This window comes from Strix uralensis, chromosome 2 (genome assembly GCF_047716275.1).
Source record: "Strix uralensis isolate ZFMK-TIS-50842 chromosome 2, bStrUra1, whole genome shotgun sequence".
Lineage (NCBI taxonomy): Eukaryota > Metazoa > Chordata > Aves > Strigiformes > Strigidae > Strix > Strix uralensis.
The window spans coordinates 133747689-134800514 of NC_133973.1; the positions used below are offsets into that span (position 1 = coordinate 133747689).

The 1052826-nt window shown below is 45.4% G+C and overlaps 30 protein-coding genes, 1 long non-coding RNA gene and 1 pseudogene across 39 annotated transcripts; 14 read left to right on the plus strand and 18 right to left on the minus strand.

The window, feature by feature from the left end:
- Positions 1-31349: 31349 nt before the first annotated feature.
- TENM4 (teneurin transmembrane protein 4) lies at positions 31350-540011 on the plus strand. Its single transcript, XM_074860410.1, has 31 exons — positions 31350-31413; positions 134686-134783; positions 187216-187504; positions 191846-192115; positions 274294-274503; positions 323176-323428; positions 330837-331072; positions 352392-352562; positions 357508-357722; positions 363894-364104; positions 381771-381872; positions 386378-386572; positions 390796-390996; positions 409718-409903; positions 423832-423978; positions 439355-439571; positions 453223-453342; positions 460532-460793; positions 466480-466747; positions 468906-469049; positions 470069-470318; positions 472968-472988; positions 480130-480362; positions 490309-490463; positions 494146-495023; positions 505904-506076; positions 510132-510367; positions 516954-517250; positions 518455-520069; positions 526352-526494; positions 538546-540011. Exons 3-31 carry the CDS (start codon positions 187282-187284, stop codon positions 539302-539304), a joined length of 8391 nt encoding a protein of 2796 aa, XP_074716511.1. The 5' UTR covers positions 31350-31413; positions 134686-134783; positions 187216-187281; the 3' UTR covers positions 539305-540011.
- A 62035-nt stretch (positions 540012-602046) lies between these two features.
- On the minus strand, positions 602047-605079 carry LOC141940029 (HLA class II histocompatibility antigen, DQ beta 1 chain-like; annotated as a pseudogene).
- A 5578-nt stretch (positions 605080-610657) lies between these two features.
- Positions 610658-664687, plus strand: NARS2 (asparaginyl-tRNA synthetase 2, mitochondrial). 2 transcript variants are annotated; one of them, XM_074860413.1, is made up of 14 exons: positions 610658-610840; positions 613904-614013; positions 614883-615003; positions 615697-615837; positions 619387-619467; positions 628924-629024; positions 642653-642785; positions 650243-650341; positions 650783-650820; positions 652536-652602; positions 654102-654239; positions 655387-655484; positions 657724-657750; positions 663878-664687. In XM_074860413.1, the coding sequence occupies exons 1-14, from the start codon at positions 610709-610711 to the stop codon at positions 664020-664022; spliced, it is 1431 nt and encodes a 476-aa protein (XP_074716514.1). In that variant the 5' UTR covers positions 610658-610708; the 3' UTR covers positions 664023-664687. The 2 variants fall into 2 exon arrangements, with proteins under 2 accessions (XP_074716514.1, XP_074716513.1); XM_074860412.1 differs by having other exon boundaries at positions 650243-650340; positions 650776-650820.
- A 2016-nt stretch (positions 664688-666703) lies between these two features.
- On the plus strand, positions 666704-667832 carry LOC141940278 (uncharacterized). The gene is made up of 2 exons (XR_012627939.1): positions 666704-667423; positions 667536-667832. It is a non-coding gene; the product is annotated as an uncharacterized LOC141940278 (long non-coding RNA).
- Positions 667833-676917: 9085 nt separating this feature from the next.
- On the plus strand, positions 676918-773485 carry GAB2 (GRB2 associated binding protein 2). Of its 2 annotated transcripts, XM_074860414.1 has the most exons (10): positions 676918-677075; positions 731274-731574; positions 755029-755269; positions 758820-759406; positions 760426-760520; positions 761277-761559; positions 762531-762621; positions 764458-764560; positions 765426-765551; positions 767329-773485. In XM_074860414.1, the coding sequence occupies exons 1-10, from the start codon at positions 677004-677006 to the stop codon at positions 767470-767472; spliced, it is 2043 nt and encodes a 680-aa protein (XP_074716515.1). In that variant the 5' UTR covers positions 676918-677003; the 3' UTR covers positions 767473-773485. The 2 variants fall into 2 exon arrangements, with proteins under 2 accessions (XP_074716515.1, XP_074716516.1); XM_074860415.1 differs by lacking the exons at positions 676918-677075; positions 731274-731574 and adding an exon at positions 747819-747892.
- Positions 773486-776418: 2933 nt separating this feature from the next.
- USP35 (ubiquitin specific peptidase 35) lies at positions 776419-805773 on the minus strand. The gene is made up of 11 exons (XM_074860416.1): positions 805679-805773; positions 793306-794002; positions 792089-792224; positions 787536-787665; positions 786023-786124; positions 782969-783127; positions 782344-782537; positions 782129-782222; positions 780480-780586; positions 778683-779898; positions 776419-778006 (listed from the first exon to the last, which is right to left on the minus strand). The coding sequence occupies exons 2-11, from the start codon at positions 793985-793987 to the stop codon at positions 777836-777838; spliced, it is 2991 nt and encodes a 996-aa protein (XP_074716517.1). The 5' UTR covers positions 793988-794002; positions 805679-805773; the 3' UTR covers positions 776419-777835.
- On the plus strand, positions 805107-820208 carry KCTD21 (potassium channel tetramerization domain containing 21). Of its 2 annotated transcripts, none has more exons than XM_074860417.1 (3): positions 805107-805196; positions 807700-807962; positions 814139-820208. In XM_074860417.1, exon 3 carries the CDS (start codon positions 814169-814171, stop codon positions 814949-814951), a length of 783 nt encoding a protein of 260 aa, XP_074716518.1. In that variant the 5' UTR covers positions 805107-805196; positions 807700-807962; positions 814139-814168; the 3' UTR covers positions 814952-820208. The 2 variants fall into 2 exon arrangements, with proteins under 2 accessions (XP_074716518.1, XP_074716519.1); XM_074860418.1 differs by lacking the exon at positions 805107-805196 and adding an exon at positions 806647-806912.
- Positions 820209-822990: 2782 nt separating this feature from the next.
- On the plus strand, positions 822991-835685 carry ALG8 (ALG8 alpha-1,3-glucosyltransferase). Of its 2 annotated transcripts, none has more exons than XM_074860419.1 (13): positions 822991-823109; positions 823752-823830; positions 825196-825389; positions 826698-826807; positions 827734-827801; positions 828357-828483; positions 829082-829185; positions 829304-829424; positions 829715-829854; positions 830674-830813; positions 832444-832541; positions 833633-833705; positions 835043-835685. In XM_074860419.1, exons 1-13 carry the CDS (start codon positions 823009-823011, stop codon positions 835272-835274), a joined length of 1587 nt encoding a protein of 528 aa, XP_074716520.1. In that variant the 5' UTR covers positions 822991-823008; the 3' UTR covers positions 835275-835685. The 2 variants fall into 2 exon arrangements, with proteins under 2 accessions (XP_074716520.1, XP_074716521.1); XM_074860420.1 differs by having other exon boundaries at positions 829756-829854; positions 830708-830813.
- Positions 835686-837260: 1575 nt separating this feature from the next.
- Positions 837261-839532, plus strand: NDUFC2 (NADH:ubiquinone oxidoreductase subunit C2). Its single transcript, XM_074860421.1, has 3 exons — positions 837261-837512; positions 838316-838459; positions 839341-839532. The coding sequence occupies exons 1-3, from the start codon at positions 837374-837376 to the stop codon at positions 839388-839390; spliced, it is 333 nt and encodes a 110-aa protein (XP_074716522.1). The 5' UTR covers positions 837261-837373; the 3' UTR covers positions 839391-839532.
- Positions 839533-844831: 5299 nt separating this feature from the next.
- Positions 844832-846056, minus strand: LOC141940279 (thyroid hormone-inducible hepatic protein-like). The gene is made up of 2 exons (XM_074861064.1): positions 845499-846056; positions 844832-845214 (listed from the first exon to the last, which is right to left on the minus strand). The coding sequence occupies exon 1, from the start codon at positions 845910-845912 to the stop codon at positions 845517-845519; it is 396 nt and encodes a 131-aa protein (XP_074717165.1). The 5' UTR covers positions 845913-846056; the 3' UTR covers positions 844832-845214; positions 845499-845516.
- Positions 846057-855726: 9670 nt separating this feature from the next.
- On the minus strand, positions 855727-857002 carry LOC141940281 (erythroblast NAD(P)(+)--arginine ADP-ribosyltransferase-like). The gene is made up of 3 exons (XM_074861066.1): positions 856321-857002; positions 855853-855891; positions 855727-855755 (listed from the first exon to the last, which is right to left on the minus strand). The coding sequence occupies exons 1-3, from the start codon at positions 857000-857002 to the stop codon at positions 855727-855729; spliced, it is 750 nt and encodes a 249-aa protein (XP_074717167.1).
- A 706-nt stretch (positions 857003-857708) lies between these two features.
- On the minus strand, positions 857709-860654 carry LOC141940280 (uncharacterized). The gene is made up of 3 exons (XM_074861065.1): positions 860322-860654; positions 858517-858713; positions 857709-858400 (listed from the first exon to the last, which is right to left on the minus strand). Exons 1-3 carry the CDS (start codon positions 860364-860366, stop codon positions 857737-857739), a joined length of 906 nt encoding a protein of 301 aa, XP_074717166.1. The 5' UTR covers positions 860367-860654; the 3' UTR covers positions 857709-857736.
- Positions 860655-865419: 4765 nt separating this feature from the next.
- LOC141939847 (neuronal acetylcholine receptor subunit alpha-10-like) lies at positions 865420-880074 on the minus strand. Its single transcript, XM_074860422.1, has 4 exons — positions 878997-880074; positions 867114-867268; positions 866287-866819; positions 865420-866141 (listed from the first exon to the last, which is right to left on the minus strand). The coding sequence occupies exons 3-4, from the start codon at positions 866792-866794 to the stop codon at positions 865657-865659; spliced, it is 993 nt and encodes a 330-aa protein (XP_074716523.1). The 5' UTR covers positions 866795-866819; positions 867114-867268; positions 878997-880074; the 3' UTR covers positions 865420-865656.
- Positions 880075-881165: 1091 nt separating this feature from the next.
- On the minus strand, positions 881166-882421 carry LOC141940282 (erythroblast NAD(P)(+)--arginine ADP-ribosyltransferase-like). The gene is made up of 3 exons (XM_074861067.1): positions 881740-882421; positions 881292-881330; positions 881166-881194 (listed from the first exon to the last, which is right to left on the minus strand). The coding sequence occupies exons 1-3, from the start codon at positions 882419-882421 to the stop codon at positions 881166-881168; spliced, it is 750 nt and encodes a 249-aa protein (XP_074717168.1).
- Positions 882422-894748: 12327 nt separating this feature from the next.
- On the minus strand, positions 894749-909428 carry LOC141939848 (neuronal acetylcholine receptor subunit alpha-10-like). Its single transcript, XM_074860423.1, has 4 exons — positions 908330-909428; positions 896446-896600; positions 895616-896148; positions 894749-895470 (listed from the first exon to the last, which is right to left on the minus strand). The coding sequence occupies exons 3-4, from the start codon at positions 896121-896123 to the stop codon at positions 894986-894988; spliced, it is 993 nt and encodes a 330-aa protein (XP_074716524.1). The 5' UTR covers positions 896124-896148; positions 896446-896600; positions 908330-909428; the 3' UTR covers positions 894749-894985.
- Positions 899450-904368, minus strand: LOC141939849 (nuclear pore complex protein Nup98-Nup96-like). The gene is made up of 5 exons (XM_074860425.1): positions 903864-904368; positions 903224-903465; positions 902297-902451; positions 901702-901813; positions 899450-900760 (listed from the first exon to the last, which is right to left on the minus strand). Exons 2-5 carry the CDS (start codon positions 903315-903317, stop codon positions 900561-900563), a joined length of 561 nt encoding a protein of 186 aa, XP_074716526.1. The 5' UTR covers positions 903318-903465; positions 903864-904368; the 3' UTR covers positions 899450-900560.
- Positions 909429-910498: 1070 nt separating the features above from the next.
- Positions 910499-911774, minus strand: LOC141940284 (erythroblast NAD(P)(+)--arginine ADP-ribosyltransferase-like). Its single transcript, XM_074861070.1, has 3 exons — positions 911093-911774; positions 910625-910663; positions 910499-910527 (listed from the first exon to the last, which is right to left on the minus strand). The coding sequence occupies exons 1-3, from the start codon at positions 911772-911774 to the stop codon at positions 910499-910501; spliced, it is 750 nt and encodes a 249-aa protein (XP_074717171.1).
- Positions 911775-912454: 680 nt separating this feature from the next.
- LOC141940283 (uncharacterized) lies at positions 912455-915399 on the minus strand. Its single transcript, XM_074861068.1, has 3 exons — positions 915067-915399; positions 913263-913459; positions 912455-913146 (listed from the first exon to the last, which is right to left on the minus strand). The coding sequence occupies exons 1-3, from the start codon at positions 915109-915111 to the stop codon at positions 912483-912485; spliced, it is 906 nt and encodes a 301-aa protein (XP_074717169.1). The 5' UTR covers positions 915112-915399; the 3' UTR covers positions 912455-912482.
- A 5043-nt stretch (positions 915400-920442) lies between these two features.
- LOC141939864 (neuronal acetylcholine receptor subunit alpha-10-like) lies at positions 920443-933750 on the minus strand. Its single transcript, XM_074860452.1, has 4 exons — positions 932915-933750; positions 921866-922020; positions 921038-921570; positions 920443-920897 (listed from the first exon to the last, which is right to left on the minus strand). Exons 1-4 carry the CDS (start codon positions 933176-933178, stop codon positions 920443-920445), a joined length of 1407 nt encoding a protein of 468 aa, XP_074716553.1. The 5' UTR covers positions 933179-933750.
- Positions 924867-933885, minus strand: LOC141939868 (nuclear pore complex protein Nup98-Nup96-like). Of its 2 annotated transcripts, XM_074860458.1 has the most exons (7): positions 933746-933885; positions 930556-930698; positions 929792-930013; positions 928640-928881; positions 927713-927867; positions 927118-927229; positions 924867-926176 (listed from the first exon to the last, which is right to left on the minus strand). In XM_074860458.1, exons 4-7 carry the CDS (start codon positions 928731-928733, stop codon positions 925977-925979), a joined length of 561 nt encoding a protein of 186 aa, XP_074716559.1. In that variant the 5' UTR covers positions 928734-928881; positions 929792-930013; positions 930556-930698; positions 933746-933885; the 3' UTR covers positions 924867-925976. The 2 variants fall into 2 exon arrangements, with proteins under 2 accessions (XP_074716559.1, XP_074716560.1); XM_074860459.1 differs by lacking the exons at positions 929792-930013; positions 930556-930698; positions 933746-933885 and adding an exon at positions 929280-929784.
- LOC141939867 (nuclear pore complex protein Nup98-Nup96-like) lies at positions 924867-960021 on the minus strand. 3 transcript variants are annotated; one of them, XR_012627774.1, is made up of 8 exons: positions 959882-960021; positions 956692-956834; positions 955928-956149; positions 954776-955017; positions 953849-954003; positions 953254-953365; positions 952002-952312; positions 924867-925938 (listed from the first exon to the last, which is right to left on the minus strand). XR_012627774.1 is itself a non-coding variant. In XM_074860456.1 (7 exons), the coding sequence occupies exons 4-7, from the start codon at positions 954867-954869 to the stop codon at positions 952113-952115; spliced, it is 561 nt and encodes a 186-aa protein (XP_074716557.1). In that variant the 5' UTR covers positions 954870-955017; positions 955928-956149; positions 956692-956834; positions 959882-960021; the 3' UTR covers positions 951003-952112. The 3 variants fall into 3 exon arrangements, 2 of the variants coding, with proteins under 2 accessions (XP_074716557.1, XP_074716558.1); XM_074860456.1 differs by lacking the exon at positions 924867-925938 and having other exon boundaries at positions 951003-952312; XM_074860457.1 differs by lacking the exons at positions 924867-925938; positions 955928-956149; positions 956692-956834; positions 959882-960021 and adding an exon at positions 955416-955920 and having other exon boundaries at positions 951003-952312.
- Positions 936646-937921, minus strand: LOC141939866 (erythroblast NAD(P)(+)--arginine ADP-ribosyltransferase-like). The gene is made up of 3 exons (XM_074860455.1): positions 937240-937921; positions 936772-936810; positions 936646-936674 (listed from the first exon to the last, which is right to left on the minus strand). The coding sequence occupies exons 1-3, from the start codon at positions 937919-937921 to the stop codon at positions 936646-936648; spliced, it is 750 nt and encodes a 249-aa protein (XP_074716556.1).
- On the minus strand, positions 938616-941405 carry LOC141939865 (uncharacterized). Its single transcript, XM_074860454.1, has 3 exons — positions 941229-941405; positions 939424-939620; positions 938616-939307 (listed from the first exon to the last, which is right to left on the minus strand). Exons 1-3 carry the CDS (start codon positions 941271-941273, stop codon positions 938644-938646), a joined length of 906 nt encoding a protein of 301 aa, XP_074716555.1. The 5' UTR covers positions 941274-941405; the 3' UTR covers positions 938616-938643.
- LOC141939863 (neuronal acetylcholine receptor subunit alpha-10-like) lies at positions 946305-959886 on the minus strand. The gene is made up of 4 exons (XM_074860451.1): positions 959051-959886; positions 948000-948154; positions 947172-947704; positions 946305-947026 (listed from the first exon to the last, which is right to left on the minus strand). Exons 1-4 carry the CDS (start codon positions 959312-959314, stop codon positions 946542-946544), a joined length of 1437 nt encoding a protein of 478 aa, XP_074716552.1. The 5' UTR covers positions 959315-959886; the 3' UTR covers positions 946305-946541.
- Positions 960022-962053: 2032 nt separating the features above from the next.
- On the minus strand, positions 962054-963329 carry LOC141939851 (erythroblast NAD(P)(+)--arginine ADP-ribosyltransferase-like). The gene is made up of 3 exons (XM_074860427.1): positions 962648-963329; positions 962180-962218; positions 962054-962082 (listed from the first exon to the last, which is right to left on the minus strand). Exons 1-3 carry the CDS (start codon positions 963327-963329, stop codon positions 962054-962056), a joined length of 750 nt encoding a protein of 249 aa, XP_074716528.1.
- A 4778-nt stretch (positions 963330-968107) lies between these two features.
- LOC141939850 (uncharacterized) lies at positions 968108-971047 on the plus strand. Its single transcript, XM_074860426.1, has 3 exons — positions 968108-968431; positions 970043-970239; positions 970356-971047. Exons 1-3 carry the CDS (start codon positions 968387-968389, stop codon positions 971017-971019), a joined length of 906 nt encoding a protein of 301 aa, XP_074716527.1. The 5' UTR covers positions 968108-968386; the 3' UTR covers positions 971020-971047.
- Positions 971048-971731: 684 nt separating this feature from the next.
- On the plus strand, positions 971732-972987 carry LOC141939852 (erythroblast NAD(P)(+)--arginine ADP-ribosyltransferase-like). The gene is made up of 3 exons (XM_074860428.1): positions 971732-972413; positions 972823-972861; positions 972959-972987. Exons 1-3 carry the CDS (start codon positions 971732-971734, stop codon positions 972985-972987), a joined length of 750 nt encoding a protein of 249 aa, XP_074716529.1.
- A 10433-nt stretch (positions 972988-983420) lies between these two features.
- LOC141940285 (mid1-interacting protein 1-B-like) lies at positions 983421-984610 on the plus strand. Its single transcript, XM_074861071.1, has 2 exons — positions 983421-983938; positions 984223-984610. Exon 1 carries the CDS (start codon positions 983528-983530, stop codon positions 983918-983920), a length of 393 nt encoding a protein of 130 aa, XP_074717172.1. The 5' UTR covers positions 983421-983527; the 3' UTR covers positions 983921-983938; positions 984223-984610.
- A 4416-nt stretch (positions 984611-989026) lies between these two features.
- Positions 989027-990110, plus strand: LOC141940286 (mid1-interacting protein 1-B-like). Its single transcript, XM_074861072.1, has 2 exons — positions 989027-989437; positions 989722-990110. Exon 1 carries the CDS (start codon positions 989027-989029, stop codon positions 989417-989419), a length of 393 nt encoding a protein of 130 aa, XP_074717173.1. The 3' UTR covers positions 989420-989437; positions 989722-990110.
- A 4375-nt stretch (positions 990111-994485) lies between these two features.
- Positions 994486-995788, plus strand: LOC141940287 (mid1-interacting protein 1A-like). The gene is made up of 2 exons (XM_074861073.1): positions 994486-994937; positions 995691-995788. The coding sequence occupies exon 1, from the start codon at positions 994526-994528 to the stop codon at positions 994913-994915; it is 390 nt and encodes a 129-aa protein (XP_074717174.1). The 5' UTR covers positions 994486-994525; the 3' UTR covers positions 994916-994937; positions 995691-995788.
- An 8401-nt stretch (positions 995789-1004189) lies between these two features.
- On the plus strand, positions 1004190-1008855 carry KCTD14 (potassium channel tetramerization domain containing 14). Its single transcript, XM_074861074.1, has 2 exons — positions 1004190-1004432; positions 1007093-1008855. The coding sequence occupies exons 1-2, from the start codon at positions 1004364-1004366 to the stop codon at positions 1007762-1007764; spliced, it is 741 nt and encodes a 246-aa protein (XP_074717175.1). The 5' UTR covers positions 1004190-1004363; the 3' UTR covers positions 1007765-1008855.
- Positions 1008856-1010282: 1427 nt separating this feature from the next.
- Positions 1010283-1047849, plus strand: INTS4 (integrator complex subunit 4). Of its 2 annotated transcripts, none has more exons than XM_074860429.1 (23): positions 1010283-1010412; positions 1011097-1011291; positions 1014542-1014659; positions 1017014-1017120; positions 1017331-1017516; positions 1019163-1019213; positions 1019843-1019931; positions 1020195-1020315; positions 1020828-1020899; positions 1021937-1022111; positions 1024824-1025029; positions 1027611-1027753; positions 1028787-1028902; positions 1030864-1030997; positions 1031776-1031933; positions 1034851-1034944; positions 1037074-1037154; positions 1039456-1039586; positions 1040557-1040616; positions 1042842-1043001; positions 1043310-1043453; positions 1044159-1044279; positions 1047461-1047849. In XM_074860429.1, exons 1-23 carry the CDS (start codon positions 1010359-1010361, stop codon positions 1047652-1047654), a joined length of 2910 nt encoding a protein of 969 aa, XP_074716530.1. In that variant the 5' UTR covers positions 1010283-1010358; the 3' UTR covers positions 1047655-1047849. The 2 variants fall into 2 exon arrangements, with proteins under 2 accessions (XP_074716530.1, XP_074716531.1); XM_074860430.1 differs by having other exon boundaries at positions 1011100-1011291.
- The last annotated feature ends 4977 nt before the right edge of the window (positions 1047850-1052826 follow it).

A 1052826-nucleotide genomic window follows, 5' to 3' on the forward strand; every position in this document is an offset into this window, starting at 1 on the left:
TACATGGTTGATCTGAAAGTCATGGTGTCCCTGCTTAGGCAGGCAGCACTCATCATTTGATGATCAAAAGCAGGAGAGCTGCTCAATCACCAAGTGAAGCTGCAGAGAGCTACAGAATTATTACGGAGAGAAGTCTCGCTGCAATCCAGCATCTTTCTTTACTGATGCAACATCATGATGAAAGCATTGCAGCACATACCAGGATACCAGTTATGATCATTTTGTGGTTCCAGCATCCTTTATGTTATAGGCCATATCTCTTCTTCCATCTGCAAGCATGCAGGGAAGGATCATGCCCATCACCACTAGCTGATGAACACAAATAAGACAGCTGCTGATCAGTTCGCCTTAGCTGCTATTCTTCCTTGCCTATGCTGAAACTTATGGGGTTGCAAGGCTTCATCTACCCTAAAGCCAGTCACTTTCTTTTTATTGTCACTAAATGTTTAAACACATGTTGATTGAATTTACAAAGGTTGTGTTTGACAACCGTGGAACAACAGTATTCTTCTAAATCAGGCAGAATTTGCTTATATGAAATCAGTTACAACTGTTATATTCCTGGGATATGCCTTTTGGCACACAAATAATTCTCTAAAAGCAGAGAGGCATATTTTCTCCTGGATCCAGTTGCAAGTACAGGTTAGACAGTCTGTGATCTTCTTTAACATATGTCTACTCATCGTGACTTTCAGATCTGCCAGGTGAAGACAGCATTTTCCAGCCACCCCCCACTCTGAATTTATGAGCTGGCTTAACCAGGCTGCTGATGAATACCTGAGAGGGTGCGCTCACATCTTCGTGTAGTATTTTAATGTGCCCCAAGTGCAGCAGAGAATATCTGAACCTGAATCCAAACCGTTGGATACTGAGAAAGTGTGAGGGTCTCTCTCTATTGATCTCCAACATGAGGTGTGGTCTAGCTCTCAAATGGCTTTTGGAAGCGTTTTGAGTATCGTTGATGTGATGTTAATGGCAGAACTCCCTAAAAGGGTATCTATTATAGCCACTTCAGAGCACCCTTAAAATTTCTGGTACAGTTATATTAGACTGATAAAAAAACAACTCTATGTAAAAAGCACATTTTTGCCAGTCCCTGGGGAAAATTTTCAAGATAAATTTTGCTTCTTACTGAATGTTGCAGCAGTCCAGATGTTTTTTCTCAGACAGATGTTGCTTTGCCCAACACCAGGCATCGTCGCTCCTGAGCTGCTATTTTGTGTGTACACAGCGTCTGTTCCTGGAGCTGCAAAACCTGCAAGTCAAGGATTTTTTTCTTTCACTTTTTGTCATTTATACTTCCTGAACAATTCAAATAACCAAATGGTTTCCTATTTAGGAAGCTCAGTAGTTAAATGTTGAGATTTGTTTAAAAACTTCTGGAGGACTGAAGTCTTAGATAATAAATGCTCTTTATTTCATTTTAATAGACTCCTGGGTTTCATGGCAAAGCTACAGGCTGTGCAGCATAGCTATGTGCACACAAATACCCTCCCTTTGGGTTTCAACCTGCCACCTGGCTTCATTTGCTGTTTGCTAACTCTAGTATTGAAAGGGACCGTGAAAGCATACAGAAAGTGTCTCAAATCATAGTCTCTCTCAGTTGTCTCTGGCAAGCTGACAAACCTCAGTATAATTAGTTTTTCCTAGTGTGCAACCTTACCTATGCCTTTCATCACCAGCATTTCCCTTATAATTTCTGGTTCTCACATCTTTTTGGCATAGAAAGTTCTGCTGTTTGTCAATCTGCATTTTATATGTAAGTATTGGACACAGGGTGACCTTATCCAATGACATAATAATACTTTCCTTTTTGTCCTGTATTTATTTTTAAATTTCTCTGTTGTTCTTTTGTTTTTGCCATGTGAGTAGGCACAGGGTCATAGAAGTAGTCGTTAAAACTCCCAGGCATTTTTTACAAGGTTAAGGCCATCTTTGTGTATACGAAGAGGCGTTCTTCACAGGACAGCTCATATCCTGGCCCGATTTGCCCTCTTGAGGGGTTATTTCTTTCCATAGACTCTAGTCCACAAAGGATCAAAGGTGGACATTTCATCGAGTGCCTTGTGTTAGATAGGACGAATCCAGATCTACACAGTTTAGCCAAACTGAATTTTTGAAATTAATATGTTGTAATGCTTAAATTCTTAAATTAAATGGTGTAATGCTTGTGACATACACGCAGTCAGACAAAATCATCTAGCAATCTCTTCTGGCTTTAATTTATGTTTATATGTGATTACCACAGTAATATTTAGACTGTGTTTTCAGACCCTGCTTTTTAAAGGGTAGGCAGATATCTAAACCAGCTAGCGTCAGTGAAAAGACGACCAGTGCCAGTCAAAACATATACTGAACAGCCACTCTTGGATGACAAATACTGTTTCTCAGAAGATGAAACTAAAGGGACTGAAAATACTATCAAGAAGCTGACAGCCTCCCCTGCCAGGTCAATACATGACTTCTGGGTGTCCTTGAAGGGATATAAAATCTTCATTCAAGAAAGTTACAGAAATGGTTTACAAATCTACTGCTCCAGCTGCTAGGAGGAAATAAATTAAAAATAGAGGTAGCTTATCAACATAAAAGTCCATGCCAAGAAATAGTCTCCACACCTGTCTCATACTTCCTAGATTAAAGATGCAGAGCTATGTTGAGTTGTTGTCATGAAGGGGATCAAACCTCAAGAGCAGAAAACTTCCCCTCTGAGAAGTAGTAGAAGGAACGTTATTTTCCTGCTAAATTAACATTGATACTCAGTAGAAACAGCAGTACTGTTTGGAAAATATGAGAAATGCAAATACTTCCTTTTTTCGTATCAGATGTATGCATGTGTACAGCTTTAATGATCACATCTAGTTAACAAAGAACATTTTTCTGTAGCTTTTCAGTAAAAAAAAAAATTCTTGAGGAGCATTTATATACCGGTGTCATGTGTTTCTTCAGTCTCTACTTCAGTTAGTCACCAATTTTCCAAGCTTTAAAGCGACAAGTTCTTTATTATTAGGGGGCCTTTAGTCCTCTTTTTAAAAGTGGATTAGAAACATTCCCTCCAATATTGATGTACATAAATAATTGTGAAAATTATATTCTGTAGAAAAATTATCTGTTGATACACAGAAGCCATAAGAACAGAATGGTAAGAGTCTTTTCTATTCCATTCCAAACTTTCTGAGTACTCTTTCATAATATTCTTGTTTTTATCTGACTTTATATACTTGAGTTCATGAATGGTTGCTTTCCTCAGACCATGTATGATGTGCAGGTATGTTTCCAAGCAGCAGAAATCTAAGTGAAGGGTTAGCTGTCATACAAAAAGAAAAAAAGATTGTTTCCTCTTTCATAGAGTATATCCAGCACTGTTTTGAAATTAAAGATTATCAGCTTGATAAAAAATTTAAATATATTAGGAGAATGCAAATGGTTGTTACATAGTGATACTTTAGACAAGCACTTGAAATAACTGGTTCTGTATATAACTGATCAAAACAGAAAATGAAAACTAAACCTCAAACATATATATAATGCATTAAAAAGTGAAAGATTAAAAAAAAAATCAATTGCATAGTTTTTTCAAAGAACCTTAAACTTCCAGAAATTACAGAAGAATAAAAGTACATCATGAAGCAATAATATCCGCTTAAGCTCCAGGAAATCTTCTAATAACAAATTTCCAGGACTAGGCAGCTTGAGCATTGACTTGTATAAATCTTCCTAGTAGCCTCTGGTGCCTCAAATATTTCAAATCTTCCAACACTCCATTGAGCAGGGAAGACTGCCCGATTCCCTCTTGGAAGCCAATAGATTATGATTCTCTTAACCATTATCATTAATTAATCCAGGCAATAAAACACTGCAAACATCTTAGCAGACCAGCTATCTCTTGGCATGCAACTACTAATTTACACTGAACCAGTATGGCTTTATTCCAAGTTTGAACCACAAATTCTTGTCTTTTGCAATCATTAATTATCATTTATCATATTAAGTGAAGCAGCCTTTTCATACTATCTATTGATATCTATACATATAAGTGTACATATATGTGTATGTGTACATAAACACATACATAAGCAGATAAATTCAAAGTGGTTTTTGGAATTCTGGTTTGACGATACACAATTTGGACTGAGATCTCCAACAAACTGTTTAAGAGTTTTTTAAGTATATTTCTTTGAGCAGCTCCTGATCAAATATTTTCTCATTACGGATTGATACAAAACGTGTTTTGTCACCTCTCTCACTTTTTTTCAGTCCTGTTACAGATCCACAGCACCTCATACCTTTTCTAGAACTTGAGCTCTGAGATCACGGTTCACAGACAAAAATATAATCTTGCATCAGCTGTAGGCATAATGCAGAAATGGTATTCATTTAAGAAAGACATGGACCTGTTGGAGCGGGTCCAGGGGAATGCCACAGAAATGATCAGAGGCATCTAACACATCCCCCGTGAAGACAGGCTGAGAGGTTGGGTGTGTTCAGCCTGGAGAAGAGAAGGCTCCAGGGAGACCTTAGGGCAGCCTCCCAGTACGTAAAGGGGGTACAGGAAAGATGGGCAGGGACTCTTTATCAGGGAGTGTAGGGATAGGAGGAGGGGTAACGGTTTTAAACTGAAAGAGGGCAGATTTAGATTAGATATAAGAAAGAAATTCTTTTCTGTGAGGGTGGTGAGGCCATGGCAGAGGTTGCCCAGAGAAGCTGTGGCTGCCCCCTCCCTGGAAGGGTTCAAGGCCAGGTTGGACGGGGCTTTGGGCAACCTGGGCTAGTGGAAGGTGTCCCTGCCCATGGCAGGGGGGTTGGAACTAGATGATCTTTAATGTCCCTTCCAACCCAAACTGTTCTATGATTCTATGATTATGGGAGCTTTGTCACAATTGTGCACAGTTTTTACAGTAGCCCTTGCTATGGCACAGGAATGAATTGCTTTCATGTGAGGGCAGAAGCAAAGTGTCTTTCCCTTCTTGCTACCAGGCTTCTAATAAGCAATGTGATGCTGCTAACATGCACATGTTGTCCTACCAGGGTGGGCTGAATAGCCTTAGATGACCTTTTTGCAGTTTGCTAGGAAGATCTTTTACTCTGAAGTCCTACAGACCTCAGTCTCTGGGACTTTTTGTTTATTTGTCCATATGAACTGCTTGCTGAAAGTGAAGAGGCAGTAAAGGCTGATGTCAAACATTGGCTCCATTCTTCATACAAGTAAAAGTTCAGATAGGTTTCCTTTCCTCTAATGTTTGGCATTTAAAAGTTTAGCTTTGCAAGTTATTGTTGATTATGTCATCTTCTACTCTTGTTCTGTTCTTGTCCTACAATTTACGAAGTTGGCCACATTCCAGTGAATGTCCCTTTCTTCATCTTTCAGGCATTAATAATGACCAAGGCACTGCACTTCCTCTTGGAGTCTGATTTGTTTTTTTATTTTTCTCTCATGTTGATTAAATCAGAAGATCTACTCAAAAGTATTACTTCAGATAGTTTGTAGTATTTAGGAATTTATTTCTAAACTCTTTTCTCCTTCAGAGTTGAACATTTGCACACACCCTCTTAGGAATGCTCTCTTGCCCATATAACCCTGAAATATTTCCCAAAATGAGTTGTAAGTGTGGATCAAAACTGCCAGGGGCCATATCAATAATTTTACAGTGGGGACAATCACAGGTTAATGCTCATACTTTAATTTATCCAGAGTAGCTGTAGCTTCTGATGACCAAATCTGTGAAGCTACTATCTCAGTAGAGTTTTGCTGACTTAGATAAAATCTTCTGGCTTCAGTGAGTACCCTCTGTGCTAGAATTGTGTTCAGTGACTGCATGCCAATATGTATGCCACCTTTGGCCTTTTGAGTCAGATACAGATCTTCATCTTGCAACGGCTCCGAGCAATAAACTGATGGGTCTTCTAGCTCAGTTACATCACCCAACAGTCAGGTTTTCAGCCTTGTTTGAAAATCCTTTGCCAAAAAGCATTTCTGATTCTTGTAGGAATATTGCATCACTTTCCAAATGGTCACTTATAAAAATGTTCAACATTAAAGGTCAGAGCCTAGACCTTACTCTGCCTTACTCTGTTGCTTTTGTGCTCATTTATTTGTTTCTTCAATGGTAGATATTCCCAGAAATATACATAGGAAGTATGGAATTGACCAGGGAAGAATATACCACCATCCCTTTAATAGTGGCTCTCTTAGACTAATAAAAGGATGTGGCCAGCACATGCACTTTCAGGGTAGAAAATTTCCTAAGGAACAATTGTAAGCTCATTTTTTTAAAGAAAAGTATGATCACGTCTGTTTTTACAGAGAATAAGACATTAAAAACTAGGTTAACGGATACCAAAGGTATCCTGAACCCTGGACTATCTTTGCTGTGTGGCTTCATCCTTAGTAGTTCATTAGTATGGGGAAGAGCTCCTCACTCACAGCCACAGCTCGTGCTGATCTGCGATGGCTGAAACTCTTGCTCTCATGTTTATGTGTTGGTCACACAGCGAGAAAGCACTACAGATGGTTTGTGTTTTGGTAACCTGTGTAGTGGGGATAGTCCTGTTTAACAGCCATTTGTGATGACATAAGAAAAATGAAATTGAATGATACAATTCTCTCCGCTAATCTTAATTTTTTATTTGCCATTCTGTTCCTGGTATTTCACTATTTCAGCATTTCAAAGTCCATTGTGCAGACTGCTTTTTCTTTTTTTCTCCCCCGGTTTGAGCAGTAAAGCACTGTGAGGGAAACCTGCTTTGTAGACACCAGATTCTGTAGGTGATTAAACAACTTTAATGTGCTCAGCGCCTTTCCCACTCCTCTTTTTACTTGTCACAAGTTGTGAATTTACCACTATTACCTGCGACTAAGGAGAGTCATCAAAGGCAAACAAATTACAAGTTGTTTTCTGCACCAGACCGGTTTCAAGTTTCCTGAGGGCTCTGAGTGTTTGTTTATTTCCCAGAAAGAATTAGATAGTTAATTCCCCAGCATTTCTTGCTGGTCTTTTACACCGGCTTCTTTGATAAATCATTTGGGACATCACATAATCAAGTGCTGCCATAAAACCTTTATACAGATCTATAAACTAGATTACATTGTGCGGGAAATCATTAACCTCCTCTACTTGAATTGTGCTGTTTATACTAAAAAGGTGCAGATAAGCATGGGTGCAGGACAGTAGCTTTCACATTTATCCTCTGGCTCAAGAGTTAAATCTACTCGACAGCATCGTCAGAGACAACATCTGGAAAGAAACACGTGGTGATTCTAAATTCTCTGTTGGTTTTGTTGATGGTGGTGGTGTGGTGGGTTTTTAATCTCAGTTTTCTCTGCCAAGCCCTTGTCTTTTATCTGTGACAATGGCAGAGTTGTTCTGAATAATTAAAAAATGGTGCATTACTGGTTGGCAACTACTTTAATTTAATATTCCCAGGCCATCCTGCACTGGCATAGTCAGGGCATGTATTGAATAATATTTTGCTCTACAGTGGATGTTAAAGCCATCTCACTGATGGGAACATTAAGACTATCTCCAGCAAGTAAATTAAACAGTGTCTGGGAACAGTCCCGGGCACTAGAATACAATCATCTCTTCTGCTGCACTGTTAGAAGCATCTGTGGCATGGCGTTTGCCTGCGTCAAATAGTGCTCTCCCAAATTATTCCCAAGTCTGGAACTAGAAAAAAACAGAGATCATTCCCACCAGGCTCTTTTTATACATCTGTGTTGTTTTGAAGGCTAGGAGAGATTGCTGGCTTAGACATTTACTGCTCCATGCCAGTTGGCCTCAGTGCTCGTGAACAGCTTATGTGCATTTAAATTACCTCTGTAGGTGTAGCCTAATTTATCACAGCCCCTGTGAGAACAGCATCCTTGAGGCCAGTCCTCACAACTGACAACAACAAAGCAGAGTTCAGATGTCACCCTTCTCCATCAGCATAGACAGGACAAAACCTTGGGCATGTCTTCCCAACCTCATTGCATAGATTAGTACTGAGCAAGTGAACAAAGAGAGGTTGGATTCAGCACTATTTTGCACCTGGTTTACAGCATTGTTTCTGATTGAATTCTTTGTAATCTGTTCCATCTAATTTATTTGATAAATTATATCTCCATCTTTGGGGCTTGCACTGCTAATGATAACTGTAAGAATTTCCCCATCATTCCAATGCAAAGTCTTGACTGATGGAAAACTACAGTTACATGGGTGTTATAAATGTCGAGCGCTCACTCCGGGAAAAAAGTCCTTCTAACATAACATGAAGTTTGTTCAGAAAATGGACATGCCCTCTACCCCTCACAACTGTGACTTCAGTAAATCAAATAACAGTGAAATAAAATCAGTTACACAGTAAAATCAATCAACCATCAAAACCACAAATCAAAGAAAGAGCAAAATTGGAAAATTCTTCCTTCTAAAACCTAAGAATTATTGCTAAAGAGAGAAGCCATAGCAACACCTGGAAGTCACAGAACTTTTCTATCAGTCTTGGTTGCTCATGAAATATTATGTGGGACTTTTTTTTTTCAGATGCCGTGATGATGGAGAATAGTATAATGTCTTAAAGAAAGACAGATTATTGCTATGTAGAATCAAGCCGTTAATATTTATGTTCTTCATGAATAATTTCATTTACTCTTTTGAAAACTTTACAAACATTCACCACCCTGTGGAAAGAACAGTTGTTTTCCTCATTTAATAGCAGGGAAAGGGGGAGAAAGAATATATACCTTGCTCTTTGTCTCAAGATTAGAGTGGAAGGGGCTGTCTCCCAGTTCTGCATGCTGAAAGACACTGGTTCAGCTTCTTGATAGACGATATAATAACAGTGTAGCACAGTACCCCTTTTGATGTCAGATCTACATAGAAATACTGGCCCATATAACGTGAAACATTGTTTTGTTTATATAATAAAATATTTCACAGGTATGACATATTGGTAAGTGCAGAGCAAGGCTGGCAATTTATATCCACATGTGGAATATAAAGATAGGATTGTACATTCATAACTGCAAACAACTGCTGCTGGAATTGTGTTTCCAAGCAGATTGGTTGTTTATCCCCATTCCTGTTCAACTTGTATTGGGAAAGCATCATTCTTTTTTCCTGTAGGTTCTCCTGTAGACCATCCTTATGCAGCACCTACCACAAAAAACTCTTAAATTGCTAAATCTCATTTTTCATATTTATTTTACTAGAGATGTGAAATTTAAATAAAAAACTGTCAACTCTTCATTTGATTTATCATTTCTTAATAAAAAAGGAAGAGAGAAAAGTCAGTAGTCCCCTTTCCAAATAATTCTTGGGCCCCTGTTGAGAAAATTTCATTGGCACTGTTATCTGCTTCCCTAGATCATATGGCTTTTGCTGAACTGGGAAATGATTAATCTGAACACTCAGTTCATTTTTACTCCTAAGAACTTTCATTTTTTAAAAAGGAGGATATTTTGTGTCTGTTTTTCTGATTTCATGATTATGACAGGAGGTTGACCAAGTGAGGGTACTAAACATTTATAGGAGAAGGTTTCAGAAGTACAGTGGTTGATATCTTAGACGAAAGCCTGTCTCTCAAGGGGAAGAGTTGGGATTCATTCTGTCTAATTTTTGGCTTCTAACTGTGGCAATTATGTTAAAAGTTCAGTTGTTCTAGACTGCCTTTTTAGTCAGTGGACAGAAGCACCCTCATTTGGCAGTGGGTCATTTTCATTCTCTGAAAGGATTATGCTTTTAATTTAGCAGCTCAGTTAAGTGTTTAAGGTCAGGGTGAGAGAAATCTGTCCCCCAAAATCCTCAAATGCCAAGCTTTAGCTGGATGCTGAACTATTCATTTTGGTAAATCATGTGGAACCACCTGGAAAGGTCTCCCAATGTGCAGAAGGCCTCTGGAGAATGTTAACCTTATCCCTTGGCTGAAAGAGCTCCACAGCTTTTGAGTTTATTATGATTTTCCTGCTTAGCTGGTGTAGACTGTGCAGGCTGGAGCATTTTCAGGGAATGGAAGAGGATGTTTGTGTACCAACATATATGTGAATCTTCCTTTCTCTAGTGGATTATAACACACTATGGGGACTATTTCCACCTGGAAGCTACTCTGTTGTTTCCACCAGGATGCTGTCACCTCTCTGTTCCTGGGATTTTTCAATTCAAATTTGTCCCCTCATACTTGAGTAGAATAGACTCTTCCTCATTCTGCCAAAAGTGCCAGTTTTCCCAGTAATGGTGCTTCCACTGTTACATCCCTTTTACACACAGGCATTTGCTATTTGGGGAGTATGGGAAGGAGTGGATGAAAACTCATAATGCTGCCATCCATCCAGTCTTTCAAAGGTGATTTTATTCTCCACAAGGCATAATGCTCTTGCCTTTTTCAGTTTTTCTCTAGTGCGCTGAATTGTCAGCAGGGTAAATATTCACCTTTCTTCGTAAATAAGTAGTGGCTTTGTATCAGACCTAAGTCCAGCCACAGACGGGTAAAGCTTTGAATAGCACTGGAACAAACCAGCTGCACAAATGTGAGAAGCTCATGCAATTTCTTCTGGTTAGGATTCACTTTGAGGTTGTTTACCCACCCTTAAACACAAACAGGGAAGGTCTATTATTTGATCAGACCTGACTCTCAAACAGAGATCTCATTTTAGTGGCTTTCAACAACACAGTTGTGTTTTCAAGCTTCAAGAGGGGCAGCAGCTCTTCATTATTACCAAAATGGAAAAAAAAAAAAAAAAAAAGGGATGCTCATTTCTTTAATGGCTGTTGAGAGACAAATCTCCCTTTCTTTGTCATGCCTGGTCAAAGACTGATCCAGAAAGATTCCTCATATCCCACCATGCTCTGGGAGATCAGTGGGTGGTTTCAGATATTCTGTCTGAACTGCACTTTTCATGAAACTAAGTACCAGAATTCTAATCGGAATTAATGAAGAGGAAGGGCACCTGGCACTTTAGCTAGCACAGAGAAGGCTACAGTCACAAACACCAATGCTTCCCTGGTACTACCTTAATTTTGTAATTAATTGTATATAAATCCTATCCCACCCCAGATCTTTCTTTACACCCTTTCCTTTTCCTCCATTACTAATTCACCTTTGCAGATGAGATCGGGGTCTTTGGGAATAAAATCTCATTTGAATTCAGAAACCAACTTTTAACAGTAACTCGGTACAACTAGTGAGACAACATCTGATCTGTCCAATCTCTAATCGATTTAATAGGGGCAAGGGCATAGGCAGGCAGGATTTAGGATTTTTCTTCTTATTTCCACAGAGTCCTTCTGGGTATTTCACAAAGCTGCTAAAGTTCACGTTCTAGGACAAGGTAAAATGTCTTTGAGGCATCGAGTAGCACACATTTAATGAAGATAGAAAGCCAATCACTTAACATCAGATGAGGAACAGCAATTTCCTTCAGTCTGGCACTTTGTGTATTGAACAAAATTGCATGAGAGCTTGGAGCACTAGGAGAGCTGTCAAGCGGCCGTTTGTCTGGGAGCTGGAGCAGTCCCCTTGGAAACAGCTTAAACCTTTTAAATGAAAGCATTACAAAATGTACATCTGTGTGTAATATATTGTCCATAGCCTCAACTGTCAAGGGCCAGCCAACACAGTGTTTATATATATTTTTTCCTGATAGTCATTTTCATGCTTTCACATGTAAACAGAACCTCCTTTAAGACTGCAGAGTACTTGGCTACTCAATAAGCGAACGTCATACAAAACATTTGCCCTTAAAACTGGTTCAGCTGGGTTATCTGACCTTATAACATTTACCTCAAAATTTGTGATACTCCCTGGGCCTCTCTACTGCAAATAGAGATTTCTTGTTAGATAAGGCAAAATGAGAAATTTGACAGAGACCCTCTGTACATTATGATGAGAATTAGTGTTTGAGGGGGGGAACCTGTTAATAGACACACTTGTTGCTGTATGTCATCACCTCTATATAATGCTGGTCCAGATTTAGAAGCCTGTATTACACCATCATAAGTGATCTGTGAATGCAAACTCTGGGGAAATGTGGGGGGTTTTAAAATCTTTTTTATAAAGCAATGTATTTACTTTACTCATTGTATTTTTTCTGTCAACTATGAAAATGGCAACAGAAAAGCCAGAAAAAAGTATGCAAGGATGGTACATATTATAAAATATATTCCCCTGGAACACACCTGGTCTCATGGTCCTATGCTACTGTAAACGAGGAGCAGCTCTTCTGAAATCAGCTGAGTTTTAACAAGTAAAACTGCTTTAAGTGAGAAGAAAATCAAGGCTGTTTTTTTCTAGTCCCCTCTCTCTCTTTCTGAGATTTCCTTGATCCTCTCCCTGCTCATCTTCTCCTCCAAAGCCTGCTTGTAACTTGTACTCCCAGCAGCCACTTTCTTTAATGAAAAGTAATGCTGAGCACTGAGCAGATTCCACTTCAGCTCTGACGCTAGGAAGTGGATTTAAAGTATCTGACAGAGCTGCAAACTACAGCTGATTGGGCATTTTGGCAGTTTAAAACTACTGCTTTTCTTTGTTTTTCTTGCCTTTGGCATCTCACTTTTTTACCCTCACTATTCCCATCTATTGTTTTTAGTCCCCACAGTATGCCTTATCCTTGACCCTGTCACCAGCTTCCCCCAGAAGTACTCGGTAAGAGATATTCTTGGTCTTCAGCACTAAGACCCTTGCCATACCCTGCTCAGAATTCCTCCCATCAAGCAGGTATTTTGGCCAAAGGGATCATAAATCCGTGCAACAAGATCACAAGACCAACATCAACTGGTGTTTCATCACAAGGTCTTCTAGAGGGCTTTTGTGCAAGGGCTGCAGGGGTTGGTCCACCCGAGAGCATGACGTTGACTATCGCCTTGTACATATTTATAAATGAGAAAACTGATAGCTGATCAAGCATCTTGGTGAAGAGTCTACGGTGGAGATCTCATCTCCTGTTACAAGCACAAGGACATATTTTCTACTGATCTATATTGAATTTGATGTGAAATAGTAAAGGGAAAAAAACGTTTCTTAAAGAAAAACCCATTCCATCTCTCTCCCCCAGAATAACTGTAGGAAGTGCATGGGGCAGCTACAAAGTTGTGATCTTCATAATGAAATTTTGATTGCTTTAATTGGCACTAAAAATCCAACCTTCTCTCATTCTCCAGCAGGGCTTTCCTATTGTTTTTCTATGATCACAGGGAAGATGATGCTGGATTTTGGAGAAAATACAATGAGAATTGGTCCAGTAGTTCACAGAAGAACAGGAGAACTGTACTGCTGTTTTCCAAGAGTTTTTGTGATGATAGATGGGATTGTGGTTGCTGTTTTGAAGATATTATTCATGCCATGACAGTGATCCATTGGGATCAAAATAAATCCACAGCAGCAAAATAAACAAGCATAAAACAGGCCTATTGTAAGCAGGTGTGGGAGAAAATAGTAGTTATATGACAACTGGGTAGATTTTAGAAGGTGAAAACATTCTTTGAAAGGTACTAATCACAGCATCTCTCCCCTTGACTGAAGAGGTCTGTGAGTCACAATTTATTGGGGTCTGGGAGAATATTCATCAGAGTTAACTCTCTATATGCTTGACTGTTCTTGTACTGCTTTTCTAGAAGTCCATGATGGTCACTTGACTTGATGAGTCACTGGTCCAACCCAGTACTGTCGTTCATAGGGGAATCACTTGGGCCTCCTGTATCATTAATAGAGAGAAAGAATGTAATTTTCTGGAGGTGGTTCTCGATTATAGAAGATTATAGAAGAAGCCCAGTGATGAACAGAGCAGGAACACCTATCTCTGAGAAAGTTATGTCTATTACTGGCCATGTGTCTTGAAAAAGAGCTGTTAAGTGGTGGAGCTCTTCAGATGTTGGATGTTGGTAGCTGTGGAGGGCTAGGGCAAAAGAGATGAGGGATGAGCTTCTGACAGTTGTGATTCTTTCACTTGTAGATTGTAGATTTCCATGAGTATAAAACTTGGGTAAGTGATTGTGTTGTTTTAGATCCTGCCACAATTCAATGGGGAAAAAAAAAAAAAGAAAAAAATTAAAAGAAGGTGGTACAAGATGACGAGTGTGATCATTGCTAGAAAATACACCATGTATTTGTTATTTGCATTGCAGCAGCAATGGCAAGCCCTAGCTAGAATTAAACCTCACTTCGAGAGACTTAATACTCTGCAAGACACTCAAGAGGAAGGGAAATTGCTGACGTGAGCCAACCAAGGTTACAAAGGAAGTCAGTGGCAGAGCCAGCAAAATGTCTTCTGACTCCCAGGCCACTGCTCATGGCAGAAGACCATTGTGCTACCAAATCAGCAAAGACTGTGATTAATTCTTTCTGTGCAGGAATATTTATAATTGAACAGCTGTTGTCAGTCTGCCCAGTCTATTTGAAAATATCTGAAGGAAGGAAAGATCTAGTTCTTCCCTGGGCAATGGTTTACAGTTTTCTGGTTATGACTGGATTAACTGTCTATACTTCTTCCTTTTCTAATTTCACCCCATCACATTTAATTCTCCACCCTTGAGCAACCCTAAATAATTCCTACATGAACTACTGTTCAGTAATCTGGTAAGACAGTAAAGTGTGCCTTGACATCCTAACCATGATAATAAATATTTAATATAATGCACTCTATGAGGAGCAAAGTAAAATTAAATGAAAAGTCAGATAAAATGAGCTTAAATGCAATAAATACCGGTTGCTTTTCAGTGCCGAGAAGTTGCGTGTGTATTTGTTTCCTCTCAGTTAGCAGTATTGGCAGACTACTTTTTTGTGGTTTTGAAATGGCAACAGACACCCACTTGCAAGTCTGCTTCATCATGTCTGTTAAAATAATTACTGACATTATTGGCTTTATTGTTTGGCATCACAATTTATTTAATTTTTTTTTCAGTTAGCTGCAGGAGGTCCAAAAATCTGTGTTGCTGGGTTAGTTATTTCTTTTTTTTTCTTTCTTTCCTTTCTGGTTTGCCTGAAAAAAAAGGCATAGAAAAATTGCAATAGATATTGAAAAATTACTCAGTTTTACAAAATATATTTGGAAAACAGAAAGGAGGTTTAATCCAATTCTATTTTTAACCTGCAAGGTGGAAACATTGAAATACAAGCAAAAACTATCCTTATGCTTTCATGCTCTCTTTCAACTGGGTATAGTATTCTTTATTTATTGTCCCATACTATTATGTACTCCTCACCAGATGCAGTGCTCCACTCAGAACCACCCATGATTTGCCACTTTGCCATTTTCTTTGGGGAAAATAAATAACTTTTGTCAACTCATCATGTAAAAGGTGAGAAACCATTTCTTGGAAGAGGAAGTTTCTTGTTAGTACATGATGAAACAATGCTAGTTAAAATCCAAATTAATCCAAATTAAGGACTGTACAGTCATGGCTTCAGAGCTTCCTAGAACAATTAATGTAGATTACTGAAGGTTTCTAGTATTCAGTATTCAAGCATTTTCTCTAATCTTGAATATTCAAGATCAACTGTATTTAGATTTTGTACCTGAGAGAAAAATATTGTCTACAGATATATGCTTTTTTACCAGAATCTATAAATAATGAGCACATCCTGCTGTCCTATAAAAAAATGAAAGTACATTAGTTGGTTTAAATATTCTAATTTTAAAAGCACTGAAAGAACCCTGGTTTTTATGCTTTCTTCTGAAACACTTGCTTGGAAACTGTTGGCTTCTTGTATCAGAAATTTAAACCAAATTGCCTTTTTCTATGGGATGATATCTCACATTTCAGACTGATGTTGGGTGTCCCAGTCGCACAAGGCTAGGATATAAATGTGCTCCCCCATATGTATCCTTTCTATGGGTCCCACCTCTGTCTTAGTCCTGGGGGACATCACAGCCTTTCTTCTGGTCTCCAGTGATGTTCACTCCTTGAGAAAAAGTCTGGAAAAACTTGTCCTTTTAATAAAATTCTCACAAGGCTAACTGACTGCCCACACCACCCAAAATACACTATTAATGGAGAGGTTCTGGAATTTGCTCTCACACAGAAAATTTTGAACTATTAGTTTCCTACAGAGTGGTCACTTCCAGTAATAAAATCATTGTTTCTAAGATACGATCAGTAATTCTACTGTTAATTAATTCAAGGAGATGGTCTGACCTGCCTTTGGATGCCTTGCACTGTCCTTAATATTGCTTTACAGTTACAGTTAAATACACAAAATGAACATCACTGCTTTTGCTTGGTTCTATACCTTTCATTTTGAAGGTCAGTCTAGTACAGACTCATATACTGGTCTATATCAGGAATTTTTTTCAAACATGACAGGGTGTCTCACAGTCAAACAGGATTCTTCCAGGCTTTCTGAATGAGAGATGCTTCAAAAGGATAATTTTCCCCTGATTATCCCAGGGTAAATACTTCCTCTTGAAATGGTGTACTCATTGATAGATATTCAACCCCATGCACTGCAGACTGGTTTATATCAGTACGATTATTTGGAGCATAATTAACAGTTACTTTGAAGAGACATGCACAGGAATGGAGTCTCGCTTGCATCCATGTTGGAGCGGCAAAGACAGTACAGATTATCAATGAAATCAATAGGAACACAGCGGAAGAGGAGGGAACAAACCTGCTGAATAAGGCATTGCTTCTCCATAGTCATTGTTCATTTTAGCACCACATATTAATAAGTTATTTTTTGCCATCACTGCAACTTCTACAAAAACATTTCAGAGGTTAAAAAAATATGCAGCTTCCCTTGTAAACATAAATTTTTGAGACTAGTGAGGAAACAGAATCCCACTGGCTTGTAGAGCTACTTAATACATTGGATTTGAGTCCTTCTAAAAAGTATGGTTGGAAAATGGCAATGGATAACAGAAGAGCCATATCTAGAAACAGAAAAAAAAAGGGTTTAAAATGCCATTCCAATGAATTCCATGGAGGATTAGGTAGAGAAGTGTAATTAAGGTTTCTGATCTTTATGGAATGTTCCATGTTGTTAAACAAACAATAAAATTCATAGTTATTCCTATAATAAAACTTAAAGAGATTTCTCTTGTTGAAATAAACTTAATGTACAGTATCATATGGTGGGCAAGTATCATCATATTTGGCAGGTTTAATGGGATTCAAAGATTATGCCATGGCAGCGTTCAAGCCAGGTTGTAATCAGAATTTCACCTTCAACTCTTAAGTTTGTAATCGATTAATGAAGTTGAAAATTTGTGGAACTGTTGACTGCTGCAGTTATAGTTGTGGTAACCTGTTTGAACTTTTAGTAAAGTAATGCATGGAAGACTTGGACACCATTGTGTATACCACTGAGAGAAATATGTCCTACATAACAAGAGTTTTTAAGGCAGTAAATATACGAGAGGGATGGTTTATTTATTTGTGTTGCTTCTATTTTTTTTCATTACCACTATTCACTGAAATCGTGAATAGTTTTATGTGTTTGCAATGCCACAGAGATACAATTTGATAATGAATAGCAGAATAGTGAACTACTTTGGATTAAATTGCAAAGGATAAAAGACATCAGTAGGCATCTGTTGCAGGCCTTGAAATGAAAGAAAATATAAATTCCTTAGACCAGTTATTCAAAAGGTGGATGCAGGATATAGTATTCATATAGTACTTTAACTGCCTAGACATCTGCTGGGTAAAACCCACTGTTAAACATGGATCATCAAAAATGCTCCTAAGTTACACAGAGGAAAAACTTTATAATGTGAAAAAAAGAGAACTGAATCTAAAGAAGCTGTTATGGTTTTACATTTTAGTAGTTAGAAAAAAATTGAAAGTGTAAATCATGAAGCTAGTCAAAGAAGATTTTTACAATGGTCTATAGCTATCTACAGCTGTTTATATAACTACAGCTAGGTCTACTGGGCTCTCTCCATCGGCCATTGAAAAGAAACACTTCCAGGGTGTAGTTTGTTGAACTGGTTTTGATGCTCATTTCAGGGTGGTACTAATTGTAACCTGAACATGACAATTTTTTAATTCCATTGACTATAGGATTGCTTAGACTGGTTCAGGTCTGGATTGTCTACACTATAGATACCAAAAGTTACGTAGGATGATTGCATTTTTCTTTCTGGCCACCATGCAAGGGTAATAAGAGAGTTCCAGGACTGCCTTTTGGCACCTGTACAGTCAGTCACACTGATGATAAAAAGATGAGTTTCTTACCAGTGAACAAGAGTGTAGCACTCAGTAGGATCAGAACAAGGCATAAAGGGATAAAAGGACTGAACTACTCCGATCAATCCCTATCCAAATCTTAATAAGGGCTTTCCAACTTCTGCCTCAAAATAATAAGCTATGTTTAATTACCAGGAAATAGCGCAAGGAGAATGGGAGTTGTCAGAAATATGTGCTTCAAGTAACAAAATGAAATTTGACCTAGAAAAATGTAGGCTAATAAATCTGAGAGGGAAATAATCTAAAGCACAGTTATTAAGTCAGACAAAGATACCTGGAAAGCAGAAATGTCAACGGAGACCTTGGGGTTTCAGCAGACAGCAAATAATGTATATGCATGCTGGAATGCTGGAGGATGACAAAAAGGGGTGGTGTGATTTGCGTCTGTACGTGCAGAGTCTTCATTCCTTTGTCCACAGGGAGGTGATTTTCTTGCTCTATGGCAGTGATGAGATTGCACCTTGAATCTGGTGATGGATGTTGACAAATTGAAGGGAATTCCGAGAACAGCAGCAAAAATCATTAAGGGGCTGAACAACCTGACATGGTAGGAAAAAGAAAGTCATGCACTCAGAGGATAAAGTGAAAAGATTGTTTCTGCTATCCCAAGGTGACAAAGACAGGCATGATGGGATTATGTTAAACAAAGGAAAATTTGAGTTATAAAGCAGGAAGAAATTCCTGCTGCAGTGTGACTTAAAGAATTTTCTGAAGTATATGGTGGAAGACATTTACGTAATTAAAAGGGGATGTAAGCATGAAAAATTTAATCAGAACTTAATTTGTTCTGGCATTTGTTACAAGTAACTTTTTTATTAATAGTAAATTAAGTGAAATTTGGTAACCTATGTTTTCAGATGGTGCATTTTGTCCATTTGATGACATGGGGTATCCTGCAAGTGTCACTGGCTTCTTGCTAGTTGTGTTACACGTCTCATGATGACCTTGCATGAACTTATTTTTCTGAACTACTCTGGGGAATAAAAATTAACTCCTTGTGATCTTCTGCCACCTTCTAGTAGTGGGTCAACACAGAGGTTTATGAATTGGCTGCAGCCTTTTAGCTGATGCACTACACGTATACGCTTTTCTATTCAGCAGAATAGGTTAATATTTTTCCTGCCACTGCATAGACTTTTTCGCTGGTGCCCACACTGTTGGAAGCCCAGCATTCTTGTTATTTTGTTGATGATGTAGTGTTGATACAGTCTTCCAAAAAAAAGCTTTGGATATGCAAAACACTTTGTGAATACCGGAACTCGTCATGTATTTCTTGTGACATCAAGATCAGGGTAGAAATGACTGATTTAGACTACTTTCCCATATGGGTCTATCAGATCCCAAAATGCCATAAATAGTCAATGAGAAAAGTATTCAAGATGCCTAAGTCAGATGTCTAAAGAAGGTAGTTTGAACAAGCTCCTCAGTATTTACTCATCAAAACAGCATCATTATAAAAAATGGGAAGGAAACAGTGAGCTGTTTGCATTGAAATGAAAGGATAAGCTCTGTCACCTGCAATTAGCTCAAATGCTTTTCTAATACATAATATATTTCTAATTGTGTATGGCTGTATAGCATAAAGACTACTTGCTGAGAGGTTTCACTAAAAAAAATAATTTAGTCAATTAACAGCTAAAAATCCTAAATCACTGAGTCACTTCTAAACCTTGTTTGAGTGGGTACTTCATCGGATGCTCCATAGTAGAGAAGAATTTGCAGTGGCAAGGGTATGGATTAGTAAGCCTTTTCCAGCTATAATTTCAATTGTCTTGTGATGAGACTTTTTCATCACATTCTGTTCACATTGGACTCCCTTCACAGCTAGAGTGTATGACCAATAATACAGGAATCTCATTTCTTCCGCTATTTAGCTATGAAAAATTAATGGCAATTAATTTATAACAAGTTGACAGGAAATAGAACCTTAATGATGTTAGAACCTTAAACTATGGAAGCTCCATTTGCTTTTTTATCTCATAATCTGTTAATCTACTTTAATATTTATGGGTAATGATATTTATATTAATTTCTCATTATTTTCACTGCCTCCCTCTTTCCCCCGCCTTCCCCTTGTTAACTGAATCTGTTTCTTAAAGAATAAACAAACTCATTTCTGTTGGCATTTCCCAAACGCATGTTTAGCAGAATTGTCAGGGGAATGTCTGCCACACCATAAATTTTATGTGTGAGCATCTCAGGAATTTCTTTACCCCACTGTCATATGCAGGGCTGGGATCAGATGTGATCTGGGTGGGAAGGAGGCAAAGGATGAGGATCTGCTTCATGATTGATTTGCAGTCACACAAGCAATAACTTGAGCTGCACTGGGCAACGCTCTAAAATGCTTGCCAACTTCCTACACCTCATAGCAAATCCACTCCTTTACAAAGAGATCTCACAGTGAAAGGACTTTGAGTCAAGCTCATCAAGTTATATCAGTTTTCATGTAAATCTGGTCTACAGTTTCCAGTGTATTGTCCTTATTACCAGGAGGATTTGCTGTAAAAGAGTGTCTCTCACATTCAATAGCTTATATTTTAACTACAAATTTTTTACTTATCCTAAGAGAGGGAACAAGAGGCTGTGCACAGAATGTGCAAAGTGGCTCTGCAGCCAAGCTGACTAGGACAAATGTAGTGGACCTCTTTCATTAGTTGCGAGGGTCATATGCCATTGACTTCTGTGGCACTGCACCAACATAATTCAAAGCACAATTTGTTCCAGTAAAGTTGGGCTTGATCTCCTGTTGCAGTTGTTCTGGTTTTTAAACCATTTTCGTAGTGTGAAGTGGGTGTAAAAGTTTTGCTGGGGTGATTGGTTGTGATTTAAGATTCTTTGTGCATTTACTTTCTGGTTCATAAATTACTATTCAAGGAAGGCAACAGAGGAAAGTCTCTTTAATTTCATTCATTTGATCATCACTTGATTCCACGCTATGTTAATTTCTAAAGGAATGTTCTCACATGTTCTACATGTCTGAAAATATTTAACTTTAAAAAATTTCTCACATTTTACAATTTGAAAGGTATTTGAATCTACATCTTGGATTGCTAGGTGCCCTCTGGGTACTAGTTCAGTTTAGCTCAGAAGTTGCATTTCGCATGTAAGACAAACGCATTCAGGTGGAATACAAGAGCAACACGGCTTTTCATAGGTTTGGCCCAGTTTATCTAATTTTAGATAACTATATCTAAACTAATCTCCCATGGTTTGTTCTACAATAAGTGGAAGGATAGTTCTTTAACCTCCAAAAGGCCAGTTTATGCTGATGAGATTAATTCATCTAACAAGAAGAAGGGCAGTTCAGTGCTCTGGACTCCTGTCTCCCAGGACATATCTCTGCCCCATGTCCCTTTACTGTAGAACTATAGGAATGCCAGCGCTTTGTCTACTTATATTCAAATGCCATATGGGGTTTCTTAACATTAATTGAAGAGCTAATTAATAGATCTTTTTATGAGACACTAATTCATCCGAATTGTCTTTGCTAGTCACTGCTGAAGAACTATGAGGCTTTGAAGCACACTAAGTAGTCTAAAAAAATCTAGTAACAGTGAGCTCAAAACACTTTGTTGATATCCAGTGCCAGAAAAGCAGTGCTGCCTGTTACATTCAGATACAGACAGATTGGATTCTTGTAGCTGAACAAGTACCATGTGGTTCAGCCCTCATGTTTAAGAGGTAGACCAGCTCCTTTTTTTTGTTGTTGTTGCTACATTAACCTCTAGGAGGTTTTGTTTGTTCCCAGCCTATTCCCCAGATGACTGTTTTCAAGTGGAAGGGGAGGTAAATCTGACGAGAAAGCAGTAATTCATAGAGGAAATGACAGCTATAAGGAAGTGCTGCAGTGGTGGAAAGATTTCTCCGTCAGAAACGTGCAGCCCAGCTCACCTGCTGGAAGTTCATTGACTTCAATGTGTCTCCTCTAGACCTGACTTTGGCCTAATGCATTTTCTTAAGCATAAGGCCAGTTGCTATTTCAGAGCTCTCACTCACCAGTAAAGTTGACCCAAATCTTAGCAATTGTTACATGAATGAAATCATAATAACTTATTACCCAAGTGCTGTTGTGTGAATGTGCTGCCTGATGAATTGCATTGTGTATGGCGAGAGGCAGTGGACTTCAAATAAAAACAATGCACATGAATTGCTTGTTTGCATGAGCTGATCTTTTGGCAAAATTACAGAGAAATGAGAAGAGCACCTCCTTAACAAGGACCACGGACTTAAAAAAACTCGCCTTTCCCTGTCAGGCCATTCGTTCTAAGGAAAGAAGTAGAGGGCCATAATTCTTCCATGAAACCAAGTAACAGCCTTTTAATAAGCATCATTAAGTCTTTAGATTGAAATAAGAGGCTATCTACCCTTTTATCCCATATTATATTGCCCAAATTCCTCTTTGCCATCCTCACTGTGGTTAGGTGAAAGCCCCCTGTTTTCATATTGATCACTAAAAGCACTTTCGCCTTGTACCAGTTCACTGCCTCACTTCTAAATGCAGTTCATCTGATCTCTCTGGCTGCTGTTCATTCAGGGCTACAAAAACTGTAGTTTCAGGCAGGTCTTGGAACCAAATGATCATGTTTCTTACCTCATTCCAGGGGATAACATTAGGATCTTTGTTTAGGTGGGATTCAGAGTAAAAATAAAGCTCACTTTGCTTTCCCATGCATGCCCACACACGTGCACACCGATATATATACACCCCTCTGTCTTCACAAGAGTTATTTGAAGCCAGAACAGTAGACATCTGTGTGTGTTTGTGCCTCTTTCTTTTCAGTAACACACTTTCCAAATGCTAGATGCTGGGGAAGTGTAACTGCACTGAAATGTTACCCTAGGTACAACCTAAACTCTTCAGAGCTGTGGACTGAGTGGTTCTCAGAGTTATTCTTTTTCACTGGCAAAGAGAAAGTTGCTCTTTGACAAGGAAATTAAGTGTTACAGGTTATTGGTTTAGGGGTTATCAAGAATTATTTGAAAACGGGTCTTAGCTTGAGTTGCACTGTTTCCTTATAGTTGCTTGCATGTGGCTGTAGATCTTATTTCCACTTGCAATTTTGGTGTGCATGGAATTTGACCAGTGTGAGGCCTAATGGAGTGCCTCGACATCTGTTTTCCCTTCTCTTTTATCCCTGCCAGACCAGCACAAAAAATCCATATTCTAGCTTGAAGGAAAACCATCCACAATGATAAGAACCAACATCACATGCCAGATAGATTGGAAACTCAGACCAGCATTTTAGGGTACTGTTCCTGGACTAAAGGGAAGTGACAAGCATAGACCCACACAGAAGTCTGGATTCTATGAACACAGGTCAGCAGAGTATCTGCTGTGTTCAAAGCAGTCTGCAACTAAACAAACAACAAAAAAAACCCCCAACCACACACAGAAAACTTGGTTTTTAAATAATTCAACCTTTCCTTAGTCCAGTTCTTACCAGTCTTCAGCAGTGCATGTCCCCATCTTTTTTACATTAATGTTCCCCACTTTAATGTTCCCCAGCTTAATTTTATGACAACACAGGCAGCACTTTCTCTCCCGTGTTCCTTGTGGGCAAGCAAATTTCTGTATGTGTTTGATACCTTGGATTAGGTTGTCAGTAAATGAGAACGCTAACTCCTGACCAGGTTTCACCCTCCCTTCTCTTCCCACAGGATTTAATTGATCGGTTTCATCATATGCAGCTTAACCTTATGCAAGAACATGAAATGGCATATGGTTTCCATCCCAGAAAGATAATTGACTCCCAGGTGATTTCAGTCAAATGGAAAGAAAAAAAATATAGCGGGGTTGTTTTTGGAAGGGACAAGAGAAGGAGGAAGGAGGGAAATGGTTTTGCCTCTGGTAGCTTTTTGAACTTTGAGCCCTGAAATCTCAGGTTTGATGAATGCACTCAATCCACTTATTATGGGAAAGCTGAAGCAGGTCTCGGGGTCTCCTGATCATGAAATCGATGCCCTAGGTCATCAGTGTGCACAATGCTTCCTACACCAGCAAGCCCAGTCTCTTACTCAGGAAAGAGCTCTCTTGTTCTTGCTGGCCTGATCACAGAAGCACCGTCTCTCTCAAACAATGTTTGCATTTAGAGAGATAATATTGTACCTGGCTTCTCTTGCCTCCTCTAGGGAGACTAACTCCACAGTACTCCATTGGCCCTTCAGTATAAATTGTTTTACTTGGGCTGCTCTTCTCCATTGTCAAGTTATAAGCTAGTTTTTATGTTTGTTCCCTCTACTTTATGCTTTTCTTTCTGTGACATTGCATCTGTGCTGTATTGGATGATGTATGATAGGAGAAGAGCTGTTACATTTGTACATCAAATCCCATATCCGTAGTTTGCCCTACACAGTCAAAAGATATTTGTAAGCTTTACATCTGATAAAGGTCATCTTCTGAAATGCAGAGGTGCAGAAGAATCTTCCTGAGTCTGAAGACAGATTAGCTGCAATGATATTTGCTACAGTTCATTTCTTTTTTAGAAGGAGGAGGCTCAACATATTCTGGATGGGTTCACCATTGCTTAACAAAAACTGTGAATCATGTCAATACGTTGCAGTTGCGGCATGGGAAATTTTGAGCAGGAGCAGGGGCAGGTACTGGAAAAGTTCACAGGGAATAGGATTTAAGGAAATAAATTAACAGTGTGGTGCAAAAACCTGTATCTTTCCTCCTTTGTCTTCCACCAACTCGAAGAAGGAAGGATGCAGAAAACATTTTTCTTTATCAAGTTTAGATGGGAGACAGAACTCCAAGTATGTCACTTGCCTACTAGAGGAGGATGACATGAAATATGAAGCTGTCAAGCAGGGAGCAGGACTGATCCAGATCTGACAAGTCTAACATACTGAGCTCAACAATCTTCACTGCCTCCTCCTGAACCCCATCAGCAAGGGTTACATCTCATGTGTTTATGCAGCACTGAACCATAAATAGCCTCATTTCTCCTATAAAATGGTCCCTGACACCAAATGCTGTTGGGTGGTGGATGCTGTGGTCCTGGAGACCCATGCTCAAAGGAGACCTGCTGGATAGCACATCTCCTTCTCTTTGAGCTACACTTCATTTGATTTTTTGCATTCTTATTGCTCTCCCTTGTTCTCACAGGCTGTCCTGCTTTGGCTCCTGGAAAGGACAATTTTGGAGAGGTCTGTCCTCTTGCTATCAAAATGTCACAGGGCCAAGGATGTAGATGCTGTCCTACACCAGGCAGTTGCCCTTAGATCTCTTTGTAAGAGGATCCCTCACCCATTTGCTGGATTTATTTTTGGCTTGGAGACTAAACCCTTTTGAGTCAGGGAATCCTGGCAAATGTTTCAAGCACCTGCCTTGCTTCTGGCTGAATGCTGAGCAGTGCTATGGTTGGGCTTTTGCACAGTGTCTTTCAGGCTCTGAAATCTTGGATCTGTTGAGACGGTTCTCCTGCAGCTCCATGGGATGCTCCTTTTGTCACCAACCATCTGCCAGTTCCTTTGGCTGTGCAGGTATAAAGCATACGTGCCAGCCTGACATCGTGTCAGCATGGAAAATTCCCCAGTAGTGTGTGTTGTGTGCAAACAAAATGCTTCATTCCAAGTATGGAGGAAATTTTCTAACATACTGAGAAAAAAGTATCCAAGCCCCCTGGAAAGAGAGAAAAAAACAATCATTCTCTTTTTTCCCAATATCAAAAGATCAGGTGATTAAAGGGAGGGGGAAAATGTCATTTGTGATAGGATCCACACATAATTAGTCAACAAGCTGTAGAAAGGTGGGTTGATAACATCAAAATCTATGTGTATCAAGCTCAGCCACAGTAGAAACGTGTGGCCAGCAAGTAGAAATTGTGTGCCACTGCAAAACTTCATTGGCATTGGCAAAATGGACCTGACCCAGCTGGTCCTTTCAGAGTCCCAGGAAATATTAGAGTATTACTTTCAAGCTCTTCCTCCAGTGAAATGGGTCACAATCATTTCTCGCCAACTGAAGTAAAAGTAGGTGAAAGCCACACTTGAAAGAAACATTTTGTTTCCCCTACTTGCAATGTGTGGTCAACACTCCAGTAAAATTATCAGTGTTTTACTTTCTCCATCCTGATGCAGAGCTATTGGATTGTATCGCTGCATCTAGACTAGCCAAGGTGACAAAGACGACACACAAAGCCATTACTCTGGTGTGCCTGTAATAATACATGATGTTGGCATAGCAGCTGTGCCCTATAGGGTCAAGTACGTCCCGTTTTGCAGACAAGATCACTTAACTGCAGGGAATTCTGCAGGGACAATATTAAGCAATGGCCACTGGTTCGTTTTTCACATGCCCAGTTGGTGAGTATGCAAGAAAATTGGTATCAAAGTCTCTCAAGATGAGATTCTTCTTGCCTTTGTGAGGCAGCTGGCAACCATGGCCAATTATGAGTATTTTGGCTTTTGTGTGAGTACGTAGAAGAGCTGGGGACAGAAACCTGGAAATCCACTTGCATGACTTCATCTTAGGAACGTAGAACCACTGAATATCACAGAGGCTGCAAGGGACCTTGGAGATCATCTAGTCCAACCCACACTGCTCAAAGCAGGGTCAGCTACAACAGCTCGGGTTGTGTCCAGTCAGGTTTTGAATATTGCCAAAGATGGAGACTCCACAGCCTCTCTGGGCAGCCTGTTCCAATGTTCAACCACCCTCCCCCAGTCCAGAAGCTTTACAGGCCTCAAATGTTCTTATTTCTCTGCTGTTGATTCCCTGATACAGGAGATACATATGTGTAGAATAATGACCAAAAAGCTCTCTTTACAAGGCTTAGTAACCTGTTGGTGCCTTAGTGAGTGAAGTATCCATAAATAATTGAGCTTTCTCTGCTGAAGCAGGGTGACCCTTGGCCTCAGTATTATTCATCTTATTTAATAAAGGATGTTCTGGTGGTACATTCAGGGTCAAGAAGAGTTTCGTTAATGCTGGAGGACGGTACTGGTATCATAGCCAATTATTGTGCCCGTTCCTACTAATGATAAATGGGAATGTCATCTACTCATCTGGCATTGTGCCTCGAGCCTTACATAATCATTTGTGGATATACCCAAGGGTTTCAATAGTTAACATTTCAGCTTTTACAGTTCATCAGATTTCTTCAAGAACAATGGATTTGGTAAATAGTAGTCTGCAGCAGAAAACTGGAGGTGAGAAGAAAACAGTATTTAGGTGATGATAAGCGCTGTAGAATGGGCCAAAACCTGTCTGAACCTTTTTGGTTCTATTTCAGACAAAGTTCAGGGATAGGAGAAAAGGAAAATGCATCTAAGGAACACTGGTGGATCCAGGCTAGTTTAGCCTTCATGGATTAATAGCTCATATGAAACTGATGTTTTCAGTGAAATTGCAGGAAGTGGTCTGAGGCCGAAAGGGAATAATGACTCAAGGAGACATAATTTCTAGGGAGGAACTGAGGTCCTGCAGTTCTGCTTTGGAGGGAACACAAGCCACAGAATGAAATTCCCTGCAGTTTCAAGGTTAGCAGAGAAGCTGGTGGCTGCAGGAGAGAAATCTGAGGAGGGAAGCAGAAAATATGAAACGATCTCTGTGTGTATGTGTGTGTGCAGTGTTGTGCCACATAGACAACACATTTTGTCCTTTAGACAGGAATCTGAGCTGAAAACCCCTTTCGCAAGGTCCTTGCAAGAAAACAGAGCAGCTTTCCCATTCAGAGTAGTTCATTTTAACTAACAATCTCACATTAATTCAAAGTGAAAACATTGGGATCTGGGCTTTGAAATGTTTTAATGGTTGCTGTCCTCAGTTAGATAATGGACAGGCAGAAGAGGGAGGTAGGGAGGGGTTCTGCTCATCTTGACATTCTACCAGATGAGAAGACAGTGATGGCCATGCACAGCTTGCAGCACTCTCATAGCTTGCAGCACTCTCATTGCTACTTCTGATGGTTTTCTATCAATGCACTCACATGTGAGAATTATGAACCAGCTGTTCACAAAGACCAAAGCACACCATTACAGATCAAGCCCACCAAATCGGCAGAGGCACAAAAGTTAGCTCTAGCCTAAGTTTAATCAGCAAATCTCTTTGGAGTCAGTGGAGAGAAGCACCTCCGGAGGGCAATTCAGAGCAGGAATCTGACTGCAAGAGCAGCATTAACCTTTATGACAATTCTCCCTTTGCCAGGAGTCAATGGGATCAATTCGTAGCTGAGTGGAGAAGACTTATGCTGGCTAAGAAGCAGTCCCAGTATCAATAAAACTACTACAGTGTGTTCTCTGTATCACAGAACTACCATATGTCTCCACTTACAGGGATTGAGCATGGGGGCTGTGGAGGGAATTGCTTTCCTGGGCAGGTTAATGTAACAAAAAGTGAGCAGCTCTGCAGCCCTTAATCTCCCAAAAGCTCATAGTCTCAGCCCTTCTATGCTTTACTCTGTGCTATGCTTCATTATGGAGTCTTTAAACACCTAAGTTAAAGATAGAGAAAGTAATTTAAAAAGAAAACACAACTTTGGCTCCTTAGTTGGAATTTCAGAGAAGTAAGGTTCCTCTTGGGTTAAACTTATTAGATTTTTGTAAGGTTGTTTATATAGTATTACAAAGTCCAAGCGCTGTGGAGTAGACACCCAAAATTAATACCCAGCTCTAGAATATTTAATAACTCAAGATAAATTAAGGTATTTAAAATTGTGAGTTTTAAACATTAGGGCATTTTTTCCTTTTTATTTTTCTTCCAAATACGGAACTCCTATTTCCAATTTAGTAACAAAATCTGACAGTTCTGTTCTTATTTTTATAATAATCTTACTCACAGTACTCCAGGAACTGCAGCTTCAAGAAGAAAACATAAATGAATGCTTGGAGTATATAAAATTACTTTCATTTAATACCCTGGGTTTTGGGGTTGTTTTGTTTTGTTTTTATCATCCAGAGGTATCCAATACCAATTTTCTAAGGTATCCGATGCCAATTTTCTTTATTTTAATTATGTCTGGAATATACTGTTCATTGTAAACAAAACACAGTTATTTAACATGCAGATTTTAGCTCAGGGATTTGAAACAGTCTAGTGGGCTAAGACACACACTCTATATTTCCATTCATTTACTCGTAGAAGTTTGTCAGGACTTGCCAGATACCTTTGAATAATCTCAACTTTTCTTTGAGTTATAATTTTTCTTTTCCTTGTTGAATTAATATTATAAATACATTAATGGAGCTGTTGGTGAAGAGAAAATAAGCTGTTTCTGACAGATCCTTCGCTGCTGTAAATCAGCATAGTGCCACTTACATCAGCGAAGCTACTATTTACCCCAGCTGAACATCTCCTCCTTCAGTTCTAATATTAACTCAGTTAAAAATAGGAGATTTATATTTAAACCTCTGCTTCCTGAAGTGACAGTAGGTGGGCCAACTTGTAACATGATCAACATTTATAACATTATCTCTACTGGAATCCATTTATGTCAGCTCCTAACAATCAAAACATAATGGCTTTTTGGAATTACCATTATTTAATTTTTACAAAAAAGCAAGAATATTAATTAAAAAAATTAAAAAAAGAGCCCTGATATAACAGGCATGCATGTGCATAAGCAGCATACAACGTGAAAATGTTGGCATCCAGGTATGCAACCCATTCCCTGAAGCAGTACTTTTGGGTGGCGTGCTGGCATTATATATGGGAAGTAGCAGTGGTGAGAGGGGGATCTCAGAGCCCTGTTGTCAATGCATAATTTGTGATTTAGCTTTATAATAAACTCAGAGACATTTGAGATGCCCAGAGGCATTTGAGATGCCTAGACTTATCTAAGATACTGGCAGAGAAGATGCGGGATATGTAGAAAACCCATATCTGACTGGATTGCAGCTGAAGGACAGTCAGGATAACTAGGGCATCTGTAGTGGCACTGGACAGTTTTATGTGGACGGCTGAGCTGGGCTGTGTCTTACATCTGCAGTCACAGATTTTCAACTTAGTTTTTGATAACACTGATGGGCATGCTAATTGTGACCTATCAGAAGCTGTAGGCCTTTAGCAAGATCATATACTGGCTCCTTTTCACTGCTGTGCCACATATTACACCTATGAGTGTGGTCAGTGAGTGACATTCCCCAAACATGCCTCACAGTAAACTTAAGTGTCTACAAAATTGAGAGTTGTGTTCAAGTCCCCATTAAATAATGAGCTGCTAAAACAATGTTCAAGATATTACCAAACTACACTGAAAATTGTCTGAACAATATGGATCATGGACTGAGGCAGTCATTTTTTGATGTATGTTGAAGTAATTGGACTTATCCAGGTGTCAGACACAGGGGTCTCTCTCCTCTAATTTCTTAAAAAAAACTGTAAAGCTACAGTATTTTAGTGATCTCTTAAAATAAAAAAATATGTTTTATTACCAGCATTAAGCATGAAATCTAGAAAAAAAGAAAACCAGTCATTGTTAGAAGGTCTGTCCCATGGAAAGTGTATTTTCTTTTTCTCCAGATTTAAGTATGCATGCATACTAACTTAGCTCCAATCTCATTCCATGCAGCATGAAGCACCTCACATTTGGTGTGTAGTTGCCTGTTATCCAGCTTTTGAGACCACATCTAAACTGTGAAGCCAATCATGGATGGTGGCATGCCCTATATATCTTGGGCAGGAACAAACCTGGAACATGACATAACTCTGTGCTGGTTGCCCAGGTTCCTCAGGAAATCAAAGCATGGGAGGGCAGCTTGGGCATGGTTGTCCTGTAGATATGAAGGAAGAGATCCCTTTCTCCATATCAGTACAGACATAAAGACATATATCAGCTGCTGTCTAATGAGATTGTAGCCTGGGGAGAACATGCTTCTGATGTAGGTACTTTCAAGGTCAGGTTGGACAGGGCTCTGAGCAACCTGATCTAGTTGAAGATATTCCTGCCTATGGCAGGGAAGTTGGACTAGATGTCCTTTAAAGGTCCCTTCCAACCCAAAGTATTTTATGTTTCTACTTTAGTTAAGTGCTCACAGTTAGGGGGAATCTGGGTCTTTGCACTTATGAAGGATCCTACATTGTCAATCCTGACAGCTGCCATGCAAACAACCTTTACAAATCCATGCCAGTCTTTTCTGACACCCAACACCTGGCTCCTTTTCTGTAGTGAGAATGGCTGGACCATTGCAGTGGCGCACTGATTTTTGTGGATGGTGAACACAAAAAGGGGATTGAGAAGAGACCACCCGAGTTATTCTGACACATGACTTGAGTGCTTTCTATTCTTAGACAGATGAGGATCTGAAATATGTAAGTACATTATCATTGTTTTTTAGATTTATTTGTAAAAATGAGAGGAAGAAATAAAACTCTTAATCTATCATGGTGTGGGATTTATAGATTTATCATTTTCTTTTGATGTGTGTTTATACTTAAGTGGAGTTGATAAATCAAGCTATTCCTCATGATATTTTAAAGCATCATTATTTGTCTCTTGATTCCATCCTTGTTTTTCTTTAAAGAAATGAAAAGAGCAAAAAACATTAAATTATATTTGCAGTGTCATTTTAAATTTATTGTCTAATAAATAGTGATCACTTGGAAAATCCATTTTTTTCTGTACTGTTAACAAGAGATTTAACCAAAGTGATTGAATCAAGAGGAGAAATCATCCTATGCTCCTGAAGTTTGAATAAATGACATTGTCAATGTTAATGTGCTGTTCTGGAAGTTCATTTGAAGTATAAGAAATAACCTATATATAATTTCATGGCAGCTCATATACTACTTAGCATAATTTATTCTTTACTACAGAGCCTCCATTCTCAGAGTTTCACCAGCATTTCCAACTCACCAAATGCCTACCAACACTCACCATTTTACTCTTCCACACTCCCAGTACAAGCAAAGATAACACTTTTTTTCCCCAACAAATGCAAACTGTATGTTGACTTCCAAATTGACATCTTTATCTTGACTTCCACCAACACTTTTGATGAATGAGCGTAACCACCACTGATTTTACAATATCATGTGCGTCTACTACTTCTGACTCATCTAATGATGCTGCATAAGATGCCTTTTTGAACTGTATTATCCCCCATAAAACATTATTTGTCCTTAACAAAAAATAAATAGAACTTGACAGCCACAGAATACTGTACCTCAGTTTTACAAATGAGTGCACATACCAAAGTATTTCAGAGAGAACAAAAGAAAATCAATAGAAATTTGAAATGTTTGTAAAGTGTTACATATACCAAGGCTTTAACTAGCCATAGATAAAGGTTTAGAAACACAGTTAAGTTTATTTCTACAACTTCAGGTCAGGAACTCTGTACTTCAAAGTACAGAAGCAGATCAGCTAGAGCTGTAATGGCCTGACTTGTAATGACAAGGCTAAGAGTCCTATGACATTTCTAGTATTGAAATCCAGCACAGGAGAATGTCTTTACTCAGATAGCACTCAAAGTATAGTTTTATGTTTCAAGGATGTACTGATTCTCATTTTGTTTTAAACAATAAGCATATGCTTGTATTCTTCCCTCGGTCCAGGTTATAATTACGTATTTCAGATTGTTGTGATGAGACTAGCCTAAATTTTCTGACTGTAGTTGACTGATTTGGTAGAGATTGGTATAGCAATAATGTCATTGTATCAAGCCTCTTTTATTTTTCTTTTGGGGATTCCTAGAGACATTTCAATAAAAGAAACTATAGCCTAGGCATCTCCACTATGTTAGAGGGAGAAAACAAGGTTTTTCAGGACAAATTAAAAGTGTGGTGAGGTAATAGTAGAGTACTCAGAATTCCTTTCAGAAAAGAAAAGAAATTAAAAGCCTCTGAGTGGTAAAGTGGAAGAGTTGGATGTTTTCTCAGACATGCAGATATGCAAAGGATGTTGATGATGCCATGAAATATCTGCATATCTCCAGACAGGAGCTTTTGTATCGTAATTCATTCAACCGCTATTAAAATATCACATTCCTGGAAGAAAAAGCCTGCATATCTATCAGAACTTTCTTAAAAAGAGGAATAAAAACTTGATTGCCACAAACTGTGCTTTTTAAGAGACCTATCAACCTAACCTAGACTTTTTGATAGCTATGGAAACAAGCCAGAATTATATTAAAAATTGGTGTTGTGCTGGGGGTAACCCCTGCCAGGTGTATTGCATATACCCTGCTGTGCACATGGATATTTATAGATATGTCTATAAAACATATCCAGTCAAGGAAAAAAGAATAATTATGGGAAGGTGTGTCTAATATCTTGTTGTCCATGGCTGGAACATACAGCATTAATACATTGTCCTAACAAATGAAAGTGAAGGACATAAATGAAGGGTTATTCCCATAGTGATTTAGTAGTTCAAAGACATTAATCAGTACTACATATCTGTGGGAAAAGAGTGAATGGGGGATCCATTCATCTTGGTTCCCCCTGGTTACTGTCTGATAGTAAATCGCATCCACTGCTAGCTGTGTGGGGAACCCTGACAACCGGGGGGAATTTGAATTATCTGAACCATGAGTGGCCCCCCCATGTCACCAGGATGGGGATTTATATTTGAAATAGGAATTGGTTTATAACCGTGCAGAAATGCAGAAGAGTAATAAATGGATCTTATCAGCATGTCTGGCCAGTTTTGAGTTCCTGCAGAAACATTGCCATGTAAGGATCTCCTCTGAGGTACTCAGATATCAGTGTGCTTAGCCTGGTAGACAGACCTCTGTATTGGGAAAGCAAGGTCAGTGCTCCTGGGACAATAGGAGACATAAAGATTCAATAATAATATCATATTATTCTATCAAATGATGTCTGCAGAACACTTTAAAATCATTATGTGAAGGACAAAGGATGCTATATATATAGAGGGTAAAGGCTGACATTTCTACAGTGCATTTAATTAACAGAATTCCACGCAAGCCTGGTCTTTGGAAGAAAAATAATCTTTGGTTGCACACTGGGCGCATTGAGCTTCCATAATAAACATACAGGGAACACCTGTAAAGCATCTGCTGAATCAAGACTATTGTTTTCCTGGTGCCATGTGCTCAAAGACCCCAAGGTTGAAAGACCTTGTATGAAAGTGAAATCTGTTTTGCTTACTATGAGTAGGGGGTTGATGGAGACAAGAAACAGAGGCAGTAATTGATCATTTTTATTAACAGTGCTTCTCAAGCTTTTGGAGCTCTTGACATAGCTGAATTTCAATGAGACAATACGTCTAGGTGGGAATATTTTCCCTGAGCCAGTACAAGCACTGTTCATGGGAAGTATTGTGGTTCCTCCTGTTAAGGAGTGGTCAAATGAGCACTAATTAGCACATTTTTTATTGGTTCCTACTAAAAAATTTACATTTTCTTCTTCTGCTGGCAGTGCTTCAAGGTATGCAGACTGCAAAATTAACACAGCACAGAATAAAGCCACTTATTGCTCTGTGTCAGGGTTCATCCCTATTGTTACTTTGTGATTCTAGGAAGGGAGACCATCAAAGAAGAAAGTTCAAAGAAAAGTCTGGAAAGAGCATCGTTGTCATTATCCAAAGGTATCTCTATAGCTGCAGATGTCTTATTGGGACACGGAGTTTTTCTGTTTATATACATCTCAGAGGGAAGAGCAAGTCCACCTTCTCTGACAGCTCTTGGAAACAGTGTGAGGAGGTCGCCTGAATTTGCTAACACCCACATTAACTTCAGCTAAACGTTAGCTGAAGTTTCCTTTCTCCACGTCATCACTTTTATAGTGGGGATTTAGCACTGCCTATTCTGCACTAGATACTCTCACGTAAAGAAGTGGGATGAGATTCCTGGCTGGAGGCTTTTCTATCCTTGTAAATTCCCTTCGCATGTAATGCCATTGCAGTCGCTGTACGTGAGCAATGGAGTGAACTGTTATCAGCCACTTCAGAATATCCCTGCTAAGGAGAAGGTTAATCCTTCTGGGTCCTCGACTCAGGTTTCTCATAACAGCAGTGTGACAGACACCATAGCCAAATCCAAACTGCTTGAGGGGTCAAGGTATGGGCCACGTGGCTTCTCCCATTCTTGAATTTTCCTACTCAAAGTGCACTGTGATTTGCTTCAACCCGAAGCCAGAGGCCATACGGACAACACTGACACACTCATTGGGATTCTCCTACCATCTGCTCCCACCTTTCTCATTTCTACTGTCCCATTCCTTTATCCTTGCTTGATTTTCCTACCTGTGGCATGAGTGGGGAAAGCAAATTTTTCTGCTTTTCTCCTTGTTTCTGTACTACAAGAAGGCAGGATTGTAAGTAGGAAATCAACAGTGTGTGTATCACAGCTAAGGTTTGAGAATAAGGCTCCATAATATCCATTATATCTACCCTCTCCTCACAAGTAACTCTGCATTGAGCCAAAATAGCAATTTCAGGCTCTTTAACCCTCACAACAGTATGTTTCCTATGTTGAATTTTCTCCTCAGGTTTTACTGAAGTTGGATCTAGGTAGACAGACTGGTCTTCTCTTGGGCACTGCTCTGAAGAGAACTTCACACTGTGTTGTCCTCTCTGTATTAGGTCTGTGCCATTTTTAGTGGCTCCAACTACTATGGCTCCGTGAAAAATGTTCATCTGCCCCTCCAGATCCATGCCTGCTGAAGGAGTCCCAGGTCACCATATTTTAGTAAAATGTTCACAAACTTGGGGTGAAGGGTGTTTGTGTCAAAGGACTGTCCGAGCCACAATCTTCTACTGTGTCAACTTCCATTGCATTTTGGTGGCCTTCAGCTGATAGGAGTGATTTGAAGTTCCATGCCATTAGAAATAGTTAGGGAAGTTTCTACAGTAAGAAGGCTCACTGTGGAGCTTGCAAAATAGATTTTTTAAGCAGTTTTCTGAGCACTCTTTTTCCTCACCTGTGTGGCCTAGATAGCACAATCCTCAGTGTATCAGCAGATAAAGCAATTATGTATCTTAAGCTGGTCCTTAAAAATGCACCCAACCTTGTACAAATACCTTTTACCCTTTGCATATAATAAAGATGCAAGACCTTTCCACCTGCCTCTTATCTTCCTGTTGCAGATAGGGCAAGAGGGAAAGAGGCCTGCTGCCATGAGAAGATGAACTCTGAATTTGGTTTGTGATCTGCAGGACAGAAACAGTTAATGCCTCTGAATGCATTCTTTTCAATAGAGATGGCTTTTGAAAACAGAATTTAATGAAATCCAGCATCCTTTTCATAAAATATTTGAAGGAAGTCTTGTTCGATAGCACTTGTCAATCAATCCTTTGCCATTGTTACTTTTTCTTCCTTTTTTTCCGTTTTTTTTTCCCCTTTTTTTTAATTGGCATCTGTCTGGAAGGACGCAAACAAATCCCAAGCCGGTATTTTAACTAGGATGTTGTGGAACTGTTCTCTTTCAATCCGTGAATATCTCTGCTGATAAAGATAAATAAATTGCAAAGTCTATATTAATTGGTGCAAGGGGCAAAAGCAGGAGAAAAGCTTCAAAAAGCATATGCAAAAAAAATCCTTGAGTATATTGAGAGGATGCTTTTTGAAATCATATTTACCCTATTACTAATAAGTTGTCACAATGTATGCAAGATTCTGCAAACTCTAAATTCGTCAGACAATTTGTTTTCTCTGGAATGAATCAAACTCCAAATAAGCAGATATTTAACCTTTGGACATTTGATGTTCCCTTTCTGTTAAATTGCTATGGTATTACTAGCAGTTTCCAATGATTTAGTAGAAATGTTCTAGTTATATGCTTATTACTTTTCAGAAATCAGACTTAGAATAGGTACAAATGTCTGTAGCAGTATTTTCTACCGACTTTGCCATTCATTTCCATTTCACTGTACTGTGAAATACTATGCTATTTTACATTTGCTGGTGTTCCTCTAAACCAGTATACTGCATTTATGGTTTAATTATCTGGGACTTCTTATACTTCATCATACTCGGTTAACCTCCTGCTACTACATACCTGGCTTTAGCTGTTACTTAAAACAATCAGTACACAACTTAAATAGGACTTCATAAAGATTCAGCTTAAGAACATCAAGCAGGCTGTTGTAACAATAGGTGAAAGTATGTGTATGTCCAAAGGATTGCTGAGCATCTTCTCTAGCAGCATAATTATTATGCACAAGAAAGCAATTTTCTTACCAGCCTGTGCAACAGTATCTTTTATGATGGCATTTGCTATCAATAGTCAGGTGAGATAGAAGGATTAATTGTAAATTCAAGCATTACAGCCTGCTAGATTAATAAACCATATTTATGAAATAATAATAACTCCCTGAATGTGTTTTTTAACTCAGGAGATTGAACACTGATATTGAACAGGTGTCTTTCTTCAGGACCTGAGTAGTGATATATGGCATGCTGCTTGCTGTGCTATTGATGTACAAGAAGACGTACTGAAGGATGGGGTCGGCGCACATAAAGCCTGCGTGTTTCTCCTGCAATGTTAAGTTGGCTTTCAGAGCACAGACAGATATTTTGCTGGTAGGTTCTTAAGTTCTGAGATCCATGTTTTCTCATCTCCTTTTTCGTGAGTGGAGTTGTGAATGAATGTGAAGTCTTCAGAAGGTCTTTAAAAACACACTCACAAATACACATAAACGGACAGAAATCAAGAACACAGAAAAGCTTAAAATTTCACCAGGTTTAAGCATGAGCAGGGATGGTTAACTAGGCATCATCAGTCTCTGTTGTGCTTAAGAGGGTCAAGAAGGTAGAAAATTCCGTGGGGAAAAATCTGGCTTGAGTCAAAGTTTGTGACAAAATATTTTAAAAAAATAAATATTTGGCTTCAGAGTGAAAACTAGAACACCTTTTTTTCTAGCAGTTGCTCACATGTTCAACTATTCGATGCCAAGATGGAATTGAGACTAGTGTGTTCACAGTGGCCCTAACAAATTTCTGCTGATTTTTAGGTTTTGTTGTAAAATAAATGGACTATTCCTTAGTGGTTTGAGCAGGAAAACATCTAGGTGAGACCAAGGTTAGTGCATCTTGACTGAGGGTTTCTCTGCATTTCAAAGGTGTGGTGCTTCCATTGTACCACTGTAGGTGAAGACATTCATCTCTTCCTAGGGGAAATAATTGGCTACCAGCATAAATATGGCTTATGCTGCTGCTGCTGTTATTCCCCTGTTGTAAAAGGAATAAGGTGCAGAGAGTTGTAACACTTTGAAATGGGTTTAATTGAAAACTGAGTTCTGTGTAATTATAGCCATACAGGTAACTATCTGCTCTCAAAATTGACCAAAGTATGTAGGTAAAGAAGTGTGGTCTTGGATTGTAAAAGCCTGAAACAATGGTTCTGCACAATGCAGGAAAGCAATGATGGAATACACAACCCTGTCATCTCACCAGGGAGCTTCAGCTCCACATCCATTTTATAATAATTCTAAACCACAGCTGTTTAATTGTTTTAGCAAAAAAAAAAAAAAAAAAAAAAAAAGTGATAAGTCTTTCAGGATTCAGGATGAATATTTGGGCTGCAGTGGAACACCAGTGTCTCTGGAGGTCTCCTAGCAGACCCCTCGAGAGACTAAGATTCTTTTAGCAAGACAACATATCTTTCATCATGGAAATACATACAGCTACGTGCCTTTTCTGCTGTTTTTAAGCAGAGTACTACACAACTATGTCTAAAGGACAAAGTGACTTTGGGATTTGATTGGTTGCAAACCATCACAAATCTGAATCTGAATTAACATTTAATTGCATCAAACCTCTGGCTGGCCAGGACTATCAGCAGGTTTGGTTTTATTTCATCAAGCTTCATACATTAGTACTGCTGACAGGCAGGGAACAAAGTGAAAGGCACCAGATCCCCAGCACTGCTGGCCACCAGAAAATGAAGAAGTAAGACCTGAGAGAGTCGAATTTATAAAATAAAAGATAAAAAAATACATTTGATCAGCAGGAACAGCATAGAAAAGAAGGGTAAGAGAGAAGGCAGTGAGGAAAAAAAGAGAAGGAAACAGCAAGGAGAGCAAGACCACCGCTGAAGTGAGAGAGGTTGTAAGGAGATGGTAGTGCTGTGAGAACCTGGTTGTGGGGGCCAAAGGAAAACAGCAGCTAAATTTCTTCCCACATTCTGCAGCTGCTTTTTAATTAATAAATACGCAGATTATGCCAAAATAAAGCAATGGAACACCTACTTTCACCTTCTGTGTAACAGGATCTCATTGGTTAAACCTGTGTTAAGCCTGGCAGTTCACATTCTTGAACTTTTCTCCTAGCCACTGTCTAATCACTGCTCTTTGGAGCCAACGTCTTGCTCCTTCAGTTGCCCACAACCCGTCCTTCAGAAAGGTGTGGAACCAGTACAGAAGCACTGGTGATAGAAACTGATCCCTGAGGAAATATTATTAATGCTGTGGGAGGGATGTTCAGGCAGAGGCATATGCATGCAGCCTGGGTGCTCTTAGTTTATATTACTGCCTCTTCATTCTCAAGTAAGAGCAATTTTCTTGGTCTTTTCTAACTTTCTGTTTTACATATGTACTAAAATGAAGAAAAGGCCAGTAAAAGAAGAGAATATTGACAAATCAGATGCTGCTCCATCACAGACCAGAAGCAAGTGGACTATTTTGGATCTCATTATTCCAATCACACCTTCCTTTCGCACTGACAAATCAATTCTCAAAGGTGAACGTGCCTGGGCAATCATGAAAATGAGAGTGATTTGATTGACTTAAAGAGTTGTTTGATGGGACAGACTAAAACCCTGTAACTGAGCAACCTTGAACTCAAGATCTAAGTCTTCATTTCATAGATTGGTCTTATTTTTATTTCAGTAGAAAAGCTTATGTACAACCAGATTTGCCCTAAAGGTTCAGTAGATCATCTATGAATATAATCTCATGTGGAGTCTGTCCAAGATTCCTTAAAAAGTTGCTTTGGTTTAGTTTTTCTTTTGTTGTTATGAAGCATCTGTCCTAGAACCTGAATGTTAAAGAATTTTGAATCATTGCATTCACTTGACTAGGCTACAAGGCATATCTCTGCAAGAGTGCTCCACTTTTCCTGCATCTGCAAAACCCTTGGTGGCAAAACAAGCATCAAGAATTGTGCTGGATGGATTGCAGAGAATGAATTTAGCTCTAAAAAAGCAAGTAAAATTAAACTTACAACTCTGGGAAGAATGCCAATCTTTAGTATTAATAATAATTCCATTGTTTTTAATTCACTTATAATTACATAGGTTGATTTTTCTTTATTGCTGATAATTAACAAATATTTAATTGATTTAGCAATTCATTAATATTCTTGATGACAAAATATTTAAAAGAAGATGCAGTGCAGAGAATGGCTTTAAGGGATTTTGAAGGGGTTTTGTTTACATTGTAGTTGCTGAATGCCAACCAGAACTTACCATCTACAAAACCCCCTTGTTTTTAGAGAAGTTATGCCTTGAAAAATAAGTAAAGGTTAATTACTGTGTCTATCCCAACTATAGTAAGTCATAAGCAATATATTAAATTAAAAAGCCTCTATAAAAAAACCCACAACTCCAAGTGACCCAGACAATTAGATCAGCAACCTAATCTAATGGTTTCATAATTTCAAAGATTTTTGAGGTCAGAGAAACCATTAGCTCTTCCACCTTGACCTCCCATTTAATGGGGGTGATGGAATTTCATTCATTCCCGGTTGGAGCCTAGCAACTTCTGCGCGGACAACTCTTATCTTCCAGAGACGCACTGAGCACATTCGGAGATAGAGATCCCACCATGCCTATCGCAACTGTGCTTAAGTGGTTAAGTGCCTTCACTGTTAAGCATCTATACCTTTTGTGAATTTGTTTAGCTTTACCTTTCAATCCTTGGTTTGTGCCTTTCAATACTAAATAGAGCGTGATCTGGTGTCTGTCTCCTCCTCTTGGATTTATTTGTGCACCCAAATAAATTTTTGTCTTCATTGTCTTTCCCAGCTGTTTTACTTTTCTTTGCATTTCATTTACCTGGGACAGGGGAAGTTAATTGATCAATTCCTCTATTGATTTCAGTCTGCTTCTTATTTTCTATCACAAGAATGTCTGGCAAATTCTGAGGACTTCATTTTTTAAGCATTTTTCTTTTTTCTAACATGAGAAAATCTTTTCACTTTCTCCCAGCACCACTTTCTTCTTTACCAACAGCTGCTATTTAATTTTGAACTCCTGGACAATATCTCTATAAAGTTAAAATGAGACCTATCATCGTGACACAGTCACAAACAAAAGCCTGTCATTTAAAAAAAATTATATCTCTGGGTCACCTGCTTTGCTCCTACAACTGCTGATAACAAGCAGATGGGAAGGAGCTTACTTTGGCCAACTTTTACCTTCAGCCCAAGTGTTTTTCATTATTGTCTAGCTACTGATCCTATGTGAAAAGAATTCTTTTCTGGTATTTCTGTGTTAGAACCACAAAAACCATGATTTAATAGACATGCTTATAGCACATTATACGTTACAGGCATCTTCTCAAAGATTTCAAAGCCACATCTTGACAGTTTCATTTTTTTTAAAAAGATGCCTTTAATAACTGTTTCTTGCTGACTTAAGAAATAAGGGAGGAAAGTGTAACTTCAAAGTGTTGGCAAAATAATATGAATTATCCAAATGTACTTGTAAAGTTGTTTCCAGTTACAGTAGTAGTAACTCGAGACTATTAGCTGATTTCCCCTTTCCCAACTGTTTCTAATTTAAACCGGTATCTTTTGGAGTTGTTCCACACTGTGTTGTTACTCTAGAACAAACCAGTTAATTCAACTGTATTTTCTAAAAAAATTGGAAGCAAAACAAGAAACGATACACAAAACCCACTTATTACTATAGTAAGTAGGTATGATTCTTCCAGCTCTTTTAGCTAAAGAGCTGAAAGATATAATTAACACAAGTGGAATTAAACAGATTTATAAAAATTTGAATCAGAACATCAAGACCTATGTATCTTCCAATACAGAGTTGAAAATCTACCAGTAACATTTATATATAAGCTATTCTAGGCAGAGATGATCCTTTTTCCTTCTATGCAATATGGCAAAATAAGAGAAAGTAATAAAAGATATTAATATTTAAATAGATAATAATACATTATTAATAGCATTATAAGTGGCGTTAATTAAAACCCTTACATACCTCTTCCCATCCTCTCTCTGTGTTGCTGTCCAGACTAATCATGTAACCTTACTATACCATTCACCTTTGACCAGATGCGTAATTATTATTAATTATTATTCTTACTGCTGACACTGGGAGCATTAAACTTTCCCTTTCAGCACTGCTTTCAGAGTTGCAAAATTTTGAAATATTGCAGATCAACCTATGGACCATTGTAAGTTTTTTCTTTTATTCCCCTTTTTCTCCCTTGAGTATTAAATTTTTGCCCCCTTCCATATTTTCCTGATGTTGATCTTTCCTGATTCTTGTCTTACAACAGCAAGGGTGGATTTATAACCCTGGGAAGGAAAGGTTTCTAGTGACGAGGACACTAAAGACCAGGCACAGATTATCTGCAATGGTTGTGGAGTTTCCATCATTGTGAGAGCAAGTTAAACAAACATCTGTCAGGCATGACCTCCCTGTAGTTAAGCCTGTCTCGGGGCAAGGGGATGGACTAGATGACCTCTGAGTTTTATGGCCCTAAGGTTCTGTGAGGGAAGTAAAGCGGGCTGGGCGCACCCCCATGCATGGTTATGACCTGGTCTGTCCTGTGCACATGCTCATGTGCCTTGCACTGCTGTAGAAGTCCAGGGAGCATCCTGATCCTGCCTAAAATACAGCATATATCTGACTGGGTCATGGAAGTATATTTGTCTTGACAAAAAGAGGACCAGACAATGATTTTAAGTGATCTTCTGAGACGTTTTGACAGGTTTATTTTTCCTCTTGGTCATCTTCGGTTGAATTTATAAAGAGAAATGGTTTGCTGGCATTCAAACTGGTGGGCTACAAATAGAAACACACCAATCTCCTCCCAAAGTTGTAAATACTCTAAAAGATGCATTCCTTTTCATGGCGAAAGGTGTTCGCAATCCTATGCACAGAAAAGGGTGCTATAATGAGGCCCATTTGTTAGTGCCTTTGGGCTAGCAAATATTTTGTGTATTCAAACCATTCCCCTTCTTTTCTCCAAAAGCAACACCTGATCCTGTTATATGACATGAGAATTTGTGTGTTCCTCATCTTTACACATTCTGTGAGAAGTCATAGCCCTGATAACTAATGAAAATAAAATCACTATTCTCTATTGCAAGGTGACTTGTCCCTTATTCTCCCCCTTTGCTGCTTCCATTGTCTGCCCTACAAGAAAGCTTAATGAAGAGACCAAAGAAGAGGTAAAGCTCAACTCCCCATCCCTGGGCTCTCTTGACAGAGGCAGGTGTTGCATTATGCAGGGACAGTGTGTTCCTCAGTAATACTATCCTGGGAATTATCTTAGGGAGATTGACCTGTGAATAATAGCCAAGCCTCAGGGTTAGCCTAGCAGTAATTAGCTGCTAGACGTTTTCACTAGCCATATCCTTTCAGGTCAAGAGGCAAACATGAGGACTTACATCCATGCTTCATGGCTAATTATCATTCAATTACAGTGACTTTTGAGCCCCACCAAATGTAAATTGAATTGTCCTTTCTTTATGATTTTTATTTATATGAAAAATTCCAGGGAATTTAAAATGCAATATACATAAGCAGTCCAGTCTGGATATAGAGTTTGGGACTGTAAAGGAATACTTCAGAAGTTTTCCATCCAAGCAGTTTTGGAGGAATCTGTGATTCACAGATATAGACTGTGTCTTTATGGCAACTTGAGTTATTCAGCGTTAGCTGTTCTTCAGCAAGCCAACGCATGAGAAAGCTGTCACCCCATCTTCTTGCACAGAGAGGATATATTAGGAGCACAAGACACTCATGTTGCAGCAACTCAAGCCATATTAGCTTGGCTCTATCCTAAGATGCACTCCTAGGCTGGGGTTCATCCCAGTTGGAGGGATCTAGTAGTAGTAGTTTCCTTCAATCAACAATAAAAGAAGCTGAGGGTGGCTAGCTCATGTGAAGATGTCCTCAACATTCAAAGTTTAATGAACTATGAATCCTGCCCCACGTGTTGGGTAGTTCATAGTGTCTCCTTGTATATCCCTGGCCTGCCCTCAGTTTTTGTCAAAACTTGCTAGGTTAAACCCTAATTGTGAGTTAACTCTTGGAGTCAGAGCCCTGATGTGATGGGCACCACAGCTCAGTAAACTGGAAATGTGTCTAAGAAGCTCAGGGAAAAGAGGTTAGGTGTCAGAGTAAGAATGACGTAGCTCTTTTTGTGAGAGAGAAAACATTTTACCATTATGATCCACAGGCAGTAGAGAACTGTACCTGGTTAACAGCTTTTGGGTAATATAACTTCTTTTATTCTGTCGAGGTCATCAGCGTGAAAACATATTGAGATGAATCCTTAAATGGACATAATCAACTTCAAATCATAACTTGCAAGTATCTTTCTTAATCTGACTTATTGCAGGAATGCCTTAGACCATGGAGAGGGAATTCATTTGAAAATGCACTTGACTTGTTGTTAGTTATTGATATTCTGTGTTTGATTTTGATTTTGCATGTGGCTTAGCCTGCATGGGGAAAGATCAATAAAATCTGTTTCAGTTTTGTTTATAGTCTGTTTCTCCCTCTGGCTGCCCAAATAGCAGTGGTTAGATTTCAGGGTCTATTCTGGGACATGAATGTCTAAAACCAGGAGGTTTTAATTTGATTTTTTTTTTTTCATCCTGGATTTTATAGAAGGTTTTTTCCTGAGATGGTATGAAGGGGGTTTATTAATGAGATGCAAGTTTTGTTTGGAAAAGAAGACGGTAAAGAATACAGAAAAACAGCCTGGATTAGGTGCATCTGATCAAATGTAAATATTCACAGCTGAGACAATCACCACAGACTGGTTTTTTAGTCAGTGGAGAGAAACAAGCACATCCAGGGTGCAATCTTTTAATTTTAAAAGACACACCTAAAATAAAAACACATAATACATGCCCTAAAAATGTCTGCTTCACTCTGGGGTTTAAAAAGGAGCCCAGGGTGACAAGTTTGGATGGATACCGGAGATGATTAAAGTTACATGAGTTTCCTTCCTATCTGCATGGGATGTCTCTCTGACACTCTTGCTGGGATTGCTCCACTGTGCACAAAAGACACCATTCCTTGGGTGAGAAATTAGGGCTACAGATTAGTCTTCTAACTACTAGGCTACAAAGTGATGATCCCATTCTCGTAGGTATCTTGGCTGCCTTGCATTATTGCCTGCAAAGGTAAAAAGCTTCAACAAGGAGGAAAAAGAGCATCCCCTTCTACACAACCTGTAAACTGGTTCTGAGATCACTCAATAGGGAAGAGGTTAGGTCCTGTGTTAGCAGAAACCCCTTCTTGCCTCTGCTTGCAGAAGCAAGTTTTAAACCTAGGTCTTCTATTTCTTTTGTGAAAGTTCAAGTCAATCTGTTACTGCATAAAAGAGTAGGGAACAGGGCAATGCACCATTGTCCATGTCTTGGAAGAAGAGAGAGAGGGTTACTGAAAGGTTATAGATACTCAGGATGAGGAGGGCTGGCCAACCTATGAACCTCAAGTTGAGATGAACCAAATAATTTCAGTTCTTAAGCCAGGACTGTGGGCAGAGCCCAAGTGACATACTCTCTTTAGTGACATCCTCCACTCTCTGGGGACAACTGTGACTGTAAATTCTGTGCATGAACTCGAGGTAACAAAGAAGAAATATAAATATATTATTAGTGGACTTTTAGACATGACACAGAGGTCCTTGCTGCAGTGGAAAATCAGGAGGTTGCAGAAGAGCAGAGGTTGAAAATGGCTGTTGCAGAGGAGGTGTAAGGAGATGACTGTCTTACTGTAAATTCATCCTTTCTCTGCCAAAACATAGGATGAATTTGTACTGAGTCTGTGTGAGTCTTAATTTCTTGTTGCTGCTGATGCTATGTCCTGATCTTATGGTTAAATGGCCATATAAATAGAATTGAGTATAATTGAGTAGTTTGTTTGCTGTATAGTGTGGTGTGACATCCACATATTTTAGCAGCTCTCTCCCCCATAGAGGAAAAAATGAAAACAGGAAAAACATTGACATGAAAGATCTCAGTGGCTTGGTAGAAACTGTTGGTTTAAGCCTGTTGGCCTAAGGAAATAAAAATGTAAAAGAAAGAAGGAAAACTCCAACCTCCACAAAGGAAAACATGATATTTCAGTCCAAGTAAAATGTTTCAGTTGATTCCACCCCCCCCCCCCTTTTTTTTTTTTTTTTTTCTGTTCCATTTTGCAGCTGCTTTGTTAGTGGAAAGAAAAACAGTAAGAAAGCTCATTCAAGTCAGCCCGAGATATAGTTGCTCCTTTTTGATTTTTTGGGATTCAGCTTGTGAATCAAAAGGGGAAACAAAGCCAGAGTCTTGCAAAACGCCTTTAGTAGCATAAACCAATGGCTATAACATGCATTACTGAGGTAAGATCAAACACTACTGATAGTGTTTGGTATTTGTTTCAATTTTGCAGTGAAATACGTTACTACTTTATTTTAAACTTGAGCCGAAGTGTATCCTCATGCACGAACTTACGCTGGTTGAAGTGACTGAATAAATGAGGTTCTCTGTATGGGACTGCTGCCCTGAAAATATTTAGGGAAAACTGGGAAATCAAAAGACAGTGAAGAATGCAATGACAAAAAGCCAGCAGAACAGAAGTCAATAAGGTGTCCGCTGTGGAATAAAGTTTGATTATTAAATTCAGCTAAGTGGTGTAAGACTATATCTTATTACACATGGATATGGAGAATGCTTGCTGCAGGAGAGCTGTAGTAATAATAGTAATTCCCATCAGGAATTTTGTATTCTTGTATGGCATAAGTATTTCCTCCTAATAATAATAATAATTTAAAATGCAGCCATCAGACACATATCCCGGCTAGATTTTTGTGAAATTAGGTGATTTAATCAAATTCCCATTGGAGCGTTGTGTAGTTGAGCTTTTGAATCAACATTTACAATTATGATTTAAAAGACAATTAAAAAATGTTTTGGCTTTCAAGGGAAAGGAAAGTAGAACTATTTATAATATTTAGCCTTCAGGTAACTTGATTGTTTCTTTCAGTTTCTGTGTCTTAATTAGTAAAAAAAAAAAATCAATTTTGACCATTTCAATGAGGAAGAAGGTAAATGAAAGGTTAAACCTTGCGAAGAGTTGTGTGAAAGCTAAGAAGGGAGGAAGAAGACATGATAGCTTGGAGGTTAAAAAAAGCCTCATTGTAAGCTTCAGTGGTTAAAAAAATTGAATTTTTGTAATTCTTCGGCTATGTTATCAGACAAGGATTATAGTAATCCTCCCAGAAGGTAGATGATCTATAGGTATTTAATGTATTCATGAAAGTTGTGCAGGGTATTGGCAGAATTCAGAGCCTGGAGTGGGGAGTTCCCAAGTGAGCATGGTTGAGACAGAGCGCCTGTTGACTTACAAATCCAGTGTGCAGAAATATGTTCCAAGCAGCATCTGTGCTAGGCAACTGCGCTGTGTATACCAACACATGTCAGAAACAGGCCTCTCATTAGTTCCCACCTCAGGCTGTGTTGGATACATGTGGAAATCCATGTCCAAAAGTTGGACACAACTGTCAAGGAAACAGGTGAACAACCCTCATACTATCACTGCCAAGCCTGGCAGGAACTTTATTCTGTATGACATTTCTTGTGGCTGGACTCAAAACTCCTTTTGCCCTCTGCAGCAGAGCACAGGCAGCTCTTCCACCCTGCCACGCCATTACAGCCAACCTTGCACCAGTGTAGGAAAAGGTTGCCTACATTTGTCAGCTAATGGAATGGCATCCGTTTCTGTTTCTCTGCCATCAAGCTTTTTGCCTTTTGGCCCTTTCTGTGCAATGGGTGGGACTCTGCATCCAGCGGGTAGGAGCCTGGGTTGAGCATTAGGAGATGGAGGAACTGCTTTTCTTGGTCATAATACAGGTCTTTCCAATCCTGTGACCTGTTTGACACCCAGCAGTCCCTGATTACTCAAAGGCTCTGAGAACTTAAATATTTAATCTTACCCTGATTTCTAAATTACTATTTAATTGCTTTATTTGTAAGCCAAGAAGCTGAATACCTCTTCCATATTCTCAATGAGTAACTAATTAAAGAAGCTGCGAGGTTTTCCAGCCAGAAGTTTATCGAGATGACTACACTGAGATTCGTAACTGGGATACAAGTAAACGGTCCTTCTACCATTGATATCAAGAGTGGTGAAGCTGATTCAAACCAGCTGGACCTGGTCTTACAGTTTATTTAACAGTAAACTATCTAAAAATATTGATTTGCACTGTCTGTGCTTCTGCTCTCTGCGTCTGACCCATGGCCTTGTCTTGTGTAAACACACATTCTTTGGTTGGCGAGAGACATAATGATGGTCTGGTTCCATAAGCTGAAATCAGTTTTGTTTAAAAAGCCTCTCCAAGGACAGTTCACCCTCTGATGGTCCTTATAAATCTGACGCTAACAACAACATTGTGACCTGCCCGGCAATGTGGTAATGATGACCAAGAAAGCACAGGCTCAAACAACACGAAGATAGTTTTAACACATTACCATTTACACACCAAGGGATTTTAAAGTTGAGATTGCAATATAGACTAACTTCTTCCATGCCATGGACCTGCAGTGGAAGGGGCTGGCTCAGTATGGAAGAACAGCACTTAGCTTGTGTTGTGTCTTCTGCAGTGGCACTGGTGTGCCAAAGATCAAAGGATGTTTGTTGAACTTTGAGAGACCTGTTCCTCTTCAGTTAAAAAAATCCATCTCCGTGAGCCTTGTGGAAGACAACTCTTTTCTCTAAAGAGCATAGAAGGAAAAGAGTCTGATATTTCTAATCATCCCTAAGAATAGAAGTTGCTGTTTTCCAAGGCTGGAAAAAAATGATAGGAGATTGCAAATGATCACCAGCAGCTCTCTCAGGAATGGGGAGAGAAAGGAGCACAGCACCGTGACTTTTTCAAATGAGTTCAGTTCCCTTTTCCTTCTATAAAAAGTTGGCACTTGCTTTTATTGGACAAGGCCAGAAGGGAATTACAGGATGGGTGAGGACTAGACCATGACCCGATCGTCTTTTGCCCTTCATCCTGGTATCTCTGTAGAAGGGGTGTAAATTGTTCCAGGCCACCTCGTTTGCATTTCAGGCCAGGCTGTGCACACCTTTCAGTGCTTGCAGAAATAATCAGTCCCTCCAGATTCTATTAACGAAGGATGGTATATCAACTTCTTGCTGGACCGGGTTAACAGACTGCATGTCCCTTTCTACCTGTGAGCCTGAATCTGCAGCAGGTTGTCAGAGTCACTCAACAGTTTCTTGATCGAGGGTACCCTGTGATTTGTTGGGTAGGAGTCACTGAGCAAACCCAGGCACTTCAAAGAGATACACCTTAAAACAGATCAGATCAGTTGCCTTTTGGAGGTGCCTATTTCCACTGGTTGCGAAGAAAAGCCAAGGGAGACCAGTTTATACTCAGATGTCTAATGTGGAATGATCAGCAGCCTATTCAAAAACCGAACATGAATATAGGTTGTATTCATAGTTTTTTTTAAAGGCATGGGTTCAGGGTGGGTTCAGGGTTTAATGCCTCAAGCCATTGCACCTTTCTAAAAAGATCAGCTGGATTAAAAGATAAATGAAAATAATATGTAAAATTCCTGGACGTGAAGCAAATTTAAGGGAAATGGCCACTGAGACGAATTCTTGGGTATTAGGAAAGCAGTGAAATTCTGCAACTCTGAATGGAAATACAGGTGGTTTCATATATTAATTTTAAGCCGTCCAGTGAAAAGCAGAGCTAACATTCTTGTAGCCTGGTACAGAGACACTGAGATCCTTGTCACTTATTAAAGTTTTATTTTGTTCCCCCACGAACAAGGCAATTAATTATTTAGAATACCAATCAATCAGGGGTTAGATGTACTAATCAAACACATTCCAGCTGCTAAGTATTGCTCACTTAAGACATTGATCAGCTGTAGGATGCTCTGTAGACCATTTAGATGAGTATTTTCTGGCAATGTGCTTTAAAACCCCTTGAGGTCAAATCTTTGACACCGTCTGCTGGACCATGTGGAAGGTTGAATGCCAGACTGTCTGACAGACTGTAATTATTTTCTGTCCTGATGCCCTTTCTGCAGTCATTAGGGGATCAAATTTCTGAGAAAGCCAGAAAAGTTCCTTGTACTGCAAGCAGCTAATGGCCTGAAAATGAGTCTCTTTTGTTATGTTGATAATTTGCCACTGGATGTTGTTTGAAGCCCTGGATCGATTATTTAGGGCTAGCTCCACTGGTATCTATTCTTGGTCTTGTGTGGCTCTATGCTTTCTTGCCATTTCCCCCATGTGGAATGATGTATGGTTGGTGCTGAAATGCATTTGGTCTGCTGGTGGTATCTTCAGTTGCTCTGGTAAGGATAGATGTCAATGGGGAGCCCCACCTGAGTGCTGATCCAGGATTCTCGAGATAGATGCTGAATGAGCATGAGGAAGTCTAGGTTTTCTGTCTTTCAGGACGATGCCCTGACTGTTCACAAAAATAGGTAAAAGAAATTAAGACGACATTTCCCAATAAATAATTAAAGAATGAGACACATTGTTTGCAGTCCTAACATGACTGCAAATTTGGGCTATTGCCTAGCAAGTTACTATACGAATTCCCCTTACGTTGACCCCTGTGGTAATTGGAATTTCAATTATTCATTTTCAATTACAAGCATGGCATGATGATCACAAATGTCATTAAGTATTAAATTACATCTAATGATGGATGGATGGAAGGATAGATAGATGCCTCTCCAGATCTTTTCTTTATTTAATGCCAGTAAATCAAGCCCATGTTTTTTATGGAAGAACTTTTTAAAATATGAAAAAGATGGTAAAAAGCCATTTATTTGCAGCAGATAAAACCTCTTTAATGCACATTACCTGAGTGCAGTGTAAGTTTTCATCATCTGTGTCATTAAGACAAGTGGTGCCCAGTGTGTGTGTACACAAAGGCGGGTACTTTGCAGTGAGTGGCAAGCTAAAGGGGGCCATTTGGTTCCCGCCTTAGAAGAGAAGATATATCCTGGTGCTCATAATTGGGACCTTTGTTTAACAGCCTGCTCAGTGTTTTCCCGTTGTGCATTTGTGTGTAGAGTGAGCTCAGTCACACACCATATTTTAGGAGTTTCGAAGTCTGGGTCAGGAAATTACCAGGGAGAGGATGATGCCATAAACATGCTTGACCTGTGTTAGACGACCTGCAATCACCTGTGTTAGTCCTCGTGGGCACTTTTTTTCTCTCATGAGCAAGAAAGAGGTTGAGGACAGGGGTTTTAGGCCATGTTTGGCCCTGAACCAGCTCTAGAGCTGCAGGGGGTGGTGGGAGGCAGAAAACCACAGGAGTGTTCTTGCTTTGAAGCACATGCAAAGGGGTCACTTACCTCCTGCCTTAGCTACATTTTGCTATTCTGCCTGTGGTATTCAGTCCACCCCAGCAGGAAAGATCTGCAAAAAGACTCCAAGCAGATGAAAGAGCCCAGAAGTGCTCATAGGAGGGCCAGGATGCTGGTTGCAGCTGGGTTCATGCTGTCTGACTGGGAAATGTGGACATGAAGTGCTGGCTTTTGGGGTCACTGAGGCCAGTGAGCTTTGGGAGTACTGGAGAGAGGCTTGCAGCTGAAATCCAAGCTGGTTTAGCTTCTGCAGGAGGCGGTGGGTATTGACAGTGCTAAGAAAGATGCAGTGTCAGACTAGGATCACTTGCTTTAGAACTACAGAAATTCCTATTTTACATTCTTGGCATTTTTTAAAGTAGAGCAGGAATCCCACTTTAGGGAAATCCTGTTTCCACGCTATTGCAATGAACTGCTGAGCAATCAAGCACCCAGTCTAAATAAGGAGCCTTGAACTATTGATTTTAGCATGTGCATGGATGCCAAATTTCTGATCTTATATTTCTTGTACCTTACTTTCCCCATTTCTAAAACCAACAATACAATTTATTCACAATGCTGTGGTGATGCTTAATTATCCCATAACTGTAAGGTACTTTCAAAATGATACTATGTGGACATAAGTAAATAAGAAACTGCTTTGTGTGCCTGACACAGTTATCTTTTATGCAAACCAGAAATGAGATTCATGATATTAAAATAGCTTGCCCACAGCTTACATATTGGCAGAGGCATTGTCAGAATAAAGAGGGAACTTAGATCTTTTTCTGAAGTATCCCTTCCCTACCACCCCTTAGTTTCTCATTGTCTGATGGGAATGAGACTATTCTTGCCAAATATAGGTATCCAGAATTTGCATTTACCACTTCTACTCTTTACCCATGACCTTTGTGCAGTGGTATCTTTTTTTCACAAACACCACTCTTTCTGCTGTCCCGGTATTTATTTCTTCTTATTTTTTTTTTTCCATTTCCACTTCCATCTTAATCTTTTCCCTCTTCCGTCCCGCCCCCCTTCCTCTTTTGCACATAGGTGTCTATTCATGTCATGACGTGGAAGCATTCTTTTGCCAGTTACAACCTGTAACCGCACTTGGTTATTGGTCCCTCAGCCTGTCTTCCTCAGGTTTTGTTTATATATTTATCCACTGTCTCCTTTTACATCTCTCCCCTCCCCAGAACCTGTTTCCTGCCTTTCCAAAACCCTTCTTGCAGTACCTGTAGCAGAAGTTGAGGAATCATCCATCACTGTGATCGCGGCTTTGCTCCGACAAGGCACGGCTTTTGCAGCGCTGCCCACAGCATCATGAAGCTGATTAGAGTTGCAGGGCCCCAGTCAGATTCGTGTTGCTGCCAGCGCTTCCTGGGAATTGCTACTGTGCAGATTTTGCAGATACAATCTCACCTGAGCTGATGAATAATTCTTTAGGAATTTTTTTTTGCTTTTGCTTTTTTTTCTTCCCCGTTGCTCAGGTGAGTGACAATAATACTAGAACGGGCACCCCTTCTTATGCAAAAACCTGGATTCTTCCCACCTTATAGAATCACAGAATCATAGAATAGTTTGGGTTGGAAGGGACCTTTCAGGGTCATCTAGTCCAACCCCCCTGCCATGGGCAGGGACATCTTCAACCAGATCAGGTTGCTCAGAGCCCCGTCCAACCTGACCTTGAATATTTCCAGGGATGGGGCATCTACCACCTCTCAAGGGCAGTGTGTTCCAGTGTTTTACCACCCTCATTGTAAAACATTTTTTCCTCATATCTAGTCTAATCTACTCTCTTTCAGTTTAAAACCATTACCCCTTGTCCTATCACAACAGGCCCTACTACTCCAGGTGGGTCTGACCAGAGCAGAGGGGCAGGACGTATCAATATTCATGCTGGGATGTATAATTTCTGCAGCTCTGCTGCCACTGGGTTTTATAATTTTAGTTGCAACCAAAGGTAAAATCAAAACCTCTTAAACAATGTGAATTTGAGAAAGCTGATTGTAGTTTTTTCCTGAATTTTCCTGATATATTACCTTATTGCTGAGTGTCTGCAAACCTACACCCCAGTAAAAAAAAAAAAAAAAGTGGATTCTGGTTGCACAAAGTTGAGTGATAATTTCTGTACATAATAGATTAATGGCAGTCAAAAAGGCAAGCAAAATATTACATTGTATATTTCCCAGCTATAAAAATACTATTTAAAATATTGTGAAATAATGGTATAATTTTGCATGTGTTCTGTATTAACTTCAGACAGATGCAACAGAAGTAACAGAGAAATTATTAAATTGGCTGTAGCTGAAGAGAGACTTTCTACATAAGAGGAAGAAGGTTGAAACAGTAATTCAGAAAGAAAAGGTGTATGATTAGTTAAAATTCTATAGAAGAAGTTTTGTACTGAGAAAATGAATGAGGTTTTTCCATTTAACCTGTCAGGAACCATATTAACAAAGCAAGACAAATAAGTTAGTTATCCAATGAAAGTGTGTGGCAGTAAATTTAAGCCTGATAAATAGATTTTTTTTAAACCATACAATATAACAATTAACCTCTGGATCTCGGGGTGGTGAAACTAAGTACCGTTAAAGTCTGAGAAAGAGGCAGTGAAAAATCAGAGATTTACATGGAGAGCATATTGTTTACCCTGGAATAGGCAGAATTGTGTGATTCTACTAGAGAAGGGCAGGCCCTGATGAGGCTTGGATGGAGACAGAGGAGAGTTGTTAATACAGCAAGTGAAACCCAATGGCCAAGTTTAGTTCCCATTCTGTGTGTTGAAGATCAAATGCTACCAGATGCAGATGATCCCCCACATGTATCCCAAGCCCAGAGTGCTCTGCAGTCATCCTGTCCTGTCTCTCCTCCATCAAGTTGGAGAGCAATGGAGGAGAGCTTCAGAGAACTGAGAGGAAGCTCAAAAATAAGATCCAGGGAGACAGCCTATGCGATGAGGAGGTTAAGGAGTTCACCATCTGCTGTTTATCAAAGTGCAGATTGACAGGGACTTGACTTCAGTATGCAGGCACCAATGCCTAGATAAACTTTTAGACAGGGAGGTCTTCTTAGTCTTGCAAACAAAGGCACAACAAGATTCATTGGCTGGAAGATGAAGTTAAACAAATTCAACCTTGAAGGAATGTGCAATTTTCTAGCAGTGAGGGTAATTAAGCATTGCAACACCTTACCAGGAGAGGTGGCATACTCATCATTCTGGTTCCTTAAAACAAGATTAGCTATCTTTCAAAAAGACTTAATCCACCTCCTGGGAATAGCTGTTTTGTCTGTGTGTTAAGGGCTGGTGAGAGATCCCTCTGGCCTTAGAGCCTGTGCATCTTGGAATCATTTTGCAGATGATGAGCTGAGGCACTGAGGGTGAAATTCACCCTACTGCAGAGTGATACAGCTATATTCATGTACTGCTTAAATCCCTTTCTGTCCTCAAACTAGAAATGATATTGCACTCCCAGGATGTAGGCACCCTGCTCGGTTCTTATCCCAGGAGATGTTGTTCCAGTCCCAACTGTCTGCCCTGTCCCTGGAGACTCCTTGAAAGGCAGGTCCCAAATGGTTATAGGCTATGCCTTAGTATGTAAAATTGGTAGAAGGTTGTTCAATAAGCTGAGCAATAAACAGAAGCAATTCAAGCAGTGTTTTATGTGGTTTTTTGTCATCCCTGCACATGAAGCTGTGACCACTGAGGAAGAGGTCATAGTCTGGGACAGTTTGGATATCAAACTTATCCACCTGGTGAATAGGTAGTGCATCCTTCCACCCACCCTTCTGGGTGGACCACATCTTACGTGGCCTTCATTCTCAAAGGCTGGGATTCATCTTGCTTAGGGATAGATGTCTCCACCTAAGCTGGGCACCTTGGGCTCTATTTATTCTTGGTGCTAAGGAAGAGGCACTATAAAAGGAGTGATTGGTCACAGCTATTGCAGATGTTGCCTTTAAGATGTGATGAATCATGCCCTAGCAGCACCTCTGTTTCACCAAAGATTAAAGAGGGAATCTAAGGTAGAAGCTTGGTGGTCTTAATTTGGCCATGTGAACCTTTCAATAATATCTCAACACCTCTGGAAATATAACCTTTACTTTATGTTTGGTTAGCTAGTTATTATAGATTAACGATAATAATCAACTGTGACCCACATTATTTATTCATTCTTCTGCTATGCTGCCTGCAACTAATTCCTGCCTGGAGAATGAAGCATTTGGATGCTTAAGATTCTCTGCAAATACTTTGTTTTGGCTTTTGAGAAGGGTCTTAGTGAGGTACAGCTGTGCCAAAACTAGGTCTTCATCTTGGCTGTCTCTACATTTTGCATCATTGTGTGGCACATCCAGTTATTTCCTGAACTTTAAAGGGAATCTGTCATTCATTGTTACCAATTAGATGTCTTTACAATATGACCTGGAAACTGTTTTCCTGACAACTTGGTGTTATTAATAACATGCACTACAGCTGGGGCGTGCCAGTAGTTCAGGAGTCACAGAGCAGCATGACAGTTTAATTTGGTACCTTGATGAGATTTCTGCCTGCAAAGTTGCACAGAATATAAAAGACTCTGCCAGTACGACATTGGTGGGAGAACTTTAAGAGGTTTCCAGACCTCTTCACTTACTTGAAAGCATTCACATGCAGTTATTTAAAAAAGCATGCATTGCAGATTAGAAAACTGGAAGGGATGATTCTCATTACCCAAATAATTAATAATATTATTTAAGTTTTTTGATTACTTCACAGACATTTGTTGACTAGTCAGAACAGTTCCATCAAGGCAAGTAAGAAGCATTATTTCTTGTGGTTAAATGCCATACATCCCAGCAGTAATGGAGTCCTCTTCATGAAGCTGCAGACTTATAGGCATGTCTTCAGCTTACCAAGTCTAGCATGCAGGGCTGAAGAGCTGTCAGTATACCAAAGCACTGGCTAAAGTGCATGACTGGGGGAAAAGATGTTTCAAATACTACTGTAAGTCACTGTATACAACATATCCCATATTCAGCAGATAAATCACAGGTTTGTTCTTGCCACTCCAGACTGTCTGTTGCTGTGGTGCCAATCCACATTAATCTCAGTGGCTTTGGTGTGGGGAGCCCTGTGGCTGGGATCTTTAGTGTGGTTGTATTCTGGGACTGCAGACCCACTGTGACGAACACCGGGCAAAGCAGAAAGCTGATCTCTGCTTCATCTAAGTCATTGGGAACTTTGTAAAATCTACACAAAAAAAAACCCCTTATACAAAACTCCCAACACTGCCGTTTGCATAATGAAATATAATTTCAATCCAGTTAACGACAAAATGAAAGAATGTCTGGCCTGAACCATTTATGAAGAAGCTGGGAAAAGCTGGACCATTGCCAGATTCTTCTTTAACTGTTCACTGTAGAATATGTTTTAACAGTGAGTCTGTCAGTGTCTGCCCAAGTCTGCAAGAAACTCTGTCAGACTATGCACTGCTCTCCCTTTATTGCCATATATGCCAAATTTGAAAACTAATTCAGCACAGGACTTTTTTCAGAAGCTCGAGGAAACACAGGTGCCCAACTCCATACATCAGTGTTATTAACTGTATCACTACTAGGTGGAGTAGCAGAAATACAGTCATGCAATGACTATCATCTCTGAATATTATCTAGACATTTCCTATAGCATCGCAAGATAACCGAGCACCCTAAGAGCTTACAAAAGTGTCAAGGAAAGTACTGATGGTAGAGGAAAGTGTCATCATGTATCAGCTTAGAAAGTTTTCTGAAAGTTTGCAGCTTGCAGTATGTCAAAGTAAACACAGGAAATGAGTGAACAAATGAATCAATGGGCAGATGAGTTCTTCTTTTTCCTGTCTTTTCTGAATGAAAGCAACTACTGTACTTATTTTCCAGCTGAGAAGTGAAATTAAATTGTCTGGGTACTTGATGGCCCACTGTTTTTAGAAAGCTATTAGGATGCTGCTATCAAGTAGAGGACAGCTTTCTTGACCCTCTTTAGCTGGCTTATCTAGTGGCCCCCTGATGACTTCATCACTGTGCAGAAGGCGGATCACCAGAGGTGACCATGTTTAACAGTGTCTTCCTCTTAAGTGGCAATTTAGTGAGTAGGGGAACACACTGGAATGGCTCCTCAATCCGGTGGGGGAGACCTGGGGGAGGAAGGGAATGTTTTGTGCCAGTTATCTTGTCTCTAAGGAGTGCAGTGATACAATATCTTTTCAGTTACTCCATCTCATGCTTTGGCTGGGACTGTGAATTAAAAATGCTAATGCTAAGAAGTCTATCTGGGATCGGAATATCAAGCAGAAAGGTCCAACTCTTACAGAGGTTCTGTAGTAAAAATATGTTTTACGTAATACTGGCTCTTCATGAAACGTATAGCTCCTAGATCATCATTCTTAGCTGATACCTGCTATGTTGATAGTGGACAAAACTTGATTTTACTAGTGAAGTCAGTCTGTTGGACACGTTAAGGCCAAGTCCTGCCCACTTTTCTTGTCTCCTTATTAGCCTTCAGTCAAGGGAAACCTAATTGATTTTTTTTTTGACTGAGAGAGGACCTTAGGTATAGATAGCAAAGGAGGTTTAATGCTCAAAGCTCATGTCTTTGGCAACAACACTTTGACCTCACCTCATTTCAAGATCCCCATGGTCTGAGCCCCACCAAAACAAACACGCTACCTTCTGCCAGGGGTAGGGTTTCTGATCAAGGTGCTTGAGCAAGGGAGAGTAGCCAGGTGGGCACAGGGTTACATATAGCATCTGACTTTTTGGGTCAGCAACCAGGATACTTGGATGTGGTGTGAGGTGTCTTCACACAAAGACCTGGTGTCTGGAGATAGCTGCTTCTCAGGTCACGAAAGCATGCCTGCCAAGGCAGCAACTACTCTGGCACCTTCCTCTGCGTGTGAGTCAGGCAGAGGTTAACTGTGATGCTTCAGGGCTGTTTAAGGGCATGGTCTTGTGTTTTCAATAGCTGAGTAATGAATGAGACTCAGGTTTGCTCTCCTGGACATCCAACACTTCCTGCCAGAGGTGTTTTCACTCTACTTTCCTTTATTTTACTCTCTGGTCTTTAGTCAATGCTGTTTAAAGGGCATAAAGGTTCACCTTAAGGGGAATGGTGGCAGATAGCAATCATTCATCAGAAAAAATCCCTTTCAGAGACAGAGGGAAGCAGAAACGACAAATGGCAACAAGACCCTCTAGGCAAATTTTTTGTTAAATACTTCTGGGGGCCCAAGTTCAGATACTTGTTCTGGTAGCAAGCAGCCCTTCTCACATCCTGGCTTTCAGTGTAGTTTGCTCACAAGCCACACAGGAGCCTGAATTTTGTGATCGCGGAATGGATGAATGATTGTCTTCTACGTCCAGCTCTGAACCTTTCACTCAGGATTTCTGAACCGTTATTTGCAAAGAGCAAAGCTGCCCATCAGACAATGTCAGCAAATGAACCAAAAGGAGAACTGGTTTCACTCTGAAGTGAACCTATTGTGTGGGCACTTTAGAGCGTGGTGACAGCAGCTTAAGATGCTCCTTTATTTTTCCTTCTGTAGATTGTTCTTTTTAGAAAGCTAACCCTGCATCCGATTATTTTTTATGATCTGAGAAAAGGCTATGGGAACTGTTTATCTTTTTGTGTTTATATAAGTTCTCTAATCTAAATCTAACCACTCATCCATTCAAAAGCAAAGGAGACTTTTATGGTACTCTGAGAAAGATCCTCTGCTTGTAAATCAGCATATCGCCATTGAATTTCAATTAATTTCACCCTTGGCTAAGTAGACTGCAAGGGATCTAGGTAGCTGAGTGATCTGGCCTTTTGGTTTAGTGGATTGTAATATACAAACTTGTACGAAATAAAGGAATGGATATAATTACAGGGCATTACTCTGAGATAACATAGCTGTATATTTTATTTGAGCTCTCCAAGTATATTGCTCCACAGTACAAATTCTTCTTTCTTCCTCTCTTTTTTTTTTTTTTTTTTTTTTGGTAAAAGTCATTACAGATCCAATTTAAGGAAGGTAATAAAAACGAAGAAGAAAATTCTTTCCTTATAATTTTATAGGAATGCAGCCTCTGGAGCAGCAGTTTTCTTCAAACTCAGATGACTAGCTTGCATTGACACGAGTTGCTTTCACAGTGGAAATATTCTTCAAATGCTTGGCTGCAAAAGAAAATATTCATCAACTTGTTGAAACTATGCCTCCTTGTTGCTGCACAAAATCTAACCATGACTAGCTTTAATTACCCAGAAGGGAGGAGCCTTCTTAATACAGGCAGTCAAATGCAATTTCCAGTTCTGCTTGAATTGGTTATAGGATCAGGCTTGAGAAGAAGTCTGTAAGCTGTACAGCTGAGTACAAACAGAAATAATAATAAGAGGGGGAAAAAAACCTAAGACGATAAAAAAGATTCTTGGTCTTATTTGCCACTGGCACACAGCTCTCAGATGTGTGCAAGGGAACAGTGTGTGCAGGATGATGACTTTAGATGATTGACATTAAATTTGGAGGCACTTTTTTTCTGCAGGCCAGTGCCCTTTGGCCTCTGTCATGGTTGTTATACCTGCTGCTCTAGTTACCCAGTCCAAGAATATGTGTGAGAGATCATGGTTGTTCACTGAGGTTTCCATTGAGGGGAAGGGCCCTGGGGACTCTGATGTGATGTGGCACTTAACCCTGCCCAAAGCCCATCTCAGAATCCTCTCCTGGCTGGAAATGACAACTTTTCTCTCCTTTTCCCTTTGCAGAAATTAAATTGAGGGGGAAAAGGTTACATTATAACTGAAGTCAAAGGAAAAATTGGTCTTTGCATTCTGTATAACACACACGCATAGGTGCATTAGTCAGAGTCTACTTCTAAAAAGAATAACAACAACAATAATAATGTGCAGGTGAGTTGATCACATTCGGTTGAAATCTAGGTATTTCCATGGCAGTTAATGGTGTGTAATGGGGCTCATCATGAAAAGAGTCTCAAATTTAACATAGGAAGAGGAAGAACCAGAAAAATAAGGAAGGCTTTAAGACAGTGCATACTGAGAGGACCTCAGAAGTGGTCCTTCTGCATCAACCCTGACCACAAAAGCAGAAGTCCGGATGTAGTTGTCAATACCAGCATCATTTTCCAGTAAATTCAGAATAAGCGTCAGTAGTTTGAAGTATCTCCTGCCACACAGACCCATCTCACTGAGGACAATCTACAGCCCAACATCCCAACCCCACTGAACTCAAGCAGAGTTTTTTTCTGTGACTTAAGAGAAACTAAGATTTTTCTCTGATCTTCTGACTCCAGCCCTGGGTATATCCAGGAGGCTGAGCTCTGCTGGCCACCAATGTGCCACGTTCAGGATGAGCTTGCTGAGGTCAGGATGACTATGAGCAGTTCCCAGCTATAATTTTCCAGCAGTCAGGAGTCTGCTGTTACCGTATTAGGGAAGCTGGCTTTCCTGTGTACATCCACCTTGCTATCTTCTTGAAAAGAGAGAGAGAATGGCAAGCCCTTTAATCAGATTTAAAACTTTTTTTTTTAACTCTACGTCCACTCTCCTTTTCCCACTAAGTTTCCTAAACTTTTCATTGCTAACTCTTCTCCATTAGTTTACTTACAGCCAGGCCCAGAGTTTCTAACTTTCCCCTTTTCACTATTGTTTTTTGATCAGATGTCCAAGAACCTCCTCACTGGTTTTGCTGCCTGGCAAGAGCTGCCAGAGCCAAGAGAAAGTAAGTCACAAGCAGGAAGATTAAAGCAGGAACTTGGGATCTGGGAACTTTAGTTCAATTCCCCTCTCCGTACTTTTCCACTGCAACTTTAAACACATCCTTTTCTTTCTCAGCACCTTTTTTTTCCTGATTCGAAGCAAGGAGTACCAGTGATTTCTCTAGACACTGGAGCTGAGTGGCAGATAGCTTGTCTAGTAGCAGGGAAGGGAGAAAATGAGAGATGTTTACAAGCTATCACATTTGATAAGGTAAATCATACTTTTCTGCTGCTACTGGAGGATGAAAAGAAATGCATTCCTGTATTGTAATGAATAATCAAAGACAGTTCACTTGGTGTTTCTTTCCAGCTAACTCTTCAAGCAATGGCACCGTGGATTTTTAATGACCCAGAGAGGAGGACAATGACCACAAAAATGCGAGTTGGGAGCACAGCCTTATTGTCTTTATTTTTTTTTTTTTTATTATTTCAGCCTCCTTAAACTCCCCCTTTTTTTTCAGCCGTTGTTCTCTGCCTTTCAACAGATAGTTCTGTTGTACGGTTATAAATAACTTTACAGGCTGTTTTTACTTACACACACACACTACATTCTGCAAAGTGAATGGCAACACTGAAATCAAGAACCATGCTTCTCCAACTCCAAACAAAGGCACTGCTACTTCTTGGCAGCACCAGAATTTGACCTGGGGGTCCTCTGGAGCAGAGACTACAAAAGATTAACATTTCAGTCTGCTGAGCCCACCAGTGCGGTCTTGCCTTATCTCATAAGCTCTGCCGAAGGAATGAATTACCCTAGTTCATTAAGACTTGTTTTGAATTGTGGCGAGAGGTCACCACATAAGTCACCTCCAGTCTATTTTGCGAATAATATGGATTATGATAAAAGCTGGCTGGGAGGTTGAAGCCCAAGGATTTTGTTTTCTTTATTCTTCAAGGTGGGTAGAATACAGGGTGGGGAAACCCTGATCTGGACATTTCCTAACACTGCATAGTAGACTATAGAAAAGTCCTTTTTGTTCTTTTTTTTAACCCATGAATGGGTGACCTCTTGATCTCTCTGACCCCTTTATTTTTGCCATGAAAGAACTAAAACTAGCCGTGCCCATACAAAATCTTCTTTCGCTTCAGTTTTCTCATGATTAAATTCCCCGCTGTGTTTTTGTTTAAGTGCTCTGATGCTGCCCTTTGGAATTGGGCAGATGTTTGACTCTTTGAAATGGCTTTCTTTTTTTTTTCTTTTTTTTTTCTTTTTTTTTTCTTTTTTTTTATTTTGTTTTCTTTTTTTTTCTTTTTTTTTCTTTTTTTTTTTTTTTAATTTAGCAGTGGTCTACAGTTAAGGCATGTTCATCCACATCAGGAATAAATGAGAACTGTTTCTGTAGTGGCATTCATGTCTCACCATCTAAAAGTACTCTGCAAGTGATACACTGGGATACAGTAATTGATAATTTGCATCAAAACATGCTTTGATGCACAGGATGCTGTACATAATAAAACAAAGGCTGTCTCCATGTTGGGTAGATTACTGGAAATACATTAATTACAGTTGTAGACCTCTTCAAACCTAACCACGTCAAATGTAGGGTAAGGTTGAAGGCAGATGGCATATGATCTACTATAATAACTTACGTAAAAATTAGTGGAAGCTGTTCATTGGGGAAAATACGTGGAAATAATATTGAAAAGAATGGATGTGCTTCAAATATTATCAGTTAGTTCTGTACATGCATAATCCCACTGGCTTTGTGGGAGCTGTGTTAATTCATTACTGTTGAAAGCATGGTCTTTAGGAGAGGAAAAGTAAACTCAGATAATGTTTAGACCTGGTATTGGAAACACGGTTTTATCAGGATTGAACTAAATCCAGATTCCCTTTTACCTGACCCTTTGTCAGGCCTCTGTAGATTATGGTTATTAAAGATGAGCATTCATATAACATTAGGAACTAATTGAGATCAGGACATCATTTTGCTACTTGCTATACAAATAAACTGAATTTTGTCCCAAAGGAAAGATAGGCTTAAGATTTACCAGAAGTCAGTAATATACCAGCTGAGCTAAGTGATCAATGCTCAAGTTTTGCAATGCTGGACTTAGATTTGCTCTGAAATGATGTATGAATCCCACTAGATCTGGGCATAACTTCCTACCTTCTTCACAGAGGAGAACCAAGCCCTGTGGCTGCATTTCAGAATTGCTCTGCATCACACTACTGAACCTAATGTCCAGGTGCAGCCCCTGGCTGGATTTTGGGTCCAGGACTGTATACTCCTCTGCCCCATCATTCTCACCCACGTGAGCAATCCAAGTCCATATAACTTTAGGTAATGCCTATTACCCAATTTGCTTTCAATTCCATGCACTCAAATACAAGCCAAATCAACCTGAAAGAAATAACATACAATCTATTAAACAGACATGTAATGGCAACTAACTTGCACTAAAGGCCACCCCCCTTGGGGACAGTCTGGTTTAATTATCTGCTTGAAAACGTGTCTAAGGTTTCTAGCACAATTTTTTCAACCTTTACTTGAAAAACAAATTCCACCGAAGGACTGATCTTGTTCTGATCCCTCAGGAGGGTGCTTAGGATAGGTTTCAAAATGTAAATATAGTCCAAATATTTTAACCAAGAAAAAGGAGATTTCATATAAAAAAACCTTTCATACTCCTGTCTTGGAATGACTTGCATTCAGGCTGGTTTTCCCATGGGATACCATTACTGACGATATTGAGTGTAGGCAAAGTGAAGCACAAGGAGTTCAGATCTCAGCGAACAAGGCATGGACAGCTCCTGTTCACCTTATATCTAGGAAATGATGCCAGCAAGATGTGGCTGTGGGTGAGTGAAACAGAGCTGTAATCTCCTTATTCCTCCCCATACTTTTCAAGAAGAAAGATCATTGTCTTTTCCACAGCCCTGGTTTACAGAAGGATGGATATGAGGGAGAGAGAGGGAGAGAGAGAGAGAGAGGCTTAAAAAGTGTCAGCTTTATCCTGGGAATGGCTGCATTGAAGTAAATTATTGCCTAGCAGTGAATTATCATTTTTGTGAGATCTTAAAAACCAACAGCTGTGAAATTGACTTCTAACTGATTTTAATTGAGATGGGCTAAAACTTAAAATATCAGAAATAAAAAGTCTGGATGCTGTATTGGGTCTGGCTGAGGTGGAGTTAATTTTCCCCATAGCAGCCCTCATCGTGCTGTGCTGTGTATTGGTACCTGGGAGGGTGTTGGTAACACACCAGTGTTTTGGCTACTGCTGAGCAGTGCTCGCACAGCATCAAGGCTGTCTCTCCAACATCCCCCCTCACCAGTGGGCTGGGGGTGGGCAAGATCTTGGGAGGGGACACAGGCAGGACAGCTGACCCAGACTGACCAAAGAGATATTCCATCCCATATGATGTCTGCTCAGCAATAACAGCCAAGAGAAAGAAGAAGGAGGGAGGGTATTTGTTATTATGATGTTTGTATCTGGAGCAACTGCTACGTGCACTGAAGCCCCACTGCCCGGGAAGTGGCTGGACATCTCCTGCTGATGGTAGTAGAGAATAAATCTTTTGTTTTCCTTTGCAGCCTTTGCTTTTGCTTTATTAAACTTTATCTTGACTCACAAGTTTTCTTCCATCTTACTTTCTCCACGCCCTGTCCTGCTGAGGGAGTGATAGAGTGGCTTGGTGGGCACCTGGCATCCAACCAGGGTCAGCCCACCACTGATGCTTATTCTCCTAGTTGATGTATGAATTTCTTTGTAGCATTTACTGTATGCCTGTTTCTTCCAGATATACAGACGACATGCAGTTTGTTATGAAGTAGTACTTCAGACATCCTCAGACTGTGCTGAAGTTCTGAAACATTCTGGCCACATTATATATATAGCATTATATCAAGATGTCTTTTTCTTCTTGTCTGAATTCTGCACTGTTTCCTTATCTATTTTTATCTGCTTGTTTGGAAGTGTCACATCCCAAAAAGGAGATCTTGAAATACCTGACTACCCAAAAATTTTAAGGTCACATAACATGCATAGTTTACATTGTCTTTTCCTCCCTCACCAACCAGATATTCAAGCTACAAAATAAATCAGTCCCTCAATTATATAGAATCATAGAATCATAGAAAGGTTTGGGTTGGAAGGGACCTTCAAAGATCATCTAGTCCAACACCCCTTACATGGGCAGGGTCACCTTCCATTAGATCAGGTTGCTTGAAGCCCCATCCAACCCAAGCTTGAACACATCCAGGAATGGGGTATCCACAACTTTTCTGGGTAACCTGTGCCAGTGTCTCACCACCCTCATTGTCAAAAATTTCTTCCAATCTAAACCTACCCTCTTTCAGTTTAAAATGGTTGCCTCTTGTACTGTCACTACAGACCCTGGTAAAAAGTCTCCCCCTGTCTTTATTATAATCCCCCTTTAAGTGTCTCCCTAAAACCTTCTCTTCTCCAGGCTGAACACCCCAACTCTCTCAGACTTTCTTCATAAGAGAGTTGTTGAATCTCTCTGATGATTTCTGTGGCCCTCCTCTTACAGGTCCATGTCTTGTACTGGGGGTCCCAGAGCTTAGAGGACAAACAGTCAAAAAGTAGCCAACTTCCCCAAAACAAACCCTTGTCTTGTTAGAAAAAAATTACAGAGATTCTATGAAGAACATCATTGATCATGAACTATGACAGATAAATGTGATCTTGCAGAGCCTTGGAGGTGACCACTGGCCGTGCTGGATGTTGTTGGGGCTACAACAGCTGATGTGATCCTAACAGGAGTGCTACCTGACAGTAACTGTCCATCTAGCTTGAGCTATCACTAGTCTGAGCTGAAGCTAAAGCTATAGCTAAAGGTTGGATGTTAAATGTTCTCTTCAGGCAATTTATGACTCCTTGTACTTTCTGTACTGACATGTGAAGAGCTGGATCCATTTCATTTTGGCAAGCTTCCAGGTGTTTGGCTGTTTACCACTTCCATGCTCACAGTTGTTCAGTCCCCTTTCAAGTGACAGGAATTGTTAGGTCAGGCTCAACCCACCTTGTTGCACGTCTTGGGATACACACCATTACCAAATGCTTCTTTGGAAATTTCAACATTATTATTGTAGATGATTATAGATTAGCCTCCATATAGGGGGAGTTATTTTCAAACCTGAGGCTGTTAAAGGATGGATTATCTTCACTAACAACCCAAGCAAAGCTTTTTCTGGTGACATGATTGTGAATATTAAATAATTTTTTTTTTCTGAAACTTGTAGAATTTGAGAACAGATACTTAATCTTAACATAGTTGTCAGGACATCTGCATGGTGGTTTTCAAGTGCAAATATGAAATAAGAATGATAAAAGCAGGGTAGCAAGTATCACAGGTTAATGACACAATATGCTTTCCTTAAGAAAATACCTTCCAATTAATTCGTTTGCTATTGTCTCTCCAGAAGATTTAGCTTTGAAAATCAGTTTTTCCTAAAATTCTAAGGTGGTTTTTTTTTTCTTTCCAGTCTCTTTCTTTTTAACACCACACAAAGTTGATAGTGCAGAAAGATACCTGGATTGCATTGTTCAAGAGTTAGTAAACTGAACCGAAATTTGGATGGCATCCTCCACGGAGCTGTAGGTTTCCATGCAAGCACCTAGTTTTGTCATTGCATTCAAACTGAGTTGGCCATTCTTCCTACCAAAACAGCTCCCCTAGGGATCCAGACGGCTACTGCCACTCTCCATGAAACACTTTCTGGTTTGGTTTCATAACCAGAACAAATGACGAGAGTGTAATAGAACACAGATGGCAATTCAGAAATTACAAGCAATCTATTAATCTTTGGGGGCTAATATCACAAAGTAAGGAGTGTAACACTACTCCCATTTTAATTGAAAACTCTCTGCATAAAGGACAATTAATGAGAATGAACAATTTGGTGTTTCAGGAGAGATGAAATGATGGAACCTCAGGGTATATCAAAGATACAAGCATTGGATTTGACTCTCTCCTGTGACAGGTGGGAAATTACTTAGTCATACAGATGTGTGCAGTATCTTATACTCTGTGGTGCTGTTCTGCAAAACAGGCCTAACTTCACCCACTTGTGCTTTTTTTCCTCCCCCAGCATACAGTGATGTCAGTAGAAAAACAACAAGGTTGTTAAAACCATTGGAACTGATGCCATGAGGAAAGTTGAGTTTTTGCAAGTTGATTGCTAGAGCTAACAATGTCATTGCCATTGTTTTACAACTCACCAGGTTTAATGGGCTCCGTCTCATACCAAAAGGGGTATAAGTTGACCTCCTTTATGAAAGTACCTTGGAAGAAATAGGACACAAAAATGATCAGCTCAGGAGCACTTTTTTTTAAAGTGATTTGAGTGAAGGTTTGGATGCAGGGGCTCCTGAGATTTCATCTCGCTCTCTCAGTTGCTATATTTGTTACCAGTCTACGTAACAATAGGATGGGGCTCATAAGAGCTACTTCTACCAGAACAGTGTGGTGATTCATTATTTAGTTTTGATAGATGGAAGAGTTTGGCACACTTCATGTTTTTAAATGTCAATACAATGAACAGTTTTGCCCCAAGTTTTGGCCCTTTTTGTTTTCAGTAAAATACTGCCTTTGATTCCATGTAATCAGTACAAAATGCATTGGCCTGGAGACTTTACAGAAATAAACAGTTTTATTGAGCATAATGATTCCTTGCTAGCACTTTGTTCAAGGAGAGCATAAGCTTTTATGAAAACTAAAGACAATTTCCATTAATTTCCTCCTGGTCTACTGTTCTAGAGGAGGTCAAGCAATCTGTTTGGACATCATATGCTCTCACTTGAGATTTTTCTTTTTCAAGGTGAGGAAAGATGAAAAGCTGTGAGTGCAGGTTATTTTGAATAACGTTTGTTTGGCAGTAGTTGCTGGTTTTTGTTCTTTACAAAGAGATTTCTCTGGAAAAAAAAAAAAAAGGCAACCGAATAAAATAACCCTTAATGTACAATAAAAAGTGTTTAGATTGTTGTAAGGTGGGTTTTATTGATTGTGTTAGATGTTTGCTACAAGTTTTGGAGAGGTACTTGTATTTCAGTACTGCACTTTCATTGCACTGGCCTTGGTTTGCTATCTCAGATCTATATATTTGTAAGTATGCATGGGAGGAATCTCATTAAAGTGTGATAAGCTGGAAGATGAGTTTGAAGGAGAGCGCAAGCATTATCAAAATGAAGGGAATGTAGAAATGGGGGAAATGTTTTTCAGTTTGGGAAAAATGCATTGCTTATTGTCTTCCTGAAAACCTGCAGTTGCACAGCAATCAAGGCAGTGTGCAGTTTTTGACCATCTTGTAATATCGACGGAGGCACCTGTCATATAACAGTGAGAACGCTGCTTTAGGTAAATGTCTCAGGCATGCTGTGCCTGGGCTGTTTCATTGCTTCACCTTAATACACAGATGCACGCAGACGACCTGGGAATTGCCACATCAAAATAAATAAAGATATAAAAAAATAAGCATTCGGCAGGATTCATCTGCATGTTCAACCACATGAATTTTAGCATCTTGTGAATCAAATTGTGAGCTAGATGGCAAAGCTCCCTTTAAGCTTGATCTATTCAATATAGGCAATGGAGTTTAGAGAGCTATTTATTTGACCCTGAGGTAGACACCTGAATTTGACCAGCCAAATGGCTTTCTAGACTCCACTGACTGTGCTGATTAGGTCTCTTCTGACTGTAATTGAAGTGTAGACAGACACCTGCCTCTTGTGTACAGGTCTCATTTCAGGTGTCTGAATCTGGACCTTAACCCGCCTTTGCTCTACCAGAGCTGAAACAACAAAAGCTACACACTTCAGAAGAAATTATTTATACTTCATGGTGGCCCCACTAGTTTTTCCTGACTCCACCTGGTGGTCGGTGTACTACCCAAATCATGAAGATCAGTAATTTTTAGCACTATTCTACTTGCTGGTTTATCTGAAAATTAGCCTTTGATGCTGTTAACATTTCCTTAGTGCCTTTGCTCACATCCAGATTACCTGAGATGTACCAGGCTTCCCCACAGCATTGGCAGATTTGGCAATAGGGTTAGCTGGGACCAGCTGGGACTGGTCTGGCAATTAGCAGCTAAAATATATGAGCACACTTTGATTGTTGATGGTGATTGCCACTGTTAGCTCTTCCAGTGGCAGTTTTACAATAGACTCAACTATTTTGCTTCATCTTTTTAATGTTTGTGTGTGTTCATTTGTGCACATACATATGTCTTCATCATTATCCAGGTTTTTACATGGTGAGGAGAATAGATTGTGAATCATACTTAGAATCGTTAGCCTGTTTCTTAAAACCTTATCTCTTTCTCCTATACTTTTTACTTGAGGTCTCAAACCCTACCTACAACTTATGTTAAGCAAAAAATGTTACTGTCTGTTGCTTCTGCAGTGCATCTATTCATTACATCATTAATCCTAGATTTGCACAGGAAGACAATTGACATTTTTGTTATGGTAGGATAGAGTTACTAAAAGACAAGAAACATGGAAACTGTACAGACAACAGAATTTTAGAAAACTGTTACTTTTAAACTAGTGTAGAGTTGTTATTTGCATTTCTTACTTGACAGCTGCAGTCAGGAACTTTCTAAAATGTGGCTGCTAATACAGACTGCATATTGTTTTACAAAGAAAAAAATCTTATTTGTTCTGTACCCTTCTGCAAGTCTCTGCATGGATCAGATGATTTCTTATGTTATGGTGGGAAGGATATGCCAGCCAACAAAAAAATATCTACTGGCCTGACCTAGGCTCATTCCAATAACATCCAGATCAAGGCCCACATTCACCTCACTTGTCTTGAACCACCTTAAAACATGATGAAGCTTTTCAAATGGGTATTTTGACTAGTTGATAAAAAGTTTATTGCCATATATTCATGATTTAGGTATCCACAGGTCCCTGTGCCACAACATGGTTAAAAATTAGGTCATCTAATTAAATAAAACTTGGAAGTTTTGACTAGTGCCTCTCTGTCACCCCAATACAATGCAACAAATGTAGGGGAATGACACAGAAGACTTTTAATAACAGATATTGAGCTCCCTTTACTCTGGCAAGCAAGCAGATGGATGTTCATGTAGCCAGCCTCCGAATACTTACAAATGCAAAATGGGAGCCTGCATCCCAGAAGCCAGAAAAAGGCTTTATCTTCTTAACATGATTGCTTGTTTTCAGCTAACTGAACAGTTAGATGGAGACAGGAACTTTGTAAGAGATAGCTTGGAAAGAGAAGTGAAGAGTCTATTTTAAGAGCTATTCCATAGAGTAGGCCCCCTTCCCCAAGTAAATACAGCTTTTCCTGAGTGTTATGTATATTAGATAGTCATCTATTGGATATTAATATCAACACATGTGACTTATCTCCTTAAAAAGGGGATGGAAATGCTCATATGAGCTGCATGATGCTGTGGGTTGAAGTTTGCTGTAGTCTGTGGATGTCTGTATTGGGTGCTGTTGAGTTGTCAGCATAGCTTGCAGCAGGATCCAGGTTATTTACATGCACTACTTAACGAAGTTGAGCCTGTTAGCTCCAAGTGAGGTCTCATTACCTCAAATGGATTCTTAGTCATCAAGAACCTTTCTCTTCTAGGAATCAAAACATATAAAAGTTAACCAAATGCTCATGGCTGATGCACTCTTGGCTGTGAATACTGGTGTATAAAGCTTTTAGCTGTAACCTGATTCACATCTGCTCTTAGCACTTAAGCTGATGAAAAGTGACAAGCCTGAACCACTGCCACTGACCCAGACTCTTTTTGTTAAGTAAATGGCAAAAAATCATACTAATTTTTGATAACAATCTGTAATTTTCCAACTCTTTGCAGCAATATGCAGACCATTTTCTGTGTGTTTCTAAGCACAAAGGACTGGCTCCAAGGGTCACAGTCCAGTTAGTCAAGAAAAAGCACCATGACTTGTTATGGGGATGTACATCAGTTCAGAGAAAGTCATATTTGTTCTCTCCTGGCAGCCCAAAAAAGCCAAAAATGACCCCTAACCTTTTCCTCAGGCTTGAAATGGTTATCTGTATTATTTACTATCTGATGTTTGAAAAAGTTTGGGTTACTTGAAATATGAACATGAACAGCCTTCCAACTGCAAGGATAAAAATCTTGCAATAAAATCTGTGCATTCTGCAGCCAACATATGTGCACAGTGTTCAGAGACGTTCCAGTTGGACATGCTGCAGTGTAGCAGGTCATTTAAACCCCACAGCGAGGGGATAAACACAAACTTATTCACCTGGTCTGTGAATCTACAAGATCCTCTTTTCTTTTGCTCTTCTCTTAATGGTTTTTCTTGGGTATCTCTTGATTTTGAAAACAATTCTTATTTTCTTTTCCAAAGGGATGAGTACCCGTCATTGTGTGTTATTGTGTGCCTCCTGATGTTCTCTGTTTGTAGTAGAGATGACTCTCCTTTATTGCCATTTGGGAAGCATAAAGCTTCTATATACTCTGGTGCCCATTCCACTAACAGGTGGAGAAGGCTGTAATTCCCTCTGCATTATGGTATGTTGTGGGTCTGCATTTCCAAGCCAAGCAGAAGCAGTGTCACCATGTAGCATGCAGCCAAACCCATACTAATAGGCTCGGTATTAATGGGCTATCTTAGCTCAGAGTTGTAACCTTGCCAACACAGTCACAGTTTTTGACCTGGAGCTGAGCTGAGTCCTATAGACACAGCAGTATCATATCTGCTCACAAGATACTGCCCAGACTGATAAACACTATAGAAGTTAGTGACTGAAAGGTGAAAAAGGATCCCCTTTTACCTGCATCCTCTCTTTTCCCAATATATACATATGTGCAAAAATTGAAAAAAAAAAAACATGCTACAGGAGAATATCAAGGAGGAATTTCCAAAGTTAATCCTTTTAACTATCTATCCTGACTTTAAAATTGAAAAGGCCAGGATGCTTCAAGGGAAGAACAGCTACAAATTCATTGTCACTATCAGTTCTAATAGAGACAGATTATGCTACGGGGCCATGAAAACATGGCCTGAGTTCAGATGAAATGATTAAAAATCTAGATTGACAACAAAGATTTTTAAGCCACTCATGATATTTGAGGACCTAGTTCATGCTTTTTAGATGCTTGGATTTAGGAAGATGGTAGTGTTTTTGTTGACAATCATTTGCATGTAGAGTCTACAAAAGTTGCCAAGTTTCAAAATACTCTGCTTCAAATCCTCTGGATTCCTGCAGCAGTGAGTTCCACCAGGGATTCAAGGATCTGGGTTCAAATGACATTTGAGATGAGTACTGGAAATTAGTCTGATGCTCTTTGCTTGGCTGCTAGGTCATATCTCTCTAAAATCCCTACTGACCATTAAAGCTAACAGGATGGGAAGAGTACAAATGTTGTTTATGGAGTCTGTGACATATATTTAGCACTAGCAAGGGAGTTTTTAACTACTGCCATGTGGGTGTGCATCCAACTCTCTGCACTGCTGCTGCAAGCACAGACAGCAAATAGAAACAAAGGCGGGGGGGGAAGAAAAGGACATATTTGTAAAGTCACTTGGATGCCATAGCTAAATGACATTCTCTGTGATTTAAAGACAGAAAGGCAGGCTTCTCTAACGAAGACAGCAACTTTCTATTCTCTGTCAATGTACCCTGAGCAGTTGAACCTACTGACAAGGCACCTATTTGGATAAAACATTTTATTATCAGTATTTTGATGACTTCCTCCCCTAACAACCCTAATATTTCCATTTCTTAAATACATCCCCATTCTCCAACTGCTTTGTACCATTTTAAATAGCTCCCTCATCTCGAAGATGCTGACATCTCCCAAAGTCTGTGTGCTCTTTAGAAGCCTTCTTTGTCATCATATAACCATATTCTGTGTATTTACCTTCGGAAGTCATTCCTCATTAGTGAATCCTTATACATTCCGGTGAGTAAAGTGCTATGACAGTGACCACATTTAATGAACCCCTGCTGTTTTGACATATCTTAGGCTTCATGAGACTTGTGGTTATGAATGCAGCAATAGTCCCAGAAAGCTGTGCTCCTCATGATCTTCTGTGGATCATCAGAGCAGGACTGAAAACAGACAATGAAACTTTGACAAATATAGTCTTGGGAGAAGAGACTCCCTTCTTGCAGGAAATCTTCGGAGTTTTTCATCTTTTACGCATTCAGATGTCAAGGATGAATGGATTCCTGCCATAGCTTGAACCAATTATTCACTGATCCAGAAGATAAAGATGCGCAATCAGTAAACTATCATACTCATAGCATGTAAAATGATTGCACTTTAATCTTAGACAACGACCATTTTCAGGGTAATCCCAACATGTTTATCATTCCAATTAAAAAATAATGGCAATTTTCATCATGATTAGGTTTTTCCAAATAATCCTTTTTTATTATTGTTGTTTTTTCTAAAGCTTTTTTGTTAGCGCCTAATAGGCAAAGTTTTCCATTGTGATCTGCCCTGCATCCTGCAGTTCTCAGATCTCAGTGTCACACAGTCGTCTGCTTGCATGGCCAGCACCAGAAAAGCTGTGAGTGAAACAGAGTATTTGCCACAGAAAGGCATGCTGCAGAAAAGGGCGGGGAGAGGTGTGCAATGAAAACACATTTCACGTGAAATAATATTACATCAAACCTAAAAATAATATAAAGAGCTTTATTTACCTACTGCTGTGATTCAATTGTTAATGCTGCTACATACATCTCTTACACGGGGACTGTATCTAAGTAAGGGGTCTCAAAGTGCTTTATATAGAAATAAGGAATAGCAGTCCATTTCATATGAGGGGAAGGAAGTGATGGTAAAGTAAAAATAACTAGAAAAGTAGGTGAGTGGCAGAGAATGCACAACTGAGCTCAGCATGCAACCTTGTCCTCCAATACTTGAAATGTATTTTTGGACCATGTAAAAGTGGTTTGGGAGGAGAAATAAAGCTCTGTCCCTTTTCATAAAAAATCTAGGGTGGGGTGCATTTATGGTACGCAAAAGGTTGACTTTGTAATGGTGAATACTCTCATGAGTTTGCGTGATATTTGAGATAGTATTATTTTCTCTTAGTGACTACACCAGCCAGGAAAGAGAAGTCTTCATTTTCCTCATAAAGGGAGGACAGAATCTATATGACTCTTTACTCTCTTTAAAATAAAAGCCCTAAAAAATGTGAGTTTCATTATGGGTTGTCCATAGGGCCTTAAAGACAGAGATAAAGAAAACATTGCTAAATGTGTAAGGCAAGAAAGGATGTGTTCTCGTTGTTTTTATCTGCCTTTTGATAAGTCTGTGGATCAGTCATTCTGGATTGTTAGACATTTCTTTCTCTGAACAACCATGCTGATTACTTCCAAGCACTGCCTGTTAATTGCTTCCTTTTGCTTATTATCTCTGTAAATTCTTGACACCCTCTGGCTGAATGAGGCCCATGACTATATGGCAAATGTCATTCTCCTGTAAGTGCAGAATAACTTCAGAATTATTTGGCTTTACCGCCTTAGTTCCAGACTTACACCACTGTAGCAAAGAAGAACTGAGTCCATAGTAAGCCCCGTGACAAGATATTGATAAGAGCAGCAACGTCTTTGCAATGCAATCCAGCTCTTAGTTCTAAGTCAGTAATAGCTATCTTTCTCTTCAGGCACAATTGCATGGGACTGCATCCTCATATGCATTTATAATTTAAGCATCCTTATATTGATCTTGATTCATTCCAATGGTAAAAGGAAATAAAGCCCCATGAGGGAGAAAATCAAGGTGCTTGGGGTGTATAGCACAACGCTGGATATCTCAAAGGAGACATCTCCATATGTAATTCCAGGTAGCACTAGAAAACAGCGTTCCAGATAACCCATCTTTGGATAAAAATTAGGACCAAATCTCTCTAATGTTATTGTTTTTTCCGTAGGCATTTACATAGTAAGTGTAATATAAGACAAAGACTAATTAAGAAGTAGGAGCATTTGAGGGTGGAAATGTGACATCATGCCATCATGCTCTTTTCAGAGGAATGGTTTAATTGTTGAAAATGCTAGCAATCTTATTGCAAGTCTAAACATATTTGGGATTCTTCAAGTCTTGGAGTCAGATAATTAAACAAAGATCTCACCCTTTGTTTAAAAAGGCAGAGGCTCTCAAATTTTGTAGTTACAGAGAACTAGCTTGAAAACATGCCCTAATTCTGGAACAAATTGTCAAGTCCAGGGGAAAAAACTTTAACGCTTTTTATTCGGGGATTTTTTTTTTTTTTTCCTTTTTAATGAAACTCCTAATGACACATGAAGATGTATGGACTTCAGAAAACTGTGTTGTGTAAGAAAAGATGGCATTTGTTTGGCCCATAATTGCAATTATAGAATGTGTCAACCCTATTGGATGGCAACACCACCACAAATGGTCTCTTCACCTCCTCCTTAGGTTTTCCCACCCTGTCTTCTCTGCTCTCCAGTCAATTTGTCTGAGAAGAAAATTACAGCAAGTTATCCTTAATGAATAACAACGAAGAAGTTTTGCTTGCTGAATTTCAAACTGACATGGCAGCCTAGCTTCTTTGCTGGCTATTTAGCAAGTTACTTCCCTCTCTCTGATTCAGTTTCTTCATCTGTAAAATGGACTCCTTTCTAAAATGCTTTTGAGTTCCACTGATTGCTGAAAAAGCTGAATATGAAGAGTGGAGCTGACATGTTAGAGAGGGAGGACAGCCACTTTGCCAAATAAAAAAGGGAGGGAGCTCTTAAATGTAACATTAGAAAAATTGAGTGAGCGACAAGCTAGGGAAGGAAAGAAGTTGAAAGCAAAGAAAATGGATGAATGTGAGAGAATTAAATGTGGGGACATTTAGAGGGTGGTAGCTAAGTAACAGAGGAATCTGTATTGATCAGCTCTGAGGCTACAGAGGGTACATCCACACTGGCAGTTAATAATAAAGGAATCATAGGATCATAACTCTGGAAGGGCCTCAAAAGACCCCCAAGGCAGGATCAGCTGTATCTCTGTCATTTCTGGCACATGTTTCCATAATTTGTTTTGAAGACTTTGTTTGATGGAACCTCCACAGTCGCCCTAGACTATCTATCTCAGTGTTTTTCTTACCCTCAGAAAGTTCCTGTTAATGTCACATCTGAATCTTCCTTGCTTTATTTTAAAGTAGTTACTTATTCTTCTGGCCTCAGTGGATGTGAAGGAGAAATTATTCTTTTCCCCTCTGTGGCAGCTCGGTATGCATTTCACCACAGTTACAGTGCATTCACTTCTTCTGGCAGTTTTCTGGGTCTTTCCTCAAAATGCTGTCTTCTGGAATCTTTCCAAGTGATCCACACCTTCTTTGAAGTAGAGGGATCAAAGCAGAGCAAGGTTTTTTCCAAGCCTGCTCCCATGTTGAGATTTGTCAGCCATCTGGTTTACTTATATAACAGAAGATGCTCAAATGGTATTTTAGGGTCAGGTCTTTAGGCAGACATCTTGAATATGTTAACATCTTCATTAGCTGGATGCAGGTTCCCATACCTACTGTTGTTTGGATAGAGACAAGATCTACAGAGGTCAATCTACCATCAAGGTCCCAGGATGATCTTCTCCAATGCAAGCACTGGTTACTCACAGTGCAATGTATAATGTATATCTAGGCTACTGGAACTAGCCATGTAGGCAGAAAATGAATGTCACTTAGGGCTGAAGGAATTTAAACCTCCTGGTGCCCTGAATACTGACATATGATAGGTCAGGGAACAGAGTCAACATATATCATCCTTAAAGATGGACTTTGAGTTAAAAAAACCTTCCTTCCTTCCTTCCTTCCTTCCTTCCTTCCTTTCTTTCTTTCTTTCTTTCTTTCTTTCTTTCTTTCTTTCTTTCTTTCTTTCTTTCTTTCTTTCTTTCTTTCTTTCTTTCTTTCTTTCTTTCTTTCTTTCTTTCTTTCTTTCTTTCTCTTTCTCTCTCTCTTTCTCTCTTTCTCTCTTTCTCTCTTTCTCTCTTTCTCTCTCTCTCTCTCTCTTTCTCTCTTTCTGGACTTTGTGAGCACTTTACAAAAGAAACAGTGCAGGAAGCTGTTGTGGTACTTTCTGCTTTTATGATGCTTATGGAGGATTGCACAGAGCCCTCAAGAACAGTCATGTCCAGAGGAGACCGATTCATCCATCCTTCTCATCCATCCCTTTGTTTTTTGAGCCACTGAACTGTGATGTTTAGAGTCATCAATACAAACCAAGTGCCACCCACACCAACATCTACTACAGAGCAATCTCACCTGCACTCACTGTGGCTTTAAAGTACTGCATGCTTCATGCTAGCAGGCTGTAACCACAAAGGACCAGTAAAAAAGCTCTTTCTGTCCGACATGAATTAGGACGCTCAGTTAAAAATTCATAGGAAGATTACATAAAACCATATGCTGCCTTTATTTTTCCCCTTTTGCATTAAAAATGTACAGCTGCTCTGCATTAGACATTCCATTAGCCTGCAAGTCTCACAATCTGGACTTTGTAGTTAATGATGGGGGGAGGACTAACTGAGAGGGGAGAAGGGGGAGCATTAAAGTGTTTTAGGCACAGTATTCAAGGCTTCTTAAAAAAAAGAAGCATATAAGGTGGATGGACATTTTAAGTGTGAGAGTAGAAGGTCTTGTGAAGAGGAACTGTATATTAGAAGAGACCTGTTTTTGAAGTTATTGGCTTGCCCTCAGAACCTCTGAGCAGCATCAGCAATAATTAAAATGATATAACCTGTTTCCTGTGGTCATTTGGGAAGAAAATAAAAAATCTATATTCCAAATGGACTCAGGAAATGTTTAGACTCCTCTAACAGTGTTAAGTCGCAGAGAGTTTTATGGCCACTCCGTTTCTTCTGCAGGAGACCCTTTAATTTAGTTGGAAGTCTTGAAGGGTCCGGTTTTATTATTAGATAATTGACTGTGTTGGGCAGTTAATTGCCTGGGATTGAATATGTGGCCACTTAATGTACTGACAAAGTGAATCGTTTCACAATAATCTTTCTATACATTATAATGAGATGCATTCCAAAGAGTCTTCTTGATGATATTGTGTCAATAAGTGTCCTAGAAGGCTGTATAGGAAAGCTTGTGAAGATACTGCTAGTGTAGCTGTGCACAGTGTGATGACAAGCTCAACCCCAAGTAAGCTAGCTGTAGAGTAGCTAATAGTCCACTTACTTATTCACACACAGCAGGCCTGAGTCTGTCTTTGTTCATGGGGAAAAAGAGGAAAATTGGGAGCCTCTGGATCTGTCAGAAGTGATGGGTCTTATTTACATTGTGAACTCAGCTACATGTATTCAATCATTCTAGGTGTCATGTGCCATCCCCATATGAAAAAAAACCTCACCAAACACAGCAGATAATCCAAACAGTATTTAAAATATCCTCGGTAGACAAAGAAAATAAGTATTATGTTCATTTATGAATTATGACGGTGATGTTTCATTTCTAACCTGGGCATACTTCAACTTTTTTTTTCTTTTTTAATATTACATTAAATACAAACATGAGATACAGCACCAGAGTCTGTTCTCTCCCTACATGGTTGATCCCCAAAGAGCTGTCTTGTATTTTCTGCATATGCTTATTTCTTCTTGGTCTTAGCCAGTATTAAAAATCACACACATTACACCTTCTTGGATTGATTATAGTTCTTCACACTTACACGAGATAAGAAAACTGAACAAATAATTTTTTTTGCTTTGAGTCACAAATAAAATTTTAATACAAGGCATTGTGAAATGTGTGAGGCAGTCACCATTGCTAAGCTGCATGTTTAATTAACCACTGCCTAAGTGCAGGTACTAGGCAACAAGAACACGGGAGCACATTAAAGTGTCTTAATTAAATTATATGCAGTGTGGCCATATTTAATTATACACAGGACATGCTTTCTCCTTGTTTTTATTCGTACATGTCTTTGTTTTCTACATCATCAAGTAGATGTAGTACTTTTGAGGTACATTTTATTCACAAGAAAATAGTTTTTTCCCACATTTTTGGGGGATGGATAAAATTTAATATGGTGCTTTGTTTTTTTCTCTAAGCCTGCTGCAGAATGAGCATACTGATATAAGGTATGCTGCTCATCACAGTGAGCAGCATGTATGAATCCTCCCTTCAGACCATACTCTCTTGAAATTTAAACTGCATATCATGCACCAAATACAGCTCTCTGCATTGTCATCTTGGTCTAGGAAATAATTTTATACATGGAGGTATGGAATGCCTATGAATTTGTGGCTGATGACCAGTTCTTTTGTAGCTTTATACGGTCAGATAGGTTTCTAATAGTTTAAGCACACATTTTTTTCAATTATAGGTGCTGGAATAGACCACTGAAATAAACACTGTGGATAAAACATATATTAATAAAGCAGATATTTCCCAGTTTGTCCTAATAATAGAGCAGAATAAAAAGAACTGATATTGAAGGCTGAGACCTTGGTTACAGCCCAGAGCAGATGTCATGGCCAGACATAATCTCTGCTCTCCTAGGGAGCACAGCTGATGTGCTGCAAAACCTCCAACTACAAGAACTGTGAAAAAGGACCTGTTTCTGCAGGTTTTAAGGAAGCATCTTGACCTTTGTGTCTTGGGAACACAGCTTTATGTGACTGTGAATCACTCTGAGTGAGCTGCTGTGTGCCAGAGAGACACAGTGCAGCCACCCTCCTTCAGGTCAGTGCACTGAACGGGAGAAATGCTGATGGGAACTGTGGGTAAACTCTTTGGGTGTTGCAGTAGTGCCTGTTTCTGTCAAGCTTGAACTTGGCCACAGTCTTAGAATTGAGCCTGATACAGCTGGATTTGATAACACTGGTTTTGGCCAGGTTTTCTCTTCATACTACAGGGAAACCTTTCCTTTGCTGCCAAGGTTGGTTCCTCCCAGTGGGGATATAGTAGTAGTCTACACCTCAGCCTTGTGTTTGTAGCAGCGTCTTAGACCCTTTGGAGTGACAGAAAAGATAAACAAAAAAACTCCATTCTCCACTGCAAATATAACTTTTAATGCTTCTCAGAGGGCTTCTTAGAAGCCCTTCCAGCAGAGTGGTTTGGGAAATATGATGAATTAACCCTTCTCTGTGCTATCTCATCCCTGGCTTCTCTCCAAGTAACCTCTCCCATGCTGGAGCTTGGCTTGACCAGTTATGGCTTGACTGGCCTTCTTCAGAGGCAAGACATCCCCAGCAGTGCAGGGTTGGAAGCGTCTTTACTGGTGACTTCACATGCAACTAGCTCATGGCTCATGGCCCAGCCAGAAACGTGTGGGGCCAGGGAGTGTGACAGAGGACCGCACCGTAATCCATGGATGCCTGTAGTAAAAGTGTTGGGACATACAGTGATGGAAGGATGTGAGATGGCATCAGATCACCATCATTCTCAGTGCATGAGATTTCACATGCTCCTGTGCTTCTCCTCATACAGACTTTCTTAGGCTGGGGTTCTGGAGAGTAATGCTGACCTTTTAATCTTTGTAAGCACGGAACATCTGAAGTAATAATTATTGTAATGGGACCTTCACCCATAGAGTCATCAGTTTCTGTCACGGCCTCGAGATGTCAAAATGGGCAGGGATGATGTGAAAACTCCCCTGAAACCCTCCATCCTTAACAAAGCTTAAAGAAAACTAACATTGTAGCAATGTTTTAAAAGGGTAAACGGAACAACCCAGGTAATTATAGTCTTGTCAGATTGACATTGATCCCAGGCAAAATAATGGAATGGCTGATGCGGCTCTCAAATAGTAAAGACATACAGGAGGGTAATGTAATTAATGCCAATCAATGTAGTTTTCTGAAAAAACTATATATCTTGTCAAATCATCCTGATGTCTTTTTTATGAGATTACAAGTTTGGTAGAGAAAGGTAATAGTTTTGATGTAATAGACTTAGACTTCTATAAGGCTTGACTTTGTGCTGCATGACATGTTGATTAAGAAACCAGAATGATACAAGTTCAAACCAGAACTTATTAAAAGGATAAAACCTGCCTGAATGTTAGGTCTTAAAATGTGTTTGTGAATGGGATCATCAAGTAGGGGTGTTTCTAGTGGGCCAAGCACATATGATTTGCTGACCCTCTGCTGTTTGATATTTCTAGGAACAACATGGAAGAAGACGTGCTCATTACTGATAAAGTTTTCAGATTTCACAGTTCGAGGGAGTGATAAATTATGAATAGGACTGATCACTGATACAGAACAATCTGGACTGCTTGATAGCAGGGTATGAGACAAAAGTAAAGTCAAATGTGTAGGAACAAAGGCCACAGATTGATTCTATTTTCAGAGGCAGTGATTCAGAGATATGTTTGAGGGGTCCTGGTTTATCACTCACTGAACATTAGTGCCAAAAATAAGTAATGTAGCTTTTTGAGGATCTTGAGTAAATATAACTGTATCACCTTTGTGTTTTGTGCTGATGAGACTGCTATCAGAATATTGCGTGTGATATCGACAGGGATGTTAAAAAACTGGGGATAGTTCAGGCAAAATTCCCAAGAATGATTAAGCAATTAAGAAACATGCACATAATGGAAGATTTCAGAATACCATAAATACGGCTTGAGTTAAAGAAGAAAAAAGACTTGATTAGGTCCTTAGATAATTTTGCAGAAAATAAACATTGCAAATGGCTCTTCAATCTGTTGAAAAGTGCTTCGAAAGTCTTGATGCAGCCTCAACCTAGACAGCCTTATCCTTGAAATTAGGCACCGATTTTTCAAGGGTTGCATTGAATCCTGCAAATAACTGGGGATTTAAAAATCAAGATAGGATATCTTCTTAAAAGATAATATCTAGTTCAGAGTTGTTATGCAGGAATGTAGAGTGGTGATTGTGAAGGTCCTTTAAAATCCATGAATCTCTGAGTATCAGTGTATAGCAATTCTGTGTATTCTTGTCAGAGTCTGTGGCAAAATTCAGATTACCTTCACTGATGAAAGATCCACTCCCTCCCATATATGTCATTATTTTAGCTCATCCCACCTCTTACAATGAGATCTCTACCATGGCCACCTAATGCAGTAACACATCACTATCTCCTTTTCTACTGGGGGAAAAAATTGACCTGTTCTAGAAGGTAGACCCTTGAAATAGTTTATTTTCCAGAAAGACTGGGAAATATAAAGCACTAAATAAAAGCACTGTTGGATGCTTTTTGCTCTGGGCCTTGCATTTGAATGCTGAAGCTTCATTTTAGCCTCTGGTAGCTCTCCCTTTGGACCTGCCCTTATTCCCTCCTTTATGGCCCAGCTTCCATTGGGCTGGATGCTGAACTCCCAGTCTTTGGACTGTACCGTGTAGAAAAGCAAGAGAATAAGAATTGATCAGAGCTGATGTCTATTGCCTATATTTAACAGTGTTTCTTCAGCTGTCTACCAAAGACTGCTCTTCAGAGGATACAGAGAAAACCCTAACTCAGCGTAGGGATGCCTACACCTAATGGATCAGTTAACTATACATACGCTCCTACTAATAATGAGAGCTGTTTTGCAGAAGTTTGTGGCTCATATCGTATCCCTAAACCCTGATACATTCCTGGGCTTTAGCAGAAAGGCTTTTAACCTTGTACCTAGAGGAAAATAATCACATGGCTGTTGGGAAGGAGCTTCAGAACGAGTTACATCAAGTATTTTTCTATAAGAGCATTCTTTGCTTCCCACCCTTGATGATTCTCTTTCGGGGAACCTCTGCCCTTATGTATGCATCTGAGTTCAGTAGTAATATTTAGCTCTCATGACATCAAGAGTTGCACACTTAATCTCCAAAGCACTTTCTGAGCATTAATTAATTAAGTCTCTCCTTCCTGACATGTGGTAAGGATTTGCGATAGTCATCTTCTCACTTAGCAGACACAGAAAGGTTGTGATTTGCCAAGGGTCTCCTTTTTGTCAGAACCAGTGTCAGAGCTATAATTAATATTGTGGGTTCCAGTTCACTGTTCTTTGCTCTGATCCTTTAATGTCTCAATAGTGTTATTTATAAAATGAGGTTTGCAAGGAACAAGTATCAAGGTGTTTAGCTGATGATGAGAAAGTGAAGTCAAGCTCTCCATAGGTCTGATACACATTTTGTCATCTCCTCACATTATCGCTGGCTTTATTTGCCTGGTTCACGTATTCCCCAACATATGTCTGGGCTTTGTCTAGGAGATTGCTTGTTATTATGGACACAACCCAAACCAGAGAGAGTGCTGAAATTAAACAAAGTAGGCAAGTTGTAGCTTTTGTGTCTGACTTCACCATTTATTAACCTGAGGAATATTTTGGGCCCCATGTGATTTGATAGCATAAGAAAACAAGGATCATGATAACTAAATAAGCTCAGTGGTAGATATAAGAAAGGGTGTGCTTTTCTTTCTTTTTTTTGTCTGCGTGTGCTCTTAAGAACCACGTTGTCCCTCCTTGGTGCCACACTGCTTGCCCCTGTTATGACTTTGAGGCTGGATAGCAGCAGTGTGCATGATAGTATCAAAACCCAGGGACAGGTCTGGTAATTTGAGACTCATTTTCCTTCGTCTGTGAACAGGAGCAGGCTATTATCAGCTCGATCCAGGGCTGCTGTGTGCGCCATGCTGCCCATCGGCGACAGGAAGGGATTCCATGTGGGTATTTCTCTTCATTTCTGTTTTGACTATCGCAAGCACTCGTTTTGGGTGCTAGTCACCCTTGAAAAGAGCAAAGCTGCCTCTATCAGCTGATCCCAGGGGTCTTTCACTAAGCAAGAAGGTCATGACTCAAATTTCCTTTTAGCCTATCTTTCTGTAGAGGGGGAAGTCTGAGGAAGGGAGAGGAACATTTGTCATTCTGGTCCTTGTGTCTCTTTCCTGTTGCTAGAGATGATACAGCAGATTCAATGACCTTTTTCATGAAAGAGAAGCTGAGGCTGATAGCAAGCGATGTGGGCTGATGGAGCCTGCTTGCTTGTTTCCTGCAATGGTGGATGTAAAGAGCTGTCCTACTGCCTCTGCCACATCTCTTTATCTTTACCAACACTGCACAAAATGAGGCACTTCAATACCTTAGTGCTGAGCTCTTGCCTGCTGTCATCACTGCTTTTATCCCGAGGGTTCAAGCTCCTGTCCCTCCCACATTGCTCTTAAATTTCCTTGGAAGCAGAGCCTGGTGTGTAGGGGCAAGGGAGAAGAGCCAGTGAAAAAAAGCTCATTGTGTGTCCATGCAGTTTCACAGGCTCTTTTTGGCCTTTGAGTTGAGTTGTTGTTCTTAAATCTGCTTGTATCCAGGAGCTTGGAGATAGGGTAAGAGTGAAAGAAGCAGTCGATAAAGGTCTCTTCCATTGTCTGGGAGGCCAAAAGGCTTATTATCTAGACTGAAGGCTTGACTTTTGAGCTCAAAGATACAGGATGTTGGTTTTTTTCTGGACAAGCAAGTGATCTTTATGCTTTCTTTACCTACTGCCTATGTGAGGGACATATGATGGACGTATCTAACCACTTGGACTTGGACTGAGACCATCAATCCATATTGTAGACAACAAAGAGTGGGAAGTAACTAATAAAAACTTATGGTTACCATGATCCTGGGATGGATTTGACCTCTGCATCACCTTATAAACCCCAGACTATCATGGTTCCATCCTGCAGTTATTCTAATGAGCTGAAAAAATGGTTTTGGACATACTTTCAGAGTGCTGTTGAGTCATAAATACACTCTAAGTGAGGACTACATAATGTTTTCCTGTTTGTGCATAAAAAATAATGGAGCAGTAAGCCAGTGACCCAGAGGTGAAAGCCTGTGCATTCCATATTGGCAATTTATTACACATGCAAAATTTAAGTATATAACTTAATTCCAGTGCAGTTATAGAGCTTCGGTGTGATTCCTCTAATCTCTTTATCAGTAATTTAGATTCTAAGCACTCCCCTTTCAGCTCAGTGGTCTGCGATAGAACAGCCATCCATGTTTCTTACTACTGCTGGGAGATTCTTGCCCCTTAATCACCAACGAATGGTCATTCCCACCTGTGTGTTCTAGCAGAGATGGTGCAGTCAGTCTGCCCTGGTGGTTGGACACTCCAGAGATGTTCCTGCAGATCTGGATCACACATACCCTGACTGAGGCCAGACTCCCAGAATTTGCAGTGCTTGAGTCCCTGAGCTGTTCCTACAGACATCAGTCATCAGCTTTAAGGGCCAGGTGGAAAACAATCAATGGCTTAGTTTTATTTGGATCAGGGGGTAAAGGAAAGCAGAAATTAAGCTGCAGTGTTTCTTCCTGTCGCTGTCTGAGCATAAATGTCTGTGCATAGCTGTAAAGCACACATGTAATAAGCCTAACGCTTACAGAACATGTTAGATTTGCAATGCTCATGGCTGGACTCCTTCCCCGGTGAGTCCTGCATGTGTCTGGTATTTTCTGCAAGAATTGCGTGTACTGTTTTTGTGGCCTGAGACTATGGAGCATGTGTAAGTCTGGTATTTCCAGGGGGAAATGTTTGTTTTCCATGCCAGCGCCACAGAGCTGATTTGTTCAAGCAACGTGGAAACGCCTGCAATTTCCAGACCTGAGGCAGGTGAGCAGGGCTGACACACATCAGAAATCTGGGAGAAATGTAAAAATCCTTAACTTTTTTTTTTCCAGAAGAAAAAACAAATTACTCCAGCCGTAGCAGAGACAATAGCTAGGAAGCTCTAGCCATTACTTCTGTCCCAATCAGCAACATGTTTTTGCTGTGACCCTGGGAATAGGAGGGCATACAGCTTTCTCTAAGCCACTGGTGCTTGCTATTCTCCTCTGTTCCCTGACAAATTTGTCACACTGCAGACTGGGAAGCATATCCTTGGTGGTACAGTAAGTAAAATTAAGCCGCAGGCTTTGGATTGAGGCAACTTTGCCTTCAAGGTTTAGGAAGGAGCATCACAGATGGACTTGGGAGTGGGTTCACTGGACTAACTGAGAACTGGGTCACCTTGCAGTGGAGGCAAGATATCAGATTTAACACACCAGTGGTCTGTTTCTGCATGACAAATAGCCTCTGTTCTTGAACTACAGTAGTAGAACCAAATTAATAACTCTGCAAAAGAGAACCACCTCAAAAGAAAATAAAAATATCCCCAACAACCTATGGTTTGATAAATAGTTCAAACCATGCCACGTCTCCAAGATAAATATTGCATTTATTTATCCAAATTCCATTTCATTTCCAACCTTTTGGAACCCTTTCTTCCTTGAAAGATGGAAGGATAACAAATGAGGAAAGAAACCAGATCTCTCATGAATTAAATAGTTACTAGTTTCTTCTGTGTGGGTTGCAGGTGGTAGATTCTGTAATCATAGACTCCGTTGGGTAACTTCTCGTTGTGGTTGATACAGCATAAGCGTGTGTACCTCAGTGAAAATGATGGCTCCTAGATATTCAAATTTCAGTTTTATATGGTCCAAACACCATTGCTGTAAACAATATTACTTTAGTTGTTGTTAATAAAACACTCTAATGTAATCATTATTTACCTGTCCCATGTCCTCCCAGCAGCAGCTCTGGGTAGACATGTCTATGCAATTAGAATTAACGCAAACCACTTAAAACTTGAATGCCTAGTTTATTTTCAAATGGGAAGGTCAGCATCATTATCCTTGGTGGATTCAATTACCAAATCCTGCATAATCACAGACTGTGCTTCCTGTCTGCTAATCATGACTTGCTCTGCATACATTATGTGCAAATATAACCAAAACAAGAGATGGCATTTCCATATGTTTTGTGCCTGTAATTACTTCTTACAGGTTGTGTTTAACTTTCTTAGTATAATGTAAATTCCTTTTATTGGCTTTGTTTTTTTTAAAAAAACACAAAAGAAAAATAAAAAGTGGTGGCAAGCAAAAATAGGAAAGCATCTGTATGCAATTAATCCTCCTGCTTCATTTATACCCCACAGAATCTGTGAACATAAGTCACAACAGTAGAACAAAGTTGTTAGAGACATTGCATTTGGAAACACCTCTCACAAAGAACAGCGTGAGTAATTAATGGGTTTGGAATTACTTTGCTGGTTTTGGTTTAGTTTTGCTTAAGGAAGAGGATTCTAATAAACTTGTATTCAACATTTTTTTTATTATTGAAGTGTTCACCCCTACTGTAAACAAAAACCCTAATGATAAGAACAGGGAGAATTAACACAGAATAAAAAATACAGTCACCTAATTAAATGTAAACATCCTCTAATGACAGAAACTGCATTCTTGTGTGGAGAGCTTGATCTATAACCAGTGTGAAATCAACAGGTGTCTTTCCCAGAGCTCTGTCAGTTTTGAGTCAGAGTTGTTTAATATGTGGCTTCTCTGTGCTATATTTAGTGCTCTGGAGAGTTAGAAGCTGGTAATGTTTAATATTCTTGAAAATATCATTTCCCCCACCCACCCTCTTTGGGTATTTGTGTGTATGTACACGCACACACATGCACAGGCACACTTTGTTGAGCTTGGGACTCTGAAATGTAGAAGTTTGCTTCATTTTCTGCCTTAGATTCTTGTTCCCCTGACATCCTCAGGGCATGTGAACATCCCCCCTTTTGTAACACTGTGGTAATATGCCATCTGGATGGAAAGGATCATATATTAATATTAGGGCACAGCAGAACTCAAGATTTTACCTTGCTGTGACAGCTATTGTGAAGCTGCTATCACACCTGGGTTTAGTCTTCATTGATGTGTGGAAGACTTATCATCCCACAAAGAGCAGGTAAACCAGCTCCCATGTTGGACCATCATGGAGAGGTGCTACATCACCACACTCCAGTGGCCGTCTCTCCCCAAAAGGTCCCTGTTCTTTGCGGATTGCTCCAAAGCCACCCAAGAGGTCAGGCTCTCTGCCTGTGGGAGATGCAGCACCGCAGGCATGGCCCCAGCCCTGCCGCTGGGTTCCCACTGCAGCAGTTGAGATGCCGTGTCCCCACATACCACCCAACATGTGAGGGCAGCTGGTCTTTGAGCTTCCCACCAGACGACCACTCACTGTCATGATGCAGCCCCACACCGGTAATGGGGGTGGCCTGAGAAACAGGCTGTGCTCAGGGTTGCTCTGCTGATTGCCCATCGTAGACAAAGAAACCCTGATGTAAGGACTGAAATGCAGAACCAAAAAGCTTGGAAATGCTCTTACTGACTTGCATCATGGAGGATCAAGGAAATGGTGATGACACTGTTGTGGATTACAAACTGCAGGCAATGCAGCTGTTAGGTGTAAAAAACAACTAGTAATACTATTCTGAGAAATTACTGTTAAGAATTCTTATAAACAGGTTTAGATTTTTTACCTTTTGAAATGCTTAATAGACTTATTCTTAGGCCAAAAAGTTCAACTCCACTAAAAGGACAAAAACCCCTCAAACAAGCAAAACAAAGAATTTTTATTAAAAGTATTTTAATTTTTAAAACATTTGTATTCACTTTAGGTTTTACTAAATTCTCTCTCTGCATTTATCTCAACAATTTTATTTATCTTTTCCTGAGATGAGGTTGTGAGCCCAAACTAACAACAATGATTGAATCTCCTCTAGCAAGAGAATTTCACTAGAGGGGAACTGAATATGTTTTAAATGTACAAATGAGAGGCAGAGGGTACCAAGTCACAATTAGCAGAATTAAATGAACATCAAAGATGACATTTTATAGGACTTTGCTCCTGCATGTCATCAATATTTGAGCCCTTTGAGAGCTGAACAGAGGAAAAACTTAGAAATCAATGTGGAATAAAATAGTCCTGATTCTGGGTTAGCTTTCGCTCAGGTTTAGACGAGTATAATTGTATAGATTTTGGTGGTACCACTTCTCATTGCATTAGGGTAATTTAGATGAGGATCAGCCTCATTAGCTATGGGATTTTGCATATTGGAGAGTGAGACCGTGTTTAGCAACAAGCAACAGATCATGTTCCTTTTCCTTTTAAACTGGAATCATGTGAAACTCCCACCAGGTAGTATCACTACAGCGTGCAAAGACTTTAATCGAAACTGAGTTTCCAATATGTCAATAACTTTTCAAGCCCGCAGTAAGAGACCCCCTAAAGCTTTGCAGTCTAAATAATTCCTTGCCTCAAAGAGTTTCAGTGAAGAGCTTTGGCAGCGCTTGAGAGAGATTAATTCTAGGGTGGGATTTGCCGCCTCCACTTTCAGATGTTTCAGTGTAGTTTTCTGCATGTGAGCTCCTCAACTAAACTCCTGCAGTCAGTGGAGGGGCAAAATAGACAACTTTCAGGTATGATTTCTCTGACCTGTTTTAGATGTCTACCTTGGGATGTGATGAATCATGCCCCAGAAGCACCTTCCTTTGCTCTAAAGTGAATATCAAAGGACCAGCTCAGACGTGGAGATGTACTTTGTAGATGTCTAAAGATAGGAGAGATGAATCTTGTCAAAACCCACAAAACTTGTAGTCTTCTGAACATTACAACTGAACTGAGATGGATAATGTCCTTTAAAACCTACGCTTTAAAATGGTCAGAAACCCTCTCTAAGGGTTCCTGTAGCAAATGAAAGCAAAACAGAGCTTTGCTGCTGGATGACACTCACCTGGGCTGTGATTTTACAAGCTGGAGTGACATGTTAGCAGGTAGCATGTTCGTCATTGTGCTTTTTTCCCCCCTAAACTTCTGAACTTGCCAGGAGGGCTCTTTTCAGGGTCTCTGATTCCATTTTTGTGACCCTTGTCTGAAGACAGCTCCCACTTTGTTCAAGATCATTTGTCTTGTCAATGGTTGGGGACATTTCTTACCTCCCTGTCCTCCTCCTCATCACCTTGAAGTGCCAGCTTTTGGCTGCTTTCACACTGACTCCTGATGGGACTATCTAATTCAGTCATGACCACAAAGCAGCTGTATTAATATCAGTGAAAAACAGATGTTGGTGCAGTGCCTTGAGAAGGTGAAAAGAATCCCTACAGTTACTTCATAGTGAGATCAGCAAAGCTCTCTTTCTTCTGGTGTCATCCTGCTCCCTCCAGCCCTTGGTGCTCAATGTGGTGTTGAGTATCCATCTGGCCTCACTCATCTCTCTTTCACAGTGGGGTCAGCCCATTCCTTCTCAGCAGGGGGTTACTCTTGATCCTATACTGTTGTGAAAGCAGGATGGGGCTAGCTTACAGCACATGTTTTTCTACCAGTAAGCAAGCATCTAAAGAGAATGAGATCGTTGTGGGAAGGTTGGATCACACAATTTCTTTGATGGGGTAAAAAAAGAGAAATTCAGCTGCTTTTCAGAGCAGCTTATGAATTAATAACAATTCACACCGTGGATTGTAACTAATGCTGCATATAGAGTTTTATTATGTATAAATCCAAGAGTCAGGTCCCCTCTGCAGTTTCTAGGTACCTACCTGCTACCCTTGCCTGTTCAAGGGCATTTCTAGTTAGTCACTCAGTTTCACCTCCAGTGTTTTCTGATTGTGAACAGATTAATGACACATGTCCCTTCGCCACAGAAATCTCTTGAGCTGCTAACCCTCAGTTTCCATATATATCTTTACAAGCTGCCTTACATCTGTGCCTCTTTTAATAAAGGCTTTGCACATGATTTTCTTTTAATACACACAATTTGGTGAAATGCTGAATGTTGATAGGCAGCAACAACAAAAGCTGTTGACCAGATCATGCTGAAATTTCAAAGTTAATTCCTCACCCTATGCCTACTTTGCATCCCAGCAATGTCATGTATTTATATATATTCAACCAGTCTAATGTACTACAGGACTATGTTGATTCATCCTTGCTACCCAACTTAGGGAGGTTGTTACTGCATATATTTATTGATCTGCAGGCTTTACCTGTTTCTCTGACTTCAAGTTCTGGGGCACTTATGATGCGTTTTAAGCTGCACAGATCACGGAGGAGTCATTGTACCAAAATGCACTGGCAACGTAGGATCTGCTCCATCCACTCATAACCTCTTTGATCACAGGCAGGAGATGATGACCTTACTGCTGGTCCCATACATGATCAGAAATATTTAAGAGATTGGTTTCTGAAGTCTTCTGAGAGATGTGTCTTCATCAGCACAGTGGCAACAACACAATGCTTGGACATTTGCTTCTGCTTCACTAGGGAGGAAAGATGCTACTGTTTAGATAAATCTGCTAGCAAAAACCTGGAGACAGACTTTTTAGTAGGGTCTGTAACAACAGGACAAGGGCTAATGGTTTCAAACTAAAAGAGGGGAGATTCAGACTAAATATAAGGAAGAAATTTTTTACGATGAACGTGGTTAAGCAGAGGTTGCCCAGAGAAGCTACAGATGCCCCATCCCTGGAAACATTCAAGGCCAGGTTACACGGCGCTCTGAGCAACCTGATCTAGTTGAAGATGTCCCTGCTCATTGCAGGAGGGTTGGACTAGATGACTTTTAAAGGTTCCTTCCAACCCAAACCATTCTGTGATTCTATGAGTCTATGAAATGCAGCAGGTTTCCTCAAGGCTTTGCTTTTGCCATTTATTGGGCTACTTTGAGTGGTTTTATGCCTCTTTTCCCTGGTGATAGATTCCAGATTTTGAGCTCTTTTCTTGACATACATTCCTGGGGTGGGTGGATGAGCAGAACAGAAGCATGGGCTAGTCTTGCTTCATTTGGTTTTCGGCTTGTATACAACTTTCTTATTTTTGTAATTGAGCTATCTTTACCGGTTCTGCTGCTTTCACGACACTACAGGGAAGCTGTTGAATTCCCTTAACATTAATTTGCTTGTGCAAGGAAAAAAAAGCTAAAAGATTTCCTGTTTTTTTATGCAAACTGTGCTGTCTTTCTGGTCTGCACCAATTGGAAAGCATTTGCAAATGCTCCTGTCTCAGTTGCTGAAAACTGCCTCCCCATATGTTTTCCTGATTAAGAAATTCAGTCCACCAAATGGCAGAGTTTGCTCAGCTGGAGTTGACTGTTTGGTTGGGATTAATAAGCAGTGTTCCTCTTCCCATACATCTTCCTGTTTAGCATAAAAGAAAACAAATTACTTTGGGGCTTTTTCTGCTTATTTGTTCTTACACAAAAAAGTATATTCTGGGAGCTTTTACAGTGCGTCTGCCTCCTAGAAATGCAACATGAAAGCAACTTGCAGGCTGTCTCCGTTGGCCGTCAGTGCCTAACAAGGTCCGTGCCTGGGCAGCACGAGAGCCAGCTGGTTAAGCTGTGAATGCTGAGGGAGAGAGAAATAACTGACTGATCTGGGTTACACAAACTCTTATGGGGATATATTGGTAGATTTTCTTTAACAAAGAGAAGAAGCGGCAAATTTAGTGCTTGGATTGATTGCTCAGGAAGCTGAAAATCCTTTGAGGAGAGGACAAGCACTGCCCAGGCCAAGCAAAGCCATCATTTCTCATGCTGTCTTACATGTGCGCCTATTTCTTTTTTGACTTCTCCCATATGACAGCTGCTTTATGGACTCCAAAAGTCTGTTGTTCTGACTGTTCAACTTCAAAAATGTCACTGAGTTTGAGAAAAGGGTAACACAAGTTTCTAAGAGAGCAATAAATGTCTAGAGCATTTAGGCATTGACACCTGCAGTTGGACATTAAAGGAGTTTATAGCTCTTGAGTGTCCCAAATCCAGCCTAAACTCAACAGGGTTGGGGTGCCTAACATTAATAGGCCTCCTGCCAGGTTATTAACTTCCCAAAACTCTGTATTTTGGGACAGCTGACTGGACCGGGTCCACCAACTGTGATTAGTACATGATGAAAGTTTAAAAAGATGATGGTTAGATGATGGATTGATAAATATTTCTGTTTTTTTTCCCCCACTACTTTATCCTAAAGTTCATCCTTTTCAACTTTTTGTGTTGATCTTTTTATTTTCTGAATAACTTTGGCACATTATTACATGCATGTGTGTATGTGCATGTGTAAATATATAAGCCACATTTTTGTGTCAGGGTCCACTGTTACATTTCAGATTACAGATGATTCTTCTTTATAATTCTCTAATTTTTCCTGTTGATAAGGTTTCTGAAAAGATCATTGTATCAAATGAAACTTTCCGAGGTTGGCTTCTGCTCAAAGGCAGATTTTTTCACTCCCAGGTTGAAGAGCAAATTCTTTTCAGGCTTTTTCTCACATGGAAGAACAAGGAAAGAAAATAGTATTCTGTTGTCTAAATAAGCTACATCTGCTTTATTTTCTTTTGTTTTCTGAACAGACTACAGGTACTTGGCTAAATGCTTGGTTAAGTGTGAAGCTTGCAATGAGAACTGAGCCCTGAATCCTTACAGGAAGAAAGATGGGTAACTTGTAAGTAGAGGCTGACCTGAAAGAGCTTTCTCTTCCTGACATCCAGATACCTTTGCACTTTAAAAGACTTTATTTTAGGATCTGTATTTTTCAGTGGAATCCAGCCTCTGGCTGTATAACCATGTTTGATGGGGATTTAGTATGGTACAGGAGACAACAGCCTGTAAGCCCTTGCAAAGGGTAGATTTCACCGAATGTGGAGGTGTCTTTTTCTGAAAGCCACTTTAACTGGCACAAATCATTCATGAAAGCATCTTTGTGAAGCATCTGTTTCAAAATGTGCCTAGTGAATGCATTATTACAAAGTGCTCATTTAACACCAGAGCATACAAAGAGCTGTACGGGGTAAGGGCAGGAGCTGCCGGCGCGGTACCTGATCTCAGTCATAGGGAGATGCGGGTGCAGGACGGACACGTGGTGCAGTTCCCCTGGACCACCTCCCAGCAATCTGCTATTCTGGGGCTGCTTGAGCCAGAGGTGGTATCTTTGTGTTTAATAGCCCTTGATGGATTTTTCTGCAGCTGTCTGCTCCTATTTCTGGCATGGATTTATGCAAAAGAACAGCAACAGAGAGCAGCCGTAGTGTCTCATTATACACTGGCCAGGAGAAACAGAAAATATCTGTCAACCTCCAAAGTTAGAAGGTTTCCAGACTTTTCCATTTCCAGTTCCCATTATAATTCTAGCGTTTAACCAGCCACTTTAGAGCACTCATATTCCTTGCCAAGCAGCCGTGCAAAGCTGCCAGGTTTCATTCTTTTGACTTGAGAAACTTGTGTTTTGTTGTGCCTCTTTATTGAAGGTAGTGTTACATGGGTGTTTCCTGATATCAGCTGTGTTCAGGAATCTCTGTTGTACAATCAAAGGATAATTTCCCCTTAAGAGTTACACTGGTCTTTTGAAGGGCTATAATATTTCCCATTTCATCTGTCTGTAGCCTGTGGCATTCTACAGGGGGAGAAAAAGCAGCAGCAGCAGAGCCAGGTAAATTCTGATATATGGGCTGTTTGGCAGACAGTGTGGGTTTCGTGCTGTTACCCATATGTAGAAGTGCACAGCGGAGCCCTGCTGAGGCACTGGTGAATGACCTGGAACTATCTTGTGAAGGATATTTCAATTCAGGACACAGGTGAACAGTATGAATGTTTTCAATGAAGTGCAATACAATCCTCAAACTAGTGCCTTGTTTAACTAAATGAATTCCTGTTTCTCTTCTATCGAGGCAAATCATCTTTCTTTTGGCCAGCAGCTCCCTCTGCTCCAAAGGCACTAACAGTCTTTTTTCTCTTGAATTTTCTACTTGAGTAACACAGATTAATTAAACTTAAGTGTGTAATAACCCAGTATGTTGCCTTTGGCACTAAAGCCACTTAAGAAATTCTTATTCTCATCTTCTTGCTTGTTCTGCAGAGCCTGCTGCCCCGTTTTGTTCTATTGTTTATAGGCCATGTTGTGTATACAGTCACTCAAATAATTCAAATGAAAAGAAAAGGAAACAACACTTTTAAATCAACATCATTTAATACACTTCTTTAAATCACAGTCATGCAGATGGTGGTGTTGGCCCAACTCAGCAGAGAGTAGTGGGAATCCAGCAGGACTGAGTGCCTGGGAGTACAAAGCCTTACACCAACTTTTCTGCCAAAGACAAAGCATTGTAGAACGACAACTTTGGAGCAATTATTCTCCGTTTTGATTTAGCTTGAATTTTCCTGCTTCTGCTTCAAGCCTGAGCATGTGCCTAAAAGCTCATTCGTTTTCTCCAAATTTATCTGTTGGACTAATAAAAGATAAAATCTCTCCCCACAAATGTTGCCTCTTTCAAAGCATATTTTCACTTTACTAGAGTGTTTGTTGTTTTTCTCATAATAACTAGAAAAACCTGAAGGCAACATGACTGTGAACTATTCATGTGTGGAATTTTCAGAGCCAGTACTGAGCACCATTAGCACTAGATGAAGATTAATTGGAAGTCTAAACTGAGGATAGTTTGGAAGTGTAAGAAAGATCTTTGGTTCCTGGTGTTATAAGTGACTAACTTGAGGCAGGCTCGAATCCTGTTTTATGGCAATGAATGCTTCACATTATCAACCCCCTTTGGAAGCATCTCAGCTGGAGCAGCTAAACCCTGAGGCCCTATAAACAACTAAACACTTTTGCAAATCTTGGCTTTCCTTTAGATCCTTCTTCATGACAGCTTTTCCTTTCTGCTGTATTCTATACCACAGATGCATCTTCTCCCTGCTTCTATTTGCCTTCAGGGAAAAGACTGTCTTTTATCTAGGTTTGTATGGTAGGCACCAATAATGCTGTTTAGAGTCTTTAAACACCACCAGAATGTGCATAAATAAAATCAGGAGGAATCGGAACTACGGCTTTACAAAACAAAATCATTTCAGGAATAAGACAAGTTGTAGAAGGAAGACAGCTACCTAATCCAGCTGGAGTTTTTTTAAAATCATCTGTTATAGCATAAATAAGTGCATTTCCAACGTCTTCTTCAACACCATTTACTTTTGTAGTTAGACACTTCATTGTTGTTTCTTTACAGGACTATTTCTTCTCCCAACAGAGTTATAGAAATAGAAGTTAAAAGACCTGCATAAAAAACCCCTCAAACATTGGCAATGCGTTCTGCCTAATTTGTGAATGTCTTCACAGCAGTGCAGGCACCTCCATGCTTTCTTCCACTGCTGACAGTTGTGCTTAGGGGAGACTTGACCCCTTAATAGAAGTACAGATGCATCACAGTCCTACCTGAGATATCTTTTGAAGCTGTTCTTCAGTGGATGCTAGAGAAGTCCCAACTATCAACCAGCTGTGGGCCAGCTGTGATAGCAGCACTGTGCTAGAGTTTCATCGTTTTCTTGTGCCTGCCTGTGTTCATCTCTTAGCTCTTGACTAATAATTTTGTCAGTGGTAGGGTTCTTCACTGGAAGGGACTTCTTCTTTCTGCAGATGTACTAGGTGGGATTCAGGTGCATAAACATGGGTATCCCCTACCTTTGTAGAAGTCCAGCAGTATCTGAGCTTTCCACCTGGAATGATAGCTATGATATAGGATTTGTAAGACATCCACTACCCTCTGGGGTGGCAGATGGAAACCAAGCAGGTGATTAGAATCCACCTGGATGGTCTTAACTGGGGACCCCAAGAACATTAGTGATATAAGTAATAGTTAATAATCATATAATGGAAATATTGGTAAGGACCTATTTATAATTAGCATTTGTTGTATTTCTACACAGCTTTTTGGCAGTTCCACCATATGTATAATAGCACTTGCTTCCTTTCCCACAGAAAGTTGTACAATCTGGAGCAGTCTTTTTTGTTTATGGTAGTGATTATAGTCTGATAGGCTATTCCAGACATTTAGACTTGCCCACAGGGCATGAGATCTCAAAGGAAGTGTCCTTGTCTTCTTTGTTTGAATAAACGCCTATGATTTTTTACCAAATGGCTTGCTCTGTGTGGGGTCTGACAAGAGAATGGAGCACTGTTTGATGCTCTGTAAGGAGAGATGACCCGAGTGAAAATCCCAGAGGCAAATCTCTCTGATCCTTGGGAGGAATTCCAGGTGGGATCTGTATTTTGTATGGGGTCATGGTATTTTCCCCAGCAATTCGTACTTGGACAAAGGACCACCAGTATTAAGGCCTTCAGGCTGACAAATGGAGGGTTTGTGGAGGAAAAAAAAACCCAAGATCAATTTTTTTGTTTTATGTGTCAGTTTTCTAAAAGAGGCTTGAGAATGGACAGGGAAGATGAAGGCACCACAGAGGAATGCAAAGTGGATCCTACCATCAGAGCAGCTACATAGCAGAAGATACAGTTTTCAGCTCTGCTCGTAGCTCAGCAGCCGCTGGGTGCATTGATTCAATTTGCAGTGGAAAATGATGCAATTGTTTTACTAGTTCCACAAAGATAGATGTCTGTATTTCATCAGAACAAACATATAAATGAACAGCAGCTCTATAATCTAACCTTCTTGATGGCACTGGAACTGAACACATTTGGCTCTGAAGTTATCAGCTTAGCTAAACTGGCACGTCTCATTTGAACAGAAACAACGTTAAAAAGGAGGGTTTAATAAGCCAATGGAAAGTTTCACATTCTTCTTCCTACTCTCCCATATTAGTAAATCAAATACATATTTTGACTCCATTTTGCTTTCTGGAGCACATTGCATTTCTTTAGGTTCAGGATGAGCATTGTAAGCCTCCTTGGAGCCAAACACATCTGCATGAGTTGGCCTGAAGATGGTCCTTTGTCGTAACACAGTTCCAGATGTTGCCATTCCCCCTGCTCACAGTGTGGTGTGCACGCTCCATGTAAGATGTGGCTTTGCAGGCTCTTTTTTCTTAACACTTCTTGTTAACCATAGGCCAGCAGGCTGAGAGCCAGCCATCCAGAGAGTTTTAGGAAGCTGAGGTTGGTTTATAAAGCTGATGTATCTAAGTACATGACATAAAGGGAGGTGGACATTACTTCAATATTTTTCATGCATCAATGCTCAGCAAGAGTTTGTTCTCAAATAAGAACAATCAGTGTCTTATCTTTGCACAATGAGAAAGCTTTCAACCAGATGAGTACCAAACTTACTTGTATGGCCCAACAATCCCCACCAAGGTGAGGTTGTGACAGACAAACAGCCCAAAGGGGATCAGAGTTCTCATGGAAAATTTTGAGTAAGCATTTCCCTCCAGAAATGGGTATCTTGAAGACAGTTTATCAAATCAGAGTTACATGATTAGAGAGCATCAGAGGAAAGAGAGGGGCAGGACACATCTTCCCTTATAAAAAGAGAACCAGGCAATGCTATTGGAGGTCTGCAGCCTGTCGCTCCCCAGATAAGTCTACCAACTCTGCATGCTTAGCATGTCTTCTTTGTAACTTGTATGCTTACTGAATGACAACAGATTTTATCAAACAAGGTTTGCATGAGAAACGGGGGCTGTATTTTACTTCTCTCTTATTGCTGCCACTTTTATTAAAGTCTTCAGACAATCACACTGTCTCTGGCTGCATAGGCAGCTGTCTTACTTCTCTGACATGCTGTGTCTTTTGCAGAAGAGGACTAGTATTAAAATAGGAGCAAACCTCTCCATTAGGTATGTGCACATAGCAATTAGGGGACCATAAATGGGTTCACTGTGCTTTGAGACAGAGGTCATCCAACAATGCTGCATGAGTTACTGATACTATGTGAAATGGTTGGTAAACTGCTTATTTACAACTGCTGTAGTATATTTAAAGACAGGTAATAATCCACTGCAGTAGAATTTTTCCATTAAACAACATGATTTGCCCAGGAATAAGTTTGGTTGTGACAGCTGAGGCAGGGAGAGCAAGGAGGGATTACTCATAAAGCAAACTTCCTTATGAAGGTGCGCAAGGGCAAGCTCTGAGAAGACAACATCTCCGGGCACTGCCATCAGGTCTGCACAAACACAAGTTCACGTAACAGAGGAACCCATGCACATGCCAGATGTCTGCTTTGTCACTAGTCTTAGCAGAAAAGCCAAGGACTTTGTGAAAAATGACTCTTCCCTGGAGCTATATTTTGAAGTGTTCAGCTCCCCTTGGTTTCCGAATCAATCCCACATCAGTGCCTAAATAGAAACACACTGACCATAATGTTCAAAGTCACTGATTTCCAATGTGAAGATCATAGCAAGATTTTCAAAGGAGTTAAAGAGCGGTGGGAATTTCTGGCCTGCATTTGTTGGTATATAGTAGCATGTAGTTTCAAGCTTCATGGAAATCAAGTTTGTTTTAAAATCCAGTCCCAAGTGGATGTACTGCTTTAGGATGAAATTTTCGATTATAAAAGAAAATTTTAAAAAGGGAAAAAAAAAAGTAAGAACTGATCTTCTGAATTGTGTAAGCACCTTCAGAAATGTCTCCAGTGCTGGAGATTTAAATGCAGGAAATGCTGGGAAAGCTCCAGCCGGCAGCGCCTCCATCCTCATCAGCAGGACCTGCAGACAATGTGGCAGCGTGGGTGCCAAGCACTCAAACCACTCTGGGATAAAAGATCAAGTGAAATGGGGAGAGTAGGGAGGACGGTGTGAAGGGTAAATCTCCGTACAACAGTTAAGGTTAATTATTGGGGTCATCCCGGCAGATCTCTGCGCCCTGGGAGTTACTTATTAAATAAATACAGAATATTTTCTTCTTTTAAAAGATGGGACAGAGCCCTTTTCACTCGGGAGATCTCGAAGAAGCACGTCTTGACCTTAACTGACAGCATCTGCTTCTGTTTTGACTGTATTGATGAATAAGGCAACAGCAACGTGGTGGTGTGTAGAGCCCTGGGGAATATTTATAAGGCACATTAGTATGGCAATGCAAACTAAAACAGCTATTGACAAGCATGAAGTTCAGAAGCTGTGATTTTGCCCGTAGCCATGACTGCTCCCCCCGCCTTGAAAACCCTTGTCAAGACCGATCATTACAACATGAGGAGGCAAGAACAAGGAGCCATTTCCATGAAACAAACCCAGCGGTGTGGGGAAGGACAGAAAAGGGCTTTGGTAACTTAATGTTAATTCACTGGGAACATATGTAATGGGGAAGAGATGCTTCATGTCCAGATCCCTTCTCATGGGAGAGTTAAGGAAAGAGGTTTTCTGGATTTTTGGCAATCCAGCCCATGTAGGAAATTTCAGATGTATTTAATAGGATGTTACTTGCTTTCTGTGCTTTTACTTTTGTAGTTTTTAATAAATGATTTTATGGAGTATATAGAGAATTATAACTCTTGTATGGAATCTTATAGGATGCTTTAAAAAGTCCTATAGTAAGGATTTCTTCATTAAAATAGTGGTTAGCATAATTTCTATAGAAACCAAATTACACTTCAGTAGATTTTAATATGGGAACATTAGACTTTTAATCAAGACAAAAGTACTATCACTGGTCCTTTTATTTAGGAGTCTTTTGTCAGACATACTACATACAGTCACACATCCTACTTAAAAATGGTCTGGGGCACAAAACTGAAGGAAAAGAGTTAAGTAAGCTTCATTTCTAAATTTGAATATCGCCATTTTTTTCTTAAATAGGGGTTAACATGTAATTTTTCTATTCCTCAGTTTCCCCATCTGTAAAATGAAGATAACACTTAATCACACCACAAGGATGTATTCTCAGTCACGTTTAATTACTTCTGCAGTGATTCATATGAAATTTTGTTTTGCTGAAGCAAAAACCTGTGAGAAATACCACAGCACATTAGAGTGAACCTTTGTGTCTTACAAATTCTGCAAGTTAGCAAGTGAGCAGATATGCCTAAAAGAGTCCCTCTGCTATGCAAAATGTAGAGTGTCAATTGTTTTGGCAAGCATGACTGACTTTTAATTGTTTAGGGTAATTTCCCACTGGCTGTTTGTATATTTTCTCTGGTATTTTTTAATTTTTTAAAGAAAGAGGATGTCATAATATAAAGAACAAGCTTGAGGGTAAGGCACTTGTATTCTACTTTCGCCACCAGGTTTCTTGTATGATCCTGACTAAACCACTTAATCTTTGCATTTTCTTCCTATATTAAAAGAAAAAAAAAAAAAAAAGATTGTAGTCTTTAGGCACACTGATACAATTTACATGTTACAAAAATATTAACTCTAAAGCAAAAGAAACCAGGGCTGTCCTTTACCTTACACTTAGATTTTCACTCAGACTTCTGGCTTTTCAGATTTAAGGTACCAGCTGCACTCTTGAATGAAGCAGTGTGATAACTATCAGAGCACAGAGATTTTTGTGATTGTTAATAACATCTTTTCACATTAATGCACAGAAAAGTAAATTGAAGTTCATTGTGCCAGATAATTTTCTCATTTTGTGATCTCACTCCCTCATTTTCACCCATCTTCTTCCTGTGTTTATTTAATCTCTTCTCTGATCCAGACAGTACATACTGTTTGCAGAATATTTTTTTGAAATATTTGTCTGTCCAGCATATAGAGTAGGAAAATCTTGATTCCTCATTGTTCTTCCTGGTAGCTCCTAGAAGATGAAGAATAAAAAATAACAATAAATAAATCTTAGAATTTGAAAAAATGTGAGAGGATGACTTTTAAAATTTCATATCAGAAAATATTTGCTAACAGCCCAGGGAGAAAGACAGGTTGGAAAAGGAAATTAAACTTACTAAATTATGAGTTGTCATAGAACTCCTATTGCTCTCTAACAAAAGAAATGGTGTATTCAAGGGCCAGCTTTATCATTCTTATAACAAAGAGTATGAATCTTCTACTATACTGGCACATCTCATGTACCAGCTATACCAACTTGATAGTACAAGACAAATTTTTAAAGAAAGTATCCACCTACTCCAGAAGAGCACTGTTCCATACAACAGTTTATTTTGAAGCACACACCCACTATGCACAATTGTTTCATTAATCCTCTAGAAGATAACAAGCCACCCGGTCTGTCCGTTTCTCTGAAATTCTGTTTGGCAGGAATCAGATCTATTTTTACTCCATATTCAGACAATGACTGTGCATCATGGCCATAAATTCATGCCCTTTTTTGAGTCAAATTCCCATTGGCTTCAGTAGGAACTGATCAGGACACGAGTGAGGAAGGATTAACAAAGGATTTGTCAGAGATTAGTAATAGATCAGTCCATGTTGGCTAGTGGTTTTGAAAGGTTTAAGTTAGCAAGACTGAGGGAGGATGGTGGAGAGTGACATTGATAACATGGGCAGCATGCTGTCTGAGCATATCAACTGTAGCAGATAGTATAATCTTATTTGCTGCATTAACTAACATAGGGAAAGTTGCTGAGAGATACCACTAAGAAGAGGAACAGAAAAAAAAAAAGAAGCGTTACAAATGAATTGCACTGAAATTACAGCAATGCTTAGATATACCACCCCACACAGGAGCACATCTGTGAGGTGTAGACATATATACAGACACAGTGTCTCCAGAAGAGTCCTCAGCCTAAGACAGGTTACGAGATGGAAGGTAGCAGACACATAAAGGTTGTCTCAAGGCCTAGCAAATAGTGAGTGTGAACTGGAGCCCTCTGTCTTGTAGACTTGCTCAAGCTGAAGAACTCAGAGTCAAGAAAGCCAGGAGAGCACACCATTGACATCTATTTTGTCGCAAGGACTACAGCATTTTCCTGAGCAGCTTCCTTTCTGAACTACAACATTTTACGTATTTGTGTGGGGAGGAATTTCTCATCCAATGCCAAAAACTGGCATTATCAGTTACTCCACTGGAATTTTTGTCAAGTTCTTAACTGTTCTTACCATTCTATGAGTTTAAATAATTTTAGTCTGAATTTATCTAGCTTCTGCTTTCAGACAGTAAGTTTTGTTGTTTCTTCAACAGAGATGTGTTTCATTCCACACCATGGATATTTCTTTGTGATACAAGTTACCCTGTAATGAAGGAACAGACCTTTGAAGTTGACATGGAAATAGGAACTGCTTATCAAGAACTCTTCCAGTGTTCAGCTCTTTTCTTTGATACTGGAAAGAATTTGTTGATTTATGTGTGTCTGAGAAATATGAGAAAGAAGAAGGTCTTCTTTAGCCTGTTGTGTGCTGTTTCTTCAGTAAATCGGATTGCCATACCTGCTGCTTCCCGAGAGAGTCAACAATTTTGTAGGTCTAGATTCTTGCAAACTAACTTGTAATTAAATTTCCGTGTCTGGTGTTCATTTTGGCTAAGCCTTCCAGAGCATGTAGCTAATAAGTGTACATTATGTTTGATGCCAGTTTGGGTCCAAGTGTTCACATGTTAAGTCAAAGACGTAATTCTCTAAATGTGATTATGGAGTTATGTGAAGATGGAGTTTCTTCAGCAGTCGTCAAAACCTTAATCCTATTTTTTCCTTCCCTGCTCAAGTTCTTTCAGCTGAGTTGATTTTTATTAAAGTACCTTCAGTTTAGTAAACTGCCTTGGGAACTTTCAATACAGATATGCCAAACACAGTACTGTCCCTCATCTCGTGGTTCTGTAGATGATGAAAACTTGTGGACTCTGCTAAAATGAAAATAGATTGATTTAGTGCATTTGGACACTTAGAAGGAGTCGCCTTTCCTGGAGGTGATTTACATTTGCATTTCTTTTTCTTCTCAGAGCTATGGAACATGTTTGACGGACTTTATATGAACCCCCTAAGAAACTCTTTGCTTTGGCTATTATGATGCTTAATCCTTCCCACATTGGGAGTCTATGAATTCTTTACTAGAGGGTACGTGTTGAAGTTTTTTGTATTCTGTCAGGATAATGCAAGCTGACAAGTACGCAGGGAGATGATAAATCTAGACTTGAGGTCTTTTTCATGGTAGGTGAAGAATGAGCTAGAACTGTTTTCGTGGAGAGAAGTAAATCTCAGTGGTAATTTTTTCAAGCATCAGGCAGTGTTGCAGTCATGTGGTTGCCATGAAAAACAGTATAAGAGAGTCACGTGTCTAATAACTCCTACACTATAGCTCTTCAAAAATGTACCTGTGGTTCAGTGGTTTAAAGATACGGGTTTATATTACCTGAGAAGTGTTAGGGCCTGCATTTCCTATACGTGTGCCTAATTCCAGGGCTTAAGAGGAATTCAGAGCATCCAGAAGCATGCAGGTGAGGTCTTAGGGTAAAATCCTGACAAAAGGGTATTATCAAAGTTTCATTCAACCATATGCTTACAATTAGATTCTTGTGGGGTTGATACTTTTAAGAAAGTTGTCATAACACTTAAGTATTTCCTCTCTTGATGACAGTAACCTCTTCCCTGCCATGTCATATACCTGTGTTTTCTGCCCGCTCTAGAAATTTCTCTTTACTGTTGTTTGGCTGTAAAACATCTCTCTCCCATTCTCCTTCATCCACCTTTTATCTCTTTTGACAGCTCCCTTTGACACCACCTGATGTTCAAACCTCTTGTGGTGTTCAAAGCCTCCGCCTGCCTCCCCCAATACCTTAAATATCTGTCCTTCTCCAACCTCTCCCTGAAGATCCACTTCTATCACTGTACCCATAAGAAATGGATTGAGATCAGCCACAGAGATGGCAAATAGGACCTGCTGATATTTCTGAAGTTGAAGTGACTGACATGCAGAGATTTAGCTTAGATAAACCCCTGCTTTTATGGCTGTGACCTTCTCCACAAAGCTCCCTTGTATTATCTGCTTGAAAAAGTTATGCTTCTGTTTTTCCTATGCAAAAAGTCTCTCAAACTGAGCCACAGGTTTCTTTATCTTTTTCTACCCTGGGAGAAAAACCTTTTTTCACCCCATCAGAATGTGTCCCTGTGAATATCCAAAGCTGAAGCGTTTCAGCTTTGAGCCTTAGCTTCTCCTTGTGGTTGTGACACCAAATGAACAACTTTGCTATATATGAAAAACATATATATTGTAGCAGCCTCAAAAGCCATTGATTTTTCCTTTCACATTTCCTCTCTGTGTCCCATATCCCTAAGACCACATTGTGCTTGCGGAGCCACGCTCCGGAGACTCCACCAGCTATTGTGCTTTCACATCCCGAGTGGAGCTCCCATTGATCTTGATGGGAGTTTGGTGTGGGATTCCAGCACAGGATGCACAGGAGGAGAGATAAGAGGGCGCCTGATAAGAGTTCACACGTCTGATAAGAGTTCTGCAGCTTAGACAGGAGAGCAGCATTTTCACCTTAATTATCAGTCACCTTCTTTTGTGGTTCAATGAAGGATGCTCCATTTTAATAGAACATCAACCCAGGCACATAGGAACTGCCTGAAGTCCCACAGAAAATGGCACTGATACCATCTTTAAAATATGCATCTCCCTTCCACTGTGAATTTTAAATAAAACACTGTGCATCCTGAGCAGCACTCAGCAAGCAAGGGAATATTGAAAAACCCAATGATCAAACACTGTCCTTGGTGATATCTCAGGCAAACTAGTTCAGTGCTGAGCAACAAACCAAGGAGAGTCTTTGGAAAGGATTTACTTTTTTAGTATGTGCCTTAAAAATAAATTCCAATATTTCAGTTTGTATGACAGAAACGTGGAGGTTTTTTCAAAAGGCAGTGGTGATAACAATAGGCTTATTAATACTAAAAACCGAGCTATATAATTATAATAAAACCATTGAGTCTCATTTCTTTTATATAGATGGCAGTATGCAAATAGGGAGCCATCCGCCTTGATAACTGCAGAAGCTATGAAATCCTTATTTGAAGAATTTCAATCTGGTTTTCCTATAGCATTCAGTACTCAAAGTTAGAAAAGAAGCTTCCCCTTCCCCCCCTTTTCTTTCTCAATATAACAATGCATTTTAAACTGCTCCAAAATTGCAAAGCTATTTCACAGTTTCATAGAGAGGAAATGGCTTGAGGGAACCATTTGCTTTTTTATGCCTGGAACATCAAAATAAAATACCAAATGGGAAAATGAATTCTGTTGTATAAAGGATGGGAGGAAGACAGAAAGGGCTTTGTGGTAGAGGGTGAGTTGGCTGGGGAGCCCGAGTGGGATTGAAGAGCCTAGCGAGGGACCTCAGAGGTTGGCTTAGAAATGTTGAGGCTGCCTAAGCATGGCAGGAGGCCTTTTGGGAACCCAGAGCTCCTTGTTCCCTGTTCATCTGGGGACCTGTCCTGCATGGTCCTCATCACAAGAGGAAGCAGGGTATGTGGGTTATTAGAGATCTCAGTGATGTAAAAATCAGTATATTTATGTGGTCTCTCTGTCTCTACTGTTGTAAAATAGGAGATCATAGACAAATCCATTACTTCCTTATTGTTTTGTTACCCCTTTGTGTTTTTTGTGAGTGATGAGCTCTGCTTAAAGCAACAAACCATCAGGAAATGCTAAACTTTGTTGAGAACTTTAAGAGGTTCATTGCTCCAAATTAAAAACTAGTTAATAAGCTTTTCTCTTAGTGGCTTCATTGGAAATAAGGATATGTTTAGATGTCTCAAGAATGGGGATGTTCTCAGGAAAGAGAAGATGAAATCAAAGTGGAAATTAATCTCAGGTTTAATGAAAAGTTTGATGAAGCATTCACTAGTAACCTGTTAATCATGTATTAATCAGTGGGGAAGGCTCAGAGCTTGGCTGCATCTTTGAACTCAACTGCTGCACTTTGGCCAAGTTGAGATTTTAACTGGGAAACAGGCCGTTCTTGTGTTCTCTTGCTTAGTCAGAGGCTTCAGTGGAATTAGAATGCTGTTCTTCTCCAGGGTACAGGACATGTAGTTTAACACTCTAATTTTGAGTCTCAACCTGCAGAGTGACCTTGGGCAAAGTAGCTTGTCTCTCTACTCTTGCTTGCTCTTCTGTGCAGATTGCAGAAACCTCCTGCCTCTGAGTACCAAGAATTGTAGTCAAGGGCAATACATGACGTTGAGAACCATGAAGAACATGATAAGTGCCCTCTCCTGGGCTAGCTGGAGAGAGTTGCTCAAAAGCTTACAGAATTCTTCTCATGATCATCGCCTCTTGATAGACAAAGCCATCCTGGTCAAGAGAAAGAAGTGCTCCCCCTAAGGTCTAGTACTTCTTACCTGCAGATTGTTTTGTTATGTTTCCAAAGTCTTGAAATGCCTCTCCTTGGGTTTATCATTTATCCTAAGGGATAAGACTGATTTACTTTATCACAAACCCATGGTGCTTTGGGAATGCAGGATAGAATTCTAGAGCTGAAATCTGAATGGCCACTAAAGTGAGAGGGAATTCGGTACCTAAAACCTCTTAAGTAGCTCTGAAAAGCCGTGACTGAGTTTTTTCCATGTGGCTCCTCATCCAGTAGGGAAAGAAAATACACTTGTACATAACACAAATCTAGAGACATCCATGGGACTTATTTTTGCTTTGAGGGTATAAGCATGGTCTACATAAGGACAGATTTGCTAGTGAAGCTGTACCTACAAACCTGTTTTATGAAGACATATGTGTATACTGGCAAGTGATTTTGACCATTCAGTTTAGAACTAGATCTCTGAATGCTTCTTTTAATGCTAGTGACAAAAGTGATTTGAGCTGTTGTAACTACATCATGGCAAGAAGTCTTGGTGGTATAGATTAATAACATCAAATCGTGCCCTATTTATATATATATATGGATACATATTTCTATTTGTGCATATTTATGTACATAGACAACTGCTGCACATATAAAAGCTTATTTTTTTATATATATATATCATTCTATATGTGTGAATACATATTTATATAAATCTATGTCAACATGAATTAGAGAATGACATACCCTGTGTTCAGTGCCTTCCCTTGCCATTGGAACTCCCTGCTCAATATCCATGTTTTATAAAAAAGTCCGGTTAGAAAGAAAGTGACTTTTTCACTCATGCACCCAGAAATGTCCTTCAGACATGCTTGAATTTAGGCCACCAGATCTTCAAAAGCACCAGGCAGTAGCACTATGTCCCAGAACAAAATGATTGTCACAGTTTGGTTCCCCTAAACAAAAAAAACCTTTTCACACCATGTAGCTCTAGAAGACAAAGGAAAACAGACAAGTTGTAACTGTTTCCCTGCAACAAATGACATCCTGTCTAAAGAAATATTTTTTCCTAAGTAAATGAAAAAATCATTACAGAAAAACAAGTAATACATTTAAATTAAATAGATATTGTTTTAAAGAATTGCATAGATGTAATATGTTACTTAAGCTTCCTGCAAAATTTTTTTTGAAGTACAAGTGAACAGGACAAAAAAAAATCTGGAAGTCCATGAAACTTCTCATAAGGCAGCCCAAATTAGGTATTGTGACTCCTCTTCTTAATGAGCTCTTGAGGAACCTCTCTTCAGAAACCCTGACTTAGTTTACCATTTGTCAATACTAAAGCACATCAATGGCTGAGAAGATCAAGATAGGTAAATACAGTAGCTAATACAAATACGGCTCTGCTCTGGATTCTTCAGGTAAAAGTGTATTTTCCTAATTTTGGACTGCAGCAGTGAGAAATAATCTTTCCCACCAGTGGATTGAACCTGAATTCCAAAACCATGAATAGTTGTGGCAGAAATGTTACTAAGGGCCATGTTTTGAGTGAGGAAATTTCTGAGTTTAAAAGAGAAAGAACTGGGAAAAGAAACAGATAAAAGAAGACAGGACATTTTCAAGGAGGAAGAGATCATAGGAGAAAGTGGTTGAGTTTCAGGACTGTGATATCTGAGTTGATTGGAAAAAAGGGAATTGCCAACATGCAGCTCATACATATTTTGCTCCAGAAAAATGAGGAAAAATGGAAATAAAAGACTTGCATTGCAGCATGTATCCTGGCTCCACATTGCCAGTGGGAGACTGACCTTGAAATCTGCTCCCACACGGTAAAGAGGATCAATATTTGTTGTTGCATTCAAGGTCAAATGCTGTTTTTCGGTTTGGTATCATGATTTCAAATAGCTGCAGTTCTTCACAAACATTTAGGGGTACCTAATTCCAAGAAGACAGATGTGATGGAGTTAAATAAAGGATCATAACCTACTTCTAGATACTTTTCAGTTTTTTGTCTCCTTCACATGCAGTCCTTCTAAACTACATTCAGATGCTCAAGTTTAGATGTGTCCCAGAAGTGAGCTATTTTACAGACATATTTTCACTGGCTTATGGAAGACATGACGATTATTTATAATTTCATGGTCTAGTTCAGAAGTGAAACTGGCTGGAGACATTTTTCTACATCCACCAGCTTGCTTTGGTGAAACTCGTTTATCAATAGCAAATTAGAATAACAAAACTTATTGCTCTGGGATTCATCACATATTCAACTTCCCAAATGAGTTACCAGATAAAATCAGTGTTAGTACATTATTCAGTTAAAAAATAAAAAAACAAAGAAGAATGTGAAAAAAATGGGTCCATATATCCAGTGGATATTAGCATTTTTTTAATGTAGATTTTGCTAATCTTCCCATCCCTTTTCTCTGCTCCTTCCCTCTCTGCCCTCCAAAAGAAAACACATCTAGTTGCCTTAGGAAGAGATGATGTATCAAATTTACAAAATAAACCAGAGCCAAATTACCTGCTAGGTATGGCTGGGGAAACTCTATTGAAAACCAGATACCATCACAACTTTCAAGTCTGTATCCAAAATATACACACTAAGGCAGGTGAGGATTACAGTGCAAACTAGGAATCACAGGTGAGAGACACCCTTCATCAAGGCAGCGAAGGAGAATAAAGCCAAGTCTTTATCTAATCTTGCATTTCTGAAACTGAGTAATGCCACTGGCTCATGTTCCTACACCAGTTATACCTTCTTCCAGGCTAGCAGGGAGCAGTACAGAAATACCCAGCTGTGTTTTATCTTCTCAGCCCACTCTGGTGGTTCTCCTTCCCCGCTTAAATCTGGATCTGTAGAGAAGCAGTCTGTGCCGATTTCAGCAGCACTGCTTTAAAGGTTGTCTCGTCACACCGAGGTGAGTATCAAACTCCTCAAGTGGGACGTAAGTGGAATACATATGTGAATGTATCACTGCTTGCTCTGAGCAGGTACACGCAGATCAGTTCATTATCCGTGTTAACCAGGCTGGCTCTTGCAGCTAGTCCTGCCACTCTGCAGTGTCAAATGTGTAGAAGCAGCAATGCAAGCAGCTCAGGAAATGTCTGTGTCAGTGCTCCTGCCGCAGTCTGGAAATCCCTTCTTAAAGAAAGCAGAGACAAGTCTTATTAAGCTGACTGCAGAACCCAGGGAGGAGGAGGAGAAGGAGGAGAAGACCTGTCTCGATGCACTGCAGCAGTTCCCAGGCTGGGCTCCAGGTTGCAGCCCCTGGGTCCTCTGCCCTCTTTGGCTGTTGACCTGGCTCTGGTCAAACCACTTGAGCCCTTCCTAGTGCATGGTTTTTGTCTGGCTGCTCTTAATGCTCAGGCCAAGCAAAGCAAAGGTCCATCTAGCTTTGTATCTACCTCTGGCAGTAGCCACTAGTCAGCCCTTAGGGAGGCGTTTGAAAACAGGGCACAAATGTCATGGTATTTCCCAAATACTCTCCAGCCCTTTGCCTGGTCAGATTAAGAATTTTTCAGGGCAGAGACACTATCCTACACTGTGCTTCTACAACAGGATCCCAGCCAGTTTTGAGGCCAGGTAGTGCTCATGTCATATAAAAGATTTATAATTAGTGGCCTGTGACTGGCATCTGGAACTGGGCTCACAGCTACGTGTTTGTTCCTGCTGCCTTCAGACAGGATGGGACAGTCATTTCCATGCTGTGGACTGCTTGGTTCTCTGTCCCTATCACAGGAATTAACGCACACACTGCCAGCAAGGACCCACTGAGGGTCTAAAAGTGTTACAGATGATAAGTGTATAACAGGAAAGTCAATTATCAGCTAGTAGATCCCGGTGTTACCTTCCAAGGCACAGAATTATAGCCTGCCACTTGCCTTTTGCAGGTCATCTTTCACAGTGTTACAGACCCACATTAAAATGACTTGTGACTAACGACAGAGCAGGGCTTAGTGCCTCTTTATCACTCTGCAGTGAAGGGAAGATCTTCTCTTTAATATTGCAGAAAACGCTTTGCGATTGAGACTTCAGACTGGCTACAGAAGATTTGCATGGCTAAAAAGAATTGCTTGGTTTATGTTTTGACACAATTCAGCTCACTGTTTGCATTATTCATGGGCCTGACAAAATCTATGTTTTATTTTTATTTTTTTCATTTTACACACACTATAGTAAATGTTTGCTTTGGTCCGTTACCTGCTTGGGCTAACCTTTGCAGCATAAATTCTGTATTAAAACATTCAAAGAACCAGGGGTTTCTATGATGCATTTTAAAAAATAGGTCAGTGGTGCTGCTTCTGTAGGATATGCATTTAAAAAAGCTAAAGAAAAAAATAAATATGATCACAAAAAAGGAAGACACTGAGAAATGCATGCTCGGGGAAACCTCCCCTGGAAGATAGCTTGTTTGTGATGTCTACAACAGTTGCTATGCTGTTTAAAAAAAAAAAAAAAAAAAAAAAAAAAGTACTAGGGACTTATCAGTAGCCTAAAGGACAAGTGGCAAGAAGCTCACATCCTCATTGCTACCCCCTCTGGAGCTGATTTGTTTTGCTGAGATCCAGCAGGAATGGTCCAAAACACAGCTATGGAGTACCAGCAGCCAAACAGTGCCAGGATTGGGGAGCCTGTGCTGGAGCTCAGTCCCTGACCCCTCTCAGTGTAAGAGTGTAGATGTGCCCTGTGATACCTGGGACAAGACTTGCATTCATCTGGAAGATCAGGGTTAGATCGTGGGCCACGTCTGTCTTGGTGCAAGTCAGCATCACCCTATTGACTCACTGACTCCATGGTTTTGTACTGACATCCACCAAGTGTGAAAGCATCATCCAATTTAGTGTACAGCCCTCAGCAAGGGCTGCACATCATGAGTCAGTTACAGCAGCCCTGAAGAAGCCAAGTACTACAAAGTGTTCATCTCTGAGTCACACTTTCTCTGAGTCACAACTTCCTTCACGCCTGGTTTTTTTCTACAGCTAAAGAAATAAATAATCAACATTTCGTGTGCCACCTGTACGTACCAAGAAGTGTTGAAGTCTCTGTTCAGGCATGCTCTCCCCAGCCTGAAGCAAGAAGGAATAAAGCAGTGCAGCTGTGTAATAAGTTTGGGATTCATCTAATGTTCCAAAAATAGAGGGCAGAAATACTGTGTCAAGCGGACTTAAAGCAGACATATAAAAGACTGCTTAGGGAAAAAAACAAATGCATATATTTGAGGTTGATTAAAATGCCTCCATTCTTTTAGAGATATTAAACATTTTGAAAATTATTACTATGAGTAACCTAGAGCAAATTTATAACCTAAGTCTTTATTTGCAAGGAAAGCTTGAAATCTTTTTGTTTAGGAATAAGAATAACCAACTCATAGACCAGGTGACCATATAGCACCAGCTTTGGTTGCTGTTTTTTAATTTGATTGTCAGTTATAAGATTATGGATCACAGCTGAAGCTGGACTTCTGAAGAAAAATGACCAAATCTTCAAGATTTGGCAAATCTACAAAAATTTATGAAGCGCAATCATTTTTGATCTGATGAAGAACTGAAAATTGCTTGATTGGACAAACTGAATATTTCATCCATCATGTGCATGAAAAATATTGAATTAATTTTGAGATAGTGGATACATTTCATTCACCTTACAGTGCACATTAGCAAGGCCTTTTTCACAGAATTCACTATCTTGTTGCTAAGTGTTCGTACAGAGTTGCCAAAGTTAGTCAGATTGCTGTATGACACTTCTCCACAAATTTCAATTTGTAAAGATCTTCAGGATCTTCTGAAATGAAAGGCACTCCAGCTATGTAAACTGTTACTAACATTGCTTTCACAAAACTAAAATTGTGTTCTTAAACTGCTTAACAGTGTTCTTTTAATCGCTCGGAGGTATTACTCTTGTTCCTCGATTGAGTACCAAAATAAGAATGATCTTGTCTTGTTTGGTTTTTTTTCTGAAATGCAGTTATTGTTTTATATCATCTGGGAAGAATTGAGAGAAAAGAAAAAAAAAAACAAAACAAAACAACAAACTGTGCAAAGCCAAATCAATTGCATGGTACAGCATTTACAGGTTGGTCTTAATTCAGATCAGTATTGGCAATATGTTATTTAGGAAGTACTTTCTGGACTCACTGGCCTGGGGGATTAAATTTTAAAATCCTATCAATGGGCCATGTAACAGGAATCACGAAGAAAGTGTAGCCATAACAGAATTGAATGCGTGCATGTAATCTGTCTACAATCTGGAGGTATTTTATTTATGTGCCTGCTCTTAAATGTCCAATTAGTGAGTCCCTAGTGATCGAGATTACTGTAATACATGCCCAGCACGTAGTTTATAGTGCAATCCCATCCTGCTTGTTAGAGTTCCCAGCCATGAAGGTATCTTCCCCTTCCCCCAGCTTGGTATTCAAAATATGTGTGCATCTACTTTGATCTGGGAAATGTTGCTCTCCTCATTATAACGCTCTGTTGGCATGAACTGCCTTTTGATGCGGAAAAAAAGTCGTCATTATCAATTAAACATATTAACAATGAATTGATAATGGATTTAACCAAGCTGATGGCCTTCCCTTCCCTTCTTTCCATTTTGCCTAACTAAATGCCAGCATGCAATAGACCATCTGGTTACAAGTAAGAGGTGGATGGAGACCATCCCTTCCTTAGCCCTGGAAGACACATCCAGCTCTGAACCAACCCTGCAGTGAATAATCAGAATATTTTATGACCGAATGAGGAAGCCTCTTTAAAATGAGCCCAAAGCCAGTTGCCTTTCATCCCAGTTTTTCACTTCATCTCATATCAGAAAAGTATCTCTCTAGACTTGAAGGGGAAGCAGAAGGGTCTATCCAACTGCATCTTTATTTTCTCAAAGCAGCATATTTGCAACCATTTACTTCCAAGCCCAGTGAGATTTGATGACAAGTGTATCTTAGGCTGATGCTTCCCTCCTAGTAGGACAAGAGAAGGAAACTTCCTACCTGAGCAGTGTCAGAGAAAAGTGGAGAGGGAGTCAAGGCTACACGCAGCCATGAGCAGCCACCGAGATCTGCATGTGCTCACAAGGGTTCAAAAGCAAACAGTTATTTCTGTTTCTGTATCCCTCATACACAAAAGAGAAAGATCATCTGCCACATCCTGATGAAGGAAGGTGAGTGAGGCTTCAACTCGGGATGATAGAAAGGTGCAGAGGGCTTTCAGTCACTTCAGGAATAGGAGTGAATCCAGTCACCTAGTGCAGTGACTTAAAACATCTAAGGAAGCAAAGAGGGCAGAGAACTCTATTCTGGTGTGAGGGAAGTCTGCCACAGGCTGCACCCTGTTGCGACATGGAGATGGCATCCGAAAATAGGAACTGAAGTTGTACTATAATCTGCTTGTGTGCGAGCAGTTGGGCCACATCTAGGAAAATCCTGTGGAAAGACCTGATCAGGGTTAGACTTAATCCTCATTTCATACTTCTGCAGCACAGCCCAAGAGCTACATCCATCACACCTCTCCTTCTGCACCAAGAGTTGGCCAAAGGCAGGAAAACAGTGTTGAGTAACCCTCCAATGTTAATCCAGACCTTTTATAGTCATTCTTTTGTGTATTGTGCAAAATAATCAGTCTAAATTACTATTTACCATCTTTATCTTGGTCATATGTCAGCTTCCTTCTCCCTAGAAAGCATTCTTTGGTAAGTGGTAAGCTCTCATAATGATTAAAAAAAAAAAAAAAAAAAGTACATTTTTTCATATGCATTGAGACTTGTATTGTGAAAGGACAGGAAAGTCAATTTGCCTTCAGTCATTTAATAGCATAACTCATTGCAGCACTGAAGTGGGTCAGATAATGCTATTGCTGAACATTGTGATGCGGAGGAAAGTTAGTGCTGTCTTTGTGTCCCACAGGTTTTTAGGAGACAAAAGCAAATCCACTGAAGAAATAAAATAATATGCTGATGAAAATGTTTTGGTTTTTTTTTTTAGCTGAGGGTCACTACATCTGGCAGATATTGTGAGGGCTTTTCTTTCTTGAGCAGTGCAGTCAATTTTGCTTGGAGGAAGCCAACTGAATCCAGGTCAATCTGATTAGAACAAATAAAATAGGCTTTGGGTATGCTGGAAAAGAAATTTGCCCCAGCCCTTAGTTGCAAAGGGCACAAAAAAAAAATGTCTCAAGCTTCTGCAGGTTAAAGCCTGAAGAGCAAGGCTGCAGCCACTTCCAAGTTACTTAAATACCCCAATGTATTTAAAGTTATTTTGATCTCTGTTTCTGTGGTAGAAGTCTGAAGCCTTCACTGGAGTCACTCAATATTCACAGCAGCGTAACAGGGATCTATAACCTGTCGTGTCTGCAGCATGACGGGATGTAAAACACTATTGCCTGTCCAGCTAAAACAAGGTCAGATTATTAAAATACAAATCAATCTGTTATTGTTTAATGTGCTGCTCACTGTGACTAGCATACATGAGTTACCAAGGGAAGCACATCGTATAAAAGCAAGTGTTGTGTATAAGTCATTTTAGGTAAAGACAGACCATCAGGGATGAGATGGTTAAGAGGTCTGCACTTTTAGGGGGGGGATGGCAGAAAAATAGAATTTGATTAACCTTTCTAGGAGGAACTGAAGTCAAAAATATAATGAAGTAATGAGCTATTTATTAAAAGTACTCCTTCACACTTTCACAGCTTGGTTTATACGACAAATAATAGCCAACTGATCCTCCTATGCACTTTGCAAAGTGATTATGTAAGTACTGTCCCTGTTTTGTAGGTGGGGAAACAAAGGCAGGAAAAAAACCCCCACATTTTCATGGCAACAGAGGTAATGGGTGCAAGAACTGGAGTCTGACTGCAGGAATTTCACGTCTCCCTTTGTGTTAGCCTTACATGTACGGGATGTTCTCTTAGTGGTGATTTCTGAGCTCTGGTTTTGTTGCATTCTTTCTTCTCCCTGTCTGAAGTGACCTGATTTTATCTTTCTTAACGTGAAGAGAGAGGCGCAGCAGCCTCTCTTGTTTGTGTGCATATGGAGGCTTAGAGAAGCACTGCAAATGTGGGGCATCTGTGGTTGTAACCCTTCCCTGCCCATGATGCCTCCTTCCAGAAAATACCCAGCTCCATCTGCCTGGCAAATCCATCTAAGGGGTCTGTCAGAAGGGGAAAAAAACAAAGAAGGGCAAAGTGATGGTGTGTCAACTCATCCTATACCAGGGATTTCCCTAGAGGCTTGGACTTTTGTAAATGCTCAGAAATTAACTCCGTAAGTTCAAGAAAAATCATAGTATCTTTTTCTATCGCATTTACAGTCAACCTGTTTTCTCTCTCTCCCTTCATGTGATTATTTCACCCTGAAGAAGGGTTTTCATGATCAAAACCCTGGTGCTTGCTGCTCTTTGTAGCAAGGTGTAAACACCGTGCTGGCAGCTTTAAAGGGTTTGGGAGTCTTTATTCTACAAGTGTGAGGAGTGAGGAAAAGCAAAGGAGGCTGTTATACACTCTTGTCCTGGTGCAAATGAGGAATTTTCACCCAGCCCACATGCATTTAATTCTTCATAACACCTTTCAGAGAGGGGTTGCGCTTCGTGCAGGGATTCACTTACCTATTTGCATGTGCTTTACCACCTTTTTTGATTACCCTTTACATAGGGAATCATCTAGCCTGATGAAGTGTAAGCTCAAAGGAGTTTTCTGGGTATAATGTGCATTATCAACCAGGCTACTTTTGCCAGATACATTCCCAAATCCACTTTTGTTCTACCAAGTGTCCTATCAAAAACTGCGGTTTAGTTTAGGAGTCTGCTTGGAGAGGCAGCACGGAAGGGAAAGGTGTCAGATACACGTTCCCTGCCAAAGTGCTTTTGAACTTATCTGTCCTGCGGAGCTAATGGGACAGAGCTCTGGGTTGCTTCAGTTTTAAAGATAGTGCTGGATCTCTTTTCTTAGAACAAGAGTATGAGTGCTTGGGAAGTTGCCATGAGTCCGACCAAGTCTGAAAGTCAAGTGACTCCCAGGTGGCTGTGCTTGGAGCTCGATGTGAAGAAAGCCCTAAACAAAACCTGCCAGCCCAGCCCTCATGCAAAGCACAGAAGCCTCATTTTTTCCCCTGTGTTAGTTTGCTGTTGAAAGAGGAAACATTAAACGGGTAGCTTGGGGTTTCCCTGTCTTAATCAAGGATTTGGATGGATCTTCAAAAGTCCCATGTCTTGAAACTGCCTCCCTGCCAGCTAGAGCTAATGCTTGCAATTAAATTAATGTAGAGTCGGTGCCCCAGTGGTGCAAATGTGGAAGATAACACTGTCATGCAGGTGTAGAACTGGTATTAGAGCAGAACTCAGTGTGCTTTGTATGAGGCATTAGGCAAATCCTTATTTAAGAGGTTACAGTTTTGAATCTTCAGCCTGCAAATAACAAAAATCTTAAAGACTTGATGTCCAGACCTAAGTTTTTTCCTTCTAATGCTTGCTGTGGGTTGAAATGCATGATCTGCTCCCCATGCTGCAAACCAGAGAAGGTAACTTCGCTGGTCACGCACTTTCATCCTGCCTGTGCAGTGTTTTGTTCTCCAAGGACTGTTCTGGTGATCCAAACAAGAAAGGGAGGTTTTCTGCAAACTCTGCTATCTCATCACAAACTAGCCTTAGGGTGAAATTGTAGCCAGGTATAGACTGAAGAGTAGTTCAGGTACCTAGACATAGTCATTCACCACTATATGAGATGCCACAAGGTATTCCAAATGATGTGTGTGAGATGGGCAAGAAGCTGTGGGATACCCCAGGAGACCTCAACTGGATTAGATACCCCTGCTTAGGCAAGTGAGTGACTCTTTTGGACTTTCACTGTTGAACTCATCAAAGCTAAGATTTCTTTTTCTCTGCATGTTAATCCCATAGTAGACATATGGCATAAAACCTGACTTTCAGATAGAAGCAGAATTATTTTAGACTTTTTATAGTTTTGGAATAATTTCCTCATTATCCTCAGCCACTGTGGGAAAGATAGAGTGGAGTGCGTGCAGTGATGGTTTTGTGAAGCTGCTGGAGGGTGTTGAGTTAACACCCCCCAGCCTTCCCAGACCGCTGTCTGGCACCTCATTCATATGAAGACCTCTGAGCCTGTAAGGTCTGTGATAAACAAAGGGGGTCTGTATTGTGCCTCTGGGTTTCCAGTGGCTTATTAAAGATTGGATTGTTTAATGTTTTCCTTTAAGGGAGAGATATTTCTGTGGATAGGGAGACTCCTGTGTCACTGGACAAGAAAGAACAAGGCTTTCATGTTATTTGTTTAAACCATTAAGCGCGGATGTTTTGCTGTTTGACATGCCATTGTTTCCTGCTCTTTCTAACCAGTCCTGTTTCTCCATTCCTTGTGGTTAATTATTGCTCTCATTCTCTTTCCGGCATGTCTTCTCCTGCTCTGTTACTGGATCCGTAGGGGGAAAGTGACTGAGGGAACTAAGCGCAGGACCAAGGAGCAGAGGATTAACTGTCCCCGTGGGAAGCTTGAGTTACTAGCTGCCACATATGCACATTTTCATTGCTAACAGTGAAGAAAAAGTTAACAAAGAGCTTGTCACCTAGAGGAGAATACAGGGAAGTAGGAAGAATTTCTGCAAGTAGTTCATATTGCCTACCCATGACAGCACAGTGCATGCAGTTCATGTCTAATTATTACTTTTTATTATTCATTATTTGCATTATGGTAACATCCACAGGTACCAGTCAGGATTGCAGCAGCATTGTGAGAGATTCTACTCCAGCACAGACTGGGTCAGCCCTGGAAGTTTTTAACAGTGTAACTATGGCAGCTAAGAATATAAATGTCCTACTAAAATAACTACTATATTGTTACAAGCCATAGTATTGCTTCACAGCAGACCTGCCTTCTACTTTTGCAGCTTATTCCCCTTCCCACACAGGAAAGATATGATGCAGGTGTAAACATTTTTCTGTCGTTTTGAGTATTTATATTTGAATGCAGCTGCAGCAGTTTAATGCTTCTGTAGTTTCAGGCAACATCAGTCCACTAGTAAACGCATGTAAGACAGACCCTGCCCCAGAAGGCATCACATCTCAGTAGGCAACAAGTGGGAAAGGAATCAGAGGCATAAATGGGTCATAAATCTGTTGAATGGTAGCAGTGGACAAGGTGCATGTCTCATCCCTGGATCTAGGCCAGCATTTACCTGCTCCAGGAGGAGACAAACTAGTCTTCACTCTAATTCCACATCAGTATCAATGCAGCTCTACTGAAGTTAATGAAAAGCCAGGGTAATTCTAATTAGGCCCCACCTGTCTAAAGGTCTGGTTTGTTATCTTCAGTTCTCATGAGTTAATGTGTCAGGAGTTTCTCAAAAAGTAGCTGGCTGGCACCTTAATTTTGCAACCTGAAAAAGCACTTACAGCCTGATCTTCCTTGAAGAGTGTCTTGGGCATCTTCTTCCCAATCACTAACTAAAACAGAAATAAGAAGGAATTCAGCTCCTGTTAGTTTGATAGAGTTTCTGCCACATTCTGCCAAAGGCAAGTTGGCTTCAACTTGTGATAAGAGGTGCTTGAGAAGGTGTGAGAATAAACACTCCTGCAGAATTTGCTGCAACTGGGCTGGCAACTTTTTTGTAGAACAGATTACTTACTCAACACTGGTAGCCTGATCTGTGCAGCATGTGGGCTTTCTTACTGCTTCATATATCCACAATGCTTTGTGCTTGAGATAAATTCTGCTACTGTCAACCCTGTTCTCAGGATACTCTCTTCTAGGTTGGCACCGATGGCATAGCACTTGTTTGCAATAGGTGTAGAAGCATAGGGAAAGACTGAATAAAGCAAATAATCCTGTCAATTCCCAGCAAAAATGCTAGGTTGGAACAGTGACCTCTAAGTTTTGCTGAATTTCTGGAATGTTGTTTTCAAATACAGCTATGAAAGCAGCAAATGTTGACTTAAAAAATTTTGGTGGCTATGTGAAATATTTAGATGTATCGAAGCGTATGGATTAGCTTATTTTATCACTTCCTGATTGATTATGATCTCTCTAGTCCTAATCAATAAACTTTGTAGATTTAGGAAGCTATCTGATCCAGATTGTAGTCTAAAGCAGAGATACACATGTCAGAGCTAAAGTGATATGTTGACTTGGTAGCTGGCAGTGGGTGACAATATAAGTGAGGAAATCTCTGCTGTGGATTTAAAACTGGGAAAGCAATGGGTTGAACTATCAATGCATGGTATGGCATGGCATTGTGCTAAACTGCTCATGTGGAGAGATGCTTGCATGTGGTGTTTCAAAATATGTCAGGTATGCAAGATAAATACATGCTGCTGAAGTATAAGCAGTTGCAGGACCAAAGAAAGGCAAATCATCAGTGGGAGAACGATTGTCCCAATGTCATAAAAATAAACAAATGTCTGCAAAAGGAACCGGGATCATAATCTTCAGGCTGAACTGCTGGAGTACTAGAAACCACCGGAGATGCCAATATGCCGGTGCTGCTCAGTATTGTAGTTCAGGAAAGTAAAACTTACTTAGAAACATCTGAGCGTAGGGTTCATCATAAAAGTGTCCCTGGTCATGGGAAAAAGAGAGAAGTGCTGGAACAACTGCTTCTGGAACAACTAGTAGATGGGCAACAGCATCCTTTATTAGTGGAACTGGAGCGCTGGCAAAGTAGGACTGGAAAACTGTGGCCTAAAGTCCCTGGAAAGATTAACATATGGAGGCCATTCAATGTAGATAGGGAAACAAATCCATGTATCCTGCTTCCCAGTTAGTGCTCTGTCGCTAGGCAAGACTGACTCTTATTTCCTCCTTGTTCATTTTGTTAGCAAAGTGGACAATTACTGGTGCGTTCACACCATCTGATTTTAAATGTTAGTTAATGTTAGTTTTAACTGTGAGTTTATCTTTAAATGTCTGCATTAACTAGGCAGAGGATTTAGGTTCCCCTCTTCAGGTGTTTTGTGTTGCATGTAATTAGGTGTCTAAAATATTATGCAGTGTATTATATGAATTCTTGCTTATTCTGTCTGTCATGGTCACCTTCTGCATATGGCCATTTAGCCAGAAAAGGTTGGGTGAAATCTCCAGTTACTACACATTAAATTGCCCCTTTATGGTGCGAGTAACTTCTAGTCTGCTTGTAAAGGTCCTTGATTGGTGTTTTCTCACTAATGTTCTGATAAGCATTTCTGGGGACACTGACACTTTCAGGTCTATGACTACAGAAAGCAGCACAGCTGACAAGAAAGGAAATACTGTGTGAATACCATTATTTGGGTCTGGAAAACACCCAAATAGCTAGACCTTTGCAGAGACCCACCTGCTGTTGTGAAGATTACTTTAAAAAAAAAATATCTTGGCTTTCTTCTGGCTTCACATTTACTGCCCTAACCATGGGCTGTAGTGGGACTACAAGCAGTTGCTGATCTTTCTTTTCCAGAATACATGATATGACAGTGTCAGCAGAACAGCACAAAACTTGTTACACAGATCCAGATCCTTTCAGTGGTGACCTCCTATAAAAAGGGAAGGGGAAGAGAAGGACTGGAGATGGGCCATTTCTGTGTTAAAGAGAAGACAGTAACTGATAACTTTACAAAATTTCACCTGTGTTTGATGTCATCTATTGAGTCTGCACTTTGCACAACTGAGTTTTCAACTGATGTCTACTGACTGGTCTATCTAGAATCACTGGAGTGTGTAAGAGCCCAAATTAAGTACCAGGGTGTTAGATCAAAGAACTTCCTACTTCAAATTTATTTCTAATATTAGCAGTAATTATGCTTTCTTTCTCTTCCTTGGATAGTCCGTGTACCACAGGTCAGAGCTGATTTTCATCTCATGCTGATTTAACTCAGAAGTTTTTCTGTTGGATTAGATGAAGTACAGTACATGTGGGGGGACAGGTCCAGTATCTCGGAATGCTACTGTTAAGAAATATTTCTGGATTCCACACTCATTTGGGGGCCACTTTATTTTCAAAGTAAGCTTCTGAGATTGGCCGTACATAATCTGCATACTCTACAGTCAGACAGGGATCAGCTATTCGCTACAGAGCCTGAAATGCCTGAGGCTCTTGTCTCTGCTTATATCCATTAGAGGTAAACCAGGGCTGATTATAGCGAACACTGTACTTCTGATCATGCCGATGAGCATAACTAGCAAGTGTTCTGGGGGCAGATTCTCATCTCATTTGCATTGGTGCAAATCAAGAGTAATTGAGTTATTCCAGATTGAGAGCAGACAAACTGCCCTAATAGGATTTTCTGTCTCAATAAAGATAAAATTGAATTCAGCCAGTGATTCTGTTTTTTCACTGTTTTCCTTTGATTTTATGCTGATATACAGTGTTTAGTTTTGGTTCAGAGTGAAGCCCACGGTGTGTGCAAAGAGAAGGTCACTTGGGAAGGAAATACAGTTCAGTCCCAGTTCTGGGACCACTTGTTTGTGAATAGGGTTTGCAGCAGTTGCTCCTAAAACAGATTGTTTCCAGCAAGTCACGTACCTGTCTGCTGGCCCTAATCAAACCTGAGCTCAGGGGAAGCCAGTAGCCCTCTTGCGCCATGATCACTCATCACAGAAATGGGTGGAGAGAAAAGCAACCCATGCAGCAGAATGACATTAAGCTGAGAGATAAAAGGCGCTCTTTTAAAAAAAAGGACCAGCTTGAAAGATGATCTAAAACCAGAAAATTCTTCACATGACCCTTTAAGACAACATAAACCCCTTTTTGTTTCCTGCCTATTTCAGCCTGTTCCTGGTCAAGAACGCCACAGCTAATAATTGTGTCAGAAAACCTTCCTGTCTGAAAATGATCTCTTCCTAATGGATAGATGATTCCATATGGTTTCATATGTCATAGATGGAGAGAGAACATATTGGACGACTGGCCACAGCTGGCAGTTCGTGTTAGTGCCATATGGATAAATGTGTGAGCTCTACTGCATTGTGTATTTCAAGTAAACCATTTATCTAAACAGGTGCTGACCCACTGGGAATGCATTTTTATGGTCAAGCTTGCAGCATGCAGTGACACAACCACTCTGTTTTCTCCTCCTTTTTCTGCAGTGCAAACACAAGACACTTATCATTTGACTCCCTTCTGCATTGCACTGTGTAGCTCCATTGACGTGCATAAAAGCACACCTGGGCAGACCCTTTGTAAATGAGACCAGAATCTGGCTCTCTGAACTGTATGGATTTTAGAAGACCAGTCTCCAAAAGCCTCTTTGGGAACCATTCCGTGATATTCGCTTCCAATAGATTACTATATCATATTCAGGGGATTAAAATCACCCCATTTATGAGTCTATATAAACACAGAATCAGACTTTCCACCTCCTTGAGCTACTGTGCTCCGTCCCTGGTTCCAGCTGAAATTTTTGCACTCCCTTTCTCTCCATGCCATAATTGCCTCTTTGTCTAAACATGCTTCATTTTGGAATTCCTCTCGCTTGCATTCCTAATATGTGCGGTTCAAGGTACTTGCTGACTGATTTACGCCGGACTTGTGTGGCTCCCTTGGAAATGGAGCAGAGCACATTCCATCCACCTGCGTAATAAAACCAGACGGTGCAGGGTGGGAGCACTCAAACCGCAGCAGAAATAATCTTCACTTAAGTTTTAACTCAGTTATCTGTCTCTCCATCAACTCTTCTGATTGTCTGCAGTATTAAAATCATGCCTAGGGAGCAAATCTTTGGGAAAAAAAGTCTCTAATTATGCTGTTTATGCCAGAGCTCTGTGTCACTGCCAGCACCAAATACTGGTGAGAGGGAAAGTGCCTCCTCTGCATTTCTGAACAAGTATTTTGATAAGAGCACAGCCCTGTTAATTTGGTTCTACGTTGTAATATCAATTAAACTCCCTGGGCTCCTTATAGAATCACAGAATCATAGACTGGTTTGGGTTGGAAGGGACCTTTAAAGGTCATCTAGTCCAATCCCCCTGCAGTGAGCAGGGACATCTTCAACCAGATCAGGTTGCTCAGAGCCCCGTCCAACCTGACTTTGAAGATTTCCAGGGATGGGGCATCTACCACCTCTCTGGATGTCAGTGTTTCACCACCCTCATTGTGAAAAATTTCTTCCTTATATCTAGTCTGAATCTACCCTCTTTTAGTTTAAAATCATTGCCCCTTGTCCTATCACTACAGGCCCTACTAAAAAGTCTATCCCCATCTTTCTTATAAGCCCCCTTTAGGTACTGAAAGGCCTCAGTCAGGTTTCTCCTTCATCTCCTCCCATCTGCTTTATGAGCAGTGGAACTCTCTTGCCTTTATCACAGGAGGTAGCATTTTACACGAGTGAGTAAATTAGGTCAGTTTGGGTTTAAACCAATCTACAGCCCAAAGCTCAGATGAGTAATTTCATTAATAAGATACGAGTTGGATTCCCCATTCACAGCCGTACCAACGCCATGGTGTGCAAAGGGGCAAAGAGTTAGTTTGGGTAGGAAAATCAGGAATTCTGCAGTGGTCAGAAGAATAAGCTGACAGTCACCCCGTGCTTCTTCCTGCTCAGCAGTTTCACATCACTAATAGTTCACTTGTGGCTCCTTGAGAAGTGAGAAAACGGAGTAAGCCTCAACCCTTCAGAAAGAGGATGGTGACACTAATTCTTATCTCCTATCATCTACCTAACTGTACCCACATCCGAGGTGCGTGTTCCCTCGCTTCAGTTTACTTGTGCTCATATATTCAAAACATTAGTTAAGCTTTCATAGCGTAACAGTAATAAAGCAGTTTAAATAGCAAGTTCTCAGCTGTGTTTGGTGCACACTGTGCTGTGAGAGATTAAAAAGAAAATCAGAAAGTGCGTGACGGAGATTAAGATGATTCTGAATTGCTGTGTATAAGACTGAGTCCCCTTTGTGCCTCTTATCTGCTGTTTGAAGTACCGTTACTTAAGCTCAGTGTTAGGGGGTGGGGGGGAAAGAAGTCTTTCTGAGAGGATGTGAGAAACCATTTCAAAAGATGACGCCTCTCCAGTAAATAAAGCATAAAAGTTTCAGGTCAGCACTGAAATGGTGGATGAGATGGAGTTGCACCCGAAAGAAAACTTGTTCATCCAGGAGGCTTTCAAATCTTGTCGCTGAGATAAAGAAGATCAAAGTGTTTAAACACGTTGATCCACTACTGAGGAAAATTTAGTGCTGGCAACAGAGAGCAGCTGCAGTATAGCTGGCCTGTCTAAACTCACAGCAGGGGACTAATTGCTCCTATGGATATAGGTTTGCTTTATAAAAACAGGTCCGAAGGAACGTCATTCTCGTTCACAGAATGATGGAGATCTATTGATAAGCAGAATGTCGATCTACAGTATGTATGCAGCATTGTCAGGAGGAACGGAGCCACTGGGAGCAGAGCTGCAGCATGGGCAAGGGGGACACATGATGATCCTTGGCTTTTATTCAACTTCTATTGTGCAGAGAAAGATCCCATCAATTTGCTCAAGATGATAGCATCAGCTTCAAGCCCTCCTTGAGATGTATTAAATAATGAAATGAGGAGGAGTAGCTCAAAGTCAAAACTTACTGCTATTTGTACATCATATTGTCCTGGGGGGTAGTGTGGAGAGGGGAGCTAGTGCCATCAAAGAATTCCAAATTTTCTATAAAAAACAAATGTTATTTTTATATAAATTATTAACTGGGCAGGGGGTGGAGAATAATGAGGCTGGTTATAAAAAATAATCCAGTGAACTATTCCTGGTACAATCACAGCTGTAAAGATACTTAATGACATGTCTGGTGGGGAGGCTGTTATGGCATCTCATTAAACAGGTTCCTTCTTGCACTCCCAGCACTCAACAGAGGGTGAAGGTCTGAAGCAAGGGTTAGTGGTGGGGCTTTTCCCATGACACAGAAGTTGTTTCTGGAAGAGGTGGGAATGGGATTTTTACATTTGGATCTGAATATTGGGAGTTTTGAGTTATTCTGTGTAGCTAATACATGAATGCCCATTTTTTTCTTATTCTGAGGGAAAACAAGAAAACTTCTGGAATTCTGATCCCCAGCATCTTCCCCATAAAAGTATAGCCCTTAGTATCATTGTATGTACTCAGTAAAAAGCAAAGGCGGCAGCTCAGCCACCCCAGTCTTTCCAGTTGAGAAGGAGAGACATTTTGCCTCTGGGTGGAAATTAAACACTCCTGTGCTGAGTCATTACAGTACAGTACAGTATGCCAATCTAACTCCAGCTGTTCAGCCCTCATTTGGTATTTATAGTTCTTTTGATAACAGCAAATTTCTCTAAGTGTGTATATATGTATGTATGTATATATATGTAGTTACATTTGTGTGTGCATGTCCAGCTACATAAGTAAAGTGTATGCTTTGACCTTTTTTTAGTACCACCTCATTCTTGAGACTTTCCAGAAGTATCTAAATTATTCACCCTGGGCTTCCAGAATAGGCAATGGAGGGAGAGAAGGGCATTCAGAGGCCACAGACCTCTCCTGTCACCACAAATAAAAACCTTTTCATAGCTCTATCCTTGATTGCTCCCTTGCAGTGGGGACCCTCGTTAAAGCCATTCAAATGTCAATACGCCACCTAAATGCAGGAGGTAAATTCTTCCATGGTTTCCAGAGAGGGCATCACAGCATGCCTACATTTGCCTCAGCATGATGGTCAGCAGGACAGGCTACTAAGCATGAAGCAATGGGGTAGATGTAGAGAAAGAATACAGTTATTAATGTATTCTCTGATGCATTAAAGGTTTGATTCATTAGGAATGTCCTAGGACATCCGACCTGGCCTCTTTTTGCTGGTTTGGAAATGTGCAGGTCTTTCTTAAGTATTGTGTCAGACCTGCCAGCCCAGAAGATGCCTCAGATAGGTGGTGGCATCTCTCAAGGTCAGAAGCACCCTTGATTAGTCCCAGGAGAATCACTGCCCATTCCTCTTTGGACCTGTCACGTGTTGGGGTGTGATCACATTGAGCTGGACGCGAAAGCTGTGGCAGAGGCACAGGGGCTGGTATGTGAAGAAGTCCCTATGTGGTCCACCTTCAGTGCACCCCTTTCTTGACACCCTTCCCAGCAGTGTTATACCCCCCAGGAAGCAAGGAGACAATGGTGAGGAGCACATCCAAGGACACAACGGTGTCCTTGCCCTCTGTTCACATGGTACTGGACTCACTAAGGTAACAACCAGTTGATTTACACCAGTAAATCAATTACAAATTAAGGAATGGGTTCAGCAGCACATTTCAGGCACAATGTGCCCCCAAGCAGTACAGAACTAACACAATCTACCTGTTGGTCCACTCCAGCAGCTACATAATGTTTTAATTTCTGAGAAAACAGCTTTTAAAAATATGTTAAAAGATTATTCAATATCCATTTCATGTACCATTAATTTGTTACAACGGTTATATTGGGAGCTTTTGCTTTGTACATCTTGTTAATCATTGGTGTCTGGCATTTTTTTATGCTTATTCTACTCTTAAGAAATTTGCAAACACAACTGTTTCAGTGGCGTTTTTGTGGAGAATGTGTTATCTGTGGCAAATGGGATAAAAACATTGCAAGGAAGTTGCAATTTTTCTCAACATTTTCAAGGCAGAGTGTGTCAAAGTTCAGATGTACAAATGCCCCACAAAATGACCAGATAGCATGTATAAGGTGATATCACAGATATGCAGGAGTGTTTATAGTCTACCGAGAAACATGAGCTCCACATACCTTAGTCCACAATTGCCAGCCTTTATTAGGGTCAAGTTTTCCATCCTTGAGCTCAGTATCTGTGCTCCTGTAAACTTCTCAATGTCAGCTTACCTACCCACTGGCAAAAAAAATAGAGGCAGCAATTACCCTTAGTTGCAAAATGTTTGAAGGGTTTTGGATTATAGATCAGCACTGGATAAAGGGAAAGATTATTGCTTCCATTTAACAGATTTAATGAAAAGTGTATTGATGGTGAGATTATGTTTTATTGTTGGTCAAGTCTGTGCTGAAAGACGTGAAGCCCTTACAGGACAACAATTGAGCAACAATTATAGAAACATCTGTTATGAACCGGGAAACATACTGTGATACTTTTCTAGGCGATACAGAAATTCTTTCCTCTACAAGGACATTTTTACTATACAGTTCAAATAGGCCAGCAGAAATGTTTTTACTTATGAAATGAACTCAACAGAAAAAATATTTTTTCCCACATAAAAAGGAGTAGCTGAAAAAATTATCCAGAAGCCAAAGATGACTTTTTTTTTTTTTTTCACAGTAGACCAAGAAAATATTTATTTTGGAGATGCTATTGCACAAAAGACGTATTTTATTGCTTTGAATTTAGTGATATGGATTATGAGCATTTCAAAGCAAATTTTGTGGTGGGATCCAAAGAAGGGCTTTACATGTGCAGGAGAGCTGGCTTTCTAAAGTGCTTTGCAAGCCTTGATCAGATGGGTATGTTAATTTTAAACTCTGCAAGTATAGGACCAACTTCACTATGAGGGAGAAACTGTTGCATTTTGGTGCAATTGCTTAGCCCACCTGAAATCTAAGCTCAATTAATCGAATTCCCACAGCAGAAGCACCTCAGTTAAGGTCACTACACTTCAGGCTGATGAAAATGCCCAGTTTCTTTGTTCCAGTTGGCCCAAACTGGATATTCTGTCCTTGGGTTTTCCTGCCTTAATAAAAGAAGTTATTTACTGGGTTTATTATGATGGTCAGCTGTTATGTTTTGAACAGTGTCACTACCAAAATGCTGTTTAGCCTTTGTCAAGGCAACATTACAATTATTGGCTGGAGGGGTAGGTACTCATTTGCACTGAGATAACATAGCTTGGTGTGAGACCTATTGACTGTTAATATATGCAATTAAAAACCAGACATCTAAGTGAGTCTAGGTTGATAACTCTTTAACAACTGCTATGTAGGTGTCTAAAGTTAGCCGAGATAAATCTGTGATGACCAAAGCATATACAAGCAAATAACACTTAGATACGGCACGATGGAAAGTAGAACATGAAAGCAAATTTTTTGCACAAAGCATATCTGGTGATCTTGCAACAAATGAGGAAGAAGAGCTTGGTACACAAAGGGGACAGGACAGTAATTCTTTGATGAACATTAAAATGCAATTCTGCTGAAGCTCAACAGGACACGTTCCACATCCTTTACTTGTCCTACCACTTCCCAGAAATCCAATTTTTCATCTGAAATTATTACACACTGAGAAAATTATCTTAATTCTGAAAAGCCTCCACTGTGTAGCCTTTTCCAACCTGCTCTATAAACTGCTTAAAAACCAGCCTCATCCTTCTGCAAAAAACCCCCCAAAACAGCAGAGATAAAATACTGTGAAATGACCCCTACGACACAATTAGAACAGATTGGGATGTGCAAAACACTCACTCTACTGGGAGCCATCCTGGCTGATGAGGTTCAAAATTGGCTTGATGTGTGGGCTAAAAAGAAGAGATGCTTAGGGAAAGAGCAGCTCTCCAGGCTTAACTGCTTCTGTAGATCCTCCCCCAGAGTGGCTCAGCCTGTGCTCTCCATCCTGCCTCTTAATGGTCCTCCCTTGTTTCCTTTTTATCCAAAAGAGGGATGGATATCAAGCTTTAACTCTTTCCCAGCTGAATCAGTGTCAGGATGATGGTCCCTCCAGGCAAATCTTGTCGCCAGTTATGGGTTGGTTATGAAGGACATCCTCCTAAATTTCCAAGCTCTGCCTTCCCCATGTATTTCCTGCCAAGGGCTGATTGGGTGGATGATGATTATGATAATGATAATGATTTTTTTTTTTTTGATGACAAGCTGTCAGCAGGTATGACAATGAAACATTAGGCCGAAGCCAATAAATATTTCTACACGGGGTGTCGATTTGGTGTGAAAAGAGAGGATGTGCAGGTCTGATAAACGTCTGCTAAAAGCATTATTTGGGGATGGAGTGGAATACTGAACATGTCTAACTGCTTTGCAAAATCATTAGATCAGGCCCAGAGGTGGGGAGTAAAGTACTCCTGGCCCAAAATGCACAGTTGGTCTGAACATCCTTGGTGAGGGAACGTCCATGATCTACCTCCTTCCTTCAGCCTCCCAGCGGCAACCAGGCTATCTTCGTGTGCTGTTGAGGATGGCACTAATTACTGCCATCTCAGGGGGGTGTTTTCTTTCAAAGTGGACACTGTCATTAGGAATTCAGTTGGTGCCACAGTAATTCAGGGGCATCTCACCTACTGTGAGTTAATCGAGGCTGGACCAAAGCAGCACGCTCGCCAGGAAAAGCTCTGCTATATCAGGGCTGAACACTGCTTAGACCCCTCAGTTGCTTTTTGCACATATGATACATTTGGAAATAAGATATCCGAAAAGCCCCTAAGCAAGCAAACCCCAAAACAATCCAACCATCAAAAGTCTGGATTGAAGAGCACAGGTGGCAAGATATTGTTCTCTCCTTGTGTGTGGTCCCTGATACAGATGCCTTGTTTTCACAACACTGATAATGAAAGCATTTTTATTTTTGGATGCTCTTTAGGGTACAGTGTAATACATCAGAATAAATCATCACATCGTATGCCTGTTACAAATGAAAGCTGATGCACCAAATGTCAAGGTTGCTCGCTTTGATTAATCAATGAATATTGCCAATTTTGCTAACAGTTTTGAGGAAAGAAATGGTAGTGAAGGGGGAAACGTTGACTTGATTACAAAGATATAAATATGTAGATAAAGATTCAATAAATTCATATAAATTTAGAGATTATATTGTTTCAAATAAGGCAAAATCTCCCTTGGATCTGTGCTTTAGTAGAGAAACTGTATACCGTTTCCCCCCGTTTTCACTTACTAAATTAATTCAATAATCATCATATTTGAAAAGGATTAATTTCAACTGTTGTGGAGAAAACTTCTGATCAAATCAAGAGCGTTAGCTTCAAGGCCACCCTTCTTCCTATGAGACAGGAAGTATCTGTGTGATAAATTAACTATGGGTGAATGCTAAGTCTTTAATGAGAAAAACCATGCTCTGTTGAATTCAGCCTTTCATGTGAAAGCTGTTTGGGACCTTACTGAAAAGAATGTGTTAATCAAGAGAAAAGCATAATTACTGTCTTGTCAACAGACACAAATGGGAAAGCCTGGTGAAAATGAGGTTGAAATTAACTCCAAAAAACACACAAAAAAATAGTTTTTCTGTAAGGTTTTTGGAGAGCTTGCTTTACACTACACAGTGATTTATGACAATTGGAATCTCACTATTTCTGCAATTAATATTACTGGATGCTTCCTATTCAGAGGAATGTTAATCATAATAATGCAAATGGAAGTATTATTGCAGCTATGCCTCAGAGTTCATATTTCATATTGAGCAAAAGGTTCAATATTCAGCATCCTTCTCAATGGAGCATTCACACTGTATGGATAGATGAATGTGCACTAAAGGTAAAATAACTGAATTAATATAAACCAGAATAATGTCTGGCACATAGCTTCCCATTTTCCCATTTTGCTATAAGGTCCTGATTGTTCAGGCTTTTTAAACCAATAATAAATTATTGCAATGCACTGCTAATTACACCGCCCTGACGTTGTGTATAGTATAAATTGCACTGGCGATGGACTTAGATTAAGTTTCTTACGCTTATTTTTAGCAAGTCAAAGGCAATTCATTTCCAACTAGGTCGTGTTTAAAAGTTTAGAGTGAAAAGACTGTGTAATTACTTCCTACTATAAGGAGAATATTGGTGACAAACATTACGTCCTACATGTATTTTTGCGCTAAATATATTAATGAGAAAGGCAGAAGCAAGAACACATTAATTTTGATATGTGTTTAAAAAAATGAGTATTTATAAATTTTTCTCCTGCAAATATTTTCTAAATTGTCTTCTTCATGTTTTTACCTCCCTCTTCGCTCCCTTAGATCATTTCTTAGCTCATGATGAGTTTCTTTATGACTGTTGATGCTCTTGGAAATATTTGGTCCTTTTCTTTCTCCCTTCTTTTTCTTTACTTCTTTTTTGTTTGTTTGTTTGGTTTTTTTCCATGAGTTTTGATTGGTGAGAGTGGTGGGAGGGAAGAGTGGTAATTGTAATTTTTAAAAAATCCTACTGGCTTTTATTAAAAAACATATCAACTTGAAGATTCTGATATTTCAGAGCTGATTCAGAAATATGATTAATATTTCAGAAAATAACCCACGTAAAGTAAGTCTATATTACAAATGCCTCTCCTAATCCTTTGTAGCAGAAAGGTGTTTTTTATTTTCATCCAAAAGGAATGTAACTACCACATGAAAACTGTTTATCAGGAGGTGGCAGTGGAGGAAGTTGTGCACATGGTCAGGGTGAGACCCTACTTTTTGGAGAACAAAAGAGTGCAGTCATAGAGTAGTGAATGAAGCTTAAATGTCCATCACATGACGTTATTATCCTCTTGATAGGAAAGAAGGCCTTAGGCAGGGAACACATTTTAAACTTTGCAGATCTGGGTTCAAATCCAGTACAAACTTCCTGTATAACAGCAAGGAAAGCAATTTGGTCCATATCTTCAGAAATATTTCAACACCCAGCTAAGTGAGAAGGAGTTGCCCAAATAACTTTCAGGACCAGATGCAGCAGATAACACTGTATGTCTTATTCTATATCCTGTGGTCTGGATTAAGCAGTTACATGCTCTGGGTACCTGTTCCTCACTTTTTCTGGCATCACTTTACATCTAGTTGGGCTTGGTCTTTCAAAATGGTATTCAGGTCATGATATGGATATGTACATACAGACATATAAACATAGATTTGTTTTTTTTTAAAAAAAAAAAAAAAGAGATGAAATCACTTTCATGGGTCATCCCAGAGATACACAGGCAGGCATGGCACTATAACTTCCAGAAGAGAGGTGTAAATGCAAAAGCAACCGTAACCTCTCAATTTGTAACCATGACTGCTAAAGGAGCAGAGCTGACAACCTCCCCATTGTGCTGAAACTTATTCACAAAAGTGGGAATAATAGCACTTCCCTACCTTGACAGGTAGTTTAAAAATACATATATTAAAAATTAGGAGAAGTATAGATATTATGGTAGTGGGGGACCATAAATGTACCAGAGTGCTGAGAGAGGAGAATGAACAATTCATTCTCACCTCCTCCTCATTTCCAGATCTCCCAGAAAAGCAATCTGGTGAGTGATGGCCTCTTCTGCTTTTGTTTTCCCTCTCGTTGAAGTGAACACCAGCAAGAGATGAGACTCACAAAATTAATTCAGATTGGCTTATATAAGGACCCTGTGATGCTGATTAAAAACCATCCACAGGGCCATTAGCAAAGTGAGATAATAAATGAAAATGCGTTGAATAGCATGAGTTTTCTAGTGGGGGAACATCAGGGAGCAGTCTTGAGTCCAGTCTTCTTTAAACATCTTCATTCATTAGCCAAAAGACAGGAAAAGAGTACATGTTAATTAAAATCACAGATGATCCAAATTGGGAGGCACTGCATAAATCAGCGAAGATAAAGAGGTTAGAAACCTTAGGCAGGAAATGACAAAATGAGATGCAGCTTCGAAAAATGCATGTTGGGGAGAAATAATCTGTACGAGGACACAATCAGCAGAAAGGAGGGTTGTTCAGGAAGCAGAATTAATGGGAGGAAGCCAAAGGATGTGGACCATGGAGTAAAGGGCAATGTAGCAAAGCAGCTATTTAAAAGTGACCTTTGTACCTTTTCAGTGGACAGCTTGGATTCAAAATTAATTTACAATTGGCAAGATTAAAAGGTCAGTATAGTTTTGGACCATATAGGCAGAAACAGGTTGCCAGGTGGAAGCCCACCTCTATAATAGCATACTACTGCATCATTCAGACGTCTTAATTCTAGTTTTTTTCCAATTCTGCAAGACCTTGTGCACCACAGTGCCTGTAACATAGATGCATATCAGGCAAAATAGCCTGGGAGAACTGCTGGCCCTGGTAAATGTGTTTTTCAATGAAACTAAAGACACCCAGTTGCTGCAGTCTCTTCTCCACTCGCCCAGTCCCTATGGACTTTGTCCCCCTGAGACAAGGAAAGGAGCTGAAAGAAGCGGCTTGAGGCTAATCAGCTAATGAGAAGCATAAGAGAAGAGGAGCCCCAGTGCTGTGATACACTGTCTTTGAACCTCCTACTTGTGGCGTAACAGGCTTGTCACACATGCATAATAGTTTTAAACTGGGACTCTTCGATACCACAAGCAACTCAGATAAGACAAAATTTATTTATGTGAGCGGAAACAACAGGAAGCATCCGCGTAAGATCTTAGTCGTTTCACTCTAACAAAGGTAAAAGATCTAAGGAAGGAAATATTTGGGATAACCACATAAATAAAAAAATTCTTTCACCTTCTGAGGCCTGTAAAATCACACAATAGGAAAGGAAGAACTGAATGGAAACCCCTTGAAACGACAGTAGAGGAATTGGCAAATTACTCTCTTGGCAAAGGGATGGATGTTTGCACAGTTAGCCAAGGACAGGCATTTAATTCTAAGTGCTGTAGAGAAAGCCTTAGTTTGTATTTAACAAATACATTTATTTCCATGGGATGACTAAGCATACGCTAGTACGGTGCTGATGTGGTATTACACTAGAAACCACTTATGTATAGATGACTGTTTTATGTGCCCTGTCTAACTGTTAGCAGTTGTTTTTAATTCATTTAGGGTAACAAATAAGTTAAAAATCACTAAACAAAACACTAATTTTTTTTTGTCTGTGTCTTTTTACAGGTAGACTGAGAATAACACATGTCCAGGTTAAAACTGTATCCTATAAGAAGTATTTGATGGATTATTCCTAGATATTTCTAAGAAGGTGAATACAAAAAGTGAGTATGAATTCCAGTACCTGGGATGTTTATGTTTTGTTTCTTAAAATCAAATTATGATAGTTGTAATGTTTCTTGTGCAGTAGAGTCATGAGTAATTTCACTAATTCGTTTAGAACATGTCTATTATTGATCTGTGTTTATTTTTATTATCTGACAATAATAATTTACATTACAGTCCTAGTCGAGGACTCATTTTTACTGTGCCAGGCACTCTAGAAACATAGACATTCTCTGCATGAAATGACTTACATCTAAGTACAAATCAAGAAGCCATGGATAGCGACAGACAGATGGAGACCCATGGATGTAATAAGAAAGTGCTGGTCAGTACGACAGGCAATGCTCACAGAGCATCTGCAGCCTAACCCTTGCCAGTGATTTCTAGATGTTACTGCAGAGAAAAGAAGAGAATAACAAGGTTATTCTATAGATATTTATGGGGAGCAGCATGAAAGAAAATACAAAAGCATTCATTTGAAAATCCAGCACATGGACTGTGGAAAATGGTTGTGTGCATTGATTGGATGCTGACAGCCTAGGTTTTGATATAAATGAGGAAGGGAAATCAGTGCTATGTCTGGAAAAATGGCCTTTGCATCCAGGGAATATCATCAGGGCAAATTTACATCTGTGAAAAATGAGAGAAAGGGATTCTGCAGTAATTAAGATGTTCAATGGTAAAGACTGAGATAAGAGATTTACCTAGATGGATAGATAGAGAGGAAAGGCATTATCTTAAGTGTGTTACATAGAACAAATCTGCAAGACTTCAATGTTGCTAGGAAGTGGCATCTGGGAGAGGAGTATGAGTCAAAGCTGATATCAAGGTTATGGGCATGTGACAGGATGGTGGCATTGTCCACAGTGATAGAGAAGGAAGGTTGCTTGGAGATCATGGCTGGGACTCCTCAAATGCTAAGAAAGCAAAGTTGAGTCTGTTGAATACACAGCAAAAGACAAGGAAAGGGTGGAGAAGTAGAACCATAAATCAAAGAATCACAGTATATTTGAGGTTGGCAGTGACAACTGAAGATCATCTAGTCCAACCATCTCCTCAAAAGAGGCTTTGCTAGAGAAGGTTGCTCAGGGCTGTGTTTTTATTAACTAAATGAGTGAGGACTCCACAGCCTCTCTGGGGAACTTGTTCCAGTGTTTGACCACCTGCCATGCAAATAAGGTTTTACTAATGTTCAGGTGGAATTTCCCATATCTTGGTTTGTGTCCGTTGCCTCTTGTCCTGTCACTATGCACCACTGAGAAACATCTGGCTCCATCTTCTTTACCCTACCCATCAGGTTTTATGCACATTAATAAAACTCCCAGCTCTCTCATCCTCTTCTCATAGAGATGCACCAGTCTCTTAAGCATCATCAAAGCCCTTCATGCAACTTGCTCCAGTATGTCCACATCTCTCTTGTACTGGGGACCCCAGAAGGGGACCCAGCACCTGGATACGTCCCACCAGGGCTGAGCAGAAGGTAAGAAGCCTGTCCCTCAAGCTGCTGGAAATGCTTTTCCTAATGTAGCCCATGAGGCTGTTGACCTTCTTTGCCTCAAGAGCACATTTCTGTCTCATGGTCAACTAGGTGTCTACCAGGACCCCTACCAGGTCCTTTTCTGCCAAGCTGCTTTCCAGACAGTTGTCCCCAGCCTGTGGTGCATCCTGGGGTTATTCCTTCACAGGGGCAGGATTTGGCATTTTCTTTTGTTGAACTTCAGGAGGTTTCTGTGGGCTTGTTTCTCCAGTCTGTCTAGGTCTTACTGAATACAGTGCAACCCTCTGGTGTATCAGCCACTCCTTCCAGTTTTGTATAATCTAAAACTTGCTGAAGGTGCACTCTGCCTCATTGGACCCAGTATCAACCCCTGGGATACATCACTAGTGACTAGCCTCTGGCTGGACCTTGTGCTGCTGATACTTCGAGCCTGGCAGTTCAGGCAGTTTTCAGTCCACCTCAGTGTGCATTTATTTAGGCCATGCTACATCAGTTTATCAATAAGGATGTTATGGGAGACTGTCAACGCATTACTAAAGTCAAGATAGGCAACATCCACTGCTCTCCCCTCATCCACTGAGCTACTCATCTCCCTGCAGATGCTGATCAGGATGGTTAAGCATGATTTCTCCTTCCTAAATCCATACTGACTACTCCCAATCACTTTCTTGTCCTTCATATGCTTAGAAATTATTTCCAGGATTATTTGCTCTATCACCTTCCCAGGGTCTATAGTTCCCTTGAATCCTCCTTTTTGCACTGCTTGATGATAGGAGTGACATTTGCGTTCTTCCAGTCCTCAGGAACCTTCCTCAATTGCTACAAGCTTTCAAAGATAATTGAGAGTGGCCTCACAAGAACATTAATCAAGTCTCTCAGCACTTGTGGGTATGTCCTATCAGGTCCCATGGACTCATGCATATCCAGTTTGTTCCCTAAACTGGACCCCCTCCACCAAGGATATATCTTCCTTGCTCCAGCCTTTTCCACCAGTCTCAGACACCTGGGATTTCTAAGGACAAGTCTTACTAGTAAAGATCAAGGTGAACAAGACACTGAGTACCTTTTCCATGTCCTTTGTCACCAGATCCCCTTCCCCATTCAGCAGAGGGACAGCATTATGCCTAGTATCATCATCTGCTTAATGTTAATATTGAAATTATGTTTGCAGGTTAGATTAGAGATTGAGAGTAGTGAGAGAAGAGAAAGTAACCAAAGCATTCAGAGTTGGAAGGAAGAATAATGCAGATTTATCAAAGGAGAAGAAGACAAACAAAGGAGGGCAGAACTTCAAAAATGAGAGACTGAATAGTTGGCTGTTTCAGGCAGCTGATAAAATAGGGGGGAAATGTATGAAAAGCAAGTTCTTAAAATCTGGCAAAGGAGACTGACTTATGAGAGACGTTGACACAGGTGGCTTCAGTGAGATGCAAGAGAAAGTAGAGAAGTCTTTCTCTTGGTCTCTCTTTCCTTGTAGACTAGGGCAACTAGACGCCTGAATTATGCATGGCCGTTGTCCAAAGCTAGATGTATGACTGCAGTAATTAATGTCCTTAAGCCCTTATTTCTCATCTGTGACATGGGATCAAAGTTCCCCTTTGATATTTATCTCCTCTATTCAGCTTTTAAGAGCTTTTCACCTGGAAGGTGTGCATACAGCAACTAGCACTGCAGATGAGGGCTGGGGCACCTACAGGCTCCTGCTGTATAAAGAAGCAGGAAATGTTCACCTCAACCTGGAAAGTCTTGACATGAACAATGAATGGACAGAATTAAATGCCTGTTAATGATAAAACTACAAGTATGGTAGGGGGAGTTCTAAAATTTATAGCACTGAATATAACGTGATATTTAAATGAAATGGATGTAGAATTATGTTGACTTGGAAGATAGAATGGAGGTGGTTGTTGAAGACCAATGCTTTAATCACCAGAGCTGTACAGACGGACATAAATAATAAGAGGCAGTTCCCAAAGCATGATAACTCTGCCTGCAGGTTATGTCCAAGAGTTTGTTCTTTAGTCTTTGGGGAGAAACCACTTGCTGCTATAAGGAATTAATTTGCTTCTTTCCATGATAGCAATGATCACTATGAATTTGTTGGAAACGCAGAGCCTGTCTCATATATATATATGCATATATATATGCATATCTAGCCTTGTAAAATGAAATATTGTGTTGGGGTTCGGGTTGCTTGGAAGTATTAGGGCTGGTGTGAGCTGAAATGGTTTGTCTGTAGCCAGGATTCAAAAAGTTGAGCCCTGAGAAAGATCTAACTGCAAGATAAAGACTGTGCATCAAAGAAAAAAGAAAAAAAAAAAAAAAGAAAGGTGAAAAATTGCCAGAAAAATAAGTATTTTCAAAGTCAGGGTTTCATAGTAAGTGGTAACAGCATAATGAGGTGACAGCCTACAGCAAACTGAGTGGAGTGAGGAAAAGGAGAGAAAATCTCTGAAATAAAACTCCCCAAATTGCTGGGAGTCACTGGACATGACAAGCGCTCTTTACTAAGAGATGGGTAAGTTCACAGGACTTATCTAGATGCCTTTTTACTGAAGGTGAATTCTTACTTGTCAACATAATCTGAAGGTTTTTTTTTTTTTTTAAAAATTGCTACTCAGTTTTTCTTAACGTTGATGCATTTAATAACCTGCTGCCAGCTGATCTGATTATCAGTGACAAAAGGTCAGAGGGTCAATAATAGACCCCAAATCAATTATTTTCTGTGGAATCACAGAATTTTTCCCCAGTTATGTCCAGCTGGGCAGTGGAGTCAGCCATGCCAGCTGTGCGGCAATCACGTCTCCATCTCGAGGCGCTGGTCCATAGCTGCCTCCCAGGTATGCCATGCTGGCTGGTCCAGTGCTATCTGCTGCTGAGTATGAACAGTACAAATAATAGCGGCTGTTATTTTACTGTCTTGTTAAAAGGAATAAGATGCCTCGGGGTAGGTTGCGTATTTCTCAGGGTGCTTTTCAGCCAACATCTTTGCTTTGGAGCAGCCAACACTGATCTGGAAACAGGCTGATTTTCAGAGTTGCTGCTCACTTGCATCTCTCGATGGAAACTGTGGTTCATTGCTGATCAGACTATTTCTACTCAGGTGAGGAAAGAGAGTGTTAGCTGGCTGGCATGAGGTTCCCCAGCTTGAAACTGCTGGCTGTTGTTGGTTTTCATGCCATTCTGCTGCAACCTGTGCACTCTTTTCCCATCTATTTTCCTGTTAAACCCCATAAGGCAACTCTTATGTATTTTGGGATGTTTACAAACACTTTATATGAATAAGTTTTTGGGAACAAGTTTTTGCAAAAAATCCCATTTATCCAGCTAATTAAAAACTGCTAGATAAAGTGTATATCTTTTCGAAGGACTTAAGCCCCCTGTTTTCTTAGCCTTGATCTACCTGTCACAGGATCTACACGGCATATCTCCTTGTTTACACTACAAATCCAAGATAAGCATCTTTACCAACTATATATTTATACAGCATCTAACACGTTGGGCTAGTGATGCACTTAAAGCCTCCAGGTGCTACAGCTGTAGACATGGTATATAATAATAGGGAACTGCTCATTCTCCCACAAGGCATCTTGTTTCAACCCACAATATAGAGAGACATTAATTTAAAAGGTTCTATTTATTCAAATCAATCTGTCATGCAATGTTAATTAAGCATTAATTGATACTTATTTCTCTGAGGCACCAGACCATCATTTTTCTTGAATAACCCTTGAAGTTTGGCTCAAGATACTGGAGGAAGGATGAAACAGGCTTGTGACTACTAGAGGCATTATTTATTTATTTATTTATTCATTTGCTTATTTATTTTTGCTGTCAAGTGCATCAGTCTCCATAATCCTCTCCCTTCCCATCATTTGCCAGAGGAGGAACTGGCAAAACAATAGGAAGGATGTAATTAGCAATTTGGCTGTGGGGTGTGTGGAAGAGTGGGTGTAGAAGCCAGTATGAAATCAGAAGTTTAATATGAGAACTGTTTGTATGTTGTCAGTCAATCGTTTTCTCCCTGTTTAGATTTGTGAGTGAATTGCAGGCGTATTTCTTGGACACATCAGATTTTGGTTTTCTTTTGCTTTGCTGCAGAAAGCTATTTTCAGCCTAGGTTTTGCTCCTCCTGTTGTGACATGCAGGAGATGTGATCTCACACCCTCCAAAGAACTGATACACAACAGCAACACCATAACAAAGATGACAGTGTTTGGAAAAAGAGGTAACTTCATAGTAGTGGAACCGCCTTTAGCTGTGGATATGGAGTATCTGGAGAAATCCTTCCCTGCAGATGCTTATTGCTCGTCTCCTTGTAGTTTAATAATACACCAAAATACCATAGCACCTTCCTTCTGAAAACCATGTGCTATTTGGAGACCATTAATGACATTATTTGGAGAGCATTAATGGCCATCCCTGGAGGTGTTTAAGAGTAGGGTCGACTTAGTGCTGAGGGATATGGTGTAGTTGGGACCTGTTAATGTTGGGTTGATGGTTGGACTGGATGATCTTCAAGGTCTTTTCCAACCCAGACAACTCTGTGATTCTGTGATTCTGTGACACAGGCTTTTCCCACAGCCTGCACAATGCAACACCATTTACACATACCACCCACCTCCATGAACAGGCTGTTTTGTCCAGATTCTCTAGCATGGTTTTGCTGCTTTCAGGATTTTATGAAACATCTTTCAGGGTTTCCTTATGTATCTCTGCATGATCTCACAATGTACATTATAGACAGATCTAACAGTGCCACGCATGAGGCCGGTACATCAAAACTGCTGCAGTCACAGCCTGTGACACTGGTAACTTTTCCCCCCTTGCAGCAGATGTGTAGCTCCAATTAGCACTGTAGCGTTGTCCCAGAGCAAGCCTGAACCCCACTGTAACACAGCCAGAGCTCCTCGGCACCCCTTACTTTGCAGCTCCGATGGAGCAGGATGGCCCGTGGTGCCATGTGCCACCCTTGGAGACTCTGCAAGTCCTGGTTTGTCACCCACAGCCACGGTACCGAGAGCTGACTTCACTGTGAGCTCCAGTGGAAACTATGCATCCAGAGATTTTCATCCAACCTTGCTTTTGCTCGTTCGTGTTGGCCGAGGTAAATGCATTTTATTCATGGTAAAGCTTTCAAACACTCTGGCTGTCCCAGGCTAGGCTTGATTTAATTTACAGATTCTAATTAGACATTGACTGATAGGGTGGGGAGGACAGTGGGAAGAGGGAGCAAAATTTGCTTTGGGGCGCATAAGCATCAGTTTCCATTCTTCAGGAGAGCACAAAATGTTACTGTATGAAAAAGCAGAGCTTCTTCATCTAATTTTAATGCTAATTTTTCCACTGTGTATGACTCTATCCTCAACTCTGCTGCTGGGGAAGCTTGATTTTTTGCGTGCTTTCTCATTGTGGATAAGAAGCAACTGCGCATCATAAGGCAAAACAAACAGGAAGGCAAGTAGGGGCATTCATCTCTCATGCAACAGGATATCCCAAAACACAGAAGTATGGAAAAATAAATGAAAGTGAGTTATAGGATCTGTCTTCACCTGGTACGAGAAAGCACCCTTGGGTACTGCTGCTGCAAAACTGTTCAGCATGTGTTTAGCTCCTGTGAGGAGTCCTATTAAGTCCTAACATGAAGGACAGGCTTAAATAAGGAAGATAATTTAAAATATACTTCAACAGGTGAGATCCTTCCCCTGACTCCATTTTGTAATAACAGCATAGTATTACCAGTGATAATAATGGACAATCATAAATTTGGTAAGGTTTATATGCCTCTGAAGTGGAGCAGTCACCTTTTTCACTGTATTGCTAAATTAAGTCTAGTTTATTTTTTTGCGCTGGATGCCAAGCGGACATGACCCTTATCTGGTCTAGGCAAAGAAGCAAGTTCTTTATTTTATCACATTTAACCTGTTAGCAGGAATGGACAGTCTGACTCAGCTGAAAATACTGTCCTGAACACTTACTATTAGCAGTATATTAACCTAATGTGGCCTTGTTGAGAAAGATAAGTACATTAGATTTTAATACGGAGATCAGCACCTCTGAATTACAGCTCAGCTCAGAAAAGACAAGTAAGAGTATGTGGTAGCCTTCGCAAGGATCTTCCAAATCTAGCTGAAACTAGAAATACAAGTGCCTGTGAGAACAGCAGCCCAAGTATAGAGAATCCAAAGTCTGGAGAAATGTTCTTCTGAGCTGGACATTTGACTCAGGGAGGTTTGCTCATTCCTGCATGATGGAAACAATTTGTTTTCTCTGAGGATTGCTAAATATAAGGTGCTTGTGGGGAGGAGAAAGCGGGTGCCTGCCTAAGGCATGCACTCAGATCTACAGAGCATTCAGTTCTTTTGGGAAAATAAAAATTAGCATGGCCAGCCTCATGCAGAGTTGCTGTCCTGTTGAGGGCAAACACACAATTCACATGCTAGCCTCAATTTTCGCTATTTGTGCTAGGGAACTGGCACTTTTAAGTGTAATTAGTGGGCACTAAGGAGTCATTCTTCCAGAAGCCCCATCAAGGACAGAACAGGAGAGCCTCCCTAAGAAGCTTCTTCAACAGGCAAATGAAGAATATTATGCTTGTTTTACAGGATCTTAATTCACCATGTGTAAAAAGCTGCAGCTGTGCTGGGGTAGTGCTCAGCTGCAGAATTTGCTCCAAGTGATGTTCCCAGTTAGTCAGCCACACTGAGAAGGATGCTGGTGAAATGTCCTTACTCTCCGTAAAACGTGTGCTCTGCAGTCATAGGTGGTGGCCTTGATGAGGTGAAGGGACTTTTTAGCACTTCTCCTACACACTTGCTTACAAAGGAGGCCATCCATGACCCTGAGAGTCTGAGGACTGAGTTTCAAGCTGTCATTTGTCTGGATGATGTTTCTGAGTTTGCTTTATTTTCTATTGAGGGTTTTTTTGCATTTTAATGGTGTGACATTTGCCAGGGAAAACATTTGCAGCGATAAATCTCATCAAAAACTCAACCAAAATCTCATCTATTGCTTGACATTAATTTTGATGCTTTCCACTGCAGCTGTCTCCCTGCAGGTTTCATCTTTGTGCTGGGAGACAGGGATTTGCTCATCCTACTCCATTGCTCTCAGAGCAGCCTCTGGGTGTTACGTGATGGGAGGGCACAGAGGAAATTCTGTATTTTTGTAGTTAAATGCAGTGGCATAATTTTCGCATTGTTCCCCCTTTTTTGAACCTCTTCTGATCTCTTTAACCAATTCCTTCCCATTTCCTTGGTGATCTGTTAGTACACTTGCCCTGCTACCAGAAGCTCAAAAAAATCTTGGAATAAATTCAAAAGTGGGACTGTTTTCCCTGTTGGCAATTTCCATGCTTATTTAGAGAGTCTGCAGCAGCCACCCCTGTTCCAGGTGGCTCTTGGAGAGAGGACGTTGTCTTTCTCCTTCCCATTACACTGGCCAACCATGGTAAAAGCAAAAAGCATGTGTGCAATGACAAAACCAAAAAGCACATGTGCAGTGGCATTGTTTTCTGTTTGGGCAGGAGAATTGTGTAGCTGCAGCACTGAGCTCTCCAGGGAAGAATGCAGGCAGGGGATCTGCTGTGGGAGGTCAAAGAGATGATGGCATCTGAAAAACCATCCTATCAGGCATTATTCTGTTAACCTGTTTTGGAAATGAACTCAGTTAGCAAGCCCATGCAATGAGTGTAAAACTGAACATCTTAAAAATGTTAACATTGAGATTTGTTGACAATACCTTGGGGCAGCAGACAGGCACCTCTGGGGCACCTTTAAGAGGAGTATTCTGCTTTCCACATTGGCACACTGGATTCTTCTTCACCAAAATACATTAGCTGGACCTGCCACATGTTGAAAATGAAGTAGTGGAATATCCCCAAGGGAAAAAAAAAAAAAAAAAAAGGCAGCTTGTTTGTTTCCTTGCTCAGTTTTTTAAAGCCTGTAGTTACATCCAGGGGGAAAACTGAGGGATACAACTGGGACACATACTGCTTCATGATGGCATGACTTGCTGAAGTGATAAAATGCATGACGTTTCCTGACACATGCGTATTCTTAGTAGCTGCTGATGAGACAGGATGAGTGGTAGTGCAAATGTTTGCTAACTTGGGGATGGCTTCTGATATGGAAGGTATGCAGAGCTATCTTTGAAGTCTGTAATAGCCAGGCACATATGTAACAGGGATCAGCAGTGGGTGTTCATTCTCCTAGGACACCTCAAAGATTGCATCTAAAAAAACCAGGAATACGACCCTAAGGGGGATGTTGTTGGAACCCTCTCCAAGTCATGGCTGTCTTGGAATGCTGAAGGTCTATGCGGATGGGTTGCAGGAACTCATGTGTTGGCTGTAGCTTTGCAATATTCAGCAGCAGGATATGGATTTGGGAGTTGACTCTGGGCCCCAATTTGAAAAAGGGTCTTTTTGTTTCCCCTGAGATGTTTTTCCATAGTCATGCCAGAGGAACCCTAGTGGAATTGTCAAGTTCTTGGCTTTCTGAGACAGCTTGGGCTTTCTGGGAAAACACCTGTGGCTTCTTTTCCTCTTCTTTGTCCATCTCCTTTATTTTTCCAGGCTTGCATCCAAACTCCACGAGTGCATTTTGAATCTTATGTCAGTTACTCCCTGGTGAAAAGAAGTGTATTTAGAAAATCATCCAGAGACTCAGATCAAATACTTTTAAAAATCACTGCACTTCAGCTCACCAAAGCCTGGACCACTTGTGCCTCCTTTATTTTCTTTATGATCTTTACAAGAATTTTCATAAGAAAAGGTAGCTGCTCTTGGACTAATTACGTTTCTCATCTCTGTGTCTATCTGTTAGATGAGGATGCTAATAGCGAAAGAGAGATAATTGTGCTTTAATTGGGTTCTGCTTCTTCAATGAACGAGTGGGCAAGGGATGCCTTTTGGTTCCCATGGCCTTCTAGATAAGTTTCCACATAATGCCAATTAAGAGCAAAATAAAGAGTATGCAAAACAGATGACAAGTGCTGCTCACCAGGAATCATTCTTTTGTGACTAAAACAATGGGGCCTTCAACCAAGGGTGCGCTTTTTGCTGCTGTAGTTTCCCTTGATTATATATTGCATTTTGCATAAGATTTGCTGCCGAATGGATTGATCCTAGAAAAGTTTAAAATGAATGTGACAGTGGGAACCTTCCAATTGTATATATATGTGTGTGTGCGCGTGTACACTTTCCAAAAGCAGAAAGAAAAGTCAAATTAAGTTATTTTTTAACCCTACAAGTTATTTTTATTTTGTTTTTATTTCAAAGAGAGCTATTGTGTACGGGGAGGGTCAAGGGGTTTTTTTTCTTCTCTTTTTCTGCGTTTTTTTTTTCTTTCTCCTTGTTTGTTAGTTTTAAGGGTAATTATTCACCAGAGCCTTTTCAACTGTCAAATGCAACAAAAGGTAATCCGGCCTCTTCTCTTCCCTGCCCCCACACCCGCTTTTTCCTCCAACAAAAGCAGCCTTTGTTGGGGAGGGTCATCATTTCACAAGAATCCTTCTTCGTCCCACAAGTTAGAAACGTTCTACTTTATATCAAGGCGACCTCTCATGAATGCTGGGAGACTCGGGATGTTGCAGCTGATGCTCTGCCCTGGGTAATGTTACCCATGGACAATTGCCAGCTTGACAAATTAGGCTCTGATAGATACTCTGAATGCTCTCTTTTCCTTTGAGCAGGATTTCTAAATTACTACATGAGCTGGTTATCAATTTATCTACAATACATACCCTGGCATTAATTGCTCTCCATCTAAAGGGTGGTCCTTAACCACTGGCTTGGGTTCACAGCTCCATTTGGTTGGGATGAGGCCTCTGACTTCTCAAATTGTGTTTTCTTTTTTTCTTCATGACTTGCAGCTCCTTGCTGTTGAGGAAGTGCATAGTGGAAAGAGCACTGTTCAATGCTACTGCATTTTGCAGACAGAATTATGTTCCTTATAAATGGATCAATATATGCCAATCTCTAGCTTCATATAAATATTTGCTTAGATACTAAATTGATCTTGTCCTAGATTTGCCATAATTTAAGTCTATGAAGCTATAATCAAGACTCCTTGATAATAAAAAGAACCCATCAGCAATTATACTCATTCACTTCCCCATATTCAGGGCTATTTCAACATTTCACTGATAAACTCCTGTTTTCAATCAAATTTGCAGTGTGAAAATCAACATTGCACACCAGTTAATGATGTTGGAGTACTTCGTGTGTGGCATTTTGAAGTTATATCAGCATGGAAACATGAGTGATTTCCGAGAGGCTTGTATCTGACATGGAGACTAGACTTTACTAAAAATATACCTAAAACCTCTCAAAACTCAAACTGAATATGGTCCTTGTGGGTTTGAATGTACTTTTACGTTTCTGAAGGTTTCCAGTAGCCAAATTTCTTGGAAACATCTTGTCATCTATTTCTTATCACCATGATCATTTAGCATTTTTAGTATGGAATTATCTGGTAGTGTGAGTTATATCAGAGATGATTTGCACTAAACGCTGGACTTCCCATCTCCAAATACTTTTGTTGTATATAGAGGAAATGGACAGAAAAGTGTGTCTGTTAAGAAAACATTATTTTTATATTGCAAGTTATGAATGTGGCCTGAGGGTGATTTGTACCCTCACAGTGTCATAGAGGAAACCTTCTAAGGAAACAAACTGAAGCATCCCAAGGTTCGTTCTGGTCCATGTTGCAACAGGGAAATTTTGTTTAGAGATTAGGAAAATGATTTTCACAATGAGTTTAGTGAAACACAGGAGGAAACTCCATCCTTGGAGATACTAAAAACTGGTTTGGGTGAGGCCCTGAGCCACTTATCTAATTCCACAATTAGATTCAACTTCAAATTTGGCCCTGCTGTGAGCAGCAGGTGACTAGATGGCCTCCACAGGTTCCCTCCAACCTAAATTACTCTATGATACCCTGAACTTTGGAAGTTCACCTTCCTCTCAGCAGATATGTATGTTCATATACATATAGTAAGAACCCAAAGGAAGGCATATCTTAGTAAGTAATAATGAGGACAGGTTTGCAGGTAGATGCTGGTAAGGACATCACATGACAAGTATCGTGGGTTATGCTAAATGGGGGAAAGGACTAAAATCCCTTCACTTTCCCAGTGACTATATGCCTGACCATAAGACAAAGTTTTGTGTCCTTATGGTTTTTCAAGATTTAAATCATTGTTATTTTGCAGCATGGTATTTTTGAGGTTAACCCACTGTTGTGGTTTAGCCCTGGTAGGCAACAAACATTTACACAACCGCTCACTTACTCCCCCCAGGTGGGATGGAGGAGAGAACTGGAAGGATAAAGATGCAAAAGTTCGTGTCTTGAGATAAAGACAGTTTAACAGGCAAAGCAAAAGCCGCATGCACAAGCAAAGCAAAATGAGAAATTACTTCACTACTTCCTGTCAGCATGCAGATGTTTAGCTGTCCCCACATAACAGTTACTTTCAAAGACAAGCATAGCACAATACCAACTACTATGAAGAAATTTAACCCTATCCCAGCCAAAACCAGTACACCCATCACTGGTTATTTTTTTTTCCGAGCTAGACTTGGCTTCACTGAGCATACCCTAGTATCTGAAACAACTACCCTCATTCATAACCATTTAACCCACCTGAGAGTGCTTTACAAATAGACATGTCAGGTGATCCTCTGAGTCCATCCCAATACTTCAACTTTTATGGTTGCACCCATTATTAAAATAAACCTGTGCTGGAAGTGCTGTACAACACACGCTGAAGAAAATCACCCTTTTAAGTGAAGAACCACATGCACAAATGCAAGTTTTAGGTAGGTCAGAATATTACAAAAATAATGAACAAATTTATAATTAAGTCAAGAGAAAGCCTCTACACTTTAATTTCCATTAAAGATTCCTTGGGGTTTTTATAACCAAACCAAATAAAGTTTGGTTTGATGCCTCATTTGAAATTCTTTCAAACTCCACTATACCCTTATAGTCTTTTGTAATTCAGAAAAATATCTGCTCAGGATTTGCTTTTCCTCTCTAAACTGGCATTAGCATCCTATATGGATCGGATGCATATTGGATACTGCAGGGTTCACCTGTCCTCCCAGCCCTTCCATCACTGCTTGAGTATTTCATATTTCCTAAGGAGCCTGAAGCACCCAAACCCATTAGTAAACCAAATGCATCATGCTTCCCTGGAGGAGGGCAAATAGAATTAGACCTATTTCACAGATAAGAAAACTGAGGTCATTTTCCAGCTGATGTCTGAAGTTAAGCACCTATCTCACCGCTTTCAACTGTAAAATGATCTAACCACTGATGGACCCACAGTGCTTGGCTCTTTACCTTCACTTTTGATACTCAAACGTTCAGCTCCCGCCATCCCTTGCTCAGTCCCCAGTTGTGGCTGTCACAATATTTCAGGCTTAATTGTCAGGAGAGCAGAGGCCCCTGGTACATCAAAACACGGTGGATGTGCAGCACCTTCTGAGTCCATTTAATACCTGGCTTTGCACGTAAGCTGAAGGTGACTTTTCTCAGGCTTGTCACCCAGATGCGCTGCAGATAAATGAGCTCTGGCCAACAAAAAAATAACTGTAGAGTGGTCTGGAAGCATTTGCTTGCTTGGTCTCCAAAAGGCCTTGCAAACTGTTTTGCTGATAAAGTGAACAAATTGGTATTTAGGGTCTGGACTCTAAATCAGAGAAAACACATGGAAAAGCACCTAATAAGCAGCACTCATTATCAGATTATCACGGGCTCCAGAGACTGTGGGCAGAGTCATATTCTGTTTCCTTTATCAGTCCCACCAATAGCTGGAGCCAACACTGACATGTGGAGTTATCCCTCGGGATTAGTTGCCACCTTTTTATGGCTGATCATTAAAAATAAAAACAAGAAATCCCTGATCATGTATTTCCATAGAAAAATCAGGTGGAATAACTGATTCCAGTTAACTGGACTCCAGTTTCTATACCAGCATGCTAAACGCAGTCCAGAGATGTTGCCCATGGGTGAAGTAGTGAATTTTGTACAGCAATTAACAGCTGGGGGTATCTCTACTGGTGCTGCAGAAGCATGAGTGGGTGTCACATCACATCAGCATAGCCCTCCTGCCCCGTGCATGCCTGACCCTGCTTTCTCTTGCTTGAGGGTCGGCTCCCAGCAGTCGCGCTGGCACCAGAGATTAGAAACTCAGCTGCACAATAGCAGGTGGAGGGCTTTATTCTTTACTGATGTTAAAAAAAAAAAAAAAAAAAAAAAAATAACGTCAGTTCCTTTCTGAGTGTTGCTCCCTTCATGGTCAGCAGTTGTCAGGGGGGAAAGGTGGAAGTGATAAGGGATTGTGATCCCTTGCACGGAGGGTGGTGTCTTCTTTCTCAGAGCAGCTGCATAGCCCTTGGGAACTGAGCAAGAGGGGAGGGATGTGTTCAGGAGTAGGGATGTAATGCATAGGTGAGCAATGCCAGAGCAGTCCCTTCCAGCAAAACTAGAATTTTTAAAACCATTTTTTTCATAAGATTTTAATAACCCTTTTCTGATTAGAAGAAGCAATGAATTTCCATTTTCAAAATACAATAAAATAATGAATAGAAGAATTACTGCCTGGAATCACTGCGCTTAATCCTATTGGAGGCAGTATTCATCTCACCTAAAAAACCTAAAGTGTATCTTATAAACTTCAGAAAGAAAAAGGCATTTTGAATGGCCAGGTCCTCTCACCATCAGTGAACATATAAAACAGGGTGGCAAAATTGAGCACAAAAGTGTAACTTTCTGTCTATTTTCTATACATAAGGGAGTCTAGAAAACTAGCAAGGGGCAGCTGTCTCATGAGATATGGTTGATATGGTGTAGTTGGGAACTGTCAATGTTAGGTTAATGGTTGGACTGGATGATCTTCAAGGTCTTTTCCAACCTAGACAATTCTGTGATTCTGAGATTAATCCCATTTCCTATGTCCCCTGGGCTTCCTCCAGATATAGACACCTCCAGAGGAGATTCATGGGTCTTAAATGAGGAAGCCACCCTCAGGAGCTTCCATTCTGTCTGCACCAATTAATGGAAAATCCAGGTCAAACTATCTTCTTACCTAGACACATCAGCCAGGTTGGGTGGGATGAAGCTGAACCCTGTGTTGCCCAGAGATAATGCAGGTGTGAACACTGCCTTGGCATCTTCATAGAATCATTTAGGTTGGAAAAGATCTTTAAGATCATCGAGTCCAACCATTCTTTGCCTTCCCCAAGACAAAGTCCAACACCTTACACTGTGCAGTCACACAGCCAGCCCTGTAGTAATGTTGTCTCTTGGTTATCATATGGAAAAATAATATAAAATTAACCTCATGGCTTCTTGATGAGTGTTGCACATTGATTGATTGAAAAAACTGTAAGTAAGCGATTGCTAATGGGTGTATTAATCATAGCAGGACACACAACTTGAGAACATTAAGATAAAGGCCCTATTTCAAATACAGAGAAGGTGAGATCAAAGCTGACTTGTTGTCCTTTCATGCTAAATGGCTTTAAGGGGATGTCATCCAAAGAATGGAGAATCGGTGCAACTCAGCATAGATTATCTTAAAAAGGAGACTAAAAGCAAACAAAAAGCAGTAAAAAATACCAGAATGTGAGAATATGAAAACCTGTCTTTTTCTCAGTGTGTTCTTTAAAAGCACAGAGGAATTAAACTTGGTTTTGAAGTCTTGTAGTTCATACATTTCTGTGTTCATTCCAGGGAAACACATGATCTGGAGGTGTTAAACTGAATATGCTTTTTCAGTTTAATCAAATAATAAAACACTGGCGTGTTGGTCTTTCCAGACTTTGAGTAACTCCCATGGGCTTGTTGACTGCTTACAAGACCCACCAAAGTTTTGGGACCTGAGAAATTCAGCAGATTTCTAAAAGCACTAGGCGATTCATAGAGATAGAATTTGCCTTGCCTTAGGTTTTAGCTCTTTGCAAAGTGCAGACATCCGTATTTTGGCTGGTCACCTTGGACTTCATCTACAGTCAGTGACAGGAAAGAGACTTTCGTGGAGCTCTTTAGCTGATGTATTTTATATGTGTACATTAAGATAAGATGAATTGCACCTGTAAAACCCATGTAGATAGCTATACTGCAGACATTTTAATGCATGTGGAAAATTTGCACCCCTTTCATTATCTGACCTGAGGTCTGATGTTATCATTGTGTCACACAGATTTGTGGGCTCTGTAGTCTACCTTTCTTATGTTGATTACGTATCTTCTAACCAAAATAAATAACAGTGTCCATATTTGATGTCCAATTACATTGAAGAGTAAAGCTTGTGCCTTTGTTCTTTATCTCAGCATTGCTCTTTAACCTCACAGGAGGCTCAATACTAATAACCAGCCCAGTTCCCAATAACTTTAAGCCACATTGACTCGTATTTAAGTTTGTGGGAGTTCAGGTCATTCTTTGTTTCCTGTGGATGGGCTATGGGAAAGGAGAAAGCTTGAGATGCTGAGGAGTTTGAGGGACTCACATTTTGCTGGTTTGAATAAGAAGAGCTGAGAATATTACGGCAAACAATCTATTTCCTGAGGAGGTGGGAGAAAATTTTCCTGAAGAGCTGCCACTTACAAACTATTTTCCTCTCCACAAGATTTAAAAAGAGGCATTTTTAAATAACATAGTACACCTCCTCTTCAGTTGGGAAGCTGAGACGCAGTGTGGGTAAGTGGTTTTGAGAAAGCATTTTCCTGAATCGCTGTTGAAGCTGCAGATAGTACTGAAAGGAAGTCTTAACTCCCAGTAATAAAATCGCTCTTTTTCTGTTGATCCCTGTGACCAATCACAAAACCAATGCACATTAAGATTTCCAAAACTGCATGTTAAAAAAAAAAATATGCAGCTAGCTGAGCTTTTGTAATTCCTTGTAGGTAGTGAAGGTTGGATATGAATTTAAATACTCATTTTGGGGAGTTAGAAGGATAGATGACAGAGTGGATGTGATGATCTGAACTGTGTAATGTTGAGGGTTCATGTTTAAAGAGTGGGCTGAGCATTCCATGCTGGGGGCTGAATCCCAGCTTGAGGATGCTTCTCCCCAACAAGTTTAGTATGAATATGATGGCTACTCCTCCACACCTTGCTAGGAAGTGGTTTAGGAAGAAGATTCCTCCATGGGCTTTACTACTGGACACTGTATGTCTCCTCTGTGGCCACAGGAGAAAATGTGACAGACGAGGCATAATCCCATGGGCCACATTCAAATGCTGGGCTAGCTTGATGTAATATCCTACATCAATGTCAAGTCATAGCTTTGTTAAACATTTACATATACATATATCTATATGGAGTAGAGTCTTAAAAATACACACACACACCAAAAAACACAAACCTTTTTGGCATTTATACAGATAAGGACATTTTTATTGGCAAATATTTTGCTTGGCACTGATTCAGTGTGTACTAATAGTTTAATAATTTTGGCAGACACGCGAATGAAAAATGTTACTGAACCAGACCCAATTATGCATATAAAATGTAAACAGTTGTGTCTGCTGGGGATAGCTGCAGTATGTTGTCAAGCCACGGCTGTAAATTACATATGGTAGATTGCTCTAAATTTGTTTTTGACAAACGACCGTCTGATGAGGTTGTTTCAGGGCCACACAACTGATGGAAGGACATTATCAGCAGAGCGTAATACCAGCATGGCTTTTGTTTCAGCTCTCCGTCCAGCTTTCCAAAGTTTGGCAGCTCTGACATAAGTTTGGAGCTAGTTTTCTGCTGTTCACTTTCAGTAGACACTCCACAATATCCTCATGCTGAAGTTATAATGAGTTAATTCCTGATTATAATTATTTCTTGTTCTTTGTATTAGCCATCAGTGGAATAGCTATTTAGCCTATTTCTTGCTCTGGAAGAATTCCTGTGGCACTGGCAGAAGCTGAAGTTTTATAGCAAAATTTTGAAAGCACAACAAAGCCCTTTCTTACCTCCTTTATGCACCCGTTTTCCTACGCTGGGTATACATATGCAGTTGAAGCTATTATTCAGCTCTCGTAACTGAAAAAGCAACTCTGGAACTGGCTAAAAATGCTTTCAGGAAGAATTTGAGTTAAGCCTGGGCTGTGATTAAAGAATCACCATACCAAAGGCAGGTGGGGTGGGCATTGGAAAAAGGGGAAAAAATAATGAAGCTTTTCAGAACATGGCAATGAGGAGACCCCTCCAGCCCAGCACCTGGTGAAACCGTCGAGTTTGCCCTCCCACCAGCTTAAATTAGAGTAACACTGCCACGCAGCAGGGTCCTGTTAAAAGCAGGCAGGGAGGGAAAAGTCTTAAAAAGAGCCTTTTCTGATGCATTCAGGTAGAAGAGTATAAAGTAAATAATGAAGCCGAAGGGCAGCGCACAAGAGCGTGACTGTGCATTCCTTTCGCGCCCGCTGCCACGTCGCTGAAGGATAGCACAGAAAATGAACTGCTGAAGGATGCAGAGCGCTCTGCTCCAGCTTTGCTGAAAGCCGGCATCAATGGGGAAAGGAAGTTTGAGCAGCAGCCGTCTGGATCGTAACCCACCACCAATCACTGCCCTTATCAGACTTTTCCAGAGAGCCTATAAACAATGCACACTTCAGTAAATGGCATGTTATAAATATGGGTGAGTAACGGCATTGCGGTGGAAAAGAAAACAGGCTGTTATTTATCACCACCTTTCTATGATCATTGTACGCTTGTAGAAATAGGTAGTTATTAGGAAAGGTTATTGACAGGGCTTTGTCAAGCTTCGTATATATGAGTAAGCTTAATTTTTAAATAACAATGGCTTGTTTATTCAATAGTTCCTAAAATCACATTTTCACCAAAAATTCCCCAGCTTTGGAAGTGAGTTTACTTCTTTAGTTTCACAGCAACATTTTATTGATTGGTTTTTTTCAGGTATCTACTGATATATGTAGAGAAAGCAAAGGAGAATTATTGGTATGGTTAACTGGAAAATACATTTTTGGTATTGATCCAATTGGATTTGTATTTGTATATAATGATACACATTGTAAAATACATCTGTAATAAGACATGAAAATTGAATGTGGAATAATAATTATATGGCACAGAAAATATGAAATTGGCTCACTTGTGTTGAGTTCAATTTTTTTTGAGCCAGATGAGATAAGAAAAAATAAATAAAGTTATAGGTTTGAACAAACATGGTCTAACTCTGTGAGTGTTATTGATACAGAATGAGTAATCGTGATAGGGCATGATTAAACTTCAGGCAGAGATTCATTAGAGAAGATAGGACCAAGAGGAAAATTCTTCAAACATAGGAAGTTGTTTGGTTAGTGAGGTTGACTTTGGTGCAATCTTCCTCCTCCTCTGTGAAATGACATATAATGACTTCCAGTGTGCTTTAAATGCACATCTTTCTTGCCTTATGCTCTTTCACTTCTGAACTAGGCTAATGAAAAATGAAAAGTAATCATACTGCGGGACTTTTCTGAGGTCACACTCTCTGTTTGCTCTTGTGTTCTGAATCTTTACTACATTGGCCAAGAGATCAACCTCAAATGGTAATCATATAGGTCAGGGCTCCTGAATATGATTTCCTCTGTTTGTCAGTTTGGGAACCGATGGGAGCTCTCTCTTCATCCTCAGTGCTCAGCCAGGGCATGGAGCGGGAAACTGGCAGTTATTGCAGCTGAAGAATAGGTCTCACAGGACTTCATCCAAAGAGGGATACAGAACTGCCTTGAATATTGCACAGTCCGCATGAAGAGTTGGCATCACAAGCAGGTGTCTTGGGGAATCCCTCTCTCAGTGGAATTTCAATAAGGAAGAAAGACCAAGTCCGTATGCAGTTGCCTACTTGTAATTTAAAGAACTCTGAAATTTGCATTGTGGTAGTTTATTTGTGACTCGGTTTTTTTGGATAAGAGAAAGAATTTCTTAAAGCTGAGTAGTAACTTCTGATGTAGCTTCCTTGCATGCTCATCAACCATGGTTAGCACCATCCTGGGACCTGCATTGTTTAATCTGTTCTACCCCAGAGGTGCAAAGATGCTATTCCCACTCACAACAGAGTACTTCTCAAATGAGCAGGAGCTAGAAAATTCCACACAGCGCCGAATCTCATTGATTATAGTATGAATTGCACTGGCTGGACTAGATCTATGTATGACTGTCAGCAGGGTGGGAGACAGGAAAGGGAAGAAACCAGTATCACCATAATCACTTTCAACTGCCACTTCATCATTCAGTAATAAATAGATTTTACTTAGATAATCCTTGGACTCTTGACTAGGTTCAGTCCTGGATTTCTTTGTCACTCCTGTGACAAAGAGTTATCTCAACTCTTCTGCCTTTGCAGAATGGGTTTCACATAAATACTGTTTGGGTTTTTCTAATTGCTTCTCATCAGTAGATAGAGAAGTCCTTCTTGTGATTTAAATTCAGCCCTGTTGTCTCACCTTCAAAGCTCTGCATAACTTTGCAGCTTCCTTGTCCTTCAAAATTAATTCCTTTCATTTCTCTTTCCCTGCACAGTTCCCGTCTTTCTTCCTATTGCCTAACCTTCATTTCCAGTACTGACTTACTCTAAATTTAGATCTCCATTTCCATTGGGCAGACACCTTTTCTTCCCTGGTACTTACATGTGTTTATATGGAGTTATAGGTTCATGAGGGGACATTAATAATAGATCTCTAAAAGCAAGAAAACCCTCAATATTCTTAAACTGGAGAACAAGATTATCATACATTTTCCCAGGTAACAACAATGCTGGAGCTTAGAAATCCTTCGAGAGCTGCTTTAACACCAGAATATAAATCAGATATATTTCAATTTAACAGATGCAAGGAGTTTATATTCTGTTTTAAATTGTTGAGTAGGACTAGCTGGAGGCTACTGGCTAGTTGTTTTAATATAAAAAATAATGTTTATCTATCTATAGGTAGGTACAAAATTTACAGATTAAAAGGAGGGAAATCCAGTAGAGAAACATATTGAAAGTAATAAACATTACTCGTTACTTGACAGACAACCTAATTCATTTCTCTGGGCCTCATACATGATGCAGAGATCATTACAGTACTTGTTATCTTCTGGCCTATGGTGGGAGAAAACATACGATGCTAGCTTATAAATTGCACTGCTTTCCATCTCTGCCATCACAGCAAATTTTGGTGGTTATAACCTGCTAGACTGAGCCATTTAAATGGGGAACAGTGGCAAAGTCCATCAGGGATTTGCAAATACATGAGGAGCGTCTGATTGCACAGTGACCTGATAGCACAATGCAAACATCAATAGACTGATCATCAGCAAGAATGATTTACAATAAGGCTGAATCCTGTCCCTTTGAAGAAGCTGATATTGTTGGCTAGACCGACAGTCATAAGGACAGTTATCCTGTATTTATTATACTGACTTTTATTTAAAAAGGTCCTTAGAGATTTTTCATATGAGCTGCTCAGATGTTGTTGACATGCCATCGTTTGAGGGTGAGCAGGTTTACAAGTAAAAAAGAAATGGTAGAGACAGGAATTTTTACCAAACATAGGAACAAATATTTTTTACAGAAGAATGCTTATGATTCTTTAAAGTTTACAAAAACCGGACAAATTTAATAGCACTTTAATCCTCATCTGGAAAAGAACAAAAACACACGTCCAAGGAGCTGCATAAAACTGAGTTTGTATCAGAAAGATGAAGAGCTGACTCAGGAAACAGAGATCTGCAGGTATCTTCACCCATTATACCCCAAAGTTCAGCTCCTCTAATTATAAACATTTAAAATCTCTCTAAGTCTGACTTTAGTTGCCTATTTAATGATAAAGTTATTCATCTGCTGAAAGTTCCTATTCTGCTCTAAATAGAGTCTCAAGTCTGAGCACACCTCAATTATAAACACACAACTTCTTGATGTGTAAATTGGAGGATCTGAGTCCCACACAACTATCCTGGAGATGAGGTACACTCAGAAACTTTAAGTAATTTTCTGACTTATCCATGATGGGAATTACACTTTAGAAATACTCTTATGTCAGTATCTGGTGACCTGCTGTAGGATCTGAGGTATTCCCCGACCTCCTTTCTTCCCTCAGATTTTAGTGGGAGCTAGGCAGTCTTAAGAAGCAATTGTGCTGCAGACTTACATGCTGAAGTCAGTGGGAATTTTTACTGAAAACCTAGCAGGTATGCTTTACAGTTGCACCAAAGCCTGGTCATGCTCACCACTGTACAAACCTTCAGTAAGATACATATCTGGCCTTGAAAAATATGTAAGATAAATAGGAAAAGGTTTGGATTCAGACACGAAGGCTGTGCAAGACTGTAGACAATAGCACCCCAAGGAGAAAAGCAAGTCCTCTGGGCTCTCTGGTAACATCCTAACCTTAAGTTTGTTCATTAACTTGATTAACTGACTGACTGGAGATTGCATCTTTGGCAGAGCAGGCTGATGTGACAGGGACACAGAGAGTCTCCCAGATTCAGGGTTGGAAAAGAATTTTCCCTGGGTGATATTAGCAGGGATGACAAAGCTTTCCTTAAAAAGATGGTGGGTGGTCTGCTGAGACATTTTCACAAGCTACTTCCTGCCCTTACAGGGGATTTACAGCACTGGCCATGCCCTTAGTCTGCCCTGTTTTTTATCTGTGGCCCAGTGTAGATTTTACCTCTTGTGGTTATAGGTACTGAAGGTCTTAGCATTGTTGTCCTGTCTAGAGGAGTGATTTACGACTTGTGCTTGGTGTGTGCAAGTGGATGTTGTGTGGGCAAGGGCTTGGCTTTGTTGCTGAATAAGTCAGTGTTTGCATTAGGAGCCTTCCTGCCAAATCAGGCGTCTTTGGGGTGGGGTTGCTGCGTCTGATGTGGGCTACGCTGCTCCCCGGGGGAAAGACGGATACATCAACTGAGTGCCTTAATTTAGGTGGGTTTTAGCATTTGATATAATTGCCCGTGACTGCAGGGGCCTAGACATGAAGGCAGTCCTTTCTGGTACTCAGGGTGATAATGGTGACCTATGAACGGTGGTGTAACGCGCTTTTTTTAACCATTTTTTTCCTGCATTTGCTAAAGAATAAAACAATAGAGTGTGGAGTATCAGCTCTCTTGTGAGTTTAACCAATTACTGTTTTCCTTCAAGCTATATAAATTGTGTGCATTTAATATTTAGTTATGTCCAGACTGTTTACACTAATTTTCATTTATAAAATGCATCTAGTAACAGAGGTAGAGTGCATTTCTTCTTCTATTTCTCTTTTGAATGAAAGCCTTGAGGGAAGCCCACAGTTTTTGATCATACTCTGCTTTGATGTAAGCAAATGTTTAAGTTATGCTCTGGCAGAAGAATCTCTGAGACTCGTGTTCATGAATGATGCAGGATTTGTCCTCCTTCCTTGGTGGCTCTATTTATAGCCACGACTGTTTTTATTTTCCATGCAGTCTTGAAAGAGAAGGTGAGAAGGAAGCAACCTCAAGTCCTTTGTCTAAGCACAGCTAAGTTTGTTCTTGTGCTTTTCTGCATTTTATATTCTTCCATGCTGTGTTTCATCCATCTATCTATAGACCAGATAAAGGCCCTTTGCCAGACCTGGGCTCCAGGGACCCAAATCTCTACTGCTCTGTATGCCACAGGATCACGTACTCTACGGTGATGTGGCTGCAAAGTGCTGCCAGAGGAAAACAATGAATATAGCTCTGTGTTCCCTTACAGCACGTTCACTTCCCTGACCTATGTGTTGCTCCTGGTTTTGCCAGTGTGTAAATCCAAATCAGCCTACAACTATACACAGAAGAAACCAAATCATAAATTCTGTTTTTTTCCAGCATTTTTTTTTTAATGTTTGTTTTGGTTTTTTGTTCCCCCTTTCAGAGCTGCTCTTTGTCCTGTTAAACAGCAACCCAAGGCTGTGTTTGGACCAGAATGGTCAGCAGTGTTAAGGGCTGGGATGTTCTGATAAGATTGCACAGGGTGCTGGCAATGGACAGTCATACTTCAGGGGAGGATGTGCAGCTCTGAGCTGCTGCAGGATAATAGGAAAGGAGGCAGGATTGCTCCAAAGTGCACATCTTTGGAAGGCTCAGTACATTGTTTTTCCAGCATTTGATGGTAACGCTTCCACTTAGCTCCCAAGGGGAATGAAAACTGCCTATCCCTGGCAGAAACCATGAAATATAGTAGTGTACTAGTAGGGAATTATCTCCAGTGCACCTGGCTCTTTTGTCAAATAAAACCTCTGCTTTTCCATATCTTTCTGTGATTCAAGATTGCTACAAATGTCTGCACTGATGGTATATAGGACCCTAGGAGGCTGGGATCTGGCCAAGAGATACCTTTAGAAAGGGTGATATATAATGACAAAAGGAGACAAAATGGGTTGTGCTCAGTTCACGCTCAACAGTCAGATCCCCTAATCAAGGCAGAAAGAGGTGGAGTTGGATACATCCACAACACAGCTTTTTCTTCAGGATAAGAACAGTAGGAAGTAAACTCTGAACATAGATGGTGCTTTCAGGGACACAATAGCGAGATCCAAGAAAATGTGGCAATTAGAGGCTTAATTAAAAACAAGTGACTCAGAAATGCAAGTTAGAGAAGAACACAACAATTAAGTTGTATGTAACAGAACAAAAGCTTTGCAAACCCTGCAGTTTGTTTTGCCAGGATGCCATCCTTTTTCTCCAAAGGAGCCCTACCTGCTTCTGTGAGTGATCAGATCTGTGCCTGGGGTTTGTAAGTGAATTTGGTTTTCAAATCCTTTGTATTTCACCAGTTCCTCTGCTTTTTGCTTTGGGAATCTGGGTTCCAGTGAGGCCAGTACTCAGATCACATTCTGTGGCCAGGGAAACATATCTCAGGCGGATGAGAACTGGAGAGAGTCTCAGTGTCTCACAAAGCTTGATGCCTGATAGCCAATTTTTAGAGAACGCTCAGTGGAGATCCAGCCGCTAAGAAGGTATTTTGCAGTCTCACAGCCTGGGAGTTTGCTACACTAAAAAAAAGGCACATGTTTCCTGAGCACAGCGCGTTCTAGCTCTTCACTTTGTTGGCTGTGTTTTAGTACTCTGCATGGTAGTTTGACGTTTGAAGTCTCTCAGATATCATATTTCCAAATAAAAACTTATGGCCTGACTTACCATTTCCCAAACTTTTGGAGGTTGCCCTTCCTGAAAAATGGAACCATTTAACCTCTGTTGCAACTTTTTGAGACTAATTCCTGACCCCAACCTCTCTGGAGTGTTTCCTTACCTTTTTTTTTTTTTTTTCCCCTCTCTTTCTTTGCTGTTCTTCAAACTTGGGAAAGTTCTTGTCATTATTGCTGCGTGGCTATAGTTTAAGGAGACTATTCCCATGTCAGTGAGCAGCAGTTATAGTGACATTTATACAACATACACTATTAAATATTGGCAAATACAGCTTTTTAACAGAACCCATTTGCTATTGATTTGCCCAAGGTCAAACATTAGGGCAGTGGTAGAGTGCGATAGGTCACTTACCTGGGTGCCCCTGTCTTTGGAACCCTTTCTCAAAGCTCTGGCTGACAAGCTAAGTCAGGTAACAAAAGAATATATAAAAGCATATAGTGAGCATGGGGTCAGGGAAAGGATTTAAATAGGACCTTCTTTATGATGAACTGATGACAGATACCTGGTGCAGGGAAAGAATAGAGACAGGCCTTAAGAAGGACCAAGAAGCCAATCTTGAGTTTCAGAAGAAGGTTGTTACTTTATAAAAGACTGGTGTTGATAGTGAATTGCTTCTTTACTTAAAGAAATAGCACAAAGAACTTATTGCATTTCCACTACTATGGGACTTGCTATTTAAGATGCCGTACTGTGAGCCAGCCCCATGGACAACAAGAAGATCGAACCCTTGTTTCTCCTTCCTTCTTCTTTTCTTTTCCCAAAGGCAATACTGATGAGTGTTCATCAAGAAATAATAGAGAGCAGAAACCAAAACACAGGCTTCGCAGCAAGCCTTTGAGCCTTGGCCACCTCTGAGATTTGTCTTGCCACGTTGCAACTCTGTGAGAGTCAACTGCTGTGCTTCCCCTCCCCTCTCCCTTGTAATCAAACAAAATACAGTAAGAAAAATGAGTGAAGAGAAGAAACCATGTGGGGAGAGAAAGAGGGAGAACATTACATGGGCACTAGAGACATCAAGGCTGTGTATGTCTGTGAAACACAGTGCTCTAAGCCTCACAATTGTAGCTGCTGCACCATGAGTGTACTCAACAGGGTTCTACTTGAGTTTCAGTTAATATAATTTTAGAAGCACTTTAAAGTGATGAAACACATTGGAAATGAATCTGAAGTAACCCAGTGGACTGATTTTTCTTCCACCAGCTTCCATTTAAAAAATAATATACACAAACATCGTATAACAAGGGGCTAGATTCTGTTTCCATTTACATTGGTGGAATGAATGCCATATGATTCTATCAGTAAATAGCATTAGAATTTTCAAAAGTGCCACTCGTAGAACTAGATAGCAAAGAAGTTTATTGGTTTTATTTTTTCTTGTACATGTTTGGATTTTTTAACTTACTGTTTCTTTGCAGTTAAATGCAATGATGAAAGCAACATGAATACCAAATGAAATTATTTATGTTCACAACCTTCCTAAAGCTGCAAAATTTAATTGTGTAAATATAAGACTAATACAAAGGTGAATGAGAGTGCTTGATGTACTTTGTTTTTCGAACATATTCCTGTGGAGATCACCAATCCTCTAATCCTTCTCTTCATTTCCATGTCTGGGCAGTAATACCTGGTGGTAGTTCAATACGGAAGTGTGATGATACATTGTTAATGTTTTGAAGAAGGCACGCAGAGTTAGGGATTATTATATCAAATTTTGCAAGACTCATGTAACATGTCTGCTTATCTTTCATTTACTTCACATTAGCTGAACAAATTACCACTCTCTACAGTTTAATCAACTGCTATGGATCACACTATCAAGCTAAAAATAAATGAAGCTGGATTAATGAAATAGTCAAGGAATATGTCCAAACACTCAGCTGGTGATTTCTTTTTTCAGTGTTTTTCTTTCTATATTGTTGAAAAAGCAGTGCTGTACTATTGAACTTCTACTGTAAAATACTATCGACCCTTTTTTTACCAATTCCCTCTCCTGTGCTCATTTACTCTTGTAAAATGATATAAAAATCTATCAGATGGGAATGGTAGGCAACGGCTTTCCATTTGCATTTTCTCTCACCAGCTGCATGACTTTGCTCTCCCCCCTGCTCTCTGTGTTTCCAACAGCTCCTTCCCAGCCCTTCCTGATGACTGGAGACATCTCAAATACGTAATGAAACTAGTTTGATCATCAGACTGACCTTTGTTGCCCTCTCTTTTTACCACTTTAGAGGGCAATCTCTCTTATATCCTTCTTTTCTTCAAATGCTCTCCAGGTCTTCTCAGTAGCACACTAGCAAGCTTGTTGAGGGTGTCTTTAATTGCTCCCACAAATCTGCTCATGCAAAATTTCCACACCACATTTAGATTTTGTTTATGCAACATGCTTCCCACATGCAAACTCCATCCATAGCCAAGTGTGGAGGATCCGGTTGCCATCACTACCTAACTGGAAATGATTGTGAATCTCTTCAGTGCCTGGCTTGCCTCTGAGGAATTGTGTCTTCAGTTCACGTGGCAGAGGCTGATACATCTGATACTGAACTGGGCTTGTCTATGACCATCTCCAGTCTGCTGTGAGAGCTTTCATGCAGTTGCAGAACCACTTTGAATATTGGATTTTGCATTGCTCTCCATGAGACACAACATATAGTCATGATAATTTGAAGTGATATCTCATCATACAGCAAATAGTTACCAGACATGAACAATTGATTGGATCCCATTTTGGCATGGCATATGTAAAAAAAGCACAAATCAGAATATGAGAACATGCGATTTTTAACTCTGTCTCCATCTCACAGCAATCAGTGGAAAGATTTTTAGTGCAGATGCAGTCCAATGATACCTAGAGATGAAACACTTCAAAAGATAGAGGGTGAACAAGATAAATTTTCATTTTGTTGCAAATATTTCAGCAGATTACATGTTGTGGTCATCTGGATAACTTGTCTCAGAGATGGGTTTATTTAAAAGAAAGTATTTATAGCTGTGCAACACTGAAATCCATGGGAAGATGGAGTCCACAGAGTACCAGCTGAAGGATAAAACTGCCTCCTCTTTTCCTGGTCAAAGATTATTTTAAAAAATTAACAGCCAAGAGTAAATGTCTTCTATTGCTAGGCTGGGAATAGAGTTACAACACATTTACGCTCCCATAAATGAGATCAAATTTGGCCCTTCTTAATTAATCCTGGGTCATACTGAGACTTCACAGTTCTTTACTCTGGAAATCGTGAAATAACTTCAAAGAATATATTTTAATTGACAAGTGTATTCATTGCCAGAGAGGGGTATAACATGAAAAGGGGATTAACACCCAGCTGTGCTCTAGAGGAAATTTAAGACACAGACATACTGTGGATCAGATAAAGTCTGCATTAATGTTCACAAATGTGAAATTTCATTGTCTTCACTGATGCTAAGCAGTGCACAGCTGCCAATTAGAAGTCTCTCCATTCTGGTGTCCTCTCCGTAGTGGTAGGTCTGTTCACCCAGACTCACTGTTACTATTGAATTACTGCAGTTATAGCTGCACATCTTCATAGTCAGCAGAGTATTTGCTTCCTCCCTGAGGGTACTACAAAGCTGGAACAAGCTGACGGTTTCCAGATCTCCAATGAATATGTCTCACAAAAGCAAGAACGCTGGGATATTCTGAAGCTTAGTGATGTTACTTGGTGTCTCTGATTCTGCTCTCCGTCAAAGCTGCTATGAGAAGCATCTCCTGCCTTCAATCAAGCTATCATCCCAACCGCCCTCCTGGGCCGCCTTCCAACAGCTGTTGCGATAAGTTAAGGATTATTTAGGACCCATTACAAACTTCTGGGGATTGCCATTGAGTAAGGAATCTAGCCCACGCTCCATACAAATAACAAGCAGATGTTTGAGGAGGGAGGAGGCTTGTATAGCAGCTCTGCATCTCCAGAAGTTTTCCTTACAGAGAATCGATCTTCTAATGCCAAGACTACGAATTCAGACTTTCGTTGTGTCCGTGAATTGCATTCTGGTTGTATGGAGGGTACCACAGCATTGTGATATGGGTATGGATCTCCATTAAATGGAAACAGCTTGCTTTTTTGTTTTTTCCCTTACAATACTGGGAGGTGGCAAAGTGGACAGGAGCTTGGTCCACATCTGCCTGGTTTGGGGTACTGAGAAACAGAGACAGACTTTTGCAATCATTGGTACAGATATATCTACCTCCACTGTGAATTATCTAGTATAGTAAACCTAAGAAGTGAAAGACAATCTACCAGGCTATTCCATTCCCAATCCAACAGAAGGCTTCTCATTCATATACAACACTGTGTTTCTATAGTGCTTTGGGAAGTCCAGTTTCAGATATTTCACTTTTTTAAAAATATTATTTATTTTATTCTACTTCCCTAAGGGATCTGATCATTAGGAAAATATTTCATTATATTAATCAGAAATTTCCTTCTTAAACAAATCTTCTTCTGAATTAAATAGTAACACTGATATCCATTCCTTTTTTGTCTTGATGCCTGAATCCTTCAGATTTCTGTGGATTTTTATAACCCCATTGTCTCTACTGCTTGCCAATCTGCATGCATTCATTGCAGGTGATGTTTAATAGATCAGTTCTTCTTACCTATTCCTTTTAAGCTTTCTTCCACACACACTCTCTTCAGCATATTGATATACTTTTGGTAATGACCTAGGGATATATGACACACTCTAAGCCTGCTTCTATCAGAGTCATATAGAGAGAGACACACACTTCCCTACTGTAGGAGGTACTAGTGAAACTGTAAAGAATTAGTGATGTAGCTTGACTGTGATGTAGGACTGTAATGAAGGGAATAAACTCCATCAGAGTTTATTTTTAAAATGCTGGGAAGTAGCAGAGCAGCTGGAACATCTGCTGAGAACCAAGAGACCTTGGTATACTTTACTTTCCCCTTCAGCCTGAAGGGACTAAAACGCACATTTCTCATAACAGAAATCATACCCATCAACAAGCAATAGTGCAGGAGGTGTGATTGTCTTTGGGAGACAGAAAGAGGGGGAACAATTCATGGAGAAAAAGAATAACCATGGCCTGTGCTCTGCACTATGGAGCACATATACAGGCATGAGCAGTCCTTGGTTCTGGTCTGCTTTTAAGATTACCTCCTGTTTTACAGGTATGGAAGGTGAAAGCAGAATTTCAGGCAGCCCTTTGCAGGTATTGAGCTATGGAGACATAATGAAACCATTTTAATTGTATTAGTAACAGGGTCTGGATTTACATACCCTGCACTGGGATCACTGGGACACAATTGAGCTGGACTAGGTCAATGTTTACTGATCTGGGACAGGGCAGCAGACCTTCCTGGATGGATATGGCCAACTTCCCCTTACCTCAGAGCTTCTAATATGCCATGATAAGCTCAGACAGTCTCCTTCACCTGTTTCTGTATTCCCAAAACAAATTCTAGAATATGTGCACCCTACTCCCCACCTTAAGCTAACAGATAGAAACTAGATTTTGTTGCTGCTGTTGTTGTTTTAAGGCAATAAGAAAGCATCTGTAATATTTCTGCTATAATTAAGAAGATATGATCATTAAAGTAGTACCCTGCTATCACTCTTTGACATACATTTCAGTGGCTCAGGTCATAACGTAAGGGAATTTTGAAGAACATCACATTGCAGCAGGCATAGATGGATTATCTCCACTGCACAGCCTTTTCCAGGCTCTTCTTCAAGGTCCTATTTCTTATCTCCAGCTATGACTCACAAAGCAGTGACACAAACAGCATGGGCTACATGGACCTTCTACTCCACACAAATCCCCCTCTCTGTTTCATGGCCAGCATCCCCAGCCAAGCGTGACAGAACGCATCTGACCCATTTATCAGCCAGCTTGCAAGTGGTTATCACGGCTTGCCAGCCTCAAGCTGCTTGAGTCTTAAAGAAACAAATGCTCCTGATACACATCTCACAATTCTGCTATGTATTTCTTCCACCATGCCAGTCTCTTCCTTCATTTCAGCCACCTTTGCTCCCTCTTAGAGCTCCAACAACAATTTTTCCTCCTGTTTACATTTCAGATTCTGGAGCACACCCAATTTTTTTAAGCTCCTATGTACTTCAAGTCCTGTTTGCTTCTTTCATTGTTCTGGAGGCTGATTTTCTTGATTTGGGAAGGTAAACTCTATAGTCGCTATAAAAAGTCCACACCCATTGAAGGTTTCTCCTTAGCTTCCCTTGGTTGTCATGCGTCTTACTATCTCTCTGTGCCTGCCAAATGAGAAGGCTCCTTCAGCTTCTGTGTATACTTCTCTCCTTAGATGATGTGAAAATAATATTTCCAGCGGGTTTTGGACCCTGCAGGCAGGACCTTCAGACATTGTCCTGGGATCACAATGTTTGATCTTCTCCCCAGGAGAACTGTAGCACATGACCACACCTGGAGGACCACCACAACCAAGTCACCATGTGCAGGTGCCTCCCACAGAAGAGGTTTGTCTTTGGTTGGTCTTTAGAGCTAATCTGATCTGAAATAGCAGCAGTTATTTCACTCTGTGGATCAGGCTGCTTCCGACTTAGAATGTTGCCCCGTCCTCTGCTGTCAAACTGGTGTCTTTCTAGAGAGGTAAAACATGTGTCTGACAATTGTTGTCTAGAGTCTACATATTAAATGAGGCCTTAAAAGCAACACAGATAAAAAGAAATGTCCAAGAATCCAGCTCTGTTTTATCTAAAAGACAGTTAAAGAAATAAAATGACTTAATAGTCAAAATTAGAAGGACCATGTGAAGTCACCACTGAAATATCCCCTCTTGAGTTCATTGAATCATCTGCATATTTGAATACACTTAACTAGAAATAAAAAAGCCAACAGGCAAAGGGAGGGAGAAAGGGATTTTAGCTGTTAAGTCTACAAGCTTGGGATGAATATGTGCTCTCCAGTAGATAATGCTTCCCCTGCAGTGACAGAAAAGCATTAACATCTCAAAGTTGAGACTAGCATAACTGCAAGACTTAGACTAGATCTGGATCAGGAAACAGAGAATCCCAGTACAGTTCCTGGTTCTGCTGCCAGCTGAGGCATTGAGTGATGCACCACATGGGTTTGTCACTCAATTTTCTTCCTCTTTGCCTCTGCTTCCCCAGCTGTAACTGGAGCTCTGCTTTCCAACACACCATCTGTGGTCATTTCATGGACTTCTTTACTGAGAAGACGTTTTTATTTATAATACAGACAGCTTGACAAGGCAACTTCTATTACTAACGAGTGCACAGTCCTTTAATTATTCTACCTTTCTGTTTACCTTGGTGTGATATCCATATCCAAGAACCACAAAATTGATAAAAACAAACAGAACCTCCTAAGCAGAAAGGGCTTAACCAGAAAACAAGCTAGTCCTTTTTATGTTGATGGATAAGCAGGAGCATGGGTCATTGCTAGGAAGAGCACTGCTTAGCTGCCCGCTCTTTGGCCAGGGTGGCAGCACTTGACCTGTCTTGCCCACATGTTCTATTACCTTGTGATTCATGATTAATTCACTTGATGGATGGCACTTCACAGATGTCAAGCAAAGTCACAGCCCTGGCCTTCAGGAAGAGCCCACCTCTATGTCAAGCATCCTGAAGATAAACAGCAGCATAAATACTGCTGAGGTAGATAGCCTTGATCCTGTTAGGTCTCTGCTAAATGGTTTTTCATAGAAAAATGCACAAAGAACCCAGGCTTTCATTCATTCATTTGTATGCCCCTCTAATATTTGCTTATTCAGCTTTCATACAAAAAAAAAGAGTTATGGGTAACGTATAGATAATTTAAGATAACTTTGGGAATTTGGCTTGGAGACAGGCATTTCGAATCAGGCTACAGAGCTGCTCTGAATAATCATGGCTCTGCATTTCCATTCTATGGCTCGCAGGGAAAGTTTTTGTTCGTTTTTTTTTTTTGGCTTTCCTCTGAGAAGTTTCTTATACTCATGGCTGGCCAGTGTTGGCAAAAAGTCCAATTCTGCAAAGATGGAAGGATTAAAGTGCTCTGTCTCCTGGTGGATTCCACATGCTCGTGGGCTTCAAAATCAATTGTTCATAATGCACCTTATTAAAGTGAAAATTTGAAGTTGAAGGTAGAGAGGGGAAAAGGGGGGAGAGAGAGAGAAAACATCTGTTTCAGTGCGTAATGAAATCATAGCTGCAGGCAGGCATGGGTGAGATCAAGGGATGCTTTTAAAATATTAACAAAATTGCAAAACAATCCCTAGAGGTGCTTTAAGAATATTTGATTTGACAACAGCATGATTCCAATTCGCTCTTTGCGAAGAGCTGGGAGAGATAGCATTCACATCCAGTAATCCCCCCAAAATGGCACCTTTCTTTCTTAAACACACCTTCATTATTCTGTGCATTGTTTGTTTATTTGCAGGACTTCATGTAATAGCTTGAAATCAGAGATTAGGGTCCAGAGGGCAACCCGGCAACATTTCCTCTGTGGCTGGTGTTGCCTTCACTCCTGGACAACCTGCTCTAGATGATATCTGCTCCATCGATGGACTTCTGATGAAAGATCAGTTCCATTTCATTTGCTCTTTTTGCTCTTAAAAAAAAAAAAAAAAAAAAAAAAAGGAAGAAAGAAAATTAAATTGAATGCAGAGAAAAACTGCACTGCTCAACAGTCTTGAGAGGAAAGGGAAGGAGCAGGGATTTCCTTAAAAAACAAATCCAAGGTCCCAATTATTGTTACATTCAATCCTGCCAGCTGTGAGACTACCAGCACCTAGCTCCTCCAAGGTCTCTGCAATGCACATAAGGCAATGCTAGCGTGGGTTAAAGAGCAGGATATCACACTGATTTCATGGCTTGTATAATTAACTTGCAATCAAAACAAGAAGCACGTTTTCTTTACAAAAGAATCTGAAAACTACTGTAAATGTGGTGGAGGTACGTATTTCCTTACAGTTTGGCCAGCTGCAGTTTTGGCTCTGTTTATGCTAGTAAATGAAATAATACCAGCAAGTTATTGTTTATATTTTTGAATAACAGCTAAACAACAATTAATAGAGGTTCCCAGCAATGTTTTGACCTGGGCCAAACAATTTCTGGACACAGCTCAGGCATCAGCATAGGCTAGGGACCAGTCCCAAAATGCAGAACACTACAGCCACCCTGTTTTGGATACTAGGAGAGTTTATTATATAGATGAAGCCTTCTCCATGCCAGTTGGCCTCAGTACCAGGGAACAGTCCCAGACTGTTATTTACTGTAATAAAATATTTAATTTACTAGTGTAGATATCTCCTTTGTGTCTCCGATTTCAGTTGAGCTGTTCCCAGACTAGATTGGTGAAAATTCGGGTTGAGGACTAATGCATTATTAGTATTCCTGTTCAGCAATAAATGTAACCATCAAAGCCATTTACAGCTGTTGTTGCTGTTTGCTTTAAAAAAAAAAAAAAAAAAAAGTTTAAATACATTTGTTTCCAAACTTACAAATTACTGATTATTCTTATATCTTAGTGAAATGCTTTAATTTCAGCCTTAGCCTATATAAAACCCTGGGCCAGTTGGAAAGCTTCTATAGTTCTCATACCAGTTTATAAAATGCAAACACAGGCCAGAAAAGGGGTGGGCGGTGTCAGCGAAAGAAGACAAGAGGGGCCAGCTACTAATACTGACGTAATTAATATACTGCTTTAAGCACTCTCCTGAAGTGTTTCTCCCTCTGCAGTCCTATAGGAGAAAGCATTGCCCTGACCCGGAGCCCAACACTGGGATCCCAACAGTTGCCTCTTGCCCTTCCTCACCTCACTTACCTTGTTTCCAAAATCCTGGAGTCAGTTATGTGGTCTACCTTCTTTCCTCCATCCCCCATGAAACAGCTTCCCACTCTGATACAGATCAGCTAATTTGAGCTGAAAAGCATGAAGCAAGAGAGCCACAGGCATGTTCGCCTTAGGCCAGGATCTCGATGGTGTCTGCCTGTGATCCTAACGCCCCTTCCCGTACATTTATGCAGACCCCTCCCATTGAGAGCAGCTTTGCACAGTAGCATAAAATCAGGGGCTTAAAGTAGTACCAAGCCCAGCTCTCTGCCTGCTTTCCTGCCATTGCTGCAGCAGAGATGGTGGAAGAGAAAGTGTGGAAGAAGGCTCATGCTTGTCATCCTTGTGCCAACCCAGTTTATGCAGGGTTAATAAATTGAATTATAATGCTGGGATTTACACTAATGAGGCTCCAGGGCAGGCACATTTATTTATTGCTGCTGACCTTATAGGACCATTAACTTCTAGAAGAAAGGGTGATGTGAAAAACCAGACTGGAAGGGGAATACTCAGTGTCACCACAAGTCCAGCCAGGTCACCTCTGTCACACCCCTGGTCTCTGCTTTTGACATCGATGCCACTGTGTGCTTTCAGAGCTGCAGCTGGCAGGCCCTCAGCAGGGCAAGATGACCACTTGGTGCAACATCTTGCTCTTTATTTACCAGCCAGGGATGTGCCAAAGCAGCCACTGACTGCTGTTAGAGGGGGCTGGGGAGCAGAGCAGAGCCCCTAGACCATGTTCTCCCACCACGACTGGTGCCTTTCCAACATCACTTCATCCCCTTGGCTTCTGCATATTCCTCCCCCCTCTTCCTCAGAGGCAACTACTTAAGAAACAATCCTCTCCAAATCTAGGCCATGGAGACCTCTGCTTGTTTCCATTAAGCATATAATTACACAGAGAATGTTGTTTGACTCATTGGCTTCGGTCCAAGCCAATGGACTAAACAATGCCAGGGTAGGAGTTAAAACACATGTGAATAAGCTTTCCATTTACAGCTCCTTGCTTTGCTGCTTTACTCGTCCCCCCTTACACACATCCTTCCCTGAATTACAATTTGTAGCCTAACACAAGATCAGCTCAGCTGAGAAAGCTCAGCTATGGGCTTCTCCTCCACATTCCTGGATGAGCTGAGGTGTGAGGGAGGCAAAAAGACGCTTGAGATCCTCCAGTCTGGCTAAAATCTTCACACCCCCTCCATCCAGATGTTGCAACATCTGGGGATGCAGAGCAGACGGGAGTTTTGGTGCAATCCTGACCAGGACAGCAGGGTGACAGGGACATGGGACCTGCCTTTACCCTAAACATAGCATTATTTTCTCTCATAAATCCTCCCTCAGCCCATAGCTTTGGCCAACAGCAGATCCTGGCTGCCCTATCCCATCCCACCATGGAGCAGTGAACCAGACTGGACGCCTGGTCAGCAAAAATGCATTCAATTTATTTTCATTTCTGCAATCATTTTGTACCGGATGAGAGTCACACAGATGTTTGTATTATCTCGAGGAAGGAGATATGCATAGGTAAAAATGACCAGCCAGGGTGAGATAGGGAAGGGTCTTTGCTTTAATCTTTCGTCTATGCAAATGTTTCTCTGCCTCAAAAGACTACGAGGTGCACAAACGCTGTGATGTCCAGTACCACTCAAAAGTGGTCACAGGAAAAGCCAGTAAAATTCAGTTTCCCATCCCAGGGAAGAGCGGAGAAACAGATTTGAGAGAGGAAGATCACAGAATTGGGGGAAAAAAAAAAATCTTTTACTTAATCAGATTCATCCCCAGACTAGAGCCCAATCGACTGACCTGCAGATTTGGCTTGTTATAAGATTACCGCCACCAGGATATCTAAGTGTCTCGATATTATCCCTTCACAGAGCGAATAATTGAATGCTCTTCAGTTTATGTCACAGCACCACATCCCCAGTATATCTGGGACTGAGCAGCTGAAGATACTGAACCCACTCTCAGATGAGGGAAGAAGCCAAGGAGCATGGATCAGCCCCTGCGTTTCCCTAAGAGCAAACCAGATTTTTAAAAGAATTACATATTCCACCTCCTTTCACTTTTAATTACTGTTCATGGAGTGCATCTGCCAGCAGCAGGACTTTGTGTGCAAGCCCGCATAGAGGGTCAAGGGTCATATTTACACATCTGCATGTTTCAAGAAAGCTGCAAAGACATGCCAGCCCTTGGCGTCGGCAGGACTGAAATATTTTCATCTGCTTTGGGGATGCAGTAATTGCCATTGCACGAGCTGTGAAGCGTCTGGTGTGTGTTCCCCACCTTTAGCACCATTGTGGGTGTTTGCCTCCAGCCTGCTGTGCCTATCAAGGATGGGGAGAGTCGTCTTCTCTTTCATTTCCATTCCCATTAACACAGTTGTATTTTGTGAGGTGTTTGTTTACATGAGTCTTCTCCGTTCCCTCCTCTCAGGGGAGCCATTAATTTATCTGCTTTGCTTTCTGTCAACGGGAGTTGACAGAGGGAGTTATGGGTTAACTGCTCTGTTTAGAGCGAGTGGCAGGTGCTGGTATCACTCAAGCTAAATGAAAATATAAATATCTCTTTACCTACCCACGAAATCAGCTTAAATGCACAGGCCCCTGTGTTTAGGTTCAACCTGTTTATAAGCCTAATGACCCAACGTGGCACTGAATGTGCTTAGTGACAGCTTGAATGGTAGCCTGCCCCAGACCCCAGCTTCATATAATTATGGATGAAAATTTCAAAAAAGCCTTAATTATAGTAGGCACTATGCTTATAATGCCAGAAAGGAGCCTAATTTTGGAGAAATACCTGCTCCATCAAACCCAGGCCCCCTTGAAGGTCCTTGGGGGGATCCTTGCAAATCAGAGGCTCCCAAGGTCACAGGCTACATCTGAAAAAATTGCCAATGTGTTTTCTTATATATTTCTTCATTGGTTCATTTTGGCTCACTCTGGGAAGGAGATTTCCAAAAGACTCCAATTTCTTAATTTTATTCCTTTTCATCCTCACTGACACTTTTGAAGGCTGAAATATGATGCAGTGCAGCCCATACCATAAATGTGAACGTTAAAAGGTTTTGTACAGGGAGCTGAGCTTATAAAGCCCCATTTTACTCCCCAAGTGAAATGAATGGAAAATACTTCCATGTAATTTAATGGGCTTTGGATCACATGCACAGTTCACAGAAGCCATTGCTGGTATAAAACCCAATGCCAGTCAGGAGATGACACAACAAATTCATTTCTCACCGGTCAGGAATACAGGGAGAAAAAAGAAAAAAGTGTTTTGGGGAATATCTTAAAATAGAGCTTACACACAGCATGATTTACAAAACAAAAAGCTCCAAGGCAATAGGGAAGATCTAATTATTTTTTTTTTACATTCATTTCTCCTATATGGGATACCAATAATTGCTACTGAAATAAAAGGGAAGAAAAAGAGGAAGAAAATGCTGACTGTATTTGACTAGTTTGCTTTCAACAGTTTTCAACTTTTTTTGAAAACAGTGTGGTAAAGACATTGCAGAGAGAATAAAGTATTAACAGAAATTCCAATTAAAGACAGAGAAACTTCAGTCTGTAAGCAAGGAGAAATGGATGAGCTGTGGACATGAAGCAGAGGGGTTTCAGCAACGCAGCTTCCATGAAGCAGCAGCAGCTCTCTTGGCAGAAATGAAGTGATATTATCTCTCAGTGCTACAAAATGTACGTCTGATCATGGGTGGTAGGGGATAGAGCTGGAAAAGATGTATTAGAAGGGTTATGGGAAACCCCCTGTTCTACTACTTGAAAAGTAGTTAGAAACACAGATTTTTAGATCAGGCCAGATATTGCATGCCATGACCTAAAATGGATATGGTTCCATCTTCCAGTTTAGATGGTAGAAAAGAGTTTCCCAATCTGTTTTCCTTCCCACCCCAGTGTATTTCCCTCTTGCCTGAGCCAGTGCAATGACTTGTGAAACCCCGCTGTAAAACCAGATTGGTTTTAATCTAGCCCAGTTAAAGCTGGGGTAGGTTAAAAAATTAAAAAGCTAAGGATTTGGCAGATAAGGGATCTTTTTCTTTTTACTTCCAGACCATTTCCCTGATTTGCTTATGGTGTGGTTTTACAAACAGCTGCATCAGTATCCCCAGGGAGGCAGCACGCAGCAGGGTGGCTGAGCCCTAGCAGGAGGGAACATCTGAAGCCGGGTTTGTCATCAGACACGTTGCAACCTGGAACCATTCCTCCACCGAAGTCGACATTTTCAAACCCAGGAGCCAGAACTTTGGTAAAAACAAACTTATGTTTAAAGGCTTCTTGGCAGTTGGATTTCCTGCAGATTTCTGCATCCAACAGATGTAAGCATTGATCCAGCTTCACTTGGGCAATGATATGTACAATGAGACATTTGGCTTCAGGAGCTTATGACCAAGGATGTTGCTGTCTCCTCTGTCTCCATCTGTACCACTTCCTTCTTTACAGATATAATAGTTAGCTAATAAATTAACATTTGTATACTGCTTTAAAAATCATGAGCACTAAATATAGGTTTTTATTAGCTCATATCCTGGCAAAGTATTTATTTCATATAAATTACTGTTTTAATTGCAATTTTTAAAACATACAAAATGGTTGGACCTCTGTTATTTATCATTCTTCTCTGCAAAAGTTTGCCAAGGTAGGAAGGAAATTGGGTCAAGAATTTATTGCAAAAAAGCAGATAAGCATTTTACTTTAGGCTTCTTTTATGTCCATGATTCCGAGCCTAATAATCTTTGCAAATCATTAGCATGTCATGGACCAGAATCCATACTGAAACTGTATGATCTCACCTAATAAGTTTTGTGTGAAACTCCTAGACTCTCTTGGTCATCTTCTTAATAGTGATGTATGTCTCATAGATTATTTATTGAAATGACATGCTTAAAAGCATCAAACAAGACCCTTTACTTGGCTGTGAAACAGCTAAGAATGGTTATATCTGTTTTTCATAAACTGAGCCTAAAAGGTTAAATGCCTTGTCCAGGATCACACAATAAATTAGCGGTACAGCTAGGCATAAGAGAAACTAGCACTGTTTCCCAGACTCTTGCTTCTCAGCAGTAGACAGAACTATCTCTTCATCTCAGGAAGGATTGCATGGTCCAAAATGAAGATGGTTTACTCGCTGCTTAAACCCATGGCCTCGATCTCTTAAATTCTCTTGTCTTTTGACCTTGTGCAAGGTCAGAAATGCACACAGTACACTGCAGAGATAGTGGCCTCGTGATAAGCATCTAGCCTTGGTTGTTTGGGTGGGGTTATTTTTTCATTTTCCAGAAGACAGACTTTCCAGAGATAGAAAGTCACCTTACGACTTCAAATGAAACGTTCATGATTCAGAGGTAGCCACTGAATAAGACACTGTGTGTTTTCTTGAATGTGCTCTGCTATGTCTCAGCTAAATGGTGGAGCCTGTTACTGAATTTTGCCTTTTTGCCTTTTACCGTTAAATAGTGGAGCCTGTTACTGAGTTTTGGTTTTTGTCTTTTACATCGTAAGACTTATAAAAGATTTGTTTGTTGCATCTATTTGAAACAAATAGCAATAATTAACATTTATATAGCACTTTCTGCTTTCTAAGCACTGTGCAAACACTAACTAATTACTCTTGGTTTAGTGTAAATTAATGTAATCCTAGTCTGCTTTACAATCTATTTGCATCTTTTGTTGACTGAGAGCTGGTTCAATTACTTCTGATCTTTGGTCTAACTAGTCATTAAAGGTATGGCTAAGAAGAGCCATTTATATCTTCGATTGCCTTCTCCCCTCCCCAACTCCTTCATTTGCTTTTCCCTTTTCTTCCCACAATGTCTTTTTGCTGAATATTCCTCAGGCTGAATTCCTGAGCATGGTAGCAAAGCTTTCCTTCAGCAGACCAGTGAGCGTTTCCACTCATTTTGTTAAATGATACACAACCTTTCTCTTCATTATAAGAATGACTGAATAAGTCATTGTGTTTTGCCACAGAAAATCATATACAAGATGTTTTTCTATGGCAAACCAAACAATTTATGACTTAGCCACTAAATTAGTGATCTTAGTACCAATAATCCAGAATTTAGTTTCTAGTTTGGGTTTGGATAAACCACCTAATCTCTTAACTAGCATTTTATCTACTGAAAAATGTGAAAAATATTTGGCTTTCATGAATCTAAGAACTTCAGCAAACAGGCTTCTGAAGTGCAAGGAGGAGCTGGGGTTTGTGCAGTCTCTGCCACTGACTTCTTGCATGACCTTGTTCAGGTCACCTCCCTTCTGCCTGTCTGTTCCGCCTGTTACATGGGAAAGATGCAAATGTACCTCCTTGAACAGCTATATCATTCAGAAATCACAATCATGCAACAACATGAATGAAGATCTTTACAGCTTGGTTAATCCAACTGAATTTAGACTCCTACTCTTCAATGAGTCAATCTAAGGTCCCACTGGAGTCAATAAAGACAGTAATTTCTAGGTGATAATGTGTCTGTAATAGAGGTCTAAAATATTTTTTTTAATGAATCTTGTCCTAGAAATGACTTTTTTTCTACACTGATAGCAGAAGGAATCAAGGGTGACTAGTTTGGCTGCAGGTGTTTGCAGGATTGATATTAAAACTTAGGTGAGACAAATTCTACTTATGTGGGCAGCCTGTTCACTCCACCATGTAGATTTACAATTGAAGCATAAAATCAGAATCTAAATTTCACCTTCTGAGATTTTACCATGGTGGTAAAAAAAACCCAAAGTAAATAAAAATAAACCCTGCTGTTATTTTGTTATCTCTGGGCAAGTAGAGAAGCAGAATTTTGCAAGGATAATATAAATGCAATGTTTTCTCTTTTCACCTGAGCTACAGCATCACTTATCATTATCTTATTAAGCGCCCTCCTTAACACATCTTGCAGTCCTGCAGCATTTGTACATCTGGAGGAGTGCCTCCACATCTGTTTTGGAGGTTCATCCCCTGTACGTCAGCGCTGAGCTGCAACCCAGCAATCAGGTGTAAGTTCTCTTCCCAGAGTGCAGTCTGTGTCACGCAGACAGTGATTTGTGGGTATGTCGAATGGAGTTCTCTTTGTAAGAGGGATAGCATCTGCTTAAAATCTCTTTATTGTTATTCCAATGAGGTAACCCTTTGTTTAAGAAAAAAAACAAAACCCGATTATTTTCTATTTCTAATTTACTATTTTTATCTCTCTATTTTTCCCTCATAGGCATTTTACCTAAGAAAAATATACTGCCTACTGCATAAGCTTGATGTGTAATTGAAAGTTAAGCTTTGGACACAGTAGGGGTTATACTGATTAATCAATCCCTAGCATCTTTCAGTGCACTCTGATTATCTCACAGAGAAGTCCTAAAATAAGTCCATAGAAAAGCAGAAATCAATTCATGGGCCTTTGCAGTCTTTTTACAGATAATTCATATTTTAATAAATTTAGTTTGAAGTCAGACTCTTTGGGGGATTTTATCAACACAAGAAAACAGACTTGTTTCTTTCACCACTGAAGGAAAGCAAGGACCCAGTACCTCAGCATCTGAGACAAGAGCAGGGACAATTTTACACATGACACCGTAGTAAGACAAGGACAGGTTGGGTGTTAATTACTGGAATTAACCTGGACAAGATACTTGCCTTTGCCTGCAGAAGAGGGAAGGTAATACTTTTCCCTGGGCTGTTTGTCCTGCCTGATTAGGTGAGAGCTTCCCTCTGCTGCAGGAAGTTTTCCATCATACTGTTCTGCAGAGTGTCTACATAAATAGTGTTAATAAATAGGCAGATACAAAAAGCATCAGTTCCTAGCAATGCTTTTTGAGCACATCTTTGAATACTCCAAATTCAGTTGAAACTATGGTATCCCCTGGCCTCCCAATTGCAGTAGCAAATGCCAGTGCAGGCATAAACTATTATTCTATCATTTTCACAGCCAAGCCAAAAAAACCCCAAAAAAACAAAAAAACAAAACCAACCCTCAGATATTGCAAGTTTTACATTACCCCTCTCCTTCAGTTCAAGCTGCCACCCTGTGAGCAGCTCAGATACTGGGCTGCATCCAAAGGGTGTAAAACAGATGTGCTCTGAACTGTGTTTCACATATGAGGTGTACACCAACACGGTACTTTTACTGAGTGATACAGATACATGACAAGCTTTATGCTTTAAACTTTACCTACCAACAGTTTTCTCTTTCTTAGTTTTCCTGCAGCAAACACAGCCACTCCTGATAGTGTCAATGTTTTTAGAGGCAGGATTAGAGCCTGCAGTGATGACAGCAGGGAGGAAAGGCAGACATGCCTTCTTTCATAAATGAGTCCCAGCCTTCATTCACTTCTCTTCTGTGGGAGCAGAAATAATGCATACAAGTGATAAACAAGGTACATCTGCGAGTAGGTATGAGTTCAAAGCCTTGTTCTTATGGGAAGGGCTGTGAGCTCATCAATATCCGCATGGAAGAGACAAGACCTGTACACACCAGGCAGTGAGTTTAAAAAAGAGAAGTGCTTTATCACACAACACATAATCACATTGTGGGTCTACCCACAAGATGTTGCAAAGGGCAAAAGTATTTAAATGTTAAATGGGATTAAACAAACTTTCAAAGGACAGGTCCATGAAGGACTGTCAAACCCAGTGGTCCAGCTAAAAAATTTGCTGAACCCCAGTCTTCTGAAAATGTATCAAGGGTAAGGACCAACCTTACTCCTTAAATCACTGTTCCCAACCACTTTCCCCTTCTGCTCTTCCAAAACTCCCACTTCTGGGAGACAGGATACAGGGCTTGATGGTCCTTTAGTCTGACCCAGTACAATCATTCTCCTGTGCATGATTTCAGGAGCTCTTCACAGGATGGTCAGCTCTTAAGACACAACTGCATGACACACAACAGGCATGAAGTTGTTGACTATAGTCAGCTATTTGAGCAGTTAATGTACAGTCTTGTAAAAAGTTCTCCTGTGTAAAAGAGAGTTCATCTGGCCTCTGATGCCTCACCAAGTTATGCTTTGTATATTTATATGCAGATATGAGCCTTTCTTTCTTCCTGTTTTTCCTAGAAGCTCACAGAAATGCAAATATTGCCTATGACTGCATCGAGTCCACAGAGGGGTAATAAGGATGTATAGTTTCCTTGTTCAGTTTACTTGGCAGAGAAGTGGCGATACAGAGGGAGTGCATCTGTGTGGGTATTCCCTTACCAAATGGTGGGATAAAGACACAAGGTGTGCATGGGATCTTTCTTGAGATTCTTGCTACATTTTCATATGGGCCACCATTTTATACTAAAAGTTGCCTGTAGGCCACAGCAGACCACTAAGAATTAGATACAGAGCTTAATCAAGAGTGGGTACAAACCTTACCACTCTGAGTGAGTGTATTGGGTCTGGCTGAGGTGGAGTAAATTTTCCCCATAGCAGCCCTCATCGTGCTGTGCTGTGTATTAGTACCTGGAAGGGTGTTGGTAACACACCAGTGTTTTGGCTACTGCTGAGCAGTGCTCGCACAGCATCAAGGCTGTCTCTCCAACATCCCCCCTCACCAGTGGGCTGGGGGTGGGCAAGATCTTGGGAGGGGACACAGCCAGGACAGCTGACCCAGACTGACCAAAGAGATATTCCAGACCATATGATGTCTGCTCAGCAATAACAGCTAAGAGAAAGAAGGAGGAGGGAGGGTATTTGTTATTATGATGTTTGTCTTCTGGAGCAACTGCTACGTGCACTTCCCGGGAAGTGGCTGGACAACTCCTGCTGATGGGAAGCAGAGAAGAAATCTTTTGTTTTCCTTTGCTTCCACGTGCGGCCTTTGCTTTTGCTTTATTAAACTGCCTTCATCTTGACCCATGAGTTTTTCCCATCTTATTTTCTACCCCTGTCCTGCTGAGGAGAGGAGTGATAGAGCAGCTCAGTGGGCACCTGGTGTCCAGCCAAGGTCAGCCCACCACAGTGAGCCTTGTACCAGTGTTTTCTTATTGTCTAGAAGACTAGAGATTTATCAAATATGTTTTGTTGTTTTTCAGAAGACAGAACAGATTCTGATTTTCTTTTCTGGAGGAAAAAGACTCCTCCAAGCACATTGAGGAAGCCTGTGCCTAGGACTTTCACCTGGGATGTCTGAGACACATTCAAGACTTTGTCTGATGCAGATTAACGTCTTAAATCTTGGTCTTCTGTATCCCAGGTAAAAGCCCAAATTGGCAGATGGTGGGTGATGGAGGAAGAATCAGATGGTGGATGATGGAGGAAGAGTGGGAATTCTTTGGTGGAATTCATTCAGTGACTACATGGAATGGAGTTGACACTTCTGCATTTGATGCCACCACTGGGACTCACTCTCACACTCTGGGATTCACTGATACACAGGCTGGTTTCACTGGCACATCACACACTCAAACCTTGAGTCTTACATAGTGAGCCAGGGAAAATTTGCAGGCTGAACCTAAATTAGTCTACGTTGTCAGGCTGGCTCTCTGGCATTTATTATTTAAATACCTTTATGCATTATCTATTAAACTGAGGTTCTGAAGAAAGCCTACTTTTTCCAAGAATGGCTAAATAGACTAATAAAGAGTATTTGAATAGAAAAATAAGAATGTTTCCAAAGTAATTTCCATTTTAGGGGAAGCCAGAGTAGGGTTCTGATGACTGCAGCTGCAAACTGCTTATATTAGTCAAAAACTATTTGAAAGCTTTTTTAACTTTTGGCCCTAAAATCTTCCCCTAGCACAGGCTAAGGGCTGCAGCCCATGAGGAAAAACTTAAGGGTTTGCAAACCAGAAATAATTGAGATAATTGCATTCCAGCCCCCTTCATGCTTTCCCACCATACTTCAAATCTCAACTACTGTTTCAAGCTTTTCTGGGCCTCCAGCTCACTGCAGTTTTATTTGTGACGAGAAGGTCACAAACCACATCTTTTAGACAGGACATTACCAATTGCCTAGCAAGTCTCTTACCAGTAGAAGAAAAGCTTAGTGGTTGAGACCACAAAAGGGAGTTTTTGTTACTTTCTTCGGGTACTGGGTTGAAGCCAAGTAGTGTTAACTTGACTCTTCATTCTTCTCTCTTGTGCCTGCTTCTTTCCAAAGCCTTTGCCAAAAATGTGAGAGGATGTTATACCTACAGCTTAATTTATTTCCTACAAATACCTCCTGGGATTCGAACCTCTGTTATAAATCTGAAGCTTAAAGTTTAATAAAAAACACAGGAGTCTTTTATGTTATAGAAGAATCTCCCAGAGATCTGGTAAATAGCATCACACTGTTTAAGCCATGGTTGTGTATTTGCTAAGATCAGATCATTGCAGCCTCTGATCACCTGGCAATATAAATTTGATTTGAACCACTTCTAAGTACATGCCTAAATATCTGCTGAATACATCAGAACATTCAACACTACATTTCTGCTGGCTTTGTGCTTTAGACCAGGTGTGGAATGGCAGGCAATATCACAGATTTTCCTGGACAAACAGAAATGACCAAATAAGATTTTCCAGGTTCAACATTTTGTGTTGGGAGACCAGAATACAGAGCCCCAAAGCAGGCATTTGCATCCTCATGGAAGTGTGGTGAGACCGTCACAGTGGATTGAGTTGTATCAGATAAGATGTTAAATGTCAGGTGATGACTTAACTTGGTGTAGGATATTAATAACCACAGCCACAAAGTAATTCAAGCATCTGAACTCACAACGTCTTTGGTTGCAGCTTAGGATCCTAAGTTGGAGCTAACTTCCCAAATAACATTGCTGGTCTGACCCCAATATCTGTTGTTTTGGAGGAGATTAATGTGTTACGTGGTGAAAAACTCTCTCTTCTGACTCTGAGTAGGGTTTTCATCATCCACCATGGGATTTCACTAGGACACAACTGCAATTGTACATGCTCCACAGTCTTTCTGACTGAAAGGCACTATCCAAACATGAAACGGCATCTTGTTAATAATACCTGAGGTTCATACCACTCTTCTCACACAAAGATTTCAGACGTGCATTGGCCAAGATATTTTAAATTAAATATTCCACTGTGCTTATGTGACTTGATTCTCAAAAAATCCATGGCTCAGTGTAAGACTCCGCCTGGGAGATCATGAGTCTGCTCTCAGTCCTGTTGCTTTCTTCTTGTACCACCTTAAGCAAGTCACTCTGACTTCCCATGCCTCATCTCTTCCTCTATAAAGGAAGAAAAGGATACTTGCTCACTACTTACCAGCATTAGGTCTTAGTTAATGATTCGATTTGTGGAGCCCAAAGGACTGAAAATAAAATCCAGCTTGCTGTTCAGTATTCTGTGGCTGTGCTCATTCTACAAAGGGCAGCAGCAATAAAAAAATAGGGAAAAAAATTGCCCTAAGCAGTGGAATGAGATCTACTTTAAGAAGATATAAAGCAGGCCCTGTCGAGTAAGAAGATGCCATTTTTGCGCAGGCAGTTTTGCAGAGGAAACCAAATGACTATGGGAAGTTGCTTTGCTTCCCCCAGCACAAAGGTGGGCCGAATCAGCCTACCGGGACTCATGCTCACATTTTCATGGAGACGAGATATTTCACTCTTCCAGCTTTCTCATCACCTGGTTGCCATAACTATATAGGAAACACATAAAGCTATCTCTACCATTTAAACCCTCACATTTTGACAGAAAATTGGATGATATGACATGCTGCCTTCCAGAACAGGCGCTGTCTATCACCTTGCTGCTAATCTCTGTGATTAGTGACCTGCAATGTAAGTCAGCTATCAAAGACCACCTGTCCCTTTTGCTGTAAGCGCCTCCTAGCATATCGCTTTGTGGTGTCACACTCTCTTGTCTGGTTTTTGATTGATGGAAGTTTGTCTTTTGAGCGGTGACTCAGAAAATAAATCATTCCCCTTGCCATTCATTGAGTGCGATTCTGCAGCACAAAGCCGGTGTGGTTAATCAAAGCTCCAAAGAGCAACAAAAAGTAACAGAACTGAGAATGAGGAGGATAGATATAAAGGATAAAACATAATAAAAAGGATTATTTGGAAGCCAACCAAAGCAAAAGCAAAATAAAAAGAGCTGCAAATAAGCACTGTGTTTACTGCACTACTGCACCAGAACTAGAAAGCTAATTTTTTTGTTCCGCTTCTTGACATATATGCAAGGATGCAAGAAGAGTCCCACACCTCTGAAATATGTAACTATGTCAGGGAATCTGATTTTATAGGCTTTAGCATGTGAGTAACCCTTTTTGGGGTCAGGGGGATTTTTCTGAGTTATTTGAATAAGTAAAGCCTGAAGGACGCTTCTGTTGTGAATTGTACTCCAGACCAGCTTGTGGTCCAGCTGGGATTGTACACTCAGAGAGCTGACAAAAATAAGAATGGCTATTTCCATTAATTGGCCTGGAGACAAAAAAAAAAAAAAAAAAAAAAAAAGGTGAAATTTGATATGTTATGCAGACAGCAGTAAGATGAAAGAATCAAACTGAGCGAGAAACACCACATTATAGGACAAGAAAGTCCTTTCCAAATAGAGACGGTTCAGAGCAGAAGGCTTTTATGGAGGGATAAGGAGTGAAGGGATGGAAATGACAATATGAGAAGCCTTGGTTTTTTATATCAGGTCCAGCACGCTTATGGAAGCTTTTAAAATTATGAGGAGCAATCATGAGCTAAAGGTGGAAAGAAACTGGTGGTTGAGTATGTAACTGAGACGAGTGTGATTCTTTGTATTCACCATGTGCCAGAGAAGTCAGGAAAAAGGTGAGGTGTTGATGGCACGGGTGAAATTGTAGAAGTGAAATCAAGACACAAGGAGTAGCAGATAAAAAATAATAATCTATCACTAGAAACACTATGAGGCAAATTCCCTGACAACACAACTCCATTGAAGGGGAGGTATCTAAGCCATCTGGTTATTGGGCCATAAAAATGAGATGACAAGAACTGCATGTCCACGGAGAGGTGCTGGAAACTTACTTAAGTCAGTTAAATGCAACAGTTCCTTCTTTTAAAAAAAGTAAAAATAAAAAAAATCTTCATTATGTGTTTTGGGGGTGACCTTTCTAGTTAAAAAGTGTCTCCTTACAAGCAGCGAGAGAGAGAGAAAGAAAGGGCTGAGGGGAGTTAAATTTATAGACATGAATGAATTGGGAATTGAAGCACTGTTCTAGAGGAATGTGTATGTGAATGGTGCAAATTTACAGGGCTATTTTTGATGAACTGTAGGAGGAATTTCAGTTTTTCAGCACCTTTCTTTAAGAAAAGAAAAACCTTCATCTGGTGGGAATTCAGTCAATTTCCTGATGTTTTTTTGACCATTTCCAAAGTTGCAAGGTTACTAATGGTAATTACAGACCCTGTTTGTACCTTGTGGCTCTAACTGTGCAGAAAGGTTTTCTTGGCACGTGTGTCTCTCCCTCTAGAGGGTTTTTTTAATGACTGGCCCTTGGTAGGAATTGCTGCAATACTCATGAGCAGAGAGAAGCCACCTTTCCTTATTTCTTTCTTTAGAGTATAGTAACCGCTTCTTGCTCACATTTTTCTGTCTCTGTCCCCCATGACAATAAACCACAGTTTAAGTGTTCATTATTAACAGGTCTTACTACAGCACCGTTGTGAAAGAGCCTGTTTTAAGGTGGTTTTTTTAAAAGGCATAACAAACCTGCACCTTTTGAGGATTTCACATGGAGATGGCATAAAGGAGAAAAACCAATTCAATAACAATTGAAAAAAAGTCACAATTTTTCAAGCCAAGAAAAGCTTTGGGTTTTTTTTAAGGGAGGAAGACAGTACACTGAAAAGCAATCAGATGCTCTGTTCCCTTTACTTCTCTCGAGTGTGAAAGTGCCAATTTATTTGATTCAATACAGCAAAGTATCTACCAATATGCTGTAGATCTCTTACATGCTATTACTATGTTAAACTGGCCCTTAGCACAACACCATTTCCTTCACTATTGCTTCTATATTCAGGCCTTAGTTTTTGCACCTCTCTGGCCCTTACTCTGCAAAACATTTAACGTGTGTAAATTTTGGCTGGTGTGTAATCCCATTTGCATTCACTATATTGAATTTACACAGTTCATGAATGAATTTAAGTCAGTGAGTTTGGTGGATTTAAACACATGTTTAAAATCAAAGTGGTGCTCAAATCTCTGCGGATGCCTTAAGTAAAGCCCAATTATAAGACACTCTCTCCTTCCCCCTCATCCTCCCATTTGTGTTCAATAGTTTCTATGTGTTTTGCTGACAAATAGAAAGTGTGAACTTGGTCTGCTGCCATCACTGGAATAGATTGAGAGAGAATTAAGTGGATTTTTTTTTTTTTTTTTTTTTTAAAGTAGTGTCTTAATTTCCGGGAAGAGTGCCACAGAAACCGTACAAGCCATCAGAATTGGGTTCTGTCATTGCAAAGCTCATTTTGGAGGTTATAGGGACAAAACCCGGTGAGCAGTCTTAGCAAAGACAGAATTGCAGAAATAGGAGTGGGACCCTCTTTTTCTTTGCCCAGCTGCAGGTGTATCTCAGCCGTCCTACAGCTCTTGCTCCCTCCGGCAGTCTCTCTTCAACTCGAGAATTTCCTTAGTTATGCTTGTGCCAGACCGATTGGCAAGTGAGGAATTCATAATAAAATGTTGTCTTTAAGCTTCTCCATTACTATTATGATTTGTAGGTTATCAGAACCTGTGCTGAGTCTTCCATCCTGCTCAGGCTCATAGCTTTGAGAGCCACAAAGGCTACATTACACCACATCCCTTTAAACCGGGCATCCATCCTCGACTATTGCACCATAGCTGTGTTGTGCTGCAACAGAAATCCAGGGCACAGCATTTGAAGTAAGGATGGAGTCTAAGACTTATGGAGGAGTAAGATTTATTAGTATGTTCCGGATTTAGCCTTTCAAGAGAGAAATACCAGTAGAATGTGATTCAGTCCTTGCCAATGCATTTCCATACCTATTTGCTATGAAAAAGACTGAAAACTGATAAATGTTCTTTGATCCTCTTCCTTTCTGTCTTTAAGTACTGCTAGTAAACAACAATATCCTGGTGCGGCATTTAGAGACTCAGCTTCTGTTCTTTAGTGGTCAGGAGGAGTCAGTTCCTGAGAAACTCAGCCTATAATTACAGATTTCAATGTTTGGTTTGTGGGTTTTATCAGTATTTTTCCTCATAAACCAGTTTAGGTATGCAAAAACATATTTTAACATCTTGCTACAAGTCATTGACTTTTTTTTCCTGTGGCTTATGTTGCATTTAATAAACTTAAAGTGAAAAGACAATTTATGAATTATTTTGACAAAATACTTTCATTACATGTTTTATTTCTGATACCAATTTCCTCTGTGTGCAGATATATATGCTTGCATACTCATGCATATATACATTGGTTTTCTCACAGGCATAAATCCCAGGCCATGCTGGTTACATGAAGCAGAGCACTATCATTTATTTACACTTTCTCAATTCTGCTTAAGTTCTAATATATTTCTTTGAATAGGAAGACACTTTCATCTGATTTCCATCTGTATCTCACCCCTTCATTCTTCTTTTCTCCCTCTCCCTTCCCACTTGCATTCTTACACCGTCTCATTCTTTTGTACTTTCCTTCTAACCTCACAATCTATCAAAACACTTTTAAAACTATAGGACAGCATTTTTCCAAAGTCCTCTGGCTACCCAAATAGAGACATTTCAGCATGGCCTGATTTCCCAGAGATTAAGTGACAGATGTACTGAATACGTGCCTCCTGGAGGTGTCTGAATCACTTCCCCTGGAAAGAAGACACAGAAAATCACAATCAGTTTCAAATCCCCAAGTGTGTGCCCAGTTCAGACAGATGCAGGTTGCTGCGTGTATGTATCCTGCTAGCTGTGGCAATTATTAAATGAGTCACACATAATTGACACTTTCTTTCCATTGGTAATTGTTCTAAGAGGGTTTTCCTGCAGTCCATTAAATAACCTCTCTTTTGTTCAGTGCAAGAATGTACAAAGAAGGCAAATTAGCCTTCAGGTGCCCAAAGGCATGAACCTAGATCCTATTTCTTTTATTCTCTCTTTCAGGTTATTCCAATCTGACCACCAGACGAACGTCATTATTTTAATGTTGAATACTCAGACAAAGGTGCCATGGATGTAAAAGAAAGGAAACCGTATCGATCTCTGACTCGGCGCCGCGACACTGAGCGCCGCTACACCAGCTCTTCCGCCGAGAGTGAGGACAGCAAGGTACCCCAGAAGTCCTACAGCTCCAGCGAGACGCTGAAGGCTTATGATCAAGACTCCAGATTGACCTACAGCAATCGGGTCAAAGACATGGTGCACCAGGAGGCCGATGAATTCTGCCGAGCAGGTGAGTACATTTCAGCAGATGCTGCCACAAGCAGCGTGAGTTAATCAGCTGAGAGCTGGGACTGGGTGGAAGGATGCCTTTGAAGGACTCTGAGTCCAAAAGCAAGATCCAAGGGAAGAGAGCACCAAGGAACATCTTCATTGTATTGCACGGATGTGGGATGCATGCAAACCGATGTCCTTAAGTGGGATATGACTAGCCTGTGTTCATTACCGTCTCCTAAGACACATTTTCTGTGTCTTAGTCTTTCTGCCTCCAACAGCCCTTTGCCACTTCCCACCATGAGACCAGAGCCCCTGTGCACACACTGCACAGTACTGACATGGTGTGGAAAGTCCCTGTCTGCTCAAGAGAACCTTTCACTGTGTCATGTACCTGCTCTGTCATGGACAAAGTCAACAAGGATGCTGAAGCAGAAGACAATGAGGGGAGAGCGACACTGTCCACACTGTCCATCTGGGCTACAGCGGAACCCAAGAAGCCTGGAAGAAGGCAGGAAACTGAGCCACCCTTGGCATTGTACGTGGCCTGCAGGCTATAGATTTGAGATGGGGACATGCTCCAATATTAGAGCAGTGGTAAAGAACCACTTTTAAGACTTACAGGAGTCCATTTAGTGAATGTGGGTGACAGTAGCTGTGAAGATGTAGAGGTTCAAGGGTCAGCATGGGCTCCACAGTTCTAGTAGAGATTCCAGACATCCTCCTTTTTATAGCTAGCCTGAAGTCAGTGCAGTTACATTTTCACTGTTGCTGTTGCCTACATGAGGTAGATTTCTGGCCCCTGCTATAGTCTCATCTTCATTTTTCCATAGAGACAAGAGTGGTTCAGAAACCAAGCAGGGTTTCACATAAATTATTTTTAGAAGTCCATCAAGAAAAGCATAAAATGACAAAGTGAGTCAAATAGAGTAGGCAGCATTCCAGACAATGAACAGAAAATAGCTGACCCAGGCTGCTCCGAGCGCACCCTCTGCAGTTTGGAGAAGCTGATTCCCCAAAGGGAATGCATATAATTGCACATGTTTAGCTTGGGGGCTGCTTAATTTCACTCTTCAAAAACCACACACTTGTGATTTTGGTGCAAGACTCATCTTTAAGGCATGCACAAGGAAAATGACTTGCAGAAGTATCTTTGTGCACATGGCTTTGGTGTTTGTATTTGAGGATAAATGCAACAGCCAATAATTAACAAAAGGGCCAATGGGTGTTGTAAGCAATACTTTGCAATCATAAAAGGAGTTTCCCTCTTAGCAACTCTGAAGTACTTCATCCTCTCTAAGGAATCTATGAAGTTATAAAGAAAAGGAAACCTTTTAGGTCATTGAGTTTGCTCACTTCATACAATATATTCACCATGCAGGATAGATGTGAATTAGTACAGGTCAGTGGTTTGCAGCCTCAGGGTCTATAAGGCCATGAAGGTCCACGGACTTCTCCTAAGAAGCCCACAAAAGATAAATAAGAAAAGCCAGTCTATTGACAAGGAGTGTAAATTTGCTGTATACAAGTTCATACTTCCCTAGGAAAATTTTGTAGAGTACTGAGAAATAGTAAAAACCACTGATCTAAATGGCTGAAATTAATTGAGAAGCTACGATTAACCATGTCAGGACACTAGTTCTACTTCTGATACATCACCTACAGATTTTTCAATTTATAATTCTCTCCCAGTTTATCCTGAGAGTCCCGAAACTGGCCTGAAGAGTGTTAACAATAACCCCAGACTTCTGTGCCACATTTTTCACTGGCAGAAAGCCATGAATGGACCTCACTTTGTGGTGCTGCTTGGCCTGATACCAGCTGAAACCAAGCCTTATTAGCCTGCATGACATCAACAAGGCAAAGTGAATTTCTCTCCTGCATTGGTTTGGAAGGCAGAGGAGGGAAACATTTCAAATTGACCAAATAAATTCAGTAAATAAACAAGTCAGCATTTAAATGGCTTTAGCTAGAGTGAGAGTGCCAGCAAACATGCAAGTCAGCACAGGAAAAAATAGACCAGATCTGAATTAAAAAGTCTGAGATATTTATTATCTTCCTTTTATTGACTTGAGTTCTTCCAGCTTAAAAGGCAACAGTGAGCATAGAATATGAAAATCGATGCATCTCCTGCTGTTTATTGCAAATAAATTTGATTTTCAGTTAATTGTAGCAGTCATTTTTCATAATTTATGAGCTGCTGTTACTGGAGAGCATCAGTCATGCTGCACATTGATGTGTCTGATGATGTTGAGTGTGACTTGTTTTAGGGGAACGTGGTACTCACCATCAGTGACTCAAAAGCACAAGGAAAACCAAAAGATGACGTTTTCCAGTACTCCACGGAGGATGGTTTAAAAACTACCCTGGCTTTGCATGAAAGTCAAGACTGGAAGAGAAGAGCAAGGTCTCTGGGAAAATAGTGCTTCTTTGTGTTTATAACTTAGGTCAAGTTCATTTGCTGCCTCATGCCGTGGAGTGGTAGAGGATGCTCTCTCAGACTGCTTTGCAATCAAATTAAATGGATTAATTTGCCACAAGCTTGCATTGTGCTTCCTAAGCAAGGCCCAAGGGTTTGACGGAGGTGTGAGCCCCAACTAACCTTATCTGTCCACTCTGCCTGAAAGGTTTACTCTTGTTCGGTCAATTAAAAAGGTGTGAAGTTCATGAATGCTTTATATAGTTTGAGTGCTATCAGCTGTAGAAGTGTAACAAGCTGAACCATAATTATTTCCTCCTGACGTCAAACAGCTCCTTCTCCAAACTTTACATGGAAGTGTTGTCCAGTCCCATTATTCATCTTGCATTCAAACATCTTCTCACTGTTCACTATGAGCTGCAAAGTCAACTGAATGAAGAAGTGTAGTAAAATAGCATCTCCTTGGGGCCAGCTGATCATTCAATGCATGTGTGCTATGATACAAGACCTTCCCCATGCAGCAGGGCTCAGGGGCAAGCCAGGGTGTTTCCACAAGTGTGAAATCAGACTCTGGAAAAGCAGAAAACTGTCTTTTTCTGCCGGATACAAATTTTCCACAATGTGATATTTAACGTCAATAAATGGAAATGTGAGAAGAGCCATGTGCTTCTGTGGTTTTGAGCAGAGAGAGAATCATAACTCAGTTTTGGATACAACTTTGAGGTCCAGATCTGATGAACACATTTCAATAATGAGTAGATATGAACTTCACTGTTCAAAGGTAGGTTTGGGCCTGAACTTTCCTGGAGATCATGCATTCAGATTTATCTTCTTGAAACACGTCTGAGCTGCAGACACTGCTCTAAAACTGAGTCTCTGGACTGTGCATAGATTTGGCAGGTTCTACCTCTCTTTATTGCAGGGGATTTATGTATTGAAATAATGGGAAGAAGCCAGCTAGACTGAGTCTGATCACTGGTGTTGGTATTTGGCCATGATCCAGGGTCTGATGCCTCCTACCAGTTATAGATAAAGTTCCTTAATCCATCCGATCAAGGCATAGTGTAACAGGAGTGAGGGTATGTTGTGCTGTATAAATGCAGTGCAGCTAACGGCATTCACAGGTGGCCAAAATCTTTTCAAGACATTCAGGGTTGAAAAATAAAAGCATGCATTAATAAATGAAGGTGGATTAAAATGGAGCCACTAATTGCCCTCCCCAGCCTCCTAGTGCAACTTTCCAAACAAAGTGTGCTAATATTTGAAGCCTCATTCCCATTGATTCAGTCTGATTTTGAAGCTCTGCGGGTAACTAGGCATGAACTCAAGAGTCATTTTTCAGGTTGCATTTTTAGTCAGCTAAACAACTGCATCTGTTTGCAGCCAAATAACCTCTGCTGTGACTGTATCAGAACGAACAGCTAAACTGAGTCGAGGTGTGACTGGTCAGCAAGGGTAAAGTGAGATCAGCAAAGGAAATCTAAGCCCCCAGTATGTAATTTCAGGGATTTCAGTGAGCAGAACTCACTCAAATTTCCTATTGAAGTAGAGTTGCTGGGTGTATAGTACGACTTTTGATCATTGCATGCCTCATTTTGCTTCTCTCCCAAGAAGGTTTGCCTCTCTTTTTGCCTCTCCAAGACTCCCACCATTTCTCTATCCATCGTTGCTTTCAAATTTGATGATTTCATTGAACACACCCTGAGATTTTGTCAGGTTCCAGAAGCAGGAATCCAGCTGCTTTTTGGTCTTGACATGGTCATTTCATCTGACACTAAGCAAGACCACAAAACAGGGGAATCTTTGGTATGATGTTAGGACTCGGGAGCTGCTGTATCCCACTTGAAGACAGAGGATGAACAGTTCTTCCATTGACTTGTTCTAGATGAAACCATCCCCTATTAAAGAGTAACCAGTAAGAGTTGCTGTGTTTTGTTCCAGGAGCCAACTTCTCTTTGCGAGAGCTGGGTCTTGAAGACGTGACACCCACACACGGGACTTTGTACCGGACTGATATCGGGCTGCCTCACTGCGGCTACTCCATCAGCGCTGGCTCAGATGCTGACACAGAGGCAGACGTGGTCATGTCACCTGAGCACCCCGTGAGGCTCTGGGGACGCAACACCAAGTCCGGACGCAGCTCCTGCTTGTCAAGCCGGGCCAACTCTAACCTCACCCTCACCGACACAGAGCATGAGAATACTGAAACCGGTAAGTGATGACAGCACATGCGGTGTCAGCCTTGAGCTATACCTCTTCTTACCACTCCACCTTAATCTTCCTTAGGTTGTGTGTTGTTTTTTTTTTTTATCAGACTCAGTGAAAACACTCTTCTAATAGCCCCATGTCGTGGCCTTTTGTACTGTCCTACAGAGTGTTTGTTAATAAACTGCTGGAGAAGGTCCTACTTATTTATCACAGCGACAGAGATCATTAAGTGGCTGTAATACTCTCTCTGCTTTTTGTAGCGACCTTTCAGACAAAAAGCATTTAAATCTCCCCTCCCCTGGCCGATGCCGCTCTTATCTTTGCTACAGATTTTCGGGGCAGATAATTTCCTTCTTTTCCTCACTGGTTCCTTGACAGGAGCCGTTTCATTTATGTAAATCAGCTGACTGCTCTCTGAAGGAAAACGATGGTGAAATATTTTTAGAAGCCTTTTTCTTCATGCGAAATAAAAGCTGAAGGTCACAGATTTTTTATCTCTGTAACTTTGTGTTCCCAGCTGTGGGGACTCCTGCATGTGTTTTGTAAGTCTGCGAACCTTTTGGTCAGCAGTTCTGCCAAGCAGTGTAGGAAGGAGAGAGGATTTTGATTCAATTGCAGCTTGACCCAGGAGTTCACACAGCCCTATATGCCTTTGCACCTTTAATTCAATTATGGCACAGCCTGCTTCTTAATATAGCTACTGCGTACAAGTCATCGGGAGCTTGAGCTCAGTGCAGAAAGCTGATGTGAAATGACTGTATTGCTTGTTCTCTTTATGCTTTTTGCCACAGCATTATAGTGACAAATGATGATAACTTTTCCTTGGGAAGCCATGACATGGTGAGACATATACCACCCACATGATTTTATGTTTAACTCCAACAAAATTACAGTAGAAGCTTATTAAGTTTCTGCTCAAAGATAATGATATATTAGGCAAAGTTCAAAGATAAACGGCCTTCTCTTTAAAGGATGTACAGAAGAATCTTTTAAAATTATCTTTAAAATATTTTTTTAAGTTTCTTAGTGTAATATCTTACAGGGTTGCACTCGTTAGGGACAGACAGACATGCAGTGCCAGATTATATGGTTTTCCTTCTAAGCCTTGTGTTTTGATGAAAGCCTAGAGAGATCATCAGGGTCCATTAGAGTTTTACACACTCCCGAGAAATCACTAGAAAACAACCAAAACCAAACACCTTGCACTTCCATCCCATTCTCCTGTATCCAGAGCTCTCTCTCGTACTTTCCATGGTGGTGTATGAGCAGCTATGATCCTATCCCATACATTTTTCTTTCCACGCCTACTAAGAAAAGCAAAGTACAGAATTTGTCCTTTTTTTGTTTCTCTGTCTTAAAAAAGAAGAATTACATTATGTGCTGGAATTTTTTTCACTGGTTTCCATAATGCTATCTCTACATGTGCAAATGCAACTTTGTACCTACAGATCACTTACCAATGAAATTATATTAGCAACAACACATTAGCAACAGCACATCATAGAATCTTAGAATGGTTTGGGTTGGAAGGGACCTTAAAGATCATCCAGTTCCAACCCCCCTGCCATGGGCAGGGACACCTTCCACTAGCCCAGGTTGCCCAAAGCCCCGTCCAACCTGGCCTTGAACCCTTCCAGGGAGGGGGCAGCCACAGCTTCCCTGGGCAACCTGTGCCAGGGCCTCACCACCCTCACAGGGAAGAATTTCTTCCTTAGATCTCATCTAAGTCTACTCTCTTTCAGTTTAAAGCCATTACCCCTTGTCCTATCCCTACACCCCTGATAATAAGTCCCTCCCCATCTTTCCTGTAACCCCCTTTTAGTCCTGGGAGGCTGCTCTCAGGTCTCCCTGGAGCCTTCTCTTCTCCACCTGAACCCCCCCAACTCTCTCAGCCTGTCCTCACAGGGGAGGTGCTCCAGCTCTCTGATCATGCCTTGAAAGGCTTTACTGAAAGTAGTGAGGCGGTAATACTCATGTCAGCATTACCGTAAAAGCCGGCAGAGGAACTCTCTAAGTCTCGTTTTGGAGTTTTAGAAAGACAAAAAGCAAGACAGAGATGAAAAAAAAATGTTAGCAAGACATTTTGGCTTATATCAGGACTGAGACAACCTCCAATTCTTCTTCCCTTAAATTTAATGACACACTAACCATCATTTCATAGCAATTAAAAAGGGAAGACAGAAAAGTGGAGAACATACCTGCAGGTTTTTGAAGTGCTGTACAAATGTAGGAGTTTCTTTGGGCCCTAGGCATTTGCAGTCCTAGATGTTGAGTGTTTTGAATGAGAAAGGCTGTATCATAATATGCACAAAGTCTGTGTAGCATAAATAAAATCTACAGTGGTGGTGTCCAGTATGTGATTGTATTATTAATATTGACAAAAAAGAGGTGGTGGAACCTGAGGGAAAATATTACGCTCCAAACTGTGCTGTTGGGGAGCTGCAGCTGATGCTTAGAGTTCCCTGGGAAGAGACAGCAGCCAGGTTCAGGTCACAAAAAGTGGTCCAGAGCTGAGAGAAAGACATATTATTTCAAGATAGGCAGTATAAACATATCCAAACAAAAGCTGCAAGGGAGGAAAAGAAGGACTAAGGAAGAATCTTAAATGTACACAAAATTTGGACATTTTCTTTTTGTAATTGCTTGGCACAGATAAAGGTGTGAGAAACTTTTGCACACAAACCCCTCACAGCCTGAAACCTGCTGTTGGAGCAAATGAAGCCTGAGATCTTCTCAGAAGCTTTGTCTAGCAAAACCAAAGGATACTCTGTGTTTCCACCCTCTGCACATAAGATAAGTGTTACTCTGGGCCATCCGCTGCTAGCTACCACACAGGCTATTTTGAGAAATCCCAGATTTATAGGAGAAATGTTTTCAAGAAGACCTGAAATTTTGCTAATGGCAGCATAAAGTAACATAATGCTATGACTCAGTTTACAGGATACCTTTAGTAGTCAATATTAATTGTTGACAGTATTGATAGAAGTTATAGCCTTTAGCTGAAGTCAATATGGAGCTTTATGAACCTGCCATCAATAGAAGATTTTATGGGGCCCATTAAACCAACTTTTCCAATGAAGGTTAACGTCAGCGATTTTTATGCTGTTCATTATTTATCCAAAATAAATAATCAGAATTTACTTCTGATGTTTGTAAATCCAAAGCTGTCAAAGCATGTTTCTACCGAGACATTTATTGTGTTCTTCGAAAATGAGAGGTCTGGCTCCCTCAAAAAGCAGGTTTGCTTTTATTTAAGGAGTGGTGATGCCCTGAAGGAACAGATACGCTGCTCAGTAAGTGCAGCCACAATCCACCCTTCTGTCTTTAAGGAAACCAACAAAGTGATCTGGTTCCATACCATATTACAGTCCATAAATCACTTGCACAGGCAGCTGGCATGGAAAGCCATACGTTGCTTTATCTGAACTGTTCCCAGGCTTTCTAGGAGGTTGAATACTTTAACTAGGTTAAGAGTTTTTTTTCACTGAAGAATTAGCTTGAGTTATAACTCTGGCATTGCCCTGAGCTCAGATCCTGCACACCCAAACAGTCCCAGTGGCTTCCCCTCCACTGGGCAGTGCTTTTCACTCAACCTGGACTGTCACTTTGTAGAGTAAGGGGACAGAGGCGACAGCTGAAGTTACTGCACCTTGTCTGGGGATAATGCAATCACTCTGTGCTGCTCATGCAGCAGGCATTTCATATAGCTCAAGGTTTATTCTGCAGCATGTCCATCTAGGCTAAACTGAAATTGTGAATGCCCATGAACAGACCCATGCACAGGGAGGAGTTTGGTTCCTGGAAATCTAGCAATGAAATTAGAAGAACCTCTTTCCTACACTAGTTCTCACTGTTTCTCAGCAAGACTGACTCAAGAAAAAGAAGTTCCTGAAGTAGCCATTTGGATCTGAGCCTGGAGTTAACTGGCATTACCTTAGGGAACCCTGAGCAGGTTTTGTACTGAGCCAGCAATTGTTTAATATAGAGAAAAGCACAATGAAGGAGAACAAGGTAATAGTCTTCCAGAAATTGACTTATTTTGCAGAAATTCAGTCACATACTAAAAGCAAAATACTTCTAATCATAAAGATGTCATCATAAAAATACAGTACCACAGAATAATTTATTTTGGAAGGCATCGCTGAAGGTCTCTGGTCCAGTCTCCTGCTTAAAGCGGGGCTAATGTTGAGGTCAGATCAGGTTGCTCAGGGCCATGTTCAGTTACACTTTGAGTATCTCCCAGGATGGAGAGGCCACACCCTCTATGTCCTGGTTCTGGTGCTGACCATGCTTGTTTTGAACAACTCTTCTCCTAAGAGTAGACAGAATGTCCACTGCCACAACTCATGTCCATTGCCTGTCATCCACTCACTGAGCATCTCCAAGAACAAACTGACTCCATCTTCTGTATATTCCACATACCTAAAATAGTTAAAAGACTGCAGCTAGATCTCCCTTTAGCCGTCTCTTCTACTAACTGAACAAAGCCACCTAGATCCTCCTCTCCTTGTGAACGGTTTGTAGGCAGTTAGGCGCTGGAGGAGATAGTCAGAGGAATCTGAGGAACTCCAATGCTGAAAGTTTTTAACTGTAAATTAGACAAATAGCTGCTGAGGATGATTGGATGCTGCTTCAGTCAGAGTGGCTGTACATGCCGGCCTCTTGAGCGTCCCTCTTTCTCCAGTTTTAATAGTTTGTAGCATTGCTGTGCTTTCTTTGACTTCAGGGCCATGCAGGACTGTTCAGGCTGGGCTTAGAGCACCTCAAGCTTTTGTACTGCCTCGGGCACTCCTAACAGATGTAGAGATGGACAGTGTTTGTGTGTAAGCACCCATGAAACAGGCTCTGAATATTTCCTTTGGGTCTATAAGGGAGATTTTACCCCAGATCCGCTCAAACTGAATCATGCTGGTAGTCCCCAGATGGATCCAAACATGAGAGATGGGTAGAAAATGTAGATATTCCCATACATAAACCCTTCCCACAAAAAAACCCCACAAACAAACCACATTTTTCTCTGCCTTCAATATGATAATGAGCTTACTGGTTTATTCAGCGCAGTTGCTGCAGTATTACTTTAGACAGGGGCCAACTGCATTTTTAAAATTTGTCTTTGTGAAAGCGCAGTTGCAGCCCTTTTCTAAAAACAAAAAAAAACCCAAACACAAACAAAACAAGTACAGCTTAACTTTCAGCTATTCCAAAGAAGCTGTGACAACCTAAGGATTCACTTCAGTTTTAATCTGGGTTTAGTGTTAATATCCATCAAGGCATGTAGTTGCTTAAATATGACAAGGAGCAGGAGAGAGGGGGAGTGGTTTCCTTCATTAGCAGGACAAGTCAGCAGTGATTAATGCTGTGTACATGTGCAGAGTGGAGCTGATGTTTCTCTCTGTCATCATCTCCTCTTGGGAAGAATGTGGGCAGTATCAAGTGGCCAGAAGGATCTCACAGGCAGGATGAGTAACATCAGATGGCTCAAGACAGTTCAACTGAGTTGGAGATGCTCAGTTGTGATATATTGTGCAAAGAAATTCTTGCAGTAGAAGTGTTGCTGAAGTATGGCATTTTCTTATCTAGCAGACTGAGAGATTAGTAGACATGAACTAAAATTCCAGATCTAACCACCCTGGAAGCCAAACTGCAGGACCATTGCTGTCAAATTATGCTGTGCTGCTTCTTTCCATCTTCACAATTCAAAAATATGTAGCAAACATCATCCTGCAAACAATTCTGCGGGCATTTTATGTGCGCAAAAGGGGTGAAAATGTCATTGCTGGGCTCAAATTTCCCATTTAACAATGAACTAGATGCAGGTATGATCATCCCCAACACTTCCACCACACATCTGTTGGTCACCTCTGTTTAGGAAGAATCTCCAGGTTAATCTCCAGGTCCATTTGTCTTTGGCTTCACCTCTGAAATCACCAGTCAGTGCCAAAAGTGGTATGGTGACTATAGAAATACAGACACTTACTGGTGACAAGATTAAAAGCACCAATTCATTTTACTTTGCTGGACACACATCCTACAGAGAGGAATAATTTTTCTTTTAGTCACTACTGTTCTGGGATGCATTTAAATGAGCTTTAAAACTGTCACACAAACAACCAGCCCAATATCCAAACCTGCTCTCCAAGCCTTACCAACTTGACCAGAAAGGTAGTGGATATGTTGCAGTTAACTTTTACTTTCCCGTGAAATAAATTGCCTTTCTGGAAAATTCTCATAGGCTTTTGTAAAACTGAAGCGTCCTGGCAATCAGGAGCTGGAAAGCTCACATGATAGCTCTGCCTACTCTACCATTACAGACCCAACTCTTAGCCATTTTAATTGACATAATACATGATTTAAAGAGCATTTCTTGCAGTAACCGCCACACTTTCTGCTTCCACACTGCTTAAGCCATTACTGCTGCTGGAAAGAGTGCTTAAGAAACTGCATAGGAAATTAGGACTCAATAGAATTGAATACTTATAGAAGATATTTATAAGAACAGGGATACATTACAGCAGGAAATAATTAAAGACAAGTCTTTTCAAACAAGGAACACCAAAGAAATGATATAATTTTATTTCTCCTGGGTAGTTAAGAAATCTAACTAATGCTTTCACTTATTCAGTGGTGTCTGATACAGACCTGACTGAAGCCTTGAATACTCCCACTGCCATTAGCAGTGTTAGATCAGGTCCTAGGTGCATGGTGGCAACTACCTGTTTTTGCAAAATAGTCAGCATGCCAGAGTGGTATAAATCCCAGTACTCTTGGTTAAATACACCACAACACAGAATCACGGAATGGTTTGGGGTGGAAGGGACCTTAAAGATCATCCAGTTCCAACCCCCCTGCCACAGGCAGGGACACCTTCCACTAGCCCAGGTTGCCCAAAGCCCCGTCCAACCTGGCCTTGAACCCTTCCAGGGAGGGGGCAGCCACAGCTTCTCTGGGCAACCTGTGCCAGGGCCTCACCACCCTCACAGGGAAGAATTTCTTCCTTAGATCTAATCTAAATGTCCCCTCTTTAAGTTTAAAACCATTACCCCTCGTCCTATCCCTGCCCCCCTCATAATGAATCCCTCCCCATCTTTCCTGCAGCCCCCTTGAAGTACTGGAAGGCCACTGTAGGTATCATGCTGCTCGCCGCTAGGTTTCCTGTATACATTTTGGTTTCTTATTAAATCAGAATGCTGTCCTGATGATGAAGCCACATGCTCCAGATTTCATCAGCTTTTTCCAAATATTTTCTCTTCAGAGCTGTTTTATAATAGCTAGGGGAGATCTAGTAAAATGTAATTATGTTTGTATGTTTTTCTTCTTCCCGTTGGCTGTCCAGAGTTCATCTACTAATGTTGTCTATACTTGCTACCAGAGGCCTTGCAAGGTTCTCCTAAATAGCTCTGAACTTCTGCAGAGGAAGGATTTTTACCCAGTCTTCTTTACATTCACCTTCCTGTTTCCCAAATCATGTTGACCCAAATCACTGGCCCAAAATACAATTCAGTATATCAGTACAATTAGTAGTGCCAGAATTACTGAGTAATCTTAGCATTACAAATTATTTGTTAATACCCCAGTTGATAATCCGTGGTGACTTTTCTTTTTATTACCATGTTTTGCTGAGTAATTTCCTTTCAGGCTTCATACACTCTATTGTTAATATTGTTGCAGCAACACCATCCTTTTTTTTTCCTCCTTTGAATTAAATAATGCATTATAAAATATTTCCAGTAAATGAGTGTGTGCTTCAGACATGCTTCTTCTGAAAACCGTGTAGGCAAAAATGTGATACTCAGACTGTGGAGAATTCAGAAAGGAGATTTTTTTAAAAAAAAAACCACCCATTCTTCACAATAAATAAAAAAAAGGAATGTGCTATGAGCTATACTTTATTAAGCTTCCTTTATGCCTTTTGAGGAGGGGAAGACAAGAATAAATTAGAATCACCTAGTCAAGATCAGGCATCTGCTGGCTGTCATCTTTCACTTGTCTCCTATCAGTTGTAACCTTAATATTAACAAGATGTTTCAGCTTGAAATAAAAATTAGCCAGAACCCTTACCGCTAAAGATCCATCATCAGTTGCAGAAGTTAGTGAAGAACTACAGAAACGAGTAGCAGATCCAGAAGGGAATTTTCACTAATCCCCTTCCCTGTTTCAGCTCCTCAAAACTCTTACACTGCTCCTCTCCAGGTAGGATTTGCAATTCCCCATTTTAACATCACATGGGGATTGCTTGAATATTGCAACTGACTGAAGCCACCTTACAGAGATATTCAGAGACTTGGTGATCACTCGAAATGTGAAGGTCAGGGGATGGAATGTGCCTTCAGGCTCTCCAACCATAAAGATACTAATATTCCTATGAAGAATATTGGTCCTAAAAAGGAGACTTTAGCCACATGACTATCCCAAATGCTACATTCTCCACTGAAAAATGGCTCCCTTGAAGGCTGTTACATCTTCCTTACTTGTGATCCAGCTTTCTACTCAGTGACATTCTTGATGATGGATTCTTCGTATTTTCTGTCCTCTTATCTTTTTTGTACTCTTTCGATACTAGCCCTGAGACACTTCTTGAAAGTGAAAAGGTGAGGCACCACCTCACTTCTTCACAAGAGTCTCAGAGAAACTTTTGCCTTGATGGGACAGTAAATTGATGGGGTTTAGGGCAACAGACCCTTAATCTTCCTCCACATTCAACCAACCCCCTGTCCACTGGGTGTAAAACAGCCTTTCAAATGAGGATGCCACTGTCTCTCTGGCAGGATTCAACCCACTCGAGAACTGATTGTCCCTTTGGTAGCACCTAGTTCACCCCAGGGACCGCAAAGGGAGCCAGCAGCACCTGTGCTCCCAATTTAGGTACACGGGATTAATCTGAGTTTAATGCTTCAATTGCTGTGTTAGTGATCAGTATCTTGATTTTGTTCCACAGTGAAGGAATTTCCACTGATTTCTAGGGCTAATCTATCTCATCACTGGCCTCTTTGCCTCTAGAGGAAAAGAAGTCTTTCCATTTTCTTTTTTTATTATTTTTATTCCCATATGGTATGTCCCATAGAGAATGTATTTTCTGTATTACTGTAATCTGTGTCTGAAAGGATGCTGACATTAAAACCCTTCACAACCCTTCTGCTGTAATGAACTGCAGTTCAATATAGGTTAGTGTGTAGGTTTCATGTTATTATTATTGTAATGATGGTGAAGCCATTAAGCAGGAAAAAAAGGCCCAAACTCTAGAAACTCATTAATAGCCTTGGTACTGGGGGAGACGGCATGTAGAAAAAACATTAACAGGTAAGAATTTACTGTTCTTTTCAATTACGCTGTTAATTTTCGTCCTTTCCTTTGCCACTTTAAACTGCCGTGTCATGGAGATTTTTTTAAAGGAAAATAATTGCATTTATTAATATTGCTGGCAAGCTGCCAAGTATTCGGGAAGTAAATCTGCCCATTTTTTACACTATTTCCGAGTGCCGTAAATAATTTGTTTTGGTGTGAAACACCCTAGGGGGAATAAAGCTAGGTTCAGCAGCGTAAGACCTATTGCTCTTTTGATAGCAGTACTTTGCTTCCAGCCTGGTTTTGGGGTGGGATTTATATGCAATGCCAGTGGGGAATGGTTAATGCCATGGGGTGAGGGTTATGGTCAGGACACCAAGGGCCATCAGGGCTGGTGTAGACATCAGTGCTTGGGACAGGATGGACCTGCAGCTCGATGGTCATTTGGAGGGAGATTTTGCTTTTAGGGCCAGACACGAGCTCTGTCCTAAGCAAACGATTGAGCCCTCCTGGAACAGATGAAAGAGAAGTAGCATGGAGAAAAACAAAGGATTAGAGAGGACACCAAACAAGAAGCGATGGTTGAGGGCTCAAAATGGTCTGATATCTATCTCTGTGGCCAAAGGACCCCTGCCCTGCAGAGTTAAGCCTGCTGATTAAGCGCAGACCAGGAAGCCAAAGCTTATTTTCCCTTTGCCTCTTCCCCTTTTTCTGCTTCATCCTGGATCTGTAGGGGTCACACCAAGCTGCAACGGGCACGACATGTCAATATGCCATCCCAGCCTTTCAAAGAGGTACAGCACTATTTCCTGCAGAGGTGAAAGGTGTATCAGGCTTCATCCCCAGTCTGACATTTCCAGATGCTCATGTCTGTATTTCTGAATTCCCATTTGGACCACTGCATCTGCTTCTAGGTCCAGCACACAGAGAGTTAGTCCATATCTGGACCAGTCTCCTCCAATGCCCCTTGAGGTATCTGGCTTTGCTTTTTTCAGTGAAGATGCATCTCCACCCATAAGCAGAACAAAGTGGGAGAAAAGAGCATGTTATTTTTGTTTTACCCATGCCCAGAGGTGCACACTTTCCAAATAAAGGAAAGCACAGCTTCTGCCATGAGATTTTGTTCATTAAAATCTCATTGCTTTATTTCTCAGAGGCCTTTGATTAACTTTTAGCAAAAATGCCATTTTATACAATCCAGGGCAGTGATTGAACATGCAGCGCTGCCCTAATTCTGCAAAGGTCTCAGTGTTTCTTTGAACTGTCCCTAAAAAATAATTATACACTCTAAGGCAGGTTGCTGTTTTGTTTTGTCCATCCCAGCACAGATCATTTTGAAACATGTATATAAAGAGAAAATAATAATTCATATATGGTGTTCATGTAGATTAAACACTTTACAAACTTAACTTTGTTATGGCCTGATCAAAAATAAGTCTTTGCCACATGCGACTAAATTATACAAAGACATTTGGGGAGCATGTTACGAGACTCAGAGACGGGCTGCTTTTGGTGGGCACTGGACTGCAGTTCAAGAAATTTAATCCATGGCTCTGCTACAGACAGTGCTTAACCTTGGCTGTATCACTTCATTTCTCTTTCTTTCTTTATCTCAGTTCCCTCATAGAAAATAAGGTTGTTCTTTCTTTTTTTTCCTCTACCCCCTTTTAAGTTGTGAACCCAAATATTTTCTAATCAAACACATGGATAGCAGCAAATAAAGCAACTGTACTCTGGTTCTACCTGGTAACGTGTTAAGTGAATTCTCAGCGCTGAAGTGTTTAAAATATTACACAGCCCGTCAAATACACACTGAATATCTTGGGGGCTGAAAAAGAGCTGCTTTTTGTTGTTGCTGCATCTATTTACAAGCCGTGGAATAGGGCTGAGGGACTATGAGATGGAGAGCATCAAACAAAGCGTGCAGCACAAATCATTATACCAAACACTCTCCTGGAGATCACAAGAGCTTCCTGGGTCCTCTAATGGTCACAGGCACTCAGGGCACTCGCTGAAAACAGTGTGAAAGGCTCCAAAATGTGCCCAGGTGATGTTTTTTTTCTCCCCTTGAGACTCTCTCCGTAGGTGAGACCTTTTCATGCCAAGCAGCGTGAATTGGCAGCCAGCTCAGCCCTCTTCTCGTTGACGTATTTAATGACCCCCCAAAGTGCTACAGGGCTTCCACAACCATCTTCAGTGGTGGCAAACTGAAACAAACTACATCAAAATGACAGATTTCTTCTGCACTCAGAAACATGTGTTTTGATTTCTGCCCTGGTTTGGTGGGTTTGTAGTGGGGGAGATAGAAACTTTTTTTTTTATTATTTTAAACTTAATTTAAGTTAAATACACATTTCTTCTTTTAATAGATAAACTGTTTAAACAAAATGGGAAATTATGGCAAGCTCAACTAAGGTTTAATTCAGAATAATATGTTAAAGATTTGTAAATGACTCTTAGATCATTTCCAAGCAACTATGTCTTAACTGCCAAAGTCTTAAGAAAAGTCAAAGTTTCTGGGCAAGCACCTAGAGCCGGTCTGCGGTGGTGCCAGATCAGTTCCTGAGAGCAGCTGCTTGTTCTGCAGGTGGAAAGAGATTTTTTTCACAATAAATCATTCGAGTACTTCAGCTCAATGAGTGTGTACAGAAGTCAGAAATCCACCAGCAGTTGAAAAGGAGGGAAGGGGAAAATCTGCATGAATGAAAACAGAGACGAGATGTATTATAGTGACTTCCAGGATGCAACTGGTTTAAGAGGTTGCCACCCTGGTTACCCATTCCCATGACCTTGCAAGGGTTCTCCATCCCCACACTCATGACAGTGTAACTGCTCATGAAGTCCAACTCTGATTTACCCCCAAAAAGTGTGTGATGTAAAGCCTTTCCTGAAGGACAGGGTGTCAGGGCACTGAGCTGTGATTTCACAGCCCCCATGGGATCGCTCCCGTTCCACATAGAGAGATCAGTTCGATCCAGGGTAGAGCAGCAGAAATCCCACCCAACAGAAAATCTTCCTGATTTGGGTCAAATAAGGGCCAGTGGCTGAGGGTAGGGTAACAAAACCACCTGGGAGCTATTTAAGACATCATTTTCAGTGAGGAAGAAGCATTGCAGAGCTCTCTAAGCACCTCTGTTCCAGTTCCCCAGCGACAGCTAGCGCTGTCTTTGTCAATGCCAACTCATTTTCTGTGCAAGACTTATTTTCTTCTCATATCTCCAGCAGGTTCAAGTACTTTTATTACACTTGGTTGGGGAGGAGGGGAGTGAAATTATGACTGAATTCCAGTTTCCATTTAAATGCAGCTTGACGTGAATTCCAAATAAATGAAAAACAAAAAACCCAAAAAAATCCAGCAATCATCTACTGAATAAGAAATCTGTTGTTCACCATTTTGTCTTCCTAAAAAATGTAAAAAGTAGGAATCTGAATAAATGCATGCTAAACTATATAATTGCTGAAATAAATATGTATAGATATAGGATATTCTTTGATTTAGCATAAAGAAGCAGCAAATTATACCAATCAGTGAGAATCAACCAGTTTTAAAAGAAAATAACTGAAAAGCACACATGCAAAACAAGATTAAAACTGATTATTTAAATCAAGATTCTCTGTTTGCTGGTTTAAACCATGATTACAATTTAAATCAGGCCACCCTGCCACGACTAGTTTAGGGACAATGATTTGTCCCTCTTATATAACGTGCAGATTTTATAGCCAACAGAGCCTCGTGCTGCTTGTAAGGAACATAGAGGTACTGAGCCTCCATCTCCAGCCATGTTTTTCATTTGGTTCTAGTTTGTTGTAGGTGTTTGAAATAGGCAAATGGCAATCCTCAGTTGAAAGAGTGGGAACCTGGAAACCCACAAAAAGTCTCCAAGATGTTTTTTCTTTTGGGAGCCTTATTAAATAGGCAATTAAATTGAGATTCAAGTGCAACCCCAGGCTGCGATGCTGATTCCCCAGTAACATGGGGGCTGGAAAACCAGCTGTAGCCCCATATTAGAGTATTAAGGGAAATGTCTCCCTCTCTCCTAGGTACCACTGCTTTGGATAATTATATTCCACTTAACAAAATTCCCTTTGCACCTGCAGTTGGACGGGGTGTTTCTCCTCCATTAAAATGCTCTGTTTTGCTGCTGTGCTCTACCGAGCAGCTGTTAATGTTCCACCCCAGAGGTGTCTGCAGTTCAGTGATGGGTGAAATGATTAAGGCTAGCAAGGCACTTGATCATTCGGAATGAAAGGTGCTACATAAACATACCCCATTAGTTTTATTAAGGCTCAACAAAGCAAACTTTTCCTGTAGCTGGTCATATTCCTCCTCGGCTTTTAATACAACAAGTTCCCTGTGGGAGACATGGCAGCTAAATGCAGCACACGTGCGGTTTGCTGGATGTATTCTGCAGCTTTCCCTTAAGAAGTCTGTTTCCCAGACTGATTCGACCCATCATACATTGAGGGGGCTGCTATGAATTGAGTGCTGTGTTTGTAGAAGTCTGAAGGAGTGTTACTCTTGGGCCACTTCTCAGGAATATAAAGGTGGTGACCTTGGGCATTGCAGACACCCTGGCATCAGGAGAGTAGAAAACTTGGCACGGGATCAGTTAACAAAGAAGAATATGGAAAGGACTTAGAGGAATGCCACCTGATGGAACTATAGAGAAAACAAGTCTTTTTGTGCAAATCTGGCTTCAGTCTTTAAGCGTGTTAGAAGTTTGGTTGTTAAAGAGAGGGTTACTTACATGTTTGCAAAATGCTGACTTCTGCATGGCATTGGTTCAAGCGTCTAGATAAAGGCTGACATAGACATTTATGCAAACACAATATAGATGTATATATTTGTAAATTATATGCCTAAACCAGACTTGTGATACACAGCAGCGGGGGAAACGTGCTCTCCTTTGTCCCCTCTGAAGTCACAGTGCCCCTCAGCCCCACCTGAATATTTTTGGCTGTTGACTGTCCAACGAGTGTGGTTCCCTCTGAGGAGAGTCCTTGACATTCCGTCTCCACAGGACCCTTTCCACTGGTATGCTGTCTGCTCTCAAATCATGACAAATTTGCTTTCTTCGGTCACTTTCTTTCTGTTGGAGCTGTGAATGGAGAAAGCAGAAAGCAGAGATCAGCTCACAAAAACTCCATGGCTCCTATTAAAGCTGGATGGGATATTTTCATAACTCCCTTTCATGGGGGTCATGCATGTTTGTGGAGGGCTATCTTCTTTCATGTGAGCTGGTAGTAAATACACTGGTTCCCATATGAATTTTGGATTACTAACCCTCTTTATACTCTTGTTAGATCTTGCGATTTGTGTGAATTGAAGCAGAGCCCTGGTGAAACACGGAATCATAGAATGGTTTGGGGTGGAAGGGACCTTAAAGATCATCCAGTTCCAACCCCCCTGCCATGGGCAGGGCCACCTTCCACTAGCCCAGGTTGCCCAAAGCCCCGTCCAACCTGGCCTTGAACCCTTCCAGGGAGGGGGCAGCCACAGCTTCTCTGGACAAACTGTGCCAGGGCCTCACCACCCTCATAGTGAAGAATTTCTTCCTTAGATCTAATCTAAATCTGCCTTCTTTCAGTTTAAAACTACTGCCTTCGTCCTATCACTACATGCCCTTGTAAAAAGCTTCTCTCCAACAGTCCTACCCCTTTAGTGTAAACGGATTAACCAAGTCCTTATTTGGTAAAAAACTAGCAGTGTTTTAACAAAAGAAAAAAAAAAGGAAGAAAAAAGATATTTCTACATTAGTTGTTGGATAGAGAGTTTCTGGGGTGAAAGGGCAGGTATTGGGGCCATAGGTATTGGAACTCATTATGATGCTTTTCAACATTTTAGTGGTTATCTAGTAGAAAACTTAAATTCATGGCTGGTAATGTGTGTGGACATTAAAACTAGATAGAGCAGTAAAACAATACAAATAAAAAACTGTAAGGACAGGACCTAAACAGGCACAGCACAATGCAGGCAGATGCAATGATCTACAGCTATACAGGAATGTAAAGCTATTGAATGCAGCAGGGTGACAGCCCGCAGGTCTTGGCTCTGTAAAGAGTCATGGGGTCAGGGTAAGCAGCCTCCCAGCAGCATCTCTGTGCAATGCGCTTGATGTCTTTCAGCTCAGGCCTGGATGTTTTGCTGGAAGGCAAACAAAATGAACAGGACAACTGGGTGAAAGCAGCTGTAATAGAGAAGAGTTCATACTAACTTCTCTCTGTAAACTGCATGATTATGTAAAAGATCAGTTTCCAAAGGTATATTCGAGAAGGGATTAGTGCTTTTTCCTAGGGAGATATTTTACCATCTCAGAACAGAAGCTTGTTTTAGAAACCTTTAGGAAGAGTCGTGGTCTGGACTCTGAAGCAAATGCAGGCCCCAATCGTTTTTATCTCAGTCAGTGGCACCAGGGGTTTTCATTCTCAGCATCAGATTATGTTTGGTCCCACATGAGCACAAAAGGTAAGAGAAGATATTCAGGAAATGTTCCCAAAGACACCCTAGACCCTTGCATCTATTATTGCCCCTGAGCAGTACCCCAGTAGATTCATGTCCCCATAGACAGTGATGAACTGAGTCCTTAACCTTCTTTTAGTTCTTTTTTGCTGAGTGTCTCACTGTAAGTAATGTTTTCCAAACCTTTAATGCTCTCATGAGCCATGCCCTGTTTATCACTGTCCTCCCTGAATTGGACTTGGTTAATTCATTCTTGGCTTTGTCTGAAGTTCTTACAAATACATTTGCGTCCTTCAAGAGAAGAATGTCCACACCATGGTAGAGATGGGAAGAGGTCAATACCCCTCTTCCCCAGCAGACACAGAGAGCAGATAGATTCTGCAGAGGAATTGCTCGGATGCTTTCCTGGAGAAACTACTAAAAAAATCTCTCCCAGAGCTGCTTCACAGATTGATGTCTTATCGATGGTGGCATGTGGGGGTTGAGAGGATAGGAGGGACAGATGGTCCATAAGGTTCCTTTGAGCTACAGCCAGACTCAAAGAAGAAAAAGGAAGATTGGTGAATTTCTGGAAGAGCTTATTTCCTCCTTGGACTTGAACAGGGTGTTGAAATTCATCCAACAGACTCTGTAAAGCCTTTTGGATTCTAAGAAGACATAGATCTACAGTCTCATTATTGCTTATTCGGCTGTAAAACAAGGGCTGTAAGGAAGGAGGGAGACAATAGGGTTTGCTTCCTTCCTGTGTGTATGAGCTTCTCTCCAATTGGAAATTTACTGATATGGCTGTTATGAAATAATTATTTCAGCATCATTCCTTTTGGCATAAGTATCTGTCTGATCATTCTGATTCCATGCAGAGAGTTACTTTGAAATTAGTATTTCCAATTAGTTTTCCAGGAATAATTATATTGGTACATTTCCAAATCTAGATAAGCCTATGAACAGGATTCCAGAATAGGATGAGAAAAAAAAAAAAAAAAAAAAAAATTAACAGATTCTTTATTTGCATGATTTTTGAAGTATGCAGACATACCTTCGACTTGCAATAATACTGTCTGAAAACTGATTAGTGGCTGTTTTCTAATATTTTTAAGTAAGAGTGTTAGGAATTACAGGGAATTCAGAAGGTCACTAGCAAGGAGTGTTTTGAAAATATCACTGTTAGGAAAGCTGGTATGGGAAGACCAGAAGTTAGGATTTGTTGAGGTCCTGTGCAGCCCTGCAGAGAGTTAGGAAGCAGTCTGTAATTCTCTTCATCATGACATGCCATAAAACCTCTGAGATGCCACTTGAAACCATTCTGATCCCGACCCACTTGGGCAAGAGAGAGGAGAACAGAAGAGCCTGTCCATCTGTACTGAAGGGTAGCTGTTAGTGGCTGGATACCTGTTGCCCCCATGAAAATGGCATTACATATTCTTCCACACTAGCCCTCGTGCCAGGCCCTGCAAAAACAGGTGGGACCTTGCCCCAGGGTCATTTTTCCTATAACAATTGCATGAAAGGTTTCTGAGGTGGATTGGTGCAGTGCCTGTTTTACACAGCTTCAGGGGAAAAAAAAAAAATCTGTTGCATGACTCAGATTCATCCAGCTTCTTCTCAGCATTTATTGTTTCTTCCACTCAGATTTTGCATTCAGTATCCTTACTCAAATAAGTCTATTTCCTCCCTCCCTTTCTTCACCTTTATTTCTTCCTGATGAGCAATTCAGACAGCAAACTGTTCCTCTCCTTCATTCCTATCAGTGACTCCATTCAAAGTCCTGCCCATGTTCTTATTTTCTTGGCAGAGCTATATTCAGTGAACGCATTTGTTTCTCTAGCTAAAGAACAAAAATATCTGCAAGGAAACTCATTTCCCTTCTGAACTGCTTAGGAGAGTAGTGCTGGGAAGGGAGAGGAAAGTGCTTTGTCAAGTGTTAGAGGAACAAGAGAGACATCTTCTCCCCCCTGACATCCCCCCTTTATTATTATTGGGAAGACTGTGTTAGTCTCTCACTTCCCCAGGGACTAGAAACATCTTGAAAAGATCTTTCATGCAGGCAGATAACAAACTCACTGCAGAGCTGCATCAGAAAGGGAAAAATTACTTGCTAGTAATGATGTTTATCACAATCCTTCCTCCTTTCCCAGTCCTACAAAGGAAGATATCTCTCATATAAAGGCCAAGTTTGTGCTTTTTTTTTTTTTTTCTGGCAAACTACCTATTGCACAAATTCAGTGCATGTAGGCTTGGCTGATGGAAGTTTTACCCAAAAAGTGGGTTGAAGGAGACAACAGCATGATTTATTTGAGATAGACTCTATCTGATAATACACACCAAAAAAATAGGCCGGCCAGTTCTGCTCGATGAATTGGCATGAGGGCTGTTCCCACACAGAGTAGAATCGGTGAAGCCTTGGCCAGATACCGGGGGGGACTCACATTTCCACTGGACTGAACTCATCAGAGGAGTACGCTCAGCTTTTCATCCCACCAGGACAGGAAAACACAGTTACGTGGCACTGTCAGTGGCTGCTTTGAAAGAGGCTTTTATTTCATCTGCTCTGCATGGATGTTAAAAATCTCACGGTGCTTTAATGGGAAGGCTGACCCGGGTGTTTTGTGCTAAGGTGTCTTTCTCATCAGCAACGTATAGTTAGCACTGAAGCAACTGGCTACCATCCTCGATGTTACAAGCATCCACATCCTAGAGTAGTAATTACCTGTTGCTAAAAGTTAAGAGAAGGGAACCTCATGAAAGTGCTGCAAAGTGGCAATGTGCAAGTCTGCAAAGTGATGATGTGCGAGCCTCCAAAGTGTGTGTATGCATGGGCAGCTGCAAGCTGAGGTGGTTTGCTGGGATGCATTTCCAGCCCTGTTAATTATATCTGCTTGATGTTGCATGTTCTGTCATTGGCAAGACTGGGACTAGAGCCCAGGGCTCTGACGCCCAGCCCCCTGAGTCTACACAAAATGCTACTGAGATCCTCAGTGAATAGGAATTGATCCGGCGCTACTGACTCCAGCCCTGTGAAACACTCAAGAAATAATGGCGTACACCTCTAACATGGTTAGTCTACTGAATTTATGAACCTGAAAAAAAAGGTTTCTGGTTTTGGTAGATGGTGAATCTAATTTATTGAATTTGGGGGAAATGTATCCATATATGAGCTGTCTTTTTCACAGATGCAAAAAGAAAAAGTACTCCAAAGTAGCTGCTAATGAAAATAAAAGCACCGTGTTAGTTGCTTAAGGCCCAAGTGACAACCTTAAAGAAGGTATCCACCTAGTAATATTTCACCTAAGGTCTCATTATATGATGATCGAAATATCAAGGTCAGTTAAATTTAAGATGCTGAAGACCTTGTCGACATGGTGAGAATGAAATGCAGGTTTCCTGGAGATGTTCTCATAAACCAATAAAATGATTTAGGTATATACATGCGAAAAAAAAATCTAACCAGCTGCAGAAAGCAAATTTCTGGAGGATCACAATTCAGTCTTCAGTATCCCCTTGTCTGGATTTCTTAATAAACATCAGAGTGCAATGGCTGGGAAAAAAAGGAGCAGGTATACAACATACAAATCCAAAAAGGTCAACTTTTCTCTTTTTAACAGAGTTTCCTTTTTCAAGAGAAGGATGTTTCTGCTGGAAATGTACATAAATATACGACTTTTTAATAAGGGCATGTAGCTCATTACCCTCTGCAAATTAACCATATCTAATCATATATTTCCTAAAAAATAAAATAGCACATTGCATCTGTTAGTCTTCATTCAAATACAAACCAAATATGCATGAGTACTGTAGTATAAACTGTTCCATCTGTTTCCATGAATGTATAGTCACGCTGGTCGCCCCCCCACACACAACAGAAGGGTCTTTCGCTCTTAGCATCTGTCTTCACTGAAGAACTGTATTTCAACTGGGAGTAGTCAAGCTGGAGTAAGAGCAGCAGTACTGTAAATTAGCTCTTGAATCCTGGTGTCCGTCTTGCCATGGTCATCGTGTGTGTGTGGCTTTAGGATTACTGGGGGCAAGTCTTTTGGTTTTTAGCACTGCTGTAAAACTGAGCTTCACCCTAAATTCTTAAAGAAAGGGTAAAAGAAACTGTCTGTGCTTTCTGGCAATACAGAGGGAATTGTGGGAAGGTGTTGGAGGACAAGCACACTAGACAATGGTCAATGTTAGCAGTTGGTGTGTAACACTGCTCTGAGTTTCATCCTGTAAATAATTCTGAGCAGGACACTTCAAATTTAATGCATTGCCATGTTTGAATCAAGTGGTTCTGTGTGTGACTGAGAGGAGATTTACAAGCAAATCTGAAGCTGCAGCACAGGTTAGTGTTGTGGGGAAGGCAAGATACTATTTTTAGAAAACACGAATTTGCCATTCAGTGTGTGACAAGGTCACCACTGTTCTCACTTTCTCTTGCTCTTTCCCTCTGGCCTGCCCATCTCAGCCACTCACACCTGCATTACTGCGAAATTGTAACCAGAAATGGCTCTCCAAAAATCAGTTCCTACTAATGGATCATAAACCAGTCAAATATAGCCTATTCTTGTACAGGAAGGGGAAATCAGAGTCCATGGAGACTGCATCTATACCAAGGGCTGTGCTGGTACAACTTCATCACTGAAAAAAGCCAACCTTCTTCCTAGCGTAGTTAGTCACAGTTGTCACAGTTTCACCTGAATTCCTCTTCTTGCTCATTAGGCTTCAGGATTTGTCTCCGAGCATGACAACTTTCTTTTTGATTTGAGAAAACCAAAGATCTGCTTGGGTTAGTGAGATCTGTGGCACCCAGTGCCCATGAGATGACTCTGATGCAACCAGAGCAGTTCAGCAGAATAACTGTCACAATTATTGCTCAGACCAGTTAGTTTTGTTTTGAAGATCTCAGATAACATCCTGGGAGGACACTGTGCTACACTGTGTATATGTGTGTTGGTCCATTACTCAGAGGTGTCCCAAGTTCAGCTGTGCTAAGCAAAGCAGATACATTCAAAGAGTCTCTAGATGCTTCCCTGAGATAACTTTCTACCCTCCAAAAACACAGCTCTTTCCCAGATAAATGTGATCACCGCTGTTTGCTCTAGTTACCATCTTCTTTTACATTTCCAGTAACATGGCTATCACAGTCGTCACATTTATGACTTATTTCTGGGCAAACAGAATCCTTCTCATGGCTTGGTCTTGGTTCACTGACAGTACATCAAAGCAGACAGAGAAATGGCAACTTCATAAAACGCAGCCAGATTCCCAAGTTGTGTCTAGACAGATGCCCTCAGTCATCACACGACTACAAAAATCACGTCCTGAAACAGCAGCGATGGTGGGTGCACCTCAGGGTCTGGTGACCAGCTGGAGGGGGGCTGATGGAGAAAGATGCCGTGGAGAGAGATCTGTCCCAGCTGGCCACTGGTGCCAGCGCTGTCATTTTAATTAGCTGTGTGTGTATATACACATATATAATACACACTGTACCTCTTTATCACCAGGATGGGTTCACTAAATATATGTCAACTGAAATTACTTTAGAAAGAGCCTCAGCACTAGGCTTCCCACCTGCTTCTCTACGACAGCTGCCCAGGCTCTGTAAAACACATCAGATGAAAGGCACCGCAGAGCTACAGCACGATGCTATGATTACATCTAACAGATGAGCAATCAGATCTGAACTGACCGGGGACTGAGCATCTGAGGCAAGAGGAGAATCCTTTGGGGAGACCGTTACCATGAAAGTAATACAATTCAGTATTTGTACCAGCGACTCTGAAATTCAACAGCAGTCAACCTAGTACTAGCATCCTTTTAAATATCATCTTTCATTTCTTAGCAAACAGCAATACCCTATAACAACATTAGGACAGGAAAAGGAGGGGAGCTGCACAGCAACCAAACACACTCACAGGAGGCAATATGGGCAGGTAGGAGCACAAAAACTCTTGGTGAATTCTGGGTATTCTGCAAATCAAGGACAGTGATATACCGGGCTGAGGTGAATCTTAAGCAAAAGGCAAGTAACAGAGACCACCAGCGAGGTGGCCGGGGGAAGCAGCATTCAGCCAGAGGTCACAGCCCTGCTGATACCATGAGCCCACAATGCTGTTTCCATACTTGGCACCCTGTGAGCTGGAAGACAGTCTAGCAATATGCATGAAACAAATCCAAGTGGGAGAGCTATCTGAATATCTGTGTGGTGGGCATTTGTTTCATATTCAGGAGAAATTAAAAAAAAAAAATAAAAAAGAGGAAAGAATGAAACCTGCTTTGACCATTAAAGGCAGCTTTAGGGAAAAGACAGTGTAGAAATAAATGAAAACAGCTGCCCAAGAGTTTGTAAAGCTTTGACTTGGTAGTGGAAAGACATTGAAGCTCTCTTTTAAAAATTTATTTTACTCTATAAGGTTATCTTTTTAATATGCAAAAAGAGCAGCAGGCTATCGATTAGCCTTACGTTGCACTGCACTGATTTCCTGGACAAGCTCAATATCAATAACTCAAAATCTGGGAATAAACCAATAAACATGGACTGCGGTTGCCCTTAACTGTAACCTTCACACTACCTCAGTGGCAAAAGGGAAAAGCAAGCCTTGAAGATGATAATGAAAGCTCTTGTTTTAGCGCATATTAATATGCACAGCCATCAAACACTTCCTGCTAGATTTTCATTTCATGAGCAAATTGGATGAGACTTAGAAGATCACAGGGTGAAATGCTGTTTTTGAGCTCCAAGTGTCTCACACCTTAATAACCCTTTGCTATGGTGGAGGTATGCCATGAATAAAAGTGTTTAAAGGTAGTGGGCTTGGTGTCAGGGGTCTCAAATTCTCCTCTTGCTTCAGCCACTTCTTGTGCCAACTTGCACAGATCTCCTTCTCTCTGGACTTTCATTTTCTTCATGGCAATATTGACTCTAACCCTTTTTTCTTCCCCCCCCTTCTGATGAATATGTTCAAGAAAGAAGAATTTAAACTGAAACAACTGCAAAAATGGCAATTTTGGATGGCTATGGCACAGGGGAGCCCAGGGTTCCTGCAAAGTCTATCTGGGTTTCATCTATCATAGCGAGGACTGGAGGAGGAAGGCAGGGAAAGGATCTGATTGCAGACTCTAAATATATCAGCCAGGTAAACACCGGGGAGGGAGCAGAGGTCTTTAAGCTAAAAGATGATGTTGGCACAAGAACAGATGACTACAAATAGGCCAAAAATAAATTTAGACAGGAAACCAGAAATTTTCAAACTGTTTAGAGAATGAGTTCTGGAATTCCTTCCCGGTCAGATTAGACAAGAAAATAACTAGTTTTAAGACAGTTGTAAGCAGGCTTGTATGGGACAATACGTCTTATATTTGAGGGATAGAGTTGGTGACCTTGAACATCCCTCTTAATCCCACATTCCTCTTTCATTTCTGTGTCATCCAACACCTGCAGTGTCCTGTATAACGTGCAAGGGAGAGCTGTGTCAGACAGGTCACTTCGTCATACTGGCAGCCCCTGTTTTAATACACTGCCAGTTCACAGGGCTGAGAGCTGCAGCGGTGGGAACGGATCAAAGAGGAGCCATATTTGAAGTCTTTCTTCCTGTGTGGGAGAGCAGAGGGCTTTTTTAATTGCAAACTACCCCAGACAGAAAGAATGTCTCTGCATTCAGCATGGGAATACAGGAACAAGTGAATTCGGAAGTAGCTTGAAATTCATCTACCCAAGTACTGTTATCCTTTCAGTTTATGTATTTTTGCCTCGCTGCAAATTCGAGCCTTTCAATGAAAAGTCAGAGCCCTGCTGGGCAAAGCGCTGCTCATTTCACATTAAGGAACAATCCTCGTCCTAAAGGAATTACAAAGCTTGCCAGAGAGAGAGGTTATTGTCCCCACCTCACACATGGGGAACTGCAACAGGGGCTTCGTTAGGGCTTTATATTGCTAAAAATGGCCCCAGCTTGGGTCCTTACAGACTCGATCTTACTTTCAGTTTCTCTGAAAAAAAGAGCAATTAAGTATGAAGTCTGACACCAAAATGGTAATGTTTTTTTTCAGCAAACACATTGCTGTTCTGCTTCTTACACCTTTTGACTCCTGGACCCAACCTACCACCATGTTTCTGCTTGTGTTTGGTGACTGTCAAAGCCACTTTTGACCTACTCCAGGACTAAGCAAAGTGAAGGATTTTAATGTGCCTCCAATAGGCAGAGCTGCCTGGCCATGCACTATGTAGTTTAAGAACTGAAGCAAAAATGTGGTTCTCATTTTTCCTATCTAACAAGACTTTAATCTGAACACTTACTATTTCTTATTTTTTCTCTACTATTTCAAGCTATCCAGTCTGTATGGTTTTATCGTACTCCCTTCATCACTGATGCTCTCTGCTTAACAGAATTATCATCACCTCCGACGACCATTTTGTTCAGCATTGATGGCTTAGTATTTATACCTAGCATTTGCCCTCAAAACTTTTGACATGGGATAAGAGAGCAAAACAATTAAAACATAATATTCTCCTACATGATGATAATTTTCCCTCATTGGTGAACATTAGGAAATGGCATTATTGTAAAGACCCAATTACCTTTTTTATGAGCATTGTATATTTGGAAAGTAATAAAACAGAGTTATAAAACTCAGATGATTAGGAATCTCAGAGATGCTCTGCATTTTAAGAGGGGGGGTGGAATATTCTTTTAATTGCATCTGAGCACAGCCCAACCAACGATTAGTTACTTTCAAAGCAATAAACATTACCTGGGAAGCAATAAAAGGAAATGCAGGAAAGTTCTTTGATGGATGATTCCCAGAAGACATAAGGCAAAAGAAGGGAATGTGGTTTAGTGGTTAGAATAACAGCCTCATAGTCAGGACTCCTGCCGTCTCATCCAAGCTGTGAAGCTGACTTCCTAGATGTTCTGGAGTTCAACATTTCATTTTATTCAGTGTTAAATTGGGTCTAATAATACCCAAAGAATTGAGGTGAAACTAAATATGCAAGTGTTTGTCAAGGCTTCGAAAGTAAGGATGAAAGAAGTCATTATAAATACAAAGTATGAGTGGCTGAAAAACATGGAAGTTATTTTGTTGAAGTCTGACTATGTAAAACGCTAGCACAAGGGATAGTGGACTAGGCAAGTTCCTGTCATCTACCAGTCAGAGATCAGCTGCTTATTTTTATCAGGGAAAGCACAAACATCTTCAGTTTCAGTTCTTAGAGAATTTAGTGAAGCCTCATCTCACTTCCAGTGATTTCCATAATGCCATCTTTGGCCCTACAACCTGAATCTGTTCAGTGCAATCACATGCCCTCCACACCCTACAAATACCAAGGTCTTTGCTAACATGATCTGTCAGGGTGCAGACAGAACAAGAGAGCAGAAAGCAAAAAGAGGGATATGTACAAGCTCCTAAGACACAGCATCCTTACAAAGCATCTTAGAAAGCCAAAACCAGAACGAGAACCACCCATGATTCATGATGGCCCAGGAATTGCACCACAACGATTTTCAAGTTCCAGTTAGAACAATCAGAAAGAAAACCTCAAGTAAGAAAAAAAAAAAAATGATATTTTTACATTCCTTTGAAAATTATTCTGTTACCTTATCCTTCAAGGCTAAGAGAGGATGTGACACAGTGGTTGTTACTCCATTAGTCATCTCCATTCCTAGAACTGTTTGGAAGCACTGATGAGCACAAATAACGAAATGAGGATTTAAACACATTAATTGAGTGATAAAGATAAATCTATTGAGAAATACAAAAGAGAGTAAGAGGTGGAAGCAGCCAGAGACAACTCCACCCCTTATGTTGGGTTCTCATGTTCTTGTAAAACTTCAAGTCTGCTTTTTCCAACACAACTAGAAAAATGTGGCCTCTGGCTGCCCTTTCTGAGCACATGGAGGACATTTAAAAGTGCAGAACTGAGTTGCTGGGTCCCCCCAAGAATACACATCCAAAAAGAGGTATGTCTTATCATTTGCTGGATACAAAATAAAGGGCTTTAGGGGACCAGTTACTTTCTCATCCATACAAGTCCCTATGCAAACCTGGAAACAAAACTATTTTTAGAGTCTTTGGAACTGATTGTCCTCATTTCCTCTGCTGTAGCCAGATTTTGGGTGGATATCAGACTTTATAAGTATTATTTTTACTGTGCATAACTCATTTCACAGATACCAGAACTCACTTAGCATATGAAAAACATGAGCTGCTTCAGATGGACTTTTTTTCCCCCCAAGTCCAGGCTGTGTTCTTCAGGGACAAACACTGTCCATAAACTAATTCGATCATTTCCTTCCACAGATATGAACAACCTGCAAGAAAATTAGATTGCATGCCTGCTTGGTTTTCTAGTTTTTCTACTTCTGTGCCAAAACATTCCTTTTCCTTAATTATAAAGAATTTTGACCACATTTATGCCAGAATTAGACCATCTCTTCGTATGTAGCTACCTGATATTGCAGTGCTTTATTCTGTAATGCTGATGCAGCTTTCTGAGTACTTGACATAACAGTGTCTGTATACGTGTTGGGATCCAATGCTTGTAGAATGGTAGAGGGAGGAAAGTTCTGTTCAAGGCCCCTGAGATGTTGTTTGAGATCATCTGGGCTTGTCCTTTCAGTGTCATCATTCTTCATAAGTACTCACACCACATAAAGCACTTCAACAGTTTTAATGCAAAACACAGAAACCATCCTGGAGCTGTCTGTCCTTCTCCAGTGAAGCCAAGGACCACTGCTCCTCTCCTTTCTGCCTCAGCTAAGTGCCTGTAGTTAGATGGCATGAATCTGGAGCAAAAGCCTGTTGATCTCATTGGGATATAAGCAAGAGCTTAAAATTAGGCATAGCTGAAGTCCTCTGCAAGATCAGGACCTCAGAGCATAATGCTACAAGATGCCAAAAACCTTTATGGTTCATTTAATCATCAAGAGCGTAGGATATTCAGCATTTTGCCAAGCTGGCCTCTCCAGCTGTGTTATATTGGTTTTGATTGCTCTTAGTTCACTCATGTTCATGCCCCGTTTCAATTTGATTTGAACAAAAACCAAGCCTCCAAAGGCGCTCTGCTGAGAGCTCCACAATCTACCCATTTCTGCCTGGAAATGTGGAAAAATATTTTAGCTGCAGTTTTAAAGCACAGAATCGCAATGGTTCCTATTCAACCACTGGTTTTGCATGTGGGGCATTGATGTCAGAAAACTTGAAGGGAAAGGAAGGACGGAAAATCAGGGAATAGTCATTTGAGGAAAGATTATGGGAAACTTAGAGGCAGAGTGGAGGGGAGAGAAGAATGCACATAGTTTGATGGTTTGCTCGTTACAATGACAAAAATCCTATTGACTTTAATAGCACATGATCAGGCTTCCCATGTGTAAAGTTAATATTGAATAGGAAGCAGCCTAGCTTCTGAAGGATTCTTCTGATGCTACCAGCTGGAACCTAAAAAACCCATATAGGAGCAGACTTTTCATTGCCTTGTACTTTAACTAGCTGTATATTAGTAAAAATCAGGTTCAGAGTGGGTATAAAAAGTTCAGTTTGATAAAGGAGCATTTTAGTACAATTTTAACTCACGCTGCACCAATATAAATGATTTCTCATGTTGCAAAGAATCAGAGAACCAAGTCTGCACCTCTTTTATTTTTAAGTCCATGGCTCTTGGGATGCCTTGTGCTCTGCCAAATTAGCTGAGGATCTGGCTTGAGGAGTGCAGATTACAGGGGAGAAAAGGAAGAATTCATAAATTCAGACTTGTTTTGCAGACCCGGGGTGGTGAGGAAGGAAAAAGCATGTAGCAGATTTGCAGTCATTCAGCTTCCATGAAGTTAAACTACCTTTTGTTGAAACAACACCACGTTTGAATTATTTGCCTCCATAGTCACAGATACTGTGACTTAGTCCAGATTCAGTCTGCATTCTTAAACCTTTGAGCAATTGTTGGCAAGCCCCATCTGAGTGCTGGGATTGCAGCTAAACGTCTTCACAAACATCTGCTAGGGCTTTCTGATAATCACCTTTTTTTTTTTTTTTTTTTTTTGGTGTGTTTGTGAGGTTTTTAGAGTCAGAAATCTATTTTAAAAGCTTCAGAACAATAGCATTCAAACCATGGCATCATCTATAGGAGTTGGTACCTCTCATTGCTTAATTGCAAGAAGCGTTTGAGTCTTGGACATCATCCTGGTTCATACTGTTATTAAGTTGATAGGGGAGCTGTAAACTAGGCTTATTATAACCACATTCTGTGATCCTCTGCATCTGACATTCCTGGATACAACTCAGGAGCAAAAATGCTGGATATTTCTCATGTTCTCCAGTAAAGTCCAGATGACAACAGACAAAATAAGTTAAGTGAGACCGTAGATGACATTTCCTTATATTGTTTCAGTGTTTCTTCATTTCTTTCCCACCGAGCATATATTGTTCTTGACTTTTTATCCTAATCTTGAGTACTCTTTGTTCTAGATACTGTGTCCAACTCCAGAAGTAGCTGCATTTTAATAGATAACGATTTGTCTCTTAGACACTCTGATGTCACTTTAAAGAGGTTCTTTCAGAGCATTCAGTCATATGTGAAGGGATTTAATGACCCTGTCTTCAACCTGCTCAGGCTCCATATGAGTCAGGATATGACAAGGAATGAAAAATTTTACTTCTGCAAAAGATGTAAAAGACTGTTGGATCCCTTCAGTTAATGTAAATAATTTTCCTGTGTGTGCCTGAATGTAATTCCAGTGTACAACCATAAACAGAAGAGAGATTATTGCCCATATGTGGCATCGAGTCTGTATACTCCTAAGATTATCAAGTAATAATGGTTATTATGAACAAGGTTATGAATTTTTATACACACACACATACTCACAGGCAAATACTCAAAATCCTTTAAAAAGCTTGAATATCTCTAACTCATCAGAGGCTCTTCCCTCATCATTTAGCATTTTCTGGACTGTTAATTTTAATTTTCTCATTCATTTTGTTTAAATTGTTCATTATCTCATCCTTGCCAGAGTAAGTTGAGTCTTGTTGAAAGCATTCACTATGAAGTTGTCTAACATCCGAGGCTTTGAAAAGTTGAAGTGACTTCCAAAACTATTAAGAATTACATTTTCTAAGTTATTTGACATGGCCAAGAGAACCCCACATCCAAATGTCACTGTAGGATGATGGAGAAATACAGAGAGAAAATTAGCTCTAGGTCTGTACTGGTTTTCAGGTTAGTAAATGCTGTGCTTCAAATGTCTGGGCATTTGCATAACTCTATGCAACATGACAGATAAGAATAGTGAAGTAGAGTTTATTTATGGCCTTTTTTCATTATTACAGGGAAAGTGATTTTACTATGTCGTCAAAAATGGATTTTTTTTTTTTTGTATTACAAAACTCGCCTCATCTAGAGCATATTGAGAATTCATCTTATTAGCATATGTAAACTGATAAGTTTGCAAGGCATTTTTCAGTTGTGCTGGAGCTAGGTCCAGGCAAGAAATGAAGTTGGTTTCACATCCCAAGACAACAAAAAAAAAAAAAAAAAGCATTATTTTAAGTCAAAAAATCTCGCAGTTATGGCAAGATCAATGTTTTCTGCTGAGCAGATTTAGGCTGTGTCTGAAGGAGAGCAGAGAAACACGCCGTTCCCAGCCCTCTGCTGATGCTGCAGTGCTGAGTCACCTCTGAAAACCCATGCTCACACACATACAAACCTCCCTGACTGCTACAAGACTCATTTTGCTTCACCTCCAGCGTCCAGGTTTCCCAGCCTACACTAAACCTTTCTGTCCTTCAGGTAGGGAAATCCTACACTGCTGTCCCAGCTCCAACACCCTTTCCCCCTCCTTACTGCATACAGAGGTCTGCACCATGTTTCTAGTTTTAGTCCCCTTATTCCTCATTAGCCCATCATTCAACAACCCTGTCTTGTTGTGCAATATCTTTCCTTCTCCCTAGGTATAAAGAGGAATTTAGCTCCCCTTTTGCCCTTTCCCAGGCTGTGAGGGGATTTACTTCTAGCTAGGTCATGAAAGACGTATCAGGAATTCTTGGTTATTTCCTTGCTTTGCCCCCGAGTCACAGCATGACCCTGGAAAAATCATTTGCATCCACATTGAAATGCACTAAAGCTGCATACAGTGTGGATGAGGGGCTGCAGAGCTGCTCCTACCTGACATGACCCGTGTGGCAATAGGAAAAGGAGAGAAGCAGAGTAAAAGCAACTCTTAAATTTCTTCTTCTGCAGCCGGTCTCTCCATGTGCATCTCTCCAGGGTTGGTGCAAGACGCCACGTACGAACAACAGCAAAGTGCTTTGAAATATGCTCAGTCATGCAAATTGATGTGGTTGGTAGTGGCCCCTGCATAGGAATATTCCTCTGCTCTGGCTCCTTTTATCAATAACTTTCAGAGGAAAAAAAGGAGAAAAGGCCAAAATGCAATTCAGAGGAGGGAAGATAAATAAACAGCTTCTCCTTGTGCCCACACAGGGTGAGGCAGGGGGTGGTGTGATGGGTGTGTGAGGGATGTCCTCTTAGCAAACCATGGTGGAGGGATCATCAGGGGACAACTGAGTGACTGAACAAGGGCTTTGGCATTTTGTCTGCCTCTGACAACACAGCCCAAGGCACAGTTAGTGGCAATTACCATGCCTTAGTGGCAAACTCGTGGCTCTCCTGGCAACTACACAAGGGCTCCTTTTCCTATAATTTTGCTTTCCCATTTCATCCTACTAAGAGTTCATTGTCTAATCAGGTTTTCTCCCTGGGCCACTGAGAGCAGATTGGGTTGAAATTTCAGTTGCCACTCTTCTCTTCCAAACTCGCAAGGGTTCATCCTCTCTCCCCCAACCCCAGCTATATTTTTTGTTGTTTTATTGCAAACCACTAGTTGAGGTTTTTCAGCAGGGTTGGTTTGGTTAGGGCAGGAGAAGGTAACTTGGGCAGAGAAAGGCTGTCCAGGTCAGCTCAAAGACAGCAGCAGATGGGAGCATCATGTGAGACCCCGCTTGCATACCAGCAGCAAACCAGCTTCACTTGGAATGCTAATGCTCCAGAGCTTTTGAGGTAATTTGGTAGTTTCCAGCCACTGGTTGGCAACAGGGGAATGCCTATTGCTCTTGACCGGGGAGTTGACTAAAAGGCAAGGAAACATTAGAAAAATCAATGCACTGATTGTGTTATTCCCATAAACTAATTTTTAATGTGTGGCAAATATGGAATATTGTGTCTGGACCTGCTTACACACACAGTTCTCATAAAAGCACTGTGGACAAACCGTTGTCTTCTGCAGGCTTGCTTTATATTTCCACCCATTTATTCATGACAGACTTTTCCAGCCTTAAATCTGTGCCTACACAATATCCATGCCCTCTCTTCAGTTTTCCTAAATGGGATTTGTGGTGGGGAGGAGGAGTGGGTGAAGAGAGAAAGTCAGTGTTGGTAGGGATAGATAAGCAGATACACGAGTAAGCAGACATCATGCAAACTTCTGGGATTTTTATGCTCATAATGAAGTCTGCTGGTCTATCAAACAGGGCACCCCACTTTCTGCAGATGGACGGGGAAGCTCTGGTCCCTCTTACAGCACTGTCCAGAGGGCAGGACCCCCATCCCTTCAAATTAGGCTGCATTTTTTTCTGGGGCTCCAATCATATCGATGAGAGGCAAGCCTAGAAAGATGCTTCCCAGCGCTCCCACTGGACCTCAGCAAAGGTTTGTGCCTTATGGCATGATGGATCAGCCCATAATTTCCTCTAGGAATGAGGTTGGTAGGTCCAACATATTCTGTGTCAGAACAAGGACCTCTGGAAGAAGGGGAGCTGTGAAAATGGAGGTTCTACCCTGGCCATGTGAAGACCTCGCCTCTTTCTCCTCTCAGCTTGGTGGGTCTGGCACGTTGAAGGCAGCATCAGAAACAAATAAACAAGTATCATTGTATTGTATAAGAATTGCATTGTATAAGAATTGTATTTCTGACAATGATAACATGGCCAGATGGCAAGCTGGTGGGAAATGCTTGGTGGAACAGCTTTCTTGTGCCAACGTTTTCATGGAAGTCTGGCAAAGCAGCCATTTGATTCATGCACCCCTTCCCATCTCCGGGTAAATGCAAGGTAGTTTATTCTTGTTTCACAACTGGCTACATAAGGTTTCTGATGATATCCCAATTTTAAAATGGGCTGCATATATTTCAGAGGATCCCTGGGGAGCAGCTGACACATAGTAACTCCTCACCTAGGACTAACTTTTATGTGCTTCAAAGCCTCTCTCAGCTGCTCCAGACAGGGATTATTATTGCTGCATATTTGGAACTTTATATTAAGCATCCAAGCCCGTCATGCCAGTTATCCCATAAGGTATCTAAGTGCTGAATCAGATACCTTAATACAAAGCCCCATCCTTAACAAGATATTCTGGTTTGAAGCTGGATTCATCTCTGCAGGGACTATTTAACCCCCTCCATAACCTTGTTTACATTTCCAGTTCTCGCTGCAGGATTCAGGCCTTGAACCTGAGGCAGTGGAGCATCTTTCCTGCTACTCTTCTCTTTCCTCCTCCTTATTCAGTGGCAATTTAAGTGCCGGTGTTGCTTATATAGGCAAAACCTGCCGGTTGAAGTCTGGATCCTGCCTCTTTGCCAGAAATCCAGATGTGATTTCCTGCCCTGTGGCTGGACGGGGATGGCAATGAACAAAATATGGATAGAGAAAGCAACACAGGTCACTTCTCATGTTCTTCAGGCAGATTGGGGTTGGGATGGCTCCAGTATGGAAGCAGAAGGGGGAAGGAACATCAACAGACTTCTAAAATCTTGGGGGGGGCAGAAAAAGCAAAACACAGAAAAGCAACATATTTAGATCTTTTTTTCTTTTTCTTTTTTACACAGACATCAACTAGTCAGTGGTTGTTAATTAAGAAATGATCCCAGCGAAAGCTGCTGCCGCCACTCTAATAAATCATTCATTAACAGGCCATTTCAGTGGGGTGGTTGTTTCCAAGCACTGTATTTAGCTGTTTGAAACAACCTTCATACACTTAAGGGGGGGAAGCAGTTACGCCTTGGTCATTACCTGACGGTTAATGATGCAGGGCTCTATGAGCTGAGCTGGGAAGCGATGGTTGTGCCCTTTGTTTTTTTGCAGATCTGGATGGTTTCAAGGGAGTGTTAGGGGATTTGTGGGGTTACTATGGTGATTGATGCCTGATAAAACCACAGATGGATGATGGACGTGTGTTGCAAACACAGACATATAGACCTTGCTTCTCTCTACACTTCTAATACTCAAAAGATTGCAATATCGCTAGACTATCAATTAGGGTGAAAATACCACTTGTGCTGCTCCCCCAGATTAACAGCCCTTGAAATGTAAACAGCTGAATGCTTTTCACTGCACAATTACCCTGAACCACAATTACTTTTTTTTTGCTGCACTACATTTTGTTTGTTAGGGTTTTAAAAATGGCAACACACCGCTTTGATTACAAATTTGTTGGTCCTTCCTTCTGTTCCCACCTTTGCTCTTTTGCTTGCAGTTTTGTCTTCTTGCTCAGAAGTGAGAGGCTGGATACAGAGATGCTGGATCAAGGCTTTCAGCCTGTGGGATAGAGGGATTCTCTTTGCTCTCATTGCAGGGAGAGGGTGTATCATTTCCTGCCTTAACAGTGGTGATGTGACCCTAAATGCCAGTCCCTAATTTCCTTGAGTGTTAATTCCATTTCAAATTTAAAACTCCATTTTGGCTCACATGGGAACCTATTCCATGGATGCAGTGTTTCCACTTCCAAAAAGCTACCTTTAAGAATTTCATACCAAGCAGATTATAAGTGTATAGATGGATGCATATGGATAGCCCACCTGTAGTCTGTAAATAATTCAAATGTTAATTGTTGTGCTTGGCACTTCAGTGATGGCTTTTACTTCAGTAACACCTCAAGCCCTCAAGCAATTATCAGGATCCCACTGTGCAGAGTGTGATACACTTGGTTAGAAAGGGCAATCCATAAGCCGGAGAGTATGTTCTCTAGTTGCAAAATCCAGCCTTCAGAGAAAGTATCATTAAACAAACAAAAAAATAGCGAGATTCTTTTATTCCCGTTCATCAAGTCAATTAGCCATGATCTAAGTTTGATTAAAAGAGTTGCATTCTGTACATTGCTGGGCTGATGGAGACGTGCTCAATGGCTTGTGCCACAGAAGAAAACTTCCAAAAATGCCCATATCATTAAATATGTTGTGGCAAATAAGGACGCTACACTTTTCTGATGCTCCAGCTCCCAGCATTTCTGGGAACAGGGAAGATATCTGGGCCATACAGTGTTGACAATCCATGAGGCTCACCTTAGCCTCACTGTTGGTTCTGGGATGGGTTTGGGTTTTTTTGGTCTTTAGCCATTGATGTGACTAAGCGCCTTGGAAAAATGTACATCTACTTTTGTCCATGAAAGAGGAAAGAAAATAAGGTCTTGTGACGAAAACCCAGGACAAGTGAAATTTGTTCCGGGTTCTGCCATTAACTTCACAGTTGTCCCTCTATGAGGCCTTTTGGTGGCACTGTGCCTTGGTTTCCTATCTGGTTTGCAAGGAGATGCAAGCACAGTCATCCAGACAAAACTCATCAGATACTGTGAGGATGAGTTCTTAGAGATCCTTCTGCGTTAGAGCTTTTCTTCTCTTACAGTCAAGTCTAACATGAAGGTTAAAGAGCTGCCACTGGCCTTCACCATATTTTCTTTGTCTACTCATCAACTTTTCAAGGTCCTCGTTATACCTTGAAAAAAATGCCGCTGGAATGTGTTCCCCTTTGTCTCGTGTGTGGCTCAGGAGCTCTTCTCATCTAACATGTCTTTATTCCAAGAGGCCAGATTTCCTGGGCTGTATTCTGGGATTTCTAAAGAAAACATGCGGGTCTCTGTAGAGCCTTTTACAGTCTTTTCTAGCCTCATGAAACACACACAGAGGCACTCCCTCTTGTTAGCACCACTGTTACTATCGAATAAAACCTTCATGCCCACATTTATAAAGGCTATCACTGAATTCTCTAATCAACTTTACCCTGTAACGCTGCAGCCTTTCTCTGCAGCAGTGAATTATTTATATCTTGTTGTGGGGTGTGTGGGTTTTTTTTCAAGCTGGACTGTGCCATGGTGTTTTCTTAACTCATGAGTGGTTTGCCACTCAAAAAAAGACTTAAAAGCATAGCACTGTTACAAAGAGAGGATCAAAGTCTTATCCCAGCATCCTGGTTGGTTTGCCCCTTTCAAAACACTTGAAAACAGAGACAATATGCTGTCTGTGATTTGATCCTACCTACTCTGGGGCTTTGTGTACTTTTCTTGTTCACATATCATATGTCAATGATGCCAGCCCAGCATTTTATTTATAAAGCTATTCAACCACCTTTCTTTAAAGTGTGGTTTTTAATAGGTGCCAACATCAGACGAGCTGAGCCCAGGCATCCTGGTGATGCCAACAAGCGCAGAAACAAATAAAATATAGGTCTTGATTTAAATATATGTTAAACTATATTATATTTGAGTGATTTAAATATATGTTAAACTATATTATATTTGAGTTCTGTATGAACATTAAGAGAACTTTTGTCACTGACCTCAGAGGACCAGTTTAGGGTCTTTGGGTCACTACATCTTCTTCCCTATTTCTACATGCAAGATATGTGGGAGGTTTGGCGCAGAGAACTTACTTTTCTTAACGGTGTGCAGTCTTTTTCAAACCATATGTTACTAACTTTTCTGAGTCAGAAGAATTAATTTATATTCCACATAAGAATATTTATTGCACTTCCCAAATTACCTCAGAATCTGTAGATCAATGCTAAGATATATATATGTATACATATATATATATACACACTGTTGAGAATATCTCACTGTTAAAAGGTTGCAGCAAGTTGGAGAGGGGAGGAAGCACACACATAGTGGCATAAAATACATCCACCTCCTCTTTAGACCAGAAAAATCACAACAAGGACATCTTCCCACCAATTTCCATTCTGTCCTGGGATTTTGAGCCTGCTTCTTGTGGAGGGTTTCTCATTGCTTCTTCTCTCCTCCTCCCTCCCATCCTAGTTGCTTTTGCATCCTCAGCAGCCAAAATTCAGAATTCATCATTACCTGCCTCTACCTGTGCACTTAACAAGGAATCAAGCACTCAGGAGCACACAGATGCATTGTTAGCCCATGGCTTTTTCTTTGTTTCTACAGATTTCAGATCAAGAGGATGTTTCCATTCTGTTTTGCTTTGAAATGGAAATCTGCTCTGTCAACATCAAAATCAGGCTTTAAATGGATGTTTGTGGTTCAGTCTTGATTGTTGCAACACCAGAAGAGAAAAGTGGGTGAAAAGCCAGAAATCACCACTTTTAGTCACTGGGTATTTGATAGCTCTGTCCTGACCCACCAAACCTTCTGCACCTGAACCTCCTGTTAGAGGTGACACTTCCCAAATCTCATGAGCAATTACTCTGAGCGGTCACTATGTAGCCGTGAATTTTAACTCAAGATAAAGAAATTTTGGTGAAATTCACATTTAAGGATAGAAAGGGGAGAAAGGTGAGACCTAACCAATACCAAGGCTGGTAGGACAAGTGGCCACATCCTCATCTGATGCTGGTTCCTGTGGCTACACTTCTAGTGAGACGAGAACAGTTTGTGCCATTGGAAAAGCATGACTTTGCAAAACAATTTGGCCATTGTAAGGAAAAGGCACACTGCATCATTTCTGATCAGTGTTTTGTTTCCAAGAGTCATTGCCAGCTGACCAGAGGTAGGTGAGGAGAACTACTGGGGTCATTTTTCTCCCTCCACTCCAGACAGCTTGTATGGCATCTTGGGAAGTGCAGCCCTTGGCTTTAGGGAAGACAAATTGCAGCCTCTCATTCCACAGAAGAAAACTTCTTGAAGCATTGCAGAAAAATAAATAAAAACAGTGTCATGAACCCTGTGGGGGAAAAAAAATACTTCTCTCAGCCTTCACTATTTGATATAACTGCCATCCTACATTGCACTTTCCTGGCATGCCAGATTACATCGTATAGGAGATGGAGCTTTATGTTAAATTATGCGCTGCAAGGGAAGAGGATCAGAGCAGTGAAGACAGTGGTAGGCGTTATTGGATTTACTTTATTGTCTATTGTATAGATTGGAAGTAACTTAGAAGCTCATAACTCCTCAAACAGAAGAAATTTTGCCACCCACAGGTTGAAAATTCTGGTGGGAAACTTGCTTTTATTTCACAAACAAGTGGTTAAAATGACTGTTTTCTTCATTGCCAAAGACGAGCACTCAAAGACCTGAAATTTCCTTTAAAAAGTCATGAAAGTCACTTTATAATCATGAGACTTTCACATAATGAGAATACAGATTGCCTCTTTCCCTTTATCTTGTGATTTTTGAGCTTCCCAAGCATGCATTTTCTGGCTTTCTCCTGTAAACCAGCAAAAAACCCTTACAAAGTCAGGCAACTGAGGGAAGTGCCAAAGTTCTAAGAAATCATTGCCTAGACCAAGATTTTTAGCACAGCTGTGAAGTTTACAGCGCTGTCTTATCTTGTGCATAAGGAGCTGTCCTGGAGCATGAGGAGAGTGACAGGGGCACGTAGCAGAGATGAATTAGCTGCCAGAAATGACTCTTCTGTGTTACAGCTGGCAAATACCAACATGGTGCTAGTTATAAGGTGCCCAGCAAACGTGGAGAAATGAATCCTTTTAATAGTGGACCATTAGGAAACTGATGGGAGAGGAAGGGAGAAATTTTGTCTGCCTACCCTAAAAGCATGAGCTAAAGCCAATGTTGGATATAAAATACCAAATAAGGTTAAAAGGCTCAAATTCCCTTAGTAGGAAAAAACACATGTATGTGTGTTTGGGTGTATACATGCAAATACACGCTTTTTATTTTAAGTGTCTGACTGTATATATATATATAGTAGCTAAGGTTACACATGCCCATCTCTCCTCCAGGTCAGACCCCCTGAATGCCAATTGCTCTTTTCGATGGTGTTTCATATTTGGAATTACCAGTTTCTCAGCATTACAGAAGCCAAACTGGCCAGTATCATTATCTTGTTCTTACATACCAGGGCCCAATCCTGCTTCCTATGAGGTGAAACCCACCGATGCCAGGAGGCTCAGAGCAGGACCCTGCACGAAGCTGCTGTGCTTCTGTGCAGCTCAAGCTGCCAGGGTATCACACTGTATTTACATTTACAGCTAAAGATAGATATGAAATTGTACCTTGACATACACATGAAAACCTTTCTGTTTCTGTTAGTTCTGAAGCTCATTGTTTGGATCATGTTTTATTATTATAAAAAGTTAAGTCTTGTAGACAAGGTATTTATTCAATCCTTGACAGTTTGCATTAACAGTTCAGGCAACGCAGGTAGCTCGTATACTGAAGGGATTGCGAAGCCTTGAAGAGAAGACAACCCAACTGCCAAGCACAGAGCCAAACTGCTGATGTTTTGTGTCTCCTGATCAGATAACTCACTGCTATATTTGATTCTGACTTTCTGTGGATTTTGCGAACAATGAAGAGAAGCAAATTGCAAGCGTGTGCTAGATGGTTTGGTAAACTCCCAGCTTCATCATTGCAGTCCATCAGTTTGCTGCATGACATTTTACTCCTTGGCCAATCTCAAACCAAGGTGCCGAGAGAGGATAATTCAGCTTAATTCTTACAGTTTTATGGAACTTTTCTTTCCATCACTTGTTTGTTTTGCCTAGGAAAAAACACTGCTTCTCCCATGCTTTCAACGTGAAATATATCGATCACGTCCATGTGATCCTGACCCGGACAGCAATGCACAGGCTAAACCCAAGTGTCTGGTAATGATGAGCTGTGCATTAAGCCGGAACATAAAAACAAAACAACAAAAACCCCACCAGAAACTCCACTCTACAACAGAGAGTCTTAGAGGCTCACGCTGCTTTTGCCATTTAATTTGCTGCAGGATAATGAGAGCCTCCTACGATGATTTTCACTTTGCAGAGAGGGAGATGCAGACCCTTCAGCACACTCTCCCTTAGTGCATAAGGGGTTTCTTTCCCATAGCTGTTTTCTTGTCAGCATGGGGTGCAGAGGCTGGCAATTGACCACAGCAGATTGAGAGAGCACTTTTACCCATGGGTATAGCAGTGTTTATGCCTTTTTTTTTTTTTTTCCCCATGTGAGATAAGCTTATTAGGTTTGTTAGTATGCTAGAAAAATACATTAAAGAGATTTTAAGTGGTTGGAGAAGGGAAAAAGAGGAGTTTGTATTGTTTGTGGCCCTATAAGATTTCATACCCTTTGCAGCGAAGTTTCATTTTTTTCCATGGACTTCTATAGATCTTGAATTTAGCCCTTCTTATTTTTCTGTGGGCTCATGACATCTCTCTGGAATGAAAATGAGTGTATTTTCCTATATTGTGACATGTTACAAAGATTGCTCTTTTTCCCTTGGGATTTTGGGTCTTTACTCTGGTGAGTGGCAGGTTTAATTTAAAAAAAAAAAAATCATATTTCTGAGTTACAGTGAAGGACATACATACACCTGATCACCTAGACACAAATATAGACACGGATCAAAGCAATGCCGCCAGCTTCTATGCCTCTGCATGTAGAAATAACTCTTTGCAGTAAGGGTTAATTCTTGTTAACCTACTTTGTGTTGGACACAATCAAGAGATCACTAAACAGAAATCTGTGCATGCAGTATACTGAACTATCCTTGCTCTTAGTTTGTGCGTATTTTAATCCACTTTATGAGATTTTTTTCCAATCATATTTAATATATTACCTCAAATACTCCATTCACTTCTGTTTACTTAATGAACTGGTTAACATTATTATTTTTAAAGAAAGTCCTTGCATTGCATGAGTCATGCAGCTCTCTTCTCTGGTACTGTTAGACACTTTATATTGAATTTGATTTGCCCATACGTATCCCCATCTTACGCTAGCACTTACACTACCAAATATAAATTATGTAATCTAACCTCACAGCCACTGTACATCTTGCCTTGCGTGTCACAATAAACTAATTCTTCCTGGTGACTCTAAATCTCTCTATGGATGCAACGAAAACTAGTTCCTAAGTAGCAACACTAATTTTAAGCAGAAATTCCTTTTAAATCCCAAAAGATGCATGGAAATGCTGATCGCATTTTTATGGTAGATAAACCTCTGCATTTTTCTGTAGCTTCCAATCTCAAATATACTGCACTTATAAAGTGGCATAATCTATGTGCGTGTGCTGGAGGTACAGCAATATAGAAAGTGTTATACTGGTTTTAAGTCTATGCCAGTAATGGATTAAACCCAGTTTTTATACTTAAATCTGAGAATTAGATTTCTCCGTAAAACTTGGCACAGACATCTTATGATTTCTCAAAGCCATGTTTTAGTCTCGTCACGGCATTTCCAAATTCTGGCTCTGGTCGGATGTGGATGAAAGATTCTGGGACCCCAGGCTCCTCGCAGACAAACTCGGTGAAGAAATCTGCACTATATTATATACTGAGAAAGAAGCTTTTATTTCAAGTATTTCTTTGAAAGCAACTTTCAGCATGCTGGAGAGAGCAGCTCTTCCAGGCTACTTAATGTAAAAGGGGCAGCCTGTGGTTTTGATGTGAATCTGGGAGCCAGGAGAGCCACACACTCATTGTCTCTGAAAATGGCTCACAGGGTGGGTCTATGGTGTTGGTCTGAGGTCTGTTTCACCGCAGGGTCTGCACCGACTGCACACAGGAGACCATTTGGAGTAGAGCATCCAAAGACTTTCAGTGACTAGACTGTTTCAAGGACAGCTGCAGTGGGAATATGGATAAGACAGTCCATCATCACTGATATGCTGGCTATGGGGCAGCCCTCTTGGGCATGCTCTAAAGAGATATAAATTCTTTAAAAACTTGATAAAAATTGTTTAACTGTCCAAGGCCCAAGGAAAGACCACAAGGAGCTAAGAGGAAGTGTGGACCCTTGTAGCAGTGTACCTTGAGCTATCCCAGATGTACAGAGAGGGGAGGAATTCACACTCCTGGCCACCTACATGAGGGATTCAAACACAATCCCTAGCATTGCTGCCCGTACTTTTTAAGATGTTAAGAGCAGTAAGAATGAGATACAATCATGACAAGACTTGGCTGGCAATGTGGCAAGGAGGTGCAAAGGTGTGGGTATGCTCATGGTGAGCCATGCAGGTCTTCTCTGGGGTGGCCAAGCTGCCTGTCCCAGATGATCATGAGAAGCCAAGATATGGGCCAGTCCATATCAGCTGGCACCAGGATACAGGCACCCCTCCCTGGAGTGTAACAGAAAGACAAGCCAGTTGCAATCTGGTGTCAACTGAAATAGATATAATTTTGCTCAGGACTCCAGACATCAGAAATGCTGCATGCTTCCCCTGTCCCCCAAAGTAGGAGCTGCAAGCTGTCCACATCTCTGACAAGCTTGTGTAACATGGGCACCCACCCAACCATCCAAATACTAGCATTTAACAGCTCGTTCTGTCTCACCTGCTTTGCCTGTGCATCATGTTTTATTTTTATAACTAGAATTTACAGTTTCACCCTGCAGCACCCACAAAAGTGCACAACCATATAAGAAGGAATCACATTTACTGCAGCAGTACTAACTTCAGTAAATGGAGACAACTGCCTTTCCTCCCCCTGGCTGTCCATCTCCTACAATGAAAGGAAAGACAGCCCCGCTAAAAGAGAAAGTCACACGAACCAACACAAATAGCAGCATCTCACACAAAGAACAGACTCAATCAGCTGGGCAAGGGACTTGGTGGGAGTGACATACCCACCGTGCTGCCAATTACAACGCAACCTAACTGCATTGTGATGGAAAATAAACTTTTTTTTTTCTTCCTTAGAGCTACTTTGGTAATAGGCAATTTCTCTTAATAATAGTGTGAAAGAAAATACTCTAGTGGAAGTGGTGTATAGCAATTGCCTGTGTCCCCATCACTCTGTCTCAGCTGCTGATAAGGTTAGCAAGAGGATTTGATTGCTGTAAGTATCATTTAAAACAGCAGCGTCACATTCATTTGAGGAGACAGGAGCACGATGCAGCCCCAACAAGAGAAGCAGGCAGAAAGCAATGCAGAAAATAAAGTTTTGCTGGGGTCACCATGACTCTTGTGCACCATACAATATTTCCTTAAAGAAAAAGGGAGGGCCTTTTTTATTCTTCCTTTACGTTTGCCCTCCCCAGGCCCTAACATGAGCCAGCAGTGTGCCCAGGTGGCCAAGAAGGCCAACGGCATCCTGGCCTGTATCAGCACTAGCGTGGCCAGCAGGGACAGGGAAGTGATCTTGCCCCTGTACTCGGCACTGGTGAGGCCGCACCTTGATTACTGTGTTCAGTTTTGGGCCCCTCACTACGAAAAGGACATTGAATTACTCGAGCGTGTCCAGAGAAGGGCAACGAAGCTGGTGAAGGGTCTGGAGCACATGTCATATGAGGAGCGGCTGAGGGAACGGGGGTTGTTTAGTCTGGAGAAGAGGAGGCTGAGGGGACAACTCATTGCCCTCTACAACTCCCTGAAAGGAGGTTGCAGAGAGCTGGGGATGAGCCTCTTTAACCAAGTAATAAGCGATAGGACAAGAGGGAATGGCCTCAAGTTGCACCAGGGAAGGTTTAGACTGGATATTAGGAAGTATTTCTTTACAGAACGGGTTGTTAGGTGTTGGAATGGGCTGCCCAGGGAGGTGGTGGAGTCCCCATCCCTGGAGGCGTTTAAGAGTCGGGTCGACATAGCACTTAGGGATATGGTGTAGTTGGAAACTGCCAATGCTAGGTTAAAGGTTGGACTAGATGACCTTCAAGGTCCTTTCCAACCTAGATGGTTCTGTGATTCTGTGATTCTGTAATGCTACTACTGCCTTGGTACCTAATGTGGAAATGCAGGTGGCTGAATCTCACCCACAGTTTTTGCACCTCCATTTGCAGCACCATGGCAGCTTCTCCAAATCCAGTAGCACCCAGTAGGCTACTGCTGTCTGCCTTGATCTGCTACTCTTCTGGTGATTTCTACGTGCTGTTTAGCTCTGTGATGGGATCCTCAGGAATACTCTGGCCTTAGAGAATATTTTCACTATTTGACCTGCCTAATCAGAACCAGTTTTCAAACTCCATTTTTATTAACTTGAAAAAAAGGAAAAGTTTCAGACAAAGCTGATGGTAAACAGATGCTATTCAGCTAATAGTACTTGGTTCTCTAGGTACTCAAACACAGGGATGGGTCTGAAAAGAACAAAACCTTCGCAGTACTTGTTTTAATGAGTAGGCTTTCTTGCATTTGATCATCTGTTTTCTCAGTGGAAAATGTTAAGAAGGCTTGTGATTAGCCAGAGGCAATTCAATGCCCAATATAATACAGACGTGGGGGAATGAACTGCTGATGCTCCATGGCAAACAATCCCATTCCCTCTCCCTTCCCATCCTCAACTACTGTTGCAGCTGCAGCCAGCCACTGGATGTACAGCCTGGAATCATAAGATCAAAATAATTGAGAAACAATAACTTCTGTAGCTAAGCAAACCAAGGCAGCTTGCAGAGACTGTCAATCTCCACACTTACAAGCCCCAATCTATTTTCACCACTGTAGGCTGCCAGGTTAATTAAATGGGACTCCTCGTGGTGTCAGGAAGCAAGTCAAGTAGCAAGTGTTTGTAGAAACAGGCTTTAAAGTGAACAGCATATGAGAAAAGGAAGAAATTTCCTGTGCACACATGTTTTTGTACATTTCTTGGGAGATGTGTTATGCCTTGGCTGCTGCAGAGGTACAGTGGTGTCCTAGTTAGCCCTGCTGCAGGAACGCCTCTGTTCCTCATATCTAGGGATGCTGGGATGAATCTTCATCTCAAAGTGTTTTCTCATCACCGCTACTCTCTGACAAAAATCCTGATCCAGAGACTGCTGAACACTTTTAGCTTCCATGTAATTCAGGATAAGCCCTAAAAGTCTTCACATCTTTTTCTCTTTTTTTTTTTTTTTTTTTTTTTTTATGACTGGTGAACTAACGTTACTGTATTTCCTCCTCTTTTATGACTCATAAAACTCACTCTCCTTTTAACGTAGAAGCAGCAGCATCCTTCTTCTTTGTGTCTGGGAAAAATGCATGATTACCACAATTAAGACGGCAGTATGACATCTGACCTCTTTATTTTTCACATTATGATGAGAATGCTGCAGGGTTTTCCTAGACTTGATATTAGGAAAAGAAAAATGGCCATTTTCAGCAGTTCCCATTTCCTTCTCTAGTATCTCCTCACCTGGGCTCTTCTAGGAACTCAGAGCACTAAAGATCCCAAGTCACACAAGTAGTTGTCTATTATTATTATTAATCACATCAGTTTTCTTAACTGCTTGGTTCAATGCAACTGTTAACACTTATCTAGCTTGTGTCATCCACTGATGATATTCCCCCCAAATTAAGGCACATCCATCTTTCCTTGAGTATTTTTCACACCAGGCTCCTGTGGTTAGAAAAGGGGAAATTAGGTTACTTACTTAAGACATCTTTCAAGTCACATCACCCATTTTGTATATTTAACATGCAAAGGTATGTAAACAGTGGATTAACTGTTGAGTCACTAACAATGCCCAGTAAGTTCAGAATGGTGATGGGGAAAAGGCACAGCTATGTTTTCAGACTCCAGGTTAAGCTGCAGGAGTGTCTGTTGAGGGGGGAGGCAAATCTGCTGGCTCAGCTGAGCAGATGAGGTGTGAATGAGTCTAATCCACTTCTGTTCATCTTTAATACAGAGTAATTCTGGTGGAACTGCTGCCTGGACAGACACTTTTGCACTGCAAAGCTGAACCTGACTTAATAAATCATGATCCCTACAATATCCTTTAACGATCACTTGTTCATAAAGTAAAGAAGTTCTGAGGACACATCGTAAAGGGTCATCTTGATTCTTACCATGTTTAAAGTGGATTCCCTGTACCCCCCCATAACCTCCATTTATGACTTCCCTAGGATAACCTCTTTTCTATATTCCTAATATTTAGACTATTTGTCTGGATATGAATATCCACTCTTCTCATTTACTGCACAGAACCACTTTCTGCTACTAAGCAAAAAGTAAACAAAATCCATCCTTTCTTCTCATATGGAAAAATAAGAATTTAATGGAAAATGATGGCTTCTCTATAGGTTTATGAGAAGTCTTACTCAATTTAGAACAAAAAGAGATCTAATTCTCTGTCGTGTTTTATGTGAGTTCAGATTTATTCCTGTGAAACCCTTTGGCATAATTCCTGTTCACCCATTTTACGCTTTCCATAAGAGCTATAATACTGTATATGTGCAAGAAAGAAAACCCTGGCTGTTTTTAATGCTTCATTCCTTTCAAAATAAGTACAGAGGCTCAGCAAAAATGGCTATCAGACCCCAAGTATCAATGACCATTCTTTATGCTAATCTTTCCATTTCCTGCTATTACCAGTTCCAGGGTCAGCAGTTAAAAAAAAAAAAAATATCCTGAACTATTGTAAAATCATCTGTCATTTTATTTTCTCCCTTAAGTCTCTTAAAGAGTGTCTGCAATGAATTACCTCCGTGTCTGAAATGAATTACTACTCCATCCCACACAAACACACCATCATTACCTGCCCCAAGCAAGGTCTGGAACTATATTGCTCTTGTATGTTAAACAATAGTCAAGCAATGGTGAGATGCAATTGATTATGTGAAACGTTAGAAAGCTTTAGTAAATCAGCTTCTCTGAAGTCATCTGGGCTTTAGGTGTAGCTGGTTTTGGTTTAAAAGGTTATTACACTTTTTCCTTCTTTCTTTCTTTCTTTCTTTCTTTCTTTCTTTCTTTCTTTCTTTCTTTCTTTCTTTCTTTCTTTCTTTCTTTCTTTCTTCCTTTCTTCCTTTCTTCCTTTCTTCCTTTCTTCCTTTCTTCCTTTTCTTGCTCTTTCCCTCTTCTCTTTCTTTTTCTTTCATTTTCTAATTTTTTTCTTTTTCTTCTTCTTCCTCTTTCTCTCCTTCTCTCTTTTCTCTTTAAGTTTTTCTTTCACTTTCTTTTAACTTCTTTTTCTTTATTTTTTCTTTTTCTTTCTTTCTTTCTTTCTTTCTTTCTTTCTTTCTTTCTTTCTTTCTTTCTTTCTTTCTTTCTCCTTTCTTTCTCCTTCCTTCCTTCCTTCCTTCCTTCCTTCCTTCCTTCCTTCCTTCCTTCCTTCCTTCCTTCCTTCCTTCCTTCCTTCCTTCCTTCCTTCCTTCCTTCCTTCCTTCCTTCCTTCCTTCCTTCCTTCCTTCCTTCCTTCCTTCCTTCCTTCCTTCCCTTCTCTCTCTTTTCCTCTCTCTTTCTCTTTCCTCCCCTTCTTCTTCCCTTTTTAAATTTTTCCTCTTTGAAAATTATCTTGATGATAACACTACAGAAAGGAAATTGGCCAAATCTTTGAGAACCATGCCCTGTCATTCCTGAGACCCAAAGATACCTACTGGCTCACCAAATCCAGACTCACACTATAGACAGGAATAAACTCTTTGTCTTGAAGCCAAATCAGTGCCTCACTCCCATCGCTTTTACTGGAAACAGTTGCTTCATTCTTCAGATGCTTAGAAACGTTCTTCTCATTTGCAGCCTCAAATTATTCATACCATTTCATTCTAATTTACTCCAGTGCCAAAAATCTCTTTTAGCTCGTCTGTTTTTCTCTCTTGCCAGTGTTTACCTGCTTGAAATACTGCATATTCCCTGTCTGCCTTCATTTTCCTATATTAGGCAAAGATAGTTAGCTTAACAGGTAGTTCTCTTCCTTGGGTTTTTGTTCACTTGTTTGTTTGTTTGTTTGTTTAGGAGTGCTTTATTGTCATTTACTTTTCTTTGTTTAGGAGCAAATTTACCTAAATCAGAATAAGCGACCCATTTGTCATTCAAGTAACACCACACTGATGAAACTGTATTCTAGAGGTAGTACTCCCCACTACACTGCAATTAAAATACAATTAAAATACCCCTAACATACTAATTGCAATTAAAATACCCCTTTCCTATAACAACAGACAGCCTATTAAGTGTTAAAACAAAGAGCGTGGGAGGAAGACAAACCAGCACGTCTCTTCAAGTTTTCGCACATAGGTGACTAAAGAAGGTTAGGTTCATGGTTATGTCCCATTTCAAACCAACCTTCAATCCAACCAGATTCCCAGCACCACTATACAAGCCATAAACAACATCCATACACTTCCATTTTTTTTAATCAGAAACCATGTATACTGATGTCAGTGCAATGAGATCCCACAGACGGAGTGTCTGTACCCTTTACAGAGATCACAGTGGAAATGGGCTTAGTGTGGGATTTTCTTTTAATGCAGTGGTGCCCAGGCACTTTGTTTCCCACTGCTTCAACTCTCATTTCATTTCTCTGCTCAGATGTTGCTTCTATTTAGAGGTATCGAGCTAGTTTAGTTTGAGGACAAAATATGCTGGAGCATAGTATAAATAAGAATAATCTCTCCTAGAACTGCTGTATGAGGCACATAAATCATGCCAAGAAGAGGTGAAGGCTGAACTGTGCTGGTGTTATTTCCACTCCAGTATCAGGCAAGGAATGCATGGAAATGAAAGAGGAATGTATAGCGGGGCTGCGTTTCATACTGCAGCACCTTTCTGGACGACACAAATAAGAAAGTCGGTGGGGCTGCTGCATTGTATCAGTATAATGGAGGTCAGGATCCAGAGCAGCAGCACCGTATCTATTATTGGGAAATAACAGATACATACAAAGGCATAATCAGGCAGTGCTTTGCCCTGCAGATCTCTTACTGGTTTCAGCTCATATTCGGATCAAAGGGCAAAACCTGCTTTTCAAGTGGTGTCCAGGTAAATGTGTTGGGTGAGAGATTTGAGTCTGATGTGCAGGGAGATGTCTAAGGCAGATTTCAAAAGGCTGTATGATGAACACTGCAGGTGTGGGGGAAAAGAAAGATTTGCAGTGTGGTCCTCTTCTCTATTCTGCGATGTTTCCATGTTCTAGTTGCATATCTAGTGCAGCTCAAAAAAGAGCTTGCAGAGCTGTTGTTTGTGTCACCTGTTATTTGACCATCTTAAAAGCAAATAGGTGGAGATCCTGGTTCAAAGGCAGATCCGGAATACTTCTGAATGCTTCACAATTTTCTGTGGGCTTTATCCTCAGCCCCCACGTGCAAGGAAAGGAAGTCATCACCATCTCTGTACCTGAAGCATACTGTACAGGGAGATGAGGGGGCTTGACAAGGTTTTGAACAGAAAATTCACTGCTTTTGGGGCACTGCTTGAACAACAAATAGAAGGGACTCCTGAAACATCCTAAGACAGTCACCTATCCAGCACCCAGCCATGGCACCAGCAGTGTTGAAAACACAGAATGCTCCCATTAAAACAAAGAAGCTCTTTGCTGAGTTTAGTTGCTTTGCTGTGTGTATAAAGGAGCAGAGAGTTGGTGGAGGACAGGATGAGGCTGGTCGTGCATGGTATGAATGTACAGATCTTTTCACTCACTAGATAGAAACAATAATTATGCCTTAAAACCACAAGCCTGAAACAAAGACTTGAACGGCGCAGGCGCTGTGCAGGGTTATCATATTAAGTATCTTCACTGGTGTATTTCTAAGCCAGGGGAAAGCCTTTTATACAGCTGTGGCTGAGCCCTCACTTTATAACTGAACTTTAGATTTCATCAGTGATTTATCAGTGATAAATCGAGTGTCTCCCGAAGAGTTCTGTTAAACCACTAAGCACTAGGAATTGCATCAGATCAGCAAACACGAACAAGAAGCAGAGTCTGTCCACAGAGCGGTGAATTACTTGGCAAGGGCTCAATCGCTTGGGGTGCTTCCAGTGTTTTTAACAGCAGAAGAGCAGCGATGCTCTCTGCTTCCAGTCTGCATACCCCGTGCGATGCTTAGCACCTTACTCTTTCTGATCAGCCCCCGACACTGCTTCAGTGCCCTTCACCCTGCTACAAAACCTGCCTTCATTATTTACTGTTTGCAAGAGAAAACCAGCTCTCTGTAAAATAGCCATTGGGGAGTGGGAATTTTTATGGCTGGCTGCAGATTTCTTTTTTATGCTCTTTATCATCCCTATTTATTGTCACCTCTTCACACCGCTCCAGAGTCTCTCTGTTTTTCTCTCTGTTTACTTTAGGTATATTAATCTTGCACTGAATAAATGTGCATTCACCAAGGGGCTAGTTGCAAACCGGTTTCCTTGGCTGGAGTTTACGGTGATCTGGCCCCTATCCAAAATGTCCGTCCTGGCCCGTTTACAGCATTGTGTGGCCGGCGTTCAGACGCGCTGCAGGGCCCTTAATGCTGTTGGCCATGGCTCTCAGCAGCTCTCATCTCAATAATGCACCAGAGCGGCGAGTCAAGAGGCCGCCGACACGGTCTGTGAAGATCCTGAGGTTTTTTGGAGGACATGGGCACACAGTCAAACCTCACTGAATCGCTACAGTTTGACGAGTTACCACCGTGCAGCTGAGGCACCGTTATATTAGCTCACTCCCTGTAAAGTAGAGGAATTTAGCATAAGGAAAGAATTGCAAAGCAACATTTTCGATCTCACAATTAGGAGCGTGCCTCTAGACAGGAGCAGATTTACCAGAGAGGCAGATATCACGAGTGCATTTCTGTCCCTCTCAGCATCAGCCAACATGCAGTGCACTTTGCATCATATGACACTGTCCCCTCCAGACACACAGGACCTGCACCTACCCTTCTGAGCTACAACGCCTCAGCTGATGGCATGCTATTAGGCCTCCATAACTCAGCTGCATTTGACTGTGTGTCCTTTCCTAGAGACAGTCCTACAGTCACTGTGGTTTCGTTCCCCAAAGCAGTCATTTTTTCTTTATGAATGGCATAAGTCATTAGGGCTGCTGTCCCTCAAGGGGACTCTTGTCCTCATTCCCCTGTGCAAACTTCTGAAGGATGCTAAGAAGGGGAACAGGATGGTTAAGGAAGTCTTTGAGAAGGACAAAGGAGGGTTTGCACTCAAGAAAAAAGCAAAATTTGGAAGAAATGAAGGAGTATCTCAGAGAAGGTGATGGGGAAGCTTCTTTCAAGCTCCGCAAATCACTTTCTCACTGAAGCAAAAGGCTGTGGTTACTCTGATGGCAGCTCTGCGGATATTGAGTTTGGGGCATCCTCACTAAATCTGCTTAGAGTACAGTAAGGCAATGGTACTTCCAATTGTTTCGTACAACAGCAGTATCCTCAGAATTGTCTGCTGTTTCTACCTTAATCAATAAAGGCCATTAGAAGCTCACTTTTCTGCTAATACTACTCTGAATACATCTTGTTGGGAGGTATTTTTTATGACATTAAAAGACACAGTGCATTGATTTCTCCTGAGACTTACAGCTTAGGGTTTTTTCTCATCCCATCACATAACACATTTTCCTTGCTATGTTTCTAACTACTGGGACTTAATATTCACAGTCAATGAAACACCTTCCTAAGTTTTTTGGTTTTTTTTTTTTTACAGAGAAATGAAAGCAAATGCCTTCGAAGTATTCATACAGGCATATATACAGCTGATGTGGTGATGTATAGCCATCATAGAGACACACACACACATCTATATAGAAAACACCATTATTCAATTACTGTTCTTTAAAGAAAATGTGTCCTAAATGTTCTGAAAAGCATCCAGCAGAGACTCCTGGAGGGAAGTTCTCTGATTGAATATGTATCGTGTAAAGTAGGGCATGGTACTTTTAAAACCTTTGCCCTTCCATAGCAAGCTGGACAGCATTTTTGGGAGGATGAGAACAGACCTCAGGACTTGAAAAACCTTTGCCAACAAGGCTCTGAGATCTGGAGTTAAGCTGACAGGTTCTTAACTCATTTCTTTCTACTGTGGGATTGACAAACTAGTCCACAAACCGATGTAATGTGCTCAGGCAATCCCAAACAGAGTTTAATTCAAAATCATAGAATCACAGAATGGCTGAGGTTGGAAGAGACCTCTGCAGATTATCTGGTCCAAGGACCCTGCTCAAGCAGGGCCACCTAGAGCCAGTTGCCCACGACCATATCCAGATGGATTTTGAATATCTCAAGGATGGAGACTCCAAAAACTCTCTGGACAACCTGTTCCAGCACTTGGTCAGTCTCCCAGTAAAAAAAGTGTTTCCTTTCTTAACAGCTTTCATAGCCTATTGTCAGTCTTCTGAGCCCTGGAGTTCTTCACACAAGTAAAAATAGCATCAGAGTTGAATTTGAATTCCAGAGAAGACCATAAAAAAGGCATTACGTTAACGATTCTTAAGTCACTTAGAGTAGGATCTATCTCAGGCAGCTTGATTTAGGCAGAACTGAGACATTAGATCCAAGCTGATCCTCTAGGCAGTTCTGGTATTCAGCAGAAAGAGATCAGTATTTCTAGAGGGTGATTGATGCCACCAAAACAAGTGCCTCAGGGAACAACTCACACTCCAAAGGTGCTACAGGATTTCTATTCTTATTATTACAGACAGTGCCTTGCTGCTGAGACTAGACAGCTAAAGTCAAGTGCACTGGATGTCTCTCATAACAGAGGTGCTCATTCTCTGACTGCTATTGGAAATGGAGCTGATGTCGGTCACAGAAAGGGAAGATACTTACTTGGGCTTAGGGGACTGCAGAGCTGAACATCTTCTGCTTGTTTCTTTAACAAAGAAACTGGGATCTCTGAATGATGGACCAATGAACCTGATTCTGTTTGCTAGAATGGGAAATAGTGTTATAATAGTGTTATAAAAGATTATAAATAAGCCATATGTATATGATGGAACAGATGTAAACATGCTTTTCGAGTCTGCTAGCCTTTTCAGACTATTCAGGAAAAGGAGTATGGATGGACTCTACTTAATATGCCCCTTACTGACTTGGAAAAGCAGTGAAGAGGGAAGGAGCAACACTGGCAGATGGCACAAAAGCAGTGACAGGGCTAGAGCAGGCTAAGGAGGAAATCCAGAGCCATCTCCCGACGCAAGGGAATAACCTTGCGAATAATCGTTCAGGGAAATGCAGATGGGAAAATCAGAGGTGAAAATACACAGGCTGGAGGGTCAAGCGCATTCCTAGATTCTGGAGGATTTTAGGGGAGAATTGGTTGGTCACTGTGAACAACAGTTCAGGGAAATCCTGCACTCAGTGCAGAACTGCATTTATGAAAATAAATAATTGCTAGAATATTAAAACTGGATTTTAAGAATAATACCACAAATGGCCTGATAGCACACCTGGCCATAGTGGCAGGCAGTTGGTAGGAATACGGCAACTGGTTCAGGGCATTTTGAATCAGACCTTCAGAAATCAGATTTCAGTGCCGAAGTCATTATAGTTTTTAAATAAAAAAGAGCAGAATAAACCAGATCTAAATAAATAACCCATTTTATATTTGAAGAAATAGAAGGATTTCAGGGTGGAAGAAGTCTCCCACAGCACAGAAAATGTTAGGAAGAATGCAAAGGCGAGAGAGAGACAGAAAAGAGCAAGGAACAGTTAGTTTAAAGAAAAGGTGAATAAAAAAGGTATTTCATGGAAGTATATTACATCCTGAGTACTACAGAGAAGGTAAATTGGCAGCCTTATTTACTCCCACTCATAAAATCAAAACAAGAACCATCCAGTGCAACTGAAGGGCAGTAAGATTAGAAGTGATAAAAGACATACTTCTAAAGACAATTTAACCTGTAAAATTCACGGCAGCATGATATTGTTAAGCGAAAACTTAATCAGATTTGAAAAAGGAGCAGGTATTTATATGAATAGTGAATATAACCCAGGTCAGGTTAGACAGGAGCTAATAGAAATCCTTCAGACTTTAAGCAAAAAAGCTCTATTTTCTGCCAGAGGTTAGGATGAGCCTTCCTCTATGGGAAGGCTGTTCCATAATTGGTCATGAAAGGTTTCTTACATTTTCCTGTGATGTACCAAAACATATAGTATTAGTCACTGTCAGAGAAAGAATACTGGATTATATGGACCATTGATCTGACCCAGCATGCCAATTTTTATGGTCCTGTGAGCAAAATCCAATGGATTTGCAAGGAGACCTTACAGAATAACAGCTTCAGTTTGAATTTTTCTTGCCACTACAGAGGCCATAGAAAGAGCGACTAAATTTCTGGCAGTGACATATCTCTGCAGGCAGGCGTAGTAGCAGTGCAAGTATCTAATGCTTTTATGCCATTTGCTAAGGATTATACGGCAGTAATCTTTCCCATTAACACTTTGTCTCGTTCTGTGTTGAAGATCCCATAATCTTCTCCTTCCCTCCACCCTCTCCAAATGTACCAAAACAAAAAATAAATACTGGGTGCATGGACCAAAACTTAATAACTGAGATTTATTATCAAAGTACAAACCTGCTTCCTATTAATCTCACATAACTTTTCAAATCAGGCTATCCTCCCAGAAGTCGAATTACATCAACTGTGGCTTTCTTTCCTTTTCTTTCTTTTCTTTCTCTCCTTCTTTGCTGCTTTTTTTCCTACCTGTTATTGATTCTCTGCTCCAAGGAAATGCATGTCGCTGTCACTTCCCAGTCCCCCTCTTGCACTGCTGCTCAGTGACCATCTGCAGTGTTAGTGGGGTGTGAGATGAGATACTTATCAATCCATTTTCCTTCCATTTCATGGAGACACTTGTTTGACAGAACAGTGTTTCTGAATGCATCCTCACAAAAGGCAATAGCCGGCAGGTTTTAATTTTTCCTCTGATTCTAAACTAAGCAAAACTGAGTACTGTACTCTGTTCCCTGCACAAGAGCAATCAAGCAGTTGTTTGGTGAAAATTGCTTTAGGGATGGTGCATGCTTGCCTTTTGTTAACAAGGCAGTGCTACCAACTTTCAGAAAAACGTTGCCTATCAGCAGGTATTTTTTCAGATGGTTCAGAACCAACAAATATTTTTACTTCATTGTAAACAAGCGGGCACACTCTGAGCATCGGGAAATAAGTAAGGAAACTTCTCCTGGAAAGCTGCATGGATGAAGGAGGATGGATTTGGCCCCGGACACAGCCCTGGGAGCTGGGCTGACCCAGTGGGGTCAAACCACGACCACTGTGAGCCCAAGCCACAGCAACATTAAGCAGGAAATCCATGTGAACTGGAGCTTGCACCCTCTTCTACTTTCCATGTGAGCACAGCCACAATGTGTTTATACTGCAACTTGGTAGAGATTCCTTGAAATTATAAGTATTGGAGGTGAACTTAATCCAGCCAATATATTGCTTGCAGCATTTAATTTTTTCTAAGTACCAGCTTTCCTTTTACAGGATCTCATAAAAACCAAACAATATGTTGCTCTCTTATAGATAACCTAAGAGCAGCAGTTGGTGAAGTAGCCTCAGTGTCCAGAGCTACATTATATCTTTGATGTCTGGTTCTGCAGCAAAAATATTTCAGCAGAGCAAGACATAATGAAAGTTTAAGAGCTTGTTAAGGAACTGACTATTACAAAGAGCCACGCTCATTTTGACTCTATTAGAAACACAAGAAAAATAATTTGTCGCTTTCCCGTGAATAGAAGGATCTCAGGGGGAATCTCAGATAAGACATCAACATTGTTGGTGATTACTCAGCCTTTTTTCATTACAGTTTATAAAGCCCTGAATAAGAAACCAGTTTATACTGGCGTTCCAATCCTGCAAATGTGTCTTTATAAGACCCAGCTGTGGGAAGGACATTTATTTCCACTTTATAGATGAGGCAAATGAATCATGGGTGACTGGTGACTTGCACAAGTTCACGCTGTAAGGGTTTTGGTGCGCCGTGGATGATACTGTAACAATACCAATAATAATTCTAGTAAATAGAAATCCTGGGTTGCCCTCCTGGGTCACAGCAGGAGATTTTTCCTATTCTTTCTCATCTGTTTCTATTTGGTTTCAATTTTTTTTTCCTAAACTGAGCATAATGTAGGTGAAAAAAGTCTTCTTTCCTTGGGATCTAAAAACTTTTCAGAAATATACAGCTACTGGATGATGCTCCTATCTGACTGATATTTAATACACTTGTTCTGCTGTAATTGAGAACATAGTCACGCTGGAGGATAAATTTCAGTGATAATATTGCAACAGTTTGAGTGTTTTCTCCATTATGCGTCTTTACAACAGAGATAACCTTTTGCTTATTGAAATATAATTGCATAGGGAGATAGGTGTTTTAAAACAGAATTAACAATACTAGCTGAACATTTTGTAGGAACTTTCCATAATAACCTGTTTTTATGTCAGCTTCTCTAGAGCACAGCATCACTTGTACTATAAAATTAATTGAAAATCGAAAACTGAACAACAGGAGATCTTTACTTTTCTTATAGCTCATTCCTGGAATTATCTGCAGTGTAGAAACTCCATTTAAATGTCAGTGATTTCTTTGTCACCATTTACCCCACAGCAATATTAGAAAGGGATTCTCTCACACTTGCCTCACCCCATATATTGATACAGGAAGATATTGATCTAGCTGTGGTAACTGTGTATCGATACATGTGGTATTTGTAATGATAGATTTTCAGAATGATCATAATATAGGCGGGATGTGCTGCTGCAATTATTTACTTGCAAATCTTCAACCAATCCTTTTCCCAGCATATTACTGAAGTATTAATATATTATTTTTACATTTAAACATTGGTGTAAACTTGTTTGACCGTAGTACATTGGAGAGCAGAATGTGACTCTCCATATTCCTCTTCCCCAAGTATGTTTTCACTCTGCTACTGCTAAGTTTCTGCAAAAATATATTCAGAGCTGGACATGAAATACCTCTAATCCCTGAGGCTGCCCTCAAGAGTAAACCTGCGCGCTGTACTGACAGCAAACCTGCAAGCACAGCCGCAGGCCTGGCACAAGTCTCCCTTTTGGGTTTACAGGATGCTGGCATGCTCTCTGCCCTCTGCTCGCCAGCGCTTAATTGCAGTATAGACACACGCATTTGTGTTTGGTACCTGTGAGGAACCTCCCCATAGAGTGTTATCACGGGATCAGAGCAGCACGAGCCAAGGGAATGTGGCTATGTGGTGGAGAGGACTCTGCTCTCTGCCCCCACTTGCCTTCTGGATTTTAGCTGTGATTGGTAGCCAGACAGGCCAGTGCTGTTGACTGTACCGTGGCATGACTGAGTTGTAACAGCACCCACAAGGTCCACTTCTGAGTTCCCAAAAAAGGTCAGGTCCTGGTGTCTGACCTCCTGAAGACCCTTCCTTTCATGGGGAGACCCTTCCCTTTCTAGCATGAGCTCTCCATCATCATTTACCCCAGGCTTTTCTCCAGCCATCCCTTCAGTCAAGGTTCCAGCCACTGTCCTCATCGTGAGATGCTCTCCTAGCACTTTGTCCTGCCCTCTCTGCTCACAGTGGTGTTGCCAGCCCCTGCCTTCCAGACCAGCAGTAATTCCTCCTCTTCCTTTAGCAGACATCTTCTCTCTGCTGAGGGCAGCAATGCTGCTGCTAAGTTTCCTTTGGTAGAAAAGATCCTAAGGGACAGGATAATAGTTAAATTATTATTTTTTGCCTGATTTTGAGCTGACCTATTTCAGTAATGCATTGAGAAGCACCGTCCCACAGAGAGAATCCTTGCTGCAGCCAACAGAGACTGAACCATGATGCACAAACAGGACCCAGGGAGAGCTCGGCCATGTCTTGGCACGGCGTCTGCTGCTGCCGAAACCATACAGTGCAGCTTCACCTTCAGGCTGCTCGTGTGAGCCATCACTCACCACGTGAGTAAGAGGTTTCTCACGTGGTCACTGCTCATTCTGGTCACCGAGGGTATTCGACGGGGATGGGTCCCAGTCCTTTGCAGTGCTGGTTTCCTCTCCAGCCTTACTCAGGATCGGGAGTTAGCTGTCAGTAGGCTGTTGTGGCAGTTTATTTTCCTTTGAGTCAGGCATCACTAATCAGACCTAGCACTTCCTCCCAGGCTTTATTAAACAGAAATCTCTAATCCAGAAAACATTTCCAATATTAAGACTAATTGAGTGTCATAATGTCAGCCAATGTAAATAAAGCACAAAAGGAAAGAAATAAGCTCTGGGAGTGGAACGTGCTTTATTGAACACACATCTGCTACTCAGACCCACGGCTGTCACTCAGGAAGACATCATCCGGTAAACCTGATCAAACAAATCCCCACTGAACTGATAAAGCAGAGCAACTCTTCAGGTGGCTTAGCTGTCGCTTGAAAACCAGCTTGCAAGCCTGTGGGCTGACACTTGTGCTGGAAGGCAGCGAGGGTTTGAAGCTCACAGATACAGTCTCCTCTGGACTTCAGAAGGAGCAAGGTCAGATCCTGAGAGCTCTCTCCTGCTACCTTGTTTTCCCTTGAAAAGGAAAAGTAGTCTCTTCAGGTTTATTTCTTCACTTTTTAAAAGGGTTGCGTAAAATTCAGGCAAAGTGAGTGATTTCCATCCCTGTGTCATTTCAGTTACTGCAGAGCTGGAGTTTTAAAACTCCGCTAATACGAGTGTTGACTTGTAGTGTGTACAAATATCCTGTTTATTGCATTTCATTTTCTTTTGGCTACTTGTTTAGCATTAAAAAGAAAAGAGAAAAAAATCCTTCAAGAAGTAAATTGCTTGAGAAATGTTATTTAGTCATTCTTAGTTAAAGAAACTACAGCTATATGTATCTTCAATCTGGCTTTTTCTGCCTTTCCTTATCTTAAAAATATCTTATGCGGTACTATAAATAATGAGCAGAAGGGAAAGCGATGCTTCATGCAGGAGGGGGAAAACAGCAGTGGTTGTCCTTAATCATGTTCAAACACAAATCTGGAGAATGAATGAATGTCCCTTCATGCATTTCCAGGCTGAACAGGGTAGACTGAGTCCACAGGGATTTGCGTTTCAGACCTTGGTGTCAGTGTGCATTACTGTGGGCTTTGAAAGATGCTCTTAAAATGTTTCTAAATAACCAAACAGAGCAACTCTCTCCAGCGTGATAATCTGTGCTCTTACTACCGCAAGCTTTGGGGGCAGGGAAGGAGGTAAGGGAGCAGAACTCTCTTCCATCTGTGCCCCAGAAACCCTCTGCAACAGCAAGCAATTAACATCAGGTTTGATCTTTCACAGTATCGGGAAGGTAGATCACGGTGTAACATCTGCACCTGGTTTGGATGTGCAGTGCCTGCACATTTTGCATCCAAACAAGACAGACAACAGCTTTTGAAGTCAGTGGCCAAAACAAATGGCATTAAGGTATTATGCAGGACTTCTCTGTGTGTGGATGCCGCGGTGCAAAGGCTCTCTGACACAGCTCAGTAGCTAAAGAATGAGGTCAGGCTTTGTTTAAGCAGCGTAGGAAGACCGGTGTATTTTTTTCCTGTAATGATCAAGAAGCATTAGGCATGTGGCACTAGACTCTGCTGCTGTTGCGCAAAAGACACAACTCTTGGGAGAAAAAATCACAAAGATGCAGCACGAAGTATGCTGTAAACTTTAATAAACTCTTCAGAAATCTCCATTTTGCTTGTTTGCCTTTCAGTGATTGCATTTAAACTAATGTTCTAGGGCCCTTTTATGCAAAAGAGCCTTATTCCTAGGATGGCTCTTGCAAAATTCATGGCTGGTACTATTCCATGCCCTTATGACATGACAGTAACATCCATTTGTATCAGTTTGGCACTGTGCAAGTAGGTCACACGATTATGATGAAGTTAAAATGAATTTTGCCTTCCTTTAAATGGTAGTGGAACAGTTACCAACTGATTAAGGAAAACATTAGCAAGTACCATTTTAATTGATTTGAATGCATGTGTGTTTTGTATTGGTTTAGTTTGAGGGCATTTTTAAACAAATAGCACTGTCATTGTGAGCCTTAATGAGATAATAAATTAATAGATAAATGGATTAGAAAGTTCAGTATGGCTTTCACAATCGCTGCTAGCAGCATAAAAATGAGGTGCTTGGTATTAGCAATGCTAATAAATGGCATAAGGAATGCACTTGGGGAGAATGATGATGTGGCAGCTGAGTGACTGGTGAGGACCGTGGTCTTTCCTTTGCCCACACGTATTTTGGAAAACAAAGGTGCTCCTGTGCTTCCTTAGGAAAGATAACGGTGGTGCTGATCTGGAAGGGTAAATATGTCAGCTCCCCAGTGCACCTCAAAGCCTGCAGATTTAATGTGGGATTCATGAAAAATTCAGTAAGCACACAGGACATATTCTAGGGGTTAGGCTGCACGGGGATCAGCTCAGAGATCTGCTAAGGAAAAAGGCTCTGTACGTGCAGAATATATTCAGTAATGGGAAAACTGCTTAACAGGGAGGGAAGTCTGGATCAGTTGGACTGGATATGAAGTGCATGAGAATCATTAAGATCTTTCTGAAAAAGAGCGATTTTGTGGATGTTGTGCTGCTTATTTAATTTCATCAAGCAGTAAATCCAGCCATATGGGTCTCGGTGCTGTTCACAGAGGTAGTGACAGTAACTCAGATAACAGACACAGAGTGCTGCAGGTTGGAAAGTGATGCAAATAATCACTGGCATGAGTTCAGGCTGAGTGTCAAATACCTGAAATTAGAAAGTTGGAAGAGCACTTTCAGTGGTATGGATTGAATATTATGCAGCTTGCCTGAAGACACAGGGTAACCTGGATTTGGTTTTTTTGGGTTGATTCCCCCTCAGATATAACTGCCTACTTTATGGATGGCAGTAGCCTGCAGCACTTGGTCACCAGAATTAGAGCAAGTTCTCAGAAAAGTTTTGAAGCCTGAATTATGTTAAAGTCATTTTTATGATTCTCATCACAGTATCAAAGAACATCAACTTTCTGCAAAAAGCTCTACTGGATGGCCAGGATGGCTGCAATGTGAATACTGCTGAAATATCTTTAGCACACAGAAGAAAATACTTGGATAGACCTCATTCCTATTTTTTAATACTTCCGATGCAATCTCTTCTGCTGCTCCCCTGAAGCTTGACTTTTTATGCAAGTGATTTTCAAGGCGAGGTGAACTTCTTCAGCAATCAGTCCAGCCTTTGTTAGAAATTAACCACGGTGACAGAAACATCTTTTGGTATACAATTCAGGAGCATTTGGATAGATGCTTTCTTTTACAGTACTATTTAAGTACCTTGTGTACAGCATTCTGTTGCTTTTGTTAATGAGAATTACAGTTCCATCCGACTAAAGGCCAGCCTGATAAAAAGTGAGTGGTGTTCCACCCCCTCAGCCCTCATCACCCTTCCACCCCCTCATCACTAATAGTCTTATTGTCAGTCTATCTAGAATATAAATGTTCATTCAAAAAATACTGCAATTACTGTACAGCATCTTGCATGGTGTATAGACCTTATCACTTGAGTAATTTAAAGCCTATTAGAGTAAAGTACGTGAAAATATATGAGGATAGAGTCACAGGGGATCTTAGGTATGAAGAGGTAAACAAGATGCAAATGGTCTTTTTCACCTCCAGTTTCAGTGCTGGAGATATTTGTCATCTGTAGGTTGTTTAGTAAGTTTCTAATTAGTATCTTTTCCAAGTCTCTCTCCCACTCAAAGGGCTCCCATCCAAAGAAAATCTAAACAGGTTCAGAGATAGTAAATACATTCCACTGGGTGTTGCATAAACTCATGCAACCCCCATTCTTTGCCAGCCCCATGCACGTCTGTTGTAAACCTTAAAGTCATGCAGCCATGTACTGCAGTGCTGAGGCAAACCAGTTAAACCACAGTGAAAGAGAAGTCCATTATTAAACTGCTTCTGACGGGTTTGGTGCATGGGCACACCAAGTCCAGGTCTTGTTGTAAAGACTACGTCAATATATTTATTGACATATTTAGCCCGAGACTCTGAGAACATGAAAAGTACTGAGCCTTAGGATCCACTAGCAAAATCAGCCTGTTTAGGAAGCAATGCGGGTTTAAGCCAGGCTAAGAAGGAAAGAAAGCACAGCTGGCAGGAAGAATGCCACTACCATAACACAGTCAGGATCTTAAGAAATGTGGAAATCATAGAATAATAGAATCGTTTGCATTGGAAGAGACCATTAAAGGTCATCTAGTCCAACCCCTCTGTCATGGGCAGGGACATCTTCAACCAGATCAGGTTGCTCAGAGCCCCGTCCAACCTGGCCTTGAATGTTTCCAGGGATGGGGCATCTACCACCTCTCTGGGCAACCTGTGCCAGTATTTCACCACCCTCATTGTAAAAACTTTGTGTGTTCCGTTACTGGATTCTATTTCATTTCTTTCTGCTTCAAGTTTGCAGCTAGGATGGTTCTTCATTTAGGCTGACTCTCTAGCATTGTACTTATGCTCCTGTCTTGCACCTTCACTTCTGAGACGGTTGAACTGCTGCCAGTCAAGAAAACTTCAGCTTGCCTTCTTCCTGCTGTCTGCAAACTTTTACATGAAGTAATAGAGTTGGAAGAAAGGTTGAAGCCCAGCATGCAGACATTGGGCTCTTGTCAAAAAGGAGCAAAGCTGAGGGAAACTTTGATCAGAGGTCAGTCTCCAGAATCAAAATGACAGGGGATTCATGGGATTTCTGAAAGGCAACAGAAACAACACTGGACCTTGTGACTAAATTGCTAGCGCTGTTTCATGTATAGCCATGGCTCTTATGACTTATCTTGAAATTTTTCTCTAATTGTGCAAATTGGTTGTCTTGAAATGCCATAAAGAAAATGTTGGGATGGGCATTGCTCTCCTGCCCTGTTTCATACATAAGTTCTCCTGCAGGTTGTGTAAATCAGTACATATAATATAGCCACATATTGAGCTTATGAGTGCCACACGTGGCCACAACCTGAAATTTCTCTGAAATTGTCTTCACATGCTCCTGCACTTCCTTCCTCCTCTCCATCCCTGATTCCATAAGGATGACTTGGAGCAATTTCCTGTTCTTGTAAGATCTCACCTTTTTTCTACATACCTTGCTATTTCTACCACTAAAAACCATGTCCTGGGGGAAAGGATCTGCACTCTGCATTCAGCTGGTGAAACAGCTAGTTTTGTTTAGCAGATTTTTGTTTGCTGTGAATTGCTGCATTGTACGTACTTGTTCCAAACACTGTGGAAAGAAAATGTTTCCCTTCCGAAAAAGGATATTTGTTTGGCCTTGCAGATAGTTTAATGCATGCTGGTGTTTAAAACTTATTAAAAAGAAAAAATAAAAGAGGGAAGGGAAGGGGCAACAAGCAAATAAAAAACAAACCAAAAAACTCTTCTTGATATTTAAATCCCTGTTCATGCTTTGCAGTTCAATATTCCCTCTACAAGAGATTGACTCAGGACCCTAAATCAAACTCATTATACAAGGCACATATCAAAATCTACATTTGGGTCAGAGAAGTCTGTGTCCAGTTTGAAACACAGAGCACTGAAGCAGAATAAACATGGTTCACCCTGTAGGTCTTTTCCATTCCTAATGTCTCTGATTCTCTGAACCATCAACTAAGTATTCATGTTTGGGCCGTTCATATAATTGTTGCTCTTTCGAATCTTTCCTCTTTGCTCCAGGGATCAACAACATTGTCCGGCTCACTGATCTCAAAGCAGTTTTTGTGCTTCAGGACTTGGCTTACACTGAAGTTCACATATTCCCCACCATGCCAATAGAGCGGTTTCTCTGACGCATGCTTTTTAACCATTTCTCTAGATGTCTCCACTCCTTCAATGGGCCACCACTATTTTGATAGGTTTGGCTGAAGACTAAAACATCATGTTCTGTGACATAATCGAATTGCAAAACCCTGAGTGCTGGGAATAAATTGGTTTGAGATATTTGAATTAGTCCTTTCATATTTGGAGACTTGATCTAAGCTTTGGATGCATTAGGTGTATCTATTCACACCCCTGTGAGCTGTTTGGTTTTGTTGCTTCATCATGACCAAAAAAACCCCCAAAAGTCTGTATGAGAAAATTCAGAAGTGACCATTCTCTTCAAGCAAGTGGGAAACTTGCTTCACTCCATATTTATACTCAGAAAGCCAAACAATTGCTTAAGAAAGCAATCATTAAAGAGGGTTAAAGTTGTGCCTAAACCTGGCCAGGCAGTTAACTTTCCAGCACCCTTTATCCATCTCTGTTACAGTCCTTAGTAGGAATCTGCACTCATTGAACCAGAACTATTTAAACATTTTCCTGCAAACAACCCATTCCCTCATTTAACCCTAACAGCAGACCTCACCTGTTCTGCAAATAAACACAGGTCTCAGTTCTCCAAGGGAACCTTCACACTTAATATAATCATTTACCGCGTGGATGTTTGACTCAGGTTTGAATATGCTGGGTGTTGGGAAAGAAGCAGGAAGGGCTTTTCTGTGCAGTAGTGCAGGCCTGGGAACTGGTGCTGAGCTGATGACTCTGATGATTTGCATTAATTCACAAAACGGGATAGAGTATGATGAGATAGTGATGGATCTGAGTCTTTTGAGTCCCCATAGAGAGGCGATCATTTCTGGTCATCCTCCCTAGACCCAGGCCTTCAGAAGGGGATCTGGAGGGGGTTCAGGTCCTACCAGGCTGTTACCTCTCCCATCATATTGCATTAACATTCCGTTGTCCCAAACCACCCAACCAAACCCTCCTAGGCACCACAGGGACATAGTGAGGGCACCCAGCCCCCCACTCTCAGAAAGAGCCCTGGGATGTGGGAGTCCTGCCCTGCATATCTCACATTATGTTCTTCCGGAAGGATTAGCTGCCATATTATTTAGATAAATGAGGCAACACAGGATGATGGCATGGGCTTTTTTGAGTTGAGATGTAACTAGAAAGGAGAAAGATAAATTTGTAGCTCTTGTAAATTAACTTCTAGTTTCTAAGAATAACATAGATAAGGCAGTCTCAATTAGACAGAGCTTAAAATCCCATATAACGAATCTGAGACGGAAGAGATTGCTGTATCTGAAAGAGAAGTCGCCACTGTTCTTTAGATAAGCTCCCAGATTTTCAGATGAGAAAAAATAAATATTGCAAAAAAGGGTTTTCCCTACTTAACCTTCCCAGCCAGATTCACGAGACCCCTGATCTTTGCCTTGTTTACTTACCCAAACTGCCTACCACTAAAAAAAATTTAGGTAGCTCAGGCACAGAGATGGTTTCACCAGGAATCATTCTGCTTATTCTCCTATGTCTTTTTTTTACAAACTAAATTAACAGGTTGCCCTTCTCCACACATTTGGGACAGTTTCAGAAAGGTGTCTCCTCTCTTTTTTAACAAAAGGAAGGGTCCAAGCCAAAAATGTGCAAGTAAGACAATCACACAAACAGGCAGAGATGTCTCACCCGAAACAGTCTGCACAAAGTCTGTACAAAAACAATGTCTGTTTCTTATCTGTCATGGTAGTCGTTTATTTTTATGAATGCTAGCATTCACTCACAAATATAAAGCAGGGCAGCATTTCATCATGACTCTGTTTCCTCAAAGGTATTTCCTACAAGGTGTTGGATTCACTTTCTATATGATCAACAGTTATAGCTGTGTAATTACCAGCGAGCAGGTACCAGTTCTGAAGGTCACGCTGACAGCGTACATGTCCCTAGCACAGCTGCTTCTGTTTAACGTTCCTAATAAAGGGAGGGAGACATTTGATTTTGATCAAGGTTTTAAGAAACACCATATCTACAGAGGCCGGACATTTTCCTTCTCACTTCATCAGGAAACTTTTCAAGATGGAAATGCAGGACTGAGCAGTTTATCACTGAGATGACCTGGCTTTGGCAAGCCTTAGATAGGTCACAGGCTTCCTGCTGCCACTACAGGAAAGTTTTTTATCCTCAAATATAGTAGAAGTTGGTTGGTATACATCTTCTGGGTTATATTTTGAGTGTGCTGTAGTTTTTTTGAGTCTTTTTGCAGTTCTTACTGCAAGTTTAAGACAAAAGCATATTTGTTTGTGGAGGGATGGTTCATTTCTTTCCCTTCTTTTTTCTTTTTTTTAGTTTTCTTTTTTTTTTTTTTTTTTTTAGTTTAGACTGCTTCTTTATAAAGGTCACTCAAGTCCAGAGCAAAAGATGATTAATTACTAGCAGCCATAATTTAGAGACAAATTACCCTCCTGACATTTTGGCCATCTAGGATACACCATGTAAAAGCCATCTATCTGAGAGAATGACATGGGTGATTGTAACCTGCAGTCGTGTTGAGCACTGGTGTGCTTCATCTCCCCTGAAGAATGATGTGGGGTTTAATATATTAATAAGAAAGGGTATAAAAATAATGCCTTTTCTCATCCAAAGACGCCAGGTGTTTTTTCTTCTTAATCAGACTGGGCAAAAAGTTATTCTACAGGGATGCACATTGATTTCAGTGGGGTTGTTCACTGAATAAATGTACCTCTGCATCAACACAACCAACAGGATCAGGGATACAGTGATTTCCAACCCCTTCTTTCCCTGGGTCTCATTAAATAGTGCCTTATGCTATTATTAATCCAATTAAAATCAGTAAGATTGGTCAATGTGGAAAATGACCCTACGTAGTCAGATCTGTCGAGACACGATCCAGATTTTGGACATGGCAGGCAAAGCTCAGATGCTCGCATTTGTCAGTGGTGGACCTCGAACTGAGAATTTCAGAAATCCACCTCCCTCCCAAGCCTTTCTCCAGCAAAGTACATTGGCACACTTGGAAGGATCTGAATCTCAGCCTGGTCTGTACTTCTCTAGAGACATGAAAAGCCTCAGGGCTTGTATGCGTCATGCGAGGGTGCATCAGGGTTTTGCGATGGCAGTAGTCTGCGCTGGTGCATCTCTTTAGTCCTTGGCAATCCTAAAGAGCCAAGAATTGCTTTTTAGCTCGGGGACATGCCATGGGAAGGTGGCTACGAGGCAGCATCTCATTAGTATCCCGTATCATTTCCAGAGCTGACCTGTCTGAAGCCAGCTGTGTGTGTCTCCATCTCCTTCTGAGTGTCTCACAGACCATTTCTAAGCGTACTCCATCAATCTTACATTGTAGCTACACATTTGTGTCACGCTACTTATAGAGATACGTATTTCTTATAGCGAACTTTTCTACGTACAAGTCTTTTCATAAAGGCCAGATTTTTTTTTACTGCTGTTAGCAGATAGTATCTTTTTTCAAAAGTCAATTATAAAGTTACTCATTCTACTTTATTATTCATAACGGCTTTTGCTTGATTTCTGGCAAGTTCAGATGCTGGGACAACCTTAGAGGCTCGCTATGCTACTGCCAGGTTGCAGTCTAAGAAAGGACAAAAATGGCTGTTGAGAGAGTTCACAGGAGCCTTATATATAAAAGCAAAATAATGGGAAAAAGTCGTCAGACAGGAAGAGTCTGGGTATACAAAACACCTGGCTTAGACATTAATCAATGTAGTGTCTTCTTTAACACTTTCCATGCTCTTTCATTGGGGAGTAATGTACAATTCTGCTTGACGTTGCGACAGTTAATTAGCATCCATAGGCTTATAAATAGGATTTTACAGAATGGCTGATAAGCTGGTATTATTAGTGTTCATTTCACTCTAGTTCTAGTTTCTTTTGAGATGAAGGCAGGTTTTCCTAGAACAGACCTTTCACAAAACACACCTATTCATTACAGATTCCCATTAAACACCAAGGGGTGAGGGGTAGATTGGTTTCATTTGCTTTCTTTTCAGTCTCAATCCCACTCTTTCTAATAACACTAAAGTTTCTTAGGCAAATGGGATGATCAAGTGCCCTGTGGTGGCAATCGAGGGATGTGTTGTGCTCTTATCTGATCCACTGAAGCATGTTGGCCTGGTAGCTTTACTGCCCATCCGTTTTCTCCTCTATGAAGCAAACTTGCTTCTGCCAAACAGTTTGTCAGATAAAACGTAATCTGTAAAACATTAAGCACCGTTCTGCTGGGACAGCTTTGGAAATTGAGGTTGGAATTTGAGTTTCTTCCAGTGCCTCCTAAGGCCTTGGTGAACAGGTGGCAGAAGAAGATGCTGTTATTCAGAAAATGTTCTCATCGGTTCTAGGGATTTGCATAATGCAACAGGGATTTGTGAAAAAACTCATGCTCAAGGGCATGTGCTTATCACCTGCCAGGGATCAGAAGGGAGTAATTCCTGCCTGAACAGCAATGTGCAATTTGCTAGATGGATCATTTCTGTATGGATTTTAGTTCTGGCCGCGGTGAAAGAGACTACTGAATTAATGAACAAATGAGATTGGGAAAATGTAATGGTTTGAGAAGTACTGCTCCAAGAACTATAATTCCAGTTCCGTCAGTGATAGGTACAGAAATCACTCTTTCAGTCCAGTTTTCCACTACATGGTTTAACAGCCACTTCGTATCATTGAGAAGGATAAAATGGGAAGTGTAGAGAAGATATTCATTGATCCACCTCTTGGCTGATTCCATAGCATTACAGCAACAGCAAGTAAGAAATAAGAATGGAATACACCGTAAAACCTTCCCCGTTTCTCCAACTGGCCTTTGCCCACAGCAAAAGCAGACCCTGAATTATTTTTATTTTACAAAAATCAGCAATAATTTTTACAATGGCTGGCCATGCAGGTTTGAAATTATTTTAAATATACCTGTTTCTTGAGGAACCGCAGAAGTTAATGACTTAAAGAGTTGTTTCCACAGTTAGGGAAAATCCCTGCCTGTTTGAGCTTTAAACTAGTATTACTGTATAATCAGACACAACTGCTTTCTCTAAATAAAATGTTGCCCCTTCCATTTTCCAACTAGCATTAACAAAAGCAGCAGATATGCCTGTTGCTGTGGAGATTTTGAGTCACAGACCAATCTCTATTCTTCTACCTGACTTATCCTCACAAGTTACAGCAGCTGAAGGTTTTTTTCCCCGTGATACATTTTCTGAACATACATATGTTTTACTGAGTAAACCAGATGGAAAATCATTTGCACATGCTATACTTTCCTATCCTGTGAGTCCAACGGCCAAGTTCATCATCATTATTTCATCAATCCCTTTTCTGTACATCATATTTTGCCATGCCATAGAAAACTCTCCCATTTTTTTGTGTCTTCCCCATATCTTGCAAGCTTTCCCAAGCAGCTCCTGGTGGTCTTCCCCTCTCTGTTCACAGCAGATTTAACTTCTAGTGCCACTGTGCTCTTTGTGTTTTCAGCCTTCAGTTCCCCATTTGTTCGAAGTAGTCCAAATGGCCTCTGCTTCTGTTGCCTGTTTACACGCTCACGTGGATGGCACCAGTGATACAGTACAACAAAGGTTGAAAACTAAATCTGTGTACAAAGTATAGATTGCTCCATGGACACGTTCAGGTTGCTGACCTTCTCTTTTTTATCTGTGCTGTTTAAGACCTGGGGTAGATTTTCTTATATTTTAAATAATAGGGTTATTTCATGTCATTCACATCAGGTTTTCACATCTTCTTATTCCTGGATGTGAGTGTTCCCCCCACCAGAACAGGGAGGATGTAGAGAAATCTGTTTGCTGCTTTGCTACCTGAAGAGCTTTAAATGATTATAACTGTTACCAATACAGTTATAAAACCTGTATTGTAGTAGAAAACTATTTCTCAAAATGAGCCAGCAAGCATCTGTATGCTATTTGAGAACCTGAAATATCAGCCTACTGGCATATTTTTGTAGGTGTGATAATCTGAGGAGTTAGTCAAGAAAACACTTATAGGCACAGGTAGTATCTTTTATTAGAAGTGATATACTCGGAAAAAGTAGACAAGCTTTCTTCAGATCTGAAATAGAAGCAGCAGACTTCACAGCTAAGTGCAAGTTTAGAGAAATTGCTTAGAGTTTATAACACAGCTTGTACGAGTGTATATATTTTTGCAGGGTAAATGGCATGGAATAATGGCTACCAGAACCCTTTTTTGTGTGTGTGTCAGGACTTTTAATGTTCACACCAGAATGACCACTTTGATTATGAAGTAGCTCTATTGCTCCCAGACTCCAGAGCCTCTGCTTTCATTGACTGGAAGGCCAGAATACTCAAATAGTGCCAGGTGCTGGTTTAGCTACCTCAGGGACATGCATAATAAAAATCACAAGCATGTTACAAAAAGGAAATGTCATGCCTTTTCACATCTATCTTTGCATCAGCTTCAGCATAAAAGAAAACGAAAAGAAATAGGAAAAAGAAAAGGAAAAAAAAAAACTAAAAACAGAGGACAGCACAGTTATTGTGGAACAGCAGACAGATCCAACCAGAACTGCCTTTGAAAAAGCCTTAGATAAGGAAGCCTCCAGGAACCTTCAGACACAAACCAGTTTGTCAACAGCACCTTTACCTGTCCATTGACATAATCCCAAACATAAATGAGTTTTACGGCAGCATCTCCAAATGTTTGTTGTTCTCCCGTGGGCATGTGGTGGGTCAGTTTATACCCAAAGGCACAGTGATAGACAGCAGCTTTTTTCAGCAATAACACTAAAAATACAGCTCATTCTTTCTGTACAAAGTCTGTGGGCAGGCAACTCTTGACCATTTAAGATATATTTGGAAATAACCCATGTTTACAATTATGTGAGTTAGCAATTTCAAGCATTGGCTCTTAAGCATAACTCTGTGTGTTTGATTGATTGATTATATAAACAGACGCATACCAAAATCCACTTGCTCTCTTCACCATGAGCTCTGGGTTCTCTGCATCTATGAGAAAATGAAACTCCAACATAACCAAAAAATCCTGATCTGCTTGCTGTCTGGGCCTCAACAGCTGATGACTTCAGCATTTCAGTTTAAGTAAAGAAAGGTGAATTTTGGTTCTTTGCCCAAAGGATTGAAGTCTGCAAATTGTGACTTTTACCTATACTCCATCACACATAATTTAGGAGTCTAAGAAACCTGGTGAGATTTGGGACATTTGGTCCCAAACAGATTGGGGACCAATCCAGTCTATATGGAAAAGACATCTCAATATTGCTTTTCATACTTCCATGAAAGATAATATTATCTTTTTCCCTGAAGATAAGCAGAGAAAGTTCTAGTCAACCTATCACAGAATCCCTTGCCACCTTGACAGCACAGGAAGCTTGGGTGTCTCTTATGTGTTTTCCTACATGAGTCTTCCAGTGAAACTAATAGGAAGCCTTTGGGGGCCAGTCTTTCCAGCCATCTTCTGAGGATGGGTGTGTGATGACAACACCCACCTCTTCTGAAATAATAAAGCAATTGGAGCCTTTCCCTGAGAAGTGGGAAACCTTGATTCTAGGCCCCACTCAGTTTGGGTGGGAGTAGTTACTTTTAGGCCTTTTGAGGATTTAAGAGGGCTTTTCATCTCAGTGTACGTTCCAGCAAGGTTGGACAAGAGACAGGTATCTCTCTCTGATAATACTTTTTGTTAATGGTAAAAAAATCAGGGAACCAGCAGGTGAAGTAGGAAGACACTTAAGGAGCACAAAAACCTACACACCTGGGTAGCCCCTAGGTGTCATGAAGTTTGCTGATGGCCCAGGATTTCAGGGATCTCCCCAGCATCGTATACATTCATTTTGCTGTCTCCTGTGATTTTTAATACTTCATGAGCAAAAGACAACTGATCGTATATAGAACCAAAAAGTCATACATTTTGAAAAGCTTTTGCTGCTTCTAGACTTTTCAGGTTCATTTTAGTTATTCTTTTGTATCTTGTTCTAATACCATTTTACTTTACACATCAAGGTCAGTTCTTAGAGGATATTGAGCAATTAAATGGCTTAATTACAGTGCCTAAATAAATATACTAAGTGAGGAAATTGAAGGTCTGGGTAATTATCCTAACACAAAAATCCTTGCTTATTTCATCTTTCTTCTCGCTGATAAGCAGTAGCTGTTATGCTTGTTTAAATTTTTCCAAATAATTTTTAGCACTTCCTTCCAGTCAGGCTTTGAATTTTTCTAGGTAATTCATCAAAATGTTTCAGAACTGGTTGGTAAATGAATTTTCTAAGCATTTTCATAAGGCTGTGATAAAGGGACACTTTAGGAGTTCAAGCAGGAGCTAAGTTTATACTCTTCACTAATAGGATCACTATACAGGATGTGACATCAGGAAGGAAGTACACTGTAAGCTGAAGAAACAGGCCAGAGAAATAACATGGCTACTGTATTTTTCTGTACATAGGACAAGAAAACACTGTAATACTGCTGGGAAGTTTCATATGTACAAGATTGTTCGTATGTAATTCTCCTGAGAATTATAATACAGCTTTGTGGAAAACTGGGTTTTAGATTAACCTGGTTTTTGGTTGTTTTTTGGTTTTTTTCTTAAATGAAAAGCATCACTTGAAAAATTGTCCAGGAGAGAAAAAGAGCCTCCTCTGTGCATGCGGGTGCTGCGCCATCAAAATTTAAAAGAGTATGGGGAAAACATAGCTCATACGAATGTGTGCAGATAGCCAAAAGGTAAAAATTAGGGAAAAACTGAAGCCAGAGTTGCTCATTAAAGCATGGTGGAACCGCTGTAACGTCTGCAGAAGTGCCTTGAGGGCTGTTTAGCAAGAGCTTCTCCACTCTATAGTCATTTGGCCGACACACATGTGGACTGTGTAGCAACCTGATGAAAGGCAGCTGTGTCTGCATGGTGCTTGCAGATCAGGGCCTTTAGTTTGAAAAGAATTGTAAGAAAGAAAATAGCTGTATAAAATATTGACTAGTGTACAGAAGGTCAAGCCTGTGAAAGAGGTCAGGCAGGTAATAATCAAAATTAGAGATAAAAGAGACCACTATGTTACTTAGTCTGTTCACCAGCCTAGTGAAGAGTGTTCAGCACAGCATAACATAAACACATCTGAGAGTGGGTGTTGTTAGACCTCTAAGACTGGAACAGGCTGCCCAGCCTAACTGATCGGGAATTTAAAATTAGACTTGTTACAGAAGGGACTCCTATGCCACAGTGAATAACTACCTCAGAGATAGACAAGATAACCAACAAGGGCTGTTTGTAACTCAAAACATAAGGATTCTCTGCTCCTGTTAGCGTTTTATCATGATCAAAACCATTACCTTTAAAAAAGGAAAGCAGGGAATATTTAATGGCTAGTATGTGAAACTATGTGTTAGGTGTTAATTTTGGGGCAAACACCTTAGACTGAGAAAAATAATTACCTATCAGTTGTACACATAGCTCATACTCTTTCAACAGTCAGGAAAAAAAAATAAAGGGTATTAGTCATCTTGCTTTATTGCATAACTTTGATTACCATGTAGTATCAGAAAGGGATTTCTCCCTCTACCCTAGGGATTATTAACTGCCTTATGGGAGCACTGCACTGATGGAATTAGCCAGTGATGGGGAAAGGAGAGTAAATCGGGTGGACCAGTAGTTTGTTCTGTTCTGGCAAAACCTGCAGCACGTTTTCACACAGGTTCAGGTGCTGTATTTCTAAGCGCTGAATTCTTTTCTAACACTGCTGTCATCTTTCTAAAATTGCTTTTTCTTGAAGATAACCAATTCCTTTAACTATCCCTCAGAAAAACAGACAGAGGCTGGGGGAATGAGAGACACAGAGACTGTTAAGTGAACGAGACCGTGCGTACGCTTTTCCATATTTAGCTCTATTGCTTACAGCCCACACTCCTCTGAATCCATATCCAAACTATGAGGATATTATTTTTTTTACAAATAATGCTCATGTGTCTTTTATATGTTTTGAATTATCACTACCTTCCCTCTTTCCAGAAAATCTCTCTTATTTGGGACCCTTCTTTGTATAGTGCCTTGAAGAATTTCAGGTTTTTCATTGAGCAGGGAACTGAACAAAAGTGAAGGTAAAGATTATTTTTCTTATAGGGCAGAATTCAGTAAAGCAATGTTTAAGGTATTCAAATTGCAGCTTTAAAGATCTCAATCAAGGCTTTGGAGAAAAAAAACAATAACATCAATGATGTCTGAAATTTTCTGAAGTCTTGCTACTGCATTTGCAAGTTGGTTTGTTGTCTGCTGAAAGACATACAGTCATTCTGAAGGACAAATAATTGTTTCCATTTTAGGACTGGAAGTGCCATTCAGTAACCTGAAACTGTCTCTACTGATTTCCTTTTATCTTGCAGGTGACTGTTGCTCTTTACTTGCTAATGTTATTCTAGGCGTGAAATAAACATAAAGCAAATCAGAATTTTTGGTCCAACACCATTTTTTTCTGGCAAAATATTGTCATATTCCTGCATTACCTTCTTGGGCAATACCATTCCCTGGCAATCTTTCCCAGGAGAGCAAAGCATCACCTACAGAAGCATAGCTATACTTTGGCTCTTTGCCTTAGCAAGAATTCTGGAAGTTTTCTGGGAAAACGAAACTGAAGTGCAGGGTTATAAGAGGAAACTTTGGATTAGAGCAATGAGGGCTGCACATCTTCTTTGCAGCTTTTTCACTAAGTATGTGGTCTTCACTTTGACCTCCCTGGAAATGCAGCACTTGTCCTGCCTTTAGACTGTAGCAGAGGGACACTCTCAGCCTCTCACTGCCTGCAGAACATTGTGAACAGCTCTCCTCCACAATAATTACAGCTACTCGAGCACAAACAACTTCCTACTCTTACAGCTTGCACTGCAAGAACACCTAATGGCCAAACACAAGATCAAGGTCCTGCTGTTTTGCTAGCTTCACATGCACACGAGGAGAAGCAGCCCGTGTCTCGAACAGCCTGAGGAATAAATAGACAAAGAAGATTGAAATTACTAGAATACACAGGACAGGTCAGATTTTTTAATGAGGTGTGCCAGGCACAGGGTGTGTGCAAGATTCAGATGCATTCCTGGGGCAGCATGAGGTGACTGCCAAACAAGAGTCCAGTGTAGAAGGATCGGACCAGACAGGTCTGAAGAGTTCTTCCCTAGGTCACGCAGCAGGTCTCAGAGTCAAAGGGAAAGGAATTGCACCCACCATCAACCCGGCCGCAGAGAGACAGCCCCGGGGGCCCTGCGGGCCGGCAGACCCGCAGCACAGCGCTGTGCAGAGGTGCTAGCTTGGCGGGGCACCCCTCTAGCACGGCACCATGCCCTGCTGCTTGTGTCCACAGCACATTGACGGGGGCTCAGCATCACGCTGGTGCAGCCATCCTGCTTCCCCTTCTGCAGGAGCCTCACACCTTCTACTGTTTTCAAGTCCAGAGCCCCAGGGCCAGCTCACAGAGAGAACTTGCTACGGAAAACAGCCTTTCTTCTTAATCAGATCCCTTTAGAAGCCCATTTAAGAAGAGTCTTGTAGCACTAGATTGTCTTGATCTCTTTTCTCAGCTGAAGAAAGAGAATGATCTGCTGAACCATGACTCTTAGCTGTTGAAGGGAGGCTGTTTGCTTTGTTTGAAATTGTGCACTGGAAAAAAGTCTTCCCAAAATCAAGGGAGATTGCCTAGAATGTAAGAAATAACAGTCACTGGCAAATGACTTCCATACAATTTTAGGGATGCAAGCATCCAACCCTAATGGGGGTAAAGAGGGGGATCAGGAGGAAATTGTCCCAGTAAGTGTAAGAAGCTAAACAAGTAAGTTCATTAGCTTTATGCAGTGCAGAAATCCAAAGCCAACAGTAATTTTAATGAAAATAGGAACAGATATAATCTCTTTACGCAGGCAACATTCCTCTCACCCCAAATTCCCTCCCCAGAGAGCTTACAGATAGACGGGCTGGATTCTCACTGCAGTATAACTTTGATACCCCTCTGTCACGCTCCAGAAGTCCGCAGCCGTATGTTTTCCTTGGACTGTACTTACTCAGGCAGACCATGTTTCTTCCCAAGAGAAGCATAAAATATCATTGCTTCAAAGTTCTCCTTCACTGCAACTTTTATCTCCAGCTGCCTGTGTGTTTAGTCTCCACTTCCATCGTTACTATACAGCCCCTCTGTCTATGAGCGTGGAAGGGAAGTTTTAAGTCTGCACATATGACAGGGCCTTAGGTATTACGGAGCCAACTGAAATGCCACTGCCAAAAACGGCTTGGTGAGATTGCTGGGTCTTCAGGCAAATTCTAGACATTAAGCCCAGGGTTCGTGCCACTTTCACGTACACACCTGAGTTAGGATCACCCCAGGCTTCCTGTATAATCAATGAAGAGAAATAAGACACTCCAACTCAAATTGGCCACAGGATAAGTGGCCTCTGGAAGATAAGGCTGTGCTTCCCCAGACTGCAGGGAGACCCTATAGTGACGATGCTGCACAATGTCACACTGTCCTTCCATTTCCCCAAACAACTCACGGATTTCTCTTGACAACTGCAACCTTCATTCCTTTCAAGAGATGCTCAGTTGTGATTGCCTAGTTGACAGGGGGAATACACATTTTATACCTTAACATCATAGTTTGCCTCACCATGTATGGTTTTATGTACAATGCAAAACCCATCCTCACCGGCCAGGAAGGTCCCAAAGTGCATCACTGATCATGAGCTGTACTTACAGATTTTTTTGAGCTTTGGCTATAAGATGAATTAGTTTTGCTCCCTGGTGGGTGGGCTCTAATGTCATGCAATTTTGCTTGGTTTCCAATGTTTCACAGTTTTGACTCCTCTGGCATTACTTCAGAAGTTAATTTTAGAAAATTAGTGCCAACCACCCTGCAAGATATTTGTGTAAATGCTATTTGATGGAGCAAGTGAAAATGTCTTGCAATGGCCCACGTATAATAACTCTTCGCTGCTAGGGTAACAGGAATGTGAAAGGGTGCTTTGCCCTGACCGAGCATATCAGGAAAAGTTTTGCAAGACTAGTGTAAACCTTTTTGTTAGCATGAAGCTTAGAGGAAGCAATTTCTACAAAGCCTACAGTTTGGTGTTCAAATAAAGGAAAATGGACCTTTTGGGAGATTTGCATGTAATCATTTGCAGAGAACTTCATCCTTTATATCGGGTGTTCTGGATCAGATAGAGCATTAGTGTCAGATTGAGAGAGGCCATTTCACGGGCAGCTCATCAGCCTTCCTACTGATTACATTATTCTTTTACAAGTTGGGTTCGAGGAAAGCTGCACAAGCTTTTGTAATGCTGATCCATAATTAGGATTGTTTATACTGTCTCTATCAGAAGACATTCTTTCTTTCTTGATCCTTATTTCTTTGATTTTGAAAGAGATACAAGCAATCTCCCATATATTTGGAAATTACATTACCTGTTTGTGCTTTTGAATAACAGCACAATCTCAGCCTTGGAGACTGATGTTTCAGAAAATGGTGTAGCTAACTTACACAATCTGTTTCTACTGTTGTGCCTACAAATGAGCAAGCTGAGTATCCGGCTCAGGCAATTGCCCGTGTAATTTTCGAAAATCCGCCGTATTATTTTCTTGTGTTGGCAAAAAATTGTAAGTGTGGCTGTGCTGCTCCAGAGCACCCCAAGCCCTGGAGGAACTGCATTTCAGAAGGGAACAATTTCCTCCCTGCTCCTCTCCATCTTGCTCAATGGATAATTGTTTTCTGCTGTTTTGGGTCAGGTTAGTAACCTCAGGAGCGGGAGGAAAGGAGATCTGAGGTCTGGGTAATTTCTTGTCCCTTTCTACCTTCTGCTTCATTTGAGGAATAATTGGATAAGGCCCAAAGGCTCAGTCCATGACCTGTGCTGGGACAGCGGCAGATAACAGGCATAGAGTTGTGCTTTTATATATCTCAGCGTCACATCGTCCCTCACAGAGCTGCCGCCATTCTAAACATTTTCCACCCAAAGGAAGGCTGGCCCACGGTCTGACCTGTAGGAACAACAATGTTCCTGAGTTCCTGCTGACAATGACTTTGTGACTTCCTTGATAGAGAATGCACCATCCTGGCAAATGGGTAAAGAAAATCGTTGCCTGTCTTCACAGCATAGGGGAGGAAAAAAACACAATTTGGAAGAGTAACACAAATCACACAAATCACCCACAAAGCAGGTGAAGTCCATGTAACATATGTTCTTCATACTCCACTTCAGTCCAAGTGAATTTATTCATTCCTTCTTAACCTCGCATGGCCCTTTTTTCCAATATGCCAGTCTTCATACAGGGCATCTGATTATTTCTCATTTTCGAGGCCCAACTACTCATTTCTTAATTTTGGTGACATGGCAGCTGCCCAGGTTTTTCTTGTTAAGATAATATTCATTTGTCCCCTTTATTTCATTTATTTTCCCCTCTGGCTCCGTAGTTATAAATCAAATACACCAAATTAAATTAAATAAAATCAACATAAGTGCAGGTGATATAAGTTCAGGAAATATAAATAACTGAGCATTTTTCCAAGGCTGCTTTTTTAATCAATTCTAAACACAAGATATATATTCCCTGTTGAACTAAGAATGTTGTGACCACCTATTGTTAAAGAACAGCAATAAATCTGCGCAACAATTCCTTACTCCTATGATTCACTGACATGTTTTGCCAGACAGCTAGTTCAGCTTGCTCTTTTTCCAGAGGTGTTTAATGCTGTCCGCGGGAAAGGCATGATACACTGCCTTGAGAAAGGCGTGAATGCTCTTTGTCCCTTAGGAAAATCCCTTTTTCTCCATCTCTGAGGGAGCGAGGCTCCTGGATACTAAAACAGTCTTTTACCATGTGACAATCAGGACTCGTCTTCAAATAATATGTTCCCCTTCACCTTGAAAAGCAAAACGCCAGATATTCTCCCACTCCCCTCCCCATCGCAGCAGGATGTCTGGTGCCCTGAAATACCAGTCGAGCGAATCGCTGCCTTCTATATTCTGCAGGGAAGTGAACACCACCACGCAGGCAGAGCACTGCCCTCCCCACCTTGTCCCGTGTGCTGTCAGCAATCCATCTCAGAGGTGCTGCCTGGGATGTCCTGGTGCCCACTGCCTGGCACCTTTCAAATGTGGCTCTTTCTCGTAAGAAGATCTCAGCCCTGCAGCGCTGCTTCATGCTTGTGGGGTTTTAATCAGTCAGATATGGTGTGGGATGAAATTGCCTGAGTTTTAGATTTATTTATTAATTAATTTTGTCAGGCAGAGGTACCTAAGTGTTTCTGTTGTGTGTGCAGGTCATGGTTTTCTCCAGCACAAGACTAGCTACAGTTTTAATACAGATCAGTCAGTCTTAGTTTCAATGTCAATAAAAATCATGCAAAACCACTGTGCAAAGTGAGAGGAAGACAAAAGAAAGAAGTGCATCTGCTTACACTCTCTTTCTTTTGACAGGACAATACAGCCAGCCAGCACACTACAGAAAACACTGCTGTCATTTACACAGCCCTCCTACAAACACACGGCACATACCAGTGCCTTACAGCTTAAAGGCCAGAGCTGTGTTGTGATGTCTTGTTTGTAATGGTGCTTACTGGTACTGGTGCACCAGTACCATTGCTAGAAACTTTCATATTTTACATTTGTATAAAGGCTAAGCATTTTCAGCAGTATAACTTAATGCAAAAGTTCTTACGTGAGAACTACTGTAGTTGCTGTACTGAGGTAGTCACGATGACAGAACTTCTGCCCCTCCTTCCCCTGTCCTTCCCGCATGGTGGGAATTCTGCGAATTTAAAATATTTTGAGTGTGACAAACAGCCTTTTAGAATATTTCAGTGGCTAGAGATACAGTATCCAGATACAGGAAACAATGGCATTTTGACCCAAATTACTTCAGTTCTCTCTGTCTCAGTTTCCTTCTCTGTCAGAAGTATAAGTGTGCTCCCCAGACAATCTGATTTTTGCTGCCAATCTGATAACAGATCCCAACAGATCTGATAACGGTATTTCAAAGCTTACATACTCAGTGCTTGTAAAGTTCTGGAAGATTCTTTGTTGAAGCTTCATAGAAGAAAGTACCATGGGGAAAAAAGCTGATATTAATGATTTGTTGATTGCAGATAATACCATTCTCAGTATACTGAACACTATTAAATCCTGTTGCCTTGTGGTATCAGTTCTGTGAAAAGTCAGCATTTGTACATCCACACTTTTTCACCTCTTTTGGGACAAATTGTAAACATATGGGTATAATCCACTGAATGTAGTCTATGAAACAATTTACTGTCCTTCATTTAAAAGTATCTCCTTGAGTGTTCTGTATTCCCGGCAGCCCCTCTATTCACACTACCATGAACACACCCGTTTTAAATCAGCTCTTGATCTCTGAAGGCCAAATCCTGCGAGACAGAGTAATTCTAGAGACACACAGTATTCTGAAATATTACAGCCAAATGTGTAGCATAAACTGAAGGCATGTTTATTGTTTGTCTTACTTTCCCCTAACTGTTTAGAGTCTGCTCCGGTTGTCTCTTCCCTAAATTTAAAGCGGTTGCCTGAATTTTGCAGAGTTCCTTAGTTAAGTTGGGAAACAGATTCTTTGCGTTAACCTATTTCCAAAGTTTGTGTTTCTTAAGTACTTTCATAAATCTACCGCAGACTGTAACATATCTTCCCAGGTTTTTTTTAATCTCAATCTGAAAAGCTGGCACATAGCTAAAATAGAAGTTTATGTTCTGTTTTCCTCTGAATATGTGCAAGTAACATATCATTCATATAGAGACATTCAACTTCTATTATTCCTGCCCCAAGTCCAAAGAACATAATTTTGACTGTTCACTGCAAGCGGATATATAAGATTGTTACAAATTGATGCCAAGGGGCCCATACTTGGAATCCGTTTTGTTTTTCTTTGAGTTAGCTTCCAAATTGCAAGAGTGTGCATAATGAATGTGTTATCTAGTCCTTCTGTTTTGTATTTTTGAAGGAGAAACAGCACATACCGCAAAGTGACTTGGCCTACTTGCTCAGGTTCCATAGCAACCCAGTATTGCTGCGAATTCATTTTGTACTAATCAATTAGAAATTTTGCTCTGGCAGCTGGAATGAAAGTTTATGGGCCGAATCCTGCTTGTTTTACTTGGACCTGCAGTCGCAGTAAATTCAGTGAGATACTTGTCTGAGAAGGATAAGAACTTGTATCTTTCATCTCTCGGTTTATTTTTTGTGAAAAGGTCAGATTTAATTTTTGGTTTTCTGTCCAAGCAGAGAAAAGGAGGCAATTCTCTTAAAGGATCCACAACTTAACACACCCTTGCCTTACAGAGTTGCTGACAGGTTAAAAAGGAAGGTACCGCTTTGCTCCCCATGCATTTTAACTGCATGTTGTCAGCACAGCTGAGCAGCACACACCTTCCAGCCAGCAGCCTGTAAAGTCTCCTGTTGTGTCCACCCCAATATTGCATGCCCAAAAGGGAATTTTCCAGGGAACAGGGTGGTACGTGCCAGCGCTCTTCCCAGCAGCGCAGCCCGCAGAATCGTGGTTAGCATGCACGGTTCCGAGGCACCCTTCCCCTGTAAAGGTCAGCTCATGCGCTGCTGGAGGTGCGTGTAACGACTGTGAAAGCCCATGGGAACTTCTCATGGGCACTCTGAAATGGTGCAGTTGACGAAAAATCCAAAGTTTTAATTAAAGAGGTTTTAGTCTTGTTGTTTCTTTTTTTTTTTTCATAATTTTTCTTTTATCCTTGCCAAAACAGCAATACTGGGATATGGGAAAAGCCCGTACCGAAAAACCCAACCTGCAACCATGTGGAAATGGCAGAAGGTTTCTGATGTGGGCTGACAAAAGCACTGACATTTTGCTTTTAGGGTTACGATTCCAAATTCAGCTCATTCTGCTCCTGCTCTTTAGGTCCAGACTACTGAGTTCATGTGCCAATAAGCCAAGCGTGCTGTCTGACCAAAACACAGGGAGAGCACTGGGGGTCTACTGTCATCTACCACACACATTTTTTTGCCAGGGGTAGCCATACCATTAGCCTCCTTTTTATGCGCTTTTACTGGTCTTTGGGTAAATGAGTCAGAGGCTTGAAATAATTTTTTTCATCTAGCTTGTCTCTCTCTCAATGGCTGGAAAAATGTGTCCTCCAGTTACAAGGTACACTGAAAAACTGTATGGGTCTATAGGAAGACATAGGTTTAACACTTTCTTTCCATTTCACTCATTATCACACTAGAATTCAGGCTCCGACTACACAGTATCAGAAGTACGTATCATCCTGTTTTGTAACAAACGCATAGCAAATCAAAGTCATGATTTAAACTTTAATACATGTCAGGGCTCATCAGATCTCCATTGCAATGAAGAGGATGACGCAGAGTAGACTTTGCTCCTTCAAGAGCACATCAGAGTTAGAGCTGAACCGCCATTTGCGTGTCAGGGTCTGTGACTGGGAAAGCAATGCTTATCCACTTGCACGTGCTCCCTTTTTAGCTGTCTCTCTCCAGCTCCTACCAGTAGTTAACACAATTTATAAGCAATTTATAAGACCTGCATATGCCAGGGAGGTGACATCCAAGGGCTTACTGTGAGAAAAACTGATGACCAAGGCAGAAAGAAACTCAGCAGAACCAGCTTTGGGGGATTTAAATGTTAAACCCACTTTATTGTTTTGGGTTTGTGTCCTTTTCTAAAGTGTTCATGTTGTGTTTAGGAAGGAATATTGTACACCTGTGTTGTGTGCTATGTTATGTTCAAAATGTGTTTTTTTTAGAAACAGATCATTCTTTAAGTTTGCTGGTTTTCTTGTGCTGTTATTCTTTTATTTTGATGGATTTTGCATGATAATGTTTCAGTATTTGGGAAAATGTGGGAGATTAATCATTATGACTTTCAGATCAAATGTACCAAGGGGAAAAGCTCATGTTTAAATGCATTGTCCTGTATTTTAACCTATTATATGTCTGTGTTCATATTCCCCATGTTTTTATTGATGTACTGCACATATCTGACCTCCACGTTTGCCTGGTAGTTTTTTCACCAGTTTGGGGGTTCTGATTTCCCAGTTGTTTAAAAATCTGATTGGACTAAGACCCTGAGAACCATTAATTATTTACAGTATGCTTTTCAAATTGGATCTACTTAACCTCCATGTACCTGATCCAATTTCCTTGCAGTCAGGTGAAGCTCGTCCTTCATCAGGCGCAGCTTTATGTAAAATATTATCCAAGAACCTAATTTGCTGCATTTCTCATGATTTAATCAATGAAATGACACTGTACTGAGCTTTGCTTCTGTGCTGTCTCAGTGTGTTGGTTTGCTGACATGCTTTAGCACCCCATAGCAATGCCTGGCTCTGCCCTCCACTTTCTGCCCCTGTGAGGGAGATTTCAGCCTGCTTGCCTTATAAACTCGATGAGGGAATGGTTAAACCCAATCCTCAAAAGGACTTTATTCTTTCAACATGAAATCTGAAATAATTTACCTCACAATACGTTGGGCAAAACTCCTTTAGTACAACGCAGCCCGGTGTTGACACTTGGCCTCGTCGGCAGCATGTGCCCGCTTTGTGACACAAAGCGTATCTCGCACCGGCGGCTCCTCCAATGCCAACATCTTAAAAACCCCGATGGATACGAGTTTTAAGGGACGGTTACCACCCCAGGGACAGCGGCGGTCCCCTCAGAGCCAGCGGGCAGCTATGTGCAGTCGGCCGCCCCTCAGGGACTGCTGCCCCGGCGGGGCAGGCGTCGGGGGGCGGGGGGCGGTGTGGAGGGGCGGCCTTCCCTCGTGCCCCAGCTCAACTTTTTTGTCTCTCTGTCTGTGTTTTGTCGTTTTTTCGTTTATTTTATTTTTGTGTTTGTTTTTTTTTTTTTTCTCCCCCCTTTTCTCTGTGTGTGTGTGTGTGTTTGTGGCCCGCAGGTCCTCCCCTGCGTTGTTCGTCCGCCTCCTCCACCCCCCCCGAGCAGTCCCCCTCCCCTCCCCCCTCGCCGCCGGCCAATGAGGGCCCGGGGCGGTTGCTGGGCAACGGCGCGGCCCAGCCGGCCGCGGACTCTGACTCTGAGGAAGAGTTTGTCCCTAATTCATTCTTAGTTAAAAGTGGCTCTGGAAACCTCTGTGTCGCCGCCAACGGTGAGTGACTCTACCTACTTTTCTTGCTCGTCTGACAGCCGTGCGCGGGGATGGAGGTTGGCTGGGGACGCGGCTGTGCCCTTTGGGTTGGTTGGGGAGGGGGGGGGGGGGGGGGGGATGTTGTTTTAAAAGTTAAATAAATAAATGAGTTGAGGAGGGGGATAAAAGGGCGGGGGGGGGGGGGGGAATCACATCACTTCGTAAAGGTTGAAGCATGGAGCATTGGAAAGGTTCGTGCTGGCTGCTGTGCGTGTGGCTGGGTGGCTGTGGTGAGGGATGAGCCACCCACTGTGGTACCTGGGCAGAGCTCAGAAACTTCACATGAGTTGAAGGTTGGAGCCCTCTCCTTTTTGGGGTGGATTTTGGGTTTGTTTGGCCTTTTTTTTTTTTTTTAATTAGAAAAACTCACCAAAGAAACCCTCATCTCTGTGAGGGCAGCAAGGTGCAGGCTGGGGGCTGGCAGGGCTGAGGGAAGGGTGCCCAGGTGGGCTCGCGCCACTGCCGGCCCTGAGCAGCTGAGAGCAGCCCGGAGGCTCCCGCCGCTGTCAGAAACCTGTCACCAAAAGGCTGCATGGGTGGAAGAGGGAATGCCAAAAAAACTCAGTTTCCTCGTGAGTTGTGACAGTGGCATCTGCACTGTGTGCTCAGCCTCAGAGGCCAGAGGAGGGTGTCTGCATCCACATCTCCCTCGGAGGCGCTGGGAGATGCCCTCAGGGTAAGTATTTGAGGCAGCAGCACAAGCTCCTGCTTCTGGGATGCTCCGAGACTCCCGATGGGAGCTGAGGGTGCTCAGCACAGCCGGATGAACCGTGCTGCTTAAACTTCAAGAAGAGGAATGAGATTCACAGCGCTATGCTGCAAAGACAATGAGTCATAAATGGAGAGGTAACGCTCGTTGGCAAAGAAATGTGAAATTTCATCAAGGGTAGTGTAACCTGACGAAGTGCAGATTACAGCAGTGGAATAGCAGTGGCCACTCAGGCCGCTGCCATCCGGCTTGAGTGATAATTGCTCACAGGTCTGATTTATGATGAAGGAGAAGGCATTCAAAGATATCTTGAAAGAGAGAAAGAAAGGTGAGAGAGAGGTTTACTGCAGCTGGCAACAGCTTAACTGCATTTATGTTAAGCTTCTAAGAAGGTTTCCTAGTATGCTGTTATCTCCAAGTAGGGAGAGAAAGTTTGACATTTAATTTGTGTGTGCCTTCCCCCGCCCCTCTTCCCCAGCTTCCCTCTTCTTTTCTTTTGTTGCATTTGTTATGGTAAAAACAAACTTTCCTTTCAGGGTTTTTCAAAGGAGAAGGTTATCTCGTCTGAATTGTCATCCTAAGGAGAGTAGGGGGAAATACAGTGTCGTATTCATTCAGGAAACTGCTTAAAATTCATATCCTCTGTTCAGCTTCCCCCCTCCCCTCCCACCCTGTAACACACACACACACATCTGACTCCTTGCAGTTGCAGTACATTGAAATCTGAAATCATGTAGATGACCCTCTTGTTGGAAATAAAGCCAAACTCACACTTCACCTCATGTTTTCAACATCATTATGTATGTACTTTCTCTTTGTTCATTGAGGGAATATATATGTACACATACACACACACCCTCCAGGTAAAAAAAAAAAAAAGGAAGAAAGAGAAAGCGAGATTAAAGACCTTAATCTCTTCTTTTACTAATTAGCTGAACAACAGAAAAAGCATTGTTCAGAGTCCACGGTGGGTTGACGACATTATTGTATTATTGATGTGCTGGTGAGTTAGTTAGACTTTAGGCTTTTCAGCTTCCTGCTTATTTATCCTCTTTTTTTTTCTCAGTGCTTTTTGCATCGGCTTGTAGACATACTACATTCCCTGAGGCCTTCTTTGTGTGTAGGATTCAGCAGGTTGGTAATAAATATATCGCACACAAAGACAGGGCGTCTGGGGTCTCATTTGCGTGCTTATTCTAGTTGTTCGGTAATCACAAGTGCAGGTAGTGCCAGCACACTGGTGACCTGTTAGGATCAGCTCAGCGTCACTCTGCTACCAGGAGAAAAACAAAGGAGACTTATTATGCCACCTATCAACCCATAATCTGAGAGTTCACATGAATAAGAAGCACAGACCATACAAGCCCATCATGTCTAAAACCCAGAGACTCTTCTGACCTCTGTAAATGGATTTAATTGCTTTAGTTCCTTAACGTTCTGTTTCTATGAGGCTTAGTCAGCTTAAACTTTGAATGACAAAGGCAGGTCTTTATGTTCCTTAAATGGTGAAAATTAGTAAAAGCTTATTTTGGTTAGGACTAAGTTTAATACAGTTAGAGCACTCATTCTTGGAGAATAGTAGCTGTCTCAACAGCAGGACAGCCTGAGAATGCTGTCCAAAGGATTTGTGTTGCACTTTTTAATTGATTGTGGCTAGGTTTTCTTACCACAGCTGTGTAAACTCAGCCTCAGAGAAGTCCATCCAAAGTAACTAACACCCAGGGAACAGCACTGCTGTTACAAATCCCCATGTAAATTGCAAATATAATGCACATGGAACTTAAGAAACATGCTACTTTTTGAAGATACAGTAGGCTATTCTTTATCTAAGTTCCTTTCATTCCAGAAAGGTAATAATGCCCATAATATTATTTCTACACTTCCAGGAAAATGTCCAACTAAACTTTCAGATGAAGGCTGGAACAAACTAAGAAGTATATAAACATGCAGGGATCTTATACGGCTTTTAATTTTGTATTGGATGTATTAAGAGCCATTGTTTGGTTCTTTTTACTTGTAAGGTAAAATTTAAAACATTAAAAATCCCCAATTTTTATTGTACTTATACTGCCAGCAGGTACTTAATTTTAAGGAAAAAAAGATTTTTCAGACTTGGATATTTTCAGTTTTGGTTTTATGTATGTCAACTCCAGAAGACTTTTTCTTTTACCTAAAATTACTCAAAATAACTAGGATGTGAATATCTGCATTTCATAGAATCACAGACTGGTTTGGGTTGGAAGGGACCTTTAAAGACCATCTAGTTCCACCCCCCTGCCACAGGCAGGGACACCTTCCACTAGCCCAGGTTGCCCAAAGCCCTGTCCAACCTGGCCTTGAACCCTCCCAGGGAGGGGGCAGCCACAGCTTCTCTGGGCAACCTGTGCCAGTGTCTCACCACTCTCGCAGTAAATAATTTCTTCCTTATACCAAATCTAAATTGATCCTCTTTTAGTTTAAAACCATTACCCCTTGTCTTATCACTACAGGACCTCGTAAAAAGTCTCTCTCCATTTCCTTATGAGCCTCCTTTAAGTATTGAACAGCCACACAGAGCCTTCCCTTTGCCAGGCTAAACAGCCCCAACTCTCTCAAACATCTCAGGATGTTTTCTTTCAGAAACCTTAAAATTTCCTGATTTGAGGATTTCAGCACTATTTAAAAAGCAGGCTGCCTTGGGGTATCTTAGTAGACATTCAGAAACACTAATTAGTTCTTCAGGTTTCTCATCAGTCAGTATATGTATGTACTGGCGTGTAGGTATAGATGTATATGACTGATGAGAGGCCAGAACTATCTGAAGACATCCAATCTTTAATCTGATTGTTTTAAGAAACTAACAAATGCTCTGTCGGATCAGAACATCGGTCCCTGTTGTCTGTGACAGTGGTATGGGAGGAGAAGCACGAGCCAGTGGGGTTGTAGGGATGATGCTGACTGGCTGGAAAAGGTTGAGCATCAGCCAAGGAGAGGGATGTAGATGTTGGTGTTTGGCTCGGCAGCAGCAGCTCTCTTCCATTTTAACCAGTAAATAACATGAAAAATAAATTAAAAAAAAAAAAAAAATTGAGTGTCATTAGGGAATGGTGTTTAGGAAGAGCACATCAGCCTGACCATTGCTGTGCACTTCCCTCAGTATCCACAGCTGTGACACTTGGGGATGTTAGCAGGTACATCTCTGCTTAGGACAGCTGTGAGGTGGGGAAATGACTGTCGTCCCCATGGGGAGCTGATGTGCAGAGTGACAAAGAACAGATTTTGAAAAATATATGAAATCTGTGGAAAGCTGGCCTCTAAATTCCTTTGAGAATGCTGACCATGTTGCCTTGTAGTCAAAGCCGAAGTGCATGACTTCTTCCAGCTCTTTCATCAGTGAGCAAGCATTCAATGTGAACTGTGCTTCTGTCATTTTGTGGGGTCGGGTTATTTCTCTAAGTTGCTCGTATCAGGCAAACAGGAAGGCTGGATGCAGACATTTGAAACAATCTCTGCAGATGGGAGCCACAAAATCCAAAATCACCTCTTGTTTTGGGCATTTTAATATTCTCAAACACAATTTCAGAGACCAGGGCATGGATTTTATTTAATTCTAGCAGAAGTAAGGCAATACCAGGAAGTTGTAAGAATATCTAAAACTGACTCTCCAGTCCTAGGAGTTACAGTGTAACATCTGCTAAAGTCTCTGTAGGAAGGAACTAGTACAGTGTGGAGTCTTATCACCAACTTCTGAATATATGTACCCCAATTTCTTTGGCTTCTCCCTCAAATACATCCCTATTCCAACAACTCCTGTTACTCCCCACTGATTAATCAGTCCTGTTCCTTTTCTGCCACTAAGGGCTTTTATTCACGAAAAAATCAGCAGTGGAGGGTCACACTGCCAGTCACTCAAAGTGACGCGGCTTCTGGAGAGAGAGAGGCAGGAGGTAGGCATGATTCACGGTGTTATTAGACTTTGAATTCCAAGAGGAGTGTTCAGCGTTGTGCGAAGCATGGACAATGCAGCCCTCACCTCAGGCACAGATTGCGTTGTCAGTGGTCGGGAGGAGGGAAAAACGTGTTGAGTACGTACATAAATATTCCAGGGTTAGATCCTAGGAGATGAGTGCAACTTACATAGGATCTCTGATTTCAGTGAAAAAAAGGCCAAATCAGGATCAGTTTGACCCCAGAAGCTGAAAAAAAACCCACAACATGCTGCTTCTACTTAGTGGGATCTGCATGAACAAGCTACTTGGCCAACAAAATCCATGGTTGGAGTTAATGCAGTTTTGTGTACTGCCTTTGCCATTTTTTCTTTGTTTAGAGTGCTGGACAATTTGAAGCAGTAAATTCCCCTAAGATCTTCCTTCTCATTTCTAACGAAATTGGACCAGTCTAGACCTCCTAATTTGTAACCTAAAGGATGTGTCCTATTTTCTGTTTAGGATTTTTTTTACCTTTAATGATCAGCCTTAAGCTGTTGAAGACAATCACCATTTGTAATTTACCTCCCTTTCCTATCCTTCAGAAAGAACTTTCTACCTTTTTATTAAATTATTTGGCCCAGATTTATAAAAATAAATCCTTCACAAAAAGGCTGATGAGGACTACTATAGCCTTAGCTGTGTTTTGTCAAATAGTTTAATTTGATATAAATTGTGCATTTCTGGCACTGTAGAGTAACTGACCAGATCATCTGCCTCTACTGCTGCTGTGGCTGGATTTCTTCAGGATCTAAAAGGAAATCATCTTCCAGAAATACAGGGCACTTTCTGCTGAAAGTTTTTAATCTATCCATGTATGTGTTCAGTGTTTATTTCTCTAGTATTCTTGATGAGTTTGGGGCTGCATAGTCTGCTACAGAGACTGCTGTTTTCAGACTCATTCTGCAGCCCAGTGTGACCAGCTGAAAGTCTGAACTGAGCATCAGCCTGCTTTGCATCAGGCATCACTCCTCTGATCTTCAGGTCCGACTTCAGACACATGAGTTGTCTGTCCTGTAGGAGTCCTGCTCAAGCACAGGGTTAGGTGTTTACAACACTGGGATGGAAGAGACGGTCACAGAGAAATCAAACTGCAGCAGGGAGCCCAGAAGACAGAATATTAAAGCATTTCAAAGAAAGAATCATGTAAGGCTTCTTAGAAGTGGAGAGTTTTCAGGGATCTGACAGAGGAGAGCAAAAGAAACTTTGATAATGTAATCTTAATAATTGATATTTTTCTCATCTAATAATTAATAATAAATCCCAATTAAATTCAATTTTCTTTTATGTAAGGCTATTTTTTCTTTTCATTTCAAAAAGGCTTGTGTACGGAGGGTCTCTTGCTGTATTTTGTCGTTGCACAGTGCCTTCTGTTGCTTCTTCACTACTCAAGTAAGCGTGTTAAGTAAGAATAATAATAATTAATCTCTGCATCCTTTATCAGAGATTTGTGCAGTCCATTAGCAGTCAGTGTTACTTATAATGATAATTTATAATTACAGAAGGGAAACTGAGGAATAGGAAGATACAGCCAATTGTTTTCCCAGTGTATTTTAAAAAACTTAAAAATAGTCTTTGAATTATTGTGTTCCCTATTAAAACTTTTTTAATACCACCACGCTCCCCCACAACATTTCAGAAGTTCATGAAAAAACATCTTAAGGAGAGGAAAGGTTTAAAAAGAAGTTTAGTTTAGCAATAGTTTTAAAAAATTCTTTAATAAAAGAACATTTTTTTAGAACAGTGGTGATGATTGAAAAAAACAAAAGGTGGTAGGAGAGGTGCTTGGAAAAAAGTATTCTGAAAACCAGTTTTACATAATTTTTCACCAAATTTATACTCTAATTTGGGAACACGTTCAGAGTTCAGCCTGAGAAACCGTGACCTAAATTCCTCCCTTTCATTTTAGTCAGAAAACTAAACAAGAGACATATTAATCATAAGCTTTCAATTTAGTTAGAGGCATTATAGGCCATCAGGGTCTGAATCATCCTGAGGAGTTTCCTCTTTTTCCTCTCATTGTGGAAAGAGCTGTGTCTGACTGTGAGTCCGTAGGAGCCCGAGAAGTTTGTTTGGAGCCTCAGTCTGGTCATTTTGGCTTGATTTTCACAGTTGTCATCTATTTGAACTCACTGAAACCATCCCAAAATTCACTGGCATATTTGAAAATTTGTCCTTACATCAGACCTCCAAATTTATCTCTGTTGTAAAGATGACAACAAGGTTCAGGTTTTGAATTCTCAAGCGTCAGCCATTGCCTCTTAGAGCCTGGAAGATCAAGTAAAAAGTTGTAAACTGGCAGATGTGAGGAGGATCAGGTCATGAATTATTCCTGCTCCTGTTCACTGAGCGGTGGAGCCATCCTGTTGAGTTTTTGTTCCTCCTGTTTCACTCTTCCTACCAGGAGGAAAGATCAGAAAGATTTCAATGTGCAAGCAGCAGATCTTTCGGAGGATGTGAAGCTCTAGAAGTGCCCACTTACCTTGCTGTCACTTCAGTTCTTGTCCTATGGATTCACTTTGCATCCTGAAAGTATTTGTTTAACCTGGCAGTTGTTTGGCTTTGGGATGAGCCAAAGGTGAGAAGCAAATCATTTGCCGTAGGACTAGATTCTTATCGCTGATATCAGCGGGAGGCATTTGGATTAGATTCCTAGCATAACGAGGGTCAAATCCTGACCCAACTGAAATCCTTTTGGCTCAAATGGGGGGAGGTTTGGTCAGGAGTGGATAATATGAATACACAAAGAGTCAGGGGTTTTTTTGCAAAGAATAAATATCCCAAAGAGAACAAAGCAAAGTTATGATTGTCACGTTCAGTGAAGGGCAGCAATGAAATGAGTCACCTTTCCAGGCCAGCAGGGAACACACTGAATCAGTTAAAGCAGATTTATAGCTTTTTAGCTGTGATAAAACCGTATCAGTGTGTATATGAATTTACATAGGAGTAAGGTTTTTTTCTTTCTTTTAATGCAAGCCACATTGGAAAGTGTGCACAAAGGAGCCTCACTCTCAGGAAAGACAACTGGAACAAATTATATGCATTCAGACTTGTTAAACTGAATTGGCAGCAGAAATATTCCTGGTAACCTGAGCATTACAGCAGCATTGGTATAGTTAAGGTTATGTCAGCATTTCCATTAGAAACCCCTACTTTTCAGAGGTTTATATTTGCAGTAAAAATTCACTGTGGGTTGAAACTTGACAAGCTGTGCAAGGTCTCATCTGAGATGGATTTTTTTTTTACCTTTTTCTTTACAAAATTGGGGAGAAAAATCTGTTTGAAGAGTCAAGCTGCAAGAGCACAAACAAAAATAGCAGCATTCTGGCTTTGATACTTTTCGATGTTAAAAAACCCCGTTTCTTTCTTTATAGTGCAACTATCAAATGTGCAACAAAATCTTGCTCTGAAGAAGGAACTCATCATTACACTATTAAAGGAAATGAAACATTAATTTATGGCCCATTAGATGCTTTTTCACTGCAGGACTGCCAGTGTTTTGGTCTACCTCAGGTTATACTGAAAGATTTGTGACTAACATGAAACAAAGCCCCCAGAGGAGCAGATTCTGTGTGAAAAAAATGCTTCTGGGCAGATTTAGAAGAACAAAACACTGAAGGCAGAGTTGTCCAGAAACTGGAGCAAGTACTAGGAATTCAGCCCTCTGGTTTCTGCCACAGGCTTCTCAGCTGAAAAACTTAACCTCAGTTTTCTCCATTGTAAATGGAGGATATAGCAAGCTGTTGGCTTCAGTATCCTTCCCAACTATTTCCTCATCTGTATGATATTACTGGAGCTAGCCATGGTTTACACTATGGGTATAACGAGTAGACAAGAAGGGATCCATGGCTCCATACTTGCAGACATCAGGTTTCAGAGAGTAGGGTAATCATTTCTCTAAATCTTTTCAGATGTCTGGGTGCACAGCATTGAACCTGTAATTTCTGGGTATGTATCATCTCTGACCTGATGTCCGTATGGCTGAGGATCTGTGTGTGCTCTCAATTCCTGCAGGGTTGTGTGTCCTCTACACTTTGAAAAGTCATAGCTGATGTTCATCAGAACTTTTTCCATTCACCAGATAAAAGCTGGCGTGGAAGTGCAAAGTATTATAAAATATAGGAAGGAAGTCTGATGCTCATGTACTCATGGCTGTGTTGTGTTATTACTGTGAAAATGGATCTCTCAGTTGGGAATGAGCTCAAACTTTGGGAAGGCTTGTTGTATTAGCTGTTTTCAAATCATATGTCTCCATTTCAAAATGAGGACCTGGGGGCTTTGAACTTTATTTATAAGCTGAAATTTGCTGGCCACTGTGAACCAGTGATTAACTTGTAAGGGAGAAGATGCCAGAAGTCTCGCTCTGACCTATGTGTTCTTTCAAACTAAACATCCAGTAACTGCATAGCCTCAGAAGATGTCTCCCCCCACTTCCTCCTCCATCGTTTCTGTGCTTTGCATTATTCACTGTGTTTATTGTAACACGCTATTAATCTCAACCACAGCTTTCAAACCATCATGTGACCCCAACAAATTCTTCAACTAAAGCGGTGATAGCTTTAGGTATTCTGGGTGGAAGCTTTGAGGCTCTGAGTAGAAGGGAAAGGATCGGGTTAAAACATCTGAGGCAGTAACTCAGAGGAGAAAGTGCCTTCTGTGGATACAGCGCAAGTTTTCTGAAAAATGATATTTGGAACACGACATGAGGGGATAGCGCAGCTTCTTGCTGTGTGTGTATGAACCACGGTGTATCCTTTGAAGTTACTTCCCATGTGTACTTGGGTGCAAAGCAGTAGGGTTGTTTTGTTCAAGAGAAGGCAATCCTTAACCGTGTGTCTTAGCAGCAGGACCAAGCCCTTAGTGCCCATGCTTGGTAGTAAAGCTGATGTGATAGACAGTTATGGCACAGAAGAAGCCTTTGATCTTGGAAGGATTTATATGAAAGACTGTCACAGTTCCTTAAGAGTCAATTGGGTTAAGCCTTTGAGGACTACAAGCCCCAGTATACGCATCCCACATAAGAATGAATTTTGCTGGCAGTTTGTAAAACACCAGAATTTGAAGGGTTAAAAGTTTTGTTGATTTTTAATTCCTACCATGTGAGTTGAGACAAAAAACCCAAATACAGATGGAATAGCTTGTACAGTGTTTTAAATGCATGATTTGCATTAGCTCAAAGTCTGCGACTACCAGGTCAGTATTTGGTAGTAATGCCTGGAAACAGGAGTCAGAAGACTGGTGACAGTTTGTGACTTTGCCCAAGTGACCTGAATGCTGGTGCCTGTCTCTTCCGTAAATAAAATGGAGGATAATGATCATTGTTGGATTCTTGCAAGCTTTGGAGATTTTGAGATTCTTGAGTGAAATGAGAAAATCTGTTGTTGTGCTCCCACTCCATTCTGCTGATAACTCCACAGCATCGTGGGGCTTTACTGCTGGCTTTTAACATGTGCTCACATCTCTGTAGGTAAGGGATGGTGATGCCGCAAAGTTTAGGCACTCTTTGTAACACGTCTTTAAAGTCTGCCCTGACTTTTAACACAGAAGATTTACTAGATCTTTTTTCTCTTTCCATGTAATAATTAGGCCTATTAATGGAAGCCTACTCAATGAAAGCCTTTGCCATATAAAGCAGATAAAGTGTAGTAAAAAGACAAAATGGTTCAAATCATAAGATTGTATGATGGAAGCTGATAAAATTCAGACATAGAGTCTATCACATTTCTGCTTCCAAGAGGTCAGCTGATGTTGACATGTCAAAGTAGCATGAAAATATACAGCCCTTCACTAAAGGCAGTGATGGTGGGGCGGAAGACCAGTGACTCCATGTGACCTGAACTACTGAAGCCCGAATCTGCCCCCTTTACTCATCAACTGTCTCAAACAGCAAGTAGTCTTATTGGTAAGAGTGGTCAAAATAAGAAGGCTGGACTGGCACTCATTAATTGCCTCCTAATTGTTCCTAACCTTTCCGTTCGTAGGACATCAGTATTACTCAGAAATTAACCCCACAAAATACAGCCAGGGTGTTTGGGATGCCTTTCAAAGTAGCCTAAAAATGACTGTTGTCACTTCTTGTCTTTCTTACCTGTCCTAACTCAAGATGCTCTGGCAGGGCAGTAAATTACTGGCAATTTTTACCCCTTGTCTTAAAACATATTGCTCCTTTCTGGATGATCAGAGTTTTTTTCTGTTATCTTAAATTTCTGTAGGTTTTCAGGGTGTTTCCAGATGTCCTGCCAATTTAGTCTCTTAATCTTGATGTGCTTCACTTTCTTTCTGTCTAAATAAGACCTGTATTGTAGAGACAAAAATCTGCATCTCAGAATTATTGAGGTTAAGCAGGTTATAATTTCAGCATTTTGGACACCTCGGATATTAGGCGTTCGATAAGTACAACATGCTGCAAATAGGGAAAAGTGTTCTGAAACCGTAAGTGGCCATATTTCTTTCCAGCGTCTGGGGGGAAGTGGTGTTGTGGTGGCCAGGCCAGTAAGGTGAGAGTCTGTGTCATCATATGCACTATTCAGAATCAGCCAGCCATGACAGCTCAGGAATTGGACTCCAGGTTCTCCCACATGAAGGGAGAATTGAGCTTTGTGACCTGCTTCGGAAAAATTAAAGTAGCGACACATGCCTCATTAGCATGACAGCTATGGGAGTGGGCTTGGGATATCAAAAGTGCTGCAAGACCTTGTGCTTCAGTAGGCTCGCAAGTGTAAAATCGATGCTTTTGATACATTAGGTGGTAATGGAAGAAGCACAGCACAGAAGTGGTATGATCGGATGATTTAGTTATAGCTATAAATCTAGCGGCAGTATCGTGGCAACGTGATAGGACACAGCACTTCATAAGGAGCGCGGCATAAAGATTCATGCATTAGTCGAGTCTTGTGTGGAAGGACGTGTGGGTGGGGATTGCATTACTGATATAAATGACAGAGTGCTTCATCCTGGCAAACACACTGAGTAAAACAAGGATACTTTGTAGTAAATGAGCACTTTAGACAGATGTGCCGATATTTGGATTCTGTATAGGTATTTCTGGTATAAAATTGTTCTAGTGAAATGAAAATCAGCATGGATTACTCCAAGTTAAAACTAATACTTACACACTGACCTCTTCCTTGCCTTACCCTGCCTGGCCAAATGTGGAGATTTAGTAAAAATTCTCCAGAGTCACATTTCAACAGTAAAACTACTACCACTTGATGGTTGCTCGTGCTATGTTTTAATGTAAATCAGCTCTTTTCCTTGCTACTCAGTTTACATAAATCCTGCCCAAATCACCTTAAACAACTTCTCTCCCTAAAACCGATTGGCTACAAGAGACTATCACATGGATCTCCGTTCTACCTCAAACCATATAGTTCCTCATTCAGGCATCTTATTTTAAAATTCATTCTTCCTCTTAAATTCCCATCATTTTTGCTGCCCTTCTTTGTACTGCAGTCAGTTTTTCTACACCTCTCTAATCGTGTGGGCCAGCTGAGGTTGGTATAGCTTCACGTATGCAATTAGTACCCAGAGAAAGACAGGTCAGGTGAAAACAGAAGGGAGTGACATTGCTTGCAGCCATTAATGTATGCTTGATTAAGAAAAATATCATTAGGACTAGTATAGAGGAGTAGCAAGTCAGAAGAGATAAAGCAGATTTTAGTGTTTTTGTAGAATGAGTTACAGAAATCCCTACTGTTGCTGCCTGTAACTTTTCTGATACTCCAATGAAACTTGAAACAAGAGGTCATCTCAAAGGGTAATAGCTTCCAGCCAAAATGTGCTTCAGTCTACCAGACCACCCATCCTTTCTTTATCAATGAGGTCAAAATAATAGCAGTACTTGACACTTTTACACAGATGGGTAAAATCTATTGTGTCACCACTAGATATTTCCAGAAACCTAACCCATGTAACTGTTTTTAATAGCAGAAGTAGTTATATTGTGTCTTTCCTGTGTATATCTCTAAGCAATTAGGAAACAGTAGGTCTCCTGGTACCTCCTCGAATCAGATAAGTGTGATTATCTCCATTTTACAGAGGTCACAAGTGACTAGCCCAAGGTCACCCAGGCATTCTGCGATACCATCACGGCAGGATTCATCTCCCCTTATTCTCCCGTTTCTGTAACAACCACTACACTATGTTCTCTCCCAAAAGCTACACAGAGACACTTAACACAATTGAGCGCTTCGGTGCAATTGATTTCTAACAGTCTGCGAGTCACTTCCTAGACCTGATATCTCCTGCTGAAAATGGCTTGGTATGATCAGGAGTTTTCCCCGGTTTACAGACAACCACATTGTTCATGCATGGAACTCATATAAAATACACAAATATGGACAGACATCCCAAGTACTACATCTATGTAGATCTGCATAAAATATCCTGTTTGCAAATAGAATGAGAAATAAATTATTTTCAAATATTGATGTGAAATTTGCAAAGGCACCTTAACTACCTGTTTGAAAATTGAGTCACGTGAATTTCTGAACAGGGAATTTAGTCTTGTGCTGAATACTGTGGTAGCTTCTATTTAAAACAGTTTGCGTTGTCTTTGATTTCTTCTCCATCAAAACTCTTGAGCGGTTTCTGTCAGTGTCAGTCCATGCCAGAAGTTCCTCCAATCCATCTTGGGATAAAACACAAACAGTTCTCCTCTGACTGACCTGTGGGTTGGTTGCTGTCATATGGAAAGCTGACTAAAGCCCTTTAATTTATGGAATGCTACAGAGTTCTCAAAAGATCGCCTAAATATTTTACTGCATGTCACTTTTTGTTGGAAACCAGAACCCATATTTGCTGTGCCGTCCATTAAGTAGAACCTGTTCAAATTACTTCTGCTTCTAAATGGGAGTTTGCATGTGCTAACTTTTATCTGACAACTTCAAACACGTCTCAGGGCTCTTGCATCTTTTTTACTATTTGTCTCCATCTTGGCTTAGCATAATATTTATGTGCAGGATTTAGAGGTGGTCTTAAAGCTTTCATTTTCACTTTTTTTCCCAAATTGTTCTTTGCAGGGCACTGGAAGGGGCTAATATTTAAGGTCCCTTCAAAGAACGTGGATAACTTTCATCTGCTCAGATGCTAAGAGAGTAGGATGTTTGCATGCTACAATGACTGATAAATTATTGTGTACGAGAGGTAATGATAACGTTTGAAGTTTTACAGAATTAATTTCCCTAGAAGTTTTTCAGCACAGCAGCCATGGAAAGCTTTTTTCAGATAGACTGAGGTACTGAAGGAAAGAGAAAGGGTCTTTAGAGATTGGCATAAGTGACTTGCGTGGCAGAAAGATAATCTCTGAACACACCTGTGCACTAGAAACACAATGTGTGGATTACTTTTGTACTTCATCTGTCACTCTGGCATTCCCTCCGTGAACCGCCTGAGTGGTTTCTGCTGGCCCAGCTCAAGTGTCGCTGCAGCTTCAGTAGCAGCCGCATGAGTGCCAGTGGATTTTGATACTGAACAATGCATGTTTGTTTGTTCATTTTGAGTCTGGGGTCTGAGGTGGAATTTTAATGGTGTGAAAAATGAGGGGAGGAAGGCGAAAATAATAACCTGAGCACTGAAACACAGCACTCAATACAATTTCTCAAACTTTGCACTCACATCTGCTGCCCTTTTCACAAGCATCTCCTCGCCCCGTCCCTTATCCCAGTAAAGTGGAATTCTGCTGTTAGTGTTACTCTGTCAGAAAACGGAGCATAAGTGAAGTCTTAAGTGCCTAGTCCTGCAGTTTTAATCCTTCCAGCTAGCCTTTGCACTTACTGAACCATAGTTTCTCTTGTATTACAAGTTTCCTTGTGTTTTCCATTTTGCACTGTGAGAGTCCAAGGTCTTGCGCTGGGTGACTGCATGTCTATAAAAACATGAGTTTTGTAATTTCAGGAAAATTCTTCTTGAGTCTCAGAGTGCTCCATACAAAAGGTGGGAAGTGAGAAAAAGAGGAAAGATTATAAGGATCTGTCTGTGATTTCTGCCACTGCTGTGCATTTTGGAGGAAATGGCTCACTTGGATGAAGTACTTGTTGCAAAAGCCAAACTTCTGGCAGAAAAAAAGAGCATTAAATTCCAACCTGCAAACATTAAAGAGAGGAGGAAGAAGAGGGTAGAAAAAGACCTAAGAGCATGGAAGAAAGCTTTGTTTCAAATATATTTGAGTTTCATATTGGCCTGGTGTACTTCCTGTGGCGTTGGAGTGCTGTAAATTGGGAGCGCTCAGGTTGGAAACAGGTCTGAAGCACTGATTTCTGAGCCCAAACAGAGTTGCACTTACTGCCAGAATGGTTTATTCAGAGTGCTGGATGGGAGCCAAAGGAACTGACCGCCCTGTGAGCTGAAACCAGTGCCAGCCAGCCGAAGAATAACATTGCTTTGACTGAAATGGCAACTGTTTGTTTGTTCTTCCAGCGAAAGGGGGGAAAAAAGCAGCTTTTAGTGCTGGTGGTGACAGAGAAGGTTAAAAATCGAAGGGAAAAAATTAAGATTATTGTGCAAGAGGATGAAAGATTAGGGGCAAATTTTTCTCCTTGGTTGAACTTCTCTGGTCACTTGGTATTCATTGGTTTGTAATTAAAAGACAAGCTTGTTCTTCATTAGTTTTAACAGGCTTTTTTTCTTTCTTCTGTTAAAATGATAAATTATCCTTATTGATAATGATTATACTATATCAAACCTACGAGGCAGTGTAGGCACTGTCACAGCAGCATGGGATAGTTGTGGAGGTTACAAGTCACAGTTTTTCATGTGCTAACAGGAGGATACTTCACTGAGTAAATCAGCAATTGAATGTGACGTAGGGCTTGATCTCAATGACTTTAGCAGGAGTTTAAGGGGAGCAAAATGTGCAAGCTCAGGTATTTTCAGGTCCTTTTTTAAGTGACTCATGGAAAGGCTGGCTTTCCCCCTGATGATTTTGTGGGCTGTCACACTGTGAGTTCGGGATGGATGACTTCTTGCTCTGACTCTGTAGCACACAGCAGCTCCTTACATGCTGTACTGCAGAACCATTTGAGTGCCAGAACTGCCTCGGCTGGAGAACTTCTTGCTTCACAATGCCATTTCACACATGCTGTTTGACTTGGTCTTCTTGCTTATTTATTCTGAGAGCTTTCATACCATTTGGATGCTAATAGCTGGCCTGATCGCATGCAAGAGGCACTGGCAGAGAGGTGGCAGAGTCATGCTGGAGGAATCGGTGCCTGCTGGATTGTAGCTGGTCTAAGGTCAGGCTGGCACCACCCAGCAACCTCAGCTGGAGCCAAGTTACTGTCTGCCCCCCGTTTGTGCCACACTCATCCTCAGGGAATGTCCACCTTGCCTTTTTCTGGTTGCTATGCAACTGTCAAAACTGCTTTTTTTCCCCAGCTTGTTAGTGTTTCTGGTAAGACAAGTAGTTCCAGTTAGGCAATATTATGGTGATACTAGCAGCATTTTTTCCTCGCATGTGTCAGGGCAAATCCTGCATTTGATTTTGCTATCTCTAGAGATGTTTGGTGCTTTTTTTTGGTATGCCATCCCCTGGAATTTTCCAATTATCCAGTAACTTCAGTCCAACTAAAAGAAGAGTAAAATAAAGTTTCTAGTGGTCTTTATTTTATTTAAACAGGTTTAAACATGGGACAGCTACAGACATTCAAACTGAAGAGGAATAAAATACAAAATATGTTATTAAAATACATTTTAATAATAATTTTAATAATGAAAAATATTGAGAGACTAACAAATTTAATTACATACTTAAAACTTCAGAAATAGAAATTTTTAAGAAGTCATGTCAATCACATGTTTTTTGGGGGCCCACCTCTTTCTGGAGGAGGTTTACCCAACTCTTTTGGGTTGGGTAGACAAGGTAAGGGACAACAGCTGGTGAGGGCAAGTCAATTAGTCTCATTATTTGAATGAAACATGCAAAGAGGAACATGAAAGATGGCATTTTTCATTTCCATCTTCCACATACTGTTGGAGAGGAGCAGCTGCTTATGCAGATATTATAAAACTTAGTGGTGATTTCAGAAATGGGAGATGGAGTAGGGAAGCAAGAAAGGAGAATAAGTCATCTGGTTCCTTTTTGTCTTTAAATGCCTTGGAAGATTTTAATCTTCCCTCTGTATTCCAGGAGTATCACCTGGGTGTAGTCTAACTTATTTAGTCCTTCCAGCCCCGCCATACTGTCAGCTTCCCTTCTGTCTCTGAGGGGGACTTTGGGCCAACTGCCAGCATACGTGACACTCCAGGGTTAAATCCGAGGCACAGGTTGCCTCTCGGGAGGTGGTGTGGTTTGTCAGCTGCACAGTCTTCCTCCCTAGAAATCATGAACTTGCTCCTGCAATGCGGTGAGCACCACTTCACACTCCATTAAGGGTTAAATCATATTCCTGCACAGTGCTGAACCCCATCACGTTATGAAGCGTAGCTTAGCTCTACTCCAGGGGAGTGGAAGGACAAAGATTTGGCCCATTGAATTTATACTGCTCCTTTTTAGCGATGTGCCAGAAGGAGAGATTCCTCCTTGTGCCAGATGTGCTCTGCTTCAGAATTGCCATTCTGGGTATTTAGAGGGGAGGCAAAATGACAGCCTAAGCACTAGCATTGCTAATACCTCAAACAAATGTTTTTCCGATTAATTAAAATAAATTGGCATAACAAGAAACACAGTGTGCGTCCTCAAAAGTGCAAAGTTGTTTTCTAATGCAGCTTCCTGTTAGAGCAAGTACTTTAATTATCTCTGTTTGTGCTCGAAAGCAAATTTGGATTTTTTTTTTTCTTAGAAACCAGCATTGCTTGATTCCCATTGCTGCTTAAAAGGCAGCAGCGGTGTGAAAGGCAGTTGTCCTTAACCATGAAGTGAGTTTTCCCCTATGCACACGGGCTGTTCCCTTCAGCCTCCCTTAGGAGTGACCTAAGCACAGCTTTAGGTAAAGAACTTTAATCTGTGTTTGTACAGAATCACTCTCTTGGTTTGCGTTATTTTATTATTTAAACATAATAAGCTTCAGTAGTTCATGAACAGCACACTGAAAGACAGTAAGCTGTGATGGTAGAAAAAGCAGGAGGTTATCCTCATTCAATATAGAGCCTAAAAAAAGAATGAGAAGACTCACTGCGCTTGTCAGTTATAAAGTAGTCCCATCACTATCAGTAGGAATGGGGAAAGTCGTATTGTTATGGAAGGATTTACTGGCCAATTCCTTACACAAAACAAAGCAAGACAAAAATATATTTCTTATTATTGCTAGATGCCAGATAGGGATGAAAATTAATTTACTATTTGCTTTTTTGTGTAGAGTGTTTAGCAAATTGCATGCTACCTCCTTCACCACAAGCAGCACTGTTGATATATTTTTTGAGTTACACCAGGTTGTCCTAATAAACTAGTTGTGGATTATCTTCTTTGATACTATCACATGTTGGACTGGATCCATCCTTGAATGGGAAACCTCACAGGAACGCTTGCTGATCTTGCTTGAATTGTTCCTGGTACTTCCCGAACTATCAGTTTTTGTTACCAGTCAGTGCTGAGCCAATACTCTGGGACAGTATCGGGAGTTCTCTTTAATTGAGACACGAAACCAAAATCTCAACCACTTCTCTCTGGTTCCTTAAAGATCTCTTGGCATCTTTGTAATACTTAGGTATTGACTCCTCTGTTTAGTTACATTCTAATCTCAGTAATTCTATTCCACCCCTCCAGATTTTCCCTGTCTTTGCAATTGGCTGAAGTAGTTTGTTGGTTTTTTTCCCCCCATTTGTATTCAAAACTTTTGGTTTACTGTTCAGTGGAGTGAAACATAGTGGACTGGGTTACCCAGGAGATGAGGTCAGAAAATCAGGTGGTCCTTTTTAATCTTGAAACCTACAAATCCATGCGGTGCTGTTTCATGGTCTTAGGCAGCTGCGATGTGTTTCACTGCAGAGGCACTCCAGTGCTAGTGACGTGTCTCCAGTGTCTCTTCACCTGCTGCAGAACAGGGTGGGGAGAGGCAGTGAACTAAATTGTCACAGAACAGACTAAGATCATCATTTCTAACCAAATGCAAAGCAGTGTTATCTTAATGGTTGAAAAGCACCTGGTCACTATATGCCCGTCACTGCTTTTCACATAGCCTCCAGAACCTTTCTCACTTACTGCAGCTAGGCTGTCTTTAAAATCCTTGCAGATTTTCAGTAGAAGTTAGTGGTTGTACTGTATATTGAGAGAGCAAATGCCAGAATAGGAAAGTTTCTGTTGCATAAAATAAAATCTTTCTAATGCTCTTGATTATGCATCCCAGCTGTCCTTGTTTTGCAAGTCCAATGATTTGAGTTTTTGTGGAAATGTTTGTTTATTGTTTTTTTTCCCTCTCCCTGCCTCGTACACACACCAGGAATTCTTTTTGTATCATAGCTCAGCTTTTATTTCCAGCAAAATAAAAGAAAACAAACCACAGCTAATTGGCTCTTTGTTCTCAATTTTTTGACAAGTGACAAACACTGAGATCAGATTGTAGTGCATATCCTGCAGCGGTCATATGGAGCCTGAGTTGGTGAATCGCAAATTCTCCATAATAGGCTCCTACTTATCATCCCACTGCCTGTGTTTGGGGTATTTGTGTTTATACGTGCTACGCCCCAAATGCTTCCTCTCACAGTTAAAGGGGTAACCTATAGCCTGCCAACATTATGTGGAAAATAGCATGCAGCATTTAGACTTAGCTTCTATTCTGTGATTTTTTTTTTTTTTGCTTTATTTCATAGCTTTTGAGTCATGAAGGGTTTGAACCTTGTTGCTAGAAAATGGTGAGGATTTGGGTAGTACTCCTAAGGCTGAGCTCAGCCCAGGACACCCACCCATGAGACCTGCTGTTGTCCGAGACCTGTATATGACTACATCAAAATGTGTCCAGTGCTTGCTGTTGTGGAGGGTCATGTTTAGGCCAAAAGCAAAATTCCTATTGTCTTCATTAAGAATGGACAAGGCCCAAAGTTTGGGTAATCAGAGAACAAAGACATTTCCCTCAGTGAGTTAGGGCAGATTTATTGCTATAATTTTGTCTCTGTCCAGCCATTACTTGTAAAAGTCAATGGACATTTTGCTGCTGGGGAGAACATTGCATCTGATAGACCATGTAATTAAGAAGTTACTCATTACATTCTGTTTTCATACTCCTTTATGCAGGACAATATGCCCCAGCTATGTTGTTAAAGCACTGGATACTCCGATGAAACCAGAGATGAAATTCCACAAGGGTTTAGTTGAAGCCCTGCCCCATCATGTTATCGACTTTATTATTTATTTATCTTTACCATAAATAGTCTTCATCAGCAAAACATATTTGTACTAAGATGGCATGATTTTCTCCTTTTTATTTACAAATGCCCTCCTTTCTGCCAGTGGGCAGTTTATATAACCATGTGAATAAACAAGAGTGCATCATGTGAATTTAATCTAGAGATCCTTCCCCCTCCACCCCCAGAACTGGAGCCAGCACCAGCTATTCCATAAAAAAAAGGTGATGATTATTTTCAATAAACCTCTGATAACTGAATGGCGCTTCCTGGGCACAGCCAACCCTGGCTTTGCCCAGCACATTGACTTGCGTTATCTGTTTGTTTAAGTGAATACCAGGGAAATGGAGAGGAGGCTGGGACTTTGCTTGTCAGTTTTGAGCAAACATCATACTGGAATTTTAGGCTGCAAGTCATCTCAGGAGTTTTCTCGACCTCCACGTTTGCTGCTTGAAGCCACATACTTAGGTGTCAGATAACCCAGAAAAGGACCCCCGGGGCCAACTAGGCCTTAGCTGGGTACTTCTTCTGTTAAGGGAGAACTGATGGGGCATGTGTGAGGTTTTTCCCCCCTCCTTTATCTACTCCATCTTCTCTAGACTATGCAGAGACTGTAAACCCTCATTTGCTGAAGAAATAGCAAGCATGGCTTGCTGATATGTAGTTGGCAAGTGACAAGCAAAGAATTTTCCTGGGTTGTTGAAACTTAACATTTTCTTTTCAGCGTTCAGAACTTTATTCCTTTCTCTTTAGTAAGATTTAGTGTAGAGGCAACAATCCTGTGTTCCAAAAACTGCCATCAGTTACAGTCAGAGTTGAGGGGGGAGGGAGTTTCTGGCCAGTTCATTGTGGCTGTAGAGGAATGGAAATCTCAGGAAGACTGAAGGCACAGGGCTGGGTTTTTTTTTTGTGGTGGGGATGCCAGTACCAGAGAAATTATGTCCTCATGGTGCCTTTACTTCTCCAGCTCAGTGACCAGAAAAGTACATCTTAAGACCTTCTTGGGCACCAAGAGCGACAGTTAGTGCTTACGGCCTTTTTCACTGTGCATTCATTGAACATCAAGAGGAATATGGTCATTGCAATGGCAAGAGCCATCAGGCTGGCCAGGTGTGTCTCTGTTAGCAGAGCTCTTCTCATCTTTGCAGATCATCTTCTAGATGTCCGTGCCCGTGCTTTAACACCTGTAGGTCAAATTGAGCTGTTGGGGCTGGTAGGCTGTGTTTGAGCTGGCATTGCTCCAGCCTTAGCAGCAGGTCCCTATCAGTAATTGCTGGGAGATTTGATTATCAGTGATTTATCAATACTCACACAGTGGCCTTGTGTGAGTTGTCTTGTTGCTTTTAAAGGACACTAGAGGACAAGGTGAGATTTCTTTACACACATAAAAATGCAGAAGGATTCCCAGGGGATTTATAAAAAGTACCTAACAGGCCAGCAGCCTCACTCTCCTGACACTTGAAGAGAGGTACCTCACTGGTACAGACACTTTTACACATTTTACTAAAGGTGCTTTTCAGAAGTGCCCAAGTGATGTATGAGCCTAAGGCATGGCAACTTTTGGGAACACTTAGATGCTGAAATGCGTGGACCACTTTTGAAAATGAAGCCTAACTGGGGCCTAAGGCTTTCTGGAAAATACATCTCCAACGCTTTCAAAAGTATTGACCTCATCATTTATCTCTTGCACTTTCACACACCTAAATATCTTTGTAAACTCAGCCCTGCACCCCATTAAACCTTATAATTTACCACTGTGACAATAACGAGCTTCAGCACTTTGTACACGCAAACTACAAAGCGCTGCTTAAAAGCAAATGAAAAAGAATGAGGAGCTATGTCCCTACGAGTGTACCTTGTGTCACAAATCACAGCCATAGGGGAGCTGATAATTTACAGGGAGCTGTTTCTGTCAGTTCTGTAACACTGACTGTATGCCATTGAAAGACAAGGTTGGCACACAGGAGAGGCTTGCTTGAAGCTATCGCAATGATGAAGTGAAATTTAAAATTACTTTAGATGTTTGCTTAAGAAACAGCAGATGAGGCCCTGCGGATTCTCGAATCCTCCTTGCTACACTGTAAAATGAAACCATAACCATTTGTTATTCTTCCACTGGCGTCTAGGAAGCCAAGGCAGAAAGAGATGACCTTTTAATGATGCTTTCCGGCTTTTTAAGGGTTTGAATGTGTTGCTATTTTTGGTTCCATACAAGGTTCTGGTCATACTACTGTATGAAACTGCCTTTTTTTCACTTGAAAGTTTGAAGTATTTTTGTTATTGCATCAATGAGATTTTAAAGGCATTTCAGCCCTCCTTCACAGATTTTGCATGAATATATCAAGTCATTTGAGGTAATACAGTGAGAGCTTAATTTAAAGTCACTTATAGTGGCAAGGGAATTAGTAAATGAATTTGGAAACAGGACCTCTGATCACTCTGAAACTCTTAGCTGATGTGCTGAGCAAGTCGGCCTTCCTTCTTTGAAGGAATATCACTGTTGACATAGCTTATATTGTAAAATATAAATTAGGACTCTAAAGGATTTAAATGCTTTAAATACACGTTTGCAGTTCCCCCAATGATTGCAGTATAGTTTTTCCCATTGCCAGGCTAATTTTAATTAGACTTGGAAATGGAGAGTTCTCAGTAAAATAAGATCCCATGAAGGGCCTTTGTTTTCTGAGTGTTGTGACTAAAAATGGCACATTTTGCTCTAAGGTGATGTATAGCTAGCCAGCATTTTCTAGGTTGTGAACTTTTGACACCAGTGAGAGTAATTCCTGCCAAACAGAAATCTATTGCTGTTCGGATTCCTTGCATGACTGTATTCATGCAAATGTTCCTCATAGTCCAACATGAAATAGTGTATTATAAACCATTATAACACAGTCATCCTTTTCTCTGAGTTTCAGATCATTAGCATAGGTCCAACAGTATAGAGGACCAATTTCCATGATAAAGAAAGTCCTCTCCCATTTAATCACTTACCACCAAATGAACCATTTAATGCCACATTCAGACGTATTGTTTGAGGATTTCCCAAGGCTCCCGGTGATCCACTTACACTCCCTTATCTGCCTTTTGTCTCTTGTTAACCTGCTTGCTTTTTATAAGGGGAGGGGAGGGGGGGGGGAAGGAAAAATCAAATCAATTGCAAGAGGCCTGCAGCTGTTTAATTAAACTTTTTCCCCCTTTGAAAAGTTGCTTGAGATTTCTTGGGGCTTCTTCTTAGCAGCGTCTAATCACTATAATTTAACGGATTCTGTAATTACCTTCCTCACATGGAAATGGCTTGATTGCTGCTTCTTTGTCCAATCTAGTTCAACTTTAAATGACAGCTGGATTTATTCTAGATGAATGGCTTGTGCAGTGGGAGCCGTGTCGGGGTGGTCTAGATTTATTTGCAGCCTTAGAAGCTTCTAAAACAAGAGCAAAACATGGTTTGAAGTTCACAGAAGAGTGGAGGTGTGAGGCTTCTGTATTTATATACTGAGGACCAGCTCCTCTAACCTTTGCTTTGAGTAGAGCATATGTGGTACTCATTTGGGAGTATATGGGTAAGCAAATTCTATTCAACACGAATAAAAAGCTGTGGAATATGCCCCAGAAGGTGTATGGAAGCCACTGACACTTTGAATAATGATTCCACACTCTCTGACAAATTCAGGGATATGCTAACAGCGTTGTTATTGCCAGGAAATAAGAGTATTTGACTCCAACTGTATTTAACTCAGTGCTGGCTGTGCCTAAATGGTGTTGTCTGTATTCAGAGAGCCACAGCTGCCATCAGTATGTTCGTGCAGCACTCTCCAGTGGTTCCAGTCTGGTTATGTCTGTACTTGGAACTGAAACTTTCCTGGGCAATGAGGCTGGGTGTTGAGAACAACTTGCATCCATGCAAGTAAATCAGTTAGCCTTGAAAACAGGGTGGCTGCGTGTGCACAGGCCATTGGGCATTGCTCCTGGGCTCTGATAGCTCTTGAGTCATGTGTGGCCAAAACGATGGCAGAAAATGCTGGTGCTGTCATCGAACCCACTAACAGGAGCGGTGTGCCAGCGACTGTGCAGAATCAGACATCGTATTGGTTAAAGCTGGACTGGGAGATGGATTTCTAACATGTACTTCTTTCAGTGATATCGAAAGAATAGGAAATGCTTTTGTGAATGCACAAGTGAGTGAGAACGTTGTCTTCCCTGCTCTGTATTATTTGCGTATAAGGTAGGAAGGGTACAGCAGAGAACAGACATTCACAAAAGAAAATATGACATAGAACGATCGGTCCCTTCAGCTCCCATTACAGGATTGCTTCCTGCAGTCAATTTTTATATACTTTGTACTCTTGTTTTTAATGTTCAAAGCAATGAAGTTTCCTTTAAACATAATGTGGAATTAGATAACATTAAAAACACATCTGAAGATGCAGAAAAACGATAGGCCATGCTTATAAACTAATACATAAAATAATATTTATTTAAACACTGTGCTCCCTAGGACAGCCTCATTTCCTAAGGGTCTCAAGGGGAGAGCAATCATACAGTATAATCTTGTTAATTTAATATATGTCAGTGCAATGCAAACAATAAATACAGAACATTCAGACTAGAAATTGCGGTAACTATATTAAGCAATCACAATTTCAGTTCATTATGCACCGACAAGCTTCTTAAGATAAAGATATACTATTTTCTTTAACTCAAACAATATGTCACATTTTTAGTAATAATAATATTTAGCAATCACATAGCATGATTCATCTTCAAAGTACTTTGAAAATAATGTTTTAATCCCAAAGACGTGCATAGTTAAATATTATTAACCTATTGCACAGATGGGAAGATTTATATGGGTTAAATAGCTTGCCTTAGACTACAAGGATAGTCACAGTGAGATGAGGACTCATGCTGTCCTGTTTTATGTTTAGACCTTTTTTGACTGGGAAATTTGCTGGAGAAATCTCTGGAGCCGTTCAGCCCCTTCCATGATTTGTCCCCAAACTCCATACATTTCTGAAGCTGTCCCTATTCTTCACTGTTGTTGGGGGTTTTTTCAGCTGTGTAGGCCTGTGTATCTTCCTTTTTATGCAAACATAAGTCTTCCTAGAAGACCAATTATTTCTTGACTTTGCATTAAAGTAGCTGTTTAGATAAGAGGAGAGATAATTCCCCTGATTAGTATCTTTGGATTTATTTTTCTTATAACCTTGTAAGAAAATCTAGCCAGATCTCTGTCTCTCTCTCACTCTTTCACCCCTGCATGTCTTGAGATACAAATTCAGGATTAACATGTCTCTTCATCTTTCTTTTATCAAATGTTTATTCAAGCAAGGGAAACAAAGAGGCATGGTTGTAAGCTCTAGGACACCTACTGAACCTTAGACCTACTCCTGCAGACTTGCAGAAATGATTATGTGGGAGATTATTCTTTATTTGGAGCTCTCTTGGAGTGAATTTTACTTTCTTAATAGCCACACATCCAGTTTTCAGGCACTGCCTAGAATAAGAACATAATAAAAATACTTGCCTCTTGGTATTCCTAGGATTTTGACAAAAGGATTAGTCCAAATACTATAATGGATTTACATGGTAAGAAGGTGGATTGCTGAAGGACCAAAGTTTTCTAAAATTCAAGCAGAGCTCATGCAAGTCTTGCAGTTTTGAAATAAGTGTGGAAAAAGGAATGCTGCATTTAAGACCAGCTAGAACACATTTCAGAATGCTTATCTGTATTTACTATGTAGATATGGAGTAAGAAGTGAATAAGTATGAAAATGACATTTCAGGTCAGGAAATGCCTATTAAAATGCCAGTTAGAAATGCCTCATAAACACACTTTGTATCTTTCTGTTTTGTACTTGAGCCCAAGTCCTCTCCCATCAAGGTTTTCTGACACAGAAAAGCCTGATTTTCAGAGCTGATCAACACCCCTGTTTCTCAGAAATTTCAACAGAAGCTGTCTTCTCCTGTGTTTCAGTATAAGAGACCCAGCCTGGGAGAGGCTCAGTCATGTAACTAAACTGGGGTTGTACGTCAGTTTGTGATCTTGTGCCACTGAGCTTTAATAAATATAGTAAATATTTCCTTCACTCAAGAGCAAACTGGGCAGGCAGTCACAAAAAATGTTTTGATGACACTCTTCTAGCTATTGAAGCATTAAGAGAGTTACCTACATCAAAAATATGAAATAAGAATGGTGATTTAGTTTGATGGCTACAAAGAATTGAAAGCCTGTTCAAGATACAGCGAGGCTTTTTCACTCTATTCATCCTTCCATTGGCATTGAGACCTGCTGGGGACAATTCTAGAAATATTACCACTAGCCTGTAGAACTGGACATTTACAGATGGGTTAAAAGACAGCAGAATTAGAGGACTGTGAAATACTGAATTTAGGAGTGGCTGTTAGCAGGTAATAGGATAGAGGAACATTGTGTCTGGCATATGATAGAAAGATGGTACATAAGGTAAAGTTGATGAAATACAGCTGAGGAATAAGATCATGATTTACAGCAATGTCTATACTATTATTTGAAGTGTTCCCTTCAAAATAAGTTATTTATCTTCCAAAAGTGTGGGAATCTGGCAATGCAGATGTCAGGGCTGATGGTTGCCTGCGGTTACATGTGCACAGCTTTCATGAACTCTTCAGTGCCTGTGACCAAATGCACCATCTGGGTTTTCCAGTCTATGCTGCTTTGCTTTACTCACATTCCTTTTTTTCCTTTTCTGTTTTCTTCTAGCCTTCTTTTGTTTGGGCTCCTCAACTCACAGAGAATTCCCTTTTGCCTTCTCAGAGCTTTGTGGCTGATACTGTTTATCACCATCTCTTCATTAACTCCTTCCACTGGCTTTCATTTGCTTGCTTTTCAAGCCCCAAAGTATCACCCAGAGCCTAGTCCTTTACCTTGTTCCGTGTAAGCCTTCCTGTCTGGCAGTAGTGCCAGCTGCAGTGCACCTTCTCCTGTCCTTGGATGGCTTCAGGCTACCAGCCCAGGTAACTAACCCACCTCCTTCACATCCTTGCTGAAAAAACAATTTCAGCCATCTGTCCCCAAGTAGGTAGTTTATCCCCTTGTCCAAGTAAAAACCTCATAAACACCGAGTTTATGGGTTGGAAGCCATTTATGTAGTCAAAAAGTGCAAGGTGGTTCATGTCATTTTATAAAGCATCTAATAATGTTTGGGTCTCTCCACCGTCTGTAGCAGGAGCCTAGAGAACTGCCTGAGACTAGAGGGCAGGTCTGTAAGCGGCTAGCACTGACATAGTCATTTGACTATATTAATGTCACCGTGGCTGTTCCTTGGCTTTTCGATTAGTAATCCTTTTACTTAAAATTTAACTAAAAGTTCTGTAGGCCCTCAGCTTTGAATTTATTGTGACTTGCATCAGCCCTCGAGGAAGTGCACCCTGTGTACCTTCTCAGTGCTTTGCAAGCAAAGGGAACCTGGAGCTCACTCAAGAGCATCGCATCAACTTAGTCTTTGCGGCCTGAGGAACCGCGATTAACTGTAACCACTGTGCACTTGAGATACGAGCGAGTATAGCCCAGTGTCACCAGGATGGCCGAGCCTCTTGCTTGCTACCTGGGTAGTTCTGTGGTCCCTATCAGCGAAGTAGTATCTGAGCACCTCACATGAGTATGTTTTATCTTCCCACTAGCTGGCAGAGACAGGACAGTGCTGGCAACAGGACTGCTACCGGGGTAGGCTCTGCGACACGTAATGAGCGGGTCTGATTCTCTCCAGCAGCGAGTGGTTTTATGAATACACAGTGTGAATCTAACTCACATCTGAATTATACCAGTGCGAGTCTGCTGGAGTTAACTGATTTATTCTAGACTAACATTAAGTGTACCACAGATCAGATTCTCTCTCATACAGAATTCATTATTCCATCAAGTTCTCCTCTGGTCAGACCCAGTAATAACTATGCAAGTACTGTAAAATATGGTGCAGTATGTGAAATAGCTCCACAGTGAAAATTGCTGCAGTAACATACAATTAGTCTGTGCATTGACACTGAATAGCAAAAGGATGTTGAAACAAAATCCAAACACTGCAGGAACGGAGACATTTAACATCTCTGAGAAATACCTTGCAGCAGCACTTGTCAGATTCCTTTTCAGCTGTAGTTTCCCCTGTGCGTGCCTGCTATACTAGTTTTTTTAAGAAACACTGTTGCTCAAGGGCCTACCTTTTAACATGTCTTTAAGTGAATGCTAAAAATAATCCTGTCATTGTCGTTAGAGACTTGGAGTGCTGGATCAAAAGTTGATTAAAATATTTAGAGCCATAGAGATATTTTTTTATGTTCTAATATTGCTGATATACGTAGCAGTCCTCATTACTGAAACTTTTCAAACCTTGATATGTTCTCTAACACTTTGTTTAAGTTTAGATGGAAATCTTAAATTTTCTTCTCAGTTATTCCTGTGCAAACCAGTACCTCCCACAGACACAGGAGTAGGATTTTGAGATTCTGAGAGCAACTTCAATGCTATAATTTAGGTGCCTCAGGGCCACCACCAGCTGGTGGAAGAAAAGGTGAAGAAGATCAAGAGGGAAGGAATAGTATCTCAAGGCTTCTGCAGACTGTCTTGGGGTGCCTCGGTAGAATAATTTACCAAATTCCAATCACATAAACTTAGGTAGACCCAGTAAAATCAATAAATGGTCAATTTGGCTTCAGATGTTTTACTGTCAATAATATCTGAGGTTCAAACAAGCCAGTTTAGCTCTCACTGTCCAGGTTATATCAACTGGTTTGTAAAGTTAATCTTGTAAACTGGGCATGTTTGATGTGAAACTATAAGCACAGTATTACTTTCTGCCTGAACACTGTTGCAAGTATTCCAAAATAGCAATTTAAAGCAAATCTATGAAAGCATTTCCAATTTCAAGAGAACACAAACATATGGAATAGTGTATAATGCAATACATTTTCATTTTCTTAGCTATGTATTGTATACTTCTTTTTTCTACACCAAATGCATCTGACTGAAACTGGCGAGAAATAAAATACTTCCACTTGTGCTAGTGACACAAAGTCATGGCACATCCATGCACTCATTTTGTAAAAATTCTTGCATTTTCTCTGACCAGGAGTCTTCACAGAAAGAACTGGTAATTACACTTGTCACCCTCTCACTTGGCTACAGCTGCAGAGATATAATACAGTAGCAGGCTCATGTTTAAAATGGCATTGACTCAACTGTAACTCTCAAAGGTCACCATCATTAAAATCTAGGGCATGAGTTTTACACATGTCACTAAGATCATGCAGATGAAGAAAATAATCTACAGGGAAAGAGATTTCAGGAGCCTGTATTTCTCCTAGCTTTCAAAGCAGCAGTTATATAATGCCTAAGCTAGTGTGGGCTACGAAAAAAAAAAAAAAAAAAAAGACAGAAATATAGGAAAAAGAAAGCAAAAAATATATATGAAGTCAGTCAAGGCAAATAGCACTTGTAAGGTCAAGGCTGCCTCTGGTCTTCAGTGCCTGGACCTTCTCATGTTTTCCTTCATCCCATAGGATAATATTGAGCATTATTATTCATATGATAATGACTTACACATAACAGGGAACTGGCAGATGTAGTTGCTAAGCCGCTCTTTGTCATATTTAAAAAACTCATGGCTGTCAGGCGAAGTCCCCAGTGACTAGAAAAAGGGAAATATCACACCCATTTTTAAACAGGGTCAAAAGGAGGATCCTGGGAACTATTGACCAGTCAGATAGTTCTGTGCCTGGTAAGATCATGGAACCAATCCTCCTGGAAGCTATGTCAAGGCATAGGGATGACAGGGAAGTGATTAGAGACAGCCAACATGGCTTCACAAAGGGCAAATCCTGCCTGACTGATCTGGTGGCCTTCTGTGGTGGAGTGACGGTGTTGGTGGGTAATGGAGAGCAACTGATGTCATCTATCTTGACTTCTGTAATTCCTTTGACGTGGTCCCACAAAACATCCTTGTCACTAAATTGAAAAGATGTGGGTTTGATGGTGTGGTGGGCTGACCTTGGCTGGCCATCAGGTGCCTACCAAGCTGCTCTATACTCCCCTCCTCAACAGGACAGCAGGGGGAAAATACAATTAAAAGCTCATGGGTTGAGATAAGGACAGGGATATCACTCAGCAATTACCATCACAGCAAAACGGACTCGACTTGGGGCAATTAATTTACTTTATTGCCAATTTAGCAGAGTATGATAAAGAGAAATAAAAACAAATCTAAAACCACATTTTATGATTCTATGATAACACCAAAAAAAAAGTGCTTGAATGTGTGTTTATGCAGGCAGTGACATTAGCTCCACGCCAACCTGAGGTAATGTATGTGCTTGCCGAACTGTACGTAGGATTCAGCACACTTGGGCATCTCGGAGTTACAGTCGTTTGTTTCCTTGGCGTATATTGATTCCTGTGCTATGTATTGACTATCAGATCTCTTTCTTGTCCAGATAAGCTTTCATAGTGTTTTCCCCCTCCTCCCCCTGAATTCTTCAATATGCTGCCAAGACCTCTGACGCTGCCTGTTTTGTGTCAGGTTACAATATGAGAACCCACTGAATCAGTTGCTTTAAATCCACATTGGACTATTCGTTGTAGTGTCCTTGTTTTTCATGGGATTTTTGATTGTGTGTGCACCTGCACTGTAACTGAATGAGAAGTTGTAAAGTTTTCAGATTTTAATGGATTAATAGTAGCTGCTGCATGGGAAAGTATGCACTGTAACTGTCTGTGCAGAGAATACAGAGCCAGGAATTAAGAAGTATTTTGTTGTTGATTATAAAATGGCAAGGGTGGCACAGAATTATCTGTGATTACTTAGAGAGAGGGTATGAAGAGGAGGGGGATGGAAAACAAAAAGGAGAGTCGTAATTGCTGTAATAGCCTATAAATGATGAAGCACATAATCTGACTAATAGTCAGGAAATTTTCTTTTAGATCCATCTCTCAGCTTGACCTCACAACAAGCAGGTCAGACAAAAGTCCCAGACTGGCGGGTAAGATACAATCTTGTATGAGTAGAGGGAGAGGTTGACTGCTAATTACAATCTGATAGAAATTTTGCCACTGATTTACTTATGATCAGGTTTGGGCATAATATGTTACCATGGCCATTGTCTCTTAATTACTGAGTTCTCACAGGAACAGTACAAATGAAAAACAAACAAAAAATCAGCAGACATGTTTGATCTTTTCTACCACAACTGCAAATGACTGGGTTTGATGTAGAAATGATTGGGAGACATTCTATGACCCAGACCATATGAGTTTCATTTAGATCATCCTCATGGTCCTGGCAGCAAAACTGGGGGAAAAGGAGGAGACAGATAAGAAGAGAATGCCTAAGAATGTAATAATTTACAATTTAGTGAACTAGATCCTGATCTAACTGATACCTTGGCTTCAATGGAATTTAGTTTGGATTTACATTGGTGTAAACAGGATCATATCTGATCCAGATCTGGATCACTGAACCTTATTTGGCCACAAGAAATATATCTGGCATTTCCTGTAATGTGTGGTATATTATGTCACCATAGTATTTGCATCACTTATTACATCACTTGAAACTTAGTCAGCCTGTTTTAGAAGGGCAGTTAATAGGGAAAGAGAATTTTTTTTCATGTCATGTTTGATGTCTTTCTTTCAAGGGTAACTTCCAACCTCCATCAGATTGTGGTTTCATTCTAATTTAAAACATTAGATTCAGGGGAAGACAAGGTAATCCATCCCAAAGAAAAAAAATAATCAATGCAAGTAGGTGTAATTAGTAGTACTTTCCTCTCGTAAGTCAATGGTGTAGAAAGAACAGAAAAACCACTGCAGACTACATTTGTTCTTCCTAATGTATTGTGACTCCCTCACAGCTTTTATAATGAAGTTGTTTAGATCTCCTCTAGGAATGATATGTCTTTTTTTTTCCTGCTTGAACATACTGACAGGCTTTAATATGCCATGAATAATTTTATCTATCAGGAAAGATCCAGACACACAAGACTCATGTGGGCAGCAGGAGTTTTAATTTTCTTATTTGTTGAAAACCAAAATAAGCCTGTGATGAAGTGCTTACTTCACACTTCATGTTTTTACTGAGTTTATTACATATATTTATAAGTGTAAATCCTTGGGGATATTCTATCTAAATCTGAACTTGCTTCCAGTCCCTGGGAGGCTAGGTACAAAGATTTGTGTGCTATATATGTTGTTGACTGCTCCTTTGCATTCATTCTGATTTGCCAAGAGAGCACTCTCTTCTTGACAACTTAGTAACATAAATTAGAAAAAGGAAATAATAGTAGCCAAAAGATGAGAACATGACTACTCAACGGGTTTAAGTTTCTCCACCAGTCAGGTTTTTTGTTTCGTAAACTTGAGCTAGTGGGAGTAGGCATAGCATAAATCAGCATCTGAAATGAAAAAAAACCCACCAAACCCCACAATTCTGTTTGGACTGCTCCTCAGCTGCATCTTTTCTGGATGTTGATATAGAAGCAAATGTTTGACCAGTAATATCTTAACACAATTTCGCAGATTTTGCCTGATGATTTTACGTACTCGTACTAGCGCAGAATACATTGCTCTGGATGCCTGGCAGTTTTGGAGTACTCCACCCACTTTCTTTTCCTCCCCCTTTACATCTTGCTGGAGTCCTCTTTCCAGTCTTAACTTGTCCAGCCTTGAGTATTGCCTCTATAAGTTGTATCAGAGCGGTATCTGGGCAGGTCTTCAGAAATGCTTGGGATCAAATGATTAGGGAAAAGCATAAGAACATGGTATGTACATGCATAGAGTGGCCTTCACAGCTACAAAGGAAAAAAAAAAAAAAGTGCCCCCCCCTGGGATTTTTCTATCTAAAGAGTCAGAATTCTTCTTCTTGCTGCTTATCAAAGGTCCCTGTGGCTCAAGCTGTGTTTTACCAGAGCTGTGAGGAATCCCATTGGCATAACTCTGACCCTGGCTCAAAATTAAAACCCAATTGCTTCTGGTACTGAGATCTGAGTGGTAGATACTAGCCTGGTATCATACCACATCATCAAACACTGCTATGGCAGCTGCCCCAGCACTGACCCCTTCGGTAGCAATCTCTTTTGCCCAGGTGAGCGTATGCAGATCAGACAGATCGGGCAGGCTGTACACTTGCACACCACAGCTTAGGGCACGGTGTGTTCCTGTATCAGAAAGTTACAGCATATCAAAGGTTATGAAAGGCTGTTCAGATTACTAGTGAGCTGGAGTCTTTGCTAATTTTCCCTAGAAAACCACTCTGGTCTCTTTGTTGTGCTGGTCGCTGAGTTTCAGGACAGCCTCCCATAGCTCATACAGCTCTAACGGCCAAGTTGCCTTCATCTGCAGATAAACTGTTCAAGCCACAACACTGTTCGACATCAACCAGAGCTTTATTTCTGCTTCCATACCTGTTCATTTGACACTCTTTGTAGGTAGAACCCCTTTTGGAGTCAGCAGAATATTTATCAGTAATTCCAAGTCACCTAAGAGATGGAAATACTGTTGAAACTGGTGCGTGGATCCTTGCCTGATGTGCTAGAGATGGTGGTCTCTAATGAAGGATGCCAGCAGCGACAGCCAGAGACAGCTTCTGCAGAGGATGAATCAAAGTTTCTTGATTTATTTGGATACAAGTGTTATTAATCTGCCAGTCTTCAATTCTAAATGGCTAATTATCAGACATCAGTGGTGTGATGCAAACTTTTAATTAACATAAATTCTCAGAATCCGTTGATTCCCACTGGACTGCAGAGGGAAGTTTAGAGTGACGACAAACTTTGGTGACTAGGATGCATATAGAGAATGCATCCCCTCCATGCGATTTGGATGACTCCCAGTGTTTCATCCACAATTTTGACACCTTTCATCATTACGAGAAGGCCATTTGACTAGAAAAGTCCCTCATCATAAGCTGTATGCTGTCTTCTGTGGATGATCTCATGTGGATCCTGTCTTTTAGAAGGAATAAGAAAAAGAAGGTTCTTCTAAGTGTCTGAAAGACAATTTAGGTGATGAGTCACTTCACTAGAGCTTTTATACTGATTTCTAAAAATAATGGAGCTTCCTCCATTAAGACAGAAAGATGATCGTCACCACTTCTTTTTCTCCCCATAAAATCTTGAATTCTTCAAGATGAAGGCAGCGTTTTACCTAAAGAAGGTACATGTACTGTCCGCACATGTAGTGACTTAAAGTAAAGCAGTAATTTTGGCATGTTTGTTAAAGAATGTTTCATAATTCATATAGCAATCTATATTTGTCCTCCCGATGCAATCACCTTCTTTTTTAACTGTGTTTCTCAAAAAAATAAGGCCTAAATGACTGTATTGCCTGTCTGCTTGACACCCTGCACATATTTTTTTAAACTGTTGGCCAGTTTCGCCTGTTTGATGGGGGAGCAGAGGTCTCAAATATGCCAAATACATACAAGTTTTGTAGAAATTGGTGCCTTGGTGGAAGAAAGAACAAGGAGAATTTTTGTCATTCTTTTTGTCAGCAGCCTGCAGGTCAGCCAAAATATGTGTGCCATAATCTTGGTCAGATATTCTCTGTAGTACTGTGCTTTCTCTCCTTATTCCATTTGAAGGACTCTTGACCTTTGTAGAAAGCTGTCTCTTGGCCAGCCTTTCTGCCCTGCCACAGCAGCACCATGTTGTATTTGGGTTCTGCAGTTACAGAGGGACTACACAACTGCTGGTCCCCACTGCCCGTTGTGCCTTACATATGGAAATAAAAGCTTATTCAAGGTGCATCCTTGGTCTCAGGAAATATATCTGTCCAAAAGATAATGATCCTGAATGCATGCAATATGTGTCCATCAAGAATGGAATCAAAATGGACAACAGACCTTGAAGAATTCCCATTACTGCCATCCAAACTGTTTCCTTTTGAAAGCCTGAAACATTTGAGCTCAGTCATCCAATTTTAATTGCCACCACAGAACCCTGCATGTCTTACTAGTCTGGTTTTTTTGCTGCTCTTCTGGTGTTAATCTCTGTAGGACAGCAAAGCTTTTACCAAATCTTTCAGATCTCACACACACATATTCCTAGCTAGAGGCAGGATTGGCCTAGAGAAATGAAATACATAAGTTCATGTGTACTTAGTCACAAATCTTTGTGCTCAACTTTGTTTTTGTTATTTCAGAGTTCACTATTTTAATGTACAAATCGAGCACAGGCCCTTTCATCATTTCATTATCTTTAATTATAGTCGTAATCATCTTAATATGGAGTCCTGTTATCAGATGCTCTTAACTAATTAATGCTGTAAATTACTTGGAGAATCTAGGGTGAAAGTTGCTATGCAATAAAAAATATTATTTATGATTCTGGCTCTCAGTGTATGCCAGATAGATTATTTGAAAAGCATCATGTCCCATATAGGGAGAATATCAGTTTACTCCTCCACTAGACACTGCAATTACACAGAAGCTTTTGGGGTTTGTAACTGACAGCTTTACTACCATGAATTTCAAGAAATGAAGAGTGTAAATTCCCTGTGCCCAGAGTTTTTTTATGAGGTCAGGCCATCTCTTGGCCCAGAAGATCCTGTCAGAGTTGGGTCTATGGGTTCACTTCAGGGAGCAGTCTGGTGGTTTGCCTATGAATCTTCCAGTAGATAACAGACTGGATTGGGTAGAAGAGAGGTGCAGAGGAATTTGAGAATCTACTTCTAACCCCCCTGGTATATATGGCTTATGATATCTGGATTTAAGGACTGTTTGTCAGGACTTGGGGAGTTCAGATTTGACTGATGGGGGAAGATCAGGGATGGACCGGAAAAAATTGATAGTTCAGAAGAAAAACTGTAAAAGAGATGAAGACAACCTGGTCCTTCTGTCGATCCTTTCTTCAAGGCTAACCTCCCCCTGCCTCACTCTTTCTCTGGCTTCATTTATAATTTTTCAGTGTGATGGGTTTTTCTGGCTGCAGTTGCATGTTCCTCACTGACTGTATCCACAAACCTGACTTATTTGTTTTTCTCCAGTAAGGCATCAAATGCTGACTAATCTCAATGCATCCCCAGCTTCTAAAACTTTCCTTAGGAGCCACATACTGCCCACACTGTGCACAAAACTGCCGCTGACATCAAGAGTTACCTTGCAGATCAAGGCGAGTATTGACAATATAGGAGTTTTGCTGCAGATCAAGGGCGGTATATCTCTGTGGGAGTTTCTGCTCATTTCTTTCCAAACGGTTACACTGACAGGGAGGTAGGCTACTAGATTCATAACAGCAAACACAGATCTGTCCCTGTCATGGTTTGATCACTGGAACTGAAGAATAAAGAAAGTCCTGCCTGGTTTCCACTAGTAAAGTTCCCCTCAAGTGTTAAGCTGTTTTTTTTTTTTTCAGATGAGTTGTAAAATTCCAACCTTACTAAAGTCTTTCAGAGTTTTGCAGTTGTCTTCAGCGGAGTCAGGCCTTCATCCTTCGTGCAGCAACTGTCTTGTTCTTTGGCAGGCGTGATGGCCTTCCAGTGATGAGTTAAATGATTCTTTCCTATAATTTGGGTATCAATTGGGTAAATATGTGAACTGCTTTAACAACCTTTAGGATAAAAGTAAATAATCCAAAGTTCTATGCATAAACATATTCTGTGAAATTTAAGCCTTATAGTGAAAAATATCCAGTCACTATTCATTTAAATCACATTATTAAGTAGCTGTACTTCTACTTCAGAAATGTATTTTTTGAAAGAAGTCCCCTCACAGTAGACTGAATAACCTGTGTTATGTTAGCATTCCTAAAACCCTCCAGCCAGTTATTCATCCCACTGTTTAATTTACAGCCTGTGGTTTATGATGGGTCTGTTCCAGACCATACATCATTCAGCTAGGGTGTAGGGGAGGCTCTGGGACTATGAAGGGAAAAAAAAAAAAAAAAAAAACAAGCCTTTATCACACGTAGTTCTTGAGTTACAGATAATAAAATATATCTTTATGATTATGTCTTTAATTAAACCAAAAAATTTTGTCACCTGCACAGAGTTGTGCCAGTTGGTGCCTGTGGCAGATAGTAAACTAATTTTAACAAGATTGTCCCTAAAAAACAAGGCAGTATTTTAATATGACTCCATACTGAACTTGATTTGTTCTGTTTAAAAAGAGTTAGAAGCGGTATAAATTTTATTGAAATGCTTCCAGTATGAAGCCAGTGTAAATTGTTTTGCTCAGTGAATAATTACGAATGTTTGAAACAGAAGTTTCATATATAGTTGAAATTTATATTGTCAGGATACCTGAAGGTCACATAAAATCCCCTTTCTACACCAACTAGTTGTTCTACCTCTTTGACAATGCACGTATGAAATTATTGTTTATTGTTTTGATCACACTGAAGCCCTTGATAGTATATAGGTGTGTGCATACGTGCACCATCTTCATAAGTTGTTGATCTTAATTTCTAAATCATGCCATACTCACATATTGTTGAACAATTTTATAAGAAAATTATTACTTTATTTTGACATTTTTCCTAGGAAGCTCTCCTAAACTGCTCTGGAGAATGTCAAGAGCACTTACAGAAAGTAATGAAAAGAACCTTAGAAAATTCATCTTTTGTGATAATCTGACTGAGCTTTAAAGTCACACGCTTCATGCCAAAGTGTTATCTGAGTGCATTGTCACTCTCTTGAACAGCCCCATGCTAAGGGAATCATCAGCTAATATTGGCTTCAGTTAGTGCTAGGACTATATATTTCCAAAGTGCATTATTAAACAAGCTAAGCACCTGGCTTCAGCGGTCTGCACGAATATCGTTGATTCAGGCTTGATTTCAAATTTTTCGTGGTGATTTTTTCAAGGTCACAGATGTCACTGAGTGGCACAGTGCCACGGGCGTAAACGGGAAATGGTACCTCACTTCTGTTTGTGCCTCTGAAAATCTCCCTGTTGGCATACTTAGAGCTGTCAGTAACCCAGTGGCAGTTTCACACATGGGCATTTTGTAGGCTTGTGTCTATCAAGTATGACTTGCAGAAATAGATGTGCCTCTTTCAAACTTTTTCTGTCATGTGCACTTGACAATAATTGCTGTATAGCCCACTGCAGTGGTTTTTCTCAGTTTCAGAAGAAAATCCCAATAAGCGCTAGGATAATAAAGAATAATTCTGTTGATACAACTTTTTTGCATTTTTTTTTTGGCAGAAAAGCTACGGCAGTCTTTTTGTTCTACCGGAAAATTTGTATTCAATCATTCATTTATTTATTCCTTTTAAATTAACCCATTTTCCAAGATGAAAGTTGATGGGCAGCAAGCATCACTTTAATGTATGATGCCAGTAAAGGCAATACCTGTTCCCATCCAGGTAGGGGACAAAAAAGTGAAGAGCAGGAGTTAAGAAAAGATCAAAATCTTTTAACTATAATATGGTTTTTCTGTCTCTATAGGACTGTATACATTTGTACACACCTGTCTATCTGTAACAAGGCAGAGAGATATACGAAGGTACATTCAGAATAATAGAGTAAAAATTAACATCAGAACATGTAGAAATGTCTTTATGATCTATTAATATTTAGGACTGTGTGTATTTATAGTTTTGTTGGTGTTTGTTACATGCTAGAGATTTGTATCATAAAATGTAAAAGAAAAAAAAAGAATGTGATAAATGAGGCTAACCATAAATGAGGCTCATCATGAATATTTCCTCTCAGAAGTCTGTTGCCAGAGGGACTGTATTAATTAGTACTGAGATATTTAAGGGTGGAGGTGTTATGAACAGACAGACAAACATACACACCGAATAAACTACACTGCTCTTCAGTCATGGTACTTTTGTGAACAAAAAGTGCAGCATTGCTGAGGGGTATCTTGACAGATTCATAGTTTTGATTTTCTTTTAGTGGCCTCTTCAAGTGTTAATAAAAATATTAAAGTTTTATGTCTGTTTCAGAATTACTTGGAGTGCAGCCTTCTGCCATTGTGCTTCCGAGAATGTCAAATAGAACCTGAAGGGAAAGGTCATGGAGACCAGCTCTCACAAATCAGATTCCTGTGCCAAAGGGAATAAGGTTTTCCACCTGTGCAGAGAGATTTTACACTTAACTGCACCCATGGTTTTCACCAAAGGAAATCAGTCAGCTTTTGTAGGCGCAGTGGATGGGGCGGGGGATGTAGGTATTAATCACTGTGACAGACGTCATGTCAGTCACAGCTGTCGGATGGAATTGTCACCAGCTTATGTTGGGCTTTGGAGGTATGTAACAGAAATGGCTTTGTTAAAACTTTAAAGGCAGCAAAAAAAAAAAAAAAAATTAAAAGGAGGATGGGGGTGAGGAGGAGGTAACAAAGGAAAAACTGACAAACTAGTTCTGTACTGTGCAGTGCCTCTGTTTGGTGGCACCTGGGTGGCAGCACGTACAGAAGTTGATCCAAAGTCATGAAATTATCTGCATTTGCCAGCAGAGACTCAAAATAGTTTATTTCAGTTGCTGCCAACATGAAATTTCCCTATTTCTTTCTCTAGAGTAAATAATTAAAATCATTAGTGCTTGTTGGCATTGTGCTACACCACATCATGTCACATTCCATAAGCACTTTGCTGTGAAATAATGGAATTGTGCATTTTCAGAGACTGATTCACTCACAAGCCTGGAACATGTACAAACAAAAGAGAAAGGGACAAAACCCTCCTTCACATGTCTGTGCTGTGCAACTCCCTGGTGGCTCTGGGAATTACATGCTCCTCAGAGGTCGGAATCCAGACCCCAAAGCTTGCAAGTTAACACTGAATACAGTAAATCTTTAAAATGTTTTTGCAGCATATTAATCTTTCACCCTGACCACTAAGAATGCATACCTGGTCCTGTCATGCAGTCGAACTGCGTGGAAGTTGTATTGCTTCATGTTTGCAAAAGGACGGTCTCTGGATCGTCACTGCTAACAACATTGTAAAAATTATATAAAACAGACTATTTCCTCAGCTACTATAAATAGTCAACTTTGCTGATTGAGCTGGGGATCTGTCAGTCCTGTTTGTGTACAGCTAAGTCACAGCAGCGCTGCAGTTTAGATAAGATTTTTGAAGGGCGTAAGCAAAATAGAGACTGTTTGTTCATTTTATTTTTAGGGAGAAACAGGCAAAGATCAGATCTATATTTCAAAGCTTTTCCAATATAGGTATATGAAAAAAAGCACGAACAATATTTGACAGGACTGTGCTGGCAAAATCCTGAGTTTATTTGCTATTACAGCAGCCAAAGGCACCTTTTGCAGATGTACTTTAGTTTGGGGAACTGCTTTACACAAACAGTTCAGAAATTTGCCAGTGTAACCATACGAGCTAATCATGTCTGGTTTGGAGGAGGCTGAACTGAGTGGTTTTCTGTTTGTTTATATATTTGTCTCTGTATATTACTGTATGAAAGAACCACACAACAGACACAGGAGACAGCGTATGTAGGAAAACCAGTTAAACTCTCTCTGTACAAAAGAGTTCATCAGTGCCTCAAGTCAATAAACTGCAGACATCAGAGAAATGCACCACATTTCTGTCAAGGAGTAATCGTAGGTGTAATAAAAGTGTTTCTTAAATGTGCGGGGCAGGGAGCAGGAAATCTGAGAGATATTTCCATTTTTCAGGCCTTTTGAGGGATGGCATCCAGCTGCTTGTGCTGAGCCTGTTCAAGATGGACACCACTGAAAGAAGACTTGTGAAGGGTAATCATCCAAGTGGCGTAGACATTGCCTAATCCTCAGCCACTGGGTTATCCCTGCTGACTGCAGATGAGTTTTAGGGTTTATATAGCATACATTGCAAAATATAAAACATGGGGAACTGAACACACCTTTTGACACTTTTCAGAAGTACTGACTTCCTGCATCTCTTAGAAGAGAGAGCGCTGCAGGCTCCCAGTTCTTCTCGAGGTAGGTTGCAGTTTTAGGCACACGTGTTTAGAAACACTCGATGAATGTGATTTGTAGCAACTCAAAATCAGAGCACGGATGAGCCATCCTTCACTCAAGCCAGTGGATTTTCTTGCCTCACGTTAGGGTGCTGTCCCCCATGAAGATGCAGTGGAGATGGGTTATCCTCAGTCAGCTGGAAGGGAGCATGTGGAAGCCATCAGTGCTGTCAAAATGACACAGTAAAGTGCTCTGAGCATCCTCCTGAAAATTAAAAGAGTTGTAATTACGGGTTTCCAGACATGAGAACCCAGACCTGAGGGGCTGAGGACACAATGAGGATGACTGCAGTATCTCACCAGTGGCGAGGCTCACAGTCAGTATTTATGTTTGTGGCATTTCTGAGAGGGAAGGAGCTATAACAATGCATGTTTATTTGTTATTATTAACAAATATATGTTTATTTGTTTCTTTATATGCCTAGGCCAGAAAAGCCAGCAGTTCAACAGCTTGAGCCTTCAAAGCTCCCATTGCCTCCCGTGTATGGTATCAGGGTAGTTAAAGATGTTCCTTTTCAGTAAGTCCTGCAGAAAATCCAGTCTCCAGGGCTGCAAGAAAATTTGCTTAGTTGGGCACTGTAGAGGCTACTTTCCCATGTTTCCAGTAATTTATTTAAGAACTTAAATATGTTATTTAAATTTAAGTAACTCATTTACACTCTGCCAGTATTCTGGGTTTTTTTCCACTTTCCTCTGTGTTTAAGGCAATGATTCTTCATAAACTGTCAGAGTCTAAATAGCAATACTCTGCCTTGATTTTATTAGTCTGTGATTCCCTTTTATTAAGTTAAATAATGAACACCACGGGTTAAAAGTCTGCATATCATCCTTTGACAGTGACCCAGACCTTTTTAAAAGCATTACTTGTAGGACGTTCAATTCAATCAGATGCATACTGATGAAAAAACAACCACCCAGAGCTCTCGTTGACTGTGTACAGCCAAAGCTTGACAGCCTAGCATCAAGAAAAAAATTGATTTCAAACCCAAAAGTCAATATTTTGCTTTTGCAAAGGCACTTTGGCACTTGAGAGGAAAGTTTGCATGTAATGTACACATTTGACGAGGAAAATACAGAGGAGATGGCTTGTTTGGACTTGATTTGGTCCACCTGTCGTTTCCTCTAAACAGTAAAACCAATGAAGTGTTAATCTGCGAAGCCAGAGAGGAGCTTCAACTACTTTTACATGTGCACATGCACCATCCAGGCGGGCCTGATTTTTGATGAACTCATGTAAACAAATGAAGTTGCTTAGGTATAGGTATAACCTGGAAATGTTTCAGAATGAAGTCCTCATAGTTTATAAAGCCGAGACTTGTCAATTAGTAACAAGGTGCCATTTTATCTGCCGTCTGGTTTCTAGGTCCTCCATTTCCACTTGCTACTGGTTACAGTCTGTTCAAGATGAAGAATGATTGCTTTTTGTACACATTGTACACTGCTGAGGTCAAGTTTAGATTTTGATAGTTACAGTCTTTTTTCACTGGTCCTGGTATATAGCTTTACCAACAATGTCTAAAATATCTCTGGATAGTGGCTGGAGACATTCACAGGGACACTGTAAGTAGTGTTATCATGAAAATTCACTACACTTTTTATGTTCTGCAACTCTTTTGGTATCCACTTATTGTAGCACTGGTTATTGCAAATTCAGTGTCCAAGTTGTGCGTTTAGAGGAACAGTCAAAACTATTTACATCTGTATAACCATTTTCTTCTATTAAATAGTTTCCAATGCTTGTAGGATTTTTCTGAACGAAAGACTGCACCAAATTTACAATACAGGTGTGCACAGGAGGGTTTTTATTAGGCTTTAACCATCCATAAAACATAGTTGGTTGGATGTCTCTGCATATAGCATTACAAAGTATCAGTGAGATACAAGGCTCAACTTCAAGAAGACTCTGAACCAGAATACTCTCTAGAACCAGGACACTCACACTGCTGATTTTAACTGCATGGTGAGGACTACGCTCTTCTCTAGTGAGAGTCCTGGATGGGACAGCAGCTCCCTATTATGCTATTACTTAAAATATAATAGAGAAAAAAACATCAAGGTAGCTTTCGTATTGTTTTGTTACTTAATGGAGATTATACATTAGTTCTCTGTTTTCTTTTATGATTCAGTGTCATTTTGTGGCTTAGCATTTTGAAAACCAGCAGCACAAGATGTTACTACAGAAAAAATATGTATTTCACAGCATGGTGCAAACACTCCTCTTGACGGTAGAAGCAGCTAGTCTTAAGTCAAATTCAGCCAATATGCTTCTTAAGGAGAGCTTCAGTCACTCAAATTGTATCACTAATTCCAGTTTTTCAGTGTTAGCAAGGGAGAACAGACATCTCTGAGCAGATTAATGATCTGAATACCAAGTGACCTGTTTCACTCCATCTCTATCACCATCCTGTGGACTGGCTTCCTCATTATGCTACCCAGCTGTCCCATGTAGACAGAGCCTGTTGTAAGACATTCCTTGAAGGAGGAAATTGTCCTCTAGATTGCAGAATATCAATAACAGCCCAGAGATGGACGTGCTTGGTACAGCAGAGGTGCCATCTTTGCACGTTGCTTCAGCTCAGTCCAGATGTTGCACATTCAGCTGAATTCTATGCAAATGGGACAAAAACTTGGTCTGTAGTTGATCCTGGCTGTCACCAGAAGCCACCAAGGCACCATCTGAGCAGTGTCTCCCATTCTGATTTTTCTCCTCATATTTTTCCATTATCTGCCAACTTGGGGGTTAAATATTCTGCTTGCTTTTCATTTTGCAGATGCCATCATTGGCTTTGCCATGTGTCTGATAGGGAACCTGTTTCTGGCAAGCTGTCTCACTTTTAACAGCAAACTCTCTGTGCCTTCTACAAGGGTGATGGGGAAGACCCAGTTCAGTCTTTCATAGTCCACCTGGCCTTAGGTGGCTCATTAGATTAATGAGTGCAGGCACCCCAGCTTCCATACCCAGTGGCACCCAAAGGGACAGGGAGCCTATGAAGGTAAGTTCAGCTGCAGGGTGGTGTGAGTGCTGCGAGTGTACATCTGCAGCAGATTGAAACGTGGTCCTGGAGCTGAAACAAGGCTCTTCGCTCTTTCAGTTGAATGCAGAGTTCATTATTTTTAAAAAAAGATTGTTTCCTCTGCAACGGGGGGGAATTTTTCTGTGTGTGGGTATAGGCATGACTGCCCAAAGTCACACTACCAAGTTAGTCATCACAGCTACTGTGGAGTTTAAGTTCAAGGGAGCAGTGAGTGATTCATTCCACCTGGCACTATATACAGTGAGTAAAGAGAAATATTTCCTGTACCTAACCCAGACACCAGTCAGGCATCAGGCTGTCTGAATATGAGCAGACACACAAATGACAAATGTGTGGAGGAACAGGAGAAGCTGGGAAAAAAAGATGAGAACGTATTTTTCACTCTGAGGTTAGCACATTTGCCCTGAACACAATCCCAAAACCTAATGAATCAGAAAGTGTAATTGTTACATAGAGTAATTTCAAAACAGTACTACTCATTAAAGGTTAAGGGAAAGAAAAGGAACATGGGGTTCAGACCTTTTATTCAAATTTTGTCATATTAGCTCCTCATTTGTAATTTTTTGTGGTTCACATATATTCAATTCTTCATTCACAGGATTCTATCAAGGCTCTCTAATATGTGCCAAGTACAGGCTTCATTAACTGAGTTATATTCCAACTCTGCTTTATCTGTGGTTATCTAGCCAGTGTCAGTCAATGACTTTTTAATGTTAAAAAAAAAAAAAAAGGCAACACAAAGGCAACTTGATTTCTATTGCTGTTTTTCGCAATCAGATTTCCAATGTTTCATTACATTGGAATACAGACATATTTCATGTCTGACACATTTTGGAGACCCCTTAGAGAAAATGAGGCTCACAGGGATATTCATTAAGTTCTGAGCTATTTAGACTTCCGCAGTGCCAGCCTATCTTCTAGAAATGTTGAACTTTATCTCTGAGACTCTTGTTTCATTGGTATTTGGCATCTAAGACTGGGAGGGTTCCTTTGCTATCGACAGATCTCTTTTGCTGTCCCTTCAAGGTAAAAATCATCCCATAAACTGTGTTACTTGACTCTGGAGACTATTAGAAATTTAGAGGGGTGGGGGGAAGGTGTTTTACAAGCTGTTTGTTTTATTCCTTTGTACTTTGTTAGCTTAGCTGGTCCTTCTGAATACCAGATGTCAGGTTTTTCATTTCAGCAAGTAGAGGGGGAATGATAAACTCCATGTCTGTTTGGAAACCAAAGAGGAAAACCGCGAGCAGGAAAATGTTGAAAATTATCTCTTTTTGAGTAAGCCAAGATAACTTACCAATAGTCACAGTTAGCCATCTTATAGTTGCTTAAGAAAGGTCTTGGGGAACCTAGTACAATTATTGCAGAGGCCACGATGTCCTGCTCCTCTATAAATCTTCTGAATTCCTGTGGTGTTGTTGTCCTAATAAAGGCTTGCTGTTTGATGTAGAAAGCTGTATCTGACCTCCCCTCTATCCCACCTATGTGGGTTAGAATTCAGTGCTGCCTAAGCATCTATAAATATACAGCATTTATGTATAATATATAGCAGGATAATCAGCATCTTCCCATTGTATAAGATTCACACACATACGTGATGTAAGAGAGTCACTGCGGCCAGCATTAAGGTTCTCCTTCCTGTGGGGAAGTATAACCACACACTTTATATCGCTCAGACATTGTAGAACTAGTTAAAAAGAGCATGTTCAAATAAGGGGACAGTTGCAATTTTAGGAAATCAAGAAGAAATTCACTTTGTGGGCTTCCCTTATCCTTTGCAAATCCTGTAGGATCTTTGGTGACCACAGAGGGTAAGAATCTCAACAGTTTTGTCGCATCAAGAAAATCCTGCACAGCTGCAGTAATTTTCAGTAGGAAGATTTCATAGCTTGTGCTTTCATCTACACCTTTTTTCTAATGTTTCTTAACTTGAGAATAAGGGAAAAAAAGGGGTCGTAAGGCAAGGGAAATAGTTGCTAATCCTAGTCAAGGTATATTAAATTTGGTAATGCTCAGACGTGACATAAGTGTTCAGAATTTGTATATGAATGAAATTAAAAATATTCTGGGAGGAGAAGCTACCTAAATGTCAGAAAAAAGAAATACAAGCTATAAAATCCTGTGAAAAATCACATAGACCAGAGTAAGATAGATGTGCTGTCTTTACTTAGCAAAGAAATCACAGAGGGTATGCAAATAGAGAATGAAAATGACACATTTTTACTTGATTCGAAAGCATTATCCATAATAGCATCTGCAATGTGTCTGCAATAATAGGGTGTAAATTGGAATTTACATAACAGATCACTGGAAACAGGCTCTGACTCACAGCCTGAAAATGGTGTCTCCAATAGGGAAAGTCAACCGATAGCAGGAGAACTTCACAAAACACCTATTGCATATTCCAGGATTCACCCATTTGCCCCCCTTTCCTGTTTGTGCAGAGTATTCGTCTCAGGCATCTGTTGTAATAAAAACTCAAATAACTGGTCTTGGAGACCTTTGGTATGTTGCTCCTGATTATGCAAGTAATTTTCTCTGGGATGAATTAAGTTCTTGTGCACGGTGATAGATTGACAGCCCTAAAAACTGGAAATCCTCTATTTACATTCATCTCCCTCAGCCTGGCATTAATGCACTGTTCCTGTCTTTGTCTGCAAGCAGACACGTGCCCAAGGCAGCAGGTTTTGGTGCGTACTGTGCCTATCTTCTGCCTCTCCGTTCTGCCTCTCAGCAAAGGGGGCCTAAGCCAAGCAGTCATGGCTGCTGTCCGTTGAGTGGGAAAATGAGTCACCAGTTTAACTAAGCCAGCAGTAGGATTCTTCCACTGTTGTTTTTATTACCTCCATGGTCAGGGCTTCAGTTAAGCAACAGTTCCCAATAATATCCAGTCTGAGGATAGTTGGATGCTGCAGAGCTGAGGTCAGACCTGATTTAGTTCTGATATTCCTCATCCGTACAGTCCATGGTCATTGCTCTGTCCTTCCCTTTAGTTTGCTGGCTGATGTACAGAACTTTTAAGGACTAACGAGTGTTAGATCAGAGTCCAGTATGGCATTATTAATTTTGGATGAGCGTTGCTAAGTGAGACTTCTGAACACTCCATTAGGTTCCTGGGAATAATCTATTTGTCCAAGTGTAGATGACCAGCATGGATCTCTTTTTTTGAGCTTGTTATTCTCTATTGTACTGATATACAATAGAGAGAACAGCACTTTTAAGGTGTTCCTCTGACCTTTCTCAAAGTATAGTGTGAAACGGATTGGGGACCTAAAAGCGCTCAGTTCTCCCCATGGAATATATACCCCTAGTCCCATGTCTGACCTAACAAAGCCAGAACAGCATAATGGCACCTTTGTAATTAACACCTCCTATTTTTTTGCTAGACCACCTCAACCACCTAGGGCTTTGGTATGATCAGCCATAGCTAATGGTAAGGTAGTGTGAGTCCGTACAGGGTGAGGAGGGAAGGGATGTGTTGTCTCACACATCTTTATATTTTATCTTATGTGTATAGATATTCAGGAATCTACAGAGATATTGTAAATGCTTTCCCTGTTCCTCTCCTGAAACCAAGTCCTAATCCAGATTTCAAAAGTGTCATTAAATGTCATGGTGATTTTTGATACCATTCATTGTAATTCAGCACTGTGTACAGTTCATTCAGTTCTGAGCTCTCTAATTAGAGAGTATGTTAACTGTTAGTTTTTCATGATACAGAAGTCTGTCTGGTAAGTATTAGATTGATACCATATACATTTTTTTTCAGATAAGGCATCAGATAAGTGTTGTGCATTAATGACTTACAAGCATAAATCTACTAAAATCAGAAAGTAATAAGTTTCCTGTATCCCACATCAGCATGCTGAACTGTCAGTCTTCCTCCTGTTCCATCAAATATTTTAGTTTTTCTTCATTTCCAGAAGACATGTGAAAAAAATCCTTGATACTTAATCAAAAAACTAAAAGTCAGCACTAGGTTAGTCTTTCCTAAATGTTTGCCTTCCTCAGTTTACCTCCCTCAGACTGTTGGCTAACAAATACTTTGAGTTTTACTCAAAGTAGACATATCACTGATATTTACATCTTTCTTCACCGTATGTTGTTTCATTTTCCTGACACCTCAGTTTTTATGCCACATGCGTTTTTTCACTCGCTTTGAGTACGTCTCTAACAATACAAACTATTGGATTTTGTTAAATTGTATAAATCTGACACAGTTTTATGGCTTTCCCTAAACTCAGTCTATGATTAAATGTATTCTCAGTTTTCTTGTTGACTTAGCTATTGAAAGTTCTCTGGCAAAACAGGCAGAACAAACTTCACTGGGAGCTGTATATCCATCATAAAATTGCTCTAAAGTGTTATCTATCCAGGCTGGTTGTATTTTTCATGCTCTATCACAAATCAGTGTCACAGACAGATTGCAGTTTGCAACCTGCAGTTGTTCATTGGAGTTAACTTGGCTGCCAGGACAGCCTTTTTGCAGTGCTTTAAGCTTTCATAACTTTTGTGCATGAAACTGAACTATTTTTCTAGCTGGCTGGGGGATCAATGCATGTGTCATTAGAGCATATGGAACGAGGCTATGTTACCCTTTTGAGTTTGATTTAGGATATGTGGCATTCCGGCCTTCATACTTCTTAGGAGTGCCTGCACAGAAATGAGCGCAGTATGAAACAACTCAAATCATGAACCTTAAAAATACTTTACTTCTGTTATAGATCATCCTCCAAATCTTCAAAATCATTCAAGACTTAGAACTCCACCACCTCCAATATCACACGCTCACACCCCAAATCAACATCACGCGGCCTCCATCAATTCCCTAAACAGAGGGAACTTCACTCCACGCAGCAACCCCAGCCCAGCTCCTACAGACCACTCTCTTTCTGGAGAACAACCAGCCAGTGCTCAAGAGCCAGCCCATGCTCAGGACAACTGGTTACTTAACAGTAACATCCCACTGGAGACTAGGTAGGTCGTTTTCTTTAGTACTTTACTATGTTCTGACTCTCTGTGCTGTTATGGAAAACACACACATCTGTATAGCTAGCCGTTCAGTTTGTGAGCTGGTGTTTGGCTTAAGTATTTTGAGTTGTATTCATTATTCCTTGTGTCTTTTTATTTGGACTAGGAGAACAGGAAATTGCTCTTCTTTCATAAACTAAAAATACTGTCTTTAACAGCTGCTCATAAGGTTATTTTCCTCATTTAAAATTGGAATCAGGATGACAGATTAAAATGTTCTTCGTCTTCTTTCTTTTATTTTCCTTTAATGTTTTTTTCTTCATATGTGGTAGGATAAATCAATATCCTATTTAAGAAACTGAAATCAGTCAATATATTGAAAAGATTTAGCCTTCTATCTGTGCCTCGTAAAGCAGATACTTTTGTAGTACATCATTCAGGAAAGGTTGATCTTGATTTACCTGATGAGGAGAGGTCGGCTGCAGCATTTTACTGTCCTACAACACTGCTCCAGCAAGCATGAAACACTGAATAGCAGGGCATCAGTCAATTAATGATGTTTCCATTTAGCATTTAAATTCTTTTCCACCTATGCAACACACAAAGGGTGTGACAAGGGTGCACCGAGTTGTTCTAGTTTCTAGCTTTGTTGAGGTTCTCTGTGGGTTCTGGAAAAGGGAGTTGTCATACTCCCTCAGCCTCAGTCCTCCCATCTGATGGTGAGTGCATCTACTTCTTGCTGTCCACCTGAAACTCAGTTATTGCATTCTCCAGAGGTTTTGCTTCGCCATTTCCTTTGCAACTGGAAAGCCACTGGAGATGCTGGAGTCATTAGCCCCCACACATGGTATCTTGTTCAATCTGGAGAGAAGTCTTCCAGGCCTAATGTGGTGCATTTACTTAACTGCCTTTTTTCCCTCATTTGTCTTACCTTCTCAAACCATCAAGAAAGATTTTAGACAGCAAAAAACAAACTAACTGAAAACTGAGCCAGGGGCCAAACTTGTCACATCACTGCCTGTGGGAATCTCACTGAGTTCAGTGGTAGCTGTGTCTGTATCCTGGAACAAAATGTACCCAGTTTTGCCAGCTTCTGCTAAGAAAATGTTTTTTAAAATTGAGTGTGTCTGTCGATCTTTTTGAGAATGAGTTATGTCTGCCGGCCCTCTGAAACTTCCAAAACAGACCTCACATTTTATGGCATTTAAGGATAATTAATTTCTCCGCGACTGCTTGATTAAAAAGACCCAACTAAGAAGCTGGATCCAAAAGATTAAAACAAAATTATACGCAAGTACTGCAAGTGTGATTTGGCAACAGTTGCAGTAATTATATAGTGTTACTAATTCTTGAGCATATATACCCAAGCATTGACTTTTATGTATTATTTCTTTGGGGGAAAAAAAAAAAAAACAACATTAAAAAATACTTAGGCCCCACTCCTGCAGTCCTTTTGCGAATAATCCTCTGTAATTCTGGAGGAAGCCCCGTGCCTTTTTCTAAATCAAGTTGTGAATTCTTTAGCGAAGAGATAATATACTGTTTTAATAGTACCAAGAAATCCTCACATCCTCACATCTGACTGGAGTCTCTCAGAACCCACCGCCTTACAACTGAGAAGGAATGTCCTTGCTGCTGGATCAGTGGAGGAATATCAGAGATAAAAGCTTTTTGCTGAAAGCATCCTGCCCCCATTTGTCCAATTCGGGTGGCAATGAGCGAGGGAGATGGAGAGACAACCCTACCACATCTTAAATGCAGGAGTTCATAGAACAATTATCTGGCTAGTCCTGGACTGTTCCTGTTAAATTGTAAATGCGTACATCCTTAAAGACTGCTCTCATTTCTTCTGCATGAAATCATTGTGGATGAAAATTTTTCAAGATCTGAAGCAGACTTTTCTTTCTGCAAGTTGAGTTGGTCATATAGTTGCTGTCAACCAGACTGGAAATTGGAGGTCTACCTGCATGAAGAGGTCTTTCTGCATCATTTGATGATTTCACTTGCTTCACAAAACAGTCACATTTCTAATTGATCCTCAATTTAACCTTTTTATTAATTAGGTAAAAAACAGGTCATTTCAAGACTGATGATATGGCTTTCGACACGCTGGTTGGAATGACATAATTTTGCCCCGTGTCTCTTCAGACAACAAACATGTTGGAAAAGAATTGATAATTTTATGTCAAACAGCAAATGAGCACATACACAAAGCACAACTGACAGGCTTTTTTTCCTTCACCAAACAACATCAAGAAAACAAAATGTGTTATAATGGTGTCATAATGCAAAGAGGCTGTGCTGCATAGATGATCAGTAAATCTGTGCCAAATCTCCACTCTAATAGTCTGCTTTTCCAACATGCAGAGATCTTCCATTCCCTTCAGTGAAAATTCTGTAGACATAAAAGACCAGGCTTCAGAGCTGTTGAGCAAACTTGGATGCCCAATTCCACCTCTTCCATGAAGTCAGTCTTCTGCACTACAAAGATTTTCAGAACCAAAAAAAGACCACCACATAAGAGAATAAAATGTCCAATATGTAAAAAAAAAAAATCCTAGACAAGAGACATTAATCCAAGAATTAAGGCCTTTGAAGTATAGCAATAGGAGATTATAGTAATCTCATGTCAAAAATGGAATTGTATTTCTGTTGAATATCCGTTTTTTTTTTTTAAATCCCATATTAGTCAACAGAGAGAGAAAACATGAAGGAAAAGCTGCGTCTTTTAAACAGGGATTGTCACAGGCTGTGAAACGTGCCTACAGTTATAGATTTTGAGCACCCCAGAGTTTGAAGAGGCTTGATTTTGACTGCTGGGGACTCCAGGCAGTATTCAGAACTGGGAATTTAGGATGGTTTGTCACTGCCTGGAATTTTCCATACTGTAATGCAAAGGCAAGCAGAGATATGTAGCACTGACACAACAAGCAGATTCTGCATCTGAGAACTTTATATGTTGCAAGAGGAAGAGCCCCTCCTCTTCTCGCCCTCCTTTTCATTAGTTTCCCTTTACTCCCTTTTCTCTGTTTCTCCTTTTTCCTCTCTCTTTTCCTGTCTGCTCCCTTTTTTGTTGCTTTAAAAGCAATATATTATCAAGGTTGTGATGAGAAGATCTTTGCTCAGCAGTCACTCCTGACAGGTAAGTCAGTTCCCCCCATATTTATTCCTCACTCTTCCTTCTTCTGCGGCCTCCTTTCTGTTCCTTTACATTTGACCTGTGGGAGCAAATAAATGCCAACTAGATGGACGTTCACTTGACAAACCAACAGTTTTCAGGAGACTTCCATTCCCAGGAAATTTCATGTGGTAATCATGTAAGGTCAGATTCTGCCACCACAACTCATAATGAGAAGGGAGAGTGTTTTGTAACTAGCCAGCTATTCACAGGTAATCTCCAAGGAAGCAGACTCTGTCCAGCCTTCAGTGAGGACAGTCGTGCATTAGTCACCTCGGTGACCCAGCGACCTCTCTGTTACAAATACATACATTACAAGATTATATAACCCTCCCCTCTTCTGTTTTATTGACAATCCACAACTGAAATTCATGGAACCAATTTGACATGGATTTTAACTACTGATGAACTTTTATTGATTGGTGTGTTGCTAGATGCCTTGCCTCTTACCCATTAAATGCTCAGTGCATGCCCATATGTTGCTTCTTTTTGCATTGAATTCAACATCCAACCTTTCCTGCATTCCCAGGGAATGTGAGGAAGCCGCTAACACTTTGGGATGGATTGATGTCTCAAGTGCAATGGCACACAGCTCATGCATGTCGATCCACTTTACTCCAAAGCTATGAATAGGAGTCGCTTTACTTTCATTCAGATCAAGGAGTAGATCTGTTCTGTCAAAACAGCCCAGAGGCCCCCAAAAGCAGTGAGTCGAGTGAAACAAGTGCTGGCATTAGCAGCAGGAAGAGGAGGAAGTAGAAATGAAAATTAAGGTTGAGGACGTTTTAGAAGAGACAGTATCAAGGTTTGTATAATATGACAGGGCTGGTTTCTCTTGGTATAGCATGTTACCTGAATCCCGTTTCTTTGACAGAGGAGTTCTCGTCTGAGTTCACATCATGTCACTTATATCGTCTAAGCACTTAATCCTGCATAAGTGATAAAGTGTCACAATGCTTTTATGTTCCTTTTGCTAGTTGTGGCCAGGGAATTTATTCACATTCAGGCTTAGATTCAGTTTTGATGCTGAAAACAGACATGGGCAAAATCAGGACTGGTTTTTGTTTTAAAAAAGATGGGAAGAATGTTCTTTTGCCAAGGCTTGAGAAACAAGCCTGAAGGTGAGAAAGACACAGTCTGTTCCCAGCTGTGCCTCTGACTTAATTCTTTATGTTCCTGCTATTCTCCTCAAAAAATACAAAGCAGGTTAGCATACATAGGTCAAAATGTGACTCATCAAAGTACATGCCAGGGAGGCCAGATATTGCAAAATGCCACTATTGCAAAGCCTAAACCAGGCTTTTTCACGTGCAGGCCGTAAGTATCTTGCCTATTGCCTGTATTATCCAGATTACAGCTGGTGCTCTGGTATTGGAATTTGGGTTACAGCATAACCTTTTTCCAGCCTCTATCTGCTTATCACTGAGAGGCTTTTATTTGGAATACTCATATTGAGCCAAACTTGCATTTTGAAACTTCTAAATAGCAATTTATTGCTCCACAAAGGAAAGCAAATTAATCAAATTAGTAATTAAAAAGTTCTCAAATGCAAAACTGAAATGTAAGCAAAGGAGTGGCAGATTTCCGCTGGAAATCCATGAGGACGTTAGGTGGAAGTGTGCTACCAAGGTGTTGACCACAGTGGGATATAGATACTGTGCTGTGCCTTGTCAGAGTAACAATAACACAGATGCAGGAGTATTACAGGGTTACAGCTGTGCTGGACTGAAATCTAGTCTCTTGGATCCAGCAGTTCAGAAGGTTTCATGTGTCACTGGCAATAAATAATGTGAAATGAACAAAGACATCAACTTTTTTTTATACATGCACATGGGCGTGTGTGCTTATATGTGTGTAAATGCATATATATAGTGTATATATAGAGAAGTGAACATTCTTAAAAGCTATATATGTATATGTGTAGCATCTTATACATATAAATATATGGTCCATCATTCTAATTCCATGCACAACTGCACTATAACCATTGTGGTTTATAAGATCACACTTCATATATGCATGACTCACTGGCTTCATTCATGTTTCCATATGTATGTAGAAACATAGCAAAGCAGACATTCCTAGAGACATTGCAGGACAACCTCATTGAGATGGACATTCTCACCTCCTCCCGACATGACGGTGCTTACAATGATGGGTATGTGACACTTCCGTGGTCTTCCTGTTTACTGTACAGTCATTATGATCCTTGCATGAAAGCATTTGGTCATATCAATGATGTTTAAGGGCAACACCATTGCTGGCCTCTTCCAAGATGGCTTTAAAAAAATGAGGTTCTGGGGCTTGGAGCACTGCGTCCTGTACATATTAATGACAGACTCATTAATATGCTAGTGAGCCACAGCATGCTGTTTGCTTTTTTCCCCTTGTTGTTTTGAAAGTAATTTCATTAGTAAGAAGTACCTACAGCAATTTTGAGTCCCATGTAAACTAAGATTAATTTAATTTTCATAAAAATCTTAAACCATTATTGTGCTGGCAGCCTGATACTTTCTTGTTAAGCTGATACTTTCCACATACCTTATCTTACAAGTGTCTGCTAGTGGTGTATGTAAGCCAAGCCTTTGATTTTGACTTAACCACTATTTTGGCATCTTTACCTAACTTTTGATCACTTAACTTTCAAGTTCTAAACAGCTTTTAACTTGACACTTAGTGCCAAAACTGTTGACCTTGTGTGACCGTTTCTAATTTGGTAGCCATCATTAACCGAAGATCTAATTGGTGTACTTCAACACTGCAGGTACCTCTTTGCTCAGAACAGATGCATCTGTGTCTAAATAAATACTTTCCAAAACACAGGATAGTATCTGACTCTTTGTTAAAATTAATGTTTTGATGTAGAGCATTAGTAGAAATAATGACCCTTTCTCTAATGCTCAGCAGTCATGCTTACAGTACCAGTAGAACCATGGCTGTAACAGTACAAACACCTATTTTGGAGAATTATGTGTTACTTTACACTGCACAAATCAGTGACTTTTCTGCATGGTGATGTTTCTGCATGTGACATTTCCCCCTGTGACTGCACAAGTGAATTCAAGGGGAAAATAGAGTCACGTCTTCATCAGGTATAATCCACTGGCTTGACTGACTCCCATGGATCCATGCTGATTGCATTTATACTGGCTGCAAATCCAGGCCCATAAACCATGGCAGAAGGTGCAAACTGCACTGGGGCTGTTTCTCAGTCCTCACAAGCTGGATTTTTGTTTTACATCAGCACGGTGACAGACGAGTCAGATCTGTTTCCCAAGTTTCATTCCCGGAATTTGAATGGCTTGTACTTCATGATGTCCCACTGAAATTGTTTTTCATTTAAGATTCCCATGGAGAGAACTCCCATTGGGACATTTCATTTCAGGAACTCATGGACTGCAGTGGGTCCTTTTTGTGCTGACTTTCCTGAGTCTCACACAAGGTCCTCATAGGCTGGCGCTCAGGCTGCATTTGTAGTAATGGGCAAAATACGGTGCTTCCCAATGTGTCACTGGACAGGAAAAGCTGTTGCCTTTGACAGTAATTCACACTTTTTAAAGGTAGGCATCAAACTAAGGTGCTCTTGACTGCTTTCTGGAAGCAGGTGCCTCTCCCCACTGGCGATGCACAGGACTTGAATTCTGGGCTTTGATGCTTTTGGCCATGCCGTTGTCTGACGCTTAAATTTGCCATGTGGGGACAGTGTGAATATTCCCCTCTGTGACAATTTGGGTGCTATGGAATGGCTTAAGCTCTCTTTCCCCATCTCCATTCACCGATGCCATACAAAAAACGCTCTCATGCAGTGATCAATGAATTGGTAAACGCCCTCCCCTCTTTAATCCGACCTACGCTCCTCTTCAGTCTCCGTAGGGCATTTCTGTGGGAGCGTGAGCAGGCCCCCGGTGCTGCCCGTGCCACCAGTCTGTCGTAGCTGTGCTTGGGGTATTCATCTCACTCTGGTGCCAGCTCTTCCACAGAGGGGACTCCTGCCCTTCAAGAGTTCTCTGTGGCATTGTTGGCTTTGTGGTTTTGTTTTGTTCTGTTTTCCTTTATTCTGTGTGACTTGCCTTTGATTTTTATTCTTCTCTTTCGTGCATGCCATCCATGTCCGTAGCCAGCGTTGTGTGGAGCTGCTTTCCTCGTCCCAGCAGCAGTCACCATCCTCCCACCCCACGTCTCCCTCGGCTTCGATTTGTGTGAGGAGTCACTTGCTGTTGGTCTTTCTTCCCTCAGGCACTTCCTGTTCAAACCTGGAGGCACTTCTCCCCTTTTTTGTACAACATCGCCAGGATATCCCTTGACGTCCAGCACTGTGTACTCACCTCCCCCTAGGCCCCTTCCCAGAAGTACCTTCTCTAGGCCTGCCTTTAACCTGAAGAAACCCTATAAGTACTGTAACTGGAAATGTGCTGCTCTGAGTGCCATTGTCATCTCAGTCACGCTGGTGATCCTGCTGGCGTATTTCATAGGTAAGCTTATTTCTGGGTTTTTTTTCTGCTTTTCTTTCATTTCTCTACAAACCCACCCATAATGCTAATGTTTGGGAAGCAGCGGGTAAAGATCGTGGTACCAAGTGATGGGGAAATAAGGCCTCTGTTGACTTAATTGTGGTTGCAGTGCTGTGGTAGGGAGCCTAACACATGACATAGAGCCAGGAGAGCTTAGTAAAACATGAGTCATATGTTGTGCTCCCTTCCATATGTTGCACAGAGTGTTTACATCCTGCAAAGGAAGGTGTACCTGGAGTGAGACAAACCCACCAGGTTTTCTCAAAGCAGCCCATTAAAACAGACAGTGAGGCCCATGTACCAATCACAGTCACATCCAGGTCTGTGGGAGTGCTCTGCCGTTGACTTTGATGGGACAGGGTCAGAACCAAGATCCTGATACACAAAAATGAGGTTTTATTCTATCTTTTGGTGGCACATCCTAGCTATTTAACTAACTATATTGAAGTTGACAGGGTGACCGGGAGGATGGAGGACTGATTGTGGTCCAGCAGGGCCTTTTTTGAGTAGAGGGAGTCGGGGAAATTTGCTACTTGGGTGCCAAAGCAGTGGATTTTTCTTGAGCAGTGCACGATCTGAATTTCTTTGGTTTATAAGGGTTGTCAGTGTTCATTGCAAAAAAAACATTCTTAGTGTTTGTTGCAAAAGTAATTGAACTGTTAGAAGTGAAAATTGTATTTTTCAGCCTGTAAAGCTGGGGTGTTACCATTACTTTTTCTTCAGTTAGATTTGATATTTGTGTTATAAATGTCTTACATAGGTCCGTTCCTAGACTTCTATTTTAAACTCTCAGTGGTGCAAACTCTAGTTGTCAGAGACTTACAGATGTGATCATGGGTAAAAAAGCCCATTTCTCATGGCACAAATGAGTCTTTTTGATTTCGCTGTGACTTCCTGTACACTAATGATCTATAAAAGGTTGTGGTTAGAATTACAAATCTTAGCCTGGATCGAAAGATTTTTGCTTTCATTTCACATGAGTATAATTAGCACTACCACAAAGGATTGCTTTTACTGTGTTCCTTTTATGTACACTGCTTTAATGACTGATACTTTTCCACTTCTGCCTTGCATCATACTCTGGTCACTTTTATGTCTCCTGTAAGAAGAGCAGGAATGATTAATTAACCAGCATTAAATCAGCAGCAGTTTGATGAAATATGCAGTCAATTTTCATCATTTGCTATGTACATTTGGACTTGACTTTCTCATTTGTCTGGTATTCTCCTTATGCCCTGAACATGGTTCCTTTGGACATTATCTCAGTGTGTCAGAGGAGTATCGTTATAACTCAGAATAGCAGTGCCTGTTAATTCTGACAGAGGAGGTGTGTGCCGTTTGATAGATTGAGAAGAGTTCGGTTTACCACTCAGTATTCTCCAACTCAAACCCCTTTTTCAGAGTTCTGAAAAGATCAGGATCCTGTTTAAAGTCACAGTTAATGTGGTTAAAAGGTAGGTCCATTGAGTGCTCTCCCATCCTTTTTTCTCCATTCAGATGAAATCTCTGGCATTTGCCAGGCTCCACGGATGGCTGGCAAGGTGCCAGAAATGCTGATCAGGTTGAACTGCTGTAATTATGGGTCATAATTACTAATTTCTAAAGGAACTATCAATTATTAAAAATCAAATTCGATGGTTCAGTTCAGCATAAACATATTTAGCAAAGATTGTCACTACCAGACCCAGTGTTCTAATCAACAAGCAAAAAGGCAGATATTTAATTAGATTTTGATGAAAAATTGTGTTTAATTTCAAGTATAATCAATTATTAATTACAGTAATGAGTGACTCTGGCGGGGTTTACTAATTAACTCATTTAAAAATTATGAATAACCTTTTCATTTGTAATTATTTTCTACATCCTGTCAAGTTGCAGACGAGAATTGTATCACCTAACCCAAAAGAAAAAAAATGAATCAGGGAGTCAAAATGTTTGTACTTTCACTAAGTTAAGGTGAGATATTTTGCATTCTGATAAAAACTGTGCAGTTCTTAACAGGAACTGGTTCAATCTTTTAAATAACCTGGTCTGTTTGCAAAACAAATTACTGTTTTTCCTCCAGTTTGGGGGTTTTTCCCCCTATATTTGCGTAGTTGGATTTTCTTACAGATACCTTTCCTCATTTAAGCAGTATCTTGCTCTTTTCAGTGCCATGGGGACTATTTGAGTGGTAAGGTATAACTTAATCATGAGTAAGAAGGTCTAATCTATATAACAGTTCATGAGTGTTGGGAGTTTGGCTACTTTCCAGCTGCTCTTGTTAGTTAAAACAACCATAGAAATTATCTTTTTAATGACCATTTTCATCCTCCGAAGCAAACTGAGGTCATTGGAAAGACTCCCAGTTAAGTGAATGGGCTTTGGATTGAGTCCCATGGCAGTGGTTTGGCATTTGCTCTATTTTTTTGTACACTGATCAGTTAATGGAAATACTTCAGAGTAATATCCAGGGGTTCAGGATGCTCTTCACAGTATCAGGCACATCACAGTCCTCTCTTTAAATAATATTAAAAACTACAGGCAGGCCTCACCTACCTGTACAAGTGTGTGGAGCTAGAGACATCAGGAGATACATGAAGGACTCTGCTACTGGCAATACTTTTTGTGTGACAGATGCTCAGACACAACTGCGATGGGCAACCATCTGAGGCAGGCAGAGCTGCATGGAAACAACGAGGCATTGGGTCATTTCTGAAGTTCTTTGCTGAAGCCAGTTCATTTTTTAAATTCATCTGAAGCACTTGCTAAATCATTTGTTTAAAGCTAAAAGGCAGAGTTTCCACTATTTTATGAAAGTCTTTATGGTTTTTAATAGTCTGAGGTTCATTTATCTTGCTGGGTTTTTTCAAAGAAGAGAGGAGGCATAAATAGAAGTCCATGGAAGCTGAACGACTGGTATCATGTGTCAACACTGTGATCTAGTTGAAGGTTTTACAGGGCTGAGTCACTGGTCTGGAGAGATAATGACAAACAAAATATAACAGAGTGTATTAAACACGAGAAGCTGGTTTTCATTTGAATTAACCAGCTTTTGATTGACTTGTTGCCACCTTTTCAAATATTCAGAGACACACACTAAGGCAGTGGCAACAATGCACATCAAAGTTTTGCACACACAGAGCTTATGCAAATCTCATGAGCTCCACAGAAGCTTGTCGCATGGGGTGAGAACACCAAAGAGAAAAGCAGTGGCAGATCGGGGCTGTAACATTAAAATGGCAGGAACGGCACTGCTGGAACCACTGAAATGAAAGGCCTCTTTTAAGCAGCTTGTAACTGACCTGCAAATTTGCTGTTCCAGGGGGTTGTGAAGAGACACCACTTTAAAATTAAATTCCCCATTTTAGGACTGTCCATTCAATTGACAGCTAAACAAGGAAAATTTTCACGGGTTTTGCTGGGATGTGATGGGGTCTGTATGCCAGGGAGCTCTGCCTTGGAGGGCTAATTTATAGTGAGATTGTTATGGCAGAGATAATACCATGAGGTATGTTGTTATCCAAGTACTTTGCCAGAAGAGTTTCTGTACCTGGTAGATGCCAGACCTGCTAGCATAGCCCTGTAAAGAATCTCTGACATTGCTGTACTGCTTGGAAGGAAGATTTCTGAGTTTAGAAACAGAAAAGACCTGTTTGATTGTCCAGATCTCATGCCCAGCAGCTGTTTGGCTAGATCTGTGGAACAGTTTCTAAGTGAATTAGTGATGGAGAATAGTTTCTTTCTTCTGAAACAGAAGGTATTATCCTCTGCCTGATGTAGATTCCAGACTAGATGGAAGTACAATTTGATGTAGTTAGGCACTTGCAATTTTCCTATACTTAAGCATGTGCTGCGGTCGCATTGCATGAACAGCAAGAAAGATGGGCATTTGATTTAGATTAAAGTTAAGGCTGGAAAACATATTATGAAGCCAAAACAGTCGTTCATTTGATTGGAGTCAGAGCGCTCTCTACTTTTCAGCTCTGTGTTCGTTTGAACTCTGTACAGATGCAGCTTCACTTAAAGAGCAGTGTTGCTTGCTACAGGCAAAAATGCTTTGACAGTAAAACTGTGCTAGGACTATGATGTGTTTATAAAGTGTCTTTCTTTTTATTGTCTAAAAATCACCCTGAAAGCTAACTTTAGCTCAGTTGGTCCATGATTCTTTGATGCTATGTAATAAACCCAATTTAAAGCAGCTCTCCAAAGTTCTTAGCTCTCTAACTAGTTAGCTATGGATGTATAGTATACCGATTACCATGGTGTTTACGTGCCACTTGAGATCAATAAGAAAAGTCGCTAATGCCTAATTATTAAACTTGAGCTATATCTATTAATTCTGCATTTATACTTTGATATTAAGTTTTTTATTCAAGTTAAGATATAAACCAATTTATTACCCTGTCAACAAGTTTCTTTCATTTTCTGCTTTAATATTTCTTTTCTGATCCCAGATTAAGTTCTATTTTGCTACTGTTGCCATTTGTTCTTTTGATTTAAAAGGATCTTTCAATGTTTTCTATTTCCATCTTATTTTAGATAAAATGCAGAAATGGTAGCTAAACAATCTGTTCTAGCAAAGCCTTTACGTTATGAAGTCAATCTGTTACCTAAAGAGGAGTTGTGAGGTCCTTTCTTGGTTCTTTCACATCTTCACAAAATTACTGCACACAGTTCACTCAGTAACTTTGGGTCTCATTTACTTCGTTTTGCCCTTAATCTATAAAACTGTTGGATCCAGTCTGAAAGGTGCTATAGTATTACCAGTAATTTATTTTATGTACTATAGATGTTTGTGAAACGTAACATTTCAGGATACTGGTTGAGAGGGACCATCATCACGACCCAGTGCTACCATTTTTATCTTTTATAGTAGAACTTGAACATGTGGGATTTTTCTGTTAAAGCTGGCTCTTATTGTACCAAATGCTTACGAGCATGGTTAGTGCCACTCCCTTACTAAGTCGTACAGTTTAAATGGCATCTAGCTGTTTCTTTCATTCCCAGTGTCATTTGGGAAATACAGGCCTTATTCTTCTCGTGCACCTGCTCCTGTTAAACTGCAGCAACTCCATTTACTTTAGCATTGGTTCAAATGTAGTCAGAGTCAGTGGCATTGGTCCCAGTGTCTGCAACGGGAGCTGGACCAGCCCTGGAAAAGTTTTTATATATTTCTGATTCTGGAGATTGACCTGACTAAAGGCAGAATATACATCAAGACAGATGTTGACCCTTCAATCCAATTTTGAGTGATCTTCTTGTCATCTTTGTTGTTGAGCTCCAAATTTTGCCCCTGTAAATTATCTCGGGAAAGCTAAGACGTGAAAATAGTCTCAGCCCCATGAAGAGATGCCATCAACATGAGCTTCCATCTGATCATTCAAAAGTGCATGGCGTTGCAGGAATCTTTTTGCACTGTTTGTTCCGTAGCAGAGAGATGGGAAGGTCGCAGGACTTTGTGTTAGCTTCAATCACCCTTCACTCTTGTTAAGGAACAACTGAGGGCAGCTGCTGTGTGTAAAGTTTACAAGAGGCTGGTTGAGTAGCACCAAGCTCAGGAAAGCTGCCTGCGGGAATCAGGCAAAAGAAACTTTCCCTGGTCAGATCCACAATGAAATAGTAAATCACTCAAATGCTTCAGCCCCAGCCACTTTACTGACATTCCTGTATACTCCTCTCCACATGCACGCACAGTGTTGTTCCAAGCACAGATAGATCCTCAAAGTACAGCTCAGTATAGCTACATTAAGGAATGTTAAGTATACATTTCGACCAAAATGACCAAGAAAAAGTGTTTGGTTGTTAGCGTGGTACCTGTACACAAGATAGTAATCATCAGAGAAGTGAAAGACACAAAATTAAACCAAGACAGGCTCTATTTAGTCTTATATTTCCCAGTTTTGTTGTCTTTCGTTGCAGGTTTAGGTGCATGGTTGTATGAATTATAACTCAGATCTTATTTTCCATCACCTGCAAAGTCAGAAAGAGCTGTTTGTATTATTAAAGAATTGTGTGCATCTTTTTTTTTTTTTTTTTTTGGTTTGGATTTTGCGCTGTATGTTTGGATAGCAGCTACAATTAGCTTCATAGTTTAGAGCAAAGGAAGTGCAAGTGATTTAACCGCAGCTTTAAAATAAAGGTGCTAAAGGTACAAGATCCCACTTTAAAGCTATTCTTGTGAAGATCAATTCATTCGGGTGGGTGTTAAAAAACTCATCATAGAAACTCCATTAAAGAACATTCACTGTTTCAACCTAAATAAGATCTGTAACCTGACAGGGTTAGGAGAAATAGATGATGATGTGTGTGCTATTGAAAGACAAACACTGCCAGAAAATATTACTGGAAAAGGATAGTAGAAGATAATATAAACCTGCTAATTTTGTTAGAGTTGCCCAATCTGGGCAAACTGGGACGTATTAAAATGTAAGTATTCCATTTGATGGCAACGTGTCCTGAACTCAGCGGCAAAATTTCTGCTTTGCAAAGCAGTTAACACTTCTTCAAACTCTGGTAAAGAGCATGGTCAAGTACTGCACCTTTTAGGAACTAATTCACTGTTTGTTGAAAGCAGGAAGAAGTAGGAAGATTCCTATAATTTTCATTTAAAACTCTTTTCCTAATATTCAATCTTAAAAGCCATAAACACTATTAGATCATGTAGGCTGACCTCTTAGGACACTGAAGGCTAGTAAACTCCAGCTACTTACTCTACTATTTTTACACAGTTACGTCACATACCTACTTCAGCTCACTTTTTCCCAACTTATACACGTAAGGATCTCATTAGTTCTTTTTGGCTATAAAAATTACATCAGAATATTGTTACACAGCATCTTCTTGTGCTTACTCCTCAAGTAATTTTCACTCTCTGCTTTCCAGTTGCCAGTGTCCCATTTCATGGACACAACTTGCGATCCATGATCCTAAGTGTATAAGCTGGCCTTTGACACATTTTGTTTGAACCTTAAGCACATTTTGTTTGAATCACTCAAATTTAGTAGCTGTCCAGCTCTTCTATTTATCTGTTCTGTCCTCGTTATTGTATTTTTCACTTGAATAGTCTTTGAGTCATCTGCATGTTTAGTCATCCATGATGTAACATGATGTAACAATGTTACTTATGCAACATTGAAGTAAATGTTGGATAATTTCAGGCCAGCTATCAGTTGTGGAATTTCACAGGAAATTTTCACATTTGATGGTTATTCACCAGCAGTGATGATTTTAAGGTCTTTCATTTAATTTTTAAGCACATGTATACGTTGCTTTTTACCACTGGAAAGTGCTTATTTCTTTAATCGAAAGTTATACCAAATTAAATCAAATGTCTTACCAAACTGTAATCTTGTCAAAAAATTAGTAACTGTTTGTTTCTTAAGATCTGTTTTTCAGAAAAGCAATATGGTTGGCCTGAGTTACCATACACTCACTTTCTTTATTCTTCATCAGTTGAATTCTGTGTTTTCCCTTATTTTGTCTGTAGTACATGTCAGGTTACCCGATCGAAGTGACTTGCATCCTCATCTTTTCCCTTCTCAAATATTTGTACAGCATTAACCCTGTTCTAATCTCTTGGTAGCTGGTTCAGTATTAATCAGTGAGTCAGATTCCTCTTCTGCTATCTCATTTACTGGGTACAAGTTAAATGAGCCTGCAGATTTAAAAATGTTTGTCCTTGTATAGATGTAGTTTAATATAATTCTTGGTTATTAATGGACTGGAAAAAAACTTATTTCCTATGAAGTAATTGCATTATCGTATTTATTTTCAAAAACCAGAACAAAAATTCTTACTGAACACTTTAGCCTTTACTATAACACTATTATCAATTTCCCCCTTTCCATCAAGTAAATAGCTATATTGTTGCTCAGTTTACTAGGTTTCAATACACTTAAAAAATGTTCTATTGTTCTTTGGTGTTTTCAAGCCATGCATTTTTTTCTTTATGTCCTCATCTTCCTTTATGAACTCTCTGCATGGTCTTAGATTTATATGGATTACTCTCTGTTTCCCTATTGTTCTGGGGTTTTATATATTACTTTTTTTATTTCTGCTTATTGTTTTATTTTCACACTGAATGAAGAGGTCCTTTTGTCAAAGTCTGATCCTCTTTCATCACTGTGGGATCACTGGAAGAATGACTTCCATTTAGAAGTAGACCACCAATATGACCGATTCTTTAACTGGTCGAAAGGAGGTTGGGGCTGTATATCCAGAGGGCTCCATCTGATCTTGGAGTTTGCATCAGTACGCCATGAAACCAGCCATCAGTCACATAACATCCCAGTTAGCCCTATGGATGCCTGATCCTTTCTTAAATTTAAGAATCTTTAATACAAGGAGGGATGAGTTTAATTCCATCTGCTTTTGCTAAATGGTAAGATATGGGCTCTCAGCTTTTATAAGCTTTTATCAGTTGCTTTTAGTGAGTTTTTATAGTTGCTATAAGGCCCCGGAAAAGAAAATAACAGCGTGCTGACACCAAGAGTGCTGGCCTTGCCTTTATGACAGTGGCACAGATGTGCTGCTATAATCTTCATTTCACGGCTTAGATTGACCTTTGCACACAGACGCTGAAAAGGAATCAATTTTACAGATCTTAATATCTACTGGAAGGAGTTCTTCTCGAGTCCATGTTTTTGTTTCATACAAATTAGTGTGAAATAACATAATTTAATTGCAGTTAAGAGGAGACAGAAATAAATGTTTCCCATAATGGGCTTGCTTTCAGTGTTTGTCATACATTTTCGTGGGTAACTAGTCGTAAGAGTAAGCTCAGTTAGGGATGTCACTGACAGTGAAAAATATTCATCAGTTATAGTTTAGTGTTTCTCTCCTGTCCTTTTGTAGCATAAATTAGAAGATGGCTTCAAAGCCTGATTTGCAGCCAGGTCACACATTTCTATTGGATATGTGCAACGATGCATTCTCTAAGGTTTTTTACCTGTAGTTAAAGTTGAGCTATATAGTAGATATACATCTTTATAGTGTTAAGTGAAGTGGTGTTGTTAAGTATACTGCCTAGGTAACATACTAGATGACCTGTAAGATAAAGAACAAAAAGTCTAATCCACTCTTTCCCTCTGTGACAAGACTTCAACACCACTGTTTATGCTGGAACTTAAAAGCTCCAAAAGGACCACTTATACAGTTCACTTTGAGATATCAGAATCTGATGCTCAATAGATAGGTAGTTAGAGGTTGTTGAATCTCTGTGTTTAAATGAAAAACTAATAAACTCTCCCACCATCACCAGCTTTTCCAATCTTCTTCTTTATTTGATTTTATCATACCTTAACTTCCAAGCCTCTCCTTATTGCAGTCAAAAGCTTTTGCCTAGAGTGATGATGAGAACAGCATATGTTAGCTGTTTTCAAATATGGTAGCACATAACACAGCAGCAGCATCGCACCTTGCTTGCCTAGTACAACTGTAGCATCACTTCATTATGCAAAGAGACTCTTTAAAAAGCAAAGCAGAATGAGGCAGTTAGCAGAGATGATGGCTATGCTTACACTAAGTATTTCAAAAGATACTCTAATTGGACTATCAGTGGAGCAGAATCTCATTTAATTATGGCAGAAATTATAATGAAATCAAGTATCAAAAGGGCTTCATGAGGCTTTCGGTGAAAAAAATCCCACAGTCTAAACATAATGATATTCCAAACAGTATTAATCCAAGTGGTCAGTAACAATTTATTTATATTAGTATACCTTCTTCAGTCAAACTGGATCATGGGCTACTCCAGGTTGTGAAACATGCATGTGGGACCATTCTGGGCATCCAGCTGGTCTAGAATGGGTGCATTTCTATACTGTTAAACTCTTATGGATGGTCATACCCAAACTCTTTGTTGAGAATGATCTCTGGTCCTTGCTAGCTGAACTGTGCACAGGAATTCAGAAGATATTGGCTGACCAGAGCCAAAATCATGTGGCAGAGTCCCTTCCAACAAATAAATGGTATAGACTATCTAAAGTTACACTGCTTAGTACTGTTTAATTCACTACTAGCAACATAGTCTTTGGGGATGAAGGGACGAGGCAGTGTACTATGTCCCTGAGCAAGCGCTTTGATACATTCATATTTAATGATGAAAGAAAATCATCATGGCCTAAGTAATCACAGGTGAACATACCCTAAATAGACTCGTGAGAGTAAGGGTCTGGATTCCTACTGCCAATGTAGTCATTTAGATATGCAAAACTTTGCTGTTGGATCTACTATTACTTTATATTCATATTTCAGAAGCAAGGAGATAATGGAGAATCGTGACACTTCTATTAGGAAGAACAAACAATAGTGTGTGCTTTATCATATCCCTGATCCACCCAGAGTTGGCTGCCACAAAACTAGAAAATCTGAGTTCACACATGCTCAGTAGGGACCTATTTAGAATGCAGTAGCAAAATTGTCTGCACTGAGTGTATGCCTTCCCTTTCCAACCCCCTCCTACTGCTACCAACCAGGCTGCACATATGGCATCCCTAGAAAGCAATTGAACATGCTACAATGCTGGAGTTGCCAGGGTTGAGTGGCAATTTCGGTGCAATTGTTCTGCTCAGCATTGGGCCAGTGGAAAAAAAAATAGCCTGTGATGAGGGAATTAAAGACTATTACAGAGTACATATGCATACAGGGACTGATCTAAAATCACACAAGCAATCTTAATTCTGTTCTTTGCTCACTTTTGAGTGCTTGACTTGGCGAACTTTGAGTTTCTTTAGCAAATGCTTTTTTTAGGTGTAATTAAATATAGAGATGGCTGTGGGTCTTTTAAGAGAACACTGTGGGTTGCACTTGCCAGCACTTGCCTTAATCTATGTGCTGGATTTAGTTCTGAGTCCAAGGGAACAAATCATCAGGTTGTGTTAAGTTTCGTTATTGCAAGAGCTTTTCACACTGATCTGAACCATTCACTTAGATTTATAGTACCTGAAAGTACTGTGCTGGATTTTGCTCATGGTCTGGGGACGGAAAAAAATTCTAGTGTCATTAATTGTGCTGTGTCACCCACTTTATCAGCTTTCCCAGACTGTACATTTGTATCCATTTGCTGAGCTTTTGTACAGGATTAAAAAAAAGAATTTTCCCCTCTCCAAATGAACTGTTGGAACAATCTGCTTGTTTTTCAAGTTTATGTAAAGAAAAGTTAGAAAATAAATTAAAACCTTCTTAGCCTGCTTTAAACATTCCTATCCATTTGTCACCTGAAGAAGTTAAAACAGTGAGATGCTCCTGAATACATGTGGAGATTAAATTTTCTCAGACTCTTCAAAAAGTCACCAAGCCAATAGGATTCTGCATTGGAGCTCAGTTTTGATGATGCTGATGAGCACTCTGGCCCTGATCTACAAAATGTGGAAATTTGTTCTGAGTTTGAAGCACTTCCATCATGCTCTTAAAGTCACTAGATTTACTCCAGCTAAGTAAAGCTCAAGTTAAACCTCTGCTTTGGACATTAAGGGATTCTGAGCTTGTAATTTTGTTATTTTTTCTTACATCAACTAGCACAGCCCAATTGGGACTCCAGTGCTATTAGAATGTGCATGGTGACTAATAACACTAATGCAGTTTTCAGCTGATTTTAGGATTAAACCACAAGCAGTGCTCTCAAATCATTTACTTGTCTTTATAATAAAATCATGTTCGTGTTCAGGATAGATGAGCAGACAGCCATCTGAGAGATCAGCTCACGCATCAAATTTTCCAGCAATATTTAGATCTTAACCCTTAAACTGGGATACTAGATTTAAACTCTGATCCCACCTCTGTTGTGCTGGGCTGATAGACGACAGGTATTGTCTGTGACTTTTACACAGCAAACTGTGTTTTTTAGACTTTAAGCAACCTATTATATTAATTTGGGAAAGCAGGGTTTTCTGACAATATCTGGTAGAGATAATAAGGAAGGAAACGTGAGAGGTTGCTGATTTACCTATGTAAATTACACCCTTTTAATAAGGATCTCACAGTTTATATGTGTGTAATGAAACGGCATTTGTAAAATTATACTGTCCACAACAGGCTAGCTCAGAATTTCAGTAATTGCAAAGCAAGGTAGGAGGCCCTCTGGTAGGGCTGCCTGTCCTCATTTCTCTAATTGAAGTGAGTACCCCAATGGGAAAACCATTATTTCTAATATTATATACACAAATTAAAACTCCATTTAGAGGTACAGTGGGACCATCTTATAATTGACTTTGATCTTGAAGAAATATCTCTAGTAATATTTATAGTAATATGGTCTCTGCCAGAAAGGGTATCTAGACAGGAAAATGTTATTTTACTGAGAAAGGACTGAGCATGTGTAACACCAAATTTACTAGAGCTGTGGGGGCTGAAATAATTTTCTTCGGTGCAGTAAGCCGCCTAATAGCAGCAAAGTGTTGCTGAGGTCCATCTTTCAACTTCCTATTCTACTTTCACAGTGGTGTAGATGGTGAAGGAAATTACAGGTTGTATTTAAGCAGACAGCTCCTTGGATAAGCCACACCATTTTTATGTCTATTTTTTTCGATAGGTTGACACTTTAAAAAATCCTCCTTAAAATACCCATAAAAATATTTAAATACACCTATTTAAAACTGCATTTTCCCTTTCCTGAAGGAAATTACAAGCATCCAGCAAGCTGTGGAGGGGCCAGTGATCATCTATTAGTGGTTTGAATGGACAGGCAATCACTTGTAAGTCTTTGATCCCCAGGGGTAATTAGGAAGACATTGAATAGGAAGTGCTGACTCTTTGCATTGAACAACATTGAGTTTAACTGCTTCATTTTATAACATGTCTTTCTAGTCACTTCCTTGAAGGTTTCAAAGAAATGTGTTGCTTCAGCTGGAAGCTTTTTCTCTTCCCTATTAAGAGCAATTGGGAACTAAATTAAAATATGAGGTGTTCTCCTAAGAAGGAACTAATACTATTTGGTAGACTATCTGCTTCTATCTTGGAAATCTTTGATACAGCTCTTCAGTCAGGAGGGGTCAAAGAATAATTGGTTTATGTCAAATCAAAGCAAGTAAATGCACTTGCACCCAGGACTTTAGGTGATTACCACAATGCTTTGTTTCCCCAAGAGGCAGTTCCCACTCTGGTGGCAAAATTTTAAAAGGTAGGAAGCTCTCCATCATTTGAATTCCTCCTTTGCACATGGTGATTCTGATTGAGGGAAGGAGGAAACCTGAATTATCTCTGAAAGAACTGCTCCTGGTACTTGCATAGTTTGAGCTCTGAACGTGGAGGAATGGTCAGGCAGCAGGCAGGGTCCCAGGTAGCACCGGCTGTATCCCATAGCACGTGTCTATACTGAGCTGTCTGTGAAAGCACCTACCTCTTACTCTAGGACATTTGAGGTCTGAAAAAAAAACCTGCAAACAAACACAACACAACTCTCTCTCACTTTTATCATCTAAATCCTTCATCCTAATCCCTTCACCCAGGGATGGGTGAACACAGGTTCTCCAGTTCTCAGTACAAAGTACTAGCAGCCCAGCCCGCCAGAGTGTCTTCATCCCCAGTCTGTGAAGGAGGCTTGTAAACCCTTTTTTTCTCATTGAAGGTGGATCACTGAGCAGTCAGGAAGGAGGGCAGATGGGGAATTTACAATAGTGAGCAATACCCTAAATGTCCCTCCTTCTGCCTTTTCTATTTTTCTTAACTATTGTCTTGTGTCAAATAAATCAACAGGCCAGGAAGCAGAGCCATGGGACCTCCCAGCCACAACCTGAAAGTCTTCACTTAAACAACATGTAATCAAGCTGCCTTTTGGTCTCCGTTCCTTTGTGACCTATTAATTTAACATTTCTAACTGCACAGCAGCCCCAATCCATCTGGGTTTTGGAGGGCACTGTGTGCAGGATTCTCTGTTCCCACATGGCTGCAGTCCTGTCCTGGTGTGCAAGCTCCCATTCATTCAGGCAGAGGATGATTTCTGAAGTCAGGTTTTCCATTCCTTGAGTAAAAGCTTTAAGCCACTGAGGGAATGGGAAAATAATTTCAGATGCTAGAAACATCACAGAGCGCTGTGCAGAGTTTTTGGTTGCAAGGCAACTGCCAAAGTCCATGCAAGAACTGGCCTTGCAGGAATCCCTGTCTCCTTGCCCCGCAATGACTGGCTCAGTGACCCTGGTATGTATGTGTAAATTATTTGAATTCGTGATACTATGAACCATGGGGATCTTTAATCAGGATCCTGGATTTCAACTCCAGCCCTTAGAACCTGTTAGGTATTTGGGTATTAAATAACTGCAACCCTCAAAGTGTCCCATGCCCTTAGATGAACAGCAACTTGGATCTGTCTGATCCAGGACTTGACCTTACAAACAAGGAGAGTGGGTACAAATCCAGGTTTGCTGCTTTTACCCTCTTCCAACACCAGTAGGGCCATAGAACCACTTCAATCCTCGACTCTCCCTGTGTTGGTATGTTCTGCCATGCTGGGACACAGAAGCCTTGTCCAGCTCTGAAATGGTACAGCAGTGTAAGAGTAAAACAAACTGGTTGATTTATTTTTTTAATGTTTGTTTTACTCTTTCTATTCTCCTTAATCTTGTATGCCTCTTCCTTGATTTATTGAAGATTGACAAACCAGTGATTATTTCATGCTGAAAGGCTCCTTTTCATAACATTGAATGTCACAAAAATATGATTAATTCTGCAACAGTCAATTCTTCCACTTCTACAGAAATCATGTAATTTCAGTGTAGAGAGAGACAGTTATCCAGATAATTACAGTCAAGTTTATTCTGGAGACAGGAGTGAAAGCAATACATTTACTTGAGTCAAAATTAGCCCTGAGTAATTCAGTGGTGGAATTCAGCTTTTTTTCAATTAGGAGAAAAAGCAAACCTCAGGTCTCATTTTAGAGAGTGTGTTGCTATAAGTCTGACTGTCAAACCTGAAGATTAAAGAGGAATATGTAACCACTACATATCTTATGCTTGATTCCACAAAAAGAGGGGAGCTCAAAGAAACAAGCTATATAAATGTCTTCTCAACCACTGACTGAGCTCCAGCTGTTTTTCCTATTCCAAGTCCCTTTTACTTCTTTTCTTAGCTTTCCTTAGCTCGCTCTTAACCTTCTTCTTTTTCTCAGTTCCTCCCATTCTGTATTTTTCTCACCTTCTTCCCCTTTCTTTCTCGTTTTTATTCCTGTTTGTTATGGCATCAGTGCCTCCTAGCTGTTCCTTCTCACGCTGTCTTTTCCCACTTTCTCCTTTGCCCCATGCCACACTGAGGAGCTTTGGAAAACCATTCTACTGGAAAACCATTCTCTGTACCAGGAGTGGCCCTTTGGCTTGTGTTGGCTTTGGCTTTGCTGTCACCAGTGCAGTGAGGTGCTTGTAGAAGTGGAGTAGTGGAGCCAAACTCTTCTCCAGATCAAGCCCAGTGTTAGTACAGCTGAGCTGCGGAGGGGGGAGTGGCTGTGCAGAGAAGCCTGGCTTTTCCAAAGCTTATGCACTCCCCTGTGTTATTTATGCAAAATATACTGACATCCTTAGATAAATATGGAGTCAAAACATGGAGCATTCTTAGCGTGAAGAGACCGGGTAGGTTTTTCAGATGAGAAGCCCAGCAGGCTTTCTGTTGTGCCTGCGTGCCGTTTATGCTCTGCGCTTGCTGTAAATCCAGGCTGTGCACCACGCTCATGGTGGTGATGATTAACTCGTTGTTTTGTTGAGCTTCCATTCTGAGAAACTCTTTATTCATTGTTCAGGGCAAGATCAGTTATTAACTGTAAAGCAGTTGTTATTTTATTCATTCCTTAGCTTCTCTAGGAGCTTTGCCTGGGTGAGGAATCCCCAGGCCGGCAGCAGAACCTGCAGGACTTGGCTCTGGGCAGCAGCAGAGCCCGTGAGCCTCTGTGACAATGCATTTAACAAACACTATTGAAGCAGCTGGTGGCTTCAGCCATAGCCTTCGTTTCAAGCATCACAATTGATTGGTTTGGTTATTTATTAGACTTAGCTTGCTGCTTTGGGAAAAGCAACAAGCTAATAAAGGGCCAGCACTGTGTTTTTCAATTTTTTGCTGACTGGTGTGGTTTCTGGGGGTCTCATATGCTCCAGTAAGCATGTCTTGTCTTTTCTTCTCCCTGTGATCTATCACAATCATCTGCCTCTCTCTGCTAACTCCTTCGCTCCATCAACCTGTCCCAAGAGATGTCCATTTTGTTGACCATGTGAATTATTATCTTTGTTTGTCCTTTTTCATCCTGAATGCTGTACCAGTTTCTCTGTTCTCTGCTCTGCTGAGTAAGTTGTTTTGACTTTAGTGTTTTGCTGTGTCATAAGCAAGTGGCAGTAACACAAAGATACCCAAAAGCCTGGGTCTCTTCAAAACAAACTTGGAAACAATGTTTCTCTTTATTTGGCTTAATAATATCAGCTAATGTTGCTTATGGCCTCCACAAACAGCTATGGAATAGGAATAATGCAATACAGGAAGAGATAATGTGTTAAAATCTAAAGAATCATGATCCTGAATACTTGGTTCCACCAATATGAACTTTGATTTATTTGGATGGTTAAATAACTTAGCTGATGCTAAACTGTTTGTAAATTTGCTTTGCTAAAGTGAGTCTGAGTCCAGCAAATGAATAGCCACATCACACTGCCATGGCTGAAATGCTGAACTCAGCAAAGTAATTAAACCCTGAAAGGACTGGAGTTCAGCTTCCTTCTTTTTCCCACCAAGAGGAAGGCCAGAGGTGACTTAGGGCTGAGGATAAGGTGGTTTATTCTGTCACAGAAAATATTGTTACCCACTCAGCAAGTTTCAGGGCACTTTTTGCTAAGCACTTAGCTACAGTTAAAAAGTTGTGCAAGTCAAAGATTTGATGTCAAAACATGAGCATAATGGGCCAGAGGCCCCAGATGCCTTTGTATCATCTAAGTTGTTGGTGCTGAAACAGCCCAGAGAGGACACATGCAGGGTTTCCACTAAGTGTTGTTTCCATTCCAAGAGAAGGCAGACAAAAGAGTTTTATTAGCCATGGGAAATAAAACCAAAGCTTCTGCAAAGAGCATGTCATGAGGCTTCCTAGGCAGTGAAAGCTACATGGTATTTTACAAAAGGGTACACTTTAATGATTGTTAATTGCAGTGTGCTCTTTTAATACATGGGGAGCCTTCAATATCTGAATATCTACTAAGCATCATGTTGGGGAGGGAGAGGGAGAAGGACATGGGGCCTTTTAGGAGAACATTTGCTCTTTGTGAGACACATCTTACATCTAGCTGAGCAGAGGGGGAAAAAAAAAGCCAGAGAAAATGTCAACAGTGGGTTCCATTGACCTGGAGACTGAGAACATCAGGAATCTCAAACTATTTTTACAGCTTCACTTTGCTTTTAGGAACATTAACACTTCAAAGTATATGACTTTGCCTCTCATCCATGGTTCCAGGGTTTTTCCCTGATTATGGTTTTCTTTTTTTTTTCCACAAGAAGGAACTTTGCATCAGTTTAGCACAGAACAAGGTTTATTTGTGCCTCTCCTAAAACCTTTAAACAACCGTGTGCATCAACATCCCACTGACATGTAGAGACCCAAAACATCCACTGCTGTTACTACTTGACTTTTTAACATGAGTATGGCAGTTAGGGGGAGCAAACAGAAGAAGGAATCTTCCACCAGCTTGCCAATCAAACATTATTGGTATTTGGAAGATAGTAATGATAAACAATCAGGTGATTTCCTAATAGCATACCTGCTACCAGACTGTGTTTCCAAAGTAAATCAGACTCTTTGTTCTGGTTTCAGAAAGGCTTTTGTGGTTACCTTTTTGTGGTTACCTACCTGCAGCAGAAATTTCATGATAGGTGGGAATATTTGTAGGTTTTTATTTTGTGCTTAGAAACATTAAATCAGAAACCCTGAATAGAGCACTAGCTCCAAGGTTTGCACTCCATTTTCTGTATTCTTTTTAAGCCGCTTTGTAAGAAAAATGATTTTCAAATAATTCTCTGTTTCTCAGATTTTTGTGCTTTTGTATGCCTGGTGTGCATAGATCTCATTCTTATGGGTCATCATTGGAGACCTTCTTACAGCCTTTCAGTACTTAAAGGGGGCTTATAAGGAAGATGAAGAGAGACTTTTTACCAGGGCCTGTAGTGACAGGACAAGGGGTAGTGGTTTTAAATGAAAAGAGGGTAGATTTAGATTTGATATAAGGAACTCTTTACTATGATGGTGGTGAAACACTGGAACAGGTTGCCCGTAGAAGTTGTGGATGCCCTGAAGGTGTTCAAGACCAGGTTGGACGGGGCTTTGAGCAACCTGGTCTAGTGCAAGATGTCCCTCTCCATGGCAGGGGGGTTGGAACTAGATGATCTTTAAGGTCCTTTCCAACCCAAAGCATTCTGTGATTCTTTGATTCTATGATCTATGTGATGATGGGATCAACGCACACAAGAAGCTTTTTGCTTTAGACAAAATCTATTTACCAAAGACAAAAATTAACATATTAATGCAAGCATTTTATATCTGTGTGATAACACCGTATCTATGTTACAGATAATTCTATCATATTTTCTGTGTTGGGACATGGTAAGACATTTTGCAAATGTTTAGGAATGAATCGTGACGTGGAATGGTTGATTCACTTGCTCAAGGGGATGGATAACGTGCAAAAAAACCATTGCACTTCCAGGATACCCATTCTTTTGTTACACTGAAGCAAGAACTTCCCTTCATAAGACGTTTCCTCTCAGGTGTTTTTAAATGCATTTTACATGCCTGGAAGAAATGCTCATAGCTTTCCCACTACACCCAAAACAATGCTGAGTTCTTTCCCTTCATTTTCTTGCAGTAAATACTGACCTACAGGCAACAAATTTGTCCTAAGGAGAGAAGGGGAAACAGTGTCCTTTGGGGGAAACAATAGCCTTTCAATGTGTTCCTGAGTGTTTGTATGGCACTTAGACTGTGATACTCAAAAGACAGGGCAAGTCAAATGGTGTAGTGAAAAAAAATTCCGCAGGCTTGTTTCCTGCCTGAGCCAGTGATGCCCAGTAAAAGCTCATGCAAGTCATTGTAATATGGAGTCATCTGGTAGGTGGAGTTGGGATTAAGCATTTAGGGTCAGCAGAGGAATCTGGACCTATGTAGATGAGTACAGTCTTCATTTGGTTTGGAACTACAAGTTTCCGTGTGGTTAAACATGGGAACTTGCACATGCTCAGAGCATCTAAGCCCCTGAGCTCTGTAACATGGAGAGGTCCAGCCTGGATGGCATTCTCAGGCAGCATCCAGTACTAAGTTTAGCACAAAATCTGCTGGCAGAGGGGTGCATGAAATGCCTGTTAGGGCTTGTGAACCTGTGAGCATAGGGTAGATTAAGTGAATTAACACCCAATTGCATTTTAATGCCCAAACAAGTGAATTGAGTCAGTCCTTTAATCTGCTGTAGTTCTCTTTTTCCTTTCTGTGAAGTAGAAATAATAGATTCCTACCTGATGAGGTTTTATGAGGTTAATAGCTATGAAGTGCCCAGGCACTCTGATGATGAGGGCTGTATAAACACAAAGATATTATGCAAGCATAGCAATGCCAAATGCTTGATGCAAATTCCTTGCTCCCAATCTGATTTCCTCTCTTCCCTCGAACAGTTTCTCTGCCAAGTAAATACACTCCTTTCACATGAAAATACAGGACCCTCTGCCTAAAGTATCCTGGTTGAATTACCACTTGTATTGGTAACATTCCTTCTTGGTACGTGTACCTGTATAAAAATGTTTGAGTTTTGAACAGGTCCTCGGGAGACCTCCTTGCTGTGCTTCCTTGGTGTTTGGGATTTTTAGGAGAGTATTTTTTTCTTAATGGTTAAGACTTTGTTAACAAACCCAGTCCCTGCTTACATGGTAAAAGGAGAGTTTTGCTTTCATTATGTTTTGCGATGTTGTGGTAGTGCAAAGACAAGCTTATTCATGTTAGTAAATGGTAGATGACCTAATTGAGACTGAAGTGGAAAAAAATCACTGATTTTGCTAAATTGCCTAAACATGCTGGTTTTGGAGAACTACTCAGATTACTTTCCAATCCTCTTGAAAAGATTGTTCCTGATGCACAGGTTTAAATAAACTAAACACTTGTCCCTGACATTGTTTGCCAGGCTCAGATGTATCTTTGTGTATAAAATGAGAACTATAGGCAATGAAAATGCTCTATTTGTTTACTTTCTCTTTTTTTTTTTATGTTAAATGGCTGTGATGCTAGTGCCATTGTACAGTTTCTTGGAGAAATTATAGTGTAAAATATCAAGGCATTCCCTTAAAAAAGAAATGTCAAGTGTAGCAAATACCGGATCATTTAACTGTGTAGAGCCTGAAGCTAAAGTGGGACTGATTGAGTATGAATGTTTGTGTTGGGGATGGAAGAACCGATATGGGAAGTCACGTTCTTTTGCTTTATCTTTTCAAGGGGCAAGTATTAGTTGTATAAGCATATGATTTTCCATACTCCTCATACATGTGTTTGCTTTTTAAGTATTCTGTCTTGTTCCTTAACTTCACTTGTCTTTATGTAATGCCTTGAAATAGATTCATGTGTGCACTGGATGACTGCACAGCACAGAAACCCACAGAGAGCTATGCACTGATATCACACAAATCTAAATGGTGCTGCTTGTTTTCAAATCTTGAGGATGTGTCTTTGATCTGAATAGGAGAAGCTGAGTTGTGCTAAGGAGTGCTCAGTCATAGTTGCTCGCATTCCTGGTGCTGAGCACAAAGGCATGTCTGCCAAATGGATCTTAAATTGCCTTAGTTTTCACTTGGTCTTATTCAGGAAAAACTGTCAGAGATGTCTATAAGAACTTCTGTGTATAATTGGTGGGTAAAAAAAAACAACAACAAAAACAAAAAGAAAGAATTTATATAATACACTATGAATACAGCAAAACAAACCGGAGTTCAGTTTCCTGGGTTTTACTGGTATGTTGATGAATAATACTCCTTGTATTTCTGTGTTCACCACATTGCCACTCCAGCCTTGGGAGCTTTCTGAAACACTGTGCCTGGTTATTCTCTCACACAGACCACGAATCAGGAGTGGTTCTGCTGGAAGAAGCAGAGTAGATTGGTACAGGTGATCCAAAACAAGTTTAAGTATGTGGAAAGACCTAGGGAGTTGGTATGGTAGAAGCAGCAGGGGCTGTCTAATTACATTAATCCCGTTCTTGTCCTAAAGCAATGACCACTAATAAGGCAGTGAAGTGAGGATCTAGAAAGTGCCCCTGTAGTTCTGAAACTCTCCCAAACAGAAAAAGATGACTTTTCTCATTGCTCACCACAGCCATGCACCTGTTTGGCCTAAACTGGCACCTGCAGCCGATGGAAGGGCAGATGTATGAAATCACGGAAGACACAGCCAGCAGTTGGCCAGTGCCAACGGACGTCTCCTTATATCCTTCGGGGGGCACAGGGTTAGAGTTACCTGACAGGAAAGGCAAAGGAACCAGTGAAGGTACGGTTGGTGTGTGTCCATGTTGTGAGTCTTCTGTCTGCCTCTGAACTCCAGCCATCCAATCTCATGTTCCATTACCCTCAATGCTGCCATCATCAGGTGCTTTTTCCGGTCTTTCACATCTAGCACTAGTAGTCATCGGTCTTGTTTCCATATGTTTCTAAGTTTCACACCCTTCTGATGTCCACTAATGTGCTAAAACTGTGTGCAACCCTCACCACACATCTAAGGCATTCTCAAGGTGGAAGCCTCCATGCCATCTCTGACAGGCTACGGAAGACCATCATGAAAACCCTGTCTCGAGTGGCTGTTTTCATGGAAAATAAAGGTGTCTTGAAAATTAAATGATTTCAGCAGCATTGGATCAATCTTTCTCGACAAGAGTACAAAAATGTTTGGGTTTGCCTACTCATTGGCACCTATACCCAATGCGTTGAGGACCAAAATATTTACTATTATAGTGTGAGTTTTGGCACTCCACAGTTGGACATCTCTTTGCCAAGTAGCCAGATAAAAGGCCTAGGCTCCACAAAGTATCACAGTGTCAACAGCTTGCAATTTTAACTGAAAATAGAAGCAACTGATAGCTTGTCAGTTCAGCAGTGCATTATCCGGCAGCTTTACATCTTACCGTGCTTTGTATAGAGGCAGCACTGCCAAAAGGACCTGTAATCTGTGCAAAGGTGAGGTGTTTTATCCCTCCCAAGACTTAGCTGGAGAAATGAGAAATTCAAATTTTCAGAAAGCTGTTTTGTTTATATGTCAAGCTTCTTCATAGGACGTTAACAGATTCCAGTAAAATTGAAGCCATTGGCTATTTTTGGTAGTTATTTTGGGGAAGGAAGTTTTGTGGGTAAGAGATAAGAAGTGTGCTACTGTTCTGGCAACTGACTGAACTCAAAAGTTTCCACAGAGTTCCCTAGACTTTGGCTGAGAGCCTATGTTTACATCTTTAATTTAAATTAATTGTAGCTTTTTTTTCCTTTAAGAGCTTATCTGTCTTTATTAGTCCAAATAAAGGCCATAATTATGTGTGTTCCTTAAAACAGTGTATTTACTAGCAACTGATGGCTGACATCAAGTTGCTACAAGGAAAAATCAGCTAAGCGAGTTATTCTCGGCAAACCTTACTAGACAGTACAGCAAGCTGCAAATGTCCCTGCTGTTGTATTCAAAAATACTTCATGACAGATCCTTTTTTTTTCCCTCTAACTTGCCATATGTTTTCTTTTTGAAATATCTAGTTTTGATTGGTCCGTTTCCTTTTGAAAGTCAAAATGAAAATAAATGGATGTATCCAAAGTTGCCGTCCAAATCAAAGACCTCCACTTCATTTTTTTTCCAGCCATGCTTACAGTGACATCAGCAGAAGTTTTAATTGCTGCCAAAAAGCTCTGCTAAAAGAGAAAATCTGGGTAATACCCTAGTTATGTCATTAGAAGACCCCTCAAGTTAGTGCTTCGTGTAGATCTTAGGAAGTCTGTAGGCTTTAAAGGAGAATATCTTGTCCTGACGAAAAACCACTTCAGGACGTCTTTATTGCAGGAGTAACACTGCCCAGCATTAAAGTGCATCTCTCTCCCCATCAGGTGACTACGCAACTAGTTCTGGCCTAGCAGCATTGAATGGCTGCTATTCTAAACCAGAAAGTATGTGATTGACTTTTATTAAAAAATGGATTGAAATATATTTGAAAGTCTTCTTGATGACAATAAAATAGGCTGGAATCTTTTAGAATATCCTTACAGCTGATCTGAATGAATCATTACCAATGTCTTGCCAGTTCTCAGTAATTCCTTCTCATCTGTGGCCGTGCTCCAACACAGCATTTACCTGTGTTTAAGCCCATCCCTGTTTAGCAAAGCACTTAATCACATGCTTACATTTAAGCATGTAATTAACCGCGATTGAAGTCAGAGAAATGTGTGTTCTTAAGTGTTTTGATGAGTCAGGGTACCTTGCTGTCAAAAATACAAGCAGATTCAGCAAGGCCTGAAATGAAATAGTTCATTTTGATATCCAAATAAATTAGCAATAGTTGCTACGGCAACTAAAAAGTTCAAGGTATTGTGTGGAAAGAGCGAAGTAATTGACAGCCCAATTAAGAATTCGGACCTGAAGTTAATTTTAAGGAGTCAGATACTCTGATTAAAACCTAATTTCTGATTAGAAGCTGAAATGGCTTTCTTTCATTGTACTTTCTGTATGAAGTATCCAGTCCATAGGGCCTGATCTTAGTGTAGGCTAAAACTGATGAAACACAGATGGATTTCAGGGACTGAGTTCAGCCTGGTGAAGAGAGCTTTTCTTTGGACTTCCGTATCAGGATAAATGTCAACTGCTGGCAACACGATATAACAGCTCGTAGGGTATCAGCTTCCTAGACATACAACTGTCCACCAAGAGGAGACATAAACTTTGTAACTGCGTGTACAAACAGTTATTTCTGTGAAATTGTCTTTTGCAATCACAGAAGCATTTTTGCTCGCACGAGCAACTGCTGCTCCTTGTACAGGCGGAATACATACTGTGCTCATCTTCTCCAGGCTATCTCTTGCACAGCAACATCTGTCCTATTAAATTCTCACCTTCCCTGATTCACTCTGATGTACAGTCTTTATTAATGAACAATCAGGGTGCATATCAAATACTTCAGGTTTTCATATGAGTTTCTAAGAATCTGTAAAACATGTCAGTAGTGATCAGAAAAATATATCCTTCATTTGAACAAAAACATGTGATGTCTTTTGCTCTTTTTTAATTGAATCTTTTCATCTTACAATAATGGAATATGAAACTTTGCATGAAAACATGGGAACTGTTTCCCTTAATCCTGACAGTGTGAAAAGGAATTTTTAGTATTCCAAATAAATATTAACAATCCAGTTGATAAAGTAATGCCCTTCGGAATCAAGCTAGTTGATTTTCATTATACAATCGTACTCTTATCATCACAAAATGATTTGGAAAGAATGTCCATTTACCTAAGCTGCTTCTGATTATCTCTATTAATATACATTTTGACTAAAAAGGGATAAAACATTAGCAGATTTCCCCCCTGTATTTAATTGAATGCAATGAACAGAGATAAACTAGGATCTTATAAAATTACCAGGAGCTTTTTTTCTATGAATGCATGTACACCCTTTGCTTTCTAGACTGTGCTGGTATGCATAAAACTTCTGCCACAAGATAGCATGCCATCAAGTCCTGCTCCAACAGTGTACTTAAGCGGTTGCTAACTTTAAATCAGGGGTTAGACTTATTGGAATCAATAGTTCTGCTAAAAACTTTTACATAATTTAAAAAAAAAAAAAAAAAAAAAGAGAAAAATTCTCCATCCTACAAAGAAACACCTTCAGAGACTTCTTTTGTTAACAGTTAATGGGCATGTAATTTCTATATGGATTTTCAGACACAACTAACAATTTACATCTGTTTCTCCTGAAGAGTTTATCTTGGGATGGTGTATGAAGCAGTTAAAGGAAATATTATAAATAATATTGTATAATATTATAAGAAATATTATAATTTGAAACAATAAAATTAAAAGTTGTTCTACCAAACATCTTTTCAACACGACAAGTAAATTCTAAGACTATGTGACTTGAATTCATGATGGGCAGGAAAAGATATTTTTGTTTCCCATTTCCCAAATGTGTGTTCTGGAAGAAAAAAACCCAAAATCTCACAATGTGATTTTCCTACAAAAGGTTGTATGTACCTGAAAGATTCCTTCTCATTTTCTTAGAATTGCTTGATCTGTGAAACAGAGCAGCGTGCTGTAATGGCACGGAGATAACAGATTTATTTGAATTTCTAAAATTAAGAATTAGACCCTGTTGGTGACATGATGCTCTCCTTACTAAAGCCAAAGTCATTCAGGTGACACTACTGCATACTTTTCAACTAGAAGTGTCCTTAAATAAAGGCTCTTTGCTAAACAGTTGCCTTCTTCATTGTCTTTCTGCAGTGCAGGTAAAGCTGTGGCCACTGGTTGTAGCAAAGGCTGAAAAGGCAACATTCTGGCATTTTATTTTTCATTCTGCCCCTCATTCTCTGGGCTTCCTTTGGGTCCAGATTTTTTGAAGCAGCCACCAGTTTTGAGAACTGTGAGTGTATGAATTTCTAACCTGCAATTTCTCAGATGTGTTTTCCAGGGATGCCCAGCTCCCTGCTGACTCCCTTGGACGTTGTGGCATGTACTGATTGGCATCTGGCTCTTCAACCTGGTGGTCGCTTTAAGAAACAGATGCCTCCATTTGCTTGTCTTCTGAAAGAAGATGGATAATCGTAACACACTTTACAGATTGTATTGAAACCCAATTAAAACCTCTCGTGTTTCTTAGTAGATATTGCTCAAGTGCAGGGTATGATTTCCTTCATTTTTCTCAGTCCTTTTTTTTTTCTTTAGCTTTTTTTGGACTGTTGAACAAAATTCAAATACTGTTAGCACTGTCAAGAATTAATTTAATAGAGAAGCATTTTCCTTTCCCCACTTAGGCATCGTTCATGCTGCTGTTCTCCACACTACCATTCTTTTCTGTGACACATCTGCCTCACTCTCACTACACTTCTCTTTCTAATTTAATGATGACTTCTCCATCCGTGAACTTATGCTCGTTTAAGATACAATGTCAGGTGATTTATTCTTATCTTCAGAATGTAATTACATACTCTCTGATGTTACCATTTAAACAAAAGGCCATTTTTCTCCAGGTTGCTCTTCCCATGTTCATGTTTTCAAACAAAACAGTTACTGAAGCCAGGAATAACCCTGCCAGTTTTCCTCCCATAATCGTATGGATTGGCTAGACAAAGTACTCTGAAGACCTCAGGACACTAATAGACTGTTTCTCAAGATCAGTGTCAGAGATACCAGTATGATTGGATTACTTTTAGGATCTAAGACTAATCCAAGCTTTTTGTTCCTGTGTTTTGGCAGGAAAGCCCAGTAGTTTCTTTCCAGACGACAGTTTTATAGACTCTGGAGAAATTGATGTTGGCAGACGAGCCACACAGAAGATCCCTCCTGGTATCTTTTGGAGATCTCAGGTGTTCATCGACCACCCAGTGCATCTGAAATTCAATGTGTCTTTAGGAAAGGCTGCTCTGGTTGGCATCTATGGCAGAAAAGGCCTCCCACCTTCACATACACAGGTAATGAGACCTCATTTCAATTCAATAATAGTTGTCTTAAATTGTATGTTCTTGTGGCTTATTGTTTTATTTCAGCTATTTCTTTCAAGAATTTGTTGCATGCTTGCAAGTTATTAAAAGTCATCTATCCAGAGAAATATAATCAAGTGACGATTACAAAATTTCCACACGTTAACCTGGTCTGGGCTGGAGGCACAGGCAAAGCAGGCAGTTGCCTAAGGCAGCAAGCTGCCAGAGGAGGAAAAGGGTTTAGTGGGCTGGTGGTCACTGAGGGTATCAGCTGGTTGCTCCTAGCAGCATGAGATAACCACCTTCTCCATCCAGTGTGCCTCGCAGCAGCGGCCGCCACATCAAACTACATCGAAAAGAATAATCTCTTAAGCAGTCTCGTGTATCTCAGGTCTGTCTCTGTCTTTCAGCCTCTGCCTTTCCCCTCTCAGGGTAAGAGCAGCAAGCCTCCAGTCGCTCACCCTCAAGGGAGCAGAATTCACTTTTGTCTTCTGAAATGCCTTGAGCCTTGAGCCACCTCTTCACATTATGCATGTTGACTGTCAGATTAGACTGAGATTGGTCAGGGCCCAGTAACTGGTGTATAACAAAATCAAGCTTTTACAGAAAGGTACCAGCTTACTTAGGCAGGAATCAAGCTATAGTTATTATTTTGTAGGACTAAAATGAAAGCAGTTGCTTTACTTGACACACCTTGGCAAAAGCCATGTCAAGAAATCACTTTCTGGGAAAAGCTCTGAAGAACCATCCCCTTAAATAAGGATTTTGTACGTCATTTTCTCTACTTTCCATTTCAGTTTCTAAGCTGCTCTTAACCAGATTGATTAAAACATTAGGGCATAACTCTCATTGGCAATGCAAAGCATCTTACTCCCACTTGCATCAGCAAGTTATCAAAGTATTACCAGGTTTCTGTTAATGTTGTAACTTAGCCTTACCCTCCACTGTTAACTGAAAAGCCTAGCATCCAACACAGCTATTTGAGATTTATAGAAATACCCTGCCCTTATTTTCTTTTTGAGCAAACAAATATGTTTATTACAATCTTTCTGGCTAATAGGGTATTTTCTACATATTAACACACCTGCAACTTATTTATGTCAAAGAGGTGTCATAAATCTACACTTTCTCTGAGTACTTTTCTGCAGAATTAAAATATTTCAGTAGGATCAGCAGGTCATAAATTCAGTGACACAGTAGTGCTGTTATTGCCCATTTTTAATCAGTCTCTTTTTACAGGGAGATTCAAACATTTAAAACTTAAAACTCCTGTATTATTTAAATGGCAACTCAAGTCATGGTCACATAAAGCTAACTGTAGATCAGAAGCCTGTATTGATTTTACTTGTTTATTGTCATTATTAATTTCTGTTATGGAACAGGAGTTATTGCATGAATAGTTTCAATTGCTTAAAGAACAAATGTAAAATTTTACACCGAAACCTCAAGTCTAGTGAACTTCAAGCAAAATCTTGAAGTGTAGCAGGGCACTATACTCAACCATAGTAATGTTTTAAGCAATTAAGAAGTCCACACCAACTTCACCACTGATTATTTTTTCTTTAACCTCCTTTTTGCTGGCATATTCTCAGTTATTTGTCAGTGTCAGGACCTTTCCATTTAAAACAGCATTTTTGTGTATCAGTTGAAGCCTCAGCTGAGAATGAGATGTTGAATGTTGGATGTGGCACATGTTTGTCAATATTACGTGCTTGAGGAGCCAATGCACTTGCTCAGAATCCTTGTAAGTGCTGCTTTTTGTGTAGCCACTAATTGAGAGCTGCCAAGTATATAAAAAAATCATCATCGTCTGGACCAAAACATCACAAAGAATGACCAGAAGGACATTTTTATCCAAGCAATAATAATCATGGTACACTAAGAGAAACAGATTACAAACCCCACCCTGTTCTGAAGAAGTAACTTAATGAAGCTGTAGATATTGAATCAATATTGATTTATTATTTGTTAATATTTAATTTAGTTTTTAAATTATCCCTTTTCCTAGCTTTATTATTTCATAAACCTACTGTCAATTAAAACATTGTTCTCCAGTATATTTTTATATGATGTTTAATCTCACTATAGTTCATCAGTTTTAGGAGTCTTAGGAGTCATTAAATAGGTAACCTGTTTTCTGTGCTGAAATTGTAAACCTGTCTCTCATAGTTAATACATATTACACAAATCTCAGCTTTTCTTTTGCATAATCCAGAGCATCTGCTGCACCCCATAAATCTACCCAATGAATTTTATATTTCCAAATTTTGTAAGGAATTTCATAAACAAGACTTTGGCAAAGTGTATGCTTAGAGCAGTGATACAGTCTCCCCCGGACAAATTTAATAAAAGGTCAACTATTTTTCCCCAGTTTATCTAGTTGATGGGCGTAGTAAAATTCTAGCTTATAATCAGGTTTTCTTCTGTGTTAGATAATTACATATTTCTTCTGTTTAGATAATCCTTATTCTGTATTGGGAGCCTTAACATAGTCTATACTCTTTCAGGATCTTTGAATTGATCCCAAGACTGTAGACCCTTTAGAATATATTCCTGAATTTGGTAAAATGTTAAAAGTCATATTTATCCATGCTAAACCAACAAACTATTCCAGATTCTCCTTGGGAAACTTTCTGTGCCTGTGGTGATCTGTCTTCTGGTCAAGGTTGCCAACAACCAAGGACACTAATAAGTAAGAAGAAAATGCAAGCCCCAAATTTCTGTAGTCTTAGAAATAGAGCCTGCAGAAGCCCGAAATAGTTTACTGTTAACTAAAGGCATTTCTTCTCATTCTTCTCAACAAATCGTAATAAAAGTCACACAATTTTATTATGGTCTATTAGATTTAATCTTCCTAGATCAAATCATTTCTTAAACTCTTTTTAACCTAGGCCAAATTTTGTTAAATCATAAATTTTAGGGATTGGCCATCACAGCTTGTGGGAGGCATTTTTTCATTTGTACAATTTGAATTGATTAACATGGTATTTTATCTACAATTTCCTTGCTTGCAATAACTTTAATTGCATATTAAAAATCTCTGAATGTATTAAAATGCAATAAAGCACAACCCATTTGTGGTTCAGTTAATATTTACAACTTGTAACTAGTAACTTTGCAAAGTCATCAACATCCGCAAGCAGCATCTTGCAAATATTTATATAAATAAACTTTTACTTTTGGCAGGAAGCCCCAGGTAAGCGTAACCCAGACTGAGCTCTAACAACAGCAGTTCACTGGAGCTGGGTGCCTTGAAATTGTTTTCTTCTCACTAAGCTTTAAACATCTACATCTAGTATGTAGCAAGAAATGGATGATCTAAGGCACAATCCATGAAACATTTCTGAGATGTCAACTTTAGGATGAGGCAGATTGTATTCTAGAAGTGTCTCTGACTGCAATCCAGTGGTTCTAGAAAACTAATTCAAGCTGCCACAGAGATGTCAGCACTTGGTGAGATGAACTTTTCCTACTGTGTCTGCAGTTACCTTTTAAAAATCTAAGCAATCTGTTCCATCATGCTCTAAAATGGAAATGGAAATATGTAGGTTTTTCTGTTACTGGTCTTAACTTCTTCAGTACGCCTGGCCAATGTGTTCCTCAGTCAAGCTCAACTCCACTGAGACGTTCCCAGCAACCAGACAGCACCGTGATGTCCTCTGTCACTGCCCTTCTCAGCTGTCAGTCACGACCACACTCAGACCTGGTGAGGAATCGGCCTCGGCAATAGCTCGTCCTCAGAGTGGCTACAAATACCTGGCTCACAAAGTGTCATTCAAGCCAACCTCTCACTCGTGTTCTCTTAAACTTAAAACCACTAAATCAGGTGGCCAAGAAGGCCAATGGCATCCTGGCTTGCATCAGAAATAGCGTGGCCAGCAGGGACAGGGAAGTGATCTTGCCCCTGTACTCGGCACTGGTGAGGCCACACCTCGATTCCTGGGTTCAGTTTTGGGCCCCTCACTACAAAAAGGACATTGAATGACTCAAGCGTATTCAAAGAAGGGCAATGAAGCTGGTGCAGGGTCTGGAGCACATGTCGTAGGAGGAGCGGCTGAGGGAACTGGGATTGTTTAGTCTGGAGAAGAGGAAGCTGATGGGAGACCTCATCGCCCTCTACAGCTACCTGAAAGGAGGTTGCAGAGAGCTGGGGATGAGTCTCTTTAACCAAGTAACAAGCGATAGGACAAGAGGGAATGGCCTCAAATTGTGCCAGGGAAGGTTTAGACTGGATATTAGGAAGTATTTCTTTACAGAACGGGTAGTTAGGCGTTGGAATGGGCTGCCCAGGGAGGTGGTGGAGTCCCCATCCCTGGAGGGGTTTAAGAGTAAAGTTGACTTAGTGCTTAGGGATATGATGTAGTTGGGATCTGTCAGTGTTAGGTCAATGGTTGGACTGGATGATCTTCAAGGTCTTTTTCAACCTAGATGATTCTGTGATTCTGTGAATGTATTTTTTTCAAAATAGAAACTTACATTTTTTATTATATATTTTTAGATTTTATATTTACATTATATTTTTACATTTATATTTTTATATTGTATATTTTTATAATTTGTATTTACTTTATATTATTTTTTGAAACAGAAACTCTATCTCTGACAAAGCTAACTTGGATAGACACCCAAAAGGAATGCCCTTTGCAGCTGTGCCAGCTTTTACATTCTCAAGACACTTCAGCACCAAATTTAAGAGATCTATATACTGAAATATAGCAAAAAAACTAAAGCAAGGCTCAAAACTTATTTCATGTAAATAAATAATTAAAAACACAGTACTTAAATTACTCTAGGGACAGATTTTGTCATTTCATGTGCAAACTACGTCATATATAGCTTATTTCTCAAAATGTTGTTGGAAATCAACTTTTTTTTTTTTTTAACTTAACAATGACTGCAGAGGAAAGAACATGTCATCAAGTCCTTATCTTGGTTGACTTTGAAGGCCATACCAGACAACTTAATAATATAACAAAAGCACCCAGATTTTGCTACAGTAAAGTCAAAAGGGATAAGAAGCCTAAATATTGCTTCCACACTCAGCCAACACTCAGCAACCGTTCAGTGCAGCAACATTTACTAGTACAAAAATAAGTGGTGGTGTTTCTTTCTGCCTTTTTTCTGCTTTTCTGCCAAAAACTACAAGTTTATTTGACCAGCTGGATGAGAAAGGGAAAACCAAGTAAAGTCAGGGAATAGAAAAGCTAAGCTGTGCCTCAGCTGCTGGATTCTGCTTGCAAGATGTCCTGTTCACCTAAGCATATGATAAAAGTCAGATTAGATAAGGTTCACTTAACACTTGTTATGTCTGCTAGGCTTGTATCTGACTCTTCCCATTAATATATTACCAGACAAAATACAAGTATTGCAGAAAGTCAGTGGAAAGTTATTTAAATAGGGAACTAAGGGTAGTTGTAATACTAGTAGCAAAATCAAAGCGGTTGTTCAGCTGAAGTTACCATGGCAAAAATTAAATACATCCTTTTGAGAAAACTTCCAAAAGCCACCCCCTAAATGGGACTTTTATATATTATTTTATCTCTTTTGCATCTTCACCTTCTGCAATCATTTAACCACTTTTGCTATTGCTTTAAGATAAAACCCTTGCTGGTTAAGCAAAATAATTCTGTAAAACCTCTACTAGAATTTATGTACAAATACTTTTTAACTTTTCCTTGGTGACCCATAGCAATTCTGGCAAACAACCCGGTTAGGCTAGATACATTTTTATGTCTATTTTCCGTATTAGCCAAGGCACAAGCAAGCTAACAAATAAGCTTCTTATCATCATACTTACAGTGCAATTTAGACATGGTCCCTGGACCTCATGTTTCCCTGCCTATGTTTCTACAGAATGATAACTCATCGGTTGGGCCAATATGCCCCAAGTCACATTCCAAATGAAGATGATTTCTTGATTCACGTAATTACAGAAAAATACATTCGTATACTAGCTATTTCCAAAATGGTTACTTGCAGGTAGTCCAAGAACATACCTGAGTTACCAGAGAAAATCCTTTTTTATGATGCTTCTGTAGATGTACTTTTCTAATACTCAATGTGAAGTATATCTGTGTCCCTCATAAGACAGACCCAGCACAAGAGACTAAGCTTAAGGAAGCCTGAAATACACACAAACATCACTCTTTTTTTATGTTTCAGTTTGACTTTGTCGAGCTCCTTGATGGAAGACGTCTACTGACACAGGAGGCGAGAAGCTTAGAAGGACCTCAGCGACAACACAGAGCTTTTGTGCCCTTGTCCAGCCATGAGACAGGGTTTATCCAGTATTTAGATTCAGGAATATGGCATTTAGCCTTCTACAATGATGGCAAGGAATCGGAAGTGGTTTCTTTTCTTACTACTGCTATTGGTAAGGATTTCCTGTATTATTCCTAAACTCCTAAATATGTCTGGAGGCCAGGTATTAATGCACATACTCAAATTGCATGGTAGCTTTGTGTGGTTCAGTGAGAATGCTTGTAGGGGATGTATTTAGCATCAGGCTGAATACTGTTAGGCCCTAAATATCTCGTAAGTATTTTGTAGGCCTTTTTAGTAATTATATCCGTAACGAGATTCTACCCAGTGCCAAAGATGGATTACAAGCTTGAAATTCCCTGCTTCATTTTCTTCCTTTGATCTTTTTATTTATGTTTTTTTTTGGTTGGTTGGTTGTTTTTTTTCTCTTTGTGGAGCAGAGATATAGGCATGATTGAAGAGCACACAGCAGCACTATGCAACAGTTTTGTGTGACAGACAGTCCTGCCTTTGAGCACTGTCAAAATTACTCAAGATGGAGTTCAGGCACAGTACTGGGGTTAAAACTCCAATAAAGATCACTGCAAGGCTTGGTTGTAGGAGTCACAATAACAGGATTCTTTGTTTCTCCTTGCTAACAGAAAGAAGCCGAGATTTCTTAAGAAGAACAAATTAACTAAATAAGGTCTCTCAGTTTCTCTGGCAGTAAAGTGCCCTGCCAGTTCAGGACACAGACACCGATTTGTTGCTGTCTAAGGAGGAAAGGATGCTGCCTGTGGGCTGCCTGACAGCTTAGCACACTGGCTATTCTTCCTCCACCCTGTAAATATCAGAATCTGTTTCTGATTCAATAATATTTAATTTTCAATTTGACTGACCTGCTGAAACTGTTCATATACCCAAATTCATTTGGTTGTAATTTAAAGATTGCTCCATAAAACTAGCACTCAGCTTTCGTCTAGCCACAGTGATTGTTTAATGGACTTTTTTTCTTTGCTGAAAAAACAGACTCATTCCAAAGCTGCCATTAATCCCTCTCCCAGAAGAGGCATTGGTGTTGAGTCTCAGCTGTCTGCAATAGTTACCTAAGAGGTATGGGCTGTAATTTGTCTTGGCAGGTTAATTAAAAGTTTAGGTCTTGTTAAAGAAAAGTCATTAAGATCCCAATATTCCATTTTAGCACTAAAGTTTATCTAATGCAGAAGTGGAAACACTGCTATAATACTCTGTTAAATTTAAAACCTGGAAATGCACATGTTCAATCGTGTTCACAGTTAAGCAACACCAGAAATAGTTGCATATTAGATTATGAAATCGAAGTCTTGCTCTATAGAATGCAGATTTACTTTCATTTAGTTTACTTTAGCAATCTGAGTTTTTACTTAATCTGACCACCTTCTGCCCAGAAGAACCTCCAGGTATTCTTCTGAAAGCAACTTTTTTTTTCCTTGTCTAAGAATTTCTTCAATTTCAAATTTCTCATCACAGGAAAATTGGTAAGGCTCTCACAGCAGAAAACACTTTTAAAGCAGTCACTAGTTGTTGTTGTTTTCAAAGTGATGCTAAGTGTTCTAGCCAGACTTTTCTCTTGGCGTCATTACAATAACATAGGGGGGAAGAAAAAAAAAAAACAAAAAGCCCCAAAACAATAAAACACTGTTAATTTGCCTTTGAACAGTAGGGGAACGGTATGGGTGAGAAGCATGTCAGAGTGTCTTTAAGGCAATCTTATTTTTTTTGTTTATACGCTGCTGTACCTTCATGACCACATGATAATCAGAACAGGCCATGACCTATAGTCCATGATATATTCTATATATCCCCTGTTGACCTTGTATCATTCTGTGTCTCAGTACAAGGAAGTTTTCTGTTGCTATACAAGAGAGAGCTTTCCCCTATACATGGGAATCACTTTGCCCACTGGCAGCTGTATATCAGCACGAAACTATAGTGTACAAGAAAAATTGTTTAGATACAAGCTATGCACTCTGAAACTCGCTTGAGATAAGTAAAAATTTTAGATAGGAAGATGTGGCTTCTTGGCTAGAATTTGGCCAGAGAAGTGCAGCATTTTTATAAGTACCATAAAAAAATGTAATAGCTTTAACAAGGTGGTACCTTTCTTCTTAGTCTAGATTTCAACAGCTTGTTTTAAAAAGAAATCAAGGCAGGTGTTTTGTGTAAATGTACTGTAATGCTTCAGAACCTTTCTAGTGTATTCATGAGGTCTGGCAAGAGATGGTTGCAGATTTTAAGTCTATAAATACTATAGAACCATAGTGTTATAATTTTTGTCAGTGCCAGAGTAAAGAGGATACAGCAACCTGACACAGTGTTTATGAACCAGGGTGTAAAATTGCAATGCCAAACAAATAAACGAAGTCACACGTAATGGGAGCCTTAGATCTATCTGTGTGGGGTGAGGAACCTGCAGAGGAGTTGTGCTGACTGTCAGAGGCAAGCTGCCTTTTAATTTGATTTCTGTGGCAGGAGCACACAAAAAAATCTCCCTTTATTATTGCACTGACATAGGGCTTACAGTGAGAGTGTGTTTGAAAAGTACAGCTGTGATGGAGGAAGAAGTAGGATCCAGTGATCTGGCAAGAGGACCAGCAGCCTGGAACTCCTGAATTCTGATTGATGTGCTAATTCTGACCCAGCCTAGGCTCACACATCATCTGCTCGCCATGTAAAACTGAGGAGAGTTTCCCCAGAGATGCTGAGAGGGTGATAGAGCTGCTGGGAAATGCACTGAGCATTAATTAATAATCATGGATAATCGTAGAACGCACAAAATTGGTAATGGTGATCATAATGGTAAGTTCATAAAGCCAAACAGTGCAGTCATTCCTTCAGGCAAACCTCCCCTGCGAGTGAGGACTCACCTGAGTAAAGAACCATAGCTTTTACTTCAGCAATAAAAATGTTGAATGGAAAGGGTGCTGATTTTCCAAGTATACCTGCTATGTTCCAACAGACTGAACTTTTCTGAGCCAGTAAAATCATTGCAGGCTCTGTATGACAATACCAACTGCAATTACTGTGCAGTGCTTGTCTGGAATGATTTGGCCTCCATTATTCTAGAGAAAACTGGAGAAAACTGGAAAAAAGCATCTGTATTCCCAGTTTGATAACACAGAGTTAATTTCATAAATTGTGAGGCTGTCCATCATACAGTTTTGGAATCAGATATAACTAAATCCACTCAGGAGCATTAGCACTGATTTTGAGGGCAGGAGATGGCAGTTTAGCCTGTTTTCTAAAAGGATGTGGAGTCATCATCACTAAAGAGTTAGGTGGTGTCAAAATGTGTGCCTGTTACATGCCACTGCATGTAAGCCTGGGGAGAATACAGCATCATAATGCCTGTCAGAGCTTCTACTTCTGCATAATACAGGCAATTCAGGTGGAGGGAAAAAAAGATTATGCTGGGGAAGTTTTCAGCTTTTAATAGCTTCTTTATATCCCATTCCTCTGAATTACAATGCAAGACATTATAAAGGAATGGACAGTCAAGGTCTCTCAATAATACATTAACCTTTTTGTAAATGACATTGGTGGCACTTTGTGAAATTTCTAATAGAAACACTTCTCTGAAAAGCGCCTTGTGGATTCACCGCTGCCTGATAGTGGTGATTTATTCAGAGCAATCTTGTATAAGTAGAGCAAAATAGTAGGCTGAGGAATCAGCTGGAATCAACACATCTGAGACAGAGATGTTGGCCAAAAATCTGCTCAGTAGAAGCAAGAAACATCTGAGAGCCTAAAAACAGCACCTACGGAGTCAGAGAGAAAGTGTCTTCCAGCAGCTGTTACTGCTGAGCTCGGGCAAGCTCAACTGTGCAGGGCCACAGAGAAATCAAAAGGAAAATCAAAATCAGCTGTCTGTGAGAGGAGAGCATCTCTGTTTACCAGCATGTCACCCAACAAGCAACAGGAAACACATGTAGAACACCTGCGATAGGTTTTATCTCACTTTTATCTTGCACAAGAGACAACGCTTAAGTTTAAGAAAAGGACCGTTGTTCCTTCTGCCCCCCCTGCTATCCGTAAAGAAAACTACCGTAAGTACTTTCTTCATCAAAGTGCAAAGCGAGTCGGCAGTGTTATTTATAAGGGGCTGCCAGCACATACAGCACTTTGCAATATACATCAAAAGGCAAACTCCCTTCCTGCAATAGCCTAAAATATAACCCACCCACCCCCATACAGTCCCTAGGACAGCAGTTCACACACGAGAAGGATACTGAGAGGAGCACTTCACAGTAGGACTGAGCTCAGAGAGAAGAAATTATAGGGCACAGAGACGAGCATGGGTCTGGGAACCCTCCTTGTGTGAGAGGTGACAAGAATGACTCTTCCTTAGCTCTGAGTGAAAATGCCTTTGTGTTTAGCTTGTTCTTAGCAAAGGGAAAAGAAAGAGCCTGAGTAACTCAGATTTTCTTCCCTTATTTTTGCTGCCCTTGTGTAGCCTAACTTAAACTCTACTAGTTTCCAATTCAGAGGGGATGCAGAAGTGTGATGCACTTACAGTCTCAAAGCCATTCATGTTACTTGCACTTGCTTTGCTAATGTCTGGAAAAGTCTAAAATGGTTTCATGTAAATATTGAGGAGTTCGGAGCCTCTGCAGACTAACATGGGCTGTGAGCTGTTCTGGCTTACACTTCCTTTTAGTTCCTTAATGCCTGAGTTACTTGACTTAAAACTCCTCCATGTACAATTAGATCTTTAGGACTCTGAATGAGGAGAAGTGGGTTTATTGTCCCAGCTACCCTCTTCTGAACTTCTTCTTAGGCTACATACAGAAAAAAAAGGCTGAAAGTTTAGCAAGTACTTTGCTGAATCAGGACCCTTTAACTGTTGAGACTCCAGCTGTTCCATGGAAGTGCTCAGTTACTACAAGTGGTGTTCTTCCCTATCGCGTGAGTGTGGTCATCTTAGCCCTTCCCCTGTTTCACGGAGGGACTTTTGATCACTTCCACGCTGTGGTAATCCTCTACAGATAAATAATTAGTAGCCTGTTCCTTCCCAGATTCAAAACTCTTTTCTTGCTCTGCAGAGAAAAAGAAATATAGTGGCATATGAGAACTATGGCAGGGAGGAAAGTCACAACTTCATTTTTGATGTTATTGATCTCCCTCCTGCAAAATAACAGCAGAGCTTTGCATGCTCTCAAATAGTTTTTTGCCTTCAGCTTTGTGCGTCCCATTACAAGCCTTTGCTTGACAGACACTCTATCAGATTGTCAGTGCCTTTTTTGATTACCTCTTGTTGCTGCCACCCCTTTTTTGGTGTTTTGTTTCCTACTTTCAGCTCTTACCTAGCTTCTCTGAGTGTGGTAGAGCTTGTAGGTCTCAGTCAGGTAGTATTTAGAAAAGACACAGCCACTCAATTCAGGTAGGAGGCAAAAAGAGCATTTATGAGTTCCTGTCAGGCTGTGTTGGTTTTTTTTTTTTTCCCTTGTGAATTTGGTCTCATGAGTGATGTTAGGTTGACAGGTCTGCTTGATTGAAAACTTAGGCTTATCCTAAGGTTATGCTGCAGCACTGCAAGGTGTCGTCCACTAAACATCCAGCTGGCCACAGGACTTAAGGTCCTTTGGTGAGAACTGATTAGTCCATGCAGAAGGATGGCGAGAAGACAGGAGATTGTCATCTCTATCCTAGTCAAATCCAGCCCAGTCTGATAGGTGGGGTATCACCTGGAGAGCCAGAAATGGGGGGTGACCTCCCTCTGTCTGAGCTTTCTATGAGCTGCAAGAATTCCCCTCTCCAAGCAGGTGTAGTGGTGTGCTTGGTGAGATTTCACTTTTTCATCCAGCCTATGTGTAAATCTAATCTGTTTGCTTTATAGAGCTTAATAAAAAGCAAACATACCCTGAGCCTGGATCTGGAAATGGAAGGAGGGCTGTGTGGAGGTGAAACTTTTCACATTAGTTTGCACTCCCCGTGCCCAGAGGATTTTCGTTTACTGTTCTCGGTAAAGCAGTGTTGATGTTTTTAGATGGCTAATGATACGGCCCTTAAAACATCAGCAGCAAGAAGTCAACGGTAGGTTTATCAGTACCCCCATTAATCTTCTGACCTTTCTCCCAAAGTTGATGAACAGTCTCATTTCCGAGCGAAGTGAGCAAAGGGGATGAGCATGTCCCAGTGTTGGAGTTTATCTCTCTGCCTTTTCAGGTGACTCCTAACAGATCAAGCATTGCTCCCAGTTCTTAAACCCCCTTCAGCCTCAGAAACGTTTGTATGTGATCCTATGGCACACCGTTCCCTAAATGCTACCTCCAGCTTTCTGCCTGCTTCTGCTGGAGCTGCAGCACTTCCAAGAAACCTGAAGTCAGACCAGTTGTTTCAAATCTAGATGTTATTTGTGATGACCTTTTTTCTCTCTGCAAGTGTCTGAAACAATTTTTACATAATAACCCTGCTTCCCAAGCCATAATGGCAGGCAAAATTATTATTTCAGGATTTTTCTTTTGAAGACGCAAGGCATCTTTAATAAAGGGGAAATTAGGGACACATCTCAAAGATAATTAAATAATAAGAAGCCTGTAAAGGTCAGATACTTGGCTGTAAAAACTTCCACAGCTGCTCTTTCCATACAGAGTGTATCTCTTCATTGATGCTCTATGAGTAAAAGCTAGCAGTAGAAAATTGCAGCATGTAAAGCTAGCTTAACTTTAAAGCAGAGATGCAATAATTTATTTAATGTTACACTTGAGCTTTTTCTTGTTTTTTTGTTTATTTTGTATACGTACACTCCTCTTTCAATAGATCTTATGATTACAAGTGATAATTTGGGTGGGAAAAACAGACAAGCAGACACATATTTTCATTTATATTGCACAAAAGAAACAAAGCCATGTTTGTAAAGATTGCTTGGATGCTAATAAGTATTCATCTCAGTAGAAGGTAGACGTCTGAATGTCTTCAATGATCCAGATTTTGTCTGCTTTTGATCATGCTTTAAAGTGGTAGAAAAGCGAAGGTAGATTTGTTGTTTTGAAAACCTTTGCCTACATCTGTACTACATGGGCTGGTAGCCTTGAACTTGCTTGTCAGTGCGCTGTTTGCAGGCAGGCAAGTTCTCTTGATCTGACAGAGCTTGTACAAAAGGTTTATTGATTGGGGTAATTACTTTAGTTTTAGGGTCAAGAAAAGGTTTATTTAATACCGAAGTTAAAGCCTTTTCTTTCTTTCTGTTATTTCTGTCCCTTTTTTTCAATTCAATTTTTTTTCAGAACAGCAGAATTCTGCCTTAATAACATGGCATATAGTGCTATCTGAGGGTTTCGGGAAAAATGTGTAAAACAGTGCATATGGTTTTCGTTTTTACACTTTTGTATATAGCTCTTTCCATGCACCCCAGACTGCAGGCTAATGTAAGCACAGCTTGTTTTATTCCTGTGTCGTATTACCGAGCTGCTAGAACAGCTCTGTGCAGACTTTTCTTTCCATGAATGTTCCCCTGCTAAAGCACGGAAATAAGGTTGTGGGAGTTACTCGTCCACTTAGGCAAACAAAAGGAGAACCCTTTCTGTACTAGAACAACAGACTTTTTAAAGACTTAATTTTCCAAAGGCTACATTAAAGTGTATGTACTTGCATGCATTTAATTGACCACAGAAGCCAACAACGTCGGCACCTCAGGAGTTACCAGACCAATCTCTCCTTTTGCACGGGGGCTGAGTGGGATAAGGACGTAGTCTGTACAGTAACTTCTGTCATATGTTGACTTTTTAAATGATAACACCTGGTCTGTGTATTAGATGTGTGACTGCTTTCTTTATCTAAGTGCTACAACAGTCTCAGAAAAAGTTACATAAATTATGTTAAACTGATTTCTAGAGGGCTTGCTGGAGGCTCTGAGAAGGAACATGATTTGGCCAAGATTGTGCAGTGAGTCTGCTAGAGGCAGAAACAGAGCCATGAATTCTGCTTTTTCTCTCGCCCTGGGCAAAGACCACTGAGAGCTCAATGCAGTTGCCTGAGCACAGGCATCCAGCGGCACCTGAGATGCCCCAGGGAACGGAGGGCATCTCTGCAGGGGGGCAGGTCTGACGTAACAGCTAGAGGAGACTCAGGCCCTTCTGTAGCAGTGTCTGGAGACCAGGCATCATAATTGAGAGCATGTTCCTAGCACCAGGCGCCTACTTAATTGAACCTCAGACATCAATCATTCCAGCCAGAACATCCTTATTTTTCAGGCTGAATATATTTGCTAAAGACTTTATGTAAAATGCGACTTAATCTTTAATGCACCCAAAATTATATCATTGCCAAGCTTTCATGGCATTTGTTTGACCAAATGAGATCACTTTTGAGGTCCTCTCTGTGTGTATGCAAAAATGGTTTACCTTTTTTCCCCTAGAATACATGAACTTACAACATCATTTAAAAGGAAACTCAAAGCCGGCTTTAGCCTTGCCCTGAGCTACAGGAGCAGAAATTGTAATGTACTGAACATGAAGTAACTTCCCGCTTGCTAGTGCAGCTCCAGAAGTTGAACCCTGAAGGCAGAATAATTGTTGTTTCCTGTATTAGTTTGTAACAATTTATGAGAGTGGGAAGGAAGAAAAAAAAAATTCTTTGTAATCCCTTGGGCAAATTGGGAATAATAGAGTTTCATTTACTGGAGCGAAATTCAGGTTTAAAAATATTCCAGCTGCAAAAAAGGAAAACTAGGAAGAAAAGAAATGTTTGCAAGGTGTCTTTCTAGATCTCCACAGCCTTGTCATATGTATGTTACAAGTATGGGACTAAAATGTTATTGTGCATAGAAGCTGCATTGTAGAAGGAAGAAGAAGGCTTCAGCCTAACAGCTACTTTTGTTTAAAATCATTCACTGATTTTTTTTTTTTCCAGCTAACTTCTAAACTGTGATCATATTTCAAGTGTTTTAGAACAGAGGGTTTTTTCATATGGTCAATGTACAATTCCTTAGGAGCTGCATTTCACAGACCCTTTCATGCTTTTAGCATTGCTTACATTCTCACAGAAGAAAACAGTGTTCCCTGTATATCCCTATGAACAGCAGAAATACATTAGCAGGATTTTCTAAAAGTTGGTGAAGCCAAAGGACATTTTACCATTAACTTAAATGGTAGTATACATAGACAAGTGCCCAAGTGCTTTTGAAATCCCATTACACCTTATGCTTTCAACCATCTGATAGCTTTCGATTATGAGGCATTCTGCACTGGAAAGATTTCTTCTTAAAAAGAAAGCAGTAAGAGAAAGGAATGAATCAGTGAGATAAAGCTCTCTCTCAAAGGGCAAACCAAATTCAGACCAAATGTGGCACAGGCTTCTGAAACAGTTGGGCTTGTTCTCGTCTTTATTTACTCCCCAAACTATTCCCACTTGGTCCCTGTTTCTGTAGAACAGAAGTTCAAAAACAGTGCACAAAAAAAGCTGGTTTTGTAGTATTTCCAGCTGGGCCCAGAGTCGAATGTGCTTGAAATATTATGAGAAAGACTGACATTATTGTGGTGAGAGACATTCGAGTACCTGGACAGATATCTCAAGCCAGGCCTAGAAGCAAAAGTACAGACATCTCAAGGGAAAATGTGTTCACATGATGTACCGTCAAATTTGGCAAACTCAGCAGCCTTTGATGGTTTCAGTAAGCAACCCAAACTGATCCTGAACACCAAACCTTTTATGCTTTACCATCACCTTTTAAAATCGCCCAGCCTCTAGAGTCACTGCTGAGTGGAGCGGGTATTTGCTGTCAGTACACTGATGGAGATGTGGGGTATCTGCCATTGCAAATTGCTTTTTTTAAAAAGTTCTTACAACAAAAGAGTGGAGGAAGAATGACATGCAATTGGATACTGTGGTTACTGTACTTCACTCTGACTTTCCAGAATCAGGAGTGATTTAAGGAGTTGTTTAAAGGACTGCAGGCCTGTTGCCCTTTTCCTAATTTAGCATCCTTATACCTGCATGTGAAGGTTAGAGTTCCACTGGGATATGAGAGCAAAACAGGGTTATATGCATAGATCTTTAATTAAAACAGAACTCCCAGCCTTCAGAAAGAGAAAAAAAATCAAAATCTGGCACAACATCAAGTGGCATTAGCAGTATCAGCATCACACTAGGTGCCCTACAGAAGAGGAAACTGTGAAAGAGCACTCGGAAATAATGACTGAGTTTCCATGATGCTGTCAAGACTTTCACATCCCTGGCTGCCAGGTGTGGATTACTTGAGCTAGAAATGTAAAAGCCTTATAAAATACAAATGAAGCAGAAAAATCGAAATCTCAGCAGGTGAGGATGTACCGTAAGAAGGAACCGGTCTTTTCAAACTTCAGCTGAGGAAGGAAGAAGAGGAGCAAGAGAATACCAGACCAAACATTTCCACATTTCCTTTGTTCCCAGGGTGGGGTTTTTCCCTTTTTTTTTTTTTTTTTCGGCCCCTAATGTCAGGTCCGATGTTTTGAGGTATCTGAAACCTGTTTTATCCCCTCTCACCTCCACGTCTCCCTTGGCATTGTTATCACAATTACAAGGGCAGGTGACAGTTCTCTAGGCTTAGAATCCTACCTACCCTGCAGTGAAATTCAATCGAGTAGCATCATTTCTTTGAAAAATAAACAAGACTGCAAGCTCTGCAACTGTGAGGTAAATTAAATGTGTTCACAGAGCTTCAGAATCTTCTTTGCCTTTCATGTTATACTGCCTGACTTCCTATTAAAATTATTGCTAACGTAGTCGGGGCAGTGACAGGGAGCATTTTTGTGAAAGAGAGATGTTATTGCAATGAGCTTGTAGGTGACAGCTTTATCCTGGACAATCAGGTCTAGGAGAAAGAATATGTGGCTTGCGAGGGTTACTCTGGTGCAGCAGCAGAGAATAAGGTGAAATAATGTGGTGTCCCTTCACTCTCCCATGGGATGTAATTCACTGTAGCGTGAGAGGGCTGCTGTGCACTCCTTATGGCCCTTTTGCATTGATGTGGCTCACACAGAGGATTTCAAGGTTAGATATGAACCATGGAATGGAACTACCTGCTGCCCTGCTCCATGTGTGCTCCCTCCCTCCCAGCAAAATATCTTCTTTAGTCAGAGGGACATGACTAGGCAGAAAAGAAGTCAGTGGGCAGTCAGGAACAATTTCTGTCTGTGCAACAATAAATGTATGTATTTATTTGATACAGTAAACAATTCTCCTCTAAATATTTGTTTTATTCCAGAAATTTGTTTTAATTTACTTACTTTTTTTAAAAAAATTAATGCATCAGTGTATACAAAGGGTTGACATTTATAAGAAAAGGGTAGAACCTTTTATTACACCAATCAGTATATATACTGTATCTTACTGGGTTGCTAGATTGGAAGATATGGCATTTTATTTCAGGCTCAGCATCTTCATATATCTTCTCACCAGCACAGAGCAAAAGATTTTGAGGCCATTTCTTGTGTAGAGGTGGAGTAGACTACTAGGTGAAGAGGCCAGACAGTGAGGTTACCTAAAAAAACCCCTGTTTCTTTCTTTGCATCTCACTTCTAATATTTAATATTCTCATTGGCAAAACAAGTTTCATTTTCTTCGAACCTTCATTCCAGAAACTGAGATTTGCATTGATTCATTAAAGTATAATTATTCTACCTCCGTGCTATTCCTACATGCTTCTGACACCAAACACTGCCAGTTCCAGAATGACTCTTTGAGGTTATCGAATGAAATAGTTACATTTGAATTCATACAGCCACACTGCACTGAATGGCATTTAATCAGTTCTTAGAAAGCAGCCCCGGTGCTTATTAGCTCCCAGGAAAGCTACTACCTTCAGTTGCCAGCTAGATAACTATTTTTTCTTTGCCAATAGATAGTTGCCTCTAAGTGCCTAGGGAATGATGATGCTTGGTGGCAAGTGTAGGCTATAAAATATTTATCTTTAACACACAATTATGTTACTGCAGCCTCTAATAGGATTTGGTGTCAGGCAAACATCTGCCTTGGCCTCTGGCCCAAAGATATAGAAACAAGCTATTAAGTTGAATGTTGCATAGTAAATAAATAAGGCGGAAATACTGTTAAAGTAGCTATACCGCTGACCAACAAACATGGTGAGTATATAAAAAAGAAGTCCATCAAGAGCCTAACAATTTGTCTGCCTCCTTAATATGTTTATTGTATTTCATCTGGATAAAGGTAATTCATGTAGGTAATTGTAAGCCAGGCTGACAGATCTTTATAGAGCTCACCACAGTAGAGTTGGCTTTCACGGGGCTTTTTGTCAGCAGCAAAGTGGTCCCCTGAGCAGACCATTAGCCTGGGAGCTTTTTTGCTGTCACATGAGTCAGTTTATGATATGAAGCAAACATTGTATTTGTCTATGCCTCAGATTACCAGCCTAAAAAAATGGGAATGGTAACAATTAGCAATTTCCTTTTGAACTCGTTGATACCCTTAAATGAAAGATAGTGTAGTGTGAAGTCTGATTACGTGTATGGGCACGACCATGCCAGTTTATAGCTTCTCTCAGGGTAAGGAGTGATTGCAGCGGGAAAACAAGCAATGGGATAAAGGTTTCAGCCAAGTTTCCCTCAAAATCTGCCAGCTGTGAGACTACTCGTACTGAAAAAAGTCCCGTGAGGCAAATGGCAAAAGTCCCAAAGTATCCTCAGCAGCTGTAAGTCAACGTGGTACATGAAGTAAAGTTGTTTTGCTCCAGACCATGATTTTTCGTTTGTTTCTTTCTCTGCTTTGATAATTAAAGCTCTTGAGCGGGAAGGACCTTAAAGAGTACTTCAGAAGAAGAGTTTGGCTCTTGGAGAAGTCTAGGCTTTCACATTTAATCAGTGTTTTCGTCCTCTCATTTTTATGAATCTAGAAGCATTTTTGTACATCGTTCTTCTCCCGACTGAGCTAGGATGGACTAGGTTAGGGAATACCTGCTGCCTCAGACAAAGCGTTTCTGTACCATTCTCCAAAATGAGACAGTGTCGATCTGCAGACCGTGCGTCTCATTATGTCATTTACTCCTTCTCTCAGAGGAGATCTGGATGTTCACAATATTCAGGAAATTACTTTTTTTTTCAGTTGCTAATTACATTTTGAAGCTGGCAGAACAATTGCTTCCATACGCAAGCTTCTGCAGTCCCCATTAGAAGCCACACCACCTTAAGTTTTGCTGGTCTGTCCCCAGTGTGAGTTGTTTGCTTTCAGGAGGTTTGTTCCTGCTGCCATTGGTTGTTGAAAGGTGGCACGGGAACTGCATTTTCAATGTTCTCTTTGGACACAATAGCAAAACTATATGAAAGCACCATGCATCATCCATTGGCTGACCCCCCAATTAACAATTTTTGCAATTACCAGCTGATGTCAGTCCGATCACTTCAGAGATTTGGAAGCCAAGAGAAAGCGTGGGAGTCAGACTGAAAACAGAGAACATATATCTCTTTCTAAAAAAGAATTGTCCATGGTCTCACAGTGAACTTTAATAATTAAATAAAACGAAACAAAACATTGTTGTGATTCTCTAAAGCAGTTCCCATGGCACTATTCTTAAAACACCATATGGAATTCTGTATATATTGGAAATATCCTTATAATTATGTAAACAGCTTACAGAACAAGCTGTAGAATGGAGACTAGAACCTAGCCATAACTGCAGTGACCTGTTTTTATTTATTGATTGACAGTTTGTCAGCTCTGTAGGAGTGTTCACTGTGGACATACTTAAAAGACAGTTGCTTTGTGCCACTAACTTAAGGGTTCCCTGAATATGAAAGAGTTTACTCTCTTCTATCATCTACGCCCTGTTAGATAATAACATGGCTAAGTTCTAGCTTCTGAAAGTCCATTTGACTCTTCATTCTTTCTAGGGTTACCCCATTATGACTCCCTAATTTCTTATGCCAAGTCACCTGCCTCTTCCTGTTTAGTTTGAAATTTGGGTGGTAGAGCAGTGTGCATGGATGTGTGTACACGTCATGTGTACATTTCAGAAGGGCCAGAAAATCAACTCAGCTGTCCAGCTGGCACAGTCTGTAACCGCTGAAATGAAATTCAGTACTGGGATGAAGACAAAGGTTTTTATCAGAAGTCTTAAGTGAGTACGACTTGCTAATGCCTGCAATCTTCAAAGTAAAAAGAACTTCCAGTTTGTGATATAAGAATATGAATAGGACCATGCTCAGTATAGCACACACGACTCTCAGACTTGTTGCTCACAAGCCTAAGTCACAAGCCTGGTTTGTTCTCATTAGCTCTGGAGTTCACGAGAAAAAAACAGATTCATTCAATGCTTCCTTTATGGAAATACTTTTTGAGCTGTTTGGGAGCAGCTTTTGAGACAAAGGTGTACTGCGTGAATCTTCATCGCTTTTCAGAGTTGATTCTCAGTAGTGAAGAACTTTTGGGAGTGTGCAGAGACCTTAATTGCCCTAAGTCACACCAGGCAAGTTTGTTTCCTTAACTGCTAAAAAATGCCAAGTGGCACCAGTCACTGAGGGGGAAGAGTTTATTTTCACTTCGTCTCATCTCTATCAGGCAGGTTATTCCAGGGCAAAGTGAGCTAGTGTAAAAGGAGAACGTTACAAATGTTGCTTTTGGCTAAATTAGAAAAACAAGGAGCATCAGAGAAAACAATGAAGTAGGATGAAGGAATTTTTAAGGGCCTACTCTAGTATTAGTAGCATAGGCTATTCAGGCCACAATTAAGAGTTACTGAGGTGCTTCAGTGAAGAAGATAGAATGGGTTTCATTCACCTGTTTTTTTATTGCTTTTGTGTTGGCCACAATATGGTATGATGCAGTTAGGGCACACTTGCAAAGAAGAGTCTGGGAAATCAAGGATTGAGGAGATGGTGATATATGAAGTGATCTGTGTGCATATTGCTGCATTTTTGCAAAGTAAAATACCAGATCTGTAGATGAACCACAAAATACACATGAATATTTTTTTGACATGCGTTAATGTTGGTCACTGTGGATGGGATCTGGCCAATTATAGGTGTCTGATAATGATATCTACATTTGAACTAGACAGAGGAGGAAAGAAAGCACTACTGGAGTAAAGTTCATTAAATGGATTCACCCTAAGATTCAGGAAAGTTTGTTACCTAAGCACAGGTATGCTGCATTTCTGTGGTCACTCTGAACTGCTAGATCTCATTATAGTCAGTATAGTGGATGAGAGTCATTAGTTTTAACCTACAGTCGACATCTAATTGGTGTACTGAGTATTGCCTGTCTTGTCCTAGGCATCACGGGTACACCAGCTGAGCCACACTATACATGCAAAATAGTACTTCTAGTAACAAAGATTACCCTTTAGCTGGTGCAGTGCATTGTCACACTTTCGAACAGCTGCCATGCCTGATGCTTTGTTGCTTTTTAGTTGTTACTTTCATTTTTTATTATTTTGCATAAATATTATTTATTATATTCCATAAACATAACAAGGAAGTTGTATGGATATTTTATTCCTTTTCGAGGACTCAGTTTAGTCCTTTAAAGCAAAACCTTGGAAAAAGCTTTTAAAAAAGCTTTTAATATACCATAGATGTTGTCATAACTCTGAGAGTCTGTCCTGCATTGAGCACTGACATAGGTATTCCCCCTGACTTCAAAGGTCAGGCATACGTAACCTCTACGCAGTGTTGCTACAGCTTGCAGACCCCGACCCAGAACGACACTGTGATGGTGAGCTTTCATGAGACATGTCCCTACTCCTACTCCCAGTTTTGGGGCAGTAGAAAACAATTCACTTATTTTTTTCGCTGCTGCATAAGTATTTTTGCCACCTTTTGAGCTTAACCAACTTGTTGAAGGGTCTGACAAGTGCCAGAACCAGCACAAGAAGAGGGACCTTAGACTTGTACCTAGGATGAGAGGATTAGGAGGAAAGAACTGACCCTTTCAGCAACAGGAGCTGTTAAATCTCCTTGCCCGTCTCATTATCTTGTTTCACAGTACTCACACTCTTTATGTTCTTCATATGTGTAAGTATGTGTATGTGCATAAATAAATTGCTTTTCTTTTCTAAATTCCTGCATATGTTTCTTGAAGACAAGAAGGATATAAACACTGTAAAAAAAAGCATAGAGAAAAAATGCATAAAGCAAAATTATTTTTGTATTCAGCAGTGAAATTAAAGCATCACAAAGTTCTGAAGATTATATACATACAGGCTAATATTAACTTTTCATTTACAGGATAGATTTGTGTTCATACATGCTATTAAGTGAGAGTTAGTATACCTAAATATCAGTATAAATGTAAAAGTTGCTCTTTCTTTATTCTAGGAAGCATGTCTGCTATTTGATTGGAATAAAAATGGCAGATCAAGCCCGAAGTGTTGACTACATGCTGTGATTGTATTTCCATACACTGTAAAGTGAATATCTGCTTAACTATAGAGCTTAAGTGTTAGAAAACTGACAGCACTTCCTTGTACCTTCCTTGCTGCATAGAGCTGTCTGATTATGAGATGTCTGATGCCAAGATTTAGAACATAAATGCTTGAAGCTGTTTTTATTATTTAAAACTGCTGTTGCCCTTTATGAATGATTAAATTACATCATGTCCTTTAAAATGTCCTTCAGAAACCTCTGTTGTTTGGAGAACACCCATCCAGAAACAGGCTTCCTTTCATTTGTGATTAGAAACTAATCTGCACATCTCTGCTGCAGCTGTTTCTCTTCAATTGCACCGATAGGAAGTTTACAAATATCTTTGCTACCACAAGGCCTCGTGAAGTACGTGAAGTACATCTATGAAAGCGCAGTCATTATTCACATGGCTGAGATTTCCACTCCACTCCATGACAGATGTACCACCGGTGCCCCTCCTGTATAACTGAATGCAGTTTTAATCTGATACACATCTCCCTCAGAGAAAATGTGAAATAATAGTGTGGAATGAACCATGGTATTCCATCATCTTTGCAAGTCCCACTCACATTTACTCAGTCTTCACTCACAGTTTAATCAAAAAAATAAAATTATTTTCATTCTCTTTTTGATATGTAATGTTTACCAGCTTGTGTTCTTTTATGAAAGATAATTTTTAGCCCAAATATTCTGAACTGTCTTCAAAATAAAAGTGCCAGATAACATTTTGCTTACCTGTTAACTTTCTTTGAAAAATGAATAGCCGGTGTTTTTGCCAAAGTCAGGGAATTTAAGATGATAACTAGAAACAGAACAAAGTGTGGAATAGTCCCATCCCTGTTCCACCAAGATACAATATTAGCCCCAGCACTTGAGGCTGTTTGTATAATATTGCAGAACAAACCAGAAGGCATTTGGTTAGAAATAATCCTTCAGCAGGCAGACAGGATGAACTGAGGGCCTGTGTTCAGTAACTTTGTAGGGGAACATTTCTACTGTTTGGCACAAATAAATGCCCAAAGTTCACTTATCCGAGTCAACAAAATTGGACCAAAGGTGAGTGTGTTGCTGTGAGAACAGTGTGTTGCTTCTCCCCAATAAATTCAAAGAGGAAAAATGGTTGGAAAAATAAGCAGGAAGAAAAGACATTTGGAAGTTTTCAGGTACTGAGTGAGGCCAAAGCGTGGTGGGTGCTGAGCAGCTGCGATTTAATCATAGGATTTGCAGTCACTCTGCACTAATGTGTTACAGTTGAACTATCCATTGGTGTAAGTGCATGAGCACCGTTTAGTGGAGCTCAGACTAATGCTTTCAGCCCCAAGTGCAGTGATTGCTTTGAAGTTTCAGCTGTCTTGCCATCCGGAGACCTCCCAAACTCAGAGGTGTTTTCTTGCCTAAAAAAGTATCTGAATTCTCTTTTGTTTTCCAGAATCAGTGGATAATTGTCCCAGTAATTGCTATGGGAATGGAGACTGCGTGTCTGGGACTTGCCATTGCTTCCTTGGCTTTCTGGGCCCTGACTGTGGCAGAGGTAGGAATTTATACTTGATTAACTCTTCCCCTCTCCCCTTCGGTTAACATTTTTCTTGTGGAAGTTATATTCCTGCCTGTGCCTTTTGCAAAATACACCTCACCCAGCTTGGGGACACTGCAGTAGAATGGAAAAGTGTTGGATCTGTGGATTTGTTTGCTACTAGTCATGATTGCCGTGACCTTAGCAACAACACAACCCCCTAGCTGCATACAGACAGGCAAAATGTCACATGGGGAATTTTCTTTCTGGAAGCAACTTTAGAAAACATGATGTATAAATGTGGCATTACTGTTTGTTTAGCAGAGCACTCTATCATTGTGTGGCACGTCCCTATAATGATACTTTCTTTTAAGATGCTGATTATACAAAAATTAAGTGCCTTTTTCATTGCTGCAGGCCTTGCAAGTCTGCCTGAGCATGAATGATTGCTGACAGCCTGGCTGTGGGGAGTGGGGCAGGGTTACAGTAAGGCTAGGAGTGGAGTAACGGCAGGAAGAACTGGATGTTCTGGCCAAAAGTGAAAACATTGGGATGACTGAGAAGGAGGCTTACCCCAGCAAACAATGCAATACATTTTTTCTGCTCAAGTGATAAGTATTTTTAATAAATGGTTTTGGAAGGATTTTCATTTGACCTGAAATTTGTAGGTTATTTAAACATTTGAAAAACAAACTGAAGTACATTTAGTGAGAACACGTTTCAGACCGAGAAATCAAAATGTTGCATGTGGGAAATGCCAGAATGCTGTGCATCAACCTTTTCAAGGCCTTTTTTGGCTCTCACAGTCCAACAAACTAAGTGCAGATTTATAAATCTGGGGAGGGAGGTAGTGTAAAAAGTTAGTGCCCACACAAGGAGCTTTGCTAAGGCAACAGGTCAGGCCTTCACCCCAGCCCATTGCTTCTTTGGAAAGCAGTCTGGCTCCTTCCCAGGAGAGAGAGCTAAACTCTGTCCAACCCCATGTTGTCTCCCCCTCCAGCTGAGCTGGGGTCACATCACTGTGGCCCAGCCAAGAGATAAGGAGGGCCGCACACCCCACCTGCAGGGAGCTCTCTGCTGAGGCAGTGTGGTCCAGGCTAAAACCCCAGAGGTGTTTCAGAGTTCACAGCCCAGTAAGATGGATGTGGCAATCTGCATCCCTGAGAGCTGTTATGTCAAACTTCTTGCTGACTCAGGTTACACTTGGTTTGCATTTCCTTACACTTGGTTTGCATTTCCAAAGCTCCTTTTCAGATCTGTAGAGCTGGAGACAAAAGCAGGGTTTTTTTCCATCTCCCATAGCATATTCCTGCTCACACCTCCTAACTTTAGGTAGGGGCAGAAGTTCAGGGTTTGTTCCCCAGAAGGCTCCCTGTAGAGTCAGTGAAGGAGAAGCTCCTTCACTGTGAGTCAGAATATTTAAACTTTTGTTCTGAATCCCCTTTCAAAGGAGCTTACCTCCCATCATGGGTTATATACTGAGCTTTCTCAGACACTTCAGTTGAGCCACGTGAGTATCTTCCATTTCAGGACAGTGCTTACTCTGGCTGATATGAACACCTTTTATTCGACTCTGTCTTTTGGTTCAGAATCATCTGGGTTCAGATCACAGATTAGTCTCTGCCTTTAGGAAGACAGATTAATACCTGGAGCGTCAAAATGATATTTGTGTATGCATTTCCACCTCGTGGGCTTGTTAAATGGATCATCTTGCCATGAGCGTCAGATACAAGGGCCCCAGCATTGGCTTCCTGTTGGTTTTCAGGGTAATCTAAGATGCTACTTTTGACCTATAAATCCCTCAGCGGGCAGCAACTGTGGCATGTGTAAGGCTGCTACAGTATCCGTCTGCAGCCCTGTATCAGTCCCTGTAGCAGTAATCCTTGAATAAGCAGGTCTCTGCCCATGTGAAGATTTCTAGGTCATAGATTTCCTGGGTGTTCCTTTGTTTCAATTCAGCCTTGTAATTCACCTCCAAATGAGTGGGAAACTGTGGAGCAGAAAGCCCTTCTGGTTTTAATAATGGTTGATTATTAATGTATTATTAACCAATTATTTTAAACCAAGTAAATGAGAACAAATCACCAGTGGGTGATTTGTTGGGCCTTTTGAAGGCCTGCTTGAACATGGGAGATGGTGGTTTGAAGTCCTGTATAAAGTAAACAAACGAATGATCTTACTCTCTGATGCTAAACTTTACAAGAAAAGTGGTGTGCATTTGGATTGTTGCTACCATAACTAGAGAATTACTATAATTTCAGCTTGTTTGTTGGAATCTAAATGATCAAACAATAATTATGTATCTTTATATATGGAAAAGAGTTACACAAGTAGCAATGGAAAAAATCCAGAAACCTTTTTTGTCTTTATGCATTATGGTATGCTACAAAGGAGGTCTTGTTCTTGCCATTACTATTTGCAGCAGCACTTTCCAGGTTATGCTGAAGGTGTTCTCCATAGAGGGCTCTGTAAAGTAACAGTGTTATTGCAGATGGCCAGTAATTTATCTGATCTTGTACTGAGTGATCAGCTGTCTTGTCAGAAAACATTTAAGTCTTTCTCAGCAACCTCTCACTGGTTAAAGGCAATTATTCTTTCTTCTTGTTGAAAAGAGCTGCAGACTATCTTCTTCCAGTGCCTTGAAAGAACAGGTTCCATTACTGAGCATTTGAAATTTGAGATGGGGGGGCAGAAAATTTCATCAGCCTAGCTGAAAAGTGAAATTACAGAGTGCGTTTGCTGTGAACCATGTACACAACACAGTGTATCTTAAACAATTTATGTCTTTTATTGTATAGGTAGATATCTCCTTGCAAATGATGCACTTGAAACGCAGCACCGCAATGTGCTTCCTTTAAAGTGAACAGAGGGCTCTTTAGTAATAACAGTTGCCAAATTCCTTTCTTTTCTAAACCTCTTTTATCTTGGTCAGGCAAATATAGTTCACTGCTTATCAAACTGGCTTAACAGTCAGAGCTGGCAATGCTTTGTATTTTATTGAGATTGCTATAATTCTTTAACACTCAAACCAACTTGACTATAAGGACACGTGGAAACAACACAGGATGCACGTTGTGCGATTACTATCTGTTAATACCTCTTCCTGCATATAATCGGAGTCAGGAATGAAGCAAAAGAGGTACGTTGTATTCATCACACTCCTAATGCAGTTGAATGAAGCAGCAGACTGGAATATTCCTTTCACGTTTGTCCTGCTTAAAAATGTTCATAAATTGCCTTTCTGAGGGGCAGATGAGAAGCCCAGCTGCTCTCACCTAAGAATGATGTGCAACAGTGAACCAGAGAAGTCTGTGTTGAAAATATGTCCTTGCATCTGAGCTTCAGCAAAATGAAATGGAAGAGACAGGGCTTAAGCAAGAAGTTTCAAGGGATAATGTACAGGGGAAGGCTATTGATTCTGAGGGACAGAAATCAGCAGCTTCCTTGGAAAAATCAGAACAGGGGACAAAAGGAGCCTAAGGTGGCAGGTGTGGAGAATGGAAAAGGAAGAAGGTATCATCAGAGAGGAGCTGAAGGAAGCTTAGAGAGCAGCGATTACCAAAGCTTTGGTCATGGAGGCTGGGATCCGGTCCTGGATGCCCTCTCCTTCCCTGGGGAGGCTGCTCTGTATCCTTCAGTTCATCCCATCCCACTCTGCCTGCCATTTTCCAAATTTAGCTCAGAAAACACTTAATCATGGGATCCATCATGCCACAGCTTGAGCTTTTCATCTTCCTCTTATCCCCTTTATCATAGGGAAGAAATCCTGTATCTGGTTGGCCTTGAGAATCATCCGACTTTGCCAGAAACAAGGACAATTTAAGAATTCTTTATAAACTGATCAAAGGTCAGAGGATAGATTTGGAGAACTTTTCTTACTGGGAGCTTGGGAAGACTAGAGGCCAGCTTTGCATTGTGTCTGATGACAAATGGAGTCCAGCAGAGGTGATAACCGAAAAAGGGGGCTGGAGATTCAGTTGATGGTATGACATGAGCTAAATCAAGCAAACAGTCTCAACGTGGCATTCTGGACTCTGAGCAAAGCGACTGAAACCCATAAAGCTGAGAATTACAGCAGGAAAACAGGGGAGTGATTTGTGTACAGCTAAGGTCCACAACAGAGGCAGTGTCAAGGAAAGTACGAAGGCTGGCAGCAGGTCAGGGATAGTGGTGAGCAATCTAAGGTCAGTGGTGCTGCTGAAGGAAGACACCAGCACATTGAAAAGTCAGAATACGAGAAAATTCTGAGTTAGTTAGTGAAAAAAAGTATCAGAGACACAAAGCAAGGAGATAATTCTAACTCAGGAGCACTGTGTGTTTGTTTTAAACAGTCATAGGAGAAGTAGTTAACAGCTGGGTGTCATCCACGTAAAAGAATTGGTTTTGGCAAAGAAAAGAACAACATACCCCACTGAAGACTGTGCATGAAGAATATAAATCCCATGCTGGAGTCTTGTGCTCTTTTTTGAAGTGAGAGCCATGTACAGTTGTGTTGTAATGTGATTTCCATTATCTGTCCCCAGCGTCCTGCCCAGTGCTGTGCAGTGGAAATGGGCAGTACATGAAGGGGAGGTGCTTGTGCCATAGTGGCTGGAAAGGAGCAGAATGTGATGTCCCGACAAACCAGTGCATTGATGTCTCCTGCAACAACCATGGCACGTGCATCATGGGGACCTGTATCTGCAACCCAGGATACAAAGGCGAGAGCTGTGAAGAAGGTATTTGCAAGATACATTCAATTACCCTTTTGCTTTGCTTGTCGTTATGTAATTACATGGATGGAGGCAATTCAGAATAGGACTGGCACTTAAACAGAACAGTAATAGGCACCTTAGAGATACAATAGTTGGATGCAACATAAAAATGATATGTTGTAATAACTTGTCGTTAGCTATCATATTTGTTTAATAATTGGATGAAAAGCCATCAAATACTTCAGATAGACAAATCTAGTTGAAAGACCAGAACATCTAATCATATGTTCAAATGTTCTTATTAAAGCATCATTTCCATTTACACATCTAGATGTATAATTACTTTTACAGTGCTTTGTTCTCTGCTGTGCTATGCCAAGTGATTTCAGTTGCTTGCATACACAAAATGGTGGCCTGTGAGAGAAATTCCCTGATTCTTGTCAGCTTTAAAAGCTTCGAAATGCTCAGGCCTTTCATTAAATTCTGTTTCAAAATCAGATACTATTTTAATGCCTCTTCCATATCTTTTTCTCACATTAGCACCCAAACATTTTTCATTTACGTTTAGATTTGTGGCTCAGAAATATGGTGCCTTTTAGCACTTACCTTTAATCTTACCTTTTTCTGTAGGAATTCACCTGCCACCATAAACCTTTATCCTCCCAAGTCTGTGACTGCTTCTTATTACTAAATAAAAAAGTGGACAGTTTTGTAAGTGTACAAATCTTTTGGACAGTTATAAAAATACATCCAAAAGTGCCTGGTTTAAAGAATGATGTTCAACACTTTTGAAAGCTATTCTCAAAATTCCATGCAGATGACCTGATAATTAATTATGTTTAAATTACGCTTCTACAAATACATACTGCACCACCTGATAGATTTAAGACATCCATTTGATACATGTGTAAGAATCACAATGGCTTCAATTAATTTATGGTTGTCTTCATGTGTGCAGGATAAAGATTTATCTGGAATGGCTTTATTTTACGGATAATGAAAACAGGCTGAATTGGATTCAGACGTTCAAATGGCATCTCATCTAGCAATTCTTTTGATGCGTTAAACGTATTGGAGTGGGACATCTCTGACGTAACATGGCTTCAGTGTCAGTAAATGTTAGAGTTCAAGACAGTATCAGCTCTATAACAATAAATCCATCTCTTGAGAAAGCTTCATTTTGCCTTAAGAAAGCACAATTCAATGAAGCCATAGGGCATGCAAAACCCAAAGATGGTGACTACTGAAGTATCTTTAAAGTGTCTCCATAGACCTCGTATTTACTAGTTCATAACTTTACTGGATAAACAGAAATGAAAAGATCCTGATTTCGCCTCTAGCCAGACGTGTTTAATGTGTGTAAATCAGAGTAAGATTTGCCCTTCTTCTAACAGGAACCTTTTTTTCCCTGGTCACGTTTAAAGCAGAAAAGCCAGACACTACTCAGTTATTTTATGTTATCACTATAGCAGGGGATAGTGTCAGTCCCACTAGGTAAAAACTTGAAAAAGAATGAAGAACAAAGAGAACATGATTTTCCTTATGAGCCGTTTAGTATGTTTCCAAGTATGCATTTGGTTTTCATATTCAAGGCATAATTTGCATTGTGTTTTGAGGGGGGGGAGTAACTCAGAAATATGCCATGTGGGAAATCTTGAGGACATATATATATATATTTAGATCTAGTAAAAAAGTTGATTTATACTATTTTTTAAATTGCTTTTACTTTTTAATTTCTCTTCTAAGAAGGACCATCTGGTATTGATTATTTTTTATTATTTCTCAGTTCTCGTAGCTTCACTGCTTAGTCCATGTTTATAATAGGTTTTCATTCCAGGGTTTCTTCTGTCTTTTCTTTTTCCCCCCATAGAAGTTCAGCAATGTTTATAAAACATCAGCCAACAATCTTACATGAGTTTTTCTTTTCTCCTTCCTTAGTTTATTGGCCCATATTTTATAAGGCATGGGCTAACCCAGCGAGACATTAAAGGGAGGGGAGCAAATTTAAGCAGTGAAAAATGAGAAGTTACTCTTTGGGTACCGAATAAGCCTAATAACTTGTGTGACCAATGAAGCATGAAGCATATTGGGGAAAAGTGTAGAAGAGGCACTAACCTTGCTTGCTACATGATTTATCTCCCTGGCAAAGGCTCTGCACAAGGCTGAACTATAAATGGGGCATTTTCCAACCAGGAATTAGACCATCTGGGACACTTTCCAAGCAGCAACACAGATATATGCAAAACTCTCTTTTTTTTTTTTTTCTTTTTCCAAGTATACTAGATTTTGTCAGCTCTTCCCGCCTGCCCTGCTCCCCATCTCTGCTTCTCCCAGAGCTGAGCAGCTAAATTTGTCAAGCAGAACTCCCTAAAAATATACCATTGTACTCCAAATCCACTAAGCAATTGATTAAGAAGAAAGCAGAAGCCCGTAATCCTGTCCCAGGGCTCTTCCGATGGTGCAGAAAGCCTAAAGAGATACAGCTAGTGAGGCTGAGATTAAAGTAGCCATTGTGTGTGACATTTTGTGAAAGGGCTCATTTCAACATGAAAAATGGCCTTGGGATTATGATAAATGGGGGGTTCTGACATGCACATTCCCCTCCTATAATCGTCTGTGTTGGAGCTGAGATAGCAGATTGTCTGCCTCCTGTGATGGAGCCCCCTGTAAAACTCACCTTTTTCCCAATTGACCTTCAGAGGGGATGATTAATTGCCTGGAGGTAGCCTCTTGTCAGTTAGGCTGTGATCTTTGTTCTCTATGTTCAAACCATCTGCTGAGAACATACGAGGCTGCTAGTCTGTTTCTTAGTCCTTTTCGTACTTATTACTGCTGAGAAAGAACAGGGCCAGGTCTTCAAGGGTCTCATGCTAAAATTGGCACCCTAGCTCCCAGCTCGCTAACAGTGAAGGAGATTTATAGACTCATCCTTTCCAGCCTCTTACAATTTTTGAGGATTGTTCCAGCTACGAGCAGGGCTCCAGAAATCAAAACAGAAAATGCTCTCACATGCCTTGGGATAGTAATTGCTGAGCCATTACTTGTCAGACTGAGAGGGTTTTGAGAATCCGGGGAATTATCAGAGCAGCTGTTGTGTTTCTTTTTAAGGTTTCTGGATCTTAAACAGGTCATTGGGATTCTTATTAGCTTTTACAGGGGGGGGGAAATGAACCGCAAACCTGCTGTGTGTGCAGTGGCCGTGTTCTGCTCTTCTGTTTTAGAGCCAGGAGCTGGGCAGCTTTCTCCTTACTGCTTAGCCAGACTGACACTTGTCACTGATCCCCAGGGCACTGCCACACACCGTTTCAAGAGATGGGAAGAATTTCTCTAGGCTGTCCTATAAGCGTTTATTTATAAATAGATGATCGACTCCTCCAGTCCTTTTTTGGGAGGGTGTCTGGTGCGTTTCATATTTTTTGATTGCTGAGTGAAATTTCCCCGTGGGCAGAGGAGGTGACAGTTGCCTACAAAACACATAACTCAGGAATCAGGCAGCAGTACATTTGGTCTTTTGGTGCACACTGCTATACCGTGCACCTAACTGAATGGTTTCCAATCTTGTTAAGAAAGTGCCTCTTCGGGGGGAAAAAAAAAAAAACATAACATTTTAAAAAGAATATTAATTGATCAAAAATAAAACCAAAAGAACACCAGTATCAAAAAATACATGATTCTCTTTTAATCCTCACTCCAGAAAACTGTCTAAGATTATGTTTAACGTGAAATTTATGTGTCTGTGAAACCTGTATAGATTTCAGCACATTCTTCAATTTAAGCATGTATTTTGCTGAACAAGGACATCAACTTCTGCTGAATCTTTATGTAAAATTCTTTCTCAGAAAACTAGAGCTCAGCTTTGAATTCATTAGTAATAGTAATTTAGGTTATTCTAATAGAATAAATGGAAGCACAGTGTCTGCGCAAGAGAATATTATTCTTGTTCTATTCTTAATTGATATTAGACTGTTCTTACTAGAAAGATCATTTGTTAGTGTAGGCCTGGATAAAAGAATGGATTTCATCATTAAATTTTTTGCTGTTTTTCATGTAAGTGTTTTAGGTCTCACTGCCTCTTTGGGACATTATCTTGTGTAAAGCATCTGTTTTATGCACAACAGGACTTTGCTTTCTGGTTGGAACCTTGAGATACTATATAAATATGTTTGTGTAGATGGCAGTCTGATAGCTTTTTTTCTGAAATTCCCATTTGCTTTCCCTGTCTGTTTCCTCTTCCTTCTCACATGTAGTGGACTGCATGGATCCGACCTGCTCGGGACGAGGCGTGTGTGTGCGAGGAGAATGTCACTGTTCGGTTGGCTGGGGAGGAACAAACTGTGAGACCCCAAGAGCCACTTGTCTCGACCAATGTTCTGGTCATGGGACCTTCCTCCCAGATACTGGACTCTGCAGCTGCGATCCCAACTGGACTGGACATGATTGCTCAATCGGTAACGTCAGCGGTGACTTACTGTTGGTTTTTATTTTATTTAAACTCTGTAAAATATTCAGACTTAGATCTGCAGAAAGAGTACTACAGATATGTTCCAGTAAAGCACATGTAGGGCATGACTGGAAGCAGAAATGCCATAGCTCAACTACATAAATAATTCTGCTTCTATTGCTGAGCATAGAGTAATATAATAAATAACCCCATTAAAGCCACCTAGGCTTGCTATTGTTCATTATATTGCTATGAATGTAATTGATGGTCTACATATAACTGCTTGTTCTGGTGTTCATTCTTGATGAATCCCAGTAGCCACCAAAGGGTCTATTTTGATTTTTAGGAGATGACTAAATATTCTTTAGGTGGCTGTAAACAAGAAGGAAGAGGTGGCAATCCTTCAGGTCTCCTCTCCCTTCTGAATTTAAAGGTTGTGCTTTTGTAGGCTCAGCTAAAGGAGGATGAGTATCTCATGAGGTTCATATTGAAAGACTGTAAACACTGTCCTCTATCAAGTAAAAAGTAAGTTAACTGAGTAGAAGTATTTAATAGTACAGGCACCTACCAAGAAGACAGATTTTTATGGGCAGTTTTGTGTAAAGGTCTGGGACTGTGACCTTCCTTCATTCCTCAGCTGAATGGGCATCTTGCTCAAAATCTGCATCAGGTATCTGAAATAAAGGCTAAAGATAAACTATTCGGGAGCCTTTTCTTCCAAATGCAGTTAGCTTTTAGATGCCACACTGTGAAATGCTATAGTACATTAAATAGTCAGAACCTATGGAACATTAGTCTTTTGGCTTTTGTGCTGTATATTGTGCTCACAAACAAGAGACCACAGCAACAACAGCTTCTTTACCTTGCACAGCTGAGGTGGAACTAGGCCAAAAATCCAGGGCAGCTCAGTATAGGCAATGAAATGAAATGAATTTTCAGTAAGTATTTTAAGAGACCAACTTCCAAAGATGGGGCAAACTGAATAAACTGGTACAAGGGATATAAAAAGAAAACCTTTTTGACAATCATCATTTAGGTTAGGTGTTAGGAAGCTTGTCATAAAGTAAAATTGATTGGGCTGAAGAACAAGCGAAAGAGGAGGCCTACTAGCCTGGGGCTAAAACTAGGTTGATCAAAACTTTTCCAGGTGTAGGGAGGGAAGCTATCCTGCATTGATAGGAGGATAAATTTGGTGTCAGGCTTTTCCTTTTCCCATATTAACATCTTCAATTCCATGCTCTATGAGTTCATTTATAAGACCACCGTAAGGGGAAAGGTAGTAGTGTATTTCTAGTGATTTTGTAGCATAGTTCATGATTGAGTCATTATTCTGAGTTTATATGGAGGTTTGGGGATTGCAGGGATGGATTTAGAAAAATGTTCATTTCTACCCGCAAACAGAATTCACTTTCCTTTTGTTAACCTGCAGGGTCATGTACAGATGATTTATAAGCTTTCCTTATACTGCTTTTATAAATGCATCTAGTGCAAACTTTCTTTGGCAGTGTGAGGTTATTTGAGACAAACTTGAGCATCATTCCAAGACCTTTTTCCTCACCGAGCTGCTTGTAACATTCAGGTTATTGTGCCTCATGGCTAAAATCACAGCTAAGGTGATTTGTAAACTTCCATGTCTAACCCGGACCTTTCCACTGAATTGATGACTTGATTTGAAAGACAGATTTACTCACAGGTTCATGGTACTCTTCTTGCATGATTAAAATAGAGTGAGCAAGCATGTTAGTACACATAACAACACACTGCCCAACCCAGTGGGGTGGAGGTTCTGTAGAAGGGACTAAGGGGGACAGGTTTTTATTGTCCTATAAAACAGGACCAAACAGAGCAGAAGAATTAAGTGAAAGAATCAAGTACTTGCATAAATCAACCTCGGCTCAGCAAAGCAGTTACAGTTACAGACACAGTTACAGACTGTGTTCATCCCAGTGAAATCTATAGGACTGTGCCTACGTGGGCTAGGGCCAAGGACAGCCCCTTTCGTAAACCACATCGAGAAGCAGACCCTGAGAACAGAGCAATCATCTGGAAATACCGAACAAAAAATCTGGAAGCACAGTGTGTTTTCCAGCTCTTAACACCTTGAAGTCAATAGTAATATTTATCTGAAATCCTGCATGCTGTATCCATTTAGAAGGTATCAGTCAATATGGAAGCAGGTAGGTGGAAGTCTGTGGGCTGTCATATGTAGAAAGTAAAACTAGACTCTCTTTGAACCTTAGACTCAGACTTTCAGCTAAGTAGGTAGATTTCACCTGCAGGTGAATCACTAGCAGGAGTCTTAGAGGAGTACAGATTGCTAGATAAAACCCTTAATTTTCCCAAAATAATAATATTACAGAGATTTCTGTTTCCTGTTTATATAATGTTTTTTTCATTCCACTTAGCCTGCGTCTTCATAGGCAATCTGTGCAATTAAATTTCTTGTGAATTCTACTCTGCACTGCATTGTAAGAAGAAGTAATGATACGGGGGTTTTTTTTGCTTTATACGTGTGCCCGTTGCCAGTATACCTTGAGATAGGGCTGCTGCCATACTACCTCAGATTGTTAACTCTGGAAAAATGCTTCTTAAACATGCTTCACCCTTTCATGCAAGGGAGAGTTTCTTAGGATCCCCTTTCCCTCAGTATGCACTTATTTTTTGGTAGATTCCCAAATATTGAAAAAGTCTTTTAGAGAAAGGAGCAGAGATAAGTCCAGAGGTAACCTGTACTGAGCAGTAAAAGTGGCATTTTGATTTCTCCATGGGAGAACTAAATCCCTTCCCTTTTGTGTCTTAGTACTGTTGCACAAGCACATACAAAAAGGTCCTTTATAACTTAGTTCAGCTAAAAAGTCCAAGGCAATGCTTAATACAAGAAAGATAATTAAGGAACCACTCATCCTAACCCCTTTTCTCCAGAGTCTGCCATCACAGATCCTCTATATCCCAGGCCCTTGGCATGCTATTCCCCTTCACCTCTTAATGAGCTCTAGCAAAGGACTTCATTCCCCAAATTCTGGCCACTAGTGAAGCCATTATAAGGCAGCTCTCTTAACCTCTTATTGTCTGAGTACAGTGGGAAGAAGACCTGTGCTGCAACGTGAAACAGAACTTAATATGTGGTATAGTCTCACTCTTGACCTATTTAAACTGGACCAAGTATTTCTGCCTAATCAAGAGGCAACAAACCACATACCATAAGACATATTTGCTGAGTGCAGTGAAATGAGTAGGTGAGTCAGGTTATCTGCATTTGGGGAACGCACAATTTCCCACAGAGATCTCACTGATACATCAGTATAATCCCAGGCCCATCAAACCAGTATTATGCCTGGATGCAAAATCATTCTTAAAGTAATTAAGTTATCTAGTGGTGTTCTTCATTCTCCTCCAATTTAAATCAGTGATTTTCACACTGTTCTCTGTTTGGTAGCTGACATCTTGACATGCATGATATTCACTAGAATCATCGGAAAGTTGATTATACAAAGCAGCAATAGAAATTATGTTCTGTGTGTAATAAGTGTACTGACTTTTTCTGGGCCGTTGACAGTGGATGTACATTGACCTGCATACAGATAAGGATTCCTTCTCAATCACTCATTCGTAATGACTCACTTTCTGCACGGTTGACATCCAGTGCAGTACTTCCGACCCTTAAAAGTACACTGGAGAAGAGCAGTAATAGGAACAGTACTTTGTATATGGTGGTCCTAAATTGGCAGTGGAGACATAAAATCATGGGCTGTACATTTAATGGCAAGAGTTGAGAACTGGAAGCTGGGACTCAATAAAGAAGTTAGAAGTTATGATGTTTTACTTCACATTTTGAAAAGGCTAAGAGAGCATGCCTGACCAGAGACGGAGGCTGAGCTTGCATGACCATATCTCATGAAATCTGGTAGTTTGTTCCTATTCATAGCTTCTCTCATCACTTCTGCTGCTAACAGTGTTTTCTGAGGATATGTCAATTGACTTTATGACTGCTCTTTTTCCCCTCTGTGACAGGGAGGAAGTGTCTCCTCAGTCTGAGAAAGCATTTTATGTGCCCTCTCACTTCTTGGGACAGTATCCCACCTACCAGGGCAATGCAGATGCAACAAGGAACCATCTCAAAGAAAAGAATGAACTGGCTGGGCTGATCCAAAGGGATGCCAAAGTTGAGGACAGGGGTTATGCCCTGAACCTTAATGTCAGCTGGGTATTGTTCTAAAGCAGAGTGAGTGCCTGTCATCTGGGACAGGAACAGAGTTGCAGACCATCCATCTCCTCATGATTTCCAGCACTGCAGCACTCCTCCTGGCCACACTTACTGTGACTAGAAATGTTATAAATGTCTTTAGGGGACAAAAAGAAAAAAAAAAAAAGTTTTGGATTCATGCCCAGTTCCATGCCATCCCCTCCTGCTTTTAGGCTTTCCATGACATTACCAATTTAGTGGGATAGTTGTTCTAGAGAGGATAAACCTCTGCAGAGGGCTGTTCAGATTTTAGTGAAGTGGAAATCCTTGAAAGAGAGCTTAATTGATTCCTCATTGATTCAGCTGCCTTCTTATTTGGGTACTTCATGTTACTTTAGAACAGTCTGGGTTTCAGCTTTTGAGAGATCCTCAGTTCTGCCAAATAACTGTAGAAGGCTCAGCAGGCACCATGATCACATATTCCTCAGGAAAGAAGCAATTACAGAACTGTGGCATTTAACATAAAAAATAGGAAACCCCCTCTTAGCCTGTGTGATCAGCTAAAAACAGCTTAGGAGGGGCTTCAGACTTCCATGTAGTAATCACAGTACTTGCAGATATACCTGGATAAACCTGGCCTCCACACACAGTGGGGAAGTAGCGTGGGTATCCATAGGGCTAGCAGAAGACCAGGTATTTACTCACCGTTTGTGAAACAGTCCTCCATGGCTTTACTGCTTTTGACAGGCTGAGAAGCTGAATTTAAAATAAAACTAGCGTGGTGTGTGTATCCACATCTCTGATTGCAGGGTAGCCATTTTCTTATAAATTATTGCACAGCACATTGGAGTCAATGGAAAAGCTTCTGTTTACTTTGCAGGAGTATAGGTCAATTCAAGTCCGTTCGTAAACAATGATTAGATTTAAGATTCTGTATCAGCTAATGGTAATGACTGAATTTTTTAGTACCAATTTAGTTGTATAAATTAACAATGGAGAAAGTCTTACAGATAGCACCCAACAGAGTTCCTTACCACAAAGTTGTAGAGTTCATTGAAATAGGTATATTTTCTGTATTCCAATTAGTAGATAAGGAGACCAAGAAGAATGAACTTTTAAAGAGGAAAGCTAGAGCAAATGCACCTTTACTTTCCAATTTTCTTTTTTCATCGGGAATTGTGCGGGAGATTATTGCACACATGCACATACGCATACAGACACACAGAAACGCAGTTCTCATATATCTTGCCAGGCGACGTCATATCCTGTTGGTCACACAGCACCAGGGTTAATGCAACATGTGTGATAAAAATTGCTTTCCTTGGGCTTATTGGTGTCAGCCTTAAAAAACATGTTAAATTCTTGTCATGCCCAGGGCCACCAAGATAAAAATCCATCCTTGGAAAATGTTCATATAGTTCTTCCTTTAAACCATCATTTTCTTCATTAAGGGGTAAAAATGTCTCTGTAAAAGATAGATATTACATCAGCTGTCACATGATACAGGCTTGTACCTTACTACAGACGAGGGCCTCCTTTAATGCCTAAGAAATCGCTGATTTGTCTTTTTCTTAGCTTTAAAACACATCAGGAAGAACCAGAGAACTAAACCTCAGGCTACAACACCTGAAATTGTTAAACATCCATATATTTTAGATCTTAACGAATTAAGAAAAAGTTATCTGGCACAGCTATGTAATCAAAATCCACTTTGAATGTTCTTCCTTCAGCTTGTAACTTGTTTGTCTCACTAGCCTTGCAGTGTAGTGAGAAATGTTAGTCTGGGGCAATTGAAATTATGGGAGCACAGGGTCTTCAAAGCTTGGCTTCAGAAGATAACATCAAAATCTGTTCTGGCTTAATACTAAAATTGCAAACCTACTCATGAAGGCCTTAACTCGGTCCTTTACAGTCATTCCAGGCCAGGAAATGGTTTGTACCAGCAGGGATTTCATCCTCAGCCTTGAAGAATCATAACATGCTGATTTGTGAACTTGTGATCTTCCCCATTTTATTTGTGTGGAGAGAAGTAAGTTTTCTCTCTGAGGGAATAAAGTATGTGCAGCCCAGCGCTGTTACACAAGGCTATCAGGCTCTGCCTGGCAGATATCTGCTTTGTGAATTGTGAGGGAATAAGTGAATCCAGAGGATCAACAGTGTTAACAAGAACTATGGCTGTACAAAACATAAAGTTTTTTATGTAGTTGGGATTATGAGTACAGATTTTAGCCTACCCATTGCCAAGATGAACTTATCCTTTAAAGTCTTCTAAGATTTTTATTAAAAAATGTAATAAAATACTAAAAACAGCCAAAACATTTGAAATAAAAATATTCAGGAAGGCTTTCATTTTAATACCCTTTTACTCCCTTTCCCTTTGTTTATTGAAAATGTGTATAAGAAGACACTGATGTGGTAGGAAAAAAGATAGTAGTTGACATGGACTGTAGTTATTTTTGTAGAGAGTCCAGTTCTTCAAAAGTCCAAATATCTTTATGGTCAGCAGATGAAAAGGACATACTAAAGGGAGGGAAAAAACTCCCCATAAGACAGAAAATATAATTTATGTTTCAAATATGGATTCCTACTTACAATCTCATAGTTGAGGAATTGTCTTATCACATTTCCCTGGCCAGCCAAAGATCCATAAAACTTCTATCAGCTTCGGGATGTGTTTAGGAACTGACTTATCGCCACTTCCTGTATGCAGCAGTCCATGCAGTCTTGGTCAGATACAATGTCCAAGGGAGACATTGAAGGAACTGAAGACATGCGTTCTAGCTGTCATTTCAAACTTGGCCAAAACCAGTGGAAATGGTGATATCATCAGTCTGGCTCTGACCATTAGATCACAAAACGTTTGGTCTGATTAGGTCATGTCTCAGGCTGAGAATAGTGTGTGTCCAGTGGTGTTACAAGCAACCCCTGGTCTTCACTGACCTTAGGCATACTGTGATGAGTAAAGCTTCTTTCTCTCACATCAGCTGTGCCAGCATCAGTGCAAATTTATGGACCCCCTCAAAGGGCAATGGGTAGACTATTCCATTCCCTATTTGTTTTCTACAACAATCAGGGCTAATTCCCAGCATGCCAATTTTAGTTCAGCATTCTTCCCTATCTCCAAATGTGACCTCAGCAGTCACACCATGAGCTCAAAAGTTCTTTTTGTTTGGATCAATTGTGCTTTGTGTTGTGGACTTTTGTGACTGAAAACAGCAGTGATGTACTGGACTCTGTGGGGTTCATGTTAACTTGGCTAATTAGAAGAATGGATGTTTCACAGCACCACAACAAGCTGTTAAATTCCATGGTTAAAACAGGCTACTGTTAAAATAGCGTGTTTTGAGGATGACTAAGCAATTAGCATGTTTGCTTCTATCACTGAAAACAGATTCTAAGTCTCAGGTGGCCAAATTTTGGCTTATTCTCTGACTTTGCTTTTGAAAGGAGGAGCCTTAGAGCCCTTACAGTTTCTGGACTTACATAATGCCAACATGGGGGCTGGTCATAATTTAGCCTCTTCCCTGAAATAGAACATGTGTCATGACATTGCTGCTTTTTTAAACAATATTAAGTCACTTCTTTGACAGAGTAATTCAGCTGTCACTGAGGAAAAAACTACTGTCCTGCAAGAGTGATGTCAAGTGGTTCCTCAAGTTCTCTTGGAGATAAAACCAGCTGATCAAGCCAGCTGAGAATCTGAAACGTCATAGTCACTGCATGGAATAGGTCATGCTCGTAAAACCATAAGAATCAGTGTATATTTCTGCAGGCTTAGAATTGCTCTATGGCAGTTATGCAGCTTTTGAACTGAAGATACATGAGGTTCAATAAGTTTGGCCAATCAGTCTGTAACCAATTCAGAGAAGACCATGTAGACATCCTCTTAGTTTTGTGAGTCTAGACCTCTGCTTCTGACTATTCCCTCTTTTAACCAGAATACTGCTGGAACATCATCAGGGTGGCTACTTGTGTATAGTCAGGCTCTGCCTGTGATCTACCTTGATTAGGCTGGATCAAGACTGTCCTCTCATACCTCATCCATTTGGCTTAGCAACGGTGGGTGTGCGTTCCATGCCATGGCTTCTCCACTTCCATTCAATCAAGCTGGAGCTCATCATGATCAGAGATTCTGCAAAGGTTTATTGGATGTTTTCAGCGTCATCAAATCATGTTTCATTCCAATTTAGAATGGCTGAGATTAAATAATAGGGAAAATAACCTAGGAGTCAGGAAAACAGAATAACATAAAAAATGACCAAGCAAAAATAACATAAGACCAGTGATTGTCATATGGTGGATTGGTGTCTATTGAAGGACAGTAATCCACAATCTAGTAAGTTGTCTGAAGTGGATGCGCTGGATTTAGTGTAACCTCTCTGCCCCCTTCCAAGCTGCAAGGTGTTCATACTCTAAAAGCTATGATCACAGTTTGCACTAATGAGCACCTTTCTAATGATCTTGACAGATGAAAGGTTGAGAAGGCTTTGGAGAGAGTTTTGCTTCTTTTCTGTAAAGGTGATCCTGCCAGACGGGTGTTGGGTCATATGGACAGAACAGCAGACACAAAGCTTTTGGAGCAGCTGCTGCTGCAACCCGTTGGTGTGGATAGACAGACATCTAACCTCTGGATATGTCAGCTCAGCACGTTTCATACATGTTCTGTGTCTCCTTTTGAAAAAGATTAATAACAGTAAAAGTTCCTTAGTGCAATGTTGTCTAAAGAAGAAGTAAACCATGTTGGGACTGTCGGTATAGTAGTGCCAAGCTCTGAATAAGGGAATCCCAAGCAAATCTAGCTTGTGATTGCTTCAACACATTTGTAAATGCTCTGTTGAATTCATTTTAGACAAAACCAAACTGTACAGAATTGGAAAAGAAATTAGGTTTTTTTAATGACTGTAAGCATGAGCAAAAAGCTTTTCTACACTCAAATTATCTCCTTATGGACACAGAGAGGAAATTAAAATTAGTCCAGAGAAGAATCCTTGTTAAGAACTTCATTTAATACATTAGGAATTGTTTCTTCTCTGGGAAGTTTTAACTTGCATCCCAGAAAGAATAGAGATCCAATTAAGCATCAAAGAGAAAAACATAATCCTGCACTTTGGGATATTTATTTGTATTCAGCAAATCTCAGCTCCAAGACTGAAGTCCATCAATATCTGGCATTTCATGTCCTGCTATTCAGCAGCAAGAGACAGTTTAAAATAAAGTTCAGAATAATAAATAAAGGGAAGATTGACACGAGTACAAAAGTAAATCACAGCTATAGAGGAGATGCTTTAGACACAATGTGATGGTCAGTCCCTAGCATTTAAGGCGAGGATGAAAATAGGGTATAAATATTGTAGAAACTAGAGACTGATAAAAGGCAGCAGACCAGTTTAATGGAATTTCATCTCACAGAGTTATAGCTTTTCAGACAGGAGCTGGAAAACCTTTATGCAAATATGAAGCAAGCTGAAATTGCACTTAGAAGTGAGATTTTTTTTTAACAGGCATCCCAACTGTACCACTGTACATTGTGCAGCTGCACAGATTGGGTAAGAGCTGTGACCCATTAGCACAGGGACTGCTAATGACGGCTCCTGTTCTTACTGTTACTATTTCTTGCAAGAACTCCTAAAAGTCCCATTGTGCTAGGTGCTGTATATTTACAGAGTAAGAGGTTCAGTCTTGGAGGACAGACATACGTCAGTTGAAATATATTATTATACCAAACTCATTCATTACTCATTTTAGAGGTGGAAGGTGGGTTCCAGGACAGTTATGGGACCGATCTCCTGGATCTGCTCAGCACCATGTGAGCAGCTACTCTGTGGACTCTTCATCTCCAAGTTAGGCAGCTCAGAGCCACCTAGATTCCTGATCTGAGTCTCCAGAGAGAGACGAAACCTGGAAGAGGATTTGCAGAAGCCTTGCAGTTAAACACAAAGCTGCTTATGCAAGCAAAGTATTAAATACCAGGAAGAAAATGGGGGAAAGGGCTGAAGTGAGGTTAATCTTTTGTGTCTAGCTGAGGGCCAGAGATGGGTGCTTTCTTTTATTAGGGATTTTCCACCAACCCTTCTAGAGATAGAGAGCTAAGCCAGCTCAACTGCTTAGAGTAAAAACTCTCCTCTTCTGTCATGCACATGTTTTGTGCATACCCAGTCTTTTCTGCAAGTGCAGAGTTGTCCCTTCTGCATATGTATTGAAGACCTGTACTCAGTCCTTCTTCTTCAGAGTCTAGCAAGAATCAGCATTTAGGCCAACTCAGGTATCGTGCTCAGGGTCACGCTGTAACGCAGGATATGCCTTCCCCAGTGCAGGCACTCCAGGATGCTCCTCAGGGCTTCAGGTTCAGTAGGTGAAAACTCAGGTGTCCTGAGTCACATTTCAAAACCGTTGCTGAAGGTCAGTGTTCTTCCTGATGAGGGATGATAGTGAAGCTGATGGATTAATTTTCAGTCTCTGGAGAGCATCCTTTAATCTTGATTTCCTCATGCATGGAAAGAAAAGAAATAATTGTTACCTTTCAGATATATTCAGTTTGCTGAGCTGTGTAAAATGCATTGAGATCTTTCAGTGGAGTGGACAGTTGTCTCAGTACCAGAAGTTTAATTACACTCATAAAAGCAAACAGGTTTTATATTTATTGACATAAGTAATTATTATTTCTACATTAGTAATATTTACATAATAGATGTATGTTTTAAAAATAGGTAAGCAGATTATTTGCATAAAGACATTAAATTATGCAGACATTGCTTTTAGGACATGATCTCTGAAGGAAAAAACACACGACCTTCAGTTAGTGACATTGACATAAGTTTCACAACCGTTCCCCAGTCGCTGCTGAAACAGGATGGTTTTCAGAGGTTTTGTGCTACAGGTTTGTTACTGGCAAGGACAGAAAATTCAGACCTCTGCTTTCAGGTTTTGTCTTGCTCCATAGTTTGAACCTTTCCTTATAACATTTGTAAAAAGGATCGTTTTAAAAGCTAATGAGCTTTATGTCTTCTTCAGTTCCAGCAGAGGAGTTCATATGTCACTACAGAATTATCAAATCACATAAATGAGAGTTTTATAACACTGCAAAACACATTTCATTATGAAGAATGTATTTAGCACTTCACAGCTCTCTAAATCATGCCAGTCATGAACCTCCTGGTTTTTCCATCCATATCTTTATATTAGATGCTTTTCCCAGATATTCCCCATAACTTGCCTTCTAAAGCAAATGCAGGTTGTGAAAACAAGGCTTAGCTCCTCAGCAAACTCAGCCTCTTAGCTCTGTGCATTGCCTCTCTTCTGTGCTTCTTTTCTAGAAAAATTTGAGGCTGGAAATTGCCTCAGATGAGCCAACTTGAAATGGGAAAATCCCAGTTAAGACAGATTTTTAATTATTAAACTTTCTATTAATATGTTGAAGGTCAGTTGAACTGCCCTAGTTTTCAGGAAGCTCTAAGCAATTTCACCTGATCTTATATTTTAGCACTAAATAAATCCATATTTATTAAAGGATTTAGCAGGCAGGTCAGAAGCAGCTAAATCTCTGATTCTGCATCACATGAATGCTAAAGAAAAATTTTCATCTGCATTGATCTTCTCTAAGCTGGAAAGCTTTAAACTGTTGTCAAGCCAATTTTAGGATTTTGGGGGGATAGGGGTAAACATGTAAAAATGGATTTGCCATAAATGAAGCACAAATTGACATCATTATCCCTTTCCCAACCCAATTCTTTAACGTAATGTGAAAATAATATGAAATTCTGGATTATGCCACTTCCTGTGTTGGAAGCTACCGTGTCTGTTATATCAATTAAAAAGGACCATGAACAAAGCATTACACTGGTGGCTAGTGTTTGATAGGTTTCTTTTCCCACTTCTTTTTTGAAATATCAAAGACAACATAGCAGACTTTTTATTCTTAAGGGGACAGATTTGGGTCAGTGTTTAGCGGGATATGCAGAAAAAAAAAAAAAGAAAGAAAGAATCAGGTACAAGGCTTTTATTTGTATGAGTAATTGCTTTAGTATTCTTACTTCTGAAGTGCTGTTTATGCACTGTGACCTCATTACACCTGGCACAGTGCAGATGCAGAACAAAAGGATAATCTTGGCCTCAGATGGCTGAGATTCTTAAACTTAAGTGAACAACAACACACAGAGATGCTGATGGAAGTGGAATAAAATTACAGTACAATTTTCGTCAGTGCAATATGGAGAAGTTAAGGCACAACAGCAGCCACTATCAAGATTTTGGGGAGGTTTCAAGGTGGATTATGATTTTTAAGAGAGCCTTGAGGAATTCTGAGGCAGCTTTTACAGACCAGAGGGAAATCTCTCCCCCAGTCATGAGAGGATAATGAGAAAAAGAAGCCATTTGTCCAAAAGCTAGCCAGCAGGCAGTTGAGGCTGGCCTTATGGGCTGGTTCTGCACAGGGATAAGCAGTGATGGAATAGAGCAGGTCCTGAAACTGAAGATGAATAATTTCTTTTTTGATGATTTGCATGAAAAATAACCAGAATCCTGTTGGAATGGCATTATCATTTTCTAACGATAATGTTTATGATGCACCTGAAACCCCTGGGTGAACCATCCAAAACTCAATAGTGCCTTGATCACAGTCTGTTCCATAAGTCCTCCATGAAAGAAGTTTCAGGTGAATCATCCTCTGGAGTTACCAGCCTTTCCTCTTTGACCCACAGAGGGCAGCTAGGCTCAATTTAGTTCTTCAGGTAAGAGTGCGACATAAAGTGAGGTGAAATCCAGGCAATGGAAGACACCAATCCTAGGCAGTAACATGGCAAAAACCCAGATGGTAGAGTAGGAATGAGCTTGATTCCTTAGATGAAACCCTGCATCCATGAATAAGTTAACATCCATCAGTTCCCTCTGGTAAGTGCAAGTGTCAGGGAGCAAAATACAGGGTATTACTGAAGTCCAGGTATTTCCCACAGAGGTGCATGGGCTGATTGTACCTTTTGAGGACAAAAAGCCTCATATTTGCTCTTAGAACTGGGCACCAGATTTGCTCAGAAGATCCCCTTCCTTCAAGGAACTACAGGCATCTTTGAGAGCTGCATGGCAAAATGAAGTAAAACACAATGCACCTCTAGGAAGGGATAAGGAATGGCTAAGCTGTTCATACAAACAGTGGAAGAGATTAAAGATGAAAGGAAATATTTAGTCACCTTTTGGGAACAGCTGGTGTGAAAATATTTAACAGGCAGGTCTTTTATGCACAAGCACAGTGTTCTAACTAAGCTTAAATAGGCAGGAACAATGTAGTGCAGCTGGCCAGTCTGTGAATACTGTAATAGAATTAAAAGCTTTCCTTCTCATTTGCTCACGCAGCTCAGATGGTAGCTAATCATGTCCTCTAATTTTAACAACAGAATTGGGAAATGTACCAAAAAAAATGCAGCTTGTATTAAGAACAGAGGTGGCAAATTCTGTCCCTGGGACTGAATGACGAAGAAATGATTCACCTGCCCTTTTCTGTAAATCAGCCTTAGTCGTCTTGAGCTGCCCGAAAAGACCTGTATTTAAGTGGAAACTTAATCTGAAATCCATTTTGATCATTTCTTTTGAGTGCCACCAGAAAAGTAAAAGCTTCTCTGACTATTTAATCACCCATTAGAAACCTGTGAGCATTTAAGAGTGCCATGTTATGAAGGGCCAGGGCATACAGCAGGATGTGTGTGTAAGGCTATTTAAATTGTATGGTTCCCATCTATCTTTAAACTGGCAGCTAAATGGAAGATTTAGATTTGAGAGTTCCTGGCTCCTGGTTCCCTGTCAGAAATAATTAAACTACATTTTAGGGAGACTGTCGTAAGTAGTTTGCTTGACCAGTGTTTTTCACAGCTGAGGGTCTTTATTACAACTCTTGGGGCCTGGGAATCCAAACCACCTTATATATCTATTATATATGAATTACATTCACAACCTGGAGCTTGCACTCTCTTGCATGTGTGGGTGATGGTATGGCTGGGGTCTCAGCTGGCTGGGAGATGAAACCCCCAAATGTTCCTAGCGTTCCCATTCTGAGTTAGCCTAAGATCTGTTTGGTTTAGATCATGCAGTGCGTGTCCCTGGCCCGCATGTGCAAAATTGTTCCTTGGCAGCATGTTGTCTGAGAAATATTTCAGTTGAGATATAAATGTCCCAGTGGGTTTTCCATCCCTTTTCATAGGAATGACTCTGCCTTTCAGAAAGTGCTTTTTTTTCCCTCTCTTCACCATTTTTTAATGTCACTCCATTATCCTAGTTTCACACCTTTAAATGACTCCAAGAAGGCATCTGACTGTCACTCCAAATAGCTTCCTTTTGTCTCTGCTTTTTTTTAACTCCACCACCAGCCTGTATATATCTGACCTACTATGAGCTGCATTTCCCTGTCTTACCCACAGGACACAAGACTGGATATCAGGACATCTAGGAGGTCCTCTGCCTGTCACAAAGTTCACATAGACTTCTAGACCTAAAGATTTTACTTCTTTATGCCTTGTCTACTTTATCTGCAAGGTCCTGCACCTGGGTCAGGACAACCCCTGGTATCAATACAGATTGGAGGATGAAGGGATTGAGAGCAGCCCTGCAGAGAAGGACTTGGGGTGCTGGTGGATGAAAAGCTGGACATGAGCCAGCAATGTGTGCTCACAGCCCAGAAAACCAACTGTATCCTGGGCTGCATCAAGAGAAGTGTGGCCAGCAGGTCAAGGGAGGGGATTCTGCCCCTGTACTCCACTCTTTTGAGAACCCCCTGCAGTGCTGTGCCCAGCTCTGGGGCCCTCAGCACAAGAAGGACATGGACCTGTTGGAGCGGATCCAGAGAAGGTCACAAAAATGGCCAGAGAAGTGGAGCACCTCCCCTGTGAGGACAGGCTGAGAGAGTTGGGGTTGTTCAGCCTGGAGAAGAGAAGGCTCCAGGGAGACCTTATAGTACTTAAAGGGGACTACAGGAAAGATGGGGACTAACATTTTAGTAGGGCCTGCAGTGGTAGGACAAGGGATAATGGTTTTAAACTAAAAGAGGGTAGATTCAAACTAGATATAAGGAAGAACTTTTTTACAATGAGGGTGGTGAAACACTGGCACAGGTTGCCCAGAGAGGTGGTAGATGCCCCATCCCTGGAAATATTCAAGGCCAGGTTGAATGGGGTTTTGAGCACCCTGATCTAGTTGAAGATGTCCCTGCCCTTGGCAGAGGGATTGAACTAGATGACCTTTAATGGTCCTTTCCAACCCAAACTATTCTATGATTCTATGATCTCTGAAAACAGAAATAACATCTTAATGTCAAAAAATAACTACTAGTACTCAGTCAAACTCATTAGCATTCTCAAACCAAAGATAAAATATTAAGTAAATAATAGTAAAGTCCTTAAAATGTTCACATGGACTTTGGAGTCACAAGGGGCTGAGTCCTCCAAGATGCCAATTTTCTTGTCCTTCTCTGGAGATGCATGTCTCTTTGGAAAATTTCAGAGCTTCACAGGTGGCAGCAGAGGAGGTTATTTGCAGTGCACATCGCTGGCTTGAGGATATCAGTGGTATCCCCATTTTAGAGGTGGGACCCTGAAGGTCAAAGCTAGGGAATGGGACATAATGAAGATGTGAAGTAACCGAGCTGGCATTCTCTGGATTGCTTGGTAAAGTGGGAGCAAGGAAAATTATATGCTATTTAGTATTCAGAGGTGTAGAGTTCAACACGTGTGAATAAAGAATGTAAAGCAGTCACCAGAGGAGTGGTTTCAGTCCAACACTAGAGTAGCCCTATGGTGAAAGACTGCTGGTAAGCACCAGAGGCTACAACAATACTTTTCGAGTTTGGGCTTAAATACCAGCAGTCTCAGACTTTGCACTTTCTCAAGGCATTTTTTTCTCAGCTTGCTGAAATTTTAGTACCATAAATCTAGCTTTTTATTTTTTATCTGCTGTTTCCTTTATCCTCCCCCAGACTTTGTTCATCAGGTCAGCCAAGGAGAGCCAATTTTTTTTTTTTTTTTTTTTTTTTTTTAGTGCAGCTTTATTGCTACAATAGCTAACTTGCAGGTCCTGTGTGTTCACATACCATCCTGACCGGCCCACGCTCCGTTGCAGTGCTGTCTGACAGTTGGGGAAAGGAGTAGAAAACACACACGGCTGGGCTCCAGCCCTTTAGCAAGTCGATAATTGCCCATCCCTTATGTTCATAACGGGCACTGTAGTATGATATTACCTCCCTCGCATCTAGGAGCTGTGAAAATCTGTGTCTCGATGCCAGATGCAAAGTAAAAACTTCTGACAGCCACTCAAACGTCCTTCCTCAGCCGTGTCTTAAGTGATAGTGTAATTTCTACTGACTTCCAATAAAGCTTACATTAGATTCTGTTATATTTCGGCAGCAAGTGGTATGTGCACATCCTTGCTTTAACACCCAAGGTGCCCAAATCCTTTTGCAAGTTTGACTCTAAAAAGGACAGACAAGTTCCTGAGTATCTTAAGCACACTTGCACTCCAAAGTTCTTTCATTAGAGATTTAGATATATAGGACTAAATGTTTGAGAGGATTTGGAGACATCCAAGACACTGCAGCAAAAGGAATTCAACTGGAAACTGTCCCACCACCCTGAGCTGTATAGTAAGCAGGAACTAGATGTTGTGGTTATGTCACATTTGGAAAATGAGGTGTTTTCTAGACGTGCAAAGCATTGCTATTATTACCATCATAGTTACCACTGTCTAAAGAACTCTCTGATCCTTGGAGACAAGAGTCCATTTCAGCGTAAGGGACTGAGGACATTGCAGCTCTCTCCTGTGGTGCAAAACTTTCCTCCTGGAGTTGAAGTGGATGTTCCAGCCGCATATCAGGAGCATGTCAGAAGTCCCTGAGCAGCCCAAGCTTCCTGTTACTGGCAGTATTAATTAGCAAAAGTCTAAAGGCAACTTAAGTAAGGCTGAATTTCAGTCAGGTGTGATGTTAAGGCAGGCTGAGTAGTTCTGAATATTTTATGTGCAGCCAGTGACCCAGAGTAAATGTCTTGTATAATACCAGTCGCCCCTCCACCACAAGCCTCGAGGCCTGAATCCTGCACTTAATATGTTCAGAGGCACAAAGAGAGGCGCTGGAGATGGGCTGGTGGCTGAGGTATTCTTTCTGGGGTACATATCTGGGAGAACAGAGAAAGAAGGTGCTCTGCAGAGTACCCTGGAACCCCTTTCTGGGCTTCCAGCCCAGGCCTGCTCAGCATTTCTTCTGTTCTTCTCTTCTCTCCACTCTCCCCAGAGGGAACTGTGTCCCTACCTTGTAAAATCCATAAAATGGCTCAGTCAAGCAGAAGGCTTGAATCTGAAACATTTGGAAAAGTTCGATCCAATTTAGAAGCACCAGGCAGGAGTCAGAGAGAAGGGGAAAGACCCAACAGTCTGAAATACAGTCTGAATTGCCTCTCATCTGATTGAGGAGAGTGCAGTCATGGTTTATGAGAGATCGAAAGTGAGCAGTCAGGTGATGAGCCTGAAGAAGTAGAAATAGATTCATTTCATTTCATCTACGGTATGACACCACATCAGTATTCAGTTTTATTTTTTTCGTTGAAACCAGTCCTGTATAGTAATGGTGGTAACAGGCACTTTAACACCTGACTCATGGGTGCCTGTTCTCCACCAAGTCCCAATTTTTCCAGACAAATACAGGGCATATGAAAACATGAAGTTTCCCAAATTCATGCCAAGGGCATGCCAGGTTTTAGCCAAAAACCTAGTACTGGGCAAAAATATTAGGCATATCTGTGTCCTCATGCCCACTGGGGCTCACGGAGGGTGGGAAGGCCAGCACCCCTGAAAAGCCAATGTCCTTTAGCTGTTCTCTTTTTTGGAGGTAAGTACTGGAATATCCAGCCGTGACTCCATGCTTCCATTAACTTTATTAAGACTTGGGAACAAGCACCATCCTTTCAACTCCAGTGCGTGTAGCTCACAAAAAGAGCGTGTTGGTACCTCCAAATGCCTGAGAGGGGATTTTTAATGGGGTGGTGGGAGAACAGGGACATAGCAGATGTGCAGACTCAGTCAAAACAGAAATACTCTATATTAGTTTTAAAGAGATAAGAGTTTTAATGAATCCCATCCCCAGAACTGTGACTTAACAAGCCATAGACAGGCTTTGCCAGCACTTAACTGTAGCATCAGTAGTTTATCAGCACATTGTTTCCACACTTAACCAGATTATAATTAAATGTGGCTTTTGTTCTGCTTATTGGAAGAGCCTTCCCCTTCGGATCTGGTGGTCACAAAAGCTTGAGGAGTGCAAGAGAATTAGAAAGCAAATAGGAGGATCAATCACAGCAGACCTCTGCAATCCATGTCCATCTCTTTTTTGTAATATACTTATTAGATTCTTATTGTCAGGAAGGATTAGTGTTATGAGCTCCAGGAATTCCTTTCATTGCCCCGTAAGGCGAGGTAGTGAAGTGTGGCTGCTTTTCTTAACAATAACACTCTGGATTTCCCCCCCCTCTCCCTTCTCTCCACCTATATCCCCTCCTCTCTCTTCTCTCCTCTCCCACAGAGATTTGTGCAGCGGACTGCGGAGGACATGGCATTTGTGTCGGAGGCACCTGCCGCTGCGAGGAGGGATGGATGGGCACAGCCTGTGATCAGCGAGCGTGTCACCCACGCTGCAATGAGCACGGGACATGCCGGGATGGCAAGTGTGAATGCAGCCCGGGCTGGAACGGAGAGCACTGCACTATTGGTAGGGAGAAAGAAAAAACGACTACTTTTAAAAGAATAATTGATGATCAGGGAGGAGAAAAGGCGCATGCTTAATTGAATATGTGTGACTTAGTGTAGCATGAGCACCTTTGTTCTTGGATTTCAAGTTCTGACATCATACATTTTCATGTGAAACAAGATAAAATGTCCTTTCATTTGCTGATAACATGGCTATATATATTTTTTATTATCAGATGTGAAGTACACCTATGTGGTGTTTGATCTCAGAGACAAGCCGTCAAATGTCAGCTACATGCTTTTAAAAACATCCCACTTTGCCTCTCTCAAAAGGTCTTTCTGTGGCCTCCAAGACTTCTCTCTACTATGGCGACAGCATTTTCAGAAACATGCATCTGATTTAAAGTTTTCTTCCCTTTTATTTGCTCCATTGTTTGCACTGCCACTTTGCTTGCCAGTATAAAAAGGAAACTGCAGTCAGATGACTTCTGGCTGGTATTTAACTCTGTCTTGCTTATCCCTTGTCTGCTCTGCTACCTTTCTAACCATTTCGTTTCCCTCTCTCTTTGGTTCTGTATGCCTCATGCACCTGGCACTTACCTTGAGCTCTCAGTGTCATGTCTATTGCTATTATTAACAAGATGCCACCAATATGCTGAAATCATGCAAAGAGGCACAGTTCTCACGTTAAGCAATTTGCAGCATCATTAATGAACTGGCTTGGCTTTACCTTCCTCCTTCATCTCACTTAACTCCTTGATGCATTTTCCATTCTTCCTTTTTTCTGACTGTCATGCATTCAACCACTTTAGTCCCCATTCCGTAGTCATGCATTAAAACTCCCCAGGTACCATTTATTATACATTAATGGAAAACTAAATTAGTGAATCCAGTTCTGCTCTCAATAATGCCTGTGTGGACCTGAAAAAAATCCAGAGTTAGAATTCTCCTCCAGTCATTTTGTTTTAATCAGCTTCTTTTAAAGACAAGAAAATTTACCTCTATGTTACTTTCATTATGCCATGATACATATAAATCACACTACATCAAAATTACCCACTAGCAATACCTGTGAAAATGTCAGCATAGTTATCCGTGTGGATTATCAACTTAGTTGTATGTAGACATCACTTTCTGAGCTTGAACACCAGGTAAGTTTGCACACACAAAGACAGACAGGAAATGAAGCCTGATCACAATATTTTAATTTCAGTATTAGGGTAATGGTACAAACCATATATGTGGTGCAATTCTACTTATCATTTATTTATGCTAATGTCACCCTACCACATTATGGTCTCCACATGCATCCCCTAATGAAAAATACCTAGCTCTTAAAACTTCCTCTGTCTCATTAGACATTACATTTTGCATTCTTTTCTATGTCCCTAGAAGCTTTCATTTCTTTTCATGAGGAAGGGATTAAAAAACCCCCTCTCTTCAGTGACTTTAAAATTAAAAGAGAGCAGTCCTGTGTTAATTGGAATCCTGTGTTTCTATAATATTATTTTATAGCCTTGTGTTCAAGTACTTTGTTTTGGAAAGCAACACAGATTCATGAAAGGGTTTTAAATGCAAAAAAGAAAAAAAGAGTTCAGCAAAAGGCCCCAAATCCAAGGGATGATCTTATATGAAAGTCATTTATGCACAAAAAAAGCCTGATTCATACCCTCAGTGCCATTTTATTAGTTCTGCTGCAAAACCAAAATGCCACTAGTTCGGTATATGATATTTCTCCACACAGCTGATATGCCCAGACTGTTTTCGAACAACGAGCTTTTCTCTTTCATGGTAATTAAATTTACCCCATTATTTGTAGTATTCCTCACTCTAAGTGTAAAGAATCCTTGTTATCATGGGAAAGGCCAGCACCGCAATGCAGTCAGCATTGAGATTTTACTGGTGCACACTATCATTTTGTGTGGTGCTACCTTCCTATTGCAGTGCTGCCTTGCTTTAGGAATCATTCTTTAGTACTTAAAGTGCTGGAGCAATTCTGTTTCTTTTCACTTCCCCCCCCCTCATCTTTTTGCATGGTGATTTAGCAACAAATTCGTACATAGTCTCATGCCTATGAAGCTGTAAACAGTATTTCCCACAGAATATTTCATTGATAATTGTGTAGAATGTAAAGGAGATTTGGCAAAGTCATAAATATCCAAGAAAATTGAATAGCTTTAGAAGGAGTAATAAGCTAGTTATATTGGCACAGATGAAAGGACATTGACTTGGAATTACATTAAGTATGTGGAAAGCATTCCCCTTGTCCTTGTGTAACTTCCCTGCATGGCAACTTGTTCTGTTGACAGTAATTCCTTATATGTCTGTGTCATGGCCCGGTTTGCTTTAGCACTGACAAGCATAAAACCCCATTGCTGAAGTGATGCTTTAACAATATTGCCATGTGTGCAGGTGACATGGTAGAAATGGATGATACAAGTAAAGGACACTTCTTCCATTTCCTGTTGAGCATGTCTGAGAGTAAGAAATCCTTTTGTTTTGTAGGTCGTAGGAGGCTCTTTCTTACGGTGTTCAAGGGAACTCTGATCCCAGTGGATTAATTTTGTTTGCTCATACAAAGAGTCATGTTACCAAATATACTAGCTTGATTGCTCACATTCAGAGATTTCATTAGAGGAACCCCAGTTAATTCCCAACCAGGAAATTGATGCAGAAGCTTGCATTCATCATCGTAATTCAGCAAATTTAGCACATCCACGCAAAAGAGTAGAACAGAAAGTTGATTATATAACTGCAGGAATCCTGAAACCCAGCAGAATGGTTCAGTCAATTTAGTCTAATTTCTTAAAGGAAAAAAAAAATGACAACAGCTACAGTGCAAAACTCCTATAATGGGCTCTTCAGAATATTCCAAATTTCCCCTCTAACATTGCAGGAATTCAACTTTCTTCTATTCTGGCTCAAATCACATACAGGGAGTGTGGTGGGTTTTAGGAGCGTTGAGTTTAAAGATGAAATAAACCCTTTTACTGCAGGTTCTGAAAGGCCAAATTACAAGTCAGCTCTATGGTAGGCTACTCTATGGGATTGATTCGCTGGTGGCACCACAGAAAATTTCCTGGGTTTAATAAACAACTCTAGAAATTTCCCAGGGCCACAACAGCCTGGCCTCAAATTTGATACAGTTGATGCTATGGCCTGAATAGTGCCCCAGGTGCTGTGCAACCACCTCAGAGATGCAAAGGGAGACTTCCTCTGCCTACCTGGGCCTTGCACTGACATTGCATCTGATACGTGAATCTCTCTGTATAATATTTTACCAGCAACAAGCCTTAATCACTTGATTCATTAGGGTTGTTTAGAAAAATGACATCAGAGAGGGCTTCCCTGTGCGGTGGAGTTGGGACATTCATCATCCTTGAACAGTGTGGACACAAGGCCAGAGCCATCCCTTGAAGTTCAGTTGCTGCACCTGAATATTACAGGGTCTCTGGAGCGCTGAGGGACCAGCAGTTAGCTCTCTGAACGCACAGCAGCCTACCTAGCAGGATTTTCAAATCACCTCAGTGCCTAATTCCCATTGATCTCTGCAAAAGCTACGTGCTTAACTCCTTTTGAAAGTCTGGTCGTGGCTTGCACTGGTGATGTATGTAATAACAAGTGCCTGGACAGACAGGCAGACAGCCATCCCACACGGGCTTCTGCTTATGGCGCCATCAGGATGGTTTTTGTTTTACTTAGCAAAACTCTGATTTTTGAGAAATCTGCCCCTTTAAGTTTGCCTTTCATCGGCTTTCTTGCATAAATAATCACACATGTTCTGAATAGCCGGGGTTGTAATGAGTGCCTCTCAGTTTCTGCTGGAGCAGCTGGAATCCAGACAAGGCACGTTACAGGTGGATCCTGGTCTCTTTTCCACAACTTTCTAACACATCACTTGTGCCATTTATAATCCATAAAGCAGCTCAGTCCATGCGCAGCCCAATATAAAAAAAGCCCACCAGTGTCTGGTGAAGGTTCTTGCTACCCTCAGCCCAAGAGAGCAGATAGTCAGCTCTCTGCAGCGCTCGGGCTTATCTGCAGCAGGGCCTGAGCTGTGTTTGACCCTCTGGCACCCACCCTGCTTGGCTGGGATGGGTCCCTTTGGGCAAGAGGAGGCCATGGTTATAACAGGCAGTGGAAAATATGTGCTTGCTGCTTTGTTCTGACATGATTTTGCATCAAGCTGAAGGTAATCTAGCCTTAAGTAGTTTGGCAGCATATTTGACAGTAAATATTAAGCACAGATGAACTTCAAAGACAGTCTTTTTCCCTGCCCCCGTGGCATAAACTTGTGCCATCACTGGTTCAGCAATGAACAGCTACTTTCTCCTCTCCTTCAAATTTGTATGATCCCAGTTTAACTCCAGTGATTTCACTGAGGCTCTGCCTACTTCACCCCACAGGGAAGATAAAAGGAAAAAGGATATTTAGAAAATGAAGAAGGAGAGTGTGCTGGGGAAGACGTCCTGCCCAAGGACCTGCCCTCAGCATCTCTCACTTCTCTCTTCTCTCTCTATGAATGAAGAGAAATTCTCATGACCCTTCCCCGTGTGTTTCAAACAAATCAAACTATGTTAGCTCAGGCTGGTGAAATGAGAGGACTTTCAAACTGACAAACGCTCACACGAGCTGCCCCCGTAGCAGATCTGAAGGGCCGGTGGCTTCCAGGAGGGGGGTGGTGACATGGAGCTGAGTGCGGTGCCTTTGGGTGCAGAGGACAGCTTAGAAAAGTATCTTTTCTTCTGAGCCCCTACATAGTTCCTCAGCACGTCCCACATGCCCACAGGGTTTCCAAAGAAATATCTGCAGATGATAAGATGATATTTTAATGCCAGAAGTATAGCATAGGAATGAGGCTATACAGGTTTAGAGAAGAAAGATTCATGCTACCATGAAATATTCCCATAGAAAACCCCCATTGTTTTTCAAATTACCAGATAATATTGGCACATAACTGATATATGCTTGACGTTGGCAACTGCCTCCACTGCCATCATCTGCACAATGGCTGCTGCCCAAGTTTGCAGGTTGAGCTGCTCTGGAAGTCAAAATCCAAGAGACACATTCCCAGGCTTCAGCCACCGTCCAAGCGGATGGCGATGCCATGCTTCTTGCATCGCTACCACCACACTACACTGGGGTGATTAGTTAATCTCCTTCCCAAGCCTTGAAACTGCCCCACACTAGATTAGCTCTGATCCTCCCAGCCCTCTCCGCTTACTTACGATAGTGCTTCAACAGATCCTTTAGATTCACAGGACAGAAATAAAATTACTACAAGGGCTGCGACCTCTCAGGCGGGCAGTCCGTGTGAATGAACCTGAACCAAAAACCTCTTCAAAAGGGTACCAGGACACAACTGAGAGAGAGATTGCAGGCAGCTGACATGAGAACAAGGGAAATAACGTTTAAGCAGGTAATGAAAGGGAGAAATGCAAGACTCGGAGCCTCTTATTTATTAATAAAGACCAGCTGCTGTTAGGACAGAGAGTGCCGCCTGCTGGCATGTGCAAGGGCTCTCCGAGGCAGGACTCCTGGCTTCTGCTTGTGTCTTTGCCACCAACTTTCTGTTTGACCCCGGAAAATCAATTAGAAGGTGGTTTTCCAAATTAATGTTACATGGGAATTAGACACGTGACTGGTCCCACTACATCTATAACTTTCTTTCTTTTTCTTTAGCCCTCCTTGGAATGAGTATATTAATACTTACCTATCTGGTAGAGCTGCCATGAGGTTAATTTAATATTTGTAAAATAATTTGATCTGGGGCTAGAGGATACTGTGTAAATGCAATATATTACCATTAAGAAGATCCAGGGAAAAGCCTCTCCCAGTCTGGTAAGGTCACAGAACTGTGCCTCTTTGTGCGGAAAAATATAAGGCAATCAGGTGAGGAGGAGAACTTTCAAATGACTCTGGTTTTCCTGATGAAAAGAAAAGCAGTCAGTAAAACAGAGGTAGACTGTTGCGAATTAGCAGAGCATTACAATATTCTGCCATATATATATTTATACATATATATATATATATAAAAACACATAAATATATATAAACAACTTTCCTGTTTCTCTTCCTGATCTTAATGAGCAAAGATGACTGGATGCCTAAACACAGCCTTCTTGAGCTCTTTGACTGAGGAGGGCTGTGCTCCACCCTTCTTCCTTTTTTCTCTCCTCATAATCAAGGTTTTTCTTTTCATATCACAGCAAACTCTCCTTTGCCTTTCTAGCACCTGCACAGTCTCGTAGTAAGCCGCAATGCACTTATTCAATCCTACCTTAAATGTCCTGTCTTTTATCTCCCAAGCTCACTATCTGGATAAGGTAGTGAAAGGTATGCTCTTCCTTCCTATTTTTCCTATTGTCTTTGTGTTTCTTTTTAAAAAATGCACCGTGAACATGCTGTGTTGAGGTTGCATCCCTTCCTCATTGTCACCAAAGTGCTCCCTAATGTCTGGAAGGGTGAACTTTCCAGTCATTTTGGTAGGAAATACCTCCGTAAGTGCTGTGATCCTGTGTTAACATCGTATCAGTGTTCCTACCTGTCCCCTTGTCCCTGCCCTCCCCTCCAAATCATCTCTCATCCTCACCCCTCCTACCCAGGTAAGGCAAGTCAGGAGGAAACAAAACTGTCTGTGAATACAGCAGGAGCCCTTGTACAGTGATGTGTTTTATTTAAGTGTCTATGATCCATTTTGTAACAAGCAGGTGAGTGCACTTTCTGTGTGGAGTCTTCATGTTTTTGATCCATGACTGCAGAGTCTTACATGGGAACTTTGAGTAATGAAATTATATTTTTTTTCTTAATGCAAATATGTTATGACCTGAAAGCCTCTGGTTGTATAAATCCGCAAAAATCTATTGAAATTAGTGATGTTGTGTTAATGTACACTACAACAAAATCTGCCCCTATGTTCCTATTTGTAAATGTAAAGCAAGTCTAGGACCCAGGTGTTTCTTCAGTGAAGAAGAAAAGAAATTGAACTGTTACAGAATAGGCGTAATCTTAAAAAAAATCTTAGTTGTTTATTAATCAGAACAATGAGCTAAGTTAATTTAGGACTTTTAAATAGAAATAGACAGTTCCACAATGCACTTAGCTTTCTAAAAATATTGAAATAGCACACATCTAGTTAAATACAACAATCTAACAATAAATATGATTGAGTTGGACACAAATACCTTTCTACATGGCTGATTTGACACTAACAACAACACAGTGCTGACACCACACAGCATCATATGTTTGCTGGTTAAACAAACCAAAAAATCAGGTTGAACAAATCAGTTTCTTCCATAGCATTACCCTCCTTTTCAGGTTGTGAGCAATCAGAAACAGCAGCTGCGAGAGGCTGATGAAGAAGGACAGATATGACAAAATATTTGTCCGGTGAACAGTGAAAATGAAGTCTCTGCCATATAGGGCTCTTGTGGTGTGACAAGAAACACGGTTGCCCTACTTGACTTCACTTCTCTGCATGAATTTACAATCTAATGTTTCTTGTTTCCATTGAGGTTTAAAGGCAGGTTCAGGTACAATCAGGGAAAGAAAATAGGGAAAAACTTTGAACAGACAAACAAATATTAATGATAAGGAAATGTCCAGACTTTAAATAAGAAGACTTGTCTTCAGTGCAATGCAGCAACTAGTAGCTGTCCTTGGACCCCTGTTTATAGATCAGTGGATTGTTCAGTGGTAGTTTTTTCTCGTTGGTTAACATCAGTAAAACATGCTTGACTTTATTTAAATTAGGAGAAAAAAGTATATTCTCCTTCTTAGGTCAAGGAAAGAGGGTCATTTGTTGTGCCCTTATGAAGAAATAGTGGTGGCATCCTCAGAGGAAGGTATGGGCCATTACTAGGGAGTGCAATCAGAAGCTCCTGTTAATGTTCCACATCACAGTGGCTTGCATTTCAAAACCCCAGGACTCCTCCTTTTCATCTCAACAGGTATTAGAGAAGGTTGGATCAAAAGGTAGCAGATAAGCACCAAGGGAATAAAAAAGATGAGAAATCAACCTGCAGAGCCTGGGTCCAGGGACCTTCAGTACTGATTTGCCCATTCAGTGGCCCAGGGTTTTTTTAATAAGTCTTCTGTAGCTTTCATTTTTCCTCTGGATAGCCTTTCGACTCACCGTTATGCCCAAGAATAAGAACACATTATATTTAGTGAGTATTTCAGTGGGTAACAGGTTAAGCAACATATTAAAAGTAAAAGATTTTCTCTTACCACGCATGGCATCTTTTGGAAAGATTAGCAATAGCAGAAACATTAAAAGTACATGTTTCTTACTTGGCTAACTGCATGGTGTGCATTTTTCAAAACTAAATTACTCATGCCCTTTTGGCTTTCTTAATTATTAACCTCTTTCTGGTTGAAATCCTTCCCAGTAATCCTGTGTTGTCAAGGGTGAGCCTGATTTACTGCTGAATCTTTCCTACAGCTTTACAGTAAATCAGTAAGTCAGAGAAGATGCAGAATTGTTTCTAAATAGGACGGCAAGTTTCAATAGCAAACATCAGCATGATTAAAGCAGCAGCTAGAATTAGAGTGGAGTCTTTTAAACTAAGGCCTAATTAACACTGGTAATACTTAAAATGAAAAGAGGTGCCTACTATTAAAGAGATGCTGATTTTAGAGAGAGCTTGTTCATCCAGAATACCATTGGAGCTCATGGTACATCAGTGTAATTAATTTCTATTGTTGGTTATCAATTCTTGCTCTTAAATAACCACAGTAACACTGTAGTGAGGCATATAAACAGCTATTCTAAAATGTAAAGATGTTGAACAACATTTGAATTCAGGGATGGCTGCAAGGTGACTTCTTTGGGCTGCTCCTGAAGTCTGAGAAGCAGTGAGAACCCAAGGCCTGACCACAGGCAATTCCCTCATTTGCACAGTTATAAGAAATAGGAGATCTGGCAAGTAACTTTTTAATCTTCATTTTACAGGATGCATCTGATTAAGTGTTTCTGGATTCCCACCATTGCAAAATATCATGGGGGTAGTTTGAGTTGAGTGTTTTTCAGGACAATTTACCAGGTTTCTCATAATTTGCAGGGATCACCTGATGCTTTGCTCCTCCCCTTCGGTCCTACAGAACTCCTGCAGGTCACTTACTGGTTGTTGTTCTCTCAAGATCCAGGTGTTTGCATCCTCACATGTTGCATTCAGCCATGTCCTGTATATTTAAGAGCCCAACCACTGTCTATCAGGACTTGCTAGAACATCCATCAGTGCTTTCTTACTGACAATGGAGGAAAGATAATAGCCTTATCTTTTAAGTCCAATTTCAAGTGGCAATGAGGCTTGGCTTGAAGAAAGATCCCATTGTACATTGTTTATAATTGGACTAATTAGAGAAGGCCTTAACTGTACAGATCATTAAGAGCAGATTATTTTACCAACAGTCTTAAAATGGCAGGATAATTTCTTACCCTGGTGACAGTCTTCTTTGACTCTGATACTCTCTTCTTGTCTAGTTCAAAATTAGTCCACTTTTTATATTGCTTCCCTGGGCTGTACTGTCTCTTGCATGGCAGACCTGACATCTTTGTTCAATGTCCCACAGTATCATCATCCTTCAGCAGCACGTTCATGTGCGTCAGTTGGAAACTCACATAAAGGGTCATCCCCCTGTCACCGCCTCAGAAAGCCCTACTCATGCATTCAATTCTCTTAGTCACCCAAATACAGTTAAGAAACACAAACAGGAATGATGGATCGTTAGTGACTCTAGCTATGAGACATCAGAACTGCAAGGTTATGGTGGTGTAAATCTGTGAGGATTAAGCCATCCCGCTGTGTTGATATTCAGAAGCACTTCGGAGACAAGATGATCTTCTTGCTTTATTCCCCAGCATGGGGGAAAGGAGAGGATAAAGTTTATTTGTATCATCTTTTAGTCAAGTGCTTTGAGATGCACTGCTTGTGGAATGGGGAAAACTGTACGTTCCTATCTCTGTAGTGTCAGTGATGGCCAAGTCTTTATGCAGTGAACCAGTTCAGAAATGGTAGTACTTATAGGTCCATTCTCCCAAATATATTGGCCTACACATTCATGTTCTCTTCTAACTTTCTGAAGGTATGAGTCCTCTGACAGCTGCTGTTTAGTTGTGTTGTTTTCTATTAATGGTTGCCTTTCTCATTACTTCTGAAAACTGTCTGTCCTCCTACCAAACCCATGACACAGGAGAGATACAATATAATCCTCACAGCACTGATACTTTGCTGTACCTTGTAATGTAATGGTTAATATCTGAAAACTTTTATGTTCATGAAACTGTGAAGAAGAGTTTATCTCATGAGGAAACAGTTCCCTCTGACTTCTTGGAAAAGATTGATCTCACTAGGAACCAGAGATGACTCTCTCCTTGGTGGGAAGGGGCAAACTCACTTTGTAGACTTGAAAGATGCCAAGACAGTGGAGTATGAAATTACAGGTGGGAGTTATCCTACTTCAGGTATCTACAGCACAGATGCTTATATCTCATCTAGTCATCCTGGATTCCCTTAATAGTCAAGAAGAGGAACAGATACTTTGGGAAGGCATAATCTCGTGAGATACTCTCTCCTCTCCTGACTGATGGTTTTCCTCTGTCTGCTTTCTGAGATGCTTGACTTAGTTCCTCTGGGTCCAGATCAAGAAGACTCAGAGGAAATCCTGAAAGTCCATTGAAATACTCTCAAACACATTCCATATAGGCAGTGTATTGCACACAAAATTCAAAGGCATAGGACTGAAAGGGGTCTCCTCTGTTAGAGTCCAGGCTTCTGCTGTCAAGGGCAGCCACATTGTGTAAAACTTCTATGCATTTACCAAGTTCTATGGATAGATGTGAGGCTTCTTCTCCTTAATACTCCTACTGGGAGGCTACTCCAAAACTTTATTCCTTTGATCCTGGAAAATGATTTTTTTTTTCTTTCTAATTTCCAGCCAGAATTTATTCATGCTTGGTTCATGTCCATTTGTTCTTATGCCAGCATTATTCTCTTTAGCTTAAATAGCTGTTTCCCCTTCTCACTGTTTATCTGTTTCATGAATTTGTGAAAAACAATCATAGTCTTTTCAGCCTTGGCTGTGCTAGAGTAGACAAATCAAGCTCTTCTCATTTCCTCAGATGCAGAAGGTGCCTCATCCAAATTATACCAGCTATTTTCTACCACTTCAAATTCCCCCTTTCCTAAGCCTGGGAGAGTAGAGCACATGCAGTTCCATATGAGCTCCTAATTTTTACAGTTATATTAGTTTTTACTTATACTTGCTGGACACTTCACATGAGACATTTGCAGATCTTTTGCTTTTGTCAGCCTCAGAGCAAGTGATCAATCACTTCGGTATCCTTTCCATTTAATAATGTTAGATCTTTACGTTTGTGATCTTTGTTCCAAAGATTATGAAATGCAAAATATAATTGAAATAAAAACAATAAAATGGAATCCCTCTTCTCCCTCTGAATTTTTATTATATGAAACCTTATAGGCCTAACTTAAACCGTTTCCAGGATTTGCATCTGTTCCTACATGTCTTGGAACCAAACCCAGGAGACTTTTTGTCTTTAGCTCCCAGTAAAAACCTATCTTCTTCCCACTGCAGAAAATAAGAGTCTGCTCCAGGGTTTAAACACTACTTGTTGTCTTAAAAACCTGGTGGTATCCAATCCCTCTTCTCTCATCCTTCTGCAGTGGTGTCTTCAACTTCTCATCACCCAGCTCTTTTTGGTTCTCACCACACTCCTGTCCAGGTCAACACCACAGCACCTTTGCCAGGAGTTTCCTGCTTAGCCTCTGCAACTGCAGGATAGAAGAGAACTTTTTAGGATGGGTTATAAGAGTTCAAGGAGTAAAAGCATGAGGTGTGCTCAGTGATGATGCACCAGTCATGCTCTAATGGAGCCATGCAGAATACACATAAAGTGAGGTTTCTTCTGAGGTTTTTCATCTAGATAAACTTAGGCAGATTTATAAACAGAGGAAAAAAGTCCTATTGCTACCATCAGGATGGTCCCATCCGAACTGAATTTGTCTACTCCAAAGTGGGATTATCTACCTAGCTAAGTAATTTTAGCAGGTTGTTTTAACAAGTAATATACTTCTTCCTCTCTCATTCTCCAAAACAGCTGAATGCTTTCAGCTTATACGGAAAGTAAGTAAAAAGAACAAACACATAAATTAGCTCTAGCATGGGAAAAAAATCAGATTAAATGGTTAAAAGTTTGGCACTGTTGTAAGTAACTGAAGGCAGGATATTAAAATGGAGAATTTTAAGAAGCCTCGCCTATAAATAGCTCTTCTGTAGTATAGAAATACTAATATAGTGTATAAATACCAAAATACACACACACAAGAATGTTCACACATACACACACATGTTATATTCCCCCCCAGAACACACATTTTAAAACACGGAAATGCAACAAATATGTTTGTAAATGAAAAAATTATTTAAGATCCTTTTAAAGGACTTTTTCCTTACTATCTTTGTTCCTTTCTCGATTTGCTCCCTGTAAATCTGTCACTTATTAAAAAAACAATCCTAGAAAAGATGTTAAGTCCACCAGAAACAATTCTTTATTTAAAAGGCATTTCTGAACTACCTTTCCCTAGCTCAGGACGCACGATGACGTGGTGTGCTCTACATGCTGTCTCAGCACTTCTGGGGCAGACCCTCCATGCATCATGTGGTCAGCCAGACGTTGCAACGACACGTCCCTTTCAGTACTCTTCACCATCATGTTGTGACCCTTTAAGACAGGATAAGTCTGTGTTGTTTGCACAGTTTCACAAACCTGTCTGGCAAAGCTGAGGGCCTGAAGAAACTCAAACTATGTGGCAGGATTGCACAGCACACGTATAAATAGAGAGGGCCTTAAAACAGGGCTCAGGAAGACTGAATTGTGTTCCTGGTATCATCAGTCCTGCTGAGTGACCTTGACAGTCACTTCAGTCCCTCGTACTTCAGTTTCCTAAACTGTAAAATGTGTCTTACATTCCTGATGGCTTCTTGGTAAAGATTTTTGAGCTCTGCAGGTAAAAAGCCCCCAGAATTGTATAAACTAAGCAGCCTCCCTCACACCACTGCTTACTGTGGAAATTACTGTGTTATTTTCTTGAGGGGAAAGAAAGGGACGGAAGTCTCAGCGAGAGGTCATCTGATGAGAAAATCCAACCCTAGTGAGCAGACGGGGAGCTTGGTGTTTGTCCCCCCTAAGTTTTATTGCCTATAAAAGAAATGCCTGCCTCTGTGCCGAGTTCTCTCTAGTCACTGGGGAGAAATGGGTGTTCCCAGAGCTCATCAGTATGGGCATCTAACACACACGAGGGGATTTATGCCATGGGACAGTGTGTCTCTGCTGACTACAGAGAATTGAAGGTATCTGCGTTATAGATGAATTGTAACCGGATGAGATGAATCCCACCCAAAATTACTACAGTAGAGAAATTGGGTGTTCTCCAAATATTTTCTAACATAGGAAACGTCTTCCCTTTCCAGCCAGCTTTGACTGATTACCAGTCTGAGGTCTTGGTATTGCTAAAAGCCAGCTGCTTTATCCCGCTGGGTGTTAGGAACTTTAACCCTACCTGCTATTTAGATAACCCCAAATCTTGGTTTTACAAAGCAAAGGCTTTGAGAGACTTCAGAGGGCAGGGTGGGTTTTACAACCAGCGAAGCAGGAAAATCTCATTGCCTCCCTGAAGCTCACCATTCCCTCGATCCAATTAGTGAGGCTGTGCTGTGAGGACCTCCTGGGAGACAGCAGCCCACTGAGTGGTCACCACCATCCTCATACCAAACTGGGACAGTTCACTCCAGGTGGGAAGACACCAAGTGGGAGTGGAGAAATAAACTGAAGGCAAAGGGGAAAAGCTGTTTAATTAGCCCCTTTCCAGGCTGCGTTGCTTTGTCTTTGCAGTGCATTTGAATGTGTGGCTGTTTGCCTTGCAGAGGGATGCCCTGGCTTGTGTAACGGCAACGGCAGATGCACTCTGGACATGAACGGCTGGCACTGTGTCTGCCAGCTGGGCTGGAGAGGAGCGGGCTGCGATACTTCCATGGAGACAGCATGCGGCGATGGGAAAGACAACGACGGAGGTAGGACATGAGCACATGTGATATGTCAGGCTTCGCAGAGCCTATAAACCTTGCACAGTGAACAGTCAGCTGGGCTTGATTCTGCAGGGCAGATTGTTTTTTGACAGCTGGTGGAGAACAGACAGCAAAGTCTGCCAGGCTGACTCAGCCAGAGTGGATCTGAATTCAAATAAAATGGATTTGGGCTTGGGGTGCCAGGGCTGAAGAGGGACATTTGTTTATCCTCAAATCAAGTCCATATACCAGAGAGCAGGCAGAGGCTATGCACTCGTCCTGTCACTCCACCCCAGCCAGGCTGCTCAGCAGTGGCACGATGGGACCACCTCAGACAGCAAACGCCCCGACTGTTCGAACTTTGGCCTCGCTGCCTGAGGTTTTCATCAAGGCTCTCTGGTAGGTCACTACTGACTTGGGGTGGATGTTTTGCAGAAACTTAGAGGCTTCAGTGACTGATCCCCATGCCCACAAGCCATCCAATCCCTCTTGAACCGTGTTTTATTGATTACAGTTCCATATGTAATGATGTCAGGCATGTGAATAATAGCTCTGTGTAATGCAAACTTAATATTCAGAGTTATCTCATTACAAAGGAAACCCTGGTGCAGTGTGAAGGTTTGAATTAGAGGGCAGGAGATGAGATATTAAATTTAAGGCATAAGGGAGACTGCATAATTTGTTTTGTTGTCACTCAGCAAAAGGCTTTGTAAACCACAAGTCTGGGCCAGGACCCAGACCGTGAAGTGGAGACTGCATTTTGCAAGCCTCTGTTTTATCATATTCACAAGAACAGTACAGTTAAAAAAAAAAAAAAAAAAAAGCCAAGCCAAGACTGTGATTATCTGCTTCAGAGCAACTGGGATTCTGATTGAATATTTAAAATACTTCTGCACATCTGGCATGGCAAATGGACCAAATTATCCCTTTAGAAAAGACGGAAAAAATTGGAGAACCGTACAAAGAGTACACACTATAAAACAAAGGTTGCTTTTTGCCTCACATGAAATTGAGTATCACTGTACTCGTCTTTCCTATTTACAGCTGACACAGAACAGCAATAAAGTTCATCACATCAGATGTGTAAAAATATGGTAAATAGAGCCAAGGATAATCCCAGTTTCCATGGAAAAAAATAACCAACAAAAACGCTGTGAAGTTTTTAGAAAGAGAGAGAGGGAAAAAAGAGTAATTCAGCGTAACATACAATGTAGACCACATCTGTATTACATCAAAAAGAGCATGACCAGACTCTGAGAAGGTTGGTGGAACACCGTCTCCTCGTATCTCCTGGTTCAAGGTGCTAATGTTGTAACTGGGTTACCCTCACCTTGAAACGAGCCGTTTGTCACCTTGCTAGCCTGCAGGACAGCAGATGTAGATGGGAGAGACAATAGGCACCGACATGTTTACAAGTTAGTGCACATCAACTGCTAACATGCATTTGGTGAACTTGTGTGGAGCAGTGGTGTACACAGGTAGAGCAGAGCAACTGATAGGTTGTAACATACTGCCTTGTGACAGCTTACTCATGTGTCAGAGCCCACAAATGAGTGTTGACTTTACTCTTGGTACACTAAAAAAAAATACATGTACCTGGTGTGCATTACAGTTTACAAATAATCCGTGTCATACACTATGCTATTCCTGTGATTTTGCTCCATTACTGCTAAGGACTCTTCTTAGCTGGGAAGTGGAACAGTGGAATACGTTTACCTTCTTGACTTGATTTTTATACATTTTTATGGATCATTTGTATTTGTAGGCTCAAATCTAGAATTTCAACCCCTGAGATGTAGGAGCATCAGCAGCGGTGCAGCATTTCTGCTTTGAAGCCTGAGTTCCTTGTTTAGCACAGGGATTCAAATATAGTTACATGGATTCATGAAGAAAGGATGATTCTGGACCTATTTCCTAGTTTTTATGATGATTTCTGTAGCAAGACAGCTGAAGACATTTGTAGAATTCTATGGAATAATTTAGGTTGGAAGGGACCTCCAACAGATTTCTAGTTCAACTCCCTGCTCAAAGCAGTTCTAATTACATCAGGTTGCTCAAGGCTGTGTCCTTTCAACTCTCAAACACCTCCAAGGATGGAGGGAGATTCCACCTCTCTGGGCAACCTGCTCCAGTATATCACCATCTTTATAGTAAACTTTTTTCTCCTAATATCTAATCATAATTTTCCATGTTCCAGCTTAACGTCTGTTGCCTTTTGTCCAGCACCATCTGAGACATCCTAGAGTACCCCAGCTGGCTTCTGGCTTCCCGTTCACAATAGCTTGGATCTCTAGTAGAGCAAATGTATATGCTTCATGTGTGACAGCTGCCTTTGGATTTCTCATATATCCAAAGGCAACTCAAATGACACTAAGCACCTGTGTTTAGAAGCACAATTAAGACCATATTCGACGCAGACACTTTGTCACCACAAACATTATACCTTGGAAAACTGCTGCGCTTTGAAGAGCACTGAGGAGATGCAGGCCTGAACAGCCTCTTGAAAGAGTGTGTAGTATGTGTATGAGCACTATGGTTTCTCCCTCTTTTGGGATCCTATAACAGTCTCTGGAGTGATACATGCTCAGGGCTGGAGAAACGGGGTTTGTTTTGGTTCACCATAAAGGATTTCAGGGCAATTGCTGAATTTATCTTCATGTAGACATGAATGTAGGTAATGGAGATGGTAGTCCTTTCATGAAGCTTTAGAAGTCAAACATATGAGCTAGTCACCGCGGGTACCATCAGCGGAGAGAAATAGATTTAGGGCATCATCTCCTTGAGCTATTTCAGATATCACCTCATAGGTACCTACTTTTGGCTACTTTTGGTTGGTCACTGCTGCCCTTCGAGTCACTTTCTGCTCAGAGCAGCATCTCTTGAAGCTGAGACACCACGGTAGGGCTGTTCACTCTGCGAGGGTTTCACTCTGCCTGAGCTCAGCGGAAGCTGGTTCCCACACTGTGGTATCGGATGTCTGCTAATCAAGATCCCTGCAGCCGGAAATTCCTTGGGATAATGGGAGCTGAAGTCAGAATCTTTTTCATCATATCCCAGCCTAATCATACCCTGAGGGAGACGGGTACCAAATTACAGGGTGTGTTTGCCTCTTAAATCTGGAGGCTGTTCAGATAAACAATAACAAGCTAAGCAGAAGTCCCTCAGAGAGAGACTCAGTGAAATGTAATCTCCATTCAGGCTAGAAAAAAGGTGTCTTGGAGAGCAGTCCCCTCTCCACACCAAGTGTCATCTGTCAAAGCTAGCACTTAGGTTTCACACCCAAGTCCACTTTATTTACACTTTTAAACACAAAGCCTATCAACTTGAAAGGAGCTGTAGTAAGTAACCGAGAGCAGGTGATCATCCAGTATCAGTCAAGGGAAAACAGTGCAGTGAGAGAGCTTTAACAATCTGGGTAAAAGGCTAGGATTTCGCACATTTGACCTAAGAGGCCACCTGTATCACAACAAATGGGAGGTGTTTCCTTAAAACAAGCTGAGAAAAGTGGTTGTTGCCTCTCTTTGGCAGAAAATAACCTCTGTAATTCATGGCTGCAAACACTCAATACCTGAGAGTAGTCCTGTCTAACCCCACACTGAGTGCTTTGTCATGTGCTTGAAGAATAAGAAGTTTGAAAGTTTAAAATACCAAGAAAATTATCTTCTGTGACAAGTCCTAGAAGTGGACTTAATGGCATTTGACAAAGCCTTGAGAAGAGGCTGATATTCCATAGGCTAAATACGGGCTCCATTGCATTTGTAGACTCCTCTGTTAGGAACAGAATATACAGGAAAAATGGAGGGGGAGAGGAGAGGATATTCTTCACAGTCTCACAGATATGCTATTGGGCAGCAAAGCTGTGTTAACGATCTTTGCTCTGGAGAAATCATCTAAATATATGACTCCCTCCATATTGAGAACCAGAGAGTTGGCCATTTTTCCATTTACCTGTCTGGATACACCACACTGTCCTGGAACCATGAGAGAATTACAGATATTAAACTAAATTGCTCTTTTGGTCTAAAAGTTCTGTCTAATCAACACAGTAACTTCACTTGAGGGCCTTTGTTATTGTTTTGGGCTTTTCCAGAGTAGCCAAGTCTTCCAGAGAGGGTAAAGCTTGCTGTTTCTCCGGGAAGTGGAATTGACCACATCCTTCATTTCCTGCTGTGAACATTCCAGTTGCTAAACAGCTGCTGAACTCTGCTCAAAGTGAATCTACTTTACTTGTGAAAGGCAAGAGTCTTTCTCAGATGAAAAGTATGTCTGGAATATAAATGTTCCTAATATTATCTAACCACTCGTATTCATTAGAGGTTGATGTTCAGTTGTCTGTGTTATCTGCTGCCTCTTCCCAGTCTAAACACATTCAAATGCTTGTGTTAGTGATTACTGCATGATAATTTAAACAGATAGCTAGACAGATTAGATAGATAGATAGATAGATAGATAGATAGATAGATAGATAGATAGATAGATAAACTTACCGGTCGTATAAAGCTGGCCTATCCTGATGTATATTGCACACCATTACATGGAAGTATAGCAACTTCATTTTTCTTACATCACCTGGTCAATGATCTTCCTTTGGGAGTGAAGAAAATAAACCATCCTGTTCTATTTTTCTGCAAGAATTGTAGTAGCGAACCTTCTGCCCCTCACTTTATGTCTCATTTGTGACAGCTACATGCAATGCATTTAGTCTAGCACGAACACAGGGTTCCAATGTACATGTGGCTCCATTTCGCCTTTGCAAGTTCAGTCTGTGCTCCACCAGATGCTACCCCAGAGCTAGCAGGTGGAGCAATCCTTATGCTTTCCTTCTCTCTATCCTCCTGGGCCAGAACAACTAAAAGTTGCCTTAGTCTGCCAACCCTGGAGCAGTGAGCAGGTCAGAGCCACCAGGCTACTGCACACAGGATTTTCGCCTTTCCTTGCAGCCCTGACTATTAGTTATTGCTGCCACTAGAAACCAACTCTCACTTCAGGGACGACGTAATTCAGGAATGTGTTCTCTGAGACGAATCAATGCTGTTTGTTTAACTGTACCATAGCCCATTGGTGCAACTCCACAGAGTTATGCTTCGTGTCTTGCTTGCCCTATTCAAGGATCAGGTAGTGCTTGTAGTAAGGTGGAGACTCACATAATGCTTTGGGACAGCAGCATTTCAAATTCTTTGGCAAGAGAAATTTTGGCACTGCACACTGGCCTTCTTAACACCCATGTGTCCACCATCTGTCCACCACATGCCAAATAATGTGTTAGAGAGCTGGCAGGAGTCTGCAGTGCTCTTTACCAGTACACAGGGATACACCTGAAGGTAGCAGCAGGGTTGTAAAGGGAATTGTAAAGAATCCAGGAGAACCCCAGAACATAAACCTTTGTCTTCGCAAATGCTTGAGCTGCAGACAAGGTGATGGGGTACTTTCTGATATTTTCTCTTTCTTTTTGCACACTGTTGTGAACCTTTACTTCATGCCTGCAAGGCTTTTATAGCATGAGAAGATTGTCTCCTAGGCATGGTGTGGGAGCTGTCTGCTTCCTCAAAACCATAAAAAATGATGCATTAATATGCTAGCTACATTTACGAAGGGAAGTGTGGAGAACTGAACGCACCTGGGAAAACAGCCACCATAAATTAGCATTTACCGTCACATATAGATCCAGTCCAACAACAGGGTCATCTTGGAGGAACCACAAAGCACTGCTAAAAAGATGAGAAAGTCTGCTGTACCTGAAAAGATTGGCTAGCTGGTATAATTTGTTATAAATCACCCAGCTTTTCTTCCTCTATTTTATGATGACTGTTAATCAACCTTTCCTCAAGTAAGAGAACAAAATGACCGGTTCACATTTTCAGGTTTCAGCTCTTTGCTGATTCTGTATTGGACACTTGGGTATCACGGGCTGACGGTTATTGGCACTGGTGCTGTCAGGAGGGCGGTGTGAACCCATGCGATACAGCATCCAGAAGCAGGTGTTGGTTGTACCATTACAGAGGATGATGTGTTGTGAACTGAGGGTCTAGGAGTGGCTGTGGGTTGCCTTGACAGCTTGGGAGAGTTCCTGGTACTTTTGATCATTCTTAATGAAATGCCTTTGATTAATAGATTCAGAAAGAAACCAGGAAGGTGTCCTCTGTGTCAAAAGAAACCTACCGTTGTCTGCTGAAATCAGGGAAGTTACTCATGGGAAGGAGGCACTGATGGTATATAAGATGCAACATGAACCATCTTCAGAAAAGACAGGCTTGGACACACATTTCACAAAGCATTTCTGCACCTGAAAAGATGCTTAAACAGAGTTTGGGCACCAGTGCTCAAAGGAGAAATTCAGGAAAGCTTTAGCAGACCTGCTTTAGCACCTGAAGCAAACTCTTGCCTCCTCTGGGGCAGAAAGTCCCCTTAAAAACCTAAGATTTTGTCCTGAGAGTGCTCAGTGTGCATAGAGCGCATGTCTACTTTCCCCTTCACCAGGATTTGAGAAACATGCCTATATCTAAGTTGTCTGAGGCCACTTTCCAAGCCGTGCTCAGATGATTGCTTGAATTGCCTTGGATTCAGTCAACAAAATGTGTTAGGTTGAACTTTTCAGCAGTAGCTGAACACTTGCAGCACTTACCAGGAAAGCGAGAGACCTTGGTGACAAGGATATCTCAGCTCCTGAGGGTGTGCACCCATTGCTCCCACAAAAAATTTCTAAGCTCTAAGTCCCTTTGGCTCCTGAAGGAAGCAGTTTCAGGTACGGTACTGCATGACCATGGATCAGGTTAAGCAACCTACACTCACTGCCCTCTCTGAACGCTAGTCTCTCCTCTGCTGGGAAGGGCCCTCACAAGCCTTGCTCAACTTCATGAATTTCACTCAAAATATAGATTGCCTGGTTTCTGCGCTGCTTTGCTGGTTGTGTAATGTGTAAGTGCCTTTGTTAAAAGCCTGCCTGGAGAAAGGAAGAAACCCTTGAAGCCAGCTGCAACAACTATATTCTCCAGAGCAATGATGAGCTGGGGGATGCTGTGAACTTGTAGACTCTAAACACATTATTATAGCTCTGGTTTATGCCCAGCTAGTGGTGATTATCATGTGTTTTTCTGTCATTTCCTCCTTCCACTTCCCTTCTTTTTCTTTTCAGATTTTTTTTAAAGAAGAATGTAGCTCTGGATTAGGATGAAGTTTTTGCAGAGTGTTTCTGTAGTGACTAGCATTGCAGAGCTCTGCGTCTGCACTAGAGCCCAAGGACTCCTGTAATTCAAATACATGATTACTATTACACGTGGCTATATTATTTTGAACTTGCAAACATGTGCTGAGCACTTAGAGAAAGATGTGAGGGCAATTCCTTTCCCAGGCAGTCAGCACTCTAATTCAGCCAGGATACAACCAGTGAGAACTTTATTCAGGCAAAATCAAAACAGAGTAGGTGGGATAGAAAGAGCAAAGAGAACATTAATAGCTAACATGATCACGGGGGTTGACAGTCACATTGCTGCTGTTCCTTATGGTTTTGTTTTGTTTCCTTTTGATTCCTTACAGTGGGGCCAAAAGCTACAACTCTTTTGTTGAATAGGTAAAATTGTTCTCTGCAAAGCACTGGAGTAAAACCTACTTATCTCCTAAATCCAACTGAACTAAATTGAGTGTCAGTCCTCAGCTCAGGGCAGAACATTATTACCCCTGTAAACCTTCATCAGCACAAGCATTCACGTGAACAATAACTTGTGTTTTGTGCAGAAGTACTGAGCCATTCCTTTAGTCTCTGTTTCACCAGAGTTCAGACTAGATCTAGACGGGTAAAACCAGATTTGCTCAAGGGTAAGACTAACACTTTGTTAGCTTCACCTTTGAGCATCTGCATTTTAAACCCTCCCCATCCAAACTCTCTCAGTAATACATCCAAAAGCATCACAGGACATGACAGTGTCCCACAGAAAGTGATAATGTTGCCTGGTGAATGGCACAGAAAGGAAGGTGAAAGATAAAAACTGGATGACGTGAGAGACACAATTATTTGTATAATCAGTACATTTTATGCTTTCATTGGCAATGACTTTTTATAATTTTTCTTTCTGGTTTTGCTTTTCCTGGTACAGTTTCTCACAGAGGCTCTTCCCACTGCAGTCAGTAGCAAAGTCTCATAATCTTTAGCAGGAGCAATCCTTGAGTTTGTCATGTATGCTTTCCCAGATTTACCCCAATAACGCTCATTAGGCTCATCTCCTCCTGACTGTCTGTGTGTCATGGTCCACAGGATGCTCTCTGTGTCCAAACATGTCCATCCCTACCTGTGGCCTGCCTGTTCCAGCCTGACACTTGACATGCAGCACCTGTCAGAATCTGCTTAAACAGATAATAACACCTCTGGCTGAAGGTTATTTGCATTCTGTTGTTGATGTCAGCATGACGGATTTTTGTTGCAGCATCCCTAACTGTAGAAATGCTCAGTTATTCAATCTCAGCGAGCTAAGACGCTGCCCATTAAATCAGCCAACACAATTGTGGGGCCATGAAAAGTCACAGCTAATTTGAAATTTTATTAGCTCTCAGCTGATCTTGTTTACTGCAAAAGCAGTCTCTCAAAACCAGCCCTTTGCTTCTGTACAAAACTCTAATCCTTGACACCTTGCTGGCACTGTGTGGTGGTGGATGTGGGACTTGGAAGCTAGACTGCATGAGGCTTGAAAGAGGAATGAGACTGCTGTGGGATTTGTGAGCATTTTGCAGCCAGCAAGTGCAGCAGCAACCCAAAGAGTTCAGGGACAGTAGCCCCATTGCTGCTGGAGAGTAATTATTTTGCAGAATAGTAGTGGCTCTGAATGTGACAATTAGTTTTTGTTCTGGGGAGGGAATATGTCATGCTCATCTCATCGTAGTTTAGAAGTAAGCCAAAAGATCCGCCTCTCCTAATAAGCAGTGGTGTTCAATAGGCACACAGCTTTTCCTATCAGTTAGCAGCTGGTTGTGTGCTTTAGGATCTTAATCCATTCCTAGCAAAGGAGGCTTTCAGGAGCTGGAGAGTCTCAACATGAAGGCTTATGGGCAAGGAAGACAGTCACAAAACCCTTTTAGTTACTCAGCGCCTGCCTCGTCCTGCGTACTCGGGTGGGAAGGAGCATGTCCCATTTAACCAACCACCTGGCAGATGTGGTGCCGTATCAGCCTTGTTTCTGTCATAATGCACCTGGAACAGGTTCAGTTTATTTACTGTTTTCTTGAGAAGAAAATTACTTCTGGCTTGGATCCTGCTGCTTCTTATGTGATAAATACCAGAGAGCATGAGAGATGGTGATCCTGCAGCCCAGCTAAAGCTCCGGTGGGCAGAGTAAACAAGACACAGCCCTGAGTCATAGAATCACAGACTGGTTTGGGTTGGAAGGGACCTGAAAGCTCATCCAGTTCCAACCCCCCTGCCATGGGCAGGGACACCTTCCACTAGCCCAGGTTGCTCAAAGCCCTGTCCAACCTGGCCTTGAACCCTTCCAGGGAGGGGGCAGCCACAGCTTCTCTGGGCAACCTGTGCCAGTGTCTCACCACCCTCCAGTGAAGGATTTCTTCATTATATCTAATCTAAATCTACCCTCTTCCAGTTTAAAACCGTTACTCCTCATCCTGTCACTACTCTCCCTGAGAAACTGTCCCTCCCCACCTGTCCTGTAGCCCCCTTTAAGCACTGGAAGGCTGCTCTAAGGTCTCCCCGGAGCCTTCTCTTCTCCAGCTGAACAATCGCGACTCTGTCAGCCTGTCCTCCACACTGACCCCAGTAGCTCCAGATTTTCAAAACTTCTGCTTGGTTTGGGTGGCTGTATTTTTTTGTATGCTATTTAAACATCATAAAGTGCATGAGTTTCAGAAAGTGATGGGTCACAAGTACTGTTTGAAAGCCAAGTAGTTTTAGGTCATCTTAAATTTGGCATCCAGGTGACTATTTGTGGAAGGCAGTTACGATACTGACTGTCTCGTGAAACTCCTGAGTAAGGTCAGCATTCAGGTCTATTGTCATTATCTAATGTAGCTGTCCCAGTTGCTACAGTGAGAGTGTTTAAAGTCAGTTAATATCAGGTGTTTTCCAGATGGTATTAAGCAAGTGTCATGCTTGTTAGGCCAAGGTTCTGCTCCAAGAAGACACAGATAGCTTTAGCATTTAGTTCCTTCCATGAAGCAATGCTTGCATGGAGAACAGGCTGAAAATACATTGCAGATACAAATCTTTAATGAGAATTGTGGTTTCACTGAGTTATGCTGGCACTTCAGAGCCCTTTGGGACTGGAACAGATGTTTTGTGAACAGAAAGTAAAAAGACAGTCTCTGCTCCCAGAGAGTTTAAAGTCTAAGGTAGTGTTTGGAAGAGCTCACTAATGGGATTGGTGGATTTGCAATCTTTATAATGAAGGCAGAGCATCTTTCTAAAAACAGTGTTCCAACTCTACCCACCAGATACAAGCTAGATGCAGTAATCCCAAAGTAAAACTAATCTAGTGATATACGGAGCGCAGATTGTCTGATCAAAGTGGACTTGGTCCCCTAGACAGTAATGCCAGCTGAATAAATCACAGCTGCTTTATTCTCAGTGGCAGAAAATGAAGGTTTTCTGCTGAACCCAGTTCATTCTCCTTCCTGTCTGTCCCTCTCTGAAGGAAATGAGACAGGGCTCACCAGATGACCTCCAGAGGTCCTATCCAGTCTTACTTATTCTATGATTACATGAGACTTAGTGGAAGATGCAAATCACTGATCCCATTATTTACCAGATGTGGCAATGTCTTGCCAATGGCTCCCTTTTCACAAAGGCAGTGATTTGATTCACTAAGATTGTAAAGGGTATTTATTTCATGGCTTTATACAAAGGAGGTGTGACGAAAGAGTTTTATTTTTGGAAGGACTGCCAAAAGGACACGTGCATCCATATAGGAGGCATAAAATGTCTCAAAGATGTAAAAACTCTCATTACATGGAAATAATAAGTAACACAAGAGATGGCTTAAAATACGGCTCAGTGACAGATCTCCGAATTAATTTGTTAATTGAAAGGCATCTATGATTGAAGCTGTTTCTGAAGGGATCCCTTGGAACTGGATGTTGTATCCAACCCTATTCAGCATTTTCATCATTGTCTTAGAATGCAGTTTAAATCTCTCCTGGTAAAATCTTCTGGTCACCTAAAGCTTGATATGGTGGTAAATAGTATACCCAGATCATTTTGATACAGAGTGATCTGACTCGCATCGCTACAATGTCACACTCAAGCAAAATGTGTCTTAAGGCAGCAAATTGCAAGATAATACGCCTGGGAACAAAGAAAGCATGTTATACTTACAGGTTGGGAGACTCTTGAAAAGCAATGACTCAGAACAGGATTTAGAGGTCACTGGAGATAATTGTCTCAACATGAGTTCTCAGTACAAGGCCGTTGCTAAAAGGCTACTGTGAACCTTAGAAGTATGAAAACTCAAAACTTGGGAAGTGGTCTCTCTTCTGTAGCCAATATTTCTGCCACAGTTCTGTGTCCAGTGTTGGTGCCCACACATAACAGAAGATGTGAAATTACTGGAAAGAGATCAAAGAATGCCACACACACACAAAAAAAAATCCAGTGGCTGGAAAATAAACCTTATGCCTGAGCTGTTCAGAGAAAAGGTTTGGAATGGATTGTTGCTCTGTGTGGAGGGACTTGCGCTTGGAAAAGACATCAGAGCATGCAGGGCAGAAGGAAATATTGGTAACCTTGCAGACAAAGGCAAAACAAGTTCCAGTGGTGGGGTATCGGAGTTAGACAAATTCAACCTTGAAATAAGATGCAGTTTCCTGGCAGTAATTAAGCATTTGTATGGCTTACCGGAGGAAGTGGTGGACTCACTGTAATCATCTGTCTTTGATATATGAGATATCTTTCTAAAAGACAGGCTTTAATCCAGTTCTGGGGGGGAAAAAAGGGAACAATCTGTGTATATAAGAGGTCAGACAAACTGATCATAGTAATTTCTTTGACCTTAAAGCACATGAATTATTGTAATCCCTCTTTCAACCTTGCATGGAGATAATTCAGTAACATCTTTGGTCTCAGGTCTGAAGTGCCATGGTCATGTTATGGCTATATGTAGAGTAAGGGAGGCGCCACTTTTTAAAACCAAGAGTTGTATAAGCATGGCCATAGCTGCAAACTTGCTGTGCTCTGGGAGCTACCAGAGTTAAGAATCCACGCACAGATCATGGGTCTCTGTGGCTTTGCTGCTGCAAAACTTGGGGTGCAGAAGCCACTGGTCCCATGATCATCTCCTTCTGTTACCTCTCTTTGAAAATTTTGCAGAAAGTTCTAAGGAAGGTTCACCTTTATAAATTTCAAAGGTGTTTTGTATTATGACTTCGTATTGTTCTGTGAGGTCACACCTTGCTATATTTTCCTTTGCTGCTGGTGCTGGCTTCCCACATTATTTTTCTGTTTGATTATTTGGACCATTAAAGCATAAGTTTTATTTTGCTCTGATTTTATTTTCTATTAATCCATGCAGCTCCCTGAACGCCTTGCTCTTCATGGGTAGGGGGCTTCTGGCAAATGTCACTTTATTCTCACTCTTCTGATGGATCCAGTGAGAGATCTCAGGGCATGAGAAGTCATAGCTGTGTACAGTTTCATTATATCTTCTTACAATTCACTGTAGGGCACCACTTGGATCACTTGTAGACTGTACAATAAAAAACAACCAGAAAACAATATTCATGTGGAGGTGTCACTGTTTATGATCTGGTTTGTACCTTAACTCTTGCTGTTCTCCATGGCTCAGACAAAAATGTCCTTTACATTTTCTAAGTGAAAGAAATGCTTTGCCCTGAGACTGCTGTTGATACTGGAGGGAGTTGAGTAGCTAAACCCCATTTCAGCTCTTGAAGACCTTAATGACTTTAAGACAACCTCTCTGGTGTAATTACCCCCAGCTTATTCTGTACAGGACTGGAACACATTAGTTGAAAGTCATATCTGCAGATGAGGCCTCAGCATTCCCACCTGTACAAAACATTGTCCTGTGCATCTGTTCATCAAACATTTATCTACCGTTTCAAAAAAAAAAAAAAAAAAATTTCCTTGCTATCTTGCAGTTTCAGGTCCCAAAACACATTTCTGATGCCTGGAATAAAGACAGGGTAATGAAGAGGTATGGTACAGCTGGTTTGCTGTCCTCTCAGCAGAGTGTCTGTAGCCTTAGAAAACATTATTAATGTGTGGGAGAAAATGACAACATTTTATCTTGCTTGAAACTGTAGTCGATACAGTAACAATGCTGGTTTGTTGGTTTTTGTCTGTCTTTTCCATTTTTTTTTTCTCTTAGGTAGCTATGGATAAGCATATTGCATCTATGCAGGTCTTCACTCTGTGAACGGTCTCTCAAACTCCATCTGAGATTTGACCTTCCAGAATCCTACTGGCCTAATCGTCTGCAGCAAGTCATTTTTTTAATGGGCAAATAAAACGTAATTAGTTCTTTTTCATTATCACTAGTCATCAAGAGAAAAGGCAGATGGGTAGGTTTTGTGCCTGAGCTGATAAATTTTTGTGGCAATTTTGCAAGGAGTTATAAAGATGTAGAGATATCAGAACAGACAGAGGTAAGGATAATGGATGGGATTTTCAAAAGCACTTTTGCTAATCTGACACTGCTCCCATTATCATTAATGGCAGGTGCAGAGCACTTGTGAAAATGACTCATTGTGTGTGTGTGTGCACGTCTACATGGAGCAGATATTCATTGCACTTTGACCCACACATAGACTGGAAGCTCTGGGAACATTGAACAGGCTTTTTGTTCAGTTTTCTGTGTATGGGTAACCACATGAAATGATGTTGACAGTGATGTTTTATGGCACTAGAGTCTTCTGAGAATGGAACAGGTATAACTCAAGAGAATCCAAGTCCATGACATGTAAGCCATCGTAAGTACTAGAGCAACAATAACAGATCAGATTCTCATCCTATTTATATTACAGTAAACTCAAAGTTATGCCAATAACATTAGTGAAAGGACTTCTAATTCATACTGGTATAACTGGGATGAAACTGAAGCTCACAATCTGTAATAATGACAAACTGTCTTGTTTTAATTTACTGTTTCTTTGAAATAAAAAATACATTATCCTGACAACTCCAAATCTCATCCCCCTTCAGGAGAGACCTACCTCTCAGGACAGTGTTACTCTCCAAGCACATCCATTTCTTGCCTGAAATCGTTAGTAGGATGCTAGCTGTAAAGGTGTTTCTCTGATATATAGAGCTCCCAGCAACTACACTGAGACCAACCACTCATTTCACATAGGTCTTTGAACAGCCATCACATGGTAACAATTTTCATTCGCTATCAAACTGTCTTGCTTGAACTGATGAGTTGGAAGTGAAGGGCTCCGTATCCCATTACCCCAGAACAAAAACATCCAGTTCCCTTATCTGATTTAAAGATCCATCTCTACTACATGCTAACAACTTTTATTTCTAAATGTGATGCTTCATCAAACCTCTTCTGAGCTTTTTTTGTATTTCCTTTCCTGTCACCGCTTTTTACTAAGCTGTTTGCAATGAACAGTGGCATCTCAAAATGAACTGGGGTAATGCTGCTATGGCGGTGGGAGGGGAAGTAGTATTGTCTGTGCGTTTGATGACTTGACAGATATGCAAACCCTCATTTTACTAGAGCACGCCTGGCAAGCTTTTCTCATCTCTGTCCACTGCTTTTATTGTTGTTACTACTAATTTAGCAGTGCTGAAAGTACAAGATTTATATCCTGAGAGTTTAAGGTCATCTGTTACTCTGTGTCTGCATGGAATAAAAGTGACAAAGACCAAAAGAGACCGAACCCTCCCAGCAACATCTCCCTCACTATCTCATCTCTCTAGCCAGAATCTCGAGTGGGTTGCATGTACAGATCTCTCTGTACCCATGGTAGATACCATGGCTTTATTCACTGTTTACTCCTGCTGAAAGCAACCCTGATAGCTTTGGTACGATGCAATGTGCCCATGATTTATACAGGGAACAGGACCAGTGTACAGAAATCATTTGTATACTGACAGGAAAAAAAACACCTTTTGGGGCTCTGGAGTTATCTGAGTGACTGAGATGTGAAATGGCATATCCCAGAATTAACCTCAAAGATGCTTTTTTTTTAGGGTCTAATCTCACATGTATGTGTGTGGTTTCATATATTACATATTAATGCATATTAATGTTACTACTAATGCATATTTGTGGTTCTTTACTGTGGCTTTAAGGGAACATGCCTTATTCTGTGCAGGTGTAAATTGACATTTCTCTGTTGTGTGCACTGGAAAGAGTTCTTGCACTCTGAAGTCTACAACCCTACATATTACCATTGCTCTAAAATCTTCCTTACTCTTCTGCAGATGGCCTGGTGGATTGCATGGACCCAGACTGCTGCTTGCAGCCCCTGTGCCACATCAATGCGCTGTGCCTGGGCTCCCCGGACCCCTTGGATATCATCCAGGAGACACAAGCCCCCGTCTCCCAGCAGAGCTTGCATTCGTTCTACGATCGGATCAAGTTCCTGATCGGCAAGGACAGCACTCATGTCATCCCAGGAGACAATCCTTTTGAAGGAGGGTAAGTGAATTTTGATTCCGTAAGAGGTAAAGCGTAAGCCACTTGCCCATCTTAAGACATTGAATGACAGCAAGATGCAGAACATGGAAATTGTCTAAGGGAAGTAGATATCTAATGAATTTTGTGACTGATGTAATTCTGCTGACTGTCTCCTCATCTGCAATGTCCTGCCAAGCAGTAAGACAAGATGCTTCTCTCCCAGTGCTCATGGGCTGTTGCATCTTTCCTGCCTTCTCTTATTTCCAGGAATGAAAGCCACCCATTCAGCAGGGCTCTTCTAGTTCAAGTGACTGACATTTTCCAGAAGTACCTTGTAAACAGCAATGGCAGACCTTCTTCCACTGACAGAGCCAAAAGAGAGGGAAACTAGAATGGTATTTGCAATCTACAGTGTGACTATCAGAGACCTCAAAAGCACTGAAGAAAATCTTACAGCCTAGGGAGAGCTATTAGAGTGATTTCCGATATGAACGATCACTTGAATATAGGTTGGTTTTAATGCTGAGACATTCTTTATCACTGCAATCATCAAGAAACAGGAACTGGCAAAGAAATATTATACAGTTCACTTCTGTGACTGCATCTCAGCCATTTGTTTAAGTACATTCCTGGCTGTCAGGGGAGGTCATCCCTTTAAAATCATGTGCTTATAGCAGGACACCATAATACATATCCTGGCGTGTCAGATTCTTAGATCATTCAGTGTCTGCCCTGAATGTTGCCTTTCAGAGGTGGTGACCCTGAGCCAGGAGGTGGTTCTCAGCACTTAGGTTTGGACTCTGTTGAATTCCACCCAGTCATTAACTGTTTACTTTCAGCTTTCCCACACACAGCAGTGAATAGGTTTGCACTAAAACTCTCGTGTTTGTGCGAGTATTTTATTTCAGCACTTGCATCTCAGCAGGCCCCTCAGGCCCTTCTGGGTCTGACATAATGCTTTTCCATGAACAGACATTGCCAACATTCCTTGGGTACCACCTCCCATGTATTGCCATCTCCGGTGGTCTACTGGCTGACCTCAGACATGAACCACTTAGAAGCACACCAGTGTCAAGGAGTTAGGCTGATGTGATAGTTTCCCTGATTTGTCTTGCTGCCAAGCCCTTCAGAGTCCAAGAAAGCTGACAGGAGTGATTCAGATTAAGGCCAAATACTCATTATGTCACAAACTGTTATACTTCGTCAGCATTCTGAAGATTTCAGGTTCTGGATACAGAGCAGTTAGCACAGCGAATGCTCTGCTGTCAGTTGTTGTGATTTGTTGCTGTAAAATCAGTCTTCGGAATATAAAATAGATTATATGCACAATTTCATTTTTCTGATATATTTAGGGTTGCAATTCCTCAACTGAGCTCACAGTCAGAAGCCTTTCCACAGAGGACTCTGGTATCAGGTCCATGTGTATCCATTCTGATAGGTAGAGAGTTTTGTTAGACACGTGTCCATGTTTAATGAACTTTTCCATACAATGAAGAATTCCAGGAGTCTTCATACATGTGTGAGTTAAAAAAATTGAAACTTCTCTTTAAAGGCTGCTTGCATTCAGCAGCATACAGAGGTGGGGGAAAATAATGGTAATTTCTCATTTATACAGTGCATTTGCTTCTGGGAGTGCCAGTAGAGGACCAACAGAAAGACTGTGTCATTTGGGGTCACATAAACTCCTACAAGAGCTACACGCGTTCCACAGATCTGATGACAGATCTCTATGTAGGAAGGAATTACTAACCATCTGTAGACGTCCTGCTAAAGAAAGATTTGGGATTCAAAAGGAGCACCTGCTAACAGAAATGTTTATCTGGCATATAGATTACTAGAGTGAGGGAATGCAAAGATTCAAATCAATAGGGAGGGTTTTAATGATTGCTTTTCATTAACTGCAGTGGAACTAATAAATGGGGCTCCTTGTTCCGTTTAAGTTAACACAAAGAATTATGCAGAGATAGCAATGATTTATGAGGTTGCCATTCTTAAAATATCAGCACAGGGTGTGTATCACTAAATATGGTCTACAGATATGTCACCTCAAGCTGTGATTGTATTGCATCTCTCAAGTTAAATATCTTGACTCATCACAAGAGCGGTTTCAAGTAACAGTGAAGGACCTCAACAGAAGGCATATTTTCCCCTGAGACAGCACCACAGCACACAGTCCAGGCTTATCGGTCTGTTGGGTTGCTAAAAATGCCATTACTCTTTTGGGATCTTAAAAGACATCATGCGTTCCTGTTAGTTCTTAAAGATCCTATAGTTCTGGATAAACTCAACCATTGCAAGTGTTTTCTGCTCACTTGGCTTCTCTTCGTAGTTTCGATTGTCTGTTTTCACCGCCTAGATAGCTGAACCTTTAAATAGCTGTCTCTTGTCACCCTGGTAATGGCAGTGCTTCAGCAGTGGTCAGACAGCGACCGCTCCGCGGAGGAGTGTGGGCTGGGACTGTCTGGGACCCAATTAGTCTGGGCAAATGAGACTGACTGTGTGGATGTGCCCTTTCTCGCTGTTGAATCTCCTCCAGTTGCTTTTACGACAGACAGGTGATAATATCCCTCTTATCCATGGAACTGCTCAGTGTCTCCGTGAAGATCACAGCAGCAGCTGGGGGGCAAGATGAAGCATTTTCATCTCTCCTTCCAGCCGCTGGCTTAATAGTTTGTCCAACAGGAGGGAGGGCGGGAAACCTTTCTGTTCTGATGGAGGGCTCCAGCATCCTGACTCAGGACAGCCCTCTCCTTCAATTGCTGCTGCTGTGATTCATGAAGCTGTCTCCTTCTTGGTGTAGATCAGGACTGTAGATTGCTGGGCATGGAACATCCTACATCCTTATGTCCCGGCTCCATCATCATCATGGGATAGGATTGGAGGTGGGTCCATGCCACGTGCTGCGAGCAGCTCCCCATGAGCAGGCAACACAGAGGTGATGTGGACCTCTGTGTCCTGCGTGTCTGATGTCCTGCAGAGCACTCTCATCATTCAGATCAGGAACCACAGGCTACTCCTCAGGGCTTTACCAGGTCATGGCCGGCTGATTATCACCCCTGGGGGAACTACAACACATTTGCATTCCTCTATGGCCTGTGCAGAAGTGGCAGCAGTGTGAAGGAGATGACTGAATATCCATGCAAGATATTTCCTGGGTTTCAGAAACGCAGCTTAGCTACCCTTTAGAGAGAACAGCAGTGCAGATCACCTAATGGATACAAATAAATGAATGCCTCGTGACAGCTAGCCTTTGAGTGAATTTATTATTGAATTACACTCCAGCTTTTTAAGAACAAGCTGAGCTGACAAGCTCTCTCACCACTGCAGAAGAAAAAGAAAGACAATGATAAATTACCCTGATGGATAAAGGTAAAGACCTTGTCTCCTCCAAAATACCAGCAATTATATATTATTCATGTTTGGGAAGAAAAAATAATTATTGCCTATATTGAAATGAGTGTTTATGATGATAAAGCAAGTAGCTAAATTAAATTCTGAATGCACAGAATGTCTTTTCACATCATTTTGATGAACAGATAACAAGTACTCTTCTGCTACTTGATCGTTCTTGTATTGATTTTGAAACCACTTACTCTTGCTGTTTGCTTTGTATTTTTAAGCCATTCTTAGTTGTCCATCACCATAAGGAGCAGCACAAGATGCAGTGGTGTCAAGTTGTTGACTTTCAAGTAGGACACCTGATATATTTGTTCTCTCTTGAGGGACAGTGTCAGAAAATTGCAAGAACGGGCTAAAGTCCTGATCCACAGAGTCTTTTATGTTAAGTGTTGTCATAGGATTAAAGTACCTCAGAAAACCATGTGCAGAATTGGCATTTTTTGTAAAGAATATTTGAAAATAAATCAGATGATTTTTAAATAGGTGTGTTTTATAGCCCTCCTTTTTTGGGACAGGTCGTATATATCTACTTGCTGCCAGCAATATTAACACATCCCAATTACATGGGCAGCTAGAAATAACCAGCTGAGTTATAAAGATGCATCAGAGAGCAGGATCTGGTATCAGCTGCAAGGGTAGTTAGTTAGTCCCTTATTGCCCTCAGGTCAGTAGTCTAAGTACAAAAAGTTGTTAGTTTTCATGGTTTAAAATTCTGATCAGAATTAAATTTGCACATTTCTTTTTCCACTACTGAGTCACAAGGTGTATAAACATGTCACTCCACCTCCTTGGGTCCCTCACTGTCTGCCAGGCTGTACAATGTACCTTACTGATCCAGCTGGGGAGGGTTACGCAAGCACCGCTAGATGCTAAGATAGACAGGTATGCTGTAAAAGTATGTGTGCACTATTTTTCTATAAATAAATAAATGGATGGTTTTTATTGTCAGAGTTAAACTGCATTGATCCCAAGCCCCATCAAAACCAGAATTGTGAGTATTGATCATGGCCAAAGAACAACTAAGAGAACAGGGGAGGATCAAAATGGCTTTCAAACTGTTTTGGTCGTCCATCTGGCTCAGTTCTGAGTGATTTTGAAGAATATTACAATGATATCTCCGTATCCTTGAAGGAAGATGTTCAAAACACCTTCTCTTTTCCTTTCACACATTTCTTCCCACACCTGAGCTGTGGGTTCACCACAGCAGATCTTCCTGAGGTTTCTTCACAGGGAAGCCAAAGTGTTCTGTCTGTTCTGTACTCTTCCCTCAAGAAAAGTGTGATTTTGATACAGCAAAGTAAGAAACACTTCTTTTCTAGCCAAAGACAAAGTTTGAAGTCAAAAAACCCAAACTCTTCAGGTGTGGCTTTCTGCAGATGATTTCTCCCAAGATGGCTGGGCCACCCCGTGGCTCTGGCCCAGCTCCAGCAGGATGCGGCTCTGTTGGGCTGGCACCAAAATGCGGGGGGTGAGATGCACCCACGGAACAGCAGGCACCCCAGGGGCAATGCAGGAGCTTGGGGAGCACAGCAGCTCCACGGGTTAGGACAGCTTTGAAAGATAAACGCTGCATCTGTTTGAGACTATGTCATAGATATTAGACACTATCCAGCGTTCCTGAGAGCGAGCCCTCATGGCACCTACATTAATGGGAAGGGGATCATATTTTTCCATATCTTAAACCAAGCTAACACAGCACCTCTTAAACCCTTTCCTCCCAGCATTACTGTCTTCCAAAGACATCATTCTGCTTTTGTTGCTTTCTTCTTAAATGAACTACTTTTTAGCTACAAATCATAGATTTTTGAAATATAGGAGAGTAACAAGGAATTTTCAGTGACGTAGTAATTATTCCTTTTAAGCACAAGGAAGCATACTTTTAAAACTTACCTTTTTGGTGTACAGAGTGTATATATATTATTTTTCAATGCTTGCCTTTTTCTTTTGACTTTAAATTACATAGTATGGCATTATTTCAGCTTAAAGTGATTTTGAGTTGAGCATGGCATTATTTTCATATAATAAACTAATGCAATATATGCAGCTACTTACTTCCACTTTGTGGAATTTGTACCCACAGCACTCTATGAAAGCAAAGTTCCTATCCATTTTTATGTTTCTTTCCATAACATAGATAATGTAATCATAATGTAATTGCATTCCCCTTTCACAAGTAGAAGGAAGTCCTGCGTACAATCATTAGAGAAACTGGGGTGCAGTTTTTAACCAATATTAAAAAAAATTGGATGTTTATTACCAGGCACAAACTCTTGAGTAGGATCTTCCTAGTGTGATTTGGGCATGATTCTAGAATCAGGCAAAGCATCTGATAGAAATGCTGCACCATCCTGGACCTGGGATTAAAAGGTCTCAGGCGATACCTGTGTACCCAGGAGCTCTTGGAGCGTGCAGAAAGTAAAACTCAAGCCTTCAAACTCACAAGCAGAAAACCAGAACTCCTAATGAGTTAAGTACCTCCTGGATTACACAGGTACTGGTGTGTACATTTGGTTTTAGGAGTCTAAACTGTGGTGTAGATGCTGATGCATTCTCTTGGATCTGGCATGCAGATATTTGATTAATATTCAATATTCAAGGTACGTTCCTCTGAAAAAAGAGCAGCCCACATGCCCATTGTTTTACATTACATGTTGATGGACATGTCTGGCGTGATAGCTGTGAGCTGAGTCAGTTGCTGCATTCAATATAATAACATCACCAGAAACTGCATATCCTGTTCAATGGAGAGATTTGATTATTTCATTACTGCATAAGGCTTCTTCAAATTAAATACCAGCTCACTGTTGTAACGATTCTCATGTGGGTCACTGGCATGTACATTCCGCGAAAAGCTGGAGCTTTCTGCCCCAAGCTCATTGCTGCCTCACCTCTGCAGAGGTTTGCTGACCCCAGACCAGACTGGAGAGCTTCAGCATCCCTCAGCCAGCTCTGCAAAACCTCCTTTCTCATTTTAAATTGCAGGGGAGACTCGTGTGAGCTGATCCTGTTGGCTTTGCACTGATGCGGCAAAGTTCTGCCTTGCAAGATCAGCTTTGGGGCAGTCGCCTCTAGCTGTTGGATGCTAACAGCTGAGTCCAAGTATGGCTTTCAATCATTTCAATATATCAGGAAGAGTCTGTCCTTTGAGTGTGACATTTACTTGCTAAATTGGTTAAAACCTCCTACATAACAAAGCAGTTTTAAAATCCTAATCATAAAATCTTATATATTTTATTGAACCATTTTTTTTCCTAATTCCTTTGGCTCATTACAAAGCTATCAGACAGATTATATGTAGTTAAAGAACTTTCCCTATGATCATCAAAAAGAGAGCTCATTTTATAATTAACCTCGAAATAATGTATTTTTCCTGCTGTTCTGCTCAATTTTGCTTTCATGGTGTCTCAAATTCAATGGAAGGAATTGCTTTTATTTTGGGTCTTCTGCAGAGCTGAATATGTGGCCACAGCTTACAAAATAAATACCAGATGTAAAATACTATAAAAATACAGAACTAAGTTCTGCAGGCATTTTTTGTGAAGACTTGGCATGAATACTTTATTCATCTCTGAAAGTTATTGCACTATAAAGTCTTTACCTCTCATAGAAATAGTGGTTACAGGATCACTTCTGAAAAATTACGAAATGAGCGTAATTCAGTATTAGGTGGAAAAATTATCTTGTGCCTCACAAGCTACTGAACGCTTGACTTAGATTTTACAGACCTAAAAAAACAGGAGTGGGATTCTGTTTCTTTGAGATCTCGTGCAAAGCAAGAGTGTTTCTTTGGTTGTACTGGAGTAAAGGAGAGAATCATCAACTTTTAAAGCATTACTTAGTCAACCACATTGTGAACAAAAGGATTCTTCGTTGAAACTTTGCAGTAAAGCACAGCCCAACTTTATTATGCATTGCATTTCCTATAAAACTGTTATAAAATACTTTCACTTAAATAGTATGGTTGGAGCCAGTTTTATAATTTCAGAGACCAACATCAGTGTCTTTTCCTCTTTATTTCCTATTTGTTGAGCAGCCTTCCTGAATCCCTTATCCTCCCATTTTCCCATTATAGCGCAACTGAAAAATCCGGGGATGCAAAAATAGTGAGTCAATGAGGCATAGAGACCCAAGATGTTTTGGATGGCAGAAGTGGCATCTCTTTCCAACAGTGACCAGATTGCTTGGCAGATCAGAGAAGAAGATTGTGCTTTCATAAAGAGAAAAAGGACACACATTGAGTAGGTGAATAAGGTCCAAATCTTAGGAGAAGTTTTCAAAGCAATAGGGGCCTGAATCTTTCAGGAATGGAGCCAACAGGGAATTGTTTTGAGACCAATGATCATTCCATCGTGGGTTTTTTGGAAGTGGTAAGTGGTCCTCAAAAGATAATACATTTTGTGACTAAACTGTCATGAAATAAAAATACCTTCTTTTCCTTTTGGAGGAGCTACAGCTAGCAGTCACTAATAGTGCTAAAAAAGATGATGCCAAAGGAGGTTTTTGAGAACTATCAGTTTGTAAGTCTTCACAGAGCAGAACAGAGTCAGATGCATGCAGTGGGGAACTTGAGAAGCTGGGCAATGGCTGGTCACAAAACCAAGCCCTCTTGTGGATATTAAAAATATCAGATGAAGAAGGCCCACTGTTTTGGTACTGTCAGGTTAGACCAGATCTAAAGAGACAACAAGACTAAAATCTGCATCTAGAGGTGTTATTGTAAATCCTGATTAATAAGCACTTTCCTCTTGGACTTCAAATACCACCTTCATTAGCCACATTCATAAAAGTATCCAAGCATTATGTTGCTTTTTCCCATGTCCTTCTTCAGACAATTTAAGAAATGGGTTTTCATTGAAGCATTTCATTCAGTTGGCTTTACTGTATGTTTCATAGAACATCTAAAAGACTGTAGAAGGCTTCTTGCAAAAGGTTAACAGCTGAGGACCATACCCTCATAAAGAATCATCAGCATCTCTTGACCCTTCAGTGCTGGGACCTTATAAATAGCTTCTCTAAATACATTAAACAAACAGAACAGATACTGTTTCTCACTGCAAACAACTTAGAATTGACTTTCTTTTATTGAGCCTGGGCAGAGCTCTTATAAACTTTATTCTTCATCACCCACTCTTTTTATTCTGGGTTTCCCACTCCATCAGCTGCTCAGAAAATTGAGTGGCAGGATCTGTTGCAAACCAAGTCTGTCAGTGCCACTTTAGCAAGTCCCTGTTTGGGAGTTGGTCGAATGTCAGTGCATTTAGTCCTTTGTCAGATTGACACCAGCATTCTGGTGCTTCCCGTATTGGCAACCTTCTCAGCTGAGCCTAATTAACAATTTGTATCCCAGCTGCCCGACATGTGCCAAACCCTTTTAGAAACTCACTTGTGCTATATGTGGTGGTGGTGGGATTTTTCTGGATGTCTATTCTTTAATTTTCATTTTTTCATATAAGTGTGCCTTTCTTGTTTAAAAAGGAACCATTCAGAAGGATCTTTTCTATTCTATTTCCTAACCTTAAAACCTTCATTCAGATGGCAGCTAAGATCAGTAGGTAGGTTTCAAGTTTAAGCTTTTCCTACAGCTAAACTGAACTGAAGAAACCAGACAGAGATTGACTCAGTTCAAGAAAAGACTATCACACGTTTTTTCTGCACAGTTAAGAGGCAAGTGGGCAGGGCTTTTTTTTACAGACAGCTTTTGAAGGAAATGCTGCCAACAAGAAATGAACTTGAAGGTCTGTATGTTCTGCTGTTTCCTCTTCTTCTTTCGTCCTTCATCTGCCAGCTCAGGCATTTTCTTTCTGTCCATGTGTTTGAGCATGATGCCCTTAGCTTTAACCTGGCATTCTACCAATTTTTCTATCTATCCTAGACTAGACTGCCCTGAGGTTGTTTAACATGAGACAGGTACATTCAACCCAAAATGGATGAGGTACATTTTGCTTCATCCTGTGTTATTATCAAGCAGAAATGTCATGGTGGCTAAAGCCATGAGATTGTGTTTGTAACAAATGACTGTATTTATAGGCACTTATCAGCAAGGTATGCTCAGAAGCATATCACAGATGAAGTGCCATGAGAATGTAAAAATCCCTATGCAAGAGATTAGCTGATTGCTACAATTATCCTTCTAATGTCTGTGTAAGGAGGGGATGTGCCTCGATTGTTATTTTGCAGGTTGAGTACAAAGACACATACAGACTAGCTGACATGACCAGTGTCACACAGAAAGTCTGTAGCAGAGGAAGAAATAGAACTGAGATCACTTAATTTCGTTAATAACGCTCCTCCCACTGAGTGATAACTTTCTAGATTTTCACTCTATGGTGCTCTGTTGAAGTTTCATCCAGAGCAGAAGGATAAATCCCATAAATATATATATATATATATACACACCAATAAAATGTGGAAGTGGTAAGTTCATTCAAAGAGATGAAGAGATTTATAGTGGCAAATTAAAATATTATTAATAGTTTGGCTGAGGATGGCTAAGCAGTCATGATAACCATCTCCACACATCTGAAACCTTTAAAGGAGAAGGCACAATGAGTTACAGTGGAAGTATTTTGAGGAGCTGCAGAAATTCATTGGGGTGAGATTTCCCATGGTGCTTATCTTCAGTCAAGGAAAGAATATTCATTTCTTGCAGGAAAGAGGGATTTAGGATGCATGGAATTTTCCTTTCCTAATGAAAAATGTTTAGCAGAATGAGTATTTTTGTCTATTTCCCAGTGCCAAGTGCAGTGCCAGCAGAAGACATCTACAAATAAGAAGTATTGGAATGGCCAATGTCTAAGTTATGAGACACTGGATCAGAGTCAGTATTAAAGACAAATCTTCAATGTGCTCCCATAATGTGAAATGGCTTTTTGGGAATTTACTTTTCTGGCTTGTTCCAAAGCTGGTTTTCTCTGCTTGAATTCTGTTGAGAGCCTGTCAAACTTTCTTCCTATCTGAGCAATGGGAACGTAAAGGCGTGAGCGCACCCCTGTCTATTTTGTCACTGTGGCCCAGATCTTACCAGGAAGACTTAATTTAATTTTCTAAGGATAAAGAATGACTTCACAAAGTGATGATGTAAATTGTCTGATACACCATCTGGCATTCTAGATAGCCTTTCAACAATGATGGTCTTTTAGAGAAGCTTTTATGGACAAATTAAAAAAAAAAAAAAAAAAAAAGAGGAAGGAAAAGTCTAATTAAAGAAGAGGAAAAAACCAAACTGCTTTTCATCGTAAAACAAGAATCCATACAGCCTCATGTAAAAGTAGTGGAGGAAACAAAACAAAACACAAAAGCCAGAAAACAGAGGCAATGGATGGAATTTGTTAATAATTCAAGGGGAAGATGAGGCTCCAGCTATGAGAAATTCAGTTTTGTTCCACTGCAGAAAACACTGAACTGGCAGGCCCAGACTGATGGAATAAATGTCTTCTATTAACATGAGAGATAATTTTATGTAAATATATTGGGAGACCTTCTAGCAGAGCTGAGAGTCTTAGCAGTCCCACTTAACTTGTTTGTAGTGTAATTGCATTTAGACCAAGGTCTTCTGAAGGAAATGGCTGACTAAATTAGCATTAACCAGGTTCCTGGGGGGCTCGGTGCATTGTGGGTAGTCGATCTTGCCTCCAGAAAGGACATGTTGACACTAGAAAAGCCAGCTGCTTCCAACACACTGTATTAACTGTTTTTCCCAAGTGGGGCAAATTTTGTCACCCAGGGAAGGAGAAGATTTGAGACTCTAATCAGGCAGAGTCTGGGCTTTGGTTTTCTTCCAGTTTCCATCCCTCCTGCTTTTAACTGAATTCAGATTTGTACATGTTGCTCCAGATTCTATTTATCACTGTGGTTTGGGAAAGATGTCCCCTTTGTGGGAACATCTTTCCTTATGGCATGTAAATAAAGCTATTGTTATAGTCCTCAGGAGAATGGTGGATGCAGCTGGGCTTGCTGACAAGCTGCTTCTCTGAGAAGAGATGCCAGCGTCGTCCGAGTTAGTCAGCACGTAGATGTGCTAGCAGAGTTGGAGTGCTGCGAAGCATCGTCTAGAATGGGAACTGAGTCTCTTCCTGGAAGGTGGGAGTTCAGATGATTTGTTACAGCTGCCAAGGCAAGAGGAAGATCTTTATTTGTCCATGTTGTGCTGGTGCTTGTTGTTGTAGAAATAGTTGTCAGTGATATGTAATGGACCAGATGCTTGCTGGTATAAGCACATCCCTCCATTAACATGAGCTGAGGATCTAGGCCAATGAGCTTGCAATATTACTTAGAAGTTTGCAACTGCTTGGACATGTGTTTTGTGTAGGACAGCAGGAGAGACATCTGCAACATGTTGTATTTTTTCCTTTGCTTGCTTTTAACTCTTGGAAGGAAAAAACAACAGGTGGAAGTGTTCTTTCTGGGTTCACAGAAATGTATGATCTTGTCTCTCAAGTATTTTAAGATATCTGTAGTCCCAGTGTTGGCTTGAATATGCTGCCAGTAATTCAGAATACCAAGTCCCTCATGCTCAGGTCTTAGTCTTCAAGCAACAGTCTGTAGCGATTCCTTGCCTTTCACAAAATGTGCAGCCATTTGATGAGAAGCTGAGAGAAAACAGTTTCAAACTCTTCCTCAGGTCTCTCTAAAGGATGAAAAAGAAGATGGGGCAGAGTGGAAGGGATCAAGGAAAAATGTGGGAAGAGAAGGCCTAGCTTCTGCTCTTAGCTCAGACGTGATCAGACACATTCACTTTGTGCAAAAATTCCGCTACAGTTGGTGGTGACCTGTTGACTTCAGCAATTCCGAGCAGTGACATTTTTCCAAGCATATTCCATGGTATTGTGATCTAACTCTGTGTGTTAGAGAGTGATGTGCATAATACTGTACTGGAATATTGTTTTAAATTTGTTGTATATGGGAAGCTGAGTTAGAGACTTCAGTGTGAGAAGCAATGGAAGTATTAAGAATATTAGGTCCAAGCTGGGTCCAAGTCTTTTCCTACATGACTTCTAACTAGTCAGTGATGATATATCAGAGAAAACTCAGTGACAGAAAAATCATTTCCATTATCTCATTTTCCTGTGGCCTGTTCCAAAATTGTATATGAATCTGGTCACATTTTAGATTGCTAACACATTCTGGTAACACTTTGAGAATTTTTGTTGGAGCTCTTCATTTAGATCAGTAGGAGTTTTGTTTAAGACTCCCTGGCAAATGGTCTGTTGTCTGTGCTGTGGAATATACAAATAGTGCAGCCCTTCTTAAATAGAAATTATACTTTATCTCTTTGTGTTATAGAATTTCAGATTTTTAGGTGGACTGTAAGAAGATAACTTGATCTTTCCCTGATGATCCATGTTTATAAAATCATTTTTACAAAACGTTGCGAATATCATCCTTTGCCTCAGTGAACCAGCAAAGCGACATTTCTCAGTTGAAGTGGGTAGATAGCAAGTGCAGCTGAGATGATTTACTCTAACTGAGATCTGGTCCTGCACCTGTAGAAACATTGGCTTTCAATCTCTGCTCTCCAGCAGGACAGCAGTTAGGAAAATCACTCACTGGGTCACGTTAGCACACTGACACCACAATTTGCTGTTGCTGCTCAGAAAAATAGTTACCTTCAGCCAAAAATTGGGTTCAGACACTCTTACAGACATGTGATGCTTTGTCTTTATAGGAAGCTCCGAAGGTAGCAATGTAGTAATGACTTAGAGGTCTGGAAACAGACTTTGGAATAAGAACTTAGAAAATCTGTCTTTGGCTTTACTGCAGATTTTCTGACTGACCTTGGACAACTGAAAATCACTCTGTGCTTTATTTCCTCTCTCTGTAAAATACCTATCTTGCAGTATTAATCAATGTTTGTAAAGATCCTTGAAATCCTTAGATAAAAGAGCACATTACAGAGCATAGAGTAATTGGAATAGATGTAGCCTATAAAATAGTGCAATCTACCAAACTTGCAAAGAAAAAGACAGGAAGAAAAAGCCCGTCCTGTTAGCATGCTCAGTCCCCCAAGCAGTTTTTAGGGAAGCTAGCTAAACCTAGCAAATTATCTGTTGTGGAAGAAATGAGCCATCAAGCCTTGGTCGGGGTGCTCCTGTGGCTTTTGTGCCTTGAATATGTCCGTGCAGTGCTTGGTAGGTTTCTGTCCTCTTTGATTTTAAAATGTGCTTTAAGGGCCTAGGCTTTCTAATCCATAGGAATTCCCAGCCACGGAAGCAGAGGAAAAACCTAAATTTGTCAAAAGCCTTACTATTTCTTATCATTGTTCTCCTTCTTGCAGACACGCATGTGTGATTCGAGGCCAGGTGATGACGGCAGATGGGACCCCTCTAGTTGGAGTGAACATCAGCTTTGTCAACAATCCTCTTTTTGGATACACAATCAGCAGACAAGATGGCAGGTAGGATGTCTTTATAGGATTTACAGTGTTCAAGCAGCAGTTACACCATTATTACCATCAATACTAAAGAGAAATTCCTTCCAAGAGCACATTTATTGCTGATGCATTTTGAAGATGTTGATGTATTATTCTTAGTTGTTATGGGGCAGCATCTGGCTGGTGACCGGGTCACCAGTGGTGTCCTCAGGGTTCAATTCTAGGGCCAGTCCTGTTCAATGTATTTATCAATGATCTGGATGCAGGAGTTGAATGCACCATAGCAAGTTTGCTGATGATACCAAACTGGGAGGTGCTGTTGACTCTCTTGAGGGATAAGAGGCCTTGCAGAGGGATCTAGATAGATAGGAGCATTGGGCAATGATTAATGGGATGAAATTTAACAAGTCAAAATGCCGGATTCTGCACCGGGATGGAGTAACACTGGGCACAAGTATGAACTGGGAGAGGAGTGGCTGGAGAGCATCCCTGCAGGAAGGGATCTGGGGGTGCTGGTTGGCAGCAGGCTCAATATGAGCCCACAGTGTGCCCTGGCACCCAAGAGGGCAAACTGCACCCTGGGGTGCATCAAACACAGCGTAACAAGCTGGTCAAAAGAGGTGATTATCCTGCTGTATTCAGCACTGGTGCAGCCTCCCCTGGAGTGCTGTGTGCAGTTCTGGGCCCCACAATTTAAGAAGGTTGCAAAGGTCCTTGAATGCATCCAGAGGAGGACAACAAATCTGGTGAAAGGACTGAAAGGAATGTCCTATGAGGAGCAGTTAAGGGCTTTGGGCTTGTCTAGTTTGGAGAAAAGGAGGCTGAGGTGTGACCTCATTGCTCTATACAGCTCCCTGAGGAGGGGCAGGTGAGAGGGAAGTTCTGAGCTCTTCTCCCTGGTATCCAGTGATAGGACACATGGGAATGGTTCAGAGCCGTGCCAGGAGAGGTTTAGACTGGACATTAGGAAGCATTTCTTTACTGAGAGGATGCTCAAACACTGGAACGGGCTCCCTAGAGAGCCTGCCAGTGATTAAGAGGCATTTGGACACTGCCTTAATAACACACTTTTGCTTGGTCAGCCCTGAAGTGGTCAGGCAATTGGACTAGAAGATTGTTGTAGGTCTCCTTCAACTGAAACTATTCTATTCTATTCTTATTATTTATTATTATTAAATTTGAGATATCACCTAGAATCTTTAGCCAACAATTGGGCAACGCAGTGTCCATGCATGTAAAGAAAAGATGCCTCCTGCTCCCAACAGCTCTATTCTATCTAATTCACATTGAAATGATCAGGAAGAAGTCATTAAGATTACGGTTGTGTTAGAGGCAAGTGCTTAAAATCTGAGCAATCACACTCAACCAAAACAAAAGCATTGCAAATTGGGAAAGTCTTTCATCTTATCTTTTGTCTGTCAGTGCTAATTGGCTCCCTTTCTTTTAAGAACAAAAATGAAACATAAGGGGTTCCAGCTGCACATGCTCTATGTATTGACTACTAACCACTAGCACTTGGGAGAGGATTTATAGATTTTAGCACCTCTCCAATCCACGACTTTCATTAAAGGTTTAACTTGGCTGGAGAAGCTGATAGAATTAGAATGAAAGAGAGGAACATGTGCTAGCAACATGTGCCTAATGCTGCCTTATGGATGCTCAGGGGAGTTTGCACCTACTGTAACACTGATGGTGACTAGGAGGCTTTCCAAGTGATGCTCCACCTCTTGGGTGACATGACAATAAAATCCGGGTAATAAAGAGGCATCCCAGGAAAACTAGTTGTCTTCTTTGGAAAAAAGTGCCTCTGGAGTTGGTGCCCTTGTATTGCCTGTAGCTTAGGCATAACTGCAAAAAGGAGAAAGTCTTGAACATTTATGCTCTGAGTATCTCTGCCAACCTTACTGAACCTACTTTGCGTGAAAGTGAGATCCAAACTGCACTTTCAAGATCAGATTGCTGTGTATAGACCAGCACAAAATCTGTGTCTATTAGAGCAGATAAATATGGACATAGAGCAGACAAAAAGGACATTGACTTACTCGAGCGTGTCCAGAGAAGGGCAACAAAGCTGGTGAAGGGTCTGGAGCACATGTCGTATGAGGAACGGCTGAGGGAACTGGGGTTGTTTAGTCTGGAGAAGAGGAGGCTGATGGGAGACCTCATTGCCCTCTACAACTACCTGGAAGGAGGTTGCAGAGAGCTGGGGATGAGTCTCTTTAACCAAGTAATGAGCGATAAGACAAGAGGGAATGGCCTCAAGTTGCACCAGGGAAGGTTTAGACTGGATATTAGGAAGTATTTCTTTACAGAACGGGTAGTCAGGCGTTGGAATGGGCTGCCCAGGGAGGTGGTGGAGTCCCCATCCCTGGAGGTGTTTAAGAGTTGGGTCGACATAGCACTTAGGGATATGGTGTAGTTGGGAACTGTCAGTGCTAGGTTAATGGTTGGACTAGATGATCTTCAAGGTCCTTTCCAACCGAGATGATTCTGTGATTCTGTATGCCTGCAAAATTCCTGGAAAATACTGCCTTCCATAATCTTTTTTTTATCTGTTTTCATGTCCTATATACAATACCAAGCTACTATGTGTAATCTTTCATTTAGATTACAACTACTCTGAGGAAGGGACCATCTCTTTGCTTTGCAATTGTGCTGTACCTAGCACTGAGGAGCTTTATCTTAAACTGCACCTCTAGGCAGCAAACATACCAGTAAGCTAAACAGGGATGGAGCACAGAGGTGAGTGCTGCTATCCGAGCTCCAGACTTTTGTAATATTTGAGTAACTCTTTCTTTCCAATTCCTGGGTATTGAAAGGCAGATCCCCTCTGCTATAAACCTACTTCCACTAGCAGTTCAAGCCAGGGACGTTCCTTTCACACGTCCTTCCCAACCTCCAGCTGAGCAGGGGACCCAGAGCAGAAAGCAATGCAGCTGGAGCATCAGTATGCTCCACCAGTCTTCAGTGGACTGCTGGTTCCTCGGGGCTGGCTGCCAGCCTCCAGAAGTTAAATTAGTTTCAAGGAGCTCAGTGCTACAGTTTGCTGACTCAGCCCCCAACAGATACTCAGCTCCAAATGATAAAAATGACAGAGATCAGCTGTCTCAGAGCAGGGAATCTGTGACCACGTGAAATTCATCCTGAAGCTGGGATTTCTGTTGGCAGCTGCTGGTGATCAGTCTAACCCCAGACTGCATGGTGTCAGCTCTTCTGATTTCACTTTCTTCACCTTCCTCTCAAATCAGTCTGCTTCTACAGAAACCTTGTGCACGTCTGGTGCACAACCAACATTCAACAAATTGTTCAGTGGCAGTACCAAGTCTCTGGAATCATAAAAATACCTTCCAAAATTGGCTGAGGCATACATGCAGATATTTTCTCAAATGAACGGGCACAGCAGTGCATCTGTGTACTCGGGAGGTAATAAATGGACAAGTGAAAGCCCTTCTCTTAAAGAACACCAAAATCCAGTGGCTTCCTCAGTGGTGAGGTCTTCTGAAAATTACCTTGAAGTATTTAAGAGCATTCAGACTAAACTTGTCAGGGCAGAAAACAATGTCAGCCATCCCTTATTTCTAATCCTAGTCTCATTACTGATTTAGTGGGTAGCATTAGATGCATCTCTTAACCTTCCTAGGCCAGCCAACCAGCCTGTGAAAGGGAGATAACATTTCCTTGCCTTCTTTACTGACTGTTATAGCATTTATTAAATACTATTTGTAAAGCACTTCCAAAATCATGTAAAAAATGATTGCTATTACAGTTTCTATTATCTGTTTTGATGGTTTTCAGTAATTTTCTGAATAGAGCATGACGTGACTTCTCATCAGCTTGTTCACAGTGCTGTTTTTGTGTGACTGAGTCACTTTAAGAAGTTGATGCTCTTAAGCAAGAAGTAGTTTCTCCTGAACTACAGTAGCAGACTGCATGCATTCCCAGTCCATAGCAGTGCCCAGTCGTATGGGGTCATCTGGACCATCTTCAGTGTCATTCTGCTTCGGAGAAAAATGGGAGCACACACGCAAGCAGTTACCTTGTTCCAAGGGTTATGAGATAACTGCATAAAACTCACTGGCTTTATTATTTGGCATATTCACCACAGGAATATCTATTCTTGAAGATGTGCATTGAGTTGCCTTAAATTGATTTAGCAAATCAGTTTACTGATAGCAGGGCAATAGCTGTGGTTTTAAAGTAAGGGAGTTTAAAGACAGAATTGCATCAATTTAGCTAGATTGGTTCCTAAGTGGATTTTGTTGCTTCAGATTTGGGGTTTTGGGTTGGGTTTTTTTTGGCATGGCCAAGTTTCAAAATGAGTATCATAAGTAAAATTTCAGTTTTAGAATTCTGGTGAACTGAATTTTTCACCCCTGTAAGTGGGTTGACTGTATTCCAGGTTTCCTCCTATTACAGTACTCAGATAAAGCCTCTAATAAGTGAAATCCTGGTCCTATTTAAGTCACATTACTTAATCTGAGCAAAGCTTTGATAACTTCAAGGCTTGCATGTGTTTTTAGCCTAATTATTGGGACACAGATTTTTTCAGATAACAAGGCATGGAGATAAAATGACAACTCTTAAACCACTGTTGTATGCATTTCTCTGTAAAGCAAAGTTAATAGATAGGTCAAAGTATCGATACTGGATTATAAACCACATTTTTAAATAAAGCTTTAAATCTGATTACACTAGTAGTTTATAAAGGCTGCAGGTCCTCAGTATCCCATGGTTATAGGCACAGTGTTAATAAAACAGCAGTATTTCTTCAGTATTGTGTACGTGCCATCACATTCAGCAACTTTCGCATGGCTATCTCAGAAGGACCAAATACATGGACTTTCAGAGCAAAGAGATGAGAAAGGGTTACGCTTTTCTGTGGGGTTTTTTTTAAGCTTGCTTTGTGGATAAATAGAGAATTTAATCCTTCGGCCTGTCTCTCCAGAGTCTTTTAAGAAAAACAGAGCAATACGACTGTACAACAAGTATGATTTTTTTAGAGTGATAAAAAAGACATCAGAGATCAGCAGAAAAACCAGAAATAAAATTATCTTGTTCCTTCAATCCCAAGATGGTTTCGCTCTTGTTAAATTTAATTTCACTAAGGGAAGCTGGGAAGAAGGTGTTTTCATTTTGGGTTTTTCTGTTTGGTTTTGGTTTTAGCTTTTGTTCAGTTCATCAAGGTAACTTCAAAGCTGCACCCTGTGACTCTGGGAAAACCAGCTCATGAGCAACGGCTCCTGCTAAAAAATACTGCCTGTCTCTGTTTTTACAGCTGCTGGAGCCTGACATGGAGGTGGTGCTTTCCCTTCTGCATCCTGTTTTGGGGATGCAGGAGAGACAAGGGTGTTTCCCCCCAGCAGGTTACCATCCTTGACCCAGGCTCAATGAAGCCAAGAACCGCTCACAAGGAGTGAAACGGAGGTGCTTCCAAATAAAAACTCTTCCCACTTGCCTAAAAACTTGTTGAGCATCATTTGTAATGTTTGTTTCTTTCGTCCCGTTGCCCCTTTCAGTGCCCGAATTCATGCAGAGCAAGCTTCTCCCTCCTAGCTGAAGGGCTTGCCAAATGCTAATTGACTGTTAAAAATGTTCTCATCAAAGTACAAATGCTGCACAGCTTTGCTGGCAAGGGCCAGCAAGTTACTCGTCAGGCTGTTGCAAGCCAAGCTCCATAGGTCTGGGAAACTGATGGCCCCACTTGAGTGGTAGAATAAACATGTCTTTAGCTTTCTTAAATGCTTTCCACTCCCTCCCATGGACTCAATTTAACATTCTTTCCTGAATAACTTTCTTTTCATAATTATATTTACTAAATGGCACCTCAGTCTTAACAGCTATTAAAATAAAAATGGTTCTCCTGAATGATTGCTTGCCAAAGTGGGGTTTTTTTTTAGAAGTAGTTCACACTTGTTGTTGCTCCTCTGGGATTTTTGTAGCCAATCTGGAAGCCTCATAATTCATTTAAAAATTAATTTAAAATACTTTTTTCATCTTCTTTCTTACCTTGTAATTATGAAGTGCATCAAGTCTGGCTTTGGGCTGTCGGAGAGCTTTCAGATCTTAGTTCTCATGCACAGAGAAGGACTTGACCACATGGCTCTTAAACACATGAGCAGCTCTGCTGAAGCCAGTGAGCCTATTCAGATGCTTGAAAATCTGTGTGAGACTGTCCTACACTAGCACCAAACATGGAAAGTGAGAAACAGGGATGATAAAACTTTCCTTGCCTGAAACACACATTTGGCATTGCAGCTGAATAGATACTGAGAAAAAAAACAAAGAAGCAAAAACAAGAGATCTTCAAATTGTGTTGAAATTCCTTCCTTTCTCAGTTAACACCTCTGTTTTGAGTCTATACATAGTAGATACATCCTACGGTACTTCATAATATCTCCATCTCTGACAAGACTTGATACAAATCTAAGAAAAACCCCAAAACCCTATCCCAACATCTTTACATCCAGGGGACGAATATTTTTCTTATTGAGGTAACATCCTTTCACACAGCTCTGGAGGGCTGTTAGCTGACTTCATATTATCCAACACTAACACAGGCAGAAAAGCCACTTGTCTGGAGGTAGCATAGGGTGACGTTGCAGACCACAGGCAGCCAGTTATCTGCCTTGCTCTAAATGATTAAGAGTTAAAAAAACTATGTGCTGAGAGGCTGCCTGCATGGCATTCATTTCTTCCCTGTGCCTAGTACACTAGGCTCAGTCCGTGACTGGGCTCCACATGTTCCCTGGGTTGCATTAGGTATTAGTCAGGTTAGCAGTGATGCCAAGACAGTTTATATGGTAGTGTGTCAGAGAAACCACTTTCCAAATAGTTTATTTCATCATGTGAATTGATCCAATCTGTGATTGCATTTGGATGATAAATACTTTTTTTTAAAAGCAATGAAAATGAGTATGTATAATCGAGTAACACTAGAAAAGCAGTAACAAAGATAAACATTTTTCACAAAAAAAAGGGATGGGTATGGTTTTAATATACATGAGGACAACATGCAAAGAAGCTGAGTTTGTACTCCTGCCTCTGCCACTTGCTCTTAGTTAGCTAAAGCCTCTTTGGGCTGTAGGTTTTAGTCTTGTAAAATGTGGCTGATGGTATTTCTTGCAATTATTTTTCTGGAAGTCCTTGCTAGGGAATTGTTACAAACAGGCAGGGTGGTGCTTGCACTAACTTTGTATTCCATCTCTTAAAACAGCTTTGATCTCGTTACCATTGGTGGAATCTCCATTATCCTGCACTTTGAGCGGGCTCCCTTCATCACCCAAGAGCACACGCTGTGGTTGCCGTGGGATCGCTTCTTCGTGATGGAAACCATAGTCATGAGGCACGAAGAGAATGAGATCCCAAGTTGTGATCTCAGTAACTTTGCCCGGCCCAACCCTGTGGTTTCCCCATCCCCACTGACAGCTTTTGCAAGTTCCTGCTCGGAGAAGGGTCCTATTGTTCCTGAAATCCAGGTATGAACCATCTGAGCTGAGAAGAAAATAATTCATCTCCTTTCTATGCTGCTTTTGCCTGCTTTGAGCAACATGAATGCAACTATTCCCCTGCTCTCCTAAAAACAAGCGTTCCCCTCTTGTTGCACCATTTTTCAGACGTTTGCCAGGATCTCTTTCTCACTAGCAAGCACTTTGCCAGAAGTTTTCTTTTCCCTTATCCCTGAGAGATGGAGGCAAAGCACTTGTGGCCAACAGCAAAAACCTACATTCGCTTTGCTTTGCTTTCACCTCTTATCTGCAGGAGGTGGGCTGGGAGCCTCGTGTGACCCACAACAAGCCTTCGGGCACCTTCGGGTAGCCCTTTGGCATTCAATATGCCCAGCACGAGGCTGACAGACAACTTATGCTCCAAGGCCTTTCTTCTGTTCAGGAGCAAGTTTCACCCACTGGGCATTACAGACCTCAGTGGAGGAGTGTTGAGTGTGAACTTTCTCCGTGTTTGAAGGTGTAGCCCTCGCTCTACAAAGCTGCTGAGATGTCAGTCAGCCAGCAGACAGCTGGCAAATGGCCAGCCTGCGGAGCACCTGGGTTTTATTGCATTTCATGGCATTTGGGATAGGTGAGCAAAGTGAGAGGGTTACTTTTAATTTCTCACCCCTGTTTTCCTTTTCTAAGGAAGTGTGAGTCAGATAAAGTAGTTCAACAACCTGCTGTGGATTCAAAGTATTTTGCCGAATGGAAAGATGGGTTTTAAAATTAATTGTCTAAATAACTGAATTATCCATCTTCCTTAAAAATACTCACCATGTTGAAATATATGGATGTAGCAACATTCAAGCTTTCCTTTCCTGGGCATGTTGTTCCCTGGGTTTTAAATGCCAGCATTTGGCATGTCTTGGGTATTGCTTTTAGTGAACAGTAATAGTCTGCCAAGGTAGAAATAATAACAAGTGTGGCACAAATCGTGTGCTTCCTGCTTGACTCCATTGGGGTTGCGGTAGCGTTAAAGAGGAAGGAAGTCACTTATATCTTCTAATTTTAATACACCAGGTACTAAACCCAGCAACAAATAAAGCTTGTGGTCTCTCTACCTTTCCCTCTGGACCAAATCCTATGATCCTTTCTCACACTAATTTCCAATTACAGTCACCGGGTTTGTCCCAGCATAATTACTAATTAAGTCCCATATCTTGTAAAGTCCATCAGATTGAAAATTCTTGATTCAGTTTTCACATCTCTTTTTTCCTAAACCAACAAACACCATGAAGTAATGTTCAGTGATGGCTGAGAAGGAAGCAAATACCTGATACAGTGCAACTATAATCATAACCTCACTCATTATTTGATAGGATACTCATTAGATTGTGTTATCTATTGAACTAAAACATTCTAAAACTCCTCTTCAATAAGAGTGTGTGCCTGTCTATTGTCTGTGAAAGCAGCCAGGGATGTAGATCAGAAGCAATGGTTTGATAGTTTGTTGACTACAGATCACAGAACGGTTTGGTTGGAAGAGACCATTAAAGGCCATCTAGTCCCACCCCCCTGCCATGGGCAGAGACATTTCCAACTAGATCAGGTTGCTCAGAGCCCCGTCCAACCTGGCCTTGAATGTTTCCAGGGATGGGGCATCTACTACCTCTCTGGGCAACCTGTGCCAGCTTTTCACCACCCTCACTGTAGATGTTTAGTGCCATTTGAAATGTCCTGCAGATATCCTGCTTGGCCTCCAACTGCCAATCCGAAATGATCCCCCTATCAGTGTCCTGCACTATATCTGCCAACCCCTTGTGAATGTCACAGATAACTTGGACATCCCAAATCTCACTAGACACCTGTAGTTATGGAATCTAGTTAAATCCTAAGTGGGATTCATTTTGAGATTATGTCACCTAAAGAAGGTGTTCACACACAGTTGTCTGGATGTGTGCTGGATGTCTGCGCTCCCATTAAAGCTGACAGAAATCTAATCAGTACCATCAGTGGAGCCTACAGATCAATTAAGCTGACCATCTTGAAGGTATCTGGTTCCCGCTGACAGTATCAGTTAGATCACCACTGACTATAATTGATGCTTACATGCCTACCTCACATGCACACGCTTATATGTCCACATCTGGATTTAGATACCTTAAACTGAAATTGAATCCCACTCTTAAGCTTACTGTGGCAAGAACAACCTTCTAAAGAGCCTGTCTGTGCCCATTGGCCATGAAGAGACCTAGAAAAGTAGTTCAGAGGAAACTCCTAGCTTTTAGGTTCCTAAGTTTAAATAAGATGTATCCCATACATGATGAGCAGTTCTCTTCCCATGTGCCAAATGATTGAACTAAAACCTGTAAAACTGTATTCCTCCTCAAATATTGACTAATGAGGGTTAACAGAGTTTGTAATGCAGGAGTATACGAAAGAATCTGGTTTTGCAGTAGAGTCCTGACTGCACTCAGTTCATAAATTAAGTACTTTTCACTCCTATACTGGATATACATACAATAAAAAATACCCTAGCTGTCAGTTTCTGCAGCTGCATTTTATAATATGCAGTTCTCAGTAGAGAAATGTTAAATATAAAAGGTGTGAGCACATAGCTGGGAGGAGGTGACAAGTGGATGGCAGGGCTGGGAAAGAGATTTTGACAAGTGGGCAGATAGGAACCTCATGAGCTCCAACAAATAAATGCAGAGTCCTCTACCTGGATGCATTCAAAAGACCAAATAACACATTTTAAGTGTGTGACTCAGGTGCCTAAAGACAGACATTTGGTGCCATTTAAGAGGCCCTGAAGTGTTCCTTCAGGCCTCCAGCTGTAGCTTCAGAAAGGCAGAGATCTCAAGGTCCATGTCGGATCTGTCATCCCCTTGCAGAGGTTTTGGATACCACATAACAACTCAAAAGCACTAAATACCCGTGTTAAGGCCCCTGAATCAGACCCTAAACGCTTTTCTTTCTCAAAATTCCTTCTGAGCATCATATTAAAAAAGAAGATTGATTGTCTGCTGGCAGAGTGAACAGTAGCTGTAAGAGAAATGTGTAACCCAGCACACAGAAACAAGATTTTCTACATCGTCTCATGCGAAGAGTAGAAGAATTGCTACTAACACAAGCATAGATTAACACCCAGGAGCAAAGGGAACACAGCAGTGAAAATTGTTAAATTGTGAAAATCCCTAGTAAGCCTGAAGAACCAGCTCTTCTGCCTGACCAGCCTGGTGGCTGGACTGCTTTTAAAGAGCAGGTTATATTGGTTAGGCTGTGGTAAACATTAAGAGCCCTAGTCTTTCACAAGGACCCCAGACACAGTATATGAATTTATCTGGGCCAAACAGCAATTATCAAATAGAAATAAGGGCACAATTCACCTGTCTATTACTTTTGGTGCATTCAGAGTCTTTTAAAACTTATTTTTCCTCTCTTCTCTCACCAGTGTCCTACTGGGTTATACTCCCCCCACTAACGCCCTGCTTTGTTGCTAGTTTATCACTACTTACAAACTACAAATGTGTTTCGGATAATCCGAATTACCATTTGAACCCTGTCTTCAAGCAGGCGCCTTTAAACACAGCCCCCTGTGCTGCTCAGTGCCTTGATACCGCTGTGCTGACCCTTTCTCTGGAATGGTAGACAGCAGAGACAGATCATGACAGAGAGAAATAATTATTTCTGACAGGGATTTGAACCAGACATTGCAAATAGTACCTCCGTGACAATTATTTCTGCCTGGCTTTTTCCTAGAGGGGTTACATATGAAGACAGATTTGATACAAGGGACCACCTTTACTGCAGCTTGGCTCAGCTGGTCTCTGGTTGAAGCCTGCTCCCAGCCCAGCTTGTTGCTGAGCTCATAAAATATATTTTAAAATTCCTGGGTTTTCCCAGTTCTGTCATTTTTCAGCCTCCTAAGCACTGAGATATGTAAATTGAAAAGGCTGCATTAGAGAAAGTAAATATTTATGAGCACAGTGGAACGGTGCTTTAACTTCTGGATATGTCCGTTTGTCAAGTGCTGCAACACTCAGAGGCTGTAAGTTATTACTTGAAAAAGTGTTGGGCCTTGGATAATAGCTTAGAAGAGGTCTTTTCAGGGGGCAGATTATAAGATTTGTCATTATAGATAACACTAACCAGAAAACCTGTAAGAGATGAGCAACTTGTCACGCCAGGGGAGTTTGCTGCTCCCACACAGGAGTTGACACTAGGAGCCACGTAGCTTGGAGGACCCCAGGATGGCTGTGACCCCTTCCTGATGGGTAAAAAGCCTTCTCTTGACCCACCTGCCTTCCAGCCTCCGTGCCCTTAATATTACGAAAGCTGATTATTGCTAGGGAAGTATTTTCACAGCTCATTTAAGGTCCAGCACAGCGAAGTATTTCAGAAGTGGCACAGGAGAAAACAGTGCCTGCTGTGACCTTCTGACACGTCCCATTATCAGACCAAGTTTTCCAGCTCACTGCTAAGCTTCTAACTTCATCTTTCAAACTTTGTCACGGGTTGCCAGCTTGTGCTGAACGCGTCCATGTTGGGTGCTTACCTAAGAGTGAAATTTTCTGGAAAGTGACAACTAATTTTTTTGCTCCTAAGATTTAAGAAAGAAATACCCTTTTTTATCAGTATTTTGCATGGGAGAACCAGCATGGCATTGGGGATGTACATTGTATCACTTTCCGGAAAATTTCCCTGCATTTCTCCAACTAAAAAAAAAAAAAAGGAAATCTTAATATCTGGTTATACTTTAGCAGGTAAATTAGCTGAAAATCCTATATTTACTGAAACTTCTCTGTTCTCAAAGCAGAACAGGGGCAGACAAAACTTTCCTTGATATTTTTCCAGTCTTTTATGAAATTTTGTACTGGAATGGAGACCTGTGAGATAACTGTCCCAGTCAGTCAGAAATACCCACACTCATGGCTGAAGAAGAAAAAGAAGCAACTCACTTAGAATGCAGAGGAATTTCAAAAAGGAGGGGAAGGGAGAATGCAAGGAAAGGGAAAGGGGTTGATGGTGGTAGGTCAGGCCAAGAGCTTCATCACACACCTGGGGGGGCGGGGGGGGAATTTTGAGCAAGGACCAGGAACAAATGAGGTCAGAAATGAGGGCCAGGACACAGGAAAAAAAAAAAAAAAAAAAAGGCTTGCAAAGGGGGTCAGAGATGAGGCAGGAGAGGAGCAGCTTCAAAGAAGGAGAGATGGGTAAGTCAGAGGAGGGAGGGTGGAAGCAGGATTCCCTAATGACATGGAGAGAATGGCAGGTTATGATTGGGGCTGCAGAACATCTGTAAGGACACAGGCCAGTTATGACTTGATATTTTACTGGGAAAAAGAAACTAGGAGACAAAAATTAGCAGCCATAGAAACCTACCAAGAGAGAAGACACAAAATGGAAGTTAACTGATGAGCTGGCGTAATCTCAGAGCCCAGGCTCCTTTCACCATGGGTCCTGGTGAGTCCCATTATAAATACTGACTTAAATGTGATACTTTGGTCTCCTCCCATGTAACGGAGATGAAGAAAGAGGGGGACATTCCATGGCTTCCACAACTAACCCTATAAATTACATATATGATTTCATACTTGATGCCTACTAGGTGTGCTTTTTTAGACATGTCTACCAGAGCTTTTATAAAGGTGTGTTTGATAAATTACAGCTTCACTGCCTTTTCCTGTCTGCTCACTGCTGATTTAACACCTCCTGGATTGCTTTTCCACAGGCTCTACAGGAGGAGATTAACGTTTCCGGTAGTAAAATAAAAGTGAGTTACCTGAGCAGTCGCACAGCTGGCTACAAATCAGTCCTGAGGATCAGCATGACCCACCCCACCATCCCCTTCAACCTCATGAAAGTCCACCTCATGGTGGCTGTCGAGGGACGCCTCTTCAGAAAGTGGTTTGCAGCTGCTCCAGACCTGTCCTATTATTTTATCTGGGATAAGACAGATGTCTACAGCCAGAAAGTGTATGGGCTTTCAGAAGCCTTCGGTAAGTGGCCCCAGGGCTTGTGTCTCTTCTTAGAGGCAGCTAAGTGGCAATGCACAGACCTTGTCCTAGATGGGTATGGTCCGACTGCTAACACATAAAATGGTTCCTGCTGGTTCACTGCTGGTTCCCTGGAGAGGATTGGGCCCAGCTGTTCAGACAGAGCACATTTCCCCAACAGATGAATAATTATCTGTTCCCTGGCTCATGGCCCAGCACATACATCCTGAGCTGCTACAATCATATTTGTACAGAAGGAATGAACTGGGACTAGAGGCGTTCGGCTACCTCTCACCTATAGCCAAAAGCTGTCAGCACTGCTTTGAAAGAAATCCCTAGAACTGAGCCCTGATCTCCACTCCTCCTTGTGCCTGATCTTCAGGACTGCTCTAATCTTAGCTTCCCATTCAAGAACACCATCCCGAACTGGGGCATGATGGTCTTCTCTCTTCTACCCTGTGCATTCATTTATATCTGCAAAAGACTGTCAGAAGCTGCAAGGCAGAGAATATTAAGGCTTTGTGTACTCAACATGCCGCATCCCCAGCACCAAGCATTGTGGCCCATGCCACCCATTCTGCAGGGGCAGAAGCTGAAGCCCGCAGTGGGGCAGGAAGCTGTGCTGTGGATGTAGTCAGAGACACACTTCATTCCTCCTCCTGCTGCCATCTCAGACCTCACCCAGTGAGCCCTGTGCAATGGTGCTGGAAGGAAGGGGGTACTTTGGGTGTATAGTGAGCAAAGGTGATGCAGCTCTGCAGTGATTGCTCCCCATCTGATCGACAACCAGAAGACAATAAGTTACAGGTCTTCGATAGAGTCCAGACTAGACCTTTCAGGTTGCCAAGGAAATGATAACAGCCAAACAGGAGAGATAGCAAATAGAGCTCTTGCTGACAGAAGGGTGGTTCACTGACACCTGGTAGCCCAACTGAAGTCTCTTTAGAGAAGCTGTAGGGTGCCTTGTTTGCTAGGAGGAAGAATGGGTGCCTTCCTCTCACTCAGGCTCAGCTGCCTTGAGCAGGCTGAGTGATAAGGCTTGAGCCTTACACAGTTTGGAGTCCACACTTAGAAACATGTCCTGGTAGCATATCCTAAAAGACTATGTTTACATGCTCTTTAAGGTGCTAGATCAGCAGTGGGTCTTGGAGTGCTCCATGATGTAGCTTTGCAGCCCCAGAGTACTCAAGCAGGTTTGAGGACATCAACATTCAGGCTTTCAGTGATTCCCACCTCTAGAACAGTGGAAAATATCAAGCCTTCATTTCCTAAATTACATCTTCCTCTCATACTGTGTGATTCTGCAAAAGGCTATATTTGACAGGGGATCCTGAGTTCTCTCAGTGCCCAGCACTTTTCAAGGAGGCTGGGAGACTTGTAAGATCAGACCTTTATTTTTATCTAGTAAAAAAATAACGAGCTATGTAATTACTTTTCATCTGTGTAGAACTTACAGTTCTGCTTTGCTTCAGCTGCTAGCACTGAAAAGATCAGGTAGGGCAGAAGAAAAGCAGATCAGTGAAACAGGTCCTGCTTCTGAGAGAACTGTAAAGGAGTCATTATTCTGTCAAAACCATGATTTTCCTTCTACTGACATCATTTTACTCTTAAGCAACTCCAGTGTGTTCAGCAGAGTTACTCCTGAAAGGCTCTGATTAGACAATATGGCAAGCAAACCCTTTTGAATTTAACAATGACGACAAGTCCTGATCTAAGACTGCCATCTCAGAGGGACTTGCTGCCCCATGCCTCATTTGTGTGAGTCTTTACTTTCCAAGAAAGGCCTTGATTTTTAGCAAGTTCCTGACACGCAGTCTTTGATCAAAGATAGTAGATAGGAGTTAAAATGCTCCTATTTAGGAGTCTGGCAGTGTTTTACCCTCTCAAATACTCACTGTTTTAATATATGTCTTTAAAACAGTGCCTTTTAAATATCTAGCACATTTGCCCAACATCTACAACTGTGTTGATCTTTTTAAATGCAGGATGGCCCTTAAAGAGAAAAATATTAGGACTCTGTATTATGATGATGACATTTCAAATGAAATTGGCAGTTGCCTGTAGAAATGCTCTTACCCCTGCTCAGCTGAAACTCTGTGTGCTGACTGTGTGTTTCTGGGTTACTAATCTGGGGGGTCTTTTGTTTCTCTCTTGTTCATAGTTTCAGTGGGTTATGAGTATGAATCCTGTCCTGACTTGATCCTGTGGGAGAAGAGGACAGCTGTGCTTCAGGGTTATGAAATTGATGCTTCCAAACTTGGAGGATGGTCTCTGGACAAACACCATGCCCTCAACATACAAAGTGGTAGGTTGTCTGTAACACATAACAAGAATAATGCAGTGTTGCAAGGCCCAGTTGCTTCTTATCGCTAAGAATTCCAGTAAAGGGAAGGAAGCAAACCTGACTAACACTTGTACTCTCTCACGTATTTTACTAACAAATTATTTCTACTAACCTAGATTCAGAAGCAATTTGGTGTGTGTAAATGCTAAAGAAGCTGGCCATCCTGAAGTAGTTGAATGTCATCATGTCTTAACTTTGTAGTGTCTTACAAGAAGGATATTAGCAAGGAAAATACTCCTAAAATAACAAAGGGGAGCCTGGTCAGATTGGGCCCACCACTGAGCATAAATCCACCCAGACACATCCTCCAATATGCAAGTGTATTTGCAGAAACGAGAGGCTTCATGGGTCATAAGGGAAAATTGAAAGTGCCAGAGTCCTTGAAGGCCACTCAGGACTGCAGCAGGGAGGCTTGAAAGCTGATCAGAACACGTTCCAAAGGTGGAAGCGCTGTGTCCCTCTGGATGATAGCAGTGGTATGGGAGCAAACATCTAATTCAGCTCACATCACTGCTGAAAACAATGCTCTTATAGGGAGCATAAGCAGAGCTCCTCTAAAGCTTTGCAGATGAAACATTATTCTAGAGAATGCACCGTGGTCTTCCTGCCCCTTATCTTTCCATGAGCTATGTGATTCCTTTTTTTACCTGGTAGACTGCAAATTACAGGGCAAGGAGGAACAGAAAGGGCAGGTGAAAATTCATGAGATGCTGAAAAGTGTATTTCATTCAAAAGTAGACGGTATTGTTCTCCCTACATAGTTTTCTTCTGCAGAATGTAATGGGTCTATAAAAAATGCTTACTTCGGATAAGGGGCTCCTCATTTGAAACCATCACAAAACAATAGTGTGAAAGATGATAAACCTCCTTGCTACTTGACAATTTCCCCACCTGGCATCCAGCACTGCCAGTTTGTGTTCACTTTGGTCTCAGTTTTCCTGTCTCTCTTTAATTTACTTATTACTGTTTTCTCTCTCTAGGCATCTTGCATAAAGGAAATGGGGAAAACCAGTTTATTTCCCAGCAGCCGCCTGTAATTGGAAGCATTATGGGCAACGGCCGCAGACGTAGCATTTCTTGTCCAAGCTGCAATGGTCTTGCAGATGGGAACAAACTCCTGGCTCCTGTTGCCCTAACATGTGGGTCTGATGGAAGTCTTTATGTTGGAGATTTCAACTACATCCGAAGGATCTTTCCCTCTGGCAATGTCACCAACATTCTGGAGCTGAGGTACACTCTGCTGAATGTGGCCATTATAATTATGCCCTTAAGTTCTGCAGAAATCTTATGTAGCAAAAAGGAAAATGAGAAAAACTCTTAAAAAATCCCACAGCAAAACAGAAAAAAAGCTGTCCAGATTTGCCTCTTCGGCAACTCTGTTGACTTTGATTTACACCAGAGAAACACAGGCCTAACAAGTTCTTCCACGATTGAATCAACACCAAAAATACTGACACATTTCTGTGCTGCTAAATCAAATTGTGTTGATGTCTGCCTTTTCATGTAGTTAGAGACCAGTGGGAATTCTTAAAATGAACAATCAGCCTCTGAGATAACCTAAACTTGGAAGGACGCAGCACTGATGATATGTAGAGGTTAATCAGGACAGATGATCATTCATAATTAAGACAGGATGATCACTCTAGGTAGTCACAGACTGGGTTTTTCTAGTTGGTTTTATTGGAGACAAATGTTTCAGCCCCCCTCAGTTCCCAATTGAACAGCAGCGTTAGGGTGAACATATAGATGGATCATCTGAAAGTAAGTGAACTGTTTCCTTTTAATCCCAAATAACAAAGGAAAAAAATTATTTAAAAAATTAGGGAGGATGGGGAAGGAACATCCTTTAAAAACAAGGAAGGAGAGGGAGAAGTATAGATTTGTCATAAGTTCTGAGAAAATTAAATAGATTGTGACTGAATCAAAAGTTCGAATTGACCTCACTGGAGATACTTTTCCTATATAGAATTTCCACAACAAATATAATTACCCACTTCAAAGCACCAGGGCCTGATTCTGGACTCTGTGTGGCCAGACAAGACTCACTCCAGGAGAGTCAGTAGAGTTAAATGAAAGTTTCTGAATGCCCTTCTCTGCTTGAAGGGCCTGACCTAAGGTCCTGAGAGGTCAGTGTGAAGTTAGCATGGTAGGGAGGTTCACATTCCCATTTACCTCTCACAGGATCTGACCTGGAAATGAGAATCTTCCAGAAAGTAAGAACTTCCCTGCTCTACTCAGATTTAACATCCTGGCTGCTGAGGAGAAAAATAAGGCTCCATTTCTACAAGGGCTGCCATGTGGAAGCTTACTAGACAGCTTCCTAGAGCAGCAGGGCCCCATACACCATTGCTTTTCTCCACAAGGCCACAGGTAAAAACGAAAGAGCTTATCTGCAGCAAAACTGGTGCAAGATCCCATTAGTCCCTCATTTACAAACACAACACAGTCATCAGACCTTGCTGAAGGTCTGATTTGGCATGCAGAACTACTGTCATAGTTCGTGGTGTATGAGAAAAAAAAAATCCAGACAGCCATCACAAGGCTGGCACTTAACAGGATAGCTGTCTTGGTATGCTCACAGGGTGACAAGGAAATCAGGAGGAATCACTGAATTAGGAAGCCCACAATGGGATGTTTACAGTCACATCTCAGAGGGCTGGGGCATCTTTTGAGTAAATAAGCAAAAAACTGATTCTTGCTGTTCTGTTACGTGATACACAAGAACATATCTCTCATGTTTGTAAGGTGGCAAGCCAGGATAAATCTTCAGACCTGGTCCATGTTAAAGAATGTAATATTCTTCCAGTGCCAGAAAGTTATTTTAACAACCAAAGGTGAGATTTCCAGAAGAGCCTAGGTGATTTGGGGCCCAAATCCCATTGCAACTGAGTGGGATTAATATCTCATTCCCAGAAGTACAATTTTGAAAACCCGATCCCTGTTTCATTGTCAGTGGAAATACCAGACCCAGCGGAGGTTTTGCAGAGTATTTCCTGATTGGAAAAGAGAAAATTGGAAGCCTTGACAGAGTGGCCTTGCTGGCTTTTGTGTAGAGCCACAGAGTTAAATTTACTCCAGAGTTAAATCTGCTGGAACGATTGCTGCTTCATCTGTGCAAACACTTAGGTTACTGGATCTAATAAACATTTCTTCACTCTGGTGTGCTATAAAGTAAGTGGGTTCAGATGCCGGCTGACTAAAAGCTATGGAGGAAAGCCATTGCTTTTGGACTAAATGAAGTTTGCTTGTGTCTTCTCAAATCAGCATCTCCTTGGAGATTAACACCCTCACTATATGGCTTTTGGGTTTTGGTTGAGGGGATGTCTGTTGAGTGTAGTGTTCTGTTGTGGAGAGGAAAGCAAACGCATTGTGGGTTGCAGATAACTGCAGCTGGGTATGTAACTAGACCCATGAAAAATGTCCAGCTCAGCATAATTTCAGTCCTCTGGGCTAGAGTTCACGAGGTTATGGCAATGAACTGCCACCCATAACTGTGCAACTGTTAAGTTACCTTTGTAAATCACAAGGTATTGATTTGACTGAGAGTGAAAAAACTGTAAAGATATCTGCATTTACATATATTTAGCTCAGTACTGCTCTGAGTGATAAAGTCTGCCTGGTCCTATCTCTTACATAAGTGAATAACTCCAAGCAGGTGAGATCACACTTCCTCTGTGATATGCAGTGGTACATAAGTGAGCTCACTGCCAAGTAATATCCAATATAAAATATATCAGTGTCATTCCAGCTAAGTCTTTATTTATTATTGCATTGTATGATACCGTTACTGTCAAGTTTTCAATCTGCAAATAATGCATCGAACTGAGCTGCTAACACCTCATTCTTTCTTCTATTCCCTGCTTTCCTGTCTTCTGTCAGAAATAAAGATTTCAGACATAGGTAAGCCAACCAGTGGAGAATTCTTATGCCGCTCCCTGTCTTGTTGCATGTTGTTACACAGTGAGCCACAAGTGCCATTTCCAGATGATTCAATAGCAAATGAAGCTGGCGTGATTAAAACTGGCGTAGGCAATCAGTCATCAGAACTGGGAGCCATTAATCACAGAGCAGAGTCACGCAGACTTCTGCCTGAGCTGTTATAGCTGTAGACAGGGGAAGTACAGACATGAGAGGCAGGGTAACAAGAGGAGGAGGGTGGAAGGGAAACTGGGTGGGAATTAACTGTAAAATGGGGACAACATCAGGATACGGGTAACTGGAATAGCTGTGATGGAAAAATAATTCTCATATGGTGAAATGTCTTCTTTTTGAGTTTTGGGGAGTGTAACAGGTATAATGAAGGGCCACCTAGGGAAGTAAGTTTTTGTAACTCTGTCAGTCTGAGCTCTTCATAGAGAACCTTCGGATGTGAGGCTCAGATAGGAGGTAGTACAACTCAGAACCTTAGCCAGGAAATACAATAAAAAAGAGAAAGAGTAATGACAAGAAAACAAGATGAAAGAGAGACTTCTAAATTGGAGCTTTGTCACTAAGAATATTTGTCACTTGGGTTCACTGGAGTTTCAGTGAGTTTGATCCAATCAGTTGCATTCAGGAAGATGTCAACCTCCTGTCACTGTCTGTGTTTGCAAGGACTTCTCTGGCTCTGACAAGTTTCCCATCCTTCTCCCCGGCTGCTTTCTAAATTAGAAGCTTGGAGTGTGGAGTTGGTTTTTTTGTTGTTGTTGTTTGGTTTTCCTTTGCATTTGGGATTGGCGATTTTTCTTGCTACATGCTTTTTATTTACTGTTTCTTTGACTTCATAGAGGGTGTGCAAAACCAGAAATGTTCATTTTATCTGCATGCCTAGAAATGCAATGGAGTAGAAACGCTTTTTTTGTCTTATTGCCAGAACATTAATGAAGGGGTGAGCTTCCACCATATAATGCGCTGGCCCGAAGTGTCTATTATCAGGGCTGGGAGGTTGGTACACAAGACCTCTGCACTGACGGTCTTCATCGGGCTGAGTTCCAGCCCCACAGCTCCTCTTTCACATCATTTGAAGGCAACAGAAAAACTAATTTCTCTTTGGAACAGCCAGGTTGTATCCTTAATGCCCTAGAAATACACAGCCACTAAAGTGCACATGCTTTGACAGTGAAGGGCAGCAGCTGAATACCTGTTACAAGAAGAGTTTTTATATATGAAGGCAATAACTGAGTGAAGATATACGGACTGGCCACAAATGCTGTGGATGCTACCAGAACCTTACAAAGTTGGCAGGGCTTCAGCCTTTAGGCAATTCCTGAAAACTGAGAAATGAAAGAAAACCAAGACGTGCCTGCTTCAGTGCAGTCCAAAGTGCACCAGTGAGGGAGGAAGGAGGTGAGGAGCTCTAGATGAAATATTCCCATCTATGACTACATTAAGGGAGTCATCCATGTGAGTTAGCATCTGTTCTGTGTCATTTGCCATAATACTTCTTGTTAGGAAGCCTCTTTGTTCCTGAGCCACAGGGAAATGAGTGGGTGTAGTCTTAGCTAAAGCTCCAGTGCTTTGAGCTCTAGAAGGTCCTAAGCTTGACACAACTGACAGGCAAAGGGTGAGATCCACAGGACTGAATCTTAGTGGTTTGGAAAAGCTGCAATCCCTATGCAAAAGCTTCTTCACTTCAGGGAAAGGGATTCCTCCCCGCTATGTAGCCTGTGGTGAACTTGATCTTCAGAGGCTCTGGAGTTACCAGCTAAGAGGCTTGGCTGCAGCACAGCATAGGTAATCAAGGTCTAACTCTGCAACACCCAAAATGACTGTGTGTCTACCTGAGGGATGTTAGCTAAGCCAAAAAGCATCACCAAATTGTGATGCCTCCCAAGTTTCCACCCATCTGTCATTCAGTACTAGATTAATAGGAACTTATGCCAGTATATCTCTGTATGGACCTGTCTTGATGGCCTTATAGAAGCTAATGACTTTTTCCAAGCATGGCAATAATAATTTGCAGTTAATTATCATTAATTTTTCTCTGCAGAAACCTCTGAAGGGTGGTGAGACATTTCTGTCTTACAAATACGCAAAAAGTGGCCACACTTAAATACATTCTTCCTTTCTTGTTTCCATTCATTTCATTTGTCTCTTAGAGAGACAGATCTACAAGTAGTGACAAAGAGAGGTATCTCAGAAAACTGCCCTAGGATTGGATCAAAAGTCCTTTGCAGTCCCTGGGTTGGCTTATGGCATTGCTGTGAAGTTTTATTATCCAGCCTGTGACACTAGAAGAGCTTTGGGCATCGCACACAAACTGGAAACACTAAAAGGCCAAGTGTAAATTCAGCTCACTGCACTGTGTGGCCTCCTTATGTATTAATCTATTGAATGTCACCCAGGGAAAAAAAAGACCAGTACCTCACACAAGCTATAATAAAATCCTCTGTTTGTGAGCTGCAGGGTGCTTAGCATGGAGCCATGGAAACACAGCCCCGTCGAACAAAAAATGCTTGGCTGCAGGAATTTGGTAGTTCTTTAGTCACCAGCAAATGCATGTGGCCAGAAAGGCTCAGAGGGGAAGAGGGCAGCTAGCACAGAAAGTTTTACAGAGGTCGTTTCATGTCCTTAAACAGAGACATCAGATCCAAAGAAGCCCCAGGGGTTTATTCAGCTAACTTTCTGGTGGTGTGACTGCTCCTGTCTGTTGACCATACTGGGAGCCAGAGCCATTCCGTTACCATTAACAGAAGCTGCCCTTTAGAGAAAGTCGTAGATGCCCTTGCATTTGAGAAACTAAGATGCAGTTCATTTTGCAAAATAAATGTTGAAAATAACTCAGACAATTCATACCCCAAAAGATGCTATTTCTCCCCACTGCCTGTAAAGAGAGTTAAGGCAGCCAGTTGAGCTGTAAGCATCCACCTTGTAACCATCTAAAGCTTGGTGAGATAAATCCCCTGGCTTTGAACAGAAGCTGATGGCAAGGTGCAGTCTGCTGTGCTGCTGCATTATAGGTAACCTGCTGAAATCAGGGACCATCTGCCTTTTCTCATCTTTATTCCTTAGCAACTGGCTTCCCACTCTGGAGCAGGAGAGTCCTTCCTCAGACTCCTCCAAAACATGGGCTCTGGACCCAAGGGGATAATACCAACCTTTGCTTAAAGTCTGTGCATCTATTACAGTACTACAGAAGCAATTCACATGAGTCCCAACTATCTGCCTATTCACCCAACTTTTTATCACTTTCATTCCTCATGCCTGTGTGTAAGGAGTCATGTAAAGCATAAGCACTTTAAAATGAAGTTGAATATCTTAACATACTTGCAGAGCTCCCCAAATGGTGCTGGCACTGTCCTGTTCAAATAATGAGAATGAAAAAAGGAAAGGGGCAAGGCAGATGTATGGGAGAGCCTATATGCAACCCCAAACAACTGGGATCACTGTGAACTTGGGAATATTTCCCTGTGCTTTCCCAGCATATCACTGTATCACGAGCATTCAAGGAAGCAGTATCACCTCCATTTCACTTTGGCCTGCCAGAACTTCTGCTTATGAAACTGTCCTCATTTCCAGTGACTACACTGTCATGCCCACTAATACCCACTAAAGTGTCTGTTCTTGGCTAGGGACCAGCCCACCCATCCCTGCAACTTTGGCTTCTTGCTTTAGGGACTTAAAATATCAATGCAGTGCTCAGGGTTTCTTCTAAAAAACCTTAATAGCAAAAGGAACGATCTGAATGGGAAATCAATTCTTAACCCACAGCCCTTTTCTAGTGGTGGCAATGTCAGTATGGGGGATAAATATTCTAAAACTACAAATACTGTAACTGATTAAGTCTTCTGCATAGTAAAAAGTCTTGACTTTTGCTTTGGTCTGTTATCTCAGCAATGAGAGGATAAAAGGAAAAAAAAAATCTCTGCTTCACCCCAGGCAGATTTATTTCAGTTGTTGTTCGGTTCAGTCCAATTTACCACTTGGATTTGTCTATTGATTGTGGCTTTAAATAAAAAGCAAAGCCCCAGTGTTCCCAGCTCCAGTGCTCATGTATTATCACAGATGAAGGGAAGCAGCTTGGGAACTTTTATATTACTAACGTGTGCTTATTTAGCATCTCTCATCCTGAAGGTTCTCAAAGTGTTAAACAAAAGCTCCAGTGTATAATGCTGTGCAATTCATGCAAGGGCAGAGAATGACACCTTCCCAATACCGTGTTGAAAGTTGTTGGCAGAGGCCAGAGGGGTAAAATCCAGCTTAACCATTTTTAATAGTTTGTATTTTTACCTTCCCTGTTCCAAGGCATCCCAGGTTAAATACTCCATTGCCCAAGCCAACCCAGGGGCCTTCCACCCACAAAAGCCCTGTGCATGGAGCGGGGTGTAGGAGACCATGATAAGCCATGCTTGCAAAAATAAGTCTAGCCAATAAAAATGAAATAGCACTTCTATCACTCACACAGAGCCATGCAGCAGGAAAGATAGTTTGTGTTGGGGTGCCCATACCATTAATAGCATTAGATTTAGAAAGATAATTGTATGTCTTAGGAATTTCACTATCATCTCACCAGGTGAAATCCAGACCCAAGTGACAAAAGATTTTAAGTGACCCAAGATTATTACCGTCCCGTGGGTAGTTTAACCAACATAAGTTTCTACCTCTACCTCTTCCAAAGCACATTTCCTAGTAAAGGTGTGTATGCCTCTACAGCATCCAGCTATGCAGAGGATTAAAAGTTTAACCAGTCAGAGCTAATTTTTTAATGATTATGAACTTTGAACTCACCCCTACTTTTTTGCAGCGTCTGTATTCAGGACCTCATTAATAAAACTAAACTTGGGCTACCAGCAGCTACTCAAAGTATTATATGACAGGTTTTTACTTAGTAAATTTAGGGGGGAAGTACCATTCAGCTTTTCTGCTGGATGCATGTTTTGCTTTTACCTGGTTCTCTGATCCATGGTTAAAAGTAACCAGCATTTCAGTGTCCATTCTACACAGGAGCTGGAATTAGAAAATAGTTTTAAGATCTCTGTCTTCCAAACAAGGTTGTAATCAATAATAAAATCCACCAGAGTGAGGGTATGGAATCCAAAAATAAATTACAGTGATAGTGCTGAGAGAGGGGAGCAGAAACCTCCAGTTCTGCTACCGTTTTTCTCCACCTTTGGGAAAGACATTTGCCTTTGCCCATCTGCAAATGGCCTGCTGTAAGACTCAGTGAAAGCTATCTGTGCTTTCCAGGCGAAGATGCTAAAGAATTGCAAAGTGCCACTAAAAATGTCCTCCTCTTGTCCACCTCTCATGCAAAATAGAGATTATGAACACTCAAAAGCTGACTGACATTCAGCTGGGCTTTGTTAGGACAGTCAGCAGAAAATGCAAGGTCCTGATCAAAATGGATGATGGATTCCCACAGGGAACTTCTTCCACCAGGGTTGAAGCCACTTGCTTAGTGTGAGTGACATGCAGGTAAATGAAATAATACTCTACCAGCCTGCTGTCATTGGAAAGGAATACAGATGTAGACCGAACTGTCAGGCTGGAGCTGTCTTGAAGGTCAGAGCATTTTATTTAGCAAGAATCAGTGTCATTTGTGGAGATGAAATCTGTTCAGACTTTAATAGGATAAATCACAAGGGATATTCCAGAATAAATCAGAAGGGCTTTTTTTTTTTTTCCCAAAGTATTAAGTAATTTGAATGAAGAATCAACTTACAGCTTTTTAAAGCAGAGAGTAATTCAGTAGTTTTTATGTGTCTGAAGAAGGGTTGATTTCCCTAACATAAAGGTTGAAGGAGAGAGGAAATTTCTTATTATGAGGCATAGAGTCAACTGTGATCGACACTCAGGTTTCTAACCAGCTTCTCCTGGAACAGTTCCACTAAGTGCAAAATTGTGAACTATGGCCTATACGTTTATTATGAATTCTTGGACCTGATGAGTTTGGACAGCTTGAAGGTGTTCTGGAGAGAAGCAGAGACTTTTTCATACTTGTTCTAATTACTACTTAGCCTTTCTTAGAAGGAAGAAGACCTGTATTCAGGCGACAGGTGTTACAGTTTAATCTGTTGGATTCAGGATTAGAACAGATGCAGCTCAATACACACTAGTAGTAAACACTTTATTTTAATTTTTAAAAAAGTTAATAAGTTTAGTATCTATTTTAAACTATAGATAGAATCCTTGAAAGACAATTTTTTAAAACTCATCCAGTTGTTTTTTCTGGCCAGTCCCTTTGAATGCTTTCCATAAAGTGGATGCTAATTTATTAATTTCTTCAGTCTTGGGCTCATTTAGTGGTGCAGTCGTGGAGCTAAAAACAGTATCTTTCTGTTTGCTCACTCAGCCACCTTTTCTTGTTTTAAAGAAGCAGTGAGTGAATGGGGTTTTTAACAGGGGACTGATGTTCAGGTTCCTCAGCCCTCCACCTAGTTCGTGTTTTACTTAGGGCAAAACATATCACTCCAAGGATCATTTTGTTTCTCTATTCATTGAGGTCCAGCTGAATTCAGTGGCAGGACTTCCCCTAATCTCCACGAGGACAGAACAGGATTCTAAGAGTCTTTGGTGGAGTCAGCAATAGCACCAGATAAGCCTTGATGCAGTGATCTTGAAGAGTGTATCTTCAAGTGATTTATACTTGGGACTCTGCTTTTGGGTTTTGTATTGAGGTCTTTCTTGGGAGGGCAGATTTTTTTTTTTTTTTTTTGTGCTTTGTTTTCTGCCCCTAGCGTACTATGCTTTCCCTTCACTTTCTGGCACTGCACTAACACCAGTTTCAGGACTATGTCTATATCAAGTAAATTAAGCAAACTCAGGCCCTGGGACTCAGTCTATAGTAGTTCCTGGCATGATTTTGGCTCAGGCCAGCAAGTCCTTTCCTTGGGTAGCTGCTCTCCATGCGAGAGAGCACCCAGGCACAGCGACTGGTAACAGATATAGCTCAGGATCCTGTGCTGTAACACACCGTGTACTAACATTGTCAAATACAGCACTGCTTCACTTTCCCAGTCTGTCTGCCCTGTGCATTTTTATTCTCTACAGTGCTTGCATTGCCTGTTGACTTAAGAAAACAAATCATCCAAAAAAATAATAATGTCATACCCTTGTTTTTCAGCCACAGCCCAGCTCATAAGTATTACTTGACCACAGATCCAATCACCGGCTCCATCTACCTATCCGACACCAACAGCCGACGTATCTATAAAATCAAGTCAACCACATCAGTGAAAGACATCGTGAAGAATTCAGAGGTCTTGGCTGGAACTGGGGATCAGTGCCTCCCGTTCGATGATACCCGCTGCGGAGATGGAGGCAAAGGCACTGATGCTACCCTTACAAATCCCAGGGGTGAGACTGCTTCTTCTCCACAGGGTTTTTTAAAGGGGTCTTTTTGAAAGGGGCTTGTTCAGTCACGCTGGAGATTGGTCTCCTCTCCAATTCAGAAAATGCCCTTGGATTTTGCAAGCCTTCCCCAGTCAACCCACAAACACATCCTAAAGGCTTGCTTCTGGAAATAAGGGGGTGTGTCTCACCCTCAGCCAGTTCTTCTTGTTGAGGAGACTGGGAGGAGTGCCAGACCAGAGGGGTCTAGTGATGGGTACATGTCCAAAGGGTAATAGAATAAATCCACCCATCAATTTTATACCCACTTAGCCACTACTCCTCCATACCAAATAACTTGGGTCCTTTCCAGCCTGGACTGGATTCACTTATGTTCACTTTACTGAGGCTTTCTTGGCATTAAAAAAATAAAAAGCTCTATAAGTATTGCTATATATATAAAATAGCAACAAAACCAGCATACAGCCCAGAGATACATAAGCTGAGGTTTATAGATTATATATCATGGCATCCAGCTTAAATCCTATGGGAGGTGGATACTAATTTTGATATGGGAATGGTCTCATTCAGTGTGACTTCACCTGGTTCCTGATTAGCTTACTTAAATGTGATAAAAGCAGTCAAATCAGAATAAAAGCATCACACAGCCTTCATGACTGTGAACTAAATTGTTCAAAACAGGTTTAGCCAAACATATGCAGTCCCGTGTGTAGCCAAGACTTCAGTCTGGCAGTCTCAAGGTAACAAGCTCTGCATATGGAGGATGTCGCTCCTCCCAGCTGTCCACAGCTCCTCAGAAAAAAACACACGGAGGGTATAGAGATGAGGTGGAAGATACTGTTGGTATACACAACTTCTGCAGTGTTTTTGAAGAGGGGCAAGAAGGAAGCCCATGCAGGAATGCTTTTAGAAATGTGACAATGCTAACATTACATTGTCAGTGTGAGTTTTCACTGTTAATCATTCTTGCCCAGTTGTTAGGATCGCGAGGAGTTATTTATAACTTCTTGGCTTCAATATCAATGTGCTGCAGGTTCCCTTTTTCCTTCAATCTGGGAATGGTAGTTCCCTTCTTCCTCACCACGGCAATTTCCAAGCCTATCCCAACGTCTTTGCAAAGCAACCCCTCAGCCAAACCTGGGGTTCCTTTAACAAGTTATTTCACAAAGAGCAGGCAAGATGAAGACAGCTGAGCTGTTGTTTCTCTTCTTGGCTAGACTTCTCAGGAAGTTATTTTTCTTGACATAGAGATGACATTATTGTTACTGAATGCAAGAAACCCAAACTGATTTAGTGACCTTTTGTGTCAGCTCTTGTGATTTTTTTTTTGTTACATGCTGGCTAGTTGTTTCCTGGCAGGACACAGAGAAATATACTTTGGGGGACCTGTTTTTTGCCAAAAAACACTGAAAGCCAAACTGCCGCCCTCGTAATTTTCAAAGGGCCCAGCATGGTTTCCAAGCACTCCAGAGTCCCATGAGGTGACCATTATATTGGGATAAAGTATTGCCAGAGGCACAGGTAGAGAAAGGGAACAGCTACCTGTGGTCTGGTTGCAGCGTAGAAATTGTCTCACTGAAATGAGAGGGCTGAATGAAAAGAAAATTAAGTGACTTGGGCAGAGAGATTCAGGCAGTCCAACAGATGAGTCATGAGATCAGGGAATCCAGAAATCTGTAATCCAATTTTCTGCACCACTTTGATGTTCAACCAGTGCAAAAAAACCTCCACAACTTTTGTTGGACATCCATTCTCCCTTGTACAAGATAAGAGGAATATTATTCATTTCCCTACATGGGTGGATGTTGCAAGGTTTAGATGACTTATGTTTCTGCTTTGCTATGGGAAACAGAGCTCTGGAGTTCAAAGCTTTCAGCACTGAAATCCTTCTTGTTGGCAATTCAAGCTCTCAGGAGGCTGTTCTTCCACCTCAATCATATAACGACAAAATGCATGCATTCATTCCTCACAGCTCTGAAATTTCACAAAATAGAAGTAAATTGAGGGTGAAAGAGGAAATGACACGAAGCAAAATGGCAACAAGAAAATAATAATCCAAAAAGCCCACACTGCCAGTGAAAAGTTTGTAAACAGTGTTCCCTGATCTGGTTCTAGCCCGAGTTTGCAAAGTCTGCTGAGACAATAGCTTTGGCAGGTGTGACTCATTTCCCATTCACCTCAATAAATGATTAACAGGGAAAACTCACACTGACAATGTAATGTCAGCATTGTTTATACCTTCACAGTGGTTGATCCTAGCAGAAAAATCCAGCAAATGCTCTTCCTTCATGTGACTGTATTTCATAATAGTTCAAAATAAAGATGATTTCTTGTACAAGTAACCAGTAGTCTTCAGGTTACCCTCTGCTTCCCTGTCTTGGCAGGGGAATAAAGACTCATAAGTGTATGGTCAGAGGAAATTAGAAAACGATTCTGTAGCTATAGAGCCAGGGAAGGGCTTAGAAAGGTCAGTTCTTCAAGAATCACCATTCTTCATGGGGCTCTACTTTTTAAAGCCAAAGCTTTTTTTTTTTTGACTGAAGGTAATTCCTTCATGCAAATCCTTTGTGTATTTTAGGGAACAATTTGCTGTTCAAAAATTGTAAGGAAACAAGGGCTTGTCTGCACTTTCATGATGTTTTAATTAGTTGATATTTGCAACTTACTGGAAAATACAAGGCAATACACTCCTGCCAGATGAAAAACAGCAGTTCATAAAGATGGAGAGTCAGTCAGAGGTGATAGCATATATTTTTGCATCTACCTTTAGCCTCTTGGACTAGTCAAGCATCTGGTCTAAGTAGATTTTTTGGCTCTCTTCTCAGTGGAAAGAAACTAGTACCCTGAAGGTGGTTTGTTCTATGCCAGTGCACATGTCCAAGGTAGGATGAAACATGTTCTGGGAGTGCTGATCTCCTCCTGGAGATGATAGCCTGAAGGATGAAGTCCCCACCCCAGATAACACCAGTCAGTGTGGTTCTCCACTTCCTGAGCAGCAGTCTTTTCCCCACAGTTTTGATCACTTCTTCCAGTTCCCACCTCACCTCCCATGAGTTCAGAGGGGATAATTTCATAAAATCATAGAATCACAGAATGGTTTGGGTTGGAAGGGACCTTCAAAGACCATCTAGTTCCACCCCCCTGCCACAGGCAGGGACACCTTCCACTAGCCCAGGTTGCCCAAAGCCCCGTCCAACCTGGCCTTGAACCCTTCCAGGGAGGGGGCAGCCACAGCTTCCCTGGGCAACCTGTGCCAGTGTCTCACCACTCCTGTCACAAAAAAATACCTCCTTATATCCAATCTAAACCTACCCTCTTTCAGATCAAAACTGTTATACCTTGTCCTGTTTCTCTGAAGTACCTTCTGGATAAAGGTTCTTGTCTCTCTATTGAAGGAGAGAGAACTCCCTTTAGATGATAAGCTTAGACAAGACAGGAGGGATAAAACCTACCCCAGGAATTTCACCCTTCCCCTGTCTTTGGCTTCTCTGATAAAGGTAGGCTGTACAAATACAGGACAGGTAGATCAACAGATGCAGTACTGGTGGCAATTGTTTGGTCAGGGTATTTATCATAGCTATTAGGAACCAGTCTGATGCTTCCAATTCATTTGCCACAGAGCACAGCAAAGCTTTCAGATGCTAATGAATTTCAATATATCCTTGCAAATTAAAGTGTTACCACTTTCTAATTATCATCTGCTAATAATGATCCTCTTCTACAAGCAATCTAAAGAAAAATTAAAACTCCAGCTTGTCAGAGCATTTGTTTTCATTTGAGTACTCACCAGTGGTTCTCCTCGGGAAAATGTTGTGGCAGAGAAATTACCAAGGAGCCTGCAATTAAGAGAGATTGCAGTGACAAGTCTGACACAATAGGAAGAAGGTTTCAGAAGGGATGGGGGGACAGGGGACGGGGGGGCATCTCATTCATTTAGCACCACAAAAACAATGCAAAATGAAGTAATTAATTTGGGGACAGATTGCTTCCTTCACTGTGTCCTGCTGAATGTGTAAACAAAATCTCAGTTGTTCACTAAATGTTCATGAGTTCAACAGAATTAAAAGAAGAAACTCAACCCTCCACAATCTGTTAACATTTTTATTGTCAAATAATAATGTAGGGGCTGTTCCAGGGAAGACCAGAGGCTGACTGAACGAAATATCTTGATTCTTACTGTAGCCAGAAAAGACACATAGGGAGAAGGGCAATGACAGAGTGGCCTTTCCCTGCTAACACTCCAGATTCTAGTCATAGACATTCAGGGAACTTTCTGAAGAGGTTGCACCTGGATCTGTGCTTACATGCCACCATCAATTTGTCAAGAAACCTCCCTGAACACTTGGGGTTTTTTTTTTCCCAGACATTCTGTGCTAATAATTTCACAATTTTTTTTAGCCATATCATGAAAAAGTGTGGTCTTTTTGAGGCCAGATCATTGTTTTCTGTTCTCTCTGTGCCTTTTCTAATCATTCCTGTCTTCTAACCTCCTCCTTGACCACTGCCGAGCACAAAGCTGATCTCTGCAGAAAACTTTTCACAGGAATTCTGAAATCTTTTTCCTGTGAGCTATTTTACAGCTTGTCATTGCATATGGGTAGTTAGGCTTACTCCTTCCCCTGTGAATTCCTCTGTACTTATTGACATTGATTTTCATCTGCCATTTTATCACTCAGTCATTCAGCATCCAGCCAGACAAAAAAGCTCCAAATTTGGATTCCTTTAGCACCTACTTTTTTACTTAAAAGAGTTTTTTCCCTCCTTTTTTTTTTTTTTCCTAAGTAGACCTACATGTGCAATGCAATCACTTTTAGCGGTTCATCTTCTAGAACAAACCCACCGTGTCCCAGTAGCTATTTGCAGCGTAACGTGGTGTCACCTCCTCACGCTACAAGGTCCTGACATTTCAAGCAAATGTCATCGCATCACAACTTTTCTATCAGCACAACTCACTGGTGTGATGCACGTGGTGCTACAAGCCCTTGTTTCTTATGGGATCTCCAACTATCCAAGAGGAGCCAGCATGATTTCATAATGTATGTATTTCATATCTCAGAGCTTAAAGTTTGGATCTGCAACGCTACCTGGGTAGTGGCAGCAGATGTTTTCTCTCACTAACTGTGAGATTGAACTTCGAGCTGTATGCTGAAAAATCTTTAATTCCCTTATGTTCCTATGGAAACATGAGAGGAGTCTTCTGCCAAAGCAAGCCAAGGCCTTTGGCTTTACATGCGTAACATGTGAATTACCCATCTCTGTGCCCATTTGCAGGAGCCAGCTCCCAGCACTGGAAGTGTGCCATTATCGGAAAGGAAATACAGAAAGGTCCAATCTAACCTCTACAATCTGCTGCAAAGAAACTGTGAGATGCTTCTTTCCCTCTCTGCAGAAGTCATCCATCCAAAGAGACTTGTCTGTGGGAGAGCAGGGCTCCTCTCCATAATTAGATTTGATTCTAAGAAAATCAGCTAAAGTCAGGAAGGGATTGGAGCAGTTGCCGTGTGAGGAGCATGTGCAAATGGGAATTTAGGGCTTTGACAGACTGAAAACTCTGTTACCCTGCAGAACATCATAGGAAATGCAAGGCAATTGAGATTGCTTAGCCTCCGTGAAAGAGGGATAAGCAGAAAAGTGCTCTGTGATAAGAACACATGCACATGCCATTGCCCTGGAGCAGCATGATAAGTGGTAACTTTGCTATCCCACTTTAACTTACTCGGGTGTGCAAGCTTTTTGTCTAAGCTGGAATGCAAAATAAAGTTGTGCTCTATCAACTGATCAGAGCTGGCTTGAGAGCCAAAGTACATACAGGTTATTATTACTGTAACTGGTTAATCAGACCAGCCATCAGACCTCAGCATTGAACACCGTGAGCGACTGTCAGCATACACTGCTGATAAGTCCAATCCAATACATATGGAACTAGCTAAGAGAGAAAATTCTGCCTCATTTAAAATCACATTATCCAGCCTGCCACCCTTCACTGGCTTTTGGCCTGTCACACAGAGTAATGGACAGGTGCCCTGAAAAATACTCATTGTGAGCCTAGGAATGGATAAGAGCGTCTTGTGTTTGACAAAAGCCAATTAAGATCAACTAAACGTTCTAACGTGCCTCTTCCAAAAAAGAACATCTACTGTATTGCTTAAAGAGCTTAAAGACAACCTGATTGTCAAGCAAACACCAACAAATATTCAAGAACTTGCCATTCGGTGGGCAAAATAATTAGAGGAGCAGTAACTTTCAACGGCAGATGCCGGTGACAGGTGACATGTGCCAGTACCCTGGGGGACTCATTGAACAGGGCACCAAATGGGGCACAATGCTGACAGATCTCACAGCAGGTAGAGACAACTTCCCAAAAGCCATGGATGCCAGTGAGATATCGATGCTTATACGGCCAGATCCCTCTGCAAGCTTTTGACAAAGTGCTAAGGTACAACTGATGTGTTTATATTGTAGAGCGAGAATGAATGGCCACCACTGCTGTGGCTTCTCCCATAGTGTTAAGATGTGCAACAGGTACCTGCTGCTCCTCTTCGAGGTTCTTGTTTCATGATCCTGCAAAGATCAGTCCTATCTTGGCATGAATTAAACACAGGGATTGGAATGTAGGACTAGAAGCAATCTTTTGGGTCATTTATTCCTGTCATCCATTATCTCAGCAATCCTGTCATATAATCCCCTCCAAAATTAATGAACTTCATCTTAAAAGCAGCAAGTCATTTTTTTTCCTTACTCCCCTAGAGGCTATTCTGAAACCTCGCTGCTCTGATGGTCAAATACCCAATCCAGGTCAAAATGATGCCCTTCAGACAAGAAGATGCTGCGAAGAATTAAGGAAAATGCTGTTTTCACCTCCCCGAAAAAATACACAGCTCCCATTCAACTCAGTGATCTGAAACATCAGTTCCCTGACTCATAACTGACTTTGAATCAACAGGTTGCAACCGTGTCTGAATCCCTTCCTTTACCTCAGCTGAACGGAGTTTGTTCTTTCTGTTCAACAATGACTTAGTCCTTGTCCCTTTCTTGCCATTCCTTCCAGGCTAGATTATCTTCTGTGGAGTTCTGTATGACCACATATGATATGATTTTTCCACGTATCATCCACCTTTGTGGCTTCCAACCTATGCAATAGTTACAGTGCTGGCTGAAGGCCATGATTTTAATTGCCAAAGCAATCAGGGGATTAGTCCCTGCCACATGAAAGTCTAAAATTTTTGATCTGAGAACTGCTGCATCTGTACTTCACAGCATAGCTCACAGTGGATGAAGACTGAGGGTAAATGTTTCAAACAAGGGGATCTGGCTGTAAAACAGCATTTTGGAGAAACACAAGATCTGATTTCTTCTCAGAAACATTCTCAAAGCTTTCTATCTGAAACAGATTTTCCATCATTTCTGTCACCATGATGACAGCCAAAAAAACACGATAGTGAGGATTCATCTCACCGACTTTATCTGTCTGCAGTACAAATGTTTCCTTTGGAGATATTTCCTGTAGTCTCCTATAGTCAATGGGGAGGAAAAGGTGTTTCTAGAAGGATTCATATAATCTCTTACAGATAGCTGCTTTAGGGTGATATGATCACACTCTAGAAGTAGGTATTTCTCTCAACTGATTGGAAAAGCTCCAGATACTTGCTTGGATGCACAATGCAGATTTCTGCTTTTTGCCAAGTGATTGCTACCCTGCTAGCAAAAGAAACCGAACAGGAAGATCCTAATATTCATATATTCCAAGCAGAATTTTCGCTTGCATAAAAAAAAGGTGTTACAGGCTTCTACATTCTTTTACTGTTTCTTTACATTCTTTTAGTGTCTTTAAGACACTCAAATATTATGCTGAGCGGCATTCTGCCACCGTAGGGTAGATGAGATGGATGACTCTATTAGTATCTGTGGAGTTATTTTTAATTTATACTAGCATAAAAGAGAGGTGAATGGGGCCCTTAACTTCTTATTCCTGCCTTAGTCATGGACTTTCTCTGTGACCTTGTGAAAATTGCTTTATCTGTTATTTTCCCGATATGTAAAATTAGGATGATCACACTCACAGTCTGCTATGAGGTCTAATTAGTAAGTGTAAAGTACCATGAAATCCTCTGATGGAAGATGCAGAGTATAGCTAACTTGGGATAAAGAGGATTAAAGGAGGTTGTGCTAACATAACAAATACTTGAGAAATGATGCTTAGGGGGAAGTAAAACGGCACACATCTGCAGGTGAGGAAACGAGAATCAGCAGTCTGTAACTGTTGTCGGCAGACCTCAAATTCACTGACAGGAGTATGTCTACAAAGGAGGTTTGCATGATGAAATAAATCAGCTAGCAGAGTTCAGAAACAGATGAAATACTCTAGATTAGTAGGATTAATCCTAGGAAAAGCCCTTCCACATTTATCCACCAGGAATTTGATTGATCTGGTGGATCTTTTGCAGCCTTTTTCACCACCATTTCTGAAAGATTCATCAGTGTAACATTTTCATGTGCATGGCTTCATATTCATACCATGAGCAATAACACCATGTTTCTGAACATGCAAGACGTGATATTAGAAAACCTTTCCCTTTCAGCAGTCCACCGAATGTCATGCCCTTTTCCAGAAGCAAACGGAAGTTTCTAAATTGCATCATGTGTGTGGTGGGTTGACCCTGGCTGGATGCCAGGTGCCCACCAAAGCCAGCCTATCACTCCCCTCCTCAGCTGGGCAGGGGAGAGAATATATAATGAAAAGCTCATGGGTCGAGATAAGGACAGGGAGAGATCACACAGCAATTACCATCACAGCCAAAACAAGCTGGACTTGGGGAAAAAAATAATTTAATTTATTATCAATCAAATCAGAGTACGATAATGAGAAATAAAAACAAATCTTAAAAACCACCTTTCCCCCACCCCGTCTTCTTGGGCTTAACTCTACTCCCAATTTTCTCTACCTTCTCCCTGCCAGCAGCGCAGGGGGGTGGGAATGGGGGTTGTGGTCAGTTCATTACACATCGTCTCTGTCGCTCCTTCCTCCTCAGGGGGAGGATTCCTCACACTCTTCCCCTGCTCCAGCGTGGGGTCCCTCCCATGGGAGGCAGTCCTTCATGAACTTCTCCAATGTGAGTCCTTCCCACGGGAGGCAGCTCTTCATGAACTGCTCCAGCGTGGGTCCCTCCCACGGGGTGCAGTCCTTCAGGAACAGGCTGCTCCAGTGTGAGTCCCGCACGGGGTCACAAGTCCTGCCAGCAAACCTGCTCCAGCATGGGCTTCCCACAGGGTCACAGACTCCTTCGGGTACCCACCTGCTCCAGCGTGGGGTCCTCCCCAGGCTGCAGGTGGGTCTCTGCTCCCCCATGGACCTCCATGGGTGCAGGACACAGCTGCCTCACCATGGGCTGCACCACGGGCTGCAGGGGAACCTCTGCTCTGGCTCCTGGAGCACCTCCTGCCCCTCCTTCTTCACTGACCTTGGTGGCTGCAGAGTTGTTTCTCTCACATTCTCACTCCTCATTTCTGGCCGCTGCTGAGTGGTTTTTTTCCGCCTTCTTAAATACGTTATCCCAGAGGCGCTACCACCGTCACTGATGGTCTTGGTCTTGGCAAGCAGTGGGTCCATCTTGGAGCCGGCTGGCATTGGCTCTGTCAGACACGGGGGAAGCCTCTAGCAGCTTCTCACAGAAGCCACCCCTGTAGCCTCCCTGCTACCAAAACCTTGCCACACAAACCCAATAAAATATGCCAGTTAGAAGTGCTTTCTGTGGAATGGTGCCAGGTCAAAGCTCCTGATAACCAGGACTCCCATATATCCAACTCTCATATTGAATGCCATAAAATATATTGCTCCCAACCAAACCAGCAGTCTTACTCTTTCATGAGTGTCAAACCAGACACTGTCTTCTATTAATCTCATCATTGTCAGTTTGTCATTATTTTCTGACTGTCTTGCTTTTTTCCTCCTCAGGCATCACCGTGGACAAGTTTGGGCTGATTTACTTTGTAGATGGCACTATGATCAGGCGGATTGATCAGAATGGAATCATCTCAACAGTGTTGGGTTCCAACGACTTGACATCTGCTCGCCCACTCAGCTGTGATTCTGTCATGGACATTTCTCAGGTAAGACAATGTTTTGGTTGGGCTTTTACAGAATAGAAGCCTATGCCTTCAGCCTATCTGCATGTCTGTGTGCCATCCCGGGTTTGACGAAGAGGTAAGGGCTTAAGGAAAATTACATGTCTGTATTTTGTGGTATGAAGATGACTGGGTCAAAAAGAAAGAGCCTGTAAAAACTGAAGGAAAGATGTAATGGACCTAACTCGGAGATCTATGGGGAGAGAGATTTTAAAGATGTCCCAGCCACAGAAGAGACTTCTTTCAGAACTCTCAATCAGCTGGGAGACACAGATGCCTAGGAAGCCAGGTTTCATTTGGCTCATTTCTCAAGAAACTAGTTGCTTTAAACTAAAAAGACCAGTCAGCCTTACTCATTTTAGTAGGGCTATATGCCATGTTCTGTTATAAGAACTTAGCTAACCATGGGTTTTTCTCTTTGCTTCCCCCATCCTAATTTGGCCCAGCGCAGTTTTAGACCTGAATCAAATTAACATCTAGGAAATACTGATTGGAGGCTGTGGTGCCAAAATTAGCAACAGCAGGAAAACAAGAATCTTGAATTGCATCAGATTGCAAATTGGTTGCAGCTACCATCATGCTGGGCTTTTAAGTCCTGCTGCCTAAAGGTGGAGAGACAAAAAAAAAAGTGGGGGAGAAAAAGAAATCTCAGTTTGATGATTGCCTTACTTCTGGATGGTGCAGAAGAGAAATCTGTTACAGCTCAGCACTCAATTTTGTGGGGCACTGGCCAACCTGTCAAATTGTGCCAGTTTAGAGATAGTGTCCTTTGAAACCTTTGTGCCACTTGTTGTTTGCCTGGCTACAGGAATGTTGCCCTCTCCTATGAAAATATAGATCATAGCTGGAGGGCTAAGTACTGTTATTCAGCCACAATAGATGTCAATGGGGTTTCCTTTTTGTAACTACCTAGATAATTTTCGTGCTCCCATATGGAATCTGTTCTTCTTGTTTTTCACTCTAATTTGAAAAGATTATTCTTGCTTCTTTGCAACTGGTTCCCACTGTCTTCAATTTACGAACAAGCTGAAATTATGAGTTTAAAAGCTCTCATGCCTTCTGTAGAAGCAAATTTTGCTGGTTAAAGGCCATCTTGTAGTATGTTTCTCATCTTACAGGCTGTTTTTTCTTTATCTGAATTTCAGAGGCGGTTACCACAAGACCATTGTGGATTCAGGCTTTAAAAATCATTTTCTCACAGGTTATGTGGCTTGTATGTATACCGATGTCATATTTAAACACTTCTGAAATGAGCTAAAATGTATCCGTTGAAGACTCTTTCCCTTCATAAAATGACAGGAGCCATTTTTAGATTAACCTGTACTGTGATGGACAGATTAACCAGTACTGGTTTGGACAGAAACACCAAAGACAGCTTTAATTTAAAAATACAAAACAAAAACAAAAACAAAAACAAAAAAAAACACAACAAAAAAAAAACCAAACCAAGCAAAGAAAACCCAGCTTGGGAAGTAGCTTTTCATCATTTACAGTGGCTAGAAGGGTCTTTTCTGTCAGGTCCCTGAGGCTCCCTGGGACATGAGGACATGAAATATTTAGCTGCCAATGTTGACAAGGAATGCTTTTTAAGAAATTGAAAATTCCCTTGTCAGTTCAGAATAAACTCCGCTCTTGATGCTAACTCAAGGCTGCAGAGCTTAAAGACCACTGGAAGGGATGGAGGCATGCATTATTAAAGAGGAAACCACAGGCTATAATGTTTTACTACAGGAAGGGTTAAAATAGGCCAGGAGCTGAGAAAAGGAAGGAGATTTTGCAAAAAGAGAGAGAACCAGAGTAGACAGAGCTCAGCACACTGCTTAGCCATGAAAATGAGCTTCACAAGCCCAGTCATTAGAAGGCACAATGAACTAAATATGTTGCATCTGATTCTCTTTAAAAGAAAAAAAAAATGTGAAAAAGGATTTAAACATGAATAGAAGCACCAAAAGTAAAGCAGGGCTGTGGCAGAGACGTTCAACTACAGGCTTTAGAAATAGGAATCCCCTGTGTGCTTCTAGTTCTTACCTGGTCTCTTCTTGTTCTTGGTTTTAAATAAAATCACAGGGAGAGACTGTTTGCTGGACTTGAGCCAGCTGGCATGTACTCCTCTTCCTTCCAATAAGGTTGCCACCTTACAGGTGCAAAATACCACCCCAAACTTGGTCACCTCAAATGAATGAGAAGAAGCAGCAACTGAGATGGATGATGGGAGAGCAAGGTTTGAAACAAAGAAATGGGGAGATCCTGGAACTGCACAGCCTTGAGTGTGCCCAGATCCCAGAGCTCTGCATGGCAGCACATCATGCTGTTGGGTACAGAGAAAAAACACACGGGTGCAGGGAGGATGGCACAAAGTGACCAGCTTCTCAGTTAACCGCTAGATATCAAGTCCATCTGCTCTGACTTAGAGTTGCTTGGCTGACTGAAAGGGATCATACAACCAGAACAGCTATTCTTTCTAACTAGTTGAAAATCTATTTAAAAACCTGGCTGGAGGTGCCCAAGAGCATTTTTCACAGTTGTTCGTTTCCAATCACCCTTTACACCACTGCTATGGGGAAGATGCACCATTTGGAAAACATTTAAGCATTAATTGGTTCCCATCAGCACAATGTTGACTTTTTTTTTCCTATATAAACCTGAAGTGAAATAAAATAATTTTAAAAAATGCACACCTGACAACTCTTAATAAAAAAAAAAAATATTTGGCAAGTTTCTTAGATTTGGCAGCTAAAAGAGTAAGCTCACTTGAAAGGACTTGCAGAAGTAGAGCTAGAAATATAGACCTTCTAGTGCTCGCTCACTTGTGGTGTTACCAGTCACTTTTTCAGTTTATTTGTGTATATGGATTATGAGTCTAGAACTGTGATGTGTCACTATTCCTTGAACCCATTCTTCCGTTATGCTAAAAAAAAGTGAAAACCACTCTAAAGACCCAAGTATTTTATTCCACGGATTGAAATTGCCTGAATTTCTTGTGAATTGCTATTTTGCATTTTTGCAGCATCAGGCAGAAAATTGGTGGATATAGCTTAGACATACACACATGCTGACACAGCTGCCAGTTTTGTGTCTATCCCTCCTTGTCATTTACCCAGAGGAGCTCAGCCACTTGTCTGGAAAATCCTTTACTAAAAGGATCATTGTTTGACTGGTTTCATAGCACTTCACACAATAAAATTCCCAGTCCCAGGTCTCTGCTATCAGGTCCGGGCTCCATCAATTCAAAAAGTATAGGATTGTTTGGCAAGCAGAATCTCTGGATCTTCCTGTTTACTCCTGCATTCCCTGGGCACTGATGCCCCTTCCCACAGCCCCTGACACCTCACACCAAAGTAGAGAAGCAGAGAGAAGCCATGGTCTAGAGCAAGAGCTGAAGAGGGTCTGCCTCTGCCCATCACCCTGCTCCCACCACTGCTGCTGTGCAGAGCGTGGGTCTACACATGTGTCTACTTCATGTGACCAGCAGCTAAGCCCCCTCACTCACACCAGGGTTGTGTCCTCTATGGCCACCATACCAAGCAGTAATATTTACTTGTGTTTCTTTTACCCTTTCTCCCTTTAATCCATGTTGAAACATCCTCACTGTGATTGATTTATACCAATCATGCAATGAAAAAAAGGTTTTGCTATAATAATTTCCTTGTGTTGTTTTACCATTAAGGTTCGTCTAGAATGGCCCACAGATCTGGCAGTCAATCCGATGGATAATTCGCTCTACGTCCTCGACAATAACGTTGTGTTACAGATATCTGAGAACCACCAAGTGCGCATCGTGGCAGGGAGGCCCATGCATTGCCAGGTGCCAGGCATGGATCACTTTCTCCTTAGCAAGGTGGCAATCCATGCCACGCTGGAGTCTGCTACCGCCCTGGCCGTCTCACATAACGGGGTCCTGTATATTGCTGAGACTGATGAGAAGAAGATCAACCGCATCAGGCAGGTCACCACCAATGGAGAGATTTCTCTCGTTGCCGGTGCACCAAGCAGCTGTGACTGCAAGAACGATGCTAACTGTGACTGCTTCTCAGGGGATGATGGCTATGCCAAGGATGCCAAACTCAACGCACCGTCCTCCCTTGCGGTGTGTGCAGATGGGGAGCTGTATGTTGCTGATCTTGGAAATATCCGAATCCGCTTTATTCGGAAAAACAAACCATTCCTCAACACTCAAAATCTATATGAATTATCCTCACCCATAGACCAGGAACTCTACTTGTTTGACACCAGTGGTAAGCACCTTTATACTCAGAGCCTTACCACTGGTGATTATCTTTACAATTTTACTTATTCCGGAGATGGAGATATAACCCTGATCACTGACAATAATGGCAACTTAGTCAATATCCGAAGAGATTCCACGGGGATGCCCCTCTGGCTGGTGGTGCCTGATGGCCAAGTCTACTGGGTGACAATTGGTACGAACAGTGCACTCAAGAGTGTAACAACACAAGGGCATGAAGTGGCCATGATGACGTACCACGGCAACTCCGGTCTCCTTGCCACTAAAAGCAATGAAAATGGTTGGACAACATTTTATGAGTAAGTATATTATGAATATTGTGCTGCTGACTTCATTCTGTGTTCTCTGAACCATGCAAGGTTGACAGAATTTAATTCCCTGGACAGAACTATTGTCCAAATAAAATGGCCAGAACAGAGAATATTATATCTGACAGAAACACCGAATACTGGAATTAAGTGCATTAGAGTTTGAATAAGCTCCCTCTACCAAGTCAAGAGTCAGACTGAGTTTCTGCTGAGTTTTTCTAAATCAGCTAAGTAATTTGGACACCTGGTTCTCCTTAACTGTAGTGGGGACTGGGGATTTAGGTTGCATGTCAGAGAATTTTTCTTGGCTTTGAAAGCCTTGAAAGTGTGAAAGTTCCATCAGATCCTCTTTTTCACAGCTTTTCACCTACTTCCTATGCTGCAGTGTCTTTTTTGAGCTTGTTTGAAATGGCTGATGTAGAATGACAACTGACAATGACTAATGACAGCTTGCTTAGAAAACAATTCTGTAATTAATAGACTGCTTGGGTTCTATTGTTGTAATTGGCCTCACTAAGCAGTAAAAATAGTCTAAGGACTGTTCAAGGCAAGCCCCAAAAAATTTTGAGCAAGGAGAAGACAGGATGCATTGAAAACCCCAGAGATGGCAGTGACTTGAAGATTTGTACTTCTTTTTTGTATTACTGTTAGCAATTCCCTGCTTATAAATACCATGAGGACAACACACTTCTGATATCAAAAAGGAAAAAGGTAGATAACTGAATGAAGGACATCTAGAAGGATGGCCTACAAATTCATCCCTCTGTTGAGAACCTTTTCCCCTCCCTCTTCCTTAGTTTTATTTTTATTTTTCAAGTCTAGCCTCTTTGAAATGCTCCTTTTAGTGCATAATTTCCCATATGTTTGAATGGTTACGTGGAATTGTTCAGCTACCATAATAATAGAGCCATTGTAAGAGTCCAATTTGGCTAGAATAGACAGTTCCCAAGATTACAAAGAAAAAAACTGTAAAAAAAAAAAAAAAAGAGACTCAGGAAAGGAAAGCTGGCTAAACCCACATATTCATGTGTTAGACATGCAGTTGCTTTGGTTCTTTCTTTAAAATGTTCCAGGCCCAGTTTCAAATTTCTTTGCTTAATACTCGCTATTACAGCTCCTGCCTTGAAAAGAACTGATGGAAACTCTGTGATGAATCTTTTGAAAGGTTATTTGCATTCCATCAATGTTCTGCTTGCAATTACTGTAGCAATATTCTACAGTGAATCAAAGTTAATGCCCTTCCATCTCTTACATTGAATTTGCTTGAGGGAGGCTTTAGGGAGGAAAGATAGGGTGCTTTTCTCTATAGGAGTGGAAGCCCGCTATATTGTCAGGACCATTGTGCTAAATCAAGGAGATATTTTCTTTTTTGCAAAGAACCCAATAGTTCCTGTGCTTGAAAACAGATGTAGCCATGGACAGTGAAGCAAACTAAACATTACAGCTAATAATGGTCAGATTTATACCTCAAACATAATCTTTTATTTAAAAGTGTGACTGAAAATATAAAGAAGATAAAATGAGACAGAAACTAAAATCCAACTTACTCTGTGGGTATATTTATAACAGTGATCCATTATTTCTTGCTATCCAACAAAATAGAGCATTTGTGAAAGTCATAATTCTGGTCCTTTTATGCACTTCAGAAGAGTCATAAGAAAGCTTTTTAGAGCTAAATGGAAGACAGTATTCTCCAGTGGTTAGACTATGGAAACCTTGACTAGAGCAAGTCAGCACTATATGATAGCACAGCATCACTGAAAATAGAATTGGGAATGTGTCTTCAGAGATATCTCATCCAAACCTGTGATCAGCTATCTCTATTTAACTGTTCCTGACAGATTCTGATGCAACTTTATAGAACTACAGGGTAAAAGTCTATATCTGAATTAGTTACCTCAGCCTCCCTTTATAGGCAATGGAGAGAAACAGGCACTTTCAAGGTGAGTTTCTTATGAGTTATGTCAGGTATCTGCTTTAGAATGAGATGAGACGAGCTGTATTCTGAAAGTTTCTCTCTGTAAAAATAGTCCAGAATGATTAGCTCAGATACAGACATTTACACTGCAGATGTCTACAATTTGGTCAAATGGATCCTATCAAAGTCATCTAAGTTATTCATAAATATTGCTAGTGATAACAATGTATTTACCTATCTTCTTATTGCTAGAAAGCTTTTTTATATGCTCAGTCTAAATCTTCCTTGCTTGGAGACTGTCACACTTCATCCCTATCCTATCCTATCCTATCCTATCCTATCCTATCCTATCCTATCCTATCCTATCCTATCCTATCCTATCCTATCCTATCCTATCCTATCCTATCCTACCCTAACCTGTCCACTAGGGCCTTGGGAAGCAGATCATCTGCTCTTCTTCCAAGCTGTGAAAAGTACATATCAAAGAGCTCAAGAACTTGCTCTGTGATAGCTCTCAAAGGAAAATCAGCAATAGGGAATCATCCAATGGGGTTGTTTCAGGTTAATTGGCAGAGGTTGATTCTACCTAGGTTTGGCATGCATAATCTGGGAGAAAATATAAAATCAGAATTGATAAAGTGAGGTTCAAAAATAAAGGTGAGATGATGCTTAGATTGCTTGATAAAGTAGGTTTTGTTTAAATGAGATACATTCTTACACAGTCTAACGCCAGGGTACACATGTAAATGTCTAAAGAACTTGCCTGAGCATTGACTCTCAGAGGCTGTAGTGAGCAAAGCATCAAGTGTGATCCTCAGCATAATTCTATGGCAAATCTGTCTAACTTGTCGCCTGGATGGACAAACAAAATAAATATACTTACTCATCCCACTCTACTTGTAGTGGGTAGTAGGAAGTTGGTTTTATCCCGGTACAGCATTGATGAGACTAATCCTGTCAGTTCTGATGTTTGCAGTTTATGAAGGACAGTGAAAATTGAAGGCTGTGCAGAAACACTAGAAAAATTTATTTGTGGGGAGAAGGTGCTTTATGCCGGATAACTAAGAAGACTTGATCTATTTATCTTAACATGAAGAAGACTGGGAAGTGTCCAGATCACAGCATGTCAGCACAAAAGTATCACCTACAGAGGAACTCTTAATTTAGCAGAGAATGGCTTGAGAAGGGTAAGGGGCTGGAAAGCAAAGCTAGACACATTCAGGTTGAGAGGAAGGCATGATTTTTTTAAGGCTGAGATTACCTAACCGGTAGAGTGACCAACCATGAGAAGCAGTATATTCTCCATTTCTTGGTATCTTAGATCATGACTCTGGCTGCCTTTCTTAAGATAGATTCTCACCAGACAGATTTGCATGAGTCAAACACAAACTGCAGGGATGAGTGCAGGCATGGCAGGATGAAATCTAAGTTCTTTGATATCCAGGAAGCCAAAGAAGATGGTTTAAACCAAATCAGCATTCAATACCTTCAGGTTATTGGTTTCTGTATCAGAACATCAGGAAATTTACATTGTGGAAGTTTAAGTGATTTAGATAAACCTTGTGATCATGAGCAGCTGGAAGGTGCTCTGAGTAGTTTTCAGTCCTGGTTGAGGGGAAAGGTAAAGCTCTTATTTCTGTTTTGCTCGTGGCCAAGGAAGTAAAGACATCAAATCTGACTCTGAGGAAAAGCTTGATGTTTCTCACAGCACATAATAGTTGTTTATGGGCTAGGCCAGGCTGGACACCACTGTTTAAAAAGTTAAGACTAAACATAAATTCAGCTGGCAAGTTTACACTGCAGCAGTGGCCCCATGAAGATTTACCTTTACCTGACTGTCTGCAGAGGCCCATAAACCAGACACCCAACATAAAAAAGCACTGGTGTTGCAAGGGTGGCAACACTACATGTGTGCATGTCCAGCATCTCTGGTTCTTCTTCAGTTGTTGCTCTTACCAGGGCATTTCTCAGTCTTTATCAAAAGGCTGCAAAGAGCTGTGACACGTGGGCGAGTTGATGTGACTCTGGAGAGAGGGAGGTGGGGTACGTTGACACAGTATTGGGGGTCTGTCTCCAGAGCACACCAGGGAATCCAGGTCCTCCCACGCTTTGGGCTGGGCTGGCACGTTGGCTCTCCATTTCTGAAGGGAAGGAGACAGGTGCTGTCTTCAGGCGGTGGCAGACTTGCTCACAGCACTTACAGCTCCTTCTTTCACACATCCTACACCAAATCCTGCTGTAACAATCCTGCTTTATTGGGTTTAGCGCTGAGTAAGGTTCAGTATATAATGGTGTGCAGTTTCCTTTTCCTTTGAGAGTGAAACTTAGCTCCCTGCAGTAATTAGCCTGTTCCCAAAGGCCTATCTAGGACTTCTTTGAGGGTTTTAGCATTACGCAGACTTTCTCTGCCTCTGCAGAGGGCTTGACATTCACTGTCAATTAATGCAATGCAGCTCAGCTTGTCCAGTAACTGGATTAAAGACTTACTTGCCTTTCCGTTGAACCTGTGGCAGTGGTAATCAGCAGTAAAGGAAGTTGATCTGGAAACTCTGCCAGGGGAACGGCTTCTTGTTGTTCAACTCCTTAAGTCAAAGACAAAGGATGCTGTGTAACTACTTGCTTCTTTGTTGTTGCTGCTTTTTCACTTGACCTGAAAAAATTGCTACCAGCCTTTACAAAGTTTCTTAGCACTTGCTGTTTATCTGCTTCAGAATCCGGAAATTCTCATTAATGTATTTGTTTAAATCAAGAATACAGCAATTATCTTGATTAGCTCATTGAGATGGTATCACTGTACATTAATTCAATTTCCCCCTGAGCCAATGTCAAACCTTCTATGCATTATTTAGCCCAGATGACGCTCTTTCGCTTAGGTCCTTTGTGTGCCCAATTAGTTTCAAAGGTCACCTCCTCCCATACAGAATGAAATACTTACACATCACTGCAGCCAAGCTCAGAAATTCAAACCTTTTCATGGACTGCCCAAGAAGTGGCTCACAGCTTCCTGGAGGGCAAAGGGTCTTGTGGAGCCAGATCTTCAGATGGGCAGTAAGGGGAGCTTTGACCCATAGCATAGGATACTGTTTCACAGAGAACCAAACTCTGCCAAACCTCACACACTGTAATGGGCGGAAGGTAGGAGCCAGCTGGACTGAGCAGGCAGGGGGACCTTGGATGGCTTCCCAGCGACCCCCAGGACTCCGCAGAGGTCCTGCCCCAGCAGTGTTTGGTGCCCCAGCCAATGCTCCGGTCTGAGCAACTGGGGTACCAGAACTGGGCATCGTGGTCAGCATCTACCCCAGACACAATCTGCCTTGTAGTTGGCATAAAGGCTTTGCAATTTTTTCTCTCTTAGTCAAAACCAGAGATAAATAACACTTATTACCTTTAGAGGAGCAGCCACCTCTTGACTCAGAGAAAAGCTAGCTTACTGCATTAATAACATGATATCTCAGGTCATACATTGAGTTTTATGGGATTTGCTGGCATCCTTGGTTTAGAGTAGTTCAAGTGAGGGTTTCTTTCTGCTCCTGCAGCAGACTGGGGTATGAGAAACAGCTTTAGCTTTTGCTCTCCCTCCGCTTTTAGTGAGATTTCTTTGCTCCACAATTTCTTCATGATACAATAATAAGATTCTCATCATTGTTCCTCTGAAGAAGTTACAGTGAAACTCTGGTAAGTGCCATGATAAAATAGTACTTCTCCAGTACTCTCAGTAAGTTGTGAGGTCATGTTCTGAGCCATTGGCCTGGCCTGAAATGAATGCCTGATGTCAGAGTTTAGTTGAGACCCAAGGGAATTATAAGTATAAAATCTAGAGAGAGAGAGAGATCTTCCTCTTCTCATTTGGGCAGTCAGAAAATTCTGCAGACAGTGGCTGCAACCTGGCCTTGTGTCATTAGGGAGAGGACTTGCCTTCATACATATTTGAGAAGTATTGGTTTGCCTGTTATAGATTTATTTTTAATGTTGTGTTTAATGTTGTTTAAAAAATTGTGAAGAAGCGAGCTTGTACAGAGGCAGCGGGTGCATGTCTGTATAATCGCACACAAAATATAGTTTGCAAAGTACATTAGGACACTTTGGCACTAAATGCAATATTATTATAGTGAATTTTTTCCGATCTATTTGACTTGTAGTTTTAAAAGGCTGATGAAATGTGAAAAAGCTGAAATGAGGAAACCCAGAGACTCAGGCAAGGAATTGATTTCTGAATAGACGGTACTTAGGATGCTCTCCTTAATTCCCAAGGCCCAGGTCTCTACACAATGGTAATGTGATAAATGAAAGCTCTGAATGTTTACAAGCTAACAATTAGGCCTCATAAGCACCAAATACCATTTTAATTCTGTGCATTGAACCTTAGCTAAATACATTTCCAATTGGGAATGGATGGCAACAGCTTCCTTTGCTGGCCTAATAATTGTCACTGTAATTGTAAGTGCTGAGTCTTTGCAGCAGGTTTGTATGGGAGGTAGCAGCTGTGTTAGCAGGTGATGAATACATTGCTCGGCGTGGCTGCTGTGTGCGCTCCCATGTTTCAGTATTTCCTTAATTCTGGTGCTTTCAGAGCATTTGGAGAACACAGAAGTCTTAGGCTATGATGAAAACTGGCCCACCCCTAAATCCCGAGGCTGTGGAAACAGGCCTAGGCAGCTTAGCTGCAAAATGAGGTGACTAGGAGAGATTTATCTTACTGCAAATACCAGGGCACACCTGCAGCTACATAAGAGCCAGTCACTTGGCCTTCCTCTCCAAGCTGACGTGCCCTATAAATGCCTTTATAGGGCTGAAAGCAGAGGTAGAAGGAACTGACTCGTTTAACTCATTAAGCACATTATCTGGGATGTGCAAGCCTTCAAGCTCATGCAACCTGGGAGACTGTGGGTATGTGATAGATGATATCGGGTAGGTGCAGTGTGATCTAAATCAAGGGAAAAGGGGAAAATGCTCCAGTCCTGAGCAAAACAGAAAAGAGAAAAGGAACTGTTTGCCAAGAGGAAAACGCTGTGTGTGTCCGTGCTAACTGGCTTCCCTCACCTCCTTTTGCATTGCCACCGCGGTGCTAAAAGGAGTTTTTGTCTGGACATGAGTGTCTTACACTTCATCTGCCACCAATTAAAAATAATAACAACAATGGGAACAATCTAATTGTGTTACCTTCTCGCATTTCTTCCTTTGTAAGGCATGACCTCCTTGCAGCTGCAAATAGGTGAGCTGTCACCCCCAAAGTGAGAGCTGGGAAGGTCCCTGTCTCACTCCTGGGCAGAGGTGCAGCAGCTCCTGCAAATGCAGAAAACACAGATGATCCAGGTTACTTCTGACAGAAGCTAATGGGGTGACTAAGGAGGTGCCAAAAGTCTAATTTGCATGTGCAGACATCTTAAACCAACTCCAGCACACCATTCCAGACTGTTCTGGCCCAAAACGAGCCTTGCTTCTCAGGACCCAAACTCCCAAATGGAAGTCCTTGCTCTTGGTGAAGTTGTCCTCTGTAGTGTGAGTTTTCTACAGCCGTAAAAATGTAACTGTGTAAATTACGCATATTGTACTTCTCATTTTGACTTAAAAACGTGTGCACAGATGTCTAGATGCCATCATATACTTTAATGCTCTTTTTTTCACGCTGTTCTAACCCATTTTGCACAGGCAGAGGTTGCATATTTGCTCAGCAGAGAGCTGGATGACCATTTGTGAGGGTGCTGACAGCTGGATGTCCTGCAATAGAGTTTAATGAACTGGTTGTCTGCTGCTACTTGGGGTTGTTAAACTGAGTAACCACAAGTTTTTGAGGCTTTCTTTGGAGCACATAAGTAGGGTTTGCATGAAATATATGTTTTGTGCTGACTCTCACCATGGTGCTGAGTGTCATTCAATTAGGATACACCACATGACTCACAGGACATTGACTCAGCACTTAAAGGAAATAGCAGCCATCACATGAACAAGCTCTCTGCCCCCATCCTGGCTTTTGCTCTCCTTTTTTCCCTAATCTGCAGACCTTCCCTTCACACTCACACCTGTATTACACCAAACTCACCCCTTAGACTTCAGTGTAGCACGCCTAGCTTTGTGCCATTATTTTTAGGTGAATCAGGCTCAATTTTAGGAGCAACTCATTTTTAAAAATGTAAATAGAGCAATGTAAATAAATCTCACAGTTGCTAATACCACCAAGTCAGAGGTGTTAAATTCATATCCACCTTCCATAAATTTTGGAGCGTTTGGGATCTGAGTCTCCCCTTATGGTTTATAATACAGGACTATTGATGTCGAGGTAGAAAGAATTTAGGGTGTTACACAACACACCTTTAGCAATAACAATGTTTTCTCTGCTCAAGGTAAAGACTAAATAATGTCCCTTGTGTCGTGTCTCAGCAGATGAGGTAAAGATATAGCCTGTAATGTTTTCAGTTTAAGACTCACATACTGGTTTAGAAGAAGTGCAGATGATTGTGCAGAAAGCACAGTCAAAACGCATACCGTCTCAGTGCAAACAGGACAGCCACAAACATGGAGCAAAGCGCTTGGTACTGAGAGCACTTAAGTTCTGGCTGTTGTGTCGAGATTCAGTTTAGATCCAAGCTGTGCTCTGCTAGCTGCTTGGAAAAGCTTTAACTGGTCTCTGCCAAACTCCTGCAATGCAGTCCTGAATTCATCCCTTCCTTTTTTTTTTTTTTTCCTTTCTTCTTTTCCATTTCACAAGTGGCTGATCGATTGCCAAGATTTTGGAGGGAAAGGACAAGGCTGCTCCGTCCTCCATGCGTGGATAATCTCATGACAGATAGGCTGACACTGTGGAGGGCCAGATGCTTTCTTCTGCCTTCCTACCTGCCCCTCTGCCCAGTGGGCAAGAAAAGGCTCACGTGACGATGTCTTCAAACCCGAGGGCTGGAGAGACTTGCAATGAGCTCACCCGCTTAGCCACTATACACTAAATATTAAACTTGGGCAAAAATCACCTTTTCAGCCAGCCCTTCCTCACACTAAGTCAGTGCCCGCATACTGTCAGAAGCGACGTACCAGCACTGTGTACAAATCTGAAAAAAAGGGAATGGAAGAGGAGACAAATTTCTTTTTCTGTATAGTGCAGAGCTAGTCCAGTGGCTGCTTCTGGGTTTCTCATGGGTTTCAGTTAAAGAGTAGTTTTTCTTTTTTTTCTTTACTTTTCTTTTTGTTTGTTTGGGGGTTTTTTTGTTATTAGATGGGGTCTGTTGTCTTACTCCCCAGCTGAGTAATCCTGAAGAGGAGGATCAAGAGCTCCTCAACCATCTGCTCCCTCCAAGGTCTGATCAACTGCATCCAGACCCTCTCTAACACATTTCTCTCACCTATTCTTAAAAGCATTGGGCAATGGGATTTCCAGCGCTCCATCTGTTCCTCTGCTTGGAGCAACCATGGGTCTGGAAAATGTTCTCCAGCTTCTGACCTGAATCTTCTGTGTTTCCTTCAAGCTGATTAATTTTTTGTCACCTCCTCAGTAGACATGACGAACAATTAATTACAATTCTCTTCACAACAACCGTTGTCATGGTGGCATCTTCCCACTTCCTTGTTTCCTTTCTTCTAAATCAGCTCATTTCTTTTGGCTTTGCCTCTTAGGTCATGTTTTCTTAGCTTGTTATCCTTAATGTATCGTTTACATTACTTTATCATTCCATGCTCCATCAGAGGCTCACCACTGGCTATTGCAGGAGAATGAGTCCTCTCTGCTCACCCACCATTTGCTTTCCATCCCCAAGTGATAAGTTTTCTTGACATGATCTTCTTATATATCATATAAATCATTCTTAAATGATATATGGGCAGGACTTGAAAAAAGTCCAATGTTGTCACTGATTGCTTTTGCTGGAATTTTTCTACTGTTTCTACCTGACTGGTTAAATATCCCTTCCCTGAAGGTCTGTCTTATCAGAAGGTCCAACACTTCGCCAGAGATAAGCCAGTAGAGCTTTTGGCTGCTCTCCATTTCAGTCTACAGTAGCCTCACTGCAAAGGTCCCTTGCCAACCTTCTGCTCTTAGCTCAGTCTGTGACCCAAGGGTTTTGCAATGCCACAGATGAAAGGCAGGATGGTGTGTTTGCTCCATCAACTCAGGAGGTGTCTAGGCACAGGTGTCTGCTTCTTTTTCATGAAAAAATATCCCCCCAGCTTGTAAACTGCTGTGGGACCTGCATGTATGTAGCTTATTTCATCTGGGTCCTGGTACACAGGTGTCCACATCACAGAAACCTTCCCCCATGGTGCTTATGTCGACTCCCTCAGTGGAAAAGCCAAGGACTCACTAGGGGTGAAAACCAAACTGTTTTTGTATACTTTTAAATCAGTCCTTCCAGATGGTCCTAGGAACAGTGAAAGATAGACATAGGGGTCTCAGCTGTGCTCAGGGCTCTACACCATATTCACAAAGGACAGTTCTTTACCCAGTGTGGCCAATCTAACAGGTCCTTGCTGCTACCTTAACACTAGCTTTTAAAATAAGATAGGAAAAAAAAAAAAAAAAACAAAAACGAAAAAAGAAAAAAAGTGCTGAAGAGCTTAGGACACAACCAGAGAATATAGTTGGTGGCCTTCAGAAGCTCCCAGTTCTACTAGACAGGATGCACGGGCCAGTGCTTTTCCATTAAGTCACAGCACAGTGGATGGGAAATAAAGTTACTCTTGTAAACAAGAAGCATAGTGCAGATGATAAGTATCGGAAAAATGTTGTTAAAATGCAGGCTAATACTTACTCAGTAATTTTCTGTTCTTTGCTTGATTTTCTTCAGCTAAAAGCTGTGATTTTCTTCTCATGAAGCCAAAAAAGTCAAGACAGTCTGACAGAGTGACAATGCATTTTTCTCTGTGAAGAATCTGGGTAAAGACTTAACGACTTGGTCCCTGCTTTATAGGATGATTCCTGTATCCCACTCCTCTGTTGATGCTTTTGACTTCACTCCATCCTCCCTTTCAGGTACGACAGCTTTGGCCGCCTGACCAACGTGACCTTCCCTACTGGCCAAGTGAGCAGTTTCCGCAGCGATACCGACAGCTCCGTGCATGTCCAGGTGGAAACCTCCAGCAAGGATGATGTTACGATAACAACCAATTTGTCGGCATCGGGAGCCTTCTACACTCTGCTCCAAGGTGAGTTGGGCCACTGTCCTTCTCCCAGCCAAGCTGCACACAATGGATTATCCATCAGGAAACAGGCATCGTCTTGATAATCCCAGCACCAAAAATCACCTGCATCCTCTGCGCCCCAGAGCTCCCCGCATGCTGGTACAGACGCACACTCACACCTACTTAACCACATTCCCCAGCACCATGGTTGCTCTGCAGCTGTTTTCTGCTTCATTCTCATCCAGTCCCCTCGCCGTGCAGTCCCCATGCGGTACACTCCTCCATCATCATTACCATTATTGTTATAACAAAAAGGGTTGCATAAATCTAGCCATGCTTCCAGCTGACCCCTTTGCTTCATTCTTAATGGCTTCTAACTTAACAGTTACTCTCCTGGAACAGGCTTCCAGCTGGTTGCTGGAGATTTCTCTGATTCTTTGTTCACTGGCTGTTCATACATTCACAAGGCAGCATCCAGAAAAATGACCATCCCTGTCCGCAAAAGGTCTGTGTTTGAGCTAAGGGGCTGGTGTGGAGCAGCTCAAAGGAGGACAGAGAGGTGGGCAGCGAGGGTAGGACCTGTGGGACTGGTTTGTGGCTGTTGGAAATGACCATAGTTCTGGTGGAGATGGTAAGGTGGGGAGGTAGAGGATTGATGAGGTGGAGAAAAAGGTGATGAAGTGGGAAAGAAAAGAGGAATAAATATCAGGGGAGCACTGTGCTGACATACTGATAGGGGCAGAAGTTGTAGAGCACAAACCATGCCAACCTGGATCTCCAAGTTCTGAAAGCTGAAGCCTCCTTAGGGTCAGGGTGACCTATCACTCCTGTTCCCTGGGGCTTGGAGGAAGGAAAAGGACCATCAGACTCTGCTTTTTTCACTGCCCAGCTCTCATTCACTCGTAGTCTCTGCCCGATGGGAATGGGGTGTCAAACATAATTTCCCCTTGTGAGGAACAAAGTGCTCCAAGTGAGACCAACATGTTCCAGATCACATTTGTTCCCACATCTCTGGGACACACATTTCCCTCCCCCTCCCTATAATTACAGCAAGCTTTCCTAAAGCAAAGTGCCTGCTATGCCTGAACACTGCTTTTCCTGCCTTTGGAGAGGGCAACTGAGAGGGTGCCAGCCCCTTCAAGTCATCCTCACTATTCATGTAGGGGAACACAATGACTTTCTTACTCTTTACTTCAGCCTGCAAAGCAGATCCAACCTACCCCGCCCCATCCCATCCACTCACATTAAGACGTCTGGCAACTGCACAGACACAAGGTTGGCTTCACCTCAAGAGCCTAATTAAGCAATAGAGCCCGCTGTTGGGGGCCCTTTAGTGAGATAATTGACCATGATGTGATTTATACACCCAGAGCTGAAGGCACAGTTACATAATGGTGCCACGGTCAATTATCTCATTGTACTGCCCTCCAGCACAGGGGCACTCTTGCCATTAGGACATGCAGTATTACAAACAGTTTAACCATCTTCAGACATATAAAATTACAAAACTGTTTGGATCTGAAGAAATGCACTTATCTTAAAATGAAGATCTGGATAACGTTGCGGCAGAGGTGGCCTGAGACCTGCTGAGGGTGGCTTTCCCACAGGCATTAGGGACTGTGAATTCCCAAACTGGGATAGCTGTTTGTTCCTGGAGCGCTGTAGAAACTGAAACAAGGGCCATGGGAGTTGCCCAGGGATGTATTGAGCACAGCTGAAATGTGAGTCGTCTGTGAGGGTGGTGAGGCCCTGGCACAGGTTTCCCAGAGAAGCTGTGACTGCCTCCTCCCTGGAAGGGTTCAAGGCCAGGTTGGACGGGATTTTGAGCAACCTCATCTAGTGGAAGGTGTCCCTGCCCGTGGCAGGGGGGTGGAACGAGATGATCTTTAAGGTCCCTCCCAACCCAAACCATTCTATGATTCTATGATTCCAAGTGCTTCTCCAGCATACGGAGCTGGAGCCGTTCTCAAGGTCTGTGAGTGTCTTGCCCGCTCCATTGTTCTTCAGGGAAAATGCATATTGCAGATCCCCTTTGCATGATGATAGGTGCTCATGCATTTTCCTTCTGGACTCACAGCTCTGGCCAGCTTTCACAAATTCTTAGTGAACCTTTCAGGAAACCTGGATCACACTGTGAACAGGTGAAATCTGAGAAGACATTTCCAGGAGGTTACAGATTCTTGTAGGATGGATTTAGGAGCCTCTACAGCTAACAGGCACCTCAGCACCTCTGTGGGATTTTGTCCTCTGGATTAATGACAAAGTGAGCATTTGTTCAAAGCCAAAATAGGGCACTAGTGCCCTAGAGCCAAAGCAGCATAAAATACAGCAGCCAAAGGTCCCTGGATTTCATGCAGCCCTTGAGAAATTACTTTCAAAGCCAGGGAAGAGTATTCTTTTGGGAAAATGTTGAAAGTGGAGGATTTACATTACCCACATTGTACCACAGTGCTGGTGACAATCCACCATAACCCCTCCGTGATGCTATGTGACATGAAGGGAACATCACAATGTCCAGTGAACTTCATGGAGAGCTTCAAGCTTTCCCCTGCTTCCTGGTGAAGGATAAAGGAAGAAGGAATATATTAGCTGTACAGAGATATTTCACTGGTTTGATTTAAAGCACGTCTCCTGCCACTTCCTCACCAAACCCAGCATCTAAGAACAAAAGCGTGACAGCCAACTGCCCCCCTTCTCTCCATTTGCAGAATCAAGCATGGAGTGGGTTTGATCCTGCTGGAGTCTATGTCAAAAGACCATCAACTTAAGTACGCAGTGGTACAGCTAAAATACTTGGATCTACACCGTGGGTCACTGCTGTACATTTATAATGGCAAAATCCAGTGCCACAGCAGTTTCACACCATCACTACTGCGTACAGTAAGTTGAGTTGTGGTCCTGCTGAGATCAGTATGGCAAGACTCCAGCTGGCTACTACAGGAGCAGGATCAGACTCACAATAAAAAAGACCAACTGGTGTCAGGTTTCCTTTCCTAATTATACCAAACTGTGCTCTTTGCTGATCTATTTCATCCAGACGAGAGAAGATAATTACGCTGTGACCTTGTTTCCTGCTGAGCTATGGCAGAGCAACTAGTGAACAAAACCCAACTTGCCTCAGAATGGAAAAACAATTGACATGCATTTTTAATGGGTGTTTTTATTCACAATTAGGTATTTATGGCAGCCTGGGAGACAGAAATTGTAATATTTTCCAGCTTTTGAGGAGCTTCAGTTAAGGCAGTCTTTGTATAATGTGCTTTTAAAGCCATTCTGCACTGAGCAAGTCTCATAATTTCTTACTCTTCATGAGCTCCTCTCTGCAGAGAGCAATGACAGCTGGAGACTCAAAGGACAGGGTTTCAGCCTGCCTAGTTCCTGAAGGATGTGGAAGGGATATTGTTCTTCTCTTCTACTCCTGAACTCCCAAATCCTGACCTCAAAATCTGCTGATCTTTCAGGAGCTAGTAGAGGCCAGATGTACAGAGATGTGTGGGAGCTTAGTGCCTCTTCTTTCTCTCCAGACATGAGGACTTCGGTTGCCTCCTGAAAGCTTCCCAAGTGAAGGGGTTTGGCTGTTGTTTGGGGAACTGGTTAGCATTAACTTGCTGTGCAATTTCCTGTCACTTGTGAGAGACGGTGAATAAGCTGGGAAAGTAGGTGGCCCCACTTTTTCATATATTGTAGTGAAATTGGGATCTTTAGGATATAAAAGCATGGCAAGGTTTCAGCCAGACTGTGATTTAAAACTAATATCTCACCACCCAGTGTTTTAGCCTAGAGGAAGAGGTTTGAACCCATGTCCTTTACTAGGCTATTACACAGCTTTTCTGCTGGTGCCTTTTTTAACCTGTGTAAGACTTTTCTGCAATAATTTGAGGTGCAGAACCTCATCAGAATGAAAAAGAGATTGTCCGTCTTTACTTTCACTGATGAAACCAATGTTTTGCTCCCTGTGAGTGGGACAGGTGAGTGACAGAGTGCAACCATCAGAAATACTGATGAAGCCTGGGTGAGGGAGCAAACAAAAAGCTGGAGCTATATCACTGGGTTTGAAAAGATCTCTTTTCTGTCTTCAGACCAAGTCCGAAACAGCTACTACATCGGCGCTGATGGCTCTCTCAGACTGATGCTCGCTAACGGCATGGAGGTGGCCCTGCAAACCGAGCCACATCTGCTGGCTGGCACCGTCAACCCCACGGTGGGGAAGAGGAATGTCACCCTGCCCATCGACAACGGCCTCAATCTTGTGGAGTGGAGACAGAGGAAGGAGCAAGCGAGAGGGCAGGTCACCGTCTTTGGACGTCGGCTGAGAGTGAGTGAGAAGCATGAGGAGTTTTGGACTCCACTTCCCATCTCATCAGTGCCCGGTCTCACAACAGAAAGGGACAGGGCTGATTTGTATTGTCTGCAATAGGGATGAGGCTGCAGGACAGGGAACTAGCTGTTCACCCTCAGTGACACAACCTTTATGACTTGAATATATCCTTATGTCCCCTTATGTGCTGACATTCTCTTAGCCATCACAGGTAGTATTGCTGATTTGCCTACAAGTCCTCTGCATCACTGCGAATGCGTGACCTCTCATCAGACACCGCAGGTTTAACCATCATGTCAGGCTGTTTAAGCAAGCAAGGGATGATCATAACTATAAAATACTGCACCAATTAGTGTAGGTATTTTCTACCTGTGCTGCTGGCAGTAATAGACCTGAGCGCTGAAAGCTTTCCAAGTATATGAGGACAGGCTGAGAGAATTGGGGGTGTTCAGCCTGAAGACAAGAAGGTTCCGGGGAGACCTTAGAGTGGCCTCTCAGTACTTAAAGGGGCTACAGGAAAGGGGGGAGGGACTCTTTATCAGGTGTGTAGGGATAGGATGAGAAGTAATGGTTTTAAACTGAAAGAGGGGAGATTTAGATTAGATATAAGGAAGAAATTCTTCCCTGTGAGGGTGGTGAGGCCCTGGCACAGGTTGCCCAGAGAGGTTGTGGCTGCCCCCTCCCTGGAAGGGTTCAAGGCCAGGTTGGACGGGGCTTTGGGCAACCTGGGCTAGTGGAAGGTGTCCCTGCCTGTGGCAGGGGGGCTGGAACTAGATGATGTTTGAAGGTCCCTTCCAACCCAAACTGTTCTATGATTCTATGATTATTAACTGGACAGCCTCCGAAAAATCTCTAGATTCCTGAAATTTGCTAGTCCATTGAAGCTGTTGAAGAGCTGGGCTCGCGGGGCATTGCGTCACAATTGCCATTGTTCCCCGAAGTGAAGTGTTATAAACAGCTCCAGCCTGATGGTACTGTCTCCTCCAGGAGCGCACGGTCCTTTCTGTGCTTGAGACTGACGTGTTTTGAAAACATTGTTCTGCACAACACACCACAGACTTGTCAGGGCTGTTTAAAGACATTGCCCAATAAACCTGTAATTCCTCTGCTAACCGCTGGCAAGGCTGGTAACTTGTAATAGCAAGTCCTGTGCACTCACCCTGTTCCTTGCTAGTCTCAGAGTCATGGGCTGATGAGTGGTTCCTGGGAAGCTGCTCAGCACCTGGCAAATTCAGACCCCCTGAGAAAAACGTTTAATGTTGTGTAATGCCACCACAGCAAAAGGACTGCAGCTATTTATTCACACTTAAGCTTTGCAGTAAATATTAATGCTCTGGTTTAAGGATATGTGTTTCCCAGTCCTTGCTGTTCACCTCTCCGTGTTCCCTGCTGTGTGACCCCTGCCACCTTGGTGTGATTCCTCCCGTCTCTCCTCACTCACACTTGTCAAGTATTGTTCTTCACCCTCCCCAGCCCAGCCTCTGTTCTTTTCCCCTTGTGTCAATTGCCTCATATTTTGTTATCAGGAGAAAAACTGCAAACAGTAGTGAAAGCTGAAGCTGCTCCTTCACTGAAAACTGCTGTATGTCTGCAGATCAGTTGGCATCACCCTTCTTGTTTGGTTTGCCCTGGGGGTTTTATTTTATTTAATTTTATTTTAATAACCAATGAAACTATCAGACAGGTCTTTTTCTGAAAGGAGAGAGCCTTCTGAAATCTGCAGCTGTGTCACAGCTATTTGGTGTTCAAAGCAGTTTCCAATCATTTAGCCGCAGCTCAGCTGCTCGTGTCAGTTTTATCTTCCAAAATTTTAACAGTAGATTCAAACGCAGAATGTGTCTTTGTTTTATATTGTACTGCAGTTGGAAAAACACTTGCAAAATGAGTTTTCAGGCTGGTTACTTGTGTCCCTATAAATCTGCCAGCATTTACTCACATTTTGAGCCTATCAGGGCCCTTCTAGTGAAGCAAAAGAGAATCTTACATGGTGGAAGGACTCATTTATGGCTCTGTTCAGGGGTTCAAAGTAGCTGTGGGTGTACCAGACGCTTTAAGCTGTTTGTCTGTACCTGCATGGCAGCATCTGCACCCCTAAGACATAAACCTGCAAGGTGCTAATTGCCTCCCTGGGGATTGTCCGGCATTTAACATACTCTCTGTGTCATGTTCTCCTCTTCCCTCATACCAGTAATTGCTGCTTTCCCTGGCAAGGGAGAAGCTGAGTCAAGTTAAGTTCAAAATGGTTTTGTTCATTTTGGGAAATGTTATAATTTTCTGCCACATGTGCATAAATCACTACTTTCACTCTCCCCTCACCCCACTGCTTGCATGAGACAGCAGCAAAGACACGGTGCTCCATGAGGAAAGATCATGCCCAGAGAGGCTGCAGCATCACTCCATGAAGCCTTTGAGACAAGGAGAACAGGATCTGGCCACTTTAAAAGAGGGAGTTCCCCTGAAACCAGCATCCTTTCTGCTGCCATTGCATGCATCCACATTTTATGACTTGTGGCCCTTTGTCCCATCGTTCCAGGGTGTTCTTGGGGACTGACAACCTGTTGCCATGAGCTCAACCAGCTCCCAGCACAACGAGGCCAGTTTCAGAGCTGTCTCCTTGACCCTCCCTAGGAAATAATAAAATGCATATGTTTCTTTATTGCAGGGCTAAGGCACAGGGCAGGGACTTCTGCGTGGATGAAAGGAAAGGGGCCAGCCCTGATGCCTTTTTCCCAGTCCCACCAACCCTGACCTGGCTCTGCACTTGGCCAGGCAGCAGTAAAGCAACAGAAATCACAGAATCACAGAATCGTCTAGGTTGGAAAAGACCTTGAAGGTCATCTAGTCCAACCGCTAACCTAGCACTGACAGTTCTCAACTACACCATATCCCTCAGCGCTATGTCAACCCGACTCTTAAATACCTCCAGGGACGGGGACTCCACCACTGCCCTGGGCAGCCCATTCCAACGCCTGACTACCCGTTCTGTAAAGAAATGCTTCCTAATATCTAGTCTAAACCTTCCCTGGTGCAACTTGAGGCCATTACCTCTTGTCCTATCACTTATTACTTTGTTAAAGCAGCCCCTTTCCCTTCTCCTGTTCCACACATCCCATGGAAAGTTATGATGCTCTGATCCACCTACCCAGCAGTGAAATAGCTCCACAAATTGGCTGGCTACAAATTCAACCCATCATTGGCCTACAGCAACACGGAATCCATCTGCAGTGAGAGTGTTAGGTAAACTCTGCTCCAAGGAACAGAGCTCCTTCTTGGCGTTTGCCTTTTTTTTTTTTTTTAACCAAACTTGAGTTTTTCAATAAAGGATGTAAAATAATCTCTGACAGCGGAGCAAATAGAAACAGCCAAAAGAGACAGAGCTGCTGGCTCAGCTCTTTTATTTATTTAACCATGGAAACTCCCATTGTAACTCACTTTGTTTTTCCCAAGACCTTGGCAGCAGGTTAATGGTGGCATCAAGACCTAGTGTCCCAGACGGTCCCCAGAACCGAGGGGACTGGAGAGGTCTCTTGGGATATGCTGCTAACCATTCCTGGTGTGTTGACTAATGAGGACAGTCCGACATCATCTCCACAATTTCTGCAAGGTGTCGAGGTCTGGATATGGCCACCACAATGGTTTTAGCAATTCGCTGGGGAAATTGCTTTGTAGGCAGCCATTTATCACATGGATATTGTTGGCTCCTGGAGTTCTCATTGCAGAAGAATTGTTTGCCCTGCTCTGCTGAAGGTTGCCAGAGTGTTTTCATGAGAAATCTTCCCTTTTTGTGCTCTTGTGCTCCCGGGAAAATCAATGCATGTTGTTTAATTATAATTTAAGTAAAGGAGCTCCATAGGAAGCACTGGAGAAATCAGAGATGGTGGCGTGTTTATTCTCATGCTTTTCCAGAGCAAGCTAAGGGATTGAATAAAGTAATGTGGAACATGAGGTCGGGGTTAAATTTAGTCTCTCACACATTATGGAGGGGACGTCAAATACACTGTGAATTGTGGATTTAAACTTACCCTGTCTCAATCCTGTGCTGATCACAAGCCTTGTCAAATGCTCTGAGGGGCAAAAGCTTTTTGCAGGAGCTTTTCAGACCCTGTTCCAGGATAAGGACTCCAGGATGTAGGATGTCACCTTATTTAGCTGCTCACCATAAAACACGGTTATTGGACTGAAGCCTGCAGCCCTGTCAGTTCTTCTGCAGAAAATTCACTTCTATTCAAGGCATGCCCTTGAACAAGGATCAAAAAGATTTAGGCCCTGTTCAGAGGCTACCTGGAAGGATAGGGTTCGCTTTGCCCGTCACCTTCAGGGGTGGCTGTTGGCACTGCCACAGTTCTCAGAGAGAAGAGACATTACACCGAGAGCGCACGAGAAAACAAATCATTAAAAAAAAAAAAAAAATCATGAAAAGGGAGACCAGTTCCAACTAGTCCCACAGAAATTGCTTGCCAGAGCATGGGGAGAGTGGAATTACTTAGGGCACCAGTTATGGGATACAGAGATTTGGACAGAGCTTAAGAGCTATCTTGGGACCTGTTATTTGGTCCTTCCAGCACAGTGAACTGCACTGCTGCTGGCGTATGGATCAGGGAGGCCACTTTCAGCCTGAATTACTGTCCCAGCCCTGGAAGAGCTCTTTCCAGCTCTCTTGGCAGAGTCCAGTAGCAGAAGAAGCTGCAGCTGCCAGGCTGGAGCGGCTCTGTGGATAGATGGAAAGCAGAGATGCTATTCCTTCCTTCTTTGCTTTTTTTATTTTTGCAAGCAATTGCTACTTCTGTTTCTCTATTTATAGCAGCAAGCACCTATGAGATATCAAATTGCTCTGTTAGTTACATGTGTACATCTGTACTTAGAGTTTTGATACCTTTTTAATTATTTCCCAGCTTGCCTGTTACAGTGAGATGTTGGCTGATTCCCTCTTTCTCCCACTGCCCATTTACATTCTATTTTACACACATTTAATTGGAGCATTATCTACCTTGCCACGCTGTTTCTTTCCTCAAGTCATACCTGCCTTTTATCATCATTACTCATAAGTTGAAAATAATTTTTGCACTTGCCTCCTCTTACATCATCTTCCCACTTACATCAAGGCACCGATTCCTTCTCTCTCAGCTGGCTGTGCACACCCTCAGCTCACTTCCAGGTTTTCTCAGCTGTTCTTTTGTCTCTTCCAACCCCAGCTCCTAAGATGCCTTCTTCTGAATTCTGATTTTGCAGTGTCCCCATTCTCCAGGTTTCAGCACAGACTCCTGCCCACACAGCACAAAAACACTGCAGTGGTCCTGCCCTTCCCTCTCCTGTGCCTCCAGGGCTGAGGAGCCCTTTTTCCATTGGCTCTATCACATCCTTTCTCTTGTTGTTTAGCTCTCAGATACTCCCACATCCCTCAAAATATAGTGGAAATTCAATCACACACCCTAAAGTAATGGTCAAGATCAAAGCTGGACCAGGGCTGAGAACATTGCTCAGGTCAGGAGTGTCAGCTTTACTCAGAGAAAGAAAAGGCTTTACCTGGGCAAGGAAAAGGAACTTACAGTCGGAAGACCTTGCAGTAACCTGCAAACCCTGGTTTATTGACTGCAGCTGAAGAGATGCAAAGAGAACTGAAAATCAAGTCAGCTGTCTGGAGTTTGAAATTCATCCGAGAAGAATCTGCACCCTTCTAGGAAAGAGGGGTTCACCAGCCAAAAGAGGTTCAGAACTGGTGGGATGGGGAAAGAGCTGACTTCACTGGCATACTGGGAATGTGGGGGGTTTTGTCCTTGCTGAGTACTTTGCTACTGTGATGATGTGGCTCTGTAAGTCTCTTTGCACACGTGACTAAACATGAGTTGTATTATCAGCTCCTTTTTGTATTGCTGTGCACTACAATCCTTGCATCAAAATGTATTTCTGCTCCTACCTTTGAAGTAGATACCTTTGATCTTTGGAAATACAGAGGCAGTGAAGGTAACAGGGGTGTAATTATGCAACACCGAATAACCCCAGGACAATGAAGTTAAAACTCCAGCTCCCACAGAAAAGTTCCTGCTCTGTGTAACATCTACAGTGGTCAGGGCCTCCATATCTCAGGGGAAAGGATTAACCTCCAATGCCTGCAGTATATTCAGTAAACTCAGAGAAAAACTCTTTTTTCCACTATGTTGACACAACATCCATCTTTCTTTTGACAAGTATTATTTTTTGATGTGTGTGAAAGCAAATGTCTATCTATCCCAGGTTTGATAAGCAGAGTACCTTGCAAATATTCCTTGCAACAAGTTGTCATTACATCTTCTGTAGGTCTATAATCATATCTGCTGTAGCAGTCCTAAGCCTAGGTTTGGAGTATGGGCAATATTCCTTTACCGTGGTGATGTTTCAAAAGTACCCTGGTTTTCTGCCTCTCTCCTCACTGAAGTCAACAGAAGCAACGTTAAGACAAATCTTTGTTTTGAAAAATGCCTCTTATCATGGCAATGAACAGCTGGATGCTCTCCAGTGCAACCTAAAGAGGTGTTTGGTGAAACAAGGCTAGTCTTTGTAACTTACACTGTTTCCAGCTTCCTAATTCTCCATCTCTTTCCTGTAGGTTCACAACAGAAACCTGCTGTCCCTCGACTTTGATCGTGTGACAAGGACAGAGAAAATCTATGATGACCACCGCAAGTTCACGCTCCGCATCCTCTACGACCAGGCAGGGAGGCCCAGTCTCTGGTCACCCAGCAGCAGACTGAACGGGGTCAATGTCACCTATTCCCCAGGAGGACACATTGCAGGGATTCAGAGGGGCACAATGTCGGAAAGGATGGAGTATGATCAGTCTGGCAGAATTACATCCAGGATCTTTGCTGATGGCAAGTCATGGAGCTACACTTACTTGGAGAAGGTACGAATCCTCTTGTCGCTCAGAGATGGTGCATTTGGTGCAAATGGGCTTTACTCCTTTGACTTCAGTACAGCTGCAGTCCTCCACGTCAGCTGATTTATGTTCCTTATGGTTCAATACTCCTATTCTGCCTACACTAAGGTGCACATAGTAATTTTGATGCCAGGCCACCAAAGAGCAGTCGAAAATAGCCTAAGAAGTTTCTTCCCAGTCACACTGAGGGCATGTCTTAATGCTATGAAGCTTTGGCGTTTGATTTTTTAAGCACAACACTCCTTTGCTGAGATAGCTGCAATATAAAATATCTTCAGTCAGAGGAGTGAACAGTAGGAATTCCCAGTAGGATTTTCCTTGTGAAAACAACCCATACAGTCTGACATCCTGCCTTCTTCAATTGGCCCATTCCTGCTTCATAGAAAATCCACGTAATTAAAAAGTTTGAGGCATGAATCCAGCCAGACTGTTGTAGCACACTTCGCAGTGTTTTCTGTAGTCTGCACTCCACAGACTGACATGGGACTTAAATTCTTCTGGATATTACCATTCATATTACACTACCCAGTGTCCTATAGAACCATATGCTGCATACCTGGGGCTGGAATTTTTTATTCCTGAGTTTTGTATAGAGCCTATCCCTACAACAGGTTAAGGAAACTACAATAACATACCTTTCAAAAAGCAAAAAGTATGACTTGCTCCTTGTATTATACAATATGTGTGGATTGTTTGTTACGTGCAAAAAAATATCACAGAACAAGTAAGCATGCAGGCAGAAGTTTGCAGTAAGAGAGTAATAGAAGATACAGAGACACAATTAATTAATTGGGCATTGGACAGTGTCAGGGGATGCTTTTTCAAGCATGGTTTAAGTAGCTCTATCAATTTTATTTATTTAGTCTGTAAAAGCTGTTGGCATGGGGAATTTGAGTAAAGAGAGCTAGCTATAGGGTATTGATTCAATCAACTGAGCATTCTAAACTTAGACCTTCCTGACTGCATTAACCGCTTCTTCCTCTGACCCAGTCCTACTTGGGGATACTCGATGTGCCATGCAGCTGCATACCTCTCACCATTTAATCCTGTGGGTGCAGAGGTTTATCTCACTGCTCTTTGGACTGGAGAATCTTGCAGGTTTTGTGAGAGTTGAGTATAATTTTGCCTGAAAACCAGGACTATAATCTCTATTTTTCTCCTTCCCATCCAGTCCATGGTGCTGCTCCTTCACAGCCAAAGACAGTACATCTTTGAGTTTGATAAGAACGACCGGTTGTCATCGGTGACCATGCCCAACGTTGCCCGTCAGACTTTAGAAACAATTCGTTCCATTGGTTACTACAGAAACATCTACCGGCCACCAGAAGGCAATGCCTCAGTAATTCAGGATTTCACAGAGGATGAGCAGCTCCTCAACACTTTGTACTTGGGCACAGGGAGACGTGTCATCTACAAGTATGGAAAGCTGTCCAAGTTAGCTGAGATGCTCTACGACACCACAAAGATCAGTTTCACTTATGACGAAACTGCTGGCATGCTGAAGACCATAAACTTGCAGAATGAAGGGTTCACATGTACCATCAGATACAGACAGATAGGACCCCTCATTGATCGACAGATTTTCCGCTTCACTGAAGAAGGCATGGTGAATGCACGCTTTGACTATAATTATGACAACAGCTTTCGGGTGACTAGCATGCAAGCAGTCATCAATGAGACACCTTTACCCATTGATCTCTACAGGTACGATGATGTGTCAGGCAAAACTGAGCAATTTGGTAAATTCGGAGTCATTTACTACGATATCAACCAGATTATCACCACTGCTGTCATGACTCACACTAAACATTTTGATGCCTATGGCAGGATGAAGGAGGTCCAGTATGAGATATTCCGGTCTCTCATGTACTGGATGACTGTGCAGTATGACAACATGGGGAGAGTAGTTAAGAAAGAGCTGAAGGTTGGCCCTTATGCAAACACAACTAGGTACTCATATGAATATGATGCTGACGGCCAGTTGCAGACAGTGTCTATCAATGACAAACCACTCTGGCGTTACAGCTATGACCTAAATGGGAACCTCCATTTGTTGAGTCCGGGGAATAGTGCCCGCCTTACACCGCTCAGGTACGACCTCAGGGATAGGATTACTAGACTGGGGGATGTGCAGTACAAAATGGATGAAGATGGCTTCCTGAAGCAAAGGGGCAATGATATTTTTGAGTACAATTCAGCTGGCCTGCTCATCAAAGCTTACAATAAAGCTAGTGGGTGGAGCGTGAAATACCGCTATGATGGCCTAGGAAGGAGAGTCTCTAGCAAAACCAGCCATGGCCATCACTTGCAGTTCTTCTACGCAGACCTGACCAACCCAACCAAGGTCACCCATTTATACAACCACTCGAGCTCCGAGATCACCTCCCTCTACTATGACCTCCAAGGCCACCTCTTTGCAATGGAGCTCAGCAGCGGTGATGAATTCTACATAGCCTGCGATAACATTGGCACTCCTTTGGCTGTCTTCAGTGGGACTGGCTTAATGATTAAGCAGATACTGTACACAGCATATGGGGAGATCTATATGGACACCAATCCCAACTTCCAGATCATCATTGGCTACCACGGAGGACTGTATGACCCCCTCACAAAGCTTATCCATATGGGACGGAGAGACTATGATGTGCTAGCGGGTCGGTGGACAAGTCCAGACCATGATATGTGGAAGCACCTGAGTAGCAATAACATAATGCCTTTCAACCTGTATATGTTCAAAAACAACAATCCCATTAGCAACTCTCAGGATATCAAATGTTACATGACAGGTAAGACATTTAAATTAATTAACATATCCACACGCTTGCCATCAGTGAATAGGTTTCCTCTCTCTCAGTATCCTGGTCACCATGAGGTTTTCCAGGGTTTAATATAATGGCCACAAGCTTTTCTTTGCCAGTTGACCCCTCTGTCCAGGGCATGTTTAATTCATTAGCATAGATGGAGATTGTAATTCCCAAACCTGTTTCCTTTTCTCTGCCTTGGTGTTTGTTCTCTTTATTTTTCTTCCAGTTTTTCATTCCCGCAGATATCCTAAATATAGCTACCAATTAATGTCCTGATAACCTTTCTCTTCATAGAGGGGCAGCTGTTTACACAGTTTTGCCTAGAGATTTATTTGCAGCTCAACAAATGGCATGCAGATTTGTTTTAGCAGAATGGCAACAGCAACTTAAATCTTTTATTACAGTCAGCCATTTCAGAGCACAGGCCAAAGCCCAACTAGAACTTAATCTAGCTACTGCCATAAAAGATAATAAAAAATGTTTCCATAAATACATTAGCAACAAAAGGAGGGCTAAGGAGAATCTCTATCCTTTATTGGATTCAGGGGGAAACATAGTGACAAAGGATGAGGAAAAGGCTGAGGTACCTTATGCCTTCTTTGCCTTGGTCTTTAATAGTAAGACCAGTTGTTCTCTGGGTACCCAGCCCCCTGAGCTGGAAGACAGGGACAGGGAGCAGAATGAAGCCCCCATAATCCGAGGGGAAATGGTTAGCGACCTGCTACACCACTTAGACACACACAAGTCTATGGGGCAAGATGGGATCCACCCAAGGATATTGAGGGAGCTGGCAGAAGTGCTCACCAAGCCACTCTCAATCATTTATCAGCAGTCCTGGCTAGCCAGGGAGCTCCAAGTTGACTGGTGGTTAGCAAATGTGACGCCCATCTACAAGAAGGGACAGAAGAAGGATCTGGGGAACTACAGGCCTGTCAGTCTGACATCGATGCCAGGGGAGGTTATGGAGCAGATCATCTTGAGTGCCATCACACAGCACATACAGGACAACCAGGTGATCAGGCCCAGTCATCATCGGTTTATGAAAGTCAGGTCCTTCTTGACTAATCTGATCTCCTTCTATGACAAGGTGACCCACTTAGTGGATGAGGGAAAGGCTGTGGATGTTGTCTACCTAGACATTAGTAAAGTCTTTGACACCATTTCCCACATCATTCTCCTGGAGAAACTGGCTGCTCATGGCTTGGACAGGTGTACTCTTTGTCTGAGTTAAAAACCAGCTGAATGGCTGTGCCCAAAGAGTTGTGGTAAATAGAGTTAAATCCAGCTGGCAGCCAGTCACAAGTGGTGTTCCCCAGGGCTCGGTATTGGGTCCAGTTCTGTTCAATATCTTCATCAACGGCCTGGGTGAGGGGATCAAGTGCTCCGTCAGCAAGTTTGCTGATGACACCACGTGGGGTGGGAGTGTTGATCTCCTTGGGGGTAGAAAGGCTCTACAGAGGGATCTGGACAGGCTGGATCAATGGGCTGAGACAAATTATACAAGTCTCAGTCCAGGTCCTGCACTTGGGTCACAACAACCCCCTGCAATGCTACAGTCTTGGGGAAGAGTGGCTGGAAAGCTGCCTGGAGGAAAAGGACCTGGGGGTGTTGGTCGACAGCCAGGTGAATATGAGCCAGCAGTGTGCCCAGGTGGCCAAGAAGGCCAACAGCATTCTGGCTTGTGTCGGAAATAGTGTGGCCAGCAGGATGAGGGAAGGGATCATCCCCCCGTACTTGTCACTGGAGAGGCCGCACCTCCAATACTGGGTTCAGTTTTGGGCCCCTCACTCCAGTAAAGACATTGAAGTGCTGGAGCATGTCCAAAGAAGGGCAGTGAGGCTGGTGAAGGGTCTGGAGCACAAGTCTTACAAGGACCAGAACTGAGGTTGTTTAGCCTGGAGAAAAGGAGGCTGAGGGGAGACCTTATCACTCTCTACAACTACCTGAAAGGAGGTTGGAGCGAGGTGGGGGTTGGTCTCTTCTCCCAGGTAACAAATGATAGGACAAGAGGAAATGGCCTCAAATTGCACCAGGGGAGGTTTAGATTGGATATCAGGAAAAATTCCTTCCCCAAAAGGGTTGTCAAGCACTGGAACAGGCTGCCCAGAAAAGGGGTTGAGTCATCATCCTTGGAGGTATTTAAAAGATGTGTAGATGTGGTGCTTAGGGACATGGTTTAGTGGTGGACTTGGCAGTGTGAGGTTAATGGTTGGACTTGATGATCTTAAAGGTCTTTTCCAACCTAAATGATTCTATGATTCTACACTAACCATGTAGTTCAAAGTTAATCTGCCCCACAGAATTAACAGTTTCTACTAAGAGTCAATAAAAGCAGGTGCATTAGACTTAAAGGCCAGATTTTAGGGCATACCTACCCCACAGCTTGACATAACCTCTGAACTGCTTCCCCCAGGCTTTGTAAAATGGCAGTAACATGAGCTCTATGTATGTTTTTTACACAGAAAATCATTCTGCAGGTTAAATGTCCTTCCTGTATTCATACTTTGTTCAACACTGGTAGTAATGTTCAAGAGGACTGTTTCAGTAGGACTCTTCTATATACTTCCCATTGGAAAACCAGGTGACACAATCAGAAATCTCCTTCTTAAGGAGATATAATTAATTTTTAAATGTTCCTGCTGCGTCTATCACAACTTTCCCATATGAACAATATTTGCATTCCCCTAAGTGATGAGGTTGGTTTAATAGCAAAAAAATGTTACAAAATAAAAATCCTGGGTTGTTCTATTCCACTTGTTTATCTAGCCATTAGGACTCATGCTTTCAGGTTCTTCTGCAATAATCATAAGTATTAGATTGTATTTCTTTTAATGAAAAGCTGTTTTCTCCAGCGCTGAGAAGATGATGCCATGAGGGAAGTAAAATATGCCAAAAGATGCAGACTAAGATCCTGTGTGTTGGCCTCACTCTGATAATTAAGGCTGGCAGGGAATACTTTGAGATAACTTTTCCTATCAGAAAATGCTCATTTGTCAAATCTGAATTTGTTTATGGGAGAGGGTAGAGCTTGAGAGATTTCTCAGCAGAAATGTTGTAAACAGCTCTCAAAATTGTCGAAATGACAAATTCAAAACTAGCCTAAAAAGAAAAATTCCTTTTTGGTTTTCAGCCTTTTCAAGTTAAGTGTAAACTAATGATTGAAAACCGGAAAAGAAAAATTATGAAGTAAAAACTGGAATGGAAGATCTTAATTTGAAATTGTTGTCTTGAACTGCTCTAGTTTTTGAACAGTTGCTTTGTGACTTATTAACAGATTTTTGTTTTCCTGCTCAAGTTAAGACAGGACAAAATTTCCAATCCTGTCTTGGAACGGGCGAACCAGTTTCCCCCCCAGCTCTGATGATAACATCAAGATGTCCAAATCTGGTACTTTAATGTTTTATATGCACCAGATAACTTTTTCCACTGTCTTAAAAGTTCTATTTTTAGTCCTTCAAGAAGGACCAAATACATTTTTTAAGTTTCTCCCCTCCCAGTGCATGGAAGAAACAGGTCATGTAATGGGATGAGTGCTGTGATGCAAGGCTGCTGCTCTGGCATTTCTGTCTGCTGAAGCTTTCAGACATGTCGTGGATAGGTCCCATGATGAGTGTGTCCTTGTCATCACAAACAAATCTGCCCAGATTTGGGCACAGGGAACCACTTTCTGTCCCTTCATCCCCAGCCTGGGACCGGCTGTCCTGAGGGGAGCTCGGGACATGGGCAAACAACACGTGCTTTGGCTTCCAATGATGAGGTTTCTGAGCTCGTGGGTACAAATTGGAGGCATGTGGAGGGGAGAGCAGGAGAAACAGGTATTTACGTTTTGAGAGACCCATTGTTAAACATGAATATTTTAGAGATTGTACACTTCATGGTGCAGTGCTTTGCTGCCAGCTTCAGCAATCCTGATGGATTGAACTGACATTTCCATTACATGTGTCTGCATTAAGCACTCTTTTTCTTTGCCCTCAAATGAATTTACTGTGAAATGTGTTGGCAGGGTTACTGTAGCTGAAAAAAACTCTGTGATGTGAAATGTACTTTTCTGTCAAAAAAGTTGTCACTGCCTCTTGGCAAATTAATATTTTCCCCTCTGTTTTCTCAGCTCCACACCTTCCTCCTATGTTTTTTGGGTGGTTTTTGTTTTCTTTTTTTGTTCTGGGTATTCCAACACCTCTTCCCAAAAAGAACAAACTCCTGTTTGCAAATGTTTTGAAAGTCACTTTTCTGAGAAGTAGCAAAAAAAGCCTGTCTTGAATCTTTCCAGACATGTTACATATTTTTCTGCTGTTCAGCATCCCTGCTCTGTATCCTTTTTAACATTTGTGAAGTGCTGGAAAATGGTTCCTGCACCAATGCCGACCTTCACTGTTTTACTTTGTTCTCTTGACCACCTGGTCCACAATATGTACATCAAAGGTCTTCATTTCACATGAGAAGGATTTGGAAGCAGGCTGGCTTAGCGCTAAGCAAAAAAAAATAATCAAATGAGCCTTTTAATTTCTTTCCCTCCCTCCAATCTCTCTGTTTCAAAGACACTCCAAAAACAATCTGTACATTGAGTGAACAGAAGTGTTTTTATTACAGAAATCCTCCCCCTTCCACATGGATTGTCGAAAGGGCTTTTTGGACATCTGCCCAATCTCAACATTTTGGCCTGTAAGAAAACAAGCAACAGATAGTGTGTTTGTTTGGCTCCTGGTTCTCCAGTCATCTGGAAGTGCCTTATTTGCCGCTTGCATCCATAATTTCTTTTCCGACCAGCTCTTCAAAATACTCATTTAGGCTCATGGGGAATAGAGAAAAAATATTCAAAGATGCGTATTTGATTATTTAAATCGATCCCTTTTTCAGATTGTTTCAACAACGTTTATTGAGTTTAGCAAAATGAAAATCAAGCCCCTTGCACATCCAGCTTGAAGCAGAGCAATCACCAACACAATCCCAGTCATATCCAAAACACTTAAGACCCCTGGGAGCTGATATTAGTTAAACTTTACCTTCATACCTTTCTTTTTCTTGTAATTGCTATTTGCGTGCCAAATGCACACCATATTGCTTGGGGACTGTAGCAGGTGTGTCCTTCTCTAGAGTTCAGTAAACGCAAACAAGGTGAGATCATCAAATGCTCTGAAGTTAAGGGGGGAAGCGATGCTGATCCCAAGCAGATCTAGGAGTTAGACAGCCTCATCATTATTTCCTCCAGCAGATTAACATTCAGCTGCTATTCCTAATAGCTGTGCAATCAAAAATCAGGGAAGACTTTGTAGTCTGTACTGTCAAGTGAATACATGAATGATGTTTGGACTAGACGACCTTTAAAGGTCCCTTCCAACCCAAACCATTCTATGATTCTATGATGTCCCAAATGCCTGGGTTTTCCATCATATCCACTTTACTGCCAGTGGTCCTCCTTTTGCATAGGACAATAGTTTATCACTTGTAGCCAGCAGTTTTCTCATGATTCATGGACTTCTAAGAGGTTTGTGAAAAGTACCCAAGCGGCGTAGTCTTGTATCTGTACGTTTATTTTCACTATAATGTACCTTGCAAGTAGTGTGGAGGCTGATTTTAAATGTCACTATAAAAGATGATGTGACTTTACACTGGTTTAATATTCAAACTACACCTTCTTATGAAAAATGCCAAGAACTCGGGACTGAGGTCAAAATGCCATGGAAAAAGCAGAAGATACATCTAGAGCCTCTTCCATGAGCACCTGCTAAATGACCGTGCTGTTCATCCTGGGATGTCCTGGTATTCTGGCTCACATAGCTCTAAATTTAGTCTTCAGCCTGCAGGCCCTTTGAGAATCCTCAGAAAGAGAAGTATTGTGGCTGAGATGTTCAGAGCTGACTGTAGGACTGGCAACACTTCTGATTCAGCTGGAGAAGCTCAGCCTCCATTAGTGTGTTGTTGTTCCTGTGCTTCTCCTGCATATCTTAAAGCAGTGCCTGGTTCCTGCTGATGAAGGGCAGGCATGGAGTTGGCTTTGATTTGGACCATTTGGTCATTGCCAACGCTTTTGTTTCAGAGCTGGGAAAGTGCAGAATTAGACTATGGTTAGAGGTGCAAAGCCCAGCTTTGGCACATGGTCGTTTCAAGGACCATCAAGATTTGTGCTTTTCACATAAAATAGACACATCATTTTGGCCAGACTGCTGCAGTGCCAGGCACCATAGAGTCCTCCTGTGTGCCTTCTCCTGGGCAATCCTGCTTGAGAGATCAGATAATCTGATTTATGTTTCTCTTCCCTTCCAGATGTCAACAGTTGGCTTCTCACCTTTGGGTTCCAGCTACACAACGTCATACCCGGCTACCCCAAGCCAGACATGGATGCAATGGAGCCGTCCTATGAGCTAATCCACACACAGATGAAAACCCAAGAATGGGACAATAGCAAGGTGATCCATGCAACTCCATACTGTATCTCACACCCTTATCAGCAAACTATCCAGTTTATTAAAAAAACCCCTCTGTCAGCATGTTCTCCCAGATACTAGGGGGGAGTAAGGGCGAGTCAGTCCCCATTACAGTAATGAAATCTGACTGAATAATCACATCTTAAGTTCCTTACTGCCACAGTGCTCTTTCCTGTGATATTTTCTGGTGGTTGCTCAATGAAACGATGTGTTACTGTTTCTTTCTCCCACAAGATGCTGTGTTATCACCTATTGCAGGCTAAGTTCAAGGTCTTTGCACTATGGATTCTTGGAAGTGAAAAAAAGCAAATCTCGATACAGAACCAGTTTCTACAGAGTTTTTTCTACAAACTTATCCAGTCTAGTTTAAAATGTCTTAAACAAGTCCCAGTACTTCCCTAGGAAACTGTTCTGCATTGCAGTGGGTCTCAGGAGAAAGAAGTTTTAGATGATAGTTAACTTTTGTTCTACCTGACTGGGTTTAATCCCAAGTCACGGTGTCCTTTTAAAAACAGGCCTGCATCACAAGCCATTTTGGTAGATGCTGGCACAAAATTCAATGATGAAATTGGCAAGAAAAAAGCTTTTACAGCCCAATCATTTCCCCTTCTCATCCTGTTGGGAATTATTCAGCTGAAAGATGGAGGCAGCACTGTTAAAGGTTAGCACACTAGGTCAGGATCCGAGAGCCCTGGGTTACTCCCAGCCCTACTGCTTCTTGGTTGTATGACCTTGGAAGAGTCATTTACCTCTCAGGATACTCTTTCATCTCCTAGCCTGATTTTATTCTGGGGTTGCTTTCATCTGTTTAGTCTGAATCCTCTTTAGTTTGAATTCCTGCTTGCTATTGCTATGTAGTCAAACATCGCAAGAGCAGTGAGGCACCAATGTGCTTGGGGAGATTAGGATATGCTCTTAACATTTCTGCTAATAAAATGATAACAGGAGGAAGTGGAATTGATTCCAGCTGCCCTCCTAGCCTCTTTATCTATGAGTTCACTGAAATCTCACTGTCCTGCAGCAGATTCTTGAGGTGCTGTACACATATTAACCCAGGAGGTAAAATACAGTGTCACATTTCCCGAACCACAAAAGGTATCACTCAGAAGTATGAACAAGGTACTGTGCATTAATAAAATAGTCATGTGTCAGCCCATCCTTGGTACTCAGCTTCATAGCCATGGTGAAGACAAGCTAAAATGTACCAGCTTCAACTTCAATAAGAGATTTATATTAAGACGTATCACTTTATAATAGAGGGGGACCAAAAGAGCTATGCTTTTTGCTACCATGGCTGAGTTGATGCTTGAAAACCATTATGCCACAGTAACTCAGTTGTGTTTTGGAGCTCAGAGACTCCTTTTTTGTTTCTCACTTCCTTTGATTAAACAATAAAATGCTAATGGAGATGATTTCTGTAATGAGAAATAGCCCCAGGATTTTTCCTCCTCTCTGATGTGACACAGTCTCCCTAGGCAAAGCTGTACAGCAGAAGGCAAACAGGGAAGGCTTATTCAGAGACTGCACAAAAGATTGTCTCTGAAGTGTTATGTGCAGTAGATAACTCTCACAGAACCACAGTAGAAAGTATTATTATTGGTGGTATTATTATTATATCATTATTTTATTGTTAGTTCATTATTATTATTATTAGACTTATTGAATAGCCAAGTAACTTGGGTGACAGCTTGAGATGAAGACTGACATTTGCTCATATAGGCATCTGAGCTGGAAATAAAACCAAGGAGCGCTCCCTTCCATCCACCCATTTTAGGTGAATGTGCCTGAATGAGCAATAAGAATATAAGAAAATCTCCATGTCCTCTTCAGGTTTTTAAAGCAAGAAGCTGCCGTGAGGACTGTGCAGGGACCTGCTTGGTAAAAGACGGCTTTATGCAGCCGTCGTGCTTCCAGATGAGTCACTTTACACTCAAGTGTTGAAAGTGGAATTTAACCACTGCAGGCTGTTTCATATTCTTCCCCTGTGTTATGACAGCAACAAAACATGAGCATTTTTATTTTAGTCTACAGTTGCAGGATCATGCTGTGATAGCGAGTGGCTCTCAAATGCTATAGAGCAGGATTCCCTTCCTTTTTGTCACACTCAGCATATTGTAGGCATATATTTTCATAAAATAGATTCATTCACATATGATACCTGAACACATGATCCATTTTCTCCTAAGCCTATCCATGCATCCAACACTGATGTTTCACATGTAGTTCTGTTTACTCACAACCCTCCCAGCCACACATACACACTCCCAGACACAATCCAGCCCTCCTTCCTACTGGTTGTCTCCGTATTTATTGATGAAGCCTGTGGAAGAAAGTATAAACTTTTGAAAATTTCACATAGCAAATGACAGAATTAAACAAAGTTAAATGGAAGCACAGGAAATATTTTCAGATAAGAAGACTGATCAAACTGTGAAATGGCCTTCCCTAGCATGTGGAGTAAGCTCCAGATCTTCACAGAATCACAGAATCAACTAGGTTGGAAAGGACCTTGAAGATCATCTAGTCCAACCATTAACCTAACACTGCCAGTTCCCAACTACACCATCTTTTGTCATTTAGAAGTAGCCTGGGCAAGGCACTGGGCGATGCCCATCCTGCTTGCAGTCCAGGGATGTTCCCTGAGTGATGTACCCACGGATGTCTCATCTCCATGTCTTCCGATCCCTGGTTTCTCTGGGTCACATACCTCCTTGCGAGAGACCAAAGTAATTTTGAGTTAGTCCACTGGCTTCGATGATCAAAGCTGTTGCCCAGCAGATTGAGTCAGTTCTTTTATCAGAGAGGAATGAATAACAGGAACACAACAGCAAAGCAACTACACATAAATGGTTGCTTCGTGCCTCTTCAAAGTGCATAACCGGAGGGCCCTAGCATCTCCTTCCAAAACATTGTTGGTACTTGCCTTGCAGGGCTGGAAGATGGGAGAGATAACTCTGACTTCGAGCATCCACCAGCTCAGAAACAGCCAGTATGTCATAAACCTCGCACTAACCCCCTGCAGCTCTGGAGTGACATTTAAAATCCAATACTCCGTTGTGCAGCACTTTCCCCCCCTCCTCCCTGCAACCGTGAGGCTGTCACTAAATTGTTTGTTGAACAAGTTCAGTGTTATTGGCCACCAGGGGACTCTGGGTGACCTCTGGCATATTGTGGAGCTGCTGCACCTGAATCCAATTTCTTTTTTTTTTTTTTTTTTTTTTTCCTTTTGTCTTGTTGAACTGTCAGGTAATTGCTGGAGCCAGAACAACTCTATTTGCAGGGAGGGGTGTTTTGGAGTCGGCGCTTATATTGTTAACTACATCATATTACTAACTACCCTTCTCTCCAACCCATGAGCACTGTGCCTCCAGGAAAGGTCCTGTTTTCTGCAGTGCCCCATTACAGGCTGTGCTGGGGGAGCAACTTTTGGCATCCCTTATGAAGCAGCATTTTGGAGGCAAGGGCTGCTGTGGGATGCTCAGCCAGAGAGTGAGCTGTAGGGCTGTGCTTTCTGGCACAGCTTCTCCCAAGGACAATCTGTTTGAGGGACTGGCTCTGCCAGTGTTCATCATTCAGGGAGGGCATCCTCAGATGGCAGGCGCTTTGTCCTGGGCTTGGGCCATCATACTCACTGCACGTCTGTCCATCAGCCCTTAGTTATGTTTTTCAAAAGTAGCGGCCAGTTTTCACTGGATCTGATGTGGGGAAAGGAGTTGAGGGCTCAAAGATATTAATCTCTTGAAGCTTTATGAAAATAGATGAGCAAGAGAAGGAGGAAAATCTTCTTATTTCCCCACAGATGGAAATCTGCTTGATGAGCTCAACTTCGTTATCCCTCTGCAGCTGTGTACACTGACAGGGTGGAGAGGAGACCTGTCCTCTAAACCCAAGAGTTAGCACTTGTGTTTCACTCGAGTATTGCTAACCAATTGCCATCTATAGCACTGGGCTTGCTGGCCAATTGCTCACCTCCCTTGTCCCACGTGCATTTGGGGTTGGCAGGCTGCTAAGCAGGCACATTGCCGCTCAGCCAAGCAGCATGCAGTGCAGCCGTGCTGATGGGTAGGTGCCCAATAGGCTGTTGTGGTTGATGGGCTCCTCCTGCACCTCCACCAGCTGGGAGTTGGTGGGGGACATCCAAATGGAGACTTGTCTTCAGGTGATGGCCAGGTGGAATGAAGGGAAGAGGCTGATTTCTGAAGAATGGTTTTGTTAATAGAGAGCTAGGAGGTAAATTGGAAGGAGTTAACGATGAAGAATATTTGAGAGAAGTTCTAACTTCCAAGCCTTTTAGAAGAGTGACTTTCTGCATTGTAAGCCATATGGTGGTAAGAGAAACACCTATCTGTGTATAATGGCACAAGGATATAGAGAAACTTGGAAACATGTTCACGTATTTCACATCTTGGATCCTTGATGGGAAATTAAAGCTTTCAGTCTCACACTGGAAGGCGGTATTTAAAAACAACAGATGATAGTATCTGGCTATGATATTTCGAATCCTCAAGAGGTGCTGGCAAAATGCAAGAGGCTATTCAGAGATCTCTGTAATGTGCTGTTCTCTTGAGCTCTGTGCAGCAGCGAACAAATGATGAAGGTCGTTCTTTTCTCTCCAATGAGTTGTTACTAGATAAAGTGAAATGTCACCTAAGGACATCTGATTAAAAAAGACTGTGAGCAAAAACAAACCCAGCATATTTGTCACTCACATCTAGCAACAAATATTGAAATAAAATAACTATGAATTCCCTTCTTTATTCCGTGAAACTGGTTTTATAGATACTTTGGTTTACAGTTGCTAAAAGCAGCAGCATAGAGAATACCACATGCCACTGCAGCCTTGGATGGAAATTTTCTGTTTCTTGTCCTTGCCAGTTCATTAAAATGAGTTCTAAGATGAAACAGAAATGGTAATTTCAAAGTCGGGAATACACTGCCTCTTTGAACTACATATAATCTGTTTGCCTCCACCCCCTTTATATTCACAGCACAGCATACAAGCTAGTTATACTCTGGTTTGCATGAATTTGTTGGGGTTTTTTTTCTGTTGGATGTGTTTGCTTTTCCTTTAAAAAAGTGCTGTTCCCAAATACACTCTTCTATGAAAGAAATGCACTCAGAAAGTCATTTCAAAGTCATCCTGAGCTCATTCTCAAAATAACAAAGATGTGTTTAGTTATTGTAATAGTTAAGTGATGGTGATGTTCATCATTACAGCTTTGCATGTGTCTGATCTCATACTTCACTACATGACAAAAGATGGAGAGAGCCCAGAAGGCCTGTAACCAGTTCCCAGTGGAAAACCCTTTGGATGTGATTTTGTTCTTAATTAAGACACAGAAATGTAGATCTCTACCTGTGAACTTGGTATCCAAGCTTCCACTATAGACAGTAGATGTCTACAATTAACTCGGTTGCTAGTGCCATTTGAGATACCCTAGAGTCTCCTGGACTTCCCCATGTCTACAGCATGGTTTACCTGCACCCTTCTAAAGCAACAACTGGTGGCCCAGCATCAAAACTGATGTTCAACACCACTCATTTGGGTGACTTGTCAGTGGAGCCCAGAGGACAGTTCACATGATCAGCTGCTAGGAGCTAGGATTGAATTCAAGACTAAGACATGCAGATGTAGGTGTCTCCATGTGTGCACACACTGTAGTCTGTCAACATCTACTTCATACAGGCAGTGGAGCTCACCTAAAGGGCTGTCCACCTGCTAGGCATTAATTTTAGACCAAGCTGAATGCACTGTAGGCTCCATTGACTGTGCAAAGTGGGAATTTGATTGAGTTGCCCATGCAGGGGCCAAGTAAGCAAAGTGGCATCCAAGTGCTACTCCAGAAGGGCAGGTATCTCCCAGAGCTGCTTCTGTTTCTTACTGCCCTGTGCAGATGCTGAGGGCATTCTGGGGCATCTCGCTAGACATCCGTGTATGGGCAGTCCTACAGTCAACAGTGACTACGATGTACATGAGAAACAGGTGCCTACAAGGCTGGGACAGCCACAGATTGACAGGAAACTGTTGAGTTTCTTTGCCAATTAAGGTGGTTCAAGCCCCCAGCTTCACAAACTTCCCACCTACAGTCTCTAACTGGGCACACGACTGGAGGTCAAGAGATTCCTAATTCTGTGGCTTTGGTCAGCCATTTTATCTCTGTTTTAGCCACCAGGAACAGTCCCAGTGACAGTCCTACAGTTGCATGTGCAACATGAGAAATGCTTTCACAGTAGAGAGGAGGAGATGTCCTGGATGGACACCAAAAGGACACCACCAGGCAGTTGGCCTGGTATCCTATGTGGGTCTCCTTAGGCAGGAAATGAGAGTGCCGCTGCTGTTAATCATGTGTAATCGCTTAAACCCCCGAGTCCTGCCAGTAACAGGGTGGGTGCTGCTTATTTTCTTTCTAAATGGCATCTAGATGAACAGTGGAGCTGTGGAAATTGTATGATTTCGTAGAATATCACGAAGGCAGTATGCAACAGGATTAAGGAAAGATCCAGTATCCTATTATTGGGTCATAAATTGTAAAAAAAAAAAAAAACTCAAAAAATACCAAACTTTATAATGAAAATCTGAAAACCAAAGCTATGGAGAATTTGACTGTAAAATGCAAAAACTGAACATTACCTCAGGCCAGAAGGTCCCAGGTAATGGGTTATGGAGCTTGAGGAAGGTATATCATGGCACAGCTGTTGGCTGTGATACCTGTTGTATCACAGCATGTGCCAACCAGGCTACCATCCATCCTGAATTAATGGCAATCCCAAGGACACCATCCACCCTTAAACTTTGCTGTACAACTGTTGACCTCACAAGACTCCCTAATCTCATTTTACAGTATGTCTCTACAATTAAGTAAAAGAAGTCTAAGACCAATCACTGGCCCTGAGGCTAGATAGAAGTGACCTAGAGAGTTAGGAAACATGTCTTGGAGAAAGCAGTTGGAGGGGTCCAAAACCAAACCAGGAGTTAAAATTATCTAGTGTAATACAGTGCAATACAATGTCTCACTCTCTTTAGCAGTATTTACATTTAAAATTTTATAAAATTATATTATTTATAAAATATTTTATATTTAGCAGTATGAACATATGGTTATGAACCATGTGTCCCACTTGTCCAAAGCACAGTAGATTGCCATATCACAGTGTCTATCTTGCAGTGTCAACAGGTTTTCAGAGCTTGTTGCAAACTCACTTTTCACATTTTCATTCAAGGGAGCGGTGTCTAGACCCCCTGGATTTTTGGAGTAACTTAAGTTGAAGGCACTCATAGGGGATCTATATGCAATAATTTGCTCAGAACTGAAAAGGCAATAGAGTTCCTGCAGCTCGGTGATGAAGACAAAATAGAAGGAGAATGGGGGAGATTTCTGACAGAAATAGTTCTCCCATGCCCAGTGCTGTCTGACCTCCCAGAGCTCCCTTCTCCAAGGTGATAAACAGTAGATGATGCAATTAATTCCAGGGACTCCTTATCACTCAACTGCTGTTAAACATGGTCATGTATATAGAGATCACAGAATCACAGAATGGTTCGGGTTGGAAGGGACCTTAGAGCTCATCTAGTTCCAACCCCCCTGCCATGGACAGGGACATCTTCCACTAGCCCAGGTTGCCCAAAGCCCCATCCAACCTGGCCTTGAACCCTTCCAGGGAGGGGGCAGCCACAGCTTCTCTGGGCAACCTGTGCCAGTGTCTCACCACCCTCACAGGGAAGAATTTCTTCCTTAGATCTAATCTAAATCTGCCCTCTTTCAGTTTAAAGCCATTACCCCTTGTCCTATCACTACATTGTAAAAAGTCATAGAATCATAGAATCATTCAGGTTGGAAAAGACCCTTGGGATCATCGAGTCCAACCATCAGCCCTACTCTACAAAGTTCTCCCCTACACCATATCCCCCAGCATCTCATCTAAACAACCCTTAAACACATCCAGGGATGGTGACTCCACCCCCTCCCTGGGCAGCCTATTCCACTGTCTGACCACTCTTTCTGGGAAACATTTTTTCCTAATGTCCAGTCTGAACCTCCCCTGTTGCAGTTTAAAGCCATTCCCTCTTGTTCTGTCACTAACCACCTGTGAGAAGAGACCAGCACCAACCTCTCTACAATGTCCTTTCAGGGAGCTGTAGAGAGTGATGAGGTCTCCCCTCAGCCTTCTCTTCCTCAAAGTGAACAGTCCCAGCTTCTTCAATCTCTCCTCATAGGATTTGTTCTCCAGACCCTTCACCAGCTTCATTGCCCTCCTCTGCACTCGCTCCAGCACCTCGAGATCCCTCTCGTATTGAGGTGCCCAAAACTGGACACAATACTCCAGGTGTGGCCTCACCAGTGCAGAGCACAGGGGGACTATCACCTCCCTACTTCTGCTGGTCACACTATTTCTAATCCAAGCCAGGATGCCATTGGCTTTCTTGGCCACCTGGGCACACTGCCGGCTCATGTTCAGCTGCTTGTCAATTAGAACCCCCAGATTGTTTTCTTCCAGACAGCTCCAGCCACACCTCCTCAAGCCTGTAGCCATGCAGGGGGTTGTTGTGGCCCAAGTGCAGGACCTGGCATTTGGCCTTGTTGAAACTCATCCCGTTAACATTGGCCACCGATCCAACCTATCCAAGTCTCTCTGTAGAGCCTCCCTATCCTCATGCAGATCGACACTCCTGCTTAACTTGGTGTCATCTGCGAACTTACTGATGATACACTCTATGTCCTTATCGAGATCATCAGTAAAGATGTTGAACAGAAATGGTCCCAACCCCAAGCCCTGAGGAACACCACTTGTGACCAGCCGCCAGCTGGATTTAGCTCCGTTGACCACCACTCTCTGGGACCGTCCATCAGCCAGTGCTTGACCCAGCAGACCGTTCACTCATTCAGGCCGTGGGCAGCCAGTTTTTCTATGAGGATTCTATGGGGAACTGTGTCGAATGCTTTTTGAAAATCCAGGTAGATAATATTGACAGCTTTTCCTTCGTCCAATCGTCGGATCATCTTGTCATAGAAGGAGCTCAGGTTTGTCAGGCAGGACCTGCCTTTCATAAACCCATGCTGACTAGGCCTGATCCCCTGGTTGTCCATTATATGACTTTTAATGGCACTCGAGATGACCTGCTCCATGACCTTCCCTGGCACGAAGGTCAGACTGACAGGTCTATAGTTTCCTGGATTGTCCTTTCTGCCTTTCTTGTAGATGGGTGTCACATTTGCTACCCTCCAGTCCAATGGGACCTCCCCTTAGCCGTGACTTCAGGTAAATCATGGACAGCGGCTTGGCGAGCACATCTGCCAACTCTTTCAGCACCCTTGGGTGTAACCCGTCTGGTCCCACAGACTTGTGTGCATCCAAGTGGTGTAGCAGGTCTCTGACCACCTCCTCTTCAACTGTGCTGACTTCAGTCTGCTTCACCTCCCCATCTCCCAGCTCATGAGGCTGGTGTCCAGGAAACAGCCAGTTCCACTGCTAAAGACTGAGGCAAAGTAGGTGTTGAGCACCTCAGCCTTTTCCTCATCTTTAGTTACCATGTTTCCCTCTGCATCCAGTAAAGGAGGGAGATTTTCCCTAATCCTCCTTTTGCTGTTAACGAATTTATAGAAACATTTTTTATTATCCTTAACAGCTATAGCCAAGTTGAGCTCTAGCTGCACTTTGGCTCTCCTAATGTTCTCCCTGCATAACTTCACTACATCTTTATAGTCTTCATGAGAGACCTGGCCCCTCTTCCAAAGGCAATAGATTCTCCTTTTGTTCTTGAGATCCAGCCAAAGGTCCCTGTTTAGCCAGGCCGGTCTCCTTCCCTGCTTGCTTGTTTTTCGGCACACGGGAACAGCCTGCTCCTGTGCCTTTAAGACTTCTCTCTTGAAGTATGTCCAGCCTTCCTGGACTCCCATATCCTTCAAGGCAGCCTCCCAAGGGATTTTGTTAATCAGTCTTTTGAACAGGTCAAAGTTTGCCCTCCAGAAGTCTAAGGTGGCAGTTTTACTAACCCCTCTCTTTGTTAGAGAAGGGTGTCTCTCTCCAGCTTTCTTGTAGGCCCCCCTTTAGGTGATATATAGATGATATAGATGGTGATATGTAATTGACCACAGGACATAGCAATATAGCACAGAAGACCTGATTTACATCCTTGAGGGAAGGAGCTCAGACCAAATGATGATTCAGCGTGAGTAATGAGAGATGCCTTTTCCCATCACTTGTGAAAGTTACTGAGGCGAGTTGGAAGAGCAATTTGGCAATTGGGTAGTGGGACCCCCTAGAATCAATCCATAGAAGATGCACCTGAGAAGAATACCTCCCCATTTAAACCTCTTTGAAGAGGAAATAGCTAACCAAGGCTGTGCAGTATACACTTATTTAGAACAGTCATTGTTTCATGGAGCCTAGAAACCTAATTGCTCCATGTCCCTCATCGGTGACATCTACATTAATTACATCCATTTTTTTGCATAATTAGAGCACTTGTGCAGTTGGCAGGGGAGGTAGACTGGGCTTCCTGGCAGTCTGTTAATTATATCGCTCTCGAGGCTGTGTGCGAGATCCCCCACAGGCAGTATGGGGAGAACCAGAACAAGCTCCTCTTTCATAGGTGACTGGTTCCTGCTCCAGCTATGCTGTTAATCAAAAGGGTAAAAGGAGGAGCTACACCACCCCGCTTGGCACTTTGAATAAAAGTCAGTCCTGGGTATTTTAATGTTTTACCACCTAAAACATGCTCTTGAACTTGTGTACCTCTTCCCTTACAGTTTTCTCCTTAATAGATCAAAACTGCTCATAACCTCTGAGTAAGTTGCAATGCTAAATCCTTTATTTTATTTCTTCAATGCTTTGAGACCCTCCCCTGGAAATGGCCACCATGGAAATGAGAGTTTATTTCCCTTCCCTCACCATGTTACAAGTCTTGGTTGAGATGTCTACACCAAAATGCCTGCATTGTCTGAATTGTCTTCTCACACCCAGGGAAGGATGTGAGCCTTTAGCTTCTGGAGGGTTTAAGGCAATATCCTTCACGGATGTTAAATTTCCTCAAAATAATTGGAGTGCAGCAAACTTTTCTTTGTAGCCTATTTTTAATCCTGGATGTCATTACATTATTGAACTGAGCCATTGGCAGTGCCAGGAGAGTTTTGTCATAGCATCCTCTTGCTTTTGTGAAATTTGAGCAAATAATTGTTCATGAACAGGGGTCTGTAAGAAGCCTGCGCTGCCATGAATTGATGAGAGCATTTCTAAAGACATTTTGTAGTAATGATGAGCTGCTGACTTGCTGTGTGCTTGTTCCATTATATGCTAACAGCAAAAGTGACTTTGTATTGTACCTGACTGCAAATGATCCAGGCTGTTGTCTCTCAGCAGTTTTGCTTCAGTATAAGACAGAACTTGAGCATCGGGTGTGGCTGGCCTTAGCTCAGAGAGCCTGGCACATTGTAGAGGGTTTGCAGGAAACAGGAGTCAGATTTAGGGCTTTCCTTGAGTTTTGAACAACCTTCTTTGGCCAGGTTGAAATGGGATATAGAGGCGTTATGGCCACTTTGAGGGTCCTACCTGTGATGCAGGGATTTTGACAGCACAAGGAGTTACAAAGTGAAGTTAAAATAGAGGGAACTTTTACAAATATTTCCACGCTTTTTTCACAGATAATATGAAATCATTTTATAAAGCATCACGGCCACAAGAGGAATGACTTCTTATGTGTAGGTGAACACTGAAACATAAAATAATTGTGTGTCCAAACTAGATGCTCACACCACTGAGGCAAAAAATCCTTTTCTACCTCCACATCCTTCAATGTGTGAAATTAAATACAGTTCAGTTTATTGTAACAATGAGCATTAGGGGTAATAACCAGATAACCTGTCTCTTCCATTAAAAATAATTTAAAATCTGAAAAAAGGTGATAAAGGAAAAAGAAATTGAGCTCCTCATTACATGTTTCCAGGATGTTCTACTGGTCTCCAGCATGCTAATAATGCCTTTGGGTCATCAAGCTTCTTTCTAATATGTCTTTCTCTTCTTTCTCTCCCTGCTCAGTCCATTTTGGGGGTCCAATGTGAAGTGCAGAAGCAGCTGAAGGCCTTTGTCACTCTTGAGCGCTTTGAACGGATCTACAGCTCCAGCATCGCCGGGTGCCGGCAGGTCAAGAAGAACAAGAACTTTGCCTCTGGAGGCTCCATCTTCGGCAAAGGCGTCAAGTTCGCCATGAAAGACGGGCGCGTGGCCACTGACATTATCAGTGTGGCCAACGAGGATGGGCGGAGGATTGCAGCCATCCTGAACAACGCCCATTACCTGGAGAACTTGCACTTCACCATCGACGGGGTGGACACGCACTATTTCATTAAGCAAGGGCCATCGGAGGGTGACCTGTCCATCTTGGGCCTCAGCGGTGGACGGAGGACCCTGGAGAACGGCGTGAACGTGACAGTGTCACAGATCAACACAGTGCTAAGTGGAAGGACTAGACGTTACACAGACATCCAGCTCCAGTACGGTGCGCTGTGTCTAAACACTCGCTACGGGACCACCTTGGACGAGGAGAAGGCCCGCGTCCTGGAGCTGGCCCGACAGCGCGCTGTCACTCAAGCTTGGTCCCGGGAACAGCAGAGACTGCGGGATGGGGAGGAGGGTATTCGCTCGTGGACAGAAGGGGAGAAGCAACAAGTGCTAAACACGGGCCGGGTACAGGGCTACGACGGCTATTTTGTGATCTCAGTGGAGCAGTACCCCGAACTCTCAGACAGCGCCAACAACATCCACTTCATGAGACAGAGCGAAATGGGCAGAAGGTGACAGAGAGGGTCGATGCGGTGACTTCTTGCCAAAGACAGCTACTCTTTTGTGGCCACTTACCTGACTGTGTTGTACTCAATCCTTTTTCTAAACTGAACAAGGCGGGGGGGGAGGAAAATAGAAAGAGAAGGAATAATACGGTTGCACTGTAACTCATGCAACATACTTTTTTTTTTTTTCTCTTTAATTTGGCCTTCACACGTTTTTTGCAATGAACAGAAGGTATATTTTGCCGTAGTGTGATCACAGTGAAATTTACTGTCTCTTGTCCTTTTATTTTGGGGTTTTTTTTCCCCCCCTTTGTGAGGAATTTGAAGTGGGGAGTCGTCAACGTACGTCCTTAGGTGTGAAGTGCGAAATGGGTGTCTGTGCTAACTTGTGTCATCCTAACCCTTTCTGATTTGGGGCAGGGACAGATAGCCTTCCACCCGAAACACGGGAAGCCCGCGGCATGCTGGAGAGCTCTTCCCGGGAAGAAAGGAGATGGAAGACGACGCTGATTCCGATACTCCGAAAGTGACCGTCCGAATCATGTGCCTCAAAAGAGACCTTACAAGTAGTTTTCACGTTTCACTTGGGACATAAAGTGGTTTTTTGGGGGCTCCTGCTGAGCAGAAGTAGATTATAGAGGCAAAGGAGCTGATTATATTAACTTGCAAGATGATTCTCTTCCTTCCTGAACTGGAATAAAAAAAGAAAAAAAATCAGTCTTTTTTCATTATGAGAGTAGATACTTATTGGGTTTTTTTGTGTGTGCGCAAATCCTGGTTTTAGTTACAAAACCTAGCAAAAGCCAAGAAAGGGACTCCTGCTCTATTGAGAAAAGCTAAAATAAATCCTCTCTCTCATACGTAGAGCTGTTCTATAGGTGGATTTAATGCACCCATGTTGTACATTTGCTAATGGCATAACTTCATTAAATGTATAGTGTTTCAGTACACGAGGCTACGTGTTTAACAGTCCACTGTGCTGTATCTGATAAAACCAGTTAATTTTTAGGAAGCTGATTTAAATTTAAAAGTAGTTATAGTATCCCAGTGACATACCACTGAAAATTAGAGCAAGCCAAACCCTGCTTTTCCTGATTCTGGAGCTTGTATTTATTGGCTGGGAAATGCAGTTTTGAGTAGCATGCTGGCAAGTCGTTTATGACTATGGGAGATAAGTGTCTCCTGGGGACTTTGGCAGCAGGGATTTTAAAATGTTTAATAAGTAGCAACAGCTTGTGTGTTGTGGGACAAGGAGGAGAATATTGGAATCAACCCTCTCACTGTTTCTTACATGAGCTCAAATTAAACGGAGAGCCCAGTTGACTGTTAGCGGTGAAGAAGGGAGAGGTTGAATGGAAGTGCCCACTACAGAGGAGACCAAGTGCTTTAATAAGAAACTGCTGACAAAGTTACTCGGCATGCTAATGTAATTTGTATTCACATAACCTCTGTGCTCTGGTATTTGCAAGAGTCCTTGAAATTCAAGGGAACAAGGAGATGAGCTTAGCCTCCTCTTCCCTGCCTGAAACAGTCCTGTGTTAGCAAGGGCCATTCCTGCAGGCAGAGGTGTTACCCCACCTCTCGCTGGAGCTCCGGCTGGAGATGGCCAACCCTGGTCCCAAATAGACGTCTCTAGCACACTGACACCTGCATGTATCCTGACTCTAAGAGCTCTCACCGTGTCTCTCTGGGAACATCTCAGTCCTGATTTATTTTTTTTTATTCCATCCACTTCGTTTTTTGCTTCCTGGTTCTGCAGAGAGATAACGCGAGATGTGCAAATCCATGCCAAGGCTGTTTTCTTAATCGGAGCCCTACAATGCACCCGTGTCCCCAGAGCCAGCTCTTCTGCACTTGTGCCACCACCACTGACATCCTCCAACACAGCCTGATACTTCTCCGCAGGCTCCAGCCCCCAAGATAAAGCAGGGACGTATGTTGGGCGCGCACTCCTCGAGCAGCAAAACGTTGGCAGCCCCAGTGCTGTCGTAGTTTCCCCATAGATGCTGTCTGCCAGCTCTGTCTGCCTTGCCTGTCAGTTCCCGGGTGCTTGCCAGGAGGAAGGTGATGGGATGGAAATTCCCCCAACAGACTGTTTCCCCTCCAGTTCCCAGTCCCTAATACCTTTGGCTGTGTGGCCATACTTACCAGTATGGTCCTGATTTTCTGGTGGTCCCTCCTGCTTGCAGCAGGGCTGATGATGCTGGTACTGTGTCCCGGTGCTGTACTCAGAACCACCCTTTGCAGCACTCAACCTTTATTACTTTGGCAGGAGTGAATTGCAGGCAGCTGGGCTAGAAAGGGTATCCAGCTCCAGCAGAGCCGGCTGGGAGGAGATGAGGAGATGCGTTGGCCAGGCCAGCTCTAGGCTTTGGCAAGGGTGCAGTTGCTTTGGGCAGCTGCCTGCCAGGGATGGTTAAAAGGCCATGGCATTAGCGCCTGCCTTGCTGGCATCAAACTCTTGGCAAGCCTTGGTTGGCCTGAGGATGCACTGGTGGGGATTAAGGGCAGTGTTAGCCAAACCAGCAGTTGCCACCTACTTGAAGGAGTCAGCGCCTTCTTCCCAGGGCTACCCAGCTCCCTGCTTTCCCTGCCCTGAGTCAAACCAGGGACAAATCCCTCCCAGAACCTCAACCTTGTGATGGCTTTGAGTGTTTAAAACAGCATGCATGGAGCAAAAAAGACCTGCAGGAAGCTGGGTCGAAAGGCATAAACCCCTGCTGAAGACCTGCAGTGCAGAGAGCTCGATGTGCATCCCATTTACACTACTCCCCTCCGAGCGGCTCCGAAGAGAAGTGGTGCTTCTATATCCATCCCCATCCATGTGTTAACAATGCTAAGAGGAGCAGCACAAGAGTAAATGGGCCACCTTTCCAGGCAGCCAAGGAGAGGGATTCGAGTGTGAAATATTCCTACTGGAACCCTGCCAGCCTGAGATGGCACCTCTACAGCCTTACACAGACTCTTCAGGTTATTACATGAGCTAATGACTTTGAGGAGCTCACCCATTTTTCAAGAGTCTTATGGTCTGGCCGCACACATACGGTATGCCTAGACCCGGGAGCCATCCCGCTCTGCGCCACGGCAAAGGCAGCTCGGGTTGTATATTTCAGCATCCTCAAGAAGTGGTGGGATGCAACTGCGCCCGTCTGCCTGCTGGGTCCATGAGGGTCTTCTCCTGGACCTGCACCCAGCGTGGAAACTATGGACATTATGTCAAAAAAGGAAAAAAAAATATATATGTAAAAGTATATATATGTATGTGTTGCTCTTCTCTTTATCAAAATCTTTAACCAAAAAAATTAAAAGGGATGGCTGTTTAGTGTTGGGGACAAACCTGTCCAAAGACAGCTACTATATTCCTGAATCCTCAGCCTCTGTGAAAGCTTTCCACTTTATCTAGATGGTAAAACAAGAAACAAGCATTTTCAATCCTGAAGCCCTAAATTTCTCCCTTTGTTAGTGAAAAATGCTTTTTCTACAGGATCTCTAAGTGCATTCCCATGGAAGGTGCAGGAATAGGCAACTCCTCGAGGGACTGCACTCCACTACCCACAAGCATTTCCACTCGACTGATGGCCCCAATAGCCCCTTCCTGGCCTTTGTGTTGCCCCAGCTGCCCCCCCATGGGGCTGTGCCATGGTTGCCTGACCTTTCTTGCTTTGTTTGTGGGCAGGGGCGTAGCAAATCCTTGCTCTGTAAGATTTGGAGGTCCTGGGTGCAAATCCCACAGCACTAACCCCCATATCCCATTGCTCCAGATGCTCTTTGAAAGGCCAGTTGCATGCCAGACCACCTCCAACCGATAACATCACTATTTTCTTAACTCCCAAAAAGAGGGCTTACTCCTCCACCAAAAGGAGTTTCCTTTCAAAAAGGAGTTTCCCTTCAAAGTGCAAAGGAGTAGCCTAAATTACTTTGAACTCCTGGGCTTGTCTCCAGTCTGAGGGGTGGTGGGAAGGATCATGGCCAAGGCTCGCAACGCAGAGGAGAAGGTCCAGCAGTCTGGAGCAGGGGCTGCAGCCTCCGGTGTGTGCGGTGGGTAAGGACCAACAGCTCAAGCCCTCAATAGCTGGTGCTGGTACCAAAACATTTGAAGCAACAACAGTGATGGGACCAACTTGCTGTGACGTCCAGACACGAACCAGTGCCATGAGGGCTCTGCAGCTGAAAAACGTCTTGTGTGCTCAGCGTGAGGGGAGAGGAGCAAGACTAGTTTGGCATCGTGAGAAACAGCACAGTGTTTGTTTCTTCTGAGTTCTTTATTTTATTTTTTTCCCTTTCAACTGAAGCTTGGAACTTGGAAAAATCATTAAGCAGCGGTGACCAGAGGGAATCACGCCGCTCATCATATCTTTGTCATCACAGCTATTGATCAGAGCCACGATGAAAATGGACCAACTCTAAACAACACCAGGCGAGAGCCGATGAGACGAAGGTCGTTAAGAGCCCCGATGCTTGATTCAGGTTTAAAAGACACAGATGATTGGGAGCGGTCCCTGAGACGCCATTTGGCTGTAACTTAGAAACAGTGAGAGATTTCTGTAATATATCTGTAGTTGCTTTATTGAGCGTAGGGATTGGCGTGAGATTCTGCTCAGTCTATTATACAGACAGCATAACCAGAATAAATCAAAATTGTTTTTCAAAAAAAAAATCTAATAAAGTACTTTTTCAGCTGTGACTTATAAGTGTCACCGTGATAGATGGCAGTGCAATCCATTATGCAAAGACAAGGCTCTTAACATGAAATTTTAGAATTCAATTTTACAATTTACAGAGAGGGCCCCCGTCGTATTTACGGCACAGCAGTCTGTTTTGATTCAATCTCCATGTAATTGAAACCAGGGCCAGGGATCTCAGTTAGTCCTACGGCCGCTTTTTAAATGGGGAGTAGAAATAAGCACCTATCATGTTAATAATGGAGCTAAAAAGATGGCTCTGCTTGTTAAACCTTATTCACTTTATCTCCTCGCTCTGGTGACACTGCCAAAACTGGGAAATATGGATGCCGTGCCTCCATGCCGGGCTTTGCTGGGATAAAATCTGGCTCCCATTTGGCCGGCAGCATCCTCCATCCCATTTTTACTCCCGTTTTTACTCCTGTTGTTACAGTCCTCCACAGGACAGCAAGTTTTTCAGCATCTTTTTTTATTATAATCACATTTTTTATTACAATTATTAAATAGTTAGATATTTGAATCCCCCTCCATTATACTGAAGAATTTTCATGAGTTTTATAAAAAAAAATTACAAAAAAACCCAAGCTTTTTTGTGGCTTTTTTTTCATCTCTAGGGTATATTTAAATAAAATTACTTGCGACTGTAGAGCAAACTTTAAACAGACACCGCAGGGACATGCAGGGCCCTGTCCAGGACCCCCCATCTTGCTCCCAGATGAAGGGCCATTGCATGTCCCAGGGGCCATTTCCCACAGCGCTTTTCCATCCTCTGCTACCCAAACCGAAAACAACCCGGCCCACCCGAGGGAAACCTTTTGTGTCTCTTGCCTGCTTTCCTTTAATTACCATAAAACTTCGTGTTCCTGACAAAGTATTACATGGCTCAACTGTTAACTCCCCTCCCAGAGGTCAATGCTTTCTGGGCAGGGGAGCATAGAAAACCACAAGTGAAAATTAACTAAAAATATATATACATATATATATATAATTTTTTTTCCTCAGAGCTGGAAACTGTTCAAGCAAACAATAGAACTTTCCAAAAAGAAAATTAAAACTTTTGGACAGTTTGTGGATGTTGTTCAAATAACCAATCAATGAATCACACTTTTCTATTAAAAAAAAATGTTTATTTTGTGTGAGGACTTCTAATGCAGCTCCAGTCGAGAAGAGGATTTGTATCAAAGCTGCATCTGTAAGCCCAGCACTGAGACTCTTGTCATTACCCTGTGTAATAATTTTCCTGAAGTCTGGAACTAATTTTTTGAGAAATTTTTTTTCTCAACACTTTGTGTTTCTAATACTGTATTCTTGACCGTGTAAATACAATCAGGCTGTAAATAAGTGCAGATGTAGATACCTTCTAGAAAAAAAAAAAAAGCAAACAGACAGAAGTGACCGTGTGTAGCCTTCGGTGACAAATAAAAGAATATTTTGTGTTTAAATGGTGCTTTTTTTTCTGTGAAAATTTTGAATTACTTCACTTCAGCTGCTTGGTCCTTACATGGGAGATGGATGTGGCTCAGGAGTTGACCAAAATAACCCTCCACTCCTCGAATTTGCATCTTCAGGAGCATTCCCCACCTGTACACGGGGTGCAGGATGGCAGGTGCCCCCAGGGCTTTGCTGATCTGGGAGGTAATGACAGGGATTCGGAACATCCTTGAGGTACTGTGGAAGCCCCCATCCTAGCAGAAATGTAAGCAAACTGGGGAAATTACATTGTGCACAAGAAAAATCAAGTTACCACCCCCAAAAAAAGTAAAAAAATCAAGATAGCATTAGATTTTGTGATATGTCCAGTGGAGATGTGCATCTGACCCTTGTTCATCCAGAGAGAGAAGAAAAGCCACTGCAGCACTTGCCACAGTGATCCAGGGAAACCCTTGTGTGATCCTTGATACTACCTGGTCCAGCCCCACTGGTGGCTTGTTCTGATGTTTCAGGAAAAGACTGAGAATAACCAGAAAACATGGGTAGATGTGTATTGAGGAAAATATTCTTGCATGGCTCTTGGAGACAACCTAATGGGAAGATGAAGAATAGGACCATGTGTCAGTTACTGGAGGAGGGGCGGGGAGCCCCTCTGTGGCCATCCAGATTTACTGCCTGGGCACGGCTCTGCTCTCCAAAACCAGGTGAAATTGCATCTTTTAGGACAAAAAGTAGAGTCAAGCATTGCTGGGTGTAATTGCCCTCTTCTGAAGGTAGATGTCTGTGATAGGGCAAATAAATGGCATCTCTCTTTGTCCTTTGGCACTGAACAGAGCCAGAGGGCCCAGTTGAGACCTCTCGGTACACATGTCTTAAGTTAGGTAAGAAGAGTCCAACTGCTGGTGGACATTAGTATGTACAAGGTTTTGACCCATTTTGGGCAATTCTCTTCACCAGCAATACGACTTTTATTTCAGGGCCAAGTTTCTCAACTTCAACTTCCAGCCACCAGACCTGGTGCAACTTCTCCAGCCATCCCACAAAGCAGATGTCCCCCCTGCCACCAGCCAAGTCCCCTCTTTGCTGTCCCTTTGTTACCCCAAGCAGGATAAACTCCTTCAGCCTCATGACACAAAGTTTCAGCTGCTGGATATTTTTAATTTTTCCATTCTCTGGCATGTTTGGCCACCTTTCTTCAACAGGAGAGTTTCACTTGTGCATAAAGGCAGGGTCTTGCTCCCACACTCGTGGGAGATTTCTATCTCCAAGGAATGCATTTGCCCCTTCTTTCTTGCCCTAGAAAGTGCCTATTGAGAAAACAGTGACCTTTAAGTCCTCCCCTGAGCCCCCCGTCCCCTCCTCCTGAGTGTCTGATTTTCAGCCTTTGCTCCGAAGCAGATGCATTAGTTTGTGTCGGGCTGTTATTCATGTGCATTTTCTTGGGCTGTGCTTAGTCAGAGGGTTCAGATCACTCTGTGACAGTGACCTGCCCTCGCTGGTACCCACCGTCCATCACTTGTCATGCCACCTGCGGTATATCATCGGAAAAGACCCTGCTTTAAATCATTGATAGCTATATTGAAATGCATTGGACCAAGGACTAAACCCAGAGGGTAGCCAAGGAAACAGCAACATTTTAAGTTGTCGGTGAACCAGGTTTGGCTCTGCCTCATGTGGTCATGCCAGATAAAAACTAATATTTTAATCAAAATATTATGGTAGTAAATCAAGTGCTTTCAGGAGAGCAGCCCTGCCATGCCAGTTCAATAAGCCAGAGTAGACTTATCACATTGTGGTTTTAATAGGGGCTATAGCCAGAGGCCTCTGGATTATCTTTCAGGAGACTGCAAGGTGACTCTCCTTGCTTTTAAGCTGGGAGCAAAGAAAAATTTGTCCTCTTCGTCATTGCTCATAGAAAGCAACTAAAGCCTCAACCATAGACCACATCTGATATATAGTTGGAAAGTACTTAAACAAAGAATGGTTGATTATATTCAAACAGGAGAAATGGACACATGGAGAACACAGTGATACGCCTTCAGGTGGGTCCTCCCCATAGGTGCAAGTGCTCCAGCATGATGGCCCTTCCCAGTGCCAAAACCAGGGCCGTTGCCTGGCACAGCTCATCACACAGCCCACCTGAAATATTGGTCCCTCGAGGACTTTTTAGTTTGGTTGATGTGTGTCTTGAGATGGTGTATGTGTCCATGCAGCAATGCGATGCAACAGCCCGGGGTAGGTAAATATCAAGTGCAGCACTCTCCCATCCCTCCACGGCACAGTGTGGATGGGGCAATGCTGCACCTGAGGGCTGGGGAAAGCCCAGGGTTGCAATCTAATGCTCCCTTCAGCTCTCCTCCAGAAAGATGTAAGTTCAAGACACATAAAAGTTGAGCTGCTGCTGAGAGCAGGGACAGAGACTCCTTTGAAAAGAGTGACCTGCTTAAAAAAATTATCTGGTTATTACTGTGTCCCTTTGAAGCAACTGTCAAAACATGTCAGTTCTCCTTTGGACCAGTTGTTTTTACATGGTGATCATTTGTAGAGAAATTTCCAGGGTGAGAGGAGCTCCCTTGAATGCAGCCTGCTGAAACAGTGGCAGTCTGGGCAAGGGAATCACATGAGTTCTTGTGATGTTGGATGTTTTAAAAACATTTCTTGGGTTCTGCCTGCAAAACTGTTCCAACCACCAGCCCACTACATAAATCACAAGCCCTAGCACCTCATTCTCCTCCAGAGTGTTGTTTGTAAAAACACGAGCCTTCCAAAGCCCTGCCAGCACATCCTTGTCAGGATTTGCTCAGCAAAGGCTGGGGAAGAATATAGGAACAGGGTAAGCACTGAGTCCTTGCAGTTAATGACCCAGCATGCTCAGGCTTAAAACCAGCTCATCTCCCACTCCCGGAATTAAAGAAAACAGAAGCACAGCCAAAACACAGCTCTGAGTTTGGACTTTGACCCGTCACGTTGCTTAGGCCACTTGGGCGGCTCCAAGTCCACCTCTTGAGTCACAGAGCAGAGTTTTTTAACCTCAAGTTCAGAAAATGTTTTCTTACCCTGGGGTTTCTTGAGCAGGGGAAGTCGGCGGCCAGATCATTAGAGTGAGCTTGTTCAGCAAAGCCGGTCCCACAAGTGAGATGCTGCAAGCCAGCGGGACCACGCAATGGCTTTGATTTCTGCCTCCAAAAGCAGGAGATGAGAGGGCTCCGTTAGCTCATCATTATGCTGCTATTTTCCATCTGGGAGATACTCGTGTCTTCCAGGAGTTTTACATAACCAGACCTCATCATCCACCATCAATCTGAGCTTCAAAACCCTCAAGGCCTAAACTTGAAGCTGTAGTGTGACAAGCCTGGCAGAAAAGCATCCTTAACAAGCAGGACTGCTCAGCAGCAGCACAGAGATAATCAAGGCAGAGGGGTAATAAGCCACGGCAGGTCACGGGCTGGTGAAAGATTGTGCAATACACCCCACGATGCAGCCAGAAAGGCATTCATGAAATCGCTTCTACAAATCTTCCTCCATGTAAACTGTGGTCCCAGATTTTAATGAAAAAGTGGACTAAAAATGATTTGCAAATGAAGCATGTAAAGAAATAAGGACTTTGCAATAGCTGTGCTTCATACCTGTGCTGTGTTTCCCATTAGAAATCTCCTTCAAGCTACAGAAAATATTACCTCCGTTTTACAAGCAGGACAAGTAAGGCACTGAGGTTAAATGTTTGGCCTGAAATCACATGGTTGGGGGATAAATAATGAAAAAGCCATGACTCAAAGGCCCTGTGCCACTCACTCACTGGTGTGACTTCTTCTGGGATGAGTTTTCTTCTCATTGTCTCTCGTTACTTTGCTATCTGAGTCATAGCATTTTTAATTAAAGCTGCTCCCACACCCCTGTAATAAAGTAGTATTTAAAAGGGTCTGATGTCAGATTACGAGGATCAAAGAACATTTGGGAATGGTACTGCTGCCTGCCGTTGGGCTGGCCAGGTCTCTCATCACTGAAAGTGAGCAGGGTCTTCTTCACACCAGGGTGGGACTGAAAACCAGGGTTTTCTGCATTTCAGAATTGCCTCTAGTTTTTGGGGAAGGACTGGCTGATTTTGGTTTCCTACGTGTAATTTTTGCTGTAGGATGGAGCTTCTTTATAAACGGGAGCAAAAGATTCATAATCAGCAATAATCTGGAGTTTCTGGTTTTCAGACAACTTCAGAAGATGCTTGATTAGCACATTATTTTAGATGTCCAAATCCAGTGCATGGCAGTCCGCATCAGCATGTGGACATGAACCAGCCACAGACAAGCTCACGGCAGGAGACACTGGAGCAAAAAGATCAGTAAGGGTCAGTCAGGAGTTACCTATTTCTACACCCAAGATAATCATCCCCGGGGCAGGAAGAAAGTACACTAAACCTTGACAACAGTTCAGGAGCAGGTCCCAAGGGTGGCCCAAAGGTTCAACTACCTTGAGGTACTTGCTGCTGAGACCTTCAGGGCCCAACGGGTGGGTGGCATCAAGATACAGGAGGTTTTTTCACCTGTAAATACAACGCCTACATTTTATTGTTACCTGGTGGATCTCAGTAATGTCTGAGTTTTGGTCCAGGAGCCTAAAAAAGCAGCCCTAAGTGGTTAGTCCCCTTGAGAGCTTATTTTCTCTCCTTCTGGACATGTTCTGCGCTGGGGTCCTCTTCTGTTCATAGCATAAGTCCTTGCTTGTGCCAGTTCTGCTTCAGGGCAAATGATCGGGGCAAGAGGATACTGCACACTGGCATCGCTCTGCCTCTCCTTCACACCTTCAGGCTGCCCCCCCAAAGGCTCGCATACCTCTGGAAGTCACACCAGGAAAAGACACCTCCAGCATTTGGTGAGACAGCACCAAGGAAGGTCACCTGCAACCCACGGCTTTGGGAAACTCAGGGTTTCACACCTACACGGCACACAGGCACACCAAGCTGCATGAGCTCGGTGGGCTGCTCACAGCCCACTGCTGAAAAGGAGCTTTATATTCACATAGAAATATATGTATATATAAAAATGTGTGTACATTTAAAAGGAGCAGCCACAAGATGAATTTTCAGGTATTTGTAAGCATTCAGGAGAATCTTCCACCCCTTCCTGCTCTCCCTCTACACTCACAAAGAAATATCCCCCCCATCCCTGCTCTCCTCCCTGCAGGTGCACTTTGAGCAAGCAAAGCACCGTGTGATTGCTCAGTGCCCTACATCCCCAGGTCTTGTCATCTGGCAGCTTTTCTAAACACGGCTTTCTTCCTCTCAGCAATTCTGTGGGGACCTTGAGAAACGACTGCAGCAAACATGCCCTGGCACTTCAAAGTTGGAGGGCTGACGACTCTTGAAATGCACTTTTCTTCTTGTCTTTTTTTTTTTTTATATTCCCCTCACATGTCTAACAACGCCATCTGTGCTGGCACAAGCTCTGTCTCTGGCCGTGAACCTGTGCAAGAGAGTGATCCAGGTCCAAGGATGTTTTTAATATTTTCTATGATCAAGCAGGGAAAAGCAGACTCTACGAAAACCCTTGGGAAGGTATAAAAGCAGTCCTGTTTTTACATTTTGCAACATAAAACTACTTAGAGATGGCCAAATTCTTCCACTTAAATTTAGATTTCTAGCTGAAACACATAGAGGAAGAGTCCACTGCTGCACACTCCTCTACAGCCAACAGAGAACAAGTGATTGAAGTCTTAGGTGGGCTAGTGCCTGGTTGAGTCTTCTGGCCATCTCTCTGTCCATGGGACTGTCCTCCTCAGGCAGGCACCTCAGGTAAGTGGATGAACTGGCTCTACAGTAAGATGAAGTCAGCTGAACTTGATGGGGAAAACCCAACACAACCTTTTAAACTCAGTCATTTCCTCTTCGTCTTTTATTTTCCCGTCCTGGAATAAGAAATTAAATGCTCCCCAGCCTCATAGTGAGAAAGACTCACTGAGGAGCTCAGACTAGACAAACTAAACTAGACAACAGCATAAAATTGCAAAGCCAAAAATGCTTTTCACGAAGGTCCTCATTCAGGAATTTGCTGAAGTATCCATTTCAGCTGGGACTACAACAAGCATCAGAGTCCCACCAATACTTGCTCAGACACTTGTTTCACTTGCTCATATCTGGGTCATTTCTCCAGCTCTGGCTGCTGTCTTACCTCTTCCCCCTCATCCCAGTGTCTGTGATCTCCCAGTGCCCCATTAACACTCATTTCACACTTGTCTGTGAATTTCTCAAAGAAATGAAATAACATGCCATCTCCTTATTTAATGAAACAGCATGCCCATGAAATAACATGCCATCCCCTTATTTAGAAATATTTATTCTCTTTCGTTACAAGACCTTCTTCCTTGTGTTTTCAGACCTCATTCTTGTTTGTTTTGCTCCTTTTCACAGTCTCCAGCGGATTTACACCTTTCTAGGCAAGCAGTGGACTGCAGTCCAGTTGTGACATTGGTGGACTGGTCAGGCTACGTGGTCATAGAGTCACAACCAGCATCTGAATTAACCACAGCAGCTGCACTCAAAATGCCCTCAGAAAGTCTGACTTGCAGCGCAGCCAGTATTGCTTTTAGATGGCTACTCTGCGAGCTGCCATCCAAATCCCTTAACTGATGAAATGTTAATGTTTGGTAATTTCTAAGACTTATAGTAGAAGAAAGAAGCTGGACTAGTTGACCTCCTGCATCTACGTTGATGAGCTGAATTTTAGTCTCGGGGTAGCAGACCTTTCCTGGTGCAGTGGTTGCTCTGCTGAAAAAAATGGGGGAGAATGGAGGTCAGGTAAAACTGAAAGGGAGAATTTGTACTGCTTCTTGGATGAACAATGGCAAAAAGCCCACTCCAAACCTTTAGTTTCATACAGAATGATCGGGTCATGTTTTTAAAATTATTCTTCTTTCACTACCAGTCAATCTTTGTAACCCAAATGCTGTTATGGAATGAGGATTTCTTTAAACATCACTTAAAAATACAAAATATTCACTTTCATCAATCAGCAAAGAAAAAAAAAAAAGTCATGTTTTGACATTTCCGAAGTTTTTCCAGCATCTTTTACTGAATCTATTCAAACGTAACTCAAATTCACAAATCATTTTGGTTGACATGCACATCACTTTGTAAAGCGTATTCTTGGTCCAAACACCGTGGTTGTTACCTGTCGGCTTCAGTCTCTTACCTGCAAAAGGAGGCTGGCAGAGTGCATGGCTCTTGCAGGTCCACCTTTGGGACCAGCTCTGCTCCTGGCCCTGGCTCAGCACCACACGCAGTGAAGCCGGGGGACTTGCTGGGGTACCTCTGGTTGCCAGGTCTGGCTCAATGGCTGCGCTCTCTGTATGCAATGCCACACACTTTGAGAGCACAGAACAAATGTTGGACACCAGCAAGCTTCCCTTCAGGCTAAACCTCAGGGTTTACCTTGATGTTTTCACAGAATCCCAGAATCATCTAGGTTGGAAAAGACCTCGAAGATCATCTAGTCCAACCATTAAGCTCACACTGACCGTTCTCAACTACACCATATCCCTAAGCACTATGTCAACAGTTTTCTTCTAGTATCTCTCCTTGGCACTCTGTGGCTGCTCCATACCATGCCCAAAGACTCAACAGTGGATGTGCTGGTGCTGAGATGGACAACTACCCCACCAGAACAGACAGGTTGTGCTCCATGGCAAGATCCACTGCAGAGGCCATGTACCACTGTGCAGCATCCAGTCACGATCGGGGTCCTCAGGCACTGCTGCAATACTGAAGACAACAGCAATTGCTCCACCTCGGCTGGGAATTTCTCCCCAGAAGTAAATTCTGTACAAATCACTTGTGGAGGCATGAAAATGCACACCCCCCAACACTTCTCCCCAGCGTTTGGAAGGGATATGAAATACCAGCTCTTGAGCAATGATTGCCCCTTTCATAACTTCTCTTAAAAGAAAATCTTTGTTTGTCGGTCTAACTTTTGGTATTTGCTATGCCAATGGATCAAAGTGTCCTGATAATAGCAAAGAAATAAAATCAAAATATATGAAGGCTCTGGATAAATCTCCTTTTTGAAAATAATATAAATGCAAAAAATAACACAGCTGAAGCCTGCAGAAAATGTCCAGTACTCCAATTATTGGAGATAAATTCTACATAACCTGTACATTTTTTTTGAATATGAGTTTATTTTGACATGATCTCCACATTTTCAGCTGTCGGGAAGGAGAAAAAAAAATCCTTCCCAGGGCCATTCAAGATAAGCCATGGTTTCCTATCTCTTTTGACTGAAAATACCAATAAACTTCTTCCAGTTATTCCCCATCTTCCTTTGGTCTCTTCTTATTAGTCTTATCATTTTACTGCCTCCTTTGATATATAATCCCTTTATGTTGTGCAATGATAAATCAAAATAAAGTGCACCACTGAGTGATTTTATTGTTATTAAAAGGTCAGCTGTAAGAGGGTCGCATCCTGTTACATATCCTAGAGAATTCATGGGAGGTGCATTAAAAAAAGGAGGCACCATGCTTCTTGAGTATGTTTAAATGCTACAACATCCCTTCAACTGAGCTCTGCAATGGATCTTGCAACACAGTCTGGTCCAGGTGGGGCCGCAAAGGCTGTGAGAAACACATCCCTGTCCTTTGCAGGGTGCTGGAAACGTCATTCCTCGTTAACGGGAACGCTGAATTAGTAACGAGGTCTGCTCCTCAGGAAGATGTTGTGTCTCCAAGTCCTTCAAAGTGATCAGTGCCCATTTTACAGATCAAGAGTGTCCATTATTCCCACCACAGCTTCCCTGCTGCCCTGTCCCACTGCCTTGGCAGCCAGAGGATGCTGGGATTGCTCAGGGAGGGTTGTTTTAGGGACAGTAAAACCTTGTGCAGAAGCCTTATCACCCTCTCTCTCACACAGCACTGATGTCTGAAATGTGCTCAGAGCATTTATTAAGGACCTGTCAATAAGCTCTTCCTGAAAGTGTTTTTAAGATACATCACCATGCCTTTTCCCATCACTTGCATGAGCGCAACAACCTGATCCTGCAACAGCTTATTTGGTCAGCGTGATGCCCAGAATATCCCCCAGAGTTTATTCTTCTCTGTGTTGCAGGAGCACTAATCCAAAGCGCTGCCAGGTCAGGGTAGAAGGCATCAGGCAGCAGCTGAATATAAAGAAAAGGGAAGGTAGGAAAATGTAACACATTTTACACAGTTTCTTATTCCTTTCTCACCCTCTTGCTCATTTTCAGCAAACCAACCTGAACTGGGAACTGCACAACAGGCAATGTGGAAGGGAATATAGAAAATATATGTTTCCTGACTACCGGGGTAAAAAAAGTGATGAAACACTCCCTCATAGTGGGAACTGGCAAAAAATAAAAGATTTGGATTTCTCCCTCTGCATTTGGAACTTGCTCATTTTGGAGGAAAAAAAAAAAAATAGCAAAGAAGAATGAAGTTGCCCATGAATACAAAATCTTCCTTTTTTACCCAGCCCAATTCATTCACCAGGGTCTTTAAAAAAAAAAAAAAAAATAAATAAATTTGCTCTTGGTCTGGGTGGAAGAACACACCAGAAATCAATAACCAGAAGCAAACACACTGACAGAATTAACTGCTAGAGGACAGGCAGTAACAGGCAAGTCAAAATCCCCAAATCCCTGAGCACGCTGAAGAGTGTGTCACAGACTCAGACCTCCAGACCTACTAATTTGGGCAGCAAGAGGTAATTCAGCACCCCTGCTCCTCCAGGCAATGCTCTACCTGATTTCTGGACACCCAGCAAGCCATCTGCCAGGTGTATGCAAATCTAGCAGATCTCCTGCCTTGGACCAGCCTCCAGAAATTGCCCAATTTTCAATGACTCTGCCCCATTCTCCTGCCCTCTGGCCACCAGACGTGGTGCATGGAGCTTCAGGAGTTCAGTTTGCTGCAGAGAGGCCCACACTGGCCTCCAAAAGGCTGGGACATCACATGCAAGCAAAGCAAACAATGGAAGAAGAAATTAGCAGTAAGGTGGCGTATGCCTTGTCCCCACCGGTCATATATTAGCAAAGCACATGGGCTGTTTGCACAAAACAAACACATCACGTGGTATTTGCTCAAAAATGGCTTGGGTGAGCTATTAACACTTCATTAATATGTGATGAAAGGCAAATTTAGAGAGGTCCCCAAAGTGATTGAGAGCTCCGAGGGGCCCATAAATGAAATGATAATGTAATGTAAATAAGGTCGCGTAATACAAAGATTGGGAATTAGCCTATGATCTAATAAACGCAGCTAGATATTACCAGAAATGCGTTCCCCACCTTCCCTCCACCTTCCCCAGTTTTGTGCAAAAGTAATATTGCAAGATTTTAAATTTCAAGAACAAAATTTTCCACCTCCATAAAAAGGAGGAGCTGAAATAGAATAAATGCAGGGTTCATATAGAGCTATCAAATACTCCCCCTTTTGTCTTTAGTGAGTTTTTTTACCCTTTTTTTCCCCCCCAGGGCTATTTCTGTAAAAAAAAAAAAAAAAAAAAAAAAAAAAGGGAGAGGGGGCAGAAAATACACTGGTGTGAGGGAACATCGTTCTGGCATTTCAAAAATTGGTTTTGATGTGTTGCTCTGGATTATTCTGAAACAGCATCAGTGCTTATCTCACTAAATATTTTACAGCTCTGCCACCTGAAATCCCTAGAGGAGTGCCCGTGTTGTCCATTAACTCCCTCAGACAGAATTAGCCTAGGCAATATTGTCTGACTTTGGCCAATGACACCAAACAAATTTTAGGCAGAGAGCGGACAGTAAGGATAGACATCCATTAATGATAATATCTCTCCAACCATTGAAGAGGCCATTAGTGATTGTGCTTATTTTTAGAATACTTGAAAAGGACTGAATGAATCCACCCTCATCCCCATAAGCACTTCTCTGTCCATTTTCAGGTATTTATTTTGCATCAGGATTTTGTTCCAGCCTTGAGGTCACTGTTCCACCAGCCATCCAGAAGCACAGATAAAGTTTCATGCACACTTCAACCCAAAGCTCTCACTGATCCTTTTCAGACCTGACACATACAGTAGACATAGCAACTTCTCCAGCAGAAGTGATCAAAGGAGGTGTCCATCCTGTCCACCATTAGGCTCCTGAAGTATCACCATCCATTCAACTAATTGCACTGCTCTCCCGCTATAGTCAATCAAGAACAACTGGCCCATGATCCATCTCATCCTAAGACAGATGGCTACATTAGGGCAGATGCCTCACACTCCAGAAGTGACTATTTCTTTTCACTGGCTATAAAGGAAGCTGAAGCTGAGCTCAGATGGTGGTTGTCATTGGCTGCCATAAGTCTCACCCTCACCAACAACTCCTGGAGGTGAACCTTGGCCATGTGCACTTATCCCACCCAAGTGAACAGACTGGTGCCACGGCCTCACGGAAGGTGTCTGCATGGAAGGAAAAACTTGAATTATTCTTCAGCAGTAAATCTATTCACTAAAAATAGTTTTTAGCAAGTAGCTGGGAGAAATTTTCTTGGAGGCTCTGTGAAGAGTCAAGAAAGCATGGAAACTTATGGGTCTTTGGGGGGAAAAGAAATTCCTGACTTTCCAAAGGGATATTAATGACTAGCAGATGGTTAAGAGACTGGGGAAAATGGGCATTTCAAAGATGCCATAAAATCGAAGGACTCCTACATCAGACTATCCATTGAATTAAAATATTAGGTATCCCTTTTTCTGTGAATGGGATTCACCAGCACTGATCCGTTCAGGCCAAGACAAGCAGGTTTATATCCCTGCCCCAGCCAAGTCCCTGGCTGCTATTCATGTGAGTCTTTAGTGGTCAGGTCAGTGAGCTGATTTCTCCCACTACCACTCTCCTGTAGGTTATTTTTCATAGAAATGCAGTGTGAAATATGTTTTTCATCACTTCTGGCCCTTTATACGCTCATTCCACATCCCTCTGTGTGCTGGCTAACGTGAGAATGGTAGATACTCTCTGTTTCCAAACCTGGGATGAAAGTCTGAGGGTTTTTCATCTTTCCGTGAGCCAGTTTGGTTAGCTTTATTATTGCTATTGGCACATAAATCAACAGTTATCAATAGCCAAATGCATAGGATTTGCCACAGCTTCTCTGGGTGGCAAGTCCTAGCAACAACAGCCTGCTACTTATTAAGTCAAATGCACTCAGTTTTATTTCAATTGACAGATGTATGGTTATTTGGCATAAAAATGTGAATTGTATTCCCATGGATGCACAATTGTGTTGAAATATGTGTTAGTCAAAAATCTAGTTACCTTCATATAGATGCAAACATCTACTTCTTTCGTGATGAACCGCAGCTCTTCACATCCTCATCTGAATGAAGTCCATTCATTTCCTAATCTCTGGGGGAAAAAAGAGAAAAAAAAAGGTCCAAAATCACATCCAAAGTTTAGCAGGGCCAATTGCTGACTAGCAAACATCTGTCCTGTACTCGTGCAAACCCCACCAGGGAAGTTCATTCTTCTAAAGTTTTGGAGAGGAGGAAGGCAGTGCTGCTGGATCCGCGGCTGGAAGCGGTCCATGCTGTACACATGGCTTGGATGCAGAGAGCTGCAGGAATGCCACTGCAGTTTAACACCAACCAGCAGCTCATGTTTTCATCCATTTTCTGTGCATACACTGCAGGGTTTATAAATCTCCACTTTACATCCAGAATATTCCTGGAAAACAGATTGCTTCTGACAAGGGTTTCTTTTTTATTATTTTATTTTTGAAATATAGATTTTTTTAATACAACATGCTTCCATTGTGTTATATATTGCAGATGACAAACTTCCCAGCTGGTAATTTCCAATCATTTATAACACTGTCGTGAGAGTCCATATTTTTATATCATACCATATATCTGAAATACGTTGGAAAATATAAAATTATATGAAACTGATAATAAATACATCTCAACAGACAGACACACGCATGAGAAAACTTTCAGATTTTCTTCTCTGCCATATTATGTCTTTATCTATTCTCCACATATCACTCTCTGAGGTTTTTGCTGGGAGTTTGCCACTGGGAAGCCAGCAAAAGTGAACAGCCTGTGCTGAACAGCCTCCGTTACGTTACAGAAGCTATTCTGTCTTCGGCTCAGAAAATCTCAGGCTTTCATGAAGCAAGTCATAAAAAAAAATCTCTGATCTTCAGTTGACATTGTCCAGAAAAGAGTAATATACCCAACACGCCCTGGTTAGAGGGGCAGCAAGTGAAAGAATTGGAACACATGATGATATTGGAGCACTTCTAGCAGCTGGGGTAAATTAACCGTGCCCTCACGGACAAGATTTGTGACCCACTGATGAGCCTGCGGTCAGGTTATGCATCTTCTGAAGGCAATCTTGTTCTGTAAAAGTGGCATCATTAGATGGCCATATTTACTAGCTCTTAAAAAAATATTGCAAGCAGGACTGGCTGAACAACAAGCTTCACTAGTGAGGTACATGCTTGCAGAAATGAAAGGGAGAAGCATCTTGCTGAGAGCTGTTTATAGCACACATAGGTGCCAAGTCATGTAACATCCATCTCCCACGATCCCCTCGCCCCTCACAGACAATAAGGAGCATGTCCTCAAATTAAAGGAAGCCTTAATAGTCCCATAGGAAACTGAAACACTGAGAGATCAAGTAACTGGACCAAGGTCATACAGCAAATCTGTGTCAGAGCATGGCAACTGAACACCAAGTTCATGTAGTTTCACACATTGTCTCCAAAACCTTTCACTCCTCAAAATAAAGGGAGTCAGGTGAGAGATAGAGCCCCTCCTGAACTCCCTGGGAGAAGCAGCACAGTCCCACGATCTCACTGCATCTCCAGTTGTAAGGGGCACTTGCCCATGGCAGAGATGGTTTGGATAGAGAAGGGCATGAGTCCAACTATCAGACACACCACAGTGATCCTCACCATCATTTCAACAGTGTTGTCCATTTTGTGATTTGGCCACAGTCAGGTATTGCCAACAAATGAGCACCACAGAAATGTCACCCCAGCAAATGAACTTAATTAGCAAAGAAAAACCTGGAGGGTTCCCTCCACTGCCAGCCAGGACACCCACCACCCAGGTGGGAATTGTCCCCCATCGCAAGAGGTTCCACAGACCAAGCTTCACTCTTAACCAGGCTGTTCCCATTGCAAAAGGCGCAAGGACAGGTGGAAACAAACCCTGTGTGACCCATCACAGGGTCAAGCAGCTGCTCAGGATCAGCATTCACAGCAGAATACACCAGTGTCACCGTGGGGCTCCCCAACATCCAGACCTTGTTTTGTCCACCTGCTGCCACCCCACCCATGAAAACGTCCTAGCTGAGTTTCTTTTCCCCTACATTTTTCTCTTTTTTTGGATGCTGCAAAGTGTTCACAGCAGGAGTCACCAGTCTCTGCTCGGGGTGGGAAATATTTCCAGATGCTCTTGGAAGCACCTTTTATTCACAGCATGCTCCTTGTTACAGTTAAACAGGGAGAAGAGAAATGCACCTCCCTTCCATGAGTGTTTTTTTGGGATGGAAAAATCATTCAGACTCCAGGGCGGGAAGAAAATCTACCAGAGCTTCACTGTTTTCTTGGATTTTACCATGTTCCAGCTGCTCAAATTCCTCTGCCATCAGTTACTGCTGCCTCTTCTTCTGCTGCCACAGGGGAAGATAATAATGTTGAAGTATGAAGTCCCAAAGAGACGCTGTTGTGTGTGGCTTGTTTTAATTCCAACCTGAGAGAACCGAAACAGAAGGTGGGGGTTTTATAGTCATGTATTATGCATTTGCTGACAAACTATTTTTACAAAGAGAAGCAGGCAGTAAGATCTGATAGTCACTGGAAAGTTTGAGGGGTCTTCATGTGAGCTACCTGACACACACCCAAGGGAGCAGAGCATAGGCTTTTGGTCCATGAGGAGATCGCAGGCCAGGTACCCAAAACCAGCAATACCCAAAAAACTTCAGAAAATCCTGGCTATCGTTACTGCTGGTGCTTTATTTGTCTTGACTCAAACGATGCCTTCAAACCATGTAAATAATAATTTCCCATTAAAAAGGAGAGATACTAGGGATGCAGAAGCCATTTTGAGTGGCTTTTCTAAAGTAGCCAAATTTTGCTCCCATTTTATGGAGCTGGCTCAAGGCTCAGACAAGCTTTCCAGCAGCCGTTGGTGCTGGGCAGCTGCAGGAGCACGAAGTGCCATCGGGCCCTGCGGCATGCACAGGGCACAACACCCCATTAGCAGCGTGGGACTGCTTTAAGGAATAAAGAGCTAATTTTTTCTCTAAATTACTAAATTACAAGCAAACTCTACTGCACAGAGATCCAAGATCATTTAGGAAAGGACTGGGTTGCTTAGCAGGTTTCCCCCAAGCCCTGACTTTTTTTTTTTTGTACAGCACATATCACACAGATCAGGTATTGAACTGGAGGGTACCACTGGCGTAACACCAAATCTTCAGCATCATTAATGCTTCTCCAGGATTAACCACAGCAGCCAGGATCTGCTGAGCTCCTTGCAGCCCCCAGTGTGCCAGTGGCACAGGCACAGGTGGCACAAACTGTTTAAGGAGCAGCAGCAGACCGGGGAGGTTCAGAGGGAACAGCGTGGTTGCAGGATCCTTACTCCCAAGCTTGTGATGTGTGTGGATCTTCCTCCAGCTCCTGCCTCTGGAATCACACTGTCAAGAAGACATCATAACTTGGAGATGCTGGGACAAAAAAAAATATTTTCCTACCTTGGAAGAGAATTAAACACACTCTAAGGACGTGGGGGAAAGGTTTTACACCTTCATGCACATACAAACCAATAACGTTTGTGATTTCCAAGCCAGGCTACATGTCTGGAGATGGCAGGGTCACAACTGCTTCCATGAAAATCCAGTGCTGCAGCTGCTCCTTCCCTGGAAAAAAGCCTCCTCATATTCCTTCTACTTAATGCATTAACCCGCGAAGTTCAGCCACGGTCTTTCCCTGAATAGACATGTCATGAGCACTCATGAGAGTGCCATACAGCTTAAACCAAGGTCACTCGGGCTTTTCCAAAAAATGCCATCATGAATCATGTGATGTTATTGTAATGCAGTTAAGGATGAAAGTATGTTCCTATAAGACTCTATTGTTTGTAAGTAAAGCAGACAATATGTTTGTGAGAGTATGTTACTATAAAATAAACCAAATATGTTGATATAAAATAAACCATATAATATTACTATTGTTTGGTAATTGGCACACAGAGAAAAAGTCCGGTCTAAAATGAGCACAGGTGATCATGGTAATACCTACACAGATGCAGCCCCTGGGCCATATCCCAGTTTCAACTCTGTTGGTAATAAGCCAAGGCATTTTAATGAATTTGGTTGAATTTACTCTATGTAACAGAAAAAATTGGCCCACTGCATCTTTTTTAAGCATATGTGTGTATGTGTATGTGCATTTTAGATGGCTTGATAAATCCACAGCTATCTGGATTTGGAACTAATCTTACCCTGTGTGTAACCAACATGCTGGAAAAATTACTTTATGGGCAGCAAGAATAATTCTTCTTAGTCATAAATCAAAGCTCTTTAGGAGGGAAAGATGCATCATGGAATTTTTTTGATTCCTCTTACCAGAAAGTCTTACACACATGGCCACATTAAAAGACATTTTCAAATGAAAACTGAAAATAGTTTCAGAAAATAAGACAGCAGAAAGCACATGGGGCTTGGTTTGATACTAAGGAAATATAGGATGAAGGAGAATATTACCAGCTGTGATTCATCTGATGCAAGAGACTTTGCTTTCAAAAATAAGCTCAGTATGGCGGAAGGGTCAAAACTGTACCTGGGATTTAGGATTATGTTATCTGCTGTTCTGCAACATGGTGGCAGAGAGAAAAGTCTCGCTGATAGTGCTGATAGTGGGAATTGGAGACTGAGGATTAAGCAACAGCACAGATAGCAACCAGCTTTCTTCTGTTAGCCTTTCATAGATTGAAAAATAAAAAGGGTGCCTGCCCACGTGAAGCAGACATAAGCTCTATGCCCTGTTGATGAGGGCTGGGTAGGAGACAGATAACTACCAAAAAGGTTGCATTATTATTTAAATCAGGGGTGAAGAAATGGCCGAAGGCTTCTAAGAGGGGTGTGGGTTGGAGGAAACATTTCCAAAGCCCAGGAAATGCAGATCTGAAGAAGAGGGTAAAGACCTGCCCCAACCTTCTCGGCCTAGACTGTCCAAGAGGACCCTCTCAAATCAAGGGCACTCCTGAGCAGTCTCATTAAGAGCTAAGGCTTGCAGTCGCGTTGGAGACCTGGTGGTGGTGGGCAGAGTTATGGCTGTTGGTGTTACCTCCTCCAGCTACTTGCCTCTGTCTTCCTGCTGGGACAGCAAAGCCGCTCGGGGCCCATGTGCTCAATGAAGAGCTGCTGATAGCACAGTTTTATGGCAAAGCCAAAGGGGTGGCATCTGCTCCGGTTTAGGAGCTGGCCCTCGTGTGGCTCAGCCATATCTGTGCATGCAGTGCCATCTCCCCTTACGCACCAGAGCCCCCAGATATAAACCGTGTCCCTCTGAGGATCTACAGGCTTGAAATCTACTCTGAATCAGACTGTTTTCCAAGTATTTGTTCATGGAGCAGAGGATGTGCAGAGGAAGGGCTCCACTCTGCAGTTTGGAACAATTCAGCCCAAACAGCACTCTCAGACTCAGAAGATACGCAGACCAGACAAGCAATGGGAGGAACTTTGGAAGGAAACAATATTCAAAAATTCAAAATTCACTTAGCCATGCACAACTGGTAAAGAAAGTGCTGCAAGCTAGCAGTACAACAAGCAAGCATTACCCTGATTTGAGTGTGAGGGGGTGGACAGGTGACCTCCAGAAGTCCCTTCCAACCTCAATTACTCTACAAATTAAGGTTATAATAATGCTTTGGCTTTTCTAAGGCTCCTTTCACCAATAAACTAGTCTTACACTTCTTTCCCAACACTAAGCTGCACCACACCCCATCAAGACCCTTTTGTGCATTTTAACAACTGCAGAAAGAGATTAAGGCTCTGCTGGGCTGAAGCGACAAAACCAAATCTCACAAATGAGTGACACAGACCCAGCAGAAGAGCTCAGCTCTTGCAACACCCAACCTCATTACATAACCTCGCTCATTAAACGTCAGTTGCAATCCCAGGTGTCACTGTGCACTGCGGGCGCATGTGCTCCTCGCTCACTAAGCTTTGCTCTTCTCACAGCCAGATGAAAAATCCCAGCCAGACCCCATGATGGGAGACAGATGCAGAGCCACTCCCAACATCCTGCTCTGCCTTACGCGCTGTCTACCACATCACCACCTAAATTGGTTCCAGCATCATCCTCGTTGCTGATGAGGTGCAAAGCAGACGAAACACAGCCAGATCTCCCTGTGCCAGCTGGAAGAGGTGAGCTTTGGTATATAGCAACATGCTCGATTCAAACGGGCGCCATCAGTCAAATCTAACGCCAGAAGTTCAAAATACCTCTTTACAACACGGGAATCATTTGGGTCTTGAATTTATCCTCAGTGCTGTGTAACATTACCCATTACCTTTACAGCAGCAGATAGGAATTTCCAGGTTGAGCAAGAAATAGCTTGAACAGATGCCAAAACACCCCAAAGTAACTGGGTAAGAAAGCTGATGTCTGTCCACCCTGTTTGCTGCATGCCAGGTCTAAATTCATCCCCTGTCTGCTCTGCTGCACTAGCGCCAACATGGTGTGTGCTGGCCATCAGAGCCAAAAAAAATTATGAGTTTGGGGCATGCGTTCAAAAAGTCAAGTGGAAGAAAGAAGGTTGTGGGCTCTTCTTCCAAGGAAAGGCAACAGAAGGTACTTTGGGACTGATGTGACTTGGAGCACAGGGCTGGCACTGGATCCTGGATTAGTGGTGGGATCGCAGGGAGAGAGCCCGTGAAGGTCTGCTCCAAGTGAGAAACATCACATGCAGAGAGGAGATAGGAAACAGGCATGGGAGACAGCAGGGAACCTGAGAGGCAGATTTTGGCTGCTTGCAACGGGGCTGCAATGCAGAGGAGGAGCTGGGCCTAGACCAGGACTCTCTGCAGCCTTTGGTCCCTGAGGTAAATGTGTTGACAACCTTCCCAACTAAGCTGTGGGACAGGGTTGAAGGCCTGTTGGGAAGTCACTGGATTTTCTAATTCTTCTGGCACTGAACTGCAGCAGGAGGAGGCTGAGCTGCAAGAAGACACCGTGGGCCAGTGCAGTGCTCAGCCCCAACAGGAGTCAGGGGTGGTATGCTCAGAGCTGTGGTGGCACAGGACCTTATGGAAGAGCATCTCTTACATTGAGATCAGCCAACAGGAATGTGCATGCAGAAGGTGCAGCAGCTGCACTGGACTGGACAACTTGGATGAAGTTTTCCAAGGAGGTGGTAGAGCAGAGTAGAGTACACAGGATGTGATTTCAGCGCTGTTTGTAAGGATTTGGCCACTTGTGCAGAGGCTGAATTTCTGTTCCAATCCAGTCCCATGCTGTCATGTGTCTTCTCAGAACTATTCACCCATTCATCATCTGCTCAAGCATCAGCTACTTCAGCTGCTGCACTGCTGGATCCAGCTGTGCTGGGTGAAAGCTTGTATACCTTCCAAAATGGGGCTTGGCCAACCAGGACTGTGAAGAGACAGAAAGGAATTTATGATTAGTTAAGCACACGTGTCTGTTCTGGGGTGCTCAGGAACAGGACGACAGTGTAAGTGACTTTGGAGCACTGCGCTGAGCCAGCATGCACCTCTGTACTGTTTCTTCTGTGCCACCCTCACAGCCAGCCATCCAGTGCTGCACAGAAAACCATAAAGTGGCACCTCTGGCTTAGCTGGATGTCAGCGCAGAACAAAACAAATACCCACAGGCCTACTTATTTATTGTGTTATCTGAATTTCTGAACACACACACACACACACCCCAGAAGCAATAATGCAAGGCACAGATTATCTATAATCCACTGACAGCTATTGATCCATGAGGCTATCAACAAACCAGAATGATACATATGTCTTATTCAATGTGCAAACATTTGCCCATGATAGCATTGGCAGCACGAAGACCCAGATAAATTTTGTGAATAACAGTGCTCTAAATAAGACATCAAGACTCTTTCTATACATTCTTAAACTGAATTACTGAGGAACAAGGTATTTTCTCTGTAAATTACTTGCTGCTATAATTCATGGATAAAGAAAAAAAGAAATCTGCTGTTTGAGAGCAATAATGGCCCAATCCTTTCCTCTGAGACATCCCTAGATAGAGTCCTCCAGAGCATCAGGAGAGTTGTTCTGCTGCTAAGCAACAGGCAGACTCCCAGACAGCTGATGATTTTACCAAATAGATGAGTGCCAAAGGTAAAATATGGGCAAATGCAGCAGTAGATTTCTTCTCCCCCACTTTTTTTCCACACCCAGCAAGTTCATTCAGATTTGACAGTCAGCAGGTGTTGTTTCAGATTTTCATCCACGTCTCCAGGCGAATGGAAACAGAAATCCAGTGTATCCATTCCTGTGCCACTAACACCTAGACCTAAGGAGAGCTTCTTCACTTGCTGGGAATGAGATGTCTCTTTGCACGCCAAAGTCCAAAATTAGAGGGCAGCCTTGCCAGCTTGCTTGGAGCTGGCATGCTCCAAGGAAGCATTTAAGTCTTTATGCCGGGTTGGATTTTCCTGCCCTTGCCAGCTGAATTTTTCTACACACAGACACAGCCTTGTATTTGAAGGCAGAATGAACTAAGGTGAGACAGCAACAAAACAAGTTGACTGTGAGTGTGCATTCACATATGCTTCTGTGTGTCTCCTTTGCAGCCATCTCTCATGCCAGGGAAGAAAGCTTTAATTCAGAACATAAAGCATGGTCATAATCTATACAAGTCCATATGCACAGGGTTGCACAGCTGAAGTTTCTTGTAGCAACTTTAATCTGAGACTTTTCCTCTCCGAAGTGCAGGAGAAATGAAACTTTCCAGCAAGCACTACAAAATCAATATTCACCTAGACCTATATCACAGAAAACTCTCCATTAATATATAATGTCCATGAGGAGTATAAAATATTCCTTGAGCATAAAATCAGGTACAGGACTAGGCATCCAGTGCTTCCATCAGTACCTTTAGAAAATGGGATCTTTCCAGACTCCTTTGGGAAGTGAAGGTGCAAGCTTAGGAGATATCTGTGTAATTCAGAGAAGAGCCCACTCTTTGAGAAATCAGTTCCAATAAATGGGTCATCTGGAGACTTAAACTGAATCTGGTGGTTACTCTGTGGTTCCCTCCTGACAGCGCACGCCACATCTCCCCACTTCCTCTGCCACTTGGCTTGCAAAGTCACTGCAATGCAAAAGGGCTCCTTTTTCTTGAGGTCAGCAAATATTTTTTAATCAACTGCAGAAACCACCTGAAACACAAAAACTCGCCTTTCTCTGGATATTTTCTTCAAGTTAGACAAGCCTCCTTTTGCGTGATGATTTAAACAAATGCTCAAGAGTGATATAGTATAAAATAAATGCTAAGTAGGATTCCTCACTATCTCACTGCCCAAAGAGTTTGGTTCTACCTTAGGAGAGCCTTCCTTACCATGGAAATGGTACAGATACGTTACTGTTGGACAGTATGGACATGGGAGGAAAGGTGGAGACCTTCTAAGGGCTTAAACCAGAATTGTTATTGAAATAGCAAACTACTCAATGCCATTGCATGTATTTTTCAGTGCTGTGCTATACCCAAAACAAGTTTGGTTCATTGACTGTCATCACTTGAGGAGAAGGAAATCCATCACACATTTTCGGTTATGTGGCCTCCATTTTTATGAGGAGAAAGTTCATTATCATACCTAAAAGAAAGCATCTTATCAAGAAATTGAAAGCCATTTATGCTGATCTCAGAGTTCCTACATTCAACAAGGAAGCAGAAAACTGTACATTTAATATCCACCTGTAAAAAATTTGAGAGCACAATACAGCCACCGAACACCTCCTGAACCACAACAGAAATTGCCCCTAATCACAGGGCTCATCATGTTCCCAACTTTGCATCCTCTTCTTTTGTTAAAGAAAGAAATGTCAGCTCTTCAAAATGAAGGAATTGAGATAATGCTCCCTTCTCAGACTGTGATAACTCACATAAAAAGCCTGAAGAAACAGTTAATAAAATTTTGACATACCTGAGGTCACAGCCAGTAGCGAGAATATTTGAATTTTGTAATTTAGAGAATCTGATGGGGAAGGCCATTAGGTCTTCTGTATTAGTCAAGTTTCAGATGCCAAACATCTCAAATCTATATTGAGCTTCCTGCCAGACAGCACAGGTCTGGAAGAAGTGCCACTTGCTGGTGAAATTTCTGTTGAACTCTCTTTGTTTGAAGTTATTAGCACGAAGGAACAGCAATCTGTAGGGCTACTCAAACAGACTGTTGATATCTTTGCTTTCAACAGCAATTCTGTGAAAGAAATGCTGTACTTGATCCCCTCTGCTGAAGACTTCTGGCTAGGAATAGTTCCTCTACAGTATGTGGGATATTTTCTTCCTTTTAAGTCTCTGTTTCACCTACCCCAAAATATTACTGGGCTTTTCTAACAGGGATTTGCAAAGCTTCTTCATAAACAGGCTCTTTGGATTCTCTCCTCCTGTCTAACTGCTTAGCTCCTACAGTCTTTGTATTTTTTATTTTCCTGGAGGTAAGTTGGATGTAATCTCTTCTGAGCTTTTGTAGCTTTTCAGAAAGTGGCACTGAATGACTTGAGACACTCAGAAACACTCTTGTAAGCTCACACCATTGCAGAGTCCATACCTTAAAAAGAAGTGGGACAAGGTAAAATTTGAGTCTGTAAAAACTTGCTGTCCTAAGCTAGAATTTTACCTGAATGAGGGACTTGGTACAGTTCAGTAAATGGTCCTCGATGACACCAAAGTCAGCCTGGAAAATGCCCCTCCATTTCTGACTCCATGATTTCACATCCTTAACAAGCCCACCACCACCTTGCCACACAAGATGTACACAGAGGACCAGACGGTGCTTAGCAATCATATCTCCTGCTTAACCACAGAGAAATAGAATGATGAAAGAGAAAGAGGGAAGTAAAGGATCCAGACATCCATGTTCTTCACGTGGCGTCTAAAGCAGTTCATTTCCCAGGGCAGAAAACCTTCCCCATCTGTAACGCTGCAGAAAAGAAAGCAATTGAGATGGTGTTGAGCTGCAAGGGGAATATTGTGTAAATCAGGGCCAACAAGAGGTTTTGTTTTGCAAAGGAATGGTTACATCTCACCTAGAGAACTGTATATGTGATCTGTGACCCTGACTCAGATACTCTGCAACTACCCTGGAAGGACAGAGCTTTGGAGAATGACACAAAGCATTTGGAAATTCCTGGGTATTGGTATGAGGGAGAGTAAAGGAAATGGGAGTTTATTTTCACTGCAAGAGGCAGCTGGGAGGCAGTGATCTAATTGCCACCTTTGGAAATTGTGAAAAAGCTTGAAATTCTTCCTAGCAAACTGCTGCATGCTGGGAAAACATCGCAAGGTAGAAGCATGCAATGTGAATGATGGTGTCACTTTCACTAGAAGGATAATAAACATATGGACCATATTACTGAGGAGATCTAAGGACAGAAAAAAGAAAAAAAAGAAAGGCATGAATGAGATCAAGACGGAACAGGTGAAAAAACCCAATCATGTTGGGACACCAGCAGTTCTCCTTTCTCCAGGGATGGGCCTCACAGCCTTACATAAATGTTTTGCTCAGCTTTTCAAAGGCATTTCAGAGCTTTCCTGCCAGCTTGAATTTTAAGCATGATTTGCAACGGTGCCTCCCCCATCCACATGTAAGGAAAGAAAAACTCTTGCCAGTGGATTTTGCATCTAGTGCCAGATGAAAAGAGTGGCTCTTTGCAGGCTGAGGCTGGAGCTGCCCAGAAGCAGATCTGAAGACCAGGTTAGACCCTGCTGACTCCGACTTAGCATTGAAAATTTGGCTTGAGAGATGAAAGGGTAGCCAACTCTTTAGATGTTTGCTTCACAGAGGAGAGCACCATCCACCACAGTGTGCAGGACTACAGACAGCTCTCGGGGGAGCCAAGCAATCAAGAAGAGCTTATTCTGCATCAGGACACCTGGGAATTCGAGAACAGAGGACAGGCAAAGAGAAAAGTAGCTGGTGGAGAAATATCTCCCCAGGAGCCTGGATCAACAGTGGATTCTGGCATGGAGCTCCTGGGACCCTCCACTATGAAACTTAACTCAAGCAGGATCCCCTGGGTGAAGAAGAGCTGGGACCAGTATCATGGGATGCATGTGAAATGCATCTTTCCAACAGCACCAGCATCTACTGCAGGGGACCAAACCCCACACTGCTGCTGGCTGGCTCGCCTCCAGAAACCAGTTGGCTAGTTCAGAGCCTGCTAACAGCCTGCTGATGTGGGAATAAGAAACTAATGAGGCCTTAACTCCTGTATAACTACAGGCCAGGGTTTGGCTCAGAGCATAGCTTGGAGCCTGGCCAGGCTACGCGGGAAATCACCGCCCACGTTTGGAGGAGGAGGAGGGTGGTAGTGACCGTGCGGCACGGGCAGACTGCTCCGTTTAGCAGTGGAGAAGTCCTCATTGCCAGCTTTGGGCATTGGGGCACCAGCGTCACCCCCTTCATCATCTCTTTACTGTGCCTGCATTAAAACTGCAAGCCCAGTGGTGACATTTCATATGTTTTCTCTGCATTTCCTTCAATTTTTTGTCAATTTGCAGCATGGCGATGAAGTAGTACCAATTTTTAGTTTGAAGAGGCAACAGAAAAGCAGTTACTACAGAGAGACCAGCAAAGTCCCACTTTTGCACAGAAAGCAAAGCAAAAGGCCTGATTTTGCCCATAAAGCAGCACTTGGCTTGTTCTGCTGAGTGCAAGGAAAGAGCCGGTGCGGTGTGACTGTAATGTGCTGTATCTTTACCATCAATCACATTTTAATGAGAGTAAATTGAAATTCCAGGCACGCATTAATAATGAATGGATGAATTAACTCTGAGGAACCATCTGATGATGCTTTCACTGGGCTGTGATATCTACAGGCTAACATCACAATAGGTTATTTTCTGGACATGTATAGAGAAAACTTTAAACTGAAACATTTGCGCCAAGGCCCCAATCAGCAAAGGGACTTATGTGCCTGCATTTCAGCTGAGCTGGAATTTTGGAAGTCACAAAATACAGCGACTCACAGAAAACACATCTACCTGCCCAGGCATCTCAACATTCAGACGCACCAGAGTCATTGCTATAAATGTTCCTTCAGTGCCTAAATATTCACCAGCAAGGTTCACCAGAGATATGTTGCCCCTTGTAGCTATTAGTATTTGCAATAGCATCCTCAAACCAGGCTTTCTTTTGCCTAAATGCTCAGAAAGGCCTGTTATGGACAAGGAAGGAAGAGAAGTCCCAACCTAGCTGAAGAAAAGATGAACTATCACCTTTCCAAGACAGACAGATCTCTATAGTGTTCATTCAGGTAGCGAGACCACTTCGTTTTCAAAGCAAGCAATTCGGGGGATTTAATGTCTCCTTTTTGTTGTGAATGAAGCCAGGCTCCAGGCAGTCAGAGCAGATATCAAGAGTTTGTTGTCAGGACAAGCATCAGAAATCCCCTAAAACCCATCAGCTGCATTTCCTGTAAGTGCAACCCACCACTAGCATGACTTAAAATCCCAGTTTAACAAACCTTGGCTTCTCACTCTGGAGATTCCCAGCTCATTTCCCACCATGGCAGCCAAAATAGTGGCTGCTATAGCTGATAAAATCAGTTTGGCTGGATCTGCAAGTATCACAGCGTAGGATGTTTTCTCCACTTTGCCAAGGGATGCTTGTCCATGTGAGGATTTTAGAAAAATCCTCCTTTACAAAGCTCAGGACTCATCTTCTGTTTGACTTAAGCACTGGGATTTTCCAGTGCAGAGTTATTAAAGAGGTGTGTTATGCAGCAAAAAAGATTACTTAAAATCTGGGAGACTGGTGGACTTCAGTCATACTTTCATTCCTGAACAGCTGGTTGGCCAAAGCAGCCCCAAAAATCATCTGCTACATCAAAGTGGTTTACTTGAATGCACGTCTCCCTTTTCGTCAGTCCTGTTGATTGCTTATCCCTGTAAACAGAGAGAGAAATTAATGTTTTGGGAGGCTGAGGCAGGAGTTGGCTCTGATCTTTCTCACACCAGAGTTGCACCTCCGTGGCTCCACCAGCCCCCAGGCACCACCATGGTGCAGTTCCTCTCCTGACACGAGACCTCACTCCATCACGAGATGATTTGTTCACGCTTCATTGCAGAGGAGGGTTTTATGGATGCCTCTCTACACTTTGCCACTGCTCCTCACTGAGGTGCTCTCCAGGATCCAAGGTCCTTCCCCGTGTACCCTCACCCTCATCTCAGCAGGATGCTGTGCAGGAGAGATCCCCACCCTCCAGATGTATTTCCAATCATACAAGCCTCCAAACCCCCACACCCACCCCTTTTAGAGCAGCTCCAAAGCCAGAGGCATGTAACACCACATTTCATACACCATGCTGCCAACTCTCTTCAACACCCCCCAGTTTTAGGGGCAAAACCTGCCTTATGCTGAACAAACAGATCACTGCTGGTTCAGACACGTCAGTCAGAAACAGCTCTCTCCTCCAACTCACTGCACAGCTGGAACAAGAAGAGACCAGACTGCTTCTCTGTCTTATTTTCCCTTTATCATAACCTCGTCTTTTGGGTCCATCCACCCCCATGCTAATATTCTCAATCCCTTCCTCCCCACCGGCTTTTTTTTTTTCTCCCCAGCAGCCTGTCGACATGCTTCTTGAACTTATTTATAGTCTTATTTATAGCGCGGCTTCAGCCACCTCACTTGTTAACCTATTCCATATGTTTATTCCCTTTTGTGTGAAACAGGGCTGCGCGAGCTCTCCTTTATCCCTTGGGCCTTTTATTTTCAGATGGTGGCCCCAGCTGCCCTGCTCCTCACATGAGACCTGCTTTTTGCTCCAGCAAACAAAAGAGCAGCTCAGAAATGAATGGTCCAGGGTGATGAGAGAGACGTGCCAGCTCTGTGCCAACCCTAACAAAGACGGATATCCAGCAGAAAGCTGGCACATCCTCCACAAGCTGCATAGCAGGTTTTGCTCCTAAGAGCATCCCAATGGGATAAAAGTAGGCTAGGTTCACCTGTATCCAGAAGGATAGAGACAGTGGGAAGCAGCTCTCACTGGGGATTTATCCTCACATTACCTTTCACTGAATCCCCAGCACTGTTTGCAAACTCTGTTCTTAACTTTTCCCACCCTCTGTTGGCTCACCCCTGCGTCTGCTGTGATCCAATTTCCAAACCCACATTGAAGTCACCACTTATTTCTGGTGTCCCACAGCTGACCAGTGCCTTCAGCACACTTTCTCCCACCCCAAATCTCAGGGACCATCTTCCCAAAAGCAGCCAGGATTGGGTGGCATTTCCTACAGCTACAGCTGCAAGTGCCTGAACCTCCAGGCCCATCCAAGGTGAATGATGAGCAATCTCCAGGCACCACCACCCACATGACCAGCAGCAATTCATGCAACAAGTTGGGCCATTATTTTAAGGAAGCAGTTTTTTACAATGAGGGTGGTGAACCACTGGCACAGGTTGCCCAGAGAGGTGGTAGGTGCCCCATCCCTGGAAACATTCAAGGCCAGGTTGGACGGGGCTCTGAGCAACCTGATCTAGTTGAAGATGTCCCTGCTCATTGCAGGGGGATTGGACTAGATAGCCTTTAAAAGTCCCTTCCAACCCAAACCATTCTATGATTTGCCCATATCACTTAACTTGTCAGCAGACATGGTTGCTAAACCTCTCACATTTCTTCTTCATGGCTGGGGGGCCGGTGGCTGTGTGGCAGGGTTAATTTGCACACAGGACCCCATTAAAAGGCCACCGCGAAGGCACATCTGTCCTTCCCACCTTGTCTGCAAGCCCAGCTGCAGCCAGGCAGAGCTCTGCTCTGCAGAGCAGCCCCCGATGTGCCATAAATGTGTGAAATAAGGGCTTTCCTGGGGGACCATCGGTGATTGCAGCCAGTGGTGCAAGCCCAAGGTGCAATGTCGGACACACAAGAGGTCCGTGTTCAGCACTGGGGCAGTCTAGAGGCAAGCAAACTAATACAGTGCTGGATCTCTCCTTATTGACTTCTGCTCTTTATGCTCAGTTCTCTCCTCTCCCTGGCTAGCAGCAATAACTTACCCTGGAAAACCCCATCCAGAGCCTGCCAGCACCCGCTTGCCTTCTCAGCAGCTTTTGCCAGCTCTCTGTATGAGGAACTTCGGTTTTCCTCCTTCTGACTTGCAATGAGTTGGTGTGGCTTTTCCTAGCACCTCCTTGGCATTTGCATTCCTCATGCCCTAACACCACCCCGTCACAAACCCCAGCATCTCGCAGCCAGCCTCTCCTCCCCTGACTGCTCCAGCAGCTGCTCTCTCTCTTTTTTTTTTTTATCATGCCAGCTTTTGTTCCCTTCAATGCACAACTGTGAAATACCCTGCACTTTTCCAGCCTCATAGCATCCCTTCCCCATCGATTTCAGAGGCCTTCAGAGGAGGCTGTGAGCAATCCCCTGTTTCTCTTCTCTCATTTTCTAAAGAGAAAGGCTTTCAGTAGTGAACTCCATAATCCTGGTGTTTCTCACACAAAATGAATGAACAAACAACTCCTCTCCCCCCCGAAATAAACGATAAAAGTTATTTTTGCCCACCAGAAGGCATCAAAACAGGCACATGTTCCCTCTGCTTTCTTTTTCACCCCTTTTTTCAGGTCAGCTTTAGACAGGAAAAAACCTCAGGCTGACAGTGATATCTCTAAGGCAATTCCAGAGTCTCCCCTGGGAAGCAGCAGGAGTCTCATTATTTTATATTCTCCCAGACAGAATACTAAATTTGGGGAAAAGCCTGCCCCAGCCTTAGCAATAAGAAAGGAAACTTCCAAATTGCTCTCCAGAGCCCTCGGATTCCTGTTTCATTACCTCGGCATGAGCAGTCCCAGGCGTCTTTTTTAATCCCTGTTGATCAACAGGGGCAAGGCTCGGCATGTCTCTGGCCAAGAGGCTCGTTCAATATTATGAGCAAGCCTTAATATGAGCACAGGGAAGGGAAAATACACACTCTGCAAATTCACTTCACCTTTTCTGTTGTAAAACATGCTGGATTTTAATGATTTCTATTTACCAGGAACCTCAGATTAGCTTTAAAGCATTTAGCAGTAATTTATTTTCTTTCTTTTTTTTTTTTTTCCACCGTGAAACAACAAAAAAACCCACAACCCTGAAGGCTTTAAGTCAGAAAGTAGACAAGATTGCAAGGTCTCATTTTTCTGGAAAACCGCTGTGCCGGCAAGGCTAGAAAGAGATCATTCAGATACAAAGAGGGGAAGAAAAAAAAAATCAGATCCAAATATATCTGCAGATAAATATTTTATGCTCTTTCCGAATAGCTGGGTGGGATCAGCCGAGCACCCGAGAGCCCTGCGTTGTGCAAGGCTGCCACCTCCTGGGGTGGGCAGCCCCAGTGCCAGGGCATCCACCAGAGATTGGGTTGGATTTGGTATTTTAACCCCAGAAATAATCACCTGGTGGGGAGGGAAAATGGATGCCTCCATCTCCAGCCTTTACAGAGAGTGGAGAGGTGTTCTAAGAGGTGAGTTCAGAGTTTAAACACGCAGGTGGGGAGCAGAGAGGGTGGACATGCCTGTTAGCACTAGAAGCAGCAATGTGGGGAACCAGGGCATGCTGCATTTCATCAGGCAAGTTACACGTTTCCCCATTTATTGCAGCTGCTTCTCTTTTATTGCAACGCCCCCGCCCCTCCATGGCCCCACCAGAGCGTTTTCAGTGACATCTGCTTGTGCCTTCCACCAGAGCCTCCTGCTGGCACCACAAAGGTGGATATCAAGGGTACAGCAAGGTTTTGCTGGGTGAGCAATGGTCTGTAGGAGGGAAGAGATGAGAGGTGATGCCTTGTTACCTGCCAGGACCACGTATCTTGTGTTGTTCTCTGGACACCCTGACTCCACCTACGTGGGTCAGAACATCTCTGGGCTGAAGGAGGAGGTTGGCTCCAGCCATTGTTCACAGGGATGAGACCAGGCTGGGGCCTCTTGCCATGGTCCTGTGCAACTGGCAAGCTCTGTGTCTGGGATGGTGGTATTACCCTTGGAAGAGGGCAACCTGGATGCTGACCTGTTTTAGGAGCATAAAGGCATCGGTTTAGTGCAGGAGCAGAATCCTTGGGAGTGGAGGATACCCAAGTTCAAGACCAGAGAGGATCTTTTGGTCAAGTAGACCCCTCTCCTGTATGTCACAGGCACATTTCCTTCCCACACATTGTAGATGAAGGTGCTGAAAACCTGTGTTAAGAGGTCAAAAGCAACCACATCCCTTGCTTCAAAGGACAGAAAAGCTCATAGGCCCCAAATGGCCTAATAAAGTTGGGAAATGCCTGAATTGCTCACTTGTAGGCTGTTGACTGCTTCCAGACTGTCTTGCACAGGCACAACCTGAATGAGATGCTGCAAGGAGTCAACCTGGAAGCTGTAGCAGGAAATGACCCCCACACTCTGCAGATAAGCTTCTGCCTCCTTCCAAGGAGTTTTACTTACCAGGAGCAGACCCCCATAATCACTCTGAAACTGCCAGCAGCTCTCTGGGTTTCAGAGAGAAGAATTAAAAACAAATTAGAGGTAATGAGCTCTTAAATTGCTTCTGAATCCAGTGTGTGGCTGAGAGTTTTGGTAGATTTGGATAATCAAATCAAGCAGGGCCCAGGGCATGCAGAAGGGTGATATAGATTAAGAATATTTCCAAGCTTCCCCTTGAATATTAGATGTGATGCAACTGCCCTTTCTCATTGAAAACAGTAGTAAGAAACTCACTCAAAGTCAAAGCCAAGAACTAGACTCAGCCTGAAGAAATAGTGTTTTCCTCCATACAAACTGTGCCAGCACATTAATTGACTTCTGTTATTAGTTACTTCTTCTATCCTTCTAGAATAGTTATATATAGTTATTCTTCTATTATTAGCTACTCCAGTCCTAAACGGTTGCAGAGGATCTGCAGAGAGACAAGGCAGCGGGAACTAAGGAGCTCTTCAGTTCTCTCCATCCTTTTCTGCACAGTAGTACTACGTTGGTTGTCAAGGCTTACAAGAATGAGTTATAGGACTTGGGACAGATTTTAAGCAGAGGGGAACGTGCTATACGCTCTCGTACCGTGGATGGGATACCCAGGAATGGGGCTGTGATGGCCGTTCAGATGCACGTCAGCATGGACACCCTGCACCAAAAACCCACAAGTTCAGTTCTGAATGTCAAAGGACAAGGTGGTGGGGCACGTCTTGCTGTTAGCAGATGGCTAAAGCTTATCTGTATAAATTCATTTACTAATCAAAATCAACAGTTTATGTGTTTTGGAAGGTGAAAACAGCAGAAATCAGTATTTAGAAGCGGGACAGGATGAACTCTAAGCCACTTAGCACGAACTTGTTTGCAATGTGCTACTAATCCCCTCCTATCCTGTCTTCATTAACCTCGTGTACACTGTACCTGTGGAACCAATAACAGAGCAGTGTTTGGGAAGCAGATTTCAGACAGTCCCCTCTTCCCCACCAAGGGAGCCCATCCAACAACATTTTAAAGCAGGTTTTCTATCTCACTGGAAGGTTTTTTTGCCCTAAACTTTTAGGGAAATAAAGCAAGTCACCACCCCACCCCCAGGAAACATGGTCTTTGCCAACGTCTCCAGCGGTCACCTCTGCGTGGTGGCTGGAACATCCCATTCTCAGCTAAGCCCTGTCACCCTCATCAGCTTTCCCAGGTCATCCCTCATGGCAGCTCCAGCGAGTTCTATTCCATGAGTGGATTTACCCTCCTGAAAATATCTCACAAGCACAGGAGTCAGGACAGGGCTGGGAGCAGGGAGGGGATGTTTCATGTTTTCAGGCTTCCTACAGAAGCTTGTCAGTATTTAAGAGGCATTTGGACACTGCCCTTAGTAACATGCTTTAACGTTTGGCCAGCCCTGAAGTGGTCAGGCAGTTGGACTAGATGATCATTATAGGTCCCTTCCAGTTGAAATAGTCTATTCTATTCTATGTCATCCTGCAGCACCCAAGGATGCCTGGAGAATACAGCTCCAAAATTGTGCCCATAAATGTCTTTTGAAGCCCAAGGCCGCCTTGAATCTAAACTTGCCACACACCCATTCAGCTCAGACATATGTTTCTGTGCAGGATCAGACCCATGAGTAAAGGGAAATGGTGAGCCCACACCGCTCCTTGCTCTGCTGGTCCCATTTGCCCAGCTGGGGTGGGAACAAACATGCCTCTAACAGTTTTTTATATGAAAAAGGAGGGCTGCAGCACCCCTTTACAATCTCTCCAGTTTCCCTCTTTCATTAAAATGACCACAATTTGCAGACTTTCTTTTAATCAGTAACAGTCATAAAATCACGTTTCTTCCTTTGCATGGGAAACAAGCTGGGAAAACCCCACGTGACTCAAGCTCCTCCAACCTGCCTTGTCAAGCATTCAAAACTGATTTAAAATATCTTGTTACAACAAAGAAGAGCAACATGATTTGGTCATCAGACTGTCTCCTAGGGACACCTCAAAGTGTCCAAGTGACATCAAATGCTGCACCAGACCTTGCTTCAGGCAGGTGTGACTCAATTCCTCCTGCAGCCCATGAGATCTGGGTTGCCATCCCAAGGAAAATGTGTGTAAAGCTGCCTTAGCAATGCCAGAGCAAAGAAAAGCAGATTACCTCCAGGACTTAATCTTCCTACTTCATATTTTCCTCTTTTAAAACTAATCTTCCCACTCACTGGAACCAGGGCACCAGGGCTTTATGCTCCCCGCAGCCTGGGTAAGGATTTTGTGCATCCAGTTCTCTGGCAGAAGCATGGCACTTTCCCTGTGTGGGCCAGGATTAATATAAAGCAGTTAACTTAACTAGCAACATATGTCTGCATCTTTTTTCCCACTGCCATTTAATCTCTCTTATCCACTGACCATGCAAGTCTCCTGTAATCACTGCAGAGTAATTATGTGATTATTCCATCCCTCTAAATTACAGCTGCAGCTTGGACCCTAGCAATTGCAGGTGACACAGCAAGGCTGACTTTCTCAACTGTTAGTTAATTACAATTAGACAGAAGAAAAAAAAAAATCCCAACCACACAATAATAATAATAATAAAACAACCTGCCAGAAAATGCAAGTTCTGCTGAGAATTTTCACCCCAATCTTTCTTATCACAAGAAAGATTAGAGTGGGAGCCATTAATAAGATGGCAATTTATGTTAATTTATCAGCACCTAAGCCCAAGAGCCTTAATAAAACTAGCTAAAAGGAAATTTATGATAAACAAAGGCAATTATGTTGTTGCTGTTATTACAGTGGCCTTTCAAATCCTGTTGTGCTGGGTATTTTGTCTAACTAGCTTGGGCAAGGTGGAGGAGGAGGGGGTGTGCAGCAGGAGGTCTCACAGAAGGTCAAGGACAATGTCAGATGGAGTCTGCAGGTCCTCATCAGATCCTCTCCTGCAACACCTGAACATCCAGCAAACCACAAGATTTAAAAATAATGAAAGGAGTAGAAATGAGGCTTTTACAAGGGAGGGGATGAACTGTAACAAGACCAACCTGCAGTCCCTCTCCTTGCTTTTATGACCCATTCCTGAGCGTGGCTTTCCTCCAGTGTAAGAGTCTTTCCGATGCCGTTGAGCTGGGGCTGAGATCTCCCCTCAAAGCAGGGAGGGGAACAAAGATCTCAAGACAACAGGAGGTACAGAGGCAGGAGAACAACCCCCAAAAGTTACAGGCCCTTTTTTTTTTTTCCCTTTTTTCATAGCATTTGGAATTTCTGATGAGAACTCCTAAAGTGTAAGTGGCTTCACAACTGGTGAAAAAATGGTAAAACATTTGCAGGGACTTTTTTGATTGCTTCACTGATTGTGGCTTTAGTGAGAAACGTCCATGAATGTTCTTCCTGAATCTGGCAAGTTTCAGCCAATTCTATAGCAGGCTGAAGTGCCATGAGCTTGCCTTCCCCTGCACATTGACATTCCCAGCCTGGGGAAGAGGAGTAGGGCAGAAAGCTGGGAAGGGCATGAGTGAAAATGAAAGAGGAAGGAAGATATCTTCCCCAAGGAGCACATTAGGAGGCTACAGGTGAGCTCCATCAGAAGTGGAGAGGATGCAATTTTAATGCCATGATGATCTAAAATCCACTGAAATTAGCGGAGAAACCCCTGAGGACCCCAGATGACGTCTTGACTCTGATGCAGAACCACACGCTCCTCTGCCTGGGTTGAGCTGGGCACACAATGGATGTAAATCTTCATCACCTGCATGATTTGATCCAGTGTTTCTGTCTGGTCTCTGCTTTCTTCCTTTCCATTCAAGCTCATCACCCTGTGCCGCAGTATGACTGAACAAAGGTCCTCCATCACAGTTAAATTTATCTACCGGGCACATCGCGCTGTCCAGTCGCTCCTGGGCTCTTTAAGGGCTCACAGAGGAGCAATGAACTCGAAGTGTGGCCCAATCTATAACTGTAATTGATGGCATCAGCAAATTCAGAGCCACATTTGGGACTGAAATACTGTAAGAGGCCATTTTAAGAAAGAAATGGTGTTGGGTCAAATGTTTTATGGTGGTAACGAGCAGAGCCCTGCAGAATAGCAAACATGTCTATATGTACAAATACCCATGGGTCGCTTAGATTTTCCCCACAGTGACTTGAAGAGACCATGTTACGGTTTTGCAACGTGACATCACAGGCCGATAAAAATAAAAGGAAAGGGAGAAAAAAGATCTGGTGATGAATTGCAAAATAAACTGGCTTTCCAGCAACCCAATAAAGGGAGAAGAATATCCTCCATTTCCAGAGGGAAGATGGAGAATGGCAAAGATGCACTTTACAACCCATTCTGCTTGTAGAGACTAGGGGTCTGCTGACATTAATTTTACGCATTCCCTTCTCTTCCCTCAAAAGAAAATCGAGCAAACCACTATGATTTAAGAAATGATAGCCCGACAGACTTTCACTGCAGGCAACCTTCATCAAACATTAGCCTCTTGGCTGCACTGCAGAGCAGTCAGTTTTCAGTATGTTTTAGAAGATCCTTATTTTATCCCTTGCTGTTTATGATCAGAATATTTCATCTATTTTCACAAAAGCCTTCTGCCAAACTCCCTATTCAAGTGAAAATAGCAGGAGTTTCCCAGTCATATTTGGGAAATACTCATTAAAGTTCAGAAGGACTTTGCTATTGGCATCATGTTTTAAAAAGAGATTAGAATTGATTTTGCTAAACCACACTTCAAAAAAATAAGAGAGGAAAAGCTTCAGCTATTCTTCTAATCTGGCTTTGTTTGCCCTGTACTAATTTGTAAAGTGTTCATGTCTGAATTCATGTTAAGGACAAGCAAGCGCAGCAGTTAATAATTTCATGTATATACCACATTTGGGCTATAGAGTTGAAGGACCTGAGGAAATGGAGGAACATCAAAGTTATCCAACCAGCCAAAGATAACATGACTCACTGGTGTAAATGGGAATGAAAGGCAGGTCTTCTGGTTTGCCAAGACTCCTGTGAGCTATTGGCAGTGTCTCCACTGGATGTTACAGCCAAAGGAGAGTGCTACACATTCACAAGATGACCAAGAGGTTCAGAAAGGCTTCTGGCCTTATAATCGGATAAGGAGGGAGCATAAAAACACCAAACATCTCTAAAGCATTACCTACACCAGGGAATTAAACATTCCCAGGACAGTCGCCAAGTCCTGCTTGTATTTACACTCTGGGAGGATGCCATGTCCATCTTATAGCAGTGACAAAATGGTGGTAGCATTCATCCAAGCTGTGGGTAACGCAGCTTCTGCTCTGACTCAGTCAAAATCTGGGTGCCTTGATGACTTCTCTAGATGCTTGTTTTTTGGATGTTATGCAGCTGGAGCTAATCTCACTTCTCCTAATTTTACCTGGTGAGGAACAACTGCATCAGCTGAAACACAGAAAGCCAGGAGTTATCAAGAATCCAGAATCACCTCAAGAGGGATGACTGGGTTGTGGTCTCTGCAGTAAAGACAATGCGAAAGAGAAATGTTTGCCGAAACAGAGTCCAAGCTCTGGGCTCCTCCTCTTGCCAGGAGCTCCCTTGGTGCAGGGCTACAGACTGATCCACATTTTTGCTCAGACCAGATGACACGATGCCTCCATGTCTCATGGGACAACTTCAGTGAGAGTTGCTGACACCACTAACCCTGGGACAATGGATGATGACAGACATGAATGCAAACACAAAACCCACTGGAATAGGAACCAAATGTGAGTGTCACTCTTTCTGGACAGGTGCCCCAACCACCGCATGGTGGAGGTAGGGATCCTCTAGTCCTCCAGCCCTGCTCAGTGTGGAGTAAAACAGCACAAGCCAGATACACAAGGTCCACATCATCACTCAACCCCAGCTCAAACTCACTACCCCTCATACTGGGGATCTTTAGGCCAGGGACAAGTTTGGCATGTTAGGGGAGGTTACGTAGCAAAAAATTTGTGAAGAACACAGCCACCTGAGAAAGAGAAGCAACCAAGCAGGACAGGAGGAGGATGTCCATTTTGCATCTGGTTGCCTGCAGGGCAGTAATGTCCTTCAGTGAACATAGCCTGTGGCATTTTAAGCACCTTCAAGAAATGACACCTTCACCTAAGTAACTTCTTTAATCAGGCCTAAGCACTGCAGCCCTTGTCCTAAGGGCAAGGCCAAGGATGCTGCTAGGGGGTCCATTATCTTTTTGTGCTCAGCTCACGCTGTTCTGTTTAAAAGATTAATGAGACATATATACTCAATCAAGAAGCTATTTCAAAAGCTCTTACTTCCAATCAGTTGTACAGTTCAGTTAGTAGCACCATCTGCCCTTATTTTGGTTGGGAGTTTTAGCAAAATGATTTGTGGATATTTATTTCCCAGAGTAGCATTTGCACATTGGTGGACTGAGTATTGATGGTGCTAAAGCTGGATAATCAATGCACATCTAATGGCACATGGAGTGTGCTAAACTGCCCGACAGTAATCTGAGGTTGGAAGGTGCATAGATGAGGATACCTGGGCTTCTTCCTTGAGTGAGGTGTGTGTTTTTGCAGTTGAAGAGCACATACACATTGCCAAGAAGTGAATAACAAGGAGGTGAATAACATCTGAGCATCTTACCACCTACGGCTGTAGGTAAGTGAAGATCCACAGATGGTGGATCTCAGACAGGCTGAGCTCACCCAGCTGAGCTGAAGACAACTTCTCCTACTTAACAAGATATTATCCTATTTCAAGAACTCATAATTTGTGTCTTGTGGGTCTCATCTTGTCCATACCCATGTTCATTCCCCCATGTTACATCTAGCCCCAGCACAAATCCTTGGGAAATCTTCTTGTCACCCTGTAGCTCAGCATCAAGCCATGGCAGCAAGATGTACCAGGAGACACCACCGGAGCAGCATATTTCTATTCTCTGATTATAAAGGTAAGCTAAAGCAACCGTTAACACTTCCACTCTAGACACCTAAATTTGGGTTACGTGACTTGCAGCCAGAAGACAGGATGCCAAAGGCCATGTCCTGATCTGTCACCAGCCTGGGATGCTCAGAGAGAAAGTTTTGGGCCACTGTTGTGATGGAGGAAGAACCAAGGCACTGACTAAGGGTCCCATCAGGAAGGTAGTCTGGTGCTAAACTTGCAGTGGAAAAGTCAAGTTAGAGTTGAAACATTTACCTGACTCCAGAAGCCTCCCAGCTGCTTTTTGGGCATCTCTGGACAGTATCACCTTGTTTCTTGTTCTGGAAATAGTCAATATCCTCATAACACAACTGTCTGTTTTTCAGCAGCAAATTAGCTCAGATTGCAATTTGTATTACAGCACTTAGGAAAAAAAACCACATTCAGCTCCACTTTAACTGTTTTAACAGCACTCAGTAAGTCTCTCAGGAGCTCCCAGAAGCACTGTGTGTGCTGGCTGCTCTTCTAAGAGGCCCATCCATCTCTGTTCCTCTGCTCATTCCTTTACAGCTCTGCAAAGTTCTTATTTTTTTCTTTACTTTTAGGGCTATTTCTGCGCGTTTCATAACCCTATTCCTCTTACTCAGAATAGCTTGCGAGTGCACTCTGATTCTTCCACAAATCTTACTCAGGAGTTTGTATGTCCCTAATCCTCTGCAACCAGCTGAGCCTCTGCAGTACCAACATGTCCACCAACTGCAGGGTCTTGAACCCCTGGGTCATTCTCACCAGATTTTGGGGTCCACAGTGCAGACATCTACCTTTGCAGATGTTCTCCACTAGGTTTTCTGCATGGTTTTGGACACAGAGGAACTCAAATCCATGTGCAACTACAAATTGTTTGAAATCTTGTCCACTGAACCAGAAGGTTGTTATCTGTTGTAATTATTGCTGGGGTCCTATGTCTGGCAAATATCAGACTAACATGAGCGATGATGGGTTTGGTATTAGATTTTCCACTAAAGCAAACCTAGGGCAGAGTGAATAAGCCAAAACTAAGAAATAGTCACTGTTGTATTATGCATGTGTGGACCATGGTTTCAAGAATTCCTAATTTATCAGCACAAGTTCTTGTCTGCACTGCAGTTTTCAGCAAATTTCACATATTTCAAGATTTCCTCTATGCTCACTTCACATTTTTTGGCCTGAATAGTTCATTTCAGGCTCTTCTTTAGGCTACTCTAGGTACATCCACTTAGCCTTCCTGTATTTTTCTGAAGCATTTCAAAGAATACAGCACCTCTGAAGCCAATGTGGTTATCTTCAGATAGTTTGCCATGAACTGCCACAAAGCTTCAGTTGGAACTGACAATATCGGTTAGGTGTGTGATTCCCTGGTCAGTGCACAATCACAACCATGATGGCTTTCAGTGATGTCTCACCCTCTGCTGTAGCTTCTGTAAATTTATTCCATCTTGGTTATGAAACTGGATAATTCTTTCTGATCAAACATGCATGTGTTATACTGTTCCCTGTATCAGTTTCAAGTACAGCCTCATCAAATACTCTCAAGAGTATATCTACTATCAATAGTTGTTTTCTTGGTTTATTCTCTACTTCACATCCTACAACTGACATTGGAACTGCAATCTCTATATTATGGGAGAGATACCAGTCAGTCCCTTTGGTGCTGTGGATATAAGGTATCCAGAGTCAGGTTTTTGCCACAACCTGTGAATCAATACGTAAAATTTCTCATCTGAAGTCCCAGTACCAGACACGCTTGCACAGTGACATTCCAGTCCAGTAAGTCCAAATACATACGAATTTTTCACCACATTCCAAAGGTCATGTAAGAAATACCTTTTTGAACTCCAAACTTTTTGCACCAACAGTGCAAAGCGGCAAGCACTTTGGCACTTCACCTCCTTGCTGCGGGAAGAAATAAAGTCTTGTACATTGGGAACCTGGCTCTATTTCATTACATGTTAAACAGCAAAATACTCCCATTATGCCAATGTAACGATTCTTGCATTGGAAACCACAATTAGCTATTCCTTATTTAGCTTCTCCTTGTCACTCGTAATTTTATAGACTCCTGTATCCTTCTCAGTTGTTCATACAGAAACCATGCCATATCTTTCATTATCCTCGCTGTTCTCTTTTCTGCCTTTTCCACTTCCAGTAAATCGGTTTTGAGACAAGGGAAGCGGAACCGCACATGGTATTTCAGAGGGTTTTGCACAACAGCACGATGATATCTTCTGGTTTGATCTGTATTGTTTTCCTAACAGTTCCTAGGATTCAATTTGCTTTTTTTTTTGGGCAGCTCTTGTGCACTGAGGTGGTGCTTTCTCTAGAAATTTTTATTACCATTTCAGCCCTGAGAGGTGACAGTCAGCCCAGAGCCTATCACCGTATATGTACAATTATGACTGGTTTTGTTCCATTCATCATTTTATGATCTCACATTTTTGCAACAATATTGTACCATGCAAGCTGGAGAGACCTTCTCAAGACAGACATGAGACACAATATAAGAGGAGCTGCAAAAACTTCTCCGCTCTCCAGCTGATGGGTGGACTTTGGCGAGAGGCCTTGCTGCAGACCCTTCTCCAGTTCGCAATATGAAAACCCTTTCCTGGTAACACTGATGATCAGATGGATCTGCCACCATTGGGAGCTTGCGGGGAGAGGCTGGTACTCCTGAGCAGTCCCATATTTTTACTTTGAGAAATCCTGTAGGGTAAGATTACGCTCTGAAAGGTAAAGTCTTTCCAGCTGCAGAGGGAGATCTACCCATGAACATCACGGAACATCTCCTGTTGTTTGTGTCTCCTGCACCAAGTGTCTGTAGAAATGGGGACCAAGCCCTTTCTACCCTCCCACCATCCCTCTTCGCTCCTTTTGCAGCTCACTATTGTTTGTACTTTAGTTAGTCCTTTCTCTAATGTCCCTTTTGCTCCTTGCTGTAACCCACACTCAGGCTGTGTACAACCATCTTGATGGGTTCCATAACCTTGTGGCAAATGACTGCTCAGTTTTTTAGCTCATGATTGCAGCAGGACATTTGAGCAAAAATTTAGATTCCAAATATCCATTCATTTATTTTTTAAACAAATTTCAAACAAATAAATATGTAGTGATACTTACTTTACTGAAACTAATCTTTATTAATTTTGCTTATAATAAACAATATATCCTTTATCATTATATACCACATAAAAATTTTGATGGAGCTATTCAGTTCAATTCTTTACTTTCCAGTAATGACAAATGCACCCCACACATACAATAGTGCTGTATACTAAAGTGCTTGTATATGTTTTATCTTTATAAATACTGATAAAATAGGTAGGGAAATTACAAACTTGAAAATAAAAAGCATCAATATTGTTGGCTTGCAAAAAAAAGAAAGATTACATCCTCTCATATTGTCATGCAAATGGCGAAGAAAATCTTCATCGTTCAAGAGGAAAGCTTGGGAAAAATGGCACTGTTATATATATATATTCAGTATAATTCACTATAACAAAGTACTGTGAAGTACCAGTAGTAAAGTCTAAAATCTGTAAAAATCATTAATAATATACCATTTGATATACACTGACATCACTGGGAATATTTATTAGTAAAAAGTAGAAGTGCAGTAGCCATAACATCAAAATAGTTACTCCAAAAATTTCCAGGTTTTATTCTGAAACTTATATTCCACATAAAGTGTTTTTTCTGCATTTCCCCAAATTTTCAAGTTTTCTACATTAGACTTCAGAAGGTAAAAAAAGGCAGGTGGAGGAGAAACTGCAGAAGTCAGGCTTTTTACAGATTTTTCCATCTCTACTGGCAATACTGCAGCACTGGGATATCAGTCCAGGTTCTCTGGCATCTTCAGTCCTGGCTTTCCAAGAACAATCTGACTCATAAAAGTCTTGTTGCTTTTATGCCTAGAATGCCCGTTTGGCTTTGTCCACCCTGAGTTTGCCTTCGTTTTAGCCATAGGTGGACTAGCTGTGCTGTGGTGCCTCCATATCTATGTAGGTTATGTCAGCCATAACAATATGATTTCACTCATGTAATTTTAACCATCAAAAACTCAGTCAGATGGTCATAATTAGCTACTTGGGCATCTTCCACAGCGAGCAGAGAAGAAACATTTAGAGGAGGGATCAGTCCCATCGTAAGCACTCACAGAGCTTTCTTCAGCCAAGCTAGATCATGAGTATCCTGGTGAATCAGTTGAAAGCATCTCATATAGCTTCCACCAGCACAGCACAGAGATATCCTTTGAGCACAGAAGCAAATCCAGAAGAGTCAAAGTGTGCAGCATTTCAAGTCGGTGCTCTGCAATAACATCATCTGCAGTTTGGCGCTGGTTTCACGCTGCCCAGCGGTGGTCTGCTGAGGGCTGAAGCATGCACTGGGGAGAGGTCTGTGGCTGCCTTCACACAGACCGCCTAGCCACCAGTAGACAAAAAGGACTTGCTGACCCAAAACGGTGGCCAGCAGATGAGGCACTCCCTAATATTGTGCAAAAAAATACTCATCTCTCCATGCATCTTCCTTAATGCAACAAAAAGAAATTTAAAGCAGTTTTACAGTGCTGTTAATTGATCTTCTTTGAGCCAGCTGTGCAAGGTTTCATGGCAAGTCAGCAAATTCAAACTTATTTGAATTCCTCAGAATAATTTACCAAGTCAACTGATTTTTGACTGTATATCCTTTAAACCTCCACTATTTTTTATTAGCACACCTTAAATTAAATATATAATTAATTACAGATAAAACCATGGCTCTTTGCAACTGGTTTATTGCAAATCAAATTAAAATGTTGTACATCCTTAGACTGTTTCAAAAAAGGACTTGAATGGCTTTTTATTATCAAATAAGTATTCCCTCCACTCTCCAAGCTGGAATGTCATTACCTGATGTTCTCCTACTAAGATTAAGTGTATTTCAGGAAAATATGCTTCAGTCAACACCAGATTTTGGGCTCAAAAGAGGAGTGATGGGGTGGAATTCACCAGTCTGTTATACATCCATTCACATCTAACAGTTCTTTTGGCCTTAAAATCTACAAATGTAAAATTACCCCTTCTCTTTCCCCTCCCTTCTCCAAATCAGTAGTCAAAAGATGGCAATCCACACAAGCTAAATCTTGTACTTTAATTACTAGTCTTATGTTTACATAGGAACCAAGTAGTTCAAAGTTTAATATGCAGTAATTAAAGTATTTCCAGATGTGTGCAGTGATCCCACTCTGTTTTTATAGCCTCCAGTTGTCATATATTTTCCTTCGGTGGCTCTATTAGACACGTAAGTTAACAATTTTATTTTAAATTATGCTTTTTGAACAAGAAATATTCCTGGATGTCAGAGCTGTTGTGGCCAGTATCTTGATAATGAAAGCTCTGATCTGGCAAAACACTTCAAGATGATCCTAACTTTCAATATTTGAATTGCTCCCTATTGACTGAAATCTCTAAAAACCCAACAAACAGAGCAGAGAATTCCACAGGTAATGTGAACCACACCGTGGAATTAAAAATGGGGGGAAAAAACTTTTCCACTAAAATCTGCTAAAGAAAACATTCTAATTTTCCTTCTTAAATTGTGCTGGTTTCCCCTTTTTTCCCTGACAGGCTACATAATATGATTATTTATCATGTTTGTGGTTTACATTGCTAAGTGAATACTGAGGACTGTTGACTTCCAAACTTACTTTGCAGATGAAATAGAAATAATGGCGTTATCAGCACATGAGTAAAATGTTCTTAGCACTGGAAAAAAGGTGCAAAGTGAAAATCCGCCCTGGCAATGCCTGAGTGCTCCTGCCCATCCCAGCAGGAAAATTACCAATTGAGCAAGCAGCAAAGATGATAGAAGAGGTTTCTCATGCAGAGAGATGCACTGTAAGCAAGGGAGCACAGCTGTAAAATCGTTAGGATGAATAAATTTGTGCACAACGCAAAAAAAAAAAACCCTACAAACTCTAAAAAGCTTAGAGGCAGCTAACAACTTGACAAACCTTTTTCTTTTCCTGATTGGTTTTGATAGGCCCTAATTAAGGTCCTACCTGGCAACTTTCCATGAAATCAGAAGAGCTTAAGAGAGTCATCTCTCATGTCTTCAGGCTTCTGAGCCATTCCCCTCCACACACACCTACCTCCACCCTCTCAGGAGATTAAATGTAACAGTCCAGACAAGATGAAATGCAGTGCTCCTACAGTTTTATTTGATTTATTAAAAGGAGAGAAGTAACCAAGTGGGAAGAAAATAGGTCAAACGTTCTAGATCCTTATGAAAAGCTAAAAGCATTGCTCTTGATTTTCAACATTTCTTTCAAATTGGTGCCATGTGTTTTCAAGAAGACATTAAGGTATGGGAGGGGGCTGGAGCTGAGGGAGGAAGCCTGAGTTGCTTAAGGATGCTGATGAGTGAAGGGAAAAGCAGAAAGAGGACTTTTCGATTGCCAAGTGATCATCCCACAGCCCAGAGGCACAGCAACGGTGTCATACTCTTGGCCAAGAGACGGGACAGCAGAGTGAAGCATTTCAAGCAGCAACCATGCCCACACCTACAAGCCGAAGCTGCAGCTATCTCAGGCTCCTCCATGAAGTTGTGTAAAACACTTTCCCATGAGGAACATTTTCTCCTGTGCATTAAGAGGGAGGTAGGGAACTACTGAACAAGAAAAAGCTATTTTCCCTCTCCTCTGCCTCTCTGGTTTCTGTGGGCCTCAGCCCCACCTCTCTGATTTGTCACCGTGTCCCTTAATTCCATTTTTCTCCGTAAAAATGTTCAGCTGTCTCATAAACCTCTCTTTGCTCTTTGCTTCAGTGACCTTATTGGTTTTATTACTCCACCTATTACCGTGCACTGGTTTTCTAGGGAGTACATCCTTTTTCTTCCAGGTATAGACCTTGCTGTTATCAGTCCTGGGATGTCCTGCAGGTAATATTGTCCTCTAATTGACTACCGGTGGAAAATAGCTGGGGACCACAAACAGCTACTGAATGTGTATTTTGTGATTAGCATTAACAGAGTGCCCCTCTTTGATTATGTTCAATTCAGCTTTCACGCCTGGGGGAAAGGAGCAATGACATCTGGTGCTTGGACACTGCAGTCAAACCACAAAGTTCAGATGGAAATATGGAGTGATTTTCCTAGGGGTTTCCTGGGAAATGACCTACCTAGGAATACAACAGCTTCTCCAAAACTTGGAGTCTTTAAATCATGAGTTGGTATGTGTTGGTGAGTTCAGGAAAGTCACCAAAATTAGACACAAAAATGAAATCCCGCAAAAAATGATCGTAAGTCCCCTCATGGCACCTTTGTTCTGGATTCGAGCTGGTCCTCCTGGCTCTGGGTCCCTGGGGCAAGATGCTCAAGCACAGCCCTTTCATCTCCGTCTTTCCTCCAAGCATAGGACTCCGCATTCAGTCTCCACATCTTTCCCCTGACTCCCACCCCTCTGAGCCTATCTGCTCCTAGTTTCACTCCTTAGAGGACACAATGATCAGCAAGAGAAAGAAAAAAAAACATTTGGCATGTGAAGTTTTTTGATTTTGTCATGTCACTTTTAGAAAGCACTAGACATCTACAATCTTCACAAAATAACTGAAGGCTTTAGAAGATGTTGTCCCCCTGGGCCAGACCTTCTTGGCATTTTAGAGGTCAATCACAGCATCTCTGTCTTCAGATTAGCTTTCTTGCATGTGATGAAGGATAAACTTATCTTCAGAGCCCTATATCCTCTCACAGCTAGTCACAGGTTCATTTTCTCCATGTGTCCCATGAGGAAGCACATCCCTTCCTCTCATGTAGAGTAGGGAAGTAAAACGTCCTCAAATTTACGACAGTGATCTCGCATCCCATAGAATAAGAAAAATAACTTCAGGCTATGTTAGTTCTTGCTAGTCAAAGCTTTTGCAAGAACAAAATCCTGTGATAGGGGACAACACAGTACTGCCTGTCACGTTGTCAAGCAACAAAACTGAACCTCCTTTGGAACAGAGCAGATTAAACTTACTTCTCAAAATAAGGAGTTTCTTCACCATGTGGAAACCATTTTAATTCAAGAGACAGCTCTTTCACCAACTGGATTCTTACAGTCTGTTAAACTGGACTCACAGCCGCTTGGGCGTATCTTTCCTATAAAATTGGGTTTGGCCCATCCATATACATTCCTACAAAGATATCTCAATCAGTATTATGCTCATTCATGAGGTCATCACATAAAGATTATCTTCACTTTTTTGGGAACAATACAAAGTAAAACCTTTGTCCTTTGTAAACTGGTACATGAACGTAAAGCAAATGATGAATTAGATGGGCTAAACCCATAAACCCATCCAGTTACAAAGAGTAATAGTTCCTGATGTCATTCACAGCCCAAGGAAGAATGCTTTCTGTGGTATCATTCAGCTGGTGCCAGGGCCATACATGGCTATATTCACAATTTCTCTGTGATGATCTCTCAGGGATGTGGCAGACTCTCTTTGATCAAGGCACTGACTGGCTGACATTACTCCGACCTTGCAGTGAACGGGGTGTAAATATAAAATCAACAGATAACACAAAATGGATATTTTACTCCCAAGCTGAATTTATAAATGGAAATTACAGTGCTGTGTGTAAGTCAACATAGAAACTGGGGTTCATAACTTGACACACATATATTCAGATGGGTGACATGAATATCTTTCCAAGAGATGTGCTACAAACTCAAGCAAAAATTATGAATTTGACACAGATGTTAATGGCTGATGTTCTTTGTGCTTTGTTATGCAGAAGGTGGGACTATATAATCATAGTGGTGTCTTTAAAATCTATAAATACAGGGCTCCCCTTGTGATTAAATCGTCACATACCTCCATGAGGAAAGGGAGTTATTGTCTCCCCTTTATGGACTGGGAAATTAGGCACAGCTTTACACCAGTCATAATTATCTTTTCCACCTATGGGTTCATAATGGCTCACTGTGTGGAAAAACTCCGCTGTGCGAGTAATTCATGAAAATGACCATGACTCATTTTTAACCTATCCCCATGGCACAATAGCCCAAAATGTGTAGTTGTAGACGTGCCCTTTCAGATGTCAGCGGGACACTCCAGAGATGGGGATGGGAGGACAGATGCAGTCCTGGGGTGTTTCCAGGGGGCTGGAGAAAGCAAGTGGGTGGTTCTGCCTGTCGACCCGGCACTGTACTTTGAGGATGTAGGAGATCGGCTCTCCCCTGAGCTGGGACAAACACGGGAAGAGGAGGAAGCTCTTGGACTACAAGCCTTGCAGGCCTTCAGCCCGAGTCATGCTGAGAGGAGCAGTCTGAACATAAGGAGCTGCCTCTCATCACCAGAGGGAATTGTGAAGGGATTTTGTGCTTCACACAGCCACTTCTAAAGAGGGGAATGCTAGCTATATAATTTGGATTTCGTATGCCAGGCCTCTGCAGAGACTCTGGATTCTCATCAGAAATGCCTCATAGAAAGAAAGCCTGCAGGGAAGGGCTATTTTACTTGCTTTTGAATTTTAATAGCAGACTATTTTGTACTGTTACCAGGCGCCTGGAAAGCATCTGGATTCTCTAGAGAAAAAGATCCCTGGGAGACACATTGCATTTGTTTCTTGTGTAATGTTCTGTATGGGGATGGTGGTTTATAAACATCAACATGTTCTAGTCCAGGAGTGACCAAAAGTCATTGTAAGCGGGTTTGACTTACCCATGTTAAATGACACTGGTGACTGTAGTCCATTTATCATGGGACAGACATGATTATCAGTGTGTTACGGCAAAAAGAAGAGTAGAGAGTTGGTATGGGACAAGAGGTCTTGGTATATCTGGAACAGAGGCATTGAGTTTTTTGTGTTAGATTTGTGATGGAGAGGCCTTCAGATAGGAAGAGATCTAGGGAATTACAGTACAAAGGACTCTGGGCAGGAGGGATTGAGCATTCCCTAACCCTCCTGACCTGGAAAGTCTCAAATGGGAACCTATGTGGGGGCAAGAACAAACCCCTGAGAACCCTGCCCCTACCTCCTTTTGCTGTGGGAAATATGGTCAGTCTTTTCTTCTGTGGAAGATCTCAGCATTGAGAGGACCTGAATTAGAAGGAACCCAGAGGTTGCGTTCAGCTCTGCATGTAGGTGTCTATGAGCGGGTGCCTACATTAGCCACATGTATGAGTTCCTGCTGAAGTACGTGAAGAGCTGGTCAGGGCATTTGTGGAGTTGGGAGAGCAACTGGGCCATGCAGATGTAGGTGTCTGCTCCCATACAGGCTGAATGGCTCCCCAGTCTCTATGGAGTATGCTGACTAGCAGCTCAGTTTAGCTGCCCACACATACATGTTCAGTGCATCTGAGATGCTCTGGTGTCTACCTGGTCTCCAGTTGCTAATCCAGGAGTGCACAAGTGTCTCATAGATTCTGTGTCAGACCTATCAGCCCTCTTTCAGATGTCCCAGGTACCCATGGCCTCTGTATTGCACTAAGAGCTTCCTCCTAGGCGATGCAATGAGCCTTAGAACTCCACTGACTTAATGCAAATCATGAAGTGGGCATCTAGTCTAAGCCCACCCCCTCCATCATCAGCGGCGGGAGTGGTGAGATGTTCACCCCATCACCGCATCACTCAGCCACACCACCTTCTGCACTGCATCTTCTCCAACACAGCCAACACAGCATCCTCTCCACTATGGCCCATGGTGGCCCCTACCCAGGCTTCAGGCAGTTGGTCCACACTTGTCCCCCATCAGACCCAAATGAGTAACCTGTCCCAGGGACTTCTATCTCAGTGTGTGACAGAGAATGACAGCTCTCCTGTTGGAACGTGGCCCCAGGGAGTGAGGTAGCTGCTGGGCTTCTAAAGTACCATTTCCTTTTCCTACCAGCGCCGGCAAAGCAGCAAAAGGCATCAGTCCTCGTATGATCAGGAGTACAAATAGTGAATATGAACAGTAATATTGTGGTCAAACTCTGCATGGCAATACTGACTCTCAGGAACATAAGCAAGCTGGCCTAGCAAAGGGTAAACATGAGTCTTTAACAATTGCAAAGCTTTTTGGTCTCCACTAAACAGCCTTATCTAATTAATCCTCATCTCCCTCATGGAAGATTATGGACCAGGAGATGGAAGCACAAAAAGGTTGAGTATAATGCGTCAACCCACCTTGAAAATTATGATCAGACTCAAGGCTAGATATCTGGACCACTTGACTCCAGGCCAGTTCCTAATGCAACCTCAGCTGCAAGCCTTTTGCCTGGTGGCACAGGAAAAACTGCACTGCTTCTGGGCTTATGTGAGTTTTGCTGCTAGCTAGGGGACTGCAGCCTTCAGGGTTGTCTAAGCACCTTTTGCCAAAACTGAATTGTAATGTGGCTTATGCAGTTTTGCTTGATTTACTTTGTTCCTCTGATGTGCAAGGATTTAGTGACATGCTTAGCAATACGGTAGCATGAGACACATTGCATAAAATCAAATCACTGCTGGGGCAGATGCTTCCAGATTTAAAAGCTCGATTGGTACCACAGACACGTAGCTGCCTCACTGCAGGCTGTTTCTCCTGGGACTCAGCCTGTGGGGGCTTCTCAGGACCCCTTTTAGTCCCAAAACTGCAGTAACAAGGCTTAGAAGTCATCCTTTGAACCTCAAGGTGAATGTTTTAGGTCAGCAGCAGCTGATCTATAACATTCAGGCTGTACCAGTGTCTCTAACGGTCTGCTTTCAGCTTTGATTCATCAGCAAGCATCACCCTTCTCCCCTCCCTTTGCCACTCTGCCAGCTGTGGACATGGCCAGGGTGACCTAGATACTTGTCACCTCCAGGCTGGATTTTACCTTGATTCACAGTTTCTAAAACAGGACATGAAACAGATGGACAGATCCTAGCTGGCTCACATAGGAACAGCTTCATGCTCTGAGACATGTCAAGCAACGTTCAAGGTCCTCTGGTCCAGCTCCCAAACACAGCCAGGCTCTCCCCATGATCCATCAGCCACCACCTGAGCCATGTCTCCTAGGGACAGGGCAGCTTCCAAATTTGAGGATGAAACATGTGACATCGGGGGAAGAAGCGTAACCAGTGACTTCAGTGAGAATGAGGTATCTGCGCAGTTGTTTATGAATATTCCGTCTACCTATAGCTGCAGGAGCTTAAATATCTTTCTCAGTCTGTCTATGCCATGCTCTTCTCTCCTCCCCTACCCTGACCTATTCCACAGGATTCAGGTGAACACACTGGGCTGCTCAGGACACACAGCAAACAGTGACTGAGCTCTTCCTTCCCAGGGATGGGATTCATCTCATCCGAGTGTCAGCAATTAGTCTAAGTGACTCATCTAAGCTTTCCCTTCATGGCCAGCTGAGAGACACAAGCTTCTCTTGATGTCCCCTAACACCTATTTTAAATATTCATCTTGGGAAGAGCAGAACCATTTTGGGGAGTTATCTACCCCCCTGTTTTGTCATATGGGGATCCTATACTGCCAGCTTAGTCTGACTGCCTGATACTTAGATGGCTACAATGAACTGGGAAGCTTCATTCCCTAGAAAACTCCATCTCCACCACCAGGAACAACTAGAGCATGACACCAAAGAAACAATATCATCTTCTCTCCTTCATCTAGATGTGGACTGGAGACTGAGTGATCAGAAATTAAAATGCTGTTTTAGTTTTCCATCAAAATGCACTACAACAGCTCTTTAGGACTGTGATCCTGCACGGTTCAAGTCTATAGGAGCAGAGGGCCAAGGACTGATTGTGAAGGGCTACCAGTATCTGTAGGTTATCTCTGCCTTTGAGAGTAAAAATTATACTGCAGGGAAAACAAAGGAAACAACCACAGCCTATAGGAAACAACATGGAAGCTTCTTCTAGTCACTGACAAAAAGCTTGAAATACATTTTCTAATTTTGCAATATCTGAAAGATTCAAGCAGTCTCGGTATCTCCTTTTCTCTGGTTTTGACAAGGACAAAATCCTGGACCATGCCCAAGAGCCGCAGGCACTGAAGATTGCTGTTGGGGATTTAGGTTTGAGAATTTTGTAATGAAAATCCTCCTTATGAAATATTGTCCCAGAATCTCCTATGAATCTATAAATAAATCACACAGAATGTCTCCTAAAGTGTCCTGGCCTCTCCTAAGAGCATAGATCATATCCTCCCCACAGAATACCTTTGTACAGATCAGACACCTGGTTCAGTTAATCATTAGACAAGGTCCATGCACTCTCTGCTAGACCACGGCCTGAATCAGCCCCCCTCATAGCATCCCAGGTACAGAAATCACCCATTTGATTGACTCGTGTCAAAAACCCTAGCCTTTTCTTCCTTGTTATCTGCACCTGGTAAAGGTATTACTGATAACAGAATCATTTACAATTAAATGATTATTTTTTTAAAAATCCCCCATTCCACCCCTTATCTAATTCTTTCAATTATCTGGCCTATGTTCCCCCAAGAAGAAGAAATTACTGATCACATCCATGGATCCATCCATCCATCTTGTCTAAAGTATTTATGCTCATGTTTAGATGCCAATTCCCAATTAGCAGAGAAATCCTCCCCACAGGAGCCACCTATTCCTTGGGAGCTCAGCTCTGTGTCTGCAGGTGTTGTATAGGAGCAGGTTGTACTGGGCTGGAGGGTGTTCCAGTTGCCTGCATCTGTGAGCGCTTCTGTTGGATTAAATAAGGTGGATAGTGTCCATCTTTGGAGAGCACAAGCCTAGTTTAAAACAAAAGGCGTCGAGTAGGTGTGAGAGAAATTCTTAAAAATAGGATGGGGATGATGGAGGTGATGAAGCAGGAAAATGCACACAAGTAGCTCCACACAAAAAGCGGGAGTCTTGACAAATATTGCATTTGTACATAATCTACCAGATAAATAAGCAGATAAAGAGTCGTTGAAAGGTGTCAGGATGATTTGAGGCACCCAGCAGGCTGTCCCAGCCATGAACTGCCTGGTACAGAAGTGGTAGCTGCCCTGGGTTCAGAGCAGTCCTTGGTGTGATGTTATGAGACCTCTGCTGTCATCTAGCGACAAAAGGGAAGAAGTAGCCGGGAAAAAAAGGAAAATCTTGGGATGAAAGAAATGTCAGTGCAGGTTGTGATGGGGGAAGCAGAAAACAGTGTATTTTGAATACCTGTAGCTCACTAGCAGCAGTGAGGTCTCACCTGTACACGCAGAGCCAGTTGAGATGGTTTTTTAAGACATTCCCCCCTCCCCCCCCCCCCCCCCGCATTGCAGGATTGCTCTAACTCCTCAAGCACTGCCTACAGCCACCATATCTCAAATGAGTATTTCTCTCCTCGCTATGGAGGCTTTGCCATCTGAAATTGCCATCACAGGCACTCCTGTGAGCGTGCACCTCGGCTATTTTAGATGTCTACTCCAGGATGGGACATCTTGCTCCCTGGAGGAGCTTTTATTTGTCTCCGTCATCTATAAAGGGAGTGTGAACAACAGCTCAGATGTAGACACCTGCGTGGCAGTGATCTAGAGTTAGGTGAGCTGGTTGCTGTCCCTTAACTGGAAAGTGACACTTACCTGGAGAACAAGTCAGAATTTCTCCTTGAAATCTTGTTATCCCTATCCTCATTTCTGCTGATTTTGCAGGGGAAAAACTCAAACTGGCCATCCCACAAAGCAGCTGACAACGAGGCTGCTTCTGCTTTCACACGGAGCAAGGAGCAACTCCAGCCCTTTGGGAACATGATTTGTACAGGGACATGTCCCCTGTGGGGACACACCGGAGGCAGCAAAGAGCATCACTGGCATCTGGAAGAGGTTGAAGGCAGCAGAAGCTATCCGGAGTGAAATGAGGCATGAGAAAAACAAGAGCTGATGGTGCGTGCACAGGACGAGACATCAGAAGGTCAGAGTTCAAATCCCGTGCGTGACCTTGACCTTTTGTGTGATTTAGGACAAGTTGTTTCACCAGTGTAGCCCAGTAGCACAACAGGATACTGGTTTCCCATGGGAACTCTCCAAAGGCATTAAAGCTTGATGGCATAAAACACCACAGTGATGCTGGGCACAGCAGCCTGAAGATACTCCAATATCAAAGAAAATCCAGGTTTCACCGACAGAGCTGGTTTCCTCTCTTTATTTTTTAAATACTATGGGTGCACAGTGGTTGGAAGGGCTTAGTTTTTCTCTTGTCAGCAGGGCTGAAGCCACTGAATCTGAATTTTGCCTTTGTTTGCCTTTCCCCCACAGTATTCTTTAGCTGTGTTGCAAAAGAGGGTAGGAAACACTACCAGCACTGTCCTGCTCTGCTGGTAACAGGCCCTTGGTTCCTTCTGTATTTCAATGAATCACTTCATTAGGTTCACACACCTGCCAAAGGATATTTCAGAGTTTTCCTTTTAAGTCTTGAAAATAAAATATTAAGCACAATCAATCATTTCTCTTGACAGCTTCTTTGTCCATGAACTATTTCCATTCATTACAAACCATCTATTTAAAGGCCACAGTGCGTGGGAGAGAGGTAGGTATTAAAAAAGAAAAAAAGCCATTTTTTGATCCTAACACTGAAGCATGGTCTAATTTTCTTTGTTTTCCTGATAGAGTCACATATTTGAGGCACATCCATACCTTGAATAAGGCAGGAGCATTACAGATGCTCAACAAGGTCCCAGCAGCATCTAGGGCACCATGCTAAGGGCAAAGACTCGACTTTCACAGCAGGTAATTTTTCGCTCACACAATCGGCAAGTTAAGCTCAACAACAAGCCCTGAAACTATTGAGAAATGCCTTTCTGTGCCTGCTGAGGTCCCGATGTGAGCTCTGAAAGGATGAGTTCATGTCGGGAGCTTAAACCTCAGGGGGTCTTGAAGAGCATGAAGCTCCTCAAGACCAGCCAATGCTGGGGACCACATTGGACATCAGCAGTGACACAGGTTCATGCATCCAAACAAAGTCCTCCTGCTACCCCTGAAAGTAGCAGAAAATCAGCTGCCATGCCTATATTTTCAGGATAAGTGGGATATTTCTGACCAGGATTATGCTATCCTGCCGGTAAAGGCAAGTTGAAGGTGAGGGCAGGACCAAGGTCTCAGCTTGTCCTGTACTTTACGCTCCTCTGCAGCAAGAAGCCACAACACCTCACCGAGAATGGGTTTTCTTACAGCTGAAGGGATGCTGTGAGAGTCAGCAAGGCACCCCACATCGCTTTGGAATGGGCTGCAGGGCCCCCCAACCCAAAATGGTTAATGTCTGCATGGAGAAGTGGAAAGACGTAGTACGTGGTAAACAAAGGCAACATTTCACAGCAGCACATGGTACAGGCAGCTCAACTCAGGTAAATATGCCACGAATTAATAATAAAAAGCACCCCGGTTGCTTGAAGTGGAGGCTGTCATGGAAACCCTGGCAGCAAGTGGCATCATTTAGGGGAATTGCTTAGGAGTGACAGAAAAAAGGGCATCATTTCTTGGGAGGTGGCAGGATTCAGAGACTAAACATGCTGAGCAAGGCTGAAGTTTGGGCTTGGGACCTCTTCAGCAGGTTGCCCATCCAGTCTGGGACATGTTGCAGTCTTTCAGTGCCTTCCCTGCAAACTGGGGTGGATTTTCCCCTGTTAGACCTATTGAAATGTTATAAGCCCTCAGGACAATAAATACCCCTGTGTGTTAGTACTTAGGCTACCATGGGGGAGACACTTTGCAACCAGAAAAGGTGGTAGTTGTGGATATCCACCAGGAAATCTGGAAGCAGAGCATGAAGGAAAAGTGGTGGAAGGACTCTGCACACACCACCCTCCCTCTGGAACATGGTCCAGAAGGTCATGGCTGGTGCTGCACCCACTCCAGACCAGCATCCCTCAGTGCTGAAGGCTCAGGGCAGCTCCATGCTCTCCATTTGATCTGAACTAACACTAACCCCCTTTTGCCAAACTTGGTTTTATCCCCTTCTCATTGAAAGATCGCAAAGCAGGACACTCGTTTTGCTCCGCCAGCTCACCGGCGTGCCAGCACCCTCCTCCTGGCATTCAGTGCCAGGATTTATGTCTTAATTGGCATCACCCAAACCACTCCAGCATGAGGGTAGACAACCTGATAAACACAAGAACCTGCCCTCCCTTCGGTGCCTTTTCCACCACGCTTCCCCTTCCAGGCAGCCCGAGTTGTTTTATCACTTTCTTGAAAGGAAAGTGCTGCCGAGTCCCCAAACCTCACAGCAGCAGGGCGCTGGAGATAAGGCAGGGAAAATATTTCACTCGCAAGGAAACTGTGCTCATCTCGCACTAACGTCCCCATCCTCTGGAATCCAAGGCAATAATTACAGCAATTTGTAGATAATTATTTGTTAATTAAAAACAGGCTTGCTGGGTACAGTTACCAATTTCCTCTGCTGGCTGCATAGGCCTGCGCAAGGAGACACTGGGGGATTGCCGGTTTCGTAAAATGGTTTGCTTGTTCAGTTCAGAAAAAAAGCCCCCGGTGGGCCGTCTCCTCCCTCTCCCCACATCCTGGCAGGTCTGATTTTTTCTCCTAAGACATCCCAGAGAGATCTGTGCCTGGCTTTCCCTTGATGATTTCCAATGAAGGTGACTGCCACATCCCCCCACTGCAGCCTGTTTCCCCAGCTAATTTAATGACCCTGTGCTCTCACAGACTCATTTCCAACCACATTTAAATTAGTAACTCCTAAAGAAGGAGTCACGACCCTAAGCTGAGGTCATGAGCCTGAGAGAAGCTCATCTCCATCCCATGTTTATATTAGCAGTAATAAACATAGATGGAGTTACAGCTGGGAACAAACTGGAGCTGCTGGCTTAGATAGTGCTGTTGAGGACAATTATTCTGCTCTAGGGTGGACAGTCTGTGGTTCTTGGTAGCTTCCCAGGCATGGTTTCCATGCCAGCTGTAAGAAGCAGCAATGACAGGATTTCAGATCTTCCCTACTAAATACTGCATCCACAAGGAGTGAGTCTCAGGATGATGGCCTTCATGATGTGCCAGGATTTTCGATCTTGTGAGTCCTCTGTCTCTGGTTCTCCTGTGGAGCACACCTTCTCCTGGGCCCATCATGATCCATGAACCCACCAACCTGATTCAGGATCTCCCACAGCTCCAGAGACAGGAGGAACTATTTAGCTCTGGAAGCAGGAAAGTCACTTTGCTGCTGATCTACTGCTGGATCGAGCTGTCTCTGAGCAGTCACTTCAGATGTCCCTTCATCTGTGGCACTGCAGAAACAGCTCATGGAGATCTGAGAGTTGTCTCTGTGGGCTGTAAACTAAAATAGTACCAGAAGCACCAATATAAACCCTCACAGAAAAGCAAGTCCATGGGGAAGTATGGTGAGAAGAGAAAGTGAGTAACCTCCTCCTCCTCCTGGTTGTAGTCATGGAGTTTGGAGCCATGGTGACAAGGATGGGACCAAGGAATAACATGGCCATTTTGTCATCATGTGCCCAGAAGCAGATTGTTCCCATCCCCCTTAGCGAAAGAGTGGCGTCAATGAGAACAAACCAGTGATAATGGGGAGGGGAAACAAATTAGACTGTCACTATCCTCCTCATGGAAATAATCTCACAGGTTGTTAGTCACACAGGGCTGGCTTCACCCCTCTAATTTTCTCCTGTACGTGGGCTTTCGTGTTCCTCTCATCACCTTAGCGGCTGAGTGCCTGCACCATGTGCAGAGGAATCACAATTAAGTAAAGTGGCTGGGTGTCATGATATATGGGACTACATCTCTGCTTCAGCAGCACAGAAAGCTAGCGAAGAGACGAGATTAAACACTGGGTTAATTAGTACATTTAATTAGCTCCCAGTTATTAAATCCTTTCAGACCCTTAGATAAAACGCTCAAAGTACAAAACATTCCCCAGAAATGCTATTATTTATTCCCCTTCTCTCTCTCCAGATGGGTGCAGGGCTGGGAAGCTCCAGCTTTCCTCCTGCAGCTTCATGCAGGAGCAGAGTCCATCCCAGCCTCAGTGGCCCGGCAGCAGTCCCTGAGATTACCCTTGAATTTGCAAGCCTGCCAATTTGCAAATTCACAGTTCTTCTGAGAGGGGAAGAGGCAGTACCCTGCTAACATGAGCAACAGTAGGAGGAAAGGGAATAGTGTTGGAAAAAAGCAGGGAGCAACAGCTCCTCTTCACTCTGAGGGACAGAAACGGATTCAGAGGTTTGCTGTGGACTTAGTCACCCAGCAGCATGTCCCTTTCCATGTCACCTTCCTCTGTGGCTGCAGCAGACAGGCATGGCAGCCCTGCAGGAAAAAAGAGCAGAAATGAGTGGAGGAACTTCTCACACAGGCTTTGGAGCATTGCCAGTCACCGTGACAGCTAGCCTGAGAGATAGGGAAAGCTCCTCCAGGCTCCTGTTAGCAGAGACGCCCGTGTTTGCTTCCCTGACTGATTTGCTTGTGGTTTCCATGTTCATCCTAACGATCCATGGATACTCTCTGCTCTGCAGCTGCCAGCCCGCTCCTTCCCCCCATCATCTCCAAGTGCATGGTGGTCTTGTGCTAACCCACCACACAGAGCTGTTAATATCCACGGAGTCAGCTGAGCTCAGAGAGCCCATGGCAGCCCTCACAGAGGCTGTTCTGGAATGGGATTTATTTATGGCAGGGGAATCCAGTTTCTGAGATGACATTGGAGACCTACCCAAAGCATTTATAACTTGGATAACAACAGGGCCCTGAACAACACAGGTGCAAGCTGGAAAACTGGTTCCCACAGAGTCAAATCTGCATGCCGTTTTCATGGTACTTCACTGGAAAACTCATGTTTGGGTCTAAGGAAGGGGGTTTGAGCATTTTCAGCACCGAGCCTTCTCTTCCCTAGCTGTGATGGTAGGCAAGGACTTCAGCTCCTCCTGATGCTGGTGACCTAAACCCATAGGCTGAGAATTAATGGGAGCAAAGGGCTGCATTGGATGTGGCTTGCTTAAGGGGGTTCACTTAGGAAAAAATAACAGTACAGGATTAAGCTCAGGGATATTCCTTGTTGCACCATGAAAGATATCACACAACAATGACTTACCCAGTACTTGTTTGCGATTCTAATAATCTTAAATTACTAGAAAGGAGAAAGCAAAGGCTGGGATAAGATGCTGTTACTCAGCAAACCAAGATTTTGAGAACAAAAATGCAGCTTTCTGGAAGATAATGTTCTCATTTTTTTTTCCCCTGTACAGTTTCAGAAGAAAGGTATTTAATCCTTCTATAAATAAGTATGAATGTATTTGTTTCTAGAGTCTACAAAATATATCTGCAACAAAGTAATGTGGAGACATTTGGGAATGAAGTAGCTAATTTGATACTCATAAGAAACCATAACCGTAGCCTAGGACTGTATCTCAGAGGACTGGACTGACCTTTCAGCAGCTGATGATAGTTCTAAAATGGCTTCTCATCACTGAAAGCCCAATCTAACATCAGTTAAAATAAATTAAAAGCTATCACTGGCTTCTGCAGATATTGGATTAGACCATATAAAACCCACTTGAATGCTGGGAACCCAAGGAAATTATCATGGTAAATCTAAATTCTAGTGAAGCCTTACAGGCTTTAAAACATCTCTCTGCAGCCCCATTAAGAATGGGTTTCTACTTGGCTATTGAATAATTCACCTTTCTTTGTCTTCTGATAGATGATGAGTCCCACTATGATGAATCCTAAACCCACCACAAAGCCCAGTATTCCAGCCACCTTCTTGCTCACAGCAGATCCAGGGCATGTTCCTGTTGGAAGAGCAGTTCAGAGAGTAATGGCCCAGGTTATACATTGCTTTCCCCAAAAATACCTTTTCTATTTTCCTGCTGTCCTCATAGAGCTAGAAGCAACTCTTCTCAAGGCTTTCTGATCTCCCCATTTCCAGTTGCTTATCCCAAGCCATGGTCATGGGAACTGGCAGGCTGATGTGCTCCACCTGGCAAGCATAGATATCCCCTTGCTTAGGTGTGATTTCCAAAATGACCAGGATCTGGACAGACTAATCTCTGTTTAGGAGGAGGTCCTTGCACACAACTTTGTCCATCTCCTCCTGCCCATTTTTGAACCACTTGATCTGCATTTCAGAAGGATAAAACCTTGTTCCAGAACAAACCAGCTAGTTAGGATAGCTCCACGGCTCTGTTTGCATGGGAGAAATAGTCACTCTGCATTTAACTGAAAATGAGAAAGAGTGATGAAGATTGCTGCCCAGTTCTCCTCAGGAATCATTCCTAGCAACAGGACCTATGGACATCATACAGATTTCTCCTCCAAACCCATTTGTCAACATATCCTTTGGTCCAGACCCACTGCCTTCAACATGACCTTGCATTACATGTCTCCCAGCCACATTCACCTTTAATCCTCTTTCTTTCTTCCCTTACTGAAGGACCATCACAGAATATGAACTCTGCTTCTACCAGAAATATCTACTAGGAGCATTTCATGTCTTCTACCACCTCTCAGGTGGGTCCATTGCTCCAGGAATTGGCAGGAGCAAAGGTGCATTTGTTAGGCTTGGGAGTCCTGTCCCCTGCTTTTCTGGAGGGTTCCAGCAAGTCACTTCCTTCAGTCTTAGACTCATAATAAAGATGCCAACTCCTCCGGTCCACAGCACTCCTTCTCCTCCTGCCCCTCTGAACTCAGAACTATCTCCCACCATCCACCAAGCCCCTATGACATCCAGTGTTGCCAAACAGGGAGGTGACAGAGGGGGGTAAATGTGGTCCCAGGCTAGGGAAGCCAAGTATCCCCATGCCACTCCCCTCTTCTCCTCCCCTCCAAAGATGCACTTCTCCTGTCCATCACACTCTGAGTCCTCCTCCAGTTACAGCAGCAGTATTTCTCCCTTGAAGCTCACAGGTAGCTAAACCACTGCAGCCTTTTCCAATACTCAGCAATTGCCTGTCCCAGCTTTATGCGGGCCATGTAGAAACCCACCTCACTGTCGTAGGAACAGATCTCCTGCCGGTCCCAGATGAACCTGTCCAGGTGCCTCACCTGCTGTGTGCCATTTGTGTAGTCACACTCCTTTTTTTCGATGCAGCAGGAAATGCTCTGGGTGGAGACACGTGGGACAAGGTCAGGATGGACATCTTGCTGCTTCTTTCCCTTGTCCCTGAATATTCAGGATCTCTTCTCACCTGGAGGGTCTGTATGAAGAGCCATGTTGCTCTTCATCCTGATCATCACAGCCAGAGCCACAAATCAGGAGGTTTTGAACCCAGGAATCACCAGAAAGGCCACTGTTGCTCAGTTGAGGGGAAAAAAAGTTTGAAGAGAGAGATAGACCACTAACAACCACATCTCAGGTCAAAGTAGGAACTTCTCTGCAAAGCTCTGAGTGGAGGAACTTGAGGACGTTCCTGAATGCTGAGGGGACTGGACAGCCCCATCCCTACAGATCCACTCCATACCAGAACTGAGCAACATCACTGGTAACCAGGCAGGAAAGGGCTCAGTTCCTGCCTCTCACTAGAATCTTTTCTGGAGGAAGACAGAATAAGGATTTCATCAGCAGACACCACAAATGAGTGCTGTTAGAGCAGAACAGCCAACAGAGCAGCTCAGACACTGCTGTGCAACTCCCAGGGCTCCATCCTTGGGGTGTTCTCTCTAGGCTGGCTCCTTCCTGGCACCCACGGGTGCTCTCAAAGGACTGTGAATACAGCCTAGTCCCGGTAGAGCAAGCTTAGAGCACTCTGGGCATTGTGTCTACTCACCCATCAACCTGGGCAAAGGGTGGCACCACGAAGCTGGCCTTGTTGTGAAACCTCAAGTCAGCCAGGCCAAGTCACGTGTTACCCTCTGACAGAAGGACAGGGTGTCCCCTTTTCTTTGTCTGCCGGGAAACAAAGAAACATTTGAAGGACATGGTAAGAAGCAGTTTTTGCATCTGCTTTGGTTTTGTTTTCAGTGAAGGGTTTAGAAAACAAACCTGGAAGTTGAGATAGAAAGAATGAAATATCTAAACCAGTGATTTGCTTAGGGAAAATCAACTTTATTGGAAGGAATGTGTTACATTCTGTATCTCATTTCATTGGAAAGTTACTGGTGTGAAACACAGAAATATAAATTCTTTACTTTAGAATAAAGACAAATGTTCTCCATCTCAGGTTACCAAGATATCACTGAAAAAAAGGCCAGCACTTTCTAATCTCAGTGTCCCCATTCCTACATCTAAGGCACAGCAGGACGTTGACTATCTTGTGCATCTAAGTTTCAAACTAGGACCTTTAAGGACATCAAAGGGTATCCAGTGATACAGTGAGAAGACTTCAAAATTGTGTGGAGTCTGTCAGATTGAAGAACTGCATATTATCCACAGGTTAACAAGGATTTATCTGCCTCACTCTCCTTCTTTTGGGAGGAGGTGCTCACGTCCTGCATGCATAGTCCTTTACCTGCCCAGAAAGCACTATGTTGAGCTTCAAGTAGAAGACAAGTTGATCTCCTGGCAATGCACTCAAAAGGATGCTGGACTTTCTGGGGATGCTCAGGACTCCAGATCAGAGGTCCATGAACAGTAGGCACTGCTGCTGATAAAAGCCCTCACTGAAAGACCCCTCAAAATCAGAATGAGATGTCACTGCTGGGAAATTCAGAGCTCTCAGAAGGAGAGATGGAAAAGATTTCCACATGCCCAGACCCAAGGGGAGAGTTTTTCTGTAACAGCATCTCCAATTCCAAACTATGTGGACAAACCAGGCTCATGTCATCAGACACCAGACAGATAAGAGTCATCTTGGAGGAGGCAAGGTTTGATTTCTTGCTTCATACCATTCCCACCCTGTTCCTTGCCTTTCTTAGCAGCCCCACTCCTCGGCCAGATCTGAGGGATCTGAGGCTTAAAGCCTCAGAATCAGAAGAGAACAAGTACAGATTGACTTCAAAAGCAGAACTGTGTGGAGCTCTTCCTCCTCCACCTGCCAGAAAGGACGAAGTGAAGGAACAGAAAGACGTAGAGGGCATGGGTAAGGAGGCTCCATATGGTGACAGTCTGGAGCTAAAGCACCAGGCTGAAACATCCACAGAGGAGGCATTTCACTTCTCCTGCCAGGTGAAGGTTGGGCATTGCTATATCGATGCTGCCAAGAACATGATGCCCTACAAGCATAACGCTGTTTCTCCACTCCCACCCAAAAACTGACAGTGCCTGTTTTGAAGCCCTTTCCCACCAGTGCAGCCCCTACACTCAGCTGGGAGTAGTGGAGAATCATTATTTCTCACCATCCTTTAAACCTCCCTCCCTGAGACACCCTGACAACCAGCTTCCTGCCTCCCAGCCCAGACTTACATTACTAATCTGATGCACAAACAGCACCAGTGCCCTCTGGAGAGCTTTTAGAAGAGCTCTGCTCTGCAGGGAAAGAAACAGAACATACAGTCAGACAGTGCCATGTCTCTGCAGACACCTGAAACAGATCCAAAACACCCAGTTCACGTACCAGAGAGGGAACAGAGCTATGAGTTAGCTCCGGCACTGCATGGACCCATATGGACCTACTGAAGCAACCTGAGATCTGGGGTCATCTACGGGCTGTGGTTCAGGGTAGTGACATTGCCAAACTGCTGGCCAGTGAGGACAGCAACCAGAAGTGAAAGAAGATGGTCAGCTCTGCTGGAAACAAATCATTGTTGGAGAACTCTGGGAACACAGTAAACCCTCTGGCATCCTAAAAAATATTGCTGGCGACTGTGCCTGTCAGCACATGAACACTGCCTGCAGTCCAGGAGCCTAGAACAGCTCACAGCAACATCAGTAAATCTCGGCCCCATCAGCCCCAGGTGAGGGACTCAGCAGAAGGGAGTATGGAGCAGATCAGGGTGTGTGGAGCAGCAGCTGATGTAGGGCTGAGCTCCACGGGCAGAAAAGCCGTCTGAGAGACCATTAGCTTTGTGCGCTGCTACTGCTTTGTCATTTTCTTTTGGGGACTGATGGACTGAATTCCTGCCCTCTCCAGTGATTACCATTTGGTCTTTAGAAGGAAGGATATTCAGCTGGATGGGAAAAATTCAAGTCCAGTCCTATAAATTTGAGGTCAGACTTCCCTGTGTTACTCCCTTCCCTCCAAAGACCCACAGCTGACCCTGGAGCAGATGGGTCTGAGGGAAGGACCTTAGCCCCTTTCCTGGTGTATTTAGACACTGTCATTGGTGTTACTCCCTAAGTATTCCCTAAATTAATTGTCTATTAAAAGGCCTGGAGAGGATTTTATGAGTCAAACAACCCTGGAAAAAATATTCTGGGCAGTATGGGCCAAATGAGAGAGGAAAAACCTATAGCTGAGAGCAGTAATAAATGCACCATCTGTGACAGGGCAGAGAGAACACGTAACGTACGCTGAACAGTCATTACACACTCGTTTAATTCTCACATTAAGCCAGGAGTTCCCTGAACGATAGAGTCCTAATTTCCCACCAATTTACATCCTGTATCTCTGCCTGACACTGCAGCAGTACCAGCTCCTTCCTGCGCTGTGATTCTCTAAGAAACCACATCACAACACTGTACTAACACACAGTAAAGCTCAATGCTGGCCCTTACAGGAGAGGATGGTGACTGGCATTAGAACTAAATGAATTTTGCTCATTCAGGAGCACCAAGACAAGTGTGTCCCTGTGTTTCCATCCAGCACTGAGGCAATAACCTGCGTGTGTCCGGGCAGTCTGCCCGATTCTTTGCAGTGGCACAGAGGACGGATGTTGGACAAGTTGTCCTTGTTGGCTGAGGATGCACTTCTAGCCCAGTTTTCACCTACCCTCCCTGCACCCCTCCCTGTGGTCTCCTGTCCTTCTTCTGAATGTCTTTCTCACCCACCCAGTTATGTTTTTGCCCCTGCTCCACAACTCTAATTCCTCAGGACAGCCTTTCAAGGCAGCTCAGAGCTCAAGTCTAGACTGAGAGCCATGGGTGGGGACATCACTTTACAGGGAGCAAAGGCAGAGGTGGAGGAAGGCCCTGGCAAGCAGCATGGGGACTGTGAGGACAAGAAGCTTTTCATGCACAGATGAAAAGCACCACAGGGGAAAGTTGAAACCAGGCATCTGCAAAGCTCTCCTCTTCTCTCTCCCATGAGCCCAGCTTGTTTCTTTTAAATGACATCTCTGGCCAGCAATTCTTTTCTTACCTGAGACTTTTCAGTGAGGCAGGGATTTGTCTCCCTACAAGCAGTGTCACTACCAAAGCTGCCTCTCAGCACCTCCTGGCCCTGGGGCATCACGCTGCTGCTGTCTCTTGTTTCACCCACCACACTCCAAAGATCAGTGCACAGAATGAGACAATCTGACCACAAGCACAGCAGGTATGTTTGGTCGCTGCCTTCCTGCAGCATGACTTTGCAGAAAAGCAGCAAAACCCGAGCTACATGGGGAAGTAGCATCTACTTTACCTCTTTTTCATAGAATCACAGAATGGTTTGGGTTGGAAGGGACCTTAAAGCTCATCCAGTTCCAACCCCCCTGCCACAGGCAGGGACACCTTCCACTAGCCCAGGTTGCCCAAATCCCTGTCCAACCTGGCCTTGAACCCTTCCAGGGAGGGGGCAGCCACAGCTTCTCTAGGCAACCTGTGCCAGGGCCTCACCACCCTCACAGGGAAGAATTTCTTCCTTGTGTCTAATCTAAATCTACCCTCTGTCAGTTTAAAGCTGTTGTCCCCTACCCTGTCACTACAGGTCTTAGTAAAAAGTCTCTGTCTTTCCCATAGGCCCCCTTTCAGTCCTGGGAGGCCGCTCTATGGTCTCCCCAGAGTCTTCTCTTCTCCAGCTGAACACCCCCAACTCTCTCAGCCTGTCCTCATAGGGGAGGTGCTCCAGCCCCCCGAGCATCTTCGTGGCCTCCTTTGGACCCACTCAAGCAGATCCATGTTCTTCTTATGTTGGGGGCCCAGAGCTGGACACAGCACTGCAGGTGGGGTCTCACAAGAGCAGAGTAGAGTGGCAGAACCCCCTCCCTCGACCTGCTGGCCACACTTTTCTTGATGCAGCCCAGGATATGGTTGGCTTTCTGAGCTGTGAGTGCACATTGCTGACTCACATCCAGCTTTTCATTCACCAGTACCCCCAAGTCCTTCTCCCCAGGGCTGTTGACACTCGCCTTGACAGCTGCTTCTCACCTGCCAGCCAGAGCTGGAAGAGGCTGAAAAACGAACAGGAGAAGGGTCTTGTCCCCCAGCAAGGCTTGCAGAGAAAAACCAAAACCTGCGTCCCTGATTAGGAAAAGCACAGGCTGACATGGGGCTTATCCCCTCAGAGGGGGACCCAGGAAGGCAGGAGAGGGGCAGATGGACCCAAAATCCACAGCACACTGTCCCTAGACCGTGCTGCTGCTGAGAAGGGGGGGCCTCTCCCTTCAGCCTGCTCCCACAAGCGCTCCCAAGGCCAGGTGAGGAGCAGGGGTGCAGCCTGGCCTGGCTGAGCCCAGCTGGCATCGGTTTATTTCCCCAGAGGCTTCGGCCTGGCCCGTCCCCATCCCCTCGCGCAATGGAGGCGATGGGAGCCCAGCTCCTGAGGCAGAGGAGGCAGCGACAGCGCCGCTGAGGTGCCAGAAAGCAGCAGGACCCCTCACCCCCGCCACAACCCCACCACCCGCGTCCCTCCAGCCCATCCACCATGAACTACATTTCCCAGAGGCCTTTGTGCTCAGGCGGCGGAAGAGGCGTCCCCGGGGCGGGGAGATCTCCCGTTCCGATTGGCTCCCTGGGGCAGCCCCCAGCCGCCATTGGGTGAGGCGGTCACGTGAGGCGGCGGGAGGTGCGTGGCCTGGCGGGAGCCGTGTGGGAGCGGGCCGGGCCGAGTAGGCCCGTTGGGTCTCCGCCATGCTGCGGGCCCGGGGCGGCTGGCAGGCCCTCCGCCGCTGCGCCTCCCTGCCTCGGGCGCGGCGGGCGGTGCAGCTACGGGTCCGCGAGGCGCTGGGGGCCCTGGAGCCGGCTGACGCGGTTCAAGTGCAGGTGTGTGGCCGGGAGGTCGGGGTGTGCCGGGTAATGGCCCAACCCGGAGCCTGAGCGGAGGAGAGGAGCTGCAGTGGCGTGGCTCACGCCGGTTTCACTGCCTCTGCTTCAGGGAGAAGAGCTAGAACCTGTGCAGCGCGTTTTACTAAACTTACAGCTCTCCTTTGCAGTCTCTAGAGGCAGCTCTGGCTGTGTCTGTTCAGTTTGGCGTTGTCAGAGCAGTTGTCACAGCTTTGAAGTTACTCAGTGCAGGGAAAGGCTGTTACCGTGGTGGGTTACACTGAGACATGCTCTGTCCAGTTTTGGTTTTATCACTTGTTTGGTTTGGGAGAGTGAGCTATTGCCTCTGTGCTGATGTTGTTAAAGATCTGCTTTAGGTCTTGTCCCACGTCTGGGTTTATAGCAGTGTCAGGTAGAGCCAACTAACAGTTTCATTGATATTCGTGTCCAGCTCCTCTTGTGAACCAAGGTAGGCAGAGATAAATGGACTTTTTAGCAATGGAGCTCTTTCCTGTTTCTCAGCACAGGGTTGTGTCCCCCCCTGTATTCTGGTGTTCCTGACTGACAGAGCAGTGGTTGCAGACACCTGGTCCCTGTTTTAGTGCAAGGCCCATGGCTAGAACTGTGCAGTTGTCAGTATTTCTGGATGAATCTGTAAATGGCTGGGATACTTGCTAACAGTTTTAAACTAAACTGAAAGACAGTAGACTTAGATTAGATATAAGGAAGAAATTCTTTACAATGAGGGTGGGGAGGCCCTGGCACAGGTTGTCCAGAGTAGTGGCTGCCCCCTCTCTGGAAGGGTTCAAGGCCAGGTTGGACGGGGCTTTGGGCAACCTGGGCTAGTGGAAGGTGTCCCTGCCTGTGGCAGGGGGGTTGGACTAGATGAACTTTAAATGTCCCTTCCAACCCAAACCATCCTGTGATTCTACTGACCCAAAAACCATTTTGTAGCACACTGGTATTCCTGCACACATAGATGAAGCCCAATAGGGCAGGAAGAAGCTCATCCAGTATAGGTGCTTTTCAGCTGTTGTTTTATGAATAATGCAAGCTGGAATAAACTGAGGCTAAAATTGGTGGTATCATGGTTTTTTTTACCCCATGTCCTTGTTGCTTTGTTGCTCTTCTGCTGTGCTGGCAAAAATATTTTTTTATATTAAACTGGGTTGGGGAACTGGTCTGGCTGAAAAACAACCTTATTATGGCCAGGTTATTGTAATGTGCAGTCTGGTCTGAGTTGGGATCATCCCTACACATTGCTTCTGGTAAGGTGTGAAGTGCTGCCTCATCCTCTGCTGCTGCAGTGCAAGCCTGTGGATGTGCTCTCATTTCCTATTGCAGGATGCAAGACTCTTCTTGTTTAACAGATCCCAGAACAGCCCGATGAGGTTGCAAAAAAGCTCTTCAGAATGTTTCTTTGTTCAGGGATTTTGTGTGTTTTGTTAAGGAGAGCTTAGGAGGAAAGAAACTAAGAAAAACATCTGCCATTACATGTTAAACATTATGCATCAAGTAGATGTGATGTATTCTGGGGATTTACTGGAATACAAAGGATAAACACAAAAGCTTCAGGCATGTGAAATACCTTTTAAACACCTGTTGCTTTAGCCATAAGAATATGAGGATGCTCAAATGATCAGACTTTAGTTTTAGACTCATTTCTTGCATTAGTTCTTGTCTCAAGTGGAACACCCTGCAGAGGTCGTTTAGGTAAACACCTGTGTGAAATTGTGAGGCTGGAGCAAAAGCTGAAGTTTTGTTAATCATTAGGTTCATGGCTTTAAAATCTTCCATAAGTCTTGTATGCAGTTGTCCTCTCGCTGTTATACAACCCTGTCTAATGCCTTGTCTGTTACTCGTGTTGTAGTTTTAAGGATGCTTTACTTTTGGTAATGTTTAATTCTCAAAGTTTGTTCAGTCTAAACAACAGAATTTGATGGATTTGCTTTAATTTGTCTGGTAGATATCCCTAAAGCACTTGGCACAGTTTGAAGTCATTGGAACTGCTTGGGCGCTTACAGTTAAGCAAAAGACAAAACTGATTGGAAAAGAGTCAGTTTGGTTGTTTAATCAGCACTGCTCTTGGTTGTTCTCTACGGTATTATTATAGCATGAGCTGGAAGCTCCCCAGCAGATAGTTTTTCTTTTAAGGGCAGCTTTGTGTCAACTATTGTGAGCTGGAGAGCAACTAAGGGAGTTGTATTTTGGATGCTATTACTTTTGCTTGGTGCCTTGGTACTGACTTAAATTTTAATTTCTTTTTAAGGGAAACGTTACTCTTCATTGAAAAACTCTAGCCTGACATGTACGTGGTCAGCTCTACTGTTTTGCTGTTACAAACTGGACAAGAATGCTTCTAGATTTTTTCTTTTTTTTTTCTTTTCCCCATGGGGACACTGTAGCAGTCTTGATTTTGAGGTGTAAGGAGGAACATCCAAGGCATTAATTTTTATTTTTCTTTTGCATGAATATTTTTTTTTTTTTCACCTGAATTTATTGGATGCAGCATCATTGTTTTAGCAGTCTAATGGCTTAGGGCATGTAAACAGCTAGCGAACAAATTTCAGTTGGAACCTTCCTACAGGTGATACAGCCACAAAAATTAGTACTAAATCATCAAAACAGTCTTGAGTGTGTTATCATAAAGAACTGTGCATTACTGACGTCTCCTGTTTCAGTAAGAAGTGTTTTGAAGGGGCATCACTAATAAGAATATGTGCTTTGTTAAAATGCTTTTCATCTTCACAGTGTTTTGCCACTTTCTGTGTTCTCAGCTTCCCAGAGATGCAGGTAGATCTTAGTACCCTGCTGTACCCAGGAGGAGAGTTGATGTCTCTGCTTAAGGATTTGTTACTCTTTGCTTTGAAGTCGGTAGAAAAACTGACACTGACTACTTTTTTTTTTTTTTTTTAATTTTTGTTGTCCCTAAAGAAATATTTACTTTGATTTCAGTAAGAAGTTGAAATAAGCTTGAAGTAGCATGTCCAGCTCAGCTAGAAGAGCATGACTACACAAAGTCCATGCCAAGAAATAACAAATTTCTTTTTCCTTTACCTCTAGGGCTGGGTCCGCTCAGTCCGATCCCAGAAGGAAGTTTTGTTCCTGCATATAAACGATGGGAGTTCTCTGGAAAACCTCCAGGTGGTTGCTGATCCCAGCCTGGAAAACAGGTTGGTCAGTTTGAGATACCTGGAGAAACATCTGTGCTGATCAGTGCTGGGGGGGGGGAGGTGTCTGCTCAGGCCTCCTGGCCTGTGCCAGTGGCTCACCAGCAGCTGGCACCTGAGCACAGGAAAGGCACTGCTGCAGGCTGGCATCTCTGGAGGAGTTTTAAGGATGGAGAGTGTCCAACTACTCTGTCTCCACTTAGCTAAGGCCTTTGTGGTGCAGTTGCTTGTCCTGTAAGACCAATTCGAAGCTAATTTTCTTAATAGCTGTAGCAGTGTGGGCATTCTGGGCTACTCTTGGACTTGCTTGGAAATCATACAACGTAGCTGGGGATAACTGTCCCCCAGGTTTTGGAGAGTGCTGTTGCTCTTCCTGTAACAACTTCAAGGCTGGCTTGGTGGGCATACCCCCTGGATAAGCATGACTATTCTATTATAATACTGTTTTACAGCTTCATTTTGTTTGTGCTCTCAAACAGGAGTTTTGTTTGTTGTTTGGGCTAGGGTTGGGACTTTCGGGATGATCCAGGAACCTTCTGTGTGTAACTTGATTTTTACATTTTTTTTTTTACATTTTTTTTTATAAGCCTGGTTTGTCCCCACCAAGAGCCACTTCTAATAACAGGCTGTCTCTTTTCCCCTCACTTGTCCAACATTCCTACCTTGTCCTAAATTATTCTATAGCTTTGTGGATCTATTCATGTTCCCACTTATACATTTAATAATTCCTCATTTTATCAATTAAGCCCTATGGCTACAGTATCTCTTGTGATCTCAAGTGGTCCAGCTAAATTAACAGGAATCACTCTTCTGAATGTAGTTGACTTGATATCAGCGCCTAGTTAAGCTGTTGTTTTTTCTTGGTTTCTTAGAGACCTGACTTTTGGAAGCGCAGTGGAAGTACAAGGGAAACTGGTTAAAAGTCCTCATAAGATGCAAAACATGGAGCTGAAAGCCGAAACAATCCGTGTGGTGGGACCTTGTGATACTTGGGTATGTCACTGCAGCAGGAGTGCCAACTGGTAGGACCGCTTTGGAAATTAATTTTAAAAATTCCAGGTGTCCAGCAAAGCATGCTTCAAACTCTTATTTTCTTTAAGTCTGAGTGGTCCTGCTGGCTTTGATTTGTCAGCGGTGCCTTGGGGTATGTCAAAGGGGAAACATGGGATCACTGTGAAAGCTCTCTCTTCTGGGGCAGAGCTGTTTCTGTGTGGAAACTGGTGAACGTACTGGCACCTAAGAGTGTGCATTTGTCCCACCCTGAAGCACTTACCTGTGCCAGGTGGCTTACCTGGTAAGTCTGGCTGGGATATGAATTGGAGAATCAGTGAACTGGCAAAACACTTCAGATTGTGCAGGTGGAAGAACCGTTTCTGCCACAGGCACATTTGGAACCGCCTCACTGTTGCAGCAGTGAGATGAACAGCTGGCTTTCAAGGGGACTCAACATCCAAAAAGTGGAGCATTTCAGAGCGCTATTGCCTTCTCTTGTGTTCATGGCTCTTGCTCTGCCATAAGCGTTATAAAATCCACAAACTAACTAGAAAAGATAGTCAAAAGCATCTTACTCTCCTCTGCTCTCTAATGATGATGGAGTTTTAGTAGGCAGAGATGGTATTCCATGAATAGCCGTAGAACTATATTGACTTCAAGTTCTCACCCTCTTACTTTTCTTGTTGTTTTTAGTCGTTTCCCCTGAAAATGAAGGAGAGGCACCCACTGGAGTATGTCCGGCAGTTCCCTCACCTGCGATGCAGAAACAACACACTTGGCTCCCTCTTGCGAATCCGCAGTGAAGCCACTGCAGCCATCCACTCGTTCTTCCAGGTAGTCCCTTCTGTACCGAGCCTTATGTGTGAAACGCTCCCCCAGTTTGGCTTCACGGGAGCATGCTGGGAGGGAGGGAGTGGAACGTCTTGGCTGCAGGGTGTGGATTTTGGACACGGTGGTTCTCTTTCCAGGCCTGGGCCTGGCTGAGGCCTTGGCCAGACTGTTGCTTATGATCAGGTGGTCATGTTAGTGTGTCTCCACCCATTTCCTGTTAGTTATTTTATCCCTTTCAATATAATTGTTGCAATATTATTGCCTGTGAGTGTGTGTGGTCTGTGGAACACAATGTAATATGGAGCAGTGACCTTACGGTCCTTGGATGCAAGCCTCCTCCCACACGGAGAAATCTGTGGTGCAGGAAGGCTACCGACAAACTGACGCAGAGCTTCATGTTATTCTTCTCAGTTCTTAACCTTTCTATTACTGCCTTACGAGTCTGTGTGGATGCTGTTAGCTGAGATTAGGAGACTCCTGTTTGGATGCATTTCAAACTGATGGGTGGGAGACACCTGTGTTTTATGAATGTGTCGCTCTTAATCTGTGGGCATGGTCCAGGCTTTGTGCAGGTGGTGGGGGCAGTGAATTAACTCTGATGCTAGGTGCCATACAGAGACTGTGCAATTCTTTGTGTGAGTAGATAAAGGTAGCAAGTAACTCCTCTAGTGCACCTGAGCCTTTTGTTTTAAAGCTGTTCATTGAAATAAACACGTTTTAGTTTAGATAAACGGGCTTTAGTTTGAGTAGGATCATATTCAGAGCATTCTGATTACAAAATTCATATGTAGTACTTAGTATGGCCCAAAGAACAGGTCAGAATTGTTGAGATTGAATTTCTGGTCCCAAGCACACTGGTATTTGTGACCTGCAGTGGCAAAGAAGGCTTGCTTGCTCTAGCAGTTATCTGTGTGGAATTGCACAGTATTTAGAAGACTTTTTTTATTTTTTAAGAGCCTAATAGAAATACTGTGTCAGGTAAAGCTGCTGGTGGTGTCAGCATTGTCCCAGGTGGTAAGACAGAACCCAGCTCTGTCGGGAATCAGTTTTTTCCGGTGTGGAGCCACTAGATGGCATTGCCGACAGCAGTTTGTGATTGCAAACGTGGACAAGGAAGCCAACCGAGATACAAAAAAGCATCTTATTTTGACAAAGGCTTTACTTCTCCAAATTAACTCCAGCTCAGACTCTGACACAGCTTCCGGTTTAAAATGCTAAAGAGCTGAGCAGTGTTAAAAAAATACAAAATATTAATTTAGCAGCAGCAGCTACACTGAAGTGATTTTTGAAGGGATAAGGAAAATCTGCTCCCAGACCTGATATTTGCAAATGCTTAAGTCGCACCTCTCCTGGCACCACGAACGTCTGTGGTTTGCTCCGTGTCTGATGGAAGGAAAGCAGTCTTCTTAAATTGCCACCTACATCATCCCAAGGATGTTGCAATTTCTGACTTGACAATGTCAGAATATACCATAACTAGAAAGTATAACCAGAGTGTTTTCACTGTGCAAAGCTGTAAAGAGCTTAACAGTGAAAGGAAATGTGGGTTTTTTTGAACACGCACTTGAAATTATCTAAACTCTCTGTAACTTTAAAAACTTTTTTTTAGCCTATTCATTTCCAGCAGTGAAGGACTAATGGCAGATGCCCTTGGTTTGGATGTTGAAGGCTAAAATGTCATCTTTAATCTTCTCCTGAGTATTGTGGTCCATGTGGGATAGGAACACTGTTCGAGACACAGTAAAATAGTCATAATATGGATGACAGCCTTCATTTTGCACATTAAATAACTTCCAGGTTTGTCAGAGCCACTAATGTCACTTGAAGTATTTTAGGAGCTTTTATAAGGGGAACTATCCAAGAGATTTTAATGGCATTCTCATCTTTCAGACCTGTGCAGTTCACATTCCTTTGCAAAGCATGTAAGGGGTCTTCTGTGTGAAATGTGCTTCTTTACAGCAACTGCTACCACTATATGAGGAATTTAGGCAATTTTCCAAAATCTCGTGTAGGTTTGGGAGGCCACGTGACCAGCAGGTCTCTGGAGTATGCATGGGACTGTGGCAGAGACCTGCATTTTATATTGGTAGGCTGAAACTACCCTTGCCAGGCAAAGCAAGTCATTTGGGCTCCAAAACTTCTTTCTGTGTAGTAACTGGATCTCAGTGAGGAGCTCCTGCCAGGCACTCAGCAAGCCAAGGTCTTTGCACCTGTAACCAAGGTAGCCTAGACCTGACTGCAGGGACTTTGCTTCTTTTTGGTCCTGTTAAAGTACTTCCACAAAATGCATTGCATGTCTGTACAAACTCTTTGGTCCAAATTAATTTTTCTGCCATTCTCAGGATGGGCAGTAAATCATGCTCCTGTCTTCCTAGCCTTTTAACTAGCTGGTGATAAGGACCAGGACTTGTCATGTGAATTGGATTATTCTGGTAAAACCTGTGAAACCAAGCTTTTAGAATCATTTACTTTATCTTTTTTTATTAGTCTTTTGTGTGAGTAGACAACGGGTTATGCTGCATCACTGCCTGTATCATGGTAATGCTGGCACACCCTGATTTTAAAGGGGTTCCCTTTATGCTAGACATTACAGTGATGCAAGAGAAAAGAAATCTTTTGTTCACAGCTGAAATCAGCTGGTTCCAGGTTCTTGTTTGCCTTGACATGCGCAGGTATGATCTCTGTGCTGCACCAGTGATCTCTGTAGCAAGACTTAAGTTAGGAAGGTAACGGTCAGTAGAGTTCTGTTTGCCTCTAACATGCTGTATGTGATTGTCTGAGCTCTGTGAGATATACCCATCCACTGAAAATCGGGTTGCAGCTGGTTTAAAAGCCTATGGCTGCACTGCAGAGAAACCCAGAGAATAGGGGCCCTTTCTTCATACAGCCTTCCTGGTTTTGGAGGCTTCTGCTGGATCTGTGAGCTAGTGCATGAATGGCTCCAGGTCCCTAGAACATGACCAAGCCAGGGTATACCCTGTCTCTTAAAGTCATTTTGACTTCAATATCTTGGAAGATGCAAGGTGTGACTGACATTTTTGTGGTGGTTGGGTGTTTTTAAGGCCTGTCTCCCATGCAGGGTGTGATTTCTGTTGTCTAACACACTTGATCATTTCTCTTCGTAGAGAACAGTGAGTGTGTCCTCTGCCTAACACCGTTTTCCAAAAGCTGGAAGAAACTGCAGTGTTGAGGCTGTAGGGCTGAATTTGACTGAAACTGCCCCAAAATATAAAAATACTGGAGGAGGTGGGGAAAAAAGGGAATGGTGTGGAAATGGGCAGTTGCAAAAACCCATAGTAATGACATAAATCTCATTTCCTTATGAAACATGGAGAAGAAACCACAAGTAGTAAACACTGATTTGTAGATCATGCTAGCATTTAGTTAGTCCTCTGTCTTTGTCCATGTAAGGCAGAAGTTGCCTAAAAGAGTCCATATGCTGTCCTGGTTGGGGGCTAATAGCTGAGTTATGATGTGTGCTGGGTGATGTCATCCTTGAAGTTGACATTTGATATCTTTAGCTAGTTAACTTTAGTGTTCTGTCTGTTCCAGGATAATGGCTACGTGCATATTCATACCCCCATAATTACATCAAATGACTGTGAAGGTGCTGGGGAACTCTTTCAAATTGAGGTAAGTTGGGTTGCGTACAGTTTGTTTTGATTTTTTTTTGCTTGCAGAGCAATTCTGGAGTCATTGAAGGTTAGAGGAAATGTTTGGCTTTACAAAACCTTTCCTTTATGTACTTCTGTGATAATTTTTTTTAATATAGCAGTCCTTGGCTTCAACTAATAATTTAGGCAGAGTTAAACAGATTCATTACTTTTTTTTTTATTGCTGTTTTGTGCATTAATCAGCACCTTTTGTACTGATGAGGTTTTTCTATCCCTGATGCTGTGGAAAAGTTTACAAAAAACAACAGAGGGAGGTGGAACATCTTAGTAAATGGAAAGATGTGGTCATAAGAGCCCAAGAGATGGGATGCAACATTCAGGACAGCCTACTACACGTAAATATTTCTTAGCTTTGAAATGAAAAATGTAATTCACTATGAGAGAACTCCTTAAAAGAAAGTCACCAATATGTAAAACTGCTTTTCACCCGTGTATATATTCCTTCCTACAAGCTACTCCTATTGTATGTCAGAAGTTTCCCCCAATATTACGAAGTCTCCCCATCCCTCCACCAAATTACTGCCACAATCTATCATTATAGGAAGTACTTCACGTCTTGGATCAAAACCTCCTACGAAACTTAAATACAGCTATAACCCCTAAGATCTTCTCATGATTCCTAACCCCCATATCCATGAATCACAAGAAATTCCATCTGCCTTTTATACTTCTGTACTTGAAATTCACTCTTCTGTCTCAAACAATTATATCTATTGCCACTTATGCTTATAGACTCTAGCCTTGCTGGTGAATCATCTGTAGGCAAAAGAAAAATTGTTGAGGTAGCAGTTACTTGCTGTGGGATCGTGTCTTCCACTCTCTGCCCAGCCTGATGACAAAAAGCCTCCGTGTGCTGGTTCTTCAGGATCTTGGGGTCTAACCTGTGCTACTAGTGATTCCCTTCCAGACCAGTACATGCAGCTCAGCTTTTTACTTGCTGGGACAATAGAGCTGATTAGCTAGACTAAATTGTTCCTGTTTAATTGAGATCCCTTAATGCTACCAAAGGTTCGTTCCAGGCTGTTGCATGCAAATTAAGATGTGAAAACAAGTGACACTTAATGATGAGAGCATTATACAGTTTGCAGCTGTACAGTGTATTACGTCTTTGGTACAAATTGTATCCACTTGAAAGCTGTAGAGGATGCAGGACTACAGCGTAGGTGGCTGGTAGTAACAGAAGCACTGATGCAAATGTTGACTGAGGTGCTAAATTGTGAGTCTGAAACTTGTATAAACTGGATCTTAACTAAATGCATAGCTCAAGGCAAACCTCTTGCTCTCTCGCCAGTGTGATTGCTTAGGTGTAAATAATACCTGTCTTGGAGAAATGTTGTGCCAGCGGTGCTTGAAAGGTGTGGAGTAAGTGTGGAGTCAGATCCCATTAAATGGCCTGTGCCGTAAAGAAAGGGCTTCAGAAACCCACTTGCTGCTGGGAAGTGGGAAGTTCTCCCTGATTTCCTGTTTCTTCTTTGTGTACCGCCTCATTGTCTGGCCTAATTTAGGACTTGGTTTTGTTTCTGCAAAGCTCTGTTCAGAATTGGTCTTGGCTAGCAGAGATCCAAGACCACTTGCTATCCTGCTGTGGCCGCTTCACTGGAGCAGTGACACTGTTTCTTGACAGTGGAAATCTGGGGAAGGTTAAGCCTGCCTTGGGCCATGCATGCAAGGCTGTCAGACATAAAAATAAGGGTGACAGAAGGATGTTGGACGTAAAAATAAGGGTGTGGTATTTGCAGCAAAGCTTAAAATTTCTCTGTGCTTTTAATCAAACCAACCATCAAGACATTGCTGTGTTCAGTCACTTTTTAAACTAGCCCTTAATTCACTGCTTGCACAAGCCAAGGGAGAAAATAAATTCCTGTTCCTCTTATATTTGAGCAGTTGCCAAGAATTATGGTGATGGGAATCAATGAAAGCAACCTGCAAATTAGATTCTTCGATTTAAAAGATGTTTAAATCCTGTACTTAAAACTTTAAGACCTATTCTCCAGTTGTGACCAGAACATAAATTGGTGTCCTATTGCCCCTGAATTTGTAGTAGATACAATACACCTGCTGCTTACAGGGTTTTATTTTTCCCTGCCTTATTTATTTTTAGCTCTCTTGGAACTCATCAGTTTAGCTGTCCTGCTGTGGGTGGAATAAGTTGAAAACTTTGGTCGAGTAGCCTTTAGGACCTGAGTAGAGGCTGGTTTTGAGCCCACTGTGAACCACTGCCTTTTAATAGCTGTCTTCTCCTGACTGGCACAATTTTAATCCTCTGACTAATGTCTGATGGCTGCTCAGGCATGTGCATTCTTTGGAAATGGTGGAAAGTGAAGAGAGTAGGAATCTGTTTTTACATGAGACTTGAGGAGATGGGGAAAAATGTATCTTGAGTTAGCAGGAAAAGGCTTTTTGAAGGCATATGTTCTTTGATTCCTAGACCTCTTAATCCTGTAGGATTCATGTTTGTTTATATGTTCAGCTGCCTCATTATCTTTGTTTGGTTTTGGGCATACTGATTAGCCTGTACATAGCTTTGCCTGGGATGTTCTCATACTAGGACTTGGGATGTGGGAGAATCCCTTCCCTCTCTGCAGGACAAATTGGTTCAGCTGAAAATTTTTAAAATGAAGTACCATAACAGTGAAAAGAGGGTGGTAAGCAGAGGAGATTTTAAAAAATAAATAAATTACAAGATGGTAAGAATTCCAGAGAAATCTTTTCCAGTTGAGACTTTCTACACCTGAAAAGTGTAGTTTTGAGGAGAAATTTGAAGAGAAACTGCCAGAAGTGTGAAAACAGCCAGACAGACCCTAACCCACATAGAGAACATCAGCCACACCAACTTGTGGATTTCTTCACCTTTAACAGTGTCTGCCTTTGGTGGAACCCTGAAGGGGGGAAGCGTTTTGCTCGTGCTGCCGCCTTTAAAGTAAATTTACTGAAAACACCAAAAGAGCTTTGAATATTGAAAGCTGCGTTTTAGTAGAACGCAAAGTAGGGCGAGGTAATTCTTGAAATAGGGGGAACACAGATCAGCAGGGTGAGATGGCCCTTTTTAATTTAATCTGAGAATAATTCCTCTGTACCAGCGGTCTTAGCACTTCAGGGCAGATCCTCTCCTGTTTTTTTCTTTTTTTTTTTTTTCCTTCTGAAGTCTAAAATTCTTTAGCAGCTTTGTATGTTGCAGGACGCTTTACCCAGTCCCCTTCTGGGGCTGCTTCCTAGGAAATCTGCCTTTCTTTTGTCTTTGTGACCCGGCTGCATGTCTGTTCCCTGCTATTTTCAGTAGCCTCCCACTCTGTCTGCAGTGTTGACGGCTCCCTGCTTTCTGGGTCTCTTGCTCTGTTTTTTTCCACTTTGCTCCCTGGAAAGTTTCCTTGTTTGACTGTCCTCAGCTGCTGTGAGAAGGTGGAGGCTCCTCTATGCTCTGGAAGAGTCTTTCCAGCCCAGGACACTCCAGCTGGTATGGTGAGGCCCTGGGCAGCCGCTTTCCCTGCTGCCCAGCTGCAGCCTTTTAAAAGAACTCAGCATGCAGTGAGATAACAAAGCACAACAGCTGTATTGGCATTCACAGCTCTTCAAAGTAGAACTCCTGTGTGGTTTGTATTGCCCGTGGCCCTATTCCTTCCTGGGGACCTTGCTCTAGGTGTAAGGAGTGCTGCAGTCTACCTGTTGGCTCCAGCAGAGGTGATATGTGCTCTGTATCAGGCTTGTCTCTTCCCACACACATACCTCATTGCATCTGAGTGGTGGTTGACTGAACCCAGGATCTGGATCAGGCTGTTTTATTATTTGAAAGGACCCTTAACTGTAAACCCGAAGAACCATCCAGGAATTGTTCTTCTCTAAAATGTATCCAGAGATTGTATGGTGTTTGGCTTTTCTTGCTACCCATTCACAGGAGTAAATGTAGAAGTTCCACCCTGGAAGGGTGGAGGTTCATGGCTGTACCTACTGTGGCTCCAGAAATACGTGCCTGCTGCTGAAAATCCAGAAGCCTACTTCTACTGTTCCTTTGGTACTGCTGAAAAATGATCTTGTCAGCACCAGGGAAGACTGGGATCTGCTGGGGAGAATCACAGTTAAATGCTACAGAATTAGTGTCTGTCAGGTGTTTTCCCCTTTAGAGATGTGTCACAGTCTGGGAGGCAGCCAGTCCCTGGGAGACTGGGACTTCAGAGAGGTGGTCAGCAGGGATTGGGGTAAGCTGGAACTGAGTGGAGGGAGGGCTTGCTCTTGCATTTTCTAACTCTCCCAGTCTCTGCTTGTTCCTACCTGGTTCATCTCTGCCTGTAATTCCTGTCTGTGTTTGAGCTGTATGTCTCAGCAGAACCAGCTGCTATTGCCCAATGCAAGTCCAGCTGATCAGAATTAGGACTGGAATTACGAGGAGGACTTCTTGGAAGGTCTGAATTTTGCAGTGGTTGTCTAAAAAGGAAAACCCAATCATCTTTATAATGGGACATCACAGAGGGCAGGTCCAGATTAAAGATGTGGTGCTATGAAACTTCAGCAGGATGGTGTTGTGAGCCTGGGCTAGAGAAGTGATTTCTATGAGCTTTTAAAGTCTTCTCTGATCCCTTCATGCATTTTGGCTTGCATAGAGTGAAAGACTGAATCAAACGGTTTATACACTCCTGAATCTAATTGCCTCAAGTAAAAGTTAAGACAAGACTGACATCAAAGAGAATAATTTTAAATTAAATCATTAGACATTTGAGGAGATGGAGAACAAAACAGGTACTAAATCCAGTTGTTCTCGTATTTGGAATGAGAATAAAAAGCCTTTGATGTTGACGTTGAATCCTAGTATGTTTATAGCACGTTTACTCTGAGACACCAAGATGTTTCTTGGAGATTCCCTTTCTCTCTTTCCCCATTGTAATTTGGGTACTTTTCAACTAGAGAGAACTTGAAAGAAAACACATTATTTTCCCCCCCCAATCTTTTATCAAGTAGGTATATTGGGATTGGGAAGTGGGAGAAAACTTCATCTAATTGAAATAAAAGCACAAGAATGTTTTCGCTTCATTTTGCTGGTCATGGATGTGCAAAACTATCTCTCAGCGTCAGCAGTGAAGGGATAGCATCACCTACTATTTATTATTTGTCTTCTACCAGTGGCTGTGGTTGTTTATTATAAGGAAGCAAGCTTGATCTAAAAGGCTGAGCATAAATCTGGGGCACAGACACTTGAAAACATTAGCCTGAATGTGTAAAGTGGAGAAACCACCTCTAGCGGGTTAGTCAGTGTTTGTACATGTGAAAAGTTGCTAATTACAGGATACCTCCTTGCTAAAGGGGTCCCTTCTGATGGAAGAGGTAGGCATTTAGTTTTCCCTGCGTAGCAAGTGGATTGATTTTATTTTTTTTTGCAGCTCACAACAAGCATTCGTCAAGCTTTGTGTCTCAAAATGAGGGAGAGGAAGTGGGCAGCTGTGGAGAGGCGAGGTGATCGGATGGTGATGGGGGAGTAAAATTTTGTCTAAATATTGCAATGTTCAGTCTTCACCTTCTGTTGGAAGCTGTCCAGGAGCTGCTCACAATGCAGACACACATCTCGGGATCTCTCCATGGCCCCTCAAGCTGGTTGCGGGTTTTAATAAGTCCAGTTGAGCTGTAGACTTTCTCACACTCTTCCTCCAGTCACTTACTGTTGTGTCTATTTTCCCTCTGCCTCCCTGAGATTACATCTGATCTGGAGAATGAAAAATGACACAAAGTTGTTATAAATAAACCAAGCTCCAGCTCCTGAGACAGCTGTATCCTGTTTGTGGATTTGGAGGGAAGTGTTGAGATTTCATGGCTGATGTCTTCTGTTCTTTTCCTGCTTCCAGTCTGTCTTTTTCTGTTGTTTAGAAGTTGCATCCTACAGGATTAGGTGGGATTTTTTTTCACTGGTGGAACAAGGAATGTAGCTGAACTAAGCTTGCAGTAGGAGAAACTGGAGTGGTATGTGGCTCTTCTCTGTAGTGTTCTGGCCGTGGCTCTGGGGCTGTGGTATGTGGATGTTTGTATGTTTATTAATATCCTTATTGTTTTTGAGCAAATACTCTGGGTTTATTTGAAGAAAACAATAGGGGCCTACTTCTGCATCCTTGGGTTTTGTTGCTTGTTTTTTTTTTTTTAGAACTGCAAAACCTATGAAACAAAGGAAGCCATCCTGGGGTTACAGCCACAAATTGTCATATTTTCATTGATCTCTATGGTGCAAGGCAAGCTTGCTCTTCTCTTTAGTGTGATGCTGTGAAGAGATAAAACTGCCTTGTGATCTGAGGTCTTTGGCAGTCTCTGTTTTATCTTTGCGATGAGCAGCAGAGCTTTTTGAGAACAAAAGCAACATCTTCCAACTCACTGAGAAAAATGGCAGGTTGTGGAATATCAAAGGCTGGCAAATAAGCCTGAGCCTAGCAACCTCCCTGTGACAAAGCAAGCTGGGGAGTAGGGTGGCTGAAGGCAGTGACATACTTAGCTGAGCTAGCAACACTTAGCATAACTTCTAGGAACTACGCTTTGAAAAGTGGCTATTTCAAACTTATCTCAGAAGAAAGTATTTGTTTGGAAGTGAATGTAGATCAGCCGAACCTCAGATTAGCTTCAAAGTTTCTTTTTCCTGAACCTTTGACTCTTCCAAAGTTTAGGGATGACATTGAAATATTGAAAATGCTAAAACAAAAATCTCATTTATCTTCATGGGTTGTTTTTTTTTAAAAAAAGTCACAGAATTGTGACCTCTAGAGATGATCTAATCCATCTCGGCGTGCTCAAACGGCGTCAGCTAGAGCAAGTTGCCCAGGTCACTGTTCTGCTGAGTTTTGAATATCTCCCCAGATGGAAACTTCACAGCCTCTTTGGGCAACGTATTCTAGTGTTTGACCACTCACAGTAAATAAAAAGTTTATTCTTGTTTTCAGATGAAATTTTGAGAGTCTTTTTTAAAATCTGTGCCCATTGCCTCTTGAACTCTCCGTGAGTGCAGCTGAGATGAGTCTGGTTCCTTCTTCATTCCCTTCCATCAGGTATTTATACACAAGGATAAGATCCCCCCTGAGCCTTCTCCACTCTGGACAGTCCCAGGTCTTTCAGCCTCTCCTCATATGAGAGATGCTGCAGTCCATTAATCATCTTTGTGGCCCTTTGCTGGGCTCACTCCAGTATGTTCATGTCTCTCTTGTACTGGGAAAGCGGGCGCTTCACCCACAGTCAAGGGATCCCCTCCCTGGACCTGCCAGCAATGCTCTGCCTGACACAGCCCAGCAGGCTGGTGACTTTCTTTGCCGTGAGGGCTCCTTGCTCTCTTAGGGTCAGCTTGGTGTCTGCCAGGGAAATGGTGAAGCACAGTCCTTATCACAGAATCATCTCAGTTGGAAAGGACCTTGAAGATCACCTAGTCCAACCGTTAACCTAGAACTGACAGTTCCCAACTACACCATATCCCTCAGTGCTATGTCAACCCTACTCTTAAACCCCTCCAGGGATGGGGACTCCACCACCTCCCTGGGCAGCCCATTCCAACACCTAACAACCCGTTCTGTAAAGAAATACTTCCTAATATCTAGTCTAAACCTTCCCTGGTGCAACTTGAGGCCATTACCTCTTGTCCTATCGCTTATTACTTGGTTAAAGAGGCTCATCCCCAGCTCTCTGCAACCTCCTTTCAGGGAGTTGTAGAGGGCGATAAGGTCTCCCCTCAGCCTCCTCCAAACAAAACAACCCCAGCTCAAAACAACATAAGCTCAAATGACTTCTGAAGTGCTTGACACAGAGGTCTTTTAATTTTTCTTGTGTGCCTGTAAATTAAAAAACAAAAAGATACCATCACTCTAATGGGCCTTTTTTTAGAGTGTTTTTTATAATGAAACACTGAACTTGCTAAATTTTCCATTACTCGTAGTTTTTTATGCTTAAACTATCCATTGACCTGAAAAAATATGCAAAAGCTGAAATAAGGCATAGTTTGTTTTTCAGTGCCTATATATGTGTAAGCTGTGACGTTTCCAACTCCATATTGTTTCAGTTCTGCTTTTTTTGAAGACTGAATAACAAGTTTTAAGAGGATATTGCATTCCTTTTTTTTTTTTGATTACTGTTTGTCTTTTTGCAATGGAAACAAATTCATTTGCCCATGAAAAGAAAATAATGCTATTTTTTAAAAGTCTTTGCTAAAAGTCAGTGCACCTGACACAGAAAATTATCCTCCATTTTCTCATCGGACTTGAAATTGAAATTTGAAGGCAATGCTGTGTGAAGTTTCAAACTTCCAAATGATAGAGATTCTTCCCTTCCCCCTCACTGTTCATCTTGGTAGGAAAGAGTGAAAATCAATACTTATATTTGGAGTCTGGGTTGATTAGGCTGGCATCTTTCTTTCTTATGTTGCTGGGCAAAATGTTCTTCAGCAGATGTTCCAAAAGAATTTTCATCTTGTATGTCTCTATTTCCCAAAAACATGGGATGTGGTTTCTCCACCTGTTCCCAAACTCCTAGGTAGACAGAGCCCTTAGCTATATACGTGTTACTTTACTGGGAATCCGAAAATCAGAGGCTACTCTAGAAAAATCTGTATTTCTACTACTCTTGTTCTCAGACTTGCTTGTAAAATGGTGAGTATGTCCTTCCTGATGTTCTAATTTTCATGTTGTTACTTCCTTCCTTTCTACACTGTCATTCCTAACTCAGCTGATCCGTGTTTAAACATGTAAGTTACACAGTTCTTTGAGTAAAATTTAGAGCTCCTGACATAGCCACATACAAAAGCAAGAGGTGAGCAGTGAAGAGCTGCTTATTTTTAGCTTTGTATGGACTCTGTGCTGCCCACAACATTTTGGGCAAACAAACTCCATGAAGCTGTGTCATCTTAAGTTACTTCCCACTCCACTGAGCTGATATATAACTAATTGCTGGGGATCCAATTTACAATTTCTGTTAGTTTGAGAAATGTTAAAAGAACTGCATATCCTTCCTCTGTGCTGATGTGTCCAAGCTTTGCTGGTGGCATGGGGTATGTGCCACAGTTCACAAACTTCTTCTGCAAGTTGTTGTGATACTTATAACCCGTATCCTCATAAGTCACTGAAAGTGGAGGCGGGGAGTTGCAGTGTTTTCCACTTAAAGTATGGCTTTTCACTACACGGACATATTATTTGCATTGGACCTCTAGAAAGGGAAGTCCCCAAGAATGCTTTATGTTGTGGGTTTTTTTCTTAATGTGTTTTGCTTGAATAGGTTTTGGAGCCTGTTAGCAGTCAGAGCAAAGATGGGGAGCATTGTGTTATGACTTACCACACTGTTGGAGTCCATCTTGGCAGTGTTTCGGTTGAATCTCTTGGAATTTCTTAAGAGAAAAAAGGGAGAATAAGCTGGGAGCTGTGCTTTTTATGCAAACACCGATAGTCTGACTTCTTGCTCATTTTTTGACTTACAGACATCAAATGAGGCAAGGGAATCTGCAGAAAAGACCCATTTCTTCAATGTGCCTGCCTTCTTGACAGTTTCTGGCCAACTCCATTTGGAAGTGATGTCAGGGTGAGCAAAATGAGGAGTTTTTGTCTTGATCTGTGGGATCTTCTTGGTCAGTAATTTTGCCCCCTTGGTATCCACTAGATATCTGCCACGTGTGTGCCAGAAACTAACTGAGCAGCAGTGGCTGGATGATGATGCGAGAGACCAGACTAGGCAGGGGAAAATTAGACTGCTTTTAAATTCTGGTCTATGAACTAGTTTTAAATACTAGGAGTCTCCTGCTTGCCATGGATTGGGAATATTGGATGGAGACCTAATCATTATGGGAATGACTGTAGGATGTTGCTAATAATTAATACCTTAAATGACTTTTTGTTGTTCACAGCTGGCATGTCTCAGCAAGAAAATCTTTTTCATTTTAGATATCACATTCCTTTCCTCTCTTCTCATTTTTTCTCAAGCTTCCTTTTTCTGTCTCCTTCATTCTTCCTTCTGCCAATTCTCATTTCTCCTGTTTCATTTCTTTCACACTTGATGCTTTATCATAGAATAGAATCAGAATGGTTTGGGTTGAAAGGGACCTTTCCGAGGTCATCTAATCCAGCCCCCCTGCAAAAGCCAGGACATCTTCCACTAGATCAGGTTGCTCAGAGCCCCGTCCAGCCTATCTTGAATGTTTCCAGGGATGGGGCATCTACCACCTCTCTGGGCAACCTGTGCCAGTGTTTCACCACTCTCATCATAAAAAACTTCTTCCTGAAATCTGGTCTTTGTTCATTCTAGCCACTAAAGTGATCCCAGTCAAATAGTTAAAACTGACTTTGATTAAAAACAAATTATCCTTAAGCTTTTAATGTTAATATTTCACTGAGATTTTTAGGGGTGAAAGTGTCAGTCTGTCAAAGTTCCCTTTGATTAGGGGGTTTGGTCCTCATCTACACTGAATTTTCCCAATAAATTAACTAAATTAGTACATTAAACAGATGGAGTCAAATCAGCAGAGTCCCTTATTTGAAGGCACAGTTTTCTGAGTGCTTGCAATGTGGTTTCTCCTCAGACATGGTACTTCAGCCAAATCACTGCTTGCCAGCTGAACGGCTGATAAAGCTTCTCGGAGACCAGATCTCAGGCAGGTAGCACTGCAGTTGTTTGCCGCTTGCCAAGGGGATTTGTCATGCACTTATAGTGACTTTAAAATCGCTTTTAAAGTGATTAGTTACTGTCCACTGGAAATCTCCTGAAGATGAGAGGGATAAAGTCCTAGCTTTAGAAAATGTGAACTTGGAAGATCTGCCTTTTCATGTGGAGGTTCTGAGTATTTCTAATAGTCTTAGCATTTGCTGTCCATGCCTCGTATCCAATCTTGAGAGCCAATGTTTTTTATTTAATTGCTGTTGCACAATTTAATGGGCTGCTAGTAAATAGCTGCAGTGGAATTGTTCAAAGAGCAAGTTCTGTGTATAAATAATAAAGGTATAACTTTCTTCAGAAAGCTGTTTTCTGCTTGGCTTGTTCTCTCTGAGACAGTCTCTGCTCACACCACCTAGACGGTGGTGGTCTGCTGCAGTACTCAAGCTAAAGGTTCTCGATGGACAGGATGTTTCTCATGTGGTGCCCTGGCTGCTGCGACTGAAGCGCAGGTCACTTGGCAGCCAAAGGCTGATGCGTCATCTTAGACATTAGCTGGGGAAATTTAATGAGGAAGAGGTCTGTTTAACTGTAGGGGTGATGGAGTTTTTGCATCCCTGAAATAAGATGGGATGACAGGCATTAGTACGTGTTAGACTTAATTGACCGTCATGCGTAGTGACCTTTATTGAAAGATGTAATTCCACAAATCAGATAAGTCCGAAGAAAAAGTGTGGATTGTAATGATTAACTTGAAATACAATCTCACTCTCTTCCATTGGTCTGTTCTCTTTAAATAGTACACAGCCTGCTCTGGGGTGGAGCAGAAAGCTGAACTGGGCAGATGCAAGACCTGTCTGCTAAACATTTTTTCCATTGATATCTCTCAAGTGCACCTTGCTCTCTGAGGATGGGTAAAAAAATCAATGCTCTTCAGCGTGCAGTACATTACAGCTTCATGTTCCTATTTTACAGTAGCATGTTGTTCTTACAGTCATTTTAAATGGATCCAGTGCCATCTAAATTTAGATAAGCTGTGTTTATTCATAATGGGGCATAGCTGTTCAGTGAACCTGCTCCTTTTATTGAAGTACAGCAAGTTTTTGAGGCCTACAGCTCAAGTGGTGTTGAATCCCTTCAGTCTTCAAAAATAGATCAAGCTCTTGTAGATGCAGAAGCACCATAGTGATGCATCACAGTATTAACCCTCTAGATACTGTGGAGGTTTTATCTGTGGTTATCAAGTTGGGTCTTACTCTGTGAATGGGACTCCTACCTGATCTTTGCATAATAGTAACCAGGGCTGCATGGCAAATGAATGTGTTGTGATGATGCTTTCAGAGTTGTAAAAAGTGGGAGTCCTTCTTCCCCCAAAATGGAAATATTCCAATATTCCCAATAAACAAAGCAGCCGAAACAGTAAAGATTTATGTGTTTTGGATTTGATCCTGTGAAATTTAGCCTTTGTTTTAGCCAGACTAAATTTTTCATGCCCAGAAAAGGAAGTATTCTTCAAAAATGCCCTTTAGCTTAAATAAAATGTTGACTTGCTGCTTTCAGGAACAACTGGTCCCTGAGAATTTGTGGGAGGAGACAAAGGTAGGAATGCTTGGGTGACCCTTCCCCATGCAGGCTCTCATCCTGTTGTGACTTGCTGTGGGAATACAGAGAGAGATCCTGCAGAGTACATTAGAAACCAGGGGTGGAGCAGGATAGGTATGAGAGGCAGGGAGGAATTTGTCCATGGGGATTATGTAGTAGGGGACGGAGTCAGCTAGGCAGTCATGTCTGTTTGGAGTTAGCTTTTAGCTTTACAGAGCTCATGAGCAACCTCCAAACTGTGGTTGGAAAAATCTGGGCAGGGGAGGTATGGGAAAGACTTACCAGATGTGTCTGGAACCAAGTCTTCTGCTGTCCTTGCTGAGAGTTCCTCTGCAGCCCAGAGGGTATCATCTGAGTACCCATGCCTGCATGTTGTCTGGGGCTCAGGGCTCCGTTTTATGGCACAGCTGCTTGGTGCTATTCCCGATAACAAGAGAGAGCAGTGAGCCATTTATAATTTGTGAGGTTTTTAATCTTTTTCTTTGAGGAAAAGTGGGGAGAGACATGTTCCTGTATTTATCGATTGTCTGCTGTGCTGTGTATGCTTGTTATTGAAGGCAAGGTCAGAGAAGTTCATCTTGTCTCTCAATATGACACGGACGGCCTAGTTGGCACAACTTTTCATTTCATTGTACTTCATCTTTGCAGTGACAGCATTTAGGTTGACTGCTCAGGGTGTCTGAATCATTGTCAGCTGCTGTAAATCTATAGGCTCTTTAAGGTCTCCAGAAAAGTCTTCATTCAGTAATACAGCTCTCCTCTTTAGTCTTCTCAATCTCAGATGAGTCAGTAACCAATGTATGTGGTAGAAATTTGTAGGACTGTGTGTCCCCCGATAACTGGTTTTAAAGGTCATTGGTTTGCTGTGAAGTCCTTGTGGTATTTCCTTGCCCCATGATCCTCCGGTGAGGATAAAGGCCCCTTTGGAGACCTGAACTAGGCCAGAGGGTCTGTGACAGCTGAAGATGATTCAGAGGCATACTGGAGACAGCCAAGAAGTACAACTCACTGGCTGTATTTACTCTTTTTTTTTTTTTTCTTCTCACCCATCTGCACTTCCCACAAGTTCTACCTGCTCCATCATTCTTTTGCATTGATTTTCCTTGTGCCACGTTTCATCCCAGGCACTGTTTGTTCTGCCTTTTGCGTTATGAGCTTGGCTAAAACTCCTCTTCCTAAAAGCTCTGGGGGCTATCCCCTCCCCAAATCACAGAATAAGGTATCACCTCGTTCCTTGCTCTCCCTAGCTCGGTTTCTTTTCACTTACCAGGCTTTCAGTAGGTTTCTCCTCTCATTCATCTCACGTTCTCTTGAAGTTCCTTGCAAATGAGTAAAAGGATCAGGGGCAACCTAATAGCAACCTCTAGGACCTGCAAGGAGGTTATCCAGAAGACAAACCCACTCCTTGCAATGGTGAGCAACAGGAGGACAAGAGACAACCAGGATAAGTTGAAACAAGAGAAGTTCTGAGTGGATAAAATCATTAAGAGATCACTCAAGCATTGGAAAAGATTGCTGAGAGAAACTGTGCACTCTTCATCCTTAGAGGTTTTTGAGACCCAGCTAGATAAAGCCTTGAGCAGCCTGGTCTGGCCTTCTCGCTGACCCTGCTTTGAGTGAAGACTGGACCAGTGACCTACTGAGGTCCCTTCCAGCCTGAATTATCCTGTCCTTCTAAGTTTATTCTTGGCTTCATTCTCATTTTCGTTTCTACCAATCTTGTCCACAAGACCATCTCAGTGAATTATCTCTCTAGTTCACTTTCAGTTCAACATCTCTTCCCAGGACCTGTGTTTTTCTTCCTAACTTAAAATCTCAACCTTTTATACTGACATCTGCCTGTTAATGTCTAGCTATCAAACTCAGTTTAGTTGAAACATAATTAATCCCTCTCCTCTCTCCTCAAACACGACCCCTTGATTTCTAAACCAACATGGATTTTGCTACTGTTCTGCCTAGTCCAGATATTCTCTGCAGTCCTGCAACTGGTTTTTCTCATTGCAGAGAGACTCTAAAAAAAATCTTAGACATCCAGATGATTTTGGCTGTGTCTGCCTGAGTTTGCAGAGAGCTGAATGCAGTGGATTTCCTGTTGGTTTCAGAAGATACTGAGATCACACTGATTTCACTTTTAAAGTGCTGGTACTTCACTGCTTTTCCAAGCATGGAAGAGATGGAGAGAGATAGCTGTCTCTTTGGGTTGGTGTTCAAGAAAGCACTGTAGAGCTGAAGAGAGGAGTGTTTGAGGCTGCTTCCCATAAAAGAGGCTTCGTTTTCAGCAGTCTGGCAAATGCAGCCTTAAAATTTGATCCAAAATGACTTGCTTAATGATGAAACAGATTGCATTGTCTTCAAGCAAATATTTGCTGTACAATTTTTAAATACTTTTGAATGCAGCTGCAGGAATGATGTCCAGTTGTATAACATTCCTGTTGCTAAGAAGTAACAAAAATAAGTGTAATTATTTATCTTGGATGCCTGAAAAAAATCTCTGACATTTCTTGCACAATGTTTGTTTGAGTCTGACTCACAACGCAGACTCTTATAATTAGCACACTAACTTCCATTAATTAGGCTGACACTTAATTGGAGCTATAAAAAGTAACTATGACATGTCTGGTTTTAATCAATTACCACATGCTTCAGTCTGGTTCATGACTGCTGCGGGGATTGTTAATGACTTTGTATTACTGGGAGGCCAATTGCATGAACTTCGTAGGTACAACAGTGAACCTGGGGTCAATTAGCTGGTTGGAGCTTTACAGTCTGCATGGATATGCTGTTGGTCCTTTCTCCCTCTCCACTTTTTTGGGAGGGGAAGCAGGTAATTCCCTTGTAAGAAGCATGATGAGTGTGCTGAGAGCAGCTACAGTTCAGCCACGTCTCTGGGATCCATGCATGGAGGACTGAGTGCAGTCCAAACAGCGTCTTGGACTATGTGCTCTTTATTTTATCTCCTGAGTGTAATATCAAGTGCAGGTAGCAACAGAAAACAGGTTTTACGCTCATCTGGTGAAATGTGTCATTAGGTGAATTTCTTGGTCCTCCTTTTACAAGTAAGCTAAGATAAACCATTATGTTTCTCTCTTGAATCCAGTGCACGGTCCCTTTTCGTTCTCTGAACGTCGTGTCATCCCAATTCAAAGCAGTTGTAGGTGCCGTGGGCTCAGTGTCAGAAGACCTCATCATCCAGGTTTGTGTAGGGCCCCGCAGCTCAGCTTCACACGTGTGCCCAGACAAAACCATGAGGGCTGCAAGGGGTTAAGAAACTGTGACTTCGTGAGTTACAATAGGGCTGTTATAACCCTCTGCCCTCATGTTCCCAGTGCCATAGTAGCCACTTTCATGGTGGCTTCTGCAAACTTGTTTTATTTTATGACTGAGGCAAGCTAGCAGCCCGCGGGCGGTCTGTTCCTGCAGCTCAGCTGACCATCAGTGGCTTATGACGCTGTGGCAAACTTGAGAGCTTACAAGAGCATGAATGTGCCTTGTGCTCAGGCTGCAGCTCTCAGGGAGCCTCTGTGCCCCAAGAATTGGCTCCAGTATGAGATATTAAGGCAGGCAGCTTCATCCTTACTTGCTTCCACAACTTTCCTTAAAATAGGTGTGCAAATCCAATAGCGTGTGTGCCCTGAATTTCTCCAAGGGTTTGCTGTCATTGCACTGAAGTAGAATATGGATATAGATACATGTCATAGTTAGCTGGAACATGTTGCATTTAATATAGCTTTTAGTAATTTTTTTTAGTACAGTTATTTACTTTGTTTAGTTACTGTAGAATTTGAGGCCTTGGAGATTTTAAATAGCTACACCCAGACTTTGAAATATGACCTGAACCATGACACTCTTTGTGCAGTAATGAACCCACCAATGCAGTTTCTTGCTGAGATTCATATTTGCAGAGTTCATGGAACCAGTGTCCATCTGAAAACAAAAAGTTGATTTAAAAAAAAATAAATCCTCTTCATAGCTATTATAATGCAGTTTCTGGAGAACATGTGTTTTTTCCACTCTGAAAGGAAAATGATTTAACCCAGTTGCTCCCCCCCACCATGTTGGTAATGTATTTTTGTGGCTTAGAGTAGGAGTCACTGGAATGATTAAGTTTTTCAAAACATCTTTGCTCCTTGTTTTGTTTAAATCTTTGAAACGTTTTATATCACTCATTTGCAGAAGATCTATGTTTGCGAGGGCATGGGAAATGGTTATTTGAATAAATGCTTAACTACTCTCGTGGCTTTCATCAGCCCAGCTTGAGTTATCATTGCTAATCGGTTGTTTTACTGACTTTAATTAGAAGTAATAATATCAAAACTAGGATAAAACAAGACTCCACTGAGAATAAAGTAGAGCAGTGTCACATAAAAGGGTGGAGGACCCAGGCTGATGAGATCTTTGAGCCTGGAGCAGGAGACATTGTATGGCTCTGAGTAACTCTTGTTTCCTTTGTCTCGATTTTCCCCTATTCCCCTGCCATCTGTAAACTAACAATACAGTGTCTAGGTGTGCTGTGAAGTTTAATAAACAAAATGCAGGGTGCTTTGCCAAATAATTAGGGTATATGAGTCACATTGTTGTTAATTACTCAAGTGTGCCTGGATCATTTTCAAGCAGAGGTTGATCCCAGCAAGACCTGGGAGGATCCTTGTCCCATCTTCTTGCCACTGAAACCAGAGCAGAGGACATGGCAGAGGGAGAGCTGATCCTGGAGTGTGACAGGAGGGTGCTGCTGTGCACGTGACCTTGCGGGCATGGTGGGACTCTGCCCTTTGCAGTGAGGGAAAATGCTGCGCTGCTTCAGTATGACTGGCTGGGGGGGAAGTTTGGCACTTCCCAGTCCCTGTCTGGGAACTTAGACAGCTTTTTTTTTTTTGTTAATTTATGTATTTATTTTTGGCTGCTTACAAAAGGAAGTACAGTCCCATCTCGTTGCAGCATGAATTGAAACCTTAGCACTCAGCACACCGGTTCTGCTGCCCAGGCTTAAGCCTCATGTACTGCTATACAAGCCCTTGTCAAGATGCAGCTTCCTCAGAGGGCAGACAGAAGTGGCATGTTCTAGGAGGAATCTTTTAAAACTCCTTTTTCTGCTTTTTTTCTGGGTAAAATTCAGCCCTACCCATGCCCCCTTTTCAGCAGAAATGTGCATTTTCATTGTGCAAAATCCAAACCACCAAACAATAGTAATGGGAGTGTTATTTTTACTTTAAGGTTAAAACCCAACCATTTCTGTCCATCCAACTCTGAGGTTTTATTTTAACGCAGTCTACCCAGCTCAAGGATGTAAAATATTCTCCCTCTTCTCCAAACTGCTGGACATCCGACCCTCACTAGCATCACAAGGAGCCCAGGGTTTCCAGCTCCTCCAGAAACTAGACCCTGGAGGCACTGGATCAGTATGTTTGAATGGGTGTCTGCATGCATGTGGTTTCTTGCGCTGGGCCAAAACATCTTCCAAAGTACAAATGTCAGCACACCTGAACAATCCCAGTCGTGCTTGGGTCAAGCACTGCAGCCAGTTGGTGTCTCCTGGCAGCTGAGCAAAGTCATCTGCTTGTTTCGATGGAGCAGACAGGTTCTCCATGCTCAAAATGAATATGGTCATGCCGGAACAGAGTGGAATTAAATCAGATGGCTTACTTTGATAATTTCTTCCCTTCCTAAGGGAAAGGACAGGTTGGCTGACAAAGCTAAGCTCCTGGGCTTTACAGTCACCTTCCTCTCCTTTCTTCCTCTGCTGACATCACATGATGTTTTGTCCTTGAGTTAGAAGAAGATTTTTCTTGCAATCTGGATTTTAGGGGTGGCTGGTGGATGATGGTGCAGGGGAACATACTGTGTTGAAGAGTCACATGCTGTGTTCATTTAACGTGCCCAAAGGTAAGATTTAGCACAAATCACCTTTCAGCTTACTCTTCACTGCAGACCTTATCGGAGTAGTCACTGTGTGTGTGTTTGTGCAGACACCTGTAGTATTTTGGGGTGGGAACAAGGACACTGTACAATGAACAGCTGTGTGTACTGGTGTGGTTTAGTGCTTAGCCCTGAGTCACAACAACCAGCTTCTGCCTCCAGCTGTGTCACTACTGTGTGGTGTGACCTTGGCATAGGCTGTAAACTGATTGTACAGGGATTGCATCTTCTTGATTTATAGCCTTGCTCAGAGTTATAGCCCCTTGGTTCGACAGCACAAATAAGTCTTTATTACCCCGGTAGCAGCGTTGGAGTCCTGGCTCAGAAAAGGAGCACAATCCATTACTGGCTTGGGAACCATCAGCACAATTAACTTTATTTGGACTGCAGTGTAAAAATTGACAGTAAAGCAGAGATGCTCAGGCCTACAAACATTGTGTGAGTTCAATTAAAAGGGTGATTTTAAGCAGCTTTGGGCACAGATACTTTATACTTCTCTATTGGTTTCTATCACTGCCTCAGTAATGAATTGTCGAGTTCAAATGAAATGAGCTTTTATTCTGCGTGGCATAAAGCTCTCGAAGGGGGAGAGGTAGCTGCTTCTGAAGAGGATTTTAGTAGCATGTAAAATAAGGGTGAAAAGGCGAAAGTTTTTCCCTTCCTGGGTGTTTGTAGGGTGGAGATCACAAATGCAGCCTGTGCAGGAATGAGCCTCCACCAAGTGATGGTCTGTGTGGAGGATGGCTGTGCTCCAGCAACACATCCAAGCTCTGCTGTCTGTGTCCAAAGGGACTCTTGTGAGCCTGTACCTAGAAAGTGGCTAAGCCCTTCTCTGGGCTGGGACAAGCAAGCTTGGCGCTTTGCAGGATAGGGCCCTGGCTTTTGCAGTGTTTCAGTGTGTCAGAGGGAGTGCTGTGGGTATTTTCTTGGCCTCCACATTAAGCTCTCAGATTTTCCCAGAGAACTGGGCAGAGTGAAATACAGTCCCAGAAAGGGAGCAATTAATTAAGCGGCTCTGTGCCTTCTTCTGGTGTCGACCCCGGCAGTGCCTGTGATCTGCACAAATGCACTTGGGCTTGCTGTCCGGAGCTCTGATCTGGGTGAAGCTGACTGTAAAGGGACTCATTTCAAAGCCTCTCTTGTGTTCTTCGGTAGCACGTACAAGGACAGTGTTACAGACATTACTGCTCTGCCTGTAATGGGTAAGGAAAGGGGCTCGACAGATTATTGGGTTTGCTTTTTTTTTTACCTCCTGTGTGTGTGCTTTTGTTAGAGATGAGGAATTAGCACTACTGATTTTTTTGAAAGACTCTTGAGTGCCCACAACCCCAAGTGACCTAGGCGCTTTTGGATACTTAGCCAGAATTTTCAAGTTATTTTTAAATGCTGGAAGTCTTGCAGAGGTCTGGGAATGTTAAATGATTGATTATTTGCATCGTAGAGCATAGGAGTCACAGCCCTGGACTGAGGCTCCATTGTGCTAGGTGCTGAATGCACACAGAACAAAATGACCAGTTTTGCCCTTGGTACCATGAAATTGGAGCGGAGTCAGCTCCCAGCCCTCTTTTCTAATATATCTATACATGCTCAGTGTGATACAGCAGTGTACCAAATCACACATATGTTTTTTTAATAGCAGATGAAGTACAAGTAAAGGTCGGATTTGTGTAGTGTGCATTTGTTTAATGTCTTTAATGGCAGAGCACAGTAAACAGTATATGAATGTCTGGATAATAGTTGTTCATGCTTGGAGTTGACAACAGTGACTATATGTATTTTTAGATGTGTTTCTCTGTTAAGTCCAGGCCTCTGGTCAGTGCTGGATTGCCATTACCAGATGACTTGCATTTACTGTGCTCCTTTGATCACTTTGCCAGCATGACATCTGGCGAGTTTCCCTTTGCCAGGGTCCCAGGATTGTGGTGAAGTTCTCACAGTTATTTGTATCTATCCTTTCCCTTTACAGTTAGCCTGAGAAATGAATGATTCCTCCCCTCCCTGCAGATGTGGGTTTAGGTTTTGGGGTTTTTTTCCTTCTTCCAAGGGGCAGGCAGGCAAATTCAGCCCTACACCGGTGATGTTAGGCTCTCTACAGGCTGTCACAAAGCCTTTACCCTGCTGTTGTTGAGCACCTTGGGGTAGTCCATGAAGCTGTAGTGCTAGTGGTTCATTTTGTAAACGTAGATGGTGCTCAGTGTACAAGTTAGGTAAGATTCGTCCCAGCAGGATGCCTAGAGCTGAGAAAAGACTGAAATCTGTTCCTGTGGGAGTTGTTCTGCACTTCTTCCCAAAAGCTCTGTCTTGGGCACAGAGATGGCAGCACAAAATTGATCTGTGACTGTGAAGTGTTTGGCCATGATTGACAACTCAGAGCAATAAGGGTTGGGTGTTTTTTTATTTCTAGGTGTCTTGCAGCCAGTAAGCCCCTTGGTAGATAAGTAACTAGTTGTCACACTTGGGCTGCTATTCAGTAGGAAATAAATACAGTTCAAAGTGCTCATAGTAGCCTGCATTGCTGGAGACTGTCATCTGCCACCACTACCTACAGTAACTGAAGTGTTGGTGCCTGTGCCTGGACAGCCACTGAGGAATGTGGCTCTCACTGAAGCCGGACTGTTGCCCTGTGGGGCAGGATCTCCTGCTAGCCAGCTGGTATCACGCTTTAGTTTTAAGTGTTACTCTGAGGACTTATTGTCAGCGAGAAATTAGAGACCTGCACATCAAACTGAGCAAACCTGAGTGGGTACCTCAGCAATTGCAAGCTTTTCAAAATATTTTTGTCTTGTGTCCAGTCCTGGCCCAGTCACAATCTCAACTTGTGACTAAACTCATTTAGGGAAAATTCTTTAACTGAAGAGCCCCAAATTGAAATAGTTTAGCAAAAGCCTGAAACGTGGGCATAGGTAGCACAAGAACCTGGGTCTTCTGTTTCTCATTGCAGGCCCAAGTCCATGGCCTGGCAAGCAAAAGTTTTTGACCAGTTCTGCTTTAAACATTGAAAAATTTTGGCTTAGTGACTCACTGTTTTATATTTGTTGTTTGTATTGCTATAGCAGTTGAGGCTCTTAAGCTTTGGATCCAAGACCTTGTTGTGCCAGGTGCTGTGGAAAAAAAAACAAAACACAAAACAAAAAGGCCTTATGAGGAAGAACATGCATTTCTGTATAACCCAAGACAACAGATGGCTACAGATGGGGGAGCACAGGAACTGGTGAGATAATACTGACCTGTGCAGTGAGTAATAGTCTTGGTACATCACTTATCTAAATACTGCTGAGGTTTTATAGACGTTTTAGGAAAGGGCAGTTTGAAGAAGGATGATCAAGTGACAGCAGAAGTTTACAGTAACATTGCAGCAAGCGAGAAAGGCAGCAAGGAGAAAAGAGGCATGGTGAAAATGATGCTTGAGGAAAGATGTTTGCTGCAAAATCTGGTTAGCATCATAGATGCTGTGGTCATGTATGGGAGTGAAGGTATGAGAGCAAAGTAGGGACAGAAAGCGTGTTTGTTGGAGCAGGGAAAGCAGAGCCAGTGGGGAAAAGAAACCTACAGGCGGGCTACATATTCAGAGTCTTGACCTGAAACTTTCTTCTGGTGTGTTTACTATTAGAAACTCAAGGAAGAAGAAAGTGCTGTTTCTTTGGATCATAACCTTTAACCATCATGTGACATGAGGGAACAGATGAGTAAAGCAGAATGTGTGTGTTCCTTCATTTGCAGTGCAGATGCCTCCATAAGGGGCAAAGGAAAAATGCTGGGTTTTGTAGTGTTGTTTATTTAAACTTCAGTTTAACAAAATTAGCCTGTACAGAAACTTCAGCGTACATCCTCTTTAAGTTGAAAGCTGGCAGAGCAAAATGCAAGTCAAATGCCAACCGCAGCAATTAGCGCACATCCCTGCATGAGTGTCAAACTGTGCTTAATTTCCACTGATCAGGTTCTTTCTCTCCTACACACTGTCTACAGCTAAAAATAATGTCAAATGAAAGATGTACCAAAGATAGCAGCTGCCCAGGCCATGTTTTTTCTGAAGCAGCTCGCTCTCTCCCCATCATGGTTTGCTTCCCATGCAGCACTAGAGGAAACACAGCTGTCACGGCATCTGTTCGGGAAGCTCTCACTGGCTTGAGGATGTCCAGGAGCCCAAGTGCTCATAGCCCACAGCGTAAAAGGTATTACTTGGACTGCAGCTTCCCCACAGAAAAATAAAACTTTACAGGTGTGTTGCTGTTTGATAGGAAGGCTTCTTGTGAAGGAAGTGGAGAATCAAGAAGGCTTTTGTGTCCCGTGTAACGCAGCAGGACGTGACTGCAGAACAAGAGAGGATGTGTTTAAATAGACTCCCCAGGAGGTTGCTGGAGGAATAGCTTCGAAATAGGAAGTGTATTGGTTGCATAAAATGATATCCCAGATGTGTTCTCTGCAGTAGGGACCCCTTTCAGCTGAACCATTTTTAACTGTGTGGAAGGATCCCAGTTCTTTATGTCGAAGGCTCTTTCGGCAATAAACTTTGGTCTTGCCACTAGAGGGGGACTGCAAGCCATACACTGTACATCCATCCTGCCAGGCTTCACCAGCCACCTCTCGGGGCTTACACCAGCCCAGCAACTTTAGCAACAGGTCCCTCTCCGCTCTGTTGAGCTCTGGGGTGTCACAGCACCCATAAAGGTCAAACCTTGCAGCCAAACAAACGCGAAGGGACGTGGACAAGGGAAGCCTGACTGGTGCGATGTCCAGGTGCTTTTCCAGTCATCTGTTTCTGCAGAATGTCATTTTTTATTCCCACACAGCTCCAAAAAGCATCTTGAGCATGAATGGTGTTGAGTGAAAGCTGAATAGGGTTTGTGGAATCTCCCTGAGTCATGGAGAGGTGTGAATAACCTCTCTCCAGGCCTGGATGAAGGAATGTAACAGCAGAGTACCCAGCAGCGCTGTTAAACTGGTCAAAGATGAAATGAAGTACTTCTAGATCCTGGGAGAATAGTGGGCACTTTAAGAGACTCACTTGTGTGCCAGGCCTGATCTACCTGTTTCTTGTCACCTTGCAGGGCTTTTACCCATGTGTTCACCTTCGGCCCAACATTTCGAGCGGAAAACTCACAGAGTCGCCGGCACCTGGCGGAGTTCTACATGGTGGAGGCTGAGCTGTCCTTTACTGAAAGCCTCCAAGACATCATGCAGGTGGGCACTCCAAATGTCCATGCGGGACTGGTGCCAGAGCTTCTACCTCCTCACTGAGCTGTGCTCCCTGCCCTCAACTGAGATTGCAGTTCCTCTTGCCCCGTGAGAGCCGGATAGGGGTTGCGCAGGGTCTTCCCAAGGATCAGGGTTTTCTCAGCAGAAGTGAAGACACAGAGGGCATTGGAAGGGAAGATATAAGTGCAAACACAGCCCTCATCTGAATGGGAGGCTGCACAGTTTCTGTATTGCCAGGAAATGTGTAAATGTGCTTGACTGGTGCTTGTGTGGTGTCCCCCAGGGCTCGGTTTTGGGGCCACTCCTGTTTAACATCTTTATTGGTGATCTAGATGAGGGGATCGAGTGCACCCTCAGTAAGTTTGCAGATGACACCAAGTTGGGTGGGAGTGTTGATCTGCTCAAGGGTAGGGAGGCTCTGCAGAGAGATCTGGACAGGCTGGAGTGATGGGCTGAGGCCAACTGGAGGAGTTTCACTAAGGCCAAATGCCGGGTGCTGCACTTGGGCCACAACAACCCCCAGCAGTGCTACAGGCTTGGGGAGGAGTGACTGGAAAGCTGCCAATGGGAGAGATGGAGCTACCAATGGGAGTGAGTGTTGATTGACAGCCGGCTGAACAGGAACCAGCAGTGTGCCCAGGTGGCCAAGAAGGCCAATGGCATCCTGGCTTGCATCAGCAATAGCGTGGCCAGCAGGGACAGGGAAGGGATCTTACTCGGCACTGGTGAGGCCACACCTCGATTACTGTGTTCAGTTTTGGGCCCCTCACTACAAAAAGGACATTGAATGACTCGAGCGTGTCCAGAGAAGGGCAACAGAGCTGGTGCAGGGTCTGGAGCACATGTCGTACGAGGAGTGGCTGAGGGAACTGGGGTTGTTTAGTCTGGAGAAGAGGAGGCTGAGGGGAGACCTCATTGCCCTCTACAGCTACCTGAAAGGAGGTTGCAGAGAACTGGGGATGAGTCTCTTTAACCAAGTAATAAGCGATAGGACAAGAGGTAATTGCCTCAAGTTGCACCAGGGAAGGTTTAGACTAGATATTAGGAAGTATTTCTTTACAGAATGGATTGTTAGGCATTGGAATGGGCTGCCCAGGGCAGGGGTGGAGTCCCCACCCCTGGAGGGGTTTAAGAGTAGGGTTGACATAGCGCTGAGGGATATGGTGTAGTTGGGAACTGTTAATGTTGGGTTGATGGTTGGACTAGATGATCTTCAAGGTCTTTTCCAACCTAGACGATTCTGTGATTCTGTAATGAAAGTGGCACTCTCCCTTTCAAAATCTTCAGCATCTCTCTAGTGAGTCTGAGCAGTATTTATGCAATATGTTCCTTGGTGTGCTCTGTAAAGAGCTGCTCGAATCCTGCACTGAAATCTCAAGTAGAAACAACAGTTCCTGGCATACACTCTTTACTGTGGCTTTAGCAGAAGACTGAAAGAAATCCTTAGTCAGCTAGCTTTTGATTTTTCAGGATTGACCTCTTGGTTGCAGTTTAACCACATGATGGATGCTTATGCATTTTACTAGTCTCAGCATAAGCCAGCTTATGCCCAGCAGGACATGTGAGTAAACATCCACACGCTGTCACATATCAGATAAGCTCCTTGGAAAGCTATTGAAGAAATAGCCTTAAAAAGAAAAAGTCCTGAGGCACTGGCTACAGATTTATAAAATAACATCCAGGTGGTGGTTTCTTCAGCCTGGATCATATACAGTCTGCTGAGTCAGTATGGCCTGACAGCAGAGCAGACCTACTCTGTCTCTTGTGTGTGCTGCTTCTGCATCTTGGATGTCTGGATGGCACTGGGCTGTGTGGACTGACCCATTGGGAGTCTCTGTGCCCCATCCTTAACAGCATCCCGCTCTTTCATTTCTCTCTCCTTTTCTCCAGGACAACTTTGTGTATTCTTAGAGCACAGCATATGTATATGTTTACGTCTTACTTCCTGAGCCCCCTGTTTCTCTGGGTAATCAGGAGCTGATTGAAATTTTCACTGCTTTTATCTAGTATAGTAAGCAGGATCTTCTGTTAAGTGGTGTTTGAGCCCTTGAACACAGCATGAACATATCTGCAGTCTTGTACTGAAAACCCTAATTTCTTGGCTTTTGAAGTATAGACAGCCAGTTCAGCCAATTCAGAGAATTAGATTTGAGAACTGTTCTGGAACATGTAGGGCTCTTACTTGTACAGAAAGGAGAAACTTCCCCCCCTTGGCTTGGCTTTTGTTGTTGCTAAACATCTTGTGAAGTCTCAGCTTGTGCTCTCCTCTTTCACTTCTTCCCTCTGTCCCAAACTCTTTGACAAGCATCTTTCCCTATAACAGAAAGTGTGCTGGCAGCCATCGTTTTGCATTCTTCATAGCAAGTCTCCATTGCAACATGCTTGCTTTTGTGATGTTCTCATTTGCAGAAGTGGAGTTCCCGTTTTGTTTATTTTTGAATCATTGGGCAATCTCTCTTTAAAAAAAAAAAAAAAACCAACCCAAAACTGACAGCTGCTCTAAAGCTGAAGTTCAGTTTCTTTTTCCCCACATAACTGACCTAAATTCAGTGTTCTCTCATGTATCTGCCCGTTGGGCAGTTTGTCTGTTTGTCGTCATCTGCAAGTTCTTTGTTTGGTGCAAAATGCTCAGTTGAATGCCTTGGGGGCTCTTGGCCAGGCTTAGCATCTGAACTTTGTCCTCACATAAAGAGCTGGATTGTTTAAAATTTATTTTTAAAATTGGTATTCAACATTTGGTCTGAATACCTCTAACTTCAGCAAGTTAGTGTGCTGGGAACACTCAGCTTCTTCAGGGACATCTTGAAGTATTTGCTTATACACCATTAAAGAAGAGCCTTGCTACAAAGATGTGCATGTTTACCATTCACTGATGAGGCTTGAGATCTTTCTCTCAGCCAGAGCTCCAAAAGAAACATAGCTTTCCTTACAAAATAAAAGGCAAAAGAAGATTTAATAACAAAGTTACACGTATTTGGAACAAAGGCCTGAAACCTTAGAGCAGCAGCCTTTTTTCCCCACTGTAATTGCACAGGGTAGTTCTCAGTTATTCCTAAATTAGTAGCACATTAGTTCTTGTGAAGTCTCATGTGTCTTGATCATGCAATCTAAATTTCTGTTCTGTGCCAAAACGTGTTTTAGTGCTACAAAGAAGCTTAAACTCTCACCATACTGGTTTCACAATACTTTCTGTGGAAAGTCCCACGTGCTCAGTGCAATACTCCACGCTGCATGGCTGGGTGATAGATAGTATTACCACACTAGTGTACAGGGTGTATGTAAGTGTATCTAAGGAGAGACTCTGTGGTCTCTTTCCATAACAGTCTAATCAAGAAGTTGAGTCAAGTTGCCCCAAGGCACTCTTCCTCCAAATTGGATGAGAAAGAGATGGAGTTAGAAGAAGGTCAGGTAAGACAGTGGAGGGAGTCCAATTTGTTGGAAGTGTCTCGTCTCACTAGGGCCATCGCCCATCCAGTCCCTGAGTTGGAGGTCCAAGGTTTCCAGTCTCATCTGTCCTCCGAGATGCCTGCTGCCACCCTCTCCCTCTCTCTTCAGTGCTATGTCATGTAGCCATATTTGTAGGTCATTATCTTCTATTTTGCCTTCCACTGTTGTGGCAGTGCAGTGGATTTAAAGGATCCAACTTCACTCATGACACTAATGGGATCTCAAAGAGGCCATATGATACAGTCGTCACTGAATTTCATCAAGCACACATACAAAACCATGCTAAAAAAAAACATTATTTAGGCTGTAAAGTTGGGAAATGCCAGAAGGAAGTTTTCCTGAGGGCATTTTGGGGAGTTTATGCATAGTGTTAGTCTTCCTTTAACAAGATGACATGCTAGCAACACTGTCTCTTTAAGAGATGAAGAATACACCTCTTTAAGATGAAGAATACAATTTAACACATAGGATTTGAGCTCTGTCCTGAGGGCAGAAGTATTGTCTTCCACTGGTTATGTACTTCATCAAAATTAATTTTCTGTTATTGCAGCCCAGTGACATGGAGCATTATTACCTCCATTTTACAGAAGGGAATTCAGGCATGAAATGAAATCAACAGTAGCACTGATTTGGGGTGTTAGTTTCAGGGACCTTAGATCTGAAACATGGGTGTTGTTTGATTTCCAGAGTAGTTTGCACTCAACAGTACTTTTTGTCTTCAGTGTCAAGGCTAAGACAGTTGGGCAAATCTAACTGCAGGCTCAAGGGAACAAACACTGGTAATCACATGGGAAGGGTTTGTTCCCTGTATCTTGTGCAGCCTGCTTTAGGGACATTGGGGTACCTGCAGGGCTATAGGTTCCTTCTCTGAAGGGGCATCCAGCTGCCATAGCTGAGACTCTGTTTCCTAACTTCCTTCAGCATTTATTGTTCAGCTTCGAGGGCCAGTGAGGCAGTGGTCTGACAGAGTCTCCTTCCTTTCGTAACAACAGTGTCTCTCCAGAGTGGGTCCTGAGCTGTCGGTTATATAGCTGAGAGAGGAGACTTTATGACCAAGATCAGATGTGAATCTCCCCTCTGGGTGTGGTGCACACATGTTCCGTGTGTGAGAGCCAGCATGAAGGCAAGAAGTAATGGTCCACTTGGTGAATGTTTCATATGTAAATACCCTGTGATCTACACTGCATCCACATGCATGCCACAGGTAAATGCATAAACAAAGGTCCTACTGGCAGTTCTTGTGATTTTTCTGAAAGTGTCTTATGTCATAAAGATGATGATTTGAACCCTTCTTGTAGTGCACAGCACCTTCAGTTGCTGCTGCTGACATTTACTGCTGTTTTGTTGATGATTTCCTCTGTTTCAACTCTGATCATAATTTTATTTGGAAGAGGATAAGTTGCAGTATCAAAAGATCCAAGTTAAAATTAAACAATACAGTTGGGAGCTGTTCCTACTCAAAATTGGACAGTTAACCATTAAGTTCCAAAGCAACATTGGGGAAGGCAAAGATTGATACTGCTGAACTTCTTTGAAAGGTGAAAAACAAGAGAGAAAGACTGGGAGGGATGAGGGAAAAGGGAAAATTTTTACCACTGTCCTCGTTGCCTGCCCTCCTACCAGCACAATTTCTACATTTCCATTATGAAGCAACCAAATTAATGGGCTTTTGGACATCAGGAGTCCTACTTCCAAGATGAGCTACTTGCTGTGATTCCAATGGCTTTTTCCATGTGTAAGTCTCCTATCAAACATGTTTCTTTCAGGATAGATATGTTCAAACCAATCGCTTTACTTGTATCTCCAGCTCACGTGTTCCCTCAAACCAGCAAGCCAGTGGTTATGATTCTCCACTCATTTTTCATATAGCCTACTTTCCAGTCCTTCATTATATTATCTGCTTAAAGCCTAACTTCTCAGAGCTTTTTTTTCCCCTTTTTTCCCTCCACTCTTCATGCCTAGTACCCATTTGGCATAAATAAGAATAAGAGCAGTGAGGAGGCCAATGCATGACCCACGTGTCTGTCTTTCTTGCCAGGATAAAACCTCAGTCTCAAACCTGGAAATATTTCTCAGATTGTTTTTCCCATACCACCCACATCTTTTTTCCACAAGAGGAAGCTGCTTATGTTGAATGCTGTGGGAACCTAATTGTTACTTTATCGCACAGTGAGGAAAAAATGTGCTAATTAAACAACATGCTTTTCTGAAACCAGATGATACTTTCATTTTCTAGAAAGAGGAAGCTTAATGTAAAATCCCTTCGTCTCTGCTTGGTGAAACCAGATGAATTGCCAAGAAGTTTTCTAATTTCATTTGCATAAGCCTTTTTCTAGCTACTTTGAAGAAAGTTCAAAGCTGACTGTTTGCTTATTTGCCACTCAGCAGCAGGAATGCTAGCTTTTCATTTCCTCTGTGTTTGAGTACCAGTAGGGGTAAAACTGTTCATCTGCATATGATAATGCTGTTCCTTTATTTGGATCTTCCCTTTTTTAAAGAGAGGGCCCAGATTGATTCAGGAGTCTGGAGGCTGGCTCCAGAGGAGTCAAAATAGATTGATTTACCAGCTTCTCTAGGCTGGTGGGATGCAGAGGTGGTTCATCAGCACAGAGCAGTGTTTCAGCAGTTTGGGACAAGTGATGAAGAATGTTCTTCTAAACATGAGAGTTTGAACAACGTGCCTGAAATCTTGTCTTGGCTATGTCAGTAGCCCAACTGCTTCTTTTCTGTGCCTTTTCTTCCTCTTATCCTGCAAGATTGGGTTCCTCGCAAAGCAGAGACCTGCTTCTTCCTCTGATCTGCTGACTGAGCTTCAGGTTCACCTTTTCACACTTAGTCTCCCCTGGGCTTTGCGGTGTCTAGGGACTGCTACTCACCTAGATATCATTGGTGGATACTTTTCTTCTCTCCACTCTGCAGTTAGTGAAGCAGTTATTATGCTCACAGAAAAAAACAGGAACGTGCCAGGACTTTCAGAGGTCCTTTTTGTTGGGAAAAACCTGGTCCCATCCCAGGCTGATGGGAGATACGTGCAGCCCAACTGCATTGCTCTGTTCCTTACAAAGGTGATTTTGAAGAAGAGTTGGGATCATCAGTACTACACAGGTATCAGTTACCTGCTTTGTGCAGGTGTAAGACTACAAGGAGTCATGGGAACTCTTAATCTGCACAACAGCAAGTGTCTTGGTCTGCTTTGCTTAACTGAAAGAGAAAATTACTCTTAAAAATGGGTTGATCAAAATGCAGTGGCATCCCACGTGGGGGCTTTTTTTGTTTAGAACCAAAATGGCATTTTAATTTCTTCATGGGTGAAGCCCATTTTACTGGATAAGTATATCCAAATTGGATGATAATGTCATTTAGTTAATCCACATTAGTTTATGGAAATTAAACCACATCTTTTTTTTAGTTTCTCAAACATCCCTGCATTGATGTGTCCTCCACTTTAGCTCTCTACTCATCTCTCTATATGTTCTCTTTGCTTTGCTCTTGCTGCAGAGTCTTTCTAGCTGGGATCTGTTTGATGGGCTGGCTCTACACAGTACACATTTATCTTCCTCTCTTTTGGTTCTTCCTCTTCTAACAACAAAGCAGAAAACCAGAATTGCTCATTACAGGACAGACACCTCACTAATTAATCTGAGACCAGTCACCACAAATGGTTGTGATGTGTATGTTTGTGGCTGACCAGGGCTGCTGCTTGAATATTTTAGCTGTGCTTTTTTCACTAGAGATACCTGACTTGAGATAGTGAGTCCACCAGCAGACACTGAAGCCCTAAACCCATAGTAGAAAGAGGTTCCAGTCCTCTTCAGCTACTGAGCAAGACTGCTAATTAGGAGCATTAGCAAGCTGGTACCCTCTCAGGCAGTCTGACCATGCAGGAGGACAGAAGCTCCTTCTGTACCCTTTGGCTGATGTGTACCGTGTTTTATTTATAGTTTGAGACATTTAAGCAATGTTAATTTTTCATGCACTCCTGTTTTCTCTGTTAGGTTATGGAAGATCTTTTCAAGACAGCAACAAGCACTGTGCTCTCCAAATGTCCCTGTGATGTTGAGCTTTTTCATAAATACATAGCTCCTGCCCAGAAGGTAATAAATGTGACAGGAAAGAGTTGCAATTCTGTTATGCATTTTGGGAGCTCTTGGCTATAGAGAGGCTTAATTTTTTTATTATTCTTTTTTACTATGTTGTCCTGTGTTAACAAACTGTGAAGAGCTAAAAGTCAGTCTGAGCTGAAGTGATTGTTCAGGCCAACAGAGAGAGGACACACAACTTTCTGTAGCTGCTGGCAAGTGTGGTAGAACTGTAGCTGTCACATCTTCTAGCAGCCTCTGAATCATCAGCTCCAGTAATCGGGTACCCTTTCAGCACTGAATGGCCGGGAGTAGATTTTGACCCATATGTAGATCATAATGCAGACCTACAAATTAAAACTTAGAGGGAAGTAGCTTTTCTGAGTTTCCTCTGAGACCCTGAACCCTTAAGAGTAGCTTTACATTTTTACTTTTTGTTTGTTTGTTTTGACCAAGGGCAGGTTGGAACAGATGCTGAAGAACAAATTTGTGACGTAAGTACTTACATTTCAATCTGGAAGAGGGCTTTTGGGAAAGTTCCTATTTTGTATATGTTCTTTTTCTTTCCCAACTCAATGTCTCCTGCATTAGCATAATGTCTCCAAAAGAGCGTGAACTGCAGTTCCCTTTGTACTGTTCACCAGTTGCCTTTTCATCTCTTCACGAGACAGGCATCTGAATCTGCTGGCTTTTGCTTCCCTAGACAAGATCCTCTTTCTATAAAGGCATCCTCCTTCCAGCACGTACCTGCGCACTGGTTTGTTTACTGTCTTGCTTGGTTTTGGCTTTGGTGCTCTGCCTTCCTTCACACTTCTACTCCAATGGCTCTCTTGTTACGAAACTATTTTTTGATATTTTAAAATCCCAGTTGTTTTTCTGTATCCAACTGCTTGTGTGACTTCTTTTCCCAGTTTTCTGTGTGCTAAAGAACTGAAGGGTTTTGATTTCCCTCCTTGGCCCCTAAGAATATCTCCTCTTGCCTGTCTCTTCAAATAATCACTTCAAAAACCACTGCTTTTCCTGTTAATCAGGTGCAGCCATGCTTGGGCAACAGGATCATGATAGATCCTCCCTGTGCCTCGTGCCTGCATGAGCACCATGGGAGTCCTCAGTGAAGTCACTGCCGCCCCATTTCAGCCCTTCTCTCCTTGAACCTAACTGATATTCCTGAGAAGACAGAGTTGTATTCAGCTTCTTGCATGGTCCAAGGAAAAAGAGAGTGAGTCAGCCCATCTCTCTCTCTTCATCAGCTGCTGGCAGATCTGTGTCATTCCTGGCTTACACACATCAGTTACATACATTGAACCTGTGCCAGTGATATACCTCATTTGGACCGTGGCCTCATATAACCCAAACACATGGAGCAATGTATTCTTCCTTGAGGTATTTCCTCTAGAAGCCTTCCTGTATTAGTGAAAACTTGCAGCTGTGTGTAAAGAGCTCACGCTCTTTAGGGAATTTGGTTTATAATTGGATTTAGCCAGTGATACAGAGAGATGAAATTATTGTGATCAGGTTACTCTTTCTTCTCTCTGTCCACAACATTTTCTTGGTATGTGGAAAACTTGTCAGCAGAAGTATCTTCCACTGAATCTTGATTTCCAATTATCAAACCTGCAGCATCTTTCACTATTTTTTATGTTTTCTCTGCCATGATGCTGTTCTTTTTTACTGGTGGAAGTTGGTGGAAAATCTGCTCTCACATCTGTCAGAGGAGTAGAGAACCATTGTTACAAATAAATCTCACCGTTTTTGCAAAGCAAAATTAAAATGTTTGAGCTACAAGCCCTTTGCACTCTGGGCTCTTGTTTTTGCCTAACACCATCCTGAACGGTAGAGCTATGTTGTTGGAGCTATGCCGATGAGGGCACATTGTTTTCTTAAAAAAATCCACAAATTTCTATGAAGCAACTCTCCGCAGAGCTCGCTTCTGACTGAAATGCAACATTGCAATAATGCAGAGTATCTTGAGAGCTTAGCACTTCCTGCTCTGCATGTAGCTGAAGCACAAGCAAACACGGTTCTTGCCATATAAAATGGTTTTTGGATTCTGTCCAAAGAAGCATTGCTGGGAAGTCTGACATCACAGCACAAGTTGGCATGGTGGTGGGGAAATGCCTCCTTAATTTTTCAGTGTGGCACTTAGCCAGAAAACTTTGTTATTCCTTTCATAGTTATCTTAGAGACTTTTTTTTTTTTCCTCTTGCAGAATTTCCTACAGTGAAGCAGTGGAAATTTTGAGGCAAGCTTCTCAAACTTTCACTTTCAAGCCAGAGGTAGGTAGATGCCTGGTGGCTTGTCCCTGTGCCTGTTCATGTGCACAGCCAGCCTGAACTTTGTAGATCTCCTTTCTGTTTTTCTGATACCAGGAGAGTCATTACTTTGCACAGGTTATCTGCTTCCTGGGGTGTTTGCTCAGTTGTAACTCAGGTATAACTTTTGCCCTTCTGGGTTGAAATGGGAACAATATAAGGAGTGAGATCTGTAGCAGAAGAACTGTAACGTTTGCAGGGAAGGAAGTGATGAGTTTGCTGTTAAAGGACCAAGGATTTAGCAAAGGCACTTCTCTTTCCTCTATGCGAGTGGTGCTGAGTGTGTTGTGGATTCAGTAGCAGTCATCTAAGGAGAGTTGCTGCAATACTCCTCAAACAAAGGAATGATATTAGAAAAGCACCAAAAGTTTGACAAGGACTAATAAGCCAAAACCTTGTCAAAATATCATGTAGTCTAGATGTAGGTAAAGGGAATCCCTTGTCTTTCCAAAGCATAGGTGTTGATGGGGAAAAAGAATCACATGCTAGTCCTTCTAACACTGTTAGATTATGATTTTCTAAAAATCATATTTTTCCCAATTTCAAACATACACACACTAATAGGGAGGGCATTTGTGGTGGTGCTCTCCTCATGTGTATACTGATTAATCTTTATTTCATTCTGATGCTTTGAGGAAAATAACCCTCTGGCTGAAGCCAGCTTTGTAGCTAGTTGGGTAATTGTCTTGTCTCTGTGTACAAGTGAGTGTAGAATCTCAAATCCTGTGCCTGTACTACCTTGATCTGAGATGGCAAACTCAGAATATTTTCAGATGAGGAGAGTCGGCAGAATATCTGTTTCCCCCTTCCCTTTCCACTGCCCCAGTATTCTTTGCCCATCATATTATGGACTGGAGGTCTCTAGTCAAAAGCCACAGAATTTATAACAGCACTGGGAGAAAGGAGAAGTGAAGGGCATTGCAGAAGTCCAAGGTTTCTGATAACAAAGAATTGGTTAATAGGATGCTGGGTTTTCTTAAGCGAGAATTAATGTAGCGTGTAACAGGACACAGCAGGGAAGAGAGTGGTCAGCCTAGCAAAGCTGATTCCTGTATACAGAAGGTAATACTGAAATAAGGCTGATTTGCTGGGCTGAGTAAGCTGATTTTGGATAGGTTCCTATTTCCCTTAAGCTATGCGGAGTGTGGTTTTGGGGTTTTGTTTTGGTTTGTTTCGGTTTTTTTCTGATTTGATACCAGATGCTTGGACTTGATGCAGGGATGATCTGACCGTGATTTGTGAAAGTTAAACCATACTATTTTCACTGCTTTGCCCTGCCTTAAAACTCGTGAAACTCTGTCTGCTTAGCAGATTTTCCCGGTGGTCTGCATGAGAAGTTGCTGTGCTTGGTTTCATGTTATTCGAAGCTGCACGTCTCTCCTACACAGGGATTTTGTTGTGTCTCTTGCCACAGGCAAGATACACCAAAGGAGGATCCCAGGTCCCTTTTGCTGTCTTTACAGTGGGGCTGTGACTTCCAAACAGAACATGAAAAGTACCTGGTGAAGCACTGTGGTGAGGTGCCTGTGTTTGTGATTAACTACCCATACGACCTCAAACCTTTCTACATGCGGGACAATGAAGATGGGCCTCAACACACAGTGAGTCCATGGGTCACACTTCCACTGCTTTTTTGGCTAGGCATGTGTCTTAGCCTACTGATAAACAGATGAGCGTTGTCCTCTGCTGGGCCTCCACTCAAGAAGTCCGGGATAAGACATGACCATCAGCTGATCCTGTCCAGCCTTTTTCCTGTTATAGAGAAGAAATCCCCAGAGCAGGAACAACAGGAGGAGGATGATTAAGGAGTTGGATAGCATTAAGTTTTTGCTTAAGTCCCTTAAGTTTGCCATAGTTTATTTGTTTTCCTGGTAAACTTCTGTACTACTAGATGAAATGCCTAGAATTGCACGGCTCCCAGCAGTCCATGATTCTGTTGTCATCCAAATGTAGCACCCATGTAATCCCCAGACAGCAGATGGGCACAAGAAGTAAGCTCTTTTTCCACAAGTCTCATGCTTTGAAGGTGTGATTTCACAATTGAACTGAGAACCTAAAGCATTGCTTCTGCTAAAAAGAACAACTACCCCACCATGTACCACTGTCACTTCAGTGGCTTTAATTCTAGCAACAGTTCAGATGTGGGATATGAAAAGTAACCCTAGAAAACAAAACCCAAGAGACAGCCAGACCAAACCTAACAGCGTAAGTGGTAACACTGGGATCCTAAGACATGGATCCAGCATGAGTCCTGTTGATCCACTGGTGTCATTACCACTACAGCTGGCTCAAGGAGTGGGGGCAGATAGGGGGCAAACACAAGTTACGGCATCAGAGCAGCTTAAACTCTAAGGGAATCAGGTCTTCAGAAAACTTGCCTGTGTGTCTTTGCTTCCTTGTGAGCTGCTGTTGGGTTCTTTATACCCTGCACAGGCTTGCCTACAGGCACAGGTTGTCACCAGAGTAACCTGGTGGGATTCAGTTCACACCACCTGCTGTAGATGTCCTCAGACTGGAACATCACTGCACTTCTTCAAGTTTTCTGTAGACTTAACTGATGGTTATCGATGTAAAGTTCCCTCCCAGCCTTCTCCTGTCAACCAGAGACATTTCAAGCATGTGCAAATACTTACCTAAGTGTCCTGGACTCTGGAAGAATTACAGTAGCTTTTTACAAACAACCATACAATCTTCTGCTGTACTCTGTATGCTATGTGCATGACTTTAATTAGCTTTCTTTCTCTTAAGGTTGCAGCTGTTGATCTCCTCGTGCCAGGAATAGGGGAGTTGTGTGGAGGCAGCTTGAGAGAGGAGCGACTGCCCTTCCTTGAATCCCGCTTACAGAGGTAGGGAAGACCCACAGGTGCCAGGAGACTAACCTGACCGAGATAGTGTTTCAGCAACCCTCAGTGGTTGGCGAGACAGAGGAGTGGAAGGGCAACTAATGGTGTTTAATAGAAGCCTATTTTTGTCTTAGAGATACCTACAACAGAAGCACAAGAACTTCTTTACCAGTTTGCAGTCACCTATTCAGATAAATAGGTGTACAAACTGCCTCTCTGTTTTAGCTCATCAAAGAAGAAGAGTTTGTTTTATGCAAGGAGGCCAGGGCAGCAGAATGCCTCAGCTCTGCTGGGACTGTCTGGAACAGGGTCTGATGTGAGGCACTGCGTCCTTGAGCCTTTTCTTCACAGCTTTTGTGGCTGAGAGTGGATTGCAAAGATTGAAGTTGTCACGTAGACAGAGCTTAAAGATATTTCTCCTCACATTGTGTAACTGAGGAACTGCAGTTTTGGGCAGAAGCTTTGCTAGCTGTGATGCAGCCGGCCTCAGTGGCATAATTTCAGAGAATATGGTTCTTTGTTAACAGTTTGGTGGGAAGCTTCACTGGAAGTGCCCAGGATTTGAACTGTCATATGGACTCTTTTTCTGCTGCTTTGTTCTGGATCGTGTGACTTTGAGTAATTTTAGGCTAAATTCAGTGTCAGAATATCAAAGCTGCTGCTTAGTTAAAAATAATTGACGTTATAGATGGGGTAATTCTCCATAGACAATTACTCCCTGGATCCTGTCTGATTGCTCAAAAGAAGCTTTCATAGAATCACAGGATGCTTTTGGGTGGAAGGGACCTTTAAAGCTCATCTAGTCCAGCCCCCCTGCCACAGGCAGGGACACCTTCCACCGGGCTCAAAGCCCCGTTCAACCTGGTCTTGAACCCTTCCATCTGGGCCAGTCATACACTTGTGCAAAGCAATTCTGGATGAGCATTAATCCCAGAGTAACACCATTTGCACATTGGGAATAAATTTGTTGCTTAAATCAGCCACATGCTCACAGAGATATATCTAGTCAGTGGAGAAGAGCAAAATCCATTTCAACATAATGGATCCGAAAGGCATAGGGCAATTAAAATCACCAGAACATTGGTTCTCAATTTGTGGTGTAGGATGATATTACTCCCTGTGCTTCCTGCTGCTTTCCCTGTGAACTCTCTTCAGCTGAAGCAAAGTACGTTGTTGCCTGCTGTACTTTTTCACTTGAAATTTTTGCCAGTAAAATCTAGAGTCCACAGCCCTCAAGGTGTGGGGTTGGAGGAGGGGTCCATGTGGAGGTTGAAGCCAGACTTTCTTGTTTGTCAGGAAAGTCATAGGAATTATTTCAAGCTACAAGTGGGGTGTGTCCTCAGTGACTTTCGAGTACAGCTCTGCATTGAAGATGGCCTGGAAAAATAACAGCTCTTTTCATGTGTTTTTCTCAATTTTGAGTAGTTGGGATCTGATCTGCTGAGCCCAAATACTTTGTTACGGCTTTTAAATTCTACTTCCTGCCGACCCAGCATACCTAAGAGAGATAAAGAACAGGATTATTGTCTCTTCATACACACTTCATACCGTAGCTTTCCAAGTCCCAGTCAGGGCTAGCTGCAGTGCACTGAAGATGAGAGAAGTGGTCTCTCATTGCCTACAGAGCTTTCTGTTTGTGTTCAGAGAAATGGAAAAAAAAAACGATAAATTTGCTCTAGTTCTGCCAGGGCAGGAAAAGAAGAGAGGGTGCACTGATGACAATTAGAAAAAGAAGTATTTTATTTAGTAGTTTTTCAGAAGTTGACACACATTGATAAAGCTACGGGTGTTCCGTGGTTTTGTGCGCTGTGAAAGGGGAACCATGTAGCCACACACGTGAAGAGAGTTTGACTCACTCATAAACGAGGTTGGCTGCCTGTCATTGAAAATTTAATATTCAGGCCTGTACTCTCCAAACATTCACAAGTAGAGGTTACTGATACGCTTAAAGTTAAGAATATGCACAAGTCTTTGCATGAAGCTGGGATAAACCCTGCATGTTGACAAAACAAACTTTGCATTTTAAGAAGCATGTTGGGAATCTGTTCAAGATTGTCTGCCAATTACCACAACTGACAACCACTGATCATGTCTTCCCTTAATTTCCTGCCTTTCCTTTTTGGATCGAGTTTAGTCATCAGACCCTCCCTTTTCTTGTAGCATTCTCTTCAGGCGGCAAGTGCTGCTTGTGCGGATCTCCTCAGTTCCTTTACTTACAAGGGGTTTTCTTTTTGTTCCACAGATTAGGACTCGCAGATGCCTACCAATGGTAAGACACTATCTTGGTCTGCAAGCTCTATTTCTTCTTTTGGCACTCTTTAAACAATTATTTCTTTTTTTTTTTTGATCCTGTTCTTGAGGGGACATTTCTTGGCCCAGTTGCCCTGCAGTCACTGCCAGTCTAGATGGAACAGCCAGTTCGTTTAAACAAAGTTTAATCTAATGCTACTTAGTTTACCTTCCCAATTTGTCCACTCACAGCACAGGTCATTCCTTTCAGGATTGCATGAAGTGGATTAATTTACAACCCATAATGATTTTTGATATTAAATCATTAGGCTGTGTTCAAAGTTGAATAGATTCTGACTGCCATTGCATGAGATAAACAGGTTACAGAACCACAAGCAATTTGTGACCTTTAACAGCTCTATGAATAACTCCCTTTGCAAGTGACAGGGCAATTGGGTCGAAAAATCTTCCCTAACAAAGCGGTTGAAGCAATTAAAACTGTCCTGCTGAGGAGACAGATCAACCTTTGAATTAATGGTTTAACCTATTAAAACGACAGAAGGATCTTAGTGTTCCTCTTGACAAGTGTTTCTTGATATGTACTTTGTCACAACTACTGAGAGGGTGATAGTGCAGAGAATTTTAAATTTAGAAGAGTATATTCAAATATCCTGCAGTATTTGGGTTGATCATTAAGGAGGCTGCCTTGAAAAAAACCAGAGTAAGTGTAGGATTGTTCACCTTCCTCTTCCCACAATATGAAATCACTCAGGAACTCAGCCCAGTGCATGGCAGACCTTTGCGTCATCCATTTGCAAACTGGGTGAATTAAATGTCTTCCTTTATTGTTTGCATTTATAGGCCAGAATACACCATATCACTTCATCTGAGGGAAGGATTATCCTGACCAAGGATGATCAGTTGTGTGGTTAGATGCTGAGATATAGCCTGAGGAAGTCTGCTGTTCAGTGACAGAGCCTTTCAGCACTACTAAGAGCCTTCAGCCCTGCCTCATGCTTCCCTTAAGAGAAGATTAAGACATTGCCCGTCAGCCATTTGCATTTTCATGTGATATGTAGCAATCACATTCTGGAAATTCTTTCCTCCTGTGATCTCGTTTTGGAGGCTCTTTCCTCCTCTGTTCTCGCCGCCCCATCATAGATGATGTAACTTCCCAGAGAAGATTAAAACTGTTGTTACCCCCTGCCATAGCAGGGTCTGGTGTCCTAGGAAGGTGCAGGATAGGAGCAATCCTGGATGCTTCTGGACTACAGTCCAGAATCTGTCAGAAAACAAGTATGTGGTTTGCCAGCATCCATCTTTTCAGTGGAGGTGGCAGGAGAGACTGTAATTAATATTCTCCAATTTAGTGATTGAATTTAGTCTCCAAAGCTGGCTCATAAACTCGTTGAACAACAGTTGAGTCATTCCTTTTTAAATATATTTGCTGACTTTAGAATGGGCAGCTGTGTGAGATGTGGTCCCTTTTGAAATCCCTTATATATTGCCATATCTCTGTTTCTACCTGTTTTCTTCTCCCACTAAGCATGAGGATATTGTGAGGGTCACTACTTCCAGGACAACTTCAGGAGTGCCTTGTTTGTGGGAGAATCATTGGGCGAAGAGGCAACTGATGATCTGAAATACTGTTGTGCTTCTGCCCATTCCTACCTTTCAGAAAGCTTTTCCAAAAGAAGTAGATAAAGGGACGTGGTCAAAGTCCTCTGAGTCTTCTTCAGTTCACTACATCTTTCCTGTTGTGCAGGTTTCTTTCCATAAAGAATATGAGTTGCAAAAGTATTTGGCATGATTTTTCAAAGTTATTTTATCTTATTTTCACACTCCTTCCTTTGAACTGTAGATAGAAAAGTGCTCGGTGCTGTAGATGCTGATCTTGGCTAGACTTGGAGAGCTTTGTGGAAGTGAGGTGGGAAAATCGAGCGATCAGAGTTTACTCTGGGAAGTCACTTGCTTTCTTTGTGGCCAGTGAGTATTGAGTATATTGCCTTGTAAACAGGGGACCTGACCCTGTTTGCAGCCTCCAGGTGCCAGCTTAGCGCGAGCAATAACAAAACAGGTACTTTGTAATGAATGACGTGTCCCCACAACCATCAGCTTGAGCAGCATTTCAGGCAGTCTTTCTATATGTAAGGCACCCATTTCCTCACTCTGATCATCATTGTGCTCATCAGCGGAGAAGATGGCCTCACACTGAAACCTTTACAGTCCAGGTACCTTTCTGATCTTCTGGTGTAATGCTGGTGAAAGTAAACAGTGGCAGAGCAGTGTTATCTGCTGTCTTAGGATGGATATTACTATGTTGTCTTGGCCTTGCTCCTGTTCTAGATGAAGATTGAGCTGTGTTGGGCTCTTTAATTTCTAATTTTCTTGGAAGCTTGAATGCCAGTGTGTTCTGTTGTGTGTCAAGGTAGAAAGGAGGAGTTGGAGTTGAGGAACAGCAGCACTGGGGAGCCACTTGCAATCCATAGCCAATGATGGCATTCGTATCATCCTTTAACCTCCTTCAGAGCCCAGTGAAAACAGGTAGCCCATCGCTCTCCTTGGTAGCCACCTGGTCCTATTACTCCTGCTTTGGGGAGAAACCCGAGCGCTGTGCTGGGCCATATGGAAGCAGGCAGAACGTCAGTGCTAAAGCCAGCCAAACTGTGCCCAAACCCCACTGGTGGCAATGGCAGTGTTTTAGGTTGACCTCCCTGAAAGCTTTTCTTGTGGATTCCCAAAAAGTTGTAGCAGAGCAGAAGCAGCCTGAAACCAAAGACAGAGTTTTACCCAGCATCAGAACCTGGGGATGCTTTGCATGTTTATTTCCTGAAACATTCAACAGAATGGTCTTTCAAATGTCATTTCACTAGTAGTTTTTTATTTCCCTCATTTTTTTCCTTTTTTTTTTTTCTTGTAGAATATTCAGCTTCATGGACTGCAATATCTTTGTACTTTCAAGCTAGCTGCAGAGGCTTCAGTATAACAAGGGGGTTACATAAAAGATAAAGATTATATTTGTTTTGAAAGGAAACTGAAAAGAATACATTCTGCTTATGAATGGTCACTAAGAGAGCACTGAGCTCCATAGTGCCTTGCCGTGCAACACAGGGGCTCGTGATGTTGATAAAAGGATATAGATTTTTAAAAGGATGAAAGGAAATGCTCTTCTAACTTGGCACATAACAAGCTCCTGGAATTCATTGCCGGGGGACGTTGTTGCAGTACATACTTTAGTAAGATTCAAATCTCTGAAGGACTACCAGTCCTCCAGGTCCAGAACATGAATGCTGGGACTAGCTGGGGTCGCAGAAACTTATTTCCCCCATGGAATAATGTTGCACAGTCCCCCAGCTGTCAATGGAGGGCTCAGCTCTCCTCTTAAGTATGAACTACTAGGAGAAATAGCTAGACTAGTTCCTGACTGTTTTTTAGGTGAGAAACATCCAATGTCTGGAGACTATTGAATGAAGGAAAACCTCAGGGAGCATTTTCCGGCCTAAAGGGAATTTTCTCTTCATCTGCAGGCAGTTACTTTTTCTTTCATCTGGGAAGAATGGAACATTTCTCAATTCCTTTGCTGCTTCTAAGCACAGTCATCAGAAAGGATTCACAGTCTTGATCCTCGGCATGTTTAATTCAATGGACTTTTTCCATTAACTTTAATGGGTTTTGTTTCGCTCCTTTTGCCAAAATGTCTTCTCAAAGTGCTTTGAGATCTACAGATGAAAGTCCTGGATAAGCAAGGGTAGAATTTATTATTATTGTTCATCTGGAAGAAGCTGAGTTATTTCATCTCCTTACAATGATTTTATAAACTCTGTTGCCAGCAGAAGGGGAGAAAATATGCTAGGCTTAGTCTCAACTGTCTTTGCACAGGCTGAGATATGCTTATAGACGTCATCAGAAATGTTTGTTCTGTTATTTATATTACTAGTTGCAGCTAGAGTTGTCACCAGCTGGTTTGCCAGTTCTGCTCAGAACTACTGAGCTGGTACAGATCGATCTTCCACGGCCAGCACCCATATCCCTCACATTTACAAGGTCTGTCTTATTTTTCACAAGTCACCACTCTCAGCATCAGATCTGCCCATCATCTTCCTTTGCAAAGCCTTAAAAAGCTGCTAAGTGGAGCTCCCCGGGGGCAGTTCCCAATGTATTAGCAGAAACTCAAGTTCTTCTTAATCTGTATGAAGTGGGTAGAGATGAAGACCACCATGCTGTTGCACAGCCTACGTGGTCATATCCTAAGCATAATCTTCATCACAGGGTGTGGGGTGGCTACAACTGAGCCTTAGCAAGCCAAGCTAACACCCAGCAGCACAGATGGAAAGCATGTGGGTCCCAGGCATCAGAAAATGTATGTCCCACTCCTGAGCCTGCTGTTCAGCTTGCAGGATAGGCGTAACTGTGCTTCGTGTCTCAAGGCTAGTAGGAAGGGGCAAGAAGTTCTGTAATCCTGTGAAGTTCTGCTTCTGGTTTTACGACTTGGGCAGTGGAGGGGAAAAAACACTGGGGGGAAAACACCTGAAGATTGGATTGAGTGTAATAAATGGCCTCTCAAATTTTAACTACTATTAGCAAACTGCAAGGAAAAATAGTATTTCATGGTATAAAAGGCATACTGTCAAACTGAGTCTGCCAGGTGATCTCTTGCAGCTGTAGAATTTGTTGGAGAGTATTTTTATTTTGCAAGTAGAGGTGATCAGGGGCATTGCTTTGGCTTCACTCTGTTAAAATGTAGTCTTCAAGCCAACAAAATTCTGAAGTCCAAGCAAGCACACATATATTTACATATTTAAGCGTACTTGCTTAAATATGTATGTATTTATAATGTATATTTTACACATTACTATATATAAAAAAATATATATACACAGAAATATACTTTTTCCTTGCAGTTTGTTAACAGTAGTTAAAAGTTGGGAAGTCATTTATTACAACCAACCCAGTCTTCATTTTTTTTTTCCACAGTGTTTTTCCCCCTCTGCTCCACTGCCTAAGTAGTAAAACATACATACACATTTATATTTAAGTGTACTTGATTTTTTTATTTAAACTGGGATGATAAAATATTCATACACAAAGATTAGAAGCATGTAATACATCTGGAATCACTCAATCCCTTACTAGTGCATTCATACAAAGAAGAATAACTTTGTGGCCTCGGCAAGCTCAGAAGTGGCCCCATAAATCAATAGAACCACTGAGATGTTTTTCATTCCTGTTAAAATAAAACTGTTGGTGACAATTTATAGCTGCAAATATAATTCTGTGTATCACGTCAGCTACAGTCCAGATGGGAAATGGGGAATTCTAAAGAAGAACCATCATAATCTCATTGACACCTGTAAATTTGGAATATCTGCTTCCAAATGTTTTCTGAGTTTCCTGCGCACAACAAGTGCTTTTCTCCAAAATGAAATGTCTTGTTCCAGATCTCATTTTTGGAGAAGATATGTCCAAGATTTTTTGCTGACTTACTGTGGAAATAAATGAATCAGTCTGTAAAAGTGATTGGGGAAAAAGTAACAAAAAGCCATTGTAATTACCTTAAAAGAAAAAAAAATAACGTGAAGGAATATTCATCAGACAGCAAGACCTATTGAGGCTTCTGAAGAAATTACTGGAAATGACATGACTTAGACTATTGAAAAGAAGACAGAAAATGAAAGAATTTATTATAGGGCAGATTTCAGCACCAGTATGGCAAGGGCTAAACAAACCCAAGCAGGCAACTCCACCTCTGACAGCAGAAATCTTTGTGGTTCTGTAGGAACCTGGGTTTGTGCCTCTGGTAGGAAAATTTTAGATACTAGAACTTACAGAGATGCTCTCAATATGAGCAGAGCTGTGATATTCAAACTGTTCTTTGTACCCAAATGAGTTCTTTCTCCTAAACAAAACAGGCTCTAGCGTATTGGCAAGGCATGGCTACGCTGGTTTAAATGCGTTTGCACTTGGGGTTTCTGCTAATACAATTCTGCCTGTCAGGGAGCCGCGCCTCTTCACACCTCTGACCAACACCGGCTGTGTTGGCACAAATCCACAGTGGTTAGGGTCAAAGGGAAGTAATTAAGATGGAAAGCAAAACCCTAGATAAAAAGCTTTCTGTAATTACATCAGCATAACCGTGCTGCAAATGTAACTGTCTGTTTAAATTACAGGTATCTAGACCTCCGAAAATTCGGCTCAGTTCCTCATGGAGGCTTCGGAATGGGGTTTGAACGCTACCTGCAGTACATCTTGGGAGTTGACAATATCAAAGATGTTATTCCTTTCCCCAGGTTTTCTCACTCCTGTCTACTGTAGCTCAGCAGCTGACTCGATGTGGAGAAAGCTGCGAGTGTGACTGTATGTATATAACATACTAGGATATGACTAAATGTGTCTTAGTGGCAAATCAAGATAATTTTTATATGAAAAGTGAAACTTTTGGTAAATTTAATACCGGTTTATCGAAAATAATATATGTTCTGGTAAGATTATGGAAGCATACTGGCAGTTAATTTGATAGGAGTTCATGTCTTCGGTGTGCTTCAGCAGTATTAAATCCCACTTAACTAAAGGGTTAAGATTCTTGTGAGACTAGTGCAAGCCATAGAAGTACTGAATAAGCATTGCTGGGAGGTAGTGGGGGTTTTATGTGAGATATTAATAAGGAGGTGTGACCTAAAATGGACTGGGAGCCAGGACTGCTGCGAGGCTTAATAGACTTTAATTAAATGCCTGAACAGTGCTTTGAAGATTGAGTGTTATAAAATTGCGAAGTATTGTCATGGCTGTGATGCATTTGCTCTTACAAAATAGCGACTGTAAAGCATGATTCTCCCCACCTCAAGTTAAAAGCAAATACTGTTTACCTTGGAAAAATCAGCCAAGGAAAAATGTCATACTGGAACTGCTGGAGTGAATTAGGTGAATGATGTTTGATTTTGTGAATCATCAATAAAGATGTGCACTGGGTTGTTTTGTAACTCTGTTTGGTTTCTTCTTCTGTTATAAAACTGTAGCACTCGGCATCATAGTGTTTCCTTCAGTGTCTTTGGTAGATGTTTCCTTTTCTGTATGCCCAAATTAGTTGCACAACTTCTGTGGGAGATATCTGTTTTCTGTCTCCAAGAGAGCACATGTTCATAGCAGAAAGAAATGTTCAGTTAGATGAGAGTTCATTCATCTCTCCAGAGTCAACTTGCAGTTTGTTGGTGGTTTTTTGTTGTTGCTTTGCTTTTTTGTTGTTGTTAGTAAGAAAATCTCTCATGTGCTCATCAGACCAAGCAGTTTTGTCCATATTTTGAAACAACAAACCTATCTCCCAAGCACTGCATATGTATTAAGTAATTGCTTATCACTATAGGATCTGAACTGCTTGCAGTCTTCAATGGGTTTATGCTCTCAGCTTCTCTGCCAGGTAAAGAAATACTCATTTCTGTTTTGAAGGCAGGATTATGGGAAGATCAAGTGACTTGCCTAAGGCAATTGGAAACCAGTGGTTTATTTGAGACTGAACTGAGGGTTTCCAGCATCCTTCTTCCCTTCCAAATTATCACAATCCAGCAAATGGTTATTTGCATAGTGCTTACTACTCTGGAGCCCAAGACGGCTGCAGTGTAAACAACATATATAAAGAGAAAAAGCAAAGTAACAACCTTATTGCTAATGAACCCCGTGTAAATTGGCACATACAACATGAAGTGGCTGCAGAACAGCCCTGAGACTTCTTTTCCAAGTAGATGAAAGAGATTGAAAAATAGTTATCAACTAGCATTGCACTGGTAATATTGCAGTCACAGTTCTCTTGGGTAGGGCTGTATAATACTGCACCTGCAGCATCTAAAAATACATATTTATGTCATGTGGCACCTGCCTTGTTTCAGTTTGGTCCACGGCTGGGGCTTTTACGTGCTATGATCATGCAAACAACATCATCACAAGGTCATTACTTTGGGGGGTTTGTTGTGTGCACTGAGACATCCCCTGCGTATCGAGATTTTTTTTTTTTTCATATCTCTTTTGTCTGCTTGATTAGGCAGGTGTTAACTGTGCGTTTGCTGGTTTGCATTTCCCAGTCCAGCCTTGAGTTGGTAAGTCTGGTTCCACAAATCGGTTCGAGCACCTGCCTTGACTTTGATACCACTGAGAAGTTCCTACATCAGACGCCCGAGTATCTTCCTGCATTTGGACCGTCTCTCCTTTTAATGCGTTGTCTTAAATGTTACTGCTGGCCTTTATGTTTTGGAATTACTTCTCTCAGCAGAAAGATGTGGAAAGAGAACAGCTGCCAAACAGCTCCATCTATACCATGTTCCTAAATAACTTGCGATGAGCAGGTGTCCTTATTGAGATCCTTAGTCACTGGTTCTGTCACAGTTGCTGTAAATGAGAGTGCTTGAACTGGAAGCCCATCTGCTGAAAACAGAGTGGGTGGATGGCAAAACCATCTCCCGTCCACTCTGCTCTCATCCCTGCAGCAGCTCTGGGCTGGCTGTGTTGTTTTTGGCATCAGTGGGCTGTTGTCAGCGGGAGGTGGTTGATCGTGCTGTGAGATGCCAGATCTGATGGGGCTAAAAAGCGACAGGTGAAAAACAAGGTATAGAGAAGAAGACAATGGAAAGTGCCAAAAAGTGGTAGGATGATGTGGCATAAGTCACACGTTACAGGGAAGGAGAGCAGGACTGTTTCGAACAGGCTTGCAGAGTGGCTGTTAGGGCCTTGTAGGAGGTGACAGCTTGCAAGAACCAAGAACTGGTGTGATCCACCCTTCATTGTTTGCCTTGGTAAGAGGTTGTTGCAGGACAGAAGGGAAAGGTTGAACCTTTGATTTGTAAATGGGTAGGTATATGAAGGTTTATGGTAAGAAGGAGGTAATAAGGATGTACCATGAGTGGTTCTTCATGTGTTTCCAGCTAGGTGTCCAAGAGGAGCAGTCTCCCCGTCTTCTACATGTATTTCTGTTTCATTTAAAGGTACTCTGTGAGTTGGAGATCCACAGGGTTGAGCCAAGAGGGCATTGCCCTTGGGTCTAAAAGCTCATCCAAAAAGCTACCTCCAATAATCTGGCAGAAGAAGCAGGAGGAGAGCAGGGTTGTTCCCAACAGAACTAACCAGATGAACATTCAGGCTCAGAAGGGAGAAGAAAGGGTTGACCAGTCTTGGAAACAGCCTTCAACATGTGCTGTTTTTCCTAGCGGTGGGAGAGAGGGGAAGGTAGAGGCTGAGGCCCGTGTGCATGATGATACTGCTTAGGGTTAATACTGAGACTGGCGTTCTTGTGGGAAGCTTGATTTACGGGTACCCAGCAAGGGTGGGAGCCACTCTCTCCCTCCAGGCTGGCATTGTTCACCTCGTGCTATGTATATATAACATGGGCTGGTATTGCCAAGGAATGCAACATGTTTTCCTTGGGATTTTCATGTGGAATGTCATGTATTTCCTTCGAATCTCCTCTCCCAGAATGAAACGGAAGTTAATCTGGAGGACAGGGAGGTCATTCCTCTTGGACATGTAGGCAGGGAAACGCACCGAGAATTTCTTAGATTTAAACCGTTTTCCTTGCTACGTCTTTGCTTAGAGTCTGCATTCTGGCAATGGCTGAAGCCAGATAAAACCTGTGACAGCTCTTCAAATGAAAAACTCTTATTCTTTGCACACAGGAATCATCTCTTAGCCTGAACATGGGGTGCAGTAGCTTACATGGGAGTGTCTTCACTGTGGTAAGCAGTCAGCTCTCAAGCCCAGGTGGCCAGCTCAGTCTCTGCTAGCATCGTTTCAGTAAGTATTTCTTGAAGTTTCAGTTCCTCAGTAGCCAGCACTGCCTCTTTTCAGGTCTGTCCTCGCTTTGAGCTTCGGAAGAAAGAATCAGGGTCATTGATTACTGTAACTGTGGCTTTGCAACATTAGGACAGAGTGATGGGAGAGCAACACCACTGGGAATGAAAGAGCAATGCCATAAACTTTGCATAACCAAATGCCAGCCTCTCAGAAGAGTGTTTAGAGGAAAACCTTTGTTTTCACTTCATGAATATCAGATAATCCCTTCACTTAAGATTTTTATGTGCGGGATCAAAGTATCCCAAAGTACTCCATTTTAATTAAAAAAAAATAATACCTGCAGAACTAACACCATGTCTCAGTCTTCTCGTTTTTAAATCCACAGGAGAGCAAATGCATGCTCTGAAGCCAGTAGTAGAGATTGCTGTTCTCTCCCTTATGATTTATGTTGTGATGCTGTGGCAGTGTCTAGATCTTGGACTGTTGTACTACCTTCTGTACAAGCATAGACAAAAAGATACATCGCTGGGCCAAATGTTTAAAAAGCAGCAGACCGGTGCAGGGATTTGAGCTGAATTACCTGCGTTCAGGCCCCCAGACCTGAGGGAAAAGCAGCAACATGCCCAGCTCAGCAGTCCTCTCTCCAGTTTGTTTGGTAGTAGTCGTAATTTATAAAGCATCACTTGTCTGAGGGAATGCCAAGACTTTGATGGGAAATGTAACGTACAGTTTCGCTTGCTGGACTAATATTGATTGTTTTGGAAATCACTTATAGATGTGTTTTTCTTCGGGGGGAGAAGGGGACTAATTTGCCAAGAAACACTTTGCTCATTGTTTCCGTTAAATGTGTGTATAGAGATAAATGTGGCTTTGCTGCTGCTGAAACCAGTGACAGCCATTATTACTGTTGTTTTACCCTCTGCCTTATGCTTAGGGAGAATTGGGAGATGGGTCCAAAGGAGAAATAAGAAAGACTTTATATAAAGATTGTCAAAGTTCTAATTTCCTCAGATCTAACCAAGCCGAAGCCACAAAAATGGTGGTCTTGGGGGTAAATTTATTGTTTTGTCTTACTGTTTGTTGCAGAGCCGTGACCTTTGGAAGAATTGTAAAGTTTTATTTTATGATCCTGCTGGTAAAGAGACGTATGTAATTTACTATACGAGTTCTTACAGACTTGGCTAACAACAAGGTTGACCCACAGTTCAAAGAAATTATGGCTCCCGTTGTTTTATTGCTGCTGTGAAATGTATTATTATCTGTCCTACAGCTGTGTCTCAGTGTCCGCTGCACAAGGTATTCAGCAAAGATGCTGTAAAGGGAGAGATTTCACATAAAGGGCAAGAGAGGGCCAAGACTGTGTGGCCATTTAAAAGTCATATACTAGCTCCATCAGAAATTGGAGGCTCGATTATGGGTGAAATGTGGATGAAATTACTTCAGAATCCTTGTTGCTCTTATTGTTGACACTATTTTACTGCGGGAGATTGAGGCATGGAGCAATTAAGATGCTTGCCCAAGGTTATGGAAGATGTGTGGCAGAACCATGGAACTGACCCAAATCAACCAAATCCTTGCTCAGCGGCTCCCCACGAAACTTCCTTCTGTTTGCCTTTGGGTGTGCTGCCACACCAGAAGCAAGGCAGGATGTTTGCAGCTGATCCGGTTTCAAATGCATTTTTGGCATTTCTAAGATCCTAGACTGTGCTTCAGTGATTTTTATCTATCTGTGTATGTCCCAAGGCCTTTCAAAGATAGCAATCCTGCTGTTTATTTTTATTACTCTCACAATTGATTTTTTCTGAATAATTTGAGGCAGCCAACAGAGAGTACATTTTTAATTTTCTTTGCAAAGCTTGATCTTGCTTTTTGCTCTTCACCAGTAGCTGTATATCCTACTGCCTTCAGCAGGTTAATGCACTGATACTTGTATGTGAGGTAAAAATGGAGGTCTAAATTTTCAGAAGTCACCGATCATATGGGTTGCTGGCAAAAAAATATACAAACTGCTCAGAAAAAAATCATAGCGTGTTCTGGGCGGTGGCCTTGATAAATCATGTGAACACATAAGTTTCTCTGTTGGACTATTCTGTACTATCTGCCACGCCTTCCAAAAGTTGCTAGATTTCCAGCCACAGGGGACAATAATTACAGTTCCTGGACACAATGGCTTTGCGATAATACTTCTATGGTCTCTTTACCTCCAAAGTGATTTTGAGCATGAATTCAGCACTGTCTTTGTCGCCCTTTGAAGATCCTGGGCTCTAAGTGCTCAGTACTATGATGAAGCCTTGTGAAGCAGGCTTGGGATCCATATTTTTCTGAGACACAGGTCTGCCATTGTTTGCTTGTCCCTCAGCTTTGCTGCTGCTCTGCATGGCCACGGGCTGCCTGTCCATGCAGGAGACAGCTAGACACCCGCCCTAGACAACTTCAGGGCTTACTGACCAATCTGTATCGGTGCTACCAGGGCAGTTCACGCAGCTGTGATGCTCCAGGTGAGTGCAGAAAAGCCAGGGACAGATGAAGGGACTTGCCAGAGGCTGTGGAGGGAAGCAAGAGTTAGGATCAGGGTTAGGTTTCCAGGCTCCCCTGCCTGAGCGGAGAACAGGTTTCTCCCATTTCTGCATGAAGTTATGAAAAATCAGTGCTCAGCTGGTAGCCTGTTTGCAGCTGCAGGAGATCCAGCTGCAAGAACTTACCTACTGCAGAGATTCTGGCATCGCTGTAACTGGTGCGCCCTTGTTCTGGCAGGTTGGAGTCACGCGATGGCATCTCCGTGAAGCACTTGAAATGACCTCTGCAGTTGTTTAATATAAATAAATCGCCATGTGTGTTCAGGCCTGCCCAACAGCAGGTACACAGCATCGTCGCCACCAAGAAGGGGCTCTGCTCAGCAGCTCAAATGCTGGGCAGGGTGTGCTTTGGGTGCCTGTCTGTAAACAAGCATGGGTGGTGCTTTTCCGTATCCCCCTACACGTCTGAACTCTGCTACCTGCAAAACACGAATAACCATGGAAATCAAATCCAAGGGCCTGGTTTATACAGTGGCTTCAAACAGTCTTTCAGATTTCATTATTACTAATGGCATTAATAAATTATTAGCATTTATGGTGATTTAGGAAGTATAGGGTTCAAGTATTTAACAAATTTCCTGAGCCTATTTGTTAACGAACTTGATGGATGGCTTGCCAGGCAGGATTACATTGCCGTCTCCTCGGAGTATGTGCTAAAACATGGTGTTTTTAGCACCGTGTTACTCCAGTCCCTGATTGAGATCTAGTACCATCTGTAACAGTGCTTGCTGGTATGGAAAAAAGGAAGAAAGTTTATGCTAAACCCTCTGAGATAGAACATTATGAAGTGTTCATTTCCCAGATCATTAGAAACTCAAAATAGCCATCTGGCCAAAACCAGAGATGCATATGCCTGCATCTATGGCTTAACAGCATTCAGCTGTGAGGGTGGCTGCTCCGTAGCTTTGGGGACTGGGAGCCGGAGAGCATCCTTTGCTGCTGCTCTTAGGGAAGTCTCTTCGCACTTTGGTCTTTTTACGGTTGATCTGCAATTCAAAGTCGAGCTGAATTTTAGGAGGCGTCTGTCTAAAATGCAATCAACATTTCAGCCAGGAATATAATATGCTTTCTATGCTTCCAAATGGCCTAAATTGCTTTGAAACCACAAGAGCATATCACCTTCATGCATTACTCCAGTAATTATTTTCACAGTTTAAAAAGTGCCATATTTCAGTCTCCGTTTGCATCTGGCAGGAGAATCTCAGTGTGTCTTAACTCTCAGCATTTCGGGGTCATTAGAAAAGACCACAGGTTCTTGAATTTTCAAAATTTGCCCTAAAGTATGATGGGAACAAGCTTTTACATGCTCCGTCAGTGCCTTAGTACTGGTAGGAGCTGGGGCAGGGCTGAAAATAAGGTCTTTATGCTTTGTTACGTTTACCAGGTGCCACTCTCTCACCTATAGAGCTGTGTCTGCTATAAGCACAACATTTTGTATATTCCTTGTTCTCAGCTGGTGATGTACAGCAGAAGATGGGACCTGAAGAACTCCTTCCTCATCAGCCATTCACTCCCACTTGTGGTCTCAGCTTCTCTGTTTGTACAGTAAGGATAATAAGATTTATACGTCTCAAAGCTCATGTGCATCATAGGTCCATGCTCCAGTAGTTTTAGCTCTAAGCTGTGTGTGGTCTGCACTTCTAAACAAATGTAGAGATACATACTATAGATAATTTACACTTTCTAGGAGAGGCCTGAATGTAATATGACAGCAATGACTTCCTTCTTCTAATAGAATTTTTAGTTCATTATATTGACCGTACAGTGCAAGCCCATATCCTGAAGGGGTGTCATTGGAAGGAGGAGTAGGGGGAAAGCATCTGTTTTTATTCTGGCTTCTGTTTTGACCAGCAAATATAATGGCACATGACCGTTGAGCCAGCAGTAATCCAGTTACAAAAGTCTTCAGAGTTACTGCACCAACCAAATTAAACTTGATTACATCCAATTATGCTGAAAAGCCAGACAACAGCTCTTAGCTTGGGGTGAAGTAACTTCTTGCGATCGCATGTGGGGAGGCCTTGCGGGGTGTCAGGAGGATAATTGCTCGTTTGCTCTACCACAGAGCACCATCTGCTCTTGAAGTAATGCCTAAGGATGTGAGAGTATACCAGGGTTGGGTAAACAGCCAGGGGAGCCCGGCGAAGATTTCTCCCTGCTTGTTTTATTATCGTTTGTTTTATGGTTGCTTGCCCTGGGCCCAGCTGCGGTCAAAGCCCCATTGTGCCAAATAGTGGCCGTACAGGGAGTCCTTTCCATAGAGAGCTTCTGGTCTCATCAGGAAAAAACAAGGATGAAGTAGCCTTTATGCTTAAATCAGAACAGTGTCCGTGTCTGGAGCACTGCCTGGTACTCTTTCCACCAAGCAGTGCTACGATGGTTTTCTGTCTTGGGAAGGTGAGAAAAACATGGGAAAACTCTTATTTTCCTTCTCTTCCATGGGAGAAGCAGCGTAAGTGGAAAAAGAAAAGGGTAAACATAGCTGCCAAAAATGCATCTGGATCCAGGCAGGAGAGTTTGCATGAGGAACTCCTCCATCCTAGAAGGAAGGAAAGCATGAAGAAGCTCTACCTGGGCCCAAAACTGAGAAAGATTTCAGTAGTGTTCTGTCCCAGCTCAGCTCCAGGCAAAATTATTTCTAACTGTCCAGTTTACTGAGGGAAGCAGGACTGGGCTTCAGCTTGGACTGTGGTTCCTGAATAGGAAAACCCATATAATTACTTCAGGTGCAAGGGCTGGAAGTGTCCTCTGGCTGCATCCACAGACACTGTCCAGCTCAGCACACCAGCACCTTCCCCATACTGCCCAGCAGTCTGCATCCATTCTTGATGGGATGTGCTGGTTTTTGCCAGGATCTCCAACAGAGAGAGGACAAAGCCTGTTTAATCCATTGTTTTCCCATCACCACCACTAGCAACTGGGTTATCAAATCCAAGGGAGTGTATGCACCTTGAACACTGCTGAACGCTTCCCTTCTCTCTTTTTTGACTCTTTATTAAGGCATCAGAGCTCTGATGCCCCTGCCTTTGCCAGAACACTGTAGTGATGATGCTTGAAACTGTCTCATTATCTGATCAAAGCATCCTGTGCTACTATTCCCCCCCAGCTCATGGAAAGCAGCCAGTGCTGCTGGAGCTGCTGTCTATCACGCGAAGGAAAGGACCGTCTTGTGGTTTGGCTTCGATTGCGGTAGTTCTGGGGGGCTTGCTGTGTTCTTTTACAGAGGGTGGAAAGCTTGAAAAGACTCGAATTCTTGAAAGAGGCGATTAATTTTTTTTAACCTTGAAAATTCTTGATGAAATAAAAAAAGCTGCTTCCATCTAGCTCTGCTGCAGGAACTGTTGCGTGAAGATAAAGTCAGGTTGTATTGTTGTGGAGCTGGATCTCATGAGACCGAGCGTTCGCTCAGAATTGTAAAGCAGACATGTAGCACCAAGCAGCACAGCAGATTTTTAAAGCCTTTCCCCCCCGCCTCCCAGCATGTTTCGGTTTATATTAACCTCAGTTATAGGGCATTTCCAAGGGATTAGTGCCTGGCTGGGGTAAGTAGCCCAAAGCATTTCAGCCAGCTGGTCCCTAATTCACAGGAAATGCCCTGTGTCTCCATCCATCCCTACTGCTTACAGCAGCGACCCGGAGCGAGGGGGGAATTGCTCTGCCTGCACCTTTCCCTTCTGCCAGTAGATGGCACAGCTTATTTAAATAAATTTGGAGCAGGCAGGAGAAGCGGTGGGCATTGTGGTTTCTTTCTTAGAAGTTCTGATTTTTCATAGCTTTCAGTTTCAGACAAGAACAAGAAAGCACGCTAAAGGTTATGATTAAAAACCCCTGAGGTTTCTGCAGGAGAAAGTGTAACTGTTCTGTGCACCCTGTCACATTAAACACGTGGCACAAGGGCTTTTTCTTGAAAAAATGTTTTTCTTTCTGCTCTACCCTTGTGTGAGGAATATGATTTCTTACATGGCATCTCTTAATTTCTCCCTTGCCATGCCTACTAATTCTGCTGTTCCCTCTTCAGTTGCTCTTGCTGGCAGAGATGGATTCTCGATGGCTTTGTATAACTCCCTCACTGCGTTTTTCCAACACAGGGATGTGGTTTTCACAGTTTTCCGCCAAGGCTGCTGGCTGTTAGCTCAGACTCCGGAGATTTACGCAGTCAGCTGGGGCCAGCCTGAGTTCAGTCTCCGCCACCGGTTGGAGGAACAGCTTGAAGTTGGTAAAACTGTTACGAACGTGCAAGCGCTGCCAAATCGGAGCTGCGTTCATGACATCTTCTTTAACTCCTAGAGGCATTGGGGGTAATATTTGTCTTCGTGGCCAAATGCTTTAAGTAGAGCCAGCATTATAAGGCATTGTAACGTTACATGCATTGGATCATATGTAATCTGGCAGCCCAATGCCAGAATTAACTCACTGTTCCCACTCTGCATACAGCCACAGTGGAATTGGGGAGGCACGTTCACGTGGAGCATCTTTGTTTTGAGCATTTTTCTGCGCAGAGGTTATATTTCACATTTGAGATGGCAGCATGTTTAAGTGTACAGAAAATGCAACCCATTTCCCATCTGAAAGTCCCAGCAATCTGACGTACGTGTGTCAGGCATCACCAAATGCATGAAAAAAAGAATTCACAGGGGTACTTCATGTTTTGGACACCATTCAGATATATCTTGTGATATAACCAAGTCAGTAAATGTGATCCAGAATAGGGAATAAGCGAAGAGAAAGGACAGTACAGCAAGGGAGCAGGGTAATGAACCACAGGCTGTCACAGAATATGTAGAATAATTCATTCCAATTCACACAATGTTAATTATGGAGCATTTCTTTAAACATCCATCGCCCAAATGAAGCGTTTCAACTCCGCCTGGTGAAAGCTGTTAACATAAAAATGCGGACGGGGTTCTCTCCAACTGGTTTTCAAACTGATACCACTTTGCATTGGTGTCAGTATGAGCGAATTCCTAACCTGTGAATCATTAACATACACCATGGAATGGCTTTGCACGATACCTGCGTATTAATCATGATTGTCTGCTCTCGATTGAGTCATTATAAATCCCCAGTAGGTCACCGGCCTCCCTGAAATTGCCCTGGGTTTTGGGAAGATCTCTCAAGCGCAGGTCACCAGGACGCAGTTTTCCCTGCCAATGCGCAAAGTGCCTCTAACCCAGGAGAGTCTGCGGGCGAGGCTCTCGCTCTCATGCAGTGTAAATTGATACAGCTCCAGTGCACTGAATAAGGCAACGCTGGCTGGTGCCAGCACAGAACTGGCCTCTCCGTACCCCCGTCCTCTCAGCTCCCTCACACACGCCGCACTGGCAGAGATGGGCGAGCTGATCTGTCCATAGCCGGCGTCTGCACAGAGGTTGCCCAGCGCTTGAATAGGATCAAGCCCTTCCTTTGGGCAGTGAGAAGGTAGAAAAACCTTTTTTTAGCCTTTACGTTTCACTGGCAGAAAAAGAAAAAGCTGTTGAGAAAATACATTCCCAACAAATGACATACTTGTTCTTTAAGGGGTTATTCCCCTCCTTTATGTATTCATAAAGATGATAAACAACATATGGCTGAACCGTGCTGTCCCCATCTTGAAAAGAGGTGTCATGCCTACCTCCCAGAGGCACTGCGACTTGTAATTACTACTCTCAAGTGATGCAAGATCCCCACACGAGCAGCATTATATAAAGATTGTTGTTGTTTGACATACAGTAGAGCATCCAGCCAGCACGGAGTTGTTATTGCACCAGCGACAGCACAAACACCTAAGGAGGGACCGTCCCTGCCCACAGAGGTTGGACAGGCAGGGAAGTTGAGGCAGGGATGACTGAATGTGCCCGAGCAGGTTTGGGGCAGAGCTGCCATATAGAGACAGGTCTTGGAAATCCATCCCCAGCAAACAAACCCGAATTGTATTTTCCTAATAAGTGGGCAACGTGAGCATGTCGTGGGCTACGAGAACTCAGCTTTTATGGGTGCTATGCCCAGGTTTTTGCTTTTAAGGGTGCAGTGAAAGGAGGGTTAGAGCATAATCCTACTCTTAGGGCTATGGAGGGAAATTTTATTGCTGCCTGAGCTGTGGAGAGGATCAGACTTTTAAATGTACGGTGTTTCTAGATCTGGAAGATGATAGTTAATCTCAGCCGGGGTATAATACGCTGTAACAGAAACCCAGCTTGTCTGCATGAGACTCCAGTGGCAGTCAAATCCCCTTTCAGTGGGCACTGCTCCATTATTTAAAAATCAATAATAAAATATGAAGCTTTTATCGATTCCCCTCAATTTTTTTTTTTCTTTTTTTTTTTTTTTTCCCCACTCCAGGAGGGTTTTTGCTATTGCTGGTGTTTGGCTGTTTCTTGCTCAACCTCTTTGTCTTCCTATGGCACCTTCATCTCACACACAAGCCCCGGAGCGCAGAGGGGCCAAAGCCAGCCTGTCCTTTCTGGGGTGCGAAGGACCTTTTCGAGAGAGGGGAAGGGTCCTGGATGATTAAACCTTACAGTGGATGGGGTGGGAGTGGGGTGGGGGGGTACTTTGATTTGCTGCAGATCACCTGCTGCGCTCTGTATGAAGTTTCTGTATAGGTCCTGTATGAGTGCTGGGGAGGGGGGAGGAATGAGAGGAGCCCCACCCGGACGGCGGGGAGGCTGCGGGGGGGCGGGCAGCCCCTCTTCCCCGCGGGGTTTGTATCTTTAAAGGAGGTTGGCGGGGCGCCGGCCCGGGCGGGAGGCGTGGTGAGCCGGGGAAGGAGCCAGTTTCCTGCTTCCCCGCTCGCAGCCGAGCGGTGGCGGCGGCGGGGGGAGGCGCTCATCGCCCCCCCCCCCCCATCCATCTATCCATCCATCCATCCATCTACCCATCCATCCATCCATCCACCCACCCACCCACCGCCCTCCATGGGCCGGCGCTGCCGGCGCTGAGCGCCGGGAGGCAGCGCCCGGCTGCCGCGATGAGCGGCGGGGAGGTGGTGTGCTCGGGATGGCTCCGAAAGTCACCGCCGGAGAAGAAGTTACGGAGATACGTAAGTCTCAGCCCACCCCACCTCATCTCTACCCCGGGGCTCCGAGAAAGACCGGCTCCCCGCCTTTTCCTTCCCCCGGTAAACGACGCCCCCCCTACCCCCCCCCCCCCCACCCCCCCTACCCCGGCTGCACCTGCCGCCGCCTCGGCAGGGATTGGGGTGCCCCTTGCCCGGGCAGGTGGTCGTGGCTCCCCGTTGCTTGGGGAAAACGGGGGGGGAGGTGGAGTGGGAGCATCTCTGAGCCCCCCCCCTTCCACCCCCCGGCTCGTCCCCTGCCCCGCAGCGGGGTGATGGGCGCGGCAGCACCGGGCACCCGTTTTTGGGGCGGTTCTTGCCGCTCCCCGCGGTGGCCGGGCTCACCCCGGACCTGCCACTGGCACAGCCCCTCCTTTGAAGTCGGGCGTTTTGGGGGAGGTGGGGAATACCTTTGTCCCACAGAGCAAAGGTAATAATACATCTTGGATCCTCCCCAACACCCCCATAACAGTCGCTTCCCCCCTCCCCACGCACGGTTCCTATTAATCATTTAACGTTCCAACCCTTTGAAGATAGCACCAGTAGTGCTTCGATAGCCTTTTGTGTCATTAGCGGCTGAGATCAAACACTTCAAAGAAGTTGTAAAAAGAGGGTCCAAATGCCAGCTCTGTCACATTCCCCACTCATTGAAAGAAATAACAGTTCTTTGCGCCCTGCGCCTGACGGTCTCGCCATGTGCCACGAGCCGTAGAGCTCAGAAAGGCGGCTACCGAGCTGCCATCCTATGACTCGGCACATCGCTCTCCGGGTTGAAGCTGGGGTCCCACTCCCTGCCTCCGGTGACCAACCTCTGCCAGGCTTCAGTTGGCTGAGACGCAGCCTCGGGGAGAGAGCTGGGTGCTCTCCCTTCTGGGTGGGGGGGTCCCAGAAGCCAGATTGTCCTTTGGTCCCATTGCTTTTGCCCACGTGTGTTTTGGGAACGGCAAGCAGAACAAGCGCAGCTGGTGTCTCCCCAAGTGCCTGTTACCGATCGATGGAAGCATCGCAGCTTACCCTCGAGAGGGAGGTGGATGTCTGTAGTCTCCTGTGACAGGCTGGGGCAGGGCCAGAGCAGTTTCTGATTTGTGATCCGGTGTTACTAACCTTGTCCAGTACGGGTGCAGCCCCGTAGCCGTTGGTGGTGCCACCTCCCTTCGCAAAGGGTCGTTTAGATGAGATGTTGGGGGATATGGTGTAGGGGAGAACCTGGAGAGTAGGGCTGATGGTTGGACTCGATGATCCCAAGGGTCTTTTCCAACCTGAATGATTCTGTGATTTATCTGCGTGCCCGGTCGCTCCTGGCAGTCGTTTCCTTGTGTGCCTGAGCCCCTTCGAGGGAGGGTCAGGTTGGCTGCGGGATGGAGCTGCGAGGGAATCCAGTTCTTTTGCTCCCTGTCCCCACCCCATATCTAGAGACAAAGGTAAAACCGGGTGTTTACGTTGGAAATATCAATCCCCTGATGTATGTAGGCAGGCTTTGTGGAGATGGGCAGAATGACTTGGTGCATGCTGAACTGTGGAGGATGCTTTTAGCTTAATGGAGCAAAGCACCTTCCTCCTGCAGAAATCAACTAATTGCTGATCCTGAGTCACCAGTGGCCTTAACTCATCAAACATCATTAGCTCCCCAGCATCTGCCCCATGAAAGGGCACTCACATCGCCTTCTGAATATCCAGCTTGTGCTCCGGCATTCCAGCGAGCGCTGAATAAATCTGCTAAATGCTCTACATGAGGGTGTGACACGCCGGCGGTTAGTACTAATTATCGATGTGCATAAGAGCGCTTTTCATCCAGATACATCCCAAAGTGCTTTGCAAGCCACCTATGTTTTCAAAACATCCTCATTCCCCCAAGAGGAAACGTGGCCGTGCTGAGATGTGCCCGGCTGTCCCACGGAGCCTCCGCGGGGCAGGAAGCGATGCTCGGCCGATGTCACTCGAGGGGATCTCGGGGCCGGAGCGGTCCCAACGCTGTGGTCAGTGGGACTTCCCCTCCAGTCACACCGGTTATGCCGGCTTCCTGCATCAGTGGCTGGATTTGAAAACGTTGGCCTTAGCTTGGACTGTGTCTCACTCGGTGGTACCCCATCCCCTTGCTTTTTAATGCATTATTATTAATATAATAATATTTATGTAACTGCATTGTGCATTCAGGGTGTTGGTGCGTTGATCAAGTTGTTCTCTTCAATAATGGTTCAGAGCAGGTAGATGTGGTAGAGCCTGAGGCTGGTGGCTTTGCTCCCCTATAACCTGCCTTCATCTGCAACAAACCCACACGGTTGGACGTTGGTTTTCATGCACAAAAGGCGAGTGTTCAGCCACCACGGTGTTACACCGGCTTTTGTACGGACTCAAAGGGAAGGCGCTGAATCGCTGGCTTTGCTGCTTTCCTTATGCCTTCAGTTTATATTCTGCTTTGAGACCTCAAAGGAGGAATCTCAGGCTGCAGGATGCTGCTAATCAGGTTTGAAGTTCCTGCTCTGGCTGTATTGACACAGGGAAGACGATAGATTTATTTTTAATTTGACAAGTGCGTTTCAAATATACATGTCTGCACATGGGTGTGCTGCTGACGCTGTCCTTGAAATGCTCAGCTTTTATAAGCTGGGTTTTGTTTTGGTTTTACTTTTCAAGGAGATCCTTGACAAGAGGGGAAGGTGCTAAATTTTCTTTCTAACTTCAGAGCGGTTGGGGAAGGGGACTTTTCTCCACGTCTGATACTCACAGCATTAATCTGTATTTACAGCAGGACCTGCTCAGTTTCACTTCAGAGGATTGCGTTTATGTGAGATTGTGGGATATTTTAGGTAGGACCTCTTTGTACAGTGCTCTGGGAAACAGCTGGGAATATTCTCTTCTGTTGGGGGACGTTGAAATAATCAAATAATGACTGCTTCAAGGTTGAGATGAATTGTGCTCATAACTGGGACAGGGGTTCATGTAGACCCTAGGCAGTTTGGCCATGACCTCTGATGAGCCCTATAGGTGCTACTGTAGTATTGATAATAAAAGGTAACCAAACAACTGAAGGTCAAAAGTAACAGAGAAACCAAAATACCACCTTCCACCTCCATTCTGCTTGGGACACCAAGCTCCATCATCCGCTTGCTTGATTTTTTTTTTTCAGACAAACACTTTTGTACCTTCATAGAATCACAGAATGGTTTGGGTTGGAAGGGACCTTTAAAGCTCATCTAGTCCAACCCCCTTGCCATGGGCAGGGACATCTTCCACTAGACCAGGTTGCTCGAAGCCCCGTCCAGCCTGACCTTGAATGTTTCCAGGGATGGGGCATCTACCACCTCTCTGGGCAACTTGTGCCAGGGTTTCACCACCCTCATCGTAAAAAATTTCTTCCTTATATCTAGTCTGAATCGACCCTTTTTACTTTAAAACCATTACCCCTTGTCCTATCGCTACAGACACTACTAAAAAGTCTGTGCTCACCTTCTGCCCTTCTGACTTTCATGCATGGAAGGGTCTCCTTGTAGACAGCCACAAAGCACAGAGCTGTCCTTTAATTCTCCTCCTTAAAACACCCATGAAAAAAATTTTTAAAACCCCAATCCCTAAACAAAACCCTTGGCTTTAGTTGTGTGACCGATGAGCTGAGACCAGCGCATGTTGTGCCGGGCTGTACTGACTCACTGTCTCCTGGTGCTCCCCCGCTGGACGTGCCTGTCTGTTGTCTCCCAAGTTAGACGTGGGTTTAGAGTGGCGTTTTGTGTCTGTCCGCTACCGGCACGATGGGGTTCGGGGGTGGGCTCTCTGGCAGGAAAGCAATGAAAAAAAATAACTGCTGTTGTTGTAGAGGAGCTCTTAGCATGCTATCATTAAATCAGTGTGCTTTGCCTGTTCATTTATGCACCGTGAAGTCAGAGTGTTTTCTGTCTGGCTGAGATGCATGTCTACAATTCTGACTAAAACAAAAGCTTCTCATCTTGCACTGGGTTTACAAGCCTTTAGTGCTTCCACACACACACACTGGTTTAACTGGGGGGAAGAGTCTGGCTTTGGGCATCAGTGGTCATTTTTACAACAAGCAAAAGCAGTTTCATCAAGGTCATCAGAAGATCTGCTCCTGTCCGATGGGGTGAGCAGAAGAGGTTATGGGGGGTATAACAGGCTGATTTACTGATCACAGCCCTATTCCTAGGCGTAACTCCCTGATGATGAGCTTCTTTTGTCCCCTGAAGTAGATCCTCCATATCCCACTCAAAGATGCATAGCAAGGATGTCCTCATTAAATGAGGATGTGGGCTGAAGTAGGACCACTGGAGCAGAGAAGTCTTAGGCTGCTCAGAAGGTTGGGCTACCAGGTGAGGTTTGACACTGTGCTAATTGGGATGAAATTATAGAGCAGGGGGAGAAGAAGGGACATCCCTTTAACTCTGCAGCAAAATAAAAAGAAATGGGTATTAAGCAAAGTGTGTGTTTTTTCTCTTCTCTCTAAGGAGTTTTAATGGGTAGCTGTCATGTTCAGCTCTGCCATGCCTGATCCAGGATGCTCCCCTCTACCGAAAATAGGAAACAGTTACAGAGACTCCAGAGAAAAGCACCAAAAAATAAGCAGAAACCTAGAAAACATGAAAAGACTGAAGGAAATGAGGTTGTTTAGTCTAGGGATGAGATGGCTGCGAGGAGAAATAACAGTCCTCGAGTATGTCAAAGGTAGCTGCGAAGGGGAAGGGAGGGAACTGTTCTCCGTGGCCAGTGGTAGGAGGCCAAGAAGTGCTGAGCTCAAACTGCAGCAAGGGAAACAAGTGTTAGGAAAAAACTTCCTAACCTCTGACTGCCAGAGGAGCGGAGCAGTGGAACAGATGGTTTGGGATGGGCTCGGAGTCTCCATCAGTGGAAGTTTCAAGGAGCAGGTTGGCCAAACTGTGCTTTAGGAGAGCTGTTCCTGTTTTGAGGCAGTGGAATAAATTTGACAAATTCTCCAAAAGTCCCTTCCAGTGCTGGCTTAGGTGAATTTATGGATTTTGAGCCTGAGTTCAGCGAGGGATAACAAAGAGGCTTTAGGACACAAATCATGTCACCTGGATCTGCTGCTGGGACTCAAGGGAGTCCTCTGACCCAGTGCAAGCAAGTTCTTTGTAGAAAGCTTTGACAGCACTGAATTTGATGACTTTGCATCTTACTCCAGCTGTCAAGCTGCCTTGCTGCACCCTGCTCCTCCCATGTAATCTCCAGGCTTGATTCAAAAAGCCCATCAGACGTTTTAGCTGTTGTCATCTGCCCCATGATTCAGAGGAGCGATGAACACTTGCTCCACTGGAGAAGATTTTGCAGGTCAGGGGGTGCATTTCACTTGCAAGGGCAGTGCCCACCAGCACTCCTTCAACACCACCTCTCTTGTGCAATGCTGCACAAAGATCACACTCCGTAACTTGTTTCTCTGCTGCATCATTGCTGATGAGTCAAAACACCCAACCTCTTCCCTGCAACCTTCTCTCAGGGTCATGTTGTTTGACTGTGGGGCTGTGTTCCTTTGCCCACTGTAACATTTTCTGGCAACAGTCAGATGGTGGTATATTGTCATTGTGATACTCTTCATATAATAAATTGCAGCTACTTGAAGGATGGGGGTGATGAAGTCAGACTCTCCTTGGTTGTAGCAGGTGACAAAATAAGGGGCAACAACCACAAACCAGCTTTGGACGTTCAGGTTGGGTCTTAGGGAAACTCGTCCTGTAAAAGGGTCGTGGTGTAGAGGAACAGGTTCCCACAGAGGCTGCAGGGTCTCAGTCTTTGGAGGTTTTCAAGATTTGGCTGGAGAAAATCCCAGCTGACCTGCTGTAATCATACCTCAGATGTAAGGTTGGACTACAGACCTCCTGAGGTGCCTCCAGCCCAACATTTCAGATACGTCTGTGGCATACGCAATGCAGAGCCACCAATCTAGGAAGCAATGTAGATGCTTTAGCCCAGCTCCCCGGGCAGGTGGATAGTCCTTGTTTTGTTTTCTACCATCACGAGCAACCAGGGGGAAGTGCTGTGCTAGGGCAGCTCTTCAGCTGCTGAAACTCAAACTGGTTTGGTTAGGGCTAACACACATGTCTTCCCAAGGCATTGCATCAATCGAAGTGGATGTGCCCATGGAGGTAAGGAGTCCACATGTTGTGTGGGGAGTGAAACCGGTGTATTTTCCTGGTGCTTTGGCTTTGCTAAGACAGCTTGAGTGAATGTTCAGCTGTCTGTCATGACTTCAGAGCTGACCAATGGTCCTGGCAAAGTCCATGGTAGATGTAAAAGAGTGATGGGGCAAAGCACAGGTTGAACTTAAGACAGACAAACAACAGTTAAGGAAAGTGTAACAGGAAGCTGGCTTAGAGTCTTTTTGGAAGAGAGCAGAAGTGATACTGAAACCCTTTCTTTTTTTTTCTCTTTTTCTTTTAGCTAGTGTCAGATGCAAGAGATGATGTAATAGTGTTTACCAGACCGAAGCACATAATTTATAGTAGTGACTCAAAGGCAGAGCAAATATTATTTATTTGGATTTCAGTAGCAGCTGAGACGGTTGGTAATGGGGCTCGATGTGCTGGGTGTTTGGTGAGACCACATCAGCCCTGAAGGATCTGGTCAGATGGGGAAACCGAGGCACGGAGCCGGTCAGTGGCTTGGCTACACTTGTGGTCAGGGTCATTCCCACAGCTGGGAACTCAACTTGGCTCTATCACTTCTACCTGAGCCAGGGGTTTCCGAGCTGCTCACAGACTGCTGAGGATGTGTGAAGCTATGGAAAGGGGTTGCAACCAGCCCACAAAAGTACATAGTACTTCTGGCAGGGGTTTAGACAGAGAGAGTGCCAAGGTCGTCTGGGGGCTCTCCGAGATGAGTTGAACCAAAAGATTTGGAAATTACTGCTTTTAATATAAACTGCACTTCCTTCCAGTACTCCATTCAAGCGTTTAAAGTCTCACTTCCTTATCATAATGCTTAGGTGAATCTTACAGCACCTAACAGTGGTGATGAATCGTATTTATCCCTATTTCAGGAGGTGGGAGAAATGAGGAAGAGACCTGGATTTACTCCAGGGTGCATGGAGAGCAGCAATAGAGCTGAAACAGGTTTCTGAACTGCTGTCGCAGGCATTTGGTGCAGCCTCTCCTTCACCTCTCAGCCCTTCTCCATGGGATAGACCCATCCTGCCAAGGATTTGGGCAAAAAGAGGTTAAGCCCAAGATCAACAGTATGCAAAGGCTTATCATCCCACACCATCCTTTGGCTGGGTAATTTTATGGAATTTTAATTGCGGCACACCTAGGCATATCGCTTGGTCGAGAGGCATCGTGTAAATACAGGCTGTTGTGATTTCCTCATCCGGGACTGCGAGCGGGAAGCCTGGCCCTGCCACCAGCGCTGGGGAGAGCCTGGCCCATGCCACCAGCTGGGGCACCTGGCTCCGGAGAGGCTCCCAAAGCTGCTGAGCATCCAGAAAGTCTCCTGGAGCATTCTGGATGTCTGCTGTGGGTCACTGAGCAGCGCCTACAGTAGCATTCCTCCTGTGGATGAATAAGCTAAGAGCAGACCCGCCCTCAGAAGTTTCATTTGGTGTCTCCACAGTCTAGTGGTGGCTTCTGTAATACTGTTCAAATAATAAAAATAGCGTGAGAAAGAAAAATCCTCATTCTTGTTTGCACATCAGATGATCTCTGTGCCTTACCTCTGGTCCTTCCCCAGCACGCAGCACTGCAGGCTCAAAAGGAGCCGAGCAGGGAAAGGCTGGGCTGGGTTTTTGTTTGCCTTTTCCAGTCTCTGATCCCAGCTGAGAAGTCATCAGTGTTAGAAATGACTTGTTTACACTCTTGCACACCACTGTGTTAATATCCCACCATGACTGGATGCTTGTAGGCAAAAGCTTTCAGAGCTGCTGTCCTGGAAATGCTGGTGTGAAATGGTCCAGGTCTTGCTCTCACAGAGGGATGGGTGGGTTTGCTCCTCCTTCAGCTTTTTCAGTCTGAATCTGGAGAAATTGCATCAGCACCTGAACACTTTGCTGCCACGTGAACCCAGCCTTGTGGTTATCACAGGTTAAACCAGCAGCAAATTGGCAGTGAGCGAGGGAGGCAGTCAGTGTGGAGCATCCCTTCTCTTTCTTATTCATGATTAGCAACAAAAAAAGCAAATATTCAGCATGTGAAATGGCAGAAAACAGACCTAAGACCTCAAGAAGTGATCCAGGCCATGTGCACGCCTCCAGGCAAACACGCTTGCACCTCAGATATTCCTGCAACAACCTGGTTTTAAAATGTACAAAGAGGAATTCATCAAGGTCAGCATGTAAACCTGCACATACACATGTCATCAATCATATCTAGCCATACAACAATTTAAATATGTGCTGTGTTTAATTTTTTTTAAATAAAAATAATAAATAAAAATCAGCCTTAGTCAAAAAAAACCCCTTCATATTCGTCATTAACCTGCAAGCTGTGCCTTTAAAGAATGGAAGGAAAATATGAGTGCTAAAAGCATATGTTTCTTGCTGTGTAAGATAGCCAGCGGTGCCTGTTTCTCCAATGAATCTGAAATAATTTGATGCCAGCAACCTGGGGAGGGGAGTATTTCATCTCTGGATTTGTCTTTTCGTATTCAGTTCCTTTTTTTTTCTGAGCTCTTGCACAATTTTCCTGGAGAAGGTTAGGATCTGGGAAATCTTGCATCAGTCTGGTTGTCTGCATTACACTAATGCCTAGAAATGAACTTCTCCATCCAAATGTGAATATTCTCACCCCAAAATTATGCTTGTTCAGCATAGGAGGTTCACTCTTGGGCCAGAAATGGGACATTTTTATTTATAGTTTGAATCTGGCTGTGAGGCAGGACCAGTTGAGAACAGTTCTTAGACATTTCTGTATTAAGTGTTCAGATTGCTTCTTCCTTTCCATTGCTTGAAAAACTTTTCCATCTCTGCCTACTCTGGACTCTTCTTCACATGGCCTCTGAATTTTTAAATCCTGTATGTTCAGTCTCTTTTTCCTGTAATCTAATGACAGAAATATCTTCTGGTTGTGGGGGTTTTTTTTATTTATTATTTCTTTCTTTCCCCAACACCTTTTGGACACATCCAAATTATTTCCATCCTGTCTCCTGGATCTAAGATGCTGTCCTAACTGCATCTCAGTACTTGTTATGCATCTTATTCCATTTAAACCTGGTGTTTTCCAAAGACGTTTGCTTTGGAAGGCATTTAGACATCTCTTTGGTGGAGTTCCAGCTCCCGCATCCATATGGTAAGATGGAAATAACACTTTGAGTCAAAGATTTGTGGTCTTTTGAATTTTGTAGATTTTCAGTGATTAAGGTTTTCTGATGATCACAGCTGCTGCCTCACCCTTTCAGGTTCCTCACTGACCTTCTGAACATCCCCATGGACTTCCATGTGGCTGCCAAAGGATGCAAGTTGACTTGCTAAACAAACTCCTTGGCCACTTAACACAATACCCAAGTGGGGATTATGTCTTGTTTCCAAAAATGATTAGTAAACCCTCCTTTCCCTCCTCTTTTCTGGTGACACTGAGGTGTCCTCTAAATTTTCAGCCTCAGAGAGCTGTGTCACACGTACACGTAGGTCTGGTACTGTGAGCTGCTGTTGAACTGGGCGATACTTATGTTTGTCTGCATTTTTTTATCTCACAGTAATGTCAGTAATTGTGCTGAATGGGGTTATTAGTCATTGCTACTGATCTCTTCTGCAGATCTTCATCCACGTAGTTACTTAAGCATCTTTTGGGTTTTTTGTGCTTTATTTGTAGGGAGGATATGTAGGTTTTGCCTGCTCCCTGGATGCTCTTGGCTTGAAACAGTGCTCCACGGAAAAGGGAAGATTGGCTTTGTAATTCAGCTCAGGGTTTCAGTACTCCTTGGTTGCTTCTCCTTTGCAAAATCCCACTCACCACCCTTAGAGAGGCCACGTGGGCACCTCCAGATCTCCTTCCTTCGCAAGCTGCTTTCACATGGGTGCTGCGCTTGAGAGCCATTCAGCACAGGAAGGGGCAAACACAATAAATGCCCCTTCTGGCTTATTGACAGCAGAAAATAGCCACTCTGCTTCAATGCCATCAACACTGCACACAGCTCCTTTGATTCTGGGTCTCCGTGTTGTTCCTAAATAACTCCCTCCAGATAGGAAGCTTCCAGGAAAACCTCATTTGCTTTGACTCAAGAAGAATCAATGACTTGAGACTTATGTTCTCCCTCCCTCTCTCCTTCCCTGCCTCCCTCGCCCACTGTCCACTGCATGTAATGTCAGACCGGAGTTTCCAGCGGGGCGGTGGGGAATAGAAGGGCTCATTGTTTCGGGGGTCAGGGTGCAGGGCTGGGGTGGCAGGAGAGAGGGGAGCGGAGCTGGCAGCTGAGCCCCGCTGCTACCTCCAGCCTGGCCTTATATTATCCATAGTGGCAGCCATGCAGACAGTGAGTGGTCTGTGATTGTGACAGGCTTAAAGCCTTTGAGGGAGAGGAATAAATAAAATAAATACAGGAAAAAAAAAAAAACACAGAAGAGATGGGATGTAGGGGCTGACAGGGAGTCTATGGAGTCCTTCTGGCTGTGCTGAGCAGAAGAAGATGCTGAGAAATGATGCAGGCTGGTCCCTGCTTGAGGCTTGAAATTAGGGATTGAGGTCTGAACCTATCCCTGACTGTGTGAGTCCCCCTCTGAGCCCTCTGTGTGCGTGGAGTGAGGCAGGACAGGGAGTGGGGAGATTTCCTGCCAGCGATCAGGACTTTATCCTGCAGCAATGTGTGTGTGGGTGGACCCCTGACACCAGAGTCTTTGGAGAAGGGTGACGAGAGTGATTAGGAGCCTGGGAAAGCTTTACACGGCAGGCCTCCAAAACGGCAAAGGACAGCCACCTTCCAGAGAGAGTGAATGAGAAAGTGCCCTGATAAAAGCCCACACGGCTGCCATCTGTACAGAGGGGGCCAGCATTTTAGCTTGGCTTGTGGGACTTCTTATGGGAGCACCCCTGGGTCCTACTCCCAGGAGGCCCAAAGTGTTTGGTACATCACCAAAGGGAGGGGTGTCCCACCCCGTCACCTGAACTCACTCCTGGAGAGGTGAGATTTGCAGTCAGGAGAGGTGATCCCTCAACATCAAACATAGAAGGGGAGCTGGTCACGGATGTTAAAGCTTGTAAGATCTTTTTGCTTCTGCATCCTTCAGCAAGTTCTGCCTCTGCTATAAATGTGCAATGGGAAGAAACATGCCTCCTCCTATCGAGTCTGAATTTGCACCTTTTAAAGTATATGAGACATGAGTAATGCAAATATCTGCAATGATAGAAGTTGATACCATGAAGAAAATGCTGGAAAGGAACAAAATCAGTGTTTTGACGTTTAAACCAGTCAACTAGTTGGCAATAAGCCTTCCCTAGTGGTGGGGCTCCCTCCACCTGCCTTTTTGGAGAGTTTCCACCTGCAACGGGGTGTTCTTTGGTCTGGGACTAGTTAGATCCAGCACCATACCTATGGAGTTGCTCCCAGAGCCATCTTTTGAGCCCCTGCCTTGCACTCCCTTCGAAGTCAACCCGAGGGAGGGCCTGAAAGGATCAGGCCATTGTCTCAAACACTTGCAAAACATGTTGGCTGAGGCTTCGACTGGGAATCAATCAATATGCTCTTTTTAGCATCAAATCAGTACAGCCAGCTGGCGTGCAGACGTACAGGGCTGATGTATCATGTGCTGTCACAGGGAGGTGTACTGAGGAGTGAGGTTTGAAGACAGAGTTATGTGTAGAGAAGGTTGTCTGCAGGTTGTTTTTAATGCTGAAAGGCACTTCACGTGCAGCAGAAGGCAGGGCGTCTTAGAAGTTGGTGACATGAATGGTGCTTCATAAAATATGCTCAGTCATGTGTGTTAAGTGTTCACAGTGGGGCTAAAAAGGAGTATTTGTCTTGGGGCAGATGGAAACTGGACCTTGTGCATTGGTCTGGGTTGGAACTGAAAAAGGGACGTAAAGCAAATTCTGTCTTGTGCTATGCATAGGATATTTATGAAGCTTTTTGTATGAGTTTTTAGTTAACTAGGGTGTTTGATGAAAATATTCTGTTTGTTATGTTTCTCTGTCCATCCTGCTTCTTGGAAGAGTCTGCCATGACCCACTCACTGCTTTTAAATGCTGTTGTTAAGGCTAGGTGGGGTGAAACGTGGACCTGCTGCTCTGATGTGCTCATAATTTCAGATAGGATTGAGTTGTTGAGTACCACTTGGGGATGAGAAGCTTCAAGATTTGCATTTGTAATTAAGGAGAAGAGCTTTTAAAGCCTGTTCTTTGCATTTCTTTGTACCTGAAGCCTCCCACTAACCAACTGTAGCTCAGGTTGAGGAGGAAGGTGAGAAGCCAGAATGACGTGTTTGGGGTTTACATGCTCCCTTCTGCTGTGTGCATTACTGCTGAATCAGCTGTAATTTAGGCAAGGTTTAACCTTCTTTTTTCAGTGCGGAAGGGCCTGGTCAAAACCTTGGATTTGTTTCCTAAAAACCATGGGAGAGTTTTGACTAATTATATATATTTTTTAAAAAATAAAATATCAGTTTGCTAGAAAAGCAGACACCAAAGCATGATCAGAAACACAGCTGCGGTGCTCTCCGAGCTGTACCTCAGACATCCATTCCCAGCTGGTGTATATTGCTGGATATTATCATATCTGCTTCTCCCATTTCCCACTTTGGTACCCAAAGCCCAGTGATGTGGGCTGGGCTTGTGTTCATTTTCTTTCCCCCAAGCTTTAGTCCTTGCGCTTTCAACTCTCTCACTAATATTCATTTATCTACTCTGAATATTACAAGGTCTTGATATCATAGCACCGAGGTGGGTTGCCAACACAAATTATTTTAGCCTTGCACATCCCAACAGAGCAGAAAGTTGGTGCAAGGGGTTGGACACCCAATGGGTTTCCAAAGGAAAAATTACCTTTGTGCTGCCAGGTTGCGTGCTGGATGCTGGGGTCTTTGCCGTCCCGGCTTTATAAGTAGGAAATTAAAGTGTACATGGATTAAGTGAATCCTTTGGGGTCTGCAACAAGTCCATCGCAGAGCTGGGAACTGGGCACCAACATCCTTCAGTCCTATCTTCATCCTACCTGTTTCTAAGCCGCATCCCGGTGTGCTCTGTCCCTGCGGTCTCATGTTGAGAAAGTCCAAGTTTTCTAAGCCAAGTTCACCTCGTGTGTGCCTTGCCTTCAAGTCCATCGGATAAAGTTAGGAGTGAATTCAGCCTGTTTAAAAACTCAGTTCAGCTGCCAGACAGAAAAATCTGATGAGTGGAAAGTCAATCAGACGTGGGAAAGGAGGGGGAAAAGGCGCGTGGTTGTCGCCGGCGCCACATTCGTTGTGGGTTTGTGCCACATTGCAAAAATTGGTGGATTTATTCTGTTTTGGGAGTAAACACGTGGCAGTGCACATGTGTGTGCTGGTGTGCAGTTGGGTAATAAGAGTAAATCTTGCCCTGTTTTTGAGAGGCTGGGACTAAAACATGGTATAATAGTGATGCATATAATTTTGTACGGTGAGACAGTAATTTACTGTGCTGTTTTGGCCATCAGCACAACAGCTAGAGGCTGCTAAGATAATTTAGTGGTGGTTTGTGGTTATAAATATGTTTCCATCGTGACTAAGGATTCTAATAGATATTAAATTCAGCCAAGGGGGTTTTAGTATTTTATATTTTTTCTTGCATACTCCCCAGTGTTTTTGTTTTGACTTATTAATCTTGAGGAATAAGATGAAGGATGGCTATTAAATGGTTTTTAATGTTTAAAATAGGAGTTATAAAAGAAAAAAAAATGGAAGATGCAATTAATTTAGTGTAATCCAGTTGTTCAGCAGTGAGGCTCTGGGGTGTCCTACTCTTGGCTGCTGATACTACAGGGGTGTTGGATGATGTGCAAAGCTATTGTAATGCAATTCTTTGTCACGTACATGTTTTTTACTTGAAATATTTTGGTTAAAAGGGAGATAGTCTTCTCCATCCATCTTGGCCTCATGCAAGATAAATTGTGCAGAATTAAGAACCAATTTTTGAAATTTAAACACAACCGCATCTAAATGTCAAGGTGCCCACGTATCAGCTCGGGACCTCAGAAACCCTCAGGACCTTAGCTGTGGATTTCCAGCCATGTCCTGCATCCATGCAAAGACCTCTCTTCCACCACTGAGAAGCAGGCAGTGTGAGAAGCGATGCGATCTGCTGTGGGAATGCCTCGGCTCTCCTACTCTGCCGTCCTAATCTGAATAATAACAACAAAAAGTTTGAAGGCTTAGTTTGGAATTGGATAGCTCTCCAAAAATAGGCTCTCCCTGGAGATATCTCCTACTTCCTGCTGGGCTGGAAAAGCTGTGCTGACAGCCTTTGCGCTTGGATATTTAGGCATCTCCTGGAACCTAGAGCATGAAGGAATGCAAAATAATAGAGGAAATCAGTTGAACTTGTTAAATTTCAGAAGAGCATTTGGTTTGAGCTTTGGAAAGTGTTCCCCCACACCCCTCCCATGTAGAAAGGCACCTGAGCCAAACCCCAATATTTACAAATATTTTTGAGATCTTCCAGGTTTTGGAGCTCAAAAGTGTGAGATCTTCCAGGCTAGACCCTCTTTCTATAAATAATAGCTCTTGGCTTGAAGGCATCTGAGCTCCTGGAAAGTGTGGACCCCAAACAGGGCTCCTTGCATCCAGAGCTGTGTTGGCTCCAGCTCTGTCTTCATGTGCTCATAAGTGGGGGAAGGCATTGCATTGGAAAAAAACCCAACAAACTTCTGTTATTTTGTTGTGTTGGAAGGTCTCTGACAGTCTCAAGGAATAGCTGATATCATCTGGTGTATGTTAAGAGTTTGTCATCGGGAGCCTTATCTTCCCGCTTGCCTTCGGGACGATGGGCTGAGCCTGGAGGCAGCAGGCTTGGAGGTTTCCTCTCCACAGATCTCTGCAGGCTGCATGTTTTGGTAGCCTTATCTTCCTATTTTATTGTATTCTTCCTTTCTCCTTTTCTTCTAATTGTAACATTTAGAGGGTTGTCAGCAGGAACTCACTTTTCCCAACATGTGACAACTTGTATTTTACTTGCTGAGGACCTGGTTTTACAGCACTGAGTAGAGCCACCTCTGCAAGTCCATCTTAAGATGAGTAGGAACAAGCACAGAAAGGCTAACATGGCCATCCCTATGCTGCAGAGCATCCCAGAAACCCAGGCCGAACCTCTGCCTTCACACACAGCTGTGCCACGAGGAGCAACCCCTTGTTCCAAGCAGAACTCTGTAAAACCAAGGCCAAGATACAAAGAAGCAGTGTTATTAACCTGACTCGCCATGTGGTGAGCCTGGGCTTGGGAAGCTGGAAAAATCTAAATTTCCAAAGTGGTTGATTAGGGATTTTAGTGTGAAACTCTTTCCTCCATCCTCCCGCTTTAAGATTTCCACAGGGATTACTGGGATGATGCGTGTGGCTGGTATTTCACCCCGCTGTCTCCTCAGTCACACCATCACCAGCTCTAAAACCCGTGTCGGGAACAGAAGTTCAGAAACACAGTTTCAACCTTTCCCGGCTTGTTTTTCCCATCTGTTTTTAACAGCGTGTTCTTGCCACTTGGACCTTTCTGGGCTCGATCTTGTGATCCCTGATGTAGTATGACATTTCCACTTTATTAGGAATGCTTTTGTTTATTTGCTGGGTGGGTTTTTTTCTTTCTTTCTTTCTTTTTTTTTCCCTTTTCCCTAGGTTGTGTGGAGGCTTTCTGCCTCAGCTGCCAATACAAACGTCCCCTCCGTGCTGGGAGGTGCCACCCACACCCGTCCTCTCTGAAATCAGGACAGTTATCTCAGCAGTTGCAAGTCCTTTGAGTTGTTTGGGGGCTCTTATTAAATAAAAGGGAAGTCTGATTATTTTTTTCCTGTGCTTTTCTACTGTTTCATAAAAAATAGCCAGATCCTAGAGCACTGAAGCAAGTGAGTTTTTAAAAATCAGTTGTCTTTTTTAGCTTGCTTAAGGAAAACCAGCAAGAAGGGACTCAGGGATTGAGTTTGCTGGTGGCATTTTCAGTTTACCCAGCCTGTATCTGCTGTTCTTAGCAGATTGAGTGTATCGCCTGTTGCATGCAAGTACAAGTTTGCTTCTAAGCTGATGGTGGCTGGACCAGCTTTCACATCACTCTGTCTTTCTGTTTTTGTATAGAAAGCACAATGGTTCCCTGCAGCGCTGGACAAATATAATCAACAGATGAGTATCAATGCCAGGGCAATGTTGGGACTGCAGTTCAGCTCTGCCCATAGTGTGCTGCTCTCCTACGTGTCCCTCTCTAAAACCTCCTTTGTTCTCCTGCCTCAAAGAAATAAATCAAGCGATACCTTTTGGAGACCTATATTCAGTTCCGGGCTGACATAAATCCCACTCTAGACTTCAAAGATGCTTAGTTGCTTTTCTAAAATACTTGCAGCTGTACTGTACCAGCCCATGAAGCGTGCGGTGGTGTGAGAAACTGCAATCTGAATACAGAGCAGTGGTGTTTCCTGGGGGTTTGCATCCAAAAGGCATTTTTTAAATCAGCAGGAGAGTCCCCTGAGCATCCAGCTGTGGGAGGATGGGGCTCATGGTGGCATGGGTTCTTGTGCACCTTGCTGGAGCTGCCAGCCCTTGCACCACGAGGAGCAGGTGCTTCACGTCATCTTCTTGGCTAGGGGGCAAGGAGGACACAGAGACCAGATTGCACATCTCTGTCAGGCTTATATTTATTAAACTGAACCAAATATCAACTGCATTCCTAAGCCGGGAGGGTAAATCCAGCAAGCACCGTGTGGCTGCAACGAGCCAGGAGTGGAGATGAAGCTGATTCACTCTGGGTCGGTTCAGCCCACACTTCAGTAAAGCTTCAGGACCAAATCTTTGGTTGCTGTGACCTGTGAAGGATCCTTTGATCAAATGAAAGGTGCTGCTGAACCCTTCTCCTACACCTGTGGTCCTGTACAAACACAACCCACAATCGCTGTCATTTGTTCAACATGTGGGAAATCTTTGTTCTTTGCCATCATGATCAGAATTTGGGCCTGTAACCGTAAGGGTTTGCAACCAAAAATCATTTACATAGCCAAAACTACCCAAAAAAGCGTGGAAAGTCCCGTGGACCTCAGAACTGCTGTGTCTGCTTTTTGATTCTTTAAATGTTGACCTTCCCAGGAAAGCAGAGATCCCTCCCGAGACCCCGCGACTCTGATTGCTTCCAGCCAAGCAGCAGGGGCATGTTTCTGTCCAGTGAATCTGGTTTCTGCATCAGCTTTCCCAGAGAGCAGCCTTTACCTTGCTCTGTCTTTCCATTTTGTGTAGAAATCGCCGCGCTTCCCTCCAGCGCTGAAGGAATACCATCAACAGATGACTATCTGTGCCGCAGCAATACTTGGTCTAAGGCAAAATGACCTTTTTAATATCCTCCCCTGAACGAACTGGAGACCATGTCGGCTCCCAGGGTTTTCTTGGGACGTGCTTTGGTCAGCAGCTGTCCAAGGATGCTCCCAAAGACCTCACCTCCTCCCGTGTAGATTAAGATTTGCTGGTACCCAGCATTAAACAAAGTCGAGGTGAACCTCATCTTCCTGTTGCATTGATTAGGCGTGTTTAATGGCAGATGCCGTAAAAATAAAAGGAATCATCAGTAAGAAGGACTGATTGCAAGTGCAGATGCTTTGGAGCAGGGTTGGGGGACAATCTATATGTGGCAGCCAGTCCTCAGCTGTGTGCCTTGGCTGGATTCAGGACCGAGGGATGTAGAGAATAAAACACCAGGCAGTACCAGTCTACTTGGATGGATTCATCTGACTTGCTGTGATACGCTGAAATAGCCTTTATGGGTTTATTTTTAACACTGGGGAAGGTCTTGTCTGCTGGAAATAAAATTGATCAATATGCGCTCAGGGTCCTCGTCTGGCTTGAAATGGCTCCGTGACGGATACGCCTTGCAGAGCCCTTGACCGTCACCCTCCGTGGGTGCTCAGGGAGGGAGCGCGGGGGGATGAGGATGGGGCGGATGCTGTTGAGCCTGAGTGGAATTTGGCCTCTGGGGGCTTTTGCCCCAGGGATGACTGGGTTTTGTGCCCACTCAGGGCTGGCTTTCATCCTGCAGCAGGATATTGAAAATAATAGGGTTTTCTCATCTTTGTGACTGTTTTATGAGCCAGCTTCTAACAGTGTCCCTGTTTCCCCAGGGGAAGTGGCTGCTAATTTTTTTCTTCGCTTGTTAGACTTGCCGTGGGTCTCCCTGACGGAGGATTTTTGAACAAGGTTTTCAATATTCATAGACTTAACTACGTCATGAAAAAGGGGTCATTAGTTCCTCCAATTTAATCTCAGATCATTAAGTCCATGCTACTGCTTTCCTGTGCCATCTTTTATTCTCCTTGTCCTTCCTAAGTGCTGTTTGTTTTTTATTGCTCTGTGTATCCTTTCAGCAATAGTGCTAGCATATTTATTAGTATTAATTGGCATATGTGCAACAAATGTCATGCAAGGATCACAGAAGCCGTTGCCTTGGAGAAATCAGTGTATTTAAACCACATGGGGAATCAGAGGCACCAAAGAAACCAGATGGGCATCAGCTGCAGGCATGCCCTGACAGAGCTGATGGTGATTTCTTCCTAAAAAGCAGTTTGGACCTTGCAACTGTTGGCTCACGCTTGCTTTGAACTACTTCAGCCGTGCCCTGGAAACCAGGTGCTACCCAGGTCTTTATTCCAGCAAACCTGCCAGCTTTTGCACCACCTTCAATCCTGCAACGTGCATCGCTCCCCCCGCATTGTGCCACCCAAAACCCACCAGCCCGTGGTGGGCTAGAGCAGTCCTGAAAGGCAAAAAAGGGAAAAATAATAATAATAATAGGAGAGGCCTGCTCTAGAGATGATAATATTTTTCTCGAGGTGTCATTTCAGAGCTACTTATCTAGGTTTAAAAGCAATGCAAGAAGAAGGACCAAAGCTGGAGCTTCATGCAGACTTGGAAGGTAAAAGTAAAGCCAAGAGGGCAAAAAGGAAGGCTAAAGTCCTGTTTATTATATTTTTAGCCCACTGAGCTGCCTCTCAGTCTTGACAGGGGACAATAGGCACTTGTTCCCAGTAAACGTCCCCCAGCCAACAGCATGTGCTGCGGAGAGGACTGGGAAGGAGCTCCTGGGGGTTTGACCGCAGCCGCGAGCCCCCGGGGCTCGGCTCAGCCCGGCCACCCGCCCGCGTCCCGCTGCGCCGGGGGAGTTTATTTTTCCAATGCTCCTACTCAGAAACATTTGGCTAAAGGAAAAATTGTGGAGGAGGTTTAGCTCAAGTGAGCACAAAAACATGTGTCCTGTAGTATATTGCTTGCTGAGTGGTGGTTTGGGGGTTTTTTTCATTTTCTTTTTAAGCATATCTGAGAGCTTGGGAATCATGTGAGGAGGGTGGGGGTGATGCCTTTCAGATGGACGCAGGGCTGTGTAAATACAAGGAAGGGAAATCTTTTCTGCCTGATGCAAGTTCTCCCAGCCTGTTTTTTCTCTTTTTCATACTACTTCTTTGGATAAATAAGTATGAAGATGCCAGAGTCTAAGGAAGCCTTTAAAAGTCTCATCTAAAACCCCTACCTTAAGCTACCATTGTCCCCATCCTCTTCCCGTGTCCCCCAGAAGTGCCTGCATGAGGAAACGGGCTGGAGTGTCAGACTGAGTCCTTTTTTCTTGCCCCATGACCTGGTCACTGTAGGGGAAAAAGGGAAAAGATGCATGGAAAATTGGCTTCTGGACTTTAAAACTGGGGAGCAAAGAGCTGTTCCCCTCCCTCTAACCTCAGTTTATTCTTGCATACAAGCTCCTCTCTCCTGCCTTCCACAAGTGAAACATTGCTTCATCCAGAGACGAGATGCTGAGCAAACAAATCACAGGTCAAAGTCTCCCACTCCTTCCCCCACCACATTCCCATCCGCGCATTTTTGTGCGCCATCCCCGCTGCCTTTTCCCATGCCCTTTGGGGGGAGCAGCGTTGGTACGCTGGCTGTCAGCACAGCGAACGTGGCCCCGCACATGTGAGCTGCCTTTGGCAGGCGAAAGGGGGTTGTTTGGGGAACGGCTTGGAAGTCTGGGCAGATGGTTTCTACCCTTCGCCGTGAGCTGGGGTCGGCAGAGTTGTTCTCAGAGGGAAAACGATGATGTGGCACCGTTCTGTGAAGCTGGTTGCAGGCACTGAAGTCCTAATCAAATCCATGCTAAATCCTGTCTTGGGTTTGTACGGTGGCCACAGAGTGAGAAATAAATCCCCTCTAACCCTGTGGGGATGTGGACGAGGAGAGATGCACGTGGATTTGTCTACCTTGGGATGGTATATCCCAAGGAGAAGCTGTGAAACTTGGCTGGTAGCGAGCTAGGGGATATAAAATTATATTAGATGAAAACCCTGAGCATGGTGGGAAGGAGGAGTGTTAGGAAAAGAGGGAACCACAGGATTTTAGCAATTTTGGAGAGAAAAAACAATATTATGGGTGCATCTGGCATGGGACAGAGGATTAGCAGAGTAGAAGATGGTTGCTTTTTGGCTTTATCCTTTTCCCTATAACATGATGACCATTCGCAAATCAAACCGCCTTGTGAAGTTAAATTCACACCACCCAAGGAGTCTGCTGAGCTCCAGCTTATGTCTCCAGCCAGCGTGATGGACCAGAGTGAAGTGAGCCTGAGGGTATTGCTCCGGAAGGTGGAGAGGTAGTGATGCAGAACCACTGCTGCATCTGCTAGTCTTTGACATCTGTGCTGCCTTGGCCAGAAAATCCCTAACCCAGATAAAGATGGAGATGAGGGTTTGCAAGCTGGTTTATTCCACTGAATTTCAAGCACCTGCCGTAGCCAACTGAATTCTCCTTGGGCTCTTTCTCTAGACAGTTATTTTATTTTCTGGCCTGGAGCTGATACATGGCCACTAAATGAGGTTTTAATAGTGAACTGACTCATCTTGACTTGATCATGCTGCAGGCATGCAAGTCCAATCACCGTCTGGGAAGCTCTGTACATGAGACTGCTGTGATGCCCACTCATGGGTGAGGAGAGCTGTGGCCTTTACGTGCACGAGCCGTGCCTGGGGTGGGACATCCCATGAGCTGGTTTCTAGCTGCTCCGGTTGGTTGTCCTGGGACTTTGCAGTTTCTCTTGTGCCTGCTGTGGGATTGACCTGAGCTCACTGGGTTACCCTGGGGTAAAATATGATGGTCCCACATGAATCCATGTTCTGCAGGAATTCAGGAGGGAGGCAGTGGAGCTACTGGAGAGAGGATCAGCTTATCAGCCCCGTCTCTTTCTCATTTGGGTTGGTGAGCTGTGGTTTTGTCCATTAGGGAATAAGTTTGCTTCAACGGGTGCTTATCCTCCCATCTGAGTTCTGGAGGATGGGAGAGGATGCCTATAGGACATACCATGTTTAATCCCAAACTCCACTGGATACTGAACACAGCCATAATACTCCATAAAACAGCACAGGACCAACACATGAAAGGACCCAGCTGGGTGCCCTGACCTCCTTGTGATAGACTCTGCACGCATGTAAGGTGCCAGTGTGGTCCCTGCAATGAAGAGTTTCCGATTTATCCCCTCCAAATGTGAGACCTCTGTGCTGGTCTGCCGGGCTCAGGGGTACAAGGGCAAGGGTGCCAAGACTTTTGAAAACTAGTTATTTGTTTTGTAGTGTGATTTTCTTTTTGTTTTCATCCTCTCCCCCACTTTTGAAGGTGCTGAGAAGTACCACCTCTGAAGGTGCTTCTCAGAAAGCATCATTAGATGTCTAACTTTATCCTTGGGGTTTTTTGTTTATTTGTCTGTTTAAGTGGTTTTGGGGAAACTCCATATGCTAGAGTACAAAGCTGATGTGGGGTAAAAGGGAACAACTCGGACATTAGCATGAAGATCTAGCAGGACATGGTCCGGTCCAATCTCAATGGCTGCTAGATGTCATCTCAGAGTATAATGGATTTAGACTGACTTTTCAAATGGATCTCTGAAGATGGGTGGGAAATCCAGCAGAAGATGGGCATCCAACTTCCTTACACTCATCTAGAAAATCATGCAGCAACAACAGTTTATCTCTGGCAGCTCCATGCCAATGAGGTCCTCATCAACTGCTCATCCCTTGGCTCAGCCTCACCTCCTGCCCCATGCCTCCAGAGACTGCACGTCCCAGAGAACTGCTGGGTAAAATGGGGAATTTCCTCTCTTACAAAGCCTGGAAGCTGGGTGTGTTTTATGTCAAGTGCTAATGGTGTAAAATCTTGAATAGAGCTGTCAACGCGAGCTGCTGGACTATCTCAGCAGAGGAAGAGAAAGGGACTTTCACTTCTCATATCCCTACCTTGCTGCTTCTGAAGTTTTCCTGCATGGCTCAGTCAAACCAGTCCTTTCCCCAGGAGCACACACAGTGGAAATCTTACAATTCGGTTTCTTCCTGCAGCTTTCGTTGCTTCATCGGGTCCGAAGTGTTGACTCATCAGTCTTTCTTCATGTGATTCCCTCGAAATAGCTTCCCTCGGGCAGACGGCGTGAGGACCGGGCAGCCTCGTCGGCACAACTTCTCTTTGAGAAGCTGCCATAGAGGCTGGTCCCTCCGGGGTGATTCTGGTCTCTAAAAGGTTTTTAACTTTTCCTAAAAGCATTTAGAGGAAAATCTTCTCCAGCGGTGTTTTTACCTAAAGGAGGACAGCTCGTGTGAGTGACTTGAAGCTACAGCTGACAACCGTGTGCACTGTGTGTCATTGGGGTCTCTAAAGTGTTTTGAAATCCTGGATGAAAGGTCGCTCATCCTGAAACGTCTTTCCTTCCTCCCATTGGACACAGTGCCAGCAGAAACCCTGACACGAGCTCGTTCTAATTTAGACTTCTATTGCCCTTTAGGGTTGCTTTTTTGGTGCAAACTCAAGGGTTTCCCGCAAGAGCCCAGGGCAGTTGTCTAGAGGAGCAGGGAGCAGTGATTGCTGCTGATGTTGGTCTTTGAGATGACCCCGCAGCCCATTGCTTGCAGCTTTCCCAGCGCTCCAGCCCCTCTCTGAATGCTTCCACGCCACCCCGGGTGCCAGCTAGCATCACTGTCTAAGAATGAGAAGTAATTTAGTTCCTAAGCAACCTCTCGCCTGGCCTCTTGCTAAAGAGTGACTTAGCATTTTCCGAAGGAAAAAAGGGACTGTGGATAGCAATGTGTCAAGCCAGGTTCTTCTAATGTGCTTAACCCTCCAGATGCCACTTTAATGAGCATCCACTGAGCATCAGCTAGCTGGGTCGCTGCCAGAGGGGTTGGTGTGCTGTGGGAAGCCAAGATCAGCCCATCTTGGGTGAGCTCAAATAGGGATTAAAATCTGTAGCTGCTAGGAGTGTTTCTAGGATTGCGAGGACTGGTTTTTCCTTATTTCTTCTCACTGCTTTCATTTTCCTCCTGACCTTAAGACATTCTGCTGTCACTTTATTTCATCTTCCCTCCAACCCCTTCAAAAACCCAGTAAAGTCAACAAATGTCATTTTATAGGGTGTTTCTGCTGTGGTGAATATTGGTTTTATTTCAAGCCATCAATGCCTAGCCTGAAAAATGAATTAGCAGGTCACATCCCTGTCCTAGCCATCTCTGGTTATCTGAGATATGTTCCTACCACCTTCATTAGAGCTGTACCTCAGTAAATCAAGATTTTTACTGTGTTTATCTTTTTCATATCCCCATAAGGCAAAGCTTCAGGTGAACCATGATTTTCCCAGGTTATTATTATGGAGAAGCCAGAGCCAAAGCATCAGGCTGAATTTGTACCTTCAGGGTATCCAGATTTCACATGGGACATGCTGACTCCTGATCTGCTTTTTTTCATTCAGTCCCTCCTCCATCAAGGGTCTCAACTCCTCCATTGAGCTGGGGGGTTGGAGGGTGGGAGGGTGATGTGTTTTGAGATGCAACTGTAGGGAAAGGAGAAGCAGCTTGAAAGGAAGATATAGTAAGTGAGATGGGAGAGATATCCACTAGAGCCCAGAATCAGTGAGGCTGGGAGGGACTTCTGGAAACCATCAAGTTCAACCCCCTTCCCTGAAGCAGGGTCACCAAGTGCAGGTTGCTTGGGATTTTGAGTATCTCCACGGGTGGAGGCTCCACAACCCTTCTGGGCACCCTGTGCCAGTGTTTGACCATACTCACAGTTATAAAAAGTTTATTCCTATGTTTAAATGCAATTTCCTGTATTTTTAATTTGTGCCCATTGCCTTTTGTCCTGTCATTGGGCACCACTGAGAAAAGTTTGGCTTGGTCATCTTTAATTCCCCTCTATCAGGTATTTATACGCAATTATAAGATCCCCCTGAGCCTTCTTTTCTCCAGGCTGGACAGTCCCAGCTCTCTCAGCCTCTCTCATATGTCAGATGCTCCAGTCCCCCAATCACTTTTGTGGCCCTTTGCTGGACTCTCTCCAGTATGTCCATGTCTCTCTCTTACTGGCAAGCCCAGACTGGACCCAGCACCTGGAAGCGTCCCACCAGGGCTGAGCAGAGGGGAGGGATCCCCTCTCTCGACCTGCGGGCAGCACTCAGCCTGACACAGCCCAGGAGGCTGGTGACTTCCTTTGCTGTGAGGACATGTTGCTGGCCCATGGTCAACTTGGTCTTCACTAGGACGCCCCAGTCTGATGAATGAAGCTGCTTTCCAGCCAGTCAGGACCCAATGAGACCCAACCTCACTGTCCAGTTACCTAGCCCATACTTCACTAGGTTGTCTATGAGGACCTTATGGGAGATATTTCAAAAGAAGGAATTACTAACATCCTATAAGAAGCACCCGCTGCTCTCACTGGGCCAGTCATCTCCCCATAGAGGGCTATCAGGTTGGTCACGGGTGATTTAGGGGTCTTACTACAGAGGTGCGTGGGGTCAGAGGGGATTGCAGAAGGTCAGGGTGACGTAGTGATAGCTGCAACAGATATTTCAGTTTTGTTGGAGCATTTCAGCTGTGATATTCGTGCTCTAGTAACATCTAGCAGCAGGGGAGGTGTCCCTGGGCATGCACGGGGCTTCTTTGTGGAGCTCAGCAACACAAGGGGTTTATCATTTGGGATTTGCCCCCATGGCTGCCCCTATAATGGGCATGCTGAGGCCAGCATGTATCTCCTGGTCCACTCACGTCCCTGTCTGTGCCAGGAAAACGAGGCTTCTTTCTCCATGCTGCTGCACGTGAAGCCACATCTCCCCTCTGTCCTCTGTGCAATTCAACATGCAGCTCAGTTGATATGCAGTGAGGAGCAATTTATTTTCTTTTTCTTTATTTTCCCCTCCTTGCATTGCTTTCGCAGGGCTAAGAGAAATAGAAGTGACAGCTTGGTACATTTGCAAAGCCATCAGCCAAGAGGGGCTTTGCCCAAGGAGCAGTTCTGCCAAGAAAAGTGATGCTTTTTAACCCAGCTGATTGAAGCCAAAGCAGGCACAAGCGTGTCCTTACATTAAGCAAGAGCCTCACCAGCTCTCGAGGGTCAGATTGAAGTCGGGAAGAGTTTATGGCAGGTTTGGGAGTAGGACCCAAGCATGACCTAATGGTTGCTGATGACCCCCTCTGCTGCAGCAAGTTGTGTATATATACTAGGAAAGAAACACTATTAATTTTTATTCCCCTTTACTTAAAAAAAAATAAAAAGTCCTGGCAGAGAGTCAGCATGCAAGGAATGGGCAGGCACACTGCCTCGTTTGTTGGAATGGCCAACAGATTAAATTAAGTTTTAAAAAAAAAAAAAATTAGAGAGTGAGAGAGAGAACAAGTGTTTTCTATGGGCAGAGTTCATTCGCCAGTCACTCATTTCTCTTGCTCTTCAGGGAGTGATATGAGACAATTAGCTAATTGGTTTGGGGAGGTGACCTGTCAGTGACTCAAGGAGGAAATGTCTCCTGTGCAGTTTGACATAAAGAGTATATTTTCAGCCCATTGTGACAGCTGCAAGCACCCCCCATTAAAATCAAGCATGTAATGGCTGTAATAACAGCAAGCTTGGAATCCATCACAGCAAGGGAAAAGCAATGAAAAACCTGGTAACACGCACTAAATTGCAGCCAGAGCTAGTATGTTACATTGTCAGGTTTGAAATATTTCTGAATTATCTTATCATTAACGCTGCGTAAGCATCTGAAGCCTTTCCGAGGTTGAAATCTTTCCTCAATTACCTTTTTAAGCCCTATGGTTCAGCAGCTCATCTGCCTTCAGAGCCAGGTACCTGCGTGTCTTCATGATGGAGCCAATGATTGTGTGTAAAGTTGGGAGGACTTGAAATCTGGAATTTTAGCCCAAGCCTTCGGAAAGAGGAGCCGGTTGCTCAGTTTGCTAAGAGGATGTGGATTTTCCACATTTTTTCTATAAGTTCTCAGGACCTGAGAGTCAGCGGGGTGGCTTCCTGCGTTGGGTGGCATTTGGGGCAGGACCTGGGCTGAGGTCTCTGAAATGTCCCTATCAACCTGCTGCCCTTAATTTTGTGTGTTTTGGCAAAAGCAGTAGGCTGAGGGGAAGCAATGAGAATGGAGAAGTTTAGCCAAGAAGGCAATGTTATCCTCATGCCCTCAGACCCATGCCTGCACAACCCCTTGACTGCTGATCCCACCAGCATAGCAGAAACCAAAATACTGAAGTGAGCATGTTGCAGAGACAGCGGTCATGAGAAAATTAGACAAAGAAAAGCAGGAAGTCATCTTCAGCCCAAGTGATATAATTTTCCAGAAACAGAACTTCATTCACGTGAAAGTTTCAAAAAAAAAAAAAAAAAGTAAAAAGCAACTATGGCATCTACAGCTTTTAGCTGCTGATGGTTGGAAGGAAGAGCAGGTCCCAGACTGATGCTAGGGTGTACCTGATTTTCCTTATGGAGGTGGCTGGTCCTATCTGAATATCAGGTGCCTGAAAATTATTGTTATAAGGTTTGGAAAACTTTAGCTAGCTTAAAATTCTGCCTGTTGAGGGGCTAGTTTTCTAAAAAGTTTTGTCTGCAAACCTTGAAGTCAGGTACCTTGCCCAGAGCCTAGAAAGGCCTGTTTTGAAAATATGCTGTTGGGTCCCCCACATGGATGGGGAGGGCTTGGTGGGAAATCCAGGAGCGCTGGGTCAGTCCAACACCTGCTTGGGTTGATGAGTTTAGGCCAACGGTATTCATGGGATAAATTAGGAAGGACGATGTTTTTCATCTTGGTGACGTGTCTGTGTTGGTGTCAGACAGTTTCGCCGCGGCACAAACAGGAGACGGCTGCTATTTTAATCATTGCTACACAAGAGTTTCTCGTAAAGGTCGTAAAATTAAAATAAACCTCAACGGACTGACCCATCATTAGTGGTAAAACCAGCTATGCACCAGTACAGGCATGTCCCACAGTAGGGTAACAGGATGTAAGAATGATTTACAAAAGAAAAAAAAGGGAAGAGAAAAGGCATTTTCCAAACCCTTTTATTTTTATTTGTGTTGCAGAAAAATTCTAAAATGCTAGGTTACTTCCTTTTTCCTGAAGTATTAAAATTTGTTGAAGTGTATGGACAGCTCATGTTTACCCATCTTACCCCTCTGACTCCCTGGTTTTCATCCCTAAAGGTTATAAGCCAGAAAGAGTGGCAGAGCTGCACCATGCTGGATCCCGGACTGGATTTGTGATGAGAGGAAAATAGGGGCAAATTAAATAATTACAACCACGTAGAACAATTAGAAGGGTTTTTTTTTTTTTTTTTCAGCATCCAAAAAAGCTTATTGCTCAGCCACCACTTCATCACTTCATGCAAGCAGAGATGAAGCCTGTGATTTGATGACCAAAAGGCTGAAGCTCTGATTTATCTAATGACCTCATGCAACATTTGGGGTTGAAGTTCCCAAATCCCTAAATTGCAGCCGCACAGGAAAAACTCCTTCCCGAGCACTGAATTTCTTTAGAGTTTATTTTCTCTATTCCAAATACTGTGCTCCAGAGCACTCCAGTGAATCTTCAGTGTGTTGTACAAGAAGAGGGATCAAAGCTCTTGTCAAAGAGCTCTCAAAACCTCTTTGTGCAGCTGAGGGAAGTTTCTGGCTGCTAAAGGGCTGATTTTCTTAAAAGTTTTGTCTGCAAACCTTGAAGTCAGGTACCTTGCCCAGAGCCTAGAGGAGAGGCTTGTCTTGAACCCCAGAGAGCTGCACATCAGGAGTTATGCTTTAAACTAGATAAAGGGCTGAGATCTCAATTGTTTTAACAGACTGAGGCTGGAATTTTTTGATAAATTATTTTTTGGGGTCAGAAAAATTTAAAATTAATAAAAAATACAGAGAAGCTTTGCTTTTCCTTACTCAAGAGGAAAATTCGTTGGAAGCAGGGAATAAAACCTCCTTTCTGGCCAGACCTGGGCACCATCTCCCTTAGATGCAGGGCATCCCGGATGTGGAAATCTCCCCACAGGGATCCCTCCCAACTTTATTGATCACTGTGGCTAGTAGGGGACCTTCTGCCTAATTTTGGCAAGGGTAAGATGTTATTTTTTACATTTGTCTTTGGCTGTTTTCCTGGGGCTGGCTGCAGTCTGCTCTGAGGGCACTAACATTGATTCAGGCTGTTTGCTGGGAGGTATTTGCTGAAATCTCCACAGAGGTAGAGCCGCGTCAGGAATTTTCTATACATGCCTCGCTCTGGGCTCACTGCAAACATCCTGCCAGGAAGAGGAAACATTTCCTCTGCCCCAGGATAACCTGCCTTCCTATAGAAAGAGAATTGATGTTTCCGGATGGAGCATATGGATGTGGAAGAGGAGCCTGCACGCGCTCCTGCTGTGCCTCAAGGGCTGGCTTCGCTGTTGGTCAAAGTCAATGGGATGGCTTGACATGTTGAGTGGCATTTGGGGGTAGGACCTGCATGAGGATTCTTCTTGGAGACGTTGTCCAGGTGCTGGAGGGAGCTCAGGACATCTGATTCCTCCCCTGCAGCAGCTGTGTATGCAACAATGTCCATGCTGGCATGCAGGGATTGAAGCTGGAGGTAGAGTGAAAGCTGCTGAGTGTCATGACCTAAGAAAAACAACCAAAAAACAGGGAAAATGGGAAGTAAGAAACGAGATGGAGAGGAAGAGTCCAGGAAATGAGGTGGTTTTTTGGTTGTTTTGTGCTCTTTTTTTAATAAAATGTCCAAGAGAAGATTTCCTGCTGTTTGAAAGGGACAACAGAGGAGGGAAGCTCTTCCTAAAAATAACCAAGAGCTGCCTGGCCTCACTAGACAGCTCCTCTGCAGGGACCCTCAGGTTTGACAGGGGATGGATCAGCCGGGTCCCAAGGGCACATCCACTGCAGTCCTCTCCTTCTTGTTCAATAGCAATGTATTGATCCAAAGCAGAACTGACTTTTCCTCTCCCCTCCTTTCCTCCAGTTTCCCCCCCGCCCCGCTCCAAAAATATCTGGAGGTCTGTCACCAGAGGTGATGGGGAGGGAAGGAGGTGTTTGCAAAAGGGAAAGTCTGGGAGAAATCCTGGGTTGCTCACACATGCCAGACAAGAGGTTAGAAATAAAGAGGGTGAGATGGGATGTCTGCAGAGTCTGAGGGTGTTGTGTATCTGAGAGCAAAATGTGACTGCGCAGGTGTCGATGCTGTGAAGGTGGGTTAGCAATAGGGCAGCGCCTTGGGTAGTACAACCAGTCGGTGAAATAGTGTGATAATTGGGATTTTGAGGGTGCTGACGCTTAGCATGGGCAAGTGGGAGTATGTGTCAGCGTGTGGCTACCTGCTCATCTTACCACTGCATCATACTTGTTTACATTGATGGATACATCAATGGAAAGGGGAGCAGGATGAGATCTGGGTCGGAAGGCAAGAGGTGAACTCCTCTTGCCGTCTCTCCCTGCCATGCCCAGTGCTCATCCAAAAGGGTGCTTCTTATAACCACCCTCTTCATGTCCCCAGAGAGCTGGCAGAAAAAAAACACAGCAGGCAAAATAACACCAGGCAAAGAGCTAAGAATAATTCACAGCTGTGGCTGCTGCAGTGGGCATTTCTTGCAAAAGAAAAAAAGATAGTGATAATAAAAATTTCGCCATTAAGTTTACAAAACACTCACAACAAAGGAGAAAAAAAAAGAAGAGAATAACTTGTCAGTCCTTCCTGCTGGGATTGTGTAGCACTGACACCGCAGGGGTCACCACATGTTAAATAAATCACTGACAGCTTTTTAGGGGCACAGCTCCATCAGTGCAGCTCAGCCCCATCCTGCAGATCCCGGGTTGAGTTTCTGAAATACCACTTTTCATTGCTGTCTCCTGGTTCAGTATACAGCCAGCCTTGAGATTGCTCTGGCTCAGCACAGCAGCCAAAGAGGCTCCTGGAGGGAGCCGGTGCTTTTATGGAGAAGGAGATTATCCACTTCTTAATGATGTTAAAATACAGACAAAAAGCTTTGGGAGCATTGTTATCTGATCCTCTTCCCTGCATCAGCCACAGCTGGAGTCAGGGGGTTGTTACACCCTGTGTGCTGAACATGTCCTCTGCTGCCTGGATTAGGGGCATGCTTTTCCCAAAATCAGACAATTCCACTATTTTGGGGATTCCTCCACCTTTCCCTGGGAGGTATGATACTGGCCACACTTTGAAGACAAGGTAGAGGCTGGAGAAACTTTGGCCATGACCCAGGCTAGCAGATCCCAGGTGGTCCTTGGGAAGACACACTGAACGTTAGGTGTTCAGCATCCCCAGGACAAAACCTCCTAGATCTGAGCAGGTTTTCAGATCTTCCACTAGAAAACTGGGGGGCATCACACAGTCAGCAGATAGGAGATTGCTGCTGTTGAGCCACAGCTTTCTTGTAGCAGCACTTATGGCCTAAACAAGTGGCAGGGAAATTGTTGCAGCATCTGGAAGAGTGATGGGGGGATTGCAGCTTTCAATGACTGTGCTGGTCCCTGCAACCTCTCTTTGATGGAGACGTAAATCCAGGAGAACTTGAAGCCAGTGGAGGTTGTCTGGATGTTAGCCTCAGTGTCTGAGATGAGTATCTGGCCCTAAGTCTGTGTTTCTGCTGCAGTGGTAACTTGGGCCAGGCTGGAGCAGGTTTGGCTGTTGAAATCACACCTTGTGCAGTTTAAAACCTGCATCTTCTCCCTGGTGCTGGGACCCTCCCATGAGGGCATCACCATTCCACTCCTTATCTTTCATCCCATCCCAGGACCCTGCGCTCCCTGAGAGCAGTCGCACCCTCCTAGCTTTGCTTTAAACTTCTCTAGTTAAATGATTTTGTCTTGAAAAATGCAAAAAATCTCTTTTCCTTGAATTTTTCCAAATTGCATAAAACATTTGGATATACAAGAGACTGGGATGCACAAGAAGTGGGTTGCTGGACCCAACCTGAGCTTCAGCCTGGGTACAAGTGTCTTATTCTGAGAATAGCCATCAGTTCTTGCTCAAGTGTGGCATCCTGGACAAACTTTTTATCCAACCTTGATCAACAAAGTTGCAAGCAAAGGACATTCATCCTATGAGGCTGTGCATAGGAAATACAAACAAATCCTTCCTGGGGTGCGGTTCTTATATGCTCTTGTTGTATAACCTTGGACGGTTCCCGGATGCTCTGCATGGTGCTATGTGCTGAAATAATGATTGTAATCATTGGTATTTTCACATTCTTGCCCAAATAAGCCTCAGGGCTCCCTGGAGGAGCTTCCCAGGTGCTATAGGAACTCCTCTTGGGGAGCACACAGGGGTGCCAAGATGTGTGGGGTGGGAGAGGACAGCTTTGTACAACCAAAGTGATACTGTGAGAGGGGAAAGGGGGTGAATGGGGCAGTTTTTGCAAGAAGTGGGTTTGAAATGGGGTCAGTTGCATTTAGCAAACACTGGGCATATATCTTGCTTTATAGTCCCTAATGGGTTTGGTGTCCTGTCCTAGAACCAGTCTGCATTTCTGTGAGCCCACAGATGAGAAAATCTCTTCCACCGCTACTTAAGACTTGCCCCTAAAGCCATGAACGTGGGTTCCTGGAGCCACTCATGGCTGGTGGGCCAAGAACACAGCCATCTTATGCCCTGAGCACCCCATAACACAGCAGGTTTTACAGCTGACACAAACTGAGGTCATCCAAGACGGGGATGGGGTGAGGGATTCGGCTCCAAAACGGCAGCTCTGGGTTGATGCAGTGATGTTCAGCTTCCCCACCACTGCTTGCAAATGCGTCGGGAATCCAAGGGGGTAATTAAATCACAGGAGCAATTTACTGTAGGCCCATTCCACGCAGCCGTGAGATGGCTGCCAGTAAATATAAGAATATCAATATTGCAGAGCGACCACAGGTTTGGAAATCAGTGACGCAGCAAGCGCAAGGCATTTTAATGCCGCAGAGGAGAGGAGGGAGGGATGCCAGAAGCCAAAGACGTGCTGTTTGCAGGTAGCAGCACACTAACAAGCGACATGTCGGAGTCTCATTAGCTCCCGAGACAAATGCACGGCACTCAGAGGGTTTTAAAGCTCTGTGCCATCGTGGAGGGGGGTGGCATCTCTGCAGCGACTCAGGGAGCATGACGGCACCCTGGTGAATCCAGTGCTACCTCTGCCTTTTAGGAGAGCACCTTAATTTTGTCAAATTAAGGCAGAAGCAACTGCTGAGAGTTGAAAGCCTGGCTCCAGGCATCCAACAGGTCCATGCACCATTGTCACATCTCCTATGGAGATGTCCCACTCTGGTCAACGGGCAGCCTGCCCACGGCAGGGTCGTGAGGTTCTTCCAGTAGTTCTGCCTTGAAACAAGAGCTAAGAGGCAGTTCTGGGAAAGTGCAGGTGGTGGGGATGCCTAAACTCTCTTTGCTGAGAAAAAATGCTTGGTTGAATTCTTCCCAGAGCAGTGTGAGTAATAAAAAGCTGGGGAAAAGGGTTTTAATCTCACCTGGAACATCCATGTTTGCTCCTGGATGAATTTAAGGGAGTAGTGGCTCATCTCCTGCCATAAGCAGATGCACTAGAATGTATTCAGCAGCCCCCTGCCACAAGCTGGGTCTTGTACCAGCTCTTGTCCCCCGTAATTATCCATTCTTCTCATACAGCCCTGGCCTGAGATAATTCAAGACTCTGTTGCCCCAAGAGAGTAAGAGGTCTAAACTGCAAGAGTCAGACAGAAACTTGCCGCTTTGGGACAATTTGAAGAATTCTCCCTCTTGTAAAAAATCCCTGAGATTTCCAGGTGCTTTTTGTCCAGTGCAGCTTTCCCTTGTCTTTCTGTAGCTGCATAGAGCAGCTGAAATGGGGATTTGTCCCAGGTGGAGACAGCTTCACACAGCTGGTTGGCACATTGACATCCATCAGCCCATCAGGAACAGGCACAGGAATGTGCCACGTGTACAACAGCAAGCGTGAGACGCTTCTCCTGCCAGGACACTATATAGGATGTGGCATTAGGATGTCCCTCGATCCTGAGCACAAGCAGGGGGATCAGGTCCCTGCCTGGCCAGTGTGACCCCAGTCCTGCCAAAACCAAGATCAAGCTGATTTACCTTTCACCCTTCCTGCCCTGTCATCCTCTTGGCGTGTCCATTGTGATAATAAATTCAGATCTGTTAAGTGAAACAGCTGTGGCTTTGCTAAGGAGCTGAATTTAGGTGTTTTTCAGGGAAAGCACTGTCTGTGCACGGGGCTGGGTTTGCAGGCTTGGTGCTTGGAACAACAGAGACATTGGGTCTGCACCATCATGTCCAAGCATCCTTTGGGAAGCCCAGTCTCCCACACTGAGATACTCTCTAAGGTGGGACACAAGGATAACTGAGACCTGTTTATTTCTTAGAGGCAGGATTTAACCACCTTAAATTATTGTGAATGGATAGGGAAACATCCTATGATCTCCAAGCCAAGCAGGTCACCTTTAATTTCCTTTTCCTTCCATCAATAATGCTGGAGGATGGGTGTTTGATTTATTAAGCACTGAATAATAGGGCTTTCATGTGTGTTGCTGTCAGAAAGATAAATAGGCTCCTTTGAAGGCAAGTCTCTAGGAGGTGACCATGACTTTTTTTTTTATATATATATATACACATATATATAAAAAGCAATGCAGACCCCCCCCCTCCTTGGACATCCACGATCCTTCGGGCCGTGCCTGGCTCTCCCTCAGCCCTGTGCCATGTAATGTGCTCGAAGCGGCGATCCCCAACCTGCCCCGCTGGGAGGATGATTAATGCTTGCAAAGTACTTGGAGAACATCAGATTAGTAGGACAGAGCCTCATTATTATATTAGCAATCACTGTGTTCCTTGGCCTTTTTCACTCTCGGCGCACTTAGCACAGCATCTAAAAGCCAAATGCTGTTTACAGGCAAACCTCGGTGAGTTTGGATGCTTCAGGGAGAGCTTTTGTGCTGTTCACAAGTTTATTTTTAATGATGCACCTGTGGTCCAGACTCCGCCGAGGTCCCCACAAACTGCTGCCCTGCTTTTCATGCAAACACTGTGCAGATTAAAAATAAAGACCACTGGGTACTCACTGTTATAACTATAGAAACCAAATATTTGTTTCAACTATAAAAGGCAGGAGTGTTTATGACTACAAGGCCAAAGGCATTTCCAGCCAAAGTGGAATGTATTTTAGTTGTGCAGACTATTTATAGATAGGCAGCCACTCTAAATTTGAATCTTTCCTTCCGTAAGCAATTTTTTGGTGCCTACTGGGATATATCCTTCTCGTCTGGGGTTTAGCAATGTCACTACAGGGAGTCAAAACAGTTTGGAGTCACCCTATAACACATAATGTCTTGTTTTAGGGGGTTTCTCTGGCAGTTCTGCAAAGCTGGAGGAGAACTTTGCTTGAAAGATGAATAAATATTTCCCTTAACTGTAAATTAAATATTTTGATTTGGAGCTATTGTTTTAACCCTTCCAATTTGAAAATAAGTGTTATTTTGAAATGAAAAATCCAAACATGGTTATGAAACGCTAAAATTAATTGTTTCAGGGGCTTGGAGGGGATGTTTTCTTTTTAAAGGATGTTTTCTCCAAGTAAATAATTTTGCAGAATTGATACGGATTAGCAAAATATTTCTTGCCATGTCTGTCCTTCTAAGGTTTGAGCTAAAAATCATCACCCATCTGTATGCTTTAGACTTGAAGCTGGTGGTGATAGAAGAGAAAAACAGTGTGTAGGTGGGGAAATGTGCTTGTTGAGCAGCCTGAAGACCAGCTGGGAGCAGGGCTGTGTGGTGTTAGATACCACTTGCCCTTGCCCTGCTGAGCTTAAAATCACACCAATGTCTAGAAACCTTCTCCTTGTTGGCATCCGCAGAGATGAAACCCAACCTAAAGGTTGTGTGTGCTTCTCTGAGTGCCATTGTGACACAACAGATGCTATGGAGACCTACAGAGCAACTATAAGATGAAGAAGCTTGAGCAAATTGTATGTGGAGAGACCTAAGCCCCAGGTAACAATGGGGGTGGGTTAGTGCCTTCACCTCATTTCTGCTCGTCCTACTCTGTAAAACCCTCTCAGCGATTTCCCTCTTGTCCTTGGTGTTTACACCCTCCAAATATTTGCAGACAGTTGAGTTGCCAAGCCCCTGCTAAGCTGCCGTTAAGCCAAGCTAAACACATTAGCTCAGAAAGTCAGTCTCTCTGACTCCGTAATAATATTTTGCTTTGTTCTTCTCTGAATTTCCTCCAGTTTATTGATATTTTCCTGGGATTGTGGCACCTGGCCCTGATGGTGATACAGGAGGTGCTGTCCTTGCAGAAAACCAAACAATGGATAGAAAATGCAGGTGCCTGTGGCATATGGAGCCAGAAGGGGCGCTGGGTTTCATGGGGTCTATATGCCTCCTTGCCTTGTTTGAGTAGGTGCAGACTGGAGGTGGCCCCATGGCCCCTTGGCTAAACCCAGGGATTGGCTAATATAGGACCACTCTCTGTGAAGGTCAGTGGGTGCCTGTCTTATGGCCTTCCCTGGGCTCATCTCTCCTGTCTTCTCCTTAAAGAAGGTGGAAACTGAGCTTTGGCAGGCTCAAACCCCTCTACAGATCTGCAGTGCCAAAAGGGTCTTCAGAGCTTCTCTCCCAACTCATCTATGTGTCTGGGGTGCTTTCCCCAGTAGAAAAAAAACACTAGTAAGCCTTATCTCTAGACATAATGATACAGCTTTTGAAGCCCAGCCTGGTCCCGCTGCCATCTCCCTGACCTTCATTATTCCATGCCTCCGTTCCTCTCACTTGATCTTGCTGGCTGAAGCAAGGAGACATCCTTGGCTTGGCATAGAAATTCCTTTCTTCTGCATCCCAGGGTGCTAAGAACAGTCATCAGGAGTGCCTGGGCTACACATGGAGCCCACCCTGGCTGGGAAGGAGAACTGTTCCCCAGTGTTTGCTCAGGGTGGAGAACCCAGCAGGCTCCTTGTTGCTCATCCTTGCTGGTGGGAGGGCAAGGAAGCCACGTGTAGACAGGGCAGGGATCCACAACGGGCTTCACTCCTATTTACTCAGCTGCAGAAACCACTTGAGCTTGCAAAGGGCACCCATAGAGTCAACACAAACCGTCTGCAGCAGGCTGCAGCAGCGTGGTGGGGCAGAATCAGGCTGGACTGGGAGTGCGGGGGTGCATGGTGGGGTTAGGAAGCTCACAGCAAAAGGAAAGCCCAGGATCCCCTGCGGATCAGGAGGTAATGTAATGAGGCGCGGCTTCCCTCAAACTCTTGCAGAGTACAGGGTATATATGTATATCCTTGGAAACACCCAGCCAAGGAATCTGGGGTATTTTAACCCAGTGCAGACTCCCTGTCTTTCCCAAACCCAACAGCCTACGCAAGTCAGAGCAGGAAAGCCGCATACCCTGTGCATCCTCCACGGCCAAAGAGGTCTCATATTTTAGTAGTGTTGGTTTCTAAAGATCAATTGCCTTCAAAGGAGTTTGCAAATAAGGTCCTGTGCAGGAATACAGTGACTCTTATCACGGTGCCTGCAGGTGCAATCCCTGATCATGCTGCGCCTGCGTTCCCGTGCCCACACCTTGGTCCTCCACTCACTGCTGTGAGCCAGGCATCACTGAAATATGGAGGTTTATACTGGTGGGAGAGACATGCAAGTAGGATCAAATAAGCAGAAAAATCTGAATGAAGAAATGCTGGGATGGAGGTGCAGCATCCCAAAGTGGAGGGGAAAGCATTTTTCTACTTCACTGTGCACCTGCTCAGGCCACCAAGCTCAGCCTGCCCCACCAAAGGATTTGGGGACAGGGAGTCCCTATGAAAGCTGGACTGGTTCTCCCCTGACAGCTTGTGCAGGGCAGTCCTCACAGCCTCCAAGCAAATCACTCTGAGAAACTCTCCACTCCTTTTGGAAAGCATCTGCGGTAGTCCGTGACCCCAGGTCTCTTGAGGGGCACCTCCAAAGGCCACGCTTGCCTCAACGAGTTGGGTTCTTCATGCAGGTTGGCCACAAAGAACATTTCCTTCTGGCTTGCCTGGGCCAGACACCGTGTTCCCATTCCAGGATTGATCCCAGATGTGAGTTAGCATTACAAATACATCTCAAAACCCTCATTTCCCCCAGCTGCCAAGTCTTCCACCCCCATCCCAGTCCCTCTTCTAGAGGGATGATTAACACATGCTGCAATAAAACTCATCAGTTACTGCTCTTTCCACCCCTCTTTGCTGCAGGTTCAGGTTCCCATGTGCTGTTTTCTACCTCTCAGTTTGCAGAACTGTTGCAGGCAGAAAAATTACTCCCCACATATAACTACACTTTCCACTCCCAAAGTGTTTTTGCAGATAGCAGCTCAGCCGTTTTTTTGTAACATCCATCTGAGATTGGGTCTTGATTTGGCTCTTGGAAAACTGGGCCCAACAGGGTAAAACCCCTTTCTCCAAGGGTTTTTGACAGAATAATGGCAGCTGCAGCATCGGATCTCACAAACTCCTAGCTCCCGATCTTGCATTCAGCTTTCTGCTGCAGTTTATTCTGTTCAGTCCCATTCTGTGTATTTTATCTCATCTAACACCCAGGATATGTAAGCTTTACGAAGCTAAGAATAAGCAGGGATTAATGCATCTCAAGTCTATCTCCCTGGTCTCTCTCCAGGTCTTCTCCTAAGGAGTGAAATTTAGCACACTGTTTAGGTGCCCTCATGAACCTTTCATTACATACTCCCATAGTATCAAACTTAATTGGCAGCCAATTTGCCCATTGATAAAGAGAATGTGAGAATGAGCTCCAACAAAGCATTTGGGCTTTAAAACACTCTCCAGCACCCACTGGTGTGATAGTCAGGGCAACGAGCAGGACGCAGGATGCAGCTCCCAACCCCCCGAGGTTTGAAGGTACCTTGCCGCGTCCTTTTGTCCCCGCTGCACTTTCCAGGCGCCTTCTTGGTGATGAAGCAAATGGAGCTTTTGTGTCCTCTCTAATAGCCTGAGAGTCCTGTAGAGCCTGAGCACTTTGCAGGCTGCCTTTATGGGAGGAGAGCGGCTTTATCTTTATGACACTAATGGAAAAACAAGACCTAATGACAGCTAATCCTGCTCATTTCACTTACAGGGCTACTTTTGGTGCCGAGTGGTATTTATGCTGTCGGTTTGGCTTATCCAGTTTTGCCCTGCAGTGCCCTGCTCCTCCACATCCCATACATGTTAGTTTGAATCAGGGGTTGTTGAGGAGCAAATCTAGTGATTCCCTTGCTGGAGAAAGCCAGGAGCAGAAAAGAGGACAATCTGGGTGCAGGTCTGGGCACCTTTGTCTGGAGGATGTCCAATATGCACCTTCGCTGTTTCACGAGCACTGTGATTCCCAGAACGTGTGGATGGGTTCGTCCACCACCCCTCATCATGTTTTCCTTTTGCATTTTTAGAGGGGCCAACATGGGGGGGGGGGGGACTCAAGGTTCCTCCCTAAACCCACAGACAGGTTCAGGGAGGGATGAGCACTGTGTGGGAAGGAGAACTGGGGAGTCTTGTTTCTCTGGCTGTGTCCATGCGGCGTATGGGCTGAATGTTTCCTTTGTGGTTTGGTCTGTGGAGGCTTGTGTCTAGCCCTTTGCTCTCGTGCCAGGGAGTCCCGGCACTTCCATCCTGGAGCTGTCTCGCTGAGACAAAGGACGTCAGTCTGCGCACAACTTCCCCAGCTCTTCCCTTAGCCCTTCTGATGGTTCTGTGTTGGAGTGGAGCATGTTTAAGTGGGGCAACAAAGAGGTCATTTTTTTCCCAGCGCAAAGTACCCTAATAAATTAACCAGTGAGAATTTTAATAATACATGAAAGGAGAGAGGTTCACCGCTTTTGGAAAGGCTTTTCAGCTATTGACAGGGTCAGCAGCTGGGTCGGTGGCCGTTGGGATTCCAGTGGAGGGAGAGGTGGTGGGCATCATCCTCCACCGATGAGCATATCTGTGCCATTGGGCCAAAAGAGAGCTACCCCCATTTCAACATACTGATATAAATGTTGTTAACAGCTTTTCAACACACATTAACAGGCAGACAGAGGAGCTGATGTTGGGGGGGGCGGTGGTATGGAATTAGCATCCACCCTCCTGTCCACTCTTCTGAAGCCTGAAGCACATGGGCTTCAAGCTGGGCTTCAAGCTGGGCTTCCAGCTGGGTTTCCAAAAAGATGAGGCTTGTGTGATCAGTCAGGGGTAACAGTAGACTACTTCAGTTGTGTCTGGCTGCAGCCACTTTTAATGGAATAATTTAAATTTAAGGAGAAAAGGCTAATCCACAGAGGTCACACTAAACAGTCCTGTTCATCTGGTAGCTTCTCAGCTGTTGTAAAGTGGTTTTCAGCACCTCAGCTGATTTATTCCCCTTTGGCTTCCTTGATTTTAAAGAAGTCTTTAAACAAGGCATTCTGCTACCACGACCCCAGGTTATTTTCCTGCCCTGTTCAGCCAGATTTGTCGGCATTCTTCAGGTCAGAGTCAGAATATTTGATGTTCTCACTGTGTTGTTGGTCAGGCAGGAAATAGGAATGACCAGAAACCCTGTAGCATCCCAAATACACTATTGCAAGGGCTTCTATAGGCTCTAATTTTAGAAGATAGTAGTGACATGAATATTCATTAGGAGTAGGTTATCTTTGAATAGGCCATCTTCTCATCCGTTTGACCTTCTCATATACGTTGGCTAAACCATACTACTGTTTATCAAGTAACTTATTATACACTTGAGTTCCCAAAGCCAAATAGACTATTTGTGCTCCGGAATATCTTCCCCAGGCTTTGCTTGCTGGCAAAAGGCAAAGGCTGGGGCAGACACATGGTTAATAAACTGCCTCAGCACTGTGCTGATTGCTGTTCCTGAAGGCCATGATGGACTTGGACAATGCACAGTTGTATGCTGTCACAGCATCCATCAGACTCTGGCCATCTGCCTTTGAAGTGCTGCTTTCTAGGGAAGGTCTCTTTCTCCCTGCAAGGAAGCCCAGGACATTCCTTGCTGTCTTCCAAATTCTGTGTAGATGGTCTCTGGAGACTGCCTCTCCTAAAGCCTTCTGCCCCAACCAAAACTGTCAATGGCCACTTCCCCTTGATTTTGGGAAGGGGTCCCATCACTGAAGGACCATGGAGAGATTTGAAAATCTGGTATTTGAGGAAGAGGTGAGCAGAGCAGTATGCAAAGTTCCTGCAGGGAAGCTCATTTTGGTCCTGGAAGCAGCAGTCTTCCCACCTTTCCACCAAAGCATGGGAAAAGAAGACAACAGCTTTCCAGGTATGGGGAGAAAGGGATTAGGTTATTCCTGAATAAGGGAGTTACTTCCAATCCAGAAGGTAGAAGAAATGTTCAGAAGAGACTCTCTAGGCAGCGAAAGGTCAATGCCCAGCACCAATCCCGGGCCCACAGTTCTGTTAATGACAGGTCAGCTACAGGATACGAGGGCAGCCCATAGAGCCCCAAGCACGTGACAAGTGAATTAAAACCTGACAGATCCCAGAAGATGTCAGCCTCAAATGTAGCTTTTCTTTGTGCCATTTTTCAGGGATTAGTACTAGGTTTCAGCATTTCTCTAAGTGAAGCATATCCTATGGCTCCTGCAGGGAGAAGTTGCCAGTGGCACAAAGGGTAATGAAACAGTAAATGTTGAAGACAAATTCATCAAACGGGGCAGTCTGTATCGCTTGGCAAGCAGACCCCATTTGAAAAAAACATTAGAAGACAGTCCAATGCAAAATTGTACATCAAAGGAGTAGAAATTAAGACTGTTCCTACGGAAAAGGGCAGTGGATCACCAAATGCAGGATTTCCTGGGTTTAGCAGAAAGAAATTTCACAAGCAGCTCCTGACATGAGTTGAGGCTGCAGCAGAAACAGCTACAGTGACCTTTGATGTTGAAATGAAGGGTTAGGAGGTGCATTTATTTTTCCTTATATACAGCAATGACAAAATGTGTTAGAGTAGCTGGCTAGTACTGTCGATGCCAAAGAGAAAGAAAGGGAACATGAAAGTATTGAAGAAATGGTGTTTAGCACAGCAAATGCTTGGGCTGGCAGCTGGTTAGTTTTTTGGAAGAGCTGAGAGGTTGGAGCACACAGATGATTGTGCTATTTTTTCCCCACAAAGGTGCTAAGGATGCTCCAGTCTAGTGGAGAAGGGCATCACAAGAGCCCTTTGCAAGGTGCCAAAGCCACAAAGTGACAGATTGGAAGCAACCCCCTCCCTGCTTTTTCTTTCTGGAGATGGTGGCTAAATACAAGGACGAATGATCAGTTACTGGGGTCCATATGGGCATAAATGTGCATTTAATTAAAAGCCTGTGATGTAGAAGAAAGCAGTTTGCAGTCGTAGGATCACTGAATAATTCAGGTTGGAAGGGACCTCAGGAGACCTGGACTGCCTGAATCTGTGATTCACACAGGTGAAGGGGGAATCTGGAGAAAATTTTTTTCTGTAGGCACAGGGTTGTGGGACTGGAAGGGTTGTGAGGACTCAACACAGACTCTAACCAACGGCTGTCACTGACAGATGTTTTGGCTATTGGGAACATCTGGAGATGCCTCACTGTGGCATTGAAACCAGAAATCTATGTATTTTAGCTGGCCACCCTCAACCCAGCTGTGCAACAAGTGAGATGTGGACCCTTGTGTTGTGAAGATCTGGGGTTGTCCCCATGTGTACCCTGAGTTATCTTCCGCTGCCCTCCAGCCCAAGAGTCAAACTGCCTGAGCATGGTGCTTACCAGGAGAGCAGTGGTCAGGGCTGTGAGCTCGGCATGATGAAGCCTTGGGGAGTGTTTGGATGTGCATGTGCCTTCTGTGAGTGTCTCCTGGAAACCCGTAAATCCCTCAGCAGGTTTCAGAAGGGCCTGACAGCAGGATGAGATAATTAGATCTCTACGAGTTTCATCTAAAAGGGTGAGCTGAAAGAGGAGAAAAATCCTCTCTTAACAAAGGAAAGTCTTTTGCATGAGCTTACACATTATGAAGCACCAGGGAATCCACTTGTTAAGGTGCCCTTTTAAGCTGCAGGAATGAACGCCAGGTCCCAAAATCAGCTAAGCCATGAGAAACGAGCCCACAGGTAAGTGAGTTCTGTTGGTGCCGCTCTCCATGGAGCTGTTTTTCTCATAGGAGCTTTTGACTCAATTTCTCACTTTTGCCCACATTTAACGTGTTTGGTCTCACAGCCTCCTGCCTCTTTCTTGCCAAAATACCAACTACACCCACCTTTCCTGGAGCAAAACCAGGACAGCATGTGAAGCTGTGATGGTTGGGCTCTGCCACGAGGGTCAGTGTGACAATGCTGCCTCCCTTGCTCCTTCCAAGCCTGGCACATTTGAACACCCATAGAGGGTCAAACCCAAGTCCATCTACTGTTGAATGTTGCAGTGGTCCATAAGCAGGCAACTAGGGAAGACTCCCTCCTCCTCCTAATATTTTCCCTGTTGTCAACAGTCTTCAGTACAGCCTTCCATTGCTACACATGATGGCACCTTTGGGGGATTTTGTCTCTGTGATCTTGTTCAGTCTCCACTTGGGGCCAGCTAAACTTGAAGCTTCCAGAACATCCTTCAGCAAGGAGTCCCACAGGTCATTTCTGTGTGGCCCATTTTTGTGTGCCCTGAGCCTGGCTCCTCTTATGATGATGTACCATCATTCTTGTATTAGGTGAGAGTGAGTGGGTCATCACCACCTTCTCCCTGCCATTGATGGTTTCCTCAGCATCTCTCCTATCCTGACTCTTTTCCAGACTGAGGAGGTCTGTCTCACTTAATAGTTTCTTGCAGAGAACAAGGCCATTCCAGTCCTTTGATCATTCTTGTTGCCCCCTTTGTGCCAGCAACTCTGGTGAATAGTGATTGTAGCCAAGGGGTCAGGGGAGTAATTTATTGGCTTGGGAGCCAGAAGGCGAGGTAAGGACCTCACCACCACTGCAATTTGAGTAGCCCTGGCTGGATTAGCTCTCTTCTTTCATTCATCATCTGACTTTTCTCTTCCAGTCTGGCATCTCTGAGCTAATGATGTTTCTCACAGCATCTGGCACAAAGCGGCCCACGTTTTGGATAATGTCTCATGTTGGGGCTACCATGGTCATGTTTCCTTGACAAAAAAGCTACAGCAAGGAAAGATGAAAATCAAAATTTTGTGAAGGCATAAGGATGCCCAATTCCCATGGTATTCCCAGGGATTTGGTGTTTTTTTCCAGAGGGTTTGTGGGAATGTGCTGGGGAAGGTAAAAAAAAGAGAGATTTGAGGGGGTATGTTTCACCAAAGCAAACCTGTGCTCTGCAAAACATTGTATGACTGGACCCTGTGCCAGTTCCTGTATGTCAGGTGGAAGTTTTTCAATTGGAAGTGCAACACCCCTCACTCGTCTCCTAACTGATGTCCCAATGGTGCAACTGTCTTTCTCTCAGAAAGGGAGGTGGGCACCACAATGCTCAAGAAGTGCAATTTTGTCACATTTTCTAACTCTTATGGAGGTTAGTCCATCTGGAGACAGTTACACACTGAGACAATGGGACAGCTCATTAAAGTGGCTGAAAATTAACAAGCTTCGGAGTTTTTCTAAAATTAGAAATCATCCCTGGAAAGGCAAGCCTATCCCAAATATCCTGCAACAAGCCAGAGACACCAGGAGATCAGTCCCTTAGATGAGGGGAGAAACGTCCTGACCCTTTACTATCATCCTCAGCCCCACAGCACCTCCAGGTCATCATCTCAAACCAAACAAGGGATGGTGGTTTTTGCTGTGCATAGAGCCTGTTAAGCTCAGAAGAGGTTCAGTATCACCTTGTAAGATACTTTTTCTGCAGCCTTTAAGTGAAGGCAGTGGGATGCCAAGGGGAGGGGGAAGCATCCTGACATACCTCTCATTCCTGTTGTCCACCTCTTATGTCCATCTGTATTTCACTCTACTTTCACTGACAGATTGAGGGCAGAGCAGTTTAATTACAGGATTCACTCACAGAGCTGACACAGGTGCCGGTCTCCAAGTGACTGAAACTAAGCTTCAAATTGGCTATTTCAGATGCTTTTCTTGGTTCAAAAGCATTGTTTTAAATCAGCTTTGCTTTGAAACACAAGCAGCATTCAGGGGTTGGAAAAGGTTCACTGGCTGGGAAACCTGTTTCTTATAACAGCCCCTTCCCCATCTCCCTCTGGGGCTCATAGACGCTCATGGATGTGGGACAAAAAAAACTCGAAAACACAATGCCCTCCCTGGAAAATATCTCACAGCCAAGCCCAAGCCTGGTGAAAGCAAACTTTGTCCTCTCCTGAGCATCTTCCCAGACGCTGCAGAGGACTGGCGACAGGTGACACAGGGTGGGAGAGCAGCCGCAACCTCCAGGAGAAGGCAGAGGGGAGATGGGCAGCGATGTGTTCTTTCCCATGAAGCCCATCACTGGGCACTCATGGGGCAAAACATCCCTGCAACGAATTTTGTGTGGGCAGAGATTGCCATGTATTTGCTGAGGAAGTCTGGGGCAGGATTCACAACCCCTGCCAGCGTGACGTGGGGGTTTTGGGGGGCAGATCCCTGTCCTTGGGGTAGCAATTTGGCATAGCCCAAAGCTAGAGGTGAGGGAAGGGAAATTGCTGACAGTGCCGTGGTATTTATTTTGCTCTTGCAGAGGCCAGAAAGCTAGAAAAACTCAGTTATCAAAATGCTGTGCTCGGAATCATTTGTTCATGCCGCATTCCCATGTCCAGCCCTGCTTGTGTAATGGTCGGGAAAGCACTTATCAGAGCCTGATACCAGAGTCTCAGGAGGGAAGAAAAATCTCTGAGCAGTTTGCTTTTTCTTCCAGAAACTCAAAGTTGAAAAAGCAGAGTAAACTCTGCTCTCGCTGTTGGCGTGCTAGCGTGGCATGGACTGACTTACCCCAGCGGGTTGGTTGGCTCTTGCTCACCTCCGTAGGGTTGAGTGTGGTCAATGGTGGTGGCTGGGTTTTGCAAACAGACTTGAGGAGCACCAGTCTTGATGTGTGTCGTGTAAAATATATATAACTATAGTATCATAATAAATATGATAAATATAATATCACATAATAAGCTGCTGGGGCATCCTGTTTGGTTGTGGAAGCCCCTTGTCCATGTCAGCCTTAAAGAGGCAGCGAGGTGCAAGCCAGCCCACACAGCACTGCACCGGTGTTGGTGGGGGACGAGGATGATGCAGCTTTGTGCTCAGTTTGTCACTGGTGTGGCAGAACCTCATGTTTGGGCCTAGTGAGGTGATACAGCAGTGCCATCACCCCGCAGCTTGTTCCAGCATCAAGTCAGGATGCAGCTGGGACAGATGCAGGGGCTGGCAATCACCCTTGGGACTGGCATTGCCAAAAACAAAGCACCTCAAGGCCAGGGATGAAAATCCTATTAGTGGCCCTGGCTTCTGGATCAGACGCAGACTAAACAGTTGGCTGGAGACTCTGCAATCCCTTTGGGGCTGCGGGGGTATCGCCTGCAGCGTTGCTTTTGCAGGACATGGTCCCTTTCACCATGTTGTTTTTCAGGGGCTGGATGATGGGGACTTGGGGCAGAGGTGATGGTGGTGTCATCTCACGCCTCCACTGACTGTCTTGCAGATCCCTGGGGAGCCACCAGCTCTGCCCGTCCCCACACAGGGACACCCACCTGCCTGCACCTCCTTTGGGTGCTGCTCCAGTCCCCCCACAAAAGGGTGTGCCACGGTGGGGCAGGGGGAGAGATTTCAGCTAGGAATAACAGAGTGGAATACAGAACAAGGCTGAATAGCAGAAAATACTTCCAGATAACAAAATCCATGGCATGGTGGGCGGGACATGGTGGAGGCCTCACACATGGACCGTTCACAGCCAGCCTCGGGGCAGGAGCTGGCCTCCAGCTTGCTCCTGGAACCCTGTGCTTTCCCAGCACCTTCCCGCTTGCAAAGGCACCTTGCAGCTTTCAGCAAGAGAAATTACCCAGAAAAGATTGTTTTACTCAAGGAGAGCTAAAAAATACCAATGCTGCCCTTTCTCATGCTAAACGCTGAGGATGGGTGTGCAGTGAGTGACTACACCGGTCCCATATCAGGGCTGGGGGTCTGATCAGTCTCATCAGGTCTCCGTACTACGAGTTCAACACTCCTTGCTGGGAGTTGGGTCTCATTATGGAAAACTAATTTAGATTTGGAGATAACTAAGGTCAGAAGGGACCTTTGGAGATCTCCAGATCAACTTCCCGCTCAAAGTGGGGCCAGCTTGAAGTTAGGGCCAACTCTGGACGTAAATCACATTGCTTCTGGTCTTGTCCAGGCAGTTTTTTAATATCTCCAAGGATGGACATCACCCCATCTGGGGTTTTTTTGTCCTACCACTCATCGTGAAGCCTTTTACTTACATCTAATGGGACCTTCCCATTGCCTCTCATGCTGTCCCCATGCATGTCGCTGTAGAGTTTGGCTCCATCCTCTCTACACCCTCCATGTAGGAGCACTCCTGGACCACCACAGGGTTTCCCCTGTGTCCTTCTTTCTCAGTCACGGCTTGTCTAGTGGTATAAGTACAACCTCACTACTCAAAACTATTTTGTTTTTCTATCCCATCCTTAATCAGGCTCTCCAGCATCCCAGCAGAAACACAGTTGGCGCCCTCATGTCCCAGAGAGACATCTTTATTTTCCTAAGATTGACCATGCAGCACTGAGCTACTGAAATCTTTCCAACCGGAGAACTCCCGCAAAATAAATATGGAGGGAAATGTTTTCCACATTGTGCCACTGCTTTGTTGCCCATTGCGTTCACAGAGCACGGCAAGGAGGAGTGGGTCCTCCAGCTCACACCGGTGTACCTTTAGCTCCGAGCCATCCTAACCCCTTCCTTCCCTGGTAGCAAACCTCTCTGGTGGTAGGAGCTGGTTTTGAAGCTTATAGGTTTTTAAATGATCTTGCAAATAGGTTTTAGTCTGTGCTGAAGCTTCACCTCCTTAAAACCGCATCTCAGCCAGTCGTGAGCGATGCTCGGTGCAGGAAGCCTCACGCCTGCCATGCTGCCTTTGGGTGGATTTCTCACGTAGTGATTCAGCGTGTGCTCTGAAGCCTAATTACACTTCTGATAGTGGGGAAAAAAATCCCAGGAGGGAAGGTCAGTTCAACAGCCTGAGATACACACTGGGTTGGGGGTTTTTTGCATCGCCGTTACTTCCCTCAATCCCTCAGCGAGCCAGGAAAAAGCCACATTGTACCCCAGCAAGGTTTCCTGTGCCCTGCAGGGTCTCGCCGCTGCAGTGCGGCGTTATTAACGCTGCCAATCAAGTCTCCCCCAAAGCGATGCTGCTAACGAACTCGTCGTGAACTCAGCCACGGCACACACGTGATTAGCGGGGATCAGTCTCCATCCCTTTGAAGGGTGAGAGGAGCAGGGCTGGGACCTGTCTGTTTCCAGCATCATGTAGAAAGGTTCTGTGAATCAGCAGCAGGCAAGGAGAAGGTGCTTGGAGAGCTATGGGGAGGTCTGGAAGGGCAGGAGGGGACTCAGGGAGCTCCTGTTTGCTCTTGGGCTCGGGGACATCGGGGATTTGTGGAGGCAATCAGCCAGCAGAACTGTTACCTGAGCAGACACGGAGTGGGGGGGGGGGGGGGGGGGTTTCCTCGCTGCTTGCAAATCTTCCAAGCTGCATTTCCTTTGAGTTAGCGCTAACACGGGGAGGGGAGAGACATTCTTGCATGAATAATAAAACCAGCATCCTTCTGTCCATCAGATGAGATAAAAAGCCTCCAGGGACACAGAGGAAGACAACATTATTATACAGGTCACAAATAGGTTATTCTACAATCCTCCTGTAAGGGGCTTCACTCCCCGATGCTGGTAGCACCAGCCACAGTAGGGGACCTTGTGCAGGGCTGTGGGGATGGGGTGGCCAGAGCAGAGTCAGCCCCAGTGTGGGGTAACACAGTCCAGTGGCTACAGTCAGCATTGTTGTTGCATGTGGCAAAAACAATAACACTGCTGAGAGAGCCAAGACACCCAAAACGTGCTCTTGGGATACCCCCATCATCTCTATCTCCCCTTCCCAGGGATGATCTTGCCAGGATGGCTAAAGTGGTGGCAACCAGGAGGGGACATCAAGGGGACGTGGTGGCTGGAAGAACAGTGAGACCTTTCCAGACATCACGGTCCTTCTCACATGCTCCTGAAGTGTGAGCTCCTCTCTGACACACCAGATGTGCCAGGAGCTGGAGGGCAAATGTGCTTGATGGGGTGCAAGACCACTCTGCACTGCAGAGTGAAAATTGGGGCATGTGGGGCTGGGACAGGCTCAGGGCTTTCTGTGAGCATGGTGGCATCCCCGCCAGCAGCTGGCGGCTGCAGGGACAATGACAGGAGCCATCCTGCACCTGGGGCTTCTCTGGCTCTGGGCAGATCCAGGACACAAACACATTCTTGCCTCTCTGTGGGGTTTCCTGCTCAAATTGCTCAGTCCCTGGCTTCATCCTGGTGTGAGAAATTTGCCGGATGTCACGGCTAGGTCACTCATCCCGCCTGCCAGCTCAGATTAGATCCTGTGATTTGTGTCAGATCAAATTTTGGAAGGTTTACTTAACACTGGTGGTGTGCTGTGCTTGCAGGGACAAACATGGAAGCAGGGAGAGAAGGAGCAGCGCACAGAGATTTCCTGGGAAATATATATTTATTTCTCTCTTCTGTCTTCTCTTCTCTTCTCTTCTCTTCTCTTCTCTTCTCTTCTCTTCTCTTCTCTTCTCTTCTCTTCTCTTCTCTTCTCTTCTCTTCTCTTCTCTTCTCTTCTCTTCTCTTCTCTTCTCTTCTCTTCTCTTCTCTTCTCTTCTCTTCTCTTCTCTTCTCTTCTCTTCTCTTCTCTCCTCTCCTCGCCTCTCCTCGCCTCTCCTCTCCTCACCTCTCCTCTCCTCTCCTCTCCTCTCCCCTCCCCTCCCCTCCCCTCCCCTCCCCTCCCCTCCCCTCCCCTCCCCTCCCCTCTCCTCTCCTCTCCTCTCCTCTCCTCTCCTCTCCTCTCCTCTCCTCTCCTCTCCTCTCCTCTCCTCTCCTCTCCTCTCCTCTCCTCTCCTCCTATCCCTATATATGCTATAAGGGTGTGGTGGTAAAATTATTACTGTTTGAGAGGTCTGGCTCAGATGTTTGTCCTAATAGGAAGAACATTCCTTCCAACTGAAAGCTAACAGTCTCTGACTTTTCCAACTCCTCACTTCTGAGCTAAGATAATATTGGGTGAAGCACTCCTATAGGCCCCACCAAGAGCCATCTCACTGTATTTGCTGTTTGATTCCTTCTTAGGATTTTGGCAGTTAGCAAGCTCCCTGGGGATAGATACCTAACTTTGTTAACATTGAAATTATTATTTTCCTCATGTCTTTTCTTTTTTTTCTGAAACAATATATAGGCTGCGTCTCTGCAATCGCTTGGCAGAGAACAGGGGAGCAAAGGGAGAGATGCTGTCCAAATGTCCTCTCGCTATGATCATAGTTAAAGCCTCTGTCTGACCTGCCCTTAATTGCACTTGGGTTATTACGCACTTGGAGTCTCCAGATTCTCTGACAAGGGACAGTCTGAGCCCTCTGCACTGATGCCACCAGCTCTGTCACATCATTGCACCATCAGTACAGCCACAGGGGACGTGAGTGACCTCACTCATGGTGTGGTCAGAACATGTCCCATGATGGTATCTCAGTTGCGCAAGAGCAGCCACCTCTCCAGTTGGGCTCTCCTGGTTCCTCACCCAGCAGATGGGACAGGAAGGGTCCAACCACTGCCCGAGCCCCCCAGAGCATCCCTGCTAAGTGCACTCAGCCAACGAACCCAGCAGCACCACCTCAGCTGTGCCAACCAACTGTTCAACCCATAAAACAACCAATTCCAGGTAGCATCCAGCTGGAAAGGGGTCGGCTTTGCAAACTTTAACTTGCCACATCACTGTTGAGGTAGAAAGCAATCAGGCAGAGGTAGAAAGCAATCAAGCAGCAGTCATAGTTCTCAGCACTCAGGGAGGGTTTACGTTGCACTGGCAGCATGATGGGCATTTTTTTTTAACAAAAAGTCTTTAAACGAAGTAATTGGCAAGCATCAAAATATTTCTCAGTTATATTAAGGGCCTTTAGCAGCTGTAATTCAACTGTGAAGCAACCTGATGCAGGCAAAAGACCACACAGCTGGAAATTTGTGCCACAAAGGCACCGGCTTATGGCTGTTTAGCTGTTGGCCTGTCTATGTTGTAAAGCTGTTAAACAAACACAGCCCTTGGCTCACACCACATGTTGGTGAGGCAGTGTTTTGGCAGGAGCGGGCTGACAGCAACAGGGGCTTCAAAGTTGATGGGAAGAAATGGAAATAAGGGGAGAAGAAAAATTCTGGTGGAGGAAGAGATGCGTATTGGCCATCACAGCTCCATGGTGGGAGAAGGTGGTCTCGGAAACGGCGTGTAGGTTCCTGTGGAGTTGCATCCTCCTCTCTTTTGGCATGGGCTGCAATTGCCATGCACATATGGATCCTATGCATCCTACTGCTGTCGCAGCTCTTGGTTGATAGACCCTTAAATCACTCTCTTGCAGGAAGGTGATATTTAAGGGAAGCCTAAACATAGAAGATTTTGATTATATTGATAGCTTGAATGGGGAAACAAGTATCCCAGGAGGACGAGCCACGTGCTGCAGGCTGCGTATCCTCTGCCACATATTGCTACATGTCAAAGCGAGCTCCGTTAGTGCCACGAGATGCTCCAAGAGCAGCCCCAGCCTGGCAAACACAAGCTGAGCCGTCTTCCTAATGGAGACGTAGCAAATCTCTAGGGAAGAACTAAAATATGCTTGCTGAGCTCAGTGCTCAAAAAGTCAAAGAAATGGGGAAAATCTCCACAAAAATGAGAAGGTTCCTGACTATTTCTTTCTTATTTCCTTCCATTCTCTTCTAATAGTCAATGTTTATTTCTCTGGCTCAGAAACTGATCTTAGGAGGCAGGAACTGCTGGTCCTGCTGTGGAGATGTGCCATGGGAGATGTATCCAGCTGTGCTGCCTGCAGCCACCTGTCCAGGACAGACAAGTCCAGAGGCTGCTGCCATGAGCTGTTTTTCTGGGTCAGAAGCAGTTCTAAAAGAAAACCAGTGACTCTTGATCATCAGGATTGCACCAAGCAGAGGTGGGCAGGGTGGGCATCCCAGATTGGTGGGGCTGTTGCCCTGTCCAAGGATCCCACCCTCCAGTGATACTTGAGCTCCTGAAGCTTCCCAAGAAATTTTGTCCTGGCAAGAGCAGTTCTTTTGCAACCAGCTTGTGTTAGGACTTACTCAACACCACCAAACTGCATGTGTTATACTCTTTTCTCTGCCAAATATTGACTGTGTGGGGCTTTCCATTGCTACCAGGCAGACCAAAGAGAATTAGAGAAGTTGTGGCTCTGGCATTGGTGATAAAAAGAGAAGCTGTGGTAGCATTGCTGGCCTCGCTTGCAGCATTTCCTCCTATTTTCTTCATGAAAGCTCTAAATTCTGGAGTCTAGTTTCTGTATTTTGTGTGTTTTTTAGTACAACTTCTCAGCCATGAAGGGATGCTGCAAGGCTTGACTCCAAACAGTTGGAAAGCAACGAGCCAAGTAGCAAGAACTAGTGTTGGATATGTCTTCATTCAGGTGGTGGTTTGTGTGTTGCACAACTTGATTTTCTTTCAGACCACCTCACTGATGTGTGCCCATGTCTTAGTCCTGCCAAGTGGCTGCAGAGAAACGGCTCAGTGTTAATAGGAAGACGCTAATGGGATATTTTCCACCTAGGGCTAGCAAAAATGTTTGTGAGTTTGTTTCCCAATGATTTGGGTGATCCATCTTGAGGAGATGGACTAGCAAATTATTGCTGCTGCCTGGTGAAATTGTTTTTTTCTCTCCCTGATGGACACAGCTCTGCTCTGTGCAGTTTTTTTTCATCTAAAAGCAGCCATTTTGATGAAAAGTGAGTGAGCGTCTCCTGGATGAACCCAAAATCTGCCAGCCTTGCACGTTCTCTTACTAAGCAATTTGCTGCTCCGCTGCATTTGGAAGATTGCACTGAAGTTGCTTTCCTGGCACTGGGAGCCAGTTTGAGAATTAGTGCAAAACTAATTTGGTTACAAATCTCAAAGACACCAACAAAAGCTATTTTTAAGCCTTTGAGAAGAACGGTGTGAGCCAGACCATTCAGAGAAAACATCATAGGGGTTTCTTACCCTCAGCCACCAAAGTCTCAAAAATTGTGGGATCCTGGTGCAATTGGCTAGCTGAGATCTAGCACATGCCCATCGCCAATATGCAAAGCCTCACAGGGCTGTGGTCACCTCCCGTGGAGCATCATAGAGGTCCCAGCACACCACTCACCTTGCTGCCTCTCTTGGGTTACTACAGATGTTTATGGCTGTTAGTTCTTCCTTCTTAGGGACATCATGTGCTTCCTCATGACCAAACCTCTCATAATCATATGAACCCTAAAAACTGGTGATTTAAAAAAAAATAAATAAGGTAAATCTCATAAAAAAACAAAGTGTCCACAGCCAGGGCAGGACAGTGGGGATCACATCTCTTCCCTTGGCATCCTTTGGTGCAAACCAAGGTCTGTGTTGGGTAATGCAGGAGAGCTGGTAATAACCCACATCACCCCGCTCATCCATGTGGGCTGTATCCAGCTGATGTTGTTCGTGCACCTCTTGAACCTTCACTGCCTTCAAAGGCAGCCTGAATGAACACAGATGTTTCAAGGACTACACTTAGACATCATCCTTCCCTTCCATATGCCATGAGGGCTGAGCCCTGCACAAGGCAGCATAGCTCTGCGATGGGGAGCAGCTCAAGGTGGTCTCTTGTTCCATGCATCCCTTCTGCAGGTGCCAGGATGCTCATGCAGAGCCCACCCCCAAAAAAACACCCCTCCAGCCCATGGGATGGGGAGTTACACCTGCACGATTCTCTGTGTAATATAACTCAGAGCTTTTAACACATTATTGTTGTGTTTATTCCCCCTCCTGTGGGCTCCCATCTGCGTTTGGCATGGGGAGAGCAGAAAGACCGCAGCTCCCAGTGCCAGGGCTGATGGCTGACATTTATTTTGCCAGTTTGCTTCAAACACCGTAACCCCTGAGTCCATTCCCTGGATGGTTTGGCCAGGGGCCACTGTTGGCAGTGCTCGGAAGAATCGATGATAACCTTTTCCTTTGCTAAGGCGTTTCCTATGTACTGGGGAGCAGAAGATGCTGAGAAACAAATGAAGCTTGGATTCTCCCTGGGTCTCCCTGGCATTATTCCTGATATTTAAGAAACCAAACAAGTTCCCCGTTGGTTTTATTAGCCTTTCTATCTTGCCATTTAAACAGAGATAGGATTGTCATGGTCAGTATCTGCAGACATACGCTGTGATGCTCTCAGGGGTTTCTCTGAAGGGCAGAATACCCAGGGCACTGTGTCCGAAGCACCTGAGCCCCTCCGAGCTGCTGGAAGGCATTTCAGCACTGTGATTACTGGTAATGCCACCCTGCAGATTGTCTCACATGAAGGGGCAAAAGGTATTTGGGTCCTGGGAGTGCCGCTAAGCAACTTGCGGTAGGAGCAAGGTTGCTCTAAGCCTCAAAACTAGCACTTCTTAGGGTCATCTTAAGCTACAATGATATTTCAGTATTTAATTCTCCCAGATAACCAGTGGGATTTGAGTATTGAACTGATGAACTGAGCTGAGCACCTCTTGCAGGGATGTCTTGAGCAGCATCCCAGAGCATCCTGGGGCAGAGGGGTGTCATGTCCATCTGTGTCACCCTGTGCCTGGCAGTGGTTTCTCGGCTCTCACAACTCAAGCGATGATGTTCATGTTTCCTCTCTTCTTGGTTTCAGGCATGGAAGAAACGCTGGTTTGTCCTGCGCAGCGGTCGGATGAGTGGGGACCCCGATGTCCTGGAATACTACAAAAATGACCACTCCAAGAAACCTTTGCGTGTAATCAACCTCAATTTCTGCGAGCAAGTGGATGCAGGGCTGACCTTCAATAAGAAGGAGCTACAAGATAGCTACATCTTTGACATCAAGACCAGTGACAGGACCTTCTACCTGGTGGCTGAGACTGAGGACGACATGAACAAATGGGTTCGCAGCATCTGTCAGATCTGTGGCTTCAACCAGTCTGAGGAGAACACAGGTACCGTGAGAGCCGTGTCCACAGCCAAGAGCATCTCCTGTCCTGTCCTCTCAACGGAGCCCAGCTCCTCTTTCAGATCAGACCTGTGGGAGGGGGGTGCAGGCCACCATGAGGCTGGGAGGGCTGGAATGGGAAATGGATGGAGACCTCCATATGGAGGGAAACCTCCATAAGGCTTTCTTACATTTGACATATGAAGCAGAGCAGGTTTTGCGCCTGTGAGCCACCTAATTCATTTCCACACCCCCGTAACTGTAGACCTTCAAGTCTATTGTAAGAAGTTGGTGGGGTTTGGGGACTTTCTTAGCTGCAGCCTTTGTCCTCATCCATCACAGAAGTCCCTTTAAGAGTCATGGGAACCAGAAATTAAAATCCCCCTCATTCAGAAGTTTCAATCCCTTGGTGGAGTGGGGGAGAAGCGTGTAAAGTGGGTCCCTTTACTGGCACCATGTCCTTCCCTGCTGCAGTTGTCCCCACTGCTGACAGGCTCTCATGTGAAGGACAGACACACCCACCTGCATCCCCATCTTCCTCCTGGGACCAGCTGGGAAAACGCTGGGAGGGGAGAGGAAAACACTGTGTGGTTTTGTGCAGCGGTGGGACCTGTTCCACCAGTCATGCTCCGCCATCCAAACCCAACTGCACTTTGGCAAGCCTCTGTGGTGAGTGCCAGCGAGCTGCCTCCACTTCACATAAATCCCGAGTGAGATGGGATGGGGGGTGAGCATGGGGTACAGTGCCTGCCGGTCCCATTACTCCTGGTAGCACCTCTGGGCATCTTTTCTTTATCTCATCCATGGTCCAGTCTCATCCAGGGGAGTCCAGTCCCATCCTCTGTCTACATGAAACTCCCCATAATAACGTCCAGCCTGAATCTGTTTTGCTCCCTCATGGAGCAGCTGCCATCCGCGGGAGCTGAAACCCTGCCAAGAGCTTGTCAGGCAGGACAGCAAACAAAGCATCACAGCAGCGTGGATGTGATCTTCACTGGCTGACGCATGAAACGGGACGTCACCTTGGCAATGGGTGTACAAGTGGTAGAAAGGATCCTTGATAACACCGCCAGTGCGGTCTTTCAGGGAAAGGTCATGCTAAATAAATTACATCCCGTCCCAATGTCAGCAGCACAGTCCTGGAGGATCAGCGAAATCGTTCAGGCCCCTTTTTTAAGAGTTGTTTTGATGCAGGATTTTCCATTTTGCGTGCGTTCAGCTGGGGGAACTGTTTTTCTTCCCATTTAGTAAAATGAGCTTTCAGCCCAGCGGCAGTGGGATCGATACTGGACTTCAGTGAAATATAAATCTGGGCAGCAAAAGGAAAAACAATCTCCCGCTTGCAAGTACATCTGTCCCAAAGGGCACATAGGGCTCGTCAGGCTGCAGAGATCCGAGTGCAATTCCCTGCAGGATCATGGAGTGACATCAGCAAAAGAGGAACAAAAATCCCTATTTGTAACAAAATCACAGCTCTTTAATGCTGTAGGGAAAGTACCCACTTGAAACAGTACCCAGCTGCCAAAGCGTGATTTTCTGAGTCAGCCGAGAAAAAGCCTGCAACAGCGAACACAGCAGATGTGTCCAGATGCTGTAGAAAAGAGGGAGCATGAATTATTCAGGGCTGGTGCTTCTCTTTGGTGCTCGCCGAAGCAGTGACCCCACGCTCACCTTTCCTTCACCGAACCTGTTAAGTAATGGCAAATAAATCATCAATTTCCCAAAGTAGATAATGTTTGTTTGAAGGAACCATGGCCCAAGGCTGGGCAGAGAGGTTGAGGGATCGTTGCAGTGTGATGGGTATTGGGAGTCTTGTCCATCTTGGCTTACAGAAGCCCTTCACCCATCCTTCCTGATGGGTCAGTTGGAGGGAGAAATAAAGCAGTCATGGTAATATTTGTAACTGCTGTGCTACCCCTTCACCTCCTTGAAGCCATGGGTTGATGGATGGGAGAGGATGAAGTGTTTGCATGAGATTAAGACTGTTCCTGGGTAGAAATAGAGCTCAGGACATCTGATATTTCTTAGACCTTCATCTCCTCATCCTCAGTCCTCTCTGTGCATTGTTGTAGCCTCTGCCTTGGAGAATGAATGAGTCAGTAATTGGATGCACCAAAAAGGGGAGGAAGAGGTAACCATCATGGGCAGGAATAGCTCCATGCTAATTGTAGCAATTAATTAACTAAACCTCCCTCTCTCAGCAGACAGGCAGCGTGGCAGAACAAGATCAGAAACTGCCAGGGAAGCTGCTGTGCACATTTTTCTGGTTGTACTCGTTCCTGGGTGCGTGACTGCTTTATACTGACCCAAAAGCCTTGCTGGGTCTGGCCCCAAAGCTGAGCTGTTCCCGCCTGGGTTATATTCACCTCCTGGCGGGGGAAACACTCCATCACTGGCAAAAGTGTTCACTACAGGTGCCATCACATGCTGAATTACTTCCGGCTTGAAGGGACCCCACATCAGCTGAGCCCCAACCACCAGTTTGCTTTTAACCCACCGGTGGTGGAGGAAAAGCTCATTAGCCTTTGGGGCAGTTTGGGTAAAAGTCTATTTCACCAGCTCCCTATGATGATAGGGAAAAGCCGGGTTTCTGCACAATTTAGTGAGCAAACAGGCAACCCGAAAGCAGCTGCATGCGGTGATGCAAACTGGCTGCAAACCCTCTGCACCAGCCCGGGACCATGCTTGGGTGCTGCCTGCGCTCCCAAAAGGCAAAAAAATGAAAAGGCCAAATGAATTTATATCCTTTGATGCTTCTTTCTGTGTGCAGCTCGATGGCAGAGTGTAAATTTTCTGTCGCTTGGTTTTCACATTAGTCCTTCATGTCCTGTCTAGACTGGGGGACTCTAAGGATTAAAAAAGAGGATGGAGTTTAGGGCAGTTTAACGTCATGCTACGGTTAGCTGCTGGCTTAGCTGATCGCCAGCTGCATTACACATCTGGTTTGTTGAAAGGAAGCTCATTTCAGCCTCAGGGACCTAAATGTCAGTGAAGTGGCGGGTACTGCTGGCTGCCCCGGCACTGCCGAGGAGCAGCCGCTCCGCAAAGCCACCACAGTGGCTTCGCTCCCCGCCCCAACCTGAAAACAATTGCAGAGCAGTGTGATTACATCTGCCAGGAGAAGGGAAATTAAATTTACTCTAAGGTGTTTACCCAGACTGCGGCGAAGCTTTTTGTTTCTGTTAACACCTATTTACTTTGAGAGCTAATTACTATTTTTGAACAAGCAGAGCCTTGCAGGATCCCAGCTCCTCTGCAGGTCCAAGGAAGACGAAGGTGCTCGAGGAAAGTAGATTAGCTCCTGGCTCAGTGCTGCTTTTACACTGAAATTTGCACTGCTGCCACCTTGGCTGACTCAAATACAATGGGGGGAGACCTGCCGGGGACCCTGAGCCACGGGCTGTGGGAGAAACGCAGGCGCGTGGGTATTTCAAACCATCTGCATTTTCCCTGCCCTAGTGGGCAGGCAGCCAGGGCTCAGCTGTGAACTGGATTTTCTCATATGCTTTGTTTGTTGGAGTTAAAAAAAATACCAAATCCCACTACACATAACTCGTGTGCCATTAACTCTTTCCAGAGCTGATGCTTCAAACAAAACCCTGCCTTGTCCCATTCCCAGTATGACAGAAGTGCAGCTACGGCAGAACATAATTGAATTTCTCTTGAACCAATGTATGTCCTTGCAGGGGTCCTGTGCACGCGTTAGTTATTTTGGAGGGGTCAATATCTTTATTACCTCTATCCGAATTTACTGTGCTACCCCCAGCACCTCCCTGGAGCTCCTCTTCCACCTCCTCTGTGGGTCAGGGGCTTGGATTCATGGGTGCTAAGCAAACACTCAGAGGAGTTTAAGAGCTTATTCATGCACTGCATTAATGCCCCTGTGCTAGAGGTTTAACCCAGCCATGGAAGCAGGGAAGGGAATATTGGTGGGTGAGTAAATGTTCTTGCTCTGAGCTGAAGGCTCCCATCACTCAGAGAGGGTGAGTGGGGCGTGGGAAAAGGATGGCGCTGTCTTGCCCCGATGGCTTGTGTCTGGCAGTGGTGGCCTCTCCCACCCAGCCCAGGCATGTCATCATCTTTTATTTTCATCTGGGACTTTATTTTTTTTTTTTAATTCTCTGCTTTCTGCCAGGGGTCTGTGCCAGGGCAGTCCCAGGCCTCAGCTCACTCCTTGCTCCATCTCCAATGCTCAGCAATAGCATTTTGTATCGTGGTTGGGATCAATCCCCAGCAATCCCAAGGCCTTTACTGTCTTGCTGAACACAAGTCAGGACCAAGCATTAATGTTTAATAGAGAGCTGATTGTCTCTCCTTCCTCCTTCAACTCCAGCAGTTTGCCAGATCAGCCTCCGGACACCAGTTACTCCAGCCCATGAGAGCAAATTTATTGCTTTAGTACTCACTTGACTTGCTTTGGCTGGGGGTCCCATATGGATCGCTGGCTGGTTGCTCCCCAACCTGCTGCCTGCTCACACAGGCTGCCTACCAGTCAGTACTGTGAGCCCGTATGGCTGCTCTTGCTTCCTCCTCACTTCTCCCCCAAAAACATGTTGATCCCAAGATCAGGCCAACAATGCCTCCTGCTCCATCGGTCCCTTGCAGCCAGGTTTACATGGGTGTTTGCCAAGCAAAGGAAGCTAAAGGTGGCCTGGAGGAAAAAACAGCACAAAGATAACCCTGAAGACTTGTTGGGAGGACAGGAGCTGCCCAAAAGCTCAGCAAAGAGGCTGCAGGTACTAAGACTAGAGTAAAATAAATTTGTACATCGTATGCCACACACCTCCCCCAAACACCCCCAAATCACCAGTGTTTGCCATCCCTGCATGCAGGAGTGGGGCACCAGGGAGCTCACACAAGGTAATGGCTCTGGGGCAGCCCCTGCGTTCCTGCTGCTGGTACCTCTCCCATGGCCAAGAGGAACCGAAGCAGGGGGGAAACACTAATGACCACCACAAGACCAGGTACTTCCTTGCTATTGTGCCCGACACACGCCTCCTTCCTTCCCTGCTTGCGCCCTGGAGGAGTTACAAACCCAGCACCATGGCAGAGAGCGTGCCAGGGGCTGAGGAATGGGGGCTGAGAAAAGCGGGTAAGGAGAGAGATGTGGGCGTGTTCTTGTGTCCCTGAAAGCACCTGGGTCCTGGTGCGCTTTGTTTTGGTGTCTGCAGGCAGCACTGCCACCTAAGGGCAGCAGAGCAGGCAGCCCCCTGTGGAGCCTTGTGCCCTCAAGCTGGACCAGGACTTGATTCCTCAGCTTCTATTGATGCAAGTCAATTGGTATTGACTTCATCTTTAAGCTCTGGTATGGGTTTTACTTGGATATCAGCTCACTTGGAGGCCAGTCTGTCCCCCAGCACTCTATGACAAGCGATGAACAAGATTATGGTTGAGTTGAGCTTGACCCATGGGATGGATGGGACAAATCTGATTGGGTTCTCTCCATGTATCCCACTTTCCCATGTCTTGTTCACCTACACAAAGATCTAAAGTTCCCTGCCCCATTTGGGACTTGGAGGTGGCCTGTGTTGGGACAGCAATGTGGGGTCCTTGAGCCCTTTCCTCTCGCCCAACATCCTCCCATGCATATAGATTTAGCCTTTTCCTCAGTGTTCCCATCAATACTTTCTGCACTCAGTATCATGGAGCTCCTTCTCTGAAAACACCATATGTCACATCTAGACCCACTGGTTGCACATCTTGAGTGCATTTGGATCAGTCCCACTGATCCTTCTCTACCATGTTCTCAGTTTTCCTAACAAGGGAAACAGACAAGGCTGCAGATTCACTCTGGGAGGAGAAATGCAGATGTCATGTCTCAGCCCCGGGCTTGACCCAGCCTCACTGGAATGGATGGGGGAAACCCAGTGACTCCAACTCACTTTATACCAGGCTCATGGTTGAACTTCAGGTGCATGCGAACCCCTCGTTGCCTGAGTCCCAGTTCATTCCTTAGTCATCCTGCCTCTTTAAATTTGTTCCAAACTTCCCTGACCCTGGTTTTCCTGCTCCACAAACAGCAAGTTATTTTAAGATCTGACACTGTTCAGCTTTTATTTCAGTGTAAACAATACTGGAGATGGAGTGGTCTTGGCACAAAGGAGCAGCCTGAGAGCAGTTAAACGCCTGCTGCCTTTCCCCCCGCTCCTTTTACCCTCGTTCCCTTTGGAGATGAGATAGTTCAGGTGCTCATGAGGCCTCTGAAGAGCAGAGAGCCACTAACGACCCAGAATTTGTTTCCTAGAAGACAGAAACAAGGAGAGATCATTGCTGATCTCTACCAGCTGGTCAGGGTCTCCTTGCTGTGATTCCCATGGCATTTTGGAGAGGGAACCAATGCTGTTGAGAGTGAGAGTAAGACTCGGGATTGATGTCAAGACTTTTAAGATATTTGGATCTTCAAATGGTGTCATTTGTCATCATTTCTTTTACACCAGATGAGGATCAATCTCTACTATTCTTCCATACCTTATTTTTCTTGCTGTACTCAGCTCCTCATCATGTTGTGTTACCAGAAGCATTGCAGGGCCAGAGTCAACACTGCACTGCTGTGATGGTCACTGTCCTTAATACCAAGAGCAGATTTCTAGCCCATCTGGGTGCCAAGAAGAGATCTGAAGCAAGGATGCAGAGGGCTTTAGAAACCAGAAAATGAGAGAAAAGGTCTTAACATATCTACATGATTAGAAAGCCAAGCTTCTGGCTTCAGGGACTCTGATGCAATTGAATATCTGAGGTTTGCAATACTGGAACAACATTTTCTTCAGACTTTGGGATTTGGAAATTTAGGAAGTTTTAGGATTTTGTTATTTAAATGTTTTATTGTGGCTATGGACATTTTGGAGAGGTGGGACTGGAAAAATCCAGAATATATGTCAGCCTTGTGTTTGCAAAGCCATAACTCTGCCATCCCAGAGAGACCCCTGGGAGATACGTGTTAGTTGAGCCCCCTTTAACCTTACCCAGCATTGATGGGAACTGGCAGAAGATGAGCCCATCTGTGAAGCACCAGGTTTATAGGCAAAGAATGCTCTTATCTTGCTGCAAATAATAAAACCATCAACCAGCAAAAAAGAAAATTTATGCTCAGCTTTCAAAAAAGACCAACAGCCAAATACTCCAGTTCTTCGTGACTGTTTCCCAGCAGGCGCCCAGCACAAGGGTATCCAACTGGCCTCTTCTGAAGATAAATATGGAGCTGAAGGACTGGGGCCTTTGGGGAAAATCCTGCCCTTTCCTGGCCAAAGTCCCACTGGGTTTGCTGAGCTAGGGCTGGGATTTGAGCTGGGAGGGAAGGGAGAAATGTGAAGTTCAAGAGGTTTGGGTTTTTTTAGAGAAAAAAGCATTGCCCAGCCTTTCCAGCACAGGTTTCCCAGCAGAGATTGTCAAGGTGCATTCATACCTTCAGCCTTGCCCAGGGCTGTCTCCTGGGCCCAGTACCCAGAATCAGAAACCCATTTAAAATAATTCTTCATTTTATAATTGGCTTTTATTGCTACAAGCCCTGTGCGTGTCAGGTCAGCCCCATTAGTTTAATGGGCGCTGAGGAATTTTTAGGATGACTTACTGACCGTGGAAAAATGAGTGCGGCAGACGGTATCAGCATCACATCAAAAAGCAAAACCACGCAAAGCCTTTGGAAACAAAAACAGCTGATGGGCTTGGAGCAAAGCAACCGGCGAAGCGGCACTGTCTGAGCAAAATCGAGGGAGAGAGGGAGGGAGGCATTTTGGGTGTCAGCCAGCTGAGAGGAAACTCGCAGTCAGATTCGCCTGCATTTATATTTCCCAGAAGGTTCCTGGGACTGTTTTAGCCCCTGTGTCCCAGCCGAGCTGCTTTGGGGTCCATGGGGCTGTACCCCGTGTCTGCAGAGCTGCTTGGGCATCGGGATGGGATGCAGATCTGCAGGCAATGTCCAACACATAGAGGCCAGGCTGGGAGACACGATGGACATAGGACCTCAAGACATGTGTGTGATCAAGTTGGAGGACAAGGGAGAAAATCAGAGTGACCTTCACAGCAGATAATTTCAGGCAATTTTTCACAGCATGACTCTTCTTCCCCCCAAGCCAACATATTTCCCCTTTTCTTCCCTCCATATATTTCACATTGTTCCCTTCAAACCTTTGATAGGGGCCATGGTTTATACGCCCTGAGCTCTGCTTTGTAAAACCTGATAAAAGCCAGGGCAGATTTAGACTCTCATTTCCCGGACCCCAATGCCTGTTTGTTTACTGTTTTGTATTGCTTTATATTTCCAATTAAAATCGAGCCTGAGTAAAGGGAAAGCTTTCTAAAGCCTTTAAAGCCTCTGAGTGAAGGCACAAGGAGCAGGAAGGAGCCGTGAAGCTGTCGATTGCTGTGAACTTTCCATGACACCACTCAGGGTTTGTTTCCAGACTGATCTTTATTTATGAATGCAGTAGCATTTATTACTGATTTTATCTGTAAAGATAACACTTCTTCCCTAGATGGTTTCTATGCTTCAGTTATAATTACTGCCTCCTTCTCAAACATACTTCTGCATTATTTAGTGTGGTACAATGTCAGAGCTGTAATGTTGGTGATTTATTACTTGGACTGTGGGGTTACACCTGACCACATGTGTGCCCTGGCCACATCTTGGCTCCCTCCAGCAAGGCTGAGAACATCTCTCAGGGTCCCTCATGGTGTAGATGTAGCCAAGAAACCAGTCTTCTGCTATGCTAGGTGCTGCACAAGCACTGAGTGTAAAGGCAACCTCTGCTCGAAGGGATTCATCATCAAGGCACAGCATAGACATGTTGGTGCATCTTTTCTTCTGCCTGTAGCCATTTGCTGCCAGAGGCAGCTCAGTAATGGTGCCTGCTCCCTCAAGTCTGGGAATGGTCTTCAAAGGGACACTTGGCCACAGCTCCTGAAAAACTTGATGAAAAATGAGGCTGTCCAGGAAAATGAGATGTCATTTATCTCTTCTGTTCCCCCTTTGCTCTCGGCCTGCTTCTTCTGTCTTTGGAAGTCAGACCTGGAGAGGGGTTACGGTTTCCAGCAGGCATTCAAGGAGCAGCTTAACTATTGGTCCATGCTTATGATCACTTTAAGCTACGGAGGATGAAGCAAATTCTTAGAGTTAAGCATGAAAAAACACCCCAACTTGAGTCTCCATCCTTAGAGATACTCAAAACCCAACTGGACACAGTCCTGAGCTGCTGTGGCTGCCCCTGTTTTGAACAGGGGTTGGACTAAACCATCTGCAGAGTTCCTTTCCAACGCAAATATTCTATGATTCTGTGATTTTTATGAATTTAACATTGCAGGGAAATACCAGTCTTCAGAGTGTGGCGAGGAGCTGAGATACTTCAGCAATCCCAGCAGGTAAAACTGGAGTTGTTCCCTGTCGGCATCACCAGGAAGGTGGGAGGGCAGAGCATGAGATGAGACATTGCCTAGTCTGAGTCCATATCACAGCATATTGTCTGATACTCCTTGTTTCTGCTTAAGTCCAGACTCATGTTTTCTTACCCTTTTTGCTCTGTGTGACGTCCCTCATAGTCCTCCAGCTGCTCCATGGCATGTGGTGAAGCTTTGACACGTCTCAGCCCTTACTGGGGTTTCAGCTTCCTTTCATACTTACTGGGTCATTGTCACATGCCCGAGGAATGCATCTGACTCGTTTGCACCTTTGATTGATTGCTATCCTTTATATCTATTTATTAGGATGGAAAATAACATTTCACCTCAAAAATTTCATCATGTGTTCTTTCAGCTCCACATGACCAAACCCCATCCTGGCCAACACAGCTGCTCCTTGCCAATTTTTGGTATGATTGCCTTCCATCATTTTACTGCCAAATATATAAACTGCCCCTGGTTTTGTATGCCATTGCTCTTGAAAGTAAGCTGGAGTTGAGTGACTCATCGCATTTGCTTTTTTTTTTTTTTCCTCATAACTGACAACTAATTCTCTTTTTGTAGTGTTGGACAGGCGTCTGGGCGCTCAGGCACTTGCAAATACTTCATCACATATAAAAGTGTAGCGAATGGCTATTGCACTGCCCGTGGCTCCATCCTCACCTTTATCTCACAGCAGATCACCTGCCCTGCCAAGCACCACCTTGTTTGACATTGCTATCTGTGTAAATCATTCCCTCGAGCCTGCATATACTTTGCACAGGCTCAACCTTGATATAAAGCCTTTATGATGGTAATTATTTTTGCTGGCTTGCCATAACGGTTCACATTGCTCTCAAATGAGTCATGATGAAGTTTTTCAAATACCCACTTGAAATCCATAAATTCTGTGATGAGTCTCTTTGCTAGCTGATGATTAGTATTAGGGTCAAAACCTGGTCAACAACATGATCTTCTAGGTGAAAATGCTGCCTTTCTCTCTTAAGATTTGTCTGAAAAATTCCTCATAGAGCAGAAGACTGTCTTTCCTGGAGAACACTGTGGTGTCTCTTCAGTCTTTTTTTTTTTTTTTTTTAGTACCTCAATCCCAGTTTCTTGACTCCCATGACTTTTCTTCATCCCCAAATTTCATTCCATGAGTCTCAGAAAGGGGTGGATTTGTGATTTTCACTTGAAGCTCATTCACACTTTCACAGCTTTATTACAGGCTTTAAATACCGTTGTATCTCTTCTTTGGCATCAACATAACTCCTTCTGAAGGTCTGAGATACTGCTGGGATGCTCCAAAAACTCAACTTGCACCATTTCTGCTACCTTTAAGAAGAATTCAGAGTACAGACTTGCAAATGCTTTGAATTTCTTTGGCACATAGCTGGAAGGACCACCCTGTCCTCTGCCTGCCACAAATATTTTTATGCAGATAAGTCCACAGTGTCCTAGCCCTGGACAAACAGTGCTTCTTGCAGTTAAAAAATCCACTGACATAGTAATGAGAACACACACTACTGTCTGGTGTCTCTTGGTGCAGTTTGAAGGGAGGACTAACCCTGTGATCACAGACCTGTATGACACAGAGTGGTTTGTTTTACAGATAACGTGGTTTAAAGAATTAATACTGCCATGAGTGCAAGAATGCCCTCAGTTGTATTAGCTGAGTTAAAATATTTGCTTCAATAAGGTTTACAAATGATGAAGCGAGACACAAATCAGTTTTCCCTGCGGGTGCATTGCTGCATGAGTGATCACTGTGAAGTTCTCAGCTGTCTCTAAAGAGTTTGGAGATCGAAAGCTGGAGTAGTCTGGTTTCTGGTCCAGTCTGGTCCTGGTAATTCCTGCATTCCTGTGGTTGTAGCCAAAATCCATTATATCATAGCTTATTCCTCCCAGCATCTGTGGAGACAAATGGATCCAATGCACTGCGTATTTGTTACAAACCACTTTTCATCCCATGGGTGAAGGACTCTGTGATAGTAATGGGAGGGGCACCAAGTGTTGGATCCCATCCAGATCTGTTTCAGCAGCCAAATACATGAAGTTCGAACATAGGTCATCTAGGTAGTTTAAAAAAAAAATAAATAAACCCCATTCCTGTGAGAAAGGAAGAGTTCTCAGAAGTGGTACGTATGGAGTCTGAGCAAACTGATGCTGGGGGAACACTGCCCTTGCAGCGAGCAGAGCAGGTGACAAGCCCATCAAAATCTCCACTTCAGAGGTGGTAAAAATTCAGCGTGGTCGTTTTCTCTCTCACTGGAATCCATTTCATTCCCTTTCAGCATCGCTTTTGATTCACACCTTTTCATTCTGAATTTGAACGAATTTCAGAAAAAATCAACAGTTTTGCTCAGAATTGTGCTTTCACATCTAAAAAGCACGTGATGATGATCTTTGGTTGAAGAATGGCAATCCACCCCAAAAAAACTATCCACTCTGATGAGAATAAATTGAAACACCTTGACCTTCTCCCCTTTTACTTAAAATTCACTTTTATCCTCTAAAGGTTTCTTGTCATTTCTGGCTGCAAGCAATCCCTTGGCAAGCTCCTATTTTGATTAAATGGCACTTTCCGCTGGAGGATGTCAGAATATTTTCAACTGGCCCTAAGCCAAGCGCAAAGCACTGGCAATGCACCGGGCAAGAAGATGTGGATTTTGGTCTGGGTGCTGGTACCATCTGTGGTGCGTGCAAGGATGGGCACAGCTGCAAGGGTGATAATGTAATCTGGCTCTTCAGGGTTTTAAGGATGGGCTCACCGCACTTTGTGAGATGTGTTTGAGCGAGGAAGAGGAAGGCGAAGAGCTGCTGAATAAGCCCATGGGATGGTTCACAACCTATGAGAGAGCATCAGGGGAGAGAGGATTTGCTCAGGTCTTCGGATGCTGGAGAATGTTTTATTCCTGAGTCAGGGGATGAGGAATGCCAAAATCCAAAAATATTACCCTCAAGAAGATTGTGATAAATCTGCCTTGCCCGAGTCTCCTGAGAACCAAGCTCTATATTACACTCCGTTGCCCCACTAAACCCAGCTCTGCTGCTGCTGTGTGTTAAAAATAACCACAAAGCCAGCCCATGCTTTAGTGCACAAGGTTCAAACAGCAACATCCATGCTGGGATCTTGCCTCGCTGCTCAGTGCAAAAATAACCAGTGGGGAGAGATTTACTTGTCTGTGACCAGACGTGACAGGAGATGGAGGGTGTCCAGGTGCAAGCGGTCGTGCACAGAGATAAGAAATGCAGGAGCGTAACATGGAGGTGAACTGATGGCGACCAAAGTCCAGCGGGATGTTAAACCCAGCAGGATTCAGGACTCCAGCCAACCCTGCATATCCTTTAACCACCTTCAGCTCTTCCTTGGGATGGTCCCGGAGGGGTACAAGCCATGTTGGACAGAGGATGTGAGGATGGGGACAGGACTGGGGCTGACCCTAACCAAAAAGCGCTTGCGGGAGAGGCTGCCAGCCCCACATTTCTGAGCGCGAATACCACGCTAACGTATTGCTGCGCTGCTTTCAACCCACGCCAGTTCTTGCCTTTGGCACCAGCCGCACTCCCCAGTCCCTGCCAAACCAGTACAGATGTTTTAACACCCACCGGAGCCCAGATAATTACAAACAGAACTGAGAGACTGGTTGGGGCTGTTTTCTTTTCATTGCCTGAACTTCCAGTCGTTCTCAAGCGAAACGCCTCCCACTTTCTGACTTTGCTTTCAAAGACATTTTTGTGGGCCGCATTGCTACTACTCATTTTATTAGGGGAACACGGAGAAGCCCCAACCAGGATGAGGATCGCACAATGTCCGCTGATGTAACGGTGACCGCAGAGTGAAACAAGTGCAGGGAAGATGAGTGGAGCAGCTGGGAAAACATTTTCATGGGAAATTAAAGCTGGTTTCTAACCAGTAGTTTTCCAGCCATGGCATGGCAAAGCTCAGCTCATTTTCAAAGGGGTTTGGGGAGTATTTTCAATGGGATGTAACCATGTGATCAGCTGGTGGGCACTGGCCAGAGGATGCTGCAGGTCCTTCCCGTCCCAGATCCTCATGGGAGACAGCGCCCATCGTGGCAAGCTTGTGAGCAGAGCAGATGAGATGAAGGAAGGAGCAGAGTGTCGTATTTTAATGGAGAGAAGCCAGCAGCAAACACCTTCTTCCTGGTCTGTGCTTGTACAACCCTAAGATACAGGAGCCTGGCCCATGATCAGGAGCTATGTTCCCTCAGGCCATTTTCAAATAACCAGGTTTGAGTTTAACAGATGAGAACTGATTTAGCATCAATGAAACCTGATGTCATATGTATCTCCCCTGGGGCCACTTAGAAAGTATCTGTGAGGAGGAGGACCAAGAAAGCCTCCTCAGGCTTCACATCTATGTGAACCTCATATCTACTCACCCGTTTTCCATCAGGATGCTTTGAAGTCTTCCTGGACATGCAAATTCATTTTGTCCTTGTGTTCGTTATCACAGCTGATAACTGGTTGGGTGGAAGATGACTGGCACAAGTCCACCAACCCTGGTGGGCTCAAGCTGTCTTCATGGCTCTCCCCTCAATCCCTGCTGTGAAATTCCTCACTCACCATGCCCAGTCATGAAGATTTTCAACCAACATTATTCCAGTTCATTTCCGGTTGCTGTGGAGACCAATCTAAATGAAACTCTAGTATTTTGAAAGAGAATATGATTCTAAGTCATTTGCGATGCAAGGTCCCATGCTAATAGCATTAGCATATTATTTGATTATGGGGATGTGTAGGGAATAAATTCCAAGTCCTTTTGCCATCATTGCGTCTTAAAAGAAGAGGATAAGAAAAACGTCCAGGGTTTTGCTGATACTGAAGACCTTTACTGCAGGTGATTTCTGAATGCATAAAGCTTTGGGGGTCACAGGCATTTTTAACCTCGTGGCAATGAGAACAGGTCCCTGGAAGGGACCTTTTCTTTCTCTGCTTCCACTAAGCACTGTTAATAGCCTGCCTAATGGGCAGGACTCAGGTTTTTAATGATGTGTAGAGAAATCCGGGATGGCTTTTTGAGCTGTTTGCATTTTTGCTGAAGCGCTGGTGTGGCAGGGCCCAGCTAGAGAGTGGCTGTGCAAGGTGCAATCCTCCCATCACTTGCAGAGATTTTTCTTCTTGCATTTTACCCTCAACACCTTAGGATTGGTTTTGCCTTCAGGGCTTCTTTAGATGATTCTAATATGTGGACAGAGTATGCCAATACTCCTAAATGAAAAAAAATTGCATGGAAAACCTTTGCAGAGAGGCTTGTTTTAAGAGTAAAGGCTGCAGAGATGGAAAAGAGAAAGCTGAGCTTCGAACAAGGAAAGAACCCAAGACAAACTATTTTATTTTTTTGAGTCTCCATCCCTAAGGGCATGTTTTCTGGGGATGAACTGACCCTTGATCACACTGACCGCTGGGCTGCTTTGCTCGCCAGTTCAGGGACGTGGTATTGTGGCCATGAGGGTTAATGACTTCTTGTGTCTCTTCTTTCAGCTTTTGCAGTCACTGTGGCTGATATTGCCCATCTGAGCATGCCAAGCTCACCTGAAAAATCTGGGGCTCTACCACAACCCCCGGTCCCATCTTCCCCCCTACCCCTTGTGCAACACCCACCTCTCTTTCCTTTTAACCTATCAGCTAAAATACTGCCTGGGGAGCAAAAAATGACGTTAGTCCCAGATAGAGAGGAAAACTGGGCCAAACTCCTGCAGTTTGGTCCCATGCAGAGATGCAAATGCACCTATGAAGAAGGGGGCTCTGAGAGGAGAAATTTGAGGATCCTCTCCATTCCCCATCACTGCTTTGCTGAGTGATGGTGAAACAGACCCTTAACAGCGCTGCCGTTTTATTGACTCCCCAGCAAACCAGGAGTTATAATGTTTCCCCCCCAAGGTAAGGAGAGATCGAAATAAATTACTTCTGTAAAGAGACGGCAATGGCAGTTCTTCTGTAATATGAAGTGCAAATATTTGGGCCTTTCGTGCGCTCCCTTGAATAGAAATGGTACTAAATCATGCATAAGTAAAATGGGTTCACATTTCCTCCTAGCGAAAGTTTTCCTTTACTCTCCTAGAGCATTAAAGGCTACACTCCCGTTGCCATAAAAAGGGCTATAAAATTTAAAGCAAGCCATTAAGAAGCCCTGGCTGGGATTCATCTTTTCTCCTTTTCTATCCCTGCTAAGTGAGGCGTGCACCTGTGTTTGCTCACGCAAGGAAAGGCCTCCACGTACTGCTCGCAGTGAACAATAAGGAGGATGAGAAGAAACTTGTTCAGGACCTAAAAGCAAGTTCTGCGTAGGCTAGGGGATGCAAAGTTGATGGTGCACCAGCTTCTGGGTTTTCACCCTGCTCTTTGGCGGCATGTTGGACCATGGCACTGGGTGAGACTGCGTTGGCATGATGTCCAAAGGAAAGCCTGGTTAGGAAATGCCAAAAGCACTAATCACAGAATCACAGAATCACAGAATTGTCTAGGTTGGAAAAGACCTTGAAGATCATCCAGTCCAACCATTAACATTGACAGTTCTCAACTACACCATATCCCTAAGCGCTATGTCAACCCGACTCTTAAATACCTCCAGAGATGGGGACTCCACCACCTCCCTGGGCAGCCTATTCCAACCATCATCATCATCATCATAAATAATAATAACCAATGATAATAACCAATGTGGTCCTCCAAAACAGGATGTCAGACCTTCATTTCACACAGTGAGAAAGCTGGTTTGGTGCTGGGCCGTCATGAGGCTGCCTCTGGAGGGGGAAAAACTTTTTCTCATATAAATGTGTCATCTCTTTTGATAGCTCTTATCTTTCAAAAGCTTCATCCCTGTCCTTCAGCACTGGGCTCCACAGACTGCTCGTACCTCCAGCCAGATTTGCTAAGGATGCCCCTGGCATCTGCAGGAATCACATATGCCATCCACAGACAAAAAGCAGGTAATTCTGCACATCCCCATTGCCTTGTTTTTGCTACCTTATCCCTATGCTGAAAAAGGCAAAAATACCCTCCGTGAGACCACTTTGTGTTTTATACAGTTACAGCCCACCATCTTTGCCCTTTCCCTCTGTTCCAGCCTTTTTTTTTTCCCATTTAATCCCTCATCAAATTGGTTTTGCAATGTCAGAGACGATGATTCATGAAGCAGAGGGTTGGAGATGAGGTTAGTTCTGTGGAGCAAATGAAGCCTATCCCAGCCCACGCTGCTGCCCTAGGATTGTCCTTCATCCCCAGCTGTAGGTCATCGTCCCACTCCAGGGCTCCAAGATAAGGCTGTCCCAGGTGGGATGTTCAAGGTTGAGTGTAAGCCAGGGCTGCAAGCATCCACGTTCATCTGCTTTTATCTCCAGCACTGAAGCCCTTGTAACAAAAATAAATAGGTGCACACTGGGCACCCCCATCTGGCCAAATAGGCCTCCAAATATTGACTCGAAAGGTTGAGCTCCACAATCGACCTGCAGATTTACTCTTTAAAGGGTAGCCGCCATGTGCGGGGTGTGCTGATATGATACAGAGCTGGGTCACTGCCACCCAGGGGTGTTTCCCAGGGCAGGGATGGGATTTTGGGCACAGCCGCATCTCTCAGAAGCAAACCTGTGTTCTGCAGGGAGAAGCATCACATCGTTTCTATTACAGTGTCTCTCTCTTCTGCCCCTTCGTCCTTCAAAGAATTGATTGCTGTTAAAATAACTGAGATATATAATGCTTTGAGGTCAGGATGATCTGACTTGTCTCCTTTCCCTCTCTTCTCGCTCACTCACTCTCCAGCGCTGTGATTTTTTCCCCCAGTTCCCATGCTTCTCCAAGGCAAATGCTCCTATGTTACCACCATTTTTTAGTCATTTCATACAAATGCAAGCAGAACACTGACACTAATGGGCAGAAACGATGCTATTTATTGCCATTCATCTTCGTCTCACCCCAGGGCTCAGTTTTGGGGCCACTCCTGTTTAACATCTTTATTGATGATCTAGACGAGGGGATCAAGTGCACCCTCAGTAAGTTTGCAGATGACACCAAGTTGGGTGGGAGTGTTGATCTGCTCGAGGGTAGGGAGGCTCTGCAGAGACACCTGGACAGGCTGGAGCGATGGGCTAAGGCCAACTGTATGAGCTTCAATAAGGCCAAATGCGGGGTGCTGCACTTGGGCCACAACAACCCCCAGCAGTGCTACAGGCTTGGGGAGGAGTGTTTGGAGAGCTGCCAGTCAGAGAGGGACCTGGGGGCGGGGATTGACAGCCAGCTGAACAGGAGCCAGCAGTGTGCCCAGATGGCCAAGAAGGCCAATGGCATCCTGGCTTGCATCAGCAATAGCGAGGCCAGCAGGGACAGGGAAGTGATCTTGCCCCTGTACTCGGCACTGGTGAGGCCGCACCTCGATTACTGTGTTCAGTTTTGGGCCCCTCACTACAAAAAGGCCATTGAATTACTCGAGTGTGTCCAGAGAAGGGCAATGAAGCTGGTGCAGGGTCTGGAGCACATGTCGTAGGAGGAGCGGCTGAGGGAACTGGGGTTGTTTAGTCTGAAGCAGAGGAGGCTGATGGGAGACCTCATTGCCCTCTACAGCTACCTGAAAGGAGGTTGCAGAGAGCTGGGGATGAGTCTCTTTAACCAAGTAACAAGCGATAGGACAAGATGTAATGGCCTCAAGTTGCACCAGGGAAGGTTTAGACTAGATATTAGGAAGTATTTCTTTTCAGAAGGGGTTGTTAGGCGTTGGAATGGGCTGCCCAGGGAGGTGGTGGAGTCCCCATCCCTGGAGGGGTTCAAGAGGCGGGTTGACATGGCCCTTGGCGATATGGTGTAGTTGGGAACTGTCAGTGCTAGGTTAACAGTTGGACTAGATGATCTTCAAGGTCCTTTCCAACCTAGATGATTCTGTGATTCTGTGATTCTGTCTCACTTTCTCTCCCATCAACTCTTTCTCACCTAATTCTTCCCATCCTGTTGTGGATGCTTAAATAATTGGGCTATTTCACTGTTGTTGATAGAGGAAACCTAAGGGCTTAATCTAAGTATCATTTAGATGGCTGAAACTGGGTAAGAGAAACCACGTCCTTAGCCCTCTGTGCAGCAGATCCCTGTCCATGAAGCGGTGATGCTCCTCCTTTCCCTTGGCCAGTCCTGACCGGTTTCTCAAAGCAAATGGAAATAAGCAGCAGAAACTAGAAAGGACAAGCTCAAAAGCCCAATGTCACTTTTGTCCCCACCCTTCAGCTCCTCTACAGTGGAGGATGCAGCTGTGCCCTATCCTCGCTTTTGGGGAGCTCCACTCCAACTGCTTGGCACCCAAAATTTGGGCAAAACTGAATACTTGGGTACCTGTGTCCTTGCACGCGGCTCCCCACCCTGATGGAAACCGGAGAGGGGAAATTATCCAAATCAGACACCCTTTCCCACTAACCTGCCAGAGGAAACCTTTAGTGGGCGACCTGCCAAGGCGGCCTCAGACTGACAACAGCTTTTCCAAATGTCATCCAACTCGGAGGCGATAGGGAAAGCTTGGTAAATAAACATTCCTGGAGTGCCATGCTCATCCCCATGGCATTCCAGGGCCTCCTGGCAGTGCAGTGGCACAGTGACTCATCCATCGGACATGTTGTTTGTTCTCTCCCTGCCAGGAGAAGCACATGGAGGGCTTCTTGTTTTGGTAGGGTTGTTTGTCTTTTTTTAATTACTTTTCTGCATTTGTGCTCAAGGGGTGAGCTCCCATGGGAGAAGGTTCCCCCTTTTTTTGCTAATAAATGATGAAGCTGCTCCAAAGAGTGGGGAAGATGATAGCACATGAGCATGCTCTGCCCCACGCCCTCCTAGGGATTATTTCCAGTAGATTTCTACTATTTACTCCTGAAAAAAGTTTTCATCACCCATAAATTTTAACTGGCACAAAGTCAATGGAATGATCCAAGGCATTTTGTGGCCTTATTTGCCAGGGCAGATCTGAGCAGCCCTTATCTACAAGGCCCCTTGGACCAGCTCGCCCTTGTGTGATGCCAGCATGGTGTGGACATCATAAGGAATTTCGTGCCACTCCAGGATGCCAAGCAAACCTGTCACCTTTGCTGTGACCATCAAAGGGAGCATAGGAATTTAGCTACACCCAAAAATCACCACCTTCCCAGGGGCATCAAGTCCATGGGATACAGGGAGTTGTAGTCCCAGCCTTGGTCTTCAGGCAGGGAAAGCTGATGTCTCAGCTCCAGTGAAAAAGACCATTCTGAGCAACATTTTCCGAAGGAGGCTGAGTAATTATTTCGCTCAGATAAGCCCAGGAACATTGTGTGAAGCTATATGCACACAGCAATAGTTGAGAGCTCTGAGCAAGGGAATTCAGAGCTGTCAGCAAGGAGGGAAATACCGCTTTGGGGAATTGAAAACATTCATAAAAAATTCCTGGATCCCAGCCTAGTCCATCCCATTGCCGGCCATGCTCACAGTTGTGTATTTTTGCTTCAAGGATGGATCCACAAGGAGGTTTTTTTCCCCCTGTGCTGCAACACATGGCTGAAAAAGCACATCTTAACCAGGACTAGTGAGTGCCGAGCTTTCGGCCAACTGAAGCCCACCCGTCACCATGGGGTTTTGCAGGGCTGTGCTGGCTCATCCCTGCCAAGCCTCTGGCTCGCTTTCTGACAGGGACCAGCACAACAGCTGTAGCACAAGCCCAGCGAGATGTATACATGCAAGCTGTTCTGCTGACATCAAATTTTAAGTTGTGGGCGTCCAATGCTGCCTTTTCCAGACTGTGAGACTCCAATTCCCCAAACTTGGAGGACAACCAGCCAGGAAACGTGGGGTTAAGATGACACTTCCCACATGGCCCACTACGTAACGTTAACTCTGCCCCCCTGGGAATGGCAATAGGAACTGGAACAGGATCTTATCCCTCCTTGGCTGTATTTGATACGTTCCCTCAACATATACTCAAGATCTCAACGTAAAGCCAAGGAATCTGAAGGCTATGTCTATGCTGTTAAATAAAGGAGGGCCAAGGGTTTAGCCATGCCCACAAGGCAGATGGCCATGAGGGATGGAGAAGCATCATTCTTTTTGGCTCATGGTCATATTGAGTTGAGCATCTTTAGTCACAATGCAGGTGGGACCGATGTCTGGAGGCATCCAGATGGGACCCCCTGGAGTTTATTCACTAACTGCCCACATGGACCTAGGAAAGGAGTGTTGGTCCTCATCACTTGGGAGATGGAGACTGCAGCATGGCAAGTTGAAATGGCTTTGGGACCTCTGGCTCGTAATTCACCGTGTATGCTTTATCCTCATGGAGACCTCTCTCCATTTCAGGCCAACGTGACAGCACAAATGTCTTGACTTTTCCCTTTAGCATGTACTAGTCATCAAATACTATTTTTCTACCTTGATTTCCTTTATTGCCTCCTTTTCTGCCCTCCAGCAGGACCCGTCATCAGCGTGTGACCTGGGCACATAAGCTGCCCTTTTTTTCTAAAGCAAAAAAACCCCACAACACAAAAAATACAGAGCAATCTTGGCAGTCCCCTTCTGCAGCCACAGGATTTATCTTCCCAGCCCTTACAATACCCTCCCAGCCCCGTGAAACAATCCATCTCTCACCTGCTATTATGGAGTTCATCTCACAGAACTAATGGAGTATGTGAGTCCTGAATTGGCTCCCGCTAATGCTCTCAGTGGCCGGGTCGCTGCGGGAAGCGAGCTGGGAATTAATTTTGAAAATCAATGCGGACGCCGATAGAGCAGCTTCCCCCAGGGAAGGGACGTGCTTTTACCGGGCATTGCCTCCTGCTCCCCTTTGGCCCCCGTTTTCTTTTATGTGGTCGAAGTAACTGCGGAGTAATTCATCCTGCTTTCAATGAGCTCGTCTTTTGTGCTACGGTCTCTGGTTTCCCCAAATCAGACCGATTTTTGGGAAAAGATTAAGGTCTCCTGGCAGTGCGGGATTCACTGGGCTCCTCAAAATGTTGTGATCTGAGTTTGCTGTGCCCTGGGGTGATGCTGGGGACCATGTCCTCTGTGCAGCCCCATTTCTCCCCTTAGGCTGTGTTGGCACAAATAAATCAGTGTAATTTCTAACTTCCAGGTATATTTTGTCCTGCCATGGCTTTTCCATGCAATGGCAAGTGCAGAGCTTACAAGGGTAGTGTTGGAGGACTGCTCAAGGCAGAGGGGTCCCCAACCCGGCACAGTTCACAGTTGTCCCCAGAGGCGACCTTCATGCTGGGATGGGGACACAACACTAACCTGCCATCCTCACACCATCCTTGGGAGAGTCTTGGCCAAAGCCCAATGTCATGAGCAATTCCTGGCCATGATTCAGGAGGAGCAAGACCCGGGAGGCTGTTCCTGAGAGGTACTTTGGGTGCAGCCCCCCTGCTTTTGATAGCAACGTGGGTATGAGCTCTGCCACACTGGTTGACCTCAAAGCACTTGATCTGGGACTAAGATCTGGGACTCGCAGAGCTCTCAAGACTCCTTTTCCAATGGGGATCAGTCTGCACTGCTACAGAATAAATATTTAATAAGAATGAGGGTCAAGGCACTGTTTTGTCCAAGGACACCGACATGGCCATTTACTCCCATGAAAAGCACCAAGGGATCTTTAATGCCCATGCAAAGAAGACAGGAATCCGAGTTTTAAGCTCTCATCCCCCACCATTAATGTCAATGTTAAATATTGATTCTTTCTGTGTTTAGCACAAACCAAACAACAGAGTCGAGCCACGCTCTTTGGCTTTTATTAATGTACTGTTTCTGCATTGGGTGAAGTTTGCAGTAACACGAGGAAAAAAATGTAGCAGCAGTGAACAAGCGGCAGGCAGATCGATTTTGTATCTTGACACAATTCAGAAGTCAGTGAAAAATCACCTCATGTGGAGCATCTCCTTGTTCAAGCCATGACATCCATTTTTCAGAGAACTCATTTCTCTGCAGTGTAAGAGTCAGGCCCAAAAATTTCTGGTAGGATCTGGAATTTGAGAGAAGGAATGGAAAAAAGAGGTTGGAAATATGTAAAATCCCCCTCATCCTCATGTCAGAGCAGGTCCCCTTATGGGTGTCTGAAGTCAAATTTGAAGAGCAGGTGGACATTGTGTTGGAGGAAACCTGGGAGCAATCCCTAAATCAGTGGTGGCAGAAGATGGGTGGATTTACCTAGGGAAAGATGGCCTTTTTGTTAGGGTTTGGGGTTTTTTCTGCATTTTTCATCAACATCAAATAAAAGTAAATCACACTATTGTAAAGGATGACTTCGGTGAACCATGATAAGTGGTTTTCACATGCCAGGAGTGCATGCATCGCAGGGAGACCATGCATGGACTTCTGCAGCCAGAGATGGATCAGCTGTCCCAAAATAATTCTGCAGCTTGTGGGTTTTCTGGGGTTTTGGTTGTGGGTTTTTTTGTAATGGGGGTTTACATCTTGGCTATAAAAATTCATCCTTGGTTTAAATGAATTTAATATTTTAAAGTGTATTTCTCCTTGAGCAAGGGGAGCCAGCACTAGGAGTCATGCCTTGGGGCTGTATCCCATTCTACTATCAGAAAACAGCAGGAACTCTTTTGAGGTCACAAAATTAATAGAGAATTGGGGAATGTGGGAATATTTTTAATCTCTGCTGTCATTATGTCCACGCACGTTCCCACCCCATGCCTCAGTTTACCCAGCTGTAAAATAGCAGTGATGCCCTTACACAGAGGGACGGGCATGACTTAAATCACATCTCTAAAGCCACTTACAAAGGTCTCTAAGACAGAAGCAGAAACTGTGATATGAAAGCTCTTCTCTTTCTTTTCCTTTTTAACAACCCACTGAGCTGCCCATGAAGTGGGCTGACATCCCCCAGACATCCCTGTAAGCCACTAAACATGTGATAGAATATGATAAAATATTTATTTCCCTACATGGTACCTATAGTTGCATGTGCTCCAAATAGAAGAGCCTGCTGCTGAGGGCATCACTGAGAGCCATAAGCAAACCCCACCAAGCTCCATAAATGCCAGAGCATTTAAGAAAGGCAAATCCTGGGAACACAGGCGATGGGGTTGCTGTGTCCAGCTGCTCACCGGTGTGTTTTTTCCCTTCACAGATACCCTGAGGAGCATCGCCTCCATGAACCATGCACCGCGGTCCTCCCCAGCAGAGCTCAGCAGTGCCAGCCACCACCTGCTGCGAGAGCGCAAGTCCTCAGCACCGTCCCACTCCAGCCAGCCCACCCTGTTCACCTTTGACTCGCCTGCCAGCCACCTCCAGAGCACCCTGTCTGCCAGTGCCCCCCAGGACTACCTTTTCCTCCACCAATGTATGAGCAGAAAGTCAGAAAACGCAAGGTATTGTAGACCACATGGGAGCAAATTTTGGGGACAGCTGAGGAAGGGCTGGGGGTGAGCACCTCAATCCCACCTCCATCCTTCAAGGTCTGCAAAACCCAGCTGGAGAAAAGCCTGAGTGATGGTATCCTTTCATTGTAGTTGGGAGGAGGAGGTCAGGGCAGCAACTTTCCAAGCTCCCAGCTATCCTGGCTTTCTGGGTTGTATTAAAAAGTGGCTGAATGGCCAGACCCAGAGGGTGGTGATGGGGGGCAAAAAGTGTAGGTGGAGGCCAGTCACTAGGGGTCAATACTGGGTCCAGTCCTGTTTAATTAATGATCTGGATGATGACGCAGAGTGTAGCCTCACCCAGTTCACTGATGACACCAAGCTGGGAGGAGTGGCTGATATACCAGGTGGTCATGCTGATACGCCAGAGGGACCTCAACAGACAGGTGAAATGGGCCAGAAGGAACCTCCTGAAGTTCAACATGAAGAAGTCCTGCACCTGGGCAGGAACAATCTCAAGCACCAATATATGCTGGGGGTCAGCCAGCTGGAAAGCATCTTGTCAGAAAAGGACTTGGGGGTCCTGGGGACACCAAGTTGAACATGAGCCAGCAATGGGTCTTTGCAGCCTAGAAGGCAAACGGTATCCTGGGCTGCACTAGCCAAAGGATTGGCAACAGATCAAGGGAGGTGATCCTTCCCCTCTACTCAGCACTGGTGAGGCCACACCGCTTCCCAGTACAAGAGAGACATGGACATACTGGAGAGAGTGCAGCAAAGGGCCACGAAGATGCTGAAGGGACTGGAGCATCTCTTCTATGATGAAAGATTGACAGAGCTGGGACTGTTCAGCCTGGAGAAGAGAAGGCTCAGGGGGATCTCGTCCATGTATATAAATACCTGCAGGTGCAAAGAAGATGGAGCCAGGGTCTTTTCAGTGGTGCCCAGTGCCAGGACCAGAGGCAACAGGCACAAACTGACATGCAGGAGGGTCCCTCTGAATATTAGGAAACACTTTTTCAATGTGAGGGTGCCTGAACACTGGTACAGATTGCCCAGAGAGGTTGTGGAGTCTCCATCCTTGGAGATATTCAGAAGCCATCTGGACATGGTACTGGGCAACTGGCTCTGGGTGGCCTTGCTTGAGCACAGGGATGTTGAACCAGATCACCTCCAGACATCCCTTCCAATCTCAAGCGCTCTGTGACCCTGCAGACGGGGCCCTAATTCCTGCCTTTAACTAGAAAAAAACAGAGGGATGGGCAGGGTTTGCACCACTCTGCTGTTCATCTCTGCTGTGCTTCGCTGTAGCCTGTGGTGCATGATGTGGTATTTCTGAGCGAGCAGCAGCTCTCCGCCTCTGAACGCAGCCGGTTGCCTTAAATAGCGAGGAGGTTTTTTGGTGTAAAGAGTTTTGGCTCACAAGAGAGGCGAGGAGGGAGGGAGGGAGAGGCAGTCGGAGCCCAGCTGGCGTGAGGTGAGAGCAGAGCCCGGGCTGCAGCCTCCACTGGGCTTTCCTGCTGCAGCTGCCTTTCCCTACCCGAAAAACAAAAACAGAAAAAGGCACAGAAAGATTAACTTCAGATGGAGTTAATGGAACACTGTTTAGAAAAAGGCCCTCTGACGCTCCAGCTGTGAGGATACCTAAAAGCCACCCTCTAAGAGCCCAAGCATGGCTGGGACCTGGAGGAGGAGGGAACAAGCACTGATGCTTTGGTGGGTAGAGACAAACTGGCCAGCGGCAGCTTCTAAAACTGGGCCAGAAATAATCACCCCGATCAATGCCCAGTGCATGGGGCCAGGCTGCAGGACTGCTGGGAATCCCTCCCCTTTCAGCTGCAGAGCTCTTACTTTACTCATCCATAAAATGAGGGTAATAGTAGCTAATTGGCGGGCAATGCTGAATAATTAACCCATGAGATGTTTCAAGTCCACGGCCGAAAGGACCCTGCCAGAGCCCAAACGTCTCCCAGGCAGACTGAGCTCCAAAGGTGGCAGGGATTCGTTTGTCATATCTCAGCATCACTTGTTTTTATCCCAAATAAGCCCTATTTCTGAGCGCCATCTCGTGCTGGCTCCATGAAACAGAGTCCCTGTTGTCCCTGCAGAGCATCAACCCTGCCAGAGCGGTGTATACCAGCATCTCCCAGCTTTTCCCATAGGGCCAGCACTTCCCCAGTGATTTGCCACAACTGGAAATCTGCCCCATAACCATTTCACCTTTCCCCAGCACAGTGATTGATACAGGGCAGGACTCTTCCACGGGGAGATGTTTAAATGAGGCTGGCTGAACCCTTTCTGGATGCAAGCATGTGGTCCCCAAAAGCTTGACCCATGCATGGTTATACCTTTGCAAACAAAAAGACCCAGCCCAGGGCTACCTCTCACCCTCTCCTGGTGCATATGCATTAGCCCTTCATGGTGGGGTAACCCTTTTTCAGAGCTTTGCCATATTTTCTTCTTCCACCGTGCTTCAGCTAGCTCAGGGGAAGGTATTCTTATCACCTGTGCTTGGCTCTGCCACATCTTGCCCTTGTGTCCCAGGGCTTCCGGAGTGATGCTCGTGTTTCCCAAAGTCTGGCGGGATGGGGAGCTGCTTAGCAGTGGCGGGGGTTGAGGATGGGGGAGAGAAAAGTCCCAAGGGGCCAATTCAAGCATCCCCTGGCTCAAGAAAATGTCATCTGCTGGGGTTATGGGTGCAGAAAGCCAAGACCACCGGGGTCATCATCTTCTGCAATGTTGAAGTGTTGAAAGAGGAAGCAGTAGGAGGGATAAAACAGGAGATGAAATTTCCTTGGAGGGAATTGGTGGAGGAACGGTGGCTAATGAGTAGTCGTTAGAGGACCAAGGTCTCCGCAGTGCTCACCCTCCGTCCTGGCTAGTGTCCCCAGGCATGACCACAATGCAAATCGAGGAATCATTAGGAAGGCATGAACCTAGTGACACCTTGGGGAACTCAAGGACTTTTATAAATCTGAATTCATCTCTGAGGTTCATTCTTCCTCCCCTGTGGATCAGGGCTGCAAACCCCAAATCCCAGCTGGGGACTGTCCTCACCTCCCCAGGGCTTGTCCTGCAAGAGGGCAGGGTGGTGGCATGGCTGGAGGCTTTGAAATAGTCTCCATCAGGAATTTTTCTGGTCCCTCTCAAACACATTTGTAAGGCACAAATGAGAGTAATGCTCCCTCCTGCACTGTGGACGGGCGGCCAACGTGTGATGGTGATGCTGATGGGGTGGCTCTTTGCAGCCGTGTCTTCGGTCAATGCCATCTAGTGTGAAAATTGCCCTTTTGGAACAATTTATGTCCAGATAAAAGGCTTGTTCTTGCCCGTAGCCCTATCATGGAGCTGGATGCATGTACCTCCCACCTGGGACAGAGGCATTTTGAAGGTGTTTCAGGATAAAATGGGTTATGGACATGTTTGGAGGGGTCTGAGATGTTCCCATTGCCCTGGGGTTGGGCAATGAATGTTGGGAAGGTGACAAACAGGGGGAGCAGAGCTCGATGCACCCGTGACTGGCTGTCCCCCCACCTCAGCCCCTTCTCTCCTTTCTCTGCAGGAGTGCCAGCTTCTCCCAAGCCACGAGGTCCGCCTTCTTCATGCGGAGTGACACAGCAGTCCAGAAGCTCTCACAGGGCAACGGCCACTGCATGAATGGGGTTGGTGGGCAGCTCCATGGCTTTTACAGCTTGCCAAAACCCAGCCGGCACAACTCGGAGTTCAGGGACAGTGCGTATGACCTCCCACGCGCCTTCGGTTCCTACACCCACCCCAAGTCGAGCCTCACCAGCTCCGAAACAGATAATGAGGAGGTCTACACTTACAAGACTCCCAACAACACTCTATGCAAGGAGTTTGGGGAGCTCTCCACGGACTCCTATGACATCCCTGCCACCCCACTCTCTGTCTACCAGATCCCCAGGACATTTACACTGGACAAGAACCACAACGCTCTGGCTGTGGCCGCCAGCGACTCACCTGCCGCACCACCCCCGCGGCCCCCAAAACCTGGGCAGACAGAGCAGCGATGGGGTAGCCCACCCCAGCGGCCCCAGCCTGGTGAAGGCTTAGGTCTGGCCCCCATGGCAGCCACCATTCCCCGGAGGAACACACTGCCAGCGGTGGAGAACAGCAGGCTGCACCGAGGTGAATTTGGGGGTGGGGAGCAGGGGGTGGCTTTGACCTATCTAGCAGCCTTGGAGGGGCTCGTCCCATTGGGTTGCGGTAGGGCTGGGGTAGCTGTTGACATCAACCACAGGGGTTGAACACAAATAAGCTCTCCCTGGTCAGGATCTGGCCCAGGCAGGGAGAGGCATCCCCAGGGCTCTGCCCACCAGAGCTGCTCAGCTAGCTTTTGTCTGTGTTGTGCCTTGAACCAAAACCCCAAACCTGCTTGCCCATGCAGCCCTTCACCAGATTTTGGTGATTTCAGCCATTTTAAGCTTGCTTTTACTTTAATTCGTAACCAGGTTTATCAGAACATACTTCAGCCCGGAGCTGCCTTTATTTTGCTGACCAGACAGGGACATAATTTTGCACATCTCCAAGGTCCAACATCCCCAGTGCAGCAGAGCCGCCCTTCCCATTGGCCATGGATGGGCTGTGGATGAACACGCCTTTTCCAAACCATAGGATGAGATAGTTGCAAAGTAACTTAGAAGAGGTGGCTGGAGAGAAAACATACAGTAAATGATGCACACAGCTCCCTGAAATGCCTCTTCCATTTCCTCCTACCTAAATACCAACATTTAGGCTGAGATCAGACCCATGCTGAGCAGCAGACAGATCAGTCTAAGAGCTTAGCACCCCATCCTCCTGTACTGGAGGCTGCCAGCCCTTACACTTGCTGAGTGAGCTGCCCCTTAACACAGTTTTTTCACATGATCTACCTTATCTGATGTCTTTACCCCTGGGATTTTGCAGCACTTTGACAGAACCAGGGTACGCCCATGTGGCACGTGCAGTTGTGTTGACACATTAGAGAGATGCTAATCAGGAGGAAGCATAGCAGGGAGTCTGTGACAGGCTAAAAACCATGTCTTCCCACCAGCATCTCAATCATCAAGAATAGATATTGCCCACCCAGTATCTGGATTTTGTTTTCAGGGGCCCCTTTTATTAGCAGTTGTGCTGGGACACATTGTGCATTTGTGGTTGTGTTGCAGCTTCTTCTTGCGAGACGTATGAATACCCCCAGCATGGGGGCAGCAGCGCTGTGCAGTCAGTTGAGTCGATGAACGACGGGTACCACTCCTACCTGGTGAGTTGGCCTTGGCATTGGCCACCACACTATAGGAACCGTTTGCACCTTATAGATTCAGAGGCAGGTTGGACCTCACAGCCCAGACCTTCAGAGCTAAATCAAGAAAGGTTTTATTACTGGTTTCAGTTAAAACCATAGTGGCCTGCAGGGTAGAGATGGAGGGACAACAACCTACTCCAGCACCACATGCAGAGATTTGCTTTGGGTGCTTCCACAAGATACATTCTGTTATGGGTCTGGAGCTTTGACCCAAAGCCTGGAGCTTTGATCCAAAAAAAGCACCCAGAAGTTTGGCTTCTTCCTGAAAGCCTGGGATGCTGCTGAGCGGAATTTTGACATGTTGCCAGAACAGCCTCTTTTGTGCACTTTCTAAGACTTCCTGAGCTGGAAATGACATTAAAGCAGCCTTTCATACTGCATTTTAGTCATGGCCAGAACCCAGGGAAAAATTACTTTCCAGGTTAAGCATGCTTCTGCAGCTCATTCTGATCATGAGAAGACGGTCAAGTCTGGGTGATTAAGACCTTTCCCTGAACTCAGATGTTGCAATGTCTTGGAAACTAGAGGTAGACCTTCTCAGTGCAAACTGCTGGCCAAGGAGGGGACAGACCATTCCTTCCTTCTGTGCTGAGATTTTAGAGCTGGTCCCACCTCACGTGTGTGTTCGGTGGTGGTGAGATGAAAGGGTTTATAATGGGATGGGATTTAGCAGTGTCTTGATGGTCACAGCACATCCTCCCACTTGTCCCCCAGCAAGCCAAGGCAGCGGTGGCCCGCTCCCACAGCACTGACTCCGAGGACAACTACGTCCCCATGAACCCTGGTTCCTCACCCCTGATCCACACCGAGAAAGCCAACGACAATGCCCAAAATCTCTACATTCCCATGAGCCCTGGGCCGCATCACTTTGACCTGGTGGGGTTGTCCTCAGCCACCGTCCCTGTGCATAAAGGAGGAGCCATGGCTCAGTGCCACAGACGGTTGAGTGAAATCCAGCCCCCACCAGTCAACCGCAATCTCAAACCTGACCGGAAAGGTAAGAATGTTTGTTTGTGAGCAAATCTTTCTAGGAACCTTCTATTCTTGTAATACTTCAGACTACATCTGTCATTTTGTGTACACTCAATAGAGTTCTATGTGAGGTGTGCTTTGCTACCACCAGCACAGCCAGATCTTCAGATCTTCCCCATCCCCTTCCTCTTTCAGGAGGACGATGGTGCAAAAGCAGATTTCATGGTGCTTGAACAGCCTGTCTCAAACCCTTCCTGGCCTTCACCAGAGATGCATGTCACAGACAGGATCTCACCTCCTTTGCCTGCACCCCTCCTGCGCTCCACCCCAGAATCTCTGTGTTGTATTCAGATGACCCAGATTTCTTCTACTGTTTCCTACTGGTTGGATCTAGACAGGTCTTCCCTCAGGGCTTTGCCTACATCCTCCAAGTCCTACCCCAAACCATCGTCCAACAGGTCATCAAGGAGATGCCAAGGAGGAGGGCTCCCATCATTAGGATGTCAGCACCTAACCCTATCAACATGCTAGGTGAGGGCTGGGCTGGAGTGCAGCAGTCTTCTCTTCCACCTAATGAACCACTCAGGATGAGAAGAGCTTTCATGTTACCCTGCAGATGTCCTTTCCCCTTCCATATAGAGAAACGCTGTGGCCAGAAGCAGCTCAGGGCTGGCAGAGCCTGGTCTTGTCCCCATCTAATGGGCTTGGGCATTTTTAGCAGATGTCCATTCCCTGGGAGGCACATTGCCCTTCTGGTGCCACACATCCACTTTGGGGATGTGAGCCAGAAGGAGAAATTCACTGTTTTCCCCCAGTCCTGAGTAAATGAGTGCAGAGATTTTGGTTGGGGGTATTTGTCATCAGCAAGGAGAGCTGGGGAGCTGATTAGCAGAACGGGAAGCAACCAGCAATTTCTTGGAGACCCTGTCATGCCAGTCATGGGCACTGAATTGTAAGAATGTGCTGCCTCTGAATAAAGGCTTTTCTCCTCCCCAGCAAAGCCATCACCACTGGACCTGAGGAACAACACTGTCATCGATGAACTTCCCTTCAAATCGCCGGTCACGAAATCCTGGTCCAGGCCAACGTGAGTAATGGTTGGGGTATGAATTCTCACTCTGTTTCAACAGCAGATCTCTGGTCTTGCTCTCGCTGGTGTCCACATGTAGCCTCACTGTCACTTCTGTCACGGATTAAACATCTCTGACTGAGTGCAAGGAGGATGTCAGCTGTCCTTCTGCCTCCACTTGCTGCAGAGGTTTCTCCTGGCCCACCATCTCTTCTTGTTAAGGAGCATGTTTCTCATGGACCATCTTGAGTCAAGCTAGAAGTAAGTCCAGACTTTAGCCAAATTTCCCCAAAAGCTGGATGATCCCTTCAGCCTTCAGTGTGTTCTTTGTCAGTTTTAGAAACAGGAGCTGCAGAGCTGGGTCATGCCATGCACCATCTGCACCGGGCTGAAAGTCTACTTTGCCCAACACCTTACCCCCATCAGGGACCAGCAGGAGCTATCTGAGAAGAGGGACATTTATGGAGTAATTCTATCCTAAAATATCCTTCTACACCATGGCTATTCGGGGTTCGGGGGTTTTCTTGGTCACATCATAGCCAGACTTAGGACCTGAGTCAGATGCTGTCGAAGTAGAGGGGCTCTTCTCTTGGACCCCTCACAAGCTTAGTCAAGTGTTGTAAGATCCAGAGTCATATTTCCCCACATCACAGCTTGTGGCAGGAAGATAAATTCGTTTAGGTTGGGATTTCGCATGAAAGCCCAGCATGTGGCCAAGCAGCTAATTAAGATCCCTTGAAGACATTTCCTATTTCTGGGTTCTGACAACTCCTGGAGAGCTGTGGCTCTGACACAGGACCTGTGGTCCACCACGACTCATGACCCAGCTGAGCCACCCTGACTCAGCCTCACTGGGGGTGTGCGGCATGATTTCACATCCAGCTCTCCCCCAGAAAACCCCACTGTAGTCTCAAAATGCAGGGTGACACTCACAGGATCTGACCAAGCTGTGTTTTGATTGCCTTGAAAGCAAAGCCTAGCCTGAAGGAAGTCTGCAAAATGAAACCAAAGCACTTCAGAGCAAAGTCTGCTGGCCAAAAATAACAGGATTCGCACAATTCCAGTTCTGCTGCTAATTCGTGGTCTGATCTTGTCCAATGAAAGGCAGAGGCAAAGCTTGGCTGCTATGACTTCTCTAATAAATTGGATTGTGTGGAGACTGACTGCAGGGCATGAGCACTGTGTGCTGAAATCACTGCACCAGGAAACAGTGAGTGGGGTTTGATTGACAAGACATCCAAACCTGGAGAAGCTAATGGATTTTTCCCTTATCAGCTAATCATATGACTCTGCCTTTACTGCAAAGCAACAAATAGCTTTTCAAGACACAAGCTTTAATGCCAGATGCTGATTGCATTATGTTATTCTGTATAATTAGATTTGGCCAATTGAAAGCAAGACAATGCCTCAGAGGTTTTGTTTTCCAGCAAAAAATTCGGATAGGGTCCTGCACAGCAAACAAATCCTGGAGCTGTGTTGCAGCTGGAGGTAAGAAGCTCCACCGAGACTGGCCCTGCATCCTCCATAATTAAATACTTCCTGTGAGATAAAAGAGTTCATGGAGCCTGATTTATGTAGCTGATAGCGAGAGAGTTACGGGTACATAGCAAACAAGGTGTTATTAAAAAGCCCTAGAAAGAAAAAAAAATCCAACAAGACCAGGCCCAGTGATTTCTGAACCATGGGAAGATGAGGTTAGGAGAACCTCAATGCCACCAGCTCTTCTTCATGCCCAGTCCCCATATCTGAGCATGGTGATGTTTGGAGCCATCAGGTGCTGCCCTCGCCCATCCCTTCTTGGCAATGGACAAGCAGGACCTGCAACCATCAACACATTGACCCTTGTCCTTACAGGCAGACCTTCAACGCCGGCTCTTTGCAATACTGTCGCCCTGTCTCCTCCCAGAGCATCACCAGCACTGACTCAGGAGACAGTGAGGAGAACTACGTGGCAATGGTAAGAGCCTCACAGCTAAGATATATGGTCCTGGCAGGACGTATACGTTCCCCAGCTCTGCAAACACATTCCTAGCTCATGACATGACAGTGCTCAGATAGCACTGTGATGAATGTGGTGTACATCCTTACGTACATCCCTACATGCACGAAACAATGACTTTCGTTCCTAAAATGACACGTCCCACTGGGTTTTTAACTGTTTATGAGAGCAGAAACATATATCACCTACTTTGCCAGGAATTAAGAGGGGATGAAAACATCTATGGACTGTCACAGTCTGTTTTCCTAATTTAAGTTGATTTTTTTCATGGTTTTTTCCCCCTAATAGCTGCTGACATCATGTTTGTGTGGAGGGCAGGGGCTATCGGAGCAGCACCAGGGAGTGGCACTGCTTATAGGGAGGGGATTTTGTCTTTCTCTGCAAAGCTGTTGACTTGAGGCATATTTTTGAGGCTGTGTAACCAAGGGGGTAGAGGAAATGTGTGCTCTGTGTAGCCTGGTTGTGATTAGATCGCAGAGTTGGTCTGGCCTTGCTGAGGTGTGGTTCCTGGGAAGTGCTGAAGCCCACATCTGATGTCAGGCATGTGAATAAAATCAGCGCAAAGGCAGCAGAACTGCTCTGATACATAAAATCAAGAGCGTGAGCTTGAAATATTTGTTGGGACAATACACAATACATATAGTCCCCCAGGGGTTCTGCATACCCTGGTCCCAGAGAGGCAGATGAGCACATATCCAGGCCGGGACCTCTCTTAAAAGTGCCACCAAGGCATTTCGTTGCCAGATTTGTGTTAATTCCTTTTTTTTTTCCCCTTCTTCCCATTTTAATTCTCATTATCTCTCCTGTCTCTTCCCTGCATTAGCAAAACCCCATTTCTGCTTCTCCTGTTCCTAGTGGTACCAACAGCCCAGCGCCTAAAAAGAGTTCAGGCAGTGTGGATTATCTGGCCCTGGACTTCCAGCCAAGCTCGCCAGGGCCACACAGAAAGGTACGGGGGATTTTATAAACTTATGATTAAAAGTGATGCGTTTTTTAAGGGTTTTTATCCACATTGGCACCAGCATGGTCCAAAGCCCTGAGTAGGGTTGGTAAGTGGCATAGTAATCTCAGAGGGGTGATTTTTCCTGCAGATTGGCTGCTATATCTATTCTAGGTCAGGCTCGGTCTCTGTCGCATGTCTGCAGCCTTGCTGAAGCATTACCAGAAGCATGGATGTGCGGGGGTTCAGGGATGCTGATGAGACCAGAAATTCAGCTGGACATTGTATATGTCCATTGTATATGGACATTGTATATTCAAAAGTTGTCAGGAGTATCCCAAGAAGTATCAGAAATATTTTTTTTCCTCCTTCAGAACAACAGGTCCTCTAAAACCAGACTTGGGTTTTCTACCTGAGATACTTTCAGAAAATACTGGGCACCTGTCTCCTGGCAGTCGGGTGCTTTTAAAGGGTGCCATTTGGGCAGGAAAAGTACAAACTGCTTTCAGAAAGTGAAGCTGATATTTAAAAGCTAGATTATGTTGAGCTGATCAAGCCATTGCCCAGTGAGAAAGAGCTGTGAGGAGAAGATGGGTCGGGAATGGGATGCCTGTGCCAAGTGTCACACGGTAATGTGGAAGGGGAAGCTCCTAAAGACCCAGATGTTGGTGACTTCTCTCCAGGTTCATACACAGGAGTGAATCATAGGAAAATAGGGCAGGGGAGGACCTCAGGGCATCCCCACATCCAAAAGAAACCATCTCTCCTGAGGTGACAGATGAGGCTTAAAAATCTCATATGATGGAGATTTCACAACCTCCCCAGCAAGGCCACATACCAAGATGAAGAGGACACCCAGGGGTGACTGAATGGGCTGGGGAGGGACCAAAGGCAGGTCCTGCTGGATGCCAGCCTGAGCAAACTGGGAGGGGGAAGGAGAGACTGGCTCAAGCAAAGCAGCACCCTGAGCAAGGGGATGGTGAAGGACAAGGCATTGTATAAACCTGTATGGGAACCACCTGTAAGTTGGCCTTGACTTTCTCAAACACTGCCTTGTTTCCTAGGCAAAACATCCCACTGGGTAGGTGTTTTTATTAGTTGACAGTTGTCCCTTGATTGGTTTTTTTTGCCCAGCAATATTTCTGCAGATATTACCAATTTATATTACATCCCAACCTGGAAAGGTGATTTTAGACCATGAAAAAACATCCTCTGGCTCCAGTTGCAAGCAGCTGGGAATTCCTCCGAAATACTTGTAGAGGCAGACAAAGTTCCAGGACTCAAGAAACTATGGAAAAAAGTATCTCCTTCTTCCTCAACAGGTCTCCTGGGTGAACCTGCAAACATATCTGTTATTTTGGGGATGAAAATAAGCTAAGAGGGATGGAGCTGGGATTTTTATGTGTATCTATAAGAGTTCTTGAGTTCTTTACAGGAAAATGAGCAAGATGCAACACTGAATTTGCGATATCAGCAGTTAGATACCACAACCGTAACCAAACATTTATGTCACAGACTTGGTGGGAAGATAGAGACCCAGGTGCTGTTTCTACCCTCCCATTGCACTGCAGTCTCATGCAAGCAAGATGCAGAGCAGACTGAAATCCTTCATCCAAGACCCTTTGGGAGGTTAGAGGGAGGGTGATGAGCTATCGAGTCTGCAAGAAAAGCAGGGGAGGTGCCAGTGGACTTGCAGCACCCACAGTGCTGCTGTGGGAAGGAGCAAGGGGGAAGAGCAGGGAGCTGATGAGTGACCAGGCGGTGGCCGTGTTTCTCCTCCCTGCAGCCCTCCACCTCATCAGTCGCCTCGGACGAGAAGGTTGATTACGTGCAAGTGGACAAGGAGAAGACACAGGCACTGCAGAGCACCATGCAGGAGTGGACTGATGTGCGGCAGTCCTCGGAGCCCACCAAGAACACGAAGCAGTAGCCCCTGGGGCAGGCAGTGAAACAGGCAAAGTCTCGGCAGTTTTCCCCAGCTGGGGCCCCACCGGGCTGCCAGCTCCACTTGGGCTGGATTTCTAAGACTTGTCTGTGGAGAGGAGGGGGTCTTCATTGTTTTTTTTCTTTTAAGACAAAAAGAAACTTAATTTCAGGGGAAGACTTGGCGGATACTGTTTGCCAGTGATAAAGACCAACGATGTTTGGTGTCTAGGTTTGGGCTTTAGCTGCTGGATGCACTATCCAGGAACTTCGATTTAGCAATACCAGGTTTCACCCTACACATCTTTTGCTTACAGCTATTAAAGCCACCTTGTATGTGCTAACACTGCATCATCTCTCCCCGTCTTCTTCCATACCGTACCCCCAAACCATGCCATGTAGGTTTGCAGCATCTCTCATAGGACATCATTCCCCAGGTCTCATTCCCCACTCCCTATGGTTGCCCTCTTCTCTGCCTCCTCCCAATCCCAAAACTGAGCAAGGACCATTCCTTTTGAAATCACTTCTGTTGTCCCGTCTCTTGTAAATAATATGTTCAAAACCTCTGAGGGCTATTCTCCTCCTGGTGGGACAGCCCCCATGGTTTTGGTTGTGGTTGTTAACCTTCAGGAGCTTGAAGAGCATCCAGACTGTCCCACTGAACAGACTTAGAAGCCCAGGACTTGCCCCATCATACACATACATGTTTATGCTAGCACATGCTCACACACATGCATGCATGCGTGAAACAACCAAGTTTGTTGGGGTGTCTTCTGCCGTTGATGCTCGCCAGCATCTCTCAAAGTCAATAGTCTGGAGAGATTGGCTTTGGATAGCAGAATTTAAGCACTGACCCACTGCCTATCTGAAACAAATTGCCTGTGAATCTGGCCCTAAGAACCAAAATCTGCCCTTTGTGGCACCAAAAAAAGCCCATAGAGTGAGAGTCCTACATCTGCAGCCATCATGAGAAGCTCTGTGGTTGAGTATGAGGGGTGCAGGGAGGTTCTGGAGACCCTGTATACCTGGACTGGTGCGAGGATGAGTGAAGGACGAGGGAGTGGAAGGCTATTGCAAGGACTGGGAGAAAGTGGATGCTGTACTGCAGAGGTTGGTCTTGGGTGAGGAGGTCCAGTGGGGTGTATCTTGGAGGAATGGAGTAGAGTAATTGAAATGTTGGTTGATGGTGAGGACTTAGGCTTGGGAAGAGGCTGGTCAGGAGAGTTAGGACAAGGTGTTTCCATATTAACTTTAATGTAGCATTATGGTTGATTTGGGGTGGGTGCAGAGAGCTGGACTAGATATTTTCTCCCCATCTTCAGCAATGTTTCTTCAACACAAAAATGGGGCTTCTTGATGTTAATGACCCTAGGCTCTAATTATGGGTGGGAATCTGCTGTTGCCACTTGCCAGCATCCTTGACACATCCAGGCTTTGGGATTGATCCCCAGGCAGCTGCCGAGTGCAGAGAGCCAAGAAGGAAGAGACAGTTTATTGCAGAGATAATAATTCATGATCTCATGAAAACAGGAAGGACTAGTGATTGCCATGGAGCAGCCTGATTGCCAGACAGCAAGTGCTGACACGAACAAACAGGCCAACCACATACTGAGAGCCAAACGATGGAGACATTAGAAAGATTAGGTAATAATATTTATTAAATAGCTGGAGCTATTCTTTCTGCAAGCTGAACCCCTCCCAGAGTCACAGGCTCTATGTTCCACCAACACCACCAAGTTGTATTGATTACTGATGCTTAAGCATTAACACATTAGTTTAAGCTTGGCCTGAGTTTGGAAAGGGCCTGATGTCACCCACACAGGGATAGGATAGCAGTCTCTTAAGGGCTGCGTGTTGGTAAAATAAGTCTTGAACTACACCAGTTTATATTTTCTTCTCACATGCCATGAAAGGGAAGGATATTAATGCAAAAGCTCTGACAACCCTTTTAAGACATTGAAGTGTTGGCCTTTTACAGAAATAATGAAGCAAATGAAGCTCATGGTGAAAAAAATAATCATCTAGGAGAAAAGAAATGAAAAAAAGACCCAGAGGGGAAGATATAGCACAGCCAGATGCTTTCTGAAGGTTGGGGAGTGTGTTCCAGCCTGCAAGGGCCTTTGCCTCTCATTGGGGGCTTGCACACTTGCATGGTGAGATAATGAAATGAAGACCAGAGTACAGTGCTTCGTATTTCTATAGCCTCTTTCATCACTGCATCTCAGGGGAGACTAAACATTGGGCCTGATCCAAAGCCCACTGAAGCGTGTGTTCACCCGGCTGAGAGCAAGCTCCCCATCCCCACAGAAAAGCAAATGTGACTCAAGTGGAAAGATGATTTTTTTCCTAATTTATCCTCTAAACTGTTAGGTGGACACAAAGGAAGGTGAGGTTGGGGAAGAGGGGTTACGGTGCATGCCAAAATTGTGCTGTTCTCCTCTCGCACTAAAATGCAGCCACCTCTGGGGTGGATTGCAGCAGCAATTTTGGGAATAGCTCTTTATGCTGCTTTGGGTCTCTCTCAATCAAACAGTGCAACTATTCTCAAGATGAAACTGAGCCCAGCCACAGGCTAAAAAAATTTTAAACCGGACCAAAAGCCCGGAGAAATCAAGTGATAGCCCATGCTCAGATTGAGTCTTTTTCTCCACCTGGGAGATGGGGAACTCAAGTCATCCCAAAAATACCCTGAAAGCAGGCAGGTGAAGGGGAGGCAGCAGCAATAGTCATTTCTGATGGAGCAGTGGCCTGAGAGACAACACAATGGGCTGGGATGCATTTTGCTGGGTCGGTGCCCTGTGATTCTGTGCTGGGACTAGGTGCATTCAGTGCCCACCCCCAAAGCATTAATTAAGATTGGAAAAGCCCTTCATGGTACTGAAGAAACTAGTCCTTTTTCTCCACATCCCAAAAATGTCTGCATTTGTTCATGGGGCAAACAATAGCATGGGATAGCTCTTTTCCCTGTTTTGATTTGCCTTCATGACCATCCCCAGTAACTGACCCTTTACATTCAGCCAACCAAGGACCAAAACATCCCCAAAGTAGCTATTTTGCAACTGCTGGTTGCCTGTCCCTCTCTGCTTTGCAGTGAGGTCTATGTTTTCCCAGCCACAGGTATATTCCTCCATTTTTTTCCCTGCTAAGCACCAAGCAAATGGCCCCTCCAAACTAAATAGCAGCCCATAGACTCTATTCATTGCCATGTAGGCATGAGTATATCAAACCCTCCTGAAAGCCGTTAAGTAATCAATGGCTGCAGTGGAAATAGTCATTCCTGATGGTTGCCGAGCTGATTACAGAAGTCCCTGATGATTAATGTTTGTGCAGTATTTAGTCTTAAACCATATTGAAAAGCAGCTGGTTTAATTACACGGACTGCCAAGAACTTTGTCCTGAAGGCATTGCGTTTATCACATCCACTCTATACTTGGATGCTCAAGTATGACTGGGTCTTTTGTTAGAAATAGGTATTTTAGGAAGCTGAGAACACTGCAAATGATTCATTTTAATTGCAATTAAGATGGCTTGAGTCTTCACGTCAGAGCCTGCTCTTCAGCTCTATGGTTCCATTTAAGCAAAGGGATGTGCTTGTGTGTGTGTGCGCTCATGGAGAAGGGTTGTCCGTGGGACAAGCATCATGACCTCAATATTTAGTTTTATGAAGTACCAAGGCCATGTCTCAAAGTTCTGCCCAAGCTTTAAAATGTCTAAGCTGGTGGTTTTAAAGACAGAAGTCTCCAAAGGTGTGCATCACTTGCTGTGAGTGTGCAACTGCTGCTCATGGTTCCTTTGTCTGGTGAGATGTGTGATCTGCCTTGGAGCTGATTTGCTCTGAACTGACATTTGAGTATTCAGTGGGAAATACATTCTCAGCTCTAAATGGATGCCAGGCTTAGGCTTAGTCTCAAGTTGGAGAAAGAAAATACATGTGAGTGTAGATTGTGCCAGCGCAAAGCTGAGTGTCTGGAAGATAGGGCCAAATCGGGGGCCCGAACCAAAAGGTAGTTATGACTTGGGTTAACTGGGAGCTAACTGGGATGGATTTGGACCCAGAGCTACCATCCACTGACAAGGGTTATATATGGGAGAATGTGAGGTTGGGAGGAGAGAAGGCAGGGGAGTTTGCCAGCAAGACTTGAGTCTTGGTCCTCACCATGTGCTCCTTTGGCATGAGTCTCAAGTCAGATATATAGAGATCTGTGGGTTGTGGAGTGGGGTTTTGCTCAATAAAAGCCATTCACTGGTGGGAGGGGAGCTCCCACTGCTCTCAGGACTTACCCAGGGCACTTCACTCTCAAGGGGGTCATCTTGCCCAACAAAATGATGCCTTGGCGCTCTGGCTTTCAGGGAGCCTTGGTCCATGCACCCAGCTCTGAGCTGGGCAGGACAAGCCCTACCAGAAATGTGGTGGGTACCCAGACATGCTCAGACACCTTGTTCTGGGGCTCCCATGAGATGGTCATGGACAGCAGTGCCATGGGTTCAGAGGGTTGTCCCACAAGGTGCCACCTTCATCCTTGGAGCTTTTCAAGACCAGGCTGGATCAACACCATAGTTTGGAGAAGGGAGTGGGACTGGAGACATCTCTTCCCCCTCAATTTACCCTGAGACCCTGTGCTGCTGGGGCTGAGCGGAGACTCCTCCACATGATGGAAGAGGCCAAAAGTATTGCCTAGAGCCCTATAGCATCTGAAACAGGGCCAGGGCCTCTCCTCTGGCCATGAAGCCAAGTGGCAAGGCACAGCTCAACCCCTAAGACCATAGCCCCCAACAAGAGAACCTAATCCACACTGGGGCTATCCCTTGCACCTGGGAGAGGGCTGGCTGGCTCAGACCAAGTCATCCAGGACATGGACACACAGTCTGAGCAACTCGGGGACAGCTTGAACCTGTAAATTTGTTAGAAGCCAGAGTTCTCTGCAGCCCCACACCAGCCCCTACCAGGAGATAAGAAATCATCTTTTTTACTGTTGTTCTTTGGGTGACACCATACTTTACCGTTAGGTGGGATGAGGGCGTTCTTTTGAACTCTGCATCCCGCTTTTTCTCTGGCTTGTAAAAATGAAGATTTTTTAGTACTTATTTCCCCACCTCACAGATGCATCGTGAGGTGTAGTTAATTGACAGCTAATAATGCAAAGAGCTGTTTTGAGTCTGCATGCAACAGCCAGGCAGCTTCTGGTGGTACCCCGTTGTCATGCCCAGCATCACACACGACACTACACCTCCCGCTCTGCAAAACTCATTTAAAAACTCTCATCCTCAATTACCAAGGTGGAAAAAAACTTGGCAGAATTTTCTCCTGAGCAAGGCAGGTGGGGGAAAAGCCATTTGCACAGTTTCAGTGTTCTGCTGCCACATTGACCCTGAAAATGCGATGTTTTCTTTGAGAGCCCTTTGGATGTGGTGGCTGAAGCACGGAGAGGGGAAGGGAGCAGGACCCTGGGCTCCATGGGGAGCCCACCGATGAATCCCATAGGGTTAGGACCAAACCTTTAGAGTAGTTATGTACCACTCAACCCAGCCCTTGGCAAAGTCAACGAGTCCCCATTGACTTTGGCCATTGTTGCATGGGAACAGACCCAGCCAAATTAGGGTAGTTTTCTCCATTTGTTTCTTAACCTTCTGTGAGGGGGGGGGGGGGGGGTCGGAGCCCTGGCTTTGAAGCCATCGCGTGGGCAGCCAATTCGCAGGGATGTTTTGTGTGTTTAAAAGCCTATGACTGTTCTTAAAGAGAAGCATTTTTAATTTTTTTTTCCATTTGTAGAAGGAAGGACAAGAGTAATCTGTGGCAAACTGTACAGTATGTGTCTTCTTGTGGTGTCACTGTTTGAATGGTTATTAAGTTTTCAAATCACTGTGGACAGCTAATCATTTAAGTTATTAATTTATTCTTTGGGGTTTTGTTGTTTGGTTTTTTTTAAGTAATTTGAAACAATTATTTATCCTGTAAATCGGTCTTGAGTGAAGCCTAGATAATACTTTTTTTGCTGTTAATAAACATGGTACATGCCTGACGTGAAGGTGATTCATTCTTAAGTACTGTATATGCAGCAGGAAAACAACGGGAAAATAAAAGAATGATAATAAAAAGACATCTCTCACTGGTGACTCCCAGCATGGATTCGGAGTGGGGAGAGAAAGGGGGAATCAATGACTGGATCAAGTTGAATTATGCAGCACCTTTAAAGCTTTCAGAGCATCTTCCCAGCATGTCACCAAGTATCCTCTACAGCTTCAGGTGTCCTGTCTGTGTAATGAGAGCCTTTAGGATGCAGTCAGGATTCATCCCGACACCTGAACCCAAACCATGTGTTTTTCAGCCACTGAATTGAATTTCAAACTATGTATCTGCTCCAGGTATACACTTTGGTGTGTGCAGGGTGAGGACAAATACTGCCTTCCTTGCCCATTAGCAGCTCAACACCTGTAAGCCCCAGCTCAGGACAGCAAATCACCCATAAAACCTAAGCACAAGAAAAATCCTTTTTCCCAGAGTTAAAAGTTCAACGCCCCCTTCAAGACACTTACATCTACTTTAAAAAAAACCAGACACCTGAGGAAAGACACCTCCCTGCAGCACAGCCCCTGTAACTCCTTTTTTTAGACAGGAGTAGCATCACCTCACATCTGCAGCACATCTGGGATCCCAAACCTGAAGCTGAGGACTCCACTGTGGGCTCTCCTCAGCCAGAGGAATGTGTGACACTACAGGCCATACTTTTGTATATACCATAGTATATACTTTAACAATATACCATATACAAATATTGCAGTTATTACTAACACTAATATTAATACAGTATATACTATAATTGGTATAGCATAGATAGTAACAGACTATACTAATGCTATACCAGACTTCTGTAAGGCCTTTGATATGGTCCCCCATAACATTCTTACCTCTAAATTGGAAAGAGATGGGTCTGATGGATGGACTGCTAGATGGATAAGGAATTGGCTGGAAGGCCGTGTTGAAAGATTTACTGCTCAGTATCCAAGTGGAAACGAGTAATGAGCGCTGTCCCTCAAGGGTCCATACTGGGACCAATACTATATCTTTACCAATGACATGGACAGTGGGATTGAGTGCACCCTCAGCAAGTTTGCAGATGACACCACGCTGAGTGGTGCAGTTGATACTCTAGAGAAGAGGAATGCCATCCAGAGGGACCTTGACAGGCTTCAGGAGTTGGTCTCATGAAGCTGAACAAGGCCAAGTGCAAGGTCCTGCACATGGGTCAGGCAATCCCCAGTATCAAGACAAACTGGGGGATGAAGGGCCTGGAAAGCCAACCATATCCTGGGCTGCATCAAAAGAAGCGTGGCCAGCGGCTCAAGGGAGGTGATTCTGCCCCTCTACTCACCTGTGGTGTTGTGTCCAGCGCTGTAGTCCCCAACAGAAGAAAGACATGGACCTGTTGGGGTGAGTCCAGAGGAGGCCACGAAGATGCTCGGGGGGGGTGGAGCACCTCCCCTGTGAGGACAGGCTGAGAGAGTTGGGGGGGTTCAGCTGGAGAAGAGAAGGCTCTGGGGAGACCTTAGAGCAGCCTCCCAGGACTGAAAGGGGCTACAGGAAAGGTGGGGAGGGACTTTTTATCAGGAGGGTAGGGATAGGATGAGGGGGAACAGTTTTAAACTGAAAGAATGGAGATTTAAGTTAGATCTAAGGAAGAAATTCTTCCCTGTGAGGGTGGTGAGGCCCTGGCACAGGTTGCCCAGAGAAGCTGTGGCTGCCCCCTCCCTGGAAGGGTTCAAGGCCAGGTTGGACGGGGCTTTGGGCAACCTGGGCTAGTGGAAGGCGTCCCTGCCTGTGGCAGGGGGGTTGGAACTAGATAATATTCAAAGGTCCCTTCCAACCCAAACCATCTCATGGTTCTATGATTCTATAATATTAACAGTGTATTACTAATACTCATCATGTATTATAGTATACTACTACTAGTATAGTATAGTTATAATATGATAACATATGGTATAGTCATAATATTCACAGTAATAGTAATAATAGTATTAATAAAGTATATTAATGCAAACTTTAATGTATGTTAAGTATTTAATATATTACTCATCTTACATATATTTATCTGATAATTATAGATATGTGTATATTATGTATATAAATACATATTTATTCTATATGCATATATATAGTAATTATTTTGGGGAGAGGATCGTGGTACACCTGTAGATAATGCTGTGAAAACAGAGGCTCAGGGCTGAGTCCAAAAGGGAAGTTCAATGCTAAGAATTATAGGAAATGAACAGGGACTAAACCAGACCATCTCGTTACACCTTTGAAAGTATCCAGGTTGCCATCTCTGCTGAGCACTGCGTGCAGTTTGCCTCTGCCTGTCTCAGAAAATCTTGAGGAAAAACATGTTCAGGGAAGAGCGTTTCCATGTTGGGTTGATTATCTGCCTTGATTATTTAGATTAGGATCTCATCAAGGCAGAGACAGTCTTGCTGCAAAAGCACCTTCCAGCACGCGGCCCAGAAAATGCCTCCAGGTGACACTCCAGCCCAAAGCGAGGAGCTGGCACGACAGCAACATGAAAGCTTTCAGCAACCTCTTTGGACAGGAGGTTCATTAAAGTCTATTAATAATACCAAGAAACACTGTACTTTTTGTATAACTTCAGTTTTGGGTCCATATTTATTTCTTCTTCGGACTGCTTTAAGCCTAGCATATTTAAATACCACAAACACACTCCTCTGCTCATCTGCAAAACCCCACTAATAGGATTGTGGTCTGCCTTTGGAGGGTACCCAGCTCAAGGCTGGGCTCCCCATTCCACCTCTCCCTGCTCCCCTCTTCCAAGCCACCACTCTGCAGGGTTGTCCCATGTCCGTGAGGTTGGATGCTCATCTCCCATTGGCTTCCCCATTTCTTTTTTGACCCATCAGCCCAATAGCTATGAGTATTTGAATACAACACTAAGCCTCTATGTTGAATTAATTTCCTTTATTTATATATAGGAAAGGCAAGAAAAGAATACGATACTATACACCAGAGATTTGATCCCAAGTGTCCTCTCTAGCAGACTTTCTGCTCTCATTATCTGTAGCAATGTCTGTGCTTTGCTTTTTCCTCCACACCAACACAATATTCCCACCCCAATACCCCACGGTCAGGATTAGGCCCTGCACCCAGGACCTAAGGCACAAGTCTCTGCCACTTGAGCTAGAGAAATCTCTACTACAGGTGCAAGGAATGAGCAGGCAGGGACAACGGCTGGGGAGGGACATGGCAGGGAGCTGTGGTCCTGTAGACATGCTGCCCGGGGCTTAGGTTGGTCTCCTGCCACCAAAATCAGCCTCTGTCCCATTACTGATTTATATAACACATTGCTTTACATAGTATGTATTTATACTGGGTTGATATATCTGGTTGGACTACTCTCCTTGCAAATCAGCATTTTAAAAAATAGCTAGTGGGTTTAGGGGGGCTCTGTCATTTGCTGCTCAGTTCAAGGTATCCCAAAGGAAAACCCAAGTTTTAAAGGGCAGATCCAGCCCAGAAAGCCATGAGATGACAGCAGCGGGAAGGGGCTAACCGAGGCCTAAAGACACGTCTGAAAAAACAGCTGTGTGTCTGGGCCTGCCGTGTACACTAACAGCATCCAGAGGCCACCAGTAACACAACAGGGCTCTGCTGGAGCCCAAAAAACCTCCACTGGACCAGGTCAGTCTCTCTTGGCTGGAGGTGTTTGCGCCCCTCGGTCTCTTTTGGGTGCTTTGCAACGCTGCGTAAAACCCCTCTGGTCAACCTGTCACTGCTCGCTGTGACCAAGCAGGCTTGCAAGCTCACTGCCCCACCAGATCGGTGTCATCACATTGGCTGCTTGGCATTTTTCAGCTTTTTCAGCCTGTTTCTATCTTTAGAGGTGTGTCAAGGTGAGTTCTCAAAACCACATTAAAAAAAAAAACAACAACCAAGCAGAGGTACCCCCAAAATCAACTCAGTGCCATGGGAAGGGCTGCAGACGGGATGTGCATGGGACTTCTTTATCCCTGAGGCCCACTGAGTCCGTCTTCATCCCCATCCCTGTCCCAATCCCCTCCCCAGGCTGGTGGCATGGCTCACAGCAGGCAAGACACGGCTACGCTGAAGCAAAAGGGCACTTCTCCGAGCTGTCGGCAGCTGCTCATCTCTGCTTTAGCTTAGTTATATTAAGGCGTAAAGACCAAGTGCATAGGAAGCGGTGGGACCCTCCAGGTGCCTCCAAATCAGCCCCTGAGTCCTTTTCCATTGAAATGTTCCCCAAATCCTCCTCCAAGATGCTCGCTGTCATCAGGGTGAGGAAGAGGAGCCTCTGGCTTAGGGTTGGTCCTGTGGACATTGACCATCTGGTTTAACCCATTGGCTAGAAGACAAGTCCATGAAAGGAGCCGGATCCACCCCCACCCGCCGCCGGGCTGCAGCCCCCTGACGAGCTGTCATCATCCTTGTCCCTGTCAAAATCTCTCCACCACAGCGGGGATTTCGGCAAGGCAGAAATGTAGGCAGCTCTGTTCCTCGCTTCTTTTTCCTGCTCCTGGGAGAAGAAAGGGGGAGAAATAACACAAGAATAGATGCAGATAAATGACCCGGGTAGGGGGATGCTCCCACCTTCCCCGAGGAGCCAGGAGCCTGTTTGGTTGCCCCTGGTAGCCTCCTCCCAATTAAACTGGGGCGAGAAGGCCATGTGCTCATCATTAGAGCTCTGCGGGAGGGATGCAGCAAAGCGTTGCAACTCTCCAGTGATCAAAAAACAGCCCTTCCATGTCACCTCTGGGAGAGGAGGGACCCCTCAAATTCCCCTGGGTGCTGCTCATGTCCTGCAGGACACTGCTGTTTGGAAAGCATTGAACTCTGCCTGTTGAATGACGTCTGTTCTAGTTCGTATTCCCAGCTCACCCATCTTTCCCAGGCACTTAGGAGAAAATTTCAGGCAGAGCTGCCGGGGGCAGGCAACAGCAAGTCAACCCCGAGCACAGTCACGAGGTGTCCTGCACCAACCTCAATGCCTGATTTCATCAGAAAACTGCAACCTCTTTATACCTGGGTGCTAAAAAGGAAAAGGGATTCAGCTTCAGGGAGTGGATGGGTATCCGCACGCACAGATTTATCTGCAGGACGTGACCCTGCTGCTGCCCGGATGGGTGGGAATGTGGCCCGTGAGCCGGGCAGCCGCAGGATCGCACCCTGCTGTGCACCGCAGCGGGAGTTACCTGCAAGTAGAGGATGTTATCTTTGGAAATGGCTTCCATCAAGTCCTTATGGAGGGAGGGTTCGCCGTGCAGGCGGCCAGCCTCAGCCAGAGCCTCGTGCAGCAGGCAGCTCTGCCTGCCCGGCCGCTGCCTGTAGAAGAGGACGTAGGCAGTGTCCTTGGGGAAGAAAGAGGTAACGTTGCTGACCGATTCGAAGGAGGAGAAGGAAACTCTGGTGTCGTTGAAGAGGTACCACTGGATTTCAAAGTCCAACTGCTTGTCAGAGGCCGGTTTCGGCGCCCCGTCCCGGGGCTGCCCCTGGGGGACAGTGTCAGTGCACTCCCTGGAGTAGCAGTAGTAGTGGCCGCTCTCGGAGGAGATGCCTGAATGCACCACCACACTGCAGAGGTCATACATGACAGACATGAAGCCACTTCCTGGGGCAGCCCTGTCCTTCCCATGCCGGCAAACCTCCTCGGTTTCCTCCGGGGCAACAAGGACAGGCAACTTGAGCACCACAGGGATGGAGACGTTGTCCAAGATCTTCTTTCTCTTCATAGTCCGTGGGTCGAAGGAGAACCGCAGCAGTGTGAGGATGAGGTAGTGTGGACCCTCTGTCAGCTCTGCCACCTTCTCAGCGTCCTGCAAGGACGCGCATTTCTCACAGTGGTATTTATTCTCTGCTGTCAGTCTCTCTGGGGATAGAAAATAGTTGATTAAATCTGGAACGGATCTGGAGTCCTTGGGAGCACATGCCTGCTCCCCTAAAGCTGAGAGAGGGTCTTTGGCTGCATCCACTCCAACAGCATCGCCACTTAAGGGATTTGCTGCTTCTCCTGGCTCCTGGAAGCCCAATGTTTCCACCGGCATCAGTGAGGCTGCAGGGTCTCCGGCCATGGGGGCCTTCCTCTGGATCCAGGGAGACCCTGTAAGCTGGCTTGGGTTTTCAGGAGGCTCAATAAACTGTGGGCCAATTTCTTCCACTGGTAAAACAGACGTGCTCCCACGCACATGCCTGTCTGGTGGGGGAAAAGCCAGGGACAGGTCTGTGAAGGCTTCTTCTCGGGAGGAGACATTCAGACACTTCAAGCAGCGGATCTTTGTCATCATTTTACCCCCAAACATCTTCTCAATCAATGTCTTGTTTAAGTAGTGATGTTCCACTGCCTGAGACATCAAGCTGGATTCCTTGAGTTTCTGGTAGATCCTTTTTCCGGTTTTTTCTTCTTCGTGTAATCTTTGGCAGGGGAAAAAAAGGCTGTGTTATGCACCGATATAACACCAAGACGTAGTTTCTAGAGTAGGGTTTCTGTTCTTCACTCCAAGGGGTTAATCCAGGTTAACCTGCCTGTGCCCAAGGGTCTGGTGCTGCGGGAGGAAGGTGGGGAGGAGTTGGGCAGGATTTGGGAACCTGAGGTCTCCATGTGCCATTGACCCCCACTTCTAGAGGGATTGCTGGGACACCAGAGATTTGGGATTTCTAGGTAAGAGAAAGGCAAAAATCAGCATTTTTACAGAGGAGGCTGAGTGGCTTGTCAGGCAAATGTCTAAACTTGGTACAATTCCCTTTGCCTTCAGAGCAAAGGCAGAAATTTTCAAGCTGAACTAAGTTGATCTTACCTCTAAGCCAGCCCAAATAGGGTTTTATCAAGAAGCCCCAGACCAGTCTCACCATCTTTCACCCCAGGCCTCCACTCTCCCAACTCCTCCAGGTCTCAGCTGCTTGCCCCGTTAGCACGTGGGTCAGTGTTAAACATTACATCGGGTCTAGGGACGCCGTTGTCACTGGGCTCCGAAATCACAACGCTTGCCACATACCGGTCGAGCAAGTACTTGAGATACTCCGAGCAGTCCTGCTGGGCGCCGGGAGTGAACCAGGGTGGCCAGGAGGCAGAGAGGAAACTCTCGGGTGAGATGGCAGGTCGCTGGCAGCAACACAGAAGAAGGAGAAGTGCCTTTAACCGGGGGGATCTGGTTCTCATTTCACATAGGGAGGTGGAGAGGGAAGAGGAGGGTTTTCCCAGTTGCTTCACTAGGAGCAGGGTGCACTTGTGTGCTTGATAAGGTCCCCTTTTTTTCCCCCTTACAAGAGCTAATCCCAGTGCATGGGAAGATTTTCTTGGTCTGCTGCAAGCCAGAACTGTAAGGATGAATTTCAGCCATTATTTTCCATATACTTCTATAAAATATCCATGTGTTTATTTCTTCCTTAAATTTTAAAATGGTTTATTGGCCTGACCCAGAGACTTCTATTTAATTCAGTATGAATTTAATTTGATGCTCCATTTAATCTGATCAAGACCTCTCTCACCAAATCCCTTCTTAAAAAAACAAGCAAAAAATCCACTAAACTTCCACCCATCGTTCTGATCACTGCAGGCAGGTAATCCATGTTACCGGATAATGTAATCACTGCTGTTAGGAAGCTGCTGTCTAAGTAACATGGAAAAAGACCCATCTTCAGCAAAGAAGTGACTTTAAGAACAGCCTGAAGAAGAAAAATAACTAGAAGGCTATTAGGAAATTATCAGGAAACTATTAATCATACACTACACAACAAGCAAATATGCTTCTGTACTTGTTCATCACAGGTCACAGACACCCTAACCTGCCATCAGAAACTAGACTTTTCTATGATCAAATCTTAAATTTAACAGGTTGTCTATATTTTAACCCCAAAAGTCATCTGTAACAGTGCAACAAGCCAGCCCTGTCAGTCAAGGCTTGTAAAACAGAGAGGCCCAGATGACTGGTTTCACAACAAGGGAAAATTCACCGGACTTTCAAAATCATGTCTTTCTAGGGACAGAAATATATATTTTCAAGAGAGAAGATAGATAGGACCTAGCTGTATCTCCAGGAGTCACTCATATTAAATTTCATGTTTGTCAAGAAAGCATTAATAATTAATTTGTTTAAGGGTGTTATTTTTAGTTTACTTTCCCTTACATACACAGAACTCAAAGCATCTGGAATCTAAGGGGGTTTTTTTTATTATTACTCTTTTAACAAAACAACTTTTAAGGCAATTTTCATCAATTCCTTGTGCTTTGCTGTGAAGCAAGGGGACAAGCGAGCTGCTTCAGTCATCTCCCTTGCTGCATAGCAAGAAACAAAAACCTCTGCTTTATACCAACAGGCTTTTCAGCTGGCCACATATGTAAACTATTACCAAATGGACTTTGTTGTCAAAACTATTAGTTATTACATCAGCCCAACCCAGGAAGACCACAGGCTGAAGACAGGCAGCCCAGTGTGAACACAGCTCACTTTCATGGATGATAGGAGCTTGCCTCCTCCACCCCCAAAATTAGCCTCTTTCATATAAACAAAATCTGTCCCATTATAAAAATCCACCAAGATCCACAGCTCCTTATCAGCACGTTGGAGTCGGCAGGAAGCAACTTGGAGACGAGCCTTTCCGCAGCCGACAGTCCAAACAAATAACTAGAACATGAAATAATTACCTGACTGTGCTCCAAAAATGCAAAGAGCCACTGGAGCTTTGTCATCAGGGGCTGGGAGTTGCCCTCGGTTAAATTCAACACTGAATGCCGAAAGCTGCAAAAGAAAAGCAGAGATGCAAACGGTAAGATGGAAAATCGGTGTGGGACACGCAATGCCAGTGCAATGAGCAACCCCTGAAGCAGTCCTGAGTGGGAGCAAGGGAGCAAAAACTCACTCCGAAGCCATGAAGAGAGACTGTATGATGCTGTTCATGTAGCAGGTGTTTCCCAAGTTAATTAACCCTATCTTTCCCGTCTCAGACTTGGACACCAGGCGTGGGTAGAAGCAGGCCAGCTCATTCTTCTGGGAGGTCCAAGCATTTTGTCCCAAGAGATGTTTAATCCGATCTTCATTTGGAATAGGAAGAGCCTTGGAAAGAGAGACCTGTGTTACAAATTGTTATCCCTCCATGGGAAGAATTAGTAATGGGCAACTGCAACTCCTCTGCTAGAGCTGTTCGAGTAACTCATTTCCCCTGCTCTTCGCATGAACATGTATCCATGCAAGGAAATGTTTAGTTGCTAGTATTAGTCCTTTAGAGGTATTCAAGATTAAAGTTATAGCTAAAACCTACAGGCATGATCAGGACTACTGCAGGCCCACCATAAGAGAAGTATCTTCCCTCAATTTGCCTATGTGGGGCCCAAACTTGGAATTTTAAACCCTTACTTCTACCACAACTTGAGGTGTTGAGGTTAGGACATTCCTACCAGTAGGACAGTCCCTCTGTACTAGGCTGCAAACTAAGATGCCATTTCCATATGGAAAACAGAAAAATGACCAAGAGGTGCGTGTCTTACTTTAACTGCTTCTAGGACTGGTTCGTAGAGATCTGGAAATCCTGAGAAGCGGAAGAACATGCAGTGGATGAGCTCAGCCAGCTGCTCCAGAGAGCTGGTGGCAGAGTTAGAGTCCTCCTTCTTCAGAGAGGCCACCAGCCTGGGGATGTGAGGGAGCAGCTGGAAAAGGAAAATTCACTACATCAGAAGTGGCTTCAAATTACTCACAGAGCTTTAACACACATGCAGGGGAATGAAATTCACCCCCAGGCAGAAAGGACAGTCAACAGGAGTTGACTTCAATCCCATTTTGGACTTTATCTTTCACCCTATGAACTCAACAGCAACTCTTCTGTTGGCTTTAGTAGTGCAAATGCTATAGACCTTAGAGGGTTTTCATGTTGCATGACACCTGCAGGGTTGTGCTGCTGCTTTGCTGTGCTGAGATAACTGTTCTTTGTGCAGATCAATATCTACTAAATGACACACCCATGGTGGAAGGGAGCATTATATGCTGACTGCCAAGTGCAGGGATTCAAACCTACAAGACAGCTGAATTAGCCTACAAGAAGTGTTGTCTGGTGTGCTATATTTTATTTTATACTGTATAAACTAAACTGGAATTGGCATGGTCGGATGGGTGGCGACAGGCACATAAACAGCACATTTGTTCTTTTGCTTTCATCTAGAAAATTTAAAAATGAACAAGCAGACGCAAACGTAAATGATACATTGCTCACGGGCACCCTCTGCTGACCCCGCAGCTGCACAGAGAATTAATAACCTATTTCCAACCCTGTAGATGTGCTAGAGTGACCCTGGGCACTTATACAACCTTTTTCATACTTACATTTTATGTTATTTTTACCCCAGAACAATCCTGGAGTAAAGTCTCAGGATCCCCACTCCAGCCATTTCCTGGTCCTCTCTTCCTCCCTTCATCTTCCTCTCTTGTTTCTCTCTCTTTCTTTCTCCTCAAAATGTTGGAGATTTTAACTATTTCCTTTCCAACAGGAAAGTTTTGTTGGGGAAGCAAATGAATCCCAGTACCATTTTATACATCAACATTTTGCCAAGCTGTGATGGGAACAATTCTCAAAACCCTTCCAAAGTGCCAGGGCAAACACAAAAAGATAAGAAGCAAGACAGATTTGTGCCCTGTTTTTTAAAAATCGGGGAGGAATTTTATGCTTGCTGGGCTGCAGATGGGAACTTCAAGCCAAGAGCAACTGACAGCTTTCGGAGTGTTTCAAAATTTGGACACCCAACTGAAGACAATCCGTTGGAATGACCCTATTTTTAGAAACCGAAGAGTTTCTCAAGAAATTCAGGCTCATTTAAAGCATCTCCAGCTGAGGAATGAAAAAAAAAAAAAACATCAGTAGAAAATGTTGGCTAGCTTTGCTTTTTTCCAGCCTTATCTGTTTATTCTGTGAACTTTAGGTGAAAAGCCAAATGTAAGGGCTTTAACGAAAAAGTATAAAATCAAACATTAATAGGAGTAATTTTCCATTACTGCTTTTATCAGTTCAATCACTGCAAGCATGCCTTTGCCTTCAGCCTTTTTAATTACAGCATTCCAGGGGCAACACCAGCAAGAAGCAGAGCTGTGCCTTAGTGTCAACAGCAAAATAAAATATAAAATATCATTATAGAAATGAAACGAGGAGATTCAAATGTTGTTAAAAGTGGTTTTTGCTTTTAACAGCGGAGAATGCACGAAGTGGAAGTGCCCTGATCCAGCCTTCAAGTCTTACTGCGTTGATGCTGTGTGATGTTTTGAAAGATGACCCATCACTTCAAGAAATGGTAATGGGTGCCACATGTTGGTGACAATTTGAAGTCACATGTGGGATGGAGCCCACTGAGTCCAACGGACAGTCAGGCACATGCTTAGGAAACAGCAAAGGCTGTTTAAGAATATATTCCCTGTCCCCCACTGCCTGAGCCCTCCGAGATGCTCTCAATGGCTTCACCTAACACATCCCAAAGCCAGAGTGGCAACATCTTCCACGCCTCAGCTGAAAGGATGGGAATAAATATGGGGCCGTATCTTCTAAAGCTGCCCATGAAACTACATCCTAAGCCAGGCTGGGTCAGTGTAGCCCTGCTCATCTTCCTGCCCCAGGCTGCCCCACTACCCCCCCCCGGGCCTTTCCTTCTCCAGGCAAATGCAATAGTGCAGGTTTGAGGTTGGCCTAGACCCAGACCAAGCCAGGCAATACTGACCATCAGGATTTCCTGCTAGGTTAGGTTTCACCTTCTCCAACGCAGTTCAGCACATGGCTGTACAAATGGCTCAGAACAAGGGAGACTAACTGGGAGAAGAAAGTGGTCTAAGAGCAAGAGCAGGGAGGAAGGGAACCTCCTCTTCCACCTGCAGAGCTGGCAAATACCAGGTTAAAATGACTGCAAGAGCACTACAGCCACTTCTGATGAGACCCTCAGTGTGGCTTGACAGGCCATCCAATATATCTGCACTAACTACATCCTCGGCTGGTGGGCTTTGAAGTTGAGAGAGGACCATGGGGATGCACTTGCCCATAGAGATCACTCCTCCAGCTGGTAGAACACTGCAGAAAAAAAGTGGAGCATGCACACTTTCTACACATTTCAGATCCAGAAGGGCCAAGCCCCAACCAGCTTTATACCGATTTACCCCTGGAGATAAGCCATCTGGCTGGTAAGCCTCAAGAGAAATGGAAGGAAACATCAGAGGAGAAAGCAAAGCCTCACTTCTCCCACACACCTTGCTCTCTGCCACAGAGTGGTTGCTCTGTCTATGGCAATCAACTCCTTTTAGGCTCAGGACTTGCCTCCACATCTGAGCACCTGCTCCACGGTGCCCAGAAAGCTGTTTGGGTTGCAGGAGAGGCTACCAGAGGCTACCTGCAGCTGTCAGGGCACGCTGCGAGTGGATGGACAGGGTCAGGTTTACATCACTCGGTGAAATCAAGCAGATGAGGGAAATATTCCTCAATATCTCAGCACCTTAGGTTCCCTCCCACCCCATTGCCCCATGGCATGGTTACACTGAGGGCAATGCCCTCATCCAAGTGCCAGACGCAGCCTTACCAAGTGAAATGCCTCGTGGGAGTGCTGGAAGCTCAGCAGCATGTACTGCAAGACGGACAAAGCACCCTCTCTCACGATGGGGTACAGCAACTTGGAGAAGACCTGGTGGGGGATTAAAAAAGGCAAATGAGAAGGCAGGATGGCACCACAACACACAGGAGAAGGGGCCAGCAGGAACAAGAGGCACTGGGCCTCTACCACAGTTGCTGGTCTGTTCCTACTCCACACTGGATGTTGAATCAAGCAGCCTGCAGCCAGGTCTCCAGACTCATCTCCTGTCCAGAGCATGACTTCAGGGCATCCTAAAAATACCGTGTGGGTTATCCTCACTCTTTCAGCCTTGTGCATTGCCTGGCACAGCGAGGTGCGGATCTCTGTAGCACCGCTGCCTCTTCCTACCTCCTGATGGACAAGGTCGTGCAAGCACAGGGGGATGCTAGATTTTCCAAAATGTGCCTCTTCTGTTTTATTGTGGTATTTGGAACTTTATCACTAACCTTTCAGGAAAAGAGATAGAAAGCAAGGGCCTTTTTCAAATGCTAAGTAATGATATTTATCCTACTTTACAGAAAATGGTGTAAGCTGACAATGCCCTCTACCCCTTTCAGAACATACTTCTGAGAGTTTTCAAAAATCACTTGTTATTTTAAGGGCTGTGTCCCTTTCCTATGCATTAACAATGAAAGGGAAGATAAAGGAAAGCCAGAGATGCTTGGCTACTCTCCCACTGCTCAATGCACGTGGGGGATCACAGGGATATATGCAGTTACTGATAATGTTCCAATACTGACAATTATGGTCTTGATAACTTCTACAGTGACTTCCACTGGAGGCTCAGCCAGATGTTATCCCCATTATACAAAGGAGGGAACGGCAGAACCACAGCATGGAATATGTTTCTGAAGTGGTGACCAATTTCAGCACTTGGTCACGTGGTTTTCAGAGAGTGGCAAGCACTCACTGCCAAAGCAGGCGATGGCAATGGCAGTGCGGGCTTTATCTCTGATAGTAAATGAACTAAGGCCAGGGCATAGGCTTTAAAACTGATCCGTGACTGTGTGGAGTGTTAATATGCTCACTGGTGTGTATTTTGCCTGTGCCAACCAGTACTGATCCAGGCACAGTTGAAGGAGAGCATGTCACATTCCCAAAGGCAGGTTTTTCAAGAGCTCCACAGTTTGGGAGGGAAAGTGTGTGGTCGGCCTGAAAATCCTTGACTTCTTTTATTTCATAACCTTTAAGATATCAGTACCTCTGCATACCAAGACCTAAAGGACAGCAGGTTGCTCTGGAGAACATCATCCCTAGCTGCAAAACCAGTATCAACCCCATACACAGCATTCGCAGAGGGTGCAGGGGACTCAACGGTCCCTTCAACACCCCTTGGAACAGCATACATTTTGCTATATATCTCAAGTCACATCTTGTCCTCATTCAGTTGAAAGGCAAGAAGATATCTCAGGTAAAAGGAGAAGTCTGTTTCTCACATTCATATTTGAAAGAGCCCACTGACCTTTTCAATTTTCGAAAGGGTAACTTCAATCAAGATGCTGAACTTTTTCACCGCAGCCAAACCCTTCAGCAGAGCAATGATCCACTTGTCTATGTTCTTTCCCAGGGGCCAGGACACCCAGTCGATCATCCTGAAATGAAATACAAACTCTTAAAGTAAATTTAATGCACATATTGTGAAAGCCAAGCTCCGCTCTGGGTTAAACCTCCTCCAGATTTGTGTTTAGCCAGTGGGATGACCAAGTAAGAGATGGGCTCTTCATAAGGCATTTCACATGTTATTCAAAACACAGAAGCGGAATTACTCCAATGTCATCATCACGCTGTGGTTCATCAGAGGATCAGACCCAAGTCCATAGAAGAAAGTAAGGATTTCTTCCACTAACTTCAGTGAATTTGAGTTCAAGTTTTTAACACTGGTATTGCACTCTATATACCACCTGCATGAGGTGTTGATCAAGGTCTCTGCATTGTCACCGTTAAAAAAAAAGCGATACTGGTATGATCTATGCACTGTTATTGGTAAGGAAAAAAACATTCCAATTCAGATCTTTTAATTCTCTGTGTGGGAAAACTTGATTTCCAGAAACACATTAAAAAAAAAGTATACTGGTAACCCTAGTAGAAGTCAGATATTCCTGAATGTCACAGCTACAAATTTCATCTATATCCACTCAACCAACATGTTGTCATGTTTCTGCAAGTAATAAGTACTTTACAGAAGTCACTCATAAAAAAATAACCTCAGACTAAGTGATGACACATTGTTTCTGTTTAAATTTAATGTTAAACAAAAACGGGAAGTAACTAAGGCTTGGGATCTCCAAGGGTCAAACTTTGCTAACTAGTTAACAAGCTAACTTGATTTGAAGATAATCTCAGATCTTCAGTCTCCCACCTCAGCCCAGCTATCTCACCCCATCAGTCCCTCTTGCTTATCAGCCTGTATCTTGTGCAAAATATATGAAGGGAGCACAGATAACTAACCACCACAAGGCAAAGAGCAGAAATAAGCAAAGTCTGCAAGGAACTTGAAAAATAAAATGCTGGCCAGTAAAGAAAGCTTGAAGAGCAGAATATGTTGAGAAATACCAAACGTCAAGACAAGCTGGATAATTAAGCAAATAACAGAAAAGCTTCCACAGATATTTGAATCAGAGGAGAAAAAGGAAAGCCATGAAAACACTGTATACGGAGGATGTGATGGTGATTAAAGATATGATATGGCCTGTAGATGTGACTTTCAAACTAAACACATCCTCTGCCTCCATTTTCAGCAAGATGAAGGAATTGATCAGGGTGACAAAGAGGAGGCAGATAAAAGATTTGAGAATGGAAACAAGAGCAATGACAGATGATATATGAAAGTGAAACATGAAGAACTCATGAACTCCAAACAACAAGAGTTGGTGATTTCCATCGTGTAAAATTCAACTCTGGTGAATTTTAATGACTCTATTAACTTTAACACGGTGCTTTATGTGGGAAGAATCAGAAGACAGTTTCTATAATGATGACAGACAATGAGAGGACGACTGGGAAAAAGGGATAGCATGCCACAGGGGGTTACCATAGGTGCCAAAGTCAGGTTTGTCAGGATACATGACTTTCTAGTCAAAGGACAGAAGTAGATCATATCTGACTGGCTGTCTGAAAGGAGGCTACAAGCAACGTTCTTCAGGTTCTAATGATGTTAGTGTAAACATCCTGAACATGGCTGTGAAATTTGTGATGATGCAAAGCTGGGAGGCATCATCAACACAAGAGGAGGATCAAGGTATCACAAGGAAGACCCTGAGGATTAGAAATGTAGAACTGGGAGGAAATCTATTGATTCAAAATGCATGCAAGGCACAAGAAATGGATGCTATGTGACAGTAACTCATCTTTGAAGATGATCAGCCAGACATCAGGTGACTATGAGTTCCCAGTGTAACAGTAGCCATGGAAAAGACCAGCACCATACTGTGGTGCAGAAGAAAACGTGTTTTTCTATGGCAAAACAATGACCTCCCAAGCTGTTGTCTAAGGCCATGATGAACTGCACCCCAGACATGGTGCACAAATGTCACCATCCATGTCCAAGACCAATGAACTGAAGTGGGAGCAGGTGTTGAGAAAGCCTGTTAAGGTGGTGAGGGAAATGAAGAACATTTCCTGCAAGAAAAGCTTAAAATAACCTGGCTTGTTTAGCACAGCCATGGGAAAGCAGAGATGGGAAAGGACTGCTCTGCCTGCATACATTGAAAGAACAAAGACCAGGAAGGGAAATGAGAGACATTTCAGCTATTTATGTTGGCATAAGATCAAATGAACTGTAAGATGGCCAGAAACACATATAGGCTGGCTTAAAGCAACCCAGTGATGGAACAGCTATGAAAGAACAATGGGAGCAAAACCCCTTCCTGCTTTGAGGAGTGTAGCTGAACGTTCATGAAAGGGGTCTGTAATGTCAGTGCCTATAAAGCAGGGAGATGGATCCAGAGATCTAAAGGTCCCTCTTCACCCTATCTCCTTTTACAGAGGCATACAATAACCTTGTCCAATTTAAGCTATTTTTTATCAGCACTAGTGGCTAGGTTTCAGTCCTGCCTGCTGCCTGCTTGCATTGCTACAGTAGGAAGAAATTACATTTTAAATTCACATTGCACTTTCCACATTGCAAGATCCACAAATGTTTTGGAAGCCAGGGCCCTAATTTTCCAAAGGAGCCATTAATTTGGTATGATAAACTTGTAAAAGCTCAGATCCTGATTTCCAGAGGTAGCAAGTGCCTGCATCGCTGTGTGGCAGCAGATGCCTTCTTCATGCAGACCTGGGCTCTTTGACACAGATATACCCCCCAGGGAAAAAAAAATAAAAAAATAAAAAACAAATCAATGAGTACTTCTGAAGTCATGGATGCACATTAATAATAGAGTTTATCTGAAGAGAGACAAACTCTAAAAGAAACTCTAAAAGATATTGCGGTGTACACTTATACCAGCAGGTGCCAGGCTTGCTTTTTTTTTTACCAATATTTGTTTAAACATTTGATCAGAATTTCCACCCCATGCCCAGTTTATTCCCCTGCTAATAACTCCCAAACCCAGACTTTGGAGAAAGAGACTGCTGTATGTGACCAGTTTGTCAGGGATCCTAAGCTGAAAGATCCTTTCAACTCGTACATTTTTCTTTGATTTTCTAGACATGGAACACACACTCATGAAAAGGCCAACGGTCATGAAGATATCTGGGGCACCCATCTGCTGTAAACACGCTGTCAAAACTTCCGCATTTCTCCTAAGTGATCTTAATTACATTTTGCAGGCTCTGCTTAATGTTTGGCTAATTCTGAGTAATCATTTACTCATCCTTCTGCGTGACAAAGAACGTTTTAAGGAATGATGCAATTGATTTTGCAACCTCTATATTTAGACACTGGTGCTCTTAGAGGATTTATCTCCTGGAGCTTGCAGCAGCAGGTTCCCAGAAGGAGAAAAAGATGGAGAAGATGGTTAAGAACTGAACTGAAAACTTAACCCTTTTGTCCTGGGTTGCTCTGAACTCTGGGAAGACCATGACTTTCACCAGCAAGTCAAAAAGAAGCAACCCCTTTCTGCATACATGAAGTTCCTATCAGGAATAATGTGTGTTTCTGTTATGTGACCTTATTGGGGGATACACAAATCTTGTAATAAGAAGAGGAAAAGAGATGTTTCCAGTGAGATCAAGTCACAGCAGCTCCCTTGGGTTAAGTGCATGTGCTACTACTGCATGTGAACATCACCCATTTAAATGGAAACTTCTAAGGCCAGCATGGGCTGAAGATACCCCTAAGCAAGAGTGGAGCAAGGCACTGGAGCACAGAAGAGCTGTAGGACTTGGACACAAGTATGCAAGGAAGGTCTGGTGATGCCAAAGAGGGCACTGGCTCTGCAAAAACCAGGTCTAGCATGTCAGGTAGTATTTCACCCACTGCTCTTCATCATGCCTTGGCAAGGTCTCCATTGACTCTGCCTGCATGGAGGGCAGGGATAAACATTGTACAGCACCAAGATCCAGACCAGCAGCACCACATTCATCTGACAAAGGTCAAGGTGGGATCATTGAAAAAGTTGAGCATACCTCCCTCTCCAAGATTTGTAGCTGTGATTGGTGATTTACGATGATGTCCTTCTGAAGGGAGAAGGACATCAACATGAAATTCTTTAAAAGAGATTTTTGTGAAGAAAAGGCCCTCAACAGCTTCTGGAAAAAAATCAGAACTCTTCAAGGTATCTTATGTTGGGCATCCCATAACGCTACTTATTTCTAAGAAAAAAGAAATATTAACTAAATAAAATAATAACAACAATAATAATAATTAAAATGAATTAATAAAAAGTATTTATTTGAGTTCTCTAGGCCCCCAGGGCTAGAAGGAAGAATCAACAAATTCCCTTTTTCCCCACACACTCCTCACTTGACAGCACCAGCCAATTGGGATAAAACCATGCAAAGGAACTGAGTGCAGCTTTGGGGCAGGTTTTTCTCCAAACTGAGACTGACATTCACTAATGCAACTTCTCCTACCTGCCAATGGCTGTCATCATTTGCACATCAGTAATGCTGTCATCGTTGGTTAGGTTTCTTATGACGCCATCCATGAGCTCCAGAGGGACAAACTGGACCACACTGGCCAAGGCGTTAGATGGTGCTTCCTGCTCCTCTGCAAGATATGGATGAACGCCAGCAATGATGATGTTAGTCACCATGAAAACCAGGTACATGAATTCATTTCTCGTCTCTAAAAGCAAATCATTTCTGCCTACGTAAATGGAGCAGATAGTCAGCTGGTGTAAATGAGCAACGTGGAGTCCACACTTAGCTGTGCTGGGAAGACAATTCCCCAAATCCCAGTGTAACACATAATGAGGTTGGGTCATAGCAGATGGGCTATTGCATGAAACCATACACAGCCCAAAGGGAGGAAGAGAACACAGGCACAAGAACGTTCTTGGGCCAACCCTGGGTCCCAGATTTCCTCTCCTTGCTTTCTTTATACTAAGTGCTGCAAATGGGGATGCAACTGCAGGTTTGCCTGCCTGGAGCACCTTCCAAAGGATGGGGCTTTCATACAGAGGGCACTGAAAAACCCATCTCCTCATGGGCTTAGGAACAGCTGGAGCAGGAGCTCACATGCCAGCAGTGAGTCCAGCCTTTCACAGCACTGGTACCTGCAAAAATCTTTTGAGATCCTCTGCAATAACCCAAAGGCCCCAGAAGTTGGATAAATATCTTCTGTCCCACCTGAAGATACAAGCACCCTCCACAGAGATAGTAGGGCTTCCTACCTCTAGATTGGTGAGAGGACTCCTTAGCTTTGTCCCTAGTTTCTGATAAGGAGCAAGCTGTGGGGTCCCATCAAGTCAGCCATAAGAGAGTAACATTTCCAAAAGCTTTCAAGTCCCGCTCTAACCAGCTGCAGATAAGGTGCTTTCCATTAAGCCCAGCTGATGCTGGAAAGAACTGAACACACGAACTTGTGCTGAAAATATTTCAACCCAGTTAACAACTCCTGTGTACGGACTCTGTGTGCTTTAAGGGGATATTGTTTTCCTAGCTTAAAGCCCTGGGTAACTTTTAGGGTGGTTTGATTATTATATTTCAGCTATGGCTGCATTTCTGGAGTGGATGAGAACCATGCAAGATGTCAAACTAATTAAATTTAAGATGCCAAACTAATCAAATTTGACTTCATCAGAGCTAGCATTTACATTCCCAGCCTTTTTTTTTTTTTTTTTAATTACCTGTTGAAGAAATGATAGTGAACAGCTCCTTCAAAGACGGCAGGATGGCTGAGGTCTGAGTCCTCCAGATCCTCTGCAGCAGACCACTCACTTTGTTCACCTGCTCCAAAAACTCCATGATGTCCTCTTCCCCCTCGGAGACACACTGGAACTGCCCAATGCACCGGATCAGCTGCTGACAAAACAAGACCTGATGTTTGCCTGTGGGAATGCACTGAGGATGCTGGGTTAAGAGTTTGCTGATCTTCGCACACTGCTTGGGGCTGGGCCTCTCGCAGACTTTCCGGAGCACCTCAATCCTCAATAAGCTGAAGATGCTGTTTGCTGATGGGCTTTCCAAGATGAACTGCAGTCCTAATTGGATATAATCAAGTACATAATGGCTTCTCTTCCCCAGAGGTCCATAGCCTTCCTGGAGGAGACTCAGCAGGAAGCGGACATTGAAGAACTCCTCAAATTCCTCCGGGTGGTAGTGGCCGTAGACCTCCAAAACCTCTTTCCCAATCTCTCTTTTATACTTGGTGTCCCCCGTGAGGTAAAGCTTGGTAGACAGCTCCAGCATGGACCAGCATTGCTCGCTGTCCATGGGCTGCTTTGCTGCCTCAATGACACGCCTCACAAGCCCTTGTTTCACATTGTTTGGGTAGGAGGACATTACCACGGCTTCCAGTATCTTATCCATCTCTGCTCCCAGCTGCTGAAAGAGAGGAACAGAGCAGAAGATTAGTTCAAGCAGGGTCTGCTGAGCTTTCAAGCCCAGGTTGGCAAGGGAGGTCAAAGAAGCAGAGCTTGAGAGCTGTCTGGGACCACTATGAAGATAACGATTCTTGTGCCCTTTTCATGGTGGCATTCAGAAAAGTTTCCACTCTGGTGATGTTTGACTGAGACTAAAGCCCCCAGACTGAATGAATGCACAAAAATACAGAACTTCTTCAGACTAATCACACATTTGAGCATTTTTGTCTTGTAAACAACCACCTGGAATCTTACACTTGACCCGAGGGATAGATGAGATCCCTCTCCTTAATGGGTTCAGCAACTCAAGATGGTGCCCCATGTTTCACAAAATCCAATCCCCACTGGAGACAGCCTTCCACAGACCCACAGAGGGGCTGAGTGGGGAATTAGGGGAGACAAGGTCTTCCACTGGTGTCTGATGGCTTAGGTGTCCTCAAGAAACAAAGATGCTCCCAATGATTGTCTTCATGTCCAGGGAAGGACAGAAAAGGCCTGGGAAGCAGAGATGGGATTGCAGCTTCTCTGTGCAATAGCAGGGGTGTACACTTGACATTTACACCATGCTGCCAGCCACTCTGGCTGAGTGGTGCAGTCTTGGCTGCTCCCCAGGGACCTGCCGCATTTGTATGCAGGACCAAAGTGAGAAGGGAGAGAAACTGCAGATTCAGGCAAAGTTTCCCATTCGTCACAGCCCAAATTCACCAGCAAAAAAAGCGTTAGAAGAGAGAGTGCGCTTTAAAAAACCCTAAGGATTTCCCTGGAAGAGCTCAGAACAACATTTATAACCAGGTGTTGGATGCACTACTGCACAAGAAACCCCATGACAGAATGATGAAATTAAACAGCCAGGGTTTCTTAAAGCATATTACAGGGACTATGTAAAGGCTCACCCACGGCAGGTCCCCCCCGTGCCGTGCGCTGCACAAATACATGTTTGGAGAACATCCCTTCCTGCCTGTAGCCTGAAACAATCCATGGGGGAGGGAGAAGGAAGGTACATATCATCTTCATTACCTAAATGAGGGACCAAGGCAGGACAGATCCATCCACCCTTATGTGTGTCTGACCAGAAGAATAATCACCACCTTTCTGTTCTTCAGTTTCCTACTCTGTGAAATGAGGACAACACACAGCAATTCCTAGTGGGGTTGGTTGAAACTTCCTTCGTTAGCACTTGGAAAGCATTTGAAGCTTTTCAAGTGGGTAGTGTTATATTAATGAAAAGTATATGCGCAGGTGGCACGTACCCCAAGTATGGTTTTCACAGATGACATCCAGAAGGGACCTCAGAGGATGCCATCCAAGGACCATCCCATCCCTGCAGTAAGCCTGTACCTGAAACAGAGAGTATCTTCTCTCCTGGTAGACAGCTGGTTGCTGGTGGGGAAGGAAAACACATGCCAGATACAAACCTCAAGATCTGGCTCACAGCTGCTTGGCTGGAAAGCCTTCCCACTCAGCCAAACATCACCTTTTCCCATCATTGCTTCCCCCACAATCTCACAGGATGAAAAAAACCCATGATATATGCATGGCCACCCCCCCATCCAGCGATGACAGCAGCCTACGCTGCAATGGCTCTCCAGGCACCACCTTGGCCTTTCTGTCCCCTGTCTGTTGACTCACACAGTCCTTTGCTCATGTGCTGGATTTATTTTTCCCTATCAAGCACCACTGCTGCCTTCCCTGGAACAAGCTATGGCAGAGCTAACGCTCCTTATCGCATTGTTTTCACAGGATAGAAGACATAAGCAGGACTCGAGGGACCAGCCTGCATTAAACCAGTAACAAATGAGGACAAGGTAAGAGGATAGAATAAAAGCCCACAGGTAATATCTTTTCACCTCAAACAGAAAGTACCACAGTGACAGCAAAGGCTAAAAGCCAACCTGGAGAGCAGATGGGACTTGTAGACAGACCAGAAATTAGGAGGATCAGTTGTCCTAGCTGTAGCTCAGTGGTCACCTCGGCCATACAGAGACTAGCACAGACCTGCAGTCAAGCTGGTACCCTCTTCACCTCCTCTCTGCAGCTTCACAGCCTGAGCTCTGACACCCTGGACATCTGGCAGATAGATAAGGGACCAGGAGGAAAGAGAAGGATCTACAGTCCTCACTGGTTGTGTCTCACCATTACATGGTTACCTCCCTGAGACAATCCACACTGAGCCTGGCACAACGGTGTGGAAGCACCACACAGGCAGGATAGTTAAAAAAATGGCTACAGACCTTTTAGACATAACCCCATAAATCACCACAGTCCACAGCCCACGGTGTTGGGTGGCCTCACTGCCCCTCTTGGGGGTGATGGTTGCCCACTGCCGGTCCCCTGTATGACTGGGCTTCTGGCTACTTCAGCATTGTCGAACTCCATAGTCAATAGACAAATAAGTCCCAACGGAGAGTATCTAGGGACTGTAAAGGCAAACCATCTTCCTCATCAGGAAACATCATAATGTCTCATATTGACAGTAGAACCTCGAAGACACACAGGGAGAACCACCTGAGCCGACCTTGTGGTGGAGGGTCCATGCTCTCCTCACCAGTGAAGGACTTCACAGTACAAGGTTGAGCTTTAGGTAACACAGTCCCACCTGCACCTCTCTAACTATCCTGGTGTCAGCAGGAGGGGACAAACAAGCCCATGTTTCTGTTGTGTATCAGCGTACACCAAGCTGCTCCTTGGGTGTGGGCCAGACAAAGCCAGGATGAAGGATGCTAGCCAGGAAGCCCCAAAGAAGGAGACATTTATAATGTATCTTACAATCTTAGAACAAGATTAAAACAACATTTGGGTTGCTTTGTAATATGTAATAATCAATACTCCAGTCTTAAAACTACACTACAAGAGCATTCTACACTAAAAGATCCTTCACATGTCAAAGGTTAGTAATTAAGAAGGCTAATTCAACCCCAGTACAGCTCCAGATGCTTTCAGAGAGAGATTATTTAAAGGATCTCATATTAATGTTTTTTCCCCCCAGCACCTGCCTTGAGAATGAATCAGGGTTTGCAGGGAAGGAGACTGTTGTCTGTAAGATCACTGTCTCATTTGTTGTAGAAGTTGGAATTGTGTCACAAATAACCCAGGGAACTGCAGGAGAGGGAAGGACAGTTTCATTGCCGGGCAACTGAATGCCGCCTTGGAGATCTGGTCCCTGGCCCTCCTTTGTTTAATACTGAAATAAAGAGACTAAATATTCAGATAATCAGGCTTCTATAATGAGTGCTCCTGAAGTAGGACAACCTTTCTGCACTTCATCTTCCTCACTAGCAATGACAACTCACTGAAAAGTTGGAAGGATCAGCTCATTCCTGCTTGTAAAGAGAACTGAGTTCCTGGAGCACACAAAGGTGCTGTAGAAGGTCAAAGTGTTAATTATTAACCTGAAGAGCTGCTTTGACGTTCCCATCTGTTATGTAGCTCACATAAAACAGAAAGTACACAATATGAGCTTTGCAGTGAAAAAGAAAAAATCCCATGAAATGGCAAAACTGATCTGCTCCCCCAGTGAACAATTGGCAGGAGCAACATGGGTAAAATCACAGATTCAGGAGGGAAGGGACATTGGGAGGTCTCCAGTCCAACCCCTGCACAAAGCTGAAATCAAACCAAGCTGCTCAGGGCTTTGTCCATTTAGGTCTCGAAAACATCCCAGGATGGAGATCACGCAACCATCCTGGGCAACCTGCCCCAGTGCCTCATTAGCTCATAGTGGGAAGTTTCTCCTTATTTCCAGTTGGAAATTCTTGTTTCAATTTATGTCTGATTTTTCTCATTCTCCTGCCATGCACTGCTGTGAAAAGCCTGTCCCCACCTCCTGAGTAACCTCCTTGTAGGCACTGGGGGGCTGCTGTCAGTCAGTCCCCAGCCTTCACCAGCTTAGTCCATGCTGAGTTAGTCCATCCCAGGTGCAGGACTTCACATTTGTCCTTGTTGAATTCCACAAGGTTCTTGTCAGCCTCAGCCTGTCCTGGCCCTCCTGTATGCCAGCCCTGCCCTCAAGCGTATTGACTATTCCCCCAAGTTTGGTGTCACTCATTTGATGAAGTGAATTTTATCTCCTCCAGGTTGTCGATAAAAAAAATATTAAAAAGGAAAGGTCCCAGGATAGTTCCAGACAGTTTCCTACCCAGTTAGCAGTCCACCCACCTAGTCTGCAGTTTCTCTTGTATCTTTGATACAAGAATGCTGCAGGACATCATCTCAAAATCCTTACTGAAGTCAAAGAAGACAGCAACCACTACTCTCCCCTCATCCACAGACCTACCAGTCCATCCTTAAAGACCATCACATAGGTCAAGCATGATTTACCCTTGGTAAATAAATGCTGGTCATTCTCAGCCACCTCCTCCTGCAAGTGCCCAGACACAGCTTCTAAGAGAATGTGCTCTATGATCGTCCCAAGAACCAAAGGGAGACTGACAAAAGTAGATTCTCAGATAATCCTTGATTTTTTGAAGATATGCTAGATGTGCTTTGGAAGAGGGAGGGATGTCTTCCTATCTCATCCTTGTCATGCAGATGCTCAGACCTACAAAACTGTCCTGAAGACACACTCTGTTCCACCTCTGGCAGATCAACGAGTGTTGATGGCATTAGGTACCACATACTGCATTCACAGATACACACGAGGGTCCACAGTGCTTCCTCCCATGCCCCCTCAAAATAAAAAGGGCGCTGTGAAAGAGAGTAGCCCTGGCTCCAGACTTAAATTCCATCTAAAGCCACATATAAAATTAAGTATTTTCATCAACATTTGCAACAGGTGTTGCTGACCATGAGATGTGTCCCCCCAAGGACAGATACCCAATTGTGCTCTAGAAACTAGAGAGGGAAAGGAATTTCAGCAAAAAGCAGCATTGACCAGCTTAGCTTCACTCTCCAAACTGAGTAAACTGCAATAAAATCTCCAGAACCCAGCCTCGGGATGAAAAGTCACCTTGGGCTTTGCTTGGGTCTAATCTTCCTAATCTGTACTGTTCAGAGGTGTCCTTATATTTTTCTCTTCTGCCTGTGTTTTTTCTTTAATTAGGATTCATTTCAATTGAAGTCTATCCAATTACTTCTAAACCAATTCATTCCCCTATTCCTGCCAGCAGCAGATTTCCAGTAAAGGCTCCTTAGTATCCTTTTGCAGAATGCAGTATTAGTTCCCACATCCCAGATCTTACAAAGCTCTGAAAACATAGATCCAAGATGTACGTTACCTTTAGGAAATCTTGACAATAAATACAGCACATTTACTACAATGGTATCATATATAATTTGATGTATAGTTGATATATCACTAAAGGAGAAAAAAAAATCCCACCATCCAAACACAGACTGATAAATAAAGTGATTTGTTTCTTCCTTACAAAGAAGAAGAAATCATGATCTACTTCCCTGAATTCTCTGGAGGTCTGGAAGTACAGAAACGAGACTCACCTTTCATTGTCCTTAACTCCTGCTGAAATGGTTTCTTTTATGTCAGCCAAGACATTACTGTTGTTCTTGCTGCATCCTCCAGGCAGCTTGGCAATTAGGGCTCAATCCTGCAGCATGCTGAGCTGCTGCAGGATGGAAGGGAGTGCACACAGCTAGAGCACAAAATACTGCACAAAAAATACTGTGTTCTCTAAAATTTCTACTAAATTTGCCATGACTTGGTATACAACTTCTTATAAGGACCAGCCCCTGTTGTCACACACCTCTCTAGGTCTGTTTTCCAGGAACATCAAAGTAATTGTGTCCTAATGACTTTTTCTGCAGGGAACAAACGTCCCCTTAATTCATAGTCAAAGGGGAATTTTTTTGGTCCAAAGTACCTGCCTGTTCATCCAGCCAAGGAGGGGAAACCACAGCCTGCAACTCATCATTACCACATCCAACAGATACAGCCTGACCAGCACGTATCGCACAGTCACAGGCAGTCATTCTTATCACTACCCTGTAACTATTTTTCTAAAAGGCTAAAAAGCCCTTTAAATAGCTAGTAAGAAATTGCAATTGCCCTGCAGAGTTGGAAATCATCAAACAAAGGCCACTGCTGGGCCCTCATCCATGCTACTGCACCTCCTACTTCTGTCTTTCCATGATCCAGTATAATTTACACATCTGGTTATAATCCTCATTTAGCTGAGATCTAGTTTTTTCTGACTAAATAACCTTAATTAATGTAAGTGATGTGATTCCAATTCAGTGATCTTCTGTGTACACATCAAGCCCCAACAGCGACTTAATGCTGTAGTTTCTACCTCAAGTCCTCCCAATGACACAATTGCAGCTTCTCTCTTCTTTCTTAATTATTTCACATCCAGCTACTCATTATTTTCTAAAGCCTCAGCCTCCCTTATATATTATTTGCACCGTAATAATGCCTGGAGGCTGCAACTGAAATAGAGCCCACTGGCCTACAAACTATATCTATAGGAATATACCCAAGGGAATATATATCTCAGTTAAGCAACACAGCAGTTATCATTCATGCTGTTGTAGCAATATGAAATATTGAGGCACATCCAGATCAAACCGTTTGCTCAAGGGAATGCAATAGTTTGTGGCACATCCAGCAGCCAAACCTCTCCCGACCTGCAAATATATTAATGGCAACATTCCACCTTACTTTGCTCGATTCAGCTGCTATCCGAGTTGCACCCAATGAAGTGCCATGGCAGAGCAAAGGATCGAGTCCATTTTTGTGAGATCTGGGCAGAAACTCAGAGATAATAACTGCAGAAAAATCCAGTTAAGTGTCCCTTTAGAAACAGAAGTGAGACTCTACCCATCTGCAGTTATAACAGGGAAAAACTGCCAACGCAGAAGCCTGGCCAAATTTTTTTTCACGTAATTATAATCTGCTTTTCCAAATTCACCTTCTCTTTTCAAGGAGATCACATATTCTTTGCTTCCTGTCCCAAACTGCTTTCCAGTGACAGATTGCACTTGTGTTGTGTGTCTCCTACTCACTAGAGCTAATTACTTTTGGCTGGCAAGGCTCTTCGTGCTTTCCTGTCCGCTGCTGCAGTGAATCAGAACTGCCCTTTAGTACAGCACCGATGGAGATTCCCCTTCAGCCACAGGCAGTAGCAGATTTGGAGCAGGAGGTGGTCCCCAGGCTCTGCAGGATCTTTCACCCTGCTTGGCAGCTTTCTGTCCTCTCTGGAGAGTCAAGATTTATTTGAGCACTGTCATGCAGCTGGACTGTTGGCATCTTGCATGGCTTTGCTGTACATCAGGAGCTCTACCTTGGGAACAGTGAGTTTCCTTCCTGGGGCGACACACTTTTCTGAGGGGTCCCTACAAAGTAACTAACCAGAAGACATCTATTTGTAATCAGCTTAAATCTACCATATAGTAGTCCACACCTTTACTAAAATCTGTTCATGGTTTAGATCCACAGACCACTGCGGACCCTTTTCCTTTCTTCTGCAGTACCACATATTCCATCGTTCCTCTTTCCTCTAAAACATTATAAAATACATTTGACCACATCACACAATTCTATCAGCCATCTCCAAGTGACCTACCATGGCTTTAATTCACATATAACAGTTCTGGGCTGGCTGCCCTACCTGAACTCATCTATCTTAGTTACCCTGCTCTCTTTTTTCTCCAGTGCTTCTTCCTTGATCGGTTTGGTGCACACAAATCCCCCAGTCTCTTCTCTTGCTCTGTGTTTTTTGCTGTTAGGCACTCAGGCATCCAATAAAACAAAAAAAAAAAAAAGGCTTTGGCTGGATGTCAAAGCGATCAGTACAATAATACCAAATAAAGCCCAAGGCCCTAACATTTCATCCTCTTTCTCCAGACTCCCCCTCCCAGCTCTGTTCCTCCTCTCCAGTAAACAGCTACATACACACATCTCTAATACCTACTGGTATCCTTTTCTGATAAAGCATCTCAAAACCATCACTAGCATATTATCAGCCATCCTGGTATGGATGCAGAAAGCAAGGCATAAGGAATTAAATTCCTCTCTTCTGTTTCCTTCGAAAACCGGCAGAGAAAGGCACATAAGGCAGGACTTGCTCTAACCACTAGACCAGCAGTGACAAACCACTGGATCTATGGCTAAGGCCAACACCAACCACAGGCAAAAATAACCCATCCTGGTTACTTTTCAATTTTCTGAGTATATTTGGCATCAGATACCCAAAAGCTTTGTCCTGCCCGCACTAGGTAAGTTTTTCACAGAACAGCCACTCCTCCTCACATTCCCCAGATGAACATATCTTCCTTTTCTTCCCCCAAAAGCCTTCTGCTCCCCTCCTTAGCCAGAGCTCTCAGCCAGGGCTGTGCTACCCTACTTCCATAGGGTTTTGGATGAGGAGTGCCCAGATCCTGCGCTGACCTTCAGACCAAAGTCCTTTCTATCATCATCCCTGGAGACTGTGAATACACCGGAAAGCTGGTTGTTTTCTTGAAGGTATTTATAGCATTAACATCACTCTACTTTCTTCAGATTTCTGTCTGCTTTTGTCTGCGTATAAAAATTAAACCCCTGGATATAGTCCAAGGAAAAACCACGTCCTGTTCACCAAGGCATACCGGACCAAGGGCTGACGCTGCTGACGCTGGCTGGGATTCATCAGACACTGCCTCACTGCTTGGAGATGAAGAGATCTCCAATTTTTTGGTGGTGCCTTCAGGAAAAATGGGCTATGACACTCATCTGAGACCTCAGTTTCCCTCCAGCCTGCAACTTGATGGACTCCATCACAAAGATGTCCAAGGCATCTCAAACCCCCTCCCCAGGTGAAAGCTCAGCCCCTTGCTACATCCTTTCAGCCTGAGGTAGGGCATGCAGCTGAAATTTCTCTGCTGTGAGTCCCGTGATACAGCAGGGTATAGTTGAGTTCCCAAAGCATTTTGAAAACCTCACAGAAGTGGCAAATACTCCAACACCTGCCTTTATCCTTCAGTAACAGCTGCAAAGTCCAAGCTAAGGCAGATTTAACCTGAAAGGCGTTTGGATCTGGACTGCTCTGAAATTGACCCTCACTCTTAGGGTCTTTTGGCTCCCTATGAGATGGGATCATCTCTGGGTGCCTCTCCCCAGGTCAGCTTCCCTGAAGAAAACCTGAACCCCTCTTGGCCAGTTTCCCATAACAGGATGCTGCTTTGTAAACAGGTTTGCAAAACCCTGCAGGCACCGGGGGAATGCACACACACCCACTTGCCAATGTTGCTCCTGTATCTCTCCCCCTAAGCATCCCCGTGTAGCCTGACCTTCTAAACACCCAAACCCTCAAGCATCTGTTCTCCAGGGTTCCCTCCTGCATCCTGACCACAGACCATCCCTCTTTCTGAGCATCAATCTGGGAATCTTGAATCCTGGTCCTCTCTCCTGAACCCCTCCCTCCAAGCGCCCCTCCCTCGATCATCCTTCCTCCATCCTGACCCTCCGAGCAGCCCTTACTCCATGCATCTCTCCTGCACACCTCCCTCCAAGCCCTCTTCTACATCCCAACCCCCGAGTATCCCTCTGAGTAGCCCTCCCAGGCATCCCTCCTGCACCCCCTTAGGAGCCCTTCCTCTGAGCAGCGCAGTTCCTGAGAACCCCAACTGCATCCCAGCCTCCAAGCATCCCTTACTCCCAGGTTCTTCCTGCATCCTGACCCCTGAACATCCCTCCTACATCCCAGCCACTAGGCATTCCTCCCTCTGAGCATCCATCCTGCACCCCTTCCTCCAAGCATCCCTCCAGCATCCCAATGCCCGAGCAGCCTGATGCCTGAACATCCCTCCTGCACCCCTTTCCCTGAGACTTCCCTGCTGCCTCCCGACCCCCGAGCATACCTCCTTCTGAGCAGCCCGACTCTGGAGCACCACTCCTGCATCTCTCCCCCCGGAGCACCCCTCCTGCACCCCACTCCCTGACTACCCCTCCTGTACCCCTTTCCCCGAGACTTCCCTTCTGCCTCCCGGCCCCTGAGCATCCATCCCTGCAAGCAGCCCGACCCTGGAGCACCACTCCTGCATCCTTCCCTCTGAGCATCCCCCCCACATCCCTCACCCTGAGCACCCCCCCTGCACCCCTTCCCCTGGAGCACCCCTTCTGCATCCCTCACCCCGAGATGCCCTTCTGCACCTCTCTCCCTGACTATCCCTTCTGCATTCCTTCCCCCAAGCATCCCTCCCACACCCCTTCCCCTGGAGCACCCCTCCTGCATCCCTCACCCTGAAAACCCCTTCTGCACCCCTTTCCCTGACCACCCCTTCTGCATCCCTTTCCCCCGAGTATCCCTCCTGTATCCCGACCCCCGGAGCACCTCTCCTGCATCTCTTGCCCTGAGAACCCCTTCCGCACCCCTTTCTCTGACTACCCCTTCTGCATCCCTTCCCCCCGAGCATCCCTTCTGCACCCCTTTTCCGAGCATCCCTCCCACACCCCTTCCCCCGGAGCACCCCTCCTGCATCCCTCACCCCGAAAACCCCTTCCTCACCCCTTTCCCTGACTACCCCTTCTGCATCCCTTCCCCCCGAGCATCCCTCCTGCACCCCTTTCCCGAGCATCCCTCCTGCATCCCTTCCCCCAGAGCACCTCTCCTGCATCCCTCACCCCAAGAACCCCTTCCGCACCCCTTTCTCTGACTACCCCTTCTGCATCCCTTCCCCCCGAGCATCCCTTCTGCACCCCTTTTCCGAGCATCCCTCCCACACCCCTTCCCCCGGAGCACCCCTCCTGCATCCCTCACCCCGAAAACCCCTTCCTCACCCATTTCCCTGACTACCCCTTCTGCATCCCTTCCCCCCGAGCATCCCTCCTGCACCCCTTTCCCGAGCATCCTCCTGTATCCCCTTTCCCGAGCATCCCTCCTGCATCCCGACCCCAGAGCACTCCTCCTGCACCCCTTCCCTAGCACCCCACCCCCCCGCACCCCTCCCTCCCCCTGACCGCCCCCCTCCGACACCCCCTTCCCTCCCTCCCCACCTCTCCCGCGTTACCTCCCGCCGGGGCCGGGGCCGGGCCCGTCAGGCTGCGGCGTGGCCGGCTGCGATCCGCAGTCCTGCGGGCAGCTCCGGGGCAGGGCCGGGGGGAGGCGATGAACTACAAATCCCAGCGCGGCCGGGCCGGGCCGAGCCGTGCCGCGCCCCCCGCTTCCTCCTCCCGCCGCCGCCTCCGCCTCCCGGTGAGCGACGGGGCTCGGCGGCTGGAGGGGGCGCAGGTGGGTACCGCGGCGGGGATGGGGTGGGGAAGGGCCGGGCTCACCCCACCGTAACCCTCCCGAGGGGGGGAAACTGAGGCACGGGGGGGGGGGCGGGGAATGGTGGTTGGGGAGCCGCGCTGCTGCTCCGCGGAGAAACGCTGTAGGATGAGGAAGGACGGGTGACCCACTGCTTTGGGGGCCTTTGGGGCTTTTTTTTTTTAGTGTTTTAAGCTAATTTAATAGTGTGAACGCCTGGCTTTGTAGGGAGGAGCCTTACCTATGGTTCCCCTTAACAGGGTAGGGCTGAGCCCCACTCTGCAAACTTTGCAATCCCCCCCACCAGCTTTCAATGAAACATCTCCAAAATCAAAGGGTTTTCAGCAGTTTAGCAAATCCAAGCCCTGTATGCCCAAGCTCAGGGCTGGCTCTGCGGTGAGGCCGGCTGGCTGACAGGCATGAGCCATACCCTGCAGAGGGTCGAATTCTTGGATGGCACCTACCTTGTTAGGGTTATTGTCGAGTGGTTTTTGCTAGCGTGCAGCTGCATCCGTGCTGGCAATTAGCCGCCCTCTAATTGCAGGGGAGCCCTGGAAGCGATGGTGTCAGCGGGAGATGGGGTGGAAGCCGGATTGCTGAACCAGCCCGTGTGTGCATCAAGCAGTACGCAGGTGGTGGTCTACCACGTGTGTGAAGGAAGTGGTCCAGGAAGGAAATAAAGAGTATCTGGAAGATACTCCAAGGGTGTCAAGGGATATTCGTGTGGGTGCTTGGACAGGACATTAGAAATCAGGGAAAACCTTTGCTGGGGCTGATATTAAATTGGTATAATGGACTGTATAAAGGGTTACATCAGCTGCTTGGAAGGAAAAGTGATGCTCCTGCTGCCATGAGACTCTGAACGGGCTGGTGGCAGTGCCCTCCTGCAGTCTGCGTTGCCCATACAGCAGCCCCTGAGCCCACGGGTATCGGGGGTCACACCAGGAGAGCGCCAAGCACCGCAGCGCTTTGGCTTTGATTCTCCAAACCTCACTGCAGCCACATTTCTCTGGCTCTGCACTCCCTCTCCCCCTCCATCTTGTCTTCTGCCGTTCTTCAGTCGCAGTTAACCTTCATTTTGTTCTCCTCCTCCCCACCGTGCACCACTGCTTTCATTCCTCTTCTCTCAGGAGGAACCTGACCTTTGTTTGATATCGCTCCTTCCTCTTACTAACTGGGCACCAGCTCTATTTTCCTACCCCTGTCTCTCTACCCCTTCTTTTTTTTGCTTAAATTCAGCATCTGCAGAGAGCCGGACGCGCAGCCTTTAGCATTCACCTGCATCCCTAAGCAGGCAGCCCAGGCGATGCTCAGAGGCATCACGGTGCAGGTCTGGGAAGGGATGAACACACAGCATCGCACCCACAACAAACCAGGGACGTTATGAAACTCCCGTTCACGCTTTCCTGTTGTTTGTGCATCTTGTTGGCAGAGGAGCATTTTCTGTGTCTAACGAAGCATGGCTAGAAAATTAAATATAAATAAATATAACCCACTGGTGGCTAAGCAGCTGCTCTCCAAAGGTGGATAGTCAGTGTGTCTATCGGCGGGCATGGCAGCTGCTGGCAGATCGATACCAATCCTGTCTTGCAGCGAGAAGGCAAGGGTGAGCCATCGTTTCCTGCCACACGCCTGCTGGGAATTTGAGTCCCGTCCTCCCGGAGCTCGTCACCCGTGTCCCCCGTGCCAGCCTCGGGGGTGAGCAGCCTTTCCCCAAACACCAGCTGGAAATTTCCAGTGGCTCACAGTAGTCCCAAAACAAAAAGCAGTTGCCGGCCCCCCTCCAGCACTGCATTTCGGGATATATTGCCCCTGGCAGACACACCAAGCTCTGCCTCACTGACTGGATTTTAAGCCTTTAAGTGCTGCACTATATTGGAGCGACTGATATTAACCAAGCGTCCAAAATTAGTTGGGTCCACCCTGCAGCGATAGGAAAACATAAGTTTTCATCTCTAAGATTACTATAAATAAGCATATAGGGTGTAGAAACCGTATTGTAAATGTTTAACCTTTTGTAGCTGAGATAAATAAACATGCATCAGGGGTACGTGAAGGGACAGTGAATCTGTCCTTGGGACTAATTTTGTCCAAATCCTTCCTTAAACTCAGCTTTCACTTGGTGCCTGCTGGCTGCTCCTGGCTAAGTGGTCAGCTGAGGTTTTTATCTCTCTTTTTTTTTTTTTAATCCGCTAAACACTATTTATTTTGTTTCTGTGCTCCCTTTGTTGTTCTTTTGTTATTATTTTTCTCCTGTCTTTCATGGGGTGATTTCTAGACTTCAAACTGCCTCGTCTGCAGTCCCCATAACACAGTGGGGCACAAACTCCTAGCTGAGGGTCTCGATTTTCTCTGTGAAATCGTTCCCTTGAGAAGGGACAAGACATAAAACTGGTGTGCAGGTAAGAGTCACAGCAAGTGCCGTGGGGCTGCGTGTGCCTAGATCTGGAGTTCACAATTTCATGAGGTTTTTTTTTTTCCTCAGGATTCAGGTGTTTGTGGAAACTGGCATTTTTACCTCAAACTGAAACATGAGTTTTAGTAAGACGTGATGGAGCAAAGCAATATGTGCCGAGTGTGGGGAATCTGGGGCCAAACCCAAAGCAGAACCAGCATTGCGGAGAAAGAAGTATCTTTGCCTTTGTGTTTGCCATTAATGCACTCTAATGAAGCAGACGGGAGCCCCATCCTGCAACCAACCATCCACATCCTACCGAACCACATTTAAAGTCTCCAGCTGCCATACAGGTGCCCAGATATTTCTTTTTTCCTACCTCCTTTTTAGCTGAAATCAATCCTGCCCCTCCCAATGCAGAATTACTTCCTATAATGCATTACCTGATCTGTCTCTCGTAACATTTATCCAGCTGATGTGGCTTTCACCAGCTCTCTTGGGCAATACTAAAAAGCCAGAGAGGTTTTTAGTCTGGTTGTAATTCCTGATGCTTAGCAGAAATGGTCCCTGGCTTGCTTTAATTTTATTGCCACTTAGGCATCCTTCATTGTCCCAGCCTAAATAATTAATCTCCGGGTTTTTTTTGCTGTGTGTCTATTTTGCAGTTCATTGTTACTCCTTGACTATTTCTTAACAAAGCTGCACGTATTTCATCTCTTAAATACAGGTTTCCAAAATTTTGGTCATGAAGGGACGTTTCACGGGTGAGCTATTGAAGGCTGCACTATAAAATTAACCAGCAGTGAAATTCCTGATGTATAAAATTAAAACCAGGGGCAATGACTGTGTAAATGGCCACATATCACTACATCTGGCTGGAAAAGACCCTCTTGCTGTCACAGCATCCATTAACGGCTATTTCAGGGGATGCTACAACTTTTAATGCCACACATAAAGGTTTCAGAGGCCATAAGCAGCCTGTGGGATGGACTTTGGAAACCCTAAGGTGATACGTCATGACCCACTCCTACCAAAATACAGATTGCTCTTACTTTGCTGCTTTGTGTTTAATTTCATTAATGAGATCCTCTGAAGGACACTAGGATCAGCCTGTTAACCCCGTCTTAGGTGTTGCCTCTGAAATCCCAAAGAATTGGTTCATTTTCCTTTGCTGCCATTTGGAAAGTGAAATCTGTGTTTGCAGTCAATTACTGCTGCTACTCCTGAGCAATATTTTCCCAAGAAATACTTCTGTTAGGGTTTACCTCTCAGGGAAATCAAGGCATTGCTACACATTTTCCCAAATAAAAATTTCTTGTTCTATTTTTTTATCTGTTTAGTACCTTTTCTCTGCCCTGCTGGTGTTTATAGGTTCAGCTAAACTAGTATTAGCTTTAGTTTGTTATCACAGTAAGTTTTCTTCAGATCCTCAATGAGACTCTTAAACAGAACCAGGCATACCATATCTCTTTGGTGTTTTATAAACTTGCTCTTTCAGGGTAGATTATTTTTAACTGGAATGATTTAACTTACCATTTTTTATCTGAATAAATAACCAGAAAAATCCTGCTAAAAATTGTCTTTATATGTAGGTATATGTCTTAAGGAAAGATCCATTTCTCTCTGAAAATCATATAAATATATCTTTAGACTTCCCATTAAACTGCATTTTTTGGCTAAAAAGGGGTAGACTACAGCTGTACCCATTTTCCAGAGTGGTTAAGTACATAGTAATATTTGTGCCATTTCTTTACAATTTATTTATGTTGGCAAATGGCGACTGATGCTTATTTTTTTGGATGATTACTTGTACACTTGTGGGTTTTGCCAAGTTGGGTGAAACAGGCACTCAGTTAAATTACGTATACAGAATTTTATTTATTAGCTAATTAAAGCGCTCTTAAATGTGATGAATCCTTAAGAGGGGAAATAAGCTTATCCAAAGCTGTTCCACATTCAAAATGATGAAACAAAGGAAGTGTTGTGATAATGAAGGAACTGAGCTGATGGTTCTAAATATGTGAAAGCATTGATAAGTGAAAACAGGTAGATTTTTGGTATTTCACTGCTGTGTCAACCCCCATCACTCTCCCAGGTTCAAACCAATTATTTGGTGAACTAAATGGGATAGGTCTTTTACAGCAATGTTCTCTATGCATCTGTTGAGGATGCTCCTGTGAGTAAAACCCAAATTAAAATTTACAAGCTCCGGTCAGTTGAAATGCTCAGATGCTCAGACAGCAGCTTCTGTTCAGGAGTTTGACTTTTCTAAAAAGTTCACCACTGCTGGTTTCTCTCAGTTTACATCATCGGAAAAGATTATGACTTTAAATCTAACTGTAGATTTTTTTTCCCCATGATATTAAATACATCTGTTTTTAAAAGAAAGAGGTATTTAAATAAAAGTCACTCTAAAAGCACAAAATAAATCCTGTGCTCTTTGGCCAAGTTCACATCTTCAACTCTCACACTAGATCTCTAGCTGATCTGATTTGGATTAATTTTAAGTGCTACTTGGGAAGGCAGCTACACGAAAGGCTTTACTGTAATTATCTGCTTCCAAGAACTGTGACCCAATTCATACTTGTCCTTGGTGACTGCAGGTTATAGCCACACATGTCCAAGATCTCTTGGTACCTCCTCTTTGCAGAAATGTCACCAAGCAGAAGTGATTTTCATGGTGCATTCCTGGAGAACCTTTATATTGCATCAGCAAAGTACCCAGGCCTGATAAACTGGGGTCAGGACTGCAAATGCTGGCTGAGTGAGCAGAGAGAAAACTGACAACCCATTTAATTTAAATTTTTACGAGTTTATGAAAACCTTTTTTCATTAACAAGTTTATAAGAAAAAAGCAGCAAAGACTGACTTTCTTTTCCCAGCTACTGTCAAGTACATTGGTTAGTCAATGCATTAAGTCCAGGTTGATGGTGAATCCAGTAGACATATGCGTGCTCACTTGTGCTGCGCTTTTGGGTCTTCCGAGGTTGCCAGACTATCAGATTCATCTTCACACTAGGAAGATATAAACCTGCAAGTAATGGGATGAATTAGGCAGAAGCAGATGATTAACTTGTCATATGTTGATTCCATTTTATGAATGACAGCTGTGGACTAGTTATCCTGCAGCCTTATCCATGGACCAGATGTTTGCATCATTAAATGTTAGAAATTTAATCCAGTGCAGGGGCAGTGGGGAGGTCCAAAATAAAAGCAAGCTTGTGTCCTGGGAGACTGCAATCCAGCTTGTGTGCGTCTGTAGACTGCAAAATAGCCATAAGCAGAACAGGCTGGTCAGGGCACATGTCTGAGCAGCATCCAGAGGTGGGAGAGGAGCAGAGCCCACGTGGCGAGGGGTAACACTGTGTCTGCTGAGCTCTGTGCTGCTACACCCACAACGCTTCCAATGCCAGAGCTAAAGCTGGGTCAAATTTCTGATGCTGTTACTGGCAGCATAGATGTGGTCTTCAGCTTCAAAGAGCTCATGTTACTGCCATATTTTGTTGGCAGCCTCCCTTTTGGGACTGCTGATAAAGACACCAATTACAAGATTCTCCCCCTCTACTCTGCTCTGGTGAGACCCCCCTGCAGTGCTGGGTCCAGCTCTGGGGGCACCAACATCAGAAGGACACGGACCTGCTCGAGCGAGGCCAGAGGAGGCCACGAAGATGCTCGGGGGGCTGGAGCACCCCCCTGTGAGGACAGGCTGAGAGAGTTGGGGGGGTTCAGCTGGAGAAGAGAAGGCTCCGGGGAGACCTTAGAGCGGCCTCCCAGGACTGAAAGGGGCTACAGGAAGGGGGGAGGGACTCTTGATCAGGGGGGTAGGGATAGGATGAGGGGGAACAGTTTTAAACTGAAAGAGAGGAGATTTAGGTTAGATCTAAGGAAGAAATTCTTCCCTGTGAGGGTGGTGAGGCCCTGGCACAGGTTGCCCAGAGAAGCTGTGGCTGCCCCCTCCCTGGAAGGGTTCAAGGCCAGGTTGGACGGGGCTTTGGGCAACCTGGGCTAGTGGAAGGTGTCGCTGCCCATGGCAGGGGGGTTGGAACTGGATGAGCTTTAAGGCCCCTTCCAACCCAAACCATCCCATGGTTCTATGATGTTTTAACATTATCTGTTCAGATTGGACTGAAACATTTGCCTCTCATTCAACTTATATAGCCAGTGAGTCTTTGGATCAGAATAAACCTAGGGTGAATGTTGAGTTTGAAATAAAAATCTGTTATCTTTGGACCATCTGGTCTTTAGGTCATGACTCTTGACAAGGGGCTCTGCCAAGTGAAGCCTGTCACGTACACAGTGAGGGAAACATCTCCCTCTGCAGCTGGCAAAGGCTGGCAGAGAGCATGAGAAAACTACTGCTGTGATGTAGATAAGGGCAGGCTTGGGCTCAAAAATCTGAAAACATGACCTATGAAGAAAGAGCAGAAAAATTTGGGTTGTTTAGTCTAAAGCAGCCTGAGGGGTAGCAGAGATGGGAAGCAACAAACATGGCCTTTGGGGTCACTGTCAGTCCTGCTTGTACAGGCTGTGGTATTTGCAGGGAGATGTAGGGAACGCTTCTGTTTGATGAAACCTGAAAAAAAATAAAATCCATTTTAGGCTGTTTTTGTGAATGTAAGACTGTGCTTGTAGCAATGCTTTTACAGACATACTGGAAGCCCTTATGGGACAAAATACATGGCAGCCACTCATACCACAGGATTAGACTAGTTGAAGCCTCTAGATGATCGGTTTTAAACAGCTCTTGACTCTAAATTGGGTAGAAGTCTTCCAGAGTGGGAAGTACACCGAGGCCACCGTGCTAAGGGGAGTTTAGCACTGGAACAAATAGTTTTTTCTAGGGTGTATTTGGCTGAGGTTAGTCACAAAGATGGTGTTTGGTCATGGGCATAGATGGGGTGTTGTGTTGGTCTATGCGTGCATCTTTATTTGCTAGTCTGGGTGGATACATGGGACAAGGGATACACGGGCAAAGCACTCAGATTTAGAGATCTGCTTCTTTCAGTTAATTACTGTGCCGTGAGATATAGAGTGTGTGCTAAGGGCTAAAACGGGCTAAAGAACAGAGTGGAATGTTAGTCTTAAACTAGAAGTGAAATACAGATTCTCCTTTGACCTGTTCATTAGCTGCCCTAGGTTAGGCAAGTTTTTCATAGCAAAATGTGCTTGCTATCTAGAGGCGTATTTGTTTTAGGGTGCCATTAACACTATCATTTGGGTTTCAGCAGCCATAAAAGAATTGATATTTTGGCACAAGATGACATCTTCCTATCTGTATTTTGCTGTGACTCCAGAGCTGATAACAGTGTCATAGTGTCTATGATTATTCCATGACTAGTTAGGAAAGTGCCTGCACTTAAGTTTAATTTCAGGGGAGCTGTTTGGTGGCTTTCTGTTGAACGACTGTAGTTACTACAGCAAGAGTTACTTCCTACCTCTGTAAGCAAACACTGATGGCTTTCCTGCTGATTAAGTCAACAATAAAACTGGGAATGAACTGTTGATTGATTCGGATTCAGCACACAAGGAAAAACAGATTTGCAGGTCCTCAGCTGGCAGGAATGAGGACCCACCTTTTCAAGGCAGCTGAGCTGATCTGCTACGTAGCTCCTTCCTCTTCCCTGCCACCAGTCCTGGCATTCCTCTGGTTCCAAGATGTAACAGAAACATATCCTGAATAGAAAATTATTCTTTTTCTCCCTAAAGTGGTTCACTACAGGGTCAGATGAGTGCCAGAGCTGGCATAAGGGAGGAGGAAGGTATGGTGGAGGGAGGTATGTCCCTTCCAGAAGCAGTGACGCTTAACTGCGCCGTAAAATCACATCCCCTGTCCGTCTCAGCTGATTGCAGAGGAGCTGCATGGAAACTACGTCAACTGGGATATGGCCCCAATTAATTAGGAAATGTTTTCTAAGGTAAAGCACGTTGGAAGGAGAAAGCCTGCTGGTTTTTTTTACTGAATGGAACTGCAGACTGTCACGTGCTTACGGCAGCACAGCTCGCTGGCTCCCTGCTAGGCTGACTGCACTCACATGTGTGTCAGGGGATTCTGCTGCAACAGCTTTGCTGCTTTAATTATATCTTCAGATGCCGTAGAAGGTGTTGGGATGTGTCCAGTTCTTGTGCTGTCCTTTTTTTCCCCTCTAAATTCTGTGTTTGTGAGGGAGATGGAATCGGGTGAGCACAAAACACAACTCTCGCTTTGAAGTCAGCAGTTGTTCCGCTGTAGGCATCCATGGGAGAGATTTCACTTTTAGCATGATTGTAAAGTTTTGGAAGACTCGATTTCTGGCACTAGACTGAACTAAGCAAAGTTCTGTTCAAGTCTGTTGGGAGAAAAAACATCCTTACGCTCGTTCTCAAGATACAACCTCCAAAACCAATTCCTCACTTCTACCTTCTATGATGAATTCATGCCATGTAGTTACCCTTATATATTTAGGACTCTATCTCTGTAGTTTAACCTTTCAAAAAGGTAAATGCAACTAAATGTGTGGTGTTGGATTATTTTTTTTTATTTTTTTTTTAGAATTAGTCCCAGCACCGTGACTTTTCCGTCATGTCAGAACCAATCACGCTCAATGTTGGAGGTAAACTCTATACCACCTCTCTGTCCACCCTGACCAGCTTTCCAGACTCCATGCTGGGGGCCATGTTTAGTGGGAAGATCCCAACCAAGAAGGACAGCCAAGGCAACTGCTTTATTGACAGAGATGGCAAAATCTTCCGCTATATCCTGAACTTCTTACGAACTTCTCACTTGGACCTCCCTGAAGACTTTCAGGAAATGGGCTTACTTCGACGGGAGGTAGATTTTTATCAAATTCAGCCCCTGATTGAGGCCTTGCAGGAGAAGGAGGTGGAGCTTTCTAAAGCAGAGAAGAATGCCATGCTCAACATCACCCTCGATCAGAAGACCCAGACTGTTCACTTCACTGTCAGAGAAGCACCCCAGATCTACAGCCTGTCTTCCTCCAACATGGAAGTGTTCAGTGCTCATATCTTCTCCACATCATGTCTGTTTTTGAAGCTTCTCGGTTCCAAACTTTACTATTGCTTCAACGGAAACCTCTCTTCCATATCCAGCTACCTGCAGGACCCCAACCATTTGACCTTAGATTGGGTTGCAAGTGTGGAAGGCCTTCCTGAAGAAGAGTACACCAGGCAGAACTTAAAGAGACTCTGGGTGGTGCCAGATAATAAGCAAATCAATAGTTTCCAGGTGTTTGTGGAAGAAGTGCTAAAAATAGCCATGAGCGATGGTTTCTGCATAGATTCTTCGCACCCACATACTTCAGATTTCATGAATAATAAGATTATTCGCCTAATTCGATACAAGTAGGAATAGCTGTTTATTATGGTGCCAGCATGGAGATAACACAGGTTAAGTGTTTCCCTTTAAAACACACTTACAGCCTAATTCAGAATCATGCTTATCTGGATTAAGAGTCACTAACAGGGAGATGATTTTCCTTTAATGTATTTACCAATACGACCTTTCAGAATATGTCCATATTCTAGATGGAAGGAATATTGTCTAGCACCTGAATTAAGGACTGGTTCTGTCTCTGCCTCCACCTCTGACCTGCTGTACAATTGTGGAGAAAATCACTTAACTTCTGTCCTTCCTACATTTTCCAGTTGGAAAATCGGAGTGATCCTTAACCTATATTGCAAGGGAATGTGAGGGTTCAGTAATCAAGGTTTGGAAGGTATCTGGAGAACGGATGCGGTGAAAGATGCCACGGAGCTGCAGTGCAGCAGACAGCCCCGGGGGCACATTTTCCATGTCTTGCCATATCACCTGTGCAGAGCATCCAAGCAGCTTGGTTGGATCCGCAGAGAATCAGCCTCCCCACGTGCACGCACTCACTACAGCTGTAAAGGGTGGTGCAAACGGCAAATGAGTAAGGGATTCCTGTTTCTTTGGGTTCAGCAAAGGATTTCTGTCATCAACTGAGCCTGGCTTGGGTTTGTTTAACCCCGTGGGGAAGCCCCTGCTCCGTTCTGCTTTCACGGAAGCCGTGTTTGAACGATGTGACTGGCACAGGGAACGACTGAGGAAGCCATAGCAGAGATAATGGTGTTCCTGCAAACTGAGAAGACAGTGGCTGGTAGGGGAACTTTGCTCTGAATGCTCTTAAACCTTTACTTTTACATTCCAAAGGCATCCAAGACAACTCCTTTTCTTTCTCTTACAATGTTATATTTGTCTGGAGGATGCTGCTGAAACTTTCTGAGGTGGAGACAGATTTGGGGGCAGAGGCCCCCGAATAAATTCTAAATGTTTGAGCCTCTTCCACCTGGACACGGCCGCCTTTTGGGCACATCTCCCTTCAACAGTGCCTGGAGTGCATGGGATGCTCTCTGGGTAGGATAGATTCCATATGAAAAGACAACATTCCCATCAGGTTACACCTAGTATTTTTCATTACAAAAACAGAGGCTCACTTTTCCTACCCCGGTAGAATGAGCCATTTTTATATCATTGTGAAATGATCAGGTCACTAAGTTAGCATTTCACCCACTTGCTTGGCTTCAGCGTCAGATTGTCAGAGGTGAGGCAGTGGGAAACCAGAGGTGATGACAATGGTCAAGCTTTCCTACACACCCAGTCTGTGCTGCCATGAAGATCATAATCCACTAGCTGTGTGTTGGCTCTAAACATTGTTTGTGCCACATTCAAGGTGGTTCATTCTCAGCTAATTGTGTTTAAGAGTATTTTAGCTGTCTTTCCCTAACCAGATAGTTACGTGTACATGAGAGACCCTCTGGCACATTTCCCGTTATCTCTAATGAGATAAAAAGGAAAATGCAATAACCAAGTTTTTCATTTAGAATTTTAGTGCTTCCAAAAGTTCTTAGCACAGGGCTGCAAAGCTCAGTATTGCTCATGTTCTTGTTTCCCAAAGTAACTCGTCTGTCCTTGCATTAAGCTGACCTGTGAACAAGCATAAAGAAGCATTTTGTTACTGTTGTAAAAAACTGTGAGATAAATGTATTTCTACTGTCCCAAGCTGTAACTGCATGAACCACACAAACCAGCATGCTGACAGCAAAACGCACATTCTGCAGCTATTCGCAGCCTGTTATAAACCACTGCCCCTGTCTGACTTGGTGCTAAACCAGCACGATTTACGTGGGACCATGTTGTTAGGAAGCGCTGACTGGGCTTGAAGCCCTCAGAACCATTAAACCTGGCAAGTTCCGTGAATTTTGAGGATTGTAAACAGGGTTTTGTGGCCAAATTCCAGCTTGAGTCACCATATTCTTCTAGTTTTAGTTGCATCAGGAAGAACTCTTTTTTTTTTTTTTTTTTTATTCCCTCATTCCTGTCCCAAATTACAAAGTGGGAGTGATCTGTTTCAGGGGTTGCTGCATGCCACTGACAAAGCAAAACAGCTCTTGTGTGAATCTTATTTCTGACGTGAGTTTGCCAGTCAGTTGGACATTCACAGTGATGATCTATGCATGTAATATGACTATAATCTGTAAAATACCATACAAGAACCCTCTTTCATCAAATCTATGCCTTTGCTGAATTTATGGTAACAGAGCTTTTGGGGACTGTTGACAGTATTTCTTTTTAACTCACACCCTCGAGAGTAGATTTCTAAATTATCTGTAATGGGAGTTCTTGTATATCAGGACTAAAATGATACTTATCTGCAGTAATTTGTTTCCTGTCAGCTTGACTTTTTCCAGAGATAAGAGCAGTGGGCTTAAATTTCATTTGGAAGGTGGGAAGAAGTCTGATCTACACCCTTTAGAGCTCTGGATCAGTACTGCTCCATTTTGTTTCAGCAAAATAAAAATATTCCCTGGGAAAGTTGAATCATTACTGCATTTTCTGGTGAAAGGCAAGTAAGAGGAGTCTGTAAAAGCACTATGCATGGCTTAATCTAGAACATTTACTCGTCCCCTTTTCTTCACACAGGAGCAGCACCCACACTAAAAGCAGTTATACAGGTTTTTAAAAGTATAAATGAGAAACGAAGAGTGCCCCAACCTGGCCTAGACAGTAACTGGGGTAATTCTGCTGACATGGAAATATGGATTTCAATCCCCACAGACCGAGGAGGGAAGTGAACTCAGGTCTTCTGGAGTGCTTTAACCCATCATTCTATTATGCAAAAGACGGATGACTTGAATACACATTTACCTGTGCTCATGTAACTAAATCAGGCAAAGGTATGGCTGGCCAAAAATGTCATTTATTAATATGCAGAGAGATGCAAAATATCTCTCTTCTATATGCAGAAAGATGCAAACTTTCCAACAAGTATAAAGATATGGGTGAAGACAGGCTTTGGGAGGAATAGGAAAATTTCAGATACCTCTAAATTACTAAGCAGAATAAACATCTTTAAGCATGAGATACTATTTATAATGCCACAGTCGTTTGGCATGCTAATCGAGTATGTGAAATAAGCAATAAGTGAATCACTTGCGATTGCAGTCAAACATATGTTATACAAAGGCCGTTGCTATTTCAAAGTACACACTAAGCTAAATTTATAGCTGCTCCTTAATTTTGCAGTCTGTGAGTTACATTATAATGACTGTTTACAGGAATGTTCTCCCTCCAAAACATTTGTTCCCTTTTTATGTAGATAGCTGGCTTTTGTTTACCTGCTTTTTCTGAGCCCTAGAGGTGTAACTTGCTTCTGTTTACCAGTCAACAGCACTAATGGTTCTTCTTCTCAAAGAGTTTTCCTGAATTAAAGAAAATTGAACATGCACAGAGCCATATTAAGTACAGTGCAACCCCATTGCTAGTCATGCAAAGCACTTGGCATTTATTAGCAGTAACATCTAAAAATTATTTCACTGTTGAGTGTAATACTCTCAGAACAAACTAATTTTTTTCCTGTAAGGGCCTGAAAACAAGGAAAGGATCTAGTGAGGTTTTTTCCCGTAAAGTCTGAAGAGTGCTCTCTTCCACATCTAGGTGCGTAACTCCTGTTCTGATACTGCCATATGGCTGTCTCCCTCAACACCTTCTTGTACAAAACGAGGCTAAGCCCTTCACTTTTTTTTAAAAGGACTACATGCTGAGAGAGCCACTGAATAGAGCAATCAATAGTGTTAGAGCAGAAAAATACCAGAGTTAGGGCAGATGATAAGTTATTAGCTGCAGTCTAATGGCATTTTCAGATATGGGCATGTGCATAGCACAGTGGGATTTTTTTATATGACAAAAAATTATGAAGTATCTTAGTGGAATCCAGAAAGAATCACTCATGGATTTCTCTGTGTGTTTTTAGGCTTGATAGTTCTTAAATATCTAACAATGTCCAGTTATAATGAAGGGACTGAAACCATACATAAATATGAACTCATCTTTGGTTCATGCAGCTGTTAAGGGTCAGTAGGAGTTGGTGGGAGGAACGTTTGTTGCTGCAGGCAATGGAAGGGAAATAAAAGAAATAGATGTACAAAGTTAGACCTGAAAGAATTCACGTTAACAAGAAACCCAGGGCTTAGAAGGGAGAGAATAAAGAATCTTTATGTGTTTGGGAAAAAAAAAACAGCAAGGTGACAATGGAGACAGATTTTTCTACAGAAGGAGGCTGTGATTAGAATGACTCACTGGTCCTTTCCAGTTTTAATCTCCTATTATGCAACCTAAATATTGGTCATGCCAAGAGTTATGCTAGTAACTTGTCAGGAGCAGACAGCTTTGCTTCAATTTGCATGTGCTTTAAATCACCAAACATATGCACTGCTGTAGTTACCATATTTTAACTGGGTTGCTGAGTATAAATTGCTGCTCGAGTTCAGTGGCAGTAAATACCTGCAATCAATTAGATTTATTCCCAGTCTAGGAAAGGCTGGTGGGGTCCATACATAAGGTTGATTGGAGTGATAAATCCTGCCTTCAGCCGTAGACTTTGGAAAATAAATCTAGGATCTTCTGATACTTCACAGATAAATGGAGAAGTTATGAAGAAGACTCCTTTGGTGAGTTTCATTTTCATCCCATCCCTTTGTATTTGGTGTCACTGCTCAGAATTTCAATATATTTTGAAATATGTAACTGCCTTGATGTAATGACTCCCATATCCACACACTGATGGACACAAACATGCAGGGTACAAGCAGTGCTAGTATGTGGCCCTCACAGTACAAGTCTTGTATGTGAATTAGTACAGGCAGTCATGCAAATACTGTGTGCAAGAAGGGCTGGATCGAGCATAAATATGCAGATCATGCTCTTAGATTCACTTGGGAATAACACAAGGGATGGTTTCCCTATAAATTCAGAAAAAAAGGAGCTACAGGAGGGGGCTGTATGGAGTAATTCCTGTTCTCTTCCTCTTGTCATTCCTCTCCCTCTTAATTTCTTGCTCCTATTCCTAACAGTAGGATTTTCCCATTGATCAGAATTTGGTCCCTAATTCACTAAAAGCCCTGCTTTTGAATTAATACTATTTGGAAAGTGTCAAAAGATGGGTTTTATTTCTTACCACTTTCATAGAAAGCCTGTAGGGCTATCACGTTTAAAAATCTGGTTGCATTTCTCTGCCTGTAACTCTTTTGTGAACTGTTACTAATATGTATTTGAAAACAGTAAATAAAATGTGAATGAAGCAGGAGATGCTCTGCCTGACATACATTTCTTGAGGAAAGAGCATGCAGTGATGCTTGCTGAATCTGTTCTTTTCCTCTCTCTAAGGATTTTATACAGTGCATCATTGCAACGCTTACCTAGACATCTTCGTGCCTGAGAATTGTAGGAAGCTCCCCCCCAAATTAGTGCGGTTGTAGAAAACTTGGATGAACAAGCCTTCCTAAATAATGGAAACCATTTTAAATGCATTAGCTCATTTATGTTTCAAACATTTAGAAACAGAGGATTAATTCCTCCATTTCTCTTTCTTAAACCCTAATGCTTTACTGCTGTTGGACTTGTCTCTAGTCCCAGAGTTTGAACAAACCATAATATATTGCTGCGGTATAAGAAAAAATAAGTTTAACATATTATCTGTATGATTTCATGCAGCCCCTACAAGGTACTATTCCTAGATAGATGAAGGTTTGCTGTAAGGAAGTGAAAAGGCATCAGCCTTGCATGCATCCACCCTCCAACCGGCAATTTCTTCCAAGTATTAAAAAATTGAGCTTGTTCCTCTGGAAAAGCACTTTAAACCTTGAAGCCAGCTCAGAGCCCTGTGACAGTGGTTGGAGATAGCACCTCCCTGGAGCAGAGCTAACCTGGTGTAATTTTGAAGTGGTTTCTGCCCGATGCCAGGCAGCTCTCAGCATGAGAGCTGCCATAAATTCCCCCATGCTCTCCACCCAACATTAAGTCACCCACAAACACTGTTTCTTGGCACATGGTGGGACACTGTTTCTGTGTCCCAAATCAACATGGTTAAGCCCATGCTGATGGCAATAGCGGCGTGATGGGCTCCCCGGCACCCTGCCCCACATTGCAGAGGGGATGCAAAGGAGCATCCAGAGAGAGATCCTAAAAGATTACCCAGATCAGGGTGAGCCAGAGCCCTCCATCTCCTCAACCATATCCCAGGGACAGGGGAGGCTCCTGGAAGCAGTGGCTGATGTTGAGCCCTGTAGGAACAGCATTTCTCAGCTCTAGTAAATACAGAGGAGCATGAAGGGATGGAGTTGGGGCTGATGCCAACCCTGTGTGAGACCAGGGATGATGGCACCGCAGCCTAAGCCCAGGCAAGTACAGGCCCACAGCAGCCCCACACCACCCAACCCAATCCCACATCACCCAGGCCCAACACCGCCTAACGCCGTACATGGTCCCATAGCCACCTAACCCCACAACACCCAGGATCACCAACCACCCAACGCCACTGCTGGTCCCACACCACCCAACCCCACATCAGCCAGGCCCACCACCCAGAACCACACCTGGTCCCACAGCCACCCAAACCCATGTAATCCAGGGCTACCACTGCCCAACACCACCCAGCTCCATACCTGGCCCCACACCACCCAAGCCCATGTAACCCAGGCCTACCACCACCCAACCCCATGTCACAGAATCACAGAATCATTCAGGTTGGAAAAGAGCCTTTGGATCATCGAGTCCAACCCTCAGCCCTACTCTACAAAGTTCTCCTCTACACCATATCCCCCAACATCTCATCTAAATGACCCTTAAACACATCCAGGGATGGTCACTCCACCCCCTCCCTGGGCAACCTATTCCGCTGTCTGACCACTCTTTCTGGGAAACTTCTTTTCCTAATGTCCAGTCTGAACCTCCCCTGTTGCAGTTTAAAGCCATTCCCTCTTGTTCTGTCACTGTAAGAAGAGACCAGCACCAACCTCTCTACAATGTCCTTTCAGGTAGTTGTAGAGAGTGATGAGGTCTCCCCTCAGCCTTCTCTTCCTCAAACTCAACAGTCCCAGCTCCTTCAATCGCTCCTCACAGGATTTATTCTCCAGGCCCTTCCCCAGCTTCGTTGCCCTCCTCTGCACTCGCTCCAGCACCTCGAGATCCCTCTTGTATTGAGGTGCCCAAAACTGGACACAACACTCCAGGTGTGGCCTCACCAGTGCAGAGCACAGGGGGACTATCACCTCCCTACTTCTGCTGGTCACACTATTTCTAATACAAGCCAGGATGCCATTGGCTTTCTTGGCCACCTGGGCACACTGCCGGCTCATGTTCAGCTGCTTGTCAATTAGAACCCCCAGATTGTTTTCTTCCAGACAGCTCCAGCCACACCTCCCCAAGCCTGTAGCCATGCAGGGGGTTGTTGTGGCCCAAGTGCAGGACCTGGCATTTGGCCTTGTTGAAACTCATCCCGTTAACATTGGCCACCGATCCAACCTATCCAAGTCTCTCTGTAGAGCCTCCCTATCCTCATGCAGATCGACACTCCTGCTTAACTTGGTGTCATCTGCAAACTTACTGATGATACACTCTATGTCCTTATCGAGATCATCAGTAAAGATGTTGAACAGAAATGGTCCCAACCCCGAGCCCTGAGGAACACCACTTGTGACCGGCCGCCAGCTGGATTTAGCTCCATTGACCACCACTCTCTGGGACCGTCCATCAGCCAGTGCTTGACCCAGCAGACCATTCGCTCATCCAGGCCGTGGGCAGCCAGTTTTTCGCTGAGGATTCTGTGGGGAACTCTGTCGAATGTCACTCACACCCAGCACCACCCAACCCCCTACCTGCTCCCATCCCAACCCAAATCCCCTCTCAGCTCACCCCGCCCCGCCCCGCCCCACCCCACCCCTCCCCGCGCATGCGCAGTACTGCGCCCCAGCCGCCGGCCAGCGCGCGGGCAGCGCGGCGCATGCGCATCGGCCGCTGCGGGCGGGGTCGCGCGCTTTAAACCCCGCGGGCGGGCAGCGACCGCCGCGATGGCGCATGCGCGGCGGCGCCGTCCGCGCGGGCGGGCGATGGCGGCGGGCGGCAGCGCAATGGCGGCGGGCGGCCGCAGCTGGTTTCTCGCCCTGGCGCTCGGCGTGTCCTTCCTCAAGTGCCTCCTCATCCCTGCGTAGTAAGGAGCTTCCCTGGGGCTGGGGCGGGCGGCACGACCTGTCAGCCCCCCCCCCGCGGCGGCGGCTGGCTTGCACGGCCCCTCAGGGCGGCCGAGGATGGGTGGGGAAGGGGGCACGGGCCGGCGTGGTGCCGCGGTTCCTGAGCGGGCCCTGGTGTCCTGAAGGGCCTTATTTCCTTCGGGCGCTTGTGGGGAGCGGGGTGGTGCTGCCTCCTCGTCCTCTCGGCGGCGTGGAGTAGCTTTGCTTTTGTGTTTGGAGGTGCTTACACCCCATTCCGGCTGGCTGTTGTTTGGCAGGGCCTCTAAATGTATTGAAACATTAACGCTTTTTAATTTTAAAAGGCACTGTAGCTTTCTTCCCCTCAAAGAGATCAATTTGCTGTTGAAAAAATCAGTTAGAACCTGTAATTTTGGCATGACTTGTCAGAAAAAGCCGAGCTAAGTAATTCTTGACCTATAGTCACCTGTGTATGTCCTTCACAGAAAGTTCATGCAGCAGCTTTGTTACTGTTGGAGTTACTTGATCAAAGTCTTGCCCTAGAGCTGGTCACCACAGGTAGATAAAAAGGAAGCTGACACTGTGCTCTGAAATGTTTCTCCTTTAAGTGTACCTATGTGACTCTTAATATAAACCTTCTGTAGTTATTCCACAGATTTTGAAGTCCATAGGAATTGGCTTGCCATCACTCACAACTTACCCATCTCTCAGTGGTACTATGAAGTAAGTACATGTTTGGGGTTTTTTTAGCTGTGTATAAATTATAGACACATTGGGTATGTCAGCCCGTGTGAATGCTAGAGGAGAAAGGCTTTTATTTGCAGAAAGTACATGCTATGGATGCTGGTGGTTGGCGGCTGTAATGCAGTGGTACAGAAACATACTAATCACAATTTGCTGGCCCTGCGTAGCATTTAGTTTAAAAATGAGAATTGTTTGGGGAAGCTGCTAGTACTTATGAAGGCAAAATGGAAAAGACAGTTAAGGCATATGGGTTATTAGAAAAGACAATTGAGGCACATGTGTTATTAGAAAGGCAGTGTAACACAGGAGCAAGTTGCACAGTGGTCTTAAATTGCTGCTGACTTCGCTCTTGTCATTAATGGCACACAGTTATCACTGTAAAGAATCATTTAAATGGGTATATACATTATGAAATCAATCACTGTATTCAAGTTTTGAGCCTCTGCTGGTGTGCTGCTAGCATGCATCGATTTTAATCTAGGTGAATCACCTTTAAGTTGGTGATAGGCACACCCTCCGCAACTGGGTTTTAATTTCTCTCACAGTATCTCCTTGAGCTCTGGAGTAAATACTATAGTCTCTAGTACTCCTCCCCATAAGCATCTGCGAACTGTGTATCCAGGAGTAAATGATTGGTGTAGCGCAGAACTTTCTGACAGGCTGATCCAATACAGTAAAACACATTCCTGGAGATCCCAGTGTGATCCCAGTGCTAAAGCATAGGATGGATTTCAGCAGCATAACATAAACATTTGGGAACATGCATGCTGACAAATATACCCCGTCCCAACCTGCACTGTTCCTCCTTCCTCCTCTCCCGCTTCCATAGCGAAGGAGTTAATCATTGGTCAGGGCATAATAACAGTCTGTATGGGAAGAGATCAGATAATAGTATTTGATCTTGATAAGGTCTTACTAGAATTAAGACTTGCTGACTAATGAGTAAAAATAATTGAGACTGTAACAAGGCTGATGGTGCTGGTGATTCCTCGAATGTAGACCAATATTCACTGTGAGCTATTGAGAATTTTTTTTAATATTGGCCCTGTTACTGTGAGTTGATTTATAAAGAACAGACAGCTATATACTGGTTAAGTGCAGATACATAAAATGCTGTTTAATCTTTTTCTAGTAATTAAGAGGTGTCCCATCCTTCTACCAGTACTACAGAAGAACAGCTCAAATCATGTTCAGCACCATACAGCTGGCTATGTTATTGAGAAGTAGTTTCTGTTAAGTAGAGGCTACTGAGATAAAATACACCAGCTGATTTGCTGTGACAAACTGTACCTGAAGGACTGTAAACAGCATGGATCGTGTTAAACTATTTAATCTTGTCTTTAGGAGACTTCGCAATGGACCCTGGATTATCCACCATTTTTTGCTTGGTTTGAGTGTGCACTTTCGCATGTTGCCAAGTACTTTGACCCCAAGATGTTGGTTATTGAAAATCTAAATTACACCAGTCGTGCAACCATCCTCTTCCAAAGATTTTCTGTCATCTTTACAGATATCCTTTTCGTATATGCAGTTCGTGAGTAAGTCTTAATGTTCTAATTTTAGGGACAGTGGGTAGTCTTTAATATATGAAACTTTTGTAGAGTAACAACAAAAGCTTATTTGTAGAAATAAACTTGTAAATGCACAGAAATATCAAAGTTGTTTTAACCTATTCAAGGAGAAATTTGGAACATGCTGCTGAACACAAGATAACTTTGTTCTTGGAGATGCTGTGCATGTGATCAGATTTGTACACATTAGCTGCTGTTTCACATGTTATAGGTATTGAGTTTCTGTTGCTGGGTTCATTTTGTAGGAGTTGCAGGACAGCTTGGGTGCACCCAACTGTTTCTTCCTGTTACTACTTTTATTACTCTCTTAACTTTGAGTAGAAGTATAAAGGAAACTTGTGACAAAATGCCAAGTATCAAATATGCTAAGTCACTCTAGTGTTTTTGGTATTCTTGATGATGAACTGATGTAACAATATTCAGACTGTATGTTTTCAGTGTGCTCTGACTTTGTGAATAGGTGTTTATCCTACACCTAAAGAGTAAAGCGGGAGAGATGTTTTGAGAAATATGTTGCCTACCTTAACAATTTGGCTGTAACAGTCTTCCCTCATTTTATTCTGTCTGCTCAAAATTTGGGTAGAAAGTTCTCTGTTGCACTGGAGCACTACCTAAGCACCTTTATTTACCTTCTTTATTTGAAACGGGCTAGCTTTGCATTGTGACTTTTTTTCCTTTTAGTGTTTTGACTCAGATGCATGAATGAGCTGGCATTCTTAAAATGGCTCTTCTAATAGCAATTCAACACAAATCATCCACAACTTTTTAATGTGATCTAACCTTACCTTCAGAAATAATATGGACCTTATGGCTTTACACTGAGAAGTAATAAGATATTTTTTAACCAACAGAAATAACTCATGATATTGGGGGGGAGCCAGGAAGAGGTTAATGTCCAAGTGGGGACCTTAAATACAACTTGGTACTTTGGCTCCAGGTGTATCAATATGTTCTTCGTTTAAGAGAAGTCGATAGCAAACAGGTTATGACAACTGTATGGTTGTTACTGAACCTGAGCCTTAAACCTGAGACTAAGTTACTTAAGCTTTAGCGTGTGGAACATACTACAGCTATTGAAATTTTAAAATCCTTTTTTTACTAAACTTTATTCACGACACTGTCTTCTCTTGATGAATTTAGCAAGAATTCTATCCTTGCCTTCCATCCTGATAAAATAGTTTTCTTAGGGTTAAGTGTGCTTCTCAACTCTTAAAAGCAACAAGGTTTTTGTTGGCTGTTTCAATTAAGATGTCTGTTTCTTCTGCTCTTGTTCAGGTGCTGCAGATGTGTAAATGGAAAACGAGCTGCAAAGGATGTCCTGGAAAAACCAACATTTATTCTTGCTGTTCTGCTCTTGTGGAATTTTGGGTTGTTAATTGTGGATCGTATCCTTTCAAAGTGTTATGGCTGGTTTGTGTTTTGGTTTTGTGTTTTTTTAGCAACCTGTTACAGCATGTGGTACAAATCCATGAATATTACTATCACAGCAAGTAATGCTGCTACTGTTTGTGTTTCTGAGGTTATTCAAGAACTTCATGTTTTCATTAGAATTATTATTTGACAAAATGGAAATTGTTCAGGTTTTGGTCTGATTTGCCAGAATGGCAGGAGGACCAGTCTGGCAGCAACATGCCTGTTCCTGCTGGCTGTTCCCCCTCTGCCTGTGTACAGAAGTATTAGCAGAGAGCCTCTTTTTTTCTGGGTGGTGGTCTAGGTTTGTTCTATGTCAAGGAAAATCTCTGCAAGTGCCTTATGTTCAGGCTGTATTCAATTGGTTAATGTTACATGAGAATTAGCAAGGGTTTCTTTTAAAGAGGATATAAAAACACCTCTGGAAGGTGCAATTATTGTGAGTTAGTCTTGACAATGTGCATTGATCTAGCTGAGGAAGAACTAGTTTTGTCTGTCCCAGTCCTGGTTTAAGCTGCATGCTTACAGGTGGTAGGTGATAAGTGAGGGCTACTGTCTCCATCCATTAACTAGTGTGAGGAAGAAACTAATATTTAAAAATTCAAAAAGTGGAGAATTAACTTTTCATTTGTTCTGATTTATATAAGTTGCATGATATGTATGTGGTCAGATTGTTATGCTTTATTTCGTCGAGATAGTGTACTGATATTAGTAGATCTTGTCTGTGCTTACAGGTATGGTTAAGCAGTGACTTCATGTCTATGTGGAGTGAATTTAAGGTTACTTTCTTCATTTAAGTTCCATTTTAATTTGAATTTGTTGTTTATAAGTTTGAGTCTTCCCCAGAATACTGATGGTAGTAAAGAAAACTTGCTTTATTCCTTTCTTGACTCCAGTTCAGATATCCACTTTCAGTACAATGGCTTTCTATTTGGGCTGATGCTTCTTTCTGTTGCGCGACTATGTCAGGTAAACTTGAGTGGCTCTTTCCTGTTTTTAACCGTATGTATTTCAGGTGCATTAATCAGCTTCACTTTGCTGCTTATACTGAAGGTATTGGGAGCAGCTCAAAGTTGAGGGGTGCTAAGATGGCTGTCTAATTGTTTGTTGAGTTTGGGGGGGAAGAGGAGAACTTGAAACTCACCATAATTGCTTGCTGATGCTGCAGCAGTGCAGTTCCCTGTGAGAAAGCAAAATTCTGTGTCACACCTCAGCAATGTGGCATGCTTTCCTGCCATTTTACCTTCTTCCAAGTCACCAGTCCTCAGAAAATGTAACTCCGAAGCCGCAGGGAGGTGAGGCCTACCCCAGTTTTCCAAGTATCATGTGAGAATGTTGTTTTCTTTTCCATACCTGTTGTGCATAATGCTACCGAGTTTGTAATTTGAAGTAAATACTCGGGTTTTTTTACACTTATGATAAATGTCCTGACACCTTAGGAGTACAACAGAGGACCATTAAAAGTTAGTAGAAAGGGAGGAGGAAAAGTAAAAAAGCTTGGGTTTTGTTTTCTTTTTTCTTTAGAAACGATACTTGGAGGGTGCTCTTCTTTTTGCTGTTCTTTTGCATTTCAAACACATCTACATATATGTGGCCCCAGCATATGGCATTTATTTATTACGATCCTATTGTTTTACTGCAAATAATGCAGGTAAGATGGGTTTTTCCTCGCTCACTTTTGGGGGATTGTGTTAATTAGAGGAGCCTGGGGAAGACTCAAGATGTGCAGATGCTATCAAAATGAAATGTCTGTGGGTCAAACGAAAATTCTGTTTGAGTGACAGAGTTGGACAGATCTTTAAAGATCTTTGAAATTTATCTATGTAAAATTCATGTTTCTAGGGAGTTCTTTATTAAGAAAAACCAACATGAACAAACCACAGATGGCAGTTTGAAGCCTTAATAATTATTCTGGATATGAAACAATTAGATAGTATCAGAAGCTATTTCAAAGTCCTCCTTTGAGTTTCTCCTCACTTCTTAGCACTGAAAGACATGTTTGATATTCCTCACATTAACAGAGGTGGTGCTTCTTTTGAAAGAGAAAATACTAGAAGTCTGTATAATGGAGGAGCTGTAATGTGAAAAAAGTAAATGCAAACTAACTTGAAGAAAGCAACTGAATGATTTTACATAAAACCTGTATTTTTCCTTTATATAGGTGCTAGAGCATTCCACACTAATAGTGAATTGCTGTCTCCCTCTCCACTTGCAACAGTAACTTTTCATCATCTGTTTGCTTCTTGTAGATGGATCCCTGAAGTGGAGAAGTTTCAGCGTGCTTCACGTGACTCTTCTGGGGTTGATTGTCTGCCTTGTTTCTGCTCTTTCGTTGGGCCCCTTCATAGTATTGGTAATAACTGCTTTTTGTGCCTGTTACTCCCCTGAACTGTTAGAAAATTGTGTTATAAAGATATAAACCATGTCTCATCGCAAGAGGTCATTTTTGTCTTCTTTTTTGTTTTCTGTAGGGCCAGCTGCCTCAAGTCATTTCACGGCTTTTTCCTTTCAAGCGAGGCCTCTGCCATGCTTACTGGGCCCCTAACTTCTGGGCTTTGTACAACGCCATGGATAAAGCACTAACAATTTTTGGTACAGTATGCTAATCTTACTGTATGGTGCCTAAATGCAGATAGAGCTCTCTAGATTTTAGTCTTCCTTCCCCATTTGAAATGCAGGTAACGAATTACATTTTCAGATTGCCTTAAATCACCCGATTATCTATATAATCCAGTGCATGATAACTTCCCAGCAGTAGGTCAGAAATCAATCATTGCTCTCTGCTATCCTTTAAAAGAAAGACTTAGGCATATACTTCATTCAGCTACTTCATTTTCTTCATTAATGTTTATCAGTTCGTGCTTTTTATGTTTTGTTTTTAGGTTTAAAGTGTAATTTTCTTGATCCCACAAAAATTCCTAAAGCCTCAATGACAGGAGGGCTGGTTCAAGAATTTCAGCATACTGTCCTCCCTTGTGTGACTCCCCTGGCAACATTAATCTGTACTTTCATATCTATATTGGTAAGAACAAATAATATTTTTTTGGAAACTTGATGTGTTTTGTCCCCCATAGATCTTATTTGATTAGCATGCACTTCACATGAATTTTAATTCCAGGGCAACAAGTAAGTTTTCTTTAAAAACAAAAATAAAAATAATAAAAGCAATTATTAGGATAAATGTGGCATTAATATCTATCTTGGTGCACAATATTACTTTCTTCAAGTATGGCTAAAATTATGGCCTGTGTCAGCTCTAGAACAGTTAAGATATTAAAAGCAACCTTGGATCAAAACCACTCTGCATGGTAACCTTTTGTGATAAGTTAGTCGAACTAGGATGTGAGTAGAGGTACTGCTGGAACTGTTTGGACAGCTTATGGTGTTCCTAACAGAATGAGCTACAGGTAGACATAGCATTCTTCACGTGACAAAGAATTGCAGGATCAGTAAGTAATTATCTGGGTACAGAGTCTTTTTCACTCTAACGAGCAACTGGCCTTTAACTGGAAGTATTTGTTTCAATGCCTGTATGTAGTAACTTCGATAAAATGAGTTTAGTGGGTTAGATTCAAAGGCAGTTCTTGCAACACAAGTAACAGAGTTGGTTGTAGTCTTTCAGTCTTCTTCCTTCCTGTTAGACCAATGAAGTCCTTAAGGCTCTACTCATACATCCAGATTAGACAGGGTTCCTCCAGTGCTCTATAACACTTGTGCCACACAAGCACAGCCTGGGTTGCAGTGGTGTTTATTTACATTGAAAAAATCTCATTGGACAGTGGCTTGTGTTCAGGATTGCCAGACTCTTCACTGAAGTCCTGTTTTTGCCTGTTGTTTCTAGCCCTCTGTTTTCTGTCTTTGGTTTAAACCTCAAGGGCCCAGAGGCTTTCTACAGTGCCTTGTTCTTTGTGCGTTGAGCTCCTTCATGTTTGGCTGGCACGTGCATGAAAAAGCAATACTTCTTGCTATTCTGCCTTTAAGGTAAGTGAATTTTGTACGTAGTAGTTGGCCAGACTGAACCTGCAGCTGCTTGTTGAGGAATCCTCAAAAAGGATTGCTTTGTTTTCAGTATATCTCAGAAAATGAACAGGTTTATAGAATGCCTTAAGCTGTAAAGTTTTAGTGCACTTGAAGTAAATTAATTTTAGGCACAATAAGATGTAGCTGCCTTTGCAGTAGAATGTGCTGATGCTAGTATAGCATATGTGGGAAACTGGTGTAGTGTTAAACAGTATCTTTTATGACATACTAACTGGCTTATACTTTACAACAGTTTGCATTGACAGAAGCTTTAAGTAGAGCTTTATTGGTAGTAGCCGATTTTCATATCAGCTCTGTGGGCACAGCAAAGCTTTGTACTAACTTACAGATGATTGGAAGAACAGAAGCATACGGTGTTGGGATGATTAAGCGATCAGTTCAGGAGTCTGACACACAGGCCCACGTGCTACATAAACACTTTTGTGTTTCTTTGAATGCTGAATTGTATTAAGATGCATAGTACACAGAAAATCTCTGTTTTGATTCAGATGCTTGATTGCTGTTAGAATAATGAAAAAAAAAAACCCAAACCCAAAATAAACCATGCTTATGAAAGAATGGGGTTCAGTTTTAGGCTGAATGTGGACCCACAGCTCTTAAAAGGTTACATTTAGCTTCCCCTCGAAGCCTCCTTTTCTTAGTGACAGCTTGGGAGCAGTTGATAAAACATTTCACTCATGTGACATAGTGGACAAAAGCAGGCTGCTTCTTTAGTCTTGTTTTCCCCACTGTTATTACTGCAAGTCCAAGACACATTCATGGTGTGTCTTGTGGCTTTGCCTTTTAAAGAGGGAAATTAATTGGCTTATCTAGCCTGAGACATTTGACGCTGCTGTCGTACTCAAGCTTCGCAAGCATTTATAGTTAATTTAGTTCTTTTTCTCTCTGAATAGTTTAGAGATCTATTCTGGCCAGGACAAATGTAAAAATATTGTAGTCTTTTAGCTACCAGGCAGTTCAAGCCTTGATGAGTGCTTGTGGCTCATATTTAAAACACGAGGTAGGTTATTCAGGAGCCACCTGAGGAAAGGGACCTTCTGCACAATGCTTGACAAGAACAGTACGCAGTTTCTACCTTAGTGCCTGTTCAGGGTAGAATTGAGGCTGCAGTTCATAAGCTGCTTCACCAGTTTTGCTACAAACTATTTTCCTTGTTCAGAGGTTTAGTGATGCTTAAACTCTTGCAGTGGGACTTGTGGGAGGAAGGGAATTAACACTGAAGAAACGAAAGGAGGGCGAAAAAGTAGGGGTGATGGTGTTGGCAGCCAGCTGGCAAAGGAAAAAGACCATTTGTAGAAAACTTCAGGCCTTTCTGATATTTGTGTTTAGTGGGTGTGTGGGGCTTTCTGGGGGAGGGTTTCCTGGCTGACTTTTCTCCTGCATTTTTATCTCTGAGGCCACGTGGTTTGGAAGCAGGAGACTTCATCGCAGGTCCAGTGTTTGGAAGGACTGGGGTCCTGTGAAACTCAATTTGATGTGTTCTTCAGTTTCTTGTGAATTGTGTAGTGTTTTGCTGAAATTAAGTTTCTTCACTGAAAGACAAAAGTTAACAAATTCTTGTAATTTTTAGCTTGTTGTCTGTTCAGAGAGCGAAGGATGCTGGCATCTACTTGCTTCTGACAACCATAGGGCATTTCTCTCTTTTTCCATTGTTGTTCACGCCACCAGGTAAAGTGTTTTCTTTCTTTCTGTGTTTCCACTTTACTGCTTTGGGTTTTTTTCCAGAGATGATGTGCAGGTAATGGCTTTGGATTACTTGATGGAATAAGTTGAAAGTCGCAGGAGGCCGTATGTCAGCCTGTTTCCATAAATACAAACTCTCCAACTAGTGAAAAGAAACATTGGTTTAAAAAGCTGTGGAAGAGCTTTAAGTGAAAACAGAGATGGGAAATTGTCATAGTCAGTGTTTGGTATCCCTCATTCTGCCACAGTTCTAGAAACTTCCCTGTTTAACATAACCATGTGAAGCAAAAGTGATAAAGACAATTTGAAAACATAAGCCTGGTAGGCAGTTTTCCTGCTGACTTTTCCAGCTGACTGCTGCTTCCTGCTATCAGTAATGTGCTTAAGCTAAAAAAAAAAAATCACTCAGCAGCATTGGTTAAATCAGTACATATAGGGACAGATTTAGCTTTGTGACCAAAATCTGTTCCTTCCTGCCTCCCCTTTCAATGATTCAAGGGTCTGTTTGCTTCACTTAAACCCTGGGCCTTCATAACTACAGTGACACTATAACACTATATTGACTGTTGTCCTTCTGGGAGAGTTCAAATACAGACACTCACACTCTTGTGGTCTGATGACACTGCTTATTTGCATAGCAAAGCTGCTGCCTTAAGAAATGAGACACTTCTTCCCCCTTCTCTATTACTTAACTTTTATTTACCATATAACCTAGAACTAGATAGCATTGGTTTGGTTGTCACATTTATGTTTTAAGCTTCCCAGCCCAGTAATTTGTGATTTATTTTTTAATAGGAAAATCTTATTTGCAGTGCTATTGTATTGTAATTACAATTAATGAGTTCAGTATTTTTATAGATAATTGAAGTAAGTGTATTGCAACTGCTTGGCATCTGCTTTAGTAAATAGCTGTGCTTATTTTTAGGTGCCCTAAGCTGTAAAACACTTCTGTTTGGAGAAAATAATTAAATTGGACAATGCAAATAGGATTAGCAGGATTTAAAGATACTGCAATTTATATGGCAAAAGGTTTTTGTAATTAATTTTAAAAGTACGTTATGTTCCTTGTATTTCAGAGCTTCCGATTAAAATACTGCTCATGCTGCTGTTTACTGTTTATAGCTTCTCTTCGTTGAATTCTCTATTCAGGTAATTAAAGAAACTTCTTTCCAATGCCAAGGACAAAACCATTTCTTCTGTCACTGGGAACAGTGTTGTCATAAGGGGCAAACAGCACAGAAAACTGATGCTGAAGTATCAAATTGAAGTGTTACTAGTCAAAAGATGCTGCTGCCTCTGCTCTCTTCTCAGGAGGCAAGGTTTAAATTAGGATTATTACAGCACATCCTTGTAACATTTGAATTGACAGCTACCCAGTTAGCCCCAGCAGGCTGCAAATCCCCACCTGTTTGATGAGCAGTTAAAGCACAAAGTTGTAATGCTGTAGCCAGTGAGGATTTAATTAATATTGGAGCACTCACTACAGTGAGTTATCTAGAGGTTGTTTATTTGTGCTAACAGTTGTAAATACTACTGTGTTTTTTTGCAGTGGTACTTAGTATTGCCATGTGTGGAAGGGACAGTTTATAAATAACATACATTAACAAGCTGTAATTTGTCAACAAATCTCCTGCAAACACTTGGCTGTCAGAACATATAACTGCCCAAATCATCCTGTGTATTTTTACAGGCTCTTGCTCTCTTACCCACTTTACCAAAGATGGCGCTTATCCTTATAACCCTTGTAGTCCCCACTTTCCTATTTCCCAGACTTTTCATGGCAGAGCCAAGCTGTAATGAAGATGTTCAAAATGCTAAAAACCTGTGTTCGGTACTTCAGCTACCTGCTGTTTGTAGGTGATCCTCTTTCAGCCAGGCTGCTTTTTCCCCCTTAGTATTCCACAATTCAATCATTCTGTCTCAAGAGCTCTAAGTAAAAACCTCTGTAGGAGTTAATTTCTGTCTAGAGATGCAGATTTTTCAAGGTTCTTGTTCCTAATTTTCAAAAAAAACCCAGCTTCCTTCAAGAAGAACATGAATTCCCCTGTAAACTACCTGCAGTCAAAACCCTGCCACTAATGTCCTTTTCAAGAGAGATTGGCTCATAGTACATCCTACAGAGAACTTGAGGAAATGAAGATAAATCTGACACTTCCAGTTTTTGGACATGGACCACTTTGGAACAAATGTGTGCATGAAGGTCTCTGTTCAGTTGGTCATGGAAATTATGTGAGGTGAAGCAGAGCAGCTGATAAGATTTCTGCTTAGATTCCAAGGCATCTTGGAACTTGGTGTACAAACCACATGATAAGGAAATGTTATCACACTTTTTTCCTACTGAAACTCTTCAAACTGTTATTTAAAGCCTTATAGTGAACTAATGGGGGATATTCTTTGCACTGGCCACCAGTGATAGCTGAAAAACAGTAGTTGTTTTTAGTGAACATCATGTATTTTAACACTTTTTTTCTTAATTCCTCTGACAGGAGGGAGAGGCCTCTCCTTAACTGGCTTGAAACAATCTACCTTATCCAACTAGTGCCTTTGGAAATCTTCTGTGAAATTATATTTCCTCTGACCCCCTGGAAAAGGCACTTTCCTTTTGTCCCTCTGTTGCTGACCTCTGTATACTGTGCTCTGGGTGTCACGTACGCTTGGCTGAAACTCTACATCTCTGTCTTGACTGAGAGAATTTCTGTCAGACAAAAGGCCGAGTAAAGCCACAGTGTTGGGACCAGTCCCAGGTTATCCCTCTGAGGGGATAATCCGGCACGGTGTGGGGTTGTCACTAGGACATACAACTCTTGATAAGACACAGCAGACATGTACCGTCACCATGAGCAGTTTTCCTCCAACACTTCTGTACTGCCCAACAAGGATACCTCTGACCAGAAGCGCTCGTCACAATAACATGGGCTGCGGTGAGGTGCCACTTGCTGTGGATAAACTGTGAAGCTTAATGAGGTCCAGACTTATGTCCTGAGGAAAACCTGCCTGGCTTTCCCATTACTGTTTGTGTTTGAATAAAAATTGTTGTGACAAATTACAAGGGATCATTGCTGTGCAGGAGAGCATTGTAACTGCATTCTGTAGAATAGGTAAATTAAAAACTTGATATTTTTTGTTTGAGTATTTCTTGTGGTTTTTTTCAGCTCATGCCAAAGCCCTGCTTTTGAGGGACACCTACACAAGTAGCTGGCAACTTGTCCTGAGGTGCTTTGTCAAACTGTTGAAGACCTGACTCTCAAGCTCTAAATTAGTTGCTTAATATGTCTGTGTCCCTTTGATCTCCTTGTTTCATAGATTCTTTGCAAAGAGGTTCTCATAGTCTTATAATACTTATTTTTGTAGACCAGATTACCAAATTGAGGTGTGTTTCTGAAATAAGGATTTTTTTAACACCATTAAATGTATCAGATAATGTGGCTGGATAATTATATTTATTTGCAATTCATGTGAAATTCTGCAACCATGACAAAAGACCAAGTGTCCACAGTTCCTCTAGTAAATTGAGGAAGAGGTATATTGTCTTCTGCCTCTACAGAATCACCTACCCTTGAAGGCAAGTTACCTACAGCTTGATGCAGTTCATCATACTTTTTTAAACCCTATGTAACCATGTCTAAAAGATTTTGCTCTATAAATTGGGGTCTGGTTTCAAGCCCAGTACTGACACATGAAACTGGAAGGGGAAAAGGGATGGATTTTTTTTTTTTTCCCCAGCAGTTCTTGAAGTTTCTTCCATGTTTGTTGGAGAATGTGACCCCCTTCAGAGATGAAGGCACATGGGATGGTTGTGCTTTTCATGTTCTTCGAATATTTTGGATGTTAAAATAGAGCGTGTCCCTTGTTAGGACAGTGGGTGGACAGTAGACTAGTTGCTGTGGCCATTTGTGTAACCAAACAGCTTGTACATTGAAACTTTTCACAGCCAGTGTGTTAATTTTCAGACCTTTTTCACTCTGGTTTTCATTACTTTCTCATAGTTCCTGCTTTTTCTACTCCATTAACTCCTTTGATATGCTCCTTTTAGCTGCTGGGACTGCTGGCAGTGCTTCAGTGCCACTTCCACCTTATTCTACCTTTGGGCTCAGCCTCAAAGCTGTGGGCAGGGTAAGGCACCCACAGTGCTCGTGTTCATCTGTAGCGGAATGGTAATATCCTGAAAAAAACCCTCTCCGTGCTCTTCTCCAGCAGCGCCTTTGCAGGTCGAGCTGAACTCCTCCAAGGACTCCTGCCTCAACTTTGGCATCTCCCACTCAGGAGCAGTGACAGCCCAACCTGATCCTGGGCAGAGAAAAGCTAAATACTATTTTTTAGGAAAGAAGCTGGGAATGCTTTAAGACCTGTGATGTGTTCCAATGTGGTTTTTTTAATGGTTCTGTCAATCCTGGTACAGTTGCAACTGGTTTGATGTGATTTTATATTAATTAAAAAAGAAAAACAACAGTTTAGGTCTTAGCCTTTAATCTGTTGGCAGGAAGAGCTCTGAAAAGGAATTGGGTTTGATTTTAGGGTTTAATTAAAACCTCGATTTAATTACAGACTGGCCTCCCTGGCACTGCGTAGGCCTCAGCCACTTCCCCCAGAGGGCTCAAAATGGCGGGAATTCCTCCCCCCCCCCCGCCCCAATCCCCGGTGAAGCCGCCCGATGTGTGTGGGGGTGGGTTTTTTTGGTTGATTTTTGTTTGTTAAATAAGTAAAAGTGGGGAAGGGGAACAGCGGGGCGGCGGAACCCGAGCGCGGGGCGGCGGGAACGGCGGAAGGAGAGCGGTGCCGCACCGCTCCGCCCGGTCACCTTCGGCGGTGCCGCCGCCATGGTGTTCCTGCCCGACGAGTCGCGGGCGCTGCCGCCGCCTCCCCTCGTCAACAAAGGCTCGGTCTGGCTGGGTCTGGTCGGCTGGATGGCGGCACTGCTGGACAACGGCTTCAACCGCCGCCCCGTCATCCGAGCCGGTGCGGCGGGGCTGGGGGGGAGCGGGGGGGGAACCCTGAGGTGAGGGGCTGAGGGGGAATGTGGGATTTGGGGTGACTCTGAGAGATAAAGGGGTGGGGGGAAGGGGACAGAGTCCTGAGGTGGGGGGCTGGGGGAGTGGGGGTGAGATTTGGGGTGACTGAGATAGGAGTGAAGGGGGGACAGCCCTGGGGTGAGGGGATGGGGGGATTAGCGGGGGCTGGGGAAGGGAGTCTCTGGGATTTGGGGTGACTGTGAGGGATATAGGGGCGGGATTGAAGGAGAGGGGGCCCTGAGGTGAGGGGCTGGGGAAGCAGAGGGGTTTGGGAGGCTGGGGAAGGGGGGGTGGGGTATTTGGAGTGAGTCTGAGGGATATAGGGCTGGGGGAAGGGGAGGGGCTGGAAGGGATAGGCGGGAAAGGGGTGCTCTGTGGGATTTGGGGTGACTGAGGGTTGTAGGGGCAGGAGTGAATGGGAGGGAGGGAGGCTTGAGGTGGGGGTCTGTTGGCAGGGGGGGATTGGAGCTAATCGGAGGGGGCTAGGGAAAGGGGCATCATATGGGGGTGGAGGGGATTTGGGGTGGTGGGAAGGGGAGGGAGCCCCGAGGGAAGGGTAGGTCCTCTTTGGGGACTGGCAGGGGCCACGGGAGGTCTGCAGGTGAGGGTGCTGTGGGGACCGGGGGGCTTGTCCGCAGGGGTGAAGCGGGAAGAGAGGAGCTGGAGCGTGTGGGGCTAAAGTGGGGGGGCTGGAGAAAGTGGGGTCAGGAGATGGGCTGAGACAGGGGGACATTACTCCTCCTGCTGCAGGTGTTCACCGCCAGATCCTGTTCACTACCGTGGGATGGTTTGTTGGCTATTACCTTGTTAAACGTACGGAGTACATACATGCCAAACTGGACAGAGAGTTGTTTGAGTACGTCAGGCACCACCCAGAAGACTTTAAGGCAGCAGGTATTATAAGCTGATATTTTAAAAAAGACCCCAGCCTGCTCTAACATACAAGATAATGTGCTAATGTGTGTAAAGAAGTTGCTGGGCTGCTTGCAGCATCTGTCCTTTTCTAGCAAGTCGTACTGCTAACTCTTTCCTGCTTATTCACAATCCCAGTTGCAACAGTATTAAGGATTTTATGATTTGAAAATAGATATTTTTATTGAGGTGATCAGCTGCCTTGATGACCAACTCTTCCAGCCGAAAGCTTATTTTAATATAAAAAATGGCAAAGACAAAAAAACCCTAAGAGTAGATCAAACTTGTGCCACTGAAGAAGAAATAAAGTAATGAAAATTAGAAATCACAGGTTTTATTCTTGTAAAATTGCAGTTTTACTGTTTATTCTTCTAGAATTGCAGTGCATGTGGATTCAAATATGGCATGATGAATATTCAGAAAATAAGCAGAGCAGGTGAAAAAGGAATAAACAGAAATGGCAGGAAACCTGAAGTGGTGTTGGCTTAGAGCCTTGGTGAAGAACAGTGTTTTACTAATGTAGTCCCTAAACCCAGCAATGCAATGGCAAATTTTGGTGAAAATTATCTATTTCTAGTACAGTACAGTTAGGTGACTCTGGCCGTTGGATTGTGATCCGCATCATGCCGTGTCAGAAGAAATAGGTGGAAATAAAAAAGTGTTAATACCGCGATCTCCTCACAGGGATCTGTGGAAAAGAAGTTACAGATTTAGTTTATGCAGCAAGCTAATAGTTCACTGTTGGGAGCAAAAATCAGCTTTTTCGTGGCTTTGTTAACCTTAAGATTTTAATATTAAAAATCTTCAGAATCGATCTCAAATGCTGATTAGGTTTTCCCACCTCCACCCCTTGCCTCTTGCAGAAAAGAAAAGAATAGGGGAGCTTTTGGAGGATTTCCACCCGGTTCGCTGAGGACTTCTCCCGGGGTGACACGTCGCTGGATGCACTAATTCTGTACCGGGAGCTTCAGCAAGCTGGCTGTACCTGTTCAACCGTCCATGGCTTGGGGAATGAACCATTACTCGCTTTCATGTAATAAAAGCTACGATTAATATTTAGCGTTTAATTATTTGAGCTTCTATTCCATTAGGGTGTATCAGTATAGAGGTGGTTGATACCTGTAATAGGATAATAACTTTGATTTTTCAGGTTTTTTTAGTTTTCCAGTTTTTTAGTTGTGAAAATGGAAGATTGTTCACGCAACATATATTTTATAAAACCCAGAAAAGTGTAAGTTCCTCGTTTTTATTTCCCATCGACATTTTTCCTAACCCTTGAGCGTGCTCTGGACCAGCCCCTATAGACTGTAGCCGAAGTCTCGCTGTGAAATTAATTCTGTCCTGCTAGTGGAAATAGATGCTCTCCCTAATTAATTCCTATTTTGCATTACCATGTTGCTTTTTCTTTGGATCAGGATCCAACCTTTCTACTTCCTCACTTGGTTCTTGGCTCCCGAATCCACACGCTGAACCCAAACGTGTTCCAGACAGGCCGAGGACCTGCAGCTCTCCTGAATTTCACTGCTCAGCACCTTTGGAGCTCTAATCTCTTCCAGCTGGGGCTACTCCAGTTGTGAATGTTTATCGAATTACCAATCTCCTATGCTGGTTTTCAGCTTCTCCCCTGGCTTCTCCCTGCTCCGCCGCGTTCCCCGTGTGCACCAGGGGAGACTTTCCGCTCTGTGCCGCGTCTCAAAGCACTTTCTCGACCGCCTCTTCCCCCGGCGAAGCCTCTCGCCGTGCTCTGGGTGCTGGTGCCGCAGCGAGGTGTGGGACTGTTGGGTCCCCCTCCTTGCCTCGTCACCAGGGTCTCATTCAGCAGAACTACAGAGCTCCTTAGATCGCTGCTGACACGGCAAGTGTCCCACTGAATGGGACGAGTGTCCCCCTGAATGTGCCACGTCTCTGGGCCGTGCGTTCAGCACACCCACACCTTTTTCTGACCAGAAAATGGGGACTGGCTATTGCTGCTGACATAAGAAATTCTCTCCAGTGAGGGTGGTGAGATGCTGGAACACATTGTCCAAGAGAAGTGGATCCCTGGAAGTGTTCAAGGTCAGGTTGGACGGGGCTTTGATCGCCCTGAGGTACTGGAAGATGTCCCTGCCCAAAGCTGGTTATGCTAAACGGGAAGGTGACCATCAGCTGGATTAAATAGTGACCAGGGAATTAATTACAGCTCTGCTTAAGCAGGTTCCTGGTTGCTCAGGACTCTTGGGTTTCAGATTTCTCTGCCTGGTGTGGGCAGGCTGCAGGGAGCACCACGGGAAACCTCCACATGTGCTGCAGGACCCTCAAAACACCAACAGGGAGCCCCCAAGAGATATTTGGGGTTCACAGTCTGAGGTATCCACCCTGCAGTGAAGCCTGACTTGATTGCAGAGGTTGTGAGGAGGGAGGAAGAACAACGATGGGTTTGTCCAGAGACAGGGAATCCCCTGTGAGCCCTGCCCAGCCACCCACCTTCTGCAGGGCTGGTGTGGGGGTCTCACACAGCCCACCCTCAGCTAATGGCCTTGATAACACCCTCTGATGAAAGAAGGTGATAATGAACAGCTGATACTTGTCTGAAGGGTGTTTGCCCAAAACTGGTTATGTTAAGGAGGAAGAGGGACATCAGCTGGATTAAATAGTGACCAGGGAATTACAAAAGGGACTTTGAAATCAAGAAGGTGTCAGCCTGAAAGGAATCAACAGCATCCCAGCATGAGGGAGAGGCCTTGGAGGGGCAACAGCAGGAGCCAAAGTCTGTTGGACACTGCCGAGAGCAGCCCTGCCAGCATCACAGCCCGAGCCTGGCCAAGAACCCTCCCCATCAGATGCCCTGAGCAGCCCACAGCAGCTCCTGGGCTGAGAGCACGGGGGGCACCAGGCAGGGACAGAGCCAGAGTCGGCCTTGGAGAGGCTGGAAGGCACCTCTGGAGATGGTCTAGTCCAACCCCTGCTCAGCAGGGTCAGGGACAGGACCGTGTCCTCTTGGGTTTTGGATATCTCTGAGGATGGAGACTCCACCACCTCTCTGGGCAGCCGCTGAGGGTGTTTTTGACCACCCTCACTGTAAGAAAAAGGAAAGTTTTTTCTTATGTTCAGATGGGATTTCCTGCATTTCAGTTTGTGCCCATGGTCTCTTGTCCTGTCTCTGGGCACCACTGGGAAGAGTCTGGCTCCATCTTCTCCACAATCCCCATTAGGACTTTATACACACGGAGAAGATCCCCCTGAGCCTTCTCTTCTCCAGGCTGAACAGCTCAAACACCATCTCTCTGCTCAAATGGAAAATGCTTCAGTCCTCTCATCGCCTTCATGCCCTTCACTGGACTCTCTCCAGTCTGCCCATTTCTCTCTTGAACTGGCAGACCAGACTGCACCCAGCACCTGGATGTGTCCCACCAGGGCTGAGCAGAGGGGAGGATCCCCTCCCTCCATCTCCTCCTGGGAGGCTGGTGCCCGTCTTTGCCCTGAGGAGACCTTGGTGGCTCACGGCCAAGCAGGGAGCCAGACCTGAGGTGTGTGGGTGTGAATTTGTGGGGTATTTTCCCCCTGGTGCCTGCCCGAGTGGGCGATGGGCAGCAGGAGGGGGCACGGCTGAGGCCAGAGCACCCCCAAATCCAAAGGCAGGGGTGTGCAGGAGGGAACCTGCCCTCCGGGAGGGGTGGGAGTGCTGGCAGCCCACCCGTCCTTGGGGGCAGTGGGGTTGTGTGACTTGGGACTTCTTGGGGCTGGGCACAGAAGGGTATTTGGAATTTCTTAACTATTTCTTATTTTGGGTCGAAACTGCACTTTATCTCTTGTCTTCCTGATACTGCCCCTCTGTGCCCAGGTCACTCCTTTTTTGCCTAATTAGATGGTGTTAAACAGATATAAATAAACCTGCGATCCTGATCTGCTTCAACGAGATGTATGGAAAAGGTTATTTCCCGGTGGCAGCTGGCGAGGGTGCGGGTGCCCCGGGAGCCTTTCCAGGGCAGCGCGGAGCCAGCAGCCCCCTGCCATGCCGGGGAGGGCCTGATCTGCCCCGTCAGCCCTCGTCCTGCCAGGGGCCTGCGCTGCGTTTTTTAAGGACAAAGACCTTTTCTGTGACCATCTTGCGTCTCTTATCAGTCATGTCCAAAAGTGGTGGCCAGCAGCAGGGCACCGCTGGGGCTTGACGCATTCCCAGGGGCAGCGTGATGCAATGCCCGGCCATCGGAGCAGGCACAAGTTTCCCGTGAATCAGCAGGGCTGGCTGGCCAGGCAGCAGCTTGCAGAGAGGGACCTGGGGGTCCTGGGGGATTGCGAGTGGCCCGTAAGTCACCAGCGTGTCCTTCCAGCTCTCCCACGTCACAGACCTCTTCTGGGAGCCCCTTGCGTCTCTAACGGGTGATGTTCACAGCGGTGGGGAACATTTCACCCGATGTCCCGCTATGATACTTCCCCGGGGCACCACCAGCCTCTCCAGCTGCCAGCTCACAGCCCAAGCCAGAAGCCATTGCCAGAGGTGATGGCAGCCCTTCCTTGCTGTGACCACCATCTTCTCCAGGTGACAAAAGTCCCATCCCTGAGCTCCAGCCAGGTAGACCACCAGAGGGACATCACCTCCTCCGTGGTCCTCACCTCACTGGGAACCGATGTCCCTCCATTCCTCATGGTTCAACACCTTGCTCTGCCATCAGCATGGAGGCAGAGGAGCTCCAAAGTCTGTCTGGAGTCCCCATGTCCATCTTCCAGCTCCACTTCTCCCCTAGCCTGTTCCTTCACGCCCCTCCTTGAGGTGGCATTGCAATGGGGACAGCTTAGGTGTTTCCCAGTATTCCCCTGATGTTTCACTGTTTCTGCATAAGACAGAAGGCTGCAACGTTGCCAGGGCTGAGGAGCAACCTGGTGGGGCAGATCTGCTCTGAAGTCCTCAGACTGGTTGGCCTGTGTGTTTGGGAAACATGGTGCTCAGCAGCTGCTTTCATAGATGCCATAGTTGCCCTTCCCAGAAATTGAGAGATTCAGGGGCATTTTGGCCCAGAGCCAGGGCGAACACTGGGTCCTGTCTCCCCAAAGCTGGGCTGAACACTATGGGACCCCCCCACTTCCACCGGACAGCAGTTGGCCATCAGCTCTGCGAGGACACACATGGGACAGGGCCCTGCGCAGTGTGGATGCAGTGCAGAGAGGGGATGGTGCCGAGCCCCCGCGGGGTGCAATGAGCTCCTCAGGTCTCTGGCTGCACACCTGGCATTTGGGAAAGCCTCTCCCGATCCCCATCCTCGTGGGGAACACATCCTCAGCCACGGCTCAGGAAGGGGAAAAATGCCACCACACATGTGTCCCTAAGTGTCCCCATGTCATCCGTATCACCTTGTGCTGTCAGATCCCCCCATGTCTCTGCCTCCCCTGACACAAACAGGACTGTCCTTGTCCTTGCTCAAAACCACTCACAAGCCTTTCAGGTGTGGGGCAGTGCTGGATCCAGCCTCCAGCTGCCCCCACCAGAGCCCCTGTCCCCCTGCCTGACGGCTACTTGGCTACAGGTGGCTGGGGACCATGTCCCCACTGCTTGAGAACAGGGAGGACCACCTGAAGCCAACGTGGTCTTGACAGCCAGAAAAAATGGTCTGAACAGGCGAGAGGACATGGGAACCTCCAACATAACCCAAACCTGGACATGGGGCTGGGGTCCTGGGGGCAGTTGCTTTCCAGAGAGGCTGAAACTTGCAGCTCCTCTGACCCTCAGGGATGGTCCCCAGGCTCAGTCCCGGTTGGGGTAGCAAGTTCTGTGGCACAAACTCTGATGGGCTGGAGAAAGGCGTGGGGGGCTTTGGGGCACATGGCAGCACCAGCAGTGGTGGGACACCCCCAGGGAGACCTTGGAAGAGAGCCCTGAACCTGGAGAATGTGTTGGGTGTGGGCCAGTGTCTCTCCTTCTCCCTTCTGGGTGCAGCGCAGCGAGGTTTAGTGTCCGTGTTCCTGTTGCATGTCTGGGCTGTGTGTTTGGCACATTCACACACCTCTGTGCACAGAAAAGAGGCACCAGGTTTTGATGGTGTTGCTGTCAATGTAAGGAAGAACTTTTTTAGGATAAGGGTAGTGAGACACAGGAACAGGTTGCCCAGAGAAGTTGTGGATGCCCTAAGGCTGGAGGGGGTTCTGAGCTACCTGATCCAGTGGATGGTGTCCCTGCACACAGCCCGGGATTGGACTGGATGGTCTCTGAAGTCCCTTTCAACCCAAACCATCCCATGATTCTGTGATTCTTTGCCCCCTCAAATTCCCCATCATTGTACTGGAAAGTCCCCTCCCGGCAGAGCTGGTGTCCCCCTGCCCCACCCTGGGGCAGTTCCTGAGGGTTTCAGCCAGCAGAAAGTACCACACTGACAATGGCTTCACAGGGCTTGTTTTATTAGCAAAGATTGGGGAAAACAACCTCAGAGTCCAGGTACCAGCTGGAAAAGGGCTCAGCAGTCGCAGGGGACCGTTGGAGGTCGGGGCCACTGTGCAACGCCGCCACCTTTGTGCCGCTCTTTGAAAATAAAGAGGAGGGCACGGGGTGTGTGGCTCTTCTGATGGACCTCCCAACATGACCAGATGCTTCTTCCTATGAGGATAAGGCACCATCTGGTTCTCGGGTGGTCGCAACCATCTCTGGCGTGTGGTGCGAGTGCTGGGAGATCAGCTGCCACGGTGCAGGGACGGCGAGCGGGGCTGGGGAAGAGCCCGCGATGGTCAGCGATAGGGACATCCTCTCCTTCGTGCCACCAGCACCCATCCTGCAACAGCAGCGGTCCTTAACCCCAAAGGCCACGCCAGGGGGAGACCCAGGACACCCACCCTGGGTCCGTAGACCCTGAACGTCTGGAGTCTCTGCACGGAGGGATGGGATGAGTCCCCTCCCTCGGCATGGAGAGGGACATCTGCCAGCCTTCGAGGGACAGCCTCCATTTCAAGGCTTTTCCCAGGAGCTCCCCACCCCTTCAATCTTGGGGACGTCCCCGAGGACATCGGCCACCCCTTGTGCTGTTGCCCCTGGGCTCCACGTCCCCTCAGCTCTTACCTGGCGGCGGGGACAGGGTCACCAGCTGGGCTGCCCCTCGCTGGGGCTGATCTGCTCCAGGATCTGGCTGTACCTCCGGGTGAGGGCGTTGGTGTCCCTGGTGAGGTGGGTGAGGACCTGCTGCAAGCCGGCCAGGTGGTGGGACAAGCGCTCCTCCAGCTGGGTGTCCATGGTGTCGTTGTCATTTGAGGATGTGTCGGCGTCGGCGCTGGTGAGGCTCTGGTCGTTGACAGAGGCCAGGCCTTTCTCTACCATGGGCTTGATGGCCTTGAGGAGCTGGTAGCGCTCATAGAGGTCCGTGTGGCCGCCCGCGGCCGGGGCCGCCCCCTTCTGCTGCGGGAAGACCCCTCGGAGCAGGCTGGGGAACATCACCTCCTGCTCCATCTTCTGGGTGGCTGAGAAGTACTGCTCCATGGCCCCGTTCCACGGCTCTGGCAGCGCTGGGCAGGGCTCTTCTCGGGTGCCACCTGCTCCCCATCCCTGCCGAGGGCTTTTTATGCAGAGCCGGGGCACGTCCCTCCCCTGCTGTCCTCTGCTGTCCTCTCCTGCCAGCTGCGGCCGGGCTGGATGGCAGCAGGGCCGGGCTTGGCTCCAGCCCAGCTGGGGCTCGGCCCCGCAGTGTCCCTGGCTCTGCGCAATCTGTCCTGGCCCAGCCTCTCCATGGCCTTCGCCCGAGCTGGCTGAGGGTCCCGCTGTGTCCCCACGCCAGGAGCGGTTGGCGAGCAGGGGGGATGCTTGGGGCCTCTGCCATCCTGTCCCATCCCAGCCCCCCAACATCAGCACTTCAGGGGCACCAGGACAGTGGGTCCAGCTCCTGCCCCCGGTGCAGGCAGGCTGCAGGCAGCAGTGCTGGCGGGGGGCCAGACATCTCTGCCCCCTCCTTGCTGCCATGCGCTCCAGACGTGAACCCTCTGGGACACTGAGCAACCCCCTTCTGCCAACGTATGGAGAATCTCACTGGGGATGTGCTGCAACGTGGGGTCCCACGGGGGGCCTGGGGACCAAGGAGCGAGCTGGTGCCCAGCCATGGGGGTCCCCAGAAACATTCCCTTCTCCTGAGCTCTCCTTGATCCAGGCAGGGACAGGGACGGGGACAGGCACGAGGACCTGGCACCACAATGTGAAACTCCTGTGGCAGTGGCACGGAGCCATTGCTGCCCGCGGGGCACTGCGGATGGGGCCGCCAGCCCCCCACTGCCCCCGTCCTGGGGCAGAGGCCACGGCTGGGGCAATGGCCAGCACTGCCCATCCCTGGTGTCCCTGCGGCATGTGGCAATCGGGGTAAATTGTTCTATTTAGGGAAAGGCCACAGGGTCCCTCATCCCTTTTGCAATCCTTGGTGGTGGCAGCTCTCCCACTGCCCCCACACATCCCAGCCAGGTGCCCACACTGCCACTCAGACATGTCCCCACTGCGCCTCTTGTCCCTTCCAAGGTGTCTCTGGCGTCTCTGGGTGTCCTGGCATGGGACCCAGTGCTGCACCAAGGCCCGTGGTTGCTGCTGGCCCTATGCAGGCACCAGCCAGGAGATTGGCCACGTCAGGGTGTCTGGGCCACTGCAGAGCTGCTTGGAGCTACAGGGACGACACAGGGCTCTGGGGACAGAGGGACACAGGGGATGCTCTGCTCCCTTGCTCCCCCCATTTGGCTTCAGCACTATCCTGAGCTGCTTGTAGTGCTCCGGGCAGCAGGTTGGGGGGTGAATGGGGCTTAGCAGCCCCAGTTCACCCCCCAGCTCCCTGTCCATGGGACATGAATCATTCCCCAACACTCCTCGTGCCTCTGGGGACCCTATCAGCCAAAAATGGGCCCCCCACATCCCCCACATCCTACTGGGAGAGGTCAGGGGGAGCTGCCACTGCTGGCAGAGATGGCAGGAGCAGGGGGACAGGGGCTGGGCCTGATGCCTGGCACAGTCACCATGGGGCTGCAGCATGGTTTGGACCAGGCTGAGCTGAAACGGGGTGCCCAGCCCCGGGTTTGGGCCCCAGGGAGGCTGCCCAGGGCCATTGGGGCCCCCGGGAGGTGCAGTGAGATCCTCGGGTTTCTGCTGCCACAGACCCCATGTTTGGGCAAGCTTCCCCCTGACCTGCCACCCTCCTGTCCCTGAGTGTCCCTGTGTCATCCCTGGCATTCCCTGCTGTTGGATCCCCCCATAGCACCACCAAGAGGCAGGGGGACCAAGGTGTCACAGCCCCAGGGTGCTGAGAACAGCCCTGCACTGAGCTGTCTCTGGCTCAGCTGCCTTGTGGCAAGGTGGAGATGGTGGGTCACAGATGACCCCGTGGGCTGAAGACATGCCTGGCGAGGGACCTCATGTCATATCATATCACAGAATGGTTTGGGTTGGAAGGGGCCTTAAAGCTCATCCAGTTCCAACCCCCCTGCCATGGGCAGCAACACCTTCCACTAGCCCAGGTTGCCCAAAGCCCCGTCCAACCTGGCCTTGAACCTTTCCAGGGAGGGGGCAGCCACAGCTTCTCTGGGCAACCTGTGCCAGGGCCTCACCACCCTCACAGGGAAGAATTTCTTCCTTAGATCTAACCTAAATCTCCTCTCTTTCAGTTTAAAACTGTTCCCCCCCATCCTATCCCTACCCCTCTGATCAAGAGTCCCTCCCCCCTTTCCTGTAGCCCCTTTCAGTCCTGGGAGGCCGCTCTAAGGTCTCCCCGGAGCCTTCTCTTCTCCAGCTGAACTCCCCCAACTCTCTCAGCCTGTCCTCACAGGGGGGTGCTCCAGCCCCCCGAGCATCTTCATGGGGAACATCTTCATCCTGGGGAGTTGTGGCACCGAGCCCCCTCCCAGGGCCTGGCTGGGGTGACTCCTGCCCCTATATTCCCAGGGGGAAGGACATCTCCCAGCAGAGGTTGATGGCTGTCACAAGTGGCTGCAGACCAACATGTCCTCCATGAACCCCATGGTGAAGCTCCAGCCCCTGGGAAGATGCAGCCCCCTCTGGGGGGACACTATGATGTCCCTGCACCTCCACAAAGCTCCAGGGTGGCCCCAGGTACCTCAAGATCATGGGGCCAGCAGTGTCTGCACACCTCAGTACAGCACTGGTCCCCATGGCAGGACACTTGGAAATCCTGGAGACACACAGGAAGGGACAAGAGGCGCAGGGGGGACATGTCTGAGGGGAGAGAGCAGGCGGCAGTGTGGGCACCTGGCTGGGACGTGTGGGGACAGTGGGAGAGCTGCCACCACCAAGGATTGCAAAAGGGATGAGGGACCCTGTGGCCTTTCCCTAAATAGAACAATTTACCCCGATTGCCACATGCCACAGGGACACCAGGGATGGGCAGTGCTGGCCATTGCCCCAGCCATGGCCTCTGCCCCAGGACGGGGGCAGTGGGGGGCTGGCGGCCCCATCCGCAGTGCCCCGCAGGCAGCAATGGCTCCGTGCCACTGCCACAGGAGTTTCACATTGTGGTGCCAGGTCCTCGTGCCTGTCCCTGTCCCTGTCCCTGCCTGGCTCAGGGAGAGCTCAGGAGAAGGGGATGTTTCTGGGGACCCCCATGGCTGGGCACCAGCTCGCTCCTTGGTCCCCAGGCCCCCCGTGGGACCCCACGTTGCAGCACATCCCCAGTGAGATTCTCCATACGTCGGCAGAAGGGGGTTGCTCAATGTCCCAGAGGGTTCACGTCTCGAGCACGTGGCAGCAAGGAGGGGGCAGAGGTGTCTGGCCCCCTGCCAGCACTGCTGCCTGCAGCCTGCCTGCACCGGGGGCAGGAGCTGGACCCACTGTCCTGGTGCCCCAGAAGTGCTGATGTTGGGGGGCTGGGATGGGACAGGATGGCAGAGGCCCCGAGCATCCCCCCTCCTCACCACCCTGCTCCTGGCGTGTGGACACAGCGGGAGCCCCGGCCAGCTCGGGCGAAGGCCACGGGGAGGCTGGGCCAGGACAGATTGCGCAGAGCCATGGACACGGCGGGGCCGAGCCCCAGCTGGGCTGGAGCCAAGCCCGGCCCTGCGGCCATCCAGCCCGGCCGCAGCTGGCAGGAGCAACGGGCACCCCGGAGACAGCAGACGGTGGGGGGTGTAGGGCTGGGAACCTCCCTGGGGTGACCCCACCTGATATCGTAAAAAATTAAATGATCATTTCTCCATCCCTGGTGCCGTGGTTCTTCCACCCAGCCCTTGATGTGCCTTCTCCCCATCCCTTTGCCAAACTTCCCCTTTGGGTCCCTTGCTGACCCCCCCGGCTCCTCTGCCGGGTCTTCCCCAGGTCTTGGCTCCGAGCTCCCCCGGGCTTCGTCCCCTCTGTCCGGCCCCGCGTCCATAAGCACCACGACGGGGACGTTTGCTTGGCCCAGAGCTGCTCCTGCCAGAGCGGGCAGGGACTGTGCCTGCCTGCACCCTGCCTCCTGACCCCCTCCAGAGCCCGGGGGCTGTGGGGCACCAACTGCAGTAACAGGGTGACTGGACAGCTCAGCTCATTGGCCCTTTTCACCTCAAACAACTTCACTCAACAGTCAGAATCCAATAGCACTCTTAAGCAGATATTCTTTATTAGCAGCGCTGGCGTCGCCCTGGGGATTCTCCACCAGAAGGGCGCCCAAGAATTAGTAAGGGACATCGGTTTACAGACACGCACATCATAGATATTCATTAGATTTCCTACATGCGTAGTGAAAATAGGGTGAGGGTCTTTGGTGGTCGAGGGAAGAAGTAAGCAGTCTTCTTCACAGCGTTCGCTAGCTGACCCTGTCCAGAGCGTGCGCTGTGAAGTAAAGTCCAGGTGCCTCCGTCCGAAATCAGCAGAACCATGTAGGGAGCTACAATAGGGTCTCTGTGTCTCTGTGTTCGAGCCCCCCCTCATCTTAGTTTGCCCATTCTAGGAGTTGCCCAGGTGCCCACTGAAGGACTCGAGTCTGCTCCCAGGGATTTCCATCGGGAGCCTGACGAGCGTTTCAATCTTACCTGAACAGACAAAGGGACCTCAGGAAACAGTTGAGGCTCAGGAGTCCTTGAGAAACAAATGAAGCAAAACACAAGCAAAGCTTTGAAACACATCACAGTTTAGTCTCAATAACTGCCAGAAATTCATTTGTTTCAGCCCTTTCCTTCCATGAGGAAATTCAAAAAGGCTTATGGTCCGGGCAAGACATTGTTCCCCAGTCTCTGCTGCAATCCAAATGTCACCCACATCCTGTAACACAGTTCCCTGGTGATTTTCTTTTCTCCAAATTTCCAACTCTTTTGCCAGTTGATTTCCAAACATCGTCGGGCTGTTCTTAAGGCCCTGAGGTAAAACCATCCGGGTGTATTGTGTTTCTCTGTTTCTAGATTTTCCTCTTGAAAGCAAAGAGCTCCTGACTAAATCTTATTAATATACAAAGCCACAAGCCCTAATCCAATGCACAAAGTCAGAAACCGTGATCCAGTAAACAGAGCACGGAATCCAAAACCCCTAATCCAGTACACAAAGCACAGAATTCAAAATTACCAAGACCAACGGGTGGGACCCGAACCCACAATTCTCCCAGAGGGGACTGAAACCCCTGTTCCAGTTTCAGACCTCGTGGGACTCAAACCCACAGTATTTCAGACCGGGTGACACTCAAACCCACAGTATTTCAGACCAGACCTTGTCCAGGAGGGACTCGAACCCCTCGGTACCCTTCTGGCCCAACCTGGCAAGGCTTTCGCCACGTCTGACAGCAGGCAGCCGGAAATCCTGACAGAATGCCTTTCATCTTACCAGGGGATTTGCTCCGAGCTCTTCGGCCCAGGGATCAGAGGCTCTCCCTGAGAAACCCTCGGTGCCGGCTGCAGGTCCTGTGATCCCACGGATCCGTCGAGATTCAGCAGCAGTGTACCACCTGGGTCGCCAAATGTTACCATAAATTCGGTCTCAGAAGAAGCACCCTCTAAGGCTTAGTTGGAAGTTTTAGAAGGCAGGCAGTCTGTGCTGCAGCGCTGGGTGCACGGGCGATCATTCCACCCAACGGCCATGCCCAAAGACAAAAGCACATTTATTATAGGCAATAAAAGAAAGGAATATTCCTGTAATTTCCGAGAAGTACACACCTATTTCCAGAGGATCTAATGCCTGTGTCAATAAGTTACGCAAGCATCCTAAAATCTGTGGAAGGGTCTGAGGGGCTTTCATGGGGGTTTTAGGTGGTCTGCGGTGGTCCCTACTGGCTGTTGAAGAGGTGTCTCTTAGTGTCCTTTCACAGAATCACAGAAACATCTCGGTTGGAAAGGACCTTGAAGATCATCTAGTCCAACCGTTAACCTAGCACTGACAGATCCCAACTACACCAGATCCCTCAGTGCTATGTCGACCCGACTCTTCAACCCCTCCAGGGATGGGGACTCCCCCCCTGCCCTGGGCAGCCCATTCCAACGCCCAACAACCCCTTCTGCAAAGAAATCCTTCCTAAGAGCCAGTCTGACCCTGCCCTGGCGCAGCTTGAGGCCATTCCCTCTTGGCCTGGCGCTGGTTCCTTGGCTCAAGAGACTCATCCCCCCTCTCTGCACCCTCCTTTCAGGGAGCTGTAGAGGACCATGAGGTCTCCCCTCAGCCTCCTCTTCTCCGGACTAAACCCCCCCAGTTCCCTCAGCCGCTCCCCATCAGACCTGTGCTCCAGACCCTGCACCAGCTCCGTTGCCCTTCTCTGGACACGCTCGAGTCATTCAATGTCCTTTTTGTAGTGAGGGGCCCAAAACTGAACACAGTCATCGAGGGGCGGCCTCACCAGTGCTGAGCACAGGGGTAAGATCCCTTCCCTGTCCCTGCTGGCCACGCTAGTGCTGATACAAGCCAGGATGCCATTGGCCTTCTTGGCCACCTGGGCACACTGATGGCTCATTATCAATCAATCCCCCCCACCCAGGTCCCTCTCTGACTGGCAGCTCTCCAGCCACTCCTCCCCAAGCCTGTAGCACTGCTGGGGGTTGTTGTGACCCAAGTGCAGCACCCGGCATTTGGCCTTAGTGAAACTCCTCCAGTTGGCCTCAGCCCATCGCTCCAGCCTGTCCAGATCTCTCTGCAGAGCCTCCCTACCCTTGAGCAGATCAACACTCCCACCCAACTTGGTGTCATCTGCAAACTGACTGAGGGTGCACTCGATCTCCTCGTCGAGATCATCAGTAAAGATGTTAAACAGGAGCGGCCCCAAAACTCAGCCCTGGGGGACACCACTCGTGACCGGCCGCCAGTCGGATTTAACTCCGTTCCCCACCACTCTTTGGGCCCGGACATCCAGACAGTTTTTTACCCAGCAAAGCGTGTGCCCATCGAAGCCGCGAGCAGCCAGTTTTGCCAGGAGAATGCTGTGGGAAACGGTGTCAAAGGCCTTGCTGAAGTCAAGGTAAACAACATCCACAGCCTTTCCCTCATCCAATAAGCGGGTTGCCCTGTCATAGAAGGAGATCAGGTTTGTCAAGCAGGACCTGCCTTTCATAAACCCATGCTGACTGGGCCTGATCCCCTGGTTGTCCCACACGTGTTGTGTGATGGTACTCAGGATGAGCTGCTCCATCAGCTTCCCGGGCACTGAAGTCAAGCTGACAGGCCTGTAATTTCCTGGATCATCCTTCCGACCCTTCTTATAGATGGGCGTCACATTGGCCTATTTCCAATCTGTCGAGACCTCCCCGCTTTCCATGAACTCTGAGTTTTTCATATAAGGCCTCGTCTTGGCTCATTGCTCTGTCTGTGAAGTTTCTCAGCTTTCTTATCTTTGACTGCCACAGGTGTCTGCTGGTTTCTCTGCCCTCCCTGGGATGGACATGTCAGAGTTGCAAAAATGATGTCCTTGGGCACAATCCTGTCCAAGGCCCCTCACAGCAACGTGCACCAACTGCTGGCAGCCAGCAGCTCACAGGCATCAGGATGACATCTAACATCTCCCTTCAAGGGATGCCTCTCCCTCACCCTTGACAGGAGACGCCTCTGGAGACTGAGATTTTGTGTCCTTTTCCCAATTGCCTTGTCGATGCCCCTTCCCTAGACAGGGCTCCCAGCTGCCTGGCCTCCCTCCCCTCTCATTCCACACTCCTGGCCCTGCGATCCCAGCACTGGAGCATCTGGGGAACGAGGTGCTCACCTGGGGGAATGCTGAAATCCTTCCGCTTCTCTGGCAGGTCACTCAGGGGTAACGATGGGGTGACTGTCCCTGGCTCTGCCGCCTCCTCCTCCTCTTCTGGCGTTGGCCCTGCTTCTTCCTCATCCCGTACACTGCCAGGGGATTTTCTGGGTGTTTCTTCTTCTGTCTGGGAGCACCTGACACCAGCGTGGGCTGGGCCCCTGCTTCAGGGGCAGCGCCTGCCCTCAGCCTTGGAGCGGCTGCAGCTTCTGTTGAGGACTTGGGAGGGGCCGCGGTGTCTGGGCAGTTGTTCCCAGCCCCAGAGCCCTTCTCCCTCCTCGGAGGGCACTGGACAGGCTTTAGCAGCACCCACTAGGTGTGGGCGAGGCTCCAGCATGTTGCAGTGACCTGGGCCCCTCTGCAATTACACTTTCTCCAAACAAACCCCAAAGCTCCAATAAGGGAGGAATAAGGGAGCGAAGTTCCAATGCACCGCAGGTGCCCACGGTTCCAGGCACTTGCCCGGGCGACCCCACGCCCCCAGCCACTCGGAATTCTCCAGCCCTGGGGCCGATCTCCGGGGGATTCTCTCCAATAGCTGCTTCACCCCCAACCAAGCCTGAGCCACGGGCTGGCTCCCAGCAGTAAGACGGCAACAGGTAACGCCAACAGTCCAGGGATATTCGAAATGCCCGGAATTCTTCAACGCAGCCGTAAACAGCCCCCGGGCCGACGCCTGCATCGCCATCGATCCGCCTCCCACCGAACAGCAACACCGGAATCTTCCCTCAGCTCGCACGGGGGGAGCCGCAGCACGGGCACTCCGGTGAAGGTGATCAAACCTTCAGGGGCCAAGGGATCGCCGGGAGGCCCCGATCTGTCCCCTTCTCAGCCCAAAGGCCTGGCGGGGTTTGAACCCGGCCGCTGGCCAGTCCCCACGCAGCCGGTCGCTCACCTCCCGCCCCCGGTAACACACGGGAGGGACAAAACGGCGCGATCCGTCGGCGGAGCGAAAAAGCAGCTCCGTGCCGGTCCCAACGCAGCACTCACAAGCGACACCCGACCGGGGCGCGCACAGGCGCTTCCTCGACCGCGGCGACCGGTGCGCAGCCCCCGCCCACCCCCGGGCCGTCCCACGCGATGGACAGCTGCCCTGGCCAATCCGAGCCCGGCCCTCCAGCCGCGCTCCCGCCCAGCCCGAGGCCCGTCCCCTCTCGCCCGGCCGAGCCCAGGGCGGCTCCGCAGCGGGGGGCGGGTGGGCAGAGCCTTTCCCGCGGGGCCCGGTGCAGCTCGGGGGCGGGGCTCCCGTCTGCCCAAAACGAAGCCCCGTGGCGCCCCGAGCTGCAGCCGCTGCTCCCGGGGATGCCGGTCCCGCCCCGCCCTCTCCGGGGGTTTCTCTCTGTCCCCTGCAGTTGGGGGGCTGGGGTCCTGCCTAGCACCCAGGTCTCCCCCCAGCCCCAGGGGGGGGCTTTGCCCACCTCCTGTGCCCCCCGCCCCTGCACAGCTCTGCCAACACCCCCCCCCCGCCCCGCGCACCCCTGGGGCTGGCCACGAAACGGGGGGTGCCACAGCGTGACCCCCCCTGCTGATGCGGTCTGGGCATGCTGCTGCCACCAGCCCCGGGAAACTGTCCCCAAAAAGCACCGGGCTCGGGGGTGCCCCCCCCCTGTTTCTGCCACGGGACAAACCCCAGGAGCAGTTTCACCCCCTCCATGGGGACCCCTCGAGCAGGATCCGGGGCGCCGGCATCGCTCTGAGGGATGCTCTGGATGGGGGGGGCTGGAGTAGACCCCAGGTACAGCCCCCGCCACGCGCTGCCCCCAGCCCAGGCAGCCACAGGAACCCCCCGGGACACCCTGCACCCACAATAAGTCTTTATTCCTTTGGGGACCAGCGAAAAGCTGGGCAGGGACACCCCCAAAATCAGCCCTGCCACTGCGTGTCCGCCCCCTGCGTCCCCATCGGCACCAAGCCCCATTCCCCATTCTGCTGAAGGCCTCATCCGGGCTCCGCGGGTCCCCGTGGGGACACACCGTCCCCGTGTCCCCAGCCCCCCCATCCCGCTGCTGTCGCCGTCAAGCCGGTGGGTCCCGGTCACGACCCCGTTTCCTCACTGTGGCTCGGTGGCCTCGTGGCTCATGGGCGACCGGCCGCTGCCAGGGCCGTGGCTGCCAGGAGGAGCCCCCAGAATCACGGGGCGTCCCTGGGGACGCTCCTGCCTGGGGGTGTCACAGAGGAGGAGTCAGGGGCAGCCGGGGGTGAGGGGGGTCTGGCTGGGGGCTGCCCGCCCCGGCTGCAGCAGGTCTCTGGGCTCACCTGCGCTGAAGACACACGCCCGGCTCTGGCATCTCTTCTCTGCCGAAACAACCAACCGTCCGCACGGGCCCCGCGCTGCTCCTCCCCGTGCCGTGCCGTGTTGTACCACGCCATGCTGTGCTGTCCTGCGCCGTCCTCCGCATGCCATGCTGTGCCGTGCCACGTTACGCCCTGACATGCCGTGTCATATCACGCCATGCTGTGTTGCACCATGCCATGCCATTCAGTGCCATGCCGTGCTGCGCCGTGCCGTGCCATGCTGTGCCGTGCCGTGCCGTGCCACGCTTCGCTGCCAATCGCCCCCACTGCAAACCCCGGGGCAGAGCGGCCGGGAGACGTGCAAGGACGCACGCCCGAAGGCAAACTCCCCCCGTCCCCCTCCCCACGAGCAAGAACCCCCTTTCCCGGCAGAGCTGGTGGGAAGGGGCCACCCCCCCGTCCCCCCCCACCCCGCAGCGGGGGCGTCACCTTTCACCAGCTCGCAGTTGTAGGTGCTGCGCGCGTCCTGGGAGCGGAGCTGGATGAGGGCTCTGTTCCCATTGCGGGCGACGTCGGTGACCTCGAAGCTCTCGAAGGGCGGGATGAGGACCTCCTCCTCCCCGGGGAAGGAGGAGAAGTTGCTGATGCGGGCGCCGTAGCAGGTCTCCACCAAGAAGATGGTGTCCTGGCCAAAGAGCTGGCTGGTCTTGTTCTGGAGGGAGGTGGAGGTGAAGCGGCCGAAGCGGACGGGCTGGTGCTGCTGGGCAGTGAAGTGGACGCCCTGGACGCCCCGGTAGATGTGGTGGCAGCGGCGGGGCTGGGCGTCGTGCAGGACACACAGGGCCTCAGTCAGGAGGAAATGCAGCGTCTTGAAGCAGAAGGCGCCCAGATATTTCTCGCGGGAGCGCCCGGCCTCGCGCACGGCCGCGTTGAACTCCCGGTACAGGGGTTCCTGCAGCGTGTACGCCAGGAGGGCGACCGCGTGCTCTGGCCGCAGCGCCGGCGGCTGGGGGACGTGGCCCTGCCGGTTCCGCCGTTTGGCGGCGGCGAGGGTCCAGGCCTCAGCATAGACGCAGTTGCGGGCGAACTCGCTGCGGTTGAGCTCCTCCAGCTCCTCCTCCATCATGCGGCCGCAGCTCCGGTACTGGTCGTCGAAGGAGTCGGGGGCCATGTCCAGTGCCACCTCCTGGAGGGGGTCAAGATCTCGCCAGCGTGGGGGGGTGCCGGCTCTGACCTGGAGCCGGGGGAGTTTGAAGAAGCTTCAGCCACCGCTGTAGCCCCTCCCCTGCTACCAACAACCCCTCCACACCCACAAACCCAACCCCCCCCCCCCCCCCCCCCCCCCCCCCCCCCCGCCCTGAGCAGGAAACCCCCGGGGGATAAATTGCAGGGTGCAAGATCCCGCCAGGGGCCCGGCCCTTTCCTGCAGGACCTGAGGCCAGATCCGGCCCCGCTGACCTGCGATGCGGAGCTGGCACTGACCCTCCACCCCCCTGCCGTCACGCTGCTGAGGACGGGGCAGGTTGTGGCATGGGTGGTGCTGACGGGGGGGCATCCCCATGGGGCCGGGCCCCCACCCGCAGCCCCCGGGCTCTGGAGGGGGTCAGGAGGCAGGGTGCAGGCAGGCACAGTCCCTGCCTGCTCTGGCAGGAGCAGCTCTGGGCCAAGCAAATGTCCCCGTCGTGGTGCTTAGGGACGCGGGGCCGGACAGAGGTGACGAAGCCCAGGGGAGCTTGGAGCCAGGACCTGGGGAGACCCAGCAGAGGAGGGGGGGGCCAGCAAGGGACCCAAAGGGGAGGTTTGGCAAAGGGATGGGGAGAAGGCACATCAAGGGCTGGGTGGAAGAACCACGGCACCAGGGATGGAGAAAAGATAATTTTAATTTTTTCATGTTTTAAGATGGTGTCACCCCTGTCTGGTTCCCAGCCCTACACCCCCGTCTGCTGTCTCCAGGGTGCCCGTTGCTCCTCTGGGAACAGCGTTGTCACCTCGGGGGCTTGCGGAACCAGCAGCAGCAGCAGGACTGTAAGCACCATTCCAGCAGGCCTTGAGACACCTCCAGAGCCGGGCACTTCTGTCCGGTGCCATGTTGTTCCTGCTGATCTTGTCCCCATCCACAGCCTCGTCTGTGTCCAGGAGCCCCCGTGGCAGCTCCACTCTCTGCCCATTGAGCCACATTTTGGCTCCTGGCCGCAGCAGCTTCGCCTCCACCTCCATGCAGGTGGGGGGCTGGAGGCGCTCCTTGGGGAGGGTGCCATCGCCGCCCGCTGTTGCGACCAGCCCCTGATTGTCCTCGGGGTACTGGGTGTGTCCCGAGCTCTCTTGTGCCACCAGCTCCTCCATGGCAGCAATCCCACACTCCGGGATGCAGAAGCAGCTGTCCCCTGATGAAATGGAGCCACTCGTCGAGGAGTGTATCCAATGCGGCTGATACAAGCGCTGCCTGGGCAGGTCACAGAAGAAGCTGTCCAAGGAAACGGAGCTGGACATCAAGGGGGGGCTCGAGGAGTACATCCTCCTGGGTAGCCGCTGCCACAGGTCGCCCGTGCTTGGTGCCTTCGCGATGGCACTGCAGAGGAGCAGAGGGAAGTGAACCTGCTGCACCCCGCCGACCCCTCCGGCAGGACGGGCAGGGCACGGGCTGAGGGGCTGGGGCAGGCTCTGGGGGTCTCCCCCGGCACTCACCATGTCTCCAGGGTCAGTGCAGGCTCCTTCATTCCTCTCTTTGTTGGTGGAGAAGCCGCCCAGGAAGGAGTTTGCTCAGGCCTGCCGTGGGGTGTCGGCTGTTTGCAGGGTGCTTGGGGCCGCGACCGCTCAGCACTTGGCTTCTGCATCTGGGCTTTCGCTCTCCTTCTGCAACGTTTCTCCTTTTTCCTCATCCCCTGCAGGACCCCAAGAGCTGGGTGAGACGGGAGCAGCTCTCAGGCCCACACCACAGCCCCCACCACCACCCAACAGCATCCCACCCCCCGGCACAGTGCGGTGCAGCGTCACCTACACAGAAGCTCTTGGCCGTCGACGTAGCATTGCTCAGGACGAGCAGCACGTTGAGCATCAGTAGCGGGAGCCTCTGGGCCAGGGTGGGCCCGTTGCCACGCGCCATGACTGTGGGCCCAGTGTGGCTGTGGCCTTTTATACTGGGGCAGGCGGGCGGAGCCCCCTTTGTGACATCACAGGGCGGGCAGAGCCCCCTTTGTGACACCCGGCAGCCCCCCCTGCCACGTCCTTCCCCCTGCGAGGGGCTCAGGAGGGGCTGGGGTGTCCCCCTCGAAATCAGGGACCCCTGTGTCGGCACGGCGCGGCGCGGCACGCTTGGAGGCTCAGAGCCAAACCGCTCGGGTCCCCGGGGCCAACGTAGCTGCGAGACCCCGTAGCTGAGGCCAGGCCCCGGCGCGTTGGGACGTGGCGCTTTCTGCCTGCCTGCGTGTAACGCCCGAGATCCACGTAGGAACCTTCACGGGACCATCTTTGTGTCCCGTCCCAATGGGGGGGTAGCGAGTAGCGGGGCGTTGCCCGCCGATCCCTCTGTGCTTCCATACTTGCCATTTACTGATCAGCACTGGCCAAAGGAACGACCGCATCCGCTCCGGCTGAGGGACCTCTGACTCTTGTGCCACAGCGACGGCGGCTCTTTTTCTGCCGCAAACTGAGGTTTGGGTGTTGAGTGCTGAGAGCTTGGATTTGTGAGCCCAAAGTCTCAAGAAAAGGGGGGAGCGCATGCCTGCTAGCCGATGGCTGCCAGCAGTTGGTGCTCATTGCTGTGAGGGGCCTCGGACAGGATTGTGCCCAAGGACGTCATTTTTGCAGCTCTGATGGGTCTTGATACTGGGACTGGTGTCCCGATACACGGAATGGGGTCCTGATACTGGGGCTGGGGCCTTGATACTGGGGCCTGGGGTCTCCATACTGGGCCTGGAGTTCTGTCACTGGGTCTGGAGTCCCGATAGTGGGGCTGGGGTCTTGCTACTTGGGTGGGGCCCGATCCTGGTGCTGGGGAGCACCCACCAGAGGCAGGGGGTGGCAGCTGGATTGTGGGGCTGGATTTGGGGGTGGGGGTACAGATTTTAGGGGGGGCTAGATGCTGGACTCGGGGGGGGGATCCTGGACTGGGGGTGGGTGCTGGGCTCAGGGAGCCCCCCCCCCCCTTCCTCCCTAGCCTGCCGTGAGCTCTGGGCTGGGGTATCCCTGCAGCCCCCTCCAGCACAGCGGGGATCAGCCCCTCTGCCTGCCGCCCTGTATTAAATTTAATAAGTTGCTTTAAATTGTACTAAGTTGTAGTAAGTTGTATTAACTTGTAGCGGCCAAAATAATTCACACGTCACAATGTTCTTTCTTTCTGCAGGGCAGGGGCTGTTTATTTTCTTTAATATCTCTTTTTCTCTCTTCTTACAGTAATACATACTCATACAATAATACATACTTTTGCTCTCATCCAAGCTCTTACTTCATAATACGCAAATCAGCACCTAGACAGTCATCAATACTCTTACCCCACAGACAGTTCCACACCACGCAGGCAGTCTCGGTGCTGCCATCTTCTTCACACTAGCACGGCTTCGTATCTCTCTTCCAAGGCCTGCTTCTCCTCCAAGCCTTGCTGCTTCTCCAGGCCTCTGCGGGCCTACGCAGATCCACCTTCACCGAGCTCTCTGGCTGAGCTCTCTGGCTGAGCTCCCCAAAAGCTGACCTCTCTCCCCAAGCTGACCAACCAAAGTCCATTTGGCTAAGTATTGACTCTCCCACAGCTGTGCAGGGCTGACAGGCCAATGCCAACTTGCCTCTTAATCATTTACCAGTAAGACATAATTTGACTCTTAACAATAGAATCTCCCACAGCTGCACAGAGATGACACTCCCCCTCCCCCCCCCCCCAAGCCGGAGTGAGGGGCTCTGAGCCCCAACGAACTCACTGCAATGATGGGGGTGGCAGGTGGGGACCCCCCAGCGCAGGGTGGGGGCTGGCCCTCACTTGTCCCCCCCTCAGTGCCCCCTGTGGGGTCCCACCCGTGACCCTGCCCAGCCAGAGCGGCCATGGAACCCTGCAAGGGCTGCCCAGGGGGAGCACTGGGGGTACTGGGACACTGGGGGCACTTGGAGTACTGAGGACACTGGGGGCACTGAGAGTATTGAGGGCACTGGGAGGACTGGGGGACACTGGCAGCATAGGGGACACTGGGAGAATTGGGGGCACTGAGGGTACTGGGGGGCACTGGGAGTACTGGGGGACACTGGGAGCACTGGGAGTATTGGGGCTGTACTGGGTCTGGCTGATCCGGAATTGGTTTTCCCCTCTCTCAGCCCTCATGGTGCTGTGTTTCATGTTGGGCGCTGGCAGGGTGTTGATAGCACACTGGTGGTGTGGCTACTGCTGAGTGGTGCTTACACAGCACCAAGGATCTTTCTGACATTTCCCCCCCTGGGTGGGACGGGGTGGGCAAGATCTTGGGAGGGGACACAACCAGGACAGCTGACCCGAACTGACCAAAGGGATATTCCAGACCATCTGACGTCTGCTCAGTATAAAGCTGGGAGAAAGGAGGAAGGGGGGGGGGGTGGGGGGGGTGTCACCCTTGGTCCTCCGAGGCAACCCCTACGTGTATGGGAGCCCTGCTTCCTGAGAAGGCCCGACATCGCCTGTTCATGGGAAGTAGAGAATAAATCTGTTTTCTTTTTTGCTTCCGTGTGCGGATCTTTGCTTCGCTTTGCTTGTACTAAAACTGCTTTTGTTTTACCCACAAGTGTTGGGGTTTTTTCCTGCCTTATTTTCTTTCCCCTCTTTGGCCTGTTGAGAAAAAAGGGGGAAGGGGGGGGAAGTGACAGAGCGACTTGGTGGGTACCTGGCATTTAGCACTGGGGGGCACTTGGAGTACTGAGGACACTGGGAGCACTGGGAGTATTGGGGGCACTGAGGGTACTGGGGGGCACTGGGAGTATTGGGGGCACTGAGGGTACTGGCTGTGAGAGATGAGAAACCAGGCCTGCGAGAAACTGAGGAAAACAGCCTGAGAAAGCAAAAGTTGAGGCTGATCGAAGAAATGCCTCAAACCCTGGCAAGACAAAACTCTGAGTGACGGGTGGATGGTGGGAGGTGGAAGCTGATCAGGCTGCCCCAGTAACACAGGGTGCAGCCGGAGGAGGGAGCCCTGTGGAGACAGGACGGCTCTGCTCTGGGGCACCTGGCCAGATTTCAAGGGGCATCTGTCCAGTGAATGCCCTTTGCTTCGTTATCCCCCACATGCATGTTAAAGCCCTAACGAGGGCTAACATGATCATGCTAATTACATCACCCCAGGAAACACCTGACCCCTCCCATACATGGGATACGTAGGGATGTGGGTCGGCCTAGGGGACGGACCCAAGGGCAGTGGGTATAAATCAAGGGGGGGGGGGAAGAAAGGGGGGGCCTGGAGAGTGCAGTGAAGGGAAGAGGACGGCTGCAAGCGAAGAAGACGGCTGCCTCCTGGAACCCGCTGGTGGGATCAGCGCAGAAGCCCAGACCCATGAACCCCACCCCATTCCCTCTATCTCCCTCTTTTCCCTTTCCCATTAAGCAGTGCAAGGCGTATTGTATTGCTTGCCACAACTTGCTATATACTTAGCCAATTATCATGTGTTCAATTAGTACATTGTGGGTAGTTAATAAGTGTTTGGACTTGGAGAATTGTTGTCCGCTCCGTTGGGGATTTGTGAATCTGAGTCACTCGTCTCCCTCATCTGAGCGGGACGTGACACAGTATCACAGCTCCAGCCCCAGTATTGAGACCCCAATTCCAATATTGGAACTCCAGCCCAGTTTAAGGACCCAGCTCCCAGTATCAGCCCTCCAGCTCCAGTATCGAGCTTCAACACACATATTGGGATGCCAGTCCCAGTATCTGGCTCCCAGCCCCAGTATCAAGACCCCAGCCCCAGTATCAGGACCCCATTCCGTGTATCGGGACACCAGTCCCAGTATCAAGACCCATCAGAGCTGCAAAAATGACGTCCTTGGGCACAATCCTGTCCGAGGCCCCTCACAGCAATGAGCACCAACTGCTGGCAGCCATCGGCTAGCAGGCATGCGCTCCCCCCTTTTCTTGAGACTTTGGGCTCACAAATCCAAGCTCTCAGCACTCAACACCCAAACCTCAGTTTGCGGCAGAAAAAGAGCCGCCGTCGCTGTGGCACAAGAGTCAGAGGTCCCTCAGCCGGAGCGGATGCGGTCGTTCCTTTGGCCAGTGCTGATCAGTAAATGGCAAGTATGGAAGCACAGAGGGATCGGCGGGCAACGCCCCGCTACTCGCTACCCCCCCATTGGGACGGGACACAAAGATGGTCCCGTGAAGGTTCCTACGTGGATCTCGGGCGTTACACGCAGGCAGGCAGAAAGCGCCACGTCCCAACGCGCCGGGGCCTGGCCTCAGCTACGGGGTCTCGCAGCTACGTTGGCCCCGGGGACCCGAGCGGTTTGGCTCTGAGCCTCCAAGCGTGCCGCGCCGCGCCGTGCTGACACAGGGGTCCCTGATTTCGAGGGGGACACCCCAGCCCCTCCTGAGCCCCTCGCAGGGGGAAGGACGTGGCAGGGGGGGCTGCCGGGTGTCACAAAGGGGGCTCTGCCCGCCCTGTGATGTCACAAAGGGGGCTCCGCCCGCCTGCCCCAGTATAAAAGGCCGCAGCCACACTGGGCCCACAGTCATGGCGCGTGGCAACGGGCCCACCCTGGCCCAGAGGCTCCCGCTACTGATGCTCAACGTGCTGCTCGTCCTGAGCAATGCTACGTCGACGGCCAAGAGCTTCTGTGTAGGTGACGCTGCACCGCACTGTGCCGGGGGGTGGGATGCTGTTGGGTGGTGGTGGGGGCTGTGGTGTGGGCCTGAGAGCTGCTCCCGTCTCACCCAGCTCTTGGGGTCCTGCAGGGGATGAGGAAAAAGGAGAAACGTTGCAGAAGGAGAGCGAAAGCCCAGATGCAGAAGCCAAGTGCTGAGCGGTCGCGGCCCCAAGCACCCTGCAAACAGCCGACACCCCACGGCAGGCCTGAGCAAACTCCTTCCTGGGCGGCTTCTCCACCAACAAAGAGAGGAATGAAGGAGCCTGCACCGACCCTGGAGACATGGTGAGTGCCGGGGGAGACCCCCAGATCCTGCCCCAGCCCCTCAGCCCGTGCCCTGCCCGTCCTGCCGGAGGGGTCGGCGGGGTGCAGCAGGTTCACTTCCCTCTGCTCCTCTGCAGTGCCATCGCGAAGGCACCAAGCACGGGCGACCTGTGGCAGCGGCTACCCAGGAGGATGTACTCCTCGAGCCCCCCCTTGATGTCCAGCTCCGTTTCCTTGGACAGCTTCTTCTGTGACCTGCCCAGGCAGCGCTTGTATCAGCCGCATTGGATACACTCCTCGACGAGTGGCTCCATTTCATCAGGGGACAGCTGCTTCTGCATCCCGGAGTGTGGGATTGCTGCCATGGAGGAGCTGGTGGCACAAGAGAGCTCGGGACACACCCAGTACCCCGAGGACAATCAGGGGCTGGTCGCAACAGCGGGCGGCGATGGCACCCTCCCCAAGGAGCGCCTCCAGCCCCCCACCTGCATGGAGGTGGAGGCGAAGCTGCTGCGGCCAGGAGCCAAAATGTGGCTCAATGGGCAGAGAGTGGAGCTGCCACGGGGGCTCCTGGACACAGACGAGGCTGTGGATGGGGACAAGATCAGCAGGAACAACATGGCACCGGACAGAAGTGCCCGGCTCTGGAGATGTCTCAAGGCCTGCTGGAATGGTGCTTACAGTCCTGCTGCTGCTGCTGGTTCCGCAAGCCCCCGAGGTGACAACGCTGTTCCCAGAGGAGCAACGGGCACCCTGGAGACAGCAGACGGGGGTGTAGGGCTGGGAACCTCCCTGGGCTGACCCCACCTGATACCATAAAAAATTAAATGATCTTTTCTCCATCCCTGGTGCCGTGGTTCTTCCACCCAGACCTTGATGCGCCTTCTCCCCCCGTCCCTTTGCCAAACCTCCCCTTTGGGTCCCTTGCTGACCCACCCCCCACTCTGCCAGGTCTTCCCCAGGTCCTGGCTCCGAGCTCCCCCGGGCTTCGTCCCCTCTGTCCAGCCCCGCGTCCATAAGCACCACGACGGGGACGTTTGCTTGGCCCAGAGCTGCTCCTGCCAGAGCAGGCAGGGACTGTGCCTGCCTGCACCCTGCCTCTTGACCCCCTCCAGAGCCTGGGGGCTGTGGGTCAGGGGCCGACCCCCTGGTATGCCCCCACCAGCTATATGCCCCCGGTACCATGCAGCGGAGCTTCTCTCTGGCTGGGCAGGGCAGCAGATTCTGGGGGGACACAGAGCGGGGCCAGACAGGGACCGGCACCCCTGGGAGCAGCAGCTAGAACTCGGGGCGCCACAGGGCTTTGTTTTGGGGGATGAGAAACCCCCCCTGAGCAGCACCAATCCTCGCGGGAAATGCTCTGCCCACTCACCCCCCCGCTGCAGAGCTCCAGATGCCGCCACAAGGGCCGGGCACAGCCCCATTCACGGAAGGATCCCGCCAGCCCTCAGGGCAGTGACACCCCGCAACCTCCCCAGCCCCCCGGCAGGAGAGGGAGGACACAGTCCAGGGTTTATTTGGTTTTTGTTGGGTTTCTTGGGTGGGACGTGGAATGGGATGATGTGGCCCTGGCTGGGGTGGCGGTCCCGCTGTCAGGTTCCCCTTGCCTGGTGCTGGTGGAGCTCCCACCCTGCAGCTATGGGGGGGCCAGGGACGAGCCACTCTCATGGGACACCCATGGCCACCATCGTCCCCAGAGCGGGCGGGGGGGTTGTGGGCAGTGGGTGCATCAGGGCGATGCATCCAGGGGGCCGTCAGGCAGCTTGGCCCAGGACCAGCACGCTCATGAGGAAGACCATGAGGAAGAAGACCCACATGAAGAAGCGGTCCATCACCTTGGCCACCTTCTTCCACTCGCCGGTCCGGCGCTGGGCGGCTCGGTGGCGTCGGAAGCAGCCGGCGATGTAGCCAACGTTCCTCAGCAGCCCATCGTGGTGGCACAGGCAGCGGTCCCGGGGACAACCTCTGGCCTCAGAACCCACTTCCCCCTCGCCAGGGCTCTCCCCCAGCCCCGCAGCGTCCCCTCCGTCTGCCCGCTCGCCCAGAGCCCGCTGGGGGCTCTTGCAGCTCTCACCCACCTCGTAGACACAGCAGAGCCGGGCCATGTGGTGCAGGATGAGCTGCCTGGCCCAGGGGGGCACGGGCTGGGCCCCCGGGCCGCAGTGGTGGACGTTCATGATGAAGATTGTCAACGCGGTTGAGGCCGTGATCAAGGTCATGGTGGCGATGTAGTACTTCCCTACGTGGGCAACGGACAGTGATGCTGCGAAGGGGTAGAGACCCCCACCCTCCCCTCCCCACGCCGCAGCCACCCTCGCATGGGTGCTGCCCATCCATCCCCCCGTGGGTCCCATGGGAGGGTTCTGGGTGCTGTCGAGGCTCACCGATGAGCGGGACGCTCTCCGAGGGCGGCATGCTCTCTGCCACCAACAGCTGGAAGACGGTGAGGGCCAGCAACACTGTCACTCCCAGTGAGACCTTCTCCCCCGAGTCGGCTGGCAGGTAGAAGCCGAGCGGCGCCAGGAAGGAGACCATGATGCAGGGCAGGAGCAGGTTGAAGATGTAGAAGGAGGCGCGGCGGCGGAGGAGCAGGGTGTAGGTGACATCGGGGTAGGGCTCGGAGCAGCAGCCGTAGGTGATGACGTTCCTCGTGGCTGGCATGCCCAGCACCTCCCACTCCACGTTCTCCACGAAATCCGTCAGGTCCGCGGTGTCCAGGCGGTTGTGGAGGTCAATCTGGTTCCCATTGTAGGTCCAGGAGCCGAAGGTGAGGCGGCAGCGCTGCCCGTCGAAGGGGAAGTAGGAGACATCCACCTTGCAGGAGCTCTTGGTGATGGCAGGCGAGTCCCACATGATGAGCCCGTCGGAGCGCAGCACCACGTTGGTCTCCATTGAGCCACCGAAGCGGTCGTCGGCGCTGGGGGAGGGACGGCCATAGGGCCGGGATGGCTCCGAGCCCCACGTGGGCCAGGGCTTTGCAGGGCCAAGCGCCTGCCCCCAACGCTGTGTCCCCTCCCTGCATCACCCTGCCCCCCAAAGTGTGGGCTCGGTGGTGCTGGCCCCCCCCGCCCTCATCACCCACACCGGGACCCCCCCCCGTGCAGCCCCAAGGTTGGAAATACCTCCCATGCAGCCCCTCCCCAGTCCCAGCCTGAGCCCTCCCAGCTCCGGGAGCCATTGGGGGCGGGGGGGGCGGTCCAGCACAACCCACTTGTTGTAGAGGATGATGTCCGGCCGCCAGACGTAGCTGCTGGGGATGCGGATGCTGTCGATGCCGCCGTAGGTGTCCTTGTCCCAGGCGAGGTGGGCATCCAGCCAGGCCTGGCGGACCCACAGGTAGGTGGTGAGGACCTGGTTCCTCTCGTCCTGCCGAGGGCAGCGGGTGGGTGCAGGGGACAGACCCTGGTGCCACCCACACCCCCCCGTCAGTCCCCAACACTCTGCGAGGGTTCTGGAGGGGCTGAGCTGCCTTCGAGGGTGCTGCTTTTGGGGTGGGGGTGGAGAGATCTGAGTCACAGAATCCCAGAATCACCAAGGCTGGAAAAGCCCTTGAAGCTCCTCCAGTCCAACCATGAACCTCACCCTGACCGTTCCCAACTCCATCAGATCCCTCAGCGCTGGGTCAGCCCGACTCTTCAACCCCTCCAGGGATGGGGACTCCCCCCCTGCCCTGGGCAGCCCATTCCAACGCCCAACAACCCCTTCTGCAAAGAAATCCTTCCTAAGAGCCAGTCTGACCCTGCCCTGGCGCAGCTTGAGGCCATTCCCTCTTGGCCTGCCGCTGGTTCCTTGGCTCAAGAGACTCATCCCCCCTCTCTGCACCCTCCTTTCAGGGAGTTGGAGAGGACCATGAGGTCTCCCCTCAGCCTCCTCTTCTCCAGACTAAACCCCCCAGTTCCCTCATGCAAGCCCACGCTGCGGGGGGGCTCTGCTGGTTTTGGGGGGGCCTGAGCTGTCTTCAAGTGGTCTGAGCTGACCCAGGGGGACCTGGGCTGGTTTTGAGGGGTCCTGGCTAGTTTCGAGGGATGAGCAGGACCCGCTGGGGGAGAGCAGAGCCCCGCTAAGCCATGGCCAGGAGTGTGAGGGGGAGGGGGTCCCAGTTTGGCCGAGCTGGGCCGCCAGTGCCGGTGCCACTCACCATGTCGATGATCTGGGAGAGGGTGACCTGGAGGGTGATGTTGAGCGCCCGCTCTGTGTCCTCCACGGGCCGCAGGGCGCTGGAGTAGTTGGCAAAGAGGTCGTGGAACAGCTTGTAGGCGAATCTGCCCTGAGCCCCCTGGCAGCCTGCGGGGACCCAGAGCGGGGCTGGAGGGGCTACAGCTGAGGGTGCAGCCAGACCCCTCCCTAGAGACCCCCAGGAACCAGCTGAGCGGGGTTAGGGGAGCATGCGGGGACCCCCGTCCCTCCTCGCCACCAGCCCGAGCTCCCCAACCCCTCCGACCCTGTCCCCCACTCAGGGCTGCCCGATGTGCGGGGCTGCCGCTGCTCGCAGGGCTCGGGGGACCCTCTCCCCGGGCCCGGGGGGGTGGGGGGGGGCGGTCAGCACCCCTCGCCGCCCCCTCCGCCGCTTACCCGGGGCCAGGAGGCAGCCGGCGAGGCAGAGGATGAGCAGAGGGCCAGCTCCGGGCTTCATCCCGCCGCGCTCCCGCCCCGTGCAGATCTCGGGGGACACGGGGGGGGGCCGTGCTGCCTGCGAGCGCCAGGGTGACGTCAGGGCTGGGACGCGGCGGGGGGGGACAGGGCCCCCCCCAGGGACAGACGGTCTCGGTGCAGCGAGCCCTGTGGTGGTGGAGGTGTTGGGGGGGGGGAGGATGGAAGGTCTCCAGCTGGGACCTGGCAGGGGGCGGGGACGCGGTTTGGGTGGTGACAAGGACCGTGCCGTGGGCTGGAGCAGGCAGGGACAAGGTCGCTCCTCGCCGCGTTGTTGGAGCTTCTGCCTGCCTGGAGCCGCCAGCGGCTTCGTGCTCTGGAAACCACCGTCTCCAGGTGCCTCAGGGCTTGGGGGGCTGCAGGGTTTGGGGGTTGCTCCCCACGATCCTGGCTCAGAGCAAGCTGGAAAAGGAAACCTCAGGGTGGAAATCAGGGAGACGTGGGGGGCGCTGAAGCCCACTGAGGCCTTGGCAGGGGGTGGTGGGAAGAGCTGAGGGTGGATGCTGTGGGGCCCAGGGCGGAGGGACCGTGGTGCCGGACATCCCGGTGTCCGGTCTCAGTTAAAGAGCAAGGAAAGGGAAGATTATTCCCGTTGTGGACAAATCCTGGGAGGTTAAGGGACATGACCCAGGAGACAAAGCAGTAAGTGGCAGAGGTCCCTGCCGCAGGGGTGCAGGAGCGTCTCCCCAGCTCCGGCCGTGGGGGAGGCCACTGACTCCCACTCCCCCCCGGCCCCTCCCTGGCACCTTTCCCACACCGATCCCCGGCAGCAGATGCCAAGCAGGGCGCCGATCGGTTTTAAGGCTGGAGGTTTTGTTTCCAGGCGGTGAATTATTGATCCCTGGCCCCGTGTCCCGGCCTCAGCCCAGGGCAGCAGCTGGGTTTGCAGAGACGCAATTAGGGTAATGGAAGAGGCGCAGCCGGGCTGCCCTGGCTCCCCGCACCGCGCCGCGCGCCCGGGGCCACCTACTGCTGCTGCTTCGTGCCCCTCACTGGGGGGCAGGACCCCCCCAGCCCCCTCTCCAGAAGCAAGGGCCGGGCACCCGCTGTCGCCCCACCTTGGGGTGTGGGTTTGTGCCCAGCCCAGGATAATCGTCTGTGGTTTATTTAACCCATTTCTGGACACCCCCCCACCTCCCCCGTTTTCAGCCTGAAGCTGTTCTGTGTTGCACAGAAAAGTGCTTCTCACCCTTTGCCATGAAGCTGGACCCCAGCTCATCCCTCCCCTTTCCAGAAATCCCTGTTCCAAGCCACGGCCATCCCCCCTCAGCACCCCCCCGGCCTCCACCCCCTCCTCTCCCTCACACCACAGGAGGTGCCCAGCACCAGGCTGGGGCTCCCCACAAGCTCCCCCCCTCCTTCTCCGCTTTTCTTCCTGCTGTTCCCACTTTCTTCCACAGCTCCAAAGGACGCTTCCCTGGGTGCCGCAGCCTTCCCAAAGGGTCTTCCTGGCTCAGACCATCCCTTAAGTCTGCTTAAGCCCAGTCTAACCAGTAAGAGCCACGAGATGCAGCCACGGGGCTCCCAACCAGAAATCCTGCGTAAAAAGCAAAGGAAACAGTGAGAATACTATAAACATTTTATTTATTGTTTTCAAAAAGACAGGAAAATAATCTAGATCATTTATTTATATTTTTTTTTTTTAATAAAAACCTTTACATAACCCTCATGCATCAAGACCTTCGGTGAGCCAACGCAAAGCAGCACCAGGCGGGCTGGAAGCCGCTGGCTACTGCGAGCCGTGGCAGGAGGGGCCGCTGCAGTAACCCTGAAATCAGAGCAGACCGACAGACAGGTTTGGTTTTGTGTCTTTTTTTTTTTTTCTTCTTCTCCTTCTTCCAAAAATAGTCGGTTCCTAAGCAGAGCAAGAGTAGAGGCTGGACACAGCGGAGCACAGGGAGGCGGCTGGGGGGTCACGGGCAGGATGGTCCTGGGGGGGACGGCGGCTGCGCTTGATGTCAACGGAGTTGGGGGGGTGTGTGATCACTTTTGGTGTTTTTTTTTTTTTCCCCACTTTCGGCGCAGAATTTGCCCCCTCCCAGCAGAAACCCGGAGCCCCAGAGCGCAGCAGGGCCAGCGGGGCGGGTGTCACCCCCCCCCCGAGGAGCTTCGCTTCAGGAGACAGAGAAGCAAAACGCCGCAGGGGGCTCCCCACTTACCAAGATGAAAAGACGCTTCCGAAAGGGTTTTTTTTCCCTCCCTCCCCACACCCCCCCCAGCACATTTTCACCACAAAGCCCTGCTCAAAGCCCACCCGTGGTCAGGTGGGGTGCGCGGCGAGGGGGGATCTGCCCATGGAACCATCCCAGAGTTCATTGAAATGTCCTCGGCACCGCCACCGCGGGAGGGGAAGGACCTGCCCCCTCCCCAGGTAGCAGCTCTGGGCAGGCAGGATGGGCAGGACGGGCTTTCTCGGTTCTAGAAAGCGCTGGGTGGGGCACGGCGCCAGGCAGGAAGGTCCAACGTGTCTCACCGCTCCCCCAGGTTACACCAAAAAAAAAAAAAATCCTGCGTCAGCCCACGGAATAAATTGGTTTTTTTTTTAAAAACTTCAACAGAAAAACCTGTGCGGCCAGAGAGGTGGTTCGTCCTCCTGACAAGGGGAAGGGTTAACGAAGGGTGAAGAAAACCCAAAACCTGTCCCTCGGTGGAAGGATGGGTGGAAGGATGGGCGCTCAGTGCGTGGTCAGCTCGCGCAGGTAGGACTGGGTGAGGCCGCGCAGCTCCTCCAAGGCGTAGTCCTCGGGCATGGGCAAGCGCCCGATGTGGGGGGCCAGCAGGCGCAGGGGCACGCGCTGGGCGTCCGGGGTGGCCTCGGCCAGGGGCTGCAGGCTCAGCACCACGCGCAGCAGGTTGGCCACGCGCTTGGCCATGTCTGTGGGGAGAGAAGGGAGAAAAGGGAGCGTCGGCGGCGGCACAGCTCGGTTTCGGGTACGGCAGGATCGGGGGTGAATTCAGCAGTGATTCAAGGGGAAAGTCGAGCACAGGAGTGAGCGTGGCAGGACTTTTTTTCATTTATCACAGAATTTGGGGTGAATTTGGCAGCAATTCAAGAGGAAATTCTGCAGGAGTGAGTGTGGCAGGATTTTTTTTTTGCAGAATTTGGGGTGAATTTAGCAGCGATTCAAGGGGAAATTCCGCAAGAGCGAGGACAGGAGCTCACCTAGCAAAATTCTTTTTAATTTTTCACAAAATTTGGGGTGAATTTATCAGCAATTCAAGGGGAAGTTTCTTGGGAGCAAGCGCAGGAGCGAGCGTGGCAGGATTTATTTTTTTGCAGTATTTGGGGTGCATTTAGCAGCGATTCAAGGGGAAATTCCACCGGAGCCAGCACAGGAGCTCACCTGGCAGAATTTTTTTTTTGTTTACTGCAGAATGTGGGGTGAATTTAGCAGCAATTCAAGGGGAAATTCCACAGGAGCAAGCGCAGGAGCAAGGATGGGAGCTCGCCTGGCAGGATTCTTTTTCACTTTTCACAGAATTTGGGGTGAATTTAGGAGCAATTCAAAGGGAAATTTCTTGGGAGCAAGCACAGGAGTGAGCGTGGCAGGATTTTTTTTCGTTTTTCACAGAAATTGGAGCGAATTTTTCAGCGATTCAAGGGGAAATTCCTCGGGAGCAAGGACAGGAGCTTGCCTGGCAGAGCTGCAGGCAGGGTAAGTACTGGAGCAGCCCCCGGCTCACCTCCCCACCCACAGCCTCCCCATCCCACAGGCTGAGGAACAGCCACACCGACAGCCCGCAGGGGCGGGGTGAGGCTGTAAAACCAGCGTCCCCAGGGGGCTGCTGGCTATCAGTGTCCCCGTGTCACCGTACCCGACTGAGCCAGGCGGTCCTTGGCGCTGCGGCACTGGATCTGCTCTATCCTGTTGCACAGCGACGTCACTTTGGTATGTAACCGCTCCAGCTCGTAGGTGGAACAATCCAGCTGGAAGCAAAGAAGAAAAATCAGCCTCCGCGTAACCCAAAGGTTCAGCAGAACCGCCGGCGGACGGCCAAGTGTGCTCTAAACCAAATCCATCCAAGAGAAGGCGGTCTACACTAAAACCTGCTTAAAGTTACCACCTGGAGTGGGGGAAATGGGAATTCTGGAACTCAACTAGAGGGGACTGACAGGCAGACTCCCCGCTAACTAGCTAGTTAACCGCTGATCGTGTTTCTTCTCCTTCACTAACCCGTCATGCTCCAGAGAGCCCGTCTGCAGGACAGAGCCCACACCTGATTTGGACAGCATCTACCAAACCTCTGTCTTTTCAGAGATGCACCATATTCTGTTTGCCAGCGTCTGCCAAAGGGAAACGCTAACGTTGGCACTGAGCAGCGAGTAAAAGGTTGATCCAAAAGCGAGACTCCCTGTGAGCTTCCAAACTGTAGGGAAAAAAAACAACCCACAACTGTTTTAGTTTGTTACCTGCTGAATCCTATCGAGCATCTCAATAACACGGATGTAATCCAGGTAGACCAGCCCTGCCACCTCCCAGTCCTGGATGAGTGCACTACGCTCTGGAAGAGCAAGATCTTCCAGGAATCCTTTCAGGTACTTGTAGTTTTCATTAATAATAGCATCTCGAGAGAACAAGCACGTCAGTAACAGAGCAGAAAAGTTTCTTACAAGCCATCGTTAAAGAAAAAGCAACCGAGGGACTGCACTCTTGGGTAGTTTTGTAACTCCCTGACCCCACCAGTGTAAGGGCACCCCCATTCCCTGGAGCAGGGGCACCCACAGGATGGGGGCTGCGGGAACGCCACCGCTGCCCTCGCTCCCTGAGGCACCTCTGGCCCAGGAAGGGGGACGTGCAGAGGCTGAGCCCTTCTCACGCGGCTGCAGTGAAGAACCATCACAGAATCCCAGAATCATTGGGGTTGGAAAAGCCCTTGAAGCTCCTCCAGTCCAACCATGAACCTCACCCTGACCGTTCCCAACTCCACCAGATCCCTCAGCGCTGGGTCAGCCCGACTCTTCAACCCCTCCAGGGATGGGGACTCCCCCCCTGCCCTGGGCAGCCCATTCCAACGCCCAACGACCCCTTCTGCAAAGAAATCCTTCCTAAGAGCCAGTCTGACCCTGCCCTGGCGCAGCTTGAGGCCATTCCCTCTTGGCCTGGCGCTGGTTCCTTGGCTCAAGAGACTCATCCCCCCTCTCTGCACCCTCCTTTCAGGGCGTTATCACGCCAGGCATCAAGCAAGAGCTGTTGTGGAACAGCCAGCCACTCTAACCCCCTTGCCAGCAGCACAGCCCTACCCCTTCCTGTCACCAAACACCCAGCGACATCTGCTCTGGCTGCGGCTGTGTGTGCCGTTCGGAGGAGAATAAAACAAATCAGGAGAGCAGACTCACCTGAGGCTAAGTGCCTGACAACCAGCTTGTGACACTGGTTCCAGTGCCCAGCCTTGAACAAGAAGAGGGCTTCTTTATGCTTGTCATCCTCCATCCTCGCTCGAACCGCCTTTGCTTCATGAATCCACTCCGGGGGGACGCAGAGCCTTTGCGTCAGGAACGTCTCCTTGGCCCAGGACTTGGGGGTCTCGGCGAGCGCGCAGTGCCGGTTTAGGAGCTCCCGCACTGCTTTCTCCCGTGTGCTGGGGAAGAGAGGACGAGGCGTTACCCCAGCAAGCAATCCTTCACATCCCTCCATCAGAAGACACTTCGATACCAGCAGCCGAGGGCTGCACTGTATTTTTTGGCCACGGGGAAGGCACGGGCGTAGCAAGCGCCAGCCTCGCCATGCCGCCAACAGCCCTACTGTAGGACGTTAAGGAAAGCTCTAAAATCAGCTGAATTCCTTCAGTACAGGTTAACCACTAAGAAAAGCCATCACCAGTGTTCTGTAAGATCTTAAAGATTCTAAGCTTAAAAACATCTAAGTATAAGCCAGGCCCCTAGAAGCAATATACAGGCTCTACTTGAAGTTATCGGTTGGAAAAAATTCTATTTCCATGTGTTAATGGTGGCTGTCAACATTAACAGCAGGAGACACCTCTGCACAGAAGATGTACGATTCACAAGTTTAAAACAACTCTTTGTGAAGTCTGTATTTCACAACAGAAGCCGAATGTGCGTTTTGACGATTCCCAAGCTTTCCTCTCAAACACACTTCCGTCTGTTCAGCTCCAGTGGGAACACTGACGATATTTTGCTTTAATGATGTTTTCAGGACACGTTCCTGAACGTGGTGAGCTCGCTGAGCCGGAGACGAGCCACGCGGCCACCGGGTATCAAAATGACGAGGAGATCTGCTTCTGTGGCACAGTTCAGGAGTTACAGTCATTACAATACAACCTGATTTAACATCTACCAAGACATTTAACTAAGCAGAATTATTCATGCCCCTTTGTAATCCTAGCACACAATTTTCACTCGTGGCATGAAGTTCTCCAGCCACGCAGTTCCAATTCAAGGTGAGAGAAGCCGTGACAGTTACGGTCTACGCAGCAGGTCCATAAAGCAGCAATCGCATTATTTTCAAGGAAAATACAATCTTTTACTCACTGCGTGTGAGGCTCGTGCAGCAGTATAAAGACAGCCCATTCCCAAAGGCCTTCGCTCTCCAGCTGGGCGGCGTAGCTGGCGTTGAGCACGCCCTGACTCTGCTTGAAGAGATGGGTGTAATTCAGGGCCCTGAGCACCTCCCACAGGTGCCAGCTGAGGCAATAGTCCAGAGGGTCAGACGTTATGCTCCTGGGATCGAGCAGCTGGTCAAGATCATAGTGCCTGTAGGGAAAGAGATTTGTAACAGAAAGAGCTAATCGTGTCCACATAAAATCAGAAATCGGTGCTGCTTAGCTCTTGCCCTTCACCCACCTCCAGTTATTCCATGTATGTGATTTATGTGGGGTTTTGGGTTTTTTTGTTTGCTTGGTTGTTTTAAAAAGATAGGAGTAACTGCTAAAATCCTTTTGCTCTTAGGTCTGCAGCCAGACTGTCACAATCTTTTCTTTTGTATGTGTTCTTCTTGCAGATTCCTCAGTGCCTCAAAGGCAACTACGGTGAAGCAAGATTACGGCGCTCTTCAGACACAGAAAACACGTAAGGAAATAAAACCACAAACACGCTCCAAAGCTTAAGTTTCATCATCTGTACCATCGCCAGCAGTGACAGCATCACCACAGGTGTCCACACGAGGCAGATTTTTGGCTACTGCAAGTGGTTTGGTAAACACTGAAGCTGATTTCATGCCCCTGGATTGTGAATTCAACAAGTCACTGACTGATCAGGGCTTTTCTAAGTCGTCTTTGAACTATTTACCCATTTACCTGTCACTGTAGAGTTTTAACAAATGGAAACAGACGTCTCTCAAAGGTCTTCCTGCGTTATCGTCGTCTTCAGTTACACAACCAGAATCTTCTAGGGAAGGAGGCAGAGGACAGCAGGCGTATTTTTCACACTCCGGTGTGTTCTAAAGAAATAATTTGAAGAGGAAGTTTAAAGCCAGTGCTCTGGACAGATCTGAATCCCACCCAGCTCGGCAGGCTCAGCAGCACGCTTTCTGCTCCAAAGTGGTGCATCCTACTGCACTGCAGTTAAAACTTACTAACATGAACCCTAAAAAGAAAAAAACTAAACCCAGAATGCTTCAGCAGGCTTCGTTTCATCCCCCACTGAGCTCTTGAAAGCTGCCATGTGGAGGTATAGTCAGCTCTCCCATACACACAGTGTGTTTCCTGAATGATTTTACAGCTGGAAAACCATACGTGAGCTGAGAGATGGAAGCACAGCGCAGCCCTGCAAGCTCTCGCTCCCTCTGGGGCTAAGCAGAGCCTGGACAGCCCAAGCGAGCGGCACGGAACGCACCGAGTCGACAAGAACCGTTTTCCAGGGCGCTGAACTGCAGAACTATTGTCTTTCACACCACCTAACCACTCGGGGGTCACCAAAATCCTCTTGGGATTTTCACAGATCTGGGTTTGGAAGAGCATTCCGCATCCTGCTGGTTTCCTTCTCAGCCCTCCTACGGAGAGTTCTGGAAACGAGCCGGAGCTGCTTTTCCTCCACATCATCGGGCTGCAGTGAGGCCACCCCCACGTTCTACCCTAACAGAATTATCTTCAGGTCAAGTCATGACAAAACTAAAGCTTGGTATTTCGAAGTGACGAACACGTTATTGCTGACACACTACCTTCAAAGAGAACCCTAAATATCCCTGCAGCACTCAGCACGCATCAATGAGAAGTCACGAGACTCGATGCTGTGCTTGGCCTATCTTTAGGCATTACAGATCAAGGGCTGAACTATCTTTAGTTAAATGATTAAACACTTTTTTCAACAGAACCCTTTGTCTTTCTGTACAGAGAGGCTGACAGCTCTACAGCAACAAACAAGGCTTTGCATAATGCATGCAGCCTGGGGGACAGCTTCCACGTGTGCTGCAGAAACAGCAAGGGCAACAAACAGGGCAAAGGCCGGTTTAGAACTCAGGTAGCCGAGTATTAAACATCACACTGGGAAAACTGACTGGCTACCCAGCCCCAGCGGCCTCCCTGCGGCTGGTCGCTGCCCACCTTCCTAGTTTTCTCTCGCTGCCAAACACCCAGCAACGCTCCATCAGTGGGAGATGTGCTTCACAGAATCCCAGAATCATCTCGGTTGGAAGAGCCCTTGAAGCTCCTCCAGTCCAACCATGAACCTCACCCTGACCGTTCCCAACTCCATCAGATCCCTCAGCGCTGGGTCAGCCCGACTCTTCAACCCCTCCAGGGATGGGGACTCCCCCCCTGCCCTGGGCAGCCCATTCCAACGCCCAACAACCCCTTCTGCAAAGAAATCCTTCCTAAGAGCCAGTCTGACCCTGCCCTGGCGCAGCTTGAGGCCATTCCCTCTTGGCCTGCCGCTGGTTCCTTGGCTCAAGAGACTCATCCCCCCTCTCTGCACCCTCCTTTCAGGGAGTTGGAGAGGACCATGAGGTCTCCCCTCAGCCTCCTCTTCTCCAGACTAAACCCCCCCAGTTCCCTCAGCCGCTCCCCATCACACCTGTGCTCCAGACCCTGCACCAGCTCCGTTGCCCTTCTCTGGACACGCTCGAGTCATTCAATGTCCTTTTTGGAGTGAGGGGCCCAAAACTGAACACAGTAATCGAGGTGCGGCCTCACCAGTGCTGAGTACAGGGGTAAGATCCCTTCCCTGTCCCTGCTGGCCACGCTAGTGCTGATACAAGCCAGGATGCCATTGGCCTTCTTGGCCACCTGGGCACACAGCTGGCTCATTATCAATCAATCCCCCCCCCCCCTCCAGGTCCCTCTCTGACTGGCAGCTCTCCAGCCACTCCTCCCCAAGCCTGTAGCGCTGCTGGGGGTTGTTGTGGCCCAAGTGCAGCACCCGGCATTTGGCCTTAGTCAAACTCCTCCAGTTGGCCTCAGCCCATCGCTCCAGCCTGTCCAGATCTCTCTGCAGAGCCTCCCTACCCTCAAGCAGATTAACACTCCCACCCAACTTGGTGTCATCTGCAAACTGACTGAGGGTGCACTCGATCTCCTCGTCGAGATCATCAGTAAAGATGTTAAACAGGAGCGGCCCCAAAACTCAGCCCTGGGGGACACCACTCGTGACCGGCCGCCAGTCGGATTTAACTCCGTTCCCCACCACTCTTTGGGCCCGGACATCCAGACAGTTTTTTACCCAGCAAAGCGTGTGCCCATCGAAGCCGCGAGCAGCCAGTTTTGCCAGGAGAATGCTGTGGGAAACGGTGTCAAAGGCCTTACTGAAGTCAAGGTAAACAACATCCACAGCCTTTCCCTCATCCAATAAGCGGGTCGCCCTGTCGTAGAAGGAGATCAGGTTTGTCAAGCAGGACCTGCCTTTCATAAACCCATGCTGACTGGGCCTGATCCCCTGGTTGTCCCTCATATGTTGTGTGATGGTACTCAGGATGAGCTGCTCCATCAGCTTCCCGGGCACCGAAGTCAAGCTGACAGGCCTGTAATTTCCTGGATCATCCTTCCGACCCTTCTTATAGATGGGCGTCACATTGGCCTATTTCCAATCTGTCGAGACCTCCCCGCTTTCCATGAACTCTGAGTTTTTCATATAAGGCCTCGTCTTGGCTCATTGCTCTGTCTGTGAAGTTTCTCAGCTTTCTTATCTTTGACTGCCACAGGTGTCTGCTGGTTTCTCTGCCCTCCCTGGGATGGACATGTCAGAGTTGCAAAAATGATGTCCTTGGGCACAATCCTGTCCAAGGCCCCTCACAGCAACGTGCACCAACTGCTGGCAGCCAGCAGCTCACAGGCATCAGGATGACATCTAACATCTCCCTTCAAGGGATGCCTCTCCCTCACCCTTGACAGGAGACGCCTCTGGAGACTGAGATTTTGTGTCCTTTTCCCAATTGCCTTGTCGATGCCCCTTCCCTAGACAGGGCTCCCAGCTGCCTGGCCTCCCTCCCCTCTCATTCCACACTCCTGGCCCTGCGATCCCAGCACTGGAGCATCTGGGGAACGAGGTGCTCACCTGGGGGAATGCTGAAATCCTTCCGCTTCTCTGGCAGGTCACTCAGGGGTAACGATGGGGTGACTGTCCCTGGCTCTGCCGCCTCCTCCTCCTCTTCTGGCGTTGGCCCTGCTTCTTCCTCACCCCGTACACTGCCAGGGGATTTTCTGGGTGTTTCTTCTTCTGTCTGGGAGCACCCGACACCAGCGTGGGCTGGGCCCCTGCTTCAGGGGCAGCGCCTGCCCTCAGCCTTGGAGCGGCTGCAGCTTCTGTTGAGGACTTGGGAGGGGCCGCGGTGTCTGGGCGGTTGTTCCCAGCCCCAGAGCCCTTCTCCCTCCTCGGAGGGCACTGGACAGGCTTTAGCAGCACCCACTAGGTGTGGGCGAGGCTCCAGCATGTTGCAGTGACCTGGGCCCCTCTGCAATTACACTTTCTCCAAACAAACCCCAAAGCTCCAATAAGGGAGGAATAAGGGAGCGAAGTTCCAATGCACCGCAGGTGCCCACGGTTCCAGGCACTTGCCCGGGCGACCCCACGCCCCCAGCCACTCGGAATTCTCCAGCCCTGGGGCCGATCTCCGGGGGATTCTCTCCAATAGCTGCTTCACCCCCAACCAAGCCTGAGCCACGGGCTGGCTCCCAGCAGTAAGACGGCAACAGGTAACGCCAACAGTCCAGGGATATTCGAAATGCCCGGAATTCTTCAACGCAGCCGTAAACAGCCCCCGGGCCGACGCCTGCATCGCCATCGATCCGCCTCCCACCGAACAGCAACACCGGAATCTTCCCTCAGCTCGCACGGGGGGAGCCGCAGCACGGGCACTCCGGTGAAGGTGATCAAACCTTCAGGGGCCAAGGGATCGCCGGGAGGCCCCGATCTGTCCCCTTCTCAGCCCAAAGGCCTGGCGGGGTTTGAACCCGGCCGCTGGCCAGTCCCCACGCAGCCGGTCGCTCACCTCCCGCCCCCGGTAACACACGGGAGGGACAAAACGGCGGGATCCGTCGGCGGAGCGAAAAAGCAGCTCCGTGCCGGTCCCAACGCAGCACTCACAAGCGACACCCGACCGGGGCGCGCACAGGCGCTTCCTCGACCGCGGCGACCGGTGCGCAGCCCCCGCCCACCCCCGGGCCGTCCCACGCGATGGACAGCTGCCCTGGCCAATCCGAGCCCGGCCCTCCAGCCGCGCTCCCGCCCAGCCCGAGGCCCGTCCCCTCTCGCCCGGCCGAGCCCAGGGCGGCTCCGCAGCGGGGGGCGGGTGGGCAGAGCCTTTCCCGCGGGGCCCGGTGCAGCTCGGGGGCGGGGCTCCCGTCTGCCCAAAACGAAGCCCCGTGGCGCCCCGAGCTGCAGCCGCTGCTCCCGGGGATGCCGGTCCCGCCCCGCCCTCTCCGGGGGTTTCTCTCTGTCCCCTGCAGTTGGGGGGCTGGGGTCCTGCCTAGCACCCAGGTCTCCCCCCAGCCCCAGGGGGGGCTTTGCCCACCTCCTGTGCCCCCCGCCCCTGCACAGCTCTGCCAACACCCCCCCCCCGCCCCGCGCACCCCTGGGGCTGGCCACGAAACGGGGGGTGCCACAGCGTGACCCCCCCTGCTGATGCGGTCTGGGCATGCTGCTGCCACCAGCCCCGGGAAACTGTCCCCAAAAAGCACCGGGCTCGGGGGTGCCCCCCCCCTGTTTCTGCCACGGGACAAACCCCAGGAGCAGTTTCACCCCCTCCATGGGGACGCCTCGAGCAGGGTCCGGGGCGCCGGCATCGCTCTGAGGGATGCTCTGGATGGGGGGGGGCTGGAGTAGACCCCAGGTACAGCCCCCGCCACGCGCTGCCCCCAGCCCAGGCAGCCACAGGAACCCCCCGGGACACCCTGCACCCACAATAAGTCTTTATTCCTTTGGGGACCAGCGAAAAGCTGGGCAGGGACACCCCCAAAATCAGCCCTGCCACTGCGTGTCCGCCCCCTGCGTCCCCATCGGCACCAAGCCCCATTCCCCATTCTGCTGAAGGCCTCATCCGGGCTCCGCGGGTCCCCGTGGGGACACACCGTCCCCGTGTCCCCAGCCCCCCCATCCCGCTGCTGTCGCCGTCAAGCCGGTGGGTCCCGGTCACGACCCCGTTTCCTCACTGTGGCTCGGTGGCCTCGTGGCTCATGGGCGACCGGCCGCTGCCAGGGCCGTGGCTGCCAGGAGGAGCCCCCAGAATCACGGGGCGTCCCTGGGGACGCTCCTGCCTGGGGGTGTCACAGAGGAGGAGTCAGGGGCAGCCGGGGGTGAGGGGGGTCTGGCTGGGGGCTGCCCGCCCCGGCTGCAGCAGGTCTCTGGGCTCACCTGCGCTGAAGACACACGCCCGGCTCTGGCATCTCTTCTCTGCCGAAACAACCAACCGTCCGCACGGGCCCCGCGCTTCTCCTCCCCGTGCCGTGCCGTGTTGTACCACGCCATGCTGTGCTGTCCTGCGCCGTCCTCCGCATGCCATGCTGTGCCGTGCCACGTTACGCCCTGACATGCCGTGTCATATCACGCCATGCTGTGTTGCACCATGCCATGCCATTCAGTGCCGTGCCATGCTGTGCCGTGCCGTGCCGTGCCACGCTTTGCTGCCAATCGCCCCCACTGCAAACCCCGGGGCAGAGCGGCCGGGAGACGTGCAAGGACGCACGCCCGAAGGCAAACTCCCCCCGTCCCCCTCCCCACGAGCAAGACCCCCCTTTCCCGGCAGAGCTGGTGGGAAGGGGCCACCCCCCCGTCCCCCCCCTCCCCGCAGCGGGGGCGTCACCTTTCACCGGCTCGCAGTTGTAGGTGCTGCGCGCGTCCTGGGAGCGGAGCTGGATGAGGGCTCTGTTCCCATTGCGGGCGACGTCGGTGACCTCGAAGCTCTCGAAGGGCGGGATGAGGACCTCCTCCTCCCCGGGGAAGGAGGAGAAGTTGCTGATGCGGGCGCCGTAGCAGGTCTCCACCAAGAAGATGGTGTCCTGGCCAAAGAGCTGGCTGGTCTTGTTCTGGAGGGAGGTGGAGGTGAAGCGGCCGAAGCGGACGGACTGGTGCTGCTGGGCAGTGAAGTGGACGCCCTGGACGCCCCGGTAGATGTGGTGGCAGCGGCGGGGCTGGGCGTCGTGCAGGACACACAGGGCCTCAGTCAGGAGGAAATGCAGCGTCTTGAAGCAGAAGGCGCCCAGATATTTCTCGCGGCAGCGCCCGGCCTCGCGCACGGCCGCGTTGAACTCCCGGTACAGGGGTTCCTGCAGCGTGTACGCCAGGAGGGCGACCGCGTGCTCCGGCCGCAGCGCCGGCGGCTGGGGGACGTGGCCCTGCCGGTTCCGCCGTTTGGCGGCGGCGAGGGTCCAGGCCTCAGCATAGACGCAGTTGCGGGCGAACTCGCTGCGGTTGAGCTCCTCCAGCTCCTCCTCCATCATGCGGCCGCAGCTCCGGTACTGGTCGTCGAAGGAGTTGGGGGCCATGTCCAGTGCCACCTCCTGGAGGGGGTCAAGATCTCGCCAGCGTGGGGGGGTGCCGGCTCTGACCTGGAGCCGGGGGAGTTTGAAGAAGCTTCAGCCACCGCTGTAGCCCCTCCCCTGCTACCAAAAACCCCTCCACACCCACAAACCCAACCCCCCCCCCCCCCCCCCCCCCCCCCGCCCCGAGCAGGAAACCCCCGGGGGATAAATCACAGAATCACAGAATCACAGAATCAACTAGGTTGGAAAGGACCTTGAAGATCATCTAGTCCAACCATTAACCTAGCACTGCCAGTTCCCATCTACACCATATCACCCAGCGCTATATCGACCCTACTCTTAAACACCTCCAGGGATGGGGATTCCACCACCTCCCTGGGCAATCCATTCCACTGCCTCATAACCCGTTCTGTAAAGAAATACTTCCTGACATCTAGTCTAAACCTTCCCTGGCGCAATTTGAGGCCATTCCCTCTTGTCCTATCACTTGTTACTTGGTTAAAGAGACTCATCCCCAGCTCTCTGCAACCTCCTTTCAGGTAGTTGTAGAGGGTGATGAGGTCTCCCCTCAGCCTCCTCTTCTCCAGACTAAACAACCCCAGTTCCCTCAGCCGCTCCTCGTATGACCTGTGCTCCAGACCCTTCACCAGCTTCGTTGCCCTTCTCTGGACACGCTCGAGTCATTCAATGTCCTTTTTGTAGTGAGGGGCCCAAAACTGAACACAGTAATCGAGGTGCGGCCTCACCAGTGCCGAGTACAGGGGTAAGATCACTTCCCTGTCTCTGCTGGCCACGCTATTTCTGATGCAAGCCAGGATGCCATTGGCCTTCTTGGCCACCTGGGCACACTGCTGGCTCATGTTCAGCCGGCTGTCAATCAACACCCCCAGGTCCCTCTCTGACTGGCAGCTCTCCAGCCACTCCTCCCCAAGCCTGTAGCGCTGCTGGGGGTTGTTGTGACCCAAGTGCAGCACCCGGCATTTGGCCTTATTGAACTTCATACAGTTGGCCTGGGCCCATCGCTCCAGCCTGTCCAGATCTCTCTGCAGAGCCTCCCTACCCTCAAGCAGATCAACACTCCCACCCAGCTTGGTGTCGTCTGCAAACTTACTGAGGGTGCACTCGATCTCCTCGTCTAGGTCATCAATAAAGATGTTGAACAGGAGTGGCCCCAAAACCGAGCCCTGGGGGACACCACTCGTGACCGGCCTCCAACCGGATTTAACTCCATTTACCACAACTCTCTGGGCCCGGCCATCCAGCCAGTTTCTTACCCAGCAAAGTGTGCGATCATCTAAGCCTCGAGCAGCCAGTTTCACCAGAAGAATGTTGTGGGAAACGGTGTCAAAGGCCTTGCTAAAGTCAAGGTAAACTACATCCACAGCCTTTCCCTCATCCAATAAGGAGGTTACTTTGTCGTAGAAGGAGATCAGGTTTGTCAAGCAGGACCTGCCTTTCATAAACCCATGCTGACTGGGCCTGATCCCCTGGTTGTCCCGCATGTGTTGTAAGATGGTACTCTGGATGAGCTGCTCCATCAGCTTCCCGGGTATCGAAGTCAAGCTGACAGGCCTGTAATTTCCCGGATCATCCTTCCGACCCTTCTTATAGATGGGCGTCACATTGGCCAGTTTCCAATCTGTCGGGACCTCCCCGGTCAGCCAGGACTGCTGGTAAATGATGGAAAGCGGCTTGGCGAGCACCACAGCCAGCTCCTTCAGCACCCTTGGGTGTATCCCATCCGGTCCCATAGACTTGTGTGTGTCTATGTGGTGTAGCAGGTCACTGACTCTCTCCTGGATTGCGGGGGGGTCGCTCTCCCAGTCTCTATCATCTGGCTGAGGGGGCTGGATTCCCTCAACACAACTAGTCTTGTTATTAAAGACTGAGGCAAAGAAGGCATTAAGGACCTCAGCCTTCCCCTCATCACTTGTTACCAAGTTTCCTTCAGCATCTAGCAGGGGATGGAGACTCTCCCTGGTCTTTCTTTTGCTATTGACATACTTATAGAAACATTTCTTGTTATCTTTGATTGCTGACGCTAGATTAATTTCCAGCTGGGCTTTGGACCTCCTGATTTCCGCCCTGCATAGCCTCACAGCATCTTTGTAATCACTGTGAGTGGCTAGCCCCTTCCTCCAAAGGCTGTAAACTCTCCTTTTCTCCTTGAGTTGTAGCCAAAGCTCCCTGTTCAGCCAGGGTGGTCTTCTCTGCCGCCTGCTCCTCTTAGAGCACCTGGGGACTGCCTGCTCCTGAGCCATTAACACTTCCTTCTTAAGGAGCGCCCAGCCTTCCTGGACCCCTATACCCTTCAGAACCGTCTCCCAAGGGATCCTTTCAAGCAGGTGCCTAAACAAGACAAAATCAGCTCTTTGGAAGTCCAGGATGTCAGTCCTGCTTAGCCCTTTCCTGGCCTCCCTAAGAATAGAGAACTCTATTATTTCATGATCGCTGTGCCCTAGTCGTCCTCCAACTGCCACATCATCCACCAGTCCATCTCTGTTCACAAGGAGGAGATCTAGGAGGGCACCTTCTCTGGTTGGTTCTCTTACCAGTTGTGTTAGGAAGTTGTCCCCTACACATTCCAGGAATCTTCGGGACTGGTCCCGCTCTGCTGTGTTGTATTTCCAGCAGATGTCTGGGAAGTTGAAGTCCCCCACAAGAACAAGGGCAATCGACCGTGAGATTACACCCAAGTGCCTATAGAATATTTCATCCACCTCCCTGTCCTGCGTGGGTGGCCTATAGTAGACTCCTACTACAACATCTGCCCTGTTGGCCTTCCCCCTGATTCTAACACAAAGACATTCCATCCTGTCTTCACTGCATTTGTATTCGAGGCAATCATAACAGTCCCTGACATACATTGCTACCCCACCGCCTCTCCTACCTTGTCTATCCCTTCTAAAGAGCTTGTAGCCATCAACTGGCACGCTCCAATCATGGGAGGCATCCCACCATGTTTCTGTGATAGCCACAACATCATAATTTTCCTGTTTCATCACGGCTTCAAGCTCCTCCTGTTTGTTACCCATGCTGCGTGCATTGGTATACATGCACTTCAGATGGGCTGGTGTTTTGCCCCCTTCCCCCTTCAAATTTAGTTTAAAGCTCTGTCAATGAGCCCAGCTAACTCCTGCCCCAAGATCCTCTTCCCCTTCTGGGACAAGTGTATCCCATCTAAGGCCCAGAGGTCTGGTGCCCTGTATACCAACCCATGATCGAAAAAACCAAAGCCCTGACGGTGACACCAGTCTTGAAGCCACGAGTTCATCTGTTGTGTTCTTCGGTGTTCATCCTCATCCATCCCCCCAACTGGAGGGATGGAGGAGAACACCACCTGTGCCCCCGACCCCTTGATCAGTTTCCCCAAGGTCCTGAAATCTCTCTTCATTAATTTAATACTTCTCCTGCTAATGTCATCACTACCTACCTGAAAAACCAGAAGAGGGTAATAGTCCTTGGGTTTAACTAGAGAGGGGAGTCTTCTTGTGAGGTCCTTGATGCGGGCCCCAGGGAGGCAGCAGACTTCCCTATGATGCGGGTCTGGTCTGCATATGGGGCCTTCGACACCCTTCAGAGTGGAGTCCCCCATTACAATGACTCTTCTGGGGTTCCTTTCAGAGCTGGTTTTAATACCTTTTCTAGAGTGACCTGGCCTTGGTGGTCCTTGATCTTCCTCATTGTTTGTCTCATTCTCTTCCTCCATGTCTTCATTCAAAAGTTCCAGAACCCCAAATCTATTGTGAAGAGGCACCATGGAGGGTGAGGGAGGTTGGGAGAGAATTTTCTTGCCTCCCTGAGCAGGGACCTGTTTCCAGTCTCCCTCATCTCTTAAGTCCCCTCCTTCTGCCTGGTAGCATGAGGGTGAGGGATCACCTGCCTTGCCTGGAGTCTCTATTTGCTCCTGTTGATTCATGGGTGCCAAGGTGGAACTCCACCAGTCAATCTCCCTTTCACATTCCCTAATACTTCTTAATCTCTCGACCTCTTCTTTGAGTTCTGCCACCAGGCTGAGCAGGTCATCCAGCTGGTCACAGCGCACACAGGCACTGTCACTGCGGCCCTCCAACAGCACTGACAGGCTCAGGCACTCCCTGCAGCCTGGGACCTGGACTGCTGCATGTTTGCGTGGTTGCTCCGTCTGGGTCGTCACGTTCTTGCTGGTGGTGCTTTTGAGGCGAGTGGAGACCATGGCTCAGGCTACCGGTGGTTGACAAGTACTAATTGCAGGGTGCAAGATCCCGCCAGGGGCTCGGCCCTTTCCTGCAGGACCTGAGGCCAGATCTGGCCCCGCTGACCTGCGATGCGGAGCTGGCACTGACCCCCCACCCCCCTGCCGTCACGCTGCTGAGGACGGGGCAGGTTGTGGTGGTCATCCCCATGGGGCCGGGCCCCCACCCGCAGCCCCCGGGCTCTGGAGGGGGTCAGGAGGCAGGGTGCAGGCAGGCACAGTCCCTGCCTGCTCTGGCAGGAGCAGCTCTGGGCCAAGAAAATGTCCCCGTCGTGGTGCTTAGGGACATGGGGCCGGACAGAGGTGACAAAGCCCAGGGGAGCTTGGAGCCAGGACCTGGGGGAGACCCAGCAGAGGAGGGGGGGGTCAGCAAGGGACCCAAAGGGGAGGTTTGGCAAAGGGATGGGGAGAAGGTGCGTCAAGGTCTGGGTGGAAGAACCACGGCACCAGGGATGGAGAAAAGATCATTTTAATTTTTTCATGTTTTAAGATGGTGTCACCCCTGTCTGGTTCCCAGCCCTACACCCCCGTCTGCTGTCTCCAGGGTGCCCGTTGCTCCTCTGGGAACAGCGTTGTCACCTCGGGGGCTTGGGGAAGCAGCAGCAGCAGCAGGACTGTAAGCACCATTCCAGCAGGCCTTAAGACACCTCCAGAGCCGGGCACTTCTGTCCGGTGCCATGTTGTTCCCATCCACAGCCTCGTCTGTGTCCAGGAGCCCCCGTGGCAGCTCCACTCTCTGCCCATTGAGCCACATTTTGGCTCCTGGCCGCAGCAGCTTCGCCTCCACCTCCATGCAGGTGGGGGGCTGGAGGCGCTCCTTGGGGAGGGTGCCATCGCCGCCCGCTGTTGCGACCAGCCCCTGATTGTCCTCGGGGTACTGGGTGTGTCCCGAGCTCTCTTGTGCCACCAGCTCCTCCATGGCAGCAATCCCACACTCCGGGATGCAGAAGCAGCTGTCCCCTGATGAAATGGAGCCACTCGTCGAGGTGTGTATCCAATGCGGCTGATACAAGCGCTGCCTGGGCGGGACACAGAAGAAGCTGTCCAAGGAAACGGAGCTGGACATCAAGGGGGGGCTCGAGGAGTACATCCTCCTGGGTAGCCGCTGCCACAGGTCGCCCGTGCTTGGTGCCTTCGCGATGGCACTGCAGAGGAGCAGAGGGAAGTGAACCTGCTGCACCCCGCCGACCCCTCCGGCAGGACGGGCAGGGCACGGGCTGAGGGGCTGGGGCAGGCTCTGGGGGTCTCCCCCGGCACTCACCATGTCTCCAGGGTCAGTGCAGGCTCCTTCATTCCTCTCTTTGTTGGTGGAGAAGCCGCCCAGGAAGGAGTTTGCTCAGGCCTGCCGTGGGGTGTCGGCTGTTTGCAGGGTGCTTGGGGCCGCGACCGCTCAGCACTTGGCTTCTGCATCTGGGCTTTCGCTCTCCTTCTGCAACGTTTCTCCTTTTTCCTCATCCCCTGCAGGACCCCAAGAGCTGGGTGAGACGGGAGCAGCTCTCAGGCCCACACCACAGCTCCCACCACCACCCAACAGCATCCCACCCCCTGGCACAGTGCGGTGCAGCGTCACCTACACAGAAGCTCTTGGCCGTCGACGTAGCATTGCTCAGGACGAGCAGCACGTTGAGCATCAGTAGCGGGAGCCTCTGGGCCAGGGTGGGCCCGTTGCCACGCGCCATGACTGTGGGCCCAGTGCGGCTGCGGCCTTTTATACTGGGGCAGGCGGGCGGAGCCCCCTTTGTGACATCACAGGGTGGGCAGAGCCCCCTTTGTGACACCCGGCAGCCCCCCCTGCCACGTCCTTCCCCCTGCGAGGGGCTCAGGAGGGGCTGGGGTGTCCCCCTCGAAATCAGGGACCCCTGTGTCGGCACGGCGCGGCGCGGCACGCTTGGAGGCTCAGAGCCAAACCGCTCGGGTCCCCGGGGCCAACGTAGCTGCGAGACCCCGTAGCTGAGGCCAGGCCCCGGCGCGTTGGGACGTGGCGCTTTCTGCCTGCCTGCGTGTAACGCCCGAGATCCACGTAGGAACCTTCACGGGACCATCTTTGTGTCCCGTCCCAATGGGGGGGTAGCGAGTAGCGGGGCGTTGCCCGCCGATCCCTCTGTGCTTCCATACTTGCCATTTACTGATCAGCACTGGCCAAAGGAACGACCGCATCCGCTCCGGCTGAGGGACCTCTGACTCTTGTGCCACAGCGACGGCGGCTCTTTTTCTGCCGCAAACTGAGGTTTGGGTGTTGAGTGCTGAGAGCTTGGATTTGTGAGCCCAAAGTCTCAAGAAAAGGGGGGAGCGCATGCCTGCTAGCCGATGGCTGCCAGCAGTTGGTGCTCATTGCTGTGAGGGGCCTCGGACAGGATTGTGCCCAAGGACGTCATTTTTGCAGCTCTGATGGGTCTTGATACTGGGACTGGGGTTCTGTCACTGGGGCTGGAGTCCCGATAGTGGGGCTGGGGTCTTGCTACTTGGGTGGGGCCCGATCCTGGTGCTGGGGAGCACCCACCAGAGGCAGGGGGTGGCAGCTGGATTGTGGGGCTGGATTTGGGGGTGGGGGTACAGATCTTAGGGGGGGCTAGATGCTGGACTCGGGGGGGGGATCCTGGACTGGGGGTGGGTGCTGGGCTCAGGGAGCCCCCCCCCCCTTCCTCCCCAGCCTGCCGTGAGCTCTGGGCTGGGGTATCCCTGCAGCCCCCTCCAGCACAGCGGGGATCAGCCCCTCTGCCTGCCGCCCTGTATTAAATTTAATAAGTTGCTTTAAATTGTACTAAGTTGTAGTAAGTTGTATTAACTTGCAGCGGCCAAAATAATTCACACGTCACAATGTTCTTCTTTCTTTCTGCAGGGCAGGGGCTGTTTATTTTCTTTAATATCTCTTTTTCTCTCTTCTTACATTAATACATACTCATACAATAATACATACTTTTGCTCTCATCCAAGCTCTTACTTCATAATACGCAAATCAGCACCTAGACAGTCATCAATACTCTTACCCCACAGACAGTTCCACACCATGCAGGCAGTCTCGGTGCTGCCATCTTCTTCACACTAGCACGGCTTCGTATCTCTCTTCCAAGGCCTGCTTCTCCTCCAAGCCTTGCTGCTTCTCCAGGCCTCTGCGGGCCTACGCAGATCCACCTTCACCGAGCTCTCTGGCTGAGCTCTCTGGCTGAGCTCCCCAAAAGCTGACCTCTCTCCCCAAGCTGACCAACCAAAGTCCATTTGGCTAAGTATTGACTCTCCCACAGCTGTGCAGGGCTGACAGGCCAATGCCAACTTGCCTCTTAATCATTTACCAGTAAGACATAATTTGACTCTTAACAATAGAATCTCCCACAGCTGCACAGAGATGACACTCACACCCCCCCCCCCCCCCCCCCCTCCAAGCCGGAGTGAGGGGCTCTGAGCCCCAACGAACTCACTGCAATGATGGGGGCGGCAGGTGGGGACCCCCCAGCGCAGGGTGGGGGCTGGCCCTCGCTTGTCCCCCCCTCAGTGCCCCCTGTGGGGTCCCACCCGTGACCCTGCCCAGCCAGAGCGGCCATGGAACCCTGCAAGGGCTGCCCAGGGGGAGCACTGGGGGTACTGGGACACTGGGGGCACTTGGAGTACTGAGGACACTGGGGGCACTGAGAGTATTGAGGGCACTGGGAGGACTGGGCGACACTGGCAGCATAGGGGACACTGGGAGAATTGGGGGCACTGAGGGTACTGGGGGGCACTGGGAGTACTGGGGGACACTGGGAGCACTGGGAGTATTGGGGCTGTACTGGGTCTGGCTGATCCGGAATTGGTTTTCCCCTCTCTCAGCCCTCATGGTGCTGTGTTTCATGTTGGGCGCTGGCAGGGTGTTGATAGCACACTGGTGGTGTGGCTACTGCTGAGTGGTGCTTACACAGCACCAAGGATCTTTCTGACATTTCCCCCCCTGGGTGGGACGGGGTGGGCAAGATCTTGGGAGGGGACACAACCAGGACAGCTGACCCCAACTGACCAAAGGGATATTCCAGACCATCTGACGTCTGCTCAGTATAAAGCTGGGAGAAAGGAGGAAGGGGGGGGGGGGGTGGGGGGGGTGTCACCCTTGGTCCTCCGAGGCAACCCCTACGTGTATGGGAGCCCTGCTTCCTGAGAAGGCCCGACATCGCCTGTTCATGGGAAGTAGAGAATAAATCTGTTTTCTTTTTTGCTTCCGTGTGCGGATCTTTGCTTCGCTTTGCTTGTACTAAAACTGCTTTTGTTTTACCCACAAGTGTTGGGGTTTTTTCCTGCCTTATTTTCTTTCCCCTCTTTGGCCTGTTGAGAAAAAAGGGGGAAGGGGGGGGAAGTGACAGAGCGACTTGGTGGGTACCTGGCATTTAGCACTGGGGGGCACTTGGAGTACTGAGGACACTGGGAGCACTGGGAGTATTGGGGGCACTGAGGGTACTGGGGGGCACTGGGAGTATTGGGGGCACTGAGGGTACTGGCTGTGAGAGATGAGAAACCAGGCCTGCGAGAAACTGAGGAAAACAGCCTGAGAAAGCAAAAGTTGAGGCTGATCGAAGAAATGCCTCAAACCCTGGCAAGACAAAACTCTGAGTGACGGGTGGATGGTGGGAGGTGGAAGCTGATCAGGCTGCCCCAGTAACACAGGGTGCAGCCGGAGGAGGGAGCCCTGTGGAGACAGGACGGCTCTGCTCTGGGGCACCTGGCCAGATTTCAAGGGGCATCTGTCCAGTGAATGCCCTTTGCTTCGTTATCCCCCACATGCATGTTAAAGCCCTAACGAGGGCTAACATGATCATGCTAATTACATCACCCCAGGAAACACCTGACCCCTCCCATACATGGGATACGTAGGGATGTGGGTCGGCCTAGGGGACGGACCCAAGGGCAGTGGGTATAAATCAAGGGGGGGGGGGAAGAAAGGGGGGGCCTGGAGAGTGCAGTGAAGGGAAGAGGACGGCTGCAAGCGAAGAAGACGGCTGCCTCCTGGAACCCGCTGGTGGGATCAGCGCAGAAGCCCAGACCCATGAACCCCACCCCATTCCCTCTATCTCCCTCTTTTCCCTTTCCCATTAAGCAGTGCAAGGCATATTGTATTGCTTGCCACAACTTGCTATATACTTAGCCAATTATCATGTGTTCAATTAGTACATTGTGGGTAGTTAATAAGTGTTTGGACTTGGAGAATTGCTGTCCGCTCCGTTGGGGATTTGTGAATCTGAGTCACTCGTCTCCCTCATCTGAGCGGGACGTGACACAGTATCACAGCTCCAGCCCCAGTATTGAGACCCCAATTCCAATATTGGAACTCCAGCCCAGTTTAAGGACCCAGCTCCCAGTATCAGCCCTCCAGCTCCAGTATCGAGCTTCAACACACATATTGGGATGCCAGTCCCAGTATCTGGCCCCCAGCCCCAGTATCAAGACCCCAGCCCCAGTATCAGGACCCCATTCCGTGTATCGGGACACCAGTCCCAGTATCAAGACCCATCAGAGCTGCAAAAATGACGTCCTTGGGCACAATCCTGTCCGAGGCCCCTCACAGCAATGAGCACCAACTGCTGGCAGCCATCGGCTAGCAGGCATGCGCTCCCCCCTTTTCTTGAGACTTTGGGCTCACAAATCCAAGCTCTCAGCACTCAACACCCAAACCTCAGTTTGCGGCAGAAAAAGAGCCGCCGTCGCTGTGGCACAAGAGTCAGAGGTCCCTCAGCCGGAGCGGATGCGGTCGTTCCTTTGGCCAGTGCTGATCAGTAAATGGCAAGTATGGAAGCACAGAGGGATCGGCGGGCAACGCCCCGCTACTCGCTACCCCCCCATTGGGACGGGACACAAAGATGGTCCCGTGAAGGTTCCTACGTGGATCTCGGGCGTTACACGCAGGCAGGCAGAAAGCGCCACGTCCCAACGCGCCGGGGCCTGGCCTCAGCTACGGGGTCTCGCAGCTACGTTGGCCCCGGGGACCCGAGCGGTTTGGCTCTGAGCCTCCAAGCGTGCCGCGCCGCGCCGTGCCGACACAGGGGTCCCTGATTTCGAGGGGGACACCCCAGCCCCTCCTGAGCCCCTCGCAGGGGGAAGGACGTGGCAGGGGGGGCTGCCGGGTGTCACAAAGGGGGCTCTGCCCGCCCTGTGATGTCACAAAGGGGGCTCCGCCCGCCTGCCCCAGTATAAAAGGCCGCAGCCACACTGGGCCCACAGTCATGGCGCGTGGCAACGGGCCCACCCTGGCCCAGAGGCTCCCGCTACTGATGCTCAACGTGCTGCTCGTCCTGAGCAATGCTACGTCGACGGCCAAGAGCTTCTGTGTAGGTGACGCTGCACCGCACTGTGCCGGGGGGTGGGATGCTGTTGGGTGGTGGTGGGGGCTGTGGTGTGGGCCTGAGAGCTGCTCCCGTCTCACCCAGCTCTTGGGGTCCTGCAGGGGATGAGGAAAAAGGAGAAACGTTGCAGAAGGAGAGCGAAAGCCCAGATGCAGAAGCCAAGTGCTGAGCGGTCGCGGCCCCAAGCACCCTGCAAACAGCCGACACCCCACGGCAGGCCTGAGCAAACTCCTTCCTGGGCGGCTTCTCCACCAACAAAGAGAGGAATGAAGGAGCCTGCACCGACCCTGGAGACATGGTGAGTGCCGGGGGAGACCCCCAGAGCCTGCCCCAGCCCCTCAGCCCGTGCCCTGCCCGTCCCGCCGGAGGGGTCGGCGGGGTGCAGCAGGTTCACTTCCCTCTGCTCCTCTGCAGTGCCATCGCAAAGGCACCAAGCACGGGCGACCTGTGGCAGCGGCTACCCAGGAGGATGTACTCCTCGAGCCCCCCCTTGATGTCCAGCTCCGTTTCCTTGGACAGCTTCTTCTGTGACCTGCCCAGGCAGCGCTTGTATCAGCCGCATTGGATACACTCCTCGACGAGTGGCTCCATTTCATCAGGGGACAGCTGCTTCTGCATCCCGGAGTGTGGGATTGCTGCCATGGAGGAGCTGGTGGCACAAGAGAGCTCGGGACACACCCAGTACCCCGAGGACAATCAGGGGCTGGTCGCAACAGCGGGCGGCGATGGCACCCTCCCCAAGGAGCGCCTCCAGCCCCCCACCTGCATGGAGGTGGAGGCGAAGCTGCTGCGGCCAGGAGCCAAAATGTGGCTCAATGGGCAGAGAGTGGAGCTGCCACGGGGGCTCCTGGACACAGACGAGGCTGTGGATGGGGACAAGATCAGCAGGAACAACATGGCACCGGACAGAAGTGCCCGGCTCTGGAGGTGTCTCAAGGCCTGCTGGAATGGTGCTTACAGTCCTGCTGCTGCTGCTGGTTCCGCAAGCCCCCGAGGTGACAACGCTGTTCCCAGAGGAGCAACGGGCACCCTGGAGACAGCAGACGGGGGTGTAGGGCTGGGAACCTCCCTGGGCTGACCCCACCTGATACCATAAAAAATTAAATGATCTTTTCTCCATCCCTGGTGCCGTGGTTCTTCCACCCAGACCTTGATGCGCCTTCTCCCCCCGTCCCTTTGCCAAACCTCCCCTTTGGGTCCCTTGCTGACCCACCCCCCACTCTGCCAGGTCTTCCCCAGGTCCTGGCTCCGAGCTCCCCCGGGCTTCGTCCCCTCTGTCCAGCCCCGCGTCCATAAGCACCACGACGGGGACGTTTGCTTGGCCCAGAGCTGCTCCTGCCAGAGCAGGCAGGGACTGTGCCTGCCTGCACCCTGCCTCTTGACCCCCTCCAGAGCCTGGGGGCTGTGGGTCAGGGGCCGACCCCCTGGTATGCCCCCACCAGCTATATGCCCCCGGTACCATGCAGCGGAGCTTCTCTCTGGCTGGGCAGGGCAGCAGATTCTGGGGGGACACAGAGCGGGGCCAGACAGGGACCGGCACCCCTGGGAGCAGCAGCTAGAACTCGGGGCGCCACAGGGCTTTGTTTTGGGGGATGAGAAACCCCCCCTGAGCAGCACCAATCCTCGCGGGAAATGCTCTGCCCACTCACCCCCCCGCTGCAGAGCTCCAGATGCCGCCACAAGGGCCGGGCACAGCCCCATTCACGGAAGGATCCCGCCAGCCCTCAGGGCAGTGACACCCCGCAACCTCCCCAGCCCCCCGGCAGGAGAGGGAGGACACAGTCCAGGGTTTATTTGGTTTTTGTTGGGTTTCTTGGGTGGGACGTGGAATGGGATGATGTGGCCCTGGCTGGGGTGGCGGTCCCGCTGTCAGGTTCCCCTTGCCTGGTGCTGGTGGAGCTCCCACCCTGCAGCTATGGGGGGGCCAGGGACGAGCCACTCTCATGGGACACCCATGGCCACCATCGTCCCCAGAGCGGGCGGGGGGGTTGTGGGCAGTGGGTGCATCAGGGCGATGCATCCAGGGGGCCGTCAGGCAGCTTGGCCCAGGACCAGCACGCTCATGAGGAAGACCATGAGGAAGAAGACCCACATGAAGAAGCGGTCCATCACCTTGGCCACCTTCTTCCACTCGCCGGTCCGGCGCTGGGCGGCTCGGTGGCGTCGGAAGCAGCCGGCGATGTAGCCAACGTTCCTCAGCAGCCCATCGTGGTGGCACAGGCAGCGGTCCCGGGGACAACCTCTGGCCTCAGAACCCACTTCCCCCTCGCCAGGGCTCTCCCCCAGCCCCGCAGCGTCCCCTCCGTCTGCCCGCTCGCCCAGAGCCCGCTGGGGGCTCTTGCAGCTCTCACCCACCTCGTAGACACAGCAGAGCCGGGCCATGTGGTGCAGGATGAGCTGCCTGGCCCAGGGGGGCACGGGCTGGGCCCCCGGGCCGCAGTGGTGGACGTTCATGATGAAGATTGTCAACGCGGTTGAGGCCGTGATCAAGGTCATGGTGGCGATGTAGTACTTCCCTACGTGGGCAACGGACAGTGATGCTGCGAAGGGGTAGAGACCCCCACCCTCCCCTCCCCACGCCGCAGCCACCCTCGCATGGGTGCTGCCCATCCATCCCCCCGTGGGTCCCATGGGAGGGTTCTGGGTGCTGTCGAGGCTCACCGATGAGCGGGACGCTCTCCGAGGGCGGCATGCTCTCTGCCACCAACAGCTGGAAGACGGTGAGGGCCAGCAACACTGTCACTCCCAGTGAGACCTTCTCCCCCGAGTCGGCTGGCAGGTAGAAGCCGAGCGGCGCCAGGAAGGAGACCATGATGCAGGGCAGGAGCAGGTTGAAGATGTAGAAGGAGGCGCGGCGGCGGAGGAGCAGGGTGTAGGTGACATCGGGGTAGGGCTCGGAGCAGCAGCCGTAGGTGATGACGTTCCTCGTGGCTGGCATGCCCAGCACCTCCCACTCCACGTTCTCCACGAAATCCGTCAGGTCCGCGGTGTCCAGGCGGTTGTGGAGGTCAATCTGGTTCCCATTGTAGGTCCAGGAGCCGAAGGTGAGGCGGCAGCGCTGCCCGTCGAAGGGGAAGTAGGAGACATCCACCTTGCAGGAGCTCTTGGTGATGGCAGGCGAGTCCCACATGATGAGCCCGTCGGAGCGCAGCACCACGTTGGTCTCCATTGAGCCACCGAAGCGGTCGTCGGCGCTGGGGGAGGGACGGCCATAGGGCCGGGATGGCTCCGAGCCCCACGTGGGCCAGGGCTTTGCAGGGCCAAGCGCCTGCCCCCAACGCTGTGTCCCCTCCCTGCATCACCCTGCCCCCCAAAGTGTGGGCTCGGTGGTGCTGGCCCCCCCCCCGCCCTCATCACCCACACCGGGACCCCCCCCCGTGCAGCCCCAAGGTTGGAAATACCTCCCATGCAGCCCGTCCCCAGTCCCAGCCTGAGCCCTCCCAGCTCCGGGAGCCATTGGGGGCAGGGGGGGGCGGTCCAGCACAACCCACTTGTTGTAGAGGATGATGTCCGGCCGCCAGACGTAGCTGCTGGGGATGCGGATGCTGTCGATGCCGCCGTAGGTGTCCTTGTCCCAGGCGAGGTGGGCATCCAGCCAGGCCTGGCGGACCCACAGGTAGGTGGTGAGGACCTGGTTCCTCTCGTCCTGCCGAGGGCAGCGGGTGGGTGCAGGGGACAGACCCTGGTGCCACCCACACCCCCCCGTCAGTCCCCAACACTCTGCGAGGGTTCTGGAGGGGCTGAGCTGCCTTCGAGGGTGCTGCTTTTGGGGTCGGGGTGGAGAGATCTGAGTCACAGAATCCCAGAATCACCAAGGCTGGAAAAGCCCTTGAAGCTCCTCCAGTCCAACCATGAACCTCACCCTGACCGTTCCCAACTCCATCAGATCCCTCAGCGCTGGGTCAGCCCGACTCTTCAACCCCTCCAGGGATGGGGACTCCCCCCCTGCCCTGGGCAGCCCATTCCAACGCCCAACAACCCCTTCTGCAAAGAAATCCTTCCTAAGAGCCAGTCTGACCCTGCCCTGGCGCAGCTTGAGGCCATTCCCTCTTGGCCTGCCGCTGGTTCCTTGGCTCAAGAGACTCATCCCCCCTCTCTGCACCCTCCTTTCAGGGAGTTGGAGAGGACCATGAGGTCTCCCCTCAGCCTCCTCTTCTCCAGACTAAACCCCCCAGTTCCCTCATGCAAGCCCACGCTGCGGGGGGGCTCTGCTGGTTTTGGGGGGGCCTGAGCTGTCTTCAAGTGGTCTGAGCTGACCCAGGGGGACCTGGGCTGGTTTTGAGGGGTCCTGGCTAGTTTCGAGGGATGAGCAGGACCCGCTGGGGGAGAGCAGAGCCCCGCTAAGCCATGGCCAGGAGTGTGAGGGGGAGGGGGTCCCAGTTTGGCCGAGCTGGGCCGCCAGTGCCGGTGCCACTCACCATGTCGATGATCTGGGAGAGGGTGACCTGGAGGGTGATGTTGAGCGCCCGCTCTGTGTCCTCCACGGGCCGCAGGGCGCTGGAGTAGTTGGCAAAGAGGTCGTGGAACAGCTTGTAGGCGAATCTGCCCTGAGCCCCCTGGCAGCCTGCGGGGACCCAGAGCGGGGCTGGAGGGGCTACAGCTGAGGGTGCAGCCAGACCCCTCCCTAGAGACCCCCAGGAACCAGCTGAGCGGGGTTAGGGGAGCATGCGGGGACCCCCGTCCCTCCTCGCCACCAGCCCGAGCTCCCCAACCCCTCCGACCCTGTCCCCCACTCAGGGCTGCCCGATGTGCGGGGCTGCCGCTGCTCGCAGGGCTCGGGGGACCCTCTCCCCGGGCCCGGGGGGGTGGGGGGGGGCGGTCAGCACCCCTCGCCGCCCCCTCCGCCGCTTACCCGGGGCCAGGAGGCAGCCGGCGAGGCAGAGGATGAGCAGAGGGCCAGCTCCGGGCTTCATCCCGCCGCGCTCCCGCCCCGTGCAGATCTCGGGGGACACGGGGGGGGGCCGTGCTGCCTGCGAGCGCCAGGGTGACGTCAGGGCTGGGACGCGGCGGGGGGGGACAGGGCCCCCCCCAGGGACAGACGGTCTCGGTGCAGCGAGCCCTGTGGTGGTGGAGGTGTTGGGGGGGGGGAGGATGGAGGGTCTCCAGCTGGGACCTGGCAGGGGGCGGGGACGCGGTTTGGGTGGTGACAAGGACCGTGCCGTGGGCTGGAGCAGGCAGGGACAAGGTCGCTCCTCGCCGCGTTGTTGGAGCTTCTGCCTGCCTGGAGCCGCCAGCGGCTTCGTGCTCTGGAAACCACCGTCTCCAGGTGCCTCAGGGCTTGGGGGGCTGCAGGGTTTGGGGGTTGCTCCCCACGATCCTGGCTCAGAGCAAGCTGGAAAAGGAAACCTCAGGGTGGAAATCAGGGAGACGTGGGGGGCGCTGAAGCCCACTGAGGCCTTGGCAGGGGGTGGTGGGAAGAGCTGAGGGTGGATGCTGTGGGGCCCAGGGCGGAGGGACCGTGGTGCCGGACATCCCGGTGTCCGGTCTCAGTTAAAGAGCAAGGAAAGGGAAGATTATTCCCGTTGTGGACAAATCCTGGGAGGTTAAGGGACATGACCCAGGAGACGAAGCAGTAAGTGGCAGAGGTCCCTGCCGCAGGGGTGCAGGAGCGTCTCCCCAGGTCCGGCCGTGGGGGAGGCCACTGACTCCCACTCCCCACCGGCCCCTCCCTGGCACCTTTCCCACACCGATCCCCGGCAGCAGATGCCAAGCAGGGCGCCGATCGGTTTTAAGGCTGGAGGTTTTGTTTCCAGGCGGTGAATTATTGATCCCCGGCCCCGTGTCCCGGCCTCACCCCAGGGCAGCAGCTGGGTTTGCAGAGACGCAATTAGGGTAATGGAAGAGGCGCAGCCGGGCTGCCCTGGCTCCCCGCACCGCGCCGCGCGCCCGGGGCCACCTACTGCTGCTGCTTCGTGCCCCTCACTGGGGGGCAGGACCCCCCCAGCCCCCTCTCCAGAAGCAAGGGCCGGGCACCCGCTGTCGCCCCACCTTGGGGTGTGGGTTTGTGCCCAGCCCAGGATAATCGTCTGTGGTTTATTTAACCCATTTCTGGACACCCCCCCACCTCCCCCGTTTTCAGCCTGAAGCTGTTCTGTGTTGCACAGAAAAGTGCTTCTCACCCTTTGCCATGAAGCTGGACCCCAGCTCATCCCTCCCCTTTCCAGAAATCCCTGTTCCAAGCCACGGCCATCCCCCCTCAGCACCCCCCCGGCCTCCACCCCCTCCTCTCCCTCACACCACAGGAGGTGCCCAGCACCAGGCTGGGGCTCCCCACAAGCTCCCCCCCTCCTTCTCCGCTTTTCTTCCTGCTGTTCCCACTTTCTTCCACAGCTCCAAAGGACGCTTCCCTGGGTGCCGCAGCCTTCCCAAAGGGTCTTCCTGGCTCAGACCATCCCTTAAGTCTGCTTAAGCCCAGTCTAACCAGTAAGAGCCACGAGATGCAGCCACGGGGCTCCCAACCAGAAATCCTGCGTAAAAAGCAAAGGAAACAGTGAGAATACTATAAACATTTTATTTATTGTTTTCAAAAAGACAGGAAAATAATCTAGATCATTTATTTATATATTTTTTTTTAATAAAAACCTTTACATAACCCTCATGCATCAAGACCTTCGGTGAGCCAACGCAAAGCAGCACCAGGCGGGCTGGAAGCCGCTGGCTACTGCGAGCCGTGGCAGGAGGGGCCGCTGCAGTAACCCTGAAATCAGAGCAGACCGACAGACAGGTTTGGTTTTGTGTCTTTTTTTTTTTTCTTCTTCTCCTTCTTCCAAAAATAGTCGGTTTCTAAGCAGAGCAAGAGTAGAGGCTGGACACAGCGGAGCACAGGGAGGCGGCTGGGGGGTCACGGGCAGGATGGTCCTGGGGGGGACGGCGGCTGCGCTTGATGTCAACGGAGTTGGGGGGGTGTGTGATCACTTTTGGTGTTTTTTTTTTTTTCCCCCACTTTCGGCGCAGAATTTGCCCCCTCCCAGCAGAAACCCGGAGCCCCAGAGCGCAGCAGGGCCAGCGGGGCGGGTGTCACCCCCCCCCCCGAGGAGCTTCGCTTCAGGAGACAGAGAAGCAAAACGCCGCAGGGGGCTCCCCACTTACCAAGATGAAAAGACGCTTCCGAAAGGGGGTTTTTTCCCTCCCTCCCCACACCCCCCCCAGCACATTTTCACCACAAAGCCCTGCTCAAAGCCCACCCGTGGTCAGGTGGGGTGCGCGGCGAGGGGGGATCTGCCCATGGAACCATCCCAGAGTTCATTGAAATGTCCTCGGCGCCGCCACCGCGGGAGGGGAAGGACCTGCCCCCTCCCCAGGTAGCAGCTCTGGGCAGGCAGGATGGGCAGGACGGGCTTTCTCGGTTCTAGAAAGCGCTGGGTGGGGCACGGCGCCAGGCAGGAAGGTCCAACGTGTCTCACCGCTCCCCCAGGTTACACCAAAAAAAAAAAAAAATCCTGCGTCAGCCCACGGAATAAATTTTCTTTTTTTTTAAAAACTTCAACAGAAAAACCTGTGCGGCCAGAGAGGTGGTTCGTCCTCCTGACAAGGGGAAGGGTTAACGAAGGGTGAAGAAAACCCAAAACCTGTCCCTCGGTGGAAGGATGGGTGGAAGGATGGGCGCTCAGTGCGTGGTCAGCTCGCGCAGGTAGGACTGGGTGAGGCCGCGCAGCTCCTCCAAGGCGTAGTCCTCGGGCATGGGCAAGCGCCCGATGTGGGGGGCCAGCAGGCGCAGGGGCACGCGCTGGGCGTCCGGGGTGGCCTCGGCCAGGGGCTGCAGGCTCAGCACCACGCGCAGCAGGTTGGCCACGCGCTTGGCCATGTCTGTGGGGAGAGAAGGGAGAAAAGGGAGCGTCGGCGGCGGCACAGCTCGGTTTCGGGTACGGCAGGATCGGGGGTGAATTCAGCAGTGATTCAAGGGGAAAGTCGAGCACAGGAGTGAGCGTGGCAGGACTTTTTTTCATTTATCACAGAATTTGGGGTGAATTTGGCAGCAATTCAAGAGGAAATTCTGCAGGAGTGAGTGTGGCAGGATTTTTTTTTTGCAGAATTTGGGGTGAATTTAGCAGCGATTCAAGGGGAAATTCCGCAAGAGCGAGGACAGGAGCTCACCTAGCAAAATTCTTTTTAATTTTTCACAAAATTTGGGGTGAATTTATCAGCAATTCAAGGGGAAGTTTCTTGGGAGCAAGCGCAGGAGCGAGCGTGGCAGGATTTATTTTTTTGCAGTATTTGGGGTGCATTTAGCAGCGATTCAAGGGGAAATTCCACCGGAGCCAGCACAGGAGCTCACCTGGCAGAATTTTTTTTTTGTTTACTGCAGAATGTGGGGTGAATTTAGCAGCAATTCAAGGGGAAATTCCACAGGAGCAAGCGCAGGAGCAAGGATGGGAGCTCGCCTGGCAGGATTCTTTTTCACTTTTCACAGAATTTGGGGTGAATTTAGGAGCAATTCAAAGGGAAATTTCTTGGGAGCAAGCACAGGAGTGAGCGTGGCAGGATTTTTTTTCGTTTTTCACAGAAATTGGAGTGAATTTTTCAGCGATTCAAGGGGAAATTCCTCGGGAGCAAGGACAGGAGCTTGCCTGGCAGAGCTGCAGGCAGGGTAAGTACTGGAGCAGCCCCCGGCTCACCTCCCCACCCACAGCCTCCCCATCCCACAGGCTGAGGAACAGCCACACCGACAGCCCGCAGGGGCGGGGTGAGGCTGTAAAACCAGCGTCCCCAGGGGGCTGCTGGCTATCAGTGTCCCCGTGTCACCGTACCCGACTGAGCCAGGCGGTCCTTGGCGCTGCGGCACTGGATCTGCTCTATCCTGTTGCACAGCGACGTCACTTTGGTATGTAACCGCTCCAGCTCGTAGGTGGAACAATCCAGCTGGAAGCAAAGAAGAAAAATCAGCCTCCGCGTAACCCAAAGGTTCAGCAGAACCGCCGGCGGACGGCCAAGTGTGCTCTAAACCAAATCCATCCAAGAGAAGGCGGTCTACACTAAAACCTGCTTAAAGTTACCACCTGGAGTGGGGGAAATGGGAATTCTGGAACTCAACTAGAGGGGACTGACAGGCAGACTCCCCGCTAACTAGCTAGTTAACCGCTGATCGTGTTTCTTCTCCTTCACTAACCCGTCATGCTCCAGAGAGCCCGTCTGCAGGACAGAGCCCACACCTGATTTGGACAGCATCTACCAAACCTCTGTCTTTTCAGAGATGCACCATATTCTGTTTGCCAGCGTCTGCCAAAGGGAAACGCTAACGTTGGCACTGAGCAGCGAGTAAAAGGTTGATCCAAAAGCGAGACTCCCTGTGAGCTTCCAAACTGTAGGGAAAAAAAACAACCCACAACTGTTTTAGTTTGTTACCTGCTGAATCCTATCGAGCATCTCAATAACACGGATGTAATCCAGGTAGACCAGCCCTGCCACCTCCCAGTCCTGGATGAGTGCACTACGCTCTGGAAGAGCAAGATCTTCCAGGAATCCTTTCAGGTACTTGTAGTTTTCATTAATAATAGCATCTCGAGAGAACAAGCACGTCAGTAACAGAGCAGAAAAGTTTCTTACAAGCCATCGTTAAAGAAAAAGCAACCGAGGGACTGCACTCTTGGGTAGTTTTGTAACTCCCTGACCCCACCAGTGTAAGGGCACCCCCATTCCCTGGAGCAGGGGCACCCACAGGATGGGGGCTGCGGGAACGCCACCGCTGCCCTCGCTCCCTGAGGCACCTCTGGCCCAGGAAGGGGGACGTGCAGAGGCTGAGCCCTTCTCACGCGGCTGCAGTGAAGAACCATCACAGAATCCCAGAATCATTGGGGTTGGAAAAGCCCTTGAAGCTCCTCCAGTCCAACCATGAACCTCACCCTGACCGTTCCCAACTCCACCAGATCCCTCAGCGCTGGGTCAGCCCGACTCTTCAACCCCTCCAGGGATGGGGACTCCCCCCCTGCCCTGGGCAGCCCATTCCAACGCCCAACGACCCCTTCTGCAAAGAAATCCTTCCTAAGAGCCAGTCTGACCCTGCCCTGGCGCAGCTTGAGGCCATTCCCTCTTGGCCTGGCGCTGGTTCCTTGGCTCAAGAGACTCATCCCCCCTCTCTGCACCCTCCTTTCAGGGCGTTATCACGCCAGGCATCAAGCAAGAGCTGTTGTGGAACAGCCAGCCACTCTAACCCCCTTGCCAGCAGCACAGCCCTACCCCTTCCTGTCACCAAACACCCAGCGACATCTGCTCTGGCTGCGGCTGTGTGTGCCGTTCGGAGGAGAATAAAACAAATCAGGAGAGCAGACTCACCTGAGGCTAAGTGCCTGACAACCAGCTTGTGACACTGGTTCCAGTGCCCAGCCTTGAACAAGAAGAGGGCTTCTTTATGCTTGTCATCCTCCATCCTCGCTCGAACCGCCTTTGCTTCATGAATCCACTCCGGGGGGACGCAGAGCCTTTGCGTCAGGAACGTCTCCTTGGCCCAGGACTTGGGGGTCTCGGCGAGCGCGCAGTGCCGGTTTAGGAGCTCCCGCACTGCTTTCTCCCGTGTGCTGGGGAAGAGAGGACGAGGCGTTACCCCAGCAAGCAATCCTTCACATCCCTCCATCAGAAGACACTTCGATACCAGCAGCCGAGGGCTGCACTGTATTTTTTGGCCACGGGGAAGGCACGGGCGTAGCAAGCGCCAGCCTCGCCATGCCGCCAACAGCCCTACTGTAGGACGTTAAGGAAAGCTCTAAAATCAGCTGAATTCCTTCAGTACAGGTTAACCACTAAGAAAAGCCATCACCAGTGTTCTGTAAGATCTTAAAGATTCTAAGCTTAAAAACATCTAAGTATAAGCCAGGCCCCTAGAAGCAATATACAGGCTCTACTTGAAGTTATCGGTTGGAAAAAATTCTATTTCCATGTGTTAATGGTGGCTGTCAACATTAACAGCAGGAGACACCTCTGCACAGAAGATGTACGATTCACAAGTTTAAAACAACTCTTTGTGAAGTCTGTATTTCACAACAGAAGCCGAATGTGCGTTTTGACGATTCCCAAGCTTTCCTCTCAAACACACTTCCGTCTGTTCAGCTCCAGTGGGAACACTGACGATATTTTGCTTTAATGATGTTTTCAGGACACGTTCCTGAACGTGGTGAGCTCGCTGAGCCGGAGACGAGCCACGCGGCCACCGGGTATCAAAATGACGAGGAGATCTGCTTCTGTGGCACAGTTCAGGAGTTACAGTCATTACAATACAACCTGATTTAACATCTACCAAGACATTTAACTAAGCAGAATTATTCATGCCCCTTTGTAATCCTAGCACACAATTTTCACTCGTGGCATGAAGTTCTCCAGCCACGCAGTTCCAATTCAAGGTGAGAGAAGCCGTGACAGTTACGGTCTACGCAGCAGGTCCATAAAGCAGCAATCGCATTATTTTCAAGGAAAATACAATCTTTTACTCACTGCGTGTGAGGCTCGTGCAGCAGTATAAAGACAGCCCATTCCCAAAGGCCTTCGCTCTCCAGCTGGGCGGCGTAGCTGGCGTTGAGCACGCCCTGACTCTGCTTGAAGAGATGGGTGTAATTCAGGGCCCTGAGCACCTCCCACAGGTGCCAGCTGAGGCGATAGTCCAGAGGGTCAGACGTTATGCTCCTGGGATCGAGCAGCTGGTCAAGATCATAGTGCCTGTAGGGAAAGAGATTTGTAACAGAAAGAGCTAATCGTGTCCACATAAAATCAGAAATCGGTGCTGCTTAGCTCTTGCCCTTCACCCACCTCCAGTTATTCCATGTATGTGATTTATGTGGGGTTTTGGGTTTTTTTGTTTGCTTGGTTGTTTTAAAAAGATAGGAGTAACTGCTAAAATCCTTTTGCTCTTAGGTCTGCAGCCAGACTGTCACAATCTTTTCTTTTGTATGTGTTCTTCTTGCAGATTCCTCAGTGCCTCAAAGGCAACTACGGTGAAGCAAGATTACGGCGCTCTTCAGACACAGAAAACACGTAAGGAAATAAAACCACAAACACGCTCCAAAGCTTAAGTTTCATCATCTGTACCATCGCCAGCAGTGACAGCATCACCACAGGTGTCCACACGAGGCAGATTTTTGGCTACTGCAAGTGGTTTGGTAAACACTGAAGCTGATTTCATGCCCCTGGATTGTGAATTCAACAAGTCACTGACTGATCAGGGCTTTTCTAAGTCGTCTTTGAACTATTTACCCATTTACCTGTCACTGTAGAGTTTTAACAAATGGAAACAGACGTCTCTCAAAGGTCTTCCTGCGTTATCGTCGTCTTCAGTTACACAACCAGAATCTTCTAGGGAAGGAGGCAGAGGACAGCAGGCGTATTTTTCACACTCCGGTGTGTTCTAAAGAAATAATTTGAAGAGGAAGTTTAAAGCCAGTGCTCTGGACAGATCTGAATCCCACCCAGCTCGGCAGGCTCAGCAGCACGCTTTCTGCTCCAAAGTGGTGCATCCTACTGCACTGCAGTTAAAACTTACTAACATGAACCCTAAAAAGAAAAAAACTAAACCCAGAATGCTTCAGCAGGCTTCGTTTCATCCCCCACTGAGCTCTTGAAAGCTGCCATGTGGAGGTATAGTCAGCTCTCCCATACACACAGTGTGTTTCCTGAATGATTTTACAGCTGGAAAACCATACGTGAGCTGAGAGATGGAAGCACAGCGCAGCCCTGCAAGCTCTCGCTCCCTCTGGGGCTAAGCAGAGCCTGGACAGCCCAAGCGAGCGGCACGGAACGCACCGAGTCGACAAGAACCGTTTTCCAGGGCGCTGAACTGCAGAACTATTGTCTTTCACACCACCTAACCACTCGGGGGTCACCAAAATCCTCTTGGGATTTTCACAGATCTGGGTTTGGAAGAGCATTCCGCATCCTGCTGGTTTCCTTCTCAGCCCTCCTACGGAGAGTTCTGGAAACGAGCCGGAGCTGCTTTTCCTCCACATCATCGGGCTGCAGTGAGGCCACCCCCACGTTCTACCCTAACAGAATTATCTTCAGGTCAAGTCATGACAAAACTAAAGCTTGGTATTTCGAAGTGACGAACACGTTATTGCTGACACACTACCTTCAAAGAGAACCCTAAATATCCCTGCAGCACTCAGCACGCATCAATGAGAAGTCACGAGACTCGATGCTGTGCTTGGCCTATCTTTAGGCATTACAGATCAAGGGCTGAACTATCTTTAGTTAAATGATTAAACACTTTTTTCAACAGAACCCTTTGTCTTTCTGTACAGAGAGGCTGACAGCTCTACAGCAACAAACAAGGCTTTGCATAATGCATGCAGCCTGGGGGACAGCTTCCACGTGTGCTGCAGAAACAGCAAGGGCAACAAACAGGGCAAAGGCCGGTTTAGAACTCAGGTAGCCGAGTATTAAACATCACACTGGGAAAACTGACTGGCTACCCAGCCCCAGCGGCCTCCCTGCGGCTGGTCGCTGCCCACCTTCCTAGTTTTCTCTCGCTGCCAAACACCCAGCAACGCTCCATCAGTGGGAAATGTGCTTCACAGAATCCCAGAATCATCTCGGTTGGAAGAGCCCTTGAAGCTCCTCCAGTCCAACCATGAACCTCACCCTGACCGTTCCCAACTCCATCAGATCCCTCAGCGCTGGGTCAGCCCGACTCTTCAACCCCTCCAGGGATGGGGACTCCCCCCCTGCCCTGGGCAGCCCATTCCAACGCCCAACAACCCCTTCTGCAAAGAAATCCTTCCTAAGAGCCAGTCTGACCCTGCCCTGGCGCAGCTTGAGGCCATTCCCTCTTGGCCTGCCGCTGGTTCCTTGGCTCAAGAGACTCATCCCCCCTCTCTGCACCCTCCTTTCAGGGAGTTGGAGAGGACCATGAGGTCTCCCCTCAGCCTCCTCTTCTCCAGACTAAACCCCCCCAGTTCCCTCAGCCGCTCCCCATCACACCTGTGCTCCAGACCCTGCACCAGCTCCGTTGCCCTTCTCTGGACACGCTCGAGTCATTCAATGTCCTTTTTGGAGTGAGGGGCCCAAAACTGAACACAGTAATCGAGGTGCGGCCTCACCAGTGCTGAGTACAGGGGTAAGATCCCTTCCCTGTCCCTGCTGGCCACGCTAGTGCTGATACAAGCCAGGATGCCATTGGCCTTCTTGGCCACCTGGGCACACAGCTGGCTCATTATCAATCAATCCCCCCCCCCCCTCCAGGTCCCTCTCTGACTGGCAGCTCTCCAGCCACTCCTCCCCAAGCCTGTAGCGCTGCTGGGGGTTGTTGTGGCCCAAGTGCAGCACCCGGCATTTGGCCTTAGTCAAACTCCTCCAGTTGGCCTCAGCCCATCGCTCCAGCCTGTCCAGATCTCTCTGCAGAGCCTCCCTACCCTCAAGCAGATTAACACTCCCACCCAACTTGGTGTCATCTGCAAACTGACTGAGGGTGCACTCGATCTCCTCGTCGAGATCATCAGTAAAGATGTTAAACAGGAGCGGCCCCAAAACTCAGCCCTGGGGGACACCACTCGTGACCGGCCGCCAGTCGGATTTAACTCCGTTCCCCACCACTCTTTGGGCCCGGACATCCAGACAGTTTTTTACCCAGCAAAGCGTGTGCCCATCGAAGCCGCGAGCAGCCAGTTTTGCCAGGAGAATGCTGTGGGAAACGGTGTCAAAGGCCTTACTGAAGTCAAGGTAAACAACATCCACAGCCTTTCCCTCATCCAATAAGCGGGTCGCCCTGTCGTAGAAGGAGATCAGGTTTGTCAAGCAGGACCTGCCTTTCATAAACCCATGCTGACTGGGCCTGATCCCCTGGTTGTCCCTCATATGTTGTGTGATGGTACTCAGGATGAGCTGCTCCATCAGCTTCCCGGGCACCGAAGTCAAGCTGACAGGCCTGTAATTTCCTGGATCATCCTTCCGACCCTTCTTATAGATGGGCGTCACATTGGCCTATTTCCAATCTGTCGAGACCTCCCCGCTTTCCATGAACTCTGAGTTTTTCATATAAGGCCTCGTCTTGGCTCATTGCTCTGTCTGTGAAGTTTCTCAGCTTTCTTATCTTTGACTGCCACAGGTGTCTGCTGGTTTCTCTGCCCTCCCTGGGATGGACATGTCAGAGTTGCAAAAATGATGTCCTTGGGCACAATCCTGTCCAAGGCCCCTCACAGCAACGTGCACCAACTGCTGGCAGCCAGCAGCTCACAGGCATCAGGATGACATCTAACATCTCCCTTCAAGGGATGCCTCTCCCTCACCCTTGACAGGAGACGCCTCTGGAGACTGAGATTTTGTGTCCTTTTCCCAATTGCCTTGTCGATGCCCCTTCCCTAGACAGGGCTCCCAGCTGCCTGGCCTCCCTCCCCTCTCATTCCACACTCCTGGCCCTGCGATCCCAGCACTGGAGCATCTGGGGAACGAGGTGCTCACCTGGGGGAATGCTGAAATCCTTCCGCTTCTCTGGCAGGTCACTCAGGGGTAACGATGGGGTGACTGTCCCTGGCTCTGCCGCCTCCTCCTCCTCTTCTGGCGTTGGCCCTGCTTCTTCCTCACCCCGTACACTGCCAGGGGATTTTCTGGGTGTTTCTTCTTCTGTCTGGGAGCACCTGACACCAGCGTGGGCTGGGCCCCTGCTTCAGGGGCAGCGCCTGCCCTCAGCCTTGGAGCGGCTGCAGCTTCTGTTGAGGACTTGGGAGGGGCCGCGGTGTCTGGGCGGTTGTTCCCAGCCCCAGAGCCCTTCTCCCTCCTCGGAGGGCACTGGACAGGCTTTAGCAGCACCCACTAGGTGTGGGCGAGGCTCCAGCATGTTGCAGTGACCTGGGCCCCTCTGCAATTACACTTTCTCCAAACAAACCCCAAAGCTCCAATAAGGGAGGAATAAGGGAGCGAAGTTCCAATGCACCGCAGGTGCCCACGGTTCCAGGCACTTGCCCGGGCGACCCCACGCCCCCAGCCACTCGGAATTCTCCAGCCCTGGGGCCGATCTCCGGGGGATTCTCTCCAATAGCTGCTTCACCCCCAACCAAGCCTGAGCCACGGGCTGGCTCCCAGCAGTAAGACGGCAACAGGTAACGCCAACAGTCCAGGGATATTCGAAATGCCCGGAATTCTTCAACGCAGCCGTAAACAGCCCCCGGGCCGACGCCTGCATCGCCATCGATCCGCCTCCCACCGAACAGCAACACCGGAATCTTCCCCCAGCTCGCACGGGGGGAGCAGCAGCACGGGCACTCCGGTGAAGGTGATCAAACCTTCAGGGGCCAAGGGATCGCCGGGAGGCCCCGATCTGTCCCCTTCTCAGCCCAAAGGCCTGGCGGGGTTTGAACCCGGCCGCTGGCCAGTCCCCACGCAGCCGGTCGCTCACCTCCCGCCCCCGGTAACACACGGGAGGGACAAAACGGCGCGATCCGTCGGCGGAGCGAAAAAGCAGCTCCGTGCCGGTCCCAACGCAGCACTCACAAGCGACACCCGACCGGGGCGCGCACAGGCGCTTCCTCGACCGCGGCGACCGGTGCGCAGCCCCCGCCCACCCCCGGGCCGTCCCACGCGATGGACAGCTGCCCTGGCCAATCCGAGCCCGGCCCTCCAGCCGCGCTCCCGCCCAGCCCGAGGCCCGTCCCCTCTCGCCCGGCCGAGCCCAGGGCGGCTCCGCAGCGGGGGGCGGGTGGGCAGAGCCTTTCCCGCGGGGCCCGGTGCAGCTCGGGGGCGGGGCTCCCGTCTGCCCAAAACGAAGCCCCGTGGCGCCCCGAGCTGCAGCCGCTGCTCCCGGGGATGCCGGTCCCGCCCCGCCCTCTCCGGGGGTTTCTCTCTGTCCCCTGCAGTTGGGGGGCTGGGGTCCTGCCTAGCACCCAGGTCTCCCCCCAGCCCCAGGGGGGGCTTTGCCCACCTCCTGTGCCCCCCGCCCCTGCACAGCTCTGCCAACACCCCCCCCCCGCCCCGCGCACCCCTGGGGCTGGCCACGAAACGGGGGGTGCCACAGCGTGACCCCCCCTGCTGATGCGGTCTGGGCATGCTGCTGCCACCAGCCCCGGGAAACTGTCCCCAAAAAGCACCGGGCTCGGGGGTGCCCCCCCCCTGTTTCTGCCACGGGACAAACCCCAGGAGCAGTTTCACCCCCTCCATGGGGACCCCTCGAGCAGGGTCCGGGGCGCCGGCATCGCTCTGAGGGATGCTCTGGATGGGGGGGGGCTGGAGTAGACCCCAGGTACAGCCCCCGCCACGCGCTGCCCCCAGCCCAGGCAGCCACAGGAACCCCCCGGGACACCCTGCACCCACAATAAGTCTTTATTCCTTTGGGGACCAGCGAAAAGCTGGGCAGGGACACCCCCAAAATCAGCCCTGCCACTGCGTGTCCGCCCCCTGCGTCCCCATCGGCACCAAGCCCCATTCCCCATTCTGCTGAAGGCCTCATCCGGGCTCCGCGGGTCCCCGTGGGGACACACCGTCCCCGTGTCCCCAGCCCCCCCATCCCGCTGCTGTCGCCGTCAAGCCGGTGGGTCCCGGTCGCGACCCCGTTTCCTCACTGTGGCTCGGTGGCCTCGTGGCTCATGGGCGACCGGCCGCTGCCAGGGCCGTGGCTGCCAGGAGGAGCCCCCAGAATCACGGGGCGTCCCTGGGGACGCTCCTGCCTGGGGGTGTCACAGAGGAGGAGTCAGGGGCAGCCGGGGGTGAGGGGGGTCTGGCTGGGGGCTGCCCGCCCCGGCTGCAGCAGGTCTCTGGGCTCACCTGCGCTGAAGACACACGCCCGGCTCTGGCATCTCTTCTCTGCCGAAACAACCAACCGTCCGCACGGGCCCCGCGCTGCTCCTCCCCGTGCCGTGCCGTGTTGTACCACGCCATGCTGTGCTGTCCTGCGCCGTCCTCCGCATGCCATGCTGTGCCGTGCCACGTTACGCCCTGACATGCCGTGTCATATCACGCCATGCTGTGTTGCACCATGCCATGCCATTCAGTGCCATGCCGTGCTGCGCCGTGCCGTGCCATGCTGTGCCGTGCCGTGCCGTGCCACGCTTCGCTGCCAATCGCCCCCACTGCAAACCCCGGGGCAGAGCGGCCGGGAGACGTGCAAGGACGCACGCCCGAAGGCAAACTCCCCCCGTCCCCCTCCCCACGAGCAAGAACCCCCTTTCCCGGCAGAGCTGGTGGGAAGGGGCCACCCCCCCGTCCCCCCCCACCCCGCAGCGGGGGCGTCACCTTTCACCAGCTCGCAGTTGTAGGTGCTGCGCGCGTCCTGGGAGCGGAGCTGGATGAGGGCTCTGTTCCCATTGCGGGCGACGTCGGTGACCTCGAAGCTCTCGAAGGGCGGGATGAAGACCTCCTCCTCCCCGGGGAAGGAGGAGAAGTTGCTGATGCAGGCGCCGTAGCAGGTCTCCACCAAGAAGATGGTGTCCTGGCCAAAGAGCTGGCTGGTCTTGTTCTGGAGGGAGGTGGAGGTGAAGCGGCCGAAGCGGACGGGCTGGTGCTGCTGGGCAGTGAAGTGGACGCCCTGGACGCCCCGGTAGATGTGGTGGCAGCGGCGGGGCTGGGCGTCGTGCAGAACACACAGGGCCTCAGTCAGGAGGAAATGCAGCGTCTTGAAGCAGAAGGCGCCCAGATATTTCTCGCGGGAGCGCCCGGCCTCGCGCACGGCCGCGTTGAACTCCCGGTACAGGGGTTCCTGCAGCGTGTACGCCAGGAGGGCGACCGCGTGCTCCGGCCGCAGCGCCGGCGGCTGGGGGACGTGGCCCTGCCGGTTCCGCCGTTTGGCGGCGGCGAGGGTCCAGGCCTCAGCATAGACGCAGTTGCGGGCGAACTCGCTGCGGTTGAGCTCCTCCAGCTCCTCCTCCATCATGCGGCCGCAGCTCCGGTACTGGTCGTCGAAGGAGTTGGGGGCCATGTCCAGTGCCACCTCCTGGAGGGGGTCAAGATCTCGCCAGCGTGGGGGGGTGCCGGCTCTGACCTGGAGCCGGGGGAGTTTGAAGAAGCTTCAGCCACCGCTGTAGCCCCTCCCCTGCTACTAAAACCCCTCCACACCCACAAACCCAACCCCCGCCCCCCCCCCCCCCCCCCCCGCCCCGAGCAGGAAACCCCCGGGGGATAAATTGCAGGGTGCAAGATCCCGCCAGGGGCTCGGCCCTTTCCTGCAGGACCTGAGGCCAGATCCGGCCCCGCTGACCTGCGATGCGGAGCTGGCACTGACCCCCCACCCCCCTGCCGTCACGCTGCTGAGGACGGGGCAGGTTGTGGTGGTCATCCCCATGGGGCCGGGCCCCCACCCGCAGCCCCCGGGCTCTGGAGGGGGTCAGGAGGCAGGGTGCAGGCAGGCACAGTCCCTGCCTGCTCTGGCAGGAGCAGCTCTGGGCCAAGCAAATGTCCCCGTCGTGGTGCTTAGGGACGCGGGGCCGGACAGAGGTGACAAAGCCCAGGGGAGCTTGGAGCCAGGACCTGGGGGAGACCCAGCAGAGGAGGGGGGGGCCAGCAAGGGACCCAAAGGGGAGGTTTGGCAAAGGGATGGGGAGAAGGCACATCAAGGGCTGGGTGGAAGAACCACGGCACCAGGGATGGAGAAAAGATAATTTTAATTTTTTCATGTTTTAAGATGGTGTCACCCCTGTCTGGTTCCCAGCCCTACACCCCCGTCTGCTGTCTCCAGGGTGCCCGTTGCTCCTCTGGGAACAGCGTTGTCACCTCGGGGGCTTGCGGAACCAGCAGCAGCAGCAGGACTGTAAGCACCATTCCAGCAGGCCTTGAGACACCTCCAGAGCCGGGCACTTCTGTCCGGTGCCATGTTGTTCCTGCTGATCTTGTCCCCATCCACAGCCTCGTCTGTGTCCAGGAGCCCCCGTGGCAGCTCCACTCTCTGCCCATTGAGCCACATTTTGGCTCCTGGCCGCAGCAGCTTCGCCTCCACCTCCATGCAGGTGGGGGGCTGGAGGCGCTCCTTGGGGAGGGTGCCATCGCCGCCCGCTGTTGCGACCAGCCCCTGATTGTCCTCGGGGTACTGGGTGTGTCCCGAGCTCTCTTGTGCCACCAGCTCCTCCATGGCAGCAATCCCACACTCCGGGATGCAGAAGCAGCTGTCCCCTGATGAAATGGAGCCACTCGTCGAGGAGTGTATCCAATGCGGCTGATACAAGCGCTGCCTGGGCAGGTCACAGAAGAAGCTGTCCAAGGAAACGGAGCTGGACATCAAGGGGGGGCTCGAGGAGTACATCCTCCTGGGTAGCCGCTGCCACAGGTCGCCCGTGCTTGGTGCCTTCGCGATGGCACTGCAGAGGAGCAGAGGGAAGTGAACCTGCTGCACCCCGCCGACCCCTCCGGCAGGACGGGCAGGGCACGGGCTGAGGGGCTGGGGCAGGCTCTGGGGGTCTCCCCCGGCACTCACCATGTCTCCAGGGTCGGTGCAGGCTCCTTCATTCCTCTCTTTGTTGGTGGAGAAGCCGCCCAGGAAGGAGTTTGCTCAGGCCTGCCGTGGGGTGTCGGCTGTTTGCAGGGTGCTTGGGGCCGCGACCGCTCAGCACTTGGCTTCTGCATCTGGGCTTTCGCTCTCCTTCTGCAACGTTTCTCCTTTTTCCTCATCCCCTGCAGGACCCCAAGAGCTGGGTGAGACGGGAGCAGCTCTCAGGCCCACACCACAGCCCCCACCACCACCCAACAGCATCCCACCCCCCGGCACAGTGCGGTGCAGCGTCACCTACACAGAAGCTCTTGGCCGTCGACGTAGCATTGCTCAGGACGAGCAGCACGTTGAGCATCAGTAGCGGGAGCCTCTGGGCCAGGGTGGGCCCGTTGCCACGCGCCATGACTGTGGGCCCAGTGTGGCTGCGGCCTTTTATACTGGGGCAGGCGGGCGGAGCCCCCTTTGTGACATCACAGGGCGGGCAGAGCCCCCTTTGTGACACCCGGCAGCCCCCCCTGCCACGTCCTTCCCCCTGCGAGGGGCTCAGGAGGGGCTGGGGTGTCCCCCTCGAAATCAGGGACCCCTGTGTCGGCACGGCGCGGCGCGGCACGCTTGGAGGCTCAGAGCCAAACCGCTCGGGTCCCCGGGGCCAACGTAGCTGCGAGACCCCGTAGCTGAGGCCAGGCCCCGGCGCGTTGGGACGTGGCGCTTTCTGCCTGCCTGCGTGTAACGCCCGAGATCCACGTAGGAACCTTCACGGGACCATCTTTGTGTCCCGTCCCAATGGGGGGGTAGCGAGTAGCGGGGCGTTGCCCGCCGATCCCTCTGTGCTTCCATACTTGCCATTTACTGATCAGCACTGGCCAAAGGAACGACCGCATCCGCTCCGGCTGAGGGACCTCTGACTCTTGTGCCACAGCGACGGCGGCTCTTTTTCTGCCGCAAACTGAGGTTTGGGTGTTGAGTGCTGAGAGCTTGGATTTGTGAGCCCAAAGTCTCAAGAAAAGGGGGGAGCGCATGCCTGCTAGCCGATGGCTGCCAGCAGTTGGTGCTCATTGCTGTGAGGGGCCTCGGACAGGATTGTGCCCAAGGACGTCATTTTTGCAGCTCTGATGGGTCTTGATACTGGGACTGGTGTCCCGATACACGGAATGGGGTCCTGATACTGGGGCTGGGGCCTTGGTACTGGGGCCTGGGGTCTCCATACTGGGCCTGGAGTTCTGTCACTGGGGCTGGAGTCCCGATAGTGGGGCTGGGGTCTTGCTACTTGGGTGGGGCCCGATCCTGGTGCTGGGGAGCACCCATCAGAGGCAGGGGGTGGCAGCTGGATTGTGGGGCTGGATTTGGGGGTGGGGGTACAGATCTTAGGGGGGGCTAGATGCTGGACTCGGGGGGGGGATCCTGGACTGGGGGTGGGTGCTGGGCTCAGGGAGCCCCCCCCCCCTTCCTCCCCAGCCTGCCGTGAGCTCTGGGCTGGGGTATCCCTGCAGCCCCCTCCAGCACAGCGGGGATCAGCCCCTCTGCCTGCCGCCCTGTATTAAATTTAATAAGTTGCTTTAAATTGTACTAAGTTGTAGTAAGTTGTATTAACTTGTAGCGGCCAAAATAATTCACACGTCACAATGTTCTTTCTTTCTGCAGGGCAGGGGCTGTTTATTTTCTTTAATATCTCTTTTTCTCTCTTCTTACAGTAATACATACTCATACAATAATACATACTTTTGCTCTCATCCAAGCTCTTACTTCATAATACGCAAATCAGCACCTAGACAGTCATCAATACTCTTACCCCACAGACAGTTCCACACCACGCAGGCAGTCTCGGTGCTGCCATCTTCTTCACACTAGCACGGCTTCGTATCTCTCTTCCAAGGCCTGCTTCTCCTCCAAGCCTTGCTGCTTCTCCAGGCCTCTGCGGGCCTACGCAGATCCACCTTCACCGAGCTCTCTGGCTGAGCTCTCTGGCTGAGCTCCCCAAAAGCTGACCTCTCTCCCCAAGCTGACCAACCAAAGTCCATTTGGCTAAGTATTGACTCTCCCACAGCTGTGCAGGGCTGACAGGCCAATGCCAACTTGCCTCTTAATCATTTACCAGTAAGACATAATTTGACTCTTAACAATAGAATCTCCCACAGCTGCACAGAGATGACACTCCCCCCCCCCCCCCCCCCCCCCCCCAAGCCGGAGTGAGGGGCTCTGAGCCCCAACGAACTCACTGCAATGATGGGGGCGGCAGGTGGGGACCCCCCAGCGCAGGGTGGGGGCTGGCCCTCGCTTGTCCCCCCCTCAGTGCCCCCTGTGGGGTCCCACCCGTGACCCTGCCCAGCCAGAGCGGCCATGGAACCCTGCAAGGGCTGCCCAGGGGGAGCACTGGGGGTACTGGGACACTGGGGGCACTTGGAGTACTGAGGACACTGGGGGCACTGAGCGTATTGAGGGCACTGGGAGGACTGGGGGACACTGGCAGCATAGGGGACACTGGGAGAATTGGGGGCACTGAGGGTACTGGGGGGCACTGGGAGTACTGGGGGACACTGGGAGCACTGGGAGTATTGGGGGCTGTACTGGGTCTGGCTGATCCGGAATTGGTTTTCCCCTCTCTCAGCCCTCATGGTGCTGTGTTTCATGTTGGGCGCTGGCAGGGTGTTGATAGCACACTGGTGGTGTGGCTACTGCTGAGTGGTGCTTACACAGCACCAAGGATCTTTCTGACATTTCCCCCCCTGGGTGGGACGGGGTGGGCAAGATCTTGGGAGGGGACACAACCAGGACAGCTGACCCGAACTGACCAAAGGGATATTCCAGACCATCTGACGTCTGCTCAGTATAAAGCTGGGAGAAAGGAGGAAGGGGGGGGGGGGGGGGGGGGTGTCACCCTTGGTCCTCCGAGGCAACCCCTACGTGTATGGGAGCCCTGCTTCCTGAGAAGGCCCGACATCGCCTGTTCATGGGAAGTAGAGAATAAATCTGTTTTCTTTTTTGCTTCCGTGTGCGGATCTTTGCTTCGCTTTGCTTGTACTAAAACTGCTTTTGTTTTACCCACAAGTGTTGGGGTTTTTTCCTGCCTTATTTTCTTTCCCCTCTTTGGCCTGTTGAGAAAAAAGGGGGAAGGGGGGGGGAGTGACAGAGCGACTTGGTGGGTACCTGGCATTTAGCACTGGGGGGCACTTGGAGTACTGAGGACACTGGGAGCACTGGGAGTATTGGGGGCACTGAGGGTACTGGGGGGCACTGGGAGTATTGGGGGCACTGAGGGTACTGGCTGTGAGAGATGAGAAACCAGGCCTGCGAGAAACTGAGGAAAACAGCCTGAGAAAGCAAAAGTTGAGGCTGATCGAAGAAATGCCTCAAACCCTGGCAAGACAAAACTCTGAGTGACGGGTGGATGGTGGGAGGTGGAAGCTGATCAGGCTGCCCCAGTAACACAGGGTGCAGCCGGAGGAGGGAGCCCTGTGGAGACAGGACGGCTCTGCTCTGGGGCACCTGGCCAGATTTCAAGGGGCATCTGTCCAGTGAATGCCCTTTGCTTCGTTATCCCCCACATGCATGTTAAAGCCCTAACGAGGGCTAACATGATCATGCTAATTACATCACCCCAGGAAACACCTGACCCCTCCCATACATGGGATACGTAGGGATGTGGGTCGGCCTAGGGGACGGACCCAAGGGCAGTGGGTATAAATCAAGGGGGGGGGGGAAGAAAGGGGGGGCCTGGAGAGTGCAGTGAAGGGAAGAGGACGGCTGCAAGCGAAGAAGACGGCTGCCTCCTGGAACCCGCTGGTGGGATCAGCGCAGAAGCCCAGACCCATGAACCCCACCCCATTCCCTCTATCTCCCTCTTTTCCCTTTCCCATTAAGCAGTGCAAGGCATATTGTATTGCTTGCCACAACTTGCTATATACTTAGCCAATTATCATGTGTTCAATTAGTACATTGTGGGTAGTTAATAAGTGTTTGGACTTGGAGAATTGTTGTCCGCTCCGTTGGGGATTTGTGAATCTGAGTCACTCGTCTCCCTCATCTGAGCGGGACGTGACACAGTATCACAGCTCCAGCCCCAGTATTGAGACCCCAATTCCAATATTGGAACTCCAGCCCAGTTTAAGGACCCAGCTCCCAGTATCAGCCCTCCAGCTCCAGTATCGAGCTTCAACACACATATTGGGATGCCAGTCCCAGTATCTGGCCCCCAGCCCCAGTATCAAGACCCCAGCCCCAGTATCAGGACCCCATTCCGTGTATCGGGACACCAGTCCCAGTATCAAGACCCATCAGAGCTGCAAAAATGACGTCCTTGGGCACAATCCTGTCCGAGGCCCCTCACAGCAATGAGCACCAACTGCTGGCAGCCATCGGCTAGCAGGCATGCGCTCCCCCCTTTTCTTGAGACTTTGGGCTCACAAATCCAAGCTCTCAGCACTCAACACCCAAACCTCAGTTTGCGGCAGAAAAAGAGCCGCCGTCGCTGTGGCACAAGAGTCAGAGGTCCCTCAGCCGGAGCGGATGCGGTCGTTCCTTTGGCCAGTGCTGATCAGTAAATGGCAAGTATGGAAGCACAGAGGGATCGGCGGGCAACGCCCCGCTACTCGCTACCCCCCCATTGGGACGGGACACAAAGATGGTCCCGTGAAGGTTCCTACGTGGATCTCGGGCGTTACACGCAGGCAGGCAGAAAGCGCCACGTCCCAACGCGCCGGGGCCTGGCCTCAGCTACGGGGTCTCGCAGCTACGTTGGCCCCGGGGACCCGAGCGGTTTGGCTCTGAGCCTCCAAGCGTGCCGCGCCGCGCCGTGCCGACACAGGGGTCCCTGATTTCGAGGGGGACACCCCAGCCCCTCCTGAGCCCCTCGCAGGGGGAAGGACGTGGCAGGGGGGGCTGCCGGGTGTCACAAAGGGGGCTCTGCCCACCCTGTGATGTCACAAAGGGGGCTCCGCCCGCCTGCCCCAGTATAAAAGGCCGCAGCCACACTGGGCCCACAGTCATGGCGCGTGGCAACGGGCCCACCCTGGCCCAGAGGCTCCCGCTACTGATGCTCAACGTGCTGCTCGTCCTGAGCAATGCTACGTCGACGGCCAAGAGCTTCTGTGTAGGTGACGCTGCACCGCACTGTGCCGGGGGGTGGGATGCTGTTGGGTGGTGGTGGGGGCTGTGGTGTGGGCCTGAGAGCTGCTCCCGTCTCACCCAGCTCTTGGGGTCCTGCAGGGGATGAGGAAAAAGGAGAAACGTTGCAGAAGGAGAGCGAAAGCCCAGATGCAGAAGCCAAGTGCTGAGCGGTCGCGGCCCCAAGCACCCTGCAAACAGCCGACACCCCACGGCAGGCCTGAGCAAACTCCTTCCTGGGCGGCTTCTCCACCAACAAAGAGAGGAATGAAGGAGCCTGCACCGACCCTGGAGACATGGTGAGTGCCGGGGGAGACCCCCAGAGCCTGCCCCAGCCCCTCAGCCCGTGCCCTGCCCGTCCTGCCGGAGGGGTCGGCGGGGTGCAGCAGGTTCACTTCCCTCTGCTCCTCTGCAGTGCCATCGCGAAGGCACCAAGCACGGGCGACCTGTGGCAGCGGCTACCCAGGAGGATGTACTCCTCGAGCCCCCCCTTGATGTCCAGCTCCGTTTCCTTGGACAGCTTCTTCTGTGACCTGCCCAGGCAGCGCTTGTATCAGCCGCATTGGATACACACCTCGACGAGTGGCTCCATTTCATCAGGGGACAGCTGCTTCTGCATCCCGGAGTGTGGGATTGCTGCCATGGAGGAGCTGGTGGCACAAGAGAGCTCGGGACACACCCAGTACCCCGAGGACATTCAGGGGCTGGTCGCAACAGCGGGCGGCGATGGCACCCTCCCCAAGGAGCGCCTCCAGCCCCCCACCTGCATGGAGGTGGAGGCGAAGCTGCTGCGGCCAGGAGCCAAAATGTGGCTCAATGGGCAGAGAGTGGAGCTGCCACGGGGGCTCCTGGACACAGACGAGGCTGTGGATGGGGACAAGATCAGCAGGAACAACATGGCACCGGACAGAAGTGCCCGGCTCTGGAGATGTCTCAAGGCCTGCTGGAATGGTGCTTACAGTCCTGCTGCTGCTGCTGGTTCCGCAAGCCCCCGAGGTGACAACGCTGTTCCCAGAGGAGCAACGGGCACCCTGGAGACAGCAGACGGTGGGGGGTGTAGGGCTGGGAACCTCCCTGGGCTGACCCCACCTGATACCATAAAAAATTAAATGATCTTTTCTCCATCCCTGGTGCCGTGGTTCTTCCACCCAGACCTTGATGCGCCTTCTCCCCCCGTCCCTTTGCCAAACCTCCCCTTTGGGTCCCTTGCTGACCCACCCCCCACTCTGCCAGGTCTTCCCCAGGTCCTGGCTCCGAGCTCCCCCGGGCTTCGTCCCCTCTGTCCAGCCCCGCGTCCATAAGCACCACGACGGGGACGTTTGCTTGGCCCAGAGCTGCTCCTGCCAGAGCAGGCAGGGACTGTGCCTGCCTGCACCCTGCCTCTTGACCCCCTCCAGAGCCTGGGGGCTGTGGGTCAGGGGCCGACCCCCTGGTATGCCCCCACCAGCTATATGCCCCCGGTACCATGCAGCGGAGCTTCTCTCTGGCTGGGCAGGGCAGCAGATTCTGGGGGGACACGGAGCGGGGCCAGACAGGGACCGGCACCCCTGGGAGCAGCAGCTAGAACTCGGGGCGCCACAGGGCTTTGTTTTGGGGGATGAGAAACCCCCCCTGAGCAGCACCAATCCTCGCGGGAAATGCTCTGCCCACTCACCCCCCCGCTGCAGAGCTCCAGATGCCGCCACAAGGGCCGGGCACAGCCCCATGGACGGAAGGATCCCGCCAGCCCTCAGGGCAGTGACACCCCGCAACCTCCCCAGCCCCCCGGCAGGAGAGGGAGGACACAGTCCAGGGTTTATTTGGTTTTTGTTGGGTTTCTTGGGTGGGACGTGGAATGGGATGATGTGGCCCTGGCTGGGGTGGCGGTCCCGCTGTCAGGTTCCCCTTGCCTGGTGCTGGTGGAGCTCCCACCCTGCAGCTATGGGGGGGCCAGGGACGAGCCACTCTCATGGGACACCCATGGCCACCATCGTCCCCAGAGCGGGCGGGGGGGTTGTGGGCAGTGGGTGCATCAGGGCGATGCATCCAGGGGGCCGTCAGGCAGCTTGGCCCAGGACCAGCACGCTCATGAGGAAGACCATGAGGAAGAGACCCACATGAAGAAGCGGTCCATCACCTTGGCCACCTTCTTCCACTCGCCGGTCCGGCGCTGGGCAGCTCGGTGGCGTCGGAAGCAGCCGGCGATGTAGCCAACGTTCCTCAGCAGCCCATCGTGGTGGCACAGGCAGCGGTCCCGGGGACAACCTCTGGCCTCAGAACCCACTTCCCCCTTGCCAGGGCTCTCCCCCAGCCCCGCAGCGTCCCCTCCGTCTGCCCGCTCGCCCAGAGCCCGCTGGGGGCTCTTGCAGCTCTCACCCACCTCGTAGACACAGCAGAGCCGGGCCATGTGGTGCAGGATGAGCTGCCTGGCCCAGGGGGGCACGGGCTGGGCCCCCGGGCCGCAGTGGTGGACGTTCATGATGAAGATTGTCAACGCGGTTGAGGCCGTGATCAAGGTCATGGTGGCGATGTAGTACTTCCCTACGTGGGCAACGGACAGTGATGCTGCGAAGGGGTAGAGACCCCTCCCCTCCCCACGCCGCAGCCACCCTCGCATGGGTGCTGCCCATCCATCCCCCCGTGGGTCCCATGGGAGGGTTCTGGGTGCTGTCGAGGCTCACCGATGAGCGGGACGCTCTCCGAGGGCGGCATGCTCTCTGCCACCAACAGCTGGAAGACGGTGAGGGCCAGCAACACTGTCACTCCCAGTGAGACCTTCTCCCCCGAGTCGGCTGGCAGGTAGAAGCCGAGCGGCGCCAGGAAGGAGACCATGATGCAGGGCAGGAGCAGGTTGAAGATGTAGAAGGAGGCGCGGCGGCGGAGGAGCAGGGTGTAGGTGACATCGGGGTAGGGCTCGGAGCAGCAGCCGTAGGTGATGACGTTCCTCGTGGCTGGCATGCCCAGCACCTCCCACTCCACGTTCTCCACGAAATCCGTCAGGTCCGCGGTGTCCAGGCGGTTGTGGAGGTCAATCTGGTTCCCATTGTAGGTCCAGGAGCCGAAGGTGAGGCGGCAGCGCTGCCCGTCGAAGGGGAAGTAGGAGACATCCACCTTGCAGGAGCTCTTGGTGATGGCAGGCGAGTCCCACATGATGAGCCCGTCGGAGCGCAGCACCACGTTGGTCTCCATTGAGCCACCGAAGCGGTCGTCGGCGCTGGGGGAGGGACGGCCATAGGGCCGGGATGGCTCCGAGCCCCACGTGGGCCAGGGCTTTGCAGGGCCAAGCGCCTGCCCCCAACGCTGTGTCCCCTCCCTGCATCACCCTGCCCCCCAAAGTGTGGGCTCGGTGGTGCTGGCCCCCCCCCGCCCTCATCACCCACACCGGGACCCCCCCCCGTGCAGCCCCAAGGTTGGAAATACCTCCCATGCAGCCCCTCCCCAGTCCCAGCCTGAGCCCTCCCAGCTCCGGGAGCCATTGGGGGCGGGGGGGGCGGTCCAGCACAACCCACTTGTTGTAGAGGATGATGTCCGGCCGCCAGACGTAGCTGCTGGGGATGCGGATGCTGTCGATGCCGCCGTAGGTGTCCTCGTCCCAGGCGAGGTGGGCATCCAGCCAGGCCTGGCGGACCCACAGGTAGGTGGTGAGGACCTGGTTCCTCTCGTCCTGCCGAGGGCAGCGGGTGGGTGCAGGGGACAGACCCTGGTGCCACCCACACCCCCCCGTCAGTCCCCAACACTCTGCGAGGGTTCTGGAGGGGCTGAGCTGCCTTCGAGGGTGCTGCTTTTGGGGTGGGGGTGGAGAGATCCGAGTCACAGAATCCCAGAATCACCAAGGCTGGAAAAGCCCTTGAAGCTCCTCCAGTCCAACCATGAACCTCACCCTGACCGTTCCCAACTCCATCAGATCCCTCAGCGCTGGGTCAGCCCGACTCTTCAACCCCTCCAGGGATGGGGACTCCCCCCCTGCCCTGGGCAGCCCATTCCAACGCCCAACAACCCCTTCTGCAAAGAAATCCTTCCTAAGAGCCAGTCTGACCCTGCCCTGGCGCAGCTTGAGGCCATTCCCTCTTGGCCTGCCGCTGGTTCCTTGGCTCAAGAGACTCATCCCCCCTCTCTGCACCCTCCTTTCAGGGAGTTGGAGAGGGCCATGACGTCTCCCCTCAGCCTCCTCTTCTCCAGACTAAACCCCCCAGTTCCCTCATGCAAGCCCACGCTGCGGGGGGGCTCTGCTGGTTTTGGGGGGGCCTGAGCTGTCTTCAAGTGGTCTGAGCTGACCCAGGGGGAGCTGGGCTGGTTTTGAGGGGTCCTGGCTAGTTTCGAGGGATGAGCAGGACCCGCTGGGGGAGAGCAGAGCCCCGCTAAGCCATGGCCAGGAGTGTGACGGGGAGGGTCCCGGTTTGGCCGAGCTGGGCCGCCAGTGCCGGTGCCACTCACCATGTCGATGATCTGGGAGAGGGTGACCTGGAGGGTGACGCTGAGCGCCCGCTCTGTGTCCTCCACGGGCCGCAGGGCGCTGGAGTAGTTGGCAAAGAGGTCGTGGAGCAGCTTGTAGGCGAATCTGCCCTGAGCCCCCTGGCAGCCTGCGGGGACCCAGAGCGGGGCTGGAGGGGCTGCAGCTGAGGGTGCAGTCAGACCCCTCCCTAGAGACCCCCAGGAACCAGCTGAGCGGGGTTAGGGGAGCATGCGGGGACCCCCGTCCCTCCTCGCCACCAGCCCGAGCTCCCCAACCCCTCCGACCCTGTCCCCCACTCAGGGCTGCCCGATGTGCGGGGCTGCCGCTGCTCGCAGGGCTCGGGGGACCCTCTCCCCGCGCCCGGGGGGGTGGGGGGGGGCGGTCAGCACCCCTCGCCGCCCCCTCCGCCGCTTACCCGGGGCCAGGAGGCAGCCGGCGAGGCAGAGGGTGAGCAGAGGGCCAGCTCCGGGCTTCATCCCGCCGCGCTCCCGCCCCGTGCAGATCTCGGGGGACACGGGGGGGGGCCGTGCTGCCTGCGAGCGCCAGGGTGACGTCAGGGCTGGGACGCGGCGGGGGGGGACAGGGCCCCCCCCAGGGACCGACGGTCTCGGTGCAGCGAGCCCTGTGGTGGTGGAGGTGTTGGGGGGGGGGAGGATGGAGGGTCTCCAGCTGGGACCTGGCAGAGGGCGGGGACGGGGTTTGGGTGGTGACAAGGACCGTGCCGTGGGCTGGAGCAGGCAGGGACAAGGTCGCTCCTCGCCGCGTTGTTGGAGCTTCTGCCTGCCTGGAGCCGCCAGCGGCTTCGTGCTCTGGAAACCACCGTCTCCAGGTGCCTCAGGGCTTGGGGGGCTGCAGGGTTTGGGGGTTGCTCCCCACGATCCTGGCTCAGAGCAAGCTGGAAGAGGAAACCTCAGGGTGGAAATCAGGGAGACGTGGGGGGCGCTGAAGCCCACTGAGGCCTTGGCAGGGGGTGGTGGGAAGAGCTGAGGGCGGATGCTGTGGGGCCCAGGGCGGAGGGACCGTGGTGCCGGACATCCCGGTGTCCGGTCTCAGTTAAAGAGCAAGGAAAGGGAAGATTATTCCCGTTGTGGACAAATCCTGGGAGGTTAAGGGACATGACCCAGGAGACGAAGCAGCAAGTGGCAGAGGTCCCTGCCGCAGGGGTGCAGGAGCGTCTCCCCAGCTCCGGCCGTGGGGGAGGCCACTGACTCCCACTCCCCACCGGCCCCTCCCTGGCACCTTTCCCACACCGATCCCCGGCAGCAGATGCCAAGCAGGGCGCCGATCGGTTTTAAGGCTGGAGGTTTTGTTTCCAGGCGGTGAATTATTGATCCCCGGCCCCGTGTCCCGGCCTCACCCCAGGGCAGCAGCTGGGTTTGCAGAGACGCAATTAGGGTAATGGAAGAGGCGCAGCCAGGCTGCCCTGGCTCCCCGCACCGCGCCGCGCGCCCGGGGCCACCTACTGCTGCTGCTTCGTGCCCCTCACTGGGGGGCAGGACCCCCCCAGCCCCCTCTCCAGAAGCGAGGGCCGGGCACCCGCTGTCGCCCCACCTTGGGGTGTAGGTTTGTGCCCAGCCCAGGATAATCGTCTGTGGTTTATTTAACCCATTTCTGGACACCCCCCCACCTCCCCCGTTTTCAGCCTGAAGCTGTTCTGTGTTGCACAGAAAAGTGCTTCTCACCCTTTGCCATGAAGCTGGACCCCAGCTCATCCCTCCCCTTTCCAGAAATCCCTGTTCCAAGCCACGGCCATCCCCCCTCAGCACCCCCCCGGCCTCCACCCCCTCCTCTCCCTCACACCACAGGAGGTGCCCAGCACCAGGCTGGGGCTCCCCACAAGCTCCCCCCCTCCTTCTCCGCTTTTCTTCCTGCTGTTCCCACTTTCTTCCACAGCTCCAAAGGACGCTTCCCTGGGTGCCGCAGCCTTCCCAAAGGGTCTTCCTGGCTCAGACCATCCCTTAAGTCTGCTTAAGCCCAGTCTAACCAGTAAGAGCCACGAGACGCAGCCACGGGGCTCCCAACCAGAAATCCTGCGTAAAAAGCAAAGGAAACAGTGAGAATACTATAAACATTTTATTTATTGTTTTCAAAAAGACAGGAAAATAATCTAGATCATTTATTTATATTTTTTTTTTTTAATAAAAACCTTTACATAACCCTCATGCATCAAGACCTTCGGTGAGCCAACGCAAAGCAGCACCAGGCGGGCTGGAAGCCGCTGGCTACTGCGAGCCGTGGCAGGAGGGGCCGCTGCAGTAACCCTGAAATCAGAGCAGACCGACAGACAGGTTTGGTTTTGTGTCTTTTTTTTTTTCTTCTTCTCCTTCTTCCAAAAATAGTCGGTTCCTAAGCAGAGCAAGAGTAGAGGCTGGACACAGCGGAGCACAGGGAGGCGGCTGGGGGGTCACGGGCAGGATGGTCCTGGGGGGGACGGCGGCTGCGCTTGATGTCAACGGAGTTGGGGGTGTGTGTGATCACTTTTGGTGTTTTTTTTTTTTCCCCCACTTTCGGCGCAGAATTTGCCCCCTCCCAGCAGAAACCCGGAGCCCCAGAGCGCAGCAGGGCCAGCGGGGCGGGTGTCACCCCCCCCCCCGAGGAGCTTCGCTTCAGGAGACAGAGAAGCAAAACGCCGCAGGGGGCTCCCCACTTACCAAGATGAAAAGACGCTTCCGAAAGGGTTTTTTTTCCCTCCCTCCCCACACCCCCCCCAGCACATTTTCACCACAAAGCCCTGCTCAAAGCCCACCCGTGGTCATGTGGGGTGCGCGGCGAGGGGGGATCTGCCCATGGAACCATCCCAGAGTTCATTGAAATGTCCTCGGCACCGCCACCGCGGGAGGGGAAGGACCTGCCCCCTCCCCAGGTAGCAGCTCTGGGCAGGCAGGATGGGCAGGACGGGCTTTCTCGGTTCTAGAAAGCGCTGGGTGGGGCACGGCGCCAGGCAGGAAGGTCCAACGTGTCTCACCGCTCCCCCAGGTTACACCAAAAAAAAAAAAAATCCTGCGTCAGCCCACGGAATAAATTGGTTTTTTTTTAAAAAACTTCAACAGAAAAACCTGTGCGGCCAGAGAGGTGGTTCGTCCTCCTGACAAGGGGAAGGGTTAACGAAGGGTGAAGAAAACCCAAAACCTGTCCCTCGGTGGAAGGATGGGTGGAAGGATGGGCGCTCAGTGCGTGGTCAGCTCGCGCAGGTAGGACTGGGTGAGGCCGCGCAGCTCCTCCAAGGCGTAGTCCTCGGGCATGGGCAAGCGCCCGATGTGGGGGGCCAGCAGGCGCAGGGGCACGCGCTGGGCGTCCGGGGTGGCCTCGGCCAGGGGCTGCAGGCTCAGCACCACGCGCAGCAGGTTGGCCACGCGCTTGGCCATGTCTGTGGGGAGAGAAGGGAGAAAAGGGAGCGTCGGCGGCGGCACAGCTCGGTTTCGGGTACGGCAGGATCGGGGGTGAATTCAGCAGTGATTCAAGGGGAAAGTCGAGCACAGGAGTGAGCGTGGCAGGACTTTTTTTCATTTATCACAGAATTTGGGGTGAATTTGGCAGCAATTCAAGAGGAAATTCTGCAGGAGTGAGTGTGGCAGGATTTTTTTTTTGCAGAATTTGGGGTGAATTTAGCAGCGATTCAAGGGGAAATTCCGCAAGAGCGAGGACAGGAGCTCACCTAGCAAAATTCTTTTTAATTTTTCACAAAATTTGGGGTGAATTTATCAGCAATTCAAGGGGAAGTTTCTTGGGAGCAAGCGCAGGAGCGAGCGTGGCAGGATTTATTTTTTTGCAGTATTTGGGGTGCATTTAGCAGCGATTCAAGGGGAAATTCCACCGGAGCCAGCACAGGAGCTCACCTGGCAGAATTTTTTTTTTGTTTACTGCAGAATGTGGGGTGAATTTAGCAGCAATTCAAGGGGAAATTCCACAGGAGCAAGCGCAGGAGCAAGGATGGGAGCTCGCCTGGCAGGATTCTTTTTCACTTTTCACAGAATTTGGGGTGAATTTAGGAGCAATTCAAAGGGAAATTTCTTGGGAGCAAGCACAGGAGTGAGCGTGGCAGGATTTTTTTTCGTTTTTCACAGAAATTGGAGTGAATTTTTCAGCGATTCAAGGGGAAATTCCTCGGGAGCAAGGACAGGAGCTTGCCTGGCAGAGCTGCAGGCAGGGTAAGTACTGGAGCAGCCCCCGGCTCACCTCCCCACCCACAGCCTCCCCATCCCACAGGCTGAGGAACAGCCACACCGACAGCCCGCAGGGGCGGGGTGAGGCTGTAAAACCAGCGTCCCCAGGGGGCTGCTGGCTATCAGTGTCCCCGTGTCACCGTACCCGACTGAGCCAGGCGGTCCTTGGCGCTGCGGCACTGGATCTGCTCTATCCTGTTGCACAGCGACGTCACTTTGGTATGTAACCGCTCCAGCTCGTAGGTGGAACAATCCAGCTGGAAGCAAAGAAGAAAAATCAGCCTCCGCGTAACCCAAAGGTTCAGCAGAACCGCCGGCGGACGGCCAAGTGTGCTCTAAACCAAATCCATCCAAGAGAAGGCGGTCTACACTAAAACCTGCTTAAAGTTACCACCTGGAGTGGGGGAAATGGGAATTCTGGAACTCAACTAGAGGGGACTGACAGGCAGACTCCCCGCTAACTAGCTAGTTAACCGCTGATCGTGTTTCTTCTCCTTCACTAACCCGTCATGCTCCAGAGAGCCCGTCTGCAGGACAGAGCCCACACCTGATTTGGACAGCATCTACCAAACCTCTGTCTTTTCAGAGATGCACCATATTCTGTTTGCCAGCGTCTGCCAAAGGGAAACGCTAACGTTGGCACTGAGCAGCGAGTAAAAGGTTGATCCAAAAGCGAGACTCCCTGTGAGCTTCCAAACTGTAGGGAAAAAAAACAACCCACAACTGTTTTAGTTTGTTACCTGCTGAATCCTATCGAGCATCTCAATAACACGGATGTAATCCAGGTAGACCAGCCCTGCCACCTCCCAGTCCTGGATGAGTGCACTACGCTCTGGAAGAGCAAGATCTTCCAGGAATCCTTTCAGGTACTTGTAGTTTTCATTAATAATAGCATCTCGAGAGAACAAGCACGTCAGTAACAGAGCAGAAAAGTTTCTTACAAGCCATCGTTAAAGAAAAAGCAACCGAGGGACTGCACTCTTGGGTAGTTTTGTAACTCCCTGACCCCACCAGTGTAAGGGCACCCCCATTCCCTGGAGCAGGGGCACCCACAGGATGGGGGCTGCGGGAACGCCACCGCTGCCCTCGCTCCCTGAGGCACCTCTGGCCCAGGAAGGGGGACGTGCAGAGGCTGAGCCCTTCTCACGCGGCTGCAGTGAAGAACCATCACAGAATCCCAGAATCATTGGGGTTGGAAAAGCCCTTGAAGCTCCTCCAGTCCAACCATGAACCTCACCCTGACCGTTCCCAACTCCACCAGATCCCTCAGCGCTGGGTCAGCCCGACTCTTCAACCCCTCCAGGGATGGGGACTCCCCCCCTGCCCTGGGCAGCCCATTCCAACGCCCAACGACCCCTTCTGCAAAGAAATCCTTCCTAAGAGCCAGTCTGACCCTGCCCTGGCGCAGCTTGAGGCCATTCCCTCTTGGCCTGGCGCTGGTTCCTTGGCTCAAGAGACTCATCCCCCCTCTCTGCACCCTCCTTTCAGGGCGTTATCACGCCAGGCATCAAGCAAGAGCTGTTGTGGAACAGCCAGCCACTCTAACCCCCTTGCCAGCAGCACAGCCCTACCCCTTCCTGTCACCAAACACCCAGCGACATCTGCTCTGGCTGCGGCTGTGTGTGCCGTTCGGAGGAGAATAAAACAAATCAGGAGAGCAGACTCACCTGAGGCTAAGTGCCTGACAACCAGCTTGTGACACTGGTTCCAGTGCCCAGCCTTGAACAAGAAGAGGGCTTCTTTATGCTTGTCATCCTCCATCCTCGCTCGAACCGCCTTTGCTTCATGAATCCACTCCGGGGGGACGCAGAGCCTTTGCGTCAGGAACGTCTCCTTGGCCCAGGACTTGGGGGTCTCGGCGAGCGCGCAGTGCCGGTTTAGGAGCTCCCGCACTGCTTTCTCCCGTGTGCTGGGGAAGAGAGGACGAGGCGTTACCCCAGCAAGCAATCCTTCACATCCCTCCATCAGAAGACACTTCGATACCAGCAGCCGAGGGCTGCACTGTATTTTTTGGCCACGGGGAAGGCACGGGCGTAGCAAGCGCCAGCCTCGCCATGCCGCCAACAGCCCTACTGTAGGACGTTAAGGAAAGCTCTAAAATCAGCTGAATTCCTTCAGTACAGGTTAACCACTAAGAAAAGCCATCACCAGTGTTCTGTAAGATCTTAAAGATTCTAAGCTTAAAAACATCTAAGTATAAGCCAGGCCCCTAGAAGCAATATACAGGCTCTACTTGAAGTTATCGGTTGGAAAAAATTCTATTTCCATGTGTTAATGGTGGCTGTCAACATTAACAGCAGGAGACACCTCTGCACAGAAGATGTACGATTCACAAGTTTAAAACAACTCTTTGTGAAGTCTGTATTTCACAACAGAAGCCGAATGTGCGTTTTGACGATTCCCAAGCTTTCCTCTCAAACACACTTCCGTCTGTTCAGCTCCAGTGGGAACACTGACGATATTTTGCTTTAATGATGTTTTCAGGACACGTTCCTGAACGTGGTGAGCTCGCTGAGCCGGAGACGAGCCACGCGGCCACCGGGTATCAAAATGACGAGGAGATCTGCTTCTGTGGCACAGTTCAGGAGTTACAGTCATTACAATACAACCTGATTTAACATCTACCAAGACATTTAACTAAGCAGAATTATTCATGCCCCTTTGTAATCCTAGCACACAATTTTCACTCGTGGCATGAAGTTCTCCAGCCACGCAGTTCCAATTCAAGGTGAGAGAAGCCGTGACAGTTACGGTCTACGCAGCAGGTCCATAAAGCAGCAATCGCATTATTTTCAAGGAAAATACAATCTTTTACTCACTGCGTGTGAGGCTCGTGCAGCAGTATAAAGACAGCCCATTCCCAAAGGCCTTCGCTCTCCAGCTGGGCGGCGTAGCTGGCGTTGAGCACGCCCTGACTCTGCTTGAAGAGATGGGTGTAATTCAGGGCCCTGAGCACCTCCCACAGGTGCCAGCTGAGGCGATAGTCCAGAGGGTCAGACGTTATGCTCCTGGGATCGAGCAGCTGGTCAAGATCATAGTGCCTGTAGGGAAAGAGATTTGTAACAGAAAGAGCTAATCGTGTCCACATAAAATCAGAAATCGGTGCTGCTTAGCTCTTGCCCTTCACCCACCTCCAGTTATTCCATGTATGTGATTTATGTGGGGTTTTGGGTTTTTTTGTTTGCTTGGTTGTTTTAAAAAGATAGGAGTAACTGCTAAAATCCTTTTGCTCTTAGGTCTGCAGCCAGACTGTCACAATCTTTTCTTTTGTATGTGTTCTTCTTGCAGATTCCTCAGTGCCTCAAAGGCAACTACGGTGAAGCAAGATTACGGCGCTCTTCAGACACAGAAAACACGTAAGGAAATAAAACCACAAACACGCTCCAAAGCTTAAGTTTCATCATCTGTACCATCGCCAGCAGTGACAGCATCACCACAGGTGTCCACACGAGGCAGATTTTTGGCTACTGCAAGTGGTTTGGTAAACACTGAAGCTGATTTCATGCCCCTGGATTGTGAATTCAACAAGTCACTGACTGATCAGGGCTTTTCTAAGTCGTCTTTGAACTATTTACCCATTTACCTGTCACTGTAGAGTTTTAACAAATGGAAACAGACGTCTCTCAAAGGTCTTCCTGCGTTATCGTCGTCTTCAGTTACACAACCAGAATCTTCTAGGGAAGGAGGCAGAGGACAGCAGGCGTATTTTTCACACTCCGGTGTGTTCTAAAGAAATAATTTGAAGAGGAAGTTTAAAGCCAGTGCTCTGGACAGATCTGAATCCCACCCAGCTCGGCAGGCTCAGCAGCACGCTTTCTGCTCCAAAGTGGTGCATCCTACTGCACTGCAGTTAAAACTTACTAACATGAACCCTAAAAAGAAAAAAACTAAACCCAGAATGCTTCAGCAGGCTTCGTTTCATCCCCCACTGAGCTCTTGAAAGCTGCCATGTGGAGGTATAGTCAGCTCTCCCATACACACAGTGTGTTTCCTGAATGATTTTACAGCTGGAAAACCATACGTGAGCTGAGAGATGGAAGCACAGCGCAGCCCTGCAAGCTCTCGCTCCCTCTGGGGCTAAGCAGAGCCTGGACAGCCCAAGCGAGCGGCACGGAACGCACCGAGTCGACAAGAACCGTTTTCCAGGGCGCTGAACTGCAGAACTATTGTCTTTCACACCACCTAACCACTCGGGGGTCACCAAAATCCTCTTGGGATTTTCACAGATCTGGGTTTGGAAGAGCATTCCGCATCCTGCTGGTTTCCTTCTCAGCCCTCCTACGGAGAGTTCTGGAAACGAGCCGGAGCTGCTTTTCCTCCACATCATCGGGCTGCAGTGAGGCCACCCCCACGTTCTACCCTAACAGAATTATCTTCAGGTCAAGTCATGACAAAACTAAAGCTTGGTATTTCGAAGTGACGAACACGTTATTGCTGACACACTACCTTCAAAGAGAACCCTAAATATCCCTGCAGCACTCAGCACGCATCAATGAGAAGTCACGAGACTCGATGCTGTGCTTGGCCTATCTTTAGGCATTACAGATCAAGGGCTGAACTATCTTTAGTTAAATGATTAAACACTTTTTTCAACAGAACCCTTTGTCTTTCTGTACAGAGAGGCTGACAGCTCTACAGCAACAAACAAGGCTTTGCATAATGCATGCAGCCTGGGGGACAGCTTCCACGTGTGCTGCAGAAACAGCAAGGGCAACAAACAGGGCAAAGGCCGGTTTAGAACTCAGGTAGCCGAGTATTAAACATCACACTGGGAAAACTGACTGGCTACCCAGCCCCAGCGGCCTCCCTGCGGCTGGTCGCTGCCCACCTTCCTAGTTTTCTCTCGCTGCCAAACACCCAGCAACGCTCCATCAGTGGGAGATGTGCTTCACAGAATCCCAGAATCATCTCGGTTGGAAGAGCCCTTGAAGCTCCTCCAGTCCAACCATGAACCTCACCCTGACCGTTCCCAACTCCATCAGATCCCTCAGCGCTGGGTCAGCCCGACTCTTCAACCCCTCCAGGGATGGGGACTCCCCCCCTGCCCTGGGCAGCCCATTCCAACGCCCAACAACCCCTTCTGCAAAGAAATCCTTCCTAAGAGCCAGTCTGACCCTGCCCTGGCGCAGCTTGAGGCCATTCCCTCTTGGCCTGCCGCTGGTTCCTTGGCTCAAGAGACTCATCCCCCCTCTCTGCACCCTCCTTTCAGGGAGTTGGAGAGGACCATGAGGTCTCCCCTCAGCCTCCTCTTCTCCAGACTAAACCCCCCCAGTTCCCTCAGCCGCTCCCCATCACACCTGTGCTCCAGACCCTGCACCAGCTCCGTTGCCCTTCTCTGGACACGCTCGAGTCATTCAATGTCCTTTTTGGACTGAGGGGCCCAAAACTGAACACAGTAATCGAGGTGCGGCCTCACCAGTGCTGAGCACAGGGGTAAGATCCCTTCCCTGTCCCTGCTGGCCACGCTAGTGCTGATACAAGCCAGGATGCCATTGGCCTTCTTGGCCACCTGGGCACACAGCTGGCTCATTATCAATCAATCCCCCCCCCCCCTCCAGGTCCCTCTCTGACTGGCAGCTCTCCAGCCACTCCTCCCCAAGCCTGTAGCGCTGCTGGGGGTTGTTGTGGCCCAAGTGCAGCACCCGGCATTTGGCCTTAGTCAAACTCCTCCAGTTGGCCTCAGCCCATCGCTCCAGCCTGTCCAGATCTCTCTGCAGAGCCTCCCTACCCTCAAGCAGATTAACACTCCCACCCAACTTGGTGTCATCTGCAAACTGACTGAGGGTGCACTCGATCTCCTCGTCGAGATCATCAGTAAAGATGTTAAACAGGAGCGGCCCCAAAACTCAGCCCTGGGGGACACCACTCGTGACCGGCCGCCAGTCGGATTTAACTCCGTTCCCCACCACTCTTTGGGCCCGGACATCCAGACAGTTTTTTACCCAGCAAAGCGTGTGCCCATCGAAGCCGCGAGCAGCCAGTTTTGCCAGGAGAATGCTGTGGGAAACGGTGTCAAAGGCCTTGCTGAAGTCAAGGTAAACAACATCCACAGCCTTTCCCTCATCCAATAAGCGGGTTGCCCTGTCGTAGAAGGAGATCAGGTTTGTCAAGCAGGACCTGCCTTTCATAAACCCATGCTGACTGGGCCTGATCCCCTGGTTGTCCCACACGTGTTGTGTGATGGTACTCAGGATGAGCTGCTCCATCAGCTTCCCGGGCACTGAAGTCAAGCTGACAGGCCTGTAATTTCCTGGATCATCCTTCCGACCCTTCTTATAGATGGGCGTCACATTGGCCTATTTCCAATCTGTCGAGACCTCCCCGCTTTCCATGAACTCTGAGTTTTTCATATAAGGCCTCGTCTTGGCTCATTGCTCTGTCTGTGAAGTTTCTCAGCTTTCTTATCTTTGACTGCCACAGGTGTCTGCTGGTTTCTCTGCCCTCCCTGGGATGGACATGTCAGAGTTGCAAAAATGATGTCCTTGGGCACAATCCTGTCCAAGGCCCCTCACAGCAACGTGCACCAACTGCTGGCAGCCAGCAGCTCACAGGCATCAGGATGACATCTAACATCTCCCTTCAAGGGATGCCTCTCCCTCACCCTTGACAGGAGACGCCTCTGGAGACTGAGATTTTGTGTCCTTTTCCCAATTGCCTTGTCGATGCCCCTTCCCTAGACAGGGCTCCCAGCTGCCTGGCCTCCCTCCCCTCTCATTCCACACTCCTGGCCCTGCGATCCCAGCACTGGAGCATCTGGGGAACGAGGTGCTCACCTGGGGGAATGCTGAAATCCTTCCGCTTCTCTGGCAGGTCACTCAGGGGTAACGATGGGGTGACTGTCCCTGGCTCTGCCGCCTCCTCCTCCTCTTCTGGCGTTGGCCCTGCTTCTTCCTCACCCCGTACACTGCCAGGGGATTTTCTGGGTGTTTCTTCTTCTGTCTGGGAGCACCTGACACCAGCGTGGGCTGGGCCCCTGCTTCAGGGGCAGCGCCTGCCCTCAGCCTTGGAGCGGCTGCAGCTTCTGTTGAGGACTTGGGAGGGGCCGCGGTGTCTGGGCAGTTGTTCCCAGCCCCAGAGCCCTTCTCCCTCCTCGGAGGGCACTGGACAGGCTTTAGCAGCACCCACTAGGTGTGGGCGAGGCTCCAGCATGTTGCAGTGACCTGGGCCCCTCTGCAATTACACTTTCTCCAAACAAACCCCAAAGCTCCAATAAGGGAGGAATAAGGGAGCGAAGTTCCAATGCACCGCAGGTGCCCACGGTTCCAGGCACTTGCCCGGGCGACCCCACGCCCCCAGCCACTCGGAATTCTCCAGCCCTGGGGCCGATCTCCGGGGGATTCTCTCCAATAGCTGCTTCACCCCCAACCAAGCCTGAGCCACGGGCTGGCTCCCAGCAGTAAGACGGCAACAGGTAACGCCAACAGTCCAGGGATATTCGAAATGCCCGGAATTCTTCAACGCAGCCGTAAACAGCCCCCGGGCCGACGCCTGCATCGCCATCGATCCGCCTCCCACCGAACAGCAACACCGGAATCTTCCCTCAGCTCGCACGGGGGGAGCCGCAGCACGGGCACTCCGGTGAAGGTGATCAAACCTTCAGGGGCCAAGGGATCGCCGGGAGGCCCCGATCTGTCCCCTTCTCAGCCCAAAGGCCTGGCGGGGTTTGAACCCGGCCGCTGGCCAGTCCCCACGCAGCCGGTCGCTCACCTCCCGCCCCCGGTAACACACGGGAGGGACAAAACGGCGCGATCCGTCGGCGGAGCGAAAAAGCAGCTCCGTGCCGGTCCCAACGCAGCACTCACAAGCGACACCCGACCGGGGCGCGCACAGGCGCTTCCTCGACCGCGGCGACCGGTGCGCAGCCCCCGCCCACCCCCGGGCCGTCCCACGCGATGGACAGCTGCCCTGGCCAATCCGAGCCCGGCCCTCCAGCCGCGCTCCCGCCCAGCCCGAGGCCCGTCCCCTCTCGCCCGGCCGAGCCCAGGGCGGCTCCGCAGCGGGGGGCGGGTGGGCAGAGCCTTTCCCGCGGGGCCCGGTGCAGCTCGGGGGCGGGGCTCCCGTCTGCCCAAAACGAAGCCCCGTGGCGCCCCGAGCTGCAGCCGCTGCTCCCGGGGATGCCGGTCCCGCCCCGCCCTCTCCGTGTTCCCCCCGGCGTCTGCTGCCCTGCCCAGCCAGGGAGCGGCTCCGCTGCACCCCCCGTGAGGGGCCCGAGGGAGCGGGGAAGCCCCGGGCCCGGCCCCTCTGGGCGCTGCCTGGGGTGCGGATGGCGCCGGGGAGGGATGGAGGGGTCTGGCCCTGGACGCGCCGTGTCCCCCGAGAGCGCCGGGCTTTGGTGCGGGGTGGCGGGGGGCGCAGTGAGGGCACACGAGGCACCGTCACCACCCGGCCCCACCCCGGTCCCGGTGCGCGGGGGGTTGGGGAAGCGGCGACGGGGAGGTGGGGTCTCGGCTGTGGGGGCTGCCTCACCCAGGGAGGGGTTGGGGCGGGGGGAGACCCGGCGTGGCTGCACCACCGGAATTTTGCCGGGATTTTAGGGGCTTTTTTCCAGGCGACGTGTTGGGTCGGTGCCGGCCCCGCTGGAGCTGCCAGGCCTGGCGGGGGGGGGGGGGGTCCTCCGGTGGCCCCCCCGTGCCAGGGCCGTGCCCGCGCTGGCTCCTGCCCCGGTGCCCAGGGGTTCCCCCGGTTTTGCAGCCCGATTTCGGTGGGTTCTTTCTCCCTCCTGTGTAGCTGGCCCCCACCCCCCCCCGCCCCGGGCTGCTTATAGGGGGGGCTCTGCCACGGGAAGGGCGGGGAGAGGGGACAGGGCCTGGCCTGGGGGGCCTGCAGCCCCCCTCTTGGGCTCCTGGCTCCACCCCCGTCATCGAGCCCCCGGGGGTTTCTCTCTGTCCCCTGCAGTTGGGGGGCTGGGGTCCTGCCTAGCACCCAGGTCTCCCCCCAGCCCCAGGGGGGGGCTTTGCCCACCTCCTGTGCCCCCCGCCCCTGCACAGCTCTGCCAACACCCCCCCCCCGCCCCGCGCACCCCTGGGGCTGGCCACGAAACGGGGGGTGCCACAGCGTGACCCCCCCTGCTGATGCGGTCTGGGCATGCTGCTGCCACCAGCCCCGGGAAACTGTCCCCAAAAAGCACCGGGCTCGGGGGTGCCCCCCCCTGTTTCTGCCACGGGACAAACCCCAGGAGCAGTTTCACCCCCTCCATGGGGACCCCTCGAGCAGGATCCGGGGCGCCGGCATCGCTCTGAGGGATGCTCTGGATGGGGGGGGGCTGGAGTAGACCCCAGGTACAGCCCCCCCCACGCGCTGCCCCCAGCCCAGGCAGCCACAGGAACCCCCCGGGACACCCTGCACCCACAATAAGTCTTTATTCCTTTGGGGACCAGCGAAAAGCTGGGCAGGGACACCCCCAAAATCAGCCCTGCCACTGCGTGTCCGCCCCCTGCGTCCCCATCGGCACCAAGCCCCATTCCCCATTCTGCTGAAGGCCTCATCCGGGCTCCGCGGGTCCCCGTGGGGACACACCGTCCCCGTGTCCCCAGCCCCCCCATCCCGCTGCTGTCGCCGTCAAGCCGGTGGGTCCCGGTCGCGACCCCGTTTCCTCACTGTGGCTCGGTGGCCTCGTGGCTCATGGGCGACCGGCCGCTGCCAGGGCCGTGGCTGCCAGGAGGAGCCCCCAGAATCACGGGGCGTCCCTGGGGACGCTCCTGCCTGGGGGTGTCACAGAGGAGGAGTCAGGGGCAGCCGGGGGTGAGGGGGGTCTGGCTGGGGGCTGCCCGCCCCGGCTGCAGCAGGTCTCTGGGCTCACCTGCGCTGAAGACACACGCCCGGCTCTGGCATCTCTTCTCTGCCGAAACAACCAACCGTCCGCACGGGCCCCGCGCTGCTCCTCCCCGTGCCGTGCCATGTTGTACCACGCCATGCTGTGCTGTCCTGCGCCGTCCTCCGCATGCCATGCTGTGCCGTGCCACGTTACGCCCTGACATGCCGTGTCATATCACGCCATGCTGTGTTGCACCATGCCATGCCATTCAGTGCCATGCCGTGCTGCGCCGTGCCGTGCCATGCTGTGCCGTGCCGTGCCGTGCCACGCTTCGCTGCCAATCGCCCCCACTGCAAACCCCGGGGCAGAGCGGCCGGGAGACGTGCAAGGACGCACGCCCGAAGGCAAACTCCCCCCGTCCCCCTCCCCACGAGCAAGAACCCCCTTTCCCGGCAGAGCTGGTGGGAAGGGGCCACCCCCCCGTCCCCCCCCACCCCGCAGCGGGGGCGTCACCTTTCACCAGCTCGCAGTTGTAGGTGCTGCGCGCGTCCTGGGAGCGGAGCTGGATGAGGGCTCTGTTCCCATTGCGGGCGACGTCGGTGACCTCGAAGCTCTCGAAGGGCGGGATGAGGACCTCCTCCTCCCCGGGGAAGGAGGAGAAGTTGCTGATGCGGGCGCCGTAGCAGGTCTCCACCAAGAAGATGGTGTCCTGGCCAAAGAGCTGGCTGGTCTTGTTCTGGAGGGAGGTGGAGGTGAAGCGGCCGAAGCGGACGGGCTGGTGCTGCTGGGCAGTGAAGTGGACGCCCTGGACGCCCCGGTAGATGTGGTGGCAGCGGCGGGGCTGGGCGTCGTGCAGGACACACAGGGCCTCAGTCAGGAGGAAATGCAGCGTCTTGAAGCAGAAGGCGCCCAGATATTTCTCGCGGGAGCGCCCGGCCTCGCGCACGGCCGCGTTGAACTCCCGGTACAGGGGTTCCTGCAGCGTGTACGCCAGGAGGGCGACCGCGTGCTCTGGCCGCAGCGCCGGCGGCTGGGGGACGTGGCCCTGCCGGTTCCGCCGTTTGGCGGCGGCGAGGGTCCAGGCCTCAGCATAGACGCAGTTGCGGGCGAACTCGCTGCGGTTGAGCTCCTCCAGCTCCTCCTCCATCATGCGGCCGCAGCTCCGGTACTGGTCGTCGAAGGAGTCGGGGGCCATGTCCAGTGCCACCTCCTGGAGGGGGTCAAGATCTCGCCAGCGTGGGGGGGTGCCGGCTCTGACCTGGAGCCGGGGGAGTTTGAAGAAGCTTCAGCCACCGCTGTAGCCCTTCCCCTGCTACCAACAACCCCTCCACACCCACAAACCCAACACCCCCCCCCCCCCCCCCCGCCCTGAGCAGGAAACCCCCGGGGGATAAATTGCAGGGTGCAAGATCCCGCCAGGGGCTCGGCCCTTTCCTGCAGGACCTGAGGCCAGATCCGGCCCCGCTGACCTGCGATGCGGAGCTGGCACTGACCCCCCACCCCCCTGCCGTCACGCTGCTGAGGACGGGGCAGGTTGTGGCATGGGTGGTGCTGACGGGGGGGCATCCCCATGGGGCCGGGCCCCCACCCGCAGCCCCCGGGCTCTGGAGGGGGTCAGGAGGCAGGGTGCAGGCAGGCACAGTCCCTGCCTGCTCTGGCAGGAGCAGCTCTGGGCCAAGCAAATGTCCCCGTCGTGGTGCTTAGGGACGCGGGGCCGGACAGAGGTGACAAAGCCCAGGGGAGCTTGGAGCCAGGACCTGGGGGAGACCCAGCAGAGGAGGGGGGGGCCAGCAAGGGACCCAAAGGGGAGGTTTGGCAAAGGGATGGGGAGAAGGCACATCAAGGGCTGGGTGGAAGAACCACGGCACCAGGGATGGAGAAAAGATAATTTTAATTTTTTCATGTTTTAAGATGGTGTCACCCCTGTCTGGTTCCCAGCCCTACACCCCCGTCTGCTGTCTCCAGGGTGCCCGTTGCTCCTCTGGGAACAGCGTTGTCACCTCGGGGGCTTGCGGAACCAGCAGCAGCAGCAGGACTGTAAGCACCATTCCAGCAGGCCTTGAGACACCTCCAGAGCCGGGCACTTCTGTCCGGTGCCATGTTGTTCCTGCTGATCTTGTCCCCATCCACAGCCTCGTCTGTGTCCAGGAGCCCCCGTGGCAGCTCCACTCTCTGCCCATTGAGCCACATTTTGGCTCCTGGCCGCAGCAGCTTCGCCTCCACCTCCATGCAGGTGGGGGGCTGGAGGCGCTCCTTGGGGAGGGTGCCATCGCCGCCCGCTGTTGCGACCAGCCCCTGATTGTCCTCGGGGTACTGGGTGTGTCCCGAGCTCTCTTGTGCCACCAGCTCCTCCATGGCAGCAATCCCACACTCCGGGATGCAGAAGCAGCTGTCCCCTGATGAAATGGAGCCACTCGTCGAGGAGTGTATCCAATGCGGCTGATACAAGCGCTGCCTGGGCAGGTCACAGAAGAAGCTGTCCAAGGAAACGGAGCTGGACATCAAGGGGGGGCTCGAGGAGTACATCCTCCTGGGTAGCCGCTGCCACAGGTCGCCCGTGCTTGGTGCCTTCGCGATGGCACTGCAGAGGAGCAGAGGGAAGTGAACCTGCTGCACCCCGCCGACCCCTCCGGCAGGACGGGCAGGGCACGGGCTGAGGGGCTGGGGCAGGCTCTGGGGGTCTCCCCCGGCACTCACCATGTCTCCAGGGTCGGTGCAGGCTCCTTCATTCCTCTCTTTGTTGGTGGAGAAGCCGCCCAGGAAGGAGTTTGCTCAGGCCTGCCGTGGGGTGTCGGCTGTTTGCAGGGTGCTTGGGGCCGCGACCGCTCAGCACTTGGCTTCTGCATCTGGGCTTTCGCTCTCCTTCTGCAACGTTTCTCCTTTTTCCTCATCCCCTGCAGGACCCCAAGAGCTGGGTGAGACGGGAGCAGCTCTCAGGCCCACACCACAGCCCCCACCACCACCCAACAGCATCCCACCCCCCGGCACAGTGCGGTGCAGCGTCACCTACACAGAAGCTCTTGGCCGTCGACGTAGCATTGCTCAGGACGAGCAGCACGTTGAGCATCAGTAGCGGGAGCCTCTGGGCCAGGGTGGGCCCGTTGCCACGCGCCATGACTGTGGGCCCAGTGTGGCTGCGGCCTTTTATACTGGGGCAGGCGGGCGGAGCCCCCTTTGTGACATCACAGGGCGGGCAGAGCCCCCTTTGTGACACCCGGCAGCCCCCCCTGCCACGTCCTTCCCCCTGCGAGGGGCTCAGGAGGGGCTGGGGTGTCCCCCTCGAAATCAGGGACCCCTGTGTCGGCACGGCGCGGCGCGGCACGCTTGGAGGCTCAGAGCCAAACCGCTCGGGTCCCCGGGGCCAACGTAGCTGCGAGACCCCGTAGCTGAGGCCAGGCCCCGGCGCGTTGGGACGTGGCGCTTTCTGCCTGCCTGCGTGTAACGCCCGAGATCCACGTAGGAACCTTCACGGGACCATCTTTGTGTCCCGTCCCAATGGGGGGGTAGCGAGTAGCGGGGCGTTGCCCGCCGATCCCTCTGTGCTTCCATACTTGCCATTTACTGATCAGCACTGGCCAAAGGAACGACCGCATCCGCTCCGGCTGAGGGACCTCTGACTCTTGTGCCACAGCGACGGCGGCTCTTTTTCTGCCGCAAACTGAGGTTTGGGTGTTGAGTGCTGAGAGCTTGGATTTGTGAGCCCAAAGTCTCAAGAAAAGGGGGGAGCGCATGCCTGCTAGCCGATGGCTGCCAGCAGTTGGTGCTCATTGCTGTGAGGGGCCTCGGACAGGATTGTGCCCAAGGACGTCATTTTTGCAGCTCTGATGGGTCTTGATACTGGGACTGGTGTCCCGATACACGGAATGGGGTCCTGATACTGGGGCTGGGGCCTTGATACTGGGGCCTGGGGTCTCCATACTGGGCCTGGAGTTCTGTCACTGGGTCTGGAGTCCCGATAGTGGGGCTGGGGTCTTGCTACTTGGGTGGGGCCCGATCCTGGTGCTGGGGAGCACCCACCAGAGGCAGGGGGTGGCAGCTGGATTGTGGGGCTGGATTTGGGGGTGGGGGTACAGATTTTAGGGGGGGCTAGATGCTGGACTCGGGGGGGGGATCCTGGACTGGGGGTGGGTGCTGGGCTCAGGGAGCCCCCCCCCCCCTTCCTCCCTAGCCTGCCGTGAGCTCTGGGCTGGGGTATCCCTGCAGCCCCCTCCAGCACAGCGGGGATCAGCCCCTCTGCCTGCCGCCCTGTATTAAATTTAATAAGTTGCTTTAAATTGTACTAAGTTGTAGTAAGTTGTATTAACTTGTAGCGGCCAAAATAATTCACACATCACAATGTTCTTTCTTTCTGCAGGGCAGGGGCTGTTTATTTTCTTTAATATCTCTTTTTCTCTCTTCTTACAGTAATACATACTCATACAATAATACATACTTTTGCTCTCATCCAAGCTCTTACTTCATAATACGCAAATCAGCACCTAGACAGTCATCAATACTCTTACCCCACAGACAGTTCCACACCACGCAGGCAGTCTCGGTGCTGCCATCTTCTTCACACTAGCACGGCTTTGTATCTCTCTTCCAAGGCCTGCTTCTCCTCCAAGCCTTGCTGCTTCTCCAGGCCTCTGCGGGCCTACGCAGATCCACCTTCACCGAGCTCTCTGGCTGAGCTCCCCAAAAGCTGACCTCTCTCCCCAAGCTGACCAACCAAAGTCCATTTGGCTAAGTATTGACTCTCCCACAGCTGTGCAGGGCTGACAGGCCAATGCCAACTTGCCTCTTAATCATTTACCAGTAAGACATAATTTGACTCTTAACAATAGAATCTCCCACAGCTGCACAGAGATGACACTCCCCCTCCCCCCCCCCCCCCCCCCCCCAAGCCGGAGTGAGGGGCTCTGAGCCCCAACGAACTCACTGCAATGATGGGGGCGGCAGGTGGGGACCCCCCAGCGCAGGGTGGGGGCTGGCCCTCACTTGTCCCCCCCTCAGTGCCCCCTGTGGGGTCCCACCCGTGACCCTGCCCAGCCAGAGCGGCCATGGAACCCTGCAAGGGCTGCCCAGGGGGAGCACTGGGGGTACTGGGACACTGGGGGCACTTGGAGTACTGAGGACACTGGGGGCACTGAGAGTATTGAGGGCACTGGGAGGACTGGGGGACACTGGCAGCATAGGGGACACTGGGAGAATTGGGGGCACTGAGGGTACTGGGGGGCACTGGGAGTACTGGGGGACACTGGGAGCACTGGGAGTATTGGGGCTGTACTGGGTCTGGCTGATCCGGAATTGGTTTTCCCCTCTCTCAGCCCTCATGGTGCTGTGTTTCATGTTGGGCGCTGGCAGGGTGTTGATAGCACCCTGGTGGTGTGGCTACTGCTGAGTGGTGCTTACACAGCACCAAGGATCTTTCTGACATTTCCCCCCCTGGGTGGGACGGGGTGGGCAAGATCTTGGGAGGGGACACAACCAGGACAGCTGACCCCAACTGACCAAAGGGATATTCCAGACCATCTGACGTCTGCTCAGTATAAAGCTGGGAGAAAGGAGGAAGGGGGGGGGGGGTGGGGGGGGTGTCACCCTTGGTCCTCCGAGGCAACCCCTACGTGTATGGGAGCCCTGCTTCCTGAGAAGGCCCGACATCGCCTGTTCATGGGAAGTAGAGAATAAATCTGTTTTCTTTTTTGCTTCCGTGTGCGGATCTTTGCTTCGCTTTGCTTGTACTAAAACTGCTTTTGTTTTACCCACAAGTGTTGGGGTTTTTTCCTGCCTTATTTTCTTTCCCCTCTTTGGCCTGTTGAGAAAAAAGGGGGAAGGGGGGGGAAGTGACAGAGCGACTTGGTGGGTACCTGGCATTTAGCACTGGGGGGCACTTGGAGTACTGAGGACACTGGGGGCACTGAGGGTACTGGGGGGCACTGGGAGTATTGGGGGCACTGAGGGTACTGGCTGTGAGAGATGAGAAACCAGGACTGCGAGAAACTGAGGAAAACAGCCTGAGAAAGCAAAAGTTGAGGCTGATCGAAGAAATGCCTCAAACCCTGGCAAGACAAAACTCTGAGTGACGGGTGGATGGTGGGAGGTGGAAGCTGATCAGGCTGCCCCAGTAACACAGGGTGCAGCCGGAGGAGGGAGCCCTGTGGAGACAGGACGGCTCTGCTCTGGGGCACCTGGCCAGATTTCAAGGGGCATCTGTCCAGTGAATGCCCTTTGCTTCGTTATCCCCCACATGCATGTTAAAGCCCTAACGAGGGCTAACATGATCATGCTAATTACATCACCCCAGGAAACACCTGACCCCTCCCATACATGGGATACGTAGGGATGTGGGTCGGCCTAGGGGACGGACCCAAGGGCAGTGGGTATAAATCAAGGGGGGGGGGAAGAAAGGGGGGGCCTGGAGAGTGCAGTGAAGGGAAGAGGACGGCTGCAAGCGAAGAAGACGGCTGCCTCCTGGAACCCGCTGGTGGGATCAGCGCAGAAGCCCAGACCCATGAACCCCACCCCATTCCCTCTATCTCCCTCTTTTCCCTTTCCCATTAAGCAGTGCAAGGCGTATTGTATTGCTTGCCACAACTTGCTATATACTTAGCCAATTATCATGTGTTCAATTAGTACATTGTGGGTAGTTAATAAGTGTTTGGACTTGGAGAATTGTTGTCCGCTCCGTTGGGGATTTGTGAATCTGAGTCACTCGTCTCCCTCATCTGAGCGGGACGTGACACAGTATCACAGCTCCAGCCCCAGTATTGAGACCCCAATTCCAATATTGGAACTCCAGCCCAGTTTAAGGACCCAGCTCCCAGTATCAGCCCTCCAGCTCCAGTATCGAGCTTCAACACACATATTGGGATGCCAGTCCCAGTATCTGGCTCCCAGCCCCAGTATCAAGACCCCAGCCCCAGTATCAGGACCCCATTCCGTGTATCGGGACACCAGTCCCAGTATCAAGACCCATCAGAGCTGCAAAAATGACGTCCTTGGGCACAATCCTGTCCGAGGCCCCTCACAGCAATGAGCACCAACTGCTGGCAGCCATCGGCTAGCAGGCATGCGCTCCCCCCTTTTCTTGAGACTTTGGGCTCACAAATCCAAGCTCTCAGCACTCAACACCCAAACCTCAGTTTGCAGCAGAAAAAGAGCCGCCGTCGCTGTGGCACAAGAGTCAGAGGTCCCTCAGCCGGAGCGGATGCGGTCGTTCCTTTGGCCAGTGCTGATCAGTAAATGGCAAGTATGGAAGCACAGAGGGATCGGCGGGCAACGCCCCGCTACTCGCTACCCCCCCATTGGGACGGGACACAAAGATGGTCCCGTGAAGGTTCCTACGTGGATCTCGGGCGTTACACGCAGGCAGGCAGAAAGCGCCACGTCCCAACGCGCCGGGGCCTGGCCTCAGCTACGGGGTCTCGCAGCTACGTTGGCCCCGGGGACCCGAGCGGTTTGGCTCTGAGCCTCCAAGCGTGCCGCACCGCGCCGTGCCGACACAGGGGTCCCTGATTTCGAGGGGGACACCCCAGCCCCTCCTGAGCCCCTCGCAGGGGGAAGGACGTGGCAGGGGGGGCTGCCGGGTGTCACAAAGGGGGCTCTGCCCGCCCTGTGATGTCACAAAGGGGGCTCCGCCCGCCTGCCCCAGTATAAAAGGCCGCAGCCACACTGGGCCCACAGTCATGGCGCGTGGCAACGGGCCCACCCTGGCCCAGAGGCTCCCGCTACTGATGCTCAACGTGCTGCTCGTCCTGAGCAATGCTACGTCGACGGCCAAGAGCTTCTGTGTAGGTGACGCTGCACCGCACTGTGCCGGGGGGTGGGATGCTGTTGGGTGGTGGTGGGGGCTGTGGTGTGGGCCTGAGAGCTGCTCCCGTCTCACCCAGCTCTTGGGGTCCTGCAGGGGATGAGGAAAAAGGAGAAACGTTGCAGAAGGAGAGCGAAAGCCCAGATGCAGAAGCCAAGTGCTGAGCGGTCGCGGCCCCAAGCACCCTGCAAACAGCCGACACCCCACGGCAGGCCTGAGCAAACTCCTTCCTGGGCGGCTTCTCCACCAACAAAGAGAGGAATGAAGGAGCCTGCACTGACCCTGGAGACATGGTGAGTGCCGGGGGAGACCCCCAGAGCCTGCCCCAGCCCCTCAGCCCGTGCCCTGCCCGTCCTGCCGGAGGGGTCGGCGGGGTGCAGCAGGTTCACTTCCCTCTGCTCCTCTGCAGTGCCATCGCGAAGGCACCAAGCACGGGCGACCTGTGGCAGCGGCTACCCAGGAGGATGTACTCCTCGAGCCCCCCCTTGATGTCCAGCTCCGTTTCCTTGGACAGCTTCTTCTGTGACCTGCCCAGGCAGCGCTTGTATCAGCCGCATTGGATACACTCCTCGACGAGTGGCTCCATTTCATCAGGGGACAGCTGCTTCTGCATCCCGGAGTGTGGGATTGCTGCCATGGAGGAGCTGGTGGCACAAGAGAGCTCGGGACACACCCAGTACCCCGAGGACAATCAGGGGCTGGTCGCAACAGCGGGCGGCGATGGCACCCTCCCCAAGGAGCGCCTCCAGCCCCCCACCTGCATGGAGGTGGAGGCGAAGCTGCTGCGGCCAGGAGCCAAAATGTGGCTCAATGGGCAGAGAGTGGAGCTGCCACGGGGGCTCCTGGACACAGACGAGGCTGTGGATGGGGACAAGATCAGCAGGAACAACATGGCACCGGACAGAAGTGCCCGGCTCTGGAGATGTCTCAAGGCCTGCTGGAATGGTGCTTACAGTCCTGCTGCTGCTGCTGGTTCCGCAAGCCCCCGAGGTGACAACGCTGTTCCCAGAGGAGCAACGGGCACCCTGGAGACAGCAGACGGGGGTGTAGGGCTGGGAACCTCCCTGGGCTGACCCCACCTGATACCATAAAAAATTAAATGATCTTTTCTCCATCCCTGGTGCCGTGGTTCTTCCACCCAGACCTTGATGCGCCTTCTCCCCCCGTCCCTTTGCCAAACCTCCCCTTTGGGTCCCTTGCTGACCCACCCCCCACTCTGCCAGGTCTTCCCCAGGTCCTGGCTCCGAGCTCCCCCGGGCTTCGTCCCCTCTGTCCAGCCCCGCGTCCATAAGCACCACGACGGGGACGTTTGCTTGGCCCAGAGCTGCTCCTGCCAGAGCAGGCAGGGACTGTGCCTGCCTGCACCCTGCCTCTTGACCCCCTCCAGAGCCTGGGGGCTGTGGGTCAGGGGCCGACCCCCTGGTATGCCCCCACCAGCTATATGCCCCCGGTACCATGCAGCGGAGCTTCTCTCTGGCTGGGCAGGGCAGCAGATTCTGGGGGGACACAGAGCGGGGCCAGACAGGGACCGGCACCCCTGGGAGCAGCAGCTAGAACTCGGGGCGCCACAGGGCTTTGTTTTGGGGGATGAGAAACCCCCCCTGAGCAGCACCAATCCTCGCGGGAAATGCTCTGCCCACTCACCCCCCCGCTGCAGAGCTCCAGATGCCGCCACAAGGGCCGGGCACAGCCCCATTCACGGAAGGATCCCGCCAGCCCTCAGGGCAGTGACACCCCGCAACCTCCCCAGCCCCCCGGCAGGAGAGGGAGGACACAGTCCAGGGTTTATTTGGTTTTTGTTGGGTTTCTTGGGTGGGACGTGGAATGGGATGATGTGGCCCTGGCTGGGGTGGCGGTCCCGCTGTCAGGTTCCCCTTGCCTGGTGCTGGTGGAGCTCCCACCCTGCAGCTATGGGGGGGCCAGGGACGAGCCACTCTCATGGGACACCCATGGCCACCATCGTCCCCAGAGCGGGCGGGGGGGTTGTGGGCAGTGGGTGCATCAGGGCGATGCATCCAGGGGGCCGTCAGGCAGCTTGGCCCAGGACCAGCACGCTCATGAGGAAGACCATGAGGAAGAAGACCCACATGAAGAAGCGGTCCATCACCTTGGCCACCTTCTTCCACTCGCCGGTCCGGCGCTGGGCGGCTCGGTGGCGTCGGAAGCAGCCGGCGATGTAGCCAACGTTCCTCAGCAGCCCATCGTGGTGGCACAGGCAGCGGTCCCGGGGACAACCTCTGGCCTCAGAACCCACTTCCCCCTCGCCAGGGCTCTCCCCCAGCCCCGCAGCGTCCCCTCCGTCTGCCCGCTCGCCCAGAGCCCGCTGGGGGCTCTTGCAGCTCTCACCCACCTCGTAGACACAGCAGAGCCGGGCCATGTGGTGCAGGATGAGCTGCCTGGCCCAGGGGGGCACGGGCTGGGCCCCCGGGCCGCAGTGGTGGACGTTCATGATGAAGATTGTCAACGCGGTTGAGGCCGTGATCAAGGTCATGGTGGCGATGTAGTACTTCCCTACGTGGGCAACGGACAGTGATGCTGCGAAGGGGTAGAGACCCCCACCCTCCCCTCCCCACGCCGCAGCCACCCTCGCATGGGTGCTGCCCATCCATCCCCCCGTGGGTCCCATGGGAGGGTTCTGGGTGCTGTCGAGGCTCACCGATGAGCGGGACGCTCTCCGAGGGCGGCATGCTCTCTGCCACCAACAGCTGGAAGACGGTGAGGGCCAGCAACACTGTCACTCCCAGTGAGACCTTCTCCCCCGAGTCGGCTGGCAGGTAGAAGCCGAGCGGCGCCAGGAAGGAGACCATGATGCAGGGCAGGAGCAGGTTGAAGATGTAGAAGGAGGCGCGGCGGCGGAGGAGCAGGGTGTAGGTGACATCGGGGTAGGGCTCGGAGCAGCAGCCGTAGGTGATGACGTTCCTCGTGGCTGGCATGCCCAGCACCTCCCACTCCACGTTCTCCACGAAATCCGTCAGGTCCGCGGTGTCCAGGCGGTTGTGGAGGTCAATCTGGTTCCCATTGTAGGTCCAGGAGCCGAAGGTGAGGCGGCAGCGCTGCCCGTCGAAGGGGAAGTAGGAGACATCCACCTTGCAGGAGCTCTTGGTGATGGCAGGCGAGTCCCACATGATGAGCCCGTCGGAGCGCAGCACCACGTTGGTCTCCATTGAGCCACCGAAGCGGTCGTCGGCGCTGGGGGAGGGACGGCCATAGGGCCGGGATGGCTCCGAGCCCCACGTGGGCCAGGGCTTTGCAGGGCCAAGCGCCTGCCCCCAACGCTGTGTCCCCTCCCTGCATCACCCTGCCCCCCAAAGTGTGGGCTCGGTGGTGCTGGCCCCCCCCCGCCCTCATCACCCACACCGGGACCCCCCCCCGTGCAGCCCCAAGGTTGGAAATACCTCCCATGCAGCCCCTCCCCAGTCCCAGCCTGAGCCCTCCCAGCTCCGGGAGCCATTGGGGGCGGGGGGGGCGGTCCAGCACAACCCACTTGTTGTAGAGGATGATGTCCGGCCGCCAGACGTAGCTGCTGGGGATGCGGATGCTGTCGATGCCGCCGTAGGTGTCCTCGTCCCAGGCGAGGTGGGCATCCAGCCAGGCCTGGCGGACCCACAGGTAGGTGGTGAGGACCTGGTTCCTCTCGTCCTGCCGAGGGCAGCGGGTGGGTGCAGGGGACAGACCCTGGTGCCACCCACACCCCCCCGTCAGTCCCCAACACTCTGCGAGGGTTCTGGAGGGGCTGAGCTGCCTTCGAGGGTGCTGCTTTTGGGGTGGGGGTGGAGAGATCTGAGTCACAGAATCCCAGAATCACCAAGGCTGGAAAAGCCCTTGAAGCTCCTCCAGTCCAACCATGAACCTCACCCTGACCGTTCCCAACTCCATCAGATCCCTCAGCGCTGGGTCAGCCCGACTCTTCAACCCCTCCAGGGATGGGGACTCCCCCCCTGCCCTGGGCAGCCCATTCCAACGCCCAACAACCCCTTCTGCAAAGAAATCCTTCCTAAGAGCCAGTCTGACCCTGCCCTGGCGCAGCTTGAGGCCATTCCCTCTTGGCCTGCCGCTGGTTCCTTGGCTCAAGAGACTCATCCCCCCTCTCTGCACCCTCCTTTCAGGGAGTTGGAGAGGACCATGAGGTCTCCCCTCAGCCTCCTCTTCTCCAGACTAAACCCCCCAGTTCCCTCATGCAAGCCCACGCTGCGGGGGGGCTCTGCTGGTTTTGGGGGGGCCTGAGCTGTCTTCAAGTGGTCTGAGCTGACCCAGGGGGACCTGGGCTGGTTTTGAGGGGTCCTGGCTAGTTTCGAGGGATGAGCAGGACCCGCTGGGGGAGAGCAGAGCCCCGCTAAGCCATGGCCAGGAGTGTGAGGGGGAGGGGGTCCCAGTTTGGCCGAGCTGGGCCGCCAGTGCCGGTGCCACTCACCATGTCGATGATCTGGGAGAGGGTGACCTGGAGGGTGATGTTGAGCGCCCGCTCTGTGTCCTCCACGGGCCGCAGGGCGCTGGAGTAGTTGGCAAAGAGGTCGTGGAACAGCTTGTAGGCGAATCTGCCCTGAGCCCCCTGGCAGCCTGCGGGGACCCAGAGCGGGGCTGGAGGGGCTACAGCTGAGGGTGCAGCCAGACCCCTCCCTAGAGACCCCCAGGAACCAGCTGAGCGGGGTTAGGGGAGCATGCGGGGACCCCCGTCCCTCCTCGCCACCAGCCCGAGCTCCCCAACCCCTCCGACCCTGTCCCCCACTCAGGGCTGCCCGATGTGCGGGGCTGCCGCTGCTCGCAGGGCTCGGGGGACCCTCTCCCCGGGCCCGGGGGGGTGGGGGGGGGCGGTCAGCACCCCTCGCCGCCCCCTCCGCCGCTTACCCGGGGCCAGGAGGCAGCCGGCGAGGCAGAGGATGAGCAGAGGGCCAGCTCCGGGCTTCATCCCGCCGCGCTCCCGCCCCGTGCAGATCTCGGGGGACACGGGGGGGGGCCGTGCTGCCTGCGAGCGCCAGGGTGACGTCAGGGCTGGGACGCGGCGGGGGGGGACAGGGCCCCCCCCAGGGACAGACGGTCTCGGTGCAGCGAGCCCTGTGGTGGTGGAGGTGTTGGGGGGGGGGAGGATGGAGGGTCTCCAGCTGGGACCTGGCAGGGGGCGGGGACGCGGTTTGGGTGGTGACAAGGACCGTGCCGTGGGCTGGAGCAGGCAGGGACAAGGTCGCTCCTCGCCGCGTTGTTGGAGCTTCTGCCTGCCTGGAGCCGCCAGCGGCTTCGTGCTCTGGAAACCACCGTCTCCAGGTGCCTCAGGGCTTGGGGGGCTGCAGGGTTTGGGGGTTGCTCCCCACGATCCTGGCTCAGAGCAAGCTGGAAAAGGAAACCTCAGGGTGGAAATCAGGGAGACGTGGGGGGCGCTGAAGCCCACTGAGGCCTTGGCAGGGGGTGGTGGGAAGAGCTGAGGGTGGATGCTGTGGGGCCCAGGGTGGAGGGACCGTGGTGCCGGACATCCCGGTGTCCGGTCTCAGTTAAAGAGCAAGGAAAGGGAAGATTATTCCCATTGTGGACAAATCCTGGGAGGTTAAGGGACATGACCCAGGAGACGAAGCAGTAAGTGGCAGAGGTCCCTGCCGCAGGGGTGCAGGAGCGTCTCCCCAGCTCCGGCCGTGGGGGAGGCCACTGACTCCCACTCCCCACCGGCCCCTCCCTGGCACCTTTCCCACACCGATCCCTGGCAGCAGATGCCAAGCAGGGCGCCGATCGGTTTTAAGGCTGGAGGTTTTGTTTCCAGGCGGTGAATTATTGATCTCCGGCCCCGTGTCCCGGCCTCAGCCCAGGGCAGCAGCTGGGTTTGCAGAGACGCAATTAGGGTAATGGAAGAGGCGCAGCCAGGCTGCCCTGGCTCCCCGCACCGCGCCGCGCGCCCGGGGCCACCTACTGCTGCTGCTTCGTGCCCCTCACTGGGGGGCAGGACCCCCCCAGCCCCCTCTCCAGAAGCGAGGGCCGGGCACCCGCTGTCGCCCCACCTTGGGGTGTGGGTTTGTGCCCAGCCCAGGATAATCGTCTGTGGTTTATTTAACCCATTTCTGGACACCCCCCCACCCCCCCCGTTTTCAGCCTGAAGCTGTTCTGTGTTGCACAGAAAAGTGCTTCTCACCCTTTGCCATGAAGCTGGACCCCAGCTCATCCCTCCCCTTTCCAGAAATCCCTGTTCCAAGCCACGGCCATCCCCCCTCAGCACCCCCCCGGCCTCCACCCCCTCCTCTCCCTCACACCACAGGAGGTGCCCAGCACCAGGCTGGGGCTCCCCACAAGCTCCCCCCCTCCTTCTCCGCTTTTCTTCCTGCTGTTCCCACTTTCTTCCACAGCTCCAAAGGACGCTTCCCTGGGTGCCGCAGCCTTCCCAAAGGGTCTTCCTGGCTCAGCCCATCCCTTAAGTCTGCTTAAGCCCAGTCTAACCAGTAAGAGCCACGAGATGCAGCCACGGGGCTCCCAACCAGAAATCCTGCGTAAAAAGCAAAGGAAACAGTGAGAATACTATAAACATTTTATTTATTGTTTTCAAAAAGACAGGAAAATAATCTAGATCATTTATTTATATTTTTTTTTTTTAATAAAAACCTTTACATAACCCTCATGCATCAAGACCTTCGGTGAGCCAACGCAAAGCAGCACCAGGCGGGCTGGAAGCCGCTGGCTACTGCGAGCCGTGGCAGGAGGGGCCGCTGCAGTAACCCTGAAATCAGAGCAGACCGACAGACAGGTTTGGTTTTGTGTCTTTTTTTTTTTCTTCTTCTCCTTCTTCCAAAAATAGTCGGTTCCTAAGCAGAGCAAGAGTAGAGGCTGGACACAGCGGAGCACAGGGAGGCGGCTGGGGGGTCACGGGCAGGATGGTCCTGGGGGGGACGGCGGCTGCGCTTGATGTCAACGGAGTTGGGGGTGTGTGTGATCACTTTTGGTGTTTTTTTTTTTTCCCCCACTTTCGGCGCAGAATTTGCCCCCTCCCAGCAGAAACCCGGAGCCCCAGAGCGCAGCAGGGCCAGCGGGGCGGGTGTCACCCCCCCCCCCGAGGAGCTTCGCTTCAGGAGACAGAGAAGCAAAACGCCGCAGGGGGCTCCCCACTTACCAAGATGAAAAGACGCTTCCGAAAGGGTTTTTTTTCCCTCCCTCCCCACGCCCCCCCCAGCACATTTTCACCACAAAGCCCTGCTCAAAGCCCACCCGTGGTCATGTGGGGTGCGCGGCGAGGGGGGATCTGCCCATGGAACCATCCCAGAGTTCATTGAAATGTCCTCGGCACCGCCACCGCGGGAGGGGAAGGACCTGCCCCCTCCCCAGGTAGCAGCTCTGGGCAGGCAGGATGGGCAGGACGGGCTTTCTCGGTTCTAGAAAGCGCTGGGTGGGGCACGGCGCCAGGCAGGAAGGTCCAACGTGTCTCACCGCTCCCCCAGGTTACACCAAAAAAAAAAAAAATCCTGCGTCAGCCCACGGAATAAATTGGTTTTTTTTTTAAAAACTTCAACAGAAAAACCTGTGCGGCCAGAGAGGTGGTTCGTCCTCCTGACAAGGGGAAGGGTTAACGAAGGGTGAAGAAAACCCAAAACCTGTCCCTCGGTGGAAGGATGGGTGGAAGGATGGGCGCTCAGTGCGTGGTCAGCTCGCGCAGGTAGGACTGGGTGAGGCCGCGCAGCTCCTCCAAGGCGTAGTCCTCGGGCATGGGCAAGCGCCCGATGTGGGGGGCCAGCAGGCGCAGGGGCACGCGCTGGGCGTCCGGGGTGGCCTCGGCCAGGGGCTGCAGGCTCAGCACCACGCGCAGCAGGTTGGCCACGCGCTTGGCCATGTCTGTGGGGAGAGAAGGGAGAAAAGGGAGCGTCGGCGGCGGCACAGCTCGGTTTCGGGTACGGCAGGATCGGGGGTGAATTCAGCAGTGATTCAAGGGGAAAGTCGAGCACAGGAGTGAGCGTGGCAGGACTTTTTTTCATTTATCACAGAATTTGGGGTGAATTTGGCAGCAATTCAAGAGGAAATTCTGCAGGAGTGAGTGTGGCAGGATTTTTTTTTTGCAGAATTTGGGGTGAATTTAGCAGCGATTCAAGGGGAAATTCCGCAAGAGCGAGGACAGGAGCTCACCTAGCAAAATTCTTTTTAATTTTTCACAAAATTTGGGGTGAATTTATCAGCAATTCAAGGGGAAGTTTCTTGGGAGCAAGCGCAGGAGCGAGCGTGGCAGGATTTATTTTTTTGCAGTATTTGGGGTGCATTTAGCAGCGATTCAAGGGGAAATTCCACCGGAGCCAGCACAGGAGCTCACCTGGCAGAATTTTTTTTTTGTTTACTGCAGAATGTGGGGTGAATTTAGCAGCAATTCAAGGGGAAATTCCACAGGAGCAAGCGCAGGAGCAAGGATGGGAGCTCGCCTGGCAGGATTCTTTTTCACTTTTCACAGAATTTGGGGTGAATTTAGGAGCAATTCAAAGGGAAATTTCTTGGGAGCAAGCACAGGAGTGAGCGTGGCAGGATTTTTTTTCGTTTTTCACAGAAATTGGAGTGAATTTTTCAGCGATTCAAGGGGAAATTCCTCGGGAGCAAGGACAGGAGCTTGCCTGGCAGAGCTGCAGGCAGGGTAAGTACTGGAGCAGCCCCCGGCTCACCTCCCCACCCACAGCCTCCCCATCCCACAGGCTGAGGAACAGCCACACCGACAGCCCGCAGGGGCGGGGTGAGGCTGTAAAACCAGCGTCCCCAGGGGGCTGCTGGCTATCAGTGTCCCCGTGTCACCGTACCCGACTGAGCCAGGCGGTCCTTGGCGCTGCGGCACTGGATCTGCTCTATCCTGTTGCACAGCGACGTCACTTTGGTATGTAACCGCTCCAGCTCGTAGGTGGAACAATCCAGCTGGAAGCAAAGAAGAAAAATCAGCCTCCGCGTAACCCAAAGGTTCAGCAGAACCGCCGGCGGACGGCCAAGTGTGCTCTAAACCAAATCCATCCAAGAGAAGGCGGTCTACACTAAAACCTGCTTAAAGTTACCACCTGGAGTGGGGGAAATGGGAATTCTGGAACTCAACTAGAGGGGACTGACAGGCAGACTCCCCGCTAACTAGCTAGTTAACCGCTGATCGTGTTTCTTCTCCTTCACTAACCCGTCATGCTCCAGAGAGCCCGTCTGCAGGACAGAGCCCACACCTGATTTGGACAGCATCTACCAAACCTCTGTCTTTTCAGAGATGCACCATATTCTGTTTGCCAGCGTCTGCCAAAGGGAAACGCTAACGTTGGCACTGAGCAGCGAGTAAAAGGTTGATCCAAAAGCGAGACTCCCTGTGAGCTTCCAAACTGTAGGGAAAAAAAACAACCCACAACTGTTTTAGTTTGTTACCTGCTGAATCCTATCGAGCATCTCAATAACACGGATGTAATCCAGGTAGACCAGCCCTGCCACCTCCCAGTCCTGGATGAGTGCACTACGCTCTGGAAGAGCAAGATCTTCCAGGAATCCTTTCAGGTACTTGTAGTTTTCATTAATAATAGCATCTCGAGAGAACAAGCACGTCAGTAACAGAGCAGAAAAGTTTCTTACAAGCCATCGTTAAAGAAAAAGCAACCGAGGGACTGCACTCTTGGGTAGTTTTGTAACTCCCTGACCCCACCAGTGTAAGGGCACCCCCATTCCCTGGAGCAGGGGCACCCACAGGATGGGGGCTGCGGGAACGCCACCGCTGCCCTCGCTCCCTGAGGCACCTCTGGCCCAGGAAGGGGGACGTGCAGAGGCTGAGCCCTTCTCACGCGGCTGCAGTGAAGAACCATCACAGAATCCCAGAATCATTGGGGTTGGAAAAGCCCTTGAAGCTCCTCCAGTCCAACCATGAACCTCACCCTGACCGTTCCCAACTCCACCAGATCCCTCAGCGCTGGGTCAGCCCGACTCTTCAACCCCTCCAGGGATGGGGACTCCCCCCCTGCCCTGGGCAGCCCATTCCAACGCCCAACGACCCCTTCTGCAAAGAAATCCTTCCTAAGAGCCAGTCTGACCCTGCCCTGGCGCAGCTTGAGGCCATTCCCTCTTGGCCTGGCGCTGGTTCCTTGGCTCAAGAGACTCATCCCCCCTCTCTGCACCCTCCTTTCAGGGCGTTATCACGCCAGGCATCAAGCAAGAGCTGTTGTGGAACAGCCAGCCACTCTAACCCCCTTGCCAGCAGCACAGCCCTACCCCTTCCTGTCACCAAACACCCAGCGACATCTGCTCTGGCTGCGGCTGTGTGTGCCGTTCGGAGGAGAATAAAACAAATCAGGAGAGCAGACTCACCTGAGGCTAAGTGCCTGACAACCAGCTTGTGACACTGGTTCCAGTGCCCAGCCTTGAACAAGAAGAGGGCTTCTTTATGCTTGTCATCCTCCATCCTCGCTCGAACCGCCTTTGCTTCATGAATCCACTCCGGGGGGACGCAGAGCCTTTGCGTCAGGAACGTCTCCTTGGCCCAGGACTTGGGGGTCTCGGCGAGCGCGCAGTGCCGGTTTAGGAGCTCCCGCACTGCTTTCTCCCGTGTGCTGGGGAAGAGAGGACGAGGCGTTACCCCAGCAAGCAATCCTTCACATCCCTCCATCAGAAGACACTTCGATACCAGCAGCCGAGGGCTGCACTGTATTTTTTGGCCACGGGGAAGGCACGGGCGTAGCAAGCGCCAGCCTCGCCATGCCGCCAACAGCCCTACTGTAGGACGTTAAGGAAAGCTCTAAAATCAGCTGAATTCCTTCAGTACAGGTTAACCACTAAGAAAAGCCATCACCAGTGTTCTGTAAGATCTTAAAGATTCTAAGCTTAAAAACATCTAAGTATAAGCCAGGCCCCTAGAAGCAATATACAGGCTCTACTTGAAGTTATCGGTTGGAAAAAATTCTATTTCCATGTGTTAATGGTGGCTGTCAACATTAACAGCAGGAGACACCTCTGCACAGAAGATGTACGATTCACAAGTTTAAAACAACTCTTTGTGAAGTCTGTATTTCACAACAGAAGCCGAATGTGCGTTTTGACGATTCCCAAGCTTTCCTCTCAAACACACTTCCGTCTGTTCAGCTCCAGTGGGAACACTGACGATATTTTGCTTTAATGATGTTTTCAGGACACGTTCCTGAACGTGGTGAGCTCGCTGAGCCGGAGACGAGCCACGCGGCCACCGGGTATCAAAATGACGAGGAGATCTGCTTCTGTGGCACAGTTCAGGAGTTACAGTCATTACAATACAACCTGATTTAACATCTACCAAGACATTTAACTAAGCAGAATTATTCATGCCCCTTTGTAATCCTAGCACACAATTTTCACTCGTGGCATGAAGTTCTCCAGCCACGCAGTTCCAATTCAAGGTGAGAGAAGCCGTGACAGTTACGGTCTACGCAGCAGGTCCATAAAGCAGCAATCGCATTATTTTCAAGGAAAATACAATCTTTTACTCACTGCGTGTGAGGCTCGTGCAGCAGTATAAAGACAGCCCATTCCCAAAGGCCTTCGCTCTCCAGCTGGGCGGCGTAGCTGGCGTTGAGCACGCCCTGACTCTGCTTGAAGAGATGGGTGTAATTCAGGGCCCTGAGCACCTCCCACAGGTGCCAGCTGAGGCGATAGTCCAGAGGGTCAGACGTTATGCTCCTGGGATCGAGCAGCTGGTCAAGATCATAGTGCCTGTAGGGAAAGAGATTTGTAACAGAAAGAGCTAATCGTGTCCACATAAAATCAGAAATCGGTGCTGCTTAGCTCTTGCCCTTCACCCACCTCCAGTTATTCCATGTATGTGATTTATGTGGGGTTTTGGGTTTTTTTGTTTGCTTGGTTGTTTTAAAAAGATAGGAGTAACTGCTAAAATCCTTTTGCTCTTAGGTCTGCAGCCAGACTGTCACAATCTTTTCTTTTGTATGTGTTCTTCTTGCAGATTCCTCAGTGCCTCAAAGGCAACTACGGTGAAGCAAGATTACGGCGCTCTTCAGACACAGAAAACACGTAAGGAAATAAAACCACAAACACGCTCCAAAGCTTAAGTTTCATCATCTGTACCATCGCCAGCAGTGACAGCATCACCACAGGTGTCCACACGAGGCAGATTTTTGGCTACTGCAAGTGGTTTGGTAAACACTGAAGCTGATTTCATGCCCCTGGATTGTGAATTCAACAAGTCACTGACTGATCAGGGCTTTTCTAAGTCGTCTTTGAACTATTTACCCATTTACCTGTCACTGTAGAGTTTTAACAAATGGAAACAGACGTCTCTCAAAGGTCTTCCTGCGTTATCGTCGTCTTCAGTTACACAACCAGAATCTTCTAGGGAAGGAGGCAGAGGACAGCAGGCGTATTTTTCACACTCCGGTGTGTTCTAAAGAAATAATTTGAAGAGGAAGTTTAAAGCCAGTGCTCTGGACAGATCTGAATCCCACCCAGCTCGGCAGGCTCAGCAGCACGCTTTCTGCTCCAAAGTGGTGCATCCTACTGCACTGCAGTTAAAACTTACTAACATGAACCCTAAAAAGAAAAAAACTAAACCCAGAATGCTTCAGCAGGCTTCGTTTCATCCCCCACTGAGCTCTTGAAAGCTGCCATGTGGAGGTATAGTCAGCTCTCCCATACACACAGTGTGTTTCCTGAATGATTTTACAGCTGGAAAACCATACGTGAGCTGAGAGATGGAAGCACAGCGCAGCCCTGCAAGCTCTCGCTCCCTCTGGGGCTAAGCAGAGCCTGGACAGCCCAAGCGAGCGGCACGGAACGCACCGAGTCGACAAGAACCGTTTTCCAGGGCGCTGAACTGCAGAACTATTGTCTTTCACACCACCTAACCACTCGGGGGTCACCAAAATCCTCTTGGGATTTTCACAGATCTGGGTTTGGAAGAGCATTCCGCATCCTGCTGGTTTCCTTCTCAGCCCTCCTACGGAGAGTTCTGGAAACGAGCCGGAGCTGCTTTTCCTCCACATCATCGGGCTGCAGTGAGGCCACCCCCACGTTCTACCCTAACAGAATTATCTTCAGGTCAAGTCATGACAAAACTAAAGCTTGGTATTTCGAAGTGACGAACACGTTATTGCTGACACACTACCTTCAAAGAGAACCCTAAATATCCCTGCAGCACTCAGCACGCATCAATGAGAAGTCACGAGACTCGATGCTGTGCTTGGCCTATCTTTAGGCATTACAGATCAAGGGCTGAACTATCTTTAGTTAAATGATTAAACACTTTTTTCAACAGAACCCTTTGTCTTTCTGTACAGAGAGGCTGACAGCTCTACAGCAACAAACAAGGCTTTGCATAATGCATGCAGCCTGGGGGACAGCTTCCACGTGTGCTGCAGAAACAGCAAGGGCAACAAACAGGGCAAAGGCCGGTTTAGAACTCAGGTAGCCGAGTATTAAACATCACACTGGGAAAACTGACTGGCTACCCAGCCCCAGCGGCCTCCCTGCGGCTGGTCGCTGCCCACCTTCCTAGTTTTCTCTCGCTGCCAAACACCCAGCAACGCTCCATCAGTGGGAGATGTGCTTCACAGAATCCCAGAATCATCTCGGTTGGAAGAGCCCTTGAAGCTCCTCCAGTCCAACCATGAACCTCACCCTGACCGTTCCCAACTCCATCAGATCCCTCAGCGCTGGGTCAGCCCGACTCTTCAACCCCTCCAGGGATGGGGACTCCCCCCCTGCCCTGGGCAGCCCATTCCAACGCCCAACAACCCCTTCTGCAAAGAAATCCTTCCTAAGAGCCAGTCTGACCCTGCCCTGGCGCAGCTTGAGGCCATTCCCTCTTGGCCTGCCGCTGGTTCCTTGGCTCAAGAGACTCATCCCCCCTCTCTGCACCCTCCTTTCAGGGAGTTGGAGAGGACCATGAGGTCTCCCCTCAGCCTCCTCTTCTCCAGACTAAACCCCCCCAGTTCCCTCAGCCGCTCCCCATCACACCTGTGCTCCAGACCCTGCACCAGCTCCGTTGCCCTTCTCTGGACACGCTCGAGTCATTCAATGTCCTTTTTGGACTGAGGGGCCCAAAACTGAACACAGTAATCGAGGTGCGGCCTCACCAGTGCTGAGCACAGGGGTAAGATCCCTTCCCTGTCCCTGCTGGCCACGCTAGTGCTGATACAAGCCAGGATGCCATTGGCCTTCTTGGCCACCTGGGCACACAGCTGGCTCATTATCAATCAATCCCCCCCCCCCCTCCAGGTCCCTCTCTGACTGGCAGCTCTCCAGCCACTCCTCCCCAAGCCTGTAGCGCTGCTGGGGGTTGTTGTGGCCCAAGTGCAGCACCCGGCATTTGGCCTTAGTCAAACTCCTCCAGTTGGCCTCAGCCCATCGCTCCAGCCTGTCCAGATCTCTCTGCAGAGCCTCCCTACCCTCAAGCAGATTAACACTCCCACCCAACTTGGTGTCATCTGCAAACTGACTGAGGGTGCACTCGATCTCCTCGTCGAGATCATCAGTAAAGATGTTAAACAGGAGCGGCCCCAAAACTCAGCCCTGGGGGACACCACTCGTGACCGGCCGCCAGTCGGATTTAACTCCGTTCCCCACCACTCTTTGGGCCCGGACATCCAGACAGTTTTTTACCCAGCAAAGCGTGTGCCCATCGAAGCCGCGAGCAGCCAGTTTTGCCAGGAGAATGCTGTGGGAAACGGTGTCAAAGGCCTTGCTGAAGTCAAGGTAAACAACATCCACAGCCTTTCCCTCATCCAATAAGCGGGTTGCCCTGTCGTAGAAGGAGATCAGGTTTGTCAAGCAGGACCTGCCTTTCATAAACCCATGCTGACTGGGCCTGATCCCCTGGTTGTCCCACACGTGTTGTGTGATGGTACTCAGGATGAGCTGCTCCATCAGCTTCCCGGGCACTGAAGTCAAGCTGACAGGCCTGTAATTTCCTGGATCATCCTTCCGACCCTTCTTATAGATGGGCGTCACATTGGCCTATTTCCAATCTGTCGAGACCTCCCCGCTTTCCATGAACTCTGAGTTTTTCATATAAGGCCTCGTCTTGGCTCATTGCTCTGTCTGTGAAGTTTCTCAGCTTTCTTATCTTTGACTGCCACAGGTGTCTGCTGGTTTCTCTGCCCTCCCTGGGATGGACATGTCAGAGTTGCAAAAATGATGTCCTTGGGCACAATCCTGTCCAAGGCCCCTCACAGCAACGTGCACCAACTGCTGGCAGCCAGCAGCTCACAGGCATCAGGATGACATCTAACATCTCCCTTCAAGGGATGCCTCTCCCTCACCCTTGACAGGAGACGCCTCTGGAGACTGAGATTTTGTGTCCTTTTCCCAATTGCCTTGTCGATGCCCCTTCCCTAGACAGGGCTCCCAGCTGCCTGGCCTCCCTCCCCTCTCATTCCACACTCCTGGCCCTGCGATCCCAGCACTGGAGCATCTGGGGAACGAGGTGCTCACCTGGGGGAATGCTGAAATCCTTCCGCTTCTCTGGCAGGTCACTCAGGGGTAACGATGGGGTGACTGTCCCTGGCTCTGCCGCCTCCTCCTCCTCTTCTGGCGTTGGCCCTGCTTCTTCCTCACCCCGTACACTGCCAGGGGATTTTCTGGGTGTTTCTTCTTCTGTCTGGGAGCACCTGACACCAGCGTGGGCTGGGCCCCTGCTTCAGGGGCAGCGCCTGCCCTCAGCCTTGGAGCGGCTGCAGCTTCTGTTGAGGACTTGGGAGGGGCCGCGGTGTCTGGGCAGTTGTTCCCAGCCCCAGAGCCCTTCTCCCTCCTCGGAGGGCACTGGACAGGCTTTAGCAGCACCCACTAGGTGTGGGCGAGGCTCCAGCATGTTGCAGTGACCTGGGCCCCTCTGCAATTACACTTTCTCCAAACAAACCCCAAAGCTCCAATAAGGGAGGAATAAGGGAGCGAAGTTCCAATGCACCGCAGGTGCCCACGGTTCCAGGCACTTGCCCGGGCGACCCCACGCCCCCAGCCACTCGGAATTCTCCAGCCCTGGGGCCGATCTCCGGGGGATTCTCTCCAATAGCTGCTTCACCCCCAACCAAGCCTGAGCCACGGGCTGGCTCCCAGCAGTAAGACGGCAACAGGTAACGCCAACAGTCCAGGGATATTCGAAATGCCCGGAATTCTTCAACGCAGCCGTAAACAGCCCCCGGGCCGACGCCTGCATCGCCATCGATCCGCCTCCCACCGAACAGCAACACCGGAATCTTCCCTCAGCTCGCACGGGGGGAGCCGCAGCACGGGCACTCCGGTGAAGGTGATCAAACCTTCAGGGGCCAAGGGATCGCCGGGAGGCCCCGATCTGTCCCCTTCTCAGCCCAAAGGCCTGGCGGGGTTTGAACCCGGCCGCTGGCCAGTCCCCACGCAGCCGGTCGCTCACCTCCCGCCCCCGGTAACACACGGGAGGGACAAAACGGCGCGATCCGTCGGCGGAGCGAAAAAGCAGCTCCGTGCCGGTCCCAACGCAGCACTCACAAGCGACACCCGACCGGGGCGCGCACAGGCGCTTCCTCGACCGCGGCGACCGGTGCGCAGCCCCCGCCCACCCCCGGGCCGTCCCACGCGATGGACAGCTGCCCTGGCCAATCCGAGCCCGGCCCTCCAGCCGCGCTCCCGCCCAGCCCGAGGCCCGTCCCCTCTCGCCCGGCCGAGCCCAGGGCGGCTCCGCAGCGGGGGGCGGGTGGGCAGAGCCTTTCCCGCGGGGCCCGGTGCAGCTCGGGGGCGGGGCTCCCGTCTGCCCAAAACGAAGCCCCGTGGCGCCCCGAGCTGCAGCCGCTGCTCCCGGGGATGCCGGTCCCGCCCCGCCCTCTCCGGGGGTTTCTCTCTGTCCCCTGCAGTTGGGGGGCTGGGGTCCTGCCTAGCACCCAGGTCTCCCCCCAGCCCCAGGGGGGGCTTTGCCCACCTCCTGTGCCCCCCGCCCCTGCACAGCTCTGCCAACACCCCCCCCCCCCCGCCCCGCGCACCCCTGGGGCTGGCCACGAAACGGGGGGTGCCACAGCGTGACCCCCCCTGCTGATGCGGTCTGGGCATGCTGCTGCCACCAGCCCCGGGAAACTGTCCCCAAAAAGCACCGGGCTCGGGGGTGCCCCCCCCCTGTTTCTGCCACGGGACAAACCCCAGGAGCAGTTTCACCCCCTCCATGGGGACCCCTCGAGCAGGATCCGGGGCGCCGGCATCGCTCTGAGGGATGCTCTGGATGGGGGGGGGCTGGAGTAGACCCCAGGTACAGCCCCCACCACGCGCTGCCCCCAGCCCAGGCAGCCACAGGAACCCCCCGGGACACCCTGCACCCACAATAAGTCTTTATTCCTTTGGGGACCAGCGAAAAGCTGGGCAGGGACACCCCCAAAATCAGCCCTGCCACTGCGTGTCCGCCCCCTGCGTCCCCATCGGCACCAAGCCCCATTCCCCATTCTGCTGAAGGCCTCATCCGGGCTCCGCGGGTCCCCGTGGGGACACACCGTCCCCGTGTCCCCAGCCCCCCCATCCCGCTGCTGTCGCCGTCAAGCCGGTGGGTCCCGGTCACGACCCCGTTTCCTCACTGTGGCTCGGTGGCCTCGTGGCTCATGGGCGACCGGCCGCTGCCAGGGCCGTGGCTGCCAGGAGGAGCCCCCAGAATCACGGGGCGTCCCTGGGGACGCTCCTGCCTGGGGGTGTCACAGAGGAGGAGTCAGGGGCAGCCGGGGGTGAGGGGGGTCTGGCTGGGGGCTGCCCGCCCCGGCTGCAGCAGGTCTCTGGGCTCACCTGCGCTGAAGACACACGCCCGGCTCTGGCATCTCTTCTCTGCCGAAACAACCAACCGTCCGCACGGGCCCCGCGCTGCTCCTCCCCGTGCCGTGCCGTGTTGTACCACGCCATGCTGTGCTGTCCTGCGCCGTCCTCCGCATGCCATGCTGTGCCGTGCCACGTTACGCCCTGACATGCCGTGTCATATCACGCCATGCTGTGTTGCACCATGCCATGCCATTCAGTGCCGTGCCATGCCATTCAGTGCCATGCCATGCTGTGCCGTGCCGTGCCGTGCCACGCTTCGCTGCCAATCGCCCCCACTGCAAACCCCGGGGCAGAGCGGCCGGGAGACGTGCAAGGACGCACGCCCGAAGGCAAACTCCCCCCGTCCCCCTCCCCACGAGCAAGAACCCCCTTTCCCGGCAGAGCTGGTGGGAAGGGGCCACCCCCCCGTCCCCCCCCACCCCGCAGCGGGGGCGTCACCTTTCACCAGCTCGCAGTTGTAGGTGCTGCGCGCGTCCTGGGAGCGGAGCTGGATGAGGGCTCTGTTCCCATTGCGGGCGACGTCGGTGACCTCGAAGCTCTCGAAGGGCGGGATGAGGACCTCCTCCTCCCCGGGGAAGGAGGAGAAGTTGCTGATGCGGGCGCCGTAGCAGGTCTCCACCAAGAAGATGGTGTCCTGGCCAAAGAGCTGGCTGGTCTTGTTCTGGAGGGAGGTGGAGGTGAAGCGGCCGAAGCGGACGGACTGGTGCTGCTGGGCAGTGAAGTGGACGCCCTGGACGCCCCGGTAGATGTGGTGGCAGCGGCGGGGCTGGGCGTCGTGCAGGACACACAGGGCCTCAGTCAGGAGGAAATGCAGCGTCTTGAAGCAGAAGGCGCCCAGATATTTCTCGCGGGAGCGCCCGGCCTCGCGCACGGCCGCGTTGAACTCCCGGTACAGGGGTTCCTGCAGCGTGTACGCCAGGAGGGCGACCGCGTGCTCCGGCCGCAGCGCCGGCGGCTGGGGGACGTGGCCCTGCCGGTTCCGCCGTTTGGCGGCGGCGAGGGTCCAGGCCTCAGCATAGACGCAGTTGCGGGCGAACTCGCTGCGGTTGAGCTCCTCCAGCTCCTCCTCCATCATGCGGCCGCAGCTCCGGTACTGGTCGTCGAAGGAGTTGGGGGCCATGTCCAGTGCCACCTCCTGGAGGGGGTCAAGATCTCGCCAGCGTGGGGGGGTGCCGGCTCTGACCTGGAGCCGGGGGAGTTTGAAGAAGCTTCAGCCACCGCTGTAGCCCCTCCCCTGCTACCAAAAACCCCTCCACACCCACAAACCCAACCCCTCCCCCCCCCGCCCCGAGCAGGAAACCCCCGGGGGATAAATTGCAGGGTGCAAGATCCCGCCAGGGGCTCGGCCCTTTCCTGCAGGACCTGAGGCCAGATCCGGCCCCGCTGACCTGCGATGCGGAGCTGGCACTGACCCCCCACCCCCCTGCCGTCACGCTGCTGAGGACGGGGCAGGTTGTGGCATGGGTGGTGCTGACGGGGGGGCATCCCCATGGGGCCGGGCCCCCACCCGCAGCCCCCGGGCTCTGGAGGGGGTCAGGAGGCAGGGTGCAGGCAGGCACAGTCCCTGCCTGCTCTGGCAGGAGCAGCTCTGGGCCAAGCAAATGTCCCCGTCGTGGTGCTTAGGGACGCGGGGCTGGACAGAGGTGACAAAGCCCAGGGGAGCTTGGAGCCAGGACCTGGGGGAGACCCAGCAGAGGAGGGGGGGGCCAGCAAGGGACCCAAAGGGGAGGTTTGGCAAAGGGATGGGGAGAAGGCACATCAAGGGCTGGGTGGAAGAACCACGGCACCAGGGATGGAGAAAAGATAATTTTAATTTTTTCATGTTTTAAGATGGTGTCACCCCTGTCTGGTTCCCAGCCCTACACCCCCGTCTGCTGTCTCCAGGGTGCCCGTTGCTCCTCTGGGAACAGCGTTGTCACCTCGGGGGCTTGCGGAACCAGCAGCAGCAGCAGGACTGTAAGCACCATTCCAGCAGGCCTTGAGACACCTCCAGAGCCGGGCACTTCTGTCCGGTGCCATGTTGTTCCTGCTGATCTTGTCCCCATCCACAGCCTCGTCTGTGTCCAGGAGCCCCCGTGGCAGCTCCACTCTCTGCCCATTGAGCCACATTTTGGCTCCTGGCCGCAGCAGCTTCGCCTCCACCTCCATGCAGGTGGGGGGCTGGAGGCGCTCCTTGGGGAGGGTGCCATCGCCGCCCGCTGTTGCGACCAGCCCCTGATTGTCCTCGGGGTACTGGGTGTGTCCCGAGCTCTCTTGTGCCACCAGCTCCTCCATGGCAGCAATCCTGCACTCTGGGATGCAGAAGCAGCTGTCCCCTGATGAAATGGAGCCACTCGTCGAGGAGTGTATCCAATGCGGCTGATACAAGCGCTGCCTGGGCAGGTCACAGAAGAAGCTGTCCAAGGAAACGGAGCTGGACATCAAGGGGGGGCTCGAGGAGTACATCCTCCTGGGTAGCCGCTGCCACAGGTCGCCCGTGCTTGGTGCCTTCGCGATGGCACTGCAGAGGAGCAGAGGGAAGTGAACCTGCTGCACCCCGCCGAACCCTCCGGCGGGACGGGCAGGGCACGGGCTGAGGGGCTGGGGCAGGCTCTGGGGGTCTCCCCCGGCACTCACCATGTCTCCAGGGTCGGTGCAGGCTCCTTCATTCCTCTCTTTGTTGGTGGAGAAGCCGCCCAGGAAGGAGTTTGCTCAGGCCTGCCGTGGGGTGTCGGCTGTTTGCAGGGTGCTTGGGGCCGCGACCGCTCAGCACTTGGCTTCTGCATCTGGGCTTTCGCTCTCCTTCTGCAACGTTTCTCCTTTTTCCTCATCCCCTGCAGGACCCCAAGAGCTGGGTGAGACGGGAGCAGCTCTCAGGCCCACACCACAGCCCCCACCACCACCCAACAGCATCCCACCCCCCGGCACAGTGCGGTGCAGCGTCACCTACACAGAAGCTCTTGGCCGTCGACGTAGCATTGCTCAGGACGAGCAGCACGTTGAGCATCAGTAGCGGGAGCCTCTGGGCCAGGGTGGGCCCGTTGCCACGCGCCATGACTGTGGGCCCAGTGTGGCTGCGGCCTTTTATACTGGGGCAGGCGGGCGGAGCCCCCTTTGTGACATCACAGGGCGGGCAGAGCCCCCTTTGTGACACCCGGCAGCCCCCCCTGCCACGTCCTTCCCCCTGCGAGGGGCTCAGGAGGGGCTGGGGTGTCCCCCTCGAAATCAGGGACCCCTGTGTCGGCACGGCGCGGCGCGGCACGCTTGGAGGCTCAGAGCCAAACCGCTCGGGTCCCCGGGGCCAACGTAGCTGCGAGACCCCGTAGCTGAGGCCAGGCCCCGGCGCGTTGGGACGTGGCGCTTTCTGCCTGCCTGCGTGTAACGCCCGAGATCCACGTAGGAACCTTCACGGGACCATCTTTGTGTCCCGTCCCAATGGGGGGGTAGCGAGTAGCGGGGCGTTGCCCGCCGATCCCTCTGTGCTTCCATACTTGCCATTTACTGATCAGCACTGGCCAAAGGAACGACCGCATCCGCTCCGGCTGAGGGACCTCTGACTCTTGTGCCACAGCGACGGCGGCTCTTTTTCTGCCGCAAACTGAGGTTTGGGTGTTGAGTGCTGAGAGCTTGGATTTGTGAGCCCAAAGTCTCAAGAAAAGGGGGGAGCGCATGCCTGCTAGCCGATGGCTGCCAGCAGTTGGTGCTCATTGCTGTGAGGGGCCTCGGACAGGATTGTGCCCAAGGACGTCATTTTTGCAGCTCTGATGGGTCTTGATACTGGGACTGGTGTCCCGATACACGGAATGGGGTCCTGATACTGGGGCTGGGGTCTTGATACTGGGGCTGGGGGCCAGATACTGGGACTGGCATCCCAATATGTGTGTTGAAGCTCGATACTGGAGCTGGAGGGCTGATACTGGGAGCTGGGTCCTTAAACTGGGCTGGAGTTCCAATATTGGAATTGGGGTCTCAATACTGGGGCTGGAGCTGTGATACTGTGTCACGTCCCGCTCAGATGAGGGAGACGAGTGACTCAGATTCACAAATCCCCAACGGAGCGGACAGCAATTCTCCAAGTCCAAACACTTATTAACTACCCACAATGTACTAATTGAACACATGATAATTGGCTGAGTATATAGCAAGTTGTGGCAAGCAATACAATATGCCTTGCACTGCTTAATGGGAAAGGGAAAAGAGGGAGATAGAGGGAATGGGGTGGGGTTCATGGGTCTGGGCTTCTGCGCTGATCCCACCAGCGGGTTCCAGGAGGCAGCCGTCTTCTTCGCTTGCAGCCGTCCTCTTCCCTTCACTGCACTCTCCAGGCCCCCCCTTTCTTCCCCCCCCCCCTTGATTTATACCCACTGCCCTTGGGTCCGTCCCCTAGGCCGACCCACATCCCTACGTATCCCATGTATGGGAGGGGTCAGGTGTTTCCTGGGGTGATGTAATTAGCATGATCATGTTAGCCCTCGTTAGGGCTTTAACATGCATGTGGGGGATAACGAAGCAAAGGGCATTCACTGGACAGATGCCCCTTGAAATCTGGCCAGGTGCCCCAGAGCAGAGCCGTCCTGTCTCCACAGGGCTCCCTCCTCCGGCTGCACCCTGTGTTACTGGGGCAGCCTGATCAGCTTCCACCTCCCACCATCCACCCGTCACTCAGAGTTTTGTCTTGCCAGGGTTTGAGGCATTTCTTCGATCAGCCTCAACTTTTGCTTTCTCAGGCTGTTTTCCTCAGTTTCTCGCAGGCCTGGTTTCTCATCTCTCACAGCCAGTACCCTCAGTGCCCCCAATACTCCCAGTGCCCCCCAGTACCCTCAGTGCCCCCAATACTCCCAGTGCTCCCAGTGTCCTCAGTACTCCAAGTGCCCCCCAGTGCTAAATGCCAGGTACCCACCAAGTCGCTCTGTCACTTCCCCCCCCTTCCCCCTTTTTTCTCAACAGGCCAAAGAGGGGAAAGAAAATAAGGCAGGAAAAAACCCCAACACTTGTGGGTAAAACAAAAGCAGTTTTAGTACAAGCAAAGCGAAGCAAAGATCCGCACACGGAAGCAAAAAAGAAAACAGATTTATTCTCTACTTCCCATGAACAGGCGATGTCGGGCCTTCTCAGGAAGCAGGGCTCCCATACACGTAGGGGTTGCCTCGGAGGACCAAGGGTGACACCCCCCCACCCCCCCCCCCCTTCCTCCTTTCTCCCAGCTTTATACTGAGCAGACGTCAGATGGTCTGGAATATCCCTTTGGTCAGTTGGGGTCAGCTGTCCTGGTTGTGTCCCCTCCCAAGATCTTGCCCACCCCGTCCCACCCAGGGGGGGAAATGTCAGAAAGATCCTTGGTGCTGTGTAAGCACCACTCAGCAGTAGCCACACCACCAGGGTGCTATCAACACCCTGCCAGCGCCCAACATGAAACACAGCACCATGAGGGCTGAGAGAGGGGAAAACCAATTCCGGATCAGCCAGACCCAGTACAGCCCCAATACTCCCAGTGCTCCCAGTGTCCCCCAGTACTCCCAGTGCCCCCCAGTACCCTCAGTGCCCCCAATTCTCCCAGTGTCCCCTATGCTGCCAGTGTCCCCCAGTCCTCCCAGTGCCCTCAATACTCTCAGTGCCCCCAGTGTCCTCAGTACTCCAAGTGCCCCCAGTGTCCCAGTACCCCCAGTGCTCCCCCTGGGCAGCCCTTGCAGGGTTCCATGGCCGCTCTGGCTGGGCAGGGTCACGGGTGGGACCCCACAGGGGGCACTGAGGGGGGGACAAGTGAGGGCCAGCCCCCACCCTGCGCTGGGGGGTCCCCACCTGCCGCCCCCATCATTGCAGTGAGTTCGTTGGGGCTCAGAGCCCCTCACTCCGGCTTGGGGGGGGGGGGGGGGAGGGGGAGTGTCATCTCTGTGCAGCTGTGGGAGATTCTATTGTTAAGAGTCAAATTATGTCTTACTGGTAAATGATTAAGAGGCAAGTTGGCATTGGCCTGTCAGCCCTGCACAGCTGTGGGAGAGTCAATACTTAGCCAAATGGACTTTGGTTGGTCAGCTTGGGGAGAGAGGTCAGCTTTTGGGGAGCTCAGCCAGAGAGCTCAGCCAGAGAGCTCGGTGAAGGTGGATCTGCGTAGGCCCGCAGAGGCCTGGAGAAGCAGCAAGGCTTGGAGGAGAAGCAGGCCTTGGAAGAGAGATACGAAGCCGTGCTAGTGTGAAGAAGATGGCAGCACCGAGACTGCCTGCGTGGTGTGGAACTGTCTGTGGGGTAAGAGTATTGATGACTGTCTAGGTGCTGATTTGCGTATTATGAAGTAAGAGCTTGGATGAGAGCAAAAGTATGTATTATTGTCTGAGTATGTATTAATGTAAGAAGAGAGAAAAAGAGATATTAAAGAAAATAAACAGCCCCTGCCCTGCAGAAAGAAAGAAGAACATTGTGACGTGTGAATTATTTTGGCCGCTACAAGTTAATACAACTTACTACAACTTAGTACAATTTAAAGCAACTTATTAAATTTAATACAGGGCGGCAGGCAGAGGGGCTGATCCCCGCTGTGCTGGAGGGGGCTGCAGGGATACCCCAGCCCAGAGCTCACGGCAGGCTAGGGAGGAAGGGGGGGGGGGGCTCCCTGAGCCCAGCACCCACCCCCAGTCCAGGATCCCCCCCCCGAGTCCAGCATCTAGCCCCCCCTAAGATCTGTACCCCCACCCCCAAATCCAGCCCCACAATCCAGCTGCCACCCCCTGCCTCTGGTGGGTGCTCCCCAGCACCAGGATCGGGCCCCACCCAAGTAGCAAGACCCCAGCCCCACTATCGGGACTCCAGCCCCAGTGACAGAACTCCAGGCCCAGTATGGAGACCCCAGGCCCCAGTATCAAGGCCCCAGCCCCAGTATCAGGACCCCATTCCGTGTATCGGGACACCAGTCCCAGTATCAAGACCCATCAGAGCTGCAAAAATGACGTCCTTGGGCACAATCCTGTCCGAGGCCCCTCACAGCAATGAGCACCAACTGCTGGCAGCCATCGGCTAGCAGGCATGCGCTCCCCCCTTTTCTTGAGACTTTGGGCTCACAAATCCAAGCTCTCAGCACTCAACACCCAAACCTCAGTTTGCGGCAGAAAAAGAGCCGCCGTCGCTGTGGCACAAGAGTCAGAGGTCCCTCAGCCGGAGCGGATGCGGTCGTTCCTTTGGCCAGTGCTGATCAGTAAATGGCAACTATGGAAGCACAGAGGGATCGGCGGGCAACGCCCCGCTACTCGCTACCCCCCCATTGGGACGGGACACAAAGATGGTCCCGTGAAGGTTCCTACGTGGATCTCGGGCGTTACACGCAGGCAGGCAGAAAGCGCCACGTCCCAACGCGCCGGGGCCTGGCCTCAGCTACGGGGTCTCGCAGCTACGTTGGCCCCGGGGACCCGAGCGGTTTGGCTCTGAGCCTCCAAGCGTGCCGCGCCGCGCCGTGCCGACACAGGGGTCCCTGATTTCGAGGGGGACACCCCAGCCCCTCCTGAGCCCCTCGCAGGGGGAAGGACGTGGCAGGGGGGGCTGCCGGGTGTCACAAAGGGGGCTCTGCCCGCCCTGTGATGTCACAAAGGGGGCTCCGCCCGCCTGCCCCAGTATAAAAGGCCGCAGCCACACTGGGCCCACAGTCATGGCGCGTGGCAACGGGCCCACCCTGGCCCAGAGGCTCCCGCTACTGATGCTCAACGTGCTGCTCGTCCTGAGCAATGCTACGTCGACGGCCAAGAGCTTCTGTGTAGGTGACGCTGCACCGCACTGTGCCAGGGGGTGGGATGCTGTTGGGTGGTGGTGGGAGCTGTGGTGTGGGCCTGAGAGCTGCTCCCGTCTCACCCAGCTCTTGGGGTCCTGCAGGGGATGAGGAAAAAGGAGAAACGTTGCAGAAGGAGAGCGAAAGCCCAGATGCAGAAGCCAAGTGCTGAGCGGTCGCGGCCCCAAGCACCCTGCAAACAGCCGACACCCCACGGCAGGCCTGAGCAAACTCCTTCCTGGGCGGCTTCTCCACCAACAAAGAGAGGAATGAAGGAGCCTGCACCGACCCTGGAGACATGGTGAGTGCCGGGGGAGACCCCCAGATCCTGCCCCAGCCCCTCAGCCCGTGCCCTGCCCGTCCCGCCGGAGGGGTCGGCGGGGTGCAGCAGGTTCACTTCCCTCTGCTCCTCTGCAGTGCCATCGCGAAGGCACCAAGCACGGGCGACCTGTGGCAGCGGCTACCCAGGAGGATGTACTCCTCGAGCCCCCCCTTGATGTCCAGCTCCGTTTCCTTGGACAGCTTCTTCTGTGACCTGCCCAGGCAGCGCTTGTATCAGCCGCATTGGATACACTCCTCGACGAGTGGCTCCATTTCATCAGGGGACAGCTGCTTCTGCATCCCGGAGTGCAGGATTGCTGCCATGGAGGAGCTGGTGGCACAAGAGAGCTCGGGACACACCCAGTACCCCGAGGACAATCAGGGGCTGGTCGCAACAGCGGGCGGCGATGGCACCCTCCCCAAGGAGCGCCTCCAGCCCCCCACCTGCATGGAGGTGGAGGCGAAGCTGCTGCGGCCAGGAGCCAAAATGTGGCTCAATGGGCAGAGAGTGGAGCTGCCACGGGGGCTCCTGGACACAGACGAGGCTGTGGATGGGGACAAGATCAGCAGGAACAACATGGCACCGGACAGAAGTGCCCGGCTCTGGAGGTGTCTCAAGGCCTGCTGGAATGGTGCTTACAGTCCTGCTGCTGCTGCTGGTTCCGCAAGCCCCCGAGGTGACAACGCTGTTCCCAGAGGAGCAACGGGCACCCTGGAGACAGCAGACGGGGGTGTAGGGCTGGGAACCAGACAGGGGTGACACCATCTTAAAACATGAAAAAATTAAAATTATCTTTTCTCCATCCCTGGTGCCGTGGTTCTTCCACCCAGCCCTTGATGTGCCTTCTCCCCATCCCTTTGCCAAACCTCCCCTTTGGGTCCCTTGCTGGCCCCCCCCTCCTCTGCTGGGTCTCCCCCAGGTCCTGGCTCCAAGCTCCCCTGGGCTTTGTCACCTCTGTCCGGCCCCGCGTCCCTAAGCACCACGACGGGGACATTTGCTTGGCCCAGAGCTGCTCCTGCCAGAGCAGGCAGGGACTGTGCCTGCCTGCACCCTGCCTCCTGACCCCCTCCAGAGCCCGGGGGCTGCGGGTGGGGGCCCGGCCCCATGGGGATGCCCCCCCGTCAGCACCACCCATGCCACAACCTGCCCCGTCCTCAGCAGCGTGACGGCAGGGGGGTGGGGGGTCAGTGCCAGCTCCGCATCGCAGGTCAGCGGGGCCGGATCTGGCCTCAGGTCCTGCAGGAAAGGGCCGAGCCCCTGGCGGGATCTTGCACCCTGCAATTTATCCCCCGGGGGTTTCCTGCTCGGGGCGGGGCGGGGGTTGGGTTTGTGGGTGTGGAGGGGTTTTTGGTAGCAGGGGAGGGGCTACAGCGGTGGCTGAAGCTTCTTCAAACTCCCCCGGCTCCAGGTCAGAGCCGGCACCCCCCCACGCTGGCGAGATCTTGACCCCCTCCAGGAGGTGGCACTGGACATGGCCCCCAACTCCTTCGACGACCAGTACCGGAGCTGCGGCCGCATGATGGAGGAGGAGCTGGAGGAGCTCAACCGCAGCGAGTTCGCCCGCAACTGCGTCTATGCTGAGGCCTGGACCCTCGCCGCCGCCAAACGGCGGAACCGGCAGGGCCACGTCCCCCAGCCGCCGGCGCTGCGGCCGGAGCACGCGGTCGCCCTCCTGGCGTACACGCTGCAGGAACCCCTGTACCGGGAGTTCAACGCGGCCGTGCGCGAGGCCGGGCGCTCCCGCGAGAAATATCTGGGCGCCTTCTGCTTCAAGACGCTGCATTTCCTCCTGACTGAGGCCCTGTGTGTCCTGCACGACGCCCAGCCCCGCCGCTGCCACCACATCTACCGGGGCGTCCAGGGCGTCCACTTCACTGCCCAGCAGCACCAGTCCGTCCGCTTCGGCCGCTTCACCTCCACCTCCCTCCAGAACAAGACCAGCCAGCTCTTTGGCCAGGACACCATCTTCTTGGTGGAGACCTGCTACGGCGCCCGCATCAGCAACTTCTCCTCCTTCCCCGGGGAGGAGGAGGTCCTCATCCCGCCCTTCGAGAGCTTCGAGGTCACCGACGTCGCCCGCAATGGGAACAGAGCCCTCATCCAACTCCGCTCCCAGGACGCGCGCAGCACCTACAACTGCGAGCTGGTGAAAGGTGACGCCCCCGCTGCGGGGTGGGGGGGGACGGGGGGGTGGCCCCTTCCCACCAGCTCTGCCGGGAAAGGGGGTTCTTGCTCGTGGGGAGGGGGACGGGGGGAGTTTGCCTTCGGGCGTGCGTCCTTGCACGTCTCCCGGCCGCTCTGCCCCGGGGTTTGCAGTGGGGGCGATTGGCAGCGAAGCGTGGCACGGCACGGCACGGCACAGCATGGCACGGCACTGAATGGCATGGCATGGTGCAACACAGCATGGCGTGATATGACACGGCATGTCAGGGCGTAACGTGGCACGGCACAGCATGGCATGCGGAGGACGGCGCAGGACAGCACAGCATGGCGTGGTACAACACGGCACGGCACGGGGAGGAGCAGCGCGGGGCCCGTGCGGACGGTTGGTTGTTTCGGCAGAGAAGAGATGCCAGAGCCGGGCGTGTGTCTTCAGCGCAGGTGAGCCCAGAGACCTGCTGCAGCCGGGGCGGGCAGCCCCCAGCCAGACCCCCCTCACCCCCGGCTGCCCCTGACTCCTCCTCTGTGACACCCCCAGGCAGGAGCGTCCCCAGGGACGCCCCGTGATTCTGGGGGCTCCTCCTGGCAGCCACGGCCCTGGCAGCGGCCGGTCGCCCATGAGCCACGAGGCCACCGAGCCACAGTGAGGAAACGGGGTCGCGACCGGGACCCACCGGCTTGACGGCGACAGCAGCGGGATGGGGGGGCTGGGGACACGGGGACGGTGTGTCCCCACGGGGACCCGCGGAGCCCGGATGAGGCCTTCAGCAGAATGGGGAATGGGGCTTGGTGCCGATGGGGACGCAGGGGGCGGACACGCAGTGGCAGGGCTGATTTTGGGGGTGTCCCTGCCCAGCTTTTCGCTGGTCCCCAAAGGAATAAAGACTTATTGTGGGTGCAGGGTGTCCCGGGGGGTTCCTGTGGCTGCCTGGGCTGGGGGCAGCGCGTGGGGGGGGCTGTACCTGGGGTCTACTCCAGCCCCCCCCCATCCAGAGCATCCCTCAGAGCGATGCCGGCGCCCCGGATCCTGCTCGAGGGGTCCCCATGGAGGGGGTGAAACTGCTCCTGGGGTTTGTCCCGTGGCAGAAACAGGGGGGGGGCACCCCCGAGCCCGGTGCTTTTTGGGGACAGTTTCCCGGGGCTGGTGGCAGCAGCATGCCCAGACCGCATCAGCAGGGGGGGTCACGCTGTGGCACCCCCCGTTTCGTGGCCAGCCCCAGGGGTGCGCGGGGCGGGGGGGGGGTGTTGGCAGAGCTGTGCAGGGGCTGGGGGCACAGGAGGTGGGCAAAGCCCCCCCCTGGGGCTGGGGGGAGACCTGGGTGCTAGGCAGGACCCCAGCCCCCCAACTGCAGGGGACAGAGAGAAACCCCCGGGGGCTCGATGACGGGGGTGGAGCCAGGAGCCCAAGAGGGGGGCTGCAGGCCCCCCAGGCCAGGCCCTGTCCCCTCTCCCCGCCCTTCCCGTGGCAGAGCCCCCCCTATAAGCAGCCCGGGGCGGGGGGGGGTGGGGGCCAGCTACACAGGAGGGAGAAAGAACCCACCGAAATCAGGCTGCAAAACCGGGGGAACCCCTGGGCACCGGGGCAGGAGCCAGCGCGGGCACGGCCCTGGCACGGGGGGGCCACCGGAGGACCCCCCCCCCCCCGCCAGGCCTGGCAGCTCCAGCGGGGCCGGCACCGACCCAACACGTCGCCTGGAAAAAAGCCCCTAAAATCCCGGCAAAATTCCGGTGGTGCAGCCACGCCGGGTCTCCCCCCGCCCCAACCCCTCCCTGGGTGAGGCAGCCCCCACAGCCGAGACCCCACCTCCCCGTCGCCGCTTCCCCAACCCCCCGCGCACCGGGACCGGGGTGGGGCCGGGTGGTGACGGTGCCTCGTGTGCCCTCACTGCGCCCCCCGCCACCCCGCACCAAAGCCCGGCGCTCTCGGGGGACACGGCGCGTCCAGGGCCAGACCCCTCCATCCCTCCCCGGCGCCATCCGCACCCCAGGCAGCGCCCAGAGGGGCCGGGCCCGGGGCTTCCCCGCTCCCTCGGGCCCCTCACGGGGGGTGCAGCGGAGCCGCTCCCTGGCTGGGCAGGGCAGCAGACGCCGGGGGGAACACGGAGAGGGCGGGGCGGGACCGGCATCCCCGGGAGCAGCGGCTGCAGCTCGGGGCGCCACGGGGCTTCGTTTTGGGCAGACGGGAGCCCCGCCCCCGAGCTGCACCGGGCCCCGCGGGAAAGGCTCTGCCCACCCGCCCCCCGCTGCGGAGCCGCCCTGGGCTCGGCCGGGCGAGAGGGGACGGGCCTCGGGCTGGGCGGGAGCGCGGCTGGAGGGCCGGGCTCGGATTGGCCAGGGCAGCTGTCCATCGCGTGGGACGGCCCGGGGGTGGGCGGGGGCTGCGCACCGGTCGCCGCGGTCGAGGAAGCGCCTGTGCGCGCCCCGGTCGGGTGTCGCTTGTGAGTGCTGCGTTGGGACCGGCACGGAGCTGCTTTTTCGCTCCGCCGACGGATCGCGCCGTTTTGTCCCTCCCGTGTGTTACCGGGGGCGGGAGGTGAGCGACCGGCTGCGTGGGGACTGGCCAGCGGCCGGGTTCAAACCCCGCCAGGCCTTTGGGCTGAGAAGGGGACAGATCGGGGCCTCCCGGCGATCCCTTGGCCCCTGAAGGTTTGATCACCTTCACCGGAGTGCCCGTGCTGCGGCTCCCCCCGTGCGAGCTGAGGGAAGATTCCGGTGTTGCTGTTCGGTGGGAGGCGGATCGATGGCGATGCAGGCGTCGGCCCGGGGGCTGTTTACGGCTGCGTTGAAGAATTCCGGGCATTTCGAATATCCCTGGACTGTTGGCGTTACCTGTTGCCGTCTTACTGCTGGGAGCCAGCCCGTGGCTCAGGCTTGGTTGGGGGTGAAGCAGCTATTGGAGAGAATCCCCCGGAGATCGGCCCCAGGGCTGGAGAATTCCGAGTGGCTGGGGGCGTGGGGTCGCCCGGGCAAGTGCCTGGAACCGTGGGCACCTGCGGTGCATTGGAACTTCGCTCCCTTATTCCTCCCTTATTGGAGCTTTGGGGTTTGTTTGGAGAAAGTGTAATTGCAGAGGGGCCCAGGTCACTGCAACATGCTGGAGCCTCGCCCACACCTAGTGGGTGCTGCTAAAGCCTGTCCAGTGCCCTCCGAGGAGGGAGAAGGGCTCTGGGGCTGGGAACAACTGCCCAGACACCGCGGCCCCTCCCAAGTCCTCAACAGAAGCTGCAGCCGCTCCAAGGCTGAGGGCAGGCGCTGCCCCTGAAGCAGGGGCCCAGCCCACGCTGGTGTCGGGTGCTCCCAGACAGAAGAAGAAACACCCAGAAAATCCCCTGGCAGTGTACGGGGTGAGGAAGAAGCAGGGCCAACGCCAGAAGAGGAGGAGGAGGCGGCAGAGCCAGGGACAGTCACCCCATCGTTACCCCTGAGTGATCTGCCAGAGAAGCGGAAGGATTTCAGCATTCCCCCAGGTGAGCACCTCGTTCCCCAGATGCTCCAGTGCTGGGATCGCAGGGCCAGGAGTGTGGAATGAGAGGGGAGGGAGGCCAGGCAGCTGGGAGCCCTGTCTAGGGAAGGGGCATCGACAAGGCAATTGGGAAAAGGACACAAAATCTCAGTCTCCAGAGGCGTCTCCTGTCAAGGGTGAGGGAGAGGCATCCCTTGAAGGGAGATGTTAGATGTCATCCTGATGCCTGTGAGCTGCTGGCTGCCAGCAGTTGGTGCACGTTGCTGTGAGGGGCCTTGGACAGGATTGTGCCCAAGGACATCATTTTTGCAACTCTGACATGTCCATCCCAGGGAGGGCAGAGAAACCAGCAGACACCTGTGGCAGTCAAAGATAAGAAAGCTGAGAAACTTCACAGACAGAGCAATGAGCCAAGACGAGGCCTTATATGAAAAACTCAGAGTTCATGGAAAGCGGGGAGGTCTCGACAGATTGGAAATAGGCCAATGTGACGCCCATCTATAAGAAGGGTCGGAAGGATGATCCAGGAAATTACAGGCCTGTCAGCTTGACTTCAGTGCCCGGGAAGCTGATGGAGCAGCTCATCCTGAGTACCATCACACAACACGTGTGGGACAACCAGGGGATCAGGCCCAGTCAGCATGGGTTTATGAAAGGCAGGTCCTGCTTGACAAACCTGATCTCCTTCTACGACAGGGCAACCCGCTTATTGGATGAGGGAAAGGCTGTGGATGTTGTTTACCTTGACTTCAGCAAGGCCTTTGACACCGTTTCCCACAGCATTCTCCTGGCAAAACTGGCTGCTCGCGGCTTCGATGGGCACACGCTTTGCTGGGTAAAAAACTGTCTGGATGTCCGGGCCCAAAGAGTGGTGGGGAACGGAGTTAAATCCGACTGGCGGCCGGTCACGAGTGGTGTCCCCCAGGGCTGAGTTTTGGGGCCGCTCCTGTTTAACATCTTTACTGATGATCTCGACGAGGAGATCGAGTGCACCCTCAGTCAGTTTGCAGATGACACCAAGTTGGGTGGGAGTGTTAATCTGCTTGAGGGTAGGGAGGCTCTGCAGAGAGATCTGGCCAGGCTGGAGCGATGGGCTGAGGCCAACTGGAGGAGTTCGACTAAGGCCAAATGCCGGGTGCTGCACTTGGGCCACAACAACCCCCAGCAGTGCTACAGGCTTGGGGAGGAGTGGCTGGAGAGCTGCCAGTCAGAGAGGGACCTGGAGGGGCGGGGGGGATTGATTGATAATGAGCCATCAGTGTGCCCAGGTGGCCAAGAAGGCCAATGGCATCCTGGCTTGTATCAGCACCAGCGTGGCCAGCAGAGACAGGGAAGTGATCTTACCCCTGTACTCGGCACTGGTGAGGCCGCCCCTCGATGACTGTGTTCAGTTTTGGGCCCCTCACTACAAAAAGGACATTGAATGACTCGAGCGTGTCCAGAGAAGGGCAACGGAGCTGGTGCAGGGTCTGGAGCACAGGTGTGATGGGGAGCGGCTGAGGGAACTGGGGGGGTTTAGTCTGGAGAAGAGGAGGCTGAGGGGAGACCTCATGGTCCTCTCCAACTCCCTGAAAGGAGGGTGCAGAGAGGGGGGATGAGTCTCTTGAGCCAAGGAACCAGCGGCAGGCCAAGAGGGAATGGCCTCAAGCTGCGCCAGGGCAGGGTCAGACTGGCTCTTAGGAAGGATTTCTTTGCAGAAGGGGTTGTTGGGCGTTGGAATGGGCTGCCCAGGGCAGGGGGGGAGTCCCCATCCCTGGAGGGGTTGAAGAGTCGGGTCGACATAGCACTGAGGGATCTGGTGTAGTTGGGATCTGTCAGTGCTAGGTTAACGGTTGGACTAGATGATCTTCAAGGTCCTTTCCAACCGAGATGTTTCTGTGATTCTGTGAAAGGACACTAAGAGACACCTCTTCAACAGCCAGTAGGGACCACCGCAGACCACCTAAAACCCCCATGAAAGCCCCTCAGACCCTTCCACAGATTTTAGGATGCTTGCGTAACTTATTGACACAGGCATTAGATCCTCTGGAAATAGGTGTGTACTTCTCGGAAATTACAGGAATATTCCTTTCTTTTATTGCCTATAATAAATGTGCTTTTGTCTTTGGGCATGGCCGTTGGGTGGAATGATCGCCCGTGCACCCAGCGCTGCAGCACAGACTGCCTGCCTTCTAAAACTTCCAACTAAGCCTTAGAGGGTGCTTCTTCTGAGACCGAATTTATGGTAACATTTGGCGACCCAGGTGGTACACTGCTGCTGAATCTCGACGGATCCGTGGGATCACAGGACCTGCAGCCGGCACCGAGGGTTTCTCAGGGAGAGCCTCTGATCCCTGGGCCGAAGAGCTCGGAGCAAATCCCCTGGTAAGATGAAAGGCATTCTGTCAGGATTTCCGGCTGCCTGCTGTCAGACGTGGCGAAAGCCTTGCCAGGTTGGGCCAGAAGGGTACCGAGGGGTTCGAGTCCCTCCTGGACAAGGTCTGGTCTGAAATACTGTGGGTTTGAGTGTCACCCAGTCTGAAATACTGTGGGTTTGAGTCCCACGAGGTCTGAAACTGGAACAGGGGTTTCAGTCCCCTCTGGGAGAATTGTGGGTTCGGGTCCCACCCGTTGGTCTTGGTAATTTTGAATTCTGTGCTTTGTGTACTGGATTAGGGGTTTTGGATTCCGTGCTCTGTTTACTGGATCACGGTTTCTGACTTTGTGCATTGGATTAGGGCTTGTGGCTTTGTATATTAATAAGATTTAGTCAGGAGCTCTTTGCTTTCAAGAGGAAAATCTAGAAACAGAGAAACACAATACACCCGGATGGTTTTACCTCAGGGCCTTAAGAACAGCCCGACGATGTTTGGAAATCAACTGGCAAAAGAGTTGGAAATTTGGAGAAAAGAAAATCACCAGGGAACTGTGTTACAGGATGTGGGTGACATTTGGATTGCAGCAGAGACTGGGGAACAATGTCTTGCCCGGACCATAAGCCTTTTTGAATTTCCTCATGGAAGGAAAGGGCTGAAACAAATGAATTTCTGGCAGTTATTGAGACTAAACTGTGATGTGTTTCAAAGCTTTGCTTGTGTTTTGCTTCATTTGTTTCTCAAGGACTCAACTGTTTCCTGAGGTCCCTTTGTCTGTTCAGGTAAGATTGAAACGCTCGTCAGGCTCCCGATGGAAATCCCTGGGAGCAGACTCGAGTCCTTCAGTGGGCACCTGGGCAACTCCTAGAATGGGCAAACTAAGATGAGGGGGGGCTCGAACACAGAGACACAGAGACCCTATTGTAGCTCCCTACATGGTTCTGCTGATTTCGGACGGAGGCACCTGGACTTTACTTCACAGCGCACGCTCTGGACAGGGTCAGCTAGCGAACGCTGTGAAGAAGACTGCTTACTTCTTCCCTCGACCACCAAAGACCCTCACCCTATTTTCACTACGCATGTAGGAAATCTAATGAATATCTATGATGTGCGTGTCTGTAAACCGATGTCCCTTACTAATTCTTGGGCGCCCTTCTGGTGGAGAATCCCCAGGGCGACGCCAGCGCTGCTAATAAAGAATATCTGCTTAAGAGTGCTATTGGATTCTGACTGTTGAGTGAAGTTGTTTGAGGTGAAAAGAGCCAATGAGCTGAGCTGTCCAGTCACCCTGTTACTGCAGTTGGTGCCCCACAGCCCCCGGGCTCTGGAGGGGGTCAGGAGGCAGGGTGCAGGCAGGCACAGTCCCTGCCCGCTCTGGCAGGAGCAGCTCTGGGCCAAGCAAACGTCCCCGTCGTGGTGCTTATGGACGCGGGGCCGGACAGAGGTGACAAAGCCCGGGGGAGCTCGGAGCCAGGACCTGGGGGAGACCCGGCAGAGGAGCCGGGGGGGTCAGCAAGGGACCCAAAGGGGAAGTTTGGCAAAGGGATGGGGAGAAGGCACATCAAGGGCTGGGTGGAAGAACCACGGCACCAGGGATGGAGAAAAGATCATTTAATTTTTTACGATATCAGGTGGGGTCACCCCAGGGAGGTTCCCAGCCCTACACCCCCCACCGTCTGCTGTCTCCGGGGTGCCCGTTGCTCCTGCCAGCTGCGGCCGGGCTGGATGGCCGCAGGGCCGGGCTTGGCTCCAGCCCAGCTGGGGCTCGGCCCCGCCGTGTCCATGGCTCTGCGCAATCTGTCCTGGCCCAGCCTCCCTGTGGCCTTCGCCCGAGCTGGCCGGGGCTCCCGCTGTGTCCGCACGCCAGGAGCAGGGTGGTGAGGAGGGGGGATGCTCGGGGCCTCTGCCATCCTGTCCCATCCCAGCCCCCCAACATCAGCACTTCTGGGGCACCGGGACAGTGGGTCCAGCTCCTGCCCCCGGTGCAGGCAGGCTGCAGGCAGCAGTGCTGGCAGGGGGCCAGACACCTCTGCCCCCTCCTTGCTGCCACGTGCTCGAGACGTGAACCCTCTGGGACATTGAGCAACCCCCTTCTGCCGACGTATGGAGAATCTCACTGGGGATGTGCTGCAACGTGGGGTCCCACGGGGGGCCTGGGGACCAAGGAGCGAGCTGGTGCCCAGCCATGGGGGTCCCCAGAAACATCCCCTTCTCCTGAGCTCTCCCTGAGCCAGGCAGGGACAGGGACAGGGACAGGCACGAGGACCTGGCACCACAATGTGAAACTCCTGTGGCAGTGGCACGGAGCCATTGCTGCCCGCGGGGCGCTGCAGATGGGGCCGCCAGCCCCCCACTGCCCCCGTCCTGGGGCAGAGGCCACGGCTGGGGCAATGGCCAGCACTGCCCATCCCTGGTGTCCCTGCGGCATGTGGCAATCGGGGTAAATTGTTCTATTTAGGGAAAGGCCACAGGGTCCCTCATCCCTTTTGCAATCCTTGGTGGTGGCAGCTCTCCCACTGTCCCCACACGTCCCAGCCAGGTGCCCACACTGCCGCCTGCTCTCTCCCCTCAGACATGTCCCCCCTGCGCCTCTTGTCCCTTCCTGTGTGTCTCCAGGATTTCCAAGTGTCCTGCCATGGGGACCAGTGCTGTACTGAGGTGTGCAGACACTGCTGGCCCCATGATCTTGAGGTACCTGGGGCCACCCTGGAGCTTTGTGGAGGTGCAGGGACATCATAGTGTCCCCCCAGAGGGGGCTGCATCTTCCCAGGGGCTGGAGCTTCACCATGGGGTTCATGGAGGACATGTTGGTCTGCAGCCACTTGTGACAGCCATCAACCTCTGCTGGGAGATGTCCTTCCCCCTGGGAATATAGGGGCAGGAGTCACCCCAGCCAGGCCCTGGGAGGGGGCTCGGTGCCACAACTCCCCAGGATGAAGATGTTCCCCATGAAGATGCTCGGGGGGCTGGAGCACCCCCCTGTGAGGACAGGCTGAGAGAGTTGAGGGAGTTCAGCTGGAGAAGAGAAGGCTCCGGGGAGACCTTAGAGCGGCCTCCCAGGACTGAAAGGGGCTACAGGAAAGGGGGGAGGGACTCTTGATCAGAGGGGTAGGGATAGGATGGGGGGGAACAGTTTTAAACTGAAAGAGAGGAGATTTAGGTTAGATCTAAGGAAGAAATTCTTCCCTGTGAGGGTGGTGAGGCCCTGGCACAGGTTGCCCAGAGAAGCTGTGGCTGCCCCCTCCCTGGAAGGGTTCAAGGCCAGGTTGGACGGGGCTTTGGGCAACCTGGGCTAGTGGAAGGTGTCGCTGCCCATGGCAGGGGGGTTGGAACTGGATGAGCTTTAAGGCCCCTTCCAACCCAAACCATTCTGTGATATGATATGACATGAGGTCCCTCGCCAGGCATGTCTTCAGCCCACGGGGTCATCTGTGACCCACCATCTCCACCTTGCCACAAGGCAGCTGAGCCAGAGACAGCTCAGTGCAGGGCTGTTCTCAGCACCCTGGGGCTGTGACACCTTGGTCCCCCTGCCTCTTGGTGGTGCTATGGGGGGATCCAACAGCAGGGAATGCCAGGGATGACACAGGGACACTCAGGGACAGGAGGGTGGCAGGTCAGGGGGAAGCTTGCCCAAACATGGGGTCTGTGGCAGCAGAAACCCGAGGATCTCACTGCACCTCCCGGGGGCCCCAATGGCCCTGGGCAGCCTCCCTGGGGCCCAAACCCGGGGCTGGGCACCCCGTTTCAGCTCAGCCTGGTCCAAACCATGCTGCAGCCCCATGGTGACTGTGCCAGGCATCAGGCCCAGCCCCTGTCCCCCTGCTCCTGCCATCTCTGCCAGCAGTGGCAGCTCCCCCTGACCTCTCCCAGTAGGATGTGGGGGATGTGGGGGGCCCATTTTTGGCTGATAGGGTCCCCAGAGGCACGAGGAGTGTTGGGGAATGATTCATGTCCCATGGACAGGGAGCTGGGGAGTGAACTGGGGCTGCTAAGCCCCATTCACCCCCCAACCTGCTGCCCGGAGCACTACAAGCAGCTCAGGATAGTGCTGAAGCCAAATGGGGGGAGCAAGGGAGCAGAGCATCCCCTGTGTCCCTCTGTCCCCAGAGCCCTGTGTCGTCCCTGTAGCTCCAAGCAGCTCTGCAGTGGCCCAGACACCCTGACGTGGCCAATCTCCTGGCTGGTGCCTGCATAGGGCCAGCAGCAACCACGGGCCTTGGTGCAGCACTGGGTCCCATGCCAGGACACCCAGAGATGCCAGAGACACCTTGGAAGGGACAAGAGGCGCAGTGGGGACATGTCTGAGTGGCAGTGTGGGCACCTGGCTGGGACGTGTGGGGACAGTGGGAGAGCTGCCACCACCAAGGATTGCAAAAGGGATGAGGGACCCTGTGGCCTTTCCCTAAATAGAACAATTTACCCCGATTGCCACATGCCGCAGGGACACCAGGGATGGGCAGTGCTGGCCATTGCCCCAGCCGTGGCCTCTGCCCCAGGACGGGGGCAGTGGGGGGCTGGCGGCCCCATCCGCAGTGCCCCGCGGACAGCAATGGCTCCGTGCCACTGCCACAGGAGTTTCACATTGTGGTGCCAGGTCCTCGTGCCTGTCCCCGTCCCTGTCCCTGCCTGGATCAAGGAGAGCTCAGGAGAAGGGGATGTTTCTGGGGACCCCCATGGCTGGGCACCAGCTCGCTCCTTGGTCCCCAGGCCCCCCGTGGGACCCCACGTTGCAGCACATCCCCAGTGAGATTCTCCATACGTCGGCAGAAGGGGGTTGCTCAATGTCCCAGAGGGTTCACGTCTGGAGCGCATGGCAGCAAGGAGGGGGCAGAGGTGTCTGGCCCCCTGCCAGCACTGCTGCCTGCAGCCTGCCTGCACCGGGGGCAGGAGCTGGACCCACTGTCCTGGTGCCCCTGAAGTGCTGATGTTGGGGGGCTGGGATGGGACAGGATGGCAGAGGCCCCAAGCATCCCCCCTGCTCGCCAACCGCTCCTGGCGTGGGGACACAGCGGGACCCTCAGCCAGCTCGGGCGAAGGCCATGGAGAGGCTGGGCCAGGACAGATTGCGCAGAGCCATGGACACTGCGGGGCCGAGCCCCAGCTGGGCTGGAGCCAAGCCCGGCCCTGCTGCCATCCAGCCCGGCCACAGCTGGCAGGAGAGGACAGCAGAGGACAGCAGGGGAGGGACGTGCCCCGGCTCTGCATAAAAAGCCCTCGGCAGGGATGGGGAGCAGGTGGCACCCGAGAAGAGCCCTGCCCAGCGCTGCCAGAGCCGTGGAACGGGGCCATGGAGCAGTACTTCTCAGCCACCCAGAAGATGGAGCAGGAGGTGATGTTCCCCAGCCTGCTCCGAGGGGTCTTCCCGCAGCAGGAGGGGGCGGCCCCGGCCGCGGGCGGCCACACGGACCTCTATGAGCGCTACCAGCTCCTCAAGGCCATCAAGCCCATGGTAGAGAAAGGCCTGGCCTCTGTCAATGACCAGAGCCCAACCAGCGCCGACGCCGACACATCCTCAGATGACAACACCATGGACGCCCAGCTGGAGGAGCGCTTGTCCCACCACCTGGCCGGTTTGCAGCAGGTCCTCACCCACCTCACCAGGGACACCAACGCCCTCACCCGGAGGTACAGCCAGATCCTGGAGCAGATCAGCCCCAGCGAGGGGCAGCCCAGCTGGTGACCCTGTCCCCGCCGCCAGGTAAGAGCTGAGGGGACGTGGAGCCCAGGGGCAACAGCACAAGGGGTGGCCGATGTCCTCGGGGACGTCCCCAAGATTGAAGGGGTGGGGAGCTCCTGGGAAAAGCCTTGAAATGGAGGCTGTCCCTCGAAGGCTGGCAGATGTCCCTCTCCATGCCGAGGGAGGGGACTCATCCCATCCCTCCGTGCAGAGACTCCAGACGTTCAGGGTCTACGGACCCAGGGTGGGTGTCCTGGGTCTCCCCCTGGCGTGGCCTTTGGGGTTAAGGACCGCTGCCGTTGCAGGATGGGTGCTGGTGGCACGAAGGAGAGGATGTCCCTATCGCTGACCATCGCGGGCTCTTCCCCAGCCCCGCTCGCCGTCCCTGCACCGTGGCAGCTGATCTCCCAGCACTCGCACCACACGCCAGAGATGGTTGCGACCACCCGAGAACCAAATGGTGCCTTATCCTCATAGGAAGAAGCATCTGGTCATGTTGGGAGGTCCATCAGAAGAGCCGCACACCCCGTGCCCTCCTCTTTATTTTCAAAGAGCGGCACAAAGGTGGCGGCGTTGCACAGTGGCCCCGACCTCCAACGGTCCCCTGCGACTGCTGAGCCCTTTTCCAGCTGGTACCTGGACTCTGAGGTTGTTTTCCCCAATCTTTGCTAATAAAACAAGCCCTGTGAAGCCATTGTCAGTGTGGTACTTTCTGCTGGCTGAAACCCTCAGGAACTGCCCCAGGGTGGGGCAGGGGGACACCGGCTCTGCCGGGAGGGGACTTTCCAGTACAATGATGGGGAATTTGAAGGGGCAAAGAATCACAGAATCATGGGATGGTTTGGGTTGAAAGGGACTTCAGAGACCATCCAGTCCAATCCCGGGCTGTGTGCAGGGACACCTTCCACTGGATCAGGTAGCTCAGAACCCCCTCCAGCCTTAGGGCATCCACAACTTCTCTGGGCAACCTGTTCCTGTGTCTCACTACCCTTATCCTAAAAAAGTTCTTCCTTACATTGACAGCAACACCATCAAAACCTGGTGCCTCTTTTCTGTGCACAGAGGTGTGTGAATGTGCCAAACACACAGCCCAGACATGCAACAGGAACACTGACACTAAACCTCGCTGCGCTGCACCCAGAAGGGAGAAGGAGAGACACTGGCCCACACCCAACACATTCTCCAGGTTCAGGGCTCTCTTCCAAGGTCTCCCTGGGGGTGTCCCACCACTGCTGGTGCTGCCATGTGCCCCAAAGCCCCCCACGCCTTTCTCCAGCCCATCAGAGTTTGTGCCACAGAACTTGCTGCCCCAACCGGGACTGAGCCTGGGGACCATCCCTGAGGGTCAGAGGAGCTGCAAGTTTCAGCCTCTCTGGAAAGCAACTGCCCCCAGGACCCCAGCCCCATGTCCAGGTTTGGGTTATGTTGGAGGTTCCCATGTCCTCTCGCCTGTTCAGACCATTTTTTCTGGCTGTCAAGACCACGTTGGCTTCAGGTGGTCCTCCCTGTTCTCAAGCAGTGGGGACATGGTCCCCAGCCACCTGTAGCCAAGTAGCCGTCAGGCAGGGGGACAGGGGCTCTGGTGGGGGCAGCTGGAGGCTGGATCCAGCACTGCCCCACACCTGAAAGGCTTGTGAGTGGTTTTGAGCAAGGACAAGGACAGTCCTGTTTGTGTCAGGGGAGGCAGAGACATGGGGGGATCTGACAGCACAAGGTGATAGGGATGACATGGGGACACTTAGGGACACATGTGTGGTGGCATTTTTCCCCTTCCTGAGCCGTGGCTGAGGATGTGTTCCCCACGAGGATGGGGATCGGGGGAGGCTTTCCCAAATGCCAGGTGTGCAGCCAGAGACCTGAGGAGCTCATTGCACCCCACGGGGGCTCGGCACCATCCCCTCTCTGCACTGCATCCACACTGCGCAGGGCCCTGTCCCATGTGTGTCCTCGCAGAGCTGACGGCCAACTGCTGTCTGGTGGAAGTGGGGGGGTCCCATAGTGTTCAGCCCAGCTTTGGGGAGACAGGACCCAGTGTTCGCCCTGGCTCTGGGCCAAAATGCCCCTGAATCTCTCAATTTCTGGGAAGGGCAACTATGGCATCTATGAAAGCAGCTGCTGAGCACCATGTTTCCCAAACACACAGGCCAACCAGTCTGAGGACTTCAGAGCAGATCTGCCCCACCAGGTTGCTCCTCAGCCCTGGCAACGTTGCAGCCTTCTGTCTTATGCAGAAACAGTGAAACATCAGGGGAATACTGGGAAACACCTAAGCTGTCCCCATTGCAATGCCACCTCAAGGAGGGGCGTGAAGGAACAGGCTAGGGGAGAAGTGGAGCTGGAAGATGGACATGGGGACTCCAGACAGACTTTGGAGGTCCTCTGCCTCCATGCTGATGGCAGAGCAAGGTGTTGAACCATGAGGCATGGAGGGACATCGGTTCCCAGTGAGGTGAGGACCACGGAGGAGGTGATGTCCCTCTGGTGGTCTACCTGGCTGGAGCTCAGGGATGGGACTTTTGTCACCTGGAGAAGATGGTGGTCACAGCAAGGAAGGGCTGCCATCACCTCTGGCAATGGCTTCTGGCTTGGGCTGTGAGCTGGCAGCTGGAGAGGCTGGTGGTGCCCTGGGGAAGTATCATAGCGGGACATCGGGTGAAATGTTCCCCACCGCTGTGAACATCACCCGTTAGAGACGCAAGGGGCTCCCAGAAGAGGTCTGTGACGTGGGAGAGCTGGAAGGACACGCTGGTGACTTACGGGCCACTCGCAATCCCCCAGGACCCCCAGGTCCCTCTCTGCAAGCTGCTGCCTGGCCAGCCAGCCCTGCTGATTCACGGGAAACTTGTGCCTGCTCCGATGGCCGGGCATTGCATCACGCTGCCCCTGGGAATGCGTCAAGCCCCAGCGGTGCCCTGCTGCTGGCCACCACTTTTGGACATGACTGATAAGAGACGCAAGATGGTCACAGAAAAGGTCTTTGTCCTTAAAAAACGCAGCGCAGGCCCCTGGCAGGACGAGGGCTGACGGGGCAGATCAGGCCCTCCCTGGCGTGGCAGGGGGCTGCTGGCTCCGCGCTGCCCTGGAAAGGCTCCCGGGGCACCCGCACCCTCGCCAGCTGCCACCGGGAAATAACCTTTTCCATACATCTCGTTGAAGCAGATCAGGATCGCAGGTTTATTTATATCTGTTTAACACCATCTAATTAAGCAAAAAAGGAGTGACCTGGGCACAGAGGGGCAGTATCAGGAAGACAAGAGATAAAGTGCAGTTTCGACCCAAAATAAGAAATAGTTAAGAAATTCCAAATACCCTTCTGTGCCCAGCCCCAAGAAGTCCCAAGTCACACAACCCCACTGCCCCCAAGGACGGGTGGGCTGCCAGCACTCCCACCCCTCCCGGAGGGCAGGTTCCCTCCTGCACACCCCTGCCTTTGGATTTGGGGGTGCTCTGGCCTCAGCCGTGCCCCCTCCTGCTGCCCATCGCCCACTCGGGCAGGCACCAGGGGGAAAATACCCCACAAATTCACACCCACACACCTCAGGTCTGGCTCCCTGCTTGGCCGTGAGCCACCAAGGTCTCCTCAGGGCAAAGACGGGCACCAGCCTCCCAGGAGGAGATGGAGGGAGGGGATCCTCCCCTCTGCTCAGCCCTGGTGGGACACATCCAGGTGCTGGGTGCAGTCTGGTCTGCCAGTTCAAGAGAGAAATGGGCAGACTGGAGAGAGTCCAGTGAAGGGCATGAAGGCGATGAGAGGACTGAAGCATTTTCCATTTGAGCAGAGAGATGGTGTTTGAGCTGTTCAGCCTGGAGAAGAGAAGGCTCAGGGGGATCTTCTCCGTGTGTATAAAGTCCTAATGGGGATTGTGGAGAAGATGGAGCCAGACTCTTCCCAGTGGTGCCCAGAGACAGGACAAGAGACCATGGGCACAAACTGAAATGCAGGAAATCCCATCTGAACATAAGAAAAAACTTTCCTTTTTCTTACAGTGAGGGTGGTCAAAAACACCCTCAGCGGCTGCCCAGAGAGGTGGTGGAGTCTCCATCCTCAGAGATATCCAAAACCCAAGAGGACACGGTCCTGTCCCTGACCCTGCTGAGCAGGGGTTGGACTAGACCATCTCCAGAGGTGCCTTCCAGCCTCTCCAAGGCCGACTCTGGCTCTGTCCCTGCCTGGTGCCCCCCGTGCTCTCAGCCCAGGAGCTGCTGTGGGCTGCTCAGGGCATCTGATGGGGAGGGTTCTTGGCCAGGCTCGGGCTGTGATGCCGGCAGGGCTGCTCTCGGCAGTGTCCAACAGACTTTGGCTCCTGCTGTTGCCCCTCCAAGGCCTCTCCCTCATGCTGGGATGCTGTTGATTCCTTTCAGGCTGACACCTTCTTGATTTCAAAGTCCCTTTTGTAATTCCCTGGTCACTATTTAATCCAGCTGATGTCCCTCTTCCTCCTTAACATAACCAGTTTTGTGCAAACACCCTTCAGACAAGTATCAGCTGTTCATTATCACCTTCTTTCATCAGAGGGTGTTATCAAGGCCATTAGCTGAGGGTGGGCTGTGTGAGACCCCCACACCAGCCCTGCAGAAGGTGGGTGGCTGGGCAGGGCTTATGGGGGGGACTCCCTCTCCAGAAAAACCCATCACTTGCCCTCTTTTCCCCTTCCTCAAAACTGCTCAAATCAAGGCAGCTTTCCCATGGTGCTGCCTGCAGCCTGCCTGCACTGGGGGCAGGAACTGGACCCACTCTCTAGAGCCCCAGGAGTGGTAGGAATGAGGGGGACAGGACAGGACCAGACAGGAGAGGCCCTGGGCACCTCCCCTCCTCGCCCTCCACTCCCATCGTGGGGATGCAGCGGGACCCCTGGCCAGCTCAGGCGAAGGCTGGGCCAGGACAGATTGCGCAGAGCCAGGGACACGGCGGGGCCGAGCCCCAGCTGGGCTGGAGCCAAGCCCGGCCCTGCTGCCATCCAGCCCGGCCGCAGCTGGCAGGAGAGGACAGCAGAGGACAGCAGAGGAGACGTGCCCTGGCTTCACATAAAAAGACCTCGTTGGGGACGGGGAGCAGGTGGCACCCGAGAAGAGCCCTGCCCAGCGCTGCCAGAGCCGTGGAACGGGGCCATGGAGCAGTACTTCTCAGCCACCCAGAAGATGGAGCAGGAGATGATGTTCCCCAGCCTGCTCCGAGGGGTCTTCCCGCAGCAGGAGGGGGCGGCCCCGGCCGCGGGCGGCCACACGGACCTCTATGAGCGCTACCAGCTCCTCAAGGCCATCAAGCCCATGGTAGAGAAAGGCCTGGCCTCTGTCAATGACCAGAGCCCAACCAGCGCCGACGCCGACACATCCTCAGATGACAACACCATGGACGCCCAGCTGGAGGAGCGCTTGTCCCACCACCTGGCCGGTTTGCAGCAGGTCCTCACCCACCTCACCAGGGACACCAACGCCCTCACCCGGAGGTACAGCCAGATCCTGGAGCAGATCAGCCCCAGCGAGGGGCAGCCCAGCTGGTGACCCTGTCCCCGCCGCCAGGTAAGAGCTGAGGGGACGTGGAGCCCAGGGGCAACAGCACAAGGGGTGGCCGATGTCCTCGGGGACGTCCCCAAGATTGAAGGGGTGGGGAGCTCCTGGGAAAAGCCTTGAAATGGAGGCTGTCCCTCGAAGGCTGGCAGATGTCCCTCTCCATGCCGAGGGAGGGGACTCATCCCATCCCTCCGTGCAGAGACTCCAGACGTTCAGGGTCTACGGACCCAGGGTGGGTGTCCTGGGTCTCCCCCTGGCGTGGCCTTTGGGGTTAAGGACCGCTGCCGTTGCAGGATGGGTGCTGGTGGCACGAAGGAGAGGATGTCCCTATCGCTGACCATCGCGGGCTCTTCCCCAGCCCCGCTCGCCGTCCCTGCACCGTGGCAGCTGATCTCCCAGCACTCGCACCACACGCCAGAGATGGTTGCGACCACCCGAGAACCAGATGGTGCCTTATCCTCATAGGAAGAAGCATCTGGTCATGTTGGGAGGTCCATCAGAAGAGCCGCACACCCCGTGCCCTCCTCTTTATTTTCAAAGAGCGGCACAAAGGTGGCGGCGTTGCACAGTGGCCCCGACCTCCAACGGTCCCCTGCGACTGCTGAGCCCTTTTCCAGCTGGTACCTGGACTCTGAGGTTGTTTTCCCCAATCTTTGCTAATAAAACAAGCCCTGTGAAGCCATTGTCAGTGTGGTACTTTCTGCTGGCTGAAACCCTCAGGAACTGCCCCAGGGTGGGGCAGGGGGACACCGGCTCTGCCGGGAGGGGACTTTCCAGTACAATGATGGGGAATTTGAAGGGGCAAAGAATCACAGAATCATGGGATGGTTTGGGTTGAAAGGGACTTCAGAGACCATCCAGTCCAATCCCGGGCTGTGTGCAGGGACACCTTCCACTGGATCAGGTAGCTCAGAACCCCCTCCAGCCTTAGGGCATCCACAACTTCTCTGGGCAACCTGTTCCTGTGTCTCACTACCCTTATCCTAAAAAAGTTCTTCCTTACATTGACAGCAACACCATCAAAACCTGGTGCCTCTTTTCTGTGCACAGAGGTGTGTGAATGTGCCAAACACACAGCCCAGACATGCAACAGGAACACTGACACTAAACCTCGCTGCGCTGCACCCAGAAGGGAGAAGGAGAGACACTGGCCCACACCCAACACATTCTCCAGGTTCAGGGCTCTCTTCCAAGGTCTCCCTGGGGGTGTCCCACCACTGCTGGTGCTGCCATGTGCCCCAAAGCCCCCCACGCCTTTCTCCAGCCCATCAGAGTTTGTGCCACAGAACTTGCTGCCCCAACCGGGACTGAGCCTGGGGACCATCCCTGAGGGTCAGAGGAGCTGCAAGTTTCAGCCTCTCTGGAAAGCAACTGCCCCCAGGACCCCAGCCCCATGTCCAGGTTTGGGTTATGTTGGAGGTTCCCATGTCCTCTCGCCTGTTCAGACCATTTTTTCTGGCTGTCAAGACCACGTTGGCTTCAGGTGGTCCTCCCTGTTCTCAAGCAGTGGGGACATGGTCCCCAGCCACCTGTAGCCAAGTAGCCGTCAGGCAGGGGGACAGGGGCTCTGGTGGGGGCAGCTGGAGGCTGGATCCAGCACTGCCCCACACCTGAAAGGCTTGTGAGTGGTTTTGAGCAAGGACAAGGACAGTCCTGTTTGTGTCAGGGGAGGCAGAGACATGGGGGGATCTGACAGCACAAGGTGATAGGGATGACATGGGGACACTTAGGGACACATGTGTGGTGGCATTTTTCCCCTTCCTGAGCCGTGGCTGAGGATGTGTTCCCCACGAGGATGGGGATCGGGGGAGGCTTTCCCAAATGCCAGGTGTGCAGCCAGAGACCTGAGGAGCTCATTGCACCCCACGGGGGCTCGGCACCATCCCCTCTCTGCACTGCATCCACACTGCGCAGGGCCCTGTCCCATGTGTGTCCTCGCAGAGCTGACGGCCAACTGCTGTCTGGTGGAAGTGGGGGGGTCCCATAGTGTTCAGCCCAGCTTTGGGGAGACAGGACCCAGTGTTCGCCCTGGCTCTGGGCCAAAATGCCCCTGAATCTCTCAATTTCTGGGAAGGGCAACTATGGCATCTATGAAAGCAGCTGCTGAGCACCATGTTTCCCAAACACACAGGCCAACCAGTCTGAGGACTTCAGAGCAGATCTGCCCCACCAGGTTGCTCCTCAGCCCTGGCAACGTTGCAGCCTTCTGTCTTATGCAGAAACAGTGAAACATCAGGGGAATACTGGGAAACACCTAAGCTGTCCCCATTGCAATGCCACCTCAAGGAGGGGCGTGAAGGAACAGGCTAGGGGAGAAGTGGAGCTGGAAGATGGACATGGGGACTCCAGACAGACTTTGGAGGTCCTCTGCCTCCATGCTGATGGCAGAGCAAGGTGTTGAACCATGAGGCATGGAGGGACATCGGTTCCCAGTGAGGTGAGGACCACGGAGGAGGTGATGTCCCTCTGGTGGTCTACCTGGCTGGAGCTCAGGGATGGGACTTTTGTCACCTGGAGAAGATGGTGGTCACAGCAAGGAAGGGCTGCCATCACCTCTGGCAATGGCTTCTGGCTTGGGCTGTGAGCTGGCAGCTGGAGAGGCTGGTGGTGCCCTGGGGAAGTATCATAGCGGGACATCGGGTGAAATGTTCCCCACCGCTGTGAACATCACCCGTTAGAGACGCAAGGGGCTCCCAGAAGAGGTCTGTGACGTGGGAGAGCTGGAAGGACACGCTGGTGACTTACGGGCCACTCGCAATCCCCCAGGACCCCCAGGTCCCTCTCTGCAAGCTGCTGCCTGGCCAGCCAGCCCTGCTGATTCACGGGAAACTTGTGCCTGCTCCGATGGCCGGGCATTGCATCACGCTGCCCCTGGGAATGCGTCAAGCCCCAGCGGTGCCCTGCTGCTGGCCACCACTTTTGGACATGACTGATAAGAGACGCAAGATGGTCACAGAAAAGGTCTTTGTCCTTAAAAAACGCAGCGCAGGCCCCTGGCAGGACGAGGGCTGACGGGGCAGATCAGGCCCTCCCTGGCGTGGCAGGGGGCTGCTGGCTCCGCGCTGCCCTGGAAAGGCTCCCGGGGCACCCGCACCCTCGCCAGCTGCCACCGGGAAATAACCTTTTCCATACATCTCGTTGAAGCAGATCAGGATCGCAGGTTTATTTATATCTGTTTAACACCATCTAATTAAGCAAAAAAGGAGTGACCTGGGCACAGAGGGGCAGTATCAGGAAGACAAGAGATAAAGTGCAGTTTCGACCCAAAATAAGAAATAGTTAAGAAATTCCAAATACCCTTCTGTGCCCAGCCCCAAGAAGTCCCAAGTCACACAACCCCACTGCCCCCAAGGACGGGTGGGCTGCCAGCACTCCCACCCCTCCCGGAGGGCAGGTTCCCTCCTGCACACCCCTGCCTTTGGATTTGGGGGTGCTCTGGCCTCAGCCGTGCCCCCTCCTGCTGCCCATCGCCCACTCGGGCAGGCACCAGGGGGAAAATACCCCACAAATTCACACCCACACACCTCAGGTCTGGCTCCCTGCTTGGCCGTGAGCCACCAAGGTCTCCTCAGGGCAAAGACGGGCACCAGCCTCCCAGGAGGAGATGGAGGGAGGGGATCCTCCCCTCTGCTCAGCCCTGGTGGGACACATCCAGGTGCTGGGTGCAGTCTGGTCTGCCAGTTCAAGAGAGAAATGGGCAGACTGGAGAGAGTCCAGTGAAGGGCATGAAGGCGATGAGAGGACTGAAGCATTTTCCATTTGAGCAGAGAGATGGTGTTTGAGCTGTTCAGCCTGGAGAAGAGAAGGCTCAGGGGGATCTTCTCCGTGTGTATAAAGTCCTAATGGGGATTGTGGAGAAGATGGAGCCAGACTCTTCCCAGTGGTGCCCAGAGACAGGACAAGAGACCATGGGCACAAACTGAAATGCAGGAAATCCCATCTGAACATAAGAAAAAACTTTCCTTTTTCTTACAGTGAGGGTGGTCAAAAACACCCTCAGCGGCTGCCCAGAGAGGTGGTGGAGTCTCCATCCTCAGAGATATCCAAAACCCAAGAGGACACGGTCCTGTCCCTGACCCTGCTGAGCAGGGGTTGGACTAGACCATCTCCAGAGGTGCCTTCCAGCCTCTCCAAGGCCGACTCTGGCTCTGTCCCTGCCTGGTGCCCCCCGTGCTCTCAGCCCAGGAGCTGCTGTGGGCTGCTCAGGGCATCTGATGGGGAGGGTTCTTGGCCAGGCTCGGGCTGTGATGCTGGCAGGGCTGCTCTCGGCAGTGTCCAACAGACTTTGGCTCCTGCTGTTGCCCCTCCAAGGCCTCTCCCTCATGCTGGGATGCTGTTGATTCCTTTCAGGCTGACACCTTCTTGATTTCAAAGTCCCTTTTGTAATTCCCTGGTCACTATTTAATCCAGCTGATGTCCCTCTTCCTCCTTAACATAACCAGTTTTGTGCAAACACCCTTCAGACAAGTATCAGCTGTTCATTATCACCTTCTTTCATCAGAGGGTGTTATCAAGGCCATTAGCTGAGGGTGGGCTGTGTGAGACCCCCACACCAGCCCTGCAGAAGGTGGGTGGCTGGGCAGGGCTTATGGGGGGGACTCCCTCTCCAGAAAAACCCATCACTTGCCCTCTTTTCCCCTTCCTCAAAACTGCTCAAATCAAGGCAGCTTTCCCATGGTGCTGCCTGCAGCCTGCCTGCACTGGGGGCAGGAACTGGACCCACTCTCTAGAGCCCCAGGAGTGGTAGGAATGAGGGGGACAGGACAGGACCAGACAGGAGAGGCCCTGGGCACCTCCCCTCCTCGCCCTCCACTCCCATCGTGGGGATGCAGCGGGACCCCTGGCCAGCTCAGGCGAAGGCTGGGCCAGGACAGATTGCGCAGAGCCAGGGACACGGCGGGGCCGAGCCCCAGCTGGGCTGGAGCCAAGCCCGGCCCTGCTGCCATCCAGCCCGGCCGCAGCTGGCAGGAGAGGACAGCAGAGGACAGCAGAGGAGACGTGCCCTGGCTTCACATAAAAAGACCTCGTTGGGGACGGGGAGCAGGTGGCACCCGAGAAGAGCCCTGCCCAGCGCTGCCAGAGCCGTGGAACGGGGCCATGGAGCAGTACTTCTCAGCCACCCAGAAGATGGAGCAGGAGGTGATGTTCCCCAGCCTGCTCCGAGGGGTCTTCCCGCAGCAGGAGGGGGCGGCCCCGGCCGCGGGCGGCCACACGGACCTCTATGAGCGCTACCAGCTCCTCAAGGCCATCAAGCCCATGGTAGAGAAAGGCCTGGCCTCTGTCAACGACCAGAGCCTGACCAGCGCCGACGCCGATACAGTCTCAGATGAGGGTGCAGACAGCAATCTGGAAGAGCGCCTCTCCCATCACGTCAATGGCTTGCAGCAAGTTCTGACAGACCTCACCAAAAACACCAACGCCCTCACCCGGAGGTACAGCCAGATCCTGGAGCAGATCAGCCTCAGTGAAGATCAGTCCAGCTCGTGAGCCTGCACCCCCAGCCTCGGAGGTAAGAGCTTGGGGAGATGCAGTGCCAAGGAGGAGCTGGCTGAGGCGTAACATACTTTGTCCTGTTGCCCTATCAGCTGGGTGGCTTTCCAATGTTTGCATCACACCCTCAGATCCCAGGAGTTATGAGTCTGCACTTCATTGCTCAACAGATGCATCCTCTTGGGTTTGTCTTTCTCAATTGCCCACTGGTGCAAGCTGCGCCACTGAACAAAGGTCACTTTGTTAGCTCCACGTTGTCCCCAAGACTCCCCAGCTTGCAGCATAGGCAACGTCTGGCTGTTGTTGGGCAGACACAAAAGATCTCAGGGACAAAAGGGCCATGTGGTTGGAAGACTCTGAGCTCTGGTCTCCAGGAACTGCCAGACAGTGATGCTCTGGCTGCTTCTCTCTGTGATGGAAACCACAACAGACTAATTTTTAGGGAGCAATTTGGCAATTTCAGGTCTCTAAATGTCTAAATTTGACATATCACCTGTAAACATCTCAGATATTTCAATTCTCCTCTAGCCTGGAGGATGAAAACCATTCTCCATCCTGGTGGGACTTTCATCCCTGAGAACCCTTGGGGAGATATCCCTGTGCCCCATTGGAGATGGGGCTCATGGCCAAGCTCCCTGTAGTGAAATGGAGAGTGTAGAAAAGTGACAGCAACAATGGAGAGCATTGACTTCACAATGTTAACCCTTGTTTTGGGTGAAACATGGCCAGGAATGGCAATGTCCCAGCCAAACCATGTTGGTTATCCCCACAGGGTGATCTGTCATCCACAGCCCAGCGGCACTTTTTCTCCTGCGCCGAGTCCCACTGAGGAACGTCCTTCGTGAGCAGTGCAGAGCTTTGCCATCTGCCCATTGGGCGCTGCCTGCGCCAGTCAACTTGCCCTGCGGCCAATCCTGCTGGCAACCTTGCTGCTTTGTCTCGCTCCTGTCCCAAGGGGTCTTCTGTGGGACAGAAATGAGTGTTTCATGTTACTGCTTTGTAGAAGGTATCTGTAACTTTGAAGCGATGCTTTTTTCTGTGTGTGCCTAACCCCCCCCCCCACCAGTCTCTTTGATAATATAAATGAAATGCGAAGCCTTGTGCAAACGTGCTTTGTGTTTCCCACCAGCTGCCACTTCTGTATAGCTACTGTCCCCCAGCCCATGAGGATGAGGGGACCCTGGCCACCGAGGCCATGCTCCACTGCACAGAGGTGAGCTGGGTTTCTCCAGCAGAGAGTGAGAATTGGGTTTGTGTTGGGATGGATGTTCCCCCAGCCCTCTGGCTCTCGTACCTTGCAAAAGCTTGGTGTAATCCTGCCATCATCCTGTACTGGGTGTTGGGATCCCAACCTGCTCCCCAGCATCCTTCCTTCCCTTCCTCAGCATCCCCTCCTCTCCTGGACTCCCAACTTTTCAGCTCCACAACCCAATTGGTACCTGCACAACCCTTCTTTCGGACCGCACTCATCCAGCCCTTCAGGCCCAGCACCATCGCCACCACACACAGCCCTGGGGGCAACCTGCCACAATCCCTGGCACCCCCAGAAACAGTGGGGGGCAACTATGCCTCCTCCCTGCTTGGCCGTGGCATCCTCTGGAGCCAAGGGCGATGGAGGAGGTGGGGATGCTCAGCTGGGGTGAGTAGGAAGGCTTTGCTCGCCTTCAATCCCTGTAAGCTGTGGGGAAAGCAAGGGCAAAGCCCTCACTGGGTGGGTGGGCAGGGGCTGCAAGCCCTTTGAAGGGTGGTTGGAGCCCTCAGCACAGGCTGGGTCCCACCTTCAGATGACTCCTTCCCTCCCAGACACACCACCTAGGGAAGTCCTACTGAGCTGGGCACTAGAGGGAGGTGTCCCCTTGACTCTTCAGGCCATTTTAAAATAAATTCAGCGGTTGAAGCATTGACTGAACAAACACTGGTCCTCCATGAGCTTTGCAGTTTTCATTAAAGAAACTGGAGATCTGAGAGCATCTGTGGTGAGAGGAGGATCGTGACCATGCCCTGGGCTGCAGGCTCCAGTTGTGTTGCGTGTGTTGCTGCACATGCTCTCCAAATGTGCCATATCTCAAGGCTGAAATAACATCCTTCAGACTGAAACCAGAGGCTCATCAGCTTTAAAAGTCTTAGTCTAAAATGAGCAAATGTTCTGCAGATGGTTCCCCTGTTTCTTCCCATTACCTGATGTGAAAGACTGAAATGTCAAATGATTGTCTCAAAGCTTGTTTGTGTGTGTGCTTTGAGTCACAGGGTGGTGTAGGTAATGCCTTGAACATTCTTCAAAGACCAGCTGTGGCCTTTGTAATTAGTCTAAGGCATGTCACCCAAGGAAGCAGGAGTGTATCAAAGGATGCACCCTCCCACTCCCTTGCAGTTGTACTGACAGACTCCTTAGATAAGCCTCAAATGGGGTAAATGTGGACTGAGTGAAACCAAATGTTTCCCCTCAAGCACAAGTACCGCTAATCACTGGCTCTATTGTGTAAGCCCGATACTTCCTTGCGGCTTCACCACTGAAGAGGTGACAAGAACTGATAAGAGGTGAGCATTTCTGCCCCAGAACTGGATGATTGCTCAAAAAGCATGAAGTCAGCAAAAACGTGTGGGAACAGAGGAAAAACCAAAGTTGGGCAGGATGAGTACAACCACCGACTCAATTGGACAAGGGGTGGTGCACCCCATCTCCCCCTCAATGCATGTGCAGAACCCATGCTCCACCTTTTTCCTCATCTCTCATGGAAATGAGTTTGTGGAATACCTGCCCCTCCTCGTCTACTATGCTAATCAGTTGATAAGATGAACTTAAAAGGTGACAGAAAACTTTGCTGTGTGTGCACCCACCACCGAAGAACTGAAGACTGAGGACCAACGGGACACTGCTGGATCCATGGTGGTGACTATTCTTGCAACTCTATTCCGCATGCTTGCTTGATTTCTGTCTTTTCCTTCCACTCTGTCCTATTGCTACCCCTCTTCGCTTTTAATAATAAAAACTGGTTTGGGTGTATGGCATTTGACCTTGTTTGTGCCTTAATCTCAGTCTTGGGATCATATTGAAACCTCCCCTGACATTGGATTGGGACACCTGAAGGCAGGTCCATGCCTTGGTCATGGGTGCATGTTCACGTTAACCCCCACGGTGGGGCCCTGAGCGCTCAGCAGCACTTTGAAGCTCCACAGCACTGCGAAGAAACAGAAAAGCAGGAACTCCAACCCTTGCTTTTATTTTAGTGAAACTCTAATAGCACAGAAAATAAAAGAGAAAACTTATTTCACAATTTAACAACAAAATGCACTGCAGCTTCAAAGCATCCCCCCACCACCCCCCTGCCCTGATATCCTGAGCAATGGTAGATGCTATCTCAAAATCAGTCATGCTTAAATCTCTGCACAGTCTCAAAAATACCCCAGAAGCATCGACTGATGGTGCTGGGCAAAAGAAAAGACCTATCATTTTTTTGCCTAGTTCTCCCATTCGTTTTTACCTTCCTTGAAACTTTGGGGACCAACCACGGCTGAAAAGACAAGACTGTGCCGTGTAGGGCAATAGGACTGGGCAAGTGTCTCAGCAAGGAGGATAACTTGAGCCTGGTAGTCTCACTATTGCTCTTCAAGCTTCTCCTGCTGTGCCCATGGGGAAGACCCAAGGGCTGGAAGACCCAGGTCTGTCTGCAGCCCCTCTACCAACCAGGCAGAGGTCTGGGAGAAACTCCTACATCTTACCCAGCCACAGCTCTGAGGATGCTAATGTAGGGGTAGAGAGGCATTACCAGTTTAAAGGGTATGGTTGGTATTAAAGCTTTTTAACTGTCTCTGATGGGTGCAGCAAAACACTGCAGCATTTCCAGCTCTCGTGGTCTTAATTCTTTCCTTGTGTGCATCCATGTGATTAGATGAATATCTAGCCATTTGTTTAAGAAAAAGACCTGTTGTCCCTTGTACCTAAGGGAATTATCTTAAAATGTGCTATGTAATCACTTTAAAGCTCAAAATCAGAATGCAAATAAAAAGGACTCCCACATATACATGGGGAGGGGACAAAAATATTTGTAAGATATATATGCACGTCTTATACAGAGATACACACTGCATATGTATTATTTTTTATGTATATACATACATGTTAATCTTTGTTTCAGACAAAACTTCTCATGGGGAGGAAGAAGATTCAGATTTTGGAGGGGAAGAATTTATGACATAGAATTAGGGACCTTTGAACGTTATATTTTTTGCCCAGCACCCCTCGTATGATCCTGCTTGGCCAGGAGGCGTTTTGCTCCCTTGGCTTCTGATGATGTTCTGGGTCCTGCCCAAAGCCAGCTCAGATCTTGATACAAGCCACCAGCTATGCATTCCCCAGGTCTGTGAAGGTGGGTGGAACTGATAAACGTCTGGAAGGCAACAGGTAGAAATGCTGATGGTGTTTGCACAGCATGTGGCTGTTTGATTTAGGAGTGGCTCCTGGACAGCAGAGCCACCAGCCCAGCTCCACCGGTGTAAATCCTGAGCAGATCTAAAGCAAACTGCTGATGGTTTTGCTTTTCAGCCGTATCACACTTCGCCGCGCTATGCTAGAAGTTTGCCCACACGTGGGTCTCCCCCTCGCTGGGCACTGGTGGCTCCACCAGGAACAAATCCTCAGGATCTGGCCGTGCAGGCTGCAGATGGAGCGGTGTCAGTGAGAGCTGATGTGAGGACAGTGAGCTCTTGGATCCCAAGTGCTCATGACCGGTGACAAAGAGATGCTTCACAAATTGTGCAGGATTGCCACAGGTCACCAGAGCAACCTGGCAATTTTCAGGAGTCAGTAAGTGTGCTTCAAAAGACAAAAAAAAATCTGGTTTTCCTGTGACCTTTGCAAGACACCTGGGTTGTCTTGATGGATACCCCAGCAAATGCCAGGACAGAGATTGGGATGCCTGTCAGGTCTCAGCTGGAGCAAATATTATTGCATGGGAGTTCAGAAGAGCTGAGCCAAATTTCTTGCCTCCCCTCTTTGCTAACCCATACACTGATGTTTAAAATAACCTGGCTTATCTCCTAGTTTCCACAGGAATCTCCTTCACTGAGATGCCCTGAAGCAGATGGGTCCTGGGAATCAGCTTCTTTAGGTGCCCTTTCCATGGACTTATCATCACTCGCAGCTGTGATAATGCTAAGTGGCTGCAATACACCATGAAGGGTGGAGACAGCTATCGATTGTCACCTGCCTGTTCCAGGCAAAACACCTTTATGCCCTTGAGAAACTTAGAAACTGGAGAAAAGGGAACAAGAGGGGAAAGGCAAACAGGAGCTGCTCCCAGCTGCTTCTCCACACCCAAACTTTTCATTTCCCTTCTTGTTTTAAGCATGTAATTATTTTCTTTCTCCTTGGATTTAGTGTATTTACTCGTACTAGGGCATAAAACCCAAATCTGAATGTTGTTGATCTAATACTCTTAAACAGAAGCTGCCAATTCAATGTGTTAAGGAAATCTGTTAAAAATACTTCTATGGTTAACGCTATTTTCCAAACTGATGTATGTACCAGCATAGAGATGTTCTACTTCATTGTTATGTACATATTTATACACATTTCAAAAACCACATAATTATTCCCCACAAAGCCATTGTCAAGTTACTCAGTCTTTGGCAGACACAAAGTTCTCAGCATTAGTATGATTATTCTTGTGATTCATACTGTGGTTGCTCATACAAGGTCCAGGGACAGCCTAATCCTTTATGCAGGCTAATCCTTTATGCAAAGACAGTGAAAGGATTGTCCCTGCCTGAAAGAGCTTACAGTCTTGGAAATATTCCTCTTCTGTTAAAAAAAAAAAGTGGGCAGAGGGAAATCTACTTCTGAAATGTCTACAAAAGAAATGTCAGGGCCAGTGGCCACCCTGAGTATAATAGGCAGGAGGGTTGAGGCATCACTGTGCTTGAGGAGTCAGGAGAGGAACGAAGAGCATCTAACTGGTTTTTCTTCCTTGTCCTCCTCATGGTTCTGTGACCCATTTGGGCAGCCGGCCTCTCCAATAGGTCTCAGCAGACTCCCCTCTGAGGACAGGACCTTGCTGATCCTGCCTGATCTCCTCTGCAAACATCCTCAGAGTTCTCTTTCTCTGCTCAACAGCAAGCAGGTGGACCTCCAACAGACCATCAGTGCATCAGACGTAGCTTTAAAAGGCCCAAAGGATGAAGGATTTCAGGGATCCAGGCCAACTGGTTACAAACACAAAGCCCAACAGAGATCCTGGGTGGAAATTCCAGCTTAATACAAATCAAATCCCATTCCCCAAAGGGAGAAACCCAGCTAACCTCCCTGAAACAGCTCAGCAGTGGCCAAGACCTCTCCAGGGGGTGTGGAGCAGCAGCTACAATGGAGCTGGTGGTTGTGGGAATCCCAGGACCCTGGTTGCCAGAGGCTATGGAGACTTTCATGGTCTTGGCTTTTTACTTCTTTCTCAAGGGAAGAATGAAATTCAAAGCAGCCTGAGCTAGCTATTACCACCATCATGGACCGCTGAGAGCCTTGTCAGAGCTGCCTCCTCCAGTCTTCTCCAAAACCCTGATCCCACTTTTGCCTTTGATGGGCTGCTCCCCCACCCACTGGCTTCCTCAGCATGGCTGTGACCGTGGGTAAAGGGAGGACTGACAAACTGCAAGAGCGACTGTTTCCACTTAATGCAGGCACAGAGGGCTTTGATGCAGAGTCGGATGCCTGAACAGCAAAGCTGTGACACCAAATAGCTCAGATGTGTGGTCCACCTCTGGTGTGACCACCTAAAAAAAAGGCACCAAATCCCCACAGGCAGGCAGCAATACACCAATGGCTTGGGCTGTGAGGAGTTCTTCCTAAGGCCTCTTTTGAGACCAGATTAATTTGGCAGTTTAAATCAAATCCTTATTGAAACGGGGAAAAAAGTCCAACTGGGAGTAATTTGTATAGCAGGACTGAAAAATGGCATCTTAAAGCAAGTCGTGGAGTTGGTGGGATTAAAAAGTCCCAGCAGAAGCACAAATAATAACAATCAGACTTTTCACATACCTGGTGACTTCCAGCCAAAAAACTTCACAGACTTTCAGGCTGATTCTTTGTCCCATAATGTGTCAGCAAAAGTGGCCAAGATATAAAAAAGGAGTAAAAGAGTGGGGGAACCAGACCAGTATGTTCATCAGACTGAAGGACCAGCTGTGGTTGGTCTAGCAGTAGAAAAGAGTTGTGGACGTCAGCTAACAACTATTCCTTTTGTTGAAGTGGTAAGGATCTGCGTTGTGGCATTGAAGGTTTGGCCTCAAACACTATCAGCCACCCTTGATTCTGGTTTGGAGAAACCTTCCAGAATTTTTGAACAAAGTTACCTCTTCTACTGCTCTTCACCCCTTCCCTAGTGAAAAGCTTGTGGGAGCAGAGAGGTGACAGTTCGCCCATCTATCCAGTTCTGCAGCTGCAGAAGGAAAGGTTATCACCTCCAGCATCTAAGATGTGCGGTATAGAACGAGTCTGAACTCCACCTCTGACAGATATATCCAGGGTATTTTCTGAAGCACCTATATGAGATAACCCAAAGAACGGGATTTGCAGGAATCAAAGGCCCAGAACATGCAGATCTTCCAGCTCTTCCTGTTTTCCAGTAAGCATTGATTTTTAGAAATTTAGTACAGGTCACAAAACCTGGGGTCCCACACAGACCTCACTAGTGCGTCCAGCACTATTAATTCTTCTGATCTGGCAAAGGGAAAATTCAAGCAGCAGAGATAACTCAGACACAGGTTATGATTGAGGATCCCTCAGGATGCTTCAGAGCAGCAGAAGCAAAAATTAAGTTGGGTTCAATGAGAGGTACACCCAAATGCACAAAACATTCAGAAGAATCTGGGTCCAGCTATGATGGAGCCTTGGGTGAGGACTGGCTTTATTCTCAAGGTGAGTGAATCAGTACAAATTATAACACTTTTTGTTCATGCCTCAAGCTTCTGGTCAGATCGATGCTGTCTTCTGAGAGGATATAGATCCAGCAAAATCCCTGGAAGATGCAGAACCAGGTGTCCATGAGCACAATGCAGATTTTGTGTAAGTGGTTTCCTTATATACCATGCTGTCATTTTTCATCACTAAAATCTTCCCCAGGAAGATTTTTAGGAAGCGCTTGTATTTGTCTGAGATTTTCCCTTCAGTTGCTGGTATCAGAAAGCAGCTTGAAATGAAAGACACTGAGGCAAGGTTGGTAGAGGAGATAACACCTTTTATTACACCAACAGAAACTGAAAAAAAAAATTGAAAAAAACCCAAGCAAAATTAAACAGAAGCTGACAGACCTGAGAAAGTCTCGTATTCCCTAAAGCGTGGATGTTTTTATCCATCTGTATCAGCTGATCTAATAAAAGATATTGTCTCTCATTACAAACATTGACTTACACCTCTGGACAATCATGTCCATGGCAATTTTGCCTCTGTAATGGAACAAATACTCCATGGCAATTTTGCCACCATAATGGAACAAAGACACAGAAGAGATGAGTGGCCTGAAGGCAAATTTGAAAGCAACAGTGCACTCAGAAACACCTAGATTAAAACCAAGGAGACTCTGTAGGCCTGTGGTCCAGATCTGGAGGATCTGGTTTGATCCTCTGCATTTAAAAAATGAACACAGACATCCTTGTGAGTATTTCAATGTTGCAACAAACAGTCCCACCACCTCTAAATCTGTGGTGCTCTCCACTTGCAATATTTGGTGGATACAGGATATTAGGAAGTGATGTCATGCAAAGATACTAATCAAATACTTATGACCAGTTGAAAAGAATAGTTCAGGCTCAAGTAGAGATTCAGGTTTGGTTTTATTTACCTTGCACAAATTACTCAGTGCCCAGAGATTGTATTGGCAAGGAAGAAAATGCCACCACCTTGGACAGATTGTCATCGATGGGTATGACAAATGGGATCAATGAGAAGGTTTAAAACAGCAGCGCACGGAGGCCAAAAAGCTGTGAAAATATTTACTGGTTTTGATACACCAGGTTTGTGAGGCAGAGGCTGTCACGCAGGCACACATTGCGGGGCTCCTCAGAGGTGCTCTGGGCACTTGGCCTCCTTCGGAAAGGATTATTCGGCTCTTAGTCACCACACAGATAGTGTTACAGGAGGTGTGCGCTGGCAGCCAGCCCAGGTCCACCCTGCACCTTGATGGTTGCCAGAAAACTAATGAGCAAATAACTTCCGCTTTCAGGCTGTTCCCTCCCCTCTCCCTACACCTGCAACCTCTACCAGGGCTGTGCTTGGAGCAAAGCCGGAGCCTCCGGAGCAGCAGCTGGGCTGGGAGCTTTGAAAAAACCTGACCCAACCAAGAAAAAAAAGGTGAAAAAGGACTGGAGCGTGGTGGGGAGCCATCCTGCGTGTGGGGCAGGACCTGAGCACTGAGCAGCAGGTTTTGCCACACCACTGAGCCGTCAGCTCTCGGAGGAGATGAGCATTTCATCGGAGCACAAGCCCTTTGGGAAGCAGGTCACCGCCAGCCTGCATACAGTGAGTAAGGTATGAGCTCCAGGGCACAGTTTCCTCCTGTGGGATCAAAGCATTCCCTTTGGGCTACATTAGAGGGTTTTTTTACCCCCACCTGCTATTTTTAAGACAACAAGTCTTGCCAGATATGTGACCAAGAAGAGGACTCTAGGTAAAAAGCCGTGTCTTACTCCAACCTGTTTGCACCAGTTTGCCTACAGAAGGGCCATGTCCCTCGCAGGCAGACAAGAACTGGCAAATGACCAGAGTGGTTCTTTTTCTCCTCTGACAAGAGGTGGAATTCATTTAATATGAACTTTAATTGGTCAGATCCCTAAATAAAAGCTGGTTGTGAGTTTTGGGGGGTTTCAACTGTTCTTAAGAGATTCTAATCATGCAAAAGCTGTCCTGTGTTGTAGACGTGCAGAATCATCAGGTGGGAGCAGCGGTTTTTCTAGCTCTAAGGAAAATTAATGGCAATCTCAGACAAGCAGCATATTACTAGGCAGAAATCAGCAACGAGATCAGATGTTTTCCTTTTCCTCTCCTCTGCCCTCAGTCTACTGCTAACCAGTTTGTCTTCTCCGTTGTAGCTGTACACCCTCTCCCCCAGACCTCTCTGTTTTTAAAAAATCCAGCCTTCTTGTGTTGCAGTTTTCAGGTGTAGGTTGCAAAATGCTTCCCCAAAGAGGTAACTGTGGTTCAGATTAATGAACGGGGGCACAGATAGGTGGAATGACTTTCCTAAGTGTCACCTCGCTGGCTAATTACAGAGCTGAGAATCAGCTGGTGCCAGTACTCCCAGTCCACTGGGAACCAGTTTGGTCCCAGGCCAAAACCGTTAATCAAGATCTGGAAACATAAGGTTAGTTGGGCTACTGTATTAATGAAGAACATGTTATCCACTTGTATTGGTGACAAACAGCATGAAATATCTGACCTGCCATCTGGAAAAGGAGCAAAGGCTCAAAAGCATGAGACCCTCCTATCAAATGATCCCTGCTGGGGAAAACTGTTGTTATCACTTGCACTAAGGGCAAATTTCCTAACTGAGAGGCTTTATTAAAGGGACAGCTTTGCGCTATGTTCCTCAGGGGGTGGAAACTACCAGATAGTCTCAGACAGAATAATTTTTATGTCTCCTTGGCCCTAGTGTAAATTGCCCTTGAGATGAAGCCACCCACATCAGGGTAAAGCAATATTCCAGCTGGGTCTTTGGCCTGAATCTTCCACTGTTTCCCTGGCTTGCCTAGGCTGTGAGCAAAATTTCTGCTAAATCTGATAGCTTGCTGCTGGTTAAAGGGAAGGTCTCCCCCTGCTCCAGGTTTGATATTCCTAGTCCCTTCCTTTTGCTTGTTAAAACCTCTGTGAGACAATTCAGCTCAGTTAGATGAAGGAGAAGCAGAGCTGGCATGAGGTGAGCAACAAAAACATGCAGGTAGGCGCAAGGATGGAAAGGGGAGCGGGCAGCAGGAGCTCCCCCTTCTCTCACGTCATCCCGTGGGTCTGTACCTGTGGGATCCAGCTAAGCACTTAAGTACACGCTTCACTTGAGGCATGTGACTAGCAGCACTGAGGCAGATCCTTGCGTGATCGGATCCAAGAAAGAGCAGGTGAGCTCCTGGAAAAAAAGATTGTTTATTGACTCATGCCTTCCCAATGGTAGGTGTGGTCCCGGCCAGGCATGTGACTTGCATTACAGCACTGCTGGTGGAGGGAAAATAACTGCCTCCTTTCTTTTCTCTCCTTCTCCTCTACTGAGAATTATAAAAAATGACTGAGTGCAAAGGGGGCTGTTAAAACTCTTCACCACTGAGCTGTCAGGAAGGTCAGACTGGACACCAGGTCCAGCTTTCCGGGCATTCAGGCCTCCTCCAATGTGTTTCAGTTAGCAGTGGTGTTAATGTGTGATGACATAAAATAAATCCAAACAAAAATTCAAACTTTACATTCTTCCTTCTTAAATCCATCTCAGTCGCATGAATTATTTCCTTTATTTCCTAGCTAAAGCTATCATACATTTTTAAAGTGCTTTGCTAAACGGCTTCTGTGCTTCACCTCTGACATGCTGGATTTTTCTGTCTTACTCCAGTATTTTTAACTAAAGCCCCAAATGAGTGGAAGCCAATTCCCATTTTTAAAGTTTCAAAGAGCTTTATTTTCTCCTTTGAAGAGAAAACAGCAGCTCGGGTGAGAAGAATGGAGTTGCACAGCTGTGAGCTCTATCCATGTCCCTCTGCACATGGGGAGGGTGAGCGCTCACAGATCGCTCTCGCTGGAAGGACAGTGGCCAACAGGGACAACGCCAGTGTGGGACTGAGGAGATCGATGTCGAATCCTGTAGTCACTAATAGCTTTGCCTGGGTACTTCTTGTCCCTCTTTCTCACTGGCAAAACAACACTTTCTTACATCCCAAAGATGTGGTGAGGACTTTCAGCCATTTAGAAATGTCCAAGTCTCTGGTGCCCGGGTTATGAGGGCTGTATAAACATCCTGCATCTGCTTTTAGCAATAAATGGGGTTCATGTTCCCATCTGTTCCCCAGGAGATGGGGGCTCACACCACTTTTCACCCTGTCATTCCAATATCCAGCTGCAATCACCTCTTTTTTCCCCTTTTCCTTGATGCTTGCTTGTTGACAGCCTCAGACGGGTAATGCATGTGGCTTTTTGTCCCCTTGTGATACTTGCAGCTGTCACCAATCGTGGAGTTAAATGTCGGTGGGGAGATGTACACGACAATGCTGAGCACCTTAAAGAAACACCCTGGCTCCAAGCTAGCAGAGATGTTCAGCGGCCAGCCCAAACTCAGGACTGACTCTGAAGGGAGGTTCTTCATCGACAGGCCAGGCACCTATTTCAAATACATCTTGGAGTACCTGCGCAGTAACCAAGTGCCCACCCAGTGCATCCAGGACGTCTACAAGGAGGCGTTGTTCTACGACATCGAACCTCTAATCAAGCAGCTAGAGGACTCCCCACAGATCTTCGGGGAGCTCGTGGCGAGGAAGCAGTTTCTGGCTCGTGTGCCCAACTACAGTGAGAACATCGAACTGATGATCCGCATTGCGAGGGCGGAAGCGGTCGCATCCCGCCGGTCCAGCGTCATCGTGTGTGTGGTCAGAACTGAGGAGGACGCGGCCAGATGTCAGGATGCCTTGAACAGCTTGGACATGGATAAAAAATCCGTGGTGAAGTTTGGCCCCTGGAAGGCAGCACCAAGTATTTCTGATCTGCTGGACTGCATTCAAATGGATGTTGAAGCCAAAGGGTACAAAATATCCTTTCAGCCCCACGTTGCTGAAAAAGGTTTTCGCTTCAAATCGCATGACTTCTTCTACAAGTTCCTGTTCACCTGGTGGTAGCAAAGTGCCACCGTTGATGGGGAATGGAAGAAAGAAATTATTAAAACAAATTAACTTGGGCCATGGAGACTAAGCCATGGACTACCAGAGGGACAGGAAGAACTGCATGGACCAACAAAAGGATCTCCTTTGGTCGTCCGCCAAATTAAAGAGCACTTAAGAGCCACTGTTTACTTTGGCTTTAGGGGATAACTGTACAATTTAAAAGGTATCAAGAAAAAGAAGAATTTTACTCTTTCAGTGTTGCTGACTATTACTTAAGTTCAGAGAGACAGATCTGAGGGTCAAGCCAACCTCATTCAACCTAAGAGAAATGAATAATCCCAAATATGTCTCATGGACAAGTGGATTTGGTCTCTCAGTGAAAAGGGAACAGGTCACATACGCACAATTCCCGATGTAAACACTGACAGCTGCGTTAACACATGCTCAAATTAAATTTGGATCCCTAACAAGAAGGCAAAAGCTCTTTTTCTCACTGTTTTCCATACCAGAACCTAGGTTAAAAAGAAGGATTTCAGTGTCCCCCACTCTCCTCTTGTTCCTCCAGTAGACAGCCTACTCTCTAGCCAATGTATTTATTACCATTATTTATTATTTATTCTGAAGGAAAGACAGAGAACCTCAGCTATGGTCCAGGATCAACAAAAGGTTGCTGATCTGAGGAGTTTATAATCTAAGGACATACACTCCTCTCTCAGGCCACACTATTTTAATCTTTTTCTTATGACATTCATTATTATTATGATACTATTGCTAAATATATAAGCTTCTGGAAGAATAGGGAAAACCGACCATGATTTGGTGGGAAGGAAGTGATAGTGAAGTGACAGTCTGGGACCTCAGTGCAAATTCTCCTTTACAGACCATGAATTGGGTCCTACATTGTATTTTAAACATCTTAGTATTCCAAAGTTTATTTTTATACTGGAGATGGCTGTTAGCTTGGTTTTAATCACTCTGAAAATCATAATGGCTACTTTGATTACGATGACATTTATTTCTCAGAACATGGATTTCTTCCAGTTAAGGACAATAATCTCTGGGATATTAAATAAAGAAATAAACCTGAAGTTCTATCTTTATGCTAATGGCTTTGAATCATTCCTATTTAAGCTTGGTTTCAGATGTGCTCACCCTAGCGCAGATTTCCCCCCGGTGAAAGTTGGGAGTCACACCACTGACCTCAGGGCAGTTCTGCTGTAGGTGTGAGGGGACCGTTTGAGACCTCTCGCATTTATAACCTTGGTAAGAACTGATACAATCAGTGTCTCAGAAGGCAAAAAGGTTTCGAAAATAGGGTCTATGATCATATCTATGATCATAACCAAGCGGTCAGTGGTGCTTAGCCTAGAAGAAGAGACACCTAGGAGGCTTTCAAGCAGACAGAAGGCTGCTTTAAGGAGGAGATCAGTTACTCTTTGTATGTACTAAGAGTGCAAAAAGGGGTAACAAGCTTAAGTCACAACAAAGGAGATGACTGAAATTGGATATTAGGAAAAAAATTCTGATTATTGGGTAGTTAAAGCCTCAAACCAACCAACCTCCTAAGACTACAGGACTACTGTCATGAGAAACTTTAATAGTTTTATCAAGGATGGTCTTACAGAACAGCCCAGGCTGTAAGGGACCTCGAAGAATCATCTGGTCCAACCTCTGGTGGGAAAGGGAGCCTAGATGAGATTATTGAGCACCCTGTCCCAGCACACCTTGAAAACCCCCAGCAATGCAGACTCCACCACGTTCCTGGGGAAGGTTGTTCCAGTGAACGATAGCTCTCACTGTAAAAAATTTCTTTCTTATAATGGGAAGAAGCCTCTCCCAGTACAACTTGCACCCATTGACACTTGTCTTCTCCACATGGCTCCTCGTGAAAAGAGCCACCATCCTCTTTGTGGATGCCCACAGGGAACACTGTGCTGAGGTCCCCCCAGGGAGAAGAGACCCCACTCCTTCAATCTTTCCTCATAGGGCAGGTTCTCCAGACCTTTGACCATCTCCGTGGCCCTCCTTTTGAACCCTTCACCCCCTTCCCAAATCATCCTGTCTCTAAGATGTGACCGAACCACGGCCGCCCTTGGCTACCTTTAGCCACACAGTGTCACAGACATAACTGCTGCCTGTGTCTCCTGCCGTCTAACCAGACTAGGTCTGTCAACTCCTTGCTGCTGGGGCCTCCTTCCCCTCTCCTCGAAGGAGACAGGTTTGAAGGCTGTGCTAAGCTTTCATGTGTGTCTCACACAAGCTTGCCTGGAAACATCAAGCCATGTTATTTATATTTTGGTCTTTATGTGGTCTAACATCAAATACTAACTAAACTGATGGGTATTTTGGGGGAAAACCGAGCCGGGCTGACAGTTCTGACGCCCTCCCGCCAAGTTTGGCTGCGGGGCGGGTCAGGCCGCGGCCGCCATATCAGACCCGCGTTCCCATGGCAACGCGAGGCCGCCCCCTCTGGGGTCCGGCCGCCCGACCATAGAGCGCGGCCTCCAGCTGGAAAGAGAGGACACTCCTTTTGCCACCTCCCTCCGGGCCTCTCTGTGGTTTCTCTTCCGGGTTGCGCGTACGGCGGCCGCGGAGGGCCAGGGGGCGACATGGCGGCGCACCTGAAGAAGCGGGTGTACGAGGAGTTTACTAAGGTGGTCCAGGTAATGCACCGCCACCGGGCCGGGCCGGGCCAAGCGGGGCGGTGAGGGGACGGTCCCGAGCTCTGCTGTGAGGCGGGTGGCGCGGAGCTGTGGGAAAAGCCGCCGGCCTAGCCCGGGGCCTAGCGTGGGAGCGCTGCCCGCCGCCCTGGGGCGGGGGCCTCGGGGCTGGGGCGGCCCGTGAGGGGCAGAGGGGAAGCGGGAGGGGTTGGCCCTGGGTTTAGGGAGGCCGGAGCTGCCTGCAGGGAAGGGGGCTGCCTCGGGGTGTGTGCTGGGGGGATAGTGCTCCCCTCAGGGCGGGGAGGGCCGCGTCTGCCGAGGAGAGGAGGACGCGGCTTTCCCCAGCCCGGGCTGAGGGGACGGCAGTGTGTTTCTCGGGTGCTCTAGGCTGGTGGGCATGGGAGAAGCCGTGTTTGCCCTGGGATGGTTGTCTGGGATCGGAAGGGGCTGGATTTGTTCTGCAGAGGGGAGAGGCAGGGTTTCCCGGGGATAGGGGCTACCTGGGTAGGGCAGGAGGTACCCCAAGGGGCTGGGGATGTTTCCTCCTAACACAGCTGAGTGAGAGGCCAGTGTCTGCCGTGGGGCACAAGAGCTTTCTCGGGCTTAGTGCTGAGACAGCGTTCACTCTGGGGAAGGAGAGGGTCAGGACTTGCGTTGTGTTTCTGAACTGTGTCTCTTTGCCCGCAGCAGCAACATGAGGACCTGTCCTCTAAGAAGCTGCGGCTGACCAAGCCCAGCAAGTCAGCAGCACTCCATGTCGACCTGTGCAAAGCCACCTCGCCCGCAGACGCTTTGCAGTACTTGCTCCAGTTTGCCAGGAAGCCAGTGGAAGTGGAGAGCGTGGAAGGGGTTGTCAGGATCCTGCTGGAGCATTATTACAAGGTGCTGAACCTGGGAGCCATGTGTGCTTCCAGAATCCTCCTTCTGGTCTTGTTTTCTTGGTGTTGGATGTGGAATAGGGAGTCACAGCCTCCTGTGTTGCTGCCTCTGTTTCCAACATCCTGGGCCGTTGGAATCCCTCTGTGGGGAGAGTGAGTGACTGTAGTCCTTTATCAGAGTGATTTCTGATCATGTTATTTGGTGCCTTTGCTGATGGTTTCAGGAGCCTGTGACAAGGATGTGACTGTGGTATCCCTGCAGATGCCCTGCATGGTTAGTCTTAAATTGACTAAATAAGGGACAAAAGACATGACAAGAAGTTTTGCAGGGAACCCGGCTGTCCAGAGCTGGTTCAGCTTTATGTAAATCCTTCTTGACTGATATTTCCTTACCTTGCTCTTAATTTCCTCTTGCAGTGGAAAAACTTTTAAGCTATTGTTTATGCTGCAAACAAAGCATTTTTAAAATGACACTTATGAAAAATTTTTATCAAAAACCCCAGCAGAATAAAAAATAAATAACAGAAGTAATATATGCTTCATAGTATCCAGATATTGATCCTTTACTTGATAAAGCAAAACTTTATTCCATCTGGCAAAGCTGCGCTGTAGGCTGGAATATTTGTCATAAATGTTCTTGTGCTATTCTGTTTGTCTTTTTACAGTTGAGTTTATTTTGTTTTGAACTTACACTAAATCTCTAAATTGTATTTTATCTATTTCTGTACTCAACCTGCTTTGGCTTGTGTGTTGAGACTGGTTTACATTTTGTTGATGGAAACTTATTTTTATCATTGGACTGATCCCTGCTCAAAAGAGTATACAGCGTAAGGAACCCAACCTATTTCTTCTTCTTTGAAGAAAACTGTGGTTCCTGATCAAATAATACAGGTTATTTGTGTTTGAAGTTTGGTTTGTAGCCTGTATTAGAAGAGAGACTCTTAAATCTATAGACCAGGTCACATTTGCAGTGCACAGCCTGTTACAGAAACCAGTTTTTAAAAAGCATTGCAGTCCTGTAGCTGACATTATTTTACTTAAGGTCAGAATTTTCTGAAAAACTGGTTTCTTAGTATCTCCAGAAAACTTGCACTGGAACTGATCTTTCAGAAACCTAATTGTGTGATGATGAGTTTTTTGTAGTGTTATTGTTTTGTTTAAGATGGTGCTGCAGCCTCCTGCTCCTTCATTCTTTTATATTATGATAGGACAGCCCCCAAACAGTCCTGATGGCCTCTGAAATGGTTCAAAAATATAATCTGGCTTTTTCTTTTTTCTCCGTTTTTCACCCATAGTTCCCATGACCCCGCTGACAGTTGAATGAACAGAGCTGAGCAGGGAGCATGTTGTGATGTGTGGGGGAAAGGCAGGGGGACAGGATGCTGTAAGCTGGTGTTGCTGTCAGGGACGTTGTGTCCTCAAACTGTGTCCTGAGGCAATCTGGGAGGTCCCTTCCCAATTCATGAGGGTGGGCGGGATGAGGGGTTAGAGGCACCTTTACTTACTGGTGTTTTGGTTGCGGAGATGGCAATCAGACCTGCAAAATAAAAGAATGCATTTCTATAATTTCCTGCTCACAAATCATTAGGAGGGAGAAGGTGCCCTCTGGGGTGGGAGGATGCTTGTATTTCAATAATAACATTGCAGACATTATTCATAAGGCTATTAAAAGTGCCTTTATAAGTGTCCTTTTTGAAATCATTGATTTCTTCTGTATTCATGGTGAGGGATGTCCTGTTTTTAAAAGAACATCAGTAATGGAGAGTAAACACCAAGTGTGTAAACACCACAATATTGTGGAAATCCATGCATCCTACCCCTGGAGCACAGGTCTGATGGGGAGTGGCTGAGGGAACTGGGGGGGTTTAGTCCGGAGGAGGCTGAGGGAAGACCTCATGGCCCTCTACAACTCCCTGAAAGGAGGGTGCAGAGAGGGGGGGATGAGTCTCTTGAACCAAGGAACAAGCGCCAGGCCAAGAGGGAATGGCCTCAAGCTGCGCCAGGGCAGGGTCAGACTGGCTCTTAGGAAGGATTTCTTTGCAGAAGGGGTTGTTGGGCGTTGGAATGGGCTGCCCAGGGCAGGGGGGGAGTCCCCATCCCTGGAGGGGTTGAAGAGTCGGGCTGACCCAGCGCTGAGGGATCTGGTGGAGTTGGGAACGGTCAGTGTGAGGTTCATGGTTGGACTGGAGGAGCTTCAAGGGCTTTTCCAACCTCGATGATTCTGTGATGCAAGTAGTCCAATGACAGCAACCATTGTTCAGGCATGTAGTTTTGGCCCTGAGAAGAGAAAATGTTTCTCAGCTCAGTTGAGAGAAAGATTACTCCCACGGTATCACATTTGTCATTTGGGGGTTGTGTGTGACACTGAAGTCTCCTAAACACTTGAAAGACATAAAAGTTGTAACTGTAATATTTCTGCACCTGTTGAAAGATGTAATATTTGTCATTATTACAAATAATGTTCAGCGTTGCACAGTTGCCTGGTAAGACCTAAGTATGAAATCCAGGCTTCTTTTTGTCTTTCTACCTGTATTGGATATCCTCAGCAATGCGATGACAGAGAGAGCTTCTGGTTATGACCAGAAGTGTTGTGTGCACGAATCTTTAGAAGAGTAATAACTCTTTGAAATGCATGAACCTTTAAAATTAATTGAATGCTAATTTTTGAAGCTTATTTCTGTAATTATCAATGGTGACAGCTTTTGGTGTTGCTTAAATGAGCAGATGTATGCAGCTAACATATGCTTCTGTTATTTTTTTTTACCTTACTGTGTTGGGTTCTTTTGAAAAAGATTGACAGGATTCCTCCCCACTATTAAGAGAAACAGTTGTTTTCTGTAGCCCAATGACCCTCCTGTTTAGCAGAGGTCAAGAGATCATCTGTCTCAGTTCATCTTCTAAAATTCTCTCGTTTGTTTGTTAAAAACTTGCAAAGATATTAACATTATCAACAGTGAATTTTCTGGTATCTTGAAAACCTGATTTATTTAAGCTTTAATTTTTCAAACAATATTAAGGTCATTTTGAGAAATTCTAAATAAAAGAATCATTTTGAAATGTACTGGAAGCTGACAGGCAAACATTCTGGTATGGTTAATTTTCTGTGGGGTGTGCTGTGGATGTGCAGAGGAGGAAGCAGCCTGACAGTAAAATTCAGACCCTTGTGCTGAATTATATATGGGTCCTGCCTGTGTGGAGTGCTTTATGCTCTTCAAACTGGAAAATGAAAGAGTGTGTCTTTTGTTTCCTTCCAGGAGAATGATGCCTCTGTCAGATTGAAGATTGCTTCCTTGCTGGGCTTGTTATCGAAGACTGCAGGATTTTCCCCAGACTGCATTATGGATGATGCCATTAACACACTTCAGAATGAGAGTAAGTCTTGCGTTTCAGGTGGTGCTTGAGATCAAGGCAGAATCATGCTGTCTTTTAAGCAGTTAGACAGTAGCAAGGCCCTTACATCTGAAGCGTACAATGGGGAATTCTTGCTTAGAGTATCTATTTTCTGCTTTTGTGAATGATGACAGACAATACCGTGTTCCAAGGAGGAGAAAAATGTTCCTGAGACCTGCCTGCTGTATACCTTTGTTTTAAGGCAGTGCAAAGTTTGCTGCTAATGCAAGAAGGCATTAGTTTATTAGCATTGGATTTGTAATAAACAGGAAAGGATGGGTTGTCCTCTTTGTGGCTTCATTAAAGTCAATTTTTATTTTCTGTTATATTCACAGTTTGTATGTGCTTTACTTGATGCAGTTTAATTTTGTTTTAATGTCGTTTATAGAGTCAAAGAATGGTTTGTGCTGGAAGGGACCTTTGAAGGTCATCTAGTTCCAACCCCCATGCCACAGGCAGGGACACCTTCCACTAGCCCAGGTTGCCCAAAGCCCGTCCAACCTGGCCTTGAACCCTTCCAGGGAGGGGACAGCCACAGCTTCTCTGGGCAACCTGCTCCAGTCTCACCACCCTCACAGGGAAGAATTTCTTCCTTAGATCTCATCTAAATCTCCCCTGTTTCAGTTTAAAACCATTGTCCTGTGTCCTGTCACTACAGGCCTTCCTAAAAAGTCTGTCTCCATCTTTCTTACAAGCCCTCTTTAACTATTGAAAGGCCACGATAAGGTCTCCTCAGAGCCTTCTCTTCTCCGGGCTGAACAACCCCAACTCTCTCAGCCTGTCCTTGTAGGAGAAGTGTTCCATCCCTCTGATCATTCTCGTGGCCTCTTCTGCACCTGCTCTAACATATCTATCTTGTACTGAGGACCCCATAGTATGGACACAGCACTGCAGGTGGGGTCTCATGAGAATGGAGTTAGAGGAGCAGAATCCCCTCCCTCGACCTGCTGGCCATGCTTCCTTTGATGCAGCCCAGGATACAGTTGGCCTGTCCTGCAATCGCACATTGCTGGCTCATGTCCAGCTTTTCACCCACCAGCACCCCAAGTCCTTCTCCGCAGGGCTGCTCTCAATCTCTCAAATTTGAGAGATCTCGAGGTGCTGGAGCGAGTGCAGAGGAGGGCAACGAAGCTGGTGAAGGGCCTGGAGAATAAATCTTATGAGGAGCAATTGAAGGAGCTGGGACTGTTTAGTTTGAGGAAGAGAAAGCTGAGGGGAGACCTCATCACTCTCTACAACTACCTGAAAGGACATTGTAGAGAGGTTGGTGCTGGTCTCTTCTCACAGTGACAGAACAAGAGGGAATGGCTTTAAACTGCGACAGCGGAGGTTCAGACTGGACATTAGGAAAAGAAGTTTCCCAGAAAGAGTGGTCAGACAGTGGAATAGGCTGCCCAGGGAGGGGGTAGAGTCATCATCCCTGGATATGTTTAAGGGTCGTTTAGATGAGATGTTGGGGGATATGGTGTAGGGGAGAACTTTGTAGAGTAGGGCTGATGGTTGGACTCGATGATCCCAAGGGTCTTTTCCAACCTGAATGATTCTGTGATTCTGTGAATCCCTTCATCCCCCAGCCTGTGTTGATACCAGGGATTGCCCTGACCCACGTGCAGGACCTTTCACTTGGCCTTGTTGAACTTCATGAGATTCACACAGGCCTGCTTCTCGAGCTTGTCCAGGTCCCTCTGGACGGCATCCTGTCCCTCAGGCGTGTCAACTGCCACACTCAGCTTGGTGCTGTCTGCAAACTTGCTGAGGGTGCACTCGATCCCCCTGTCCATGTCATTGATGAAGATATTAAATAGTATTGGTGCCAGTACGGACCCTTGAGGGACACCACTCATTACTGGTTTCCACTTGGGCACTGAGCCACTGACTGTAACTCTGAACGTGGATATCCAGCCAGTTCCTTCTTCATCTAGCAGTCCATCCATCAAACCCATCTCTCTCCAATTTAGAGGTAAAAGTTTTGTGGTGGTCCAGGTGAACAGTAGGCTAAACACGAGTGAGCAGTGAAGGCTCACTGGTACCGGGCTGTATCAACAGGAGTGTAGCCAGTTGAACTCCTTGACTGGTTCCCAGGTCAAGGGAAGAGATTATTCCCCTTTACTCAGCACTGGTTAGACCACATCTGGAATATGACATCCAGGAGGCACTGAGGTGCTTCGGGGCTGGAGTACCTGATGTGCAAGGAGAAGCTGAGGGAGCTGGGCTTGTTCTGGTCTTGAAAGGAGAAGGTTTCAGGAGGACGTTCCAACCTGGATCAGTCTGTGATTCTGTAGCTGGTGAGGAGGTCAGTAAAGAGGTACGTAGCCTTTCACTCTTTTATTTTGCAGAGTCTCACCAAGTCCTCGCTCAGCTGCTGGACACCCTGTTGGTGATCGGCACAAAGCTCACAGAGAATCCGTCTGTCAGGATGAGACTGGTAGAGGTAGCCTGCAAGGTAAGGCAGCCTCCCTAGGGCAGGAGTCTTCTATCACTGCCACAGGAAAAAAATATGTTGTCGTTGTTTAAATAATTTTCACTTCTCTCAACAAACTGTTCAATACTAACATTTTTTAACTGCTAGGAATCTTAATATGATTAGTTGTTTCAAAGGGGTGAAAGAACAATAAGAATCCAGTTACATCTGTTCTTCTGTTCCGTTCCACAGCATCTGACAGATTCTTCTCATGGTGTAAGAAATAAGTGTCTTCAGTTAATTGGCTGTCTTGGACCAGTGGAAAAAGGTGTTGCAAAAGAAGCTGAAAGCCAGGCTGCCAAAGATGTGCAGAAGATAATAGGAGATCATTTTAATGACCAGGACCCTCGTGTTAGGACTGCAGCTATAAAAGCCATGGTAAGTGTTGCTGGTACAGTGGAATAAACTGTTTGGGGTTACATGAGGAAGCTGGTAGGGGGCTGCAAACTAATCCAAAGAGGTTTGGGTTAGAGATTATTTAATTAATTTAGTAAAGGTCCATTTATCATATTAAATTTACTCGAAAAAATAAGCTAAGTCTTGAAATAGGAGAGTAATGTGAAATCTCAAAGGGCATTTTAGTGATTTATAATAATTTGTGTTTCAGCTGTAGCTGAAGAAGCTTTTTAGTTTGACTTTTTTGAGTGTATATAGGCTCTTTCTTTTAGTGACAAATCTGTATTTTGTGGTTTAGCATTGGTTACCAGAATTACCATAAGCCACTAGTACTCCAGCATGCCATAGAAAGCTGCTTGTGACAGGAAGCCTGTGTGTTAAGTCCAGAAAGAATTTTGTTTGTCTGTTTTTAAACAACATTTATGTTTTGCCGCATGGTCACGTTCATTAGCATTCGCTAGCTGTTTGAGCTTTACTGGTTTTCATGTGGGCTGGAGTGTGGGGACCCTTCAGAAGTTTTTGGCTTTGCAGAAATGCAAGCAAAGACTGCACTGGAGAGTTTTGCTTAATGTGAGGTGCCTGTGAGTGTATGGGTATGCAGAAGTTTCTCTTAGTACCCTTAAAGTTTATAACAATATCCCATCTAACATGATGGTCAACAGGGGTATTTGAATTGAGGGTATTTGAATAATGATATTAAACTCCAAAGAAAGAAGCAGGATGCGTTTGAGGAGATCAGATTGCACTTAAATCTGTCTGGGATCTCCCTCTGCTGGAGGTTGCACTCATCCCTCATTTTCATTCCATTCTGATTTCTGTTGGTTTTTTTTTTTTTTTTTTTTAAAGTCATTTGAGTGACCTTTACCCTGGCATTCAACCAAATCCAGAGCAAGATTTTTGACCTTGAATTTATAATTACAGCACAAAGACAACTGTCTTTCTGTTGTTTGAAGCACAGAAACATGCTGAATGAATTCAGGGTCACTAACCACTTCGAGGGTTCTTGTTCATAGTTTTCCTTGCTACTGTGTTTTTATTTTTTTCTTTAATCTTGTCACTGGCTTGTTGTACTTTGAAGAAGTGGATATAGAAAAGAACTGTTTCTTGCCGGCTATATTTGTTTATTAGTCAGATTCATGATACTACCTTACTCAAGATAGAAACAATGTTTAGTAGAACAGTTTTTGCTATTCCTCTGGTTCTGTAACTGAAAGATTTACAGGGCACGAAAACTCACTGGCAACGCTGCTTTTGGGTCTGTGTTTCAGGAATGGTAGTAAACGAATTATTTTGAAGATTCATGTATCTGTTTTAATTGTAGTTGAATATGGCTAACACTAAACAGTTGTTTGAAGATTGGGAGAATGGACAGACAGTGTATTTATATAAATTTTATTTTCCTAATCAATTGAAGTATGACTGGCTGTAAAGTTTGAAAAAATTATACTGAAGTCAAGATTATTATTTAAAATACTTATGGCCAAGATAATGAAATATTTTAATTACAGCAGTAAGCAAGAAGTGCAAGTAACTAAGTTTACTCAAAGCAGAAAAAACAGTGGTGAAAACTTAGTCTGTGTCAGTTAAACCTATAGTTATACATCCTTGTGTTTGTTTTTTTTCTGTAGCTGCAGCTTCATGAAAGAGGATTAAAACTACAGCAAGCTATTTACAGTCAGGTAAAACCTTGTGTTTTTATTTATTTTGTACTTCTTTGTATATCTTGCTTTTTAGATTCTGTGACAATGTTCTTTGAGATGAAGAGGGCACTGAATGAAAGTGGAATATTTTGCACTTAGGTTGCCTGTATTCCTTATTGTCCTATGGCAGTGGAAAGAAAAATCTGTTTCGCATCCATCGTGCTTAAGCACACTAAAGCATATGCTTTCATAGATGTTGTTTGTTGGGGGAGATAATCATGGGAAGGCCAAGGCATTATGTAATTATTACTGTCAGCTGGCAATCTTCAAGTCTTAAACCCTTGTTCATTGGAGAGTACCCATGAAGCCCGTATTTGTTATGTCAGTAAAGCTGCACAGCTGAAGCCTGTATCACATTACTTCTATTACAGATTCACATTTTGTGCTTCCTGCATAGTGCAGGCAATTCTGGAGTTTTACAGCATGTGCCTGATTGACTTTAGGACTAGTCTACCTGATCAAACTTGGAAATACTAGGGAGTAGAAGGGAAGCCTGAATTCATCCTGATTTTTAATTTGTCCTAACTGATTTATGGTGAGGATCCTAAATCCACTGTGGGAAGTGTGGGAAATGTTTCAGGTATATTGGACTGTGAATCTTCTTTCAGGCCTGCAAGCTGTTGGCAGATGATTATGAGCAAGTGCGCAGTGCTGCAGTTCAGCTAATTTGGGTCCTCAGTCAGCTTTACCCTGAAAGGTATGTACTGTATGCAAAGTGACTCAAAGAATTGGCAGAGTAATCATCCTAATCCCAAGAGTTTTATGCCAGTAAGTCTCAGGAGTAGCTGTTAGAAAATGTGTGCAAATTCCTGATAACTGATGAGAGAGCACTCATCCGGATGAAGTTTTGCTTCCTGGTACTTGTTGCACATCCATAGGAATTCAGCATAGTTGTTTCTTGCTTGATTCCGTCCAGCATGGCGTGTGATCAGCATACTGATTTATGTTTCTCTGTGTTAGCATCGTCCCGATTCCTTCTTCTAATGAAGAAATTCGCTTGGTTGATGATGCATTTGGAAAAATCTGTCATATGGTTAGCGATGGTTCCTGGGTTGTTAGAGTACAAGCTGCTAAGTTATTGGTAAGTTATTCTCTATCTGAAAATAATTCATCTTACATTACTTTACTTTTCATGTATATTTGGAAAAAAAATGGGAGGATGTTTAAAAACTGTATAGGTAAATTTCTGCCAAGATTCTGAGAAGAAAGAAATAAGAGAGGTTGAGGAAACCCAGAAGTTTCTCAGCTGAGCTCTGCAGTGATTCTTTCCTTGAGAGCAGAGGGTTGGGTATCCAAGAAAAAGCCAAGTACTTCTTATAATTCCCTCCTCCTGCTTCTCCAGCACAGGATATGTAAACCAACTCAACTCAAGAAAGGCCATATTAGCCTCAGTGGGAAAATAAGACATTCTGACTGTCTTAAGTAAACTTCTTTAGACTCTGACACACGATAGTGTCGAGCATTATATAAAGCTCTAAGAATGAGTAGATAAGATTAGATGTCATCTTGGGATAAATCAGGAAATTATATGGTGTAATTTAGAATAATCCTATTTCTTCCTTTTGATTTTTTTTCTTTTTTTTTTTGCTTTAGGGTTCCATGCAACAAGTTAGCTCCCATTTCCTAGAGCAGACCCTTGACAAGAAGCTCATGTCAGATCTGAGGGTATGTAAATGTTTGGGTTTGTCTTTACTGTGTGTACCGTACTAAAATGGCACAACAGGTATGTAATGTGGAGTGTGTTTGTTTACCACGTCCTTGCCTCAGGGATGCTGAGAGTTAATTGATGATGACAGGTTTTCTTTTAGATTAAAGTCAATGAAGCAATTGCTAGTTTTAGATTTCATTAGCCAAGCTTGTAATAAACAGCTCTAGGCTATTCAGGTTTCACAGATGAGAGGTAAATGTTTGTGTTCTTCTGGCAGTCTTTTGGCTAAAAGCTTTATTAATTGTGTACGGAAAGACTGCATCCTAGTTTTAGGAGCAAGCTTATGGAAACATCCTGCAAGATCCGACCAGTAGACCTCACCATTTCAAGAGACATGAGTAGCTAAAGGCTGGGACTCCTGAGCCCTACGAGCAAAACTTTTCAGTAAAACTCCTTCCTTAAGCAACTCGCTCGAGGTGTTACATTGAGTTTTTCTATCTAGGAAAGAATGATGAAGAGCTGCTGGTTTTTGTGGGCTGCTTTGTAAAGGCTGTTAAAGAAAGTGCCACACAGCTTTCTGTACAGTGTGGAGGGAGAGGAGATGGGCTGGCAAGCATGCTGAGTGAATATTGCATTTTACACATTACTGAACTCTGTATAGTATTGGTAGTCATTAAAGTATTTAATTGCAGTTTAACAAGTTGAACTGCAAAGTGATAGCATCTGTTTTTTGCAGATCCGTTGTTGGGTGCTTAACTAGACGGGCCTTTGCTCTGACCCAGTTTGGCTGTTCTTATAATGGATGTCTAAGAATATGTTAATTCAAATATAGTAGTTATTATTGTTTCCCAACATCCAAAATACAAATTGTACTGGCAATTAGAAATATTCATAGAAGAGAAGGTACTATTTTCTTTTCTTAGCATTTGCATGTGTGTATCAATGTCTAAGCCTCTAGCTACATCTATTTTCAAATCCAATAAAACCATTTAATATTTTGTTTGGTCATATTTAAAGTTTACCGTGGTTGTAACTGTAAAACTTGTTTGAACAGAGGAAGCGCACTGCACATGAACGAGCCAAAGAACTCTACAGCTCCGGGGAGTTTTCAAGTGGCAGGAAGTGGGGAGATGATGCTCCCAAAGAAGAAATCGATACAGGTGCTGTGAACTTGATTGAATCGGGAGCTTGCGGGGCTTTTGTTCATGGCCTGGAAGATGAGATGTACGGTAAGTGTTAACCTACTGTGGAATGACTAAAGAAGGAGTTATGTGCTGGCTAATAAACTTTGGTTTTGTGGGGGTTTTTTTGGTCAAAATACATCACTTGGCTATTATGTTTAGGTTTTTTTTAACAAATCATGGACTTCAGGGCGGTGGGTTTTTATTCCGTTGTGATCTCTGATATGGCGGTTGTTTCAAAGATGCTACAGTGTTGCACAGAACTTTGGCTGGAAAGGTTCCACTGAGTAGCCAAAAAAATAGCTTCCTATAAATGGTAAAGTTTTAGTAAAATACCTGTTAAGAAGTGGTTGCATATGTTATGCAGAAACCCGCTGGGATTATTGTTTTTATTGACTTAAATGTAACGGTTGCATGTGGCTCTAAATTGGTAACATTAGTTGCTGCTGTTTGAAATTGGTGTTTTCTCTGCAGGAAGGAAAATTGAAATTTATAGAACTACTTGTTTAAACATAGCACTACAAGGAATCTGTGTCCGAGGAGTCCATTAATCATTCGTTTTGTGAACATAGCAGCTTCCATCCTAACAAAGGTTAGAACTCGTGGAGATGAACACACACATTTTTCAAAATATTTCAGAATCCACCAGCTCCAGCAAACAGAATTTTTCTTCTCATTTCCAACCCAATTTTATCCATAGCCAATTTATACCTGTTTGTTCTTAGCCAGTGGTAGGTTTCAGATTTAAATAGTTGTTGCTTTTCTCGGGGACTGGTTTCCCTAATGAAGGCTAGGCTCCTTTTAGTCTCTGCTGCTCTAAAGCTTTCATCTTGACCAGCTATTATTCTTGAAAATTGGTGACTGGATCTGTATCTTTTCAGGTACTTAAATTTCAGTTGAGGTCTTGCTTACATCTTTAGCAATGTTCTTGATAATTCTTTTTCTGTAATGGAAATACCTGTGTTCTGAGGTCACATTTACCTGTTCCACAGCACTATTGTATTGGTCTCTTGTGGTCTTCCTATGATGGACTCGAAGGCCATAGTCTCTTTCCAGCAGATTATATCTGATCTGTTCTTTTAAAGAGGGTGAGTTATGAGTGTCAAACTGGAACACAGACGTTCTTGAGCTCCGAGGTTTGGGTGTAGCATTGACCATGCTGACGGCCTCAGGAAAGTCTGTGTGCTACCCTTCCCAGCCCAACTTCCCCATGGGTGAAGATTTATATTTCTTAAGGCTATTGAGAACGGCTGGTATTTACATAGAGCTGTGAAAATGCAGAGCTCTGAATGTTATTCTGGAATTTGCTTTGAATGTTACTGGAAGGACGAGGCTAAATTAGAAAGTACAAAACCGTATAACAAAAATATTACTGTAGATTTTATTATAAAAGTTGGTTTATTGTTCCGTGACTTCTGCAAATAAAAGCACACTTTTCTAATAGCTAAACTCTCCCCAGAGCTTGAAAATGCAACTTTGTGGTTTTGCGACTGACAGTGAAAAATTTTCTCTGGTTCAGTCCATTGACCTGTGAAACAGGTTTCTTGTGCCGTAGGTTTTGTGGCAATATCGTGCTACTGGGGAGTGTTGATAAAATGGACAGATGTGGAATATACACAGATCATTAAATAATGTAGAACTCTTCTTCCACTGCAGCTTTTTTAAATGCTGCTGAGCTCTCTTCCTTACTTGCAGCACTGCTTCATTTCTTGAATTCCATGTTGTAACTTAAATCTAAATTAGTGTGTCAGCTTATGAAAGCAATATTGGCAAAATGTTTTTCTTCTGTAATACCTTGGTCTTAATGACCACAGAGACTTGTGGTTGTGACAAAAGCTTCATTACTGAATAAGCGGGGGTCTCGCTGTGTTTGCATTTTTCTACTTAATCAGAATCATCAGGAATCAAATATGTTCTTTAAGAACAATAGGCCTGAAAGCTACACACGAGTTTAAGTAAATGTTTTCAAGATGAGCTAATTTGAATGAAAAATAAAAGTATGTTTAAAACAATAATGTTTGCAAGACATCAAATTAATTCTTATTTTTATGATCCCGGCACATAAATGTTACGGAAGCTAGCGAGGATGGCTGCAGGGAGGAGAATCTCATCTCCACTTAAGCTTGTTATATTTGGGTACTCTTCAAATTCTTGTGATGTTTTACAGTATGAATACACTCTCAGACACCTTTTGATGCTTTTTTGCTTAAATTCTGAGTCATTTTAATAATTAGGTGGTACATTTTTCCTTTCTTTTGAGGAATCCAAAGTCATGAAGCAGAGGAGTTCCATTCTGTTTACTGCCAAAGTGCTGATACTCAAGGGCTTTTCAGCAATTCATGAAGTGCTACATAGCAAGCTAAAAAAGCAGCGAGTGCTCCGAGCAATTAAAATGTCAGGAAGAATAAAACAAGCAGAGTTTAATTATCTAAATTAGTTTGCTTAAGATACCAGGGTTATAGCTACACTTGCGAAACGCACGATGAAATACGTAATATTTATTGTTGGATAGGAGACCTATTTTTCACCTGAAGTCCCTCTGCAGATGCTTACACCAGCAGAACGCACCGTATTAGAGGTGAAGCTTTTGATTTGAAGACTTCCCTGTGAAAAGGTCCCTAATGGCTTGGGTCCCTGTTTAATCTCCATCTCCTCAGGGTTTCTTTAGCATCTCCAGTCCTTGGATAACACGAAGCCTGGCGTTGGGTGGTACGTCCTTTTAAACAGCACTAACAATTAATTCCCTCCCTCTCTTAATAGAGGTTCGGATCGCTGCGGTTGAAGCCCTCTGTATGTTGGCTCAGTCTTCGCCTTCTTTTGCGGAGAAGTGCCTGGATTTTTTGGTTGATATGTTTAATGATGAAATTGAGGAGGTGAGATTACAGTCGATACACACAATGAGAAAAATTTCCAACAATATCACGCTGCGGGAAGACCAACTGGATACTGTGTTAGCTGTCTTGGAGGTAAGAAATTCTTGAGGAGGGGAAAAAATTGCATTCCTGCTTTCTTTGGGGTACTTAATTATCCAGTCAGCCCCTTCCTCTGAGATGAAACTGTCCACCTCTTGTTGTTGGTTTTTTTGCTCTTTTTTTGAACACCCCCAAAGACTCTTAAGGTCTAGTAGCTTGTGATCTCCAGGACCACAGAATGCTTTCGAAATAGATGAATTTCAGATAAAAACTCTTCCCTTGATCACTATACTGTTGCTTCATGTGTGTTTCCTTCTGTCTTGTTTTGTGGTCCAGCACTCTGCACCACTTCATGTTGAATACAACTTCATTTTCTTTCTGTTTCCTTTGTTCAGCTGCTTTGGCTACACCTTTACTTACCAAGCAGAGCCAGGATATGGGCCTGAGTGCTGTCTTCTGACTGTTGAGAGGGTTCGTTAGCAAGCTCTGCTAGATTTGGCCTTTCCCAAGCAGTCAGTGCTCAGCCAGGATCCAGGGGCCGGCATGAATCAGCTGCTGGTCCTGGTTGATGGCTTTGATCCAGGAAGGGGAGGAGATTTTGCCTGTATGAACAGTGCTGTTCCAAACCCTTAGACCTGATTTATTTGCTGAGTTATAGCCCTTGAGACGTGGGTTTTTTGATGCTGCTGCATGTGGTAGGCAGGTTTCTGCTTCTTTTGAGTCATCTCCCAGCCTCAGGTGGTGCTGCAAATCTGCTGTTTCTGTCTTTTCACCTGCTGTTTGCTTGACCCAGGGCAACAGTGGCTTCCTTCAGTTTTGCCCCAGGAAGAAGCAAACTAACCAACCTATTTTATCAGTTTGTAACAAATGCTGTGGAATGTGATCTGAATTTCCAAGTGCAGCAATGAGTTTTAGGTGCCTCACGTTTTTACGTAGTTGATTGACATTTGTTCAAGTTGGGGACCTGTGCATCAAGGTATACAAACATCTGAGTTAGACTGGGGTTCTGTCTTACACTTCTGTACTGACTTATCATGTATGATAAATCATACATGTATTATGGCTTATATTATCATAGTTATTAGGTATTAGGATAGCTAAAGTGTGAGAATTATTAACATTTTGATGGGGTTGATTCTGAAAGGTGCTTGCTTGCTTTCTGTAAAATCCATCTTCCAGTGCCAAAATAAAGGATATGGAAAAATCGCTTTAATTTTGGTGCCTAAATTTGTTCCAAGAGTGTAAATATGGAACAGTGGGGTGTGGAGGTAACTTCCGTTTTCACCCCACCACTTTGACTTTATCTGCATAACTCTACCAGCTATTCCTTGCTTTTCTGACCAGGCTTTGGGTTATGCTTTCCTTGTTGTCCTTGATCTCAGTTTCCGTTGAGCTGTGCTCCTCTCTGTCCCTTCATAGTCTTGTGCTTTGCTTGTCTCTGTACTTCCAGAGCTCCGTGTAACTCACCTGGAGTATTTTATGTCCATGGTCATTTCATTCCAGTCCTCAGAGTACGTTTTCTCTTGGTCATAGTCTGCCTTCCAGCACCAAATTAAGGAACGGCTGAGCAGCCCTGCTGTGCTTTCCTCCTTTGATCGTTTGTGTGTGTTGGCTGTCATTTAAAAGCCTTTACAAGAAGACTGCTCTTTCTTCTTTTGTGTAAGACAGTGATGAATGAGCTGTTGATACTTAGCAAATTATAATTTGAAAAAAAATAAAAATCCACCATTGAAACGCACCCAGTTCTCGTCTCCTGTCAAATTTTCACGTTCTGTCCAGCAGTGCCACACAAATGCTGATAGCAAGGAAGTATAGTACATTGATAAGGAGTGGCAAGGTGGTTTTTGGCAGAAGGAATGTCATTAATTAAGCTGGAGTTTAGCCACAGCACTTCTAAAAATGTTGCTTGGAGATTGTACAAGCTCCTCTGTACAGCGTCACCCTGGCCTAAAAAATAAAATGGGTGCAATGTGACTTTAAAAGCAGTACATTGGGGATCCCACATGATCGTAACAAAGTTCCTGACTGCACTTGTGCAAGTGTGTGTTTTTTATTGCCCATCTATAAACCCGTAGTTAGGTCAAGTTCCTTTATCCTACAGATGATCACTGTTAGTCTAGTCTGTCCAGCCATTGACATGTCCTCAACACTTGCACAAACCTGGAGGCTGGTGGCTGGGTTAAAGGCTTGTGGAATTGAGCTTCACATGTTGAATGATAAAAGGCTTCTCTGAAGGCGATAAAACAATCTTCGGTGATTGTTTTGCTGAGTTACCCAGCGCCTTCCTTTTCTGTTACTTCCTATGCCTAAGGGTGCAACATCACCGAAACCAAACAGTGATTCTTGCTCCGCTTGAGAAGGTCAGTGGTGAAGCAGTTCCCATTCATTCCGGTAAATGAAGCACTGGGGTGGATGAGAGCAGCAGGAGACTCTGCAGCAGTTGCCTGGTCTGTCACTTCATCAGTGCTCAGCTACGATAACTAGAAACGTGTGCTGTTTTTCAGATGCCTCTAGTACTAATTCAGTCAAGGAGCAAGAACCGCTACCTTTAAAGTAAATGTGTATGCAGGCACATCTTCTCTTTCAGCACTCAAAGATGTCTGGATTGTTGTTGGTTTTTTTTTTTTTTTTTTAGGATTCTTCAAGGGACATTCGGGAAGCACTTCATGAACTGTTGTGTTGCACCAATGTCTCAACTAAAGAAGGCATCCATCTTGCACTGGTGGAGCTGCTGAAAAACCTAACTAAATATCCCACAGACAGAGAATCCATATGGAAGTGAGTGTGTGCAGTGTCCTTGTGTGTCTGCTTATTTTCCTATTCTTTTTAGTAACTGGGGCATTAGGCAAATATTGAGGTAACAAGTATATTGTATAATATTGTATATTGTATAACAGGTGTACAATCCTGTCGTTCTGTAAATATTTGGAATAGTGGCTATACTAAGCATTGTACGTATTGATGATTGATATAGAAACTGTGGTGTTCTTGCTTGTCAGTGCTCGTACTGGGAATCGAGAACTGATGACCACTCCTGGAAGTAGCTTTCTATTACAAGCACTCAAAGCGTTCCCAGAAAAGATGAATTCCACCTTCAGTTTACAACCTCATCTCTTCTATGCAACTAATGTTTTGTGCTTACTTGACACTGCATTAAATAGTAATATTTACCAACGGTTGATTATATCAGTCGAGACAAGTGGATTGGCTACATGGCATCGTGCTGTTGGAGGCACTTTGTCTGAGCAAAAATAATGGAACGTTTGTGTGGGGGGTTTTTTTGGTTCTTTAATGGAAGCAGCAAAGGAAGTGATGCTCCAGCATGCATGGTTTGAGATGGAATTCTTGGGTATTATTGGAAACACTTATTTTAGTCTGTTTTGTCTTCCAGTGTACTCTTGACATTGTTTTTGGAGTTTGGTGGAGTTTGAGGTTTTTGGGTTTTGTGATTTGGTTGGGTTTTTACCTCCTCACTCCTTTATTTCTGAAGAAAAAAAATCACACTCCATTGTTAGCATTCATTATGAAAGCTTTTCTTGGATTGTATAGCTCCAGGTATTATGTATTTCTTGGACAGTTTATATAAAAAAATTTTATTACTGCTGTCTTTTTCAAGCTGTCCTCTCAGTTTTCTTGGATTCTATCAAATAATAACACAAGTACTCAGCCATGAAGAGACCGTAGGCTTGGACTGTAGGATGCTGACCAGCAGTCAAAGTACTGCTGCAACATATAGTAATAATAGTGCTTTAAAATGGTTTATTTTTCAATGTACATGTTTACTAAGAAATATTTCAACGTGTATTTCCAGATGCTTGAAGTTCTTGGGAAGCAGGCATCCCACTTTGGTGCTTCCGTTAGTCCCAGAGCTGCTGAGCACACATCCATTCTTTGACACTCCAGAACCAGACATGGATGACCCAGCCTGTATCTTTTTCTCGAAGCCAGTTGATTATTTTGACTGTAATAGATTTTATTCATATTTTCCTGATGCTCACATTTGTTAAACGATTTCAAACTGTAGCAGACAATCGTGTAGCTATTTCTGAATCCCTTTGCCACTTAGTTTTATTACTCAGCAAGTGATGGAATAACTGTTACCTGGAACCATCTTCATAAATACCAATGTGGTATAATCAGCCTTTTTTTATGCTGTGATGAATAATCAAGCAATTTGTCAGGGTTTAGGCTTTGTAGATGAGCCCTTTAATGTGAAAACATTTGTCTAGTTTGCACTAATTTTGAAGATGCTTTAGCTTTTAAATAAGAAGGGTGGTTTTCCTTGTCTGTTTTCTTTTTAGATAAAATGTCTCCTCCCCTTCTGTGGTGCAGGGTGTAGAACGGTACCATCTCTTAGTGCGGCAGTGACTGAATCCCCATAATGCTATACATTCAGTATCTTTTTGAAATAATTCAAAATCAGAAATCCTTGTATTAATTTAGCACTTCTAGTGCTTTAGAATACAAACTGTTATTGTTATACCATTATCCTTAACAATAGGAGATGCCTTGGAAATGTGAAATACCGTTTTTCCATTGTTCATTCTCCTTCCCTCCCTTCTGTGTGATTGCAGAATGTAATGTTGTTTCTGATGCATGCTGAGGGATGTTAGACTGAAACAGCTCTCTTCCTCTGTGAAGCTACTCCTTGTTTCTCTCACCAGTCACATGCCATCAGCTAGAACTTCTATACAGATTAAATAAATACCTTGTAAGAATTGAAAAGGGCTAGAATTGGGTGGAGAGAAAAGTTAATCCCTAATCAGCTGAGTAATAATTTGAATAAATTTGTCATATGAGTTGAGAATTGAAGGAACATTGCAGGGCAGAGAAAGCTGTTACTTAGCTCAGTGCACCTTCCTGCCCTCAACCAAAGAATATTATTTGACAGAATGCTCTGGAGGTAACTTACCACCAAATTTTATGGAGATAAAGTCTGAGAAAGACAGGCCTGAGAGCCAAGGTAGACCTGAATGGTATGTTTCCAGTGTAAACTGTTAATTAAAAGTATGGTTCTGTCTGATTCAAAGCACTTAGCAAATTTGAATCAGATTAGGTGAATAGCTTCAGCTGAAAATTTGGAAAGAATTCTAGGCAAAGAGAAGAAATCGGTTTAAGTGGAGGCTTGGCAGCCCGTGGATGCAGAAGATTTTTCAGGAGGTGAGAGATGTGGGTTCAGTCCCTTCTGTGGCTGAAGCTACTTCTTCCCTGTGCAGATGAGAGCCCAGACAATAATAAGCTTTGCGCTGGGATCCTTTTACACTCTCCTGTTAGAGATCTTATGCTTGAGGTCACCCTGTTGCAGGTGAGTGCCCCAGCCGTTGGGCTGATTGAAGCCTTTAGCTGTCCTCCGTATCTCTCTGGCTCTCGGACTGTGAAAATGTTTTTTTCTATTCCAGAATTATCTTCCTCTGTTTGATTCTTTAGTTTGTTTTAAGTCTGTGTAAGAGGGATGTTATTCGGGGCATCACGGGAAATGCAACAGTTTTAAAAGAGTTGGGGGTAAATGTTTAATTTTAGGTGGTGTTTGGGTACCAAACTGGTAAGCGCGGTGTAAGCTTTGAGGAAGAGTGAAACGCCACCTAAGGAGCACATTCTGCATTTGTAATCCCTGGCTCCTCTCCTTTGTGTCACCCCTGAGCCATCCCACGTTGACAGTAACATCCTTCCTCCAATATGCCCCATCCTGTCATGTTTGTGCTTTGTGCTTGGTTTTCAGCTGCTCAGACAGCTGCCTCTTTGGGTTTTGCTCAGCATTCTCCAACTGTAAAGAACTTCCTAAACAATCTTCAGCAAAGAAAGGGTTGAGGAGCTGTTGTTTTAACTTGCCATCCCCAAGGAGCTCTTCTTGCTGTTGTTTATTTTTCTTTAACAATCCATTTCAATAGACATTGCTGTTCTGGTTCTGATTTTTAATGCTGCTAAAAGTTGCCCAACAATGCCTGCCCTGTTCTCTGATCATACATTTAGACATTACGCCTATCTTCAGGACAGTCTCTCTCATCTGGTTCCTCCATTAAGAGTAAGTTGAATGAGTTTGGTTTGCACTTCACCACTCTGTTATGAATATTGCTGATCTGTTCCATGTCTGTCAGTGTGAAACACTTCAATTGTAAAAGTTTTTTCTCCCAAGCACCAAGTGAATGAATACTGAAATGTACATTGAGTAAGGAGAGCCAAATATTAAATTGTTGCAATATGGATTTTGTAATATTTTGGGGAGAATAATAACATTACTGCTCTCAAGTGAGCATAGCACATGGTTTGCTGCTAAGGAAAGAATACTGGGAGGGCAGGGTTCCTGGGAGCTTTCTGTAGCTCTGACTGCGTGGGGAAGGGGAGCTTAGCCTTTGTAGATCTTCCAACATTTGACTTGCCTCCTACCTAATCGGTTTACTCATGGGTGAGAGGTGTTCCCTGCTGCTTTGAAGCATGTTTTCCTGCATGAAAGTCCGGGTGGGACTGAAGTTGGTCGTAAGTCTTATTACAGCTCATAAAATGAATTGCAGCTTGTGTGGTCCTGGACTTCCCTTGACTTCACAGTGTCAATAGATGAGGAAGGTGTTTCCCTCAAAGGGATGCTGAAGTTTAACCTGAAGATCTCTAGCTGCAAGTGGATTATAAAATGGAGGGTATTAACTAACAAAGATAAAAGATGTAGACTTGAAATCCTTAATAGAAATTTAGAATTTGAGCAATAAATCGGAGCTCTCAATTGGTAGTTGTTAAATAATGCGGCAGCATTTTGCAGTGTTGTTACTTGTGTTAGACTTTGTATGCATGTGTTTCTTCTTGCTTAGTTGCCAGGTAGAAAGCTGGTGTCCTCCCCTGTCTCTCCCAGTATTACACCACATGAAGATCCTTCCCAGCAGTTCTTGCATCAGAGCCTGGAGAGGGTTTACAACCTTCAGCACCTCGACCCGCAGGGCATACAGGAGCTGCTGGAATTTACCATCCGGTAAGGCTGCATGCTGACCTGTTCACGGGAAGATCCGTGAGGATTCCAAATTTCTCTGCAGCAGGTGCTTTGCTGCTGAATATCAGTGTACTTTGCTGTCGGGCACTTAGCCCGAGACTTCTGGAGAGCCTTGTGATGAAAAGGTATTCGTGGCCTGTTTGAAGCGAAACTGATGGTCTCAGCTGTGGTTTTGCCCCACTGAAAAATCAGTGTGTGTTTTGGGGGGGGACATCTTTTCAGAGCATGGTAAGAGTCAGGTAAGGGTGCTCTTCTTGCACTGTTTGCTTATGGTAAAATACACTTTCAGTTTTTATAGATGACAGCCTTGTGTGTCATTCTTAGTTCTCTGTCCCTGTGTGAGTCCCTCATTTTGATCATATTATTTTTAATGTGCGTGCGCAGGGTTTTTTTTTGGTTTGTTTTTATGGGAAGAGAGAGGTTTTCCCCTTTGCTCTTCTCATTTCCAGGTCGTGTGACCTTTCATTCAGCAGGAGAGGACCTGCTTCTGGTGCTTTGTTGGGTTCTTATCACCAGTCCCACTTATAAAGGACTTTGGCATTCTTCGTCAGTTTGAAAATGAGAGAGATTTTCCTGGAATAGACAATATTATTGTGTGTTGCTGTCTGCTGTTGTATAGATAAGGGTGACAGGATGGCTTCTGAATGTGGGTTTTATGCTGTGTCTTCCATTTCATCCCTAGACTGATTTACACAAATGAAACACCCAAAAAATGTTTCAGTGTGATTCCTCTGGTTGGGAAGAGGAAAAGAGCCTTATTTTGAGAGTTGGAAAAACAATCTAAAATGCTTTGTTTGGAATATGGAATTCCATAAAGCATTGTTCTTTTTTTCCCCCCCCCAAATTAGCTGCCTTTTCTGTATGTGTAGCTGTTAAATTGCTTTCATGCCCACCTGCAGTGGCGAATAAACAGCGTGCTCCTCACTGAAAACCCACTGTGAAAACTATATGGTTTGTCTTCAGCTGTTTTAAAGCTACTAAACAGAGTCTCAAAGCATTTAATGCACTAAACACTTGAAACAGGTAATCTCTTGGCAGAGCATCCAGAATCTTATAAGCACGATGAAGGTCTGGAAACCTTGCAGGCCCTGAATGTTTTTGATTTTGAGTGTAGAAGTCGTGTTGGAGGTGGCTGCATGCGTAACTTCTATGCAGTAAAGGACAGCAATGCTTTGGAGTTGATAGAAGTTATTGGCTTGGCCTTTTTACTGCTGGGATCACCACCCAGGAAGTGTACTGAACGAGCTGCAGTTTTCCACCCTTAAGAGAAGGGAGGATTTCAAATGAAAACAAAAAAAGTGTTCAAGGTTATTTTGAAGAGGGCGAGAGTTTCCTGCACCGACAGTTTGCTTACTGAGAGGAAAGGGATAGAAGAGGCTCCCAGCAGTGGGTTCTGTGGTGGGACATAACTCCCTCCTCCTTTATCATTGTTGTCATCGGGGGAAGTAGCGCAGACCTCGTGGAGCTGGTGTCTACTTGGGACTTGTATTCCTAACCATGCTCGAGACTTGATGCTCTCCCCCAGGCTCTGCAGCTGAAACTGTAAGACAGGCTTTTTAGCAAATTGGTCTTTGTGGTTTAGTTTCTCCATCTATACAACAAGAATTTTTTTTGTCTTGCAGGGATGTTGAAATCTGTTTAAGATTTGTGAGGGAATAGAATTGGGGGAACTGGGAACAGTAGAAGACTAGAAAATGGAATATCTGCCTAGCTGTTAGCTGAGAGATGACATCCTGTTCCCTGTTAGTGTGTTGTGATGCAGGAAGTACGACGTGGGAATTAAGCACCCAGGAGTCTCCTCTTCTCTCTGCTCTCTGCGAGAAGATGAAGAGGAGTCACTATGTAAGGCTCAGGCTGGCTCTCCTGTTGTTGCATTGAAGGAAGGCACAGCCCCTCTGCTTAGGAGAGGATTTTTTTGACTGCAAATTATACAGATAATCTCATGGATTTTTTTTTTTTTTTTTTTAATGTGTCAGCCCTCAGCAACCTTTTGGCTTGGCAGAGCTAAAGTTTCAGAATTGCGTCATAAATGCAAAGATAAATCCAAAATAAACAAAAGGGTCATCTGAAGAAAAAATATTATTTTTAATAATACAGTATTATTTTTTATAAATTACATGAATAATACAGAAACATGGAAGTGGAGTGATAATTTTAGTACACTTTGGATCAAAGCAAAATGCAGAGAAGAACAGAAATGTGTTGAATCCACATCATCCAACCTATTTTCAGTTCTGTAACAAAAAATGAGTTTTGTTTTCTTAATACACACTTTTGATTTTAAAACATGTTTAAGAAGCCTTTTTGGGTTCCATTAACTGTCAATTTTTTTCTGTCAAGTTAAAAGCTACTTCTGTTGCTGTATGATTTACAAGAAATACCAGACAACACACAACAGCTAGTTGGGCAAATATCAGCACATCAGATTTCAGCTTGATGTAAAAAGGCAGCTGTATTTCAAATATGCTTGGTTGCGTGAGCCTGACATGTTCCAAACAACGTTTTCTAGCCAACATGAATAGTTAGATATCTCAGCAGTGTAACACAAATGGGTCGTTAGCTGCTGTAGAAGTCTGGAGTGTTTTAAGTTAAATCTGGAACTGCTATGCTGTATGGTTCCCATAGGGCTGCAGAGTAATGTGGGTTGACAGACTTACTGCTTCCACTGCTGTGCTCGTGTCAGCCTCCAGGAAGAAAGGAGATGCCAAGTCCCAAGGTGCAAACTGGTTTGTACTGCATGTTTTGCTACTGCTTCTGGTCCTTATTCTAAGGATAAGAAAAAGCAAGATGCAGGAATAGTTGGCTTCATCGTTGCTGTTGGTGTGTTCTGAGTGCACTTAGATTAACCTGCTTGCTGTCTCAACATTGTTTTTTTTCTTTTTTTTTCCACATGCTTCAGTGATCTTCAGAGGCTTGGAGAACTGCAGTCAGAACTGGCAGGGATGGCAGATTTCACTGCAACTTACCTTCAGTGTCAGCTGCTCCTCATCAAGGTTTGACTTCATCTGTGGTTTTTGGACTGTTCTTCAAAAATGCCCCCAGTCCCTCACAGTGGTCCACTTTCATGTTTTGATGTTTGTGCTGAAAATGATGTATGATGGAAGCACAGGTTCCACGGATTTCTGATACTCCTGCTTCCCTTCTGTGGCAAATAATTTATGCAGTAGCTTTGCCAATGAGTATGCCAGCGCAGATCTCTGCCAATGAGTATGCTCCGCAGATCTCTGTGGGTTTATGTTGGTTCATGTGCATTTTGCCAGTGCTGAGTTTATTTTCTGACACAAACCACATTGGAGGCAACTACTCTGTAGCCTTTTATGTTACGAGAGTAACTCTGCTTGTGGCCACCAGAATGCTTTGTGCTAAACTGGTGCTATAAATGGAGTTTTTATAGCCAGTGTTTTGTAGACAGCTTTTTTGTCACCAATGCCAAAGGAATTCTTTAGACTTGATTGAGCAAAATATCAGTTGAGCTTTTTTATAGTGCTGAAATGATCTACCTGTTTGGTATTAGCAGATAAAGTGGTTACTTTGACACCATGGCAGCAACCCTTTTCCAAGTCACCTTCTTGCTGTAAACGGGAACTAATTTTTTGCTTCACTTCTCAAACACTAAGCTGGCAGAGTATTTAAGTTAGTCTCCTGGCATTCTTTAGGTGTTTGAATGTAACTTATGCACACGTAAAGCACGAACCAAAGCAAGCCACAAACAGGTTTCCAGAAGGGACTCAGTAAAAGCTTTGTTATGTAAAAGCAAGAAGGGATTTCAGTTTCTTTGTTAAACGCATAGCTGCCAGTTGGCATATCTCATGGCAGCCCTCAGATCCTTGGAATACATTTATCACCCAAAGAAGGCATTCTAGATGAGCAGTGTTACAGTTCAGTACAATCCTAGCTAAATCCAGAACTTTTGCCAAAGCGAAATGTGCTATCCAGGCAGAGGACCAGCATTTGGAGGTGGCTTTGTTGCCCTTCTCCAGGGTTTGACTGGAATGAACCAGATGGTTTGCGTATCTGGCAAAGAGGAGTGGTCTGTTTGGAAGAAGGGGGTAAAAGCTGCATCAGCTGTTCTTGGCTTGATGCAGAAGAGTCAGTAATGTGGCTGAAATTAAAAGGAACTCGTAATATCATACAATTAGGAACTCTGATATGGCAGATAGAACCTGAATGCCAGAGCAGCCCTTTTCAGTAGATTTCTTTACAATTGCTTCTTTCCCCAACAGAAAGAAGCTGCTGGGGAAAAAAGTATCTTCATTTCCCAGCCTCTTATGGCTCAGAACGTTCCAGGCCTTTAAAGGCTCTACATAACCTGTGATTTTAGGGGTCATTAGCTGGGGTTCTGGTGCCAACCTAGGTGAAGGATACGGTCTGTATGTTCTTGAGCTTTGGCTACAGCCAGCTTTGTGTGTAGCTGTATCTAAGGATAAGCAACTTCAGAAAGGAGGCAGTGATGTAAATCATCCAGTCAAACTTTCTTAATTTTTTAAAATGTAAATCAAAAAGCAATTAGGGTGTGTTTGGGTGGTTTGAGTTGTTTGTTTGTTTGTTTTTTTTTAATATGAATATCAGTAGCTGATCTATACTCAGTATTCATAGCAACTCCAGGATCTTTGGTGGGGCAGAGACTGTCAACAGTATAGCTCAGAAATAGGACTGTATAGGTGTGTTATAGGTAAAATAGGACAGTTGTTAATGTTTCTACCTTTTGCCTTCAATCTCTGATTGCCCTGATCTTGGTCTCGGGGAGGTGATAAAGCAGTGGGCTGTTGATTTCTAGTAAGTGACTTCATTCTGCGTAAAGTTGCCCTTAAGGAGTACTGAAGGGTTTGGAACAGCAAGTCTCTAATTCATAGCTGTGCTAATATTATTCTCAACTTCTATCATATTTTATAGTTGTATAAGTATCTCTGTATTTATAGAACAAAACATATTTTGGAGGCCTTGGTTTCCCGTTTTGTACTTAAAAGCACAACAGAAAACTTTGGCCCGCTTTCTCAACCAACCTGTTGGTGTACAGCTGAGAGACAGGGTATCTTCCTTGCTCCCAAACCCACCTAGCACAGCATTACAGTGTTTAGACTGACCTGGGTATTTATCATCATTTCATGGCTTTCTTCTCTAGGCCTTACAGGAGAAGCTGTGGAACGTGGCAGCTCCTCTGTACCTGAAACAGAACGCGTTAGCATCTGCTGCCGCAAAACAGGTGAGGTTGGCTCTGCATGGAGGCAAGTCCTGAGATATGAGCCCTTCCGTGGCCTTGCAACAATAATACACTTCTGAACTTCCACTGCTGTGGTCTGTCCAAGTAAATCTTAGTTCCCCAAAGTGGAGTAATTTCTCTCATCTTCAGAAGATGAGTGATGAGTGGGAGAGGTTCATGACACCTGTAAAAAGACAAATATTGCACCCATCTTACAGAACAAGAAAGAAGATCTGGAAAACTGTGGGCTGCTCAGCCTCACCTCATTGCTGGGGAAGGTTATGGACCAACTCCTCTTAAAAGTCGTTTCTAAATAAGTGAAGGTCAACAAGGTGATTGGGAACAGCCAAAATGCATTCCTCAAGGGTAAATTATGCCTGACTGACATCACTGCCCTCTCTGATGAGTGGACTGGTGCTCTGAACAAGGGGAGGGCAGCAGATGTCTTATCTCTTGACTTTAGCAAAGTCTTTGATGCAGTCTCTTGTTTCCTTTTCACCAAACTGACAGGATTCTGGCTGAATAAGCAGGTGATAAGGCTTCTCCAAATTGAGGTGCCAGCTGATATGCTGGAGGGCATGGCTGCTCTTCAGGCTGGTCTGGAGAGGCTGGGGAATTGGGATGACAGGAACCTCCTGATGTCCCACATTGGGTTCCCAGTGGACAACACATTGAACGTGAGGCAGTAAAGAAGGTCAACTGCATCCTGGGCTGTCTTAGCAAGAGCATAGCCAGCAGGTCTGGGGAAGTGGTCCTTCCCCTCTTCTCAGCTCTGGGGAGATCACATCTGGAGGACTGTGTTGTGTTTTGGGTTCCCCAGTAGAAGGAAGATGCTGACAAACTGGAGCAAGTTCAGCAGAAGGCCACCAAGGTGGTCGGGGACTGGAGCACATTCCCCGCAAGGAGAGGTTGAGGGAACTGGGCGTGTCCAGCCTGGAGGAGAGAAGGCTTCAGGGTGGATTTACTGCTGTCTATCACTGTAGGATGTAGATGAGACAGAGCCAGACAGCTCTGGACAAGAGGCAATGGACACAAATTGGAATATGAGAAATTCTGATTACATATAAAAGGGGGAAAATTTACCGTAAGGGTGGTTAAATACTGTAACAGGTTGCCCAGAGAGGTGAGGGAGAATCTCTGTCCTTGGAATTGCTCACAATTTGATGTGGCCTTGAGTAACTGGATCTAATTAGACCTGCTCTGAGTGGGGACCAGGCTAGATGACCTCTGCAGGTCCCACCCAACCTGAGTTACTCTGATTCTTGGATGTGTAAATCATCTGATCCTGGAAAAACCAAAGCTAAGCCCTAAGAAAAGGTAAAGGAGAAAGCAAGCTATTAAATAATCCAGAAACAAATCTAGGGTAAAAGCAAGTTCATGGATCTGCTGGGAAACTATGCTGACATTTTGAGTCTTCAGTTAATTGAGATGTAATAAGAGGCAGGTACTGCTGTGCATCAAAACCTTCTATGCTGTTGACAGCTGTCCCCAGGGATGAGTAGAAACAAAAGCCTATCAGCTTTTTAAATCTTCTCTAATTGAACTGTCTGTCTTGGGTGCCCTTCTCAGCAGCATGTGAACCCCCTGGGAAGTTTTATCTGTTGTGCTTGTGACTGTAGATCACTTCCCGTCAATGCAAGGTGAGGGAATATTTCCTATTAAATAATTTGCAAGTCCCTAGCTTCTATACAGTCATACTGAACTCAACTGTGTTAATTTGAGCACTTCTCTTGTCTACTTAAGACCATCTATTCAACAGATGAAGTACAGTGAGTAAAACTGCCATGTGCTGTCTCAGCTTTTAACTGTGTATCTAAAATAACCCAGAATGATACTTACCTTGTGATAGTTCCCATCTTCAGCTGCAGTACATGAAGCATTGTTGAATGTAAAGTTGTTTTCAAGAGAACTTGTCAAATCTAGCTCCAAAAATGTAAACCTGAGCAGGACCACTGGGGCTGCTCTGTTGTGCTGCTCACATTTTGTATTTCAGAGTAGCCAGTGGGAGTCCGGGAGCGCTCTACCCCTAGAAATATGAAATGCAGCGTCAAGAGATAGACTGCCAATGGAGGAAGGGATTGATTTCAGGCCAAGTTTCATGAATTGTTTCTTCAGTATAGCCAACATAACCTTTCAGTGTTAGGTGCCACTTTACTCTGTGAAGAATTTCACCAGAAGAATGAGACTCATGGATTAATGTGTTCCTTGGTGTGAGGAAGAAGTACCAGAATCTTGTGATCATGCTTGTGCAAGAGTTTAACAGAGTCTGATGTTTTTTTTACCCTTGTGGTGTCTGTCTGACAGATCTTGGAAGAAACTTATAAAATGGAGTTCATGTACAGTGGAGTGGAAAGTAGACAAGTGGTCATTATTCACCACATGAGACTGCAAGCAAAGGCATTACAGCTTATAGTGACTGCACGTACCACTAGAGGGTAAGGTAACTAGTAAAAGGACCTCAGGGTTAACTAACTGTAAGCTTAGTTTCCTCAAACTTTGTTTAAAAAAAAACAGCAAGGATAAATTAGACACATAAAACATCATAGCATGCCAATAACCATTTGCTACACTACTTCAGCATGAAGAGCCTTTGGTGCAGCTGTACAGTGGCACAATACTAAATTAGATGACAAAATTATTAGGAAGACATGTTTAGGGGGTTGAGTTCTTTCAGCTGTGAACATATAAATAGGTTAAAAACATTGTAAACTGTGTCTTAGAGTTGATATTTGGGACCTACTTACATGAGGAAAAGTCATTTATCAAAGAATGCACTGATCGTGTTTGCTCCATTCAGTATTAGTCGCTGAGTTTTTTAGCATCAGAAAAGAGTTGTCTTTTTGACTGATCTGCAGCTAATGTTTGTGTGACTGGGACACAAAATGCTCGTGTGTGCATGGCTTAGGTAACACGAGAGGCTCTGTGTGGGTCATGTTGGCTGCTGAGGTCAGTGAAGTTACACGTGGGTTTGGATGGTTGTAGAATTGGAACTCCATTTGGTGGAATTAGAGCAGAGTGGTTGGTTTCCTAATTTGTTTACTTTTTTGGGTTTGTTGCCATCATTTTACTGTGTTGCATAGAGGTCCAGAATATATTTGCCTTTTAACCTTGTTTTAGAGGTTGAAAGTTAATATTTTCTAACAGTGACTTTGGGAACTTAATTTATGCCTTACACATATGATTTTTTGTGGAAGGGGGATATGGATGTGAGGAGGGAGATGGCAATTAATTTTTATTTTTATTTTTATTTTTTCTTTTGTGGGGAACACCTTTCTGGCCTCAAAACTGTAAGATCTTGTAGCTTTTAGGAGCTTGAACTGGATTCTAAAACACCTAAATGCTTATAGCCATAGAGCCAGTTTTCCTTCTTTAAAACTAAACCAAGGAATGTTATCTTCATTACAGAGTGGAACCCCTTTTTGGGATGTGTGAAAAATTCCTACAAGAAGTGGATTCCTTTCAGAGGTGAGAAACTCCATTGCTTCTTCACTTTGTTAGAAAATTCCTCCACCGCTGTCATCAGGGAATGTTCCATTTGTTTTTCATCTCTTTGCATCTCCCTTTCGCTGTTGCTGTCCTACATCGGGGACTGCTATCATGAGAGAATGATAAAGCAAGAATTAAACTCCCTTCTAAATGTGGGATCAATGGAAGAGCTTTCCTGGGAGTATGACAAAAAAGGGAATTTCCCTTTATCACAGATTTCTAAATTGTAAATGAGAGAGCGAGTGAACCGACTATATGCTCGAGGTGGGAGTCATCTCACCAAGGTGTTGATGTTTGCTGTGTAAGACCTTGCTTGGCTCACATCTCACTGGAGAGGTGCTTCTTTCATTTTATCTGAATGTAGATGTCTGAAATAGGTCAGATGCCCAGGTTTTTTCCATTGACTCAGAAGGGAATTGGATAGCTAGCCCAGAGACATAGGTATCCAGAGTTGGCTGAGCCATATTCCATCTCTAGTTCTGATTAAATTCATGTTTTTTCATGGTCGATATGCTTGGCAGTTGTGGCTGGTTAAGTGATGAGAAAAGGAAACCAAATCTACCCATTCCCTAACGCTTAGCTCATTTGGTACTGAATAGAACTGTTCGTTTGCTTTGTATCTGTCTCAGGATCAGCAAAAATCATCACTAATTCTCAGGAATGTAACTCCTACAGGCAGTGCTGAATTCCACAAAAAGGAATCTGGATGATGGTGGATCTTGTCAATTAGCTGTAAGGTCGCCTGTAAATGCTCAGACGTGTAAAATCCCCGTGTCTGGGTTACGCAGCCTCAGCGTGCCAGGTTTTAGCTGCATCCCATGACAGAGTAGTTGAAATCTGTTGTCTGTGTAGCAGCAGTCGGAGGAACACAAGGATATGTATTCCTGCATTCCTCTTAGCCTGCACAGAGGAGAGTGTGATTTTTCTCCACCCTTGCCAAGCCAGTGGTTGAAGTTTCCATTTATGGATTATGAGCTCCTGCAGAGCACCACAAGGATCCTGAAAAAAATGTCACTTTAGGACCTGAAGCTGTTTGGGGCATGTCTGGTATTCCTGTCCAGGCTTTATAGACTCAACTGTAGGTGAAGAGACAGCGCAACACCAGATTTGATAAGTGGGGAGAGCCCGTTGTTCAAGTGGCTGCTCACCTACAGAAATGATGCATTTTTTGTCACCAAATTGCACTAATATTTACTAGGCTTACAAAGCTGTCTGGCTAAACACCATAGGAATGTTGCTGATAGTAACAGATAAGCCACCAGTGACTCAGTCTAACAAACCATCTTCTGCATGTGGGGTTGTAGGGTAGAGCCCAATTTTACTTCTGTATAAAGAATAAAAAATATCAAATGCTCTTCTTGTGAGAGGCTGTTGTCCCAAACTATAGAGTGGATTCTATTCTCTGCTCTTGACCTCTAGAACTAGCTGGTTTTTTTTAAAAAAAAACCCTACTGACTGTAGTTTACTGTTAAAAATTAACTCCTCAGATGTAATAAGGAATACTCTCATAAATATGGGTAGAGAAAAACCATACTGGAAACTTTGCTGTAGCAGAAGGTCAGACAGCTCGTGTATTGGGTGTGTGGGTATGTAAGATCCTCTAATGAGTCAGCTATTTAGCTGGCTGGATGAAAGTGCACAGCATAAAGAACTAAAGGCATGTGCATGTCTTCCCTGAGAAGTACCAATTTCAGAAGTTTGCAGGGCAACTATAGCAGGAATGGCTCTTTCATCCAGCCGTGTGTGTTTGTTGAGACATCGAGACTGAATGCAGAGTACTGGAATTGCCTGTAGTCTCATTTAATTAGCATTCTAGTTATATAGCATTACAGTTGCATGTGACTGGACAAATCCCTACAATATCTGCTTCTCATTAATGTGGTGTTGATGGGCAGCTCAACATTTCTAGCTTCTTTTTTGTGAATGTAGACTCCTTTGCCTGCTGTGCTCTGTATTGATGAAGGAGCCAAGAGGTGAGTCCTGCATAGCCCTTGATGTTGTCAGTTTGAGCACAAGGTATAGACCCAACATAACTAGCCAAAATCATCTTTATTTTATGTATGAGACGTGCATTGGAAGAGGAATCTATGTATCTAATTCTGTCATTATAACTAAATATAAGGATTAAGTAACTTGGCTGAAAATAACAATACTGTTGCAAATGTTGAAAAAAGTCTTTGATTTTTAACTTATTCTTAACACAGATGTTTCATCTCTGAGCTCCCACATATGCAAGGCAGTTTTGTAGATAAATTGCTGGACCTAATGCCCAGACTCGTGACATCCAAGCCTTCGGAAGTGGTCAAGATTCTTCAGACAACACTGCGACAAAGTACCTTCCTCCACCTTCCTCTTCCGGAGCAGGTCAGTTTAACACAGAGAATTAAATTCAATATCCTTGCAGACTGTCTCAGCATTTGACTAGTTCCTAATATACTTTTAGGATTCAGGTGTTTGGTCAGTCCCAAGTGTTATTTCTTCAAAGGCTCTCTTCTTACCTAGCGTCCTCAGGACAACTGCCGAAAATACAGAGGACTTGATAATTTCTGGCAGTATCTAAAAGAATCCAAAGTTCATGCAGAGTTTCTTCATTAAGAACAGTAACAATTGTCTTTTTTTCTTTCCTCCTCCTCCCCCCACCTTATTTTTGCCAACTGCTTTGCCCCTAATAGCTCCATAGAGCTACTGCAAATATCATTGAGCCTACTGGTGAATCTGATAATCCTCTGAGGTTTACGTCGGGGTTGGTAGTGGCACTGGATGTTGATGCAACTCTGGAACATGTGCAGGATCCCCAAGGAACTGTTAAAGTCCAGGTAAGCAGTGGCTTACAAGATTGTGTCTTAGGGGAGTTCGCTTAAGGATGTCAATCCTTCAAAATTGCAAATAATTGTACATTTTATTAGTAACAATGTTGGATTTCTGTGTTTTAGCCACGCGTTCAGAATCTGGCTTGTATGTAGTGTGCTGAGTTGATTTGTGTAAGCTCCTGACAGTTTGCTTTGAGCACGTTGCTGCCGTTCTGTGCTCCACACAGTGCTTTCACGTGCGCTGGGCACGTTACGGACATAAGCACAAATAAATGCTGGTGAACTTCCAGCTTGTGTAGTGGGAGAAGGAGGAGCAGAAGAAGCTGTTTGAACAGTTCAGAAATACGCAGGCTCTCGGCTCTTTGTATTTACAACTTAACTTTCTTCCTGCTGCTGAATCACTAGTTTCAAATGCAGCTGAAGGGGTAGGTGTGGTACGATGCCATGTAAAATATGCAAATTCACTGCATAACAAAGAAATGAAAACCTCTGTTTACAGTGCAGAGGAAGAAGCTGATGTCATTGTACGTTTTCCCCTCTGAATGGCCAGCGTGTGGCCATTAAATCTAGGGCAGCTGGACTGGCTCCAAGATAAAGCACATCTTCCTGCCTTCAAACTCAAACAGAAAACACTGCAATAATGCACACTGTGTGAATCTCCAGTTGTCATTCAGTTGTTTCCTTTTTTTTTTTCTTTTTCTTCTCCTGTAGGTATTGTATCCAGATGGACAAGCACAAATTATCCATCCTAAACCAGCTGACTTTCGAAATCCTGGTCCTGGCAGGCACAGACTGATAACTCAGGTTTACCTCTCACACACGGCCTGGACAGGTACCATTACTCATACAAGTTCATGTATTGTGTGGCTGTACTTTTCTAAGGGAGGAGGGTGTCTTGCTTGATCCGAGTCTCACAGAATCCCAGAATCACCTGGCTTGGAAAAGCCCTTGAAGATCCTCCAGTCCAACCATTAACTGTTCACACTGACCTTTCTCAACTCCACCAGCTCCCTCAGTGCTGGGTCAGCCCGACTCTTCAACCCCTCCAGGGATGGGGACTCCCCCCCTGCCCTGGGCAGCCCATTCCAACGCCCAACAACCCCTTCTGCAAAGAAATCCTTCCTAAGAGCCAGTCTGACCCTGCCCTGGCGCAGCTTGAGGCCATTCTCTCTTGTCCTGGCGCTTGTTCCTTGGCTCAAGAGACTCATCCCCCCTCTCTGCACCCTCCTTTCAGGGAGTTGGAGAGGGCCATGAGGTCTCCCCTCAGCCCCCTCTTCTCCAGACTAAACCCCCCCAGTTCCCTCAGCCGCTCCTCGTACGACATGTGCTCCAGACCCTGCACCAGCTTCGTTGCCCTTCTCTGGACACGCTCGAGTCATTCAATGGCCTTTTTGTAGTGAGGGGCCCAAAACTGAACACAGTAATCGAGGTGCGGCCTCACCAGTGCCGAGTCCAGGGGTAAGATCCCTTCCCTGTCCCTGCTGGCCACGCTAGTGCTGATACAAGCCAGGATGCCATTGGCCTTCTTGGCCACCTGGGCACACTGCTGGCTCCTGTTCATCCAGCTGTCAATCAACACCCCCAGGTCCCTCTCTGACTGGCAGCTCTCCAGCCACTCCTCCCCAAGCCTGTAGCGCTGCTGGGGTCTCCTGCACATAAGAGCTACGTGCCCACAGTCTTGGGGGCTTTGAGGATCTTGGAGTCTACAGCTGGTGTTGATGCTACCATGGCTGAGATTTCTGTTCTTGCAGCCTTTGAGCACTTACATCCCCCTGGCTGACAGGGCACTGCTGCTCCATAGGCACTAGAGGGGCTGCTGGCCTGGGAGGGAAGGCGCTTGCTACGCGCTGGGGGCTCTGCGGGCGGTCTTCCAGCACCGGGGGCCTTCGCATGGCAGCACGTAGTCAAGGTGAGGTCACCCACTGCTGTGCAGAGCAAGGTCAGTTGTAGGAGTCAGGCCTGCGTCCTTATTTAAAGGCAAGGAGTCATGGTAAACTGACTCCTTGTAATTCATTGCTTTAGATCTGACAAGTATTTGTGCAGGGCAGAGAACCATTGGAACTGTGTGTACCCAACAGTACAATTTCACTGCTGATTAAACTTTCACCCTTTTAATGCCCTAAAAAAAAAAACCCTTTAGCTCTGATGAAATGTGCGACTCCAACGTTCACGTTCAGTCTCAGCTGGCATTCACACTTCCCCGTGAACGTGCTTCAGTAATTGGCTGGTGGACTTCAAACAACAAAAGCAGAGGGTATTTGTTCGCAGTTCCCTTTGTCCTGTTCTCTTTTAATCCCTTCACATTTATTCAAATGTGGGCTTTTTTTCTGAGCAGTTTTTCTGAGCAGTTATTAATAGGATTTGGTGATCTTTTTTTAACCATCAGTTTTGTTCAGTGCCATGTTCTTTCACATACTTCTTCTTATATAGCATTTCCATGGTGTACTCGTTCATCCTGCTATCTTTGTTTTGTTTTGGAGAAGAATGTATTGTTTCTATGACTGGAAGTATCTGGGTTTAAAGGTTCATCCTGTACCAGAGGGAGCTGAATCAAGTCTGTATTTCTGCTTCTGCAGCATTCACTGGAAGGGCATTTTAAGTATGGCCCTAAGGGACCCTTCTGGTGTCTCCCTAACAGTTATTTTAACTATTAAATTTGACATTGACACTTGAGCATATAAAATGTGGGGAGGACACCAAGCTGGGAGGGGCTCAGGGAACAGGCTCAGAATTCAAAATGGAGAGATTGCCTTCATTCAAGACACTGAAACTTACTGAAGGCTGGTAAAAAGTGTGTGCTTAGGAAGGAGAATGCCCAAATACAAAGCACAGATTCACTGAGGGGTGTATAGTGCGAGCGCTAGAGGGGACTGCAAGCTGCAAGTAAGAGTTGACAGTGTGGCAAAACGGTGAATCTCGGGGGGGTGTTAGCTGAACTGTGGTATAACTGTTGGAAAAAGGTTATTTCTTGTGTTCTGTCTGGCGCTGCTGATGCCTCAGCTGGAGTACCGCTGCAGTTCTGGGCGTTGCATCTTAAAATTATGTGGCTTTCAGTAGGGTTTATTTAGGTTTCAGTAATCTGGTCCTGTTGTGGGTTAACCCGCTGTACAGTCAAGCCCCACACACCACCCAGTGCTCACTCCCCGCCTCCCCAGCGGGATGGGGAAGAGACTCAGAAGAGTAAAAGCGAGAAAACTTGTGGGTGTTGCACTGTTCAGCAATAGCTAAAACATCCCTGTGTTATCAACACCGTTTTGGTCACAAATCCAAAATGTAGCACCATGCGAGCTACTAGGAAAGAAAATTCACTTTATCACAGCCAAAACCAGTACAAGTCCATATGGAAAACCTAGAGGAATCACGTTTTTCAGTCTAGAAAGGAAAATTTCAATGGGGCTACCGTCCAGCACGCTGCTCAGCATCGCACTAGGTAGACTGAAAGCCCATTTTTGTTATGACCACTGGGAGAAGAACAAAGTGAAATCGCCTTGTGGACAATAGAGCCATGTCTGTCTAGCTGCTGAGATGGTAGAAGAGGGGCAAAGGCTGTCTTGCAGCGTGAAAACCTCCAACAGAAAAGAATCTTCAAGTAACCTCCTGTGAGTCTTAGCAGATATCATCTGGATTTACTTGATCCTGCCATAAAAACATAGATAGCAAGACCCACTAGTTCTGTGGTCTTTTACAATTTTATTATTATTTGGTTGGAATAACTTTTAACAGTTACTTTTGAAAGCTGCTGTTTTTCAATTAGTTGTGAGATTCTTTTTTTAAGCTATGAGAAAGAGGGGAGGGATCTAAAATGGTGCTTAGTTCTGCCATGCTGAATGTAACAACAAAGTTGTATTCTCCATCACCAGATTGGATTTTGGTCAGCCCAGAATGGCTCTGTACTTAACCCAGCATACGTGAGAAAATGTCACTCAGTGTTGGTTGTTCATTGGGTGATGATGTTCATGTTTTGGTTGTTCTGTGTTGTTTATTTGTTTTTGGTTTTTTTTTTTTTTCTACAGAGCCATGTCAGATTGAAGTGCGGTTGCTGCTGGCTTATAATTCCAACAGGAGCAAGGCATCTGCTAAAATTCCTAAATCTACCTGGAGCGAGAGCTTGGAGGCTCTCCCGCAATCTGAGAACGGCATAGAGGGGACCATACCCTTCAGCAAACCTGTCAAAGTTTATATAATGCCCAAACCTGCCAGACGGTGAACTCTGTCACTAAAAGAAGTCTATTTATGGGCTTGTTGAGTTACATAAAAACAATATACAGTGTTCCAAGATAGCAAACCAAACCATTTTTATACTTGGGTTAAAAACAGTCACCTGTAGAAATAAAGCTGCTGAAGAACAATTGGTCTCCTTGGTAAGAAGCTGATAGACCAATACAGGAGTTACTCAGCTAGTTAAGAGCAGTTTCAAGAAAATGCAGGTGTTTCTGTATTGAATCAACAAAATCAAGACAATTCTCAGTCAGCATTCCAGTAGTAATTTCATTGGGCCGTATCTTCAGTTTTTACTTATTAGAAGTTTCTCTTCAAGGCCTCTAGGTTTTCTGCGATGTATTTACTGTGTAAATGCTTAGGCACATAAATCAGTGTTCTTTTTACAGTACACTGAAATGAAGCTAAGGAGTTTGGGGGTTTTGTGTGGGGTTTTTTGGGGGTTTTTTTATGTCTAAAACTTGTATTTGTGCATTAGTACCTAAATTCTTAGTAAAAAAAACATAAAGTGCTCTTGTTCTTGTGTAGGAACTGCACCTCAAAGTGAAATTACCAACTGCTGTAGGCTAAATCCTGAGGGATTTTTACATCCTCTACAACTGTACTGAAGCTAGTACAGTTTTGGGGAGGTGTTTGTGTTGTGTGGGGAGAGGAGGAAGCTGTTGGTGCAAGCAGCAGAACTTTAGTTAGCAGGAGATGGAGTTTAACCGAGTTACAGCAACAAAACTGTGTTATTTCCTTTGTTCATTTACATAAAATGGAGTCAAACATTAATCTCTGAATTGTAACGCTAATCTCCTGTTGCATATTTGTATGTCTTCAGGAACAATATGATTAAATACCATGGGTTGAAAAATTACTAATCCCATCCCACCAATTTTACAGAATCTGTTTCTGTGTGGTGATCTTGGCCTGAACCAATCTTACCGAGAGGAGAAAATCTGCTTAGTTTTTCAATTCAGCAGCAGTTTTGGCAGTCTGAGCCTTTCTGATCAGCTGAAGTAGCCAAACACGCTCTCAGTTAAACAGCAGCCAGGCAACTTGTCATCATCCCCCGAAGCGGGGAGCTGGGAGTGCAGAGGGACAGGAACTCACAAAAACGTGATCCTTCTGGCGTTCCTGTTGGAAGGCGTGTCTGTGCAAGGCTTCAGGTGACTGAGGAGCCTCCTGTGATTTGTAGCAATCCTTTGGTAGGATTTTCTAGGAGTACTTAATGTGTGAAACTTCATAGTGTGGCAGCCAAATGTTACCTGTGTTCATGAATCAATTGTTAAAAAAAAAAAAAAGCCTGCAGAAATTAGTGTAAAGAATCACACAAAACCCCTTATGTGCTTTCCTACAATAAAATTGGAAAACTCATGCTAATCTGTTTCCTCTTTATTATATGAGTGAACATGCATGCCTGCATGCTTCTAGGCTACTAAGAGATTACTGCAAGTTTTTTGTGATTTTAATTTTTCTAGCACTGACATGTTGAGGTCCAAAGACTCATAACCATAAAGCTATTCAACTACTTTAGGTGTCCTTGAATTAAATACCCTTTCGTAGTGCTACTGCTCTTGCAAACTGTTTTTTCACCTTCAGGGCACTGTTTTGAAAACCTCCTGCGCGTGTAACAGCCGAGTTGTCACCATCTGACTCCTCTTTGGCATCCTCAGTTCAGTTCCCAGCGGGCAGGGCTTGAGGTACCTCTATTATTAGGAAGCTGGGCCCGGGCACAGACTTGATGAGTTGAGCTAGCTCATTACAGACTTTTTTTTTTTTTTTTTTTTTTACACCCCCTCTCAATTTTACACTTTACCAGTATTTCTGCAGTTTATCATCCCAATAAAGACTTCTAATTTAAATGGTGTCCATATGCTCCAGGCCATGACTGATGCTTTGGTAGGCAGAGCAGAGACCAGGGGCCGAGGGAACGCCTGCTCTGTCCAGCATGCTGCCCTTCTCTGCTCAGCTGTGCTTGAGCTCCTTTCATATAACACAAGAGGCAAAGATCACTCACCTTCTGTAGTGCCACCAGCTGAGAACCAAACACTGAAGGGCTACAGAGAAGCTCTTCATAATTTCAAGAGGCCTAAAATCACTTGAAAATTTAAGACTGCTATGAAAATGTTCCCTAATGAGTATTCCATAGTTGGCTTCTCTTCTTGACATGGTCCTGTTGTTTTTTCTCTGATTGCTATTTTAAATCATGGAAGAAATCATAGGTTCTTGTTTTCTTCTTAGGTTTTATCTATCCAAGCAGATGACTAATTAATCATCATTTTAGCTGAACTGAAAAAAAAAAGTTCTGTAACACCGAGGATCTTAAAATTCAATGTCAAATGCTGTTTCCTTAATACTGTACTCTTCCCAAGATTCAAATTTACCTTTGATTTCCCTCCTATTTATGTAAGCAGACTAGTAAACATAAAATCATGAAGTGGTTTGGGTTGGAAGGGACCTGAAAGCTCATCTAGTTCCAACCCTCCTGCCGTGGGCAGGGCCACCTTCCACTAGCCCAGGTTGCCCAAAGCCCCGTCCAACCTGGCCTTGAACCCTTCCAGGGAGGGGGCAGCCACAGCTTCTCTGGGCAACCTGTGCCAGGGCCTCACCACGCTCACAGGAAAGAATTTCTTCCTTAGATCTCATCTAAATCTCCCCTCTTTCAGTTTAAAACCATCGCCCCTTTTGTTGTCACTACAGGCCCTGGTACAACATCCCTTACGAACAGATTGTTTTGCTATTTTTTGATTGTGATTTGGGTTTGGTGTTGTTTTTCTTTAAAACTTGTTTACCTTGATCTCCAATTTATTTTAGCTTACTTTCTCCTTAAAATGCACTTTCACACCATTCCAACATGGGAAATCTGAAAGGAAATTTGTATAAAATATAAGTATTCTGAGATTTTTTTTGTAGTTGTTTAAATCTAGATGTTGACTTTTTCCTCCCACTCCCAGGTTTGAGACATTTCGGCTTTTCTGCTCTCAAAAACCCCAGAGTTCACGCTTTCTGTGGAGCTCCAGGACTTTGTGTCATCTCAGAAACATCTCTACCCATTCACCCGTTGTCCTTCCATTTTGGCTGTGGGACTTCTACACTGCAGTGGCCTGAAAGATGGTTGATCTTAGAATGAAAAGAAAAACAAAGGGCTGTACTCTCACACAAAGGCAATTTGCATCTTTCATCTCTGTCAAAGAGGGAACAGAGGCCGCCAGATCCCAACCACCCGGGTACAGGGAGTTTCTGTTCTCTCAGATGTTTGCGAATGTGGGAACATGGTGCCAGTACAGAGCTGCAGCCACGGGGAGATTGAGCAATCTAGACACAAGGGCAAATAATTTGCTAAAAACTGTGTTCTAACACTTCTCGCCTCTGCATTTTACCTCCTAGTTAGGCATAAGGGAAGTGGGTCAAAAATCTGGCAGAGAAAGGAAAAGGCTGAACTCACATGAAAGGGATGTAGCTTAGTGGTTTGAAAATGTGTTGTTCTATTTACCGTTAACTTTTCAGATTTAATTACACACGGCATCTGGGCCGGGGGGGAGCCTAGCTCTGAATGCTATTAATGGGAAATTCATAATCAGATTGCTGAAGTCCGTTGAAATTCATTAAGCCAATTCTTAGAACTTTGCAAGTAAATAATGCAATTATCAAGTTATAAAACAATTTATAAATGTATTTGGAACAAAGTTGAAGATTATGAGATATTAATTAACTCAAACCTGGTGTGCTTTTTCACATATTTTTAAAAGTACAGAAAAACTAAGTGGGTGGGTGCAGTCTCTGCAAAAAGTACCAATCAAGTTCTTGGGAAGATGACAGAACAGGGCCAGCATTTAAATCAGGACCGTACAACATCACCTTGGGTTCCAGCTCAGGGAGATGGGCTTCCTCTGGATTCCTGTCTTGCTTGTCTGAGTTCTGAAATCTTTTGACCGAATCAGAGATACAATCATGATTTTCATCTTATTTCACTCGCATCTTCCAGTTTATTCTTTGTAGCAGGCGCTAGGAATGGGGGAGTAGGCTTTTTCGTTTACAGCTTGCTAATGCAGTATTACTGAGACTTCAAAATAAAGTTTGAAGGCCTAGGCTTTGCACAAATGCCACCTGATGTCCCTTAAAAAAAGCTGGTGGCGTTCTGTTCGGTGTGTCTGTGAGCCTTTTTTATGGCCTGTTTCTCCTGGCTGCCAGCTCCCGCGTGCTGCTTCACAAAGATAAGGGCTGGGGAGCGACTGGCTCGCGGGGAGCAGCTGGGGTGGGATCCTCCTGGCACCCAGCCCAGCCCCGGCTCCGCTTTAATGAGAGCGCCAGGGTGGGAGTTCACTGCCTGCCGGGAGATCGTTTTCCTGGTGGGAGGCAGAGAAGTGGGTATGTGAGAAATCCTGCCCTATAAAAGTGCATTCCCACGATTTGGGCGATGAGCCCGTAATTCTAACAAATTATTTATGGCTCTAGCTGAAAGCAGCGATTTAATAAAGATACCGTTTTGAGCGCTGGTTGAGTTTTTTGATGAATCAGTCCCAGCTGTTTCCACCATGTAGCAAAGCAATTTCAGGCACCAAGAAGGAAATTGGGCTTTCAGTGACTGGAGCAGCCCAAGTGGAGCGGCTTTTGTGGGAAGTGACAAAGCTGACTCGGGAAGCTGTGACGAGAGCAGGAATAGACATAGACGATATGGATGGAAGAGACTTGCAGCAGATAATCTCCTTGTTGAGACCAAAATTTTGTACAGATGGTAGCAAAACTTAGCAGTTTACCTTTAAAAAGAGAAATGCATTTCTTTCCACGCTGCAGCTCCCCGTTTTAGAAGTGGAATCTTCTGTATCCTACCGGTTGCCAAATGAAAGGAACAATTAAGAGGCTGCAGCACAAAGCTGGGGAGGGCACACCTCTAAAAGTCACCTGGCAATGCTCAACGGGCTGTGCTCCTCCTGTGCCTTTTGGAGGGCAAAACACGGAGCACCAGTGCGAGGAGCCCACAGTATTTTTCCTCAAGTGAAGAACCCGGGCTGAGCAGTTTCCTTGAATGTGGCTTCATCATTAATAAGAAAATATAAAAAAAAGGGGAAAAACCAAACCTGGAGGTGAAAGATTAGGTGTTTGCTCAACTTCTAACAGTGTAACGCATATACTGTGGGACTTAAAAATCACAGAATCATAGACTATCAGGTTGGGA

Excerpts from the sequence above, each read along its gene's own strand:
- LOC141939851 (XM_074860427.1), bottom strand. The coding sequence starts at position 963,329 with ATGGCCCCCAACTCCTTCGACGACCAGTACCGGAGCTGCGGCCGCATG. Across the intron at positions 962,219-962,647 it reads CAACTGCGAGCTGGTGAAAG|AGAAGAGATGCCAGAGCCGG; the intron begins GTGACGCCCCCG and ends TTGTTTCGGCAG. Across the intron at positions 962,083-962,179 it reads GGCGTGTGTCTTCAGCGCAG|GCAGGAGCGTCCCCAGGGAC; the intron begins GTGAGCCCAGAG and ends TGACACCCCCAG.
- KCTD21 (XM_074860417.1), top strand. The coding sequence starts at position 814,169 with ATGTCAGAACCAATCACGCTCAATGTTGGAGGTAAACTCTATACCACC.
- LOC141940280 (XM_074861065.1), bottom strand. The coding sequence starts at position 860,366 with ATGGCAGCACCGAGACTGCCTGCGTGGTGTGGAACTGTCTGTGGG. Across the intron at positions 858,714-860,321 it reads GGTGTGGAACTGTCTGTGGG|GGGATGAGGAAAAAGGAGAA; the intron begins GTAAGAGTATTG and ends GGGGTCCTGCAG. Across the intron at positions 858,401-858,516 it reads GCACTGACCCTGGAGACATG|TGCCATCGCGAAGGCACCAA; the intron begins GTGAGTGCCGGG and ends GCTCCTCTGCAG.
- LOC141939849 (XM_074860425.1), bottom strand. The coding sequence starts at position 903,317 with ATGGAGGATGACAAGCATAAAGAAGCCCTCTTCTTGTTCAAGGCTGGG. Across the intron at positions 902,452-903,223 it reads TGTCAGGCACTTAGCCTCAG|ATGCTATTATTAATGAAAAC; the intron begins GTGAGTCTGCTC and ends TGTTCTCTCGAG. Across the intron at positions 901,814-902,296 it reads TGCTCGATAGGATTCAGCAG|CTGGATTGTTCCACCTACGA; the intron begins GTAACAAACTAA and ends CTTTGCTTCCAG.
- LOC141939848 (XM_074860423.1), bottom strand. The coding sequence starts at position 896,123 with ATGGAGACCAACGTGGTGCTGCGCTCCGACGGGCTCATCATGTGGGAC. Across the intron at positions 895,471-895,615 it reads GGAGAGCGTCCCGCTCATCG|GGAAGTACTACATCGCCACC; the intron begins GTGAGCCTCGAC and ends TTGCCCACGTAG.
- NARS2 (XM_074860412.1), top strand. The coding sequence starts at position 610,709 with ATGCTGCGGGCCCGGGGCGGCTGGCAGGCCCTCCGCCGCTGCGCCTCC. Across the intron at positions 614,014-614,882 it reads GATCCCAGCCTGGAAAACAG|AGACCTGACTTTTGGAAGCG; the intron begins GTTGGTCAGTTT and ends TTGGTTTCTTAG. Across the intron at positions 619,468-628,923 it reads GGGAACTCTTTCAAATTGAG|ACATCAAATGAGGCAAGGGA; the intron begins GTAAGTTGGGTT and ends TTTGACTTACAG.
- LOC141939847 (XM_074860422.1), bottom strand. The coding sequence starts at position 866,794 with ATGGAGACCAACGTGGTGCTGCGCTCCGACGGGCTCATCATGTGGGAC. Across the intron at positions 866,142-866,286 it reads GGAGAGCGTCCCGCTCATCG|GGAAGTACTACATCGCCACC; the intron begins GTGAGCCTCGAC and ends TTGCCCACGTAG.
- LOC141940284 (XM_074861070.1), bottom strand. The coding sequence starts at position 911,774 with ATGGCCCCCAACTCCTTCGACGACCAGTACCGGAGCTGCGGCCGCATG. Across the intron at positions 910,664-911,092 it reads CAACTGCGAGCTGGTGAAAG|AGAAGAGATGCCAGAGCCGG; the intron begins GTGACGCCCCCG and ends TTGTTTCGGCAG. Across the intron at positions 910,528-910,624 it reads GGCGTGTGTCTTCAGCGCAG|GCAGGAGCGTCCCCAGGGAC; the intron begins GTGAGCCCAGAG and ends TGACACCCCCAG.
- USP35 (XM_074860416.1), bottom strand. The coding sequence starts at position 793,987 with ATGGATAAGATACTGGAAGCCGTGGTAATGTCCTCCTACCCAAACAAT. Across the intron at positions 786,125-787,535 it reads CCCTTTCGAAAATTGAAAAG|GTCTTCTCCAAGTTGCTGTA; the intron begins GTCAGTGGGCTC and ends ATCCCCCACCAG. Across the intron at positions 780,587-782,128 it reads CATTTTTGGAGCACAGTCAG|CGACCTGCCATCTCACCCGA; the intron begins GTAATTATTTCA and ends TGTTGCTGCCAG.
- LOC141940279 (XM_074861064.1), bottom strand. The coding sequence starts at position 845,912 with ATGGAGCAGTACTTCTCAGCCACCCAGAAGATGGAGCAGGAGGTGATG.
- LOC141939864 (XM_074860452.1), bottom strand. The coding sequence starts at position 933,178 with ATGGAGCAGCTCATCCTGAGTACCATCACACAACACGTGTGGGACAAC. Across the intron at positions 922,021-932,914 it reads ATGGGCACACGCTTTGCTGG|GACGAGAGGAACCAGGTCCT; the intron begins GTAAAAAACTGT and ends TGCCCTCGGCAG. Across the intron at positions 920,898-921,037 it reads GGAGAGCGTCCCGCTCATCG|GGAAGTACTACATCGCCACC; the intron begins GTGAGCCTCGAC and ends TTGCCCACGTAG.
- LOC141939868 (XM_074860458.1), bottom strand. The coding sequence starts at position 928,733 with ATGGAGGATGACAAGCATAAAGAAGCCCTCTTCTTGTTCAAGGCTGGG. Across the intron at positions 927,868-928,639 it reads TGTCAGGCACTTAGCCTCAG|ATGCTATTATTAATGAAAAC; the intron begins GTGAGTCTGCTC and ends TGTTCTCTCGAG. Across the intron at positions 927,230-927,712 it reads TGCTCGATAGGATTCAGCAG|CTGGATTGTTCCACCTACGA; the intron begins GTAACAAACTAA and ends CTTTGCTTCCAG.
- LOC141939850 (XM_074860426.1), top strand. The coding sequence starts at position 968,387 with ATGGCAGCACCGAGACTGCCTGCGTGGTGTGGAACTGTCTGTGGG. Across the intron at positions 968,432-970,042 it reads GGTGTGGAACTGTCTGTGGG|GGGATGAGGAAAAAGGAGAA; the intron begins GTAAGAGTATTG and ends GGGGTCCTGCAG. Across the intron at positions 970,240-970,355 it reads GCACCGACCCTGGAGACATG|TGCCATCGCGAAGGCACCAA; the intron begins GTGAGTGCCGGG and ends GCTCCTCTGCAG.
- ALG8 (XM_074860419.1), top strand. The coding sequence starts at position 823,009 with ATGGCGGCGGGCGGCAGCGCAATGGCGGCGGGCGGCCGCAGCTGGTTT. Across the intron at positions 823,831-825,195 it reads TCTCTCAGTGGTACTATGAA|GAGACTTCGCAATGGACCCT; the intron begins GTAAGTACATGT and ends TCTTGTCTTTAG. Across the intron at positions 833,706-835,042 it reads TCGTTGAATTCTCTATTCAG|GAGGGAGAGGCCTCTCCTTA; the intron begins GTAATTAAAGAA and ends TTCCTCTGACAG.
- GAB2 (XM_074860414.1), top strand. The coding sequence starts at position 677,004 with ATGAGCGGCGGGGAGGTGGTGTGCTCGGGATGGCTCCGAAAGTCACCG. Across the intron at positions 762,622-764,457 it reads AAATCCTGGTCCAGGCCAAC|GCAGACCTTCAACGCCGGCT; the intron begins GTGAGTAATGGT and ends TTGTCCTTACAG. Across the intron at positions 764,561-765,425 it reads AGGAGAACTACGTGGCAATG|CAAAACCCCATTTCTGCTTC; the intron begins GTAAGAGCCTCA and ends TCCCTGCATTAG.
- LOC141939863 (XM_074860451.1), bottom strand. The coding sequence starts at position 959,314 with ATGGAGCAGCTCATCCTGAGTACCATCACACAACACGTGTGGGACAAC. Across the intron at positions 948,155-959,050 it reads ATGGGCACACGCTTTGCTGG|GACGAGAGGAACCAGGTCCT; the intron begins GTAAAAAACTGT and ends TGCCCTCGGCAG. Across the intron at positions 947,027-947,171 it reads GGAGAGCGTCCCGCTCATCG|GGAAGTACTACATCGCCACC; the intron begins GTGAGCCTCGAC and ends TTGCCCACGTAG.
- LOC141940283 (XM_074861068.1), bottom strand. The coding sequence starts at position 915,111 with ATGGCAGCACCGAGACTGCCTGCGTGGTGTGGAACTGTCTGTGGG. Across the intron at positions 913,460-915,066 it reads GGTGTGGAACTGTCTGTGGG|GGGATGAGGAAAAAGGAGAA; the intron begins GTAAGAGTATTG and ends GGGGTCCTGCAG. Across the intron at positions 913,147-913,262 it reads GCACCGACCCTGGAGACATG|TGCCATCGCGAAGGCACCAA; the intron begins GTGAGTGCCGGG and ends GCTCCTCTGCAG.
- NDUFC2 (XM_074860421.1), top strand. The coding sequence starts at position 837,374 with ATGGTGTTCCTGCCCGACGAGTCGCGGGCGCTGCCGCCGCCTCCCCTC. Across the intron at positions 837,513-838,315 it reads CCGCCCCGTCATCCGAGCCG|GTGTTCACCGCCAGATCCTG; the intron begins GTGCGGCGGGGC and ends CTCCTGCTGCAG. Across the intron at positions 838,460-839,340 it reads AGAAGACTTTAAGGCAGCAG|AAAAGAAAAGAATAGGGGAG; the intron begins GTATTATAAGCT and ends TGCCTCTTGCAG.
- LOC141939852 (XM_074860428.1), top strand. The coding sequence starts at position 971,732 with ATGGCCCCCAACTCCTTCGACGACCAGTACCGGAGCTGCGGCCGCATG. Across the intron at positions 972,414-972,822 it reads CAACTGCGAGCTGGTGAAAG|AGAAGAGATGCCAGAGCCGG; the intron begins GTGACGCCCCCG and ends TTGTTTCGGCAG. Across the intron at positions 972,862-972,958 it reads GGCGTGTGTCTTCAGCGCAG|GCAGGAGCGTCCCCAGGGAC; the intron begins GTGAGCCCAGAG and ends TGACACCCCCAG.
- LOC141939867 (XM_074860456.1), bottom strand. The coding sequence starts at position 954,869 with ATGGAGGATGACAAGCATAAAGAAGCCCTCTTCTTGTTCAAGGCTGGG. Across the intron at positions 953,366-953,848 it reads TGCTCGATAGGATTCAGCAG|CTGGATTGTTCCACCTACGA; the intron begins GTAACAAACTAA and ends CTTTGCTTCCAG. Across the intron at positions 952,313-953,253 it reads GGACCGCCTGGCTCAGTCGG|ACATGGCCAAGCGCGTGGCC; the intron begins GTACGGTGACAC and ends CTCTCCCCACAG.
- TENM4 (XM_074860410.1), top strand. The coding sequence starts at position 187,282 with ATGGATGTAAAAGAAAGGAAACCGTATCGATCTCTGACTCGGCGCCGC. Across the intron at positions 386,573-390,795 it reads AGGCGAGAGCTGTGAAGAAG|TGGACTGCATGGATCCGACC; the intron begins GTATTTGCAAGA and ends TCTCACATGTAG. Across the intron at positions 470,319-472,967 it reads ACCAACATTCTGGAGCTGAG|AAATAAAGATTTCAGACATA; the intron begins GTACACTCTGCT and ends GTCTTCTGTCAG.
- KCTD14 (XM_074861074.1), top strand. The coding sequence starts at position 1,004,364 with ATGAGCATTTCATCGGAGCACAAGCCCTTTGGGAAGCAGGTCACCGCC. Across the intron at positions 1,004,433-1,007,092 it reads GCCTGCATACAGTGAGTAAG|CTGTCACCAATCGTGGAGTT; the intron begins GTATGAGCTCCA and ends TGATACTTGCAG.
- LOC141939865 (XM_074860454.1), bottom strand. The coding sequence starts at position 941,273 with ATGGCAGCACCGAGACTGCCTGCGTGGTGTGGAACTGTCTGTGGG. Across the intron at positions 939,621-941,228 it reads GGTGTGGAACTGTCTGTGGG|GGGATGAGGAAAAAGGAGAA; the intron begins GTAAGAGTATTG and ends GGGGTCCTGCAG. Across the intron at positions 939,308-939,423 it reads GCACCGACCCTGGAGACATG|TGCCATCGCGAAGGCACCAA; the intron begins GTGAGTGCCGGG and ends GCTCCTCTGCAG.
- LOC141940281 (XM_074861066.1), bottom strand. The coding sequence starts at position 857,002 with ATGGCCCCCGACTCCTTCGACGACCAGTACCGGAGCTGCGGCCGCATG. Across the intron at positions 855,892-856,320 it reads CAACTGCGAGCTGGTGAAAG|AGAAGAGATGCCAGAGCCGG; the intron begins GTGACGCCCCCG and ends TTGTTTCGGCAG. Across the intron at positions 855,756-855,852 it reads GGCGTGTGTCTTCAGCGCAG|GCAGGAGCGTCCCCAGGGAC; the intron begins GTGAGCCCAGAG and ends TGACACCCCCAG.
- LOC141940287 (XM_074861073.1), top strand. The coding sequence starts at position 994,526 with ATGGAGCAGTACTTCTCAGCCACCCAGAAGATGGAGCAGGAGGTGATG.
- LOC141939866 (XM_074860455.1), bottom strand. The coding sequence starts at position 937,921 with ATGGCCCCCGACTCCTTCGACGACCAGTACCGGAGCTGCGGCCGCATG. Across the intron at positions 936,811-937,239 it reads CAACTGCGAGCTGGTGAAAG|AGAAGAGATGCCAGAGCCGG; the intron begins GTGACGCCCCCG and ends TTGTTTCGGCAG. Across the intron at positions 936,675-936,771 it reads GGCGTGTGTCTTCAGCGCAG|GCAGGAGCGTCCCCAGGGAC; the intron begins GTGAGCCCAGAG and ends TGACACCCCCAG.
- LOC141940282 (XM_074861067.1), bottom strand. The coding sequence starts at position 882,421 with ATGGCCCCCAACTCCTTCGACGACCAGTACCGGAGCTGCGGCCGCATG. Across the intron at positions 881,331-881,739 it reads CAACTGCGAGCCGGTGAAAG|AGAAGAGATGCCAGAGCCGG; the intron begins GTGACGCCCCCG and ends TTGTTTCGGCAG. Across the intron at positions 881,195-881,291 it reads GGCGTGTGTCTTCAGCGCAG|GCAGGAGCGTCCCCAGGGAC; the intron begins GTGAGCCCAGAG and ends TGACACCCCCAG.
- LOC141940285 (XM_074861071.1), top strand. The coding sequence starts at position 983,528 with ATGGAGCAGTACTTCTCAGCCACCCAGAAGATGGAGCAGGAGGTGATG.
- LOC141940286 (XM_074861072.1), top strand. The coding sequence starts at position 989,027 with ATGGAGCAGTACTTCTCAGCCACCCAGAAGATGGAGCAGGAGATGATG.
- INTS4 (XM_074860429.1), top strand. The coding sequence starts at position 1,010,359 with ATGGCGGCGCACCTGAAGAAGCGGGTGTACGAGGAGTTTACTAAGGTG. Across the intron at positions 1,037,155-1,039,455 it reads CATCTGCTGCCGCAAAACAG|ATCTTGGAAGAAACTTATAA; the intron begins GTGAGGTTGGCT and ends TCTGTCTGACAG. Across the intron at positions 1,039,587-1,040,556 it reads ACTGCACGTACCACTAGAGG|AGTGGAACCCCTTTTTGGGA; the intron begins GTAAGGTAACTA and ends TCTTCATTACAG.